Source organism: Schistocerca serialis, chromosome 2 (assembly GCF_023864345.2).
Source record: "Schistocerca serialis cubense isolate TAMUIC-IGC-003099 chromosome 2, iqSchSeri2.2, whole genome shotgun sequence".
Lineage (NCBI taxonomy): Eukaryota > Metazoa > Arthropoda > Insecta > Orthoptera > Acrididae > Schistocerca > Schistocerca serialis.
In genome coordinates, this window is record NC_064639.1 from 869,042,431 (window position 1) to 870,086,709 (window position 1,044,279).

The 1,044,279-nt window shown below is 41.7% G+C and overlaps 1 protein-coding gene, 2 non-coding genes and 1 pseudogene across 3 annotated transcripts; 3 read left to right on the plus strand and 1 right to left on the minus strand.

Annotated features, from left to right (window-relative positions):
• Positions 1 to 34,514: 34,514 nt before the first annotated feature.
• Positions 34,515 to 34,587, plus strand: Trnav-cac (transfer RNA valine (anticodon CAC)). Its single transcript has one exon. It is a non-coding gene; the product is annotated as a tRNA-Val (tRNA).
• A 724-nt stretch (positions 34,588 to 35,311) lies between these two features.
• Positions 35,312 to 776,071, plus strand: LOC126458188 (ryanodine receptor). Its single transcript, XM_050095064.1, has 104 exons — positions 35,312 to 35,478; positions 203,129 to 203,233; positions 232,834 to 232,932; positions 242,023 to 242,037; positions 250,564 to 250,641; positions 252,283 to 252,358; positions 252,491 to 252,603; positions 257,310 to 257,415; positions 257,728 to 257,821; positions 261,336 to 261,518; positions 263,787 to 263,958; positions 270,454 to 270,623; positions 270,826 to 270,950; positions 273,843 to 274,043; positions 281,527 to 281,696; positions 284,988 to 285,178; positions 290,424 to 290,564; positions 294,659 to 294,756; positions 296,155 to 296,350; positions 301,731 to 301,941; positions 313,829 to 314,037; positions 314,218 to 314,458; positions 330,718 to 330,791; positions 330,881 to 330,960; positions 338,068 to 338,155; positions 351,436 to 351,556; positions 356,889 to 356,988; positions 392,157 to 392,355; positions 393,454 to 393,678; positions 404,547 to 404,680; positions 404,775 to 404,969; positions 410,392 to 410,509; positions 436,210 to 436,378; positions 439,339 to 439,631; positions 441,917 to 442,091; positions 452,734 to 452,880; positions 455,069 to 455,280; positions 466,713 to 466,910; positions 468,118 to 468,255; positions 470,704 to 470,856; positions 470,957 to 471,072; positions 477,213 to 477,376; positions 487,187 to 487,285; positions 487,641 to 487,793; positions 491,479 to 491,602; positions 501,682 to 501,772; positions 501,866 to 502,048; positions 514,576 to 514,756; positions 517,013 to 517,227; positions 518,412 to 518,566; positions 524,236 to 524,360; positions 531,272 to 531,472; positions 531,658 to 531,936; positions 535,272 to 535,492; positions 540,921 to 541,011; positions 545,399 to 545,539; positions 554,369 to 554,538; positions 554,622 to 554,790; positions 554,887 to 555,015; positions 555,136 to 555,295; positions 555,707 to 555,830; positions 558,995 to 559,199; positions 571,409 to 571,527; positions 579,029 to 579,139; positions 579,276 to 579,378; positions 579,473 to 579,608; positions 583,620 to 583,701; positions 583,786 to 583,949; positions 584,434 to 584,623; positions 593,270 to 593,385; positions 606,511 to 606,668; positions 611,546 to 611,725; positions 621,728 to 621,856; positions 621,943 to 622,101; positions 624,888 to 625,097; positions 625,746 to 625,858; positions 656,686 to 656,779; positions 661,796 to 661,965; positions 668,847 to 668,916; positions 675,555 to 675,734; positions 680,857 to 681,088; positions 686,832 to 686,920; positions 687,055 to 687,224; positions 687,456 to 687,601; positions 687,706 to 687,776; positions 687,889 to 687,954; positions 696,463 to 696,542; positions 698,142 to 698,303; positions 698,885 to 699,041; positions 699,228 to 699,427; positions 705,682 to 705,885; positions 721,951 to 722,142; positions 727,339 to 727,491; positions 736,427 to 736,553; positions 739,843 to 739,962; positions 740,351 to 740,611; positions 744,872 to 745,002; positions 755,789 to 755,947; positions 757,084 to 757,144; positions 764,213 to 764,359; positions 765,317 to 765,448; positions 766,117 to 766,273; positions 771,950 to 772,115; positions 775,177 to 776,071. The coding sequence occupies exons 1-104, from the start codon at positions 35,425 to 35,427 to the stop codon at positions 775,334 to 775,336; spliced, it is 15,390 nt and encodes a 5,129-aa protein (XP_049951021.1). The 5' UTR covers positions 35,312 to 35,424; the 3' UTR covers positions 775,337 to 776,071.
• On the minus strand, positions 159,675 to 159,750 carry Trnai-uau (transfer RNA isoleucine (anticodon UAU)). Its single transcript has one exon. It is a non-coding gene; the product is annotated as a tRNA-Ile (tRNA).
• Positions 776,072 to 897,797: 121,726 nt separating the features above from the next.
• LOC126458647 (5S ribosomal RNA) lies at positions 897,798 to 897,915 on the plus strand (annotated as a pseudogene).
• The last annotated feature ends 146,364 nt before the right edge of the window (positions 897,916 to 1,044,279 follow it).

The window sequence follows — 1,044,279 nt, forward strand, 5'->3', positions numbered from 1 at the left end:
TAATTCCGCCTTCACTGAGCACCTTAAATCCAGTGGCCACCATTGGGATCTTAAGGATTTTGCACCTTGCTCCCAAAAGAAAGAGGCTCAGTCTGCTTGAAGAGATCGAAGTTGTTAAACATTCACACGCTAAGAAGGGTATGTTACTCAATGATCAGTTACCAGACAAAAATCAAGTTTTCTGTAATTTCATGTTTACAATTCTTAAACAATGTACTAGTTTGTAGCTCTTTGTTACCAGGGTCTTTTTCTCTTATCATGTCTATGGAGTCGTATTTTATTTTATTTTTTTTTTTTTTTAGCATTGTCACATTTTAGTCACGTATTTGTAGTCTGATCTTTACTTTATTGCTCTACGTATTTTACTTCATTCTTCCTTTACACTGCTTTTGAGCATAAATGTTTTCTGTCTCTGGGCAAAGCTTCCGATCTAGCATATCCTGCATTGTGTATATTCCCATATGCTCTATTACGTTTTCATTTATTTTTTAATTTATTCATTTCTATGTGAATTTTACGCTCGCCGTCTCACACTGTAAACCCGACGGCAGCTCCGCATTACGACTGTCATTATAAACTAGCACAATACTTTACTTTTTTTTCTTTGTTGAATTTTGATCCTCCTCCTCAGAGGAGGGGGGGGGGGGGGGGCTGGCTGACAACAGCTTAATACGAAGCTCTACAGACGATAGAAGAGTTAAAAAAACGTAATCGGTGACTTTGTTAAAAACAGTGAAGTGGCGGAAAAATTGCGGAAGTTAAAATAGAAAAAACACGGGGTTGACGATGCTAACGAAAACATACAGTAAGTACGCAGGCACAATTAAAGAAAACACAGTGACAGTATGTTTTCTATTAGCAACACTGTAAAAATGGGGTACATTACACTGAACAATTAAACACTGCACCAGAGATGAGAGATGAAAATAACGTACCACAACCTAAGGCAGATGGGGGGGGGGGGGGGGGGAGAAGGGAGAACTCGGATGGATGAGGGGAAAAACCGTGGGGAAAACAAAAAGGGGGGAACCGAAGGAGGGAGAGGACACAGAAAAAAAGAGGGGGGCAGGGCGGACACGAGAAGGAGTGGGGAAGGCAGTGGAGGGGAAAGCAAAAGTACTCGGGAGGGGGGGGGAGAGAATGGAATCAAGGAGGGGGTAGGGGGGAAACAGAATGGAAGGAGGGGGAGAGGAAGCCTGGGAAAAGGACAGAGGGAGGGGGAGGTGAGGATCAGAGTTCATAGAAGAGATAAATGAGGGAGAGAGGGCATCATCTGGGAGGGGGAGTTGATGGAACCCACCTCGGGAAAGGAGATGAAGGGTGTAAAAGTGGTGGGTAAGGGTGGGCCACAATGGTGAAGGCGCGGCAGTGGGTGGGGGTTGAAGAGAGGAGAGGAGCAACAATGGGATGAGGGGGATCAAGGCGGCGGGAGGTGTAGAGGACGTGGATACATTCTAGGAAAAGGAGCAGATGGGGGAAAGGAATCAGGTCACAGAGGACCCGCATGGGGGACAAATACTTTGCATCAGCTCCTGTCATTCATATGTATGCAATGCGTGAATACGGATGGGCCTACAGGGCCATCATAGAGTACTGCTGTGTTCACAGTTTGCGCAAGAGGTCCTGTTCTGCGCTACTAGGCTTGCGTCGCCTCCATGAGGTAGTACGCATTTTTCGGTTTCTTCTTTTAAGTTTATTATGCTTTTATAGTGCTCCAGAGTAGGACGACGCCAGATTTCTTGTAATAGCGTCATTCCCCTGTATTTTCAGATTACCCAATGTTGCCTTCTCTGGGCGAAACGTGTCAATAAAGAACATTGTGCAACCTACAACTGTTTTTTAGTTAGAGAGGGATATAGCGAGAGGGATTTTCGTGTATATGATAAATCCATTCCCTCGAAAATTTCCTCTTTTCACACTTCTTCTGTGTTATGACAGATGGCGTGTCACTGGTCGAATTTGTACTAAGACTGCAGTACACGCGAAGTGCCTGTTTGCTGCCACTGCCCTGACTGAAATGCAAAAGTTGTGAATAATGTTCACCAACCTGCAGTCTTCAATAGTTGTTGTCCACTGGGCAGAAAACAGGTACATACATCGTGAGTCCGTTATCTTGAGGCTGTAATAAACCGTTAGCGAGGAACTGGTGTTATATAAAGAAAGGAAATTTTGAACTCGTTTCTTTAAACGGAATGTCACTCGCTTTTTATCAACAGAATACGAGAAAATGCAAAATTATAGTCCACTTTCTAAATCACAAATAATTTCCATTCTTCACACTTTCTCAGAGAATAAACAAACTAATGAACTGTGTGTTTGCGTAATTACTATAAAACTAGTTCTCAGTTACGTGTAAAAAAACGGAGATTACTAATTCAGTAATAACTGATACCGGTCGCGTCAGGCAACATGTCTGTCTTCCGAAACTGCCTGTCCAGCTCTAATCTAATAGATGAACCACCACGCAAACCTTCCAAGTTAGGCGCGACTCGATGATCTCCGAAGAACTTCGTCCGTCTTTTCGTTTGGAAACTGTCTGCTATTCTGCTGGTAATAAACACTTTTGAAATAATGGGATGATAGCCTGCTATTGAGAGATGCTTTTATATCAAATTCAGGTAAATTCACTGTTTAGCTTTTCTAATATTAATAACAGATGTTTATCATCCTGGCGTGCTACTTCCTAACACAGCAGTCTATCGCGGTCGAGGACCACAATTTAGGCGATCTTTCTCAAGATCCCCGTACCGAATAAACCGTCTATTACTGTGGCTTCACACCACATTATGTCATCTTCCCACAGCTACCTTCTGAGCTGTTCTACGAAGAGCTTCTTGTAGTTAAATGTGATGGCTGTAAGGCCAGAAATATTACACAGGCTAATATCTCGGGTTCTATCCTGCGTCTCGCACAGTTTTAATGTACCAGGAACTTTCGTTTTCATCCTAAAAGCTACAACTACACACTGAGAAATCAAATGTGAAGACGTTCCAGATTTTCACTAAAATATATGTGCCTTTAGGTAGAACATTAAACAAATAATTCCAAGAGGAAGTATTAATCGCTTGCTGCCTTCAGTCAAACGAGTTCGACATCGAGGAGAAATTGTAAAAATTAACAATAGAGTAGTAGGACCACTGTTTTTATGTATTTGTTGGCTTTTGCGTCTTGACACATAAAATCATATATATACAATTTTTATTCTGTAGTATTTATTTCTTAAAATTTTTTAGTAATTTTTGCTAGTTTAAGTAGGTCGGATATAAAGTTTTGCTTAATTATATGGACAACAAAAATAATTACAACGAAGGTTGAGAATTAGACAGTATGTGTTTCTACGAGAGAGAAAGAGAGGGAATAAAATAGAGAGGTAAAATCATAATGCAAGGTACACACTAGAAACTAGGGACCAATATATACCGCGGAAGTAAAGAAACTGGTATAGGCAGATTCAAATACAGAGATATACGTTTAAACAGGCAGAATACGGCGCTGCGGTCGGAAACGCCTGTGATAGACAACAAGTGTCTGGCGCAGTTGTTAGATCGGTTACTGCTGCTACAATGGCAGTTTCTCAAGATGTAAGTGAGTTTGAACGTGGTGTTTTAGTTGCCGCACGAGCGATGGGACATAGCGATGAAGTGGGGATTTCCCTGTACAACCATTTCACGAGTGTATCGTGAATATCAGCAATCCCGTAAAACATCAAATCACCGACATCGATGCGGCCGGATAAAGATCCTGCAAGAATAGGACCAACGACGACTGAAGACAATCATTGAACGTTAAAGTGCAGCCCTTCCGCAAATTGCTGCAGATTTCAGTGCTGGGCCATCATCAAGTGTCAGCGTGCGAACCATTCAACGAAGCATCATCGATATGGGATTTCAGAGCCGAAGGCCCACTCGTATACCCTTGAAGACTGCACGACACCAAGATTTACACGTCGCCTGGACTAGTCAACAACGGCATTGGCCTGTTCATGACTAGAAACATGTTGCTTTCTTGAGCAATGCCAGCAGGACAGTGCGACACCCCACACGTCCAGAATTGATACAGAGTTGCTCCAGGATCACACTTCTGAGGCTGAACATCTCCACTGACCACCAAACTCCCCAGACATGAACATTATTGAAGATATCTGGGCTGCCTTGCAACGTGCCGCTGAGAAGCGATCAGCACCCCGTCTTATTCTTACGGATTTGTGGACAAGGCTTAATGGAATCAATTACCTCCCCACTGCTTCAGACTTTAGTCGACACCATGGCACGTCGTGTAGCGGCACTTAGGCGTTCTCGCGCGGGCCCTACAGAATATTAGCCAGTTTTCAGTGTATGTGATTATTGCGTCCTAGATGCATCTGTTGTAAAAAGAATCAGTTGATGAGTTCTTATACATAGAGTGGCCTGAAGTCATGGGCTGTTCAGTCGTCGACTGCTGAAGCCTATGTGGTGCATTTCTCTGTACGGTCCTGTCAGAAATAAGTGACACCCCACACTGAAAGTGGCCGCCATCTACAAGGTGGTTAAAATTACACTTTCGCTACCTGAGAGAGCCCTATGAAAAATGAGTGATCGTAGGACAATGAAACTTTGTGCAAACATTTGTAAGGACATGCGGAAGAGAAATAACGAATAAACCATTGAAGAAACACATTTGTATTTTCACATGTCAGGACAACATTTGTTAACTGCGTACCATGTTTACGTTCCAGGTTACAAACGTTGTCAGTATGACGATCACCTGCGTCCACGACAGCATGGACTCGCACTAGATATTCCATTTCACAACCGAGCGCCGTACTTTTCAAATAGAGCATCATGGAATGTTCCGGTGTCGTGACACGGCTCGTGCACTGCTTGAAGGATATTACGTCAAGCATTCTCAGCCATGGCTACAGTAAATACTTCATCAATCTGCCGCGCAATTGGCCTCTCCGAGGAGAAATTCCCAAATCGCCGGTTAATTCGACCTTCTGAATCGTGTTCTTCAACCATGGTGCGGAAAGAGGAGCCCTCCGTATTTCTTTCGTGGGTCGATACTCGCGAAGAGCAGCAGAGCTACCGCAGCTTTCCCAGTAAAGCCCTGCTCACCTCGTCCAGACTCATGTTAACTTTCTGCAGCTGTAATGCACACAGATTCTTGTGTTTCGACCTTACGTCACCGTACCTGTCCTGGCGCTTACTGGCAAGTCGTGACACCAACACTACTAACAACGCAAATCCTGTAGCGCACAATCTGAACATCATTCCCATACACTTGGGTACCCACACGGTAAATAGTTTTCTGTCTGCACTGGCTCAGGTAGCGAACGTTTAATTAAAACCATCGTGTACCTCAAAGGAGACAGGCCATCGGCCCGTATAGCCCTAAGGAGACGTGATGTCCGCTCCTCAGACACTTCTGGTCGTCCTATGCAGCTGTTTACGCGTGTGGAAACGTTGTGCTTACAATACTGAAGCTTCACGCTGCACATTGTTGACCTCGGAAACCCGAATTCTGATGCAGACTCCGATATGCTTCATATGACCTACGCGTCTTGTACCGATTATCATCTCAAGTCCAAAATCTGTCTACTCGATCGTGCGGTAGCGTTCTCGCTTCCCGCGCCCAGGTTCCCTGGTTCGATTCCCTGCGGGGTCAGGGATTTTCTCTGCGTCGTGATGACTGGGTGTTGTGTGATGTCCTTAGGTTAGTTAGGTTTAAGGTTAGGTTAGTTCTAAGTTCTAGGGGACTGATGACCATAGATAAGTCCCATAGTGCTCAGAGCCATTTGAACCATCTCTCTACTCGCAATACGTTACCGTGTGCACTAAAAGCAGTCTCCATATTCGTCCATATGCATCATGTATCCGCAGCATTCCGTCCGTCATAAATGGATACATGGCACATGTTTAAATGAGGAGTTTACTTAGGGTAACTGGAGACGTAATGCCGAACATAATGCAAACGATGTGAATCCCAGGTCACGTACGTGATCTGGGATGTGAATGTGAGGATGGCATGTAGCCACGATAATGCACGAAAGATGGACCAGCGTTCTTTTTTGGATTTCAAGATATGAGAAAACACTGCAATTTGACAGGTGTCATCAGAAAACGTGCTGAAATACCATGTATGCTTATAGCTGAAGAATGTCATGTATTGCAAAGTGTGCAGGAGTTCATTATTCGGCAACGGATGTCAAATCGCTGAGACAATGATGACTTTGAGGATTACGATGCTGCTGCTGCTGATAATGATTATTATGATGACGACGTGTATACAATTGATGAGCTACCACATTATGACCACCTGCTTAATAGCTCGTTGGCCTATTTTTGGAACGCAGTATGGCAGCTGTGCTGCGCGGCCTGAATATCAAAAGACCTTGCTATGTCTGCCAAATTATGTGGTACCAGGTAATTACACCCAAGGCACGGAATTGCGGTAATTTACGGGCCGGTGGTGTGTGGGTGGCCGACAGCGTCCCATGTATGCTACATCGGATTCAGATCAGGTCAACTTGGTGGCCAAGATGTCAACGAGAGCTATCACTCATCAGAATCACACTGCAGCACGACTCTGGTCTTGTGACGCTGACATTCTATCCTGGTGAAAGACGCCACCATCGCCGTCGTGAAAGACATCAAACGTGAAAGGACTGCCAAAATGGTTCGCAGTAACGCTCCGGTAGACGATAGCTGTCGCGGAGCCCAGGTGAATCTCCAGCATAGCATAATGCTGCCTCCACAGGTCTTTGCATGTGACTCGGCCAAGATATCGGCACATCAGGTCACAGTCATCGACCTCATGTACCAACGATATGATTTATCCGACATTTGCATTGATCCATGGTCCATAATCAATGATCCGGGGCCAAATGCAGTCATAACTGACTAAGTCATAAGGTCAACACAGCAGCGCATAGGGGTCTTCCGTACATGATCCCTATGCGCGCTTTATGGTGCGCTGCGAAACACCTGCGCCTGCAGCAAGATTGCGGTTGGTCCTCAGATATGCCACAGATACGCCGCCTATCTTGCTGCACAAGGCGAGCTAGTCTTCACCCTCCACGTTCTGTGATGGGGCATAGACTTCGACACCTTGTCACTGACTCGCAGTGTCAGTATCCTTCAACCACTCTGCAAAGGTGTTCGCGACAGTGGCATGCAAATAGCTGTCCCCGGCGCCGAGCAGTAACAGTCTGTCCATAGTCAGTGGATTTTCCCATTTCCCACCCGTATCGTCTCTTGAAGTCTATGCTCCACTTATTTAAAAAAAAAAGAACAAAAAAACAAAAAAAAAACTTTCGCGTAGGTACACATCATTACGAAATGTCATATTCATGATTTATGGAACAAGTATTGGCAACGGCCTTGCCGCAGTAGATACACCGGTTCCCGTGAGATCACCAACGTTAAAGTGCTGTTGGGCGTGGCCGGCTCTTAGATGGGTGACCATCCAGCCGCCATGCGCTGTTGCCATTCTTCGGGGTGCACTCAGCCTCGTGATGCCAATTGAGGAGCGGCTTCGGTCAAGAATACCATCATAACGACCGGGAGAGTGGTGAGCTGACCCCACGCCCCTCCTATCCGCGTCCTCCCCTGAGGATGACACGGCGGTCGGATGGTCCCGGTAGGCCACTCGTGGCCTGAAGACGGAGTGCTTATGGAACAAGTATTAACGCAGTGTCCCTGCTGCGTCCCGTGTTCGCAACGCCTCCAAGCGTGAATCAGTCTCGCGGTCGTCAGCGATGGTAATGAACATTTACAAATAAAACAGTTTCTGCGTCAATCACTTCTTTACTTTGCCATTATTTCGATTGTTCTCGCAATCATCTTCTGGCGGAGAATTATTTACTTACATAGGTGCTGTTGGTGAAGATTGTCATCCTTTCATCCAAATATGTACACCTTCTACAGGTCCAGCTCTTCTCCTGTTACGACAAAACATCACCAGCGGTGCATCACTCATAAAAGTAGATTTACCAATATCACGATTACCAAGCTCTGAAATATGAAAGGTCTTAAATACAATCACATTCCCCTCACTGAAAACCTTCAATCTTGCAACAGCAGCTGCTACAGCCCTCTCAACAGCAACACCTATCCTACTATTACCATGCGCAGATGTTCCTGAAGGACCGACGCTGAAAGACAGCTTACGACCTACAAAAATACAAGGACAGGAAAGGAGAGTGGTGTCGTCAGTTCCCTCAAAAGCTTTATTATTAATCATCATGTATGCGACTTCGAATCAGTACTCTTTGATTAGCTTGTACACTGTAGCGCGATGACGCGCACGTCGACGACGCCTGTAATGCGGCATCTCTGTAACTCTGTACAGTGCAGTTACCTGTGCAGCTGCCTCATGTCCACTGAGTCACTTCCGCGGAAACGTGGCCGCTTATACAGGGTGGTCCACTGATAGTGACCGGGCCAAATAACCATCAAACAAAAAACTACAAAGAACGAAACTCGTCTAGCTTGAGGGGGAAACCAGATGGCGCTACGGTTGTCCCGCTAAATACCTCTGCCATAGGTCAAACGAATATCAACTGCGTTTTTTAAAATAGGAACCCCCATTTTTATTACATATTCGTGTAGTACGTAAAGAAATATGAATGTTTTAGTTGGAACACTTTTTTCGATTTGTGATAGATGGCGCTGTAATAGTCACAAACATATGGCTCACAATTTTAGACGAACAGCTGGTAACAGGTGGGTTTTTAAAATTAAAATACAGAACGTAGGTACGTTTGAACATTTTATTTCGGTTGTTCCAATGTGATACATGTATCTTTGTGAACTTTCCATTTCTGAGAACGCATGCTGTTACAGCGTGATTACCTGTAAATACCACGTTAATGCAATAAATGCTCAAAAAGATGTCCGTCAACCTCAATGCATTTGGCAATACGTGTAACGACATTCCTCTCAACAGCGAGTACTTCGCCTTCCGTAATGTTCGCACATGCGTTGACAATGCGCTGACGCATGTTGTCAGGGGTTGTCGGTGGATCACGATAGCAAATATCCTTCAACTTTCCGCACAGAAGGAAATCCGGGGACTTCAGATCCGCTAAACGTGCGGGCCATGGTGTGCTGCTTCGACGACATATCCAGCTGTCATTAAATATGCTATTCAATACCGCTTCAACCGCACGCAAGCTATGTGCCGGACATCCATCATGTTGGAAGTACATCGCCATTCTGTCTTGCAGTGAAACATCTTGTATCAACATCGGTAGAACATTGCGTAGGAAATCACCATACATTGAACCATTTAGATTGCCATCGATAAAATGGGGGCCAATTATCCTTCCTCCCATAATGCCGCACCATACATTAACCCGCCACGCTCGCTGATGTTCCACTTGTCGCAGCCATCGTGCATTTTCCGTTGCCCGATAGTGCATATTATGCCGGTTTAAGTTACCGCTGTTTGTGAATGACGCTTCCTCGCTAAATAGAACGCGTGCAAAAGGACAGTCATCGTCCCGTAATTTCTCTTGTGCCCAGTGGCAGAACTGTACACGACGTTCAAAGTCGTCGCCATTCTGTTCCTGGAGCATAGAAACATGGTACGGATGCAATCGATGTTGATGTAGCATTCTCAATGAGCCGTGGTAAAAAATTGCTGTTTTGAAGAGGGCGCCGCAGCGCGTAGTGTGAAGCAGTCGTCCTCCGTTTCTGGCGGTGGCGCCGCTGTGGCAATCGCAGCTTTGGTGTCTCCCTCTGGTGCCTGTTTGCGTGCGTTTAAGGGCGCTATAAGCTCGCCAGGGTCAGTCTGGGTCAGTCTCTCGTCCCCAGCTTGGTAGTCTGTCTCTCGTCCGCATTTGTTGGGCAGTAAGAGAACTCAGCGAGTGGTCGCCCGGTCGGGGCTTAGTTCCTGCATCTGAGTCTGCGCGTTAGGCCGCCAGTCTGCTCGAGTTTGCTCAGGCAATGGTCATTGGCGGTTGGATCGATCGGTTGGTCGATCGCGCCCTGAGACACAAGATGACTTGTCCGTCTTGAGCGTCGGCGCATGTGAGGTCGCCACGTGAGTCCAGTGGGCCGCGGCGTATAGCGAGGGGTAGTGACTTCGCGGTCGACACGAGAACAACAGGAGTCGACCCACGACATCAGTCTGGCCGGTGCGAGCTGCGACGCCGTGAGACGGGAGATCGGCGCGCCTTCCTGCGTCCGTTAAAGCGGCTGGCAGCGGACGGTTCGGGAGAGCGATTTGGGGGTGCTGCGCCAGGTCTTCTCAAGAAATCGCAGTTTATTAGAAGTTAAGCGACTGGCGATATGTTGTTTCATTTACTCTCGTTAAATTCTACTTGTTTTCTTTGCTGAGGTCACCAGCCGTTTTGCTTTGGGGTCGTCCCACCATTCTTCTCCGTTTGCCCACCCGCGGGAAGGTGGTTGTTCATAAATTGGGTGGTCCGTTTTTCCCTTGTGGAGTAGGGGCGGGTTAGAGTAATCTGCGGTTCGGGTTGTTCGGTAATCTCCCTATCAATCTACCGTACGTTAGTAGCTGCCTCTGTCATGTTTGTCGGGTTTGGTGTGTTAACGAATTTATTGCTTGGAGTGTAACGGCCTAATACCTGAAATATGTTTTGATCTTTGGAAACTTTGATATTATTGCCTATGATCTTGAGAGGCGGTATCTGTGTACTGTAGAGAATCTTAACTATTGTTTGGCCAACCTTGTAGAATTTTATATAAGATTGCATTTCATGGGCTTTTATTTAAATGATCATTTTAGTATATAAAGTTGACATCCTTTCACCGCAAGACTTTTCTTAGAAGTTAAAATCAAGTTTCACCTTCGGTGGCAAGGTTAATGTTTCAATTGTTAGAGTTTTGTTTGTACCATTTCCATACCTCTACGGGGGGTGTATAGTTTGCGTGCTTGTGTAAACTGTTAAAACTCGTAGTTTAAAGTAATCTGGTGTGTTGCAGATTTGCACCAGTGTAGTCTTTCAGAGGCTGTTTTGAGCGGTCGTAACTACGGCCGTGTCAAAAGGGAGTGGGAAGGTTCTCTGCCTGGAAGCTCATACAGTCAAAACTTGTTTCTTTCTGCCTCTGAATAAATTGTAACTTTGATATTTAGAGGGTGCTTTCCGATTATAATTTTAAATGTTTCTTTTAAAAAATGCTTTCGGGCACTATTAAAGTGAATACAATTCCCATTTGTTAAAAGGAATTTGGTTATGATTTTATCAGTTACTTCCTGGCAACTACTTCCATGCTTACATAGTGTGATTAAATGTGTTAATGTTCTTGATGAATCGCTAGTAAATAAAATAAATTCTTAAGCATATACTTTGAAAATAAATCACGGTTCACTCAACTCCGACGGTTTTGAGATTCTCGATTCTCGCGCAATTTGTCTGCTACTGATGTGCGGATTAGCCGCTACAGCAGCTAAAACACCTACTTGGGCATCATCATTTGTTGCAGGTCGTGGTTGACGTTTCACATGTGGCTGAACACTTCCTGTTTCCTTAAATAACGTAACTATCCGGCGAACGGTCCGGACACTTGGATGATGTCGTCCAGCAGCATACATAGCACACGCCCCTTGGGCATTTTGATCACAATAGCCATACATCAACACGATATCGACCTTTTCCGCAATTGATAAACGGTCCATTTTAACACGGGTAATGTATCACTAAGCAAATACCGTCCGCACTTGCGGAATGTTACGTGATACCACGTACTTATACGTTTGTGACTATTACAGCGCCATCTATCACAAAGCGAAAAAAGTGGTCAACTAAAACATTCATATTTCTTTACGTACTACACGAATATATAATAAAAAAATGGGGGTTCCTATTTTAAAAAAAACGCAGTTCATATCCGTTTGACCTATGGCAGCGCCATCTAGCGGGCGAACCATAGCGCCATCTAGTTTCGTCCTCCAAGGTAGACAAGTTTCGTTCTTTGTAGTTTTTTCGTTTGACGCTTATTTCGTGAGATATTTGGCCCGGTCACAATCAATGGACCACCCTGTATAACACCAGATATGTAAATAAACAGTTTTCGTCCTGAAGGCGATAGTGCGAACTATCGGAATGCGTAGTGCCAAAATAAGGAACTGACTGACTAAGAAACTGTTTTATTTGTAATGTTGGTAATATTATGGCTCATCAAATAATATGACACACGCAGAGAGACGTATGCAAAGTAGAGGAGACCATACGCTACACACACACACACACACACACACACACACACACACAAAGACAAAAGAGTTGCCACGAAGGACGATACGCTCGAGACAGCTTCTAATCCTCGATTCGGCAAGCAGTGACCGCTCGTCACAGAGGGACCTGCATGTTGCTCCACAGCAGGATCGACAAGGCGTGAACTGCGGCTACCCGCCGTGCTGCCGGCTGCTGTGTGAGTGAACTGCAACGCGGAGGAGCCGCAAATAGCGCCTGCGAGCGGCGGCTGGCAGCGGCTGCTCACCTCTGAGTCAGCGCATTCCGCCTGCAGGCCTGTTCTCGCCGGCTGCCTTACGTAACCGCGACAGATGCTAGCCCGCGTCTCTCCTGAAACACCAATGCCTCAAAAATTTCAATTTCTCCCTGTAGTCCTATTTCAATTAGTTGTCATTTGACAGCTAGTGGCCTGTACTGCTCCCGCGGTGAGAACGTCGGCTGCCGATGTGTTGTCTGCGCACAGCATTGTGCCAGTCAGTTTTCAGTGAGTCCCTGTAGTAGGAGATTCTTGTAGCATTTAGTTCTACATACCTTAAGATGTGTGATGGCAGTAGTCTAAAGACAGGCCCGGTGGGGACATAATAGACACCTACACTTTCCAGTCACATCAATGCGGCTACCTGTCAAAGGCCTGAATAACCACCTTTTGCAGTGGGGACTGCTGCGAGACGTCCAGGAAGAGAGTCAATGAGATTCAGGAAGGTAGGAAAGTGTAGCCATGCCGAGTCCAGTGCCTTGGCTAGCTGCGCCAGACTTATCGATTCAGGCTCCAAAGCACGTACAGCGCGATCGAGATGGTTCCACAGATTCTCGACTGGGTTTAAATCAGGGGAGTTTGGTGGCCAGCGGAGTACGGTAAACTCAACCTGGCGCTCTCTGAATTATGCAAGTAGGCATTGACGTGTCAGACACTTTGAAGTGTCCTGCTGGTAGATGCCATCGTGACGACGAAAAGCTACACTACTGGCCATTAAAACTGCCACACCACGAAGATGGCGTGCTACAGGCGCGAAATTTAACCAACAAGAAGAAGATGCTGTGATATGCAAATGGTGAGCTTTTCAGAGCATTCGCTCAAGGTTGACGCCGGTGGCGACACCTACAACGTGCTGACATGAGGAAAGTTTCCAACCGATTTCTCATACACAAACCGGCGTTGCCTGGTGAAACGTTGTTGTGATGTCTCGTGTAAGGAGGAGAAATGCGTACCATCACGTTTCCGACTTTGATAAAGGTCGGATTGTAGCCTATCGCGATTGCGGTTTATCGTATCGCGACACTGCTGCACGCGTTGGTCGACATCCAATGACCCTTAGCAGAATATGGAATCGGTGGGTTCAGGAGGGTAATACGGAACGCCGTGCTGGATCCCAACGGCCTAGTATCACTAGCAGTCGACATGACAGGCATCTTATCCGCATGGCTGTATCGGATCGTACAGCCACGTCTCAATTCCTGAGTCAACATGGGGATTGTCTTGCAAACGTCCCCATCTGTTGACTCTGGGATCGAGACGTGGCTGCACGATCCGTTACAGCCATGCGGATAAGATGCCTGTCATCTCGACCGCTAGTGATACGAGGCCGTTGGGATCCAGCACGGCGTTCCGTATTACCCTCCTGAACCCACCGATTCCATATGCTGACGGCCGGAGTGGCCGAGCTGTTCTAGGCGCTACAGTCTGGAACCGCAGGTTCGAATCCTGCCTCGGGCATGGATGTGTGTGATGTCCTTAGGTTGGTTAGGTTTAAGTAGTTCTAAGTTCTAGGGGACTGATGACAGAAGTTAAGTTCCATAGTGCTCAATGCTATTTTCGTTCCATATTCTGCAAAGTCATTGGAAATCGACCAACGCGAGCAACAATGTCGCAATACGATAAACCGCAATCGCTATAGGCTACAATCCGACCTTTATGAAAGTCGGAAACGTGATGGTACGCATTTCTGCTCCTTACACGAGACATCACAACAACGTTTCACCAGGGAACGACGGTCCACTGCTGTTTGTGTATGAGAAATCGGTTGGAAACTTTCCTCATGTCAGCACGTTGTACGTGTCGCCACCGGCGCCAACCTTGTGTGAATGTTCTGAAAAGCTAATCGTTTGCATATCACAGCATCTTCTTGCTGTCGGTTAAATTTCGCGTCTGTAGCACGTTATCTTCGTGATGTAGCAATTTTAATTGCCAGTAGTGTATATCCTCCATTTCTAGTGCTGCCACCTGTCATCTGTGGGTGGTTATTGCATGTTCGAGTCAAATCGAACATCATTTTCACATCTTTTACGCGATTTTTGTAGGAGATAGAGTATTTAGAGCGAATTTATACCACCTCAAGAAGCGGGGCGCTATGGTGGCTGCCTTCAGACAGTACTTCTCGTAACAACGACTCCGCTTTGGACCTTCATCGTCAGGTTCCAACTAATTTAAGCCAGACTACAGTCTTTGCCGATGTTGGTAATATGCCGTAAGGTAAACCTTTCTCCAACTCAAAGGTTGGTTTGAACACCGCAGTGATTTAATACGCATACTCCTGTTGGGGGTCTTACGTCCCTGCCTTCCACCCAGCTTTGAATTGGCTTACGCAGCCTGCCATAATGCGACCTACAGTTTGGAGTGGACTCCGAACCGCGCTGCGTCTCGGCACTTTTCATGATGACATATTGCAGCTAGAGGTGAACAAAGCGATGGTAGAAAAAATTCTCGGTCTAACTGACGATTGAACCCTATATTCGTCGTATTCGTAGCTTGACTCATACGAGGCACAGTTGCGAACGCTAATGGTGGTGGTGGTAAGTTCCTACGGAACCAAACTGCTGAGGTCATCGGTTCGTACACTAATGAGTCTCAGCTCTTACACAGCACTCCATCACCGATTAATGTCACAGAATTACCACCCATCAAACGTAGACGCTAACTTAAGTATTCTTAAAATTATTAAAGACTTGCAAAAGCCGACTTGTGTGGATGTGAAATTTAACTCAATCTGAATTACTCATGGCCGGCCGGGTTGGCCGAGCGGTTCTAGGCGCTACAGTCTGGAACCGCGCGACCACTACGGTCGCAGGTTCGAATACTGCCTCGGGCATGGATGTGTGTGATGTCCTCATGTTAGGTTTAAGTAGTCCTAAGTTCTAGGGGAATGACGACCTCAGAAGTTAAGTCCTGTAGTGCTCAGAGCCATTTCAACCATTTTTTTTTAATTACTCATGAATCAGGCACACCACTAAGATTCAATGCTGAATTTAACATACGTAATGGATTTACTAACGCTATCATTTATTTGGGCCCTCACAGTGAATAAATGTGGGAGAATTGACATAATAGTTATCATTGAAAGGGACTGAATGTGATAATATACTCACGATTTAAGTGTACTCTATGGTTTGATACAAAGGACACTTGGAGTTACAAGTCATTAAAAAACAATTATGTGAATCTGAACTTCACAATTCGTACTTTCTGATAGAAATTGCACACTAAAGCTCTCGGTTGGCAAAGTTAGTAAATGAAGTTGAGTTGCTTAATAATATTGCACCTGACTCTATGGACTGATGTTCAGCCCGACAATGACGATCTCAGTGACTGATTGCCTGCAAAATGAAACCACGAATCCCAGAGATCTGATGAAGCACTGACGATTATCACACAGTGAAACCTACCTTGAATTTGAACTAGAATACTCTCGCTTGTCCTAATATGCCAGAACTGTGAGCGATGCGTACTACAATCTTCAGTGTAATATGAGCAGAGAGGAGACACCGTGCCTCCCCGGTCTGAAGTTCTGCAATATGATCGGGCTGCTGAGAACTCTAGCACTGGATGGCAAATGACTCTGAGCACTATGGGACTTAACTTCTGAGGTCATCAGTCCCCTAGAACTTAGAACTACTTAATCCTAAGTAACCTAAGGACATCACACACATCCACGCCCGAGGCAGGATTCGAACCTGCGACCGTAGTGGTCGCGTGGTACCAGACTGTAGCGCCTAGAACCGCTCGGCCAACCCGGCCGGCCTAGCATTGGAATCTGGACGTTCCCGCCGCTTGAGAGCAGAGCCGCAGCTGTTCCCAACGTCTCCTGTCCGCATCTGATATTTTAATGTCCATAAAAAGCAGCTTGCTCCTTCCCTCCCGCCAACAAAACGCATCCACCAATCCTCTCGAAAGTGGCTACAGCTCACCAACGACGTAACTGTTTCCTTGACAAAATATTGCGCCAAGAAACGGAGAAGCGTGAACAGGCCAATAAATCGAATTTCTTCCCCTTTTTTTCTAAAAATAAACTTCCTGCAACGTGTTACATTCTCCTGACGTCACTTCTGACACACCAATCGGTGTTCATTCAACAACCAGTTAGCCTTGCATGCTGCGAAAATGTTTAAAACTATCTACGAGGCTAGTCGCCCACTTCGCTGCAACTTCTGAATGTTAGGTGGGTCAGAGCTGTTCTGTCATGTTTTTACGAAAGCCAGGAGATGCTTATCTGCTCAAGTATTTCTTTTAATTAGCTATTAGCACCTGACACCTGCTGATAAGAGTTCGTCTTCTGCAAGGGAAGCTTTTTTATCTTCCGATACCAGAGATTATGCTACAAACCAGACATCGGGCTCTCCGCCGCCACATTGTTCTCTGAAGCGATTTTCACCCCCAAATTGGCGAGAATGCTATACTGAACTACTTCCTCCTGTGTTTCTGCAAAGAACGGCGTGCCCACGGCTTCCCTTCGCTTTGCCGGGCCTCCCTGCAAGTCACCTGTCTCGCGCAAACTCCTCACTTCCAAAGCTCGATCATGAAGCAAAATGATGTACCCGGTAGCATGTTATGGTAAAGAAGGTTCAGAAGAGAAACTGAAATCAGCTCATACAGTCACTGTGATATCATGAGTCCCGTTGAACTAATTCAACTCCCATCCGGTTGCATAATTAAAGGTGAATAAATGAAAAGACGCTAATTAAAAGGCTTGCCATATTTATACTTACAGGGGATCCTGAAAGGGAAAGTGTTGTACCTATAGGATACTGCACCTAGGAACACACTATGTTTTTTGGTCAATATTTGAGTCTTGTGACTGATTTTATAAGCACATGAAGAAAAGCACACTACAGGCTGCCATAAGCAGTTGCCGCCATTTTCTACAGTAGTATTTGTAGTTGTTCTTGTTGTTAGGCATGAGATTGTGTTTTGTGCAGAATTTTAAATATTTCGCAGTCTATATATTTAACTGTTGTATAATATATGCAGTCAAACCAACCTTTTGAGTTGGAGACAGGTTTAAATACCGTATTGACAAAATTATCTTGATTGCATCCCGTTTTAAATTACAATCAAATATTTGTTCCTGGTACGAGGGGCGTTCAGTAAGTATTGCAAAACTTTTTTTTCTCAGGCTGTTTCGGTAGAAAAGTTTTTTGAAGTTCCAATAGATGGTGACGGCATGCGCAACCTTCAAAGTCGCGCCTGTAATGGAGGTGCGTTCCAAGCAGAGAGCGGTCATTGAGTTCCTTTTTGCGGAAAACCAGAGAATCGCAAATTCTGATAGGTGCTTGCTGAATGTCTGCTTAGGTCTTGCACGGTAAGTCAATGGCCGAGTTGTCTGTCATCGTCGCAATTATGTCGCAAAAACATGTTCGATCTCCTGCCGGCCGCACACAGCTGTGACTCTGCAATGTTGGAACGTGCGGACACTCTCATTCGACTCGATCCACGGGTCACGATCAGATACGTCGCTTGTCAGCTGGACGTCCCTAATGGTAGCGCTGACACGCCCGTTCACTAGTTAGGGCACTCAAAGGTCCCTCGTCGGCTAACAGAAGAGCATAAAGAGAAACCTAGGATGTATGATCTGTGCGGAAGTTGCTTGCTCGTTGCAAGGCTGATCGCGAAAAATTTTTGGAACGTTGTCGTAGGCGATGAAACATGGGTTCATCACTTCCTCGTTCATGATGCAACGATCAACCCTGAAATCTACTGTGCTGTCTTGAGGTAATGGAAGAAAAGACTTCAGCGTGTTCGCCGCTGCATACAGAGAAAACCAAGTTCTCCTTCTTCACGACAACGCAAGGCCTCACACAAGCCTGCACACCTGAGAGGAGATCACAAAATCTGATTGGACTGTTGTTCCTCATCCACCCTACAGCCTGGGTCTCGCATCTTCCGACTTCAGTCTGCTTGACCCGATGAAGGATGCACTCCATGGGAAGCAGTACATGGGTGATGGGGAGGTTATTGATACAGCAAGACATTGGCTCCCACGTCGACCAGTAGAGTGGTACTATGCGAGCATACAGGCCTCACCAATAAGATGGCGTAAGGTCGTCACACTGAACGGAGATTGTATGGAAAAATAGGGTTCTGTAGCCACAAGAGTGGGGAATAGTATTGTGTATTGGAGTGCTGAATAAAACCAACCTGCCTTCGGGAAAAAAAATGTGTTGAATTACTTATTAACCGCCCCTCGTACATAACCATGTAGTACCCTGGAATATATTTTCAAAGTTGCGGAAACCTTAATTTCCCAGAGTAATTTTTGTAATTTCGGAAAAAGACTGCAGCACCTAGAAAGTGAATGCCACCAATTGAAAAGAGAATAAGAAAATGTATCGAACTTCTGTTACGGAACCGGCCAGAGGCGAAAGTCAGCAAAGTGTACCAAGGTACAACGCTCTCCCCTACTCGAGCCAGCTTGACAGACCTCTCAAAGACTGGCATTTAAACAAGGACGAAACGATAGGTAGCATTCCTTCGTAATTTCTAAAAATGATTCTTTAAGTTAATGTGTAGAACCTATGAGAACGGAGGCATGACATCCGACCTTCCGAAGAATATAATCCACACAATCTCGAAATAAGCAGGCGCGTGTAAATAGGACAATTACTGCGCTCTCAGCTTAAAGTCCCGCGCATCCAAGTTGCTGACAAGAATCGTATACAGAACAATGGGTATTTTGGCTTTAAGAAAGCCAAAGGCACCAGAGAGGCAGTTTTGACGTTGCGCTTGATAATGGAGGCAAGGAAAATAAAGATACTTTCATAGGATTTGCCGCCCTAGAAAATGCGTTCGACAGTGTAAAAAGATGTAATACGTTAAAATTCTCAGAAACACAGATATAAGAAATAGGGAAAGACTGGTAATATACAATATCACTATCTACAACAACCAAGAGGGAAGAATAAAAGAGAAATGCTTCTATTAAAATGGACGTAAGAAATACATGCAGCGTTTCTACTCCAACGTGCAGCCAGTACATCAAAGAAGCAATGTTCCAAATAAAATAAAAGATCACAAGTCCCATTAAGATTCAGATTTAAAGCATCTCAGTCATAAGATAACACAGTTTGAGAAAGTGAGAATGAATTATGAGCCGTGCTGTGCCTCGCGTTAGTGCTGTTTGTAGGTTTCCGTCCTCTGTTACAGGTCAGACCATATCGTTTAGTTGGTATGGTTGCAGTTGTTTGTCTTCTTCTCGCGTTGACTGTCGCCACTTGGTTTCGCAAGAGTTGCCTGTTCGCTAGTGGCAGCAGTAGCCGTTGTCGATATGTAGTAACTGTGACCCTATGTTTGGGGCCATGTTGTTGTTCTTCCGAGTCGTGTCAGTGTGCAGACGCTGGACTCGCATTCGGGAGGACGACGGTTCAATCCCGTCTCCAGCCATCCTGATTTAGGTTTTCCGTGATTTCCCTAAATCGTTTCAGGCAAATGCCGTGATGGTTCCTTTGAAAGGGCACGGCCGATTTCCTTCCCAATCCTTCCCTAACCCGAGCTTGCGCTCCGTCTCTAATGACCTCGTTGTCGACGGGACGTTAAACACTAACCACCACCACCATCAGTGTGCAGTTCGGTACGGAGACTCAGGAGGAGCCAGGTCAGAGCAGAGCCAGAACACGACCGGATTGCGGTCGGCGCGCATGGACTGCCGGATCGGAGGCCTATGGTCACGAGGGTGCACGACCTCGTCGTAAACCGGATCCTGCAAGCTTTAAAACGAGTGCATTTGGATTCAAGTAGAGAAACCTCCACCATTGTGAGATCTTGCGATTCTCCAGTGACTTGGGTTCGTGTTGCTGCTCGTAGTGTTGCCGAGGCGAAGAGCAGAGAGTGGAGTGATTGGGGGAGGCGGATCTGATTAGCTTTCCTAGACATCTAATTACTATTTATTGTGTTCAGTTCTTACTAATTGTTAAGTTCAACCAGCGGTATTATTCCTGCCTCGTGGCTGCTAACGGCCCAGTTACCTGCCGTGGGGGTTAATGTATGTAATGGCAGTGTACGTTTCTTCACGTTGCCGCTGCAGTCCGATGAGGGGTGTAGTTTTGGCAGCTTTCACGATTGTAGGTTGTTTGGCGATTCTCCTACTCTGGTGGTAGTGATTCCTTTCAAGTTCCGGGCGCTCTAAGCACAGTATTCTGCGGACGGAGTCCAGACCACCGGTTCCGGCTTTGGCTTATTTTTAGATCTTTGCATTTGGTTTATTGGACGTCAGGTAGCCTCAGCAAGATTATTATTAGTCACTGGTAAGACTGCCACTAGTCTGAGTTACCATCTTGTGAAGTGATTGCAGCTCTTGGCTGAGTACGCCATGGCAACTGTTTTTTGCCGGACCTACTCAGAGGTTGACTCCTGGTGCACCGTCTGTGACTGGCCCTTGTGTTTTATTATTGCATTTGATGTTTTATTGTAAGTTTCTAAATTTTTTATAGAATTTCCATTCTTGGCGTTGCAGCAGGTTTAAATGATTGTGCTACCAAGTTTACCACCATTTTGCCTCACCCGTTTGGTGATCAGTTGCCTGTCATTTTTAAAATTAACCTTTGCTATTGCATTGCTGTTTTACAGTATGTTTGTTAATTTTTTATTATTGCAATTCTTGGCGTTAAAGGCCTTCGGCCGTGACCGTGGTTACTTGCCTTAAAATTCTAATTGGGATCACATTGGCTTGTTTTAAAACAATATTTGCTGTGTCTGTATTTTATGCTCATTTGGTAAATTGTGACCTACTGAAGCACTATTAATTACACAGTTGTTTATTCCTTCATTAATAACGTGTGATATCTTTATTTATTGCTGAGTCTGGAATTACTTTTTTGAAATAAATGTGTGTAATTGCAAAAGGGAACCATTAGTAACTGATTACGGCCCCGTCCACAATCGTAACCGAATCCTGCCTTTCTTGAATACCAGGTTTCAAATTACCGGACCTGTTGAAGTAAATGAACAGTGGAATGAGGACAGGATATGGATTCAGAGTAATCTAAAAGGAACAGCAAAATATAGATTAAAATCAAGCTTAATTAACATAAAAAATAGGGATTATATAATAGACGAAGTGAAGGAATTCTCGCACGCTGCAAGCAAAATAAGTCATGGTGGAGAGGAAAGAGAGGTTTCTCATACAGACTAGCACAGCCACAGAGGACATTCTTCGCTTAAAGGGGTCTGGTAGAATCCATCATAGGCCTAAATTCGAGAAATGAATTTCTCATAATGTACCTTGTACCGTCTCCTGGAAAGCCTTCTGCAAACGGTAGCAGAACGTTACGTTAACCACAAGTGAACTGTGCCAATAACGAACAAAACTATGCTTGTTTATGCATGTAGCTGTGCTGTCAATGATGGAATGTTGTTTTTGAACGATAAAAACTCTCCACTTTTACGTTCTCTGAACATAAAGTATTAATAATAAATATATTTCTGTGTAACGAATACTAAAAATAACAAAGACTTTATCATGTCATGGAATTTCTATATAATTGTGTGAAAAAGACTTGAGTGAATAAAATGATCACACTGATGTCGGCTCTCGAACCTACTAGACGTTTATGTGCGAGTTTGCTTCTGAATGCATGATTTTGTTTATTTTCGGAAGTTTTTCAGAAAACATGTATGAAAAGTATTTGTCCTTGATTCATAACTCTCCCTCGGCCTCAATATAATAAAGTGGAAGTAATTAATTATTCTAGAATTCAAGCTTTATCATTGTCCATCTGTCATTCTTTTGTCGTAATGGCGCATTGGGAGCCATTACGTGGAACGTAATTAATCACATGATTATCGGGCTTCACCCACAAGATAACAGAAAAAATACTTTAAATATTTTTGCTATCAGGAACAGAAAATATTTTTTGCAGAAAATATACATGACTAACTCAAAGATAATCGATAATACTACGAGTCTCAGGATCGCTTATAAGTAAATCGCTGGCTGATAAATATCTTTTTTTCACTGCCGTAGTGAATATAATTAACACAAGTAACAGTATAAAAGGTCAGTATTTGCCAATGAATTTACGTAACATTGAGAATAATAACGCAGCTACATAGGTGATTACATCGTGTCTCTCTCTGCAACAATATTTATTTATCGGTCATTAACTACTATAATCTTAAACAAACCACGCGTATTTTGTTGACAACCAACCTAGTACCTTTTCTCAGAATTGTTTACCTACGTACCAACACTGATGATTGTTAGCGTATATTTAGGCGCTACTACGAGTGTGCGATATATATGCGACGTCAAGACTTATAAATATTTTTATCCACGTTTCGAAACAAACCGACATCTCTTATATAAAAGAGATAGGGAGAGCGAGAGAGAGAGGCCTCGTGATGACTGGGTGTTGTGTGATGTCCTTAGGTTAGTTAGGTTTAAGTAGTTCTAAGTTCTAGGGGACTGATGACCATAGATGTTAAGTCCCATAGTGTTCAGAACCATTTGAACCATTTTTGAGAGAGATAGAGAGAGAGAGAGAGAGAGAGAGAGAGAGAGAGAGAGAGAGAGAGACTGTATAAGCTCTGGAGCACACTGCTGCATGAAAGTGAATCATGGATGTTAGGAAAACCAGAAATGAAGAGAATCAAAGCATTTGATAAGTGGTATCACAGAAGGACGCTGTAAATCAAGTAGACTGATAAGATAGGAAATGAGGAGTTTCCCCGCAAAATTGGCGACAAAAGGAATATGTGGAAGGCAGTGACTTAGAAGGAGGGACAGGATGATAAGACCTGTGTTGAGTCACAAGAGAATAACGTCCATGGAAAGAGTGCTGTACACAGCTAAAGATATCATGAATTAAAGAACATTTTAAACGAATGTACACCACGGTTCAATAAAAACTATTCAATAAAAACTATTAGTAAATAAACTGATGGACACCATGAAGGAAATCCAGCCAAATCCCTCCTCTTCCCCCTACCACTTACTTCTCCCCTCCACTTTCAAACGGCGCACCATATACATCAGTTCCCTTACTTTCTGCATGTCTCGTACGTACGCATTACAACGATCTCTCTCTCTCTCTCTCTCACACACACACACACACACATAGCGTTCACATTCCGGCTGTCAAAACCATTTAAAAATCACGCTTCAGCCACAAATAAAATAAGAGTTATCAGCTGTGTGTCAGCAATAACAATAACTTACAAATGAACATGAAATATCAGTCTATCATATCAAACGTTCGTCATCCGACATTTGCAATCAGTAGATATTACCACACGGAAGTTAAGCGTTTCATAATACCTTAACGGTAGTAAGTTAAAATGTTGCAGGAAAATGTTTTGCAGTTGGACAGGACAAAGTGTGAAGCGCATATTCGGTGACAAAAAAATGATAAGAAGGAGATGAGCGTTTAATGTCTCGTCGGCAAATTAATTAGGGAGGCATCACAAGCTCAGATAAAAGAAGAGTGGAGATGGAGATCGTCCGTCCTCTTAAAAAAACAATCCCGGCAATTCCCTTAAACTATTCACGGAAGCCTCGGAAACCTTAACTCTGTATCGCCGGACCGGGAACTGAACCACCGTTCACCCGAGTAGGTACGCAGTGCGTGTGCTGGCTCACTCTGACTACACGCTGTGTTACCTCATTTCTTTTTCCTTCTATAAAGCAGTACATCAGAGCAAATTTTCGTAACAAGTTAATAATTACGTAGCTCAACGTGAAACATGCCTCACAGACAGTGGCTGTCTGTACGCACCTTTGAATACATTCACCAAGTTTGTAAAAAATGTATTATGACTAATATAATACCGCGTCCCTGTGACCCACGTGTTTGCGTGTTTGCGAACGGTGTGTCAACGGCAGCAAACAGTGTGCTCTAAGCGAGATGTGGTGCGAGTGAGTTCATTTCGAGGCTTAAGACGGGAGTCATAAAGCTTTAACTGTTGTTGTTGTTGTTGTGGTCTTCAGTCCTGAGACTGGTTTGATGCAGCCCTCCACGCTATTCTAGCCTGTCCAAGCTGTTTCATTTCCCAGTACGTACTGCAACCTACATCCTTCTGAATCTGCTTAGTGTATTCATTTCTTGGTCTCCCTCTACGATTTTTACCGTCCACGCTGCCCTCAAATACTAAATTGGTGATTCCTTGATGCCTCAGAACATGTCCTACCAACCGATCCATTCTTCTAGTCAAGTTGTGCCACAAACTCCTCTTCTCCCCAATTCTATTCAATACTTCCTCATTAGTTATGTGATCTACCCATCTAATCTTCAACATTTTTCTGTAGCAAGTTGGCATATAAACTTGTACTACCGTAGTAGGCGTGGGCTTCGTGTCTATCTTGGCCACAATAAGGCGTTCACTACGCTGTTTGTAGTAGCTTACCCGCACTCCTATTATTAAACCTACTCCTGCATTACCCCTATTTGATTTTTTTATATATAACCCTGTATTCACCTGACGAAAAGTCTTGTTCCTCCTGCCACCGAACTTCGCTAATTCCCACTATATCTAACTTTAACCTATCGATTTTCCTTTTTAAATTTTCTAACCTACCTGCCCGATTATAGGATCTGACATTCCACGCTCCGATCCATAGAACGCCAATTTTCTTTCTCCTGATAACGACGTCCTCTTGAATAGTCCCCGCCCGGAGATCCGAATGGGGGACTATTTTACCTCCGGAATATTTTACCCAAGAGGACGCCATCATCATTTAACCATACAGTAAAGCTGCATACCCTCGGGAAAAATTACGGCTGTAGTTTCCCCTTGCTTTCAGCCGTTCGCAGTACCAGCACAGCAAGGCCGTTTTGGTTAGTGTTACAAGGCCAGATCTGTCAATCATCCAGACTGTTGCCCCTGCAACTACTGAAGGCTGCTGCCCCTCTTCAGGAACCACACGTTTGTCTGGCCTCTCAACAGATACCCCTCCGTTGTGGTTGCACCTACGGTACGGCTATCTGTATCGCTGACGCACGCAAGCCTCCCCACCAACGGCAAGGTCTGTGGTTGATGGGGAGGGGGAGTTTTAACTAGCACCACGAAAATAGTTAATCTGAGACAATAAAATTGATGTTAGCCCCCCTCTACACATTCAGACTACTAAGGAGTGCTACTGAGGTTAATTGGTGCCTACTGCACTACCCTGAATGATGCACTGTTGGTAATTCTAGGAATATATTAATTAGACTTTGTAATTAGGAAAATCGCAGCTCTTTATTGGTTAAATAAAGGCATTCAGATGGAAGTACGAAGGGTACTAGGAGCTGAGACTAAAATGAAGAAGTTAATAAAAGATATCGTTTTACAATTGTGGATAAATAAATGGGACGCTTTGTGCGGAGGCAGAAGAGCATATGAATTTCAACCTAACAGCAACAAGAAACTAAGAATGAGATTATGGTTCAAATGGTTCAAATGGCTCTGAGCACTATGGGACTCAACATCTTAGGTCATAAGTCCCCTAGAACTTAGAACTACCTAAACCTAGCTAACCTAAGGACATCACACACACCCATGCCCGAGGCAGGATTCGAACCTGCGACCGTAGCAGTCCCGCGGTTCCGGACTGCAGCGCCAGAACCGCACGGCCACCGCGGCCGGCGAGATTATGTAGAATGCATTGTAATGATATTCCACCAGAGCTGCTTTTTAATAAATATTTTTTTATTCACTCTTACTGGTTTCGAGCATAGCTCATTTCCAAGTGGCACCTAAATATAATCAAACAATTATCACTACATATATTTATATATATACATATAAATGTGCAAATTTGATTCTAAAGTAAATTTTAACTTTTTCTATAAAATCATAAATGTTATTTTTCAAATAGACTGTACTTTTGTTTGTTACATTTGTACATGTTCGTTGTATTATCCGTCTACGTGTCACAGATAAGGCTCGTTTTTAAATATTTCATCTTTGATGAAAATCAATTTTGTCATACGCAAAATTTAGGACTGTTTTTCTTTGGACTTGACTGCCTGTAATAAAAACTTTATCGAAGTACTCAATATTTTTTTTAATTTCTAATATGTGTTTGTTTATTGAGGATGTTTGTCAGATGTGTGTTGATTTCCGTTTCTTCCAAAATGCTCATGCAGCTTCCTCTTTCGGCTGTATAAAGAACAGAAAGATGAGTGTGTATACCTACCATAAACAATGATTTTCTCGAATGTGCGTACTAAATATGGAGAGGTTGTTTTCATTTACGTTTATGTGCTCTTTGTATCTTATTGTAAAGTTTCGATCTGTTTGTCCGCTATAGATCTTGTCACAATTACTGCTTCTAATTTTGTATATGCCTGATGGGTTGTATTTCAGGGGCTTGTCTGTTTTGTGTATTATCTTCAGTCCTATTTCATTTTCTGTGCATAAGCTAATTTTAATATTAATGTCACGAAATTTGTTACATAATTTTGCGAATTTTCCTTTCTTCCTGCTTTCGATTTTTGCTAATGTTATTTCCTTATTTTCATTTGTACTTTTGGCCCTAATTTTCTATCTCTATATTTTATCGACTATATAAGGATTGTAGCCGTTATTTTTGTCTTCACTTTTAGTTGTATCTACTTCCGTGTTCAATTTTTCTATACTACACGAAACTCTAATCACACGATCTATCATAACGTGAAAATACGATGTGCTAATGGATATCATAACAAGTTATGTATTTTTTAGTCACTTGTGATTGTTTTCTAAATATGTCAAATTTATTGATACCGTAATCAATAGATATTTTTATAAGTAAGAAGTTTACGCTCTTGTCTGAGTCATATTTTTCATCGAGCCGAAAAACGAAGCTACATGAGCATTTTGGAGGCAATAGAGATCTACACATATCTCGCAAAAAATGCAAGTAACATCCTCAATGAACAAACAGAACTCCGAAATAAAAAATGTGTCGAGAACTTCGAAAAAATTCTTATTGGTGACAGAAATTCAGAACAAAATATAATCCTAAATTTTATGTACGATATAAATCGATTTTCGTCAAAGATAAAATCTTTAAAACAAACAGTATCTCTGACACATATCGATAATATAACGACTATGTGCAAATGTAACAAAACAAAAGTATATCCTGTGTGAAAAATAGCATTTACGATTTTTTTGTATAATAAAAACCGACTTTACAAAACACACACATTATATATATATATATATATCGATAACAGCGTGATTGTATTTAGGTCGTGTTTGAAAATGGGCCATAAAAATAGCAGTTCTGGTGGAATATCTTTACGATGCATTTGGTACAATTTTTGGCTGCAGAACAGCATACACAAGGGGTAGTCCAAAAAATAGATTCCTTAACGTTTGGAGTGGACTGATGCATTATCCAGAACACGCACTGTGGGACTGTGCATTCTGCGCAGACGCGGCCTGGTAATGGCCGTCAGTCATTAAGAATGTCGGTTCTCAAAACAGCGCTGTGAAGCGTGTCAACCCCGCACGTCTTGGACGATACTGCAGCCGCAGTATCTACGAAGGGCAAGGAAGACTTTGAAGAGACAGTCAACCACACGTCAGCATGCTGCCATCCTGACTGAACAACATATTCTGCAGATGGAGAAAAGGCAACTGAGATGGAAGACCGATGAATAAATTTTTTAAAAAAAATTAAGTACCTGGAATAAATAATTAATGTATACATTGATTATCATTGACGATAATATGAAATGTCTCGCATTTTTTAGCTTCTTGGTTAACAGGCTATTACTGTGAAGAATAAAGTAAAAACATAAAATTAATAAATATTCAGTCTTTAATATAACAAATTTCTCCCGAAGATGGATGACTTTGCGGCGACCTTCACCGAAAAAGTCTGCACTTCGACTTTTCAGGAAACATCCCACCTTCAAAATCACTTCGTCGTCGTCGTCCTGAAAATATCAAACAATCAATGGTTTCTTCATCCGAGGAAAGAGGAAGTGGTCACTGCGTGCCACGTCGGGGGACGCAACATCGGACAGCCCAAAGAAGCAGCACTTGTGCGGCTGTATCCTGTGAAGAATGAGCTGGGGTGGTATCATAGCCCAGAAATACCTCTTCGGACAACTTCCTACAACGCTTTCTCTTTATAGACTCCCGTGACCTGCACCGAATATTTCGCTAGTATGCCCCTCTGATGGTTTGCGCATTACGAGCATAATATGTTAGCTCCACACCGTGGCAGTCCCAAAAAAATACTCAGAATGACCTTGCCCGATAATGGTTAGGTCTTCACCGTTATCAGTGGTGTTGAATCCAGACGTTTGCACTGCTTGCTCTGTTCTCCTTCGTCTCGGGGTCGCGGTAATACACACATCTGTCCCCCCTAGTGATTAGGCGGCTAAAGAGCTCATCGGGACAGGTCTGACACAGCAGCGACACTTCGACTGGTAACTCGGTTTGGCGGGCTTTTTAAATGCGTATGAGATGTCACGGAACCAAGTTCTCGAGTTCAAAATGTCGTGCAAGCTATTGGGAACTGACCTCTGACAGGTTTTTCACTTGTTCCACTACCATCTCGGTTGTGACAGACCCGTCTTAGAGCATCATGGCGTCCACTTATCCTGCAGTTGCCGGATTTTCCATATAGAGATCACTACTCGTCATTCAGATAGTCTGACCACGATGGAAGCGTTTGCGTCACCTGACCACTGTGGCGCGTGATGCACTGTAGCCATATACTTCTGCCAACTCAGAACAGACTTCCACATTGTAGATGCAGCTGGAATGAAGAAAATCAATCACTCGTACGGTTCTCCACTTCAGCGCCATTTTCCTTTCGCTCCTCTAGCGGAGCACTACGGGACTGTGGCGCACGGATCTCTTAAGTTGTCAGGGCTACAGACATGCACCTGCAAACAAAAAAAAATAAAAAAATAAAAAAAAAATAAAATAAATTAATTACGAAACTTTATTTTTTAAAGGCGATAATTAAAATTTTATGACTGCTCTTCCTAATTACCTTCTCGTGGATGACAGGAAATCTGCACAACGCACCCAGATGAACATCCCATACTTCTACAGCTGTGCAATACTTGCAACACGATCATTGCCAACCTCGCATAGATCAGGTAAAATTGTTACTCGTCATAGTCCGCAATATTTTGAGCACTGCAGCTCCCTGACTGATACGAAATGATGAAGAACCGACCACTGGGCAAGACAACATTTCGTAACGTCTCAACTAAGCAACCTGAAAGTGTCCCACAAACCATCGTGACGGAGAGGAAAGCTTGTGTCTAAAATTTAATATGTAGGAGAACAAAAATCTTCGCATCAGACGCTGTATAGCGCCTTCCCCGTAACAACACAATTTATTCAGTTTAATTCGATCTCGACAAGCCTGTCCTTTGCGACCACATCCTGCTACGATTCTCTTCTTCTTTCGATGGCCGAAATGTCTAGCCGCCATTTAGGTGTGAGTTTATGTGTGTGTGTGTGTGTGTGTGTGTGTGGACTCTAAACAGGAAATGAAAGGCTCTTAAAATACTGTATGCAGTTATCACCTGTGATTGCCGACGTGGAAAAATACATTGACAAGTGGCGAGAGAAGCACTTGAGTTTTTGCGAACTCGCTGTATTAGTGGAGGACGTCCTTGCACCGTCACGATGTCTGCGGCTAGTATCCTAATGGAGGATTTGGATAAATACTTCGGTCGCCTGTGGCGTTTGTCTGAGTAGCTCACCGCCAAACAAGAATGATTTTCTTTTGGTATATTCTGTTACCTTACCAAAGCCTTTGTCTCTTCAGACCACAAAAGTTTTCTCGACAAGCCATTATGTTACTACGAGGCCTGTTCAGAAAGTAAGCTCCGATTGATTGCCAAATTGAAACCACAGTGAACATCAGAAATGTTTTACTTGTAACAATTAGCTACACCTTTCAGCTACTTCTCTACGTAGTCGCCGTTCTGACTTAGACTTTTGTCATAGCGTTGTACCAACTTTTCAATAGCCTCATCATAGAAGGCAGCCGCCAGTGCTCTCCGCCAATTCTCCACGCTGGCCTACACCTCGTTGTCTGTGTCAAAATGTTGTCTTCAAAGACAGCGATTCATGTGACCAGAGATGAAACTCAGGGGGAGACAATTGCGGACTGTATTGTGGGTAATCTAACATTTCCATTTGAAAACGATGCAGGAGCATCTTCATTGCCCCTGCAGAATGCGGCTGAGAATTGTCGTGAAGACGAAACAGCACGACAGTTATGTAATGTTAGCTGCATAGCTTCAGGCGAAATTTCTCACCAGGCCCTCGTACTTGGCGGCACACACTATTTTCTAGACATCTTTACGCACTCACTGCGAGCTCAGAAATGAGAAGAGCGACGTGATGCTAACTGGGGTTATACTAGAGACACTACCCAACACATCTGTGCAAAGCTTTATCGGACTTTCATAGTCGTTTCCATTTCGCGACCGATCGGAGCTTACTTTCTGAACGCCCCTCGTACATTAATAGCAACCCTCTTGCATGGATACAATATTATTTGCTTGATAGGAAGTTGAAGGTCATGTTGACAGACTACGCCAGAGTAATTGTACTAAACTTACAGCGGAGAGCACAACATACGGACTGCAACAAGGCTCCGTTCTGGGTCCTACTATGTTCTTAGCTTCCAGGGGTTTCAAAACACGACTCAAAACTGTAATGTTTGCTGACAGATGGCACGAGCATAGTAATCAAAAGTCCAGACTCAACCATGACGGACGCAGCTAATATAGCAGCTTAAGAGGCCTACCACAACGTATGGTTTAGATCTTAACCTCACCAAGTCCTATATAATGCAATTTTCAATCTGACAAAATATTTAGTACCAGAAACAGACATAAATAGCCGAGCACTGAGTGAAAGAAAGTGTGTAACATTTCTTGAATCTAGCTGTCTTAACAAGTTGCTTGAAGCCAACACATATGAGGGGCAGTCAAATGGAAACTGAACACCTGCCACGACGGAACCATCGAATGGTTGCCTTTCCAAAAGTGAGCACCACATGCGTTAAGACATTTGTCTTACCGAAAGGATCAATTCCTGTTTCGTAGAACGCTGTTGTCCGCCGGCGGATCCACAACTGCACCGACTGGTACTTCCCCGTCCGGTTGAAACCGACTTCCACGTCTGTCTGTCTAGAGGTCACAGAAGATGTGAAAGATCCAGGCTGTACAGAGGCTGTTGCAGTGTTTCCTAACCAAACCGAACTTCGAGACTTTGGAAGAAAACATTCGACCCTAGTATCTTCGGTTGAAAACCTCATTTTCTAATTTTCCATATGTCTAGGATTCTCATCCATTCTGCAAAGGGCCTGTAGTGTTACTGATTTATGTTCTAGTTCCTATGTTACAAGGAACTTCTGTTAGCCGGTTAGTCGTTTATTCTACGTTAGTAGCTTACGCTTTTTACATTAGGATGTGCTTACGATAATGAGTCATGAGCTATATTTACTTCTTGCACTTTTAACGTGACTTTTGAAAGGAGGATATAAGATGAACATCAACAAAAGCAAAACGAGGATAATGGAATGTAGCCGAATTAAGTCGGGTGATGCTGAGGGAATTAGATTAGGAAATGAGACACTTAAAGTAGTAAAGGAGTTTTGCTATTTGGGAGCAAAATAACTGATGATGGTCGAAGTAGAGAAGATATAAAATGTAGACTGGCAATGGCAAGGAATGCGTTTCTGAAGAAGAGAAATTTGTTAACATCGCGTATAGATTTAAGTGTCAGGAAGCCGTTTCTGAAAGTATTTGTATGGAGTGTAGCCATGTATGTAAGTGAAACATGGACGATAAATAGTTTGGACAAGAAGAGAATAGAAGCTTTAGAAATGTGGTGCCACAAAAGAATGCTGAAGATTAGATGGGTAGATTACATAACTAATGATGAAGTATTGAATAGAATTGGGGAGAAGAGGAGTATGAGGCACAACTTGACAAAAAGAAGGGACCGGTTAGTAGGACATGTTCTGAGGCATCAAGGGATCACCAATTTAGTATTGGAGGACAGCGTGGAGGGTAAAAGTTGTAGAGGGAGACCAAGAGATGAATACACTAAGCAGATTCAGAACGATGTGGGTTGCAGTAAGTACTGGGAGATGAAGAAGCTTGCACAGGATAGGGTAGCACGGAGAGCTGCATCAAACCAGTCTCAGGACTGAAGACCACAACAACATCAACAGCGGCAACAACGGCCAATCACAATCTGCTTCTCGCTCCTGTGGTTAGTAACATCCTGGGTTTGAGAGCTTTTTATTCTCTTGTTTTCATTTGTTTATATGGTGTAGTTGGAGTCAGTGTCTCTGTTGGTGTCATCGTTTTGAGTTCACGTCTCATAGTTTAGTATTGGCATTTTTGTCTGTACTCTTTGCGTAAGGCGGTCGACGATTTGTCAGGAAGGTCGGTAAATTTGTTTTAAAAAAATGTCTCTAAGCGCTATGGGACTCAACATCTGAGATCGCGAGTCCCCTAGACTTAGAACTACTTAAATCTAACCAACCTAAAGACATCACACACATCCACGACCGAGGCAGGATTCGAACCTGCGACCGTAGCAGCAGCGCGGTTCCGGACTGAAGCGCCTAGAACCGCTCCCATTTGTTTTAAACTTTTATACTTTCATGAAGTACATTGTGTGTCATGTTATTCTGTCTTTACCTAGAGCATAGGACAGTTGTAAGACAACACTTCCAAGCGGTGCCGGTGAGCTCGTCCCGCGACTACTGTGTAACCAGTCGCCAGTATCTGGGAAAGGAAGGTGTTCTCCAGCCTGGAGCTGGTGGCCGGTCTCTCCTTAATCCTCCTAAACAGGCTGTGATCGGATCAGACTAGGCTTGTCATGTCTCTCGATGGCCGATACTTCCCAACGTCACTGCAAAGAAGTTTTTGAATGTCCTGCCAGAAGGCAACACCTTATACATGATTTATCAGCGGAAGAGGCAGACAGCCAATGAAAATGTTCATATTCTGCTCGTTGCTCCGATTGGCTCAAAGGGCTAAATGTTAAATAATTTCGTGGAGCATTTCAAGCTCGCGAAATTGGTGGTATGTGGATGTCACGTGCCCTCTTGGGCGGAGGTGGTGTTATCATGGTGAATTTCTAAATTCGTGAACAACGAGCTACTTACTACTGTAGGGAAAACTGAGGGAATCAAAAAGAGCGTTCGAATCAACGGGCGCCGATCATTTCCGGTTTGCTTGGTAAGCATTGCCGTTTAACGACAGAGCATACGCTCGTAGACAAAGACTTCAAATTAGTTTGTGGTAAGTTGCTAGCTGTTCTAGGGTGATGTTCCGTGAACAAGACGGAATTTGCGCGGTTTAAAAGAACCCAGTAACTTACATTCCTTCCGTCGAAATTTGAGTCTGGCGTTTGTGCGTTTGTTTTTTACGTATCGACTGCGAACTATATTCTGGTTTTGTTGTTGCAGAGGTTATCGGTGGAAGTTACTAGGAGCCATATGGATGCGGTGTATGAACTGCTAGCAGTTTAACAAAAAATGGCTCTGAGCAGTTTGCGACTTAACTTCTGAGGTCATCAGTAGCCTAGAACTTAGAACTACTTAAACCTAACTAACCTAAAGACATCACACACATCCATGCCCGAGGCAGGATTCGAACCTGCGACAGTAGCGGTCACGCGGTTCCAGAATGTAGCGCCTAGAACCGCGAGGATTGATGGACGTTTCACATCGTAATTTACCAATGCGCAACAACATCCAGACTGATATTCAAGGTAGATGCGTGAGATACGGGCTATGCTCGTCCCGCGACTACTGTGTAACCAGTCGCCAGTATCTGGAAGACGAAGGTGTTCTCCAGCCTGGAGCTGGTGGCCGGTCTCTCCTTAATCCTCCTAAACAGGCTGCTGCTAAGAAAGTGATTGCTTTTGATGATATGACTTGCAATAACGACTGCGCGAAACGCCGCTATCTCGTTAGGGGTGCTACGGCAGACACCCTCTCGAGCACCCCGAAGACTTCTTGAGCCCTCGGCTGTGATGGGTTCCAGACTGACAAAAGAACTGTCGTGTGTGCATTCGCGGACGAGAGAAAGGCTGCGGCAAGTTCGAGTGAACAAGGATGGACTCCTCGGGTCCGTCGTTTCCGTAGTGTAGCGGTTATCACGTCTGCTTCACACGCAGAAGGTCCCCGGTTCGATCCCGGGCGGGAACAGTATTTTCCTGCCTATGTCGTATTGTACTCCAGTGAGCCACGTCGTGTGTGGATCTGCTGCATGTCCCTTCATTTTGCAAGTACCACATTTATTGAATTTTTTAGTTACGATGGCAGCATTACTACAAGTTGTCTGTGAAGTAAGGTGCGCACAAGCAGTTTCTGTGGTGTAGCGGTTATCACGTCCGCCTAACACGCAGAAGGTCCCCGGTTCAATACTGCCTCTGCTAGAATTAGTCGTTGGTACGAGTATAACTCTATGAAGGACAGCATATGGAAGATTTAAAGGGCGCGCTTCGCTTCTGTCATCGCTTGACCCACCCGCGCGGCTGCAACCCGGACCGCGGCCATCACGTGGCGCCGTGGGGTTCGCCCGCGGCGCTACGACACAGGCCGAGCGCTCACGGAGAAGGACACGGAGGCGCCGAGAACGGCCGAGAAGCGACGGAGGCGGCCGAACTACCGCGGAAACTGCCGAACGGTGGCTGGCGGGCGCCGCAGCGTTGGCGCGGAATCAGTCGCGAGCGAGCCGCCGCGCGGGACACTCCACGAAATCATAAATACGTAGCTGGCCCGGCCAGGCTGAGCTCGCCCGGCGACTGGGCCGCACCTCCTCCTCCACGCCCCCGCAACGAACGCACGAGCCGCCCGCGCGCCCCTCACCACGAATGCCGTAGGCGCGACGCGAAGCGGCGCACCGGTCGCAGCTGCGACCGACCCCCGATACACAACTGTTGCTTCTCCGGACTGACTGGCCGTAGATACCCCCCTACTAGTCCGAGTTTTTGTTGCTGCCAGTTTCCCTCGTGTGCCGCACAACTGTACGTGTAGTTCAGGATGGCTGACAGCGAAGGAGGCTCCGAGCAAGATGATGTATCATTTCTCCGAACGGTAAGTCCTGATCCCACATCACTCCAGCACATTTTTGCACTAATGTCCAGTATTGCGTGCAACCCTTATTATTCTACTAAAGTTTTAAACCTTGAGAATCGTCCAAAATTACAAAGCCAATGACTGGCAAATATCTGTTGCGAAACTCTTCACTATTTCAAGTTACAATTACTGCTCTAATCTCTCCTTAACTAACAGGAAAACGTCAAACATTCTTTGCTCTCTATTTCCACGAGTTTAAAACAGTGCGTGTTATTCCCCAAACATGTAATTTAACGGCATCCAAAAGTCTACGTTCCTAAAAGCAGAAATGAAGTATAATACTACTGCAAAGCGTATCAAGAGGGAAAATAACCTCTATAACGCAAACGGCAATAGTCTACGCTAATTTCTCGCAGAAAGTGTTCAAAAATGGCACGCAGCATGATGCCTATGTTCTTGTTGTGAGCTGAATGTAGCGCTGCAGTGCACTTACCAATGTCAGCAAAAATAAATCCCCTAACCCTCATCGTTTCACTAGAAACAAGCCTGAAGAAGTTAAATTCCTTAATACTATGCTACTGACCCTTTCTTCCTGGACACAATCTCAAAAAGTAGATCAATCTACAGAAACTTGCAACGAACGAAATTCTAAGCATATGAAGTCTGGAGGACGAACCAAAACACTCTGCACTACAGAGATCATGTCTGCCGATTTTCTTCGGCCTATTCAATAACATTCATATTGCAGAGCTACAGTAACGTTACGTATAACAAAAGTTTCTTCACCAGTCATGGCCTGTAGCTACTTTCTGACCTGTGATCCCTGCTTCAGCCTCTCAGTGTACAATGTCTCGCCAAGCCTTGAATTTACAGTATTATGTAAGTCAGATCAAACGGCAGGCGAATTCCCGTCACAACCGTTACAAAATGATACTATTACATTGTACGAAATGTAAAATCAGTTCACATTAATGATAGAATAAGAATTACGGTACCAGCATAGAGTCATTTTTTGGCACCTGAGCTATCTCAATTGTTCATAGCGTAATAATAAGGGACGACTTTAATATACCAAATAAATTGAAATCGAGTACATAATGATCACTATGATCATCGACATTTTACAATCTTCTCACAAACACCGTTGCCTTACGTTAGTAACGACGACATCCATGCTCTTTTAATGTTCTCTGCATTTATCAAAGTTTTTTAGTTCTCATATTTCTGCAGTGGTCAAACTAACACCTAATATTTAACAGAAGACACCTGTAATTTCCTATGACACTGATGTAAGAATAATGAAATGTATCCATCGTTATCTGATCTTAACAAAGACGTAAAATCGCTTGGAAACGATAGTCCAATGGTAAATTACCCAGAAACATGCTCATACATAAAACAATCGAGACAGGAGCTAATCAGAAAGTTTGCAGTTCGGGGGAGCAGATGAAAAGACAATAATTCCGTGCAATTTTGGGACGTAAGTTCACTGGCGACTAGCTTCCGTTTTGTCATTTTCCAAAGTCAAATTTTGCTAAATGCTGACGGGTCACGTACTCTCCGATAACAAGCTTTGTAACAGAACTGTTTTCAACCGACTACTTGGAACGCATTGGTTTTTTCGAGATTACGAAGCTGTTTCAGCGGTTCGATCCGCACTATCGCAAACTATTGATTTTTCGTCTCCTGTACCCAGTGGGTTCGAGAGTCGATCTTACTGCAGATATCAAGTCGCTCTCCGTCAGTGCACTGTGGAATGGATCTCCCATTTGGTGCAGACACATATCGCAACAATCCCACGTAGATTTTTACATGTTTATAGAATGAATTATGTCTTGCTGCAACAAAACTGGCATTTCCGGTACTTGTCGATGACATATTTAACGTGACTTTTGATCAACACGAAAGAGGCTCATATAAACATCGAACTCCCCAGAAAGGGAATGCACCCCATTGATATCATACATCAGTTTTGAAGCCTCTGTAGTCAATTTCTACATGATGTGACAAGAGACTTTCCTTCCTTCTATTTTTACGCGTATGCGAAGCACACTACTGTTGCTAAACGTGCATTCACCCTTGATGCATGTGGATCTAGCCTTTCGCATGCGCAGTCAAGATGCGCAATAGCAGTCATAAAACAGAGAACGAGTTCCATGATTCTGCAACGAACCACCACCAACAACACAGATTCCCCCTACTTCCTGTCTGACTGCAGTTTTTCCGCTATGCTTCGAGAGCTTTCGCTGTAATTGCAATGAACTTTCAAATATTATGAATAATCTTCTATCCACAATATTGGGATTGGTTGGAATTTAATTAAACTGGATACTTTGATCTAAATGGAAATGTACATTTTTTAACACAGAGAATTTACATTCCATGAAATATCTGTCTTATTTACTCGTTTTTATAGAACGACCGGTTTCACCACATCAAATTTCATTTTCAAGTACACCTTTACAAAACATCAACGCCTTTCCAAGCATCACGATTTAACTCGGCCATATACTCATGATGCCGAAAGAAAAGGCTGCGGCACATTTACACACACTGTGCCATGTGGAAATGATTAGAGTATTAAAACGAAAATGAGTTCTGTGTTACAACCTGTACATTCTCATAGATTGCCGTGTCACATTGTGTCGTTGTGAAGGGCGCTCGGGGTTTATACAGCTGTTAAAGAAAATGAGTAAATAAATATCTGTTATAAGGAGGTGGGGAAAAAAAAATCAAATAAGCAAATCTTAAAGGTTCCCCGTGAACTTAAGTGTATCAGCTGCTAGATTTTTTAACAGTGGCTCTGACACACGTATAGGTTATTTATAAAATGTCTGTACATACTCGAATATTAAATACAGCATAGCTATAAAACATTCATTTCAAAGACTTTGACTGCATCATTTTTTTTTTTTTTAATTTGTGTTATGGTCTTATGGGACCAAATTGCTGAGGTCATCGGTACCTAAGCTTACACACTATTTAACCTACCTTTAACTTACGCTAAGGACAACACACACACACCCATGCCCGAGGGAGGACTCGAACCTTCGACGGGGGAGTCGCACGAACCGTGACAAGACGCCCAAGACCGCGCGGCTGACTGCATTTTAAACACATGAAAATTTTCTTCTTGTTAATGTGCGTCCGTATAGTCTTGTTTCAATTCTGACCAACGCACTTATGCACCTCGTACGTCACCCTGGAGACGAGGCCTACTACAACGCTAACATGCAAAACACTGTAAAATATAACGGTCGTACGTCTCTATCAGAACGTGCAGTGAGAGCAATAAAATTTAATCAATCAGTAGTACTTAATTCCTCGCGGCCTCAAGTTTCCAACATTAAATCACACGATATCTTTGCTCTCATCCTCATTTATGATACCCCACAAGTGACTATGTAGTGTACGTTGGAGTATACGCTCTGCTACTACTGCCAATTCTGTTCAATAATGAAAGCCTCCGACTAGGACTGCAGTTTGTGATATTATCCAGCGCTTCGCCCAGAACATTCTGTCTTCAACGGCGCGCTGATTCAGCAACTGCAGAATATCTCTTCCACCTGGCTCTCTGTATGTGATCGAAGCACCTCGCGAACTGATGCCGGAGGTTCCAGTCAATGGTGAAGGAGGAAAGGTGTGCAACAACGGTTTGATACACCATTAACAAAGTCATCAGAGAGAGGAAGGAAGTTAATATAGGACAAGAACGATTTCAAAGTTTTCTCAAAGTGCATCACGGTTGCTATATTACCACGTAAGCCAAGCGTTACAAAACATAGACAGTCAGTTCATTACATACACTCCTGGAAATTGAAATAAGAACACCGTGAATTCGTTGTCCCAGGAAGGGGAAACTTTATTGACACATTCCTGGGGTCAGATACATCACATGATCACACTGACAGAACCACAGGCACATAGACACAGGCAACAGAGCATGCACAATGTCGGCACTAGTACAGTGTATATCCACCTTTCGCAGCAATGCAGGCTGCTATTCTCCCATGGCGACGATCGTAGAGATGCTGGATGTAGTCCTGTGGAACGGCTTGCCATGCCATTTCCACCTGGCGCCTCAGTTGGACCAGCGTTCGTGCTGGACGTGCAGACCGCGTGAGACGACGCTTCATCCAGTCCCAAACATGCTCAATGGGGGACAGATCCGGAGATCTTGCTGGCCAGGGTAGTTGACTTACACCTTCTAGAGCACGTTGGGTGGCACGGGATACATGCGGACGTGCATTGTCCTGTTGGAACAGCAAGTTCCCTTGCCGGTCTAGGAATGGTAGAACGATGGGTTCGATGACGGTTTGAATGTACCGTGCACTATTCAGTGTCCCCTCGACGATCACCAGTGGTGTACGGCTAGTGTAGGAGATCGCTCCCCACACCATGATGCCGGGTGTTGGCCCTGTGTGCCTCGGTCGTATGCAGTCCTGATTGTGGCGCTCACCTGCACGGCGCCAAACACGCATACGACCATCATTGGCACCAAGGCAGAAGCGACTCTCATCGCTGAAGACGACACGTCTCCATTCGCCCCTCCATTCACGCCTGTCGCGACACCACTGGAGGCGGGCTGCACGATGTTGGGGCGTGAGCGGAAGACGGCCTAACGGTGTGCGGGACCGTAGCCCAGCTTCATGAAGACGGTTGCGAATGATCCTCGCCGATACCCCAGGAGCAACAGTGTCCCTAATTTGCTGGGAAGTGGCGGTGCGGTCCCATACGGCACTGCGTAGGATCCTACGGTCTTGGCGTGCATCCGTGCGTCGCTGCGGTCCGGTCCCAGGTCGACGGGCACGTGCACCTTCCGCCGACCATTGGCGACAACATCGATGTACTGTGGAGACCTCACGCCCCACGTGTTGAGCAATTCGGCGGTACGTCCACCCGGCCTCCCGCATGCCCACTATACGCCCTCGCTCAAAGTCCGTCAACTGCACATACGGTTCACGTCCACGCTGTCGCGGCATGCTACCAGTGTTAAAGACTGCGATGGAGCTCCGTGTGCCACGGCAAACTGGCTGACATTGACGGCGGCGGTGCAGAAAATGCTGCGCAGCTAGCGCCATTCGACGGCCAACACCGCGGTTCCTGGTGTGTCCGCTGTGCCGTGCGTGTGATCATTGCTTGTACAGCCCTCTCGCAGTGTCCGGAGCAAGTATGGTGGGTCTGACACACCGGTGTCAATGTGTTCTTTTTTCCATTTCCAGGAGTGTATTTCACATTAGATCAGTCATACTTCATGGATGCAGAGGAGAATGCTCTCTGCCATGCAGGAAGAATTCAGATCCGTACCTTTTTTTTAAAAAAATTTAGGTGCAGTGCTCGAAATGACTTAACATTGCGAAAGTCACTATATTACAGTGCTAATTCTAATTATAAAATAATTAAAAGGTTTGTATAAAGATAATCCTCAATGTAGTAGATGGAGTTGCTCAACGGAAAGTTGTCCACATTATCTACATAACATTTAATGTGCTTCGGCAGGTTGTTAAGTTCGTGTGTTCCCTTGTACCTGAATTCTTTCAGTAGTCATGTTAACCTACTGAAGCCTTTGCAGAAGTTGTTTTTGATCCCAGAGTTAGTCTCATGCTTCACAATGTTTTTTGTGAAGAGAGAAATATTGGTGATGTCAAAGAACAACAATGAAAACGTATATTGCTAAGTACTCGACAGAAGGTTTTGTGTCACGTATGAAAACTCGGCTGCACATACGCATTTGAGCGAAAACTCTGTACTAGAGAAAATGTTTGCATAGCGTTCAACCGATTCCGCTGTCAGATGTATGTCGGCCATTCGTCTTGAACTGTAGAAACTGGCATTAATCAGCTGTGACATTGTCGCTGTTTCCTCCGAAGAACACTCGTATATCTCAGGTCAATCGCAATGTATTTCAATGCATTCGCCAATCTTCTGAACTCTTTCCGTGATCTTTTTTGAAGCATTTATCAAATTTCATAACCGGCCTCCCTATTACCTATAGCAGGTGGTATAACATACCTTTTGAGTTTCATAGTGTGACAAACTACGTGTAATGACACAGTTGAAGCTCGAAAAACTGTTGCGCGCACTAGTACGCCCGCAACAGATACGTATTTCCTTACTAACGTGCGCACTCAACATGGTACTCGTACGTATGCCTTCGCTAATCCTCAGCTGAAGCATAAAAATTTAAATACAACTGACTTCGGGTTCTGTGCCTGCCTCGGAAGAACTCGCCTCTGAGTACACGGAAGGGGCTACAAGTATTCTCGTTTCTTTCGTCTAATCTAATTTTTTCGTGAATCCCAACGGTTTCCTGGAACTCGAGTCACCATGTCCCAGGAGGGTCACCAGCTGTTCAGTTCGGCGACACAGTGGTTCAGTACCTCGGTATCTTCTACTACATAAACAATTCAGATACAGACCCACAATGAGGTGAAAGTGTCAGTTACTTAACCTTTTGAAAGGTCAAAAACAAACTAAGCATACAGTAGTAGTGTCATGAAGACGCATAGGTTAACGAACATTACAAGCACCTTCATTTCAATCTGCATGCACTAACAATAAATAAAATAGCCATGTCAATTATAAATACGTTTATAAAAGTAGAAAGATCAAATGACTGTTATAAATGTGCACAACAATAATTATGTTTAACACGGGGCACCCTCCGGGAGAAACTGCAGTATTCAGCACCGTTAGTATTACCCTCTAGACATCCACTACTGGATACAGGTCTCTTGTAGTCCTTTCCGTGCATCAAAGTTCTCATGCTGTTCAAACACGTTTTCTAAAGTCGTCCGCCTACTTAGTTTTGTATCATCATCTCTAATTTTTTTTATTAATTAAAAAGAAATTTCTTGGTCCAGCTATCATCTATTCCCCTCGCTTTATGTCTTATCTACCTTTATTTAATTTTCATAACAGTGATAATTACGTATCCCTCTCCAGTCTGTCCTCTCATCTACTTCTTCGTGTTTCTGATGCTTTAAGTAATTGTCAACATGTCTTTCTTGATTGCTCGCCTAGCAATGCTTGGTATCTGAATGGTTCTAGGGGTCACGCCTCACTATCGTAAGTGAAAACTGTTAATAACCAACTGCAAACTTCACTTTTTCAGACACTTCGAAAGTTTAGTTCTTCAACAGGCATTTAGTTTACCAAAAGCACTCAAGGCCATTTCTACTGTTTTGCCTAATTCTTTTTCCTATCCATTCGATCTTTATCCTCAGCTGTCCTTAATTCAAAGTCTCGTCAATCAATTCTATAAATACATTATTAATTTCTACTTCTTTATTTTAGATGTGCTTATCACACACTATTCGAGTTAGGTCCTCTTTGTGTTCTGAACCGCAGGAGTTGTCAGAGGGAACCCTTCTGGCGCTGTTGTTTACAGCAATCCACGAAACTTGATTTCTTAATGCAGAATTACACGTCACTAAAAGGTAATACGCAAATTGCGGTAAAAACTGAGCCTCGATTCCGCTCACTCCCCATCCATTTCTAGTAGCGATCCCACTATAAACTCTTTGCCACTACCTAATTCCGACCTGTGGATGTGTAGCTGTGTAGCGTATATAAATACGCAGAGCGTTTGACGTGCACTTCCTTTTTATAGACCTATAAACGAGCATGGAACGAAAGCTAGGGACCAACTGAAACCTGTTGAACACGGTTACTACTCACGAATTGCACGGCAGGGGAGCAATAGACAGTACATGTGCACCAGCCCTCTCTTACGACCTTACTCCGTTTTTATGTTTTTGGAACGTCAGCCTCTTATTCGCAGTACAAACCGAGCAACTTTGTTTGCAAACAATGTTTCAGGACTTGTTTGCAAACAAATTTGTTTCGATACGTCATTTCACACCCAAGTATAGAGTCCAGAAACCGTCGTGCGTATCGAAAACAAAACCAAATTTTTTATGAACTTCTTAGTTTCGAAACAGTTTTTATGGTTTGCCGGGATTTTAAGCTACGATTTCGATTTATGTAACATGTACTGAATAATCCCTTACAGCTTAATTTATCTGTTTTTATAATTCCATAACAAAAGAGACGAACGTAAATCCGTGCGTTATACAACCGATATATTTGCTCTCGTCGGCTGATAGGCAGAGCTGGCAACAGTACTGCGTACTGACTACTAAGTAATGAGTACGTCCTCACTGGTGACTGTTACGAAGCATTACTTCATGGAAAACAAGAAACATGTACCAAAAGCTCCCCCTATACATTCGAGCTTTGTTTCTGGACATTTGTACACTGTTTGGATAGATTATTGAAGCGTTTCTAAAAAAACAAAGTTCACTAGTACGCACAAGATCTTAAACGTTGGCTTCAGCAGCGAAAAGTCTCACAGCTTTCCGAGGAGCAAGAAACTTACCACCAAACAAGGAACATAAATTATTATGCTTATAAAAATAACGTATGAAGACAATTTTTTTCTCGAAGGAACTAGCGCAATCTGCGAGTGGCGCCCCCATGTGGAGTGCACGGGTTTAAATCCCCGTTACTTAAGTAAGTGAGCAGCTATATGAAAGAGGCGCAACGGCTCCGTTTTAATGAACTGTCATTAACGACACAGACACATATGTGTTTACCATATGGTTCTCCAATATTGTCGTGCAGTCATGCCTAATATTACCGAGAACGAAGCAGCAGTGCGTTGACTGGTTCAAAGTTCCACATGACGTGTAGCGCCGAAAACTGTGGATTTTAAATGGCCGTTGCAGTGTGTCCCGAAAGTAGTGTACCCATTGAAACAACCAATAATGGTGTAACAGCTGAAATGTTCATAGGAATTTACAATCCATAGTAACGAGTTTATTTGTGAAAAACAACATAGGGATACGTCCACCACTCACGTCTTGGTAGTAACGGATTCATAGCACAACGTGCGTCATGATCTCCTGCAAGGCCTCGTCCGAAAGTTTACAGATTTAGCCGTGCTAATATTGTCTCTGAGAGCAGCAGATTCCCTTGGATTATTCCTGCAGAAAACTTCCTTGAGAAAACTCCAAAGAAAAACATCAGGTGCCAACAGATCCGGTGATTTCAGCGGCCAGCCAGTCTTTCTATTACGACACATGACTCAGGTAGGAAACATCTCTTGAAAAAGTGCCATAGTCTTTCTAGTGGCATGTAAGATTGCACCGTATCGCACAAACCACAGTTCATTTTTTCCCACAGCCAATAATTAACTTATCAAGGTGTTAAAATGTCACGGTAACGCTCACCATTAACAGTGGCTGTCATCTCTCGAACATTTTCAAAAAGAAAGAGCCAAACACAGGATGCGATAGTGGAGAAATCTTCAGTAGACAGTTTCTGGCTCTTCTGTGTCACAAAAGCGGTAGTTCAGCAGTCACGTGACCTTGATTGTTCATCATAAATTTCTCATGGAAACAGAGTTGTTCTGAAGACAGGAGAACAAGTAATATTCTTTGAGAAATATGAATTTTAGAGGGGTGTTTTGTGTAAGTTAGCTGTTGAAATTCTTTTTAACGAGGATTTCACTATGCCAGATTCTCGAAACCGACGAACAAGTCACGTTTGGGAACTGCCTGCCACTGATAGTCGGGCGTTGTCAATATTCACAGCGTTTCTGCGAGTATTTTGCACGACGACATCTCAGTCTGTCGGTATGACAGCACCGCAGCCCGTAACGAAGTCTGCAAACGCGGGCACCACCAGCATTGCTCCTCAAAAGACCTGGCATAGGCAGACTGTGATATTCTTTTTTTACTGGTAAACTGAGTATATCTTCCGCCTACTGCTGCAGCTAAGATTTATTTTCCAGTATTGTCAATTTCGGCTGTTAACCATCTTCAAGCGATAGCTGCAAAATACGGTACGTAACTACGCTTCATTCCGCTTAAAATGGAATAACAGCGGAAAGTGACCAACAGTGGAAAAAGAATCGTAATTGCAGTCGAAGGCAACAAATGCTGTCATTTCACATCTTTTGTATAACTGTGCCGCTGACGTTAAATTATACCGTGCAAGGCAAAATGGCGCTACCCAAAACCGGCATCGAGGCAACAGTGGAGAATCTCAGGTCGTAGATGACAGAGGTGAACGACGGCTGCGAAGATGTGTACGGTCGAGTAGATCTCCCAGAAGAACCAAGACGGCGGTTCAGCGACCGTTGCTGTACATGGGCCCCCGCAGATGGCAAATACACTACTGGCCATTAAAATTGCTACACCACGAAGATGACGTGCTACGGATGCGAAATTTAACCGACAGGAAGGAGATGCTGTGATATGAAAATGATTAGCTTTTCAGAGCATTCACACAAGGCTGGCGCCGGTGGCGACACCTGCAACGTGCTGACATGAGGAAAGTTTCCAACCGATTTCACATACACAGACAGCAGTTTACCGGCGTTGCCTGGTGAAACGTTGTTGTGATGCCTCCTGTAAGGAGGAGAAATGCGTACCATCACTTTTCCGACTTTGATAAAAGTCGGATTGTAGCCTATCGCGATTGCAGTTTATCGTAACGCGACATTGCTGCTCGCGTTGGTCGAGATCCAATGACTGTTAGAAGAATATGAAATCGGTGGGTTCAGGAGGTTAATACGGAACGCCCTGCTGGGTCCCAACGACCTCGTATCACTAGCAGTCGAGATGACAGGCATCTTATCCGCATGGCTGTAACGCATCGTGCAGCCACGTCTCGATCCTTGAGTCAACAGATGGGGACGTTTCCAAGACAATAACCATCTGCACGACAGTTCGACGACGTTTGCAGCAGCATGGACTATCAGTTCGGAGACCATGGCTGCGGTTACCCTTGACGCTACATAACAGACAGGAGCGCCTGCGATGGTGTACTCAACGACGAACCTGGGTGCACGAATGGCAAAACGTCATTTTTTCTGATGAATCCAGGTTCTGTTTACAGCATCATGATGGTCACATCGGTGTTTGGCAACATCGCGGTGAACGCACATTGGAAGCGTGTATTCGTCATCACCATATTGGCGTATCACCCGACGTGATGATACGGGGTGCCATTGGTTACACGTCTCGGTCACCTCTTGTTCGCATTAACGGCACTTTGAACAGTGGACATTACATTTCAGATGTGTTACGACCCGTGACTCTACCCTTCATTCGATCCCTGCGAAACCCTACATTTCAGCAGGATAATGCACGACCGCATGTTACAGGTCCTGTACGGGCCTTTATGGTTACAGAAAGTGTTCGACCGCTGGCCTGGCCAGCACATTCTCCATATCTCTGACCAATTGAAAACGTCTGGTCAATGGTAGCCGATCAACTGGCTCGTCACAATACGCCAGTCTCTACTCTTGATGAACTGTGGTATCGTGTTGAAACTGCATGGGCAGCTGTACCTGTACACGCCATCCAACCTGTGTTTGACCCAATGCCCAGGCGTATCACGGCCAATATTACGGCCAGAGGTGGTTGTTCTGGGTACTGATTTCTCAGGATCTATGCACCCAAATTGCGTGAAAATGTAATCACAAGTCGGTTGTAGAATAATTTATTTGTCCAATGAATGCCCCTTTATCATCAGCATATCTATTTGGTGTAGCAATTTTAATGGCCAGTAGTGTAGTTCATGGATCCATGTTGGCTCCTGTTCATCTGCGACGAAGGCTGGAATTTGCACGTTTTATGCACCATCAGATACCCTTGAAACGTCCGAAAGCACACACCCTGCAGCAATCGTCGGAAGGGTCTAGGCAGGTGGAGGGAGCGGTATGGTCTGGGGTATGTTTTCGTGGCATTCCCTGGGTGACCTCCTCATTGCGGGAGGCACAATAGATCAACACAAGTACGTATCTGTCCTTGGGGATTATTTCCACTCCTACACCCCGATTGTTTTTCCTCAGCACGATTGCATCTACCAGCAGGACAATGCAACGTGTCACACAGCTCGCCGTGTACGTGCCTTGATCGAAGAGCACCAGTATGAACTTGCCGTACTCCCCTGGCCACCAAGCTCCCCAGATTTAAATTGGATCGAAAATCTGTGGGACAATCGCGATCGGGATGTTCGCGTCATAGATCTTCAATCGAGAAACCTAGCGCAGCTGGAAGCGACACTGGAGGAGGCATGGCTGCACAGCCCTGTCAGTACCTTCCAGAACATCACTGACTCTCTTCCTGCACTTCTCGCAGTGGTCCGAGCTGCAAAAGGTGTTTTTTTCAGGCTTTTGACAAATGCTCACATTAATGTAACAGGACAGTATGTTCACATCGCACAAGAACTGAAACAGAATGTGACCGATAATGTTGTGTACTTGAGCGTCGTTATTCGTTGGAGTTTGTGATAAATTCGCACAATGTAGACATTTCTACGTTGTATCAAGAACAACTGGATTGGAGAGAGACACCTTCTAATGTGAAGCACCACCACCCCACCCCACCCCACCGCCATCACCCACCCTCTTCCCGTGTTATCGCTGACAACAGTGGTGAGGTTTCGTGCTGTGTTCCACAAGACTTCAAAAACGTTGCGGAACCATTCTAACACGTATCCACGGAGTATTTCGAGGTGGTCTGAAGATTTAAAAATATTTTATTCGTGCTGACACGTGGCCGTCCAGACGACGCCCACAACTGATGGTTATTGGTCGGAGCTGATTGCGTGGGGCGCCTGTATCGCTGCCGAGTGCTCAAAACGGTTGAGGCCAGCTGACGTGGGGGACAGCAGAAGCGCCTTCGTGTCCTTGGCGTGTTCCTCAAACATCTCTGGGACAACTCTACCCCCTATTCTTGAAAGAATAAAGCTCCGATGCACAGAACACTTTGAAACGTCTGATTACAAATGAATTAATGTGTTCAATATTTGATGTTAAGCATGTTTTTTAATTCTATGAATATTTTTAGAACCAACACTGAAAACTATTTATATTTTTTATATAATTTTGTAGGTATCTTCAGTGGAAAATATGGATACTGTCTGTGAAATGGATAGCGGACAGAGTTAGTAGTAAAGAAGTAATCAGTTACAATACCACACCTAATGTTGAAGTTTCAATGCATGAGCAATGGAAAAGTAGTAACCAATAAACTTTTTTTTTCTTTCATTATTTTGTCGGGCCGTAAACGAGAAAATATTCAGAAAATAGCTGAACGTATGTTTAATGGTTGTTGTAAGCCGCTAAGTGCTCTCAATGACAAGCACTGGATGAGTATATTCTCGTTAATTTTGTGGCCGTTTCAAGAAAAACTAGGTCTTTTCGCAACTGAATTTTTATTTCTAAAATCACGTACAACGATATACTGTTGTAGATACATTCAGTGGTATATGTGGCTACTGTCTGCAAAATGTGTTGCGAATACAGTTAGTGGTAAAGAAGTACAGGGCTATTACAAATGATTGAAGCGATTTCATAAATTCACTGTAGCTCCATTCATTGACATATGGTCACGACACACTACAGATACGTAGAAAAACTCACAAAGTTTTGTTCGGCTGAAGCCGCACTTCAGGTTTCTGCCGCCAGAGCGCTCGAGAGCGCAGTGAGACAAAATGGCGACAGGAGCCGAGAAAGCGTATGTCGTGCTTGAAATGCACTCACATCAGTCAGTCATAACAGTGCAACGACACTTCAGGACGAAGTTCAACAAAGATCCACCAACTGCTAACTCCATTCGGCGATGGTATGCGCAGTTTAAAGCTTCTGGATGCCTCTGTAAGGGGGAAATCAACGGGTCGGCCTGCAGTGAGCGAAGAAACGGTTGAACGCGTGCGGGCAAGTTTCACGCGTAGCCCGCGGAAGTCGACGAATAAAGCAAGCAGGGAGCTAAACGTACCACAGCCGATGGTTTGGAAAATCTTACGGAAAAGGCTAAAGCAGAAGTCTTACCGTTTACAATTGCTACAAGCCCTGACATCCGATGACAAAGTCAAACGCTTTGAATTTTCGGCGCGGTTGCAACAGCTCATGGAAGAGGATGCGTTCAGTGCGAAACTTGTTTTCAGTGATGAAGCAACATTTTTCCTTAATGGTGATGTGAACAGACACAATGTGCGAATCTGGGTGGTAGAGAATCCTCACGCATTCGAGCAGCAAATTCGCAATTCACCAAAAGTTAACGTGTTTTGTGCAATCTCACGGTTTAAAGTTTACGGTCCCTTTTTCTTCTGCGAAAAAACGTTACAGGACACGTGTATCTGGACATGCTGGAAAATTGGCTCATGCCACAATTGGAGACCGACAGCACCGACTTCATCTTTCAACAGGATGGTGCTCCACCGCACTTCCATCTTGATGTTCGGCATTTCTTAAACAGGAGATTGGAAAACCGATGGATCGGTCGTGGTGGAGATCATGATCAGCAATTCATGTCATGGCCTCCACGCTCTCCCGACTTAACCCCATGCAATTTCTTTCTGTGGGGTTATGTGAAAGATTCAGTGTTTAAACCTCCTCTACCAAGAAACGTGCCAGAACTGCGAGCTCGCATCAACGATGCTTTCGAACTCATTGATGGGGACATGCTGCGCCGAGTGTGGGAGGAACTTTATTATCGGCTTGATGTCTGCCGAATGACTAAAGGGGCACATATCGAACATTTGTGAATGCCTAAAAAAACTTTTTGAGTTTTTGTATGTGTGTGCAAAGCATTGTGAAAATATCTCAAATAATAAAGTTATTGTAGAGCTGTGAAATCGCTTCAATCATTTGTAATAACCCTGTAATAATTTAAAACGTGATGCCTTATGCTGAAGATTTACTGTATTAATGGCGAAAATGTTGTGACCGATAAATTTATCTTTTCATTAGTTTGTGTGTGGGGGGAGGGGGGGAGGGGGGGTGTCAGCGAGAAAAAGTTTCGAATAGGTTTGAAACCGTGCCTAAAATCTGTGCACATCACTGGATGAATGCAGTTAGAGTAATTTTCGCGTCCTCAATTACGATGTCTCAAGACGTTTACAAAGTTTCTGACTTAAATATTTTACTTACGGTGTTAAAACTTTCACGTAAGATTGTAGTTGTTAATAGTAATTTCAGACAGCATTTTAAATTTTTAAATTCTGTCAGTAATTATGTGAAATACTGAAATTCGAATTTTTTTTGGCCCTGGAAGCCTTGAGCGATCTGCAACTGGGGCGGCGTGACCGTTTCAGGTATTCAGCGATACAGATTCGAATCCGGTGGGGTGGTACATCGATTAGCAGAAGTCTCCTTTGCGGTGCCGTAAGTTAATTCAAGGATGACTGTGATCGGACGGTAGGCACCTGCATCGTTGGCCTTGGGAGATGAACACATACATACCAGGAGCGCCAATTTCAACTCACGTAAACGACGTTCACACGAAAGTGCTTCGACCACCAGTGTGAACAGTGCTCTGTTTGCCAACGGTTTGGTCTTATGTGGTCTTCTACACACTCGTACCCCGCCGCCAGCGGAACCAACGAGCAGTGCGACTCGTCAGCCCAGGCGTCCTGTTTCGATTCTGGGAGTGACTGAAGAGTCCCCGTCCAGCGCGGGTGGACGCAGCTGACATGTGAGGTGGGCGTGGCCGGTGACGCGCCACCGCTAGTAATTACCCAGCCGACCGCTTGTCAGTCTCTCTCTCGTTTGGCCTTCGCGTATGCGCCATTCGATCATTCTGAACGCGACCTTATAACGTCTCTCGTTTCCAACTACTCTCCGGGCACATTTATCACGCTTTACGACGACCTTCGCCGTATTGTGGACTTCGCTTCTGGTCAACCGTTCGCTACATGAGGTACGTCGTTACAGATCACAGCGAACAGCCTGCCTTTTCCACAGATCACATATCTGCGAGCGATCACTAACTGCCGGCCGGGGTGTCCGAGCGGTTCTAGGCGCTACAGTCCGGAACCGCGCGACCACTACGGTCGCAGGTTCGAATCCTGCCTCGGGAATGGATGTGTGTGATGTCCTTAGGTTAGTTAGGTTTAAGTAGTTCTAAGTTCTAGGGGACTGATGACCTTAGAAGTTAAGTCCCATAGTGCTCAGAACCATTTGATTTGAACACTAACTTTGTTTCTACCTACGCCCAAGTACGACAGACTGACTGAGATTCATTGGAAGAATCCTAAGGAAATGCAGTCCGAAAACAAAGGAAGTAGGTTACAGTACGCTAGTTCGCCCACTGCTTGAATGCTGCTCACTGGTGTGGGATCTGTACCAGATAGGGTTGATAGAAGAGATAGAGAAGATCCAACGGAGAGCAGCGCGCTTCGTTACAGGATCATTTAGTAATCACGAAAGCGTTACGGAGGTGACAGATAAACTCCAGTGGAAGACTCTGCAAGAGAGACGCTCAGTAGCTCAATACGGGCTTTTGTTGAAGTTTTGATAACATACCTTCACCGAGGAGTCAAGCAGTATATTGCTCCCTCCAACGTACATCTCGCGAAGAATCCATGAGGATAAAATGAGAGAGATTAGAGCCCACATAGAGGCATACCGACAATCTTTCTTTCCACGAACAATGCGAGACTGGAATAGAAGGGAGAACCGATAGAGGTACTCAAGGTACCCTCCGCCACACACCGTCAAGTGGCTTGTGGAGTATGGATGCAGATGTAGATGCAGAAAAAGAGTGCCCAATGGTAATTTTCGTATGTCTATGGTAAAATCTGTGCTCTGTGCAGTGCAAAGACATTCATTTGAACTGTTGTTTCTGTACCCCTTAGCAAGGAAGAGGTTGCGTGTGATATTATTGCTTAGTGATCGTTGTTGTCCAGAACTGAAATGGGGAGTAGTGTGCTGTACTCGCCAGTCCGCTATTACGACCTGAACAGACGACGGCGACCCTGACTCCAAAACATTATGGACTCGCCTCCCACATCAGTCGAGGTACGTCGGTACGCTGTCGACACAGTGGCTAATGTGAAGAACGGCGCCTGCTTGACTTAAGAGACGGAGGGCTGTCAGATGGCTGCCGATACCACGCGTGTCTCGTCCACCCTCTGCTCACGTGTTACGGTGACGGCCAGTACACGGCCTCAAGTCGTGCTAGTCACGTGACATGCAAAAGCACTTCATCTGCTGAGTCGATAGACCAGTACATCAGTGAATACACAGTGTTCTTCGTTTGCTGATTTATAACAACTACATCAAAACTAACTTCAGCCGGCCGAAGTGGCCGTGCGGTTAAAGGCGCTGCAGTCTGGAACCGCAAGACCGCTACGGTCGCAGGTTCGAATCCTGCCTCGGGCATGGATGTTTGTGATGTCCTTAGGTTAGTTAGGTTTAACTAGTTCTAAGTTCTAGGGGACTAATAACCTCAGCAGTTGAGTTCCATAGTGCTCAGAGCCATTTTTTTTTGAAAACTAACTTCGTTGCCAACAGCTTTTAAGTTCTGTGGAAGTCTATTCTACGAGCATATGGCAGAGTGCTGCCCACTTTTTAGGACGGTAGTAGAACATCTGTAAACAGCATAAAGTTCGTTCCTATTTCATGGGCACTGTATATTCTTTTTAAACAAAGTCTACAAATCTCACTAGTAGCGAATCGATGTACTGCAATGTGAGGCTATAATCGACACCATGTCAAGCAATGGCTTACAGGATGCTTGTTAAGCTTTTCTTTCTGCCAGACTTCAGTTTCGCAGAAAGGTTTTCCTGTTCAAGGAATGAAAGGGATGAGTGCCCTTCTAGGGAGACATCTACAAAGGAAGTAAAGTAGTCACAATCGCAAAGTTCCTGTGAGTCTTAATAGAACAAAAAACCTCCAAAAACAAAATAAATAAAATATCTTTACTAATGAAACTAGTTTTTAAGTTCCGAGTTCACATTGCTTGAAATAGTCAATCAGTTTAAGTAAGCAAACAAAGCAACATTCAGAACTTTAATTTGAACAGAAAATAGCTTTCCTCGGCTTGATTTTAGTAAACAAGTCTGCAGCCAAATTCAGTTTATAGAAAGAACAAACTCTTCACGAAGTATTTTATGAGTTCTTCACTTGTTGAAGTATCAAGAGTGCAAAAGTAACTTTAAGTCTGACAATACCTCATCGGTCAGTAGAACAACTCTACAAGTTATACCAAGTACCAGCTGAATCAACGTCCCAGGGCTGTAGAGGCAGAGTGCAGTCCAGGTCAACAGCTGAGTCCTTGGCGCAGGACAGGTAAATATCTTCCGGTTGTTGGAGGATGTGACTGAACTGCTGTCTAGAGGCCGTGCGCTGGCCTAAATAGTGAATTCCTAGATGGAGACCTGCAGGCGTATTTTCGGAACATGAGACGGCGTATTCATGAAGACATGCGGTTTGTCAACGACATCTACCGCCACCTTGTATGCTGCCTGGTGGCCTGGCTCGAGCGCTGTTGATGTCCTCTTCTGGCCTGGCGACTGAGTTCTGGGGCTGCGAAGTCCAACATCGTCTAAACATGTAGGAGCCGAACTTGCTGCAATGCACACAATGTACACTAATGGCCATTAAAATTGCTACACCAAGAAGAAATGCAAATGATAAACGGGTATTCATTGGACAAATATATTATACTAGAACTGACATGTGATTACATTTTCACGCAATTAGGGTGCACAGATCCTGAGAAATCAGTACCCAGAACAATCACCTCTGGCCGTAATAACGGCCTTGATACGCCTGGACATTGAGTCAACCAGAACTTGGATGGCGTGTACAGGTACAGCTGCCCATGCAGCTTCAACACGATACCACAGTTCATCAAGAGTATGACTGGCGTATTGTGACGAGCCAGTTGCTCGGCCGCTATTGACCAGACGTTTTCAATTGGTCAGAGATATGGAGAATGTGCTGGCCAGGGCAGCAGTCGAACATTTTCTGTATCCAGAAAGGCCCGTACAGGACCTGTATCATGCGGTCGTGCACTATACTGCTGAAATGTAGGGTTTCGCAGGGATCGAATGAAGGGTAGAGTCACGGGTCGTAACACCTCTGAAATGTAACGTCCACTGTTCAAAGTGCCGTCACTGTGAACAAGAGGTGACCGAGAGGTGTAACCAATGGCACCCAATACCATTACGCCGGGTGATACGCCAGTATGCCGATGACGAATACACGCTTCCAATGTGCGTTCACCGCGATGTCACCAAACGTGGATGCGACCATCATGATGCTGTAAACAGAACCTGGATTCATCCGGAAAAATGACGTTTTGCCATTCGTGCACCCAGGTTCGTCGTTGAGTACACCACCGCAGGCGCTGCTGTCTGTGATGCAGCGTCAAGGGTAACCGCAGCCACGGTTTCCGTGCTGATAGTCCATGCTGCTGCAAACGTCGTCGAACTGTTCGTGGAGATGGTTATTGTCTTGCAAACGTCCCCATCTGTTGACTCAAGGATCGAGACGTGGCTGTACGATCCGTTACAGCCATGCGGATAAGATGCCTGTCATCTCGACTGCTAGTGATATGAGGCCGTTGGGATCCAGCACGGCGTTCCGTATTATCCTCCTGAACCCACCGATTCCATATTCTGCTAACAGTCATTGTATCTCGACCGACGAGAGCAGCAATGTCGCGACACGATAAACCGCAATCGCGATAGGCTATAATCCGACCTTTACCAAAGTCGGAAACGTGATGGTACGCATTTCTCCTCCTTACACGAGGCATCACAACAACGTTTCGCCAGGCAACGCCGGTCAATTGCTTTTTGTGTATGAGAAATCGGTTGGAAACTTTCGTCATGTCAGCACGTTGTAGGCATCGCCACCGGCGCAAACCTTGTGTGAATGCTCTGAAAAGCTAATCATTTGCATATCACAGCATCTTCTTTCTGTCTGTTGAGTTTGGCTTCTGTAGTACGTTATCGTGGTGTAGCAATTTTAATGGCCAGTAGCGTATATGCTGTGCTTGTTGTCGTCGCACCTGCTGTTTAGGGCTCCACGGCAGAAATTATATGAAGTCGACAAGTTTCAATGTATCACTCGTACCAACTGTTGTCAGTGTGTACTTGTAAAAGTGAAACAGTTTCCGTAGGAAGTCGTGAATATGTGGCGTACAGGGCACTTTACGTTCCACTCTCACTTCAGATTACCACTGTTTTGATAGCACATGTTATCAGCACGAGTAGAAACGTATGTTGTGCTCTTGAGTCTGAAAACTCTCCATGCCAATGTATCCTGTGAAAGCCTCTTAGTGTCTCCACAGCTACTACAGCCTACACTCTTCTCAACGCTTTTTCTGCAGACTCTGTAGAATTTTTATCCCACCCCCCTCTCCCTCCCTACTTCTTTCTATTACGAAATTAAGCTTTACCTGACGCATCAGGATGTGTACTACCAACCGGTTTCTTATTTTATTGAAGTTGTGCCTGACTTTATTTTATCCCAAATCCGTTCAGTACATCTTCATTAGTTATTCTATCTACCAATTTAATCTTCAACATTCTTCTGCAACGCCACATTTCAAAGTTTCTATTCTCTTCTTGTCTGAACTGTTTATTGTCCACGTTTCACTTCCTTACAAGCGTACATTCCATGTAAATAGTTTCGGGAAAGACTTTCTGCCAGATAAATTTATAACAGATGTCAAGTCATTTTTCTTTTCCAGAAATGCGTTTGTTACTATTTCCAGTCAGAATTTTGAATGCTCTCTACTTGTCTGTTACGGTACGTAAGGAACTGCACGTTGTAACGCCCCTTAGAAAAATTTTAAATGACTGTGCTGGTAAACCTCTTACGTTATTTGATTTTCAAACAGCTGAGCAAAACTGAACGCACTCAGACATTTCTCTCTTTACTTATTCTGATCATCCCTAAACTGACCCACATTTTTTTAAATTTTTTTTTGGCGCAACGCAATCTGACTTTCAATAATCCCTACAAAAGAATTGCCCTGACTAACAATAACCTATCCTTTCAAGAATCACTTACCTCACAAAATCTTCGTTACTCGAACTACTGCAATACAGCGAGCGCCAATACTGCCAGCTAAATAAAAGATTCTAACTACTGAAGGCACTAACTAATGATAGGCATAGTTAGCAAATTAAAGGTTTTGATAGAGAACAAACAATGTATTTACCTTAATAGTGTTCAAAAGTCATCATATATATATATATATATATATATATATATATATATATATATATATATATATATCAATTCATGACATCCACCGAGCGGGGTGGCGCAGCGGTTAGACACTGGACTCGCATTCGGGAGGACGACGGTTCAATCCCGCGTCCGGCCATTCTGATTTAGGTTTTCCGTGATTTCCCTAAATCACTCCAGGCAAATGCCGGGATGGTTCCTCTGAAAGGGCACGGCCGACTTCCTTCCCAATCCTTCCCTAATCCGATGAGACCGATGACCACGCTGTCTGGTCTCCTTCCCCAAACCAACCAACCAACCAACCATGACATCCATCTTTACAAATTTCCTTTTTCTGGCGGACACACGTCCAGATCGTCCGCTTACAGCAACCTCTCAAAACTCTGGCATCTCTCTCTCCACATCCACCACCGCTGGCGGCTCACCTCTAACTGCACAACGCTACGCGCTGTTCACATCCAAATGCCCAACACTACACAAGCGAATATTTCAGCAATGAGTCCAACCAGCCGCAGACTGCACACAGCACAGTCAGTGATTTTCATACAGAGCCCTACGTGGCGTTACCAACATAAAAACCTAAACAACCTATTTGCAACATGTTGAGATTAATCGAAAATGATTCGCTTCATTATTCGAATCCTGACTTTGATGTGGAAATATTATGCATGTTTAACCCACAGAAAAAGCAGTTTTGGAGTTAGCTGCTAGAGTTGTAGACAAATGAATATCAACAACATAATGTGTCCTTGAGGAACAGCCCTCTTACAAATCTCATTCCTGTTCGTTTCCGTGTGGCCCTTTCCACCAGCTGCTAACAGCTCTGTAATGATGTTTTCCCCGCCGCCACACTCGCATACGTGTAAAAGACGGTAGAGGAGCTGATCAGGGAGCCCAACCGACGCAGAATTTTCGAGACCGGCCCGGCTAGTTCAGCAGCACGCCACCGGCGGCGCTGCGACTGCAGGCAGAGATTACGCGACGGGCGGACACGCGAGGCCACGCAACGCGAGAGACCGTGCGTGTGATACGACGCGGGAAGTGTGAGGGTCGAGAGGGCCAGATTAAACGGCGTGCTTCTCTCTGCGTGCCTCGCCCGATGGTAGCGAAACGCGTGCGCCGGCTGCGGAATTACTGGCACACGCGCACGCCGCACCGCACCGCAGACACGCTTCACGTACTCTGGCGATGAGAGTACGCCGGGCACTTTCGTTTCGCTGCTTTGCACAGAATACGAGATGGCAACAGAATTTGTTTTTTCTTTTATTTTCCATTATTCATGAACCACCGTAACGCTGTTGGGCAGTGAAGATTTATCAGAAACAAAAGTCGACAATATGAATCTCGAAAACTACGCACTGTGTAAACCGTCGTCCATCATTTTTTTGTTTTTAGACCTAAGCAACCATTCTTCCTACATGCCGTCCAAGAACAAGTCTTAGGCCGGCCGCGGTGGCCGGCGGTTCTAGGCGCTTCAGTCCGGAACCGCGCGACTGCTACGGTCGCACGTTAGAATCCTGCATCGGGCATGGATGTGTGTGATGTCTTTAGGTTAGTTAGGTTTAAGTAGTTCTAAGTTCTAGGGGACTGATGACCTCAGATTTTAAGCCCCATAGTGCTCAGAGCCATTTGAACCATTTGAACAAGTCTTAGTAATGTGTCCCAAAACTTTAAGGTCAAAATTATCCAAAATATTCTAATTATTTTGAAATTAGGAACCAATGGTTGGAAATTATTATTTCAGACAGTACGAGGACTTGAGCGGGGAATGCGCGTGAACACTTATGTGTCATAAAAAAAAAAATAAATAACACGCCTCGCATGTCCACTTTGCTGCGCTAGGAATATTTTTAAAGTGTGGAAGAGACACCGGCAAACTACGCCTTAATTTGGAATAGTTTCAGAAGATTTCAACTAGCGAAGTTTCGATTATTTACAATAAGAGCTTTAATACGCCAGACGATTTCTAAAAATTTACATTAACATGCCAGATGGTTCGTAAGAAGTTACATTAATGTGCCAGACTGAAAATATCGAACGCGGATCTCTGAATTTCAACGTTAGCACACTTGCAAATAGCCGGCCGGGGTGGCCGAGCGGTTCTAGGCGCTATAGTCTGGAACCGCGCGACCACTACGGTCGCAGGTTCGAATCCTGACTCGGGCATGGATGTGTGTGATGTCCTTAGGTTAGTTAGGTTTAAGTAGTTCTAAGTTCTAGGAGACTGAGGACCTCAGACGTTAAGTCCCATAATGCTCAGAGCCATTTTTGAACTTGCAAATACGTCATTAACGAAAGTTTCCGTCGACTCCTTCAAAGACTCTATTTCTTACTTGTTTGTCTCTACGCCTTAAGCTCATTTCAAAACAAGTTTTCGCAGTCGGTGCAGATTCACACACCCATTAGATTAGCGAAACTTCTGCAGCGGTATATATACATGGTGTCTGTCCTAAGGGTCTTTAGGTGCATTGCTCCGGTGTTTTTGCAGATAATGCCAATTTCATTTTTGCGTTGTGTAGCTTGTGTGAGCCCAAACAAATATCGCTCGTCACGTCTTCCATGCGACGCTCAGTGTCGACAGAAAGCGTCGGCTTCGCACAAAAGACATAAAGAGTAGTATTACAAAAACGGAATTGCGAATATCTTCCGAGACACCGGAGAAAATGGTGACTCTTTGAAAGGGACCCCGTAAATGAACAGCCACGCATATTCTTACTATTAAAGACACAGTAGTATTTTTAATTAAGAACGTGGCATATTCCTATCATTTATTATCAGAACTCGTACCAAAAACGTCGTTCTTTCATAGATCTTTAATGAAGCGTGGCGTTGAAATTGTATATTGTCATGGGGCAGATTTGAACGTCGCCGAATAAGGTGCTGTACATTCAGAAGAATATTTTCCATTTTATCATCTGCTCGCTTTGGCCTATACCAGAGAAACTGATTTCGTATCAGACTGTTTCTATTATGTAATATCTACTCGTTGTAGACTATATGATACATACAGCCAACATTAGTTATAGGTAAAAAGTTTAGTGCAGACATTAAAACTTTTAATGTCTGCACCGCAATTTTCCTGTCACAATTAAAGTTCGATAAGTGGTTTCTGTTCCTAACTGCAATCAACTTCAGAGCGTTCAAAATATGAAAAGGCGGTGAATAAGCGTTGAAAAATCATCGATAGCTGTATTCATGCAACAACATGTGTTCGAAGCCAGAACTGTCTATGAAAGTTTTTAGTGAATTCTAAGTTGAAAAGACACTATCATTCTGTATTGTATAAGCGGTAAGTTTCAGTGTTCAGCGACAGTAACAAGTACACAGACATTTCTGTAGACGCGGATTGTTTCCAATACAAGTATTTTATATTTCTCAAACTTTAATAAAATGATCTAATATTGTAAATATGTTGTATCTACTGTGCCTCCTATAGAATTAAATCTAGGCTTGCTATGACCCACTAACTGCCGACGCGAATATCTCGACTGTTTTTCCGTCCGACACATTACAAAAATCTTGTCGTGGGTCTATAGTAACTTATTCCATGTTTTGCATCATCTACCGGTTCCTATCTCTCCCCTCATCCCCCACTATTTGACCTTCCCTTCCTTCCCCTGCTTAGTTACTCACCTTGAGACATGCCACGTACTGTTAAGTGTTTTGTGTGTGTGTGTGTGTGTGTGTGTGTGTGTGTGTCTGTATTTACCGTTGGATTGTTAATGCACTTGTCTTTGGGTGTTTTACGACACTGTAATGTTAAGTAATGTACACGCATGGTAACTCGCGGTAATTTTATCCATGTTATGCAACATGGTGGTACTGCTCTTAATGCTTTGAGGAATATTTCAAAGATTATCTCAGCTGTTGTTAAAAAACGCTGTAACTTACACTGGCGGTTACGTTCATTCAACATCTTCAGGTCACCTGCATTATAAAGTAACAGAGATTTTACCTTAGTAAAAGTAGATATCGTTATCAGATAAGAATATCTGAAAAGACTTAACATCACAATACTCACAGGTGCCCAGACCCTGCGGAGTATTTTCGTTCACTCAAAACAGTTTCAGCAGCATGTCGTTTTATGCCAAGCATCGTGAACTCTAAACGTATAGCTGTAATCAGCCCGAGGGTTGCTCTGAACGCCACATAGCTTTACTAGGCGTGGTCCTATTGGAGGTGGTATACCTTTGCCTTCCTCCGACCTACCTGGTAGTAATTTATTCAGCACAGATTATGCTTTCAATCCGTGACACAGTTTCATTCACGGATATCACTACTACCCCATAACCATTGCTTCCACAGCAACTGTGAAGACAAGATTAGACCAAGTACAGGGCACATAAAATCATTCATCCTCGGCTGTGTACCCGAATGGAAAGGATCGAAATCCAATTACGTGGTACAATGGGAAGTACGGTGTGCCATGCACTTCACAGTTGTCTGAAGAGTCTGAATGTACGTGTAGAAGATGCTGTATTAACAGGTAGACCAAAAGATGATATGAGCACCGGAGATAGTATTAGTCAGCCCGAACACAGTGGTCGCTCTGAGGCACTTTTGATGGTGTAGAACGGATACTAGCAGGTCATGTGAAACTACACTGCTGACATAAATCACGGACTGAAGTGCGCAGCCGACCGCGGTGGCCGAGCCGTTCTAGGCGCTTCAGTCCGGAAGCACGCGACTGCTACGGTCGCAGGTTCGAATCCTGCTTCGGGCAAGGATGTGTGTGATTTACTTATGTTAGTTCGGGTTAAGTAGTTCTAAGTTCTAGGGGACTGATGACCTCCGATGTTAAGTCCCATAGTGCTCACAGCCATTTGAACCATTTTTTAATCAGTGCAGAGATGTGGGGCAGAGACTTTGGGAAGTCGACGTTGATGTAACAACAAATCAAGCAACTTCATTCACTTCCTGGTCTTGTGGACACGTCCAAACGCGACAGCTCCTTTCTGTAGTGACTCCACTTGAACCCACATCTCTGTGCTGCTTCAAAAATGGTTCAAATGGCTCTGAGCACAATGGGACTTAACATCTGAGGTCATCAGTTCCCTAGAACTTAGAACTACTTAAACCTAGCTAGCCTAAGGACATCACACACATCCATGCCCGAGGCAGGATTCGAACCTGCGACCGTAGCGGTCGCGCGGTTCCAGACTGAAGCGCCTAGAACCGCTCGGTCACATCGGCCGGCTTCACGCCAGTGTGAGGTGCAAGTTGCACAACATCCCAATGAAGTACATGATTGTATGAAGACCCTGTACACCGTAGACAAGCCTGGGAAGACCATGCAGAACACCTGAAGCATTAAAACCAACATTTTAACTTTTCTCTGTTTTTTATTAATCGAGTCTCGAAATTCAAGGGGTGTATGGAAGGTGTAGTTAAAGCCGGAGATGGTTTTATGTTGTTTGGGCGTATTTTTCCTATCGTCAAACGGGCCGACTCATCCATATTAGCAGTGAAGTTAACCTGGATGATTACTTCAATATTATCGGTGACCAAGTGGTATCCTTTTGTCGACGTCTTTATAATGACTATGCCCTCGACTCATCTGTCTTGCCCCCCAGGGGATCCACAACTCTTTTGTGGATACGTGCGTAGCGAGCACGGGGCCCCGAGCTAATGTGGCCTTCCTTCCTTTCCGGGCTGCATACCTTCCCTTTCCGCATCCTTCCCCATCCCCTGTCTTCACCCCCCCCCCCTCACCTCTGGCTGATTCCTTCACTTTCTCCCCCTCTGGGAGTATGGTTTGCGCCTACGTCCGGAGACGGACGCTTGTAAATGTACCGCATTCTTCTTCTTCCTTGCTTGTATGTCTTTTTCCTTCCTTTGTCCATCTCCTTTCCTTACCTCTTCTCTTTACCCTTTTCTCCGCTGCGGCATTTGAGACCCCCTCTTCTTTCCTTTCCCTTTCTCTTTCTTCCTCCCTGTGCGTGTCTGAAGGCCGACCCACGCACTTCCATGCGTAGCCGGTGACGGGGTAATGCGTAATTCCCCGCCCCGGGTAGACAGGTAGGACACGTACCTACCCCCTGGTAAAGGCCAGGCCCAGGGAGGGGTGATTACCCGAGCTGATACCTTCCGAAAGTGCCGATTGGTCCCTCCGTCCGTTTGTCGGGAGGTGTGACCTGAGGTGTGAACAATCACCTAAGGCGGGTGTGCCCTCGGTGAGGGCCCCCACAAGGGAGGAGCGCGCCATCGGAGACGCCGGTAATCATGGGGGATTCTTCCGCAATGGTTTCCTCACCTTCCACTATGTCTGCTCACAAACGTAAGTTCACTGAGTCTCAGCCACAGACGGTTCTTCCATCGTTGCCACAGTTCCTTGTTGTTTCTCGGTCTGACGAAGGTCACGACTTTTCCACGGTCAACCCTTTCATTATTCAGAAAGGTGTCGACGCAATTGCGGGTCCTGTAAAGTCTTGTTCCAGACTACGGAATGGCACCCTGTTGTTGGAAACACACAGTGCCCTCCAGGCTCAAAAATTGCTGCGTACTTCTCTGCTCCACACCTTCCCTGTCCGGGTGGAACCGCACCGTACCTTAAATTCCTCGCGTGGAGTCGTTTATACACGCTCCCTCGATGGATTGTCTGACGAAGAAATTCAGCACTACCTGTCTGACCAGGGCGTCACCGCTGTTCATCGGGTTATGAAAAGGGTTGACTCGAACATCATTCCAACCCGCACTGTCTTCTTGACATTTGACAAAGTTCAACTCCCATCAAAAATCAAAGCAGGCTATGAGATAATTTCCGTTCGCCCTTATGTCCCAAACCCTACGCGTTGCTATCGATGTCAGCGGTTCAATCACACCAGCCAGTCCTGTTCCAATCCGGCCAAATGTGTTACGTGTGGCAGGGATGCCCATGAGGGTGCTTGTCCACCTCCATCCCCTCGCTGCATCAACTGTATGGGTGACCACGCTGCTTCCTCTCGAGATTGCCCTGTTTTTAAGGACGAAAAGCTGATCCAGGAAATAAGAGTGAAGGAAAAGGTGTCGACCTTTGCTGCTCGAAAGTTACTCGCCAGTCGACAGCCCACCGTGCCTCAGAAAGGAAAATACAGCGCTGTCCTTGCTTCTCCTCGGCCAACAAAGGAGGCGGCCACGCAGACTTGCGATCTCACATTTAGTACCACGGTCGTCAGATCGGCCAGCGCAAAGATCGCCCGTTCAACCTCACCTCTTTCGCCTGCCCACTCTATGGCTCACCCTTCGTCGGGTTCTGCTAAATCTCGAGCCCAAAAGTCAGACGCCAAGTCTTCCAAAAAAGAGCATTCTCGTGAAGAGATTTTACGTACTGCAACTTCACAACCATCGGTTCCTCCTTCATCTAAACATACCTCCAAGAAGGCTACGAAGAAACACAGTTCCTCTCCTTCTCCGCCAAGGCGTGTCCCATCTACAGCACCACCTGGCGGAAATCGCCCTCGGCCATCTTCTGTGTCGCCGAGGCGCACTGTTGGTGGCCGGTCAACTGGCCGATCGTTGGTGGCAGGAGCTGCTCCTGACCAACCTATGGATCAGGATCTTCTGCCTTCGACTGAATGCCATTCCATCCTGTCGGTCGCAAGCTCTGAGCAGTCGTTGAGTTGACAGCACCCTTGGTGACGTTCCTCCATTTCTGTTCACCCTATGTCCATTATCCACTGGAATATCCGCGGCATTCGCGCCAATCGCGAGGAATTGTCGATCCTCTTACGATCCTACTCGCCGGTCATCTTCTGTCTTCAGGAAACAAAGCTGCGTCCCCATGACCGCTTTGTTCTCCCTCATTTTCAGTCCGTCCGATATGACCTCCCCTCTGTTGAAGGCACTCCAGCCCATGGAGGACTCATGATTCTGCTCCATGATACTCTCCATTATCACCCAATCCCCTTAAACACTTCCTTCCAAGCTGTCGCCGTCCGTCTTTCCCTTTCTGGATACACGTTCTCTCTTTGTACGGTATACATTCCATCGTCTACACCAATGGCACGAGCTGATCTCCTTCATCTTCTTGATCAGCTTCCACCCCCCTATTTGCTGGTTGGGGACTTCAATGCCCACCACCCGCTTTGGGGATCTCCACATCCTTGTCCACGTGGCTCACTATTGCTAGACGTCTTCCACCAAGCGGATCTAGTCTGCCTCAACACTGGGGTCCCCACATTTTTGTCTGCCTCCACGGCAAATTTATCCCATTTGGACCTTGCGGTCGGTACTGTTCCGCTAGCTCGGCGCTTCGAATGGTTCGCCCTTGATGATACACACTCGAGTGACCACTTTCCATGTGTTCTTCGACTGCAGCCTCAACTGCCATATATGCGCTCGCGACGCTGGAAGTTTGCCCAAGCCGATTGGACACTTTTTTCGTCTCTAGCGACATTCGATGACCGTCGCTTTCCCAGCGTCGACGATGAGGTCACACATTTTACCGACGTTATTCTCACAGCTGCGGAACGTTCAATACCACGCACCTCCGAATTGCCCCGGCGCCCTCCAGTCCCTTGGTGGAACGAGGCATGCCGTGCCGCAATACGTGAGCGGCGACGTGCTCTTCGCATTTTCCGTCACCATCCAACTTTGTCCAACTGTATCCGATATAAGCAGCTCCGTGCGCGATGCCGTCGCGTCATCCGCGATAGCAAGAAGGCAAGCTGGAAATTCTTTACTAGCTCATTTAACAACTTCACTCCCTCCTCGGAAGTTTGGAGTCGGCTTCGACGGTTCTCAGGCGCGCCTAGTTTCTCCCCGGTCTCTGGGCTCACTGTCGCGCATGATACCTTAGTGGACCCCGTCGCAATATCTAACTCATTGGGTCAGCACTTTGCTGAGATTTCGAGCTCTTCAAATTACCCGCCGGCGTTTCTCCCGAAGAAACGTGCAGCGGAAGTGCGACATCTTGCTTTCTCCTCTCAAAATCGCGAAAGCTACAATACTGTTTTCTCCATGCGCGAACTCCAACATGCACTCTCTTCTTCTCGCTCCTCCGCCCCAGGACCGGATGGTATCCATGTCCAAATGTTGCTGCATTTATCAACCCATAGCCTGCGTTACCTCCTTCGCCTTTATAATCGAATTTGGACCGACAGTACCTTTCCCAGGCGATGGCGGGAAGCTATTGTCGTTCCCGTTCCGAAACCTGGAAAGGACAAACATCTCCCCTCTAGCTATCGCCCCATTTCTCTCACGAGTAGTGTCTGTAAGGTTTTGGAGCGTATGGTGAATTACCGTTTAGCTTGGTGGCTGGAGTCCCGCAGTCTTTTAACACCTGCCCAATGCGGATTCCGAAAGCATCGTTCTGCTGTTGACCATCTTGTTGCTCTCTCCACTTATATCATGAACAATTTTCTCCGGAAACGCCAAACGGTAGCAATATTTTTTGATCTGGAGAGAGCGTACGATACCTGTTGGAGGACAGGCATCCTCCGTACACTGTTCTCTTGGGGCTTTAGAGGCCGGCTGTCCCTTTTTCTTCGCGAATTTATGGCAGAGCGCACATTTAGGGTGCGGGTGAACACTACTCTCTCCCGTACTTTCTCCCAAGAAAACGGGGTACCCCAGGGCTCCGTGCTGAGTGTTGTACTGTTTGCCATCGCCATTAATCCAATTATGGATTGTCTCCTTCCTGATGTCTCGGGCCCCCTCTTTGTGGACGATTTTGCGATCTACTACAGCTCTCAACGGACCAGCCTTCTTGAAAGACGTCTTCAAGGATGTCTCGATCGCCTCCACTCGTGGAGCATCGAAACCGGCTTCCGTTTCTCACCCAGTAAGACCGTTTGTGTTAATTTTTGGCGACGTAAGGAGTTTCTTCCGCCCTCCTTACATCTAGGCCCTGTCAACCTTCCGTTTTCCGACGTCGCTAAATTCTTGGGTCTTATGTTTGACAGAAAACTGTGCTGGTCCTCCCACGTTTCCTATCTTTCGGCTCGCTGTCTGCGTTCCCTTAACACCCCCCGTGTCCTGAATGGTACCTCTTGGGGAGCGGACCGAGTGGTCCTTCTCCGCCTCCGCTCGAAATTGGATTATGGAAGCATAGTCTACTCCTCTGCTCGGCCGTCTATTCTTCGGCGACTCGACTCTATCCACCACCGTGGATTACGTTTAGTGTCTGGAGCTTTTTACACCAGCCCTGTGGAAAGCCTTTATGCTGAGACTGCTGAACCTCCGCTGTCCAATCGGCGGGCAATCCTTCTGAGTCGTTATGCTAGCCATCTGTCTTCCATGCCTGCTAATCCAGCCCATAACCTTTTTTTCGACGCCTCCTTTGATGTCTGGTATTCAGGCCGCTCCTCCTCCCTACTACCCCCGGGAGTCCGCTTCCGTCAACTGCTCCATTCTCTTTCCTTCCGCTTTCCTAAAACCTTCTTGACAACTTGGGGTACAGCACCGCCTTGGCACCGTCCCCGGATCGACTTGCTCAGAGACCTATGTCAATTTCCCAAGGATGGTACCCCTACACTTGTTTACCGTCGGGCATTTGCTGCTCTATGTGCACAAATGACGGAAGCCACATTTATTTACACCGATGGCTCGAAAACATCGTTAGGTGTAGGGAGTGCCTATATTGTTGGCGACACCCCAAATCACTTTCGGCTTCCCGACCAGTGTTCGGTCTATACTGCGGAGCTTTACGCTGTTCTCCAGGCTGTCCACTACATCCGCCGCCATCAGCGGATACAGTACGTAATCTGCTCCGATTCTCTCAGCTCTCTCCTAAGTCTCCAAGCTCTTTACCCTGTGCACCCTCTGGTCCACCGGATTCAGGACTGTCTGCGCTTGCTCCACCTGGGGGGCGTCTCAGTGGCGTTCCTCTGGCTCCCGGGACACGCTGGTATCTGTGGAAATGAGGCGGCCGATATAGCGGCCAAGGCTGCAGTCTCTCTTCCTCGGCCAGCTCTTCAGTCTCTTCCGTTTACCGATCTACGGAGCGGTTTATGTCGCCAAGTCACTCATTTATGGCATGCGCATTGGTCAACACTTCCCCACAATAAATTGCGGGAAGTGAAAGCCCTTCCTTGCGCTTGGACCTCTTCCTCCCGAACGCGTCGTCGGGAGGAGGTAATTTTAGCTCGACTCCGGATAGGGCACTGTCTTTTTAGTCATCGACATCTTTTAAGCGGTGATCCTCCCCCACTCTGTCCCCACTGCTCTCAGCTGTGGACGGTCAGACACCTTTTAATTGAATGCCCCTATTTTAATCCGTTACGCTCCCGTCTACAGCTATCGCCTGATCTATCGTCGATTTTAGCAGATGACACGCGCTCAGCTGACCGCGTTCTACAGTTTATTAGTGACAGTGAAATGACGTCAGTCATTTGAAGCTTTTTTTTGGGGGACAACCAACCCCTTTCTATAGTGGACTTTTAAGCATTCCTTCTGCCTTTAGTTTCTCAAATTTTCTGACTTTGTTTCCATTGCTGCTGATTTTAAATTTCGTTTTTTTCCTGTTTTCTACGTCACGGGCTGGGCGCTAATGACCATAGAAGTTTTGCGCCCTAAAACCACAAACAAAAAAAAAAAAAAAAAATCATCTGTCTTGATAGATGATAACATCGGTGTTGACAGTGATGCACCAACACGTACCTGGTGTTACAGACAATGGGCGCCCAATCTCAATTCGAATGGCCGGCTCATGTACCCGGTCGTAACCTCATATAAAATATCTGGGACTACTTGGAAAAGCGGTTGCACCGTACCAGTTTGGTAGCTCTTTGGGATCTTTTAATCAGCAGGTGCACCTGAATGTTGCTTGATGGTATTGTGGACTCTCCTTCTCGTCGAACTGAGGTCATTATCAGGGCTAAATACACTACTGGCCATTAAAATTGCTACACCAAATAGATATGCGGATGATAAACGGGTATTCATTGGACAAATATATTATACTAGAACTGACGTGTGATTACATTTTCACGCAATTTGGGTGCATAGATCCTGAGAAATCAGTACCCAGAACAACCACCTCTGGCCGTAATGACGGCCTTGGTACGCCTGCGCATTGAGTCAAACAGGTGTGTACAGGTACAGCTGCCCGTGCAGCTTCAACACGATACCACAGTTCATCAAGAGTAGAGACTGGCGTATTGTGACGAGCCAGTTGCTCGGTCCCCATCGACCAGACGTTTTCAGTTGGTGAGAGATCTGGAGAATGTGCTGGCCAGGGCAGCAGTCGAACATTTTCTGTATCCAGAAAGGCCCGTACAGGACCTGCAACACGCGGTCGTGCATTATCCTGCTGAAATGTAGGGTTTCGCAGGGATCGAATGAAGGGTAGAGTCACGGGTGGCAACACATCTGAAATGTAATGTCCACTGTTCAAAGTGCCGTCAGTGCGAACAAGACGTGTAACTAACGGTACACCATACCATAACGCCGGGTGATACGCCAGTGCCGGCCGAAGTGGCCGTGCGGTTAAAGGCGCTGCAGTCCGGAACCGCAAGACCGCTACGGTCGCAGGTTCGAATCCTGCCTCCGGCATGGATGTTTGTGATGTCCTTAGGTTAGTTAGGTTTAACTAGTTCTAAGTTCTAGGGGACTAATGACCTCAGCAGTTGAGTCCCATAGTGCTCAGAGCCATTTGAACCATTTGATACGCCAGTATGGCGATGACGAATACACGCTTCCAATGTGCGTTCACCGATGCGACCATCACGATACTGTAAACAGAACCTGGATTCATCAGAAAAAATGACGGTTTGCCATTCGTGCACCCAGGTTCGTCGTTGAGTCACCATCGCAGGCGCTCCTGTCTGTGATGCAGCGTCAAGGGTAACCGCAGCCATGGTCTTCGAGCCGATAGTTCAAGCTGCTGCAAACATCGTCGAACTGTTCGTGCAGATGGTTGTTGTCTTGCAAACGTCCCCACCTGTTGACACAGGGACTGAGACGTGGCTGCACGATCCGTTACAGCCACGCGGATAAGATGCCTGTCATCTCGACTGCTAGTGATACGAGGCCGTTGGGATCCAGCACGGAGTTCCGTATTACCCTCCTGAACCCACCGATTCCATATTCTGCTAACTGTCATTGGATCTCGACCAACGCGAGCAGCAATGTCGCGATACGATAAACCGCAATCGCGATAGGCTACAATCCGACCTTTATCAAAGTCGGAAACGTGATGATACGCATTTCTCCTCCTTACACGAGGTACCACAACTACGTTTCACCAGGCAACGCCGGTCAACTGCTGTTCGTGTATGAGAAATCGGTTCCTCATGTCAGCACGTTGCAGGTGTCGCCACTAGCACCAACCTTGTGTGAATGCTCTGAAAAGCTAATCATTTGGATATCACAGCATCTTCTTTCTGTCGGTTAAATTTCGCGTCTGTACCGCGTCATCTTCATAGTGTAGCAATTTTAATGGCCATTAGTCTACGTTGTTTCGTGGTATTAGTGTCATGTCTCCTGGGGGACATAACTAATTTTTTCTCCGTGTTGTGCAGTGTCGTGGAAGCCAGTGGAAGCTTGTTGTGGGTGCCTGGGGAGCGTCGTACTGCCGAGTCCCCCAGCGGCCGTGCTGCGCTCTGCCGCCTGCCACTGGCGCCTTATCGCGCGGCCCCTTTTGTCGCGGCCGGCTTTGTGCGGCGACCCGCGAACCGTTGCGCCGCGTTAGGCACGCCTGACCTATCTGATGCTGCCGCGCCGTGTCGAGTCTCGTCCTGTCACCGTGGCCCTGCCTCTGCCTCTGCCTGGGGATGTGTCTGCTGCCACGGCAACCCTTGTGCCACTCGCCGGTCCTGGCGTTTTTTATTCGACCGCAACTGAGACTCCTCATCAGCGACCAATATCGAAACAGCGAACAATGATATTGGGAAACTCGTCTGTCCGCCCATGAGATCCAGAGAGCCGTAGTTAACAGCGTCCAGGTTGACGCAGTGTCCGTTTCCTAACGTAAAATTTCGATGTACTTTACCGGAAAAAAAGGCAACACCGTCAAGGACTGTTTTAGAACATGTTTTTTGCTCGCGTATCGTGTCATTTCTGGAGACCCAGAATCTACTCTGTAGGAATCAACATGGATTCCGGAAACAGCGATCGTGTGAGACCCAACTCGCTTTATTTGTTCATGAGACCCAGAAAATATTAGATACAGGCTCCCAGGTAGATGCCATTTTCCTTGACTTCCGGAAAGCGTTCGATACAGTTCCGCACTATCGCCTGATAAACAAAGTAAAAGCCTACGGAATATCAGACCAGCTGTGTGGCTGGATTGAAGAGTTTTTAGTAAACAGAACACAGCATGTTGTTCTCAATGGAGAGACGTCTACAGACGTAAAAGTAACCTCTGGCGTGCCACAGGGAAGTGTTACGGGACCATTGCTTTTCACAATATATATAAATGACCTAGTAGATAGTGTCGGAAGTTCCATGCGGCTTTTCGCGGATGATGCTGTAGTATACAGAGAAGTTGCAGCATTAGAAAATTGCAGCGAAATGCAGGAAGATCTGCACCGGATAGGCACTTGGTGCAGGGAGTGGCAACTGACCCTTAACATAGACAAATGTAATGTATTGTGAATACATAGAAAGGAGGATCCTTTATTGTATGATTTTATGATAGGGGAACGAACACTAGTAGCAGTTACTTCTGTAAAATATCTGGGAGTATGCGTACGGAACGATTTGAAGTGGAATGATCACATAAAATTAATTGTTGGTAAGGCGGATGCTAGGTTGACATTCATTGGGAGAGTCCTTAGAAAATGTAGTCCATCAGCAAAGGAGGTGGCTTACAAAACACTCGTTCGACCTATACTTGAGTATTGCTCATCAGTGTGGGATCCGTACCAGGTCGGGTTGACAGAGGAGATAGAGAAGATCCAAAGAAGAGCAGCGCGTTTCGTTAGAGGGTTCTTTGGTACGCGTGATAGCGTTACGGAGATGTTTACCAAACTCAAGTGGCAGACTCTGTAAGAGAGGCGCTCTGCATCGCGGTGTAGCTTGCTGTCCAGGTTTCGAGAGTGTGCATTTCTGGATTAGGTATCGAATGTATTGCTTCCCCCTACTTATACCTCCCGAGGAGATCACGAATGTAAAATTAGAGAGATTGTAGCGCACACTGAGGCTTTCCGGCAGTCGTTCTTCCCGAGAACCATACGCGACTGGAACTGGAAATGGAGATAATGACAGTGGCACGTAAAGTGCCCTCCACCACACACCGTTGGGGGGCTTGCGCAGAATAAATGTAGATGTAGATGTAGGCCATCTTACTGACGAGTGATTTGACAGGTATTTCATCATTGCAGGAGTTATGATGACGAATTCAGACCAAATGAAAGACATGCCAGAGTCAAGGTTGCGCTAACAGTCGCACCAGTACACAGTGCAATCATGGCACACATTCTAGCAAGCAGATGATCATAAAGATGTTGGACGACATCCTGCGATAGACTGTCCCAAGCTTCATGCGCCTTTCGTTGCAATTCGCCAATAGCTATTGCAGGTCCTGGAGAACGAGTAAGTTCCCTCTTCATCATGTGCCATAAGTGTTCAACTGATGGAGCTTTGGAGATCTTGGTGGTAACGTCAGTTGAAGTACACTATGAAAAGCATTTTACGTGGCAGCAGTCACACGTGGACGTTCACTGTTCTGCTGAAAAAGCACATATCTTACTATCGAACAAATGACAATAGCACAGGAATAACAGTCACAGCAATGCAGCGGGCACTAGTAACCCTGCGGAAACACCGCAAGTTGTATCTATCTCATGGTCACCAACACCATGAAGCATAGGACGGGACCTGTCTGTCGTGGGCGAATGCACTCTATAGGTCGCTCCTATGTCTACGCCATACGCGTGTACATCCATCACTCGCATAGAGTCAGATCCTGCTCTTGTCACTGAAGACAACTGAGTGCCATGCCATTCACCAGTCGACAATTTTACGATACCCGAGTAGCCATGCTTGATAGTGTCGCGGTAGTTTGGCCACAGGAACATGTGATCTCAATCCTACTGCAAGCAGGTGGTTCCCAATGGTCCCTGATGACAGCAGGTCCAAGGGTGTCCAAAATTCTTCCATGGATAATGTTCGGTTGGTTACTGCTGCTCGTAAAATACGTCGATCTCATCTTGCGTCTGTGCTACGCGGACGTCCAGAATTCAACCTACAGGTGTGAGAACGTTCAGTAGACCACTGCTGAAAGCATGTGAGCAGCACGGATAGATTGTGCCCAACACACCCAGCACCCCGTCGATACCTCTAGCCAGCTTCCAAGAGGTTCACAGTGCAGCCCCGTTCAAACTGCGGAAGTTGTTCAGTAGAGTACATAGCAGACGGCGGGGCATGGTTGCAACCTACAACGAATGTTGCACATACCGTTCACCACTAAACTCAGCCTCCAGGCACGCAGACAGGTCCCCAGAGCACAGACTCTTCAAAAATAATCGTGACAAACGAATCGCTAACACTACAACCCATTAGTTCGCACATTTTGTACTCTGGCGCTACTGTACACAGTCCCTGAGAGTGCTGTATATTTTTCCGGCAGTGTGGTTCCGCACTTTCGCCTAGTGAGCAAAATACAAGCGAACGCAATGTGGCACAACGTATGGGAACGGATTCACGACTTCTTAATAGGTAGAGGTCAACACGCCATTTTTAAAAATAAGTAGTCTGCTGGATAACTTCGGAAGCTCCTTGAGGCTGTTAGTGGGCAAAGCTTCAAACGCCAGAAGACTGTACCGCAGTACAACAAGTTCTGTATGTGATCTACACATGCTGAAAAGTGTCCCTTTTAGCCCTCAAATGTATTGCCCACAAACAGGCTCAGACGACCATTATTGGCCAGTAAGGCAGTTTGTAAGGAAACAGTGAAAACAGTATCATCCATAAAATATTTCAGACTAGGCACCCGGAGCGATAAGAAAGAGAATGAGCATATCAGACTTATTATAGGAAAAGGAGATACCAGGCTGTGATTCAGATGCCTTATAAAGCAAGCTATCGATCGATTGATAAGACCGAACTTGAGTGCGTGATCTTTACCAGCTGTGAGTAATAAAGGAGATAAAAGAAGATGCTAATAAGACTGGCGCGTTTCATCATGGCTTCGTTCTGCCAGCGGCATAAAATCTCTATGTTAAAAAATATTATTTAACTTTTTTAAAGTTTAAACCTCGAGCATCAGTTTCGATCTCAACCTGGATGCGGTTGTTTCCCTAAGGAATGTCTTAAATTTTCGGGTGGCGAATCGCAGAAATCCGTATACTCAGTAGTTTTTTTTTCGTTTTGCATGTTTTTTGTCGGATTCACAAAGATGGCAAAACTTTTGCTGTCTCACTCAATATATATATTACCTGTGTGATGCTGTCTGCACACAACGCATTTGTGTGCTAGCAGGTGGCATTGTTAGAAACGCGAAATGAAGCCAGGGTTGCGACCATTTTGTAGCAAATTACATGTAGTGAAGTTTTGTGCTGAGATACGTTTTCCCTAGAGGCTGTAGTTTTCGAGTTATTCAAGAACATCGTATAAAAGGGACCTTCAAATGCGTTTTTCTTGAATAACTCGCAAACCGTGCCCTCCAGCGAAAACGCGTACTGGCACAACATTTTACTACATCAAATTTCCTACAAGAAGGTCCCGTACATTTTTTCTGTAGGACTAATAGCTTGCGCGTAGCAAGCGAGAGAATACGAAAATCTCACACCTGGTTTTTGAAGTTGTTGCGTATTGCATAAAACCTATGAGTAGGACTGCTGAATCACCTTATATAAATATAATGTGATGCACATAAATACGTGAAAGGATTCGACATCATTTTATTGCATAATCTGTGATGTTCAAAATGGTTCAAATGGCTCTGAGCACTATGGGACTTAACATCAGTCCCCTAGAACTTAGAACTACTTAAACCTAACTAACCTAAGGACATCACACACATCCATGCCCGAGGCAGGGTTCGAACCTGCGACCGTAGCAGTCCCGCGGTTCCGGACTGAGCGCCTAGAACCGCTAGACCACCGCGGCCGGCATCTGTGATGTTGCTGGAATCAATCGCAGGCTTCAAGTATCTAGAAGCTTTTTGTTCCGAGTTTTTTTTATAGCCAACAGCCACATAAATGTAAACTTGGAAAAGGCAGAAACCAGTTTCAGATTCACTGAAGGATGCCGAAATCGTGTAATGCTGCTACGTAGGAGGTCAGTCACGAAATCCTTCCTAGAGCAATTGATCGTTGTTAGTCGGAATAAGATACGTATTGACGCGCATTAACAATGTTAGATGAACAGAGAGGGTTGAAAGAACAGATGTGCGACGCGTTACGAATGCGTTCAGTCTCGCGAGAGCGTCACAGAAATGTTCAACAAAAGCCAGTGTGAGACGCCACATCGCGGAGGGCGCTGTTCTCCATGTGCCTGCGTTTCTACAAGAGTCTGAAAACGTATTACTTCGTCCTTGTAATGAGCACGAGGAAAACACCAGAGTAATTTGGGTAGATACACAGAGATACCTAGAGTTATTCTTGTCACATCATAAATACACTCCTGGAAATGGAAAAAAGAACACATTGACACCGGTGTGTCAGACCCACCATACTTGCTCCGGACACTGCGAGAGGGCTGTACAAGCAATGATCACACGCATGGCACAGCGGACACACCAGGAACCGCGGTGTTGGCCGTCGAATGGCGCTAGCTGCGCAGCATTTGTGCACCGCCGCCGTCAGTGTCAGCCAGTTTGCCGTGGCATACGGAGCTCCATCGCAGTCTTTAACACTGGTAGCATGCCGCGACAGCGTGGACGTGAACCGTATGTGCAGTTGACGGACTTTGAGCGAGGGCGTATAGTGGGCATGCGGGAGGCCGGGTGGACGTACCGCGGAATTGCTCAACACGTGGGGCGTGAGGTCTCCACAGAACATCGATGTTGTCGCCAGTGGTCGGCGGAAGGTGCACGTGCCCGTCGACCTGGGACCGGACCGCAGCGACGCACGGATGCACGCCAAGACCGTAGGATCCTACGCAGTGCCGTAGGGGACCGCACCGCCACTTCCCAGCAAATTAGGGACACTGTTGCTCCTGGGGTATCGGCGAGGACCATTCGCAACCGTCTCCATGAAGCTGGGCTACGGTCCCGCACACCGTTAGGCCGTCTTCCGCTCACGCCCCAACATCGTGCAGCCCGCCTCCAGTGGTGTCGCGACAGGCGTGAATGGAGGGACGAATGGAGACGTGTCGTCTTCAGCGATGAGAGTCGCTTCTGCCTTGGTGCCAATGATGGTCGTATGCGTGTTTGGCGCCGTGCAGGTGAGCGCCACAATCAGGACTGCATACGACCGAGGCACACAGGGCCAACACCCGGCATCATGGTGTGGGGAGCGATCTCCTACACTGGCCGTACACCACTGGTGATCGTCGATGGGACACTGAATAGTGCACGGTACATCCAAACCGTCATCGAACCCATCGTTCTACCATTCCTAGACCGGCAAGGGAACTTGCTGTTCCAACAGGACAATGCACGTCCGCATGTATCCCGTGCCACCCAACGTGCTCTAGAAGGTGTAAGTCAACTACCCTGGCCAGCAAGATCTCCGGATCTGTCCCCCATTGAGCATGTTTGGGACTGGATGAAGCGTCGTCTCACGCGGTCTGCACGTCCAGCACGAACGCTGGTCCAACTGAGGCGCCAGGTGGAAATGGCATGGCAAGCCGTTCCACAGGACTACATCCAGCATCTCTACGATCGTCTGCATGGGAGAATAGCAGCCTGCATTGCTGCGAAAGGTGGATATACACTGTACTAGTGCCGACATTGTGCATGCTCTGTTGCCTGTGTCTATGTGCCTGTGGTTCTGTCAGTGTGATCATGTGATGTATCTGACCCCAGGAATGTGTCAATAAAGTTTCCCCTTCCTGGGACAATGAATTCACGGTGTTCTTATTTCAATTTCCGGGAGTGTATAATTAGATGATGTGGCTCTCGCACCACGTTCCAAGCGAGTGAAGGACAGAGAGAAGGTTTAGAGAATATTGATCTATTCAGGGTGGGCTACACAGCCTCGATGAATTTAAAAGAACTGCACAGTTTCCCCCAGGGTGTTACATTAAATGTGTACTTTATTGAGCACCAGCAGCTAGCCTCGTGCGTGTGCTCTTTCTGAAAACGCGCGAAAGTAGTGCTTAACAAACTACTCATTTAATACGATATCGCGGTGGAAGCGGCGTCGATATTTAAATTTAAAGAAGAATTGCGCGATTCGTCACTGGTTTTTCAGTCAGCGAGCGAGAAATAGGGAAATGGCTAACAAATTCGAGTGGGAGACGCTACAAAAAAAGGCATTATGCGTCGCGAAGAGCCTTAGCCTCAAAATTTATAGTGGACTCTGTAATGGTTCTTTATCTACGTGACCATTACGGCACTCCAACCCCGGTTCTCGATACCAGTAATATCGTACTACTTTTCTGCGAAGTAACGGACATATTTTTGTGACGATATTCACATCTGGTTTAATTAATGTATAGGTACTCCGATGTATCGATATATTACAGTGATATCGTTCTTGTGTTTATTCATTTCTGTGAGACTGTCATAATCTTTGACTTACTTGTAACCTTTTCGGCCCGAATGCGCACAGAGCAGTCTTTGTTTCACTTTGGCAGAGGTTGAGTTGTTATTTCGCTTAGTAAAAGAACAGTCAAGTCTTGTGTTTGGTTAAAGTGGAAATGAAATATATGAAGATTGATGCAAAACTGTTTTCTTGATGATGTGACAATTAAGAAGTATATGTGAATTTACAAGAAGTTTAATAAAAATGTGGATCTTGAACACCAAGTCAAAAATTACTTCTACCATACCATTGTTCTGATCTGGGGTTGTTTGATCATTAAGAATTTCCTGAAAAACGCATTTGTTAGGTCTTCAAATATTGCTAAAATACTGATCTGGACCTTCTAGCAGTCAAAGTGGAATCACCCTAGAATCAACAAGATGAGCCATAACGGCTTCGACGAAATCTACGTGGGAATCCATTCAAGATAAGTGCCAAAATTGACTTTTTTTACAGTGACTTCATTATTTCCATTCTGACGATACCATCCACAGTCAATAACATTGTTGTTGCCCGATAAAGCGAACATATGCTGCGTGAGCAACATTATTAATCTCATTTATAGCCTACTTTGCAAGTGGTGGTATTGTTAGAACTCTGAAGTACACCAAGCGAACACGGCAATTAAGTTGGAGAAATTCGGGCTGCTTAGAGAGTGGTACAGACAATGCAACTCCCGCAACGTGCGCGCATAGCGTACAGTTGTGGGGAATTGTGCAGCCATTGCGAGAAGTGCTGCTGACCGGTAAGGGAACAGGGTCCCCGGCTGTGCCCAAAATACTGGCCAGCAGACCCAGCCGGGGCTAAGATTAGCCGCCGCCTAAATACTTTGTCGGCGGCTGCTGCCGGGCGCAGTGCGCGACTGGAGTTACACAAGGCCTGCTGCGCTTGCTCCACTCGCCTAGCAGTCAGAGTGTACACTTATAAACGATGAAAGCGGTGTCTCAGAGCATAGAAACTACGTGTTCCCACGCCTCGCCATATGAGGGCACGAAATGTACCCAGGATCACCGTTGAAGATGATAGTTTTGGTGGTCCAGGTGTTGTGGTGTGGGGAGGCATGGGCGGAAAAGTACAGCAGTTATTAATCATAAGACTATTTTGAACACTAAACGTGCTTTACCATGCATGGCACTGTTGGACGTGGTATGCCGTTGTCTTCCACCGATGTTTCAACTGACATACTCAGCCAGTTATAAGAGGAACTACAGTGCAAAGTGTTCTACGATCCGCGCTGCAACTCGCCATTTTTCACATCAACAAGCAAGGAGGATCGAACACTCACTGGTCAACATCATTGTGACATGTACTCCTTCCCCATACGCCTCGTCCCAGACTTTATTTTCATGAGTGACGATGCGGGATCGCATCGAACAGCACAGGTGGTGCACTTTTTGCAACGACAGGATATCCGAAGAATGGACTGACCTGTCTGTTCCCGCGCTGCTGGAGGAATGGAGCCCACATCACAAGAACTCGTTACAAACCTTGTGGCCAGCATGGGAGCACATTGCACGGAATGCATTGCCGTTTATGGTGATCGCACACCCTATTACGGTATTTCCCGCCTTTTGCAATGTCCATGGAACCATCATAAATCGTGGAGTCTTCTCTGTGATAAATGTCTTTGAATGAAAGCGTCATTTCTGTTCGTCTCATTGCGTATTTCTTTTGGTTTGCTACTGGACTTTACTGTAGCATCTCTACGCGCAGTCCAAATTTTATCGTGCTACGTTGCTCGACAGTAACACATCATAACGAAAGTTAGATTCACCTTAAGTTTTGCACACAAGTGTAAATATTCATTTTGGTTTACTTACTATAAAAAGAATGAATATAAAATAAACGGGAAATAGCAAGAAATGTGCATTCTAACTTGTTCGTATTGAAATAAATAAAAAACTGGTGGAAACAAAACTGTGGCCCAAAATTAATTTAGGCTTGTACAATCACACAGATTTTTTTCATGTATCCCCTTTGTTTCCGCGTAGTTTTAGGCCAATGCTGCAGTCCCACAACCCGCGACCAGCCAAAAGCTGCTGGCCTCTGTCTCCCCGGTGTATCACGCTTCTCCCACCACCCTTATACACATGAGTCTCGAAAAATATCAAACTGAGAGTTCCATCATCCAATATCGCAACAGTCCCAAATCCTCTAACAACTCTCAATCACAAACAACACAACAAACCACATGGGAGGACACAAACACGACCACAGATTACGAAACCGAGGAAGGAACACTAAGTGAACATGACTCAGTAGGGATCAACATGTAAGGGACCAAAACCAACAATGCATGACACTGCATGCCACAACACGGTCACAAACAACACAACCATCATAAGACAAATAAACACTGGCACCACGTACTAAGACTGTAGTAATAAGGTAATCGCGCTTGGGATGAGAGGCTCGCAGTACTTTATTCCGAGGCTCCTCCTCCCCAATGACATACTGCATAGTGTTTAAAGTATACTGCATACAAGCAGTAATGTATTGCTCGTCTTATTGTGTGCAGACAGAAGTATAGTCTCTTCCCTATTCAAAGCTTCAATCAATGAATTTTATATATCAGTAATGTATTAAGTTATTTAAGGAATAATGCATTTAAGTAGCATTGAACTATATTGTATTTCTATTAACAAGTTACAAACATAAGTGTATTTCTCATGTAAAGCTAAAATTCATGTATTCCGTGTATGAAGTGCTCAATCAGTATTTAATCTGTATAATCTATGTAAACATACATTAGCATAAACCATTTCAGATGAGAATAGCTCGATGTTGTACCGAGACCTTCTCATCTGAAATAAGTAGGAATAGGCCATTATTAACCAACATGCTACTTAGACTATATTACACATCCAAATACAGCATATCACTTCCCTGTACATACTGCAAATTATTTTCACCACACTCATTGTATTATATTTTCTTTTTTTATTTTTCTTTGACATTTGCATTATATAAATTGTATTCTCATCAACTAGGTAGTAACAAATTACATGGAATTATTTTAACAACTGTTAAGCATTCAATTCGCTGTAACCTCAAAGAAATCTTTATATATTATGTTCTTTATATATTTTTTAAACCATTAACTACTGTATACCAATAAGATTGTAACAATGAGAAATCTTTGCTGTTAGATTTAGAAGCATCCGACGCACCTTACATTTCAAGGCGATGGGTTACTCTGTACTGTTAATAAAATAAATAAATGAAATAAATAAATCTCAAGCATCCATCGAACGATGGGTTTGTAAGCGACCTCTCTCGCACGTGAATTACACTTCTACAGGATTATCCCAATACATCCGAGCCTGACATATGCTTCTCGCCAAAATTTATGCACTCGTCTCATATTAAATCACTCTGTACAGAATCTTCTGAATACTTTAAGCTTGTGACTGACTCTTCGGCACGATCGTCAATCGCTTAGTCAAACCATGTTTACGGGTATTGCACTTATTCATGCTGAGGGCCAGCCAATCTAACCTCTGCAAATTTCTCTGCGTTAGGCAGCAACTTTGTTACAACGTCAGCTCCCCGTATACAACAGCGACGTCTGTAAACAGACACAATTACAAAAGATGCTCAGCAGCTTAATCACATCCATAGCAGACAATGGCGGTCCTACCACCCTACCTTGAGGTGCACCTGACAATACTTCCGTGTGAACCGTCTTCTCATTTGGTGTGCCATACGACGTGAATCTACAACATGAAATGTATTTGCAATTGCGAATATGGACTACTTTCAGCTGTGTAATGGAATGATGACAGTGAAAATTTGTGCCGGAAGGACTTGAAACCGGACTTCACGCTTATCGCTAGTGGTCGGCTTGCCATTTGGCTATCCGAGCACGACCCACGGTCAGACCCAGACTCCCATATGTCGTCAACCACGTGTCTGCAACCTGTACTCGTTCATCCATTATGTACAGGGTAAATCAAGGTGATATGGTGAACAAAAAATTTGGGCCTCGTAGAAGACAGGAAATTGTTTATTTAAACAAAATAAAAACACTCTACTTTCACAAAATACATCAGTAACACATTAACAGTACCACATCCTCTTTAAGGCACTACAAAAGTTAAAAAAAGCAATACTTATTTTTATCAATTTCACCATGTATATGGGTGAAATGGCGAATACCCTTTGGGTGAAATGCTGAACTTATTTCCCCTGCTTTTTTGCCACATACGTCACACATAGATTCATGTTTTGAACAGTCTTCATGCAGCTAACGTTGGCAGCTAATACATTTGATCCAATTCACATCCTTTTTAGTGCAACTGTACAGTTCACCGCACCCTACTCAACAACACTCTTCATCATCCGCGTCGTCATCATCGTCTTGCAATTGGATATCCTGTGACGATTCGGATTCGGTGTCAGTGGTAGACTCTTTTCGTTTCTTAGGCTGCTTCTTTTTGATAATTTCTTTGGTAGTCTCTTTGGTTACGGTTTTTCCTTTGGTTACGGTTTTTCCTTTTTGTTACGGTTTTTCCTTTGGTTACGGTTTTTCCTTTGGTTACGGTTTCTCCTTTGGTTACGGTTTTTCCTTTGGTTACGATTTCTCCTTTGGTCCTCTTTTTAGCATTTTCTCTACTCTTCCCTGATTCATTTTGTCGTTTTCTGTTTCGCAGGTTGTCGATTTGCGGATTGAGAGTTCCAGATTTCTTTTTAAGAATAATGTAGCCAGTCCATTCCAGCAATTTCCTTTTCTCGGTTAAATTTGTGATGTTGGTTATATTTCTCAGCTAGTTTATATGCCATGGTACGTGCTTCTGTCCTTGTCGGTGCAAATCCGAAGTTTTGTAATTTTATGATATGTTTTACCAACTTTTTCTCACATTCTTGTATTAGTACAGGCGGCCCACCCAAAGGTTTTTTCGTAAAGCACCCGTTTGCTAATCGTCTCTTCTTGACCATGGAACGTGAAACTCCTTTGAGGTTTTATTCAGGCTCACTCCATTTTGCACCGCTTTTACGGCATCGTTCAGTTGCTCCTCTGTCCAATCAGCACGGCTGGATCCTTTTTGTCTTTTGTAAAATGTAGGCATCTTTGCGTGGAACAATGGTAGTATATAGAAAATTTACTTTTTAATCACTGACAAACGAAACTGTACTCGCAAAAAATATATATAACAACTAATTTTTAAATTAACCATTGTATTCAGACGTCGGATAAAACAGAATATAACTCTCGCATGGGACAGGAAACGCTAACATTTCATGACTTGTCAAAAACCCTGTTTGGGATGTACCTAAATAAAAGCATTACACTTTACACATAAGAAAAGTCCTTCACCGTATCACCCCTGCCCGAGTTCACCATTTCTCCCATTTGCTATGGGTGAAACGGTGAATAGCACGGCAAGAAGTTCAAAACACTAGACGCAACGATTTCTAGGTTATGTAGTACATAAGCAGTATAAGAAGGCAGAATATATCAAACAATACCCCGCGGACTACGCTACCTGAAGTAACATCTACAAATGCATGCAGCATATAATAATTGTTTAGCGTCGAAAACAGTTTTTTACAAAGTACTTACGGTTTTTGAAATGGAGCTGGTATTCAACACGTGCACACTGCACAGATGATCAGAGACTGTTGGCATGCAGACATACAGAGACATCTGTTTAACGAGTAAATAATTAAAGTAATTCACCATTTCACCCGATTCACCATATCACCCTGACGGGGAAGACATTTTCCTTGACAGTCGCTTGCCTGGAAGGCCACTGTGTCGTCATTCGAAATAACACAGGCACTGCAGTATCATATGAAACTGCAGCAGTCCTCTCGCTCCATCTTGTAACAGTTGTTCACCCGTTGCCATTCCGTGTGACAGTTCGTCAGCAACGTAGGATCACAGAACAGAGGACGCGCCCTTGAATTCATGGTCGCTGCAGATATCCACATCTAACATCACCACGATGAAACTCATATCAGTAAATGACATTCTGTAATAATAGTCACCTGCAGAAAATAAATCTACTTTGTATATTATCTTTGGGAATAAGGTCTTCACCTGGCGATAAACAAAGGCCACATTATAAAACAATAATAATTATTCTCTAAAGGACGATCAATGCTTCCGTTTGTGGGCGTTGCTAACAGTATATGCAACCCAGCGAGACTCCTATGCTGGTATACAAGCAGCGACATGTAGGAAAGGGCTTAGTAAGGCCTTCGAAAGGAAACTTTTAGATTGCTCCTTATAGTTATTACTGCAAATTCAGCAACACGACTCTCACTTTCTGTGACTTACAGCTGCCAATAACATAGATAAATGGACGCACACTAAATAAAACTTCGTGTGAAACATTTCTAGTCATCCAGATGGATAACCAATTGAGGTGGCCTCAGCTACCCCAAAAGCTCAATCTGCCTCCTTTGTGCTCACAAAGCTCTTGTTGTATTGACCTTCACGTCGGATTGCTGGCGTGCTTTATATACTTTCACTTCATGTTGTCCTGCGACATAATCTTCTGGGGCATTGCAGGCCAAGTTAATAAAGTATTTATTCTACATAAGAATGCTGTACGAATATTGTTTGTATTTGATAGGTGAGCATCTTGTAAAATCCTGTTACGTGACCCCGGGATTCCTTCTTTTATTTGTCAATAGATATACTCAGTTATGGTATTTGTGGTTACTATTAACAGTGAATTCGTAATGAGCTGTGAGATTAATAACAACAGTATTAGAAGTAAAAATAAACTCCACATATAGTATCTGGCGTTCAGAAAGGAGTTTTATATTCTGGCGAAAACGTTTCTAACTTACATCAGACAGGAAATTAGAAATCGTCAACTATTTAAAACTACAGCGAAACTTTAGCTTATTAACCACTCTTAAAATTTATCAGAAGATATGGCGTCAGGTATTTAATTTCGCTTAACTCTAATGGCAGATCTTCACTTTGACAGTATGTAGACAATTAAGACTGTTCTGACTAAAGTTACATAAAGCCTTCGGTGAATTACAGAAAAATAGCAGCTGATAAATCAAGGGTGTCGCTGGCGGAATGGTCAATATTCAGGGACGTGACAGGAACGATGATTCGAAGCAAAAAAGTCCAATAAACATGGCCTCTAAAATACACAACTTACGCGCTACGAGAACTTCTTCGACTTCGATAGCGTAAAACAAATTTCTTCTAATTCTACCTCCTTGCTTCCAATATTCTGGGAGGACATAGTGTAGACCAAAACAAAACCAACAAAAAACTACCTAGTAAACATGGGCTCTAAAGTGCATATCTTAAGAGGTGTGTGCACTTTTTCAATATAAGAGATGAGCTTCACGGTGCCAAAGATGAGGAAGTTTTCATAACTCTTAAGGTATGCACTTTAGAGCACATATTTACTAGACGTTAGTGCTTCGAATGATCATTCCTGTCACATCCCTGACCATTTGCCTGTATAAGAGAAGGAGCACTGACGTTTTTCACAGTAGCTGTTGTCTCCTGAAACACATAGATATATAAAAACTAATTTAGAAGTAATTCTCATACTTATCAATATGAGTAAATTAGCACTAGCCACGACGTGTTGCTGGTATGTTTTACGGAGGTAGTCAGTAGTGGTTCTTTCTGCCTGTCAATGTATAACTTGCATCGTTCCAAATCCTTGAAGGCCCTCCTTCCTCATACAATTTCTGAATATGATGTGTGAATGAATGAATGGATGAATGAAATTGTCTGTCATTGAAAAACATGACGTTCTGATTTACGTAAGGGTACAAGTACTCGGAAGAAGCGAAAATTCACGTCCTGTGACGTATCACCTCGTCACAGGTCCTTCGCCCATCCATGCAGATACCTTTCCCAACATACTGCAGTCTTATTGTTGCTGCTTCTCTGATGACCTTGATGTCGACGCGAGTTGAAACAAAACACGAAACAAAACAAAAATAAATAACGTTTGTGGGTCAGGGTTAGGCTTGTGGGGTGGGCAGCCGCCGCCAAGTACGTCCCGCTTCACTTCATAGCTGCATTGCGGGTGGCCTACTTTCAAGGACCGGTGTTGTACGCCAAACACGTCGTGTGGCGCCGGGAGGTTGAGAAATGAAACTGAAGCAAGCTCAAGCTTTCCGCGTACGTTAATCACACCTCTTACATACAACTGTATAAGAGCCATTTCTTAACGTCATTTCGTGTGTGTTTCGATTGAGGAAAAAGAAAATTAAGTTTGACTCAGATTGCCCTCTTAGTTCTCAGTTCTCCGACGGTAAGTTTCCTCGTGAATTATTGCAGCAGTCTTATTACTGGGGTGGTTTACTTGGTCAGTTACGAGATTCGTAGATGATTCTCACGATTTTTATCGATATGATGTAGAGCAAGTCGTAAACTTAGTCGTGGACTAAACAGAACACAGGCTTAAATCTAACAGAATTAAACATATTAGTCTACGGTAATACACTTAAATTCAAGTGTTATAAGCTACGCATGCTACCACTTTCGTTTGGTCCCGAAGAAAGGATTTTAGGTTGAATTTCAAATTTGCATTCCTTCTGGTCCGACAATGCTTGTAATTGGGCAAATAATCTACTGCTGTTGTGGCTACATATAGAACCCCTTTCAGTGTCGCTGTCAGCTTTAGTAATGGCTAAATTTTTTTTTTTTGTTCTAGAGTTGTAGTTGCTAATTTCGCTATTTTGTTAAACTATGTTAGATTATTATGGCGAATTTCAGTAGCAAATATACATACCGTCAGGGAGCAATTAAAATTCCTAAACTCCTGAAGAAGCTTCTACAAGGCGACTGTGGACAACAACTATTACTCTTACTGCCTGCTCCTGTGCCTTCAGTAATTTCTATCTAACGAATGAACTGCCTGATACATCATAAGACATTAATGACTTGAAAAATGCAACATTCATATACACTCCTGGAAATTGAAATAAGAACACCGTGAATTCATTGTCCCAGGAAGGGGAAACTTTATTGACACATTCCTGGGGTCAGATACATCACATGATCACACTGACAGAACCACAGGCACATAGACACAGGCAACAGAGCATGCACAATGTCGGCACTAGTACAGTGTATATCCACCTTTCGCAGCAATGCAGGCTGCTATTCTCCCATGGAGACGATCGTAGAGATGCTGGATGTAGTCCTGTGGAACGGCTTGCCATGCCATTTCCACCTGGCGCCTCAGTTGGACCAGCATTCGTGCTGGACGTGCAGACCGCGTGAGACGACGCTTCATCCAGTCCCAAACATGCTCAATGGGGGACAGATCCGGAGATCTTGCTGGCCAGGGTAGTTGACTTACACCTTCTAGAGCACGATGGGTGGCACGGGATACATGCGGACGTGCATTGTCCTGTTGGAACAGCAAGTTCCCTTGCCGGTCTAGAAGTGGTAGAACGATGGGTTCGATGACGGTTTGGATGTACCGTGCACTATTCAGTGTCCCCTCGACGATCACCAGTGGTGTACGGCCAGTGTAGGAGATCGCTCCCCACACCATGATGCCGGGTGTTGGCCCTGTGTGCCTCGGTCGTATGCAGTCCTGATTGTGGCACTCACCTGCACGGCGCCAAACACGCATACGACCATCATTGGCACCAAGGCAGAAGCGACTCTCATCGATGAAGACGATACGTCTCCATTCGTCCCTCCATTCACGCCTGTCGCGACACCACTGGAGGCGGGCTGCACGATGTTGGGGCGTGAGCGGAAGACGGCCTAACGGTGTGCGGGACCGTAGCCCAGCTTCATGGAGACGGTTGCGAATGGTCCTCGCCGATACCCCAGGAGCAACAGTGTCCCTAATTTGCTGGGAAGTGGCGGTGCGGTCCCCTACGGCACTGCGTAGGATCCTACGGTCTTGGCGTGCATCCGTGCGTCGCTGCGGTCCGGTCCCAGGTCGACGGGCACGTGCACCTTCCGCCGACCACTGGCGACAACATCGATGTACTGTGGAGACCTCACGCCCCACGTGTTGAGCAATTCGGCGGTACGTCCACCCGGCCTCCCGCATGCCCACTATACGCCCTCGCTCAAAGTCCGTCAACTGCACATACGGTTCACGTCCACGCTGTCGCGGCATGCTACCAGTGTTAAAGACTGCGATGGAGCTCCGTATGCCACGGCAAACTGGCTGACACTGACGGCGGCGGTGCACAAATGCTGCGCAGCTAGCGCCATTCGACGGCCAACACCGCGGTTCCTGGTGTGTCCGCTGTGCCGTGCGTGTGATCATTGCTTGTACAGCCCTCTCGCAGTGTCCGGAGCAAGTATGGTGGGTCTGACACACCGGTGTCAATGTGTTCTTTTTTCCATTTCCAGGAGTGTATTAGCATGTTGAATTGTTTATTTCAAAAACTACTATCTTTTGGTAGACACACACAGCGTAAACTATTAACATTAGTATCCACCTAATAGAGAAGCGAGTCACTTCAATTGGATATATTCTTTCGTTATTTAACTACCGGGAGACGCGACGAGGACATCGAGTGTATCTCTGTGATTTGTAAACAACCACAACGTTACGTTTTATCAGGAACGTCTGCTGAAAAGTTTCGTAAACACAGTACTTAATGTTATGTACATGAATCACTTTTTTCGTATTTCCTCGTAATAAAAACGTGTTCACTAGAACTATCACCACCTGCAAACAAATTACTTTGTCTTTTTGTTCCGTCAAAGGAACAAGCAGGCTTCAGTACTGGATATGGCGCAATGCAGTATTTGCGACTTGTCATCGAAGATATACAACGGAAATAGGAGTAAGAATTAGCTCTTTGAGATTGACAGTGTTCCAGAAGACTTTTATATAAGTTCCAACAAAATTTGCACAAACAGCACTTCGAAAACACGGCACTGTTTCTACTTATGTGAGTATACTGAGGATTATGTATGCCAGTGCGACAGCTTTTATTAGGATTCTTCATCATAATGAGAAATTCCGAATTGATACTCAGACTAGGAGTTTCCATGTCATTTAAACTATATTCAGCAATTCTGGGGAATGTTTCCATATCAATGGACAACGAAAACAAAGACGGAATACGTATCAGTCAAACATACGTGAACCAGAATCGTTTTGTCTATGAAATTGGGTTCTCTGTCTATGCTGGCCATAAGCTTCCAGAACAAATGATCTTAATACAGAAAATTTCAAAGCGAGCGTGACACAATCAATTATAATACGATTAAAATAATGTGTAATCAACATATACAGAAGCAACAGAGCAAATTAACAATGAAGAAGGGAATCAGTAAATGAGTTTTTATATTTCGAACAGGTGAAACGAAAGTACTACATGGACATCGAAAGAAATGAACAACAAAGTAAAAAGGTCACAGAGTGCTTTATGTTAACTACACTCCGTATTAGAAAATAAACTTCCAGTGCGTCTAAATCGAAAAAGTTAATATCCAATGTGTGTTACAAGTTTTCACTTTGGTACTGAGTCGTGAACGTTTAATGCAAAACCCATATTAAAAATTTCGTTTTGCTGATCCTTCTAGAGAAGTTTTAAAGCCTGAGGTTGGTAGTTTATTACCGGCTGTACTACTTGAATAGTTCTCTAAATTCGCTCACTTTGATAATCGTATGAAGACAGACGTCTGAAGACAGACGTTGACTGTGGATATTGTATCACAGACACAGTTTAGAGATGTCACTAAACCCACCCAAAGATGTAAACAACCACGCACGAGGAGCGCCTATTAGACGGAGGTGGTCCGACAGTAGATCAGTTCCAGTCATTCCACCAGGAAGGAGGTACACGGCTCGTGCTATCTGTAGGTCAACCATGCCTAGACAGTCAATACCGCGGTTCGAACGCATCCGCATTTTTACTTTGTGCCAGGAAGGGCTCTCAACAAGAGTAGTGTCCAGGCGTCTCGAAGTGAACCAAAGCGATGTTGTCCGGACATGGAGGAGATACAGAGAGACAGGAACTGTCGATGATATGCCTCTCTCAGGCCGCCAAGGGCTACTACTGCAGTTGATGACCGCTACCTACGGATTATGGCTCGGAGGAACCCTGACAGCAACGCCACCATGTTGAATAATGCTTTTCGTACAGCTGCAGAACGTCTGGTTACGACTCAAACTGTGCGCAATACGCTGCATGATGCGCAACTTCACTCCCGACGTCCATGGCGAGGTCCATCTTCGCAACAACGACACCGTGCAACGCTTTACAGATGGGCCCAACAACATGCCGAATAGACCGCTCAGGATTGGCATCACGTTTCTTCACCGATGAGTGTCGCATACGCCTTCAACCAGACAATCGTCGGAGACGTGTTTGGAGGCAACCCGGCCAGGCTGAACGCCTTAGACACACTGTCCAGCGAGTGCAGCAAGGTGGAGGTTCCCTAATGTTTTGGGGTGGCATTATGTAGGGCCGACGTACGCCGCTGGTGGTCATGGAAGGCGCCGTAACGGCTGTACGATACATGAGTGCCATCCTACGACCTATAGTGCAACCATATCGGGAGCAAATTGGCGAGGCAATCGTCTTCATGGACGACAATTCGCGCCCCCATCGTGCACATCTTGTGAATGACGTCCTTGAGGATAACGTCATTGCTTGAACCCTATCGAACATGCCTGGAATAGATTGAAAAGGGCTGTTTATGGACGACGTGACCCATCAACCACTCTGAGGGATCTACGCCTAATCGCCATTGAGGAATGGGACAATCTGGACAAAAAGTGCCTTGATGAACTTGTGGACAGTATGCCACGACGAATACATGCATGCATCAATGCAAGAGGATGTGCTACTGGGTAGTAGAGGTACCGGTGTATACAGCAATCTGGACCACCAACTCTGATCTCGCTGTTTAATGATACAACATGCAATGTGTGGTTTTCATGAGCAATAAAAAGGGCGGATATGATGTTTATGTTGCTCTCTATTCCAATTTTCTGTACAGGTTCCGGAACTCTCCGAACCGAGGTGATGCAAAACTTTTTTTGATGTGTGTATGTCAAAAGAATATAGACGTATTACGGAACTTGACATTTTTCAAGACGAATTTTACTTAATCTCTCCATTTGTTATTATTTAAACTACACGACATTTTAAGAGGTTTTTGCAGATAGATGTGAGAGTTTACATTGAGTTCTGTCTTCACGCACTGACACGCCCACAATGCCGCTACTATTCGTCCAACGTATTTCGAGGTCGTCAGACCACGCGCATTCAACGCAAATCATCAGACGTGTTACGCACACGTAACGCTTTGCCACGAACACGCGACAGCCCCAATGAAAGCTCACGTATGGCCCTCACCGAGCTGTTCCAGCGTCTCGTGCTGCCCCTGGCAGAGCCGCTGACCCGCAGTGCACGCAAGTACTCCAGGCGCTGCGCTAAGCGGTTGGAGTACCCTCAGCATTGATTAGTCGCCTGGTGGTACTAAAATCTCGTCCAACATCTGTGCTGATGGACCTGGACACAAGACGCTACAAGATCGCCCCGCTTGTCTCAACTTGAGTATTAGTCAAAAATTTCAAATAAACAGAAGACCTGTAGATATAGTGTGAACTCGAAAACCGCCGACAAAATTTCGGTACTTATTCAGGTGTAAGCTTATTCTGATATTTTGGAATAAGGGCCCCGTTATCATTCGTTACAGTTAATGTATTTACGATTTATTCGGTTTGATCATTCGTTACTGTTAATGTATTTACGATTTATTCTGTTTTTACACCACCTCGGTCATTGCAACTAAAAAAGACCATTTTTATACCACAGCGATACCAGAAAAGGAACTTGAAGACATCAGGCTTCAAGCCTCACATTTCAGTTACACAGAACGTTAAAAAAGCCTCAAAGTTCTCATCAAACATGTGTGCTATTTCTGCCGAATGTATTATGTTTCGTAGGTTCATATTCTTGGAAAAAAAGGAAGTCTGTTGGTTAATTATTGTAGAATTAAATTAATGTAGAATTCTAAAGGTTAGTCAACATTGGCAGCGTGTTTTGACAGCCAAAGATTACATGCATAATCACTTTAGAAGCTTGAAGGGGGTAAAATTCGGAAGATGTTTCTTGTGCAGAGCTAGCCAAAGCATTCGCGATTTTGTAAACTTGCAATCGATTCATCTGATTACAACGGTTTTAGTTATTACTTATTGCAAATATTTATTACTGTCAAACAACAGTTCATATAAAAAAGGAATCTTATTCTAGTGCCATAAGATCTGCAGAGACACGAAGATAAATAAAATTGGAGAACAATGTAACTAGTACCAGTTTTTTAACTTTTCTCTTTACTTATATCAAGTTTCTTGACTCCAAAATGTAGAGTGATTACGAAAATATGACTCATGTATCAGCTATAACGAAATGGGAATGTTCAGCCTAGTTTTAATTGTAGAAGTGACCTTGTAAGCAAGAGGTGACCTAAGTCCATTATGTTTGGAATTATGCTATTGGAATATGTTAGTCAAAACTAATGAAATACCAGTTCTAATAGAATAAAATAATGAATACGCAAGCGTTCGCGCTTTATAATGCCGGACAGAAACTTTCTTCAGTTCACATATAGAAAGATTTATTAGACAGAACATTGAAACCTAAATCTGCGTTAAATGATTTGAGTATGTGTATGCGCTATTATAGAAATTACCAGAAAATTGTAATATTGTGAACGAGAGAGAACGTTATGTTTGTAGTGGGCTTTGTTAGTGCAATGTGTAATAATATTGATGTTAATGACTGTGACAGCAATTTGTCCGCTGCAGATGGTACATGTTTCGTACAACCTGATGCTAATTATGGGCATCTGGTTATTCGTGTTAGTACTGGAAATACTAGCAAAATTAATGCAAGTCAGTTTCAAATTACAAAAAAGAAAAAAACTATATACCCAGACTGATGCTGTAGATCATTGTCTTGTACGATTCAATGTTGAATTACGTTACTGCCATTAGCCACCAATAATTAATAAGGAAAAAAGACATCTGTTAACGAATTTTGATTTATAAGCTTGGTTTATCATAAGAGGAGTATATTTCTTTTTTAAGTAGGGAGAGATAGACACACAATCTGTGCATAGCAGTAAATCACCACCCGCGGTTCTTTATGGACTAGAACTCCCATGCATAAAGCGTCCTAAATCCCAAACTATGGGTTGTACAATGACATAATTTTGCAGCTGTGATCTGCGGTGTATGTCGATCTGTCTGAAAAAAGTCTTGCGAATAGAGCTAACAGTAAAAAAGTAATAAATCAAGACCTCAAGGCAGTTGCTGCTGTTTTACTGCGAGAACAGCAGAAATGTAGTACACGATAAAATTTATTTTGTTCCGTAATTTTTCAGGGGGTTGTCACCGGGGGAAAGTTTTACAAATGTTTGAAATTATGCGTAAAGTTTGTTGGAAGTGGTTAAGTGCTTTCATTTTGAAATACTGTGTGAATATAGTCGTAGTAATTTGCTGTTAGTGAGATACGCTGCTTCAAGATAAGGACAAAATTTCTATGTGTAATACTTTACTTGTTGTGATAAACATAAAACAAAAGATTATAGCTCTTAATGCGTAGTTTGGTAGCATTTTAATTTTTAAATTGATTCAATAACTGTATGAAGTACTGACAGTCAAATGTTTGTTGTCCCTGGAAACCGTTAGGCAGGCAATCGGCAGTTGGAATCGGGCCTCGGGTTAGCGTATAGTAATATACGAGGGCATTTCGAAAAGTAAAGATACAATGGCTCGCATTCCTTAAATAGAACATTTATTTAGAAAACGTCAGTTACATCTTATTAACTGGATTATTTGTAATTTTTCGACATAATCACCCCCGTTATCCAAACATTTGTTAAGTCGGTGCACAAGCTTTTGTATCCTACAGTCATGAAAGGTTGCCGCCTGTTGTCGGAACCACATTTCAACTTCATGTTTCATCTCTTCATCGTCGTGGAATGATTTTCCACCAAGATGTGACTTCAGGTAACGGAAGACATGGAAGTCGGTGGCCGCAAGGTCCGGGCTGTATGGTGGATGGTCCAATACGTCCCATTTGAATTGTTTGAGTAGTGCTTTGGTTACGAGCGCTGTGTGAGGCCGAATGTTGTCATGAAGCAAGCGGACTCCACTTGTCAGCATTCCCCTGCGTTTGTTTTGAATTGCCCTTCGAAGACGTTTCAAAGTCTGGCAATATGCAGCAGCATTAATTGTCGTTCCAGGAGGCATAAATTCCAACAGAAGAATGCCTTGTCTCTCCCAAAAAAACAGAAGCCATGATTTTCTTCGCTGAAATCGACGTTTTGCATTTCTTGGCTTTTGGTGAATTTGAATGGCGCCATTGCATTGATTGTTGCTTGGATTCAGGTGTATAGTGATAAACCCACGTCTCGTCACCTGTCACAATGTGATCAAGGAACTCGTCACCTGCTTCAGCATAGCGTGTGAGGAAGTTGAGTGCAAAGCCCATCCTTTTCTTTCTGAGTTCTTCTGTTAACAGTTTTAGAACCCAGCGCACACATAGTTTCCTGTATCCTAACTCGACAGTCACAACGTCATAAAGAGTTGTCATTGACACGTCCGGTATAATCTGAAGCAATTCTTTCAATGTGAGACGTCTATTCGCACGAATTGCTCCGAAGAAGGTCATCAGAGATCACAGATGGCCGATCTGTTCTTTGTTCGTCATGAACATTGGTCCTACCTTCAGAGATGCTTCAGTAACTCAAATGGGAATCCCTGGACGCGATGTTCTTTTCGAGAAACACTACTGAGAAAGTTTAAAGAACCCGCATTTGAAGCAGACTGCCGGCCGGGGTGGCCGAGAGGTTCTAGGCGCTACAGTCTGGAACCACACGACCGCTACGGTCGCCGGTTCGAATCCTGCCTCGGGCATGGATGTGTGTGATGTCCTTATGTTAGTTAGGTTTAAGTAGTTCTAAGTTCTAGGGGATTGATGACCTATGATAATAAGTCCCATAGTGCTCAGAGTCATTTGGAAAATATATATTTTTTTTTTTTTTTTTTTTTTAAGCAGACTGTCTCCAACATACATTGTGCATAAGGACCACGAAGATAAGATATGAGAAATTACGGCTCATACGGAGGCGTGTAGAGAGTCGTTTTTCCCTCGCTATATTTGCGAGTGAAACAGGAAAGGACGTGTAGTGCTAAGGGCCATGCACCGTACGGTGGCTTGCAGAGTATTTATGTAGATGTAGAATATGAATAAATGTACAAACAACTAAACACTATAAAATAAAATAAAAAGAAAGGAGAAAATGTTATTTACGTTCTCTACCCTCAGCTATATACTTGCGTAGTATCGTTCGTGATCGGTAAAACTTCCACTGTGGTCTGTTACGGCTATTTGAAATTTTATCACCGACCCTGAGTATTTATGTGGAAAACTTAAGAGTAATACGAACAACTGAAAACACGCAAAAATGTAGTAATGTGTCACTTTTAATAATGGAGCTAGTAAACATCAGTGGACCTATACAGTTTTGTAAACTCATGTTTAGTAACATAGGGTACACAATAAATTCTCTGTGACAGGAGACACAACAGGATATTGCTCTCAAAACAAAACTGTTCCTCTGTATTGTTGTGCCAGACAGGTTGATGATTTATCCTCCTCCTTCCGAGAGAAAATATGGGCCAAAAGTCACGAAGAAGCGGACGCGGACGGATGGGGAGGTCGCGTGTAGCAGGTGGCCTACCTCAGGGGCGGGGCGACGCAGACTATAAACTGCACGGCACGGCAGGCGTAGTTACAGCCATCATGCACTCCACTCTATCCAGCGACAATCTCTTCTCCGCTCTGCTCTGTAAACATTCGAAAATGAGTAACCCCTGTTATTTCTGCTGTATGCCACCATCTTGATCTACCATTTCTATCTTCTATTGTTCCTTCCTCTTGTAAGGGATTCCCACGGAACCAAATAGTTTACTTTGTTTCATTGTCTTCTTTTAGAAGGACTGGACGTGCGCCTGTTGTGTCGTCTACTGTGTCTCACACTTCTTCATTTGTTATTTCGACAGCCCACTTTATTACTAACACCAGTTGACTCTTCTCCCAGTTTATCGAATGCCGCCGTGCTCCAAACTTACCGTTTCAGAGCGCTGTTCACTTCAGTCTTTGCTCACTTCCAGTTTGCTTTTGTCGGAACAGAACTTTCTTCGCCTGTGTCAGTTTTCTCTTGCTGCTTGTGCACTCTTGTTTTCCTTAAATTTTGAAGTTTCCCAATTTCTCAACCGTTTTCCACCGTTTTTGTCACTTAAGACCAGGTATTTCAGTTACTTCTACTCTCCGACACTAATTTTTGCCTTTTGTTGGTACGCAACCTGACATCAGTGCTTTCTTGATTGTGTGTTACGCTCAAGTTGTTCTAAAATGGTTCAAATGGCTCTGAGCACTATGCGACTTAACTTCTGATGTCGTCAGTCGCCTAGAACTTAGAACTAATTAAACCTAACTAACCTAAGGACACCACACACATCCATGCCCGAGGCAGGATTCGAACCTGCAACGGTAGCGCAAGTTGTTCTAAGTCTTGCCTACTGTGAGACAGAAAGGTAATAGGAAATCTTTAAACTTTACACTGAAGCCCCACAGAAACTGGTATAGGCATGCGTATTCAAACACACGGATATGTAAACAGGCGCAATATGGCGCTGCGGTCGCAAGGTCTATATAAGACAACAAGTGTCTGGCGCAGTTGTTAGACCGGCTACTGCTGCTACAATGGCCGATTATCAAGATTCAAGTGAGTTTGAACGTGGTGTTATAGTCGGCACATGAGAGATGGGACACAGCATCTCCGAGGTAGCGATGAAGTGCGGATTTTCCACTACGACCATTTCACGAGTGTATCGTGAATGTCATGAATCCAGTAAAACATCAAATCTCCGATATCGCGGCGGTCAGAGAAAGATCCTGCAAAAACGGGACCGGCGACGACTGAATCGTTAAACGTGACAGAAGTGCAACCCTTCCGCAGATTGCTGCAGATTTCAATGTTGGGGCAACAAGTGTCACCGTGTGAACCATTCAACGAAACGCCCACTCGTGCGCCCTTGATGATTGCACGACACAAGGCTTTATACCTCGCCTAGGCCCGTGAACACCGACAATGGACTGTTGATGACTGGAAACATGTTGCCTGGTCGGACGAGTGTCGTTTCAAATTGTATCGAGCGGATGGATGTGTACGCTTATGGAAACCTCCTCATGAATCCATGGAACCTACATATCAGTAGGGGACTGTTCAAGCTGGAGGAGGCTCTGTAAGCCTCTGTAATGGTGTGGGGCGTCTGCAGTTGGAGTGATATGGGAACCCTGATACGTCTAGATACTACTCTGACAGGTGACACGTACGAAAGCATCCTGTCTGATCGTCTGCACCCATTCATGTCCGTTGTCCACTCAGACGGACTTGGGCAATTCTAGCAGGGCAATGCGACACCCCACATGTCCAGAATTGCTACAGAGTGGCTCCAGGAACAGTCTTCTTAGTTTAAACACTTCCGCTGGCCACCAAACTCCCCAGACATGAACATTATTGAGCATATCTGAGATGCCTTGCAACGTGCTGTTCAGAAGAGATCTCCACCCTCTCGTACCATTACGTTTTTATGGACAGCCCTGCAAGGTTTGTGGCGTCAGTTCCCTCCAGCACTACTCCAAACATTAGTCGACTCAATGCCATGTCGTGTTGCGGCACTTCTGCGTGCTCGCGGGGGCCCCACACGATATTAGGCAGGCGTAACAATTTATTTGGCTCTCAGTATAAAATCTTTCTCATTGTAGTTTGATTTATATTTGCAATTTTTCGTTAGCTTTGATCGTTACCTTCGCGCAACTAAAATTTGAAAAGAGGTAAGATTTGTTTTTAACATCCCGTAAACGACGAGCTCATTACAGCTCTGACTGGGGAGCGATACCGACCATGTCCTTTCCAAAGAGACGATCCAAGTGGTCCGTTCAGCATGTTAGGGAATCCAAGAAAACCCAGACGTGGACGGCCCAAAGTACGTACAAATTTAACATGCATGCCAGTACCAGGTAATGCGCTGTCATTGGTCAGACCTCCCTGTCGCCACAAGGGACAGAGCAGTTCCCGAGAGCGCCAGGTAATTCGGTGCGCTGTGAGCCACGTCTTCACTGGGAAAGCCTGGAAGACTGAAGTCAATACTGAGATACAAATTCGCTTCGCTCCTATCTTCGGTATTACTATAGGATGAAATACGAGTTATATTGGCATCTGTCGGAAAGAAAACTGCACTTTTCTGCCAGTGTTATATCTTCAGCACAGGTAGAGGAATCAGAAGTTGGATTTCCATCCTCTTCAACTACAGTTCCTACAAATAAAGTAAGAGCGTTCTTTTCTCAGGTCTATATTAAAATGTGTCTTATTATTTTTTTACACCGAACATTGTGGCATTGTTGTAGATTGTACCAAGACGACAAACTCTAGAAAAATAATTCTGTAGATAGTAATCACCCAACCTGACGGTCTACGTTATATGACTCTCCCACGTTTCTTACATCTCTACTTCGTTCTTGACCCTGTCTCTTCGTTATCCAAGAGGTGTTTCACGAAAAGAGATACAATCTGCTTCACATCTCTTTAAAACAAAATAACTATATTTCCCGACAGTTTCAGGACTTTCGAAAGACCTTATAATGCGACAAACATGAATTCATGTCTATGACACTAGTTGTTAAAAATAACATCAGCATAGGACTTTCTTCATAGATTGAACTTTTATGCCTGACCGGGACTCGAATCCAGAACCTTTGCCTTTTGCAAGTAATATTCCTACCATCTGAGCTATCCATGTATCACTCACAACATTCTTACCAAGCCTAAATTCTGTCACTATCTTTCTTCTTTACAGAAGCTCTCCTGCAGGGATTGTGTTTTAGCCCTTGTGGTAGAAAGAATATTGTGGACAAGCATTACACTGGAATACGTGCCAGACTGCGATAGGAGGGATGCTAAAATATTTTTAAAAAAGCCTCAGTTAGAAGTGACTGGACTGAAAGCACAATGCCTACTGCAAAACCAGATTTTGGCAGTGGCAGATGTTTTGTATATTGCAGAACAACGCGTAAGATAAAAATAAAATGAGGAAGACTACAGTGATTATCGTTACCGTGTGATACACTGCATGCAAAATTTTAGTCTCAGTTAATCAATGTATCTCTATAACTACGAAGTTACCGTTGGGATACTCTTTGAGACTGACCGGAACTATTTTGTGGTTACGCTGCTTACGAAACTTCCAGGCAGATTAAAACTGTGTGCCGGTCCGAGACTCGAACTCGGGACCTATGCCTTTCGCGGGCAAGTGCTCTAGAGCACACAGTTTTTATCTGCCAGGAAGTTTCACATCAGCGCACACTCCGCTGCAGAGTGAAAATCTCTTTCTACGCTGCTTACGTCTACCGAGCAGACAAGTCTGCATACGTGGCTGTACCGCGTTTGACAGCAGTTCTCCTCGGATACATTTACATCTGTACTTACTCTCTACAGAGTCTAAGTGTGCACGGCGAATGTTCACTCCAGACAAAAGTACTTGGAACTGTTCGCGTAGTTCGGCAAATCAAATATAGATCACAGACATAATTTTGAGAGCGTACAGTAATCTCCTTTTCGCAAATGAACTAAGAAGAAGAATAAATAATTACTCTCTGGCGGTACTTGGCCTCACATAGTTTCAAAATTCACCGGAGTGGTACAAAGCTCTGGCTATTACTGGTCGATCAGACTATTACGGACAACTGAATTACTTATACATTTGCCTAATGCTTATAGCGCCCCTTAATCCTTCGTAATAGCAGTGAATAGCCGCGGGAAGGTCTCCACAAGACCGCAAGCGGCGGGGAGCTGACCGGTGGCCAGTCAACAGTCTACTCATCTCACAGAAAATGTCGAAAGTATGCGAAGTCCACTCGATAGCATATTCCTGTTTGTCGGCGTTTTTTGTAGCGCAGTCAGAGAGGGATGTGGAGATTACTGGGAACCGCCCACCAAGCGGATCTGTTTGTGGGGCAGGAGAGCGGACTGGCTGGCCGCGCGGGATTAGCCGAGCGGTCTTAGGCGCTGCAGTCATGGACTGTGCGGCTGGCCCCGCATTTCTCATGCACCGAACAAAGAAACGCAAACGAAAAACATCGGTTTGCAATTACTCTTTGCAAAGGAGTTTACATTAGAGTGTGACAAACCAGATAAAGATTGTTGGAGTTTTAAGATACTATGCCATCGCTTTAGATTAAAAGAAAATGTTGACAATAACTTATGACATGTTACAATAATTAATTTGCACTATTTTTAGACATGTTATTACAGAGAATCATTCCATTGATGAAACAGGCATTCAACAACAGAGAAAATTTTGAAGAAATTTACACTGATGTTTTCTATTCTGAATTTAGGAAGTAAAGAAAAATTTTAATTATTGATATACTAATTTATGTTATATTATTAAAATAAATTAGCTGTGATATTACATTTATATCCTGTAATTAAAATTTAACCGCTTTTGTCAGTCTCTCGGCATCCTGTGTATACCCATGAAGTGGTGAAAAGAAAACAGAAAACTAATTACCCCTCGAGTAGTGTAACGAAACAAAATACCATTTCACGTCACAGTACCAGTTGCATAAAATGTCTTTGCTGGTTACGGACCTCCAGAAACTAACTTTTACACCTGTTCCAAGAAAACAACAAACCGAAGTTTCCACTTCTAGGTTCGTCAGCACTGCTTTGGTCCGAAAAATGTTCAAATGTGTGTGAAATCTTATGGGACTTAACTGCTTAGGTCATCAGTCCCTGATGACCACAGATGTTAAGTCCCATAGTGCTCAGAGCCATTTGAACCATCATCAGTCCCTAAGCTTACACACTACTTAACCTAAATTATCCTAAGGACAAACACACACACCCGTTCCCGAGGGAGGACTCGAACCTCCTCCGGGACCAGCCGCACAGTCCATGACTGCAGCGCCCTAGACCTCTCGGCTAATCCCGCGCGGCGGACGTGCTACAGACGCGAAATTTAACCGACAGGAAGAAGATGCTGTGATATGCAAATGATTAGCTTTTCAGAGCATTCACACAAGGTTGGCGCCGGTGGCGACACCTACACGTGCTGACATGAGGAACGTTTCCAAGCGATTTCTCATACACAAACAGCAGTTGACCGGCGTTGCCTGGTGAAACGTTGTTGTGATGCCTCGTGTAAGGAGGAGGAATGCGTGCCATCACGTTTCCGACTTTGATAAAGGTCGGATTGTAGCCTATCGCGATTGCGGTTTATCGTATCGCAACGTTGCTGCTCGCGTTGGTCGAGATCCAATGACTGTTAGCAGAAGATGGAATCGGTGGCTTCAGGAGGGTAATACGGAACGCCGTGCTGGATCCCAACGGTCTCATATCACTAGCAGTCGAGATGACAGGCATTTTATCCTCATGGCTGTAACGGATCGTGCAGCCACGTTTCAGTCCCTGTGTCAACAGATGGGGACGTTTGCAATACAACAACCATTTGAACGAACAGTTCGACGACGTTTGCAGGAGCATGGACTATCGGCTCGGAGACCATGACTGCGGTTACCCTTGACGCTGCATTACAGACAGGAGCGCCTGCGATGGTGTACTCAACGACGAACCTGAGTGCACGAATGGCAAAACGTCATTTTTTCAGATGAATCCAGGTTCTGTTTACAGCATCATGACGGTCGCATCCGTGTTTGGCGACATATCGGTGAACGCACATTGGAAGCGTGTTTCCGTCATCGCCATACTGGAGTATCACCCGGCGTGATGGTATGGGGTTCCGTTGGTTACACGTCTCGGTCACCTCTTGTTCGCACTGACGGCACTTTGAACAGTGGACGTTACATTTCAGATGTGTTACGACCCGTGGCTCTACCCTTCATTCGATCCCTGCGAAACCCTACATTTCAGCAGGATAATGCACGACCGCATATTGCAGGTCCTGTAAGGGCCTTTCTGGATACAGAAAATGTTCGACTGCTGCCCTGGCCAGCACATTCTCCAGATCTCTCACCAATTGAAAACGTCTGGTCAATGGTGGCCGAGCAACCGGCTCGTCACAATACGCCAGTCACTACTCTTGGTGAACTGTGGTGTCGTGTTGAAGTTGCATGGGCAGCTGTACTTGTACACGCCATTCAAGCTCTGGTTGACTCAATGTCCAGGCGTATCATGGCCGTTATTACGGCCAGGTGGGTACTGATTTCTCAGGATCTGTGCACCCTAATTGCGTGAAAATGTAATCACATGTCAGTTCTAGTATAATATATTTGTCCAATGAATACCCGTTAATCATTTGCATTTCTTCTTGGTGTAGCAATTTTAATGCCCAGTAGTGTAGAACAACTTACCTCATAGCCGGCGGGACTCTTTACTCACAGAGTCCATTTAAAACAATCACAGAAAAAACAAATGGCAGTCGTTTCGATTGGCACTCACACAAGATGTCGAGGAATTTATTCGACCTTGGGTATGACCGTGATATTAACCTGCGGCGCGAGAATGCACAACAGGTTGGTTCTTTGCTGGATTATACTTACGAAATAAAACTTAGTTTCGAGTTGCGCTGTTTTCGTAGACACTGATGCGCCCCTATAAACACATTTATCTGCGTGATTGTGTTCGGATGAGTCTGTACGTGCGGCAAGGGCGCACAAGAACGCCGGCTGCGCCATTTTTTGTGCTCCGACCTCAGAAACACAGCCGCGGGAAGGTAGCGGGTGCTGGGCACAGCTGGGGCAGCAGTAGTAGAGGGGGCGAAGCCACAGCTGGCGTGGCGCTCGGCCCAGGACACGAGGAACGTCACAAAAACGCCGACCTCTCTCTCTCTCCCCCCCCCCTCTCTGCCTCTTCTCACTGCCGGAAGCAAAAACTGCGCTGACAACCTGTCGGCGCCTTCTTGCTGCCCCTCCCAGTAAACAACACGTCGCCCACAGTGGCACTGCCACATGCGTGAACAGTTCGAAGGCTTCCAGTACCAGCTACACAGCAACTAATACAAAAATACACGTGTTCCCCACTATTGTGCAGCTCCTGACACCGACAACAACAGCTTTGCGCTTGACGTACAAGAATTTACTGTTCACAGAACTGCGACAATATTATTTTTTCTATCTTTCATCAGTCATCTGATTCATCATAAATAGAGTGCCTGTGGATATTCTTCTACAAAAATCAGTTTGTTCCCCGATTAATAAACTCACCGCCGTTATCCTTAACTTGCTGCTCAGGATACTATGGTAAACTAGCTTGTCTGTAATTCTGGCAATTACTTCTATCTCTTTCTTTAAGCTTTCGTTTGCTTCTATTATCGTGCTATAACTCTTCCAATACACGCTGAATTGATGAAACAGTCTCAAATGGATAGATATTCCACTGATAGACTTGCATAGCTGATTCTGCCTAGCTCCATAGCATCCCTATTTTCAAGGCCGTCAACCTCTGTCAACTCATCTACACCTAAATCGTTCATACCTCATTAATAAACACATAGAAATTAAACAGAATATCCACTTATCATTTATCGATTTAGGAAAAAAAGATAATACAGTGAACAGGAAAAGACTGTGGAGCATAATAAAGGAATCAGGATACGGACTTCATTTTATAAACGCTACAAGTAGTCTATAAGAAAACATAAGACTCACGTTATATACATAACATGAATGAGGTTCAATATTTCAGACTCTTTCATTGCTAATATGAGGTGAGACAAAGTTGTAACATTTCATCAACGCTTTTTAACATACATCACGTGTATCCCTTATGAGTTGTCAGGAGCATTTTGTCTGATGTTTTGCAGATAATTGCAATCTTAATTCTTGCAGTATGTAGATCAAGTCAGCCCTGTTCATCGAGTGTTTGCACAATGACCAGTGTCCACGGAGAACACCGATTTCTTTCTGTAGCGCTGTCCGAGTTCTGACACACATTAAGTTAGGGAGTTTTCAGATAAATAACCGACGACACGTTAATGGTTTCCACAAAGGGAATACCTGGGAGGTGATTTCCAGTTCTGGTATTTGTCATGAAACCAGGCAATATGTCTCGAAAATCTTGGTCGGAACGGAGACACTGGCACTGTTTTTGATATAATAACTAAGCGACTTCTCCTATCTTGACACACATACCACTTATTATATGGAAGACTAATACTAAAACAATATAAAATGTCCGATATTAATTACCAGCCCGCAGAGTTGGCTGATTTTTGAAACTGTAGACACATTTAATTTTTTGCTGATATAATGAAGGGGTAACAAAGTACCCGGGTAATGACGGGTGATCAGCTAGAGTGGCTATAAATAACGGCCACTATGTGGCTCCGTAGCCGCGGTGGGTAACACATGCCTTCGCGGTGGTGCCCGACTTGGAAGTAAGCTGGTTCGAATCGTGGTGGTGGATGAAATTTTCCTGCCAGTATATGGCCGGAAAGGGGAGGAGAGGTGGAGGCGTTAGGTTCCTGGCCACCAGTCTTTGCGCCAAAGCTCTGCATTAAATGCCAGACCTTTCCGAAGTGTCTCATGATGTGTGACATAGTGGTTGGCGATCCGTCCGTCCGATGTGGATCAACTTCGTGCTTTTCGAGAGGAGTAGGCTATCTGGCTGCATCGCGTTTCAGCCTCTCCCTCCTATCATCATCATACAACATAAACACACCTCTACGCTATATACGCATCCATCACACTCACCTACACACCACAAATACACCTACAAGACACCTCTCGCGCATCTGCAAGGAACGGGGTCTATGTGCGCGAAGGAAAAGCACCCTTTCCGACTGGCGGCCGGACCTACCCCGTGGGACACTGCAGCCAACAATGCCGTAAATTTACTTTTTTTTTTTTTACAATCATTTAGCTTGTGGCCCCAACAACACCCACGTCATCGAACTCGGGAACGTTTTTTGTCGGGAACTTTCGTTACTGTACCAGCATTCTTCAGTGAAAGATAATCCGTGCAGTGTACAAAGACGCCCACCTGGAGATGATCTGGAAGAGGACTATTGCCAACCACTGCAGAAGAATGCTGGGTTGCTTTCTCAGAGATGCGTCGTTCGGTTAGAGGAGCTGCATGGGCGGCCGATTGCGAAACGCGCGTCCGGCAAGGCCTGGCATTGTGCGCCGCGACTATAAATACGCAGAGCCCCAGGTGTGGCCGCGAGGCTCAGCACAGGACAGAAACTTCTCGTCCGCGGCCCGATATACACCCAGCGGCAGGGGTCCGTTGTCCGCTGCCGGGATCTCAGAATGCGGAAAACGCCGACCGCCGATTGTCAGGCGCTTCATAAGGGCTTCTTGTACTAAGGGTCAACAACTTGCGCTACGACTAATTCACTAAGCTGCACTGCGTTTTACACTCTCCCTACCGTTCATCCATGACAACACCCACATAGTAGAGCACTGTTCAAGCACAAATCACTCTCGTAAAGGCAGAGGCGTGTACCTGTGTCGTATGGATAGGAGATGGGAGGAAGTCAACCGCAAACCACCTTCGTTAGGACCTTGCCCAGGACGGCAATAGCGAATTCTTGCGTCTGCTACCAACATTCACTGCGTGAACCTGAGACTGATTTGTGCTGACACACACTGCTGTGGCCATCGTGTCGTCACTGTAGTGCGCAATGAGGGACAACTAAACCTAGGTACACGACGAGGTTGCTACCAAAGAGCAATGTTTGACTAAAAGAGTTACACCTACAAACACTTGTGCAACCTATCCGTGGTGCCATTCCAGTTACGAGAGACGTTTGAGACGCCAGCCTGGCCAGGGACACCTCAATACGAGGACAGGCAGCTATGCACATGCGTAAAAGGCGAATCTGCAGACGGGCTCCCAGAACATGGTGGAGCTTTAACCGGCCTGGCATTCGTTTCTTCTTGAAATACTGTAATTATTAGAACAGAAACTACATACTGATGCTTGCGTTTCACCCCTTTTTACTCTACACGACTTACGTTTCCTGTTACGAGACCATTTTCTGGTGTTAGTGTTCCACAGCTGTTACTCATATATTTTTGTGTACTCTGAAGCAAAGAATGTACAACCAGCAGACAATTTTAAGAACGACAAAACAGAGTTTTTTGCATACACAGAATGAGATGCGCGATAAGATCAATTACGTATAGCTATAGCTATTCTGACAGCTTCCGGCTGTGGTCAGAAAAAAAAAAACATTTTTCCATTGCAGTTCAACGCGGTTCTCTTGCAATGGAATGATCAGAAACATTTACCTTTCTAACCACCTCTGTAAGAGTATAAAGGATGCACAATTTTGGATTACAAAAACAAGGGGTGTGTTATTTTACTCCTAAGGTAGAAGAATTCCTTAACTTCTTCTACCTCCTCGCCCCCTAATTTCCATGTTAAGTTTATCGCTAATCTCGTTTCTACTAGTCCTCTTTCCTTTCGTCTTTCTTCGCTTTACTGTCAATCCATATTCTGTATTCATTAGACTATTTATTGCGTTCGACACGTCGTGAAATTCTTCTTCACATGCACTAAGGACAGGAATGTCATTAGCGAATATGTCATTAGCGAACCTGGTTACTGATATCCTTCCACCCTAAATGTAATCCCACTCTTGAACCTTTCATTTATTGCAGTCATTGCCTCTTCGAAGTACAAACTGAAACGGGACGAACGACTACATCCCTATCTTAACCCCTTTCTAATTCGACCACTTCGTTCTTGGTCTTCCACTCTTATTTTTCCCTCTTGGTTTCAGTACATATTGTTTATTATCCGTCTTTCCTTATAGCTTACTCCCATTTTTCTGAGATTTTCTAACATCTTGTACCATTTTATATGTCGAACGGTTTTGACAAGATGACAAGTCGTATGAAGGTGTCTTTCATTTTTCTGAAGTCCTGCTTCAATTATGAATGACAACGTCAGAATTGCCTCTCTGGTGCTTTTACGTTTCCAAAAGCCAAACTTATCATTCAACGGATCTTCAATTTTCCATTATTTTCTATATTATTCTTGTCAGCAGCTTGGATGCATGAACTGTCAAGCTGATTCAGCGAGAGTTCCCGCCCTTATCTGCCACTGCTGTCTTTGGGATTGTGTGGCTGATATTTTCCCGAAAAGCCGGCCTGTGTGGCCAAGCGGTTCTAAACGCTTCAGTCTGGAACTGCGCGAGCACTACGGTCCCAGGTTCGAATCCTGCCTCGGGCTTGGAAGTGTGTGATGTCCTTAGGTTAGTCAGGTTTAAGTAGTTAGTTCTACGGGACTGATGACCTCAGATGATAAGTCCCATAGTCCTCAGAGCCATTTGAAGCATTTTTCCCCCGAAAGTCTGATGGTATGTCTCCAGACTCAGAGACCCTCCACACCTACCTGAAGAGCCGCTTCGTTGCCACTTTCCAAAATGATTTCAAAAATTCCAGAGGAATCTTATCTATCCCTTCTGTCTTAACTGATGGCAAACCCTCCAAAGGTGACTCGAAGTATGGCGTTGTTAGCAACAGACTCAAGCAGAAAACCTTCACAATACGTTACTGTAGTGGTTAATAGTGAACAGTGGACAGAAAATAACAGTGTTATCTAGGAAAGACGCGAAGGTCGAGGCAGTGCCGCATACGGCTGGGGCGTTTCAGCTGACAAGGTATAAGGGGCCGCATGAGTCTCAGCCGGAACTCTGCGTCTCTCGTGTGAGAGGACGCATATGCCCCGGTGTAAAGCGAATTACTTGAGCCCTCTGTGTCTGGCCTCCAGCGGCGCCTCGGCGGTAGAGCAGACTGCTCGCCGCGGCTCGCTCCTCTTGTCAAGCGATGATACAATGCTATGCCAGCGCGGCTCAGAGCGCGGCCACTTAACAGCGTGGGGCAGCGGGCGCGCTGCCGCAGCACTGCGCTATCGACCGGCGCGCCGCCGCCCGCGGCCGTGGCTGCTGCTCCCTGCTGCATCGGACAGGTCTGAGCGCTCTCCACAGCCACCCATATGCTCTGCGCGCCCGAAGCTGCCGGCACTGCCGCTACTTCCCACTCTACCGCTTATCACGGCTTCATGACTCCGTAAATGCCACTGAAAACCTCGTTTTGGTCTGCTAAGAACACTTTTAGTGGTAAGAAGTCTCTTCAGACACCACTCACGGATAAAACTAAAAAAAAAAACGTATCTGCTTTAAAAGAATCTTGTATTGTTAATTTGGTGCAGTGGACAAAAATGGTTCAAATGGCTCTAACCAATATGGCACTTAACATCTGAGGTCATCAGTGCCCTAGACTTAGAACTACTTAAACCTCACTAACCTAAGGACATCACACACATCCGTGCCCGAGGCAGGATTCGAACCTGCGACCGTAGCAGCAGCGCGGTTCGGGACTGAAGCGTCTAAAACCGCTCGGCCACAGCGGCACTCACGGATAAGTCCACAGGTCTCTTCCAACTGGGCGACTGCTCTTTATGAGGCAGTACGATCGTGTGATATGCGATCAGTATATCGCCAGTCCCTCCAGCAGTTACTGCCAGTAGATGAATCCTGCCGATGCCGCTGTCTCTATATTGGCACAACTCCTCATTTGGCCTCACGAGATTCACTGGATCCCGCTGCAGAAGTCTCTACCTCGAAAAAAAAAAAAAAAGCTGAGGAGGCCCCGGGAATGGAACAGGGTTCCCGCGCACCAAAGACAGGGACCCTAACCATTCGGCTACAAACCCGATCCTGACTAATTCTTCATTTCTGAATTTTTTCACTATTCTGATCCATTCCAAATTGGTCAATGTTACAGCTCCCACGAGGCAAGTAGCAAAGAGAAAACAGCGTAGCGTCGTTGAATCGAGCACACGGGTTTTAGCCTCACCAGATTTAGGGGAAGCGTGGAGAAACTAAGCGAGGAAGACCGTGTAGGGGTTTGAACCCCGCATCTAGCTACGCCGAGTCGGTCCAACTTCCTTCCCGCTCTCTATCTTATCAGTAACAAAATCCACATCCATACTCCACGCCGACTCCTCAGAGACGACACTACTTTTCCGAACCTGCTGATGCATTGGCTTTGGATTGGAAGGTCAGTGTCATTCGGTTTTGAATTCTGAGCGACTTCTATTATTGCACTTTAAGCTCGTCGAGAAGATGACAGCGCTATGTCTATTTTACACTTTTCAGCACTACTTACACGCAGTGTCCTCAATTTTTTGTTGGATATATTCCACTCTCTATCTTCGTCTACAGTTCCTTATTAATTTGATTGAAACCGTCGCTCATTAGTGCTCACTAGAACCTCCACACCCAGCACAGTTTTTAAAGCGGTCAAAAAATGTGTGTCAGGAAGCCAGATGGCAAGATCACTCTTGAAGACCCACTTCGTTACCAATACACATCAACGTCCACTGAAAATTACTTCCCGGAGTCAGGGATTTTCTCTGCCTCGTGATGACTGGGTGTTGTGTGCTGTCCTTAGGTTAGTTAGGTTTAAGTAGTTCTAAGTCCTGGGGGACTGATGACCATAGATGTTAAGTCCCATAATGCTCAGAGCCATTTGAGCCGTTTTGAAAATCACTTCTACGTTCGCAGTAGGCGGCGCTTCCCATTGTACTACTTATTAGATTACCATTCCGTTCGCATATGGACCAGGGAAGAATGACGGTTTAAGTGCCTCTATGCTCGTCGTAATTACACTAATCTTGTCTTCGCGGTCCCCGCCCAAGCTTTACGTAGGATGTAGTAGTATATTCCTAGATTCTTCAGTCCTTGCTATTCCTTGAAACTTTGTTAGCAGGCTTTTGCAGGATGCTTTGTATCTAAGTTCACGCATCTGCCACTTCAGTTTCTTCAGCATCTCCGTGGCATTCTTCCGTGCGTCAAATGAACCTGTGACCATTCGTGCTGCTTTTGTCTCTATATGTTCCAGCAACCCCTCTCAGTCTTCTTTGGTATGCGTCCCACACACTTCAGTAATATACCGGGATGAGTCGCATGAGTGTTTTCGTCGCTGTTTTCTCTATAGACTGACTGCATTTCCCAGTAACTGACCAGTAAGCTGAAGACTGCCACCTGCTTCGTCTTCAATTGAACTATTTGATCGTTCCATTTCAAATCCCTAAAAATTGCTACATCTGGAAATTTGTCAGAGTTGAGTGATTCCAGTTGTGACTCACTGATATTCTGACCATGCGATACTACTTTTCTCCTTTTCATGAAGTTTAGAATTGTACATTTATCAGCATTTAAAGCAATTTGCCCCTTAAGCAATTTATGGTTCTGCTCCATCTTCTCTGACGGCATCATCGTGAGAAACTTGCAGAAAATAAGGATAAATCGGTTTCCACCACCCAATCCACCACGGACAGAGAGGTTAAGACTATACTTTCCGCTCAGGTTCTAGCCTGTCGAAATCGCTTTAAGTACGCTGCCAGGATGGCGTCTTGAGAAGGACAGATGCAGTTCCGTCGATGGTATGGAAAGTATTCACATTTCTCAGCCAAGAAGTTTCAGCGCACAGACAAGACTGAGCATCAGAGATACAGAAGCGGAGCGAGTTCGAGGTTCACGTCGTGGGTTACATACTTCGCAAATTAAGGCCTCGCAAAATGATTGCAAAATATATTTTAATTCTTTGTTAAACGCCAATAATCAGAATCTAGTCACAAACTATGACTCGTTTCAGCTCTCCATTGCAGCCAAGTCGAGATCAATCGCGCAGAACTTAAGGCCTAATGATACTCAAATGACAATGGATGGCCTCAGTTTCATTAGATCGCTAGTTCTGCCGTTTGATTAAAAGTTGGCTGCAATGGACTCCTGAAGCCGGTTATATTGTGAGACTAGCTTGTGATTTTGTCGTCAATAAACAGTACAAAAATATATGTAATAAACAATGTAAAATAGAAAAAGAAATATGCTAAGAGAGTAACAGTCTAGGAAATATCAAACTTTAATTACTCAGGGCACAATATCACATTTGAATACATGAGACGAAAATCAGCTAGCTTGTCTAGAACGTAGGATATAATCAAATCAAATTGTTCTACGAGAGAATGGCAGTCCAAATTACTCTGTGTGTCAGTGAAGTATAGGCTCCGAAGATAAAGATAGGAGCCGAATTAAAGCCACAGAAATTAAATTACTGAGAAGTATCAAAGGCTGTAGCATACTTAATCACATCCTCTTCTAAAACATCAGAACAGAATTGAATGTATTCTAAGTACTGGAAAAAAATGCATTATACAGGCAGAAATGGATCAACAATATCCTTCAAGTGGACTACGAAAACAAACTACTGAATACCGGCTTATAGGGAAAAGAATTTTGAGAAGACTGAGGAAGAGGTGGTCTGATGGATCGACAAAAATCTATAACCCAAATCTGTGAAGTTGATGATGATAATGTAAAAAACAAGTTTCCTATTCCACTGAGATCAGCTAACCTCACAACAATTCTTTTTAGGAAGCTGTGACCTTGATCCCACATCACTGTCAACGTTTTATACATTTTTTGTTATGTTTTAATGCACAGTATATGAAGATTTCGCTACGGGAGGCTGGCGAGTATGTAGTATCAAATGGTCACATAGCTTGAGAACGGTCGGGTGAGCAAAAGGCGTATTGTACTGGAGCATTATTAATATTTACCGTTTAAAGGTTAATAGACAGCTCCAGCCGTGCTGACGCCATTACCTGCACTGAGGACTTGTTAATTATAATTTGATATCATTCAATTCACCAACAAATACTAATCACAAATTTTACTTACTGTCAGCGCTTATTGATGGAAAGGACGGACAAATCACAAGCGCGCCCTTTCAGGAGCCAATAAAACCTGATTTTAAATAAAGACGGGACATTGGAAGGACAGAGAGCATTGGTCGTATTTTTTTGTTGTTTTATTATCCGCAAGCTCTAAGCTTGTTGATACCAGTGCCTACAAATTTTAATTGTATTGTCGCGAATAGTAGAAGATGGTGTCGCGAATAGTAGAAGATAGAATTAAAATCATGTAGGCTGTAGGCTGGAAAATTATTGCTACAGATCAAGCGAGGCGGACGTGACCAGACTATCTCATGTGTAATGTGTAATGTGTACTCGACTAACAAGAGCGGAGTATGCAGTATCACGAGGCTCAAACACAGTTAGTGGCAACCCGTGGACACAGCAAACAGTGGAGAATGGCTAGTTCATCACGTAGGCATCACATGCTGCCGCGTGACTAGCCTACTCAGGGCTCAAAGTTCGGGGTGCTAGAACCTTCTAGAACCTTCTAGAACAAGTGGTGCCGGGTGCACTAACCCCTATAAAAGCGGATAGCCGCTAGATCGAAAGACAGTGATGGAGTGAGGTACTTAGGAAGCCGGTCCACGTCAGTCTGCGTCGGGATGCTGCAAGAGTTGCAGGAGAGTATTGAGCACAGCAACAAGTAGGGACTTAGTCTGGTGCGCTCGCCTCTGCTGTATTAGGACTTAGGTTTGGGAAGTTAGGGATGGCAACTGCATAGCCAGATAGACAATCATGGGAGACTGTATATAGAACCTTATTTAAATCACAAGTGCCAGGGGTACTTCCAGTATAATCGTTCTATATATCGAGTGTTCATATATGAAAGCTTCCCTAAGATCCTATCCGAGTTCCGTACTCTAGCTCACCTTGCAGCCTTCTCTACAACGGAGCAGTGAGGAGTTGGCGGCCCACACCACCGAGACCTCATGCCAAGTAAGTTCTCTGACGCGCACCAACGCAGTCCTTCCACTCCCTCTCAGGACACGTCAGTGGGACACGACAGAGGTTTAGACCATTTTTCTCATGCCAAGTGTGGGGTATAGGTGAGGTATCTACGGGTGAAGAAGCGACAGTATAGAGTACTGGAATAGGCAGAGGGGCGCTAAGCAGCACCAGCATCACAGAACGAGAGGGTCGACACATCGCGCCGTCGCAGAACGAGAGGGTCGACACATCGCGCCGTCGCAGAACGAGAGGGTCGACACATCGCGCAGCTGCGGAGCCAGAGGGTCGACGCAGCGCACCGTCGCGGGTCCAGGGGGTCGCCGCGGCACGTCTAAGCAGAAGGTGCTGATTCACGCCAACGCAGCACCAGCGTCGCATCGCGCCGCCGCCGGGGTAGAGAGGCGCCGGTCCGCGCCGTCCCAGCAGCTGCACCGTCTCGCACCGCGCTCATCTCGAGCGGATCTACGCGCCGCCACCGCGACGCGCCACATTCAGCACCAGCCAGCAGGAGTCAAGGTTAGTGGAGATGTCAACCTCCAATGAAGTAGACTCGGGCGAAGGCCCGCAGACACTCTCCAGTGTAAGCAGGCTATATTTAAGTTATAGTGAGGCTACCAAGTTGGTACCCCATAAATTTGATGGGGACAGAGAAAGATTGTCCGAATTTATTGATAATTGCGATAATGCGTACCATTTAGTGAACCCTAGTTATAAGCAAGTGTTTCTGAAGTTCATTATTGGTCAGATAACGGGCTCAGCCCGCAGTAAACTATTGGTTAGGGATCATACAGAGACTTGGTCTGCCGTGAGGTCTATATTGTTGGAAAATTATGAGAGCAAACGCACAATTGACTACTATGCTTGTACTATGTTTAATAGTAGGCAGAGAAACGGTGAAAGTGTGGCTCAATGGGGCTCTCGCGTTGATTCTATGCAGTTCCACTTTCGAGAGGCAATGAAGAGGGTCATGGATGAGGACGAGATTGCAGGATGCAATGCGCTGATAGGGAAGCTAGGACGGGCCGTGTTCATACAGGGATTATACGACGAGAGAATAAAAACAGTAATACGGGCACAAGGCGAACGGATAACCTTGTCAGAGGCTATTGACTTATCCGCAACGGAGGAATGTGCGATAACGTCCGAGCGAGATAAACGCCGAGTGGCGACTGCAAGCAGGACAGGACGGAAAAATAGTATGAAATGCTTTAGTTGCGGAAAAGAAGGGCATGTAGCGCGTGAATGTAGAACAAAGTATACCGTCCGAAAAACAGACGTGGTAAAGGGCGGCTCCCAGGGGACAGACCGAAATCGATTACCAGTCAAGGAAATTGACGTGCGGGAATTTAGGGGAAATGGGGGACGAGCTCAGTGTCCTCCACCCGTACGGTGTACAGCATGTAACCTACCGGGACACACACCCCCGTGTACCAAAGCCAAACCAGTGACATGCTTCACGTGTCACCGACACGGACACTATGCTCGAGATTGCCACGAAAGTAAATGGGTTAACATCCGTGGGAAGAATATGCAGGGAAACGAGAAGAGGGCGTAATGCCGCAGTTCCATTACGCTGCGTCAGGAATAATAAGAGCTGCCGAATGCACGGGCAAAAATGACTATATATGTGTGAGGAGCAAAGATGTAAAAGGAACTGAGACGAGATTACTAATAGATAGTGGGGCCCACATTAACCTCATTAAATCCAGGGTTTTGAGGGATGGTGTAAAGAAGGAAACCGACAGGGCAGTGACAATAAAGAGTATCGTCAATGAAGAGGTCAGGACGGAGGGTCCTGTATTAATCGAATTAAGTAGCGGTATAGGAAGAAAATGGGTTACTCAGTTTCAAGTTGTAAATGAATGTATTGATCTGCCGTTTGATGGGTTACTTGGACGGGAGTTCCTGGACGAACATAAAGTCGTGCTGGATTATGGGCGACGGAGAATGTATGTGCAAGACGAATGGGTAGAATTACGAGAAGCGTGCGAAGAGGACACTGCAAATCGATTAGTTGCGCAAAGTGGTAAGATTGGGACGGAGGTAAGAACCAGTTACGCAGATGTAGCGCGAGGAGATAAGGCGCCGGTCGAGGTTACGACGCGCGCGCGCGCAGTCGCTGGGAAACAAATAAGAGATAGCGGTCCAAGTTATACAGACAGTAAGGGTGGCGGTTACTCCAAATACCCGACGAGGCGAGACAGCCGAGTGCCGGTTGCGCCAACTTGTAAGAATTGTGCGACGCCAGATGACAGTGAAGTTATTCCAAACGAAGAGCTGCCAGAACGAGCAAAGAAGCCCTGTAATATCATGACGAGTAGGCGTGACAAGTCGCTAGCCCCGGAGGGTCTGGAAGAAGTCAGGATAGGACCCCGGGAAGAGAGGTTTATAAGAGTCCGCGTGACGCGAAAAATAGGTAGGGAGGCAGTAATTCCCAAACAAGAGATTAGGCCAGGGGTCTATATACCAGAAGCCATAGTGGCCGTCCAAGATGGAACATGTATAACGAGCGTAATGAATACCCGAACCCAAGAAGTGCGGTTTAGGGTGCCGGAAGTACTAGCAGAAGAGGTCCCACCGCCCAGTAGCTACAAAGTTAGACGTGCACCCCAGAACAGGAGGATCGAGAGAAAAACGCGGCAAAAGTTGTTAACGGAAAATATGCGTATAGACCACTTAAATCGGGAGGAGCACAACGCCATACGGGAATTGTGCTTGGCGTATAACGACGTGTTTCACTTACCAGGGGACGTGCTCACCTACACTACCGTAGTGAAGCACCAGATCCCACTAACGCCGGAAGCTGAAGGGACAGTTATAAATCAAAGACCGTATCGCATCCCACAAGCTCAGCAGGATGCACTGCAAACGGAAATTCAGGGCATGTTGAGAGACGGCATAATCTCGCCGAGTACCAGTCCATTTAATTTCCCCTTGTTATTATTGCCAAAGAAACTTGATGCTAGTGGTAAACCCAAATGGAGAGTAGTTGTTGATTATAGGAAACTAAATGATGTCTCGATAAATATGGTTTACCCGTTACCTAGAATTGACGAAATTCTAGATAGCCTAGGAAAGGCAAAATATTTTTCAACGTTAGATCTCGCGAAGGGATACTACCAAGTATTAATAGATGAGAAGGATCGAAAAAAAACGGCATTTAGTACGCCGACGGGACATTACGAATATAATAGAATGGCCATGGGCTTAAAAACGGCCCCATCTACATTTCAACGGCTAATGAACACCGTGCTGACGGGCGTGCAAGGGAATAAAGTGTTCATTTATCTAGATGACATCGTCATCGTAGGTGCGTCGCTTGAGGAGCATAACGCACGCCTTGAAGAAGTATTTGAACATTTAAGAAAAGCGAACCTGAAGTTGCAGGTCGACAAATGCGAATTCTTGCGGACAGAAGTTACGTTCTTAGGACACGTTTTAACGGCAGAAGGTTTGAAACCCGATCCCACGAAAGTAACGGCAATAGAAAATTACCCGCCGCCAAAGACAACTACGGAATTGAAATGTTACCTGGGAATGGTCGGATATTACCGACGGTTTCTGAGCAATTTTAGTAAAATTGCCAAGCCTCTACATGAACTACTAAAAAAGGGAGTTCCGTACGAATGGGGCGAAGTGCAACAGGAAGCTTTCCAGACCTTGAAAGAGAAGTTAACCAAACCTCCAATACTACAGTACCCGGATTTCACTAAGGAATTTTTGGTAACCACAGACGCCAGCAAATACGCGGTAGGAGCGTATCTGAGTCAAGGTCCTATAGGAAAAGATTTACCGGTTGCGTATATATCGCGCACTCTCAATAAAGCAGAGATAAACTATAGTACAATAGAGCGAGAGTTAACTGCTATAGTGTGGGCTGTTAAATATTTTCGTCCTTATCTGTTTGGGAGGAAATTCAAAATACTCACGGACCACAAACCCCTGATGTGGTTAGGCAGTATCACAGATCCATCGTCTCGATTAATGAAACTTCGGCTAAAATTGGAGGAATATGATTACCAAATCCTGTACAAGGAAGGGAAACAAAACCGCGTAGCTGATGCATTATCACGGATTCGGAGTGTACAAGACAGCGATAAGGAAGTACCGCAGGATAGCGGGAGGCAAGGAGAAGTAAAGGCGGACGCCGCGCAGCGGGACGAGAACCGAGAAGTAGATAACGAGGCAGCGACAGAAGCAGTAGCGACAGCTGAGATAACAGACCCCGAGGAAACAGCTGACGCGACCGAGATAAGTGAAGACGGAGCCGCACCGCCGATAAACGAAGAAGACGTTCTAAGCGCAGAGGACAAATTGGAAATCCTAAAACAGATGCACATATCTCCCATAGGAGGCCATCAGGGAATGGGAAGAACATATGCGCGAATAAAGCAGTACTGTACCTGGCCGGGTATGAAAGCCGATATAGAAAAATTCATAAGAATGTGTGAAAGTTGTCAAAAGAATAAGATAACCCAAGCAAAAACGAAGCAACCGATGGAACTAACGCCGACTCCCGAATTCGTATTTGAGCGATGTGACATCGATATAGTAGGTCCCCTACCAGTTACCCGAGTTGGCCACAAGTATATTTTGACCTTTCAAGACTCTCTTACGAAGTTTGTAATAGCTGAACCGATACCTCGACAGGACGCGGATACAGTAGCTCGAAAGTTAGTAGAAAACATTATTTTGAAGTTCGGCGTTCCGACCGCCCTGTTAAGTGACATGGGGAGTAATTTTATTGGTGATACGATGAGACGAGTCTGCAAATTACTGAGAATTGAGAAGATACAAACAACGGCGTATCATCCGCAGTCGAACGGAGCATTAGAACGTACGCACCGCACGCTAACAGAGATGTTACGACATTACGTGAACCGGGACCAGACGGATTGGGACGAATGGGTATCGTTCGCATGTTTTGTGTACAACACAACACCACACAGTACCACGGGATACACTCCATTCCAGTTATTCTTCGGCAGGAAGTGTAATCTGCCAGGGTGGTTACAGAAGAAGCCAGCCAACGTGATCTACAATTATGATGATTACGTGACGGAAATCCGACAGCGACTGCAGTTAGTACACCAAGAGGCCCGTAAGGCAACACAGGAAAGCAAAATCAGGAATAAAAGCGATTACGATAAAACACAGAACCCGAGGGAATTTAAAAAAGACGATCGCGTATTACTGTATGATGAAAGCGTGCGTCGGGGACGCTCAAGGAAGTTAGACAGCCAGTGGCGAGGACCGTTTACTGTAGTAGATGTACAGGGACCGAACGTGATAATTAGACTGAAAGGAAATAAATGTATAAAAGTGCACGCGAATAGACTGAAGGAATTTTACTAAGCAGGCAAGAATATCTTTTAGTTGTTCGTGGTAGAGGAAGTGAACAGATTGCAGGCGATAGCAAAACAGGAGAGTGGCACGTGCGTTTCTATTACAGATGCCACTGATGAGGGCGTTGTGGATGACAGCGATATTCGGGAGTATATGGCAGATCGGACTCGCAGGACGCGAGGCAAACCCACAAGATGTAAGAGTGCAAAAATTCCAGTCTGCACCAGGAATGTATTACGACAACCAGGGCAGTGTGAAACTATACAGCACAACGTGGAGAGTGGTGACCTATTTCAACCTCAAGGAATTGCATGACAAATTTGAAGAGACGCAGGTGGGGGCCAATAGAGCGATAGCACATTGTATAAGTACGATGAATCAAGCAAAGTTAGATGCCGGAGAATGTGAAAATGTACAACAAACTGTAAAATGGCAGGTGGGAGAGATTTCTAAATCAAAGGACTTGATTGACCAGTTGGCTAGAAATGAACGGCCCAGAACCAAAAGGGGGATATTGAACTTTATTGGGGTAACAAGCAAGGTATTGTTTGGTACACTAGATGAAGATGATGCGGAATTCTTTAAAGCTAAGATAGATGTTTTAGAGGAACAGCAAAGGGAATTATTGCGATTGTCCAAGGAACAAGTAACCATTGTGAGGGCGTCACTGACGGGGGTGAACCAAACAATTAATGCAGTCACCAGGAATACTCAAATAATTGCGGATGGGATAAGGAAGTTGAGTAAACATGTCGAGGATTACGAAAATAGTACCAACAGGAAGATACAACACACCCTGATTGTTTTGACTATTACGGAACAACTGATGCAAATCTCTAATATGTTCAATGAGCTCGAAAGGGAATATGATCTATTGATCTCTGCCATAGTTAATGCGCAGAAAGGGCTATTGGAACCACACTTGATTAACCCTGTACAAGTAGTCACGTATCTCGAACTGATAAAGGAGGACTTAAAAGACAAGAAATTTCCCGTTGAACTCACGAAGGACCAAGGGTATCTGTTACTTCGTATAATAGATATAGATGTAGTTCTTGCCGGCAATACCTTAAGTTATGTACTAAATATACCTTTAGTAGATAGTAGTGTATACACTTTATATAGAATATGGCCATTACCCGCAGAATATGATGCAACTAAGAAGTTATTTGCGTATATCGAGCCTGAACGAAACTTTCTACTTATTGACGATGCGAAACGACAGTACGCACTACTGTCTCGGGACCAATTGCAGTGTAAAACGGTTACGGCGAGAAATCAAATTTGTAAACAACGGTTCGTTCTGATGTCGACCTATGATCACGAGCGATGTGAAGCTCGAATGCTACAGCCTATAAGGGAAATTCCGAAAGATTGCAATCAAAAGTATGTCATACTGAACGAAAGTATCTGGACGCAGATACAGGACAATGAGTGGCTGTATGTCGCTCCCAAGGATGAAGGACTGACAATATTATGTAACGGATTACCCCCAAACGACCTTATTGTAAGGGGTACCGGAAAGTTAACCTTTACGAGTCAGTGTAAAGGATACGGTGCGCAGGTCATGTTACAAGCTGACCATATAATTAGTACTAATGTAAGTAAGAATGATATAGTACCTATGCTAAACTTAAATATAGATTGCTGTATCATAGACGAAACAAAGCAAGAGGTCACACGTATACCTATAGATTTACCCTTAGAACATATTGTTAGACACTTAGATGACCTCAAGGTAGCCAGTCACAAAGTGGATGAACTGCAGAGTGAAATAGAATATCAGCAGCGAACCACCTTTAGTGGATGGTCTAAGAGCGTATATTCCGTATGGGGGTATACGGGTTCAGTAGTGTTAGTTGTCTTAATTATATCATGTTGTTTATGCATCTATTGTAAGTGTTGCCGTATGTGTGGCAAAAGATTGTGTGAAATCGGAGGACATTGTTGCGCTAAAGTGTGTGTGACAAATACAGTGGTAGCGGATGGCCGCTGGGAACGAAGTGTTCGGTACACCCCTGCCCGACAAACCGAGCACTGTGAAGCGGCAGCAGAAGGTGGAGAGTATGAATTAAGTTGTACACGTCGCACTCCTCTCTCCGATAGGGTACAATGGAGAGAACAGAGTCAAACACCACAACTCTCTGAGCCCCGTGCCAGAGCAATGGAGCTGTCAAGCCCCAAGACAGACAGGAGATAACACAATTGTATGTTTATTGATTATCTTACCCTCCTGATGTATCCTAAATTGATGACAAATCAGATCTTTTGTATGTGTATAAAACTCAAATGTGTACTTATGTATGTAACTATTTTGTATGCTCTTGGTAAAAATTTGCAGCATTTTTTTGAATATGTGACATAAATTTTGTTTGTTCTACGCACATTATGGACGGCACTCAACTGTATCTTATAACTTCTTGTGTTTTTTATTTTTGTGCCATGTATTTTTCATGTTTATAACGTCAAGTCTTGATGGCAATAAAGACTGGTAAGTTTTACTGGCACCGCGAGTAGAAAACGAAAATTTTGTAATCTCGAGGGACCGAGCTTACAAAATTTTCCCCTGGGGATGGGGAGGTGTCGCGAATAGTAGAAGATGGTGTCGCGAATAGTAGAAGATAGAATTAAAATCATGTAGGCTGTAGGCTGGAAAATTATTGCTACAGATCAAGCGAGGCGGACGTGACCAGACTATCTCATGTGTAATGTGTAATGTGTACTCGACTAACAAGAGCGGAGTATGCAGTATCACGAGGCTCAAACACAGTTAGTGGCAACCCGTGGACACAGCAAACAGTGGAGAATGGCTAGTTCATCACGTAGGCATCACATGCTGCCGCGTGACTAGCCTACTCAGGGCTCAAAGTTCGGGGTGCTAGAACCTTCTAGAACCTTCTAGAACAAGTGGTGCCGGGTGCACTAACCCCTATAAAAGCGGATAGCCGCTAGATCGAAAGACAGTGATGGAGTGAGGTACTTAGGAAGCCGGTCCACGTCAGTCTGCGTCGGGATGCTGCAAGAGTTGCAGGAGAGTATTGAGCACAGCAACAAGTAGGGACTTAGTCTGGTGCGCTCGCCTCTGCTGTATTAGGACTTAGGTTTGGGAAGTTAGGGATGGCAACTGCATAGCCAGATAGACAATCATGGGAGACTGTATATAGAACCTTATTTAAATCACAAGTGCCAGGGGTACTTCCAGTATAATCGTTCTATATATCGAGTGTTCATATATGAAAGCTTCCCTAAGATCCTATCCGAGTTCCGTACTCTAGCTCACCTTGCAGCCTTCTCTACAACGGAGCAGTGAGGAGTTGGCGGCCCACACCACCGAGACCTCATGCCAAGTAAGTTCTCTGACGCGCACCAACGCAGTCCTTCCACTCCCTCTCAGGACACGTCAGTGGGACACGACAGTATATTACAGCACTGAGGATGGTCACTAAGTGACCGAAAATCGATTTTACGGATAATAAAACAACAAAAAAATACGACCAATGCTGTCTGTCCTTCCAATTATATCCATTATCTGGTCGTGGTGCACAGAACACTCCATGGAGTCGCCAGTCAAAAGAAAGAAGGAACAGTGTGCTGAAAAGTTGCCTCGGATGACGTTCTTAGGTGATGTTGTGTTAATCCGAATCAGTCTACGATTGTTTTTCGAAGTGGCAGCACGTGAACTACTGTCTGAGTGGAACTCCACGTAAAGACGGAATTAATTGTTAAATTTGCCTCGGAAAATATGCGAGTATTTGTGCAACATCATGTTGATTCTAAGATCGTCTGAAGTGTTGTGACTTTTGCGATGCTTGAGAAACTTGTTATAAATATTAACGATGGACTGGCTGTACAAGGAAGGAAAGAAGATTGAGTTTAACGTCCCTTCGACATCGAGGTCATTAGAGACGGAGCACAAGCTGTCAGCCGCTGTGAACGAGTGGTTCTAGGCGCTTCAGTCTGGAACCGAGCTGCTGCTGCTACGGTCGCAGGTTCAAATCCTACCTCGGGCGTGGATGTGTGTGATGTCCTTAGGTTAGTTAGGTTTAAGTAGTTCTAAATCTAGGGGACTGATGACCTCAGATGTTAGCCGCCCTTTGTGGCCGAGCTGTTCTAGGCGCTACAGTCTGGAACCGCGCAACCGATACGGTCGCAGGTTCGAATCCTGCCTCGGGCAAGGATGTGTGTGATGTCCTTAGGTTAGTTACGTTTAAGTAGTTCTACGTTCTAGGAGACTGATGACTTCAGCCCATAGTGCATAGAGCTATTTGAACACAAGCTCGGATGGCGTCAAGGAAGGGGAATGAAATTGGCCGTGCCCTTTCAAAGGAACCACCCCGACATTTTCCTAGAGCGATTTAGGGAAAGTACAGAAACCCTCAATCAGGATCGCCGGAAGCGGGTTCGAATCGTCGTCGTCCTGAATGCGGGTCCAATGTGCTAACCAATGCGCCACCTCGCTCGGTGGACTGTCTCCAGAAAACATTTTACTAATTTTACGATTAGCGAAATGAAACAAAATTAGTTGCCATCCTAATATTTTACGATTCTTATTACGCTTAGCATTTGAACCTACCCAAATTTCACATTATTATACATCGCTTATTGCACGAGCGTTAGAGCTCACGACCCATGGAGAAGAAACCAAATAAGGCGACGTCTACGAGACGCGTGGTAAGCAAGTTATCTAAACGCAGTTACGGGGGCGGACGCACTAGACGTTCACGAGACGCAAGTAAGCAAGTTATCTAAACGCAGTTACAAGAAGTAGGGGGCAGACGCACCAGACGTTCTCTTGTAATCACACGCAGCATCACCCTGTGTCCCCGTGTACATATTGTAGAAGACGTACAGACTAAGTTCGACATTTGATTCCCCCGTCAGCTGTGATAGCGTTATAATGCCTTTCCCCCTTACAAGCTACAAAGCTGGCCATTAAAATTGCTACACCAAGAAGAAATACAGATGATAAACGGGTATTCATTGGACAAATATATTATACTAGAACTGACTTTTTCACGCAATTTGGGTGCATAGATCCTGAGAAATCAGTACCCAGAACAACCACCAAAGGCCGTAATAACGGCCTTGATACGCCTGGGCATTGAGTCAAACAGAGATTGGATGGCGTGTACAGGTACAGCTGCCCATGCAACAGCGGTCGTGCATTATCCTGCTGAAATGTAGGGTTTCGCAGGGATCGAATGAAGGGTAGACCCACGGGTCGCAACACATCTGAAATGTAATGTCCACTGTTCAAAGTGCCATCAGTCCGAACAAGAGGTGACCGAGACGTGTAACCAATGGCACCCCATACCATCACGCAAGGTGATACGCCAGTATGGCGATGACGAATACACGCTTCCAATGTGCGTTCACCGCGATGTCGCCAAACACGGACGCGACCATCATGATGCAGTAAACAGAACCTGGATTCATCCGCAAAAAAATGACTTTTGCCATTCGTGCACCCAGGTTCGTCGTTGAGGACACCATCGCAGGCGTTTCTGTCTGTGGTGCAGCGTCAAGGGTAACCGCAGCCATCTTCTCCGTGCTGATAGTTCATGCTGCTGCAAACGTCGTCGAACTGTTCGTGCAGATGGTTGTTGTCTTGCAAACGTCCCCGTCTGTTGACTCAGGGACCGAGACGTGGCTGCACGATCCGTTACAGCCATGCGAATAAGATGCCTGTCATCTCGACTGCTGACGAAGCCGTTGGGATCCAGCACGGCGTTGTGTATTACTCTCCTGAACCCACCGATTCCATATTCTGCTAACAGTCATTGGATCTCGACCAACGCGAACAGCAATGTCGCGATACGATAAACCACAATCGCGATAGGCTACAATCCGAACTTTATTAAAGTCGTAAACGTGATGGTACGCATATCTCCTCCTTACACGAGGCATCACAACGACGTTTCACCAGGCCACGCCGGTCAACTGCTGTTTGTGTATGAGAAATCAGTTGGAATCTTTCCTTACGTCATCTCGTTGTAGGCGTCGTCACCGGCGCCAACCTTGTGTGAATGCTCTGAAATGCTAATCATTTGCATATCACAGCATCTTCTTCCTGTCGGTTAAATTTCGCGTCTGTAGCACGTCATCTTCGTGGTGTAGCAATTTTAATAAGCAGTAGTGTAGTTGTGCGGATCCTAGTTACTGGTATTCTGCGTCGCTCTGTGCGCGCGATACAAGTTTGTAGCATCCTCCACGATTTACCTTAGGGATCAGTTTTTGCGCCAGTATTGTTGAGCCTTCACATTTCCGACACTGCAGAGGATTGACTCGGGCCTAGGTTAGTGCCTTGAGAGCCTCCTGATGTTCCAGAAGGCGAGAGAAGCCGGCGTGGTGTGAGGAGTGAGGGGCGGGCTCGGCAGGTTGCAGGTATCGACCGCGGCGGCGGACGGGCGCTTGTTTAAGACGCCCTCGGCGGCGGCAGGTCCGCTTTAAAGTGTCCTGCCGGGAGCTCTAAGTGGATAAGGCACGGCGGAGCTGCAGACGTCCGCCAGGAGTTGTGAGGGTCATTTCTGCCGGCCATTACAGCGTGCGACGCGGACGCGCGTCCCGTAATACCAAACTCAGTTTACGCGCAGCCCGTGGCAAAACAGAGCACGCCAGCCGTTGCGGGACGCACAACACTTTGACCGGCGCTGCGCCAACTTAACACATGTTGTTGTTGCTGTTGCTGTTTTTGCTGTGACCTTCAGTCCGAACACTGGTTTGATGGATTTTTCCACGTTATCCCTAACCAAAGCGCTAATACATTGCTTCCTGGGTTCGGGTAGGCGCGCCGGCTCCCGATCGAATCCATCCGGCAGATTAACGACGAGGGCCGGTGTGCCGGCCGGCCTGGATGTGGTTTTTAGGCGGTTTTCAGTAACCCACTAGGTGAATACCGGGCTGGTCCCCACGTCCCGCCTCAGTTACATGCGTCTGGATCTACATCTGCATCTACATTTATACTCCGCAAGCCACCCAACAGTGTGTGGCGGAGGGCACTTTACGTGCCACTGTCATTACCTCCCTTTCCTGTTCCAGTCGCGTATATTTCGCGGGAAGAGCGACTGCCGGAAAGCCTCCGTGCACGCTAGAATCTCTCTAATTTTACATTCGTGATCTCCTCGAGAGGTATAAGTAGGGGGAAGCAATATATTCGATACCTCATCCAGAAACCTGGACAGCAAGCTACACCGCGATGCAGAGCGCCTCTCTTGCACAGTCTGCCACTTGAGTTTGCTAAACTCTCTGTAACGCTATCACGCTTTCCAAATAACCCTGTGACGAAACGCGCCGCTCTTCTTTGGATCTTCTCTATCTCCTCCATCAACCCGACCTGGTACGGATCCCACACTGATGAGCAATACTCAAGTGTAGGTCGAGCGAGTGATTTATAAGCCACCTCCTTTATTGAGGGACTACATTTTCTAAGGACTCCCCCAATGAATCTCAAACTGGCAGCCGCCTTACCAACAATTAATTTTATATGATCATTCCACTTCAAATCGTTCCGTACGCTAACTCCCAGATACTTTACAGAAGTAACTGCTACCAGCGTTTGCTCCGCTATCATATAATCATGCAATAAAGGATGCTTCTTTCTATGTATTCGCAATACACTACATTTGTCTATGTTAAGGTCAGTTTCCACTCCCTGCACCAAGTGCCTATCCGCTGCAGATCTTCCTGCATTTCGCTGCAATTTTCTAAAGCTGCAACTTCTCTGTATACTACAGCATCATCCGCGAAAAGCCGCATGGAACTTCCGACACTATCTACTAGGTCATTTATATATATTGTGAAAAGCAATGGTCCCATAACACTCCCCTGTGGCACGCCAGAGGTTACTTTAACGTCTGTAGACGTCTCTCCATTGAGATCAACATTCTGTGTTCTGTTTGCTAAAAACTCTTCAATCCAGCCACCCAGCTGGTCTGATATTCCGTAGGCTCTTACTTTGTTTATCTCTGTACGTTTACGTCGTTATCGGTCCCGCCTGCTGACTAGCATCGCGCAACAGCTGGGAGAGCGGTGCGCTGACCCCGTGGCGCTCTACATCCCATCCGGGTGACGCCGCATGGCAGAGGGTGACACGGCGGCCGGTCGGCGAAGCGTGGTCTTAAGGGCCAGATCGCAGAGTTTTGTTTCCGGGGCTTGCACTGGTGCGCCTCTTCGACACTGATTTAATGATTCTCTTATAATGGGGGGGTCACTGTCTTGTAGAATTTTCTAAATTGTAAAATTGTAGGCAACCTATATGATATTTTGACAAATTTAAATACGAGGGCAATCCCAAAAGTAAGGCCTCCTATTTTTTTATAAGTACATTGACCTGTTTATTTCTACGATGGTTTACATCAGTTTACAGCTTGAACATTTAGCTATTTTTCGAAATAAGCACCATTTCTGTCGATGAATTTTTGTAGACGCTGTGGCAGTTTTTGTATGCCCTTGTCATACCAGCTCGCCGCCTTACTGTTCAGAAAGTTTTGAACCTCTTCTTTCACCTCGTCGTCGGAGCTGAATCGCTGGGACCACAATTAACACTGATAGGTACTGTGAGACTCTGAAAAAACTCAAACGGTCAATTCAGAACCGGAGAAGAGGAATGTTCAGCAAGGGTGTACACATTCTCCATGACAACGCTCGCTCACACATCGCTCGGCAAACCGTTGCTCTCCTGCAACAGCTCCGCAGGCAGCTTCTCGTACGCCAGATCCGGCCGCTGCGCCGCAAGACTCGCCCTGTAATTGCCGGCAGCTACTAGGGGCCTGGGCTGTGAAGTCATTTCTGGGGCGCTCCTAGGCTGCTTTGTGCTCGTCCGCTCCTTGGCGTCTTTTCACATTTTCCATTTTCGCCTGCTGCCATTTGCCGCGCGCGCGCTCCACGCCCCCCTCCACCTCCGCGCCGCCCTTTTGTTTCTTTTTGCTCACCCCACCCCGTTTTTCCCCCTTTTTTTTCCTCCCCCCGCTCAGTGCACGCCGACATGCGCTGTGACCGCAATGCAGAGGCGGTCTAGCATCGCTTCGCACCGCACCGCTCCGCAGCACACGCCGCGCCGTATCGGCAGACTGCATACTCGGCGATAAAACAGCTGAGCGGCTCAGCACGATTACTGAGAATTTCTCTCTCTGTCTTTCTCTCAGAGACGCTGTATGCATACGCTAAAACTCCAACGTCTCGTGCTCAACGTCGAATACCCATAATCAGGGCTGGTTTAAGGGTTACTGCTAGTGAAAGGGAGGGAGGGAGAGAGAGAGCGAAAGGTATTTTCGTGTGTATGATAAATCCCCCACCAATATTTCCGTCTTTCATACCTCCTCTACGTTACCACAAATGACGTGACACTGAACCCATTTGCGCTAAGACTGCAGGTGCCTAGTTGCTTCCACCATGTAATGTAATAAAATAATTTTTTTTATTTATTTTGTGACTATTAGTGTAATGTAATAATAAAATAAAATAAAATATGAGCCGTGACTTACACAAAAAAGAAACACACATTAATGCAATGGCTCAGCATAAAAGAGAAATAAATAATGTAGGAATATTGCCGGCCGGAGTGGTCGAGCGGTTCTAGGCGTTTGAGTCTGGAACCGCGCGACCGCTACGGTCGCAGGTTCGAATCCTGCCTCGGGCATGGATGTGTGTGATGTCCTTAGGTTAGTTAGGTTTAAGTAGTTCTAAGTTCTAGGGGACTGATGACCTCAGAAGTTAAGTCCCATAGTGCTCAGAGCCATTTGAACCATTTTTTGAAGGAATATTATTAACAGAGTAATATGTTGTTTAATTTAGCCCGACGTGTATAAGCACTCAGATAACTAGCTCAGTTCTCAGGGTAGTCTACAATTAATTGTCCTTTTGTTATTTATCCACAACACTAGGCTCATGAGAAGTCGTGTGTTTATTGCACCAGGGAATATTTGCCAAGCCTGTTCGATGTACACAACTGTATTACGTAACTTAGTGTCGTGGTTTCGTCTCGATTCCCCAATATAAGATAACAAGAGTAGCATCTACAAATGAAATCCTGTAATGGAACTCGAATCCTGTGACCAGACCTTTTCTGCTGGGATGTTATCTCGTTATATAAACAAAATCTGTAAGTAAAATTGTTAAATTATTAGTAGCTGCCTCCGGTCTCGTGGGATCTGAAATAAAGTTAACTGTTCTAACGGACGGCACGTCTCGTAGATGAGCTAAAAGAAAAATGTTAAAGATTTTTCTAAGATGGCGCCTAACAATGAAAATTCTCTCTTAAGGCCCATATCTACTTAAGGCAGTCTAGTTATCAGGCTAACAATAGATTGACGACATACACAAAATTCTTTAGACAAAATAACGATTATATTTTTCGGGTTTTAAGTACAACTTACATTATCAGCTAGTACAGCAAGATGAGCTTTACACAAGAACATCCTCTTAGGTCCGAATCCAAGCAGATAAGATAAGCGAATGACAAAGGAAAGATATCTCATGCATAGAAACGCAAGAGTCCATAGAATAACATGTCCATTGTAGTTCTATCTCTTCTTCTTTAGCGTAGTTGTCGATTATTTATAAAATCTATCGTAATATTTAATTTACATTTTTTTTGAAACCCAAGTCCACCCAGGAGAAACAGTACAACCACCGTGAGTGGAATGCATAAGTTATGAATAATGTTCGCCCGCATCTCGTGGTCGTGCGATAGCGTTCTCGCTTCCCACGCCCGGGTTCCCGGGTTCGATTCCCGGCGGGGTCAGGGATTTTCTCTGCCTCGTGATGGCTGGGTGTTGTGTGCTGTCCTTAGGTTAGTTAGGTTTAAGTAGTTCTAAGTTCTAGGGGACTGATGACCATAGAGGTTAAGTCCCATAGTGCTCAGAGCCAGCCATGAATAATGTTCACCAGTCTGAAGTCTACCATACTCGTCGACCCCTGTGCAGAAAACAGCGCCTAAGTCGTGATTCCGTTATCTTGAGGCCGTAAGAAACTGTTAGTGAGAAATCGGTATTGTATAAATAATGAAATTTTGAATTGGTTTGTTTAAATGCGATGCCTCTCGCTCTTTATTAGCAAAATATGAGCAACTGCAAGAGTATAGTCCACTTTACGAATCACAAATAATTTGCATTGTTCTTACTTTCACAGAGAATAAAGAAAATAATGAAATGCGCGTTTGCGTAACTACTATCAAACTATTTCTCAACTACATGTCCAAAAAACGGGAGATTTCTGATTAAGTATTAACTAATACCGACCGCGGCAGACAACATGTGTGTCCTCCGAGACTGCCGAACTCTAGCGACAGCAAACTCTGATCTTATAGCCGAACCACCCCGCCCGCCAACCAAGCTATTGAGACCCGATCATCTCAGAACTTCTTCGCCTGCCCTTTCCTTTCTGCTGGTGATCACCACTCTTGAAATAATAGAGCGATAGCTTGCTACTGTTAGATGTTTTTATATGAAATGCAAGTAAATTCAATGTTTGGTGTTTCTAACGTTAGTAAAGTTCGCCGCTCTTGGTCTCGCGATAGCGTTCTCGCTTCCCGAGCACGGGGTCTCGGGTTCGATTACCGGCGTGGTCAGGGATTTTCAAATGCCCCGAGATGACCAGGCTTTGTTGTGTCGTCTTCATCATCATCATCATCCGTCCTCATTACGGTTTGAGGAAGGCAACGGCAAACCATCTCCTTTAGGACTTTGCCTAGTACGGCGGTGCGGGTCTTCTCTGTCAAGAAGTATGGGACTTCATTTCCATTCAATTTCCAACATTAACAACAGGAGGTTATCGTTTTGGCGCGCTACTGCCCAACACAGCAGCCAATCGTGTAGAAGGACCAAAATTTAGGCAATCTTTCACACGATACCTAACCGAATAAACCGTCCGTCACCTGTAGCTCACACCACATTATCTCATCTCCTTATTGCTGCCTTTTCAACCGTTCTACGAAGAACTTCTTGTAGCTAAATATGATGCCTGAAAGCCACAAATATTACAGGGTGCGCGGCGCCCTTACCATTGATAAATTGTGCGGCTACTATTCGGTTGTACGTTCTCTCTTCTATTTAGGTGTTATCTTGCTTCTGTTTAGCATGTGAAGATAATAAATAACAAAAATTATTTTGACCCTTTTAAGGAATAACAGATGCTACACATCTTACTTCAAACAATTATCTGAGCAACGCAATCAACGTAAGCCAAGACACTAAAACAACTCGTCGCAATTGACCCTCCTTAACTCCATTCAAACGGCAGGACAAATCACTGTTTACGATCAATAAGTCTCTCCGTCATAATACTGAAATACAACTTCTGGACCACCATCTACTTAGGCCGCGCATACGTCGAAACTGACCAAGAGAGCAGGGCCGTCTCACAGGTGTTTTCATTGCGTGGGAAGACTAAGGGAATCATTGTCTCAAATAGATCACCGCTGAGATTGTAGGCAAGCGGAAAGGCAGTTACCTGTCGTGTTGCGCATTTCTGAGCGTGGACTTGTTCGTTTAAGCGCGACACTTCAGAACAGAGCGTTGCGCTATTAGCTACCTGGAGGTGTTGTGGGCTAAAATTGACGTGCTTGTGTAATGCTAGTACATTTTATTTCTTGCACTACATATATCTGAGAGTGATGTTTTCGTGTGACTCTTTCTTTTTTCACGTTGAGATTCATTCCTGTTTTGTTTTCTCAACCGTAGATAAATTAGCCAGACTGCAAGGATGGTTTTTAATTTCTTTAAAGCATAATCAATTTCGCCAGTGCCATCTTGAGAGACTCCTGTTCACATAGCAACATTTTCCAAAAATTACATTACATCAATGGATATACAACATAACAGTAATACTAGTATCGTATGCGTTACAAGTTATCAACGTTAACGGTTATAAGATCAGATTAAAGTTCTTGAGCTTGATTCAGGTAACGCACGAAATTACAATTACGGATAGTCATAGATCAAATACTAACCCAATGATATTTTCTATCTTACCTGTGTTAATGTCGTTATATATTGGTGACGACCAGTTTCCGTTTGAATTAAGACTATTTCACAGTGGGAGTGTGAATACCACTCTCTAGAAGCATTTAGGCGTTAAAAACAAACCTGAGATGACACTAAGATATAGTAGAACAATATTATATGGCCGGTAAGTTACATAACCAGAGGTTAAAATATGGTAATGATACCATTAAATAGTACTCCTAGTTCCTAGAGTCACTAAGAACCATTTTTTTAATGAACCGTATAGTCATATTATTTTGCCCTGTTTTCAACCTAGTCTGTTGTAAGTTGTTTTGTGCTTACGTAACCGTGAGTGAGAAAGGCGCCGTTACATGGCACTGCAGCCTGTTCGTTCTTATTAAGGGTGAGAGTTGTTAGTAGTCACTCGGAGACAGCGTACTGGACGGTTAGCGGTCAGCGTATTCCCAGTCCAGTGGTCGGATCTGGGAAACTTTCCAGAACGCGAGTTAGGTAGCGATAGGGCGTTTAATTAATGGCTTTGGAGTTGTGAGAAGTTTGCCTCTGTCTCGCCAGTCAAAGTGAAACCAACGACCCTTATTTAGATTCATATTACACGTGTAGCAGAGCGGAGACTTAATCTCGGTCCCCTAATGAACGTTTCCGATTAAATATGCACGTCGCCAAGACTGCGTGGATTCTGGCCGCGGACTTTATGCGACGCCACGGTACCTTCGAGGCTCGGACGAGCAGAAATTTTCAGCAGAACCTGTCAGACAATGGGGGTGTTCGAGTTGTGCCACTGTTTCCCTGAGAACCCTCGTCAAAGAACGATTTTCAGGTACGTTTTGTCAACAGTGTAAAGCAAATAATTTCTGTCGACAATATTGTGGGGCACGTTCTCAATAATTTAGGGGAAGTAAGTAAATCTCTTGAGCCAATGTGTAATAACTAATATGTTGTTTAATAAAATATGCTTTCGTCCCGTGTTTCCTTCAAACATTCGAAAAGACGCCCTCACGTTTACGTCAGTGACAAGCTATTTCCAGTGCTTTAAAAAATACTGCACATTGTACGGATGCAATAAGCGATATCCTTGCCACTAAATCGTCTACAGCGAACGCTAGTTGGCGAGCCGTAGCGTCTAGAAAAAAGAAAAAAAGTTCAAATGTCTGTGAAATCTTATGGGACTTAACTGCTAAGGTCATCAGTCCCTAAGCTTACACACTATTTAACCTAAATTATCCTAAGGACAAACACAGACACCCAGGCCCGAGGGAGGACTCGAACCACCGCCGGGACCAGCTGCACAGTCGATGACTGCAGCGCCGTAGACCGCTTTTTTCCTCGCGTTTTACCTTTTTTTAAATTTTTCTTTGGTTTTATTTTTATTATTTTACGCAGATCGCGGGCAAGTGCTCTACCAACTTTTTTTTATTTTATATATAATTTGGCCTCGAACCAGGGCCGCCTGGACGGGAGTCTAGCTGACTTGCAATTTTTTTTGTTTCTTGTTTTTTTTTTCTCTAGCAACTTTTTTTTATATGGAAAAAGGTGTCTTTCAGTTACGACAAACAAAATTAGAATGTACATCCGTAGCAACAACAGAACATGAGTTCCTTCTAAACCATGAAATAGAATTTGAAACTAATAGTATGATGATGGATAATAAAGAAAGAAAAATGTAACCAAATCCCGCACGCCATTCCATGTGCATGGCCCACCTGCGTACAAATTCCATGTTCCAAGTTGAAAAAACACTTCGCAGCGTGTGGTGCTCGATGGCGGCGGTCATCCGCTGCCTGGTATTCCCCAACTGTGAGGGGGGTTATCGAAGACAATTAAAATGGTTTAAATGGCTCTGAGCACTATGGGACTTAACATCTTAGGTCATAATTCCCCTAGAACTTAGAACTACTTAAACCTAACTAACCTAAGAACATCACACACATCCATGCCCGAGGCAGGATTCGAATCTGCGACCGTAGCAGTCCCGCGGTTCCGGACTGCAGCGCCTAGAACCGCACGGCCACCGCGTCCGGCTATCGAAGACACTGCGCAAATAGTTGGCAAATAGCTGTCAGTATCGGGGTGTACGCTCAAGTGTGCTATGATTGTCCTGGAGAAATTGCCAATAATCAAGTACCATCTTCTCATCATCTCGAAAGAGGTAGTATATGGACATGCCTTTAAACCATGTGAGAGCGTGAGTCTTCGCAGGTGGGAATAAGTATACTCTGGACAAAGGAGGAGCCGTGGCTCAATTGTGCGAGGCGCGATACGTAGGTGAGAATCTTCTGCACTAGCAGTCATACCTCTAACGCCAGTCCACATGTTAAACGGTGTTCGTCAGTATCCACGAGGTGGTAACTTGGGCAAGGGGGAGAATCCGTCATGCCAATAGCATGCAGCCTTTGTCGTGTGACAATCTTCCCGTTCACACCGCTCAGCTAATCCCGCGCGGCGTAGCGTCTAGAGTCTGGAACTTTCTGCAGTATCCCGCCTTTCCCGTCGGACAGGGCACAATCGTGTCGCGACGATAATACGAGTCAGAGAGCCAGCCTGCGAGAGCGGCACTGGGGCAGAGTCAGTCAAATGGACTTGTAGTGAAAGAGTTGCGAATCACAAGTGTGCTAAGTGGGATTATAAAGTGTTTAGTACTGCGTTGACGGAACTATTTCATTTGGAATAGGAATGTTGAAACGTCCATGGCTTTTTGGAGTGTATGTCAGTACTAGCAAAGCGGATGAGTGAGATATAGGTAGGCGTGTTTTCCATTGTTTGAAGACGAGTGAATTAATAGCAGAGAAGTTATTTATCATTCCAGAGAAACCTCACCATTTCTTAAGATTAACGTGGTAGTAAGTAACTACAGTTATGCGAAGTATAGTCAGGCAGCACGTTAGTTTTTTTCTGCTATCATGGCTGTCATGAATCTCTCTCCTCTCAGTCCGATGGCCGACTCTAGGAACCATGGCCAAAAAGCTTAAAATTACAGGGATTCACTTACACCTCCAAACTGTGTTGTTATTTTCAATTTGGAACTGCAGCTGCTAGCAGTTAATTTTTCCAGAATAATATGCAGTGCAGTGCGGGACCTCCGACAGAGCGATGTCAATAACAAGTGTTAGCCACACTTTTTTCCCGTGCGGAAATAGGTAGGAACCCTCACTAGCAATAATAATCTCAGAAACAGGTATAGTACGGTAAGCTAAGATTTCACGAGTTTCAAAGGATTCCAAACCGGCTCTTCCTGCATTGTTACAAGCAACGAAAGCAACAGTTATCCATCCGTTACCCAAACTAGAAGAAGAAGAAATTTTCATTAAAGAAAAATTTAGCTTCGCACCACAAAATAAAGTAGGTCCATGAATAAGAACAAATTGAGTAGTTTTACCAACTCCTCTACTCAATTTGTTCTTATTCATGGACCTACTTTATTTTGTGGTGCGAAGTTAAATTTTTCTTTAATGAAAGTTTCTTCTTCTTCCAGTTTGGGTAACGGATGGATAACAGTTGCTTTCGTTGCTTGTAACAATGCAGGGAGAGCCGGTTTGGAATCCTTTGAAACTCGTGAAATCTTGGCTTACCGTACTATACCTGTTTCTGAGATTATTATTGCTAGTGAGGGTTCGTACCTTCTTCCGCAAGGGAGTTTGTCTTTGTCTTGTCGTAGACGTTGTAAGATAAATTCGGATTGTAGTATTTACTTATGGGTGAAGGCTAGTGGTCCTTCTTCTTTGGAAGATTGTCGCATTGTTGGTGATTGTACCATCTATAATCATTGAAAGCAGTTCTCAACAAACGGCCCTTTAAGGGCCACAAATACTACACATTGATCTTGCCAAAAGCCGAGAAGCGATTCTTCTTAGTGTTGTAGCTCTCTGGGGCACTCTGGGATGCACTCTGTGGCACTCTGGGATGCTCAATAGATGTCGAACACAGTCTCTCATTGGTTGTTGTGTTTTTGGCTCGCGTAGATCTCTGATATTTACGGTGGCTTTGAGGACCAATCACGAAAAGTGATTTCGCTTACGCTTCTGCGACCATGGTGCCATCGTCCATGCTGCAGTGGTAACACCGGTTGCCGTCAGATCACCGAAGTTAAGCGCTGTCGGGCTGGGTTGGCACTTGGATGGGTGACCATCCGGTCTGCCGCACGCTGTTGGCAAGCCTGGTGAACTCAGCCCTCGTGAGGCAAACTGAGGAGCTACTTGATCGAGAAGTAGCGACTCCGGTCTCGTAAACTGACAGAACGGCCGGGAGAGCGGTGTGCTGACTGCATGCTCCCCCATATCCTAACTAGTGACGCCTGGGGCTGAGGACGACACGGCGGCCGGTCGGTACCGGCAGGCCCTCATGGCCTGTTGGGACAGAGTTTAATCTCTACGAAAAATGGTTCAAATGGCTCTGAGCACTATGCGACTTAACATCTATGGTCATCAGACCCCTAGAACTTAGAACTACTTAAACCTAACTAACCTAAGGACATCACACAACACCCAGTCATCACGAGGCACAGAAAATCCCTGACCCCGCCGGGAATCGAACCCGGGAACCCGGGTGTGGAAAGCGAGAACGCTACCGCACGACCACGAGCTGCGGACAATCTCTACGACCACGCACCGGTGTCTACTCACCTCCAGGCGACTGCAATTTTCACGCTCTACTGACAGCAGGCTTCTGCCCGTCGCGCTTGAAAGCTGAGACCGGCGCTGCCAGCGATGTTCTCTGGGTGTTAAGTGCCCACTCAAGATGTTCTGTTCCTGTCAGAGCACAACAAGAGTGCCTGGAGTTGCGCAATCTGTCGGAACTAGCTGCCGCCACCCTGCTATTGCATTTTGCGCGGAACCGAAAGCAAGGTTGTGCCTGTGCGTGATAGCGCTTACGATGTTATACGAATGCCGCCGCCATAAACCGAAGTGTTCGCTTACACGTGTGCTATAACAGCGGTGAAGGTGGGCGCAGCTGTGCGCTTCACAGCTCCAGCGGCGCATTCACAAAGTAATATCGAGAAAACAGAAGGTAACTTACTGCAAAGAACACGCGTTGTGATATTTTCACATCATAAGTAACAAGTACCAGAACAGGACCTAAACTGATACATCATCAAACGAAATATGATGCACGTTAGAAGACATTCGAGAAAATTAAATAGAAAATAAAAACTCTGGGTTCACGGTACTACCAAAAAGGACAAGTCATAGAGATCTTGAAGAAAAGTGGTGATAATAGTGAGACAGACTTCGATTTACCACTGGCATGGAATCTTAGAGTAGCCGATAAGTTCTCGGAAGAAGTAATTGCTTTTCTCATCACAGTGTCCAGCTTCGTTAATTTCCGTTGTACAGATCTTTGCGCACCCACAGTTAGTTTCTGAACGAGTGTTTGTCCTCCAAAAGAAAGTATTTGCGGAGAGGTGTCAAGTTTCCACTCTCCTCCCGTCTACCCATTCTTTTTTCCACCCATAATAACCGTTTCCTTATTTTCGTGTCATTCACTGTCACGGTATATACTGCAGTGGCCGCAGAGTGGGCAAGAGTTCCTGATTACCTGTTAGCACTCGAGGCCAGGACAGCTTGTTTGCCGGCCGCGGTGGTCTCGCGGTTCTAGGCGCGCAGTCCGGAACCGTGCGACTGCTACGGTCGCAGGTTCGAATCCTGCCTCGGGCATGGATGTGTGTGATGTCCTTAGGTTAGTTAGGTTTAAGTAGTTCTAAGTTCTAGGGGACTGATGACCACAGCTGTTAAGTCCCATAGTGCTCAGAGCCATTTGAACCATTTTTGAACAGCTTGTTTGCACCACTGATGTACGCTTTGTGGCGCGTTTAACCAAACAGGACTATGCAGGGCGCTTCAAAGAACGTGCAAAGGACACATGTGCGCTCATGATCTGCGTAGTTACACTTACACTTGATTAATGCTGATAAAGATTACATTAAAAATTCAGTGAGAAGAATTACAAAAGTAAATATGAAACAAATTAAACGTACTGAAAGTACATAAATATATCGACCTGGATACAATCAACCAATCAACGAATTTGCGAAGGTAAGAAATGATGTCGGTGCAAAACGTCCAGCTACGCTGAAACTGAATTCGAAAGAAGCTATAGCGTCATAAATAATCCACCACAACTTAACAGGGGTAGCGATGTCCATAAACACAATACTAGAAGAAAAAGTGGCCGTTACTACTCAGTGGCTCACAAAGGAGTTCAATATGCATCAAAAAAAATTTTCGATCATTTACCCAATGACATAAAATGTCTGACAGCAAGTTTTACTGTAACTTAAAATAATTTTTTCCGAACAACCCCTACTACTTTATAGACGAGCTTGTATTTAAATTCTGCTAGCCTGCAAAATAAATAAATAATTTTAAGTGTAGCTGCGTGATTACGACTAGAAAATATGTTCATTTTAATGTTAAATTTACGCGACAGTGCCATCAAGGAACGGTTAGAAGGCTAATACGTACCCATCCACAGAAAATTATCATATATACATATCCTGGAAACTGATTCGCTCCACATCATTTCGATAAACAAAATCGTTAAAATAATCTATGGAACATTTAACTAACGGACGTAAAGTTAAAGACTGACACATAACTAATGAGGAGGTATTGAACAGAATTGGGGAGAAGAGGAGTTTGTGGGACAACTTGACAAGAAGGGATTGGTTGGTAGGACATGTTCTGAGGCATCAAGGGATCCCCAATTTAGTACTGGAGGGCAGCGTGGAGGGTAAAAATCGTAGAGGGAGACCAAGAGATGAATACACTAAGCAGATTCAGAAGGATGTAGGCTGCTGTAGGTACTGGGAGATGAAAAGCTTGCACAGGATAGAGTAACATAGAGAGCTACATCAAACCAGTCTCAGGACTGAAGACCACAACAACAACAACAATGTGATTAAATATTGGTGTACCACATGTGTGTATTGTTTCGACGAAACATCAGTAACTGCGCCTTGGACGAAGTGATGCACTATCTTTAATTGCAGTTTTCCACATTAAACATCGAGCATAGTATTAAGGAATGGTTCTTGCAGGTTCCCTGAAGTAATTCACTTCTCATTAACATTTTGCTCTACTTTATTTTTCCGTTTTCTTTGATTGGCGGTGTGGTGTCACCGTCAGACACCACACTTGCTAGGTGGTAGCCTTTAAATCGGCCGCGGTCCGGTAGTATACGTCGGACCCGCGTGTCGCCACTGTCAGTGATAGCAGACCGAGCGCCACCACACGGCAGGTCTAGAGAGACGTACTGGCACTCGCCCCAGTTGTACAGCCGACGTTGCTAGCCATGGTCAACTGACAATCACGCTCTCATTTGCCGAGACGATAGTTAGCGTAGCCTTCAGCTAAGTCATTTGCTACGACCTAGCAAGGCGCCATCACCAAGTATATTGAAATGGAGATTATATCTGTACAAGAGCGATGTTATACAATTATGGATTAAAGTTAAGTATTCCAGAAGCTACGTACTTTTCTTTATAGTATTCATTACGTATCCTGTTTCAGACGTCACGCCAGCCTGCGTGAGTTTAAGCGCGTGCCTTTCGGCTTCCTCTCATTGTGTCTAGGCTGTCTTGTCTAGACACAACAGGCGGTTTATAAAATTTAATATTTAACCTTCTAGTAACACAAACGCACATTTCTAGGACCTCGCGTAGCCCTCAACCAAGAGAACTGATGTAAGAATCTCATTAGTTCCAACCATGGACGTGAAGGGGCAGAAAAATAATAAAGCATTAACATTTGTGACTCAAGGTGGCGGTTACTAAACTTCCTGCATAAATATAGTAAGCTGCAAAATTATTTTAATTTGTCTCGCTCAAGACATCCGCTGTCACCATAGAAGAGTAGTCCGCCCCGATAGCTGATAGTCTGCGTGGCGGACTGCCGTCCTAAGGGGTCCGGGTTCGATTCCCGGCTGGGTCGGGGATTTTTCCGCTTAGGGACTGGGTGTTGTCATCATCATCATTTCATCCCCCTCCGGCGCACAGATCGCCCAATGTGGCGTCGAATGTAATGAGACCTACACCAAGGCGGCCGGCCCTGCCCCGTAAGGGGCCTCCCAGCCAATGACGCCAAACAAATAATGGTTCAAATGGCTCGGAGCACTATGGGACTCAACATCTGAGGTCATCAGTCCCCTAGAACTTAGAACTACTTAAACCTAACTAACCTAAGGACATCACACACATCCATGCCCGAGGCAGGATTCGAACCAGCGACCGCAGCAGTCGCGCGATTCTAGACTGAAGTGCCTACAACCGCTCGGCCACAGCGGCCGGCTGACTCCAAACGCTCATTTCCATTTACCATATAAGAGTGTAGAGGGTTCAGCCTGCCACGTTATCACGGATTTCTAAACTGCTTTGCGAGTGATGTGTTCACCTGGAGGACAGTCAGGAGATCCGTCAATGGACAGAGCGTGCCGCGGCCACCAGACAGATAATCGAACCGTGTCACTCGGCGCAAATCAATACGGACGAAAACCGCACGCCGGCCGCCGTGGTCTAGCGGTTCTAGGCGCGCAGTCCGGAACCGCGCGACTGCTACGGTCGCAGGTTCGAATCCTGCCTCGGGCATGGATGTGTGTGATGTCCTTAGGTTAGTTAGGTTTAAGTAGTTCTAAGTTCTAGGGGACTGATGACCACAGATGTTAAGTCCCATAGTGCTCAGAGCCATTTGAACCATTTTTTTTTTTTTTTTTTTTTTTTTTTTTTTTTTTTTTTTTTTTTTTTTTTTTTTTTTTTTTTTGAAAACCGCACAGTGGCATACAGCATGCCGGGAGCGCTCTCACATCATTCTGTTTTAATCCTCTTTCTCATCACGATATGTCTTACTAAACTGACACGTCATTTGTTCCTATGACAAGATGCCTTTCGTGAATTTCACCTTTACTTAAACCAGTAATAAACGTACACTTAAGTTCTTCTGTAAGACGAGCACTTCTAGTCGCCGTAAAACAGGGCTTTGGCGCTTCTTTAGAAAGAGCGAAACACGATTCACCGAAAAGAAGAAAAAACAGTGTCGCCAGCTGGCCCCTCCCCACTACGGCGTGTCGCGGCCGCTTAGTCTCAGAGATTCAGATGTGTTGGCGATGGGAGATCCGTGCTGCACACCTCGGTGGGCTGCAACAGACAATTCGAGCACAACTGGTGGACGTCTCGTGATCCAAAGCTAAGAAATTGCGACGGGGGGGTGGGGGGGGGGGGCGGGTGGAGGGGGGGGGGGCGTTTTACTCGCCATTCTGCTTGGGTCATAAATGTTAGTACTGGCCTCCTCTAGGCTTCTCCGTGTGCTATGCGCGTCACTATTGCTCCTGCATGTCCGCTAATGTCATCTACAAACTGTCCACTACACTGTTGTCTCGGTCGTTTCTTATCCCTCGGATTGCAGTCAAGAGCTCCCTCGGTCCATCTACCAACCGCTCACCTGGCTATGTGCGCCTCACACTTCTGTTCAGTTTCCATTACAAAGGTAATTACGTCTTCCTATACAGTACTCTCCTCAATCAATTTTTTTGTTTTCTTCCTATGCATTCCCCAGTCATTCCCAAAAACATCTCTGCATTATTCGCTTAGCAACTCTCATTTTTTTCGATTGGTTTCCTCTCAGTGTTGTACGAGAACAAGCTGATAATACACACTGTTGTAACTTTCCTTTAAAAAAAAAACATCGTAAGCTTGGTTTTGAAGTGTTTCGTATTTAAAAAAAGCACCCTGAAATAAAGAATCTGGGGTTTAGTTTTTTGCTAACTACGCACTCGTTGTCTTCAGCTGCAGTGAATACAAAAACTCAACAATTGGCTCTATATCTTCATTAATAATTTGTACATTTTTCGTGTGTTCATTACGCATTATGTAAGTGTTATTGTAAGTTCTTAACCTAAGTCGAATCTTTGCCTATGAAGCTGTTCCACTGAAACCAGTTGGCTAATTACAAATGTGTGCCGCACCAGAGCTCGCTTTTCGCGGGCAATTGCTGTGACGACTGAGCACCCTAGAGACGACCCATAACCCGTCGTTGACTTCATTTCCTCCAGTAGCTCTTTACGAACTCTAGTACTCGTCCGTCACACAGAGTTAATCTGCCAGGGAGTTTCAAGACAGTATACACTCCGCTGCAGAGTGAAAGATTTATTTTGGAACAGTGCAGTGTCACCAGCTAAACGGAGATGGTCCCAAGTGTTCTGTCAACAAGCATTCCTTATTTTTCACTGTTTTTGAATCTGAGAATTTACGCTACGGCTGCTGAAAACGATTTCGAATCAACAGCTGTCGTACACTCCATCTGCGTCGCGTTGGTGTAAGTGTAGGCAGATCAAAAGATATTTGAACAAGGACAGCTTCAAACGAACCGACAGTTTATATACTAAAAGTGTATCCATCGTATAGTTACAGGGCGACATTTATTGAACTATATGAAAAGAAACGTAAATTAGTTACAAACTATGACGTGCGCACACTTTATTCACCATGTAAACATCACTACAGACATTCGGATTTAGGTTATAACATACTCTCTACGCCTGTCATCATTGGTGATGGTTTAGCGCAGATGAATAGCGAAATACTGGATGACCCGCTGAAGTGTCAGAACATCGATGCTGTCGATGATCTCTTGAATAACTGTTTTCTGCTCAGTAGTGGTTTTGGAGTTACTGCTGTACATCTTGTCTTTAATACAGCCCTACAAAAAGGGGTCGCATGTGTTCAGATCCGGAGAATGTGGCAGCCAATCGAGGCCCATGACAGTGGCGTCTGGGTACCCCAGAGCCAGGATGAAGTCTCTAGAATGCTCCTCCGGGACATCAAACACTCTCCTGCTTCGATGCGGTCGAGCTCCCTCTTGCATAAACCACATCTTGTGAAATAAGGGTCACTTTGGATAACGGGGTGAAATCATCTTCCAAAACCTTCACGTGCCGTTCGGCAGTCACCGTGCCATCAAGGAATATCGCACCTATTATTCCGTGACTGGAAGTTGCACACCACACAGTGACCCGTTGACGGTGAAGAGACTTCTCGATCGCGAAATGCGGATTCTCTGTCCCCCATGTGCGCCAATTTTGCTTATTGAAGAACCCATCCAAATTAAAATGGGCTTCGTCGCGAAATCAAACCATCATGCGCGTACTAACTCCCTTCATGCTCCGCGGTCAAACGTTCAGAAGCTATGACGATTTTATTTCATATAGTTCAATAATTGTTTCGCAGGCCGGGGTGGCCGAGCGGTTCTAGGCGCTTCGGTCTGGAACCGCGAGACCGCTACGGTCGCAGGTTCGAATCCTGCCTCGGGCATGGATGTGTGTGATGTCCTTAAGTTAGTTAGGTTTAAGTAGTTGTAAGTTCTAGGGGACTGATGACCCCAGATGTTAAGTCCCATAGTGCTCAGAGCCAGCCAATAATTGTCTCACTGTATGTCCACCACTGCTGTTGTTAACTTGGTCTAAGTTGGACAGACAAGCAGGTAAGGCTCTGAGCGAGCTACGAGCAATACATTAGCTGAGACTGTGTTACAGGCTTGACGGTAATTATAAGACGATCGGCCATTAGCGCGGGGTGCGGGTTACAGCCTCCCCTGTCTCGCGCAGCACGCGTACGTATATTAATTGGTTGCAAGCGGCGAGCAGGGGGGCGCTTGTCTGCTGTGCGCAGCCGCAGGCAGCGCCGAGGCGATGGGGCCGCCAGGAGCCGGGGCCCGTCCTTAAGGGGCTTACCGGGGATCAGCGGACTGGCGGTGCAGTACTCCCTAAGTACCGCCTAAACACCTGCCTGCGTCGCCGCCAAATTTCATTTTCTTTCACCCATCTCCGCACACGATTCGTGCAATAAAAGCACAAGCTCCGGAATTTAACAGACCTCAGATAACTCCTCCGTCAAACAATAAAAACACCAAAATTTCAATATTGCAAACAGTTTCCACGCTTCCCTCGCCCCTCAGCCATCACACCGTTCATAGAACGTCAAACCGGAAGACTTCGAAGTACCCTCTTCGGATGCTTGAAAAAAAGCATGTTAAAATATCTCAACAGCAGTTTAGTGATGAGTAACAGTGAATTCATAGCGCAGGCACCTAATTTTTCTCACTGCCGAAACGGTTTTGTGCTTAGATGCGTTTTTTTCGGCGTATTTTCCCATGCAGACTATAAATGCAATTATGTGTGTGAAATCTTATGGGACTTAACTGCTAAGGTCATCAGTCCCTAAGCCTACACACTACTTAGTCTAAATTATCCTAAGGACAAACACACACACCCATGCCCGAGGGAGGACTCGAATCTCCTCCGGGACCAGCCAAAAGATGCAATTGTTTCACTTTTCTGTAAGAAAACTAACCTCACGGATGTTAATAACTACTGGCCAGTCCCCTTCCTTACGTAATTTTCTAAAGTATTTGAGAAGGTGATAGTCATCCACCTGCGTAATAATAGGATAAATGGCCTCATTTTGAATTTCAAGGGGTCTGCTCTGTGGCTACAGACATTTATACTTTGCCTAAGCACGCAATAAAACTTTTAATTGGCCGGCCGGTGTGGCCGAGCGGTTCTAGGCCCTTCACTCTGGAACCGCGCGACCGCTACGATCGCAGGTTCGAATCCTGCCTCGGGCATGGATGTGTGTGATGTCCTTAGGTTAGTTAGCTTTAAGTAGTTCTAAGTTATGGGGGACTGATGACCTCAGATGTTAAGTCCCATAGTGCTCAGAATCATTTGAACCATTTTTAAAGCTTTTAATTGATAAAATTTGCCCAATACAGGGCTTTTGCGACTTATCGACGGCGTTTCATCGCGACAGCATAATTTTTTATTAGAGCAGTTTCAATTTTTTTTTTTTTAAAGCAGCTTGCTTTAGTTTCTCCCTAAGAAACGGAGCGCACAGTGGTCATCTAAGTACAAACGGATACGACTCATTGTCTGGCTAGGCAGAGATCACAAGGGGCATGCGCCCGATTCGAACATAGGTGCATTACTGTTTTTGCCTATGTTAATGATCAATCATTTTATTTTAATCTGCTGCCGATGATACAACTATTGTAGTAAAATAGGCCGAAGCGGCAACGGGAAATATACTAAACGTTTTTGTTAACGTTATAACTGGTTTTGCACGGATGGAAATATGCAGCTTATCCACTGTTGTAACATTAAAAACAACTTACCTCTAATTAACGTAATGTACCATCAAAAATGTTTGACAAAGCAGAGAGATCTACGTCTTCATCTGCGCATATTGATGGAAAACTAACCAGTAAAAAACCACACTCTACCTTAGAATCACCAACTTTTAGTAACATGAAAATCATTAAGTTAATATATTTTGCACATTTTCACTCTCTGATTTTCTAAGATACATTATTCTGTTATAACTCATCACTGCGACAAAAAACCTCATTGCACAAAAGAAAGTAACTACAATTATTTGCGGTATTCACACTCATACAGCTTGCGAGCATCTCTTCAAGCAATTGGGAGAATTAACATAGCGTCATAGCACGTATATTCACCTATGGAATTTGTTGTCAACAATCGATTGCAGTTTGAATTACAAAAATATTCACCAACACGATACTAGAAGGAAAAATGATCAATACTGACGTCTAGTGAAGCTAACTTTGGCACAGAAAGGAGTGAGACAAGCAGCTATAAACTTTCATAATCTGCTCATGGAAGCAGGATGTAACATGTCGTGACAGACAACAAAACTTTTTTCAAATAATGTATTACAGCTGTTTCTACGTAGCAAGCACTTTTATACCGAAGTGGAATTCTAGAACGGAAGTGAGTCGTTAATTATGAACCTGCAAATGGACAGCAATTACTCATATATTTTTTAATCATCTATGCAATATTTCTTTCAGTTGACACTTTCCAAGTTATAAAGTTTAAGGTGAATCTGATCGGCTGAAGACAGAACTATTTAATGTTCTCCTTTGCTCCACTGAAAAACTAAAGTGTACTTCCAAGTTTCCATTTAAATAACATATATTATTTATACGGAATACAGCTGTCCGCAACAACAGAATGACGCTCTATTTGATGCTTATGTGGCACGCACGGTGAGTTTAAATCACACGTCAGTGGTCTGGAAAAATGCGAGCTGTTTGCTCATTGTACAAGAACGGAAATTGGAAACTGAATCGCCCCTGAGCAGTAACTCACCTCGTAAACGCGTCGATACAGGACAATAAACAATCACATCCTATTAATAGCGATTGACTCTTGCTCGTTGCGTTACAGGAGGAATCCGACGTGGAAGGGACTTCCTGCACGGAACATGCCAATATTTCGTTACCTTGGTCGAATGTTGTAACCAATGTTTGAACTTTTACCTTCCGTATTTAACTGACTACATAGTCAAAGAGAAACACTCTACCTTCGACGAGACTGATTTGTTTTCTAAACCAAAAGTTATACAAGAAACTGTTCATGTGAAGTCAGAGAAAGTGCTATGATTAATGTTAGAAATGTCCACGACTGAACCTGTAGCGTCATTCTGTTTCTTACCACCATGAGCTTTACATTATTAGAGGCCACCATGCCATGTAGCGTTCAGTACTTCAAAAAATATTCACTGCAGTCATAAATACCCTTTACGTACCTCTCTTACGTACCAGATGTCAATGCAAGGCTGAATTCTTATCATAAGTCAACAAAACGGAATAAGTGCGTATAGCAGACCAGATTACGATGGGAGTGCGCGAATTTATATTCAAAAAGTGAGACTGCTTCGTTTTCTATCGAGATATGCGTACATGCTCCTCTTAATTCGATTTGTATTTCGTTAACAAATAATATCTTTGCGCTACCCAGTGAGTTAACGATTTTTGAGACTTAGGCGCCTTGTCCGTTCGTCATTGTAGAAGCGTCGCTGTTGTAAAGGTTGTAATTCAAACAGCAGGAAGCGAGGATAAAGGACAGAACCGAAACTACTCTTTCTACAAAGCTTTCCCCTCCTGTCTATTCCAGACGCCGCCGTAGCGATCTTGCAACTTACCCTCAACAGACACGCAGATATTTACTTCACTGTCCTTCCAAGTTGACGACATCGAATCCTCGTGAAATTGAATAACAACAATAGATGTAAATAACATGGGATAACTTAAAAATAGTTCTCGTCATTTTGCACTAGTTTGTCGACAAAACAACTTTTCAGTTACTTCATGCCTCCGCCAACAACAGTAGTCATAACCTTTTTCTGCTACTCCTCATGCAGGAGTGAATCTGCAAGAAAGTTAGTTGCCTTTCAAATTAGAAGTTCGAAATCTGACGCAAGACGGGTACAAATATTTCTGATTAGTATCACTCTTGCATGCTTTGATACTTCGCGTTGGTGTGAATTGCCAAATCGTTCCACCGTTAATATTTCAAGTTAAATTGTAGATCCTTCGAAAATGATTGGATAAGTGGCCGCCAAGACTTCCGTCCTGGCTTGCAGCATAATGCGCTCTAAAGTGAAAAACGAGACAACTCTTGTGTGTTTAAGCCGCACCACGGTGCGCACATCAGTGCTGCACGCAGAGAAAAACTAGCATGGCTACGAGTACTGCACGGAAATCCGCAGTTCCTGCTTTCCCCGCAGCCGGTGCATATACGCCGCGCCGATGAGTAATTCACCGCTCTATCACGTTTGCTCCTGTCGTGACAATCTACGCATCTGGTGGCAAAAATCGACACGGCTTCTTTTCGCACTGCTCAGTTAAAACACTGAAATGTCAATAAAAAAATATTTTCATATTTCTTGCGTATGACTATTGATTTAAGTTGGCATATTCAGTCTTCTTTTTCTTCTAATCACTCCGTCGGCAGGGTGCGGAATTTGTGAAATGGAAAGATGCAGATTGTCTTTGTTGTGTCTAGACAAGACAGCCTAGACACAATGAGAGGAAGCCGAAAGGCACGCGCTAAGCTAAAGCTGGATGGCGTGAGGTCTGAAACAGGATACGTAATGAATGCTATAAAGAAAAGTACGTAGCTTCTGGAATACTTAACTTTAATCCATCCTTGGTACATCACTATTGACGATATAAGTGAGACTCCATAGATACATGCAATGTTACTAATGGCGCCTTGCTAGGTCGTAGCCATTGACTTAGCTGAAGGCTATTCTAACTATCTGCTCTGCAAATGAGCGAGGCTTCGTCAGTGTGCATCGCTAGCTACGTCGTCCGTACAACTGGGGCGAGTGCTAGTCCGTATCTCGAGACCTGCCTTGTGGTGGCGCTCGGTCTGCGATCACACAGTGGCGACACGCGGGTCCGACATGTACTAATGGACCGCGGCCGATTTAAAACTACCACCTAGCAAGTGTGGTGTCTGGCGGTGACACCACAGTCTTCCCTATGCGTTCTGCTTGAAAGCACGTGTGTGAGTGAAGGTTTCAGTTTCTGTGGCAGCATCAACTCCGCGGACTTGTATTGTGCGCGAAAAGGAACGTGTACGTGGGCAGGAAGGTAGCTCAAAAGGTGGAGACGAAGGAACCTGCACTAAGGTAACGCTATCATCAGCCCGAAGGTTGAGGTTAGGTGAGGTTAGTGTTGTTTAACGTCCCGTCGACAACGAGGTCATTAGAGACGGAGCGCTAGCTCGGGTTAGGGAAGGATGGGGAAGGAAATCGGCCGTGCCCTTTGAAAGGAACCATCCCAGCATTTGCCTGAAACGATTTAGGGAAATCACGGAAAACCTAAATCAGGATGGCTGGAGACGGGATTGAACCGTCGTCCTCCCGAATGCGAGTCCAGTGTGCTAACCACTGCGCCACCTCGCTCGGTTCGAAGGTTGATTTGAACATTGGACTGCTTTATTAGGTACGGTCCTGCACCCTTACTCTTCTCTTAGCTTCGAATTTGCCCAGCCGATTATAAGGGGACCTAAAGTGGTAAACTGAACCAAGAAATCCCGAGACGTTGAATTTATAGTCGCACACGTGCACCCTTTACCAATTTAGGTACACAGAATTGTAGTGTCGTAACGGATATCTGCACTGCCGACTACTAGAATTTGTACTCGACGTTTACATCCCCACAACCCCACTTTACGTTTCGCGCCTGTGTAGTCACAGCTTAATCAGTGTCGGCTTGCGTTGAAGGGTGCACTGCAACTCCCCCTACCCCGTGGCAGCCCCGCCAGACTTTCGTGACCGGAATTCGCTACCTGTTGATCGGTAGCTCTCCATTTGTTATCGCGGCTCTGGATCAGCGCCAGATAACTGTGCCTGTGCCCAGTGAAATTGAATGCAAAGTTTGAAACTGGAAAATGAAACTTTTATTGCCTGACAAACCGACAGGCAGAAAAATATATTTACAGGGATTCCTCGTAAGAAGTACCGACCAGACGTAATTTTTTTCCATTATTCTGAGCCTTTTTTCCAATTGCAGCTCTTCTCAAACACGTATCTGCACCGTTTCTGTATTCCGATAACAGAAAACCATCATTAAAGCCTTTGAATGTACTTTTTATTCATAAAACTTACTGATATTAGAGACGAAACCGTCTATCAAGTAAGACCTCGGCACTTTCTGGCATAACGGTGTCGTTGATAGCGACAGAAACACAAGATAGCACGTGTATAATCGTCTTTATTTCCCTACTCACGTACCGCCGTGCACGGGACACGCATTCTGTGCGACTAACGTTTGGATTCCCGTGCGGCTATCCAGATTTCGTTCCCTATGCTTTTCCAATCGCTCTGACACTAACTATCCCTTCGTCGACGGAAAAATTAATTTTCATTTTTTCTCCTCCTCACGTACATCGTCGTTACAGTTACTACCATGAAGTTTCACTTATCAGCTCGAAAAGAAAAAAAATGTTGGCGTCATTAATAGTTTCTTTGAAGGTACATCTTATATCTCTCAGTACAGATAAACACTGTAGTCCACATGCCACAGTATCGTAGCACAAATACTTTCAGAACTGCAGTTGATAAATGTTACACATGGTGTACACACAGTAACAAATAACAGTTCATTTATGACATGAATTCGATAAGGTTTTTAATAATAACTAGTTCTGTTGTCTTACGCATATGACGTGCAACGAACTAACGATGTGAATGAATATGCGTTGGTACACTTCACAGTGAGCTGGTAGTTGAGAATGGCAGAAAAAGCAAAATCGCAGTCGTAGATAAACAAGTTTAACGACAGTTCAGACAGAAAACGTCATTTCCAAATCTATTCACATAATTTCCTAAATCCTTATGCTACACTACATTTCCGTTTTTCGAAGAAGCAATGACGTAGTGCACCCAACGTCTTGTCACAGAAACACCTTTTTCAGTTCGAGACCTGTGTTTGTTACAACCAGCTTTGTTAGGAAAAGCTTCAACACCTGTGCGACTCGTTGTGCACCACACTCCGTCAGTTTTGCACTTTTTTGCTTCATCCACAGCAGAATTGTTTCATTAACTTGTTGTTCCTCCGCTATTTGTATTACTCTACGGTTCTATCCCGTGGATCACACAGAACTAGTCCCGATTCACTAGGATGAAACAGTAACATAAAAATAAATTATTCGGGGCTGTCGGAGCCAACTGATGCAAAATCCTAAAAGTGTCCTACGCAAGGAGCAGATCGGTCGCCGTGAAAGGGAAGCGTGCGAGCGGAACGGACGACTGGGGTGAATTTGCATTCTCTTGGTTTAGTGTAGTTACTGAAACAAGGAAGCTACGGCGTGAGGAGATTAAGGTGATTTTCAGGAACAACATGCTCTCTTTACGAGAATGCATTACTAGGGGAACTACAGTTCATCCGCATTTAAACGTAATGATTATTATTATCTCGTGTCGCCACTTCGGCGAAGTGCGTGTCCCTTATCCACTCCAGTTATCAAATTGGGGAAATGGGATCCTCAGTTTAGCGTGGCATGCGAATCACTGTCTCTAGCGATTCTTACATCTCTGAGTGTGAAGACCGGCTTAAATGCAGACGGAGAAATCCGTCGTCGGAACCGGATACGACCCGTTGACCTTTCCTTTTCGAGACACGCGCTTAACCGCTGACCACAAAGCACGACAATCCACGCGTGATGACGCCATATTGCGGTCTACCATTCGTCACGTCACATACCCAGTAGTGGCTGTCTGCTCGTTTAGTTCACTGGCGCTTTGCATATGCCAAACAGTTGTAGGTCCATGCATTAAATTGTGGAAGGTGGCGCAGTAGTAATACACGGGACACGCATTTGGGAGGACGGCGCTTTAATCTAGGCTTATATTTTCCCGTAGTTTCCTTAAATCGCTTAAGACACATGCCAGAATGCTTCCTTTGAAGGGGCATGACCAATTTCTTTCCGTTCCCCATCACTGTGCAACCCGAGATCGTGATTTGTCTCTAATGACCTCACCGTCGACAAGACATCAAACCCGCATTCACATACAGTGTAGCGCCAAATAAGGTGACGACAGAAAGAGCTCACATGGCCCGCCCGGTTATCCGTGCGGTCTAACGCACTGCTTTCCGGGCGGGAAGGCGTGCTAGTCCCCGGCACGAATCCGCCCGTCTGGTGTGAGAAGTTCAAATGGTTCAAATGGCTCTGAGCACTATGGGACACAACTGCTGTGGTCATCAGTCCCCTAGAACTTAGAACTACTTAAACCTAACTAACCGAAGGACATCACACACATCCATGCCCAAGGCAGGATTCGAACCTGCGACCGTAGCAGCAGCGCGGCTCCGGACTGGAGCGCCTAGAACCGCACGGCCACCGCGGCCGGCGGTGTGAGAAGTTCCCTGGGGGTTGGGGGAGGGGGGGGGGGTCCACTGTGGGCCGAACCGCACAATAACCCCGGACCCTGGGTTCGGTGTTGTGCGGCGGTGGGGTGCGTGGACTGCTGTAGCCAGTTGTGGGGTTTTGAACCACTGAGAGCTACGGCGGGGACGACGCCTCTCCGCCGTTTCTAGGTACCCAGTTCCATATAATACAATACAAGGCCTCACATCTTTCTTAGGTTTTATTAATGGCCGCTTTAGGTTTATCTAAATGTAGTGCAGTGTTCGTACGTAAAGCCGTTGTGAACGTGGCTTACACTGGAAAACATGGTGTAACACATGGAGCAGCTAGTCTAGCAGGTCGGGACTGCAGCTTCAGCCCAACACCGATTGGTAGCGATTTGGAACGTGCCTTGTGTACTTGATCCTCATTCGAGCTCCGGGTAAGACATTCTGTAGTTCGGCGATGTGACGGTTTCTATCAGCATCGTAGCGGAGCAGCTGTATATATAGCGTTCCAATAAAACTGCGCAGCAGGGAAACACAGCAGACCCGAAATAGTGGGTGCTCGGAGATGGTGTCATACAAAATACAGCAAAGCTCTGCCAGATATTTTGGCGGGGAAGCAGTGCGATTCGTCAGGCCTGAGGCGGCAGCTGCGTAAACGCCCGTGTTGTCTGCTGTACAAGATGTGTCTGAATTAGAGAGGCAGCTAGGGCGGCTAAAGCACGCGCGAAAGGTGAACCCGGTGCTGGCGGCTGGCAGCTGGCCCCCGGCCGCCGTATAAATAGCAGCCCGCTGAGGAAAATCCGCCTTGCTCCGCACGGGCCGTTTCGCAAGCAACCAGGTGCTGCGTGCAATGCGCAGCTTCTGCTCGCTACATTGAGAAAAGAAAGCGCGTACCGGATACTACGGACAGCAATGTAACTTGGCACTGTACCGACACAACAGAAACGAGACCGCTCGCATTGCTAACCCACTATCGGTCGTGCCCTAGTAGCCTGCAACCGTTTTTCGACCTCGAATCGTGCCTTAGCCTGTGCCGAGATTCAGAGCAATAAAGCGAGCAGCTCTCTGGGCGCCATCGGAACGCACAAGCCCACAAGTGCAGGCGCATCACCTCGCGTGGTTTCGACGCTCCCGTACCTTGGAGTCGGCTTGTGCCAACGCTTACTGCGGTCCACAACCACGGATGACCGTTTCGGTGACTCGAGCGTCTAGAGCTGGTGTTCGTGTGCCATTGCTGGTCCTAGTGCCCTTCGACGTGCAGTGAGATGGTGACTTCCGTACCCCATAGTGAGGAGAGGTTTTTGGGTGGCTTCGTTGCACACTGGCGGTTGCCGTGGTTCACAAATGAAGTGGGAGTTAGAGCCTGCCACAGGCGACGGCGACCCCTGCCGCCAGCACGCTGTTACCCACAACAGCTGACTCTGGTTGCGGCGGTCCCCACGGCACAGCCCTGATATGGTGGTGTCGCTTTCTGTGCCCATGTGCTGCACGACCCCCACACGGGGTGCCCCGTGTTTTGGGCACTTGCGTTCTCACCGCCATCAGAAGCGCCGATATCTCCGTATGGCTCACTCCTCGCTCGACTACCACTACGACACTCAGTTCATGGTCTGACGAGGTAACGGTGACGTGACGCACTCAACAGTTCCAATTGAAAAAATGGTTCTGAGCACTGTGGGACTTAACATCTGAGGTCATCAGCCACCTAGACTTAGATCTACTTAAACCTGACTAACCTAAGGACACAACACACATCCATGACCGAGGCAGGATTCGAACCTGCGACCGTAGCGGTCGCGCGGTTCCAGACTGAAGTGCCTAGAGCCGCTCGGGCACACCGGCCGGCAGTTCCAATTAAAATGAACGCAATAATTATAAAAACTTTAATAGGAACCCTTCCAACAACTCCCAAGTAAATAGTGTGAAATCTTCAGTGAGTCAAGCCCAGTACCAATAATTCAGCTCACCTTTGAAATATACATTACAAAAACCTATGTCATAACTGAGTTCTAGCTTGAAGCACTGAAATCACGTCTGAAAATCCATAACATGTTGTTGTTGTGGTCTTCAGTCCAGAGACTGGTTTGATGCAGCTCTCCGTGCTACTCTATCCTGTGCAAGCTTCTTCATCTCCCAGTACCTACTGCAACGTACATCCTTCTGAATCTGTTTAGTGTATTCATCTCTTGGTCTCCCTCTACGATTTTTACCCTCCACGCTGCCCTCCAATACTAAATTGGTGATACCTTGAATCCTCACAATATGCCCTACCAACCGATCCCTTCTTCTAGCCAAGTTGTGCCACAAATTTCTCTTCTCTCCAGTTCTATTCAATACCTCCTCATTAGTTATGTGATCTACCCATCTAATCTTCACCATTCTTCTGTAGCACCACATCTCGAAAGCTTCTATTCTCTTCTTGTCCAAACTATTCATCGTCCATGTTTCACTTCCATACATGGCTACACTCCATACAAATACTTTCAGAAACGGCTTCCTGACACTTAAATGTATATTCTTTTTCAGAAACACTTTCCTTGCCATTCCCAATCTACATTTTATACCCTCTCTACCTCGACCATCATCAGTTATTTTGCTCCCTAAATAGCAAAACTCCTTTACTACTTTAAGCGTCTCATTTCCTAATCTAATTCCTGTAGCATCACCCGATTTAATTCGACTACATTCCATTATTCTCGTTTTAGTCTTCACAATAAATAATTAAATTACACTATTACACACGCGTGTCAACTAACTTTACGCATTGTTGTCAGGCAAGGAAGTCATAACAATAAACTAAAAGAGATAAAGACACAATCAGAAACAAGGTTCTCTTGCCCTTTACCCTACAAAATTTGGAAAGTTTCTGAGCAAATTTTTGGTAGTGGAAAAATTAATCAGGCAGAGAGTTTCCTCAAAACACAAGCTGTAACGACACCAGCCTACGTTGGTTACATGACTCTGCCTTTTCACTAGCCCCTGTGCTATTTCCAGCGAGTAAGTAGACAGCAGTACAGCGTGCAACCAGAAAGTAAAACTACCACAAGCTTAAACCAAATACTAGTAGCGGTTCTAGGCGCTCCAGTTTGGAACCGCGCGACCGCTACGGTCGCAGGTTCGAATTCTGCCTCGGGCAAGGATGTGTGTGATGTCCTTAGGTTTAAGTAGTTCTAAGTTCTAGGGGACTGATGACCTCAGAAGTTAAGTCCCAAAGTGCTAAGAACCATTTGAACCAAAGACTAGTATGACTCCAACAGAGTAAACAGTATTACAGGGTTGTTGCTAGACACTGCCAGACAAGTGGGTTTCCGTGGGGAGTCCCGCATATAGGGCGCATTCCCTGCCGGCCGGTCCTCCGTGCTACTCCGCTTCTACCCGCCACATTGCCCACAGGTGGCGCTGGCCGCACGCTCCTCCGCGCATCCCTGCGTCCTCATCCCGTAGCCAGACAACTCATCCGGCCTTGACACCATCTGCTGAGCGGGTCGGTACTTCAGCCGTGCCGCGGAGTCACGGCGCGAGGAGAGACCTGGCTGCTAGTTACGCTGCCATTTTCTTAGTTTCTTTCGATTACGTCATTACGGCCACACAGTTGCGCAAGCACACAGAGAATGCCAGTTACTCTTATCATAATTTTAACATACTCACTATAGGCATGATCTTAAACTTTGAAGACTTAAGAATAGAATACTGGTTTTATAGAATCAGAAACATAGGATGCAACAAAAAAAGTGCGACCAAACTTTCAGGACACATTCGTCACTAATAGTAGACCGAGCGAGCTGGCGCAATGGTTAGCACGCTGGACTCGCACTTAGGAGAAAGAAAGACGGTCCAAATCCGCGTTCGGCCATCCAGATTTAGGTTTTTCGTGATTTCCTCAAATCGTTCGCGGCAAATGCCGCAATGGTTCCTGTGAAAAGGCGCGGCCGATTTCGTTACCTACCCTTGAAACAATATGAGCGTCTGCTCCGTGTCTAATGATCTCGACGTCGACGGGACCTTAAATCCTAATCCTCCGTCCTTTTTCTTTTACTCGTATAAGGGGAAAATAAGTTACGTAGACATCAGTTTGCGAAACATTTTATTTCGTATTGGAACTGACTTTCCACAACTGCTCATATTACATTAATCACGCGCAGGAACAAAACATACCATCGTACGACATAAATCTCTTACTTATATTAACTGCAAAGGCTCTCTTGGTTATGTCTGGTTAAGTCATTGGCCACTAAATAACAGATAACGCGACAGATTGATAGAAAGAGATGGTCCAGTTCCCTGACCCTCCACGCTGTCCGGATCAAAATCCAAAGTTTTTTTATTTCTAGGAGCATTTAAAAGCTCTTCCGCAACGAATCCCAGCACAAATGTCGTATTGTGAAAGGCTAGAAAACATAAAAACAGTTTTATGTAGATTGTGTGTTTCCCATTATTAATTGCACTATGCAGGACTGTAGAATCTGAGTTCAAACCTGGAAGAAAATGGTTCAAATGGCTCTGAGTACTATGGAACCCAACATCTGAGGTCATCAGTCCCCTATAACTAACAAGTACTTAAACCTAACTATCCTAAGGACATCACACACATCCATGACCGAGGCAGGATTTGAACCTGCGACCGTAACGGTCGCGCGGTTCCTAACTGAAGCGCCTAGAAACGCTCGGACGGTTCGTTTTTGTTTCACTTGTTGCTCCCCGCCGCATGTAACATAACCGCTCGTCCGCAGCCAGGCACCTAGCGCTTTGTGTAGGTCCACTCGACTCAAAGAGTATTATTGGATAATCGATTCAGACCACAACTCGCAGGGACAGCGGGTTGTACTTGGGTGGAATGCGTAGCCCGCGGCCCAACGCACGATGTTTACGAGACTAGGTAGCCTCGCTACTGCAAGCAGAGGGCTATCGGGTGGCCAGCGCCACCAGCCTTGCGAACATCGATTCGCTGCCGTCTCGCGGCGCCTGGATCGGCCGGACGCTGCCCGCATCGCAGCCGCGCGCCGCCATACACCCTACTCGCAGGGGACCCACGTCTCATCTCGCGCTCTTTCTGTAGCTACACTACTGGACATTAAAATTGCTACACCACGAAGATGACTTGCTACAAACGCGAAATTTAACCGACAACAAGAAGATGCTGTGATATACAAATTGTCAGATTTTCAGAGCATTCACACAAGGTTGGCGCCGGTGGCGAAACCTACAACGTGCTGACATGAGGAAAGTTTCCAACCGATTTCTCATACACAAACAGCAGTTAACCGGCGTTGCCTGGTGAAACGTTGTTGTGATGCCTCGTGTAAGGAGGAGAAATGCGTACCATCACGTTGATAAAGATCGGATTGTAGCCTATTGCGATTGCGGTTTGTCGTATCGCGACATTGCTGCTCGCGTTGTTCGAGGTCCAATGACTGTTAGAAGAAAATGCAATCGGTGGGTTCAGGACGGTAATACGGAACGCCGTGCTGGATCCCAACGGCCTGGTATCACTAGCAGTCGAGATGACAGGCATCTTATCCGCATGGCTGTAACGGATCGTGCAGCCACGTCTCGATCCCTGAGTCAACAGATGGGGACGTTTGCAAGACAACAACCATCTACACGAGCAGTTCGACGACGTTTGCAGCAGCATGGACTATCAGCTCGGAGACCGTGGCTGCGGTTACCCTTGACGCTGCATCACAGACAGGAGCGCCTGCGATGGTGTACTCGACGACGACCCTGGGTGCACGAATGGCAAAACGTCATTTTTTCGGATGAATCCAGGTTCTGTTTACAGCATCATGATGGTCGCGTCCGTGTTTGGCGACATCGCGGTGAACACACATTGGAAGCGTGTATTCGTCATACTGGCGTATCACCTGGCGTGATGGTTTGGGGTCCCATTGGTTACACGTCTCAGTCACCTCTTGTTCGCATTGACGGCACTTTGAACAGTGGACGATACATTTCAGATGTGTTACGACCCGTGGTTCTACCCTTCATTCGATCCCTGCGAAACCCTACATTTCAGCAGGATAATGCACGACCGCAAGTTGCAGGTCCTGTACGGGTCTTTCCGGGTACAGAAAATGTTCGACTGCTGCCCAGACCAGCACATTCTCCAGATCTCTCACCAACTGAAAAGTCTGGTCAATGGTGGCCGAGCAACTGGCTCGTCACAATATGCCAGTCACTACTCTTGATGAACTGTGGTATCGTGTTGAAGCTGCATGGACAGCTGTACACGCCATCCAAGCTCTGTTTGACTCAATGCCCAGGCGTATCAAGGCCGTTATTACGGCCAGAGGTGGTTGCTCTGTGTACTAATTTCTCATGATCTATGCACCCAAATTGCGTGAAAATGTAATGAGATGTCAGTTCTAGTATATTTTTCCAACGAATACCCGTTTGTCATCTGCATTTCTCCCTGGTGTAGTACTTTTAATGGCTAGTTTTGTATACCAGCGCCAGTAAAACATTGTGCTTGACAGTTCGCATTACGTCACGTTAGGTTGGCTATTCTGCAATAGCGATGTTGCAACAGCAGTCTCTACACACACAGCAGACGACACGGTTTTCTGTTCCATCTCGTAAACGTAAGCTATTGAGCAATAACAGGGATATAAGAATTCGTTACTGACTTGCTACCACAATGACAGCAAATAAACAACTGCATAATAAAGCATACTTAATTATGAGGAATCACACGCTTTCGATAAAGGAGCAAAGAAATACAGACAATAAGCTTTTGATGATGACCGGTATCTTGAAAACAATGCGGTACATAGTTTGCAAAATAAGTTATAACCGAAAGTGTAACTTCTCGCTCTACCTTTTATTATGACAGCAATAACTGAGGTTCGTTGCTCTTCACTCAGAATTTTACGGCGGCAAAGGCGCAATTCCATCCAACTCCCCATCGTGACTGTAGTCGGAATCAGCGCCAAAACCGTCTTCACGGTCATCACCACAAACACAAATCGAATGAATGTCCTTGTCCAAAATTTTGTGCAAAAATATACTCCGAGCCGTAGCAATATGCACCTTTTCTAACAGGAGTTTGCGTTCGTCTAGCCCTTTGTAACGGAAATCCGTACTTTTCAGCACACTTTTTAGTGACGTTTTCCCACCCTTGAAAGGTCACTTTTTTTAGCGACACTAGTAACTTTGCTACCTTGGATGCTCTTTCCTGCTTTAATAGGCATAAATAAGCCTGCGAATTGAACCAGTCTTGAAAGAATATAAGTCGGTGACAGAGTGAGGCTACTTTTTGTTCTTTCCACGAGTTGCTTAAAATATATTATCCGATCCAGACAGCTCAGAATCGTTACAGCTCACGTCTACATCTCTCAACTTTTACAATAACACTCCCTTGCTTACTACTATTCTTGCAGTAATTTCAACGGTTTTTGATGTGCGTTACACTACTTTATCGACAAGAACTGATGGCTGTCCGTGAATACTTGCGTGTTCTTTCTCCTGCTCGCAAAACTCAACAGTTCTTGTACTAACTTCAGTGCCTCGCTGCCTAGCGGCAAGCCTTGACACAAAGAATTGTCGCTAAGCGAACGAAGTTTTTTAGAGTATCATAATTTTCTAAACTCAGAGACGCAAAGCACAGTCCAACGCAAGCACACCGCAGAAACGATACACAGTGCACGTTGCTTACTTTCACACCAAACAAAGCCGGCAACGTGGGAGCTCTGACGTCACGACCGGCAGCGATTACCACGCTGGGATTGGTTCACACGGCACACCTAGCGCCTCGCGCTTCTCACTTGTTAACCCTTTTGCCAACTTGAAACGCCTAAATCAACTGCAAAATTTCAGCAACCTGCGTATATACTGGTGTGCAAAACTTGTGTACAAAAGTAATTTGCACCTCATGTGTCACTGTCAGGCGAAGTAACTCGATGAAACTTGGACCATACATAGAAATATAACTACTGCAGTATAGTACAGAATAGCCCGCACGGTTGGCCGTGCGGTCTAACGCACTGCTTTCCGGGCGGGAAGGCGTGCCGGTCCCCGGCGAGGTCCGGTGGGCCGGCCAGTCTGTGGATGGTTTTTAGGCGATTTTCCATCTGCCTCGACGAATGCGGGCTGGTTCCCCTTATTCCGCCTCAGCTACACTGTGTCGGCGATTGCTGCGCAAACAAGTTCTCCACGTAGGTGTACACCACCATTACTCTACAACGCAAACATAGGGGTTACACTCGTCTAGTGTGAGACGTTCTCTTCCACCGGGGACCGAACCGCACAATAACCCTGTGTTCGATGTGGTGCGGCGGAGGGGTGAAGTGGACTGCGATGGTCGTCTTGGGGTTGCGGACCACTGTGGCTGCGGTGGGGACGGAGCCTCTCCGTCGTTTATAGGTCCCCGGTTAACATAACACAACATAACATAGTACAGAATGAAACTAGAAAAAAACATACAATGAGATGAGTAGAACCGACTCTTTTATTCAAAGACAATACTTACACTAAAGTCACCACAATTTATGATGGTCTGTTGACGTTAAAAATGGCGGGATATGGTTTTATATGGTGAGTATGATCACCAAGGACAGCAATGCGTGTTCTGCAACGTGCTCGCGATCTGGCCACGCCGCTGGTAAGGAATTTTTATGGTGCAGCGCCACTCCCCCATCAGCGCGGTTAACAACTGCTAGACGATCGTTGGCTTATGTGGACGTGGTGCAGTACGTCTCCCCAAAGCATCCCACACGTACTCGATAGGATTTAAGCCGGAGGAATGCGTACGTCAGTCCATTCGCGAATGTCCTGTGTCCCAAGAGCTCTTCCACCTACGATATTCGATGCGATCGCTCACTGTCATCCATAAAAATGAAGTCAGGTTCGAACGTAGCGTTTACACGTTTTCCCAGCTTAGCTATCTGAACACTTCGCTGTTCTCTTTCAGGCTATTGTAACGTCTCACGTACCGCTGGATAATCCGTCTAACCAATAAGTGTATAGTTATTCGAACTTCGCTTCTACATTTCAGTATCAGGCACGCACACATATGAAGTACAGCTATTGAAACTATTACAAATACTCTTTCCTCATTTATTCAACAACACAAATGCTCAATTTCAGGATACGTTTGTACAACCATCCTAGGCTCTGTTAGTCCCGTTCATAAAACCAGTCTAGATCGGTGAACACTAGTGTCTTCTTCCCGGCATCCGCACTGCTCCGTGGAAGTGTTGTGATTTGATCCAACGTCAGACTCGTCGTCGACGTGATGATGAACTGGATCTACAACTGTGACTGGAACTGAACTGAAACTCCGACTGACTTTCGGTAGGACTTTGCAGGAACCCTATCGGTTAAGAAGCGGCCAGCGACTTATATCCTGGTGCACAGACACACTAAGCTCTGTACTTTTCGTGCCGGCCGCTGTGGTCGAGCGGTTCTAGGCGCTTCAGTCCTGAACCACGTGGCTGCTACGGTCGCAGGTTCAATCCTGCCTCGGGCAGGTTAGTTAGGTTTAAGCAGTTCTAGGTCTAGGGGACTGATGACCTCAGATGTTAAGTCCCATAGTGCTTAGAGCTATTTGAACCATTTTTTGAACTATTTCATGTACATATCAATCTACATCAATAATACGCAAGTCTCCGTGCGGTGAACAGCGGAGGGTACGTTGTACCACTACCAGTGATTCCCTTTCCTATTTCATTCGCAAACAGTTTGGGAAAAATGGCTTGTATATGCATCCATACGAGCACAAATTTCTCTTATCTTCGTGGTCCTTGCGATAAAAGTACGTTGGGGGCAGTAGAATCGTCCTGCTGTCAGCTTTTAACGCCGGCTCTCTAAATTTTCTCAAAAGTGTTTCGTGAAGAGAACGTTGTTCTACGTTATGCTTGGCGTGAAGCGTAGTTCCCGCTCTAGTAAGAAATGATAATTAAATCAAGACCCTAAGCTGTCGACAGGCGTTGGTATACATCAACGGGGACAGTTGAAAATTTGTGCCTCTGACCGGGACTCGAACCCGGGATCTCCTGCTTATAGGGCAGGCGCTCTATCCATCTGAGCCACCGAGGGCACAGAGGATAGTGCGAATGCAGGGATTTATCCCTTGCACGCTCCCCGTGAGACCCCCATTCCCAACTTCATGTCCACACACTACATTCGTAGTGCCCCTGCCCATTACACTCATTACTCGTGGCAGACAACCTTACCGAGTCCCGTAAGACTTCGGGCAATGCGTGTGCATCCAGCACAGAAGAAGAAGGTCAATGGCCGGTTAGCCTTAACTGTATGAAGATTGTATCTCTTCTTTCGGACATGTAGTAGGCTGCTAGAGCTCGCCGGAAGACTCTCTCCGCCTGGCGTTTAGGCTGTACCGTGCAGCCTTCGTTGATGTAGGGAAATCCAGCTTGCAAACGTTGAAACACGTGGTCACAACACTGGGAGAGAGTGGAACTCTTAAAGAGACTACAAGAATAACAGGGTAACCGCTGGACCCTACACACTCAGCCCCTCACACGCCCTCCCATTATGAGTTTGCTGATCTAAAGCTATGACGTACATTTACGTCTACATCGATACTCCTAATTTATCGTATCTTATCTTCGTAGTCCTTGCACGCAGTTTATTTTGATGACAGTAGAGTAGTTCGGCAGTTAGATTTAAATGTTGTTTTTCTAAATTTTCTCAATAGTGTTTTCGAAAAGAACGTCGACTTCCCCCCAGGACTTCCCATCAGAATTCCCAAAGCATCTTTGTAACACTTATGTGTTGTTCGAACCTACTAGTAACAAATCTAGAAGCTCGCCTCTGTTCTGATTCGATGTCTTCCTTTAATCCACCTGGTACGGATCCAAAACACTCGAGTAGTACTCAAGAACAGGTCGCACTAAAGTCGTATATGCGGCCTCCATTACAGATGAACCGCACTTTCCTAGAATACTCCCAATAAACCGAAGACAACAATTCGTCTTAGTTATCACAATGCTCACGTGCTCGTTCCACTTCATGTCGCATTGCAACGTTACGCCCAGATACTTAAACGACGTGACTGTGTCAAGCACGACACTACTAATGCTGTATCCGAACATTACGGGTTTGTTTTTCTTACTCGTACACAGGGAAAATAACATCTATTAGACTGTATGTACTGTGGCTTCAATCTTAATCTCTCTCTCTCTCTCTCTCTCTCTCTCTCTCTCTCTCTGTGTGTGTGTGTGTGTGTGTGTGTGTATGTGTGTGTGTGTGTGTGTGTGTGTGTGTGTTTGTGTGTGTAAGTAACTTATTTCTCTAGTCCATTGGCTATTGCCTGACAGTCTGTCAGCTCATTCCGAAAATAAATCGATCAATTTCAGCTAAAGAAATAGACTTTCTGTGGTACTGATCAGACAGTATCTAACAATCTGCGTGGTGTCTGTTGTTCTATATCGTGTCTCCCTACCACTTTCGCGCAACGACGCTCTGAGCGTGTTTTTTTAGGGCATTGACTAGTTTGAACCTGGGACCTGTTGCTGGTTAGGAGACGCCAGACCACACATGACATGTAGAGTCCAGAAGAGTTCAGTGAAACTAGCGATGATATAACCAAATACTTAATGGTTTCAGCGTCAGCTCCACTGCACTCCCTGTAAAAGAATCTTAATACTAACTAAATTTAGTGGAAGGGGTTCAAGGCTTTCCTATTTTTTAGTTAGCTGGTAAAATAACGTCGAAAAAGCAGTTAAGTTTACCATTGGAAATATTATTCTACTCACAAAACATTGTTTATAAGTTGCACTATTGATAAAAGGAAATGTTTTAATACAGGATGACAAAAACCAACTGCGTTCAACAAAAATGTGAACGAATATTCCCTGAATGGGTTTCCAAGTTCTACAATGGATCGAAGGATGACCTATGCCATATCACATCTATAATCTAGGTTTAAATTAGGTTTCACAAAAGAGAAAACTATCAAAATGGTCTACAGTGACCCTCAATTATCTTTAATTACTTATCTAACTTGTCGTAAATTACAGTGGCTGATGTGGCTTCTCAATAATTATATAACAGAAAAATCATAACGTTTCAGATTTTAACTTATGTAGCAAATGTGAATACCATGAACTTTAATTGACGATCGACACTAGTATTACGTAAAAAGGGGATGTAACAGATGAGACTTCTGCAGTTCTGAGTGAAGCCTTATCCGCTTAAAAATGCGGCATCACGTGCGTTCATTACCTTGTCAGTGTTCGTCAGGGGGCGGCGGCCGGCGCAGCTCCATACAGCTCGCCGTCTCGGAAGCAACTCTCTTCTAACTTCTCCTTACTACAATTTACCGCAGTTGGTGTAAAAAAAACTATCTGACTGTGTTTTCATCTGACCCAACAGGGCCTCAATGTTAACCTTAAGCTCCGCCTACAAAAATTCTGTCTATCCAATGAGAAACGCTATGCTTTTCGTGGTGGGGCAATGTTTTTTACAGTTTGCAACGTAACAGAGACGCGAAAAAGTCTCACGCTGAAACTTGCAGCTGATGTGGCCCTTTTAGTGTTATCGTAAAATCTATACTGTTCTTCTGGAGGGCTCTATCTTTTAACATGGGCTGGGGGGTGGTCCTGGCGGTTACTTTTGTGGTGGGGCAATGTTTTTAACGTTTGCAACGTAACAGAGACGCGAAAAAGTCTCACGCTAAAACTTGCAGCTGGTGTGGCCCTTTTAGTGTTATCGTAAGATCTATACTGTTCTTCTGGAGTGCTATAGCTTTTAACATGGGCAGGGAGGTGGTCCTGGCGGTTAGCTGGCGACGTGGGTGTCCGTCCCTTATCGTAGGGCCTTCTAGCTTAACACGGTTCTGCTCTCGGCTTCTGTTCTCGTTTCTCCCCTCGGAACTGCGTCTGTCTCACGGTGGGAAGGTATGACATGCATTTAGGCATTCTTGTGTTTGTCTGTGGTATTCCATTTGCTTACTCGTTACTCGTATTACTTTGGTTAATTTAATGTCACGATTTATTCGGAGCTATGTGACATACTACTGGATTTGCTTATCATGTCAGGGTTTTCATGGAAGGTGTTGGATTTGCCTGATACCTTGCAAGTACACAACGAAAATATGAAATTTGAAGATGCACATTACCGACTCTAGTGTTTGCAATAGGAGCCATAACAGAAAATGACAGACGACATACTGTTGTGCTTAGGCAATCTCGGTTTGGAAGAAAATGCTTTGGTCTGTAATACGGGTTTCCAGTTCGGAAGGCCTTAAACTGTTTGGGAATTCTAAAATATCTCGCACGATCTTATTTTGGTAAAGTACAGTGGTAAAATTATAAGATAATTAATATCGAGATAAACTGTATTAATAGTTTTGAAAATAGTGGCCAAGCTCCACTCTTTTGTATGGTTATCATTTTGGATAAGCAAAAGCCAAGCCAAGAATAGAAAACCAACCCGCCAAATGTATCCCTCGCATTGCAACTAGAGGGAACTGAAGTTGTATGGTGACTGAGAAAAGGCAGGGCCGATGTGCTGGAACAGGTAGCAAGGAACCGAAAGAAGATTAGCTTTTAGTGTTATGTTGAGTACGAGGTCACTAGACATAGAGCGCAAGCTCGGATTGGGCAGGGATGGGAAAGGGAAGCAGTGTCTTTTCCCAGGGAACCATCCCGATATGCGTCTTAACTGATCCAAGTAAACAACGGAAAGCGCAAGTATCAATGGTGGGACGGAGCTCTGTACCACCTTCCTCAAGAATGCAAATCCTATTATTATTATTAGCCGAAAAAGGCCCACTTTCCTTACTGACATAAGTTTTCACACTCAAAAATGCTATTAATCACTCTTAAATCCACTTAAGTATTCTACAATGCCCTAATTTGAAATCAAGTGCTCTGTAGCTCATTTATTCGTTCCTTCACAGAACATCGAGAACAATCCAAATCATTCGAGAACGTTCCAAAACTTCAGAAATATTCGAGAACGTTAAAGAAACTCTGGAACTTTCTAGAAGATTCCAGAACATTCTAAAATATTCCAGAACATTCGCAAACGTTAGGAACACACAGGGATTCCTCCACAGCTAGATAATATAACATTCGCGAACACTCTCGAACATCCCGTAACATTCTAAAACTTCCCTGAGAATTGCGGAAAATTCTAGAACATTCTAAAACATTCTCGAAGTTTCTCTAACTTTCTCTAAAGTTCTATGACTTTCTAGAACATTCTAAAACATTCGTGAACATTCTGGCCAGTCTCGCCCACTTCAGCATTCGATTCTCAGCTGATTCAGCAACTTTCTATTAGATCTCCATTGGTGCGATGCTCTCTTTTGACACCCGTTTCTCTGAACCCGACCTCCGCAGTTCATGTAAACTCCCTTGGGGCTGCGGTCATGCGTTATAGGGTTATAGGCGGCACGCACGGACAAACCATCATTTACTGTATACGTGTACTGATTATTATTATGACTCTACAGAAGGTCAGTTGTGAATAACACGGCTTAGATGTTGACGCCACAGCTTCCGCGTCCGTCGTAGTGAGAGCAGCGTCTGCGCCTCCCCAGGGCGCGCCGCGCCACGGGAAATCACGACAAGCACCGCCCCCGCTGCCCCTCCACCAACCAAACAGCCCCCACGACACCCACACTGATTCAGCAGACAGCGACGAGACCCGTGAATTTCCCCGCAGTGTGTGGTCCACGCATTCCACAATCGTGCTTCAGATGTTACCCTCCCTTCCGACTCCAACAGCCACACCAACCGCTATGTGACACGTGTCATCACGACTGTCACCAGTTGGCCTGCCAACATCGAATACTTATGAGTTGCGCACTAACATTCTTCCTTTTAGATTATTTCATTTCAACCCCTTCCAATAGTTTCACCCGATACAGCCGTAGGGGCGAGGTGTCGCCAGAACCGTCACCAGTCAGCCTGTGGTTCCCTAAAATTAAGGATTCGACACTAATTTCAGTTCTTTTCGAAGTATTATCAAGTGTCACACGTTCTGTGCGCACAGTAGCAAAAATGAGTGCCACAAGGCACGACGAGAAATCCTATTCTATTATGCACATGAAGTACGTAAACATGTCTGACAAGAGGACCACGTCCTCTTACGAGAAATTAATATGCTTTGTCAATTCCATATTGCTCTCACTTGAGTATAGGTCAACAGCAGAAATAGCGACAGAAAATAAGGAAATGCATTTGACAACATTCCAAGCGAAAAAGTTGTCATTTGTAAAATACGACAGGAATGTGAACGCAAGCAAACTTAAAACAACCGAATCAGTTCTTTTCCATTATATCTACAAATGAACCACTTTCCACCCTCACTCTCACTGCCTGGAGCGAATGTCGTCTGCACTACACTAGTCATCCTAGCAACACCGAAAACTATCTGTTCACCACAAATATCGGACAGCTGAGATTACTTCTTTCCCATCCCCACCCCCACTATTAGTGGTGCGACGGATGTCTGATTTCCACATTAATTTTTCCTAGATAGTATGACGTATGTGTGCCAAGTTTTGCTGAAACTGCTCCTTGCGTTCCGTAGCTATGCTGTACAAGAAATAGTCTTACATACATCCATTTCTGTATATACCTATAGGTCGCTGAAAATGTTCAGTTACTGAATAAATCACATTTCAGCCCCTATAATCAGTAGCTAAGTTGCTTCTTACCTGAAACTACTAGAAATTAACATTTGGATGCTACTTCGTCATTATTTTACACCTTATTAACTAATTTCCTAGATCACGCGCCGCTGTTAACACAAGACACGCCTCACTTCTTTTGACTTTTTCTATGTTTTCCGTCATCCAATCTGGTAAGGATCCGATATCGCGCAGCACTACTCCAGAAGAGAACGGACAGGTCTCTTTAGCACAGTTTTTGCATATTCTATGAGTTCCGCCAGTTAAACGCAGTGTATGGTACGCGTTCCTCATAACAGCAGCCGAGCCGGCCAGCACGTTCGGAGTTACCGACAGTGCATTACAGAAGGGTAATTCCCGTACGGTAGTCTATAGGTAAAGATGGTAAATGTTCTCTCTGACGAAAGGCAGAAAACAGACTTTCTGCTCCATTTGTATCAGTTCACGTGCCACATCGACAACTGACAATACTATTTCGTTCCTAAACGGGAAAGGGAGATCAGGTTTCTAAGAGTTTTCCTGCGTTTTAACGAGGACTAAAATTTTTTGTCAACTAGATGACGTTTAATAGGAGTCACTTCTACTTAATTATGGTAAAATTGAATTAACGCTATTTCTGAGACCTAATTTTATATTTCTTGTGTGGACAGAATTATGTATCGCGTTAATTCAGTTGTTTTCCTACCTGTAAATGAAAAAATTTTTTCCTCGTCTCCACATCAAAGTTAATAACATTCCTTTCACTTTGGCCAACAGACCTTCCCAAATGCTTATTTCACATTCATCCCATTCAACAACAAATTCCCCTCACGTTCTACTAAAGACCAAGGCAGTTATATAAAGAATTTACTATTATGAATTTGGAGGTTCTGTTCCGGTGAGCTCAAAACATAACAGTAGATTTTAAGTGTTTCGGCTTTGCTCTTACTGTTTTTAATCTCTGTAAACTGCACGTAATACGAAAATTTCAAAAGGTTTTCTGTAGGCAAATTAATCAATAAATTCTGACAGAAACAGAAGGCATTAACCTATCTTAAGTTTCTGTGCTTTCTGTTGTACCAAAAAAATTATACTGTGTGACTGAAATTGTGCGACATCTGCTGGTACAGAGCAGCGGTGTACGAGGTGCGACAATAAAGTAATGAGAATGATTTTCTTTGCAAGATGTGGCAACCTTGCAGGCTTGCATAGGCGCAATATCTTTGATCTTGGTCTGTAAGCTGATTCTAGTCCAAGCAGCACATCGATGCAACTGCTCAGCCGTGAGTTGTGCTGTAGTAAGTTAACATGTGTTTGTGTCTCTCGTCACGGAAATGGAACCGTATAATATTCCGCAACGGTATACCATTTCTTTTTGCGTTAAATTGGGTGAAAAGGCGACGACAACTTACGGTAAGCTTCAGAAGGCTTTTGGAGAGGAGGTTATGTCAAGAGCTCAAGTTTTTCGTTGACGTAAAATGTTTAGTGAAGGCAGAACGAATGTTGAAGATGAAGACCGCAGTGGACGACCATCAACCTCATGGACGGATGTCAACTTGGCCAGGGTGCGTGAACTCGTATGATCTGATCGAAGATTATCCATGAAAATGATTGCAGAAGAACTGAACATCAATCGAGAAACGGGTCGTTTCATAATAACTGAAGATCTTGGTATGAGAAAGATTTGTGCATAAATAGTCCCCAAAAATCTCACACCACAACAGCGAGAAACACGGAAAAATGTGGCAGCCGATCTTTTAGAGCAAACGGAAATCAATCCAGAATTGTTGAGCCGTATTATCACTGGTCATGAAAGTTGGTTTTCTCCGTACGATCCAGAGACAAAACGCCAAAGTTCGCAATGGTGCTCAAAGGGATCACCCAGACCAAAAAGAGCTCGCATGTCAAAGTCAAAAGTGAAATGCATGCTTGTGTGCTGCTTTGGTTCCAAGGGAATTGTTCATAAAGAGTGGGTGCCTCCTGGACAAACAGTTAACCAATATTACTAAAAAGAAATTTTAGAAAGACTTCGTAAAAGAGTTCTTCGTGACCGTGCCAACAATGCTGATAAGTGGATTCTGCATCACGATAATGCGCCATCCCGTACTGCTCTGTCAGTACAGCAATTTTTAACCTAAAAACAAACTTCAGGACTACCACAGCCACCTTATTCACCTGATATCGCTCTGTGCAACTTTTTTTTATTTCCAAGAGTCAAAACGGCGGTCAAGGTGACAAAACTAAACTTGACTAACACGGTAGGCAACGTTTTTTTTTTTTTTCTTTTTCACATCAGTCTCATTAGTTTATTGTCGCACCTCGTATCTGTAAATAACTTACGTAAAACTGCAACCAGTCACTTTTTTGAATAATTATGTTTTACTTCATAAAGCAGTTTTCGAACCTTTACGCGTTCATCTTCAGATGGTTTCTGGAAGTTAGATCATTATTTCTAGCATAATGCCGGGTTCTGCTAGAAATAATGATGCAACTTCTGGGAACAATCTGAAGATAAATCTGAAAAGGCTCGAAAACCGCTTCATGGAATAAAACATAATTATTCAGAAAGCGGTACTGGTTGCAGTTTTATGTGACTTATTTACATTTAATAAAATAATTTAATAAAATTACATTTAATAAAATATCCGTAATGGGTAAGCTTAAGCAGAATACCTACTGACACGCTACCCCGCTCTGTGGCAGCAGCACCTCTGGCGCAGGCCTGGTTTGCGTGCCAGGCTCCACCCCGTGCAATAGCTGTGAAATGAGGCCCTGCTAACCGAGCGCTAATTACCAACCTAGCTGCCTGCCTACTTGCAATAAGGAGATGCGCGGCACCGCCGCTTTAATCAACAACTTTGACGGCAGTATGACGACGTGACGGCGGACACGCATCAAATATTCACGAGCGCTGCTTACGAGATAATGGAAATAAACAGCTTCACAATGAAATAGGAAGAGTTCCAAGCTGACGGGAGAAGAAATGTTTTAACTGACAGATGTGCACAGTGGCAAGCTGTAGCGTTCCTCCGACAATATTTGTCTGTACCAGCATCGCTACTACCAGGTGGCGCTCGACATAAACAAGTACACTACTGCCCATTAAAATTGCTACACCACGAAGATGACGTGCTACAGACGCGAAATTTAACCGACAGGAAGAAGATGCTGTGATATGCAAATAATAAGGTTGGCGCCGGTGGCGACACCTACAACGTGCTGACAAGAGGAAAGTTTTCAACCTATTTCTCATACACAAACAGCAGTTGACCGGCGTTGCCTGGTGAAACGTTGTTGTGATGCCTCGTGTAAGGAGGATAAATGCGTACCATCACGTTTACGACTTTATTAAAGGTCGGATTGTAGCCTATCGCGATTGCGGTTTATCGTATCGCGACATTGCTGCTCGCGTTGGTCGAGATCCAATGACTGTTAGCAAAATATGGAATCGGCGGGTTCAGCAGGTTAATACGGAACGCCGTGCTGGATCCCAGCGGCCTCGTATCACTAGCAGTCGAGATGACAGGCATCTTATCCGCATGGCTGTAACCGATCGTGCAGCCACGTCTCGATCCCCTGATGGGGACGTTTGCAAGACAACAACCATGTGCACGAAAAGTTCGATGACGTTTGCAGCTCCATGGACTATCAGCTCGGAGACCACGGCTGCGGTTACCCTTGACGCTGCATCACAGACAGGAGCGCTTGCAATGGTGTACTCAACGACGAACGTGGGTACACGAATGGCAAAACTTCATTTTTTCGTATGAATCCAGGTTATGTTTACAGCATCATGATGGTCGCATCCGTGTTTGACGACATCGCGGTGAACGCACATTGGAAGCGTGTAATCGTCATCGCCATACTGGCATATCACCCGCCGTGGCGGTATGGGGTACCATTGTTTACACGTCTCAGTCACCTCTTGTTCGCATTGACGGCACTTTGAACAGTGGACGTTACATTTCAGATGTGTTACGATCTGTGGCTCTACCCTTCATTCGATCCCTGCGAAACCCTACATTTCAGCAGGATAATGCACGACCGCATGTTACAGGTCCTGTACGGGCTTTTCTGGATACAGAAAATGTTCGACTGCTGCCCTGGCGAGCACATTCTTCAGATCTCTCACCAATTGAAAAAGTCTGGTCAATGGTGGCCGAGCAACTGGCTCGTCACAATACGCCAGTCACTACTCTTGATAAACTGTGGTATCGTGTTGAAGCTGCATGGGCAGCTGTACCTGTACATGCCATCCAAACTCTGATTGGCTCAATGCCCAGGCGTATCAAGGCCGTTATTACGGCCAGATGTGGTTGTTCTGTGTTCTGATTTCTCAGGATCTATGCACCCAAATTGCGTGAAAATGTAATCACATGTCAGTTCTAGTATAATATATTTGTCCAATGAATACCCGTTTATCATCTGCATTTCTTCTTGGTGTAGCAATTTTAATGGCCAGTCGTGTATTTCAGCCAGTGTACGAATAGAACTTGAAGGGTTCGGAAGGGGGCGAGCACAGGGTACAGGCGATAGATAGTACATCTCGACTGCAGCTGAAATTATAGCCGGTAAAGACGGTCAGGCACCTAGCCTGGCCGTGGACAGCGGCCAACGCGATTATGACGACAGCAGGCCAGGGCTGACGCCATTACCTGCGCCTGCATCGCACGTACCTGCTGAGCGAAGCAAATTAGCGCGCTGAAGCCCTGTCCGGCAGCACGAAGTGTAGCAGCGAACGAGAGGCGGAGAGAGCTCTTCCGAAGCAACCTCTGACAACTGGCGCTAAGCGAAAGTAAATCTGTAGCTGTGCTTTAGTCCAATGTCAAGCTCTGCGTGTAAATAGGATGGCAGCTAGAATGGTTGACTGACTTGCGGAAAATGCTTATAAACGCAAGCAAAAATCTTAATTTGCGAGGATGAAATACGCCTAACATCCACCCGCCAGGTTAGCCGAGAGCGCTAACGCGCTGCTTCCTGGACTCGGGTAGGCGCGCCGGCCCCGGATAGAATCCGCCCGGGGGATTAACGACGAGGGCCGGTATGCCGGCCAGCCTGGATGTGGTTTTTAGGCGGTTTTCCACATCCCCCAAGGTGAATACCGGCCTGGTCCCCACGTCCCGCCTCAGTTACACGGCTCGCAGACATCTGAACACATTCGCACTATTCCATGGATTACACTAGACACAGACAGTTGGGGTGCACTGATTCCTTCCTGGGGGGGTACGGGGTGGCGGCAGGAAGGGCATCCGGCCACCCCTTCAACTAACATTGCCACATCCGATTAACCATGCCGCCCCTGCGTATCCACGGGAGAAACGGGCAAAGCAAAAAAAAAAAAAAAAAAAAAAAAAAAAAAAAAAAAAAAAAAAAAAAAAAGTTAGCAAAGACATCAGATGATCAACATTGATCTTTCAGCCTATTTATTGCTGTTAGTTTTACACTCTGACGACTTCGTAGGTAAACAGCCTAAAGATAAAGCTACCCAGCTTCTAAAGCGATATCTCTATAGCGTGTAAAACTAACACCAATAAATAAAACTGAAGGCCAAAAACAATGCCTTTTGTAAAAAGTGTTTCATCCATATACAAAATTCCAAGAGTCTGGTTTTAGCACAGGGTCTATGAGCCTAAGATAGTACTACTATACCTACCTAGACTAAAAAGATAAGACCAACATAGTTTAAGACTATTAACAGTTTTCACAGCAAACAATAACGTTGCGTGTATGGAGGCGAGCTAATCGGTCGCCCAGAATTGTTACGAGGCGAGGTGGATGCCAGCGGGGCTAGGGGCTCTGGGCGGGCCGGTGCGGCCGCACCACGCCAGCCAGGGACGAAGACCGGATGTGGGTAGACCACAATGGTCGCTCACTAAGCAGAATGCGGAATGACCAGCAACGGCGGAGTCTGAGACAAGTTGAAAGATGGCTTCTTACAGCTCTTTGAGGATCTATAATAATTTAGTCAAATATTCATGCAAATCAGAATACATCTGCGACCTCAGAAAAATGAGGCACATCAGAGACACAGCAATATTTCAATATCTTTAAAACTACAGAAGTTAATACGTCACAGCGAATAAACATGTGCACAATAAATCTACAAATTAACAACTTTTAATCGCCTAAGGCGATTTCAACAAACGACATCTCACATTATAGCGTTGCAATATAGCTATCATCCCTGAAAGCAGTGTATCTGTATATGTTTTATTTATTCATTTATGACCTCTTTCGTGTATCTTTTGCTATGCAAACGTTTGTCAGAACATCATAATCTCTAGATTTGTACACCAAATGAACACAGCATCAGTACCTCATTTTTTGTCATACCTGTACATTCTTTAATGAACAGTTTACTATTTCGCCAGTAATTTTACTTAGATGGTGATTGCAAGTGCTATTAAAACCTGTACTAATTTAAAAGTGGTCAAATACATGTGTTAGCGAATACCATAATTAAAAAGAGATCCAAAACAATACTTAAGGACAATCTTTTGTCATTTATCCTGAGCACACTTGCGCAAAAATACTGGATTATTTAACTATAAACTAACTATTACTTACATTTATTGTAAATGATGAGAGTACAACAGAATTTTTACGACATTTCTTTATTTAAATACTGTTGTAATATGTTAGTGTAGCCTGGGAAGTGGTCAACTTGAATCAAATCATATCTGTAGAGCTTAAGGAAGATGTATTTTTGGTGGCGATGAACCTCAGCCAATGGAAAAGCAGACAGTAGCGGAACACTATGAAAGTCAACTGCAGATTGGGACTTTTCGAGTGAAGATCTCAAGCTACCGATTCTGCACACTTTTACGATTGTGCTGGAAGAAGATAGTCCTGCCTGTTTTATTCGGACATATAGGTGATTGATTCTGGGCAGTGAATGGGCGCTACCATACTTTAATTTTTTAAGGTACTTTTATATTTCGAAATTCTGAATGTGCTCCACTGCATGACTCTAACTTTTGCCGCTTGATTTACGGAACTGGAAATAGACAGAGTATGAGTTACTGTTCTTTGTATCAGGTCCGTTAATTTATGAATAATCATGTTGAACTCTGAACTGTGTTGAGCTGATGTATATTTCGTTTATTGTGATTACGAAATGGACTTGGGTTTTTCGTACCTTTGATGACTATTTAGTTTGTGGATTTTGCTACATTTTCGCGAAGCTCTCAACGTAACTTTACTGCATCTGATAAGGGTATTTTTTTGTCTGTACGGTAAATCAGTATTGTAGGACCACTCCCCCTTTATTTGAGTAATCTCTTCTTGAATAAACATTACTCTTCATAATTCTCTGTCGTCTACATCAATTAAAGGCGTTAGGATAGAAGCCTTGTAATTTAATTAATCAATTAATTTTTGGTCTTTTAAATTTCGGGCATGCAACCGCGCAAATAGAGTTTCCTCCACTGATATTTCGGCCGCGTATCGTCCGGCCATCCTCAGAGTGAGTCACAAGACTGACGACAAGATGCCAAGCGGGGCCTTATATGCTCCACCGCGGGTCAAAGATGCTGGTCGGCGGCAAAGAAATACGCTTACACACGCGCTGCCTGTGGCTAAGGCGTACAGACATTCGAGTCGCTTACCGATGTATGTTCGTCGGCGGTGAACCCACGACGATTTCTCTGCAGTTTAAGTACACCAAGAGCCAGATTCCGTCCTTTGTCCAAATTAAAACCATTATCTCTATTTATTATTCTTTCAGATCAAGTGCTTTTTTGGCCTATGTGGGTGCTCTTTCCTCGAAGATAGGCCATATTCTTGAGAAACACTGTGTAAAGGTGAACTTCCGGCCCCCCACGAAGATTAAAGCTTTACTCGGCTGTGTACAGGGCGATTTGCTGCTTCGTAAAGTGGATGTGTATCAGATTCCTTGCAGAAATTGTGAGAAGTCATACATAGGTCAAACAACACGCACCGTTTATGAAAGATGTGCGGAGCATCGAAGATACACACGCTTATCACAGCCAGACAAGTCATCTGTGGCCGAACATTGCATTGATACAGGGCATTCCATGAATTACAGTGATGTGAAGATTTTAACATCCACCTCTTCCTTTTGGGAATCTGTCTTCAAGGAAGCTATAGAGATTAGATTAGCTAATAATTTATAAATAGAGATAATGGTTTTAATTTGGACAAAGCGTGGAATCCGGCTCTTGGTGTAATTAAACTGCAGAGAAATCGTCGTGGTATCACCGCCGACGAACATACATCGGTAAGCGACTCGAATGTCTGTACGCCTTAGCCACAGGCAGCGCATGTGCAAGCGTATTTCTTCGCCGCCGACCAGCACCTGTGACCCGCATGCGCAGTACCGCCGCGGTGGAGCATATAAGGCCGCGCTTGGCATCTTGTTGTCAGTCTTGTGACTGACTCAGAAGATGGCAGGACGATACGCGGCCGAAATATCAGTGGAGGAAATTCTATTTGCGCGGCTGCATGCCCGAAATTTAATGGAAAATTCACATTAAATTAACTTTTGTATTTCTGTGTAATTCATTAATTCGCAAATTCTAGTCAATGCATACACTATTTGACTGCAGGACCACAGGTACACGTTATTATTTGTAGAGAATTAGCTGCGGGGCGCGAAATCAAACGTCGACGCTGTGACTACATCGAGCTATTCTTTTTAAACAGAGCTGCGCGTAGCCCAAGTACCTACGGTACGAGCAGTATCAGGCAATGTCGCAACTGGCTTGCTCGTATGGGATGCTGTTTAGAAGAGCAACTACTTAGCAGTAACCGTCAGGTACAGTCACAATACAAACAGTACTTTCTCGCAGGCGCCGAACGTAGGTGAAAGACGAAGGTACCTGTACGCACTGCGTAGTAAAACGTGTTCTCTGCCACACACGGTCCAGCGATTTACGATGATGGTTGTGACAACTAAAAGATTGGAGTTGTACCTCAGTGGGGGGACAGACGTTCCAAGCTGAGTGAGTAACGTATTACTTCCCGTACGAAACCGTGGCAGCGAAGTAATGGAAATACCAGCACATACAGAGTCGCGGTTGGAGCAGTCAAGGTAGAAATTGACAGTAGGCCACAAAGTACTTTCCTGTACACTCGGTACCGTAGGTCGCGTAGTATACACGCAGATGTAGACCAGCGCTCTACGTTCCTGCCCAGCGCAGAGTCCTTGCGCCTAGCCGGTGGCCGGTTAGCTTGCGCCGCCGAGCCCTCGACACTTGACTGCAAGCAGCTGGGTCCGGCAGGTAGCCGCTGGCGGGCCGTGCGCCTATCGATTACAGCGGGGATGGCATCACGTGAGGCCACGCGTGGCGCACACCGCACGCTGCAGGCAGCCGCCGCATCTCCTCACCGGCCTCGGGACACGCCACTCTCATAAAATTACGCAAATGTTCAAATAATGGCTTCTATTCATGCCACAGAAACATCCTTCTCAGCCGGCCGGGGTGGCCGAGCGGTTCCAGGCACTACAGTTTGGAGCCGCGCGACCGCTACGGTCGCAGGATCGAATCCTGCCTCGGGCATGGTTGTGTGTGATGTCCTTAGGTTAGTTACGTTTAAGTAGTCCTAAGTTCTAGGGAACTGACGACCTCAGAAGTTAAGTCCAATAGTGCTCAGAGCCATTTGAACCATTTGAACAAACCTCCTGGAAAAATATTCGTTATAAAAATCATAATCCTTGACTGGGATCATAGTGAAGAGAGAGACTACGTCGAAACTTACAAGAATATCTTCAGGAGAGAGAATTAGCCCTTCAATCCTCTCTACAAAATAATGCGAGTCTTTTATATATCAGTCAGTTATCTCAATCTACGGCTGCAGTTGAGTTGCCAGATATCTTGCTATTCCGTACGTGGGAGAAATGATATCACTCACAAGATCAATTTTATGAATTCTGGGTGGACCATAAAATCTAGAACATAAAGCTTCAGTCTTCAATAAAGCTCTTTTCTTTTCTTTTTGAACAGAAGTAGATGACTTTATCAGATTATTTGTTTCCCTCAGTACGCCGGTTGTAGGATCTTTCTTAAGTTTTTTGTACTGTCCTGACATTAAACGATTCAAAGTTTGGCTTCGATAATCCCCTTTACTCATAAGAACTGTAGTAGTCTCCTTCTCATCAGGAGAATCACTGTCTCTTCATGAGTATTTAAATCTCTAAGAACCTTTCTCTCGTCTTTCGTTAAATTACTTTTCAAAGGTTTACTGCAGCACAGTACTCTGCTAATGCAATCCAGATTGAAACCACGAGAATATCCAGTGCAGTTGTGGACGAAACGTTACGAACAGACGAGTTTCATGGACTACTGACTTATACCCCGAAAGGTTTACCCGCAGCAATGTCATCCGGTCGTGAAAGCCTTCATTGTGTCCAAATATAACTTTCGCTGGAAGCATTTAGTTTTTTGGCAGTTTCTCAGCAATACATAGAATTGTTTTAATACGCTTTTATAAGCAGTATTTATATAATTCCGTACCTCTACAGAACGTCAGATTCTCGGACAAAGCAAGTTTTAATGTTTTATCACTTTTGCTTAATCCGGCGCTGGTATGGAAACAATATCAATATAAGAGGCACAAATTTTATAAAACATCGATTATACAGAAAACTGTTGCAGTGAGTTACGTATCAACAGACTGTCTCTCATTATCTTCGTCGTTCAACGAGTGTTGGATCTCAAGACAAACATATTTTGACGAGATAGATACACAGGGTGATTAAGCTGCCCCTATCCATACGTTTTATGCAGCCTGTAATGCCTTCAAAAACTAACCACGCAATTTTCATATTCTCTTACTTGTTACGCGCGAACTAATAGTCTTACAGAAAAATAAACACAAGCTTTTTGTAGGAAATTCAATGTAGTCATATTTTGTAGTGAGATACGTTTTCCCTAGAGGCTGTAGTTTTTGAATTATTCGAGAAAAACTTCAAAAGTGGCCTTCAAACGTGTTTTTCTTGAATAACTCGAAAACCGTGGCCTCCAGCGAAACTTATCTCACCACAAAATTTAACTACAATAAATTTTCTACAATAAAGTCCTATTCATTTTTTCTGTAAGTATAATAGCTTGCGCCTAGTGAGCGAGAGAATATCAAAATGTTGCATGTGATATCTGAAGGTTCTGCAAAAATGTTTCAAATGGCTCTGAGCACTATGGGACTTAACATCCGAGGTCATCAGTTCCCTAGAACTTAGAACTACTTAAACCTAACTAACCTAAGGACATCACACACATCCATGCCCGAGGCAGTATTCGAACCTGCGACCGTAGCAGTCGCGCGGTTCCGGTCTGAAGAGCCTAGAACCGCTCGGCCACCGCGGCCGGCTGAAGGTTTTGCAGCCCTTTATCATTCAGTTCGTAGTATTTTGACACAAATAAGTACTCTGAAATTCGGATCTGCTCGGTAATGATATCACCTCTGAGCTTCAACCTGTAATTTCACTGATTTACTCTCGGAAAATGTCTGTTCACCACTTTTTCGGTGTTGCTGAAGCAACTTTACCTACGGAACGAAATATTACTTCCCTCCACATGTTCAGCGTTGTAAAGAAGCATTGCAGAAAGTGTCACGACTGTAATAAGGAAACCTTGACTAAGAACACTAAAATTAAGATAGGATAAAAATTAACTGAATAGTACAACAAACGTCTCGTGCAAATGGATGTCGTCTTTAGTCAGCTGATTATATATTCACTTCAATATAATGACATCATGTGCGGTCTCTATCACGTACGGTTTCAGGTGCTGCACAAACATCGTGCCCCGTTTCGAGTTATGGCCGCTTTCGCAGCTCGCAGCCTGGAATGGAGAGCGGGCAAACAGCAGGCAGGGCAGGCAGCAGAGGGGCGTTATTGCGGGCCGCTTGTCGTGTAATGGCCCGGGGCCGCCCGGAGCCCCACAATGGCCGCGGCGGGCCGCCCCGTGCTGCGGTAACGAGCGGCCAAACACCTGCTCTTCTCCGGCGCTCTGCAGGCTGGTCTGACTTTCATTTCTCACCCGTCTACATAAACACACGAGCCCGCGTGCACACGAGCAAAGCGTCCCAAGGAAGTGTTATGGGACCTCTAACGTTCTCAATATCCCTCAACAATTTATCCTATAGGATCACTGCCACTGTTCGCTGAAGATACTGTTGTCCTCAGGAAAGTGTCTTCTCTGGAAGATCTTGATAAAATGCGGAAAGGCTTGGACAAAATTTCTACTCGTAGTAATGGAGGACAGCTCTGTTTGCATGTGGAGGAAAGTAAGATAATGCCTATAAAAAAGACAAAGAACAAGGTAACAACCGTTTGCAAGAGTAATCCCAAGCACCTGAAAACGTCACATGGTATAAATATTTACAAGTCATACTAAGAAAAATATCAAGTGGGATGGAAAGGTAAAATCCATTTTAGGGAAGCCGAATGGAACATTCAAATTTGTTGGAAGGGGTCTGGGTAAATACAATGCATTTGCAAATAAACCCGCATAAAAGACGCCAGACCGGCCGGAGTGGCCGTGCGGTTCTAGGCGCTACAGTCTGGAACCGGGCGACCGCTACGGTCGCAGGTTCGAATCCTGCCTCGGGCATGGATGTGTGTGATGTCCTTAGGTTAGTTGGATTTAATTAGTTCTAAGTTCTAGGCGACTGATGACCTTAGAAGTTAAGTCGCATAGTGCTCAGATCCATTTGAACCATTTATTTGAAAAGACGCCAGTACGACCAGTTCTAAAGTGCTGTTTCACTGTTTACAAGCCTTAATCAAGCAGAGATGAAGCAGACCCGAGCGAGTTCACGGACGCGCTACTAGCATCGTAACATGTCATCATAGCCAACAGGAAATTTTCGGGGAATTTAAATTGGAATCTTTGGAAGAAAGACAGCCGGGTCCTCCCAAATGAGTTTTGGGTATATTTAGAGAATCTGCAGTAGAAAAGACTGTTCAGTAATTCATTATCAGCAGCAGCACTCCGTCTTCAGGCCACAAGTGGCCCATCGGGACCATCCGACCGCCGTGTCATCCTCAGCTGAGGATGCAGATAAGAGAGGCGTGTGGTCAGCACACTAGTCTCCCGGTCGTTATGATGGTTTTCTCTGACCGGAGCTGTTACTATTGGATCGAGTAGCTCCTCAACTGGCATCACGAGGCTGAATGCACCCCGAAAAATGGCAACAGTGCATGGCGGCCCAGATGGTCACCCATCCAACTGCTGGCAACACCCGACGGTGCTTAACTCCGGTGATCAGGCGGGAACCGGTGTATCCACTGCGGCAAGGCCGTTGCACAATAATTCATTAGAAAGAGATGAAATAGTACGTGAGCGTGCTGCCACGCAATGCAAAGTGGCTTTCGGAGTACACAGGGCGATTCAACTGCCCCTATCGATAGGTTTAATGCAACCCACAATATACGCAAAAATCGTGCAAGAGATTTTCATCATATCCTCTCACTCGCTATTCGCAAACTGTTGGTCCTACAGAAAAATTTAAAGGAATTATTTGTAGGAAATTTAATGTAGTTAAATTTTATATTGCGGTACACTTTCGCTGATGCCACGGTTTTGCAGTTATCCTACAAAAAGTGTTTCAAGGTCACTTTTGTACGTTATTCTTGAATAATTAGTAAATTACAGCCTCTAGCGAAAACGTATCAGTACAAAATTTAACTACGAGGGTCACTCCAAAAGAAATGCACACTGTTTTTTTTAATCCGTCTTTTATTCTACATGTTTGAAAGTTTGACTGTGTGTAGATACATCCTTTAGGAACAATATTTTCATTTCTCCACATAATTTCCATCCCTCAAAACTGCCTTACGCCATCTTGGAACCAGCGCCTGTATACCCGCACGGTAAAATTCTGGACCAACCTGTTGCAGTCACTGTTTGGCAGCGTGCACAAGGGAGTCATCATCTTCAAACTTTGTTCCACGAAGAAAGTCTTTCAGTTTCCCAAAGAGATGATAATCACATGGAGCCAGGTCAGGACTGTAAGGTGGGTGTTTCAGTGTTGTCCATCCGAATTTTGTGATAGCTTCCATGCATTGTGCATTGTCGTGCAACAGCAAAACATCCTGCTTTTGCCGATGTGGTCGAACACGACTCAGTCGAGCTTGAAGTTTCTTCAGTGTTGTCACATATGCATCAAAATTTATGGTGGTACACTTGGCATGATGTCCACAAGCAAGAGTCCTTCGGAATCGAAAAACACCGCAGCCATAACTTTTCCATCAGAAGGTGTGGTTTTGAATTTTTTTTTCCTTGGGTGAATTTGCAGGATGCCACTCCATTGATTGCCTCGTCGTCTCTGGTGAAAAATGATGGAGCCATGTTTCATCACCTGTCACAATTCTCCCGAGAAATTCATCTCCACCATTCTCGAACAGTTCCAAAAGTTCGCTGCATACCGTTTTTCTTTTTTCTTTGCGAGCTACTGTCAACATCCTGGGAACCCACCTGGCACAAACCTTTTTTAACGCCAACACATTCAGTATTCTGCAAACACTTCCTTCCGCTATCCCAACGTAGCGTGACAATTCGTTCACTGTGATGCGTCTGTCAGCAGTCACCAATTCGTTAACTCTCTGCACATTGTCTGGAGTGTGTGCAGTACAAGACGTGCCGCTGCGAGGACAATCCTCAATATTGCCGTGCCCGCTTTCATCACGTAACCTGCTTGTCCACCGACTAACTGTACTGCGATCGACAGCAGCATCTCCATACACCTATTTCAACCTCTTTTGGGTGTTTCCCACTGTCTCGTTTTCACAGCACAGGAATTCTGTGACAACACGTTGCTTCTGACGACATGCTGTGACGGCGCCACTCACGGGAACAGGTTGAACTAAGTTTTAAAATAAGCGGGAAGGATGTATCTACACACTGTAAAACTTTCACACATGCAGAATAAAAACTGTATTTTTACAAAAATAGTGTGCATTTCTTTTGGAGTGATCCTCGTACATTAAATTTCCTACGAAAAGGACACGTTCATTTTTTCTGTACGACTAGTAGTTTTCACAAAGCGAGCGACAGAATACGAAAATCCTGCACATGGTGTTTGACGATGTTGCGCGTTGTATAAATCCCACGGTTAGGGGCAGCCAGGTCACCTTCCAAATGCAGATGTAGCTATAGGCACAGGTAACATTTCAGCTGCAATATCATTATAGTGATGAAAGGTTAGTCGTTAGTCACCAATTGGGATGAAGCTTTGTTTCTGACAGACAACTTTTGGCTACGTTTTATGTCATTCAGTACAGTGTCGCTTGTAATGTGCCTCTTCAGTGCTGTATGTTCAATGACTTGTCTTCAAAGCGGTCGTTTGTCATTATTTTGATGTGAGATGCATTTAAGGACACGCCCACGTACTAAAATATACACATGTCACCTGTTTTTATTTAGACGATCGTCTTGATGTAGGCTGGGCTGGTACGTAGAAAATGCTTTTCAAAAATTTCGAAATGTTCCAGGCACCTTTGAAAGAATTCGAGACTCACTCCGACGACGGGTTCGGGTCTGCATCCAGGTACAAGGACGACATGTAGATCATCTCTACGAGTACACTCATGTAACTGTTGAGTCTCTATAACAACTTTTCTTACTGTTGTAAAGTACTGCGACCTTTGCCTGACTGCAATAACGCTTGAACAGAATAAAGTCAGTGGTGGCTGGCAAACAAAAGTCACAATTATCTCTCAAAAGTTCGTCTGTGGTCCTATGTTTACTGTGACTTCTTTGCTTCTAGTATAGTGTGCTTCCAACTTTATACGTTTACGCCATTAATTATGATACACCCTATATAGTGCATAGCAGCTACTTTGCCACACTTCCGTAATGCAGAAGACCAATTTAACAGCCGAGTATGGGAACGTACCGATCAACGTGTTGTCAGTGGTTAATACACCAGAACCGCAATCGGGAGGAGGGCAGTTCAAATCCCCATCCAGCCATCGTGACTCAGGTTTTCTCTGGTTTCTTGAAATCACTTCAGGCAAATGGCGGTATGGTTCAGTTGAAAAGGACACGACCGTTTTGTTCCCTCAGTCCGACCTCATGCTACGTTTCTAATGACCTCATCGACGACACAAAGACCTCAATCGTCGACGGGAGTTTAAACCCTGCTTTGACTGAGCTGTCGTGCTGGTAGCAGAGTCTGGTGAGCGCCGGACAGACGCGCCTGCAGGCTCGGCAGTGGAGATTCCGGCCAGTCTCTCTGCCGGCTCAGCCCGCTCAGCACGAGCACCGGAGACAAAAGCGTAGGCGGAGGCAGGGGAAAGGGCAGAGTCGATATCCGCTAGCCGGGGCTGTCGAGGACCCTGCTGCCAGGCGAGTGCTGTTCCTCCAGGCCAGCTCACTCAGCCTAATCCCCAAATGCCAGAGGTCAGCCTTCTAGCCAACTCTCGCGCCTCCTTCGAGAATTTTACGAACACTACACTGTGTATGATGAACTGTACCAGGCACGTCAACCAAAACGATTGGCATTGCAGTCACCTCTCTTACCGTAACACGGTGACTATACAAACCTGTTAAAAGTCGTTCTACTATTTTTTACTTGGACCTTCACTACTGGCCATTAAAATTGCTACACCAAGAAGAAATGCAGACGATAAACGAGTATTCATTGGACAAATATATTATACTACAACAGACACGTGGTTACATAACCGTGGTTGCGGTTACCCTTGACGCTGCATCACAGACAGGAGCGCCTGCGATGGTGCACTCAACGACGAACCTGGGTGCACGAATGGCAAAACGTCATTTTTTCTGATGAATCCAAGTTCTGTTTACAGCATCATGATGGCCGCATCCGTGTTGGCGACATCGTGGCGAACGCACATTGGAAGCGTGTATTCGTCATCGCCATACTGGCGTATCACCCGGCGTGATGGTAGGGGTTCCATTGGTTACACTTCTCGGTCACCTCTTGTTCGCACTGGGGGCACTTGGAACAGTGGACGTTACATTTCAGATGTGTTACGATCCGTGGCTCTATCCTTCATTCGATCCCTGCAAAACCCTACATTTCAGCAGGATAATGCACGACCGCATGTTGCAGGTCCTGTAGGGGCCTTTCTGGATACAGAAAATGTTCGACTGCTGCCCTGGCCAGCACATTCTCCAGATCTCTCACCAATTGAAAACGTCTGGTCAATGGTGGCCGAGCAACTGGCTCGTCACAATACGCCAGTCACTAATCTTGATGAACTGTGGTATCGTGTTGAAACTGCATGGGCAGCTGTACCTGTACACGCCATCCAAGCTCTGTGTGACTCAATGCCCAGGCGTATCTAAGCCGTTATTACGGCCAGAGGTGGTTGTTCTGGGTACTGATTCCTCAGTATCTATGCACCAAAATTGCGTGAAAAATGTAATGAGATGTCAGTTCTAGTATAATATATTTGTCCAATGAATACCCGTTTATCATCTGTATTGCTTCTTGGTGTTGCAATTTTAATGGCCATTAGTGTAATTTCAATTTTTCTCGTCATCGTTGATATTGCACGATGCCCCGTCTCGCTGGTAGTGGCCGCCACCGGATATTGGGGGGGCTGGGTTCACTCTCGCCTCACGCTGCAACAAAGATCAGTCTGCTGAGTGTGGCCTTCAAAGCATTGCATTTATCAGCTTCTTGTAAATCAAAATTCTGTAGTCACACACTCCTAGCAACGACAGTATTGTCAGAGTATCTCCGTTTTGTCACATTCCGGGAGAACATAACAATTTTCCTGAACAAGACTTCAGTTGACTGCTGAGGGCTGTTCGATCAAACGGGTGGCGCTACAACAAAGGCGTTTCGCTTCACGCAATTGTTTACCGCTAAAATACCGTACGTTCCAAGAATAAAAAAATTGGTTCAAATGGCTCTGAGCACTATGGGACTTAACGTCTAAGGTCATCAGTCCCCTAGAACTTAGAATTACTTAAACGTAACTAACCTAAGGATATCACACACATCCATACCCGTGGCAGGATTCGAACCTGCGACCGTAGCGGTCGCGCAGTTCCAGACTGATGCGCCGGCTAATGAATAACACTTTTAGCTGTGTCGGGTTGGTGTTTTTACTGTATCGTCAGAATTAACCTGTATCTTTACACGGGGACGATCTCACCGTGTCAGTTTTCGGCAAAATAGCGTAACTCATACCGTTACGTGACAAGAAATAATAAACAACAGAAGCACAAGCAAGCACATAAAGCTTGGAAGATGTGTAGGTGAAAGAAAATAAACTAATCGTGTCTTCTGTAAAGTGGAAATTATCTGCACGCTATTGTTGCTGCACGATGAGAGTAGCGGTCGACAGGGCGACAAACCCAGCACGAGGCAGTCGGCGGCGGGACGCACTGTGTTCTCTGTGCAGAGCAGAGCAGAGCTGAGCTGCGGTTGGCTGGCTGCTCTCGTGATTCGCGCGACCCCGTTCCAGAGCGGCGGAAGGCGGAAATATTTATGAGGCGGCAGGCAGGGGCGCCCGCTGCCTGCTTTAAAGCCGCCAGCCCAGGAACACGGCGGCGTCTGCTGCACGCACCAGCACTGGCGACGCTGTAATCTGAAGCCGTCGGCACACGGACCGTGCATCCGAACGTTGAGCGTTCAGCGTGCCAAGTTTCTGACGTCACAGTGTGGAATAGCACATTCGGGAGTCTTTCCGAACGTGCAGAGCAATATCTGGCATGTCGGATATTCTAAGCGTGCGTCTGAGCGTTGACCAATGAGGTGGCACAACGCCACCTACGTCACACGCACGCCATCCCCCTTCAGTACAGAGTTGTGAGGCGTCATATTGGCATTCATTTCAAGGCTATATGTATATATGTCGTTTCTGAGCACCAGAAAATTGAGAATAACTCAAAAACCCTTTGTTAGTTGTGTGATTCGTTCCAATAAAATAATGAGAAACATCATATTCGTGACAAAAGAATTATTGCAACTTGCATATGATGAGAATAGGCTATTTGAAGGCAGCGACACACTGAAGATCCAGCCAAAACGCATTGTTCTTGGTACAATTTGTTATAATGAAATTTCATTTAGTAACGTAATTACGTACGATTAACGTTTTTAGCGACGGTAAGACATTATGATTAAGTACATGCAGCGTATTGTTGGTTTAGCGTAATGAATAGCGACTCTGTCCGGAAATGAGTTTTTGTTGGAGCGGTGGATCGCGTCTTAACACTTCCAATTTCTTTTCCCAACATTCGGGTTTTTATTACGTTCTGATTCATTATTATTAGTTTAATATAAGTATTGATATAATATTTGATGTTACTTAAATACAGGGTGATTCAAAAAGAATACCACAACTTTAGGAATTTAAAACTCTGCAACGACAAAAGACAGAGCTAAGCACTATCTGTCGGCGAATTAAGGGAGCTATAAAGTTTCATTTAGTTGTACATTTGTTCGCTTGAGGCGCTGTTGACTAGGCGTCAGCGTCAGTTGATGCTAAGATGGCGGCCGCTCAACAGAAAGCTTTTTGTGTTATTGAGTACGGCAGAAGTGAATCGACGACAGTTGTTCAGCGTGCATTTCGAACGAAGTATGGTGTTAAACCCCCTGATAGGTGGTGTATTAAACGTTGGTATAAACAGTTTACAGAGAATGGGTGTTTGTGCAAAGGGAAAAGTTCTGGACGGCCGAGAACGAGTGATGAAAATGTAGCACGCATCCAGCAAGCATTTGTTCGCAGTCCAGGAAAATCGAATCGCAGAGCTAGCAGAGAGCTGCAAATTCCACAATCAACTGTATGGAGAGTCCACATTGGCACTTATCTGTCCGTAACTACCTGAACGTCAACTACCCGAGGCGATGGATCGGCCGCCAGGCAGCCCGTGACAGAGCACTTCATCACTGACCTCCAAGAAGCCCTGATCTTACCCCTTGCGATTTTTTCTTATGGGGGTATGTTAAGGATATGGTGTTTCGGCCACCTCTCCCAGCCACCATTGATGATTTGAAACGAGAAATAACAGCAGCTATCCAAACTGTTACGCCTGATATGCTACAGAGAGTGTGGAACGAGTTGGAGTATCGGGTTGATATTGCTCGAGTGTCTGGAGGGGGCCATATTGAACATCTCTGAACTTGTTTTTGAGTGAAAAAAAACCTTTTTAAATACTCTTTGTAATGATGTATAACAGAAGGTTATATTATGTTTCTTTCAATAAATACACATTTTTAAAGTTGTGGTATTCATTTTGAATCACCCTGTATAAGTTCACCTGTTTTTGAGAGGTGACTTTGTTCGATTGGCTTAATCTACAGGACAGCTTGCGCTACTTGTATAAAGATACTTTATTCGTTTTTCTTTTACGCTTCGTAATTCATATGTTGCAAAGATTCTGCTGCTGGGTAGGAACAGTGATCAAGTAAGACTGACCTTGGGGTTTTACTAAAACGTGGGAATGATAGAATAATGTTTATGATATGCGGACAAGTATTCCAAATTTGTACCGCACTGTTTGTAATAGGACTTTTATAAACCTATGTCCTTATTGATTGGACATGGTACTTTCCTTTTCGTGGACGATAAAGGAAATGTGCGTTTTAGTAGAGCTACAGTGGGAATTTTACGCGCGCCCGTTGAGTAAACAGTGTGATTTACGAACTAGAAACATCCCGCAACTGCCGCTGGAGCGCGTTGCGATCGCGTATACCACGTTGGGATCCACGTACCGTATGCACAAGTCGCATCGTTCCTGAGCGTTCAGCAGCACGTTGAACTTGCCACGCTCAACGTTAACGTTCGACAGCACGGTCCGTGTGCCGACGGCTTAAGGACACACTCCGAGATCGAAAGGCAGCAGAGCTCTAAGAGACTACGACAAATGATTTCGTAGTAATACGAGCAACTGGCCGATTTTTTTCCGAGACCTCGTGACATCAAGGTAAGCTGGTGTTTTTTCACGTACACGTGGAATACTGCATCTTTTCTACGAAAATCAATCGATAATCGTGTGGTCGCAATTTGTTCCACCTCTGTTGTTATGAACTATTCGTGAACATCGGACGATCCATTCCAGTTAACAGCGTTAGAGCACAAGCACGGGAATTCCATCGCACTCCTCGCTGAAAGCTTTCATTTACTAGAGATGTCAAGCGAGGGGTAATGTTGCAAACGTTCTTTTAATAGCACCAACTTTCCGGTTTGATGCCCTTGTCGTCGCCACAGTTCTCCGTTAATCTTAGGCAAGGGAGTCACGTACGATGTCTGTCTGTGAATCGTGTAAACTTTCCCTTGCGTTCAGATAACTTACTTCAATGTAGCCGGACAGAATGAAGTGAGAGAAATGAAATGGGAGAAAATTTCAGTGACTGGAGAGAAATCACAAAGGGAGTCCCACAGCGTTCAATTTTGGGACCACTCCTATTCTTCATATATATCAATGACCTCCCATTTAACATTCATCAAACAGAATTAGTACTTTTTGCAGGCAGTACTAGTGTTATAATAAAGCCCATAGAGAGAAAGCAACATAAGAGATTGTTAATGACGTTTTTCAAAAAAAAATATTAAGTCGTTCTCTGAAAATGGGCTCTCCGTTAATTTTCAGAAAACACAGATCTGTGCACTAATAGAGTTATTTTTTTTTTAAAAAAAGCACACAAACAGGAGTCAGTAAATAGGGTAGAATGCCGAAATGTCTGACAGGCAGAAGTTCAAGTTTTAAATCCAACCTCAAAATCATTTTTGCTGGACGACTACTCCTATTCCAGGAGCAAATTTTTATTTAAAAACTGGTAGCCTGAAAAAAATTTAGTGTAGTTGCATTAGTGCATGCACAGCACTATAAGTTATATGTTCATTAATGTTAAGTCTGATCATGTGTATATATGACTCACTCGTCCTACTTCATTATGATAAAAGAAACGTTCAAATAATGTATGGAATATGTAACTAACTATCCAGGTGATGTCCTCAACCACTACCTATATTTCGACAGGGTGAACATACCGTCGTCGTCAAATGAAACGAAAAACCGATGTACATCGCATCTTAAGGCCACAGTGGCCGTGGCTACGTCAACCACAAACAAACGAAAAACAGTGTATTCAGAAAGACAATGCACATTGTAAACTGGAGCCACCACGTCAGACATTATCGACGGCGAAATATTGTTTAACAACAGGAGAGCATCACCCCCCGCCGAGGGCTTAAGCTGCCGAGCACAGCGATCTTTCGTCGTTTTATTCGTACCTTGACGCTCAGTGGGTGTTGGCCTATCGAAATATCTGCGCTTATCGAGGACGTCACTCTCCGGCTTTCCCGTAAGTTACTTGAACATTCGACACATACGGAGAAGCTCAAGTTTCATTTTGCCCTGGGTTTTATCTTATTTTAAATGTTTCTGTTCTGTAGTTTTTGAAGCGGAGATTTGGGACCAGTTCAGTGCTTGTCCAAACGAGTGTGGAAAACCGTCTAAAAGCTACAGCCAGGCTGGCCGTGCAGCAGGCGGACGGTCCTTAATCCGCTGTGGCAGTACGATCCGGGTCTCGCTCACTACGTCGCTTCACCAAATATACAGTTCCGCTGCACCAGTAGGTCCGAAGCTGTTCCAGACACACGACAACATCATCGCGATAGTTTCAGGTTGCTGCTTTCCGGATGTACAAACACGTGGTAAAGAGTACTCTGAATCATGCTGTTTCAACCTGAAGGCAGTGCAGCCATTTACCGACAGAGAGTTGCGTATAGGACGTGATTGAGTGCAGGCTATGAAAGTGGGAATCACTGTAGCGAAAGCGCAGATGGAAAATGGCTGCAATACATTAGGGACAAATTCGGTTATGTCGTATTGAACTTGGCAACTGTTCACACAAGTTCAGCACGATTAGTCCGTGCATCTGTGCTACTGGCACTAAAATTGTTTGTACCTGCATATTAGATTAAATTGCAACGAGCTGAATTAGACTAGGCCATGACTGGAAACTGTAAACATATAGCTATGTTAAGACTCTGTATTGCGAATGAATAGTCCATCTTGACTAATAAACAAATATAGAATAGTATCGATTAGTACACATAGTACTACAGCATAAACATTAACTTAGGTTATGTACAAACTGCAGAAAAGACAGGATGACAATAACTTTACTGTTAAAATACTACAGCAAGATCCACACTAATAAACAGCTGGGTGGACTAAGGTTAAGAATAAGGAATCTAATGAGAGATACTTTGCAAGGCTCGTCGTAAATTCCAGGTTTACAATCTATGGAAAAAACGATGGAGGGATCTCGTCACTCTATATGTATCCTATCTTCTTTTATGTCAACTTTAAAATATTAATTTTCTACAGAAAGTATGAAATTTTCTTACAACTTTTTTCTTTATTTACTTTTCTGTAATTCGAGATTCTTTAATAATATAATTTTGTGTTACTACAAGGACTCTCAAATTAATTCTAAAAATAGTGTTTGCTCAACTTATTATTGACCCTAAAATAATGCGAATATAGGTGAATTACGTCAAGAAATACATTCATTTTCAGGGGCTATATAAAAGCTTTGCAACGTTATATAAAATAGTCTGGTTAAAGTATGTCTTGCAGTGGCTCAGCCCACAGCCGCGGGGCTCAACTTCCACGATCATGGAGAAGCTACTGTCAAATTAACGAATGTTGGATACGTGATGCCATTTTGCCGGGAGCGAGTTTGTCCCAGTCGTTGGTTCTCTCTTTATCAACATCATTTAACAGCGGTACAATCTACGTGAGCACAACTGCCAAGGAATCCGCTAAAGAAAGTAGAATCTAATACCTCGTATGAGGTCTTGAACCTCATGCTAAATCAGTTAAGCCAGTGATGCCACACACCCACACACACACACACACACACACACACACACACACACACACACACACACACACACACATATATATATATATATATATATATATATATATATATATATATATATATTCTTTCAGATTACCCTCGCACAGGAGAATATGATCTAAAAAAAGATCCAAAAGAGATCCATCATTTTTAGCGCTCTGTACCCCAATAGGTAAAAACGGAACGCTTAGAGGATCGCTTTTTTTGTCTCTGTCTGTACGACTGTTAAGAACCCTTTTTCCCAGGAACGGGTGGGCGTATCACGTTCAAATTTTTTGTCACATAATGAAGTATATGGTTTCTTGGCTGTGTAAAAATATTAAGCTTCTAAGTCAGTGCAGTCAAAAGATACAGCCATTTACGTCACATATATTTTATACTCGCAAACTCACTGATCAAAACCTATAGGGTAGTTCCCGTTGATCTCTAATCGTGAAATTTGGCAAGAAACAAAGTTTTACGGAACAAGCAAAGGAAAAAATCCGAAAATTGTTGAGTTGTAATCATATCACACGAAAAAATTATTTCTTTTTCTTTTTTTTCATTGACTTTATTGCTCATATGACGACTTTCGAAATTTATCCATCATCAGATATCCAGGAGAATGTGTGTGAAATCTTATGGGACTTAACTGCTAAGGTCATCAGTCCCTAAGCTTACACACTATTTAACCTAAATTATCCTAAGGACAAACACACACACCCATGCCCGAGGGAGGAGTCGAACCTCCGCCGGGACCAACCACACAGTCCATGACTGCAGCGCCCTAGACTGCTCGGCTAATCCCGCGCGGCTATCTAGGAGAGATTACTGCAAGTAGATATGCCGTATGTCAGACAAATATTCGCAGATTAGTCTGAATATCTAATGATGCGTAAATTCCGAAACGCATCATACGAGCAATAAAAGTCATTCCTTGCATGTTGTTTAACTTTTACCGTAGCAGTCCACCCATCCTCAACGGGGAACTGCTGATTATCATAACAATGGTCGCCGGTCTCGTACATCAATTTGCCACATTTATATGATTGAAATTAAAAGATTCTCGAAAATCTTGGAGTCCCTGGAACCGATATCTTGCCAGTATCAATATCGATACCAGGCAAAAATGCTCCAGATTCTTGATGCCTGGCCTAATGATCTGTCCGTATATACGTGATAATGTTTGTACGGAACCTTCAGCGCGTGAGTCCTACTCGCAGTTGGCCAATTTTTGTTAATGTGTTTCTCATATTACGATAACCCTGTGTACGAAGTACGTCAGAGGCGATACCTCGTGAACGATTCAGCACCTGACCAACCGCAAACAGCACGCAAACTGTGAAGGTGTGTATTGAATGAGAGCGTACGGAAACACTTTGCCGAGATTAGCGGTACAGTGGGCTGCAACTGAGTAATGACGTAAGAGTGAAGCCCCCGGCTGGCGGTAGAGACACGTTCGCCCGCTACGCTGGTCAGGGACTGAGGAGCAGAATCCCGGACAGCGGCGCCGCTGCGGCCCTTTGTGTGGTGCGGACGGCTGGCTTATCCTGCAGCCTTCACCCGTCAAGCTGCGCGGTGCTCCGGACAGCGAAGCGGCACAGGGACAGGCGCGCTCTCATCTGTCTTTCTGGGGCCCCCAAAAACACGTGTCACAAAGGACGGGACGGGATAGGACGACTTCCCCCCTGCCCCCCACCCCCGCTCTCGCTCTCGCTCACGCTCTCTCTCTCTCTCTCTCTCTCTCTCTCTCTCTCTTTCTCTTTCTCCCCCTCTCTCTCGAAACCCCCTTCCCCAACACCATCATTCTCTCCCCTTCCACACCCGCAGATCACAGCCTCACAGTTACTCTGGTTCTAGGATCAAAACGTCCAACAGAACTGTCATCACCAGACGAGAGCCCATGCACAAAGAAATCGGAAATATCCGTTGAGTAGCATGCGGAGTATAGCAGAATTATATCAGGTGATGCTGAGGGAATTACATTAGGAAACGAGACACTCAATGCAGCATATGAGTTTTGCTATTTGGGCAGCAAAATAACTGATGATGGCCGAAGCAGAGAGGATACAAAACGGAGACTGGCAATGGCATGAAAAGCGTTTCTGAAAGAGAGAAGTTTGTTAAAATGTAATATAGATTGAAGTGTTAGGGAGTCTTCTCTGAGCCGGCCGCTGCGGCCGAGCGGTTCTAGGCACTTCAGTCCGGAACAGCACTGCTGCTACGGTCGCAGATTCGAATCCTGCCTCGGGCATGGATGTGTGTGATGTCCTTAGGTTAGTTAGGTTTAAGTAGTTCTAAATTCTAGGGGACTGATGACCTCAGATGTTAAGTCCCATAGTGCTCAGAGCTATTTGAACCATTTGGAGGTACAAATAAGGCTCAATAACTTGTGATCAACTGCTCCTGCTCTAAAAACCTGTGACTTTTCGACATTCGTATCATCTCTACATTTCAAAATGGCTCTGAGCAGTATGGGACTTAACATCTATGGTCATCAGTCCCCTAGAACTTAGAACTACTTAAACCTAACTAACCTAAGGACATCACACAACACCCAGCCATCACGAGGCAGAGAATATACCTGACCCCGCCGGGAATCGAACCCGGGAACCCGGGCGTGGGAAGCGAGAACGCTACCGCACGACCACGAGATGCGGGCCTCTACATTTCTTCCGTCCTCAAAAATAGTGCTTGGCCGTTGCACATAACGGAAATTCGTCGCAGTCAGTAAACTTCCTAGAAATGCAGCTGGTTAAATATATTGTTTAAGAGTCTCCTACCGACAGAGAAGTTGTTAAACATTAAGGCTCTCAGTAAGTCAGACTGAGTACACAAAACTGTTTCGTGAACTACAAAACAGGTAATGAATAATAAAGAGCAACGTTCTGAGAATATTTGCAAAATTAAAATTAAACAAAAATCCGTGTCGGACTTGTAGTCAATTCGAAGACTGCAGGAACCAAATCAATAAGAGTTCCGATATCTAGGCGCTGCGGTCTGGAACCGCGCGACCGCTACGGTCGCAGGTTCGAATGCTGCCTCGGGCATGGATGTGTGTTATTTCCGTAGGTTAGTTGGGTTTAAGTAGTTCTAAGTTCTAGGGGACTGATCACCTAAGAAATTAAGTCCCATAGTGCTCAGAGCCATTTGAACTATTTTGAAGTTCCGGTATCTGGGCAGCTTGCACAATCAAGATAAATGGGACAAAATATTCAACATAGATCATTAAGCGTACACGATATATAACCAAATGAGCTAAATATGTGTTGCTCAGAACGAGGACTGTGCTACTTTCTGAGCGAAACACATTTTTCAAGTACAGTGGGAGGGGTAGCCGCTAAGCAACAGAAAAGAGCCAGAAAATTACCCCCTCTTATCTGTAAAACTGTATGTTTTTGAAAATAGATTAAAAACTATTTCTGGAAACTGAGAATAATGTTTGTTATTTCTTTGTGGAAGGGTACGTAGTTAATGATTATGATATGTTTGGTTTGGAGATGTTAAACCATGTAACTATGAAATTTTATCATGTGTTTTACAATAACCACGGAAGTTAGGGCTCGAAAAATGCTTTTAACGTATACGAGAATAACGTAGATCTATCTCACGTATCATAGAGTACGTAGCTTATTATTTGTCATAGGTAGCAGAAAATTCATGTTTTATTTTCGTCGGAAGTAATATTTTCACGTAACGCTTACCATTAGAAAGAGGTATTTAGACACAAACCACGCATTTACCAAGTGTGAGGAAACAGTGCGCAACGGAAATAAATATCCCGGCAAAAGCGATCGCTTTGGTTGCTGTATGTAAGTCTGCAAATACATGCTCTGTGGCATTGTCAACGCAGACAGTACCTATTTTTATATTAGATTGTCCAAATTCTTTTAAAAATAGTTTCCAAACCTACCGTTCGCATACGTTTTAAAACAGACAACACTGCGACATTCATCTCCTCCAATCCGATGTGTTTATCACAGCATTTATTATACTTCAGCTTGAAAGCCTCTCGATTATTCAGCCTGGTTGTAGAACGAACTTTCGGCAGCTTAACGTGTCATTATCAGGTTACTGCTGCTCACTGAGGAGTAAAAATGGATCAAAAAATGGTTCAAATGGCTCTGAGCACTATGGGACTCAACTGCTGTGGTCATAAGTCCCCTAGAACTTAGAACTACTTAAACCTAACTAACCTAAGGACAGCACACAACACCCAGCCATCACTAGGCAGAGAAAATCCCTGACCCCGCCGGGAATCGAACCCGGAAACCCGGGCGTGGGAAGCGAGAACGCTACCGCACGACCACGAGATGCGGGCAAAAATGGTTCAAATGGCTCTAAGCACAATAGGACTTAACATCTGAGGTCATCAGTCCCCTAGACTTATGACTACTTAAACCTAACTAACCTATGGACATCACACACATCCATGCCCGAGGCAGTATTCGAACCTGCGACCGTAGCAGCAGCGCAGTTCCGGACTGAAGCGCCTAGAACCGCTCGGCTACAGCGGCCGGCCACTGAGGAGTAACCTCATGATGACAGCACGTTACGCCGTCGAAAATACGGTCTACAACGATCAATCAATCCGACTGCATACCCGAGAGAATTTCAAGCAGCATATTGGCCGGAAAACCCTACGAACACATATTGTACTTCTGTTAGACAAACAGTAGGCTAACACTATTATCAGATTCTAAAAATAGTTAAATTTACAACACTTATACTTGATAACGTATAAAAGAACTGTTATTTTTTCAACATTCTAGAAGTAACAAACAATTACCCACTAAAGACGGCTTAGATACCAGACTTGTATGAAATGTCAATAATTGTGCCACGCACGAGTCGAAATTTTCATAACAATTTTTTCTCGTTAGCGTGGTAAGCACAAAACAGCTGCAACATCAAAAGGAAGATGCCGCAATAGTTTTGGAGTTATTTATAACTTTCCACAGATGATTCCTTTTCTTAAAGAAAGTTTTCAGAATACGAGAGCACTATTGAATGTCAGGTCGTGTACACAGGATGGCGAGTATTAGTGGCCTATCACTCATCGCTGTGGCCGTAAACAGAGACACGCCGGCGCCCAGGGACTTGTGACTGCGCTCTGAGTGCGGAAGCTGGCTCTGAGCACTATGCGACTTAACTTCTGAGGTCATCAGTCGCCTAGAACTTAGAACTAATGAAACCTAACTAACCTAAAGACATCACACACATCCATGCCCGAGGCAGGATTCGAACCTGCGACCGCAGCGGTCACGCGGTTCCAGACTGAAGCGCCTTTAACCGCACGGCCACACCGGCCGGCTCTGAGTGCGGAAGCCTGTAGCGCAGAATTTAGTGAGGCTCAGAGTCCAGCGGCCCAGGGCGGGGGGAGTTAAGTCGAGGTATCGGCTCCAGCTGCCAGCTTCTGGCGGTGCTGCGAGTGCCCCCGCGGGGATACGGCCCAAGTCTGAGCTTCTTCGGATCCCACAACTTCCCCACACGGTTCGCCATCTTCAGTTCCCAACTGAGCTGCCCAATACAGCAGTAAGATCAATTTTAACAGCCTTGCTCACGTCCCTTATTCATTTACTCACTGCATGCGCAGGTTACTATAATTTGTATGATCATCGATCGAAATCGTTTGGCACTACCCAACGACGCAGAGAGTAGCGACCGAAGTTACGACGCCGCTCGCCCTAATTTATGTCTTTCGTGGTTTCTTGTAAATCACTTCCTCGAAAAAGTTCATGTTCGATTTCTCTCCCCATACTGCAGTGCGAGCTACACTCATGCTCATAAATTAAGGATAACTGCAGAATTTGATGCCACACAACGTGGCACTAAACAAAACTGGCGCTAATAGCATAGGAACATAGGGAACACACACAACACAGATCTGTAAGTCCACGGTATTGGTGATAAGTTTAGAAAACCGTCCCGAAACACATCTGCTACAAAACGCCACTGTTTCTTGCGCATGTACCCCGACATCAATATGAGATGTGATCACCATGCATAAGTACACAGGCCGCACAACGGGTTGGCATACTCTGGATCAGGTGGTCGAGCAGCTGATGGGGTATAGCCTCCCATTCTTCAACCAGCGCCTGTCGGAGCTCCTGAAGTGTCGTAGGGGTTTGAAGAAGCGCAGCGATACGTCGATCGAGAGCATCCTAGACGTGCTCGATGGGGTTTAGGTCTGGAGAACAGGCAGGCCATTCCATTCGCCTGACATCTTCTGTTTCAAGGTACTCCTCCACGATGGCAGCTCGGTGGGGCCGTGCGTTATCAACCATCAGGAGGAAGGTGGGACCCGCTGCACCCCTCAAAAGGCGGACATACTGGTGCAAAACGACGTCCCGGACACCTGACCTGTTACAGTTCCTCCGTCAAACGATGACCTCCATACAGGTCCCTTTCAAGGACTTTAAGGGGTTCGTATCTGGATCCTGGTTCGCACCGGATGAAAACCCGTCGAGAATCACTGTTCAGACTATACCTGGATTCGTCCGTGAACATAACCTGGGACCACTGTTCCATTGACCATGTACTGTGTTCTTGACACCAGGCTTTACGGGCTCTCCTGTGAACAGGGGTCAGTGGAATGCATCTTGCAGGTCTCCGGGTGAATAAAGCATGTCTGTTCAGTCGTCTGTAGACTGTGTGTCTGGAGACACCTGTTCCAAAGGCTGCAGTAAGGTCCCGAGCAAGGCTACTGCAGTACTCCGTGGACGTCTGCGGGCACTGATGGTGAGATATCGGTCTACTTGTGCTGTTGTACACTGTGGACATCCAGTACTGTAGCGCCTGGACACGTTTCCTGTCTGCTGGAATCGTTGCCATAATCTTGAAATTACACTTTGTGGCACTTGGAGGGCCCGTGCTACGACCTGCTGTGTTTGACCAGCACCCAGTCGCCCTAGTATTCTACCCCTCATAACGTCATCAACATGTGTTCTTTGAGCCATTTTCAACACACAGTCACCATTAGCACGTCTGTAAACGTCTGCACACTTACTCGCTGCACCGTACTCTGACAAGCACCAACACAACAACTCTGCTTATGTGGACTGCTGCCAGCGCCACCGTGCGACGACCGCAGGTCAAATGCACCGCAGGGTCGTACCCCGAGGTGATTTAAACCCGCTAACCGCCCACCAGAGCGTTGTTCCACAATGTATCGGCATTATCCTTAATTTATGAGCATGAGACAATGATATTCCCGTCACCTGTGGAACACGTCACTCCTGACGACGCAAATGAACTGTCTTTTGACAGTTGTGGACTTCGGACCCAGTTTCCACTATACGGAGAGCAGGGGACTATGTCAAGCCCGGAGATGATTAGTCTGGCTTCCCGTGATCCTTGTAAATGAATTGCGGTCGGGACATACTATGCTGGCTTACTGGCGAGTGGTTTTTCCTTGAAGCCAAGTATTTTACAGCGTACAAACGTCTGAAAAATCCTGGCAGGAAGCAATATTTTACAGAGGAATTCTAATAATGGGAGCTGGAAACGGCCATTGGAATTGTGGAAGTGCCAACATCCTGCTGCGCAGACTAATGGGCTGAAAGCCCTGAATCTTGGAAAGAATTTCAGTAGTTGCGAAGAGCTGTCGAAATCGAGGAGTCTATTGACAGCCCTTCTAGGTGTTGGAGTCTTGGGCTCTCCTGATCAGAGGTACTGACCTGAGACTGATACTGACTTCTGAGTTCAGGGATTTAGTGATTCACCGTTCTTCCAGAAAAAAAAAGTATCTGAGAGAGTTGGTAAGCGTGTTTCTCGTTAGCTGGTGATATGTGCTGATCGGTTTTCTAGTTTCTGCAATCAGGAGTTTGCTTTAGGAGATAGGAAGAAAACGGTTTCATATTGCGGATCCATTACCTAGCTGGAGGTGGTGTCGAATGAAGGAATAGAATTCGTAACGTCAAATCAAATGCGTAACCATATATATGTTTCTATGCAAACTTGAACTGTCGTATTTTTGTCTCTTCTGGCATATTGACTTTGAAATGTTATCTTATTTCCTCTTTGTGGATATTATCGACGGAAGTGGCTACGAGCTAGCTGGAGGAACTGTACAGACTACTAGCGGTGTACGGTTTCCAGTCAAGAGAAGGAGTCTCGAAATCTTGAATGCAGTTAAATTGCTACAGGACACTGTTTAGTGGTACAAGGGTCGCGACAATTTGTACCTCACGTCGTGGGTCAGAGCGAGGCTGGGAACCCTTACTCAGACTGATTTTACTAATGAAGAAGTCCGAGAATTATTCTGGATCAGGAAATAAACGTTTCCTACTAATTAGAGACCGGTACGAAGCGCAATTTGTCCCGCGCCCCGCACATCGCTAAGAGTGAGTGGCCTATGGCCACGGCCGCGGGTGGTGATTTGCGCGCCGCTGGCCAGATCAAAGGGACATTAGACTCTAGCCTTCATTCATTCTTTAGAAGCAGAGAGTTTCTGCGTTGAAGACTGGAGAGACAAGTCAAAAATGTGTGTTGAGCCGTTCGAGCGGACACACGCAGGCCGACCTGTGGCAGCTGCTCCTATTTCCTGCTTTTAGTAATAATCCCGACATTGCCGTCAATATTCATCTATGCTGTCGTTTTTCGCAAGGGATGTCAATTATGCCGACCTACAGGCAGAGTGTGGGCGTTCGAAAAAGACGTACTTCAAGGTGCAAAAATAGATTCATTGTGCAGTCGTCCACAATGAACGTGGGTGCGTGAAACTCAGGCGACGTTGAGAGAATTCATTCCGGACTACCAAAATAGGTGCGCCAAAATCTGGAATAACAGCGGAAATTTGTCTCTCTGACGAAAATAACGAAAAAAGAACCGGCAACTAACATTTCATGGTTCAAGCAAGAAGCAAACGAGGAAATCTCAACTACCCAAATTATTACAGGTGTTAAGCCCAAACGATGGAACTCATTTTAGATGTGTCAGTGAGAGAATGCTGTCTGAAATCTTCACGTCTGTGTTTCTTAGTACTCTATGCCACTGACCATTCATTTAACCCGTCCCTCACACATACATGTGAAGGAAGCTTCACCAAGATATATTTCATAAGATTTTAGCTTCTACACGACTGAAGATAGAAACTTGGGGTGGATTTTATCTTACGCGTAGGAAACATCAGATTTTACACGTACTGTAACATATCACTTCCTATCTGTCCACCATCGTAACGGCCTGGAGCAGTGTCCGGATGCACGGACGTTTCTCTCCAGCGTGTAGCTGACGGGCCGGTCTTTCCTTTGTTGTTGTTGTGGTCTTCAGTCCTGAGACTGGTTTGATGCAGCTCTCCATGCTACTCTATCCTGTGCAAGCTTCTTCATCTCCCAGTACCTACTGCAACCTACATCCTTCTAAATCTGTTTAGTGTATTCATCTCTTGCTCTCCCTCTACGATTTTTATCCTCCACGCTGCCCTCCAATACTAAACTGGTGATCCCTTGATGCCTCAGAATATGCCCCACCAACCGATCCTTTCTCCTAGTCAAGTTCTGCCACAAATTTCTCTTCTCTCCAATTCTATTCAATACCTCCTCATTAGTTATGTGATCTCCCCATCTAATCTTCAGCATTCTTCCGTAGCACAAAATTTCGAAAGCTTCTATTCTCTTCTTGTCTAAACTATTTATCGTCCACGTTTCACTTCCATACATGGCTACACTCCATACAAAGACTTTCAGAAACGAATTCCTGTCACTTAAATCTATACTCGATGTTAACAAATTTCTCTTCTTCAGAAACGCTTTCCTTGACATTGACAGTCTTTCCCTAATCCTCCTAAATGGGTTGTGGTCGGAGTCTACATGGCTGGCTTACAGGCAGAGGAATTTCCCCGTGGCGGCCGGCGTTTACAACATCCGTCGCAGAAAAAGTTGTTAAAGCCCTGCGAGAAAACAGCACCTTACAGAAGCGCTAGTGGGAAATGGTCAGTAGCAGTGCGTACATTATGCTTATGATCCTAATTCACTCTAGAGTGGAGTGCGTATCAGAAGTCAGGAGTCGGGCGTCCTCAATGATCAACCGAATCATTTCATTCAGTACGGAAGACTGACCTCATTCCATGTCCTTTCGGCGACTTTTGCAGATTGGTGAGCGCCGACTTTTTCGGTAACATGAGAGATCTCGGAGCAGAGCTTGGAGTCATCAGTTAGCCAAAAGTTTTGAGGGATGAAAGTGAAGGACTAGCCTGGGTTTAATTCATGCTAGTATATTTGAGTTGTTTCCGCGTAAACCTTGGTATAGCGTTTTTGTGTGATTCTTTCCGTACTGACTTTGAAGTGAATGTCTGCTTTGCTGTTGGGGTGATTTTCGGCGGCAGTTGTCAGAAGCCAGTGGGAAGCGGTGTATAGAACTGTTAGCGGTGAGGATACTCCGGTGCAGTGGTCGGATCTCGGAATATTTTCTGAAAGTAGTTACATAGCTACAGGGCATTTAATTGATGACTCTGGACTGATCTGACAGTGTACCAGAGCAGAGACATAACCCGGGTCCGGCGACAAAAGTTTCCGATTACATCCTCGGAGTAGCGCGTATCGTAATTTGTCTTGCACGCCACACGTCGCGAAAAGTACGTGCGTTGTGGTCGCAGCCGCGGCATCGCGGAAGCTTCGAGGCTCGGACGAAAGGAACGTTTCAAGAGCCTTGGGTTAGAGTTAAGTTCAGAATGAAAGTTTTCATGTGTTTTTGACAAATGTTAAATGTTCCACCCAAATGACGCACGACAGACGTCCACAGGTTGGTCAAACTCATCCCATACGTCTGGACTTCCTGCATTCACTGCTGCTTCTAGGCGGCCTCGCATTTCACCCTGAGTTGTTAGAAGGCACACAGACGAGGTCTCTTACAAACCTCCACAAAAAAAAAAAAAAAAATTCATACATTGAGATCAGATTACCTTGGAGGCCAACGGTGCAACGTATGTCCCTCAGACTTGTCATGCAGGAGGAACAAAGTCGTACCCTCGACGAAAATCACCCCACACAGTTGTAAGTGAATTGCAGCCATTGAACTGAGAGCGTAAAACGCCTTTTGTTGCTGCGTTATCGACATATCGATTCGGCAGGCATTAGGGTAATGGACGAGCGACCGAGGTAGCTGCACCATGCAGACCCCTTAGGGTGCGTTCACAGTGGCACCGACAACGACCGCCAGACGCCGTCACCCGAGGTCGCCCGATAAAATCATCCGACAGCTTCGTCACGGAATGTCCCATCTCCGTCAGTTTTTGGCGGGATCAAGTTCGTTAAGGTTGGTTAGGTTAGAATGTGTTCGGTTAAGGAGGTTAGAATCTATTTTTACCTCCATGGGTGGGATGGATGCCACGACACTTCTGTATCTGGAGACAAGTGCTCCCAGAGAGACCCTGAACGCAAGTGTACGAGCTCTCTCTGTCTCGAAAAGAAAGTGACGAGTACTGTAGACTCTTTCCTTAGTTACTGGAATAACTAGACAAGTTTTACGAATGTATAAGATGAAGAGAGAAACGTCCTTTTACATGGACAAGATGATTCGTTGGGATACTGAACATCGAGATTATAAACACCTTTCACAATTTGAGATAAATTCAGTAAAATAAACATACGTCAGTTAACCTTCAATGTCGTCATTCAGGGTGCACGCGAAATACAGACGTAAATATTAGAATAAGATACTCTGAAAACATTAAATACTGAAAAACGGAAAGACATACACCTCATTTGCAAGCCACCTTATACAACGGAATCATCACCCTACTGGCATAAACTGCGTGTAAGCACAACCGAAAAAATGTCCACTACAGTGATGTCAAGCGTACGACACGCCACCATTCTCGCTTGAACAAATTATTTTTTGAGATTTTTATTTACGCCTAAAATTTCCTACAAAGATTTTGCCTACTTTTGGTTTGCAATAGAGCTGCGATTTCAGTCCATGGGATACGAGACATATCCCGATTATGATACTTTTTATCCGCAGTATTCCACAAACTCCTTCTCTCTTGGACTAAATGTGTCAGTTTCTCACAGTCCATATTTCATGTATGAGAACGTCGGCCGATTCAACCGAAGAAAACAGTTTGAATTTCGGCGGGTGTCATCTGGAGTCTATACGTTCGGAAAAAGCGATCGGCTGCATTGTGACCGCGCTCGTAGTGGGATATCGACTTGAAAAGATCAGTCGTCTTCTGCCGATGCCAGTCGTCGGAGGAATCAACCGAATCCAGTCCCGCTGTGACCACAGCCTAACGGCAACCACGTCAACTCGGCAACTTACAACTGGTGTCATGGTCAACTTTTAGTTAAAATCTACCGCAAATTTCAATCTTCATTCCAGATACAGTCTTGCGGAATCGGATGAATCTTTTTGGAATACCCTGTAGAACAATGCCGTTCTCCCTGTCATAATATCTGTACTGCGTTTCACAATCTCCAGGCCTGAGTAACGCTTTTGAAACCACTGTGCAACGAAACCGCATCACTATCAAGGAAGGTACTGTTGTTTAGCAGACTCAGAGTCACTCATTACATTGCTACATTAGTGAAGGAGTTTTGATACGGGCCGCCAGCCTCGTTTGGACACGCAAGACGGGTATAAAAGATCACAACCCTGGGTCTACTGGTTACTGCCCTGTAGCAGCCGAAATGTTCTCAGATTAATTCCGACGACTAATCACTTGGCTGGGAACATTTAACGCTAACAATCACCGTATATCTTTCAACTGGCTCCTCAAAATATCCTCAGCAGTCTCGGAAAAGAACAAAAAGTCTTGGCATAAAGACTTAACTGGCATGAAAGTTACGCACAAAAAAAGCACTCCAGTTTTCGCTGAAGCATTACAATTTATCTCCGCTTTAAAAAATCTCGCCAAATCCTTCCCTTCGACCCACATCTGTTCCAGCTAACTATTAGCTCCCTGACCGGACGAAAACTGGCACTACACAGCAACCCCAGCTGGGACTACGTCACTGTACAGTCCACCGCGAAACTCACAACTGCCGTTCCGCTATTAGTAAACCGAAACACTTGTCGCCGGCTGCTAGAAAGTCGGAACTATCGATGCTCCTCGACAATCAAGTCCTGTTGGAAAAGCCCCCTACCCTCCTCGATGATTCGCGACTGACACTGTGACTTCTCGAGTTCGGGGAACTCTCGAAAATGTCGAACATTTGAGTCTGTTCAACCGATTAGCGTTTGCATCCTACATCTATACGTCGCAAGCTACATTCCGATGTGTGGCATATGTACTACTGTTACTGCTATCTGATCCCCCATCCCTGTTCTATTCGCGAATGGTGCATAGGAAGAATGACCTCCGGTAACTTTCTGTAAGTGCTGTAATTTCTCTGATTTTCTATCTGAGCTCATTTCGCGAGACTTTTGTGGAAGAAAATAATAGGCTACAGATTGACTCTCTTGTTTCTCACACAGGGACATTATAATTTGCTTAGTCCTTCCTGCTTCTAACGACAACCGTCTACTCGGTGCTGACGCCTAGAAGAACCGTTCGAGACGTAATTTTTACACATAACTAGCTGGAAAGTTCCCATAAATACTCGTCTGAATAGATTTTAATACTGGTTGGCTCGAGAGCTAGCCCAGAAACTCCAGCAAAGCTTTCCCCTTGTTGATGAAGTGTTCACAATGAAGATACAGTGATTCCTTATAATTGAAACTGCAGACTTTATATCAGTCCTTGAACCCAAGACCTTTCATTTTATTTGATAAGAGTTCATTGATAGCTTTGCAGCGTGCCACAGTATGCTCGGTTTTAGGAAAAATTCACTTAATCATCTTAAAGTTGTCCATCCGCCATGAACACCAATGGATGCTTTGTCTCGGCTCAGTGATTACGGCGGTCAACCCCTCCCCAATATACACACATGCCACTTAAGGCAGGTAAACTACTCTCCCGATCGTACAGTCGCTCCTCCGACAGCCCGTCCCTACCAATTTGTAAAAGTTAGTCACTCGCCCCAAAGCCTCTAAATAATCCCCATGTTTCACGCTTGCTGACAGCTAATGCGATTTGTGTGCGTGTTTGCAGGAAGACATGGTGTGCCTGTCATGCACGGCCACCGGTGAGAGGGTGTGTCTGGCTGCCGAGGGCTTCGGCAACCGGCACTGTTACCTGGAGACCATCGCAGACAAGGTGAGTACAATACCTCTACTCTCCTGCGTCAGGGCCGGCGATTACTTGCCAGTCCCCTAATAAGCTCACATAATGTACAGAAGGAAATTTACTCATACATAATCACCGTCACGAGAGTGGGAACGGCGCACTGGAAAGGGAATATTCGTCTAACATTCTCCTGACACTCACAGCAATCCCTTCCAAATACGCTAGTATTTTGCATCGCATAACCTTTGGATCAAATACGAAATCAAAGTCAACTTAATCTAGAAGACTTTTTGACAAGAAAAATGCAACCAAAACATTTTAATAGGCTATTTGGTACTTACTTCTCATGTCATAGTTATTTTCGATTATGTGGATAAGCAAAATAAACAGAACTTTAGACCATAAATACCACAGCTCAGGCCCAGTGAATTCCATTACAATGTGCGAAAGCCTCAAGATATCTTATGATGACAGTCAAATGCCGCTGATGATCACAAACAGTTGTATGTTGACAGTAATATAATGGTTATCGTTGCTGCAGATTGTTGCACGCAGAGCATCACGATGAAATACCAGAGGTCGAACAGCATCGCAAATAAACAAGTTAAACACACCCAGAATTTGGGATTGTAGCCCGAGAAGCTAATCGTCGACTGAAATATTACAATAGCTGTAAAATTCCACGCAACAGGAGCGTAAATGAATTTTCAAACATATACCAATGTCCAGTGCTACATATTTCATTCCAACGATAAACAAGTTCTTAAATAGAACCATTCCCAATAACTGACCGCCTATTTTTGTTTATGGTGTCACGGAGGAAGTGTCTTACATGAGAATAGCACTATTAGTCACTATAGGCTACATTCAGCTGCAGCATAACATCCCCGTAATTTTGAAGCACAAAGTAACACCAATATTTGGTAGAAAATATCATGTGATGACGTTTCATCTACCAGTATTTTATGATCCAGCCGTTTATTAATGAACAGCACCGCTAATACACGTGTTAAGCAATTCTTTGAGACGAACATTTACATATTTATACCGACGGTTCCAAAGCTGCAATATTATACCCTACAGTTGCATATCAAAGAATGTTCATCTGCATCCACACTCTGCAAATCACTGTGAAGTGCGTGGCTGTGCATACTTCCCACTTCATCATGTAGTAGCTTCACGTTCCATCATTCGCATATACAGCGCGGGAAGAATGCGTAACAACGCCTCTGCGCACACTGTAATGGGGCCAATCTCGTTCTCTCCAGGGAGGAAGATTTACATGGGGAGCTGTAGCGTATGCCTAGTTTCCACACTTAATACTAGTTCGTGAAATTTGGAAGCAGGCTTTCTCAAGATAAGTTACGTCCGTTTTCGAGAGTCTTCCTGTTCTATTTCTTCAGCATCTCTGTGATATTCTTCCATGGGTCGAACAAACCTGTGACCAGACGTGCTGTCCAGTTCTCTACACGTTCAGTAACCACTGTTAGCCCTATTTGGTACGTATTCTACGCACTTGAGTAAAATTATAGGGTGGGAAGCACGAATGTTTTGGTAAGAAATTTCCTTTGTAGACTGATTTCATTTTTCAAGTCTCCTACCAACGAACCACTTGATTTACCTAAGACTAAGTCTATGGATCATTCTACGTCGCATTCTCACAGTGTGTGGCAGCCAGATATTGTACTGGTAGGATACAGCGTGTTTGAGTTTCGTGGAAACTAGCGTGTGTACAGCAGAAAGTTCAACACCAACCGAGGCAGTCACTCATGGCACAACTCAGAGTGACAAAATTGTAGTTTTGACTTATTCGAAAAGTACAGAATTTACAACATCAAAAATGGAGTCTGCTAATGAACGACTATACGACATTCTGAGCTAATCAAGAAAGCAAAAGTAAGCTACAATACCATTAACATAGTGAAGATCAAGGATGACGTAGGCGTACAGTGCAATTGTTGACAAACTGACACCGAGGACGTGTATCTTAGATCCATTCAGCTGTCTTATAAGACTTTATGCGCAATGAAAGTGTTACTTCCATCAATGAAGGTTTTATCGATGATTTATTTTGCGAACAATAAAGGAGCAGATTTTATGCTACTATACAGCTATCAACAGCTACAAGTAACTGATTCAACCATTTTTTATATCTAGGGGTACGAGCACATCCACAATTAGAATGCGATTACTCATCAACCAAATGCAGCGCACTTGCGCAACAACAGAATCGCACATTGTCCTAACCGATCGAGGAATACCAACCTGTAACTGCAGATCTGGTCCATTTACGTATCGGAAGCTCCAACGGTTCAGAACAGAGGAAGGAACTGAATGGAGCAATAATACAAAGCAGCTACCGACCAGAGTTTCTGATATTTTAAGACAGTTAGAAGTAGACATGTATTGAACAGTAAGGAAGAATCAACCTGAAACGTAAATTTATGTCTAGAAACGAATATTATGTACTGCCAAAACTATTTAAGGGGCTCCGGAACGCCCTATACTTGCAATGTTAAAATAACGCTTATAAATTACATCTTTCCTCACAAAGTATTTGAGGTAGGAAGTTGAACTTTTTACAGATTATTTATTGGAATATGGGCTACAACTTAACACAGGGATTTTACAAAATTTTAGTTCAGTTATTAAATATGATTTTTTTTCAATTGTAATGAAAATTCACAACATTTTTTTGCAATTTTTTATTTATATATTCAAAAATATACAGTTTTTTGGAAAAAGGCTGTGTTAAATTATGCAGAAGGTACTGTGTAACATTTACTGAAAGTTTGAAACAAATATGTTTGGAAGATCCTTAGAAAACATATAATTAGTATGAGAAAATAAAAGTTTTGGGAATCGAGCGACAAAGATTGGATTAACTTTTTAGTGCATTCCAGGTCCATAGGATGGATTATCTTCATCCTCTGCAAACTCCTCCTCCAGCTTCCTCTTGTTCCTCCTCCTGTTTACTCTTGCTTGTATTTCTAGACTCTTTACAGCCCTGTCTGCAGCCCGAAGGCGTTCCTTGTCTAAAGCAAGCATCGCTCGTTGTTGTGTTCGTAGATTTTCCTACCATTTTCTTCAGTTGCAGTTACTGCAACACTGTTCCAAAAGTTGGTCATGTATGAACACTTATCACATTTCAGTTGTATTTCACTAGCAAGTCCTACGTGCTTTATTATGGAGAGTTCCAGACCAACTTCACTACAATGAATACATCTTACACAGTTTGAAAAAATTCCTTTGGGAACCGACATATCAAATATTTCATTCACATCCGATTCGCCCATAAAACATTCATAGTTTTCACTCATTGAACCAAGCTTCTTCTGTGAAGTATTTTCTTTCCCACTTTGACTGCTATGGGCAGGTGTACTTGAGAGGTTAGGTTCACTCACTTGGTTATCATCTTTATTGTTTACAGTAATAACACATACCTTTGGCTTTCCAACATTTCTCCTTTTCTTAAAAGCCTTCAGAGGATTTCTAATAACTTTACTTTTACTCATTATTATACTTCAACAAAACAGAGGCTCAAGAAACAGAATTAATTACGAATATTTTCGAGATAACGACATAGTAAATAAACATGAAACAATCGACAATCACACCAGCGATATATATTGAACCATCACAGGTTAGCCACAACACATACATTATCTCACATCACTAAAATGTACCTGATGAACACGGACGTTAATAATAACACCATTTGACAGCAGTTTAACAGCGCCACAGTGGGTCACGCCCATGTAGAACACATTTCAAAAAAAATTTAAAAATAGTTGTAGTCTTTGGAATTGAATAAATTATATATCTATTAAAAGGTAATAGTCTGCAGATTCAGAAAACCCAAAAAAGTAAAAATTGAACTTTTCATGATTTTGAGCCTTTCCGGAGCCCCTTAAAACGGCTTAATTGAAGAATATAAAGGCCAAATAACAATTATTGTAATAATAACATAGTTAACAGACTGGTTTGCAGAATTCCACGAACGAGGCTCAAGAAAATCTTTGAAGTATTCCGACGCCCGTTTCATCGCTGAGATGCATTCTGCGCACCAATATCTTGTTAACACTTAACAAAATTGTAGTACCTGGTTACTGAGAAGTCTTATGGCGGTAGTGCAAACAGAAATGGAGAACACTGCAAGCAACGCAGCTTTTCCGCGTGTCGCAATTGCCACACAGCGCTTGACTTCGTGGTGAGTTATTAAAAAGCCGAAACCTGCAGACAGATTAAAAGTGTGTGTGTGCCGGCTAAACCCGCACCGCCCGGCTCACAGCTACGCCAAACTCCACTACCAGGGTTCCCCGCATACGCCGCTGGGCCTGCGCTCCCCGGGAAAAGACTGGCGCCCAGAGCTACTTAGCGGAGTTGTTTTCTGACTACAACTTCCACTCTGCGCTGGGGAGGGCGCTATAATGAAATTTTCTGACCGTCCAGGAGCGCCGTCGACGAATAGTTCGGCAAACATGAATAAAAGTTAACACTGTATACACGGAAAACTTTATGATAAGTCCGTCCACTGTTTTTACAACAGCGAATTTTATTCGCCAGTATAGCTTAACCCTCTGGCCTTCAGTTGGCCAACTGAGGACCGACGTTGTTATGACAATGGACAGAAACATGCATCTGTGAGCTTTGCTGTATACCAATGCATATCTTTGCCACGAAGTTGGTACATAACGAGTTTTTATAAAGTTACAAGATATAAGCATGGTTACAGTATGTGCACATCTAATAGAACACTCTGGCCTCCAGATTTTTCCGTTGCCGTTCGGTCTTTTCTTATCTTTCGCAATCCAGCGAAGAGCTTATGTGGCCCATCTATCGTGTATTCGTCATCGGAAAACCTCAAAGTATTAGTTTCTTCTCACTGAACTTTAATTCCCTTTCCAAATTTCTCTGCTTTCCTTTACAGCCATTAGAGACTGAATAACGTGGGGGAGGACAGACCACAACCCTGGCTCATTCCCTTTCAACCACTCCTCCCTTTCCTGTGCTTGGCTTCTTCTAACTGCATTCCCTTCTCAGCGCAAGCTGTATATAATCTTTAGAGCCCTGTATTTCATCCCCGATAACTTCACTATTTTAATATGATATTCCACTCAATACCAAGAAAACCTTTTACTAAATCTGTAAATGTGCGTGTGGCTCTCTTTAGTGTCTCTTCTAAGACAAAACATGAAGTCGGCATTGCTTCAAATGTTCCTATACTTCTCCAGAACTCAAATAGATCTTCCCCTTTGTCTATTTCTACCAGTCATTCCATTCCTCGATAGATAGTATTTACTGACCGCGACGGAAATAAGCTCCCGAGCCGGCTACACACCTGCAGTTACAACTGTACACACTAACCAGCAAGACGCCTAATGTGCGCACGCGCGCGCGCACACACACACACACACACACACACACACACACACACACACACACACACACGCACACACTAGCTAACGATTCAGCTACCTGTCGCTTTATCAGTTCATCGTGGCTTCAGCAGACGAGGCTGTAGCTACACTCCTGGAAATAGAAAAAAGAACACATTGACACCGGTGTGTCAGACCCACCATACTTGCTCCGGACACTGCGAGAGGGCTGTACAAGCAATGATCACACGCACGGCACAGCGGACACACCAGGAACCGCGGTGTTGGCCGTCGAATGGCGCTAGCTGCGCAGCATTTGTGCACCGTCGCCGTCAGTGTCAGCCAGTTTGCCGTGGCATACGGAGCTCCATCGCAGTCTTTAACACTGGTAGCATGCCGCGACAGCGTGGACGTGAACCGTATGTGCAGTTGACGGACTTTGAGCGAGGGCGTATAGTGGGCATGCGGGAGGCCGGGTGGACGTACCGCCGAATTGCTCAACACGTGGGGCGTGAGGTCTCCACAGTACATCGATGTTGTCGCCAGTGGTCGGCGGAAGGTGCACGTGCCCGTCGACCTGGGACCGGACCGCAGCGACGCACGGATGCACGCCAAGACCGTAGGATCCTACGCAGTGCCGTAGGGGACCGCACCGCCACTTCCCAGCAAATTAGGGACACTGTTGCTCCTGGGGTATCGGCGAGGACCATTCGCAACCGTCTCCATGAAGCTGGGCTACGGTCCCGCACACCGTTAGGCCGTCTTCCGCTCACGCCCCAACATCGTGCAGCCCGCCTCCAGTGGTGTCGCGACAGGCGTGAATGGAGGGACGAATGGAGACGTGTCGTCTTCAGCGATGAGAGTCGCTTCTGCCTTGGTGCCAATGATGGTCGTATGCGTGTTTGGCGCCGTGCAGGTGAGCGCCACAATCAGGACTGCATACGACCGAGGCACGCAGGGCCAACACCCAGCATCATGGTGTGGGGAGCGATCTCCTACACTGGCCGTACACCACTGGTGATCGTCGAGGGGACACTGAATAGTGCACGGTACATCCAAACCGTCATCGAACCCATCGTTCTACCATTCCTAGACCGGCAAGGGAACTTGCTGTTCCAACAGGACAATGCACGTCCGCATGTATCCCGTGCCACCCAACGTGCTCTAGAAGGTGTAAGTCAACTACCCTGGCCAGCAAGATCTCCGGATCTGTCCCCCATTGAGCATGTTTGGGACTGGATGAAGCGTCGTCTCACGCGGTCTGCACGTCCAGCACGAACGCTGGTCCAACTGAGGCGCCAGGTGGAAATGGCATGGCAAGCCGTTCCACAGGACTACATCCAGCATCTCTACGATCGTCTCCATGGGAGAATAGCAGCCTGCATTGCTGCGAAAGGTGGATATACACTGTACTAGTGCCGACATTGTGCATGCTCTGTTGCCTGTGTCTATGTGCCTGTGGTTCTGTCAGTGTGATCATGTGATGTATCTGACCCCAGGAATGTGTCATTAAAGTTTCCCCTTCCTGGGACAATGAATTCACGGTGTTCTTATTTCAATTTCCAGGAGTGTATATCCGGTTTACTGTTGAAGAAAAGACATGCGTATTTACACCCCAAGTAAGTCCAACATACTGTTTTATTTCTACATGTAGTATCCTCGTAATAACTTTCGATATATAAAAATAGAATGTCTTGGTCATTCAAAAGGCTCAACAGCTGGAAGTACCACACCTTTGCTCCATAATTCAAGCTACCCTCTTCCTGATTTCAAAGACACCTTCACTTTTTTTCAGTGTATTTCAATAATTAATTCTTAAATATGATGATTTTCAAAACTCCATTTTAGTGAACCCAGACTCAAATCATGTCATGTCGAAGGTCATGAATGGGAGGCCGTGTGAATGGGACAGTAGGGCTAGGGATCAACACTGGTGCAGAAAGAACTGGCCTGTGAGGGAGTTTTTAAAACCTCTTGAGAAGAACATCCTACGCAAAAACCTTGTAGATCCACAAAATATACTCCTGCCACCTCTACATATGAAGTTATGCCTAATGAAACAGTTTATAAAGGCTTTGCCTAAAGATGGACCATGTTTTAAGTATCACTGCCAAAAGTTTCCATACTTTTCATATGCTAAACTAAAAGAAGTCGTCTTTGTCGGACCTGACATTAGAAAATTGATGTTTGATGTTAACTTCGAATCCACAGTGAACTTAAATGAGAAAGAATCATGGGTATCATTCAAGCAAGTCGTTACAAAGTTCTTAGGATATGAAAATAAACCAGAATATGTTTCTATTATAGCTACAATGTTAAAGAAATATAAAACTTTAGGATGTTTAATGACCCTGAAAGTTCACTTTTTGAACAGTCTCCTTGATTACTTCCCGGACGATATGGGAGATGTTAGTGAGGAGCAAGGAGAGCGTTTCCCCCAGGACATTAAAGTTATGGAAAAACGCTACCAAGGCCGCTGGATCACCAACATGATGGGGGACTACTGTTGGCCACTTCACCAAGAAGTTTAGCAGGTGATTCATAGTAAAAAAAGCTACAAAATAAGCTTCAAAGAAAAAAGAGGAAGAAAATACAAACGAATTCCAGCTGACAAGTGAAACCTGTATTAGCATATACCATTGTTTTAAGTAGCTTACTGTAAGTACAATCGTGCTAATGTTGTAACAAAGCATTTCAGTAATTTCCCCATTTACCGTATAGCATAGGAATTTTATACTATATAATAACAAGCATATTGCTCGAAAACTAGGGGTGATACAAAAAAACAAGGGCTAAATTTGGATTCAGCTCATGAAAACCTATAAAGATCAGCTATCAAAGTAATAAAAGTTTCTCAAAAATTTTGTTTGTTGGCCTGTGTAACTGGAAGTATAAGTGTTTGTACAAGTCCCTTTTTCAGGTCAAAGGAGACGGCCTTTTTATATTTTTGTAGGGCATGGAGAGATCCTGATACCTTTGTGCACATTCCAGTTATGTGTTCAGTACAATTTATATTTTCGTCTGTTTTTTCTCCTAGACTATCTGCTGAGGGAGAAATGTTGATATTTGTCCCATTTAAGACTGAAGATGGTACGGATTCCCCATATATCGGTTTAAAGGGCCTAGAACGACCAACCAGTACCGCTTGTGTTTTGGATGGCATGAGCTCTAATTCTATATTCTGTGCCCATTTTAGTAATGCACACAGATCGGTCTGAGATTCTCGACAGCCATTTTAAGGTTTATTCGTTTTACACTTAGATACAACTAGAGGTCATCACTACATTAATATTTGTTTCATAGATCATGAATACATTTCCTAAGATGTGGAACGTATCAGTTTAAAATAAGGTTTTTTTACATGACATAAGTAGTTTTTTTATAATTAATACTTCATATCTAAAAATTCATCTATTGAGTAGAAGGAATTGCCATTCAGAAATTTTTTTAATTTGCTTTTACATGCTGGTTGGCTATCTGTCAGGTTTTAATGCTATTTCGTACATCACCAAAGACTTTTGTAGCAGCATAATTCAATTCAATCCTTTCTATGCCAAAGTCAGATTTAACCCAGAATAGTGCATATCATACTTTCATCTAGTTTTGTAGCTATACTATTATTTTTGAATGGGAGTGGGTTATTAATAACAAGTTTCATAATTGAATACATGTATTGCGAAAGTATTGCGAATTATCCTGATTTCCTTAAATAAATGTCTGGAAGATGATCTTGGGTCGGCTCCAGCTATTAATATGATTAAACACTTTTGTGCAACGAATATTTTTTCTCTTCATGATGAATTAGCCCAAAATATGGTGTCATATGAAAGCAGTGAATGAAAATAGGCATAGTAGGCTAATTTACTGATATATCAACAATATTTTCAATAACCCTAGTAGCAAAAGAAGCTGAACTCAAACATTTCAGCAGATCATTAATGTGTTTCTTCCAACTCAATTTGTCATCAATGCACACGCTCAGAAATTTGTAATATTCTGCCTTAGTAACAGACTTCTGTTCAAAGTCTATATTTATCAATGGTGTTATGCATTTTACTGTACAGAATTGTATGTACTGTGTTTTCTCAAAATTTAATGAGAGTTTATTTGCAAATAACCAGTTAATAATTTGCTGAAAGACATTGTTTACAATTTCCTCAGCTAATTCCTGTCTGTTGGGTGTGATTACTATACTTGTATCATGAGCAATATAGAGTGGCACATCATTAATATATACTGAGAAGAATAAGGGACCTAACACTGAACCCTGTGGGATACCATTCTTGGGGTGTGTCAAAAGTCCTTGGACACCTTCATAAGTTGGAAGATTAAAGGGAAAATTGAAATGTGATGATGGGAACATAGGTTTGATGTGGGGCCGCAACTTTAGGAGTGAATGTCATTCATGGCCGCCATCTTGAAATCCGCCATTTTGGATTCAAGTCATTTTCTGAAATGGGAGGGTTATGTATGACACATCAAATAACCCTCTTTTGAGCTCTGGAATTTAGTGGTGTAATTTCTTTTTGTCTATCTTGTACAGTTTAGAGGTTATTAATGTTCAAAGCTGGGAAATTACCTTCATACCGACTGCTACAACACATGTTCTACATGTTGTCCATACCGTGCAATGCACAACTGTAGTCGCCGTAACCACATTAATAATTTCTAAACTGTACAAGATAGACAAAAACAAATTACACCACTCTATTCCAGAGCCCAAGCGAGTGTTATGAGATGTGACATACACCCCCTTACCATTTAAAAAATGACTTGAATCCAAAATGGCGGATTTAAAGTTGGCGGACATGAATGAAATTCACTCCAAAAGTTGCGACACCACGTCAAACCTATGTTCCCATCATCGCATTTCAATTTTCCTTTTAATCTTCCAACTTATGAAGGTGTCCAAGGACTTTTGACTCGCCCTACATCCCCAGTTAGAGGACTCTGCTGATTTTTGCAGACTATATGTACTGTTAACTTCAACATACTGCATTCTTCCAGTTAAATATGAATTAAACCATTTGTGCACTGTCCCACTCATACCACAGTACTTAAGCTTATCTAGAAGTAGTTCATGCTTCACACAGTCATAAGCCATTGAGAGGTCACAAAAAATCCCAAGGGGCAAAGTTCGTTTACTCAGAGCATTTAATATCTGATCAGTGAAGGCATAAACAGCATTTTATGGTGAAAAGCCTTTCTGAAAACCAAACTGACCCTTTGTCAGTACTTCATTCTTACAAATATGTGAAGCTACTCTTGAATACATTACTTTTACCAGAATTGTGGGTAAAGCTATCAGAAGTGAGACTGGGTGGCAGATGTTAGCATCTCACCTACCTCCCTTTTATACAGTGGTTTAATAATAGCATACTTCAGTCCGTCCAGAAAAATGCTCTGTTTCAGTGAGCTGCTATATAGATGGTTGAAAATCCTACTCATCTGTCAAGAACAAGTTTTTAGTACACTGTTAGAAATGCCATCAGTTCCATGGGAGATTTTGAATGAAATTATTATTGCTATTATTGTTATTATTATTTTCCTAATTTCAATAGGAGAGGTGTGTTGAATTCCAATTTTATCAAGTTGCATAGACCTTACCTATTCCATATACAGCCTTGCATTTTCTAATGAACAGCTGGACCTATTTTCTCTATAACGCTTAGAAAACGATTATTTAAAATATTTTGTACTTCTGACTTTTTGTTAACAAACTTTTCATTGAGTGTGATAGAAATACAGTCTTCCATTGTTCTCAGTTGCCGTGTTTTCCTTTCAACAATATTCCAAATTGTTTTAATTTTTTTTATTAGAGGTGTTAAACTCAGGCATAATGCACACACTTCTGGAATTTTTAATAACTATTCTTATAATACAGTGAAGTAGTTCTTATAATGTTTGATTGTTTCTGCATCATTACTGCTTCTCGCTATAAGTTACACTTCCCTTTCCTCTTGGCAAGATGTTTTTATCCCTTTAGTAAGCCACCGCTTTTTAGATGGTTTCTTACACTTTCATTTTATTGTTTTCTTAGGGAAACAGTTTTCAAATATACTCACAAAGGTATCATGAAATAGGTTATATTTTAAATTAGCATCAGGTTCCCTGTACACCTTACCCCAGTCCATCTGTTGCAAGCTTCCCCTAAAATTTTCAATTGTTAAATCGTCAATTGAACGCACTATTTTGGAGGACTGTTTTGCATTTCTGTATCGGGCTATGTCATATACTGTAACTAGCTGTACATCATGCTCAGAAAGGCCATTCTTAACAGAAAAAGTTTTTATTTGATTTAATTTATCTTCGTACATAAAAGCTATTCCTCTATGTGCTGCTTTCCTGTATTACTCGAGTAGTAAAATCAATAACTAACGTGAAATTGAAAGCAGCAAGTAATGCTTCAAGGTCATTCTTTCCATAAGCGTACATGTGGTATTTGCAGTAGGACAAAACTAACGACACATCATCAGCATAAAATGAAAAGAGTGTAGGACTGATACTGCTTACCTCCAGTGTGATTTTATGCTGATTTGCTTGCGAACGAAACCGTTGATCTGCACTCGGCGAGGAATTTAGGCCTCTACGTTGGGCAACTAAAAATCCGAAGTCGACAATGTCAAAGGCTTTACTTAAGTCTAAGAAGCGCATGACAGTCGCCTCTAGTGAAACCACGGCAAGTCTCAGGTCATGTTACCTTTGTTAACGCAAATGGTGTGATGCGATGATCATCTGTTACCTTTATTAAGGCAAATGTTGTGTTGCGATCTTTACGGAAACCTTAGTGATATTCGTCTAGTAAGTTGTTTGTTGTTATTAGTTTGTTAGCTGGTCGAGGACTGTACATTCTAAGGCCGTAGACATTACAAGAAGAATGCAAGTAAGTTTGTAATCAGATGGTGCTGCTGTAATGTCCTTTTTAGGTAGTGGCTTAATTAATCCCTGTTTCCATGCCTCAGGGAAAACATTTGCGGTTAAGGAGTGGTTAAAGATATCTGTCATAGTGAGCAGTAGTAGCTTAATAATAATCTTCATCATTTGGACTGTGATGCAGATGTGATCCGTACGATCACTTTTTGACAGTACTACAAGTAACATGCTTCATGTAGAGTTCCTCGTGGCTACAGTCGTTTATCACCATAAGCCCCAACACGCCACCACCACCACCACCATGTAGTAACCAATAAGTCTCTGTTTCGTTTACAGTTCAGTTGTGTTTGTAGATAATGTGAAACACCTGTCCAGTTCTTCGGGTGGGACAATGGAATCAGCTGCAGCTTTTACTTTTCCTATACCTAGACCACGGAGGCTCTATCATAGGACAGCTGGTCTATTTCTGTTGTCGACTAATGTATGGGCATGCCTGAGATTAGCATTTCTCACAGCTTGACAGACTCTGTTCAGTTTCTGCTTGTAAGCAATATGATTCCCAGGTGTAGGGCGCAGTTTACATGCCTGATGTGCAGCGTCTCTGAGATTCATGAACTGTTTTAGTTCTTCAGGAAACCAAGGTACAGATTTCCTTCTTAATTTTCCGGTCTTAAGGGTAGCTTATTGCCACGTAGTTGAGTAAGTTTGTTGGTAAATCATGAAGCTTTTCGTTAATGTCCGAGAAGAGAATGGAGGACGTATCCCAAACTACACTCCTGGAAATGGAAAAAAGAACACATTGACACCGGTGTGTCAGACCCACCATACTTGCTCCGGACACTGCGAGAGGGCTGTACAAGCAATGATCACACGCACGGCACAGCGGACACACCAGGAACCGCGGTGTTGGCCGTCGAATGGCGCTAGCTGCGCAGCATTTGTGCACCGCCGCCGTCAGTGTCAGCCAGTTTGCCGTGGCATACGGAGCTCCATCGCAGTCTTTAACACTGGTAGCATGCCGCGACAGCGTGGACGTGAACCGTATGTGCAGTTGACGGACTTTGAGCGAGGGCGTATAGTGGGCATGCGGGAGGCCGGGTGGACGTACCGCCGAATTGCTCAACACGTGGGGCGTGAGGTCTCCACAGTACATCGATGTTGTCGCCAGTGGTCGGCGGAAGGTGCACGTGCCCGTCGACCTGGGACCGGACCGCAGCGAAGCACGGATGCACGCCAAGACCGTAGGATCCTACGCAGTGCCGTAGGGGACCGCACCGCCACTTCCCAGCAAATTAGGGACACTGTTGCTCCTGGGGTATCGGCGAGAACCATTCGCAACCGTCTCCATGAAGCTGGGCTACGGTCCCGCACACCGTTAGGCCGTCTTTCGCTCACGCCCCAACATCGTGCAGCCCGCCTCCAGTGGTGTCGCGACAGGCGTGAATGGAGGGACGAATGGAGACGTGTCGTCTTCAGCGATGAGAGTCGCTTCTGCCTTGGTGCCAATGATGGTCGTATGCGTGTTTGGCGCCGTGCAGGTGAGCGCCACAATCAGGACTGCATACGACCGAGGCACACAGGGCCAACACCCGGCATCATGGTGTGGGGAGCGATCTCCTACACTGGCCGTACACCACTGGTGATCGTCGAGGGGACACTGAATAGTGCACGGTACATCCAAACCGTCATCGAACCCATCGTTCTACCATTCCTAGACCGGCAAGGGAACTTGCTGTTCCAACAGGACAATGCACGTCCGCATGTATCCCGTGCCACCCAACGTGCTCTAGAAGGTGTAAGTCAACTACCCTGGCCAGCAAGATCTCCGGATCTGTCCCCCATTGAGCATGTTTGGGACTGGATGAAGCGTCGTCTCACGCGGTCTGCACGTCCAGCACGAACGCTGGTCCAACTGAGGTGCCAGGTGGAAATGGCATGGCAAGCCGTTCCACAGGACTACATCCAGCATCTCTACGATCGTCTCCATGGGAGAATAGCAGCCTGCATTGCTGCGAAAGGTGGATATACACTGTACTAGTGCCGACATTGTGCATGCTCTGTTGCCTGTGTCTATGTGCCTGTGGTTCTGTCAGTGTGATCATGTGATGTATCTGACCCCAGGAATGTGTCAATAAAGTTTCCCCTTCCTTGGACAATGAATTCACGGTGTTCTTATTTCAATTTCCATGAGTGTATTTCTTTCAACTCAGTTCAAGTCCAGACAAATAAATGCGTTTGAAGTATCGGTATGCAGTCAGTTGTGGTTTCTTTCTGGGACATTCTAGTGAGTACATCACGAAAATTATGTCATGGTGAGAAATAACATGTGCAGAAATTTCAGAATTACGAAGTACTCGTTTTGGGGATTTCGTTGTAAAACTGTCTATGAGAGTGTGACTATTGGTTGTATGATGGATAGGAGCAAGCTGAGGTAGTGACACATTTAAAGAATAAAGTATCCGCTTAAATTTCACACTGGATGGACTACTGTATAGAAAATTTATGTTAGTCTCATCAGCTATAATCATATGCTTGTGCGTCGATTCAGGACTTGAAACAGCAGTTCTCATCTATTTTCGGAGGTTTGAAGAGGCCATATATCATTCACTTTTGTTAAGGGATTTGATCTATATGACGATAGATTCCATTCGTTTATCTTCGTTATTGTTGTGTGTGTGTGGCACAGAAGGTGATAAATCAGAGCGTATGTATTCCCCTGCTGCACCCTGTCATCTATTACATCTGTCACGTCTTAGAAAGATGTAGCCGCCTAGATTTATCGAACTTGTGGAAATACCTTGTTTTGAGCCAGGCCTCCCACAGAAGTGTTACATGGATGTCTGTGTCTTGAAATACATGACGGAACTCGTTGAGATGAGCTGGCAGAGATTGGACATTTGCAAATGCAATTTGTATCTTAGTGCGTTCAGGTGCGGAATGTGGGAGGATGCCGCTGATGGACGCTCGCGACTCTGGATCATGGCTAGCAAGGGAACAAGGCACAAGGAAATCCGCTAAGGTGCGGAACACAGGTTCCAAGACGTGAAAACGGCCCGTCTATTCAGGAAGGAGGAAGGTTTTCTGGTCAGGGCCAGCGGATTTTGCAGCAGTCGTTAAACTGCCGACAGATTACTGGAAAAGAAACTCGCTACACAGAGGTAGAAACGCCTGTTCACAACAGTATTGAACAGTATTAAGCAGATTCAGAAGGATGTAGGTTGCAATAGGTACTGGGAGATGAAAAAGCTTGCACAGGATAGAGTAGCATGGAGAGCTGCATCAAACCAGTCTCAGGACTGAAGACCACAACAACAACATGATAATAAATTACTAAATAAAAATGGAAATAAGATGAGTTGCTACAGTAATTGACAAAGTAAATAAGAAACAATAATAAGCAGGATTTAGTAATGAAGCAAAACAAAACATTTAACACATTACCTGCGCTACGGCTAACTGTAATCTTTAGTAAAAATATAAACACATGGACAAGGGGCAACAAGAGATGGCATGATAAAACCAATAAAAATAAGTCTAAATCTAGTGAGTGTGGAAATAGAGGGGACCAGAAAAATGTAGACACTCTTTGAAAGATATTATCTTTGGAAACAAATGACATATCGCATCTTTCCGCGGTGACGTAGTCCATTGTTTTGTCTACAGATCTTAGCGCGTTTGCCAGATGACAGTGCAGCAATGAATGAAGTAAGATTGTCGTTTGAGCAACGCAAGGCCGTATTGAAGTGGTTCTGGAAGTACGAAAACACTATGGAGGTACATCGTCAATGATTTAATGTGTAAAGAACTCAGCCAACAACACGTACAGCAATTTATCGTATTCGGGATGAACCTGAAGCCGACGGATGTGCATTAAGTAAAGGTCTGGCCGACCAAAAACATCAACAAGTCGAGCTTCCAGCGCTGCTGTGTCCATTTTACTAGGTCACCTCAAAAATCTGTGAAGTAAAGTGTACGTGAAAGCGGGAGAAGCCGATCAAGCGTCCGACGAATTCGGAAGGCTGGAAAGTTTACGTTCCAAGATTTCTGCCTGCTACGAACGAGGACGACCCGGCTCGAAGCATGGAGTACTGCGAGTGGTTTGAAGGCATGCTTCGCAAGGATGAACAGTTTGCAGGGATGGTTATCTGGTCTGACGAGGCGCAATTCAAACTGAGCAGTATTGTAAACCGCCACAACTTTGTGTACTGGCCTCCTGAAAATCCTCAGTTCATGTGGACAAGCATGTAGATCAACAGGGTGTGGGGAGGGGGGGGGGGGGGTCAGTCATCACGCGGTTTGACTGGACCATTCTTCCTTGAAGACACCATAACTGGTGAGGTGTATCTTCATATGCTGCAAACATTGACCTTACCTGCCATTCGTGATGTGTTTGGAAATGAAATATTTTTACCTACAAGATGGTTCTCCACCTCGCTACCACAGAGATGTCAGAGTCCACTTGGAAGAAAATCTACGTGGACGATGGACAGGTTGAAGAGGAGCTGTTGAGTACCCACCACGGTCTCCTGATCTTACACGTCTTGGCATCTACCAACGGAGGACCTTGAAAAACCGAAGTTAGCTACATTGAATGAGCTACGAGAAACCATCGTGGCGTCCTGTGCGGCTATCAAATCGGCAACACTGACAGCCGTATTTCGGTCAACAGTTCAGTGGCATCGACGTTGTTTGGCTGCTAATAGGGGTCACTTTCAACACATAAAATAACCTCACCCCGTGCAAGAATTGTAACGATATATTATTTTGTTTCATTAATATTTACTATCAGCGAGTGTCTATATTTTTCTGGACCCCTCTGTACATTGTTTTCACTACTAATTATGACACACCGAGTGTACAAATTTCGCATTAGCGGTGCTTAAACCGGATCTACCGGCTCTAGTTTGAGGTCTGCCTGGACTGGTGCAACGGCCTTTACTGATGCGATTTCGTAGTCAAACAATGGCTATACTGATCAGAACCCTTGCGCAAAATATATTCTGGAACCTATTTAACCATTTTTTACTCTAATTCATCATCTTGAGAATAACGGATTCGTTTCAGAATTGTTGTTTCATGTCAAATAAATTCAAAAGCGCTATTTAAAATTTTAAATACACAACAACAAATCGATACAAATATTAGTGACGGAGAGTAACAAAAAGTTCGAGTATTTGCCTACAGATGACACCGCCTACCAGACAAATCAACACCAGGCGCCGTTTACAGTTACACAATTTACAAACGTTGGACGTTCCGGATGAGTAAAAAATCGAGAAAGAAATAGAGATCGTTAGAAAAGGGAAGCAGTACGGTTACAGTGTGCTTAAAGCAGAGCGCGGGACGCGAGGAGGTGGTGGGGAGGCGTGTTTGGCAGCGAGGCAACACTCGGCCCAACTTTCTGCTACTCGCGCGGCGCATTCAGCCGCGCAAAGTTGGACGTGCGGGCAGCGGTTCCCTTGACAAAGAGACTGCGCTAAAAGCACCTCACTCCCGCTCCCTCCCCCGACCCTCTCCCACCCCCACAACCGCCTGCCGCGCAGCTCGCAGTGAGCGTCCAGGTTTCACAAGCAAAGCGCCGCCACTCGACGTTCCCACAGCGTAGAGAGACAGCGAGTGTCGATGCACAGTCAGCGTCACAAGAGATTTCGGTGCTGCTAGAGAATCTTCCAGTACTGCTACTAATCTTTAACGTTCACTGTCCTTTACCTTGATAGAACTAACCACTCAAGTGATCACTTTAGGAGTAGAACGAAATATAATATATTGTGTATACAAAATAAATTTTACTTTTAATAACTTTACTGACTTCTTGACCACACATTTTATTTTTCAACAACCTTACGCGTTTCGACTTTCCGTCATTTTCAAATGTAGTATGATGTCAGTCATATAAAATCAGTAGATAAAATCGGTTCTCAGTTATTAATTCTTAACTACGTGATCCACTTTATGCTCCGTTGTGGTGTGTTTCTGCAGCTAAGATTCCTCATTATCTCTTCATAATAATTTAATACTGCTAGCCAAAAGAAACAAAAGAAAAATTCGGAGTAGGCGTCAAAATCCATGGAGAAGAAATAAAAACTTTGAGGTTCGCCGATGACATTGTAATTCTGTCAGAGGCAGCAAAGGACTTGGAAGAACAGTTGAACGGAATGGACAGTGTCTTGAAAGGAGGAATAAGATGAACATCAACAAAAGCAAAACGAGGATAATGGAATGTAGTCGAATTAAGTCGGGTGATGGTGAGGGAATTAGATTAGGAAATTAGTCCAAAAAAAAAAAAAAAAAGTGGTTCAAATGACTCTGAGCACTATGGGACTTAACTTCTGAGGTCATCAGTCCCCTAGAACTTAGAACTATTTAAACCTAACCAACCTAAGGACATCACACACATCCATGCCCGAGGCAGGATTCGAACCTGCGACCGTAGCGGTAGCGCGGTTCCAGACTGTAGCGCCTAGAACCGCTCGGCCATCCCGGCCGGCGAAATGAGACACTTAAAGTAGTAAAAGAGTTTTGCTATTTAGGGAGAAAAATACCTCTTGATGGTCGAAGTAGAGATGATATAAAATGTAGACTGACAATGACAAGGAAAGCGTTTCTAAAGAACAGAAATTTGTTAACATCGAGTATGATTTAAGTGTCAGGAAGTCGTTTCTGAAAGTATTTGTATGGAGTGTAGCCATGTATGGAAGTGAAACATGGACGATATATAAATGTGGTGCTACAGAAGAATGATGAAGATTAGATAGGTAGATCACATAATTAATGAGGTGGTATTGAACAGAATTGTGGAGAAGAGGAGTTTGTGGCACAACTTGACTAGAAGAAGGGATCGGTTGGTAGGACATGTTCTGAGGCATGAAGCGATTACCAATTTAGTATTGGAGGGCAGCGTGGGGGGTAAAATTCGTAGAGGGAGACCAAGAGATGAATACACTAAGCAGATTCAGAAGGATGTAGGTTGCAGTAGGTACTGGGAGATGAAGAAGCTTGCACAGGATAGGGTAGCATGGAGAGCTGCATCAAACCAGTCTCAGGACGGAAGACCATAACAAAAACAACAGCGAAAGTTAAACTTACGATTACTTAAATACACTTCGTAGGTATGTGATACAGGAAATTACAACAGCGTGAGATTATTAGACCAACCTATGGTATAAGTTATTGTTGCAAACATTTCGCAATTGTTCTTCCTTTCCTTTACGGATTTTTAGCTTTATTTTGTGTTTTTTAAGTAGGAGAAAAGAACGTCGCATAATGGATAAAACTCTATGGTTCGAAAAATACTTCCCAACTAATTAGTCTTAAACAGTTACAGTCAATAATCGTTCCTACGATCGCAATATCTTTTAAATTTCTATTGGTATTTTAGGGCGTCTCTGTAAGTAATTTCTGATGCAGTTGTCAAATTCTGTTTATTTAATGCACAGATATTTCTCCCAATCGGTACAAAACGACATGAAAAGAAACGAACAAGTGGATTCACTATTGGGAAACGCGATCAAAAGAAAGATTTGTTTGGAACGATTCTGATACAAATTGTAGCGAATCCATATCAAACAGGCCTGACAGCAGACAGCTGGAGAATAGAGCGAAGACCAATAGAAGGGCAGCGCTTTCCGCCACTCGATTTAGCATAACCTACAGAGGGGAGACAAGAACATGGTAACACCACACACAACACATTACCATGCTCAATAACGTGCAGGAAAACTGTTGCCTTTCAAAACAGCTACCAGTCGTCGCGGAATGGGTAAACACAGGTCCTGTATGGTTTCCAAGGGAATCTTATACCATTCTCCCTGAAAAAAACTGGTAGGTTCAGGTAAGAATGATGGAAGTGGATAGCGATCAAGCAACCTCCTCTCCAAAGTACACCACTAAGTGTCAGTAATATTGAGATCTGGTGATGACTGCAGTGGCCAGGGGAGATGCGACAATTCATCCTCGTACTCAAAGAACCAGTTCTGGACGTTGTGACCTCTGTAAACAAGGGCCCTGTCATCTAGAAACACAGCAGCCTCATTAGAGGACAGACATTGTACCAAGCAATGGGCCTGATCAGCCAAAATAATAGCATAGTTATCGGCAATAAAAAAATGTTCAAATGTGTGTGAAATCTTATGGGACTTAACTGCTAAGGTCATCAGTCCCTAAGCTTACACACTGCTTAACCTAAATTATCCTAAGGACACACACACACACACACACACACACACACACACACACACACACATGCCCGAGGGAGGACTCGAACCTCCGCCGGGACCAGCCGCACAGTCCATGGCTGCAGCGCCTTCGAGCGCCTTTTTTTTTTATAAAAAATCTCATTTTGTTAGCTTTAGTTCGTTGCATCTGCTCGGGACGGACGTCGTAAGACATCCGTTTAAGTTCGTTGTTGATCGATTAACTCAGTTTTTTTTTATTACAGAGGGCAGCTAACCCTCTGACCGAACACGCTGAGCTACCGTGCCGGTATGCTGAGCTACCGTGCCGGCTATGATTGTATTGAAATATCATTTTACTTTCCAAGTGCTTTATGAATTTAGCTGTGTCACGTAACCATTCTTGTAAACGTTACTTTTGTATCGAAAGAGAGAGTGAGAGACAGAGATAAATACATTGTGCGTGTGTATGTGTATGTGTGTGTGTGAGAGAGATAGGCGTTGGATTTGCACAGTACAGTGCAGCGAGTCGAGGTGAGACGTCAGCGGTGGTCGGTCAAATGTCTCTGAGCACTATGCGACTTAACTTCTGAGGTCATCGGTCGCCTAGAACTTAGAACTAATTAAACCTAACTAACCTAAGGACATCACACACATCCATGCCCGAGGCAGGATTCGAACCTGCTACCGTAGCGGTCGCGCGGTTCCAGACTGTAGCGCCTAGAACCGCTCGGCCACTCCGGCCGGCTGATCGATCATGCTCGGTTATACGCGTGTCCAGAATCGAGCACGCTGAGCTACCGTACCGGCTTGGCTAATCCCGCGCGGCTCTTATCGGCGATACTGCGGCCTTGTAAAGCATGGGGGCCACGGAATACTACGATACAGCTGCCCAGATCATCACCGAACCCACGTTTCACTCTTGGGACGTAAACGCGGCCTGAAGTGGGAAACAGCGTGAAACAAGACCTATGCGACCAAATGACATTCTTCCATAGCTCCATAGACCAGGTTTTATGGTTTCGGCGTCCGCCCCCGGTAGCTGAGTGGTCAGCGCGACAGACTGTCAATCCAAAGGGCCCGGGTTCGATTCCCGGCTGGGTCGGAGATTTTCTCCGCTCAGGGACTGGGTGTTGTGTTGTCCTAATCATCACCATTTCATCCCCATCGACGCGCAAGTCGCCGAAGTGGCGTCAAATCGAAAGACTTGCACCAGGCGAACGGTCTACCCGACGGGAGGCCCTCGTCACACGACATTTCATTTCATTTCATGGTTTCGGCACCCCGTTTGCCTGTTATGGGCATTTGCATCACTGATGAGTGGCTTTGGAATTCCAACTCTCGCTGCAATTCGGACCTCCCTTCGTGTTGTTTGGTGCTGACAGGGTTCTCAAGTGTGACATCCAGTTCTGCAGTGACTTTGGCAGCTGTCGTCCCTGTTTTGCGTCACAATCCTCTTCAAAGACCGTCCGTCACGATCAATCAACACACACTGTCGTTTAAGTTGTGAGTTAGCGTATAATGGTATTCCACTTTCCCTATACGTGGTACAAAGCTTCGATACGGTACCTTTTGAGACATCAAACACTTTGGCATCCTTGGTTACGGAGGCGCCCACCATACTAGCACCAACAATTTTCCCAAGTTCGAATTCATGTACCTACGAAATAATGCACTCACAACTACTCGGAACACTGTTGTGACCACGATTGAACTTGCAAAGTATCGACAGCACTGCACAGGTGTCGTTCGTGCTCAGATATAACAGCGCAATCTCCAGGCTTGCCTAGCATCTGCTTTTATGTTCAAGCATGCATTGCTCGCGGTGTTTCCATATTGTAGTCCAACTCTTGTAAATTGGTCATTTCATCGCTGGTCTTCCCAAGCTTAATGCAGATGCTCGTCAAATCACAGTGGTAGACACAGCAGCAGACCGCAGTTTCCAAGAACGCTCATGAGACACATTATTTCCTTCCACACATGTTACATGAAACGATTAAGGCGGGAAAACGAAAATTCGTTCTCATACAGAGGCTTACAATAGCATATCTGCCATTCGCGCCATTCTCGAGGATGACGGGAAAACGAATGCGACGAGAAGTACCTTCTACAAGATAAAGTACGGTGACTTCTGGAGTACTAGTACACTCATATAGAAACATACAAGTATGCAGATCTGCAACACCTTCCTCGACCTTCGCAATAACCGATTTCGATACTATCGAACGTCAGAGGTCAGTTTTAGAGCACAGAACCCGACAGGAATTTCCTCCCTCAATATCGTCGACAGAACTGAGAGCTCCATTCAGTGGCATGTGCTATATAACTAGTCTGGAATCACATTGAGGATAGAATGCAGTTATTCTCCCTAGAATATCGGTGGCACGACAGACGGTAATACGTCTAATGGCTTATTAATCATTTTCCTTTAAGTATTTCCATTGTTTTGATAATTATCTGTATGTTACGACTTCTCTCGCACAAGAGACCTTCGAGTGCATTTTCAGGTATAAAAACTCGAGCTGCTTAAACGTGTAGCGCAAATTTTTTAAACAATGTATCGGTCTCAGAGCAAAATTGAAACTACTTTTCATTTCACTCCGCGCCAGAGGGCACAACGGAGCTGTGGAATTGGTGACAATAAAATAATAATAATAATAATAAACCTAAAATAAAAATTATAAAAACTACCTGTAGTGCAAAAAAATAGATATATTAAACACCGATTGCACGAAATATGAGAATCATCTTTGGTGTCAACAAGTGTCTGTCCTCGTGTCAAGACGTGCGACCCAAATTGCCAGCAACATGTTCTTACCGCCAACTTGATACCTTGTGATCGGACATCGTAATGGAACGGGACACATGTAAGGAGACAACAAGTTTAATGTCACGTCCTGTGGCTACGCTCAAATATGACGTGGAGGCCGAAGCAGAAGTGGAAAGTGTCGGCAGACATGCTGGCCGAGGATCTGAAGAACAACAGTCGCTCTTTGTGAATGAACTCTTGGGATGCGGCCAGCGGAGGATTGACGATGTGTCGGCACCATGATCAGCAGTTGATTGCTTGGGGGTGGAGAAGCCATTGGTCCAGGCGGCTTTGAACGCTTAACGAATACCAGAATCCGACAAAAACAGAGCCACCGAATCACATCCCAGCACTGAAATCGTGAATAATATAAAAACTGCTTCCTAAATTCAACACATATAAGCGGAGAGAGTTAGTCTACTACCAAGTCACTCGTTAAGATTAAGTGTTTCTCAGAGCCTTAGCTAAGGTACGGAGCGTATTCCAAAACTAAGGTCCGTTTAGTCTTAAAAAATAATCTCACGAGAAAAAGGTTTTATTGACACATGAAAAAAGGTTTTGCATCACCCCAGTTTCCAGAACTCCTGAAGATAGACGTTGACTGTGGATATTGTATCACAGACACAGTCCCTTTTACTGTTCAGAGATGTCACTAAAACCACCCAAAGATGTAAACAACATTGCATTAGCAACGCCTATTAGACGGAGGCGGTCCGAACAGCCAATCAGTTCCAGTCATTCCACCAGGAAGGAGGTACACGGCTCGTGTTGTCTGTAGTTCAACCATGCCTAAACGGTCAATACCGCGGTTCGATCGCGTCCGCAATGTTACTTTGTGTCAGGAAGGGCTCTCAACAAGGGAAGTGTCCAGGCGTCTCGGAATGAACCAAAGCGATGTTGTTCGGACATGGAGGAGACACAGAGAAACAGGAACTGTCGATGACATGCATCGCTCAGGCCGCCCATAGGCTACTACTGCAGTGGATGACCGCTAACTACGGATTATGGCTCGGAGGAACCCTGATAGCAACGCCACCATGTTGAATAATGCTTTTCGTGCAGCCACAGGACGCCGGGTTACGACTCAAACTGTGCGCAATAGGCTGCATGATTCGCAACTTCACTCCCGACGTCCACGGCGAGGTTCATCCTTGCAACAACGACACCATGCATTGCGGTACGCATGGGCCCAAAAACATTCCAAATGGACCATTTAGGATTACCATCATGTTCTCTTTACCGACGAGCGTCGCATATGTCTTCAACCAGACAATCGTCGGAGACGTGTTTGGAAGCAACCCAGTCAGGATGAACGCCTTAGATACACTGTCCAGCGAGTGCAGTAAGGTGGAGGTTCCCTGCTGTTTTGGGGTGGCATTATGTGGGGCCGACGTACGCCGCTGGTGGTCATGGAATGCTCCGTAACGGCTGTACGATACGTGAATGTCATCCTCTGACCGATAGTGCAACCATATCGGCAGCATATTAACGAGGCATTCGCCTTCATGGACGATAATTCACGCCCCCATCGTGCACATCTTGTGAATGACTTCCTTCAGGATAACGACATCGCTCGACTCCGAGTGGCCAGCATGAACCCTATCGGACATGCCTGTGATAGATTGAAAAGGGCTGTTTATGGACGACGTGACCCACCAACCACTCTGAGTTATCTTGAGGTATCTACGTCGAATCGCCGTTGAGGAGTGGGAAAATCTGGACCAACAGCGCCTTGATGAACTTGTGGATAGTATGCCACGACGAATACAGGCTTGCATCAATGCAAGAGGACGTGCTACTGGATATTAGACGTACCGATGTGTACAGCTATCTGGACCACCATCTCTGAAGGTCTCGCAGTATGGTGGTTCAACATGCAATGTGTGGTTTTCATGAGCAATAAAAAGGGCGGAAATGGTGTTTATGCTGGTCTCTATGCCAATTTTATGTGCAGGTTCCCGAACTCTCGGAACCGAGGTGATGGAAAACTTTTTTGATGTATGTACTTTACTGCATATCTACTTTACTTTGCCTCATAACCGCAGTTCACATCTGTACACTTAATGTAGCGCTGCACCAGCTCCTTCAACTCATCTGCATAGGACACCTGCTGCCTAGGAATTGAATCAGTTCGTAATGCCAGTCTTGAGTTCATTGTCGATTTGATATCGTTGTCCACCCAGAAACGTTTTAAAATGAAAGAAGAGGAAATAGCCCTCGAGGCAAGGTCGGGACTGTACGGAGGGTGATCAAAAAGTTGCAAATAAAAATCTTGAATCTTTTCCTTGGTTTTGGCAACGGTGTGAGGGTCCTTTGTGGAGGAGGTTTATGCCAGGCACAGTTCCCCGCAGCGTCAATTTTACATCGCACGTCTCAGTTTTGTTAGCTTTACACAGTATACATCATCTGTAATTGATGACCCACGGTCAATGAAAACAATCAAAACGACGCCCATTTTTGATCGAAAAAGTGGTTGCTTAAACTTTTTTGGTTTGGGTGAACTTGAATGGCTGGCGCCAATGCATTGACTATTGTTTCGATTTTGAGCAGTAGTGTGCATTTGTGGAACCCGCCTCGCACGTAGTTTGTGACATCCAAGCTGCAAGCTGTTCAGTAACAGTCTTGTAAATTTTGGTTCGAGCATTTTAGAATTCATTAGCCAGAGTACTAATCGTCAATCGCCGATCACTTACAAGTTTTCGGTTCACTTCATCCGTGATTTCGTTGGTCCGAATACTGGGTCTTGCAAGTCCGCTGATCATCGTGAACATTTGTGCAGCCAGTTTGAAACTCTCGACACCATTTTCAAAGACTTTTGTCACTTATTATTTCAGGTCCATACATTAGGCGTAGCTCACGATAGATTTCAGCAATTGAAGATCCTTTTGCCAGCGAAAATTTAATCACGCTCGCACTTCATAACTGGTGGGATTTATGTTTGTCTCGATCACTGTCATCTGCTCTGACATAATGGTAAACAATTACTGAGTCAAACTAACACTGCTGTAGTTTCCTAAAGAGTCGACAGACAGTGCTGCATAAGTGGAACTTCATTCAGCCCTACCATCAGTTAAATATTGGTCAGCACATCTTAGATTTGGAATGCGCCTCGTATTATTATGCTACAAGCAAAAGTAGCGTGGAAAGCCGTACCGGCCTCTGGTGGGCTGGCACAAACATCCGTTGTGGGGAGCTCGTCGGGAGACGATACCGCTCGCAAAAGCACTTTTTCCTCGGCAATCACGAGTCGGCGAATCGGTCTGACTATATTATTCCGCAACATTGGTGTGATGTTTTGTACAGTTATCTTGCTCCATTTACGTTGGTTCTGCCAACAGGAACAACTCGTGGCCTAACAATTTTAGTGAATAAAATTATGGTAGCGTAAGATATAAACAGTGCTTCCACAAAGTTAATCAAAATGCCTTGTCGTGACTTAGTTTTGTTTACTGCAGATTGAGAACTGAGTGGTGACGTTGGCGCTTTTATTAGAACCTGCTTATGTTGTTTCACATGATGTATGCAGTGTTGGGTGTATATGTTATGTGAGAGAGCTCAGAAGTTACGTTAGGTGGGGTCAATTGTGCTTGAGCAGTGCGGAATAGATCTCGGCTCGCTGGTTTCCACAGGTCACGGAAACAACACCCGCAAGCACAAAACAACAGTAGCATTTTAAGCCCCTAATGTAAACGACTTACAGCTGCTGTTTGCCTTCTCCATACATTCTACATTATGGTTGCAGTCCACATTTTAGACTCAAAACTCCATGAACCAACGGCTGTCAACCTTCAAAACTTTGTAAGGTCCTTGAAGTGCTTGAGTCTAGAATATGTGTGGTTCTTTCGTTGGATGGGGGAAATTCCGAGATTTTCAGGTGGACAAGATCTATATCAATAGGACATATACTATTATGCAAAGCAGCTACAAGGATAAACTAAATACTTGCGAAGAGACACTTGAATACAAATAGAACTGTACAATAACAGTTATTCAATTTCGATAAAATGCGTTTCATGGCCGTCTAACGAAACACAATCAATCAAGTTCCGCTATGCTTGCGAACGCTACGCCAGCAATGGAAACGTGACAGCGCGCCTTTACCCAGTCTGCTGTCGGCAATTCCGCAGACTATTTCCAATCGAGTCCTCTATTCACTTCCCTTTATACTACCTACGCCAGAATGCTTCAGTATTTGCGCATAAACACGCTCCTTAAAGACAGGTGAAATGGTTGAGTGACTTACTGTTTCGTCGGTGGAACGTGAGCGGCGGTTCGCTGCTCGCGCTTCTGTACTCATTCACAGGTGGAGCCACGCAGTCCCCCGTTCTCTCGCCACCCACTAACACCTTGGCGAGTGCCAGCTTCAGCCTGTCATTCATTAGTAAACATCTACATCTGTAAACCACTGTGAAGTTCACGGGACAGAGACACATCCCACTGCGACACCCATTAGGGCCTCTTCCCGTTCCATTGACATCTCTTGTATTTATGGTCCCAACGAGAGCGATATGTAGGGAGTTCTAGGGTATTCCCAGATTCCTCACTTACAGCTGGTTCTTGGAACTTTGTAAGTAGCTCTTTGCAGGATAATTGGCGTCGATCTTCAAGCGTGTGCCAGTTCATGTTTTTCAGTATCTCTGTGACACTCTCGCAAGGGTCAAGCAAACTTGTGATCACTTGTCCTGTTCTTTCTATACGTGTATCTCTGTCATCTCTCCACGCTTTTCTCAACTCATTGAAGAATCGCCTGTTTCCCATACTCTACCTAAAACCAACTGACTGGCTGCCTCAGAATATATTTATAAAGCATATTGTATGTGTGTATCAATTTTGAACATTGCCGATAATGCAGCAACTGTAGACGAAATTTATAATATTACTTGAAAATACAGCTCTTCGGTTGCACAGGTAAAAAATTTTCAACTTTACCTAGGTTTCAACTGCTCTAAGGCATCCTTCATCAGAAGTAAAAAAAAATTTACATTCCCTATAACAGACTCTGTTATAGGAGACGGTGAGTCTGCACGCTCTACTGCCACCGCACACGTCCTTTGTTGCTGCTGACAGACTCTGTTATAGGTAATGTAAAAATTTTTACTTCTGATGAAGGCTGCCTTAGAGCAGTTGAAACCTAGGTAAAGTTGAAAATTTTTTACCTGTGCAACTGAAGAGCTGTATTTTCAAGTAATATTATAAAAGTATGTATGTATGTATGTATGTATGTATGTCCAGGTCCTCCTCCAAACCCGTGGATCAATTTCAGCCAGTTCTGGCACATAAACAGCAAACTTAACTAGTATCAGCACTATGGGGTTTGTAGCCTCCTGGCTCCGATAGAAGCGAAGATACAGTGAAAAACGTGTTTTTTCTGCCACTGCCGTATAGGCTACCCTTCTTGATAGGTATGTGGTGTTGGAGAAGTGTCAGCTTGCGTTATCAACGTGATTCCCAGGGCAGCCTGCACATCAGGGGCAAACAATGATTTTTCAGCTCTCTGACGAGTAGGCTGCCCTGCACGACAGGCACATTGTGGAAGTCGAATCAGGCTGCTTTATCGATCTCTTTTACAGGAGCTACACGTGCTGATGGGCATATCTGAGGGAAGGTTAAGATGAAGAGAGGAGGAGGTGGACAGCAAAGAGAGTGAGGGAAGACAAGATGGACAAGGAGAGAGGGAAAAGGAGCAAATGGGCTGAGAGAGAGACAGAGAGGAAGGGAGGAGATGACATAAAGAGGGGGAATGTGGAGCTGAGCAGAGAGGGGGAGGAAGAGAGGGGCCAAGAGAGGGGGAGGAAGAGATGTGTGTATTACATGTAACATACACGTACACGGGTAAAACCACAGGGAAAAGCCAGTTGTTAATAACAGCCAACGTTCTAGTTCTCTGAAAAACTTTGACGACACCACCCTTGGGCCAGTCTTCGGCAACCCTTGGTCCTACCTTTGTTTAGGTTCTCTCAACTCTAGGTCTTCCGCAAGGGCTGTGAAATTCACTTGCTACTTGAACTGGTCAGCCATGGTACCAGTTATTTTGTTACAGCTTGCAGACTCATTAGGCTATACCACAAGTAAGCACTTTATTCTAGCTTATCTGCGAGTGTGGAAACATTCTTGCACCTGCAGAGAATACTCATGTCACCTCGTTTCCATTATTTGCACATCGTTCCCTTCCCAATTCCAGACACACCAATTACTTCGACTCTATATAGTGAAATGTATTACCATAGTATGTGATTACGTAGCTCCGTAAGTGGCGTAGTTTACAGTAAATATTAATTTTGATATATTTAGGTTGTGGGACATACTGCTTGTTGCCTGCAACTTAACCCAGCGCCGCTGATTGACGAACCGTAATTCGTTGCAAGACGTTAATCTTGAGCCTTGTGCCTTGTGTTGCAGAACATCCCGCCAGACCTGTCGCAGTGCGTGTTCGTGATCGAGCAAGCTCTGTCAGTGCGCGCTCTCCAAGAGCTGGTCACGGCCGCGGGCTCGGAGACGGTGAGTCTGCACGCTGTACTGCCGCCGCATAAGTCCTCTGTTGCTGCTGACACCGTCCCCTATTTCCCTTCAATGTCCGTGCTGTGTGGGTGTCTTACTTCGTCCTGTTCAAGCTGTGCACTTGCTCTCTATGTGTGGATATTCTGCAGTGTAAAAGACACTCATACACGTACTTTAAAATTTTGTTATTACATTTATTAATTTCATTTATTAATTTCATTGCGTTGTGTTTCCGAAATCTAATTACTATTCAAATATGCTAAACGTTTCGAGTGCATTCCTGTACTTTACCCAAGTCCTGTCGTTTTGTGTAAAGTAATCATTTCTTTAGTCAGGACTTTCTGTCGATTTGATTTAGCTATTTCTCCACTTCTTTTTCTCTTCACACTGGACGAAATCTTGACTATGGGGAGAGTCTCCCGTTGATTCAGCTCAGTAATTACACAAATTGGAGCGGGTTTCTTAAATTTCATTCGGTGATGCTGTCGTGTTGGGTGTCAACGCTTCGGCGTAGGCATGCGGGTATGTTTCTGAGACTACGGACGACTCTGGATAGGTGCTCCTGGGGAACTCTACTTCGCTGTGGAAGTCTTTTGTTTCCAGTACCCAGTTCTTCCCAGCGTTGGTAACTATGGAGAAAAGAATCACCGTTTTCTCCCCGACAGTGAATGGTAAACGCACAGACACTAAATCCTTCTCTTTTGCAAATTCGCCAACCTTTTTTTTTCTAGGCCTTACTAATTACATTATAACAGGGTCGTGTCCTCCGCCATAGCACCTCCTGGTCATCTTGTGGCGTCGTGAGGCTTGTGGAGCAATCTCTTCGCCATCTAACAAGCATTATATCCAGTGGGGATGCGTCTTATAACTTGAAGTTCATCGGTTACAATGACGTGGATCACATGGGATATCACTAAAATTTTGAGACTGTTACCATGATTATCGACTTTTGAAACGCACAACTGTACGTCCCATTCTAGCACCATTCTATCCGATCAGTCCAATGAGTGAGGCTTCACATTAGCCTCCTTTTGGGAGCCAACTAGATACGCATCAGCAGCACAGGTTGCCACTAGAGACTCAAATCAAAAACCGACAATAGTTTCATTCATATTGTGCACCAGGAAGAGAACTTACTGAGCTATAGCAGGCCTATAAACTGGATGAAGATAATCCTCAAATAGAGCCTTCGTTTTCCCCGTGAAGAGCTGGTGCGTTGCCATGATGAAGTATGATCCTGGACGGACCTGATTTTGAACGTTTCTCCTAGGATCGTTCGGAGAGTTTGGACAGGTAAACTCCAGAATGCCAATCTGAAGTTAATGTCTGGTCTTTAACCATAAAAACTTTTACGATGTGGTCACTTGCTGCAGAAAATGTGCGCACATTTTCACAGCATTTCGTACTTATTTCGCTTTGCAGGGCCAGTTTACTCTTGAAAGAATCAAACACATAGATTCCAATCAGTTTCAAAACAGAATCACTAGAGCTATGTTACATCCTTATTTGTAATATTACTTAGTGTTTTGGCCGCATGGAATCGGGTTTCTCTAGCACTTGTTGGTAAATTCAGCACACGGATATTTTTAATCAGAGGTTCCAAGGTACAATATTGATCGACTATAGATGTTTAGAACCTGGCTATCTTACAAACTGCTGCAGATCCGATCCCATTTCACTGATAGCTCAATCATGGGCCGAACGCGAAACTCGTTTTCTTCAGTAGCGGCCGTTACAAGGCGTCCGAACCAGTTCCCTTTTCAAGAGAGTTTCTCTCGTGCCTGAACTCATTGGGCCAGCTTGAGACGGTTACTTCGTAAGGTGTAAAGTTGCCAAACGCTTACTGTAAAAGTTCCAGAAATATGCATTCAGTCTTACCTTAGAATCATAAAAACTTTCATAGCGACTCTCGTAATACTGTAGAAATATCAACACATCAAACGCCTCATACTTCCCCGAAGGCACGAACGCGCTCCTCTCTGGGGACCAGACAAGCCTTCTGCAGCCACCTCGTAAGTTTTTCAGCTCTAAATTTCTCCTCTGGGACTGCAAAGAGCATCCTGATGCGACAACACGAAGAGGTCATCTCCTAGCTCGGCATATGTGCTACAAACACTTGGCGAAGATATTGCAGAGCTTTGTGTATTCTCCCTTTCGTGACAGCAGCGAGATAATCTACGAAACGAGTGATGAATACTGTCATTGCCTTACAAGTCATTCTGCAAGTAATGACTACATACTCAACTTCTTATGGTGATCAGAAAGCTGAATCATAGATTACGCGACGTAACGTTGATTGCCCACAAGTCGTTCCTAGTCTGAGTACACAATCTATAAATATCACACTAAAACAGTTATACAAGTCTTGCTTTACTTCTAGTCTCCCTTCTCGGACATTTTCGTCTTCCTAGTAAGCCTCCATTAGTGAGTCTGTCTACTATCACATTACATCCGGTAATTATTTGTCATTGTGAGCTCTTGCCATTGAAGTAATCCGCAATATACAGTTTAATTTTAAAACCGATACTTATGGTTCTCGCTGTAAAGCTCAGTGTTTGCAGTATTTCTTTCTATGTACTGGCAGAACTTCTACGGTGTGCGGAAGTAGTGTGTCCTTCATCCGTTAGTAGTAGTCACTTCCCCATCAAATGATTGAGACTTTTGAATGTTAACAAAAGATGTTCCATATACTGTTCGACAAGTAAATTACAATAGATCTGACTTATCTAGTTTTGTTGGCAGTCATTGCAAGTAATAAAATCGATCAGATATAAACCAGAATTTTTAGTTACTTTTGACTCATTCATCTTGAAGCGACTTCTTCGGGAAAGCTCACTAGTAGTGGCCGTGTTTGTACCGCCCAAGACAGAAACGTTAACGACCATAAAAGCTGTTAAAGTAGATGTTTTCTGTTAAAACAGTTTTGTGAAGCTAATGACCGTAATACCAACTTGCATGTATTTTCATCCTGCATTTACTTATGTTTTACAGTACACTTAAGGAGTACTCACTGATGAAGATGTAACATCACCGAAACATGTGCGGGCAGAAGGAGAAAAACAATAAAGTGTGCTTTCCTAAAAGCAAGTCCTCAAAAAGTATTTAATCTTGACCAGTTACTTCGAATGAATGAAGACAATGCACTCAGTTGCTTCGTGGCGTTCGCTTACATCACTGTAGTTGCAGTATTTCAGATCTTTCACAACGAAACTTGGCTGCACAGGCACGCTGTCAATAGAAATGAATGCTCACCTTCGTCACGTGAGAGTTTCTTTGCATCTGAATCTTTGTGTTAGTGTCGCGGTGGCCAACAAATAATCGGAGTTCGTCCCATCAGTGGGGGAGTTTTAATCTCACTGAGTCATTCCGTGCATACGACACTCATCAGAGTGCACATTCAGTTCTGAGCTCGTTACTCTACCTATATAGAATCTTCGTTGGTTCGCTAGGTAAAATTGCTGTTTTATAATGTGCTGTACGGCTAGTAAATTCTTGTCCCTCACGATAATCGCGAAAGTCTTTAATGCACTTGCCCGTGTCTAGCTCAAAGTAACGAGTGAAATGTACAGCGATGAGGCGAAGTGAAATTCGTCTCCTCTACTGCCTCCAGTTGCAGACATACTAGCAGTTTTTTCTATCTCAAGAATTTATCCTTTGAAATAAACTTATTTTGATTAAATATGTGCAGTAGCTTTTGTCTATCGATATGCTTTAACAGCGAACAGAAAAAAGTTGACAATTTTCTTTTGTGAAATCTGTTAAAAACTGAACTCAAATATTTCCTAAAACCTGGTGACAGAAAATTCCTTGCACATTTAATGGATGTGTTCTTTTTTTGTATGTGTTCCTCAGTAACTTGTGTCGTTTGACATAACTGCTATGCATTACTTTAAGTTTGGAAGCAAATGGATATGAATTAACGACTTGCATGATGTCTAATGAAGTGTCATCGATGTTGTCCTGTGTTGTGACGTCTCAACTCACTGACACTCGCGCTAGCTAGTCGTCTGCCCACTGGCTCCTAGACTACGCCAACTCCTCCGAATGCGCACCGAGAGTAGATTTCGGTGGCAGGTACCGTCGTTTGTCCTGTTATAAAGCGGCGTAAGTCAGTACGCTTCAACGAAGAATGGATATCTATCGTTGATTTTAGCCGCTCTTTCTCAGTAACAAGAGCTTCTCTCGAAACTGTGTTAAGAGAGCATAAATATTGCAAACGTAAACTATCTGTGAAATGCACATAGCGATTTAACGGTATGATGGCTGCAGAAATATTGCTTCGTAAACATTGTACGGCTAATAATAGGGGGCAGATTTAGGAAAAGTAATTTACATCACATTCGTAGAGTTGAAGAAGGGTTTTCATAATGTGGAATGTAATAAAATGTTTTTCATTGTTGGGCAGTTTGGTATTAACTGCAGGGTTAAAAGGGAAAGCTCTTCCTTTATGTCACGCAGATTGCAGCATTTGTCAAAACCAGGAAAGTTGTAAGGCAGGGTTGCACAGTGTAATCACTGATATTTCATTTGACGAGGGAGTAAGAAAGTGTCTAGATGTGGGAACTGTTTGTCATGGACACAAAATCGACATGACACAACAGCTGTCAGAGAAAATGAACAGAAACTGAGTTGGATGTTAAATGAAATAGAACATGTACTAGCTCTTGGCTGTAATATACACAGCAACGAAAATAAAATTAATGTTTTCTACAAAAATAATTTGCTACTAAAGCCAGAAATATAAGCAACCTCTTGAGCATTCCTCCGTATACGTACGAAGCTAGAACAAAAACATACGACAAAATGGATAGATTAAGAGTCTTCAAACGTAGTGTTACAAGAAGACTGGCGAAAATCAGATGGATTGACGTTCAGCAAAGAATCAACAAGGAAAAAAATCACAATTAAAATGGTAATAAATGGTACAGATAGAATTTTTTGGCACACAAGTTGAGTGAGGAGGAAACGTACTTGCTTTGAGGATTAATAGTATTGATTATTCTGGACAAAAAACTTCATGTGGACATATGCCTTATTTCTAATAGTTTCCGAGTTAGAACACATTTAATGTACGAGGGCAGTTCAATAAGTAATGCAACACATTTTTTTTCTCGGCCAATTTTGGTTGAAAAAACCGGAAATTTCTTGTGGAATATTTTCAAACATTCCCGCTTCGTCTCGTATAGTTTCATTGACTTCCGACAGGTGGCAACGCTGTACGGAGCTGTTAAAATGGCGTCTGTAACGGATGTGCGTTGCAAACAACGGGCAGTGATCGAGTTTCTTTTGGCGGAAAACCAGGGCATCTCAGATATTCATAGGCGCTTGCAGAATGTCTACGATGATCTGGCAGTGGACAAAAGCACGGTGAGTCGTTGGGCAAAGCGTGTGTCATCATCGCCGCAAGGTTAAGCAAGACTGTCTGATCTCCCGCGTGCGGGCCGGCCGTGCACAGCTGTGACTCCTGCAATGGCGGAGCGTGCGAACACACTCGTTCGAGATGATCGACGGATCACCATAAAACAACTCAGTGCTCAACTTGACATCTCTGTTGGTAGTGCTGTCACAATTGTTCACCAGTTGGGATATTCAAAGGTTTGTTCCCGCTGGGTCCCTCGTTGTCTAACCGAACACCATAAAGAGCAAAGGAGAACCATCTGTGTGGAATTGCTTGCTCGTCATGTGGCTGAGGGTAACAATTTCTTGTCAAAGATTGTTACAGGCGATGAAACATGGGTTCATCACTTCGAACCTGAAACAAAATGGCAATCAATGGAGTGGTGCCACACCCACTCCCCTACCAAGAAGAAGTTTAAAGCCATACCCTCAGCCGGTAAAGTCATGGTTACAGTCTTCTGGGACGCTGAAGGGGTTATTATGTTCGATGTCCTTCCCCATGGTCAAACGATCAACTCTGAAGTGTATTGTGCTACTCTTCAGAAATTGAAGAAACGACTTCAGCGTGTTCGTAGGCACAAAAATCTGAACGAACTTCTCCTTCTTCATGACAACGCAAGACCTCACACAAGTCTTCGCACCCGAGAGGAGCTCACAAAACTTCAGTGGACTGTTCTTCCTCATGCACCCTACAGCCCCGATCCCGCACCGTCCGATTTCCATATGTTTGGCCCAATGAAGGACGCAATCCGTGGGAGGCACTACGCGGATGATGAAGAAGTTATTGATGCAGTACGACGTTGGCTCCGACATCGACCACTGGAATGGTACCGTGCAGGCATACAGGCCCTCATTTCAAGGTTGCATAAGGCCGTAGCATTGAATGGAGATTACGTTGAAAAATAGTGTTGTGTAGCTAAAAGATTGGGGAATAACCTGGTGTATTTCAATGCTGAATAAAACAACCCCTGTTTCAGAAAAAAATGTGTTGCATTACTTATTGAACTGCCCTCGTACATTATTTTCTGTAATACTCTTGTCATTGTTTACAACGTACCACAGTAGTGTGGAAGAAGCTGAGTCAGACAGTTTGATATAGGACACTTGTTATCTCTCAAGTCGGGAAACTGGCCTACAAAAAGTACCTACGCTACAGAGCAAGCGACCCGCTCGAGGGCCTCCCCAGTTCCTTTGACGAACAGGCTTCGGGCGTTATCTGTGGCTGACGAAGTCTCTGAGCCGGATGCAGTCGTCCATCCCATTCCAGAGGAAGCTTCTCGGCCCACAAGATCTGGGCATTCACAGAGGGTGGGTTTGCTGGTAGCTGGAGCTCCAGCGTTAGGGGCCCCTTAGGAACATGACTAACAAGGAGGGGAAGGAAACCAGTGTGCACTCCGTGTGCATACCGGGGAAAGTCATTCCGGATGTGCGCTATCCGGATGCCATGAAGAGTACAGGGTGCAGCCAGCTGCAGGTGTTGGCCCATGTCGGTGCCATCGACGTGTGTCGCTTTGGATCGGAGGAAATTCTCTCTGGTTTCGGGCAGTCAGAGGAAACGGTAAAGACTAACAGTCTTGCTTGCGAGATTAAGGCGGAGCTCACCATCTACAGCATCGTCGAGAGAACCGACTGTCACACCTTTGGTGCAGAGCACAGTGGAGGGTCTGAATCAGAGGCTCAGGGAGTTCTGTGACCGTGTAGGCTGCAGATTCCTTGACTTGCGCCATCGGGTGGTGGGTTTCCGGGTTCCGCTTAATAGGTCAGGAGTATACTACACACATGGGTAGCGGGGGCTGTGTGGAAGGGACTGGGCGGGTTTTAGTTTGGAGGCTCTCAGGAAACCACAGAAAGGGCGTCCGTCTAAAAGGGGGCAGGTAAAACACACTAAGGTAGTTGTAGAAACGATCGGTATTGTAGTTGAAAATTTTCGTAGCTAAGCTGGGAAAGAACCAGATCTCCAAGTCCTAATAGAAAGCACTGAAGCTCAAATAATTATAGGTACGGAAAGATGGTTAAAGACGGAAATAAGTTCAGTCGAAATTCTTTCAAACGACCTAACAGCGTTCAGAAAGGATAGATTAAATACAGTTGGTGGTGGAGTATTTATTACTGTCAGAAGTAGTTTAACTTGTAGTGAAATTGAAGTAGATAGTTCCTGCGAAATATTATAGGTAGAGGTTATACCTGACAATCGGACTAAACTACTGATTGGATCGTTATACTGGACCACGACTAAAAAGATACAGCTGCTGAACAGTTCAAAGAAAACTTGAGTCTCATTTCAAACAGGTACCCCACTCAAACAGTTATAGTCGGTGGTGACTTCAATCTACTCTCGATATACTGGAAAAATTATACGTTTAAGGCCGGCAGGAGGCATAAAATGTCATCCGAAATTGTACTGAATGCTTTCTCAGAAAATTATTTTGAACAATTTGTTCATGAGCCCACTCGAAGCGTTAATGGTTGCGAAAGCATGCGTGACCTCTTGGCAACGAATAATCCTGGGCAAATAGGGAGCATCATGACGAATACAGGGATTAGTAACCACAAAGCAGTTGCTGCTAGGGTGGATCCCGTAACATCTACAACCATCGAAAAGAAATACAAAGCACATATATTTAAAAAAAGCTGATAAAAATGCTCTGGACGCCTTTTTAAGAGACAGTCTCCACTCCTTCCGATCTCATCACGTAAGCGTAGAAAAGATGTGGAATGATTTTCAAAGAGATAGTGTGGACGGCAATTGAGAGATACCACATAAATTAATAAGTGATGGTACTGATCCCTCATGGTACTCAAAACGGGTCAGATCGCTGTTGCAGAAGAAACGAAAAAAAGCATGCCAAATTTAAAAGAACACAAAATCCCCAAGATTGACAAAGTTTTGCGTCAGATTAAAAAGAGCCAAGCGCAATGCTGAACTGGCTCGTTGATCTATTACACTGCCTTCAAAATCTAGCAGTTCTCCTGATGTAAAGAGAATCATTTAAGAAGATGTTTTGGAACATACATAAGTATCCAGCTGAAAGAATTGACAACGCTCTGCCTTTTGTCCGTCTTCTACACGATGTGCCTTAAGTTTCACCAATATCTCTTTACAAAGCACTTCCGCTCCGGTATTTTCGGTTATTAGATCAAAAGCCTTCAGTAATTCTTTTTAAAATAGTACACGTCTCTACTGCCACCAAACCTTCCAGAAACTTCGGCTATTACATCCTCTTTCAAATACTTCCTTTGCAATAAATTCAAGTGTTTCCGATACTCTATGGGAACCACTCACTTTCTTTAGACGCTGATCCTTTGTCTCACGAAGAAAACGGCAGTATTCAATACGTCTTCTGAATTACGTGTAAATTTCTTCTCTCCAACAAACTCTTTTATAGCCTCTTGAAAGTTTAAAATCTATTTGACTGCTCCTCTAGTATTCGTAGATTGTTTCATTCAGGAATACAGTGCACGAATGACAGCAGACGCCTCGAAATATAAATATGAAAACGACAGCTGGTAAAACACGCTGTTTGATAGATAGCGTGCTGTTTGTCCTCAATTGCCACGGAAAAATAGTTCCGGAAACGGCACTTACGACCCTTGGCTATAATGATTTAACATTTACTTGTTCATAGTGTGTTGTTTGCAATTAAAATGGGTTCCAGGAGCTATTTTTGGTTTAAATTCTGTTTTCTTTTGCAGGAACAGGAATCACTTGTAAGTAATCCTGAAGTTTTCAGCCGCAAATAACCCCTTAACATGCTGCTTATTTACAGCTTTTGAGCTGCAGTAGCTTGGTATTTTACTCGACAAACCCATCACTAACCAAGGTTTGTACGATCCAAAATTATTTATTTGCGACTTGGCGCTGACAAAAGTAGTCCTTGGCTTGTTTGTTTCGAGAGGTGTTTTCTAATTCGACGACTGAAAAGCGTATCGCTTCCGTTACCATCTTCTGGGACCACCAAATAATTGGTACTTAGCCTATGTGCTTCTGTTTACAGTTTTATTTACGTTTCAGGCCGGAAAACGTTTCTATTCCGTGTGTACCTTCTTGTGCAATTACCGTAGAATATGAAACCTTGCTTTTACCCTCGTCCGGCAAATGTGTCTTACTTGCGTGTGCCCAGATGTTGCGAGTTGCTATAATTGCTCTGTGATATGTGCTGACGTATCCATCGCCTAAACCCAGATGTAACAGTCTGTATGCTTCTGCTCCCCGTAACAGTACTCATACCTCACATTTATTGTTATTCGTGAAAGACATCTTTGTTCTAGCAGTGCGCTACGTGACAAACGCATATTAGCTTTACCAATGCAATAGTAAAGCTCCCACTAAAAACTCCCACTCACAAGTAGCTTGCTACGACAATTATTTTCCTACTAACTTCAGTTAATGGAACGAGCTGTGAAATGAAGGCCCGTTCCGAAGAAGCGACCTCCGAGAGAAAAATCCCTTCAGAAAATGTCCGTACTGTAGAGGCTGAAAGCAGGTATGGTTTTCAGAGCAATCTTTCTCAGAGAAAGATTTTTGTCTCATTCTCATTACAAAATTGTTTTATTTTGTAAAACAGTGAAATGAAAAAAAATAATTTAAATTAATTTAAGCGATAAAAAATATATATAAAGTAATGTCAACAGAAGCGCTGCTTGATCTGCCATTGGATTTATAATCCGGAGATTCCTAAGTTGCATAACAGAAAGTGCAGATGGAAATTCTACAGTTATACTGTAGTATAGTATATAAGCTTGTGACAGATTAATCAAATGTGTGTTTGGTTAATCGGAAAGGAATAACATATCTAAATACTAATAGTTTTAGATTTAGCACTTAAATATCTAAGAAAGGACATTTAATAAATTGTATTTAACTCCACTTTATCCATTATTATCTAACCTTGTCCTTGTGTATTTGTATAGATAATATGTAATGCTGTTCTTGAAGTTTTATAGCCTCCAGCCGATTACCATACGGTCAGTAAATAGAACAAAACATAAACATGCCAGGCATAGTCCACTAACAAAAACTGAGGAACGAGACCAGGTGCCCAACTCCGTCTTGGTGCACTACTAGTCAGTCGAAACAAGTTCTTTTACATTAGCATTTAATACAATCATGTTCTTTGTGACCATAACCCAAATGACCTTGCCCTTGGCAAATTGTCATAAGCAAGATGTAACTCAGAGTCACTCACATACGGAAATAATTTATCCCACAGAAGCATTCACTCCCAACCAATGGATCTAATGTGATCCATAACGGAAATTAACGAGGGGCAATGCTTGCTGAATTCGGTCAATAGTTTTTCTAAAAGTTCTCTTTAGTTTTCTCGCGAGAAGGCGACGTTGCAAGACTGACGGAACGCGTCCAGTGCTTGCTTTGAGTTTAGATTTCTTTAGAGAGGCCCTGTAAGCATTCACCAAAGCTATACAGGATGTCCTGAAACCTAAACAGCAGATGAGGATGAGAATTTGTGGCAAAAACCTGTGGGACTAGTCACAGAGATAGTGGTAATAATTTTCACAGTGAACTGTCTTAACTGCTAACTTTTGTGTGATTTAAGTCTAACGGTAAGGGAGTGACTTTGAACAGGAGTAGCAGCAAAAATTGTTTGCAAGTGAAGGATGTAACATTGTGTAAAGTAGCGTCTAAAATGTGGTTGAGCATTGCCACTTCATGCAGAACATAAATGCTTCGTTTCTGTTAGGGCCCCAAATTATATAATCCTATTTCGCACTTTTCTATTCAGTAGACATGTTAACTGGACGTATTTATCTCTCTTAAAACAAACTACTAAATATGTTCTAAACTAAAAATAAGATGCAATGTGTATCATGATAATATTATTGAGTAGTTTATGTAAATGTTAGTATTAAGATATTTATGACTCGTGTTCCAATGTGCTATTGAACTGTGTATTGACTGACAGAACCTTAATTCACTGACAGTATCTTTTTGTACTTACATTGTGTATGTTGACAGTGTGGGCTCATTACTAGTGGGCTGTAGCGCATCCTTGGACCTAGAGATGCGCATAAATCCACCGCAATCAAGGCCTCAAGGCGAGAATTAGCTTTTGATGTTATGTTGGTGTCTAGACCGTTAAGCAAGAGTCAGTCTCAACAAGTGTATATACTCTCTTGGGGAAACTCGAAAAAGAGCTGTTACAGTAGACTGTAGAGTTGAGGCAGAATGTGACTGGTCACAACTGACAATTCGGTTGGTCCTCTACAAATGTACCACTGCATGTCATGGCGTAACACTGTATCCTTACGGTGCCCTGAATTAATGTCAGAGGAAACAAGAAGTCTAGTAGCTACCCAGGTCACGGAGCTAAGAGAAACGTTGGGAAGTGTCCGTCATTTCCCTCGATTCCAGCAGCGGAGCACACAACAGCCGCCATGGTAAAGCAGAACCGTGGTTTGTCGTTGAGCATGTTACAGCTGCTTTATCACCAGTTTAGTCGTTTGTGTTTAACAACGCTCTGCCACACACACAGTGAAACTATAGCGTAGTTGATGCTCGTCATTGGAAGACGTTTGACAGTAATAGGGATGTTCTAGGGACTCTTGGAACAGTCGCCCAGACAACAGCTGCAAATGCTACATCGCTAAACTACACGGATCATCCCTTAATACGGCCTGTTCGGGGCGATGCGAACAATCGCCGATTGCAGATATCGTCTCCTGGACTCCATCGTTCTAACGTCAGTCACTGTCACATTGAAACACGTACGTCGCAGCTTCAACATGATCTCCTGTACAATTGCAATGTGACCTCTCTCAAACTCTATCACGTGCTATTACGCTGTGCATTGTGTTCGAGGCATCGCCGGTGTCGGGCCGGCTTACCTCGCTGTGCTGTCAGTGACAGCTGACAATCGATTCACGTATGATGACACAGCTGATTCTCTCTGGTGGCCGTTGCCTGCGCACCAGTTCTTGTAAGCCGGATTACGCCACCACGTTTTTACACGAAGATTCGCCAATGAGATATGTCAGTGAGTATACGAGTATGTTCTCGTTGGGTTTTTTTCCTGTAAAAGTATTGATATGCCTTATACAACTCTACGTTGTATCGAAGGAAAGAACCAGTCACATCCATCAGTTGTTAAGATGCAGTAATGTGTTTCTTTCTGAGCCTTAGGAATATTTTTTTGTTCTGAGTAAAACTTGATATACATATAAGATACGAAATTGCAAGGGAGGTCCAGGGTTCGATTCCCGGCGGGGTCAGGGATTTTCTCTGCCTCGTGATGGCTGGGTGTTGTGTGATGTCCTTAGGTTAGTTCGGTTTAAGTAGTTCTAAGTTATAGGGGACTGATGACCATAGATGTTAAGTCCCATAGTGCTCAGAGCCATTTGAGCTATTTTTTTGCAAGGGAGGATCATTTAGTACTAATCTAAACACTTCTGCAACACTTTGGTTTCCATCCCGTAGCATACATACTGCAGAATCCCGAAGCTAAGTAAAGTGGAATCAGTTACCCACTAGCTGAGAGCAGCTGGGAACAACCCCACTATCCTCACACCCACAAAATACTCGTTTGAGTGATACCGGAGTACTGCTCTGCAGTCTGGGACATTTAACAGGTGGAAGTAAAAGAAGAAACAGGGAAGATACAAAGAAGAGCAGCATCCATCACAAACGGTTTCTTTACTAAGTGTGACAAAATAACGGAGATGCACATCCTACTCCAGTGACAGGCAGTAAAAATGAGGTGTAGTGCATTACGGCGAGGTTTTCTGTTTAAAATTCTGAGAGCGTACGATCTCACCAAAATCGATCAATATTCATTATTCGTCCGAAAACTTCTGTGACCGATTATATTCCTGGCGTATAAGCGACGTCAGCTCAGTAACTACGATTGTAGCTTAAACTAACAACTTTCAGCAAAAACGCGCTCTCGACCGGTCAGTGGTGAGCAGCCGGTGTTCAGTAGTGGACCCGTGGCTATAATGTGTCAACACTGTTGTTTCACAGATCGCAATGGAGTAGTGTTTAAGGTATTCTTGAAGAAGAGCAAAGTAGTGCGAAGTTTGTCCCGCACACTTTCACTCCGAAACAGAAACGACGACGTTGGACGCCAGTCGCGACTTGACTGAAATGCGGGACGCCGACAGTTCCTTCCTGGAAAAATCATCACATCGTGTTACGAATATGAATCTACCACAAAATTCAGACGAAGGGTCAACGGTCTGACGACATAACTGCCATTCAAACCAAATGGGGTTGGGTTGGGTTGTTTGGGGAGGAGACCAGACAGCGAGGTCATCGGTCTCATCGGATTACGGAAGGACGAGGAAGGAAGTCGGCCGTGCCCTTTCAAAGGAACCATCCCGGCATTGCCTGGAGCGATTTAGGGAAATCAGGAAAACCTAAATCAGGATGGCCGGACGCGGGATTGAACCGTCGTCCTCCCGAATCGAACCAAATGGACACGAGTTAAACAACATCACAAACGTCTTTTCTGACAGTTTCACAGGGTTGTATGAACGTTCTGTGCGTTGCACTCTAGTGGGGAGAGACTATGTAGAACACCCAAAGCACTAAAACCACCATATTAAGGTTCTCTAGTTTCTGTCCAGACTTGGAAATTTTTGGACTGACAAAGTAGATGTAGATTCCGAAAGCAGACGTTCCAATACAAGCCAATAAACACAACACTTCCCCCACCTCATACCTCGCGTTAACGACGACAGGGGCGAAATCAGAGGAATTTGGACAAATGCAGAGGGGCGACCGACAACTTTCCTTCCCGCATACCGACAGCGATTGGAATAAGAAGGGCGAAAAACGATTCTAGTATATCACGTACCCTCCGCCACACTCCGCGCAGAGTACTGCAGCACCTCTCTCAATCGCAAGGACTAACAATAAAGTTGGTTCGACTCTTGCCCGAAGAGCACGAGGGATTTCCCGTGCGGCAGCGGTCGCCTCAGCCAGGCTTAACTTAATTTCCGCGGCAACCAGAGAAGCAAACTTGCGGCCGCACGCAACAACCTCCCCGCCAGCAACAGGTCTACAGCCAATACCAACCGCCAACTACGTGCCATTCCAATCGCGGCCGCAGCTCCACATTCCAGACTGCAGCGCACTTCATTTGAATTTCCATAAGCTGCACTACGGTGTACGGCGGTGGGTACTTGCTACCGGTAAACACCTGGCCCTCTTCCACACGCCACAGTAAGGTGCACGGCTGAGGGTACTTGCTGCCAGCATCTACTGCCGTCCTTCCACCTTCCCCCTCTAGTTCACTGAGACAGGAATAAAGAGCGATTTGGCACGCACTCTACGCTTACCAACTAATTCATTCATTATTTAACGTAGTGAGCGAAACATTTGTCTCCAACTTGTACAAAAACTGGACTGCAGTCGTGAGAGGTGAAGGACATGAACCAGAGATAGTAATTCGGAAGGGTGTGAAACAGGGTTATAGCCTATTTCCCATGTTATCCTATCTGTATATTGAGGAAGCTGTAGAAGAAACCAAGGACATACTTGAAAAAAAATTAAAATTTAGGGAGAAGAAATAAAAACTTTTAAGGTTTGGCGATGGTAATTTTATCAGAGATGGCGAATGACTTGGAAGTTCAGCTAAATGGAACTGATACCGTCTTTAAAAGAGGTTATTAGATGAACATCAAGAAAAGCAAAACAGGAGTAAGGAAATGTGGTCGAATTAGCAGACGAGCTTTGCTGTTTGGACAGCAAAAGAACTGATGATGGCAAAAATGAAGAGGATAAAAAAATGCAGTCTGGGAATAGCAAGAGGCGCACCCTGAAAATGAGAAATATACTGACACCCAACATAAATTTTATGAATTTAAATGTTAGGACGTATACTCTAAAATTATTTGTCTGTAGTGTGGCTTTGTATAGAAACGAAACAGGCAAATGAATACTAGAACCTTCTGAAATGTGGTGCTACAAAAGAATGTCAAACATCAAAATGTCGATGAAGTAACTAATCCTGAAGGGCCTTTACGGCATAACTTGACAAAAAGAAGAGAGAGAGGTCGATAGGACACGTCCTTAGATATCAAGGAATCGTTAATTTGATAGTGGAGGGAAGTGTGAAGGTAAAAACTGAAGAGGAAGATTAAGATTTGTATACACTAAGCAAGTTGAAATGAATGTATGGTGTAATAGTTATGCAGAGATGAAGACCGGGGCAAGGGAGACTAGCGTGGGAAGCTACATCAAACCAGTCTTCTTTCTGATGACAATAACAACCATGATATGATTCTTGTGCATAGTGATCTTGAGAGAACGGGGAAGAGACAGAGAGAAGATGATTTATCGGAATAAATAAATGTCCTCAGAATTCCAAAGGAAGACATCGTCCTGAACCGAGGCCCACGAGAAAGACAGGCCATGGTGCATACATCACAGCACGCGACACTTCAGGTCTTATGAGTGCCTGCACCGTTTCCGGCAAGGAGCACATAACTATCTCAAACGAGTTTAAATTCTTAACTGCGTATTAAAATGCACGCAAGCTGTCGACAGCACACGACAAAGTTAAGACCTTTAGTGGGTACCTTTTCATTGCCATACTGATTTACCGTGGGCCCTGCACTGAACGGAGCGTTCGCGGTGTACGGCAGACAAGGCTACCAGTGTGACGTCACAAGTTCGTTGTGAGGCCCGTATCTCTCCTGAGCCTCGGCTCAGATCGACGTCAAAAACACTGAGATTCGTGAAAAACTTAATTCTACTGAAAATGGAGCGCAAATTATCCAGACTAGGTTCATACAGTGTTCCATAGAGAACAGTTATAGACTTCCGACAAGCTTTAATCACAATTTCTAACCTTTCTAAGTTTTTCCTCGCTTACCAGTACATGATGAAGGTCAAATCTTTAACACATTAATTCATTTGAAACTGTTTTATATATGGGAATCCGATTTTTTAAAGAATTTCATAACTAAAGTATGTATTAACTGACCAATACCTTAGAACAGTGTATTATGCACTATCTCACAGCCACATTAATTATGGCCTGCTGTTATGGGGATACACTTCAGGTTGCAATGACGTGTTAATACTACAAAAAAGCTGTCAGGATCATCATTTCAACCAAAGGGCTGGAGCACTGCAAACTTATATTCACCCAATCAGGGATGATGACCGTTTTCAGTCAGTATGTGTTCTCGCGTCTCATCAGCGCAAAATAAAACTAAGTGGCTTTCAGCATGAGGCAATAAATATATAATTATAACACCCACAACGAGAGAAGTATTAAAATACCAAGCTGTCGAAAGTCTGGAACACAAGATGTTTTCCAATGGGTGCTCAAAAAATGTGCGACACACTGCCTCGAGAAGTGAAATGTCTGCCGCCAAGAACATTGAAAAAGGAAAATTGCACAAGAGTTGCAACAGCACTTCGTTGTTTATGTCCATACTGTGAACTATTTTCTTCATATGTTAAGTATGCAGTATTGACGCAGGCCTTCAAGTCATGACTGGTAAACGACGCAGATCTAGTAATAAAGTATATAAAGCGCATTACGCAACTACAGCTCCATTTTCAAGGATAGGTTTTTGTTTTGGGAGTTACATCTGCTTCAGTGAACAGTTATTGACAATTTTCTGACCTGAAAGCTAACGTCACGTGTAGCTCACATCGACGAAATATTGGGTGTTAAAAAAAAATGAAGACTGTGACACGACGTCCTTCGACAAAAATACAATACAATACAATACAAAGTCTCAAAGATTGAGCGATTTACGAAAATTTAAGTCTTAGTTACACCCCTGCTTCTTCCGAATACGAATTCATTGGATTAACCAAGCTCGAGCTCGATGACGCCATCGGAGGTAGGCCAGTGTGTCCGAACCGCTCCCCCGCCCCCCCCCCCCCCCCCTCTGTGAATTGGCTCACCACCTCAGACATTTTTGTGTACAGCGACTGACAAAGTACGTATCTTGTACTCTGTATTTTCACACATTAGAAGTACTGACAGGACTGACAACCAATGAGATCTATACCAGTCAATACAAGAAAATAAACACAGAACACTACACGCTGCAGCAGTTTGCAAATCTTCATAAGTATTCAAAATAATGCACTAGATTCTAGTAACCAGAACGTGGCAGACGTAATGATTTTTTTATGAAGAATTTTTCCCTTGCACTGAATATAGTTTTACTGTTTTGCATATGACTGAATTAATTACGTAGTCCTTACGACAAAAATATACTTGTTATTCTTAAATGTAACATGATTGTTCACAGGGGAAAGGAACAGGCTCTGGCCACAGAACCCTACTTTACGGCAATGCCATACTGCTGCGACATCAGAATAGTGATATGGTAAGCTCAGCAACAAATGAAAAAAAAAGCAAATTCTTTAGTTATGTTCTAATTGTAAGAGCACTTCCCTGCTCACCATGTGAAGGACATGTCGAGCCATAAATGGAGCCTTTCCATTTTACGAACTGCACTGAGTAGTAATTATTTACGCACATTTACCTATAAAGTACAGTATTTTCAAGCATCACAGGCTTATACATTATTACCGAATTTGTTATGAAAGCTTGGTGTAAAGTATTTAGCGTCCGAAACATTTTCATTTAAAAACATGAGAGACGTATAATACTTAACGATATTCTAAAATATTTTATTTTATCGCGCTATAGATTATATTGTATTCTACCTCAAATTTCGTTTTACTGGTTAACAATGTCGTTGACGCTTAACAATAAAACTGACGAAAACGAATTCGAAACCTAATTACAAAACTTAGAAATCATAGTATCCAAGCTGTTAATTATGGTTTTTAAGAACAATTACACTATAGTATAGAATCAGAGAAGCATCATGCGATTAGAATACTTGTAAATATGACGATTGCGCAGAAGAATTTCGGTTACTCAGGTACAGCTGCATAATGTTTTAAGTTGTAATTGCTTACGTAGAGATTTTTTTTCCCTTACGCATAAAACACTGATAAACATGTTAATGATTTTACTTAGCTTTCTGTCAGCGGAGACAAAGTATATCCAGCTACAAACGTAAAAGAAATGGAATCAAATTTTACGTTCTCATGACATAGGTAGTAAGATACTTGCAAAATTATAATGGTCTTACAGAGAGCCCAAGCACGAATCTTCCCATACTTCTGTCAGTTTAAATAAAATTTAATGAGAAGAAAATGTTCAATCACTAGGTGGTCAGTAATACGTGGTACGATTCAATCATCTGTAGTATGGTTATCAGATCACAGGATAAAGAAAGTAAAGAAAAAAAAAAAAACTTTTGAATGAGAAAATCTGACAGTAATTTTACAACAGTGATATCGAAGTATGACTACTGTGCCTTCAAAACATGTCAACAGACATTTCTAGCATAAATGCAATTTACACCGACTTAATTATGTCACTTTGGTGTTGAGGGAAAGATTTGTGAACCATATTACTACCTTTGCAAGAATCAGATTCACTTCCTGGCCCATGCAGGCCCATGTAATTGAATTGTAATGAATTATGACAGCTATAACATGTATATTAATTGCCTGACATTATAAATTTAATCAAAATTACTGTAGCAGACATGTAATCTTACATTGTAGGCACATTAAGTTAATATTTTTGCTGTATGTAATATCCTTGGTTCTTTTCCTTTCACTTGTGCATGTTGTTATGTACTTTGTAGGCCCATGCTCAAAATATATGACTTAGTTGTTTGACACTTTGATTTTGATCATGCTTTAGCTAATGACATGTTCATTTTAAATGTGTGAAGATTACTATACCGTGACATGGAAGAAATAACTTGACATTATAGTATGAATTTGTGTGATCATAAAATGAAAAATGGTGAAATTTTTAAGAACACCACACCATGCAAAAGTTAATGGAACACTTGACAAAATGAATAATAAATGCTATAGGCTTCATTCACCACATCTTGTGGTAGTACCTGCATTAAAACAGTCTGTCTGTCTCTTTACAGTACCTGGCATGCCTGTCCACCAGCTCCTCAAATGACAAACTGGCATTTGATGTTGGTTTGCAGGAGCATTCACAAGGTAAATTATACATTCACTTATACAAAATTCAGAAATATTCTTATGTACTGAGGCACACTGACTATCTTGTTTTTGATTTAGTGTTGTTAATTTAAATTAGAATTATTTAGATAAAGGTACTTTTTGTCTCAGGGGAAGCCTGTTGGTGGACAGTACACCCTGCTTCCAAGCAAAGATCTGAAGGTGAAAAGGTGAGGGTTGGTGATGACCTTATCCTTGTCTCCGTTGCTACTGAGAGGTACCTGGTAAGTGCACTACTTCACTCATGAAATTTAACGCTGCATGTACTTAAGTTCCGAAGCTGCTATCATAGCTTGTTGTTGTTGTGGTCTTCAGTCACAAGACTGATTTGATGCAGCTGTCCACACTAGTCTCTCCTGTACAGTCCTCTTCACCTTTGAGTAACTAGTTCAATCTACACGGTGTCCCAGAAGGAAAGATCAGTTTTCAGGTATACGATAGGAGCGATCATTTGAAGCAAAAAATTCTAGTAAACATGGGCTCAAAGATTAATATAGCACCATAAGAGCTATGAGCACCTGCTCAGAGAGGAGATGTGTTTCACTATAGCAAAAATGAAGAACTGCTAAATCTCTTAAGCTGTGCATTTTAGAGCCCTTATTTATTACACTTTGTGTTTTGAATGGTAATTTCTCTCATATCCCTGAATATTGACCTTTCTTCATGGGAAACCCTTTATTTGTTTACTGTATTTATGCCTAGGTCTCCACCCCATACAGTTTTACCATACTGGTGATCCCACCCTTGTTTTACTCTCATTGATGTTCATATTGTTATCTCATGTCAAGACAATATCCATTCTGTTCAACTTCTCGTCCAAGTCCTTTGCTGTACCTGATAAAATTACAGTGTCATTGGCAAATATCAAAGTTTTTATTACTTCCCCACAAAATTTAATCCCCTTTCCAGATTTCTCATTACTTTCTGATACTACTTGCTCATGGTAGAGATTGAAGAACATTGGGAATAAGCTACAGCCCTGACTAACTCACTTCTCAACCAGTGCTTCCTTTTCATGTCCTCCAACACTTGTAACTGCAGTCTGGTTTCTGAAAAACTTGTAGATGACCTTCTGTTCCCTGGATTTTATCCCTGCTGCCTTCAGAGTTTAAAAGAGTGTAGTCCATATACTACTGTGGTGAGTGTTGGCTTTGTATCTGTCTTGGCAATGATAATGCATACACTAAGATGTTCATAGTGACTTATATGTACGTATTCCATTTTTGTATTCGACAATGTTATGAAAGAGATAGATTGCTACTCATCATCAACATGACACATTGGGTTGCAAACAGGCACAACAAAAATACTGTTAAACATTGAGTTTCGGCCAAGTCCTTCTTCAGAAAAGAAACCACACACACACACACACACACACACACACACACACACACACGCACGCACGCACACACACACACACACACACACACACACACACACACACGAATATACACATAAGCAGGCACACCCCACACAGACAGGACCACCACCTCTGACCACTCCAGCCAGCTGTTGCATTGAACAAAAGCAACAATCTGGAGAGGGGTGGGAAGGGAGGAGGGATAGCAGAGTACGGTGGAGAGAGTGAAGAGCACTGTCTGCAGGACTAGGTGGCAGGATAAGGCTAACAGGTTCGGCATCGGGAGACTGTGGGAGAGGAAGGAAAAATGAAATGAAGCACGGAGAGGGAGAGGAGCAGAGAAGGGAAAAGGCTAGTGGGTACATTGGCGGAGAGCAGCACATAATGAGAGAGAGGGGTTGGAGTTAAGAGGAGGTGATAGGATAGAGGTGGTATAAACAGTTGGATGGAGGGTGTGGGGACAATAGGTTGCAATGGGTTGACACCAGGATAATTTCAGGAGTGGAGGACGTGTTGTAAGGAGGTGTGCATGGAGGTGGCTGTGGAGATGAGGATCCAGACATCCCAGCTTGTAAAGCAGCCATTGAAACTGAGCATGTTATGTTCAGCTGCATGCTGTGCCTTAGGGTGGCCCACTTTGCTCGTGGCTACATTTTGGCAGTGGCCATTCATCCTGGTGGACAGTTGGTAGTCGTACAAATATAAAAAGCTGTGCAGTGATTGCAGCACAGCTGGTATACGATTTGGTTGCTTTCACAGGTGGCGTGACCTGTGGTTCGGTAGGATAAGCCTCTGAAAGGACTGGAATTGGAAGTGCTGGGTGGCTGGATTGGGCAGGACTTGCACCGGGGTCACCCACAGGGATATGATCCATGTTGGAGATAGGCAGTGGCACAGAGATTGCCTATGATGTTGTGGAGGTTGGGTGAGTGGCAAAACAATACTTTAGGAGGGGTGGAAAGATCATGGATAGAATGTCTCCCATTTCAGTGCATGATGATGGGTAATCATAGCCCAGAAAAAGGATGTGGATGTGGTGCGATTGCTCCGGTCCACAGTGGCATTAGGTGACGAAGGGGACACTCGTTTGTAGCTCGGCCTTTGGGGTGGTGGGAGGGTTGGGGGTGTGTGGGGAAATGTGTTTGTGGTATTGAGACCTCCAGCGTACTGGGGAAGGAGTTCTTGTCACTGCTGTTGATATGTAGGAACTGTTGTTTGTTCGTAGATTTAATGTGGGCAACAGTGTGAATGGAGCTATCAGAAAGGAGGAGGTCAATGCCCAGGAATAGGGCATGCTGGGTTAAGCAGGACCTGGTGAAGTGGATGGAGAGAAGGTGTTGAGCTTGTGAGGAATGAGAATAAGGGTGTCTTGGCACTGAGTCCAGATCATGAAAATATCATCAATGAACCTGAACCAGACCAAGCATTAGATTTCGGTCAGTTGGTTGGAGATGTTGGTCAATGAGAGCCAAAATTCTTTCAGTGGAGGCACAATAAACAGCTTCAATGGGGCATCGAGGATTGTTGGGTTTGTGGATTTTTGGGAGCATGTAGAAGATGGATGTGTGTCATGTCATAGGGGTGAGGAGGGAAATCGATTCAGGGGAGAGGTTCTGGGAAGAATCGAAGGCCTTAAGAAGGGATTGGATCCTGTTTGTGTGGAAAAATGAAGAGAGCCAGGGGGCACCACATGATATATAGCTTGTGTAGAAAAATTGTCTTGAATCGGGCGTGCACTTGCCGCTATAAGATTACCAACTTTTTAAATATTTCGTTACAATGAATACACCCGCAGATTTTAGATTTTATTCTTTATGGCCTCAACATGCAACAACCATACACAGACACAATTTGGCTGTACTAGCAGTGGAGGGTATATATAGTATGTTTGGAGGATGTGGAAAACTGTGCAGTCGTTGTTCTAATGTGGAAACAGAATGATTTGTGTGACATCTGGAAGGACATGGTCATTGGATTTTGAGCCAAGAGTGAGAGCTTTTCATGAATGACTTAGTCTGTAAACTGTTCATGTGCCTGAAGGCTTTCACGACCGGATGACATATCTTCTGGTAAACCTTGCGGGATGTAAGGTCGTGGTCCATGAAACTCTTCAGCTCCTAACGTTTCGTCCAGAGCTGCGCTGGACATCTTCAGAGGGGTGTTTCTCCTCCGGTGAGTCGGCAAGACTCACCGGAGGAGAAACACCCCTCTGAAGATGTCCAGCGCAGCTCTGGACGAAACGTTAGGAGCTGAAGAGTTTCATGGACCACGACCTTACATCCCGCAAGGTTTACCAGAAGATGTTCATGTGCCGCCATGATTAAAGGATACCATGAATGGCAGAAAGGTGCTATCCAAAACTGGCACCTAGGGCCACTGATGATGGGTGAATGACCTCTGGAGATGTACACGGTTGAATAGACATGCAACTGTTGAGCAACTGATTTCTCATGGATGTCGACTGAGTGATGGCAGGTGACCTTTTCAGATGAATCGTGTTTTATGCTCTATTAGACAGAAGGCTGTCAGTGTGTACAGCATGAAACATCTGAAAGCGAACACCCTGCAACAATTAGCAGGGGTTGTTATGGTCTGGGGAATGTTTTTGTGGCATTCCCTGGCTGACCTTGTCATTCTGAAAGGCACAGTTGATCAACAAAAGTATACAGACAGCTGCCCTGGGCTATGTTCACCCCTACATGCAGTTTGTTTCTCCTTGGCTCAATGGTTTGTACTAGTAGGACAGTGCAACGATTCACAGAGCTCACAGTGTACGTGCATGATTTGAAGAGCACCAGGATTAGTTTACTGTACTCTTCAGGCCACCAAACTCTTCTGATTTAAACCCAACTGAGAATTTGAGGGACAATTTCGATTGGACTGTACATACCATGGATCTTCAGCTGAGAAACCTACCATAGATGGCCACAGTGCTGGAGTTGAGATGGCTCTACATCCCTGTCAGTACCTTCCAGAACCTCATTGTCTCTGTTCCTGCACATCTCGCAACGGTTTGTGCTGCAACATGTGAATATTCTTACTTTGTCAGATGGTCACATAGACGTGACTGGACAATGTAATATCTGCAGTTATTTATTTATTTCCCTTAGCTACAGTTGCTTTTGGAAATGTCTCCTTAAAATTTGGTTGTAAACTGGAAGTAAATATCCCAACATAACAACAGCAACAATCATTACCATTGCTAATATTTAATCAAATGCTAATGCCAAGTTGGGGATTGCTGTATTTATCACTACATTGTCTTTCCTCTGACTTCACATGGGAAATATCACTTGTATAACTCATGGTTAAATTGTATCCCCTCCTCTTTTTATGCTTCTTGATCCCTAATCCAGTTATTCATATTGCAGCACTTCTTAAATAGGAGCTCTGGAACTCCCTTCATATGCCATATACAGTTAATTATCTTTTTCTCAATTTTTTAAATTTAAATATTCTTGAAAATGACTGTTGTAATGAACAGGTCATCTGCACAGTGAGACATTATTAATTTGTGATGGCGCTTGTTTTGTAACATGTTTTATTGAGTTCTTTTGTTCCTTTTTTTAGCATACAACCAAAGAAAACGATTTATCTGTGGTGAATGCCTCTTTCCATGTGACTCACTGGTCTGTCCAACCATATGGAACAGGAATAAGCAGGATGAAATACGTGGGTATGTCTATAACTATCTTAAGTTTCTTTTACACCATTTGTTATTTTTTGAGGATTTGTTATAAATATTCAAAACAAGTGAAATTTTATATAAAAAACTATAAACAACTCACTCACACACACACACACACACACACACACACACACACAAACACACACACACACACACACACACACACAGTCATTCCGTCAGTGCCGCTTGTGCCACACTGGCACCCTTGTGTGATTATTTATGTACTACATACATTATTCCACTGTACATGTACTATCATACTGGGCTTATTACATTTTACCAAATTTTCTTCTCACACAGGTTATGTGTTTGGAGGCGATGTTCTCAGGTTCTTCCACGGTGGTGATGAGTGTCTCACCATTCCATCAACATGGAGTGAACAGCCTGGACAGAAGTAATGGCTTTTCAAGTTTTACCTATATTTAGAAGTGTAGTGTGATAGCTTATTTCAGTTCAATTATTTTGCAACTTCTACAGTAACATATCACCACCTACATTCAGTTTACTCTCTCTGCTTGCACTGCATGAATTAAATTTATCCACAAAATATCACACCTTTTCGTATGTTACTCATCTTTATTTCCTAACAATATTCTATGTATACATTTAGCACACTGTAATTGTAAAATTGTTTAATTTACAGCTGAGTCAGTTTTGTTCATTATGCCACGTGAAGTAATTGTATTCTACATCTGTAAAAATATGTTCTCTAAAATGGATTTGTAACTACATAATTTTAAAAGAACGTAAATCATGCTGACCATTTGGCTACAGACTTAGTCACAAACAGATGTAGATATAGACATTAGTTTTCAAACTGAGAGGTTCTTTCATTGTGCATATGAGAGAAAGTGATGGAGGAAATGAGACTTCTGCACAGGACTGTACGCTGTTTGGAAACTTTTTGGCTTATCAAAACTGTGCAGCAGAAAGTGACTTGAACCTGGAGCCATGCAGTTGTGTTACTGACTTCCTATCCAGGCATGACTCACCCTCTCTTACTTTCCAAACTTCTCAGAGGCTCTGCCATATACCTTGCTAACTAGAACTGCTGGAAGAAGCTGTGACAATGTTTCTGAAGTCATGCGTGGATAGCAGCACTGATCGCAAAAGGTTGGGCTCTGTGTTTGAGTTCTGGTCTTGCACACCATTTTAATATGCGTGGAAGTTTCAGTATGAGACTGTTCAGAAATTAAGTCGAGGATGGAACTTGATGAGACAGAAATAATTTAAAAATGGTATGAAATTATAAACACAGAGGTAGTAAAAGTGTACTTCAATAAAGAAGAAGAATGAAGATAGAGATGGTCAATATGAACTCAAAGATAGAAAAGAAAACAAGATATGCCACAAGAAAATGAAATAGGGACAAAAGGGAAAATATATGAATTTTAATTAATTATATGTGCAACTAGGGACAGGAATGTTTTGCAAATACAACAGTGTGAAAAATAACATGAAATAGATGGTTTTTTGGAAATAATACAAAGTTGGTAATTTTTATGTAATATCTTGAAATTTGTAATTTTCCACATAAAAGATGTTATAAATCTGTGTATGACAGTTTAGCAATATTTGTAACTGATAGTTATTGAATGTTGAAATTGTATTTTGCCTTCTTTCTTCCTCAAGGCTGAGGTTCATTTATAATCTTAAAATGATGGCTCATTTCCCACATAACAAATTGTAATGTGCCTTCAAGAATAGTACCCAATTTGACTAAAACATAGAATTTGGCAAACAAATAGCAATGAGTTTGGCAGGAAATAACATCAATATTGGCAAAAAAATACTGAAGAAAAAATAACACCAAATTAAAAACAAAAACAGAAAAGGAAAAAAAACCATCAAAATTGGCAAAAAATAGAGAAATTGGCAAAGAAATAGTGAATTTGGCAAAAAATGAATTTACCAAAAAATAATTCTAAAGTTGGAAAAAAGTAACACGGAAAAGGAAAAAAAAACATCAAAAATGGCAGAAAATACCAGTGAAATTGGCTATAAAAAGGAATTTGTCAGCAAAATAGCACTGAATTTGGCTAAAAATAGTACCAAATTGGCAAAAAGTAACACCAAATTCATCAAAAGATAACATCGAATTTGGCCATAAAATAAAATGATTTTTTCCTGTCCCTTTGTATAACATAATGGTAAGTGTGGTGAGGTAGTAGATATATGTTAGTAGTGAGGTGTTTTAGTGCAGGTTGAGGCCACTGTGGATAGAATCTAACCAGTAAACGTAGAGAAAGTTCCCATGGGAGGGGTTATGGTGAGGTGCTATTAGGAGGAGGAATCCCAATTTTCTGTAGATAAATGAGAAACCTAAGTCAGATCTGTCTTATTTTAAAGTTTCCTTTAGTGCAGAGTAGTTTGTATTACAAGTTAAGTCTGTTCACTTGTTCTCACAGACAGTTTAAGAGACTTTGTGTCAATTCAGAAAGTGTAACACTGTTTGCATGATGTTCAATACTTGAAATGGATTATCTCACAGGTGTGAGGAATTGTACAAGTGATAGGACAGGAGTACATAGTTGTAAGAGGTTGCACAGACAAATTTTGCAATGGGGACAGTTCCATGTATATGACTCATTTAACAAGAAATGGATTGAATAGAAGCACAGGTTAACATGAAAATAATTCAGATGTTTTAATTTTAATTTTAAGCTGTTCTGACTTATGTAAGCAGAATTTATCAGTAGAGTGATTCTCACTTTGTGACATGACTTTGAAAAGGTAACATCCCTGGCAGGGGGGTTGGTTGAGTCTATCCACTCCAAGGGCATTGTTTGGTGAAACATAGAAGACTCCTGTCTTATTTTTGAGATGACTTTTTTATCATGGAGAAGTGGAAATGACTTGTATGCCACAGAAAATCTTGTGACTGAATTTGATTTGGGGGGGGGGGGGGGGGGCTGAAGTCAGCATATTTTTGTTATGATATGTATCCAAATGGTTGTTTTTCCTACTAATGCCAAGGCCATAAAAAAGAAAATGTTTGTAACGACAAAGATGGCAACCATTTCAATGCAAGTAATCCTGTTTGTTGTTTATTTGACATATTTTGTGAGATTGAGGTCAATGTACCATGGGATTCATGGAAGAAATTGGTGGATCTCTGTTGGGAAAATGACTGCATATGTCCTATACTCAATAATTCATATGTGAAGTTGACAAAACGGTTAGGACAGTGTATTTTGGAAAATGGTAGTGCACACAGTGTATGGTTTAGGTGGAGTAAGCAACTTTGTGGCTTCAAATAGGATGAGGTTTTTTAGAAGATTTTATGAATCTTCTTGAACTATAGAAATGGAGCCATAGTAAGAGATTCAGTTAAGTGGAACTGTCAGATTGTGTAGATCATTCATCACATTTCACCTGGTCAAATACCACATTAATGGCAGACAACAACACAGTCCTGGACTGGAAGAATATTGTCAACTCCCACAGAAATTCTCAGTTTAGACATTCCAGGAATTTCTCACATGTATAATGGTTGTACCATAAATTCCTTTGTGCTGAAATCATTGTCCCAATTTGACCACCACCAAAGCGTTGACTGTGGCAACTGTACTTTGTGCGTTTTGGTCTGTCGCCACTACCAGTACATTTGTAAATTTATTTCTACTATTATTTGGTTTTTATTGGTTTAAGAAAAAGCTAACTCTCATCTTGAGCTCAAGAAAGATTTTTTTCCCACTTCTGATGGTGTTATTTGGTGAAAGAAAGTGTCTGTGCTGAAAGCTCATGAAGCTATGTTTGTTATATCTCATGTTCAATTGTTATGTATTCTTAATGTAATCCATTACCCTTGATTTCATTCTTCATTTTGCTGTTTATGTTCTGTAAATGTCATTAATGTCTTATAAGTCAGATGATAATTACTAAAATATTCATTCATTTTTCTGTAGCATTGTTATATATGAAGGTGGTAGTGTCATGAGTCAAGCCAGGTCCCTGTGGAGATTGGAACTTGCCAGAACAAAATGGGCTGGTGGCTTCATTAACTGGTCCCATCCAATGAGAATAAGGCACTTGACAACTGGCCGTTACCTCGGTGTTAATGAAAATAATGAGCTCTGTCTTGTCACAAGGTAGGAAATATTTCAATTTCTGTGTTTGCACATGTCCTAATTCTCACTGTAAAGATAACATATTGAGTTGCAGACAGGCACAGCGAAAAGACTGTTACATTCTGTTACAGTTATAGATGTTGTGCCATCAGCAATTCAATGTGTCATCTTTACAGTGAATCGCAAGTATATAATTTTCATAATATTGTTAATATTCCAACCTTGACGTTCATTGTTTCATTTTCTAATATTGCGATTTTGCACCACTATGCTGTCATCTTCAATGTTCTTTTAAGACAGACAGTCACAAACTCACATAAAATGTAATTTTTTCCAACATTGTATCTAAAAAAAAACTACTTTCAATATGGCATTGAAAAGTTCTGGTATTATGTAAGTAATTTAGAGTAAAGATAACAACTCTCTGAATGATAGAGGTGTTACGTCATCAGTGCACAAACACACACACACACACACACACACACACACACACACACACACACACACACACACACCAGTGCAGCTACATCGTGCCAGGAAAGACACTGTGCCACGACTGCAGTAGGTGGTGAGTGTGAGGGAGGATTGAGGAAAGGTGGTGATGGCTGGGAGGGAGGCAGCATGTGCAAGAGATAGGAATGTTGAATGGGAATTCAGCAGGTGCCTTGGATAAGAATGTAGCATGTTTGTGTAGTGGACAGTGGTGATGATGAGGAGGAGGGGAAGAAAGAACAGAGGAAGGGGAGACTGTGGGAAAGAGGATCTACATACTGGATGAGTAAAGTTAATGTTCCTGGATTGGGTGGAGGTGGGTGTCATCCAGGGGGCTAGCAGAGATTGAGGGTTGGAGGATTATAGGAAACAAGAATGTGTTGTAAGGACAACTCCCATCTACATAGTACAGAGAAGCTGGTGTAAAGTGGGAGGATCCAGATGACAAGTGTTGTGAAGCAGCTGCTGAAAACGAGTGTGTTGTGCTCAGCAGTGTGTTCCATCATTGGGTAGTCAACCCTGCTTGTGGCCACAGTTTGTTGGTGGCCATTCATGTTAGTGGACAGCTGAGTGGTCATGCCCACATAAAATGTTATACAGAAATTGCAGCAGAGCTGCTTTCATGGGTATCAGTGCATGTGATGGTATAAGTGAGACTGGGATGGGACTGAAGTAGGACGTCTGGTTGGGTGTATAGGACAGGTCTTGCATCTGGCTTTTCCACAGCAACATTACCCATGTGGCAAGGAGTTGGAAGTGGGTGTAGTGTAAGGATGGATCACGATGTGTAGATTGTATGGACAGTGGGATACCATTTGTGGCGGGGGAGGGGGGGGGGAGGAGGATTGTGGGTAGGACGTTTCTCAGTTCTGGTCACAATGAAAAATAGTCAAAATGCTGATGATGGATATGGTTCAGCTGTTCCAGTCCAGCGTAACAGTGTGTGATGGTATGCGTGCGTCTTCGCAGCTGATTCTTGGGGGCGGGGGGGGGGGGGGGGGGTGGAAGGATTAGGGGCATGTAAGGGTATTGTGTAGGAAATCTGTATGTGGACCAGGTCTGGGGGATGGCAACAGTCTTTGGAGACCTTAGTGAAACCTTCAACATGCTGGGTATGGGAATTCACATCACCACGTATGTGCCATTCACAGGTTGCCAGACTACCATACAGTGGAGATTCTTTGGTGTGGAGTGGATGGCAGCTGTCAAAATACAGGTGCTGTTAATGGCTAGTAGACGGAGGTATGGATTGAACATTCAGAGAGGTGGAGGTCAGTGTTCAGGAAGGTGGCACATTGAGCTGAATTGATTTGAGAATTGACAATCATATGTGACAAGTTAAAAAAAGGAAGAGTATGGTTGGAAGTATTGTTGACAATTACTTAACAGGGATGGAGTACAAGCTCATATACTACAGCTGACGCAGGAACTGATAATCACACGTGACCTATTAAAAGGAAGGAAGTTTTGGTTTTAATATTTTGTTATCTGTGGAGCCATTTGAAATAGAGTACAGATCTCGATAAGACAAGTATGGCAAAATAAATTGGGTAGCAGTCATCCTGATGCTTGCCTTTATTATTTTAAGGGACCCTAAATTTTGATGACTGAACAGTTGTTACTTTGTAAATTGTAATTGAAGAATTACCATAAATGCTTTACTAAAAACATATTTTCAGTTACGTGCATGTTTACATATTAGTGAAATACAGCCATACATGAAATAATAATTAGTATTTTATCCCTCAAAATAGGAATATTAAATCATTTTTCACTACCTCTATCTTTTTTTCATAGGGATGAAGCAACAATTGCATCATCAACATTCTGCCTGCGCCAAGAAAAAGATGATCAGAAAGTGGTACTTGAAGACAAAGATCTTGAAGTGATTGGCTCACCCATAATAAAATATGGTGACAGCACAGTCATAGTTCAACATTCAGAAACCTCACTTTGGTTATCATATAAGGTACAAATAATTACTCATGTAATGTAGATTCTATAAAACTTTAAAAGAATTGTGAAAACTGGCAGTAAATTTTGTGTACTGCGTGTATTTGCAGATCAATGGAATGCACTTGTTTCATCTTTCTCCCTCTATCGAAAATATATCATAATGCTGTGGTTAGTTTCTTGGTTGTTACATGTACATTTCCATAATTTTTAATGATAATATTGTGCAAAGAATAGTTGCTGCTTACCATATAACAGAGATGCTGAGTTGCAGGATAGGCACAACAAAAAGATATCAAACAAAGCTTTTGGTCAGATAGGCCTTCATCAGAGTAGACAACAGATACACACACATACAAATGCAACTCACACACTCATGTGCAGATTCCTTGACTTTAGCCATCGGGTGGTCGGTTTCCAGGTTCCGTGTAATAGGTCAGAAGTTCACTACACACAGGAAGCAGCTACTCAGGTAGTGGGGGTTGTGTGGAAGGGACTGGTTGGTCTTCTGGGTTAGAGGATCTCAGGAAAGCGCAGAAAGGGCATACGTCTAAATGGGGGCAGGTAAAACACAATAAGGTAGTTGTAGAAACAGTCAGTATTGTAGTTGTAAATTGTCGTAGCTGTGTTGGGAAAGAACCAGCGCTCCAAGCCCTAATAGAAAGCACTGAAGCTCAAAGTAGTTCACCTTTTAGCGAAACTGGAGTAGATAGTTCCTGCGAAAAAGTATGGGTAGAGGTTATACTTGACAATCGGACTAAACTATTCATTGGATCATTTTACCAACCCCCCAACTCAGAAGATGTAGTTGCTGAACAGTTCAAAGGAAACTTGAGTCTCATTTCAAACAGGTACCCCACTCATACAATTATAGCCAGTGGTGACTTCAATCTACCCTTGATATGCTGGAAAGATTATATGTTTAAAGCTGGCAGCAGGCATAAAGCGTCATCAGAAATTGTAGTGAATGCTTTCTCAGAAAATTATTTTGAACAGTTAGTTCATGAGCCCACTCAAAGCGTAAATGATTGTGAAAGCATACACGACCTGTTAGCAACAAATAATCATGGACAAATAGGGAATATTATGATGAATACAGGGATTAGCGACCACAAGGCAGTTGCTTCTAGGCTGAATACCATAACACCTACAGCCATCAAAAAGGAACATGAAGTACACCTATTTAAAAAAGCTGATAAAAATGCGCTGAACGCCTTTTTAAGAGACAGTCTCCCCTCCTTCCGATCTGATCACGTAAGCCTAGAAAAGATGTGGAATGATTTCAAAGAGACAGTATAAACAGCAGTTGAGAGATATATACCACATAAATTAATAAGTGATGGTCCTGACCCCCCACAGTACACAAAATGGCTCAGATCTCTGTTGCAGAAGCAATGAAAAAAGCATGCCAAATTTAAAAGAACACAAAATCCCCAAGATTGGCAAAGTTTTGCAGAACTTTGAAATATAGCTTGTACTTCAATGTGAGAAGCTTTTAATAATTTCCACATCAAAATTCTGTCTCAGAATCTGGCAGAAAACCCAAAGACATTCTGGTCATACATAAAGCACACAAGTGGCAAGACGCAGTCAATACCTTCACTACGCAACAACAATGGTGAAGTCACTGATGACAGTGCCACTAAAGCAGAGTTATTAAACACGGTTTTCCAAAACTCGTTCACCAAAGAAGGTGAAGTAATTGTATACCAGTCAGGTTCCTTTGAGAGTATGCTGATACAGTAGCACCATATTTAGCAATTATATACAACTGCTCGCTCACAGAAAGTTCCGCACCTAAAGACTGGAAAATTGCTCAAGTCGCACCAATACCCAAAAAGGGAAATAGGAGTAATCCGCTGAATTGCAGGCCCATATCACTAATGTCAATTGGCAGTAGGGTTTTGGAACATATACTGTGTTTGAGCATTATGAATTACCTCGAAGAAAACGATTTATTGACGCATAGTCAGCACAGATTCAGACAATATCATTCTCATGAAACACAACTAGCTCTTTATACTCATGAAGTAATGAGTGCTGTTGACAGGGAATGTCAAATTGATTCCCTATTTTTAGATTTCCAGAAGGCTTTCTACGCTGTTCCTCACAAGTGTCTTCTAACCAAACTGCGTGCCTATGGAATATTGCCTCAGTTTTGTGACTAGATTCATGATTTCCTGTCAGAAAGGTCGCAGTTTGTAGTAATAGATGGAAAGTCATCGAGAAAAACATAATTAATATCCAGCATTCCCCAAGGAAGTGTTATAGACCCTCTATTGTTCCTGATCTATATTAATGACATAGGAGACCATCTAGGTAGCCCTCTTAGATTGTTTGCAGATGATACTGTCATTTATTGTCTTGTAAAGTCATCAGATGACCAAAACAAATTGCAAAATGATTTAGATAAGATATCTGTTTGGTGCAAAAAGTGACAATTGACCCTGAATAAAGAAAAGTGTGAAGTACGTGAGTACTAAAAGAAATCCGCTAAATTTTGATTATGCCATAAGCCACCCAAACCTGAGGACTATAAGTTCAACTAAATACTTATGTATTACAATTATAAATAACCTAGATTGGAATGATCACACAGATAGTGGTGTGGGTAGAGCAACCCAAAGACTGTGATTCATTAGCAGAACACTTAAAAGGTGCAACGGGTCTACTAAAGAGGCTGCTTATACCATGCTTGTCTGCCCTGTTCTGGAGTACTGCTCTGCGGTGTGGGATCCGCATCAGGTGGGACTGACAGATGACATCGAAAAAGTTCAAAGAAGGACAGCTTGTTTTGTATTATCATGAAATAGGGGAGATAGTGCCACAGACATGATACGTGAATTGGAGTGACAATCATTAAAACAAAGACTTTTTCATTGTGATGGGATCTTCTCATGAAATTTCAATCACCAGTTTCTCCTCTGTTTGTGAAAACATTCTGTTGGCACCCACCTACATAAGGAGAAATTATCATCACTATAAGATAAGAGATCAGGGCTCGCACAGAAAAATTTAAGTGTTCGTTTTTCCCGTGCTCCATTCAAGAGAGGAACCGTAGAGAGACAGCTTGAAGGTGGTTCATTGAACCCTCTGACAGGCACTTTATTGTGACTAACAGAGTAACCATGTAGATGTAGATGGGTAGATGTAGATGTATGTGTGAGTTGCGTTTGCATTTGCGTGTTCGTGCGCGTGTGTCTGTGTGTGTGTGTGTGTGTGTGTGTGCTGTCTATTTTGATGAGGGCATGTTTGACTGAAAGCTTTGTTTGACAGTCCTTTTGTTGTGCCTATCTGTGACTCATTTCTGTTATATGGTGAGTATCAACTATCCTTTTCACAAGATTGTCATTATTCCATTCTGGATTTTCCATTGTTCTGTGATTTTTAAAATAAATCGAACATAAATGTATGTCTGCATTCATAAAATGTGCTCACATATTTCCAATATTATTGTGGCTTAGTAATTGTGAACACACTAGACTCTCGCTAATCCAGTCTTTGCTGAGACATATGGATACCGGGTTAGCAGAAGTGCCAGATTATTGAGTGTCTGAAATTTATTTTATTAATTTATTTTGTTTTTTTATTTATTTTGAAAACATAGGGGATATACAGTAGTGTACTGTACTTTATTAAACCAAAGGATACAATTTTAAAACAGAGGATATAAACATAGGGGATATACAGTAGTGTACTGTACTTTATTAAACCAAAGGATACAATTTTAAAACAGAGGATATACTTTATTAAATCCAAAAAATACATTAATATTGAAATAAAACTTAGTCCTTGAGTGTAAAATATACTGTCCATAATTATACAGTCGTATCACTCACTGTAAAACATGTCCCTCATTTTTAACTGTCACAATGATGATACGCGATGGTGGCTTGCTTTATGATGCAGTCACTTTACAAGCATTACATTGGTACTGCATGTATCTGGTTGTTGCATAATGTACTCCAGGAAGACCTTGGCAGCTTCATCACCAGCAGTGTGAGAAATGTTCATGCTCTCTCCTCCTGTGTCCTCTTCTTCATGACTTTCATCATTACTTTCTTGCACACTTTTGATTATTTTTTCGTATGTTAAAGTTTGGTCTGTATCACAGTTTTCCTCATTCAGCCACTTAGTAACATTTTCATCATCAATTTCTAATTTATTCTCCTCCTGGAAGGTCGTGGAACATGTCAGCGTACAAAGTAGTTGATAATTGCGAATTGACACTCATCGCTGTCTCTCACTACTGGATCCAACTCGGCATCAATGGATGGCCACAGTTTTCTTCTGCTCTTCATTGTGGTAGTGCTCTCCACTTTGTCCCATGCCTCGGCTGCTTGGAAAACAACATCACGTGTGTTAATCGCTTTCAGCATGTCTCGATAGAGTCATTTTCACTTTTGTTCAGCAAGGAGACAAGAAGTGAATGTCCATAATGATGTTTAATTGATTCCAAAATTCCCTGGTCCATGGGCTCAATTGGGGCTGTCACGTTGGGTGGGAGAAAGAGTGCTTGTATACCATCAAACTTTAGAGAAACATCTGAAGGATGACTGGGAGCATTGTCAATTATAAGGATAGCTTTCAGTGTTGTGGTAGTGCTCTCCACTTTGTCCCATGCCTCGGCTGCTTGGAAAACAACATCACGTATGTTAATCGCTTTCAGAATGTCTCGATAGAGTCATTTTCACTTTTGTTCAGCAAGGAGACAAGAAGTGAATGTCCATAATGATGTTTAATTGATTCCAAAATTCCCTGGTCCATGGGCTCAATTGGGGCTGTCACGTTGGGTGGGAGAAAGAGTGCTTGTATACCATCAAACTTTAGAGAAACATCTGAAGAATGACTGGGAGCATTGTCAATTATAAGGATAGCTTTCAGTGGAAGCTTTTCCTTTTTTAGCTCTTCCCTCATTGCTGGTACAAACGTTTCATGCTACCACTGAGAGAATATTTGTCTGTCCGTACATGCTTTCTTTTGAGTGCAATACTGCAATGGTAGAGTATTTATGTCAGTGTGTTTAAAACACTGTGGATGTTGGGATCTTCCAGTCACCATAAGCGGTAGTTTATGACTCCTATTTTCATTACAACACGCCATTAATGTTACATGCTGTTTCTGTTGCTTGTAACCAGGAGCTTCCTTCTCGTTCTTGGCAGCTAATGTTTCTGAAGGAAGCATCTTGTAAAAGAGTCCCGTTTCATCAGCATTATACGAGGCATCAGCTGTGAAATCTTCTTCCTCTGTTATCTTCCATATCTTGCTTACAAACTCATCAGCACCCTTATTGTTATTTGAACGACTTTACCCGGTGACTATCAGCTGCCGAATGCCATGTTGTTTTTTCCAGTTTGATAGCCAACCTTCACTCGCTGCAAACACATTACTACAACCAAGTTGTTTGTTAAATGCAGCTGCTTTTTCCTTTATAGTTGGGCCACTGACTGGAATTCCTTTACTGTGTAGTGGTATGAACCATCTATAAACAGCTACATCCAGTTCTTCATTCTCACTCTTTCGCATAACCTTCCATTTTACCAACTCACTATCCATTTGTCTTGAGTACTGTCGAATAACATATTCTTTCTTTTTGATGTCGTAAATAATTGCTTGTCCAACACTGAACTCAGCAGCAATGGCTTTCTGCAAAGAACCTCGATTTAACTTATCTAAAATTTCGAGTTTCTGATTGAGTTCTAGCATAAGGTGTTTCCCTTTAGAAGACATGATTCTGAGCTGTAAATAAAGCTACAATTTCAAATACAGTATATAAAGCATTGTTTAACTAAGCATTGTTGTGCATGATAATTCATTGTGCACGTGTTTTTGGATGTGTGCTGGATTCTGAGAGGCCACACTACTGAGGGCCAGATTAGCGAGAGTCTAGTGTATTGGAATTTAAATGAAGTGCATGGTGACTATCATTAGCATTTTAGCTCTGCAAAATACTTAAGCAAGTTCCAGACAATATTTTGAAACCTGAAACAGTGCCTTTTCTTAACTGTCGTGCTATGTGATAACCACTGTATTCTCTTTAAAATTCTTTTCTCATGACAAGCATTTTTCTGCATGTCAAACCCCAAAAGTAACAACATAATTCAGCATGGCATCACCAGATGCATTAGCCTTATTATGTCATAAGTCTCATGCAGACCTTCCACTCCGCAAACTAAGAAATCTTACAGCCATCACAAGAAGTTTCTACTGATACTAGATACATTAACCTCTAAGATGCTCAAGAAAATTACATTGAAGTCTCATGTAAGAAACAGTAATATTGTTAGTAGCATCTTTGAAGGAAGATTGTTTGTTAATAAATGTTGGAGATGGTACTTGTTATTTTCGTATGTTGTTCATGTAAAGATAATACTTCTGACTGCCCCGTAGTGAGTGATACAAAATGTTCTGATGTGCAGCTACCACTAGTACCCAGATCATAAAACAAAATAGCCCACTGTCCCTTTTGACACAGTTACTAAAACATGACCAAATTTTCTGTACCCATTAGGCTTATGAAACAAAAAAGAAAGGTGTGGGGAAAGTTGAAGAAAAGCAAGCTGTCCTTCATGAAGAAGGGAAAATGGATGATGGGTTAGACTTTAGCCGCAGTCAAGAGGAGGAATCGAGAACGGCTCGTGTTATAAGAAAATGTAGTTCCCTTTTCACGAAATTTATAACGTGAGTACTGAATCATCTAAAAATTAATTTTTGTATAATTATATTAATTAATAGTTATTACTCCTCTGCATATGTTCAGGTGTGTAATAGGAATTTTTGTACCAATTTGGTAAGCTAAAACATTCATTTAATTGCAATGTAATGAATTATAAAAGAATGCTTGAAGATAGTATAAAAGAGGTAATTATGTAATGTGTTTCAGGGGACTAGAAACACTGCAGTCAAATAGACGACATTCATTATTTTTTATGTCTGTGAATTTAAATGAAATGGTTATGTGCCTTGAAGATTTAATAAACTACTTTGCTCAGCCAGAGGAAGAAATGGGTAAGCATATTTTCTAGTATCAGTATTTATATAAAACTGTGCTCAAATGTTCAAATGTGTGTGAATTCCTAAGGGACCAAACTGCTTAGGTCATCGGTCCCTAAACTTACACACTACTTAAACTAACTTATGCTAAGAACAACACACACACCCACGCCTGAGGGAGGACTCAAACCTCCGGCGGGATGGACCGCACAGTCCATGACATGACACCTCAAACCATGCTAAAACTGTGCTGTATTAAGTACATTTTGAAATGATAAATAGGCCAAGTGAAATCTTATGTGTTAATAAAAGAATGCAATTTCTGTATGTCATCCGTATGGGAATTGGTTCAGAATTTTCAACTGTTTGTGACGTAAAAGACAAGTTAAAACAATTATCCATGGCACTCACTTTTATTTTCTTCCACAGCATGTTTCACCCTTATCTTCAAATGGATCAGTGGGTTACATTACATTTTTGTTTTCTGGATATAACCAACTGTCTGTTTTGAACTTAATTTCAAAAATGTTCCAGAAGAAAAAACACTGAGGTCATTATAAATATGCATGTTCAATATAATTGGCACAAAAACATGAAAAAACAATATAAATGGTCCAGAGGGTACGATCATATTGGGTATCAGACATAACTGATGATTTCTTGATAGGGAGGGCACAGCATGTTATCTTGGATGAAGGGTCATCAACAGATCTAGAAGTAACTTCGGATGTACCCCAGGGAAACGTGTTGGGTCACTTGCTGTTTATGTTATATATTAATGATCTTGTGGACAATATTAATAATAACCTCATACTTTTCGCAGTTGATGCAGTTATCTATTAGGGGCATTCAAAAAGAAATGAGTCGGAGGCATAATTACAGAAACCAGTACCTGTATGTTACAAGTATTGACCCTGTCTGTTGAGACACTTGTCCCACTGTGACACAAGGTAGTGAATGGCTCTCACTTAAAATTTCCAGGGCTGCGATGTTAACCAGTTCTGCTTGTACAGCTGGACATTGTCATCCAAGGTGAATTGTTTTCCCCTCAGAGCCTTTTTAAGGGGACCAAAAATGGCGTAATCATAGGGAGAGAGGTCTGGACTGTATGGAGAATCTCCCATTTGAATTTCTGCAGGAGTACCGCGACTGTGGTGGCCCTATGAGGCTTTGCATTGTCATGGAGCAAAATGACCACAGGAGTGAGATTGTCTGGTTGTTTTGATTTGATCGCTTGGCAAAGGGTGGTCAAGGATTGCGAGTAATGCTGGGCATTCACTGTTGTTCCATGCTGCAGGAAGTGAATCAGAAGGGGGCCATCTTGTTCAAAGAAGAACGTCAGCATAACCATGCGACTGGCGGCATTGGATGATTGATGCATGCTACTGTTAGCTCTCTATAGTCACATGACATGCATGCATGCCCTCTAGCAACAGGCTGTGTACTTCCACGCTCAGGAAGGATCACACCTTGTTACACATGCCATGATATTACCCTCCTGTCACCAGCATGTGCATTCCAGACTCTGGCTCGTTTCTTTTTGAATGCCCCTTTTTCAGTGGAGTTCAGTAACGAATCTGTACAAGTATTCAGTCAGACTTGGGAAGATTTCAGAATGGCACTGTGATTGACAGATTACTTTAAATTTTCAAAATTGTAAAATTGTGCACTTTGCAAAACAAAAAAACGTGGTATCCTATGAATATAATATTAGTGAGTTACATTTGGAATATGTAAATTCATACAAATACTTAGATGTAACACTCTGTAGGGACATGAAGTGGAATGATCACATAAGCTTAGTTGTTGGTAAAGCATGTAGCAGGCATCAGTTTATGGGTAGAAAGTGAGGTGTCATGCACCGTTGTTGGCTGGGTGCAGCTGAGTACTTGTGCCACTTCCCTACTCCATCATTCCTACTGCTTCTCCCCTTCTTACCACTCCCTTCAGCTTGCGGTCAGTGCTGCCACCATTTCTTGCCACTAGCCTAGCAGCTGTGACAAGAGGCAGGGAGGCATGAGGAGTGGTTTTTTTGGAATTGACTCTCAGAGACCGTAGATGCAGCGACTGGAGACGGCGGTCATGTGTGCATTAGTTGTGTGTGAGTGATTGTGTGAATGTGTGTGTGCACTCGTTTTCTGACAAAAGCTATGGCTAAAAATTTAGTGTGAGAGTGTGATTGTTTTTTCTACATGCCTGTCTGTGGCTCAGCAATCATCTTTATGGTGAGTTGCCACCTATCTTCATTATTATTGATTCTCAGAGCATTAACTACAAGCATATCTGGGATACGGCTATGGGCACCTGCATGGCACCATCCTATGCCAACCTATTTATGGGCCATCTAGAGGAATGTTATGTTAACAGAGCTTGTGACTGGTAGCAGAGAGCAAAAATAACAGCATTTGAATGATAATTCAGCTCAAAATCATACTGTGATCTTTGGTGTTTCATGCTAAAGTTACAAAGGAAAAGCAGAATGTGAAGAATAACTATGCTCAGGATCATACCCCGTTTTGTACTATCTTGTGCAGTATAAATGAAGGAAAGAGAACAGAAATGGAAGGACAACTCCACATACAACATTGTTGTTATTAGTTGCATCCCGTGTGGAAGCAGCTAGTGGACAAACTCAAATTAGAACCTAACAAAGAAATTAGAGGAATCTTTAAACCTTGTTTTAATCTACTGCTCTCTAATAAAATTAGTAGGCGTTTATTTTTTCCCTTTATTTACTTCAAATCAAAGCAGAAATGCATAGTGCCTATGTTTGCGAAAAAGTCTTCCAAGAATTCAAATCTTTCTCTTTTGTCACAAAATTATTGTTAATTTAGCTTTTGGTGTTATTAAGTAAAATATTTTTGTTTCGTTTCTTTAAATGTAGTATGTTTTTCTGTTCAATTCCAGAACATGAAGAGAAGCAGAACAGACTTAGAGCATTGAGAAACAGACAGGACCTGTTTCAAGAAGAAGGAATATTAAACCTCATCCTTGAAGCTATTGACAAAATTAATGTTATCACATCACAAGGATTCCTAATTGCCCTGTCTGGAGATGATACTGGCCAAAGCTGGGAAGTTATTTCAGGATATCTGTACCAGCTTCTTGGTAAGAATATTTCTCTGTAACCATTGTCTTGCCTAAAAGTTATTTTCTGTCCATTCAAGTAATAGAAATGAAACCATATGGGTGAAATTTCTTCAGACATCCTGTATTATTTGACTGTGGAGTTTGTTGGCACTGCTACATCTCTCCCAATCCAGTCTTATTTCTCCTAACTCATCTATTATGTTCACTGCAAACAAAAAAATAATTTTGTTTAATATTTAGCCATGTGGTATTGTCTAGTTGTCATCACATACCTACTGTAGTGCGCTTGGAGTTGAAACCTGACATGGTGACTGACAGAAATTGTTGAAATGATAAAAGTAGAATGACCATGACCATGACCAGAATTGACTGTTTTATGTTCACTGCCAGCCTTGTCTACCAGGCGAAATTGTGATTAGTACACCTAACCTGTCAGTAAATAAGGCAGTTTCAAACCCAGTTACACACAAACTTTTCAACGACTATTAACACATAGCGCCACTTTTGCTTTCATAATTGTAGACTCAGTAAATATCATCTTATGGTAAGTGTTGTATTAGAAATGCCATTAGATAAAAAAGTAGAAATCGTTTCAGCTAAAGTGTTTAAATAACTATAAACTCACATAACCCCAATTTGTGTTTCGTTTACCTGTAAGTGCAATCCAAATTAGCACCAACCTCTGCACAGTTATTCTGCACACACCTTATTACATCTTCTGGCAGGGCCTTTTGTGTATAATTTCTGTGATAATATGAGTCAACATGTGGACTACATTTGGATTGCAAGATATCAACTGAAAATCTTAATACTAAGCAGTTTAAATTCTAATACTTATCACTACTTGCATCTGTACAATAAAACGTTACAAATAAAATTTGAAGAAACTTCTGAGAGGCTTTTTGACAGATGTTTCTCTGATTATTTAAAAGAAAACTGATTTTACACTCCTGCCACAGGTGTGTGCGTTTGTGAGTCTGTGTGGTTGTATGTGTGAATGTGTGTACTTCTACCGCAGAAAGAACAAGAGCTCAAAAGCTAGTGTAAATACTGATTACTGCCATAAGTTTCTGTGCACCACAGATCAATTGTCTACAGGTGAGTGGTGGCCTTTCCTTTTTTTATATACAAGGTGTACAACTTTGCTTCCGCCATCTCTCGCCCAACATTTGAGGCTTTAATGAAACAGATTGGTTACACATGCATCATTCAAAGTATTTACCATCACTGGCCCCTACTTTCTCCCATATTTTGGGCAGTGTACGAATCCCACATCAAAAAAATGGCTCATCTTTTTAAGCGATCCACAAATCGATCCAATTTGTGACTTCTTCATGAGATCGGAAGTGTTGGTCAGCCAGGCCATGCACCATTGATCTAAAGAGGTGATAGTCAGAGGGAGCAATGTCTGGAGAATATGGTGGGTGGGGTAGGACTTCCCATTTTAATGTTTCCAAGTACATTTTGACCTGCTTTGCAACGTGGTGTCGAGCATTGTCATGCTGCAAAATCACTTTATCGTGCCTCTCGCTGTATTGCAGCCGTTTGTCTTTTAATGCTCTACTCAAATGCATTAATTGTGTTCGATAACAAGCACCTGTGATTGTTTCCCTTGGTTTTAACTCCTCATAGCACATGACGCAGAGCTTGTCCCACCAAATGCACAGCATGATCTTGGAGCTATGTGGAGCTATGAATATTTGGTTTGGCTATTGACGTGGAAGCATGGCCGGGATATCCCCATGATTTTTTGCATTTAGGGTTATCATAACAAACTCATTTTTCATCCCCGGCCACAATGCGATGCAGAAATCCCTTCCATTTTGGCCTCTGAAGCAACCGTTCACAAACATACAAATGCCGTTCAACGTCTCATGGTTTCAGCTCACACGGGACCCAAGTTCCCTCTTTCTGAATCATGCCCATAGCCTTGAGACATTTTGAAATGGCTTGCTGTGTCCTGCCACTAATCGTGCCAATTCTTCTTTAGTTTGACACGAGTCTTCACTCAGCAATGTCTCCAATTCTGCATCTTCAAAAACATTCTCTCTTCTACCACTATGCTGGTCTATGACATTAAAATTACCATTCTTGAAGCGTTCAAACCACTCATAACACATTCTTTCACCAATAGCGTCCTTACCATATGTACTTGAGAGCATTCGATGAGACTCAGCTGCTGTTTTCTTCACATTGAAACAAAACAGTAACACCTCCCACAAATGACAAGAATTAGGCTTTTAAACTGACATTTTCAATCAAGAACAACTTTATGATGCAGACACAAATCAACTAATGTTTGAATGAGGTTATGTTGACCGAGGTCCAAGCTAACTGCCTGACGTCTATGATCAGTTTCTTTCGACCGCTACTTACTGTTGTCGCCACCTATCGGCAAACGGCAGAAGCAAAGTTGTACACCTTTTATTATACTAAATACATATGTAGAATCACAAGCAAGCAGTCACACATGCACCGTGTTGCATATGCAACTCCACTTTACTCACCCAACCCATTTCCGGAACTCGCTGCAGGATGGATCGTGTTTGCACTGTCAAAATATGGCAAAGATGTAACTTTACAATAATAATTCAACATACAAAGAATTCCTCAGGATCATACAATTGATACCTTACATGGTGAAACCACATAACCAAAATACAGAGTGTCTTAAATAAAACACTGCAGCCCATTGGTTCACTTCACTGGCAGATACATTGTGCTGTTTTCTTCCCTCAGTGGATCACGGGGTCCCAGGTTTGATTCCCGGCCGGGTTGGGGCTTTTCTCTGCCCGGGCACTAGGTGTTTGTGTTGGCCTCATCATTTCATCATTCATGACAGTGGCTATATTGGACTGTGTAAAAATTGGGACTTTGTACGGGCGCTGATGACCATGCAGTTGAGCGCCCCCACAAACCAAACTTCATCATTATCATTATTCTTTCCTCAAGCTGGTTTGTACCCCCCACAGAAAGACACATACCAACATTATGCAGATGTATTAGGGAACTAAACTCTTCTTACATGATCACATTTAATACGTTTCAACCGACTTAATGTTCAGAATTAATTTCCCATAGCAGTACAACCCACCAAAAATAAAACTCATTGATGACACAGATGCACCCCCAATCATATATCTCAATTGGTGTTACATAGTGTATCTCAGAAATTGCATACATTTCTGCTAATTAGTTCATACTGTCACAATACTTTCTTATAGACAAGATTGCTATTAGGATCATTACTGTGCATCTGTTCTACAACCAAGACAACTACACATTGATGAATAAGGCAGGATAAGCCAGCCGATCTGTTTAACTTAAATCATTACTTCATACAATTTATTTATCTAACCCCCCCCCCCCCCACCCCTCCCCCCTCCCCCATGCACAAAATGCACCCTGTTCATATGTTCAAATAAATGACAGTTCTGTAAATTTTCCCCTAAATAAATTACTAATAGTGTAGAAAAATCACATTATTGATTAAAGCGTCACTATATACATTTCTTACAACCCCTGTGCAGTATTTCTCACTGCCTCTTCCTGATTTAAGTACTTTTTATTCGTACAATTACACAGAGTAAATACATTAAAGAATAAAATAAATTTTTACATCTTTATACATTAAACATCCCTTTTTACAGGCTTGTCCTCTTTCCGTCTCTTGTGCACATGTACCTCCTCATCATCGTCCTGTATCATTTTTGTGTGGTACACATCCCTAATCCCACAGAAATCTATAACTCTGACATGTTTCTGATTTCCACCATTATCAATCTCTAACTGTCTGTTCTTACATTGCAGGTTGGTGTGATAGCATGTCAGAACTCTGTGCCTAAAGCTACATCCTTACTAGTCCTGTAATAATTACACAGGCTATTTTAAATTCGCGATCATATCTCTTGAATTCTAGAAACACTTTCTGTTTTACAGATTTGCTCATTCCACATATTCCCATTTTTACTTTTATCCCCATCAACAGAAAAATTACAGAAGTCTTATAATTTAGCCTTTGCATAAAGGACTCTGCTACTGCTAACACAGCAGAATCCAAAAATGCCCTTGTCTTATGTTCAACCTCATGATCAATTCTGGGCCAATAGACATGGCAGCTAGTCAGCATCTTCTTTCATGAGATGCTCCAGTGATCCTGATGCAGAAGAGTGTGAGTCTGTGTCATAACAAAAAATAATTGTGGACGAGATGTAATGCACAAGCCAGAGGTTGCTCAGGCCATCCTCACTGAACATTTTATCACACTTAACGCAGAAAAGGGTCAGCAGTGACGGCTTGAGTGATGCGAGAACTGGTAGTGGGAAATCCGTCCACTGATTTGTAAGCTTCCATGTCCAGATAAAAATGAAGTACTTCATCCTGATCAAAACTAGTGTCAGGTTATATCAGAAAACGCAAAATGGCATCACATTTGACTGTTGAGCCATAATGTGGAAATGAATCTCATAATTGTACCTACTAAGGAACAGGGCCCCATTGCTGTCTATGGGCTACCTTGTGTACAAGTGGCCCCATGCAACTATAAAGAAACACTAATGATTTATAATACTCACCAGATGAAACTTAACACATTATAAAAACACAGGTAACTTCTTCATAGCATTAAACAGTGAGAGTTTCCTTCTCTATTTGAGAGTAATTCTTTTGCACATCACTGAGTGTCTTCAATGCAAAAATGATGGGGTGTTCCAAACCATGCACATGATGTTGAGATAACATGGGCTCTGACACCATATTGTGATGCATCCATTACTACCAAGTCTGGAGCCACAGCTAATCGGTGGCCAAGAACAGTCTGTATCACAAACCATCTTTCACTGTTTTCAATGTGTGTTCACAGGCGGGAGTCCACTCAAATGCTGCACCTTTCTTAAGCATTTGATTGAGAGGTTAGGAAACCAAAGCTGCCTATAAAAGGAACTTGTGGAAATGTGCAGCTTTACCTAAAAATGCTTTGAGCTCTTTCACATTTGAAGGGTGCGAAAAAACAGCAATAGGTGCTGTCAATCGACTGAATCTCCAGGCAAGGTATAACATGTTCCAAGTATTCTATAGAGGGTTGAAAGAAATGCGACTTTTCCAAATTGCACTTAAAACCCTTGTCGTGCAAAGTCTAAAACAACAGGTGATGAAAAGATGGTCCTTGATTGTGGGATCAGTTAACGAAAATGTCATCAAGGTAATTGATATAACAAGGAATGCATTAAGTAAGCTGTTCCAAGTAACACTGAAAAATGGCAGCCTCGCTTACAATGCCAAAAACGAAGTGGTTGCACCTGTAGAGGCTGTGTGATGTATTCACAACAAGAAGATGACATGATTTGTCACCAAGTGGCAGCTGTAAATATACTTCCAACAAATTGAGTTTTGTAAAATATTCTCTGCCTGCCAGCTTCATCATAAATTGATCTGAGCTAGGAATAGAGTATGTATCAGCTGCAAATTGAATTAGCTGTCACCTTGAAGTTGACACATAGATGGAGTTTGCCCATCAGCTTCTTCTTAACAACCAGTGGTGTAGCCCATTGACTAGATAAAATGAGTTCCGTTATGCCTGTCTAGTTCTTCCTTCACTTCAGCATGAAGTGCAAGTGGTATGGGTGTGGCTGGAAAAAAAAAAACAGGGTTGTGCGAAAGATTTGTGACCAGTGTGTGCTATGTAGTCAGTAAACTTGCCGGGGCTGGGTGAAAACAGGGGTAAATATTCTAAATATTCTTTGCACAAATCATCCAATTCTTAGTAGGGTACTAAATGCATGGAATCTGAGACTGTAAATTCAATAGCCTGGAAAGCATCAAAATCAAATAAGTGTTATGTGAAGGCATTGTCCACTTCCAAAAATATTACTGGCCAAACCAGCACCTGGTATGTTGTTTATGCAGTGTACTGCCCAAGTAGAGGAATCTGCTGTCTGTTGTAACTGACAAGATGGCATGAAGTAGCTGACAGAAGAGGGGAACCAAGGCATAGATAAGTATTAGAATTCAGTACCGTGGCCACTATGCCCATATCCACCTGAAGGTGTAAGGGATTTGTATCAATATGCACGCCAATGAAACGTTTGTTAGAAACAGCTGTAATAGCTTCACACACTTGACTAATGACGTTAATATCCATAGGTTGAGACATGAGGGGCACAATGGAAGCAGACCGAGTGTTGCACATAGTTGCAATGTGACCTTTATTATGACATGTGTGGCATGATGCCCAACATTGTAGACAAGCTGGCTGGTTGTTTTGAACAAAACGGGTTGGGTAGGAGGACAGGGGGCATATGGAAAATTTTCTGCTGTGGTTGTGTTTGTGTGAGATATGGCAGCCAAGCATTCTGCACTGCCATGGCCTCTGTTTCTGTATGCCTGTTGTTGTCCAAGTTGACTGCAGCTATATTGGCCTAAGAATGTAATTGATAGCCAGCAGCACTAGAAACTTCAAAAGTTTGTGCAATATTGAGTACTTCTTTTAAAGAGGGATCCTCGAATTGCAGCACTCTTCGTTGAACTTCCTTATCTGAAGCTGCCTGTATGATAATGTCTCTAACCATAGTATCTGGGTAAAATTCCTGAGATTTAGCAGTAATGAAATGAAACTTGCAATTTAGCCCCTGAATTTCCACAGCCTAAGTGTGATTGAATGTACACTGCAGTGTGGCCTCAACAGCCAGAGACTGAGGCGATGTGTGTTGTGTATTGTGTTTGCATGAATGTGTGTGCGTGTATGTAGTCTATTTCCAGTGAAGGCCTTGTTGGCTGCAAGCATACTGTCTGACTGTCCTTTTGTTGTGCCTATATGCAACTCAGCATATATGCTATGTGGTGAGTAGCAACTATCCTTTCCAAAACAAAACAGATTGTTATGTGGTTCAATTTTGTGAGTAGCTCTTTCCTCATGCTGCCTTCTGCACACCATACTGTTTCTTTTCACTGTTTGTTATCTCTTCATTTCTTCTTATAGAGGGACTGTTCAAAAAGTTCCAAAACCTGTAGATTGTAATTAATAGTATATACCCCTCATACATCTCGTATATTGTTAATTTTCATTTAAGACTTTTAACAGAATGTAGCCATGTATTATCAAGCCCTAGTCTTTTTCAGTGTTTCAGGATACATATCTTACGTTGGTCACTTATTCTAGCTCTCCTTTTCTGTATCAGCACAGGAAAAATTTGTTTTAAGACATCAAAACTGAAAATTAAAGATCTCATAAGTTGTTGTTCTGTCATTTTTTACTTTTATTTCCGTTTGCGAAAAATTCTGGCAAATATCAAGCATGCTCTCATACTTTACTCACTGACTTCATTAACATATTTGAGCCTGTGAACATTATAGCCCAGAAAGTTATATTGTTCTCAAATTTGAATGTGATTATTTTTGCTTCCTCTGTTTTGACTCTTTCCCTGAACAAATGCTCATAGAATGGTTTGTCATTTTCACTCGCTGGAATGAATGTCTGTTACTTATTCACATTTTGTGTTTTCAGCTGCCATAATAAAAGGAAACCACACAAACTGTGCTCAGTTTGCCAACTCAAATAGACTGAATTGGTTATTCAGCAGACTGGGTTCACAGGCATCTAGTGAGGGTACAGGAATGCTGGATGTGCTTCATTGCGTTCTCATTGATTCACCAGAAGCATTGAATATGATGAGGGTAAGTTCAAAACTCTTTTCTGTGTTTTGAGGAAATTAATCTAGATAATTTTCACCTCTATTGCTGCAATAATACATGATGTTGGAGATATTTTAACCGAAAGGGAAATTCGTGAGTGTCAAAGCAGATGTGTGTCAAAGTGCTATATATTTTGACAAAAAACCATCATATTATCATGAAATGAGCAGATGTACTGAGATGCTGTTGCATTGTCCACTCTGCATATGGGGTCAACTACAAGAACACCTCAGTACAGCAGATATCACCTGATTTTTCTATCAAAATGTCCTTTGGGAAACACTTTAGCCTCACATGTTTTAGCTCCATTATCATTTTCGTATTTCAGTTGGGATATAAAATACTGATGCTCAGATAAGGTAAACAGTGACATGACATGATATATAAATTTAACAATTGAAGGTGTTGTGGTGAAATGACGGCTGTGTAGTGCTGTAATGGGAACAGGGACGGGGCTGGATGGTTGAGGACAGTGACTAACGAGGGTTAAGACCAGGAGGGTTACGGGGATGTAAGATGTATTGCAGGGAAAGTTCCCACCTGCACAGTTCAAAAAAGCTGGTGTTGGTGGGAAGGATCCATATGGCACAGGCTGTGAAGCAGTCATTGAGATGAGGGATATTATGTTTGGCATCGTGTTCAGCAACAGGGTGGCACATTTATTTTTTGGCCACAGTTTGTTGGTGGCCATTCATGCACACAGACAGCTTGTTGGTTGTCATGCCTACATAGAATGCAGCACAGTGGTTGCAGCTTAGCTTGTAAATCACATGACTGGTTTCATAGGTAGCCCTGCCTTTGATGGGATAGGTGATGTTAGTGACCGGACTGGAGTAGGTGGTGGTAGGAGGATGTATGGGACAGGTCTTGCATCTAGGTCTATTACAGGGGTATGAGCCATGAGGTAAGGGATTTGGAGCAGGGGTTTGTGTAACGATGGACGAATACATTGTGAAGGTTTGGTGGACGACGGAATACCACTGTAGGAGGGGTGGGAAGGATAGTGGGCAGAATATTTCTCATTTCAGGGCACGACGAGAGGTAATCGAAACCCTGCACAGAATGTAATTCAGTTGCTCCAGTCCCAGGTGATACTGAGCTACGAGGGGAATGTTCCTCTGTGGCCGGACTGTAGGACTTTGGGAGGTGGTGGGAGCCTGGAAAGATAAGGCACAGGAGATTTGTTTCTGTACAAGGTTGGGAGGATAATTACTCGTACAGTCAGTGAGGGCTTCAGTGAGACCCTCGGTATATTCTGAGAGGGGCTGCTTGTCATGAGCAGGGCTGCTGATCACTGCAGATGCGATGACCGCGGGTGGTTCGGCTGTGTGGAAGGGACGTCTTGGTATGGAATTGGTGGGAGCTGTTGAAGTGGAGGTATTGCTGAGGATTAGTAGGTTTGATATGGACGGAGGTTCTGATGTAGCCATCTCTGAGGTGGATGTCAACATCTAGGAAGGTAGCTTGTTGGGTTGAGTAGGACCAGGTGAAGCAAATGGGGGAGAAGTTGTTGAGGTTCTGGAGGAATGTGGATAGGGTGTCCTCACCTTCAATCCAGATAGCAAAGATGTCATCAATGAATCTGAACCAGGTGAGGGGTTTAGGATTCTGGTTTTTTAGGAAGGATTCCTCTAGGTGGCCCATGAATGGGTTGGCATAGGATGGTGCCATGTGGGTGCCCTTAGCCATACCCCAGATTTGTTTGTAGGTAATGCCTTCAAAGGAGAAGTAATTGTGTGTGAGGATATAGTTGGTCATTGCGACTAGGAAGGAGGTTGTTGGTTTGGAATCCATAGGGCGTCAGGAAAGATAGTGTTTAATAGCAGTAAGGTCATGGGCATTAGAAATGTTAGTGTACAGGGAGGTGGCATCAGAGGATCAGGGCACCGTGCAGTAAAGGGACAGGAACTGTGGAGAGTTGGTGGAGGAAATGGTTGACATCTTTTATATATGAGGATAGGTTCCGGGTAATAGATTGAAGGTGTTGGTCTATGAGATCAGAGATTCTCTCAGTTGGGGCACTGTAACTGGCCACAATGGGTCATCCTGAGTGGTTGGGTTTATGACTTTAGGAAGCATGTAGAAGGTGGGGGTACGGGGAGTGGCAGGGGTAAGTAGAGCGATGGACTTTGGGGAGAGGTTCTGGGATGGGATTTGAGTAGTGACTGGAGATCCTGTTGGATTACTGGAATGGGGTTACTGTGGCAAGGTTTGTAGGTGGAAGTATCTGAAAGCTGACCAAGTCCTTCTGCCAGGTAATCCATGCGGTTCAAAACATCGGTGATGGAGCCTTTGTCTGCAGGTAGGATTATAAGGTCGGGATCAGTTTTTAGATGGTGGACTGCAGTTCTTTCTGTGGATGTAAGGTTAGTTTGCATGTTGAGGGATTTGGGCAATTATGGTGAGGCAAGGTTTGAGGTTAAGAAACTCTGGAAAGTTAACAGGGGGTGGTTTGGAGGCAGTTCAATATTGGTTTTTGGTTGAGTCTGGCTGGTCGTGTTGGTGGCAAAAAAGTGTTTCCACTGTAGGGACCAGGGGAAGGAAAAAAGGTCTTTAACAAGTCCTGCATGATAGAATTTGAGAGTAGGGCAAATGGTGAGTCCTTTGGAATGGACTGATATTTCTGTGGGAGTAAGTCTTCTGGAGGAAAGGTTCATGACTGTGCTGTGGGTCTGTTAGGTTCTGGGTTCTGTGTGATGGTGGGAGGGAGTTTTGGAGGGTGGTGTAAGTGTAGTAGGTCTGCGAGGCAGGGTTTGTCAGCTATATATTATTTTAGTTTTGTGTGTACTTAATATTAGTTTATTTTTGTGCAGCCACTGTAAAGTTTTATCAAACCTTGTCAGTGGTTTGATTATCACTTGTGTCATTACATAGGGTTGTATCATCAGCATTTATTATTGACTTGTAGGGCAAAGAAGTAGGTAGCTCATTCACATATATTTTTAAAAAAAAAGAACCCAGGACAGAACCTTGTGGCACTACTGTAGTAACATATAGGTTCCTTGGTCTACAATTATTTCCTGTGACAATCTCTTTAAAGCTTGTTCATTGTCCTTGATGCCATATTATTCAAATTTAGAAATTAGTGTACCTTGTGATAAAGTGTGATTTTTGAGTAATAAGTGGTAAAAATCTGTTAACATACAAATTTTGTAATTGTACTGCATAGAAACGCTTCAAAAATACTTGTTACTCTATATGTGTGACAGATTAATATATCACCACTGTTCAGCACAACAAGGAAACAATTTCATATGTTCATCATTGTTTCAGGATGAACACATTAAAGTTATCATATCTTTACTAGAGAAACATGGTCGAGATCCAAAAGTTCTTGATGTGCTGTGCTCATTGTGTGTGGGTAATGGTGTTGCAGTTAGAAGTTCACAAAATAACATATGTGACTTCTTGCTTCCTGGAAAAAATCTTCTTCTGCAAACACAGCTTGTGGACCATGTAGCAAGGTAAATTTTGTGCTTTTTTTATACATCTTTTGTAAAAAAAGAAAATGTTGTTGTAGTTAGAAATGTCTACATGTATACTTTGAAAACCACTGTGAAATGCATGGCATAGGTTACATCCAGTTGTACCAGTTATTACAGCATTTTGCCATTCCATTCATGTCATTCGACTGCCAGCTCTTGCCTGGCCCACAGTGAGTGTGCTGGGGTGAGGTGGAAGTGCTGGGTGGGGTGGGACAAGGGATGGAGAGGGGCGGGAGGCAAACCCCTCCCTGCCTCCCATCTCTCTCGATCCCTCACCACACCCACCCTGCACCCCCACCTCACCCCAGTAGACTCACCGTGGGCCAGGCAAGAGCTGGCAGTCAAATGAGCACTAACCATAGCTTTTGTTTGTGGGATCTTCAGTATATTATGGTTAAAAGAGGGGCTAACTCAGACACATATTTGGTATAGAACCTCATAGAGATTCCATCGGGCCCTGGAGATTTGTTCACTTTTAACAATTTTAGATGTTTCTCCGCCCCATTGACACTAATATCGATTTTAACAATATGGAAAGGATAAATTGCTGGTCACACAACATAGGGGAAGACGTGAGATACAGATGGACAAAATGAGAAACAATCTTAGAAATGAAACTTCCTGGCAGATTAAAACTGTGCTCCGGACCGAGACTAGAACTCGGGACCTTTCGCCCGTGAAAGGCAAAGGTCCCAAGTTCGAGTCTCGGTCCGGCACACAGTTTTAATCTGCCAGGAAGTTTCATATCTGCACACACTCCGCTGCAGAGTGAAAATCTCATTCTAGAATCTTAGAAATATTTCAGCTTTCAGACAAAATCCTTCTTCAGAAGTAGAAAACACACAAACATTCACACAACACACACACATGTCCACCATCTCAAGGCACTGAGGCACAACTGCGATTGCATATGGCATTAGCAGTGTTCTAACTGGGCTGGTATTGAGGAGGAATGTGGGGGGTGGGTAGGAAGAAGCATGGTGTGGTATGGAGAGGAATAACAGGTTGTGGCTGAGGGAAGATGCTAGTGCTGGCTGTGGGAGCCTGCAGAAATGTGATGGGGTCACAATAGGACTTCTAAGTGCATCATCAAGAGCTGGTGCTGGTCAGGTTTTGGGAGGGGGGAGGGTGGAATCAGAGTGGACTGTGTAGGAGTTTTAGGAGGATGGAAGGTGTGTGTGGTACTGGAGTGGGAGCAGGGAAGGGGAATAGGCACTTGGAGGACAGGGGTTAGCATTGGTTGAGACAAAGGGGGTTACAAAAACAAAGGATATGTTGTAGGGAGCATTCCCCGCTGTACAGTTCAAAAAAGCTGGTGTTGGTTGGAAGAATTCAGATGGTGCTGGCTGTGAAGCAGTCATTAAAGTGAAGCACATCATGCTGAGTAGCATATGTAGCAACTGGGTGGTCCATCTGTCTGTTGGTCACAGTTTTGTAGTGGGTCATTCATGTGGACAGACAACTTGTTAGTTCTCATTCCCATGTAGAATATAGCACCATGTTTGCAACTATATTTGTAGATCACATGGCTGGTCTCAAAGATGGCCATCTCTTTGATGGAGTAAAAGAAGTCAGTGACAGAACTGGAGTAGGTGGTAGTGGGAGGATGTATGGGACAGTCTGAGCCATTAGGTGAAGTGGTGGGAGTACAGGTGGAGTACGCATGGACAAGGATGTTGTGTAGGTTTGGTGGGCATTGGACTACCACTGTGGTAGGGGTGGGGAGTATATTTATCATTCCAGGGCAGGATGAGAGGTAGTTGAAACCCTACCACTATCTACCACCATCAAAGGAACTTCCATCATACCCCTCCCACATTCCCCTATAGCTGCCAAACCCTGCCTTTCAGACATACTACATTTACCATATCCTCAGAAACTCCCTCCCGCCACCATGCAGAACCCAGAGCATAAACAGGTCCACAACATAGTAATGAATCTCTCTTTCAGAAGCCTCAGTCTCACAGAAAAATCGTTTCTTTCCAAATACCTTATCTTTTGCCCCACTCCCAAATTCAGTCCTCTCAGTTCCTACAGTGAGAAAACTTTTTCGCCACCAGTCCTACAAATCAAACTCAATTCAAAACCAATATTGAAACTTGCCTGACTCGGTTCATTCCTCTAACCCTCCATGATCCACTCCCTCACTGTTTCAAATCATCCCCTGTTAACTTTCCAGAAATTCGTAACCTTTAATCTTGTCTCACCATTGTTCCACAGAACTCTCAATATGGAAATCAATTGCACATCGAAAAAGACCACAATCCACCACATAAATGTTGATCCTGGCCTTGTAACTCCACCTGCTGACAAATACTCCATTGTAGTGATAAATGAACAGCGGGGATTACCAGTCAGGAGGACTCTGCCAGCTGTCAGATACCGACAAGTCCTGCCACAGTTACCCCATTCTAAATATTCAACAGGATCTCCAGTTCATGCTCAAACCCTTAAGTCCATCCCAGAACCTCTCCCCTGAGTCTGACTCTCTCCTCACTCCCACCATTCCCTGCGCTCCTCCTTTTTATGTGCTTCCTAAAGTTCATAAGCCGAAGCACTCAGGACACCCCATTGTAGCTGGTTGCTGTGTCACCACAGAGAGAATCTCTGTCCTTGTTTCCCAACACCTTCAGCCCTTAACTGTAACCTGCCCTCCTATGTAAAAGACAACCATTTCCTCCACCAACTCTCCACAGTTCTGGTTCGTGTATCATCTGGCACCCAGCTCATCACTGTTGCTGCCACCTCCCACAACACTAACATCCCCAGTGCTTGTGGCCTTGCCGCTATTGAACACTATCTTTCCCAATGCCTAATGGATTCCGAAACTACAACCTCCATCCTTGTCACTGTGACCAACTATGTCCTCACCCTTAATTACTTCTCCTGTGAAGGTGCCATCTAAACATAAATCTTTGGTACAGCAATGAGCACCTGCATTGCATTAACCTATGCTAACCTACTCAAGGGCCATCTAGAGGAGATCTTCATAACCACATGGAACCAAACCCCTCACCTGGTTTAGATTCATTGGTGGTATCTCCATGACCTGGATTGACGATGAGGACACCATACTCACATTCCTCCAGAAACTCAACGCCTGCCCCCCTCCCCCCCAAAACACTTCATCTGGTCCTCCTCAAAGCAACAAGCGACCCTCCTTCATGTCGACTTCCACCTCAAGGATTGCTACATCAGTACCTCCATCCACATCAAACCTACCAACTAACAATACTTCCACCTCAACAGCTGCCACCCATTCCACACGCAGAAGTCCCTTCCATACATTGTAGCCACTTGTGGTCATCACATCTATAGTGATGAGAAGTCTCAATTCAAATATGCTAACGGCCCCATTTAGGCCTTCACAGATCGAAATTACCTCCCAACCTTATCCAAAGCCAAATCTCCCACACCTTATCTCATCAGTAATCCTAATATCCCTCACATAATCCGGACACAAAGGATCACTCCTCTACAATCCACCCCGGACTGGAGCGAGTGTATGATATTCTCCCCAGGGTTTCAGCTATCTCTCATCCTGCCCTGAAAGGAGAAATATCTTCCTCATATCCTCCCCACACCTCCAACAGTGGTATTCTGCCACCCACCCAGCCTATGCAATACCCTCAATACTCTTGTCCATCTCCACTCCACCCTTTCTCCCAACTCCTTGCCTCCGTGGCTCATATCTCTGCAATAGACCTATATGCAAGACTTGTCCCATACATCCTTCCATTGCCACCTGCTCCAGCTCTGCCACTGGCATCTCCTACTCCATCCAAGAGCCAACTGTGAAAACAGTCATGGTATTCTCTGTGTTAATGACAAGTAAAAAGCTGATGATATTTTTCTTGGGTCTGCAGCCGGATCAAGCAACCATCTAAACACAATATTTCTGTGGTGCACATTGCCACCATATTTGGGTGGAATGCTGTATGTTAATCTCACCAGAACTGATTGATGTTGTGAATGTGACCCTTTCATATGCTGTGGAATTCAACAAATCATTGCTGCTGCACCATAGCACAAGTGAACATACAGTGCCCAGGTGGTCAAAGCCCGATAAATGGCTGTCAGATACCACTATCAGTAAACTCCATTGGTTGAGTCGAAGATCATTGTTTTTTAATGTGAGCTAAAACAAGGTTCCAAATATTGCTTAAAGAGTAACTGTTGTCTTTGTTTATAATATTGTCTGCCAATCTAATTTTAGTAACTGCCCTTAAAACGCAAGAGACATGGACAATGGACAATGATTTGTGTGTGATCATACAACTTTCTCTGTCCCTTGGTAAGGCAGTGCTCCCCCACAGCAGATATATCAGGCTGCATCAAATGTGTCTGGCGATGGTTCTCTGTACATCTGTGCTGAATAGTGCAAACTCTCTGGGCAGTATATGATTTCCCACCACTGCAAGGGATTTATATAAACATCAGGCTTCTTCAGTCAAAGATCATATTTAACCAAGCCAAGGAGCACTCTAATTTTGGCTGGTGGATGCAATACACTTTTGATATTGTACCAACATTTCAGTGTCTTTGTCCTTGACCAGCCGGCCGCAGTGGTCGTGCGGTTCTAGGCGCTGCAGTCCGGAACTGCGGGACTGCTACGGTCGCAGGTTCGAATCCTGCCTCGGGCATGGGTGTGTGTGATGTCTTTAGGTTAGTTAGGTTTAAGTAGTTCTAAGTTCTAGGGGACTGATGACCTAAGATGTTAAGTTCCATAGTGCTCAGAGCCATTTGAACCATCTTTTTGTCCTTGACCAACAACATCAGATGACATCTGTCGACAGATCGTGATTAAACTCACAAGTAGAAGCTGGACTAGTGATCTGAAAAGACTTGAAGAGGCTGTGTAGATAAATATGTGCAAGAGTCAAGTGATATTTCATCTAACACCGTAATTAATATTTCTTACCAAATGTAAGCATATGTAGTAAGATATTAGAGCATTTCATTCACAGAGCACTTGTGTACAGAGACAGGTATAACACTGGTACTCTTCGACCGTGTAAGCAGCATCAAACATAGCCTCTGCTAAAAGATGTTACATGATATCAAACTCATTACAATCAATGTCCATGCACACTACAAGAACCTGTGCCTCATTGGTTGCCAGTAACTCTGTTCTTTTTTTTCCCCCAAGCTTGTACAGTCCTTTAATAGCTACTTGATTTTATACAGGATTTGTCGTTACATCTGTTTTGTTTTATTATTCTAGTGTTCGGCCCAACATATTCGTTGGGCGAGTAGAGGGTTCTGCCATGTACCAGAAGTGGTACTTTGAAGTAACACTGGATCATATTGAGCAGACAACGCATATGACACCACATCTGAGAATCGGATGGGCCAATACTTCAGGGTATGTTTCTAGTTTACTGTGCAAAATATATTCATTTAATAACAATTACATGTAAATATTTGAACAAGTTGATATGAGACCTGTTTTTGGAATGCTGTTTTTATATTATACAAACACAAGTTGTTTTTAAAACAATTTTGTTATTACATGAAAACCTTTGCCTTACTCTACTTTTCTGGATAATTTCCACAAACATGAAGGCACTTATCCTAATTAACAACCAGTTACTGAATTCCATTATCATAAAAATCTGTCACCTGATTTGCAACTGTTACTGAACAGCCATTGATGTCATTCTGATGGTTATCACGAAATCAGGGAACAATGCACAGGACAACATCTCAGTTCTCACAACGGTATCACAATGAAATGGTGCAGTGGTGAGCACACTGGACTTACATTTTGGAGGATGACAGCTCAAATATGCGTCCAACCATCCTGATACAGTTTTTCCATGATTTCCCTAAATTGCTCCATGCAAATGTGAGGATGGTTCTTTCGAAAGGACATGGTCACTTTCCTTCCACATCCTTGAAACAATCAGAACTTGTGCTCCATGTCTAATGAATTCATTCTCAACAGTATATTAAACGCTAATCTTCATTCCTCCACAATTGTATCTTGATTCCCTTATCACATTTTTCCTATCCACATCCTGAACACAGCTGCACACAGCACAAGTCTTTTTTGAATGTTGTTTTTTCACACTAGGTGGAATAAGTTATGGAAAATATTGGCCAATCAGTTGCCTGAGGTCGGTGTTTGAAATGGACAACCCACTGCTTTTGAAATGAATTCCTCTCTATGGCTATTGAAATAATGTACTGAATAACAGCAATACAGAACTAAAGGATTTTTGTTCCACTTTTATGTTTTACGTAGCTTATACACATTTCACAAAGAAAGTCTGAGAAGACGGAAAAAGATTTTCTCACAATATTTCTTTCCTCTTTTCATTATGAGTTGCTGGGTTATTAGCTAAGCATTGACCTACTTTGTCTAGTCCGCCAATCTTGTCATCATACTCCACAACTTCTACTGGCTTCAGCAGCTCTCCATGAATTGTTTACAGCTTTCATTTCAGCATTGTGAATAGTGATCAAGATAAAGTCTTCTCTCATGCCCTTGTGTTCACGTCTCTGAAAACAACATTTTCCCCCTTCATTAGTTTCTTATGATGAAATAATGGAGGTGTGTCTCTTCTGTACGACTGCAAAGCTCCATAAATATCAATTATCTCAGAAGGCAGCAAGTTAAGGAGACTGGTAGTGGTTCTCAACACTAAGGCCACAGTCTTTATTCAGAAGTGGTTTTTATCAGTGTTGTTATGAATTGAGTCAATTGTGGCATGTTTTCGTACATTTCGTTCCTTTTCCTGTGTACATAATGAGGGACCATACTTCAGTATTGTTCAGCTTTGGCTGTGGGTGGTTCATAGGATCATATGTACTATAGCGAGAAATACAGAAACGCTTTTTCAGCATTTGAAATTGAGAAAAATTTAGAACCTGTTTGAATATTGAGTGTTTTGCGTAATACATTTGTGGACTGGGATTCGTCACAGTGGTTTGAAACAGTACAAAAATGATGTAACCACATTTTGTCTTTGGCACTGTCTTTCCACTTAGAAATATGTTGCTCAATACCACACCTGTTCGTCTCTGACACAATATTTGTCAAATCATTGTCAATGAACTGATCCACTTACGCCATGATGTCATCTGCACAGTTGTTCACTAGATGAACTGCAAAGTTTCCTTTAAATGGGAATATTATTGGAGCTAGCTGTAACATAGCAGATATGTTGATTTCACAGTATAATGTAATTGGATAGATAAAAACTCTACTCACCAAGTGGCAGCAGGAGAACACATGTGTAAAAAAAGGTTTTACTTATGCATGCTTTTGGAGCCAGTGGCTCCTGTTTCCAGCAGAAAGTTTGAAGGTAAAGGAAGAGGGATAAGGGAAACGAACTGGAGAGGTTTAGGAAAAGGGGTAGAGTTAAAACAGTCATCCAGAACCCTGGATCAGGGGGTACTTATTGGATGGGATGAGAAGGAGAGACTGTTTGTTGGGGACTGCACTGGATGAGATTTGAAAAGCTGAGAGCTTAAAGGTGGAAGACAGGGTAATATACAAGGCAGAGATTACTCCTAAAACATTGTGTGTGAGTTAATAAGAGTGAAAAACTGAGTGCATAACAGAGATGGGAGAAGGACAACGAAAAATAGACAGGTCAGAAAATGGAAGATGTCGAAAACTAAAACAGAGTGAAGAAAGGAGTAGTTACTGTGAAGAAATGCTGAGACAGAAGAAATTAACGTAAATGAAGGGCAGGTGTGTGGTGAAAACCAAGGATGTGTTGTAGTGCTAGTTCCCACCTGTGGAGTTCTGAGAAACTGGTGTCTAGGGGAAGAATCCAGAGGGTGCGAGGTTATGACTTCATGTTTCACCCTGTTTCATGACATGCGCCATCTGGATTCTTCCCCTAGACACCAGTTTCTCAGAACTTGCTGGTGGAACTAGTGTACAACATGTCTTTGCTTTTCACCACCTACCTAGCCTTAATTTACATTAATTTCTTCTGTCTCAGCATTTCTTCACAGTAACTACTCCTTTCTTCATATTTTTTACCATCCCCCTCCCACCTCTGTTACATACAATGCACTTTAGCTTTTCACTCTTATTAACTCATGCACAGTGTTTTAGCAGTAATCCCTGTCTTGTATATTATCCTGTCATCCACTCTTAAGCTGTCAGATTTTCAAATCTCATCCAGTGCAGTCCCCAACCATCAGCCTTTCCTTCTCATCCCATCCAGTAAGTTCCTCCTGACTTGGGGTTCTGGGTGACTTTTCTGAACTCTACCCCTTTTCCTAAATTTCTCCAGTTCCTTTGCTTTCACTCCTCATCCTTCCCCTTCAACCCTTCTGCTAGAAGGGGGAGCCACAGGCTCTGAATGCTTGCGTAAGTAAAACCTTTTTTTATCTGTTCGTTCTCCTGCCACTGCTTAATTAGTGGATTTCTTATCCATTCAATTATGTTATATTGTCAAAAATTGATTATTTTTGTTGTTATAGACATATTTATCTCATATGAAAGGCTAGCAACTGCCATTCACCTGACGAACTGTCATCACTTGCAGTCTTCAGTGTAGTAATGCCACATTCTTCATCAGTTTCTGAGCTGCTAAATTCATTGTCACACGCAGTATCAGTATCACTATCAATTTTCAAACATCATGGCCCAAACAACAATACTGGACATAGGATAAGAGTGCACATTTTGTTGTCAAGTATCCAAATATGCACAAAGTTGGGGAGCAATATCTAATGGCAACTGCCTCATCCAAAATCCTATTGGAAGGCAACAAATGCCAGAATGAATTATCCCTAGTTGCCAGTTACCAGTCAGTGCTAAACATAACTTGAAAATGATCATCTGGACTAGGGTAAAACTGTAATGTTTTCTTAACCTTTAATGTCAAATTTCTGCAACAACTCTTCAGTGATGACAGAAGGTTGCTTTGCACTTCATCTTGAATATTAGTATGCAGATCTTTAAATGGTCTAACCAGTTCTCTTACCATTCCGTCTCTCATCATGTTTATCCCATAAACCTAACTACTCTGTGGTTAAATTTTGAGCAGTTTCACGTCTTTCACAAACAGAAAATGAATCAATCCACTTATTTCACATTGAGTGAGATATTCAATTAACTGAGAAGTTTTAAACAAGCACAAACAATAAAGTACAAATGCTTCAGTTGTGGTGTATATGAGTTGCCAATAGATGCAGGTACTCAGCACGGGCTGTCATAACAGAGATTCAGCAGCAATATTTAAAAGAAAAATGGTACTTACTTGAAAGACATGCTTCATGTTTGGCTTCAGTGAAATTCAGATCTTTTGCTGCAGCCTAATCCAAAATTGTACATTAATTAACACAAGTTAACAGTTCTAAGTGTTAAATCAAGAAACAGTTGTGATTGTGTATAAGAGTATTTTCTGTATTGGTTAGTTATATCTGTCTCAATCTTAATTACACAAGTGACATATGGCAAGAGATGATGTGATGATCACATTTTTTTTTCAGGTATTGCCCTTACCCAGGAGGAGGTGAAAAATGGGGTGGAAATGGAGTGGGTGATGATCTTTATTCATACGGGTTTGATGGAGCCTACCTGTGGACAGGTGAGGAAAAAGCTTATGTACATTTCAGTAGTATGAGAGGTCTGACATTATTCCTTTCTTTCTATAGTTAATTCAATGACATTTGTAAAATGCTAATCCTGTTATTAATGTTTTTAATTTTGTTTAAAACAAATCTTCAACATGCATATAATAGAAGGTGTAATGGTAGTCGCCCACCATACAGTTGAATCACTGAGCATTCCCGGTCTTGTTTATGTGCCTCTCATACACTCAATGACTGAACTGTATAGTGAGAGGTTACTTTTATTTTATCCAATATTTGTATTCCATCTAGGACTTTCTAGTTCCTCTGCAATATGCAATGTATTTTTTGATAAAATACATAACCGTAACACAATTACCCATAATGCTGTGAGCTATATTTGAGCATTGGTCTGTGGCATTCTTAGCACTTCCCTTGAATATTTTAATATATCATCATTGACCATCACATTGCTTAAGGTATTTGATCTTTATTTCATTGCTTGCCTTTCACGAATATCCTTTCAACTGTTTTCCACTCACCATCAGCTTGTACTTGAGAAGCATCAGGTACAGTGTTTTATAGTGCACCTCCCTTGTTCCACTGTTCTCTGTTATTATTGGTTTAACAGCACATATAATAGTTGATTATAGTTTTATTTTTCTGTTACTTTTTGTACTGTTGTGTATATGTCAGCTTCTTATCTAGCCACTTTATGGCTCCTTTCTCAATTTACATTCTGATTTGTGGAGCCTGTTTCACTGTACCACCCATGTGGAAAAGTTGAAAGGTTAAAGATATTAATATAATAGAGGGAAACATTCCATGTGGGAAAAATATATCTAAAAGCAAAGATGATGTGACTTACCAAACGAAAGCGCTGGCAGGTCGATAGACACACACAAACACAAACATACACACAAAATTCAAGCTTTCGCAACAAACTGTTGCCTCAGGTTAAGTCTTTCCGCTCCCGGGATTGGAATGGCTCCTTATCCTCTCCCTTAAAACTCACATCCTTTCGTCTTTCCCTCTCCTTCCCTCTTTCCTGATGAGGCAACAGTTTGTTGCGAAAGCTTGAATTTTGTGTGTATGTTTGTGTTTGTGTGTGTCTATCGACCTGAAAGGTTAAAGAGTTTTACATGGTGTAGAAAAATGAATCTGTATCCCCAAATGAAAATGTGCCCATCCTTCCAGCTAGTGAAACTATTATCCTGTTGTCCTGGCTATCCTCATAGCTATGCAATTTTTCTTAACACTGGTAGTTAAAATTGAAAAAGCTTCACATGCAGAAAATTAATTAAATGTCAGTCAAACACTTCAGTTACCCTTTTCTGTGTGTATCTGAGTTGTACAAAGTAACACTTTTTTCCATGTAATAATATTAGTATTAAACTTTAGTTTATTATTTTCAGGTGGAAGAAAAACCCATGTGCTCAATAATACTAGTGAGCCATACATAAAGAAGGGAGACGTTGTGGGCTGTGCCTTTGACTTAACAGTTCCAGTAATAACATTCACGTTTAATGGCCATAAGGTCAAAGGATCATTCCGAAATTTTAATTTAGACGGGATGTTTTTCCCTGTAATAAGCTGTTCTTCCAAACTGAGGTACACATTAATTTAAATTCTTCTTTTTTTATTGTGTTACATGATACAGTTTTTCGGTACAGAGTCTTGATTGATATCAGTAATGATGAAGGTTTAATGCTTATTATAGATGGTTAACTTTCTTATGAAAATGTGATTTTGTATCATACATACTTCAAAAAAGTCTACTCAAGTTGAAAGTAGAAAATGAATAATAACAATATTTTTACAATATGTGTCTATTTTCCAAGTACCAAAATAGGAATAACTGAAGTAGGGTGACAGGCACACACATTTTAAAAAATAGTTGAGACTTGAGTTTTAGACCTATTCTTCAAATTGTTTCATTGCAATAAACCAAAAGGCATATGTGCAGCTGCCAAAGGAAGGGAAAATTAGAGATAGACATAGGCAACAGGAAATTTGTAAGATGTAACACTGCTCTTGCAGCCTGGAATCAAAGTGTAGAGCTATAGCAACTGAACACACACAGAAAACTCCAACTTATTACAATCTGTCACTTTTATTAAGGCTTGTATAATTAGACAAGACACAAGGAAAACAATACAGAAGACCACAACTCAAACATCATCACTCGAGTCCTCATAAACACCCCAAATAACCACCAGTCCCAAAGACCGTTTACTCTGCACTTGGCAGGTGGCAGTTACTGGCAGTCGATGGTCGCCACACGCACCTTCAACCAAGTCTTCCTATTAGTAAACAGAGATCTTGTAAAATGACTCAAGTAGCTCCACAAGTAAAGGTCTAAAGGATTCAAATGAAGGGATCTCGTAAACCAAATATGTGGTTCACCTTGACATGTCTATCTTTTGCCAAATACGGATGCTCTCAAGTTCATATTGCAGAATGTGTTGGCACAACATTATATTGAAATTTCATTGCTTCACTCATGTTCAATGAAACATCTCCCAAGAAACAGTAATATCAATTATTCCTTACACGTTTTACATGAGGAAGGACATTTGTCCAAACAAACAACCTTTGACAGTACCTGTATTTTTATACTGATGTTGAATATGTGCTGAAATCCATTGGAATATGTAACAGCTTTGTTACACAGCTGCTTTGACTGTTGAGAACGGTCACCCTGGTGAAAGGTGTGCCATTGCTAATACAAATTTGCCTTGGAAACTACTGAACAGGTGTACAGAAGTGCAAGAGCCAAGCGCAGAAGTTGCTGCATGGGATCAGTTCTTGTGTTCACATGGCATGTACATTTTGCATAGTGGTAGGGATGGAGTTGTTACTTATACAGAACACACTATTGTGTCAACTTCTTGGAGCACCATATTGATTGAATGTGTTCATTCTTTGTAGCAGCGCATTTATCATATTGACTGAATATGGTCATTCTCTGGAGCACAACATTTATCATATTGACTGAATATGGTCATTCCTCCATTCTGGCAATAACTGTACAAGATAACATTATGCAAGGTGTATAACACTGTCAGTTCAGAAGTTGAATTTCTTTCACGTTACACTGCACTCTGCTGTAAATTAAGCGTGTGTTAATGTACTCGGTCATACCAAGTGTAGTGCTGAACAACTAATGCTTAATGGCAAATGGCAATGGAATTGGTGAGACAACTTGTTAACAGAGGATATTATGACATCAGGTATTTGCTCATTTTTAATAGCCAGCCTTATGACTAAGTGAGGTGGCACAGTGGTCAGACATTGGACTCACATTTTGGACGCCAGCAGTTTATTGACATCCAGCAATCCAGACTTAAGTTTTCTTTGGTTTCCCTAAATTGCTTAAAATAGAAGCTGTTACAGTTCCTCTGAAAAGGACGTGGTCAATTTTCTTCCGTACCCATTCTGAATCTGAGTTTGTGCTCTTCAGTAATGACTTATCATCAGCAGCACATTAAACTTTAATCTCTTTTCTTCCTTTCCGACAATGCAGTGAAACTATATAAATAATATCAATATTACTGGAAAAGCCAGTTTTGTTTTCCATGTAACTTGGAAACAAGTGCTTCCAAACATATGTTCCTATGTAAAATTATATCTACAACTTCTGGAACTGAGCAATAGAAACTTTCTATGTGTGTAATAAAAGAATTATTGGAAAGGAAGGATGAGGAAAGGAGTAAACAAAAGATATAAAAGTCAAACAATGGAAAATCCAGGATGGAATTTAACAGTATTATGAAAAGGAAAGTTGGTACTCACCATGTAGTGGAGATGCTGAGCTGCAGATAGGCACAACAAAAAGACTGTTCCAAATAAAGTTTTCAGCCCATAACGCCTTCATCATAAATAGACAACACACACACGCACACACGCACACACACACACACACACACACACACACACACACACACACACACACAAATGCAACTCACGTACAAGTGACTGCAATCTAAGGCAACTGTAGCCTTTTAGACGAAGCTTTATTGGGAACAGCCTTTTTGTTGTGCCTATCTGCTACCCAGCATCTCCCCTATATGGTGAGTAGCAACTTTCCTTTTCATAATATTGAAAGAAATTAAAGTTACATACACAGGCATAAAATGAAATAACATGACAAAAATTAGCATAGACTCTATCAAAGTGAATGATAGTGCAGGTTATAAATAGTTAAGTGAATATAGCTGTTACTCAGAATGAATAATGAAACACATAATGGACCCTCACCATCCAACTTCTCTTAATTTATTGTACTCTTCTCACATGTTGTTTCTCTTTCACGACCTTCTTGCCTCCCTGTTTCTATATTTATTCTACACTCTCAGTCTTTACTTGTCTCTCTAGTTGTGCGTATTTATTTTCTCTCTTACCATCTCCCATCCCATTTATAAACATTTCTTTGTTCTGCAGTGGGTTGAGGATACAATGACCAGTACTGGCTGGTGGAAGCTGTCTTTGTGTTTGTCAGGATACATTTGAGTTCCATCTGAGGGTGTGCTGGGTTCATAGATGGCTTGGTGAACATAAATAGTTTGTTATTTAATCCATTAAAGCTGAACAGCCATTTGGGTCTGCCCTTGACTTCTGTGTGGTTTGGCATTGTCTTTTGATATTTCTCTTGGCACAGCAGGCAAGATATGTGAAGCAAACAGCCTGTAGAATACAAATCTACTTTGGAGGCAATGCGCTGACTTGGCATAGCTGACACGCTGGTGTTGAGTCAGTCATGGTGGCCAGCAGCACTTGCTGGAGCTCTGATACAAATTCGAGGCAACCAGCAGCACCTTCTAACTTGTGGCATCATCCAGGATGAAACTCTCAACTGGTGGCTGAAAAGCAGTAGTGGACTGCTAGCAGACACTCGTGGCATCGAGCTGGGTGGCTGTCTGTTATAGCCTCAGACCAGGAGGTGGCAGCAGATAGGTCAGTGAGCAGTCTCTCAAAGGTAGCGGCAGTGTGTTGTCTGCCAAAGGTCTGAGCAGCCAGGTGGCAGTCGCCGATTTGGAAACCAGCGGTGACATATGGCGGTAGCATTGGCTACTGTGTCATAGTTACAATGTAGACTGTGTGGCTGTGTCAGTAGAAATCATGGTGATGAATGACACACACCTGGCACCATGCATGACCCTACGGGACTGGACCAGGGTTTAAATGCAGCTGTCCAGAGTTGACTTTGCAGAAGAGGCTGCTTTTCTGTGTGACATGGAAATGTCTGTAACAGGGTCATTGGCTGAGGCCCAGTGTCACCACATGATAGTGGGTCAAACTGCAGAAGCTTCCTGAAGGCTGGTCAGGCTGGCTAGCATCCCAGGCCATTAACACACAGACATCTGGCAACATGGAAGCAACTTTCTGTTGCTGAACAGGCAGAGCTTTGTCCAGCAGCAGTAGCGCCCAGGTCCCAATTTCTGTCTGTGGCTCTGCCTGTGTCAGTTCTGTCTCAGTTCATTTACTATTTCTTTGCTTGAAATTTCCTGGCAGATTAAAACTATGTGCCAGACTGGCGCTCGAACACAGAACCTTCCTTTTCACAGGGAAAGCTCATATCTTGTGAGCTATCCAGACAGAGTCATGACCTGCCCTCACAGCTTGGCATCTATCAGTACTGCTCTGCTACTTTCCAAATTTCTCCCCATGTCTGATATTTTTGTTTGTTATTTTGACAGCTCTTTCTGTCCCTTTCTGCTCATGTTTTTTCCAGATTCACTTTGATTCACTTTCCTTTTGTTGCATTTGCATCTTTTTTTTATTTCCTATTTATTGAAATGAAATTTACCCCACATCCTCAACATATTGATTTTCTGTGGCTTATTATAAACAATCTTCTGGATCTGAATCTAGGCTGTTTGTTCATTGTCACTTCCTGTTCATTGCCTATAAGCTGCGTCTCTCCTAATCCATGTTAGGGGTGACTTTTCCTGTCTTTCATCATCTTTGGTTTGCATTTGTACTTCACATGTCTACGCTTAACTTTTCTATTTGTTCATCCATGCCGGCCGCTGTGGCTGAGCGGTTCTAGGCGCTTCAGTCCGGAACCGCGCTGCTGCAACGGTCGCAGGTTCGAATCCCGCCTCAGGCATGGATGTGTGTGATGTCCTTAGATTAGTTAAGTTTAAGTAGTTCTAAGTCTAGGGGACTGATGACCTCCGTTGTTAAGTCCCATAGTGCTCAGAGCAATTTCAACCATTTTGTTCATCCATTTAGCAATTGTTTTCCTCCATTATAAGTGTTTTAGGATGTTGTCTGTTACATAGGTTTTACGTGTTGAATGTTGGCTGATCATTTCAGATATATTACAACACCTTTTGTGTATCTTCTCACTACACACCAAGTCTCTTACACTGCCTTATTCCATCTTTCTTCATTTTATGTTAGAATATTATGGAAAGAGTCCTCTCTTTTGAAAATGCTTTTTTTTTTTACTGTTTGGTTACTAATGTCTGTAATTATGAAATCAGCAAAAAAATACTTACAGTATTATTCTTTGAAGTTGGCCTTGGTTGAAAAGTGCTGAATTATGGTGAGAGAAAAATCACATCCCAATGAGACAAAGTGCTTGAAGATATCAAAGTTACATTTTTTTTGGCAGTTCCTTCTTTTGCATATATTTTTTATTCTTATATGAACTGCTTGCAAGAAAAGCCTACAAATTTGTAGTCAATTAATTGTTACATGAATCATCCTTCATCTTGACAAAATATCATGCAGATGATCTATGGAACATGTAACTATTATAGTAATAGATGGTTTTACACCAACTATAAACAGTGATTGAAAGAACAAATCAACATGTTCTGAATGATGATAAAAGTGTAAAAACTAGAGATGACTGCTTGATCTTTGCTGTTAGAATAATTGTACCATAGTAGATGTATGTTCTGTGATGGTATTATTCTGTATTTTAAGAATGAATTGAATCAAAAGTTAGTTTCATCTAACCTTTACTTTATCTTTCCAGTTGTCGATTTCTACTTGGTGGAGATCAAGGACGACTGAAATACATTCCACCAGAAGAATTTTCACCCCTAGTTGAAAGCTTACTTCCTCAACAAGTTCTTTCCATTGACCCTTGCTTCTACTTTGGGAACCTCAATAAATGTGTGCTTTCAGGACCATGGCCAGTTGAAGATGATACAGCATTTGTGCCAACACCAGTTGACACATCGATGGTATGTTAACTTGATGGCTGTTTCCTACTGTGTTGTTTCCTAAAATGCTTACTAAATTGGTAACTTGCAGGCTGATATGAGGTGTGCTTATGACTCAGATGATTATATTTGTCTCATGCTGCCTAAACCATGGAATCCCCTTCACCCACCTAACAGCCTAACCATACAAATTCCTTGGAAAAGCACATTTCCATGGCACCTGCTCTCTCCATAAGATACTGCTGCTATGCACTCGTACATGCATCATGTTTCTGAAGCTGAACCACTGGCTCTCCAGCATCTGAAAGAGCATTCCCAACATCATCTCCATAAGTTCTTTTTTTAAATTTGTTATTAATATTATGGGCATTTGGCTGTCAGAAAACAATCATCCATCTCCTCTGTAAGTTATTTGACCTGTTGACATCCTCTGCCATTTTGGGGCACCAACCACTATCCAATCCCTATCCTTCTCACAGTGTTCCTTCTCATTAAGCCCTCATAGCACCCAGACATGGCCTAACTGACCTTTTCATCTTGCCACATGCTGCAAAACTCCCTACCAACAGTCCACTAAATCCATAGCTAAAACAACCCCATAACACTCTTGTTAACCTTTGCACTAAAATCCCCACAGAAGTTTCATCCCTACACCCAAATTTAACCATGCTGGACTTGTCAAAGACCTACTCTCCTTCTTCCAATCCCTACAATGGAAACATTTCTTTGCCATCAATCCCTCCAAACAAAGCCTATCTAATCCCAATACTGAACCTTGTCTCCCCCAGTTCATACCACCATACAACCATGATGCTCTCCTCCTCCCACCCAATCACCTCCTGGTCACCTTCCAGGAATTCCTTACCTCTCACTTGGCCTCACCAATCTTCCCCAGGTCCCTTCTTAACAACACCATCTTCTCAGCAGAATAAAGGACAGCATACAAAGCCTCAAAACAGATACTGACCTAATTGTCCTACCTACAGACAAAGATTCTACCACTGTTGTTAAGAATCACAGTGACTACCTGGCAAAAGACCTCCACCAGTTATCTGACTCCTCCGCCTTTAAACTCTGCCAGAGTGATCCCATCCCAGAAGTCCAACACAACCTCCAATCCTTGCTTAAAGCCCTAGGCCCTTCCCAGGACCTCTCCCCTGAATCCATTTCCCTCCTCATGGCTATGACATGTCACACACACACCTTCTACATGCTCTCCAAAATCCACAAACCTAACAATCGTGGATGCCTCATTGTAGCTGGTTACTGTGTCTCCATAGAAAGAATTTCGGCCCTCATTGACCAATACCTCCAACCAATTGCCCAAAGTCTTGTGTTCAACATCAGAGGTACCATCCACTTCCTTCACCAACTCTCCACCATCACCACCCCTTTACCTCTTGATCCCTACTTGTCACTACCGACACCACTTCTCTGTACACCAACATCTCTCATGCTCATGGTCTTACTGCTCTTGAATGCTACCTCTGCTCCCTTCTCTGTACACCAACATCTCTCATGCTCATGGTCTTACTGTTCTTGAATGCTACCTCTGCCAAAGTCTTTCACACTCCAAACCCACCACCTCACTCCTCATACTCCTTACTAACTTTATCGTAAGACACAACTACTTCTTCTTTGAATGAAAGGTAGACAAACAAATCTGCGGCACAACCATAGGCACCTACATGGCTATCTTCTATGCCAACCTGTTTATAGGCCATCTAGAGCAAAAAAACGGGAATCCTGTCGACCACTGTTAAAAAATTTAAAAGTACTATCTATCCCCTCACTTTACATATATGAGATGGTGGTGTTCCTATATAGAAATCAGCATACACTAGACAATTTCCGTTTTGACCACAACTACAGCACTCACCACAGAGATAACTTCAAACTCCCAACACATCGTTTAAAACTTTATGCCCAAATGCCAGAGTATATGGGGTTAAACATTTTCAATAAAATAAAAGGCAGTAATATATTTAAAATGGAGATTGGTTCACTGAAAAGATGGCTCTTTACTCTCCTGGTGGAAAAGTGTTATTATTCTGTCGATGAATTCATTGAGGACAGCTTCACAATCTGAACACAGGGATTGTAATACATTTATTATTTTATGTACGTGTGTAGCTGTAACTTAGAAATGTAAAATATAATGTAAACTTTTGTATTTCTCTTAAAAAAGTGAAAAAAGTTTCTTTTGTAAACCTTGACATGTCTCCTGTACATCAAATCAAATGATTTGAAAATTGTATGTAATGAGATGAATAAACCACATAACATAACATTCATAGCCTCTCAAAACTTCCAAACCTATGGTCTGGTTCGAGATCATTGATGGTATTTTCATGATCTTGATTCAGAGCCAAGACAGCCTATCCTCATTTCTCCACAACCTCGGCACCTTCTCTCACATCCGCTTCAACTGATCCTCCTCAACCCAGCGTACCACCTTCCTGGATGGTGACCTCCTGTTCTCTGATAGCTCTTTCCACTCCTCTAACCACATTAAACCAACAATAGCTGCATTTTGTCAGCTGCCATCCCATCCACACCAAAGAATCCCTCCTGTACAGCCTGGCCACCTGGGGATGGCTTATCTGCAGAGACAAGAACTCCCTTGCTCAGTATGCAGGTACTATCTTCGAGACATAGCCTACAAACAGATTTCCCATGCCATATTCTCTCTCTCTCTCTCTCTCTCTCTCTCTCTCTCTCTCTCTCTCTCTCTCTCACACACACACACACACAAACACACACACACACACACACACACACAATATCTTTCCACCACCCCCAAGAACCAGCTACAAAGGAGCACCCCACCACAGGGATAATATCTACGTGGAAGACCCAGCTGCAAGACCTGCCCAATCCACCCACACAGCACTTCCTATTCCACTCCTGTCACAGGCTTATTGTGCCCTTCAGAGGTCTCACCACATGTGAAAGCAGCCTTGTCATATACCTGCTGTACTGCAGTCTTACACAGCTTTCTTTATTGGTATGATTACCAATCAACTGTCCACCAGGATGAATACCCATTGCCAAACTGTGGCCAAGAGCAAAGTGGAGCACCCTGTAGCACAACACACAGCTGAACATCACATGCTTGATTTCGGTGGCTGGATCACAACCTAGGCCATCTGGAGGCTCCCCTCCACAACCAACTTTTCTGTACTGCAGAGATGGGAGTTACCCTTACAATGCATTCTCTGCTCCTGAAATTATTCTGGTCTCAAAGCACAGTAACCTATTGTCCCCATACCCTCCACTCAACAGTACCCACCTCCTTTGTTCTACCACCTCCTCCTAATCCACATCCCCTCACTCTCATTGTGTGCTGCTCTCTGCCAATGCATTCACCACTCTTTTCTGCTCCCTGTTTACCCCACAGCCTCCTTCTCCTTAACCTCCTGACACTGCACATGGCAGCCTTGTCCTACTGCCGTCTAGTCTCTGCATGCTCTGCCAGACGGTGCTCTGCTCTCTTCCCACCCATACCCTGCTGTCCCCTCTCCACCCCGCTCCTAATTGCTGTTTTTGCATGTGTTGTTTCGCTTTACTTAAATTAATACAGAGACAGTTTTTTCCCAAAAATATTAATTGACAGTTGTTTAGTTTGTTTGAAAATAAAATAATAATAATAATAACAGATAACATAAGTGAAAGAGGCGTTCTGATGCATGTAATTGAAAAGGCAGGTTGTCCTGGGAAAACACAAAATAAGCATTCCCATTATATTTGCCAGAAAGATTGTATGAGTCATTACAAGTATATTAGTATAGTTTGAAAATAGCTATTTCTACCAGAAAGATAAAAGAGATATCTGATTATCAACTGGGATGTTCGTGTAGTTCTCGAACTTGTGTCATTTACAGACATCATAGCCATATGTCTCATTTCTCTTTACTTAAATTAAGATACATACAGTTGGAAAAATATATCTAAAAACAAAGATGCTGTAACTTACCAAATGAAAGCGTTGGTATGCTGATAGAGACAACAACAAACACAAACACACACACAAATTTCAAGCTTTTGCAACCCACGGGTGCTTCATCAGGAAAGAGGGAAGGAGAGGGAAAAACGAAAGGATGTGGGTTTTAAGGGAGAGGGTAAGGAGTCATTCAAGTCCCGGGAGCGGAAAGACTTACCTTAGGGGGAAAAAGGGACAGGTATACACTCGCACACATACACATATCCATCCGCACATATACAGACACAAGCAGACATATATATATGAGATGCAGGAAATAAAAAAATGATAGCTGCTCATCCATAGGAGCATCAGCCATATATTTGTTCATCTGTGTTTTAAAGTTCACACAAGTGTTTCAGCCTCACCATTTGATTCGGGATGGAAAGGTGGGGAGACACCAGATGTTGAACCTCATTTCTGCAGCAGAACTTGCATAAACCTGGTAGCGAAATTACGGTCCATTGCCCGACACCAGTGTGAGGGGAAGTCATTCATTAGTGAAAATTCTGCTGAAAGCTGTGACCATAGCCTCCACACTAGTGGACCAACAGTTGACCACTTATGGAAAGTTAAAGTATGCATCAAGGACAGTCAGCCAGGTAGTGCCCAGGAATGGGCCCACGAACTCGATGTAAACCCGCTCCCGCCGCATGAGAGCCAGTGTGAGAAAGTTTGTCATTGAGACGCTTTCTGTTATCCACATTGATGACAGTTGCAGACAAGATGTTCAACCTCCTGGTTGTTGCACAACCAGCACACTTGACGAAAGAGTCATAAGCACAAGAGCCAAAAGATTAACAGATACAAAGGTTCTGGTGGGACCACATGCGGAGACTGTTGAACCACAGTCAAAAGGGTAACTCTGTCTACCAGGAGTAATTGGCAGCATTGGTGGAAATAATGCTGTAATGGGTTGGAGTACCAACCAGAAATGTGGTTGGTTGAATGTAACACCAGATCTGTTGGGAGATGGTGTCTTGGCCATGGCTGCAGCCACACATGCCCTGTTGAGCCTCTTCATCCAACTGGAAACACAAGATCTTGTCTTGATTGAACTCCAATTCAGGGTCCATTGGGAGATGAGAAGGACGTCAATGATGGCGTTTTGAGTGGTATTGCAGAAGTGGATTTCGTAATTGTACCTGCTGAGAAAGAGTGTCGAGCACTGGAGTCAGTGAATAGTCTTCTCAGATAGTGTTCCTACAGGACCAAAGAGGGACATCAATGGTTTATGATCTGTAATGGGGTGAAATTTTTTTCTGTATAGAAATAAATGGATTTTTTTTAACACAAAGATGTATAGAAATATGTGGGAATTCTTAAGCACAAAGATGATTGCAAGGGCCTCTTTTTCAATTTATGGATACCTCTTCTGCATGGTTTTGAGCATGTTCACTGCAAATGTGATGGGATGTTCAGAAATTTCTACATCGCTATGTGGCATGACAGCCCCAAACCTTGTACAAAGGTGTCCACTGCCATCACTAGCTTTTTGCGTGGTTGAAATGTCAGAGGCATGCTGCCAATAGGCTGGCCTGCTTCGGGGTCTTGAATGCCTGTCCACATGCCTCTGAACATACAAAAGGCACACTCTTCTTCCATAGAATGTTGAGCTGGTGCATAATTGATGTCATGCCAGGGAAAAATTTTCCATAGTATATTACTTTTCCCAAGAGTGACTGGAGTTCCTTTAAATTTGTGGGCCGAGGAAACATGATGACAGCTTCAACCAGCTTCTTTGTGGACATAATACCTTCATGAGAGATAATTTGCCCCAGGTATTTCTCCAATGGTTGAAAAAAAAAGAGAAATTTTTTGTGTTCTGGCATAACCACAACCTCCGGAATGAAGATGAAGAACACAAGAGAAGGTGTTGAAATGACAACGGCTAAAGGTGCGCTGATTGGGATCGCACCATGACAGGAGCGGCCTCTACAAGAGGTGAATATAAGCGCCGCTCCTGCCAGCCTCGACCACTCAGAATCGGCTCAGTATCATTCAGTATTGGGATAGTATACGGACAGGCATAGCAGAGAACACTACAATAGCAGTTATTAATGATCCACAAACTTTGTGTCAAACTTACAGGAACTTCGTTTATAGCAAAAGACACTTATTTGCATGTTGCCCATCGCTTGTGACCACTTGTTGTAAATACAAGTTAAGTATTGTCATTCTTCTTATTTGTAATAAAAACTGTTAATGCAATTTTGCTTGAATTGTTGTATAGCATTCTGAGAATACAGCATTCTTTTAGGCACCCTATATGAGACGAGTGGGCAGGACCCCACATTGAGATTGCATTTGACATCTGTGTACAAGAGGATGTGGAACAGCCGCTACAAGTTTCCTAAGTGTTCTTCTGTTGTGACCCCCATCACCACTATGTTGTCTAGATAATTTATGCAGCTCAAAACATTGTGTAGCAGTTTCCCAGGGAACCTTTGAAAGATTGCTGGGACACTGGCACTCTCAAAAATTAAGTGTTTGAAACGGTATAATCCATGTGGCATGTTGACTACCAGGACTTTCTTGTGATTCCTCATCCAGGGATAGTTGTAAGCAAGCTTCAGAGAGATTGAATTTTGAAAAATTCGGGCCTTCCACAAGAGCAAAGAAAGCTCATCTGATTTCAGATAGGGATAGATATTGACCTCTGACTTAGAATTGACCATAACCTTAAAGTCTCCACACAGCGCAATTTGCCCAAGTGTGTTTTCACAATAACCATAGGTGTGGGCCATTCACATAGAGACATGGGTTCCATGATATCCAGGGTTGTTAGTGTACCTAGCTTATTGTTGACGGCACATAAGAAGTAAGGGCACACCAATTTTTTTAATGTAATCTGTGCTATAAAGTGCTTCCCTTTTTCTGGACCCCAGAGGAAATATCTGAGGGTTTTCAATCCCTGACATGGTACTTGTCCTGAGACGAAGTGGTCTGAGTTATGAATGACAAATCCGAAAGCAGAAAAAGCATCAAGGCCGAATAAATTCTCCGTACCATTTTGTGAACCACAAGGAAGGTGTGGTGTCTTACAACATTTTTGCATGTCACCCCAATTGTGAGTTACTCTCTGAATGGAACATGTTGTTTGTTGAATGGCACCTGAGTGGTGAGCTGTGGATTGAATGTGGTGTGCTTCCAGCTGGAGATATGTATGAGACGTTAACTTGAATGTAGAGACACCAGTATCAACTTGTAGCTGAACCTGTGTATCGCACAAAGTGAGCATGATGAACAGTTTCTTAGGTAACATCACTTTGGTGTGAGACTCCGATGAAATCATATCAGATCCTGTTGAGACAAGCATTTTTGTCCAGAGCCAGGCAGACAGAAATGAGATTTCCTTCCTTCCAGGATGCCTCCCAGAATGCCCCGCACTTTGCTGCCTGGTCATTGCAATCTTCTCTGACATGTATTCGAAAACAGTCCGAGCACTTGTTTATGGTACAGAGTGCTACAGGTTTGCACGCTACTGTTGCCATATTTACTGTGTCAATAAAGTTGAATCCTACTTCTGGCTCTGACACGGTGGCACCTCTCCCCAAGATCATAATCAATGGCCTGCTGCCTGGGAAATTTCATAGGGTTGGACCCATTTTAAAATGTTCTCTAAGGTGGGGTCCTCAAATTGTAGAGCTTTCTGATGCACTTCCTTATCCAGCACCATACAAATTATTGTGTCCCCAATCATCAACTCTGGGTATGATTCCTTATTTACTGGAGTCACAGATTGGCATTTCCTACTGAGGCCCTGCAGTTTACTTGCCCATGTGGAGAATGACTGATTTGTGTGGTTATGATTCTGATAAAATTCCATGTGGAATGCAGTGATATGGCAGTGTCGGTGAAAGTAGGTAGTTAACAGAGTACACATTTCATCAAATGTCAGATGTGCTGGTTCCATGAGAGGGACTAGCTTGCACAAAAGCTGTAACATACTGGGTGAGATCCATGACAAGAAAAGTAATTTTACCAAACTTGATCTATTGCTTGGAATGCAGCAAAGTGCTTCCGGAGGCACTTTTTGTATCCTTTCCACTCTTCTGCTGTTTCATCATAAGGTAGGAACAGTCGCAGGTTTGTAGCTGATGGCTGAGGGAATAACATGGACAACAAGGAAAGCTACCTGACATTTCTATCCCTTTGACCGCTGTTGTAGAAATTGCTGTAGTGCAGTTTCCATCGACACACCTGGTAAGGTGGCCTGTTATGCAGGCTCCAAGGCTACATAACAAGCATAAAAAGTGCCCACGATTGTTGCCAATTATGTTGTAACTCATAACATAAAAAAATCATGAGATGGCACGTCCAGAACAAGAATATTTAATGATCTCAGATGACAATAGTTCACAACACAAGATGGGTACAGTACAGTTCTAGGTAGCATAGTAAATAGCACAACGAGTGAGAGCAGAGTGAGGATGGTCGCTGGGCATCTATTGCATATGTGGATGGCAAGCTGGAAGTGGCACTGGAAGGCACCTGTGCAGCCAACATGCACAGTCTCTCAGCTGCAATTTCTCCCCCCTGCGGCCCCCTTTGCGATAGGGGGTGTGTAGTGACAGTCGCACCATATGTGCTATTTGAGTGACAACAGCTGATGGAGACATCGGCTGGTGCTCAACATCTGGGTGGTGGTGCAGTTGGTTATAACAGTCTGTTGGTCCCAAAACACACTATAAAACTTGGAGTACTAACCTTAAAGAGGTGAGGTCATCTCTTAAAGGCAAAAACAATAGAGTTACTGAGTACAACACAGGATACAGAGGTTGTATGTTAATAATGAACAAAAATGTGGAAAGGCAACCACTGAAAAATGTATGACACAAAGAAACTCGTAACAGTCCAGAGGTGTATAAGCTTTCGAGCTGTTGTCTTTTTCTAGTGCAAGAACACACACACACACACACACACACACACACACACACACACACACACACACACAATCACCACACAGACACCAAAACACATCCACTCGTGACCTTGGCAATGCTTCCATGGAGTCTATGGTTTTAAGTTCATAAGGAAGCAATTGTGGTCAAGTTCTCTGGAGAGAGTGAATGCTAAATTCTTTGTGTTGGCTTTAACACCCACCCATACAAGTTCCAGATTTTGGAAAAACTGAAAGAATACGATCACTGGTCGCAAATAGCTTTGTGCCAACAAATGAAGAAAAATGTGTGAGGGCAGTGCACTTAATTTTCATCTCACTAGTTGCATTAATAAGGCCTGCTGGGTGAAGAGTGGAAATGTACACCTGACCGTTAACTGTGCGGTATACAGTTCCATCACACAGTGTCATTGGAGCTTACTTTCTTTGAAAGTGAAGGACTGTTAACACTGACAGTTATTATGCATCATATCATCAGATGCTGCAGACATTCCTTGCACTACCATCTTGTACAGTTTTCCACAGCTTCATGACACCTTGTTTTGATAGTATTCTGTAATGTCACACGCTACAAGACAATCAGTGGCAGCTGCGTAGGAATTGTTTATTAATTATATGGTCTCAAGATTTGTTGACATTAACTTATCTCTAAGATCACCAGATTTATCTGCTTATCTTCTTACTCAGTCAGAGATCAGATGAGCATTTATATAGGAGACTCCATCTGCAAGACATAGTTTACAACCATTCATAATATGACTTACTTGTTCTTCTTTTCCTGTTGCCTTTAGACATTTCTCTGTGGTGTCAGCAGTGTTATACACTCCTGGAAATTGAAATAAGAACACCGTGAATTCATTGTCCCAGGAAGGGGAAACTTTATTGACACATTCCTGGGGTCAGATACATCACATGATCACACTGACAGAACCACAGGCACATAGACACAGGCAACAGAGCATGCACAATGTCGGCACTAGTACAGTGTATATCCACCTTTCGCAGCAATGCAGGCTGCTATTCTCCCATGGAGACGATTGTAGAGATGCTGGATGTAGTCCTGTGGAACGGCTTGCCATGCCATTTCCACCTGGCGCCTCAGTTGGACCAGCGTTCGTGCTGGATGTGCAGACCGCGTGAGACGACGCTTCATCCAGTCCCAAACATGCTCAATGGGGGACAGATCCAGAGATCTTGCTGGCCAGGGTAGTTGACTTACACCTTCTAGAGCACGTTGGGTGGCACGGGATACATGCGGACGTGCATTGTCCTGTTGGAACAGCAAGTTCCCTTGCCGGTCTAGGAATGGTAGAACGATGGGTTCGATGACGGTTTGGATGTACCGTGCACTATTCAGTGTCCCCTCAACGATCACCAGTGGTGTACGGCCAGTGTAGGAGATCGCTCCCCACACCGTGATACCGGGTGTTGGCCTTGTGTGCCTCGGTCGTATGCAATCCTGATTGTGGCGCTCACCTGCACGGCGCCAAACATGCATACGACCATCATTGGCACCAAGGCAGAAGCGACTCTCATCGCTGAAGACGACACGTCTCCATTCGTCCCTCCATTCACGCCTGTCGCGACACCACTGGAGGCGGGCTGCACGATGTTGGGGCGTGAGCGGAAGACGGCCTAACGGTGTGCGGGACCGTAGCCCAGCTTCATGGAGACGGTTGCGAATGGTCCTCGCCGATACCCCAGGAGCAACAGTGTCCCTAATTTGCTGGGAAGTGGCGGTGCGGTCCCCTACGGCACTGCGTAGGATCCTATGGTCTTGGCGTGCATCCGTGCGTCGCTGCGGTCCGGTCCCAGGTCGACGGACACGTGCACCTTCCGCCGACCACTGGCGACAACATCGATGTACTGTGGAGACCTCACGCCCCACGTGTTGAGCAATTCGGCGGTACGTCCACCCGGCCTCCCGCATGCCCACTATACGCCCTCGCTCAAAGTCCGTCAACTGCACATACGGTTCACGTCCACGCTGTCGCGGCATGCTGCCAGTGTTAAAGACTGCGATGGAGCTCCGTATGCCACGGCAAACTGGCTGACACTGACGGCGGCGGTGCACAAATGCTGTGCAGCTAGCGCCATTCGACGGCCAACACCGCGGTTCCTGGTGTGTCCGCTGTGCCGTGCGTGTGATCATTGCTTGTACAGCCCTCTCGCAGTGTCCGGAGCAAGTATGGTGGGTCTGACACACCAGTGTCAATGTGTTCTTTTTTCCATTTCCAGGAGTGTACATCAGTTTTGACAGTGTTGGTAGCATTTGGTGAGTGGATGCTCTCCCTGATACAACCACTACCCCCAGAAGGAATCTGTGTTGATGTCATGACGAAGCATGGTAACATTTTCTAAGTTTTTGAAATTAATTTGCTGACTGCGAATTCCTTGACATCAGCCTGTATTAGGTATAGCTCTACTACCTAATAGTGACACATGAAAATTTGGGCCAAACTGGGCCTCGAACCTGAATTTCCTGCTTAATACAAGCAGTCACATTAACCATTTCAGTTATCTCTGCATGCTCCCTGGACCAACCTAAAATTCCATAAGTAATACTGTCTACATCCTTTTACCATAGTTCACTAAATTCATTTACTAATGTATGCGACATTACTTGGAATCACACAACAGGGAGATTGTGATAATGATGAATCAAGACAAAAGTCACTACTGATTTGTAGAACTAAAGCCATGACGCAGAATCAATCTGGGATTGGCTCACCTTATGTCCCGGAAGCATGTATATTACCACTCTCAGCTATCCAGGAATGCATAATACGAATTACTGTTTGTTAAAACTCAAGTTGCAATCAGTGGTTTACTTTTTGGCATTAAAATACATTTCTTGATTTTTTAAAATTTTGTTGAGTTTTTCTATAACTTCCTTTTTCACTCTATATTTATGCTTACATAATTGTTAAACTGCTTTCTTTGTGATAAAAGTCAAAATGCTATTCTTTTAAAAGAAATTATGTATTTTCTGACATGGGACAAATTCATGTTTCTGTTTCCAGATTACATTACCAGGCTATATAGAAAGCATCAGAGATCGTCTTGCAGAAAATATCCATGAAATGTGGGCAATGAACAAAATTGAAGCCGGTTGGGCATACGGAGAAAGGAGAGATGATGTTCGTAAAATTCATCCATGCCTCATTCAGTTTGAAAGACTGCCTCCAGCTGAGAAACGTTATGATTCACAGCTTGCAGTACAAACACTAAAGTATGTTATGGTTCAGTTGTAGTTTTTACTTACTTACAGTGGTACTTTACTAAAAAGGAAATAAAGGATGAACTTTACCCCTAGAAACTATTAAGTGATAAATTTCAAATACCCAGTTTATAGTAACATTTTTGTTGATGTTATTATGAAACAAATTGTTTATAAGAGATCTTTTTGTAGGACAATTCTTGCACTTGGATATTATATTACGATGGACAAGCCACCATCTCGTATCAAAACTGTTCGTCTTCCAAATGAACCATTCCTCCAGTCGAATGGCTACAAACCAGCACCCCTGGACCTTAGTGCTATCACACTTACTCCAAAAATGGAAGAGTTGGTTGATCAGCTTGCAGAAAATACACACAATCTCTGGGCAAAAGAACGCATTCAACAAGGCTGGACTTACGGCCTCAATGAGGTAAGTTAGCTATTGTTTTACTTGCTAAACAAAATTATTTCCTTCAGTTTTTGAAAGTAGGGCGGTAGAAATGGTACTAAGAAATGTTAGGTTTCCATAAGATCTGGCCACTATTTACTTGAAAATGGTCACTTTTGGAAGTAATCTGACCAAAATTGTATATAGCTTCTCTTGACAAGTGTTTCATGCAAGCTTTATTTATTACATTGAGCATGGTGTTCAGGTAGCACCATCTTTGCAGCTGATACAAAAGCTTTGCCCTATGATGATGTGTTTTACAAATTTGAGCCTGAATGCAAATCATTCTTTTTATTGCTTTCAGCAAATGTCGAGCAGTCATTTTCTCATGTAAGCTTTGGTTTTGATCATTCATTAAATTTAAACATGAGACATCTGTCTTGAAAACTACTGCTACACAGAAATGAACTTCATATAGGAGAACCTATGAGATTAGGAAATGATCTTTCTGCACCAACCAGCAAATTTATCCCACTCTTCTGGCATGTTTAGTAAAATACTAGATTAGAATCCTTGCTTTGCTAACATCTACATTTGGTAGCTATGGCATTGTCTGTGAGTAGAGAAAAAGTCTGAATGCACAATTGTGCCATTAAATGTTAGAAAGTTTTATTCAGGATCCTTAAAGGTTGGTGTTTAATATGCTGACTGGCTATGAAACATGACTGTTAACACTCTTACATTGAAACAAACTACTCCCCTCTGCCTTTCCTCCATGCTCACAACACATGGGTCCATCTTGACCTTGGATCTGAGTGATCTCCCTCTCCTTCTTAAAATCATCCCACATTTCTCCCTGAGAAAGAAATTAACTATTTTGAAAGTCAAGAATAGTTCTTTTCACTTTTAAATGTTTCTGTCAGCAATACTAGAAGTTCATCCCATGAAGGTAAGTGTTTGCCAGGCTTTCTACCTCCTTGTAATTTTACATTTTGTGTAAGTGAATTCTCCTTTTGTCACAACAGAGAGAGGATTATCAGAAACTAGCAAACAAGACAGTTTTCTCATCTCTTTCAGAGAGGCCCCGGTATATAGTATTGAGTTGTTCACACTTGTCAGCAAATTGTTAGCTTCCTCCCTTTCTCTTTGTATGAGCATCCAGGACCCTCAAAATAATTGGAATGCTTTTGTAACAAGGCCTTCATATTCATCATTTTCACATTTCTCCAAAAGGATAAATCAGCATGAGTCGGGCTGTGGTTTGGTTAATGGGGATGTGAAGGATAAAACTGTAACTTGTCTGGTCTGAAAACAGTGTGTTGAACTGTGAAATGTTTGTGTTTTTATACAGTTTGATCAGATAAAACAAAAAGTGGAGGGGGGTGAACAAGGTAATTCTTCATCCTGTCCAGCCAGTCCCTATACATGCATTCATGTCTCACACTTTGATGTATTACTCTGGTATTTCTCTACCTCTTTTTGTTTCCTCCTTCCCATGAACTGTATTATGCATCTCATTACATCTTTTGTTTGTAAGTTTCTCACCCATTAAATAACACTTATTATTAATGTTGTACACTGTTTTGTTTTGTAGGCAGTAAACAGGGCTTCTGTTATCACCTGTATCCCAATTCATGTTTCACATTTTCATCCTCTGTGTTTTCTTGATAGTACTTTATTTTCCCATTTCTCTAGAAAACAGCAATAAACAACCCTCCGCATGACAATAAGCAATTGTCATTGTTTAAATGACAGCTGCATTGTTATAAGCCAGCCTTTTCTGTGTGAATCAAAAGCAAACTTAGTTTTCTGATGTTAATTGGCATGTAAGTACCAACAAAAAAAATTAAAAGAAATTTGTAAAGGCGATGATGGAGAAATAAAATAAGTATGTGTAGACATTAAAAGAAAAATTAGAATGAATTGAAATATTTGAGAACTGATGCAGCACTAAGTGGTGATTATGGTATTGGAATGGAGACTATTCTGGACATTAAAAAGAGTAAACAGAAAATACAGGATTTTGTCAGTAAATGTGATTCTAGTTCTAGACCATCTACATGAAAAAGATGTTAAGAAATCTATATTTGTTAAATTAAATGCTGTTCTTTTGCAGTGGTTTAGCCAAAAATGAGCCGAAGGTGTCAGTATGTCAGGCTTGATGTGTATTGAAAAAGCAAAATTTTTTCATGAACTCTAGGGTTAGAGGGAGAATTTAATACCTCATCAGGGTGGGTAACCAGATTCGAACAATGTCACGGGATTTGTGAACTTACCATGTGAGGAGACCAGCTTAACTCAAATGTTGCAGCAATTCACTGAAGAATTCCAGAAAATTGTGGAAGAAAAGAATTTCACACCTGACCAAATTTATGATACATCATCATCATCTTGGACAGTTTCCAGCCTCTGACTGGGTCTATTTGGAACATAGGCCTCTCCGTCGTCTTCTGTCTTGACACCATCTCTTCGTCTTCATCTTGTTCCAGTCTTCTCCTTTCATCTGGATGCATTCCTCCACTCCTTTCAGCCATCTGTCTCTCAGTCTTCCTCTTGTTCTCTTTCTTTCCAGTTTCATATTGTGTATCCTCCTGGGTATCCTCTTCTCCTCCATTCACTTAACATGCCCATACCACCTCAGCCTTGATTTCTCTATCTCCTCCTGTAATGGTTTCACCTTCATTAACTCTCTGATACTCTCATTTCTTAACCTGTCTATCTTTGTCACTCCAATACTGTTTCTCAAGAATTTCATCTCACTAGCTTGTACTTTGCTTTTCTCTCTTCCTTTCATAACCCAGCTTTTGGATGCATATGTCAGGATCAGGACATAGTATGATTGGTATATTACCTTTTTACTGATTTAGGCTACATCCTAGCTCCGTATTAGGCTTCTGACACACTTCCAAAATGCTTCTGGTTTTCTCCCCTGCTTGTTTATTTCTCTGTTGTTTCTTTCCATCTTCCTGTATCAGGCTTCCTAGTACTTGAAGCTCTCCACTCTCCTCAATCATTCCCCACCAGTTGTTATTCCAGTTGTTCCTCTCTCCTTCATTCTTGTTGTGATCATCATCTCACTCTCACTTATACTAAATTTCATCCCATATCTTTGTACTGTTGATTCCCATACATCCAACTGCTCTTGTACTTCCTCCTCCTGATTCCCCCCAAATCATCAGATCATCTGCAATTACCATAGCTTTCATCTTTCCTTCACCAATTACTTGTTCTGCTGTACTCATTATATCATCCATCACTACAATGAAAAGTAATGGTGAAAGTGCACTTCCCTGCTTGAAGCCATTCTTCTGTTCAATCCAGGCTGATCTCTCTCCTCCCACTTTCACACAGCTCACACTTCCTTTGTACATTTCCCTTATCCTCCAAATAATTTGTTTTGCTACTCTTCTGTTTTCCAGGGCTTTCCACACTTTGCTTCTATGTACACTATCATATGCTTTTTCAATGTCCAGGAAGGTCATTAGTAGAATGATCTATTCCATATTCATAGTGCTGTTCCTGCAGTTGTCTTACAGCAAAAATTAGATCCACCATGGACCTTCCTGTTCTGAAGCCATGCTGCTCTTCTCTCTTCCCTCCTTCTAATTTTGCCCGAATTCATGCTTCCAAAATTTTCTCAAAAATATTTGCACAATGATTCATCAATATTATCCCCTGATAGTTCTTGCACTCTTTTCTATTTCCCTCCTAAAGATCAGGACAATTATTCCCTTCTTCCAGTCTTCTGGGATCATCTTTTGTCTCCACACAATTTTCATTACTCAATATAGCCATTGTATCCCCACCTCTCCTGCTGCTCTCACCATCTCTACACTTAGCTCATCCATATCTGGTGACTTCCCTCCCTTCATCTTGCCCATTGCCTTTTCCACATCTCCCCATGTAAGGTCTTTTTCTGTGTGCTGTTCCCCCTCTTTTTTCTCCTCGGCTTGTTGCTCCTCATCCAGGTCTCATCAGGTTTAGGAGGTCTTCAAAATATTCCTTCCACATATTCTTGAGTTCCTGCTTATTCTCTACATCTTGGCCATTCACCATCTGGGCATAATCTGTCATACTGTTCTTTCTCTTACTTTTAATCATTCCATATAACACCTTTTTTGAACCTTCACTATCCTCCTCCATCATTCTGGTCCACTGTTCCATCCACTTTCATCCTCCACCACCACTACTCTTTTTGCTTCTTTCTTTCTTGCTTGATACTCTTCTCTCGTCTCTACTGTTCTCTTCTGGAACAATACCCCAAAGACTCTATTCTTCTTCTGTACTGTATCCTTTGTTTTAACATTCCACCAGGGTGTTTCTTTCCATCTCTTTTTGTTGCTTGTCCTTCCACATATTGCTTCTGCTCCACTTACTAATGTTCCCTTGAATCTACCCCTTTCCTCTTCTACTATTTTTGGTTCATCCTTTGGGATGCTTTCCTTTACTACTTGTATTGACTGTAGCCTGCTTTCTTCCTCCTTCAACTTCCATACCCTTATATGTCCTTCCTGGTTTTCTGTGCCTTTATTATCTTAGTCCCTCTCAGGTTCATTACCAGCAAATGGTGGTTGCTATCCAAGGCCTCTGATGGTATTACCTTAATGTCAATGATGTTCTTATTCATCTCACTATCACACAGGAAGTAGTCAACTATCAACTTTCTCTTTAGGTCTTGACTGTACCATGTAATTTTGTGGCTCTTTTCCTGAACCAAGAGTTCCCAACCAGCAAGCCATTCCTTTGACAGAACTCAATAGTCTTTCACCTTCCTCATTTCGGCAGCTCCAACCCTCTGGTCCAAGCATACTTTCATAGCATTGTCTTTCTCTACCAATGTGTGCATTTAAATATCCCATTATTATCACATTCTTCCTTCCCATCTGCTTCTGCATTTCATCTTCAGACTCTTGCTTCTCCTCAGAAGTGCAACCCACCTGGGGCACATACACTTGTATTACTTGTACGAGGTGTGGCTAGAAAAAAACCGGACTAGTACTGGTGAAACAATAAAACGAATGCAATAAGGCTGAAAGTCGCGTGGCCTGTCACGTGACTCTGGCTCTGCCTACTGCTCGAGTTTCATCTGCCCGTGGCGTCTGTTTTAAGTAGTTGACGTTTTGTCTGTGCGTCGGAAAATGTTGAGTGTACAGAAAGAACAGCGTGTTAACATCAAATTTTGTTTCAAACTAGGAAAATCTGCAAGTGAAACGTTTGTAATGTTACAACAAGTGTACGGCGATGATTGTTTATCGCGAACACAAGTGTTTGAGTGGTTTAAACGATTTAAAGATGGCCGCGAAGACACCAGTGATGACACTCGCACTGGCAGACCATTGTCAGCAAAAACTGATGCAAACATTGAAAAAATCGGTAAACTTGTTCGACAAGATCGCCATTTAACAATCAGAGCAGTGTCTGAGTTAACAGGAGTTGACAAGGAAAGTGTTAGGCAGATTCTTCATGAAAGTTTCAACATGAACAAAGTGTGTTCAAAAATGGTTCCAAAGTGTCTCACAATTGAACAGAAGGAACGCCGAAGAATGATTTGTTCTGACATCCTGGAAAACATTGAAAGTGATCCCACCTTCTTACAAAATGTTATTACTTGCGATGAATCGTGGTTTTTTACTTACGATCCCGAAACTAAACGCCAATCGATGCATTGGAAAACTCCTGGTTCTCCACGACAAAAAAAAGCACGAATGTCAAAATCGAAATTCAAGGCAATGATGATTGTTTTTTTTGACATCAAAGGGATTGTGCACATTGATTGGGTACCAGAGGGACAAACAGTGAATCAGCATTACTACATTAGCATCCTGGCTACCCTACATGAGCGAGTACGGAGAAAACGGAACGATTTGTGGAGAAAAAAGTCATGGATCCTTCACCAAGACAATGCCCCAGCTCACAGTGCGTTGTCAGTGAAGATGTTTTTGGCAAAACACAACATTCCCATCTTAGATCATCCACCCTACTCACCTGATTTGGCCCCCTGTGACTTTTTTCTTTTCCCTAAAGTCAAGTCAGCTTTGAAAGGAACTAGATTTGAGACTGTTGAAGCAGTAAAAGAAAAAGCGACAGAAGTAATGTATGGACTTACCGAAAATGATCTGCAACATTGCTATGAACAGTGGAAAATTCGTATGGAGCGGTGTAGAGACCGAGGAGGAGAGTACATTGAAGGAGATAACATGAAATTGTAAATAATTGTAAATAAATGTTTTTTCCAGTCAGTCCGGTTTTTTTCTAGCCGCACCTCGTATTACCTCTATGGTCATCCCTTGAGTGATATTTTGATCTTCATCATCCTATCACTTACTCTCTTCACTTCCTCTTTTAATTCATCTCTTACTACTGTTCCCACTTCATTTCTCCTTCCCCCCTCATTTCCACTCCAGTACAGTTGGTAACCTTTCCTCAGTTCTCTCCTTCCTTCTCCTTTCCATCTTGTTTCAGCTAACCCAAATAGGTCTAACTTCCTTCTTTCCATCATGCTACAAAAGTGGTCTGTATTGGAAATGTCTACCACCCAGAACCCTTGATTTTAAGAGCAAAGTTCATGCTCCTGGATATAATTTGTTTAAAGAACACACTGCAGTTTTGTGCGCTGCTAATGCTTCTGGGAACCAGAAAGTGAAACTACCTGTACTAGTGATTGGAAAATACAAAATAAGCCCTGAGCATTCAAGAATGTCACAGCTAAGGATATCCCTTTGCATTATTACAACAAAAAAGGAGCATTGATGAATAATGAAATTTTCAAATATTGGTTCCACACACATTTTGTATTATGAGTTTGGCAATTTCTAAAACAGAAAGGATTACCACAGAAGTCTGTTCTATTGCTTGATAGTGTCCCCTTTACATCCAGATGAGATGATTCTTGTACCTGTTGATGGCCTCATTGTAACTAAGTTTTTACCTCCTGATGTGACTGGTATTACATAGCCAAAGGACCATGCTGTTACTGCAGCAGTAAAACAGCGCTATCAGGCTGGACTACTGAGAATGCTGGTTGATGAGGTTAATTTGGTGGTGTTCTGGAAGAAGTAGGCAATTCTAGATGCTATACATAAGATTTCTGATGACTGGCAGTAAGTCAAGCCATATACACTAGTTCGTTCATGGAGGAAAATTCTTCCAGATATAGAAGAAAGTGATTTTCAAGGTTTCAGTGATGAATAAATAGAACATCTGACATATTTACCTTTTTCTTTTAATCTGGTTGCTGTAGTTGATTCTCTTGAAGTAGAGGTCCTGCTAACCAATGCCTCTGAAATCTCATGTGTAGCCAAGGAAAGGTTTCACTTCTTCACGTTCTGCAGTTGTTATTGGAGCAAAAGAAGAAAACTTCTACTCATATCATGGAAAAGCATGTCCACTACTTTTTTTTATAAACACGTATTTCCATGAATGGGTGTAAAGATCATTAGTGTGACTCACGAATTTGAGTAGAGCACATCTTTACTTGTGAGATACTCAACATGGCAATCAAGATTAAAACATAATTCATTTGTAACAAAACCATATTGTCTTTTTGCTTTCATTCTTGAAGAGTGTGGTTGATCTTTGACAGCCTAGCTGCCGTCAAGCTGCGATGCCAGAACGTAAAATACCCCACCAACTGCAGGTGAGGCTGTTTATTTGTCATCACACCTAGCCATTTTCTGGAATTCCACATCTCCCATTTAATGTCTGCACATACGAAAACAAACACCCGCACACAGTATACATTTCACAACTTACCCTCTACTTAATATCGTTGTGTTACAATCATCTTTCCTTGTTCCAAACAAGGAGTGTGAAATGTAGTTTGCCTAATTGGCATGTAACACTTGATATTACCCCACTTAAAGGAAGGATGTGGGGACCTCTCTCCCAATTACCATACAACTGTAAACAACCTCATTACTTTACTGCTACAGCCATTTTCTTCTCTACTATCTGTTAAGTCTATTCAATTATAGAACTAGTTTGGAGAAAACTTTCATAATATGACCACTAGTCATTATACAGCTTCATACTTTTGTATTCACTGCACTTACACTCCATTTAAGGGCAGTCACTGTGTAAAAAAAAAAAAAAAAAAAAAAAAAAGGTACAGGTCATTCCCTCAACGGGTTCTCCTGACCATTTCTTCTATGGGTCTATCTAACCATACCTCTCTCCCAGCTACATTAAATGTTGCAGGTCATTCCTCGCATGGATTCACCTGACCAAGTATAGGCCATTCCTCCTGCAGATCCACATACCCATTTCCTCTCCAACACCTTATCCACAGTTACTAGGCCCCTTTTACTATCTTTTCTCTTCTAATTTCTTTTTTTTCCCTTACTCTTGTTTATAACATACACACATCAAACAAAGTTTTGCATCAACCCGGTTCCCAGAACTCCTGAAGATAGACATTGACGGTGGATATTGTATCACAGACACTGTCCATTCGACTGTTCAGAGATGTCACTAAACCTGCCCAAAGATGTAAACAACTATGCATGAGCAGTGCCTGTTAGATGAAGGGGGTCCGACAGCTGATCAGTTCCAGTCATTCCACCAGGAAGGAGGTGTTGTCTGTAGTTGAACCACGCCTAGATGGTCAATACCGCAGTTTAATTGCGCCCGCATTGTTGCTTTGAGCCAGGAAGGGCTCTCAACAAGGTAAGTGTCCAGGCGTCTTAGAGTGAACAAAAGTGATGTTGTTCGGACATGGAGGAGATACAGAGAGACAGGAACGGTCGATGACAGGCATCGCTCAGGCCGCCCAAGGGCTACTACTGCAGTGGATGACTGCTACCTACGGATTATGGCTTGGAGGAACCCCGACAGTAATGCCACCGTGTTGAATAATGCTTTTCGTGCTGCCACAGGACGTTGTGTTACGATTCAAACTGTGCGCAGTAGGCTGCATGATGCACACCCACTGTGCACATCTTGTGAACGACCTCCTTCAGGATAACAATATCACTCGACTAGAGTGGCCAACATGTTCTCTAGACATGAACCCTATCTAACATGTCTGGGATGGATTGAAAAGGGCTGTTTATGGACAACATGACCCATCAATCACTCTGAGGCATCTACGTCAAATCACCATTGAGGAATGGCACAATCTGGACTAACAGTGCCTTGATGAACTTGTGGACAGTATGCTACGGCAAATACAGGCATGCATCAATGGAAGAGCATGTGCTACTGGGTATTAGAGGTACCAGTGTGTACAGCAATCTGGACCACTACCTCTGAATGTCTGACGGTATGGTGGTACAACATACAATATGTGGTTTTGATGAGAAATAAAAAGGGCGGAAATGATGTTTATGTTGATCTCTATTCCAATGTTCTATACAAGTTCCAGAACTCTCAGAACCGAGTTGATGCAAAACTTTTTTTGATGTGTGTATATAACCACTATGTACACATATTTCTCATGCTTATGTATCTACTTACTGATATATATAGCTTATCCTTGACTTTCTTATAATTACTAAATTCAGACAATACAAAAGATTCTGTTCCAGGTATTTCTTGTGAATACAACAGGATAACGTTAGCACTTCATCTCCTGTTATTATTCTTCATCAACCTTCTCTTTGTTGAATACTAGTTATCAAACCTTCTTGTTCTCTAGTTAACTCGTAAGATTTTGCGTCTTATTCAGCTAACATGCCATCAGTTTGTCGTGCCTTCCATCTCCTCCTTGGACTCCTCTCCCCTCCAATGTGTAGTGTGACTAACATGTGTCACTCCAATCTAAAAAGAAAGTCCTGTTAGCCTATTATTATCATGATATGCCAGTGCAATCCTACTGTTATAGGTTGTAAATTTTACTATATACACTGTAAAAAGAAGAGATCCTATGACATGAACTTTGCATATGGGCAGAGGGAAGATAGATTTGGTACTCCTTATGGTGAAGTAAGAAAAGGAAATAGAGAGGCTGGTACATTAGGATCAAAGAAGAAAAGAAGACAAGTACCCCACAGATGGATTCCCTTACCACCCCCCACCCCAGGGACCCGGTTTGCTAAGGTACTTCACAAGGCACAAGAGGGAGAAATTGTTCGGCATTCTCTTCAGAACAGACTTGCCATGGCTTCACCATTGCAGACACCCTGAGAACTGGTCCTAACAAAACCCTAAAACCCTATGAAATACAATTGAATTGTTTGTTGTGGTCTTCAGTCCTGAGATTGGTTTGATGCAGCTCTCCATGCTACTCTATCCTGTGCAAGCTTCTTCATCTCCTAGTACCTACTGCAGCCTACATCCTTCTGAATCTGCTTAGTGTATTCGTCTCTTATCTCCCTCTACGAATTTTACCCTCCATGCTGCCCTCCAATACTAAACTGGTGATCCCTTGATGTCTCAGAACATGTCCTACCAACTGATCCCTTCTTGTAGTCAATTTGTGCCACAAACTCCGCTTCCCCCCAGTTCTATTCAATACCTCCTCATTAGTTATGTGATCTACCCATCTAATCTTCAGCATTCTTCTGTTGCACCACATGTCGAAAGCTTCTATTCTCTTCTTGTCCAAACTATTTATCGTCCATATTTCACTTGGCTACACTCCATATAAGTACTTTCAGAAACGACTTCCTGACATTTAAATCTATACTCGATGTTAACAAATTTCTCTTCTTCAGAAATACTTTGTCGCCATTGCCAGTGTACATTTTATATCCTTTCTACTTCGACCATCATCAGTTATTTTGCTCCCCAAATAGCAAAACTCCTTTACTACTTTAAGTGTCTCATTTCCTGCTCTAATTCCCTCAGCATCACACGAGTTAACTTGACTACATTCCATTATCCTCGTTTTGCTTTTGTTGATGTTCATCTTATATCCTCCTTTCAAGACACTGTCCATTCCGTTCAACTGCTCTTCCAAGTTCTTTGCTGTCTCTGACAAAATTACAATGTCATCGGTGAACCTCTAAGTTTTTATTTCTTCTCCATGGATTTTAATACTTACTCCAAATTTTTCTTTTGTTTCCTTTACTGCTTGCTCAATACACAGATTGAATAACATCGGGGATAGGCTACAATGCTGTCTCACTCCCTTCCCAACCGCTGCTTCCCTTTCATGACCCTCGACTCTTATAACTGCCATCTGGTTTCTATTCAAGTTGTAAATAGCCTTTCGCTCCCTGTATTTTACCCCGGCCACCTTCAGAATTGAATAGACAAGTATACTCGTGTAAGTCATCATCAGGTCTACTCGTTGGTCTATACTTGACAGAGTTGATATCACTACCCATAATTAGCCTCCCATAATTAAAAGAGTTGGTATCACTACCCATGATTAGCCTCCCCTAATAAAATTCAAATAAAAACCCAACCATTCTATTCATTTTTCTTTAAGTTAAAAATGTACAAAACCAGTAAATTCTTATTCTAAATTCCAAAATATTTAGCTTTCTATATTCCTAGCTTGTGCAAAGACCTTCTGAGTTAAAGCATTTCTCTACGAGTGTCATGGTGCTATAACTCCGTCAACTTTCTGTTATGTCATGTGATAATAGAGCTAAAATTGTTCTTATTCTCGGCTTTTCATGTGCTACATGAGCGTGATACTTCTTCAAAAGTTTCCTTGAAATGTTAATTTATAGTTAAGTTTGTTAACTAAGCTATGGCTATCTTCATAAATGTACCAATACAATTATTATTGAATAAATGCTGGACTCCACACGTACAGGTGTTGGAGTCTTACTTTTTTTTTAGTTCTAATTTGGGAAGAAGTGGTAGTAGAAGGTATAGTAGTACTAAAAGACAATAGAATAGTCAAAGAAGATAGAAATTGTCTCAAGGAAACTAAGATAGAAGTACAGAAACAATTTAACACGGCCCGCTGGTATGTCAATCCACCGAATTTTCAAAGGGTGCAAACTCTCCTGGAACCTTAAATCTTTTAATCGTATCTATGTTGTACAATCCTTTATCTTGCCCTGCATCAGGACAGCATGGAGGGTAAAAATCGTAGAGGGAGACCAAGATATGAATACACTAAGCAGATTCAGAAGGATGTAGGCTGCAGTAGGTACTGGGAGATGAAGAAGCTTGCACAGGATAAAGTAGCACGGAGAGCTGCATCAAACCAGTCTCAGGACTGAAGACCACCACACGCACATGCATATGGCTCAACTTTGAACTTTCTGTTTTTCTTGTATGAAGTATGTGAATCATGGGAGCATGCGTGTGTAAACAATTTAGTATGCATTGGAGGCTCACTGAGATAGCGCCAATAAAAGAAAAAGATAAGAAAAGAACATATATGTGTTTACTTTTCTTTTTATTTGTTCTTTTGTTGGTGCCATCTTAGAGAGCCTCCTATACATGCATCCATGATTTGTATACAACATGATGTGCTCCCATCTTTGCCATGAGACATCACTTCAAATTCCATATGGAAGACACATTAATGCCTCTAGACAACTTTGATGGTGTATGCTACTTACATCGCATAAGTAATATGAAAGTGATGTTATTCAATTACTTAACATTGTTCTCTGAATTTTGTTCATGGCCCCCAAAGTACATTATGACAGTTAAGCTGTCTGGCCATAGATACTTAATGTGACCTGTGTGATGCCCAGCCTGACTACTAGTATGAATATAAAATTTTTCACCTGTAAATGCAAGCTGCCATAAAATGTAACTATAGGATTCTTCCATCTTAATAACACAGGAATACTCCATAACCGAATAAACTGATGTTATTTTCAGAATTTAGAAATGATAGTTTGTCAACAGTAAGTCAAACAAGGAAACAGCTTAAAAACAAAGGCACAACACAATGTCAGCAATGTAGACCAAAGAAAAGTACATACACTTTTAGTCATTATCTTAAATCTATGCTTCCCATGCAGCCCCTCCCCCCTCTTCTCCCCATCCCGTGATAGAGCATGGCTCCCGGAATGATTGACCACCTCTAGCACAAAACTGCTGATGTCGGTGGTGCTTTCTGAGCGCTTGTTTGCTGAGGTAAAGGCAACAGTGGGGTTGTGTGACCAGACCAACTACTGTGTTGGTTCAAAGTCCTTGATGTTGAGTCCCTGGTTTCCTGAGAGTGTGAAGGGTCATGTGGTGTCAGCAAATATGCTGCCTTGACCCGTTCTAGTGATACTGTTAGTGGTTAGCTGTTGCTCATTATTTTCACCATATGTTCATTACATTTGAGTGCTTGGAAAGGTCCAGAGTGTACAGAAGTAACATTGGGAACACTCCATGTGTCCTTAGCATCATATGCAAGCACATTTTAAAGTCTTTGTGTGTGAAAACTTTCTGGTTATGGCAGGATGCTGTGAAGGTTATCACTTAGAGATGTGGATCTTTATTGTTGCAGAAAAAATGGCAGCTCTGCATCAGCTGATAGCTGTTGGAGGAGGGAAGGGGGAAGGAACCTCCAACAGTAGGCATAATGTCTCTCCATGAACCATTTCCACTATCAGCACTCCAATGTCTGGTTCCAAAGATATGCGGAGGCCCAATAGGACCAGTGGCAGCTGTTCTCATGGCACATAAACATGGATTTTAACATCTTATGCCAGCACTGTACCGCCCTGTTGCCTATGGGATGGTAGCTGGTCATATGGTGTTGCTGGAAACCACACAACTTGTTCAGTTTGAAGAACAGTGTCAACTCAAATTGGCACCCTTTATCTCTGTTGTTGTTGTGATCTTCAGTCCTGAGACTGGTTTGATGCAGCTCTCCATGCTATTCTATCCTGCAAGCTTCTTCATCTTCATCTCCCAGTACTTATTGCAACTTACGTCCTTCTGAATCTGCTTAGTGTATTCATCTCTTGGTCTCCCTCTACATGAAATGGACAGCGAAAACAAGAAATTCACATAATTAAAAAGCTTCTTGCTGTTGTTTCCATTAACATAACACTGACTGGTACCATCTCATCCCAGTGGGTGTACCTATCAACAGCTATAAATGTATATCAGCAGTGTATACCATACATGTGTCTTTCATCTTCTTCTTCACCAGATGTAAAGGTGATGCCCACAGGCTATCAGATTTGCATATAATACCAGGTTGTAACAGTGCCTTGAATTCTGCTTTTACCATGGAAGAATGGTCTAGTGCCAGTCTCTGTGACTATTAAGAGATTGATTGGCTGGATGTTATCTTAATATGGTTCACTGTGGTAGATAGTACTTTACATAAGCGACCAATAACTTCCTGTTTGGTCTCTGGTACGAAAGAACTATGGGGTGAGGTGATTGTGTTGCAGCACTTTTACCTATTTCACTTGTAACCACCTCACTACCCATCTTGATGAGAGCCATACAGAGATTTATTTACAATACTTGGTGGTGACTGAAATCTACTCCAAATATTGGGTCAGTAACATTTGCCAGCATGAACCTCCATTTTGAACTTTATGCTGAAACCCATGCTAAATGTTAGTACATGTTCACCATATGTTGGAATGGGCAAGTTGTTGCCTGTGGTAAGGTGGAGAGATGCATTAGCTGGTGCAGTTTTACTCTGTCTGTGTGGCAGAGTACTTACATCTGAACCTGAATTGATAATCTAGCAAAGATTTACTTGCCTGTTCATCACCTACAAATGGCTTGATATTGTAAACAAAAATACTTGATTTGCTGCACTTGAGGCCATGGTTGATTTGTCACTGATAACTGAACAACTTTCAAGCAAAGTGTCTTGCTCAAATTTTGGTTATGTCATCAGTGGGCTAATGATAGCTCTTCATTTATTATTCAGCTTTTTTGTGATACCGTGTGGTCCTCTGCACCAACTGCAGGCCGCTGAAGACCTTTGTAACAAATTTTGGTTATGTCATCAGTGGGCTAATGATAGCTCTTCATTTATTATTCAGCTTTTTTGTGATACCGTGTGGTCCTCTGCACCAACTGCAGGCCGCTGAAGATCTTTGTAAATGTGCATGGACCTTGTGGTCTGATCACCAAACTGCATGTGGTATTAGCACTTTGGGTGATGTTGTTTCCCTTGTGCTATTTGGTTATCAATTTGGTTCTGCTGGTAGAGTGAGTTACTTTCTTCTTTCTCTTGCCTGGTATGAGCCCCCTTGAGTCTTTGTCAATAACAGCTTCTGAAGTGTGTCCATGTGACAGTGTAGACTTTGGAGTTGTTCATTATTATTCAGTTGTGGGTCATGTCGAATAGCTGCAGTCCTATCTGAGACGATGTCGTTACTTGCTTGCGTCACCACCAAAGAGTTTGCCCTTCCTATCATGCATGAACTTTGCCTGCTGATGATAGTAAAGAATTTATATGATATTTTCCCACACATTTTTACTGATAATGGTAATTGTGTTAGCCAAATTTGACATAGTTTTGCGTCAGACATTGCTTCATTATCTACGATGTTTCTCAAGTGCTACTCGAATTTCAGCTGTATTCTGTCACCGATAAGTTGAAACTGAAATGTTTTTGTGTGCTGTAGTTCATTGATTTACACATTCGGCTGATGAAGGTGTCCCTTGAATGGGAATATTGCTGATGTGAGAGCTGCTTTAATGTAGTGTCCGATACCATTGTAACTACGCAGGCATCTAAGCTGTAACTGCCATGGTAAATTTTGAACGGTCACTAGTAACATCATTTTGCGTGAACACAAAGTCTAACTTTTCAATCCACAGCTCTGGTCTCTCCATAGGAATTTAGGAATTTGGACTTTCATTTGTGGTTTATAAACTATGCTGGTTTCAGCAGATGAATTGTTTGTAATATTTGTGGTCCATCTCACTGCTTGCGGAAATAACTTAGTGTGATCGTGTGTTGCAATTTTAGTTTGGATCTCAATAATCTGCTTTTTCAGATCTTCCTGTAGTGATATGCAGTCACTGTTTGGCTTTCTTTGTTGATTGATGTTTCTGTGTTCTTTTATATTCCACCAGTCACCAACTTATACGATTCTTCCATCAAATACACAGTAGTAACTCACTAATACTCCATAACTGAATAAACTGATTTTATTTTCACTATTTGGAAATGACCGTCATAAGTTAAACACGGAAACTACTTGAAAAACAGAGGGAAACCATAGCATCAGCAAAGTTATGCCAGTAGACCGTGAATAATGTACATGTTTTTAATTGATACCCAAAGTTGACACTTCCCACATTGCCATTAAACAAACAGCTTTATACTATGAATATATTCCAGATGCCTCATGTTGTGCGAAACTTTCTTAATTTTCCAGTTGTTGTTTAGGTTTACTCTCTGCACTAGTGAATGTAAAATATTTGTAATCATTATAACAATTTATTGGAAATAATTCTTTTCACTTTCATTACAGGATCCTGATATGAGAAGAAGCCCTCACTTGGTGCCTTACATAAAAGTAGATGAAGCAATCAAGAAAGCAAATAGGTGCAGTATCTGAAACTGGAATATTTATCATAATTTACCATTACATTTTCATGTATTTAGTTGATCTAATAAAAATACCAAATTTTCAGGGATACTGCAAGTGAAACAGTTCGCACATTGCTTGTATATGGATACAATTTAGAGCCCCCAACTGGAGAAGCAAATGAAGGTAAGTTTTTCCAAAATGGTTTCTTCTGTCTCAGAGACTAGAAATGCGATATGTGTTATTTTTCTGCTGTATTCTGAAATATGCATGACATAATATTTCAACATTCCAACTGATGACTATATACAGATAACATGATAGTGCCAGGTTGCACCGAACTGATACTGAAGGCATGTGCTGTGACACAGAAGTGCTGTCCATTTGTGAAAAATCAGACCTATGTTTTGCAGTGTTCTTCCATACTTACCCCTGCATACCCTTATCAACTTACAATAATCAATGTTATCGTTTACAATATTCAAAATTTCTTATTTGCTGTGCTCCAGATTTTATATATTTTTGTGTCTAAACTTAATGTGCAAGTTGTGTTGTTATTACTTGATAGTGAATGCAACATAATGACAAAAATTTTATGCCAACCTACCCTGCCCTTAAAAGAATGAAAGAGAAGATTAGTAAGAAAATGCTGATAGGAATTTTTTAAGAGTATGATTCTTCGTACCTTTTTCTGATCTATGATCTATTCTTTGAGTGAATGACTAGATCATTTTGTCAGTGGACTGTTCACCATGGCAGTTCACCTTACTAGATATTTTTCATCTTCAATAGAAAAGTTTCTTGCAGTTACAAATAATTTTCATTTTCTACCTCCAATGATGTTCCATTGAAATATAATTGTTCAGTCCATTTGTAAGCTGAAAATCAAGCACCACTGTTAGTGGGGGAAGTTGCTTTTCTTGGAATAACATTACAGCTGCCATACAGGATGACTGAGAATCAATGTCCATTCTTGTAATGTGGAATAGTGTGCTGAAACTTATGTAGATTTTGTGCATATGTGTTTCTTGTGTTAGTATTATTAGTATGAGGCATTGTTAGTATTATTTGTATGAGGCATGTCCAGAAAGTAAGTACCATTTTGTAAAAAAAACTCATAAAAACATTTTTTTTAAAAACAAAATTTATTTTTACAAGAAAGAGCATTTTTTTAAACTATTTTTCTACGGAGATGTTGAATAAGGTTTTGAGTGATGCCAGCAGAATGGGGAGGTGTGTTGTCCTGCAGAACACAGAGCCTTGGCTGAGCATTTGATGCCATTTTAATTGTGTGCCAAAGTTTTTTCAGTGTTTCATAGTACTGCACCACATTGATGGTTTCACCTCTGAAAAGGAACTCAGCAAACCAAATGCCCTGTCTATCACTGGATACAGTGCATATGGTTTTTTTGTGCTGCTGATGTTGTTTGAATTTTTGTTTCTTTGGGGATCATGAGTGCCTCTACTCCACTGACTTGTTTTGACTGTGGAGTCATAACAACATATGTCAACAGAATACCATAGTTCAATCTTGGGAAAAACCATATATATATTATACCGGGAATAAGGTGTATATTATACACATCATAAACATGCCTACTTTCCACAACTGTCATATAATGTTACTCCTTTTACAGGATTTGACCACGATGTATGACTAATGGAGATGGAAGTCAGACTAGCAGTTCTTTTCGTAAGAGTTTTCTAGCTGTTAGAAACAAAGGCAGTAAAAACGGAATATTACTGAATCTAGTACCTTTCTGCTCTAAGTTCATTAAGTGGTTTGTCTATTTGATTTACATTCACCAGCCTATGTCAACAAAGAAATGGTTAAGTTTCAAAAAAGCAGAATAAGTAAATTTGTCTTACTTTCCTGCTGTTCCCTAATATAATTTCACAAATAAATATAACTTTAAAGGATATGGTTCTGAGAAAGACACAGGAATCTTTCAGCTACACTACATACACATACATAGATAGTTTTGATCTAGAAAGGCCACAAATTTTTAATTGTCACTATGTGCAAAATAAATTGGCCAGGGGGGGGGGGGGGGGGGGGGGACTTCTATGTTTGCAATTTTGTGTAACCAACAAATTAAACTCTTAAATATTCTAATAGCATAATACAAACATTTAAGTTTACTAAGGAACTTTGTTTTATCTTTCTCTTAACAAATGGCCATTCTGTATTGTCATCAGTATTTTCATGTTACCCTACTTCAGTGTTACTGAGCCTCATAAGGAATTTTCTTTTTGTATCTCTTTGTACTTTATTAAATTTCATTTATAACTGAAAGAGTTTTATCTTTACTTTACTCAAAGATTATTTACTCACTTTCACTTTACCTATTACCACTAAGAGAGTAAGAATATTATATCATTCATTGTCTGAAATCAACTATTTCAGTACTCAAAATTTTAATTCAGCATTTCTACTACATAAATCACACAGTACTTTTGCCTGCACTTCAAAAGTTAGTTAATGACAATTATTTTCAAACATTTATTTAAAGATCAAAATTAGTGCTTGCAGACACTGAGTAAAGCACTTCAAATGTTTTTCTAACAGGTTTACACAAAATAATCAGACACCCAGAAACGACCCTGTATAGGTGAACGATTAGGAATAAAATAACATGACGAACCAAATTTTACATTTAATACAATAATTTAAAAAAAAGGTTAATTTTGAATTAATAATTTACGCTTCTACAGCTGTAATTATACAGTTCGTAACCTGTTGGCTGTAGGCATTGGGTGTGGCGGAAAATAATGGTTGCTACACTACCCATGGTACAGCGTACTAGTTTCTTGGAGTATGGACTAGTTAATTCTTCTTGATATCATTTTAAGGTTCATAACATTGCCCAACATCTTGTACCAAAACTGTAATAATTCAGCTGTCACCATCTGAGGCTATTGTGCAACAGTTTCCAGGCAAGGCATCACCTACTCCATCTGAGTGTTGCCTCTTTCACTGCTGCCTTCTCATTCCCATTCACTCTATACATAGCATGGCAAAAACCCAAGCCACCTTTTACGCTTCCCACAGTAACTTCCATACAGTACAAAAGCCCTCCATCTTTTACATAACGCATATCCTACACATTGTCCCCGAGCGTGTGCCATTTTATACAAATGACAACTTGTACAAATACATAAAATTACATACATGAACATTTTCATTTCATTAATCTATGACACAATATTATTTAGTTAATTATACACTTCACATATTTCTTTACATAAGTTACAAATGTATGTTAGGAAAGCATTCTAACATCACATATATCACACTTTGCAAATAGTCTTGCATATCACAGTTATGTTGTGATAAAGTTTAAAGGCAAAAAAATTTTTATCAATTAGATAACTGATTGAATAATAGTGTTATAGAGTGTAACAATACCAGAGAAGGAAAGTTGCTACTCACCATATAGCGGAGATGCTGAGTCGCGATAGGCGCAACAAAAAGATTCACACAATTATAGCTTTCGGCCATTAAGGCCTTTGTCAGCAGTAGACACACATATAGTATAGAATGACTTGACAGACCCAAGTTTCGTCACCAGACACAATTCTGTTTAATAATTCATCTCCGTCATCACTGTATTGGATAAAAAGTGTCAAAGCCCTGCCAAGTCACTTCATTTTGAGGACATCCATAAGCATTTTCAGGAACCAGCAGAAACACAATTAGCAAGAATTTAAGAGATTTGTGACAATCTTATGCAAAACAGTTTTTGAATTTTGTGGAAAGTCATCACAAAGCATTCTTATTGTGAACCATCTGTTTTCACAATTTTTCTTGTTCAGTTTATCAACCCAACTATCATTGACAACAGAAGACCACCCTCTTCTTGCTGTGTCATGTACACTGCTTTGTTAATTTCTTCCCACCCCTCTGTCCATTCCCCTCCCCCATCTGACCTTGAGTCTTGTTTCTTGTTATTTCAAATTCAGATTCAGTAGTAGTATTTTAATCATAAACAAGTAAGCCATAAATACAACTTTTCTGTCTACTAACAACCTTCTACTGTTAAGACTCGGCGGGCTCAGAGATTGTCTTAAACATTTTCAATGATCACTAACCAATGTAAACATAACGCAATCTGGCTTTAATGGTGTCAGTGGAAAGACAGTGAACCAGAGAGACAAGTGCGAATGTGCAGAACTCTGACTCTAGTGCTGTGGTATCAGTAGAACGAAATGGTACTTACTTTCCTGACACACCTCATAACTCATATCTATATTCCATATAATGTTAAACACTTTGTGCAAGATCAACTCCCCTGGGCATGTCTGTGCACTGCATCACCAGTGATTCATAAAGCACACTGCAGAGGGTCAGTGTAACTTCATGAAATACACTGTGTTGCTTCCAGTGAGGTAGTGCAGTAGATAGTGTAGGGAATAATCTGCACACTCATCAGTTTGCAGACCTGTGAAGAAGGGAATTGCATGACAACAATCCGACAACTTACCTTATCTCATGCTTCTACATTCCACCCATGCCCACTCCACACTGTTACATCCCATCCCTTAATAAGGCTCAACTGCACTCGGATGTGGTACACACATTTAATATTGGTTCTTAATCTATTTTATACAACAGTAAACAGTAATTTTGTACCATTAAAATGCTACTTCTGATAATTTGTGATTTTTCCATCCCCTGCATGTGGAAACTATTAGCTGTAGAGAAAAAAAGAATAGGAGCTTTTCTGTAGGGAGTTTAATATACTTTAAAATGATCATAAACAGTCTTGACCACAAGATACTTTATTTTTGTTGTTACCGGTTACAGTCAGGGAGATGATCTTCAGACCTCATACTGAAATATGAAAATAAAATGCATTAAGAGGTATGTGTACAAATAGTATTAACATATAAAATACATATTATATAACAAATAATAAGAGAATGTAATTGGATAGATAATACAATCTTCTCACCAAGCGACGGCGGGAGAATATACATGCGCAAACATACACACACACACACACACACACACACACACACACACACAGGTTTAACTTAGGTTATTTTCATTGTTAAATAATAAAAGAAGAAATTATACCCATGCTGGTAGGTGGTGACAACTTAAATATGCGATGCTGTGCCCATCGCACACCGAATTACATCAGTGATAGCCAATCATGCATACAGGACATGAAACAGCTGTGACAGTAAGATATATACAGAATGTTTACATGGAAGCTAATGACAAATGAAGAAATAGGTGCCTTATGTTGTTTACAGTAACTGCTGTAAACAGCATTTTGTCAATATGTGATAGAAAATATATACAAAAAGGAGATAACCAATCATAATTGGTTGTGGGAACACCAATGGTCATCTGTGGGGATTTATTACAAACTCATATATTGCGTGGCAGGAAAGATGGTGGTTAAGCAATGCTAACAGTTCCCATGGAGATGGAATGGCCATATTGATATGCGCCATCTAACAGAAGAGGATTTCAGAGCTGCAACTGCGGCTGGATGTCACATATGTACTGGCATGCAGGACAACATGTAGAACTGCATGTCAGGTCTTGCATGTTGCTCCTAGATCATACCGGCAGTGGAAATACTGCTGTACTGAAGCCATTATTTACCGTCGAAGAGGCATGGAAGTGTTGATGTGAACGTTTCACATGTGATGATTTCAAAGTTGCGACAGCAGTTATGACAGGCTATCTCTTTTTTGCATATACTTTTGTCACAGATTGACGAAATGCTGTTTATAGTAGTTACTTTATATAAGCACCTGGTTTTTTCATTTGTTGTTAGCTTTTGTGTAATCATTTTGTACATACCTTACTGTAACAACTGTTTTACATCCTGTATGCCTGACTGGCTATCGCTGATGTAATTCGGTGAGTGCTGGGCAGAGCATCAGAAATTTAACCAACAGCTACATTGCTCTCCTAATTCCTGCTCCATTCACCATCACTGCCTACCAACATGGTACAATTTATTCTTTTATTATTTATTGTGTAAGATGTATTTTACACATTACTACTGTTTGCATACATTCCTCTTAACGCATTCTATGTTCATATTCCAGTATGAGGTCTGAAGATGGTCAGTAACTGACTGAAACTGTAACCACAAAAATAAACGTTTCTTGCAGTCATGACTGATTATGTTCATTTTAAAATACTAAGAATAACTGCTGTTCTCCATGAGAAATGTTCTCAAAAATTACAAATTTAATGTGGTTTAATTTTGTACTGGAAAACATTTATGCTAGACACCACAGTTTTTGAGTCGTTTAAGAGAAACATAATAAAGTTATCTTTAAACACTCTCCTCCCCACCCTCCACCACATGCTCGAACCGACCAATGAGAATTTTTAGTTGTGTTGTTCATGACATTCGCTCCTGCCACTGTAGAAAAATTTGTGACTACACGAATTTGTTCATCTATTGCACTTTTTTTGGTCTTTGTTGACTGGGATATAACTTGAACATACAGAGACCACTCTAGCACTGCAGTGGTCCACTTCTTCAGTTGGTACCTGCTGCTAAACACACCAACATTTATTCAAATAAATTAGACCCACATGTCTGGCCCTCTTTGCAACTTTCATTTTGCAGGTCTAAACTCATAGGAAATACAAGGACGGGGAATACACAGTGGTGTGAGGATAGTCTACCACTTAATTTAGGATGTGATGTGGAATAACAGCCAGTCCAAAGGAAAGTTAAACTGTAGACATTCTTAGCTGTGAACATTAATTTGTCTTCAGGACAAAATGGTAGACTGGCTTGAGTAGTAATGTTAGTGAGATGATCAACATTGTAAGGCATGGAAGGGGAACAGCTTTGCTGAAATACAGCCTACCACCTAACCCTCCACATTTCTTTTTCCTTTCTCATTTTTTATTGCTTTGTTCCCTTTTTCACTTTTAAATGTGTCTTTTGAGAGTACTGGAATTTTGCTTCCTGAAATTAAAGTATTGGCCAGCTATTCTGTCTCTGTGTAATTTTCCAGTTCAAATAAATGTTGACTTGGATATAAGCATTGAAATGTGTTATGGAATAGTAGTGGAAGTTCCTTGTTAGCTTTAGTAGGTTTATTTACATTTTACAGAAAAACCTGGAGACATTACATTTCATTCTGTCATGTTAAATGGAAAGAAACTGACTTCATTAGGTAATTTCATATGCTTATTTCTGTATAGCCTTAAATCATAGTAGCACCATTAGATAGGAGTTTATTATTCTAGTTCATTACTGATGTATGTAAATATTGTACTAAACTGTCTTTTGTTTATATTTTCAGCTTTGCTTGCTGAGGCCAATAGGAACAAACAGACTCGTTTCAGAACATATCGTGTTGAGAAGAATTATGCTGTTTCTAGTGGGAAATGGTGAGTTCCACTTCCTGCTACTTAAAGGAAGCACTGCTATATTAAATATACTCATATTTTCAACAGAGATATCGAAATGTCTAGACTACTAACTGGAAGACTGTACTTAAAAAACCAACATCATTTCAGTAAAACTACAGTGAGAACTTAATTTTAGTGATCTGTAGCCGTGCCCTTTTTCATCAATATGAACGTGTTTGCCTATTCTTATTTTGTCAGTTACTTTCAGTATTTCCTCAAACATATTTGTCGATTTTCTTCTTCTGGTTATATACATAGCAACGTACTGTAAAGTCCCTGCCAGAGAGTACTGTTTATTGTTTGCATAAAGTTTCTTCCATTACTATTCCTAGATGATGAATGAGAAGAATGACAGCTTACAATCCTCTGTGTGATTTTTATTATTCTAATTTTAGCTTCAGAATCTACTGCAATGACACCTAGGGGACTGAAGAATGTAGTGAAGAAGATATTGAAGAAAATCTTTTGTTATTTCACATACACTCTTCCATTAGGCATATGAACCTGTGATCATTTTCACTGTCCACCTGTGTATACTCTTGATTACTGCTGTTAGCACAATCTCTTATTAATTCCACATCCGCAGTCTGGGCTATCTGATAAATCGACTTCCTCATCATTTATTGATAACTAGCTGTATGCAGCCATACTCTGGAAGGAAGGAAGGAAGAATGGGTTTAACATCCCATTGACATCAAGGTCATTAGAGGTGGATCACAACCTTGGATTGTATCAAGGATAGAAAAGAAAATTGGCCATGCCCTTTTGAATGAAGACATTCCGGCATTTGCCTGGGACGATTTAGGGAAATCACGGAAAACCTAAATCTGGATGGCCAGATGCAGGTGTGAACCATTGCCCTCCCGAATGCAAGTCCAATGAGCAAACCAATGCACCACTTCACTCAGTAATGCTTTTCTGTGGCTCAGTCTGCTTAAATGTAAAAGAAAGAAAAGAGAAAGCACACTTTTCTAATATGTATGGGAATTAGATATATGTCCAGATCTCCCCTTCCTTTGTCCATCTTCTGCTCCTACCCCATCTGTCTGCCCATCACCTCCTCCCCTCCCTCTCTCTGTCCATCCTCCTGCCCCCCTCTCTCCACCTCCTTCTACCCCCCTGTCTCTCTCCCCCTCTCCCAGTCCATTGCCTCCTCCCCCCTTTCTCTGTTCATCTCCTCTTGCCCCCACCCCTGCTCTGTCCATCTCTTCCTTTGCGTTTTCTAAGTCCATTTCTTCCCACCCCTCTGTCCATCCCGCCCTCCCCACCCCCAGTCTGACCTGGAGTCTTGCTTCTTGTTATTTCAAATTCAGATTCTGTAGAAGTATTTTTATCATAAACCAATAAGCCATAAATACAACTTTTCTGTTTACTAATAACCTTCTACTGTTGTATATTTTATAATGTTTCCCTATTATTACATCTATGTAAAGTCATATATTACATATATTTTAAAAACACACACATCTTAGAATTCAACATTGTGCTAAAATTTCAAAGCAATCAGTCAAGAACTTTTGGAGATTTGAGATTTTGAAGAAATGAAGATCTATGTATGTACATATATACACACATCAAAAAAAGTTTTGCATCACCACAGTTCCGAGAGTTCCAGAACCTGTACAGAAAATTGGAATAGAGATCAACATAAACATCATTTCTGCCCTTTTTATTGCTCATGAAAACCACACATTGCATGTTGTACCACCATACAGCAAGACTTTCAGAGGTGGTGGTCCAGATTGCTGTGCACACCAGTACCTCTAACACCCAGTAGCACATCCTCTTGCATTGTTGAATGCCTGTATTTGATGTGGCATACTGTCCACAAGTTCATCAAGGCACTGTTGGTCCAGATTGTGCCACTCCTCAATGGCGATTCGACATAGATCCCTCAGAGTGGTTGGTGGGTCATGTTATCATGCTATCATGAAGGAAGTCATTCACAAGATGTGCATGATGGGAGTGCGAATTGTTGTCCATGAAGATGAATGTTTCGCCAATGTGCTGCTGATATGGTTGACTACCAGCAGCATATGTCGGCTCCACATAATGCCACCCCAAAACAGCAGGGAACCTCCACCTTGTTGCACTTGCTGGACAGTGTGTCTAACGTGTTCAGCCTGACCGGGTTGCCTCCAAACACGTATCTGATGATTGTCTGGTTGAAGACAGATGTGACACTCACCAGTGAAGGGAATGTGATGCTAGTCCTGAGCAGTCCATTCGACATGTTGTTGGGCCCATCTGTACCGCACTGCATGGTCTCGTGGATGCAAAGATGGACCTCGACACAGACGTAGGGATTGAAGTTGCTCATCATGCAGCCTATTGCGCACACAATCATAACGCGATGTCCTGTGGCTGCATGAAAAGCATTATTCGACCTGGTGGCATTGCTGTCAGGGTTCCTCTGAGACATAATACGTAGACAGCGGTCATCCATTACAGTTGTAGCCCTTAGGTGGCCTGAGCGAGGCATGTAGTCGACCGTTCCTACCTCTCTGTATCTCCTCCATGTCCAAACCATGTCACTTTGGTTCACCCTGAGACGCCTGGACACTTCCCTTGTTGAGAGCCCTTCCTGCCACAAACTAGCAATGCAGACGCAATTGAACCAGGCTATTGACTGTCTAGACATGGTTGAACTACAGATAACATGAGCTGTGTACCTCCTTCCTGGTGGAATGAGTGGAAGTGATTGGCTGTCAGACCCCTTCCATCTAATAGGTGCTGCTCATGCATGGTTGTTTACATCTTTGGGCAGGTTTAGTGACATCTCTGACCAGTCAAAGGGACTGTGTCTGTGATTCAATATCCACAGTCAATATCTATCTTCAGGAGTTCTGGGAACTGGCTTGATGCAAAACTTTTTTTGATGTGTGTTGAAAATGTAGGTGTTCCTAATCACAAATCCCTGAAAGTTTTTGACCGATTGCTTTGAAATTTTGGTACAATGTTCCATTGGTATACACACATGTTTTTATTTACCTATTTCTTAAATATATTAATACATAAATTTATATAAATTTAATAATAGGGAAATGTTGTTACAAAAATGTCTCAAAAAGTTACATACACATATATTATACATCATACATTAAAGAATTAGGTACCTAAAAACACACATTATGTCATGTCAAAATATTAAAGCAACCACTCAAGAACTTCCAGAAGTTAACGATTTTGAACAAACCAATTTTTACATTTTTATAACATTGTGCCTTTTATTACATTTATACAAGGTAGTGTTCCAGTAGATATATAAAAATGTGAGTATTCAGATGCAATGCTGTATCAGAGTTTCACAGCAGTCAGTGAAGAACTTTCAGAGATTTGAGATTTTGAAGAATGAACATCCAAATTTATACTTATATAGAAACTGTAAATGTTCCTAACTGCAAATCTCCAAAACTTTTTGACTATATGGTTTGAAATTTGACACAGCATTCCATTGGTACACATGTTTGTTTTTATATACCTATGTTTAAGTATATTTAATATAAAATTGTTTATAAGTTTAATGATAGGGAAACATTACAAAAAATCTCAAGAAGTTAAGAGTGTGTGTGTGTATAAAAGAAATAGATGCCTAAAAACGTACTTGTATTAGAATACATTGTTGTGTCAAAATTTCAAAATAATTGGTCATGAACTTTCAGAGATACGTGGTTGTTTTCAGTTCTGCAGTCATAACCAGTTCTGAGACTAAGCACGATCTCTCAAGCTTTTTCATGCTAGGAAAAAATAGAATCAGAAACTGCAGAATTTTGTGAACATAAATGTAGTAACACGATTCATGTTTCCGTCGCACTTCACCTAGTGTAGACCGGGAACTGTCTGCTAGACCTGCCCGATGTGAACTGACTGGCTCCGGCCCATGCTGCCGGAGTTGTTGTTGTTGTTGTTGTTATGCCGGCAGAGGTCGCGTCAGAATTCTCGCGTGCCCTCTGGTGGACGGGACTCTACTTGCAGCAACTACCGTCCGTGACGCGCCGTGCCAATGTGCGCCTCCCGCGATCTTTCTGGTGGCTACAGCACTCCTCCTCCTTCGGGGGGTGCAGCCACTGTGATCCACTGCGTCGGAAGGTGGAGCGTCGGGCCGGAGCGATGTTGTTGTTATGCCGGCAGAGGTCGCGTCAGAATTCTCGCGTGCCCTCTGGTGGACGGGACTCTACTTGCAGCAACTACCGTCCGTGACGCGCCGTGCCAATGTGCGCCTCCCGCGATCTTTCTGGTGGCTACAGCACTCCTCCTCCTTCGGGGGGTGCAGCCACTGTGATCCACTGCGTCGGAAGGTGGAGCGTCGGGCCGGAGCGATGACCTCCACATCCATTGGATGGCCGGAGTCGAGGGGATCGGCCAACCCTCGAGCCGGAACCTTCAAATACGGCTGGAAGTGACCCACATGAAGAGGCCCCTGTCGTCCCACAACCAGAGCCCGGGACAGAACGTGCGACAAGCTGTCGAACGCCGGATCCTGTTCCACCTCGGGAGGGTCAAGACCCAGTGGCGGGGACGAAGGGAAGGGACGACCCCAGGTAAACCAGCCTCCTGAGAAACCGGGCCTGCTAGGGGGGCCGGCTCTCGCTGTGGCATCTCGAACGATGATGATGCCGGTGCTGGAGCTACTGGAGGCTGCCAAGGCTGAGAACCATCACAGTGCAGCAGAGTCACAGCGGGGAGAGGAGGTAACATCCCCTGTGAAACCAACACAGGTGCCGGCAATGGGGAAGCCGGTGTCCGAGAGGTCGGAGGGTGGGTGCCCGAATGTGGACGTAGCTGATTTTGGTGACGACGTACCACCCGGTCCCCCGCCTGCAAGGTATAGAGCCGGTGGCCATGTTGGCGCAGGACCACTGCCGGTATCCAACATGGATTGCGACCAAACCGACGGGCCCAGACTGACGTACCCAGTGGAAAGCCAGGCACTCCGTTTTGTGAAGACTGGCGAGGACCAGGCCGGAGGAGGTGCAGCAGAGTCCGAGGTTGACGCCCATGGAGGAGCTCTGCGGGGCTGCGTTCTCCCATTGGTGTGGTCCGGTATGCCATCAAGAAAAACGTCAACGCTTCTTCCGCAGGAAATTCGTGCACATACTTTTTCATCTGCGTCTTAAATGTGCGCACCATGCGCTCGGCTTCCCCATTCGATTGTGGATGGAAGGGGAGAGAGCAAACGTGCCGAATACCGAAGCGCCTACAAAAATCCTGGAAGGTCTGCGAAATAAACTGCGGTCCATTGTCCGAGACCAGGGTGATTGGCAGACCTTCCACAGAAAAGATTTTTGCTAGTGCCTGGATTGCAACTTCTGAAGTGGTGGAGGAGCAGCAAACCACATTTGGGAATCGGGAATAAGCATCAATGACAATGAGCCAAAAGCCATTGAGAAACGGCCCACAAAATCGATGTGAACACGTTCCCATGCTTGGGTTGCCGGCGGCCATGAAGAGAACGCTGCCCTGGGAGATGCATGTTGGCTCGCACACTGGGAACAGGCGGCCACCAAGTGCTCCATTTCTCTGTCAATACCGGGCCAGTATACATGTCTGCGAGCCACGGTTTTAGTACGGGAAACACCCCTGTGCCCCGCATGTAATAACGTGAGGACCTCCCTTCGTAAATCTGCAGGAACAACCACGCGAGGAGCTGTATCATCAGTAGCCAGAAGGAGAACTGCTTCCAAGACCGAGAGGCGGTCCCGTAGAAGAAAATAATTACGAAGAGGGTCCGAGGCCCGGCCCGGAGGGCGGGAAGACCACCCCTGCTGAATGAGGCGAACTACTTGCCGGAGAACCGGGTCAGCCGCCGTTTCCCTGGCGACTCGAGAACTAGTGATCGGGAAGCCATCAACCGCTTGGCGGGACGCCACATCCAAATGAAAACACATGATCTCCTCACGATCGAACGTAGGATCCGGGCCCACCGGAAGACAGGAAAGAGCGTCGGCGTTGGCATGCTGTCCTGTAGGGTGAAAATGAATGTCATAATGGTACTTAGAGATGAACAAGGCCCAACGCTGTAGTCTGTGGGCCGCCCTATCCGGAATCTGAGAGGCGGGGCCAAATAACGATATTAACGGCTTATGGTCAGTGATTAACTGAAACTTCGTGCCATACAAGAAAGGTGAAACTTGGTAATGGCAGAAACAATGGCCAAAGCCTCCTTTTCCACCTGGGAGTAAAGGGCCTGCGCGGGACTAAGCATTTTAGATGCAAACGCAGTGGTTGCTCGGAACCATCTGCGTTGCGATGGGCCAGGACCGCCCCCACCCCATACTGTGAAGCATCTGTAGCCAGGACCAATGGTATGGTGTCAGCGATAGAAAAACCAACAGCTTGAAAGGAATCCAGGCCAAAAAGTCACTTACAACAATAAAAGTAATAGGCCAAGTGACTGATTTGTAAGTCACGTCGGTAGTGAATTGACCCAACAGAGGAATGAACTGTTTACCATAACCACGTAGACACTGGTAAACTGGCACCAACGGGGGCGATCCAAGGTCGGAATAAGTTTTTTCATTCAACAACGAAACTGCCACACCCATATCTACTTGCAATTGTAACCGGCGCGACCGAACCGACACCTCGATAAAGAGTTTGCGTGCCGATGTGTCAGGAGCCTGGCCTGATGAAACTTCCTGAATGTCGACGTCCATGTCCGCTGTACCTGCTTCCTTCGATTCTTTTGAGTCTGAGCGGCAAACTTTAGCAATGTGACCTTTTTTATTACATTTGCGACAAACGGCCCAACGCTGGGGGCACTCTGACCGATCATGATGTATATAGCACGACGCACAGGACGGCAACAGGGGCCGGCAGCCAGAATTTTGTTTACGCGCCATGCGGGAGTGGCCGTAACAGCCGGAATGTACTGCTCGCACGTCGTCTACCCCAGACACAGTGGACGCGGCCGCACCGCCCTGAACCTCCGTGATGGCGCACCACGCTTCCAGCTGTTGACCTGCTGCGTGAGAGACTTCATACGATTGAGCAATGGACAGGACTTCTTCAAGGGAAGGGTCTTCTAACTGCAGGGCCCGTTGCCAGACCTCCCTATCAGGGGCCGAACGAACAATGATGTCGCGTACGATAACGTGGGCATACGACTCTCGCGACTGCTCCGTGACAAAATGACACTTGCGACTAAGACCGTGCAGGGTAGCTGCCCACGCCCGGTAAGACTGATGGGGCTGTTTCTTGCATTGATAGAACTCGACCCTAGCCGCCACAACATGCGTGTGGTGGCGATAATATGAAGACAGCAAGGAACACAATGCGTCAAAAGACAAGGACGAGGGTTCCTGTAATGGCGCTAGCTGCCGCAAAACGTGATACAGCGAGGGAGATATCCAAGACAAGAAGAGAGCACGACATACCTCCGCATCGGCAACATGAAATGCCTGGAAATGCTGCCGAAGGCGATGTTCATATGCGTCCCAATCCTCCGCCGTCTCGTCATATGGGGGAAAGGGAGGAGGGAACTGCGCCGGAGCAGACGGCGTGGAGAGCAACGCCGGAAGCACTTGTTTCATGGTGGCCATGAGCTCTGTCTGCTGCACAACCAAAACCCGCACCAAATCCTCCATGCCGTGGAGAAGCTGCGAAACCGGAACAACGACGCAACACGTGAAGGAACGACCCTACTCGTCGCCAATTGTGTAGTAACACGATTCATGTTTCCGTCGCACTTCACCTAGTGTAGACTGGGAACTGTCTGCTAGACCTGCCCGATGTGAACTGACTGGCTCCGGCCCGTGCTGCCGGAGTTGTTGTTGTTGTTGTTATGCCGGCAGAGGTCGCGTCAGAATTCTCGCGTGCCCTCTGGTGGACGGGACTCTACTTGCAACAACTACCGTCCGTGACGCACCGTGCCAATGTGCGCCTCCCGCGATCTTTCTGGTGGCTACAGCAATAAAGAATGTGACAATAGCCAAAATAGCATAGCTTTTCATTTTTTCTTGGGTAGTATGAGTAGGTTGAGCAGTTATCTGAAACACTCTTTAGTTCTGATACCTACACTTAAAGACGGAACCCTTGATGGTGTATGTCAGTTCAGGAAATAGGGAATTGCAGAACAGAAGGCCCAGTAAATTGCTTCATCAAAATATAAGGGATATTCAAGTAGAAAAACGTAGTTGAACTGATGATACACATTTATGTTAACATTATTTATATTTCACAGCATCATTTACATAGATAAGAAATAAAAGTCTTTCTTTAGGCGGATATATTTTATATGGTGATGATAAGGAGTATATCTTTCAGTTAGGAGGAGTGGCCATTTATGCCAAATGTAGTGTTCACATACAAATTTTTGAATAATTTGCAGGAGTGTGTGAATTTTCTAGAAAACATCTGTAATTGTAGTCCTCTACAGGTATCCCAGTTGGCACTATAGTACTATCCTCTCAAAACTTGACACTCCATTAAATTTAGTTGCTAAGAAATAGTTCCTTTTAATTTTGTGAGAATATTTGAATATTGACTTTCTGACTGATTCTCCAGGGAAAAGATTGTTAATGGATCTACTTTAGTCATGGCTCAGACAGTGTACATTCCAACTAGAATACAGAAAGTAGTAGCATAGATATCACAGATAAGATCTCTAGAAATTGGCCTGTAGTTGAGAGGCCCATTTTGAGAACAATTAGTAATGAGCTATTAGATTGTGATGCACTAATGTTAACACTGAAACGAACTGAGGCACAGTCAGAGCCCAAGGAAGTAAATAAAAAAATTAAAGATGTGGTTACACTTGTGATGAAAACATTTTAAGACATCTCAGATACACTTTGCAAGGAGTCTGCACTACAGACAACTGTTTTCAAAGTATCATTATGGGTCCAACACTTTAACTTGGCCCTTCTCTGATAGGTGAAATTCGGGTGACTTTTTCTCACTCCAGAATATTTACACTCATTGCCATCCTTAGCTACATAAGGAGCATCATTGGGGCAAGTAGCCATTGTGAGTATAATTTTGGTTTGTGTGACCAGTTATTGTTAATATTATTTACAAAAATGAGTGAAGTGGTTGTACTTATCTGACTAGCAACTCAGTAACTCAAATATTAAAGTGATGCTCACTTTCATGTCACTTGGATGATGTTTTAATGGTTAACCCATTACATGTTCGTTTCTGTTATCAGCTGTAAGCTGACTGCCCTGAAAGAAGGAGATGAGGCTTGTTCTGCAGCCAGTGCACTACTAGTTGATCTCAAGTTTCTGCTCCCAGCATCCACCACTCCTGGGCCAAGTAAAACTGTACTATCTGTACTTCCATTGATAGTTACCTTCTCTCAAAAATTTCAAGAAGAAATTCAGTACTAATAAGCAACCAGTTTGCCATTAAGGCGATAAAATGTTATCTAAGGGGAAGCAGAAGGTGCCTCACTATATAAAGGACAGTCAAAGACCAGTTACATAATTTTACTAAAGGCAATATTGTAAAGTGGGAAAGAATGTTACCATATTAAAACAATACATTACACATAGAATATAGTTATTTCTGGAGATGAAATGAAAGCTGTATGTTCAGTAACTATGGAAGTACCAGGGCAGAAGATGTGTCTTCAACATATTAAGCGTGTTCTGTGGGAGAATAATACTATTGTTGATCCACCATGTTATTTAATGATATCAAAAGAAAGACCCACGTATGAAAATTTTGGCCTATTTTAGTCACATATTTTCCATTGCATACTGATATGGAGACATTCCTGTTACATCAGTGAAATTCTTAAAATTCAAGAAATAATAATCAGAATAATGAGTGAAGTCAATTCTTAGGATCACTGATGACCCCTCTTCATTGGTCTTAAGATGTTAACTGCTGTGAACTTGCACATCTATGCAACATTACTTTATGCCAAAAGCAATTTAAGTGAGTTTCACTCCAAAGAGAATATACACGTTCACAACACTAGAGGCAAACTACAATTGAATACACTGAAACATAGACTGACAAAAACTGTGAACTCTTATAAAATAACTTGCTTAAAACTATCCAATAAACTTCCAAAATGTGCTTGGTCCTTGCCCAACAATATTGTCAAAGTTAAGATTTATGACTGGTTACTGAAACATCTGTTTTACAAGATAACAGAACTATATGAAATAAACAAAATTGACTTTGGATTTTAAGAATATTTGTAAGAGAAGTTGAATTAAATTTTGTAAGAACTTCTCTGTAAAAATATCCCATTGTAAGCGGTCAGCGTGAATACAGAACTGAATTGAATACCTTCAGGAGGTAAAATTTTTAGTACTATCAATAGTTGCCCATAAAAGTATGATAAATTATCCTAGCTTTTGGAACTATTAATTCCTTGCACAGGGAGGAAAGAGGGATTGGGTTCAAGACAATTAAAAAAAAGGGCAGGTCACTCAAACCACAGGATGAGAAAGGTCCACCTGCAGTGGAGGCAAATATAAATTGGCACAACAGAGAGAGCAGGAGGTAAAAGGTACTATATTGATGAGCATAGTGTCCGCCCAGACATGATGAGGACAGAGTGAGCAGAAGAGATGGATTACAAGGGGTCCTCTCATTTTTCATTATTATTATTATTATTATTAGAATTTTTGATTGTGTATTTTTATTTCATTATTTTCTTCCTTCTTCTTTCACCTATGGACCATTGTTATTTCACCCCTTTCTTCTTTCTTTTTTTCCACATTCGTCTCATCATTTATCAGTATTTCTCTCTCACTTCCTCTGTCTAAGTAGCTTCAGTCCTCTTTATGGGTGTCTCATGGAAATCTTTCAAATCTTGCAACTTCTCTCTGAATGGCAGTCATTCCTCAGTATCTTATGGTAAATTTGGAATTCATCCACTATGTATAACCCTGAAAACTAGATCAGAGTAATTAAAATATGCACAGAGACATTTAAGCACTCACTCTTCTTGCATTCCATATGTGAATCTAATGGGAAGAAGCCCCAATATTTGGTATAGTGGGAAGTACCCATTGCCATACACTTCATATTGGTTTGCAGAGTGTAGATGCAGATGTGAAATTTACAAATAACAGTATCCAATTCATAATTGCAGAACAAGACACAGAAAAGACTTTCATATGGTCAGCAGAAGGCTAACATAATAGAAAAAAGCATATATCAAGGGAGAAATACTGTATGATTCACTGCCAGATTAACTGAAATCATTCTCTGGATGAAATTTGAGAAATGAGCTGAAACAATAGCTCATATTGAAATGACCATATGACACAGAACTGACTTGAATTTGCCTTGGAAATATAATGAGAAACTTTTTTAAATGTAATGATTAATATCACTCATACACAGTTGTGCTTAAAAACATTCCCTCTTTTTGTAATATAGAATTTATAACTTTTATGCACATATACCATGTATGTAAATACCCTAAAACTGCTTATGTGAAAAGTTATATAGATTGTCACACAGTTGTAAAAAAATAGAACTCTCTCAAAAGCAAAATGTTTGTTACCAGTTGACCAAGTAATTAGTTAAGTCAAATGTTTTATAATTCTTGTGATTCTTTAGCTGTTTGGAAGTATTTTATTCAGGATCTTCTGTAGAAACGCAGTGATTATGTCTTCACTGTAAGAATTATCTCCTATGCCACTGACTCAGAAACACAAAAACTCGTTTATCATACCCATTGTCACTGTACAATGCCCACATCATCATAGTCTGGGGCAGCTCTTTCCATTCACAGAGTAAATTTGTCACCCAGAAGAGGATATTCAGAATGAACTCTGGCGTCAGTTTGCAAACTATGTGCAGGGCATTGCTAAAGTGTCTCAGAATTCTAACTCATCACACTGTACATATATTTGCTTACTGAATTTGTTGTTGGAAATGGAAATGCCATGTGGCTAAGGCCTCCCGTCGGGTAGACCATTCGCCCAGTGCAAGTCTCTCAAGGTGACACCACTTCAGTGATTTGGGTGTCAGTGGGGATGAAATGATGAACATAGAAGGAAAATTAGGGTTCAACATCCAGTCAGTGATGAGCTCATTAGAGATAGAAGAACATGCACTCATTCAGAAGGAACTGCAACATCCAGTCAGAGAATATACAACAGAAAAATGATTTACGTTTGGGTTGCAGTTTTTTTACTATGGTTTTAGAAGGTATATGCTGTTCTGCAAGTTCAGTTTTCAGTAGGCTTCCTGCAAAACTGGAAACCATGAGTAATAAACCTCAGCTTTTCAAATTTAAGCTGAAAGGCTAAAGGCTGGCTTGTGGCACACTCGTTTTATTCTCCACCAGACTTGTTCACACTAGTTAAGACCCTTTTGCTGTAATGTGTTACTTATTTGAGTGCACATGTGTAGTTTTCTATTTTTTTCATTTTTAAAATTTCTTTTATTAACATGCTTTGACTTAATGTATGCTTATGATGTTGGAGTGCAGTTATTCTGATTATGATGCATGCATGCATGCATGTCCAAATGAACTTTGCATCATAATCAGAATAAGACAGGCACTGCAATATCATATTTATCTGCCGATACTGGGTAAGAGACTTTCAAGTACAACGTCTAACCTGTTCATAAGGATGTAAGAGTTCGGGTTATAGACGCATGGTTGACGACATATAGAAGTTTGGGTCTGGCCATGAGTTGTGCACGGAAGCCAAATGGTAAGGCGCCCGCACACGATAAGCAGGAAATCCGGGTTCGAGTTCTGGTCCGGCACAAATTTTCATCATCATCATTCCATTCTACAGCTGATGGTAGTCCTTATTTCCAATTGCGAATTCATTAGATGTGTAATGTGTTTGATTTGTACCATGACCTGTTGGCTATAGCTCACAATTCCATGAAATTCAAGGAAAAATGAAGGTATAATCTACATTCCACAACATTCGCTGTCAGTATTATATCCTCTTTGTAAAAAGGGAGAGAAGTAGGTTTACCTTCCTGCCATTGACTAGTGTGTTGATATTTTTCATGCTTAACAAACCAATTGTTCATATGGGGCATGGATCCACTTTCTAACAGCTGCTACACTTTTGTTAGTGTATGCCTTTTATTGGTCTGCATCCCTGAAGGATCTCCTTCATGGAGAGATCTTTTGAACACAATGAACAAATAGTACTGGTGCTGCTTTGAATTTCGTTTTCTTTGTGGATTAAAGTAAATGGCTCATGTCAAACGTATTGTCACACCCACAGATGTAATTTTGTCATCACTGACATATCCTTACATGTTTAAAGTCTTTAAATTCTTCTAGTTATTTGTACTATTCTTTGTGTTCCTTTATTTAGGTACTTTGAATTTGAGATAATGACAGCTGGTCCCATGCGTGTTGGCTGGGCTCGAGCTGACTGTAGTCCAGGCTGTCAGCTTGGAAGTGATGAAACTACATGGGCATTTGATGGCTACAATGTAAGTTGCATGCCATAATCATGTGCATATAAGTTGGAGCCCTGTGTGTGTGTGTGTGTGTGTGTGTGTGTGTGTGTGTGTGTGTTGGGGGAGGGGGGGGGGGGGGGGTAGAGAGAGAGAGAGAGAGAGAGAGAGAGAGAGAGAGAGAGAGTAGTATACACTATGTTTTTGTAAGTTTGTTTTTCAGTTTCAGGCTTATAAGTTTGTTTTTCAGTTTCAGACTTATAAGTTTGTTTTTAAATTAATTTGGAAGAGAGTGTAATTGTTGCAAAAACACATAAAAGACTGACAGGAATGATGTTTTGGTTCCTAATAATAGTAAATTTATGGGCTGTATCACTTGACTCATCCTTTATAGATAGGCCTGTTAACTATTTTCACATTTGCATTATTAAACTATAATTTTCTCTTTGCTATAAAAATTCAAATGTTGTTCTTAAAAACCCATTTAGTATAATGACAAATGATTGAAAATTAGTTGCTATATACTGCATTTGACTAGCAAAATAAACTTATGAAATCTTCTTGAGTGCCTTTCAAGCAATAATATCAAATTACGGCAACTGTTTGAAATGTTTCTTACATATTCACATGAAATACTGCTTTATAGTTTGCAATATGTTGAAAACTTTGGATTCTAGTCAGATGAACCTAACAAAAATGTAATACTTCACATGAAGACAAAACTAAAAAGTTCTTAGTAAAATTTTCCAATCCTGAATGTTATTGCTGTTGGATGCTCAGGAAGAATTCATTGCTATTTTTATGACTTTGGCAAATACATACGATTCTTGTTAGTCATATTCTGTCACAGACATATAAATCATACATTTGAGATACAAAATATATTTTGTGTAAGACACATGCTCTGTGCAATTGATGATGAGATATTCATATTGTTATACATCATAATGCTTTTCACCAGTTCATATCAGAGTAAATAAAAACACTAATTTGTGCAAAGATGTTATTCATAGTGAAACAAACTAGTGTGTTTCTGTGAGTATTTTAAAAATGTTTTGTTCATAATTATTGTGGTGAAACAACAATTTAAATATGTTTCAGAATAGCTTACAAAATACTTACATCAGAATTTTAGTTTTCTGTTATCTGATATGCTTGATCTGAACATAGGCTGTCAAACTACACTTTGGGGCTAGTGATCCCTTTGGCAGACAGTATCAAGTAGGAGATATTATCGGCTGTTTCCTAGACTTGTTTGATAAGACCATCAGTAAGTAAAACACCTGTTTGGTATTGAGTTGTGCCCAAGACTATAATGTGGTCTGCGAATAAATTTAAATGCAGATCAAAATCTGAGAAAGTAGCGACAAAATTTTATTGCCTGTACTACACACAGCTTCTCTGTTATTGTGTGCACAAAAAGTTTATTATTTGCACCTATTCTCATTAAATGGATATAATGAAACACTCATGTGAAAAATGATGTAAGTCTTGGGCATTACTGTTGAATGAGAATGACTTGCACTGGTATGGAATGACTGAATGTCACAGAACCAAACAACTGCTTGCTCCTCTGCTTGCCTTGCATCTTATTATATTTCTCTCTAACAGATGTTCTTACAACCAGCAAACACTGCTGAAAAGTATTGATTTTCTATGTCTTTTTTTCTCAGCCTGTTTTGGCGAAACTTCATTTCAGTTTTGTAGCATATAGCTGTTAACTGTTACCACTTCATGTCATAATATTGTTACAAATTAAACTTACACCTCAGTGTGTAAGGGAAAGTTATTTCCTGGAATATGACTTACTATCTTCTAATCCATGTTTCAGATTCCTCTCTTTCTCTTCATTTTTTTTAATAGTATAGCTTTTGGGACAGCTATATAAAACAAGGATCTCCTTCCTCTATTTAAACAGTAGGCATGTTTCTTTTCTTTTTTACCAATGATACATAACTTACGGATGGCCTTTGTGTAGAATATATTTGAATGTGACATACACTTCACTACTGAAGAGTGTATTAGGTCTTTTTGAAGCAGAATAGCAGTTGGAAAGAACAGAGGGAGAGGGAGAGCAAAGTGGAAGAACTAGGAGGAGCAGGATGATACATTTTCGTTACACAATCCACATTTTGTGCGTTAGCTCTGTAAATCTCTGACAAAACTATGTGTTTCAAAGAAGATGGTACTGAATCTGCAAAATCCTTTGGATTTATTAAAATTATTTCTGGCAATGCAAGGCTATTTGCAGTTGTACCTTGAAATTGACAATGTTTTCTCTTAACAGCTCAAACAAAATTAATTGTCTTAGATGCATGACAGAGAAATCCTATACATAGTTTAGACGAAAGAGAAGAGCAGCACCCTCTTCAATTTCTGAAATGAATACAAATGGTTAGAGATGGCTGAAAGACAAAGACAAGATGGCACAAACACACAATTTAAGTATTTAATAAGTTTGTATTTCATTTGTTGAATAATAAAATTTGCAATCTACTGTCACCAGCCCAAGGTATCTTCAAGAATTATCTTGTCAGATATGTATTTTAGAAGGTAGAAAAATCACCTTAAAATTGGAAATGACTTTAACAGAGTAATCACTTCTTGCACATAATGTAAAGCTTATTCTAAAATTTTTGTTCTTTCTTCGACAGTGCCCAAAAATAAAAATTTTCTTGAAACATATTATAAATGACTTATATATAACATGAAACAATGGAAAGGGCAAGTTGGAATAACAACAATATTATGAAAAGGATGGATTACTGCTCACCCCACAGAGGAGGTGTTGAGTCATAGACAGACTGTTAAACTTTAAAGCTTTCGACCAGGGACAGTGTCTTTGTGTATGTGAGTTATATTTATGAGAATGTGTGTGTGTGTTCTCAGTTTCTGAAGAAGGCCATTTGGCTGAAAACTTAAATGTTTAACAGTCTGTTCTACTTGTCTGTGACTCAACACTTGTGTGTGAAGACTAGCAGTCTATCCTTTTGGTAATATCGTTATGTACTACTTGTTAACATGTGATCCAGAATCTTAAAATTTCATGTGAACTGTCGAATAATTATTATATATTGCAGGTGTGATGTTGCACACTGTAACGTTTGTACCTCTTTTGCTGTAGCAATGTGTTTCTTTGATGTAGCATCATATGCGTGCAATAAAATGTACATCTCATTTAAAAGAAAGAGCAAAGCAAATCATTAAAGGCATCTGGGGTTCAAGCAGCACCAAGTGATGACTGTGTCATCCATCCACCTAGAGCTTAATTTGGACATCATTATCAAGGAGCTTGTGGTTAGCATACTCCTCTTGTGGCCATAAATGTTGGCATTTTATAAATGGGGTTCCAGGTAGGTCCTCAGTTGTCTACACACAACTGGGTGAGTTCAGGACCCAAGTATAGATCCTCTACATGACTGTCCAACACTCAACTGCTCTACTGTGTGAGTATAGCGAAGGAGTCTGAGAGCCCTTCAGGCAACTCTCAGTTTTCATTTTCATGATAAGTGTATTATTCATTGCTTTCATTAAGGCTGCCAAGCTTCGCCATTCATGCAGAATATGTAGAACCAAAGCTGGACTAATTGCTGGTAATGCAATGGCTTATAAACATGCAGTATTTATATGGGTCATTGCTAAAGGCCAAGAGAACATTTGATTGTATTGCTGCAGAACAGTATCCTATGCCATGCAAGTCAGTGCAATTTGCAGGGTCATATGTCTACTGTGTTTATTTTCTACCTCACATACAGTAGAGCGTCCTTCATTTCTGAAAATGGCGTCATAATTGTTCATCTTCATTTTGATGAGTTCCATTTCCTTGTAAGTAACTCTTACAGGATGCACCAAGTAAAGATGGTACTGTATAAGACTTCATTCATTTGACTCTTTACTATGGTGCTTGCTGCTGGATGCTGAGTTTGATATATATCAGCTGTGACCTCAGGAGACTGTTCTCTTAGGCATGCATGCACAGGTTGTGCCTTTCATTCAAGAATGGAACTTTTAGTTTGCTTCAAAGCGTACACTCCAAGAAAATTCTTCAGATTGTCTTGGATGTTCTGTCTGGGGATGAATGCACAAATGTCATTAATAAAAATTTGAGTCTGTATCATTTGTAGCTGTGTGTTTCTAAGTTGCTACAAGCTTAAAAGAAACTGTTGAAGCCTCAGAAGATGAGTAGCACAACCAAAACTGTTTTGCATAATAAAATCATCAATAATTGTATACTGGTTGCATTAACCAAGTATTCGTCTTCTGACTCAAATATTGTTAACATTGTTAATTTTTACTTTCATTCAGTACTACATATGGCTTGGACATATGATAATAAATACATTTATACACTGACTTATTCTGTAAATACATCATTTCATTATCACTGTGTCTTTTGCTTGTGTTCTGTTGTGCAGCATTTTCGGACAGTTGTCAACAAATATGGCAACGCATGTACAGAGTTTATCAGAAATATTTTTAAAAAGTTGGGAGGTGGATTCCTCACACCAAAATGAACAAGAAAGTGCACTGAAACATATATCCCAACAATTATTTATTTTTTACTTAGTGATGAAAGAACATTTTACAATGTACTGAAGTCAGAAACTTATAACAGTTGTTCAAAATATCTTCAGTTTGTTGCTACAAATGCACTCACTCTTTGAATCATTGCTGTGGTATCATTTCAAACACTCTCAGATAGTGTTGAATGGTTTCACTGTCTTTCATGATATGTAGGCAAAGAATCTGTTCAATTTTATAGGTGGCCCCACAGATTCCGATCCAAACGATTGAGGTATGTGGGATGTCTAGTGCATGGAACTGGTTCCTTCCACACTATCCAGCTTTCATGATAGATATCCTCCAGTGTGTTTAAAAGAAAGTGATAAATTTCCTAACCACATACTTCTTTTTATCTGCAACGCTACATTCTGTAGCAAGTTTGGAAGAGTGGTCTGAGTAAAGTCTTTGTAGACATCACCTGTCAGACTTGCTGGGAAAACATATGGACTTACTAAACAGTCACCTACAATTACACCCCACGCATTAGTCTTAAATCTGCATTGTTCCACAAGAACTTGGTGACAAACGTTGTGGGAGTGCATAAGAGGGTGGAAGCAAATGGAGAACAAATTAAGTATTTTTTATTACATTTTCAGTTGCAAAATTTCCAGAATGTTATTTCCTTAATAGCTTAAAAATGAAAATTGCCAGACGTGTTTATGTATAGACTTTTTTCCTTGTTTTGGTGTGCAGAATCTGGCTCCAAAGTTTGTAAAAGTATTTCTGAGGCACCCTGTTTGATTGAGGTTCACAGTACTGTGTTAAGTGGTATCCAGAGCTTACTTACATTTTGTTTGATTTAAAGGAAGTGAAGTATAATTGCGGGCAAGCCGAGACGTTCGGCAAACAGTGGCAAGTGGGAGACGTGGTCGGAGTCTTCCTCGATCTTGTAGATCGAACTATCAGTAAGTCAGGAGGATTATGAACTGCCTTTATGCATTCATCTGAAAAGTAGAACAGCTTTTACAAACACTATTCTTAGTGAAGGCATGTGAAATATTTTCAAGAATTCACTGTGTCATTTTTATTCTGAGACACTTGTGAAAGTAGAAATTGCTGTATTTATATATGTAACACAAGATTGATACTGGACTAACTCAGAGTGGCATAGCTGTGTGTACGCTGCCATTATATTTTATATATGGTTTGTTCTGATAGTATTTACTTGTGAATAACATATTTTGAGCAGTATCAGATTTTGAAGAGCAATCTAGAGGCATTTCTGAGCTTCAGTAGTTAATTAATGTGCTTTATTTTTAGCCGTCACATCACTTCATGTGTAGAACATTTGATTCAGTGTGTGCCACATACTACAGCTTATAATTTCTTATACTTACAGTAGACATGGTTGTTACTCTTTTTCTACAAAACATTCAGTTGAAAAGTCTGAGATTTTGTAGCTTGATGGGAGGAGTTTATCAGTTGTTGTGTGCTAAAGGGAAATACAGTAATCCCATGTGTTGGTTCCTGTGCTTGTGCCATATTTGGTGGTGATAACTACATATCAAATGATTGTTATGTTTGCGTTTGTTTCAAGAGAGATCTGATCGATCAGTTTTACTAAGATCTCCAGTTAGCAAAAGAGGCTGTCGTGAATGATTAATTCCTACATCAGACACTCTGGTATTGGCCAGTTTCTGGTGTAGACCTAATCACATTTTGCTTTGCTGCCTTCATGGTCTGTGGGTGTCAGAGCAGACTGATATCTGAATAGTGGATCAAATAAAAATGAAATTTTCATAGAAAAAACATTATTGTTCTTTAATTTATACAGATCTACTTTTTTCAGATTTAATGATCCATTTTATATAAGCAGATTTTTCCACTGGAGAGAAAAGTTTTTAATGCTAATTTTTAAAAATTCTATGATGACATATCACAGATGAATAAGCTGCCACAATATGTGTTGTGGGGCAGATTCTGGAATGACTGAAAATTTCTGAAGGTGGTGGTGCATTTTTACGACCAGCCAGCTCAAAGTTGGTGACAGTAGCTGACGGCATTAACATTGCTGCATCCATAAAGTAAATTGATCAGAAACTTCCTTTGCACTCCAAAAACGCCATTTGCATCTCTTGTCAATCAGGCAGCTGTGTTGTGATGGTAACAAGCACTTCTTCACAGCATCAGCATATTCTCCACATTGGCTCTCTTTAATTTTGTATAACCCAAGTCTTATCACAAATGACAGTTTCTGCTGAAAGCGATCTTTCATTCATACATAGCAAAGATAAATCCTACTGGACTAAAGGAACAGTCCCTTACTTACTTGAATACAGCAACATTGAAACAGTGCGGTTAACCAAAGTGGCTAAAGATCTGCTTGAATTGAGCATACCAGAAGATGACATTTAGAACATCTTTCAGTGGTGTTCTGAGTGACAAAAGGTTTCAGGACAAATCTCCCCATAAGAGACAAATAACTACCTTCTGGGTGCCAGAGAGGAAAGAACTATATAATCAGAGAATGTGTCTCTCTGATATTCTCAACATTTAAATGGATCCTCCCCTCCATTACTTGCAAATATTATACTGTTTCTCTGTTCTCTATCTTCCCATTTCTCCTGTCAAAATACTTGTTTAAAAGCTAGCAAGTGAAGTGTCACAGTGGTCAGCACACTGAACTCACATTTTGGAGGACAATGGTTCAGATACCCAACCACCCATCCAGATTTAAGATTTTCGCTAAATTGCTACAGGCAAATGCCAGGATTGTTCCTTTGAAAAAGGCGTGACTGATTTCCCTCCCCACCCTTTCATAATCCAAGTTTGCACCGAATGTCTGCATTGTTGATGGGATGTTAAACTCTGATCTTCATTCTTGTTTAAAAGGTCCTTTAGCTGGGGACTTTAAAAACTGTGGCCTGTCATTTTTGTGTTTCAGTGGATGACAAGAGGAAATTTCCCTTCAGTTTAAGATATTGTTGACCCTGTGGAACTTAGCTAATGTATAAAACAGCTTTCTCAATTGTGAAAGTGGAAGCTGTCCTACATGTTCAACTTTTAAAGCTAGAGTCCCACACTTAATGCTGCAGAAAAAAGGAAGAGTCGGTTGTACACCATGACTTAAGTTGTATACCTGTCTTGAGCTGCATAGAGATATCAGTTTTCAGGCATGATAGCATAACATAATAAATCACAGACTCACAAAATTAAATGTTAAAGAGTAAACACCAATGTTTTTGTCAACTTGGAACAAAGACAGCATGTGTCACTGCCAAAGTGTGGCTCGCTCCAAATTTTGTCCCTGTTGTGTCAGTACAATTGTCTTTTCCATTTGGTAACTTCTTTCTGCAGTCAACCTCCTTACTTGGAAGAGAAATATGACAAAACCCATTATTTTACGGTACTTGAAAGCCCTGTGTGGAATAGAAGTAATAGATGTAACTATTCACTGTTGAGTTGAGTTGTGTGGTTGATAGGCACATAAATAAGATGAAAAGTATTGCTAACCTTTCAGACTATGTCCTTCCTCACAGCTAGTCAACACACACACACACACACACACACACACACACACACACAAAAACAGCTACATTGTCTCAGCATTGCAGTAAAATGCAGCTGAGGCTTTGTGTGTGTGTGTGTGTGTGTGTGTGTGTGTGTGTGTGTGTGTGTGTTTCTTTCTAATTTGCTCTAAGGAAAGACATTGTTGGAAAGCTTAGCAATTTGTAGAAACTTATTATAATCTTACTGAAACTAATGTCTTGAAACATTGCCTTATTTCAAGAAGAGGCTAATGTTTCAGTACACTATGAAGAAAGAGCAAATAGTAATGTAAGTTATAATGTCAAAGGAATCATGGTTTATTGGAGCTGAGTTAATTATCTTATCAGAAGCAGCGTCAGAAGCACTTGGTAGAAGGAAGCAAACAGATGTGGAAAAACGACACAGAATTTGGGACACAGTAATTACAGAAGCTGCTAAAGAAAAACAAATAGCTAATTTGAAGTTTCTACAGGAAAAAAAACATCAGTACAGTGCGAAGAGCACACAAGGAGTCACGGGACTCATTCATAAGCATCTTAGAGCATGACATACACAGAAGACAGCAGTGTTCATACAAGATCATGAAAACCCTCACCAAGGAAGAAAAAGACACTGCCTCGCCGAACATTATACCCAATGAACAACAGACAAATTGTTATAAAGATTTTTTGGTGTACACAGAAGATCGAAGATGACACAGAAGAAAGTATGTGCAGTGAAACAGTAGATCCAGTTACTATGGATGAACTACAAGATGCTTTGAAAGGCACGAAGAACAGAAGAGCTATTGGAATAGATGGAATAAATGCAGAGATAATTATATGTGGGGGTTACCTCTAGATAAATTACTTTAACAATTAATAAATGAATATTGGACAAATTGCAGGATCGCAGACCCTTGGTATACAGTAGAAGTAATCCCTCTTGTCAAAAATGGAAACATAATGACTTAAAAAGCCATCATGGCATCAGTCTTCTAAACACTGGCTACAATCTGTACTCAAAGATAATCAATAACCGTATGAAGAATATCACAGAAGCTATTATTGCTGAAGAACAAAATTGATTTAGATGAGATTGTTCATGCAATGAAAATGTGTTTGTAATTAAAAACATTACAGGAAAAAAAATAATTTAATACAGAAATCCCTATGGCCTTTATTGAATTTGAGACCATGTGAGCCAGGATAGCATATGGGACATCATGTTTGAATGTGGATATCCTTATCACCTAATAGAGAACTTGACATTGTGTCCCCTTGCAGGCTGTTAGCAAAAGTGCAAGCATATGGAATAAGTTCACATATATGTGGGTGGCTCGAAGACTTCTTAAGCAATAGAACCCAGTATGTTGTCCTCGAAAGTGTGCATTCCCCAGAGACAGGGTATCATCAGGAATGCCCGAGGGAAGTGTGGTAGGGCCACTGTGGTTCTTTATATACATAAATAATTTGGCAGGGTGGGCAGCAACCTACTGTTGTTTGCTGATGATGCTGTGATATTCAGTAAAAGTCAAAGATGATTGACTGTAGGAAGATACTAGACGACTTAGACAAAATTTATAGTTGGTGTGATAAATGGCAGTTAGCTGTAAATGTGGAAAAATGTAAGTTAAAGCAGACGCGTAGGAAGAACAAATCTGTAATGTTTGCTTATAGTTTTAATAGTGTCCTGCTTGACATAATTAGGTAGTTTAAATATCTGGGCATAATGTTGCAAATCAATATGAAATGAACTGAGCATGTGGCATGGAAGGCAAATGGCTGACTTTGGTTTATTGGGAGAATTTTAGGAAAGAATGGTTCACCTGTGAAGGAGGCCTCTTATAGGACACTGGTCTGACCTATTCGTGAGTCCTGCTTGAGTGTTTGTGGTCTGTGCCAGGTTGGATTGAAGGAAGACATTGAAGCAATTCAGAGGCAGGCTGCTAGATTTGTTGCCGGTAGGTTCAAACAACACGTAAGTGTTCAGAAATGCTTTGGGAACTCAAATCCCTGGAGGGAAGACAATGCTCTATGGAGAAAATTTAGAGAACTGGCATGTGCAGCTTACTGCCAAACAATTCTACTGCTGCCAACATATATTGCACATAAGGACCACAAATATGAGATTTGAGAAATTAGGGCTCATGTGGAGGTATATAGACAGTTGTTTTTCCCCACTATATTTATGAGTGGAACAGGAAAGGAAATGACTAGCAGTTGTACAGGGTACTCTCTGCCATGCACCATACTGTAGCTTGCAGAGTATCTGTGTAGATGTAGTGTAGGTAGTGAAAAGTCTTTACAAAACTACACACATTGTAATAAACACAGGTAGGAATCAATTAGAAGATATAACAATTAACCAAGGTGTTAAACAAGGATGTGAACTATCACCTACCTTTTTTAATATTTATGTTGACTTCAAGCTTCACAAATGGAAATGTAAAGTAAACAAAGGAATTAAGATAACGAATGAGGAATATCTGAATGTACTTTTGTTTGCTGATGACATCATTATTATTCAAAAGAATGAAGATGGCTACCAAGGTCAGTATACCAGATGAATGAAATCTGCAAGAAGAACAACCATAAAATTTATAGCAGCGAAACAAAAATTATAGCATTCTGAGGAAAATACCCAGTCAGATCAAAAATTGTTTTCGATAATTCTGTTTTAGAACAAGTGAGTTAAATCTCTTATTTAGGCTGTGATTTTGGATCTGATATCAAAAAATACACAACTTCCAAGCTGTCTGTGGCACCATTAGCAGAACATCAGGTCATAAAGTACAAAAAGAAACCATCATAAAATTCTGTAAAGTATTGGCAATTCCTGTGTTATCCTAAGGAAATGAAAGCTGTGTTACCGCAAAAGAACAAGAAAATAAAACTGAAACAGCAGAGATGAGGTTCCTTAGAAAGACGAAGTGCTCCACAAGAATAGATATGAGTAGAAATGAAGATATTAGAACAGAATTAAATATTTTCAGCGTGAATGAAAAAAATTCAAAAATAAGGTGATTGGAGACAACACCCCATGAGAACGCTAGGTCACAGAATTCCTCAGAAGATCCTGAACTACAAACCAAATGGGAAAAGAGATATTTGAAGACCTCAAAACAGAGGGGAATGGTTTTTTGTGAGTTTGGAATACACAACAGCCTAATTCTTGAAAGGAAGATGATGACGATGATGTCTTATGAGAAATGAAGGCATGATATCCCAATAGGTTATTCCAAGAAATTCAAACTGCTGGATGTCAATAACTTGCTGCCATGACATTTCAGCACAGTCTTCTGGCCACCATCTGGAATATGTCGGTGAAAGTACACAGCTCTGTTGTTTAAAACCCTGTGTCATACACATGGTGTATGGAGTTCGCACTGTGCATGTGTTGCTAGAGTGCATGTGCGTAGGCTGCAAATCTGTGTACTGCTGTGAGCACCCTTCATTGTAAAAGCTCACCTCATTCATATCAGATCGATCATTTTCACATAGTAAAATTACAGAATGACACCGGCTACTCAGTGCACAAAGTTTTTCCATAATGTGTTTCCATGCATTGTCTAACTGGAAACAGACATCCTTATTGATAAGGGTCTCAGACATTGTATTTACACTGATTTATTGATAACAGAGACCCAAAAGTGTGAGATATTGTCCACAATTGTTAATCCATTAATTTGATGAAATCATCAGATGACCAGTAGAAATATAGTGTTCTGCAATAGCAGATTTGCTGGCTTGGAGGAATTGAGTATGCTGCTTGTATGCACTCCTGAACAGTGCACGTCATGTGCTGTGTATGTGATTTCACACCACAGTAGAGTGCCTAACACATATCATAAAATTATACACCTCTTTATATAAGACTATACAGGCTTTATGAAATGGGGTTTCCTTAGCTTTTATGGCCAAAAAAACAGGTGTTGATGTTGAAGGGGCAAGGAAATGTGTATATGACAAATTTTTTACTGAATCAGTTATTATACAAAAGCATTAATGCAAGGAGGCCATAGTTCCCTACCCTTAAACCATGTAGTACATGTAGGTAAAACACACAGTAAATTCTAGAAAAAAGAAATGAAATATTTCCTTGTATCCATTTGTGGGGTTTCAATTGTTGTTGTTGTTATTGTTGTTGTTGTTGTATTATATTTATTTCCAGCCGCATGAAATCTATTCTGTAATAATATCAGTATTGCAACATTTACACTGATGGTATGTTCACAGATGTATCACTGACTAATTATTTTTCTCTAAGTGTTTTGAATGTGGTTTTTATTGCACCAAAAGCAAGTGAATCCTCACAAAGTATTTGTTATTGAGTTACAGTATTTCCAGGTGTCCTTGTTTATTATTGAATGTTTTATCACTTTCACATGTATGATTAATGTTTAAAAAATCTTAATTATTGTTGTAAAGTGCCTTCCTGTGAAACCTATGCATTTATATACAGAACATAGCTTTAATGATTTTATATAGCTTTTAATAGAGTTTTTTGTGAGTGAGTTTTGACCCCTTATTAGCATGATAATTGTTTGATTTTCTTAGTACTTCTCCTTTTAAATGTTTATGCAAAGTGTGCTGCAATCTTGCTTCTATTTTTGTAACTAGAGTTTGACAACAAATTAAAAACTCCTTCTAATTTCCACATCTTGAGTAGCTATTTTGTGTGCAGATGAAAATTAAATTATTATATCTGATCATTTTGTTTGTTTGTGCAGATATGGTGTCTACCCCATAAGAAAGCACTGAAATACTGCATGCATTATTGTTTTATTAATTAATTTATTAATTTTCAATTGCCTTTCTAACATTTTTTGCACATCATGTTTGTGTACAGATAATTTACGTATATTGACATGTGAACCATATTGCTTATCATTCTTTTGTCATTTGGACAGTATCTAGCACATAAGAAAAATTCAACTTTTTAATGTATTGTTAGTACTAAGTGTACCTGATAGAAGAGACACTATAATATAGGATTACTGAGTTGACTAGTAAATTTCCATATGTTTTATGAAGCCTAATTGAGGTGAGGCCAGTAGGGAGCTGCTTACATATAACGTAAAAATTGTATTCGGAAATTTCTGTTTTAGCTTTCATGATGATGCCATGCACCATCCAGATGGTTCCTTCCAGTAAGGCTACTGATATATTAGAATCATAATATGTTAATATTTTGAATTGAAATTCATGCAAATTCCAACAATATTGTCTGTTAGCTGACTTGTATCTTTCAAAGACTGAAATATGTGACTTAGATTTACATTCAAATTCAGCACAACAAAAACTTAATATGTCATAAAAAGACCAGCTGCAAAACATACTTGTAACCAGATATCTAGACATTGTTCCACAAGTTTCTCACCTATAAGAATCATTGTTTGTATACAGCCAAGAAAGTTGCAGCAAGGAAAATGTGTAATTAATTTTACTCCATAATATATAATTGCATGAATTTGTTTTAGTTCAATCATTGACTCTCTTTGAAGATGGTTGTGTGGTTAACAGCCCAAATATTGGAAAAAGAATTATTGCTGTCTGGGATGCACACCCAGGAGATGATGGAGTAAGAAGTAATATCCACAGAAAATTGGTGCACAGCAAATGAACAGCATACCCTTTTGTTTTCAAAACAACATCCAATGGCTTGTGTTTCTCTGCTGCTAAATATGCCTCCCCGGTCTGGACCTGACCTGCATACACAAACAAAGAGGATGTCATCCATAATTAAACATGCCACATAATAACTGAATGTGTGAAGGCCACATCTTTGAATAACCTGTATGAAGTAGTATCACTTTTGACTCAACAGTGCAATGAACAGCTCATGAATCTAGTGATGAATTCAAGTAGACTTTGAAGAAGATCATGTCATGTACTGAGCAGAGAACACATTTGGAGTTCCTCAGTGCCTAGAAATCAAGGAGGGCACTCACATTACAGCTGAGCGTAAATGCTCAACACATTTGTCCAGCTCTAGGGGCTGAAGGTATTGACATTAAAGAATTAGGAGGTGTGCCACCTGTGAAGACAAATGTCACATGATGGAACAAGATGGGTGAGGATGTCATCCTTTGTTATTGCATTCTAGTCCAAGGCACGGCATGCAGAGTGCCATGCTTCCCTGTTCCATTGTACCACTGAAGATCTATGGGAAGCAAATAAATAGACCAGTGATGTAGCTCAGTAATGGTCCCAAAATCTGTAAAATGTTGATTTATGGATGCAAAAAAGGGAAGAAAAGAACCTGGCTTCTAAAAATCAGGAAAAGGAGTAAAGTATCTAAATGCATGGCAGAACTGGATTATGTGTTTTGCGAGGACAAAATAATAACAAGTCCTTTAAATGAAAATTTATTCCACAAGTACAAAGAGCTGGAGAAGTGATACAGAAAAAGGTAATAGCAACATAACAGTGCATTTATAATTTAAGAGAGGTGCAGTAGAAAGAGTGACAGAAAAAAAGAAAAACATCACTGTGTCCAGAAGAGACAAAAAACAGGAACGGTGATTTTTTTACATTTGTGTACTGTAATGTTGCTGCTTACAGCTCTAATCTAAGGTGAAAAGATAATGTATTCAGATAAAAAGTGAGAGCTGCATCTGCTGCCATCATGGCTCTGGAGGATATTTATATGCATCTCAGGGCAAACCAATCATTACAGAAATGTCTCATGGAGATAAGGATTTCAGAGTGCATGAAATAAAATATAATTCGTATGACATAGTTTTAAATGGAAGAGAAAAAGAGAAGTATTGGATACCTAAATCTAGCAGAAATTTGCAAGTAGAATCACAATCAACAACAAACTTCAAGATACACCACAATTATGGAAATTTCAGGATGGAAACAATGAACAGAAATGAAGGAAAGCAATAACTCTACTGTAGATGAAAACTGGGTTGTAGATAGACATAAGTAACAGCACACGGAAGGTCAGACTTTCTGAGCTGTTGCATTTATCTATCTGCTACCCATCTTGCATATGCAGGTAAATGGTTTTCCTTACTTCATTTGTATATAAATGTTGAAAAGTTTTGAATATATCAGAAGAATGTATAGACAAAGACAAAGGCAAGAGAATATGGTGAAAAGTTAATATATTGTTACTGGTTCTGGTAATTGTAAGAGGGATATATAATGACTGTTTCTAATCATTGAAACACTAATTGTAATAGTGGATACAGGTAAGCTAGTGAAAAATCAGTGGATGTTTCATAAATTGTGGTAACTGCATTACCTGTTTCATTAGAACTATAACAACAAAATTCTGCTGTTTGCATTTTGAAAGCCATTGGGAAGGCTACTCAGTGGGCTTCAAATGTAGGAGCAAACAGCAGTGTCCAGACAACCACAGACACATAAATAGAAATCACCATTTTGCTATGCACTCTAAATGAATGCAACTGCTGATCATAAACACTCAGTAGCTTCCAGGTAATCCCTCATGTCTTCAGTACATATTTACTAAATAATAGGAGATTTCAGCATTCATTTGTTTGCAAAGAACTTAACTTTTTTCACTTTCTGAAAGTTGAACATGACTGAGACTGGACAAGCAGAAACTGCAGCACTGACTACGTAGTTATTGCTGCATATTTCAGTCTTATCAGGAAACTTCTGATTATTTCAATGGACAGCACTGTCCACATGAACAGAATCTAAATCAAGAATGTCTTGATTATCAAATGTCAGAATTACAATATCTTCATATGAGATGCATCTAGTAAATCTTGTGTCTTCACAATTGAGGTGGATGACACAGTTAATTTGATTTATAATTTGGTATAGGTCATATGTTCATGTCCAGGTTATATCAGTTACAAATATTTCATTTATCATGTCATTTTGATTACTTCAGAAGTACACTAAATATATATGGCTCATCTTGTACTGTTTGTCTGTAAACTGAGGAGCAAACAGCACTCATGTTGGGGGAAATGGACTTTCCCAGTAGGCCACTACAAGTCTACTACAGGAACACTGAGAATCAGTTTCCTGTCTAACATTGTTGTGCAGTGTTAGGTGATTTGTGTAGATTCTGTTTGTGTTTCTTTCTTCCATTATTAATTACTAATTTCTGTATTCCATGTACTGTTCATCCATTTTGTCCTGTACTGTGCCACTGCTGATGTAAGACATTTGCAGGGGGAAGGTCAATATTCACCATGTGAAACAGCCTGTAGGAGTTTGTTGTGGTGTCACTGGATAGAGAGATTGTGTATTCACCTGCTGCTTGCTCTTCAGCTTGCAGACTGACTATATCGAGCCCCCATCTGTAGTTCCATTAATTGGTGTGGTACCTAGTTTGGATAAATATCACTTATCTGTAGTTCCAATCATAAAAATCCAGAATCTGTTGACACTGAAATTATCTCTGCATGTATATCATTCTTGAACAATCTGATACTTGTCCTCTGTTATGCATTGTTCAATAATGGCCACTGATCGCACATAGTAAGTTGTCATAGAAGGTACATTGCGTGTCAAGTCAGTCAAGTCATGGAGCATTCACATATGAAGAATGCAACAGTTTCTCATTTCAGAATACTATCATACAGTAATCTGAAGCAAGAACATGTTCATATCAATTTGGTCGTACACTTTTTGCTTGTCACCAGTTCACACAAATCCTATCTGTCACCAGGACTCATTTGAGTATATTACCATCTTTAAAATGTATGTACTAGACCAACTCATATTCCACATCATCAGAAAGTATAATACTATCACTGTGCTGCGGGGAATGACATTTCAGATTTTTAAGAATAGCACGCATGGTGAAGAGTATTTTTCCTCGCCATTTCTCATTGTTTGGTTGCTTTCAACATGAAGTGTGCATAGATTTCTTTATGCAGGTGAACATATTGCTCATAATACAGAATATTGACCTTAGCTGTTGGCAGAATTCAATAACAACAATCCATATTCTTGATACTCATCACTTTTGGCTTTGCAACTTTCAGGAAAATGTCATAGTGTATTACGAAGTCATTTACAATTCTACAATGCACTTTAAAGCCATACCCCCATTTTCAATAAACCATTTTTACTCAGTGTTTATTCAGCCAAATACACTCCTGGAAATGGAAAAAAGAACACATTAACACCGGTGTGTCAGACCCACCATACTTGCTCCAGACACTGCGAGAGAGCTGTACAAGCAATGATCACACGCACGGCACAGCGGACACACCAGGAACCGCGGTGTTGGCCGTCGAATGGCGCTAGCTGCACAGCATTTGTGCACCGCCGCCACCAGTGTCAGCCAGTTTGCCGTGGCATACGGAGCTCCATCGCAGTCTTTAACACTGGTAGCATGCCGCGACAGCGTGGACGTGAACCGTATGTGCAGTTGACGGACTTTGAGCGAGGGCGTATAGTGGGCATGCGGGAGGCCTGGTGGACGTACCGCCGAATTGCTCAACACGTGGGGCGTGAGGTCTCCACAGTACATCGATGTTGTCGCCAGTGGTCGGCGGAAGGTGCACGTGTCCGTCGACCTGGGACCGGACCGCAGCGACGCACGGATGCACGCCAAGACCGTAGGATCCTACGCAGTGCCGTAGGGGACCGCACCGCCACTTCCCAGCAAATTAGGGACACTGTTGCTCCTGGGGTATCGGCGAGGACCATTCACAACCGTCTCCATGAAGCTGGGCTACGGTCCCGCACACCGTTAGGCCGTCTTCCGTTCACGCCCCAACATCGTGCAGCCCGCCTCCAGTGGTGTCGCGACAGGCGTGAATGGAGGGACGAATGGAGACGTGTCGTCTTCAGCGATGAGAGTCGCTTCTGCCTTGGTGCCAATGATGGTCGTATGCGTGTTTGGCGCCGTGCAGGTGAGCGCCACAATCAGGACTGCATACGACCGAGGCACACAAGGCCAACACCCGGCATCATGGTGTGGGGAGCGATCTCCTACACTGGCCGTACACCACTGGTGATCGTCGAGGGGACACTGAATAGTGCACGGTACATCCAAACCGTCATCAAACCCATCGTTCTACCATTCCTAGACCGGCAAGGGAACTTGCTGTTCCAACAGGACAATGCATGTCCGCATGTATCCCGTGCCACCCAACATGCTCTAGAAGGTGTAAGTCAACTACCCTGGCCAGCAAGATCTCCGGATCTGTCCCCCATTGAGCATGTTTGGGACTGGATGAAGCGTCGTCTCACGCGGTCTGCCCGTCCAGCACGAACGCTGGTCCAACTGAGGCGCCAGGTGGAAATGGCATGGCAAGCCGTTCCACAGGACTACATCCAGCATCTCTACGATCGTCTCCATGGGAGAATAGCAGCCTGCATTGCTGCGAAAGGTGGATATACACTGTACTAGTGCCGACATTGTGCATGCTCTGTTGCCTGTGTCTATGTGCCTGTGGTTCTGTCAGTGTGATCATGTGATGTATCTGACCCCAGGAATGTGTCAATAAAGTTTCCCCTTCCTGGGACAATGAATTCACGGTGTTCTTATTTCAATTTCCAGGAGTGTATATAAGTGGGAGATGGCAGGAAACCATCTTTATAGGAACATTTTCTATTCAGTGTGAATGTTAGTATACAGAATCATCAGCTATTCTCACAATACAGACCTGATGATTTCTTAAAATTTTACAGTATACATATTCTAATAACTGCACTGAGTAGTAAAAGAAAGTACAAAACCTTGGCACCATTGGAAATTATTGAAGGCTTCTAAATTTCAGTGCAGGGGAAATATTTACAGTTTTTGTAATAATAAACAGGTGTTTTGGTTAGTGTGTTTCAAACAGGAAGCAGTTTTACAAGAGATAAAAGGCAATATAGACATGGAATGTATTAAGAATAAAATCTCACAGCATTATTACAAGGGATAGTCACAAGAAAAACTTTGTTGTTCATTAGGCCACAGTTTGATTACAGTATATGTAAAATTCAAAACTTTTGATTTACTTTGACATTTTGAGTATCTGTTCCTGGATGTTGTCTGCAAATCTGGCAATAGAAAGTATGTATTCTTACTCTTTAAAGAGTTATTTATAAGAAATCCTGAGTTATTAGTTCAATTTTGGTAGTATGACAAACCATGATTCAAAGGCCTAATAAGTGACTTCTGAGGGCTTCTTACACAGCTAAAAAGAAATTAAGTATTCAGATAGGGTGAACTCACATCTTTTCTCATCAGCATTTTCCTGGTCATACCAAGTTGTTTTAACTTATTTTGCCACTACATACCTCTTCTCATTAACAGTGCTTCCAGATTCTGATGATGTGTACTAGCACTCATAAACATTCCCAGATGGAATGTAACAATATTATGAGAAGGGAAGTTGCTACTCACCATATAGCATCCGCAGCTCGTGGTCTAGTGGCTAGCGTTGCTGCCTCTGGATCACGGGGTCCTGGATTCGATTCCCGGCCGGGTTGGGGATTTTCTCTGCCCAGGGACTGAGTGTTTGTGTTGTCATCATTTCACCATCATCATCATCATCATCATCATTCATAACAGTGGCTAGATGGGATTGTGAAATAATTGGACTGTGTAAAAATTTGGACTTCGTATGTGCACTAATTACCGCACAGTTGAGCGCCCTACAAAACCAAAACATCATCGTCATTACCATATAGCGGAGTTGCTGAGTCACAGATAGGCACAACAAAAAGACTTTCCCAATTAAAGCTTTCAGCCATCGGCCTTCGTCACTTACCCCCACCCAGTCACCACCCCCATCATGCACTGGTGCTGCTGCTCGCAGTGTGGTTTCGGTTGCCTGACACTGCAATTGTGTGTGTGAGTTGCATTTGCATGTGTGTGTATGTGTGTGTGTGTGTGGTGTGTGTGTGTGTGTGTGTGTGTGTGTGTGTGTGTGTGTGTGTGTGTGTGTGTGCGCGCTTGCACGCGTGCGTAAGTGTGTCTATTGTTGACGAAGGCCAATGGCCGAAAACTTTAATTCTGAAAGTCTTTTTGTTGTGCATATCTGCGACTCAGCATCTCCTCTATATGGTGAGTAGCAACTTTCCTTCTCATAATATTGATACTCAAAAACATTCATTCATTCACTGGGCATGGCATCTTCTGAAGTACAAATGTTTGCTATAATTCTAAGAGCCAAACTGAATTGAGTTTCTGTACAAGTTTTATTACATGATAATTAAAATTTTAAGTTTTCATTAACATTAACCCCAGCAATTTTGTAGATATTACTCACTCTATTACTCGATTTACATTTTGACTTATTTTTCCAAATTGCATGTAATTTGTTTTGTTTACATTTAATGTCAACCTGTTTGCATTAAACAAAGAGTGGACATACTGGAGGACTTCATCAGAATTTGTAAACAGTAACTGCTTTGAAGCACTTATCATCACATTAGTATGGTCTGCAAGCAGCATGAGATTGTTGGCACTATATGGGGTGTGTATATCATTTATACATATAAGAAATAGTATGGTACTTCTGTTCGCATTGCTTTCGCATCTGAAAGTAAACTGATTTTGTGATTGGAGTAAGGTGACATCAGTTGTACAATCTGTTTTCAGTCTCATAGGTAAGATCCAAACCATTTTTTGCCAGACCTTCAAGTACCTAGCACTTCCAGTTTTTTTTTATTAAAAAAATGCTATCATTGGCAGTATCAAACACTTCAGAGAGATCTAGATTAACTCCTACTATGTTGTGCTTTTTCTGTATTTTACCTGCCTCGAAGCCATGCTGATTGTTGTTCAGTAACTTATGGTCATTTAGATATTTGTTGATTCAGTACTTCATCAGTTTTTCTTGTTGGATCTGTTGTGACAGTGCCACGACATTCAAAAGTGCCGCTACGTTATTACGCGAACACGGCGATAGAGGCGCTCCGCAGCTCGGCCGAGCGCGGGAGCGCCACCTGGTTATGAACGGCGCCGGCCGCATGTCACGGCCCGGCAGTCGATTGACAGATACGGAGTTAGTAACATGTAACCAGCGAGTGTTTCTACTTTTGTATCTCCACGCACTTTATTAGTGATTAAAGGTTATAACACTTTTTGGCGACGAGGTCGGATATTTTTTTTTCCCCTGCGTTGTGGACTTGTGTGTTCATGTCGGGGCAGACATGGAACAGCTTATGCAAGCGCTTATTGAACAACAAACACAGCTGACGGCTGCTATTCAGGCGCAACAAACACAGCTGACGGCTGCTATTCAGGCGTTGTCGACGTCGCTTACTCATCGTCTGTCTTCCTCTTCTCCGCCTCCGTTTCCTCCTTATGACGAGGCCGCTGAAGACTGGGAGGATTATGAGAAGCGTTTGCGGCAACACTTCTTGGCTTTCGGTGTTGTCGACGCTCCTATGTGTAAGTCGTTATTTCTATCTTGGATTTCCCCACGGATCTATCAGCTGTTATCTCAGTTAGCCCCTCTGCGGGAACCTGCCTCTCTGTCCTTCCAAGAAATGTGTGACTTATTGTCTAACTATTACCGGAAAAACACCCATGTCGTTGCCGCCCGCGTGGCTTTCTACCGGTGTCGTACACAGCCCCATCAATCTTACCGGGCTTGGGCGGCGGAACTACACGGTCTGAGTCGGAAATGTCAGTTTGTCACGGACACTCATCATGAGTCTTACGCTGATTCAATGGTTCGGGACGCTATTTTACGGCTTGCTCCTGATAAAGAAGTTCGGCAACGTGCCTTACAATTGCCAAACCCGTCGTTGTCGGAAGTTCTCAGCATCGCTCAATCGTTTGAAGTGTCTCACGCTGCTGGTGCGCAAATAGACGCGTGGTGTGATGTAGGCGCTGTACACACCACTTTCGACGCAGACAATGTGCCTGTTTCACAGGAAAACGACGATGTGGCGGCGGTGCACTCGCGTCAACAACGTCGCGTTGGGCCGCCACGCTCGCAGCGAAAACAGCAACCACAGAAGCAGGCTCGTTCCGCCCTTCCTTCTTGTCCACGTTGTTTCGTACAGCATGACAGAGCCGCGTGTCCAAAACGTTGGGCCACGTGTAATTCATGTAGGAAAAAAGGCCACATTGCTTCTGTGTGTCAGTCCCCTAAAGTTCCTGTCGACGAGGACGAGGCATCGGACATGGATGTTAACTGTGTGCTTTCTCAAACGAATAAGTTGTTTGTTACTGTTCGTGTTCTGGATAAAGACATTCGCATGCAAGTGGACACTGGCTCTGCAGTAACTCTCATTAATTCTCGCACGTATTTGGAGTTAGGCTCCCCTTCCTTGTCTCCAGTTACGCGAAATCTACGAACTTATAATAAGCAGAAAATTCCTATCGTTGGCCAGTTTGATGCTTCCACTGCCTACAAGTCTGTTGTTCGGCCCCTCACGTTTTATGTGGTGGATCATGCGGGCACTGAAAACCTGTTCGGTTATGATGCTTTCCAGTTGTTCGGGTTTTCCATTGATGATGATGTGCACCTCATATCTGAGGACATTCCGTATCAACGGCTGGATGGCTTGTGTTCTGAATTCTCGTCCGTGTTCTCTGCGGGTCTGGGTCGGGCCAAGGATTTTGAAGCCCACATTACTCTTAAACCTACGGCTCGCCCTAAGTTTTTCCGGGCACGCCCTATTCCGATGGCGTTGCGTGCGCCTGTCAAAGCTGAGATAGACAGGTTAACAGCTTCGGGGATTCTCCTTCCTGTTACCTCCAGCGAATGGGCATCGCCCGTCGTGGTGGTTTCTAAACCAAACGGGAGTCTGCGATTGTGTGGTGATTTTAAAGCCACTGTCAATGCTCAAAGCCTCATTGACACTTATCCTCTTCCCCGTCCTGAGGAGTTATTTACCAAGCTCGCTGGGGGCCAGTTCTTTTCCAAACTTGACTTATCGGAGGCGTACCATCAGTTGCCGCTGGATGCATCTTCCAAGGAATTTCTCGTCATCAACACTCCTTGTGGGTTGTATCAGTACCAGCGGTTACCATTTGGCGTCGCTAGCGCGCCGGCCATTTTTCAGCGGTTTTTGGAACAGCTCACGGCTTCCGTTCCCGGCTGCATCAACTACCTGGATGACATTGTTGTCACGGGGGCCTCCACTGAGGAGCACCTTCGCAATTTGCGTTCACTGTTTCGGGTTCTGCATTCAGCAGGGTTGAAGTGCAATCTGGACAAGTCTCAGTTCTTCCAACCCTCCATTGTGTATCTTGGTTTCCACTTGTCCCGTGAGGGTATACGCCCTCTACGACAGCACATTGCGGCCATTACCGCTCTACCCCGGCCGTCTACGGTCAAAGAACTTCAGGCGTTTCTAGGCAAGGTTGCTTATTATCACAAATTCATTCCCTCCGCGGCGGCGGTGGCTCATCCTCTGCATCAGCTGTTACGCAAAAACATTCCTTTCTGTTGGTCCGCCGAGTGTGAGCAGGCTTTTGTCCGCCTGAAGGCTCATTTGCAGTCGGCGCCTTGTCTTGCCACATTCCGTCCGGGTCAGCACTTGGTTCTGGCCACTGACGTGTCACAGTATGGCCTAGGGGCTGTTCTCGCCCATCGGTATGAGGATGGGTCGGAACGACCCATCGCCTACGCTTCCAAGACCCTCAACGATGCCCAACGGCGTTACTCTCAAATAGAAAAGGAGGCGCTCGCTATCATTTATGCTCTGAAAAAGTTCAGCTTTTTTTGTATGGTTCTAAGTTTCACCTCATCACCGACCACAAGCCGCTGGTCTCTCTGTTCAGCCCCTCGGCGTCGCTTCCGGATAAGGCAGCTCACCGCCTGCAACGTTGGGCCTTATACTTGTCTCGTTTTCACTATGAGATTCACTATCGCCCCACGGCCCAGCACGCCAACGCTGACGCGTTGTCGCGTTTGCCGATGGGCCCCGCCCCGGTTTTCGATCGCGATGAACTCCTCTGTTTCCACATTGATGAGGAAGAACGTCGTGCGGTCGAGGGTTTTCCACTTACAGGTTCGCAGGTCGCGTCGGCTACTGCGCGGGATCCGGTCCTGTGTCAGGTCATTGGTTTTGTTCAGCGGGGTTGGCCGGACAGGACCAAGGGCCGGGCGTCGGATCCCCTTCGCAACTACCATGCCTTGCGCCTTCGTCTGTCTGTTCGTGAGGGTGTTGTTCTTCTGGCCACGGATGGCGCATCTCCACGGTTTGTGGTGCCCGCATCTCTTCGCAAAGCTGTTCTCAAACTATTGCATGAGGGCCATTGGGGGATTTCTCGGACTAAGTCCCTGGCCCGCAGGCACGTTTATTGGCCCGGTATCGATTCGGACATCGCCCACATGGTCGCTGCGTGTGATCAGTGTGTTCAACAACTGGCTGCGCCTCGTACTCTGCCCTCTCCGTGGCCTGATCCGGCGCAGCCGTGGGAACGGGTGCACGCTGACTTTGCCGGCCCCTTCCTCGGCACTTATTGGCTACTGTTGATTGACGCCTTCTCGAAGTTTCCGTTTGTTGTTCGCTGTCCGTCGCCCACCACTGCGGCGACGACGCTGGCTTTGTCAAAAATCTTTGCGCTAGAAGGTCTTCCATCCACGATTGTCACGGACAATGGCCCTCAGTTCTCTTCGCAGGCCTTCCGTGATTTTTGTACTGGACAAGGGATTCATCATGTTACAGCACCGCCCTTCCATCCGCAATCGAATGGGGAGGTCGAGCGCCTTGTCCGCACTTTCAAAAGCCAAATGAAAAAATTCCTTAGTGATTTTTCCACAGATGACGCTCTGTTGCAATTTCTGAGTTCTTATCGCTTCACGCCTCTGGGTGATCGCAGCCCTGCTGAACTCTTGCATGGCCGCCAACCGCGCACCCTACTGCATCTGCTTCACCCTGTCAGGCCTTGTACTGTGTCCCCTAGTGCGGGAAAATACCCGGTGGGCGCCGACGTGTGGGCACGGGGGTATGGATCTTGCCCTAAATGGATTCCAGGGGTGGTCCAGGCTCTTCGCGGCCGCCGGCTTTGTGAAATACGTACGGACGACGGCATGGTTGTTCGCCATTCCGACCAGATGCGCCCACGAGTGGTGGCCACGCCGGTACCACCGCCCCTTCTTTCGTCTCCACCAGTCCGAGAAGCCAGTCCTGTCGCTGCTGCCGATCTTCCGGGGGTGTTGTTGCCGCCGCCGTCGCTACCGCTTCCGAGTACGCCGGAACCGGCCCCAGTCGCGACGCCGCCTTCTCCGGGACCCATCTCGCTGGAGCACACCCCCAGGTCCACGACACCTATGGATGCTGCTCCGGAGTTTTCACCCATCATCTCGTCCAGGAGGCACGTCCCACGCGCCAGCTTCCGTCCTGGACATTTTCGACCATACTCTCGTGTTTCTCCGCGGGATCTTCTCGGGACCTCCCAAGAGGCCATGGATGTCTCCGCACTGTCCGTGTCTCCACGAAAGTGAGCGTTTTTTTTCAAGGGGGGAAAAGTGTTGTGACAGTGCCATGACATTCAAAAGTGCCGCTACGTTAGTACGCGAACACGGCGATAGAGGCGCTCCGCAGCTCGGCCGAGCGCGGGAGCGCCACCTGGTTATGAACGGCGCCGGCCGTAATTCATGTAGGAAAAAAGGCCACATTGCTTCTGTGTGTCAGTCCCCTAAAGTTCCTGTCGACGAGGACGAGGCATCGGACATGGATGTTAACTGTGTGCTTTCTCAAACGAATAAGTTGTTTGTTACTGTTCGTGTTCTGGATAAAGACATTCGCATGCAAGTGGACACTGGCTCTGCAGTAACTCTCATTAATTCTCGCACGTATTTGGAGTTAAGCTCCCCTTCCTTGTGTCCAGTTACGCGAAATCTACGAACTTATAATAAGCAGAAAATTCCTATCGTTGGCCAGTTTGATGCTTCCACTGCCTACAAGTCTGTTGTTCGGCCCCTCACGTTTTATGTGGTGGATCATGCGGGCACTGAAAACCTGTTCGGTTATGATGCTTTCCAGTTGTTCGGGTTTTCCATTGATGATGATGTGCACCTCATATCTGAGGACATTCCGTATCAACGGCTGGATGGCTTGTGTTCTGAATTCTCGTCCGTGTTCTCTGCGGGTCTGGGTCGGGCCAAGGATTTTGAAGCCCACATTACTCTTAAACCTACGGCTCGCCCTAAGTTTTTCCGGGCACGCCCTATTCCGATGGCGTTGCGTGCGCCTGTCAAAGCTGAGATAGACAGGTTAACAGCTTCGGGGATTCTCCTTCCTGTTACCTCCAGCGAATGGGCATCGCCCGTCGTGGTGGTTTCTAAACCAAACGGGAGTCTGCGATTGTGTGGTGATTTTAAAGCCACTGTCAATGCTCAAAGCCTCATTGACACTTATCCTCTTCCCCGTCCTGAGGAGTTATTTACCAAGCTCGCTGGGGGCCAGTTCTTTTCCAAACTTGACTTATCGGAGGCGTACCATCAGTTGCCGCTGGATGCATCTTCCAAGGAATTTCTCGTCATCAACACTCCTTGTGGGTTGTATCAGTACCAGCGGTTACCATTTGGCGTCGCTAGCGCGCCGGCCATTTTTCAGCGGTTTTTGGAACAGCTCACGGCTTCCGTTCCCGGCTGCATCAACTACCTGGATGACATTGTTGTCACGGGGGCCTCCACTGAGGAGCACCTTCGCAATTTGCGTTCACTGTTTCGGGTTCTGCATTCAGCAGGGTTGAAGTGCAATCTGGACAAGTCTCAGTTCTTCCAACCCTCCATTGTGTATCTTGGTTTCCACTTGTCCCGTGAGGGTATACGCCCTCTACGACAGCACATTGCGGCCATTACCGCTCTACCCCGGCCGTCTACGGTCAAAGAACTTCAGGCGTTTCTAGGCAAGGTTGCTTATTATCACAAATTCATTCCCTCCGCGGCGGCGGTGGCTCATCCTCTGCATCAGCTGTTACGCAAAAACATTCCTTTCTGTTGGTCCGCCGAGTGTGAGCAGGCTTTTGTCCGCCTGAAGGCTCATTTGCAGTCGGCGCCTTGTCTTGCCACATTCCGTCCGGGTCAGCACTTGGTTCTGGCCACTGACGTGTCACAGTATGGCCTAGGGGCTGTTCTCGCCCATCGGTATGAGGATGGGTCGGAACGACCCATCGCCTACGCTTCCAAGACCCTCAACGATGCCCAACGGCGTTACTCTCAAATAGAAAAGGAGGCGCTCGCTATCATTTATGCTCTGAAAAAGTTCAGCTTTTTTTGTATGGTTCTAAGTTTCACCTCATCACCGACCACAAGCCGCTGGTCTCTCTGTTCAGCCCCTCGGCGTCGCTTCCGGATAAGGCAGCTCACCGCCTGCAACGTTGGGCCTTATACTTGTCTCGTTTTCACTATGAGATTCACTATCGCCCCACGGCCCAGCACGCCAACGCTGACGCGTTGTCGCGTTTGCCGATGGGCCCCGCCCCGGTTTTCGATCGCGATGAACTCCTCTGTTTCCACATTGATGAGGAAGAACGTCGTGCGGTCGAGGGTTTTCCACTTACAGGTTCGCAGGTCGCGTCGGCTACTGCGCGGGATCCGGTCCTGTGTCAGGTCATTGGTTTTGTTCAGCGGGGTTGGCCGGACAGGACCAAGGGCCGGGCGTCGGATCCCCTTCGCAACTACCATGCCTTGCGCCTTCGTCTGTCTGTTCGTGAGGGTGTTGTTCTTCTGGCCACGGATGGCGCATCTCCACGGGTTGTGGTGCCCGCATCTCTTCGCAAAGCTGTTCTCAAACTATTGCATGAGGGCCATTGGGGGATTTCTCGGACTAAGTCCCTGGCCCGCAGGCACGTTTATTGGCCCGGTATCGATTCGGACATCGCCCACATGGTCGCTGCGTGTGATCAGTGTGTTCAACAACTGGCTGCGCCTCGTACTCTGCCCTCTCCGTGGCCTGATCCGGCGCAGCCGTGGGAACGGGTGCACGCTGACTTTGCCGGCCCCTTCCTCGGCACTTATTGGCTACTGTTGATTGACGCCTTCTCGAAGTTTCCGTTTGTTGTTCGCTGTCCGTCGCCCACCACTGCGGCGACGACGCTGGCTTTGTCAAAAATCTTTGCGCTAGAAGGTCTTCCATCCACGATTGTCACGGACAATGGCCCTCAGTTCTCTTCGCAGGCCTTCCGTGATTTTTGTACTGGACAAGGGATTCATCATGTTACAGCACCGCCCTTCCATCCGCAATCGAATGGGGAGGTCGAGCGCCTTGTCCGCACTTTCAAAAGCCAAATGAAAAAATTCCTTAGTGATTTTTCCACAGATGACGCTCTGTTGCAATTTCTGAGTTCTTATCGCTTCACGCCTCTGGGTGATCGCAGCCCTGCTGAACTCTTGCATGGCCGCCAACCGCGCACCCTACTGCATCTGCTTCACCCTGTCAGGCCTTGTACTGTGTCCCCTAGTGCGGGAAAATACCCGGTGGGCGCCGACGTGTGGGCACGGGGGTATGGATCTTGCCCTAAATGGATTCCAGGGGTGGTCCAGGCTCTTCGCGGCCGCCGGCTTTGTGAAATACGTACGGACGACGGCATGGTTGTTCGCCATTCCGACCAGATGCGCCCACGAGTGGTGGCCACGCCGGTACCACCGCCCCTTCTTTCGTCTCCACCAGTCCGAGAAGCCAGTCCTGTCGCTGCTGCCGATCTTCCGGGGGTGTTGTTGCCGCCGCCGTCGCTACCGCTTCCGAGTACGCCGGAACCGGCCCCAGTCGCGACGCCGCCTTCTCCGGGACCCATCTCGCTGGAGCACACCCCCAGGTCCACGACACCTATGGATGCTGCTCCGGAGTTTTCACCCATCATCTCGTCCAGGAGGCACGTCCCACGCGCCAGCTTCCGTCCTGGACATTTTCGACCATACTCTCGTGTTTCTCCGCGGGATCTTCTCGGGACCTCCCAAGAGGCCATGGATGTCTCCGCACTGTCCGTGTCTCCACGAAAGTGAGCGTTTTTTTTCAAGGGGGGAAAAGTGTTGTGACAGTGCCATGACATTCAAAAGTGCCGCTACGTTAGTACGCGAACACGGCGATAGAGGCGCTCCGCAGCTCGGCCGAGCGCGGGAGCGCCACCTGGTTATGAACGGCGCCGGCCGTAATTCATGTAGGAAAAAAGGCCACATTGCTTCTGTGTGTCAGTCCCCTAAAGTTCCTGTCGACGAGGACGAGGCATCGGACATGGATGTTAACTGTGTGCTTTCTCAAACGAATAAGTTGTTTGTTACTGTTCGTGTTCTGGATAAAGACATTCGCATGCAAGTGGACACTGGCTCTGCAGTAACTCTCATTAATTCTCGCACGTATTTGGAGTTAGGCTCCCCTTCCTTGTTTCCAGTTACGCGAAATCTACGAACTTATAATAAGCAGAAAATTCCTATCGTTGGCCAGTTTGATGCTTCCACTGCCTACAAGTCTGTTGTTCGGCCCCTCACGTTTTATGTGGTGGATCATGCGGGCACTGAAAACCTGTTCGGTTATGATGCTTTCCAGTTGTTCGGGTTTTCCATTGATGATGATGTGCACCTCATATCTGAGGACATTCCGTATCAACGGCTGGATGGCTTGTGTTCTGAATTCTCGTCCGTGTTCTCTGCGGGTCTGGGTCGGGCCAAGGATTTTGAAGCCCACATTACTCTTAAACCTACGGCTCGCCCTAAGTTTTTCCGGGCACGCCCTATTCCGATGGCGTTGCGTGCGCCTGTCAAAGCTGAGATAGACAGGTTAACAGCTTCGGGGATTCTCCTTCCTGTTACCTCCAGCGAATGGGCATCGCCCGTCGTGGTGGTTTCTAAACCAAACGGGAGTCTGCGATTGTGTGGTGATTTTAAAGCCACTGTCAATGCTCAAAGCCTCATTGACACTTATCCTCTTCCCCGTCCTGAGGAGTTATTTACCAAGCTCGCTGGGGGCCAGTTCTTTTCCAAACTTGACTTATCGGAGGCGTACCATCAGTTGCCGCTGGATGCATCTTCCAAGGAATTTCTCGTCATCAACACTCCTTGTGGGTTGTATCAGTACCAGCGGTTACCATTTGGCGTCGCTAGCGCGCCGGCCATTTTTCAGCGGTTTTTGGAACAGCTCACGGCTTCCGTTCCCTGCTGCATCACCTACCTGGATGACATTGTTGTCACGGGGGCCTCCACTGAGGAGCACCTTCGCAATTTGCGTTCACTGTTTCGGGTTCTGCATTCAGCAGGGTTGAAGTGCAATCTGGACAAGTCTCAGTTCTTCCAACCCTCCATTGTGTATCTTGGTTTCCACTTGTCCCGTGAGGGTATACGCCCTCTACGACAGCACATTGCGGCCATTACCGCTCTACCCCGGCCGTCTACGGTCAAAGAACTTCAGGCGTTTCTAGGCAAGGTTGCTTATTATCACAAATTCATTCCCTCCGCGGCGGCGGTGGCTCATCCTCTGCATCAGCTGTTACGCAAAAACATTCCTTTCTGTTGGTCCGCCGAGTGTGAGCAGGCTTTTGTCCGCCTGAAGGCTCATTTGCAGTCGGCGCCTTGTCTTGCCACATTCCGTCCGGGTCAGCACTTGGTTCTGGCCACTGACGCGTCACAGTATGGCCTAGGGGCTGTTCTCGCCCATCGGTATGAGGATGGGTCGGAACGACCCATCGCCTATGCTTCCAAGACCCTCAACGATGCCCAACGGCGTTACTCTCAAATAGAAAAGGAGGCGCTCGCTATCATTTATGCTCTGAAAAAGTTCAGCTTTTTTTGTATGGTTCTAAGTTTCACCTCATCACCGACCACAAGCCGCTGGTCTCTCTGTTCAGCCCCTCGGCGTCGCTTCTGGATAAGGCAGCTCACCGCCTGCAACGTTGGGCCTTATACTTGTCTCGTTTTCACTATGAGATTCACTATCGCCCCACGGCCCAGCACGCCAACGCTGACGCGTTGTCGCGTTTGCCGATGGGCCCCACCCCGGTTTTCGATCGCGATGAACTCCTCTGTTTCCACATTGATGAGGAAGAACGTCGTGCGGTCGAGGGTTTTCCACTTACAGGTTCGCAGGTCGCGTCGGCTACTGCGCGGGATCCGGTCCTGCGTCAGGTCATTGGTTTTGTTCAGCGGGGTTGGCCGGACAGGACCAAGGGCCGGGCGTCGGATCCCCTTCGCAACTACCATGCCTTGCGCCTTCGTCTGTCTGTTCGTGAGGGTGTTGTTCTTCTGGCCACGGATGGCGCATCTCCACGGGTTGTGGTGCCCGCCTCTCTTCGCAAAGCTGTTCTCAAACTATTGCATGAGGGCCATTGGGGGATTTCTCGGACTAAGTCCCTGGCCCGCAGGCACGTTTATTGGCCCGGTATCGATTCGGACATCGCCCACATGGTCGCTGCGTGTGATCAGTGTGTTCAACAACTGGCTGCGCCTCGTACTCTGCCCTCTCCGTGGCCTGATCCGGCGCAGCCGTGGGAACGGGTGCACGCTGACTTTGCCGGCCCCTTCCTCGGCACTTATTGGCTACTGTTGATTGACGCCTTCTCGAAGTTTCCGTTTGTTGTTCGCTGTCCGTCGCCCACCACTGCGGCGACGACGCTGGCTTTGTCAAAAATCTTTGCGCTAGAAGGTCTTCCATCCACGATTGTCACGGACAATGGCCCTCAGTTCTCTTCGCAGGCCTTCCGTGATTTTTGTACTGGACAAGGGATTCATCATGTTACAGCACCGCCCTTCCATCCGCAATCGAATGGGGAGGTCGAGCACCTTGTCCGCACTTTCAAAAGCCAAATGAAAAAATTCCTTAGTGATTTTTCCACAGATGACTCTCTGTTGCAATTTCTGAGTTCTTATCGCTTCACGCCTCTGGGTGATCGCAGCCCTGCTGAACTCTTGCATGGCCGCCAACCGCGCACCCTACTGCATCTGCTTCACCCTGTCAGGCCTTGTACTGTGTCCCCTAGTGCGGGAAAATACCCGGTGGGCGCCGACGTGTGGGCACGGGGGTATGGATCTTGCCCTAAATGGATTCCAGGGGTGGTCCAGGCTCTTCGCGGCCGCCGGCTTTGTGAAATACGTACGGACGACGGCATGGTTGTTCGCCATTACGACCAGATGCGCCCACGAGTGGTGGCCACGCCGGTACCACCGCCCCTTCTTTCGTCTCCACCAGTCCGAGAAGCCAGTCCTGTCACTGCTGCCGATCTTCCGGGGGTGTTGTTGCCGCCGCCGTCGCTACCGCTTCCGAGTACGCCGGAACCGGCCCCAGTCGCGACGCCGCCTTCTCCGGGACCCATCTCGCTGGAGCACACCCCCAGGTCCACGACACCTATGGATGCTGCTCCGGAGTTTTCACCCATCATCTCGTCCAGGAGGCACGTCCCACGCGCCAGCTTCCGTCCTGGACATTTTCGACCATACTCTCGTGTTTCTCCGCGGGATCTTCTCGGGACCTCCCAAGAGGCCATGGATGTCTCCGCACTGTCCGTGTCTCCACGAAAGTGAGCGATTTTTTTCAAGGGGGGAAAAGTGTTGTGACAGTGCCACGACATTCAAAAGTGCCGCTACGTTAGTACGCGAACACGGCGATAGAGGCGCTCCGCAGCTCGGCCGAGCGCGGGAGCGCCACCTGGTTATGAACGGCGCCGGCCGCATGTCACGGCCCGGCAGTCGAGTGACAGATACGGAGTTAGTAACATGTAACCAGCGAGTGTTTCTACTTTTGTATCTCCACGCACTTTATTAGTGATTAAAGGTTATAACAGGATCTGCCTTCATGTTACAAGCAGCTTTTGTACTTTCTGGGTTTTCTTGATTTGTCAATTTTAAGTTTTATGAAATTCTTGCATTAGTGAATTAATTGTTTATATAATTTAGCAAATTTTCTTAATCTTCAGTTTTGAAAATGGTATCCTATTCTTCACATATCTTCACTGTTTGTCTTCACAATTCCCAAAATAGCTTTTGACTTGTTTTAAAACTGTCTTATTAAGGCGCCATTAGCTAGAAAATTTGCCATAGCAGTTACTTTTTGATATACTCACTTGTCATTCTTAACATATTCATTAAACTGTGGATTCTTGGAGGTTTCCATTTTACAAATTAGTCTTTTCAGAGTTCTACAAGAATTTTTAATGCCAGATGTGATCCTGGTACTTGCCTGTGTTACGATGGGTTGTGATTCTTGACAGCTTCTGTGGAAAGCACATCCTAGAATATCCCATGAAGGTTAACAAAAAGGAATTATGTGCATTACTGATATTTGCTTGGGACAGCACTTTCACAGGACAAAAACATTGTGTCTGATACCCGAATTGTTTCTCGGTGTCTGTACCAACATCAGACATGGACATTTGTGTTTATGTGTGTGTGTTCATTTTTTTGTATTCCGTTATTTTGATATGCTCCATTTTTCCAGATATTACTTATTTTTTCCCTTCATTTTTTGTATCATTTTACACTCCCATTTTCCATTTTTTTACCATGTAGTCCTTTAGTATTTGCTGGTATTTCATTGACCGTTATTTCCTTTCAATCTGTGCTATGATCTTGGTCTTAGTGCCATTCAGTAACTCATATATAGAAGTGTCATTGAGTTTAAATCTTTATTGTGCATCCATTTCAACTTTTGAATCATTTTGTGTTCCATGATTCTCCTGCTATAAGTTTTTTTTTTCTCTGTACCGTGTCTTCATCCTAGTGAAAAAAATTTTAAAACCACAAAATACAGATCTTCACTTTAGTTGGCAAGCCAGTCACATTGAACTTATAGAAGGACAACATTTTTGTCAGGTAGTCTGAGGTAAGATAATCAATTAATTCCTGCTGTAGCAAGAACAAACACTGTTTATGGAACATAATACTTTATAGAGCAACACATAAGATGCAGTGAATTACATAGCACTGAATACATTGGAGACCTCATTTGCAATTGCTTAAATGGCACTGTTTCTTCGGCAACTCACCAGAGTGCACCAGGCGGCCAACTCAGGTGGCCTCTAGAAGTGGAACTGTGAACTGTATTGACGTGTGATCTCTGAAATCAGATGTAGAATGAGTGAAGGTACATCACTCCTCCCTTCCAGGGGATGGGAAAACCACATACATTCATACATCAAAACACTAGGCATAGAAAAATACATGATACAGAAAAACATGAGTGGTACAGAAAAAATTCACAGCACAGAAAATTCACTGCTACCAAAAAACATGGGTACCATGAAGGAAAAAAAAGCGCTGATCTCATAAAGCACTTAGATTATGAGTCACGGAAAATGCCAGTGAAGGTGCTGACATCCATTTCCTCGTCGAATGATGGCGGCTGCTGTAGCATGTGGCGGGCAGCCACTGGCGAGTAGGAGCAGAAGTGATGAGGGGGCAGGTTGGCATGCCATTCCTCCTCTTGTGAGAGTCTGTATGGCAGGATTGCGGCATCATCCCCATAGCAATGTCTTTGTTGAGGTCAGCAGTCAGCGCTGGTGGCATCAGTATGGGTATCAGAGACAGGATGCAACAATGGAGACAGCAGCAGTTCCAGTGTCGGGTGCAGCAGGGGCTGCACCAGCAATGGCAGTCGAGGAGTAAGGGTGGAGGGAGGAGCCCCAGTCAGGGATCTGCCAGTCAGCGACCCCACTGAGGTGCGTACTGGACCGTCTGCAACACAGGAACTAGCAATGGCGGCATCAGGGGCGGGGGGAGGTAGTGGACCCTATGGAACAGACCCCACCATGCATGGCCTCAGCTGGTCGAAGTGATGGGACGTCCGCCTGTCAGGAGTGTGGATGATGCACTGGTGATGGCCCCTGTGATGCTCAATGACAGCAGGAACCCAGTACAGCCGGCAGCCAAAATGACGAGCCCAGACAGGCACACCCATCCAGAACCACTGCAGACCCAACGATGTCAGCAGACACATTGTTAGATACAGCAGGTGAAGCAGGCTCCGTGATTGACATCCGCGTAGCAGGTCCTCTGGGTTCTTGGCCCTACTGGAATGAAATGGTACGAACTCAAAAAATATTCTAAAGCAGCTTCAGGGTACCTGCCAGATACGTACTTCTGCATCCAAGTTTTAAATGTCTGAACCACCCGTTGGGTCTCACCATTAGATTGAGAATGGAATGGGGGAGCTGTGAGATGGCAAACGCCACTGGCCTAACAAAAAGATGCAAACTCTTGAAAAATAAACTGGGAGCCATTATCAGTAACCATGATGTGCGGAAGTCCCTCAACCACAGAAATCTCAGACAGGGCCGAAATAGTAGCCACTGCATACATGGATGGCCAACCCGCCATGTAGGGAATCTTGGAATAAGTGTCCTCTACAATGAGCCGGTACTGATTTAGGAAGGGCCCAGCAAAATTGACATGTAGACAGCCCCATAGGCAGTGCGGCATCGGGCAGGGGGGAAAATGGCGCCTGCAGGGTTGCTTGTTGCTGAACACAGTAAGCACAAGTGGCGATAAGCTGTGTAATGTTCTCATCTATGCTCAGCCAATACACATGCCAGTGGGCCAAAGCTTTGGTGCAAGAGGTCCCCCAATTACCGAAATGCAGAAGACGCAGTACATTACGACATAAGAAAGCGGGAATCACAATCTGGGGAGCAGTGTCCTCAATAGCTGACAGAAGAATCCTGTCAAACACAGAAAGGCAGTGCTGGACAGAGAAGTAGTAACACAAGAGATCCAAGGCACTGTCTGGGGGTTTTTCTGGCCACCCATGCTTCACAAAAGGGAGGACCTGACTAAGTACCAGATCTGCACTGACAGCCAGTACTATCGTGGCACAAGTGGTGGCAAAACCATTGATCATGCTCTTGTTCTCAGTATCTAAATAGAAACAAAGCAACTCGTTCTGGTTGAACACTGGGGCCGACCCTATTGGAAGGTGAGATAAGGCATTGGTGTTGGCATGTTGTGGCATCAGCCGGTAATGGAACTGTTAATGATAATGTGAGAGGAAGAGAGACCACCGCTGCAAACAATGCATTGCTTTGTCCAGCACGGAAGCCAAATGGTTAAAAAGAGCAACCGACAGCTTGTGATCTGTGATTAAATGGAACTTAGACCCATATAAGAAGACGTGAAATTTCTTGAGGGTGAACACAACCACTAAAGTCTTCTTTTCACACTGAGAATACCACTGCTGAGCAGGAGTTAGTCTTAGAAATGTAAGCAGTGGGTCATTCAGACCCATCTGTGTGTTTGTGTGCCTGTACTGAGAGGCATTTGTAGCCAACACGAGATTCTGACTCAGCTGAAAACTAGCCAGACAGGGAGCAAACTGAAGCTTAGATTTAAGCAAACTGAACACTCAGTCACATGCTGGGCACCAGAAAAAACTCTCATTTTTGTGCAAAAGTGCATGCAGGGGCTGGGCAACAGTGGATGTGTCTGGTAAAAACTTATGGTAGTATCCAACTTTAGCTAGAAACTCCTGCAGTTCCTTAACAGAGGTTGGTCATGGCAAAGCTATAATTGTGTCAACATGGTAACGCAACAGCGTAACCCATTTGTGAGAAACCTCAAATCTGAGTACTCAATTAACAGCTGAAAAAAAAAAGATATTTGGCAAGATTGCACTTGAGATGCACAGACTGCAAAACGGATAACAGTGATGGAGATTTCTAAGGTGGTCTTCAGTGGAAGGACCCAAAATAATGATATCACTGATGTAATTGATGCAGCCAGGCCCAGAGGCTGCCAGCCAATCTAAAAAATGCTGAAAAATTGTGGTTTTGCTAGTGATGCCAAAAGGCAAGCGTTGATATTGGTATTGGACAAAAGGTGTAACAACAACAAGGGTATACCTAGTGGCCTTATCCAAGGGGAGGTGGAGGTATGCTTCAGACAAATTGGTCTTGGAAATCAGTGGTCACATGACAATTTTCTAGCAACTTGTCACAGTGAGGCAAAGGGTATGTCTTTATCACAGACTGAGCATTAATTTTGACACTGAAGTTGCCACAGAGGCATCGGCTTCTTAACGGTGACCAGTAGTGTAGCTCATTCAGTGGAAGAAATAGGCCGAATGACGTTGAGCAACATCAAATGGTCTAATTCGGCCTTGACAGGATTGCACAGTGTGACAGGCACCTGCCGCACCCAAGAAATATGAGGGTGAGTGGACCCTTTCGTGGTAATGTAGGCTGGAAAACCTGTAGCACAACTGAGCCCAGAGAAAAATAGAGATGAAAATGCAGAGCAGAGAGACTCCAGTTGCTGATACAGAACTTGAGCTGCCACTACATCATTGGCAATGGGGAAACTGAAAGAGTTAAACACATATAACCCGAACAGATCTGCAGTATGGGAATGACCCACAACAAGGAAGGTGAGAGGGTGAACAACAGATTTTAAAGAAACAGGAGCAGAGAACTGACCTAGGATCCGAATCTGCAGTTCATTGCAGTAAACCACCTTACATGAAACCTTTGTGATGGTATGCGAGCCCAAGTCCACATACATTTGTGTGTTTACTAAAGTCACTGCAGTTCCTGTGCCCACTTGCAATTTAGCAGGTTATTAAACACACACATAAGTCAACAAACAATTAGTTTGGGGAGACAGTCATTGTAGAGATACAGTTTATATCCATCAGTACTAGTGTGTCTGCCAAATTTAAAAAACAGTTACACGCTGATGCAATGTGGCCTTTCTTTCGACACTTGTTGCAAACAGCCTAATGGTTAGGGCACCCAGAATGCTCGTGTTGGACAAAGCAGTACGGGCAAGATGGAACAGGGATCACGCAGCCACTGTTGTGGTGTGGCCTGTTGCTGCTGAGGCCGTAACTAACGCTGCCCCATGTGACGTTGAGTTGAAGGTTGTACTGCTGCAGTGGCTTCTCTGTCATCCTGAACACTTGCAGTGTGCCTAAGAGGGGCTGACTCAGCAACTTTCTATACCTCCCCTCATGTAACAATCTGATTGCCTGCAGCCCATGCCACTTCAAAGTACACATCCATAAGCATCAGATTCTCATGTTGAGGTGCTTTTCATAGACTTCTATATCTGTTGCCAGACAAATAATAACATCATGCACCATGTGATCAGTGTAGGGTTTGTGATGAGTACTAGTGTCAAATTTACAGTGATGGTTCAAGCCGTGTAATTCTGCAGCCCAGGCTTTGTAAGGTTGGTTTGGAAATTTATGACAATGGTAAAGTTCCACATGCATGGCGGTGACATGCGTTCTTTCACAGTAACAGGTTGAGAGAAGCTTGCACATTTCATCAAAGTATAAGCTGGCTGGTTCGTGGAAAGCTGCAAGTTGGCACAAAAAGTGATAAATGGGTGGGAAAAGCAAGGAAAGAAAGCCGCTTACGGGTTTGTATCACACACGCAAGAAACCTGGAAATGGCGATATAACCTTATCTCATAGGAGTCCCACTCTTCATCTGATTCATCATATGCGGGGAATGGTGACGGTTGCACTGATGGGAGCATAACCTACTGCAAACACTTAGATGCCACTTGATTGAGATCAGAGTTGTTTCATGAAAGCTTTCTGCTAAGCAATGATGCTTTGGAGTATTTCTTCCATCGAGATGTTTGGTGAGTGATTTAGCACTGACGCTAACACACAAAGACAATATAACTCTCACTCATTGTTTGCTATAGCAAGAACAAACATGATTTATGGAACATAGTACTTTATAAAGCAGTACGTAAGATACAATGAAGTACATTTGTGTGTTGCACTGAACATACTGATTGTACAACAGTAATACAAGTTACAGAATAGGCTGAGCACTCATTTGTTATCGCTTAAATAATACCGTTTCTTTGGTGCCTCACCAGAGTGCACCAGGGGGCCGACCCAGATGGCCTTTTAAATGGGCCTGTGAACTGTGTGGATGCGCAGTCTCTGAAATTGCGCTCAGCATGAGTGAAGGTACGTCAATTCCACTATTGATTTTGTCCTACAAACATTTTCAAATGGTTTTGAAATTCCTGAGCACATATCACAGTTAAAACACAACAGGCAATGTGCTAAAAATTTGACATTGTCAATAGACATGGCTCTATACAGGAACATCAGATAGAGCACCTAATGTATTTTATCTCGTAACAGTGTGCATACTGGAGTTATGGAGGCAACTATGAGCTGTTTTTGTTGCACAACATCATGAGAGTAGATACATTATGTGCTCAATTTGATGTTTCCGTAACAGCCATGACTATTGATAATGCCAAATATTTGGCACATCAGTCATTCCATTTTGATTGCGACTTGCCCTAAGCCACCTCAGAACCTCAAGAAAATGGCCAAAATCTGATAGGGGAAGAATTGATTATTATATCTCAGATAATCACCTGGAAAAATGTGTGTATTTCCACAAAACACAGAGTATAAATTTTTTCCCTCTGTCTGTCATGTTTGCTCATATTTTGTCTGATTCAGTGGCTTTTAAGTGAAACTCATCTTCTGTCGCTAGTACTATAGTTGTTTTCTAAATATTAGGCTCTGTTCTTGCAATATAACTGATGCATCGCAGTTTAAATGTTACACTATCTACTTTTAAACATATCTTTCTGGAAATCAAAAATTGTTTTTCATTGATTCCTCTTCACTTTTTCAGCATTTTTCCATTGTTACATTGTACAGCTATGTCTTCAGTCGACTGCTCAATTTCCAACATTTTAATAGTAGGTGGAGCACTTAAAATTTTCCAAGCTTTAAGTACTGTAACTTTTTGGTCATTGATGTTATGTGCCATTTATTATGAAAGAATCTAAATTTGAAAAATTGAAAATTTGAAAAATATGTCGTGGTGGTGGTAGTAGTGTTAGGTTTTCAAATAATAAATTTTCGCCAGCAAAAAATTTCAGTGCCTTCTTCTACAGCATTAATAATGTGTAAATATCACCTGAATTTTCCTTTAAAATTATAACTTACACAACAAACATCTTGAAGTAAGTGTGGGGCACTGTTGTGTCCAGTATAGCAGCAACACTCTTTTTTTTTATTATTATTTTTTTTTTTTTTAATATTTTCTGAATCAGATCCTTATTACTGTAGAGGGGTGCCACATACCCTTGATAATAACAATTGTTAAGTTCTGTTTAACTTTGACAGATGCTTAGTCAGATGCTTTTGTGATGTCACAAACATATTCTCTGACGCTTTTAGTATTACCTAATAATGGCAGTTTGGAAGATAATGTAATGAACAGTTTACTGCCATCTATTTTCTGTGAGTGTAAGTAAAATGATACACTCTTTAATCAGAAACTGAGTAAAGCTGATGAGTTTTAATAAATTTACCACAAGCCATAGTCCTGTGTTTGTGATAACCTACATGCACTATCTCTAGTGTTGGGATTCAGGGTTCTGTATTCATGTCAGTAAATCAATACAGCAATAACAATTTCTGCTGTTCTGCTGGTCACTGCAATTCTAAAAGCCAAAATGTGTTCTAATCGAACATATTATTTTTAGAATCAGCCATGATAAATTCACATAATGCTGTGAATTTTATTTTCACTAAAAATTTGTGATAAAAATTTCCACTTTCAAGTTGCCAGATTTGCAAATAACTTTCAAACCAAAGTAGATGCAGAGTTCCTTAATTTTTTAAATTATTTATATGCAAATACTAGTTATGATCTGCTCATGTTTTGATGTGTATATGCATAAAATTAATTATTTAATTCTATTAATAGTGCTGTACAATTGTAGTCTACACAAATTGCCAAATACATGGATAATGTGATACTTACTTTTACTCTTTTAACAAATCAGGTTTCTCTCTTAATGGTGAACTTCTGATGGATGCACTTGGAGGAGAAACATCTTTTTCGGATGTGCAAGGAGATTCATTTGTTCCGGCATGTACTTTAAGTGTTGGACAGAAAGCTAAATTGACATTTGGTCAGGATGTCAACACTCTGAAGTTCTTCACTACATGTGGGTTACAGGAAGGCTATGAACCGTTCTGTGTGTAAGTTTAAAAAGTGTTTTTACAGACTCTTAAGAATAATTTACTTTCATGTTTAGTGTAATTCGCGTATGCGATGGTATATGTCTGCTTGTGTCTGTTATGTGCGGATGGATATGTGTGTGTGTGTGTGCGAGTGTATACCTGTCCCTTTTCCCTCCCCCAAGGTAAGTCTTTCTGCTCCCGGGATTGGAATGACTCCTTACCCTCTCCCTTAAAACCCACATCCTTTCATATTTCCCTCTCCTTCCCTCTTTCCTGATGAAGCAACCGTGGGTTGCAAAAGCTTGAAATTTGTGTGTGTGTTTGTGTTTGTTATTGTTTCTATCAACGTACCAACTCTTTTGTTTGGTAAGTTACGGAATCTTTGTTTTTAGATATATTTTTCCCATGTGGAATGTTTCCCTGTATTATAGGTATATTAACAGTGTACGATAAGACAAAATTTCATCTGATTTTTTTTTATTAGAATTGCCTCAGTTTACTTTGCATGAGATAATCAAATTAATACATCAAAATTCTTGTGGTGTAGTACAGTTAGTGGGGGCTTGTTTAATAGTGAATGAAAATTGGGTGACACACACACACACACATACACACACACACACAGAGTTTTTTCTTGTATAGCTACACAATATGAACTATTACTTTAAGTGATTCTCCAAATTATGGCATATGGCAAAGCATTACATGACAGTTGGTCAGCACTGGGTGGTCCTCTGGGCCTGGTAGTGAAGTTTCTTTTTCTTCTTTTTTCATGCTTCTCTCACAGTTTTAAGCTGGTATTTTTATTTTATTCACTTCCCCTGTATTTCTTTCTTTTTCTTGCAGTATGTGTATTGCAATTTCATTTTCAGTTATGTAATATAAGTTTTATTTACATTTTATCATAATTTATATTGCCTTCAACACACAATCAAATCTGAAATTGTCCCATGAATCATTTAGTATACCAAACAGTTTGAATGATCGTATCTATTGATCAAATATTTGCAGAATGTGTCTAGTGCAATTGACCTTTGTACTCAAATCAATGTAGTTTATCTTAGTATATTTGATACATAGTGTGTAAATGTAATTTTATACATTTAACCTTTACAGAAACATGAAGAGAGCTGTAACTTACTGGTACACGAAGGATCAACCAATATTTGAAAACACAGATGACATGCTGGATACTAAAATAGATGTTACTCGTATTCCTGCTGGTTCAGACACACCCCCATGTCTGAAGATAAGTCACAATACATTTGAGACTATGGAAAAGGCCAATTGGGAATTCTTGAAACTTTCACTGCCTGTCATCTGCCAGTCAACTTTTATAGAGTAAGGACTTAAAAATTGGTGTCATTAAGTTTTTTTTCATTCGATGTCCACAATAAGGATTATATTACTACATTGCTGAAATCTGTTCAGCAGTTGCAAAAATATTAGATTTTTGTATGTATGTATTTCTACTGATCTTCACATCTGTCATGTTACAACTCCCATTACAGCTGAGAAACATGTGTAAAAATAAATTACAACAATATTTCTGACTTCCAAAATGACATAACTCTTCTTCAGATCAGAAAATGGAAATTACTTAAGGTAAGTTGGAAGAAGGAAAACTGGTTTTAAAGGTTCCTCTTCAAAGAGAAAGCATAAGTTCATATTGAAGAAAGATAAGGAAATATATCAGCAGTCTCCTTTTCAAAAGAACCATTCCACGATTGCCTTTAGAAATATAGGGAATCCAGGGAAAACATAAATTTGAATGGTCAGATTGTGGGCCAGCAGCTGGATAATAATATAGAATTATTCATCACCATCTTATTTTGCAAGAGCCTGGAAACTATTTTTGTGGTCATCCAGAAAGCAATGGAGAACGTACTGACCATAATTTTCAGTCTGCAGGTCCACAGTCTTCTTGAACTCACTGAAAGGAACTGTTCCTACTAGCTATTTACTCATGGGGGTCAGGAACTATGACTATAAACAAAAGTTTTGAGTCATAGCTGATTAATATATTCAATAAAAGTTCACGTGTACAAACATACTAATATTCCTGATAATAATAGTAATAATAATAATGTCTCTATCATAAACAACACTAGTAGCAGTTGTAACTGTACTCAGGCTCATTTACTACCTATTTTACACATGGCTCATCTGTAAAGAGGGTTGGTAGTGAATGGTTGCATTTGCGCCCCCAATACTGAGTCATATATTGGCTAGCTTTTGAACAGCAGTGAATTGAATACACAATTGTCTATACCACAACCTTGCGCAAAATGAGGTACACTATACAAGTTCAGATTGAAACTTAAAAAAAAAGAAAGAAAAAAAAAAACACTTCTAACTTTGTGGCAATGCATATTAAAGTTCATAAAGAAATCTGATCTGGATAAATGATAGTTGGCGCAATTCGTACACATTGTTTATTGTCTCGCGTCTAGACACTTTCATGTTGTTCCTTCACAGTTTATTCGCATACACTGGCATCCATGCTTACACTCACAGGACTTTGCCACTCCAAACTTACCACCACAATGGACAACGACCAAAAGCCCCACTTTCATGCTCATATCCCCAGTCATGAGTCAGGTCATGTGACACTACATTAATTATAATAATTCCTAAACATGGCCACAATTCGTTTACAATTTTATAAGATTTAAGTACTTAAACCTAAGTAAATTATATAATTTTACACACATTTATCGCCACATAATTTTATAATTTGTTGCAATTAAAAAATACAAAACACTATTCAACAGAATGACAAATGCTCATCAAAACACAAAACAAGTACTTTCATGTCCATTTTGCATTACACTATTTTCACTCTGCATTTAATACATAATTTTATTCTTAAGCACAGAAAATTGAAATCAGTACTAATTTACCACATGCTATCAGATTTACATAATTAGGAATAACTACATGTTTTGGCACAGTTTCACTCCTCTCCCTTAATTTAATGATGTCTTTGCACAAAATATGAGACATACAAATAGTTGTCTGGCACTACAAAGATCGAAACTGAATGGTGTCATCATAATAAAATATTGACTTACTTTGCAATTGTTCTAAACATCTTTATAACTTAATTCTACTATGAAACATTTTGATTGAAGTACACCAGCCCAACATAGTATTTCTGCTGCTGCGCTTTAAATTTAAATTATGAACTACTTGGAAGAGCTCGTTTTTGCATGACTTCTATTTCAATGATTAGGTTCCCAGAAAATCCAAGGACTCACATTACAAGCACACTCTACATTATTTACTTAAGTGCAAAGTCATGCACAGTAATTATATGCAGTTATGTAACCAAGTAATTTAAACCATCAGAAACTGCTGAATTCTACCTTCTCTTTATCAGGGAAAGATGAGTCTACAAATGTATTGACTTGTTGTATGGTCATATTGTCCCCCATTACCTTACACAGTTCAGAGGCAACCTCTGCAGCAAGTCACAAATAAAATAGTCTTTCACCCTGACTTCTAATCTTCAAACTTAATTGCTTGCCACAAAAGTGGAAAATAATCTCATCACTTGCCACCTGGTTTTGTCAACATTATGGGCGGCAAACAAACAGTTATTTCCATGAGATCTAAGTGATCCAGGATGATGTGCAGTTCACTTCCTAATTTAACCAAACATGGGTTTGGTAGCAGCCTGGCTGTAATATCATCCAAGGCAGAGTGTAAGCTGGCATTTGACTAACGTGTTACTCCCTCTCTGGCAATACTTATATATGGGCGCAGCGGATGGCCAAATGAAATGTCTAGGCACAGTCAGCAGCATCTAAATAGCCTCTATCTCAGACACGTATTACCGTATTTACTCAAATCTAAGCCGCACTTTTTTTCCGGTTTTTGTAATCCAAAAACCCGCCTGCGGCTTAGAATCGAGTGCAAAGTAAGCGGAAGTTCTGAAAAATGTTGGTAGGTGCCGCCACATTTAACTTCTGCCGTCGAATTATGTAGCGCCACACAGGCATGCTTTGCAGGCACAAAGATACTGGCGACAAAACCTCTGCATCAGTAAATTAAAAAAAAAAAAAAGAAAAGGTGTAAGACGACCTTTTTTTCACCGCCCCGAGTTTAGACCACTGCATTTTCATACATTATCCAACGAAGTAAATACAAATTCCATATTGTTCATCTTTGAATGTAGCAGCATTTCAACGTACTACGAAAATTCGACTGGCAAGATTGTTTGGGATGTTTGTCAATATGGTCAAATCTACGTTCTGAATTTTTTCCTACCTGTGACAAGAGATCGTTGCTAATAAGAACTTTCATGAATTGTGAATCGCATGCAGTATTCTTTTCATCATAAGAATAATACCGTACGAATATAAACATGTTGCCATGTATTCTTTCGTGTTTGCTGCTATCTCATTTAAATCCTGTCTACCTAATAAACTACGAAACTAGGGTAAGACTACAGCAAACACGGAATAATATACATATTATGCCATGTTTATATTCGTATTGTTCTTATGCCTAATAGTGATACAGTCAGAAATGAAGCACGACAATTGACAAGATTTTTAAATCTAAGATGACTAATTTCTGTGCAGAATGTAATGTACTACAGAGGCGTCTGCAAAGATTTTCAACCGGAGAAAAATTGTCGCTAAACTCTCGTTCAGAACATCTTCTATCATACACAGTCTATTATTTGGTTCTTGTTGATCATTATCAAAGAAAGCAGCAGTGAAAGTAACAGCAAATAGCAAGCAGTCTCTTGCCATTGTTTCACTAATGAGACGATTAATTTTTTTTTTTTTTTTTTTTTTAATTGTAAGCGGTGGTAGCGCGCACAAAAGCAAGCCATGCCGCGAGCGGCGACAGGTCGTAAACACTCACTATCAGAATGCGACAAACAATTCCCTTATAAAACACCTGTCTGACCCAGAAAATGTGAATATAGGCGTCCCACAGGGAAGTGTATTAGGCCCAATATTGTTTCTTATATACATTAACGACTTCCCACAAAGTATCAGACATGGCGAAAAAATACTTTTTGCTGATGATAGCAACATAGTAATAACAGGTGAAAATCCAACACAACTGTCAGAAAGAGCAAACGAGGCTCTCAATGATGTCCACAACTGGTCATTAAAAAATAAAGTAACCCTAAATGTAAAGAAAACTAACTATATTAACTTCCAATTGAACAAAAAACACAATGCCACTAGAATAAAAGTTAATAATAATGAATTAGAATGTGTAACAAGTACCAAATTCTTAGGGATGAATGTAGACAGTCAACTGAAATGGACAAACCATGTCAACATTTTGGCAAAGAAATTATCCACAGCATGCTATGCTCTTAGAATCCTTGCACCGGTATGCAATAATACCTGTCTTAAAATAACATATTACGGATATCTACACTCAGTCCTCAGCTATGGGATCATGTTTTGGGGAACAAGTGCCAGTAACATACAAACTGTGTTCAAAGTACAAAAAAGAGCCATAAGGATAATAACAAATAGCAACAACAGGGCCCACTGTCTAGAATTATTTAGAAAGCTAGGAATTCTAACTGTTTCTTGTGAGTATATCTTTCAGAACATAATGTTCATTAAGAAAAATCTTAACATGTACAACACAAACAGCCTAATACATGACCATGAAACAAGAGCTTGTCACCACATCCATCTAGATATAAAGAACAAGGCAAAGACGCAAAAAAGTATATTTTACAATGGGATAAAACTGTACAACAAATTACCACAAGAAATTAAAGAAATAAATGAGCCCCTCACTTTCAGACAAAAGCTTAAAACCTTTTTAGTAAGTAAAAGTTTTTATACTGTAAAAGAATATTTAACATAGATGTAGATTATTAGCAACATATGACATTATCACCAAAATATTATGTAATTATAAATATGTGTATGACTAGTTATAAAAACTACACAAAATATGAGAAACCTGTTTAATTGTAAATGTAAATGTGTGCTCATGTGTTGTAATCTGACGACATCCATACAATATTTATTGTTCCACGGATGAATAAATAAATAAATAAATAAATAAATAACAGTACAGTAATGCATTTTCAGCTTAGAGCGACATCTATAACAAAGAGAATGACACTTACCAGATCAAAGTAAAATAAGCAATCAATTCAAACCAGACGAAGCACGTGAAAAAGGAATGGTACCCGTATAAATAGGTACGGAGCACCTGACGCATAGCAATGGCTACATGGTAAAGCTTAACTGCTAAGCTTAAGATTCGAACCAAACCTAAATTATGTCTCGTATTACAGTGGACCAACTTTGTTTCGATTTGGATGTGCGACCTAAAACTTTTCTCTCCCTTGGAATTTCGAGTCTCAAATTTCAGGTGCGGCGTAGAATCGGGAAATTTTTTCCTTGATTTCGAGTCTCATTTTTCAGGTGCGGCTTAGATTCGAGTGCGGCTTAGATTCGAGTAAATACGGTATTTAACAACTCTGTTGTGCACCAAGTTACAACCTTCATAATGTTTAGATGAATGAAGTTAAATTGGCTTTAGTTACTGAAAAGGTTTCAGCTTGACTTCATTGAAACTTTGCTGGCTAGAGGTTTTAGAATAGAATCAGCAGTAGAACATGACCTTTGAATTATTTCATTTAGAATCCTTGTATTGATTGTTATTTACATTAAAGTCTTGAAACTTGGTACAGTGGTATTATTTAATGAATGTAATAGAACTATCATTAATACAAATGACAGTTAATCTGTTATGGAGAAGGACATTTCTGTTCCAAATTTAGTTTTTAGTAAATTACTTGAAAACTCCTAGAGATAGCTTAATGGAGTCACATAGTTAATGCTTTTATATCAAACTGAGGCTGCATACAAATTTTCATCTTTCTGAGTCTAATATTTAGCACCTTCAATTTTTCATAAAAAGCTGATTTTGAACAAATTGTTGTTCTGATCAAGTTGAGACTTGTAACAGTTGATTGTGATATATGTTTGCCCATTCTGAACAAATTTTAGCTTTCTAGTTTCATTATTTATTGCCACTTATTTTGTTCTTAAAACAATGTATTTACTGAATCACATTCATTTGATCATTCTGTGATTTAACTGTTTTAACATTAATATACTGAAGCATATAATGACAAAGTTTTCAAAAGTTATTTCAATTTTTGATTTCACTCATAGATTATGGTGCAATATTTTGTATGCTACACACAGGTGCATTATGATAATGTGCCGCTAGTAACAGTGAACTGAGTTAAGTCCCACGATAATCGGTCACCTCTGTATCTCTCAAATCGTACTGTGCCTATTTCACCACAACATAAGATTTCCACTACTGTCATAATTACATCCAAGAAGTGAAAGTAGTTATCTGTGCTGATAATACAACAACCATTATCAAGCCTAATGGAGAAACTTCAGTACTAGAAAACGTAACTAAAATTTTGCTGAACATGTATTATTGGTTCTCTGCAAGTGGACATTCACTGAACTTCAATAAATATAAAACTTGTAATTCTGGACTGGACAATGCCAACCACACAATTAGAAAAATGCACTCATTCCTCACTAGCAGAAACTTGGAAGGATCAAACACAGAACTTAATTTAAGGAAGAAATAGGTGAGAATGTGTGTCTGGTGCACAGCATTTGTATGAAAGTGAATCGTGGACTATGGTTTTTAACTACAAAAGAAGAGAATAGAAACTTTTGAGATGTGGTATTACAGAAGGATACTGAAAATTCATTGGACTGTTAAGATAGGGAATGAGGGGGTTCTCCAGAGAATCAGGGAGGATAGAAATATATGAAAACTTTGAAAAGAAGAAGGGTGCGGGGTCACAGGATACATGCTACGACATCAGGGAAACCGTAAGTGAAGAAAGAGACTGGGATACATCCCAAAAATGGAGATAAAACAAAAGCTGATGAAATTGCAACAAACAAATCATTGTGTCAAGGATGTTCAGTACCAAGTATTCCTCTGAATATTTACATTACTAAAATCATTCAGTACTGGAAAAAATACACAACCATGTCAAAATACCAGAAGACAGCGTTTTAAATATTTTTTGCAGATGATGCCCTTTATTACAAGAAAAAGTTGATAATTTACAATGTGCACTTCACCACTTTAATCATGACATGTATTTCATCACTTTAACTGTGACTCTGAAACATACCTACCTCTAATTTCTCATTTTCACTCAGTCTCACATCAGTGGAAATCCAATGAATTGGTGTAAATTGGTTGTGTGGCAAATTCTGCCATGATATACACAACACGATGTTCAATTAACACATTTACTGCTAGGGTTCTTGACAAGAGCCAGATGGCTTTATTAATGTTCCTTTTCAACACAATATGTAACAAAATTACAGTTTCCTTCTGAATAAGATGATTTTATGATTACCAAAACCTACATCAGGGGTTCAAGTAAACCTTTCTTACACAACTGGTTGGATGATTTTTCTTCCTTTCCAAGTTTCCACATTTATTGTCACTTATAGCAATACAAAGATCAGTTTCAGATTTCACTCGAAATGTTGTTCACAGGCAAGCACTTTCAACATTCTATTAATCAATATAATGTCAGCAGATTGTTTACAGTGCACTTCCACAATTTGAGTTCTGACAGATTAATATCACACCATTGGTTTCATTTTACATGGTCAGTTAACACACCAGATTTACTGATACAGAAGATAAATATGCAGACATTCATGATGTTGATAGAAAGATGCGACCAGACAAATGTCCACTGACTGACTCCAGGAGTTATTAAAAAATAGTAAAAGTTACTATTGAGATGTTGATCAGATGAATATGGGCAGCAGATTCACATGGAGATGTTAGTCATGTATTAGGTGACTCTCATTACCTAAACATTAACGTGGTAGTTGCTAGCGGTGTAGTTTTTATGTACATTGATGTTGCTTGTAATAACGGTGGTGGCAGACAGCAGGCTTTTGAAGAGAAGGGGTATTTATAAATTGGCATGAAGATGATTTGAGAATTTGAAAACTGCACGTTTCTTTGTAGAAATGTATGATTGAAATACATTAGAGTGGCAGATAATTGTTCAGGCAATAATTTGATTTACATAATAAATTGTTGATCAAAAAAATAAAAAAGTTTACAGAACTATTTGCTATGCCTTTGTTGTGAATCAACAACGTAGGAAAAGAGAATGCAACTTACCGTAAAGAAGGCACATCACATTGCAGTTATGCACAATTAAGTCTTTTAATTGTGCCTGTCTGCAACTTTGTGTGTCTTCTTTATGGTAAGTAACGATTTGTCTTTTCCTGCATTGTTGATATTCCTGCCTGGAGTTTCCATATGTTGTGAATTACCTGCTAACAAGTTGTGCCAACTTTATGAAAAGGATAAATTACTACACACCATTTAGAGGAGACTTTGACTCTCAGATAGGCACAGCAATAAGTCCACTACATATTTAAGCTTTTCGTCTAAAGTAGAAAACACACACACACAGTCTCACAGGCACGACTCTCACGCACCTGACCACTATCTCTGGCAGTGAGGGCGGCCTTACTGTGATCAACTGTGCTTGATGAGAGAAGCAGCCCACAAGTGGTGGGGGTGAGGAGGAGGCTGGGATGAGGAGGGGGAAGGATGGTAGGGTAGTGGTGGGGGAGTATGCAGGGACATGGTGTGGACAGGGTAGGGCTGCTAAGTGCACTCGTTAGGTTTGAGGGGAGGGAGGGGGTAGGTGAGTTGAAAAGGAGAGAAGTAGAGGAGGGGTAAAATATTTGTGGGTGCCGCATTGCTGGAAAAGAAGGTTGTGTAGTGTTGGAATGGGAGCAGGGAGGGGGTTAGGCAAGTGAAGGACAGGGACTAGTGAAGGTTGAGGCCAGGGGGTTGTGGGAATGTAGGATATATTGCAAGGAGAGTCCCCACCTGCACATTTTAGAGAAGGTGGCATTGGTAGGAAGGCGTTAGTTGGTGCAAGCTGTGAAGCAGTCATTGAAGTGAAGCACATTGTGTTAGGCAGCATGTTCAGCAGCTGGCAGTCCAGCTGTCTCTTAGCCACAGTTTCTCAGTGGCCATTCATGCAGACATGCCCACATAGAAAACAGCACAGTGGTTCTAACTTAGTTTATAGGCTGCCAGCTTTGAAATTATGGTAAATTATGCAAATTCATAATTAGTGGCTTAACTGTTTAATGATGGCTGTCATTCGGGCCAGAAAATTTAGAGCAACAAAGTATAGTGGTAAAGTCAGGAATCAAACAGGTATAATGGCACAAAAGGCAACAGTAATTTTGGGTATATCCGGAATTCAGTACTAGTTATGTATTAGGTTAATTAGTTTCCGGAAAATTAAAAAATTTCGCTTAAAGTCTCGCTGTCTAATGGTATGTGTCAGTATGTCCAAAATTCCTAATTAGCTCAGTCTAAATCTACCATTGCTTTTGTGATAATTTCAGTTATTCATTACTTTGTTAATATGGCTTCCAGAAAAACTAAATACATCATTGTAATTGCCATACTAAAAATGATCATCAAAATAAAGAATTTGACTGGAATGTGGTCTGAATAATGTTTTGATAGATTTGAGCATACACTGCTGACACACAATATGGGTAACTAGATTCAGGTGAAAACCAAGGAAAAGAAAAAAGAATTAATGGGAGTCAGTAAGAGCAGATAGAAGGATTCCAGCATGCTCTGTTTCAAGACTAAGATGAAAGTGATGATTTTCTGAAGCACAGATCTGGTTCAGACGAATCACTGTGGACAACACTATTACGGAACAAGTGTCACCCTTCAGTTATTTGACCCAGGCAGTAATAAATATCTAGATTTAAAACAGGCTAGATGTGGATTTAAATGTGGTACAGTGTGTAACATATCAAAAAGAAGATAAAGTGACCATAGGAGCACATTCTAAAGGGAAACCTACATAATCTTTTTTCAGTTCCTGATGCTTGTGTTGTAAATAGTCAGTCTCTTTTCTGAAAGAGAAATTTTCAGGTCTCAGCAGCACATGGGCATTTCATTAAATGCAACAGCAACATGTGAAAATTTATGCTTGACCTGGGCATGAACCAGGTATATGTGTCCTTCTGGACATCTGCAAGAATAGACACCACATATACAAATACATACATATATGCACCTTGATGTCGAAATGATATTTTCTGTACAGTGCAGAAGCACTCACTCATCCGAACCCTTGTGAGGCTCAGCTGAATATCTGTGAGCAAATAGGGAATAATGGATGGAGGGTGCTATATTGTCAGGGCTGGATGGGAAGTGTGCTCGTATGGCCAAGGCAGTTAAGGCAACCGTTCTAGAGAGGCAGGGCATCTGGGTTTGAGTTCCAGTCCAGCAAAACTTTTCATATAGCACCATTGCATTTAATGCAGTGCCTCTACGCAGCTAAGCTCTGAAAATTTATCTTTCATTCCATATATATGACTGCTGAATCATACAAATGGTGCCTGTTCTTTTGGACATCTTCTCTATGTTTTCCATCAGACTCAGCATAAGTTTTTGAGTATTGCAGTCCTTCTTTCATACTTTTATTGTGAGCTTTTTCTCCCCTCATAAATGGATACCCAAACTCAGGCATGGATCCAGGACAGAGGTCACAGGAGTCGTATGCCCTTCCCAAAAATCAATTTACTAAAAGCATTTATATTTTCATATAAATTAAATTCCAATTTTTCAGTCAACTTTCAGAAAATGAAATAGTGTTGTCACTAAGGGTTCCGAAAATGACATAAACTCTGAGTAATGTTTTCAGTTGCTTTCCTGAATGTTAGCCTGTATTGGTGAGCCCTGTCCTTACCAGGTGCAGGAAACATTGCAGCCATGTAAAGGCATCCATTCACAGGCTGACTGTACTTATTGCTAGCAACAAATCCAACACATTTTCAGACATGATGAATCTTTGTCAACCCGTCCCCCTCTCCCCCTAAACCCACACCTGCAGTGAAACTTTTCTCCATTTCTTGTCTCTCATTGAAAAAATTATTACTGTAAACGTATGGACATAATTTCAACAAAATAACTGTTACTGTCCTGAAAACAGTGTCAGTATTGGTGCCATGTCTCACTGAGTTCTTTGTGCTTCTCAGTTATGATAATGTTCTAGAAATAAGAGAACAAAGCAAATTATATAAAATCTTCAAGTGTAATATCTCTCACATGCAATTTTTCCCCTATTTCTCTCTTGACAGAGAAGGTGAGAAAATTAGGCGATGGCAAGAAATAAAAATCCGACAACACAGATTACTCGCTGAAGCTGATCAGACAACACCAGCTCATATTGAACAGATAATGAAATCTGGATTTACAATGAGTGATATTAAAGGTAAGCATGAAGTACACAATCTTTTATGTTTATGTTGCTCTGCATATCTTGCCTAATCTATGTGTAATAACTTTTAACATGTTTATCCCAACAGGTCTCCAGCGAGGTTATTCAGAAGATGTTGTAGAAGCAGATGAAATTATTATGAATGGACCAACACCTGATTCACCACAATCACCTAGCAAGCTTAAAAATAGACCATCTAGACCACCACGCAAAGGCTCGTTGTCAAGAAATGCTACTTATGATAACATGGAAAATGCATTGACAAATGGAATGTTGGAGCCAGGTATGTTTCAGACATTATCATGGAACTGCAAAGGTAACAAAAGTAAATCTGGCCTGTGAGTATGATATTCGGAAGAGTTCCAAGGAAACAGACAGAAAGTATTTGTAATACAGCTAGTTTTCAGTGGATATTCGTTATACTTATTTTGTTTCTTGTGTCCTGTAGTGTTTTCAGAGCTGCCTTGAGAAGGAAAAAAAAAAATGTAATAAAACAATGTAGTTCTCTGTGCGGTTGATGGTTTATTGATAACACTCATTTTCCCATACACTTGCTCCTCAGTTATCAAAGGTTACAGATTTTACATTACCAAATGCAGGTAACCACTGGCAAATATTTGAATTAGAAATACTCTAAGATGGCTGTTTAGTTTTTCTTCACTGCTACTGGTCAGGCTCTGATGGGTATCATTCAGGCACCAAATCTTTTCTGCCATGTCCACTGAAACAAATTAATTTTATTCTTGCTACTAAAAGAAGTTTTCTTCATCAGAATTGGGTTGACAAGTGGAAAACTAGCATCTCATGATGGCTTGACAATGTCTTAATGACTTGAATTAAATTCCAAATTTCTTCTTACAAGGGGACTGCACCTACCTGCCATCACCAATTTTGCCCAAATTTATAGTATCTGCAGGGCTTGGTCAGAAATTAAAGTAACGGAAGTGGGAGCTCCAGATGTCCAAGTGTTTAGAAAGAAATAGCACTTATGTCGCATGTTGGTTGAGGCATGGGTCATTTACTTAGTGTGGTTTCCAAGCAGCAGGTGGTGCAACATAAAGAGTACAGAAGCATAATTTGAAGATCATGGGATTTAGTCCCTATGCAGAAACTTTATTTTATTTTCACTTTTTACATTCCTGACACTACAAATAAACTGAAATAATGCTCATTGTATTGTATTTATTAATATTTTCATAAAAGGCTTGAAAAGGTAAATTTGGGATTTTAAATAAAATTCAAGGAAGGGACTGTAAGATATACATAGAAACATTGTATATAAAATTAGATACTTTTAATATTTTACAGTTGATCATTTACAAATTCTGGACTAATAATCATAAAAACAAGGGAAGCAGTAATTTTTTTGCTATCTTGCTCACGTTATAAATGCTGCAGATTTACAATTACATGGTTGTGTTACAGTTTTTATATGAAACAAACTTTGTTTACATTCATAACAGATTCTCTCTCATTGCACAGTTTGGCAGTACACCAAGCGTAAATATCATTTGTCCAGATATATGAAAGGACAATTTGTGATGTACAATGGAATGTATTTTGACACAGTCTTTTTGGGATGTAATTTCTTTCTGTCTCTCAATGAAATAAGAGCTGTTTTGAAGATTTTTAATCATATTCTTTAGGTGATGATACAAATAGACATTGCAGGGTTGCACTAGCAGTGTGCATTTGGGGAACCACTTTAACACTAAATGACGGCAATCGTTCTTCCTCTTGAAAAATCTTGTCATACAGTTTTACATTTCTTTGTCCTCCCCATGAATGGGTTAATAGAAGAAATTTGTTCTCCTGCACATGGGGATTCATCAAATCACATACAATATTTTTAGCATTATTTCAGTGTATTTGCATTGTAAGTAATGTAAAAATTGAAAATTAAAAAGGAAGTTCGCTGAAAGGGAATAAGTCCCACGATCTTTGAATTACCATTCTGTACTCCTTTCACAGCACCAATTGCTGCCTGGAGAGTTGCTAACATAAATGTCTCATGCCTCACTCACCCCACATCATAAATGCTAAATTTTCTAAACAGTTGTCCATCTGGAGCTCCCACTTTTCTCACTTTCAACCTGTGCGTATTCATAAACTTGGACGAAATTGGTGATGATAAGTAGACGTGATCCCCTTGTTAGTGTGTTATTAACTGAGGTCATAAAACTGTTGTGGTATTCTGCTCATTAGATATGAACAAATGAGCATTATGACCACTGCCCACCGCGATGTAGGTTATTAGCTGGTGGTGTTGCATGCACATGATGCAGTAACAAAAGAGTGTAAGTGGAGCAGACACAAATGGGGATCACCCTATTGAAGATATGGGTTGCAAATGGGAAAATCAATTGAGATAAGCAACTTTGTCAAAGGGCAAATTATTATTATGCAAATCCTGTGAATGAGTATCTCAAAAATGGCAAAGCTGGTTGATGTTCACGTACTGTCATGAGCATCTATGGAAAGAGGTAGAAGGACATTGCAACTACCGTTACGCGCTATATCATTGGATGTCCATGACTTTTCACAGAATGTGGGGTTTGGAGGCTTGTGTGCTCTGTAAAGTAAGATAGATGGTGATATGTGGCATCTCTGCCGAAAGAGCACAATGCTGGTGCATGCACAAGTGCTTTGTTCATTGTACATTGTTGAACATGGAGCTCTTTAGCAGATCACCCCTGTGTGTTCACATGTTGACCCAGTGATGGCACAAGGACATCGGGATTTGAGTGTCGATCAATGGAAATGTGAATAGAATGAAATTTTCACTCTACAGCGGAGTGTGCGCCGATATGAAACTTCCTGGCAGATTAAAACTGTGCACCGGACCGAGACTCGAACTCAGGACCTTTGCCTTTCGCGGGCAAGTGCTCTACCAACTGAGCTACCCAAGCATGACTCACGCCCAGGTAGGAGATGAGGTACTGGCGGAATTAAAGCTGTGAGGACGGGACGTGAGTTGTGTTTGGGTAGCTCAGTTGGTAGAGCACTTGCCCGCGAAAGGCAAAGGTCCCAAGTTCGAGTCTCGGTCTGGCACACGGTTTAAATCTGCCAGGAAGTTTCAATGGAAATGTGTCAGGTCTTTGGGTGAATCATATTTTTGCTGCAGTAGGGTCATATCCAAAAATGCTATCATTGAGGTGAACGGTGTCTTGAAACATACAGCATGTCACAGACACAGGCTGGCGGGAGCAGTATTATGCTGTGGGAGACATTTTTCTGTGTTTGCGTGGGACCTGTGGTAGTAATCAAAGACACACTGACAGCCATGAACCACCTGCATCCCGTGTTGCTTGATGTCTTCCCCAATGGCAATGCCATCTTTCAGCCGTATAATTGTCCAAGTCCACAGTGGTTTGCAGAACATTATAGTGAACTCACATTTATATATCTGCAATCAAATTCACCTGATGCAAATCCTATGGAACCCATCTGGGTCACTATTCGGCACCATCTCTGCGTACACAAATCAGTGGACCATTATTTATGTGAATTACACAACTTGTGTGTAGACGTCTAATGCCATATCCCTCAACAGACCTACCCACAAACTGTTGGATCCCTGATGTGCAGAATCAGTTATATATTTCATTCTAAAGATGGACAGACAAGCTATTAAGCAGGTGGTAAAAATGTTTTGGCTCATCAGAGTATATTGTTTTTTAATATGTGCATTGTGTTCATCTTTGCTTCTCACACATCCATCAACAACAGCACAGGCTGCATAGTATACAGGGTGACACAGAAGAATGGGAACATTTCCACAATCCAGTAAAACTAGAAGTGATGAAGGACAGAAATTGCATTTATAGTAATTGAAACCTTACAACTTTGCCAATTTACAAAACATTGATGGCATTTATCATTTTTTAAAATTTACGTCATTTATATGGTGTCCTGTATGAATAAATTCGTGAAATCTGCTGTTGAGATTCCTCATTGACCTCTGCAACATCTCAGCTGGTATACTATGAATTGCATCCCAAATTCTCTGTTTTAACTCATCCAAGGTTCCTGGTCGAGTCATGTAGACTTTGCTCTTGACGTAGCCCCACAAGAAAAAAAATCACAAATGGATAAATCTCGTGACCTAGAGGGCCAGGGAATGTTAATGAATCGTGAGGTCACATGGTTGCCAAACAATTCTCGCACATATGCCATTGATTGCCGTGCAGTGTGTGATGTCACTCCATCCTGTTGAAACCAGGCTTCTTGAGCATTTGAAAAGTTGTTCTATGCAGTTGTAACAAAAGTTCATAACATCTCCATGTAACAATCAACATTGACAGTTTTCTTCACCTGTGAAAAAATATGGTCTGATAATCCCATGTGATGAAATACCACACCATACTGTCACTTTACTAGCACGTAAAGGGCGCTCATGAACGTCATTAGGATTTGTGTTTGCCCAGTAATGGTAGTTCTGCTTATTCACATAACCTGTGAAATGAAAATGTGCCTAATCTGACATCCACAACTTGATTAGAAATTCATTTTCACTGTTTATTTTTGTTATCGCTTGTTGACAGAATCCTAATCGTAACTGGTAATCATTGTCCTTCAATTGTTGCGCCTTTTGTAGTTTGTATGGATGAAATTTTAAATCAAGATGAACAATTCTGTGAACACTCTCCTGGGACATTCCAACTACTGCTGCTTGCTTATAAATTGAATGACGTGGGCTCTGTAAGACAGACGTACAACATCAACATTCACTGGAGAATGCACACTTCTTGTTCGTTCTGTTGGTTTCTTCTTGAGGGCAGATCCAGTCTCTTCAATGTTATTAATCCAATATTTTATCGTGTGTTTCAACAGAATGGCATCGTTATGCCCTAAATTATAAATACGTCAAAACTCCCTCTGCGCTGCTGCCAAACTATCATTGTTTTTATAAAACATTTTTATGGCTAATGCATGCTGTTGCCAATTCCCCTAATCCATGATTGCTGAAATGGCAGACTGTTGACTTGCTAATTGTCATGATCCCACAGTGCTGCCACCTGCCCATGGCTGCCACTACTCATTTCAAACATTCCCATTATTCTGTGTCACCCTGTATTTGCATGGCATCATCACATTCACTTACCATCAGCAGTTACACTTAATACAGTCTCCTGATGAGTAGCTTCCAGTGCTGAAACAGACAGAAGATGTTCTGCTCCATAGGTACCAATGGTTTTTCTTACACTGTTGTTATGCTTCTGTGTATCAAGCCCTGAATGTTAATACTGTTGTGCCAGTAGTCACATCAAGTTGTTAATATACAAACTTCTACATCACATCATCTTTTCCATTTTTGAAAAGAGTGTTCCTTATGAACAGCAGGCTCTACAGAATTCCCTAAGACTCTCTACTCTTTCGTTTTTTTTTTTTTTTTGTTTTTCCCCTTCCTCATATTGCTCATTAGTAATGTTGCACCTTTTTCTTCCTCAATTATTCTACTGGTGTCTATTACATTCTCATCATGTTTTAAATTCTGGATTGAATACTGTAGGAGTTAACAAAAATAGTATCACCAGTCATTTGTGGATTTGAGTTTGTTTGTGGCTATCTTATTTTAAAAGACGTAAACGAGTGAAAAGAAACAATGAATACACATAAAAACTTGTAAATGAAGACATATATGAACTTAGTAAACATTACAAGGTTCTCTTTTGTATAGAATTGTGTTTGTTATTGTTTTATAGGTAAAATTCATAGGTCAACAAGTGATATGGATCTAAATAGATACAACATGGATGGGATGGTAAATAACCAAGATGCTATCCGAGATGACAAAAAGAAGAGAGGTCGTTCACCATTCAGGTAATTAAAAGTCACTTTCTGGCTGCAATTGTGGGTTAAAAAGTAAATTTTGGTTCCGCTTGAGTGTGCTCACGTGTGCACTTGTCTACGTATGTCTGGGGGAAAGAGCATAAAGGACTTGACAAAGAGCTAATGACTGTAGTAAACATACTTTGAAAGGCAAAAATCAGAAGAGTCCAAAGATCTGTAAGTATTATGATGTACATCACCACAAAACCTGCATACAAGTAATTTTGTTGGCTACCACGACTCAGTTGAAACTGAAGGACACCCCGTCAAAATGAGAGACAGTATTTCCCCTTATAGCACTGTAAGGGATTGAACTAAGGTCTGCTAATTAGCTAGTAAGTTAAGGGTATGTTTTCTTTAAGTCAAGCTCAGAAAACAGGTCTATGCTAGCAAGAATGTTTCTGTATCTCCCTGAATCTCACCACTCAGCTAACCACTGTAATATGGTCATAGACCAAGCTGTTCAGGCTCTCGAGCCTCCTGATGAACTGTGGAGTGTTCACTGCTCCACAGAGTGTTGTTGCTTGTTGTGAGAAATCAAATGGATCTGCACAGTGAGTCTTGTTATCTGACAATCACAGGTAATGCAGCTTACATGACTGCTAACATCATGTGAAGTAAAGGAAATACGTAATAAACAACTATGTTAAAATATATAACATATTTGGCTTCTTCATCATAACATTTTCTTTTCAAAAAACAAACAGATATGTCAGGTGCCCATATGTGATTGCAGCCTTAATTTGAAGGATACTCATCATTGTTGTGTCCTAAAGAAAATGTGTTTCTTTGTTTTTTATTCTTTTTGTTGCCTGTCAAATGCATTTAGATTTTCCTGAGCATAATAATGCCTGCTCTCATGAAGCTTAAAAATAATCCAGTGCTTGCAAAATCTTGGTTTTGGGCTGCAGGAGCATGAGTCATATGGCCTTGATGAAGCTCCAAGTGATTTTCACTTGGCCCAACGAAGCAGCACCTGAATGAATTCAAGTTTTCATTCGATCACTGGGTTGTGGGGGCACTGTAGGAGTGGGTATATACAATAACACAAAGCATCTTCCAGGAAGGCATTAAGCAGCTTGTCAATAGGTGGACTAAGTGCATAGAGGTTGAAGAAGATAATGTAAAGAAATCATGTCACTTGCAATGTTGTTTTACCAAAAAAATATCTTTTTTAAAAAGTGCCATTACTTTTTCACTTGTCCTCGAATGAGATCATTGGGGTGTGAATGCTACTTTTAGTTCAAAAGTCTTCTCCAAATTCACTTTTTAGTTTGTTTTTCAAATGAGAGACAATAGTTTCTGGAACACCATTTTTGGTTACAGAATGGAGTGTGTCCTATAGCAAATTCATCTCCTTTGTGGGTTCACTAACAGCTTCAAAAATATCAAGTTATAGCGCAATTGAGTGCTACCACATCTGCAAGTTCATCAGTTAATTGCAGTACCATAATGACCCAATGCTGAAATATTAAAAGCTGAGCATGGTCAGATCATCATCATCATCAGTTATCTGCTATATTAGCAGGTCCTTTGCCTCTCCATTTTCTGTGATCCATTGCTTCCTTCTTGAGGCTGCTGTATGTTGTACTGTCCATCATGTCATCCAGCATCTGGAATCTCTTCCTTCCTCACTTCCTTTTCCCTTCTACATAACCTTCTAAAACTGTTTTTATCAGTCCGTCATTCTTTCTTAATATATTCCCAATCCAATTTCTTTTTCTTCTCTTTATTACATCTAGTAACTGCCTTTTCTCTCCAACTCTTCTCAGTACTTCTTCATTTTTTACTCTGCCCATCCAACTTATTCTTTCCATCTTCCGCCATGTCCAGATCTCAAAAGCCTCCAGCCTTTCTCTGTCTTTTTTCCTCATAGTCCATGTTTCAGCGCCATATAGAAGAACACTCCATACAAGACATTTTATGAGTCTCTTTCTGAATTCTCTGTCCAGACCGCTGCAGAAGATTCTCCTTTTCTTATAAAACGCCTCTTTTGCCGTTGCTATACTTGTTTTAATTTCTGTGGTGCACTTCCAGTCGGTGTCTATCCTGCTTCCAAGATACTTAAAATTTTGCACCAGTTCTAGTGTTTCTCCATTCAGCACAATTTTTATTTCCTTATTTCCTCCTATTGCCAATACTTTTGTTTTATTTGTGTTAATTTTCATTCCATATTTTTTCCGTTAGTTGCAATGGTGTCCACCAAATCCTGTAATTCTTTTTCCCCTGTGGCTAGAAGGACCATGTCATCGGCAAATCTCAAGCACCCTACTCTTCTTCCTCCAATTTCTACTCCGTTGTCATCTAATGAACATTGGTCAATCATATTTTCCAAGTACAGGTTGAAAAGAGTAGGTGATAAACAGCATCCTTGTTTTACTCCTTTCCCTAGTCTGATCCAGTTTGTACTTTCTCCTCTCACTTTAACTGAAACTTTTTGATTAAGGTACAATGAGTTTATAAGTCTTCTGGTTTTCCAGTCCGCTCTCTTTTCCCTCATAATAGTCGCCAGCTTGTCCCAAACCACATTGTCAAATGCCTTTTCTAAATCGATGAAGCACATATATAGATCTCTTCCTTTTTCAAATAACCTTTCTCCCAATATTCGTAGGAGCCCTATTGCATCTCTGGTGCCCGTATTCCATCTAAAGCCAAACTGCTCCTCGCTGAGATTCTCCTCTATTACTTTTTCAAGTCTTTTATTAATTATTCTTAACATCACTTTGGCTGCATGTGAAATGAGGCTGATTGTCCTGTGCTCGCTGCATATCTTGGTTCCTTGTTTTTTCGGTAATGGAATCATTACTGTTGTCAAAAAGTCCTCAGGCCATTCACCACTGTCATATATTTTATTACATAACCTCAATATTTCTCTTATTCCATTGTGGTTCAAGCATTTTAGTATTTCTCCCGGTATTGTATCTGTACCTACTGCTTTGCCATTTTTCATTGCAGCAATGGCAGACTTTACTTCTTCCATTATGATGGTCGGTCCTTTCTCTTCATCACTTACACTGTTGTGTGATTCAAGTTCCAGAGTTTCTGGTTTGCTATTTGTGTCATATAGCTCTTTTATACAGGGTGCTACAAATAGGTACGGCCAAACATTTAGGAAACATTCCTCACACACAAAGAAAGAAAATATGTTATGTGGAGATGTGTCCGGAAACGCTTACTTTCCATGTTAGGGCTCATTTTATTGCTTCTCTTCAAATCACATTAATCATGGAATGGAAACACACAGCAACAAAACGTACCAGCGTGACTTCGTGTGACTTCAAACACTTTGTTACAGGAAATGTTCAAAATGTCCTCCGTTAGCGAGGATACATGCATCCACCCTCCGTCGCATGGAATCCCTGATGCGCTGATGCAGCCCTGGAGAATGGCGTATTGTATCACAGCCGTCCACAATACGAGCACAAAGAGTCTCTACATTTGGTACCAGGGTTGCGTAGACAAGAGCTTTCAAATGCCCCCACAAATGAAAGTCAAGAGGGTTGAGGTCAGGAGAGCGTGGAGGCCATGGAATCGGTCCGCCTCTACCAATCCATCGGTCACCGAATCTGTTGTTGAGAAGCGTACGAACTCTTCGACTGAAATGTGCAGGAGCTCCATCGTGCATGAACCACATGTTGTGTCATACTTGTAAAGGCACATGTTCTAGCAGCACAGGTAGAGTATCCCATATGAAATCATGACGGTGAATCGAGGAAGTATAGCACATACTGACGAAACTAAACTGAGCTCTAACATGGAAATGAAGCGTTTCCGGACACATGTCCACATATCTTTTCTTTATTTGTGTGTGAGGAATGTTTCCTGAAAGTTTGGCCGTACCTTTTTGTAACACCCTGTATATTCTTCCCATCTCTGGAGGACATCGTCATGATCTTTGTACACTACCTCTTCGTCTTTACTCAAAAGATATATTGCTGCTTTTTCCAAGTGTGAACAAAAAAGCAAAGAATGCTCTGGTCCCCCCCCCTCCCCCCCAATCTGTGTCCCTAAATTCCTACCTGTGGCCTGAATTTAACAAGAGACTGTTTGCTTTCAAAGCCAAACTCTGCATCTACATCTGTATTCTGCTAACCACTACGACGTGCATTCCCTTTGTATTCATGTTTGGACCTTGGGAAGAGTGATCGCTTATATACCCCTGTACACACTGTAATGAGTCTGAACTTGTATTTCCAGTTCCTGTGGGAGCAATACCAAGGAAGTTGCAGTATATTCCTAGATTCTTCACTTACAAGGATGCCATCTATACAGTTATGTAGGTTAAGATCCCAGGTATCACATATTGCCGCCATTCACCCTGGTAGGCCCTCATTTGTGAGAAATTAATGAAAAATTTGGAATTTTGTGAGGCACTCAATAGTGTTAAAAAGTTGCTTCAAATAGAATGGTTCTGTGAGGAGGTTGTTGGTTCAAATACTGCCAGGCACAGTACATTTTTATTATTTTTTGTCTTTATTGAAATGACTTTCATCATCTTTTTTATTCTGTTAATTGATTTAAATGCAATTTTTTACTTCCTTTTCATTCTCATAACATTTTGGTCATAATATCGACTTCTTCATTTGTTCTCATTTCTCTTCCTATCATTCTTCTTCCACCTCAGATCTTTGTTCATGTGTTTTTAATTAATTTTATAGTCCGCTCCCGGTAGCTGAGTGGTCAGCGTGACAGACTGTCAATCCTAAGGGCCCGGGTTCAATTCCCGGCTGGGTTGGAGATTTTCTCCGCTCAGGGACTGGGTGTTGTGTTGTCCAAATCATCATCATTTCATCCCCATCGATGTGCAGGTCGCCGAAGTGGCGTCAACTCGAAAGACCTGCACCATGCGAACGGTCTACCCGACGGGAGGCCCTAGCCACATGACATTTCATTTTTTCAATTAATTTTATGTATTAATTTCAATTTATTTTCTTTTGTTTTAGCACCCTGTTTTTTCGTCCACATTATGGCATTCATTATATATGTTTCTCACTTTGTTTGAATTCTGTTCTACTTATAAGCCGTTTTTTCATTTAAATCTTCATCTACATTATTTTGTCCATAGTGCAACAGGTATTTCGGTTATGCTTTAAATGAAAATGCACATCTGGTAATGAAAAATCACATTTTTCACACTACTGCACAGTCAATATAAGTAGATTATTTGATCTTTTGTTTTTTAATTGATAGATTGGAATTTTCAAATAATTTGATATTATAATAGGTAATAATAGATAAATATAATTAATTTCATATTCAGAAAAAGTCTGATCAGAAAAAGAATGATATAAAGAAAAAATGAACCAAATGAAAAACGTTCATATGGTGATGAAAATAATGCGACAAAGGAATAGAAATAAAAAATTACATTGAAACCAATTAATTGAATAAAAATAATGATTGAAGTCATTTTGATAAAGATTTAAAAATAAAAGAAATTTATTACACCTGACAAGATTTCGAATCCCCAATCTCTTGTATGTGGAGCTATCATCCTGTCCATTACTCCACACAACCAGACTAGATAATTTGACTTTTTTATCATTATTGAGCGTCATGCAGAATCCCAAAAATTTTTGGTGTGAATTACTTGCAAACAAGGGCTCACAAGGGAGAACGGCTGCGGGTGTGATACCTGGGATCTTAACCTACGTCACTGTATATTTGGCTTCAAAAAGTTGATCCCATCGCTGGGGACCTCTCCTTGTTAGTACTGTTTCTTTGAAACTTTATGAACATTTTCAGCATGTTTAAAGTTGGTAGTATTCTTTCGCAGTATAGTTGGTGTCTGCCTTTGAACATCCGCCATTTCATGTTTCTCAGTGTCTCAGTGGCCATCTCCATATGAACATTTGTGCTGTCGTACTTTTATGCCTTCAGGTTGCACAAGTGTTTTGTTAGCAGCCTCTTTCATAGACCCATTACATCTTCCCTGTACCTTACAATGAACTGAAGTTTATCACCTGGTTTATCAACAACAGAGCATATGTGATCATTCCATTTCATTACCCTATAAATTGCTACACACAGGTATGAGCTAATTGATTCCAATTGTGACTCACTGATATTTCCATGAGCTCTGGTGCCATCAGTGAGGTATAGAGGTTAGCATTGCTGGCTGGTGTGCTGCGGGCTGCCAGTTCAAATCCAACCACCCGCAATTATTTATTATTTCATTTTATTTCTTGAAGGTTCTTGAAGTATCATACGTTTGTAATGTTCGTATGTCTGGAATATTCAGTGGTTGTATAAATACTAGCATTCTGAAATAGTCGACATTTGTATTTGCGCACCCTATTCAACAGATCAGTTCTGTTTCGGCTGTATGTTGGTGTGCTAAGTGTTGTATTTCATTGGTGACCCAGCGTTCAGATTTGGACTCAAGCGTGGTCACGACATGATATTGTTTGGTGGAGATGCCAAGCACCTCAAATCATCTACATAGTCATAGCTCCAATTAGGCAATGTGAAAACCATTGCCTACTCAGACCGGAACCAGAATACAAGCAGTATAGCATTCCCAAACCAGCAGTAAGTCAGCTGCACATCAAGCATCTATCAGTGTTCTCTGGAGATGTTTGTCAAGACCTGACAAAAAAGCTGGAAGTATTTGACTGAGTCACCAAATACAGTGGGTGAGAAGACATGATGTTTCTGTCAAATATGAACTTATACTTAGATGACACAGCCCAGCAGTGGTTTAAGAAAAATGAAGAGAAGTTCAGTTGTAGTGAAAAATTCCAGACCGGACTGAAGACAATGTTTGACAAACAGTGAACAGCAAGTCTACTTAGCGGAAGAACAACTGAGGGGCAGGGCCAAACGTCATGGGAAACAACATAATTATACATACAGAATGTTTTGACCCTTTGCCACATCGTGAATCCTAACAAGACAGAAGTCAACAAAAAGAAGTCACAAAAGACATGTACTGAGGTACTCTTAAGGTAAAGGAGCTGACAATGTCTGGAATTCATCAAACTGTGTCAGCAAATTGAGGAAATGCTACAGAAAAGAGTCAGATGAATGAGGTATTACTGAATGGAGTCCCTACCGGGTGGTTGTGGAAGACCACCAAGAGCTCACCTCTCTCATAAGACAGATAGTAAGAGCATACTGCATTGTATAGCAGCCAGAAATGTCAGACTAAGTACACAAGATGTAGTAACCTTGAATGTCAACCCAGTATGTCAGGAGATAAAAGAGAATTTGGAGGAAGATGTGTGTCAGTATTTAGCATAAGCCTGTACCACCAGTAAAATGTGCCATAAGGAATGGACTTGAATTTAATGCCAACAGCATCAACTCCTTCACCAAGTAAAATGTCTGATGATGAAAGAACACATATTTGGAATATGGAGGACAGCACACCAGTCTGTTTTCATATTGTGGACACTCTGGACACATGCATTACGGCAGAGAAAGAAGACAAGTGTTCGACAAATATTATGCCACAAGACCTCAACCATCACAATGGTCCTATTCATGCCAGTCATATGGATATTATTGTAATCAAACTGTGGGTCAAAGTTCATCAATGTAGCCTGGACTAGGTCACTCTCCATTCCCTGTTGCCAAACAGAGGAATCACTGCTTGCCTAGCTGCCTAATTCAGGAAAACTAAGCATTGCTGACCATCTGCAGAGGTGAGGCTGGCATAGGTGAAAACCCTCCATGGATGACAGTTCCCAAGATGACATGAAATGTGGACCACCAACCAGCCTGGGCACTAGTCAACTTTGGTTTCTTTTTCTGTAATGTCAAATGCTTATCATTGTCAGCTAAAGAAGGCTATGTTCTATGATATGAAAGTGATTATGCTGAAACTCGCAAATGGGAAATACATACATCCAAGGCATTGTTATCCCACCATCAACTAGAAGAGTACCAGATGTCATTTGAGACACACAGTTAAACTTTGAAGCTTTCATTGATTGCAAAATGCTACTCAGACTCACAAAAGATATCTACAATCTGGTGACAGTCATAATCATTGTTGATGGTCGAGGAGTTCTTTGGATCTCTAACTGTCATCAGGAGCCACAACTTATCCCTAAAGGTAAGTGCATGTGGACAGCTAAACCAGCCCAGGAAGAGCAGCTTAGTGTTATTGATGAAGAATTGTGCTCCAGTACCACTACAAGCAACACAGGAGAAAGCTGCTATTAAACTGCCAATAGGACCTAGTCTCACTAAGAACATCATAAGTGAGTAATAGAAATTTTGTGTCAGTTTTCAGATGCTTTCAAATCTGTAGTGGAGAAAAGATGGCCCAAAAGTCTTATGATGCAACACCCTGTCAATGCTGAGGATCATCCATCAATTAGCCAGTGGTCATACAGATTGTCATCGGCTGAACGACAGGTAATCCAGGAGGAAGTGAAGAAGATGCTGCAAGATGACATCAGATACTCTTCAGAAGGTCCTTGGGCCTTACTGGAGGTCTCTGAGAAAAAGAAGGGCACCTGACATTTCTACATTGACTACTGTTGTCTGAACAAAATCAGTAAGAAAGATGTATATCCACTGTGGGGCATTGATGACACCCCGGACTGCTTGAAAGGAGCAAAGTATTCCTCTGCTATGGACTTGCAGATAGGCTACCTTCAAATTGAGATTGATGAGACTGCAGGGGAAAATACTGCCTTCATAACTCCTCCTGGCCTCTATGCATTCAGAGTTACACCTTTTTGGCTGTGTAACACTCCAGCCACTTTCGAAAGTATGGTGAACAACCAGTTTTGACACTTTAAACGGATGATGTGTCTTTGCTATCTGGATGACATTGTCATTTTTTCGAAGACATTTGAAGAACATCTAGGCTGGCTGCAGCTCTTGGCCTGAACCCAAAACAGTTACACTTCCTTGTCCGAGAAGTAAAAATCTTGAGGCACCTTGTGAATGGTGGTTTAGTTGATCCTGATCCACAGAGACTTTTCGACTCCACAAGACATTCCTGATGTGAGAAGTTTCTCTGAATGTCCTCAAACTACTGGTAATTCATCAAGGACTTCTGTCCCACGGCACCTGCCCTGCAAGAACTACTTCAGGGAGATGCCAAGTTGTCCTGGAATGAGGTGCAATAGGAAGTGCTAACATATTCTCCAGTTCTAGCATTATATGATGAGAAAACTGAGACAGAATTTCACACTGATGGTAATGGTTTTGGAATAGATGCAGTTATAGTATAAATTCAGAAGGGTGCTGAGAAAGGTGGTAGTTTATGCTTTCAAAGTACTCTCCAAGTCCATGATGAACTACTCCACAACTGATAAAAGGTACCTTGCAGTTATTTGGGCCACCAACAAATTCCAGCCGTATTTATTTAACAAGCCATTCACTGTAGCAACAGATCACAATTCTCTATGCTGGCGGACTAGCCCGAAGGATCCATCTGGTTGACTGATGGGATGGAACTGCAGCTTCAGGAGTAAGGTGTCATAACGGTGTGCAAAAACCAACACAGACACAAGGACACTGACTGACTTTCAAGGAATCTTTTGGCAGAACACAGTGCATGTACAAAATCTCAGCCACATCTGTATTAAATGACATTGCTGTTCACCAGAGGGAAGATCCAGCATTGCTGAAAGCCACAGAAGCCATAAAGAATGAAGGGCTGGCCAAAGGTTTATAAGCGGATATATGATCCAAGGGGACATGAAAGGGTTGCTTGTCACCAAGCTCATCTGCAGCCAGTGATCCTGAAGTATTTTCACAATGCACCAACATCTGTGATCCGAGAAGGCTCTAGACCGCATCTGAAGCAGGTACCACTGGCCGACTATCTACCATCCATTAGACACTATGTAAGCTACTGTAAGGAACAAAAGCCTGCACCCCAGTTACCTTCCTGGGCGTCTGGTACCAATCCTGTCTGCAGCGACATTATTCCACTGGATTGGAATCAATCTCTAAGAAACATTCCCAAAGTCAATAAATGGGAATCGATGGATAATAATCTGCAATGACTACCTCACCTGCAATGCTGCCACCAAAGCCATGACTAAGGAAGCTCCAGGAATTCCAAATTCCTTGTCAAAACATTTGAAACACAGAACACCCCATGTGATGCTCTCTGATTGTGGAAAATTTTTCCAGTTGATGCTAGTATCAGAGGTAATTTCTCACTCCCATGTCACTCAAAGGAAGACAGATGCCTACCATCCACAGTCGAATGGCCCCATTGAATGCTTTAACAAGATATTGGCAGATATGCTCTCAATGTACATTAATTTAGAACAGAGAGATTGGTACACAGTACTGCCCATCGTGATGCTCACATACAATACAGCGAAGCAAGACACTACAAGCTTCACACAGTTCTTTCTGCTCCATAGTCACGAGTCTGAAATGACAGTGGATATATTGTTCCCATTTCAACCGGACAATACTCAGGATGACTAGATGAAACTCTTCATCACCAGGATCAAAGAAGAAGAAAGGAACCTGGTTCATACATGGACAGACCCTAGACGCCCTGGAAAAAGATTGAGAACACTATAACTCCAAGCATCGTCCTGTGGGTTACAGCCAGGGAGACTTGGTACGGAAAGTGTGACTATCTGAAAAGTTACTAAAGTGCTACTTTGGGCCACATCAGATCTTTTGTCAATTGTTGGATGCCATGTATGAAAGTGATAACATTTCATCTAGAAGACAAAGCACAGAGACAACACCAATGTCCTCCATATGGAGCCCTTTTACAGTCCAGAGACACAGATTGATGATGGGAGGTGCAAGGAAACTGAAGACCCACTTGACTATCATGAAGCTTTGATGAAAGGGGTTACCTTTTATGCTCATTATAATGAAGAGGATGTAACAACAGGAACAGCCTGCAAGGATTTACCAGAGCCACAATGCCGAGGACCAGTGACAATATCTAGACCCAGAGTGCTGCAGTCAGCACCAATTTCAATCCTCCCCCACTCAAAACAGCATTTTCTACTGAGGAATAAAACTGTACAATAAATTACCAAAAGAGATTAAAGAAATTGCAAAAATACACTTTTTTAAAAAGGCGGCTAAAAAGTACCTGTTATGCAATACATTGAAGGATTACTTAGCTAAAACAGAGTAGGGGTTTGATAAAAAATGTTATACGAGGGCAGTTCAATAAGTAATGCAACACATTTTTTTCTGAAACAGGGGTTGTTTTATTCAGCATTGAAATACACCAGGTTATTCCCCAATCTTTTAGCTACACAACACTATTTTTCAACGTAATCTCCATTCAATGCTACGGCCTTATGCCATCTTGAAATGAGGGCCTGTATGCCTGCACGGTACCATTCCACTGGTCGATGTCGGAGCCAACGTCGTACTGCATCAATAACTTCTTCATCATCCGCGTAGTGCCTCCCACGGATTGCGTCCTTCATTGGGCCAAACATATGGAAATCCGACGGTGCGAGATCGGGGCTGTAGGGTGCATGAGGAAGAACAGTCCACTGAAGTTTTGTGAGCTCCTCTCGGGTGCGAAGACTTGTGTGAGGTCTTGTGTTGTCATGAAGAAGGAGAAGTTCGTTCAGATTTTTGTGCCTACGAACACGCTGAAGTCGTTTCTTCAATTTCTGAAGAGTAGCACAATGCACTTCAGAGTTGATCGTTTGACCATGGGGAAGGACATCGAACAGAATAACCCCTTCAGTGTCCCAGAAGACTGTAACCGTGACTTTACCGGCTGAGGGTATGGCTTTAAACTTTTTCTTGGTAGGCGAGTGGGTGTGGCGCCACTCCATTGATTGCCGTTTTGTTTCAGGTTCGAAGTGATGAACCCATGTTTCATCGCCTGTAACAATCTTTGACAAGAAATTGTCACCCTCAGCCACATGACGAGCAAGCAATTCTGCACAGATGGTTCTCCTTTGCTCTTTATGGTGTTCGGTTAGACAACGAGGGACCCAGTGGGAACAAACCTTTGAATATCCCAACTGGTGAACAATTGTGACAGCACTACCAACAGAGATGTCAAGTTGAGCACTGAGTTGTTTGATGGTGATCCGTCGATCATCTCGAACGAGTGTGTTCGCACGCTCCGCCATTGCAGGAGTCACAGCTGTGCACGGCCGGCCCGCATGCGGGAGATCAGACAGTCTTGCTTGACCTTGCAGCGATGATGACACACGCTTTGCCCAACAACTCACCGTGCTTTTGTCCACTGCCAGATCATCATAGACATTCTGCAAGCGGCTATGAATATCTGAGATGCCCTGGTTTTCCGCCAAAAGAAACTCGATCACTGCCCGTTGTTTGCAACGCACATCCGTTACAGACGCCATTTTAACAGCTTCATACAGTGCTGCCACCTGTCTGAAGTCAATGAAACTATACAAGACGAAGCGGGAATGTTTGAAAATATTCCACAAGAAATTTCCGGTTTTTTCAACCAAAATTGGCCGAGAAAAAAAATGTGTTGCATTACTTATTGAACTGCCCTCGTACAAGTAAATAATAATAATAATGATTACAAAATATCCAACATTCCACGTAACACCTTCACTTCATGTTTTTTCCTTCTTTTTTCCTTTCTAGAAATACTTACCCCCAAGCTATGCATAGCACAATACTAACACCTCTTCCTCTTTCTGAGCTCAACATCTCACTCATTATGGAGGGATGCTGACTCAGTTTTTCAGGATATCAAATGGGAAGTTGCAGTACAGAAAATAACCCAGATATCACCAGTATGTGTGTGTGTGTGTGTGTGTGTGTGTGTGTGTGTGTGTAGTGAGTGAAGTGTTATGAAACAATGTGTGTATAGAATGTACAGTGACTGATCTAAATTTGTAAATACTTTGACATGTCCTATATCCTTGTAAAAAGAAATCTACGGATGAATAAAGCTACTACTACTACTACTACTACTACTACCCCTACCCCTAAAAGCCCTGTCTAGTTAAGTACTTGACAAAACACTGGATGACAAAGAATCTTAAAATTTCGTACAGAATGGCTTATTCGTGTGTTTTATACATTTACATATACCGTAGAGACCCCAGGCCTTATGTATGAACCATACCAACTTGGTTTCCGCACACTGCGGAAGCATAGCTTCCAGTATTGTGTGTGTGTGTGTGTGTGTGTGTGTGTGTGTGTGTGTGTGTGTGTGTCTTCTCTCCAAAATAATATTTGATCTACAAGTGTCCATAATGTTCTTCTAATGGTGCTAATGATCGTTGTTCACACTGTTGAAGTTTATTTTTAAAATAATCATCCTCCCGTATTCCTTTCTTAGCATTATGAAATAATATTTACTGAAACATTCACTGTTATCAGCGTGATGCATTTCAGCGGCATGCTACCATCATTAGGTGCATTTACAGTTACTTTTACATTGTAATTAAAATGAAGTGAGGTTAGTTTCCTTTTCTGTGTGTGCTAGTGAGGTTATGTGTCGAAACAGACACCTGTTTCCTCTCTGGCACACAAGCAAAGGAAACTAACTTCACTTCATTTTAATTGCAATGTAAAAGTAACTGTACATGTACGTGATGACAGCAGCACATTGCTAAACTGCATTATGCTAATAAAACATTAGTAACAATTGACTGTTGCGGTATATATTATTTCATAAAAATCTTACAATACATTCGCGGCCCACAGACCACACCCATATAACATGGATAAATTTAATTTAAGTTTGTCTTACCTGCTTTGCTAAATCTTAAGTTGAAAAAGTTAATTACAAAGGTTAATCCAGGTCCTTGTTCATATCCTTCATACCCAAAGGTAACCTTGATAATGCATATGAACTTGATTTATAAAACCTTTTATATACTTTATGTCAGTGCTGAACTGTTGAAGGAACTATCCATCTCATGAAACGCGTATGCAACAATCTAGTTTTCATTAAGAAGGTGATGATCAGTGTATAATACTAATTGTGATACACACTTAAATGCCTCAAACTTTTGTATAATCCAAATGATAGCTAATAGTTCCTCCATGTTGCCATATAATTTAGTTGGAGTTGTGTAGGTTCCTGCTAGCAAAAGAAACAATTCTATACTCCCTGAAATAATTCTGTAGCTACACTGTATTCCAATGTGTCTGTATCTAATTTGGATGGTTCAGTCATTAGCAGATGTCATAATATTGGAACATTTACCGGTGCATTGTTTATGTTCTGAAAGGCTTTTGCAGTATTATTCATCCCAAATCTAAGTAGTTCTATGCTTCAACAACGCAAGTAAGCATGGATTATTCATTACTTGTCCCTGTGTATATAAACAATAGAATCCAGCTAATCCCAAAAATGAACCTGTTTCACATTACGTGATTCTGGACAGTTTCTCATACCTCTTACCCATTCAGAGTTTCTTCCATAAAATTTATATAAAGACTTAATGAACAAAGTACAGTGCTCCTACCACATCTTGGATACCAGTAAAATATAATCTACATAAATTAAAAGTACTTACAATAATCCTTTCACAAGAGCTTGATCAAGAGCTCTAATAAATATTGAAACTGAAATACTCAATCCAAAAAATATTAGTTTAAATTAAAAAGTTTTTCCATCATATAAATTGCTGTATATTCTTTAGTATCCTTATTTAATTTTACCTGCCAGTAGCCATTTGTCAGATCCATTGAACTAAAATGTCACACCTCTTAAAACTATGCCAGTAATTCATCGATACTCACGGTCTATCATGTTCCATTTCTATGTGCCTATTTAGTGTGCATGCATCCAGTGCAAGGCGAACCAGGCCTGTAGCTTTCTTAATCACAAGTAACTGATTGTTGTAGGCACTTTAAACTATATTCTATTATTTGGTTGTGTATCATTTTGTTTATTTCTTCATTTCTTCTTGTATTGCTGATTTCAAACTTACTGGTACTGACTGGAGCTTAAAAAAGAATGGTTCTTTGTTTTTGATGTTTAAACTGCACATCTAGTCACCTATGAGTGCCATGTATGGTATACAAAAGTTCAAAATCACTTGGTGCTTAAGCAACCAGTCTACACCAGTCATTGGAAAATCCAGGATGGTATGTAACAATATTATGAGAAGGAAAGTTGCTACTCACCATGTAGTGGAGATGCTGAGTCGCAGGTAGGCACAACAAAAGGACTGTCACAGTTAAAGCTTTCAGCCATTGGCCTCCTTCAACAATACACACACACACACACACACACACACACACACACACACACACACACACACACACACGACTGCAGTCTCAAGCAACTGAAACCACCTTGTGAGCAGCAGCACCAGTGCATGACGGGAGTAGCGATTGGGTGGGGCTAAGGGGAAGGCTGGGGCAGGGAGGGGGAGGGATAGTATGGTGGGGGTGACAGACAGTGAAGTGGTGCATATTAGACAGAAGGCAGGGGAGTGGTGAGGAGGGAGGGGGGGGGGGGGATGGAAGCAGTGAAAAAGGAGAGAAATAAAAAGACTGGTTGTGTTGGTGGAATGATGGCTGTGCAGTGCTGGAATGGGAACAGGGAATGGATTGGATGGGTGAGGACAGTGACAAACAAAGGTTGAGGCCAGGAGGGTTATGCGAACGAAGGATGTATTGCAGGGATAGATCCCACCTGTGCAATTCTGAAAAGCTGGTGTTGGTGGGAAGGGTCCACATGGTACAGGCTGTGAAGCAGTCATTGAAATGAAGGATATTATGTTGGCAGCGTGTTCAGCAGCAGGGTGCTCCGCTGGTTTCTTGGCCACAGTTTGTCAGTGGTCATTCATGCAGCTTGTCAGTTGTCATGCCTATATAGAATGCAGTACAGTAGTTGCAGCCTAGCTTGTAAACCACATGACTGGTTTCACAGGTAGCCCTGCCTTTGATGGGATAGGTGATAGTGACCGGACTGGAGTAGGTGGTGGTGGGAGGATGTACAGGACAGGTCTTGCATCTAGGCCTATTACAGGGATATGAGCCATGAGGTAAGAGATTGGGAGCAGGGGTTGTGTGAGGATGGAGGAGTATATTGTGTAGGTTCGGTGGATGACGGAATACCACTGTGGAAGGGGTGGAAAGGAGAGTGGGCAGGACATTTCTCATTTCAGGGCACGATGAGATGTAATCAAAACCCTGGCAGAGAATGTAATTCAGTTGCTCCAGCCCTGGTTGGTACTGAGTTACGAGGGTAATGTCCCTCTGTGGCCAGACGGTAGGACTTTGCAAGGTGGTGGGAGACTGGAAAGATAAGGCATGGGAGATTTGTTTATGTAGAAGGTTGGGAGGATAATTACAGTCAGTGAAGGCTTCAGTGGGACCCTCGGTATATTTCGAGAGGGGCTACTTATCACTGCAGATGCGATGACCATGGGTGGCTAGGCCGTACGAAAGGGCTTTGGAATGGGTGGCAGCTGTCGAAGTGGGGGTATTGTTGGTGGTTAATAGGTTTGATATGGATGGAGGTACTGATGTAACCATCTTTGAGGTGGAGGTAAACATCTAGAAAGATGGCTTGTTGGGGTGAGTAGGACCAGGTGAAGCAAATGGGGGAGAAGTTGTTGAGGTTCTGGAGGAATGTGGATAGGGTGTCCTCACCTTCGATCCAGATAGCAAAGATGTCATCAGTGAATCTGAACCAGGTGAGGGGTTTAGGATTCTGGGTTTTTAGGAAGGATTCCTCTCGGTGGCCCATGAATAGGTTGGCATTGGATGGCGCCATGTGGGTACCCATAGCTGTACCCCGGATTTGTTTGTAGGTAATGCATTCAAAGGAGAAGTAATTGTGGATGAGGATATAGGTGGTCATGGGAACTAGGAAGGAGGTTGTTGGTTTGAAATCCATTGGGCATTGAGAAATGTAGTGTTCAATAGCAGTAAGGCCATTGGCATTAGGGAATGTACAGGGAGATGGCATCAGTTGTGATGAGCAGGGCACCAAGGGGTAAAGGGACGGGAACTGTGGAGAGTTGGTGGAGGAAATTGTTGGTATCTTTTATATAGGAGCATAGGTTCCGGGTAATAGATTGAAGGTGCTGGTCTACAAGAGCAGAGATTCTCTCAGTGGGGGGCACAGTAACCGGCCACAATGAGGCGTCCTGGGTGCTTACGTTTACGTACTTTAGGAAGCATGTAGAAGGTAGGAGTGCAGGGAGTGGTAGGTGTGAGTAGAGAGATGGACTCCAGGGAGAGGTTCTGGGATTGGCCTAAGGATTTGATTAGTGACTAGAGATTCTGTTGGATTACTGGTATGGGGTCACTGTGGCAAGGTTTGAAGGTGGAAGTATCTGACAGCTGACAGAGTCCTCCCACCAGGTAATCCTTGTGGTTCAAAACAACAGTGGTGGAGCCTTTGTCTGCAGGTAGGATTAAGATCGGGATCAGTTTTTAGATGGTGGAGTGTGGTTCTTTCTGCGGATGTAAGGTTAGTTTGCATGTTGCGGCATTTGGGGAATGATGGTGAGGCAAGGTTCGAGGTTAAGAAATTCTGGAAAGTCAACAGGGCTTCATTTGGGGGGCAGTGGGGGTGGATCACAGTTGGATGCCGAGTGAACTGAGTTAGGCAAGGTTCAATATTGGTATTTTGTTGAGCCTGATTGGTAGGGTTCGTGGCAAAAAAGTGTTACCACTGTAGGGACTGGGACAAGGAGAGAAGTTCTTTGACAAGTGCTGCATTGTTAAATTTGGGAGTGGGGCAAAAGGTGAGACCTTTGAAAAGGACAGCTATTTCTGTGGGGCTAAAACTTTTGGAGGAAAGGTTCATGACTGTGTTGTGGGGCTGTTTAGGTTCTGGATTCTGTGTGGTGGTGGGAGGGAATGTTTGAGGGTGGGGTAAGTGTAGTAGGTCTCCGAGACAGGGTCTGTCAGCTATAAGGGGATATGTGGAAGGTTTGAAGCTTGTTGTAGAGGTGGTGTACAGTGGTACTCTGAAGTGGGAGTAGGAAGTGAGCAGGATGGAGAGCTTTTTGAGATGGCATTGTGTATGTTGCTCACGTTCCTGCAGGGCAAGAGTTTCAGTGTGTGTTATGCATTCCAGGAATTTTGAATTGCATAGCAAGAGAATTTTGCAGATGGAGTGTGGCTATTGGCACCCACATGGCACCATCCTATGCCAACCTATTCATAGGCCACCTAGAGGAATCCTTCCTAAAAACCCAGAATCCAAAACCCACCACCTGGTTCAGATTCATTGATGACATCTTTGCTATCTGGATCCACATTCCTCCAGAACCTAACAACTTCTCCCCCATTTGCTTAACCTGGTCTTATTCAACCCAACAAACCACCTTCCTAGGTGTTGACCTCCACCTCAAAGATGGCTACATCAGTACCTCCGTCCATTTCAAACCTACTAACCACCAGCAATACCTCCACTTCAACAGCTGCCACCCATGCCATACCAAGAAGTCCCTTCTGTACAGCCTAGCCACCCATGGTTGTCACATCTGCAGTGACGAGCAGTCCCTCTCGAAATATACCGAGGGTCTCACTGAAGCCTTCACTGACCATAATTATCCTACCAACCTAATACATAAACAAACCACCACCTCCCAAAGTCCAACCATCCAGTAACAGAGGAGAATTCTCCTCATAACTCAGTACCACTCAGGACTGGAGCAGCTGAATTACGTTCTCTGCCAGGGTTTCGATTACCCCTTATTATGCCCTGAAATGAGAAATGTCCTGCCCACTATACTTCCCACCACTCCCACAGTGGTATTCCACCGTCCACTGAAAGTACACAATATATTCCTCCATTCTTACACAACCCCTGCTCCCAATCCCTTACCTCATTGGCTCATATCCCTGTATTAGACCTAGATGCAAGACCTGTCCTGTACATCCTCCCACCACCACCTACTCCAGTCCGGTCACTTATCACCTATCCCATCAAAGGCAGAGCTACCTGTGAAACCAGTCATGTGGTTTACTAGCTAGGCTGCAGCCACTGTGATGCATTCGATGTAGGCATGACAACCAACAAGCTATCTGTCCACACAAACGGCCACCGACAAACTGTGGCCAAGAAACAATCAGATTACTCTGTTGCTGTACACACTGCCAAACATAATATCCATCATTTCAATGACTGCTTCACAGCCTGTACCATATGGATCCTTCCCACCAACACCAGCTTTTCGGAACTGCACAGGTGGGAACTATCCCTGCAATACATCCTACATTCACGTAACCCTCCTGGCCTCAACCTTTGTTAGTCACTGTCCTCTCCCATCCAGCCCATTCCCTGTTCCCATTCTAGCACTACACAGTCATCATTCCATCACCACACACAATCTTTTTATTTCTCTTCTTTTCCACTACTGGCACCCCCTCTCCCCGCCTCTCCCCTGCCCTCTGTCTAACATGGAGCACTTCACTGTGTGCCACCCCCACCATAATATCTCTACCCTCCCCACCCCAGACTCCTCCATAGCTCCACCCAATCGCCACTCCCATCATGCACTGGTGCTGCTGCTCACAGTGTGGTTTCAGTGGCCTGAGATGTAGTCATGTGTGTGTGTGTGTGTGTGTGTGTGTGTGTGTGTGTGTGTGTGTGTGTGTGTGTGTGTGTGTGTCCGTATGTGTGTCTATTGTTGAGGAAAGCCAATGGCCGGAAGCTTTAATTGTGAGTCTTTTTGTTGTGCCTATCTGCGACTCAGCATCTCTGCTACAGGGTGAGTAGCAAGTTTCCTTCTCCCAATTGTATTTGAATATTTATGTTAGGCCATGTGAAGGAGAATGGTTCTATATTTATAGCTGTCTTGGTTTCCTGTTTAATTAATTTATCTGTGGTACCAGTAATTAATATTAGATAAATGTGTGTAATTGATAAAGTAGGAAATAAATCCGTCTTTTTGCATGTAGTTACCAGCTCTTCTGAATCAAGGAAATCTTGTGCTTGAATCAATGTGAATTTCTCCTTTCGTATTCCCTATTTCTCACTTACAGTAGGTTTTGATGTAAAGTCCTCTGTTTCATTGTAGTAGCCGACTGAGACAGACGCAGCAACAGGGAAGTAACCGCTTTTGTGTCATTTACGAGTTCCTAACCAGGAGTGAATTTTATTATATCGTCTGTGTGCTTTAATAGTTTAGTTTCTTGAGTTTCTGCGTGTAAATTCAATATCTAATAGCCACAGTTCTCACGTTTTCATTTATGTTGGAAAGTAAACCGATTTTTGTGATATATTACAAGTTCCTAATCAATGGCAAATTATTTAATTTCACCTGAGTGCTTCGGTAGTTAGGTTTTTGAATATCTGCTTATTACTAGACACAGCTCATGTGTTTTCATCAGGGTCTACAGTAGGATTGTGGAGCACATGCCGATAGACTGTTTACCTGCATAGTTTAGTTTTCCACGGTCTTTAGCATGGACAGGGACTGTGATTGTCGTGTGCGGATGCGAGCCGTGTTGGTGATAATTCACTCTCAGCTTCAGGCTGTGATGGCTTTGGTTACACAGTTTGAGGCTGCAGTGGATGGGCACCACTGTTGTGGGCTGGCTGTGGGGATCCAATGGATGTCCACCATGTCAGAGTCCTCTGATCGGTCCTCACCGGTGGCCAACGCAGTTACTGCTCACACTGAGGCTGACCCTTCACCTGTAGTCGAGTGGGAGGTCACCCCGGGGCAAAGCAGGCGGCGAAAGACTTCCTAGGCAGCTGTACGTAAGGCCTCCCTGGTTTGTCTGACAAACAAGTTCCAGGTGCTGTCTCTGGCTGACACTGTCACTGAGCCAGATGCTGTCGCCTGCCCTGTTTCAGAGGAAACCACTCAGCGTGCAAGATCCAGGCAGTCACAGAGGGTGGGATTACTGGTAGTTGGGAGCTCCAAAATTAGGCGCGTTATGAGGCCCCTTAGGGACTTGGCTTACAAGGAGGGTAAGAAAACCAGTGTGCACTCCGTGTGCATACCGGTTGGAGTCATTCCAGAGTGGAAAGGGTCCTCCCGGATGCCATGAAGAGCACAGGGTGCAGCCAACTGCAGGTGGTTGCTCATGTCGGTACCAATGATTTGTGTCACTTCAGATCAGAAGAGACTCTCTCTGGTTTTGAGCAGCTAACAGAAGCCGTAAAGGCTACCAGTCTTGCTTGCAAGATAAAAGCAGAGCTGACCATTTGCAGCATAGTCCACAGGTCTGATTGCGGACCTCTGGTACAGGGGTGAGTGGAGGGTCTGCGACCGTGTAGGGTGCAGATTCCTCAACTTGCGCCAAAGGGTGGTATGGTTTCAGGTTCCGCTGAATATGTCGGGTGTCCACTATATGCAGTATATGCAGGAGGCGGCTACATGGGTAGCAGGGGCTGTGTGGCGTGGACTGTGCGGTTTTTTAGGTTAGATGGTCTCGGGAAAACACAAGCAGTCACAAAGGGTGCAGGCAGAACACAGGAAGAACGTAGATACAGGAACTATTGGTATAACAGTTGTAAATTGTTGTAGCTGTGTTGGGGAAATACCAGAGCTCCAAGTGCTAATAGAAAGCACTGGTGCTCAGATCGTTATAGGCACTGAAAGCTGGCTAAAGCCGGATATAAGATCAGCCGAAATTTTTGCGAAGAACCTAACGGTGTTCCGAAAGGATAGGCTAAACACTGTTGGCAGTGGCGTGTTTGTTGCTGTCAGAAGTTGTTTAACTAGTCACAAAATTTATGTAGATACTTCCTGTGATTTAGTATGGGCAGAGGTCATTGTTGGCAACCGGAATGAAATAATAATTGGATCCTTTTACTGACCTCCCAATTCAGATGATACAGTTGCTGAAAGGTTCAAAGAAAACTTGAGTTTGATTTCAAACACGTACCCGACTCATACGATATTAATTGGTGGTGACTGTAATTTACCCTCAATATGTTGGCGAAAATACATGTTTAATTCCGGAGGTAAGCATATAACACCATCCGAAACTGTTCTAAACGCATTCTCTGAAAATTATTTCGAGCAGTTAGTTCATGAGCCCATGCGAATAGTAAACGGTTGTGAAAACACACTTGACCTCTTAGCAACAAATAATCCTGAGTTAATAACGAGCATCAAAACTGATTCAGGGATTAGTGAACACAGGTCTGTCGCAGCGAGATTGAATATTGTAATCCCCAAATCCTTGAAAAATATACCTATTCAAAAAAAGCAGATAAAAATTCACTTGATGCCTTTCTGAGAGACAATTTCCACTCATTCCATATTAATAATATAAGTGTAGACCAGATGTGGCTTAAATTCAAAGAAATAGTATCGGCAGCAATTGAGAGATTTATACCAAATAAATTAACAAACGACGGACCTGATCCTCCTTGGTACACAAAATGGGTTAGAACACTGTTGCAGAAACAACGAAACAAACATGCCAAATTTAAACAGAGCAAAATCCTCAAGAAGCTTGAAATTTAGCGTGTCCTTCAATGCGAGATGCTTTTAACAGTTTCCACAACGAAAATCTGTCTCAAAACCTGGCAGAAAATCCAAAGAGATTCTGGTCGTATGTGAAGTATGTTAGTGGCGAGAAAAAATCAGTGCCTTCTCTGTGCAATAGCAATGGAGATACTATCAAAGACAGTGCTGCCAAAGCAGAGTTACTAAACACAGCCTTCTGAAATGTTCCAGAATTCAAATCGAGAAAAGTTGCCAACATGAGTAACATAGAAGTAAATATCCTCGGAGTAGTGAAGCAACTCAAATTACTAAATAAAAGCAAGTCTTCTGGTCCAGACTGTATACCAATTAGGTTTCTTTATGAGAAAGCTGATGCATTAGCTCCATACTTAATAATCATATACAACCTTTCGCTCGACGAAAGATCCATACCCAAAGACTGGAAAGTTGCACAGGTCACACCAATATTCAAGAAGGGTAGTGGGAATAATCCACTAAATTACAGGCCCATATCATTAACGTCAATATGCAGCAAGATGTTGGAACATACATTGTGTTCGAACATTATGAGCTACCTCGACGAAAACGGTCTGTTGACACAGTATGGGTTTAGAAAACATCGTTCCTGTGAAACACAACTAGTTCTTTATTCACATGAAGTGTTGAGTGCTATTGACAATGGATTTCAGATCGATTCCATATTTCTGGATTTCTGGAAGGCTTTTGACACTATGCCACACAAGCGGCTCATAGTGAAATTGCGTGCTTATGGAATATCGTCTCAGTTAGGTGACTGGATTTGTGATTTCCTGTCAGAGAGGTCACAGTTCATAGTAATTGATGGAAAGTCATTGAGTAAAACAGAAGTGATTTCTAGCTTTCCCCAAGGTAGTGTTATAGGCCCTTTGCTGTTCCGTATCTATATAAACGATTTGGGAGACAATCTGAGTAGCTGGCTTCGGTTGTTTGCAAATGACGCTGTCGTTTATTGACCAATAAAGTCATCAGAAGATCAAAACAAACTGCAAAACGATTTAGAAAAGAAATCTGAATGGTGCAAAAAGTAGCAGTTGATCCTAAATATTGAAAAGTGTGAGGTCATCCACATGAGTGCTAAAAGGAACTCATTAAACTTCAGTTACATGATAAATCAGTCTAATCTAAAAGCTGTAAATTCAACTACATACCTACACATTACAGTTATGAACAACTTAAATTGGAAGGAACATATAGAAAATGTTGTGGGGAAGGCTAACCATAGACCGTGTTTTATTTGCAGGACACTTAGATAATGTAACAGACTACTAAGGAGATTGCCTACACTACACTTGTCCCTCTTCTTTTAGAATACTCCTGCACAGTGTGGGATCCTTACCAGATAGGACTGATGGAGTACATCAAAAACATTCAAAGAAAGGCAGCACATTTTGTATTATCACGAAATATGGGAGAGAGTGTCACAGAAATGATACAGGATTTGGGCTGGACATCATTAAAAGAAAGGCGTTTTTCGTTGTGACAGAATCTTCTTGCAAAATTCCAATCACCAACTTTCTCCTATAAATGCAAAAATATTTTGTTGACACCGACCTACATTGGGAGGAACTATCACCACGATAAAATAAGGGAAATCAGAGCTCGTACGGAAAGATATAGGTGTTCATTCTTTCTGCGCGCTATACGAGATTGGAATAATAGAGAATTGTGAAGGTGGTTTGATAAACCCTCTTCCAGGCACTTAAATGTGATTTGCAGAGTATCCATGTAGATGTAGATGTAGATGAGAACTACTCTGTGATGAGTATTTTATGATTACATGCAACCAGTATATCCTGGATTTTGGCACATGATCCAGGGCAATCTCCATTTTCCACAACTGTATAGGGATATTTATTTTGAACTACATCTTTTCTAGAATTAGTTATGACCACGTTTTTAGAATTTTTATTTGTGTTAGACATTATGAGGTAAGAAAACTTGTGAATGTATATTGTTTCCATCATTGCTTCTTGTCTTATTTCTGTTATTATGCACAATAATTAGTTTCTCTTTTCTTTACAAATGGACTAGAAAAGATTTATTGTTTTTATTTGTATTAACCCAGTCACTATCCTGGAAACTTTTATTCCTTCCTGTATTCATTGTTTCTAATCCTTCTATGAAAGTAAGCAAATCATTAACATTTGTTCGTCCTCTGTACATAACTCTTTCCTCATATAGTGTGGTAGCTGTTTTATTAATGCCTTGACTAAATATACTTTGTCTATTGGACCATCTAGATATTTAGCTTTCATGATGTGCCATTCAATATACCTATTATAAGTACTCTGAGGACTATTGTAATATTTCTGGTCTAATAGTTCAAGTGTTAATTTTTCCTGTGTGCTGGGACACCAAGATTTTCATTTAAAACTTTCCTGGAAATCCCGTCAAAATTTAAAATCTTGTGAATGAGCACTATCCCATTCAGCTGCATCTCCTGTTAAGTAACCTAATGCATAATATGTTTTCACGAGGTCATCCCACCTGCTTTGATAATGAAAGTACTCTCAAATGTGTATTGGATGCACCTCTCCATCTGGCTTAAATCTGGGAAATTGTTTTGACAAATTGTATAATGTTTAAATTATGACACATGACACAATGAAGCAAGTTTTATCAAATATTGTTAAGCATGAGCGGGAGTAATAATCATTAATGATACATGTAAATGACGTACCTGTTGAGGAAATGAAAATATTGTTGCATATGAATAAGCAATTATGCACGACCTCTTTAGCTAGAGTTCACAGATATGTAGCATAACAGGGCATTTTATCAAATACACTGGTCCACTATGGGTATTCGTTCCACTTAAAAATGATCATGGTAGTGGATATTTGTTAAGTAGTGTAAAAAGAAACGAGCAGTCACTGTGCACTCCAATCTGTCTTTGTACAGAGGGTGCATGCACCATAACAAGAGCAGTGGCAAGCAGTCTTGTGATGTGTGGCGTTCAGTTGCTGTATGAGGTTATATGTATGCTTTGACACTCTGAGTTGGTGTTGTCATGGACAAATTGGAAAAAGAGGGCCACTGACAGCATCAACACGGGCCCAAAACAAATGAATCACTTTTATGTTAAAAGGAATTTTAATTTATGTCCTAAGGGTCAGACACTATGTATCAGAATGTGCTTTACTCATACCATTGATTATATGTTTATCTGTTACACACATCTTCATAGCATTTAATTTAAAATAAGCAAGTTTCAGTCTTCTCAGAGAAAATTATCATCTGAGTAAGACTCCCATAATTTGGGTAATGGAAAGTCCTTGGAAGAATATAAATATGGTAATGGAAGGAATAATGGTAACAACTGCCATAATTAGAATATACATTTTTATCTTCTTGTGGTTGCAGATTTTTCTCCCGAAAACGAGATGCAAGCAGTGAAGGAATGAAGAAAGCAAAAACTCCAGAACCAGGTGGTATAGATGGGGAAATACTACCAGAAAGAAATAAACCACTTGGTATGGCACGTACAAATACACTTCAGCCACCACGAACAGCACAAGTCCGCATGTCTCAGGTACAAAACTATCTGTTATAACTCATTCTTACTTTAGACTAGCTGTTACCTGCAACTGCACTCGCATATCAGTAGTTTCTGCTGAGCAGTGTATACAAAGGGGTATGGGCAGAAGTGTGAATCTATGCATCATGCTACTGAAGTAAGTATGCGTTATACAAAGGCTGTTCAAAAACCATCCGACCTTATTTTTTTATTGTTGAAATCAACAATGGTATTGGGTCATGCATTTCCTTTCCTGTAAATTTATAGGCATACATTGTACGCATGTCTGATTTTTTCATGACTGCAGAAACAACCAGTCATTGGCTACCCAATGACAAGTGAATACATGTAAGTAGTTGTCATCAGATTTTATATTGTGAGTGAAATGGCATAAAAAGTGGAACAATGTTATTGCATCAAATTTTGTTTTAAGCATCCAAAATGTCAAGTTAAAACAATCTGCAAGATTCAACAAGTATTTGGGGTTGAAGCAATGGGTACCACACAGATAAAGGAGTGGTACAACCTCTTCAAACATGGTTGCTCATCAGTGAAGAGTGAAGCACATTCAGGTAGGCCCTCAATATGTCCAAATGAGGTTGTTGTTAATCATGTAAGAACCCTGGTGATGCAGGGTGATTGAATCACAAACAGAGAACTTGCAGATGAGATTAAAATTAGAATTGAATCCATTCATCCCAATTTTTGAAACATTTGGGCCTCAGGAGGATCTCAGAAAAATTTGTGACAAACTCGCTAACAACTGAGCAGAAGCAACTTCATTTGGAGATCACACAGAACATGCTGAGTATTGTGAACAGTAATCATAACTTTCTTACCGATGTCAATAAGAAGTATTACCAAAAGGCTATATATTGCCCTTATGAAGCAGTGAGATGCAAACACTGGGCTGCGGGGAGCAGGCAGTTGGCACCTTCACCACAATAATGCACACTCTCATTGTTCTCAGTTAATTCAGAGTGTTTTGGCTAAACACCACAGTGCTATGGTTTGTTGGTCTTCCTAGTCCCCTGACCTAGCACCAGGTGTTTCTGACTTTTCCCTAAACTTAGAAAGACTCTGAAAGGGACCATGTTTCAGAAAAGAGAAGACATCATGTAAAATTTGACAGGGCAAATAGGCACCTCAGCAAAAGAGGCTTTCCAGCAAAGCTTCCAGTGGCAGCAGCATTGGAAGAGGCACGTAGAAGCCAAAGGGGACTACTTTGAAGGTGACTAGTGTCAAACAGTTGTATCCGAATAAAGATGATTTTGTAAATAAAAGTCCAATACTTTATGAGCAGCTCTCTAACAATGGGTACATTATCCAACAAATAGTGTGGAAGTACAAATTAAACACATTGAAGATTGTATAAGAATTGTAATCATTACTTTGAATCATACCATGGAGCACCTATCAACCAATAAAAGCATTTTCAAAAATATGTTAAGGCTCAAAAGTTAAAGAGTAAATAACTTTTACTGAGAGTAAATATTTTCCCTAATTCATGTACTATTCTTCTCTTCAAATCGATAAGTATCTTGTACTACAGATTTTCTAGAGTGCCCTATGTTCTTCCTTAGGGTAGAACCTATCTTTACGTCAAATTCGGTCCAGCGGATTAGTCATGAAGATATAACAGGCGGGGTTATTTTCACATTTATAACATAAGTATGGTTAAAACTTTCAGTTATGATAACTCTTTTTTTCTGTGACCCAATTTTCATTAAATAAAGAGTATCCAGTGCCTCAGGCTATGCTCAGGTTACCTGTGAAAACCCCATGAAAGAAATTGTCAGGTTCAAAAAGACAGATAGGATGGTTTTAGATAAAACTTTAAATCATGCTGTTTTTTTTCTGTGATCAGATTTTGATAAATTAAGCCTACACAGTGCCTCAAAATATACTCAAGTTACCTGCAAAAACCCCATGAAAATTTATCAGTAATTTTGGAGAATTGTGTTCAAACAGGCAGACATGGAAGTTTTACAGATTTTTGTTAAAGTAGATGCTTTATGATTCTTGTTTCTTCCCAAGTTGTATATCATTTGTCAATTTATACAGTTTCCTGGAATCAGGAAATAAGCCTAATGATGATAGTAATATGTAACAACTATGTTTACCTGATATCTGTGTTGCTTTTAGGTTTAATGAATACAGGTACCTGTCTTTATTTCATTCATGTAATTCGTATTGAGACAGAGAAACAGTGCTATCTCCACATGAGAAATTCTGTCAAAATTGCAATGGTATTAAAATCTCTGTTGCAGGCTAAAGAATAGAACTTACTACATAAAAAATGATAGTTGAACCAAAGAAAATGTTACACAATTCTCTTTTTTTCCCGCTCGTGTCATTCTAAATAAATGACATATACTGGCCTGTACAAATCAAGACATTGAGTGCTGTGTACAATTGCTGGTGGCCCTCCTCAATTTCCAATTTGTTCACTCAGTGTGTTTACAGCTCCTTCCTATTCACAACAACACTTAATCTACATTTTAATTATGTGTCAAATTACATAAAAGGAGTTTCATGATGCGTTACATGATTTCTTTCTCTCTGTATTTATCTCTCCTATCTTTCTTGTTCTTCTTATTGTTATTCTCCTAATTGTGGTTGCTTGTTTATATTTTCATGTTGACTTGGTAGCTCAATGGGTAAGAATCAGATTAAAAATCCATTTACAGCATCTTTCAATTCTGGCAATTATTTGTGAACTTGAAAAATTGTACCATATTTTAGAGTTTGTGTTTAACTATAGGTCATCCTATTACTCAGTGGTTGAATCATTTAAAAAATAAGATGAAGGCAAGGGCATACAACCTTCGTCACGATAATTGCTAGTATAGCACTGTGGTTTTCAAATCGATTTTGGCTTGAGGATAGCTTTACTTAAAGTTACTATTGTGTCTTTACTGGATCTGCATACTTGCAAAACTGTGACATTACAGTCATGCTTTTTTTTGTTCCAGACTGACCTGAAGGTAGTTCCACCATCGGTTCCAGATCGATCACCGAAGGCTTTGTCTGTTCCTGCAGCGACAGGTGTAGAGGCTATTGGTAATGAGATTTTTGATGCTGAATGTCTCAAACTTATAAATGAGTACTTCTATGGAGTGCGAATATTTCCTGGTCAGGACCCAACACATGTGTATGTTGGATGGGTAACAACCCAGTATCATGTCCATAGAAAAGACTTCAACCAGAGCCATGTTCAGAAAGCATCTGTAACAATTGTGGATGAGTATGAAAGAATAATGGAGAGGTAAGATTTGCAAATTTATATTTAAATTACACTACAAAAGATTGTATTTACTTGCAGATTTTATTTACTTACTCTCTGTCTCCCTCCCACTACCTTCCTCTCCCCTCTTTGTTTTTACTTCACGCTCATCCTTTCCTGTTTGTTACATGCTCATTCTTAATTATTATACTTCAATACATAATCTTATACATACATTTTTTTTGTTACTTTAATGACTAACATCCAATCATTGGGTTTATATGATGGTATTCAGTCAGAGGCTAATGCTTGCCATTATTAGTACTTAGAAAATTTCATCATTGGTAATGCAACCTGTGAAGTCAGAATCTTACTGTCATTCATCATGTGGCATTTTGAAAGTATTCCAAATACCAGTGTTATAATGTTTGTGTGGACAATATAAAAAATACGTGAATAGTACCATGTTTCCACTACTCTTACCACTTCCACTTCCTATTCAAGTCATACTGTGTAGCCATCTTATTCCTACAGTGTTTAATATGGGAGGAATGGAATGCAGTATATTGTTAAGACTCCATGCAGAAGCTACAAGGACTAACCATTTAATCATTGTTTAGAGTGGAAATTAAAGCAAGTACTAATTATACATGTTGGATGTCTCCTAATTATTCACCTTGGCAACTGAGACATTTGTCTACCAGTAATAGAGTACCAGCTTCCCTTTTTATCTCTCTAAAACTTTCCACTGCATGCCTCATGTGGTGTGTCACAATTATGCTCTGTAGTTCTGCATTGGTGGTGAAACATCATCCAACCAAACACCACTTCATCTCCAGAAAAGGTGGACGTCACTTGGTGACATATCTGGATTATGGAGATAATGATTCACCACATCACATTTGGCCTGTAGAAAAAGTTTTTGAGGTGAAGCAATATGGTTCTCTGTTCGTAAGTGAATGCATTTTTGCATTTTTGGATATTGTTCCTGTGGCATGAAACCTATTGGCTCCTTTGTTGAGGAACGATAGGGCATCATGACAACATGGCTCGAGAAATGTGTGTCAGGGTTCTTGCAGATGGAATAGGAAAGTTGGTATGATGTCCTGAAACATGCACAGGGTGTTTATAAATGAATGTCAGGGTTTTAACACTTTATAATATTTATTACATTAAACTTACAGCTATAAATGATATGTCAAATGAAAAAGCAACTCAAACAGTTGTGTTTGGCACCAGTGTGCATGCGCAGCATGCAATATTTCTGCCACAATCTGCTATATTCGTTGAATTTCACTGTACCCAAGCGCTGGATAGGACGCAAGGTGCCCAATGACGGGGCTTACTTTGCATGGCCTCCACGTTCACCCGACCTAACTCCATGCAATTTTTTCCTTTGGGGCTTCATCAAGGATCGTGTGTACATACCTCCGCTACCTGCAGACCTCCCTGAATTAAGAAACCAGATTGAAGCAGCTGTTGCTACAATCACTGAAGACACACTTATCAACGTTTGGGAAGAACTTGGCTGTAGACTTGATGTGTGCCGTGTGACAAATGGTGCTCACATTGAACATGTATAAGGTTCTTGGTAAAACTGTTTGAGTTGCTCTTTCATTTGATATATCATTTATAGCTGTAAGTGTAATATAATAAATATTATAAAGTGTTAAAACCCCAATATTCATTTATAAACACCCTTTACTTATCATACTTGTGACTATGCCAAAAAGTTGGCACTACTTGTATGTTATATGTGTTCAAAATCCTTTCTGAGATTTATATTTTAATTGTCAGCCTAAAGGAAGTTGAAAAAATAATCACCTTTGTAGGTTCACCAAAACTCCAGGGAAGTTTATCACAGTGAGCACAGTACCTTTCCTGTAGGACTTCCCAATAAAATTTGTAAATGATTAGAACTCTCTTATCTTTGTCAATGACAATCTCATTGTGTGTTCCATCTCAAGCCATAACTGTTAACAGGCATTCATGGCTAAAACTGAGGGTGAATACCAGCAACTGGAATTACAGTTCTGTGATTTAGATATAATGAAGAACTCGTAGTATTACTATGAGCTTGTGTGCTACAAATATTTCTCACAACCTGAAAAAATGCATAATATAATTTCCTGGAAGTGTTATACATTTTTTTGTTGTTGTTGTTGTTGTTGTTGTTGTGTACATCCTCTGCTTCTACTGCAGGTGTTAGCCAAAAATTTTCCTTTTGAAAAGATGCGTTTCAAAGTTATTTCTAGGCACAAATAAGTTATTTATGTAATAATGATAACTTATTTTAGTGATAAAAAGATATTCTTTTCCATTATTAGTGTTGACCGTCAAAGTTGCTACATGGTGCGAGCTGACGAGCTTTACAATGAAGTAACAAATGATGCGTCAGGAAAAGGGGCATCACAGGGGATGTTTATTGGGTGCTTCGTTGATGCTGCTACTGGTTATGTGACATTTACCTGTGAAGGAAAGGAAACAAACCATCGATTTAAGGTAAGCTCAAACAATGGAAAATCCAGTATGGAATAATGACTACATTAATGAAACGGATAGTTGTTAGTCATCATGTAGTGGAGATGCTGAGTCACAGATAGGCACAACAAAAAGACTGTCAGCAAGTAAGTTTTTGGACAAAAAGGTCTCTGTCAGAAACAGACAACATACACACACAGACACTCACGCAAATGCAACTCACATACACATGACCACAGTCTCTGCAAGCCAGAGACTGTTGTCATGCGTGTGTGAGTTGCATTTGCATGTGTGTGTGTGTGTGTGTGTGTGTGTGTGTGTGTGTGTGTGTGTGTTTGTTTGTGTGTTTTTGACGAAAAGCTTACTTACTGACAGTCGTTTTGTTGTGCCTATTTGCCTATCTGTTGAGAGGCCAGACAAACATGTGGCTCCTGAAGAGGGGCAGCAGCCTTTTCAGTAGCTGCAGGGGCAACAGTCTGGATGATTGACTGATCTGTCCTTGTAACATTAACCAAAACGGCCTTGCTGTGCTGGTACCAGAAACGGCTGAAAGTAAGGGGAAACTATGGTTGTAATTTTTCCCAAGGGCATGCAGCTATACTGTATGGTTAAATGATGATGGCGTCATCTTGGGTAAAATATTCCAGAGGTAAAAATAGTCCCCCATTTGGATCTCCAGGCGGGGACTACTCAAGAGGATGTCGTTATCAGGAGAAAGAAAACTGATGTTCTACGGATCAGAGCGTGGAATGACAGATCCCTTAATCGGGCAGGTAGGTTAGAAAATTCAAAAAGGGAAATGGATAGGTTAAAGTTAGATATAGTGGGAATTAGTGAAGTTCGGTGGAAGGAGGAACAAGACTTTTGGTCAGGTGACTACAGGGTTATAAACACAAAATCAAATAGGGGTAATGCAGGAGTAGGTTTAATAATGAATAGGAAAATAGGAATGCGGGTAAGCTACTACAAACAGCATAGTGAACGCATTATTGTGGCCAAGATGGATACGAAGCCCACGCCTACTACAGTAGTACAAGTTTATAAGCCAACTAGCTCTGCAGCTGATGAAGAAATTGAAGAAATGTATGATGAGATAAAAGAAATTATTCAGGTAGTGAAGGGAGACGAAAATTTAATAGTCATGGGTGACTGGAATTCGAGTGTAGGAAAAGGGAGAGAAGGAAACATAGTAGGTGAATATGGATTGGGGGTAAGAAATGAAAGGAGAAGCTGTCTGGTAGAATTTTGCACAGAGCATAACTTAATGATAGCCAACACTTGGTTCAAGAATCATAAAAGAAGGTTGTATACATGGAAGAAGCCTGGAGATACTGACAGGTTTCAGATAGATTATATAATGGCAAGACAGAGATTTAGGAACCAGGTTTTAAATTGTAAGACATTTCCAGGGGCAGATGTGGACTCTGACCACAATCTATTGGTTATGAACTATAGATTAAAACTGAAGAAACTGCGAAAAGGTGGGAATTTAAGGAGATGGGACCTGGATAAACTGACTAAACCAGAGGTTGTACAGAGTTTCAGGGAGAGCATAAGGGAACAATTGACAGGAATGGGGGAAAGAAGTACAGTAGAAGAAGAATGGGTAGCTCCATGGGATGAAGCAGTGAAGGCAGCAGAGGATCGTAGGTAAAAAGACGAGGGCTAGTAGAAATCCTTGGGTAACAGAAGAAATATTGAATTTAATTGATGAAAGAAGAAAATATAAAAATGCAGTAAATGAAGCAGGCAAAAAGGAATACAAACGTCTCAAAAATGAGATTGACAGGAAGTGCAAAATGGCTAAGCAGGGGTGGGTAGAGGACAAATGTAAGGATGTAGAGGCTTATCTCACTAGGGGTAAGATAGATACTGCCTACAGGAAAATTAAAGAGACTTTTAGAGAGAAGAGAACCACTTGTATGAATATCAAGAGCTCAGATGGAAATTCAGTTCTAAGTAAAGAAAGGAAAGCAGAAAGGTGGAAGGAGTATATAGAAGGTCTATGAAGGGCGACGTACTTGAGGACAATATTATGGAAATGGAAGAGGGTGTAGATGAAGATGAAATGGGAGATACGATACTGCGTGAAGAGTTTGACAGAGCACTGAATGACCTGATTTGAAACAAGGCCCGGAAGTAGACAACATTGCATTATAACTACTGACGGCCTTGGGAGAGCCAGTACTTACAAAACTCTACCATCTGGTGAGCAAGATGTATGAGACAGGTGAAATACCCTCAGACTTCAAGAAGAATATAATAATTCCAATCCCAAAGAAAGCAGGTGCTGACAGATGTGAAAATTACCGAACTATCCGTTTAATAAGTCACAGCTGAAAAATACTAACACGAATTCTTTACAGACGAATGGAAAAACTGGTAGAAGCCGACCTCGGGGAAGATCAGTTTGGATTCCGTAGAAATATTGGAACACGTGAGGCAATACTGACCTTACAACTTATCTTAGAAGAAAGGAAAGGAAAGGAAAGGCAAACCTACGTTTCTGGCATTTGTAGACTTAGAGAAAGCTTTTGACAATGTTGACTGGAATACTCTCTTTCAAATTCTGAAGGTGACAGGGGTAAAATACAGGGAGCAAAAGGCTATTCACAATTTGTACAGAAACCAGATGGCAGTTATAAGAGTTGAGGGGCATGAAAGGGAAGCAGTGGTTGGGAAGGGAGTGAGACAGGGTTGTAGCCTATCCCCGATGTTATTCGATCTGTATATTGAGCAAGCAGTAAAGGAAACAAAAGAAAAATTTGGACTAGGTATTAAAATCCATGGAGAAGAAATAAAAACTTTGAGGTTTCCCGATGACATTGTAATTCTGTCAAAGACAGCAAAGGACTTGGAAGAGTATTTGAACAGAATGGACAGTGTCTTGAAAGGAGTATATAAGATGAACATCAACAAAAGCAAAACAAGGATAATGGAATGTAGTCAAATTAAGTCAGGTGATGCTGAGGGAATTAGATCAGGAAATGAGACACTTAAAGTAGTGAAGGAGTTTTGCTATTTGGGGAGCAAAATAACTGATGATGGTCGAAGCAGAGAAGGTATAAAATGTAGACTGGCAATGGCAAGGAAAGTGTTTCTGAAGAAGAGAAATTTGCTAACATCGAGTGTAGATTTAAGTGTCGGATAGTCGTTTCTGAAAGTATTTGTATGGAGTGTAGCCATGTATGGACGATAAATAGTTTGGACAAGAAGAGAATAGAAACTTTCAAAATGTGGTGCTGCAGAAGAATGCTGAAGATTAGATGGGTAGATCACATAACTAATGAGGAGGTATTGAATAGAATTGGTGAGAAGAGGAGTTTGTGTCACAACTTGACAAGGGACATATTCTGAGGCATCAAGGGATCACATATTTAGCATTGGAGGGCAGCGTGGAAGTTAAAAATTGTAGAAGGAGACCAAGAGATGAATACACTAAGCAGATTCAGAAGGATGTTGGATGCAGTAAGTACTGGGAGATGTAGAAACTTGCACGGGATAGGGTAGCATGGAGAACTGCATCAAACCACTCTCAGGACTGAAGACCACAACAACAACAATTTGCCTATCAGCACCTCCTCTATATGGTGTGTAGTAAATATCGTTTTTACAAATATCGATTTAAGGTAAGCCTGATTCAAGCCCTGAATCAACTCAGAGCTTCATTGTGTCTCATTTTTTCTTTCTTTGTTTTCTCCAGTGAAGACCTTATGTCAATCCACTGCATGTGCCACTTTATAGCTGAATTTGTGTCACACTGCATTTTGAAAGGCTCAAGGTTTGAATGCTATCATTCTTATAACTTTTTTTTAATGGCTTTTTAATGTGAAACTCATATCTGGCAATGCCTCCTATATGAGAAGGCAATAAAGAAAAGGGAGGTGCTGTGATTTCAGTTTCAATATAAAAGTGTGGATCCATCCGAAATTGCTCAGGTAAACTAACCGAGTTCACAGGTCAGAGCAAGGCAGCCCCAATAGGACTACACCATAGAGCACAATACAGGGGTTACATAGTGCAAATATAATTCACCTCCCTTCACATTCCAGTAATTGGTTGTGTGCAAAAAAATTACAGATTGTTTGCTTCTGTATGTGCCCAGTTTTCTCTCATATTTTATCCCTAATGTCATCGCGTGATACTTATGTAATAGGATGGAATAGTATACTGGTAGAATTAGCTGTGGTGAGAGGTTCTTGAAATTGCATTACGTTTCTCTAGTACAGTAAGTACCCCAGCGAAGTTTACAGAGATCTGATCAGCAAAATATGTTCTGCATGGAATTCATCAGTCTGTTTCAACAGTGTAGGCTCATCCATGGTGATTTCTGTTTTATGAGCATTAGGCCTTGTTCTAAGGTATATTTCTGTATAGATTCACCTTCACAGTTACATAGGTGTGACTCTGTAGTCATCAGAAGCAGGAAGATGGACAAGAATATCAAGAACCCAAATGTCTTTTTGGACTTTTTCATAAACATCCACTCAGTGGTTCTACAGATAAGTGACATTACTAGTTGTCATTTGTTCCTGTTAAAACAATATCAACTCAGAAGCTGACTGAGTAGTTGGTGTGCAGTGAGTGTTTAAAGAAAGAGAGAAAGAGTGTTGTGGAAAAATGGATATTCCATGTCAAGATTTTCATCGGAAGATTCTTTTACAATTTTTGTGTAGGTCTAGCTCAACAATAATGCCTCAAATTGCTGTGTTCAAGTTTGGGTAGTCAGCTGCTTTCAGAAAAGATTCTTTGCAGGTGGCCTGCAGAATTTCACCATGGTCGTACTTTGTGAAGGTTGACCAAAATCAATTTTTGTTGAAAACAATTGATTCGAAGAGAATTAGTGGTTGACTTACCGTGAGACAGAAACATCCTCAGGTGTATCAGAGACTGCACCCCACTGATTTTTGTGCGAACTTTTAGCTATGGAGAAGAGCTGCTCCCAATGGGTTCTGCACAGTTTGACCAATACTCAGAATGGGCACGTGTTAATGGGTGTAAGGAAATGTTAAAAAAAATATGGCAGAGAAAATATAAAATCTGTTACAACATCATAATAGGAGATAAAATTCGATATATGTATATGCGTCAGTTGGAAACTAAGCAGCAGGTATCATTTTGGGTGTTTGGACAAGAACCAAAACCGGCAAAAGTGGTTTGCATGTGTGAAGCACTTCCAGGAAAATGATTACTCATTTCTTTCTCTGTACTGGGCGTACCACAATCATCACTCTAGAGAATTGAAGAACAGTTAATGTTGAATGGTATACAACAGTTTGCTTGCCACAAGTCATCTATTAGATTAGATTTACTTTCGTTCCATTTGATCCGTAGTGATGAGGTCCTCCAGGATGTAGAACATGTCAGAAAAACAATAATACATGACAAATATTTACAACTGAAACAAATAAGCTAATGTACCTTCCACAGGTCCCAAGTGGAATGATCGTCATTATTGTTAATGAACACCATATGAAAGAATCATTTTACAAACACTAATGCATTGAATTTAAAATTAAAAAAAGTTTTTTTTATTTGTAAGGTAATAAACATGCAATAGAACTACTACAATACTTATTTACAATGAACACATTACTGCACTGAAATGGTGCAGAAGTTATATATAGACACACACACACAAACACACACACACACACACACACACACACACACACACACACACACACAAATCAGTTGGTTCTATTGAGAAATTCATTAATGGAGTAGAAGGAGTTGGCCACCAATAAATCCTTTAGGCTTCTCTTAAACTGAATTTCATTGGTTGTTAGGCTTTTTATGGCTGCTGGCAAGTTATTGAAAATGTGTTTTTCTGAATAATGCACACCTTTTACTACAAGAGTAAGGGACTTTAAAACCCTGTGAAGATTATTTTTGGTATTGATTCCATGAATTGAGCTGTTGGTTTGAAAAAGTGATATATTTTTAATGACAAATTTCATTAAGGAATAAATATATTGGGAAGCAGTAGTTAGCATCCCTAGTTCCCTAAACAGGCTTCTGCAGGATTTTCTTGCGTTCCACACAACATATCTCTTACTGCACTTTTTTGTGCCCGGAAAACTTAGCTTGGCTTGATGCATTACCCCCAAAAATGATCCCATATGACATTATGGAATGAAAGTAAGCATAGTATGCCAGTTTTTTTCATTTTTGTATCCCCTATGTCTGACACAATTCGCATTGCAAATAGAGATTTGTTAAGACGCTTCAGCAGTTCTGTGGTGTGCTCCTCCCAGTTTAATTTATTATCAAGCTGTAATCCCAAGAATTTGACACTGTCCACTTCTTCTATGTGCTTGTCATCATATGGTAGGCATATACTCGTGGGACACCCCTTAAATTTCTGAACTGCATGTAGTGTGTTTTTGGAAAGTTTAGTGACAAAGAATTGGCTAGGAACCAGTGATTAATGTCCACAAATATTTTATTAGCCAATCTTTCTGAGACTGTACTTGATTTGCTATTTATTGCAATGTTTGTATCATCAACAAACAAAACAAACTTGGCCTCTAGTAATGTTGCTGATGAAAGGTCATTGATATACACGAGAAATAGTAAGGGCCCTAAAATGGAACCTTGTGGGGCCCCACATGTAATTAGTTCCCAGTTGGATGATGCCCGATAGCTTAATACATGTCTCTTTCCAAATAACACCCTTTGTTTCCTGCCAGAGATATAATATTTGAACTATTTTGCAGCATTTCTTGTTACACCAAATATTCTAATTTACTTAAAAGGATATTGTGATTTACTCAGTCAAATGCCTTTGACAGATCACAAAATATACCAGTTGCCTGCAATTTTTTGTCTAATGAATTAAGCACATTTTCACTGTAAGTGCAGATAGTCTTCTCAATATCAGAACCCTTTAGAAATCCAAACTGTGACTTTGACAGTATGTTATTTGAGATAAGATGGTTATAAAGCCAATTGTACATTACTTTTTCTGAAATTTTTGAGAAAGCTGGCAAAAGTGACATTGGATGGAAATTTGATGTTATTTCTTTATCTCCCTTCTTAAGTAGTGGCTTAACTTCAGCATATTTCAACCACTCAGGAAATATTCCACTGATAAGCGAATGGTTGCACAGACAGCTTAATATGTTGCTTAACTCAGAATCATATTCTTTAATTAACCTTGTTGATATTTCATCATACCCACTAGATGTTTTTGATTTTAAAGATTTTATGATGGACATTATTGCTGCTATGTCTGGTCTGAACTATTCCATAGCAGCATCTACAGAACCTGACAACCCCATCTTTTCAGTAACAGTTATAAAATGTTTGTTAAAAAGTTCTGCAACACTATGCACATCTGTCACCAATGTATCATTTACTCTTAATTTTATTTGTCCCTCTTCATGTCTGGTTCTACCGGTCTCCTCCTTCACTATATCCCATATTGTCTTTATTTTGTTGTCTGATATGACTATCTTGTCCTTGTAATATATTTGCTTTGATGTTCGTATTACAGTCTTTAATATTTTGCAGTATTTCTTGTAATATGCTATAGCATCAACATCGGAACTGTTTCGGATTGATAGATAGTTTTCTTTTTGTTTTCAAGATACCCTTATTCCTTGAGTAATCCATGGCTTCTTTGTAGACTTTGCTCTAATCTTGGGTAGTTTTGGGGGAAAACTATTCATATAAGGTAAGCACTTTCTTGGCCAAATTGTTATATTTTTCACTCATCCTATGAGCACTGTGAACATCAGTCCAGTGAATGTCTCTGAGGAGTGTCCCAAAATAATCAAGTTTTGGCTTATTGATTACCCTCTTGAGCTCAGATTTAACAGATTTTTTATTCTGTTCAGTATTAACATTTAACAGAGGGAACTACATGTCATGGTCCGAGAGGACATTGGCTATTGGTTTTGTAATATAATTTTGTTCATTGGACTCTTATATAAAGATATTATCAATGGCTGTTTGTGAGCAATTGGCTACCCTGGTGGGGAACTTTACAGTGGGAATTAAGTTGAATGATAGTGTTACTTAACTCAAGTAAGTTCTTATTAGGAGAGTCTTTAAGGAAATCTAGTCTTTAAGGAAATCTACATTGAAATCACCAGCAACCACTATTTCTTGGTTTTTGATTGTTAAATGGGCCAGTACAGCTTCAAGGTGGTTTATGAACAGATTAAAGTTACCTGCAGGTGCTCGGTGTACACTTAATATTATGAAGGATTTTTTGTGAAATTCTGCTTCTGTTGCACATGCTTCCATGTGCTGTTCTAGGCAAAATTTATGAATGTCTGTGTTCTTAAATTTATGACAGTTCCTGATGAATGTGGCAACTCCTCCTTTCTCCATTTCTGCTCTACAAAAGTGAGATGCTAACCTAATCCCCGTAACTCTTAAGAGTTCTATACCAGTGGTCACATGATGTTCAGAGAGGCAGATTATGTCAGCTGGGTTGGGAATGTTGGGAATGACAACTAATAGCCTCGCATTGTTCTTCATCATTACAATGCCACCTGTTGTACAACACAACTTTACCTAATGGTAAATACTGTATGGTAAATTCTGCTGCTAACAATCCATGGGGCAAGTGTACAACCTGCTAAATGGTTCATCTACACAGGGGTTTCATTGCACACTGTTGTATTATGACCTTACATAAGCAAATAATTAGCCTATGAAATCAGTCAGTGAAATACTGATATAAAAGACGAGTAAACCAAGAAATGAAATTGAGAGTTAAGAATATTAATGTATATTTAGCATACATTTTGAATTATACCGTTGTTTTATTCATAGAAAACTGCTTTGCTATGAATGATGGTCCAACACATACTATACACAACAGTTCAATCAGAATCAAAAAATAGTTCTAGCAGAACAGCTGCAGGCAAATAAACTGAAGTTCCACTATGTTCACAATTCAAATTCTTTGTTCACAAACTGATAAACTGAAGACTAGCATCCAAACAAACCTATAGGCATATTCCTACCTTGGAAATGAAACATGTTGCCCCAGGCCGTTCTTGCCCACCTTACCTACACAGCTCCCCCCCCCACCCAAAAAAACCAAAATCTTTGCTTTGCATCTCTGTCCTGCTTCTCCCCCCCCCCCCCCCCCTCCCCCTCCTATCAGCTTCATATTCTCATACCTGATCATCTTTCATTTACAAACACTTTTCACAGTATTCAAATACTTAAACCAAATACATTACACAATTCTGTATACAGTTATTCCTATCGCATATTATTATATTTTCTTGTTACATTTAAATGCCTATTTCGCATTAAATTATTCAAATTCCTCTATAATTATTAATACATTATTATTAAATAAACATAGAAAATGTAAAATCAGTACAAATTAGCCATGCAGAGGCTCAGTACAAATTACCTATGCAGAGGCTCAATACAAATTACTCATGCAGAGGCTAATAGCTTTATGTCTTTGAGGATAACTTATTCGTAGGCACACAGTTTCATCTGTTATGTTAAAACAGCATGATAAATAATTGATTAATTGATGCAGAAAATCATTTCCTTAATGTCTGACTGTATTTATTCTCCTAATTTATCACCTAATCACATCTTTTTCTTCTTCTTATTTCAAATAACATGTTGACAGTGTTTTTTTCACCTCAGGAAGCTACTGAATCCTTTCAAACCCATGTCTTTGGGGTAAATTTAGTGTTTGTGACTGAAGGGAGCAATACACTACAATTAATGTGCTCAGGTACAAAGTACACTTAATGTTCCCAGGTACAAAGAAACAATTGTACTTTTTTTAAGACAAGCAGAATACAATAACACAGTTTGTCGAGATGTAAGTCTCCACTACTTGCTTCAGGCTGAAAGTCAGTCGCTGATGTTGGACTGGAATGTTCTTGACCGCTAATCAAGTACCGATGTTGCACTGGAATGGTGTTACACAGACAGAGTCCATAAGGCCTTGGTCAGGTCAGTGGTGGGACGTAGGCTGCTTGAGAACAGGTTGAAGACAGAGTCCAGAGGGGTGTTGAGCTTGAGACTGGATTGAAGACAGGGTCCATCAAGGCAGTGAGCAGAGGATACACTTGGCAATGGCTTAGCTGTTTGGACACTGCAGTGAAATGATCCTTGTTGTGGTCAGCAATGTGAACTGGCTGCAGACTGAGCAAGCAGCAACCTAAGCACCCACCTGACAGAAGGATACCGGCTCGGCACCGTGGGGCCATGTTACTCACTCAGACTGTTTTCCTTTGATCTCTACATCTATATCTAATGAGGTAGTGCATCAATGAGCTGGGGCTTTAGCAACTCATGGTACATTCCTGTGTGGTTAGTGGCTGTGTCACAATCGGTAGCTAGGGATACAGCAGTACTGACATTAGAATCAAAAAAATATTTCCAGAATTTCTTTGAGCACATGCAGAAGTGAATTAATTTTAGAGGGGAATATTTTAAGAAACAACAAAACAATGTGTATCAAAAATGTGTTTTTCTTTCGTTGTTTATGTAAAGTCATACAAGGGGTCCTTGTGCAAGGTAGATACAAGTAAGTCTTAGATTTATAGACCTGAAGGAACTATAGAAGAAAAAGCTACATAGTAACTTATGACACCAGTTACCTACTTTGCTATATGTCAACACACTGTTAATATCCTTTGTAATGCCTGTCTCTGTCTTTTTATTGCAGATGGAACCAGAGACAAAACTTTTCCCAGCAATTTTTGTAGAGGCGACAAGTAAAGAAATTCTACAGATAGAGTTGGGAAGAACATCGACGACACTCCCCTTGTCAGCTGCAGTACTGCAGAATTCAGAGAGGCATGTCATACCACAGGTAATGTGAAGATGCCACTTTTCATACGTGTTGCAGTCATTGTCAGAGCTCCGTACATTTGCATTAATACCAGGTGAGCCTGTATAGGCTACATCATACTATTAGTTCACTTTATCTTGAGCTCTATTTCTGAATCACTAGAAACTGGAAATTTTTAGCAAAACATTGTACATACTTTGTATCTTCCCAATCTATACAAACATGCAGTGTAGAGATTGAGTATCAGCCATAGTGCCATTATTGTCAAATGTTGTCTGTAATTTTGTGGAGTTCAGTTCAGATACTGTGAGGTTTCTGTTTTCATGAAAAATCCAAGCATTCATTACCTTTAAAGTCCAGTTTTAAATCTATAGTTGTCCCAAATGAAGAAATGGACACAGTTACTATTTTCAGGTAAGTTTCCAGCATTGTACCAAGTAGTTGCCACTTAACTTAACCGTCCTCTCTCCTCCCTGCAGCATTCCATGTTGTGGACAAATTTAATTCATTCCCCTTGCCACTCACTTTTCTGGCAAAGCTAAGGAAAATGTGAATTAATAGTACCCTAATTTATCCTTCTCTGTCCCATCCCACTTAGGAAAAATGATTGTCTATTTGCCTCTGTACATAACTAATCTTTCTTACAATTATGCAAACTGATGTCATAATTCATTAAATAACATATTATGAGCTATGTGTGAATGCATAAAATAATTGCTACATTTATGCTGTTGTCAGACACAGTGAAGCATTGAAATTGGGCACAACAGTACTTACTTTGGCTTTCACGTCAACCAGCTCTTTCCAAAAAACTAAGTTACTTACAGAAAGGAAGAATATCATGCTACTTTCTTATGTTTTTGATTGGCTGACTCAAGTGCTAGGCTAAACGATACATTAATATCTGTGGGAACACCAAGGACCTTTATTTTGTCTCCTCTTCTCAGCAGTATAGGTTTACTGAAAGTTTTCATTTTCATAGTGTAGTAAGAACAATGATTGTTAATGATGTGTGTGTGTGTGTGTGTGTGTGTGTGTGTGTGTGTGTGTGTGTAGGTTCAGTCTGAAACAAAAAAGATAAGAGGTGATTACAGCTAAAACACAAGAAACTTTGTAAAAGATTTAACATTGTGTCAGGTAACAAACTGTTACAAGAAGCAGTATTTCTATGATACCTGAAGATTCCTTAAAAACATTTGTAGACATATTTTTGGGTGCCCACTTGCATCAACAGTTCACTTTTTATGAACAGTTTGATGCCTGTAATTGCTTCTAGAAATCAGAAATCTAGTTACAAAAAGGGAGAGAATAAGTTACATGAGAAATTACACACTATAAATTGCACACATAGTGTTTTAAAATATCAAATAAAACAAGTCATATGTTCTCTTTTTCTTCTTCTTCATTACCAGTCTTTTGATTGAATGGCAGCCCTCTTTCAGGATCTGTCAGAAAATGACTTCTTTATTTCTGCATAATTAAAGACTTTTGTGTTATGTATAGCTTCTTTCAAAAATGTCTGTCGCCATATTCTTCTGGGTGTGTTCCCTTATAATTTCCTTCAAGGACTGCTTGTATTGTATTATTTCTTTGCTCTGTTGTTCTCCTAAACGATCGTTCTTTGCCAGTTCTTTGCAGGACTTCCTTGTTGGTGATAATAAAGTAAACCAAGAAAAATTATACAAATATTTAAGAGATAAGGTAATTGAAGATGAAATAGTTATTCATTATTCTTGCAGTAATGTGTCAGGGCATTGTATCAGAATATGCAGTTTTGTTTTAATTCTTAATTCTTTTTGAACAAACTTTAAAACTTCAGGTAATTTTTCCTAATGTGATGACTAGATCAGTCATGAGTGTATTATGCATAAAAATGGAATTATCAATATGCCTGGACAACTGAAAATACACCTTTCAGCTGTAGTTGTGTTTTCTTAGGAAATCAGTGATTACTTCAGTGTCTGGTTGACTGATTTTTGGGTTACAATATGCAAGCCTCAACAATTTTATTTTATTATAGTTTGTGTACATTTTCGTAGCACACTCTTCATATGCTCTGTTGAGATAGTCACATATAGGACTGTTTTGTGCATTGTGTGAAATTTGCCATATAATGACCTTGAGTACTGGTAAACATATAAATTTCAGTTTTTACAAATTGACTCGGCAAATAATTCTTTAGTTTACCAACTAGAGGACATTGTTTCAGTTCCCACCAAGACTGAAAGTGCAGTGCTTAAAGCCACACCAGTGGGCACGGGTTCCAAACCAGTCTCTTCAAGTTCATGCTTTGAAACTATCTGATATCCGTGGCTGGAGTATCCTCTGTGAAGATCCTGTGTCAATGCTTGCTTTACACATACCTGAAGAGGATAGATGTATTGATATTCTGGAGCTTATTGAAATGGAAAGATTACTCAGGTAAGGCGTTTCATTTAAATTTTAAAATATACTTTTGGATAATGTTTATCAGCAAAGAGATGTAAAAAAAGTTTTCATAACCTATCATATAAGTAACGTTTGTCGCGTGATGTGTCCCAACTTAACATTAGTTCATTCTCTCTCTCCAGTCACAAAAAATCAACTAAGGACTGTTTGCAACTTTATTTATGACTTAGCAGAACTTATAAAATTTGATGCCAGGTTTATGTATTTGACAGCACTTATATTTTGTAAACCACAAATAGCTGCACAACAAAAAAAGGTACTTTTTATTTACTATTTTATGAATAGTGTGAGAGAAGAATGACTGCTTAAACACTTTTTTCTAAGTGGAGTCTTTCAGCAAGATGTGACTAAAAGTAAAATAAAATACTACTTAGTGGCAGCGTTTGCTTGAATACTAGTATAGTTATATGATGATTATTCTTCATTCTCAGCTAATCTTGGATACAGATATACAGGGTGTATCAAAAAGAAACATCCGATTTAAAACACAATCGTAACTACTATGTTATTTGAGATATGTGCATGAACAATGTAATGTTGGAGGAAACAAACTCTTGAGTTTTACATAGTTCCCACAAGGTAGCACCAGTGTGTGCTCGCTTCAGTTCTAGTAAAAATGGTGTCGGGTCAACAGACAGTGTTTTTTGTTGTACGTTTTCCACAGTGTGGTCAGTAATAATTGTTCAGCATGACTTTCATACTAGGTATGGTGTGGATCCTCTTACAGCACAGAGCATTAGATGATGGCATGAACAATTCTGAGAAACAGGTTATTTGTCTAAAGACAAATTGCCAGGCCATCCCCAACTGTCTGAAACAGACTTCAGACGCATCTAGCATAGTTTCACAAGGAGTTTGCAGAAATCCATTCGCCACGTAACTTGACAGCTCAACATGCCCTCAATGTCTGTCTGGCATGTGTTGCATCAATGTTTACATGTGAAACCATACAAAATTCAGTTACTGCAAGTTCTTCATGAAGGTGACAAACAACTATGTGTGGAGTTCTGTAATTTCATTCTTGCCAAGATGGAGGATGACAGTTTTCTACCATACTTACTGTTTAGTGATGAGGCAACATTCCATTTAAATGGAAGGGTGAACAGTCATGATGTGAAAATATGGGGTATGGAACAAATACATGAAGTTGCACAACACGAGAGGGGCTATCCAAAATTTAATGTGTTTTGTGCAGTTTCACGTTAAAAAATATATGATCCAATTTTCTTTTCTGAAAATATTATTACAGGAAGCACATATCTCAATATGCTTGGGAACTTTCTTTTCCCACAGTTGGAGACTAATTCGAACAACTTCATTTACCAACGGTATGGGGTACCACCATACTGGCATCTGGGAGTGCAGGAATTTTTAAATCAAAGGATTACTGAATGATGGATCAGTTACACTGGACCAAATGATTCAGCCTTACATTACTGGCCTTCAAGGTTACCGGACTTGAGTGTATGTAATTATTTCTTGTGGGGGCTTACAAAAGACTCTGTTTATGTGCCTCCATTACCAGCAGCAATGCATGAACTGAGACGTTGCATAACAGTAGCTGTAGAAGCTTAACTCAAGAAATGCTCTCTGCAGTGTGGGAACAATTGGAATACTGCATTGAAGTGTGCCATGCATCTCAAAGGGGGCATATTGAACACCTATGAAAAGTTATGAAAAAAACTTGAGTTTCCCATTCAGCAAAAAACAAGTCATTGTATATGTTTATTAGTTAGAAATATGTGTCTGTGAGGTCCCATACTCTGAGGAGCATGGGACCCAATGCACGGGAAACAAGAACACTACTGCAAGACCACGAGCTGCGGACTTCAGAAATATAGACATGCCAAATCAGATGATTCTTTCTGATACACCCTGTATGTTTAGTGCTTGGGGTATAATCAAGCATTTCAGAAACATTCTCATGCTAATTATGTAAAAGGATCATCAACATTGTTAATTTAAGTTGAAAATCTTGTCTACTTCAAATATAATGCTTCTTGAAGATTTTCTGATTCCATGCATGACAGAAAGAACTTTGTTGTTATCTTTTAATACAATATTTAGTTTTCCACATCAATGGTAATTAATATTGTGTATACTGGTCATGACATAACACTGTTTTTGACTTTTTTCTTGAGTCTGTTTATAAGTTTAACCTTGAAAAAGTTCAAGAAACATACTTACCTTCTAGATATACGTAAATTTTGTCCCAGGTATTTCTTTTGTTGTTTACATAAACCACTTTCTTAAGTGCCATAGCTTCAGTTCCTAAAGGGAACTCTCAAGCTTAACAGATCCTGAAATTAAAACAGTTTTGATGTTAATTTAAGTTAATTATTTAGCATACAGATAAAACCCCGCTGTGAATGCTGTTCTCAGGCAAGGGATGAATTAGTTGATGTTTGTAACCAACTGAAAATTGTCTTAGCTACTGTCAAGTAACTGGAAGCTGCTTCAAAAGGAAGTGTTTGGCAAATTTTTGAGAGTTATGTACCAGACATACCAAAGACACCTCAAGCACTATTGTCTCCAGAGGATACTGTCTAATCTGCAGGAAGTTCAGGGCCCATCACTGCTCATGCACTTGCCTGTGGGTGTCATGTCAGTGATAGATCAAGGATCCCTGTACAGTGGAGGACAGGATCAGGGAGAACTCGTAGCATTCCACACATCCCCGTAACAAACAAGCTCAGTGAGTAAGTGAGACACACTACACTTGTTGAGAAACCTGCTGCATCCTGTGTCAAGGAGAGACAAACACAAAAGATAAGGGTCTGTAAATTGTCAGCAGTTCAAACATAAGATGCAAAATTTTACCCCACAGGGAAAGAGCAATAAGAGATGGGATGGAGTACCTTGTTTGCTCTATATGTATACCTAGGAGTCTCATTCTATTTGTTGAAAAAACTATTCCAGCAACCGTAGAGAAAACAAGCTGCAACCAATTGCAGATTTTGGCACACGTTGGAACAAACAATGAAAGTTGTTTTGGGGATGAGGTCACATTTGGATCATTCCAGTGAATGTCAGAGAGGTTTGAGAAGACCAGCCATGTTCATGGGGTTTTAAGGATCTCGTATTCTATAGCACTGTTCCCAAAACTTACAGGGGTGATCTGATAAAAAGCTGGGCAGAAACCTTGAGCCAGAGACTTCAAAGAGTAGAACACCCCAAAACATTATGATAAGAGCCTAAGGACTGGTCCCCACAGATGAAATGATCAAAATCTTACTGGTCATTTGTTAAAGCATTCTCAAGAAAGTCCCAGAGTTTTTAGCAGACTTAAAAAGCAGTGGAGCTCACGTAATAATAGATATAGAAAGTTGACTAAAATCTGAAATTTGAAATAATGAGATTTTTGTGGTAAATCTGTGTTTTGAAAGAATAGGCTAATGGGAAATGGGTGATGCCTTCCTCTTTCAGGTGCCACACCAAGCTCACCTGTGTTTTCGAATTTCATTATCATCTTCTTTAAAACATTTAATGAGACTGGGCTTCTCATCAGACCTTCCAGTCAGTGATACTCTCAATGCAGCATTTCTACCATTCACATAAAATAGTTTCACAAACAGCACATGGTCTCTCTTCTAGATAGCCACACTGATCACTCATGGTATGGGAACTTCCATGATATACAGTCACTGTAAAGAAACTTCTAAAGAAACAGAGATTACTGGATAATAGATCAAAACAAAGGCTATAGCTAGAGAGATACTGAATAAAACGTGTTTGGCTGTCAGGAGAGCAATGTGTGATGCCTACAAATGACTACCGTAGCAGAGTATTGTCAAATGATTTTTCACAAAACTCAAAGAAATTATGGTTATATGTTAAGGCTGTTAGTGGCACCAAAGTTAGTGTACATTCCTAAGTGAGTGAGACGGGAATTGAAACTGAGGGGAGCAAAACAAAAGCTAAAATATTTAATTCTGTTTTCAAATGTTCCTTTACAAAAGGAAACCCCAGATAATTGCCCCAATTTAATCCTCATACAACTAAAAAGATGAACAAAATAAGTACTGGTATCAGTGGTGTTGAGAAACAGCTGAAATCATTAAAATTGAAGAAATCTCCAGGGCCTGATGAATCCCTGTCAGGTTCTATACTATAATCTATCGTAGATCCCTCAAATAAAAAACTGTGCCCAATTCTTGGAATAAAAGCACAGATCACAGCTGTCTACAAGAAGGGTAGTAGAAGTGATCCACAAAACTACTGTTCAGTATCCTTGACATTAATTTATTGTAGAGTCTTAGAACACATTCTGAGCTCAAACATAATTAGGTACCTTCAATAGAATGACCTCCTCATTGCCAGCCATCATCATGTGAAACCCAACTCGCACTTTTGTCACGTGACATGTGAAAGCTTTGAATCAAGGCACTCAGGTAGATGCAGTATTTCTTGATTTCTGCAAAGTATTTGTCTCAATGCTACACCTATGATTATTATCAAAAGTACAGTCATATGGGGTATCAAGTGAAATTTGTGACTGGATTGAGGACTTTTTTGTAGGGAGGATGCAGCATGTTACCTTAGATGGAGAGTCCTCATCAAATACAGAAGCAACTTCGGATGTTCTCCAGGAAAGTGTGTTGGGACCCTTGCTGTTCATGTTGTATATTAATGACCATGCAGACAGTATTAATAGTAACATCATACTTTTTGCAGATGAGACGCTTATCTATAATCAAGTACTATCTGCAACAAGCTGCATAAATATTCAGTCAGATCTCGATAAGATTTCAAAGTGGTACAAAGGTTGCCATCTTGCTTTAAATGTTCAGAAGCGTAAAACAAAAAAACATAGTATCCTATGACTATAATATCAGTAGGTCACTGTTGGAATTGGCCAACTCATATAAACACGTGGGTGTAAGACTTTGTAGGCATATGAAATGGAATTATCACATAGGCTTATTCATGGGTAAAGCAGGTAATATTGGTAGAATACTGGGGAATTGCAACCAGTCTACAAGAGATTGCTTACAAATCATTCATGCGACCCATCCTAGGATATTGCTGAGGTGTGTGGGACCCATGCCAAATAGGACTAATGGGATACTGAACATTACAGAGAAGGGCAGCACAAATGGTAACAGGTTTGTTCGATCCATGGGAGTGACACAGAGACACTCAAATTGTTTGATCCATGGGAGTGACACAGAGATACTGAAGGAACTGAACTGGAAGGCTCTTGAAGTTAGACGTAAACTATGCCAAGAAAATCTATTAACAGAGTTTCAAGAACAGGCTTTAAATGAAGATTCTAGGAATATATTGGAATCCAACACGTATCACTCACACATGAATCTTGAGGATAAGTTTAGAATAATTACTGCAAACACAGAGGCATTCAAACAATCATTCTTCCCGTGCCCTATATGTGAATGGAATGGGAAGAAACTATTAACTGTTTCAGTGGTATTTACCATCTGACATGCACCTCATTGGTGTTTTGCAGAGAGTAGATGTACATATATATGTAGATGTACATCACCAGATTTGCACCTGGTGGTCAAAATGGGAATTAATTTTTTCCCAGTTTGAATCAGTCCTGCATTAACACATTAGCATATCTACCAAGTATTGCTGCCATATGATAATTACAGCCAACACTGAGCTTCTGTGTGTTGCTTCACTTTAATTATAACTGTCTGGTATGTTCCTAGTAGAACAATTCATGAAAGGAGAGACCTTCCAAGGAATACAGCAACTTTAAAGAAACTTCTAAAGAAATAAGCAAGTACTGCAAAATAGGTGTAAAATAAAGCGTAGGGTTGTAGATAGAGAGATTTTGTAGGAAATGCATTTGGCTGTCAAGAGGGCAGCCTATGAAGCCTTCAGTGATTACCATAGCAGAATCGTATTTAAAGATCTCTCACAACTCCCAGTGAAATTCAGGTCATACATAAAGGATGGCAGTGGAAACAGAGTACATTACTGTCCACATAGTCATGGATGACATAAGGACTGAAATTGAGGGTTGCAAAGCAAAAGCAGAAATAATGAATTTTGTTTTCCAATGTTCCTTCATTAAGGAAGATACAGAAGTTCAGCTCCAGTTTACTTCTAACACCACAGCAAATGCAACCATGTCACAGTTGGTGAAATATGAATGATATAGATACTAATATTAACAATAATGAAAAGAATAGACTGCTACTCACCATAAAGATGAGACGTTGAGTTGCGGACATGCACAACAGAAAGACTTCCTCAGACAAGAAAGGATAACATACACACAGACAGATGCACGCTAGCAGGCAAACCTGATGCACACATGGCCAACTATCTCTGGCTGCTTTGGCCATACTGCAGTTATTGCGTTGAACACAAGCAGCAATCCTGAGTCTGGCGAGGAAGTGGGAGTGGTAGCAGGGTATGGATTTGGGGGGGGGGGGGGGGGGGGGGGACTGTCTGGTGGAGCTTGCAAGGACTAGAAGGTGGCAGGACAAGCCTGCAAGGTCCAGTGTCAGGAGGCTAGGGGGGAGGAGGGAAATGGGGAGTGGAAAAAGAGAGAAGCAGAGAGGGGAAGAAACATGTGGGTGCATTGGCAAGGATTGCCTCACAATGAGGGTAAGAAGATGTGATTTGAGAGGAGGTGATAGGACAGAGATGGTGGACAGTGTGGGGACAGTAGGTTACGGAAGGCTGAGGCTGGGATACTATTGGTAGCGGAGTCTACATGCTCCCCAAAATCCACAAGCCAAACAGTTCTGAATGCCCAATTATAGCTTGTTATTGTGGCACCACTGAAAAAATTTTAGACCTCCAGAATGAGATGTTCACTCTGCAGCGGAGTGTGCACTTATATGAAACTTCCTGGCAGATTAAAACTGTGTGCCCGACCGAGACTCGAACTCGGGACCTTTGCCTTTTGCAGGCAAGTGGAAGGTAGGAGACGAGATACTGGCAGAAGTAAAGCTGTGAGGACCGGGCGTGAGTCGTGCTTTGGTAGCTCAGATGGTAGAGCACTTGCCCGTGAAAGGCAAAGGTCCCGAGTTCGAGTCTCAGTCGGGCACAGTTTTAATCTGCCAGGAAGTTTCAGTTTTAGACCACATGGACCAATACTTCCAACTAGGTGCCCAAAATCGAGCCTCCAGTGTCAAAGATACCAACCACTTCCTTCATTGACTCTCCACCAACTCCAATTCTTTACCTCCTGCATCCCTAGTTATCATTGCTGATGCCACCTCCCCATACACCAACATCCCCCATGCCCATGGTCTTGACACTGTTGAACGCTACCTCTCCCAATGCCCTTCAGTCTCCGAACCCAACACCTTACTCCTCATACCTTACTTCTTTTATCCTAGCACGCAGCTAATCCTTTAAAGGGAAGTTATACCAAATAAACCCATGGTCAGTGGTAGGGAAAGCGGGCACAGTAGCTCAGTGTGTTCTGTCAGAGGGTTAGCTGCCCTCTATAATGAAAAAACTGAGTGAACAGATCAACGATGAACTTGAACAGGTGTCATGGGATGTCTGCTCCGACCAAATGCAACGAACAATAACTATCAAAATGAGATAAAAAAAAGGCATAGCTTCTTTGATTAGTAATCAAAACATCTTTGGTCTCAGGTTTGCTCAGGTTTGAATCCCATCACTACTTAAATTTTTATTAATAATCAGCACTGGCGGCCAAAGACTTCTGACATAAGAAGTTACCCCATTCTGCCAACGCCCCTGTCAAAGAGGACAGAGGACTAGGCAGAGGTTCAGGACACTCTCTTCTCATAGGGGTGGGAAACTGCCCGTAATAGCAGAAGAATCAGCAATGATCAACAGTATGAAGATGCACAAGGCAATGCATTAAAGACACATAACGTGTATCCACAGGACAAGTTGCCTGTAATTGAAAAAGTGTCATGATGATCTCTCCATTGGCAAAAGATTCCAGAACAGTCCCACATTCAGTTCTCCAGGAGTGGACTGCCAAGGGGGAGTGACTATGAGTAAAAGACTGAATAATCAGTGAAGAAAGTTCTACGAGTTGGGGTGTGGAATGTCAGAAGCTTGAAAGTGGTAGGGAAACTAGAAAATCTGAAAAGGGAAATATAAAGGTTCAGTCTAGATACAGCAGGGGTCAGTGAAGTGAAATGGAAAGAAGACAAGGATTTATGGTCAGTAAGTATAGGGTAATATCAACAACAGCAGAAAATGGTATAACAGGAGTAGGAATCAATATGAATAGGAAGGTAGGGCAGAGAATGTGTTACTGTGAACAGTTCAGTGTTAGGGTTGTTCTTATCGGAATTGACAGCAAACCAACACCAACAACAATAGTTCAGGTATACAGGCCGACGTTGTAAGCTGAAGATGAAGAGGTAGAGAAAGTATATGAGGATACTGAAAGGGTAATACAGTATGTAAAGGGAGATGAAAACTTAATAGTCATGGGGGACTGGAATGTGGTTGTAGAGGAAGGAATAGAAAAAAAGTTTACAGGAGAATACTGGCTTGGGACAAGGAATGAGAGAGAAGAAAGATTAATTGAGTTTTGTAACAAATTTCAGCTAGTAATAGCGAATACTCTGTTCAAGAATTACAAGAGGAGGAGATATACCAGTACTTGGAAAATGCCAGGTGGTACAGGAATATTTCAGTTGGATTACATCATGGTCAGACACAGGTTCAGGTTCCGAAATCAGATACTGGACTGTAAGACATAACCAGGAGCAGATATAGACTCAGATCACAATATAGTAGCCATGGAGAGTAGACTGAAGTTCAAGACATTAGTCATGAAGAATCAATATGCAAAAAAGTAGGATACAAAAGTACTAAGGAATGACGAGGTATGCTTGAAATTCTCTAAGGCTATATATACAGCAATAAGGAATAGCTCAGTAGGAAGTACAGCTGAAGAGGAATGGACATCTCTAACAAGGGCCATCACAGAAGTTGGAAGGAAAAATATTAGTACAAAGAAGGTAACTCCGAAGAAACCATGAGTAACACAAGAAATACTTCAGTTGATGGATGAAACCAGGAAGTACAAAAATGTTCTGGGAATTCAGGAATACCGAAATACAAGTCGCTGAGGAACGAAATAAATAGGAAGTGCAGGGGGAGCTAAGACGAAGTGACTGCATGAAAAATGTGAAAAAGTCAGAAGGGGGGGGGGGATGATTGGAAGAAGGACAGACCCAGCGTACAGGAAAGTCAAAACAGTCTTAGGTGACATTATAAGCAAGGGTGGTAACATTAAGAGTGCAACAGGGATTCCACTGCTAAATGGAGAGGAGAGAGCAGATAGGTGGAAAGAACACATTGAAAACGTCTGTGAGGAGGGCGTTTGTCTGATGTGATAGAAGAAGAAACAGGAGTCAATTTAGAAGAGATAAGTGATCTAGTATTAGAATCAGAATTTTAAAGTGCTTTGGAGGACATAAGATCAAATAAGCAGAAGGGACAAATAACATTCCATCAGAATTTCTAACATCATTGGGGAAAGTGGCAACAAAATGCCTATTCACTTTGGTACTAGAGGGAGCTGTAGAGAAAGACAGAGACTGGAATACATCCAGCAAATAATTGAATACGTAAGTTGAAAGTGCTACTCTCAGTTGAAGAGGTTGGCACAGGAGAGGGGGGAAAAAAAAAAAAAAAAAAAAAAAACTATGGCACAGCCATGGGCACCTGCAAAGTACCCTCCTATGCCAACAAGTTTATGCACAATGTTGACTACCTCCTCTCTGTTGGCTCCATCCACATCTCTGTCCTCATTAACCTTACCAACCACCAACCGTACCTACGTTTCAGCAGTTGCCACCTTCCAAACCGATTTGAGGATAGCAAACTAAAAGTTGAAACGCTTAGTTCTGTTTTCAGTTGCCCCAATTTAATTCTCGTACCACTGAAAAGATGAATGAAATATGTATTAGTGTCAGTGGTGTTGAGAAACAGCTGAAATCGTGAAAATTGAACAAAGTTCCAGGGCCTGACAGAATCCCTTCTAGATTCTACACTGAATTTGCAGCTGAGTTGGCCCCTCTTCTAACAGTAATCTACTGTAGAGCCCTCGAACAAAGCTGGAAGAAAGAACAGATCACACTCATCTACAGGAAGGATAGTAGAAGTGATCCACAAAACTATTGTCCAATATCATGGGTATTAATTTGTTATAAAATCTTAGAACATATTCTGACCTCAAACATAATGAGGTATCTCAAACATAGTGACCTCCTCCATGCCAAGCAGCATGGATCATGGCACCCTGAAAGCAATGGATCAGGCAGTCAGGTGATGCTGTATTTCTTGACTTCTGAAAAGTATTTGACCCAGTACCACACCAATGTTTATTAACAAAAGTATGAATATGTGTGGTATTAAACAAAATTTGTAACTGCATTGAGATTTCTTGGTAAGGAGGATGCAGCATGTTATCTCGGATGGAGAGTCATCGACAGAAATAGAAGTAATTTCAGGCGAGCTCCAGGGAAGTATGTTGAGACCTTGCAGTTCATGTTGTACATTAATGACCTTGTGTACAAAATTAACAGTAACATTAGACTTTTTGCAGATGATGCAATTACTGTCCAAAAAACTCTAGAAACATTCAGTCAGATATTGGTAAGATTTCAAAATAGTGCAAAACAGTGGTAACATGCTTCAAATGCACAGGTATGTAAAGCTATGCATTTCACAAAACAAAACAAAATTTAATATCCTATGAGTGCAATATCAGTTATTCTTAATTAAAATCAGTAAACTCATACAAATAACTGAGAGTATCATTTTGTAGGGAAATGAAATGGAATGATGACATAGGCTCAGTCATACGTGTATTTAAGGCAGGTGGCAGGATACTGAGAAAATGTAGTCAGTCTCCAAAGAAGACTGCTTATAAATCACTTGTGCATCCCATCTTAGAATATTACTCACATGTGTGGAACCCATACCAAATAGGACTAACAAATGATATTGAATGTGAACAAAGCAGGCCAGCACGAATGATCACATGCCTGTTGCAATCATCTGAGAGCATAATGGAAAAATTGAATTGGAAAAACCTGAATTGGGAAGCTCTTGAAGATAGAAGCAAATTATCTCATGATATCCTACCTATTAAATTCCAAATTCACTATTAAGTGAAGAATGTAGAGGTTTTTGCTTCTGTTGGAACCATGAAGACAAAATGGACTAGTTACAGCAAGCGCAGAGACATTTAAGCAGTCATTCTTTCTACACTCTATAAGCGATGAGAACAGGAAGAAACTTTAATATATGGTTCTGTACTAAGTACCCTTTGCCATACACTTCACATGTTTGCAGTGTATGCATGTAGATATAGATGGATACACCCATCATATGCTCAGTTGAGGAAATTATTGTAAGGAAAATGTTTTTGTGGTGATTGTTAATTGCCTTGCTAATGAATTCTGTTTATTTAACAGTTTCCATGCTCACACCTTAACTTTGTACGCTGCATTGTGCTACCAGTCAAACTACCGTGCAGCTCACGCCCTGTGCCAACATGTGGATCAGAAACAGTTGCTGTATGCTATTCGCTCAGAGTACATGTCTGGTCCACTACGACAGGGATTTTATGACTTACTTATAGCACTTCACCTGGAATCACATGCAACAACAATGTAAGTGTCTGCTGCAGTGGCTAGAGTAAAACTTAAGTCTTCTGCTTTGCTACAATCTCTCATTTTGTACATATCAGTCTGGTGCATTTCAACCATTGTGTAAATACTCATCGGTCTCTAAAGTTGTTATGAACTAAAATTTTGGAAAAAAATAAAAAAAAATTTAGTTCATCTTTAGTTACATTTTATGAGGAACAGAGAAAGTAGGAACTTCATATAGAAATAAAGAAAAAGTTGTAATTGTCCAGCTTATGAATCAAGAAGTAAAGTGAAGTGCCATGAAGAATTCAGCCCTGAATTATGTTATTTCAGAGTCATGGCATTCTTATTTTGGAGGTGAAAGAAAATTGAAGAAACGGTACGACTTAAGACCATCAGCAGATCATTGTGAATCATAGAGGAAGATAGGGTCAAGAAAGTAGTGAACTGATGACATTAAACTGTCAACAACATTTGGTGTTCTCGTGTTATGCATCTTTATTGTTCAAGGCCTCTCTTTTAGTTTATATCCATATTTATTGAAGTTGTCTTTATTGAGCTCATACTATATTTACATATAATGCTTTTCTACTACCTCTGTGGATAATGAATAAAAATAAAAATATCTATCACTTGTCTATTACAAAACAGTGTGCCATAAAGATCAAAGAGCCTTCTCTTTCTTTAGCTCCCAAAAGGGAGTTTTATTCCTATGAAATAAAAATATTTTAGTTATCATTAGATTGTTAGGCAGAAAACTGAGCATTAATTGTGTGCAGATTTGAAAGTTCTACCAAATCCTCCTCTACACACCTTTTGAACTGTGTTCTTTGGTAACACTGTTTTCTGTTGGATTTTCAGCTTTTCATTGTTTACTGATAAAGATAAATTCAGTCATTGATGTTTTTGTTGGTATAAATACACTGTAACCAAAACCAGTCTAAATGGGTATTAATAACAGCAGTGAGAGAAGATGAACATCTACTTATGACAGTTGCTTGTTTTCAACAGATGATATCTTGCACTTTACACCTATTATTAATGTTATTAATTACTGTGTTGTTTATGAGTTAATGTGAATGCCTGTTTGTCTGGCTACAAGGGAGACACAGAAAAGTGAAATGATAAAGGTTTCTTCAGCTTATAATATGTTTGACTTTACTACCCCTTGAACCAATGTTAGTAATATGTAAAAAATTACATCTCCTTCTTGTGTACTTTCTTACAGGGAGGCATGTAAGAATGAGTACATAATTCCACTTGGTCAAGAACTGAAAGAATTATATGAGAATCCTGATATGAGACACAGCCTTAGGTCTCTAAAAACAGAATCAGTTAGACCTCAGATGAAAATGACTGATATAGCGTATGTATCACACTGTTTTATTAATATCTTATAATCAAATAAGGATCAAATGAAACATTTTGTTTGTAAGATAATCTACACACAAGTAGCTGCCTGACATACATATGTTAAAACATTGGTCTAATTCCGAGAATTCTTGTGGGTTGTGTGGTCGCAGTCCATGGAACTCTTCTATCCCTGACATTTCGTCCAAAACTATGTTGGACACCTTCAGAGCTATGGACGAAATGTCAGGGATAGAAGAGTTCCATGGACCACAGCCATACAACCCGGAAGAATTCTTGGCAGCTGAAACATCCGGTCATGAAACCCTTTATTGTATGGTTGGTCTAATACATATGAGGGTTGGAACTTAAGTAGTGGCAACTATTTATTCACAACTGATACAAATGAGTTACATGTTTGTACCTGTTACTGTTCTTAAAAGTAGTCACCAGCATTGTGTAGAACCCATTGCCAGCGATGTGGAAGGCATAGTAAACCATTAGCAGAGCCTGTTCTGTTGATGGTGCGAATGTAGTGGTCTAAAGTTATGGTGATTCTCATGTATGACTATGGTGGTGTTATCCTAACACATTACGCTCCTCCATGGCAGACAGTCAATGCACAGTATTACTGTTCATTTTTGGAGCATCACCTGTGACCAGCTTTGCGAAAGAAGAGGCGATACTTTCTGCGCAACCCGCCCATCATTTTGCATGACAATGTGCAGGTACAGTGTGTTAACTGTAAGATGGCAAAGTTGTGAGGGGAGTGCGGGGAGAGGAGGAAGCAAGCATTGGCTGGCGAGGGGTGAGGAGCCGTTGGCGGGGGAACAAGGCACGCCTACCAGTTGCAGTGCTGGCACTACAAATCGCGCATCATGCTTATACGAAAGCAGACAAAAGGCTTGGAAGTAAAACTCGCTTTAAATGTTGTTCGTACACGAAACTGAAATCGTCATGTTCATTAAAATCTATATATATATAAAAATGAATGTATGTATGTTTGTCTACCATGCACTCACAAACCATTCATCCGATAATTTTGCGAGCATCCTAACTGGTTTCCTTCTAACCTTAGGCCTACCGGTAGGGGTTGTTGGCGACTCCCGAGATGGGCCAGCAACTGCCTCTTCACTCATTTTGATAATGTTTAGTACAACTGCACAATAAAAACAAGCAGAACAGTACAGCGCAAAACAATAACGAAGCAGATGACAATGGCTACCTTGTACAACACAGTGAGCTACGTAATGTTGGCAGCAGTCGAAACTGCGTGCCTACCGAAGCTTCCCGACGTTTACTGACTTCTACCGATTCAGGACTAGGGAGAGGTCTGCCATCTAAAAGTTTACACACTGTACCTACAACGCAAGCTGTGGTTGCTGTGTTCGGTCAATGGGACTGGGAAGTACTGTACCATCCACCATACTCCATGGACTTAAGTCCTTGTGTCTTTCACTTGATTCCAAAGATGAAGGAAGCACTTTGTGGCATTCGATTCAGAACTGTTCCAGAGATTCGGCAGGCAGTAGACTGCTCCATTCGCACCATCAACAGAACAGGCTCTGCTAACAGTATACTACGCCTTCCACATCACTGGCAATGGGTTCTTCACAATGCTGGTGCTACTTTGAAGGACAGTAACAAGTGCAAACATATAACTCTTTTTGTATCGGTTGTGAATAAATAGTTGCCACTGTTTAAGTTCCAACCCTTGTATTTTGAGGGAAATGTATCAGGTTTCATAAAATAACTGTATTCCAAAAACCTGTGTGTGCTTCAAAAGTACTGCTCATCTGTTTTGTGAAATCAAAAAGAAGTTGTATAGAACGTAAATATTAAATTTCAGTAGAATCTTTGCAAAATTGTTTGAAAACGTAAAAACTCACATAACAATGTTATGAAAAGTAGAAATTGGTACTCGCCATTTAGAGGAGACGTAGAGTCACAGAGAGGCACAACTAAAAGACTGCTTTACATTTTAGCATTCACACAAACACAACTTTCAAACACACGTCCATTGTCTATGGGTACTGCGGCCAGTCCAGCTGCAATGGACAGACACAGTGGTCATGTGTGTGTGTGTGTGTGTGATTTCTACTTCAGAAGAAGGCCTTTTGGCCTGAAGCTAAACTGTGTAGCAGTCATTTTATTGTGATTGTGCAAGTCAGTGTTTCCTTTTTATGATGAGTAGCACTCTACCCTTTTCATAATATTGTTGTTATTCTATTCAGGATTTTCCATTGTTTGAAAACCCACAGAACATTCACACGAAAGGAAATGTCAGCATAAGGTAGTAAACTACTATTTTGAAAATTTGTTTGTACCTGCATAAATGGATGAACATTATCTTTCTAATTTTTTATGTCTGTGTGCTCTTCTGAATTGAAACTACCTGCAGTACATGCAAAATAGTTCACTTTTTTGAAAATATGGTTGCTTATTTGTTAATATTACTTTCTAGTGAAACAATTGAAAACATCAGGAACTTGTATAGCCCAGATTTCCCACTTGATGCTGTTAAGGATTATATCATGGCTGCGTTGGATGAAGCTGTTCAAGTAAACCAAGTACATAACAGGGATCCAATTGGAGGCAGCAATGAAAATTTGTTCTTGTGAGTAGAAACTGATTAAGTTAACTTTTTTAATTTTTGAAAAGTTAATTTGTTTTCTCTGACTTCTTTCTGTTTATTACTTTTTCCATGTTCTCTTTAGGCCATTACTGAAACTAGTGGATCGCCTGCTACTAGTTGGATTGCTCACTGATGAGGATGTGGGGAAACTACTAATTATGATTGATCCAGAAACTTGGGACAGTTCATTTGACAAAGGTAAATACAGTTAATAGCATTAGTTTTCTTCTGTGCTCAGTTAGCAGAAAATTGTCACAGTTTAACTCTCGCCTAGAAAAAATGTGAACTACTAACACATCTGAAGACTTTTGAATGTTCTACTTACGTGAAAGTTTGACCACTGTTGCAAGGAAATTATTTTATCACTGAAGATTAGCCTCTTACTTAGCCAAAATATTTTGCTGTTGTTTCTTGTTGTGTGCATTTAAATGTTACTTTCAGTTATGATTACTGTGCCAATCAGTTTGGTAGTTGTCTGCATGTTGCATGGACCATGGATCATGCTTGCTATATTTCCTATAATGTCAAATACATCAGTTAATTTTCAGTTGTAATCTGTAATGTCCATTGCAAGTAGTTCCCGTAAATTTGGAAGAGTTTTATTACACTTATTTCTGAGTGATTATGAGTGGGAATTCCTGGTCAGTACTTACCTCCTCTGATAGTTTATTAGATTACAAATACATCATGAATATTTGACGTGGTTCTCAATACAAGGGTGAAATTGAAAATTTTTAGAAAATTAAACAAGGACTAGTCTTAAAAAATTTAAATGATTTTATCAAAATATTCCCTTTTAACATCAATATATTTTTGAATTTCATGAAACTAGTCCTTAAAGCAATGATACCCCTCTTTATGAGTCACTTCAGAAACCAGGTTATTATAATGTTCCACTGCTTCATCTAATGACAAAAAATTGATTCCATGGATTATAACTCTAATTTTCGCGAAGAAAAAGAAATGACAGGTCCTAAGTCAAGATGTCTGCATGGCGTGAGGCGGCAGTGACCTTAGCTTTGCTGGTTGCTGCCAGTACCTTAGAAAATAAATTACCAGGTGTTCTATCAGAGGTAAGATTACAATGTGTACTGCTATATACAGTGCATTTCTTCCTTTTGGGCATCCATATACTCAGTTGGACATCCAAATATTCAGTTGGAGGTGAGGCTCGTGGTTTGCATACTGGGGAAGGCTGTGACATTTACTGATTGGGACTAATCTACACGTTGGGCTACACTACAGATAGTCTTTTGCCACAACTAAGATTTCAGGAAAGGGAGGGGAGCTAGTATCACACTCTAGCCAAAGTTTTGCATACTGTTCTCCCTTACTTTGTCATAATCAACTACTAAATAACATCAGAAGCTAACTCCAAGATAAGATCTGTAGGTAGAATATTTATCCACTGACACTCAGGCAGAAGACACTCACCGAAAGAAACTTGCTAATCATGGCAATGGAACATTTTTCATGCACATATTTTCTCTGTTCATTCGTGGTACTCTCTCTGGATGGTGATGCTTACAGTATGTAACTGCATTCTAGTGCACTCTGGTGGGACATATACAAAATTATTCCTGTAAAGGATAGAATTGTAAATGTCAGAGACAAAAAACTATCTAAAATGCAATAAAAAACATTAATACTGAATTTTGATTAACGAAGTATCAAAATTTAGTAGAGATATATAGAGACAGGGATTCAATATCAGAGTTTCAGCCACTCTGTTCATTCCCTTTTTACTGAAGCAGCAGAACATGAAAATCGCATGGAAGTTGGTAAGACACCCCTTACGCTCTGCTAGCTGATCCTTCAGGAGGCCCCTAAGAGTTGTACTCCATAAAACTGATGCTCCAGATCTCTGATACATGGAACTCATTGTCATCTCAAGGTGCAGCCTTAAGACTACTACTACCTGTCTGAAAAACATCACTTGATATCAACACTTCCAAAAGTGTTGACTGCCATTATTCATGTGGGAAATATTCAAAATGCATCCTGGTAATTTAAATTCTGTAATACATTATTGAGAAATATATTTTAGGGCAGCTCGACCTCAGAGCTGCCCTACCTGGCCACACTACCTGGCCACACTTAATGCATTCTCTTATATGTGTTGCAAATGTCACTCTCCACTGTGAGAACTACCATCAAACTTTGTGTAAACTGAAAGATGTCATTTGGATTATTCAATGAGAAAACAAGATTCTGGAACCAGATTTTAAACTGCAAAACATTTCCAGGCTCAGATGTTGGTTATGTCCATAATTTATTGCTTATTCATTAAAGAATAGAACTAAAATTTCAAAAAGGTAGAAAATTAAAGAGATGGGATGTGGATAAAATGAACAAATCATGATTGTTTTGAATTTAAGGGAGAGTGTTAGGCAGTGGCTTGGAGAAAGAAGACAAAAGAACAGAATTCAAGATAGATGAGTAGCAATATATAGCTCTGGAGTTTCCAGACAAGTGAGTTCATTGAAATGCTGTATCGTTTCAATGAATATCACTCTCATCATCTTCAGGCTATGTATCAAGACAGAATCTCAGTTATCCTTTTGTAGGCACTGCAGCAAAGCATGACATCCCAACCCCTTGCTCAGGGCAGGTGGGAGAAGAGGAAGGGCTCCACCCGAGTCCTAGCATGGTCAGTCAGCCTCCACCTCACAAGCTGTACAGACGTCTCTCTGCTGGGAGCACTGACAACGTATCGTGCCCAAGCCAAACTTAGATATTAGCCACCATGTCTGTTTATAAGGCTATCATTTCAATAGCTACCTTTGTTAGGGTATCCTGACTGTCTCCCTTTCCTTGATATGTGGGTACAGAAGAATCTATATCGAACATTGGGTCACTCAGTATACTAAATGTAACTTTTCTGTTCTAACGCTCAGTGTAACTTTTATACTGTGCTAACTTTTTGAAAAGTGAGTTTTTACTGTTGCATATCAGTAAAACTTTTAAACTTTAACATGACTGTGTATGTGATGTAACGGATCTGTATGCTAACTAGTAGCTGTATGGATCACTATGTAGCTGAACAAACTTCATACCAATCTCAATTTCTCAGCTACTGTGTCTGTTTATGAGGTCATTTTCGGCTCTAATTTCAATATCTTTCTTTATTATGATATCCTAAATGTCTCCCATTCCTTGATATTTGGGTATGGAATAATCAGTATGGCACTTGGGGTCACTCAATGTACTGGAAACCTATTCAGTGGCTGTAAAACCATGTGCGACTATGACAAAGAGAGATACTGCTGTTAAGAAAGATAAAGAAACATGTGGAGAAGCAGCTCAAATGGCAAGCCACTACTAAACAAAAAAGGAATGTTTGAATGGTGGAAGGGCTATGTAGAAGTGCTATACAAAGGAAACAAACTTGAACATAATATTATTGAAAGATAAGAGAAAGTAGACAAAGTTGAGATTGGAGATATGATATTGTGATTAAAATTCAACAGAGCACTAAAAGACCTAAAATGAAACAAGACACCTGAGGTAGGTGATATAACCTCAGAATTCTGAGGGCCTTAGGAAAACCAACTATGACAGAACTATTCCACCTGGTATGCAAGATATATGACATGTAGTATACCCTCTTACTTCATAAAGAATGTAATTACCCCAATTCCAAAGAAGATGGCCATTGACAGGATGTGAATATTACTTAACCATTAGTTTTAAAAAGCAATATGTCTAAAATATTGGCTCCCATTGTTACAGTATGCAGGTCATTGCTAGCCCATGATGATCTTCATTGTCCCATTGCAAACACTTTTTCTCTCTTTTTGCACAAAAGGTTTTCAGGTCCCTATTTGTTTTTAAAAATGTTATTTAATGTCGATGAACCAGTTTTATTTTTAATGAAGGAAAAGACCGGGCAATCAGCAGAGGAGAAAGTATCCATTTCCTTTATTTGATTGAAGAGAAGCAAGCACATTTTATCTTAATTTGATGTTTAGTGATACATAACTGATGGTATGTTTGCTGCATTAGAAAAATTGAACTGGTTGGAAACAACACTATATTCTTCATAGCTGACTAATCAGTAAACTTCTATACTTACTTCCTTGTTTAGAGGTAAAAGCTGTCACACACAATTAATGGCTGCTGACAAAACATTTGCTTTTCAGAAGTTTTCTAGCCATTCCAAGTCTCCAAATGTTGAAGCAGAGTAATATTCCAGCAGTGACCACTTCACACATTTTCCACAACGCATGTAATTGAGGCTAGGCTGTAGCTGTGGCTAAGTTCCGCAAGATAAGTAGGAGAACTTCCAAGAAGTTTGGAAGAAGTAAAGCTGTGAGGGCAGCTTGTGAATTGTGCTTGGATAGCTCAGTCAGTGGAGTACTTGCCCATGAAAGGCAGAGGTCCAGGTGTGGGTCCCGGTTCAGCACCCTGTTTTAATCTGCTAGATAGTTTCATACCATCTCCTTATTAAAAGTATTACAGAAGTATTGGTACCATCACTTCAAAATGAAGACAAAATCTTTGTCTATATGCAGAAATAATTTGTATGAAACAACTGATGCTTGGAAAACAAATATTGATTCAGCTAGCAAATTTGATTCAGGTCTAACATTTAAAAATAACAGTGAAAAAAATTCCTAAATTTAGGTTTTGTCTTCCAGAAATTGTTAGGCATGTAAATGTTGCATATCAATCCCTTATATCATTTCTGAACTGAAGTTGTAATAGTTCTTACTTGTACACTATCTTTGATCTCTCTGACACAATCCATTATCTTTGCCCCCTTTCTTATTCTTCGTTCTCAATTATCTGTCTCCATTACATTCAACCTCCATTATTTCCCCATTTCAGTTATTTCCTTCTTAAGTGACAGAAAACTTTATTATAATTAATACTTAAAAGAAATGTGATCGCTAGACTGGAGCAATAGTGAAATATGGATGGAAGGATTTCTACTTACCAGGAGCAACAGACACAGTAGCAATTAAAATTTACGTAAATCCTTGCTTTTGGTGGCCAGAAATTCCTTCATCTTGCAAAAGAGGAAATGGATGGAGAAGTGTTTGAATCATCAGCGATCAAGTAAGAGAGTTATCTAGGACACCATTTCAGGAGAGATACAGTACATCAGGATTAGAGGTAAATCTGTATTTAAATACTGGCAACAAGTGAGATTAAAAAGCCAGTTATGTTAAAAATGGAGAAGTCTCGATTTCCTCTCTTCCATTTTGCGTTGTCTCCTTTCATACCTGATTAGACTTGTTCCCTCCCATCCTTTACTCTGTTTTCTAATTAAATAAGGTAGCACTCAGGTGATGTTTAGGATTCCATTAAAAAACTTTAATTGCAAATGTATCTTTCAGAAGTGGTTCATTGAATTACTTCTTCAAATAGTATTAACAGAAGATTCTGAATGTAGACGAAGAAGGGCGGTATGAATGATGACAGATTTGTTCGCCTCACAGGAGAGCATCACAGAAAAACTAAAACACCTAAATTCACAGGCACTTGAAGCTGGATGCTAATTATCCCATAAAGGACTTCTATAAATGTTTTAAAAACCAGTGTTAAGTGAAGAATCTAGAGATATCCATCAGTCCCCTATCTGCCATAAAGACAAGATTAGATTAATTACAGTGCATATGGAGACATTACACCTCTGTGTCATTGGAACAGGAAGAAACCTAGACATGTGGTAGTATGTTAAGTACCCTCTGCCTTGCACTTCACATTGGTTCATAGGGTATGTGTGTAGACTTAGATTCTATGTACTTCCACATGTTCCACATCCATTAAGGTTCTTGTTCATCATGGAATCTATGAATGTAATGTATGAATGAATGAAAGTAGGCTGCTGCGTCAAGGCACTTTTAATAACAGGCTGGTTTATTGCTCCTTAAGCCTCCTTTGTTGCTGGTGGTGTCATTCATAATCCATAATCCATGACATTCACACGTCAGTTTCTTTTTGTAATTCCTGTCTTTCACAGTTTCATGATGAAGCAAGTGTTTAAATTTTTTTAGCCCAAGATCCACCTGTGAATATTTAATGTTATTATTAGGAGCAGTAGTATCAGTTGTTATTAGAATTGTTAGGATTAATGGTAAAGGGAATTCTATGATTTTGTTATTGTATTGTCATTATTATTATTATTATTATTATTATTATTATTGTACATAACTTCTGCTGAAGATCTTCCCAATTTGTCTAAATAGTGCTGACAGTAAATTCTAAAATAATGGGCTTCTGTGTTGTCTGTATTAATTTATCATTGCATATATAATGAAGTGTCTGGAAGTTCATCATCAGAGTTCATCATCATTGTATAATAATTAAAATTGGAATATATTTGTTAACAGAGGGGAAGGATGAGCATAGGAAAGGACTGCTTCAAATGAAAATGGCAGAAGGAGCCAAGCTACAGATGTGCTATCTTTTGCATCACTTATGTGACAGCCAGTTACGTCACAGAGTTGAATCAATCATTGCCTTCAGCCACGATTTTGTTGCAGAACTGCAAACAGTAAGTAATGTATTTTATGTGGTGCATAAATACTCTTAAAACATGTACGTATCATGCAACAAATTTCAGAACATGGTATTGCCCTCAAAAAGTATCCACTCTCATTTTTTCCTACAGGAAATAGCATACTTGGATAGACAGAATTCTGTACAAACAATTAAAAAATTCACATATTTACATCAGAGTTAGAAATGTTTAGAGTATATCAGCTTTATTCCAAGAAGACCTTAAGTTAATGACTCTACTGTTGGTCTGTAACATTTTCATTTCAGCTGAGATGATATTATCTTTCTTCACTCATTTGGGGGCCAATCATCCCTAGCTGTTGAAATCTTTAGATTCAATTAATAAAATGTTGAAACAGTTGAATCAGAGCTAGATATAGTGGGAAACATGGCAATTTTGCAAAGCTGTCAGCTTACTTCTGCATAAGAACAATTGAGGAAGTGCAAATGAAATTTCGACATTTGAGGAATTGATAAAATTATTTTATCAGCTGTCAACTCTACTTTGTGAAAACTATAATTTCTTTGTAGGCTTTATCTGCGTCCCTGCCTTTGATAGTTTTCCCTGTGTTAGTCACTGGAAGTGTCAAAGATAAATGATCTACCAGAACTACTAAGTTCCATTTTTGAACTGAGGGTGTTTTCTGAACATTGAACTAATAGTATAGGTATACTTTCTGTCTGCAATTTTGTGGAGCAAAATTTGTTGCATGCTACATTTGTTGCACATGTCTTTGCAGGTTGAGGACTCTTGAATTTCTTGAAATGACTAGGAAAATTTTCTTAGCTATTTCATATCGATCAAGGAATTTTGAAATACATTCTTATAATATGAAAATTACTATCTCATCAGAAATTTCTGTTTGTGAAGACATAGATTTTCTAAAGTGGACTGTAATACAAAAGTGCTTCTGTAATGTTTGAAAAGGTCATGTTGGTAATTGGTACCAGTATCATTAAACCGTTTTCTAAAAAACAGCCAAGAAAGATGCTGGTTTATAATGAGACTGCAGAAATTTTTGTTAGTGACTAAACGTTGAGTGCATTCTCTTTATATGAAGTTAGATCTGTTGGAAGTGGAGTTGCAGTTCTGTTTTATTTTACTCATTAGTATTTTGCTCATAAGTATACAAAAACTGTTTATGACCATTGAAATTAAATTGGTCTAACTTAATTTACTTGTAAGGAGAGCAGTAAAGGAGGAGAAGAAAAGAGAGAGATTGGGAGTGTTGGTGGAATAGAAGGCTGTGTAGTGCTGGAGTGGGAGCAGCGAAGGGGTAGGTGGGTGAAGGACATGGAGTATGAAGTTTGAGGCCAGGATGTTATAGGAACATAGGATATATTGGATGAAGGGTTCTCACTGATTCAGTTCACAAAAGCTGGGTGTTGGTAGGAAGGATCCAGATGGTGCAGCTTGTAAAGCAGTCATCGAAGTGAAGAATGTTGTGTTGGGTAGTTGTTGAGTTGATAATGATCAAGATGAAGCAAATGGGGGAGAAGGTGTTGAAGTTCTGGAAGAATATGGATAGAGAGTCCTTGCGCTCAATCCATATCACGAAAATGTCATCAGTGAATCTGAACCAGGTGAGTGGTTTGGGAGTCTGTGTAGTTAGGAAGGATGTCTCTAAACAGCCCACAAATAGATTGGCATAGGATGGTGCTCTGCAGGTGCCCATTACTGTATCATGGACTTGACTGCAGTTGATGCCTACAAAGGTGGAGTAATTGCGGCTGAGGATATAATTGGTCATGGTGACTAGAAAGTAGGTTGAGGGTTTGGAATCTATCCGGCATTCGGAAAGGTAGCTTTAAATAGCAGGGTGTTAATGTAAAATGATATGACATCAATAACGATGAACAGGGCACTGTGCAGTAGAGAAACAGGAACTATGGAGAGTCAGGGCACTGTGCAGTTGAGAAACAGGAACTATGGAGAGTCAGTGGAGGAAACAGATAGTGTATTTTATATAGGAGTGTAGGTTACAGGTAATATGTTGAACATGTTGGTCTACGAGAGCAGAGTTTCTCCAAGTGGACACTAACCATTTCCTTCACTGACTCTCCTCAGTTCCTGTTCCTTTACCACACAGTTCCTGTTCCTTAACCACATGCAACCTGCTTGTCTGTATTGATGCCACCTCTCTTTACACTAACATCATTTACACCCATAGCCTTGCCACTAATGAACATTATCTTTCCCAAAGCCTGACAGATTCCAAACCTACAGCCTCCTTCCTGGTCACTTTGACTGTCTGTATCCTTGCCCACAATTACTTCATCTTTGAAGGCATCATCTACTACCAAACCCTTGGTTGAGCAATGGTCACCTGCATGGTACCATCCTATGCCAACCTATCCATGGACCATGTACAGGTATGCTTCCTAACCATCCATAATCCCAAACCCCTCACCTGGTTCAGTTTCTTTGATGATTTACTGATCTGGATTGAGGGTGAGGACACCCTATCCACATTCCACCAGAACCTCAATGCCTTCTCCCCCCTTTGCTCCACCTGGTCATCCTCAACCCAAGAAGCCACCTTCTTCAATGCTGGCATCAACCTCAAAGATGGCTACATCAGTACCTCCACATTGACAGCTCCCACCCATTCCATACCAAGAAGTCCCTTCCACACAGCCTAGCCACCTGTGGCTGTCACATCTATAATGATGAGCATTCCCTCTCAAAATATACCAAGGGTGTCACTCTAACAACCTTGTACAGAAGCATATCTCATATTCCTTATCTATCCAGTCAGCCGCCACATCCCAGAGTCCCATCGTCCACCCACAAAGGAGCATTTGCCTCATGACTTTTTTTTAGATTAGATTAGATTTACTTTCATTCCAATTGATCCGTAGTGAGGAGGTCCTCCAGGATGTGGAACATGTCAGAAAAACAACAATACATGACAAATATTTAAACTAAAACAAATAAGCTAATGTACCATTCCACAGGTCCCAAGTGGAATGATCGTCATTTTTTAATGAACACTAAGAGTCATTTTACAAATACTATTGCACTGAATTTAAAATAAAAAAGTTTTATATTTATTTATAAGGTAAGAAACATGTAATACAACTACTGTAATACTTATTTACAATGAACACATTACTGCACTGAAATGGTGCAGAAGTTAGATTATACTTACACACACACACACACACACACACACACACACACACACACACACACACAAATTTTCAGTGAACACATTACTGCACTGAAATTGTGCAGAAGTTATGTTGTACTTATATACAAATCAGTTGGTTTTCCTCAGAAATTCATCAATGGAGTAGAAGGAGTTGGCCACCAATAAATCCTTTAGGCTTCTCTTAAACTGAATTTCATTGGTTGTTAAGCTTTTTATGGCTGCTGGCAAGTTATTGAAAATGTGTGTTCCTGAATAATGCACACCTTTTTGTACAAGACTAAGTGACTTTAAATCCTTGTGAAGATTATTCTTATTTCTAGTATTGATTCCATGAATTGAGCTGTTGGTTTGAAAAAGTGATATATTTTTAATGACAAATTTCATTAAGGAATAAATATATTGGGAAGCTGTAGTTAGTATCCCTAGTTCCCTAAACAGGCTTCTGCAGGATGTTCTTGAGTTCACACCACATATAATTCTTACTGCACGTTTTTGTGCCCGGAAAACTTTAGCTTGGCTTGATGAATTACCCCAGAAGATAATCCCATATGACATTATGGAATGAAAGTAAGCATAGTATGCCAGCTTTTTCATTTTTATATCCCCTATGTCTGACAAAATTCGCATTGCAAACAGAGATTTGTTAAGACGCTTCAGCAGTTCTGTGGTGTGCTCCTCCCAGTTGAATTTATTATCAAGCTGTAATCCCAAGAATTTAACACTGTCCACTTCTTCTATCTTCTTGTCATCATATGTTAGACATATACTCTTGGGACACCCCTTACAAGTTCTGAACTGCATGTAGTGTGTTTTTTCAAAGTTTAGTGACAAAGAATTGGCTAGGAACCAGTGATTAATGTCTACAAATATTTTATTGGCTGATCTTTCTAAGACTACACTTGATTTGCTATTTATTGCAATGTTTGTATCATCAGCAAACAAAACAAACTTGGCATCTGGTAATGTTACTGATGAAAGGTCATTGATATACACAAGAAAAAGTAAGGGCCCCAAAATGGAACCTTGTGGGACCCCACATGTAATTAGTTCCCAGTTGGATGATGCCTGATAGCTTGATACATGTCTCTTTCCTAATAACACCCTTTGTTTCCTGCCAGAGATATAAGATTTGAACCATTTTGCAGCATTTCCTGTTACACTATAATATTCTAGTTTACTTAAAAGGATATTGTGATTTACACAGTCAAATGCCTTTGACAGATCACAAAATATACCAGTTGCCTGCAATTTTTTGTCTAATGAATTAAGTACATTTTCACTGTAAGTGTAGATAGCCTTCTCAATATCAGAACCTTTTAGAAATCCAAACTGTGACTTTGACAGTATGTTATTTGAGATAAGATGGTTATAAAGACGACTGTACATTACTTTTTCGAAAATTTTTGAGAATGCTGGCAACAGTGAAATTGGACGGAAATTTGATGCTATTTCTTTATCTCCCTTCTTAAACAGTGGCTTAACTTCAGCATATTTCAGCCATTCGGGAAATATTCCACTGATAAACGACTGGTTACACAGATAGCTTAATATGTTACTTAGCTCAGAATCACATTCTTTAATTAACTTTGTTGATATTTCATCATACCCACTAGATGTTTTTGATTTTAAAGATTTTATGATGGACATTATTTCTGTTGGGGTAGTGAGGGTCAAATTCATATTATGGAAGTTACTTGAAATGTCTGGTCTAAGGTAATCCATAGCAGCATCTACCGAACCTGACAACCCCATCTTTTCAGTAACAGTTATAAAATGTTTGTTAAAAAGTTCTGCAACACTATACACATCTGTCACCAATGCATCATTTACTCTTAATGCTATTTGTTCCTCTTCATGTCTGGTTCTACCGGTCTCCTCCTTCACTATATCCCATATTGTCTTTATTTTGTTATCTGATATGACTATCTTTTCCTTGTAATATATTTGCTTTGACATCCGTATTACAGTCTTTAATATTTTGCAGTATTTCTTATAATGTGCTATAGCATCAACATTGGAAATGTTTCGGATTGACAGATACAGTTTTCTTTTTGTTTTACAAGATACCCCTATTCCTCGAGTAATCCATGGCTTCTTTGTAGACTTTGCTCTAACCTTGGTAAGTTTTGGGGGAAAGCAGTGTTCAAATAAGGTAAGCACACTATTAGCAAAAATGTTATATTTTTCATTCATGCCATGAGCACTGTAAACATCAGTCCAGTGAATGTCTCTGAGGAGTGTCCTAAAATAATCAATTTTTGGCTTACTGATTACCCTCTTGAGCTCAGATTTAACAGATTTTATATCCTGTTCAGTATTAACATTTAACAGAAGGAACTGCATGTCATGGTCTGAGAGGCCATTGACTATTGGTTTTGTAATATAATTTTGTTCATTTGACTTTTCTATAAAGATATTATCAATGGCTGTTTGTGAGCAAGTGGTTATCCTAGTGGGGAACTTTACTGTGGGAATTAAGTTGAATGATAGTGTTACTAACTCAAATAGGTTCTTATTGGGAGAGTCTTTAAGGAAATCTACATTGAAATCACCAGCAACCACTATTTCTTTGTTTTTGGTTGTTAAATGGGCCAGTACAGCTTCAAGGTGGTTTACAAACAGATTAAAGTTACCTGCAGGTGCTCGATACACACTTAATATTATGAAAGATTTTTTGTGAAAATCTAATTCTGTTGCACATGCTTCCATATGCTGTTCTAGGCAAAATTTATGAACGTCTATGTTCTTAAATTTATGACAGTTCCTGATGAATGTGGCAACTCCTCCTTTCTCCATTTCTGATCTACAATAGTGAGATGCTAACCTAAACCCTGTAACACTTAAAAGTTCTATACCAGTGGTCACATGATGTTCAGAGAGGCAGATTATGTCAGCTGGGTTTGAAGACTCTAATTCATCTATGCAGATAGTTAATTCATTAATTTTATTTCTCAGTCCTCGAATATTTTGATGCAATAAAGATAGCTGACATTTCACATTGACTGACTTAAAATTGGATGGAGTTAAAATATCTGCTGACAGTTGAAAATTCTTAACCAATGGCTGTTTATGTTGATGTAATAAGCTGGAATTATGTTTTTTGATTTCTTTCTCAAACTGAAGGTTTGTCTCAGTTCTAACCTCTCTTAAAATTTGTTTTCTTTCTGTCCTCCCTACCCTAAAAAAGGGTCTTTTCTGAATCCTATAACCACTGGTATTTTACCACTCATGACAGTGCCTCCCCCCTTTAACTTTCCTGCTATTTCCCCAGCCAATTTACCCTTCCCCTTCCTGTTGAGGTGAAGGCCATGCCTAGTATAATCCCACCTACTGACAGAATCAACATGAACCACACCAATGTGTGACCCCGCACCCGACATGAGCAGCCGTTCCAGCTCCAAATTAACTCTCTTGACAGAAGAGTTCAAATGAGGTCGGTCATGGCGCCCAAGAACAGATACAAACTCAACACTGGTATGCCTCGATGCTGATGCAATCTTCGCCAGGTCACACTCTATGCTGTACCCAGGATCTCTGTCAATACTGTTACCTGCCCCACCCACTATAACCACGGTGTCTTCCTTAGTGAAATCTTTGCAAAGTGATCCTAAATCCTCTGTCACCTGCTCCAGACCAGCACTAGGTTTAAAAAAATTGGTGACCTGGTATTCTGATCCTAGTTCATCCTGCAAGAGTTGGCCAACACCTCTTCCATGGGAACTACCTAACAACAACACTTTCTTTCTCTTTACTGATTTCCCTACATTCTTACTTTTCAATTTGCTGCTGAAAGTTTGTTGTGCCCTGTCTACACCTGTAACTGCTCAGTATCAGCTAGGACTGGAGCAACTGAATCACAATCCTCACCAGGGTTTTGAGTATCTCACATCATGCCCTGGAATGAGGAATACCCACCCCTATCCTTCCCTTCCCTCTCACTGTGATATAGTGATATTCTGCCATTTACTGAACTTATGCAATATCCTCATCCATCCCTACTCCACCCGTGCTCCCAACCCCTTGCCTTATGGCTCATAACCCTGTAATAGGCCTACATGCAAGACCTGTCCCATACATCCTCCCACCATCACCTATTTCTGCCCAGTCACAAACATCACCTATCCCATGAAAGGCAGGACAACCCATGACAGTAGTCACGTGATCTACAAGCTAAGTTACCACCACTACTTTGTATACGGGCATGTCAACCAACAAGCTGTCTGCCCACATGAATGGCTGTTGACAAACTGTGGTGAAGAGACAGTGTGGTGGTTTTTTTATGTATTGCTATTTATATGTTATGAAAAGTTGGAGTTAGTGTTATTCTGGCTGCTTCACAACTGGAAAATTATTTACATCATTGACTCAGTTGTGGTATTTCTCACAGTTAGTTTGCCTGACACGATGTTTTTATATTAAAAGACACCACCAACACACAAAATTCCAGATATATGTCTATATTTAATTGATTTTTGTAAATTATTCTTTACTTATATGAAAATATAAGGCTAAGGAGATTCTCGCAATTCCCGTTAAGTGAGGATCAAAAAAATTTACAGAAATCACTTTACTCAAATCTGATTCAAAATTGGAGAAACTGATTAGTTTTGCTGTTTCAAAGGAAGAACCACTAATCAAGAGAATTCTCCTACATTTACATTTATTTTTATTTGTTAGCAAATATTAAGATGTTTATTATGACTCTGGGCCGTTATCATTTGAAATAATGGCACTGACCTCTGCAAATATGTTCCCCTATAAAATTTGCGTAAAATATTGAAATACTTCACTTCATGAATATAGGAGCTGTTACAGAAAAACATTAGCAACACTTTTAAGTAATATTTGATTATATTTAGGCTAAATATTATGTGAAACTTTCACGTTTTCATGCCTCGTCACAAAATGGCTTCTTACGCTACGAAGAAATGAAAGGGAAGAGAGAGCAATCCTTTTGCAAAAGGAACAGAGATTGCAATTACATTCACAGATCCTATTAATTGATTACAGAATCTATTATTTTTCTGTGATAATATTCATTTCATTACGACTTCAGTTTTGGTATATTTGCGAAGTTATTCAATATCATTTTTATCACGTTATGTGGCATACCACCACAACAGCTGGAACACCCAGTTGCCAAGCATGCTGCCCAACACAGCATTCTTCACATTAGTGATTGCTTCAAGCCTGCATCATCTGGATCCTTCCTAACAGCACTAGCTTTTCCGAGCTGCAGAGGAGGGAACTCTCCCTGAAATGTATCCTACATTCCCATTGGCCCTGTGGTCTCAACCTTTGCTGCTCCCACTCCAGCACTTCATAGCCTTCTGTTCCACCAACTGACCCACTTGTCTCTGTCTCTCTATTCGTCGCCTCCTTTACTGCTCTCATTTTTGGTGCACCTCCCGTGCCATCTAATCTCCCGGCTTCATCTAGCTGACATATCCTGTATCCAAAATGTCCCTTCACGCTCCTACCATCCCCCACCCATAACCTGCTATCCCTGCTCCACATTGCCGTAGCCTCCTCATTACCCCCACCACTCAGATTGTTTCTGCCATCACGCACTGTTGCTCGCAGTCTGGCATCACTAGACAGAGATAGTGGTCATGTGTATGTGAGTTGTGCTTGCGTGAATGTGTGTGTGTTGTCTACTTTAGAAGAAGTGCTTTTGGCTGAAGCTCGCATTTTTATCAATCTTTTTGGTGTGCTCATTTTCAACTCAGTGTCTCCTCTATATGGTGAGTAGGAATCTATCCTATTCATGATACTGTCATCAATTATTTTTTATGGTCGCTGTTCATCATGATTGTGAAAGTGTAGTTTGTATCCAATACAAATTTTTGGTAAGTGATAAAATTCGTCTGATAATATCAAACTTTTGGTAAGCTAAAGTGTACCATATTATGGCTTTTGTAGCTTTTGGAAAATTATAATGGTTTTAAACACAGTACATGAGTTTCTATAGTCAAAACAGCTTAAGGTGATCCCTGACAGCTCACAGCACTGTTGCCAGCATTCAACTGCAAAGGGGTAATGGCTGCAGGTGAAAACAGTTGCCATCTACAGATCTGTGGCACTGATGCAGCATCATAGAGAAGTTTGCAAAATCATATTACATTACTAGTTGAGGTAGGCCCACAAAGCCACTGTGCCCAGCCCACTGCTACTGTCGGAGATCAACTTATGCTGACTCAGCTGTAGGTTTGCATCCTGACATGATTCTGTGAGCTTTTTTGCATATGAAAACTACAAGAAAAGGCCATTAGAATCATGTTTGGATGTAAATCTAGAGACTTATGTGAAGCACTGTTTAAAATAGCTAGTATTACTCTTTTACAGTGTGTCTACATTATAGAAACTCTCACATTCTTTAAAGTACCGGTAAGTGTAATAGGTAATGATTGTGTATTGAAAAACAGCTATGATATTCACCATCACTCCACCAGGAGGGGTTGGGGGTACTTGCACATCGTCCAAATCAAACCATCTCTGTGCCAAAATGGTACTTTCCACTTGTCAGATGTTTTATGAATAAGATGCTTTTGTAGACAATCAGCTCCAATAACAATACAATACAGTACTGTGTTTCCAGTCTCCTAAAACCCTAAAACTGATTTATAAACTAATGAAAATATTTATTACAGGACCAGCTGAGGAGATATGTTGACATCAAACAGTCAGACCTCCCATCAGCAGTTGCAGCTAAAAAGACGAGAGAATTTAGGTGCCCTCCAAAAGAGCAGGTTAGTATTGCCAAAATTTACCACTGGTTTGTAGGTTACATGGTACATGTAATAAGTAAATGTTTGCATAGCCATTTCAAAAATAGTCGTAAGTATTAGGCATTCCATGGAGGGTACTTAAGGTGGAAAGGGACATTTCCTGCATTCAGATCTCAGAGTAGTTAATGACAAGGATTTTAATATCAGCTTTATAGAAATTCTTTGTTTCTAATCATACCAGAGCTTTCAGGATTTGCTGCATTTTATGTGTGTAATGAAAGCACATTCGAGTAAAGTAGAACAGAACATCTTGAGATTTAATATTTTATTATATTGATGACTTATCTGTTTTAATTATACTTTATAATAATTGTAGATGAATGCAATTCTTGGTTTTAAAAACCTTGAAGAGGAGGACAAGGAAAACTGCCCATGTGGAGAAGAACTAAGAGATCAACTGAATGCATTCCATGAAAAATTAATGTCACATGTTTCACTTAATGCACTGCGAGATGCAGAAGAAGCTGAGGTAATTTTTAAAATAATCTTTTATCTGGAATTAAAATAAAATTACTTCTCCATTCTTAAGAAAAGTTTGTTAGATGTAGTTTGCTCTTTCAAAACACAAATTGCAATCCAACTGACACCACAGATTTACCTTACAATTCCAAGTACATTTCTGGCCATTAAAATTGCAACACCAGGAAGGATAGCAAATAACAAAATGTTTTCAATGAAGTAGAAAAAATACACAATCAAATTTGCTGGTGACTTTGGAGTATTACAGGGTGCAAAACTTAGTACACAGAGCTGCAGCCTGTGGCAACAATGGCTTTGATCCAGTTGGGCATTAAGTCAGGTACATCAACTTCTTCAGCTCCATACCAGGATTCTTCTGTCAGAGAGGCTAGCGAGTGACAACGTGTCCCTTTCTCGGTAACCGGTAACTTCTTGTTTTCAGTGCGTCAGAGATCTGAAGAATGTATTGGCTGTGCAACAATCCAACACCTTCTGAATTGATGTAGGTCAGGACAGCAAGAGAACGTGTGGTGTTGCATTATCTTGTTGAAAGATAACATCACACAGGTCTTGATGATAGGGTACAGCCACTAACCATAAAGTGTCAAAAATGTGATGTCTGCTACCCAAGTTGCCAGTTTGTGAGTCATGGTTGACCATGTTTTGCATCCAGTTGCACCATATACCATCACATGACGCGCAGGGCCCTGTATGACAATGACAAATGCAATCTGGCAACATTTATGCTTGTCAGAGCCTCCCCACATGGATACGTCTGTTGTGATGCTGGATTCTGAGCTAGCATGTGCCTGGAAAGATGATCTGGTGCCACTCCTGTGTCTGCTGTTCACATTAGGTGCACTTCTCTTTGATAACTCCTCTCTGTTGCATGACAAGAAGCCTCAACAGTGGTCACGGTGCTGATAGTCCATTGTACTCTGTGTGTCATTGCATTGTCTGTGTAGGTGCTTATCTTGCCGCAACAAACCTATTTTTCTGACGCAAGGTGTGTGATATGGCTGTTTGATCCTGCACGGCCAAGTGAAAAGCGTATCTGTACTGCTGTGTCCAGGTTGTATGTATATGTTGAAATTCTGCACAGTGTCGAGTACTGTCCTCCTGAACCCATTGATCCATATTCACGTGACAGGCACATGAGCAGCAATATCAAGAAATGATTAACCGTGGCCTATTCATGTGACAGGCACATGAGCAGCAATATCAAGAAATGATTAACCGTGGCCTCATCAGGCCACTATCCTGCCCCTGTCAAATTGTGACTTGTGCAGGCAGATGTTTCTCTTTATTATACAAGACATAAAATGAAATTCTCACAAACACCAAACATTCAAATGAAATTTTCTTTATATACTGAATGTAGATGATGACACTTCTTTCTCTTTCTGCCCAAGAGCTAATCATTTGTGTATCAAAGAATATAGTGCATTTCAGGACAATTTTACGTGTATTTTATGCCATCTTTCTGGTGTTTCTGTTCCAGTGGTCAGCAGTGTACAGTTATTCATGTGTTCTCAGTGACAACATTAACCCTTTCAGATTTGAATTTTTTTCTGGAGCGAGGAAAATTTTTGTTTATGTGTTATTGCTCTTAGGTGATTTTTTAATGATTTTAGATGCAAGATTTATACAAAAATGTGTACCTGTTTTCAAAACATACTTTGTACACTTGGCTTCATTTTATGGACTAAAATAACTAATTATGAAATAGTCTCTACTTAATAAATAGTAAAATGTTCATTCAATTATTAACATGCAAAAAATCAATAATGGTACTCAGTTATACAGTTGAATATTGCAAACCAACCACATCCCTCTATTCTGGTGGTCATGAGCTGCTACATGCTGCTACATTGACTTGCTGATATTTTCATAGCAGTGTCCAACAGTTGGCAGCGCTTGTGCATGATGAAAAGGCAGAACATCCACAAATGTGTATCTTAAGTCTCCATTGGGAAAAAATACTTCAGTTGCAGCTAAGACACAGTAAAAGTTAATGTACACAATTGTAACCAGAAGCTCTGAAAGAGTTAAACAACTTTTGGAATAGCTACTGATGTGTTACATCTTTAGCCTTTTGTAACACAAGACATGATATTTAAACAGTGTTGCACATTCACGTAGCTTATCACACAAGGTATGTGGAAAAGATGATTAAAAACTTCTGATATAAGTGTTGAATGTGTATTTTACTAAAGAAGCTTGTTTTGCAGTTCTGTTGTTTTGCATGAAATGGTCAGAATTTTAGCATGTGAGGGAATTATGAAAGCAGTTGTCAATTTAGAAACGAAATATAATGATAAAAAAGCAGTATTATGAAAAGGGTAGATTGCTACTTACCATAAAGATGATACCTTGAGTTGCAGACAGTCATGATGAAAAGACTGTTGCAAATAAGCTTCCAGACAAAGCCTTCTTCAGAAAAGAGAAACACACACACAATCTATCGTACCTCACACACACATGTCGTGGTGCGTTTGAGGTGTGCTTGCTTGTGTGAATGTGTGTGCGTGTTTCCTTTGTCTGAAGAAGGCTTAGGGTGAAAGCTTATTTGTAACAGTCTTTCCATCGTGCCTGTCTACAACTCAATGTGTCACCTTTACAGTGAGTAGTGATCTATCTTTTTCATAATACTGTTGATATTCCAACCTGGACTTTTCATTATTTAATAATAAAAAACCAGTAACAATATTATGAAAAGAATAGTTGCTACTCACCATGTAGCAGAGATGATGAGTCCCAGATAGGCACAGCAAAAAGACTATCAGAAAGAGAGGTTTTGGCTAACAAGGCCTTCATCAGGATAGACAACATACACACACACACACAAACACACATTCATGCAAATGCAAGTCACATGCACATGGCCACAGTCTGGCCTCAGCAGCCAGAGATTGTGGTCATGTGTGTATGAGTACCATAAAGATGATACCTTGAGTTGCAGAGTGAGTGGGGGGGGGGGGGGGGGGGGGAGGGGCTGCCAATCTGCAACTCAGCATCTCTTCTATATGATGAGTAGCAACCATCGTTTTGATAATATTGTTAAAAACCAGTAAAACTCAAAACTCTTGATACATTGGCACATACATTGTTGGTCCATATGAGCCAGCTATTAACTTTTAACAGTAATATTTATTTCACTCAAACACTCACATGGTCATGTAATGGACTCATTGTGGCTATCTGCCAATAACATGGCAAATTTGGACGAGTTATCAGTTTTTTCCAATGTAAGTATCAGGGGAATATATTACTCAGCACCATTGTTATTTTTCCTAGAATATCATATCTTCATTTTCAAATTCTTGGAACTTATGTGTCAGTTTGCACTAAACTTTCACCATTACAAATCAAACTTGCAACTTCCATTGCATTCAAACAGTTATACAATTTTACAATGAACTCCTTTTATTTCACGCAATTTGTTTATTTTTAATTTTTAGGAAACAAATGAGAATACACACTACAAACCAATGAAGTGTAATTTATGATAACTAATTCCAGCAGAAATAGTGCTTCAGATACATAACACTTCAATTTTGCCCCTTAAAATTTAAGGGATTGCAGAAATCCAACAGAATGGCAGCATCATGATTCCTATTTTTTATTTTTTGTGTTGTTAACTATGCAATGTTCATGAAGAGCATATTACAAATTTCATTAAATTTATTTATCAGGAAAATGCAGTTGAAGTAGTGAAACCTGGTCCTATTAAACGCCTGTACAATTTCATCAATGCGGTGAAAGAGATGGAGGAAGAACCTAAGGAAGCAGTAGAACCTGAAAAGAAAACACCTGAAGGTTAGTTGAAAATAAAGTTTTGTATTATTTACACAAAAACTTAAGTTTTTACTCCAGAGTGCAATATTTCATCATACACTACTGTTTGTGGGAATTGCAACACCAAGAAGGAAATGCATGAATTCAATTAATTTAATACTACAGGTTAGGTGCATGACAAGTAAATAATGATTACTTTTTCAAATCTGTACATATTCTTTGAGCCCTACTATTCAGTATGTCATGTGGCCACCATGTGTTGCAATTAGAGCTGCTATACGCTGTGGCATTAAATTAATAACGTTCTGAAAACATTCCATACAGTTTGTATCTGAGCCCACAAATCCATGAAACTAATTACTGGAGGATCGTGACGCACCACATGCTGACCAACCATATCCCAGACATGCTCGATGGGCAACATGCCTGGCAAATGTGCAGGCCAGGGAAGCAATGGTATCCGTTGCTCTACCTCGCAATATGTGACCGGGCATTGTCCTTTTAAAATGTGGCCTGTGGAGATGACTGAAGCAGGGGGAGAACCTTGAGCTCCACAACCTCCGTTAGGTACTGGTTGCTGTCAAAAGTGCCCACAATAGGTACGAGGCAAGATCGGTTGTTGTAACCAATGGCACCCCAAACGATCACCACCTGGTGTTTGTCCACTGTGCTGCTCCACAATGCAGCCCTCCAGGTTGCGCTCACGGTGGTACTGCCTGACATTTATGCGGCCATCACTGTAAGACACGTTGAAGGGAGACTCACCTGAAAAGATTACATATTGCCACTCAGCATCCCAGCATTGGTGTTCACATGCCCATTACAGTCAGAGGAGCTTGTGGTTTCTGGACAGTGGAAGCCGACGTAATGGCATGCATGCAACCAGTCCACCCTGCAGCAGACGGTGACGAACTGTCGATGCAGGCAAGTTCACCCCTTTTGCAGTGCTCCAGCGATGAGCCAACACTGTGGATGACGCTGTATAGTCCATAATGGCCATGCAGACAAGATAACAGTCATCCTGTGCTGTGGTCACGTTCCGTGGTCCAGTTCCTCTATCCACTGCTTCCACACACGCATTACTGTCGTGGAAGCATGCACTGCGCGAGCCGAAATGTCACAGTATGACAACCCCGTTTCCCGGAGACTGATCATTCTGCCCTGTTTGAACTTTCTGCCCCGTTTGAACTTGCTCACATGCCGATATAGCTCCCTTTGATGTTGACGAGGCATACGGTCACTCATTGTATTGTTTCTACCTTGTATGACAGCTCTGCACGGACTACACTAGGCGCAACACCGACCCTGTCAGACCAACACGAGAGGGCTCTGCTCGGCCCACATGTACTGCATCTCACTGCAAAACGTATCATGTATTGCTTGCACACCTGTTACCACTTCCACCAAGTGTGGCGCTGTTTGGGTAATTCTTTCTCAGTGTTGCACTTTTCACAAACGGCAGTGTATTTCTAATAGTGGAGGACCATCTTTGAGTTGACCATTACAAGTCAGCACCCACTATGCATATGGCTTTTTGCCTAATTACATGTATTGTGTTTTACGTTATATTTATGGTCAGCTGCCAATGACTACACCATCTATTGACTAAACCTGTGTCGTCTTAGAGTTTTTAGTGTTTTATCTTAGTTCTTAGTGTTTTATCTACGAGGGTCGGAACTTTAATAGTGATAACTATTTATTTACAGCTCATATAAAATAGATACGTGTTTCAATGTTTTACTGACATTCAAAGTAGTCACCAGCATTGTGTATAACCCGTTGCCAGCGATGTGGAAGTTGTAGGATACTCTTAGCAGTGCCAGTTGTGTTGACAGTTTGAGCAGCGCAGTCTGTTGCCCAACAAATTTGTAGTAGCTCTGAAGCAAATGCCGTGAAGTGTTTCCTTCAGTTTAGAAATTGAGTTGAACTCATGAGGGCTTAAGTCAGGGGAGTGCAGTAGGTGGTATAGCACTTAACAGCTCCATCAGTCAAACAAATCAGTAACATCTTGCACTTTATGTCCTTGAGCATTGTCCTGCAAAATGATGGTCAGGTCCTGCAGAAAATGTCAGCACTTCTGTCTCTAACTGTTCATTTTTGGAACACAACCTATGACCAGCTTAGAGACAGGCCCTGTCTTCCACTTTTAAGCTCTAAGGTCTTCTAATCTCATGTGGTGCAGTCCCAAACAATCAGTCTTTTCTTCTCACCTGTTGTGTAAGTCTCACCTGACCTGGGGTTCTGGGCGGTCTTTTGCATAACTCTCCCCATTTCCTAAACCTTGTTAGTCCTCTTTCTTCATCCCTCTTTCTTCCCCTTCAACCCTTCCCCCAAAAGAAGGAGCCACTGGCTCCGAAAGCTTGCACTTTTCCATAACTTTTACATATGTTTTCTCCTGACACTGCTTTGTGAGTAGACTTTTTACACATACAGTTATGTTATATTTTCAAAATGGTTATTTTCATTGATATATTCGCATATAATCAGCCATATAAGCCTTATGAAAGAAGACATAATAATGAAAAGACAAAAAATTGAAATAAATGAAAAGCACCAGTTTGCTTTTGATCTACAATATTACTTTTATTGTGTTAAATGGTTTTTGGCTTACAAGGCCATCTTCAGACTTTTACTGAGTATTGTCACCAGAGAATTTACAATGTTTGCAAACAACATTGGAAGAGAAGTAACACATCTATATTAAAGCGGAAACATACAGTAAGTAACATCTTAGACAGTGTGGTGGTAATGCAATGAAAAAAGTAAAAAAATTGAACAGTAGATAAATAACAATGATGTAAACAGGAAAAACTTTTAACACAGGATAGGAACAGCATGCCTACATAATCGTTTCTATTAATAAACAAAACTAATAAAATAAAATAAAATCAGTACTTGACAAGGCTACATCAGGAGGTATAAAACATGAAGAGTGATACACAAACCAATTAAAAGAAGAAACAATTATCAATGTAACTACAGAATACATAAGGAACTTATGCAATATCAATAAGATAAACAGAAATAAATAAATGCAGGAAAATGGAGGTGTTTGAGGGAACATACAGAAAATGCATTTACTGTATGCATGAACTGTATGTTCCCTCAAGCGCCTCCATTTTCCTGCATTTATTTATTTCTGTTTATGTTATTGATATTGCTTAAGTTCCTTATGTATTCTGTAGTTACATTGATAATTGTTTCTTCTTTTAATTGGTTTTTGTATCACTCTCCATGTTTTATACCTCCTGATGTAGCCTTGTCAAGTACTAATTTCCTATTTTGTGTTAAAGTTTTTCCTGTCTACTCCATTGTTATTTATTTACTGTTCAATTTTTTTTAACGTTTTTCATTGTGTTACTACCACACTGTCTAAGATGTTACTTACTGTATGTTTATGCTTCAGTCTTGATGTGTTACTTTTCTTCCAAAGTTGTTTGCAAACACTGTAAATTCTTTGGTGACAAAACTCAGTAAATGTCTGAAGATGGCCTTGTAAGCCGAAAACCGGCTAACATAATAAAAGTAATATTGTAGAACAAAAGAACGTGCTTTTCATTTCTTATAATGTTGTTCTACCAAGGACTGATGGAATATTCTGTTAACATGACAAAAAATTGAGTTTCATGTGATAACTGTTGCCCTTTGATGATTTTCATGAAATATTCTTCAGCTTCAAGGAAAGTCATTCAGTTTTAGCAAAATATGCATTTGAGGTTTGGAGCAATTCGTCTATGTGGTTGCGGTCTTGTCTGACAGATCATATGACAACTATACAAATCAATATATGGATGTGAGTGTCTGCCTGAGGGAGCCAGTAACTCCTCCAAGTTACCCAGCCCCCTCTGCTTCATTTTCCCCATGTTAGCAGAAATATAGAGAGATGAGTGAGGAAAAATTCTGACAGCTTTGAACAATATATCCAGCAATGTAGTGTTTTCATTGTGTTTGTCTTTGCTATCACTGTTAACAGTATAACATCTCAGTAAGAGATCCGGTATTCTTTATTAGTAGACAAGGATGATGATAAACTATTCATCTGTTCTTCCTGGAGCCTCAGAACAACATGTCTGCTGCAACTGACAATTAGAAGATAGGAGAAATTGGTGGAGAAGAAAGGTTTTTAGTACTAAGTTGAGAAATCTTGTTTTTGCCCCGTTCCAGTATTCTTCTTTTGTTTATAACGTTTCTGGATGAAGGATGATAATAAACTATTCAAAATTACTAAGAATTACTGGACCTCAGAAGTGATTTTAAATTTCCTGAATATTCCTAAATGTATTACCGGTAATCGTCATCGATGAGGAGAAGACAAAGTTTGTCTGTTCTGATTTAACAGAGTGTAATTGTTGCCTCAACTTGATTGTGCAATCCATCATTTGTGGCTCTGCAAGAGCGTCACATAAAAAATGTTGGATGTGGTGAACCTGGAGAGAATCAGATACTTCACCATAGTCTTAGGACCAACCCTATCCTCACTCTCTGTGCTGAGATGGGTGAACAGAGCCTGTTAAATATATACCATATAGAAACAGCTGCATACTGTATCATTGTTGATCCACAAATTAAAAACTTTTTAGTAAGTGTGTTTGATCATTTGAAGCCTTTTTGGATCCAGACAAAGGACGGCTTTCATATACATAAATGTGGCACATGTCATAGTTTTACAACAAGACGAAGAATGTACTTCTTTGGTTTCTTGAGAGGCCCAGAATTATTTTAAAATTGGTAATTTTTTAAGAGCAGTTCAGTCTACAAGTTAATTTGTAAGTCCTCATTTTTTAAAGCTTTAGGTAATTCAAACAATTATATAGTAGTACACACTGATGGTCCAAAGTAAGGGAACTCCTGTGCCTATTTGTTTCATTTTGGTTTATTTATTTATGTACCGTGTATTTGTAGGATTCGCCTTTCTGGCAAATTTGCTGTGTGCAGGGTGGATATATAAACATTTCTGAAAGCACGGAAGTAGAGGAAGCATCATCAAAGTAAAAAGTATTTCATCTGCTCTAATTCCCAAAGGACCCTACAAACACTACAACAGATGTAGAGGGCAGAAAAAGCCACCCAAAATACAGGAAATATTTCGCCTTTTACAGCAGCAAAACATACATGTATTACTCAACTGGGTACGAGAGCATGACAGAATATGAGAAAATGAACAAGCAGATATAGAAACCAAGGATACCTGCAGAGTATATTTTATATTTTGGATAGGGGAGAAGCAAACTAAAGTGAGGACATCCTCTATATCATCTGGCAATGAGGCATGTGTCAAGAATACAGCCTCAGCTTAAATTATGTAACTCCAGTGAATTATAACAAGGTATGTAATAGAGCCTCTAGTACAGGCTATTCCTACACTGCTCCATAGGATATGGGTGCTGACCCTTAGCTTGTCCTTGGGCAGGCCCAGCTAATATATACTGCTCGCAAGGCAGGCCTACTGCATGTATTCTGTGCCTGTTTGCCTGTGCGTCAGCTATAGGTCCATTGCAGTCAGGCACTTGGGCTGGAGTAGCCTGCTTGATGGGATTATCCTCTGCTGAAGAATGAAAAAAGCAGCCACTTTGTCTTTACCTCTGCCTCGAGATTGTAATTGCAGATGAAATTCTTCACTCAGGACAAATTTTTGATCATTCGAGATGGAAAACTGTGTACCAGACCAGAACACAACCCATCCACTTGCATTGTATGGACAGTACTCTTTGAAATGAGCCATCTCAGTGCATTGACACTCCACCAGAAGTATAAGAATTTCATCTCAATTTTGAGATTGTGCTATTGTTAAGAATACTGTGGCAATTGGAGGCAACAATTCAGAGAATAGCAATGATACATTATATATATTCCAATAAGTCATTACACTTATCTTGTAGTTCTAATACATTCTACAGGTGCTGCTCATCCATAATGCCATCTTCTGAATTTCCCCTGTGTAATTCCAGATGGATGATGTGGATTTCTTTATCTGTATCACTGATTTCCCCCATTAGAGAATCTTCTAGAATTTTGCACTATCTTACTCTTCTGTCCTTAAGAAAGTTGTACATGGACTGGCCTGGCTCTGCCTTCTTAACATTAAATCCTTTTCAACAATGTAGGAAAAGACAGATTGCAGTCATCAGTTTCATATAAATAAAATGAACTGTTGAGAATGCTTGTTTCTTTAACACATTTGTCATGATTGACATCCAAACCAACATCCTACAACATGAATGACTTTAATTGCTACTTATCATAAAGAAGATACATCATGTTGCAGACAGGCACAATTAGAAGTGTCACACTGGAAATGAGCGTGTGACATTGTTGGCCGGGAGGCCCCATCTGGGGAAGTTCAGCCACTGAGCGCAAGTCTTATTTCAGTCGATGCTACATTGGGTGACTTGCGTGCCAGTGATGAGGATGAAATGGTGATGAGGACAACACAACACCCAGTCCACGAATGGAGAAAATCTCCAACCCAGGCAGGAATCAAACCTGGGCCCACTGCATGGGAGGCAAGCACGTAACCACTCAGCTAAACAAATGGACAGAATGTTACAATAATAAGTGTCTTTTAATTGTGCCTGTCTGCAACTTGACATGTGTTCTTTACAGTAAGTAGTAATCTGCCTTTTCCCACATATTCCTACCCGTAGTTTACATAGTTTCTTTTAAAGTTGATTTAAATCTATGTTATGATTTGAACTGAAATAGTGATTGTCTGTAGTTATTTTACACCACATAACATAATCCCATCATTGCTGGAAGATTTTCATCACAATATACTGGAAGCACTGTAGCCAGTTGCTCTTTTTCGTTGATTTAGTACCCATCTCATCTGTATATGTTTCTGCTTTCCAATATTATTCTTCTGGTGATGTCACTAGGACTCAGGGTAATTAAAGTCATTCATGTTGGTAGGGTGTTAGTTTGGATGTTGATTATGACACATACGTCGAAGAAAAAGCATTCTCAACATTTTGCTTTATTTATACAAACTGATGACTGCAACCTTGACCAACTAATTGTGAGGCATAAAACCAACTTTCTGCACGACAATTGATGAACCAATCTGTTCATATTTATTTGTATGCAGCATCTTACAATTCTATGTACTTTACAAAACTAGCCACTTCCCAGGTCTCTTGTCGCTATCAGTTATGTACTGTTTAGTTCTGCGTCAAAACACTACCTTCTACTTTCTTCTAGTGATAAATAAATGGTGTTGTGTCATTGAAAGATCAAAAACTGCATTCTATCTGTTCTCCTGGGCCCTAAACCCGCTAGTATTGTGGAACAGAACTGTGGAATCTGCAAGTAAAGAAGGGGAGCCTGTGACAAAGAGAAGCTGCAAAGTCAGTGTGTATCTCACCCAGTTGGTTTAATTGGAATAGCATTGCAGTCCTCATTTTTGACCAGTTACAAGTCATTATATATTAAGTATTTACATACCAGTGATTGTACTCTTGTATATGTATGCATACAGTATATTCCAGATAAATCTTGAATCCACTTTGAAAGGTTTAAGCACACCAGACAAAAATTTAGTCACATTATCACCACCTCTGCCCCTGGTAACAGTGTCAGTTCGGCAAGAAAGAGAGTCACAAGTATAAAATATATAGCTGAAGCTGCTCACTCCTGGTTAGCTGCCATAGAGTTATTAAACTGCAGGAATCTCGGTTGCCATGTTTCACTTGCTGTTCTGAATACACTATCTGACAAAAATAAGTGAAACAGCCAGAAGGGGAGGGGGGTAATGAAACTTCACAGGCTGAGAGAGTATGTGATGTCCTTTCAGCGATTACAAAATTGTGTCAAATTTACAAATAGCTTGGCTGTGTGAGACCATTCATCAAGTATGATATTGCACCCCATCTGGCCTGGATGTTTGCATTGATTCAGTTGGGAGGGATATCATAAAGCCATTGTTAGTTACTGGCAGTGGGACAGAGTCTGCAGTCTGAGCTGGTCTCACGCATACTCTGTTTGGGACAGGTGTAGGGGTCTTGCTGGCCATAGGAGTTCCAACATCATGTAGATAGTTCATAAAGATACATTCCTTATTTGGACAAGCAATGTTGTATCAAAAAATAGCACCAAGATAGTGCTACATGAAAGATAACACATGAGGACACAAGCTGTCCATGATGTATCATTGTGCTGTCAGAGTTCCCTCAAACACTACAAGCCATGACCTGAAGTCATACTAAGTGGCTTCCTACACTGTGATGCTGGAAGTAACATTAACCTGCCTCTCAAAAATATTGGAAGAATGCAGTCTCTCTCCAGGTCACCATCATACTCACTGACAACAGTTGTCCAGGGAGGTGCAGGAACCCCGATTCGTCGCTGAACGCAATGTGATGACATTTGTCAGCAGTCCATGCTCCCTGATCACAGCACCACTCCAAATGCAGCTGTTTGTGTTGTGGCAGCTTATGCATGAAACAGTATTTCCCGAGTCGGGTTAATTTCATTCTCCAACTGATGCTACGGTATGACAAAGAATATAGCTGGGAGTCCATTACTTGTTCTCAGATGGCAGGCACAGATGGGAAGGGCTTAAGCTGTGGTTGCTGCACAGCAAGGCAATCCTCCCTTGTGGCGGCCAGACATGGTCAACTGGAACCACAACCACAAGTATGCCCATATTGTTTTGCGGTCCAACATCCTCCTACTGTCACATTTGAAAGCCCCACAAATCTGGATATTGCATGATTAAATCAGCTGGCCAAATGGAGACCACAATATGGCTCCTTTCCAACTCTCTCAGGTGCTGATGACACTGTCTCACACAAGTACTCAACATCTCTGTGTCTTCTGTAGTGATCACTCAACATCTGACACTTTTTATGCCCCTTGTGTACCCTACCATACCTGGACACAGCATTAGTGAATTCCGGTGGCTGTTCTACCTGTCACAGAGAATTGTAGCTCTAATTCTGCTGATGGTGTGTACATGTACAAAGTTACATTGATGTCCAACCATGTCTTCTGGATACTTCACTTCTTTTGTCAAGCAATGCAGACCCACAAAGTCAAAGTGCAATAGGGTGCCTGAGTGTTTGTCAAACTAGTAATTTATGTTTGCAGCACATTGTACATCTAAGAAGATGGCAGTTTACTTATCAAGAAGATGTAGAAGAAAGGGCAACACTCTCTCAGTGATAATATTGAAATAGAAATCTTCTTTCATGTTCACAATTACCTGAAGGAGTAGGCTCAAGTCATGATAAGACAAGCACTTCCAAGACATTACAGATCCTCCTCCAGCCTGAACTAGATCCCCCACCCACGATGCTGGTTAAATGCCTCATTTGACTGCAGGTGTATTCAGTACCTTGCACTATTTGAAAAGATGCAAAATTGTGATTCGTCAGGCAAGGTACTCAACTACAAATGTGCACTGCAAGCAGTTCTTTTACCATTTTCACTCATAAACTGGTTGAGATGTATTTGCATTAACTTAGTGTAGCAACTGCTGCCGAGTTTGGCATCGATTGTCACTGACAGTGTGTGGCACTCATTTTTGGTCCTGTCAGTTAGGTTCTTTTTAGGACCACAGTTCTTATGCTGTGTTACAAGGCTGTAAGTGGACACCATTCCTCATAGACATGTTGGACAGTCCGCACTGATACACCAGCAAATTGGACAACTTCATTCACAGTATGGGCATGGGCACATCTGGGTGCAATAGCTCCTTTCTGGTATTCTGTCATAGCTACTGTACTGATGCCATACTGCTGGCTGACACAACACAGCATTTCACTGCCATTAATTTTTCTGCCACTGAAGGCACATATGGCTGTTTGCTGTCAGTTCCATGCCATCTAAAGCACTCAACATTGACCAGTGTGCTCTTTTAAGGGAGTGACTAACATTTTGGCTAGTGAACTTATTTGACAAGCAACCATTAATAAACTAAGCATGTTTGCTTATCAGTTCTACTTATGTAACTTTATGGCATAGTTACATACTGCCAGAAAAAAAAGACTGCTCCTAGCACCACATTATCTTTACTTTTTATTTTATTTTACTGTTTCATGTGCTGAATTTGAAATCATTGTACTGTAGTTACTTGTGTATAATTTTTGTTATTATTTTTTCAGAGATATTCCGCAAGGTACTTATCAAAACAATTGTCAGATGGGCAGAGGAGTCTCAGATTGAAACACCAAAACTGGTCCGAGAAATGTTTGGGTAGGTTTCCATTATTTTTTTGGAATAGTAATAATGTAAATATCACAGAATGATACTGCTATGATGTTCTCACAACATTGTGAACTGTTACAGCTTATTGGTAAGACAATATGACAGTATTGGAGAACTTATTCGGGCTCTACAAAAAACATATGTAATCAACAGCAAAACAAAGAATGATGTAGCTGCCATGTGGGTGGGACTGAGTCAGATTAGAGCATTGTTGCCTGTACAGATGTCACAAGAAGAGGAGGAATTAATGAGAGAGCGCTTATGGTACGTCATTACAGAATTATCAATTTATCCATACTTCTTGAATATGTGTGCAGCTTGCTTTTGTCAATTCAATCAGGATCACTCTGAAATTGTTGCTGTTGTTTGTTACAGTGTATTGTATTTTGAATTTTATTTTTACAAGCCACAAGTTCAACTTTGTCAGAACCGTGACTGTATATAGTTGATGTACCTAACAACAGGCTCTTTCTAGAACAGTCATTTCACTTTTTCTTAGAAAATTTTACTGTATTTTTTGCAGAGCACTACCATTCATAAGTGTCTCCTAGAGCTATATCATTATATTATAGGTTTGATAGGTTTGATTTTAGGCTAGTGGTAGTTACCAGTCAAACGTGATTACACTTAATTTCTACTAGCTATATATGACTGCTAGGAAACTGAGCAGATATTTTTACAGATGTACACTGTTTTCTCCATTTCTAAAGTCAAATTTGAATAATAGAGGGGATTTTTATGCCTGTCACCACATATTTTTAAATTTAATTTGATTTCAAATCTTAACTTTTATGTATATTTTATAAGTTTGTATATGTACTGGCAGAGACATTATTAATATGCTTTGTGGCCTAAATAATTGTCTACAAGAGTTCGGGAGGTATGTCACGTATTACTCCATTGCATACTTTTGTAGTTATGTGCTGAAGCATTTGCATGTCTGTCTGAAGAAACTTAACAAGTGAATTAATGTATATCAAATACTGTTGAAAAAAAAATTGATGTCACACGGAATTTATTTACTTCAGCAGTTCATGCAAGTCAGCTATTACAGCTTATCCACTGACCACTGATACATATGTGCCACTTGTCTCTCCTAAGAGCCATCAGTTGTCTTTTGTGTAATTTTTCTGAAGATGTTTTTGATTTAAACAATCAAGACTTTAGGATGGAATAATGGCAATATTATCAAAAGGATAGGTTGCTACTCACCATGTAGAGGAGATGTTTGGTTGCAGACAGCTACAACAAAACAACTGCTGTACATTTAAGCTTTTGACCAAAAGGCCTTCTTCTAACATAGAAAACACACACACATACACACATTCACACAAGCACATCTCATACGCATATGACCTCTGTCACTGATCACAGGGGTGGAATGTGCATGGCTGCACCTGGTAGGAAAAGCAATCAGAGGGCGATGGGGATAAGCAGAAAGCTAGAGTGGTGAGGGGGAAAGATAGGAGAGTAGGGGCTGGGAAAGGTGTAGTCCTGCTTGTGGGAGAATGGAAGGCCTCAGTGGGTCAGGGTAGAGTTGCTAGGTTCAGTCGGAAGGTTTGAGGGGAAGGGGGGGAAGGGAAGTGGGGAAGGAGAGGAGTAAACGAGGGTAAAAAGACCAGTGAGTGAATTGGTGGAATAGAAGGCTGTGTAGTGGTAGAATGAGAGCAGGAAAGTGAATAGGTGGGTGAAGGATAGGCAGTAGCAAAGGTTGAGGTCAGGAGGGTTATGGGAACGTAGAACGTATTGCAATGAGGGGTCTCACTTGTGCAACTAAGAAAAGCTGGTGTTGGAAGAAAGGATCCAGATGGTACAGACTGTGAAGCAGTCATTGAAGTGAAGCTTGTTCTGTTGGGCAACATGTTTAGAAACTGGGTGCAGGTGTCTCTTGGCCCCAGTTCATCAGTGGCCATTCATGTGGTTGTCATCCCCATGTAGAAAGCAGCACAGTGATTGCAGCTTCATTTGTAGATCACATGACTAAGCTGCATCCACTGTGCTGCTTTCTACATAGACAATAAGCTCTCTGACCGCATGAATGTCTACCAACTAACTGTGGTCAACAGGCAGCTGAGTAATTGAATATGCTGCCCAACACAACAAGCTTCAGTTCAACGACTGCTTCACAGCCTGCACCACTTGGAACCAGCACGCTATTGCAAGCAGCACTACACCTATCCCCACCCTTACTATGCCATCCTTCCAGCATTATCCTTAGCTCTACAACACGCAGATTATTTCTCGCATCAGATGCAGCTGCTGTGCGCAGTCCAGCCTCAGCAGCCAGAGAAAGCGGTCATGTGTGTGTGAGCTGTGCTTGCGTGAATGTGTTTGTGTTTTCTACTGTAGAAGAAGGCCTTTTGACTGAAAGCATAAATGTATAGCAGTCTTTTTGTTGTGCCTGTCTGTGATTGAGTGTCTCCTCTGTATGCTGAGTAGCAATCTATTCTTTTCATAATAGTGTGTTTATGATTTAGTTTTTGTGGTATGTGGGTGGAGACAACCTAAACAAAAAGTGCTACATTCCATGCAATGTTATATGTGACTGTGAAAAATGTAATGTTAGTCATCCTGACAAATAAAGTATTTGTTGATGGTGTTGAGACAGCAACCAGCCATAAATTTATTTTAAGTTCCTTTATTCAAAAGATACCATTACCGGTTTCGAATAATTACAATTCATCATCAGATGGCTTTCATGCTTTCATTAGAACACGTGGTGCGATTTTTTATTGATTACTTGTTGTGAACTGTTGGTTTGGAGTGTTTGTTTTCCTAGTTTTCGTCCAACAGATGATGTTCATAATTTAGACACTGTATCTATCAAAACATGCGGTGCATGTTAGAAATCTATTCTGTGATAAATCTAAAATGCTCAGTGACACAAATTTATGTGTGCAGTGAAAATAATGTGGTGGAAATGCATTCAGTGACAAATCTAAAGTGGTCAATTATACAAATTTATGTGTGCAATGATCAGAATGCTGCAGAAACTATGAATGTCATCTGTTGGATGAAAACTATAAAAACAAATACTCCAAACCGACATTTCACGACAACTAATCAATTTAAAAAAAAAGTACTACATGTTCTAATGAAAGCATGAAAGCCATCTGTTGATGAATTGTAATAATTCAAACCGGAAACGGTACCTTTTGAATAAAGGAACTTAAAATAAATTTGTGGCTGGTTGCTGTCTCAACACCAACATTTGTCTTCAAATAACAGCCACGGTCTCCAGCCATGTCATCATATGACAAAATTGCATGAAATGAAGTATTGTTTAAAGGGTAACTTCATTTGTCAAATTGTTAGAGTGGCCTCAAATTAGTGTGACATGACATTCACTTCAACAATATTTATTGATGATGAGAGTGAAACATGAAGAATAATCATTGCTTCGAGCAGCAACTGAGTAAGGCTGCCTTATATCTATGCTGCGAAAATAGCCACTTCATACACTAACCATAAGACTGCCACAGAAAATACTGATTATTCATCATATTTCACAGTAATCAATACATGTTGTTGTTGTGGTCTTCAGTCCTGAGACTGGTTTGATGCAGCTCTCCATACTACTCTATCCTGTGCAAGCTTTTTCATCTCCCAGTACCTACTGCAACCTACATCCTTCTGAATCTGCTTAGTGTATTCATCTCTTGGTCTCCCTCTACGATTTTTACCCTCCACGCTGCCCTCCAATACTAAATTGGTGATCCCTTGATGCCTCAGAACATGTCCTACCAACCGATCCCTTCTTCTGGTCAAGTTGTGCCACAAACTTCTCTTCTCCCCAATCCTATTCAATACTTCCTCATTAGTTATGTGATCTACCCATCTAATCTTCAGCATTCTTCTGTAGCACCACATTTCGAAAGCTTCTATTCTCTTCTTGTCCAAACTGTTTATCGTCCATGTTTCACTTCCATACATGGCTACACTCCATACGAATACTTTCAGAAATGACTTCCTGACACTTAAATCTATACTCGATGTTAACAAATTTCTCTTCTTCAGAAACGCTTTCCTTGCCATTGCCATCCTACATTTTATATCCTCTCTACTTCGACCATCATCAGTTATTTTGCTCCCCAAATAGCAAAACTCCTTTACTACTTTAAGTGCCTCATTTCCTAATCTAATTCCCTCAGCATCACCCGACTTAATTAGACTACATTCCATTATCCTTGTTTTGCTTTTGTTGATGTTCATCTTATATCCTCCTTTCAAGACACTGTCCATTCCATTCAACTGCTCTTCCAAGTCCTTTGCTGTCTCTGACAGAATTACAATGTCATCGGCGAACCTCAAAGTTTTTATTTCTTCTCCATGAATTTTAATACCTACTCTGAATTTTTCTTTTGTTTCCTTTACTGCTTGCTCAATATACAGATTGAACAACATCGTGGAGAGGCTACAACCCTGTCTTACTCCCTTCCCAACCACTGCTTCCCTTTCATGTCCCTCGACTCTTATAACTGCCATCTGGTTTCTGTACAAATTGTAAATAGCCTTTCGCTCCCTGTATTTTACCCCTGCCACCTTTAGAATTTGAAAGAGAGTATTCCAGTCAACATTGTCAAAAGCTTTCTCTAAGTCTACAAATGCTAGAAACGTAGGTTTGCCTTTCCTTAATCTTTCTTCTAAGATAAGTCGTAAGGTCAGTATTGCCTCACGTGTTCCAGTGTTTCTACGGAATCCAAACTGATCTTCCCCGAGGTTGGCTTCTACTAGTTTTTCCATTCGTCTGTAAAGAATTCGTGTTAGTATTTTGCAGCTGTGACTTATTAAGCTGATAGTTCGGTAATTTTCACATCTGTCAACACCTGCTTTCTTTGGGATTGGAATTATTATATTCTTCTTGAAGTCTGAGGGTATTTCGCCTGTTTCATACATCTTGCTCACCAGATGGTAGAGTTTTGTCAGGACTGGCTCTCCCACGGCCGTCAGTAGTTCCAATGGAATATTGTCTACTCCGGGGGCCTTGTTTCGACTCAGGTCTTTCAGTGCTCTGTCAAACTCTTCACGCAGTATCATATCTCCCATTTCATCTTCATCTACATCCTCTTCCATTTCCATAATATTGTCCTCAAGTACATCGCCCTTGTATAGACCCTCTATATACTCCTTCCACCTTTCTGCTTTCCCTTCTTTGCTTAGAACTGGGTTTCCATCTGAGCTCTTGATATTCATACAAGTCGTTCTCTTATCTCCAAAGGTCTCTTTAATTTTCCTGTAGGCGGTATCTATCTTACCCCTAGTGAGATAGGCCTCTACATCCTTACATTTGTCCTCTAGCTATCCCTGCTTAGCCATTTTGCACTTCCTGTCGATCTCATTTTTGAGACGTTTGTATACCTTTTTGCCTGTTTCACTTACTGCATTTTTATATTTTCTCCTTTCATCAATTAAATTCAATATTTCTTCTGTTACCCAAGGATTTCTATTAGCCCTCGTCTTTTTACCTACTTGGTCCTCTGCTGCCTTCACTACTTCATCCCTCAAAGCTACCCATTCTTCTTCTACTGTATTTATTTCCCCCATTCCTGTCAATTGCTCCCTTATGCTCTCCCTGAATCTCTGTACAACCTCTGGTTCTTTTAGTTTTCCAGGTCCCATCTCCTTAAATTCCCACCTTTTTGCAGTTTCTTCAGTTTTAATCTACAGGTAATAACCAATAGATTGTGGTCAGAGTCCACATCTGCCCCTGGAAATGTCTTACAGTTTAAAACCTGGTTCCTAAATCTCTGTCTTACCATTATATAATCTATCTGACACCTTTTAGTATCTCCAGGGTTCTTCCATGTATACAACCTTCTTTCATGATTCTTAAACCAAGTGTTAGTTATGATTATGTTGTGCTCTGTGCAAAATTCGACCAGGCGGCTTCCTCTTTCATTTCTGTCCCCCAATCCATATTCACCTACTATGTTTCCTTCTCTCCCTTTTCCTACACTCGAAATCCAGTCACCCATGACTATTAAATTTTTGTCTCCCTTCACAATCTGAATAATTTCTTTTATTTCATCATACATTTCTTCAATTTCTTCGTCATCTGCAGAGCTAGTTGGCATATAAACTTGTACTACTGTAGTAGGCGTGGGCTTCGTATCTATCTTGGCCATAATAATGCGTTCACTATGCTGTTTGTAGTAGCTTACCCGCATTCCTATTTTCCTATTCATTATTAAACCTACTCCTGCATTACCCCTATTTGATACATATACTTGAAGTAAACATCACAACAGACTAATTTGGTGCTGCTGTATCAGTCGGATACATAAAGTTACACATTGAACGATCTTTTGTTCGTAGTGAGAACCAAAAGGACATTTTCTGTTAGCTCAGTGCCTTGCATAAAACATCCCATGAACTTCCATTTTTTGGACTGACTTTATGTACTTATAACAAAAATAAGCTAAGTATACTGATAACTCTATCAGAGCCTGTACAGGCAGACAATATTGCACCCATTTTAGACCAGTTACGAATTTCTCAGTTCATTTCTTCCCATGACTACTTATTGCCACTGTGGGGTAGTCATAACTTCATATGCTTTGCCCTGTGCTTATGCCCTATATACTGCTGTCTTTTGCAGACATTTCTTATACAATAAAAGCTATAACCATCTCGGTGTTGTATCTGACAGATTCAGGTCTTGTTGTCTTTCATCAGTTCTGTTTATTGTTTCCATTCTGAAATTTTCATTATCAGACAGTTAAAATATCCTCAGAAACAGTGCAAAAAGGCACACGATGGTTCTTAACAGAGAGAAATAAACTTACATTTTATATTCTGTTGGTAGGAGGTAACAACACTTTACTACATAAGTTATATTGGCGGAAAAACCATTGTAACTGAACTAGTTCTGCAAAGTTCGCAGAAGAGCTTCTGTGAGGTTTGGAAAGTAGGAGATGAGATATTGGCAGAATTGAGGCAGTGAGGACATGTCGTGAGTCGTGCTTGTGTAGCTCAGTCAGTAGTGTAATTGCCTGCAAAAGGCAAAAGTCCAGAGTTTGAGTCTCGGTCCGGCACACAGTTTTAATCTGCCAGGAAGTTTCATATCAGTGCACCCTCCACTGCAGAGAGAAAATCTCATTCTGAAAACCAATGTACTCAGTCGAATTTATGTTGTGTAATTGTAATAAATTACAGAAAGGAAATATAGTCGAGAAAACTGATAAATTAATGAGGCATAATTACTGGCTGGTACTTCCTTCAGTAGACGAAATGTGTAGTGCTACCAATAGACACATGTAAAAATAAGGGACATACTTGCTAACTTTCAGAAATATTAGTGCCTTCAGCGGGTAGAAGAAAGGGACAGGCTGAGGAAGGCTAAAAATCAATGGTGGTCACTCAAACCCTAGGACGAGGGGGACCTACCTGTAGTGAAGATGAAGTTGAAGAGGAAGGCATCAAAGAGATCGGAAATGGCACATTGGTAAACACTCTGCAAGCTTCAGTCCAGAGATGATGACAATAGAGTTAGAAGCAAAACTAGATTATTGGGAAGAGAGATGAATAGTACACTCAAGCATGGCTTATGGGACTTGAGTGCTTAACAAATTGCCCGTTTACTTCTGTCTTGAGTTCTTTGGCCGACATTCGTCTGATGATTTTACTGATGTTTCGCAAGCACGAGTGGCTGGCATTGTCAAAGCTTCTCCCTCCATTGCTGGTGGTGAACCGGAGCCGAACTCGCGACGTACCAACGTCCGACGGCTTCTCTCCGGTCATTTCTGGTGTGGTTCTCCTCTTGCTCCCTGCGACGGTCATTTGCTGCAGTATGGGAAGCCAGGATCCGTTTACCTTAAGGCTTTCCTCTTTCTTGTTGAAGCTGTTCCCATGTTTGTGTATTTCTACAGCTTCTCTAAACAAGCGAGTGTGATAGTGCTTCTCTACAGCCAGAACTTCCGTGTCGGTGAATTTTATCACATGGTCAGTCTCACTCTGCGCGTGCTCTGCCATGGCCGATTTGTCCACCTGCCCCAACCTGCAATGTCACTTATGTTCTTTAATCCTGGTGTTGATTGATCGTCCAGTCATTCCGACATAAACTTTTCTGCACGTGCATGATAAGCGGTATATTTCTGACATTGCAAGTGGGTCCCTTTTATCCTTTGCCGATCTAAGACATTCTTTGATCTTCGTTGTTGGTTTGAAAATTGTCTTTACGCAGTGTTTGTGCAATATACAGCCAGGTCTGTTCATTACTCTGGGAATGTATGGCAGAAAGGCCGTACCCGACATTTCTTTTCCTGATTTCTTACTTAGTCAAGTGTTTGGCTCTGTTACACTTCTATTATAATTTGTGGAGTACCCATTTCTCCTCAGAACACTTTCCAGATGTTGCATTTTGTGTTTGAGGTGCTGTGGCTCACATACTCGTCCTGATTGCATTACAAGTGTATGAATCATGCCTCTTTACTGGCTCGGGTGGTGGTTTGATAGTTTGTGCACGTATCGGTCCACGTGTGTCAGTTTCCAGTACATGCTATGTCCCAGGTTTTCGCTGTCCCTTGTAATCAACACATCTAGAAATGGTAGTTTATTGTCTTTTTCTACTTCCATGGCAAATTATATGTTGGTGTGGAGGCTGGTCAAGTGTCTTAGGAAGTCACCAAGCTGTTCTTCGACATGGCTCCACACTACAAAAGTATCATCAACGCACCTGTACCACACCTTAGGTTTAAAAGTCGCCAAGTCCAGTGCCTGTGCTTCGAAATGCTCCATGAAGAAGTTGGCCACCACTGGACTAAGAGGACTACCCATGGCAACGCCTTCTAGCTGTTCGTAGAAATTGCCATTCCAAGTGAAATAGCTCGTGGTGAGACATGCATGGAAGAGCTTTGTGATGTCTTACATGAAAATGGAACCGATGTGCTCCAGAGCATCACCGAGTGGCACATTTGTAAACAAAGAAACAATATCAAAGCTGATCAGGACGTCATTTGGTGCAAGTTTTAGTTTCTTCAGCTTCTCAATTAAATGTCCTGAGTCCTTTATGTATGTGTTGGTCTTTCCCACATGTGGCTGGATCAGAGAGGCCAAGTGTTTTGCCAGTTTATACATTGGTGAGCCAGGAGCGCTAACAATCGGTCTTAGTGGGAAGTTGTTATGGATCTTAGGTAATCCATACAGCCGAGGTGGTAGGGCTTCTGTGTTGCACAGGTTTCTCTGTATGTCTGCTGGCAGAGAAGACGCCTTGATTAACCAATTCCTATTCTGTGTGATATGCTACATCAGATCTGTGCTTAGTTTTTGGTATGTCGTGGGAACTAATAGGTCTCAGATCTTTTGCTCATAATCTTCGTTGTTCATTATGATGGTCGCATTCCCCTTATCGGCAGGCAGTACCAATATACTCTTGTCGGCATTAAGATTCTTAATACCTTGTACCTATTCTTTCTTCAGGTTGCAAGGCAACTGCTTGGTGCAGTTTCCTGGCTGTTTCAGTGCGTATTTCCTCTGCCCTTTCACAAGGAAGGGTCCGAATGATCACTTCGGTGATAGCAATGATGCCCTCTATAGGTATAGTTCTCGGGATGATAGTGAAATTCCCTCCTTTTTGAAGAATAGACATTTCCTCTTTGGTCATTTGTCATTCAGTGAGGTTGAGCTGTGTGTGACATGTCGGGAATCACCTTGTCAGTCTGCTTCCGGCATCTTTCAAACTTTTTCTTCTGTCGCTCAGTGCAGTGTTCGAGATCATTCTGCATGCTCCTGTGAGTTATGCTGTCGATCTTGTCCTAGTCGTCTTGATGCATTCTGCTACTTAGTTCATAGAATATATCCAACAGTTCCTGATCCATTCTTGCCAAGTCTCTCTGTGTTGTATGAATTGCATGAAGAAAAGCTCATTCCATTCTGTCGTAGATACGATGTGCTTTGGCGGTGGTGAATAGTTGCTTACATTTCAAGAACTTCGGTGTAGTATCTTCATCTCTTCACCGTGAAAGGAAGGCAAGAGAGGACATCAATTGCGCTTTCTTCTTCTGTCATTGGTCAAGGCGTCGGTACAATCTGCAAATCTCCTCGCTGTAGAGGTATGATACAAAATTGTTAAGGCTTTCGTGGCCAAACACGCGACGAAGTAAGAAATCAGGAAAAGAAATGTCAGGTACGGCCTTTTTACCATAAATTCCCAGAGTGACGGACGGAATTGGCCATATATTGTACAAACATGGCGTAAAGACTATTTTCAAAGCGACAAGGAAGATCAAAGAATGTCTTAGATCAGCAAAGGAATAAAGAGACCCACTTCCAATGTCAGGAATATACTGCTTACTATGCACATGCGGAAAAGTTTATGTCGGAATGACTGGATGATCAATCAACACCAGGATTAAAGAACACAAGCGACATTGCAGGTTGGGGGAGGTGGAGAAATCGGCCATGGCAGAGTATACACAGAGTGAGACCGACCATGTAATAAAATTCTCCGACACAGAAGTTCTGGCTGTAGAGAAGCACTATCACACTCTCTTGTTTAGAGAAGCTGTAGAAATACACATGCACAGGAACAGCTTCAACAAGAAAGAGGAATGCCTTAAGGTGAACGGATCCTGGCTTCCCGTGCTGCAGCGAACAACTGTCGCAGGTAGCAAGAGGAGAACCGCACCGGAAATGACCGCGGATAAGCCTTCAGACGTTGGCACGCCAGGTACATATAGTCTGCGGCCACAAGCTCAGCTCCAGTTCACCACTGGCAATGGAGGGTGAAACTTTGACAATGCCAGCCAATTGTGCTCGCGAAATGTCTGTAAAATCATCAGACGAATGTCGACCGAAGAACCCGACACAGAAGCAAGTAGGCAGTTTGTCAACAAGTGGCCACAAAAACCTTAACAACTTGAGTGCTTGCTACAATGTACTGGCTATTTGAATTCCCCAGCCTCATTCTAGTTTCCTTGAACTCTGGAGATGGGAACTTGCCCTCCAACATATGCTCATATCTCGACACCCTCCTGGACTTCAGCTACATTAACACATCTACCCTTTCCATTTTTCCAGTTAATCTGTTTTCTTTATTTTTGAAAACATTATTAGAGGTATCAGTGATCCAATTATAATCTATGAAAATAATTATAATAGTGTAGATCACAAGGCACATTTATTCAAAGTTGACTGGTTTTGATCATTACATGATCATCTTCAGACCTAGCCATTTTGATGCACAATGGCTCTGCATGGAATAGGTAAACTGAATGATGGTCATTCAGCAGTTTCTGCTTCATACTCAGTCATTGTCCATCTTAATGGCTTGGTCTGAAGATGATCATGTAATGATCAAAACTACTCACCTTTGAATAAATTTGCCTTGTGAACTACACTGTTATTGCCTTGTGAACTACACTGTTATAATAATTTTCAAAATTTGTTTTCTGCCCTAATTCTAAACTGAAGTATTCATCTCTCTTCCCTCTAATCTATATTTACTACTCACTCTGTCCTTACTGTCTCTGTACCAAAGCTGGCTGAGTGCTCACCAATGTACCATCTCTATTGCACTGTCTCTCTGACCCCCCCCCCCCCCTTTTCCATCTCTGACTGTTCTTCACTGCATGTGGGCTCTGAGTGACATGGCCTCCCTATTTAACCTTCCCCAGCTGTAAAAGTTCTGTGTCTGCTACACTCATACTCTTCACTTAACAGGCATTAGTCAGCGAGTCACACATTCTGGAACATTCAGTACACACCTTTCTTTGGCATAGAGACCATTGTCGAGTGGCATTAACATTATTCGAGGACATATTGAGTGAGCATGGTAGGTCAGTGTGTGGAGCTAGAAGTGTTGGTCAGATCATAGAAATAGGGGTTGGTTGCAGTAGAAGTTAAAGACAGTGTTGAGAGGAAGAACTGTATTAAGAAGTCTAGTAGCTATTAATTAATATTTACATATATCAAAGTTAAGTGGAAGGAATGTGTGTTAGCTTTTCTATTGTTATTAGCTATAATGTAAGTGAGTTAATGGTCAGTTGGAGATTGTATTAAAAGTTTAAACTGGTGTCGATGAAGGAATCGATATTAGTTAAATAGTGACTTCTCTGGAATGACTAGGAACATCCATTGTTGTGAGCTAGTAAACTAGGTTTACATGCTGTTAGTCTATGATAAGGTGGCAATTTGTGCGGTGGATGTTGGGAACAATAAATGTGTGCTTTGACCTCGCATAAGGACTGCCAAGGGGAGAGCAGCAATGAGGGGAAGGCAGTGTCAGCCAGCCATTTGCCACAGTCCTTACACTGTTACGCATAGCAATGCACAGAGTAATACTTCACATCTAAGTCCAGCTCAACATTGGCAGCACTCAGAGATAAATCAATATCTTTCAACTAGAGCAGATTTTCTCCACTTCTAGCAGCACCAGTAAAAATCATCAAGTGGACAAACAATACATTGTGTTGCCTTTTATAAAGGATACTGATTGTGTGTAATTACCAAGGTGATGGTGTATCTGTCTCTCCTCCCTGATGAAGGAACTATTAATTCAAAAAGCTAGTTAATGTGTTTCTTTTACTTTTGTGTGTACCTATTGGCGGTACTACACATTTTGCCTGTTGACAATAAGTACTGGCCACCAATTCTGTCTAATAATATATAAATTGTATAATGCCAGGTAGGCACCTAATGAAAGCAGCGAACTGCCCTGTATTGAGTTATTTGATCAATAAAAAAAAACTGAATGAAAAAATAACTGTATTTTAATGAATTGTTTTAGATAATTTGTACAATATGGGATAGAAATAAGTTCCTTATTTAATAAATGACTACCTTTAACTTTTCAGGAAACTTGTGAACAACCACACGTTTTTCCAGCATCCAGATTTGATTAGAATCTTGCGTGTTCATGAAAATGTGATGGCTGTTATGATGAACACATTGGGCCGTAGGGCCCAAGCACAGTCAGACACTCAGACACAGGCTCAAGCAACTGGCCAAGAGGGCGAGGTTGCTACAAAAGAGAAGGTTAACAATCCATATTTATTTAAGAAATTTTTTCTTGCCAAAACCTGCAAGACAGTGAATAGACATACCACATTCCCATTATTCATCTCCCCATCCCTACCCCAATCCTTCCTTCAAGTGTCCCTCATATAAATTCCATAAAATTATTGCTTCATTATTTGATGTGATGTCTATGGTGAACAAAATCTTCTCTTTGCATATATGTGTAGTAGCATCACAATAGAGTTGCATGATTATATGTTGCTTTTGATTGGAGAAAATTTTTTGTTTTTGAACAGAATTTATATCATTGATATGACTGAAACTTCAACAACAGAGTTTCTTGGAACATGCCTATTTCATCATTCAACACTTAGGTGTAGTGTAGCACCCATTGAGGAAGGTCTAATTTTTATGCTGACCCACAAATCAGTTGCATAATTTACAAATAGTATAATGGTAGCTGGTGATGATAACATGTTATAAATAATTAAGTTTGGTAAGTGAAGGTCTTGATGGAATATGCTGTAAATAATTTTGAGGAGTGTAGGTAACAACTCACAAAATAGTTGCAGTGCTGAGTTGTCAACAGGCACATTAACAAGACACCTTGCTAGCTTTTAAACAAATCCTTTTTCATAGTTACAGCGCGCGCGCCCACACACACACACACACACATACACACACACTCTGTGTGTGTGTGTGTGTGTGTGTGTGTGGTGTGTGTGTGTGTGTGTGTGTGTGTGTGTGTAACTATTTTGTGCTGACCCTGCTGAGGGCCCAGTGCTGCACAATTGTAGCCAGCCAGGACAATGTAACCCTACAGGTTTTGTGTGTGTGTGTGTGGGGGGGGGGGGGGGGGGGGTGCGTGCTTGTGCGTGCACATGCATGCGTGCATGCATATATTAGTAGTAGCAGCAGCAGTTTTATTCAATAGTGAATCATTTTTACAAAGATATTGGACATGTTATGCTATTACAGTTTAATAACAAAAGAGGGGGGGGGGGGTAGTATAATACTTATAAACATGCATGTATACATCTATTGGCATAGTTTGACAAAGATGGGACTGGTAATTCGCCGTGGCCTTGTAAATAGGAAACATCCTGGAACTTGGCTGAAGTAATTGAGGGAAATCATGGAAAACTTAAATCAGATTGGAGACTGAAACCTCCATTATCCAGAATATAAGACCAGTCTGTTTAAAATAGTGCAACCTCCTTTGCTTTACCCTTTGTGTATAGTATTGTTTTGTAGTGAAATTATTTAACAATGTAAAAATCCAATCCTATTCTGTTCATTCATTTGTCAGTAGCAATCACTGCACACACTACATGTAAACTATTTCATAGTATAACACTATACACACTATGAACTGTTATCAGAACCATGGCAAAAGTGTTTAGTTTCCATTGTATGTATGTCACCTTCCCATTTACTTGCTGAAAATCTGTGTCAGCATCACTCTGTAATGAGTGATATGAGCTCAGAGCAAGCTGATAACTTAGAAATGTTCAGCAGAAAGCAATGTTAACAAATTAACTTGCAATGTGAATGTAAAATGACTTGATCAAAATCATTACAATTTATCATGTAAAAAATATCCGTGGAACACAAAATTAATTAACTAACTAACTTGCACAGCTTTGGAGTAAGGTGTTTGTGTGTGTGCTGTACCTCTATAGAAGGCTTCGTCTGAAAGTTAGCAAAGCTCTGTGTCTTGTTTATGCGGCATTGATGACTTAGCCCTTCAACTGTTTGGTAAGTTGTTACTTTTTCTCCTTAAATTAAATTATGAAGTTTTAAAGATGAAGCTAAATTACATTTTAAAGATGAGCCTCAATTACATTTTAAAGTTGAGCCTCAGTTATGTGACAGTACTCCACATTTTGTAAATACCCTGTGTAATATGTACTTGCTCATTATGTATCTGTTAATTCGTTGGTTGCAAGGGGGCCCGTTTTGTCTTCAGACCACCTTAACATAAGTTATGAGGCTAAAGGGAAAAGGGGGAGGGGGGTGGCAGGAATCTCATTGTATCATTTGCCTGTGAATCATGTATTCATAAGTCACAAACCTTTGTTGTATTACCATATTACCTGTTACATTTTTCTGATCAAATACTTGCTTTTTTCATGTTAGTGAAACAATTGTGCTTTTGGTATTTTCAATTTGCTGCCAGTTATATCATTCAATTTGTTTCTCCTATCTATGCAGTGTCTTTCTTGTTTCATAATGAAGATCGGAGGTACATTACAGTTTTTGTATTTTTTGCAGGATACTTCCCATGAGATGGTGGTAGCTTGCTGCAGATTCCTTTGCTATTTCTGTAGAACATCTCGACAAAACCAGAAAGCAATGTTTGATCATTTCTCATTTCTTCTGGAAAACAGTAACATTCTGCTGTCTAGGCCTTCACTAAGAGGAAGTACCCCTCTTGATGTAGCCTATTCATCTCTCATGGAGAACACTGAGCTGGCCTTGGCACTTAGGTAAAAAATAATTTGAAATATCATGTGATATCATTAAATACTTTACAACAAGTTTATGAATCTGCAATAACCAATTTAAAGTTTATACTAGGTGACTATCATTTTTATGAGAAGGAAAGTTGCTACTCACCATATAGCAGAGATGCTGAGTCGCAGATAGGCACGAGAAACAGATATCCACACTTAAAGCTTTCGGGCAATGGCCTTTGTCAACAATAGACACACACACACACACACACACACACACACACACACACACACACACACTGATGCAAATGCAACTCACACACACGACTGCAGTCTCAAACAAGTAAAACCACCCTGCGAGCAGCAGCACCAGTGCATGATGGGAGTGGCAACTGGGTGGGGGAAAGGAGGAGGCTGGGGCAGGAAGGGGGAGAGATAGTATGATGGGGTTGGCAGACTGTGAAGTGCTGCAGATTGGGCAGCAGGTAGGGGAGCGGTGGGGAGGGGGGATGGAAGTAGCGGAAAAGGGGAAAAATAGAGAGAAATAAAGAGAAATAAATAAAAAACAGAAAATAAATAAATAAAAATAAGAAAATACTGGGTGTCGTGTTGGAATAACAGCTGTGTAGTGCTGGAATGGGAGCAGGGAAGGGGCTGGATGAGTGAGGACAGCAACTAACAAAGGTTGAGGCCAGGAGGGTTACGGGAACATAGGATGTATTGGAGGGAAAGTTCCCACCTGCGCAATGCAGAAAAGCTGGTGTTGGTCGGAAGGATCCATATGGCACAAGCTGTGAAACAGTCATTGAAATGAAGGATATCATGTTGGGCAGTGTATTCTCTTTATTTCTCTCCTTTTCCACTACTTCTAGCACTGGTGCTGCTGCTTGCAGTGTGGTTTCAGTTTCCTGAGACGGCAATCGTGTGTGTGTGAGTTGTGTGTGTGTGTGTGTGTGTGTGTGTGTGTGTGTGTGTGTGTGTGTGTGTGTGTGTGTGCGTGGGCGCATATGTGTGTCTATTGTTGACAAAGGCCATTGGCCGAAAGCTTTAAGTGTGAAAATCTTTTTGTTGTGCCTGTCTGCGACTCAGAATCTCCACTATATGGTGAGTATCAACTTTCCTTCTCACAATATTGTTACATTCCTGGATATTCCACTGTTTGACTATCATTTTTTTTAATAAAAATAACAATATAGCTTCTCATTTTTTGGTTACAGGGAACATTATTTAGAAAAAATTGCTATCTATCTTTCTCGCTGTGGTCTGCAGTCCAACTCAGAACTTGTGGAGAAAGGATATCCAGATTTGGGTTGGGATCCTGTGGAAGGAGAGCGTTATTTGGATTTCCTCAGATTCTGTGTCTGGGTCAATGGTTAGAAATGCACTTATTTATATTTGTTTTTGTTTGTGTGTGTGCTACAATTGCACTGAAGGCATAATGTCATGTATCTGATTATATTAAAAATGTAAATTGTAAAGTATTTATTAAGCACATTTCAATTATTATTCAAAAGATTTTTCTGTTTGATGTGCCATCACACTCAAAATTTAGCAATTCAAGGGCATAAATTTTACTAGAGGGTAAAATCATGTAAGTGTTGTATCAGCATATGATTTACATATTTAATTTTCTGACAACAACAGCCCTTTAAAATGGAATCCCGACATCTGAGAAATGATGAATACTATACAGAAAAATCAGTAAACAGGCACATAAGCAGTAAGATCATTACACCTTAGTTTTTAAACCTGCATTCTTCTGTGGAGCAAACACATGTGGCATTAAGACAGTTATTGACACACTGTCAATATTTCACCTTATTAGATTGTTTGAAAATTGAGTAGCTCTCACCCATGCCTCTGTGTCAGAAACATTTGTTATACAATGACAGCAGATTGCAGATGGCTTAGTAATGACAATATTTGCATTATCATTCATAAGTTCATCACACACACACACACACACACACACCATTGTTCATTTACACAGCAAGTCCTGTAAATCCTATTTTGAAGGAGTGCCCTCGAGGATGAGTGAATCAATATATACATTAACAGGCAGCAGCTCCATTGCAGGCTATTTTTCTTAAGTATACTGTACTATGATGGCATGCCAAAAACTCTTAAAACTTTATAAATAAAACACTTGCTGCTAACACTCTATGTATTTACTCTTCATGTCTACATATTTGCAACCTCCAGCCACTAGAGGACCCCCTGCTGCTAGAGGGTTCCAAAATGTAGTGTGTAATGTGACCGTCTGTGATGCAACTATGTTGGTGCTTGAGAAATACTGTACTGTAATCAAGTTTCAAATTTGAAGGGTTTGTCCGCACATTTAATGCCCTCTGCTTCAGCATGACAATGCCAGACCATACACGAGCACTGCAACATCTGCAATAATCCGATGCATTGGGCTGAACGTCATCGAGCGTTCTCCACACAGTCCTGACTTGCCCCCATCTCTTTCCAAAGCTTAAAGAATATCTTTGAGGACTTGACTTTGACAGAGATGAAGTGGTGCAAGCAGAGATGAGTTAGTGACTCCATCAATACAGTCAAACATTCTACAGTGAAGGTATCAACAAGCTGGTCTCCTGTTGGAGAAATTTGCTCATCTGTTAAGAAATAAATAGGTGGACATGAGGAATACAGCTGTAGAATGTTAATAACGCTTATTTTATTTAAAAACACTTTAAGAGTCCTCTTGTTAAAAATTTGGGGGCACTACTTTTCAGCATGCCCTCATATTAATGTCTACTTCTAGTGCCAGCACATCTTTTTTTATGATTGAGCTTATACAGTTCTGATAGCATTCACAAATCAAACTTCTTTAAGTATTTGTGTTTTAAATAAGTTTGCTACGCATTTCAACCCTCAGCCCATCTTAAGGTAAACATTCAGGTTAAGCAGTATTTTAACATGCTAAATTTAACCTAAATTTTGTGATGTGACCAATGCAGCTTCTTGTAGCATGTTGCTGTTTCTCTTCTGGTATTTTTGATATTCCTACTTTATAATAAATGAAGGATGAACAACTATTCTGTATCATTGTTAGTTTACATTTGTAAAATTTTTATCTGGTAGTTGTGATTTTCATGCTGTTTTTTGTCACTTCACACTACCCCACTGTTGTTGCTGTTCTTGGTGAGATATATTTTCCTACACACATTATATTGTTGTGATTATGATCACAGCTCTTTGCATATTTGCTTGACACTTTGCAAAACTGTGTCACAGTGAAGTTCATTCTCACATTCAGATCAAACAATAACAAAACATTGCACATGAAGAACTTGGGCTTTGGAGATAGTTTCCCTTGCACACTCCTTGAAAGGATGGAAATATAGCTTATTTTCATATACTGAGTTTTACTGATGGCCATGACATGTAAGAATCATGTTTAACTGCATTATATCACTTTACTTTTGTCTTTTTTGTTATACAATAAAATGACCCGCAAAATTTTTGAAAATAAGGCTTAAAATCTCAAAACGGGTCATGTGAATATAAATATCTTCATACTGGATGTGGAAAGATAATTCATTGCCTTCCTGAACTTAGTGTGCACTATTACCAGAGGAATGAATTATCATTGTTTACATGAAGTGCTTGGAGGCAAACAAAATGAGTCATTTCTTCTCACAATGCAGATAACACCCTCCAGGTACTTCAAATAAATGCTGAGAGACTCCATCACAAAATGAATTATTTCAAACCAGGCTTTGACTATGAATGTACTTCAGTCTTCACTCAAATCTTATATGTTTTTTGGAAATCTTGGAGGCATACCTTGTAGGTTGTTAACTGACTTAAACTTACTGAAATGAAACTTAGGAGGAGGCATTGGGGATGAAACCATAGGAGATGTAGTGGCATGGTCTCTGTATATTCATCATGTCCCATTGCTTGGTTATAGTATTAGATGCAGAAATAATAGATTAACAGTAGTATGATAACGATATTCCTGACAGTATAATGTAATTGGATAGGTAAAAAAACCTACTCATCAAGTGGTGGCAGGAGAAGACAGAAAAGACTTAACTTATGCGAGCTTTCAGAGCCAGATTTTTTTGTCCATCCAGTTACATTATATTGTCAAAAATATGTGTTCCATAAGAGAACCAACAAACAAAAACTCAGGTCATGCAGCTTGCTTCCATGCAAATATATGATGGAAGTTGTTGTTTTGTAAATAAAAAGCTACTTCTCTTTCTGCACCGTATTTTATTTCTCCCAAATGCATTTTGTCTTTTTTCATTTTAAGGTATCCACAGTGGGATCTATAATGATACAGTTTTGTTCTGATATTATTAGTCATAGACTGTAAAACAGTTCACTTCCCATTTTTTATGTAAATAAATACTATGTACAGTTCTTCGCATTTTTAATTGGCATGATGCAAGGTTGGTAGGTACACTTTAGCACACAGAAAGACCCACCTCAAAGAATTTTAGTGAACAAAAGGAAAGAAGTAGCAAGCAAGAAATGTAAAATTTGGATGTCACTCTATTAGAATGGTGATGCCAATGAACGCAATTCATTAAGCTTTAATCAGTATGTCTGCCACATAAATATTAATACCCTGAAGTACACTGGCATGTAGACTTTCCTAAGGACAGAAGCAAATTTCAAATAACATGTCACTGCCAAGTAACATAGTTCAATGAAACATGGACTTTTCATGGAAAGAATTGGGGAAATATAGTAACTGAAAGAAATATGCAATGAGACAAACAGAAATGACACTTCTATTCAAAGACAATAATTACACTGAAGTCATGGAGATTTATGATGGTCACCTGGACATTACAAAATCCGGGACATGGATGTCAGTTGCGTGTGTGATCACCTTGGATGGCAGGGCATGCTCTGTAATATGCTCCCAAGCTGGCCCAAGGCATTCCATTTCTCCAATCCAACAGTGTGGTTAACAACTAGTGGATGGACTTTGGTGCATGTGCACATGCTGAAACACATTTCCCCAATGCATCCTACATGTGCTCAGTGGGATGTAAGTCAGGGAAATGGGCAGGCGAGTCCATTTGCAAAATATGCTCTCTTTCCAAGAGCTGCTCCACCTATGCAGTTTGATGTGGTTGTGCAGACAATTGGGAAAGGAGTGCAGTGTCACAATAACATTGACCAGTGAGCATACTGCGTTCAAAAATTTGGAGGTCATTATGCCCATGGGACATTATGCATCTTCACACCATAACACCTGTGCCATCAAATTGATCGTGTTCAAAAATATTCCTGGGTGAATTACGTGTTCTCAACTCTCGCCATACCGGGGTACATAATGCACTGAGGAACATTGTCAAACATGATCGTTTTGGTGGTCCAGGTATTATGGTGTGGGGAGGCGTAATGTAGCATTGACGTACTGGCCTCCAAATCTTTGAACATGGCACACTCCCTGGTCAACATTATTGTGACAATGTACTACTTCCCCATGTGCACTGTTTAAGGCATGCATTCGGCACTGACTTCATTTTTATGCATGACATTGAACTGCACAGACAGAAGAGTTGCTGGAGCGAGAGAGTTTTTGGTGAATGGACTGGTTTACCCATTCCATCTACTTAAATCCCATTGTGCACATGTGGGTTGTGTTGGAGAGACATGTTGGAGCATGTTCTAACCTGAATCCTTGATCTGTTGGCTACGTAATTGTTATGTTATAATTTTACAAACTTTGTCTATGTTTGCTTAATAAATGAATATTAAAATGAGCAAGTGCAGGTAGAAATGATAAGTAAATGGTTTGTACTTAACTCTCAGTACTGCTTTGTAGATCAGTGAATTACTGTTATCTCACAGTCTTGTAGGATGGTTCATCTTCTTGTGAGAGTAAGCTAGATTTTAATTTTAAAGTAAGCTCAGCGAAATAATATAAATATTGCAGGTAACTTTTTATTTGCCACCCAACAACTTTACAACTCGACACTTGACAGCAAATGATAAAACAACTCATATAGTTGCTCAAAGATGCAGCAATTACATATTGATTTTTAGCATCTAGAGAAACATTTAATTGAATAATAATTAAATATGACATTAATTACATTTTAAAAAATGTGTTTTGATTTATTTTTCAAAATGATTATGGAACTATAGAATAAAACCATAATTTTAAATGTCAGTGACTTCAAATGCAGTTACAATTCTGAACCACACCAAAAATATAAAAAAAATTATGTTCCCTGAAGAACACTAATTTTATGTTAAATTTATGGTTTCGATTTATAGATATAAATATAGAAGACTATTCACACTTAACCCAAAATTGCAGTTTATGTACTGAAGGATCAAGTTTTATTTTATATACTGAAGGATCAAGTTTTAAATTTAACTGTCTGTCATATCTTACAACATGTGTGAAAGAACGGGCACTGACCTGTTCCATTGCAATGTTTGCATGTACCAACGACAACCCAGTAGCTGTCAACCACACTGGTGGAGGAATGGAACACCCGACAACAAAAACTCCCACCAACCATGTGCCCAGCTTGGGAGCATGTGGCAGAGCATGCACTGCCATCTGTGGTGATCACAAACCCTATTAAGGTCCATGCCCCACGTTTTGTAATGCCCAGGAGACCATTATAAATCATGACAACTTCATTGTGATTATTTTCTTTGAATAAAAATGTCATTTCTGTTCGTCACATTGTGTATTTCTTTAAGATGCCTTTTGTACTATACTGTAGCAGTTTGTTCTGTGTACGGTCCAAGTTTCACCGCTCTGAGTTACTTGGCAGTGACACGTCGTGCGAGTTACTTTTGTTCTTATTTTTTGCTCATCAGTGTAATATTATAGCTGTCGGAAATGAGGGCTTCAAAATATGTTTCCTTGTCAAATGATCTTAGCGCTTTCTCTTATTGTGGTTTGTGCTTAAATGTGTATTGTCTTTCAATGTTGTTAGGTTGCTTGTACAGATAGGTGTAAGTAGTTTTCCAGAAATATATTAATTTTTATAGGTTATCAGACAACTTAGCTGCAAGAATTTGTTATCTGACATTAATTTTGTGTTTCAGGTGAGAGTGTTGAAGAAAATGCTAATTTAGTAATTCGCCTTCTGATCAGAAGACCAGAATGCTTAGGTCCTGCTCTTAGAGGAGAAGGAGAAGGCCTTCTAAGAGCAATAATTGATGCAAATAAGGTACGTCATCTCATTTGGTGTGTTTTAGTGTGTGTGAAGCAGGAATCTCCCACATAATGCAACCCTCAACTGCAGTATCTACAATATATTGTAAATGTGTTCTTGATTCACATAACTAATTTCAAGGATCAACAGTCATTTTAAAGTGCTTGTAGGTCTCACATAAAGAAATGCAAGATATCCTAAAAGGATTGATCAATATTTACAGTAAGACAGGAACTATCATTTGTAGCAAAAAACTTCCTATTCTGAATGCTTTCCAAGACAGAACACATTCACTGCATGTTGTTAGTTATTTTCTGTGTTATTTAATACTTTGTCAGGTTTAAAAATGTACAACAAATAGGGAACATTACAACACATGTTTTACAATGTACCAAATGAAAAATACATATTTTTAACAGATTCACCTCTAAGCATTATCATACGTATCACATTATAGCTGTTGTACAGTTAACAATAAATGTTTGAATATCCCACCACAACTTCAGTTTCTGCACTCTTGGGAGAACACATTGTCTGAGTGCCTCTGCACATCCCCTAATGATGGCAGCATCATCCATGACATGATTAGGCAGTTCATCTTGTGTATAGACCTTTCTTTTGTACACCTCAGACTTCATCTAGTCTCATAAACAAAAATCTAATGGTGTAATGTCTGGTGATCCTGGTGACCAGTTAACTGTACTACCATGGTCAATTCAGCGATTAGGATAAGTGTGGTTGAGATGTTCCCTCAGAGGTCTGGTAAAATGTATAGGGGCTTCATAATGACTGATGTACATTGCAATCCACATTGCCAAAGGACTGTCCTCAAGATGTTCAACAAAGAAATCTTCAAAAAAATACGAATAATTCTGTCACATCATTCACTCTTCTTAAATGGCTGGGCCTATCAACATGTTACCAATCATGCCACATCAAACATTGTTCGAAAAATGAACTTGGAAATTGGTTTGCGCTGGTTTCGTGTGATTATTGATGATTATTATGTGTGTTGTTCATTCCTTTCTGTATATGGTTTCATCAGTGAATAGTGTTAAAGAAAACAAATGATGATTATTGTTTAAATAGTGAGAAAATTCAAGTTGTGTGACAATGTCACCTAAGTGGAGATTGTGGACACTCTATGAGGAGTGGGTACAAGTTTTCCACATATAATGTTTCCTTTACACATGTTCATGGGACACTGATATGTGAAGAAAATCGCTGTCTGCTGCCAGTGGGACTACACTACACCATTTCAATACTGTATTGCTGTTCCTGTTGTTTACCTACATGTTCTGAAGGAAATAGGAAACATGAAGAATACCAGTTTCAAGCGATGTGTTCAAAACACTTGACGATCAGGTCAGAAATTGGGCATGTCGGGAAGTGCCAGTGGTATTCTTCGACAGCTGCAGGAGCACTACCAATGCAGGAGTTGTTTCATTAGTGTAGGTGTGTGACATTTTAGCCAACATGTGTTAAAACACTGTTAACCATTGCTTCTCTCTGATACACTCTCAATGCTGCAAAGATCATTAGTAGAAACACTGTTTCACAATACGATTAGAAGCTAATATGATTGCTGTGAGTGCTTTCTTTTATTTTTTTCTCTTAGAAAATGATGTATAAAATAGTGTAACACATCATAGTACACATAACTTTCCTGAAGCAATGCTATAAGTCTGGCAACAAAATTATGTACTCTTTCTCAAATTTGTCTATAATGTCATAAACATTTTTCAAAATATTAGGTGAATAATTCTTTATTTAGTGAGCAAGAAATTTCTATTTAACTTTACGTAAATTAAATTTGGAAAATAATCAAGTGCATATGGCGTTAGTTATGAATTATATAAAACAAATAGAAACAAATTACATTTTTCTTATCCATGTGCAAAGTAAAATCTGTAAATGAGCCAGTTTTTGTACTGTACTTTATTTCATAAAAGTTATGTAAAATGTGTTATGATATTATAGACAAATTTGTAAAAGAATATAATATCATAAATACCTGAAAATATAATAATGCACTTACATAAAAACCATGAAGCAAAATAGTAGAATATTGTATCTAAGAACAGGGGTAAAGGTAAGCAACAAATGGTATGTGATTCTGTTTCTACTGGCATATTAGTTAATTGAACAGCTTACAGTACATGGACTGTTTGATCAACAAACAGCATAGCTGTAATATGTTAGGAGAGTGTGTGCAATAAGGATGATGTTGATGATGATGATTAGGGGCAAGATCATATATAAGAAATAGAAGACAGTGTAGTCGGACCACAGGTTGGAGGAGTTGAGCAGTTTTGTGTCCCAAGTCTTAACCAAATGCAGGGTAATAATGTCCTCGATGAGCCATCCCACTTGAAACATACCTACTTTGCAACATTACCAATGGTTTAACCAGTATTTTCACAAAAGTTATGTACTTTTCTAGCCTGTCTGATTGCTGATATAGTACATATAGAAACACAGAAAGTTAGTACATTCAGTACTAAATTTTGATTTGTATAGAAATAGGTAGTGAGTAGAAATCTCAGCAACAGTTCAAAATACATTAACAAGTTTGGAAAAATATCTGAGCAAGTAAGATGTGGTTAAGAGCGAGCATAAAGTTGAATAAAAAAGGATAAATGGGAGGGAATTTCATAATGCACAATTGAAATCAGAGTCATTATTGCCAAAAATGAGATGAAATTACAACTTTCGTTAACTCAGGATGGCATTGAAAATGTCATTTGATTTAAAAACCACATAATCTTTGTTTGTTGTAAGGAACCAAAGTTAGTCAAGTGGTTGATTTGGAGAATAAGGTGGAGGAGTAGCTACGCTTCAGAAGATGTGACTTAGCAAGCACTTGTCAGCCTTGGATATTGCTTTTTGATTTGAATGAGAGTAGAGACTGAAAGGTTCAAATAGGTGCTGCATGTTATCTCCTTCTGAGCTGTCTGTTGATTGTGTTGTGTATTGAACCGGGGACCTAGAAATGACGGAGTGGCTTTGTCCCACCGTAGCCCTCAGAGTGGTTCACAACTCCACAACAAGCCACAGCAGTCCACCCACCCCACCACCACCCCACACCGAACCCAGGTTTATTGTGCGGTTTGGCCTCCGCTGGATCCCCCCAGGAATGTCTCATACCAGACAAGTGTAACCCCAATTGTTTGTGTCGTAGAGTAATTATGGTGTACGCATATGTGGAGACAGTGTTTGCGCAGTGATCACCGACATAGTGTAACTGAGGCGGAATAAGGGGAACCAGTCTGCATTAGCCAAGGCAGATGGAAAACCACCTTAAAAATCATCCACAGGCTGGCCGGCACACTGGACCTTGACACTAATCCGCCAGGCGGATTTGTGCTGGGGACCAGCACGCCTTCCCTCTCGGGAAGCAACGCGTTAGACTGCATGGCTAGCCGGGCGGGCTCCTGTCTGTTCTGTTGATACTGTGTGTGTGTGTGTGTGTGTGTGTGTGTGTGTGTGTGTGTGTCTATATATATATATATATATATATATATATATATATATATATATATATATATATATAATTTTTTATAAAAACAAAGATGAGGTGACTTACCGAACGAAAGCGCTGGCAGGTCGATAGACACACAAACAAACACAAACATACACACAAAATTCAAGCTTTCGCAACAAACTGTTGCCTCATCAGGAAAGAGGGAAGGAGAGGGGAAGACGAAAGGAAGTGGGTTTTAAGGTAGAGGGTAAGGAGTCATTCCAATCCCGGGAGCGGAAAGACTTACCTTAGGGGGAAAAAGGGACAGGTATACAGTCGCACACACGCACATATCCATCCACACATACAGACACAAGCAGACATATTTAAAGACCCCATTTTATATATATATATATATATATATATATATATATATATATATATATATATATATATATATATATATATATATATATATATATATATATATAAAAACAAAGATGATGAGACTTACCAAACAAAAGCGCTGGCAGTCGATAGACACACAAACATACACACAAAATTCAAGCTTTCGCAACAAACAGTTGCTTCATCAGGAAAGAGGGAAGGAGAGGGAAAGACGAAAGGATGTGGGTTTTAAGGGAAAGGGTAAGGAGTCATTCCAATCCCGGGAGCGGAAAGACTTACCTTAGGGGGAAAAAAGGACAGGTATACACTCGCGTGCACACACACACACACACATATCCATCCGCACATACACAGACACAAGCAGACATTTGTATATTTTCCATTTGCTGTTTGTGATCTCATCTGCAGTTGGGAAATGATGCCACCAATATTTATAAACAGGAACTAAAAACTCTTACAGATCTTAAACTTGACTTTTTGCTTTAATGAAATCACAAGATTAGTAACACCTGTGAGTCAGATTAAGTTTTTACTTTTAACAGGGGAACACAACAGTGTTACATGCCACAGGATATGAAATTTCTTTTTATTCAAAACCACTGACCTTTATTCCCTCTTTCACATGACATATGAACATAGGCACCTTGCGGATATAACAAACACAGCCTAATTAATCACTCTGGACATCAGTGTTTCTAAGGAGAGCATCATGCACATGTCGACATCTACAATTACATCTACATTTATGCTATACAAACCACCATGAGATGCATGGCAGACAATACATCCCACTGTACCAGTTATTAGGGTTTCTTTCCATTCCATTCACATATGATTGTCTGAATGCCTCTGTGAGTGAAGTAATTATTCTGATCTTATCCTCACAGTCCTATGTGAGTGATATGTATGGGATTGTAGTATATTCCTAGAATCATTATTTAAATCTGGTTATTCAAACTTCGTTTATAGACTGTTTTTGGGTAGTTTACCTCTATCTTCAACTGCCAGTTCCATTTCTTCAGTATCTCTGTGACATTCTCCCATGGATCAGACAAACATGTGACCATTTGTGCTGCCCTTCTCTGTATACATTCAGTGTCCCTTCTTAGTCCTATTTGGTATGGGTTCCACACACTTGAGAAATATTCTAAAACCAGTCGCACAAGTGATTTGTAAGCAATCTACTTTGTAGATTGATTGCACTGCATAACAGTTGACTGAACCTATGTGATCATTGCATTTCATATCCCTGCAAAGTGTGACACCTAGATATTTGTATGAGTTGGCTGATTCCAACGCTGACTCTTTGTTTTTTTGGGTGCACAGTTTTACATTTCTGAATATTCAAAATCTTTGTCAATCTTTGCATCACTTTGAAATATTTTGAGATCTAGCTGAATGTTTATACACTTATTTCAGATAGTATGTCATTATAGATAATTGCATCATCTGCAAAAATAGTCTGATGTTACTATTAATATTGTCTGCAAGGTTATTAATGTACAACATTAACTGCAAGGATCCCAACATAATTCCCTCGGGCACACCCGAACATCTGACGATGACTCTCCATCAAAGATAACATGCTGCATCTTCCCTACCAAAAAGTCCTCAGTCAAGTGACAAATTTCACTTTATATCTCATATGATTGTACTTTTGACAATAAACATAGGTGTGGTACTGAGTCAAATGCTTTTCAGAAATAAAGAGATACTGATACCTCATTATATTTGAGCTTAGAATATGTTCTAAGACTCTACAACAAATCGATGTCTAGGATACCAGACAGTAGTTTTGTGGATCACTACTACTACTCTTCTTGTAGATGGGTGTGACCTGCACTTTTTTCCGAGAACTGGGCACAGTTTTTTGTTCAAGGGCTCTATAATAGATTTTAGTTAGGAGACGGGCTAACTCCACAAATTCAGTATATAATCTGACAAGGATTTCATCGGCCCTGGAGCTTTGTTCAATTTTAAAGATTTCAGCTGTTTCTCAACACCACTGACACTACACTAATACTTACTTCATTCACCTTTCCAGTGGTATGAGGATTAAATTGGGCCAATTCTCATGGGTTTTTCTTTGAAAAGGAATATTTGAAAATGGAGCTAAGCATTTCATATTTTTCTTTGCTGGTGCCACTAACAGCATTTACATATGACCAGAATTTCTTTGGGTTTTGTGAAATACCATGTGACAATATTCTGCAATCGTAATCATAGAGTCACTGAAGGCATCGCGTGTTGTTCTCTTGACATCCAAAGGAGTTTCATTCAGGATCTGTGTATCTACAGCCCTAGGCTTTGTTTTACACCTGTTATGCAGTAATATTTCACATGTTGCGCAACCACAAACATATTACACTAAAGAGTTCTTGCTACAACTGAGATTCTCCTGTCACTAACGCATCCATAAACATCAACTTGGCACTGTAGCAATTGACAAATCAATAGCCTCATTTCCAATTGCCTTCACAGTGTCATTACATCACAATTACATCAGTTTCTGCAAAAAACTACTGTGAAGCATACTTGACCCATCATCATTGTGTGGTGAAGCTAAATGTTGCAACAATGCCGATCATGGATTACATCAGCATTTCCTCTCTCACCTCTCCTTAAAAGCAAAACAAACATATTCTCAGTATTGATGCAGGCTGTAGATAAATATATCTTTGATGCAAAATGGTGGGTATACACCTGTAAGTCTGTTTCATTAAGTTTTTAAGTTCATATTCTTCAGTCAGTCTACAATATGACTATAATTGACTGCTCTAAAACCATCAGTCTTTGTCAAATGCTGTACCTTGAACTTCCAGTTTAACACTTCTCAAGTTTATAAGCATTCTATCTCTATTCATACATTATAGCTTACCTGCAGGAAGTACTACTTTTGTCAAACAATAGAATCATTCATCTCTTTTAAGGCATGGAAGAAATTACTTCTATTAATAATGTAGCATACAATGTACATGGTTTGTCCAATTTTTCTACAAATAAACTACTTGATGGTTATTACTATTAAGGACCATTTCATTGTTTTCCAATACAGATGTCAGAGCGCATTGCTGATAGAAGAAAAGTAATGGATGAGGCAGAAGGAACTATGACAGTGATGCAGTTTGAGCATCCTTTACCAGAAAGTGAAGATGATGAAGATTATATAGATACTGGTGCTGCAATTCTTAATTTCTATTGTACACTGGTAGATCTGCTTGGACGATGTGCTCCAGATTCATCTGTGATTCTGCAGGTAGGATATTGTATAAGAAGTTGTTAAAATGTAGCATAATAAAGTAGAGAAATGTAAGTGAATTTATTTTCAGACCACTCTTACCTTTTTGAGACAGCATTTTCAAAGATTGTATTAATTAATTAATTTTTTTTCTGGAATTTTGTTTGTTTTGAATGTTAGTGATATTTATTTCTTCGTTACAGGGAAAGAATGAGTCCCTCAGAGCTCGGGCAATTTTAAGGTCTTTAGTTCCTCTTGAGGATCTTCAGGGTGTTCTGAGTTTAAAGTTTACACTGCAAAATCCAGCAGCTGGAGAAGAAAGGCCAAAGAGTGACATGCCATCTGGTCTTATACCAGCAAATAAACAGAGCATTGTTTTGTTCCTGGAGAGAGTTTATGGCATTGAGACACAAGAACTTTTCTTCAGGCTACTGGAGGAAGCTTTTCTTCCTGATCTCAGAGCAGCAACTATGCTGGATAGGGTAAGTTGTAGTGTCTTTTTTTTTTTGGTAGATATGTAATAATGAATTTTTAGTTTTTACTCCTTAATAATTTTTGTAAGGAGATAGATCACTGTTATTATTAAGCAAGAAAAACTTTTGTAATTCTTTGTGGTTTTTATCAAATAACTGCATCATTTATAGTAACCAATTGCAGTGAGTACTGCGTGTTTCAGTATATTTCCAAATCAATCCATATCTTATTAATTATCTATAGAATGAAAAGCCAAAGACATCTAATAATGTAAAGTTCTGAGATTTCCAGATAGTGAGTTTGTCAAAATGGTGTAATATTTCAATGAGTATCACCACTGTCATCTTCTGGTGAAAAATTTGAATGAGGTTTGGATTTTCTTCGTTTTGCAGTGTTGAGGGGTGGTCTACCTTCTCTCCTTTATTGTATTGTCCCAAAATCCAGTAGCCCCGCCCAGTGCTCTGCTCTATTCAAAATCAAACATATGGTGTTTGTCCAAGCAGCATAAACCAACTGCTGATTTATCCTTTTGTCTGAGGCCATATGTTTCATTTGAATGGTACAGAGTTCTGTGCAGGATGCATTTGTATTGTAAAATACATAATTACAAATTGTTGATTCCAGAAGAGACCAACCACATGCATCTTAACTGTGTGGAATAATAATAATAATAATACTAATACTAATAATAATAATAATAAACTGTCATAAAAATAAAATGAATAAACACTGGTTTAAACTATTTGTGGGTTTCAGAATACATGGCTAGTTTAACATGTTGAGGCCAAGCAATACATTAGTGCATGGTAAGATAAATAATGTTCGTAACTAACTACTATTTTGAGTTAAATAAATCAATATTTATTGATTCCTTTTTAAGCAGATCAAATGTAATAACAGCATTAAAGCATTTAATTTGAAAGTTCACAGCAGTATACTACATTAACTAATGAATAGTTCCAGTAAACTACTGAAAATTGTTCTAACTTCAAATGTGTGTGTGTGTGTTTAAATTTAGAGTTCATTCTGGCTAACCATTACAAATCACAAGTCCTAAGTGCTTACAAACCTGCAACATGATATAACAAAGGAAGTCACCAAAATTAGAAGCAGTGATGACCCTTAAAGCAAAAGCAGGGACTGCCAACTGTGATTTGCTTGGAACTCGATACTGGTCACAATACACTGTGAGCTTCCCCAGCCAAGTGGCTTCCAGGTGGCACATGGGGTGAAGCCAAATTGACCATGCCAGGACTCGGGCACAGCTATTCTCTACCTCCCACTCCTCCCCATCCCTCTGACCATAGAGTCAGTGGGAAGGGTCAGACTACCGCCCAGCACCAGCTACATAAAAACAATACTGACAGACACCAATTTGACATTTTGCCAGTATGCAATTGGAGTGGTACTTACAGAAACATTCCACCATAGTAGAAAACTCATCTGTTTGGAAATCTGAGAACTTTTGACTATTTCGACTCGCTGGGAAACACAAGGTCATGCCAAGTAGATTTATATTACTATGTAGTGGGAATAGATGCTATTTCATTGTCTTTTTTATAAAAATAAAATCTCTCCTGCAGTTACACTAATGACACTTGCATTCACCACTTTGCATGCTTTATCTGTAAAATATACTGCTGTGGTATAATTGTTATTAGATGTTTTTGCTGTGAACACATTTTAGTCACATTTTTGTGGTAATATGGCCAACATTTTATTCTTAGTAGGATAATCTGTAACAACAAAAAAAAATTAACTCACAAAAAGAGTATAAAGATATAAAACCCTTAGAACCAAATATAATTTTCAAGAACTGAGCAGAGAACGAATTTACTTAGTCATTTTCCCAACTTTCTGCACTTGCTGTTTTCTTCATTTTCTTCACAGTTGATGAATATTCTGAATTCTAAAAAGCTATCAGTTTTTTGTGTTTACTTTAGCTTTAGTAACTCTTGTTACTGTACAGAGTACAGTCATTATGTAAATTCAGTGCTGGTAATTGGACTGAGTTAGGTAACACAATGATTAAGTCACTGGGCTCACATTTTGGAGATAAAAAAAAAAAAAAAAATTCATCTTATTTTTCACTTCATTGCTGCGTCTATTATCTACATCCTCATCTATACTCTGCAAACCACTGTGAAGTACATGGAAGAGGGTACATCCCGTTGTACCATTAATAACGCATTCTCCCATTTCATTCACGTATGGATTGCAGGAAGAATGATTCCTTAAATGCCTGTGTGCATGCTGTAATTAGTCTTATACTGTCTTTGTGACCCCTATGGGAACAATACATAGATGGTTGTAATGTATTCCTAGATTCATCACTTAATGCTTGTTCTAGAAATTTTCTACATAAGTTTTCATGGGATAATTGGTATCTATCTTCAAGAGTATGGCAGTTCAGTTTCTTCAGCATCTCTATGATACTCTCCCAATGGTGGAACAAACCTGTAACCATTCATGCTATCCTTCTTTGTATCTGTTCAATATGGCCTTAGTCCTATTTGGTATGGTTTCCACATACTTGAGTGGTATTCTTGGATGGGTCACACAAATATTTTGTGTGCAGTTTCCTAGTATTCTATCAATGAATTGCAGTCTGCCAGCTGCTTTACCTATGACTGAGCTTATATGATTATTCCATTTCACAATCCTACAATGTGTTACGCCCAGGTACCTGTATTAGTTGACCAATTCCAACTATGACTTGTAGATATTACTTACTGAAAATAACTGGAGAAATAAGCTTTACACATCCAGCCAAAGATGTTGAGTGCACTCGAGTTATGTGAAGAAAGACATACAACAAAAGCATGAAATGGTGACAGATCAGAAGTTGAATGTATAAAATTGCCATACTTTATTAACCGCTCATCTCCCTTGCTGAGCAGTCAGTGTGTCTGGCTGCCATGCAGAGGACCCAGGTTTAGTTCTGAACATTAACTGGAGAAATGTAACAAGGTGCACTAAGCAATTGAGCAGGAGGAGCTCCATGGTCTGCAAAGCTGGGATAGCAGCGTGCTGACCCCATGCCCCTCCCTCCTGCTTCCAAATGATGCCATATGGCAGAGAATGACACAGCAGCCAGTTACCACAGGTGGACCTCTCGACATCATTGCATAGTTACTTTTTCCATACTTATTTCTTGTAATTGTTCAGAGTTGTGATTATTTATAGTTTATCTTATCAACCATTTTAAAGGCACTTTATCATAAAACTGAATTAGTGTTAATCTAGTATATGCCTGGCAAGAGAGAGAGAGTACACTTTCTTAACTGTCAGTGAATGTAATAGTGAAGCTACATTTATTTACTTTTTTTTTTTTTTTTTTCAGAATGACGGATATGAATCAGACATGGCCTTAGCAATGAATCGTTACATAGGAAATTCTATTTTGCCACTTCTCATCAAACATTCTAAATTTTATAATGAGGCTGATAACTATGCAAACCTTCTGGATGCAACATTGCATACTGTGTATCGTCTTTCCAAGAATAGGATGCTCACCAAAGGCCAAAGGGAAGCTGTGTCTGATTTCTTGGTCGCTCTTACCAGGTTTGTCAAAAAGGAACAATACATAGCTTTAAATTCAAAAATCATAAATTGTTTTATTGGCATTTTGTTTGTGTAAATGGACATTAAATAAATACTAAAGCCATGATATTCATTGTTAATAGTGACTAATTTGAGTGATCTGTATGTTCACTGTTTAAATTACTTTCATTTTTACTACGAAAGATTCAGATAATGACTGTCTCACAAGCAAGACCAAATTGGGAGTAGTAGAGGAAGAAACCACTTTAGCTCCAATTTTCCTATTAGGGTATTGTGTGTACAGTTGAAGGATTGATTGATTAGTTCATTGATGGAACAATTTACATAAAATAAAAAAAATTTCTCATGTTTTTTCCAACATGATTTTTGGAGAAAGTGACAACAGATGTATTTCTAATACTTAGTGTTACAAAATCTGATGTGCAGAGTTAATGTTAAAATAGTAGCTTGTAGTATTTACATGTTGTTGGGTTGTTAGAGTGGTGCCCATTGGATTTACTGGAAAGATTTTGGAAGCTTTTTCAATACTTCCACCAATTCAGAATCCAAATGCTAAATGAAAACAGCAAGCCTTGCCATTTTTGGAAGAACTCTACAGTAGTGGCCTCAGCAGCCAAATACTGTGGACATGTGTGTGTGAGAGAGAGATAGTTGCATTTGTGTGAGTGTGTGTGCATGTATGTTGTCAAATTCCGATGCATGCCTTTTTGGCCGAAAGTTTACTTTTTTGCCAGTCTTTTTGTTGTATCCATCTGTGACTCAACATCTCCACTATATGGCACGTAGCAGTCTATCCTTTTCATAACACTGCCTCTAAAGTAATTTATGACTGATGATTATGTATTTCTAGTTTCATGAAGTTTCAACCATGAAAAATGTAGCATGTTGTCATGGCAGCCATCAAAAGGCTGCTTTAAGTTAGGAGAGCATCTATATCTTTTTACATGGAATGCCATCTCCTTACAACAGCACTTGCCAGGTGCTATTATAAATACATGACTACTACAAGAGTAGCAGTAGCTGTACTTTGATTTTGAGTACTGTTATTTAGTGCTATAATAACACACATCTTATATGGTGGCGGTTTCTATTGGGTAAATACTCTATTTATTGTGAGCTTCAAACAGAGTAATCTGAATCTTTAAAATTGACTCACATAGCAAGTTCATTGAAGATCAAAATAAAATAGTCTTAATATCGACTCTGAAATTTAGCCTCACAGATCAAATTACAAAAATTTGCACATTATACACTCCTGGAAATGGAAAAAAGAACACATTGACACCGGTGTGTCAGACCCACCATACTTGCTCTGGACACTGCGAGAGGGCTGTACAAGCAATGATCACACGCACGGCACAGCGGACACACCAGGAACCGCGGTGTTGGCCGTCGAATGGCGCTAGCTGCGCAGCATTTGTGCACCGCCGCCGTCAGTGTCAGCCAGTTTGCCGTGGCATACGGAGCTCCATCGCAGTCTTTAACACTGGTAGCATGCCGCGACAGCGTGGAAGTGAACCGTATGTGCAGTTGACGGACTTTGAGCGAGGGCGTATAGTGGGCATGCGGGAGGCCGGGTGGACGTACCGCGGAATTGCTCAACACGTGGGGCGTGAGGTCTCCACAGTACATCGATGTTGTCGCCAGTGGTCGGCGGAAGGTGCACGTGCCCGTCGACCTGGGACCGGACCGCAGCGACGCAGGGATGCACGCCAAGACCGTAGGATCCTACGCAGTGCCGTAGGGGACCGCACCGCCACTTCCCAGCAAATTAGGGACACTGTTGCTCCTGGGGTATCGGCGAGGACCATTCGCAACCGTCTCCATGAAGCTGGGCTATGGTCCCGCACACCGTTAGGCCGTCTTCCGCTCACGCCCCAACATCGTGCAGCCCGCCTCCAGTGGTGTCGCGGCAAGCGTGAATGGAGGGACGAATGGAGACGTGTCGTCTTCAGCGATGAGAGTCGCTTCTGCCTTGGTGCCAATGATGGTCGTATGCGTGTTTGGCGCCATGCAGGTGAGCGCCACAATCAGGACTGCATACGACCGAGGCACACAGGGCCAACACCCGGCATCATGGTGTGGGGAGCGATCTCCTACACTGGCCGTACACCACTGGTGATCGTCGAGGGGACACTGAATAGTGCACGGTACATCCAAACCGTCATCGAACCCATCGTTCTACCATTCCTAGACCGGGAAGGGAACTTGCTGTTCCAACAGGACAATGCACGTCCGCACGTATCCCGTGCCACCCAACGTGCTCTAGAAGGTGTAAGTCAACTACCCTGGCCAGCAAGATCTCCGGATCTGTCCCCCATTGAGCATGTTTGGGACTGGATGAAGCGTCGTCTCACGCGGTCTGCACGTCCAGCACGAACGCTGGTCCAACTGAGGCGCCAGGTGGAAATGGCATGGCAAGCCGTTCCACAGGACTACATCCAGCATCTCTACGATCGTCTCCATGGGAGAATAGCAGCCTGCATTGCTGCGAAAGGTGGATATACACTGTACTAGTGCCGACATTGTGCATGCTCTGTAGCCTGTGTCTATGTGCCTGTGGTTCTGTCAGTGTGATCATGTGATGTATCTGACCCCAGGAATGTGTCAATAAAGTTTCCCCTTCCTGGGACAATGAATTCACGGTGTTCTTATTTCAATTTCCAGGAGTGTATTTTAAGTTAGTCCCTGTTTTAGATTATAATAATTTTTTCTTCTTAAATAGTTTAGTTACGAGTAGGAACCAGAAAAATTCACTTTTTGCGAAATAGGTACGAATTCTGCCTCGAAATGCAAAAAAACAAAATTACTTAATAGTTGCATTTCATAGTGAATTATATCCACATCTATTTTATCACAGATAGTTTGAAACGTCTTTATTTTCTGATGTAAGTATCGAAAACGTAATCAATTTTCAGTTACTGGTACTGTACATCATCTGGCGAGGCCCAAGTTGGAAATATAGTGTGCATAAGAATGTTTGCGCTCAATGATCTGGTGCCATGCCAACTGTGGGCAGTTGAATGGTCTATTTAAGATACTTGCGCACAATACAACGTAATATTCAGCCGTTTGACCTAACATTTTTTAGCAAAACAACACATCTGTTTGTTTGTTAGCTAAAGCAGCCACTTAATGTGGCAAATTAGGTGTTGGATGTTTTGAACTGTGTTCAAATCAAATACCACTACTGGTCAAGAGTTCAGGCCTGAAATACGTCATTAACAATACTCTGCTAATCTCAATGAGCAATTGTGAGGTAGCTGTCACTGAATGCTTTGTGTTGTGTGTTGCTCATTGTTTTCTTTTTTTACTTTGAAGTAAGTGAAGTGACTATTCCTGGTCCATCATGGATTTTGAATATGACCCTTACAACACCAGAAGAGATCGGCAGTCCCTGTTACAGAGTGTCAGTTCTGTAACATTGGCTACTGCCCTGTGAAATGGAGGTGGAGCTAATTACCTGACACCGCTCTTCTCCCATCTGGCATTCAAAATTCCAGTTGCAACCTTTTTTCTCTATAGCCTATTGTGACAGCACTCTGCTTTATATTGATTGGCAAACAAAATCTGTATAATTTCTTGACTGCTTCAAAATTCTTCCCATAACATTAAAATAGAGTTACCATACATTCTGCTGCTACACTAAGAGCTTTGTGACTTCTACCTATAGCATTGCCAAACATGGCTTGCACGGCTATGAATGTCCAAAAAGATCAAAATTAATAGTCTGTAGATTTTGTAATCATTGAATTGAGCAGAAAAAGGCAAATGATGCCCAGAAATGAGAGATGCATTCAGTTCACTGATGGGAAACCACTGCTGCTCTTCACCGGAACAATCATGTTTGAAAGCTTGAATACAGCCATTGAATAAAATAAAGATCATTGTTAAGAAAATTGTGTTGAAGTTTTTGCAAAAGCAAACATTCCAGTTACACAGTTCCTAATTAACACATTCTATAACAGTCAGTTTCGCAGAACTAAGGCTTTGATTGTCTTCACTCGTGCATTGTGATAACCTGTTTAATACGTGCTCCTAATCATTTACAAACAAAAAAATGGATGTGAACTTCAACAAAATAGGTCGGTATTTTGCAATATATATATATCTAAAAACAAAGATTCTGTAACTTACCAAACGAAAGCATTGGTACATTGATAGAAACAATAACATTAACAAACACAAACAGACACACAAATTTCAAGCTTTCGCAACCCACAGTTGCTTCATCAGGAAAGAGGGAAGGAGAGGGAAAGACGAAAGGATGTGGTTGGTTGGTTGTTTCGGGGAAGGAGACCAGACAGCGAGGTCATCGGTCTCATTGGATTAGGGAAGGACGGGGAAGGAAGTCGGCCGTGCCCTTTGAAAGGAACCATCCCGGCATTTGCCTGGAGCGATGTAGGGAAATCACGGAAAACCTAAATCAGGATGGCCGTACGCGGGATTGAACCGTCGTCCTCCCAAATGCGAGTCCAGTGTCTAACCACTGCGCCACCTCGCTCGGTCAAAGGATGTGGGTTTTAAGGGAGAGGGTAAGGAGTCATTCCAATCCCGGGAGCGGAAAGACTTACCTTGGGGGGAAACAGGGACAGGTATACACTCGCACACACACACACACACACACACACACACACACACATCCATCCGCACATATATATATATATATATATATATATATATATATATATATATATATCTGTGTGTGTGTGTGTGTGTGTGTGTGTGTGTGTGTGCGTGTGTGCGTGAATTTAGCCAAAAAGCCCTACATGTTTAGTCAGTTGTTATGCGTATACATAAATCATTCACACATGCAGTTACTGGCCAGTTGCATTTTATATTTTCTTTTAATCAGTAAATAGAATGAAAGTGACTACTGCAGTGCCTGACCTATGTACACAAGCATATCTGGGCTTGTAATTCAAAAAATAGCTCAAAATAAAATATGTTACATCCTGTCGTCATTATTTGCTGATTGGCACTGTTAGTAATAGTTATAGCCATATACATGGTGTGATCCAAATTGTATAATAAAGTTATATAGAAATGCTGTGTGAATTCGGACCTCTGTTAGCCCTTAGAGCTTTTTCTGTCAGCATTTTTCTGTGTTGAGGTAAATTCTTTATCTTTGTCTGAAATAGTGCTGTGTATTTTGCTGTAAAGCTGTTCATTTTTTTTGGTGGGAGAGGGGCTGTTTTCTGAAGATCCTCATTTCCTTAAAAACTCTTGACTCCAATGAGCCTGCAGTTTTCTGTATGCCTCAGGCCTGCAGAGATGAAGAATAAAAGTAACAATATTTGTTGATAAATATCTGATAATTCTGCAATTTTTTTTATTACAAAAATATAGAAAAATACATTACTAACTAACTATGCTTTGATATTTCTAGAATGTTACATTATTTGATAATTTGTATTTTTGCTTCTAGCCAAATGCAGCCAAGCATGCTCTTGAAACTACTGAGAAAGTTGACAGTTGATGTCTCAAGATTGTCTGAATACACCACAGTAGCATTAAGGGTAAGTATTTTTAATTTGTGAAGGCAGTTTTTAGTACTGCAGGATGTTTTTTTTTTTTTTTTTTTTTTTTTTTTTTTTTTTTTTTTTTTTTTTTTTTTTTTTTTTTTTTTTTTTTTTTGACACTATCACAAGCTGCGTCATAACAGGCAATAGTTGAAAGACCCTTCAAAATTGTGCATTCTTTTCCTGTACAGTCTTGAGTGGCATATCACTGATAAATTCAAACTGTGATTGCCAGATGTAATTTCATGGTCCTATATGACTGTACTGGGTAGCCTCTAGTTCGTTGATTGCTAAACAGCAATTTTATAGTTCTGAAAAATTTTATCACCCATACTCACCCATAGCCTGAATATACAGTGTGGCTTTAATTAAACTTTTGCTACTTGAACCAATGTAGGCAGAAAACTATTTACTGTATTTGTACCCAACTTTATAGGAATGATGTTCAGACTGTCCGCTGCAGGATTTCCATTGTTAGTAGCGTTAATGTCATGACTTGCCATTAGGTGCCAGTAATGACTTAGGCTTGAAACCCAAGTATCAGTGTGCATTATAATTCCAAACAGTCAACATAGGTCTGGACAAAGTGAGCAGGGCTTCACTCATAAAACTATTTTAACGAACAACAATGATAGTGCTGCTCCTCTTCATGAATATCATTGCATCAAAGGAATGTGGAGAGGTCCTCTTTCTGCACAAGCATTGAAGAACATGATTCAAAGTTCAAATTAACTTGTAGATTGCTCCTGGGAGAGGCCACAAAATGTTGAAGAAGTTATTGTTGCCGTGACTGAGACTGCTGGACCTAATGCGTGAACTTCAAGCTGTGCAAGAGCTGTGTCATGACAGTGTAACATTCCATGATCCACCATTCAAAAAGTGTTGCGAACAATTGTGAAATGGTATCTGTACATATTTCACATTATTCACCAATTTTTGCCACATGACGCAAATATTTGAGTAAACTTTGCTCTTACATTTCTTGCAAGGCATGAAGTTGATGACATGTGGCTTTGGAAATTTTTATGGAGAGATAAAGCACACTTCATGCTCACTGTGGAAGTGAACGCTCACAGTTGTCAGCTTTGGGGATCATCACCACCAATGAATGTTTAAGAAGTTCCCCTACATACTGAATGTGTCAGTGTATGGTGTGGCTTCATGACGCGATTCATAATTTGCCCATTTTTCTTTGAGGAACTTGGACCCCAAGGACCAGGGAACTTGGACCCCAAGGACCAGGGACATGCAGTGTGAATAGCACACGTTACTGTGTACTGCTTCACCAACATGTGATACCTTCTCTATGGGACAGAGGTGCTTTGGACTCAACTGTTATGATATGTGGTGGAGCTCCACCTCACATTGCTCATAAGTTCATTCAGTTTCTCAGTAACACATTTGGAGAAAACTGAATCTTTGGCTGAACATTCCAAACTGAGTGGCCACCAAGATTATCACATTTGAACCCATGTGATTTCTGGCTGTGGGGTTACTTGAAGAACAGGGTTTGTCAACAGGACACTAACCCACATAGGAGACTGAATATGAACATAGTGAGAGATGTACCTGAGATGTACCTGAGATGTTTTTGGCAGCAGTAGAGCAATCTTTAGCTGCTGTTCCGTTGTGTCGTGGATGCAGATGGTCTTCACATTGAGCAATGTTTGTAACCTGGAATGAAAACATTGTATGTAATTAACAGTTGTTACACTCTCATGTGGAAATTAAAATTTGTTTCTTTCATTTTTTTTTTTCGCGTATGCATGTCCATCCAAATTTTTCTACAAAGTTTCATTGTACTTTGATCATCAGGTTTTCATGGGGGGGGGGGGGGGGGGGGTCTCTCAAATAACGAAAGATTGATGATAATCACCCTGTACAATGTATGTTGTTTTAAATCAGTTAAATGAAATGTAATTTTATTAAGCAATAGCCATTTTGAAAGAAAATGAGGCAGCATTTACATAACAGTTGTTGTTTCACCAGTTCATCTTTGCCTAAACTTTTATTTCTATTTTTTGCTTTGTCGTGGCAACTGGAGCTGCTGTCAGTTTTGGTCTAATTTGTTACCAGAATATACTATGTATTAGAGAAAGTTTTAATAGAACTGCCTGAATCATACTTTATTTTCCCACACCAAATGCTATACTGTACTTTGGCAAATCAACATCATCAGATTGTGGCATAAATTTATTTATTTTTGTCGGAATCTGATGGTGGCAATTTGTTGAAACATATTGTAACAAATGATGTGCAAAAATAAAATGTGATCCAGACAATTATTTCACTGTATAAGCATATACTCCTTCTTTACCAGTTATTTCTTTGTGCATATTTTATTTTCATTGTATTCTTTCCACATAATGAAGAAATAACGTTTTGATTGACACCTTGCTCATTTCCCCATGAATGTATTTCTTTTTGCTGCAGTTGTTGGCATAATTTGCTTAGTCTTCCTCTCCTGTATACGTTTCTCATTATTTTTCACCATATATTTCTTGATGTGTGCAAATTTTTCTCTCTCTCTCATATATATATATTAAGCTATCTTCGCATCAGCTTTAACTTGTCCCCTGCTGTCTGTGCCACATTTAAATGTTATTCCATTGTTAAATTTTTCACCATCTTCTGCATTGTTGTTCTTGTTGTTGTATTTATTGGTCCTGTTGTCTACAAAGCAGCTTATGCATAAGACATTGGAAGAGTCAAGTTATAAATATACAGCTGAAAGTCATTTGTAGGCATACATATTTAAGGTTACAATAATACACTTTATACATAAGTATTTATATAACACACTTCATAAATTTAAATGTTCTTCAACGGAATAAAAGCAGTGATGCTCTAAATATGACTTCAGAGATTTTCCGAAGGTATTGAATCAGTAAAAGCTTTTCTGTTTTCAGGAAGTTTGTTATAAAGAAAATATAGAAACTTTAATAATGTGGTGCTTCAGAAGAATGCTGAAGACTAGATGGGTAGATCACATAACTAGTGAGGAGGTACTGAATAGAATTGGGTAGAAGAGGAATTTGTGGCACAACCTGACTAAAAGAATGTATTGGTGGGCAGGACGCATTCTGAGGCATCAAGGCATCACCAATTTAGTATTAATGTAATGTAATGTAAAAATGTAGTAGAGTGGAGAGCTGCATCGAACCAGTCTCTGGACTGAAGGACACAACAACATCTAGCAAATTAAATTAGTAATAAAGTTCATGTCATGCCTAAGTTTTCATTAATTATTATAAATGTGTGCAGAAGTAAGTCTGTTGTAAAATAACAAGTATTCTCAAATTGTAATTTACCGTGAATCTGTAATTGTAAATGTGTACTGATGTATCCAATGGCACTCTAAATAGTGATTAAAGGATGACTGAATGAATAAATTAATAACTAAATAAATAAACTACCATCTTTGGGAATGAATTATTTCTGAAGGATCCATCTGCTGTGCTCTCTCTAGAGTGTTGTACTATAAATCACTCCAGATTGATATATGCAGATATCAATGCTTATGTCTGTTTCCTGTGAATGATCACCAAATTGTTTATCTAAGAAATAATGAGTCTTACCAACTGTTTATGTGAATACATTGTGTTCATTTACATTGAGAATCAACTGCTTGTCCACACACCAAGTCCTGATCCGCTTCAGGTGTTGTTGCATTTCTGTACAATTTTCTGGAGTTGTAACATCCTTGTATGCAACAGCATCACATGTCATTAGCATTTAGTAAATTCTAAAGGTATCCACTGGGCCGTTTATATGTATCATAAACAGTAACAGTCTTACAACACTATTTTAGGATACACCTACATTTACTATCGCCTCTAATGATTTCCCAATTGAAAACCATATTTTGTATCAAATACCTTGTGGAAGTCACAGAGGAAGGAGAGCAATATTACCTACTGCCTTTGGGTGTAATGAAGGAACAGCAAGTGAATTCAGATTCACATGATTGCAAAATGCATATTATCACTAAAGAAGAGATTTTTAGTTCCCCAAACATCATAAAATGTGTCCCATTATACCAAAACAGATCAGGATCAGTGATATAGGCCTGTAGCATGTTCATTTGTCAGTGACCCTTTTGAGAAATGGAAATTACCTACGGCTTATTTTAATTACTTACATCACTTGTTCTAACAACCTGTGGCAAAATGCTGCTAGAAGGGGAGCAAGCTCTCCCACTATGGAGCAGTTTTAGTCGGTTTTCAGTTTTTTGATGACTTATGTCTATATGTATATTTCAGCATTTGCATGACTATCTAAAAGAGTAGTCATAGTACAATTTTATCCTGTTGTGTTTCTAATTATATGTTTCTTTTCTTCAGCATGACATCATAGTAATTCATGTTTATGTGTTGTGTTTCAGCTTCTGATGTTACATTATGAGCGCTGTGCCAAGTACTATGGCACATCTTTTGGACAGGGCATGTATGGAGCATCAAGTGATGAAGAAAAACGGTTGACCATGATGCTATTTAGCAATATTTTTGACTCATTGTCTAAAATGGTAAGTAAAAAGAGCAATGTTGTAACCAGTGAAATTGCAAAACTTGTTTAATATTGAAGTATATAGAAATCTTTTTTTAGTAATGAACATAAATCTCTAGACTATGCAAAAATCATGACTTTTGTCACAAGAAACACTGGAAAAACTAGTATACCAAACACTCTGTGTGTTATGAATGCGTAACCATGCCTCACTTCCAAATACACTTAAATATCAACATGCAAATATATATCGTCTGGGATGCCAGTTTTGTAAAAATATCTATCTATGAGTTTTTCTAAAATTACTTTAAACTTTGAACATTTATATAAACTTATTCATGCCACTTACATAGTGAAATTACTTGGTGAAATTTTGTAGGGAAGTAGAGCAAGCTTTGATTCACATAGTAGAAGGGTTCTAATCAAACCACTGCAAATGCTAGCGACAATTGTGGCAAAGGTGACCCAGAGTGCCCCTGTTGTGTGTGTTAGTTTGAAAGTCCAAATTTGTTACAGCTGTGCAATGTAATTTTTGCATTGAGTACAGTAAAGAACCTCCCATTAAGCCTACCATCTATGAGTGGCATAAGCATTTTGTTGAACAGGATGCTCCGTAAGCAATAAAAATCTTTGGGTTGACTGCCCTTGTCAGATACATTATAGAGAAAATGAGGCAAAGCTTTGTTAACAGTCCTATAAAATAGAGCCAGCTGGCTTCTTGTGAGCCGGGCATCCCACATGTGACTGTTTGGCATGTGTTAAGAAGACTTTTACATCTTGAACCACACAAATTAACAACAGTACAAGAACTAAATGATAGTGATAGGATTGCTCACAAGGAGTTTTGTGGTGAAGTATATTACATTTATTAAATAAAACAAAGGTATCATTCAAAACATTACATTTAGTGATGAGCCAACTTCCTCCTTAAGCTGTACCATTAATAAGCACAACTGCAGGATTTAGGGCAGTGAAAATCCACAACAAAACTTTCGAACATGTTCATAGTAGCCCTGATGTTATTTGTTTTATACGTTAAACAAGAGCATAGTTTACTGCCATTTGTTTTTCCAAGATAAAACAGTCAGTGGAATAGTGTATGTGGTGGAAAGCTTTTCTTTGTGTCCACTGCCAAGGGATGCTACAGACTACCAATGAAATGCGCAAGTATCACAACAACAGATATATGAGTGTTGGGACTTAAATAGTGGCAACTATTTATTCACCACTGATACAAAAGAGTTACATGTTTGCACCTGTTACTGTCCTTCGAAGTAGTCACCAGTGTTGCGAAGAACCCATTGCCAGTGATGTGGAAGGCATAGTATACCGTTAGCAGAGCCTGTTCTGCTGATGGTGCGAATAGAGTGGTCTACTGCCTGTCGAATCTCTTGAACAGTTCTGAAGCGAATGCCACGATGTGGTTCCTTCATCTTTGAAATCAAATCAAAGTCACAAGGACTTAAGTCGTATTACTGTTCGCTTTTGGAGCTTCACCTGTGACCAGCTTTGTGAAAGAAGAGGCGACACTTTCTGTGCAACCCACCCATCAACCCATCATTATGCACCACAGTGCACAGGTGCATACAGCGCAAGCTGTGGCTGCTCGTTTCAGTTGATGGTACTGGGAAGTACTGTACCATCCACCATACTCCCCGGACTTAACTCCTTGTGACTTTGAATTGATCCTGAAAATGAAGGAACCACTTTATGGCATTCGATTCTGAACTGTTCGAGAGATTGAACGGGCAGTAGACCGCTCCATTCGCACCATCAACAGAATAGGCTCTGCTAATGGTATATTACGCCTTCCACATCGCTGGCAATGGGTTCTACACAACACTGGTGACTACTTTGAAGGACAGTAACAGGAGCAAAGAAGTAACTCTTTTGTATCAGTTGTGAATAAATAGTTGCCACTATTTAAGTTCCAGCTCTTGTGTAAGAAATAGCACTCAAATACAGTGTCGATGATTGAATGTGCACATTACTAAGTACAAATAGAAATATCACTCGTAGGTGTTGCCTGGGATGCACATACATGATTAAGTCCATGAGTCGTATTAGCAGCAGAGCAAGAGGGACCAAGGATGATTGACAGGAGGATCCAACTTGGCATGTAGGAGCATGCCCTTAATATGATGATGCTTCCAAGATGTTTGGCATCAGCAGATGTCAGAGGCATAGTTCAAATGGCTCTGAGCACTATGGGACTTAACATCTGAGGTCATCAGTCCCCTAGACTTAGGACTACTTAAACCTAACTAACCTAAGGGCATCACACACATCCATGCCCGAGGCAGTATTCAAACCTGCAACCTTAGCAGCAGCGTGGTTCCGGACTGAAGCGTCTAGAACTGCTTGGCCGCAGCAGCCAGCATCAGAGGCATGGCCCACCAATCGTAGCTGCCAGTGGGATGACTGCTTTTGGGATGTCGGTACTTCCAAGACGTCAGGCATTTGCAGCTGTTGTTGGTTTCGGTTTTAGGGCGCAAAACTGCTATGGTCATTAGCGCCCGAAGCAGCTGTCGGAGTTATGACTTGGTGACAATAGGTGCCAGTGGGCTGACAATGTTTCCGACATGTCAGGCCTTGGCGGATGTCAGAGGCAGTGCACGATGACAATAGCTAGCAGAACAGTGATTCCTCTGGGATGTTGGTACTTCCAAGACCTCAGGCATCTGCAGTTGTCAGAAGCATGGCTCAATGACAATAGCTGCCGGTCATGCTTCCGTGATGTCAAGTGTTGGCAGATGTCGGAGGTGATGGCTCAACAATGATGGCTGCTGGTGGGATGACATGCAATGATGCATGGCACCTGAGAGCAGCAGACAGCAGTACAGCGTGGCACCTGAGAGCAGCAGATAGCAGTAACAGCGAAGCGTCAGCAACAGCTGATCATTTTGCAGACTGCTGGACTGGCCAGCGTGAAACTTAGAGTGTTCACTGTCCACAGCATGGTCCAGTGGTGGCCTAAATACTCTATTGTCCAGTGAAGGGATACCTGCATGGCACTGAGTGGGCATGTGGTGTGGCATAAGAAAATTGTGCCCAAACTACAGTGCTCCCTACCTCAATAGGGTCACTGCCTATCAGTGAGGTTGGTTCTGTCAGACACAGTGGAGGCTGTGTAAAGCTACAGCGTAAACAGCCTGAGCCATGCTCATAAACAGCTTGGTAAGTTATGTTGGTGTGTCCTCCCCGAGAGGTGGCAACCCATAATAACAAGCGTGGTGTGTACAGCAGTGTAATCTCAGGTGGATGCAATACTTTTTGATCCCACTGATTGACAAGGCTGACCGAGAGCGTAGCAAACATTTCATGCAAGATGACACACTACCACACTACCTCAGCAACGTCCGTAATTTCCTCAGTAATCACTTTACAGATAAATAGTTTGATTGAAGTGTGCTGATTACATGGCCTCCATGTTCACTGGAACTAACACCTCTTTATGTTATCTGGTGGTATTACCCAGTATGTACCACCCTCACCATCTTCTTTAGCAAATTTCAGAGTAATAATCTACATTTCACCTAAACAAGCTACACTTGGCATGCTGCAGTGAGTTTAGGGAGAAATCAACTTCAAATGGGATGTGTGCTGTATAAGCAGAGGAATGCATGTTCAACTTGTTTAGCTACAATATAAAAAAATTGATGTACTTTGCTGGAAATTACACCAAAACCAGATCAGTAAGTCATCTGACTAAATCTATATGAACTTTCAAAGTTTTTAAGTCCTTTTAGGAACTGGAGCATAGTTTAACTTGTTTTGCAGATTTCCTTTGAATGTCAATGTGTAGGTATACAATGTTTTAGTGTATTTGATCCGTTTTTTCTTCTTTGTAATTTCTGGTTGTCACTTGGTCTTTTATTCCAATGTGTATACTTTTCCTGTTACCATTGTTAACTGCAAGTGTCCTGAGTCTGTTGTTTAACTGCCTGCACTTTTATTCAAGAAATAAAACTCGTTCATCATAAGCTGTGATAACATGAGTACAGTCCGTCCAACAGGTTATGGGCTCAGGAGAATGTATTTTGTTACCAGAGTAATGTTTTATTCTCTTTTCATCAAACAAGACTCTCACATGAAATCAGTTACATCAAGGGTTTTTCACTTGTAAAGTGCAAAAATTAGAAGATGAATTGAAAGAACTTTTCAGTATCGAGAAATCTGATAGGAGTAATTTTTAGTTATGGACATGTGAAATGGGAATCATCTTTCTTGCTAATAGAAGTAAAGTAATGCTAGTTGAAGGCACAGATGCACAGAACTTGTGGGATGAATGTTATGCACTTTTTATTTTGTCTGGTTTCAGATTTGAGTAGCTCAAAACTGTGATGTCTTGTACTACAGCAGATGGTATGTGGAACAGGCTTAAGACAATTCATGAATAGTGTTCTGCAATAAATAAAGTTACATTGAAAAACAGTTCTTTAATTATAAAATATCACACTGTGATAATACAGCTCAACATATTAGTAAAGTTGAAGCATTAGCACAATCTCTTACAGATGTTGGTGAAACACTGGGAGATAAAGAACAAATTTCCAAAGTTTTACCTGGACTTCCAGCAAAATATGGTTCATTTGTTAAGGCTTGTGTGACAAAAGCAGCCAGACATTTGATAAGTTCAGTGGTTGTAAAGCAATTTAAGCATAAGTAATGTGAACAAGAGAAATGTTGATTGGTATTATCATCTCAAGAAAGATCATTTTAAGGCTGAATTCAACAAAAGACTAATTTGTCGAAAACCTAAGTGCAGAAATTAGAAACATTTTTGACCTTAATTGTGATAATGTTTGGCTTACTGATCGTACTGCGTCAAAACAGAGAAAGAAATCTTTTTTCAGTGGAATATGTCTCAAAGTTGAAAATCAGTGTTATGGAATGTTATTTTTTGTGGAAAATATTTAACAAGCAAATTATGCATCATCTGACTTAGCACTGTCGTGGCACAAGAAGTTGGGACATGTATAGATAATTTGAAGAAAATGGCTGACTGTGGTTTGATTCCAAATTTAAAATCATATGCTTTAATCAAATTCTTCAGTGCATCATGTCATTATGGTACACAGCATAAGAAGGGATTTAAACCTTATTTACAAACTCAAGGCTGTGCTCATTAGAAATTGTTCATGCTGATATATGTGTAAAAATACCCCATACATCATTAGGTGGAGCTAACTGTTTTGTTGTTTTTAAAGATTACTGTACTTCACACAGACTTGTTTATTTTGCCAGGAAGAAGAGTTATGTATCTTCTGTGTTCTTAGAATTTCAACATGTGGTTGAAAGGCAAACAACTTAATGTTATTAGGACTGACAGTGGGACAAAGTTTGTTAATGAGCAATTTCATAATCATTTCAAGAAGACTGTTATCATCTGTGAAACCAGTTCACCATATGACCAGTGCAGAATGGTAAAGCTGAATGTAAAATCAGATCTGTGGTGGAAAGTGCTCACACAGTGCTACTTGATTCTGGCCTTCCAGAGACACTTTGGGCAGAAGCTATAATTAAAGCCTGTTAATCCTATAACAAAGAAAATAATTATTTCACAAGACATTGTCTTCAATGAAAATGCAACAGAGTATCTTGCACCAACTGAGGACCAACAATATCTCATATGAATACAAGTTCCCTACAGATGCAGTAGGAGATGAAGGTAAATAATCTGTTGAAAATGGAGATGAAGTAGTTCAAGACCAAAGATCATGTACTGTTTCTTTCCCCAATTCATTGGCTATTGGGCCATGCCCATTTAGCCATCTCAGTAGTAATATTAATTACAACAATACGAAAGTAAGGACAACACAGCATCCAGTCCCCAAGTGGAGAAAATCTGTGGCCCTGCTGGGAATTGAACCCGGCCTCAGTTGGGCCTCTTCACTTAGTGATCCGCTGTGCTGTCCTTGCAGCTACCAAGGCAGACATTGTTCCAAAACCTTATTAACCACAATCGACATTGCCATCCAGTTCATTTCCAAAATTATGTGGCTTGTGCAACAGTCATTGATGGATCACAGACTTTCAAAAAGGCAGTGGCATCCAGAGACTCTGAAAGTGCTACAGAGCAATGAAAGATTAAATGTCCTCTTTGGCCCTAATATTACCAGTGATTTAATGGATCTACCCCCAAATTGTCAGGCTGTCAGTTATAACTGGGTTTACAGAATGTAACATAAACCAAATAGGTATAAATCTAGAGTATGTGCCAAAGAATATTCCCAGAAATCTGGACTGGTTGTGGAGAAACTATCACCTGCTGTTAGGTATGAATTAGTTGATATTCTTTTGGCTTTGACCAGAATGTTTGATATGGACACAAAGCAATTTTATGTGAAAACTGCCTTTCTCAATGGTGATTTGCAGTAGGATAATTTTGCAAAACAGCCTGAAGGTTTCAACAGTGGTAATGTAAATTTAGTATGGGGGAGGGAAAAAAAACTTTATGGACTGAAGCCACCTCCTTGTTGTTGGTATCAAAAATTTGTCAGTTTATTAAGTTTTTTTGATTTCAAACAGCTTTATTTGGATAATTGTGTATTTAATGCTGAAGTTAATGGCCAAGAAATATTTTTAGTTGTTTTTGTTGATGATGGACTAATTTTGAGTAAATCAACCACAGCTGTAAGTTAAGTACTTGAAGAATTTAAGATTCATTTTGAAATTGTGACTGATGATGCCATGTACTTTGTGAGAATGGAAATCAGGTGAGGCTGGGAAAATAAAGAACTATTCATCTGCCAAAAGGGCTATATTAGCCACCTCTTACAAAAATTTAGCATGAATAACTACAAGTGGATATACATATTGAAGTAATACTGTTTGCTGACAACGCAACAATATTGGTAAAAGCAGCAAAAAATGAAGATATACAAGAAGAAGTAAACACAGTTACAAAACATCTAAGTAATTGGACAGCAGAAAATCAGTTGATAATAAACTACAACAAAACAGTAGCCTTAAATTTCCATAACCACCAAAACACCTCATTGATATATCCAGAAATAAAAATCAATCAACATCCTATTGCAAATGATGAGGCTACAAAATTTCTTGGCATCTGGGTACAAAGAGACTTAAAATGGGACAAACACATAGAACAAATTAATGCCAAGCTGAGCACGGGTTGTTATCTTCTTAGGGTTCTCAAACGATGCATAAATGAACAGGCACTATTGTGTGCCTATTATGCGTACTTCAATGCCCATCTCAAGTATGGACTCGTATTCTGGGGAAATTCCCCAGCAGCTCAAGGGACTTTCAGAATACAAAAAAGAGCCATTAGGATTATGACAGGGAGTGGTGCTCGACAGTCTTGCAAACCAATATTTAAAGCACTGAATATACTACCTCTACCATGTATGTTTATTGTTGGCACACTAATGTACGTAAAAAAGTATATGATTGGAAATGATGATAATACTTTAAAAAACAAAGATGTACATGATTATAATACTGGAATAAAATATAACTTGCATGTACCCACAGCCAGTACCAATTTGTATCAGAAAGGTACATGCTATCTGGGTATTAAACTCTATAATAGACTATCAAATAGTATAAAATGCTTACAAAATATTAGTGCTTTTGAAAGATCTGTCAGAGAATATCTACAGTACCACTGTTTCTACTCAGTAAAGGAATGCTTGGACCAGAATAACTGTTAAGAACTAAAGCTACTGTTATTTGTAACATTGTATCATTGTAAGAACTACAACTATTGAAATTGGTAGCATGTTGAAAAATGATTATTTAAATATGTATCATTTTGAACTTAGTAATAAGTCCAATATCATCCTGTACTACATATGATCAAAGGACTCAATAAATAAATAAATAAATAAATAAACAAGCTCAGTACAACACTTACTGATTGTAGTTTACAGTTGCATTTGGGCCTGTATCAGGCCAGTGAAGACATGAAATCCATGGAGAATGTTCCGTTTTGTGAGGCTGTAGATGGACTGATGTTTGCTGCCACAGTGACAAGATTTGATATAATGTGTTCAGTCTTTCAAGCAAGTCAGTTTTTCAACAACCCTGGATATGATCATTGGACTACTGTTAAATACATACTAAAACTCTTCAGGGTATAAGAGACATAGGTATTAAATACAGCAGTAGTAATCTGAAAACTTTATGTTTACTTAGATTCTTATTTTGCTGGGGAAATTGATACTCATCGTTCAACAATAGGCTATGCTACCATATCAACCAGCCAGCCTGTTAGCTGCTCATTTTGTAGGGAAGAATGTTTTGCCACATCTGCAACAGAGGCAGACTGTGTTGCAGCATCCGCTGCAGGTACTGAAATCACTTGGCTTCACCTATACAGGAGGTTGGTGTCAGCATTGAGCTTGTTGTGGACAACCAGAGTGCATAACAGGTAGTGAAAAATAATGAACATCACAAAAGGACTAAACACATAAAATTTCACTAGATTTGTGAGAAAATAAATGATGATTCCAGTCTTGTTTCCTATGTTAGGTCAGGAAAATCAATTGACAGTTATATTTAGAAAAGCACACTGAAAAGAAAATTTTCAGACTAATTGCAAATCATTATCAGTTGTGTCTCTAAAATCAGCAAACAAGAGTGTGAGTGTTGCATTGTGTTGTGCTGATTATCTTTGAATGTCTGGGTGCAGGGTATATATAGTTTTAGTGCATTTTACATATTTTTATCTTAGGCTGTTTTGATGGACACATAATTGCTGGTGTTTTGTCTCTTGTGTTTAAGTGTTGCAGTTTTATTCAAGAAATAAAACAGGATAGATTAACGAAAGAATTGTAGGGAACTCAGACCAGAGAAAGTAAACAGAGACTTTTGTTTCCAGGATTATGATCCAGAGCTGTTTGGTAAAGCACTGCCTTGCCTCACAGCAATAGGATGTGCCCTTCCACCTGATTACTCATTGTCAAAGAATTATGATGATGAATGGTATGGATCAAAAGATACGTCAGATCCTGATGGGCCATACAACCCACAGCCCATAAACACAAGCAGGTAAAAACATTATGGATGTTATTCATTTAAAATTCTGTGCAATACATTGACATATTTATCAATCTAAATTGCTCCCTTTCTAGTGTTGTATTGAACAATGACTTGAACACAATTGTTCAGAAGTTCTCAGAACATTATCATGATGCCTGGGCTAGCAGGAAATTGGAAAATGGGTGGGCATATGGTGAGCAGTGGTCAGATTCATCTAAGACACACCCTCGTCTTAAACCCTACAACATGTTGAACGACTATGTAAGTAGAAAATGATGTTTTATGAAAATAAGTATAATATTAATTTCTTCATCTGCTCTTATTAGTTTATATTTGTTTTTTGTGTACCTCTTTCAGGAAAAGGAGCGCTACAAAGAACCTGTACGAGAATCATTGAAAGCTCTCTTGGCTATTGGCTGGACTGTAGAACATACAGAAGTGGAAATTCCATCAAACAGCAGAAATTCCATGAGACGATCATCAAAGGTGGGAATATGCTGACTGATGCAGTTCCTCAAATGTTGTACGATATGTAACATATGATATTTATTTATCTAGCTTTATTTGTCAACCCATGAAATGTTAACAGTTGTTGTTTATATGCAGGGAGGAGAACAGTCTTCCACACCTTTTAACTATAACCCTCATCCTGTGGATATGACCAATCTTACACTGAGCAGAGAGATGCAGAACATGGCTGAAAGGCTTGCTGAGAATGCTCATGACATTTGGGCCAAAAAGAAGAAGGAGGAGCTCATTACTTGTGGTATGTATTTTTCTTGTGTTACAGAGACTGATGATGATAATAAAAAATCTTATGAGTCCATTAACTTCTTGTTAGATTGGTCTCCACCCTGTAACAATTGTTTAAATGTTTCCGTTTTCCACTTATGCCTAAGTTTTTATCATGTTATTGCAGTTTTGATGCTCAGCCATTCTAAAGAATGTACAAATATTCAAGGCCATGTTACAGCACAGATATTAGTTATAAGTAATGATCCCTTATACTTATGGTATAATGCCATATTTGCGAGTGCAAAATACAAACCTGTACTGTCATAAGTAGAAAATGATTCATTTAAATGCCACACTAGTTCCACAGTTTATTTTGCATGAGAGGATGGTAAAGTTTTGGTTCTGACAAATGTTAAACATAGAATGTCTTACTTTGAAACAGGTGGTGGCATTCATCCACAGTTAGTACCTTATGATCTGCTGACAGATAAGGAAAAGCGAAAGGACAGGGAACGATCACAGGAATTCTTGAAGTACCTGCAATACCAGGGCTATAAACTACACAGGTATGTCTGTAATTTCAATAAAATTATAAACTGTTTTGCGTTTATCTTTGTGCACATTTCAAATTTATCTTGGAAAAAATGGTTATATTTTATTCCATTATGTGTCCTATCCCTCCTCACCTCCAGCCACAGTAAGACAAAGTATAGTAAGGTCAGGACAATATCTTGAGATTGATTTGTATATATCAGCCAGTAGAATTCAGGTGCACACAGTAGCACAGAGGCTTGTTGTAGCTGACTCGTTTTCTGTGTTATGGCTTATCTTAGTGACTTGTGATACACACTGTTGCAAGCTTAATGCAGTTATAGAATACTGTAATAGTATCCTTCCAGTTCACATCCTCATTGCCGCACGTTCATCTTCCAGCATTCCATCATTGGCACAAAACGATGACGTAAGCAATTTCCATTCTTTTTTGTATTTCATCTTTTCAGTTTTGTAGTATAATAAATTTATTCTAATGTCACCTATTACCTGGTATCTTCTCCATCCTGTGAACTTCTGTTCTTTCACAGTTCTTTCTAAACCATTCTTTTTTTTATGCAGCCTTATTTCATAAAATACCACCATCGATTATTTTTTCTGCTCTTGATTGTTATTAGTAACTGTCTTTCTTCATCCCCTATTTTTAATATTGTCTAAGTTTTTATTTTCTCTTTCCAGCTCACTCCTATCTTTCTCTAGCACTGCATATTGAAGACTTCTTAACATTGTTCTTTGTACATTGATAGTGTCTATGTTTCAATGTCATATAAGGCTATATTCCATACTGACCATATAGCTAACTGTGCTAGGACACACACAATATTTTCTTTTTTTATTTGCTATTCATGTTATCATTTCTTTTTTTGTCTCATCTCACTGTTTATTTTACTCCCAAACACTTAAAAACTGACTTCTTGCTTTACCATTGTTCTCCAGTGTTTCACTTTTGTCTTACATTTTCCCCCAGGCATTCACTACTGTATTCATCTTTCGGGCATTTATCTGTGAACTATGTTGTTTACAACGTTTCTTCAATTCCTTCAAACAGATATTGACTTTCTTCTCATCTTCATCTAGTAAACTATAACATAAAAAACAAGCAATTTTCGAAAATGTAATGTAATGGGATAGATTAAAAAAAAAAAATCTGCTCACAAAACATCAGCAGGAGAACACACACTTAAAAAAGGTATTACATATGCAAACTTTTGGAGCTGGTTGCTCCTTCTTCTGGCAGAAGGGTTGAAGGGAGAAGGAATCTTTCCATTTCATACCGTCTGGCAAGTCTCCTTTGAGTCAGGGTTCTCGGTGACTTTTCCGAACTCTACCCCTTTTCCTAAATCTCTCCAGTCCTTATCCTTCTCCTTCAACCCTTCTGCTAGAAGAAGGATCCACTGGCTCCAAAAGCTTGCATATATAATACCTTTTTTATATGTGTGTTCTCCTGCTGCTATTTGGTGAGTAGATTTTTTATCTATCCATTTACATTAAACTACATCATCAGTAAATCATATAAGGGAAGATAAGCTAAGGTGGCTACTCTGAGAGAAACTGAATTTTCACCAAACCATTGTTATTGAGGGAAGCTTGCCACTTACATGTTTTGAAACTACATATTATAAGGTATCACAACAAATATCTTTAAGTGACAAAGGAAATAAATTATAGGAACTACAGGCATTTTTGAACAGTTACATAGTGGCTACCTATCTCTACCTGAGTGGGTAATGTGACCAGTGCCATTGCAGCAGGACCACATGTTTGTTATTCTGATTTCCAGACGCATTTTCTAGACTTCTTGATGTCCTAGTATCTGTGACTATACCAAGTAGCTCTAGCAGCCCATTTTCAATCAGATTTTTGTATTATACCAAGTAAAACAGAACAGAGACAGTTTTAAATAACAAAAGTTAATTAATTCAAAACCATCACAAAGGGATGAATGACAGATGATAGCTTTGTTACTCACCATGGAGGCATTGAGCCACTGACAGGCACAGTGAAAACAGTGCAATGCATTATTTAAGCTTTTGGATGAAAAGTTTTTTTTCCCCACCAGCTCCAACAGTCAGAGACTGTAGCAATGTGTGTGTGAGTTGTGCTTGTGTGAATGTTTGTGTGTTTTCTATTTTGGAAGAAGGACTTTTTGCCCAGAAGCTTAAATGTGTAGCAGTCTTTTCACTGTGCATGTCTGCAACTCAATGTTGCCTCTATGTGGTGTTGTGAGTTCTTTTCATATTGTTGTTATTCCATCCTGGACTTCCCATTGGTGGGTGGTAGCTTTGTATATTTAAAGAGTTTAGAAGTCTGTATGATCAGCAATGTTATGTGTAATGTTTGGAAGTAATGAACTCTTATTAGGGTAGACACCTTGGTCACTTTCCCCAGCAAGTAGTATAGCCAGTTTTCATGATTGGACACCAAGTTAGCATTATTGGTTTACAGATGGAAGTATGAAATTGAAATAAATAACAAAGAAGTATGTATATAGGCCAAAATATGCTGTTAAGCATTGATATTGTAAAAAAGTATTACTTTACATATAAGTGAGATAACAAGAATAATATAAATCACATGACTGAGAATCAGAAAAGTTTTTGCTAAAGAATAACAGAACAAGCTTCCTCTGTCAAACTCACTGAAAAAATGATGGTGTATATTGGGACTAGTTTGCCCCTTCCTGACAGGGCAAAAAATATGCAGTGGTCATTTTTCCCTTCCTGGGCAATTTACCCCACCTTCCCTTAAATGTGCTTTTCCTTCCAAATATTTATACCCCTCCTTTCTTCTGAATTCAGTTTTTTTGCTGTTTCTTTCAGGTAAATATTTAGTAATATTAGTGATAAATAGCATCCTTGTCCATACCAGTGACAGTTTGCATTCCTGTTTGTTACAGTTTCCCGTTATTTATTGAGTCATATAAACTGCCTAATAATCTTCTTTATTTCTAGTAAACAAATGAATTCAGTATAGGTAGTGATTCTTGTAAGCTCTGAAGGCCTAAAAATTGTGAAATGTTGTGGATCATGGCATAGTGATTTGTGCTTTAGTGACTATGTAAAAGTTCATGAATAACTTGCCTTCTGTCAGTCATAAAACAGTTCCATAAAGTGAGTCATTTTTGTTGTATATTTCCATCCATTTCTGTGTGGAGGTTATTTGTGACCAATTTTTGCAGGCCAACGCGGTCTGGTGCTGGAGAATCAGAACAAACGACTGGTGCCATATCAGTAGAGCTGAGATTTGCATACAGTCTGTTGGAAAAATTAATACAATACCTAGACACTGCATCAATTAATATGAAAATGTTCAAACCATCAAGCACCTTCAGCCGACGGACAAGTTTCAAAACTTCAACAAGAGACATCAAATTCTTTTCGAAGGTATGGCATTTACTGTTTCAGGTTGACTGATAGTAAAAACTTGTGTCTGCCTGGCCCTTTCCCATTCTCAATAATGCTTCTTGTCCCTCCTTCTAGTGTCATCAGCTGCTCCATCACACTTGTAATTGTGGCAACAGATGTACAGAACTGAACATGTGAATACATTGATCAGAATACCCATGTTATTATAACAGTTGTTGCATGTCACATTTACTCACTGTACAATTATTATTCTCTGTTCTTCTGCTCTAATGACATTCAGTGTCTAATCATAAACTATCTTTTAATTGGGTTGAAATACATTTTAACTCAAATAGTGAAGTACGTGTATTTCAATGTTTAAGCTCAGCCCAGTGACAGATACCTTCCTTCCTCACATAAAATTAAAAAGCTCATCATCATCATCAGTTATCTGCTATATTAGCAGGTCCTTTGCCTCTCCATTTTCTGCGATCCATTGCTTCCTTCTTAAGGCTGCTGTATGTTGTACCGTCCATCATGTCATCCAGTATCTGGAATCTCTTCCTTCTTCGCTTCCTTTTCCCTTCTACATAACCTTCTAAAACTGTTTTTATCAGTCCGTCATTTTTTTCTTAATATATGCCCAATCCAATTTCTTTTTCTTCTCTTTATTACATCTAGTAACTGCCTTTTCTCTCCCACTCTTCTCAGTACCTCTTCATTTTTTACTCTGTCCATCCAACTTATTCCTTCCATCTTCCGCCATGTCCAGATCTCAAAAGCCTCCAGCCTTTCTCTGTCTTTTTTCCTCATAGTCCATGTTTCAGCGCCATATAGAAGAACACTCCATACAAGACATTTTATGAGTCTCTTTCTGAGTTCTCTGTCCATACCGCTGCAGAAGATTCTCCTTTTCTTATAAAACGCCTCTTTTGCCGTTGCTATCCTTGTTTTAATTTCTGTGGTGCACTTCCAGTCGGTGTCTATCCTGCTTCCAAGATACTTAAAATTTTGCACCTGTTCTAGTTTTTCTCCATTCAGCACAATTTTTAGTTCCTTATTTCCTCCTATTGCCAATACTTTTGTTTTATTTGTGTTAATTTTCATTCCATATTTGTTTCCGTTAGTTGCAATGGTGTCCACCAAATCCTGTAATTCTTTTTCCCCTGTGGCTAGAAGGACCATGTCATCAGCAAATCTCAAGCACCCTACTCTTCTTCCTCCAATATCTACTCCTTTGTCATCTAATGAGCATTGGTCAATCATATTTTCCAAGTACAGGTTGAAAAGAGTAGGTGATAAACAGCATCCTTGTCTTACTCCTTTCCCTAGTCTGATCCAGTTTGTACTTTCTCCTCTCACTTTAACTGAAACTTTTTGATTAAGGTACAATGAGTTTATAAGTCTTCTGGTTTTCCAGTCCACTCTCTTTTCCCTCATAATAGTCGCCAGCTTGTCCCAAACCACATTGTCAAATGCCTTTTCTAAATCGATGAAGCACATATATAGGTCTCTTCCTTTTTCAATAAACCTTTCTCCTAAGATTCGTAGGAGCCCTATTGCATCTCTGGTGCCCGTATTCCGTCTAAAGCCAAACTGCTCCTCGCCGAGATTCTCCTCTATTACTTTTTCAAGTCTTTTATTAATTATTCTTAACATCACTTTGGCTGCATGTGAAATGAGGCTGATTGTCCTGTGCTCGCTGCATTTCTTGGTTCCTTGTTTTTTCGGCAATGGAATCATTACTGTTGTCAAAAAGTCCTCAGGCCATTCACCACTGTCATATATTTTATTACATAACCTCAATATTTCTCTTATTCCATTGTGGTTCAAGCATTTTAGTATTTCTCCCGGTATTGTATCTGTACCTACTGCTTTGCCATTTTTCATTGCAGCAATAGCAGACTTTACTTCTTCCATTATGATGGTCGGTCCTTTCTCTTCATCACTTACACTGTTGTGTGATTCAAGTTCCAGAGTTTCTGGTTTGCTATTTGTGTCATATAGCTCTTTTATATATTCTTCCCATCTCTGGAGGACATCGTCACGATCTTTATACACTACCTCTTCGTCTTTACTCAAAATTTCCATAGTAGCACTTCCTGCTCTGTTTTGTTCCCATGTCATAGTCTTTACTCTGTTGTATAGTAAGTCGTATCTTCCTTTCCTGTCCAGTTCTTCAATTTCATCACATTCCTCTTTTAGCCATTTTTTCCTAGCCTGCTCTGTTTCTCTTCGCAGTTCGTTATTTAACCTTCGGTATATCTTTCTTGCATCTTCAGTGTTCTTGTTTTTCAATTTTCTTCTCTCCTCCATCTTGGAAATCATTTCTTGTATGACCCATGGTTTTTTTGACCTTTTCCCTTTTACATATCCTATATTTTGCTGTCCTGCTTTAATGATTCCTTCTTTCAGCATATTCCAGTACTCGTTGGCATTATCAGGTGCTTCTTTGTCTCGTAATGTGTTTAGAAAGTCCCGAGACAGCATTTCTGTAATTTGTTCTTTGTTGGACCTTATCTTCTCTAGATCCCATTTCTTCACCATTGTCGCCTTTTTCAGTTTTTTCATTCTTATTTCTATTTCTGCCATAAGTAAGTTGTGGTCACTATTAATATCTGCACCTGGTAATGTGTGCACCTTCTTGATTCCATTCCTGTATCTTTCTTCTACCAGTATAAAATCGATTTGGTTTCTATATTTATCCCCTGGTGATTTCCAAGTGTAGAGCCTCCTCTTATGGTTCTTGAACCATGTGTTTGCCACTATCAGCTGCCTTTCCCTGCAGAAGTCAATTAACCATTCACCTCTGTCATTTCTCTTTCCAAGACCATGACTGCCTACTATGTTTCCCTCTTTCCCTTCTCCCACAATGGCGTTCCAGTCTCCCATTACTATTTTGCAGCATTTTTTATTTTCGTCCATTATTCTCTCTATTACATTGTACGTTTCCTCTACAATTTGGTCATCATGTTCTGAAGTTGGCATATACACCTGGACAATCAGTAAATCTTTTTGTGCTCCTTTCAGCCTTACATCAATAACCCGGTCATTTGCATACTCTACATATTCCACACATTTAGCCAATTCCTTTGTCATAATCATTCCTACTCCATTAATTCCTTTTATTTCTCCTCCTGAGTAGTAGAATACATATTCATCTGACTGCAACTCTCCATGTCCATTCCATCTTACTTCAGCAACTCCTACGAGGTCCATATGATTCTTTTCCATCTCTCTTTTAAGGTTTTCTAGTTTTCCTGCTTGTAGCAGAGTTCTGACATTCCAGGTACCAATTCTCATTTTGATTTTTTGCCTCCTTTCAAGTTGTCCCCCCCGGAGATCCGAATGGGGGACTATTTTACCTCCGGACACTGATTTAACATGAGAGGAAGCCATTTTTGTGCATAAAATGGAGACTGCATTATGCAGGGAAGATAATCTGCGGTGGTATTCCGTTGCCTTCCGCAGTTCTGGAGGCCGCCCCTAACATGGGATACAGACGCCTTTTGCAGCCGCCCGCTCCGGGTCAGACGCTGCATGAGAAGTATAGGTTGGAAAATGAAAGACCCCTAGCCCTCGAAACCTAATAGCGTCAGGGTCGGAAAAGAACAAGAGCTGGCCGAGGGTGGCCAGATAGGAAAGATAAGAGTGAGGAGCCTGGCATAAGTAAGTGGAAGCAATGCCAGGACTCAGCTCGGGGCCCCGTGGTCGCCAGCCACGTATCACTAGGTGTGACTCCCTGAGGTAGCTCATACATTGCCATATTGTGCCATTCTGCTGAATAGTGGCACGTGTTCATCTCTGCACAGTAGAAGGGAACAGTTCAGTGACTGCACACAGATATTTTTATTGATGCAACATTGAAATAAGTCATGTATACTTTCATATTATTCATGAATTTGAACTTAGGCACATCTCAACAGCACGTAGGTAATTAACATTAAAGAAAAAGTTGGACGTACACTAAGTGAGCAAGCAGTACAATGATGGTTTGAAAAATTCCATTCTGGTGATACAAACTTTTAACATGAAATTTGTATCCTATTTGCAGCCACTGGCAAGGAAAATTGTAATGATGTAATGAATCTAGCAGCAATATCATGTCCACACAACTCCAGAGTTTTGCTGGACTCTCAGGACCATATAAACATGAGTCCGACTTGAGGTCACATAACAGTATGATATGTTATCCAGAATGTTAGCATTCATTGCTCTCCTAAAATGTAAATTTTTCACTTTTGTGTAATTTAGTGACAGTTTGAAAAATAACATGTCTGGATACATACCCCAAAAATATACAGAAACTGTTTGTTACAAGAAAATAAAAAAAAAATGTCTACAGCAATTATAATGAAATTCAACTTTGCTCAACAATATTACATTCATATGAAATTTCTGTGTTGGAGAACTTAGTGATAAGAAGTTTTATTAATATCATCCAATTATAATGAATTACAACTTTATTCAGCAGTAACATCTCTGTTGGAGAACTTAACAATGTGAACAGTTTTTATTAATATCATCCACACATTCTTAGTGCAATTATGAATTAACTTACTGTCAGACACACTGGATTCCAAATTACCCTCAGTGTCACATTGCTGCAAGACTGAAATTAAGCATGGAGAAGTAGCCACTTTTCCACTTTTATAAATAAAGTGTTCAGAATTATCTGTGACACACTAAATGTTGAAATGCTTTTTCCAGAGGAAGTTTTTGAAATTGCAGCTGTATATTTTTCTAATATATTGATGGTGGGGCAAAAAATTGCCAAGAAGAAGTTTTGCAACATAAATGAAAGATAGTAGGCATGTTTCTACCTCTGAAAGATGGTGTCTATTGAAATTTCACACCAGTCACATAAGAGTGGTGCTAGTAGCACCACTGTGAGAATGTCTGCTTTAAATACACACTGTAGAGGTTGTGAGCATAGTTACCTTTGAGTTTGGACGTGATGAGTTGATTTAGTAAAGAATACCTTTAAAGTGACAAAGATGCTATTATCAACACCTCACTGAGTTTAAATACTAAAGCGTGCTTAAAAGAAATCTCTAAACCTCTTACTCACCTGATTAATTGCAGCATTAGAGAAAACATGTATCCAACGGTTCTAAACATGAGTGTAGTGAAACCAGTGTATAAAAAGGGAAGTAAGGAAGATGTCTCCAACAATAGACCAATATCATTAATTCCCACTTTTAGTAAGATATTTGAAAGCATTATCCTTTCTCAGGTAAGTGCCTTTTTCACAAAACATAAACTGCTTGTAGATTCACAGCATGGCTTCAGAAAAGAGCTAAGTACAACCACAGAAGTTATACAGTTCATCCATGATGTTTACTGTCTGTTGGACCAGAAGATGTAGACTGCAGGTATATTTTTGGACATGACAAGAGCATTTGATGCGGTAAACCATAGGGTACTTCTTAAAAAGCTAAAATCTTACAGTATTGGGGATCAAGCCATAAATCTTCTAACCACATACCTGCTGAATCGTAAGCAAAGCACTAAATTGTCATACAAACTAGATAATAAAATCATGAACTCCCAGTCCACCAGTGAACCTGTATTACAAGGTCAATCCTTGGACCCTTTCTCTTCCTGATATATATTAACAACATTGCACAACCCATTAACTCCTACATTGTAAGCTATGCAGATGACACGTCAATCTTATTCTATGGGAGTGAATCTAATGAGCTAGAATCTCTTGCTACTAGTGGTGTAACAGAAGTAACAATATACTTCAATGAGCAGGGACTCAAGGTGAATGTCACCAAATCTCAACTACTGACATTTAAAATAGGCAAGTTCTCACCACAACAATATGAATAGTGTGTTTAATATCTCTGCAGCAGAAAATGGTAACAATAAATTCCTGGGTGTGTATGTTGATGAAAATTTGCGGTGGACATACCACATTAATTTCGCATGCGGAAAAGTCGGTAGTGCCATATATCTCTTCAGCCATCTCGCAAAGATAGTTCCTAGCCAAGCCCTGAAATTAGTATATTATGGAACACTTTACCCCTTTTTCAATTACGGAATTGAAATATGGGGCTGTCCAGCTGATGCACATTTAAAAAGAATGCTACTACTACTACATAAAAGAGCAATAAGACATATACATGGGATGGGACATAGAGATTCATGTCGAGAAGTATTTGTGCAGCAGAAATATCTGACAATATATTCTCTGTACATCTTCAAAATAGTTGTACTTTTTCTAAGTCAACCAACAGAAGCTATCAAGAGCAGTGATGTACATGATCACAACACTAGAACTAAGTGTAACTATTTCCGTAACAGAACAACGTTAAAAATGACTGATAGAAGTCTATATATCAATGGTTTGATTTGGTATAACAAGCTACCAAACGCTCTAAGAACGTACACAGGAAATGTTTTTAAAACAAAATTAAAATCTTTTCTAATAGAAAAATGTTTATATTCTTTCAACGAATTTTAAGATAGTGATTGTAACATGAGGCACTAGCATATCAGTTGTAAAGTGATAAAAGTAAAAAATAGACATAAGAAGCAACAGCTACAGAATATAGTGTACTTCAAAAGTGTAAATATAACCATAGTATTAAGTCTTACATTTGCAAAAGCCATCATTACAATGGCTCCACGCAAAAAAAAAAAAAAAAAAAATGTAAATAAATAAATAAGGTCATGTAATAGGGCTGTGAGGAGCTGTAAGTTCTTAATGTGATATTGCAGAAAGACTCAACAGGAATGTAGCCACTGTACATGATTCCAGCAGTGGTGGTCATGGGAATGTGCAGTTGCAAGAAGACCAGACTTCAGTAGTGCCACGTGACACTACTGAGAAGGAAGTCCATCGTGTTTGGTGTATGGCTCTGGCACATAATACTGCATCTGTAACAGCAGTTTGGCCAGCAGTAGGCACCACAGTTGCACAACAAACTGTTACAAATCAGTTACTTCAAGAACAGTTCCAAGCCAAATGTCCTGTAGTGTGCATTCCACTGATGCCTAACTACCGCCATTTGCAACCTCAGTAGTGTCGAGTGAGAACTTACTGGAGGGCAGGGTGCGGTCTGTTGTGTTTTCTGATGAGAGCTGGTTCTGCCTTGATGCCAGTGATGGCTGTGTTGCGTTATTATTATTATTATTATTATATAATAATTCCAATTCCAAAGAAAGCATGTGCTGACAGGTGTGAAAATTACCAAACTATCGGTGTAATAAGTCACAGTTGCAAAATACTAGCATGAATTCTTTGCGGAAGAATGGAAAAACTGGTTGAAGTTGACCTCAGGGAAGATGAGTTTCAATTCTGGAGAAATGTAGTAACACACGAGACAGTACTGACCCTATGACTTCTCATAGAAGATAGGTCAAGGAAAGGCAAACCTACATTTATAGCATTTGTAACCATAGAGAAAACTTGACAATATTGACTGGAATACTCTCTTTCAAATTCTAATTGTGGCAGGGTTAAAGTACAGGGAGCAAAAGGCTATTTACAATTTGTACAGAAACTATCCTTGCTATTTTTCAATCTATGTATTGAGCAAGCAGTAAAGCAAACAAAAGAAAAATTTGGAGTATGAATTAAAGTCCAGCGAGAGGAAATAAAAACTTTGAGGTTTGCCGATGACATTGTAATAGTATCAGAGACAGCAAAGGACTTGAGAGAACAGTTGAGCAGAATGGACTGTGTCTTGAAAAAAGGATATAAGATAAACACCAACAAAAGCAGAATTGGGGTAATGGAATGTAGTTGAATTAAATGAGGTGATACCGAGGCAGTTAGATTAGGAAATGAGACACACAAAGTATTAGATGAGTTTTGCTATTTGAGCAGCAAAATAATTGATGATGGCTGAAGTATAGAGGGCATAAAATGTAGACTGGCAATGGCAGGAAAAGTGTTTCCAAAGAAGAGAAATTTTTTAACATCCAGAATAGATTTCATTGTTGTTGTTGTTGTGGTCTTCAGTCCTGAGACTGGTTTGATGTAGCTCTCCATGCCACTCTATCCTGTGCAAGCTTCTTCATCTCCCAGTACCTACTGCAGCCTACATCCTTCTGAATCTGCTTAGTGTATTCATCTCTTGTTCTCCCTCTACGATTTTTACCCTCCACGCTGCCCTCCAGTACTAAATTGGTGATCCCTTGAAGCCTCAGAACATGTCCTACCAACCGATCCCTTCTTCTGGTCAAGTTGTGCCGCAAACTCCTCTTCTCCCCAATTCTATTCAATACCTCTTCATTAGTTATGTGATCTGACCATCTAATCTTCAGCATTCTTCTGTAGCACCACACTTCAAAAGCTTCTATTCTCTTCTTCTCTAAACTATTTATCGTCCATATTTCGCTCCCATACATGGCTACACTCCATACAAATACTTTCAGAAATGACTACCTGACACGTAAATCTATATTCGATGTTAACAAATTTCCCTTCTTCAGAAACGCTTTCCTTGTCATTGCCAGTCTACATTTTATATCCTCTGTACTTCGACCATCATCAGTTATTTTGCTCCCCAAGCAGCAAAACTCCTTTACTACTTTAAGTGTCTCATTTCCTAATCTAATTCCCTCAGCATCACCTGACTTAATTCGACTACATTCCATTATCCTTGTTTTGCTTTTGTTGATGTTCATCTTATACCCTCCTTTCAAGACACTGTCCATTCCATTCAACTGCTCTCCCAAGTCCTTTGCTGTCCCTGACAGAACTACAATGTCATCAGCGACCGTCAAGTTTTTTATTTCTTCTCCATGGATTTTAATACCTACTCCAAACTTTTCTTTTGTTTCCTTTACTGCTTGCTCAATATACAGATTGAACAATATCGGGGAGAGGCTACAACCCTGTCTCACTCCCTTCCCAACCACTGCTTCCCTTTCATGTCCCTCGACTCTTACAACTGCCATCTGCTTTCTGTACAAATTGTAAATAGCCTTTTGCTCCCTGTATCTTACCCCTGCCACCTTCAGAATTTGAAAGGGAGTATTCCAGTCAACATTGTCGAAAGCTTTCTCTAAGTCTACAACTGCTAGAAACATAGGTTTGCCTTTCCTTAATCTTTCCTCTAAGATAACTTGTAGGGTCAGTATTGCCTCACGTGTTCCAACATTTCTACGGAATCCAAACTGATCTTCCCCAAGGTCGGCTTCTACCAGTTTTTCCATTTGTCTGTAAAGAATTTGCGTTAGTATTTTGCAGCTGTGACTTATTAAACTGATAGTTTGGTAATTTTCACATCTCTCAACACCTGCTTTCTTTGGGATTGGAATTATTATATTCTTCTTGAAGTCTGAGGCAATTTCGCTAGTCTCATACATCTTGCTCACCAGATGGTAGAGTTTTGTCACGATTGGCTCTCCCAAGGCTGTCAGTAGTTCTAATGGAATGTTGTCTACTCCCGGGGTCTTGTTTCGACTTAGGTCTTTCAGTGCTCTGTCAACTCTTCACGCAGTATCATATCTCCCATTTCATCTTCATCTACCTCCTCTTCCATTTTCATAATTTTGTCCTCAAGTACATCGCCCCTGTATAGACCCTCTATATACTCCTTCCACCTTTCTGCTTTCCCTTCTTTGCTTGGAACTGGGTTTCCATCTAAGCTCTTGATATTAATACAAGTGGTTCTCTTTTCTCCAAAGGTCTCTTTAATTTTCCTGTAGGCAGTATCTATCTTACCCCTTGTGAGATAAGCCTCTACATCCTTACATTTGTCCTCTAGCCATCCCTGCTTAGCCATTTTGCACTTCCTGTTGATCTCATTTTTGAGACGTTTGTATTCCTTTTTGCCTACTTCACTTACTGCATTTTTGTATTTCCTCCTTTCATCAATTGTTAGGAAGTTTTTTTATGAAAGTATTTGTATGGAGTGTGGCCATGCATGAAAGTGAAACATGGATGATAAACAGTTTAGACAATAGGAGATGTGGTGCTACAGAAGAATGCTGAAGATTAGATGGTTAGATGATGCAGCTAATGAGGAGGTACTGAACAGAATTGGGGAGAAAAGAAATTTGTGGCACAGCCTAGCTAGAAGAAGGGATCAGTTGGTAGGACACATTCTGAGACATCAAGGGATCATCAGTTTAGTACTGGAGGAAAGCGTCGAGGTAAAAATCGTAGAGAGACCAAGAGCTGAATACAGTAAGCAGATTCAGAAGGACATAGGTTGCATAATTTGGTTGCGATTGATGATCTAAACAAACCGACTCTACATGTGAGTCTTGAGTCTCCAAATGCTTTTTCCAATGTTGTCCAGGCTTGTGCTGCCATATTTGTGTGCCTTATATGAGAATAATTCATCTTGTCCATGAAAGGTATAATCTGGGAATGTGCCTTTTTGTCCCTCTTCTTCTAAGAATTGTACAGTCTTGTCGGATCTGAAGGAGGGTTTTCAGCAACATCCTACAGTTTGTCATGGACCAGATACACATTCATGGTAAGTTTCTACCTCAAATAATTTTCACGCCCAAGCTATGGAAGTCCAGATGGGGCTGTACCACTCATTTTTAGCTTTGAGTAAGAAAAAAAATATTGCCAGTCTGTACACACAAATGATCAATCGGCAAAAAATGAATGATTGGCACACACATAACTTCCAACCTGGCTCTGATTTTCCATGCCTGACTTTGATTTTAACATTCATAAAACCTTACTTTCACACCTGTATCTGGACCCATTACTTTTTGTTGATCCTTTTTTTAAATATAAACATTACTACATGTCGCAGAACATGTAATCAACACCAAGAATTAAAAAAAAAGATTTACATACCTCAACAGCTGCATCATCTACAAATAGTCTGATCATTAATATACAATATGAACAGCAAGGGACCCAACACGCTTCCCTGTGATACACTGGAAGTTTCTTCTACATGTGTTCATGACTCACCATTCAAGATTACGTGCTGCATCCTACCTACCAAGAAATCCTCAGTCCAGTTATATATTCTGTCTGATACACCACATGATCTTATATATTGTTATGTATAATCAGTGATTTTACAATGTAAACCAAATGGTTAGGAAATAATTGATCATAAATATTTTCTGTTTTTTATGTGTTCTAATTGCAGGTACACTTACTACATGCTATGTAATCCTACAGGATCGAGTAAAAAAAACAGTTCAATTGATTTCCACAACTATACAATCCATGTTCGAATTAAATCGAGTGATGCTGAGGGTATTAGATTAGGAAATGAGATGCTTAAAGTAGTAAAGGAGTTTTGCTATTTGGGGAGAAAAATAACTGATGATGATCAAAGTAGAGAGGATATAAAATGTAGACTGGCAATGGCAAAGAAAGCATTTGTGAAGAAGAGAAATTTGTTAACATCGAGTATATACTTAAGTGTCAGGAAGTTGTTTCAGAAAGTATTTGATGGAGTGTAGCCATGTATGGAAGTGAAACGTGTACAATAAATAGTTTGGACAAGAAGAGAATAGAAGCTTTCAAAATGTGGTGCTACAGAAGAATGCTGAAGATTAGATGGGTAGATCACATAACTAATGAGGAGGTATTGAATAGAATTAGGGAGAAGAGAAATTTGTGGCACACCTTGACTAGAAGAAGGGATTGGTTGGTAGGACATGTTCTGAAGCATCAAGGGATCGCCAATTTAATGTTGGAGGTCAGCATGGATGGTAAAAATCGTAGAGGGAGACCAAGAGATGGATACACTAAGCAGATTCAGAAGGATGTAGGTTGCAGTAGGTACTGGGAGATGAAGAAGCTTGCACAGGATAGGGAAGCATGGAGAGCTGCATCAAACCAGACTCTAGGCTGAAGACCACAACAACAACAATGATCCATGTAGCAAAAGAATAGACCAGAATATTTTATAGATTTAGTGGGCAGTAGTATACAAGTTTGAAAAGGTGGGAAGGTTTGTGGGTAGGATGTTCCTTAGTTCTTGGTAAGGGATAAGTGGTAGAAGTCCAGGCAAAGGATGTGTTTAAGTTGTTCCAATCCAGGGTGATTTTGATGATGGTGGTGGTGGTGGGGGGGACTATTCTTTTACAGCTGGTTTTTTTTTGGGGGGGGGGGGGGGGTGATTGTAATATTTATCAGTCATAACAGCTATTTACAGACACTACTAATGTATTTCTTGACTTGTTGCACATCCCATTAGCTTCTTTTTTGTGTTGGGATATGCAGAACACAGTGTGATTAAATATAAACTATGATTCGTAGACAATGCGTTATACTTCTACTACAATGCACTTATTTGTTGCAGGTTGTGCTTCCTCTAATGGAAAAGTATTTCAGCACCCACAGAAATTACTTCATTGCTGTAGCAACAGCCACTAACAATGTAGGGGCAGCATCACTTAAAGAAAAGGAAATGGTAGCAAGGTACGTATTTCTTCTTTAGTCTTAGTTGAAAATTCAGAATATCGTCTTGCCTATGGCCCAGTGGCTTTCACTTTACATGTTTTTCCATTAACCTTGATGTGAAGTAGCTAATGTGTAACTTTATTTTGTTAGTTCTTTATTTTACAGATCATATTCATGACATATGTTATGATGCAGAAAGTTTGAATTGAACAAAAGATTGAAGAAACAATTAAAAAAACCTGAGCAATGGATGATTTGCAAGAACAAAATAAAAATGAGGAAAGATTGGTACTCATTACGTATATGAGTCATTGAACAGCAAACAGGCAATTTTAGTAGTGGACATTTAGCCCCTGGACAAAGTAGTTCATCAGATGGAGAAAAACATGGGCACACACATACCCACACATACACGGTCCTGTCACATTAATGTGACCACTGCCTATATTCCACGTCATCTTGCAATCAGTAACCACTCATAGACAGCATATGGCAGCAACAGCAGTGGAGGGTGAATATGGCGAGTCAGGGAGAGGAGCAGGGGGATGGGGGAGGGGGGGGGGGCATGTGGAAAACAGTGCAGTCATTGTTATAATGCGAAACAGAGCAATTTATCTGACACCCTAAATGGCATAATCATTGGCTTTTGTGCCAAGGGTGCAAGCATTTCCAAAATTGCTAACTTTGCAATTGTTTGCATGCCACCAGGGTTTAATTATTCGGTGCATGGCAAAATTACGCTATCCAAAACTGCACCAAGGCAACTGTGGTGCACCACAGGCCATAGACGACAGGGGCAAACGACAGCTGCAGAGTTGTGTATGGGTGAATAGACATGCCACTGTTGAGCAAGTGACTTTTGAGATGAACTAAGGGGCTATTGACAGGGTCTCCATAACAGATATTCTGCAAACATTGCTGCGTATGGGCCTTCACAGCAGGCACTTGGTTCACGTTCCCATGTTGCCTGCTCTTCATGGGCATCAGGGGCTAGAATCTGCATGCCAATACCACAACTGGATGTCCTCTTAGTTGTGACAGGGGGCCTTTTCAAATGAATCACATTTTATGCTCCATTGGACAGATGGCCATTGGCATGTACAATGTGAAATGTATGAAAGTAAACACCTTACACCAATCATCGGAAGGGTTCAGGCTGGAGGAGGTGGCACTCCCTGGGTTATCTCTCGATTCTTGATGGCACAATGGATCGCCACAAGTATGTATCTATTGTTGGGGACCATGTCAGCCCCTGCATAGAGTTTAATATAATTGGATTGATTAAAAATCTACTCACCAGGAGGTGGCAGGAAAGTTAATGAAATGTGCGAGCTTTTGGCATCAGTGGCTCCTTCTTCTGCTGGAAAGGTTGATTGGGATGAATGAAAAGGACTAGCGAGGTTTAGGAAATGGGGAGAACTACGGAAAAGTCATCCAGAACCTTGGGTCAGGGGAGACTTATTGGATGGCATGAGAAGGCTCCAAAAGCTAGCCCATATTGTTAACTCTTATATGTTTTTCCCTGCTGCTGCTTGGTAAGTGGACTTTTTTTTTTTTTTTTTTTTTTTTTTTTTTTTTTTTCCAATTATGTTTTTAAGTATTGATTATTTTCATTGATGTATTAACTTTTCTGGCCAGCATTCCTTCTTATGTAATATCCTTGTCAGTCTTTGTTGTCACCTATCTTGGTCAAAATGTCTTCTGTTTTCAACCTTTAGAGCTAGTTTGCTTGTTTATTTATCTGTACCACCTATGTTAACCAACATCTTGCCCCTATGTCTTTTCTGATCTGATGCATTCCACACAGTCAGCCTTTCCTTCTCACCCTGTCCCGTAAGTCTCCTCTGAACCAGAGTTGTGGGCAACTTTTTCCGTAACCTTCCCCACTTTCTAAACCTCACCAGTTCTTTTCCTTCACCCTTCTTCCTTCCCCTTCAATCCTGCCACCAGAAGAAGGAGCCACTGTCTCCAAAAGCTTGCACATCTCCTTAATTTTTACATGTGTTTTCTCCTGCCACTGTTTGGTGAGTAGATTTTATGTCAATCCAGTTATGTTTTCAATAACTGATTATATTCATTGATATATTACCTGTATATGATATATTACCTATACATGCCTTATATGCCCTCCATATACCTCAGAGTAGTAGCATTAGTGCCTCCATCCAACTCTCTTCGTGACATATGGGCTGCTTTCACATTCTGTGTGACATTTCTACCATTCCATACTCCCCAGACGATAACTGGTTGTATGATGGCGCTGGAACCCACACAGTTCAGCCAGTTCATTGAACGGATTAGATTCCTATTTTCATCCCTGATCTACCATAATATGAAGTGGGCATCTGAAGCATGCTAACCAGTGTGCAACGAACAAGTTTGATAATGTCTTGTCTACTATGTCTGTGACTGTTATGGCTCTTCCCATGTTGTGCACATATCTGCTGCCATGAGCAAGTATCTATAATGCTCTGATGATGGAAGTGGACACAGTAAGTCAAGGCGTACATTACTGAAACTTGCCAGTGATCCTGCAAAAGTTCTGACTTGTGCTTTGACATGTCATCGTACTTTGCAATGCTGACATTGAAGGCATTAGTGAGGCCAGGAATCAAATGCCACATCTTGGAATCGCTGTATAATGTAGGGCCGTGGCCTCTGTCATTAGACGTCACATCGTATCTTGACCTTGCTTCCTGGAACATCTGTTTGCTCCAGTCTTAATTTTGTGGGCCTATCTGTCAGTAAGTCCTGTAGCTCTTGATCTGACTCTTGTGCTGTGGCAAGTCCATCATAATTTAAGATGCTGATTAGAATGCAGATTTGTGGAAGATAGTCAGCAACTATGTTCTCTGCATCTCTAGTATGCTGTAAGTCCTTGGTGAACAGACTGACAGGCTCTATGTCCCAGAACTGCCATGGCGAACATTTATCGCTGATGTTGTGGAAGGCCGATGTGATAGGCTTATGGTTTGTGAAAATTGTATCTGGCTGGGCTTCAGTGTAAGGGAAAAAGTGCCTCATACTCTCGTATATCATTAACAACTCTCTATTGTATTCACTCGATTTTCTCTGTCTGTGCTGTAGCTGCTTTGAACAAAAACTCAATAACTTTTGGTGTAGTGCTGCTCCAGTCACAGTCTGGTGGGTGTCTACCACAATATTCAGTGGTGCCACAATATTCAGTGGCGCAGATGGGATAGCTCAATTGTCGAACCATCTGTGGTACCAGCAGATATTGTTGGCTTTAGCTTGACCTTGACTGGGGTGTAACAGCTGTCAGTTGGATGTATGCCATCTGTAACTCTAAGCTCTGTAACTGCACGGTAATCTTTCCAACTATGGTCTGGAGTTCTTCAGCGATGTTCTGTGATTGTTGATAGGCAGTGGCAGCACAGTTCGGCATTGGCTCCTCCAAGAACTCAGGTGCATGTTTGTCAACTTCTGCTGTGACTCTGTTAGTGGTCGCTGCTACAGATGCCGTGGCAGCCACCTCCAGTGTGGCATATGGCCTATCAGCTACTTGCAGTAGCTTATCCAACAGTTGTCCCTCATACACTATTAATGTCAACTGCACTTCAGGCAGAAGCTGTTGTTGCTAGATTTGTAGCAGCATCTTGTTAGATATTATTTTTTGCTAATATCTACCATGATCCACAAATGCCTCCAAAATTCCAACGAATTTCTGTCCCAATGTTGCTCCTGGTAAAGAACTTGTGAAAGTGTCTGCACAGATAACTTCATGCAGTGAGTGATTAGCGAAGTCTTCAGCACGGCATATGCTTGTTGGCGAGGTGGGTGTAAAATTACATCAAAAACTGTCATCACTGCTCTCTGGTCCAAATTATCAATAGCCAGCATAAATTGTCTGTGGTCTTCTGTGATCCACTGTCATGTGAAAATATTCTCAAAGATCGCAAACTATATGACAGGTTGTGTGGGTGTAAATGGTGGTGCTTGCAATTGTAGATGTGATGCAGTTGACATGAACTAGTGTAGCCAGCACATGAAAAAGCTACGGCACAGGTGTTGGATTTATCCATCATCTATTTGTTCCATTCCTTTCTCATATACACTTTGAATGGTTTATTTATCGAGACATCAAGAGGTTACAATTGCAAAGTAAGTCCTCCCTGAATAACTGCATGCCCTGTATTCCCCTGTTTCAATTTCTCTTTCACAGAATTTTTCAAATAACTACAAAGCTTCTCTAGTACAAGAAGAGCAAACTTCTTCAATAAAGCTCATTTCCTTCTCTCCCACACTTTGTTAATCCATAATTTCATACCAGCCTTGTCCATCGAACCCTTGTCATGTACATGAACAGCAACACCTGGCAGTATTTGAGAAGATTTTCGCATTGCTTTGTGCTTGAAAATTATCATTGGATGAAGTTTAATGCTTTTAGCACAACATGAAAGGCCAATAATGAAGTGCACTTTTTCATGTCCACTTGTTTTTGTAGTTACAGGCACAGCAAATGACAAGGGAGTTTCGTCCATATTCACTATTTGGCTTAGTTCACACTGCTTTGCTTTCGATGTTGAATAATAAAGTGATGGCTAGATAATATTTTCTCTTGATACTCTTGTGGCAATTTCTGAGATATTTGGTTTTGGTTCGCATGCTAAGTCCATAAAGCTTTCTAAAGTTGTAGCACCAACCAACTCCACCCTTACAATCTGTTTTAAATTCCAGTGTATCGCAAGCTTACGAGCATGTATTTGTATCATTTTCGATTAATTCTAGTGCTATTTTGAAGATGTCCTTGAATCCATTTCAATACATTTTGCTTTTAGTCCTCTATTTGCACATCTAGTCTTCCTAATTTTTTTCAGTTCATTTTTATTAGTCTGCCAATCGTGAATGGTTTCTTCTGTTGGTGGAGAGCTGAAATGCCACTCAGCTGCTCTGTTTCCATGTTCTTCTGCGTATGTTATTACTTTCAACTTATAGCCCTCATCATGTGAATAACCTTCTTTTTTTCCATTACAAAACTAGCTACTAACAAAAATTTATATTTTTACTGATAACACAAATCATTTTAAGTTCAAGTTCACTGGCACTGTAGACTGCAACAATGCATTGTAGGTGAGACATTGTTCTGGGTTTGTGATGGCAGTACAGGAAGGAGACAGTGTTAGCAACTGTGTGAATCCCCACAACTCATGTTCTTGGTGTATTGTATTCAAACATTATGAATCACCTCAAAGGGAACGATGACACTTAATCAGCATGGTTTCAGAAAACATTGTTCTTGTGCAACGCAGCTAGCTCTTTATTCGCATGAAGTAATGGCCGCTTGATTCTGTATTTCTAGATTTCTGGAAAGCTTTTGACACCGTTCCTCACAAGCAACTTCTAATCAAGCTGTGGGCCTATGGGGTATTGTCTCAGTTCTGCAACTGGATTCATGATTTCCTGTCAGGATGGTCGCAGTTCGTAGTAATAGACGGCAAATCATCGAGTAAAATTGAAGTGATATCAGGTATTCCCCAGGGAAGCATCCTGGGACCTCTGCTGTTCCTGAACTATATAAATGACCTGGGGGACAATCTGAGCAGTTCTCTTAGGTTGTTTGCAGATGATGCTGTAATTTACCATCTAGTAAGGTCATCCAAAGACCAGTATCAGTTGCAAAGCGATTTAGAAAAGATTGCTGTATGGTGTGGCAGGTGGCAGTTGACGCTAAATAACGAAAAGTGTGAGGTGATCCACATGAGTTCCAAAAGAAATCCGTTGGAATTCAATTACTCGATAAATAGTACAATTCTCAAGGCTGTCAATTCAACTAAGTACCTGGGTGTTAAAATTACGAACAACTTCAGTTGGAAAGACCACATAGATAATATTGTGGGGAAGGTGAGCTGAAGGTTGCATTTCATTGGCAGGACACTTAGAAGATGCAACAAGTCCACTAAAGAGACAGCTTACACTACACTCGTTCGTCCTCTGTTATATTGCTGCACCGTGTGGGATCCTTACCAGGTGGGATTGACGGAGGACAGCGAAAGGTTGCAGAAAAGGGCAGCTCGTTTTGTATTATCACGTAATAGGGGAGAGAGTGTGGCAGATATGATACGCGAGTTGGGATGGAAGTCATTAAAGCAAAGACGTTTTTCGTCGCGGCGAGATTTATTTACGAAATTTCAGTCACCAACTTTCTCTTCCGAATGCAAAAATATTTTGTTGAGCCCAACCTATGTAGGTAGGAATGATCATCAAAATAAAATAAGAGAAATCAGAGCTCGAACAGAAAGGTTTAGGTGTTCGTTTTTGCCGCGCGCTGTTCGGGAGTGGAATGGTAGAGAGATAGTATGATTGTGGTTCGATGAACCCTCTGCCAAGCACTTAAATGTGAATTGCAGAGTAATCATGTAGATGTAGATGTAGATGGTGCACTGCAGCTGCCAGTTGAATCCAGTGTTGCCAGATAGAGATAAGTTTCCCACAGAACTGAATGTATCACCATTTTTAAGACTGGTGGAAATTTTAAATCAAACACTGAACATTTTTATATTAATTTTGAGTTTAAGACACACCTGAATTTTGGAGGCAATTTTTCGAAGAAAAATGTGCGTCTTGTAGTCCATAAAATATGGCAAATGGGTGCTTCTGTTGAAAAAAGAAAGGAAAGCAGACAAGAAGGGCAGCTACAAGGTCTCATTCATCTACGCAGAAACTGTATTGAGGAAAGCGTATATTGGAAAAAAGGAAGGAGATGGAAGTATGTCAGATCAAACCCTAATAACTAACAGTTGGCATAGATGTAAGAAAGTGATATGCAATTAAGTGCTGACTTAGAACTATACCAGAGCTTGGCACAGAACCAGTAACATTGTTCAGACATGTGTAATAATGCACAGAAGTAGGCACAAAATATCTGTATTGTTTGGGCATTAGTTTAGCAAGAAATCACTTCTCTGCAGTGTTGTTTAAATACACATTGTGATACTGTGCACAGAAAGATCAACAATTTCCAGTGTTAGACACTCTAGGAAAGACATTATGCTTAATATGAATGCTTATTCTTAAAATTCTGACAGTTTATTCCCCAAGATGAATCAAAAACCATTTCTTACCACAGGAATCTCACATATTACTCATGATGGTAAAATCCAAACAACTCAAGCTTTCACAGAGATGCACTTACAGTGGTTCATCCCAAACAACACATATGGAAAAAGATGGAGTAAAATTGTACCCAGTCTACCCTCCATACAATGCCTTCACTTTACAGGCATGTGTGCAGTTAGCTGACATTGGTCATTTGATTGTTGCTACAGCTTTTGTAATTCAGTCTTTATGACTTTTCACCACAGAGCCTGAATAATCGCACCACAGAGCCTGAATAATCGAGGGAGTGGATTAAGCTCTTCTATTACAATTTCACTATTGTTTAGGTTATGCATCAGTTTTTTCTTTCAATTTCCTTACACTTTCTAATGAATATTTCAGTTGTTTATCCCATTTGACATGTGTCTCTGACTTATTAAACAAAGCAATTTTTATATTCCAGCTTATTCTGCAAACTTGCTAGTTTGCTAAGATCTCGCCTGGCTGCCTTTGGAGCTGATGTTAGAATATCAGTCAGATGTCTGCAAGTCCTAGTCAAGAGCATTGATGCAAAGTAAGGCTTGGCAAACCTTCACAGAAAATATTAATAAATTTCAAAATGTTAGAATACAAAGCTTAAAGATTTACTAAAAATAGATCGTCTTTATATTTCTCATTATGCCACAATAATGTCTGTTTTTGTTCTGTAGGTCTCTCGTGAAGAACTGTCCAGAATTCATCCGAACATCAATGCTTACATTTTTCAATAATGTTGCTGATGATCTTGGACACACAATACAAAACCTGCAGGAAGTAAGTAGTAACAGAATGTTCACAATGACCTTATAATTTAAAACTATTGGAACATGAAACTACCATAATCAAACTTACTTTCCTCTTTGTGAAGGGCCGTTATAGTCACCTGCGAGGGACTCACCTGAAGACATCAACTTCATTGTCCTACATTAATGGAGTCGTTCTCCCTGTTCTTACTGCAATGTTTGATCATCTTGCAGCCTGTGAATATGGAAGCGATCTCTTATGTAAGAAAATTTATTTTTTAAAATCAAATTGAGAATTGATAAGGTGGAACAAAGTCACACATACTTTGCCTGTAAATTCTTCTGTGAGAAATTAAGAGTAACATAATTACTTATTTTATGATTTCTGATGTTTTCTTGCCATGATGGTTTGATTTTGAGGTTCCACTTGAGTTTTTGTTGTTATTTTAGTTCAGAATATTGTGAAAGTTGACCTTGTCATCTTCATCAGATGCTTTAAGCAGGACACTGACGTGTGGTCACTGCTTGGACTTCAACCAAACTCCAGTCAGCTGTCACTGAGTGCTACTGAAGTGTAATCATGAAATGAGAAACAACATTAGCTTCACAGTCCAGGCTGCAAATGTTACCGGGATAGTATGAATGTCAGTAAACATTATGACCACAGGTGAGGGTTTCAATTTAAACATGGCTTGTGGTCCAGTTCTCAGTTTTGCTGTCTCATTTGTTGAAGCAAGAAACCTCTGAGGAAATGTATGTTTTATAAAGTAAAAACAAGAGGTACAAAAAATCAAATGTACACTGAAGACTGTAGCAGGTGCTAGGAGTCTAACTTAGTGTGATCTACCACAGTGGTGTCAAGTCCTCACCAAATTAGACAAAACGCATTGCCAATGGCTTACAGTTTGTATCAGAGTGGAAGCAGGAGATGCATCTTCATATCTGATTGTGTTGTGCAGAATCCAAGCTATGGAGATCTCCATTGCCCAGAAATTCATTGAGCTACAGGAGATTCTTTGGGCCAGTCATCACTTTTCTCTCGAAGCAAATAGTGTGCTGTTAAATAGTAACCACTGTTTAAAAGGAACACTTTTTTTCTACCCAATCATCAGATTATTCAACATTTGGAAATTACTTTCCATCACCTCCTTAGTTCATACATCTGTCTGCTTCCCAAGAGTGAAATATGAAAGAGTAACAATATATTCAAGAGAACAACACAAAATGCAGGGTTTCAATTTAAACATGGCTTGTGGTCCAGTTCTCAGTTTTGCTGTCTCATTTGTTGAAGCAAGAAACCTCTGAGGAAATGTATGTTTTATAAAGTAAAAACAAGAGGTACAAAAAATCAAATGTACACTGAAGACTGTAGCAGGTGCTAGGAGTCTAACTTAGTGTGATCTACCACAGTGGTGTCAAGTCCTCAGCAAATTAGACAAAACGCATTGCCAATGGCTTACAGTTTGTATCAGAGTGGAAGCAGGAGATGCATCTTCAACTTCTGACAAGTTGAAAATAACTCGTCAACCATATGTGAGCAACACGTACTTTTGTCCTGATCTCCAAGCAGAACAATCGTACTCCCTCCAGGAGAACCCATTGGTTTTTACCACAGATTTATTGTACAAGAGATAAGCTCCCCAGTTCGTCAAGCAACTTGAACTGAACTTGTTCAGGATCATTTCTCAATAATGAAGTGAACTATCAGCTTTCAGCATACCACCAGTCTGGGGGAACAACAGTGTTCATCTTATGAATATAATGCAGATAATGAATGAGCTACAGCAATCTAGAATTTTGATAAACTTTCTCTGAATTTAGTCAGACCAAGGCCTCCAGGAAAATGACTCATTGGACCTGCATGCAAAGGGTGCAGCACACAAGGAGCACTTACTTAGCCCTAATTCCACTGCATCTGATTACATGCCTGATCTGAAAATGAGGAAGTATAATGAGTGGAAAGAAGAGTGTGAAGGAATGCTCAGGCAGAGAGGGGACAAGTACTATAATGTGCAACCTGCTTCTCCCACAAGATCATGGTTTACTATTTACTTATGGCAGATGACACGTAATGTCAGTGTTGAGGATGTGCTTTCTTAGTGAAAAGTTCGCCATGCACCTTCACAGGATGAGTGTTAGAGGCTCATTGTCTAGTTTGTGCAACTCAACCACAGAAGGTTATCCAAATCAAATATTATTTACATGTGACTGATATTGGTTTCAGCAAGTATTTACTAATATAATTTTTTGCAATAATTAGATGTACTACATATAAACATAGTCCTAACTGTATGGTATGTACACCAAACACTATTAAAATTAAATTAAAACAAAAATTCACTTGTAAATAAGAGCATAAAACCCATAAATGTCAGAGATTAAGCAGTGAGCACACTCATATAAGACCACTGCCTGCAGCATCCAGCAAATATGACTAGATTAGTTGTCAAAATATTGTGAACAAAAATGGAGTTGACAGCTCCACTGGAGACCTAAAAACATAAAGTCAGTGTTGTATTAATCTCAATAGGCATTAATCTCAATAGACATTTACTTTGAGATGAAGAAGCTTGCACAGGATAGGGTAGCATGGAGAGCTGCATCAAACCAGTCTCTGAACTGAATACCACAACAACAACAGGCATTTACATGAAGACATGAGTTATTTGAATGAGGAAGAGTAAAATGAATAGATTGCTACTCACCATAAAGATGACACATTGAGCTACAGGCAGGTGCAACAAAAAATACTGTTACACATCGTAGCTTTCGGCCAAAGCTGTCTTCAGCAGACAAAACCCACACACATTCACAAAAGCAAGCACACCTTACCCACATGACTGCTACCATTGGCAACTCTGACCCAAACGTGATTGTCACATGAATAGCAATCTGGATTGGGGCAGGGAAGGGGGAGGGATAGCAGGGTATGGGGGGGGGGGGATAGCACTATTTGGTGGGGTGTGCAGGTGCTAGAGACTACCAGGTGCAATGTTGGGAGGTGGGAGGGGGGTAATGGAATTTTCTGCTCCCCATTTCCCCCCTCCCCAGGAAAGGAGAGGAGCAGGGAAGGGGAAAGGACAGGTGAGTACATTGGCAGAGGGTGGCACATGAAAAGGGTGAGGCAATGTGAAAAGGGAGGAGGTCATAGGATTATGAGGTGGAAAGTGTTGGGTGGAGGTTTTGGGGACAGTAGTTTACCATAGGCTGAGATCGGGATAATTTCTGGAGCAGAGAATTTGTTTTAAGGATAACTCCCATCTGGACAGTTCAGAAAAGCTGGCAGTGGAGGGGATGATCCAGATGGCCTGGATTGTGAAGCAGCCATTGAAATCAAGCATGTTATGTTCAGCTGTGTATTGTGCCACAAGGTGGTCTACTTTGCTCTTAGCCACAGTTTGGTGGTGGCTGTTCATCCTGCTGGACAGCTAGTTGGTAGTCATTCCAGTATAAAAGTTTGTGCAATGGTTGCAGCATTTTATATTGGTATAACTACCAACCACTGTCCACCAGAGTAAACAGCCACTGTCAAACTATGGCCAAGAACAAAGTAGACCATCCTGTGGCACGATGCACGGCTGAACATAACATGCTCGATTTCAGAGGCTGCTTCACAACCCTGGCCATCTGGATCCTTCTCTCCACCATCAGCTTTTCTGAACTGTGCAGGTGAAAGTTGTACATTAAACAAATTCTCTACTCCAGAAATTATCCCAACCTCAGCCTGTGGTAACCTGCTGTCCGTGCACCCTCCACCCAAAAGTTTCTGCCCCCTCGTCCTATCGTCTCCTTCCTTTTCACATTCGGTCACCTTCTTTGTGTGCCACCCTCTGCCAATGCACCCACCCATCCTTTCACCTCCCCTGCTTGTCTCCTTTTCCACTCCATTCCTTTTCTGCTCCTTTCCTTTTCCGCTCCCTGTTTTTTTCTGTCACCCCACACCACAGCTCCCAGTGCTATGCCTGTCACCAATGGTAGTGGTCATGTTTGTGAGGTGTGCTTGCTAGTGTGAATATGTTTTTTTTTCTTTGAAGAAGAAGGCTTTGCCTAAAAACTATAATTTGCAAACAGTCTTTTTATTGTGCCTGCCTGCATCTCAATGGGTCATCTTTACTATGAAATATTGTTGATATTCTAAACTAGAGTTGTTAGAAGACTAGGATGTTTATTTAAGGTAAAAGTGCATGTAATTTATGTTTCCGCATGCAGATACTCTGGATGAGTATAATTTTATTCCCAAGAAGTTTCACTGTACATCTTTTTAATTTTCAGTGGATGAAATCCAGGTTGCATCATACAGAATGTTAAGCAGTCTCTACACTCTCGGAATTGATGCAACTCTGACTCATGATAGGTATGTGTGGTAATCATCATTAATCACATTAGGCATAATATGTTGCTTAAAATGGTTGTCTCTCATCAAAAAGTTGTTTTGCAGGAAGTACCTGAAGACTGAACTTGAGAGGCACCGCCCAGCACTTGGCAGCTGCCTTGGTGCCTTCTCTTCTACATTCCCAGTAGCATTCCTTGAGCCTCATCTAAACAAGCATAATCAGTTCTCACTATTAAATCGCATAGCTGACCATTCTTTAGAAGCCCAAGGTAAGTAGTATGTAATTTTCACAGTCAGAGATAAAATTGCCTAAAATCTTTATTTGCCAAAATGCTGTAATAACATCTTACAGAAATTCTTAGAAGTATCTTGTGAATTCAGAGATTTAGGAATGAGACATTCTTCTTGAACAGGTTGCCCAGTATGCATCATTTTTTTCATAAAGATAACATGCATGCCAATTTACTGCTCCTATAAATAACATTATTGCAGGGTGCTAGTGATTTTAACTGCACTGAAAGTCATCTCCGATTAGTGGTGTCCTTCAGTGACTCAGTACAACTTTCACCATTACCTATTTAACAATTTTCTTCAAATTTCTTTGTAAGTTGTTTTCTTTCAAGTTTATCATCATGTCAAATAAATAACAACATTTTGAAGTTGTTTGTATTTTAGTTGTGAAACTTAGTTAAAAAATATGTGGATTACTCTTATATAGTATTTTATCTGGATGTTTTGTTCAAAATTTGACAGATGTAATGGCCCGAATGGAACAAAGCATGCCAACTCTAGAAACTGTACTCAGTGATGTGGATCAGTTTGTTGAGTCTGACAAGTCACATGCAGATGCTCCACACATAATTGATGTAATTTTGCCTCTTCTTTGTTCATATTTGCCTTTTTGGTGGGCACAGGGACCAGACAATGTTAGTCCAACTGGGGGGTAAGTGTGCTGTCATTATGTGCTAAGGTATTTATGCATGCACTAATACTGGATTAAATTTACTGATTTTGCAATTAGTGTTTTTCTCAACCCTGAAACTAGTCCTGCTGCAAAACGCACCCCATGCATCCATCTACAACCATATACTGCACTGCTGATACTGATTAGGACTCCAGTCTTTAAGTCAGAGCCACTAGTGATTTATGCGATTTGTATGCCAGCACATGTATAGAATGTTCCAGGAGGAATGGTCAATATTCAGGGCTATGACAAGAATAATAACTCACCCTCTTTGCTCTATAATTAATAAATCACTTGAAGAAGGCCACTTTTGAGATGCCTTAAAGTACACAGAGGTAAAACCTTTTGTTGAAAAGAGACTCGAGGGACAATATGGGGAACTACCATCAAATCTCTCTTCTTCCAATTTTTTCAAAGGCATATGAAAAAGTGGTGGTAATGCAAATTAAAAATTTATAGAAAATAGATAAACATAATTTCAGTGAGTCTATAAGACTTTCTAAAAGGCAAAGCACTATAGAGCCCATTAATGAGTTTGTGAAAAAAATTAGTTTCACCTTAGACGAGTTGAGAAGAGTTGTAGGACTATTGTGAGATCTCTCAGCAGCCAGAGAGTGCGGTCATGTGTGAGAGTTGCATTTTCGTGAATATCTGTGTGTGTGTGTGTGTGTGTGTGTGTGTGTGTGTGTGTGTGTGTGTGTGTGTGTGTTTTCTGTCTCTGACGAAGGCCTTGTTGGCCGAAAGCTCATTTTCTGAAAGTCTTTTTGTTGTGCCTAGCTGCCACTGAGCATCCCCACTACATTGTAAGTAGCAACTATTATTCCATCCTGGATCATCCATTGTTGAAGGAAAGATATGGAATTGGGGGTTGCATTTTAGAGCAGTTTATGTCATACCTCCGAAACAGAAAACAAAGGGTAGTTATATCATCGAGCAAGGGAAATTCCTTCTCTAAAAGGATCATTATTTCATGAGGTGTTCCACAAGGGTCAATTCTCAGTCAAAATCTGCTTCTACTTTACATAAACGACTTGCCACTAAACATAAATTTACCCTTAGTTTTGTTCACTGAAGATACTCCCACCCTTGTCGAAAGCATTGTCTGGGAACATATTCTCTCAACTGTTACAAATCTACCAGAGAGCTTAGAAAACTAGTTCCATCTAAATGAATTGAAACTGAATATTGGAAAAACATTTTTGTTGCAGTTTAAAAACTTTAAAGTAAATTAAACTCACATTAATCATACAAAACCAAGAACTGAAAGAAGTGGGCTGTGTAAAAGTTTTAGGAATGCATCTAAACCAAAATTAATCCTGGTTTTGACTCATAAAGTATTTAGCAAGTAAGTTAAACAGCCTGACCTGTGCAGTGAAGACTGTGTCATATTCAACTAGCATGGAGATGAGAATAGTAGTTTACTACAGCTATTTTGAATCAGTTTTAAGGTATGGCATTATTTTTTGTGGTAACACAAGCAAAATTATTAGAATATTAAAGTTACAGAATCAATTGTTACAAATAGGTGTAATGCAAAAACCAAAAGAATTCTGTCACCCACTGTTAATACCCCTGTTTGTACATTTACAAAGTGATTATTGTTGTATACAGGATCATTATTCATAGACAATAACTTTAAACATCAGTACAGCTCTAGGAGCAGGGGGTATTTCATGCTTCCTACGCACAGATTACAGCTATATTCGAAACCCCAGAGTATATGTGCATGGAAATCTGCAACATTTTAAAAAAAGAAACAAATCCACAGTATGGAGTGGGGCAACCAAAACAAAAGTTACAAAAGTTATTAGGGCAGTAATGCTTTTTCTCCTCAGAAAATATTCTGAATGATAAAGTGAAAATCTGAGCAATCAAGCAAATGGTAGACACAATTTGTTAATTAAGCATACCAATTTTATGTCAAGTAACTGGCTGTAATAAGTATGTTTTTATATTAATGCTATTGTTGTATATTGTTCCTGTAACACATTTGAATTGTAATTGCAGTGTTGGTGAGTCCCCTGTACATTAAATCTATGATTTAATTTATAATGTTATGGGCCAATAAAAATTCTGATTCTTGTGAAACAAAAAGTCTAGAAAACATGATCTCTAAAGGGCATACCTCAAGAGCTGTAAGCACCTCTTCATTTTTGATACTGTGAAACAAATCTCTTTACAGCAGGCTCTTTGCTTCCCATATTTACAGGGGTGGTAGCATGGACCAAAACAAAAAAGAAATGTCTGCTAAACATGGGCTCTTAAGTGCATACCTTAAGAGCTGGAAGTACTTGTTCTTCTTCGCTGGTGTGAAACATTTCTTCTACTGAACAAGTGCTCATAGCTCTTAAGGTATACATTTTAAAGCCTATTTTTACTAGACCTTTTTGTTCAAAAGATCATTCCTTTCATATCCCTGAATATTCAGCATTCCTCCTAGGACACCCCATATACTCATTGTGCTGGTTTCATTGTAGAGATGAGTGCAGTAAAGCTAATTGAAGATATGGACAAATACAAATTATTCAGTTGCATGCATGCATTATCTCACGACTTACAAGACCTAAGTGCTAGTTAAACAGCACCAGACTTTTTGCACCCACCCCCATAGTAACAATTTTGCTCAAATTCCAAAATGGGTTTTACCCCCCAAAGCTCCTTCTTTTTTCCATTCTATCCCTTTGCTTTCTGACCCGTTTCCCAGCTTTATCCCCTGTACATGCTCCTCCTTTTCCATTTATTTTTCTAGCCCCATCCTAACACTTTCCTTCCCATTCTGTGTAGTGTTCCTATGTTAACTTATTCCCCCAGACTCTTCATTCAGTTGACTACCTCCACCTTCACTAGTTCCCCCTCCCCTCCTCCTCCTCCTCCTCCTCCTCCTCTTCCTCCTCCTGACAAGGTAAACAATAAAGCGAGGCTTTTACATCAGCTCTGATCTAACAGCCGTCCATTGCTCGCTAACCTATAAACTTTGAGCCTACAGGCACGATTCCCTTTGTCCTTACTGTCATTCCTCCTTGCTGCTTGCAGATTTCTCTAAATTTGATTCTGAATGGTCTCAGCTCCTCCCCCCCCCCCCCCCGCCCCGTCCCCCCTCCCCTCTCCTGCACACTTTGAAGAAAAGAACTGCAGTTCCATAGACAAGACCTTCCATAAGTATTTTGTGTGTATTTTTGTTAGATTTATTGGGAACTGTGTCTATTAAACATGATCATGCACCAGCCAAAATAGTTATACAAATTTAGAATTTATGTATTTAATTTTCCTTTATTCATAAGGGCTGCAGGTAATAATATATTTATTATCAACAAACATTTGTTATATCATATGAACAAAACAGTGTAGATCACATTTAAGAATTTGTAATAGCTGGAGTTACCAAATTAGGCCATCAGATTTAAAGCTAAAATACAGACTGTTTCTACCACCAGTGTAGGCAGTTGTGTTGCATTGTAACTGAAAAGATGTGGTCCATACCAGCTGATAATGGTAGCAACAGTCTGGTATTTAACTTTTAAACCTGAAGATGGGTTAAACTGGCTGAAACCAGTCATCACAACTTCTTAAAAAAATAATCTAGACAGTTCTGTTTATATAAAATAATCAAACTAGATCACTGACTACTCCGGCAACACAGTGCTGCCTTTCTGTAAACGTTTATAGGATAAGTGAATGTTATAACCTTTAATCACTAATAAAGTGCGTGGAGATACAAAAGTAGAAACACTCGCGGGTTACATGTTACTAACTCCGTATCTGTCACTCGACTGCCGGGCCGTGACATGCGGCCGGCGCCGTTCATAACCAGGTGGCGCTCCCGCGCTCGACCGAGCTGCGGAGCGCCTCTATCGCCGTGTTCGCGTACTAACGTAGCGGCAGTTTTGAATGTCGTAGCACTGTCACAACACTTTTCCCCCCTTGAAAAAAAACGCTCACTTTCGTGGAGACACGGACAGTGCGGAGACATCCATGGCCTGTTGGGAGGTCCCGAGAAGATCCCGCGGAGAAACACGAGAGTATGGTCGAAAATGTCCAGAACGGAAGCTGGCGCGTGGAACGTGCCTCCTGGACGAGATGATGGGTGAAAACTCCGGAGCAGCATCCATAGGTGTCGTGGACCTGGGGGTGTGCTCCAGCGAGATGGGTCCCGGAGAAGGCGGCGTCGCGACTGGGGCCGGTTCCGGCGTACTCGGAAGCGGTAGCGACGGCGGCGGCAGCAACACGCCCGGAAGATCGGCAGCAGCGACAGGACTGGCTTCTCGGGCTGGTGGAGACGAAAGAAGGGGCGGTGGTACCGGCGTGGCCACCACTCGTGGGCGCATCTGGTCGTAATGGCGAACAACCATGCCGTCGTCCGTACGTATTTCACAAAGCCGGCGGCCGCGAAGAGCCTGGACCACCCCTGGAATCCATTTAGGGCGAGATCCATACCCCCGTGCCCACACGTCGGCGCCCACCGGGTATTTTCCCGCACTAGGGGACACAGTACAAGGCCTGACAGGGTGAAGTAGATGCAGTAGGGTGCGCGGTTGGCGGCCATGCAAGAGTTCAGCAGGGCTGCGATCACCCAGAGGCGTGAAGCGATAAGAACTCAGAAATTGCAACAGAGCGTCATCTGTGGAAAAATCACTAAGGAATTTTTTCATTTGGCTTTTGAAAGTGCGGACAAGGCGCTCGACCTCCCCATTCGATTGCGGATGGAAGGGCGGTGCTGTAACATGATGAATCCCTTGTCCAGTACAAAAATCACGGAAGGCCTGCGAAGAGAACTGAGGGCCATTGTCCGTGACAATCGTGGATGGAAGACCTTCTAGCGCAAAGATTTTTGACAAAGCCAGCGTCGTCGCCGCAGTGGTGGGCGACGGACAGCGAACAACAAACGGAAACTTCGAGAAGGCGTCAATCAACAGTAGCCAATAAGTGCCGAGGAAGGGGCCGGCAAAGTCAGCGTGCACCCGTTCCCACGGCTGCACCGGATCAGGCCACGGAGAGGGCAGAGTACGAGGCGCAGCCAGTTGTTGAACACACTGATCACACGCAGCGACCATGTGGGCGATGTCCGAATCGATACCGGGCCAATAAACGTGCCTGCGGGCCAGGGACTTAGTCCGAGAAATCCCCCAATGGCCCTCATGCAATAGTTTGAGAACAGCTTTGCGAAGAGAGGCGGGCACCACAACCCGTGGAGATGCGCCATCCGTGGCCAGAAGAACAACACCCTCACGAACAGACAGACGAAGGCGCAAGGCATGGTAGTTGCGAAGGGGATCCGACGCCCGGCCCTTGGTCCTGTCCGGCCAACCCCACTGAACAAAACCAATCACCTGACGCAGGACCGGATCCCGCGCAGTAGCCGACGTGACCTGCGAACCTGTAAGTGGAAAACCCTCGACCGCACGACGTTCTTCCTCATCAATGTGGAAACAGAGGAGTTCATCGCGATCGAAAACCGGGTCGGGGCCCATCGGCAAACGCGACAACGCGTCAGCGTTGGCTTGCTGGGCCGTGGGGCGATAGTGAATCTCATAGTGAAAACGAGACAAGTATAAGGCCCAACGTTGCAGGCGGTGAGCTGCCTTATCCGGAAGCGACGCCGAGGGGCTGAACAGAGAGACCAGCAGTTTGTGGTCGGTGATGAGGTGAAACTTAGAACCATACAAAAAAACGCTGAACTTTTTCAGAGCATAAATGATAGCGAGCGCCTCCTTTTCTATTTGAGAGTAACGCCGTTGGGCATCGTTGAGGGTCTTGGAAGCGTAGGCGATGGGTCGTTCCGACCCATCCTCATACCGATGGGCGAGAACAGCCCCTAGGCCATACTGGGACGCGTCAGTCGCCAGAACCAAGTGCTGACCTGGACGGAATGTGGCAAGACAAGGCGCCGACTGCAAATGAGCCTTCAGGCGGACAAAAGCCTGCTCACACTCGGCGGACCAACAGAAAGGAACGTTTTTTCGTAACAGCTGATGCAGAGGATGAGCCACCGCCGCCGCGGAGGGAATGAATTTGTGATAATAAGCAACCTTGCCTAGAAACGCCTGAAGTTCCTTGACCGTAGACGGCCGGGGTAGAGCGGTAATGGCCGCAACGTGCTGTCGTAGAGGACGTATACCCTCACGGGACAAGTGGAAACCAAGATACACAATGGAGGGTTGGAAGAACTGAGACTTGTCCAGATTGCACTTCAACCCTGCTGAATGCAGAACCCGAAACAGTGAACGCAAATTGCGAAGGTGCTCCTCAGTGGAGGCCCCCGTGACAACAATGTCATCCAGGTAGTTGATGCAGCCGGGAACGGAAGCCGTGAGCTGTTCCAAAAACCGCTGAAAAATGGCCGGCGCGCTAGCGACGCCAAATGGTAACCGCTGGTACTGATACAACCCACAAGGAGTGTTGATGACGAGAAATTCCTTGGAAGATGCATCCAGCGGCAACTGATGGTACGCCTCCGATAAGTCAAGTGTGGAAAAGAACTGGCCCCCAGCGAGCTTGGTACATAACTCCTCAGGACGGGGAAGAGGATAAGTGTCAATGAGGCTTTGAGCATTGACAATGGCTTTAAAATCACCACACAATCGCAGACTCCCGTTCGGTTTAGAAACCACCACGATGGGCGATGCCCATTCGCTGGAGGTAACAGGAAGGAGAATCCCCGAAGCCGTTAACCTGTCTATCTCAGCTTTGACAGGCGCACGCAACGCCATCGGAATAGGGCGTGCCCGGAAAAACTTAGGGCGAGCCGTAGGTTTAAGAGTAATGTGGGCTTCAAAATCCTTGGCCCGACCCAGACCCGCAGAGAACACGGACGAGAATTCAGAACACAAGCCATCCAGCTGTTGATACGGAACGTCCTCAGATATGAGGTGCACATCATCATCAATGGAAAACCCAAACAACTGGAAAGCATCATAACCGAACAGGTTTTCAGTGCCCGCATGATCCACCACATAAAACGTGAGGGGCCTAACAACAGACTTGTAGGCAGTGGAAGCATCAAACTGGCCAACGATAGGAATTTTCTGCTTATTATAAGTTCGTAGATTTCGCGTAACTGGAGACAAGGAAGGGGAGCCTAACTCCAAATACGTGCGAGAATTAATGAGAGTTACTGCAGAGCCAGTGTCCACTTGCATGCGAATGTCTTTATCCAGAACACGAACAGTAACAAACAACTTATTCGTTTGAGAAAGCACACAGTTAACATCCATGTCCGATGCCTCGTCCTCGTCGACAGGAACTTTAGGGGACTGACACACAGAAGCAATGTGGCCTTTTTTCCTACATGAATTACACGTGGCCCAACGTTTTGGACACGCGGCTCTGTCATGCTGTACGAAACAACGTGGACAAGAAGGAAGGGCGGAACGAGCCTGCTTCTGTGGTTGCTGTTTTCGCTGCGAGCGTGGCGGCCCAACGCGACGTTGTTGACGCGAGTGCACCGCCGCCACATCGTCGTTTTCCTGTGGAACAGGCACATTGTCTGCGTCGAAAGTGGTGTGTACAGCGCCTACATCACACCACGCATCTATTTGCGCACCAGCAGCGTGAGACACTTCAAACGATTGAGCGATGCTGAGAACTTCCGACAACGACGGGTTTGGCAATTGTAAGGCACGTTGCCGAACTTCTTTATCAGGAGCAAGCCGTAAAATAGCGTCCCGAACCATTGAATCAGTGTAAGACTCATGATGAGTGTCCGTGACAAACTGACATTTCCGACTCAGACCATGTAGTTCCGCCGCCCAAGCCCGATAAGATTGATGGGGCTGTTTACGACACCGGTAGAAAGCCACGCGGGCGGCAACGACATGGGTGTTTTTTCGGTAATAGTTAGACAATAAGTCGCACATTTCTTGGAAGGACAGAGAGGCAGGTTCCCGCAGAGGGGCTAACTGAGATAACAGCTGATAGATCCGTGGGGAAATCCAGGATAGAAATAACGACTTACACATAGGAGCGTCGACAACACCGAAAGCCAAGAAGTGTTGCCGCAAACGCTTCTCATAATCCTCCCAGTCTTCAGCGGCCTCGTCATAAGGAGGAAACGGAGGCGGAGAAGAGGAAGACAGACGATGAGTAAGCGACGTCGACAACACCTGAATAGCAGCCGTCAGCTGTGTTTGTTGCGCCTGAATAGCAGCCGTCAGCTGTGTTTGTTGTTCAATAAGCGCTTGCATAAGCTGTTCCATGTCTGCCCCGACACGAACACACAAGGCCACAACGCAGGGAAAAAAAATATCCGACCTCGTCGCCAAAAAGTGTTATAACCTTTAATCACTAATAAAGTGCGTGGAGATACAAAAGTAGAAACACTCGCGGGTTACATGTTACTAACTCCGTATCTGTCACTCGACTGCCGGGCCGTGACATGCGGCCGGCGCCGTTCATAACCAGGTGGCGCTCCCGCGCTCGACCGAGCTGCGGAGCGCCTCTATCGCCGTGTTCGCGTACTAACATAGCGGCACTTTTGAATGTCGTAGCACTGTCACAACAGTGAACCTTATATGATTTACAAGGTGACTTTGAGTGCTTCTCACTGGCACTGTAATTGTAAATGTGTATTAGACTACTTTTCATATGTCAGTTTTTCTCACTTACTAATAACTTTTGTTTGTTTTACAGAGCTCATGTGTCGATGGTAACTAGTGAACATATGAACCAGCTGTTGAAAAATGTTCTGAAATTGATAAAAAAGAATATAGGCAATGAAAGTGCACCTTGGATGATAAGGATAGCAGGTATTTGTTTTGTGTTGTGAGATAAGTCCATGGTAATGTTTACCTATCATGTACATTTAAGAAGAATGACAATTAGACATATTTCATAAATCAGTGTCTACAATTAAACCATAAGCAAAATCTCTCAGAAGAAAACAGAAGAAAAGGAATTGGAGAAAAAGGTTGTGTCAACAAAATGGGAAATTCAATCATAAAACTGAACCAATACCAACAGAAAAAGGAAAGCTACCAAATACCCTCAACTGGACAAAACATAGCAGCTTCTCCAAGTGGGGTAGCAGTGGATGTACGAAATGACCTTGACCTTGAGTATCAGGTTCCAGTTCTGGTGTCAGGTTACAGCAAAGGCAGTCACATGATTTATCTTCAGGGTCACCTCTCCTCCCCCCTCCCCCCTCCCCACCCCACCCCTCCCCTCCCCTCCCCTCTCCTCCTCCACTTTTCTCTTTGCCAGTCGCATGTCAATGATGTCATACACTGTTGCTCTCAGCCAGTAGCTGTGGGGCTCCACTGCCTGTGGCAGTTTACTCTCACCAATAGGAGTCATTCAAGGTCTGTATGTCATAGAAGAAAGGAGAAGCACTAACAGCAGGGATAAGCATCTCCCGGCAGAATACGAAGAAGAAGAAGACTGCCACATTTGAAAGTAAGTAGCTGTCCATCCATTATTATTATCACCCACCCCCACCCCTTCGCCTTGCCCGAATAGGCCTCAGAAGGCCAAATGATGCCAACTGACCGCTGTGTCCTCCTCAGCTGATAAGTGTCACTGGATGTGGATATGGAGGGGCATGTGGTCAGGATACCGTTCTCCCAGTCTTTATCAGATTACCTGACTGGAGCCGCTACTTCTCAATCAAGTAGCTCCTCAATTAGCCTCAAAAGGGCTTAATGCATCCCATTTGCCGACAGTGCTCGATAGGCCTGAATGGTGACCCAAGCAAGTGCTGACCAAGCCTGACAGCTCTTAACTCCAGTGATCTGATGGGAACCAGTGTTACCACTGCGGCAAGGGTGTTAGCTATTATTATTATCTTCACTTTCTCAGACGTTAAGTCCGGTTAAAAATGGAGTGACGCGGACCTTGATCAAGCGTCACTTCCTTTTAACTGTACGGTATGTGTTATATTGCATTTAGGAACTTTCGGGTAATTGAACATGTATCAATAATTACGGATTTCTGTAGCTGTATATATATGTTTGGATGTAGCTGTATTGCATTGATGTACTGGTGGATATTGTGTGGTATGACTCCTGTAGTTGATAGTATAATTGGTATGATGTCAACTTTATCCTGATGTCACATGTCTTTGACTTCCTCAGCCAGTTGGATGTATTTTTCAATTTTTTCTCCTGTTTTCTTTTGTATATTTGTTGTATTGGGTATGGATATTTCGATTAGTTGTGTTAATTTCTTCTTTTTATTGGTGAGTATGATGTCAGGTTTGTTATGTGGCGTTGTTTTATCTGTTATAATGGTTCTGTTCCAGTATAATTTGTATAATTCCAGTATTAACCTGGGCCCACTGAATGGTAGGCAAGCACATTACCATTCAACTAAGCAGATGAACAGAATCCTTTAGAAAATCTACATTGAAGTCATCATACACTCTTAACTGTTTGCTGCTGTCTGATAGATAGTGCAGTAAGGAATCCAGATTCCTCATAAACAGTTCAAAATTTCCTAGTGTGAATTAAAAGTGAACTATTTTCCAGTATTAATTCGCAAGCACACACATTATTATTATTATTATTATTATTATTAATATTTTCATTTATACTTATGCTTTATTATTTATTTTAAGAGTGTAGTATTAGAAAATGGCACCAGATATGCAGTGAAAAATTATGTAACCTCAGCTTGAAACTCAAAGATTTGCATTGTGTACATAAAGTGGTACACGCATATCCACTGAGGAGTATCCATATTGTAAGACACTATGTTATTTATGCTAACTAATTGTGCATCATGATCAGAAAGAGCATTTGTTACTGGGTAAAGAGTTTTTTTCTTGCTTCAACATTATCAGTTAGGGTCCTACCGTCTTTAGACACCTATGCTGGGAAGTTAATTACTGAGATCAAATTGTAGAATCCAAATAAGTTTTCCAGGTGCAAGTCTTATTTCAAGTGATGCCACATTGGGTGACTTGCACATTGTTGGTGATGAGATGATGAGGGCAGTACAACACCTAGTCTACGGGTGGAGAAAATCCCCAGCTCATCTGGGAATTGAACCTGGGCCCACTGAATGGTAGGCAAGCACATTACCATTCAACTAAGCAGATGAACAGAATCCTTTAGAAAATCTACATTGAAGTCATCATACACTCTTAACTGTTTGCTGCTGTCTGATAGATAGTGCAGTAAGGAATCCAGATTCCTCATAAACAGTTCAAAATTTCCTAGTGTGAATTAAAAGTGAACTATTTTCCAGTATTAATTCGCAAGCACACACATCTTTATGCTGTCACTACAAAATCTATTTGTCTCAATGGTTTTGAATTTGTGTTCTATCTTAATATACGTAGCAACTCCTCCTTTTCCCATGTTAGTTCTGCATCAGTAAGCTGCTGTTGTGTAATCTTTTATATGTAAAGTATCTAACCCTGTGGTTACATGGTGCTCAGACAGGCACAGGATGCCTAATGCCTATCTTTTTAGAGCTTTGTAAATTTTCCAAACAGACAAGAAGCTCTTCTACATTATTACTCAACCCTCTGATATTTTGGGTTGACAGAAGCTGACCTTACTTTTTTGGTCGTTCTGTCATTTTCACTTCTTTCCAAACAGGGTGTCTCAATCTTAATTCTAACCTAAAAGAGGTACCTCGTATATTATCTGCAAGAAGCTCAGTCAAATCTATTTTTCCTCTGTATGTCCATCTTTCTATTGCTGGTTGTGGGACTCAGCTGTTCAATACAGGATGTCAAATTAGACACCTTTCAGCTGTCTAGTTTCCAACCTTACTTTATTTGCCAACCAGTTTCAGCATTTTATTACGCCATCTTCAGTGCCCTTGACTGCAACTGCCAGCAGTGTTACCTCTCTACTTATTTGCGAGGTGACAGGAGCTGGGTCTTATCTTTCACTCACCAGTGGACTTATGTCAGGATGGGTGTACAGATAATTTGCATGTGCAAGTGTCATGTCTTGGTGTCTGCAAACACTGTGATGTTCATGTACATTAATTTTTAGTGTTTCGATGTATGGGTGTGTGTCAAACTTACCACAGTGCCAGCAGCATGGGTTTTGTGTGTGTGTGTGTGTGTGTGTGTGTGTGTGTGTGTGTGTGTGTGTGTGTGTGGCAGTGTGATGCTTTCTGGATTATGGAGTGTATCTGTGAGCTAATGGATTTATGCCTGTACAGTCTTTCAGTGTAAGTCTATGTATCTAATTTGCGCATCAAAACAGGGAGCAGCAATATTGGCATTAGCAAATTTTTGCTATACAGCAATCACTTCCACCATCATCTGCCAATAGTTGGCAGATGATGATTGAAGTGATCTCTATAGGAAAAATCTACTAGTACCAGTATTGCTGACCCCTGTTTTGATCACAATTGAGGTAGAATCTTCCTATAAGTTGGTTAGGGGCCTAAAGATGGCATAATAAAACGCTAAAACTGGTTGCCAAATAAAATAATGTTGGAAACTAGACGGCTGAAAGGTGTTTAATCCTCTCCTATTCAGGTATAGGCCATGTCCATTATATCCCCATCTCCCAATTGTAGCAACAGGTACTGCACTTGTATCAGATTTCATTTCAGTCAGCAGTAGCTGACAGAGCTCACAGTGTTGTTAACCCAGGGCTGGTCATGAAGCTGCAGGGCCTCCACAAAACTCACACAATATCCTCTAATCGTGTAATGTAATTTTTATTGGTAGTGTGATTATGTATTCTACTTTTAACACTCGTAGCCGAATGTGATGTCATGATCACATGGTCAATTTATAATACAGACATTGCAGTTTATAAGCCACAAGAAATAGTTGCTGTCATCCATTTGTAATCTATGCATATTCCACAGTAGTCTTTTGCAGTCCTTAGTATTCTTGGTGATCGTGGATGAGGAATGATGGCAATAAATATTACTATAATTTATTAGGTAAAACACTTTGACATTACAGTATGTAGCCAAATACTATAAATTATGTCATTAATCTGCAAAACTGCCAGTACCAAAGTCACACCTATCTCACGTTAAACAAATAACTCAATGCAACAAGTACATATCTGTGTGTGATGTCGCTATAAGGCTGTTTCTAGTGTATTCGTAAATAAATGATGGAGGAAAATCCAGTCACAGCACACTGCTAAATGTACACTGTAAAAACAATTACTCCAGCCAACATAGGATAGGAACAGGATAGACAAGCAATTTATTTAAGACAAATTAGAAAAGGGCAGATGCTGGAGGCCTACACGTAACTGTCCACACTGTCAGCCAGCTGGGAAGACACCTACGTAGTCTCTTGTTGTCGCAAAGTGTCTCGCATTCACAGCTCAGGCATGTGCCAGCTGCCACTGTCTTGCTTATATGTATGTCCTACAGTGTGCAACTGAGGGGAACCGCAGCATTCATGCACTGTCTCTCAATAAACAGGCAGTGACCACAAGCCATCAACTAGCACATATGAGATGCTAACAGTTAGGAGGATCAGAATTACCAGCCTGTGTATCACTTTGACTAGTGATCGAATTCTCCACCCCATGTATCTGCCTGCTAAACGATATACAAATAGGTGCATTACAAAGACACTCATGCACGGTAGGTAGGAGGCACCAACAGGAAGCTGCCATGATACTGCTAGAAGCTTGTATCCAATCGAAACACCCAGCAGCTGAGGAGATTACAGCCAGTCTTAAAAAAATGATGTAATATATTAATAATACATTTTTCTAGTTATGAAGAATATATGCAAAAATAAAGTATTATTAAAATTCTGCATACAAGCAAAGCTACCCTGTACAGTAAACATTTTGTTTAAACCAAGCATATTTGGGGGGGGGGGGGGGGGGGGTATCCATCCAGCAAGCAGATTCTATCTCACATGCCTTGACTGCACCCACCAGTGGTGTTACCTCTCTACTTATTTGCATGACGACAGGAGCTGAACCTTAGCTTTCACTCACCAATGGACCTATGTCAGGGTGGGGGTACAGATAATTTGCATGTGCAAGTGTCATATCTTGGTGGCTGCAAACACTGTGATGTCCATATACGTTAATTTCTAGTATTTTGTTAAAAATAATTGCTGGCACCTTCTTTTGCATATTTGGAAAATAATGCTGCACAATGGAAAGCACCTTTGATGCATAATAATAGATGGGCTGTTGAGTGCTATTCAGGTTCCGATGAGAGAGGATGGCAGTAACTCCTTACTGGGATCCATTACAGGCCAGGGTGAAAGATTTACCCCTTATAAAGGCTGCCAGACAGGTAGCAGAGCACAAATACTGCTTAAGAAACTGAGAACCCCCGTTGACAATCCGCAGACCAGACAACTTTAACTTCCTTCTGGCAAAGCCAGTTAAGACACTGGCATATGTTTTCAGGCTGGGAAATGAAATGAGAATAATGTGAAATATTACCCAAAACAAGACTAGAGTTCCTTCATTTTCTTGGACGCCGATAGGTTGATGATGGCTTTGATGTGGTCATCTGTGGGATGAGACAATCTTTACTATACACCTGAACCAAAAACTGCACCTTCAGGGAGAAAAAGCTACACTTCTCCAGCTTGCAATGGAGGCCATTCTCCAGGAGGCATTCGAAAACCAGCTGAAGGTTTTGTAAATGCTCTCCCAAGTAAGCCCTGTGACCCACGTGTCATCAGGGTAACTGATGCAACATGGAAAGTCCTGAATCAACTGCTCCAAATACCATGGGTAAATTCCCCATGGCGACAAAAGTCCAAAAGGCAAACAATTAAACTGACAATGCCCAAAGGGGGTGTTGAGATCTAGGAAAGTCCAAGAAACCCTTTCCAATGGCAAAGTGATTTGGGAAAATACTGCCCCCTCCCCCAGGACAGCTCCACCGACAATTTGGTCTGGCACAGAATGAGATATGAATCTCCAATCTGCAACACATCACACATTGACTGTCTGCTTAAAATCGCTGCTAAGGTGCATAGTGTTGCCGGGTGTCTGAGTTACCACAAAAGGAGTGGCCCACTGACTCGACAAAATAGGAGAAACGACACCTTGATGTTGCCAGTGTTGCAACACAGCCTTTACCTTGTCACACATGACAAAGGGAATGGCATGGGCTGACAAAGTTTGGATACCGCTGTCAGCTTAAGAGAAACATATACCCCGAAATCTTCTGGTTGGCCCAAGGTATTCTCAGACAACAGGCTGTAGAACCACAGTAAGAAGTCCAAATCTTGAAAGAAACAAATTGAGACACTAAATGCACTTTGTCAGTGACCTGGAAGCCAAAAACAGAAAATGCGTCAAGCCCAAAGATATTTTGCCGCTATGGTGAATTAACCACTGAAACAATAAGTTTCCGTTCCATCTTCTTATAACATGTGGAGACAGAGAATTGTCCCCACAAAGGAATGCACTGTTTACTATAAGACACAACCTGACAGACTGACAATTGCAAACCCAGACACGCCAAGGGCCTCTATGTATCTAAGTTAATTAGGCTGCCCATCACTCCTGTGTCTACCTGAAATTTGACTGGCTGCCCATCCACTACCAACATCAGCAAAATATGCCGGGGTGACACACGTGAGGCATCAGAGGCAGCCCAGAGACCAGTGAAACCACAGGGGCATTGGTTGCCTGATTAACGGCCCATTGATTGTCACAAATAGTAACTATTGCCAAATGTTATCTGTTGGCATAACCCGCACATGGACTCCATGCATGGGCAGTCACTTCGAACATGCAGCAAATGACAATCAGGGCGAAACAACTGGCCCACTCAAAGAGAGGAAGGAGAATGATGCTAAGGACCCAAAAAATGTCACTGGCAGGAGTTGCAAGAGCAGTGCGAACCCACTGAGCTGAGCAAGGGCAAGCACAGCCAGTGGCATGATGTCACTGCACCAGAATCAACGGCAGCAACACACGGTGACTCAGCTGGATGCGAGGCCACCTAGGGTCTCCCTCAGAGAACTGGAGCCTGTTTACCATGCACACCCCATTGCTCATGTGATTCCATGATTTGCTCAACGTCAGCTAAAGAAGGGTTGGATGAGATCAACATCCTAGTCTGAACTTTGAGCTCAGGAGCTAACCTGACAGTCATGTCCCAAATTAGTGAGTCTGCATAAGAGGTAGCACATTTGGGACACTCAAACTGACACTTGCTCAAGAGATCCTGCAATTCAGTGATTCAGGCTGCATAGGACTGCCCAGGGAAATTGCAGTGCTGGTTAAATTGCAACCATGTCCCCACAACATGGTTTTGATATCCAGACTACACCAGAAGCAATCAAGAAAGCTCATCAAAGGTAAGTTTCTCAGGCTCTGTGGAAGGCATCAAATTTTGGACAACTTTAATAAATCTGTGCTGTTGGACAACAACAAGGCAGTTTTATCAACTGGATGAATGATACATCTTACCTGACATTGTAGCAAGAACCGGTGCAGGTAATTCTCCCATCTTACTGTTAAACCATCAAAACTAGCAAATGGGACCAGGAGTGTCAGGGTCAGTGCTGAAAATGGAACAACAGGTGTGTGGCCACACGACTGGTGATGCAAGGGCGCAAAGCAAGTCCCCATTCTGGTTTATTAGTGCTTGCATCTGCTTCTGTTGTTGCTGCTGCTTCTTCAGCAGGCACAACTGTTCCTGTCAGCATCGCAGAAACACTGGGCATGTGGCGGCCCATGTTAACTCTAGAAAAAGGGAAAAAAATGAACCATGTGAGAGGGAAACAAACTTGTTGTGCGAGTTGATCTATGGGAAGCAAAGAATCTGAATCCACCTAGAGATAACCATGGGAACAACTCAGAATATGGCTGGTACAGACAGCTAATGGTTACTCAATCATCACAAACATCGAATGATACAGTAGGTGATGTCTGCCACTGTCGAACTCCGAGTAAGTGCTAGCCTGCGTGGCCTACTGCACCCTGCAGGTAAACACCTCCACCAGCTGGTCTGCCCATATTATGTGGTGTCTGCCCTCCATGGCAGGTTTCCACACCATCCTATTGCGCTAACCGTACCAGCTCATCTCCATTGTGACTACTGGTGGGGATAGTAAATTAGTTTCCCAGATATTTAAAAAAATTAAAAGTCTCACCATTTTTTATGTCACATAGGGATGTAAGTTATAAGTACTGAAGTGATGCTTAAGTTGTAAATATGTGTTGCATCCTTGCTTAGTAAAGTATTACCTGTTGCAATACTCAAATCTATCCACAGTGTCTTTTCTGCTATTTTGTTACCACACAAGGAAATGATCAACTAACAGGAGAAGTTTTTCCAATGACTGCGAGCAGTATGGGCAGAATGTCTCCCAGCAGCAAATGCTCTTTTTGGTGATGATGATTGTCCATACCAGTAGCAAAAACCTCTGGGAAGGTAGAGCTGATGTGGGCCATAGTTGCCAGTGCATCAGTGCAAATAAACATGTTACACAGTCTTGGGTCAGTTGACGACATAGCAAGGATCTGACTCCAGTAAGATGACACACAAAACACACACACACACACACACACACACACACACACACACACACACTCAGCAATGAATCTAAGGACTGATTGTAGGTAAAGTAACATATTAATTCTAATGTCCCAGATTTTCCCATTGTAAGACATATGTGGGGAAGAAGTAATATGTTGCTGCTGCATATACGCTTTGCCTCTGGCTATACTTCATATTTGAGCTGTCTAGCATAGCTAAATTATTAACTAATAAACCCTTACTCCATATTTATATTTTCCATTTTGTCCATATTTTTATAAATATTCTTTGTGTAAATGTGCAAGAATATAGTATGCTCTTATTGTGTAACCTGCCAAGCCTCCTTAGCATCCAGTAGTGATTTGGATCCCTCCACCAAGCCAGAGAGATTCCACAAAATCTCTGCAAGATCACTTCTTCTTCCAAATGACAACCCTGAAAGAAAACTTCTATCAACATACAATGCAAACTATCAAAGCCAAACTTGTTCATAATCCATCATTTTATCTGATGTAATAACTGTTCAGTAGGGCAGATGGTACTTGGTATACATTTTTTCCTTAATATTATCTTAATATTACAAAGCACCTGTTTGATGCAACAGATCAAATAGACTTAGGTAATTCCATATGATTTTAATATTAACTAATTTTTGCTTCATATTAAATGACACTATAATAGATGGAGTGTTGTCTGAAGTCTTAATACATGTGAGAAACATGAAAGGAGGATTCAAATATTGATGTCGAGCACTTTAAACCTGATGGACACTTTTAAGGTATCCCAATGGTAAAGTCATGCACTAACGATGTAGGGACAAGTATTCGTAAGTGTTTGTTCCATTGTGCTAAGTGTTTATTTGTGTGTCTTTGGAATTCTGAGAAAGAGTTGACAAAATTGTAAGTAGTAAGAGAGAGATGTGATCATTTGTCAGTGTATCATATTGCCTTACAGTATGGATACCCTTCAGTGAGTGCACATGTGCCATTATGTATATAATGCATATCTTTGAATTTAAAGTTCAGGGTATATAATTTCTTTTACTACATATCTGACACCATTTTCTAATACTACACTCTGACAATAAATAACAAAGCATAAGTCCAAACGAATATATTAATACTACTACTACTAATAATAATAATAATAATAATAATAATAATAATGTCGATGATTACGATGATGATGATGATAATAATAATAGTAATAATAGTAACAATGGATGGACAGCTACTTACTTTCAGACATGACAATCTTCTTCTTCTTCTGTTCTTCTGCCCTTCTTCTTATTCATCTTCTTTTTCCTATTCTGCCAAGAGGTGCTGGGTGCTGGCTGATTCCTGCTGTTTGCATTCCATCCTTCACTGTGCTGTACAGATCTCAAATGATTCCTATTTGTCCAGAGGATATTGCCAAGAGAAGTGGGGGCCCACGACTATTGGCCAAGACCAACAGCGCATGACAATGTCAACACATGATTGGCCAAGAGAAAAGGAGGGGTGACCTTGAAGGTAGCCCAACAGTTGCCTCTGCTGTATACCTGACATTGGAAATGTAACAAGGTCATGGTCATCTCATACACCCACTGCTATCCTGCTTCCCCAGTGCTTAGTTTCTATTTCAGATTTCATGTTGTAATTGAGCAGCATGATATTGTTCATGAATTTCTATCACATGTGCAGAACTGCTATTACTATAATAAGTTCCTAATCATATCTGCACTTTTATCACAGCTGCTCTTTTATCTGCACTTTTAATGCTTTGCTTTTGTGTATAAATAGATGAATCCAATCATTTTGTTACATCATACTTATTTAGGCAGATTTAACATTTTTGAATTATAAAGTAGCTCATTCATTTCAGGGTGCTAAACTGTGACTGTCAAACCTAATTTGTCTACTTGCAATCACCAAAGTAAACATTGACTGCAGTTAGTTTAGACCTCAGTTTGCATCTTAGTCAAGTAGATTATTATACTTCGAACTTTATAACTGCTGTAAGATTACTTACTTACATAATTAGTTACATTCCATGTCCGGATGAGAACATCTGAATTCTCTTCGTCCAAAACTTTGCAGGTTTAATAGCTGCATAAAAATAGATCTTCTGCTGTGCAAGCAAATTCCATCTTTACCATATGAATAAATGTTCAAATGTCTGTGTTTCTCCACATCCACAGTGGTCATCTTCAGAGCAACTCAGCTTAACCATGTTTAATTGCATTTTGCACTTCCTGTGTTTAGTCTATTTAGTGCTTTCCATGTACTATACTGTAGTTGTTACACTCATGAGATTTACTGCATGTACTATAAGGAAAAAAACCTACAGCTTCTAATAAGTTTACTGCTGAGGTTAGATATACGAGGCGTGTTTTTTAAGTAAGTACCATTTTGAAATTAAGAAAGACATGCTAAGATATCTCAATAATTTTATTTTTACAGGAAAGCCTGTACCTTAATCTACGCACTGACGCCATTACAGTCTGATACTTCCTTGTTTACGTTGTGTCCTGAGTGTTTGAGATGCCTCCGATAATCGTGAGTCCCGCCCACTGTGAAGTATGGGCTGTTATAAGATTTCTTAGTGCTAAAGGCCTAAAAGCAATCAATATTCATCGTAAGATCTGTGCAGTTTACAGAAGAAACATTATGAGTGATGGAATGGTAAGAAAGTGGGTGAGAGCATTTAAAGATGGCCGCACAAATGTGCATGATGAACAACGGAGTGGTCGTCCTTCGGTTGTTAATGAAAGTTTGGTGCAGGAAGTGGACAATAAGGTGAGAGAAAACAGACGCTTTATGATTTCCTCCTTGCGGGATGACTTTCCTAATGTTTCTCATAGTGTTTTGTATGGCATTGTGACCGAGCACTTGAATTACCGAAAATTGTGCACACGTTGGGTACTGAAAATGTTGATGGATGTGCACAAAACCTAACATTTAGACATTGCATTGACTTTCCTTGAGCGGTACCGCAATGACGGTGATGATTTCTTAAGCCAAATTGTTACGGGCAATGAAACATGGGTGGCCTATGTCACACCAGAATCAAAGCAACAGTCCATGGAAGTTGAGCAAGGTCATCGTTCTGCTGCAAGACAATGTCCGTCCGCATGTGGCGAATCAGACCAAAGATCTCAACACATCATTTCAATGGGAAACTCTAGATCATCCTCCGTACAGCCCCGATCTTGTGCCCAGTGACTACCATCTGTTCCTGCACTTGAAGAAACACCTGGGTGGTCAGCGTCTTCAAGACGATGATGAAGTAAAAACCGTGGTGATGCAGTGGTTAACAAGTCAGGCAGCAGACTTCTATGAGGAGGGTATTGAAAAACTGATAGAACATTATGACAAGTGCCTCAAGATTGATGGAAATTATGCAGAAAAGTAGATTAAGGTACAGGCTTTCATATAAGAATAAAATTATTGAGATATCTTAGAATGTCTTTTTTTAATTTCAAAATGGTACTTACTTAAAAAACACACCTCTTACAAATATTTCTACTGCTTTTTGCTTTTCATTGTAAATGCTGTTGAAGGCTAGGTGTTTTGTGATTAGTGTATGGAAATTGTGATTTTCAGTTGCAGTAAGGCAGTGGTGGTACAGCAGGAGAAGGAATTATAACTTATGATTGACTTCAAGTTTCTTAGGTAGTGGTTTTATGACTTTCACCCAAAATATTGCAAGAAGATTGGTTTCACGCCCAAAAGTTTTCAATGAATTGAGTTTTGTTGAAAAATTTTGCAGTTGTTACAAATGCTTTCAAAAATATCAGTGCTTTAATACATATAATTACAGGCCACAGCCCCTGATAATATGGCTACATTCATATTTCCATCAGTCTTTTCTGAGGTTTTGAATAGAGATTCTTAAAAAAAATTGAAGAGTAGCACTTACATGCAGTATGCAAAAAGTTTGAGGTGCCCATATTGGAATGAGCACGGAACTTATTCTCGTCTAGTACCATAATATAATGAGCACAGAATTTATTCTCCTCTGTGCCAATTATAAAACTTCACATGAATTTTGATGCCACACAAATGTGATTTTTACAGAGAATATGTTTGATTGAACAATGCGTTATAGGGATAAAGAAAAGTTATACCTGTACATCATTATTAGCTGTAAGTTAGGACCCTTAGCAAAGCTACAGGCCACATTAAACTGCAAGAATTTAAATTTAAACTGTTAAGTAGATTGAAATCTGAAACTTCCTGGCAGATAAATACTGTGTGCCGAACTGAGACTTGAACTCGGAACCTTTGCACACAGTTTTAATCTGCCAGGAAGTTTCACATCCGTGCACACTCCACTGAAGAGTGAAAATTTCGTTCTGGAGGTTGAAATCTGTTACATCTGAGAAAATGCACATTGTTAGGGTGACAATAAATTGGTCATAAAAGTAAATTCACATTCCTTGTTTGTTACATGTATGCAAATTGAATGCATTTATGAAATTATTTCAGCATATACACAGCAGATAATAATCAACTCTTCAGAAGAACTGCTTAAAGATCCATTCCTTCCACTTGCTGAGAAAGTGAAGAAACGAACAGATACTCTGTTTCACAAGGAGGAATCACTCAGAGGTTTCATTAAATCAGCAACTGATGATACTTCACAGGTAACTACTTATTGCCTTTGTTTCTGTTTGATTGTATACAGACATCATTATGTTCATCATTCAGTGTTTCATTAGAGATGTATTACATAAATTTTAATGTAGTATGGGTTGTTAAAAACATACACACAGTAATATGTTGATAAAATATTGCTTATATCACAATGACCGTACTTTCTTTGATTTCTATGCATTATTAGCTATATGTTTGTATTGCCTTGTACTCAGAAATTCTATTACACTTTCATTTATATTACTCAAGCTGTTTTATATTCATAATTATAAGTTGCTGCCTTTGTATATGTAAATTCATTCAAATTCAAGACAAAAGTTGATCAATCACATCAGGTGCATTTTGAAAACACATGTATGAAAATGAGGGCCTGGCAACACTGTCACATTGTACAGTGCATTGCAATGCATAGAAGACAATATATCAATCTGCACTACCGTACCAACCACCCTAGCTCACTAAGTAGATGCTGGAACATCAAACACATATCCACCATGGAGATACGGTTCAAGTTCTTGTCTGGGTCCTTTTTTATGTTTTTAGACCTCAATTCCCTAGTTTTCATCATTTACAATCAGGACATCATTCTGTCATATGACAGTGGCCTCTCACATGACAGTGGGATCCATTAAATTAGATTTACTTTCATTCCAATTGATCCGTAGTGAGGAGGTCCTCCAGGATGTAGAACATGTCAGAAAAACAATAATACATGAGAAACATTTACAACTGAAACAAATAAGCTAATGTACCTTCCACAGGTCCCAAGTGGAATGATTGTCATTTTTTTTTTTAATGAACACTATATGAAAGAATCATTTTACAAACACTCACTTACTAAGATCGCATTAATGCACTGAATTTAAAATTTAAAAAAAGGGTTTTTTTTATTTATAAGGTAATAAACATATAATAGAACTACTACAATACTTATTTACAATGAACACATTACTGCACTGAAATGGTGAACTATACAGTTGTGTGTGTGTGTGTGTGTGTGTGTGTGTGTGTGTGTGTGTGTGTGTGTGTGTGTACTAACCACACAGTGCACAACCATAACAACTGGTCCAGTCAAGTTCATGTAGGGGAGCTTCCTGATGGTGTACACAAACAACGAATATGTCGAAATGCTTTTGGTGCTGGGTGCATCTGATAACAAAACAGCTGTTGCAGCAGCTCAAGTGTAAGTTGCATGGTATCATCAAAGGCACCATCCTGACGTTTTTCTTTGCCTGGAGCAACACATTTGGGAAACCAGTAATCTTCATCCACAAGTAATAGGCTAGATGCACTCCACAAACTGAGGATGCGATTCTTGAAACCATTCACCAGTCATTATGGCAAAGAACCTGTGAAATTGCAAGGCAGTTCCAAATGTCTCAAAGGCTGGTTGTTGAAGTATTGCAAGATGAAGAACTGCATCCATATCATTACCTATTAGCTCAACACCAGTGGCCAGAAGACAGCATTTGATGAGTACATTTTCGTGGAATGACTTTTTCACAAAGAAGAAGATAACAAACAATTAAATAAATAACATGATGTGGACTGGTGAATCTTGCTTCATCTGTGAAGGTATTAGTAACCTTAGTAACCTCCACAACAGCCTTTATTGGTCACACCATACCCCACAAGTCACCCATGAATGTGGCTTCCAGGCGCACTTTGTCATAAAGCTGTGGGCTGGAATCATGGGAAAAGTTCTTTTCAGCCCTTACTTATTGCCAGACAAGTTGAATGCGCCATTGTATGTACATTTGTGTTCAATTCTTTGCCTAACACATTAAAAAACATTCCACTTGGTATCCGGGGAAAGCTGTGGTTTCAGCATGATGGTGCACCACTACACTTTGGAATGAATGTGATAACTATTTAAATGAAGTGTTTCCAGGGAAACAGATTGGTCATGGAAGTCCACTGTTCTGATTTGTGGGGACACTTAAAGGAACAAGTTTATAGTACTCCACCTGACCTAATAGCTCGTGTGCATGCTGCCTCGGCAATGGTAGATGCAGGTGTGTTGCTTAAGGTCCAGCAAAGTATGGTCCAGCACATGACAAAGTGTTTGCAAATACAGTGTGGTCACTTTGAACATATCTAAAGTTAATGTTGCTTGTACATACCATTTCTGTGACAATAAGCCTGGACATCAAACATACAGAATGGAATTATTGTGCATAACATAATCTACAACCTAGTGTAGCCTACCTGTCATGTTTTTTGTACCTCATTGGATACAGGCAATGTTACTGTATCCACTATTATTTTCTGTTTACTTTATTCATGTCATAGACAAAATGAAGTGGTTGTTTATATCTGTAAAAAGTTCATGTTATGTTTTAATGTTTAAATAAAAGTTACAGTAACAGAAATAAATACACAAAGTACCACATTGTACAGGTGTTAAATGGAAACAATTTGATGCTTTAATTGAATCATCTCACTGAGTTAATGGGACAATTGGCACACCATTACCAGAGCCTCATTTTTTAAATTGCATTTATATTAAATCTATTGACAGGGCTAGGTTTTGCTAGATACACTTTTGTCTTGAACTGGGTTGAGGAATCACATGACCACCAAGTACAGTATTTTTCTTTACCCTGTATACAGCAATTAGATGTTGATACTTACAGACTTCTGAATATCTCATTATTTATCAAGGAGCTGTCATAAACTGTAGGTTTAACATACTGGTGAATATTCTGATGTCCCTATTTTCTGTCTTGCTTTTATTGACAGCTTGGTTCTGTGGTTGATAACTTGTTAAATGAAAATTTGCTTGTAAATAAATGAGACCATAGTTTAAGAGGTATTGATATCTGTATAACATCAGAAATTAACCATCCGATCATATAGTTACTTCTTCCATGTGCTATTCAAATTTATTGAATTCAGATTGTTTCCACATTAGTATATTGTTGTGTCTCTACAGGCATAAACAAAGAACTAAATGTCTCTTGTATTTGCATTAGTTTAAAATTTAAATGTGTAAGTGTCATCACTTCCAACACAATCTGTAACTTTTCTGTCAGTGAATTTGCTTCTTAACGAGTGCAACATCTCATGCAGTATTGATGACACAGGTTAAAGATATTGAAGAAAATAAATTTATAGTGTTGTTTTGCTCTCCCAGCTTCAATAATTTATTTATTTATTATTTATTTGTCCCATAGATCAAATCAGTACAATGGCTTGTACAACTGATATGGGATAAGTCAATAAAAATATACAGTTTACAGGAGTCTAAATCAGTAAACAAGAACACAGAGGAATGATTATTTTACATTACCTACAAATTATGTTACTTAAAGTTACAGCTTTACAGAGAATTGTTACATGATGTGACAAAATTGACTTAATAACATTCAGCTTTGATACATTATCATGCACTAAGACAATTTTGATTCCAAATATTCCTGGATGGTATAAAAGCAGTCTTTTATTAAAAGAGATTTCACCATCTGTTTGAATTTATTTATTTCTTGGATTTCTTGTACAAAATTTGGAACATGGTTATATAATTTTATTCCCATGCACTGGACACCATCACTGTACAGTTTTGTTGAGTGGGGAAGTATTCTTAGAGAGGTTTTTGATCTTGTGTCATAATCGTGGTAATCCATATTTTTGCTAATTTTGTTGACACTTTTTTTGGTAAAGAATAATAATTCTAGTATGTATTGGCATGGGAGGGGCAAAATATTTAGTTTCTTAAATAATGGTTTACAAGTGTCTCTTTGTTTTTTGAACATAATTGTTCTGACTATCTTCTTTTGCAGTTTGAATATCTTAATTGATTCAGAATTTTGGCCCCAGAAGATGATTCCGTAGTTAAGTACAGAGTGAAAGAGTGCATGGTACATTGTGGTTAGGGTACTTGTATTAGTGACGTTCCTTATTGATCTAATCATGAAGCATACTTTACTAAGTTTTGTGCTGGTAACGTCAATGTGCCTTTTCCATGTGAGCGTATCAGTAATTGTGACCCCCAAAAATTTTATTTCATTTTCAAGTTTAACATTTTTTTTCCAGTGACATAGTTGGTAGTAATGGATTTCTGTTTTGGGCAGTGTGGAAGGTTATTCCAATTGTCTTTTTTTGCATTAAGAAGCAGCCTGTTACTTTGAAGCCATCGACTTATTTGATCTGTGGTCCTATCTATATTAGATTGGAGAATTTGTTTGGGCGCAGATATGAGTACAGAGGTGTCATCAGCAAACAAAAGGGTTTTTGTGTCTGGTAGGCTGTGAGGAAGGTCATTTATATAAAGTAAGAACAGCAAGGGGCCCAGGACGGAGCCCTGGGGAACGCCTTGCTTTATGGTACATATGGAGGAATGTACAGTGCTAGCTGTACCTGAGAGCTTAGTTTCATTTAATTCGACATACTGCTGTCGATCTTCCAGATAGCTTTGAAACCAGTCATAGGCATTTCCTCTTATTCCATAGGAATGCATCTTTTGCAAAAGTATACTATGATTAACCATGTCAAAGGCCTTTGTTAGATCTAGGAAGATACCTATGGCTGGGAGTTTATTGTCCACAAGCTCCAGTGCATGAACTAGAAATGCTTGTATTGCATCAGTTGTAGCTTTCTTACTTTGGAAGCCGATCTGAGCAGGGGACAGGATATTTTCTTTGTCTAGAAAGGACATGGTTCTGTATAATGATAATGTACGCAAAGTAATTAATTTGTGCTGATAAATGTGTAATCACAGATGGTGAAGCAGCTTATTAATTCTGTATTGACTGTATTCTATCACTATCAATGCATTATTTTACATTTCAGTCCTAAAAATGTAGTAAAAGAAAAAATACTTATGGATTCTAATTAAGTTTACTATTGACAATCACTTTTCTTTCAGATTGAGTCTCAAATTCAAGAAGACTGGCATCTACTTGTGCGAGACATATATGCTTTTTACCCTCTTCTTATAAAGTACGTGGATCTGCAAAGAAATCATTGGCTTAGACACAATGTCGCTGAAGCTGAAGATTTATATAACCATGTAGCCGAAATATTTAACACATGGTCAAAATCTCAGGTAACCTGCATCTTCAAATTTCATCAGATATTTAGAAATGATTGTTTATAAAACTTTGCCAAACTTTCTGTGACATATTTATCAAAAATATACATTCAGCTTTAAGTGCTAGAATATAATGGTTATTGTAGAAGTTGTGTTTTGCATTCTAAATGAAATGTCTAATGCATAAGATGCTTTTGTAGTCAATAAAAATGCATCTACATCTGCACTGTAAATACATTACAACACAAGCATTGATTGTCCTCAGATCCTGTTCTAAGAAGGAAAAAAATGCTTACATTACTATCCATAAAATAATAGTAAAATACTTTCTTAATATAAATTATTATGTTAAGGCTACTAATTTGCTGTCAATAAAGTGTAATTTGTGTTCTGAAAATGGTAATTATGAAAGATACTAACAGATCAGACAATTGAGGAGGACATTGTATGTGGCTGTATCTGTTTATCCATGTTATGTTATCCTATACATTGTGTATATTTCCACTCCAGGTATTTTTGGAATAGATTGAGAAAGAGAGTATGAAGTATCATCAAGGTAGCCCCAATGATGTAGCCACATAGTATGTACTGCTGACCTGTCAGATCATTAAGGAATATTGAAGCAGATCTTTTCTCACAGTTTCCTTGCTAGCTACATTTGGAAAGAGTGAAATTTTATATATTGTCCATAGGTAGATGGTTGAGAACCATTCGATAAAAATGAGTTTCCTGTGTCATGCAAGGTGGCCATGTGATTTCAATCTATCATATATTTCAACGATTGGTGTGATTGTCTGCAATTATTGGCAGTTGACTTTAGAAAGATTCAGTAAAATATTCTCAATTTTACACAGCACAATCTGGAATGTACCTAGTCGTCCAATATCATAAAGGCAGAAGTTGGCTCTTCTGCAGAGGACACCATAGTTATATTGTTTTGTGACTGCAAGAAAGTGATTAAAGATCATGGAAAGTAAGGATCTGGGTTGTTTTGAATTTCGTCAATTGCATAATGTTCACACCTACATTTATACTTTGTGAATCACTGTAAAGTGCCTGACAGGAAGTACTTTTTATTGTAATATATTGAAGTTGTGGCCCATTTCTTTCACAGATGGACCATGGGACTGCATAGACACCTTTGTGTGAACTATCATTTGTGTAATTTTATCTGCTCTGTGTCTGTGGGATAGATACATAGAAGACAGAAGAATGTTGGTACTTTGTGCCTGTAAAGATGGTACTTGAAATTTAGTAAATAGGTTCTCACAAAACATAAGGCATCTTTCTTTGAGTGACTGACAGTTAAGGCTTTTCAATATTTGTTACCCTCCCTTGCCCATGAAATAAGTCTGTGACATTTTTCAACACTTACCTCTGCATATGCCCAATGTCCCTTATTAGTCCAAGCTGAAGATGGGTGCCATAAATTGGAGCAGCATTTAAGTACAAGCTATGCAAGTGTTTTGTAAGATATCTCCTTTTCTAGAAACATGCCAGTTTCCCCGACTCCTACCAGTGAAATGTGGCTTGCTATTTGCTTTACTTACAACTAAAACTATATGTTTGTTCATTTCTCTATAAATATGTGTGTGACATGATTCACTCTAGTTATGACTCATTAAGATACTACACTTTTACATTTTGTGAGGTGCACAAATTTTCATTTTTCTACATTAAGATATAATTTCAGTCTTTGCATCAAGCTTATATTTCATCAAGATCTAATTGGATATTACTGCTATTTTTACAAGAAATAATTTGCTCGTGGATATCTGCATCACCTGCAAAAACCCTGAGACTGCAACTAATACTATCAAACAAACATGGAAAGTCCATTATGAAAAGACTAGACTGCAACACACTTAAAGATGGCACATTGAGTTGCAGACGGGCACAATGAGAAGACAGTTACACACTGAGCTTTTGGCCAAAGCCTTCTTCAGAAAAGGAAGGAAAACACACACACGGTGACACAAGCAGGTGTACATGATGCACACATGACTGCTATCTATGGCAGCACTGTTGTGTTGAATGAAAGCAGCAGTCTGCATTGAGGCAGGGATAGCAGGATATGAGTGGGGGGAGAAAAGAGTGCTGCTTGGCAGAGTGTGCAGGGGCTAAATGGCAGCAGGACAAGGCTGCCAGGTGCAGTGTCAAGTGGCTGTGGAGCAGAGGAGAATGAGGGACCGGAGAACTGAAGAAGGAGAGGAGTAGAGAAAGGGAAAAGACTGGTGGTTGCATTGGCAAAGAGTGGCACACAGTGAGGGTGAAGAGATGTGAATCAGGAGGAGGTGGTGGGACAGACTGGGCAAAAACTGTTGGGTGGAGGGTGTGGGGACAGTAGGTTACAGTAGGTTGAGGTCAGGATAATGTCAGAGTGCAGAACATGTTTTAAGGATGACTCCCATGTGCACAGTTCAGAAAAGCTGGTGATGGAGGGGAAGATCAGATGACCCAGTTTGTGAAGCACCCATTGAAATCAAGCATGTTATGTTCAGCTGCATGTTGTGCCACAGGGTGTTCCACTTTGTTCTTAGACACAGATTGGCAGTGGTCACTCATCCAGGTGGACAGCTGGTTGTCAGTCATACCAGTATGAGAAACTGGTACGTGGGTGCTTTCGCAGGTGGTCCAGCCTCTGCTGGGGTATGACAACCCTGTGACAGGACTGGAATAGAAAGTGCTGGATTGGGCAGGTCTTGCACCTGCATCTTTCTCATGGGATGTGATCCCTGTGGCAAGGGTTTGGGAGTGGGAGTAGCGTAGGGATGGAAAGGGTGCACTACTTTATAGCTCGTTCTTGGGGGTGGTGGGAAGATTGGGAATGTTTGAGGAAATGGCACGGGAGATCTATTTGTGAACTGGGTCTGCGGTAGTGCCTATCTGTGAAGGCCTCTATGAGACCTGCAGCATACTGGGCACTTGTCATTGCAGATATGCTGTCCCCAGGTGGCTAGGCTGTATGGGAGAGATTTTTTGGTGTGGAAGCGATGGCAATGCAGTTGCAAGAACTCACTTGCCCAGTAAGCTGAAGGTCTGACAATGGCCTTCACAGACAGACATGATCCTTATACCTAGTCTGCAAACAGATTTCCCCTGGAGGTTCCCCACACACCCCCAATCCTTCCAGTACCCCCAAGAACCACCCATAAAGCAACACCCCCTTCATCACCCAATACCACTCCAGGTTGGAACAATTGAACCACATTCTTCATCAGGTCTTTGATTATCTATCATCATGCCCTTTTACCCAGCCATCCTCCACAACATCCTAGTCCTTCCCTATGCCACTCACAATCCCAACCGCTTGTCACAGGGATCATATCCCTGTGGAAGACCCAGGTGCAAGATTTGCCCAATCCACCCTCCAAGCATGTCCTATTCCAGTGCTATCACAGGCCTAACCTACCCCATTAGAGGCCGAGCCACTATGAAAGCAGCCAAGTCATATACCAGCTCTGCTACAATCACTGCTTAGCTTTTTATATTCGTATGACTAGCAACCCTCTGTCACACTGCAGCCAAGACTAAAGTGGGCCACCTTGTGGCACAATGGGCAGCTGAACATAAAGTGCTGGATTTCAATGGCTGCATCACAACCGGGCCATCTGGATCCTTCCCTCTACCACCAGCTTTTCTGATTTCCACTTATAGGAGTTATCCCAAAATTATCCTGGCCTCAACCTATATTAATGTACAGTCACCACACCTCCTCCCAATAGTTTCCGCGCCCTCTGTTCTATTACCTCCTCACCATCCATGTCCCATCTCTCGTCTCTCTCACTGCATGCGTCTCTCTGCCAACACTCCCACCAGTCATTTCCCCTTCTCTGCTACTCTTCTTTTCTGCTCCCGATTCTGCCGCCTCCCCTCCCCCACAGCCTCCCAATTCTGTGCTTGGAGGCCTTGTCCTGCCACCTTCTAGTCCTGCCATGCTCTGCCAGACAGCACTCTTCTCTCACCCCACCCGTAACCTGCTATATCTCCCCATTCCCTGCCCCACTCCAATAGTTGCTTTCATTTAGTGCCACAGCTGCATTCCAGCCCGAGCTGCCAGAGATAGTGGTCATGTGTGCATTAGGGATGCTTGCTTATGTGAATGTGTGTATGTGTTATCTTTTCTGAAGAAGGCTTTGCCTAAAAGCTCAATGTGTAACAGTTTTTCATTGTGCCTGTCTGCAACTCAATGTGTCATCCTTATAGTGAGTAGCAAGCTGTCCTTTTCATACTATTGTCACAGTTACAAAATATGTTGCATAGTACAATTGTTGTATCTTGTAACTGTTTTATACATTTACAAACTAATGCCACACATCCATGCAGTGCCTCTTCAGTTGCTTTGTAATTTATTGGAAGTATGCACTCAAATACTTATCTAAGAATTACATCAGTATGCGCTTTCTGTTGATATCTAGTAGCATGGAAATATTCTGCATCCACTCTTAACTGTTCACTGCCGTGCTGATTCCAGTGCAGGCTATCAAGTAGCACATATTTTGATCAGCCAAATTTCTTGCTGTGCATGATCCATGTGATTGAGCAACCCGTAAATGACCTGATTCATTGCTCTGCTTAGTAAGCCTTGCTTCCTTGAAAAGCGTGTAATCACTTTCCTTTTCATTTCTGGCTGGTAAATCTACCAGTTGATACACATTTAGGACATCTGGTTATTTTCACAGAGAAACCAACAACGACTGTATAAAGTTGCAACTCAGTCAGATGAACTAATTAGTTTGCTTACGTATGAAAATTATTGCATAGGCTACTCACTTTTGTTAAACAAACTACTAACAGGACTACCAGCATGTGAGACCTTGCAGAAATCACACCATATATTTAGAAATGAATTGTCAAGAATTGCGGCATTGTCTTTCTCACAGTCAGTTTTAACAAAAAATCACTATGTTGTTGCTGGAAAAGCTATGTAGTTGCAAGCCTTCTCCAGACAATGCCAAACACTTTGCAAGAAACTGCACCTAAATCTGACCATTCCTTTTTTAGATCATATGTTCCAAGCAGAAAGCTAAACCTTCATTTTTGTATAGATAAGGATTACTTTACAGTTGATGTGCAAGTGATTCATATCACAAGTACTGTCTTAAAATTCATTGACTGAATATAAACATTTTTGCTAGTTAGATATCTCATAAAAAAATTCTTGATAAGCGATCAGTTTGGTAATGAATCAAAAACTTTGTGAAAGTTCCAAAAACATTGAATCAGCATGGTTTACTCTGTCCATTGCATTGAGGACATTATGTGTGAAGAGTGCAAGGTGAATTTCATGTGATTGATGTTTTTGGAACCCAAGCTGATTTATGTGGAGATGGTTATTTTGTTCCAGATAAATCGTAATGTTTGAACTCAGAATATGTTCTAGAATTCTGCTACAAATATTTGTGAGGACAGAAGCTGTTAGTTCTGTGGATAAATTTTACCCTTTTCATCTGCATCTACATATATATCCAGGATTGCCACAGGTTCTGGAAATCAGGGGAATCTGGGAATATCAGGGAATTTCAGACATGTCAGGGAAATTTGGGGGGGGGGGGGGGGGGGAAACAGTGGAAAAATCTCGCTTTTATCTCAGTAGATGAAATGGTTTGTTTACTGGGGTGTCATGCATCATCGCTGGCAGGGTGCAGCTGAGTACATGAGCCACTTTTCTTCTCCCTCATCACTACTTCTTCTCTCCTTCCCACCACTCCCCTCAGCTTGCAATCATTGCTGCCACCATGTCTTGTCACTGGCCTAGCAGCTATCGACAACAGGCAGGGAGGCATGAGGAGTGGTTTGTTTGGATCTGATTCTCAGAGATTGTAGACGCAGCGACCAAATATGGCAGTCATGTGTGCATGAGTTGTGTGTGAGTGATTCTGTGAATGTGTATGTGCTCTTGTTTTCTGATTGGCTCAGCAATCATCTTTATGGTGATTTGCTACCTATCTTCATTATTATTGATTCTCAGAGTATTGGAACAAGTTATCTGTTGCGTGGATTGATCACCATTGTCTCATTTCATCAACATGTTGTCTGTGGTTTGTGAATAGCTGGCCACACAAGTGGATTTCTGCAACGGTCCAAAACCACAGGCTGCTTCTGCAGGTATCTGTAATGGATTGGGCCCACTGATCTGAAGCCATTCAGTTCCCACTAATGTGGAGGCATTGCCTGTCAGATCTAGTCTCACTGATCTGGAGCAATTTAAAAAACTGCACATATGTGCACTAACTTTCTCTTGTCTATACGATTCTCTAAACTTTCTCAAAAGTGTTTTGTGAAAGGAATGTCTTCTTCCCTCCCGCTAAAGAATGTCTTCTTCCCTTTGGAAATCCCCATTTAAGTTCATGTAGTATTTCCATAATACTTGTGTATTGATTGAACCAGCCGGTAACAAATCTAGCAGCACACACTTCATTGTAGACGAGGGGGATCTACGCTTTTTTTCTAGTGGTAGGAAACATAATGTTACTCAGTGCATCTGCAGAAAATTTTGCTGTAGAGTGGAAGTAGTTCCTTTGAAACTTCTGCATAGAACATGACAGGGACTCATTTGAGCCATGGACCTTAAAGTGTTTTTGTTGTTTAAGTTGCTTTTTAGCACCTCTAGTACTGATTGCTTTGTCCATCTTAAGCAGTATGCCTGTAGAATTACAGTAACAGTTTTTGAATTTTCATTTGTGAAGGAACAATTCACCATTTCAGCCATTGTTTTGCCACTTTCTATCTCAGTTTTTACCTCTTCCACAAGTGTCTGGACGTTAATTTTTGTGCCACTGACAGCCTTAAAAAATCGCAAAGTTCTTGTAGGGTTTCAAGACAAGTTTTCTGATTTCATTTTGTTATTATAATTATTGCAGGCTTCACATACTGCCTTTCTGGGAGCGTGTTTCAATTAACATTTACTTTTCAGTGGATTTATGCTTTGGATAGTTTCTATTATACTGTAGGCATTGTTTCATAAGAATATTCCTGAATATGTTCATATTTCTTGCCTCAGAAAAGAGATAATCTTCACCTTATCCATTTTTCTTATTATATAGACTTTGCTAATCCTTTATATTGTAGTGTCATTACTATAGCAATTGTATCATGATCACTGATCCCAATCTCTGTATCTCTTCAAAGATTAGATTAGATTAGATTTACCTTCATTCCTATTGATCTGTATTGAGGAGGTCCTCCAGGATGTAGAACATGTAAGAAAAACAATAACACATGAGAAATATTTACAACTAAAACAAATAAGCTGATGTATCTTCTACAGGTTCCAAGTGGAATGATGCAAAAAAAAAAATTTTTTTTTAAATGAACACTATATGAAAGGATCATTTTGCAACACTCATTTACTAAGACTGCATTAGCGCACTGAATTTAAAATTTAAAAAAATGTTTTTTTTATTCATAATGTAATAAACATATAATAGAACTACTACAATACTTACTTAAAATGAACACATTACTACACTGAAATGGTGCAGAAGTTAGATTGTACTTCGTGTATTGTTAAGCTTTTTATGGCTGCTGGCAAGTTATTGGAAATGTGTGTTCCTGAATAATTCACGCCTTTTTGCACAAGAGTAAATGGCTTTAAATCCTTGTGAAGATTTTTCTTATTTCTGGTATTGACACCATGAACTGAGCTGTTGGTTTGAAAAAGAGACATATTTTTAATGAAAAATTTCATTAAGGAATAAATATATTGAGTTCACACCACATATGACTCTTATTGCACCTTTTTTTGCACGGAAAACTTTAGCTTGGCTTGATGAATTACCCCAAAAAATAATCCCATATGAAATTATGGATTGAAAGTAAGTGTAGTATGCCAGCTTTTTCATTTTTATATCCCTTATGTCTGACAGAATTTGGATTGCAAAAAGAGATTTGTTTAGATGCTCCAGCAGTTCTGTGTTGTGCTCCTCCCAGTTGAATTTATTATCAAGCTGTAATCCCAAGAATTTAACACTGTCCACTTCTTCTATCTGCTTGTTAGGCATATACTTGTGGGACACCCCTTACAAGTTCTGAATTGCATGTAGTGTGTTTTTTCAAAGTTTGGTGACAAAGAATTGGCTAGGAACCAGTGATTAATGTCCACAAATATTTTATTAGCTGATCTTTCTGAGACTACACTTGATTTGCTATTTTATGCAATGTTTGCATCATTGGCAAACAAAACAAACTGGCATCTGGTAATGTTGCTGTTGAAAGGTCATTGATATACACAAGAAAACGTAAGGGCCCTAAGATGGAGCCCTGTGGGACCCCACATGTAATTAGTTCCCAGTTGGGTGATGCCTGATAGCTTAATACAAAGAATTTAGAATTGTTTGTTGCCAACGAGTCTGGTATATTTCTTCATGAGTAGGGTGTCAAAGACGAGAATGCCATCCATGTATGAATGTTAAGAGCTCAGACGACAAGCCCATAACAAGCACAAAAAGGAAGGCTGCAGATTTGAACATTGTATAACAGACGGGTAAGAGGAAGCAGTTACAGATGAGATGAGAGACTGCATACTGCAAAAAGAATTTGACAGAAATTTGAAAGGCCTAAGTCAATACAAGGCTTCTTGAGTAGATGACTTCCCTCAAAATTATGGAGATTGTTGGGAGAGTTGGCCATGACAGAACTGTTCTATGTGTTACACAAGATACATTAGATCGGCAAAGTATCCTCAGGCTTCAAGGTGAATGTAATAAATCCTAGTCCAAGGAAGGCAGGTGCTAACAGGTGTGAATATTATTGAACCATCGGTTTAATAATTCATGTTTGCAAAATACTGACAAAAAGCATTTACAAAAGAATGTACAAACTGGTAGAAACTGACTTCAGGAAAGATCAGTTAGGGTTCCAAAGAAATGAAGGAACATGCAAGGTATTACTGACCCTATTAATTATTTTAGATGATAGACTAAAGAAAGGCAAACCTACATTTATGACATTTGCACATTTAGAGAAAGCTTTTGAAAATATGGATTGGAATGAGTTCTTTGAAATTTTGAAAGTTGCAGGCATAAAATACAGAGAGAAAAAAAATATCTACAATATGTACAGAACCAGAATGGTGTTATAAGGGTTGAAGAACATGAAAGGGAAGGTTAGGTTAAATCAGAAGCAGCAGTTGAGAAAGGAGTGAGACAAGGTTGTAGCCTCTCCCTGGTGTTATTTAATCTGCACATTGAGCAAGCAGTAAACGAAACCAAGTATAAAATTGGAAAGGCAGTTGCAGCTCAGGGAGAAGAAATGAAAACATTAAGGTTTGCTGAGAACATTGTAATTCTATGGGAGATGTCAAAGAAATTGGTAGATCAGATAAATGAAATGGAGAATGTCTTGAAGAGAGGTTATAAGATGAACGTCAGAAAAAAAAGCTAAAGGAATGTAGTTGAAGTAAACTGGGTAATGGACACTGAACATAGTTAATGAGTTTCGTTATTTGTGCAGAAAAATAACTGATGATCGCCAAAATAGAGATGCCATAAAGTGTAGACTGGCTATAGCAAAAAGAAACATTTCTTAAAAAGAGAAATTTATTAGCATCTAATACACATTGTCATGACTGGCAATTGTACACTGATAATGATATGGAAAAATTTTTCTGCAAAACAATATATAGATACATTAATTTTTTAAAGCATTGGGTCTTTTATTGTGTAAAACAGGCAGAAGTTGGACAACAAGATGTAGAACAGGAGTTTCTACATCTTATCAAGTCAGAATGAACAATAAGCTACAGGCACTACCACTACATGTTTATTATGTTGGTATGCAAATGATAGCATCAGGGAGGAAATATTAGTGACCTAAATCTGTCTTTTGGCATGAGATTTACTAAGCAATGTAGAAAGTTATAATGAGGATATAATTTGAAGAAAAATGACTTAAACTCTAATTTGTTTATAGACATTATGACAAAACTAACATGCAGATAAAAGAAAAGCATTAGCTAACTGTCTGGTGTATACGATTCTTCAAGAAATAAATGTTTATTTTCTTCTTCCCCTACAGTACTTCATGCGTGAAGAGCAGAACTTCATCTCAGCAAATGAGATAGACAACATGGTACTCATCATGCCCACAGCCAGCAGGCGGTCTGCAGTAGTTTCTGATGTGTCTCAGCTAGGTGGTGGCAGCAAGGTAAGTGGCAATTTCATATCTGTGAAACGGAACCTCCTGTGTGGCCAGTTCATACTGTCTGAACTTACCAAGTAATTTACAAACAGAAAAAGAAGAAGCACCGTGATAAGAAGCGAGACAAAGACAAGGAACTGCAGGCTAGTTTAATGGTTGCCTGCCTGAAACGCTTGCTTCCAGTTGGCTTGAACCTCTTTGCTGGAAGGGAACAAGAATTAGTGCAGCACTGCAAAGACAGGTTCTTAAAGGTAAGTTTCTCATTGTGTTAATCAAGTTTTAAACTTAGTTGTTCATAAGATAACTTTTTTTTCCTTCAATGCAGTACACACTTCTGTGAATATTTTTGATAAGTTACAACTATACTGAAACCTGGGCATCTGCCTTCTGAAATTCTGGATGGGATAGATAGTTCTGGTTTAGCCACCTTGCCATTGGCCTACTCACTGAGTTCTCACCTGGAGAATAGTGATCAGTATCTATGGCATTCTATTTAATCATGTTCAGTTATCTGTTATCATAGCATGAACACTGTATTAGTAAATATGGTACTAGAAAGCCCCAGAGAAATACTGTTAATGGAAAGAGTAAGGTAACCATTCAGTGTGTAGTTGAGGCATTGTGCATTTGACAGGCACATAAATAAGATAGAAAATATTGCTACACTTTTGGATGGCATCTCTCTTCAGAGCTAATTCATTTTCAGAGCTATCTGACTACTCATCTAGTTCCAAATAATGGCATTTTCTGATAGCTTAGCGTCGTTATCAGCCTTGGTTATGTGCATGTCGGCCACTTAATACCTCACCTGTATGGTAAATGGTTACTGTTGTTCCTACAATGTACCAAATCATGGAATAGACCAATAAATGATGATGGTAATGATGAACTAGTTCTTCTCCTTAGTATGTAGTCATTTACTATCTTAAATTCTCTGCTGTAGCCTTTGACATATCTAAGCAGTTTCATTTCAAATTTTTTTGTTTATTCCACATAGTGTCATAGAAACTGCCATCATCTTGTAGAATTTCATTTTTGTGCGTTCTTGCAGTTGCATCACATATCCTCAGTAGCTGTTAGACTTATTAGTTACAGGTTTCTTCTCTTCACGGTTCATATCTACGTTTAATCTGCTCTCGTATATCCACAGTGAAGTACGTAGCAGTTGGTAATTTCCATTGCACCTCATATTGAGATTTCTTCTCATTCAATTCACACAAGAAAAATGGGAAGACTGATTGTTTAATTGCATCTATATGCACTGCAATTAGTCTAACCTTATGTTTGTGTCCTTGCAGGAGCAATACGTAGGGAGCTCTCCTATTTTCCTAGATTCACCATTTAATACTGGTTCTGGAAACTTCATAAGTAGGTTTTTTGGTATGACTGGCATCTATCTTCAAGGGTCTGATTCTCTCCTAAACAAAACTTTGACCATTTGTGCTGGACTTGTTTGTATATGTTCAATATCCCTTGTTAGTCCACTTTAGTATGGGTCACACACATTTGAGCACTATTCTAGGATGTGTCATGCAAGTGCTTTGTAAATAATCTTCTTTTTAGACTATCACACCCAAGGTTGTGGAAATGTGATATTTGCTTCAGTGTTAGTGTAGCACTGACTTTCCTTTATCGAAGTGGATCCTCCCCAAGAAGACCATCATGTTAGTAGTAGAAGCTGAATTTTTTAAACTTATATTTGGTGTGTACCTGACGCAACCTGTTCACTACCATTTCCAGTTTATCCATCCCTCTTGAATTATAATTTGATCATCAATATTTTTCATCCACACTATTTATAGTGGTTGTATGTAACTGCTACTTCTCCATACTTCCAGCCTGCTAGTATATTCAGTTGCTGTATTTCTGAATGTGCACAATTGTTTGATATTTACACACTCTTTCTTGTACACTTTCCTTTTTCTGATTCCTCTGTCGTTAGAGCTGTTTTCTATACAACATATCTCTATGTAAACTTTCCCAGAGTAATAATTTTTAGTATCTTGCAGCAAACAGTACAGTGTAGTTTTAGTTGATATTTTCATAGTTCATTTCAGCATCACTGGTTATCCATATACTCTTACCCAAGTCATCAGGAGCAATGAAAGTAAAGGTAAACAATGGGATAATTTTATATCATTATAATTGTGTAAAGTTTTATCTCCAGAATGAAATGATTCAAATAAAAAGGAGGTGATCTTACATAACACTTGTCTCATGCATGTCCTTTGATATGACTTATTGCCTGTGTACTTGAATACTGTGCTGGAATACAAAAGAAAAATTTTGATGAAAACAACACAGTATCAAAACTAGACATACGGTTGCTCTTACATTGCGTAGCTTCCGAAATGAAGAAAGAACCTCAGGAACATAGGAGGAATTCCAGTTTATGGTGTGAGTTTGATTTTAGTGGTATGGTTTTGTGACCTGTCCAGTTTGTTTTCTAAAATTTTAAGGGGGTGTTTTTAATGTGTTACAGGGTGACTGACTCACCCATGTCTTTTTCATAAGTGGTCAGCCTGTCACATTTTCTTGTTCATTTCTTTTAGCCTTGTGTGGTTTCACTTCTGATTTAATCTCATGTGTTGCACCTTTACCCTTCTCCATTGTATTAAGGCCCATGAGGTAGAGTGATTGTGTGGGTCAGTGACGAATCATTTTATAGGTTTCCTCCGCACTATGTGACAGCAATTTTAGTCATTTTATCCACATTCATTTCTTTTAATATGTGTAAGGTTGCTGATAACCTTGGCGTTGTGTGCCTGTAAGCTGCAGTCACACACACACATGCACACCAGGAGTTAAGATGTTCCTTAGCAAAAGGAAACAGCTGTTGCAGGCTACCTAACTGACTGTTTAAAATTTTTATTGTACTCTCACCAACACCCTCTCCTTAACTTTGACTTCCCCCTTACTCTTAGCAGGGGGGAGGGGTCATTCTTAGCAGTGTGTATGTGTTTGTATGCTAGTAACTTTGTACCTACAGCATTTTGTTTTGTGACAATATTTATTTTCATTATCCGGTCAATTACAGAAGCTCCCTGAAAGTGAGATATTGGAGTTTGCCAAGATACAGCTTACACTTCCAGATAAAATTGATCCGGCTGATGAGATGTCTTGGCAGCATTACCTTTACTCCAAGCTTGGACAGAAAAAAAATGGAGAAGAAGGGAAACCGACAAAAGTAGAAGACGTTGTAGAGAGGATAGTTGCCATGTCAAAAGTGCTGTACGGACTTCATATGGTAAGCTGGATCATTTGTACTGTACACTATAACTGCTACATTCATTAAGTATTTTTCTCTGCAAACTGGATTGCAGCTCCTACCTACTATTCAGCCATGTAAGATAACAGAATTATTTGCTCATATTTGATTAAAGATCCTTAGCATTCTTACTTGTTTATAGTTTTGCTTTTTATATATTTACTTCTGCACTTCCATTATATTTTATTTTTTAATACAGATCTAATAAAAAATGTGGCTATCCATTTCGTTTGATGTTAGTTGCCTTAAAACTGAAAGCCACTTACACATTTAGCTATTGAATGCATTCATTCAATGGTGCCTCCATTGTATATGGCTTCCCATTGCTCAGATTATAATATTTGTTTACTATATAATAAAACAAAGCACTGTATTCAGTCATATCTTTAAATGTGGTGATGGTAAAATTTTCAAGACCTGGTTTGAGATTATAATGCAAGTTTACATAGTAAAAAAAGCTGATGATTATATTTATTTTTAGAATTAAAATGTTTGGTGAGACAGAAATTCTCAAAGCTCCTGGAATGGTAGCATGTGAATGAATGTAGCAGCTATTTGTGCAAGTGGTATTTGGCCTGAACAGATAGACACCTAAGCACGGCGCCACTTTATTATTTCCCTGTATAGATTGACCACCCTCAACAACTAAGTAAGGGCAGCTATCGTTCAGTTGTTTCCACGCAGAGGAAGCGAGCTGTCATTGCCTGCTTCCGACAAACGTCACTGCATTCTCTACCAAGGTACTAGCTAAAACCTATGATACATCCCATAGGGTTAAAATTATCTTGGGACTTCATTGTTAGAATTCTAACTGAACGTTACTCGTATGTTCACCCTGTGTGTCATTTCTCAGTGTTTGGTATCAATTGCTGTCACCCTTGTGTTTTGGAAATGTGTGTGTATTTAGCATAACATAAACTTCCTTAAACCTACAAACTCACTCTGAATTGCATTCACATTACTAAATGTTTTGTGTAGTAAAGTAAGTGGGGTTTCTCTGCAGTAATTTTGTTTGTGTCTTTTCGAATATGCACCATATAATGTCACTTGAAGAGAGCAGGCAGAAAAAGGAGAAATTCTCAATGTTTTGGTAGTATTATAGTTGTGTAACAGTCACAAATGTAATTAACAAATTAATAATACTCACGTTTATGTTTCCTCTGAACAAGGGATACATTTTCCTTGAGTAACTTAAAAGAACAATGCATCCTCCACTGGTAAGCCCCACTGGTCTTTGTCTTTATTTTTGTTGATACGAATAAGTTTAGTATCAGGTGTGCTATAAATGTCTCAGAACCTTGGCATTGACTCAGCTGAGGTATTTCATGCTACACTAATGTCAAATCACTGGAAAGGGTGGTTCAAATACTGAGCCAGCTACCCTTTGTTAAGAGTAGCATTTGTTCCTTCACCAAGACTGCAGTTGATTCATTCCCTATCAGCGTCAGTACTAAAACTATATCTTCCTGAATTGAAATCATTTCTCATTGACTCATGCTGAAGTAGAAATCTTAGCACTTTTTTGTAAGTGCTTTTAGCTCATAAAATCACTACATGTTATACAGAGCTAGGAAAAACAGACCTGTATTACGATAAGTTAAAGGATTTTTGTGCCCAGTATTGACTGCTTATGGCATATCTGTTTACTATCCTGGATATTGTACTGCCTGAACTCTTAGAGTGGTTTTCTTCATTGTTTCCTATACTGCTTACTGTGAAACCTGCTTGTCTTGTAAATTAAGCATGTGTGGAAAGCAATAGTGTAATGCATGTGTACAGCTTTCTGTTTATAAGACAAGCAGTCTTTACCTAACTGTTTGCTCGTTCCTTTGAAGATAATGTAGTGAGGGGTTTATCCTTTTCAATTTTTACTAACACAGTCTAAAACATTCCAAAGTGTTTTTTTTTTTTGCAATGTTGATCTTCCGTGGCACATATTTTACTGCAGAATATCAGCATTGCTTGTTAAGAACACATAGACACTGAAATAAAGTAAAAGAGACGTTTCTATATATATATATATATATATATATATATATATATATATATATATATATATATATATATATATATATATATATATATATATATATATATATATATATATACAAAGATGATGTGACTTACCAAACGAAAGCGCTGGCACGTCAATAGACACACAAACAAACACAAACATACACACAAAATTCAAGCTTTCGCAACAAACTGTTGCCTCATCAGGAAAGAGGGAAGGAGAGGGAAAGACGAAAGGATGTGGGTTTTAAGGGAGAGGGTAAGGAGTCATTCCAATCCCGGGAGCGGAAAGACTTACCTTAGGGGGAAAAAAGGACGGGTATACACTCACGCACACACACATATCCATCCACACATATACAGACACAAGCAGACATATTTAAATATGTCTGCTTGTGTCTGTATATGTGTGGATGGATGTGTGTGTGTGTGTGTGTGAGTGTATACCCGTCCTTTTTTCCCCCTAAGGTAAGTCTTTCCGCTCCCGGGATTGGAATGACTCCTTACCCTCTCCTTACATATTTAAATATGTCTGCTTGTGTCTGTATATATGTGGATGGATGTGTGTGTGTGTGTGTGAGTGTATACCCATCCTTTTTTCCCCCTAAGGTAAGTCTTTCCGCTCCCAGGATTGGAATGACTCCTTACCCTCTCCCTTAAAACCCGCATCCTTTTGTCTTTCCCTCTCCTTCCCTCTTTCCTGATGAGGCAACAGTTTGTTGCGAAAGCTTGAATTTTGTGTGTATGTTTGTGTTTGTTTGTGTGTCTATCGACGTGCCAGCGCTTTCGTTTGGTAAGTCACATCATCTTTGTTTTTAGATATATTTTTCCCACGTGGAATGTTTCCCTAAACACAGATGATGTGACTTACCGAACAAAAGTGCTGGCAGGTCGATAGACACACAAACATACACATGAAATTCAAGCTTTCACAACAAACTGTTGCCTCATCAGGAAAGAGGGAAGGAGAGGGAAAGACAAAAGGATGTGGGTTTTAAGGGAGACGGTAAGGAGTCATTCCAATCCCGGGAGTGGAAAGACTTACCTTAGGGGGAAAAAAAGGACAGGTATACACTCACACGCACACACATATCCATCCGCACATACACAGACACAAGCAGACATTTGTAAAGGCAAAGAGTTTGGGCAGAGATGTCAGTCGAGGCAGAAGTCTCCGGAGTTCTGACAGGTTGGTGTTAGTGGAAAGTATCCAGATAACCCGGATGGTTTAACACTGTGCCAAGATGTGTTGGCTGTGCACCAAGGCATGTTTAGCCACAGGGTAATCCTCATTACCAACAAACACTGTCTGCCTGTGTCCATTCATGCGAATGGACAGTTTGTTGCTGGTCATTCCCACATAGAAATCTTCACAGTGTAGGCAGGTCAGTTGGTAAATCACGTGGGTGCTTTCACACGTGGCTCTGCCTTTGATCGTGTACACCTTCCGGGTTACAGGACTGGAGTAGGTGGTGGTGGGAGGGTGCATGGGACAGGTTTTACACTGGAGGTGGTTACATGGGTAGGAGCCAGAGGGTAGGGAAGGTGGTTTGGGGATTTCATAGGGATGAACTAAGAGGTTACGAAGGTTAGGTGGATGGCGGAAAGACACTCTTGGTGGAGTGGGGAGGATTTCATGAAGGATGGATCTCATTTCAGGGCAGGATTTGAGGAAGTCGTATCCCTGCTGGAGAGCCACATTCAGAGTCTGATCCAGTCCCGGAAAGTATCCTGTCACAAGTGGGACACTTTTGGGGTTCTTCTATGGGAGGTTCTGGGTTTGAGGAGATGAGGTAGTGGCTCTGGTTATTTGCTTCTGTACCAGGTCGGGAGGGTAGTTGCGGGATGCAAAATCTGTTTTCAGGTTGTCGGTGTAACGGTTCAGGGATTCCGGACTGGAGCAGATTCGTTTGCCACGAAGACCTAGGCTGTAGGGAAGGGACCGTTTGATGTGGAATGGCTGGCAGCTGTCATAATGGAGGTACTGTTGCTTGTTGGTGGGTTTGATGTGGACGGACGTGTGAAGCTGGCCATTGGACAGGTGGAGGTCAACGTCAAGGAAAGTGGCATGGGATTTGGATTAGGACCAGGTGAATCTGATGGAACCAAAGGAGTTGAAGTTGGAGAGGAAATTCTGGAGTTCTTCTTCACTGTGAGTCCAGATCATGAAGATGTCATCAATAAATCTGTACCAAACTTTGGGTTGGCAGGCCTGGGTAACCAATAAGGCTTCCTCTAAGTGACCCATGAATAGGTTGGTGTACGAGGGGGCCATCCTGGTGCCCATGGCTGTTCCTTTTAATTGTTGGTATGTCTGGCCTCCGAACGTGAAGAAATTGTGGGTCAGGATGAAGCTGGCTAAGGTAATGAGGAAAGAGGTTTTTGGTAGGGTGGCAGGTGATCGGCGTGAAAGGAAGTGCTCCATCGCAGCCAGGCCCTGGACGTGCGGAATATTTGTGTATAAGGAAGTGGCATCAATGGTTACAAGGATGGTTTCCAGGGTAACAGACTGGGTAGGGATTCCAGGCGTTCGAGAAAGTGGTTGGTGTCTTTGATGAAGGATGGGAGACTACATGTAATGGGTTGAAGGTGTTGATCTACGAAGGCAGAGATACGTTCTGTGGGGGCTTGGTAGCCAGCTACAATGGGACGGCTGGTATGATTGGGTTTGTGAATTTTAGGAAGAAGGTAGAAGGTAGGGGTGCGGGGTGTTGGTGGGGTCAGGAGGTTGATGGAGTCAGGTGAAAGGTTTTGTAGGGGTCCTAAGATTCTGAGGATTCCTTGAAGCTGCGCCTGGACATCAGGAATGGGATTACCTTGGCAAACTTTGTACGTAGTGTTGTCTGAAAGCTGACAAGGGTTCCACAACCGTGGTACTTGATCGTCGGGAGTATGTGGCTGAGGGACAACTCCTTTGATTCCATCAGATTCACCTGGTTCTACTCCAAATCCCAAGCCACGTTCCTTGACGTTGACCTCCACCTGTCCAATGGCCAGCTTCACATGTCCGTCCACATCAAACCCACCAACAAGCAACAGTACCTCCATTATGACAGCTGCCACCCATTCCACATCAAACGGTCCCTTCCCTACATCCTAGGTCTTCGTGGCAAATGAATCTGCTCCAGTCCAGAATCCCTTAACCATTACACCGACAGTCTGAAAACAGCTTTTGCATCCCGCAACTACCCTCCCGACCTGGTACAGAAGCAAATAACCAGAGCCACCTCCTCATCTCCTCAAACCCAGAACCTCCCCCAGAAGAACCCCAAAAGTGCCCCACTTGTGACAGGATACTTTCCGGGATTGGATCAGACTCTGAATGTGGCTCTCCAGCAGGGATACGACTTCCTCAAATCCTGCCCTGAAATGAGATCCATCCTTCATGAAATCCTCCCCACTCCACCAAGAGTGTCTTTCCGCCATCCACCTAACCTTCGTAACCTCTTAGTTCATCCCTATGAAATCCCCAAACCACCTTCCCTACCCTCTGGCTCCTACCCTTGTAACTGCCCCCGGTGTAAAACCTGTCCCATGCACCCTCCCACCACCACCTACTCCAGTCCTGTAACCCGGAAGGTGTACACGATCAAAGGCAGAGCCATGTGTGAAAGCACCCACGTGATTTACCAACTGACCTGCCTACACTGTGAAGATTTCTATGTGGGAATGACCAGCTACAAACTGTCCATTCGCATGAATGGACACAGGCAGACAGTGTTTGTTGGTAATGAGAATCACCCTGTGGCTAAACATGCCTTGGTGCACGGCCAACACATCTTGGCACAGTGTTACACCGTCCGGGTTATCTGGATACTTCCCACTAACACCAACCTGTCAGAACTCCAGAGATGGGAACTTGCCCTTCAGTATATCCTCTCTTCTCGTTATCCGCCAGGCCTCAATCTCCGCTAATTTCAATTTGCCGCCGCTCGTACCTCACCTGTCTTTCAACAACATCTTTGCCTATGTACTTCCACCTCAACTGACATCTCTGCCCAAACTCTTTGCCTTTACAAATGTCCGCTTGTGTCTGTGTATGTGCGGATGGATATGTGTGTGTGTGTGTGAGTGTTTACCTGTCCTTTTTTCCCCCTAAGGTAAGTCTTTCCACTCCCAGGATCGGAATGACTCCTTACCCTCTCCCTTAAAACCCACATCCTTTCGTCTTTCCCTCTCCTTCCATCTTTCCTGATGAGGCAACAGTTTGTTGCGAAAGCTTGAATTTCGTGTGTATGTTTGTGTTTGTTTGTATGTCTATCGATCTGCCAGCACTTTCGTTCGGTAAGTCACATCATCTGTGTTTTATATATACTTTTCCCACGTGGAATGCTTCCCTCTATTATATATATCTGTGTGTGTGTGTGTGTGTGTGTGTGTGTGTGTGTGTGTGTGTGTGTGTGTGTGTGTTAGTAAGTCAGAATCCAAATGATATCAATAAGATGGATATCCCACTTTGTTTTACCCAACCATTTATTCTTATCAGTGTATAAATTTTGAACGTGTAAAGACCAAAATTCACTGTAAGCAATTCAAGCAATTCACATATAAGCAATAACTTGAAGATCAGTGGCTGTGCACTCAGGAGGAGGACACAAGTTCTTAAACTGAGAATACAGCTCTTGATTATTTGCCTGCCTGTTACTCAGTGCCTCCACTAAATGATGACTGGTTATTTGCTCATTCCATTGTTTATGGTATATTTGGAATTTACTATTATTTTATTAGAATGTAAATTTTAAATATATTGGACAAAAAGCAATACACGCACCAGATATCAAAAAGTGCACACATATCCAGGATGCATAATACTATCCGTGATAGTGGAAATACATTAATACTGAATCTCAGTCATAAACAACTCTTACTCTTGTCAGCTCTGTCACAGTTACTGTATATGTCCGTTACATCTGTCACTCCTTGATTTGTTACTTTTCATATTAATTTCATTGTTATAGAGAAATGCAAAACATAAGAAAACTATAACTGATGTATGGCGGTAATTGAAATTCATGGATGGAGCAGTATGTAAAATAAGGGAAAGGCAACCACTCACTCACAGCAGGCAGATGCATGGAGTGTAGGGACATGTAACAGGAAACAGCATTCACATTAGCTTTCAAGCTCTTGCTCTTTTTGTAGCAAAGTACACACACACAACCACACAGACATCCAAATGTGATTTCCCACGGCCATGGCAAGACTCTGATTTTTCATTCCTTATGAATCACTTTGAAGGCAAAGGATGAGGAAATTAAGACATGAAAGTTTACGGTAATATGAACTGTATAGTTTCTAAGAAGGCACATAAGAATTAAAAATGTCTGGAATATATAACACTGATACCTATTTTTCACTAAATAAATCTGAGCTGTTACGAAAAAGATTGCAGATTTTAGAACCGAAACTACAGTTGATGAAAGAAAATCTGTGACAGCTGAATTCATTCTTTCACTTAGTCATACAACAAGTTCTACAAATCCCAAGATGAGGGAGAACGTCAGGCATTTGGAGCAAGTCAAAATTATATTACCATGGGCTTTCGGTTCCAACAGGGTTCACAGCCATCACAAATTCTTTGAAAAATAACATTTTACTATACTGGCTGCCATTGGATGGCTTAAAATATCCCTTTATTTTGTTTACGTTACTTCAAATTTTTGTCTGTGAAACCACGTACAAATGTTTGGAAACAAGCAGCCCATAAAAATCGACATATTTAAGTTAGAGTTCAAGAACTCATCAAATCACACAAATAATAGTGTATTTGCAGGAGGTTGGCCACATTGTTGGACGTGACTCATTAATGATTAAAGTCATGACACAATAGAGACCAGGTGTATGATCTAGTTGTGTCACTCTTCATGTGATTCTGACTTTTATTATGTACTTTGAATGAGAACTCCATGATCCTTAAAGAGCACTTTGTGACAGGGTTGGTTATCAATGCTGCACGATATTCTTGTTGAATCAGATGAAAAAGTCAGTCAAGGGCATCATTAAATTATGAGACAGGATTGATGGCCATTGTATACCTTCAGGATGCGAAATATTTAGTACTGCCCTTAGACACATTGTAACAGTACACAACACTGCCCTAGCTTTCAGAACAATTAGTGGCTTTCTTGGGGAGGAGAGAAGGTTAAATTGAGGAATGTTAAAATGGAAGGTCAGGTCACTCAGAGGGGCTCTGGGGAAGGAACTAATAGTTCTGTAAGCTGCTCTTACTTTTGTGTGTGTGTATATCGGCAGTACTAAATGTTTTCTCTTCTAGGGCAAGTACTGCCCAGAAATCATGATTCATAAGTTTAGTTTTCACTGTGTGTAGCTGAAGTCAGCACAGATAAAAGTACTTGCTCACCACATTTCATGTGGTACCCAGTGTCAATGGAAAGCCATGTTTCCCATTACAAAAAAAAGTATTTTTAAAGCGGAATTTTATGTGCTCAGCCAATAGAGCAGTTACAAATTAGTCTAGTATTGTACCTGTTTTGTTGATGGGTGTTGATAGAGAAAGCAAGACAAGAATAATAACGAGTATTCCATGAATGACTGAGTAACATTGCTTGCTTGGCAGTATTGGACATTGTGGGCCACGGCAGCATGTAAGTTGCTGCTGGAGTACTGCTTATTATCCGTGTTTTTCTCTCCTTGCACACTAGTCTGATTTATAACTGCTCTATCAAATGGGTACATAAAACTCCACTTTAATTTTTGTTTAATGGAAATCAAAATGATGCTTTCCACTGAACAATGAGTGTCACATGAAATATGTGATCCCCACAGTTGAGGGTTGAGTTAGTGACAGAACACACCAAAAGAATATTTTTTTCCTTCATGTAATCCTTTAAGTTTTGAAACACTGAAGATATCAGGAATAAAATACATGGAGCAAAAGGTTATCTACAACTTGTGCAGGAACCAGACTGCCACTATAAGAGTTAAAAGACATGAAACTGAAGCAGTGACTGAGAAGAGAGTGAGACAGGGTTGTAGCCTATTCCACATGTTATTTACTCTGTATATAGAGCAAGCAGTAAAGGAGAAATTTTGAAAAGGAATTGAAATTAAGGAAGAAGAAGTAAATGCTGCAAGGTTTAATGCACAAAATAAAGGAAAGGCAACCACTCACCTCTAGCTGACTGGTATGTGGCATATAGAGAAGGTCAGACACTCAATCGCATGCACCTTTTGCCATGACAAGACTAACTGTTGATTATTGAGAGCAGCAGCCTGCCAGATGGAGGTGGGAAGGGAGAGTGACAGATGGACAGGGTGAGGAGGGGATAGTGGTATAGTGTGAGGCAAGCCTTTCGACAGATGATTCAGCTGCTCCACAACAAGCCAAAAGGATTTCAGAGGATAGGTCAGAAAAGAGGTAGAGAGAAGGAGATCGCGGGGTGGAAGGCAGAAAAGGAGAGCATGGTTTGTTTGACAGCTGCACAGTCAGGTTTCCATCTGTCAGGGAACTGCTCTCAACAATCGATAATCCACAGTCAATGTTGCCATGGGTATGTGCATTTGGGTATCTGTCTTGCTGTTGTTGTTGTTGTTGGTGGTGGTGGTGGTGGTGGTGGTGGTGGTGGTGTGTGTGTGTGTGTGTGTGTGTGTGTGTGTACTTTTTCTAGAGAAAGAGCAAGAGCTGAAAATCTAGTGTCATTACTGTTTTCTGTTGCATGTAGTTATGTGCTAGACATCAGTGAGCTATAGGTGAATGGTTGCCTTTCTGTTCTTTTATGTATTATTCTGTCCAGGGATTTTCTTTGTTGTTAAACTTTGAGGTTTGCCATTGACATTGTAATTTTATCAGAGACAGAAAAGGAGTTGGGAAGTTGAGTTAACTCAATACTCTCTGAAGTGTTACTAGCAGGCCAAGTAGCACAGTGACTGTGAATGGGGAGTCAAAAAAAGGCGGGTACAATGGTCAAGCAGTTCCTCATCAGCCACACATTTCTGTAGTCAGCATTAAGCAACACTTGGGGTGATATAAAGAGTCGCACCACTGGACAGTGGATGACTGTAAATGAGTGATGTGCAGTGATGAATCCCACTGTACCCTGTGCCAATCCAATGGAAGGATTTGCATTTGGTGAATGCGTGGAGAACGTTACATGCCCTCACGCGTAGTGCCAACAGTGAAGTATGGAGGAAGTCGTGTTGTTTTATAGGGGTGTTTTTTGGGATTAGGGTGTGGTCTCCTTATAGTGCTCGAGGAAATGCTAAATGCAGAAGGATATGGACACATTTTATGATACTCTATACTGCATACAGTAGAGGAACAGTTTGGAGGCGATGATGTTTTTTGTGTCAGCATGACAGTGCATCCTGTCATAAAGCAGTGTCTGTGACTCAGTGGTCTGTGGACAATGAAAATCCTGAAATAGGGGTGTTTTTCATGATTAGGGTGTGGTCTCCTTATAGTGCTCAAGGAAATGCTAAATGCAGAAGTATATGAACACATTTTATGGTACTCTATACTGCATACAGTAGAGGAACAGTTTGGAGGCGATGATGGTTTGTGTTGGCATGACAGTGCATCCTGTCATGAAGCAGTATCTGTGACTCAGTGGTTTGTGGACAATAAAAATCCTGAAATTGACTGACCTGCCCAAAGTTGCAGCCTGAACCCAGTGGAACACCTTTGGGATGAGTCAGAACGCTCCAGACCCCCTACGTCCAACATCAGTATTTTCTCTGTTTTCGAATTTTGAGGATGAATTGACTGTCATTGCTCCACAGACATTCAGTCACCTCTTTGAAAGTGTCCCCAGCAGAGTTGAAGCCATCATAAAGGTGAAGCTGGACACAATGCATATTAATGTCCACTAATAGCTGACCAGGCACTTCTGATTAGGTACTGGTATAAGATAGCGGAAATTAAGAAAGTCCTAAGGAAAGCAGGTGAAAGGGTGGAACAAGAACAAAAAAGAAAGTGAGAGAAAGGTGAAAAGTGCTTGTGGTTGGGGGGAGGGGGCAGAGAAAGTCCATATTGATTCAACTATATTCCTCTATTATTCTCTCCTCCATTCCTCTGCTACAGTGTTTCTTTCCATCACTCTTTGGGTCTCCCAATACTGAAGAAGAGCCTAAGTTCAGCACTCTAATCCATCATAACTATTTCTTGTGTAAACTAAGGAAAAGCAAACACTCACCTATAGCTGACTGAACCCAAACACATGTGCTATGTGATCACTAGCATGTGCGTTTGGGTGTCTGTATGGTTGTGTGCATCAATTAACAATCTACATATGTGTGTAGTTCTACTAAAGAAAGACAAAGAGTTCAAAAGTTAGTATAAATAGTTTTCTGTTGTGTGTTTCCATGTACCATGTGTCAGTCAACTGTTGATGACTGGTTGCCTTTCCTTTATTGTATGAATTATTCCATCCAGGAATTTCCATTGTTGTTATAACCATTTCTTAAGTGCATCTGGCATTGAAAGTGAAGAAATAACTATGTTGTTGTTGGCAGATTATGTTCCTAGTTTTACCCCAAGTTGTTATAAATGGCATAGTGAAAGAAGCTGGTGAATCCAAATGTAGGTTTGCAGAAAAACACCTGTTGTGTAAATTGTGGTGTAAATAATAGGAGAAAGAAATGCTACAGATTGCAGAAGTGCCCTCTCAATTTCTGTGTGCATCATATTTATCATTTTCAAATGAAACTATATGGGTCCAGAGACCTTTTCAAGTCTCAAACATCTATGGTGTATATGTACAGACTGAAGTAAAGAATGAAAATTTGTACCAAGGCCAGAATTTGAAACTGGGTCTCCTGCTCACTAGGCAGATGCACTAAACACTATGCCACCCTGGCAAAGAATTGCTATTTCAATGCAGTTGAAAAGCCTCTGCAATGTTGTTTGACTTTATGGGGAATATCTAGTGGCCTGAGGCATGAATCATAATTTGGATTGAAGTGAGAACCATACAGTTGTGCAAAGCCACTGTGCCTGGACAGTGCAGTGGTTAGTACATCTACCTAACAGGACACCGGGGTTCGAGTCCCAGTCTTGGTACAAAGTTTCATTGATAACTTCAATCTACAGACGTACATAATTTGTTGTATTGCAAGAGGTGAAAGTTTGTATAGATCGATAATTCTTTAACTTATGTACATCAAAGTGGTTAATTTTTAAAGGCAACAATGGCTGCACAACAGAAGTTAATTTGAAACAAACCAACTTTTGTCTTCATGAATTGATTTAACACACCTGAAAGTTTAAAAATTCCACATTTATTCACAATTATTGTTTTCTTGACCGAGCAGCAGTAACAGATTTCTGGAATTGTGTGTGTGTGTGTGTGTGTGTGTGTGTGTGTGTGTGTGTTTTACATGAATGTGTATGCATTGCATCTTCAGCAATCTTGAGTTATTGCAGGAACTAAGAGAGAAAGTATATAAACTACACATATCATTTGTATAAAAGAGTATAGTACCTTGGACAAATAAAAGAATAGGGGTTTTTTAATACATGTTTTTTTTTTTCCTGTGCAGCATTACATCATAGCTTTCATCCTAATGTTGACTGACAGGTTTCACACTTTCCTTTTCATCTATAGCTCATTTATATATCAGGATCGGTGTGTAGTTTTACAAATTCTTATTTAGTTGATAAATATTTCTATTGTCCTTCTTACCCTATAGATAGTCTGGTATTGTGCATATAATTGTTGTAATTTCTGTGTTTAATTGTGTAGTGTACTACCTGTCCTTCTTACCATTGTGCTATCTCTACATGGGCCACACAGATTCAGATTTTTTTCTGTGGTGATATAAATAAGATCTCCAGTATCATCAGTCAGTGTGAATTATATCAGTGGTGCATGTACATGTTATTCATTATATCAGTCATTGTGCCAGTATGTGCAGCTGCACAGTCATCATTTTCAGTACTCCCCTTGTCCATTTATATGTGTGTTGTAGTGGATTGCATGCTGTTTCTCTGTAATACGAAAGTAATGAGGGAATGCATGGTACATGTCAGATTAATAAAAGTAGTACACTTCTTATAAAATGCAAGAACAGTTTATTTTGTGATTTTGTCCATTTGTGTGCACCTCTCAAGAGTCTGAGCAATGTGGGAGAAATAATGTTTTATATCAATTATAACAGAAAGTGTCATTCTGTGAGTGTGCTTTTGTGAATTATTGCAACACAGTATTATTAATTGCAATATGGTTTCCTTTGATTCAGATTACACACTAACTAGTATTATGCTGTGTGTAGAGATATACGTTCATAACAATTGTGTAAGAAATTCTGTTTGGCAATTTTCTGATTATAAATGCTGCTTTTGGCTTTGTTTGCAATCACTCTTCAGTCAAAAATGTAACTTTTTTCACTATTAACTGCTTTAAGTTTTGGTAATTGAAAGAATTAAGGGCAATAAATATACCATAGTTAAGGCCTTTTACTGTGTTTATGTAATATAGTAGCTCAAGTCTAACCAGCATGCATTTTGTGTGATTTGTGCTAATTTACCAGCAAGCCAACAAACCAAAACCCAGTCGTGACGGATGGAAAAGAGTGTTATCTGCAGCTCGTAAGAGGGCAGCCATTGCATGTCTGCACAGTGAACCTCTGCATAAGCTTAGGAGGTAACCTTGCCAACATTATTGTATTTTAAAATTCAATTCTGGCTCTTTATCTTACATAATTCACAATTTAAAAACTAAGCGATGGAAAGTCAACGTTGAAGTGTCAACAGTTATGGAAAGGATAGATTGCTACTCACTGTAATGATTACAGGTTAAGTTGCAGACAGGCACAATGAGAAGACCATTACGCATTAGGCTTTCAGCCAAAGCCTTCATCAGTAAAGAGAAGCACACACACACATTCAGACAAGCAAGCACAGGTCATCCATCCATGACCACTATCTCTGGCTGCTCAGCCAGACTGAGTAGCCAGAGATAGCAGTCATGCATGTCTGAGTTGTGCTTGCGTGCATGAATGAATGTGTGTTTCTCATTTCTGATGAAGGCTTTGGCTGAAAGCTTAATGTGACAGTCCTTTCATTGTGCTTGTCTCCAACTCATAGTGTCATCTTCACGGTAACATTTTAAAAACTTTCATTCTTAATTAAAATTGGTGCAACAGGATTATGGTATATTAAGTACATCCAGGAAAGGAAAAAAAATCTCACAGCACCATCAGCTCATGAAATTAAGACTACAAGCACACCTCACCACATTGAAAAGAAAACCAGGTTTAGTTTCAGAATAGCATATTCTTCTGCTAGGCCACCAACTGCAGCATAGTATGCAGAACATGATACCATTGTAAATTTCTTCTACTTATTAGCAAATATCCTACTGAGTTCATACAACTTGTTGTGTTGTACTGTCACAATGTACATGATCAGTACACATATCATAAGAATATGAAACTGCAGTAAGTAATAACAGCTAAGTAATGTCATTTAAATTTTGTGAAGTGCTGTTTACTTATACAGTGCATTTTAGATCAGCAGATTCGATACCTAAAAGATATTTCCCCTTGCAAGTATATTCATTTAATATCTCTAATTTATTTGTAACAGTGGTTGCTAATGAATTTACTGTGTGAGCTGCGGGTGATTGGAGGGGGGCTGGTCACATGGCGAGCACAGTTGGTGTACTTGTATACTGTAGCGATCACTGCTGTAGCACACCAACTTGGCTACTTAGTCCAGAATTGAAGACTGAGTGTAGTTAAATTGGAAACATCATTTCTCTATAGTCAATTTTTGTAGGTGCATTACAAGAAAATGATTTTTATTTTGCACTGTTATTTCAGCCATTGTTACAAATATTTTTAAATTGGGTCTTCCTATGATTCCCCCTTCAAAGACTGTGAGATTTCTGTGTCAACAAACATCAGTGCACTCACTATTCAGGAGTAAAAATTATTCAGTTGAGGTCTAGAACATAAATTTTGTAAATATTTACATTTAGAAAAGTGTGAATCTTCAGCATGTTGTGTATGCGTTGTTGCTTTCCTTGTAATCATATGTTCTCTTTGTGCAAAAAATTTGCTGTTTTAGCTCTCAAATGCTTTTTTCTTGTCAATCATTTTTTCACAAAACTTTGTTGCTTTCCTTGTTATCATGTGTTCTCTTTGTGTGAAAAATTTGCTCTTTTAGCTCTCAAATGCTTTTTCCTTGTTAATCATTTTTTCACAAAACTGTATGCTGGCAGGCTTGCTGTCTTACCCATGCAACATATTCTTATATATTTCTTCATCACATAGCACAGTATATCACCACAAAAGTTTGAAGTGTTCTGTACTTCTTTTTGTAAAGGGACACACGGAACTAACCCCAACAGGCAGAAGTTGCCTTGTAATGATGATGGCAGTGACAGCTGACTAGAGCTAAAGATATTAGTGCAACTGATATAGCTCAAAATGAGCATATTTTATTCACAGATCCATTGTGTAACACTCTGAGGGCACAAGTCAGAGAACTAACTTTTTTGAAGGAACCCCTAGCCAATGTAAAGATGTGTGTTGAGTTGGGATTAAAATCCAGACTTTTGCCTTCCATGGCTATTGGTCTTACAGTAAGAACTATGCAAGGCAGCCTCATGATTCATCTCAAAACTTCAACCTGCCACTACCTGTTATGCTCTCCAAAGTCCACAAAGGACTGCTGCTGAGAGCACTGTTTGTAAAATAAGGTCTGTGTTCAAATCCCAATTCTGACACACATTTTTAATGTGCAAGAAAGTTTCTGTAAGCCTATATTACGCTGCAGAGTGGAAAATTTATTTTATATTTTATGAAGTTCAGCTTTCAGACTTTACACTGTGCAACATTTATTTTAGTGCTTAATGAATGCATAACTGCAATTGCATGGTTAGTAATGTAGAATGTAGCAATTACATAAAATTACACTGCCTGGTTATTTAATATCTACATAGCATACACCTTTACAGTGATTTTTGTATATGTAATGAACTCCCTCTTCAGCAGATTAGTTCACAGAGAGCCTTGCTTTCAGAACCAAGAGTTTTTTCATTTGGTGAAAGGATGGAGGAAGTGGACATAGTCAAGGACTAATTGGGGAAGTTATGTCTTTTATATCTTTTCTTAGCTGAAAGATACCCTTATTTCTAAATGGTAGCATTTCTTTAAATGATTCTTGTTGCTTGTCAAGAAGATCAGTTCAGTTTGGAATGTGCAATGCTCTACCCATTGACTTCAAAGAATAATAAAAAGTTCCAGTCTGATATTTTTCCCCTCTCGCCTTTCAAAATTCCACAGAAACTGTGTCATTAACCCTGTGGAATCAGCATCTTTAGCACTTACAAAGATACATGCCAATGATTGATTACGGAATGAAATTTACCACTTCTCAGTGATGTTGCACTGAGATAAGTCTTTTATAAAAGTGAAAACTGTATGCTGAACAGGGACATCAAAACAGACCTGTGCTTTTTGTGAGAAATATTGTACTAACAGACACATCCAAGCATAAATGATAGATTATTGGTTGAAGATCGTTGCCATGAGAGAAAAAAATTGGACTTTGTGTTAATTCTCTGTAGATTTATTAGCTTACCAAGCAATTAGTAACCACTGTAATAAAGTGAAAGCCAGACATTTCCCACCAAAATTATGTTTATCTGTTATATTATGTGGAGAGTCTCGAAATTTTCCATGGACATTGCAATGCAAATAACATAAGCACAATTGCCATTTGGAATAGAGTCCTTTGGCAGTATACATTTCATTCATCATGTTCAATAAACCGTATCAAGAAGGGGAATGTTCAGGGGTATAGAAGAAGTTGAAGTACACATTAAAAAACTATGAACAAATCATAAAAAATTTAATCTGTACACTGCACTAATAGTTAGTTATCACTGTATTCTCACTGCTATCCATGCTACCATCAGTAAGTTTGAAAGAATGCTGTTACTTTTAAAAATACCAAATGTTTGTTATAGATACCTTTTAGTAGTAGGAGGAGGAGGGGGGGGAGGGCGGAGATTAGTGTTTAATGTCATCGACAACGAGGTAATTAGAGACAGAGCACAAGCTCGGAATTAGGGAAGGATGGGGAAGGAAACCGGCCATGCCCTTTCAAAGGAACCATCCCGGCATTTGCCTGAAACAATTTAGGGAAATCTTGGAAAACCTAAATCAGGATGGCCGGAGACAGGTTTGAACCGTCATCCTTCTGAATGCGAGTCCAGTGACTTTTTAGTAAAATGTCATCATGATAAAATTATCATAGATGATGGACTTTTTCTCAAACAATAACCATGTAATGAAGTTTGAATGTGTTACATTGGTACCAATCAATTTTCACAAAGATTCAATTTGTACCATACTTTTATATAAGTATATGCAATTTAAATGCATTTAGTAATTTCTTGTGGCATTGTTGCAGTAAACTAGAGACTGTTATCATTAACAACCAAATAATCCATAATATTGCCTCTGTGTATTGCATACAGGTTGAAACTGAAGGTCTGCTGCTGCTAGTCTTTGTGAGTTCAGTCCCAGATACTCATGGCCACATCTCCTTCACTTGTCAAATAAATGTTTCCAGTGCAACTTACATCTGATTTCATTTGTCTCCTGTAAGCTGTATACAGTTGATGTAGTATCGACTTGATTGGCATATGTTTGTCTGAGCAGCTCCAGAGCCAGTATTTGGGCCTTCTTTCCTAAAATTTATTGCAGGACTTTTGTCTCTGACAACATCTGTGTTTGATTTGTGTGCTCTGCAAGTACAGCAATACATGTGCATTACTTTGTTCCATTTAACACCTCTTTAGCTTTGTTTCTTTCCTTATCAAAGAAGGTACAACAGATGAACACAGAATCTCAGGCCCAATAGAAAATGCAATATATCTGAATGTACATTGTGTAGAAGTCTTACAAACCAGTGATCTGCCTAGTACTATCAGGCCTATATCTGTCCATTGTCTAATAGAGAAGAGTAAATGTTGATTGTTTCTCAGTACAATAAAAATACAATCAAGTTATTTATTGTGTACACCTGTGGTAGGGGCCCAATATAAAAGTAGCAGGGAGTGAACCCCCTGCCACAGATATGTGTAGCTAAATGGAAGTGGCCTGCTGGCACTAGCTACACACACTCTTTCACAGGGCAATAACCCTAAAACAGAATCACTATAGGAACACATGAGTAGAACAGTAATCATTTATTAAAATAAACATCACAAAATAGATGCTCAACTTCTGCTTTCCAGGCATGGTGCTGATGAACCTAATTTAACCCAACAAATTGTATGTTTTCCAACTGTCTAGTTGAAGTTTTGAGAGTTAAAATTCATGTAAAGAATGTTCGATACTTGGTGTAAACTGTCTGATTACTAGACTAGTCGGCTCTGCAGATATATTGTAGGCATCTGTAAAGAACTATGTTGTTGGTGCTGACAACCGCTGGGTGATAACTCAGTGGTGACTGGAAATGGGACCAAAGAGAACCGGCCAAGTGTCAGTATGCAATCACTTAAATTGTGTGCTTGATCCATGAATGTCATCCTGTGAACTATTTGTAGGGCGCAGAAAAATATTTCTGGATTTCGGCACGCTCTTTGATGGCAGTTGTAACTATTGGTGGATAAAGGCCTGTTTGAAAGTCTTGTAGTGGAAGCAGAAAGTAAATTCTCATGTGTGTGTCATCTAGTAGGTGGATGACTGTACTTTGTGTGAGATGCCGTGCTGTTACTGCCTGTTAGCGCTGCCCTCGGGGACCAGTGCTGTATATTCATCTGGCAGAGACACAGCATTATCAGAAACTTAGAGCTTACAGTGATAATTTTGTGGGTAGGTGAAGCACATGTTGGAAATTATGTGGCCCTCACATCTCTGAGCTGTTTTATGATGGTACCTACATTTAAAAAAATCCATAACAGTTCATTTGATTCAGACCTCAGTTAGTTATGAAGAACAGTGTAATAATTTAGTTTATTTATTCTTGTTTAAAATAAACTCTGTGGCAATGTCATTGTTACACTCATAACAACAGATTTGATTGTTTTGCTACCATTCTGTTTTAGGCATTCACATATAGCTGGATAAATTTCCATTACTTCCTTTCTAATATTTTTATAAGCATTATTCTCCAGAAGATTACACAACTGCACAAATTGTTAAAAAAATGACTGGCAGAATTAAGCAACCCTTCCATTTAAAAAAATAAAAACAATAAAAATAAAAAAAAATCTCACAGTTTATGATTTCTTCTAAAGTAGCTGTTAGCAGCAATCACACTGGAACCAGATACTCTTCTTTTCCCAGCAGGATGCCCACATCTTAAATAGTAACAATTTTGACAGATTGCACGTAAGTGATCACTGATATTTTCTTGGCGTAGTAAATGTTGATGCTCTTCATGGGTATGCAGCCACATTTTGTTACATGATAACATGATATTTCTATGGTCCAACTGGTTGTAACTTTCAGGTGAGATTGCAGGTGCACAGTCATGCCAGAACTCAGGTAACATCAGACACAGTGGCTCTTTTATACCCTGGTAACAGGCTGCTGTGCTTGTGAGAGAAGTGGAAGGGCTGCCTTCTGTGAAGTGAAGAATTGCAGTGCTGCCACAGTAGAAACTAACAAAAGCAATTAATCAGAAATTAAGATGCAGCCAGTTAAAAACCAGACTATTGTTGTTTTATGTCTAATAAAATACGAGGGTTGGAAATTAAATGTGGCAACTATTTATTCACAACCAATACAAAAGAGTTACACGTTTGCACCTCTTACTGTCCTTCAAAGTAGTCACCAGTGTTGTGTAGAATTCATTGCCAGCTTACAGGAAAACCTTTATCTCTGTTACTAATGTCACCAGATAAACATATTTCAATGGATTCCTTAAGTAAACAATCCCAGTAACGGGAAGTGGGAACAATATTTTGTGTCTCTTTAAACAACATATTATGCCCTTCATTGAGATAATGTTCAGTGAAGGCAGATTTTTCAGGCTGGAGCAAACATGTGTGACAATGATGTTCCACAAATTGGTCATGAACCATACAAATAGTCCATCCAGTATAAGCCTTTCTGCATTGACAGGAAATTTATATACTCCAGGCTTCCTCAGTGCCAAATCATCTTTAATAGACCCAAGAAGGGATGTAGTTTTGGTCAAAGATGAAAGGATATTCTCAATATCATGTTTCCTGAGGATTCTTAAAGTTTGTGAAGAAATACTCCCGACAAAGTGTAAAAAAGCAAGTGAATTATGAGTGTCCATTGTTGATTCACATGGTGGTCGAAACTGGATAACACAAACAATCTGACGACCTGTATATCCTTTTTGGTTGAAAACAACTTTAAGATAATACAGTTCCTCCATTAAATTATCAGAATCCAAAATAGCATGAGCACTCTTGACCAGTGTACATAAAACTCCCATGCATTGATGTGGTTGTTGACAACTAGTGGCATGGAGACTGTGGTCCAAATGTGTAGGTTTAAGTATATACTGTGTCCCAAAGTCCCATTTTCTTTTTTTGTACACTAAAACATCCCAAACAGATAATTTGCCATCTTTTTCTATTTCCATCATAAATTTGAAGTTCGGATGAAGACAGTTAAAATGATCTAAAAGCCAATGAGGAGCTTCCATTCCATGTATCCAAACAATCAAAATATCATGCATGTATCTCAAAAACCATGTGGGTTTAAGAGAAGAAGTCCTGAGTGTGATATCTTAAAAATATTCCTTGAGAAGATTCACAGCAACAGGCGAATGAAGACTCCCCATAGCCACACAATCAGTTTGTTAAAAAAATGTATCATTAAATAAAAAATATGTCAATGTCAATGCATAACGACACACTTCAGTAGTTTCATCATCCAAAAGCTGACCAATTATCACCAAGGACTGTTGTAAAGGTACCTGAGTAAAAAGTGAAACAATATAAAAACTAACTAGAAGGTCAGATGTTCCAAAGCATAGAGACTTCAGACGTTGAATAAAATTGGTTGAGTTGGATGTATGATGTTCACATTTGTCCACATGATGTCTAAGAATAGAAGCAAGATATATGGATATATTATAAGTAGAAGTGGAAAAACTGCTGAAGATTGGATGAAGGTGTGTTGCAGGTTTATGAACCTTGGGGAAACCATACAACCTGGGTGATACTGTCACCCTGGGATGAAGTTTTTTAATGTATCATCAGGTAAGGAGCTCTTCTTAATAAATGAGATGATCATCCATTTTATCTGGTCTGTAGAATCATCCTGTAGTTTACAATATGCAGAATCCTCCAAAAAACAAGTCATTTTTGCCAAACAATCTTCACGAGAGAGAAGAACAGTGGCACTTTCATTATTAGCAGGAAGAACTATAAGATTCTTATTTCCCTCAATAATTCCCTTCTCATGCATGCACAGTGTTCTGTTCCTTGGATATAAAAGGGCATCTAGTAACACCAACATTCTCGATTGAAAGTAATTGATCATCGTTCTTATGTTGCAACATTGCCATCCAAATTTTATCTAATTTAGTACTTTCCTCTTTTCTTTAGAGAAGCTGTTGAGGTTTGTAAACACCATAATAATTTTAACAGAAAAGAGGAAGATGTAAAATTAGATAAAATTTGGATGTCAACATTACAATGTAAGAATGACAATTGATTACTCTGATGTTACTTCAATTCCAGCGTGATTGTGCACCTGAAATCTCATCTGAAGATGGCGACTAATTGGACTGTCGAAATATCGTGTCATCAGGTCAATGAAATCTGGCTGTATATATGTGAAGAGCATCAACAGAATGCACATATATTGATGAAATATTCATTCATTCCTATTTTACTTCTTTTTTCATAATAATTACAAATTATCTAAAACTGCTAATTAGTGCTCACATTGTGAAAGATTTTTTCACTTCTGTACATTGAATAATCTTTGTAAAATGAGCATGAAGGGGGGCATGTTTGTTAGAGCAGACTTGAAGTATATTGCCTTTTAATATGGGTTTTCATGAAGAATTCCATATTACTGTCTGAAACGTGAATTTAAACAAATTAAGTTTATACTTTCTGTATCAGAATTTTGAGTACATCACAATACGATCAGAAACAACTGGCCTGCAAAACTATTGGGCTATCATACAATGCAAGCTTTCACACCTGTTACCGACGTCACATAAACTTACAAGCTAATAGGCTGTGTTCCATATATATAAAGCTTTGTCCTAATGTTTTCTCTCCAGCTGCAGGAGACATCTTCAGAGGTGAAGCAGAGAACTGCAAACAGAACTCGAGGGAGTGCTGAATGTATGGGCAGTGTACAGGGCACCACGGTCCATCACGTGATGTCAGCTGCGAGACTCCCTCTAGTAACACCAACATTCTCGATTGAAAGTAATTGATCATCGTTCTTATGTTGCAACATTGCCATCCAAATTTTATCTAATTTAGTACTTTCCTCTTTTCTTTAGAGAAGGTGTTGAGGTTTGTAAACACCATAATAATTTTAACAGAAAAGAGGAAGATGTCAAATTAGATAAAATTTGGATGTCAACATTACAATGTAAGAATGACAATTGATTACTTTCAATTGAGGATGTTGGCCTTACCAGAGATAATCTTGTAGCCAACATCATGTGGTGGACTTTGGTGGCCTCTAAACTGCCTGTATGTTCAGTGCTCCCTTGAGTTCTGGTTGCAGTTTGCCACTTTACCTCTGAAGATGTCTCCCATTGTTGGAGAAGAAATACATTGACCACAGCCTATTAGCCTGGAAGTTTTATGCAACATTGGGTTATGTTTTAACAGTATCGACTTTCATAAATTTATGAAATAATATACGAAAAAGGATAAATAAATTTGAATGTATTAACACAGTAAACCATTTCCGTAGCTAAACGGTTAACATCACTGCCTTTGGCATGGAAGGACCTGGGTTCAATTCCCAGTACTTTTTCAACTTTCTTGAGACCAGATTAGGAACTGCTTGAATAAAGAAGCAGCAGCATCAGCAGGATTCATTTACTGGCAATAACAATTGGAGAGATTGGCGACATGCTGATTATGAGTCCCACGATCATAGATTGCTCCTTGTACAGCCTTGTAGATAGCAGTCGGCCATTCAGAACAGGTCTAAAGCGTAATCCATGAGGGATGTTGATATCAATACAGTTTACATCAGGAGTGCTACAAGCATGCTAGTAGAGGCAGCCTGTTACATTTCTCTGTGTCTAGGGATGTTACAACATTAACAATTTCTCATACGGGATCATTAGTGAAGAGTAGTAAAGGATAAAAAACAACCATCATTGATCTGGCTGAACGCTAAGGTTCTCAAAAAGAACTGTAGCTGAAATGCAAATTATGTCAGAGCTCTATCAGCATCACAACTAATCTGCTACTGTAATAAGACTCTGACAGAATGTCCACATACCATACATTGATGGTTAGATGGCGAGCTCCAAACCTCTGACATACACCAAAAATGGACAAGGGTCATTCTAAAAATGAAGAATGCTTTCATCTGACAAGCCACATAATTCTGTCCCCATCTGTGCCATCTTGTCAAAGACCTTCCTAATCTTTGACATCAGTATGACACTAACAGGGAGCAGGAACAGTTGTTTATTGTTTGTTAGTGTGGTTTTAAAATGCATGACAAAATTAGTGATCCCACAAAGTGTGAGGCTAGTTGTATAAAACAGATTCTGACTTCAAAAAAAGCCTGACCTGTCAAAATATACAGGCAGATGAGCAAAGTTTGTAGAAATGTGATGAGTGAAGCTTCAATTTAGAAGATGGTGTACCATGTTTTATAGCAGACAAAGGTATATTCATGATGACGAATGATAGAGGATTGAGGAAAAAATTCAACAGGCTAGATATTTCGCTATTGATGGACTCAGTTTGTGCTTTCATATAATTTCATGATTGCTTGTCAAATTGTTGGTTGTGATTTGGGCTATAGAACAGTGTGTGCCAGGTGGGTTCCTTGACTTTTGACAGATGAACACAAAAAATGATGAACGGGAATTGCACTGACCTTTCTCATTTGGCATTACAAGGATAGTGAACAGTTTTTGAACCACATTGTTACTGGTGACGATATCTGATTTTCACGTAAAAGTCCATAAAGGAAGCAAAAGTCAATGGAATGATCCTCAAAAAAATCAAGAAAAGCCAAACAAATTGTGAGTAGCAGAAAGGTTCTGGCCACAGTGTTCTGGGGTAAAAGTATAACCTACTTATTGACTTTTTGCCTAGAGGAGAGACTGTAAGTACAGCAGCCTACTGTCAGGCCCTTCATAGACTGCACTGTGCCTTCAAAACAAATGACATAGATTCTTGTCCAGCGACATTGCGCTTCTGTACAGTAATGCTTGCCCACATTCTGCTGCTTTGAAGGAGGATTCGCAATGGCATTTTATGTGGGAAGTTTTTGAAGATCTGCCTTTGCCTTAGAACCCGGAATTACCTCCAAATTGAAGTCTGTCTGTTTTTCTTTCTAACTCAATGAGGATATTAGTTCCTATTCAACAACTACAGCACTACAAAAGATCTTTAAATTTGAATGATAACTAAATAGAAAAATAGCTAATATATCAAAATTTCTTGTAAAAAAGTTTTCTTGCATTATCTGGAATCAATATGTCTGGACAAACAAATGTTCTTTACTTTTAGAAAGACCCTCATGTTAGTCAACTCAGGAGCTGCTGAGAACCAGCAGTGGTTGTAAAAATCCGGTATTGTCTACTGAATCTTCCTGCAATTATTTTGCAAGAGGTTGAAGTTATATTCAGTGAGATCCTAAGGACACATACGTATTAGTTTGCACATTTCCTATGAGGAGATAGCTTTGTGATACTGGGGGCTGCAGTTTTGTGGTTTCCATTGGAACCATGTGTATCCAATTATTATGTGGCTTACTGAGATTCACAAGCTTGCCCTAAGGTACGGATGATATTCTGTAACAAGGATGTAATTTCTGAGATGGCAGTGTGATGCGCAGTGGTCAATCTGTTTTGGAAAAACTTAATGAACATTTGGATAAACTTCAGCATCTCTCCAGGTCCTTCTGCTCTCCATCTTGACTGTTATTGAGAATGAGTATTAATCCTCAGAAATCAAATCAAATTTTCTCCACCCTCTACACGGATACAAACAGCTTCTGCACGTCACAATTGGTAAAGAATTCTACCACAAAGGACTCATCTGTTTTATGCATCTATTTGACAACTGACCATTTCTAAAAACCATTATGTATTAATCAACTCTGTTGTCTTCCTTTCTTTCTTTATTTTCCAACAAGGTCATTAGACACAAAGCACAAGTTCAGACTGGACAGTTATGGGGGAGGAAATCAGTCATACTCTTTTCAAAAGAACCATCCAGATATTCACTTAAAGAGATTTAGGAGAACTATTAAAAACTTAAATCTCGATACTCACACAAAGATTTCAATGCGGCCACTCCTGAATGCGAGTCCATCACCTTTATGTTATCTTGCTCAATACAACACTCTCTCTCTCTCTCTCTCTCTATCTCTCTCTCTCTCTCTCTGTGTGTATGTGTGTGTGTGTGTGTGTGTGTGTGTGTGTGTGTGTGTGTTTTCATTATAGTATTGTCACAACTGTTGGGATTGAGGCTTCATTTGTGGTAGCTAATGTTAAAATGAGTACTTATTCAAACATGTCTGAACAATGGAAAATCCAGGATGGAATAATGACCATATTATGGAAAGGATAGATTGCTACTCACCATGTACTGAAGACATTGAGTCATAGACAGGCACAGCAAAAAGACTGCCGAACAAGTGAGCTTTCAGCCAAAAGGCCTTCTTCTAAAGTGGACAGTGGTTGTGTGTATGAGAGTTGTGCTTGTGTGAATTGTGTGTTTTGCTACTTTAGAAGAAGGCCTTTTGGCCAAAAGTTCACTTGTTTAGCAGTCTTTTTGATGTGCCTGTCTGTGACTCAATATCTCTGCCATATGATGAGTTTCAATCTGCCTTTTCATAATATTGTCATTATTCTAACTTGTTTCTTGTATTATATAAGGTGACTCTTAAAAATGTACAATGGATTCTTTTACAATCACAATATTTTGCAGCCATTGTGAAAACTGTGATTGCTACATGGGACCATTAATTTTCCTTTCTTTACCGATTGCCTAACAAATCAATTATATAACAAGGAATTACTGCACACAGAGATTCTAGCTATAAAGGTGATTAATATTTCAATAAAATTATTGCAGCCTTGAAAAATTATCACAGTATTGGAAGTATACATGGTATCAAAGAAAGAATTCCATATTTTGAGAGGTGGTAGTATGGACCAAAACAAGACAAAATGTCCAGTAAACATGGACTCTAAAGCGCTTTCCTTAAGAGCTATGAATACTTATAAGTCTCCTCTACTGCAAGCTCTTCATTGCGATAACTACCTACAAAATATATGCTCTGCACTTACTCATAACTGTGAATATGGTTTAACTTAATGACACTAAATTTCTAACAGCTGTAATCTCTTTGATTTTCCAAGCAATTTGTTGTTCTCTCATTGGTATCTGGTGTTCTGCTTGTGGTCTGCATCTTCCCAACACAATACTACAATATTGTAACTTGAAGTCTTCAACAGATGTTCCCTAGATTGGCAGCCTTGCTTGCCAGGTTCTGTATTTATGCCTGGGTGGTGCCTGGAGTTCTGTCTGCCAACCGCTCCAGATCCAGTGTTCCCTCTTTGATCTGCGCCCGTGAGGTACTCTTCCTCACTGCTGCAAGTGTTCCCTATTCCACCTGTGCCTATTGTGACAGTATACCACGGCAGTTGCCGCATCATGGGATTTTGTATTCATTCTGTGACCATGAGGTGCCTTCTCTGCAGTCTCACAATACTATAAGCATTCCTTGTTCCATCTGCAGCTGTCTCTCATGGTGGTGTCAGTCTTCCAGTGTTCCATATTCCTAGCTGCAGTAATGAACCTCAGAAACTGCAGAAACAACATCAAAAACCTGAAACCTTAAGGATTGTGCTTCACAGGAGCAAAACTAATACAGGACACCAGATGGCAGTCTCCACCACAAGAGGCATGCTGCAGTGGGAGTGGACATAATATGGAACTCCAGCAGCAGCGTGAGATTACAGGGAATGCACCTTGTGGGCGCGGACTGAATATGGAACACCAGAAGACTGACACCACTACAATAGGAAGCCTCAGTGGGTGTGGACAGCATAGTGAGTGCCTGCAGCAGCACAAGACCAGGGAATGCACCTCGTGGTCGCCGACCAAGTATGGAACACCAGGAGGCAGCCACCACAATTGGAGACAGCAGCAGTGGACTTAGACGGAATAGAAAAGATCTGGAGCAGCATGGAAATGCACGTGGTGGGTGCGTACTGAATATGGAACACTAGGAGACAGAAAATGCTGCAAGAGATAGCCATAGTGGCACAGATGGCATAGGGAATGCCTACAGTGGTGCAAGACTGCAGAAAACGCACCTCACAGGCATGGCCCAATTACGGAACACCATGATGCAGCCACTGTGACAAGAGGCTGCCACAGTGGATGTGAACAAAAAGGGAATACCTGCAATGGTGTGGAAGCATACCTCGCGGTCATGGACTGAAGAGGGGATGCCCCATCCAGAGCAGACAGTAGACGTAACTCCAGGCACTGCCCAGGAATAAAGATTGGACCCAGTCAACCACGCAGACTGTCTCAGGGAACGTCTATGAAGATTTTGAGTTGCAACATTGAAATATCGTGTTAAGATGATGCAGACCACTGGCAGAACACAGACCGCGACGAGATGAGAACACCAACAGGTGCTAACTGCATGCTGTATTCGTGGACAGTAACAGAGGAATGTGTCCTCATTTGTTTACGGTGTTTATTTATTTATTTCTGCTCTGTTGCTCCAGTAAACAGAAGAATTGCATGGATTGAAGTGAGTCCTTTTTTTTAATTAAAAATTAAAATATTGTAACCATACTTGTGGACAGTAACTAAATATGCTAATAATTACAAATTGTAACATAACATGCATACAGGAACAAATACGCCAATAGTTGCAGTCTTCGGCATTTACTGCAGTGGGACCGAAGAATAACATAATTAAATCGTAAATTACAGTTATTCCACATTGTAAGTTATAGAGTTATTAAAAAGTACATTATTAAGTTAAGCATAAAAATTTCAGTGATAAGGTAGGCTATAGTATTCATCTACAAAATTGTAATAATAAATATTACATATACTAGTGTTTAATACATTAACTGTACCTGGTGTGCGTTTTGATCAATGCATTTTAATTTACGTCCTCCTGAACTTTTGAGACCTATGAAACTGATTGTAGTGGGTTTTCTTAGCATTCAAAGTTAGACCATTGCAACTTGCGAGAGTTCAGTCAAGGTGTGTGTTACAAATAAACCACACACCTTTGTAGTAGTCGCCGAACTCCCGACTAGGTGAAATTTTCTTAAATCGTGATTCAGTACTAGTGTCTATTAAGTCAGTATTCCAACAACTTGGGGCTACAATCTGAATTTATTGTACATTGCCTATATGTCAGACAAGAGATTAGTCATTAGCTTCTGTCTTTATGTGCAGCTGACATTCTGTTCAGACTCTGACATTCAACCACCTGAACAAAATGTTTTTCGTTATAGTTTGACGTATAAATGAACATGCACACACACACACACACACACACACACACACACACACACACACACACACATACACACAACTGTTTACATGTGTTGATTTATACATCAAGTTAGTATGGGATTTTCATATTAGTGAAATAGTTTTTTGATTGAAATTCTTAGCAATAAAATAGCAGAAAAGCCTGCACCCTCTCAAACTGAACCATTTTTGGAGATCAGAGAAAACATTATTGGCAGCTGTTGAAAGATCGTTGCCTGGTGTTTCAACTGCAAAGAGAGTAAATTTGCTGATAGCTTTTGTACATAGTGGAAGGTAATAATAAAAATAAGAAAGAACAAAGGGCCCAATACAGAATCTTGCAACAGCCCTGTATTTACTGTTCCCCAGTGAGGTGAAGTTATTGTATCATCTCCATGATTGTGATACCCTCTGTTTTCTATCAGTTAGGTACAATCTAAGACATATCCGTACTGCATCAATTAAGCCATAAGGAGGATTTCATGGTTCACACAGTTGAAAGCTTTATTATATCTCAATATACCATCAGATGCCAGTCTATTGTTAAGTGCTTCTAAAACATTTTTGGTAAAGGAAAATATAGGGTCATCAGTTGATAGGCCTGTTTGGAAGCTGAAATGACAATGAGTAAGTGCCTTTTTGATGTTCAGGTCTTCAACAATTCTCCCATGCATCAGTTTCTCCAGAATTTTTGAGAAAAATGTTAAAAGGGAGATAGAGTGGTAGTTCGAAACAGCCCCCTTTCTTGAATAGTGACTTCACAATGACCTACTTCAGTCTGTCTGGAACAATACCTTGTAGAAGGGATTCATTAAATAGATGATGAAGTATCACACAAATAGCACTATCATGATGTTTAAGTACCCTTGTGGCAATGTTATCAAAGCCAGATGTATTTTTATTTTGCATTTTTGTGATGATCCTTTTCACCTCACTGACTGAAAGGGGCTCTGTGCATTTGTCTTGTTTTGCGCAATCCAGTTCCTTTCACAAGGTTCATAGTGTCTTTGACTGAGCTCTTATAGCCTGTATTCTGAGCAACTGTTAGAAAGTGATTGTTAAAGACACTTGCAACTTCATCAGTTTCTTTAACCATATTGACATCATGTCTTATTTCTGTGTTGGATTCTCTTTCACATTTCTTTTCCAGCTCCCTTTTAAGAACACTGCATATGGTTTTCATTTTGTCTATTTCATATTTAATAAATAAGGTTTTAGAGCACATTATGATTCTTTTCCAAATTTAACAATATGATCTATAGTGCCGTTTTATTTGTGTATGATGCACTGGTGACAGTGGTCCCTCTAGGCATGTAATTATTGCTCCAAATTGATGCCTTTTGTCCCAAAAGAGAGTCAGCATAACCTTCCCTGATGATGGTTCTGTTTGAAACTTCATTGGTTTTGGTGATGAGGAATGGCACCATTCTTTGTTCGCTCTCTTCGTTTCTGGTTGGTGGAAGTGAACCCATGTTTCGACCCCAGTTACGATTCTTGCAAGGAAGCCATCACCTTCTTGTTCAAAGCGCCAAAGAAGTTCTTCACAAGCATCAACACATCATTCTCTTGCTTCAGGAGTCAGCTGCCGTGGCACCCATCTTGCAGACACTTTGTGAAACTGGAGCACATCATGCACAGTGTGGTGTGCTGACCCATGACTAATCTGTAAACATGCTGCAATGTCATTCAGTGTCACTCGGCAGTTTTCCTTCACTATGGCTACAACTGCTGCAATGTTCTGTGGAGTCACAACTCGTTATGCCTGTCCTGGACAAGGAGCATCTTCCACTGAAGTCACACCATTTGTGAACTTTCTACTCTATTCATAGACTTGCTGCTGTGACAAATATGCATCACCTTATTGAACCTTCATTCTTCGATGAATTTCAAAAGGTTTCACACCTTCACTACCCAAAAACCGAATAACAGAATGCTGTTCTTCCCTGGTGCAAGTCACAAGTGGGGCGGCCATCTTTATACTGATGCGGCGGTATGTGTGCATCTGCACTGTGCTGCCACCTACAGGCCATTCTGCATGCTGTTTGTAGCACGCTTACCAACTTACAGGATAATGGCGTGAAACTTCAATTTGTTATTACAAATTTAAGGTTTTCATTTGACTCACCCTCGTACATAACTTATTATTATTGTAGGTCTGTAACGGGAAAGAGATTATAGTAGTAGAGATACATTTCACGGTAGTGAAGAGGAACCAGCACTCATAACTCTTAAGGTAAACATTTTAGTGCCCATGTTTACTGGACATGTTTGGCTTGTTTTGGTCCATGCTAGTGCCTCTCAAAATATATAACAGTTTTTTTAATATCTTGCATACAGCAAACATGTAGGGAAGTAAAGGCAAATAATAAAAATGTAGTATGCAATAAACACAAAAAAGGGAGAGAGGGTTAGTTCATATAGGTGTGTGTACATATTCTGAAGATACATACGAATATACTGGCAGAGCAAATCCCATGGTAATAATGTAGTGAAATTTTTGTAACTTTTTGGTCTCCCCATTGCCTCTAAGAATAATTGTGTCATAATGCCTTCAACAGAAACAGCTGTTAAGATAACACTGCAAAAGAGGAATCTCTTCTCTGCTCACCAAAGATGTGGAAAAAAGTGGTACTTTTTGTTGAAAAGGCATGAAAAGAAATACAATCTGAATTTATAGACTTGTGATGACAACATACAAGTATAAGCTTTGTGTTAATCATTAGTACTAAGTATTTAAATTGTAAAGATGCTCCACTGTGCTGAATAAACATTCTTCTACTCCCACAGTAGCAAAATTTCTTATGTCTGTCTCTCAAAACATACGAGAATAAATTCTAGTACACACAATGACTTTTAAAGTTATATTTGGTCTTTATTCTTTTCACAACTTCTGTAAAGAAAAAAAATTATTACAGGCACAGAGCTATCAACATCTATGTGCGTTCCTATTGCGATCTGTGGCTGCAGGATGAGAATGTTGGCCAGGAGATAATGATTGAAGATCTGACTGTAAGTAACTACTGGTTATAATTATCAGTGGAGTAGCTTTTACTGCACATTTTCTTTAATTTTAACTGTTGTGCCTTTCTGGATATACTAATTCACTTTTGTAAATTATTTTTTAACACATAACAGTAACTGCACTTAAAGTGTTAACTTGCTTATGTCAGATGTGCCCTTGAGGCTGCAATATGGTAGCATAATTGCTTCTCACAGACCACAGAAGGGTTATTGTGACAGAGGAATTATTTTCTTAGACAACATAGTTGTGTGGAGATAACAGCGATTGTTTTACTTATAATCAATTTTTCAAAATGACAGTCACAATCGGATTATTTATTTTCCGCCAACTGGTTTCCACCTGCGACGGGGTCATCTTCAGGGCAATTTACACCATTTGGATGCTCGCTGGAGTCGTCACCCTTCCCATGCACAGGCAGGGTGACAACTCCATGCCCTGATGATGACCCCATTGCAGGTTGAAACAGGTTGGCGGCAAAATAAATAATGTGATTGTGACTGTCATTTTGAATAATTGATTAGAGGAATTATCTCTTACTACCACAGTGATTATTGTGTAAAGTAACACCCTTTCGACTGTAGGCTTTCTCGGCGCACTGTCAAATGGGGTAATTTCTGACCATTTTGAGGTTATTTGCACCATAGCTTGTATTGGTTATGTTGATTACATTGTTTGTTATGGAAGTGTATGACAAATAATACATCCTAAAAACAGAAAGTTTGTGTGTACGTATACTTGCCTGAGACAGATAAATGAAGTTACATAATACAATGGAACACCTACAGCCATTCTTAAGATTTTACTTATTACATGGCTACCAGTTTTGTTACTTCAGTACATCATCTCCAGGCTTTAACTGACCCTGAGGGGGTTAACTCAAATCACATACTTGATTCCATCAGTGCCAATATGGTGTGAGTTAACCCCCTCAGTGTCAGTTAAAGCATGAAGATGGTGTATCATAAGGACAGCCGTAGGTGTTCCATTTTGTTACATAATTGAATGACGAAGTCCCTCAAACCCTGAGGAGGCTGTACATACAAAAACTTGATAAATGAAGTGTCCGAAATCACCCCATGGATTTAAATCCCTGTCTGCAGTTACAAAGTACATGGGAGTATTTCGGACATAAATTGATGTTTTCTTTTAAAATTCTACATTATTCTTATTTGATTTTAGTGACATTTAACACATTTCAAGGATGTTCATAATAACGAATAAGTGATAAAAGTTGAAATAACAAATTTTACTTATTTAAAGGTTTTATATATTCAAGGTTGGGTTTTATTTTCTATAGATTAAATTGCAAATTTTTGAAGGTATAAATCAAAATATTAAAAACAGAAACAAAACAAAGACATTATACTACAAGATCAAAATCAGTTCACTTACTCAATATTCAGCATTAAGTTTCAAACACTGGCCGTTAAGTTACGATGGCTTTAGAGTCAAAGCACATCTTTTCTAAAAATAAATGTCCTCTTCTCAACTGGCGTAGTACATACTCAGAGAACTTGTTCTTTTTGTATTGTGTCTTCAGCAAGGACATTGGGAAACACAAATACGAGGAAAATTTGATAATCTTTTATGTTGTCCATCTCAGTTCCATGAAAATACAATTTATTGCTGCAGTTGTTATGAGACATTCAGGTATAACAGTTGCCAAATAGGCTGTCTTATCAATGAGAGTATTTGTTGCTCACAGTTTGACTTGTACAAAGCTATTCACACCTTTTGGCACCATGTTGTAAAACTAGTTATGATTAATAACAAGGTGTGACGTTTGAAAATGGGTGGGTCAGCCCAAAACAAGTAACCACTGCAGCAATAAATTGTATATTCTTACAACTGAGATGGACAAAATAAAAATTTATCAAGTTTTCCTCAATATTATACAGTTGCAGACCTACCATCCTGAAGCTGTATGCCTCGGATCAGCAAACACAAATACGTTTCTACTGTTGCTGTGTGGGCGCAAGAATTTCACACATACTTCCCTTGCACCAACATTTGTTGCCATTCCAACATACTGCCTCATATGCTCCTTGTTTCAAGATATGTGTTCATAATCAGCAGCAATACTCCATTGGATAATGGGTTATTTTCACTTTCTCTACTGCTCAAAGCACTATCACATGTTTCTGCAGTGTTTTCATAATCCTGGAAGCCATGGCCCATCATTGATTTCCCAGGAGGAATGTCTGCTTTGTGGTAGCAGTAACTACCAGATTTAGTTGGAGGATAACAAATATCGTTGAGCATTTCTTAGAAACTGGAAGTTCATGTCTCTGTGAAGCTTTGCCAGCCCCCCTCATTATCAGACAATTTCTGTAATACATGATCTGGACCAAATGGGATTAGGCCTGCTGCCCAAAATTCACACATTATGTTTTCAGTAAATTTGCTGGAATCTTAGTCAGTGTTTGCTTCAGAAGAGATGGAAAAGTATCCTCAGGAATGGTCCCGCGAGTGTAGTTCTTCCGTTCAGTTGATCCAGCTCTCCACACTGCTTTCATTGGTCTGAAGAAGCTTACAAGAAGTAGTTGGAGGAGGTAGGTGCTGTTAGGTGGAAGGAAAATGAATGAAATATGTTCCACTGACACTCTTTGGTAATGTGTAAGGAGACGTGACTGAGGAAGTTGTCCCCAATCATCACTATTGGTCCATTTTGCTTCTCCAAGTAGAGGAAAGCAGTTGTAAAGAACCAGTCTTCAAATATCAGCAAATCAGACCATCGAGTTTTATTCCTATTGCAAGGGATTCCCCCTGGGTGACCTTCCTGTCACTTGTGCCACAAATACTCAGATGTAAAAAGGACACATTATGGTGGAAGCAGTTTACCATCAGCACTTGTTGCCATCATTATTGAGACACAGATTTCGTTGAATCCATCACTTTTTCAGCATGCTTGGTCCCTTGTTTTGTAATTGTCTGTTGCTTGCTTGGATCATCTGACATGTTGATTTCTTCAAACTCTATGTGATTAAATGTATCTGGCCACCTGGCTGAAAATGACTTACAAGTTCATGGCACCCTCCATCGGTAATGCTGGAATTCAGTAAGGTGTTGGCTCACCCTTAGCCTTGATGACAGCTTCCACCCTCGCAGGCATACGTTCAATCAGGTACTGGAAGGTTTCTTGGGGAATGGCAGCCCATTCTTCACAGAGCACTGCAGTGTTGGTCGGTGAGGCCTGGCATGAAGTTGGCGTTCCAGATCACCCCAAAGGTGTTCTATAGGATTCAGGTCAGGACTCTGTGCAGGCCAGTCCGTTACAGAGATGTTGTCGTCGTGTAACCACTCTGCCACAGGCCGTGCATTATGAACAGGTGCTCCATCATGTTGAAAGGTGCAGTCGCCATCCTCGAATTGCTCTTCAACAGTGGGAAGCAAGAAGGTGCTTAAAACATCAATGTAGGCCTGTACTGCGATAGTGCCACACAGAACAACATGGAGTGCAAGCCCCTCCATGAAAAACGCAACCACACCATAACACCATGGCCTCCAAAATTTCCTGTTGTCACTACACACACTGTCAGATGACGTTCACCAGGCATTCGCCATACCCACACCCTGCCATCAGATCGCCACATTGTGTACCATGATTATTCACTCCACACAGTGTTTTACCACTGTTCAATCGTCCAATGTTTATGCTCCTTACACCAAGCGAGGTGTCATTTGGCGTTTACTGGCGTGATGTGTGGCTTATGAGCAGCTGCTTGACCATGAAATCCATGTTTTCTCACCTCCTGCCTAACTGTCATAGTACTTGCAGTGGATCCTGATTCAATTTGGAATTACTGTGTGATGGTCTGGATAGATGTCTGCACATTACGACCCTCTTCAACTGTTGGCGGTCTTTGTTAGTCCACAGAGGAGGTCAGCCTGTACGCTTTTGTGCTTTATGTGTCCCTTCACATTTCCACTTCACTATCACATCGGAAACAGTGGACCTAGGGATGTTTAGGAATGTGGAAATCTCGCGTACACCCAATCATCTGACCATGTTTGAAATCTGTGAGTTCCGCAGTGTCCCATTCTGCTCTCTCACGATATCTGATTTACTGAGGTCGCTGATATGGAGTACCTGGCAGTAGGTGGCAGCACAATGCACCTAATTGAAAAGTGTATGTTTTTGGGGGTGTCCATATACTTTTGATCACATAGTGTAGTTAATTATGTTGCTAGGCGGAAGATTTTCTAGCATTGGCTTATATTGGAGAAATATAATTTAACTGTCATGTTATTCACTCCTGTATAAACTCTTTTAATAACTTTGCTTAGGCAAATGGGGAGCTCTTCTGAATGCTGCTTGAGGAAAAAATGTGCACATTCTTCTTGTTAGAAAATATCTTCTCTTTTATCAAGATAGCTTTTCACTAAAAATCATCCAGTTTAATGAAAGGAAATCCCCAATGTGCAACCCTCAAGATACCTTGCTTCAACATTTTTTCTTCTACCTCATTTACTTGTGGTTATCCTCCCAGTTTTGTTTGGATGTATTTCCTGTACTGTACTTTGTTGGGTCGATCTAGGTATACCATACAAATCACACGCTTTTCTGTATGATAATTTGTGATGCTGAATTTACCAAATGTTACATGATCTACTAAGAAGAAAGAGAGCATTAAACGACATGCACTGATAAAATCATGCCACAGTGATAGTCATGTGCACACTTACAAAACAATTCTGCCTTTGGATCACACTCTCATTTCACACACAGGGTCACAGACAGATATTTTACTCCAAAAACTGGGCAGTAGAAAAGTTAAACAATTCTAACCCATGCTCTTCCCATCATAGAGAGCAAAATGACTACATGTGTGAGATTCCATGCTTTGTGTGAATTTTCTTTAAGTCTTCTTTATATACAGAACTTTTTTTTTTAGATTGTATGTGTTTCATTAACATAGATGTTAGGTTTAGAGTTGCCCATTAGGTAGGGCTTGTTTAATGCAATGAATGAATTAACAGTTTGTTGTATCCTTGAAATGCAGCAATCCTTTGAGGACGCTGAACTGAAAAAGCGTGATGAACAGGAAGATGAAGGAAAACCAGATCCTTTAAATCAACTTGTGACAACCTTCTGCCGAGGAGCCATGACTGAACGAACTGGAGCTCTCCAAGAAGATCCACTGTACATGTCGTATGCTGAAATTCAGTCCAAGTAAGTTTAATCTACTTAGGTAAATTTGAACTTACATCAATGAAATATGATATTGATCTCTTTTTTTTCCTTATTATTCCACTGGTGAAATATTTTTCTGGTGCTTTCGACTGAAGAATTCAAATTTATACTCATCACATTTGTGGCCCAATGAAAATCTTTGCTTCTGAGTCCCATTTTGAATGTATATTTTCTGTAAATTTGAGATCAGGTGCTATTGACAGTCAGATGGTTGAGTTTGTAACACTTAACTATTTTTCTTGGACAATATGGTTTTGAATTTCCAGCTAAGTTGACTGTGCTGTTTTCGTTTACTGAATGCTACATTTTCAGTTTCACTTATTTCTAGCTTAACAGTTATTATTGTGAGAAATCCACTGGCGGTATAGTGTGTAGCCCTTTATCAGTTGCTGTACCATTGTTTACATTTGGAAGGAAAGGCCCTAGAATCCACTAAGTGCAAGCAAGTGAGTTTCTGTCCATATTTGGATGTCACTGTTGCAGTATAATCACATGAAACAGAAAAACTGAATGATTTCTTTCATCACCCAAAGTCTGTCCCTCTTCAAACACATACAGATTAATATAAACATAAAGTTTCTAGTGGGTGATACTTGTTTATCATGTTTTGTTTCTGTAAATCCAGTTTTTAATCCACAAGCAGGGCTCTTCCCCATCTCCTCCCACCCTCTTGTTATTGTTCTCATCATCTTCAGCCTCTAGGCTGGTGTACTGCAGCCCTCCATACTAGTTTGTCCTGTGTAAGCCTCTCCATCTCTGCATAACTACTGCAAACCTCATTCATCTTAACTTGCTTACTGTATTCGAGCCTTGGTCTTGTCACTAAAAAAACTTGGGCAACATTGGAAAGCATCATCTCGAAAATTCTGTAAAACCATGTTAAAATTATAATGTAACAATACCAGAGAAGGAAAGTTGCTACTCACTATATAGCGAAGATGCTGAGTCGCGATAGGCGCAACAAAAAGATTCACACAATTAAAGCTTTCAGCCATTAAGGCCTTCGTCAGTAGTAGACATACATACACACACGCACACACAAACACTCACATAAATGCAACTTGCACACACGTCTGCAGTCTCAGAGAGCTGAGACCACACTGCGAACAGTAACACCAGTGCATAGACCACACTGCGAACAGCAACACCAGTGCATGATGGTCGCAACTCAAAGAGGTAAAGAGAAAAAATGTAAGAAAATGGTGGGTGGATTTCCTGCGCATAAATGGAAAAACCAAAATGGCCAAAGATGCATCTAATTGTGCAAAAATTTTAATCTCAAAATCATGTTGACACATTTTAAAAAGAACTCTTCTAAACAAAAATCTTGGCAGGCACCCCACATGGTTATTGGGGAATTTCAAATAGGTCATGTAGTGGTTTCATCTGCTAACTACAAAGACAATTTAAATGTCCAAATTAGGAAAGGGGCAATATTGATTCTGACCATTATTTAATGCAAATAAAAGTAAAACTTCAACCATGAAATCTGTTCAAAACAAAAAATGCTATCCTAAAATTTGACACTGCTAAAATTACCCCACCTCTAACAAGCGAACTGGACAAAAAACAATCCAACAATTGGCAAAGTCCAAAAGAAAAGTTCATCAAAACAGCACATAATTTAATTCCACTTTGAAAGAAACAAAAACACACTTGGTGGTATGTGGATTGTGAAACAGCAGTTAAGTCTAGGCATGAGGCAGTCACAATTTGGAATAGTAACAAAACTGCTGATACATACAACACCTTTCCAACTGTAAGAAAAGAAACATCTAAATTAATCCGAGAGACTAAAAGAAACTACAAAAATTCCCAACTTTTAGAAATCAAAAAAGACTTCCAAAAGAACAATGCAAGAAGCTTTTATAAGACATTCAAAACCAAACTAACTGGTTACCAACCTCAGAGTCCTTGCTTCAAAAATGGAAATGGCAGTTTGGCTCTTAACAGCCAGGAAAAGTGTAAGGTATTTGCTATTTATTTAAAAAACTATTGAACTGTCGAGAGCCAGCAAATAAATTCCAACCACAGCAGACTAATAACACCGACGCTAACTCTAAAGAACCTGATGAAATAAAAAAAAAAACTGAACAAATTAAGAGACTTTAAAACAATGAAACGTCCAGAGAACATGGTATAACAGCAGAACTACTAAAATCAGCTGGCCCTAACACTATAAAAGAGATCACTCAATTAGTAGGACATATTTGGCAAACTGAGAAAATACCTGAGGACTGGAAAACTGCTCTAATCCATCCATTTCATAAAAAAGGGGATAGAACTGATATTAATAATTACTGAGGAATCTCTCTTCTCCCGGTCACATACCAACTTTTCCCACAGTGTCTCTTGGTCGAGCCCACGAACAGTTAGAACCTAAAATTGGTGAATTACCAAGCAGGCCTTAGATCAAATAGATCCTGTCCGGAACAAATTCTTAATTTAAAACTAATCATTACGCTTAATTCTAGTAACAATATTCCATGTACATTTGTGGATTTTAAAAAGGCCGTATATGACTCAGTTGATCATGAATCTCTTTTCCTAATTTTAAAGGAACAAGGGCTATATAATAAAACTCTAACACTGATTAAGGAAATGTTAACCAAGACTAGTTCTAAAATTAAATTTGTGAGTAAATTTCTGAACCATTTGATGTAAAGACTGGTGTTAGACAGGGAGATGGACTCTCCCCTTTACTGTTTAACAGTGTTTTGGAAAAGGTAATAACAGAATAGTGAGAGCAAAAGTCAAGTTAAAATACAGACCAAACAATCAAGCTAGGTATAAGTAATATTAAAGTAGACTGCCTCACCTTTGTAGATAATCTGGAAATTTTCACTAGGGATATCACCACAGCTCAAAAACAAATTGAAATTCTTAAAGAAGTTGTGGAAAAAATAGGACTACAAATAACATTCAAAAAATGGAATATATGACATGCAACAAACAAGCACCAAAGTTTCTGAACATGAAATATGGAAAAATAAAAATGGTTTCTCAATTTAAATACTTGGAGGAAATCATAAAGGAAAATGGTCTGGAAAAAGTGCAAACAAGTTCACTGTCAAAAAATGGTAACTGCATTCAGATTAGCAGAAAATAGTTATAATAAAAAATCACTTCCAACATAGTAAACTGAAGTATTACGGTACTGTAATCAAACCTGAATGTCTTTATGGAGCACATACTTTAAGTTTAAGTAGAAAGAGAGATATTGATGAAATTCAAAAGAAAGAAAGAAAGATTATTAGGAAAATGTTAGGCCCCAAAATTACTGTTGGACAATCTTATAGGCTGAGAAGTTATAAGGAAAGAGAAGAATACACAGACATACATGGTGACATGGGAAAACAAAGACTTAAATTTTAGGGGAACATTAAAAGAATGGCATCCACTAGGTTTACAAAAAAAAAAAATAGTAGAATTCCATGAAAACAGAAGTAAGGTCAAAACTGGGCCAATTAAATGGATGGCTGCAATTAAGGAGGGTCTCAAAGTACCCAGCATAACTCAGGCAGACATTACAGATAGAAAAACATTCAGACAAAAGAGGTTTGATTGGAAAGTTGGTCAGAGGCAAATTAGAAAACAGACTGGAACACCGTGGTCTGATGAAAGAAAGAGACTTCATTCTGAAAGGATGAAACAAATTTGGACACAAAGGAAGGCCAATCATCAAAAGTGACATTGATTGATTGTAACTCGCGTGGTCCAGTTGGGCCCATACGCGAATAATATTGAAACTCATTGTATGCAGTTCAGAGCTTGTAAGAGGTTTCCTGCCAGTATATTCCAGAATATGATGACAAGCAAGTAGTAGAAGTTGACAGTGTGAAATTCTTGGCATTATAGCTTGATAATAAATTCAGCTGGGAGGAGCATACTACAGAACTGTTGAAGTTCCTAAGCAAATCTGTTTACAATGTGAATGTTGTCAGTCATAGTAGGTATAAAAATGAAAAAAGCTGGTGTACTCTGCTTACTTTCAATCTGTAATATCCAATGGGACTATTTTGGGACAACAATCCAAGCTTATGTTTTCTGTGTGCAAAATGTGTAATAAGAATTATTTGTAGTGTGAACTCAAGAACGTCGTGCAGTGGCCTGTTTAAGGAATCAGAGGTACTACATATTTATTCGCAAATGAAATTTGTCATTAAAAATGTATCTGTTTTCCAAACCAACAGCTCAGTTCATGGGGTCAATACCAGAAATAAGAATAATCTTGACAAAAATTTAAAGTGACTTGCATTGGTCCACAGAGGTACGCATTATGCAAGAACACACATATTCAATAACTTGCAAGCAACCATAAAATGTATCTACAAATAAAGGTCAGTTGAAGAGGAGCCTAAAGGATTTATTAGTGGTGTACTCCTCCTGCTCCATTGATGAATTAATTAGAAGAACCGGCTGATGTGTATATTTTTGATAACATCTGATAATGCTAGCATTAGTAAAATTTGACTTCTGTACAAATATAGTGCAGTAATGTGATCATTGTAAGTAAGTGTTGTATAATGATATTTCTACACTGATGGGGAAAAATTGAAACACCAAGAAGGAGTTGTGTGACACAAATGAAAGTTGGTAAGCATGTTTCTACATCTGAAAGATGATGTCCATTCAATTTTCACACCAGTCACACAAGAGTGGCGCTAATTGTGCCACTATGAGGATGCAGATCCTCACCACAAGCACATTGTACAGTGCTGTGTTTTATAGACATTTTATTTATTCTAGTGCATTTTGGCACTTCAAAAGTAGTTTATATATTAGAAAGTATGGATGATAAGAAGAAGAAAATCGTGGTAGTCGCTGGCAGTTTGTACACTATGTACTAACGTATTTCTTGAAAGAAAAACCACACAATACCTGTAAAGCACTGGACATAACGCAATGGGTAATAACTGACAATAATGGACATAGTGGAACCAACATTTTGTTGGCTGTCACTTATAGTGTTGATTTGCACAACTCTTCCCTGCCTTATACACTTCTTTCAAGAGGCCTACTTTTTTGTGAGATTATTTCTGAAATCAGTGAAGGTATTTTAAATCTGTCTTGCGATGCCAATGAAATGCATATTTTTGTCACCAAATATGTTTTCTTTTATTGAAATAAAATAAGTGTGTCTTAATGAAACATATATACTATTTGGCTTGTTTTCTCCATCTAAAAACAGTTCATTACAAAAGGTGTTGATGATAGTACTTTAAGGTGTTTGCTCACATGTTTAAAAATACTGTAGTTCTTAAATTTTTTGCCAACTTTTGTCTTTGCTTACCCTTGAGATCTCAAGATTTGTGAGGGAAAAATGCTAAGACTTGTGTGGAAATCAGGGAAATATCAGTGAGTATCACTTGGGAAAACTTGTGGCAACCCTGGGTCTGGGTGTGATTTTGTATGACAACAGGAACACTCTTGTGATTATCCCATGCACACTGACTGCAAATCTGTAGATCCGTCTGTCAGTTTGACCTGTTGTACTGCCATTTGTGAACAGCATTCCAGGGAATGTTTACCAGCAGGATAACACTCGCCTTCATACCGCTGTTGTAACGCAACTTGCTTTGAGGGTGCCAACATGTTGCCTTGGCCTGCTTGATCACCAGGTCTGTCTTTAATTGAGTACATATTGGACATCATAACATAACTCCAGCATCATCCACAAACAACACTAATTCTCTCTGTATTGACAGACCAAATGCAACAGGTATGGAACTCTAATATACAAACTGACAGCCAGCACCTGTACAATACAATGCATCCACGTATGCATGCTTGCCTTCAGTGTTCCGGCAGTTACACTGATTATTAATGTTCCAACATTTCACATTTGTAATGGTTTATATTGCATTGTTAATCACGTAAATATTTTGCCTAGACAATAGTATTCCTGAAATTTCGTTACTCTACATTAATTAATTTTTGATGTTGCCGTTTTTTTTCCGTCAGTGTATTTGATGATGCATGGCTAAATATAGCCTAAGAGTTATCATATTTACTTCGGTGTACTGAACATTTACATGTTTTGTGACAAGTTATTTATTAAATTTTAAATGAAAATATGTGTAAAATTTTTTAAATGGAAAATCCAGGATGGAATATAACAATATTATGAAAAGTGTAGTTATTTTTTTTTGTTTCTGCATGGCTAAATATAGCCTAAGAGTTATCATATTTACTTCGGTGTACTGAAGTTATTTTTTTCTTGTTTCAATCCAAGAGATCCATCTCACACAGTTTTTAGCCCATTTCCTACCTCCTGCATGCATTTCCCTCTATTACCAAATTTACGATTCCTGGTGTTTGAAGACTTCAAGATGTGCCCTATCAATCTATCATTTCATTTACTCAATTTGGGCCATTAAGTTCTTTTCTCTGTGATTTGATTCAGTATCGCTTCATTTGTTACTGATCTACCCATCTAATCTGCAGCATTCTTCTGTAGCATCACTGTATCCTCTCTTGTCCTTACTGGTTATTACCCAAGGGTCAACTGCATATAAAGATGCACTTAATGCACATACTTCCAAGTGTGTGTGTGGAGGGGGGGGGGGGGGGGGGGGTGACTGGAGTCGGACTGTCTCACATGATTGAAGAAGAGGATTCTGTTTGTAAACATACTATTCTTTATCTTATATGTGTATGGAAAGTTCATTTAAAGATGAACAGATTAAGAGGAAGAAAACTGAAACAGATAGAAAGTGGATTTTCATATGTACTTGGCAAAACCTCACGGGAGCATCACATTTTAGAAACATGCCAATCATATGTTCCAACTGTAAATAATTCTGTGTGTAGTGTCCAGCTTTCTATTGAAGGTGTGCTTGTACTTTTATCTTCATCAGGTCTTGTGGAGAGGAAGAAGAAGAAGGTGAAGAAGAAGGCGGTGATGAAGAGGGAGCAGCTTCAATCCATGTAAGCAGATACTAGCCCTTCCATGTCTTATTTACATTTTAGTCATCTTAAAGTGACCAATATCCTTTCCTACATTCACACAGAGATAACATACAACAACTTCAATCAATTGGAATTAAAATTTTCTAATTTTTCTTTTATTAATTGCTTACTATTACTAACCATAACTCCGTCTGATCTCTATAGCGAACAATGGACAAATTAATGGTATGTATAACTTTGTACTTGTCTTCTTATCAATAAATAAAGAGATAATCCTTATGATTTCTTAATTCTTTACATCTTTAGTTATTCATCAGAGATTCATTTTTTATCATAACTGCTTCCAGAGATATAATATTTGTGCATTCTCAATGTGACTTCAGTTTGCATAATATCAGAAGAATAACCTAATGTAACATAACTGGGATTTCTTCATGTTACTCAAGACCTAGCATTTTTTATGCATACTCAAGACCTAGCATTTTTTATGCAATCTCATTTCACAGTTGGTTCAGCATAAGTGATCATTTCAGATGTTCTGGAAAGTTGAACACTGAACTTTGGTACCATAATGTCAGTACCAGTAGAGAATAATTTTTTTAAAAGAAAAAGAGGTCAGCTGGAAATGTAATATGACAGGAGACAGCCAACTGCTCATTATTTATTAAAAATATTGATGCAAGGCTGTGGAGAAAGTGGGGCTACAGGGGAAAAAAAGAAAAAGAAAAAAACATGAAATATTGAACTACTAGAGCCTTCAGTGGAGCAGCAAAATCACAGAAAAGGTGTAGAAATACGCTTTACAGAGTAGAAAGTCACTCGTAAAGCCAGGCTAAGAGAAATAACACACTTCACAATAAAAATATGGTGAGAAGAACATAATAGGAGGAAACATTCCACATGGGAAAAATATATCTAAAAACAAAGATGAAGTGACTTACCAAACGAAAGTGCTGGCATATCCATCTGCACATACACAGACACAAGCAGACATTAAATTTTTTGCCAACTTTTGTCTTTGCTTACCCTTGAGATCTCAAGATTTGTGAGGGAAAAATGCTAAGACTTGTCTGGAAATCAGGGAAATATGTGTGTGCGAGTGTATACCTGTCCTTTCTTCCCCCTGAGGTAAGTCTTTCCGCTCCCGGGGTTGGAATGACTCCTTACCCTCTCCCTTAAAACCCACATCCTTTCGTCTTTCCCTCTCCTTCCCTCTTTCCTGGCGAAGCAACCATTGGTTGCAAAAGCTTGAATTTTGTGTGTATGTTTGTGTTTGTTTGTGTATCTATCAATATGCCAGCGCTTTCATTTGGTAAGTCACATCATCTTTGTTTTTAGATATAAAAATATGGTGAGGATTACAACCTGATATCAAATTCCAAGTTAGCAGTTCCAGTTTAGCTTTTCTATCATTTTTCCATATGTCCCATCACGTGTATGGCAGAGAACAACCTCTCAGCAAGATGACAGCAAATTCTTTGCAATTAGCACTGAAAATGAATTAATAATAAAAAAAAAAAAAAGGCTGCAAGTTACAGTCGAATGAGGCACGCAGTATTTTTAACCTGGAGTATGTAATAATAATGAGCTGCAGGGATTTCATAAGCACAGGTAGGACTCATAAGCTGACGGGGCAGATAAAAATCAAAATTAGAAGAAGAAAAGTATAATATGGAGAAAGGGTAGAAGTATAGAAAGAGAAGAACAAATAAATAATAATAAAGCACTTAGAGAAAGTAAACTAAAAATTAAAAGAAAGGGCAGGGAGGGGGTGGGGGGCATTCACTAATGCACCATGTGAAACAGAATGGAGTAGGAAGGTATGGGACATGACTAAAGAGACAAAGAGTGAAAGAAAGAAGGAGAAACTAATATTACAGAAAAGAATGGAAATTACACCAAGAGAACTGCCAAAGGTATGTATGACCAGGAAAATATGTGTAGTAAAAATGTTGGAAGAAAACTGGAAACAGCAAAAATAGTGCCCCAAAAAGTATTTGTGTGGCAGAGAGTACATAAATATAATGAATACCATAAAATCAAGGAAAAATATTTAAAGAGAAAGGATAAAAATGCAGATGAAAAATTAATAAATTTAAACTCAGAGTATAGGAGATGTTATCATTGCTACCAGATAAGGCAATTATTAGATGATGTGTTTCATTATCACTTTTATATGTGAAGATGGTATCTGTTCTTTTGGACATGTCTGAAAGAACAGATACCATCGGTGACCATGCAGCATGTTAGAATGAAATTACAATGAAATGAATACGCCTAGCTGCTTACAGGCGTTGATATAAGTCAACGGGGACAGTTAAAAATGTGTGCCCCGACCGGGACTCGGACCCGGGTCTCCTGCTTACATGGCAGACACTCTATCCATCTGAGCCACCGAGGACACACAGATAAATAGTGCGACAGCAGGGACTTATCTCTGGCACACCTCCCGTGAGACCCACATTCGCAACTTATTGTCCCGCACTATATTCATAGTGCCCTGCCCATTATACTTATTACTTATGGCTTTACTGCTGATTCCCTTAAGAGTTCGGGCTCTGTTTGTGCATCCGCACAGAAGATGATGGTCAAGTGGCCGGTGAGCCTTAACTATATATATATGAAGATAGTATCTCTTCTTTCCCAAGACCCATGGGAGGCGTGCCAGATATAAGTCCTTGCAGTTGCACTGTTCCTCTGTGTGTCCTCAGTAGCTCAGATGGATAGAGCGTCTGCCATGTAAGCAGGAGATCCTGGGTTCGAGTCCCAGTCGGGGCACATATTTTCAACTGTCCCTGTTCACTCATATCAATGCCTGTAAGCAGCTAGGGGTATTCATTTAATTGTAATTATCACTTTTGACTTCCCTGCAGAAAATGAAGCGTTCTTAATACAGTTTCACAGTTAGTTTTCTGTTCCATGAATAATTTGTACAATTAATTCTGGTGATTTGCATCAAGTTATTTTACATTCATATTACACATTTTATATGTAAATATGACTATAGGTACTTTGCAAAATTTATTTTAAACATCCTATCACATATCAAAAGTAATTAAAATAAACTAAAAAAGAATTCCATTATTATCAACACAGAAGATGACTTGTCTTCTTCTTCTTCCTCTTCTTCTACTTCCTCCATTAAAAAAAAAAAAGAAAAGAAAAGAAAAGAAAAGAAAAGAAAATGCAGAGGGGGTGTTGGGATGAGCTTTTCTAACACACAAATCTTCAGTCACTTATCCATTCACTAACAAATAGATAACTTAATAATGATTGTATTCGAAAACACCCTCAATTCTGTAACTACTTTTTAATTCATAACCTTATTTGCAAATACAGTTCAAAATAAAAAATGTAAAAAAACTCACACCCACACATTACTGTGGTCATATAGGACATAATTTGGAATATTTACTCCATATTTAGAAGACAATCACTCATGAGCTCTTGTGTAATACTAGTGACCTGTTAATACTTCACAATTGCTAAAAATGTATGGGAATTGAGTATTTGTCATAATCCCCTTCTCCCCTCTCTCCCTGTCCATCTCCTCTTCCCACGTTGTTCTCTCTGTCCATCTCCTCCTCCCCAATCTCTCTCTCTCTCTCTCTCTCTCTCTCTCTGTCTCTCTCTGTCTCCTGCTCCCCCCTTTCTCTGTCCACCTCCTCCTTTCCCCTCACTATGTCCATTTCCTCCCCCACCTCTCTGTCCATCTCCTCTTCCTCCCTCTCTCTGACCTTTAGACTTCCTTATTACAATTGCAAACAAAACCTCAAGTGGTGGAAATTGATGTCGCTTAAAATGAATGTATAAATTGATTTGGATCATTGGTATAAGGGATGTGAGAGGGACCTCTTCAACTGCTGGATCTGTGAGGGTAGTAGCTTCAGTGACAGTATTTGGCAAAGTTTTAATCTACAATTGGGCAGGTTTACAAAGTTGTTAATGATTCAGATTCCATAGTAGTATTCTGACCATAAGCCAGTCAGCTATAAATTTTCCTGTTTTCCATTAAAACAACCTGTGAGAAAGAAAACAAAATAGCATGCAGTTGTGTATACAGTTTTTGTTTAAAATTATGTATATGGAGAAAAAATATGTATAGGAAAAATGATTTGTCTTATGGTTTAAACGCCCTGCTTTTGTAGTTAAAACTGACAGCGGAAAAAAAAAAATCTCACATTTTACAGCGTAGCATGTTCTTTCTCGCAGTTGGTTTTAACAGAAAACTTGTAGATCGTTGTTTAAAGAATATATAATATTTGTTGGAGTATCGCTTAAAAATTTGAAGTAAATCGGTCAAGATCTTTTTGAGATTATTGCTAACAACATTTCACCTTTATATATTATATATGTATTTACATACTCTGTGTTGTTGTTGTGGTCTTATCCTGTGCAAGCTTCTTCATCTCCAAGTAACTACTCCAACCTACATTCTTCTGAATCTGCTTAGTGTATTCACCTCTTGGTCTCTCGGTTTTTACCCTCCATGCTGCCCTCCAATACTAAATTAGTGATCCCTTGATGCCTCAGAACATGTCCTAACCAACCAATCCCTTCTTCTAGTCAAGTTGTGCTACAAATTCCTCTTCTCCCCAATTCTATTCAGTACCTCCTCATTAGTTACGTGATCTACCCATCTAATTCTTCTGTATAATACAATTATATATATTAAAAATAAATATGCTATGTCCATCTGACTGTTTATTAGAGCTGTGTGTAAAAATTTGTAGTAAATTGGTCAAGAACTTCATGAGACTTTTACTAATGAAGGAGATAAGTGCATGAACACAATCTGGCAATCTGCCTTGCCTCAGGCTTCCTCCTCTTCATCCTGTTATGCCCCAGAAACAGAGTTTATCCCTTAATATATCTCTACTGCACTCAGATGTACTACATACATGGAGTATTTGTTTTTAACCCACTTCATTTAAAGCTAGACATGAATTTTATACTTTTAAAACAATATTTTTAATAATCTATGGTTTTGCCACCCCCAAAAAGAATGAATAGGAATTTTTTGTAGGAAACTTAATTCAATTTCACTAGAAGCTGTGGGATTTGAGTTACCAAAAAAAAGTTTCTTTTAAATGATCCCTCATGAGAATGCTCACACCCAACTGATCAGGATTTTCAGTGTGTTGTTCAGGACACACACTCCTTGCACTGTGCAAAAATTTGCAACAAATGATTTTTCCCATAATTTTCCTTCATTGAATGGACTGTGTAGTCTTGTGAAGAACATAGACAATAGGAGGCTAAATGTGAATTTGCTATTTGTTTTGAACTTCTATCATGTTTGTGCATGTGTTGAGTCATCGAAATTATGCCCCCCCACCCCCACCCCTCCCACACATACACACACAGTTGTACAGATAAATTGTGCCGGCTGAATACACAAAGCCAGGACTGCATTTCTGCCTGTTGACTGTGGTGAAATGTTGTGTTGGATGCAATGGGGTAGGAGAGAAAAGAACCAGGGAGTGAGAGGCAAGGTTGGAGGATGGTGGCTGTCAGCTCAGAGGAAGGCACCAGATGTACAGGATCAGAATGCAAGAGGAAGGGCCAGCAGGTGCATGAGACAGGAAGGTGACACATGGAGCATGGCACTGGTGACTTCCTCCAGCACATGATGGTGGTGATATGGAGAAGTAGATTTAGACAGGGTGACAGAACAGTGGAAGGGAAGTCATCGAGGAAGAAGCTGTTGGTAAAGTTAGTATACTTGGAGAGGTTGGTAGCGGATGTGGAGCAGAGGGTTAGTTGACATTGAAATGAGGAGGATTACAGGAATCAGGGACAGGTTCCAAGAACAACTTGCATCTATGTAGTTTAGAGAAAATGGTGCTACGTGCATTGTAAAACAGCGTTTGAAATTGACCATGTTGTGATCAACAGTGTGCTTTGTCATGGGGTAGGCAACTCTGTTCTCAGCCAGTTTGGAGGCCATTCATTCAGATGAACAACTGATTATTGGCTATGCTCACATGAAATGCTGTTTGTAAAATTTAAACTTCATGGCTGGAAATGTAAATTATTAAAATATTCTGCATTATTTGCCACGGTTGGGGAATTTCTTGTTGAAATCCCTATCTGCTAAGGACATCTTCAAGGGGAAGCTGTTGGTTTTCTGAAGGTCTGATACAAATCTTGGCTCACTACTTACTAAAGTAAAATATGGTTTCCACATGCTACTACATACAGATGTGACATCACATTTTTTGAAAATCATGCACAATTTGGCATTTTTGGACACTGTCATCTGCTCTGGTCCTGTTTGAAGGAGTCCATTCATTCAGATGAACAGCTGGTATTGGTCATGCCCACATATAAACATTTTTATGGGAATATATACTCATTGCTTTGAGAATTGGGTCGTTTTCTTGTATATTTTATGTTTTATTTTTAATTATAAATGACTAAGTGCTGAATGTTTTAAAACTGATGCTAACATTACCACAAAAATAACAAAAGATAGCCTAAATTTTTTTTTTAATTCTACTTATTATGTTTTAATAATTATTTTGTGAACTTTATTTGGTTGTTAATGGAACAGAGATGTTAACAATTAAGGAAAGTAGGCTTACTGTAAGTTTAATAAGTAGAATGTTTTGTGTTTGTTAACATTGTTAATGGTATAATGTACATGTCTACAGGAACAAGAAATGGAAAAACAAAAGCTCCTGTTCCATCAAGCACGCTTAGCAAATCGTGGTGTTGCAGAGATGGTTCTTCTGCATATATCAGCATGCAAAGGAGTACCAAGTGAAATGGTTATGAAAACTTTGCAACTTGGTATATCAATACTGAGAGGAGGAAACAGCGATATTCAAATGGTGAGAAACAGCAATATTCATAAAACAAATTAAATCATCACACCATATTGAAGTTGGAGGTCAAGCTTTCAGGATCAGTGTCTCCTTCTTGTAGCAGAACGGTTGAAGGAGAAAGAAGAGACATGAAGGAAAAGGACTGGCAATGTTTAGGAAATGAGGACAGTTATGGAGAAGCCATCCAGAACCCTGAATCAGGAGACACATTCCAGAGAGGATGAGAACAAAAGTCTCAAACTTTTCCTTCTCGTCTTGTCCAGTAAGTCTCCTCTGACCTGTCATTCTGTGCGACTTTTCCATAACTGTCCCCATTCCCTAAACATCAACAGTCCTTTTTCTTCATCCGTCTTCCTACCCCTTTAACCTTTCTGCCAGAAAGAGAAGCCACTGGCTCCAAAAGCTCACACATTTCCTTAACTTTCTTATATGCGTTTTTCCTTTTGCTACTTGGTGAGTAGATTTTTGATGCATCCAGTTATATAATGTAGATGTAGACACATTTCACAGGCAATGGGGATAGTTAACATGATTGGCTGCTGACATTTGTTGAATCCTGAATCCTTATAATTGTTGGAGTCACATGGTCACATGGAATACACTGTGTGGATGTGAGGCATGTTTTGAGGAGGCTTCTCTGGTGAGAATCAAGATCTCTTGTCAGCACTTCTCAGAGATAGGTGTTGCCTTTTGAGGCAAACTGAGAAACTCCTTGATTGAGAAGTAGCAGCTCCGGTCTCATAAACTGGCATACGGCGGTGTGCTGACCACATGCCTGTCCATATCTGCATCCAGTGATGCCTGTGGGCTGAGGATGACACAGCAGCCGATTGGTACCATCGAGACTTGTAATCTTACCCTCCCACACATCACCATTAAATTTTTCTTAATGCCTTCATTGGTTTCAAAAGCTTCAAGAGGTGTAAGATATACAAAAGAAAAACTTTTTACTTATCTTCATTTTCTCTTGTTGTTGGCTCCAAGTATTGCATCTAGGGATACATTCTAGCTGCTGAAATTTTGATTTAACTTTGTGGGTTCCTGATGACTAAATAAGTGATGAATATTTGCCTGTATATTTCTTGAATTTTATTATTAGTCACATTATTAAATATCACACCATTTTTTACAATTTCCACTGAACATTCCAAATTACATTGTTAGTGTAGATCGTATAAATATGTCTGTCTCCATCGGAGGCATGCCCACTACTACTGACTTTCTGCGGTACTCATAATATTCGAAAGAGTTTACAAAGCAAAAGAGTTTACAAACTTTATTAACAAAGGAAGAATCATCACCAAGATATAACATTATTTTATAAATGAATCCAGAAATAAATTTAATAATTAGGGTTAGATTGTACAATTAATAATATGAATTTTAAGTATACTGGAAATTTCATAATTTCAAATATTTTAAAAAGAAGAGTGATTTTAACTGTACATACAGAGTACTAACAAATTAATTTCTTTTTATACATTTTAGCATGAAATATAATACATCATATACAAAATCAAATGAAATTCTTTCAGTGAAACAGCCAAGAAAGTTCACCCCTATACCAGATGTATAAAAACCAATACCAGGATTAATGAGAAAGCGCTGGTAGATAGACACAATAAAAAACACACAAACACACACACAAATTTCAAGCTTTCGCAACCCAAGGTTGCTTCATCAGGAATGAGGGAAGGAGAGGGAAAGACAAAAGGATGTGGGTTTTAAGGGAGATGGCAAGGAGTCATTCCAATCCCAGGAGCAGAAAGACTTACCTCAGGGGAAAAAAGGACAGGTATACACTCGCACACACATACATATCCATCTGCACATATACAGACACAGGCAGACATATGTAAATGCAAAGAGGTTGGGCAGAGATGTCAGTCGAGGCAGAAGTACAGAGGCAAAGATGTTGTTGAATGACAGGTGATGTACGAGGGATGGCAACTTGAAATTAGCAGAGGTTGAGGCCTGGTGGGTAATGGGTAGAGAGAATATAATGAAGGGCAAGCTCCCATCTCCAGAGTTCTGATAGGTTGGCGTCGGTGGAAAGTATCCAGATAACCTGGACGGTGTAACACTGTGCCAAGATGTGCTGGCCGTGCACCAAGGCATGTTTAGCCACAGGGTGATCCTCATTACCAACAAACACTGTCTGCCTGTGTCCGTTCATGCGAATGGACCGTTTGATGCTGGTCATTCCCACATAGAATGCTTCACAGGTAGGCATGTCAGTTGGTAAATCACGTGTGTGCTTTCACATGTGACTCTGCCTTTGATTGTGTACACCTTCAGGGTTACAGGACTGGAATAGGTGGTGGTGGGAGGGTGCTTGGGACAGGTTTTACACCGGGGGCGGTTACAAGGGTCGGAGCCAGAGGGTAGGGAGGGTGGTTTGGGGATTTCATAGGGATGAACCGAGAGGTTACAAAGGTTAGGTGGATGGCGGAAAGACACTCTTGGTGGAGTGGGGAGGATTTCATGAAGGATGGATCTCATTTCGGGCAGGATTTGAGGAAGTCGTATCCCTGCTGGAGAGCCACATTCAGAGTCTGATCCAGTCCCGGAAAGTATCCTGTCACAAGTGGGGCACTTTTGGGGACCTTCTGTGGGAGGTTCTGGGTTTGAGGGGATGAGGAAGTGGCTCTGGTTATTTGCTTTTGTACCAGGTTGGGGGGGCGGGGGAGGGGGGGGGGGGGGGGGTAGTGGCGGAATGCGAAAGCTGTTTTCAGGTTATTGGTGTAATGGTTCAGGGATTCAGGACTGGAGCATATTCGTTTGCCACGAAGCCCTAAGCTGTAGGGAAGGGACCGTTTTATATGGAATGGGTGGCAGCTGTCGTAATGGAGGTACTGTTGCTTGTTGGTGGATTTGATGTGGACGGATGTGTGAAGCTGGCCATTGGATAGATGGAGGTCAATGTCGAGGAAAGTGGCATGGGATTTGGAGTAGGACCAGGTGAATCTGATGGAACCAAAGGAGTTGAGTTTGGAGAGGAAATCCTGGAGTTCTTCTTCACAGTGAGTCCAGATCATGAAGATGTCATCAATAAATCTGTACCAAACTTTGGGTTGGCAGACCTCAGTAACCAAGAAGGCTTCCTCTAAGTGACCCATGGATGGGTTGGTGTACGAGGAGGCCATCCTGGTACCCATGGCTGTTCCCTTTAATTGTTGGTATGTCTGGCCTTCAAAAGTGAAGAAGTTGTGAATCAGGATGAAGCTGGCTAAGGTAATGAGGAAAGCGGTTTTAGGTAGGGTAGCAGGTGATCGGCGTGAAAGGAAGTGCTCCATTGCAGCGAGGCCCTGGACGTGCGGGATATTTGTGTACAAGGAAGTGGCATCAATGGTTACTAGGATGGTTTCCGGGGGTAACAGATTGGGTAAGGGTTGCAGGCATTCGAGAAAGTGGTTTTTGTCTTTGATGGCAAACTTTGTATGTAGTGTTGTCTGAAAGCTGACGCAGTCCCTCAGCCACATACTCCCGACGATCCAAGTACCACGGTCGTGGAACCCTTGTCAGCCGGAAGAATGACGATGGATCGGTCAGCTTTCAGATCACGGATAGCCTGGGCGTCAGCTTTGGTGATGTTGGGAGTAGGATTAAGGTTTTTCAAGAAAGATTGAGAGGCAAGGCTGGAAGTGAGAAATTCCTGGAAGGTTTGGAGAGGATGATTTTGAGGAAGAGGAGGTGCGTCCCGCTGTGATGGAGGATGGTACTGTTCCAGGCAGGGTTCAATTTGGATAGTGTCTTGGAGAGTTGGATCATTAGGAGTAGGATTAGGACTATTTTTCTTCATGGCAAAGTGATATTTCCATCAGAGACTACAAATGTAGGACAGTAAATCTTTGATGAGGGCTGTTTGGTTGAATCTGGGAGTAGGGTTGAAGGTGAGGCCTTTGGATGGGACAGAGGTTTTGGATTGGGAGAGAGGTTTGGAGGAAAGGTTAACTACTGAATTGGGGTGTTGTGGTTCCAGATTGTGTTGACTAGAATTTTGAGGTTTTGGGGGGAGTGGCGCTGGAAGTGGGAGATTGAGTTGATGGGAGAGACTGGATCTGTGTGCAATGAGAGGAGGTTGAGGTTTGTTAGAAAGGTTGTGGAGGGTAAGTGAGTTGCCTTTCCGGAGGTGGGAAACCAGGAAATTGGATATTTTTTTGAGGTGGAGGGTGGCATGCTGTTCTAATTTGCTGTTGGACTGTAGGAGGATGCTCTGAGCAGCCGGTGTGGAAGTGGGAGAGGAAAGATTGAGGACTTTGATTAGGGATGGGAGTTGACGGGTGTGTTCATTGACTGAGTTGATGTGTAGGTGAAGGATTAGGCAGGTGAGGGCTATGGATTGTTCGGTTTGCAACTGGTATAGGGACTGATGGAAAGTAGGGTTACAGCCAGAGATAGGAACTTTAAGTGTGAGGCCTTTGGGGGTAATGCCAAATGTCAGACAAGCCTGAGTAAATAAAATATGGGAGCGTAATCTGGCTAGGGTGAAGGCATGTTTGCGGAGGGAATGTAAATAAAATTTAAGGGGGTCATTGTGGGAATGTTGTGAGGGTGACATGGTATTAGAAGGTGGAAAGTGTAACATGAAGCTAAAGTCATGTGTGCACACATACAGCAATTGTCAGTGACAATACAAAGCATATACATTTGTATTTACAAGACCAAGCTCTGAATCAGAAAGAAAAGAATTTCAAGAAAAAGAAGAATAATATTTTGCTTCTGAATCAACAGTCTCAAGAAGAATTGTTTGAATATTAAACACAATATCATTACAATGTTATTTATGGATAAATCAGAATTACATCTTGAGTTTAGGGAAGTATGAATGAAATACAACTTATCCTCTTCATTCTACACTACTGACTCTGAATAGAGTTCCTCTTGTCTCTCAACATTCCCCTCATCCCCCCCCCCTTTCCAAGAAGAAATGGGAATGGGTAGAAAGAGAGAGAGAAGATGTAAATAATGTATAGATATTATTACATCAGTTATCTTTTGCCTCTGTAATTGCATCCCTTTCTTTTGTTGTGGGTTGTCTGCTGAGAAACTTCCCACTCTCCTCTTCAGACAAAAGCTGGAAGCGATCAGTTTCATAACCACCTTTAATTACATTATATGTTATTAGGGTATGCTAAACCACCTCAAGGAAAAGAAGGATGTTGGTTTCTTCACATCAATTGCCGGTCTCATGAACTCCTGCAGTGTTCTGGACTTGGATGCATTTGAACGCAACACTAAAGCTGAAGGGCTTGGGGTAGGATCTGAAGGAGCTGCAGGAGAGAAGAACATGCATGATGCTGAGTTCACTTGTGCCCTCTTCCGATTCATACAACTGACCTGTGAAGGGCACAATCTTGGTACGTATGGCTTGAAGGTGTTTTCATAATTGGATACTTACAACATAGCTGAACTTCTTTATGGAAACCCTTAATTATTTTGAAAACAGTCATTTGTGTTGAATTTTTTGAGATGTAGAACTTGTCTGTATCATGTGTGCAGTGCCTCTCTTGGCATATTTCAGTGAGTGAATGTGATGTCAGAGTAACAGAAGTTAATCAGAATAGGTAATGTGATGATAATCAACAGCCATCAGTACCCCTTCTGTCTGGTACTTTGACCAGTGACTAGAATTAATTATTGTTTTGCTTGTACTGTACTAGTGTATCTTCTCTGTATGCTCAATTAGTTATTAAGGATGTATGTTTAATGTTCCCTAGATCATATTCACAATAAATATTATAATATGCAATGTGTCACGTGATCAAAAGATTGCAGAGATGATTACATATTTGCTCACCATGTACAAGTTTCTAATTAACTAATTATTCCAGTTTAAAAATTCCTGTATTGTGTAGAAGGTGGTGTTAAGGAAAAACACCTTTAAGTTACATGTGAAAGCACTTTAAGCTGTCTGTAATATATTTTATTGTAATGTGAAGATTACAAAAGAGATTCATAGCTGATACCTTAAAAATGACACATTGGGTTGCAGATAGGCACAATAAGAAGATGGTTCACACTGACTTTTCAGCCAAAGCCTTGTTCAGAAAAGAAAGGAAAACACACACACACACACATACACAAGAAGGCACATCTGATGCACACAAGAGTGCCACCTCCAGCTGCTCTGGAGTTGATATTCCAACCTAGACTCTCCATTGTTAGATTTATAGCCAAACATTGCACTGCATTCTGTGTCGAAGTTAGATTCACGACAGGGAAGTGCAGATTGTATTTTCTTCTCATACAATATTGTTGTATCTCTCATAGAACATATTAGATTAAGAAGTGCCAAAATAGTTTTAAGTATATAGTGTAAAGCTGTGTAATAAACTACTCCTGGCAATGAGAAACCTACTATACATTTACTTTGGGAGGCATCACAGAACCTGTTAATAAGGATCCATGTTTACAAGATAAAAGAATTCTATAATTGTATGGTAACCTAAATCTAACATGTAATTTTTAAGGTAAAATCTGAATGTTGTTTGTAATTTTAAATGTAAAATCTTATTATTGCAGGGACTATATTTGCATAAGTCTAGTTATCAAAACCCACATTGTGTACATGGTCTGCTGTTAGTGAATAAATAATAATATATCTCTTACATTTAAACTAAAGGCTGTGATTAATATTCTCAAGTATTTAAGCAGATGCATGCAAGATGTACCTGAATGATCTCCACATATGATTCTAATTATCTTCTTTTGTACAAGGAATACCTTTCTGAGTAAAAGAGGAGCTACCCCAGAATATTCTACCATATTACATCGGTCAATGAAAATATGTAGAATATATTAACTGACTGATTTCTGTGTCTCATCATTGACGCCCCCCCCCCCTCCCCCTCCCCCAAAGTTGTCAATTATTATTATGGAAAAGTAGCTGATCCTAATTGTTTTATAGGGTTTACTATATGATTTTTTCCAGTTTAAGTTTTCAACAATATGCATACCAAAGAACTTAGAACTTAGTACACTGTTTTTTTGTAAACTACATTCATAATGAGTGTGATATTTTGACAGTGCAATGCTGGATGAGCTGTGTTGTTTCTAAATTTAGAGCTAGTCCATTTGCGTAAAACCAATTAATATCTTTAACAAAAAAATCATTAACGACTTTTGCGTAGATGCTTCTTTGATTTGCTTGACAATAATGCTTCTATCATGTCTAAAATGGAAAAAAATTGCCTCCTGATTCAAATAAAATGGTAGACTAGACCACTGACAAAGAGCAAGAAGAATAGCAGGTCCATGATTGTACCCTGCACAACGCTCATTGTGATTCCTTTCCATGAAGAGGATATAGTGTTCTTGTTTGTGTCCTCAAATGTCCTATTGTAACTTTCTGCTTGATGTTTCTTAAATAGGAGCTAATTCAGGCATGTGCTGAACCATGTATCCGATAAAAACTTAACTCACAGAAGATCTGAAATGGTGATGTTTAATCATTCCACTGGGGGCCAAATCGCACAATAACCCTGGGTTCGGTGTGGGTTGATGGTGGGGTGAGTGGACTGCTGTGGCCTGTTGTGGGTTTGTGAACCTCTGAGGGCTATGGCGGGACGAAACCTCTCTGTTGTTTCTAGGTCCCCAGTTTAATGTAATACAATACCATACAATGGCCAGTTCAATATTGGTTAACTTTCGATAAGCCTCATTAATAGTTTTCAGGCATATGTCAGGAGTTTACTGTTGAGCATCTATGAGCAGTAAAAACATAACCACACAGTTCTTGGATAAGAATATGGTACATGTGACACTATTGACAGAAACTCATTGTTTTAACACACAGCCTATTTGTGTTATACTTATTTCACGGTTAAGTTGATGCATTGTTGTTGATCTAACTAATACAGATTTCTCGTCAGAAAATCAGCCGTGGACTGACTGTCTCAGGACCGAAAGTCAGGCCCCTATATATCCTCACAATGATAGGTACTGAAACTATACATTGTTTGATGTTAAAGAAATTACAATTAAAACATAACTCATTCAATTAGCTGAATACATTGAGAAATGCCTTCTTTCTAATGGTTTCTTCTACTACAAGGGTTAGGCCGAAATTACTTGTTTGAATGACGAAATTAACAGATATAGTTATGCAAACAGTGCTTTTGACAAACCTCGTAATTATTTTGGAATTAAATAAGGGCTGGCTTTGCTAACATGTTTTCGAATAGATAAAATAAATAGTTTAAGAATCCTAGTGGTGGTTCTTCCAAATATTTGTAATTAGTACAGAATTTATATATGTTTATAAGTCAACAACAGAATTTAAGTTACAAAACAATTACTGATTTCACCCTATAACATAAGATATTAACTAGGAATAGTCAAAATGAATTAGGAAATTGAGTACATACAAAAAACTGAACACAAAATTAGATTTGATACTATATTTATGGAAATGCAGATTATACTCAGTGTGTAAATGGTAATTAGTCAAAAATGAATTGAAGGAGGCAGATGGCAAAACAAGAAAGGAAGTAAAGAGATCCCAGCTTGCTTCGTCACAAGACGAAAAATATTTACAATTGTTAGATCGGTTTCAGCTTCCTTGGTGTTGTCTTCAGACAACTTAGATCACAGAATATGGACCAAGTTTTACTGCAAAATCATTTAGAGCGTGGCTATTTATAGTGAAACATGGCATTAATAAACCAGCAGTTCCAGTAGTATACATTATCACTGGTGATATATTCCAGGCTGCTGTACATTTATCTCATTGACATTTACTTCTTTCTTAGTTGCTGTTTCTGTGATAGAATATGATTACTGGTCAGCATGAACCAACCCTTTTGAAACATCTGGAGATTACAGTAGGCTGTTAAACACTAGTAGAATGTAAACATCACAGTGAACATTAATAGCTTAAAATCTTTTCTGTAATGAATGTATTTTAAAACTCTTTTCTTATTCCAAAAACTTATACAAACTGTGTTACTACAATAATGGCAATTTCAGGATGGAAAAACAAAGGAAAGGTAACCACTTACCTATAGATGATTAACTTGTGATGCATACACATCACAGAGACTCAACTAGTATCTGTAATCTTATATCTGAACTCTACAAAGTACTGTGATATTTGCAGACAGTACAAATGTACTGAATGGGAATTTGGGATAGGTGGTTACTAAAGCTGCAGAAAGAACAGTGCCCAGATCAGCAACCATAGGTCTCTAGATGAGCGTAGTGTTCCAAAGGATTGGAAAAGGGCACAGGTCATCCCCGTTTTCAAGAAGGGACGTCGAACAGATGTGCAGAACTATAGACCTATATCTCTAACGTCGATCAGTTGTAGAATTTTGGAACACGTATTATGTTCGAGTATAATGACTTTTCTGGAGACTAGAACTCTACTCTGTAGGAATCAGCATGGCTTTTAAAAAAGACAATCATGTTAAACCCAGCTCGCGCTATTCGTCCACGAGACTCAGAGGGCCATAGACACGGGTTCCCAGGTAGATGCCGTGTTTCTTGACTTTCGCAAGGCATTCGATACAGTTCCCCACAGTCGTTTAATGACCAAAGTAAGAGCATATGGACTATCAGACCAATTGTGTGATTGGATTGAAGAGTTCCTAGATAACAGAATGCAGCATGTCATTCTCAATGGAGAGAAGTCTTCTGAAGTAAGAGTGATTTCAGGTGTGCCGCAGGGGAGTGTCGTAGGACCGTTGCTATTCACAATATACATAAATGACCTTGTGGATGACATTGGAAGTTCACTGAGGCTTTTTGCGGATGATACTGTGGTATATCGAGAGGTTGTAACAATGGAAAATTGTACTGAAATGCAGAAGGATCTGCAGCGAATTGACGCATGGTGCAGGGAATGGCAATTGAATCTCAATGTAGACAAGTGTAATGTGCTGCAAATACCTAGAAAGAAAGATCCCTTATCATTTAGCTACAATATAGCAGGTCAGTAACTGGAAGCAGTTAATTCCATAAATTACCTGGGTGTACGCATTAGGAGTGATTTAAAATGGAATGATCATATAAAGTTGATCGTTGGTAAAGCAGATGCCAGACTGAGATTCATTGGAAGAATCCTAAGGAAATGGAATCCGAAAACAAAGGAAGTAGGTTACAGTACGCTTGTTCGCCCACTGCTTGAATACTGCTCAGCAGTGTGGGATCCGTTCCAGATAGGGTTGATAGAAGAGATAGAGAAGATCCAACAGAGAGCACCGCGCTTTGTTACAGGATCATTTAGCAATTGCGAAAGCGTTACGGAGATGATAGATAAACTCCAGTGGAAGACTCTGCAGGAGAGATGCTCAGTAGCTCAGTACGGGCTTTTGTTGAAGTTTCGAGAACATACCTTCACCGAGGAGTCAAGCAGTATATTGCTCCCTCCTATGTATATCTCGCGGAGAGACCATGAGGATAAAATCAGAGAGATTAGAGCCCACACAGAGGCTTACTGACAATCCTTCTTCCCATGAACAATACGAGACTGGAATAGAATGGAGAACCAATAGAGGTACTCAAGGGACCCTCTGCCACACACCGTCAGGTGGCTTGTGGAGTATGGATGTAGATGTACATATAGATGTAGCTTCACTTTAAACATGTTGATGCATACATAAAAAGTGCATAATGGTTCTGTTTCATTTCTCATACTTAGGTTATAAGTGCTGTATCATTCTCACACAACAGGCATTCAGTCACATAATAGTGAAGTAATTATTAAATCGAAAGTATTATGGCATGATGTGACTTAGTACAATCTGAAATTTCACATGAAAATTACTTAAAAAAATATTTATTAATTATTTTGTGTAAAGAAAACTTACATTAAAGTGACACATTCCACATCATTATGAACTGTCTTATTCATGATCTATAGAACAAGGATTAATGTATGTATGTATGCTTGCATGTTTATATATGTACATAAAGATTTACATAACGACACTGAAAGTGAAGAAGTATACCTAAAGTAACTGCATTTTCCTTTTGTTTCAATATTCAGTCTGTATCATATTTGGTTTCCATAAAGTAGAAGAAAAATATGTTGCATGACCATTTTTTTGTAACTTACCACACTTTATATAATTTGAAATGTAATTCCATTTTCTTTCACAGAATGGCAGAATTACTTGAGGACACAGGCTGGGAATACAACAACAGTGAATGTTGTCATCTGCACTGTTGACTACCTGCTGCGATTACAGGTATAAATACTCAAAATAGTATTATAATTTATTATTTTTAAGTTTAGCTTTATAATTTCCTATTCTTCTGATACTTGGTGCTGTTTTTATTTATCCTAAAACTTGTCATTGAAAATAGATGGTACTGCTTCTAGGAATCAATAATGGACTTCTACTGGCACTACTCAAGTAAGGAAATAATAGATCCTGCTGGTAAGGCAAATTTCTTCAAAGCCATTGGGGTAGCAAGTCAGGTGTTTAACACACTTACTGAAGTGATCCAGGGGCCCTGCACACAGAACCAGCAGGCTCTGGCCCATTCAAGGTACGAGCTGTAATATAAAGTACTTCTTTCCTTTTCAAAATAAATTTTGACAGTATTTATGACATAAGAGGAGCATTTGTTTACAGCCATCCACACAAGCTGCTATTATTCAGATGCTCCTCACTATTTAAAAGGATTGTCAATATTTTTTTATTTGTAAAAGGCCCTTTACGTTACATATGACTTGTTTGGACTATCTGGCTGGATTCATGACATGTACTCACTTTGTAGGCTCTGGGATGCAGTTGGAGGCTTCCTGTTCCTGTTTTCGCACATGCAGGACAAACTTTCAAAACATTCTAGTCAGGTAGACCTCCTGAAGGAACTATTGAATTTGCAGAAGGACATGATAACTATGATGCTGTCCATGCTTGAAGGTATGGAAGCTTTATTGCATTTGTCATACTGTTGTAGTAAATAGAGTAAGGTCCATGTTTCTAAAATTGCATCCACTGTATCTCTGCATTGTTTGTTCTTTCAGGCAATGTTGTGAATGGTACAATTGGTAAACAGATGGTTGACACACTAGTAGAGTCTGCATCTAATGTGGAGGTGGGCTATCTTGATAATTTATAATTATGTACTACTTGTCATACACTGCAAGTTAGCATGGTCTGTATTCTATCAGTGACTGAAATAACTCTACTGTGAACTTCTGTTTCAGTTGATCCTGAAATACTTCGACATGTTCCTGAAATTAAAGGACCTTACAAGTTCTGCAAGTTTCCAGGTGAGTTTTATTTCTGTTGAGATAGCTGTCACATGCTGACTTACACCAAACCTCTGTCAAACACAGCAGAAAACTAGTGTGTAATTATGTCAGGAGGATTCTAATGAAGTCCTCCATAGCTAACAAGACATAAAAGGCAACATTAAAGATGACGTTAAAATATTTGAAATGTACACTAAGCCAACCTACAGGAGGCTGAGGGGATAAAGAGACATTCTTGTACTGTTATGATAGTCTTGTGTAATATATATGAAAATGTTGCAGAGATGACGAAGAAATGTGAGTTGAGTCAAGGAAAGAGAGACATTGGATTGTTGCAAAATGTTATTAGTTAGGTGGAGATGAATAATATTTTTGATACACAACAATTATACTGCCCTAACCTTACACTTCTGTAAGTTTATAGATTTATAGAGTAGACAGAAATTGTCCTTGGGGGGGGGGGGGGGGGGGGGGGTGACAGAAGCCACCTCTCTGCTGTCCAGATGCCTATAGAAAAGTTTTACTTAGACACTTTGTTGGTTTTGTGTGATTTCCTTCATGAAACAAATTTTGAAACCTTCATGCCAGATTAAAAATGTATACAATACCAGATCTGTAACCTGACTCAGACTTGTATGTACTAACAGTGCTTTTGAAACTAAACCATGGAGAGATGCTTATAGATTGATGCAAAAGTTTATTCTGCCACTAATTCTTCAATAAGGCCAAACTAAATTTTCCTTTGGCCTCTTCAGTGTCATACGTAAGTGGCTTCATTTTTAGTGTGCATTCTGATGTTTCATTTATGGATTTACTTTGAAATTCCTTTGGGGGGGTTCCTAGTATAAACTTGCAATAAAATCAAAAATAAACAATACTAATATCATGCTCAGGTGGTATCAGTCCTCAGCTGGAATATAGATGTCTAGCACAGAAATGGTAAATCATGCAGTTGAAACATTTTGCAGCTGTTGACTGATATTTCATAACTATGGAATTAAAGGGTCACTTCCATCCAGTGAAGACAGCAAATGTGAATAGAGGTGATATGAACCGCCAAAAAAGTAATCCGAATTATTGCCAAACAAGGCATTAACTATCCATTGAAATCTGCACAACTGAAACTGGCCAGTAATAGAAAATAAATAATCATTACAAAGGCAGAAAAGTTAATTTAAAAAATGTACAGAGTGTTTCAAAAAGAATATATGTATTTCGAATGCATATATTTATTAAACTGTAAGTCATACAGCTACGAACTTTGGGACACACATTTATGTATCTTTCAAGTTTAGATTACAGATGTTCAATATGTCCTCCACCAGCAACGTGAAGAATGTCATGTTGATACGCAAATTCCTCCAATACTTGGGTAAGCATGTCCATCATAAATGATCTTTCGGTAGAATGGATCCCGTTCTTCAACTATTCTATTTCCTGTGGTACTGTTGGTGCATATGAGGTACAAAAGAAAATATGAGCCAAATTATTGAGTGTGGAAAATCATTTTGAAACAACAGCTATTCAGTTGTATGAAATACAGGGAAAAGTCCTAGTAATAGCAATATACAGACTGCCTAATGGAGACACAGACATATTGATTAATAAATTAGAAACACTGCTTAACATTCTTTTTACTGAAGGATCCGCTGTAGTTGTCTGTGGGGATTTCGACATAAAGCTTATGAATGAAAGTAGGCCAAAAAATCAATTCCTAAATCTATTATGTAGTTTCAATCTGTTTCCACACATACACGAACTCACAAGAATAATATATAACACAAACAGACTTATAGATAATATACCAGGTGATCAAAAAGTCAGTATAAATTTGAAAACTGAATAAATCACAGAATAATGTAGATAGAGAGGTACAAATTGACACACATGCTTGGAATGACATGGGGTTTTATTAGAACCAAAAAAATACAAAAGTTCAAAAAATGTCCGACAGATGGCACTTCATCTGATCAGAATAGCAATAATTAGCATAACAAGGTAAGACAAAGCAAAGATGTTCTTTACAGGAAATGCTCAATATGTCCGCCATCATTCCTCAACAATGGCTGTAGTCAAGGAATAATGTTGTGAACAGAACTGTAAAGCATGTCCGGAGTTATGGTGAGGCATTGGCATCGGATGTTGTCTTTCAGCATCCCTAGAGATGTCGGTCGGTCACGATGCACTTGCGACTTCAGGTAACCCCAAAGCCAATAATCGCACGGACTGAGATCTGGGGACCTGGGAGGCTAAGCATGACGAAAGTGGCGGCTGAGCACACAATCATCACCAAACGACACACGCAAGGGATCTTTCACACGTCTAGCAATATGGGGTGGAGCGCCATTCTTCATAAGCATCGTATGTTCCAGCAGGTGTTTATCAGCCAGGTTGGGGATGATGTGATTCTGTAACATATCGGCGTATCTCTCACCCATCACGGTAGCAGTTACAAAACCAGAATCTATATCTACATACATACTCCGCAATCCACCATACGGTGCATGGCGGAGGGTACCTCGTACCACAATTAGCATCTTCTCTCCCTGTTCCACTCCCAAACAGAACGAGGGAAAAATGACTGCCTATATGCCTCTGTACGAGCCCTAATCTCTCTTATCTTATCTTTGTGGTCTTTCCGCAAAATATAAGTTGGCGGCAGTAAAATTGTACTGCAGTCAGCCTCAAATGCTGGTTCTCTAAATTTCCTCAGTAGCAATTCATGAAAAGAACGCCTCCTTTCCTCTAGAGAATTCCATCCGTGTTCCTGAAGCATTTCCGTAACACTCATGTGATGATCAAACCTACCAGTAACAAATCTAGCAGCCCGCCTCCAAATTGCTTCTATGTCCTCCCTCAATCCGACCTTATAGGGATCCCAAACGCTCGAGCAGTACTCAAGAATAGGTCATATTATAGTGTTTTATAAGCTGTCTCCTGTACAGATGAACCACATCTTCCCAAAATTCTACCAATAACCAAAGATGACTATCCGCCTTCCCCACAACTGCCATTACATGCTTGTCCCACTTCATATCACTCTGCAATGTTACACCCAAATATTTAATCGACGTGACTGTGTCAAGCGCTACACTGCAAATGGAGTATTCAAACATTATGGGATTCTTTTTCCTATTCATCTGCATTATTTACATTTATCTGTATTTAGAGCTAGCTGCCATTCTTTACACCAGTCACAAATCCTGTCCAAGACATCTTGTATCCTCCTACAGTCACTTAACGACAACACCTTCCTGTACACCACAGCATCATCAGCAAAGAGCCGCACATTGCAATCCACCCTATCCAAAAGATCATTTATATAAATAGAAAACAACAGCGGACCTACCACACTTCCCTGGGGCACTGCAGATGATACCCTCACCTCCGATGAACACTCACCATCGAGGGCAACGTACTGGGTTCTATTACTTAAGAAGTCTTCGAGCCACTCACATATTTGGGAACCAATCCCATATGCTCGTACCTTAGTTAGGAGTCTGCAGTGGGGCAGCGAGTCAAATGCTTTCCAGAAGTCAAGGAATATGGCATCCGTCTGATACCCTTCATCCATGGTTCGCAAGATATCATGTGAAAAAAGGGCGAGTTGCTTTCACAGGAGCAATGCTTTCTAAAGCCATGCTGATAAATGGACAGCAGCTTCTCTGTCTCAAGGAAATTCATTATATCCAAACTGAGAATATGTTCGAGAATCCTGCAACAAACCGATGTTAAGGATATTTGTCTCTAATTTTGGGGATCCGTCCTTCTACCCTTCTTATATACAGGTGTCACCTGCACTTTTCCTTGAAGAAAAAAGGCCTGATAACGGTAGATGTGGTAAATCCAGCCCATACTGTGACTTTCTTGTCATGCAATCGAGTTACCATGACAGTTCTAGGATTTTTGGTAGCCCAAATTCTGCAGTTGTGGGCATTGACAGACCCTCGGAGCGTGAAATGAGCTTCATCGGTCCACAACACGTTACTCAACCAATCGTCATCTTCCACCATCTTTTAAAACGCCCACACCACAAATGCCCACTGCTTCACTAAATCGCCAGGTAAAAGTTCATGATGCTGATGGATTTTGTACGGATAGCATCGGAGTGTACGCCTCAGTGCCAACCAAACAAGAGTGTATGGAATGCCAGTGCAGTGTGTGACTGCACGAGCGCTGACTTCCCCGTGCATAGACGAACCCGCTACAGTCTCCATTTCTTCCTGAACTGTCTCAGCAGCATTACATCTTGTGCTTGGTCGGCCACTACAGGGTCTACCGTCTAAACAATGCGTGGCTTCGAACTTCGAAATCATTCTCGCCACAGCTGCATTTGTCAATGGACCTTTACCCATTCGAATCCCCTTCCTATGGCGATAGGATCGTAACACGCCTTTTCAGGTAACGTCAACATGCTGCGACTGCTGGCACATCTGATTCTCTCTCTCTCATTACAGCTCCTTTTATACATGATTGTCATCCGCAGTCACTGGTCACTGACATTTTGCTGTCCAGCACCATCTGTCGGACATTCACCCCCCACCCCCCCCCCACCCCCCCCTCCCCACCCCCCAATAGAACCCCATGTCATTCCAATCATGTTTATCAATTTTTATCTCTCTATCTACATTATTCCGTGGTTTATTAAGTTTTCAAATTTATACTGACTTTTTGATCACCCAGTATTTTCAAATGTACAATCCACAGAAGAAGAATTTGTCCTCAAAATTCCTTTAATGCCACTGCAACAGAAAAAAGTGTACTTCATATATAAAAGATAATTTTCCACTGAAAACTGTGTAAAATTTACAAATATCCTAACTAGTGAGTCCTGGGCAGAAGCACTGTCTCTAACAAATATAAATGATGCATATAACACTTTTTCTTCAATTTTCATGGGATATTTTGAAATGTGCTTTCCAAAGAAGCTTTCAAGAATCATGTCACATCACAATACAAAGCCAAGTTCTTGGATCGCAGTTGGCATCAAAACTTCTTGTGGAACTCTGAAGACTCTAAATGGAAGACATCTACAGATCCACAGTTCATAGAATATGTTAAGAATTACAAGAGGGTATATCAAAAAGTAATTGCCAAGGCAAAATTTATGAGTAATTACAACTTAATAAGACACTCTGATAACAAATCGAAAGCCAAATGGGGTATTGTGAAGACTGAAACAGGAAAGAGATGTGAAGATCAGGATATCATTCTCAAAAACACAGAAAATGTCAATATTAAAAAACAAGATTTGTCAAATTACATCAGCAATTACTTCATAAATGCAACAACTTCATTAAGCTGGAAATTAACAAACCAAGAAAAACCTGGATTTCCAAAAGCTGCTTGTAGCATGAGGATACATCCAACAGATGAACATGAAGTGTTCAAAGTAATAAAATGCTTGAAACCTAAAATGTCAGCAGGAGTAGATGAGGTGCCTGTTTATATCACAACAATGACAGCTGCACAAATTGCAAGGCTCTTGGCATACATAGCCAACTTATCATTTAGCAAAGGAGTGTTTCCAGAAAGGATGAAACTGTCAAAAGTGAAGCCATTATTCAAAAACAGCAACAAGCATAAGATAGAAAACTATTGGCCACCATCCCTCCTTCCAGCAGTTTCCAACATAAAAGAAAATTAGTGAGGCACAGAATCAACAAATAGCTAAATGACCATAAGTTACTAAATAGAAATCAGCATGGCATCCAGGCAGGTAAAAATACAAAAACAGCACTAATGTGCTACACTGAACAAACAATCAAAAATCTAGAAAAAGACAACAGCATAGCAGGAATAAATTTAGATCTCTCCAAAGCATTTGACACTGTCAATCATGGCATTCTTTTAGAAAAACTGGAAGCATTAGGTATTCATGGGACAGGGAAAAAGTGGTTTGAATCATACCTACAAAACAGAACACTGATTGTAGGACTGATGTCAGATTACTCCAACCACAAAATAAATTTAGTATCAGATTTTATAAAAAAAAAAAAAAAAGTGGAAATAGGATTGCCGCAAGGCAGTATTCTAGGTCCCTTAATGTTCCTTGTCTACATAAATGACTTTCACCCCTCAGATGGAGCAACAAAGGCCATACTAATTGCAGATGACGCTAATGTGATAATAGTTGCACCAAAGCAACTGCAAACAAGTACTGATCAAGTAATAAAGAACGTCCACAGTTGTTTTAATGCAAACTGGTTGACATTAAATGTAAATAAAACAAATTATATGCAATTTGGGAAAATACGTCAAATTGTAAATCTTTATCTGTTTTTGGGTGACAAGGCCATAGATAGAGTGGGATCAACAAAATTGCTGAGGATTCATGTAGATGAAAATCTTAATTTTAATGATCATGTAATGAAACTAGTGCAGAAACTTAATTCAGCTTGTTTTGCTCTTAGAGTTACTGCAAATGTTTGTACTGCAGAGGGTGCCAGGATGGCATATTTTGGGTATTTTCAGTCTCTTGCAACACAAGAAATAATATTTTGGGGTTTCACCACTTGCCATCTAAAACAAATCTTTCTGTTACAGAAGAGGGCTATCTGAATAATAACACACAGTCATCCACAGACACAATGCAAACCCTTATTCAACAAGCTTAAAGTACTAACAATACCTTCCTTATATATATGCAGATGTGTTTCATTTGTTAGGGCCCACCTTGCAGATTTTCAGACAAATGCCAACTTGCATAACTACAATACTCAAAATAGTGCAGCACTCCATACTCAGCAAACAAAAAGAAAACACACACACACACACACACACACACACAAAGCCATGTGAGTCATATGGGTACAAAACTCTACAACATACTGCCAGCCAACATCAGAAAGCTAGAAGAAAAAAAACAGATTTAAAGTAGAATTTAAAGAATTTCTACTTGAACAATGTTTTTGCTCAGTAAATGACTATTTAGGCCAATAAATAATTCTGAAATGTTTATATTAAGGCAAAACTGAAAACACTGTCTTTCATCCCCTGAAGTTTCTGTTAATTTTTTAAATCTGATGGACAGCTGTTGAGTGTGGTAAAATCTTTACTGAATTATTCTAGTGAATATAAGGGCTTCCTATTTAGGGAAGACAAAAGTAAAGCCTTAGGGCAAACAGACCATGCAGTTACAATACTGTTAGTATACATGTATAAAAAGGTTTATTACTGTGTCTTGTATGACCAAGTATTATTTCTTGTACATTTTTTGTACAATTTTGTATGTATTATTCTTTGTACTACTTAATGTAAAATTTTTTATGTACCTTTTGCACAGATTGTTTCCCATAAATTTACATGTACTTTAGGACAACATTCATACAATATTTATTGTCTACAGATGGATAAATAAATAAATAAATAAAAATAAATATATGTTGTCCGTAATGAAACCCCACAGGAAGAAGTCACAGGGCATCACATCTGGTTGACCTGCCAGCCTGCTGAGAAGTGCTATGTCGCTGGCTGTTTGACAACCAATCCAACGGCTTGATAGTGCTTTATTCAGATATTCACCCACTTGGCGATTCCAGTGAGCGGGTACCTCATCTTATTGAAAAATGAAGTTGTCCTCATTCAGCCTTCGAAACATTCAGTTTTGTAACATAACAAAAATCTGCTGACCATTAACCATGTTTCCATCAAAGAAGAATGGGCCATTAACAGATGAATGGGATATCACACAAAACATGTTGACTTTGGTTGAATCTTGTCCATGTTCAGTGTGTGTTCTGTAGGCCCCAAATTTGAACATTGTGTTTGTTTGCTTTCTCACTAAGGTGAAAGTTGCTTCATCACTGAACCTATTGTGTGAAAGTGTTATCACTGTCAGTAGCATTCTGAAGCTTATCAGAAAATGACACGTTTGTGTTTGACGTCGTGACGTAGAGCCTGTAACAGTTGTTACTTGTATGGCTTCATAACCAACCAACATCTCAAAACATGCCAAATTGTTGTTATAGGCAGTTATAACTCCCAACTGGCATACGGGTTGATTTTGTAGGACTACATTGAAAAGTAGTTTGAATTCACGTGACATTTTCTTTGGAAACACGAGAATGACGAGGAGTCTTTCCTTTGCAAACATATATTGTATCTACAAAATGTCGATACCATCTGTGAATGCTCCAGCCATTTAGAGGATCACTTTTGTACCTCAGCCTGAAACATCTTTGCCCTATAATCATGGAATTACAGTTTGCAAACTTGAGAACACAAAAAGATTTCTGCTGCGGAGTAGCCATTTTGCATCATGTGTAGGTAATCAGTCAAACAGAAAATGACTGACGCCTAGCAGCAATGAATATAAACTAGACAATGTATTTGTCCCTCCAATAACCAAGCCATGTCTCAGCAATTGATAGTTTTGACAACATAGTACTTTGTAACAAGTATATTCTTTTTTGAAACACCATTTATATTGAGCCTGAATAGTTTATTTCTCTTTTTGTTGTCTCTGTGTTTTAAGGAAGTTAAGTACCATGTTCTTTGTACTAAAACTGCTTGTTGATGTTACAGGAAATTGATATCAATCATGATGGATGGGTTACTCCAAGGGAATTCAGGGAGAAAATGGAACAGCAGAAGAGCTACACCATGTAAGTAAATCATACAAAATTTTCTTGGTATTCCATTGTACCAATAGTTGCATTTATACCAGTAATCTCAATAATCATAACTGCATTTATGCGAATAATTGCATTTATCAAATATTGTTCGAACTTTTATACTGCAAGACATGAGTTGGAGTGACAGCATACTATCAGTCTTTTTTCCATGTTTATCTACATATCTGATTTCGTTTTTTTTAATGCTGACAGATCCCCTGCACTAATTATCTTATGATAAGCAGTTCTTGCTACTGTGTTATCCCAGGAGTGTAAAAATAATATTACTGTTGTATATAAATTGTAAGGAAATTTCTGGCAGAATGTAAATAATTTAGGGGTAATGAAGACCACATACTGAATAGCAGACATTTGAGTCGTCAACAGGCGAAGGAAAACTTTGTTAGCTTTCGGAAGATTGGAAGAAATCCTCAGAAGGGCATGTGCGCGCGTGCACACACACACACACACACACACACACACACACACACACACACACACACACACACACACACATTTTTCATGACATGACTGGGATTGATGGATGGGTACACTGAGTGACACATGGTGGAAGAAGGAAGTAGCAGGAGGAGAGGGGACTGAAACAGATGGTAAGAAATCGATGAGCTAGGATGAGCCTCCTTCTAGGTACAGGAGAAGGAGTAAAGGCAGGTGGGGGAGAGGGTCTAGCAGATGCTGAGGCCACGGAGGTTCCAGGAATGATGCACCCTGCACAGTTTAGAAAGGTTGTTACATCAACATTGACAGAGAGTCAGTTTTGCACTAAGTGGCTCATTTCTTCAGGAGAACCATCTTCTGCTGTAACATATATGCCTCTCAAGTGGCAGTATTGCACAAAAACCTAATTTGCCACATTCCTTTCTGGAAAAAAATAGGCAGCATGTCATCACATTCATTCTAAACAATGCCAAAGACATAGGCACTGGCAGGAAACTTTATCTTGCTTCCATCAAACAGCAGGAATATCCTTAAGATTGTAGTGTAGCCAAATTTTTTTCCTATGATTTCTCAGCATCCACAGTGAGATTATTCTCATTTTTAAAAAAACACCTGAGATGGTTTGGTGTCTCATTCTCAAGGGCCATCAGCAGGAAGTTGCAACTCTCTTATTTAGGTGAACCTTCCAAAAGCAGTCTCTGCACTTTTAGTAGCCTATGATGTGTATGCCATGACTTCCCAACAATTCTCAGAATAGTTCTCTCACTCATGTTCAAAATCAAACATAATTTTTTTGACTGAGGTCCAGGATCTTTTGAAATCAATTTTTTTGTTTTATCATTGATTCTGTGGTCCCGTAAATTTTTCAAGTGCATAAATAAAATTCCTTAGAGTGCAGTAAACTGTTGATTTTGCGTAACTGGAATAGTTCATAGTTTCACATATTTTTCAGGTAATGTTGACTTCATGAAATCGTCATGTTTTGGCTAAGCTCTGAGCTTATTTGAATTGGCCTGATAAGGTTCTGTTTACATCTGTTTAGCTAATTAGTTACTTAACTATATGACAAAAATTTTATACCTATTTCCCACCGAATGAAAACAAATATGATATGACATGATTTTGTTATAGTGAGGAGATTAACTTCTTGTTAATGTGCTGTGATACAAATCATGATGGGAAAATAGACTACGTTGAATTCACTGAAAGATTTCACAACCCTGCAAAAGAAATCGGCTTTAACCTGGCTGTGCTCCTAACCAACTTGTCAGAGCATATGCCCAATGAGCCAAGGTATGTATGTTACTTAAGTCTGTTTAATTTATTTATTGTAGATTCTAAAATAAAAATGCTTCTGATAAAATTACTTGTTATCTAACAATGGAAATCCAGGATGTGTGTGTGTGTCCATCTAAGGGAAGATAGGGGTTCCCTAGTATAGAAGCTAGGAATAAGAATAGAATGTCAGAAACTAGTGAGATTATCTATTTGGTTGCAAGAATACTTGTGTATGGTCCACCATTCATTTGCACATGCATGCTTGGCATCGTCACATTTTTTTCTTTCTTGTTTGCATTCTCTAATTTCCATTTGTAAATCACATATTGACATTAACTGTTTATGTTTACAGTGGCTAGAAATATAAAATATTATGTGTTCTATTTGAGACACCCTGTATCATAAATGACTATTGCAGTCTGAAAATAACTGTGCCTAAAATTATGATGCTGGGTGCAAACAGGAATACAAGTTGGCTGCAGCCACAATTGTTCACTCATCATAGTTATCTGTTTCATAGCTTCTATGTCCTTTTGTAACATGTGACAGTTAAAAGTATTTGTTCTTAACTTGTTCTTTTGCTATCCACCTTTAAGGTTGGCACGTTTTCTGGAAACAGCTGGAAGTGTATTGAATTACTTTGAACCGTATCTTGGACGCATAGAGATATTGGGTGGCAGCAAGAGAATTGAAAGAGTTTACTTTGAAATAAAGGAGTCAAATATTGAACAGTGGGAGAAACCGCAAATTAAGGTTGTTATTTTATATATATGATTAAAATATTATCTGAGATCTAGTATGTATCTCCATGTAAAATATAACTATGCTGAAAGCTCTCATGTGTTCATTAGTTGCAAGAGATACTAAAGAGATACTTTTTAGGTGTGTTAAATTAATAATTTACCGATCTCTTAATCCTGCTTCTGTTTAATTCCACAGGAGTCAAAGAGGGCATTCTTTTACTCAATTGTCACTGAGGGTGGTGACAAAGAAAAGCTTGAAGCCTTTGTGAACTTCTGTGAAGATGCCATCTTTGAAATGACTCATGCAAGTGGTTTAATGGCAAGTGAGGAAAGCTCTACAATTGGAAAGGCAAGGGAAGCATCATACAGTTACATGACAGAAGAAGATGAAGAGCGGTAAGTACCCTGTCGGTCTACGAAATAGTATTCGATTGATCTGCATTTTCTCAATGTTAATTTTGGTTTTATGTAGTTCTGAGAACATCAAATTTACTTATACTCTGTCTCTATGTGTGTATAACATCTCTCTTTGTTATAACTTCAAGTTGAACAAATATATTTCAAGGAAGATGCAATACATGAAAGTCACAGATCAAGTAAACAGAGTAAGACATGTGTACACTTTAACAGTCAAATCATAACTGAGTCCAAGTCTAGCAGCCACTGGCTGGCTGGCCACTTAGGTGGTGCTGCTGCTGCATGGTTGGCAGACAGCGCCGCAGGTAAAGGACGCGTGTAACTGCGCGGCGGCACTTTGAAAGATCGGTGAGTCACAACACTTTTCCCCCCTTTGAAGTGTTTGCACAGGTCTTGATGGAAGTGGCCTGTAGATTGCTAACGTCCATAGGTGTTGTTTGACTGGCCGTAAAGTCTCGAGGAGGAGGCTTCCCGTACGGATGGAAGTGTCCCCGATGATAATGGGTCGAGATGACAGGAGATGTGGGGGTCAAATCTGCTGGGGCCCCGTGCACCAATCTGCTGGTTGCGGCAAGTCCGGTTGTTATAACAGGAGACATGGGCGATGTGTCCGCGTCTGTAGGAGAAGGAGGTGAGTAGAGTTGCTCCGACAGATGATGGTCATCTGGTTCCTGCATGGGCACGTCTCCTGGTGGCGTCAGTCCTTGTGCTGGCACCGATATGATGGTGAGAGGACTGCATTGTGAGTAATGAGAGGTTCCGGTATCCCGAGCGTCAGGTAGAGCCGAAGGTGGTGTAGCGGCATCCGGAATAGGCATTGCCGGCACACGAGGCCGAAGCTGGTCCAAATGACGCACTGCAACACCCATGTCCATCTGGATTTCATACAGGCATTGGCCACAGTGTCGTAAGATGCAGCCAGGACTCCATTTTGGCCTCCTGCCATATCCCCTTACCCATACAAGGTCGTCGGTGGTGAACCGGCCAAGTGCAGGCACCCGCAGCCATGAGGTGGAAGGCCGCAGAAGATGAAGTAGCATGCGGGGCTGTCGGCAATGTAAGAGCTCAGCTGGGCTGTGGTCGCCCATGGGGGTGAAATGGTAAGAAGCCAGAAATTGGAGAAGTGCATCATCAGCAGAAGAAGTCAGGAGTTTCCTCATCTGAGCCTTAAATGTGCGGACCAGTCGTTCAGCCTCACCATTTGTCTGTGGATGGAACGGAGGGGCCATGACATGCATGACACCATGACGGGCACAAAAATCTGCAAAATCGGAAGAGGCAAATTGCGGACCATTATCAGTAACAAGAGTAGAGGGAAGGCCTTCCAAAGAGAAAATGTGAGCTAGAGCATTGGTGGTTGCCGCAGTGGTAGGCGACGTGCAACGGACAATGAAAGGAAAGTTAGCGTAGATGTCAATAATGAGAAGCCAATAAGCACCTAAAAAAGGTCCCACGAAGTCAGCATGAATACGCTCCCAGGGCTTCTCAGGCGAAGGCCACGGTGACAAAGATGACTTTGGGACGGTGGCCTGTGACGCACAAGGGCCACAGGCAGCGACCATGTATGCGATTTCAGAGTCGATGCCAGGCCAGTACACATGACGGCGCGCCAGAGATTTTGTGCAAGAGACACCCCAGTGCCCTTGGTGAAGGAGGCGCAAGACCGAAGCACGCAAAGACGCAGGTACCACAACACGCAGCGAAGCTTTTTCATTGGAAAGGAGGATAACACCATCCCTAGCCGTGAGGCGGTAACGCAAAGCATAGTAGTTCCACAACGGATCAGAAGCCTTAGTGGACGGACGATCTGGCCAACCCTTCTGAATACAGCATAAAGCCCAGGAGAGGGTAGGGTCAGAACCCATAGCAGCCACCAGCCGCTCCCCGATGATGGGGAACCCGTCCACAACCCACTGCTCGGCAACATTCGGGTGGAAACACAAAATTTCGTCCCTATCGAATGCGAGATCAGGACCCATGGGAAGGCGAGACAGTGCATCAGCATTTGCATGTTGAGCCATCGGCCGGAAATGAATCTCATAATTGAAACGAGACAAGTAAAGAGCCCAACGCTGGAGGCAGTGTGCAGCCTTGTCGGGAAGTGACGTTGATGGACGAAACAAGGAAACAAGTGGTTTGTGATCCATAACAAGATGAAATTTGGATCCATAGAGAAAAACACCAAACCTATGAAGAGCATAAATAATGGCCAAAGCTTCTTTTTCAATTTGAGAATACTTTTGTTGGGCATCCATGAGCGTTTTGGAGGCATAAGCAATGGGTTGTTCAGAACCATCAGAAAAATGGTATGTAAGGACTGCACCAATGCTGTATTGAGAGGTGTCCGTGGCAAGAACAAGATGTTGGCCAGGTCGATAAGTAGCCAGGCACAGGGCCTGTTTCAGCATAGTCTTCAATTTTTGGAAAGCCACATCGCATGACACGGACCAGTGGAAAGGCACGTTTTTATGCAACAGGAAATGCAACAGCTGAGCCATGAAGCAGCAGACGGTAAACTTGTGATAGTATGCTATTTTCCCCAAGAAGGTGTGCAGTTCCTTAACAGATGTAGGGCGAGGAAGGGCATCAATCACAGCGACAGTGTGCTGAAGCGGACGAATACCATCCCGAGCGAGTTGAAAGTACATGATAGATGCCTGAAAAAATTTTGATTTCTGAAGATAACGCTTTAGACCGGCAGTCTGTAAGACATGAAAAAGTGTGCAGAGATTTTGAAGATGTTCGTCAGTGGTGGAGCCAGTGACAACAATGTCATCCTGGTAATTTACACACCCAGGGACAGTGAGCAATAATTGTTCCAAGAATCGCTGAAAGAGAGCAGGGGCACTAGCAACCCTGAATGGCAATCGCCGGTATTGATAGAGGCCAAAAGGCATGTTAAGGACCAGAAACTGCCGGGAAGCAGCGTCGAGAGGAAGTTGATGATAAGCTTCTGACAGGTCAGGTTTAGAAAAATACTGGCCTCCAGCAAGTTTAGTGAACAATTCTTCAGGTTGAGGCATAGGGTAAGTGTCGATAAGGCCTTGAGCATTTACAGTGGCTTTGAAATCGCCACAGAGACAAATATCACCATTTGGCTTAGCAACAACAATGACAGGAGAGGACCACTCACTGGAAGTGACAGGAAGCAAGACCAGCTCCCATTTGACCTGATCGCAGAAGGCCACAGGAATGGGCTGAGCCCGAAAAAACTTAGGCCGAGCAGTGGGTTCAGCATGATATGAGCTTCAAAGTCATTTGCATGGCCTAACCCAGGAGAAAAAAAGGATGAAAATGTCATCGACAAGGAATCCAATCAAGCAGAAGGAATAGCATCAGAGACGATATTGACAGAGTCATTTATGGAGAACCCAAAAACGTGAAAGGCATCAAAACCAAAAAGATTCTCTGCCTTACTATGGTCGACCACAAATATGGGACACAGTGCAAACAACAGATTTGTAAGATACCTCAGCATCAAATTGTCCCAAGAGAGAAATCTCGACCAAGTATTTGGACAGTGAGGAATAACTTCCCTGAAACGGAAGAAGTAAAATTGACAGACAACACAGAATCAGAATCAGCATCATGTTCATGAACACCATGTATGCGGTCAGATTTGCAAACGGATGATACATGACCCTTTTTTTTTTTTTGCATTTGTGACACACGGCCCAACGTTGTGGACAATCTTCTCGTGAATGTTTCGTAAAACTCCGCAGACATGAAGGAAGTTGCTGTGGGTTTTGCTGCAGTTTCTTAGAGGTTTGTTTACGGTTAGGCCGAGGCTGCACTTGGGAGCGTACTGCGGTACTGTGGCCATGTCGGTCGGCGGGGACACACCACATGCTTCGTCAACATCGCACAGAGGTAGTATTTCCCCGACGTCGCCGCATGCCTCTATTTGCGCTCCATCGCCGCATGCCTCTATTTGCGCTCCAGCGGCGTGAGAAATTTCAAAAGACTGAGCGATGGATAGGACTTCATCTAGAGTCAGATTTGCCAACTGAAGGGCACGTTGCCTAACTTCTTTGTCGGGCGCTGATCGGATAATAGCATCCCGTACCATGGAATCGGTGTAGGATTCTTTGTGAACTTTAGTAACAAATTGACACTTTCTGCTGAGACCATGAAGTTCAGCAGCCCAAGCATGATAGAATTGATTTGGTTGTTTTTGTCAACGATAAAAGGCAACACGAGAGGCTACCACATGTGTTTGCTTTTGAAAATAGACGGACGGAAGTGAGCACATTTCAGCAAAGGACAAAGATGCAGGATCTTTCAAAGGAGCCAATTGCGACAACAACCAATATATTTGAGGTGAAATCCATGAAAGGGACAGAGACTTACATGTTTGTTCATCCGCGACATGAAATGCCAAGAAGTGCTGTCGAAGACATTTTTCGTAATCAGACCAGTCTTCCGCCATCTCGTCGTAAGGAGGAAAGGGAGGTAGAGACAACGATGAGAGACGCCCCGCATTTGATGCCGTGACGAAATCACGAATCACATTTGTGAGAAGAGTTTACTGTTCTATGAGACCTTTCAATAGTTGCTCTAAAGTAGCCATGGAAACATGTGGGTCAACGATGGAAAAGAAAAATCACTACCTCATCGCCAATTGTTATAACTTCAAGTTGAACAAATATATTTCAAGGAAGACGCAATACATGAAAGTCACAGAGCAAGTAAGCAGAGTAAGACATGTGTACACTTTACCAGTCAAATCATAACTGAGTCTAAGTCTAGCGGCCGCTGGCTGGCTGGCCGCTTAGGTGGCGCTGCTGCTGCATGGCTGGCAGACAGTGCCGCATGTAAAGGATGCGCATAACTGCGCGGCGGCACTTTGAAAGATCAGCAAGTCACAACAGTCTCTAACATTTTTTTACTGTTGTTCAAAACTTTGGCCAGTACTTAATGAATTTGAGGTAATAATTTGAGCTGGTACATGCAACAGTATGAGAGCTACTTGTGGTGCTCATATCTTTGCTTACAAATAATGCAAATATCTTAATCTGTGTGCACATTTGGGAAATACAGTGTTATGTTCACTGCCTGTACATACAGTTTGCATTTTAGTAGCAAGATATGGCTGATATAGCAGAACCAAGCAAGATGGCAGCTAATAAAAGTCACAAACTGAATCACTTTTAGGACCTTTCAAAAGCAGCAGATAAAGACATTCATGGGGCAGATGTCAAAAATCATCTCGAAAAATGAGGAAGAATTTTTCCTTTTGTAAAGATGGACAAATTATGGGTTTATTCTCCCCCCTTAAGTTAAAAACAGTACACACTCTGCTGCGTAATGAAAGATTCATTCTGGAACGATACCCTAGACAGGCTAAGTCATTTGTCCTCAATATGCCTTTATTCCAGTGGTGCTAGTTCATTTTTGTGAAGTTTGAAAAGTAGGGGAGAGAGAGAGGTACTAGTAACAAGTGAAACTATGAGGGCAGATCTCTAGTTGCCCCTAGATAACTCTGTCAATAAGAGCACTGCCTACAAAAGATGAGGTTCCAGATTCAAGCTCCAGTATGGCACTCAATTTTTATCTGCCAGGAGGTTCACAATGTGGAGGTGCGGGTGTTGTTGGGAGCTTCTGAAATATATATAAATAAAACAGAAAGTTTAAAAGGTAAAATATGGCTTATATTCTTCAGTTCAGTATTCAGTAGAGTGTGCACTTGAGTCAGTGAATAAATCACTGGCCAGTCAGGACAGTCATTTGTCGGTCAGTGATGGAACAAAGTCTGAAAAATCATTAGGAGAGGAAAGGGAAAGGAGAGACATCATGCTCACCTGAGACCAGAGAGTACAATGTCTCTTGGCCAATGCCTCTGGCCCTCCACAGCCAGTATGTGATTCCCTTCCCACTAGTCCCATTGGTTGCATAGACATTATACGGGGGAAGCTCACATTCAACAGATTTTAGGAACAGACTGCTTTTATGCTAAGGTGTTGCCTCAACCTGGCATGTAGGCCCTGAATGTTAGCATAAAAGTTTTGGTAGAGAGAATTTAAGTGTTGAAAATTTTTGAATTGACAGTAAAATTTTCCCTCCCTCCCTCTCTCTCTCTCTCTCTCTCTCTCTCTCTCTCTCTCTCTCACACACACACACACACACACACACACACACAAAATCACTCTCTCTGTTTCATCTATGAGATATTCTGAGGGACATATTACTGAATACCTTATGGTGACAATTATTCTTATCTTTTATTATTTCAGGGCTGCAAAAGATCCAATTCGCAGAGGCATCCAAGCTGTAAAAGATGCAGTTTATTTCTCGTTGGCTTTGTTGTCACCTACCAACATCAAGAACAAAATTAATGAGCTTCAACAGATGTCATTTATGGAATTATTTGTTGGATTCTTTAAGCTCATTTTCTATGTTTTCTACTATTCAGGATTTGGAGTCTCTGTGGTGATCAAGTAAGCAAATTTTTTTCACCTTATGTTAATGTGCAGATGAGCCAGTGCAGTTATTGCCATATAGATAATTTTAATATTGCCATTTCTTGATAAGAAAGTAAGTTTGATTAGGTTTACTTTCAGTACTAATTATAAATTTTCTGTTCCATTCTCAATCTTCCAGTATCAAAATTTCCTGAAAATAGTTTCGTGCTATTGTCATTTGTTTGTTTAGGTCTGCTTTTAGTACTAATTATAAATTTTCAGTTCCACTCTCATCCTTCCAGTGCCAACATAGTGCATTATTTCCGCTGTTATTGAATTTTCTCACAGGGCACTTATTCAGATGATTAATTTACCATTTTATTTAGAAATTTATTGCTATATTATTGCTGTTATGCATCATTATAATCTTTAGTAATACACTCTGTTTTTATTCTATTTATCTTGCTTTCAATACTGTTGTATTATTCTAGCTCTGTTTAGTGAATTCCTTCTCCTGCTTCCAGTCAGCTGTTCAAAGACTGGCTGGCCTTACCCACAATCCCCCCACCGCTCTCCCTGAAGAGACCTACCACTCTCCCCTTCTGGGAACCCTGTTCTCTCCTACCTCCTCTACTTCTCCAGAGTGGTGCTCTGGAATGCACTCCACCCTCATTGGCCCAGTGTTGCCAACATCCACAAGTGGCATCGTTGCAAACTTCACACCCAAACAGATTAAGCTACATATTGCACACGCAAATGTCCAGTCTCTGCCAGCTCAGCTTGACGAGTTTTTTATATATTTCATGACACAGAAATCCACGTAATACTTCTGTCAGAGACCTGGCTCAAACCAAGTATTCCCACAAGCTCAATAAATCTAGATGGCTACATCTTTCTAAGACATGCCAGATGTCACCGATGAGGGGGTGGAGTATAGTGTACATACACTCTGATTTATCTCCAAAAATGCAACACAAATCCAACAGTAATGAAGATAAACAAGTTGAGTATATTTTCAGAGAGATCAAATCCCTTATCAGAAAGTGTCTGATATGTGTCCTCTTCAAACCTCCTAAAGTAGGTGGGTTTGCCTGCTTCAAAACTGCTCTTTCAAGTCTCAAATCAATATACGAACATACAATTATAGAGGGTTTTCTACACAGTAGTCCATCTAGAGTGAAATTTAAGCAGATGCTTTCTTCTTCAAATGTGTCACTACTTCATCTTGCCGCTACCCATCAAGTGAACAATAGTCACACTCTCATAGATATATTTGCAACAAAATCCACAAACAAAGTCATTTGTACTTCCCAAATATCTGCACTCGGCATATTCATCCGTGACATAATTTTCATGACATACTCACTAGAATTTCCCAGAAAGGAATTACAGCTGACTACATACCAAGACTTCAAGCACATTAATTTATCTGAACTTGCAACTGAGGTACATCTACATCTACATACATAGTCCGCAAGCCACTGTATGGTGCATGATGGAGGTTACCCTGTACCACTACTAATCAGTTCCTTACCTGTTCCTCTCACAAACAGAAGAGGGAAAAACAACTGTCTATATGTCTCTGTATGAGGCCTGATTTCTCATACCTTATCTTCTGGTCCTTACACAAAATCTATGTTGATGGCAGTAGAATCATTCTACAGTCAGCTACATAAATAGCTTGTGGGACATTCTATTCTTACTCAACTATATGAGAAATAAGCCCCGTTAAAAACCAGGAAAGTAAAAAGGAAACCTGCACCTTGGCTAATGGGAGAACTAAAACAGTTCATGAATCTCAGAGACACTGCACATCGGTCGTTCAAACATACGGACCTGAAAATTATATTACTTACAAGCAGAAGCAGAAAAAAGTCAATTGAGCTGTGAGAAATTTAAAACTCAGGTATACCCATACATTAACCAACAACAGAAAAATACCAGCTGTCCTGTGGCTTTGGCATAGGCAAAGTAAAAGCTGCAGCTGATCCCATTGTCCCAGCCGTGAACTAAACTGGTACTTCACATTACCTACAATGACAATTGAACCACAAACAAAACAGAGACTCATTGATTACTTTATAAGGATAAATGACTGTAGCCACAAAAATTCTGTCTAAAGCATGTTACTTGCAACAATGTCAAAAACGTCATTGTGCTTATAAACCAGCATCTACTGAGCCCATTGGTTTAACAGTCCAAATTGTGAAGCTTATTATTGACCCACTACTATCCACTATAACAGATATCTTCAACCACTCCTTAACCATAAGTGCTTTCCTTGAGGCCTGGAAACAGGGACTAGTTAAGCTATTACCCAAAAAGGGAATTACCACAGAACCCTCTGATTACTGACCTATTCGCATTCTTCCTACACAGTCCAAGGCCTTAGAACGTGCAGTCCATAACCAGTCAACAAACTACCTAACTACAAACAAACTGGTAAATAAATACCTGTCAGGCTTCTGTAAATATCACAGCACAACATCTGCCTTAATAAAGGTAACAAATGACCTGAAGATTGCCATGGATTCACAAGAGGCAATTATTATATGCTTCTTGTGTTAGGCGTCAGCAAAGGCTTTGACAACGTTGATTATGACATTTTACTTGCCAAACTTAACAGCCTAAATTTCTTGCCAAGTGCAGTGCAATGATTTCACTCGTATGTGACATCTCACCAGCAGTGCATCATTTCCGGCACCATAAAGTCATAATGGAGGCAGGTAGTATCAGAGGTCCCCCAGGGTTTAGTATTAGGTCCTATATTCTTTTCATTGCATGTAAGGGACATGTTGTATCTAAGTGCAAAATCTATAAACTTAAAGACAGCTATTGAGAATCTCAGTACTGACCTATGTGCACTATCAAAATGGGCACAGGGTATTGGGTTAATGCTCAACCTATCTAAAACCCAAGCAGTACTGGTTGGTCATTGCAGGGTCATTAGCCCGAACTATTGGGAATTCCTACCATCTTTTACCCTCAATGGGATGAATATCAACATTTTGCCTTCAGCAAAGGGTCTAGGATTAATAATAGATGAAAATCTAAGTCATACTGAACATGTACCTGTAATATGAAAGAAGACATCAGCATCTCTCCATACCCTACAAAAAATATAAATAGCTCTTCCTTCTTAACTTGAAAAAGAAACTTGGACAAAACCTTATACTTCCAGTTATTGATTACAGAGATGTTATCCTGCAAGGCCTTCCTCAGGAAAGCTCACAGCACCTAAAACTGTTTATGAAGACCTGTGTTCATTATATCCGTGATGTTTGACGCTTTGATTACATTTTACAATCATATGCAGAGCTATTCTGGCTGCGTACAAACAAGTGCAGAGGTTTCCATCTTCTCTACTGGCTTATTAATGAGCTCTTTCCCTCATATTTCTCCTCAACTTTAGCTCTCTTGTGTGAACAACATAGTAGAACCACCCATTCCCATCAGACCAAAATCGTTTCTGTCCCACTCCATCATTCAGCCACCTTCACAGAGTCCTTGTTGGTAGCAGGAACCTGACTCTGGAATAACCTCCCACAGGGTATTAGAGAACTAAATAACATCTGCAGTTTCAGAAGACAGGTAATGACATATGTACTAATGCAGCAATAAGATTACCATTGTTCCTGTACACACTTGTTGTTACCCTTATACATCCATCTTTCCATCTGATCTCACTCATTTCCCAGTATCCTTAGCTGGTGTAGTCTTCTTAACTTTCTTTTTCCCAGAACTCACTATACCAGAAAACAACTATTTTATAGACCTATAATAATATCTGCCAATATTATTATTATTTTTATTATTAATGTCATATTATTATTATTATTGTCAATATTATTACTACTACTATTATCATTGTTATTGGCTGCAGCTGCAGTAGTACTAGTAATGCCAGTATTAACTTTGTTAGTTCATAGTCAAAATAATTTACTCACACTGCCACTTCAGACACTCAAATCATTTTAATACTAGTTGTCATATTAAAGTTGTTATTCCTTAGATAACTATTATATAATAGTCACTATATTTGTGAGACCCCGGCCCGTTATAAGAGAGGCCATGATGGTCCTTATTAGATCGGGACAGTAAGTAGGAGGTTGTATTTACATACAGAATTAACCTCCAGATATATATACAGTACTAATTGTACAGTGGCATCAATGAAGTGTCGTAGCAGCAAGATAATGATTTAATTACAATGATTTATGTCCAGATAAGCACAAGCAGTATGTTGCTGTTTTCTTATGGGATTATTGCAGAGGTTGTAATGAATTTGAAACAGACTCTTTAAGGAGAATAATAACTGTTTCCTTACCACAATTCTGTAATGAAATAGACATTTTTGTCTCTCTCATACCTACAAATCAGAGCCACTTCTGTTTATTGCACTGAACACAATAGATTTCTTTCTTTGTTCTGAACTATTTCGTCATTTCTACATTTTTTCTTTCTTTATTACTATAAATGTTATTTAAATATTATGCACAGAAGACACATCTAGATAACTTACTAAACATTATTCTACAAGGCTGCAGTAACATAATCCATGCAGTACAGTTTTTAATTATGCAGTCAGCAATAAAATATACAGATTTCCTTCTTCAATAAGTAAAATATTTTTTGACAAATTCTGCAGCAGAATAATAGGTTATAAAGCAATCTCTTCAGTGAATCAAGCTACATATTAAGAATATAAATACATTTTAATTTACTAATTTGTATTTACATGTGATGTGGTGTCAGAGGACTAATTTTGAAACTCTGTGCATTGCAACTAAAAGTTTTCTCTTTGTCTTATACTGTAAATGGAAATTTTCATATAGGTAATGTACCATATTTACCCAGTTATGAGATGATCTTTTTCCCAAATTCTCATTCAAAAATGCAGGGTTGTCTTAACATTCACAGATTAAACTATTATTGCTGAGGTCAATGTTTTATTTTTTGTAATAGATTAATATGAAAGCTGGCAATTGAAGCCATGTGCCGATTTAATTATAAGACTTCAGAAGAGTGGGAGGGAGAACAGTGGCATCAACTTTGTTGAGCTGTAGGATGAATGTGAGGAAGGGAGCGGGGAGTGGGCAGTGTGTTTCGTTGTGCAGTCAACTATGGGAATATACTCCACTTAGCTTGGCGTTTTGTGAACATTTACCATGTCCAAACTGCAGTTAGGTGCCAGTAGTTTACTTGTGTGTTCCATACAGCAATGTTACCAATGCTTGCCGTGAGCTGTGATGGGAATGAAATGGGGTATCTCAAGTGCTGGTACTATCCAGCCATGAGAGAGCAGTGGGCAGATGACATGTTGTATGCTAGAGACAAAGAAATATTTCCACATTTTCATGTCAATATAAATTCAAAATCCACCTTGAGTTAAAAAAGTTGTGTTTTCGGGTCCCACCATAGCGACAACATTGGAACTCAAAACTTATTTGGATGAGACAGCCTAATATGTGTGCCAACCAAGACTATAAATTTCACTGCTGCGCAGGTATAGAAACACTCTGCCCCTCTTTTCACCTGTCATTTATTAGGTGAAACTATCGTCCCACTGGCTATGCACAATGTGGTATCAGTGATGGTGGTGATGATTAAAAATAGTGATATGACTGATGATTGTCTTAGTTTTGATTGAATTTGATTTGAACCAGGAGATAAAAACAACAGTGGTCTTAGCCCACTATTGCTCACACCAAAACAGGGTTTATTGTGCGATTTCATTCCCTGTGGTTTTAGTAAAGCCAACCAGTACCCTTAAAGAGTATTAGGTGGGCCTTTATTACTTCTCTATCAGACACAATTTCTTTAGAACTTGATGAGCCGAATATTCCATGTCTTATGATTTCCAACACTTCACACTGGAAGATTAGATGTGGTGTAGTTTCATTACCCTCAACACACAGCCTAGACATAGGGACTTCTTTCTGTACACGCAACATGTGCAGGCATTTCTGAAAGTTCCCATTTCCTGTCATTAGTACTACCATGACTTTAGTCTGTCTCCTATTCAAGCCCAGGATCACAGAACTTTTCTTAAAACATGGCTTTGGCATCATTAGCTTGCCATATTTTTGTTTTTAGTTCACAGTCCAGCATTATACATGTTGCCATCTGATCCAGTTTCATGCTTTTGATTTAACCATCACCAACCGGTTTACTCTGTTGCTTTGTGGCATTCTGCACCACTCTGCAATGATCTTTGATCTCATTGCAGGGCTGATACATGTTTCAAAGCTGCTTGGGTGTCTGAATAAGTGTAGACACTATTATATAGTCAGCCAGCATTTTCCTGACCATTCTTATATTTACCGCATTCCCTATGTTGGTGTGGGAGTCACAATATCCTAAAGATATCCATATTATGAACAGGAAGGTTTCCACTCACCATATAGCAGAGAGGCTGAGTCACAGATAGGCATAACAAAAATACTGTCACAAATGAAGCTTTTGGCCATTAAGGCCTTTGTCAACAACAGACAGACAGACAGACACACAGAGAGAGACAGACACACACACACACACACACACACACACACACACACACAAATGCAACTCATATACATGACTGCAGTCTCAGGCAACTGAAACCACACTGCGAGCAGCAGCACCAGCTAAAGGTATCCAGTTATTTCTAGTTTTTAGTCTGTATGCCCCTGCCGCTGCCTCCATTTTAACCCACAGATGTAATGGGAGCCTGTCCAGCGTGGTCTCTGTCATAACAGATTCTGGCTCTTATGGCAAAGCAGTCCAGTCTCTGCACCTTGCCAAGCTCCTTATCAGTCACCTTCTGTTCTTCTTTGTTCCATCATACTGTAGTCCCATGACTTATCATACATCTTATTCCAGTGGTCAATATCCAGCACATATCAATTTTGCGCAATGTTCAATGCACACTGTGTCACACTTCTAACACTACTAGTAAATTTGAAGAATGTTAAGTCATCGGCATATCCTTGGAAAAAGTAGCCTCTAGTATTTAGCTCTCCAATGAGTTTACTCACCACTAGGTTCAACAGTAGTGAGGACAGAACTCCTCCTTGCAAACCCACTGTGGTGGTGTTGACCACCATTTCTTCTTTCACAGTTGGTTCTACTTTCCTTCTGCTCAGTGTAGTCTTAATCTGTGTACGTACAGTGGTCACAGTACCACATTCTTCTGCATCTCTAACCATGAATTCTTAATGATGAAAGCCATCTCATATATCCAGGAAGATGCAGAGAGCAGTTTCCTGAAAGTTTAGTGCATTTTCCACTTTCCCGACAAATTGGAGGAGTTCTGTTTCACATGACCTGCCTGGCTGATATGCTTGTTGGTTTACATGTAAAGGAACTTTAGTTAGCCTCCTTTCTCTAATGTGCACATTAACCAGATTTTCTAATGTCTTTGAAAGAGAGGAGGGCAGACTGATTGGTCTCATATCCTTGGTCTTGGTATGATCAATTCTTCCTGGCTTCGAAATGAAAGCAAGTAGTCTTCCAAGTATTAGGAATGATTTCTGCTGCTAGTCTAAACATAAATAGCGTACAGGGAAGTCTATTGAAGTCTCTCATGCTTGTTACAGAAGAGCTGGAAAGACTCCATTTGGCCAGGTGACTTGAATGGTTGAAACATTCCCACTATCCACTGGATATTTTTTTTTTTTTAAATCACTACATTCCCTGGCATATTCTCAGTTCTCCCTTTGATTACCTGTAAACCAGTGCCTCTCAGGGACTGAATCTTGATCCATGTTGTCTGCCAAAGTGCATTGAGGGAAGTGAGTCTTGAGGAGCACATCCAGCCTCTCTTTCATTGTCCTTGTATACTCAGCATCTTCCTTGCTTATAATACCTCCTGGATTAGTTGATATTCTGGTGAGAATTTTGTGAAGTCTAGCACAATTAGCTGTACCTCCAACTTCCTCACATAATACCATCCAGGATGACAGTTTCACTTGATTAATTGGAAGATTGTATTTGACAAGGGCTTCCAAATACTTTGCACATTGTCCTTTCCTTCTTGAAAGGCTTAACAATTTTCTTACCTTCCTCCTTTGCAATTCCAGGCTACTGTTCTACCAAGATACATTCCTGGGTGTGCAGTTCTTGGTGATTTGGGAGTTTCCCAAGGACATAGTTTCCCAAGCAGACAGCACTGTGTCCAACATTTTCTCAAAATCTACAGGATTCCTTGTCAAAGTTCTGACTTCAGATAAGTGTGAGTTGAGGTCTTTCCTATATGAGTCCCAGTCTGTTTTTCTGGGATTCCTGTAGGCCATAGTCTGTTTAACACCCATTTCAACTTCAAACGTAATATACATGTGGTCGAATAAGGATGGCTCCAACACCATATCCCCTTTTTTGATAAAGCTGCCCATTAGAATGAACTTGAATGTTAAATTAATTACTTCTCTCTCTCCTTTTGTTCCTGAATGTATGTTCCCTCCCCCTATTCAGGACATCCAGATTGCTTTTGAGTAAAAATTCAAGAAGGTACTCACCTCTGCTGTTGGTGTCTCTGCTTCCCTATGCTAAGTTGTGGGCATTGGCATCACACCCAACCAGCAGTTGTTCATTCTCTGTGAGCACCTGTTGACCAGTCTCCTCGCTCCCTGGGAAGGAGTACAGCTCTTGTTGGGAAGGAAAGCTAAGGCCAATGCAATTTCCCTCTTGCTTCTGTTTCATCCTAATGGTCACTAAGTTCCAGGAATAAAAGTCTGTCACTGGCATGAATGAAATTCCACCTTTGACTTAAATGCTTATTCTGGAGTTCCTTAGATTTCTAGCATAAAGCAACTTACCTTCAGTTCCTCCAAGGCCAGAAATCCCCCCTTATATAGATAGGGTTCCTGGATCAGGTCCACATTCATCTCCTGTCTTCTCAGAAGATGACCCAGGGTGCCAGTTTCTCCTTTACTGTGATGCAAGTTTATCTGCAACATTTCCAGTCTCCATCTTGCCACCATGGATGCTTCCGATGTCTTTGATAATCTTGACGGTAGCCTGTTCCCATAGTGCCATGGATTTTTCACTGGCTTCCTCTCACCCTCTACACACACACACACACACACACACACACACACACACACACACAAACACAAACACAAGGGTTTGGCTGTCTGGTACAACTGGTGCAACCTTTCAAATGATTACCCTCCAAGCTTTGGAACCTAAATTGATATCTTTGTGGTCTTGACCAGCCGCTTCACCTCCTCCCATAGAGATAACTTGGGCACAATCTTCTTAACTCAATCCACTGTTTTCATCCCTACAAAGACAAAAATAAGAACACTGTTGTCCAGATAGTCTCCCCTGAATTTGTATCCTGGACTTGTGTCTCCCCCCAGTCTTCCTGAAGAAAGCCATTTTACAAGCTCTATCTGCTGTGAGGTGATGTTGTCTGTTGGATATCTCTGTTTTTCCTCCATTTTTTGTTTAGGAAGCAATTCTTTACCTTCCTTTTGTTTCCGATCTTAGATAATTTTTCTCCTCTGAGGCCACACAAGGATTAATCTTGACCAGGTGCAACTTCTCCATATCAATTTCTACATCTTGGACTAGTCTATCAACCGATGCTGTTGCGGAAACAGCTTCCTTCGGTTCCAGCTCCAATGTCTGGATGTCTGAGGTCTCATCATATCCCTCAGTTTTTATTTTTTCTTGTTCTGTGCTCTCCATTTTAGTCCAACTAAAGTGGTGATATATTCAGTCCTCGTGGTGGAAGGCTAAGTACTCAGGGAGGTTGCCTGGTATCCCTGAGATTCCATTAAAGACACATATTCACATATTCCCATGTGCCATACAACCATCAGCATGGATCTCATCATACCTTGGGTTGGGTATCTGGGGACATAGGGTAGGACTAGGGGACTGGGTATGGGAGAGACGGGGTGTTGTGGAACACTCTTTGTCTGGCCCATCCACTGAGGCCTGCCTGGCATGAGAGACCCTGCTGGTAGCTGTGCTACTGGAAATATAGCCCTCAGCTTCTTGCAAACACACAGGTGTCTCCACCTGCCTGGACAGTGCTTCCACGAGGTGGTATCTCCTAAAGAGGGGCTTAGATAGTATGCGAAAAAGGAAGTGAAGATAAAAATTAGTATAAACCACTTTATTACTCCTTGTGTTATCGAAATATAGACAATCAATATATAGAATAAGTTTAGAATAAGTATAATGTTAAATTTTTAGACAGATACTTCATATCCAAAAGATAGTTTGTAATTTTGGTTAATCAGAATATGTTAAAAATAAAATGTTCTCAAGGAGCCTCTTATGGAGTGGCCTTGTACTCTGGTAAATACTGTATTTTGAAATAAAAAAGTAATGTGATGGAACAGTTAGTATTTTTAGGTTTTGATACAGTGTATGTTATGCCACTTTTACTGGAAAACACAGGTTCCTAATAATTTTTCATGGTATGTTACTTGAGTTCCTTCAGAAAACAATATAATTTTAGTAGCTGTATATGAAACCCATGAACCATGGACCTTGCTGTTGGTGGGGAGGCTTGCGTGCCTCAGCGATACAGATAGCCGTACCGTAGGTGCAACCACAACGGAGGGGTATCTGTTGAGAGGCCAGACAAACGTGTGGTTCCTGAAGAGGGGCAGCAGCCTTTTCAGTAGTTGCAAGGGCAACAGTCTGGATGATTGACTGATCTGGCCTTGTAACAATAACCAAAACGGCCTTGCTGTGCTGGTACTGCGAACGGCTGAAAGCAAGGGGAAACTACAGCCGTAATTTTTCCTGAGGGCATGCAGCTTTACTGTATGATTACATGATGATGGCGTCCTCTTGGGTAAAATATTCCGGAGGTAAAACAGTCCCCCATTCGGATCTCCAGGCGGGGACTACTCAAGAGGATGTCATTATCAGGAGAAAGAAAACTGGCGATCTACGGATCGGAGCGTGGAATGTCAGATCCCTTAATCGGGCAGGTAGGTTAGAAAATTTAAAAAGGGAAATGGATAGGTTGAAGTTAGATATAGTGGGAATTAGTGAAGTTCGGTGGCAGGAGGAACAAGACTTCTGGTCAGGTGACTACAGGGTTATAAACACAAAATCAAATAGGGGTAATGCAGGAGTAGGTTTAATAATGAATAGGAAAATAGGAATGCGGGTAAGCTACTACAAACAGCATAGTGAACGCATTATTGTGGCCAAGATAGATACGAAGCCCACGCCTACTACAGTAGTACAAGTTTATATGCCAACTAGCTCTGCAGATGACGAAGAAATTGAAGAAATGTATGATGAAATAAAAGAAATTATTCAGATTGTGAAGGGAGACGAAAATTTAATAGTCATGGGTGACTGGAATTCGAGTGTAGGAAAAGGGAGAGAAGGAAACATAGTAGGTGAAGATGGATTGGGGGACAGAAATGAAAGAGGAAGCCGCCTGGTCGAATTTTGCACAGAGCACAACATAATCATAACTAACACTTGGTTTAAGAACCATGAAAGAAGGTTGTATACATGGAAGAACCCTGGAGATACTAAAAGGTATCAGATAGATTATATAATGGTAAGACAGAGATTTAGGAACCAGGTTTTAAATTGTAAGACATTTCCAGGGGCAGATGTGGACTCTGACCACAATCTATTGGTTATGACCTGTAGATTAAAACTGAAGAAACTGCAAAAAGGTGCGAATTTAAGGAGATGGGACCTGGATAAACTGAAAGAGCCAGAGGTTGTACAGAGATTCAGGGAGAGCATAAGGGAGCAATTGACAGGAATGGGGGAAATAAATACAGTAGAAGAAGAATGGGTAGCTTTGAGGGATGAAGTAGTGAAGGCAGCAGAGGATCAAGTAGGTAAAAAGACGAGGGCTAGTAGAAATCCTTGGGTAACAGAAGAAATATTGAATTTAATTGATGAAAGGAGAAAATATAAAAATGCAGTAAGTGAAACAGGCAAAAAGGAATACAAACGTCTCAAAAATGAGATCGACAGGAAGTGCAAAATGGCTAAGCAGGGATGGCTAGAGGACAAATGTAAGGATGTAGAGGCCTATCTCACTAGGGGTAAGATAGATACCGCCTACAGGAAAATTAAAGAGACCTTTGGAGATAAGAGAACGACTTGTATGAATATCAAGAGCTCAGATGGAAACCCAGTTCTAAGCAAAGAAGGGAAAGCAGAAAGGTGGAAGGAGTATATAGAGGGTCTATACAAGGGCGATGCACTTGAGGACAATATTATGGAAATGGAAGAGGATGTAGATGAAGATGAAATGGGAGATATGATACTGCGTGAAGAGTTTGACAGAGCACTGAAAGACCTGAGTCGAAACAAGGCCCCCGGAGTAGACAATATTCCATTGGAACTACTGACGGCCGTGGGAGAGCCAGTCCTGACAAAACTCTACCATCTGGTGAGCAAGATGTATGAGACAGGCGAAATACCCTCAGACTTCAAGAAGAATATAATAATTCCAATCCCAAAGAAAGCAGGTGTTGACAGATGTGAAAATTACCGAACTATCAGCTTAATAAGTCACAGCTGCAAAATACTAACATGAATTCTTTACAGACGAATGGAAAAACTAGTAGAAGCCAACCTCGGGGAAGATCAGTTTGGATTCCGTAGGAACACTGGAACACGTGAGGCAATACTGACCTTACGACTTATCTTAGAAGAAAGATTAAGGAAAGGCAAACCTACGTTTCTAGTATTTGTAGACTTAGAGAAAGCTTTTGACAATGTTGACTGGAATACTCTCTTTCAAATTCTAAAGGTGGCAGGGGTAAAATACAGGGAGCGAACGGCTATTTACAATTTGTACAGAAACCAAATGGCAGTTATAAGAGTCGAGGGACATGAAAGGGAAGCAGTGGTTGGGAAGGGAGTAAGACAGGGTTGTAGCCTCTCCCCGATGTTGTTCAATCTGTATATTGAGCAAGCAGTAAAGGAAACAAAAGAAAAATTCGGAGTAGTTATTAAAATTCATGGAGAAGAAATAAAAACTTTGAGGTTCGCCGATGACATTGTAATTCTGTCAGAGACAGCAAAGGACTTGGAAGAGCAGTTGAATGGAATGGACAGTGTCTTGAAAGGAGGATATAAGATGAACATCAACAAAAGCAAAACAAGGATAATGGAATGTAGTCTAATTATGTCGGGTGATGCTGAGGGAATTAGATTAGGAAATGAGGCACTTAAAGTAGTAAAGGAGTTTTGCTATTTGGGGAGCAAAATAACTGATGATGGTCGAAGTAGAGAGGATATAAAATGTAGGCTGGCAATGGCAAGGAAAGCGTTTCTGAAGAAGAGAAATTTGTTAACATCCAATATTGATTTAAGTGTCAGGAAGTCATTTCTGAAAGTATTCGTATGGAGTGTAGCCATGTATGGAAGTGAAACATGGACGATAAATAGTTTGGACAAGAAGAGAATAGAAGCTTTCGAAATGTGGTGCTACAGAAGAATACTGAAGATTAGATGGGTAGATCACATAACTAATGAGGAGGTATTGAATAGAATTGGGGAGAAGAGAAGTTTGTGGCACAACTTGACTAGAAGAAGGGATTGGTTGGTAGGACATGTTCTGAGGCATCAAGGGATCACCAATTTAGTATTGGAGGGCAGCGTGGAGGGTAAAAATCGTAGAGGGAGACCAAGAGATCAATACACTAAGCAGATTCAGAAGGATGCAGGTTGCAGTAGGTACTGGGAGATGAAGAAGCTTGCACAGGATAGAGTAGCATGGAGAGCTGCATCAAACCAGTCTCAGGACTGAAGACCACAACAACAACATATATGAAGTATCAGTGATAGTTTTCTTCATGGCTGGCATGTAAGTAGAGTGAAATAATATATTCCCTGCAATACCTATGTTACTAATAACTTAATTTATTCCAATTTAAATTTCCTTTCTTATTTACAACTAAGCAATTTACATGATTAGCCTCAATTATTTGCTGATTGTTTAGAGTTATTCTATTTACACTTCAAAATTGATCAATTTATGGCAATTGGTGGTGATTTAGTGCAAAGTGATGTCATTTGGGTCTGTGATATATCCTGATTTAATGCAATCAGTCAGAACCAGGACTCAAACATTTTAAACTTTTTCAAAATATTGTCTGATTTTTTGTGGAGCAATATTTTCTATTAAAATATGGCATCACCAGCAAATAATATTATGTCATCTTCCAAGTTCACTGCACTTCTATAATTTGGATGTTTCGGCACATATACAGTCATGGTATAACCATGGAGAATTAGCAGTTATGAATACAGAGTCATTTTTATGCACTTTTCACAAAAACAGCAATAAATTGTATTTATTTATTTATTTTTATTTTATTTATTTATTTATTGATTTAGCACCCATTTTAACACGTTCATGATATTGGACTTGTCAAAGTGCAAAAAGTAAAAAAATTTTCCATCTTTACATTCATGTATAAATACAAAATAAAGACACATATAACTAGTAATATTTTATTAAGGCTAGATGCTTTCTTATCAACACAACTTCATGACTGTAGTAACAAAAACAGTTTCCTACTTAATTAGGCGCAAGAAAATAAAATTTTATACATACATATATAGAGAACAGACATATTGCTGAAAAGTTACTGAAACATGTTGGCTGATTTCAATAAAGTATAAATAGGAATAATAACATGTAGAATTTCATATCATATATATGTCACGAAAGACAGGTACATAATTAGACAAATGATACATTAGTGGAAGGAGCTTTGGTTTTATCTTTGATAATTACGAATTTTTGTTTGGAGAGATTATGAGGCAGAACCTATAGATTTGAGCAACTTAACACACAGAAGAATCGAAGAACCGGTAGAAGCTGACCAGGGGGAAGATCAGTTTGGATTCCAGAGAAATGCAGGAACATGCAAGGCAATACTGATCCTATGACTTCTCACAGAAAATAAGTTAAGGAAAGGCAAACCTACTTTTATAGCATTTGTAGATTTTGAGAAAGATTTTGATAGTGTTGACTGAAATACTCTCTTTCAAATACTAAAGGTGGCAGGGATAAAATACAGGGAGTGAAAGGCTATTTACAATTTGCACAGAAACGAGGTGTCAGTTATAAGAGTCAAGGGCACGAAAGGGAAGCAGTGGTTGAGAAGAGATTGAGATGGGGTTGTAGCCTCTCTCTGCCGTTATTCAGTCTATGTATTGAGCAAGCAGTAAAGGAAACAAAAGAAAAATTCGGAGTAGGAATTAAAATCCATGGAGAAGAAATTAAAACTTTGAGGTTCGCCGATGACATTGTGATTCTGTCAGAGACAGCGCAAAGGACCTGGAAGAGTAGCTGAACGGAATGGACAGTATCTTGATAGGAAGATATACCAACAAAAGCAAAACAAGGATAGTGTAATGTAGACAAATTAAATCAGGTGATGTTGAGGGAATTAGATTAGGAAATGAGGCACTTAAAGCAGTAAACTGGGTTTGCTATTTGGGAAGCAAAATAACTGATGATGGTCGAAGTAGGGAGGTTATAAAATGTAGACTGGCAATGGAAAGAAAAGCATTTCTGAAGAAGAGAAATTTGTTAACACTGAATATAGATTTAACTGTCATGAAGTCCTTTCTGTAAGAATTTGTATGAAACGTAGCCATGAATGGAAGTGAAACATGGGCAATAAACAGTTTAGACAAGAACAGAGTACAAGCTTTGTGAAATGTGGTGCTACAGAAAAATGCTGAAGATTTGATGGGTAGATCATGCAGATAATGAGTAGGTACTGAATAGAATTGAGAAGAAAAGAAATTTGTAACACACCCTGGCTAGAAGAAGGGATCAGTTAATAGGACACATTCTGGTACATCAAGGGATTTCAATTTAGTACTGGAGGGAAGTGTGGGGGATAAAAATCATAGAGGGAGACCAAGAGATGAACGCAGTAAGCAGATTCAGAGATGAAGAAGCTTGCACAGGGTAGAGTAGCACGGAGAGTTGCGTCAAACTAGTCGTTGGACTGAAGTCCACAATAACAACAACACACAAAGTAACTTTCATGACAGATATGCATTCAGAAATTATTTATATATGCCTCTCATACTGTTCTGTTTCACACAAGGAAATCTGGAAATATACTTTTTTATATGTTTTGGTAATAGGTATGTTGTTGGAATCTTAATGTCACTCATGAGAGGACCGCAAATAGAAGAGCCTGTTGTCGAGGTGAAAGAAGAAGAACGGATGGGTCCTTTACGTGTGTTACCAGCATTACCTGCGACACCAGATGAAGCAAATGCCCCGCAGCAGATGCAGGCATTTGGCTTGGATATTACAAAAGAGGATAATGGGCAGTGAGTATCAAAATTTTCATTTTTGTGAGATATACTGAAGCTGGAGTGTCCACCTTTGGCACACTAGTGTTAAAGGGGACACAAAATCATTTAAGTTGCAAAATCTGTGCAATTCACACATTTATTTATACCTAAGTATATAAACTGACTCTCAGCATTTCCTTTGCCTTCAGACAAAATCATGTGCATCACATAATTTCTTTTCGAAAACTTAGGTTTAAACTTGACGTAAAATTTAAACTTGATTTTTGTGTTGGTTTTGTCAAAACTCGTGGACATGCCATGATATATTGTGTAATATCAAATGTCAATTGTAAACATCATCTAAACTTTTCAGGAACATGATGTATTGTGTAGTATTACACTGTCCAGTCCTATTAATGTGACCACCTGTCAAAACCCTGAATAACTACCCTTTACAGTGCAGGCTGCTATAAGGTATAGAGAAAGAGAGTGAATGATGTTCTGGAAGTTACTGACAGGGATGCGGAGCCGTGCTGACTCCAGTGCCGTTGCCAGTTGTGCTAGGTTTCTTGGTTTAGGATCTGCGACACATACAGCCCAGTTGAGGTGGTCCCATATATTCTCGAATAGGCTTAAGTCTTGAGCATCTGATGGCCAGGGAAGCACAGTATACTCATCCTGGTGCTCTTTGAACCACAGACATACATTGCGAGCTGTGTGACCTGTTACTTTGTGCTGCTGGTAGATGCTATCATACTGAGGAAAAACAAACTGGATGTAGGGGTGAACATCATCCCCAAGGATAGATGCATACTTGTCTTGAGTCATTGTGCCTTTCAGAACGATGAGATCATCCACCAGAACGCCATGGAAACATTCCCCAGAACATAACGTTGCCTCCTCCGGAATGGACCTTTCTGATGGCTGTTGCAGGGCAGTACACGCCAAAAGCCATCTGTACAATGGAGCATAAAATGTGATGCATCTGAAGAGGCCACCTGTCACCATTCGGTGGACGTCAAGTTGCAATATTGACATGAAAATTTCAGCCTTCATTGCCAATGAACAGCCATCAGCTCGATGTATGAACCAGGTGCCTGCTATGGAGGCCCATATGCAGCAATGACTGCTCTACAGTCATTGAGGAGGCTCAGTTGGTAGCCCCTTGGTTCAGCTGTGGGGTCAGCTGCTCAACAATTGCATGTCTAGTTGCCCATACACATCTTCACAGCCACTGTTCACCCCTGTCACTTGTGGCCCGTGGTACACCACAGATGTCTCATTGTTGGTTTTGGATAGTACCATTTTGCCATACACAATATACTTTAACCACAGCAGCATGCAAGCAGTTTACAAACTTAGCCATTTTGAAAATGCTTCTACTACTGACCGAAAAGCCAATGGTCATGCTCTTTTGGACATCAAATAAATTGCTCTGTTTCTGCATTATGACAACAGCTAGTTTATTTTCTGCTCTCCGTGACACACTTTATGTACCATCCACTGCTAGTGCTGCAACCTGCCATCTGTTAGTGGTTATTGCTTTTTGATATTGAACATAAGCAGTAGTCATGTGATTGTGACTCGACCACATATGTTGTCAACTGTAAACCTAACAGTGCTTTTCAGAAAGTTTGGCCACAGTATCCTCATCCACAACTAGCGGTTCCCAAATTTCATTATATGTTTACGTGGAAAACAAATTTTTGAGAAGTTTTGGATGCTTGTAAAGATTATCATAAATTACAAGTGTTTTGCATAACCTATTTCCTAATAAATTATTTTTGTGATTTACTTTTGCTGTAAATTTGTAATATATTGTGTCACATCAGTTCTCTCTTTTGATAGGAGTGTATATCGTCTGCATTTATTGGAAATTAAAACACTACTATTGAATTCTGTTTGTTACCTGATAATGATGGGAAGGAGCAACAGGTGAACTCAGTGTGTATGCCTCAAGGCCTCAATCACCTTCTTGAATAGCCTGTTCTGTCAGGCATTGAGGGAACAGTGTGCAGCCCACTACAGATTGTGGTGCACATTGTAACAAACACTGTTGTTTGGGCTCTGAGGTCATACTTGGATCATTCCAATGACTAGCAGAGGAGGTTGAGAATACCAGTCTTGCTCACAGAGTTTCAACAAAGCTCGCAGTCTGCAACATTGTCCCCAGAACAGAGCATGGTCCTCTGTTGCTGAGTTCAGTGAAAGGCTTGTACCAGAGACTCTGAAGGTTCTGTGAAAGGCTAGGCTGTGACTTTTTAGACTTGCACCATAGGGTTGACAGCTGTAGGGTCCTCCTAAATGTGTCAGCTGTGCCCTACACATCAAAGACAGCTTCCCAGGTAGCTGGCTGTGTAAAAAGGATACACAGGGATTTTTTTAGGTTAGGCAGCTTTCTGCCCAATCTAGAAAATGATAGCCGCAGGAAACCTACAAGTATCAGTGTAATATCAAAAGAAATTACTCCCACAGGTGAGAGTATTAAAATCCTAGTGGTTAACCACTGAAGCACTTACAACAAAATGCCAGAGTTTGATTGAGTGAGAGGGAAACCAGGAATTTACTCATTAATGTGCCCCTTGAGCTGTCGTGCATTGTCTTCCATGACCTGCATCATCTCTTCATGTAACCCCTAAATACCTTCAATTTTTGCAGCTTCTTCCTCTGTTGTGGTATTTTGCAGTCTCTTTATTCAGTGTTCGTTTCATCGTGCATATCTTTTTAAAAGTTAACTACTATTTTTGATATAGTGATGATCTTTAACACACTTATCTTTACATCTTCATCAGTACCCCACAAGCCAACTTACTGTATGTGGTAGAGGTTACTTTGTACCAATGTTACTTCCCCTCTTTCTTGTTCAAGCTCCAGATTGCTTGTAGGAAGAACAATTGCCAGTAAACCACTGTGTGGTCATGAATCTCTCTAATTTTATCTTTGTGATCTTTTCACGATATATTCACAGGAAAATGCAATTTATTTATTGACTCTTCTAGGAATGTATGCTCTCATAACTTTAAAAGTAAACCACACCATGATGCAGGATGCCTCTCTTGCAGTGGTTGCCACTGGAGTTGATTGATCATCCCCATGATGCTTTCATGGTTATGACATGACCCTAACAAAATGTGCTGCCCTTTTCTGGATTTTCTCTATTTTTTCTATTAATCCTCTCTGGTACAGATCTCATACTAATGAGCAATATTCAAGTAGTGGTCAATTGAGGGTTTTGTAAGCTACCTCATTTGTTGACGGATTACTTTGCATGAGAATTCTTGCAATGAGTCTCAGCCTGGCATCTGCCTTTCCTACAGTTAGTTTTATGTAGTCGTTCCACTTTACATTGCTTCATATGCATACTGTTAGATATTCTGTGGAGGTAACTACTTCCAGTGATTGTTCTGCAGTCATGTTATCATACAACAATGGGTCTTTCTGTCTATGTATATAAAATATGACATTTCTGTTTGGTGAGTGTCAGCTAGCATGCCTGCACAAAGTGTTGGTGCTCTGCAGGTCTTTCTGCATTTCGTTACAATTTTCTAGCATTGTGACTTCTCTGTATGTAACAGCAGCATCCACAAAAATCCTCATGGAACCTCCAATTGGTCCCCTATTCATTAATGAATGTTGTGAAAAGTAATGTATCTATAACAGTCCCTTGGAGTACACCCAAAGTTACTGTTATGTCTGAAGATGTCTCTCCATTGAGAATGACATGCTGTGTTGTAATTGCTAGAAAATCTTCAGTCCAACCACACAGTTGGTCTGATATTTTGTGTGCTCTCGTCAGAAATGCTGGCAGAAATGCAGTGTACAGTACACTAGTTTATAGTTGTTTGTAAGCTTCCATTTTGATACTTTCTAAGGCAAGTCTGACATCTTGTTGGAGTGTATTCATTGGGAAAGATCATAATGTGTATATCCTTGACCAATACAGAAACAGTATCTGGTTAGTGTCAGGGAGATGTGATAGCGATGCCATGCAGTATTGTTACTTTCTATGGGTATACACATAGTAAGTTCATTCATATAACAATAAATGCTACTCTAGCAAACAGTTCCATTGCTTTATTGATAAGACTGAAAAAATAAACACTGATTAAAAATGATTTGTGTCAAAGCACATTATTCTGCTTGAAAATGAAGTGGGTTTTTATCAACCAGTTCACTGGCAGTGGCATAATGGTCTTCATAACTGGGCACTATTCTTTGTCGTTTACTGTTAAGTGAATGAACTTACTGTGGGATATACCCACAGGAAGAAACAATACAGCAGGGCATCACTGTGACACCCCCTGTAACTGATCAGATACTGTTTCTGCATTTGTCAGGGAGGAAGTTTCAGTTTATGCTACAAAAAAATTACTTGCCAGAGAAAGCTACATGTAGGCAAAACCTTATTTCACTGATCATTTTACTTGTTACAGTACTTGAGAACCTCCTCTTTTTTCTTTCTTCTGCTGTTAAACCTGTGAACAAATTGTGACATTAATAACACAGTGGAAGGTTCAATTTTTGCTTCACTTAGGAAATTCAAAACTTTTCACGTGTCAATATGAGTGCACATCAGGGCTCCAAATTGTCTTAGAATAACTGACATTTCCATTGGCCTTAAAAATTTAACAGAACTTTTGCGTATAGCTCAGATTTGGTGTATTATTGAATTGTTTCATTGGTACATGTTTTGGAGATTTTGGAGTACCTTTTTGTTGTGGGTCACATTACTGTATATGTAAGACCATTCTCCGCAGGAATTTACCTTTCAGGACATACCCCACTTTACCTCCTCCCCCCTCTCCAACTAAACAGCATTTCAGTACATAATTGTATTGAAAAAAATGAAACATGTCAAAGAGGCTAAAAATTAATCAGAAAAATATCCATTTATGGGAATAAAATAAAAAGCCTATCATTTTGTAACACAAAATCTGTAGTTGTCTGTAGAAGCAGGTGCATGAGAAAGTTATTTATCTTTTAATCTTGTACTTCAGAACTTAAGTAAATCAGAGGTAATTATGTGAGATTTCATTATTCAACAACTTTGGGACAAAATTAAGTATTTGTAAGTCAGTAAAAAGAAACCAAAGTTATTTTTCTGGTGACAAATATTATGTTCCTTTTTTATCATGTTTGTATGTGCATTGTGTTTTTGCTGTAACTAAGAGTATCAGTTTCTTAACCATAATCAAAATGTTACTGCATTAGTGAAAGCCACGTCTCTGTTAGGTATCACATGGTTCCACATGAAAGTGCTCCACCATCTCCACAGTCAAGCGTTGAAGAAGGCGGAGACACAACTCCTGAGGAGGGGGCAGAAGAACATGCCAAGCAAGAAGCTGCTGAAGGGGAATCACCTCTCAGCCTTGTGGACTTACTTGGGTAAGTGCTCTTCTATTTATATATATATCAATCTCCGCTAATTTCAAGTTGCCGCCACTCATACCTCACCTGTCTTTCAACAACTTCTTTGCCTCTACACTTCTGCCTCGACTGACATCTCTGCCCAAACTCTTTGTCTTTAAATATGTCTGCTTGTGTCTGTATGTGTGGATGGATATGTGCGTGTGTGCGAGTGTATACCTGTCCTTTTTTCCCCCTAAGGTAAGTCTTTCCGCTCCCGGGATTGGAATGACTCCTTACCCTCTCCTTTAAAACCCACTTCCTTTCGTCTTCCCCTCTCCTTCCCTCTTTCCTGATGAGGCAACAGTTTGTTGCGAAAGCTTGAATTTTGTGTGTATATTTGTGTTTGTTTGTGTGTCTATCGACCTGCCAGCGCTTTTGTTCGGTAAGTCACCTCATATGGGTATATATATAATGGAAGGAAACATTCCACGTGGGAAAAATTATATATAAAAACAAAGATGAGGTGACTTACCGAACAAAAGCGCTGGCAGGTCGATAGACACACAAACAAACACAAATATATATATATATATATATATAATGGAAGGAAACATTCCACGTGGGAAAAATTATATATAAAAACAAAGATGAGGTGACTTACCGAACAAAAGCGCTGGCAGGTCGATAGACACACAAACAAACACAAATATACACACAAAATTCAAGCTTTCGCAACAAACTGTTGCCTCATCAGGAAAGAGGGAAGGAGAGGGGAAGACGAAAGGAAGTGGGTTTTAAAGGAGATATATATATATATATATATATATATATATATATAGAGAGAGAGAGGGGGGGGGGGGGGGGGGGGAACATTCTACGCAGGAAAAATATATTTAAAAACAAAGATGATCTGACTTACCATACGAAAGCACTGGCAGGTCGATAGAAACACAGACAGACACATACATACACACAAAATTCAAGCTTTCGCAACAAACTGTTGCCTCATCAGGAAAGACGGAAGGAGAGGGAAAGACGAAAGGAAGTGGGTTTTAAGGGAGATGGTAAGGAGTCATTCCAATCCCGGGAGCGGAAAGACTTACCTTAGGGGGAAAAAAGGACGGGTATACACTCGCACACACACACATATCCATCCACACATATACAGACACAAGCAGACATATTTAAAGACATTTGAAAATGTCTGCTTGTGTCTGTGTATGTTTGGATGGATATGTGTGTGTGTGCGAGTGTATACCTGTCCTTTTTTCCCCCTAAGGTAAGTCTTTCTGCTCCCGGGATTGGAATGACTCCTTACCCTCTCCCTTAAAACCCACATCCTTTTGTCTTTCCCTCTCCTTCCCTCTTTCCTGACGAAGCAACTATTGGTTGCAAAAGCTAGAATTTTGTATGTATGTGTTTGTTTGTGTTTCTATCGACCTGCCAGCGCTTTTGTATGGTAAGTCACATCATCTTTGTTTTTAAATATATTTTTCCCGCATGGAATGTTTCCTCAGATTGTGCAGGACCATTTTAATCAAAGCTACTTGTTCATAGAATGATTCAGTGCACATGTCATTCACAAAATACTAATTAAAAGCAAATATTATAGTGTTCCTTACACACAATTATTACAAATAATGTGAAAGGCTCGAACTACTATGAGGAAATTTGTGCAGAATTCGAGGATTTTGCTGCAAGGAAGCCTCCCAAATTAGACTTGAATGTATAGGGTTTACTGCTTGCATTATCCATTTCCATATGAATCACATTATCCATTTCCATATGAATCAAATGGAAAATAGGACCTGCAAAATAGCAAACATCCAAGTGCAAATCATTCTTCATCCAGTGTTCACTGAGTGTATGCTGCAGTTCCTTTTAAATAAATCCATGTTACTAACTGCATATCCATGAGGAAGACTGCATACTGCAGTGATAGTTCTCAAAAACCTAGGCCTATAGTTTTCAATCATTTTGAGTTCATGGCTCCTCTGACCAACTATGTTGTTCCCATGGCTCCCCTGTGGGATACTTTGTAAAAAGGGAAATAATCAATTTAAAAAGTTATGAATAAAATGCTACTCACGTCAGTGAGACACTTGAACTTATTTCTTGTTACAGAACTTGTCAAATCTTGGCACCAAATGAGGTACAGCTACCCATATTTCCTTCTCCACCCAAATACTTGATCTGTATGCAGACAGCTGAGGGCCTATATATAAGGGTAAAAGGATGTTCTCGCAAAATGACAGACCAATATGCTTAACATCAGTTTGCTACAAAATTCTTGAGCATATTCTAAGCTCAAATATAATAAAGTGTCTGGAGACAGAGAAGGTTCTGTCCACAGACCAGCAAGGATTTAGACAGCATCACTTGTGTCAAACTCAGCTTGACCTTTTCTCTCACGATATCCTGCAAACCATGGCTGAAAGGCAACAGGCAGGATCCAAATTTATAGATTTCTAGAAAGCATTTGACACAGTGCCCCACTGCAGAATCTTCGGACATTAAACTCAAATTCTTCTCCTCATGTGCAGGCTTTTAACAAAGGTCCAGGAATATGGACTAGGTTCCCTCAAAGTGGCTCAATAATGTCATAGGTAGGTAATCTACATGTACATACATACTGTACAAGTCACCATACGTTGCATTGAGGAGAGTGACCTATACCAACTTCTAGTCTTTTCCTTTCCCATTCCACTTGCAAATAGAGTGAGGGAAATGATTGACCAGATGAGCCCTAATTTTTTGTATCTTATCTTTGTGGTCCTTATGCGAAATTATGTTGGTGGCAGTACAATTGTTCTGCAGTCAGCTTGAAATGCTGTTTCTCTACGTCTTCTCAATAGTGATCCTCGAAAAGAACATCGCCTTCCCTCCATGGATTCTCGTTTGATTTCCTGAAGCATCTCTGTAACATTTGCGTGTTGTTTGATCCTACCAGTAACAGATCTAGCAGCCTACATCTGAGTTGCTTTGCTGTCTTCCTTTAATCCAAACACTCTAACAGTACTCGAGAATAGGTCACACTAGCATCCTATGTGTGGTCTCCTTTGCAGATGAACTACACTTCCCAAAATTCCCCCACGAAGCCAAAGTCAGCCATTCTCCTTCCATACCGCAATCCTCACATGTTCATTCCATTTCATATCACTTTACAATGCTGTTCTGAGATATTTAAATAACATGACTGTGTCGAGCAGGATACTACTAATGCTGTACCTCAATGTTAGGGGTTTGTTTTTCCCACTCATCTGAATGAACTCACATTTTTCTACATTTAGAGCTAGCTGCCATTCGTCACACCAAGTAGAAATTTTGTCTAAGTCTTCTTGCATCCTCCTACAGTCACTCAACTTCGACACCTTCCCATACACCACAGCATCATCAGCAAACAACTGCAGATTGCAGCGCATACTGTCTGCCAGGTCATTTATAGCAGTCCTATCACACGTTTCTGGGGCACTCCTGAGGATACCCTGTCTCTGATGAACCTTTGCTAGGTCCTGTTACTTAAGAAGTAATGCAAAGACTTAGGCAGAATTTCTATTTGGAGTGATGAATGGCAGCTTGTTCTAAATGTAGAAAAATGAGAGTTAATCCAGATGAGTTGCAAAAACAATCCTGTAATGAAACTTCATGGCATATTAAAACTGTGTGCCTGACCGAGACTCGAACTCGGGACCTTTGCCTTTTGTGGGCAAGTGCTCTACCAACTGAGCTACCGAAGCACGACTCACGCCCAGTACTCACAGCTTTACTTCTGCCAGTATCTCGTCTCCCACCTTCCAAACTTTACAGAAGCTCTCCTGCGAACCTTGCTGAACTAGCACTCCTGGAAGAAAGGATATTGCGGAGACATGGCTTAGCCACAGCCTGGGGGATGTTTCCAGAATGAGATTTTCACTCTGCAGCGGAGTGTGCACTGATATGAAACTTCCTGGCAGATTAAAATTGTGTGCCCGACCGAGACTCGAACTCGGGACCTTTGCCTTTCCCAGGCAAGTGCTCTGCCAACTGAGCTACTGAAGCACGACTCACACCCAGTACTCACAGCTTTACTTCTGCCAGTATCTCATCTCCTACCTTCCAAACTTTACAGAAGCTCTCCTGCGAACCTTGCAGAACTAGCACTCCTGAAAGAAAGGATATTGCGGAGACATGGCTTAGCCACAGCCTGGGGGATGTTTCCAGAATGAGATTTTCACTCTGCAGCGGAGTGTGCACTGATATGAAACTTCCTGGCAGATTAAAATTGTGTGCCCGACCGAGACTCGAACTCGGGACCTTTGCCTTTCGCGGGCAAGTGCTCTACCAACTGAGCTACCGAAGCACGACTCACGCCCAGTACTCACAGCTTTACTTCTGCCAGTATCTCGTCTCCCACCTTCCGAACTTTACAGAAGCACTTGCCCGCGAAAGGCAAAGGTCCCGAGTTCGAGTCTCGGTCGGGCACACAGTTTTAATCTGCCAGGAAGTTTCATATCAGCGCACACTCCACTGCAGAGTGAAAATCTCATTCTGGAAACATCCCCCAGGCTGTGGCTAAGCCATGTCTCCGCAATATCCTTTCTTTCAGGAGTGCTAGTTCTGCAAGGTTCGCAGGAGAGCTTCTGTAAAGTTTGGAAGGTGGGAGACGAGATACTGGCAGAAGTAAAGCTGTGAGTACTGGGCGTGAGTCGTGCTTCGGTAGCTCAGTTGGCAGAGCACTTGCCTGGGAAAGGCAAATGTCCCGAGTTCGAGTCTCGGTCGGGCACACAGTTTTAATCTGCCAAGAAGTTTCATATCAGCGCATACTCCGCTGCAGAGTGAAAATCTCATTCTGAAATCCTGTAATGTTGGAATACAGTATTTCTGTTCTGTTTGACACAGACACATTGTTTAAATATGTAAGTATATTGTTGCAAAGTGATATGAAATGGAACAAGCATCCTAGGTCAACAGTAAGGGTGGCTAATGATTGATTTCAGTTTATTGGGAGAATTCTAGGAAAATGGAGCATTCATGAAACAATATTGAGAAAATTTAGTTAACTGGCATTTGCAAGCGACTGTAGCATGATTCTACAGCCACCAGTGTATGCGTGCTTTGAGACCACAAAGACAAGAACAAGAAATTAGGGCTTGTACAGAGGGATATAGATAGTCATTTTTTTCTTGCTCCCTTTACAACTGAAACACTGAAGGTAACAATTATTAGTGATACAATCTACTTTCCACCAAGCACCACATGGTGGATTATGGAGTATATTGTAGATGCAGATGTAGATGGGACCCAGGATATGGAACCACTCCCAGCAACTAGGCCCCTCCTAGTATCTGTTGTACCTGGTTCACATCACAAATAAGTTTTATTACATGTTTTGGACCCAGAAAACTTTAGCTTAGCGTGATGAAATGCCCCAGAAATAGTCCCGTATGATATTATGGAATGAAAATAAGCATAGTATGCTAGCTTTTTTATTTTTATATCACCTATATCTGACAACATTTGCATTGGAAACAGAGATTAGGTGTTGTTTTGATGTTTCAGCAGTTTGGGGGTATGCTCCTCCCAGATGAATTTATTATTAAACTGAAATCCCAAGATCGTAACACTATCAACTTTCTCTCCTTGTTTGTCATCATATTTTAGGCATATACTGGTAGGAAACCTCTTATAAGTCCTAAACTATATGTACTATTTTTTTTCAAAATTTAATGTCAAAGAATTGGCTAGAAATCATGTATTAATGGCCTTGTAAATTTCATTAATCCATATTTTTAAGATTGTACTTGATTTAACAACAATACTATGAAAAGTATAGATTGCTACTCAGCATATAGTCGAGATGTTGAGACTCGGACAGACATACTTTCAAGACTGCTATACATTTTTACTTTCGGCCAAGAGACCTCCTTCTAAAGTAGAAAACACACACACATCATTATTTTAATGTCTGTATCATCTGCAAACAAAACAAACTTGGTATCTTTTAATGTTATAGATGAAAGTAAACCTTGTGAATGCCATGTGTAGTTATTTTTCAGTTGAATGATGCCTTATAACTTAATACATGTCTCTTACCTAATGACACCCTCTCTTTCCATCATAGATATATGGGCAGCATTTCCTGTTGTATGACAATATTCTAATTTACTTAAAATGATATTATGATTTACACAATCAGATACCTTTGACAGATCACAAAAAATACCAGTAGCATGTAATTTACTGTCTACTGACTTAAACACATTCTCATTTTATGTCAAGATAGTCTTCTCAATATCAGAAGCTTTTAGAAATCTGAACTGTGACTTTGACAATATATTATTTGTTGTCAGATGGTTAAGAAGTTGATCATATATTACCTTTTGTAGAATTTTCGAGACTGCTGGCAAAAGTGAAATTGGATGGAAATTTGGTGGTATTTCTTTATCTTCTTTCTTAAATAAAGGCTTCATTTCAGCATATTTCAAACATTCAGGAAATGTCTCACCGATAAATGACTGGTTACACTGGTAACTTAATTTATCAAAAAAAATAAATAAATTTTTGAAAATGTAATGTAACTGGATGGATAAAAAAAACCTACTCAGTAAGCAGCAGCAGGAGAACAGACATAAAAAAGTTATTATGTATACAAGCTTACAGAGCCAGTGGCTCCTTCTTCTGGCAGAAGGGTTGAAGGGGAAGGAAAAGGAATGGCGAGGTTTAGGAAAATGGGTAGAACTGAGAAAAGTCACACAGAACCCCAGGTAAGGGAGACTTAGCTGATGGGATGAATCTCAAGTCTTTATTTCTCATCCCATACTGTAAGTCTGCCCTGACCAGTGTTCTGGGTGAGTTTTCCGAACTCTACCCTTTTCGTAAACCTCACCAGCCCTATCCCTTCACCCCTCTTCCTCCCCCATCAACCCTTCTGCCAGAAGAAGGAGCCACTGGCTCCGAAATCTTGCATACATAATAACTTTTTTATGTGTGTTCTCCAAATGACTTAATCTGCAATACAATATAAAGGAATGTCATCATTTATCATTGTAACAAAAATCTCAAAAAGTGCTTAATCTGTTTAATTCAGATTTTTACATGATACTCTAATAACAATTTAGATGGACAAAGACTGTATTTTTTTAATTATATAATATATAAATATATATGTAATATGTAAAGGGAAAATATTGTTGCCAGAAGCCTTACTTCAAATTTTTATGTGATGCAGTGACAAACATTCAGCCTGACAAAGGCTTTATATTTCTTTTAAATAATGATGTACTGCTTTTCCGTTGAAACTGACCGTGAGGCAGAAAGTGCTGTGCTGTGCTGTGACAATGTAAGGTTTCAATTTGTTTCTCGCAGTCAGTTTCAGCTACAATATGAAGGCATGTAAGCTGTTAGGCAAATTGTTTCTCCCATATACATTCCTTGTCATTATACATAATTTCAAACAAAAATTGTATACGTGATGATATGCTATTTTGTTTTCTTTCTCACTGTAAATTTTATAGAAAACAGGAAAGTTATATTTATGGTTTATCAGCTTATGATTAGAATACTACTACAGAATCTGAATCATGTGGAACTTCGTAATCCTACTCATTTTCAAGTTAAAACTGTGTGAAACGCTGCTACTTAAGCTGTTATCCTCAGATATCCAGCAGCTGCAGAGGTTTCCCCTATAACCCATACACCAGTGAAGCAAACCAATTAACTCTTTCATTCTAAGCTACTTGAACCCCCAATCCAGGTTTCATTTGCAATAACAATAAGGCTCAAGCTCAGAAAGAGGGAAGAAGGGGACAGAGGGGTGAGGGGGAGGAAACAGACACAGAGAGAGGGAGGAGGAGATGAACAGAGAAGGGGGGAGGAGGGAGAGGCGATGGACAAAGAGAGGAGGGGAGGAAATGGGGAGGCAGCAGGAAATAGAAGGAGTTTATGATATATATCTAATTTTCATAAATATTTAGCAATTGCGGAATGTTGCAGGGTTTGTTAGTATGTTACTAAATGCAGAAGCACACTCTTTAATTAACTTTGTTGATATTGTGTCATAACCACTAGAATTTTTTTATTTTATTTTAAAGGTTTTGTGGTGGACATTACTTCTACTGGTGTAGTGAGGGCCATATTCATATTACTGAGTTGTTTGTATTGACTAGTCTGACACATTCTATGACAGTATCTACTGAACCTGACAACTTATCATCTTATCAGTAACAGTTATGAAATGCCTGTTAAAAATTTTTGCAGCACTGCACACCGGTTACCAATGAATCATTTTCTCTTAATGCTATCTGCTCCTCTTTATTTTTGCTTCTACCGGTCTCCTCCCTAACTGTATCCTATATTGTCTTTATTTTTCTGTCAGATGTGATTATCTTTTCTTGCAGTGCCTTTGCTTGTATGTCCATATTACTGTCATTAATATTTTGCAAAGTGTTGCATTTTTGATTCATGCTATGAGCACTGTATACATCGATCAAGTTCATGTCTTTGAGGAGTGTCCTAAAATAATCAGTTTTTGGCTTACTGACTACCCCCTTGAACTCAGATTTTGTAGATTTTATTTCCTGTTCAGTATTAGCATTTAACAAAAGGAACTGCCTGTCATGGCCAGAGAGGCCACAGACTATTGGTTTCTATAAAGGTAATATCAATGGCTGTTAGTGAACAGTTAGCTGCACCAGTTGGAAAGTTTATGGCAGGAATCAAATTTAATCATAGCAACTAGCAAATTCGTACTGGAAAAGCTTTTTAAAAAAATCTGCATTGAAATCACCAGCAGCCACTTTCTCTTTGTTTTCTGCTTAATGTCATATGTTCAATAATTGACAAAAAAAATGGCTTATTACATGTTTTTCAACATACTAAACGAGGTTTTATCATATTGTTGTGCTTCTTGTCTTCTGCATTGTCAGCTACTTTGTTCTCGTGGTGGTCATGTCAAACTTTTGAAAGGTAATGTGTTGCTTTTTGTGTTCAACAGTGGTGATGCAGCACGCAAAGCTGCAGCTGCAACTGCCGAGGCAGCAGTACAGCAGCAGGCTGCAATGGCAGCTGTTGAAGCGGAATCCAAGCAGGAAGTTGTGGTTGAACCATCAGCAATGTCCCAGGTCAGTCACTCTTCTTAAAAACTGAATAAATAATGTGTGTCAGTGATGGAGAAGCTCAGTTGTGCTGAGAAAGATAGTAATACCTTTGCCCAATATTGCTGCTCTGGGGAATAAATACGTAATGTGAAAAATAAAGCACCATTCAATGTGAAAAGCAGCAGAGTATTTGGTACTGCATATTCACTATTTAAAGCATTGGCTTGTGTTTCTTGAAGGTATATGTATTATTTGAAAATTAACATGCTCTTCATTTCTTTTGTGGGATAAATAAGGTCACCAGCCACATTAAATTAATATGTTGAGGGGTTCCATTACGTGAATGTTAACAGTACAGTCAGAATCACTCCACTAGCACCAATAATAAGAATAAATCCATATTCAAACTGTATCACCTTGAGGTGGTGACAAAATTATCTGATACAAATGTTCATTTGTGAGTGAGGGGGCTGAAAAAAAATTTATCACTTAATCCAATTGTTGAGTTGCCTTAATCTCTCAAGAAATCAGAACCATTAGCTGTGTTCTAGGTCAGGCACTCCTCTTAAAGGAAAGCCAGGAGTTACATATGTGTGGCTGTTTTAAAGGAAGTAGTTGATTTCAAAATTTAATTCCTCAGAAGCTGAAGAACATAAAATGACAAATCCACTATTAGCTGAAACAGAAAAATTTAAAGTTCTTTGCAACCAACTTGAGTACCAGATGTGTAACAACAAATGGTAAAATTGGAGCTTCTTTCTTACTGCTAACAAATCGTGGCATACGCTGTTTTATTTATTTACATACTAACAGTATGCACATTCTGTGGATCCATACGTGGGAACATGTCACTTGAATGTGGAGCATATCAGTACATCGAATATAAATACTAATGAGTCTGGTCCCACAATGATAACAGTGCAACAGTAATGAAATGAATGAAGGACCACGCCTAGTACGGCGGTGCGGGTCTCCCGCATCATTCCCCTATGCTCTGTCAAGGAGTATGAGACTTCGGCAACAGTAATAGTGGTAACGATATTAGTAATAGTAACAGTAGTACTGTAAACTTTACAGGGAATGATATATTCAGCATTATTTTTCCTTTACTGCCGTAATCTGAAATACATATTTTCACAGATGTTAGTATAGAGGGTTATGCAGTTATAGCTCAAAGATTATATAAAATAAGGAAAGGAAGGAAGGAATAAAAAGGAAAAAATAGGGTATCAAGCAGGGCCTTCTCTCTCTCTCTCTCTCTCTCTCTCTCTCTCTGTCTCTCTCTCTCTGTCTCTCTCTTTTGGTACTAAATGCTTTGCCTCAAAAGGGTGTCATCTTTTCTTTTCTTCACGGTTATTCTCATGATGTTGACAGTCAGTTTCATATGGAGCAGAGTTATTTACAACAGGCATACTGTGAAGTGCTAAATTGTTTGAATACATAACAGTGCAAGGTTCAGACTGATACATTACTGATCATTATTGGTAAGTTGTTTGCACACTAGAATATCCTTGTCACCTATCACCTTTGTTATTTGTAGTACAATTGAGTCCATTTAGTGTCTGGAGAAAATGATATTCCCAGTTGTTACTGTCAGTCTTTATCAGATCCAAGTATACTGATCTTCTTTCAGCTTTCGCCATGGAAAAAGAAAGCAAATGAATGTTGCACATGGCAGTGCAGCTGAAATAATTAACCTTCAGCAAATAACTGTCTTGCTCAACTGTTACTGTAGGATTTTCACACATCCAAATTCTATCTTTTGGTGATTAACGTTATTGGAAAGAAAAAAAATGTTGGCTCATTCAGAAAAACTAATTGTTCTGAAAAATTTCCTGCTCCCATCACCTATAGAAATGCAGTGCAAAATTCAAACCTGTTGTGGGCATCATGGTGCAATAAGTGTAACAGCTATGGCTTCAACTGTAGGTAGTCTTCCAGCTATACCAGAGATTGAGAAATGTCTGGTTTACTGTACGCTCAAGTTATGAAGAGAAAAGTTTGAAACATGCTGCTTCATTTTCAAGAGCTGTGTGTACTTATATTTAATCCAGCTCCTGCCTCTGTCATGACTTTACTTAAGAAAGTAGCCACAAAAAAAAATGAAGAAGTTTCCACTTTGCTATCCCATCATATGTTACCAAGGGAAGACTAAAAGTTTAGAGGTGTAGCTAAGTCCTACTGTGTATGGCTAAAACACAGTTAAAGCTGCATGGAATATTGTGCTCTGCAATTTGGGTATAACTTTTAGTGATGAAAACAAATTATATTCTTGTCTTGTTAGCTATTATTGTGAGAAAAGCCTAACTAGCCCCCATTCATCTGCTGTCATCTGTCATCACAATTTGTATGTTTTTACTATCCTAGAATTTCCTTTGTCAGACTATTTTTGTCTGGTATCATTTTGGTTACTTAAAGTACAGTTGAGTCTATTTTCTTTATTAATGTCATCTGTTGGTAGTAAATACTGCCTATATTGAAACCCTACAGAAGAATGCTGAAGATTAGATGGGTAGATCATATAACTAATGAGGAGGTATTGAATAGAATTGGGGAGAAGAGAAGTTTGTGGCACAACTTGACTAGAAGAAGGGATCGGTTGGTAGGACATATTCTGAGGCATGAAGGGATCACCAATTTGGTATTGGAGGGCAGCGTGGAGGGTAAAAATCGTAGAGGGAGACCAAGAGATGAATACACTAAACAGATTCAGAAGGATGTAGGTTGCAGTAGTTACTGGGAGATGAAGAAGCTTGCACAGGATAGAGTAGCATGGAGAGCTGCATCAAACCAGTCTCAGGACTGAAGACCACAACAACAACAACAACAACAACATATTGAAACCCTTAATAAACAGAATGGTAATGAGCAGAAATTAAAGTAGCTTTAAACAAATTATGGTGTTAGCATTCAGAGTATAATAAGCAGGCAAAAATTCATATATACTGAAAAATTTAACTCTGTCTCTGTTTCACTACCCCAGTTTCTGTGGTCATGTTTGAGTTAGTTGATTTGTTTGTGTCTTCATTTTGTTTGGTTTATTGCAACTGACCATTGTTTAACCAAACATGATTTCTACTGTTGGACTTAATGTTAGTTCCCACAACTTATCGATATGATATATTCTGGCAACATATTTTGTGTAAGCAAAACATATCTTGAACGGTACCAGCATCATGGCAATTTTATTTGTGCCTAATAATTTAACATAGAAAACAGTATTACCAAAATATTTAGTACATGTTACTCCATGTTAGGACAAAATCTTTGCAGATTAAATTATCAATACTGACTATTGTTCTTTTATCTTTAGATTGACTTCAGCGAGTATACAAAGAGGGCTGTAAGTTTCCTTGCACGCAACTTCTACAACTTGAAATATGTTGCTTTAGTGCTTGCCTTCTGCATCAACTTCATGCTGTTATTTTATAAAGTGAGTACAGTAGCTCTAAATTTGTTTTTAAGAAACTTCTGAAAGTATATTAAGAATGGTATTGTATGCATGGTTCTTCATGGTAAAGCAAGCTTATACTAGACACTGTGAATTTATCTGAAGAGGACAGACATTCTTTATCGAAACAAAAATGATCATCACTGTGTAAAAAGTGCATCAGTAGGTTGTAATAAAAGACGTTTAATAGTTTTACTGTTTGTTAATGTAATGAAGACTAATCTGAGATGAGAAATCAGTAATAACCTAATCAGTTGCAATAATAGCTTAGAAACTTCTTATTTTGAAACACCATACATTGTCCATAGGCTAAAGTTTTGTTGCTCATGATATTGTAAACTGCATTAAAATTATCAAATAACTCTTCTAGGTCACAACTCTTGGTGGTGATGATGACGAAAATGGCAATGGCTCAGGAGAAGAAGTGGCTGATTTAATGGAAGAACTCTCAATGGAAGTGAATTCTACAGAAGTGGGAAGTGCAGAAAATGGAAGTGGTGAAGAAGAAGAACCCTTAGAGCTAGTCCATGTAGATGAAGACTTTTTCTACATGGAACACGTGTTACGATTAATGGCGTTATTGCATTCCATAGTCTCATTAGCAATGCTCATTGCATATTACCACTTGAAGGTAAAAATCATTACAGTTACTACATTTTTCTTATTACTGAGGCAAGGAAGCCTATAAGGTTTGAAAATATGATAGAATGGATAGAGTGGATAAAATTATATTTTTTCAATGATAAGTATATGTAAAAATTCAACACAGTGGGTAAATATTCAGGTAATAGGTGGGAAGACTACATGTTAGTAAGTTTTTGTATAGAACAATGAGGAAAGGGTACTATCTCATAGTGAATATTTTTATACTACGAAGTTAACGTTCAATCTGTAACTATTTTCTAGTTTGGCATAAGCAAACTTGTCAGCAACAGTTCCTTTTTTTTAATTTTTAGTCATCTGTTAATTATTTAATGTAGATACAGACTGAAATATAAGAAGATATTAGGCTAGAATAGGTTTATCATTCACAAGTATAGCTAAAGGCACCCGTAATTGAATGACTGCACAAGATTAACATCTTGTAATGTGGCTCCCCAGCCTATATTAATTGTTTGCAGGATGTCATTTTCCACTTGTAGTGGTAGAAGTTTTTATTCTGTTATTGCAATATAGGCATTACTCCATTTTTAAGCATAAATATTTAATGCTCTGTCACAGTGCACATATAAGTTACAAGTAATGATAAACTTGTAGGGTTGCATCTCACTTACAGCAATGGACATAACATCTGTGATCACTGATACAAGTAACATAGTGCTTAAACTTGTGCTATTCACATGCAGGTTGGAAAACAGGCTATTTTTCAGGCAGCATGTGAATAACAAGTAACTTTGCTTATTTCAGTAATCACACCTTTTAATTCCATTGCTATCAATTGGGACACAGCTATACATGATCTAATAAAGTCTTATCTAACTAAGAGAAAGCAGTGTGTACTATTAAAAATGGCAAATTGAACACACTGACATGAAATATGGGGTTCTTCAAGGTTCTGTACTAGGACCCCTTCTTTTCTTGATTTCTATAAATGACAGAAATACTGCTCCCCAATCTCAAGATAATTCTGTAAGCTGATAATTCATCTGTTTTGTGCAAAGCATAAAGATTATGACCAATTACAAGTGTTATGCAGCTGTAGCACAAATGAAATCATTCAGTGCTTCAATGAAAGTCATCCCATTGTCAGCACCAATAAAACAGCAGTAATGGTTTTTAATTTCTGCACACTTGCTGATTTTGAAACAGTTTTGTACTGGAACTGATGCTGATTTGAAAGAGAACCGTGTAAAATTCCTAGGAATAAAAATACATGATACACTTCAGTGGGATATGCACATGTTCCATGTTCACTCTTTGATAAGCAAACTGGCTAAAAGTACATTTGCATTAAATATGCTTAGTGAATACTGCAGTCATACCCATGTACTACAGACTGCTTATCATGCTTGGAGTTGTCCTGTATAAACTATGGAATAAAAGTATGGGGTGTCTCAACACAAGTAAACCTTTACAAGCTTTAAAAGTTATAGACGAAGGCTGTAAGAATAATTTGTGGTGCCAAACCAAAAACAGAGTGCAAGCTCTGACCTGCACAAACACATCACTGGAAACAAAGATCAGTTTCATCTCATAAGCCATAGAAATGCATAGTATCAAAGAAACCCACTTCATGCAGAATTGAGGTTTTCCAATGGATTGTGGAGTTCAGTCACATCTCTCCTCCAGCAAAATTTAAAACCAGACTAAAAGGGTATTGATTGCCAACCCAAGCTGCTCAACAGATGAGTATCTCTGCACTGTATAGAATAAAGATAATTTTGTATAGGCTTAATACAAGTCTGTTAGTACTGTTCAATGTAATCACCTGACAGGTGTTAGTTGCAAAGGTGACATCCTTATACTTCCAAATCAAAGTCTCACATATAACTAAATTACTGATAAAACTGTCTTGCCGTATCACAGTTTGCTATAAAATGTACCGTATTTACTCGAATCTAAGCCGCACTCGAATCTAAGCTGCACCTGAAAAATGTGACTCGAAATCAAAGGAAAAAAAATTTCCCGAATCTAAGCCGCACCTAAAATTTGAGACTCGAAATTCAAGGGGAGAGAAAAGTTTTAGACCACACCGCCACATCGAAACAAAGTTGCTCCATTGTAATATGAGACAAAATTTGGGTCGGATGAATGACAATACAGTTACAGTCGTTCAGTTCGAGTCGTAAGCTTAGCAGTTAAGCTTTACCAGGTAGCCATAGATATGCGTCAGGCGCTTCGTCCGTATTTATACGGGCACCCTTCCTTTTTCACGTGCTTCGTCTGGTTTGAATTGATTGCTTATTTTTCTTTGATCTGATAAGCGCCATTCTCTTTGTTATAGATGTTTACGTCACTCTAATGCATTACTGTACTGTGTCATGCACTGTTTGTCGCATTCTGCCCTGTCGCAGCTCGCGGCATGGCTTGCTTTTGTGCGCACTACCGCCACTTAAAAAAAAAAAAGGAATCGTGCCACTAGCGAAACAATGGCAAGAAACTGCTATTTATTGTTACTTACATTGCTGCTTTCTTTGATAATGATCAACAAGAACCAAATAATATACTGCGTATGATAGAATTCTGAACGAGATTTTAGCGAAAATTTTTCTCCGTTTGAAAATCTTTGCAGACGCCTCTTTAGTACATAACATTCTATACAGAAATTTGAGCCATCTTAGATTCAAAAATCTAGTCAATTTCCGTGCTTCATTTCTGACTGTATCACTATTAGGCATAAGAATAATACGAATATAAACATGACATGATATGTATATTCTTCCGCGTTTGCTGTTGTCTCACTCTAGTTTCGTAGTTTATTATGCGGACACGATTTAAATGAGGCAGCAGCAAACATGATACAATACATGGCAAAATGTTTATATCTGTATTATTCTTATGGTGAAGAGAATACTGCATGTGATTCACAGTTCATAAAAGTTCCTATTAGCAACCATCTCTTCTCACAGGTAGGAAAAAAATTCAGAACGTAGAGTTGGCCATATTGTCAAATATCCCAAACAGTCTTGCCAGTCAGATTTTTATAGTACATTGAAAGATGAACAATACGGAATTTGTATTTACTTCTTTGCATAATGTATGAAAATGCAGTTGTCGAAACTCGGGGTGGAGAAAAAAAGCTCGTCTTCCACCTTTTTTTAAATTTATTTACTGACGCAGAGGTTTTGGCGCCAGTATTTATCTTTGTGCCTGCAAAGCGTGCCTGTGTAGTGCTACATATATTCGTCGGCAAAAGTTAGTTGTGGCGGCACCTACCAACATTTTTCAGAACTTCCGCTTGCTTTGCACTCGATTCTAAGCCACAGGAGGTTTTTGGATTACAAAAAACCGGAAAAAAAGTGCGGCTTAGATTCGAGTAAATACGGTATGTAAAAAATGTGTATGTATATTCACTCATTATGAAGTGGCAAATTCATAAAATCATTTAACATTGAATAAAGTTATTATTAGTATTACAAGACATCATTACTTATAACTTATATCTGTGCCATGGTATGGCATCAAATACTTTTTCATATTTGTCAGTAGCATAATGCCAAATGTGCAATTGCTGATTCAAAACTTCAGTGGCCATGAGTAGAAAATGAAATCCCTTGCATAAGATGTTTCATGTTGCACAGTAGTAATGGAAGGAAAGAAAGCTGATGAGCTGAGTGGATGGCTGTGTGTGTGTGTGTGTGTGTGTGTGTGTGTGTGTATGTGTGACGAAGAGGATAAATGAATCTGTATTTTGTGACATAAATATTTTATTGTGTAAGGGATAATATTTCACTTTATCTTTCATTTTTAATCATTTTTAATCTAATTAGCTAGTATTGATAATCTTCTGACTTTCTTTCTAAATATTCAGTTAGTGTCATTTTTAAACCATATTTTTATATATTTTGACTAAAGTTCAGTCTTGATCACACCATTTATGTTTCAATCACATAGGTAACCAGTTTCGGTTATTTTTACATAACCATCATCAGACCCATGGCTCCCTTAGGATGGTAGGCGGAGCTCTCCTCAGCTGCTACGAAGCAGTTGACTTCGTACCAGCTGAGGAGAGCTCCGCCTACCATCCTAAGGGAGCCATGGGTCTGATGATGGTTATGTAAAAATAACCGAAACTGGTTACCTATGTGATTGAAACATAAATGGTGTGATCAAGACTGAACTTTAGTCAAAATATAATAATCTATTGATCACTGTATTCCAAAAATGTTTACCGAAATTGTACATATTTTTATATATATATCTACCCCAAGTTTTAACTGTAAACTAACAGGTACCACTGGCCATATTCAAAAGAGAGAAAGAAATTGCCAGGAGATTGGAATTTGATGGCTTGTACATAGTTGAGCAGCCAGAGGATGATGATATAAAATCCCATTGGGACAAGCTGGTCATATCTGCAAAGTAAGTTTTAGAAAATTGATTACCTTTGTTTGATAAACATGACTTTGTATAGGCTTTAAATAAACATGAGAATGGAAGTGGAAAGAACATAAAACAATGATTCTGAAATTGATAGACGGCAGTGCTTTGGGATATGTAATTCTTCTACACTGTTTTGGTGTGTTTACTGGGGCAAGTTAAAACTGTCCTCCAGACTGGGGTACCTCCCTTTTGCAGGCTGTGCTACCAAAGCACACCTTGTACACTAAATCTAAGTTTCTGTACAAAAAGCACAGAAGCCCTCCCAAGATGTTGTAGGAGAAGAATTGACATAGGAGGATGTGTTCGGTTCTCCATAGCATGGGGCATGTTACTGAGAAGGAATTCTATTACTTTGTCGAGTATGTGCATTCTTGATTTTACGTGACAAGTTAAAACTGTGCCGTGAACGTGGACTCAAACCCAGATGCCTATATTTTGTGGGAAGTGCATAACATACTTTCAGGGCCTTTACATGCTTTTACACACCATTCTGTGGATGTTTGTCTCTTTCAGATAGTTTTGTGAGTCACACTCTACCTTCACTACCTTGCATTTCTTTGGGAGCCTGGTTCTCCCATAGCACCCTTTTGTGTGTCTCATTTCGTGTTTAATTTATGAAAAGCATACCGTTGTGGGTAAGGTGCTAAATGATTTGTACCTCAGTGTTCTGTAAGAACATATTTCTGAACATTTTTAATGTAGTATCATTCACATTATATTGTGAGTTAATTTTTATTAGTACTGGTGCTGCAAATCATAAATAAAATAAATAAAACTCCAATTATGGGTTATGCCTGTTCCCAACTGTTACCCACAAGGCAGGACAAGGTGCGGTCTGTGATCACGAGATGTGTTATCATCATTTGCCAATATCTCCAGCAGTTATTGCCAGTAGATGAATTCTGATGGTGCTGCTGCTTCTTTATTTGGGCTGCTTCTCATTTGGCCTCACAAAGCTGAGTAGATCCTGAGACCTGAGTTTCTCCCTTACGGGAATACAGCCAGGTGATGTTGTCAACACCTGCCACTGATTCAGACCTCTTAAGATCCAAGGAGGTACTGGGAATCAAACACCAAAGGCAGTGATGCTAACCATTCAGCCACAGAGGCAGTCTGAGAGCATATTATAGTTATTTGTATGTGATGTCTATTTCTGCATGTCTAATGTATTTACTGAATCTGTAGAGATTTTATAATATTGGAACCCTTGAAGGATGCACTCCTTATACACCATAAATTATGTACGTCATAATCCCCAGTTTGGACTTCACTTAATATAATGAGAACATTCACAACTTGTCACTTGAAAGTACAGTTTGATTTCCTCTCTGCATGGAATGTACATAGCCATTTCAATAGAAATTCAGTCATTATTTGTAGGGTTCCCTTGTCATAATTTTTTCAGGGCAGACACAGTTTTTTTTTAAATTGACCTTAGGTTCCCAAACATTCTTTGGCAACAGCAAAATATCCTAGATTTTCATTTTATGTAGCTTGGCCTTTGTGTCCTATTTTTAAACTAATCTCCTGACTTTATAACAGCTTTCTTTCATAACACTGCACAAACTTGCCTCAATATGATTTCATTCTCTTTCCTGTGAGTTGAATTAATATTAAGTTCTACATTTTGTTGAACTTGTCCAGCTAGAGATAGAAGTACTTTTTATTAAATTTCCCTTGGTTATTTCTGTTATTGCATACCCTTGAGGAGTTTTGGCATTACACTTTATTATGTTGAAAAATTGAGCTGTGTCAAGTCTCAAGTTTAATATATAATATAGATATTATCAAAAAGTCATAGGTGTTCTGTTCCTATGAATAACATTACATATTTGGACTTAAGTGCTCAATTTCCACAGCAGCATTGTTGTTTGTGTCTATTATGTTGCATTTTAGTAGATAGTCAATTTCAGTACACACTGCTATGATTTTGATAAATGATATTTTTTTGTAATGGGGTAACTTAAGTTCAAAGCAAATTATGCAAGACTTCTGATTCATAGAAAACAAGGTGAGAATTTTGACTATACAGTTTGTGGTGCAAAATTTGTCATTGGAAGTGGAGAATGAACAGACATTATCCCTTTCAGTTACACATTTTCAATTTTCAAAATAAAAATTTAAAATTTGGCATACTTTTGTTAATTTTGAATACAAAATTTCCTAATTTGGATAATCCGGAAGCTGGATCTGGATCGTCCTTTACATAGGACATGGTGACTGGTGTTTTTCTTTCTGTTGCCTCCTTCTTATACTCTGACCATGAATTAGTTACTGCTAGATCCAAACCATGAGTGAACATTCTTAGATTCCACTTCTTGGACCTTTTGTTAGGGATAGTAACAATATGTACACAATATCTATAGGTAGAAATTACATAAAATTATGTAATTTTTTTATTAGTAAAAAAAGTGTATATATATATATATATAAAAAAACAAAGATGAGGTGACTTACCGAACAAAAGCGCTGGCAGGTCGATAGACACACAAACAAACACAAACATACACACAAAATTCAAGCTTTCGCAACAAACTGTTGCCTCGTCAGGAAAGAGGGAAGGAGAGGGGAAGACGAAAGGAAGTGGGTTTTAAGGGAGAGGGTAAGGAGTCATTCCAATCCCGGGAGCGGAAAGACTTACCTTAGGGGGAAAAAAGGACAGGTATACACTCGCACACACGCACATATCCATCCACACATACAGACACAAGCAGACAACTCCCCAAGACACTATCCAAATTGAACCCTGCCTGGAACAGTTCCGTCTTCCGTCACAGCGGGACCCACCTCCTCTTCCTCAAAATCACCCTCTCCAAACCTTCCAGGAATTTCTGACTTCCAGCCTTGCCTCTCAATCCTTCTTAAAAAACCTTAATCCTACTCCCAACATCACCACTGCTGAAGCCCAGGCTATCTGTGATCTGAAGGCTGACCAGTCCATCATCATTCTTCCGGCGGACAAGGGTTCCACGACCGTGGTACTTGATCGTCTGGAGTATGTGGCTGAGGGACTGCGTCAGCTTTCAGACAACACCACATACAAAGTTTGCCAAGGTAATCCCATTCCTGATGTCCAGGCGGAGCTTCAGGGAATCCTCAGAACCTTAGGCCCCCTACAAAACCTTTCACCTGACTCCATCAACCTCCTGACCCCACCGACACCCCGCACCCCTACCTTCTACCTTCTTCCTAAAATTCACAAACCCAATCATCCTGGCCGTCCCATTGTAGCTGGTTACCAAGCCCCCACAGAACGTATCTCTGCCTACGTAGATCAACACCTTCAACCCATTACGTGCAGTCTCCCATCCTTCATCAAAGACACCAACCACTTTCTCGAACGCCTGGAATCCTTACCCAATCCGTTACCCCCAGAAACCATCCTTGTAACCATTGATGCCACTTCCTTATACACAAATATCCCGCACGTCCAGGGCCTCGCTGCGATGGAGCACTTCCTTTCACGCCGATCACCTGCCACCCTACCTAAAACCTCTTTCCTCATTACCTTAGCCAGCTTCATCCTGACCCACAACTTCTTCACTTTTGAAGGCCAGACATACCAGCAATTAAAGGGAACAGCCATGGGTACCAGGATGGCCCCTTCGTACGCCAACCTATTCATGGGTCGCTTAGAGGAAGCCTTCTTGGTTACCCAGGCCTGCCAACCCAAAGTTTGGTACAGATTTATTGATGACATCTTCATGATCTGGACTCACAGTGAAGAAGAACTCCAGAATTTCCTCTCCAACCTCAACTCCTTTGGTTCCATCAGATTCACCTGGTCCTACTCCAAATCCCATGCCACTTTCCTTGATGTTGACCTCCACCTGTCCAATGGCCAACTTCACACGTCCGTCCACATCAAACCCACCAACAAGCAACAGTACCTCCATTACGACAGCTGCCACCCATTCCACATCAAACGGTCCCTTCCCTACAGCCTAGGTGTTCGTGGCAAACGAATCTGCTCCAGTCCGGAATCCCTGAAGCATTACACCAACAACCTGACAACAGCTTTCGCATCCCGCAACTACCCTCCCGACCTGGTACAGAAGCAAATAACCAGAGCAACTTCCTCATCCTCTCAAACCCAGAACCTCCCACAGAAGAACCACAAAAGTGCCCCACTTGTGACAGGATACTTTCCGGGACTGGATCAGATTCTGAATGTGGCTCTCCAGCAGGGATACGACTTCCTAAAATCCTGCCCAGAAATGAGATCCATCCTTCATGAAATCCTCCCCACTCCACCAAGAGTGTCTTTCCGCCGTCCACCTAACCTTCGTAACCTCTTAGTTCATCCCTATGAAATCCCCAAACCACCTTCCCTACCCTCTGGCTCCTACCCTTGTAACCGCCCCCGGTGTAAAACCTGTCCCATGCACCCTCCCACCACCACCTACTCCAGTCCTGTAACCCGGAAGGTGTACACGATCAAAGGCAGAGCCACGTGTGAAAGCACCCACGTGATCTACCAACTGACCTGCCTACACTGTGACGCATTCTATGTGGGAATGACCAGCAACAAACTGTCCATTCGCATGAATGGACACAGGCAGACAGTGTTTGTTGGTAATGAGGATCACCCTGTGGCTAAACATGCCTTGGTGCACGGCCAGCACATCTTGGCACAGTGTTACACCGTCCGGGTTATCTGGATACTTCCCACTAACACCAACCTATCCGAACTCCGGAGATGGGAACTTGCTCTTCAATATATCCTCTCTTCCCGTTATCCACCAGGCCTCAATCTCCGCTAATTTCAAGTTGCCGCCACTCATACCTCACCTGTCATTCAACAACATCTTTGCCTCTGCACTTCTGCCTCGACTGACATCTCTGCCCAAACTCTTTGTCTTTAAATATGTCTGCTTGTGTCTGTATATGTGTGGATGGATATGTGTGTGTGTGCGAGTGTATACCCGTCCTTTTTTCCCCCTAAGGTAAGTCTTTCCGCTCCCGGGATTGGAATGACTCCTTACCCTCTCCCTTAAAACCCACTTCCTTTCGTCTTCCCCTCTCCTTCCCTCTTTCCTGATGAGGCAACAGTTTGTTGCGAAAGCTTGAATTTTGTGTGTATGTTTGTGTTTGTTTGTGTGTCTGTCGACCTGCCAGCACTTTCATTTGGTAAGTCACATCATCTTTGTTTTTAGATATATATTTCCTACGTGGAATGTTTCCCCCTATTATATATATATATATATATATATATATATATACACACACATAGAATAATATTATTTAATGTGAAATTGTGTAAAACAGTTTCTGTTTTTGGATATGCACAAATGTATATTGCACTTCGAACACAAAAAATAAGTTTTCCCTTTGCAGCCCTCATTCTTACACCTATCTTGGGTATTTTTTGTGCTCACTTCCAGTAGGTGGTTCATTTGGTCATACCGTACATCCATCACTGGCTTGATAGCTGCAATCTGTTTGTGATGCAGTGACCCAGAAGGCGATGCCTCATCACTGGATGCCTTCCTCTCTTCTTGGCAGGGGTTTTACCTCCAATTATGAGGGCTTCAGTGACATACTGTCTGAAATGGATAAGATGCATGGTATCTTTCTTTGTAACTTGTTGGCTGGAAGCCTCCTCCTTATATTCTGACCATGAATTAGTTACTGCTAGATCCAATCCATGAGTGAACATTCTTAGAGTCCACTTCTTGGATCTAATGAATGTTCTGTACAGTGACAAGAGGAAATCTAGTTTGTCAACTCCTCCTGTGCTGGCATTGTACAGTTGAACACATTCAGGCCTGGGAGCGTCTATATACTTTCATTGTCTCTTGTCCCGATGATGACATGTGTCAGCACTACCTTTTCCGATAAAGTTTGATCCTAAGGTGACGCATGAGTTGTCAAACCATTTGGTTAGTATAACACCATCCATGCTAAAAACTTCATCCACTGATCCTCGGGGCAATTTCTTCATTTCAGAATCAGATTTAAATGGAGATTTCATAAACCTATCGGTTCGAATAGTCCCTACAGCATAAATATTTTTCTTCAACAGCCACTGAAAAAGCGAATAAGTACTAAAGAAGTTGTCAAAATATACCTGACAAAATGGTGTATTTATTCTCTCTGATAATTGCATTACTATTGCTGCCCCAAGCCCAAACTGTGAATATTCTGGCTTTATTGGAGTGGTAGAGCCTTCATATATAATAAAGTTGAACATGGTTCCACTCTCACCATATAAAATAAAAATCCTTACACCCCATTTTGTCGGTTTATTGCGTATGTATTGTTTTACATCTAGTGAACCTTTGAATGGAACCATTTGTTCGTCAATACTTAGTTTAGGTTCAATTTCTTGTTCACTGCATCTTTTTCGGATGGTGTTGTAGATAGGACGAACTTTCCAGAACCTGTCCTTGTTGTCTGGCTTTTCCTCATCTCTTACACCATGAAAGCACATTCTTAATTTAAAAAATCTGTTGAGTGAAATCCCAGAATCAGCTATGAGAGGAATCTGGAATCATGGCTCCCAATACATGTGTACTCTTGGATACCCTAGATTACCCATACCTAAATGGATCCCTAGAAAAATCTTCATCTCATGTACTGTTGTTAGAGCAAAGTTGGCAATATTATTGTGCACTGCATAATAATTTGTACAATACACCATCTGCACAATTAGGTCATCTGGTATGTACTGATGAAAAATTTCAAGAGGATTCAATGTCGCAGGTACTTCATTTTCTCCTTGCTGCTCAAAGTGGTTTCTAACAGCTGAATCATATTCTCCTCCCAACCATTTCACATTCATTTTCTCGGTCAAATTCATGTTTTTAAAATATTGTATTTGGAATTCTTTTAACGTTGGACATGTAAATGTAATTTCTTCTCCATCATCTTCACCCAGATCTTCTACAACGTCAGTTCTACCAGCCTGTGAACAAAGTCTCATTTGCAGTTGTGGGGTAACTTCACATTTGGCTTCATTATTGTTTGAAGTAGTAATGACTGGACAAGTACCATCTAAGGCTGGGCCTTCTGTCTCTTCATCCTCTAAAACAAAGGGAGAAAAGAAACGAAGGTTGTAAGTCTCTATAGTAGGACAAGAGAACCGCCCAGCCACATAACTAGATTATTACTGTATCATTACCACAAAGTTTAGAATAACATACTATGCATGATAATAGTTAAGTCAAAAGATAGATAAGAATCGGCTACTCACAAAAATTCTCAATATCGATGTTTTCAGCATCACATAAATCCTCTATCTCTGAAAGATCTCCTTTTTCTAAAATATCACTTTTCGCAGGATTTACATTGTCCATTAAACACGACAGAAAAGAATTGTCATCCATTTTATGTAGATGTAATAGTAAGTATTGATATTAGAATGCCACAAACGTTCACCACAATGTCAACATAATCTTGCAACGAAATGGCCACTTCTTTATTCTATTGTTGCCGGCTAGTCACAGTGTCCTATATCTATCACGTTACTTCGGAAAGCTCTCACAAGTTTATTTCAAACCGAAAGTCTGTTTAATGTTTTTAATATTAAAATAGTTTATTATAATTTAAATAAATAATATATGGGGACATCCAAAAGTAATACAAATTAAAAAATATATAATTTATTTTCATGGGTCAGTACTCTTTGATCTCCATGCTATATCGTTGGTTTAGAATGCTGCTAATAGTTCTATGGATTAGCGCTAGAGTGCAGGACCTGTAGGAAACTGTTTAGTCGTCTTATAAATAGGAGGTTGTGACTGATATCTCACCCCTTTTGAAATTATACACATTAAAATCAACAGAATCCGTATCGTCCTAGATATAGGACAGGGTGACTGAAAGGGATAAAATGCAATCAACAGAATCCGTATCGTCCTTGATATAGGACAGGGTGACTGAAAGGGATAAAATGCATGTAAAGTCAAACAGACATGTAGATGTTGTACATAATAATATAGACATATAAAATTCCTAACTGCCAGTTTGTGAAAACAGTTACGGACATGGAAAAACAATTTGCAAGTCAAGTAGCTACATCTGCTTATCACAGTATGATGCACAACCATTGTTTTAGGTTGATGTATTGCACCACTAATAAAACTAAATCCCAAAGTAACTATAATTCTTTCGTAATGTGAAATTAAAATAAATTATCACAAATGGAATTAAACTAGCACTTACAGCTTTGAAATATTTTGAGGGGAGTTGAACTGAGAGGAAGAGACCAAACAGCAAGGTCATCAATCTCACCGGGAAGGAAATCGGCCATGCCCTATCAAAGGAACCATCCCAGCATTGGCCTGAAGCAATTTAGGGGAATCACAGAAAACCTACATCAGGATGGCCAGACACAGGATTGAATCGTCGTCCTCCCGAGTGCGAGTCCAGTGTACTAACCACTGTGCCACCTCGCTTGGTTTGAAATATTTTGAGTCATGTTCACAGTTGATGCCCCTCATAGGCACAGGGTTTGTTGATGTGTACTCTGAACTTAAATGTGCAACTTCTAAGTTTTTGTGAGTGAACTTTTTTGATTGTTTTACCTTTTTTCATTTTTCCACTTTTTTTAAAAACTAAACTAAACTCCTCCCAAACAGGCCATGAAGGCCCAACAGTACTGATCAGCCACCATGTCATCCTCAGCTCATAGGAGTCACTGAAGGCGGATATGGAGGGGCATGTGGTCAGCACACTGCTCTCCCGGCCCTATGTCAATGTCCGAGACTGGAGCTACTACTTCTCAATCAAGAAGCTCCTCAGTTTGCCTCACAAGGGCTGAGAGCACCCCACTTACCAGCAGCACTCAGCAGGCCGGATGGTCACCCATCGAAGTGCTAGCCCAGCCTGACAGCACTTAACTTCGGTGATCTGATGGGAACCAATGTTACCACTGCAGCAAGGCCGTTGGCTTCAACTTTTTTAGCCTGATAATAAATAACAAATTCTTCTCATACTTGTGTTGTTTTAAACCTAAATACAGATCTGATAATGGTAGTAGCCAAAAAAACATTTAAAGATGTATATTAAGCAATCTAGACAGTTTCATTCACAAAATATCTCAAACAAACTTATTATTTAAGTAATTATCAATCTTTCCAGTCAAGTGGATTTCAGATTTGTCCTTTTACACATTCTTTATCTATATAAAGTCATTGTAGTACCTCTCATGACCCTACTTCACCATTTTAAGTTTCCTGCCCAATAATGTTAATAATCTTCTGCCTTGTCTAAATAAGTCGGTAGTATGACTATACAGTTGATTTTTACTTATGTATCATAGAGTTTTTGTGTGTTTCTACAAAAATGGCCCCACTTTGCATAAAAATAATATAGGAAACTTAAACATATGTTCTTCTTCACTTTCATGCACAGAATACTACACCTACTAGCAGCAGCAGTTTTCAGTTTGCCCATCTCTGCTAAGCTATTTCAGTTAATACACAACACATTTCTTGAGCCACTTTTGGACCACAGACATAAAACACATCGCATACTGTAGGCCCAACAGTACTGACCAGCCACCATGTCATCCTCAGCTCATAGGAGTCACTGAAGGCGGATATGGAGGGGCATGTGGTCAGCACACTGCTCTCCCGGCCCTATGTCAATGTCCGAGACCGGAGCTACTACTTCTCAATCAAGTAGCTCCTCAGTTTGCCTCACAAGGGCTGAGAGCACCCCATTTACCAGCAGCACTCAGCAGGCCACTACAGTTCTGTAGTCACAACACTCAGGACTCGACAAGTTGAAAAAGTTCAGGTGTTTTTACATCATTATTTCACATTGCAGCCTACAAGTCAGGAAGAGCAAGCTACACAGCATTTACCGCTCTTTTATTATCAATTGTCATACTTTACCAATTCCCAAGGTACCTGCAATTGTACCTTACCATTAAAAGATTTTGAAGCAGTTATAGTCTTTCAGCAATTTATGAGCCTCCTATCTCCAAGTTCTGACTATTATATCTGTGCTTGCCCACCTGCAAGTCGTTATCATGACAGAACAACCAAAACATTTAAACCTTGTTTTTGCTGATACAAGGCAATTCCCTCCTTCTCATAGGGTCTCTATCATATTGATATTACAAGGTGCTTGTTGGGCACATTCACTTTTGTGTGTCATCATGGTCATGAGCTTGCCTTAGTAGCTAAGCAGCATGTCTGACTGCCACACAAGACCCAGGATCTTTCATTGGTAGGAATATTCACCCTTATGATGACAACTGAGGCTCTGTTTTAAGGACAAGTAGCTACTACAGTTTTACTGATGACATGCCCCTCCAGTTTTGTCTTTAGCATGGAGCATCACCCAGTCCCTGAGTTAATTGCAAGGCTCATATATAATCACTGATCCAGTATTACTGCTCAAAAAATTCTCAATTGTGTTGAACATCTGATAGTTTTACTCAGTTGGTTGGGCCATGCTGATAATTAATTGCGTTATTCACATTCTATTGACTCACTTGAGAGGATTATTTCTTTGGCTTCTGAGGTAACAATATTCAGTACATTATTCTATATATAATAGTGTCATACACGGAGCAGCAAATATTTAAAAACATATCACATACATAACAGTAGGATAGTGGTAATATTGATCACTCTTTCACGAAAAAATGCCTAATATAAGGCCTTATAAGCTGCACAGAACACTATATGTTGCAGGAATTTGGCTGTTGACATTTTTTCTCTCTCTACATGTTTTATTGGGATGACTTAACTTCATCTGTTTTACTACTTTACAACACAGTCCTGTGACTGCAAATTTTTAATTTTTTCAGGTCATTCCCAGTTAATTACTGGGATAAATTTGTGAAGAAAAAGGTCCGTCAAAAGTACAGTGAGACATATGATTTTGATTCCATCAGTAATTTACTAGGAATGGAGAAGACATCTTTCAGTGCACAGGAAGAGGAAGGAGGATCTGGCTTCATCAACTTGTAAGTGTTTCTTTAGTTGTGGCATTCCTCATTTCAGTGTATCTCCACTGCAACTAAGACCTAATTATATTATCTTCTCAAGGGTGTTCATTGTGTACAAAATAAAAAGATAATCTTTTGATACAAAACCAAAAACGTAAATTTGGAGTAGTGTACTTAAAATGTATTCTGTCTTATGGAAAATCAGTTGTATGTCAGAAAAATTCAACAAATGCTGTTGGTTGGATGCATGTCATGTCATACTGTTGTTGGAACTGTAGGAAAGGAGAATGAGAAAACAGAATGTTCATTTGAATGCTCAAGCTACAGTGGATTCAGAAATGTACATTGCAACTTACTGTCATTAATGAGCAAATATTTATCAGATAAGGAGAAGGCTCACTTTAGTGTAAAATACTTGTAGAGAATGAAAATAGTTATCTGAATGACAGTAGTTTGCCAGAAAGGGTGCGAAATGCTTATGCAGTCAAATCTTATGTGGGCACAAGCATAGTGATTTGCAAATCCTTACAGATTGTTATTCCTGTTGTCATCATGGTTAATGGTAACTGTGGTGTTGTTACTACTACTAGTAGTGAGGTAGTGTTAGTGGTGAGGATGACAAACAGGAAAAAGAATGCAGAGATGCATAAAATATAAGACTTAGGTTCCCAGGGGCATAATATTGAATGGCAATGAAATTTTTTAACTTGTGTCAGATCAGGACTCAGCTCAGCATCATTAAATTTTACTGTCTGCCATGTGAGGAATCCTCCAATGCAATTCAAGTTTTTTTTCCATTTTGGTACTTCTATCTTGCAGTTCCTACTCAACATAATATTGTATTCAATATCAGAATGTCGTTATGAGTGTCATTCAGTTTTAACTACAGGAAGTGTCATTACAGAGTACTTTCTGCTGTAGAATGAAAGATGCAGTATGGTTGAGATTGCCGTTTTAATCTCACAGCACTAGCTAATAGAATAGATTCATGTGTAGTGCATGTCTAATGGCAGCACATATAAGGAAGTGCTGAAACTGAAAATGAACTATTGTAGCAGGCCTATGCAGATGTATATTTGGTTTCTTTCCCTTTAAAAATGTGTAAATATGGAGATTTTCAGAATTTTGTTAATCCATTGTGTATTTTTTTCCAGCATTGCAAATATTGATTGGAGGTACCAGATTTGGAAATCAGGTGTAACAATAACAGATAATGTAAGTACTGGTTTTGGTAATTTGAATTATGTTCCAATGGACATTTGCAGTATAGCACATGGTTTCAGAAAAATTCTACAACTACATTCGCATTATAAATCCACCATATGGTCACAGCATTTTCCCCTCTTGTTCTCGTCATGACTACTGCACCAGAATAATGATCTCATGCACACTGTTATAAGTTCCCAAATCTCTCTAATTTTACAATTTTTAACCTTGTATTTGAGTGTTCATAGGGAAACGAAAGTGAAAGAAAAAGGAAGTAGATGAAGATGAGATGGTAGATGTGAGCTGTGAGAAGAATTTGACAGAGCACTAAAAGACCTAAACAGAAACTTGACTTTATGTATGGCTGAATCCTTCAGCTGTCTTTAAAGTCCTTGCCTAATTTTCCACCAATTTCAGCATTACAGTGCATCTTCTTAAGGTCCGTTTATGGTAAACTGGACAATCATGCAGCTAACCGGCTAAGAACCATATAACACCTCAATAGGATGCACAATCAGATTGACGTCCATGATGATGTATCCCTTCCTCTCTGTGTATGGTATTTACAGTGCCAGCAGATCAACTAACGTGATGTTGATGTGCTGGCACAGTCAAGGTCATAAGCAGGAAGGAAGAAATACATCACTGCAGGCATCTGTTTGATTGTGCCCTCTAACAACGTGTATTATGGCGGTTACCTGGTTGCCATAGAAGTGCCTGAAAATGGTATGTGGTGCTGGAATTAATGCAAATAAAGCAAGATCTTTAATATAGCTGAAGCATTAATCCATACATAAAAATATTGTAATAAATCTGGCCTTCCGTGATGTATATGAAGATGTATATACAAATGTAAACTGAAACATGGCACCTGCAGTAGATGATATTTCCTCCAAATTACTAAGATCTTTCGGTAAACCAACCACGATAAAACCATTCCATTTGTACCCAAGATACATAGGTCAGATAAAATATGTTCAGATTTCAAGAAAAACGAAATAATTCCAGTTGTAAGGCAAATGTAACAGGTGTGAATATTACCATCAGTTTGATAAGTCATTGTTGCAAAGTATTAACACAAATTACTTACAGAAGATTGGGAAGACTTTTAGAATGTCACATCACGGAAAATCACTGTGGGTTATGAAGAAATTTAGGAGCACACAAGCCAATACTGACTACAAAGTATCTTAGAAGATAGCCTGAAGAGAGAGAAACGTACATTTATCAAACAATGGAAGATCCAGGATGGAATAATGACAATATTATGAAAAGGATAGATTTCTACTTATCATATAGAGGAGATGTGTAGTTGCAGACAGGCTCAACAAAAAGAATGCTAAACGTGAAGTTTTGGCCAAATAGCCTTCTTCTAAATTAGACTCTCTCTCTCTCTCTCTCTCTCTCTCTCTCTCTCTCTCTTTTTTGCTTTCTCCGTCACACACACACACACACACACACACACACACACACACACACACACACACACACACATAACCACTGTCTTCAGCCAATGAGGCAGCCAGAGGCAGTGATCATGTGTGTGAGTTGTGTTCACATGGATGTGTGTGTGTTGTTTACTTAAGAAAAAGGCCTTTTGCCCAAAAGCTCATATGTTTAGCAGTCTTTTTGTTTTGCCTGTCTCTGACTTGGCATTTCAATAATATAAACATACATTTATAATATTTGCAGGTCTAGAAAAAGCTTTTGACAGTGTTAACTGAAATAACAACATGAATTAACATAGATTGCTACTTACCATGCAGAGGTGGCATAGAGCAGTGGACAAGCTCATTTACAAATAGACTGTAGGATGTTTTTTAGCTTTTGAACAACATCCTTCTCAAATGAAGAAACACTCAGACATATTTATCTGACAAAAGATTTTCTCCAGTAGCTAAAAAACATCAGCAGTCTACTTGTAAACGGGTCTGTTCACTGCTCATGGTCTCCTCTATGTGGTAAGTAGTAATATAACCTAATTTATATTGTTATTCCATTCCAGACTTCCCATTATTTATCGACTGGAATTGAAAATCTAAAAGAAGTAGGGATTAAATAAAGGGAGCAAAATGTTAATATACAATCTGTTCAGAAAAGAGACTGCAGTTGTAAGAGCTGAAGGGCAGGAAAGGTAGTCTGTCGGTACAAACTGTGCGGACTGTCATTCAACAATTGGAACCTGCACGAACTTGATATGATGGAACCACACTACACGAAAACTCCCTTGAACAGTTAATGGTAGCTTTATTGATCACAGTCACAGCAGACACAGAAAATAAATTGGCCTGTTCAACTGTTGCGCACTTGCAGTTCAAAATTACATAACATGCAGAGAACAAAACATCAGAGTAATCTTATAACTATGCACAATCTAATTACAGGCATGTAGGCCACGAAATATAAAAAGCATAATCAGTGTGTGTGTGTGTGTGTGTGTGTGTGTGTGTGTGTGTGTGTGTGTGTGTTTTACTAGTGCAAAGTAATGGTAATGATTTTATTAACTCAAAAATGTATTGATACACAGTACACATACTCAAAAATAGTCACCAAAACTGTTGCACAGTTATCCCATTGCAACATAAGCCAGTCGATTCTGTCCTTGAAGAAGCTGTTAGGCTGCTGTTGGATCCAGGCCTGGACCCAGTCACACACATCAACGTCCATTGCGAACGATGTCCGAGATAGCTTATTTTAGAGGTCCAGGATGATTCTGTAGTTGCCCAGGACTAAAACATTCACTTCCACAACCATTTCCAGCATGTTGACATGATGAGCTGGTCCAGGACGAGCATTGTCTTCCAGTGACTCGCACCCCTCAAGGAATCATTTGCGCCATTCCACAACAATTGAATGAACCAGATTGTAATCACTATCGATATATTTCATGGCTGCCAACTCCCTCCACCAACAAAAATTGAATCACTTATCATTGTTCCTGCTTACTCGCCTGCATGTTCGGTAGAGGACGAAAACTTGTGAAGCATCAAATGGTGCCTACGCGTCAGTCTCTCTACCAGTAAATGGCGCCACCATACCTGCAGTTTCGTGGTGTCATCTTATGTGTAAGGTGAAGGTAGACGCACTGACCAGGTTTTGTTTGAATGAACCTAATATATAAAAAGCGCCTCTGGTGTCTGGCATGAAATGTTTGATGGCGCAGTGTTTATAAACACACACATGCCACATGTGATACAACACTTTATAACTGCATGATGTCACAACATCAGCCCCCACGCTGGAAGCGGAACATTATTCCAAACAGCAAGCTGGAAAGTGGACAATGCGAGTGGATCTCAAAGGATGTGTTGACAGTCCATTGATGTTGTAATCTGCACCATTGGGTGTGGAGTCAGTGACGAGGCAGTTGTCGAGCAAAGCTGTAGCCCTGGAAGCTCTGGCATTGTTGCTTTTTGGAAGACATTGGTGATTTAACCGCTATTTATAGAAACAGTAGTCGCTTTTCTGTTAATTTAGATGGCAATTGTCTTGTCTCCCCCTTGCAACTAAATTGTAGGTTCCTGAGTATGTCAGCTGCAACAAAAGTTTGGTGCCTTCTGTGCATAATATGATGTGTGAACAGGTTTTTAAGTCTCGGTGCACAAAGGTCGTAGCTGTACCATGTCAGTGAGGCTGGTGGGGGTGGATTCAGGCCATGTACTCTCACAGTTGGCATAGGAATTCTGTTTGATCATCCCTTGCTTATAACAGAGTGTTGGATTCCACTAATTCTTGTGGAAGCCTCAACATCTGACTGTTACTGGCCTCATGATAGTTCATCATTTTGTGGTGTGTTATGCTGCAAAACTTCACCAGTTGACCAAAAGAGTTGGATTGAAATTGTCATCACCTCATCTGTTGTGATGTGTAAAAGACAACCAAAATGTAACACCCAAAATGACATGAAAATGAAAGCCAGGATTTCTGCTGTAATGCTGTCCACTGGTGCAGCTTTAGGCCAGCATGTGTAACTATCTGTCATTGTACCTATGTAACGTCGGCTGCAGGATGGCTGCAATGGACCAGTGACATCAATATGTACGTGATTGAAACAGGTTATCTTGATTGGAAAGTTTCCTATCAGTACCTTGCATGTGGTGGCATAGTCTTATTGCATTGGCATTTACATCAACACCCATTCATGGCAATCTTTCTGTATGCTGAACCAAATATAATGATCTGTCACTAGATGAGTCATCAATTGAATACTATGTGCCTGTTGATACAAGTCCTTTTAGTTGTTGATCTGATTGTTGAGCGGCAGCAAGTTTAGCATAATTGTGTTAGTAATGCTTCCGACCTGAGACAAGCAATCAGCTACCGCATTGTCAGTGCTGGAGATGTACCAGGCATCTGTACTGAACTGCAAGGTGAACATTAGTTGATTGTGTTGCCTAGATGAACAGTTCGCATTATTCTGGTGAAAGGCATAAGTCAGTAGTGTGTGGTCGGTTAGATAATAAAGTCGCAAGCTTCTAGATTGGGCCTGAAGTATTTGACAGACTCATAAATGGCCAGAAGTTCTCTGTCGTATGGACAATCACCATCTGGCTAGGGTCAACTACTATTGCCAAAGGTGCAGTTGGCTCAAGGTTTCCCAGTAGTGCAGCACCTGCAGTGCTCTTTTTGGTTGCCTCAAATGCCACACACATGCTATCAGTCCATGCTATAGGCAAGTTATCCTTGTTCCTTGGAGCAGTGAGTGCTGCAACTAATGGCTCCTGTAACTTAGCAGAGTGTGACAAGCGATGGCGATAAAAATTTAACATTCCAAGAAATCAATGCAATTCCTTGGGCGTATGTGGCTATGAAATCCATAAGATGGCTTACACCCTCCCTGGTAATGGTAGCAATCATGCCTGTGCCCCAGGAAATCCACTTGGGTCTGGCCAAAGATACATTTAACAGTGTTTAGGATGATGCTGTGGTGTTCTAACCTCTTGAACACTTTTGCTAAAAGCTGCCAATGTTTCCCTGCTAGCGACCAAAAAAACTAAGATATTGTCCAGGTAAACAAAAGAAGAAATAAGCCCCTACAGCACTGAGTCAATGGAGTGTTGTTATGTTTGAGCAGCATTCCTGAGTCCAAATGTCATGAATTTGCTGCCAAACAAGCTGAAAGGAGTGATGATTGCCATCCTGGGAATGTCTTGTTCAGCTGCAAGAATCTGTATGTGCACTTTTGTGCAGTCTAGGGCACTAAAAATAGCTGCACCACTCAATGCATAATTATAGTCATGTAACAACATCACTGGACATTTGTCTGGTATTGTTACGGCATTCAGGGCGATGCACCACCCTTCTTTGGGACCAAATGTAGTGGTGAGAACCAGGGACTGTTGGAAGGCTGCATTACAGCTACACGAATCATACTGTCGAACTCTGCGTTCACAATTTTAAGACGATCTTGAGCCAAACATCGTGTTCTGCAGACCATGGGGAGACCATTGGTCATTTTGATGTAGTGGACAGTGTCATGCCTTACCCCCTCAGGCAATCCAGGGCATCATGTCCCATTGTGAGCTCTGAGTGACCTGCCCCTCCTTTCTAACCATCTCAGTGTGTCCCTCTTTCCTCCCAAAGGAAGTGACTAATACTTCCAAAAGGCTGGATAATTTATTGTACTTTTATATGTACCTGTAGACAGTTCTAAGAATTTTGTTCTCTGAAAGTAATTACTGGCCATAGTTTCAACTCCTACAGCTTTTCACAGCCGACTTGGACCAAAAAGTGTCCTTCACTATTGTACATTAAATTCAGTTTTCAAGATAGAAAAGCTATGTGCCAAGTGCTAAAGTATGCAGCTGCATGTGCATTGGACCTTCATAGAAAAAGATGATTTACTACCTAACATAAAATAAACTGTTGCTCCCTGCAGGATTGTAATGTCATAATTATGTTCAGTTCAGATATCAAAAACACAAGAACAATGACTGCTTGTATACCTCTACGTGAATACAAATTAATCAAAACTTTCCTTCTCGACCCATTTGGGAACAGTGTATGGAGAACTGCAGAGTATTCCTGTTGTTGAAATTATAAAGTAGATTTTTGTGAGCTAATTGGTATTATACTATGAACATCAAACAATTCAAATTTTCCAGTAATTCAATGACAAACACTTATGAGTTGAATAACCTCATGAATATTCATTGTGTCCTTCTCTGTATGCATTTGAAAGGCCTTCATCTTCCAATACATGTGTCCTGCACACTTGGTCAATTATCTTATGGTCAAAAAAACTGATATCTTTAACCACTCATTGCTAAAACAGCTGAAGAAGTGGCCAGTTAGCCTCTCTTTATATTTATGACCATATAGGTATTCTTATAATAGATAAAAAAAATCTACTCATCAAGCAGTGGCAGAACGCCCACATAAAAGACTGTTGTAATTGGAAAGCTTTCGAAGCCAGTGGCTCCTTTTTCGGGCAGAAGTGTCGACTGGGAAGGAAGAGGGGTGAAGGAAAAGGATTGGAGAGGTGTAGGAAAAAGGGTAGATTTTGGGAAAGTCACACAGAACTGCGGGTCAAGGGAGACTTACTGTATGGGATGAGAAGGAAAGACTGACTGTTTGACTGATTCTGTCTTTGCTTCTCATCCCTTATGGTAAGTCTCCCCTGACCCGCAGTTCTGGGTGACTTCCCCGAAATCTACACCTTTTCCTAGACCTCTCGAGTCCTTTTCCTTCACCCCTCTTTCTTCCCCTTCGACCCTTTTGCGTTACAAAGAAGCCACTGGCTCCAAAAGCTTTCCAATAACTACCGCCTTTTATGTGTGTGTTCTGCTGCCACTTGTGGAGTAGATTTTTTATCTATCCAATTAATTAATTTTGTTAATAATTGATTGTTTTCATTGTTACACATAGGTATACTACAGCTCTAGTCTTTTAAAAAGAAATAGGTAAGAAACAATGAATTCCATTCAATGTTTGTATCCACAACTTGACATGTCGTACATAAGATGAGCACCTGTGCTTAGCTCTGTCTGGAAGTGTCTTGATTTTCTTGATGTGCCAACACATTTAACCTGAACTGTGTATGTTTATGCCAGCATTAATACAAATTTCCATTTTCAGTCATTCCTGTACAGCTTGTGGTACTTCACATTTTCAATACTGGGCAACTTCAACCGTTTCTTCTTTGCGGCACATCTGTTAGATGTTGCTGTGGGTTTCAAGACGCTACGTACGATATTGCAGTCAGTAACACACAATGGAAAACAGGTACTGTGTAGTCACTTACTGCTAATTTATTCCTTGCATCACAACTGGTATTTGTGTAAGGTTTAAAGACAGTTTACTTTGTTAGTAAATTAAGACATTGTTGACTTATGAACAGATATGAGAGAGACAATCATTGAAATTCGTTATACACGAGTCGGACATAATTCAACTGAATGCAATAAGGCTACTTATGTCCAGTACTGAAGTTTCAGTTAATAGTATAGGATGTGTCAAAAATTTTGTAGTGAATCTTAACAAAATTTTTGCAACAATTTCCTTGAGTAATGTTACTTGGAAATCTAAAGAAATACAAACACTTTTTGAATATGTATAAGATCATTATGGCTTTTATTGTAACACGAATAAAGGAAAACTGAAATACAAGAGAATAAGGGTTACTTTGAAGTAGAAAGAAGTTTTGTAACTCTAGCAGAGTTTTTCAGCAAAATTATAACTAACATTTTTTTTCTCATTGTTATTAAAACTTATCTCACCATCAGTTACACATAAAATAATTCTCTGGGTTTATTTGTATATGTACATGCAACTGTAGCAAAACATATGTGTTGATAAAAATTTCTGTGCAAAATAAGGCATCAAACAAGCTTTTTCATCATCAGTAAAGTTCACAAATCGAAACAGCGGGCTGTTAATAAAAACCTACAATGAGCTATTAACTATTATGCTGTATTACTGAGTAATCGGTGATACTTTTTTACAATAAAAGCAAAATGCATATGATATACCAATAAGCAAAAAGATAACACTGTCATCAACCCAAATGTTGGTTTGAAAACATCACTATTTTTTTAGTGTAGGAAATGAAAACATATAAACCCAATGAAGTATTTGAGCACACACAGAGTGTGTGTGTGTGTGTGTGTGTGTGTGTGTGTGTGTGTGTGTGTGTGTGTTTGATGTGTAATGTTAATGTTTTCATTTTTCTCTCTGTTTCAGCTTGTACTGACGGTGATGTTGCTGACAATCGTTGTGTACATCTATACTGTTATTGCCTTTAATTTCTTCAGAAAGTTTTATGTACAAGAGGAGGATGAAGAAGTTGATAAGAAATGCCACGACATGTTAACGGTAAGTATATATTTTATGTCTGTTAATGTAGTTTCTGAGGTTCATTTACAAGTGCAGTTCAGCTAGGCTGCATGTATAATTTGTGTAAAATATCCTTGTTATTCTCAACACATCACAGTATACTAAAAATCTGAAATTTCAAAGTAACTTCCATGTGCCCCACATGAAGATCAGCCTGAAAATGTTTGAAAACTAGTTTATGGGAACAAGCATATTTTCCACAAAATGACTGGTTGTAGTTTTCTGTATTTATATTAACAGCCCACTCCCATGCATCACTAAGACTGTACTCACTGACCCAGTTGAAGTTACTGTTCCACACTATGGTTCCCAGCAGGTTGACACATGGGACAAGATATGGTTTCATCAAAGATACTGTTATGTTTATTCATGAGGCAGTGCTCAGCAACCACCAATTTTCTTACGTGACACTTTTCAGTATAGACATTGGTATTTTGCACAGTATTACATAGAATGAAATTAGTCGAAAGCTTACAGTAGGCATATGTAAATCAGTATGTGGAGTAGAGCCTATTCTTCTGTTTCATCTCATGTATTGTTTCATAACTGATACTGTGAATGTGTCTTTATGTTATTAGTTGGCACCAGTGATGACACCTGTTATTTTATTTGGGACTGTGTGTCTCAATAAAATAATTCTTTTGCAGTGTTTCGTGTTCCACCTGTACAAGGGAGTGCGGGCTGGAGGAGGCATCGGTGATGAAATCGAGCCGCCAGATGGTGATGACTATGAAGTATATCGCATCATGTTTGACATCACATTCTTCTTTTTTGTCATTGTTATCCTGCTGGCTATCATTCAGGGTAAGAATAATTTCCATATTTCATGAAGATACAACACACGACCTTTTCCTTGCCCTATCTTTATCATTATTCCTGACAAATTATCCTTTGTCTCCTTGTTCCATACTCTGAGATTGCACCTCCTCAATCCTTCACACTGGGATGTTATTTTCATAATTGTTAATGGTAGCAGCAGATTTTAAGCTTATCTATTATGAATATTTCAGAACCTATAATTGATAACAGTTTTCTGTATTTATATTGAATATATTTCTGCCTCTAAAAAAGTGACTCTTGCAAATAAGCTATCATATCTTTCATTCTTGAAATAGCTGAAGAAAAAGAAAATGAACAGTTTAGTGATACCCACATTGGCCAAATGAGAATTTGATTTTAATCTGGCTGGGGCTTTACATGCAAATTGTTTGAGGAAACCAAAAATTAGCTTTGTTCCAGCAAATATGTTCATTCAACTATATACATATTTTTGTTAGAATGTAAGAAGAGAGAAGGCAGTGAGTCACCTGAGCTGTGGGCTGAGAACACACAGATGAGAAGAGGAAAAAATCTGTAATGGCAGTTTTAAAGATTTTACTAATCTAAATAAACTGTTGGTGAAAAGAATTTTGTCAATAATCAGAAAATTTATTTGGTAGGCATCATAGTTTCGATTTAACAGACATGAATGTTAAGTACATTTGAAATTTTCTTTCATTACTTTACTTGCAGAAGGAAAGATATAGCCTCCAAAAAGAGAAATGAAAATTTGCTTTCATGCTTCATGTAATCTTTCTGACAAAATACCCTCTTGGTTGGTCAGTGAAAAAGTCGAAATATGATGATATTATATTTCCCTATAAATATTATACATCCTACATATAAGAATTTTATATTAAAAAAAACTCAAAGCGGAGACTGAAGGCACTTATAAAACTAAAATGAGAATGTTGATTGTAGCATCGACCTAAAAACTGATGTTTAAGAGAACTACTGTTCTCTGATTTTCATTCTACATACTGACATTATGTCACCTGTGTTCATTGCATTATAAAATTGGAGAGACTGTTCGGTCATTGAACCCTAACATGACATGATTTTTGTCCATTCATGTGTGTGAGATTTTAAAGACAATGAAAACAATCAGTTTGAAAATTAGTGATACAACCTCTTGAACATTTGAATGAACACTAATTGTCTATTTTTGAAATGTTATGCCAGCAGATATTCTTTAAGATTTACATGCCTGTAAAACTCCTTTTTACACAAAACTAACTGTATTTGGTATGGGCTCTTACCCCACTGAGCCACTCAATTGATGAAGTCATTTTTTATGAAAATTCTTCTGTTTATTTCATTTTTGGGTATACAATGAAATTCTGTACAGATCACATAAATGCCAAGGTGTTAATTTTATGTGAAAAAAATAGGAGCTAGACTCATGTTGAGTCACTATTAAGCACATGGAAAGTTGTGGTTGCCATCAGAGAGTAGTTGTGGAAAGAGACTGCAGGAGCACTCCAGGTCTCTACTCAGTATGAGTTTCAGAATCAAGAGGAGGTCGAGAGCTGCACATAGACAGAGGCCCTCAATCGAGTGCCACAAACTTCCATGGGATTATCTGCTGAAAAGATGGTGTGATGCTGTGTTGACAGCATAGCTTACCTCTAAGTTTGCAGTTAGTACAGCTGTTTCCTAAGCAGAACTAGTCTGAAGTGCCTCTTCCAAACTGAATATCAACAGAATTTCATAATAGATAAAAATGAAAATTATGGAAATGTGGAATGGGAATTAATTACATTGGTGTACCCATATGCTATTGGGAACTTTTCTCTCTGTTTGTCAGGAAGTGGACTTCACTAGTTACTTTACACACCTTTAGATGAATAACAGTTTTTCATTCTTTACTACTATTTATAAATGAACATTCTTGTTCAGCAGTAATTTCTCAGGCTGTTAATGTCTCTCTGCATCTTGCAACTAACTTCCCCAAAATCAGCAACACTGTCATCTGTTACCTTATTTTACCAACTTGTCTTTGTGTTCGATGATGCCACCTGTATTTTTTTTTCCTTTTGTGTATGTGTGTGTGTGTGTGTGTGTGTGTGTGTGTGTGTGTGTGTACCCACATAACATTTTCTTTGAACATAAAATTCCCAGCCCTATGTTAACATATTTGTCTCATGCATGCATCATACAGCTTTCCTTTCAACATGTTACACTCTCTCTCTCTCTCTCTCTCTCTCTCTCTCTCTCTCTCTCTCTCTCATTTTCTTTTGTTCTTTTGAATATTTTTGTACCTTAGGAAAGAAGTCAAATTGCTTGCTGTGAGGCGCATGGGGGTTGTGACAGTAATTGTGTGGACATTTTATAAAGCATATATTGCCGTTTTGATGTTTATTTTAAGATTAGGCATTTTCAGTACAGCCTTAGCAGGCCAGGCTTGATGATGAACCAGTTTGGTTTGAAACTAGTTGCAAATGTATGTACTGCAACAGTTGGCAGTCTTTTTTAATAAATGCTTCATGAAATATTCAAAAAGTTGCTGGTTCCCTGTCAACAAAATATTGGGGGGGGGGGGGGGGGGGACCTCTGATTTGAGTTGACAAAGCATCTCCATAATACGTGTGTTTTGATTGAACCTATCAGTAACAAATGTAGCAGCACACCTCTGTATAGCATTGATGTCATCCAAACACTCGAATAGTACTCTAGAATGGGTCACACTGGTTTTCTATACATGATCTCCTTCATAGATGAGCTACGATTTTCTAAAATTCTGCCAATAAACTGAAGTTGAGTATTTTCCTTCCATACTACTGTCCTGACATGCTCATTCCATTTCATTTTGCTTTGCAGTGTTAGACAGAAATATTTAAATGACATCACTTTGGAAAAACAAATTGGTTTCCCCAGAGCATTGGACACCTAATCACTCTCAAAGTAATTCCCTTGGGACTCCACACTGTTCTCACAGCAGTTCTGCTGTTGTTGGAAGCATGCTGAAAAAGCCTGTTTCAGAGTGAAGTTTAACTTGGCTGTCACTTCTGCTGTGATGTCTTTTCTTGTCTGACTGTGTTCCTTTCAATAGCCTCTTGAATTTGGGAAACAGCATATGGATGGGGCCATACCAAGAGTATGAAACCTGTTGAAGAACAAGAATCTGATTTTTCACCAAAAATTCTGAACCAAGTGTGAGGAATGTGGTGGAGCATTGTCGTGATGGAGGCATCAGTTTCTTGTTGACCGAAAGTCCAATCTCTTGTGCTGCACAGCATCTTGTAAATGATGGAGTACATCATCTTTGCTGGTTGTTTGACCCTATGTTGCATACTCATGGTGTACCACACTGGCGCAGTCAAGAAAGCAGTCAGTGTCAATTTCACATTACTGCACATTTGGCAGGCCTTCTTTGGTCTTGGTCATGAGTGCTTTCACTGTGATGACAGTGATTTGGTTTCCAAGTTGTACCTGTACACCCAGAACTTGTGAGCAGTGATTGTGGTGTTCACGAAGTCGGGGTGTCTGTCTGTGGACTCCTGTGAGACTTCACCATGAAGTAGCTTTTGTTCCGCTGTTTGCAGTTTCAGCACAATCAGTCACAATGGAATGTGCCGAAAAAATGTTGATGCCCACCTCTTCCACAATTTCTCTGATAGTCACACAACAGTCCCTCATCAGCACAGAATTCACTTGGCAATTCCTGGTCATTTCAGCGTGTTGATGGCTGATCGGAGTGTGGCTCACTCTCCACTGATGTGCAGCCGTCTTGAAACTGGTTGTACCACTCCTTAATCTGTGTGATGCCCGTAGCATCATCACCAAAAGCTGTCTGAATCTTGTGAATAGTATCCACCTGGCTGTTGTCCAGTTTCTGGCAAAATTTGATGCAGGATTATTGCTCCAGTTGTTCAATCATTTCCCTTGCAATGAAAAACTGACACAAGCACTACACACCAACTCATTCAACTGCTGCTTGCCAGTAGCTGATGCTATTGACAGGTGGGAAAAAATTCATGCATGCACAAGAAGGTTCAAGGTTGGCTCATGGAAGTTTGCTAAATTCAAATCCGTCAGCTGTTTGGAAAAATAAATAAATAAATAATAGTAGGAAGGAAGGTTGGATACTTTACTAACAGACCTCATATAGAGAACAAGAGCAATCCTGTCACACTTCCCTGGGGCATTCCTGACTGTACTCGTGTGTCTGATGAACACTTGCCATCAAGCACACTGTATTGGGTTGTATTTCTTAAGAAGTCTTCAGCCACTCACATGTCTGGGAACCTATTCCATATGCTTGTACCTTCATTAACTGTCGTTTTGAAGACTGTAACAACCATAAAGCCTTTGTTCACACACTTCTGTCTTCTGTCTAGCTACTGGCCAGTTAGATGATTACATTGTGAATATGTTTGTCTGGAAATATATACTTATGCTATCTGTCATATAAACTACAGAATCAGACACATTGAAAAATACTTAAAAACCAAATGTTAATACAATGTAGAAGATTTTCAGAAAGAAACAAACATACATGTTTGTCTGTCTCTCTCTCTCTCTCTCTCTCTCTGTGTGTGTGTGTGTGTGTGTGTGTGTGTGTGTGTGTGTGTGTGTGCAGGCGCGCATGCATGCACGCACGTATACACACTCTTTTTATATATCTGTGTGTTCTTTTATATACAGCTATGCAGTCGTAGAACTGTATTCACTGATGAATCACCAATGTTTCATTTGACTTATTGTATGTGATACATCATGTGGCAATAAAAATTCATTCTGTTCTGTTCTAATACACAATCATTGTTATTTTCATTACAGTTACATTCTACTTACATTCTCAAATACAGTTTTGCTTGAGACATTTTATAATCATTAATACTTCCCAATATTTCATTCATGACATTGCTTATTTCTCTGCCTACAGACTTGTTTCTTCTACTTAGTTCCAAAACCTTAATGCAATAAGTACTAATTCAGCATATTCAACAAGACCCACAATTGAATCCATCAACCACGTTAATTCATAATAGTACACATTTAAGACGGATTAAAATTGTGTGACTTTCTTTCTTGTGGCCAAGCTGTGTGGTAGGTAATAGTATGATGAGCAGCAGTCTTTATAGCAAAGGTAGGAGACATTGACCACAGGCTATAAATAACCTTTCCCAATAAAGTCTTTTGCAAAGTAAGCTGCCAATAGAACTGTTTATAGTATTTGAGTATGAGTACATGGCTAAAACAAATATGTGATTATTGGATATGAATCGCTGAAACTTAGTACAATGAAACTTAAAATTTTTGGTGTACATATCTCCTGTTTTGTATGTAATTCCTTGCTGTGACAACAGATGCCCTATTATTAATTTTTTTTACTATTATAGATTCTGAATTTAAAGAAATGTACATTTCTGTGTTTACAGGGCACTTAATAAGTAGTGATTTAGTCGTGTGAATTTGTATTGTAGAAATATTTTGGTACTTCATATGATTACTATACTTTTTTGTACTTCTTGCATTACTGTGAATTCAGCATAATATTCTGATTACATGAACACTGAAACCTCTTATGCAAGGGAAAACATGCACATTATGCACAGAAACAGCATGTTTTACATAAACGATTGTGAAGTACACAATTTTCTTGCTATCAGTGAAGTAAGTGAGAACTTTTTGTGAATACATTTTCTCTTGCTACAGGTTTGATCATTGATGCTTTTGGTGAGCTGAGAGATCAGTTGGAAAGTGTAAAAGAAGACATGGAGTCAAACTGCTTTATTTGCGGTATTGGAAAAGATTACTTTGATAAAGTACCACATGGGTTTGACACTCATGTACAACAAGAACATAACTTAGCAAATTATATGTAAGTGTCTAGTTGTACCTTACCCTCTTTATAAATTGTTATTTTCAAAGTTGTGAAATTAATTACTTTGATTTCTTGAAAAAATCATTTTTTGTTCTTGAGCTCATTATTATTTAAAATAAACACTTTATTTTAATGATGATTAGCTAATTTAACCTCCTTGGCCATTATTGGGCAGTGGGGTGGAAAACCAATAAAAAAATTTATGGGCAGCTTTATTCATTATTGCCCATAACTTTTTTATTGTTGTTACCACCAGGCTGCTTTATAATGGGGTAATATTAGCTAACTGCCTGTGAAATAAAGTGTTTGTTTCTGTAGTGGAACAGGGAAATGGTCAGGCTGCTTTGAGCCATAACTCAACATTGTTTTTGAAGATACTTTATTTCATAAAATTTTTGTGAATTAAAAAAGGAACATGAATAACACAAAAACTCAAGGCAATAATGACTTTGACTTATTGTCCATGGATCATGCATGGAATTTCATTATTGAATGATCATGAAAATCATTTAAACATAATTAACTTAGGGTGCACTTCCTGTACATACCTGTAACAATTTAAGTAAAATCCGTTTAACATTAATAGTATCAGCTTACCAGCAATTAATGAAGTAAAAGGTGTACAACTTTACTTCCGCTGTTTGCCAATATGTGGCGACAACAGTAAGTAGTGATCGAAAGAAACACACCACAGAAGTCAGGCAGTTAGCTTGGACCTTGGTCAACATAACCTCAGTCAAACATTTGTCGATTTGTGCCTGCATCATAAAGTTGTTTGTGATTGAAAATGTCAGTTTACGAGTCTAATTCCTGTCATTTGTGGGAGGTGTTACTGTTTTGTTTCAATATGAAGAAAACAGCGGCTGAGTCTCATCAGATGCTCTCAAGTACGTATGGTAAGGATGCTATTTGTGAAAGAATGTGTTGTGAATGGTTTCAATGCTTCAAGAATGGTGATTTTAACATCATAGACCAGCACAGTGGTTGAAGAGACAATGTTTTCGAAGATGCAGAATTGGAGGCATTGCTGAGTGAAGACTCGCATCAAACTCAAGAAGAGTTCGCACTATTAATGGGAGTGACACAGCAAGCCATTTTAAAACATCTCAACACTGTGGGCATGATTCAGAAAGAAGGAACTTGGGTCCCGTGTGAGCTGAAACCAAGAGACGTTGAACGGCATTTGCGTGTTTGTGAACAGTTGCTTCAGATGCGAAAACGAAAGGGATTTCTGCATTGCATTGTGACCGGGGTGGGAAATGGGTTCATTACGATAACCCTAAATGCAAAAAATCATGGGGATATCCCAGCCATGCTTCCACGTCGACAGCCAAACCGAATATTCTTGGCTCCAAGATCATGCTCTGCATTTGGTGGGACCAGGTACTATGAGGTGTTAAAAACAAGTGAAACAATCACAGGTGCTCGTTATCGAACGCAGTTAATGCGTTTGAGCAGAGCTTTAAAAGACAAGCGGCCACAATACAGCGAGAGGTATGATAAAGTGATTTTGCAGCATGACAACACTCGACCCCACGTTGCAAAAGAGGTCAAAATGTATTTGGAAACGATAAAATGAGAAGAACTACCCCACCCGCCGTATTCTCCAGACATTGCTCCCTCAGACTATCATCTGGAAAACACTTTGAATGATACATCGGTAACCAATTTGTTTCATTAAAGCCTCAAATGTTGGGGAAAAAACTGCAGAAGCAAAGTTGTAAACCTTGTACAATAATTCATGCCAGATGTGGTATCACAGCTACTTTAACTCTATTAATTTGGAAATTCAGTGAGTTTAGTTAAATGTGAGTTGAATTAACAATGATTAAGATTAATGAAAATTTTAACACCAATGTAATCAATAAAACTGTAATGTCAGTTGGGCTACAGATTCATTTAACTTGTGCTACACATGCAGTATATTTAACAACATACATAGGCTAAAAACCTTCACATTTATATGTACAGAGCTACTGAATACTTCCTTCAGCCGTCACTAACAGTCAGGCCCTGCTCCAGCCTCTTTAACAAACTCTATTATCAGTTGCACAATTCCACAAAATACAGTTGTACCTGCAGATCATGCCAGCAAAATTACACCATGAAAATATCTTTTATCACAGTAAGCCCCCCCCAAAAAGCAACCGTTACACAGTTGCTCAATTAAGGCTCCTCCAGCCACAGCTTTAACACATCATTTAAAATATCACTGGCTATAGAAATGAACACCTTGCCACAATTACACATCAGAAGCATTAAAATGATGATAAGATCAACTTAGCTTTACGAATGTGGGGTAATTGTACAAACATTCTCAGCATAACCTCTGCAGTTCTGTTAGATAAAGGCATCACCACTGCCCATCTGCTGGTTCGAGCTAAAGCCACATTCCAGCCAGACACACTATTCAGTAATGTTAAAAACTGCATACAAAAATCTTTTGATTAGCCAGTACAATTCACAATTATTTGGCTGTTCATAAAATATACAGACCATATTAAGTACTAAGATAGTACAGAAATCCCAGGACCAAGAGATTAGCCTCCTATATGCTGTCAACAGTACATTTGCCCATCGAACTATCATCTTTCCACAGGTGCAGCTGACAAGTCACACACAATGCTCATTGTGCAAAGAAAAACCCGATTTTTTGGACACACTGCTAGAAGCAAGCTCTATCAGTGCTGCTGCATGGCCTTAGTCGGCAGCATACTTCACTGCCATGGTGCATGCATCACCTAGGCCCATAATTTAAATTGGTGCAGATGTGATGTTTCATGATGACACATTTCAACTTAAACGGCTTAAGCAGGAAAATGATTTCTTTCAAAAAATTTAATGTGTTTGTAGATCCAAGCATAAAAATAAACTGAATTATTCTGAATTACTTTTGTGTAGTAATGATGTGTTCTTAAAGAATTTTTCAATGTTTGCATATTGATTGATGTATTTGTAAACTGTCAAGCATTGTTTACATTTGAGCCATGTCTTAAGATCTGTAGTTTGACATACATTTATCTGTTGAAGTTGCCAAACACTTGTTCTGTTTTCCCAGGTTCTTTTTGATGCACTTAATCAACAAACCAGACACAGAATATACTGGTCAGGAGACCTATGTCTGGAACATGTACCAGCAGAGATGCTGGGACTTCTTCCCTGTTGGTGACTGCTTCAGGAAGCAGTATGAAGAGGAGCTGGGAGGGGGCGGCGGCTAGAGCAGTGTGGTTCCCGGTGGATTCTGTCAACCGACTGCATTACTGCCGTGTGTGAACTGATCTCATTACACTACTTTTCTGTGTATCATCACAGCATCATCTGAGGGACGTAACTTCTGTGATGTGACATATATGAAGCTGACAGGTGTCAGTTTCATAGTTTTTGGTGGCCTTCGGATAAAATTTCAATCACTTGTCAATTCAGACTGCTCGCATCAGTGTACTCACTGTTTCTTACTCTTCTCAACTGTTGAATTTTACCTCATGAAAGGTACAAATAACAGGGCCCACAGGACGTGGAGGAGGAATGTATTGTTCACATTCATTAAAACTGTCATCTTGTTGAATGGTCAGGAAGTGCAATACATAAATTATTTTTTACAATTTTCATAAATTGTCATTACGTCATCCATTTTTATTGTTTTGTTTATGTGACACTATGACAGTGTGACTTTTTTATCAATGTCTGTACCCCAATATAAACTCTGAAAAGAGCTAAGAAAATGAGAGATGTTTAAAAAAAATGAAAGAAAAACAGCCAGTCAGTCCAAGTAAATTTATATGGTAATAGAGAGCTGAAGCCAGTCTTTCCTGAAATTGTTCCAGTCTACCACAAAATATTCAGTTGAATCTCCGATATTTACACTTTTGTTCCTGCTTCATGTGTTTCACTCTCCTGTTCTTGTACTGAATCTATTTTTGATGTCAATAAAAAAAGCAGTATTTGTTACAATACCTTCAAATTTCTTTCCAGATGCATCTTTAATCCTATAATTTCCTACTCTTAAATGAAGTTTATGATAACTTACCTTTCCAGAGCATTAAACAATTTGTTCTTAGAACAGGCAGTGCTGTTTGGTAATGTAGTAATGACTCACATTTGAAACATTGCAGCAGTCTTCAAGAATACTGTGTCATTCACATAGGTAGAACAGGTATAAGGGAAATGATTTCCACATTGAAAAAAATATAGAAATGTAGACACAACATAGATTTTTACACACTATGCAGTAGCAAACTTAAGTACATTTAAAATCACCCATTATTGTCCAACACTATCCAATTGTTGACTGAGTCAACTGCACATAATAACATGACTGATATTTACAGTTTCCTGACAAGTAAATTATGTACTAAAATAAATTGATAAAAATGTAATACAGCAGCACAATTGTTTTAAAAAGATAAAACTTAAGGAAACTTGAGTTTAGAGTTAGGAAACTGAACACTGTTAAATATTGACTGTTATAACCCACTGTGAGGAGCTCATTGTTCCTTCCCAGCACTGTTCCTAGGAACTAGGAATAGAGGCAAATACTTTTTAGAGAAGACAACATTTTGAATACCACAGCCACTGGAAATCAGTTTCCAACATTAGGTTTTCATCTCAGAAGTTGTTTTGCATGTAACTGTAGCAAGTTGCTAGTTTACATGCAGTGCAACTCCCAGAGGACGAAAACTGAATGTCAGAAGACAAATTTACATGTTAAGGTCTGAATCAATTTTTCTAGCCCATTCAGTTACTACTTTTCTGCCTGTCATTTGAAGATAGTATACAGTCATCAAAGCAAATGTGTTATTAGAAAAGAATAGTCACATCAGATAAAAAATAAAGACAGTATGTGATACAGTGAAGGAAGAGAGTAGTAGAACCAGAAATGAAGAGGAGCACATAGCATTAAGAAAAAAACTATACGCAGGGAACATATGTGTGCAGTGTTGCTGAACTTTTCAATAAGCACTTCATAATTCTTACTGAAAAGATGAGGTTGTCAGGTTTAGTAGTTCCTGCCATGGAATATCTCAGAACAGTCACTACAAGCAACTACACTAACATGAATATGGCCCCCACAACACCATTAGAAGAACTGTACACCACAAAATCCTTAAAATTAAAAAATTCCAGTGGCTATGATAATACATCAACAAAGTTGATTAACAGTGTGCCTGTGAGTTTAGAGACATTTTAAGTTATTTAGGTAACCAGTCTTTTATCAGTGGAACATTTCCTGTGGGATTGAAATATACTGATGTTAAGCTGTTGTATAAGAAAGGAGATAAAGACATACCATCAAACTTCCATTCAGTTTCACTTCTACCCGCATTCTCAAAAATTTTAGAAAAGATAATAAACAGCCATCTTCTTAACAATGTGAACACAAATAAAATATTATCCAAGTCACAGTTCATATTTCTAAAGGATTCTGGTATTGAGAAGACTACCTCCACATACAGTGATGATGTACTTAATGCATTAGACACAGGCTACTGGTATATTTTGTGATCTGCCAAAGGCATTTGACTGTGTAAGTCACAAACATTTTAAGTAAATTAGAATATTATGGTGTACTAGGAAATGCTGCAAAATGGTTCAAATCCTATATCACTCACAGAAAACAAAGGATGTCAATAGGAAATAGATGTATACTATGCTATCAGGCATCTATTTTCTTTTATTTATTTATTTTTGAGCCGTCATCAACTGATTGCAAAAAAGTTTTTCTTGTTCCAGTCTTCTGGATAAGTCAGAGCCTTAGTTACTAGAGTTGTACATTATTGCCTGATATTATTATCCACACAAATTTTTCTGTATTTAGTTGAGAGAACAATGTTACATATATGGATTACACATAAAAACAATTTGCTATTGCAGTACATAGATTAAGAAATTTACAGTTTGTGAAGCAGTCTTCAGACCTCAGATTCAAATATTTACAGTTTGTGACACAGTCTAAGATCTGAGATTCATATATTTTTAGAAAGAGGGTCTTCCATCAAACAAGTGTACTAAATCTAGAAACTCATCTATTGAATATGCAGGACTGTTTAGGAGCCATAATTTTAATTTATTTTTTAGTTCTGTAATGAGCAATTTGGAGCTCTTAGGATGGAGGCAATTCAGTAGTTTTATGCCTGCATAGTGAGAGCGTTTCTCATAAAGTGTTGTTCTATAGGTGATATTGTGGAGTCTTTCTCTACCTCTAGTGTTGTCATAGTGTATTTCTTTATTAATTTTTTGTTACTGTTTACTGCCATAATGATTACCTTAAGTACGTACAGGTTATGAACAGTTAGTATTTAAATTCCTTAAACAGATTTCTGCAGGATTCCCTGGCACATTTCTTTCCCATAAATCTAAGTGCCTTCATCTGTACGGTAAGTACACTTTTCATATTACCTTTACTGCTGAATCCCCATACCTCTATCCCATAGCTTACATGGGATTCAAATAGTGTACAAAAATATTTGCCTCAGAGTGGTAATGTTACAAAAAGGTGTCCATTTTCTTAGGGCATATATGGTAGTAGACTGCTTTTTGCAAATATCATTTACATGAGCAGACCAGTTTAACTCTGCATAAAGTGTCAGGCCAAGAGGTTTGGCCAAGTATTCTTTTTTAATGCATTCACATCACCCATTAAAATCTGGCATATTAACATAGTATCATCTGCATATAAGATAGCTGTAGCGGGGTGTGGTCCTAATACTGACCCCTGTGGAATACCAAAATTAATGTCAGTGGTATTTGAATTGTATGCTACCTCTGTAGTGCTAATAGACACAAACTGCTTCCTATTTGTTAAGTTGGATCAAACCATGTGATGGGCTGTGCCTTGAATGCCTTAGTTCGATAGTTTGTCTGGCAATATGGTCATATCAACACAGTCAAATGCTTTTTGTAAGTCTAGAAAGATGCCACATACATGTTCTTTATTGTCTGTTGCTTGAGTGACATCTTCAATTAAGTTGGACGCTGCTGCAATGGTGGATGACCCCTTAACAAACCCATATTGCCCCTTAGAAATCACTTTTTTGCTTACCAGGAAGTTCCAGATTCTTATGTATATTACTTTCTCAAAGAATTTGGATATTATTGGAAGAACAGATGTAGGTCACAAATTTCTACTAGATTTCTGTTTCCTTTTTTAAAAAATATATGCAACTCGAGCAGTTTTCAACTCATCTGGAAAACTCCCATCTTCCGCATGTAAGTTGATAATTGCTGATAAAGGTGACACAATTTTATGAATACATTTCTTAAGTGTGTCCAGACTAAGACCATCATATCCTGCTGCATGAGAATTCTTCAAGCTACTCACTATTTCAATTATTTCTTCTTCACTTGTTGGTGTCAAAAATATACTTCCTGACATGGGTGTTCCTCTGAATTTGTATTTGTGATTTTTAAGCTGATTGTTTATGCTAGTGCCAACAGAGGCAAAGTAATTGTTAAATAGATCTACTACCTTGTTCTGATCAGTTTCGATTGCGCCATTTATCAGCAACTTATATTCAGTTGTATGTTTCCCAGATTTACCTATTTCTTTATTTACTACTGATCATAATGATTTGGAATTATTATTTGCGTTCTGAATGACACTTTCAAAATATTTCTGTTTTTCAGAAATTAGGAGGTCTGTATAGTATTTCGGATACTTTCTGAACTCTTCTTTTAATTTTTTTATTGCTCATGTCATTTAACATAGCATACTTATACCATCTTAGTTTTTCTCATGATTCAGTGACAGAACTTGATATCCAGTTTTGAGTTACAGCATGTGACTGAATTCTCTTTTTTTTAATGGGCAGGGTTGGTTGAGAATGTAGCATAGTTCTCTTGAGAATTTGCCACAACTGTAATGTGTTGTTAGAACACTGTTCCAATCCATATTGCTTAGCATGTTATTCAAATGAGTTATATTTTGGTCTGTATTCATCCTAATATATCTATATAGCAACTGTGTGTAAAAACCTTTTTTATGTTCACACCTAGTTCTACTGCGTGATGGTCTGACAAAGCACTTATAACAACAAAGATGTAAGATCACAACCATGTTATCTATTGTAGACTGGCGTGTTTCAGTCTCCCTGGTTGCAGTGTTGTATCTTACATTATATCTGAGCAGAGTATACTTGAATATTCTAGTGTGTAACTTATCTGCTATAATTACTAACTTATTCAGGTTTGATATAAAAACATTCTCTATCATGTCACAAAACTTTGTTAAGAAAACTTCAAAGTTTCCACTTTGGAGTCTATATAAAAATATAACATAAATTTCAGTACTTGGTATCTTTACACATGTTGTACATAATTCAGTTGTCCCTTCTAATAAATATTTACTTACATTTACAGAATTAAAATCCAATGTGCTTTTTACATACATTGACACACCCCCACCTCTGATGGAAGATCTGCAAAACTTATTAGCTAGTACCATGTTTAGAGGTTTAAAAAAGATCTAATTTGGTATCACATAACCAGTGTTCACTAATAGCAAGCACATCAGTCATAGTTTCGTTTACAAACACATCTAATTGTTGATATTTATTGGTTAGGCCCTGTACATTCTGGCGGATTATTTTAATGTTGTATATACCATGTTGTAGATTCCTCTGCTTTTCCCACTTAAATAAGGTCATATGTCTGTTTCTCTTGTGGGCTTCCTCCTCTTTCTGGTTTCCACTAAAAAATCGTTTAGATTGGATGGAGGCACTGGCTTATGTCTGCTGTCTGAAGGTTTTTAGTTGACAGTACTGGTTCTGCTAATGTTGGAGTTGGTTCTGCTGTTATGGATGGTTCATCGAACTGGGAACCAATAAAATGTGGTGTCCCCCAAGATTCTATCTTAGGACCCTTATTTTTTATTGTCTGTATCAATGATCTTTCATCTGGCATCTGCTTTACCGACGATCAACTTTATATGATCATTCCATTTTAAATCACTCCTAATGCGTACTCCCAGATAATTTATGGAATTAACTGCTTCCAGTTGCTGACCTGCTATATTGTAGCTAAATGATAAAGGATCTTTCTTTCTGTGTATTTGCAGCGCATTACACTTGCCTACATTGAGATTCAATTGCCATTCCCTGCACCATGCGTCAATTCGTTGCAGATCCTCCTGCATTTCAGTACAATTTTCCATTGTTCGAGCGAATGATATGGCCATCCAGATGAGTCCCATCGAAAATTTATGGGACGTAATCGAGAGGTTAGTTCGTACACAAAATCCTAGACCGGCAACACTTTTACAATTATGGACGGCTATAGAGGCAGCATGGCTCAATATTTCTGCAGGGGACTTCGAAAGACTCGACGAGTCTATGCCACGTCGAGTTGGTGCGCTACTCCGGGCAAAAGGGGGTGCGACACGATATCATAAGGTATCCCGTGACTTTCGTCACCTCGGTGTGTATGGCAGACGGACAACGGATTGAATCGCGTCGTCGCACGAAATTTGGGGTGATCTGCGCATACATTGTTGCAGCCGATAGCGTGGGCCGCCATCCAGGCATCCGCCGCTCTATCAGAACCACCTAGGGTGGACTCACGTGTTCAGCGGATCGCCTCTGGGTGCCGCACGAGCCTGCTGCGGGCGACTTCCTCCCACCGCGTATTCAAGGGACTACACTAATTGCCGGCTAGCGGCTTACGTAACGTAGAAGGGTTCTAGGGCGCGCGCCTGCGCTGGGGCTGCCGGAAGCTGTGCGGCCTCAAATGTTTACACGGGCCTCCCAATTCCGGCTTCCATAATCCCACTTCTTAGCACTGCTTCTAGCCCTCGAACTTCGGTTGTAGAAAGGCGGGCTTAATGGGCGGATTACAGTTTTCAAAATCGGTATTCCCTCCATGTAAACACATCATTTTCGTGGTGACTACGTTGTAAAGATACTACTTGCTTTTTAAAATGTTTGTTAATGTCGACAAATTATTTATCTGAATTGAAAGAAAAGAGTATTGGACTGACCTGGAAGTCATACGTTTCTTTTAGTACTATCTTTTTTAGATGGGATGAGATACATAAATGCTGATATATTTGCCGAGTTTGAAAAATCGAACTGAATGCTAAAAGTTAAATATTTTGCACCTCTGGCTAATTTCCCCGCTTTGTTTCTTGGTTGTGAAGGGTTCTCGTACACAATTAATAGTTACAAAATATTCACTAATTCTCCGCCAGGAATTAGGTATCTATCTTTACTCACTTCAAAATTTCTTAGGCATTCCAACCATCCAAAATGTTGGGTACAACAAAGTGCACAAGTCATATCTTTTTCCACGCGCTTGATCTACGTAGTTGGCTGTAGTAAAGCAGTTTCGCGCGCGTTAGTTGGCCTAGGGCTTATATACTATTTTTAAGCATACTTTCTTGTACAATTTCCTCTTCCTCCTTACGAGTTAACTGACATCCATAAGTGAATCGTACTCTCTCTTTAATAAAAGTACTAGTAGAGAAACTCGGCGTCGCCCAGTATTTATTTACAGCTGTGCATACCACGTAGCGTGTGAACTGCACTGAAGAGCCCGAGAAACTCGTACACCTGCTTAACATCGCGTAGGGGCCCCGCGAGCACGCAGAATTGCCGCAACACAACATGTCATGGTCTCGACTAATGTCTGAAGTAGTGCTGGAGGGAACTGACACCATGAATCCTTGAGGACTGTCCGTAAATCCGTAAGAGAACGAGGGGGTGGACATCTCTACTGAACAACAAGTTGCAAGGCGTCCCAGATATACTCAATAATGTTCATATCTCGGGAGTTTGTTGGCAAGCGGAAGTGTTTAAACTCAGAATAGTGTTCCTGGAGCTTCTCTGTAGCTATTCTGGACGTGTGCGGAATTCCTGCTGGAATTGGCCAAGTCCGTCGGAATACACAATGGACTTGAACGGATGCAGGTGATTAGACAGTTGGCTTACGTACGTGTCAGCTGTCAGAGTCGTATCTAGACCTATCAGCGGTCACATTTCACTCCAACTGCACACACCCCACGCCATTACAGAGCCACCACCAGCTTGAACAGTCCCCTGCTGACATGCAGGGTCCATGGTGTCGTGAGGTTGTCTCCATACCCGTACACGTCCAGCCGCTCGATACAATTTGAAACGAGACTCGTCCGACGAGGCAACATGTTTCCAGTGAGCAACAGTCCAATGCCGGTGTTGACGGGCCCAAGTGAGGCGTAAAGCTTTGTGCCTTGAAGTCATCAAGGGCACACAAGTGGGCCTTCGGCTCCGGAAGCCCATATCCATGATGTTTCGTTGAATGGTTTGCACGCTGACACTTGTTAATGGCCCACCACTGAAATCTGCAGCAGTTTGTGGAAGGGTTGCACTTCTGTCACGTTGAATGATTCTCTTCAGTCGTCTTTGGTCCCGTTCTTGCAGTATCTTTTTCCGGCCGCAGCGATGTTGGAGATTTGATGTTTTACCGGATTCCTGATATTCGCGGTACACTCGTGGTCAAACGGGAAAATCCCCACTTCATCGCTATCCCGGAGATGCTGTGTCCTATCGCTTGTGCGCCGACTACAACACCACGTTCAAAGTCACTTAAATCTTGATAACCAGTTTCTTTGGCGCTTCTGTGTACACGTCGTACAATGAAATAATTTTATAGATCAGCGGGATATGTGAATACTGTCTGCACAATGTGTTGCGAATGGAATTTATAGCAACGAAATAACAAATTTAAACGTCATGCACTGTGCGCCGGTTTTTCACGGATCTCATTGTTTATGACGTCATGTCTCCTAAATTGTGTCGTACAATGATATGATGCTGAAGTTACATTCAGTGGCGTATGTGCATGTTGTCTGCAAACCGTGTAGCGAATGCAGTGAGTAGTAAAGAAGTAAGAAATTATCGTGTCTTATCTCCTGCGATAATTTTACTTCTTTAAAATACTCTTAAGTACACTTTCCAAACTTTTCACACTTTATTTTCGATTTATATACAGTTACTGTATCACTTTGACTACTCACACTTCACTGTCTGTCTTCATTCACTCACTGCACTGCTTTTTCGGCTCCTCTCTTCGTCACTGATAAGAAACTGACGTTCGAACCCTCGACGGGTAATCCCACCAGTGGCGAATTCCAGAACATACAAGAAAGACTTCGAATGGTGCACAATGTTCCAGAACATTCCACAACATTCGAGAGTGTTCTGGAATGTTCCACAATGATCTGGGATGTTCCCAAACATTCTGGAATCTTCCCGAATGTTCCATATTACTCCCGAACATTCCAGGACATACCGGATCATTGTGGCACATTCGGGAATGTTGTGGAATGCTCTCGAATGTTCTGGAATGTTCTCGAATACTCTCGAGTGTTCTGGAATGTTCTAAAAATTTCTAGAGAGCCAAACTTCCCAGCCCTTATATCTTCAAAAGCACGCCCTTCAGGTAAAAATGGGAAGCTTCCTCATGGATGGGGGATAGAGGGCTACCATGCCATCCATAAAACTCCCTTGATCGTACCGGTAGTGGTTTCTGAGTTTTAGCTGCAGGCACACTGTACACTTACTTTCATAATATTTATTGGTTACGGAAGCACTGATAACGCCACTTGATCGTGCTGGCGTAAGTGGAACAGGTCATTTATGTTCACGCCATTCCTATTAAACAACTGACGCCTACAAAACCGGTGTTTTATCAGACTAGCAAAATAGACTTAGGCCTCACACGTAAACACGACAGCGAAAACCGGCGTCCGACATTCGATTTTCGTCTTTTACAAATTGTATCTCGCGTAAGCGTAGTGACAGCAAAAATGTCTAGTGTGTCAAGTGAGAGGTATAGTTCACAAAGTGGCCGAAATAAAACTGGCCCGAAAGTTACGTATCACTGATCTTCAAATAACACAAGGCCTGTTGAACTTACTAATGAGGATTTTCTGATGTAGAACGGCGCGTATTCTGTGAGTTCACATACTCAGACATGCTGCACTACAACTCATCTGAAGATATTTAAAACTTAGGATCCAAATGGCCCGATATGACTGCACTGGCAGAAAAGGACGTGTGCACGTTGGCTTCATCTCATAAATAGAGCCCAATTTGTAACGGAAATAGGTTGATCGTACAACAACGATCATTTTAATTTCCACTTTCACAGTTAACGGACATTACGACATCGTCGAACTTCTCTGAAGGCTACTTTTCATTTGTGCTACGTTTTATGGTGCTCGAAATAATTTTAGGTAGTTTCATAAGAGTCTCTTTGCTGGGTAGATTACTTTGCCATGAAATGCCGAAGACACTTTCCAGACCAGTTTTATTTTGACCACACTCTTATGCAATATCATATGGAGTGAGTAATTTGCAATAGATTAACACGTCTGTCAACAAAAAAAAATCCACTGGAAGCAAAACAATGGAAAGTGAAAACCGTCGAGCAACAGTCACACATGAATGAAGTTTTATTAAAAAAAATGGCTCTGAGCACTATGGGACTCAACTGCTGAGGTCATTAGTCCCCTAGAACTTAGAACTAGTTAAACCTAACTAACCTAAGGACATCACAAACATCCATGCCCGAGGCAGGATTCGAACCTGCGACCGTAGCGGTCTTGCGGTTCCAGACTGCAGCGCCTTTAACCGCACGGCCACTTCGGCCGGCAAGTTTTATTCATATGTGCTATAAGTTGTATGTCTCATATGGTCATACGCAGACTCATACACCTGTAGACAAGTACATCGCTAGCACCTGGTTGCCCTATAGGGTCAAAACTTGGGAGCAATTAGTTTCCAGTATTTGCCGAGCTGGAAAAATCGAACTGAATGCCAACATCTAAATGTTTTGCTCAGCTGGCTAATTTCCCCGTTCTGATTCTTGGTGAGAAAAGATTCTCGTACACAATTAATAGCTAGTGACAAAACATTCGCTAATTCCGTGCTGGGAATTAGGTAACTATCTTTAGTCATTCGAAAATTTCCTAGGCATTTCAAGCCTCCAAAATGTTGGATGCAACAAAGTTCCACAAGTGATATATTTCACACTTTTTTCCATAGAGCGCATGATGTAATTGGCCGTAGTAAAACAGTTTCACGGGCGTTAGGTGGCGTAGGGCTTATGTAAGATTTTTAAACATACCTTCTTGTAGAATTTCCTCTTCCTCCTTACGAGATAACTGCCGTCCATAAGTGAATCGTACTCTCCTTAATAAAAATATTAGGAAAGCACTGATAATGTCACTGCGCATACCGTCGACATTTGCACTCTCGTCGCATTATATGGAAGACGGAGGTTTGCCTGCTCTACAAAGCAGGATAGACTGTGACCTGCGGCAGAACTGACAAGAGATTACAATACTGGTGCAGCTACAAGACTTTTCGTGAGTACGCCGCTCAGCATACACCGTGCAACGCGGGGCTTCGCATCAATACGTGTTTCCGTGTTGACCCCACGTCTTCGTCAGTTGCGACTGCAGTGGTTACAGGATCGTCGATACCGGACCGTGGATTAATTGAGACGAGTCGCCTGGTCGGAGGAATCACGTTTCTGGTTACACCATATCGATGATGGTGTCGCATAGGCCGTCATCCAGGCAAAAGTCTGCTCTAAACTTGCCGCAGCAACGGGTGCATGGAGTGGGGTTGGTATTTTTGTAATGGGGACATTCACCTGAGCTTCCGTGGGACCGGTGATACGAGGCGTGTTTTTTAAGTAATACCGTTTTGAAATTAAAAAAGATGTGCTAAGATATCTCAATAATTTTATTTTTACATGAAAGCCTGTACCTTAATCTACTTTTCTACATAACTTCCGTCAATATTGAGGCACTTGTCATAAAGTTGTACCAGTTTTTGAATACACTCCTCACAGAAGTCTGCCGCCTGACTTGTTAACCACTGCACACCATTGTTTTGACTTCGTCATCGTCTTGAAGACGCTGACCGCCCAGGTGTTCCTTCAAGTGCAGGAACAGATGGTAGTCACTGGGCACAAGATCGTGGCTGTATGGAGGGTGGTCTAGAGTTTCCCCATCGAAAAGATGTGGTGACATCTTTGGTCTGATTCGCCACATGCGGACGGGCATTGTCTCGCAGCAAAACGATGCCCTTGCTCAACTTCCATGGACTGTTGCTTTGATTCTGGTATGACGTAGGCCACCCATGTTTCATCGCCCGTAACGATTTGGCTAAAGAAATCATCGCCGTCGTTGTAGTACCGTTCAAGGAAAGTCAATGCACTGTCTAAACGTTTGGTTTTGTGCACATCGGTCAACATTTTCGGTACCCAACGCGCGCACAATTTTCGGTAATTCAAGTGCTCGGTCACAATGCCATACAAAACACTACGAGAAACATTAGGAAAGTCATCCTGCAAGGAGGAAATCGTAAAGCGTCTGTTTTCTCTCACCTTATTGTCCACTTCCTGCACCAAACTTTCATTAACGACCGAAGGACGCCCACTCCGTCGTTCATCAAGCACATTTGTGCGGCCATCTTTAAATGCTCTCACCCACTTTCTTACCATTCCATCACTCATAAAGTTTTCTCCGTAAACTGCACAGATCTCACGATGACTATCGATCGATTTTAGGCCTTTAGCACTAAGAAATCTTGTAACAGCCCGCACTTCACAGTCGGCAAGACTCACGATTATCGAAGGCATCTTAAACACTCAGTACACAACGTAAACAAGGAAGAATCAGACTGTAATGGCGTCAGTGCGTAGATTAAGGTACAGGATTTCATGTAAAAATAAAATTATTGAGCTATCTTAGCACGTCTTTTTTTAATTTCAAAACGGTACTTACTTAAAAAACACGCCTCGTAGTAATAGAAGGCACCATGATGGCTGTGGCCTACGTTGACGTTATTGCGGACCACTTGCATCCATTCACAATTGACCTCCTCCCATCAGGATACCTGTCCACACTACAAGGCCAGACTCGTGCTATAGTCGTATGTGGAGAGTGATACAGAACTGGCATTGATGTTTTTGTTACCATATTAGCCTGATCTGAATCTGGAGGAACAGGTCTGGGACGCTATCAAGAGATAGCTCCGCGACCACGAATATCTGGTACAACATACCTCCGGAAAGATGTCAAGTACTTGTCGAATCCACGCCATGCAGAATCGCTGCCCTATTGTTCTTCAAAGGGCGTAACAATACGCTATTAGCCGAGTAGCCACCTTCCGGTACCTTGCGGAGTGTCTATGTTATAGTGGAAGTGGAAGTTTCAGGGAAAGTATACCATCACTGGTGATAGTGCACCTTCACTGGCCCATTTAGTGAAAGTGGATTACTGACTCCAGTTCTGTCAAACAATACACAGTGACTAGGGATAGTGCACTATCACTAGTGAATGTGCACCTTCACTGCTAAGAGGTATGGAATGTGAACCATGGCTGTAATAACAAAATAGTCGTACTTCGAAAGTTGCATTTATCACCTGTAGTTTGAAAACATACTCATATTGTGTAAAATTCATTTATTGCACCAAGAACGTGCACCATGCACTTTGAGTTGCACAACACATTTATGTTTTTGCAAAAGCATCTGAGAGTCTGACATTTTTGTTGGCAGTTGCATTTGAAGAATCCCTGGCCGCTTCACATCGACTGAGATGTCGCTACTGTCCTCAGGACAACAGTTTTCTCTGCTGCAACTTCCTCCTCTGAGATTATTCTTAGAGGGCAAGTACTGAACTGGAACCTGAAACAAAATGTTGTAGTTGCAGCAGCAGTGACATATCGTATCGTGCCTTCCGTAGTTGTTTAAAAGCAAACAGTTTATTACAGTGCGTATAGTTGACACAGAACAGTGTCTCTCGTACCTTTTCGGTAGAAGCTATCGGCCGTTGTCTCCAGGGCGACACTCAAGATCGGCCTAGTATCTCCTCCTCTATCGAAGTCGGGAATTGGAACTCTCACAGTACAGCCCTTTTCCACTGTTGGAAAGCAGCGATGTGAACACTGCCGCATTCTTTGCACTTGTTCTTCTAAGCACTTGTACGCTTCACTTCTGTGTTTTTTAATAGCAAGATTTGACTCGTTTAAATCAGTCACGCAGTAGTCATTACTGTTAGGAATAATTTCTTTCTCTTTGTTCTCAACGCCTGTTCCTGTTGTTATGTTATCCTCTTGCGATAGAGATTTACTGTGATCATTATCCTGCAACGTTTCAGTCCCTGTCTTACTGCTAACACTCACTTCATTAATTATATTTTCAAAATCATCCTCAGAGTGAACGTTCATCAATGCTTCAGGAGGTAAACTTGTTGAAGACAAACCATGTTTAGGAGGGCAGCCAAACATCGCTTCGTATGGAGATCTTTTAATCCCAAAATGTACAGCGCTGTTCTTCATTAGCTGCACAAATCTTAATGCACAGCTCCACTACGCAGTGTTGTGCTCCTGCATCCATGTAGTTAGCATATTTTCTGTGTCTTGACTTGCTCGCTCTTCGCTGCCTTGGCTCTGTGTCTAAATTGGGCCATAGTTCAGTTGAGCTGCTAATTATTTTGTTAACGAACTCTCTACCATCGTCAGACTGCAATACTGAGGGAACACCTAATAACGTAAACATGTTAATAATGTTATCACATACCTCTTCAACTGCTTTGGACTTCAGTGACCTGAGAACAACGAATTTAGTGAGGTGGTCCTGATAAACCATTACGAATTTGTAATCTTCATCTGGTTGTGATTGGAAGTCGATAAGGTCAACTTAACATCTGGAATTTAGCTCCCTGAACAGCATTTGCTTCACTACTATTCCTTTTTTCTGACCTTTTTGCTTTTGTAAACAAGGCTCTCACAAACTAAGATAAATTTGGACATCTCTGTATGTTATATTACAGAACTTTGACTTCATGCATTTCATCATTTGGTCGCGTCCAAAGCGGCCAGTCATTACATGAGCATCATGCAGAATATCATATAGTTCTTTATCATAAAAATGGTTCACATGGCTCTGAGCACTATGGGACTTAACTTCTGAGGTCATCAGTCCCCTAGAACTTAGAACTACTTAAACCTAACTAACCTAAGGACATCACACACATCCATGACCGAGGCAGGATTCGAACCTGCGACCGTAGCGGTCGCGCGGTTCCAGACTGTAGCGCCTAGAACCGCTCGGCCACACCGGCCGGCTCTTTATCATAAACACAGTATTTAATCTTATCTTCTTCAGTTAAAGGTTGTATTAATTTGGTTACACCATTCACTTCCAGCACTTCATATCTCTTCAGACACTTGTAATCGTTTCTGTCCCTCTTTCTTCCAGATTTTAGTGATTTAGCCTTGCTGATAAGTGACTCGTACTTTCCTCTGTCCATGGAGACAGAATTATAACTGATATTTCCCTGTTCCACTCTAAGATGTTCGTAGAACTTCACTGATTCAACCATAGCTGCACTGATGTGAACCGTAACTGCACTAGTGTCAACCACAGAAGCACTACCGTAAACCGTAACTGCACTACTGTCAACAATAACTGTACTGCTATATAACGTAACAAAACGAGCTGACGACAATTACATTCATGCTGATGCGTGGTAGCATTGTTGGACGCACGGTTAATAACCCGGCAGCAGCGATAATACACCTTCACTAGTGGGTAATATGCTACTGTACGCTTTCCCTAGCCAAGTACAGTGATGGTTCACCGTCACTAGTGGATGTGTGGTTTTTTTTCAGTTTATGAAAAGCTCTCACTGATCATTTTAATGATGGTGTACTCCCACTATGAAAAGTTTACCTTCCCTAATCTCCCACTTCCACTATAACATCTATACTGAAGAGCCAAAGAAACTGGTACACCTGCCTTATATCGTGTAGGTCACCCGCGAGCACGCAGAAATGCCGCAACACGACTTGGAATGGACTCGACTAATGTCTGAAGCAGTGTTGGATGGCATTGACACCATGAATCCTGCAGGGCTGTCCATAAATCCGTAAGAGTACGAGGGGGTGGATTTATCTTCCGAGCAACACGTTTCAAGGCATCCCAAATACGCTCAATAATGTTAATGTCTGGGGATTTTGGTGGCCAGCGGAAGTGTTTAAACGCAGAATAGTGTTACTGGATCATCTCTGTAACAATTCTGGACGTGTGGGGTGTCGCATTGTCCTGCTGGAATTGCCCAAGTCCGTCGGAATGCACAATTTGCATAAACAGATGTAGATGATCAGACAGTTGGCTTACGTACGTGTCACCTACCGGAGTCGTATCTAGACGTGTCAGCGGTCCCATTTCACTCCAACTGCACACGCCCCACGCCATTACTGAGCCACAACCAGCTTCAACAGTCCCCTGCTGACATGCAGAGTCCATGGGTTCGTGAGGCTGTCTCCATACCCGTACACGTCCATCCACTGGATACAATTTGAAATGAGACTCGTCCGACAAGGCAATATGTTTCCAGTGATCAACAGTCCAATGCCTGTGTTGACGGGCCCAAGCGAGGCGTAAAGCTTTGTGTCGTGCAGTCATCATGGATACACGAATGGGGTTTTGGCTCGAAAGGTCCATATCGATGATATTTCGTTGAATGGTTCACACGCTGACACTTGTTGATGGCCCAGCATTGGAATCCGCAGCAATTTGCAGAAGAGTTGTACATCTGTCACGTTGAACGATTCTCTTCAGTCGTCGTTGGTCCCGTTCTTGTAGGATCTTTTTCGGCCACAGCGATGTCGTAGATTTGATGTTTTACGCACGGTACACTCGTCAAGTGGTCGTATGGGAAAATCCTCACTTCACCGCTACCTAGGAGATGCTGTGTCCCATTGCTCGTTTGCCGACTATAACACCACGTTCAAAGTCACTTAAATCTTGATAACCTGGAACAAAAGAAAAATTCGGAGTAGGCACTAAAATCCATGGAGAAGAAATAAAAACTTTGAGGTTCGCCGATGACATTGTAATTCTGTCAGAGACAGCAAAGGACTTGGAAGAGCAGTTGAATGGAATGGATAGCGCCTTGAAAGGAGGATATAAGATGAACATCAACAAAAGCAAAACAAGGATAATGGAATGTAGTCGAATTAAGTTGGGTGATGCTGAGGGAATTAGATTAGGAAATGAGACACTTAAAGTAGTAAAGGAGTTTTGCTATTTGGGGAGCAAAATAACTGATAATGGTCGAAGTAGAGAGGATATAAAATGTAGACTGGCAATGGCAAGGAAAGCGTTTCTGAAGAAGAGAAATTTGTTAACATCGAGTATAGATTTAAGTGTCAGGAAGTCGTTTCTGAAAGTATTTGTATGGAGTGTGGCCTTGTATGGAAGTGAAACATGGACGATAAATAGTTCGGACAGGAAGAGAATAGAAGCTTTCGAAATGTGGTGCTACAGAAGAATGCTGAAGATTAGATGGGTAGATCACATAACTGATGAGGAGGTATTGAATAGGATTGGGGAGAAGAGAAGTTTGTGGCACAACTTGACCAGAAGAAGGGATCGGTTGGTAGGACATGTTCTGAGGCATCAAGGGATCACCAATTTAGTATTGGAGGGCAGCGTGGAGGGTAAAAATCGTAGAGGGAGACCAAGAGATGAATACACTAAGCAGATTCAGAAGGATGTAGGTTGCAGTAGGTACTGGGAGATGAAGAAGCTTGCACAGGATAGAGTAGCATGGAGAGCTGCATCAAACCAGTCTCAGGACTGAAGACCACAACAACAACAACCTGCCACTGTAGCAGCAGTAACTGGTGTAACAACTGGGTCAGACACTTGTTGCCCTATATAGGCGTTGCCGACCGAAGCGCCTTACTCTGCCAGTTTACATATCTCTGTATTTGAATACGCATCCCTGTACCAGTTTCTTTGGCGCTTCAGCGTATGTAGATGTAGCCGTAATGCTTTGGCAAATCAGTGTAAATTTGTACGACTGGACGGCAAAAATAGCGGTTCTCACTACTTTCATATGTTGTCGTGGTTGATCGTGGGATTATGCCTGTAATGCGCACAGAACCAGATATCGGGGCGCAATGTCCCGCGCAAGGTAACTAACTAGCGGACTTGACAAACTTGCTGGAAAATGTGAGATTTTTGTGACTGAGCACAGTGTATTTGGAGGATCACACCTCCATAACGTTGCATGAACTAAATAAGCTGGAAAAACATTACCACATTAATTAAAAAAAAAGGAAATAAATGTAAGAAAATTGGAGTCTGCAGAACCTGGTATGTCGGACGGACAGGAACAACTTTTCATGTAAACTATAATAGGACACAGGACGGTTCTTCTACCGAAGAACTGCAGCATGTTTTTCTGTCAGTGAAGAAGTATCCGGAGGCACTCGAGCGCCCTCAAGTGAAGTGGCAATGTATATCGATAGGGTAGCAAAAAACCAGAAACAATCCAAAGTCATGGCGAGCCAGTGCCATAGCATCAAAAGAGAAGTCCTTACGCTTAAACGATCTGAGTCGTTGTACGAATATCAACTCCATGGACAGACAACACGTAACGACCTGGTGAGATGGGCAGGACTTTAGCCGCTCGCCAGACGGCGTACATCGCTATCACCTGCTTGTTCTGTAGAGCCAAAAGTACGTGATCAGAACAGTTTGTTTCCAGACAAGAGACACAGCGCATACAGTCAACATTTGTACTCTACACCTACATCTACATCTACATGGTTACTCTGCAATTCACACTTAAGTGTCTGGCAGATGGTTCATCGAACCATTTTCATACTACTTCTCTACCGTTCCACTCTCGAATAGCGCGTGGGAAAAAGGAACACCCAAATCTTTCTGTTCGAGCTCTGATTCCTCTAAAGGAAACCGGCTTTGTTTCAGTGACTGCCACCCCAACTCGCGTATCATATCAGTGACACTCTCACCCCTATCGCGAGATAACACGAAACGAGCTGCCCCTCTTTGCACCCTTTCGATGTCCTCCGTCAATCCTACCTGGTAAGGATCCTATACCGCGCAGCAATATTCCAGCATATATTTTCCGTACAATACGATATAAGGGCAAAAAGTAGTAAGAAATTAAACGCACTGCATGTCCTCTGGAACGAGCCACTGTAAACCCCAATAATGCCCAGAACTTATAGCTGAAGAGCATCCGAAATTTTGTCGGTGGACATCCGGTTCACCCTGTCGATCAAAACATTACTAGGCTGATAATACCATGCGGTTACAATTACAGTACAGCCACTCACAGAGGTATAATGTGCGCTGTAATTATCGTATGGCAGTAAGACTTGGTAAATAATCTAATGCGTTGATGTATAACCGATTTACGCTGAAAAACATTAGTTTCAATTTTGGCCACCAGGTGCAAATCTGGCATTGTAAATGCAAGAAAGGCGTATAGAAATGTTTCCATATGTAATGGATAAAGAATGAGACATGGGCAGAAAAATTCAAATAAGTGAGTAAGGCATAATTTTCATTTTATTAATCACCGCCGTTTACACAATTTGGTCAATATGAGCCCAGGAGATGTCGTCTAGATGCTGCATCCATAAAACAACATGATCAACAGTTGCTCGCAGCAGTTCTGATGGATTCAGCAACGTTTTTCTATATATTGGCCTTCAGATCAGATAGAGACTGAACGTGTGCCGGATAAACGCGTTCTTTTAGATATTTCCAGAGACAAAAGTCACACGGATTCGGATCAGGTGATCTGGAAGGCCATGCTTCTGGAAAGCCTCTGCAGGAAACACGTTCGTGGAAAGTTGCATTAAGCAGATCTTTCATTGAGCGAGTGACAAAACAAATTTCCTCACCTTGCATGAAAACAGAGGTTTCCACACAGTTGCGCTCTTCCAAAGCAGGAATCACATGCTGTTCAAGGTAGTCTCGTTAACGTGCAGACGTCACAGTACACTTGACAGGCTCTCTGTGCTTTCTCTTCGAAGAAGAGCGGACCGAGAATAAAGGTGCTTGTGAATCCACACCACATAGTCACGTATGGCAAGTGCAATGGCCCTTCGTGCACAACACATGGTTTAACAGTACCCCAAATACGGCAGTTCTGTATATTCACTGCACACTGTGGTGTCAAATGTGCCTCATCACCCCGTAGAATATTGCCCGGCCACATGTCATCAACTTTGATTCGTGTCAGAAACTGAAGAGCAAATTTAGAACGTTGCTGTGGACCATGAGGTTTCAGTTGCTGCAGCTTGTCGATATTGAACCGGTACCAGAGAAAAATGGACTGAAGACTTTCCATACCGTTGACCACGGGATGGACAATTCTCGTGACACTACCCGGGGCAAATGTTGCATGGTAAGTTACAGCAACAGCAACCTCGTCAATAACTTACACCGGAATAGGACGCCTACCTGTTCCAAGTTGAACAAAAAGCTCATCCTTGTTTTCGAATTTTACTGTCATGTTTTTTCACCATTTGATGACATTGGGCTTCTCCTTTCGGTCAGCAACACTCTCACAATGCACCACTGTAATTGCTGCCATTGACATAAAACAGATACATTAACAGATAACATCGCACGGTCTCTCTTCTCGATAGCCATGCTGTTTACTCACGCTATGGCTTTTTAAATGACAGCTTGGATATCATGTTGTTGTTGTTGTGGTCTTCAGCCCAGAGATTGGTTTGATGCAGCTCTCCATGCTACTCTATCCTGTGCAAGCTTCTTCATCTCCCAGTACCTACTGCAACCTACATCCTTCTGAATCTGTTTAGTGTATTCATCTCTTGGTCTCCCTCTACGATTTTTACCCTCCACGCTGCCCTCCAATACTAAATTGGTGATCCCTTGATGCCTCAGAATATGTCATACCAACCGATCCCTTCTTCTAGTCAAGTTGTGCCACAAACTCCTCTTCTCCCCAATTCTATTAAATACCTCCTCATTAGTTATGTGATCTACCCATCTAATCTTCAACATTCTTCTGTAGCATCACAATTCGAAAGCATCTATTCTCTTCTTGTCTAAACTATTTATCGTCCACGTTTCACTTCCATACATGGCTACACTCCATACAAATACTTTCACATACTACTTCCTGACACTTAAATCTATACTCGATGTTAACAAATTTTTCTTCTTCAGAAACGCTTTCCTTGCCATCTCCAGTCTACATTTTATATCCTCTCTACTTCGACCATCATTAGTTATTTTGCTCCCTAAATACCTAAACTCATTTACTACTTTATGCGTCTCATTTCCTAATCTAATTCCCTCAGCATCATCCGATTTAATTCGACTACATACCATTACCCTCGTTTTGTTTTTGTTGATGTTCATCTTATATTCTCCTTTCAAGACACTGTCCATTCCGTTCAACTGCTCTTCCAAGTCCTTTGCTGTCTCTGACAGAATTACAATGGCATCGGCGAACCTCAAAGTTTTTATTTCTTCTCCATGCATTTTTATACCTACTCCAAATTTTTCTTTTGTTTCCTTTACTGCTTTCTCAATATACAGATTGAATAACATCGGGGATAGGCTGCAATCCTGTCTCACTCCCTTCCCAACCACTGCTTCCCTTTCATGCCCCTCGACTCTCACAACTGCCATCTGGTTTCTGTACAAATTGTAAATAGCCTTTTGCTCCCTGTATTTTACCCCTGCCACCTTCAGAATTTGAAAGAGAGTATTCCAGTCAACATTGTCAAAAGCTTTCTCTAAGTCTACAAATGCTAGAAACGTAGGTTTGCCTTTCCCTAATCTATTTTCTAAGATGAGTCGTAGGGTCAGAATTGCCTCACGTGTTCCATCATTTCTACGGAATCCAAACTGATCTTCCCTGAGGTCGGCTTCTACCAGTTTTTCCATTCGTATGTAAAAAATTCGTGTTATTATTTTGCAACCGTGGTTTATTAAACTGATAGTTCGCTAATTTTCCACAACTGTCAACATCTGCTTTATTTGGGATTGGACATCATACCCTCATACAAATGGTGCACAGTGCCAAATTTATACCTGGTGACCACAACTGGAAGCAATTTGTTTTTCAGCGTAAATCGGTTCCCCATTAACAGATTAGCATATCCACCAGGTTTCGCTGCTATACAACAAATACAGCCCACAGTGAGTAGTAGGGTAACAGGGTTTTATGCTACTTTTGATATCAAATTGATATGCAAATTAATTAAATTGTGTCATCTCATTGATTTATGACCTTAACCTATTGTACTGCTAAGTGGTTTCTCATATAATCACTCCCCCTCTTTCCCATTAACCTTTGTTCTGTTAATTGCTTTATGACTGTTGGGGATAATCCATCCTTCCGAGAAAGCCCATCCCCTCCACCTACCCCACCCCTCTGAAAACGTCCAACTCTCCCCCCTCCCCCTCACCGATACAAGTACACTTTCAGGCCTGAGTTATTCGAATATCCCCCTCCCACCCTATAAGTTTCATTGACTAATTCATTGAATCAATAAATTAATTAAGCCCGCCCCATCTGGTAAATCCTCCAGCCCCGTCCCCTCCCCTCCCCTACCTGCAAATTGGTGGGAAAAAGACGCAGTCTGTGCTGGAAAGGAAGGATCTCATGATAGGAAATTCAAATCAGTGTCTATTACTTAGCAAAGGGTATACTGTTTATTCATGAAATTCAATTCAGAAGTGTTGGATACCTCTTTCACTTGATGGGAAAAGCTCACCATTGTCTTCTGTTTCAGAATATGGATGTCTTGTAGAATACATCGAAAAGAAGTAATGAAATAGATCCCTTTTTTCCAATCACGCAAGGAATACCATCACGAAATCAACATCAATAAAATTTACCATACGTAATTACACTGTTAAAAATTTTTTGATAGTTCCTTCGCACAGGGAAGATGTGCCATATGGGACACTGCGTCTTCATCTGCCCATTGACTGACCACTTCGCCGGGCTGCACCACATACCGGTGTCCGAGACACTGCACTACGCCAATTCGAACCCCATGTCCACTGTCGGCTGCTGCACCGACAGCCGACCTGCAATACTAGACAGCCCAAGTTGCTACTTCCTGTCACATGCCAGTGCTTGGGAGAATTCCGACCAACCTGTCCAAACCAGCAGACCATAGTGACTCAGACTACTGTGTTCCTTTTTTTTTTGTGGCTGTCCGGCAGCCACGTCACCCCCACAACTGCAGTCCCATTTGCTTACAGCGGCGTCTTATGTCACCTGAAGTGCCTACTTTCGGCTGCAGCAACCGCACAGTCTGTTCCCAAACACACACCTTCCATACTAAGTCAGTGGAAGCAACTGCTTTATGTAGTCACCCTGCTGTATAGATACTGACTGAGTTAGTTCACAATACCACCGGCAGAGGACATTGGGAGAAGCAACCCCTCCCCCCCCCCCATCCAACCCTCTTCCTTCCAATTCCCTCCTCTCCACTCCCTCACCCCTCCGGTTACTTTCAGTCAGACAAAGCATCAGGTGGTGGCAACTTTTTCATACATGTGGCAGCAACTCTTTGATACTGATACATGGGAAATTTCTCTCGAAACATATGCTCTCTCTCTCTCTCTCTCTCTCTCTCTCTCTCTCTCTCTCTCTCTCTCAGCTGGCTACTTCCCACCCAGTGAGCGTCTGTGGTGTGCCACACTAACCACTCTATTGTCCTGAACAAAGCAGGGGATACCTGGTAAATCCACAGCTGTGGATGTCTTCCCTCAATCTATCAGATTGATTAACTAATTAATTAAATCGACACTCTTCGTGTGTGGCCAGTTTTTCCTTGCATTCTGTTGATGGATACTAGGACTAGTATTTTCAGTGGGATTCAATCCTGCAACTTAGTATTCCCTTACCTCCTATTGGTGGATACTGGCGCCGTTAGGTCATTTGGTAAGAAGTCCATTACTTTGGAGATAGCTGAAAATTTCAGATTTCAGTTCAATTGCATGCTATGTCCTTAAAAAATCTGCAGAGTCGTTGGACTGGTGTCTGTGCTTGTGGTACCACTATCGGAAACAATAAATTGATCAATCGGGAATTTGATGTTGCGATTGTTTTTTTAAAGCACTAAGTTGGTTCTCTCAGCTGAAGAAGAGCGAAGAAGGAGGAGGAATGGTCTACCATGTGACAGGATAGTGTCAACAACGAATACCACTCTCACGTAGCTGCCACAATTAGATGTCAGAGATCTCCTGCACGCTCATGCCCCAGTGTCTACACGTAGTCGCCGGCCGTGGTGGTCTAGCGGTTCTAGGCGCTCAGTCCGGAGCCGCGCGACTGCTACGGTCGCAGATTCGAATCCTGCCTCGGACATGGATGTGTGTGATGTCCTTAGGTTAGTTAGGTTTAAGTAGTTCTAAGTTCTAGGGGACTGATGACCACAGATGTTAAGTCCCATAGTGCTGAGAGCCATTTGAACCATTTTTTCTACACGTAGTCCCCCCAGGCCAGAGAGTCGTGAGCGCTAGCTGCTGCTGTATACACGTTTCTCAGCGATTACACCAGGTCAGCAGCCGGACTCGGTCCACTGGAGAGGAGGGTGTCCAGGATGATTGCACTGGTAGGAATTCGGATGTTATCAATACGTCCAGCGCCAACACCTGGCAGTTATCGATACTGAATCGCTCAATTTTCCACGGAGAATACATGCAACACACACGACAGCGGAGACAGCTGCAAAGCATACTGAGTATTAGTTCACTATTTGATCTATCCAGAGAGCGCCGCGAGGCGGCCACCAGGACTTGTGCCCGCTGCTGCAGACAAGAACTGACTAGCCGGCTGGCTGTAACTATTCTTTGTACCCAGCACTCGCAACAGCCTTAAGCCAGAAATGTCAATACGTTCCGGTCCCAGCCACCTCCTCCATGAGTCCCGCATGTCAAACGGTGTTATCCTAGGAAACCAGTCACATATTTACACTACTGGCCATTAAAATTGCTACACCACGAAGCTGGCGACGTGCTACAGACGCGAAATTTAACCGACAGGAAGAAGATGTTGTGATATGCAAATGATTAGCTTTTCAGATCATTCACATAAGGTTGGCGCCGGTGTCGACACCTACAACGTGCTGACACGAGGAAAGTTTCCAATCGATTTCTCATACACAAACAGCAGTTGGCCGGCGTTGCCTGGTGGAACGTTGTTGTGATGCCTCGTGTAAGGAGAAGAAATGCGTACCGTCACGTTTCCGAATTTGATAAAGGTCGGATTGTAGCCTATCGCGATTGTGGTTTATCGTATTTCGATATTTCTGCTCGCGTTGGTCGAGATCCAATGACTGTTAGCAGAATATAGAATCGGTGGGTTCAGGAGGGTAATACGGAACGCCGTGCTGGATCCCAACGGCCTCGTATCACTAGCAGTCGAGATGACAGGCATCTTACCCGTATCGCTGTAACGGATCGTGCAGCCACGTCTCGATCCCTGAGTCAACAGATGGGGACTTCTGCAAGACAACAACCATCTGCACGAACAGTTCGACGACGTTTGCACAAGCGTGGACTATCAGCTCGGAGACCATGGCCGCGGCTGCCCTCGACGCTGCATTACAGACAGGAGCGCCTGCGATGGTGCACTCAACGACGAACCTGGGTGTATGAATGGCGAAACGTCATTTTTTCGGATGAATCCAGGTTCCGTGTACAGCATCATGATTGTCGCATCCGTGTTTGGCGACATCGCGGTGAACGCACATTGGAAGCGTGTATTCGTCAACGCCATACTGGCGTATCACCCGGCGTGATGGTATGGGGTGCGACTGGTTACAAGTCTCGGTCACCTCTTGTTCGCATTGGCGACACCTTGAACAGTGTACGTTACATTTCAGATGTATTACGACCCGTGGCTCTACCCTTCATTCGATCACTGCGAAACCCTACATTTCAGCAGGATAATGCACGACCGCATGTTGCAGGGCCTGTACGAGCCTTTCTGGATATCAAAAATGTTCGACTGCTGCCCTGGCCAGCACATTCTCCAGATCTGTCACCAATTGAAAACGTCTGATCAATGGTGGCCGAGCAACTGGCTCGTCACAATATGCCAGTCACTACTCTTGATGAATTGTGGTATCGTGTTGAAGCTGCATGGGCAGCTGTACCTGTACACGCCATCTATGCTCTGTTTGACTCAATGCCCAGGCGTATCAAGGCCGTTATTACGGCCAGAGGTGGTTGTCCTGGGCACTGATTTCTCGGGACCTATGCAACCAAATTGCTTGAAAATGTCACATGTCAGTTCTAGTATAATATATTTGTCCAATGAATACCCGTTTATCATCTGCACTTCTTCTTGGTGTAGCAATTTGAATGGCCAGTAGTGGATCACTGGAACTACAATTAAATATTACGACTGCAGCCCCAATATGGTGGCAGTCGACGATGAGCCAAGTATCAGCAATACCTCCTCCTGACAGTTATGGCTCTGGAAATGTCAATTGCCCACGAAAATTTATATCCTTCTTCTGACTGGACATAACTTTCGTCGTAAAATCTTTCATGCCCTTACGGCCATCGATCCACTGAAATCACAAGTTTTCACGTCAAATGCATACCTCCCTTACAACTGCACGTAGTCATTTTCTTTGCACATGTCAGGACACTGACCATTGTAACTTTACACCCCAATACATACTTTATAAGTCTGCTGATGACAACGAATCTATTACACATCCTATACTACGTATAATACTTCAACAGTAACTGAATGCTGGTGGCACCAAACAATACCGAGTGAAAATTCCGGGGTGGACAGACATGCTCCATTTGTATTTCTTGCGAGTGGTACCAGTGTTCCTTAGGAAGAGAGACGTAATCATGACTTCACTTTTCGCCACGTATTCTAAAACTGCTTGTAAATGTAGTACAGTTGTCAACACCTAACGCAAAAAAATGGTTCAAATGGCTCTGAGCGCTGTGGGACTTAACATCTGTGGTCATCAGTCCCCTAGAACTTAGAACTCATCATCATCAGTTATCTGCTATATTAGCAGGTCCTCTGCCTCTCCATTTTCTGCGATCCATTGCTTCCTTCTTAAGGCTGCTGTATGTTGTACCGTCCATCATGTCATCCAGTATCTGGAATCTCTTCCTTCCTCGCTTCCTTTTCCCTTCTACATAACCTTCTAAAACTGTTTTTATCAGTCCGTCATTCTTTCTTAATATATGCCCAATCCAATTTCTTTTTCTTCTCTTTATTACATCTAGTAACTGCCTTTTCTCTCCCACTCTTCTCAGTACCTCTTCATTTTTTACTCTGTCCATCCAACTTATTCTTTCCATCTTCCGCCATGTCCAGATCTCAAAAGCCTCCAGCCTTTCTCTGTCTTTTTTCCTCATAGTCCATGTTTCAGCGCCATATAGAAGAACACTCCATACAAGACGTTTTGTGAGTCTCTTTCTGAGTTCTCTGTCCAGACCGCTGCAGAAGATTCTCCTTTTCTTATAAAACGCCTCTTTTGCCATTGCTATCCTTGTTTTAATTTCTGTGGTGCACTTCCAGTCGGTGTCTATCCTGCTTCCAAGATACTTAAAATTTTGCACCTGTTCTAGTGTTTCTCCATTCAGCACAATTTTTATTTCCTTATTTCCTCCTATTGCCAATACTTTTGTTTTATTTGTGTTAATTTTCATTCCATATTTTTTTCCGTTAGTTGCAATGGTGTCCACCAAATCCTGTAATTCTTTTTCCCCTGTGGCTAGAAGGACCATGTCATCAGCAAATCTCAAGCACCCTACTCTTCTTCCTCCAATTTCTACTCCTTTGTCATCTAATGAGCATTGGTCAATCATATTTTCCAAGTACAGGTTGAAAAGAGTAGGTGATAAACAGCTTCCTTGTCTTACTCCTTTCCCTAGTCTGATCCAGTTTGTACTTTCTCCTCTCACTTTAACTGAAACTTTTTGATTAAGGTACAATGAGTTTATAAGTCTTCTGGTTTTCCAGTCCACTCTCTTTTCCCTCATAATAGTCGCCAGCTTGTCCCAAACCACATTGTCAAATGCCTTTTCTAAATCGATGAAGCACATAACTAGGTCTCTTCCTTTTTCAATAAACCTTTCTCCCAAGATTCGTAGGAGCCCTATTGCATCTCTGGTGCCCGTATTCCGTCTAAAACCAAACTGCTCCTCGCCGAGATTCTCCTCTATTACTTTTTCAAGTCTTTTATTAATTATTTTTAACATCACTTTGGCTGCATGTGAAATGAGGCTGATTGTCCTGTGCTCGCTGCATTTCTTGGTTCCTTGTTTTTTCGGTAATGGAATCATTACTGTTGTCAAAAAGTCCTCAGGCCATTCACCACTGTCATATATTTTATTACATAACCTCAATATTTCTCTTATCCCATTGTGGTTCAAGCATTTTAGTATTTCTCCCGGTATTGGATCTGTACCTACTGCTTTGCCATTTTTCATTGCAGCAATGGCAGACTTTACTTCTTCCATTATGATGGTCGGTCCTTTCTCTTCATCACTTACACTGTTGTGTGATTCAAGTTCCAGAGTTTCTGGTTTGCTATTTGTGTCATATAGCTCTTTTATATATTCTTCCCATCCCTGGAGGACATCGTCACGATCTTTGTACACTACCTCTTCGTCTTTACTCAAAATTTCCATAGTAGCACTTCCTGCTCTGTTTTGTTCCCATGTCATAGTCTTTACTCTGTTGTATAGTAAGTCGTATCTTCCCTTCCTGTCCAGTTCTTCAATTTCATCACATTCCTCTTTTAGCCATTTTTTCCTAGCCTGCTCTGTTTCTCTTCGCAGTTCGTTATTTAACCTTCGGTATATCTTTCTTGCATCTTCAGTGTTCTTGTTTTTCAATTTTCTTCTCTCCTCCATCTTGGAAATCATTTCTTGTGTGACCCATGGTTTTTTTGACCTTTTCCCTTTTACATATCCTATATTTTGCTGTCCTGCTTTAATGATTCCTCCTTTCAGCCTATTCCAGTACTCGTTAGCATTATCAGGTGCTTCTTTGTCTCGTAATGTGTTTAGAAAGTCCCGAGACAGCATTTCTGTAATTTGTTCTTTGTTGGACCTTATCTTCTCTAGATCCCACTTCTTCACCATTGTCGCCTTTTTCAGTTTTTTCATTCTTATTTCTATTTCTGCCATAAGTAAGTTGTGGTCACTATTAATATCTGCACCTGGTAATGTGTGCACCTTCTTGATTCCATTCCTGTATCTTTCTTCTACCAGTATAAAATCGATTTGGTTTCTATATTTATCCCCTGGTGATTTCCAAGTGTAGAGCCTCCTCTTATGGTTCTTGAACCATGTGTTTGCCGCTATCAGCTGCCTTTCCCTGCAGAAGTCAATTAACCATTCACCTCTGTCATTTCTCTTTCCAAGATCATGACTGCCTACTATGTTTCCCTCTTTCCCTTCTCCCACAATGGCGTTCCAGTCTCCCATTACTATTTTGCAGCATTTTTTATTTTCGTCAATTATTCTCTCTATTACATTGTACGTTTCCTCTACAATTTGGTCATCATGTTCTGAAGTTGGCATATACACCTGGACAATCAGTAAATCTTTTTGTGCTCCTTTCAGCCTTACACCAATAACCCGGTCATTTGCATAGTCTACATATTCCACACATTTAGCCAATTCCTTTGTCATAATCATTCCTACTCCATTAATTCCTTTTACTTCTCCTCCTGAGTAGCAGAATACATATTCATCTGACTGCAACTCTCCATGTCCATTCCATCCTACCTCAGCAACTCCTACGAGGTCCATATGATTCCCACTTAGAACTACTTAAACCTAACTAACCTAAGGACATCACACACATCCATACCCGAGGCAGGATTCGAACCTGCGACCGTAGCAGCCGCGCGGTTCCGGACTGAGCGCCTAGAACCGCTAGACCACCGCGGCCGGCAACACCTAACGCAAAGGCGCTATTCTGTATGTGTGTGTGTGTGTGTGTGTGTGTGTGTGTGTGTGTGTGTGTGTGTGTGTGTGTGTGTGTGTGCGTGTGGGTGCCTATGAGCCTCGCCTAGGACTAGGAGCTCTTCTCATCCTATCCTGAACCTCCCTGGGGCATGGGGGCCTTCACGTGAAAATGATACAAGCGCGCGCGCGCGCACACACACACACACACACACACACACACATATATATATACAGAAAAATAGTGCACTTGAGCTAGGTGTTGACAATTGTATTACATTTACAAGCAATTTTAGAATACGTGGTCGCATGGGCGGAAGTGACACAAAATCAATAAAATTACGAAAATTGACGGAAAATACGGATAAACTGAGGAAAAATACGTGAAAATTCGGGGAAATTGAGGGGGGAATGAGGGGGTACTTGCTTATCTTTCACTTGGTGCAGGAAAATTATTGTACATAGGAACGAGTATGTGGTAGCAAGAACAATACAAGAAAAAGTTGACATGTAAGCACTGGGAACTAGAGAAACAGCCATTTTCCGTCGACAGCGATAAGACAGCTGGAACAGATTGCTTAACGTGGATGACCATCAAATGTAGAGTAATAAATTTATATATGTCGGATCAGAAGCCCAGGTGTGACCCCAAAGTTATCGGCAACCACCTTTTAGATTTTTATAGTGTCCACATCTAAAGAGCGCTGTAATACCAGTTGGACGGCTACAACATACAACTGCGGAATCGATCACGTGTTTGACCACGTGCAAGACTGTTAACGCTGTTTAAACCATAACAAACAGTATTTACAATGTGCTTCTCTGTAGTCTCTACCAATCACAACCATGTGGTGTCAGCTAACGAATACCGTACAGAACAGTTGCTGCATGGTTTTAACAACATTTTTCTGTATGTCTGTTGAGGTAATACAGATACATGAAAGTTGACTGCTGTCTTTGGGGCACTATAATTATAACCATCCAGTACATCCGATCTATGGTAATAGGTGCTGCACAGTACGGACATAATAAATGTTCTTCTAGTACTCTAATGGCTATATCTGTTTTTAAAAAGATAATCCGTCAAATATTCGGTTTTTGGATTCTGTGTAAATGTAGGAACACGGGACTCAATACTGACCGTATGACTTATCTTAGAATTCAGGTTACGTTTCTAGCATTTGTAGACTTAGAAAAGCTTTTGACAATGTTGACTGGAATAGTCTCTTTCAGATTCTGAAAGTGGCAGGGGTAAAATACAGGGAGTGAAAGGCTATTTACGATTTGTATGGAAACCAGAAGGCAGTTATAAAGAGTCGAGGGGCGCGAAAGGGAAGCAGTGGTTGAAACGGGAGTCAGACAGGGTTGTAGCCTATCCCCAACGTTATTCAATCTGTACATTGAACAAGCAGTAAAAGAACCAAAAAAATGTTTGGAGTAGGAATTAAATTCCAGGGAGAAGAAATAAAAACCTTGAGGTTTGCCGATGACATTGTAATTCTGTCGGAGATAGCAAAGGACTTGGAAGAACAGTTGAACGGAATGGACAGTCTCTTGGAAGGAGGATATAAGACGAATTTCAACAAAAGTAAAACGAGGATAATCGAATGTAGTCGAATTAAATCAGTTGATGCTGAGGGAATTAGATTAGGAAATGAGACACTCGAAGTAGTAGATGAGTTTTGCTGTTTGGACAGCAAAATAGAGGATGGTCCAAGTAGAGAGGATATAAAATGTAACTGGAGTTGGTAAGGAAAGTGTTTCTGAAGAACAGAAATTTGTTAACATCGAGTACAGATTTAAGTGTCTGGAAGTCTTTTCTGAACGTATTTGTATGGAGTGTAGCCATGTATGGATTTGAAACATCGACGATAAATAGTTTAGACAAGAAGAGAATAGAAGCTTTTGAAATGTGGTGCTACAGAATAAAGCCGAAAATTAGATGGGTAGATTACGTAACTAATGAGGAGGTATTATACAGAACTAGTGAGAAGAGGAATTTGCGGCACAACTTGACTAAAAGACGGGATCGGTTGGTAGGACACCTTCTAAGGCATCAAGAGATCACCAATTTGGTAATGGAGGGAAGCGTGGGGGATAAAAATCGTAGAGGGAAATCAAGAGATGAATACACTAAGCAGATTCAGAAGGATGTAGGTTGCAGTAGTTAATCGGAGGTGAAGAGGCTTGCACAGGATAGAGTAGCACGGAGAGCTGCATCAAACCCGCCTCTGGACTGAAAACACAACAACAACACTCAGAGAATGAAAAAATGCGGATTTTTGAAGTCGTTCCCAAAAGGTTCTTATTTCACGGATTTCCGGAACTTATAGCTTGCTTACTTTTTAATGCAAAAAGCTAATTTGATTGTGAAATGTTTTCTTAATTTTCATAACTGATGTAAAAAATAGTTGTTCTGTTAGAACATTTTGCTTTTAAAACACACAGAGGAGGGGTTTTATCTAGTAGTGAATTTCAAGTGGATGATGACCATGATGTAATAAAAATTAGAGCGTTTACGATGAGATGATCGACTCTCATAAATTCCTAACTGAACAACTGACGGAAAGGACTCTAAAACTTAAAAATGCATCATCACGAGAACGACGACAGACCCATACTGGCTGGATGAAGAAGTTTGGGAAGATAAGAAGAATAAGAGAGATATAACAAGCGTTTTTTAAAAGGTGAAACGAAGTAATAATAACACAGTGATAATAGCATTTTTAAATAATTTACAATCTTAACGAAACTTTTACGGAATCTTTTTTTTGTTTTTACCTCACATAAAATTTCATTTTACCCCCAAAGTGGTATTTACTCCCGGTTATCGTACCTGGTCTAAGTGAAAAGAGATTACATATATGTTTAAACAAATACGTTTAAATATTCGAAAATTATTGGAGGCGAAAAAGTTGGGTACATTATCTTGTACACATCGCGAATTTTGACGCTCTCATCACAGTTCTTTAAGGTACGCCAAACCCTATTTTTGCTATTAACCAAGTCTTTACGTTAAGAATAACCTAGTCGTTTGTGTTTGCTAGAAAAGTAGGAATTCTCCATCCCAACTGTATGCCTGATCCGATATTTCACGAGCGCGTGTTTTGTTTATTTGGTGACGGTGCGTAACTGTATACACAGATGGAGAGAGCAACGTGGAAGAGGTTGCGGGCGGAGTTTGTCCCAGAACAGGAAGAGCAGTCTTCGGTGCTCCGTCATCCGCCGACGCTTCGTCCGCAGCGTAGCCGCCTAGCCCGCGGCGCCGTGGGATGAGGAACGGCCGCTTGTAGGAGGGGTTAGGATGGCGAGGGGCGGGGGGGGGGGGGGGGGGACTCCACACTAATGAAGGCTGCCTGCGCTCCTCCCTCTGTTCCTTTTGTGGCGCCGCTCGTTTCTTTGGGCCCCGCTCCCCTCCCACGTCTCTTATTTTTACACCTATAGTAATGCGAGACCCCGGTCGCTTTTTCCTATTTTCTTGTCCTAAGAGAGCCGTGATTAGGCTCGCCGTCAGCGGGCGCTCTCTTCTTCTTCTTCTTTTCCTTCCCTTTTTGGGAGAGTACTTTTTTTGATCCGCGTCTCCCACTCGACACTGACACAACCATCTCGCATGAACCCTCGAAAACCGCTCGTCACATGTGACAATAATTCATACATGCGTGAACTACAGGGTGGCGCACCATATGTGTTACCATTTTGTTTTTGAATATAAACTTTATTGTCAATACAATCTGAAAGGAACGTATACTACAATGAAGATCCGTCCATGGAGATTTGTTCTAACTCAGCACATGCTCAATATGGCCACCATTTCGTTTCCTAACTTCCTTCAAACGAACGCTGAAGTTAGTGATTACCCTACGGCACATGTCTTCGGTAATTTCACTACAAGCTTGAAGAATAAGTCTTCTGAGCTCCATTAAATCACGTGGACGTTTCGGGAAAATTTTTTCCTTTAGGTACCTCCAAAGAAAAAAGTCACATGGATTGAGGTCTTCACTATTGGGGGGCCAATTTTCTCCGTCATTGAAGCGACCTGGAAACCTGAGTGAAATGATCCGCATGTCGAAATGCTCGTGTAAAAACTCCAACACAGTGTTTGCAGTATGTGGCCTTGGTCCATCTTGCATGAACCACTGCTTGTTGAAGGGCAAGGCAGTAGCAAGAAGCTGTGGAATGAAGCTATTGCGAAGCATGCTCAAATAACGCTCGCTGTTCACAGTTTCTTCAGAGAAAAAGGGTCCACTAAGTCCGTGACTGCAAATTGCTGCCCACACTGTAATCCTCAGAGCATAATGTTGTCGTTCATGAAGCACTTGTGGGTTTTCAGTGGCCCAAAAGCGCACATTTTGTTTGTTAACCACACAGTCTAAATGAAAATGCGCCTCGTCTGAAAACCAAACGTTGTTGAGAGTTCCTCCCCTATCCTCTGCCCAGTAGTCTCTGCTGCTTGTGCTCTTCAGTGAGCTTCTGTGCACAGGTCGTCTTGTATGGGTACAAATGGAGGTCACTTTTAAGAATGCGTTGAATGGAGCGTCTGGATATTCCCAGTTGCACTGCTGCCTTTCTACACGATTTCCCGGGACTTTGTACAGCAACTCGCACCGCTTCAGTATTCTCCGGCGAACAAACAGGCTTTGGCCGAGGTCGCTTCCCTTCCAATACTGTTCCTTCCCGTACAAATTTATCGTACAACCTGTGGATGGTCTTCTTGCGAGGGACCCATCGTGTGTTAAACTGTTGTCGAAAACGCCTCTGAGTCACAACAAGGCTTTTCGTTTCATGAAAAAATAACACAATTGCCGATCGTTGCTGTGTTGTCAGTCTTCCATTGGCAGCCATTGCTGCTTACTAGTCTCCTAGCGGCAGTATCGTGAATTACACGTCATTTCGTGACTCATTTGTTTTTCCAAGCTGTGCTGGTACTGCTGTAGAGATCCCAGCGGGATATCTAATGTGCGTCGTAAATTGTGAAAGAAACAATTGGTAACACATTTCGTGCGCCATCCTGTATGACTGGGTAAAATGGACTTTCCTTATCAGACACTTCCTTAAAATCTGTATTGCTTTTCTGTTAAAAAAGAAAAATAAAGACTATATCGTCATTCAGTAAATTTTACGCTTATTGTTCACGCTTTTTGGAGACTTGTAACAGTTAATTTCCTGAAGGTGCCTGTGTACTCTTAACGCCGATGTTGTCTACGACAGGGTCAGGTTCTGGGGAAACGAGGTTTTTTTCAGCCTGGAGGTGATCATAATCCTCCTAAACGGGTTGTGGCCGGAGCCTCCATGGCTGGTTTACAGGACGAGAAATTTCTCAATGACAGCAGGTGGTTCCAACATCAGTTGCAAGAAATGTTCTCAAAGTTCTGCCATCAGGCATCACCTTGCTGAAGTGCTGTAAACAAGGGCAAGAAGTAGCTGACGAGAATGCCTACATTCTGTTCCTGTTTTTGACTGGATGGAATACCTAAATGTTAAATAATTTCGTGAAGCGGTCAGGAGTTCGCGAAATCGAGACAATCGGCCATCAGTCATCACGTGGTTGCCGGCCGCAGTGACCGAGCGCAGTGACCAGAGCCGCTCTGCTGCTACGGTCGCAGGTTCCAATCCTGCCTCGGGCATGGATGTGTGTGATGTCCTTAGGTTAGTTTGGTTTAAGTAGTTCTAAGTTCTAGATGACTGATGACCTCACATGTTAAGTCCCTTAGTACTCAGAGCCATTTGAACCATCACAGGGCTGATGTGGCTAGCCGTGCCGTGGGCGTCTCGGGAGGAGTTTGTGTTTTAAAGTGGCTATTTCGGAAGTCTGGAGTTACCGATCGTCCGTGATCAACGCGGCTACCTTTCGGTACGGAAGGCCTACGTGCCATTCGAAACTTCCCTGCTTTTCTTGCCGAATATTGCGAATTGGTGAGCTGGTACTTGTTGAGAAGAAAGGGCCCCAGAGCAAGGCGTGGAACCATTAGCTACATCGCGGTGGTGTTGCATAAAAGTGGTGAACTTGACCAGGGTAGGCAGAAACAAATAAATGTCATTTGTTTCCATGCAAATCTGAGGGTGGTTTTTTGTGTCAGTTTTCCCCTATTGATTTCCAGGTGCACTGCCAGAAAAAAAGCAAAACCCGCGAAGACGCTGTTTAGTGGCACCAGGGTATAAGCTGTGCTTTCTGAGAGGTTCTAGTGTTACCGATTCATTTCTCAAGGTCATCGGCGAACAGATGACGCTGTGACAGCCTGTCCGTGAACTCTCTGTTTTGACTTTGCAGGCAGGAACTGTGCTGAGTTTTGAGCTGAACAGAGTTCGCAACATTCATTCTAGGGTACAACAATGCCCCAGCGACCAGTACGTACACCTGTTGAACATATTCAGACATTTTAAGGGGTCGCATTGTCGGCCTGCGGGAAGCTGGATAGATGTATCGACGGATTGCTACATATAATGAACACATTGTGTCGATCTGTGGAGCATTCCGACACCTGTAGACTATGCTCTGAACGCTCTCATAATACAGGGGCCCGAGAAGATCGACGAACTGTGCGACCGGTGATGTCCGACCGAATATCGTCAGAGGAAGAAATCTGGGCACATCTTCCACCTACTGTCTCACCGACGACCGTCGGGAAATGTCTGCTAAGACAACGTGTGCCTCTGCTGAGGCAGCCACCGACACCATGATACCGGCAAGCACGGTTGTTCTCGTGTCACGAAAGAGTAGACTGGAGAGTGGAATGGTGCTCTGTTGTCCTCAGCAATGAGACTAGGTTCTGTCTGTATGCGAGTGATGGACGTCTAAGTGCATGGTGACTGCCTCTTCCAGAGCGCATTCGCCTATGACACGCGGTACCCATGTCAGGCTTCATGGGGTGGGTAGCCAACAATTACACTTCGCGGTCATATTTGGTGTTTCTGCAGGGGAAAGTAACCAGTGCCCACTACATTGCACGGGCTGTTATTTCCGTGTTACTGCCATTTCTTCGACAGGGAGGTGGTGTGCTTTTTCAGCAGGACAATGCACGGCCACATATGACTACTTCGACGCAACGTGGTGTAGAAAAACTGCCCTGGCCAGCGAGATCACCAGATCTCTCGTCAACTGAGCACATATGCGACATAATGAAGCGGGAACTTACTCGTTCTCTAGGGCCTGCAAGAACCATTGCCAAATTGCAACAAAAGGCGCAAGGTGTTTGGGGACAGTCTATCACAGAATTCGACACCTTTATGATCACCTGAGGCAATACTGACCCTACGACTTATCTTAGAGAATAGATTAAGGAAAGGCAAACCTACGTTTCTAGCATTTGTAGACTTAGAGAAAGCTTTTGACAATGTTGACTGGAATAATCTCTTTCAAATTCTGAAGGTGGCAGGGGTAAAATACAGGGAGCGAAAGGCTATTTACAATTTGTACAGAAACCAGATGGCAGTTATAAGAGTCGAAGGGCATGAAAGGGAGGCAGCGGTTGGGAAGGGAGTGAGACAGGGTTGTAGCCTACCCCCGATGTTATTCAATCTGTATATTGAGCAAGCAGTAAAGGAAACAAAAGAAAAATTCGGAGAAGGAATTAAAATCCATGGAGAAGAAATAAAAACTGTGAGGTTCGCCGATGACATTGTAATTCTGTCAGAGACAGCATAGGACCTGGAAGAGCAGCTGAACGGAATGGACAGTGTCTTGAAAGGAGGATATAAGATGAACACCAACAAAATCAAAACGAGAATAATGGAATGCAGTCGAATTAAATCGGATAGTGCTGCGGGAATTAGATTAGGAAATGAGACGCTTAAAGTAGTAAATGAGTTTTGCTATTTGGGGAGCAAAATAACTGATGATTTTCGAAGTAGAGGGGATATATAATGTGGACTGGCAATGGCAAGGAAAGTGTTTCTGAAGAAGAGAAATTTGTTAACATCGAGTATAGATTTAAGTGTCAGGAAGTCGTTTCTGGAAAGTATTTGTATGGAGTGTAGCCGTGTATGGAAGTGAAACATGGACGATAAATAGTTTAGACAAGAAGAGAATAGAAGCTTTCGAAATGTGGTGCTAGAGAAGAATGCTGAAGATTATATGGGTAGATCGAGGAGGTTTTGAATAGAATTGGGGAGAAGAGGAGATTGCTGCATAACTTGACTAGAAGAAGGGATCGGTTGGTAGGACATGTTCTGAGACATAGAGGGATCACCAACTTAGTATTGGAGGGCAGCGTGGCGGGTAAAAATCGTAGAGGGAGACCAAGAGATGATTACACTAAACAGATTCAGAAGGATGTAGGTTGCAGTAGGTACTGAGAGACAAAGAAGCTAGCACAGGATAGAGTAGCATAGAGAGCTGCATCAAACCAGTCTCAGGACTGAAGACCACAACAACAACAAAAACATGATCGTTTGCGTGCAAGAATACACACCTGCGTTGGCGCCAGAAGATAGTACACTGCGTAAAGAAGTGATGTTTGGGCACAGTTTACTGTAAAACTTCTTCATTTTGCCTGAACTTGTTATCATATGATCTTACAGTGACGAACTGCCTGTCACATCACTTGTCAGTAAAATGACCTTGTCCTGGAGTGTGTTGCATTATCTCCGGCAGTGTGTGCTCCTGTTTTGTTGTGGTGATTATCGGCGCGAGCAGTTAGAGGCCAGTTGGAGGCGATGTGTAGAACAGTTGGCGGTGAACACATTCTAGTTCAGTTGTCCAATCTCGGAGTTTTTTCCTAAAGTAATTTGATATCTGTATAACTTTTAACCATCGAATTCGAAGTGTGAGAAGCGCAACCCTGTCTCGCGGATCAGAGCGACAGTGGCGACCCTTATTGAGGATCTTATAATCTAGCAGAGCTGAGACATAACCTGGGGCCGCCACTAAACGTTTCCGATTATATCCGCGGAGCAGTACGTCTCGCAGTTTGTCTCGCGGGCCGCACGGCGCCAACAGTGCTGCGGATTTCGAGCGTGACCGTGGGAGAGGAACTTCGTGCAACGACATGGGAAGTCCGAGGTACGGACGAAGGAGACTTTCCAGTCTCAATCCAATCTTCAGGCGACAGCACTGGGGTTCAGCTCGTTGGTGCAGCCCCCACAAAGAAAAAAACCGCCGTTACATGTTCTGAAGTGTCGTACAACTTCCGTTATGTCTTGTCTGGAGGCTCTACAAGGGAACTTTTCAATTCTTCAGTAAACTAAAAGCGACCACATCAAGTTCTACACAAGACAGATTCACGAGTTTACCAATGAGATTATTAGGGGCACCGCATGCATACTGTCCATTAGTATTACTAGCGTCACAGGAATAGGGTTACTATACGTCCTCTTTTTACAGGATACGTCCTCTTTTTGCGGCAAGAAAATGTGGCCTGGCGGATTTCACGAAAATCTACAAAATCTTCTCTTTTTTGGGCTCCAAGAAAAAAATGCTAGTTTTGAACAAAGGAAATCAGTCTTCGCTGTAATTAATCGTAAACAAATGCAGATCTAATACGTTTCACAAAAAAAAATCTATCTTTGGTTTGGTAAGTTTATTTTTGTGTCGTTAGCGACATCAGTAGGAAGTTGTCTATCCTGTATTCAACCGGTATGTTCTGCGTAGTGCATTATGTTCTTTGGTATTGCCTCTCATTGCCTTGGATGCTCAACTTAAAGTTGTGTTGCTTGTTTATGATGGTCCGTCTTTTGCATCAAATTCAGTTACGAACCTAGACGCAAAATGCTTAAAAGAAAGTCAGTATTAAAAGATGTGCTTGTAGGGAAATACAAATCATTGAAAACAGGAAGAAACTAACACGAGACAGAATGTTTGATTTAGCCTGCTCGAACATGCATATGAGGTGCTAATAAAGGTACGTTGTGTAGGTACCGTAAGACGCTACAGACGTTCTCGGTTAGGGAGAGATCCGGCGAGCCTGCTGGCAAGCTACGGTTTGGCGAGCACGAAAACAAGCAGTAGAAACTCTTGGCCTCTGCCGGCGAGTAGTACACTACTGGCCATTAAAATTGCTACACCAAGAAGAAATGCAGATGATAAACGGGTATTCATTGGACAAATACATTATACTAGAACTGACATGTGATTACAATTTCGCGCAATTTGGGTGCATAGATCCTGAGAAATCAGTACCCAGAATAACCACATCTGGCCGTAATAACGGCCTTGATACGCCTGGGCATTGAGTCAAACACAGCTTGGATGGCGTGTACAGGTACAGCTGCCCATGCAGCTTCAACACGATACCACAGTTCATCAAGAGTAGTGACTGTCGTATTGTGACGAATCAGTTGCTCGTCCATCATTGACCAGACCTCTTCAATAGGTCAGAGATCTGGAGAATAAACTGGCCAGGGCAGCAGTCGAACATTTTCTATATCCAGAAAGGCCCGTAGAGGACCTGCAACACGCGGTCGTGCATTATCCTGCTGAAATGTAGGGTTTCGCAGGGATCAAATGGAGGGTAGAGCCACGGATCGTAACACATGTGAAATGTAGCGTCCACTGTTCAAAGTGCCGTCAATGCGAACAAGAGGTGACCGAGACGTGTAACCAATGGCACCATCAGGCCGGGTGATACGCCAATATGGCGAAGACGAATACACCCTTCCAATGTGCGTTCACCGCGATGTCGCCAAACACGGATGCGACCGTCATGATGCTGTAAACAGAACCTGGATTTATCCGAAAAAATGACATTTTGGCATTCGTGGACACAGGTTCGTCGTTGAGTACACCATCGCAGGCGCTCCTGTCTGTGATGCAGCGTGAAGGGTAACCAGAGCCATGGTCTCCGAGCTAATAGACCATGCTGCTGCAAACGTCGTCGAACTGTTCGTGCAGATGGTTGTTGTCTTGCAGAAGTCCTCATCTGTTGACTCAGGGATCGAGACGTGGCTGCACGATCCGTTACAGCCATGCGAATAAGATGCCTGTCATTTCGACTGCTAGTGATACGAGGCCGTTGGGATCCAGCACGGCGTTCCGTATTACCCTCCTGAACCCACCGATTCCGTATTCTGCTAACAGTCATTGGATCTCGACCAACGCGAGCAGCAATGTCGCGTTACGATAAACCGCAATCGCGATAGGCTACAATCCGACCTTTATCAAAGTCGGAAACGTGGTGGTACGCATTTCTCCTCCTTACACGAGGCGTCACAACAACGTTTCACCAGGCAACGCCGGTCAACTGCTGTTTGTGTACGAGAAATCAGTTGGAAACTTTCCTCAAGTCAGCACGTTGTAGGTGTCGCCACCGGCGCCAACCTTGTTTGAATGCTCTGAAAAGCTAATCATTTGCATATCACAACATCTGCTTCCTGTCGGTTAAATTTCGCGTCTGTAGCACGTCGCCAGCTTCGTGGTGTAGCAATTTTAATGGCCAGTAGTGTATCTTGCTGAAACGTAATGCCAAGACAGCTAGCCATGAAGGGCAATAAAACGGCTGCAGAATACCGTCGACGTACCGTTGTGCTGTAACAGTGCTGCGGGTGACAACTAAAGGAGTGCTGCTGCGAAAATAAAGAGCACTCCAGACCATCACTGCTGGTTGTCGGGCCGTATTGCGGGTTATGATCAGGCTGGTATCCCGCTGCTGCCCGCGGCGTCTCCACACACGTCTTCGGCCTGGAATCCTATTCATTGGAATAGAATTGTCTTCAGTGATGAGTCGCGCTACGAGCTGAGCCGCAGTGACAAGCTATGACGTGTCTGGAGACTCCCCAGACAGCGGTAGGTTACCAACCTGAATCTCGTCCATTATTAGGCCCGAAAGGCATGCCTGATGGTCTGAGGTGCCATTCCATACGCGTGACTGAAATCAACTTCGTGCTTACACGTCATGCATTACTCTCCGTCCGTCCGAACAGGCCATGAAGGCACAACTGTACCGACCGGCCGTCGTGTCATCCTCACCCACAGGAGTCACTGGATGCGGATATGGAGGGGCATGTGGTCAGCACACGACTCTCCCGGCCGTATGTCAGTTTACGAGACTGGAGCCGGTGCTTCTCAATCAAGTAGCTCCTCAGTTTGCCTCACAAGGGCTGAGTGCACCCCGCTTGCCAACAGCGCTCGGCAGGCTGGATGGTCACCCATCCAAGTACATGATGCATTAGGTACAGAAATATGCGTGAATGATTAGCGTTACAGAGTTGCACATGCTCAGAGATTTCAGTTTGGTGTTGAACCAGAACGTTAAGACCCTTTTGTTAGACTCTACTGTTGTAACAGAGACCGCAACTGGCGCAGGGAGGTGGCGTAGTTGATGGAACATGCGTCGCCATACGAACAAAAAGTTCTGTTATTTCCACTCACCTGCAGTCTCGTATAGATGTTCCCATGCACAGCAGAATAGCATCAAGGCGCCACTATGATGGATCTCTGTTTGACTGAATCAGGATTTGCACTGTGTTTTAGGATCTGGCTTATTGTTAGAGGAGAAGGATAATTTTTAAATGAAATTATGTGCTCATGTACTCACAATGAAACACATTTCTTATCGAGCCGAACAATGGCTGGCTTTGCAATTGCCTGTCAAATGTCTACAACACTGTTACCTAACACACGAACTGATTTCGTATTTCTAGATTTCCAGAAGGGTTTCGACATTACCACACGCCCGGCTTGTAGTGAAATTGCGTGCTTATGGAACATCGTCTCAGTTATGTGACTGGATTCGTGATTTCCTGTCAGAGAAGTCACTGTCCGTAGTAATTGAAGGAAAGTCATCGAGTAAAACAGAATTGATTTCTGGCGTTTCCCGCTCTACTGGTATTCCTAATCTATATAAAGGATTCAGGAGACAACCTGAGCAGTCATCTTTGGTTGTTTGCAGATGATGCTCTCGTTTATCGTCTAGTAAAGGCATTAGAACATCAAAACAAATTACAAACCGATTTAGAAAAGATATCTGTTTGGTGCGAAAACTAGCAAGTGACCCTAAATAACGAGCAGTGTGAGGCCATCCACATCAGTGTTAAAAGGAATCTGTTAAACATCGGTTACATGATAAATCAGTCAAATCTAAATGCCGTAAATTCAACTAAATACCCAGGAATTACAATTACGAACAACTTAAACTGGAAGGAACACGTAGAAAATGTTGTGAGGAAGGCAAACCAAAGACTACGTTTTATTGGCAGAACGCTAAGAAAATGAGACATCTATTACACAGACTGCCTACATTATGTTTGTACGTCCTCCTCTTTTGTAGTACTGCTGCCGGGTGTGAGATTCTTACCAGATAGGATTAACGGAGTACATCGAGAAAGTTCAAAGAAGAGCAGCATGTTTCGTATTATCGCAAACAGGGGTGAGAGTGTCACTGAACATGATACAGGATTTGGGGTCAACACCATTAAAAAAAGGGCCTTTTTCGCAGGGGAGGAATCTTCTCACGAAATTTCAAACACCAACTTTCTCCTCCGAATGCGAAAATATTTTGTTGACGCTGATGTACATAGGGAGAAACGATCACCATGATGAAATAAGGGCAATCAGAGCTAGTACGGAAAGATATAGGTGTTCGTTTTTTCTCGGCGCTGTTGGAGATTGGAGTACCAGAGAATTATTGTGAAGACGGTTCACTTAAGTGTGATTTGCAGTGTATCCTTTAGTTATAGATGTAAAATGTCTCTGTGTACTAACACGAAACGTTGAAACAATTAATATTTGAAAGTCATCGGCTCTTTCGTTACACACGCAAATACAGCAAGTGATGCACTGCTGATTGAACATTTATACACAATTAATCGGTCTGCACTGAGCGCAGACTCGCTCATCGACGATATTAAGGTGATACTCAACATGTAGGATTACTCATTACTTCGAAATTATTGTTAATATTTTGTGAATAACACTGTGTAGCTGGCTGAATATATATCTTTATTATAACTCCGTTTCGGCTACAGTGAACATCGATCAAAACTTAGAACTTGTAAAACAAGTTGTTTAGACCATGAATCTAAGACTTCTACTGTCTGTCCGCTGCGCGATCTAGATACGGCGTGGCTTACCTCCGCTACTTCCTACGTAATCCGCCTAGCCATTTTTTCTTTATGCGTAATGCCTGACATTATCATGGTAGGAGAAAGCTATTTTTACGCAATTTGTTAAAATTTAATAAAAGCTTTCTACAAAAATCTTTTAATGCGTGGATCACATCTACGTACGACATATAAAATATGATGACTATCTAGTTTCAGCTGTAAGTAAGAATGATTTTCAGATCATGTACATATTAAATGCGAGTTGAACACAAACTGAAACAACAAGAGTAGAAAATTTGGTGCTAACAGCAACAACAAAACTGAACCAGGCCGTGTATCATACTCGAACGAGACGCAGGTTGAAAATACTGATGATATCAGTAAAATCGCATCAATCATTAACTTACGATTGTATGAAAGGCAAGATCAGCGGAATAAAGTTTATATGCAATGGCAAAAAATTTGAGAATGCTTCTACACCTGGTTGATAAAATCGTAGTCGATCAAAAAACATAAAATAACCATCGTTAAAAGACGTAACTCCTCGACAACTGATGCATCCAGTTTGATCTACCCTCGTATCGAGCCGGCCGGTGTGGCCATGCGGTTAAAGGCGCTTCAGTCTGGAACCGCGTGACCGCTACGGTCGCAGGTTCGAATCCTGCCTCGGGCATGGATGTGTGTGATGTCCTTAGGTTAGTTAGGTTTCATTAGTTCTAAGTTCTAGGCGACTGATGACCTTAGAAGTTAAGTCGCATAGTGCTCAGAACCAACCAACCAACCTCGTATCGCACGAATATGGTGTAAAGTCGGGCTCAGTTTTGGTGTTGGTGTTAGTACCAAAACTCTTACTCGTGTTGCTTTCTACACAGACGCATGTCGCTGTATGATGATTATTACTGGTATATTCAGTTTTTGTTCAGCCCGCATTTCGTATGTGCATGACCTGAAGATGATCGCTACTTCGAACCGAAACTAGCTAGTGGTCATACTGTAACTGTCTTAAGTATATTTGATCTAGGCATTAAAACATTTTTGTAAAAAAGAATATTTTCAAATGTTATTTATGTCGCTTTGTCACAGTTCAGACAGGAAGAGAGCAGAAGCTTCTGCAATTTGGTGCTATAGAAGAATGCTGAAGATTAAGATTCGATGTGTCGATCGTGCAGTTAATGAGGAGGTACTGCATCGTATTAGGGAGAAAGGAGATTTATGGCACAACTCTACTGAAAGAAGGTATCGGTTGTTGGAACCCGTCGCGAGGCGTCAAGGAGTCGTCTATTTGGTAATGAAAACAAGTAAAATGGCTAAACATTGTAGAGGGCAGGCTGAAACGGGACCGAGCGAGGTGGCGCAGTGGCTAGCACACTGGACTCGCATTCGGGAGGACAATGGTTCAATCCCGTGTCCGGCCACCCTGATTTAAGCTTCCGTGATTTCCCTAAATCGCTCCAGGCAAATGCCGGGATGGTTCCTCTGAAAGGGCACGGCCGACTTCCCTCCCCGTCCTTCACTAATCCAATGAGACCGATGACCTCGCAGTTTGGTCTCTTCCCCCAAACAACCTAACCCAACTCGAACAGCGCGAGGAGAAAACGAACATTTATATCTTTTGTGTAACTTCCGATATAATTTTGAGCCTCGCGTCTGCTGCTGCGTGCCGCCATGTTCAGTACACAGCTGCCTCCAACAAAACCAAATGGCTCTGAGCACTATGGTACTTAACATCTGAGATCCTCGGTCCCCTAGACTTAGAACTACTTAAACCTAACTAACCTAAGCACATCACACACATCCATGCCCAAGGCAGGATTCGAACCTGCGACCGTAGCAGCAGCGCGGTTCCGGACTGAAGCGCCTGCCTGTAACAGCCTGTAACACGCGCATTACGGCGCACCTATGCGCAACATGCGGGAGTCGTACGGGGCACGTCTTCAAATGGGACCAGTCTTCCCATGACTTCGGACATTCAGTTTATATCACATTAAATTTGCTTTGCTAACAGAGCTTCTCCCAATGTTAGTATGTTCGATAATGACATTGAGCTAATATTAATGTTATGGACTCAGATTTGCGCGTTAACTGTCAGAAAACCCCGACATTCAGCAACTGAGCAGCGCATCAGAAGCTGACCTCCTCCTGTGTACTGGTGTGTGTCTCCTGTTGCTGCCTCACCTTCTCACGCTGCTGTACTGTTTCTCGTCCGAAGTCACACCAGCTTGCTGCACCGACAACACACGTACCCACCTCTGTGCTGTGTTTGTGGTGTACACGTACCATAACAGAATGTAGTCGGCTAACCAGCACACAACTATGCTTTCTGCTGCAATGCAATGTCTTCGTAAAACTTGCTCCCTAAACGAATAAACGAAATGGTGGCAGCACCGCCCGGGCTCGCTCTGACTGCTAACATCAAGCATGCAGCTCTACTGAGTCGCTGCAGAATTACTGATTGTTATTCGTGTTTTTCTGTCCCTCTCAATACACATAAATAAAGCGGATTTGGGAATAGACTAATGTGGGAGCATCCTGACGAATGGGCGCATAAAAATATTGATTTAACAAAAATTTTCTTTGTAATGGGAAACAAGCCGACGCTTTCCGTCGACACAGGGGGTGGCATGAAAGAACTAATGACAGTATCTACATCTACATCTACATTCCGCAAGTCACCGAACGGTGTGCGGCGGAGGGCACTTTACGTGCCGCTGTCTTTACCTCCCTTTCCTGTTCCAGTTGCGTATGGTTCGCAGGAAGAACGACTGCCAGAAAGCCTCCGTGCGCGCTCGAATCCCTCTAATTTTACATTCGTGATCTCCTCGGGAGGTATAACTAGGGGGAAGCAATATATTCGATACCTCATCCAGAAACGCACCCTCTCGAAACCTGGACAGCAAGCTACACAGCGATGCAGACCGCCTCTCTTGCAGAATCTGCCACTTGAGTTTGCCAAACATTTCCGTAACGCTATGACGCTTACCAAATAACCCTGTGACGAAACGCGCCGCTCTTCTTTGGATCTTCTCTACCACCTCTGTCAACCCGACCTGGTACGAATCCCACACTGATGAGCAATACTTAAGTATAGGTCGAACGAGTGTTTTATAAGCCTCCTCCTTTGTTGATGGACTATATTTTCTAAGGACTCTCCCAATGAATCTCAACCTGGCACCCGCCTTACCAACAACTAATTTTATATGATCATTCCACTTCAAATAGTTCCGCACGCATACTCCCAGATATTTTACAGATGTAACTGTACCAGTGTTTGTTCTGCTATCATATAATCATACAATAAAGGATCCTTCTTTCTATGTATTCGCAATACATTACATTTGCCTATGTTAAGGGTCAGTTGCCACTCCCTGCACCAAGTGCCTATCCGCTGCAGTTCTTCCTGCATTACGCTGCAATTTTCTAATGCTGCAACTTCTCTGTATACTACAGCATCATCCGCGAAAAGCCACATGGAAAAGCCGTATTGGTTCCGGTTGATTCCAGCAACACAACGCAAGAACGAAATTGACACGAAATTGTAAATATTTGCCGAAACACAAGAGAAAATGCTTCTGATGATTGCTTGGAGAGAGAAAATGGTTCAAATGGCCCTGAGCACTATGGGACTTAACATCTGAGGTCATCAGTCCCCTAGACTTAGAACTACTTAAACCTAACTAACCTAAGGACATCACACACATCCATGCCGAGGCAGGATTCGAACCTGCCACCGTAGCAACAGCGCGATTCCGGACTGAAGCGCCGAGAACTGCTCGGTCACAACGGCTTGCTTGGAGAGACACCTGATGTGTGTATATACAGTGTGAAGAAACATTCGCGCACTCGTACTTCGCAGCGCGATTCGTCACATACTAGCAATACAAAAATGTCTGTGCCACAGTTTAGTCCTGAACATATTTCCGGCATAAATGGAAGTTAAAGATCGGCGATGTGGCAACATCGTAATCACATGTAAGGTAAATACCCCTGTCAGCAGGTAGGACTACTGCTGTCCAGATGGTGCAGTGGATAGCGTTTTCGGTTAGCATGCAGGAGAACGAGGGTTCGAGTGTGGGTCGAGGCTTACTTGTTTTTATTTGCTAAATTTAGTCTGCGTGGTACGGTATCTGGCGTCGTGATCGTCGTCATATAGCGATTACAGTGGGTTTTCTACGAAACATTTGCAATTACATAATACGAACGCAGAAATGGAAATACAATCGTTTTCGTTGATCAGCTTTTAAAAAAGCCTTTTGCACTTTGTTGACGCGAATTGTTTCGCACCAGATTATTTTTGCCACGTTCACGTCCATTATATTTCGTTAGGGCCTTATCTCACCAGTAGGACTAGCAACCTGCTTCGCAAATAATTTCCAAACTCGGTTACCATTTGCATGTGTTATCAGCAGGGAACCACTAATTATGCCTTTCGATATGTGCCCCTTTAGTGATTCGGCAGACATCAAGCCGATAATCAAGTTCCTCCCACACTCGGCGCACCATGACCCCATCAATGAGTTCGAAAGCATCGTTGATGCGAGCTCGCAGTTCTGGCACGTTTCTTGGTAGAGGAGGCTTAAACACTGAATCTTTCACATAACCCCACAGAGAGAAATCGCATGGGGTTAAGTCGGTTGAGCGTGGAGGCCATGACATGAATTGCTGATCATGATCTCCACCACGACCGATTCATCGGTTTTCCAATCTCCTGTTTAAGAAATGTCGAACATCATGATGGAAGTGCGGTGGAGCACCATCCTGTTGAAAGATGAAGTCGGCGCTGTCGGTCTCCAGTCGTGGCATGAGCCAATTTTCCAGCATGTCCAGATACACGTGTCCTGTAACGTTTTTTTCGCAGAAGAAAAAGGGGCCGTAAACTTTAAACCGTGAGATTGCACAAAACACGTTAACTTTTGGTGAATTGCGAATTTGCTGCACGAATGCGTGAGGATTCTCTACCGCCCAGATTCGCACATTGTGTCTGTTCACTTCACCATTAAGAAAAAATGTTGCTTCATCACTGAAAACAAGTTTCGCACTGAACGCATCCCCTTCCATGAGCTGTTGCAACCGCGCCGAACGTCGGCTGTGATACGTTTAGCTCCCTGCTTGCTTTATTCGTCGACTTCCGCGGGCTACGCGTGAAACTTGCCCGCACGCTTTCAACCGTTTCTTCGCTCACTGCAGGCCGACCCGTTGATTTCCCCTTACAGAGGCATCCAGAAGCTTTAAACTGCGCATACCATCGCCGAATGGAGTTAGCAGTTGGTGGATCTTTGTTGAACTTCGTCCTGAAGTGTCGTTGCACTGTTATGACTGACTGATGTGAGGGCATTTCAAGCACGACATACGCTTTCTCGGCACCTGTCGCCAATTTGTCTCACTGCGCTCTCGAGCGCTCTGGCGGCAGAAACTTGAAGTGCGGCTTCAGCCGAACAAAACTTTATGAGTTTTTCTACGTATCTGTAGTGTGTCGTGACCATATGTCAATGAATGGAGCTACAGTGAATTTATGAAATCGCTTCAATCATTTGTAATAGCCCTGTAACATTTCGCAATTAGTAGTGTCGGGATGAATCACGCAGAACAAAAGCTGTAAGAGAGGTGATGCGCGTTAGGTGGAACAGCCCACTGCGACTAATGACGTGATACTACATGCGCTGTTCACCAGACGGGGATTAGTTGCTAGGGCAGTAATGCGTTCGTGACGGACTCTATGTACATTCGTAGGCAAATCGTGTTTTCTTCTTGTGTTATTCTAAAACAGTGAGGCGGACGCATGGCATACACAAACGATGATTATTTGGATGTGGTTGTGGTTCTTGGTGCATCTGATAACAGGGCTGATGTTACCGCTCGTATGATGCTAGATATCCTGGTTTACGTCATTCAGATAAAAATCTGTTTTCGTCATCTGGAGCTTCGCCTTCGTGAGGCAGGTTATCTCCTTCCACCATCGCTTGACAGAGGTCGTCCACGGACTCGCCGCACTTCAGCTACTGAGGAAGCTATTCTGGAGATCATACACCAAGAACCCCAGTGAAGTACACATAGTGTAGCAAGACAGGTGCGTGTCTCGCAACCTACGGTCGCTGACGTGCTGCACAAGCATGGGCTGCACCCCCATCATTATTCTTTAACGTAACACCTGCATCTTGCAGATCGCCGTCTGCTGATGCAGTTCTGTGAACGGTTCCAATAACAACAGGAAGCTAACGACAGCTCCATAAACACTGCCATCCCACCATTTGTGTGACGTTAGCCCACATGTCACTTGCGACCGTGGATATCAAGTTCCCTTTGGCATCAACGTCTGGGTCGGAATATTGGGAGACAGGAGTGTGGATCTCTACCTGTTGCCTGACCAGTTGACTACACAAAGGTATCATGCTTTCCTGTCAGTCTGTTTGGGTGACCCACTGGAAGATGTTCCGCTTTATGATGGTGGACTTCCGAACACTGGAATTAATGTGCGACGGTATTTAGAAAGAACATTTCCAAGGAAATGGATGGGACGGTGAGATCCAGTTGTATGGCCTCTCGGTCTAAGGCGCTGCAGTCATGGACTGTGCGGCTGGTCCCGGCGGAGGTTCGAGTCCTCCCTCGGGCATGTGTGTGTGTGTGTGTGTTTGCCCGTAGGATAATTTAGGTCAAGTAGTGTGTAAGTTTAGGGACCGATGACCTTAGCAGCTAAGGCCCATAAGATTTCACAAATTTTTTTTTTTAGTATGGGCTCTACATTCAGCTGACCTCAACTCCCTGGGTTTCTTCCTGTGGGAACATTTGGAGGAGCATGTGTAGTCTGCCCCGCCGACCCGTGTGTAAGAACTGACAGCGCATGTTCATGTTGCTCTTGTATCTGTGGATGCAGTCACGCTGCGAAGAACGCAGAGCTGTATGATCCAGCAGGTCGCGCAGTGTTTCGACATGCAGGAGGGCCGCTTTGAGCATCTGCCCCGAGGACAACGTGTTATTTTGTAAACGCCATGCAGTCATTAATATGGAAATTATTATCGTCACTGGCTGCTAATGTGTTACATCTGAGCGTACGCACTGGATGTAGTATAAATGTTGGGTAGATGTTGAGTTATTTAACTCGGCAGTCATCTTTAGCATCTCGAAATTCATATTGTTGTTGTTTCGCTGTCTATTTCTGACTTGCCTGACCACGTTTTTGTTATGGTCACAGTGTACTATGTAAATTCGGACACGTGTGGCTTAAGAAGCGGTGTATACTACAGTATTATATGGCAGAATGAAACTGGCAAATAAAAACAAATACGGTTCGACCCAGAACCGAACCCTCGATCTCCAGCATGCTAACCCAAAACGATATCCACTGCACCAATTCCACAGGACAATTTTTAAGTGTTAACGGCGGTAGTTCCCGTACGCGTGATTACAGTGTTGCTAGATTGTCAGTGTTTAACGTCCATTTACCGTCGGAAATATGTGCAGGACCAAATGTTGTGAAGTCATTTCTGTCCTGCCATCATGTGAGGAATCGCGCTGGCCGCGCGGAGTGGCCGCGCGGTTTGAGGCGTCATGTGGCGGACTGCGTGGCCCCTCCCGCCGGAGGTTCGAGTCCTCCGTCGGGCATGGGTGTGTGTGTTGTTCTTAGCGTAAGTTAGTTTAAGTAGTGTGTAAGTCTAGGGATCGATGACCTAAGCAGTTTGGTCCCTTAGGAATTCACACACATTTGACATTTTGAATCGCGCTGCGAAGTCCGAGTGCACGGATGTTTCTTCACCTTGTATGTATGTAGGGGTCTATAGAGGTATTGCCCCAGTAAACCCGAGGAGTACGCTCCTCTGCGCTTGTGTAAGGACGGGTCTACAGTTTTCGAATCGCAGCCGATGCGCCCAAGCACAGACTGCGAAGCAAAATAGGGCATTGAAGATAGTGTTGACGTACCCCATTCACAGCATGCGACAGTAGCTTGTAATTGCTGGTGCAGGCTCGCACAGCCTTTGTAAGTAGGCTGTTTAGGTTTTTTTATTGGTAACGCCACCTCTGTATAAAAATCACTGGCTGTGCTGTGTGCAGTCTGTGTCTAGTTTGCATTGTTGTCTGCCATTGTAGTGTTGGGCAGCGGCAGCAGGATGTGAACAGCGCATAGCGTTGCGCAGTTGGAGGTGAGCTGCCAGCAGTGGTGGATGTGGGGAGAGAGATGGCGGAGTTTTGTAATTTGTGATGAATTGCTATATATATTATGACTTTTGATGATATTAAGGTAAATACATTGTTTGTTCTCTATTAATATCTTTCATTTGCTAACTATGCCTATCAGTAGTTAGTGCCTTCCATAGTTTGAATCTTTTATTTAGCTGGCAGTAGTGGCGCTCGCTGTATTGCAGTATTTCGAGTAACCAAGATTTTTGTGAGGTAAGCGATTTGTGAAATGCATAGTTTAATGTTAGTCAGGGCCATTCTTTTGTAGGGATTTCTGAAAGTCAGATTGCGTTGCGCTAAAAATATTGTGTGTCAGGTTAAGCACAGTCCTGTACAAATGTTCAAAGGGGACGTTCCACCTTGTCCATAATTTTCACTGCTTATTCTGTTGATAGCTCAATATGTATCATAATCTTTCTCCTTTCATCCAAATGGACTCCAAGAAATGTGCAGATCTAGCTGCGTGATATGGAAGCGTCATTAATTCTAACGGTAGGGTTTTTAGTTTGCGATAGTTGTCCTTCGAGCGGTATGCAAGTACTTCTGTGTACTGTTATGCCGAGTGTATTAGTTGTACTTGAAAATCGTTACCACATCCGCTGGAGCACACCACTAGTCCTGTCCCCTAGATTCGCCCGATAGTCCGCAAATACCGCCACCGGAACGTCGTCTGCGCACGCCAATGCCCCATAGACAGTGTTCTCCTCACAGCGGAGAAACAGGAGGAGTTGATCAGTTAAGTCCCAGAAGACAGCATTGCTTATATTGCAGCCTTTCTTCGGAGAGATGACAATCAACAAATTGATCTGCAGGAAGGAATGGACACACAGGAAAATGCATGAGCTCGCACCTCCAATGCGTCTACGACAATTTTACAAGATGACCTTGCTGACAGGATTGGCTGGCCTCCTCGTTGCCAAGATCTGAATCGTGCCGCGCACTTTTCATATTGCCCACAATCTACGCCTACATCTACTCTTCGTAAGCCGTGTTACCGTCTATGGGGGTGGGTATACCTGGTATATCATTTTCCTCCTCTCTGTTCCATTCGCGAGTGACATGTGGGAACAGCGACTGCCTATACACTTCCGTATGAGTTACAGTTTCTCTGAGTTCGTCGTCATAGTCAGATCGTGATACAACTCTTCTTCGAAAGTACGCTCTCGGTATTTCTACAGTAACCCAGTACGATATGCAACGCCTCTCTTATATCGTCTGTCACTGGAGTCTATTGAGCATGTCTGTAAAGCTCTCACACCAGCTAAATGTCGCGTAACTAAATGTGCGTTTTTTGCGGGGGATATTCTCTATCATTCTTATTAAACCTACTTGTTAAGAGCCCCCGACTGATGAACAATAACTGAGAATCGATCGAACTATTGTTTCCTAAGTCACTTCTATCGTGAATGAATTACAACTCCTTAAGATTCTTTCTATGAATCTCAGCCTAGCATCTGCTTTTCCTATAATTTGTTAGTACGTCGTTATTCCGCCTTAGGTCGCTGTGTGCACTTTACGGTTGTTACTGTCTCCAGTGACTAATCACCAGTAGCGTAGTCGAACAGTAGTGAGTCTCCTCGCCTGTTTGCGCGCTGTGAATAATATTCATGTACGGTCAGGGTCAACTGGCAATCTCTGAGTCTTGGATCCTCTGCAGGTCTTCCCTCATCTCGCTGCACCCTTCTGGCACTAAAGCCTCCCTGTAAACAGCAGTATCGTCTGTTAAAGGCCTTGCAGAGCTTCTAACGATATCCATTATTTATTTGGCCTTATAACGCTCTCGTGGTGTATTCCAGAAACTATTTTTACATCTGTCGATTTCGTCCCGTCAAGAATTATGTATTGGGGTCCGCCTCCAAGAGGCTCCTGAACCAAAACACAAATGTGCTCTGACACTCGGCGAGCTCGTGTTTTCATTACTAAGCCACACTGCGAGGCTGTGTCGAATGAAACGAACTCCTCGCCAGGTCGTGAGTGCCCAACGGACGTTTACCGGCCGCCGTGTCATCCTCCGGATTGCGGCGGTATGGAGGGGCATGTGGCCAGCACACCGCTCTCCCAACCATTTTGCAAATTTTCCAGACAGTGGAGCCGCTACTATTCAGTCGGTATTACGAGGCTGAGTCCTCCCGCCAAGAAAAATTCTTGGCAGTACCGGGAATCGACCCCGGATCCTCCGCATCATAGCCATCTACGGTGACCAGTCAGTGCCGGAGGTGGACTGCTGCAACGAATGCTTACGGAAATCAACGAACACCATACCAACCTGTGGCGCTCGCGATCTCTGTATTCGACAAGATCTCGTTTGATATCGTTCTCTAGAAATAATTGGTGAGCGTAGAAAACGTTCCATAACCCTACAACAGATTTACATCACCTATATAACCCTATAATTGTCTACATCTACTTAGATACTCTGCGTGGCGGAGGGTACCTTGTACCACTGCTAGTCATTTCCTTTCCTGTGCCGACCGCTGTGACCGAGCGGGGCGGTTCAGTCCGGAACCGCGCTGCTGCTACGGTCGCAGGTTCGAATCCTGCCTCGGGCATGGGTGTGTGTGTGTTGTCCTTGGGTTAGTTAGGTTTAAGTAGTTCTAAGTTCTAGGGGACTGATGACCTCAGATGATTAGTCCCATAGTGCTTAGAGCCATTTGAACCATCCTTTCCTGTTCCACTCGCAAATATAGTGAGGGGAAAACGACTGTCTATGTGCCCCCGTATGAGCCCTAATCTCTCGTATCTTATCTTCGTGGTCCTTATGCAAAATGTGTAGTGGCGGCAGTAGGATCGTTCTGCAGTCAGCTTCAAATGTCGGTTCTCTAAATTTTGTCAACAGTGTTCCTCAAAAATAACGTCGCCTTCCCTCCAGCGATTCCCATTTGAATTCCCAAAGCATCTCCGTAACACTTACGTGTTGTTCGAACCTACCGGTAACAATCTAGCAGCCGCCTCTGAATCGCTTCGATGTCTTCCTTTAATCGGACAGTGTACGGATCCCAAACACTCGAGCAGTAAGCAAGAATAAGTCTCTTCAGCGTCCTATATGCCGTCTCCTACACAGGTGAACCACATTTCCTTAAAATTCTCCCGATAAACGGAAGCCGACCATTCTCCTTTCCTACCACATTTGTCACATACTCGTTCCATTTCATATCGCTTTCCAACTTTAAGCCCAGATTTTTTTATTATTTTTTTCCATACTCCGCAAGCCACCTGACGGTGTGTGGCGGAGTGCACTTTGCGTATCTCTATCGGTTCTCCCTTCTATTCCAATCTCGTATTGTTCGTGGAAAGAAAGATTGTCGGTATGCCTCTGTGTGGGCTCTATTCTCTCTGATTTTATCCTCATGGTCTCTTCGCGAGATACATGTACGATGGAGCAATATACTGCTTGACTCCTCGGTGAAGGTTGTTCTCGAAACTTCGACAAAAGCCCGTACCGAGCTACTGAGCGTCTCTCCTGCAGTCTCTTCCCCTGTAGTTTATCTATCATCTCCGTAACGCTTTCGCGATTACTAAATGATCCTGTAACGAAGCGCGCTGCTCTCCGTTGGATCTTCTCTATCTCTTCTATCAACCCTATCTCGTAAGGATCCCACACTGGTGACCAATATTCAAGCAGTGGGCAAACAAGTGTACTGTAACCTACTTCCTTTGTTTTCGGATTCCATTTCCTTAGGATTCTTCCAGTGAATCTCAGTCAGGCATCCGCTTTACCGACGATCAACTTTATATGATCATTCCATTTTAAATCACTCCTAATACCTACACCCAGGTAATTCACGGAATTAACTGCTTCCAGTTGCTGACCTGCTATATTGTAGCTAAATGATAAAGAATCTTTCATTCTATGTATTCGCAGCACATTACACTTCTCTATATTGAGATTCAATTGCCATTCCCTGCAAAAAAAAAAAAAAAAAAAAAAAAAAAAGCTCTGAGCACTATGGGACTTAACATCTGAGGTCATCAGTCCCCTAGAACTTAGAACTACTTAAACCTAACTAACGTAAGGACATCACACACATCCATGCCCGAGGCAGGATTCGAACCTGCGACCGTAGCAGCCGCGCGGTTCCGGACTGAAGCGCCTAGAACCGCTCGTCCACCGCGGCCGGCGCCATTCCCTGCACTACGCGTCAATTCGTTGCTGATACTCCTGCATTTCATTACAATTTTCCATTGCTACAACCTCTCGATGTACCACAGCATCATCCGCAAAAAGCCTCAGTGAACTTCCGATGTTATCCATAAGGTCATTTATGTATATTGTGAATAGCAACGGTCCTACGACACTCTCCTGCGGCACACCTAAAATCACTCTTACTTCTCTCCATTGAGAATGACATGCTGCAGATGACATGACTGTGTCTTGCAGGACACTATTAATGCTGTATCGGAACATTGCGGGTTTGTTTTTCCTACTCATCCGCATTAACTTACATTTCTCCACCTTTAAACCTAGCCGCCACTCATCACACCAACTAGAAATTCCGTCTAAGTCGTCTTGTATCTTCCTACAGTCACTCAACGTCCACACCTTACCGGACACCACAGCATCGTCAGCAAACAACCGCAGATTGCTGTCCACCCTGCCCGCCTGTTATGTGCTTCAGTCTGGCACCCTTCGTTGTTCCAGCAACCTAGGCTAGATTACTGCTATAAGAAGAACAATTGCTTTCGCATTACCTCTGCAGAACCTCACAGGTATCTCACCCGGTCCACATGCGAATAATCTTGTATTCATTTAGCGTTCGTGAGCTATGCCATTCTCCAATGGAGTTTATTAAACAAATTTGAGAAAAAAATGCAACTGATTGTCACAATATGTGCTAGGAGCGTCTTGGTTTCGACGCGTACCTGCCCCGCACACCTGTTGGTACATAAGAGAAGGTTGCCCGGGTCAGCAACAGGTGGTACAGCCCCCTCCCCTCTCCCCTACCCGCCCTTCCATATTTCCCTTTCCCAACCTCTCTTGCTCCCCACCCCATCCCTCCCTCCCGCGGGCATAATATACAATATTCCAGCAGAGGCGAGATAATTGCCGCGTGTCCAGCATGGAAGATGAGGGCGCCCACATCACATTCCCCTCGCCGCGCGCGCTGCCTGATGTAATGGTTACGACCGGCTGCAGCGCCCCATGCTAACTATCAGTGGCTCCCAAAGCGCTGTTTCACGTGACAGCCTAAAAGCCATTGCCCAAAGCAATCATGGCGATTCCGCTGCCAACGTCATTTCCAATAAAATCCATCTGTTCAGCGGGTCACGTTATTAAAAATGGGCAGGGTCTACACAACTAAACCGACGTTTCGACCGACTTGCGTCGTTCCTCTACAGGGCAACGAAACTGTTCTCGAGCTGCTCTTGTTCGTTGCACAGTCGATCACAACTTCGAATTTGTTTTGAAGCTCCTATCACCTTTTACTGAATGGCGCAGCTTAATGCCAACAGGATTTAATTCACCTCGTTCAGCGTTTCCTCGGTGTCAGAAAGAATCTAATTCAATACTGCGTCGCCACAAACTTAAAGATAAGCGAAATTAATTAGGGATACAGAGCCTGCTTTGTCACGGCACTGAGACTTTGTCAGCAATAAGAAGGCAGTAAGTTTAGTAGGGCGGCGGCCGGTGGTGCAGACGACCTGAGTCTGGGAGCAATAGCAATCCCACCACACACAGACCATTGTCACGCAGTCACATTATTCTACAAAGAACAGCAGACACTAGACACCTATTACTAAAAGAGTGGAAAATGCTCTCATTAACTGAGAACTCTGGAGACACAAGGAGAAGACAATTTCTTATCTACAAAAGTTACGAACTCTGAAAATATCTGCAAATTAAAACACATCAGACTCAGGCCCTTACGAATTCCTGTTGTGATCATCAGTGCATTTGTCAAAATACAGCGTATGTGAAAAAATACGAGTCATGAGCAGTTGTCACTAACGTCGTACCTTGGAGAAAACCAAGAAGACATACTCAAATCTGTGGAGATGGAGCAAAAGTAATTACGGAAAAATCACACTCGATGCGCTTTCTTCTGTACACAGACTGCAGAAGAAATAGTGTTAATGTGGTGTCACCGCCAGACACCACACTTGCTAGGTGGTAGCCTTTAAACCGGCCGCGGTCCGTTAGTATACGGTGGACCAGCGTGTCGCCACTGTCAGTGATAGCAGACCGAGCGCCACCACACGGCAGGTCTAGAGAGACGTCCTGGCACTCGCCCCAGTTGTACAGCCGACTTTGCTAGCGAAGCTACACTGACAACTACGCTCTCATTTGCCGAGACGATAGTTAGCATAGCCTTCAGCTACATTTGCTACGACCTAGCAAGGCGCCGTATTCAATTGATAATTAATATTATGAAGCATGTACCGTAACGAGAGATGTTCTACAATTGTGGATTAAAGTTAAGTATTCTACCAGTTACCTCCTGTTTTGTTAGTCTTATTTCTCTGACCTGTTCCAGACCTAACGCCAGTCAGCGTGTAATTAAACGCGTGCATTTCGGCCTCCTCTAGAAAAACAGTGTTGGCTCTTCTGCCAACACTACAGTTTCAACCGTCAGGAAACACTCCCATATTTCTAGACGATACATCCACCCTTACGGACCCCATTAGATACATAAACTTCCAGGAAATATACAAAGCATGCGGAAGCATTTAAAATACGGCAGATCTTGTACATGGAAGAGTCGGCAAAATCCTAAACCAAACAGAAATGTGTCTCCCGTAATTACAAAAACTTTGACATATAGAGGAGATTCCTGACCACATCATTGTCGATATATAAATAGTTTGCAAGCAGGTAAAATAACGAACTTGATGTACGTTTCGGAGCATACTCGCATTTGCCATAAGAAACACTGGGCTGTTCATTCAAAACAGTAAATAAACTCAGATGAAATTCTAAATGATAGACTTCCTTACAACGAAATGTTGAGCTTAATCAATAATGTGGCAAAGCTCGATAGATAGCTGCAACACTATTCAACCAATATATTGAAAGGAATGCTTTACGATCGGCTGCAGCCAAGAACAGCATCCTCACCCACGTTCACCGTCTGGAACAGAAGCAGGCGATACATAACAATGATAACACGAATGCTATTAATCCACGGTAAGTTTCCAGTCCACCTGTTCCGGACAGAGTTGGAGGAATATCCTACGTCCATCAGCCACAAGCCACATCAAAAACATAATTATTATCCGCACACGTTCCCCTTCCAACGTGGGTTGTACTTACGTGGCGTTTAATTATGTAAGCTAGCAGCTAATCTAATAATTTACGAGTAGTTTGTGTGATACGTATATTTGTGATGTATTTAGTATACAGGGTGATCTGAAAGAGTCTGAAAAGCTTGTAAGGGTGCTGCAGGGTAGACTGTGCTGAGAAATAATAGTAAAGAAAAAATTCGATAATTTGCGCCGTTTCCGAGTTAATTAGCACTGAAGTTAGCCAATCAGGCAGTTTCGCGTACAAGTTCAAGCGGCCCGCTAGATACAACTAGTGTCAGCCGTTCTCATGGCGTAGATGTTCAGCTTCTGCATTGCTCTCTTGTTCGGTTTTAGGGAATCAAACGTTTGGCGACACCGCCTCTCGCAGGCCCTTGAATTTCCGCGCTAAACGACCTGAATGGCTAACTTCAACGCTAATTAACTCGGAAACAACGGAGCGTATCGAATTATTTTCTTAACAATTATTTCTCAGCACAACGTACCCTGCAGCACTCTTACAAGCTTTTCAGACTCTTCCTGATCATCCTATATACCATACGAGGTGCCGGGGTGGAGAAGAGTTTGTACCTCTTTAATTCAGACGAATTTTGCATGAGAACGAGACATGCACTCGACCCCCTCCTTATCTACCAGCTAATTGATTCTTGAGTTTCTCCCGGCGTATTTGATAATCAAAATATCCACGGGTATGCTGCCGGTCTATAGTGTCCAACGGGCACAATATTTCGGCGATCATACATGTCGCCATCATCAGGTGAACTGACGGACTGAGCTCCTGTGATAATTTGCGCGCCGCGGGCGGAGGGTATTTAAATCGGCCGCCGCCGCGACGGAACCCAGTTCCCTCTGAGCAGCCATAGCGTACGGATCTCCGTGCCGGCACGTTCACAGGAGCTCAGTCCGTCAGTTCACCTGATGATGGCGACATGTTTGATCGCCGAAATATTGTGCCCGTTGGACACTATAGACCGGCAGCATACCCGTGGATATTTTGATTACCAGCTAATGAATTATGCTCACGACGGTAACGGAAGGAAATGATGGTGGACCCTGCTAGTTGGTAAAATAAGGAATGCACACTCACAATAATTTAATAAAAATCGTAATCTACTCAAAAAAGAGAACTTTATCATAATAAACAACAAGAAATGGGAGTCTGCCTATATCTACGAAGTGATATGCGGATTAAATATTACAATGAGATTTATTATATATCAGAACATAAATGCACATGATTGTCGACACACACAGTAGGTTAAAGAATAGGGTACACAGAACTATTATGAGAACAAGAGTTGGCTCGAGAACAAGGGGCTCCTATTTTCTAAGATGCAATAGATTGACGATAATGACTGGAGGTCCTAATGAATCAAATATTACTCTCCTATCTATATAGCAGTATCGCAATTAGTAGTGAGAGCTCAAATGGGATCACAAGGAGAAACAAGCAAGGTGGACTTCTAGCAAAGCAAGCGCGCGTGCTGCTGAGGGATTCAGTACAAAATTGATAACGTCCTACAATGCTGGAGCCGCAAAATACTGTACCAGTACTGAAATCTGCAGCACGCCGTCGGTAGGCAGCGTCCTGATGATGTAGGCGCCGACTTCCGCCGTGTAGCGAGTCTGTGTCAACCCCTGGCCGCGAAGGCTGGCCGAGAATTCTAAGTTCTTCCGAAAACGAGCGACCAAGTCGCAAGACCGTCCGACTCCGAGGAAGATCAGATCCCGAATCCACTGCCCGCACAACGCAAGAGCAAAGTCAACATTGCTCTACTCCCTACTCTCCTCGTAAACCGCGAATCAGCATTTAGTTCTTATTCCAAAATTCCCCCACACTCTCAGAACATTATTCGTGCCAATAGCGACCGTTCCCTCCAATTTCGAACAGGGCTTTATGACGTCAACTAACCTCAGTTTAAGTTGACCAATCATGCCTCTGCTATTCAGCTGAGGGCACTGAACTTGCCGTTTGACCGGCTACGAAAACAACCTGCCTAGACCACCGACCATCCGGTGCCAGACAGTCACACTCAGCACTTCCGAATCAAGAGGACAATGCAGTCACTCGGTGCCAGGAATCTTCGTTCCGGACGCGCCGGAACGGTAAACACATAAACTGCGGCGACTGTCAGACGTCTCACAGGTCGTTTCGCCCTGCATACAATAGGCGAAACTTGACCGACGTTAGTAGTTCCGCTAGGCGCTTAAGCCTATTGTACGAACCCCTCAGAATTCAGGAAAGTGCAGCCCCCAGCCGGAAACGCAGTGTGCCACGTCCTCCGATGCTCATCTCGCGCAGGCCGCCCAAGGAAATAAAACAACATGTTTAGGAATCAAATGGTTCAAATGGCTCTGAGCACTACGGGACTTAACTTCTGTGGTCATCAGTCCCCTAGAACTTAGAACTACTTAAACCTAACTAACCTAAGGACATCACACACATCCATTCGAACCTGCGACCGTAGCGGTCGCGCGGCTCCAGACTGTAGCGCCTAGAACCGCTTGGCCACCACGGCCGGCAACAACATGTTTAGGAATCAAGTACTTTTTTTTGAGCTCTCAGTACAAATACTCTCATTACAATAACCTTGTTCGGTCTGTTACTACCGTGCAATGACATAGAACGTTGATAAAATTGATGAAAATGAGAGGCGATGTGCAAAAGAGGGCATGGAAGCTCTCAATCATTCACTTCTTTAGTTCCATAGATCCATAGTGAGGAGATCATCATCGAGGGTGTACGACGTGTCAGAAAAACAAGAATTCTTAATACATATTTGCAAAAATAAGAGCTATGCTAGTGTCTCTTTCCAGATCCTAGATGCAATGGCCCTCAGGAATGTGGAACAAGTGACGAAATCTGAAACACAGTTTCGTTTATACGGTGATAACGAATTTGTCACATATCATGTAAATGTGCAATTCATTCATAATCTTTAGGCAGTTGTAGCCACACATCATTGAACAGGAAATTAAGTCACACACTTATTTACATTTCTCACATTACTGCACTAAGAAGGTGCAGAAGTCAGACTTTTCGTAGTACTGACGTATGTAGGAGGATACAAGACGACTTATATAAAATTTCTAGTTGGTGTGCAGGTAGCTCTAAATGTAGAAAAATGTAAGTTAATGCGGATGAACAGGAAAAACAAACCCGTCATGTGCGGATACACTATTACTAGTGTCTGCTTGACACAGTTACTCCGTTTAAACAGCTGGGCGCAACGTTGCAAAGCGATATGAAACAGAACGAGCATTTGAGGAGTGTGGTAGCGAAGGCGAGTGGTCCAGTTCTGTTTACTGAGAGAATTTCAGAAAAGTGTAGTTCATATGTAAAGAAGACCCTATATAGAAAGCTAGCGCGACTTATTCTTGCTTACTGTTCGAGTCTTTGGCATCCGTTACAGGCCGGATTAAAGGAAGACATAGAAGCAATTCAGAGGCGGGCTGCTGGATTTGTTGCCGGTAGGTTCGAAAACAACACGCAAGTGTTACGGAGATGCTTCGGTAACTCAAATGGGAATCCCTGGATGGAACGAGACGTATTTTCGAGGAACACTATTTCGAAAACTTAGAGAACCGGTATTTGAAGCTGGCTGCAGAACGATCCTACTGCCGCCACCACACATCTCGCGTAGGTAACCACGAAGATAAGATACGAGAAATTAGGACTCGTACGGAAGCATATGGACAGTCGTTTTCCCCTCGTCCTGTTTGCGAGTAGAGTAGGAAAGGAAACGACTAATAATGATGCAAGGTACCCTCCACCATGCACCATACGGTGGATTGCGGAGTATTGATGTAGATACAGCTCTGATATAATTTGTGATACACACTTTAATCGGCTGTGGTAAAAAAATCATCAGTAGTGTAGAAGGAGTTGACTACCAAGAAATCCCCTTTGTTATACAATGGCATAACATTATTATGTTTGTCAGTCGTTACACGAATAAATATGTCACTAAACACATAAGAACGCTCTTAAATTACCTTAGTTGATATTTTATCGTGACCACTAGATGTTTTTTATTTTAAAGACCTTATGGTGAGCATTACTGTCATATTCATATTACTGAAGTTATGAATAGGCTCAAAAACTGATACTGGTACTCTATAAGTGTTTCGAATTCCAGTAAGGCGATAACCAAGAGACAGCGAAAGAAAAAAAATTGTAACTGCAGGTTTGTCATTCAGAAGGTTCAGGAAGAAAGGAATATTTGGGTTTAAAGACCTGTCGACGAGGAGGTCATTACAGATTTTGGAGACGGGATACAAGCTCGTATGGGAGAAGAACTGGGAAGGAAATGGCCGGGCCTTTTCGGAGGAACCGTCCCGGCATTCACCTTGACCGATTTATAGGAGCCACATGCGAGGTAACATCCCAAAGATGTATGGGCTCACACGCGGTTCCCCTTCATCGAAATGTCTTGGCTCAAACTCGTCTAGGAGTTGAATAGCACGTGTTGCATTACACGTCCTGAATTAGACGCTTGTGACCCTTTGGTTAAATTGTCTGGCTCATAGCAAGTTTCCGAAATACAAAGTTAATATAATATATAATAGCAGTAATAACAATATCGGGAACTAAATTAACGACCCATAAATGATGTAGGCCACACAGTTGCGATTTGGTTAGAACAATGTTCATTCAGAAAGAAAACTAATAGCGAAAGTCGTCGTATTTAGAATTACTATTACACTCGAGCGCATATCCATTTGACACAGTTCGATCATTCACAATCTCATTGCGAAACACAATACTCCATCTCGATATTTACACGAAAAGTTCAGTTCACTCCAGGAGCGCGGCTGCTCACCGCTCAGAGACGAAGTCCCGCGATATCACACAGCGAAGAATTTTCTAAATCGTTTCAGTTCCTAGCTGCCTAAAGACCGACTGTCCCCTTTCGCGTCTCACTCTGAACTGTAAACTTTGGTGTCTTGACCAGAACTGTACACTTTCGCTTCTGCACCAGCACTGTCCCTCTGCCTGTCCCCGGCTGCGTTTCCCGCGCGCAAATATCTTCGCTCAACTAACTAGTGCAGTTCCCTTTCCTGAAGTCGTCCATCTGATTAGTCACTGCTTATTCTACATTATTTTACATTTTAACATATTTAAATAATCAAAGCTTGACCACTTTCACGTTCTAAATAAAGTAACAATAATATCCATTGTTAAATTCTTTTTCATAAAACCAGTGATTTTTTCTAAAAAAAAGTTTAAGGGTACTCCGACATTAGATATAATGCAGTGAAAATTACTTATAACTGAAGCATGGGATACCACCCGTCTGCTTTTTGCCATGACGTCGTCAACATGTCGAACTACAAAAAAATAGTATCGGACTCTTCAGTTGATTTTCTCTATCAAATACTCCCGACATCCTCTACATATTTCTCTCTCTGGAAGAGCGAAACAACATAAAGGTTTGATATTTGTTTCATCATATGTCATTCCAGGAGTCTCAGGCCAAATTGACGAGTCCAAAACTTTCGCACATTCAGAGATAGCAATATCCTCTGTCTGCAGAAGACAATTCTCCATCCGCTGTTTCAGACAACCGTAAAATATGCTGGGCTCAAGATGTCTGATAGTTGCTCCCTTTTCCAGTAGAATTCTCTGAAGTTCAGCTCTTGGGCTGCTTTGAGAGCTTCACAGTAATGAGGACCACAGCTCAGTTTTCTCTCTTCAAACATCAACAGCTGATTTCTGATATTCTGTTGGGCAGAATACAGTGTGATGTCTCTTGAATGTAGCTCAAGACTTAATTCTGATAATTCTTGAAGGGCATCACACATTAGAGCCAAGTCAAGAATGAAGTCAACTTCGGTAATGTACTTCAATAAACCACCGTACATACCTCTGTCAGTTGATTCCCTGCTTTGATCATCTTTTACAGCTGTGAAGTGAGCAACCAAAGCTTTAAAGTTTTTCCACAATGAATCGCAAAGGATCATGGTAGCGGGACCGTAGAGATATCTATCAGTAGCTCGGCGTCTGAGCGTACGCATATCGGTTTAGCACTACCATCACCCACTATTAGCGGGCGAGGCCACTACATGCTTTTCGAACTGGCTGCCAGCGATTCAGTTGTTGAGAACGGTTGGTGCAGCTTCGAAATGCTTGAAACAGTCACTGACATCGCTTTTCCCATCAAAAACATCACTGGTAACGTTCGTATTGCAAATTAAATAAAAAATTCTCGCCTGTGAAATAAATTTTTGGCACTCTTCCAAGTTCTCAACATCATAAAAAAATTACTTTGTCGACGAAAAAGTTTAGGGGTACGCATCCCTCAGCGTTCCCCCAGAAAAACAGCACTGCATAAAACCAATACAATTTCCTTCTTAAGTTAGAATGTCACAGCAAGTAACCTTGCACCAATGTGCTTTCTGATGAATAAATAAAGAACAAAAGTAACTATTATGCACCATATTGTACAACAAATATTCTATTACCTAATGATTCAATAAGGTGTCATGCTGTCAGCGTTCAATGTGTTTTGTGTGGAGGAAATGATGATCTGATGTTTACCTGAAAATACTGATAATTTAAATTAACTATATTTTTTTAAACAAATAAAGTTACTGAGTTGATATTTACAACGTTTGTCATTTTAATGATGCACTTCTATATGAAATGTGGATCGTTAAGATAGACCAAAGCGATCAGATTTTAGCATTCAGGTCTTTGTTACAAAACTTGTTAATTTCACTTTAACAGTAAATTCCCTGAATTACCACAAAACTAAATAGTTTTCATAAATGTTACCCTTTATGGGCGATCTTAGGTCCGCCATATTTAACACTGCTACATCTCCCTGGCCAGAAACGCCTTCTACTGGGTTTCCCTATGACGTAGGTTCTCCTCTCTTGAACATGGTTCCTGCGTGCTACCACTGTCTTAGCTACCGTACTCGGTAAAAGCTTCTGTTACGGGTGGCCAAGAGTTGAGACGCACGCCGAAGAGCGATGTTTTCTTTCAGTCGAAAGAAAGACTGCCTCCGTGGGTTTACTATTAGCGCACTGACACAAAAATTTTGGGTTCGCTTCCTACCTTGACACCGAACAGAACTGCGACAACCCCCACAGTTCTCAACAGAGCTACACTATACTGTTACCGTTACCTTACCTACACAGCTAACATTCAGTACCGTACATACTGTAAGTCAAGCAAGCTGTGCTGTTTAGAATTATAGTGTAATTTCAGGCGAATTATGAAATTTATTGGAAAGGAAACAAGAAATATGTACGACGTAAAACTAAGCAACAAATTTCTCTTGCAAAGGAAACATTAAAATGCACAGAAGACAAATAGCTTAGAAAATCCCGAAAAGGAACACAATCCGAGACCAGCGGAGACCATCCACTATGTGCTTCTACACACGTTAATAGCGGTTCCGCTTGAGGCAGAAATAGTTTTCTAAGAACGGAGAAGCACGCTCTCCCGCAAGGATGCAAGTTGCTTCCGTAGCCTTGTAACACCTGCGCAAACAAACAGCCCACCGCCTGCGACAGACTGCCCTGCATATCTGTAAACTGGTAACATTATTTCAGTCGCACGGTGAAAAACCTCCCAGGAACCGACAGTCGCATTTTGATTGTCCTGGAAGAGCTGAGGCCTTTCGGAAAATTCCGCAAAGTTTTAGCTACTCTGTGGACTCGGTGCTTCCAGTGCTTCCGTCCTTCAGTATCGATCCTGAGAGTATCCCAAGTGACTGGATAAATGCCCATATCATTCCAGTTTTCCAGATGTTAATAAGTTGTTTAGTTTCGTGTTTCCTGGATCATTTGCACTATAGATAGTAATGACATGGAGCGAGTCATTTCATATTAACATCACAAATCATTATGTAAGTATGCCTAAGCGTTGATAGCTTAAAACCGTTTCTTTTTTACACTAATGGCCATTAAAATTGCTACACCACGAAGATGAAGTGCTACAGACGCGAAATTTAACCGACAGGAACAAGATGCTGTGATATGCAAATGATTAGCTTTCCAGAGCATTCACACAAGGTTGGCGACGGTGACGACGCCTACAACGTGCTGAAATGAGGAAAGTTTCCAACCGATTTCTCATACACAAACAGCAGTTGACCGGTGTTGCCTGGTGAAACGTTGTTGTGATGCCTCGTAAGGAGGAGAAATGCGTACCATCACGTTTCCGACTTTGATAAAGGTCGGATTGTAACCTATCGCGATTGTGGGTTTTCGTATCGCGACATTGCTGCTCGCGTTGGTCGAGATCCAATGACTGTTAGCAGAATATGGAATCGGTGGGTTCAGGAGGGTAATACGGAACGCCGTGCTGGATCCCAACGGCCTCGTATCACTAGCAGTCGAGATGATAGGCATCTTATCCGCATGGCTGTAACGAATCGTGCAGCCACGTCTCGATCCCTGAGTCCACAGGTGGGGACGTTTGCAAGACAACAACCATCTGCACAAACAGTTCGACGACGTTTGCAGCAGCGTGGACTATCAGCTCGGAGACTACGTCTGCGGTTGCCCTTGACGCTGCATCACAGACAGGAGCGCCTGCGATGGTGTACTCAACGACGAACCTGGGTGCACGAATGGCAAAACGTCATTTTTCGGATGAATCCAGATTCAGGCATCATGATGGTCGCATTTGTGTTTGGCGACATCGCGGTGAACGCACATTGGAAGCGTGTATTCGTCATCGCCATACTGGCGTATCACCCGGCGGGACGGTATGGGGTGTCATTGGTTACACGTCTCGGTCACCTCTTGTTCGCATTGGCGGCACTTTGAACAGTGGACGTTACATTTCAGATGTGTTACAACCCGTGGCTCTACCCTTCATTCGATCCCTGCGAAACCCTACATTTCAGCAGGATAATGCACGACGGCATGTTGCAGGTGCTGTACGGGCCTTTCTGGATACAGAAAATGTTCGACTGCTGCCCTGGCCAGCACATTCTCCAGATCTCTCACCAATTGAAAACGTCTGGTCAAGCATCTGGCTCTTCACAATACGCCAGCCACTATTCTTGATGAACTGTGGTATCGTGTTGAAGCTGCATGGGGAACTGTATCTGTTCACGCCATCCAAGCTCCGTTTGACTCAAAGCGCAGGCGTATCAAGGTCGTTATTACGGCCAGAGGTGGTTGTTCTGGGTACTGATTTCTCAGGATGTATGCACCCAAATTGCGTGAAAATGTAATCACATGTCAGCTCTAGTATAATATATTTGTCCAATGAATACCCGTTTATCATCTGCATTTCTTCTTGGTGTGGCAATTTCAATGGCCAGTAGTGTATATTTTCATTTCATGTACACTGGTGGAAGAAATTGCAACACGAAGAAGGGGCTGTGCGACATAAACCAAACTTGGTAGGCATGTTTCTACATCTGAAAAATGATAGCTATTCAGATTTCACGGCTGTCGCATAAGAGTGGCGCTACTAGCGCCGCTACGAGAATACAAATCAAGTTTGCTTTAAATACACGTTGTAGCGGTCGTAGGCGGTAGTTAGCTTTAAGATTGGATATGACGAGTTCATGTTAGTCAAGACTGCCTTTAAGTAAGACGTCATTATCAACATCTCACTGAGTTTTGAACGAGGGTTGGGTTGGGTTGTTTGGGGGAAGTGACCAAACAGCGAGGTCATCGGTCTCATCGGATTAGGGAAGGAATTCGGCTTGAACGAGGCCTTGTAATAGGGCTATGAGAATCTGGGTGTTCCTTCTGCGATAGCGCAGGAAGACTTGGTAGGAATGTTGTCTCTCTACACGACTGCTGGCGTCCGCCCCGATAGCTGAGTGGTCAGCGTGGCGGAGTGCCGTCCTATGGGCCTGGGTTCAATTCCCGGCTGGGTCGGAGATTTTCTCCGCTCAGGGATTTGGTGTTGTGTTGTCTTCATCATCATTTCATCCCCATCAGGCGCCCAGGTCGCCCAATGTGGCGTCGACAGTAATAAGACCAGCACCAAGGCGGCCGACGTGCCCCGCAAGGGGCTTCCCGGCCAATGACGCCGAACGCTCATTTTCATTTCACGACTGCTGGCAGCGGTGGACACGAGAGTGTACGGCTGCAAGAAGACCGGGCTCCGGACGGCCACGTGGCACTACCGAGATGGGTACGGCTCTGGCGCATCGTACTGCATCTGCAGCAGCAGAAGTCGGCACCACAGTGGCACAACTTCAAGTTCAGCTCCGAGCGAGGCGCCATGTTGCGTGCATTCCACTGACGCCAAACCACCCCCATTTTCAACTTTAGAGGTGTCAAGCGAGAGCTCATTGGAGTGCGAGGTGGAGGTCTTTTGTGTTTTGCGATGAAAGCTGGTTCTACGGCGGTGCCAGTGATGGTCGTGTGTTGATAAGGAGAAGGCAAGTTGAAGATCTGCCGTCAACCTTTCTGAGTGCTACACACACTGGACCTATACCTGGAGTTTTGGTCTAGGGTACGATTTCGTATGATAGCAGGAGCCCTCTCGTGGTTATCCCACGCTCCCTGGCTACAAATTTGCACGTCAATCTGGTGAGTCGACCTGTTGTGCTGCCATTCATAAACAGCATTCCAGGGGGTATTTTCCAACAGCATAACGCTCGCCCACATACTACTGTCGTACCGGACATGGTCTACAGAGTGTTAACATGTTGCCTTGGCCTGCTCGATCACCAGATCTGTCTCCAATTGAACACACATAGGACCACATAGGACATCATCGGACGACAACTGCCGACACGCGGTGGTCGAGCGGTTCTAGGCGCTTCAGTCCGGAACCGCGCGACTGCTACGGTCGCAGGTTCGAATCCTGCTTCGGGTATGGATGTGCGTGATGTCCTTAGGTTACTTAGGTTTAAGTAGTTCTAAGATCTAGGGGACTGATGATCTCAGATGTTAAGTCCCATAGTGCTCAGAGCCATTTGAACCATTTGACAACTCCAGAGCCATCCACAACCAACATTAACAGTCCACGTATTAAATGACCAAGTGCAACAAGCACGGAACTCCTTACCACAAACTGGGATCCCGCACCTGTACAATATAAAGCATGTACGTTTGCGTACTTGCATTCCACATTCTGGTGGTTACGCAGGTTAGTAATATAGCAGCGTTTCACATTTGCAATGGCTTACTACGCTGTTACATTAACGTGTGATCTTCCAATTTTAATCACTAAAAAATGTTACCTAGACAAATTATGCACTCGCGAAATTTCGTTACTTCACGTTAATAATTTTTTGGTATTGCGATTTTTTTCATCGGTGTATGTGAGTTAGTAATTCCTGTCCATCAGCTTTGTTTTCTAAAAAGGGCATACAGATATGAGATAGTAATTCATAACCGCCACCGTTTACACTTGGTAATAATAGAAATTCTCCTACGGAATAAGAGGAATTGTCAAGAAAAAACTTCTTCATATATGTGTTTGGTGTCTGTTCTTTCGGATATGTCCGAAAAAGCAGACACTACATACAATTAAGACGAAGACGACAATGATCTCTTCACTGCAGATGTACACCAGACTGGAACTCTCACGCGAATCGGAGGAATGCCGCGAGTAATGGAGATAATGAGGAAGGGGCGATACATCAGTAGTGTGTGGATAAGGCGAGAATTTGGGTGTGACGGGAGGCCTGATAGGGTAGCCCGCGCAGCTGCGATGACCATTGTGTCCGGATGGCTCAGTGGTAACCGCCGTAGCAGTAGGATGTGTGTGCTGCATCTGCTCGTGTTGCATCTCTCACCGTGCGTGCTCTCGCTGTTGTCTACAACTATTGGAATTTGTGAGTTCTACACCTCTATAATGGAATCTAAATACCGAAAGCACTATTTGAAACTTGTGTTTCCATTTTGTGTGAACGACCAAACATTCTCGATATTGACGAGTGGCTTTTCAATTACTTAAGTTTGCGAGAAGATCAAGTTAAAGATTTACAAAATGATTTCTTAGAAATTTCTTCGTATGTTAGTCTAAATGTTGTTGAAGTATGTCACAGAATTATGACGAGAATAGAAGGTTCCTCGAATTTTCGTAGATCGAAAGGGAATGTATTGAATGCTGGCATTTGTAATGCTGCGTCAGGTTTGTGGACAGTTCGCATATTTAATTTACCGTTCGAAATGTAGTTTGAGCACACCAAACAAACTTTTCAACCGTCCGAAACGGTTATATAGATATCTGTGGAAATGTGCCGAGGTTTGCGATATTGCAACGTTAACAATGGCATGAGGAATGTCGAGATGGACTTGAACACGGATATACCGTCCTTTATCGTGGTGCGCTGATTTAAGGCACTAGAAGTTTAGGAAGGTCAGCCTCGAAAGCGTTTTACCTGTGGGTCCCCAGAGCATATGAAAGCCCAATGTCCACTGAAACCACAACGCAGAGACCCTCGCTCCATATCTGCAGCGACGCAGATGAACAAGTGACGTACGAGGCCTGTTCAAAAAAGTTCCAGAACATTCGTAATTTCACGCCAATCGTGTGTTGGAGCGAAATGCCGTTGGCATCTCTGCAAATGCATCTAGCCTATTGTTGTATGCCTGTTAATTATTGTTCAGTGCTGTATTGAGTACAAGTTGTTTCAAAAAGGACTTTACAACCATGAAAATTCGTATAAATTAATTCATACTAACTACAGAGGTGACTGTAGTGTCAATTTGTAGGGAAATGCATCAACTTTGTCCCGTGTAGTTCGCTAGTGCCGAATCGCACAGTAAGGAGCGCTAGCGGCAGTTGCGTTAAAGATGGCTGCCTTCACTGGAGTCGAGCGTGCTAGCTGTGTGTTTTGGTTTGAAGAATCGAAATCGGCGACAACAGCTCAGCGTAATTTTTGTAATCGGTGAGGATGACCAGGAACGAAATGTTTACTTCATGCAAGATGGTGCACCACCCCACTACCTAGCTGACGTCCGGGATTTTCCCAGTGATCGCTTCCCAGATCAACGGATTGGCAGTGATGCGCTTTCGCCAGGCATGACACTACTCGATTTTATTGATGGGGTTCTTCAAGGATATTGTGTTTGTACCTCCTGTGGCGGCTTCTCTAACTCAACTTAGAACAAGAATTTACGTCGCCACTGAGCAGGCAAAAAATAAAAAATAAAAAAAAAACTTGTCCAGCTCTATATCTTCTTTCAACGAAGTTACATGAATTTTTTAAGTTGTTAAGTCCTTATGGAGACACCCTGTAGGACGCTGTGTCGCACAGTTTGCGAATTTCGAGATGGTAGAGTTAGAGGAGCAATACGTCGGCACTAAATTTTGCTTGAACCTCAGGAAAACCTTTACAGAGACAAACCATATGACGCAGGAAGCCTGCGGTTATGAGTGCTTAAGCCGTATGCTGTGTAACGAATGGTTCACATGGTTAAAAAATGGCCGAAAGTAAGTTTGACCCTCCTTCAGGACGCCCTTCGACGTCTATCGACAACGATCATGTAAGGAACGTCAACGAAATTGTGTGTGCCAATCGAAGAGTGACTGTCAGAGAGATTGCAGAATAATGTAATATTTCAGTTGGATCATGTCATGAAATCCTGACAGGATTTTGGAATGGATGGTGTTGCAGCCAAGTTCGTCTCACGGCTCGTGAGTCAAGATCAGCAAGACCTTCGCCTCACAATCTATGAAGAGCTTTTGTATTGCGCAAATGAGAACGAGATGTTCCTTAAGAGAATTGTAGGTTCAAATGGCTCTGGCAAGGGAACCTCCCCATCGCACCCCCCTCAGATTTAGTTATAAGTTGGCACAGTGGATAGGCCTTGAAAAACTGAACACAGAGCAATTGAGAAAACAGGAAGAAGTTGTGTGGAACTGTGAAAAAATAACCAAAAATACAAACTGAGTAGTTCATGGGAAGATAGGCAACATCAAGGACACCGGAAACGCAGGAGCGCCGTGGTCTCGTGGTAGCGTGAGCAGCTGCAGAACGAATGGTCCTTGGTTCAAATCTTCCATCGAGCGAAAAGTTTAGTTTTTTATTTTCAGTTTATGTGACAAACTCTTATGTTTTCATCACTTTTTTGGGAGTGATTATCACATTCACAAGAAAACCTAAATCGGGCAAGGTAGAAGAATCTTTTTACCCATTCGCCAAGTGTACAAGTTAGGTGGGTCGACAACATATTCCTGTCATGTGACGCACATGCCGTCACCAGTGTCGTATAGAATATATCAGATGTGTTGTCCTGTGGAGGAATCGGTTGACCTATGACCTTGCGATCAAATGTTTTCTGTTCCCATTGGAGAGGCACGTCCTTTCGTCTACTAATCGCACGGTTTTGCGATGCGGTCGCAAAACACAGACACTAAACTTATTACAGTGAACAGAGACGTCAATGAACGAACGGACAGATAATAACTATGCAAAAATAAAGAAAGTAAAATTTTCACACGATGGGAAGACTTGAAACCTAGGACCTCTCCTTCTGCAGCTGCTCACGCTACCACGAGACCACGGCGCTCGTATGCTAACTGTCTCCATGATATTGCCTATGTCGCCCATGGGCTACTCAGTTTGTATATTTTGCTTATTTTTTCACAGTTCCACACAACTTCTTCCTGTTTTCTCAATTGATCAGTGTTCAGTTTATCAAGGCCTATCCACTGTGCCAACTTATAACTAAATCTGAGGGGGGTGCGATGGGGAGGTTCCCTTGTGAGCACTATGGTACTTAACGTCTAAGGTCATCAGTCCCCTAGCGCTTAGAACTACTTAAACCCAAGTAACCTAAGGACATCACACACATCCGTGCCTGAGGCAGGATTCGAACCTGAAGCGCTTAGAACCGCTCGGCCACTCCGGCCGGCCGAATCATAGGTGGTGATGAGACGTGGGTCTACTGTTGAGACGAAGGTTTAAGGTCCTCCAAGACCTAAAAAATAAAATAAAAAAATAAAAACTAAGATCTCGTTGGGTCAGGTTAAATGTCAAAGTAATGCTGATAGTTTTTCTTTGACTTTAAAGGACTAGTTCATCATGAATTCGTGCCACATAGACAAACTGTTAATCGATGGTACTGGCGGGACGTGTTGCGACGCCTGCGAGAAAATGTGAGAAGGAAGCTGCCGGAAATTTGGCGAGACAGTTCGTGGTTGTTGCATCACGATAACGCACTCGCACATTCATCCCTGTATGTGCATGACTATTGCACAATTAACGACATCACTGTGCTGCCTCATCCTCTGTACTCTCCAGACCTGGGCCCTACGGACTTGTTTTTTCCAAATTTGGAAACCCCGTCGAAAGGACGAAGATTTGCAACAGTAGACGAGACAAAAGAAAATTCACAGACGGAGCTTCGCGCGATCCAGCAAGAGGCGTACTAAGACTGCTTCCGGGAGTGGAAACGACGTTGGGAGCGTGTATGAATTGTGGAGGACAGTATTTCGAAAGGACGAAGATTTGCAACAGTAGACGAGACAAAAGAAAATTCACAGACGGAGCTTCGCGCGATCCAGCAAGAGGCGTACTAAGACTGCTTCCGGGAGTGGAAACGACGTTGGGAGCGTGTATGAATTGTGGAGGACAGTATTTCGAAAGAGACCATGCACAATAATTAAAAAGTAAGCGTAGAAAAATTTCGTGGAGAAAGATTCGGAATTTTTTGAACACACACTTCGTATGTTCAGGTGCCGGCAGACCCGCCGTTACCGAGCCGCACTGCATCTCGGCCCTCCTGCCAACAACACCGCGCACAAGCCGGCAACCTCCGCCGAGGAAACCAGTAAAGGCACAGTATAGTTGATCCACATCGACCAGCAGCAGGAAAAACCACCTGACGGGTCGGCTAACAGACAGGCGCAACCCCGAGAACAGATCAGCGCTGACCAGCTCCACACTCAAGTTGAATAGGAGAGCTTGGCTCCCGCCACAAAGAGAGTAACGCCTGTGTTATCAGGTCCGGCTCCCAGCAAGGAGAAAGTCGCGACAGGAGCGCAAGTACGACGTCACTTTGTGATTCAACACCAGGTGACAGAGCCATTCCAAAAGAGACAACGTCCTCTAAAAATAAACGAGCAGTTCGGAAGCAGAGCTAAGAAGAGATCCAAGTGCTCGGAAGGAAACTGCCAGCAGAAGATGCTGATGAAAAACACTTCAGAAGAGGTTGCCACTTGAAGAGAGGAGAAAAGTCAATCTCAACCACAAGAGCAGCCAGTCCAAATGAATGTCGACAGCCCCTCAGGGGAACCAACGGAAACTACAAAACCGGATGTGTCTGAGACTACCACTCCATGTTCGGAGGACGTTGATCAGAATTAGAAGCTTCTGAGATGACGCAAGCGGACAAGACAGCGACAATAAACATCAACAGTACTGTTCTGTTTGAGGCTTCCCCGCCGTAGCAACTGCTTCATTGGTTCATGGGCGGCCCGTCGAATAATGTTGTGGAACCTGCAAATATCTGATAGAAATATTATGCAGCTTCCACAACATTATACGACGCGACGTCCGTGAGTGAATGAAGCATCAATGGTTGGTTGTGTTGGGGAAGGAGACCAGACAGCGAGGTCATCGGTCTCATCGGATTAGGGAAGGACAGGGAAGGACGTCGGCCGTGCCCTTTGAAAGGAAGCATCCCGGCATTTGCCTGGAGCGATTTAGGGAAATCACGGAAAACCTAAATCAGGATGGCCGGGCGCGCGATTGAACCGTCGTCCTCCCGAATGCGATTCCAGTGTCTAACCACTGCGCCACCTAGCTCGGTAAGCATCAATGGCATTGTATCTAACATAAAGTGGAGAACTCTACGGGATTACTTGTACGCTGCAGTCATCGATGCAGCCAAGCTACAGAAAATGGTTTTAAGCAAAACAGCAGTTATCACGGGATATGAATCAATTGTGAACCTAGGGTACGAATGTGGGACGGCCGTAGTATATAAAGCAGGCATATGATACGAAGCTGAAACTATATTTCATTCTGAACGAGAAATACGGCGAAGTTACATGATTTCCTTTTGGTCAAGATGTAAGCCGCAACCGGGTCCGATGGCAGACGTACTAAAAGCGAGTTTTTTAGAGAAGAAATAACAAGGCTATTAACGAATGTCACAGTTAACATCATTTTAGGTGGGGCTTTTAATTGCGTTTTGAGTAGAGAAGATCGGTGCCACAAATTTAACTTTTGGGAGGAATCACATGTTTTAACCAGTGGACTAGAACTGGCAGATATTTGGATCCATCTTCGTCCACTAGCACAAGAATACACATATGTGTGCAAGACCTCTGCTAGTGCCGGCCGGGGTGGCCGTGCGGTTCTAGGCGCTACAATCTGGAACCGCGTGACCGCTACGGTCGCAGGTTCGAATCCTGCCTCGGGCATGGATGTGTGTGATGTCCTTAGGTTAGTTCGGTTCAAGTAGTTCTAAGTCTAGGGGACTGATGACCTCAGGTGCCAAGTACCTTAGTGCTTAGAGCCATTTGAACCATCTGAACTCTGAACAATAAAAACTAAACAATTACGAGTAGGACTTAATTATGTATATGGATGATGATAATAATACTAATAATAATAATAATAATAATAATTTCCTGTCGCTCAATGGCGTGGTGTAAATTTTTCTATTGCATGTCTCTTTGCGAGACCCTAACCTAACCCAGCTATCCAACCGGGGGAAAGAGAACTTAAAGTTTAACATGGACTCCGAACCTTGTGTTGTTTCTATCAACTCCTCTCATTGTTGAGAGGTATAGGCTACGTTAAAATGAATGCTGAAAAATCTGTGTCCAACTGAGATTCGATCCTGCAAACTCTCGGTTTCCAGGCACGTGCTTCACCACTATAGCATCAGGTCTGATACGTATATACAGGGTGCTAGGGGTGCAAGTGCACGTATTTCTATTGGTGATCAGGGATAGGTTGCCAGGTATCTTCAGGTCATTAACGCTTATTTTCTCCTGGACAGTATGTCAGTTGTTGGAGTGTGGACGAGTGGACTCAAATCGGTTAGTCTAGACTGACAGGTTTAGTCCTCTTAGTGGTTCAGTTACAGCTGTGCAGATAAAATTAGGTCGTAAAGTTTGTGACGTGTTTGTGGAAAGGCTGACGCAGAGAAAAATAACCAACACTGTCATGTGTGTACGTATTAAGATAAAATTTTTTAAAATATCTACATTTATGCAGGTTAGCACCCTGTATACACATACATACACTCATGTTGAGAAAAAAAAACCAGAACACTTCTCAGTTCAACTAAATACCTATACCTGGCGATTACAGTTATAAACAATTTAAACTTACACGATCACATTGATAATGCGGTGGGGCAGGAAAACCAAACACATAGCTTTATTGGCGAAATGTTTAGGAGATGCGACAGGTCTACTAAAGTCACTACCTAGACTACACTTCCAGAAGGAAATTTTCACTCTGCAGTGGAGTGTGCGCTGATATGAAACTTCCAGACTGGTTAAAACTGGTTACCGTACCGAGACTCGAACTCGGGACCTTTCCTTTTCACAGGCAAGTGCTCCGCCATCTGAGCTACCCAAGCACGGTGCAGGACCCGTTCTCACAGCTGCTTACACTATACTTGTACATGCTCTTCTGGGGTGCCGCAGCGCGGTTTTGGATTCTCACCAGGCAGGATTGACGAAGGACATCGAAAAGGTCTGAAGAAGGGCGGCTCGTTTTGCACTATCGCGAAATGGGGGTGAGAGAGTCGCGGGTATGATAAGCGACTTGGGGTGGCAATCATTAAAACCAAGGCATTTATCGTTGAGGCGAGATCTTTTCACGAAATTTCAACTACCGACTTTCTCCTCTGAGTGCGAAAATATTTTATTGTCGCCAACCTACACAGGGGGAAGTGATCATAGCAATAAAATAAAAGAAATCAGAGCTCGCGGGGAAAGATTCAAGTGCTAGTTTTTCCCGTGCGCTGTTCGCGAGTGTAACGGTAGAGAAATAATCTGAAAGTGGCTTGCACAGGATAGACTAGCAGGGGCAGCAGCGTTACACCAGTCTAGGGACTCAATATGACCGCAGCAACATCAGCAAGTACAAGAGTATTAAGAATTTGGCAGAGTGGAATCGACAACACCTATGGAACACGCGAGTTGTAGCGAGGCACACGGCAAGTGCTAGGCGAAAAAGTGTACACATTCTGCTTTTAACCTGTCCATGCTTGCCTGTTAGCCAGCAGGCAAGCTCCCACACGTTATCAGCAGAACGGGTAGGCTATTTTACTCCCGCCCATGCCATGCACTAAAGTGTGAATTGCAAAGTAGTCATGTAGATGTTGTAGACCCTGGCGTCGTGGTCAGAAAAATTGTCGTGTGGCGCAGAAAAGAAGATTCCAAACTGTTGCAGCAGTGTCAGAGAATTCTATTGTCTGCAGCGTTTACATAAACAGAAGTTGGGCTTTGATCGACCAAAGCTGGAGATCGAACCATAAATCAGCGATTGCATTCCCAAAGTGTCTACCACTGCTAATTTCACTACCGTAGGATAAAATTCTCTCTCCTAGCCCCATGCAGCGTGCGATGGGATGCTCGTATTTCCACCATCTGATCTTATTGCCTTCCAGGTGGCCGTACGCCACTATCGTAGACTTTTCAGTTTCTGTTCACTGTAGCGTTAGGGCAGCGTGCGGTTTGTGAGACACAAGTAATTTACATCACATTCAAGTGGTACGGTGTGAACACCACGTTCATTAACACCAACCTCCTCTACCACGGAACGTACCACTGCAGTGGTCGAAACACTGGCCTAACACCAACACCTAAAATCGAAGTGTAGCCTGATCTTTGAGAGGAAACAATCTCTGAACGTGGCATAGCTACACCAAGGAACTACTAACAGAAGGTCTCGGACCCATCCTGCTTTATCCATGAAACAACTTTTCATAAAGATCGCCAACCTGACACTGACCAGCGTGACAACGTGTCAGTCATAAGTTTGACACAACTGAAGCCTGGCCTGTAGAAATCTGATTGCTCCCAGCGAAGTATCAAGATGCGATCACTGAAATGGGAGCAGACGAAACTAAAAAATTCCTTTTAAGCTAAAATCGGCTCTCTATAACACATTCGGCAATCACAGCGAAGGAATAGTCTCTGGACGGGAGTTCAAAGATATGAAGGACACAACGTTTTGTCAGAATACAACACTCCCAATTCCAAGAAAGCAGTGCGATTCGTTCCCTCTTTAACGTACTTCGCTGAGTCCGCTTCCTAGGCCAGAACCTCTTAAACCTGCCAGCTCCCTGATCAGAAATCAAACTGCTGCCAAATAATAACGCCAGTTCGGGTAAAATCGCCACGCATTCTAGTCTCAGACTTAGAAGTACCGTTCAACTTTAGCCTGCTACAGCACAACTGCGCAGCCAAATCATGCCCCTTTTCGCCAAAGTGAATATGCCATCTATGGAACTCGTCACTTTCGGTAACAAGTCAAGTCCTGTTCCCGCTGGAAATGTCCTCTTCTCTCAGTCAGCGACCAGCTGCAACCATGGGTCCAAATTTGTGTGTATTTAGGCCTCTAGTAGTAGCTGTGGCACAGAATGGTTGACTTCTCTTTCTCCGAAGGACGTTCTCATTGATTAGGTTGCATTCTGTACTAATAACGACTGCGCCACGGTCCCTCGCAATCGAACTTTTGCAAAACCAACGACTATTAAAGCTCCTATGAAGTCACAAAAAAAAAATCTCTGAATACTGGGTGTACAATGAAAGTTTTCTCCGACTGGAGAAAATGCCTCCCCACTGCTGAAGGCTGCTCACAAAAGGGTGCGCACGTGCGTCTCCAGACCGGGCGGGGACGTGCGTATAACGACGAGGTGGCCGAGTGGTTGCCGGCACGGTAACTCAGCGTGTTCGGTCAGAGGGTTAGCTGCCCTCTGTAATAAAAAAAAAACTGAGTTAATGGATCAAACAACGAACTGAAACGGGCGTCTTGCGACGCCCGCACCGAGAACATGAAACGAAAAAAAAGTGGTTAAGGCGTTGGACTGCTAATCCAATGTGCTCTGCACGCGTGGGTTCGAATCCCATCCTCGTCGGACGTTTTTATTTGTCTACACTGTGCTGAGAGTTCATGACTACGAAGTTGAATCGGAATTTGCAACTTATGAGTTACAACCACGTAGATGATCAGTAGCATTGACGGAATAAGCGCTGAAAACGTATTGCAAAGAAACAACAAGACGACAGAGACTAACAAGGATTTTAATGGATAAAAGACAAAAGCGTTGGCCTCATATTACGACATGACTCGTTGCTGAAAACCGCAGATGAAGGGATGGTGGAATGAAAAAATCGCTGATGCAGAGTATAGCAGGAACGGTGAACTGAAGAGAATCGAAGGCAAGCGATGACAGTTACATCAGTCCAACCTCAGTTATGATGATCAGAATAACAGAAGAGTGAATGAAACGCTCCAAGAAAACCAGGAGTTCAAACACGAATGGTGAACAGTCTGAAAGAAAAAGTTCGGAATATAAAAATGCGCTTATGTTTCGTAAATGAATTGGCAGAGCGACCTCCAAACCAGATGAGATGAAACGCGAATGCCAACAAATTGTAAGCAGTTTCTTATTGACAAAAAAATCACCACGTGAACTGTTTCATAATCTAAAAACAACACATATCAAAACAAAACTGTATCGTTCTAGATCCCACTGAAGATGCCTTAGAGTAAAAAAAAGCGAAACGCGTCTGAGAGAAATAAATTACCGTTCCAGCACCAAAAGACGCTTTTATTTACAAAACCAGTATTTCTGCGCTTGCTGAGGAGGATGGCCACACAAACAAATCTGAAGTAAAAATATTAAGATTTAACGTCCTATCGACGTCGGCTTCATCAGAGATGAAGTACGCGCGCAGATTTCAGAAACAGCGGTTGATGGAGACGTGACGGAACGAACAGGCTACTGACGTTAACACAGTAACACAAACGGCTGCCGTTTGGAGTGGTGTCGTGACTGGGGAGTATGGCCTGCTGACGAATGGCGTCGCTTTGCTTTGTGTTCAGCTAAGAACCACAGTTCTGCTGTATCCCTGACAGCATCCCTGACAGCCGTCGTTGGCGAGTTTGGTGATGACCTGGGGACAGGTCCCATACTCCCAATGTTTCCTCAACGTGTGAAGTTATATTTCGTTTCCTACTCTCTTTCTGGGAGATTCACTTCCTTTTTTGTTAGAAAAGTACGTGGTCTGTCATCCCTATTCTTCCATATATACTTCATTGCAGTGGTCTTTAGTCCTAGGGCTGGTTTGCTGCAGCCCTCACGCTGGTCTATTCTGTGCAGCACTTCTTCATTTCTGAATAACCTTTGAAACCGAAATCTATTTGAATCTTCTCACTGTAGTCGTGCCTTGGTATCCACTTCCCTCCATTACCAAACTGACGACTTCTTCATGCCTCAGGATGTGTCCTCTCAACTCATGCCTTCTTTTAGTCATGCTGTGAAATTCCTTTATTCCCCAATTCGATGAAGTACATTTTCATTAGTTACTCGGTCTACCTAATCTTCAACTTTCTTCTGTAGTATCACTTATCAAAAACTGGTATTCTCTTCTTGTCTGATCTGCTTATCGTCCGTATTTCACTTCCATACAATGCTACACACCAAACAAATTCCTTCAGAAAAGAGCTCATAACATTCATATTTATATTCCATGTTAATAAATTTCTCTTTTTAACACATTTTTGTTATGTTCTTTTCTTGTCTGTCTGCTCAATTCAAATTTTGCAATTGATTTTAGACTAACTTCTCATTGACCTGGAGATTATAAATTTTAAATATAACTGAGAACTGGATGACAATATTCTCATGGGTCTGTTCAGTAGCTGTGGGTGTGGGGGAGGGGATGGAAAAGGTGTGTAGCACCTGACATTTCGGCTGCCATTCAGGAATGGTATGTTGTGCAGGTTGTATCGGGACGTGCTCAAGGCCGTATGTGAGCGAATGTGTGTGATGAGCAGAGAGAGGGACGAAAAGGAGATGGGCAGAGAGAAGGAGGAGGAACTGTGTGCAACATAAGTGACAAATGCCAATATGGATGAAACTGTGGGTAAAAGGCTAGTACATATATTCAGAGTGTGCCAAAGAAACACCGATAAACTGTGGGGCAGGTTCCTTGCACCAAAACAAGAAAAATATGTGTAAACATTGGCTCTAAAAGGCTTACCTTAAGAAATATGAGCACTGTTTCACCTTCGATACTATGAAACGTATGTCTCCTACTGCCAGCTATCCTCCTCCAAAAATATGGAAAGCAAAGACATTGCAGTAGAAAACATCTGTTTCGTAGTACCGAAGATGAACAAGTACTCATATCCATGTTTACCAGATCGTTTTTTTTTACTTAGTTCTGTGTAAGGAACCTGTCCCTAAAGTTTGTCGGTGCTTTTTGGGACAACCTGTATACAAATATTTGTTTAAAAAATATAATCTCATCAAAATGTTATAATCCACTGAGTAACTTCACAAACATAAGACTAAAAAGCAGAAAATAATTGTTTAAATGAAAACAAATTTCTAATATAACACAGTTTTTAATTGAACTAAAAAACATAAAATACTTCCTCCTAGCCCAATACAGATTCTTAGCCAAAACATTAGTGCTGAAAAATTTGTGCTTGTCAGTATTTAATAGCTATGACAGTACTTGTAAGATTTATAACGAAAAATGGGAGCACATGAAATAGATAACAATTATGAGATGAACTATTCACACATCAGTTATGTATTGCAGGTAATCCACGTTTTTCCTTACGCTTTTCTCGAAAATTGGATTGTTCATTAATTTTTAAAAAACCGTTTTCAAAGTCACACATCGCAAGAGGCCTCTTTATGGTATTGATACCTGTATACTCCTTCAACCAGTGTGACTGAAGAAAATGGTACGAGTGACTATAATAAGGTTCATCTCCAAAGTGAGACACTGCTGGATGTTTCTGTAGTACATAACATATTGAAAGGGTCCTGTAGCCACCTTTCATTGCCAACTCTCGTAGTGGTCAAGTCGGCAAAGAGGTTTCCGCTACTTGTGAGAAATTCACCTGCGTTAGGTTGGTGGCGGAAATGGCATCCTGGGGTTTTCCGGTCCACGCGGAGCGTGGAAGACGCTGGAGAAGCGGGAGGCAGTCTGCCGCTGGTACGGGAAGCGTACACAGCTGTGCTCCAGTCGAAGAAGGGTGAGTTGGACTGACCGCGTGGCGCGTTGTCACATAGAGAGGTGAGCTTTTAGCTTTTGGTCTCGAATTTCGTCTTATAAAGATTTACTTGCTGGGTTGCAGCAGGGAATGCAAGGCTTTTGTAGACTTTCAGTTTGATTCCCAATGCAGTCTTGACTTTGATCCGTGAGAGGAACGCAGCACAAAGGAGTTGCATATGTTGAAGTGCCCTCGGTTCAGTGTGAATGTTTATGTGCCTACAACTGTGTGTGTATGCTTCTAATCTTTTCCGGATCTAGGTAATTTTTGTGTATTTGTGGATTTTCTTTGTCTCATGTGATTAAAATTTGGCCACGGTCCATAGAAGTTGTCTCCGCGGACCGAGTGGGCACGCGAGTCTGTTATGAAACGTATAGTATTTCACAAGCAATTGTACATAGTTAGCATGCAACAGCAGTCTATAGATGCACTACATCAATGTTTTAAGGAATAAATAATTTTGCCTTCAATCTTATCTTGTGTACCGATGTTACGTCGCCGTTACCTTCGCCATTTACCTTTTAGTTTTCCTTGTTGGCCCACCTATAGCGTTTCCATGTGCACAGGTGTAGTGATTAGTGTCCCTCTTTTTATCTGAAACAAATGCTCTGGAATAGATCGTGTTTTCACGAATCTTGCTGCAGGCTGCACTTACGCATGGTGTTCACGACCTATTTACTTTACTCAATATTTGATTCACGGGAAGAATGCCTGGATCATATTAATAACTACATCCCATTCTTTATCAATGACTTTACAATGAATGTTCTTTTGTGAGTTTTTCTTATTAATAAATTAAGTAATTTTCCGACTCAGTGCTACCTCTTCTTTGTCGTGTGGCTAGAGTTGGTGGCGACCCTATCTTTTATATTGATTTCAGTGTCAAATAGCATTTTCTTATTCAAAGTGCGCGTGGATCTTTTAGCTATCAGGATACATTGAAAGGGCGCTTCATGCTTCTTGCACATAGCGTCCTTTTATTCACGCCACTTACAATATCATCTCTCTTTATCCTCCCCAGCATCGTCATAAGCTTGGGGATGGAATCATTGCATGAGACTAGGTGCTCCAGACATAGTGGTAAGTCGACGTGTGTGTCATGCAAGTGGGTGGTGTAATGGGGTTCCCGCCAGCCAAATACAGAGACGAGCAGCGTCACCGGAAACAGCTGAATCCCAACGCTTGGAGTTTAGACGGCTGCCGCTCTCGTGGCAGGAGACAATGATCCAAGAAATGGCGAAGTGTCAGACAAGCTGAAAGATAGCTTCTTACAGCTCTTTGAGAGTCTATAATAGTTTACAGTCAAATATTAATGCAGATCTGGATACATCGCCAACCCAGAAAAATGAGATGCATCCAGTCGCACAACAACTATTTCAACACTTTTAGAACTACAGAATCTAATATTTCGCAGTGAATAAACATTTTCACAATGAACCTCTGAAATAGCAACTTTTAATCGCTTCACCTTCTCAGGTGATAGCATTGCACAATAGCAATCATCTCTGAAACCTACGTGTTTGTATCCATTTTATTCCTTGATTTATTGAGTCTAATCACTTTAGAACTGGAGATGTATTTCTAACACATTACGATATTCTTTAATCTATGTCCAGATCGATAGCATGATAGACAGTTTGCGTGGGAGCTGTGAGCACAAGATTTTGCAGCAGTTTTGTGCGTGAGAATTGGTAGCAAAAGATAGATGTGGGGAAGTTCGCCGCGGAAGTTCGAGAAAGGAGGAGAAGGCTACGCAGAGGCGTGCTGAGTTGGAGTCCGCAACGGCAGTGGCACGGCCAGAGGAGTGCGAATTATCCTTCCAGCCTGCCTGAACCTGTCTCCACCGCAAACATTAAAGCAGCTTGTGTCTGAAGTTTCAGGCACAAGAGTACACGTCTACTGAAGCGCAGTGGTTACACAGCACGTCAGCCTGCGTTTCCGCGTTTCCGCACGTCAGCCTGGCAAGCTTCACGGGACGCGTTCAACATGCTGCACCTGACAACAGGTTGAGCTGTCTGTCCAACCCGACTACAGTGTAGCCAGGTCACGTCTGCGTAGATAGTTTCACTGTAGCTGAGTTATCTTAACGTGGGAGCAGCAAACTTAAAGGAGGCTAAGGAGTAACTAAAAATGAAGAACATAGACCAGTCTCTAAACAGAGCCCAAGTTTCGCGTGTGAAGAGTTTTCAAGTGTTTATGACGCAGCTTCGCATAAATCGTTGGGTGTCTTGCAAGGCAGAGTGTGTTAAAAGTTAACACTCGTTCGGGAACCTCGAGTATGTTACGACATTTTTGTACGTTTGACCAGCAGTTTCCTCTCTCCATAACTTTCTTTTTAGAAAGACAAAGATTTAGTGGCTCACAAGTATGTGGAAACGTGTGCTAAGGACTTGTGGCCATTTAGCAGTATACAGGCTTTCTAAATTTAGGGCAAACATTGATTGAGATACAAAAAATATACGACTTCGTGGATATTAATCACATTCTGGAGGTACGCAATGTTGTGTGAAGAAAGCTTAGTACGAAAGAAAAGCTTCTTCTTTCATACATGTACGTTTTAGATTAACATAATATGAAAAATGAACTTCGTGTTTCCTAAAATGCATTTCGGGAATTTACAATTAATATTTTGGGCATTAGAATGAATTCAGCGAACCCGCAATTCCTAGAAAAAGTAATTAAAATTGTTATAATTGGGTCCATATTTGCCTGAAACACATTAAGGTTGTAGAAATTACACCTCCGAAACCTTACTTGACATTACACTATAAAAGACGTCTTCAGGTTCTTAGGTGCAAAGGATCTCGACTTTCAGAGATGGTTCTCCTTACTATACGAAACATGTACTAGACGTGACTTGATAGTGGTTCGAATTGACAGTAGTCAGTAGTAGTCGAAAGAGGGTGAAGTTGCAGAGGAAACGGTTCATATTGAAGTAAATAAATAAGCCCAAAATACGTCGAGAAGGAAGGAAAAAGGATAAATGAAACCCAGAATTTTCTGGATTTTATGACTCAAAAGAATATATATTGTATTGGGCGTCGTCTTGTGGTACTCAGATAAAAAATAAATGTTCGTCAACTCTCATACACTACAGTAAAAGCGTACAGAATAAACTGCTGCGTAGCGCAGCCCAGTGTGGAGACGGCCAGGCAAGCACGACTCCTGTACCCTGCTTGGATTGAGCACTGCTTGAATTGAATGGGTGTAAAGCAGCCGGCCGGGGTGGCCGAGCGGTTCTAGGTGCTACAGTCTGGAACCGCGCGACCGCTACGGTCGCAGGTTCGAATCCTGCCTCGGCCATGAATATGTGTGATGTCCTTAGGTTAGTTAGGTTTAAGTAGTTCTAAGTTCTAGAGGACTTATGACCTCAGAAGCTAAGTTCCATTGTGCTCAGAGCCATTTGATGTAAAGCACCCTGCCCGCTTTGCTGATAACGTGCGGCATCTTGCCTGCCTGTCTAACAGGGAAGCATGGACAGGTTAAAAGCGGAATGTGTACACCTCTCGCCACGGCAATACGGGCCAGCAGGGGCGACTTCGAGTTCATTAGCATCGGAACTTCAGGCAGCAGCAGTACAGCAGAAGCAACCAGCATGGCCGGTCAGATAAGTACTGGCGCTGACAGTTGTTAAAATGTGCGACCCGGCAGCGTCGTCGTCAGTGATGAAACTTTTAGCGGTTCAGGCGCTCAGTCCGGAACTGCGGGACTGCTACGGTCGCAGGTTCGAATCCTGCCTCGGGCATGGATGTGTGTGATGTCCTTAGGTTAGTTAGGTTTAAGTAGTTCTAAGTTCTAGGGGACTGATGACCACAGATGTTAAGTCCCATAGTGTTCAGAGCCATTTGATGAAACTTCCAGCGATTAAGCAAACACCCAGCCTGTGTGATTCAGATAATTTTAGTGGGCCGGTTAGTCCAGAATCTGAAGGTGTTAATGGTGATAGGGACGACGTTAGTGGGGCACATAGTCTAAAACCAGAGAATAGAGATGTAACTGCGTGTGATTCAATGGCATGTTTAAGGGAAATTCTGAAAGATTTGTACTGTAAAGTGGGGGCATTGGCTATGGAGATAAAAATGGCTCTGAGCACTATGGGACTCAACATCTGAGGTCATAAGTCCCATAGAACTTAGAACTACTTAAACCTAACTAACCTAAGGACATCACACACATCCATGCCCGAGGTAGGATTCGAACCTGTGACCGCAGCGGTCGCGCGGTTCCAAATTGAAGCGCCTAGAACCGCTCGGCCACACCGGCCGGCCGGTTATGGAGATAGGTTCAATAAAAACAGAGATAGATACAGGAGAGACATGAGTAGCAGAAACAGTAAAAGCTGAGGTGTAGAAAATTAAATCAGATATAGAAGTAATGACTGAGACAAAACTAGAAGCTGTAAGGACATATGTAGGCAAAATTTCTAAGGAAGTTGGCCTGGTTAACACCGGAGTCGATACAGTGGAGAAGGATTTCGGGGACTAGTTGGAAAACATAAAGGACAAGCTGGGTGGCGAGGTTAAGAACTGTGTGTTGAGGTAAAATGCGCTTGAGGAAGTGACCACTAAATCTGTTAACAATTTGTCTAGCGGAATGGTAGAGTCTAAAAAAGAGGTGGTGCAAAATAGACAACATTGGAAGCAGAGATTAATAACGAAGATTTGCAGCGGAAACAGCAGATCAAAGATGTACGGGCAGAATTAAACTCTTTAACAGCGAATCAAGCCACTACTGTGATAGGTGTTCCGTGGGCTGACTCAGAAACGACAAAGTGTTTTGCAGATGGTGGAAAATACCATACAGTGAATTTTCTTGCTGTTTGTAGAGATAGCTTTGTGAGAGGAATGTCGGAAGAGGCAAAAATTAAATTCGCAAAACGACATCTTGAGGGCAATGCACGATCATGGGTAAATTTAATGAGTGCTTCAATTCCTACGTATGAAGTGTTTGAGAATTGTTTCCTGAACTAATTCTGGATTGAAGCGAAGCAAACGCGACTTCAGTATGAGCCCATAAACGGTCAAAGTTTCAAACACGGAAGTGGGTAGATGCAGGATTTTTGTGTGCGTGAGCTCGCTATGTTGACACATATGTCATCCGCTGGCAGTGTTGACAGAAATCAAGACGCTCAAGAGACGCCTACCGGAACATTTACATCGGCATCTTGTCCACAGTTCGACAAATTCCATTGTCGAATTTGTAGACTTTATTGAGAAACTTGAACAGGCATTGAAATTCAAGCCGCGTAATGGGAAGAATAGACAGAAAATAAATACCAGAACGGGAATTACAATAATCACCAAAATAGTTACCACCGTAATAATAATCTGAACAAGAGAAATGGAAATGGGGAATTTTATAATGGAAATCAAAACCGGGAACGAAGATCTGAGGGGCAGGAGGCTTACGAAATGCAACGCCAGAATACGAGGTCAGGAAATTAGAGATCGTCGCATCTCAGGTCCGGAGGTGGAATTGTAAAGGACACGTTATTTTTAAAAATTCTGTGGGTGGTGAAAGTTCTGTAAACAAGGCCCAAATGCTGGCAACGGAGGTTATAGGAAACAAAATTAATGCACAATAATTTTAAGTAGCGCAAGAAAAGTTGTAAAATGTAGAGAGAAATTGGATAATGAGGATATGAGCCCGAAAAATTTATTTTGTCAAAAGGAAGTTAGTGGTGGAATGAATGTATTTTTGTGGAAAGATTCCGGGATCAGAAGAGAGGCTGATGTGGATCTGAATTTGGTGCAGATAGAATGTTTGACTAATTCTAATCAGACTCGAGTCAGTAGCAACAATTATAGTAGTATAGGTGAAAGTAACGCAGATGATCTTTTATAGGCGTAAGTAGATAAAGCTGTCTGTGAAGGCGGCGAAGCTATAGTCTCGCCAGCTGGAGATGAATTTTGTTGTGTATCGACGGAAGTATGTGAAGTATCTGTGAAGGCGGTGCAGCAATAGTATCGTCATTGGTGATGAATTTTATCATGTATCAGCGGGTGTGGGTGATTTAGTGTTAAAAGGAGGTAAAGTTGATGTTTTGGGTGCTAAAGTTGCGAAGGCTGCAGCTACTGGTCTAGATATCTCGGTGGAAGAAATTTGTGCAATTATTTCTGTTGATGGACGTGAACCAATGGCTCTTGATGAAAGCATAATTTATGAGTGGATGAGGAAGGAGGAACGTGAAGCTAATGTGTTTGGTTCAAAAAATGGTTCAAATGGCTCTGAGCACTATGGGACTTAACATCTGAGGTCATCAGTCCCCTAGAACTTAGAACTACTTAAACCTAACTAACCTAAGGACAACACACACACCCATGCCCGAGGCAGGATTCGAACCTGCGACCGTAGCGGTCGCGCGGTTCCAGACTGTAGCGCCCAGAACCGCTCGGCCACTTCGGCCGGCTAATGTGTTTGGTAGTGGATCAGAATGCAAAGTGTCGGAGAGATCCGAGAGGAGAGAAAATGTTACGAAGACAGAGGTAGTTCCGAATTTGGCGGAATTCGAGCATACTGCGAATTCCTATGTGCAGAATCGACAATTTGAGTTGTGTGTCGGAGGAGGTTGACGAAGTTACTGGTGGTGATTTATACACAGTGATTTTTTTCTACCGTGTACAAACTTTAGGGATTGATCGATGAGAGGATACGGAACAAAGAAGGTCTAATGAACTGAACTTATGTCTGGAAATGCATGGTTTCCATGCTAGATAGCAGTTATTCAGTCATACATTGTTGCCAAGACTGCGGTCTAATACGCGCTGTACCATGCAGTCACAGTTGCAGTATGAACTGAAAAAGGTTCCTATGTGCCCCAACGAATGCGTGTACGTGTCGTAGCATGTTCTGTCTCACACGTTCACATTGGCCAGGCTGTATCCGAACAGTGTCAAAGGCAGCACGAATACTCTGCTCCAGTGTCTCCACATCTGGAATGAGCTCTGCACACGCGATAGTTTTGAGATGGTCCCTTAACCAGAAATCGCACGGGTTAAGAACCGGTGAACGAGCTGGCCATGCAACTGGACACCCTCGCCCGATCGATCGACCAGGGAAGACGCGATTGAGATGCGTCCGGACGTTAACGGCGAATTGGGTTGGAGCACCTTCATATAGCAGCCATATAACCCTTCGAATCATCAGTGGCACTTCTTCCAACATGCGAGGCAAAGTCACCAGCAAGAAACGCCGGCCTGTTAGACGACATGGAAGGAAGACTGGTCCCAAAATATGGTCGCCAATTATACCGGCCCACACATTCCGGTTGCACAGATGCTGATGATTCACTGTCACTATACCATGGGGGTCCTGCATACTATACCACAGATGACTGTTATCAAAGTTGAGCCGGCCGCGGTGGTCTAGCGGTTCTAGGCGCGCAGTCCGGAACCGCGCGACTGCTACTGTCGCAGGTTCGAATCCTGCCTCGGGCATGGATGTGTGTGATGTACTTAGGTTAGTTAGGTTTAAGTAGTTCTAAGTTGTAGGGGACTGATGACCACAGATGTTAAGTCCCATAGTGCTCAGAGCCATTTGAACCATTTCTTTCAAAGTTGAAGATACCACTCCGGGTACATGTGGCCACATCTGTGAATAGGATGGATGACATAAATACTGGAATCGTGGTTGCCTGATGAAGAAACAGTGACAAAACTGCTCCCCAGTGAAAAGTCTGTCGCTGGTAAGCCCTGCGAACGCTGTAAGTGATAAGGCTAATAACAATTGTCATGGAGATTGTTCCACACGGTCGTCTGGCTTACACTGTACTGGCGATCCAACTGCCTGTTATTGACACTTCGATTGCCTTCCACAGTGTTAGTCACATTTTCCTCGAGGTCTGATGTCTGAACATTTCGGGCGACTCCTTCATGATTTCCTTCTTCCTGAAACGACCCTGTCTCAGACAAACGGCGAAACACTGTTACAAATATTGAATGCTGTGGTTGTTGTCGGCTGGGACAGGTCTCCTGATACAACTTTTCTGCCCACCGCCCGTTGCCATTTGCCTTTCCGTAAGTAAACACCATGACGGCAAGATTCGAATACGGAACCATTGTGTACAGCGCTGTATCACATCCACTACAAGGTGAGTCAGCAAGAGAAGTGAATCGGACACAACAGTACCAATTACGATGGCAGGAGACGGCGCTAGGCCGTGATGTATGAGGAACAGAACCACCTTCTAGGTGGAAAAAATTGGAAATTTATGGTAAGTTTCTATGAGACCAAACTGCAGAGGTCATCGGTCCCTAGATTTACACTCCACGTAATCTAATTTGCGCTAAGGATAACACACAAACCCATTGCCCGAAGGAGGACTCGAACCTCCGACGGGGGAGCTGCGCGAATCGTGGCAAAGCGACACAGACCACGCGGCTACCACGCACTCCCCTCTAGGAGGAAACCATGCATTCTGTAACAGCGGCTGCATGGCACTGTGCGTGTTAGACGGCAGTCTCTCTAACAATGAATGACCGAATAAATGGTCTCTGGCATGGAAACCATTGCATTTCCGTACATAAGTTCAGTAGACCTTTTTATGTTTCGTATCCTTGCTTCGATCAATCGCTAGAGTTTGTACACGGTGGAAAAAAATCACCCTGCACAATGTATCGAAGGATGCAATGAATGTTTTAAGTAATGAATCTTATGAGTTGTCGGCGGATGTTAATGGAGTTAATTGTGGTAATGTTTGTGGTGCTTCGGGGGAAACTAGTGATGTTTTGCGTAAGAGTGACGAAGTTTTTTAAATTGTGTGGTTAATTATGAGACTGTTGCGCCTACTGACATCGTTAACCGGACGAAGGATTGATTCTGAAGAGGACGATGAAACGAACAATTCAGCGAAAAATTTAGATGTTGCAGACGGTCTGGAGGTAGATCAGCAGAATCTAGGAATGGGCAGTGAAATTGAGGGTTTGTGTGAAATTATAATGTGTACTACAAATATGGGTAAAAAAGGAAGCGATGTTGAAAATGATGATATTTTCAGGGAGCAATGTTTAGAGAGAGGTAAAATTGAAAACGTGCAGTCTGTAAAGTGAACTAAACGATGCTGATGTAGGAAGAAAGTGTGCGTTTCTTGAATCTAAAAATGGTCTTCCAGCCGTAGTCACAAATTTTGTCTGTAAACGAAAGAGTCCGTTGGCGAACGAGGAAAGAGGGCCCGAATTTGATTGGTTCAAATGGTTCAAATGGCTCTGAGCGCTATGGGACTTAACTTCTGAGGTCATCAGTCCCCTAGAACTTAGAACTACTTAAACATAACTAACATAAGGACATCACACACACCCACGCCCGAGGCAGGATTTGAACCTGCGACCGTAGTGGTCCCGCGGTTCCAGACTGTATGCGGAACCTAACATGCGTTTGCAACACTGTTCTATCAAGCCTGACAGTAAGCGGTTGGTCAAAAATAAAAAAAAAACTTCATTCATTCCATGAAAAGGGAACAATTTCATCGGTTCACAGTGGAATCAATACAACGTTATTTTGCGCATTGTACTGTTGTGTCTTTCGTATATTGTTGTAAAAATCAATAGTGTATAATCTACCTATTTTTGTACAATTTTCATTAAATGACTGTTACTAAAGAAGGAACATAAAACCAGGTTTTGCTTATTTTAGGACTCTGTAAAATAATTACTATTTCAAAAGTTCCGTAGCCAAGGAAGTTTGAGAACCGCTGGATTAGAACATGATGAATTCGGACATTGAGACAACTTTGCGAGACTCGAGGTAAGTGAACCTCTTAGTGATGAATCGGGGAACTTGCAGGTGTGCTGGCCCTTCTCTTTAGGAGCTGGTCAACGTAACCAACCACACGCAACGATTCACGAAGAAGAGCTTTGCCGTTAGCGTGCCGACAGAGAAACGTATCACAGCAGGAACACTCTATATCCCGCCCTAATGATTTAATTAGCAAGGGGTAGCGACCGTTACGTTGAGGCAGCTGCGCACACACATTCTTTCTTTTTCAAGCCATTCCGGAGAATGTCCTGAACACCTGATTTAGAGATCTGTAGATGTAGATTTACTGACTTTCATCTCTCTCTCTCGCTCTCTCTTTCTCTCATACACACACACACACACACACACACACACACACACACACACACACAGAGAGAGAGAGAGAGAGAGAGAGAGAGAAGAGAGAGAGACAGACAGACAGACAGACAGAAACACACCATTGTCGTAGCAGCATCGGTTGCTCGATTCGATCCGGAAGGTTCTGGTATGATTTACTCCGTTTCCTAGAAGCTGATAATTCTGGGCCGATGAAGCTCACTCACATGTTTCTATTGCGTCCTTTAACTTTGACGTATGAATTACCTCGATAACAGAATTTCGTTATTTGCGATGATAATAACCTCTGCTTTCGGTAACGTAAGAATCCAGAGCTGCCACGCGTGCGCATTTCGAATCTTTGGCGCCCCTCCCCCTTTTTTTTACTGCATTACGGCCACGACTGTAAGGCGTACTATTTCTGAAGGTATTTGTTTTCTAAGCACATTAAATAAACTATAAACCTATGATGCTGTAATAACGGCTAAACAAATGTTACTATTTCTATGTCTGCAATATTAATCAGAGATAATTAAATAAAACTTACATATTTTTTAATATCAAGAGACTAGGTGAGCGTATTACAGTGTTTAATACATTTGTGTGACTATCCGATGTTGTAAGTAACTGAGACTACTTCATTCATTTTTGTTTCCCAAGTTCTTTCCAAAGATTTAATTTAATTATGCCTTACAAATAATTTGAAATGCTTCGTTGTTGCAAGTTGTCAGATAGTGCACGGGAATAATTAAAGTTCTTCGATATTGCACGTGACACGTAGGCTATACTGCCATTAGTTTCACGGTTTCCTTCGCCTGACAGCGCTTCGGTGACTAAGCTCCCCTAAATCCGGTTTTCCGCGTCCAACAGAGATGATGCCACTCGAGTCGCGTCACCGAACTTCAATGTGGAAAGCACCGAGTTTCCGGCGACGCCACTGGAGTGACAACGCTTACTGCAGTTTCACTCCGTGGCACCACTAGCGTCCCAAAACCATTGGTTAATACTGTTACATCTCTGCACGGTAGGCGTATTGAGAAAGATCATCATTTCATTAAAGGTTTCGTCAGTTGTCACAAACAACAGAAAGAACTTTTTGCTGACGATATCATGATGCTGAATAAGAAGTGATCAGTTACACATGAAAGAGATTATACCTGCAGCAATGTCTGTGTCACTGAATTGATTTCACGTGCCTTACAGAATTTTTGAAATACTTGTGACGTAATTTGCGTGAGTAGGATAAACACTTAATTTTTTAATACTGTAATAGCAGGCATTACATAAAGATATGCACGTTTACCTCTGTACGATAACATCTCAGCAGTCATGAGAACAAAATAACGTGTACATTTCAATTTTATCCGTTGTTATCAATGTTACTTCCGTAACTGTATTAGTTTCGGAAAATACAGAACAAAACGCCTTCATTTGAAAATCGTGATTGTTACTTCAATGCACACACATTTCGAGCCCTGGGGCGCATCTGTAGGTGCTCGATCTGAATAAGTCATTTTTCAAATTTACATTATTTCTGGTTCTCTTAATAGAGTATAGGTACACGGCAAGAAAAAGAAAAAATTACGCACCACGAAGGAATTATCCAAATGGTACGAAAATCGGTAGATGTGATGTAAATGTACGGACAAATGATTACTTCTTCAGAAAAATTGGATGATTTATTCAAGAGAAGAGCTTCCCAAATTTAGCAAATCAGTAACACATCAGTTCACCTCTGGCTCTTATGCAAGCAGTTATTCGACTTGTCATTGATTCTCGAAGTTGTTGGATCTCCTCTTGAGGGCTAGCACGTCAGATTCTCTCCAACTGCCCCTTTAGATGGTCAAAATCCCATGCTGATTGGATGACCCTGCCCACAATGCTCCAAACGTTCTCAAACGGGGAGAGATCCGGCGACCTTGCCGGCCAAGGTAGAGTTTGCCAAACACAAAGACAAGCAGTACAAACTCTCGCTGCATGTGGATAGGTATTGTCTTGCTGAAATGTAAGCCCAAGGTGGCTTCGCTGTGCTGGAAGGGTGACAACCAATGGGCACTGCTATGGAATGAAATGGCACCCGGGCCATCACCCTTGGCTGTAGGGCCGTATGGCTGGTGATAATCATGTTGGTATCCTACAGCTATCAAGTGTGTCTCCAGAAACATCTTCACTGGTGATTGGGACCTGGAATCTCATTGATTGGAGTAGAATTCTCTTCAGTTATGAATGTCGCTTCAAACTCAGACCCTGTGTGCAGTGAAGTGTCTGGAGACTTCCCGGACAGCGGTGGGATTCCAACGTGACTGTCATCCGCCATACAACATGACAATCAGGAGTGATGATGCGGGGTGAACCATGGTACTACCCATGTAAGGTGGCGTGGTATCCTGATCTTCATTTCTTACATATTTCGACCTCACCATCATATTCTGCATATCAAGACGTTTCATTCGAGCCCAGACTCGATAGGGTGGAGCCAAATTTACATATTTCCATTTAATCGATATGCAAATCTAATAAATAAATTGCAAGTGCGGACCGAGATTAAAAGTTGATGCTAGCGTACACAAACATTCAAGACACGACGGCCACAGGAGTTTTTATTCAATGAAGGCAACCAGCCCGCTGGAAAGTCCATAGGGAGGTGAGTTAGCATGCAGCTGTGCCGGCCGGCCGACCACCCAGGGACCAAAACAGTTTTTGTCAGAGAAAAGGGATAACTGGCCAACGTGTTAAATCAAAACCCGCTGCATTGTTTGGGAGAGCCCCAGCATACGCATTTTTTGATGGACCTAGTGCGCAGTTTCAGAGTTCCCACAGGTGGATAGTAAACCCCTAACGCAGGTGCTATATATTTCCGGATTGGTCGCCTTAAACGGAGCGCCATTCCCCCGTTTGTAAGAGTAACACTGATTGGCGGACTATTTCTGACGCAATGAGCCGGAGGAGCGAGGAAAAGACAGCGGATGATATACCCCTTTGCTTTTTGCGTGGAGAGGGGTGGTTCCGGTGATGCTCTTGAAGCAGGAACACGTGGCGGGAACGAGTGCGCTCGTGCGTGTATGCAGAGAGTGAAGAACAAAGTCTCTACTCAGTACTGCACTGAGACAGCACCTCTGTCGCCAGCGAATCGGAGTGATACTCTATATTGAATCGCTCGCGATTAAGCGTTTGTTCACTGTGTTGGCCGCTACACTTAATGTGCGGTGTGAACACAGAGTATTAGTTAGCGCCTGCGAGCGAACATTGAGTGTCATCACCGTGGACTGGTTATCTGACTGGTGTACCATGCCAATGGTTAGACTAGGGGCAGATAGGAGTCCTTGACTTCATCAAGGCGTAGTGAGAGTTCGATTGCGAAGGTCGATCCAGATAGAAGGAGTTTTGTTATTTTTCAGCGGCGAACAATGCAGGCAGCAGTCGTTGCAGCTCACGGTATTGTGCGCTACAGTGTAGGCGAGCCCCATCTTTCCTTCATTAGCAACAACATACTTCATTCATGTCACTACATTACATTAGTCACGCGACAGCATCGACCGTACTTAGAAAAATTCAATTGGATGATTATTTAAGTTGAGTAGGCACGGCTCTCAGCCATTCTGCCGAGTAAATAACAATTTTAAAGAAAATGAATAAAAGAGCTTTCCCACACTTTGTTATAAATTTCATTAACAGGATTCCTATCCAGAAGAGGTGACCTATTCCGAAAAGAACCTGGAAATTTGTGTATCAGTTTATAAATAAAAGTTTCACTTGATTTCCTCAGGTTTTGCAATAAATAATATTGTTCGTTCGTTTAATGTTTTTCTTACACTAACTATCAGTACTCCAGTACCCAAGTATCCCACTAGTTACGTAAGAAAATAGAATATTTTTGTGTCTTTTCCTTACAGCGGACGACTCCAGAAGATATTTATTGCTGAAAGTTTTTCAGGCATTTCTTTTCTATACGTTAGGAGCGTCTGTCTGACTTCTGTAGTGGTGTGGGGTGGAAATTGCTTCTTGCAGGAGTCAAAGGGTACTTGTCAGATCAATCCGTTGCACAACTTGTCAGCATAACACCCACATAGACACCCAATTCTTTAGAAAATCAAAATTACAATCTCACCACAGTTATTTAAAGGAAATAGGAAGCTCAGGATTAGTGGTGATGGACAAACTTATGATTTAACTCTTCAGACGATCCAATGACATCTTGGGTTGTCGGGTGTTCTGCCGGATATCAGCGTCGTACTTGCACGATATTTTGGTCACGTAGCTCGTAACCATCATCAGGTGCGACCTGAGACTGCTCCTCGAGTGGACCTGGTCCAGTATTTATGCCTATGGCCTTCCCCCTCCACCAACGGCTGCAGGTCTTCCTCTGTGGTCGCACCTGATGAAGGTTACGAGCTACGTGACCGAAATATCGTGCAAGTACGACGCTGATATGCGGCAGAACACCCGACAACCCAAGATGTCAAACTTATGATTGCTTTACAATTTTAATTTGACTCAAAACAGACTTTATTATAAACTTCAATTCGGACATTTGCCCTCTTACTGATGCAACATACGAATCTTCACTTTGACTGAATTACATAAACACCAATAAGGATCATATTATTTTGCGTCCACAACCAAAATCGTTGATAGTAGGTACGGTGGATAATCAATCACAAACAATAGTTCTTGTTTAACCACATCTCAAGTGACTAATAACACTATACACTTCCAACCAAAGTTACACAACCACATAGTACCACAACTTCATAAAGAACAAAGAGATCTTAAAGCTTCATAAAACTGAACTGCCCACATAAAGGTCCACCGTGAAATATGCTTATACTAAAAATACAAAGTTGGCCAACCAAAGTCGCAAAGTTGCACACAGGATGGTTCAAATGGCTCTGAGCACTATGGGACTCAACTGCTGAGGTCATCAGTCCCCTAGAACTTAGAACCAGTTAAACCTAACTAACCTAAGGACACCACAAACATCCATGCCCGAGGCAGGATTCGAACCTGCGACCGTAGCGGTCTCGCGGTTCCAGACTGCAGCGCCTTTAACCGCACGGCCACTTCGGCCGGCCTGCACACAGGAATAATAACAAGTGGCACGTTCATTAAAGGTACACAAATGATTAAGATAAAAGTTAAATAAGATGGGCTAGCAATAACTCACCCAATAAAATGACTTACAGAAACGCCAATATTAACAAGTTGGCCTCACTTAACTAACGGACATAATGACTCAGAATGATTCCCAAATTGCACTTACACTACTGGCCATTAAAATTGCTACACCAAGAAGAAATGCAGATGATAAACGGGTATTCATTGGACAAATATATTATACTAGAACTGACATGTGATTACATTTTCACGCAATTTGGGTGCATAGATCCTGAGAAATCAGTACCCAGAACAACCAGCTCTGGCGTAATAACGGCCTTGATACGCCTGGGCATTGAGTGAGAGCTTGGATGGCGTGTACAAGTACAGCTGCCCATGCAGCTTCAACATGATACCACAGTTCATCAAGAGTAGTGACTGGCGCCAGTTGCTCGGCCGCCATTGACCGTAACGCATCTGAAATGTAACGTCCACCGTTCAAAGTGCCGTCAGTGCGAACAAGAGGTGACCGAGACGTGTTACCAATGGCACCCTATACCGTCGCGCCGGGTGATACGCCAGTATGGCGATGACGAATACACGCTTCCAATGTGCGTTCACCGCAATGTCGCCAAACACGGATGCTGTAAACAGAACCTGGATTCATCCGAAAAAATGACGTTTTGCCATTCGTGCACCCAGGTTCGTCGTTCAGTACACCATCGCAGGCGCTCCTGTCTGTGATGCAGCGTCAAAGGCAACCACAGCCATGGTCTCCGAGCTGATAGTCCATATTGCTGCAAACGTCGTCGAACTGTTCGTGCAGATGGTTGTTGTCTTGCAAATGGTCCCATCTGTTGACTCAGGGATCGAGACGTGGCTGCACGATCCGTTACACCCACGCGGATAAGATGCCTGTCACCTCGACTGTTAGTGATATGAGGCCGTTGGTATCCAGCACGGCGTTCCGTATTACCCTCCTGAACCCACCGATTCCATATTCTGCTAACAGTCATTGGATCTCGACAAACGCGAGCAGCAATGTCGCGATACGATAAACCGCAATCGCGATAAGCTACAATCCGACCTTTATCAAAGTCGGAAACGTGATGGTACGCATTTCTCCTCCTTACACGAGACATCACAACAAGGTTTCACCAGACAACGCCGGTCAAGTGCTGTTTGTGTATGAGAAATCGGTTGGAAACTTTCCACACGTCAGCACGTTGTAGGTGTCGCCACCGGCGCCAACGTTGTGTGAATGCTCTGAAAAGCTAATCATTTGCATATCACACCATCTTCGTCCTGTCGGTTAAATTTCGCGTCTGTAGCACGTGATCTTCGTGGTGTAGCAATTTTAATGGCCAGTAGTGTAACTTTAGAGAACAGCTTTAAGGCCCATAGCAGTGTTTGGAAGCAATAACGCTACGGCCGGCAGGCAATACGAGCGTTCACTCCCCACGGCTTGTGCACGAGGTCACATAGCAGGCGGTATTTATTTATATACAATGCAACCGGCCCCACAATGAGCGGTTCTGACAAGAATCCATAACCGCGCCGACGCCAGGGAACGAGCAGTCTTAACAAATGGCCTGCAGCACAAATAGATTGCAATGAAAACAAGGTCAAAACACAGCCACACTGGAACATACAATAAGCACGCCCCCAAATTCTTAAGGAGCAATACTCAAACATTACCCGTCTCCCAGTAAATTAGCAGGAAACTTAGAGATCACTTCCAGTTGCCTTGAGGCACTTTCAACATTAAATAAACATATCAAATGCTGCCGTGACAAATGATTAAACCATTAACTCTACGGCTGCCGGGCACGTACACAACCGCAGCCAGTCCCAAAGCGGTCAATATGTCCTAAAACAAGTTAAAATTTGCATGAAAACCACTTAAAACACACACTCCACGGATGGTCAAAAACGGAAAGAGGAACATCAGTCTCCTTAAAATAGCCACTGTGGAACCAAGTTCAGAACCATCTCCGGCAGCTACCCATGCCACAATAAGTTTCAACAATCTTCTTAGTTAAACACAGAATAAAAGTCATACGTAACTTGGAGCTTGCAAATTACGAGCTGGGAAGCTGTTCAGCGTGAGACGACGAACCAACCACAATTTTGCTCGTCAAAGCGCTCAATGATCGGCACCGTACATCCGTCGCGCGCCAAAAGACAGGGGCGGCGAGCACTGCGAGGCCGATGCAACACGGTTAGGGACGCGGGCTTGTTTTCGACACAAGTTGGCTCGTTGAACGCCGACCAGAGACTCACTCGTGACACGTTCACCCGGAAAACCCGCCGGCGGAGCAGTAAAAGATAGCAGGACAACAGAATATCGATATCAGCGATGCAAGTCGAACACCCTAGCGCCAGCTGGCACGGCTCAGGAGTGCCATTTCAATTGATAGCAGACCGTTCCGGTTGTTATCCGCGGCGCCCTTACAGCGCAGCGGTACGTCGACGATATTCCACACCCTGTTTTGTTGCCCTTAATGGCAAGCCATCCTGGGCTTAGATTTCGGCAAGATAATGACAACCCGTAAACTGCGAGATTTTCTACTGCTTGTCTTTGTGCTCACCAAACCCTACGTTGGCCAGCAAGGTCGCTGGATCTCTCCATGACAGAGAACGTCTGGATCATTATGGGCAGGCTCTCCAACCAGCATGGGAGTTTGACAATTTAACCCACCAAGAGGACAGAATTTGTCACGAAATGCATCAGGAGGGCATGCAACAACTCTGTCAGTCAATACCGATTGCATGCACAAGGGCCAGTGTTGGACAGCGCGTTTTTGTCTCGCTCAGTTTGTGAAGCTCTTTCTCTTGAATAAATCATCCAAGTTTTTTGATGTTGTTATCATCTGTTTGTATGTTCATGTGCGTCACATCTACCGATTTCCGCCCATTTTGGATAATTTCTTCGATTCCTTCACGGTGTGTAAGTTTTCTTTGCTCTTTATTCCTTTTTTCTTTATTCTTTTTTTTTCATTGTATGTTAGAAGGTGGCTCGTTGTTCTAATATGGAAGAGCAGTAAGCGCAGTTTACCATAATCTTCCACGTAATACATGCAGCTCGGAGTCTCTCTGGTCTGAAGAGCAGTGCTACGATCATGCAGTTGAGAACTCGTAGGATAGGGCGGCGCTAGTTGAGCGTAGGGATAAGCTGGGCAATGCACCGAAATGCGGAAAGAAGCGGTCGTAGGACCCATCGCGCGACCGCCAGTGGCGACTTGTCGATCGAGTGAAGTACATGCGTGCGTTGTTTGTTTTGTGTTCAAAAATGTTCAAATGTGTGTGGAATCTTATGGAACTTAACTGCTAAGGTCATCAGTCCCTAACCTTACACACTACTTAACCTAAATTATCCTAAGGACAAACACACACACCCATGCCCGAGGGAGGACTCGAACCTCCACCGGGACCAGTCGCACAGTCCATGACTGCAGCGCCACAAACCGCTCGGCTAATCCCGCGCGGCGTTTGTTTTGTGATCGAAAAGTAAAATAACCGTAAACCGGAATATTTCTTGTGTGCTAATCAAATGTTATCCGTTATCAGGTAAGTGTTAAGCTTACATAAATTTAGTATATTTTTGATATGCACAAAATTTCTGGATATAATTCTAACCGTTGTTTCATAACCTCACTTTTTTTTTAATTTTTAGGTTGGGGTTAGTTGGGCAATAGTTGCTCGAGTAACCCTATGTCTTAGACCGAAATTAATCTGTTAATGCGGTCCGAAGATTTGGAAAGCCCGCCGGAAGGCACGGACTTGGATGGCGGCCGCCAGAAGTCACTTGTCAGACCCGCGAGCGCCGCCGTCGCCGCCGCAGCGCTGCGCACGGAGACACTCTCGCAACGCCTCGCCGGCCTAGGAGCGCCAGCGGCCGCCCTTTATGGGCGCGGAGCCACAGCACGTTCTCTAGTCGTGTCCCGACTGCGCTTTCGTGAACCTTTATTGTTTGTGTCTATTTTGTTTTAGGATGCGGACTTATAAAAGAAAGACTACAAGAGGTTCTTACACTACTGAAGACTTAAATGATGCTGCATATGCTGTCAATGATGAAGGAAAAAGTGTGGACGGACGCCGTGGCCGAGCGGTTCTAGGCGCTTCAGTCCGGAACCGCGCGACTGCTACGGTCGCAGGTTCGAATCCTGCCTCGGGCATGGGTGTGTGTGATGTCCTTACGTTAGTTAGGTTTAAGTAGTTCTAAGCTCTAGGGGACTGATGACCCATAGTGCTCAGAGCCATTTGAACCATTTGAACTTCCATGGGAGTAGAGGGAGCCGTAGAGGGGAAAACTGTAGAGTAAGGCAGATATTGGCGTACATCCAGGAAATAATTGAGGACATAAGTTGCAAGTGCTACTCTGAGATGAAGTAGTTGGCACAGGAGAGTGATTCGTGGAGTGCCGTAACAAACCAGTCAGAAGACTGAAGACTCAAAAAAAAAAAAAAAAGAAGGAAAGAAAGAAAGAAAAAGGCAGCCTCATGTGCTTTCCGACAATTTGCTACGCCGAACTGGAGCTTGTTGTTTGTGCCAAAATGTTGTCTTCGTGGTCAGCTGTTCATTTGAGCAGAGACGAAAATCAGGCGGAGCCAAGTCCGGACTGTATGGTGGGTGACCAAACACATCCCATTGAAAACTATGTGGGAAAGTCCTCATTGCCCCTATAGTGTGAATGTCGCCGCCAACGAAATCGGTATCAAACGAATGACTTTTACAACATTTTTAAAGAAATTAATTGAAGGTGGTAATTCATCCATGAGGTATGCAACACCGAGGCAGATTTTTCTCCCACACAAGAGGACTCTTTAAAAAAAATACTTGTTATAAATAGCGTCAGTCTTCTACGGATATTCCCCAAAAGATGTTCGTCGCCTTGCCTACCACAGTGCTGCTAAATTTGGCATTAAAATTCCATCCTCCTGGACTGCAAATAAGACGGCCGGAAAAGAATGGCTTACGATGTTTTTAAAACGAAATCCGGAGCTATCCATTCAAAAGGCAGAAACCATTAGCCTTGGTAGGTCAACATCATTTAACGATGAGAATGTCAAAGTTATTTTTGGCAAATTAGCTCAAGTAATGGATAAACATGGATTCAGTGCGTCAGACATATGAAATGTAGATGAAACAGGAGTGTCCCCTGTACTGAAGCCAAATAAAATTGTAGGTGCGAAGGGTAAGCGTAACGTCGGCGCCATTACTTCTGGAGAGCGATGGTCTAACGTTACAGTAGTAACTGCTGTATCTGCTTATAGAAACACAGTACCTCCTATGTTTGTGCTTCCCAGAAAAAATATGTAAGAGACACTTTCTTAATCGTGATCCCTCTGGTTGTGTAGGCGCAGGCAATGCCAGTGGATGGGTTACACACAAAGAATTCCATCAGCTTGTGCGACATTTATAAACACGTGAAATCGTCAATGGAGCAGCGTGTTTTGTTGTTGTTGTTGTTGTTGTGATCTTCAGTCCAGAGACTGGTTTGATGCAGCTCTCCATGCTACTCTATCCTCTGCAAGCTTCTTCATCTCCCACAACCTACTGCAACCTACATCCTTCTGAATCTGCTTAGTGTATTCATCTCTTGGTCTCCCTCTACGATTTTTACCCTCCACGCTGCCCTCCAACGCTAAATTTGTGATCCCTTGATGCCTCAGAACATGTCCTACCAACCGATCCCTTCTTCTAATCCAGTTGTGCCACAAATTTCTCTTCTCCCCAATTCTATTCAGTACCTCCTCGTTAGTTATGTGATCTACCCATCTAATCTTCAGCATTCTTCTGTAGCACCACATTTCGAAAGCTTCTCTTCTTGTCTAAACTATTTATCGTCACGTTTCACTTCCATACATGGCTACTCTCCATACAAATACTTTCCAGAAACGACTTCCTGACACTTAAATCTATACTCGATGTTAACAAATTTCTCTTCTTCAGATACACTTTCCTTGCCATTGCCAGTCTACATTTTATATCCTCTCTACTTCGATCATCATCAGTTATTTTGCTCCCCAAATAGAAAACTCATCTACTACTCATTTTCTAATCTAATTCCCTCAGCATCACCCGACTTAATTCAACTACATTTCATTATCCTAGTTTTGCTTTTGTTGATGTTCATCTTACATCCTCCTTTCAAGACACTGTCCATTCCGTTCAACTACTCTTCCAGGTCCTTTGCTGTCTCGGACAGAATTACAATGTCATCAGCGAACCTCAAAGTTTTTGTTTCTTCTCCATGAATTTTAATACCAACTCCAAATTTTTCTTTTGTTTCCTTTATTGCTTGCTCAATATAAAGATTGAATAACATCGGGGAGAGGCTACAACTCTGTCTCACTCTCTTCCCAACCACTGCTTCCCTTCCATGCCCGTCGACTCTTATAACTGCCATCTGGTTTCTGTACAAATTGTAAATAGCCTTCAGAATTTGAAAGAGAGTATTCCAATCAACATTGTCAAAAGCTTTCTCTAAGTTTACAAATGCTAGAAACGTAGGTTTGCCTTTCCTTAATCTTTCTTCTAAGATAAGTCGTAGGGTCAGTATTGCCTCAGGTGTTCCAACATTTCTACGGAATCCAAACTTATCTTCCCCGAGGTCGGCTTCTATCAGTTTTTCCATTCGTCTGTAAAGAATTCGCGTTAGTATTTTGCAGCCGTGACTTATTAAACTGATGGTTCGGTAATTTTCACATCTGCCAACATCTGCTTTCTTTGTAACTGGAATTATTATGTTCTTCTTGAAGACTGAAGTTTAGAATTAGATAATCACTCCTCTCATTTGAAAGTGTAGACACTAAATTTGGCCAAAGAGAGCGGAGTTGTAATGTCCTTTCTGCCGCATTGTAGCCACAAGCTGCAGCCATTGGATGTCTCAGTGTTTCTACCATTTAGTTTTACTCTTACGTCATTAAAAAAATAAATAAAAAGTTGATTGTCGAACAGAAATTTTATTTCATGTCTAACTAACAGTGAACCCATGGTTTGGCTAGATTTCTAAGTTCTCAATTATCCCTATACTCCTGCTCAACTTACCTCATCTGCCGGGTACGTTGAGCGTACTTGGCTGTTTGTATTTAAACAACTCTAGCTCTTAAATGCGACTTGTTAGAAATAAATTACTATGGACACTCTTGCAAAGGGATAAATTACGTTCCCATCAGTATGCATAACAAGAAATTAAGACTTATCGTTGAGGAGATATAACCAATCAAGAGAAAAATTGCTCAACTAGCCCCGCTCCACCCTACATTGGACCCCAGATGACTGCCTTTTTGGAGCACGCCATGCAGAGCACAAATCTGTTCACCTCTAAGCTCGGTCACTTCCGCATCGAAGCGTATACTCACCAACTGCCGATTGCGGCTGATAGTTTCCAGTCTCTATAAAGCAGCTTGCAACTTTTTTCGCACTCATAAAATACAAGCACCGATCCTCTCAAAATATACTATAGCCTGCCAATGGTGTAACTGTTTCTTTGACAAAACATCTTGCCAAAAATTGACGAAACATCAACGAACAAATGAACTGATTTTCTTCCCCTCTTCTCTAAAAAAGCTTCGCACTGAGTATTACATCCTGCTAATATTACTGCCATCACACCGATCAGTGGTCATGCAGCCACCAATTAGCCTCACATTGCAGCTCTCGTGAAATGTTAAAAAACGGTCCGCAAGGTAAGTTGCTGACTCTGCTGCAACTTCTGAAACGTAAGTAGGTCAAAGCTGTTTTGTACAGCTTTTAGGAAAACCAGCTCAAGAGTCCTATCCTCTGGGACGAAAGCTTTTATCTCCGCCATCCCACAGACCACGCTATATGGCGCACAATAGCCTGTCCGCCAGCTCACCGTTTAGCGAAGCGACTTTCACCACTGGCACGGCACGGCAGCTTTATCACTCCTCTCCTCCCAACACATCTGCGGAATCTGGTGAGTCCGTGGCTCCCCGTGTCTCCTTTCAACTGCCTTCGCTACAAGTTTCCTGTCTCATATTCACAGCACTCCTCACTTGCAAAATTCACCTGTAAAGCAATTTGATGGATCCAGTACCGTTGGACTACAGAGGGTTTAGACGAGGACAGTGAATCGGCTCACACGATCATGTGATTTCATGAATGCTGTTAAACTAATTCAGCTTCCCTCTACTTGCATAACTGAAGATGAATAAATGAAAGGAGATGAGCCGAAATGTTTGCCGACTTTCATTGTACATTAACGGAGGTGGTACGCAACTGCCTTCCTGCGATCTCTGAACTGACGTAGTCAGCCAGTTGTAGGGGAGCCAACTCTTTGACATGTATTCCGACCCACGGTGCAGCTCGGCATTTGTCGTACTAAAAACCAGTGCCGGCTGTATAAGTGACTGATATATATCAAAGAACGGACTGAGGAGCAATCAGAGGCGTTTGGATCCATACTCTGACACTTTACCACCGAGCCACTGAGCAATGTATAAGACTTCTATTAACGGATTGGTAATAGAAGTTCGTTTCTAGTTTTCGAGCAGCTGAGTTCATTCCTAAAGTGCTTAATATTAAAATTCTGTCGTTCAATAGTGGTAGTTTAAACGAAGTTTAGTAACAACACAATAACATGGTCATAACTGAAGGCCTAACGGGAGCTGTATGTATTTTACCCTGCACTTAGTACCAAAATGAATGAGTGGAATCCCTATTTTTATTACAATGATAGTTCGAAATGTGGCACAGGATGGTGAACGAAACTTTGTGTTCATTAAGTGTACGACGTCTGTTCAAAAACTCGTCATTTCCTGCCAATGATGTGTTGGATCCAAATGTGGTTGCTATCCCTGCACACGCCTGCGTTTACTGTGTAACTATTGGAAGTTTCATTGTTGTACGTCTGTTATTATTCTGTGCTGTATTGAGTAGAACGTTATGTCGCACAGTTTCCGAATTTGGAGAGGGCAGAGTTAGAGGAGCAACGCGTCTGCATTAAATTTTGTGTGAAAATCAAGAAAACCTTTTTAGAGGCACACCAAATGATGCAGGAAGCCAACGAGATTGTGCGTGCAGATCCAAGAGTGACTGACCGAGAGATTGCAGAAGAAAGTAACATTTCAGTTGGATCATGTAATGAAATCTTGACACAGCATCTTGGAATGCATCGCGTTGCCGCGAATTTCGTCCCACGGCTCGTGAGTCAAGATCAGCAATACCTTCGCCTCGCAATCGGTGATGAACTTTTCGATCGCGTATATGAGAACGAGATGTTCCTTAAGAGAATCAAAACTCATGATGACACGTGGGTCTACGATTATGATGTTGAGACGAAGGTTCAGTCTTCACAATGGGTCGAGAAAGACTCTCCAAGACGAGAAAAAGCTCCTCAGGTCAGGTCAAATGTCAAAGCCATGCTGACGGTTTTCTTTGACTTTGAACGATTAGTTCGTCATGAATTCGTGCCACAGGGAAAAACTGTTAATCGGTGGTACTATCGGGATGTGTTGCAACGCTTGCGAGAAAATATGAGAAGGAAACGGCCTGAAATGTGGCGAGACAATTCACGGCTCTCGCATCACGATAACGCACCCGCACATTCATCCGTGTTGGTGCGTGACTGCTGCACAAAAAACGAAATCACTGTGCTGCCTCATCCTCCATACACTCCAGAGCTGGTCCCCACGAACTTCCAAAGTTGAACACCCCTTTGAAAGGGCAAAGATTTGCAACGACAGACGAGATGAAAGAAATTTCGCAGGTGTCGCTTTGAGCGATCCAGCAAGAGGCGTACCAAGACTGCTTCCGGAAGTGGAAACGGTGTTGGGAGTGGTGTATCAATTGCGGAGGAGACTATTCCGAAGGAGACCATGCACAGCAACTAAAAGGTAAGCGTGGAAAAATTTTGTTGACAAAGTTGACCAATTTTTTTAACAGACCACGTATTTTATATCCATATATTTTCTGTGTCTGTTATTCACCTTTCGATGCAATATTTTGTTTCCCATTCCTTCTTTCCCATCGTTGACGTAGCTTTACTACTATACCTCGTGCCACGAGACTCGTGTCCACCCATGTGATTTCAGTTGTCGTCGTACTGAAAACTGGACTGCTAGAGTTATGAGTTCCGTGCGTCGGAACGGTACTCTCGTCGCACAAAACATTTGTCACGCCTTGAAAGAACGCAGTGATCGCCTTGGAGAGCTGGAGATGGTGTGGAACTGGTAGCAGACAGTGAAGTGGTGCGTGTGTGTGTGCCAGCATGTATGTGCCAGTGAGTTGTAAGGAATCAGCACAACAAGACTGGTCAACGTGGGGACGTGAGAGAAGGGCAGGGAGGGGACTCTCGTATTTGGCCGTGGCCAAAGCTGCCCGACTTGGAGCATCGATGCGGACTGTCGAACGTGTTTACTAGGGATGATGGCCCTCTCGCAGCCGTGTTACAGTACACAAGGAAGACCCTAATGGACAGGGGCCAGAGAGAGACACCACGCGTTTTCAGTGACAATCGGTTTCGACTGCTGCTGTTATTGAAAGCAGAACTATCCCAACCAGTCTCCAAGTGAATACTGCGAAGGGAACCGTATCTAGGGGACATATGGAATCGAGTGCCTGTAGAAAGGCCATTTCTCACACGTAAGCCGACAAGTCTACTCTGGAGCTAAACCACGTAAACCGGACCTTAGCTGACTGAAGGCGTCTAGTCCGGTCAGTCGAATGGGCATTTCGTCTCTTTTCAAATCCTGCAAAGCGCCGAGTGCACCGAGGGGCGAATGAGACGTTTAAACTGCTGTGTGTGGAGGGGATGGTTGACGCTGGTGGTGGGTCTATCATGTTTTCGGGGTGTTTTTCACGTAAACTATTCTGTGGTCATTTCCATCTTCCAAGGTTACGAGAACCGTGTTCACAGGCTACCTAGCGACGGGAAGAAACGTACGTTTAAAACCGATAATAGTGTTTTAGTTCCGAATAACCGGTATTTTTCGGTAATTGTTTGGACTCGATTACAAAATGGAAATTTGTGGTAAGTTCCTATGGGACGAAACTGCTGAGGTCATCGGTCCCTAGGCTTACACGCTACTTAATGTAACTTAAACTAATTCACGTTAAGGACAACACACACAGCCATGCCCGAGGGAGGACTTGAACTTCCGACCGGGGGGGGGGGCAGCGCGAACCGTGGCAAGACTCCTAGACCGCGCGGCGTCTCGGTTATGAGTGTTTTTTTTTTTTTTTTTTTTTTTACTAATAACTAGGTAAAAATATCGGTTTATCAATTCCCCGTAGTAGCAGTGCTAAAAGTTTTGCTGTTTATGTGAAACTTTTTTAAAACGACAATTAATGTTTATTCCTAAAATTGTCTTTGCTTCGAAATATTGGATTATTATAGAAAATGGAAGAAACGATCAGTGGTATTTTAAAAACAGCTCCGACAAAACAAGCAGGAAACACATGGCATAAGAATTCGTACAGCAAAAAAAAAAAAAAACATCACATGACATCCGTTCAAGTTCGTTTGTTGATCCTTCCGCTCATTTTTTTACTACAGAGGCCAACCGGCTCTCTGACCGAACACGCTGAGCTAACGTGCCGGCAGAACCGCTCGGCCACACTGGCCGGCATTCGTACAGCACTGCTCAGACAACAATGTACCTGTTGCTTCTGGCGCATTAGACGGTACCCATGTACATGCAATGCGCAAGTCTTGTTCCACCTGGTTTATACGATAGTTTCTCGATGTCATCGCCACATCGTATGAGGAGGGAACTTAAAACTTAAAAATTCTTTCATAGTTTACAACAAAAATACAAAACAGCTAGCTGATCTGCTGCCTGTGTCTACATAATATGCCCTAATATGCTTGTAGCTCTTCGAAACAGACAACAACAATAATAGAGTTCTTCAACCTCAGTTTTCGTCGTTTACCACTGACAATTCGTAATACCCAAACGGTGGTACGGTCCTCTCTTACAACGTGGTTTTTTACATCTCCATCTACATCTACATGACTACTCTGCAATTCACATTTAAGTGCTTGGCAGAGGGTTCATCGAACTACAATCATACTATCTCTCTACCATTCCACTCCCGAACGGCGCGCGGGAAAAACGAACACCTAAACCTTTCTGTTCGAGCTCTGATTTCTCTTATTTTATTTTGATGATCATTTCTACCTATGTAGGTTGGGCTCAACAAAATATTTTCGCATTTTGAAGAGAAAGTTGGTGACTGAAATTTCGTAAATAGATCTCGCCGCGACGAAAAACGTCTTTGCTTTAATGACTTCCATCCCAACTCGCGTATCATATCTGTCACACTCTCTCCCCTATTACGTTATAATACAAAACGAGCTGCCCTTTTTTGCACCCTTTCGGTGTCCTCCGTCTATCCCACCTGGTAAGTATCCCACACCGCGCAGCAATATTCTAACAGAGGACGAACGAGTGTAGTGTAAGCTGTCTCTTTAGTGGACTTGTTGCATCTTCTAAGTGTTCTGCCAATGAAACGCAACCTTTGGCTCTCCTTCCCCACATTATTATCTATGTGGTCTTTCCAACTGAAGTTGTTCGTAATTTTAACACCCAGGTACTTAGTTGAATTGACAGCCTTGAGAATTGTACTATTTATCGAGTAATCGAATTCCAACGGATTTCTTTTGGAACTCATGTGGATCACCTCACACTTTTCGTTATTTAGCGTCAACTGCCAGTGACCACACCATACAGCAATCTTTTCTAAATCACTTTGAAACTGATACTGGTCTTCGGATGACCTTACTAGACGGTAAATTACAACATCATCTGCGAACAACCTAAGAGAACTGCTCAGATTGTCACCCAGGTCATTTATATAGATCAGGAACAGCAGAGGACCCAGGACGCTTCCCTGGGGAACACCTGATATCACTTCAGTTTCACTCGATGATCTGCCGTCTATTACTACGAACTGCGACCTTCCTGACAGGAAATCACGAATCCAGTCGCACAACTGAGACGATACCGCATAGGCCCGCAGCTTGATTAGAAGTCGCTTGTGAGGAACGGTGTCAAAAGCTTTCCGGAAGTCCAGAAATACGGAATCAACTTGAGATCCCCTGTCGATAGCGGCCATTACTTCGTGCGAATAAAGAGCTGGCTGCGTTGCACAAAAACGATGTTTTCTGAAACCATGCTGATTACGTATCAATAGATCGTTCCCTTCGAGGTGATTCATAATGTTTGAATACAGTATATGCTCTAAAACCCTACTGCAAACCGACGTCAATGATATAGGTCTGTAGTTCGATGGATTACTCCTACTACCCTTCTTAAACACTGGTGCGACCTGCGCAATTTTCCAATCTGTAGCTACAGATCTGTCGGTGAGCGAGCGGTTGTATATGATTGCTAAGTAGGGAGCTATTGTATCAGCGTAATCTGAAAGGAACCTAATCGGTATACAATCTGGACCTAAACACTTGCCCGTATCAAGCGATTTGAGTTGCTTCGCAACCCCTAAGGTATCTACTTCTAAGAAACTCATGCTAGTAGCTGTTCGTGTTTCAAATTCTGGAATATTCCATTCGTCTTCCCTGGTGAAGGAATTTCGGAAAACTGCGTTCAATAACTTCGCTTTAGCGGCACAGTCGTCGGTAACAGTACCATCGGCACTGCGCAGCGAAGGTATCGACTGCGTCTTGCTGCTTGTGTACTTTACATACGACCAGAATTTATTTGGATTTTCTACCAAATTTCGAGACAATGTTTCGTTGTGGAACCTATTAAAGGCATCTCGCATTGAAGTCCGTGCCATATTTCGCGCGTCTGTAAAGTTTAGCCAATCTTCGGCATTTCGCGTTCTTCTGAACTTCGCATGCTTTTTCCGTTGCCTCTGCAACAGCGTTCGAACCTGTTTTGTGTACCATGGAGGATCAGTTCCATCTCTTACCAATTTATGAGGTATGAATCTCTCAATTGCTGTTGCTACTATATCTTTGAATTTGAGCCACATCTCGTCTACATTTGCATAGTAAGTTCGGAAGGAATGGAGATTGTCTCTTAGGAAGGCTTCTAGTGACACTTTATCCGCTTTTTTAAATAAAATTATTTTGCGTTAGTTTCTGGTGGATTTGGAAGAAACGGTATTTAGCCTAGCTACAACGACCTTGTGATCACTAATCCCCGTATCAGTCATGATGCTCTCTATTAGCTCTGGATTGTTTGTGGCTAAGAGGTCAAGTGTGTTTTCGCAACCATTTACAATTCGCGTGGGTTCGTGGACTAACTGCTCGAAATAATTTTCGGAGAAAGCATTTAGGACAATCTCGGAAGATGTTTTCTGCCTACCACCGGTTTTGAACAAGTATTTTTGCCAACATATCGAGGGAAGGTTGAAGTCCCCACCAACTATAACCGTATGAGTGGGGTATTTATTTGTTACGAGACTCAAATTTTCTCTGAACTGTTCAGCAACTATATCATCGGAGTCTGGGGGTCGGTAGAAGGAGCCGATTATTAACTTAGTTCGGCTGTTAAGTATAACCTCCACCCATACCAATTCGCACGGAGTATCTACTTCGACTTCACTACAAGATAAACCACTACTGACAGACACAGACACTCCACCACCAATTCTGCCTAATCTATCTTTCACGAACACCGTCTGAGACTTCGTAAAACTTTCTGCAGAACTTATTTCAGGCTTTAGCCAGCTTTCTGTACTTATAACGACTTCAGCTTCTGTGCTTTCTATTAGCGCTTGAAGCTCAGGGACTTTCCCAGCACAACTACAACAATTTACTACTACAATTCCGACTGTTCCTTGATCCAAGCACGTTCTGTACTTGCCATGCATCCTTTGAGATTACAGCCCAGCCCGTACTTTCCCGAGGCCTTCTAACCTAAAAAACCGCCCAGTCCACGCCACACAGCCTCCGCTACCCGTGTAGCCGCCAGCTGCGTGTAGTGAACTCCTGACCTATTCAGCGGAACCCGAAACCCCACCACCCTATGGCGCAAGTCAAGGAATCTGCAGCCAACACGGTCGCAAAACCGTCTGAGCCTCTGATTCAGACCCTCCACCCGGCTCTGCACCAAAAGTCCGCAGTCGGTTCTGTCAACGATGCTGCAGATGGTGAGCTCTGCCTTCATCTCGTAAGCATGACCGGCAGCCTTCACCAAATCAGATAGCCGCTGGAATCCAGACAGAATTTCCTCAGATCCAAAGCGACACACGTCATTAGTGCCGACATGTGCCACCACCTGCAGCTGGCTTCACCCTGTGCACTTCATGGCATCCGGAAGGACCCTTTCCCCATCAGGAATGACTCCACCCGGAATGCACACGGAGTGCACACTGGATTTCTTCCACTCCTTAGCCTCCATATCCCTAAGGGGCCCCATTACGCGCCTAACATTGGAGCTCCCAACTACCAATAAGCCCACCCTCTGCGATTGCCCGGACCTTGAAGGCTGAGAATGATCCTCTGAAACAGGACAGGCAGCTGCATCTGGCTCAGCCAGAGACAGTGCCTGAAACCTGTTTGTCAGACGCACTGGGGAGGCTTTCTGATCAGCCTCCGAGGACGTCTTTCGCTGCCTGCCACGCCTTAGAACGACCTCCCAATCAACCACAGGCGAGGGCTCAGCCTCACTGCGGGCAGCAACCGGGGCAACCACAGCGGCAGACCGAGCTGGGGACAGACGAGACGAGGCTGACATCCCCGTGATACCCAAGTCCGGCTCCCCACAGTGGTGCCCATTGGCAACAGCCTCAAGCTGCGCGACCGAAGTCAGCGCCGCTTGCAGCTGTGAGCGAAGGGATGCCAACTCAGCCCTCATCCGAACACAGCAATCACAGTCCCTGTCCATTCTAATCGATGTTAAACAACAGTTACTGAAACACGAGTCCATGCCTAGATAACGCAAGGGAAACACGCAAAGAATGTATGAACTAACCTGTACAAATGCCTAACGACTGCGCTACAATCTGTCTGAATTTACGATTACAGTAACTAAAACTCGAAATTGCACCTCCTATACGAAACTCACACGCAATTTAAGTAAGAATCTACGAAGTAAACACTAAAGCGCGATGCTACAACTCTCAAATACTATAATACGCCCGAAATTTATGAATTAAACAATACAAGGACCCAAAAACACGCAAAGAAATTAAGAATTAAATTATGTAACAAATAAGTAAGCTAAGTGTATACGACTTGCTGCTGGCAGCTGCTTAGCCAACGGCGGCAGGGAGCACACTGGCTGTGACCAACCGACACTGGCCGTTCAAAACAAAAACAGAAGACAGACGACTATGCGAATTTACACTATTCAGATACTAAAGCGCGATGCTACAACTCTCAAATACTATAATACGCCCGAAATTTATGAATTAAACAATGCAAGTACCCAAAAATACGCAAAGAAATTAAGAATTAAACTATGTAACAAATAAGTAAGCTAGGGGTATACGACTTGCTGCTGGCAGCTGCTTATCCAACGGCGGCAGGGAATTAGAAAACTATAATCAGTAGCTGAGTACCGGTGACTTTTTGTACTATCCACTCCCTCGTCACTTTTCGAGAACAGGAGCACAGACAAGGTTTTCTTTAATTTAGCTATTTCATTTAATAGATTCTGCATGCTTAGAAACTGATAGTGCAAAAGTCTGGTGGAGCCTTAGAAATTTTCAGTCTTTGTTCGATGTCTACGTTTATTACAACAAATAATAACAATAATACACCAGAAATCAGTTGTTACAGAAACTGGTTTTTTGAACAGTTTTAAGAGTAAACTGCGATTGAAAAATCCGGTATAACCGAAAATCGGTTGTTCCAGAGATAACCGTCATCCATAAGGCCTGCAAGGAAACGTTCTTGGTTTACGAACAACCTACCGTGCCTCGACTGGCCCTCTATATCGCTCCCTAAAGCACCCGGTGTTAATCACATATAAAATGACTGTAGCCACACTGATGTCCAAAATTAAAGCAACGAGTCACTATTTCTCCGTCCTTTGTCAAATCACGATATAATCATACGAACTGGCAACAGATGTCCGTACGATCGTGTTCTGCACGGAAGATGGCATATCGGTTAACTGAAAACCATGACGACGATGACGTCACTCGCAAACTCATGTGACCCGATGACTTAACGTGAATCGGTCTGTTGTTTCTCGGATGTGTGGACAGCTTATAGAGACCGAAACTGTATCCCGGAGACCAGGATAGGACCGACCACGTGTGAAATCAGAAAGAGTGGATCGTTATTTGGCTGAAAGGGCACGACGGTACGGCCTTAGGACTGTGCAACAATTGGCATCGGATCGCGCAGCATCCACTGGATGTGTTGTATTGACGCAAACGGTGTACAGAAGGCTTCGACAGAGTGCTCTTTACTGTAGGAGACGTGCTGTATGTGGCCTCTGACGCGTCTTCACAGCAGGGAACGTCTTGAGCGGAGTCGTCAACATACCACCTGGACAATCGAACAATGGGCCAATGTTGTTTTCACAGATGAGTCCCGATTTGGTCTGGAGAGTCGTTCTCGGCGGATTCGCATCTGAAGGTAATGTGGAAAGAGACAGATATCGAGGAGCATCGCTAATGGTGTGGACAGGGATTATGTTGATCACACGAACATCTCTTAATGGAATTGTGTGGGTGAATCGGAAAGGTTTAACTGCTGTCAGGTATAGTGACGTGGTCTTGGGACATCATACGAGGTGCTCTGCGCCCAGTCTTTGAACTGATGGACGCTAATGCTCGGCCTCATAGAGCACGAGTGGTTGATGTTTTCTTGGAGACAGAAGATATTGCACGCATGACGTGGCCTGCTCGCTCTCCCGATTTGAATGGCATAGAGCATGTCTCGGATGCACTAGGGAGACGGGTTGCATCACTTCAGTATCCATCAACCACTCTCCAAGACTTGCGAGCAGCTCCGCAGGAAGAATGGGCGTTATTGCCTCAACATGACATTGATGACGTTATTCACAGCATGCAACGTCGTGGTCACACCCCAGCAGACAAACTATCTTTCTACACCTGTTAAGTCGTGACTGGGTGTGTACGTACAAACGACAGTTGCACCTTCTACTGGAGTCTTACTGTTATTAGTCCTACAATGATCGGAAGTCGATAAGCCTACTTATAATTTGTTATGGCTGTACTGGGGTAAAATAAAATTAAAATCATCCCAAAACGATTATCAGTTGCATAAGGCACCAGTTCTTGTATGAAATTAGAACTATTAAGCAGAAGAGACTAAATGCTATTAACAAGCCGTTATACTATTTATAACGAGTATTGATCTTAAATTAAACCTTGTTGTAGTACTGTTAATCACTAAGAATTCATAATAGCAGATTCCATTAGAAGATACAACTCTCGTTAGTACGTACAAACCCAGCTGCGAGTTAACAGGTTTAGAAACGCATTTTGTCTGCTGAGCTGACCGAGCGAGCGAGTTCAGACAACACCGACTCAAAGGAAGGCTTCGGCGCTTTTTGGTGACGTCACGTCAGCTAGGCACGGCGAACGCCAGGTCTGTTGCAGGCAGAAACGCCTGGGCGTGCTTATCGCTATAAATCTCTTATTTTTGGACAAAATGTTTGGTATTGTTTTGGATTCTGCAGTTTCATTTAGCTGAAAGATTTTCTTACTGTCGTAAAGCTACAAATGAAGATCATAGTTGTGTATTACTGAATCCTATCGAAACAAACGTAGATCAGTATGAGAAGATGCTTTGCCCCATTGCAATCTTCGGAAATTTTACATTCAAATAACTATATTTACTTGATCCATTTTGTTATCGAAACTTACCCCAACCCCCTTACAATGAACTCGTTTCTTTTATTTATTTTCGTTTGACATCGTCACTGGAAATGTGAACTAATTTACATGTGTAAATGTCCAACTGTTGCCAGTCATTAGATTACAGTCGTTTTCAACGAAAGGAATTCTAAACAGGAAACAAAATACACTCCTGGAAATTGAAATAAGAACACCGTGAATTCATTGTCCCAGGAAGGGGAAACTTTATTGACACATTCCTGGGGTCAGATACATCACATGATCACACTGACAGAACCACAGGCACATAGACACAGGCAACAGAGCATGCACAATGTCGGCACTAGTACAGTGTATATCCACCTTCCGCAGCAATGCAGGCTGCTATTCTCCCATGGAGACGATCGTAGAGATGCTGGATGTAGTCCTGTGGAACGGCTTGCCATGTCATTTCCACCTGGCACCTCAGTTGGACCAGCGTTCGTGCTGGACGTGCAGACCGCGTGAGACGACGCTTCATCCAGTCCCAAACATGCTCAATGGGGGACAGATCCGGAGATCTTGCTGGCCAGGGTAGTTGACTTACACCTTCTACAGCACGTTGGGTGGCACGGGATACATGCGGACGTGCATTGTCCTGTTGGAACAGCAAGTTCCCTTGCCGGTCTAGGAATGGTAGAACGATGGGTTCGATGACGGTTTGGATGTACCGTGCACTATTCAGTGTCCCCTCGACGATCACCAGTGGTGTACGGCCAGTGTAGGAGATCGCTCCCCACACCATGATGCCGGGTGTTGGCCCTGTGTGCCTCGGTCGTATGCAGTCCTGATTGTGGCGCTCACCTGCACGGCGCCAAACACGCATACGACCATCATTGGCACCAAGGCAGAAGCGACTCTCATCGCTGAAGACGACACGTTTCCATTCGTCCCTCCATTCACGCCTGTCGCGACACCACTGGAGGCGGGCTGCACGATGTTGGGGCGTGAGCGGAAGACGGCCTAACGGTGTGCGGGACCGTAGCCCAGCTTAATGGAGACGGTTGCGAATGGTCCTCGCCGATACCCCAGGAGCAACAGTGTCCCTAATTTGCTGGGAAGTGGCGGTGCGGTCCCCTACGGCACTGCGTAGGATCCTACGGTCTTGGCGTGCATCCGTGCGTCGCTGCGGTCCGGTCCCAGGTCGACGGGCACATGCACCTTCCGCCGACCACTGGCGACAACATCGATGTACTGTGGAGACCTTACGCCCCACGTGTTGACCAATTCGGCGGTACGTCCACCCGGCCTCCCGCATGCCCACTATACGCCCTCGCTCAAAGTCCGTCAACTGCACATACGGTTCACGTCCACGCTGTCGCGGCATGCTACCAGTGTTAAAGACTGCGATGGAGCTCCGTATGCCACGGCAAACTGGCTGACACTGACGGCGGCGGTGCACAAATGCTGCGCAGCTAGCGCCATTCGACGGCCAACACCGCGGTTCCTGGTGTGTCCGCTGTGCCGTGCGTGTGATCATTGCTTGTACAGCCCTCTCGCAGTGTCCGGAGCAAGTATGATGGGTCTGACACACCGGTGTCAATGTGTTCTTTTTCCCATTTCCAGGAGTGTAGCTTCGTACATCGAAAATACTGCTGAGCTTAAACTTTTTTAAACATGCACATTAGAAAAGATAAATATTCCCCTCTTGCAAGTGAAAGGAGGAACTTCATAAGATAAAATAATTTTATTTGATAAAACAAGTATCTCTCTTTTGCCTCTTCTTCTGTCCCCCACCCCCTCCCCCAACGTGTACAATCGCCAGATATTTCATTAACATTCAGTGCTCCTCACACCATAGTCAACCAAGATACCTAAAGAAGAGCACCAATACGTTCACAGCTTCTTGTAAAAGCAACCCAGTACAAACGTAACTTCCTCAGATTTACAAATAAGGTAAAGAAGCACGAATTCTGTTGCTGCTGGACCATGAAGTTGTTTTTGTATGTCAATCCTTAAAACAGGTGGAAATTTAAGTTCAGGTGTACACTGTTTGTTAAGAAGTGTAATGAATTGCACAATTAATTGATTGCAGAAATCTCTCAGAATAATGTGTGTTGGTCAACTACCGCCAATAGTTTCACATTTTCATGTGGCAGAGAGGGAGACACCACCATTATGAGTATGCCTGCAACAGACCTGGCGTTCGCAGTGCCTAGCTGACGTGACGTCACGAACAAGCGCCGAGCCGGCCGGTATGGCCGAGCGGTTCTAGGCGCTTCAGTCTGGAACCGCGCGACCGCTACGGGCGCAGGTTCGAATCCTGCCTCGGGCATGGATGTATGTGATGTCCTTAGGTTAGTTAGGTTTAAGTAGTTGTAAGTTCTAGGGGACTGATGACCTCAGATGTTAAGTCCCATAATGCTCAGAGCCATTTGAACCATTTGAACAAGCGCCGAGGCCTTCCTTTGAGTCGGTGTTGGTTCAGGCCTACCTTTGTGACGTACGCACCGCGGCCTGTCTCTCTCGTGGGCCTCGAGGATTTCCCCCAATTTCGGGACTCTGCAGGATCCAGTGTTCAATGAGTGGCTTCAGGTAGATATGGCATAGGTGAGGAAACTTGCCTACTCGCTCGACAAATGGAGGCAGCCCTGAATGGTAACAGCAGGAGCTGTCCTGGGTGTGTGCAGAGTTGACGGTGCCACTGCAAGGTAAGCAGTGGCTGTGCCCTCAGTTTGGTTTCATTCGGAAACTAGGCCGACACTGAGGTCGTCGACGACACGGCAGAGGGTTCTGCCCCGTTTACGTGTACTGCCATCTCGACGCAGTCCAAATCACTCATTTACGACGATACGATGGACTGTTCTGAGAGTCCGCATCGATTCGGGTCGCCATTTCTGGGTGTCGCAGTTCTCGCTAAAGGTGGCGCAGATTGCCGGGTGCAGCACGAGTAACGCAAAGCATCTCGTGGTTCGGTCCCGTGCGAGTCGTAGTAATTTAGTTTAGGGTCGACTTCCGTGCAAGAGACTCGCGTGTAATAAAAGAGGCGCGTTTTTTGGCCACTGTAATCGCTGCGAGCGGCGGAGACGGCGGCGAATTTGTTACGAGCGCTGCGCGCCCTAACTTTCCGTAGGTGTCTGCAAATGACGGGCTGGCGCGGAGGACAGGGCAGGGAAGAGGAGAAGAGGACAGCCGCGCGACTTCGCTCTCCGCGTCTCTCCTCTTCTCTTCCCTTCCTTCGTCCCTTCCTTCCGCGCGGCCGACCTCTGCCCTTGATGAGCGCCCCCCTGCCTTACCCCCTACCCCCCCCCCCCCACTCGACCAGTGCCCGGTGCCGGGGTATAATTATGCCGCCATTAGGCCGGCCGACTCCCTAATTTTCGCAGCCTATTGTTGGCGGGGCGGGGCGCAGCGGCCCGGTCGCGCCGCGGGCGCGCGTCCCGTAAAATTTATTACGACCGGGCGGCCGGGCGGCGGCGTCCTGGTGCTCCTCTTGTACTCGACGTACCTGAGGTGCGAGCGCCGCCGCTTCCGAAATTACCGGCGCGGCGGCATCACGGGCAGAGCGAGAGAAAGAGACGGACAGACCGACAGACCAGTCCGCCAGCGCTTTGTTCTGGCTGCGCCGCTACACCGCCTCATGCGCGTCGGGACGCAGCGGACGACTCGGCGAACGAGCCTCTTTATGCCATTGCTCTCCCTTGTACTTATTTCTCCTAAAATAATTTCGGTACACGTGAGGTAATTTTCACCTCAGCTAGACACACACAAATAGGAGGGTGAGTCAAATGAAAGCCTTAAAATTGTAATAACAAATCGAAATTTCGCGCCGTTATCCTGTAAGTTGGAAAGCGTGCTACAAACAGCATGCAGAATGGCCTGTAGGTGGCAGCATAGTGCAGATCCACACATACCATCGCAGAATCAGTATAAAGGTGGCCGCCCCCCTTGCGACTTGCACCAGGGATAAACAGCGTTCTGTTATACGGTTTTTGCGTAGTGAAGGTGTGAAACCTATTGAAATTCGTCGACGAATGAAGGTTCAGTACGATGATGCATGTTTGTCACAGCAGCAAGTCTACGAATGGAGTATGAACTTCGCAAATGGTGTGTCTTCAGTGGAAGATGCTCCTCGTCCAGTTTAGGCACAACGAGTTGTGACTCCACAGAACATCGCAGCAGTTGAAGCCATAGTGAAGGAAAACCGCCGAGTGACACTGAATGACATTGCAGCATGTCTACAGATTAGTCATGGGTCAGCACACTACATTGTGCATGATGTGCTCCAGTTTCACAAAGTGTCTGCAAGATGGGTGCCACGGCAGCTGACTCCTGAAATGAGAGGACGGCGTGTTGATGCTTTTGAAGAACTTCTTCGACACTTTGAACGAGAAGGTGATGGCTTCCTTGCAAGAATCGTTACTGGGGACGAAACCTAGGTTCACTTCCACCAACCGGAAACGAAGAGACCGAGCAAGGAATGGCGCCATTCCTCATCACCAAAACCAAAGAAGTTTCGATAAGAACCTTCAGCAGGGAAGGTTATGCTGACTCTCTTTTGGGACGAAAAAGGCGTCATTTTGGAGCATTACATGCCTACAGGGACCACTGTCACCAGTGCATCATATACAGATCTAAAAAATCATCTGCGGCCTCCAATCAAATCAAAGCGACGTGGATTGCTGACAGCAGGTGTCCTTTTGCAACATGACAATGCAAGGCCCCACACTGCCCGTACAAGAGTTGCAACAATCACAGACCTGCATTTTGAGTGTCTTCCTCATCCACCATACTCACCAGACCTTGCCCCTGGTGATTTCCATGTGTATGGACCACTCAGACAGAATGGGAGGAAAGAAGTTCCGTTCTGATGAAGAGGTACGCCACGCGGTGCATGTGTGGTTGCGCGGACTACCAAAAGAATGTTTTTCTAAAGGAATTTATGCACATTGTAAGCGCTGGAGGATTTGCATTGAGTGTGGGGGAGATTATGTTGAAAAGTGATACAGCTTTGTACCACTTCTGCACAATAAATAATATTTTTTAAAAAATTTAAGGTTTTCATTTGACTCACCATCGTACTACCGTAGCCTACCATAAACTGTCACAAGCAAGCGCCCACTACGGCAGTTTTCCTAGTAAATTTGGTCACGGTCGTACTCGCATTACCTGTACGTTAGCTGTGTTGCATACCTACCGCGCGTCACCTCATAACAATCGCTTTCCTTGCGTATGTGAACTGTGTCTTACTAGTTCCTCCTAAAAACCAGAAGCGGTAAATAGTCTAGAAACTGAGTGAAGATAGATAAACGGCCGCAGAACCTACGGAAGATTTTTGTTCTACCCTCAGAAGTTGAGTCCCATAGTGCTCAGAGCCATTTGAACCATTTTTTGAACCATTTTTGTTCTATATAGTTATCCTCCCGTTTGTTACTTAAAACCAAGCAGCATTCACAGCATAATTGAACGTGACCATTTATATGAATAGGGCAACGGCCTTGCCGCAGTGGATACACCGGTTCCCGTGAGATCGCCGAAGTTAAGCGCTGTCGGGCGTGGTCGGCACTTGGATGGGTGACCATCCAGGCCGCCATGAGCTGTTGCCATTTCTCGGGGTGCACTCAGCATCGTGATGCCAACTGAGGAGCTACTCGACCGAATAGTAGCGGCTTCGGTCAAGAATACCATCATAACGACCGGGAGAGCGGTGTGCTGACCACACGCCCCTCCTATCTGCATCCTCCTCTGAGGATGACACGGCGGTCGGATGGTCCCGGTAGGCCACTCGTGGCCTGAAGACGGAGTGCTATATTTACATGAATAGGTCATGGAATGAATGGAATGAATCTCAATGTAGACAAGTGTAATGTGCTGCGAATACATAGAAAGAAAGATCCTTTATCATTTTGCTACAATACAGCAGGTCAGCAACTGGAAGCAGTTAATCCCATAAATTATCTGGGAGTAGGCATTAGGAGTGATTTAAAATGGAGTGACCACATAAAATTAATCGTCGGTAAAGCAGAGGCCAGTCTGAGATTCACCGTAAGAATCCTAAGGAAATGCAGTCCGAAGACAAAGGAAGTAGGTTACAGTACACTTGTTGGCCCACTGCTTGAATACTGCTCGCCAGTGTGGGATCCGTACCAGATAGAGTTGATAGAAGAGATAGAGAAGATCCACAAGAGAGTAGTGCGCTTCGTTACAGGATCATTTAGTAATCGCGAAAGCGTTACGGAGATGACAGTTAAACTGCAGTGGAAGACTCTGCAGAGAGACGCTCAGTAGCTCGGTACGGGCTTTTGTTGAAGTTTCAAGAACGTACGTTCACTGAGGAGTCAAGCAGTATATTGCTCCCTCCTACGTATATCTCGCGAAGAAACCATGAGGATAAAACCAGAGAGATTAGAGCCCACACCTAGGCATACCGACAATCTTTCTTTCCACGAACAATACGAGATTGGAACAGAAGGGAGAACCGATAGAGGTACTCAAGGTACCCTCCGCCACACGCCGTCAGGTGGTTTGCGGAGTATGGATGTAGATGTAGATGACTGCTCTTTCGGATATGTCAGAAACAACAGACATTATGTATTCATATAACCCTTTCGTTCATCGTGTTGTCAATTGACACCGTCATGTTTCACCAGCTCTGAAATACGAAAACTAATTGGAATACATATTTCAATGGGTACATTAGGATTTCTCAGATTGCGTATGTATTCGGAGTCTCACACAAGAATACTTTTCATTGCCGACACATATGCCTGTCAATATAATATTCAAGCTGAGGAATCATCTTCCTTTAGTCGACAATATGGAAGATGGCTCTCTGGAAGACAAACTTTGGAAGGTGAGACCACCGCTAAATAGAATCAGGGAAAGTTGTCTCAGTCAGAAACAAGAAGAAAGGCAAAGAATTGACGAGCAAATGATCCCTTTCAAAGGAAGGATTGTAATGCAGCAATTTGTTCATGGTAAACCAAACCCTGTTGGTCTAAATCATTTTGCTCGTTGTGGATTTTCCGGAACTGTATACGGTTTTGCCCCCCCATGAACCACGGACCTTGCCGTTGGTGGGGAGGCTTGCGTGCCTCAACGATACAGATAGCCGTACCGTAGGTGCAACCACAACGGAGGGGTGTCTGTTGAGAGGCCAGACAAACGTGTGGTTCCTGAAGAGGGGCAGCAGCCTTTTCAGTAGTTGCAGGGGCAACAGTCTAGATGATTGACTGATCTGGCCTTGTAACACTAACGAAAATGGCCTTGCCGTTCTGGAACTGCGAACGGCTGAAAGCAAGGGGAAACTACAGCCGTAATTTTTCCCGAGGGCATGCAGCTTTACTGTATGATTAAGTGATGATGGCGTCCTCTTGGGTAAAATATTCCGGAGGTAAAATAGTCCCCCATTCGGATCTCCGGGCGGGGACTACTCAAGAGGCAGTTGTTATCAGGAGAAAGAAAACTGGCGTTCTACGGATCGGAGCGTGGAATGTCAGATCCCTTAATCGGGCAGGTAGGTTAGAAAATTTAAAAAGGGAAATGGATAGGTTAAAGTTAGATATAGTGGGAAATAGTGAAGTTCGTTGGCAGGAGGAACAAGACTTTTGGTCAGGTGAATACAGGGTTATAAATACAAAATCAAATAGGGGAATACAGGAGTCGGTTTAATAACGAATAAAAAAATAGATGTACGGGTAAGCTACTACAAACGGCATAGTAAACGCATTATTGTGGCCAAGATCAACACGAAGCCCACGCCTACTACAGTAGTTCAAGTTTATATGCCAACTAACTCTACAGATGACGAAGAAATTGATGAAATGTATGATGAGATAAAATAAATTATTCAGGTAGTGAAGGGAGACGAAAATTTAATAGTCATGAGTGACTGGAATTCGTCAGTAGGAAAAGGGAGAGAAGGAAACATAGTAGGTGAATATGGATTGGGGGGAAGAAATGAAAGAGGTAGCCGCCTGCCAGAATTTTGCACAGAGCATAACTTAATCATAGCTAACACTTGGTTTAAGAATCATTAAAGAACGTTGTATACATGGAAGAACCCTGGAGATACTAGAAGGTATAAGATACATTATATAATGGTAAGACAGAGATTTAGGAACAAGGTTTTAAATTGTAAGACATTTCCAGGGGCAGATGCGGACTCTGACCAAAATCTATAGGTTATGAACTGTACATTAAAACTGAAGAAACTGCAAAAAGGTGGGATTTAAGGTGATGGGACCTGGAGAAACGGACTAAACCAGAGGTTGTACAGAGTTTCAGGGAGAGCATAAGCGAACCATTGACAGGAATGGGGGGAAGAAATACAGTAGAAGAAGAATGGGTAGCTTTGAGGGATGAAATAGTGAAGGCAGCAGAGGATCAAATAGGTAAAAAGACGAGGGCTAGTAGAAACCCTTGGGTAGCAGAAGAAATATTGAATTTGATTGATGAAAGGAGAAAATATAAAAATGCAGTAAATGAAGCAGGCAGAAAGGAATACAAACGTCTCAAAAATGATATCGGCAGGAAGTGCAAAATGGCTAAGCAGGGATGGCTAGAGGACAAATGTAAGGATGTAGATGCTTATCTCACTAGGGGTAAGATAGATACTGCCTACAGGAAAATTAAAGAGACCTTCGGAGAAAGGAGAACCACTTGCATGAATATCAAGGGCTTTGATGGAAACCCAGTTCTAAGCAAAGAAGGGAAAGCCGAAAGGTGGAAGGAGTATATAGAGGGTCTATACAAGGGCGATGTACTTGAGGACAATATTATGCAAATGGAACAGGATGTAGATGAAGATGAAATGGGAGAAATGATACTGCGTGAAGAGTTTGACAGAGCATTGAAAGACCTAAGTCGAAACAAGGCCCCCGGAGTAGACAACATTCCATTAGAACTACTGACAGCCTTGGGAGAGCCAGTCCTCAGAAAACTCTACCATCTGGTGAGCAAGATGTATGAGACAGCAAAATACCATCAGACTTCAAGAGGAATATAATAATTCCAATCCCAAAGAAAGCAGGTGTTGACAGATGTGAAAATTACCGAACTATCAGTTTAATAAGTCACAGCTGCAAAATACTAACGCGAATTCTTTACAGACGAATGGAAAAACTGATAGAAGCCGACCTCGGGGAAGATCAGTTTGGATCCCGTAGAAATGTTGGTACACCTGAGGTAATACTGACCCTACGACTTATCTTAGAAGAAAGATTAAGGAAAGGCAAACCTACGTTTCTGGCATTTGTAGACTTAGAGAAAGCTTTTGACAATGTTGATTGGAATACTCTCTTTCAAATTCTGAAGGTGGCAGGGGTAAAATACAGAGAGCGAAAGGCTATTTACAATTTGTACAGAAAGCAGAAGGCAGTTATAAGAGTCGAGGGGTATGAAAGGGAAGCAGTGGTTGGGAAGGGGGAGAGACAGGGTTGTAGCCTATCCCTGATGTTATGGATTTTAATATCTACTCCGACTTATCTTTTGTTTCCTTTATTGCTTGCTCAATACACAGATATTGAGCAAGCAATAAAGGAAACAAAAGAAAAGTTCGGAGTAGGTATTAAAATCCATGGAAAGAAATAAAAACTTTGAGGTTCGCCGATGACATTGTAATTCTGTCAAAGACAGCAAAGGACTTGGAAGAGGAGTTGAACGGAATGTACAGTGTCTTGAAAGGAGGGTATAAGATGAACATCAACAAAAGCAAAACGAGGATAATGGAATGTAGTCGAATTAAGTCGGGTGATGCTGAGGGAATTAGATTAGGAAATGAGACACTTAAAGTAGTAAAGGTGTTTTGCTATTTGGAGAGCAAAATAACTGATGATGGTCGAAGTAGAGAGGATATAAAATATAGACTGGCAATGGCAAGGAAAGCGTTTCTGAAGAAGAAAAATTTGTTAACATCGAGTACAGATTTAAGTGTCAGGAAGTCTTTTCTGAAAATATTTGTATGGAGTGTAGCCGTGTATTGAAGTGAAACGTGGACAATAAATAGCTTAGACAAGAAGATAATAGAAGCTTTCGAAATGTGGTGCTACAGAAGAATGCTGAAGATTTGATGGGTATATCACATAACCAATGAGGAGGTATTGAATAGAATTGGGCACAAGAGGAGTTTGTGGCACAACTTGACTATAAGAAGAGATCGGTTGGTAGGACATGTTCTGAGACGTCGAGGGATCACCAATTTAGTATCGGAGGGCACCGTGGAGGGTAAAAATCGTAGAGGGAGACCAAGAGATGAAGGATGTAGGCTGCAGTAGGTACTGGGAGATGAAGAAGCTTGCACAGGATAGAGTGTCATGGAGAGGCGCATCAAACCCGTGTCAGGACTGAAGACCACAACAACATATGGTTTTGTCATATACCAAGGCAAAAGTACGGGAATTCGAAGTGAGCACAAGAACCTGGGCATTGGTGGTTCCATTGTGATGCGACTGAGCGAACACATTCCACAAGGCTGTGGGTTCGAACTACATTTCGATAATTATTTTACATCTATGTCACTGGTTTGTAAATTGTTGAAAAAGAAGATCATTTCCATTGGGACCATCAGAGCTAACTGGTTACAAAAATGTCCACTGAAATCCGAGTCTGAACTGAAGAAGGAAGGATGAGAATCTGTCGATGTGTGTGTGGCCACAGAAGAAGATCTCTGTGTCGTACGCAGAACTCGATCATAGAGCAGTCAGTCTCAATTTCTCATACGTGGGTGCAGACATTGTCGATAAAGAAAAGAGGTTGAGTGCAGCACAGAAGCAACATCTGGAGGTCACAAGACCAGCCATCGTAAAGGATTACTGTGCATTTATGGGCGGCGTTGACAAGATTGATTTTTTGATCTCTGTGTGCAGAATACGCATGAACACTAAGAAGTGGCCTGTAAAAGTAATTTTTCACATTGTCGATCTCTCCATATGCGATTCACGTCTACAATACATGAGAGATCTGGATGCCAAAGGAAAAGGATGTAAAGAGAAAATGGATCTGCTGAACTTCAGAAAACAGGTTAGCTGAAGGTTTAATTCTAATAGGAGAAGGATAACAGCTCCACTTCGAGGAAAAGAGGACGTCCGTGATTGACTGAGGATGAGTCTGAAAATGAAGAATCCACATCTGTTGAGGTAAAAACATCGCAGACAGAGGTGAGGGCAGTTTCAGGTGCCAGATATGGCGGGTTTTCTCATTGGCCACATTACATAGAACGGAAGTAGCAAAGATGCAAATTACAAAAAAGCACTGGCAGAAGCCAAATTCAATGTTCCAAATCTCATGTAACAGTTTGTCTGAATAAAAATACCATTTTTTTGTTAAATTTCATATTACATAACTTGTTGCAATAAATTTTGTCATCTGAATGGTATACAAATTATTTCCGTACCAAGAACTTATTTACTCCATTCTTTAGTTATATGTGCCCGTAGTGACATAATGGTGTCAAACGACAACCTCGTATTTTTCAAAAAACATTTTCGAAATTTCTTTTTTTTTTCAAAAAACGTGTTGGAATAAATCATTTGATCAAGAAAAATCCAAAAATGATACAGAAGTCAGCGTGAGTGTGGTGATTTTCCACGCTCGCTTACCGAAATAATGGGCTGTCCCCCGTTCCCACATTAGAATAAACGACACAAAAACGGTTAAAAATCCGATGACACACAGAAGGTAGTCAACACGGATCAGACAAATGGCTCACACGGCTTCCCTTCCTCAGGTTACTAAGTGACTGTGGCACAGTGGAGAGCATCTGTCCACAGCTGCATTCGTGGAACAGAATAAACTCTAGGTGACAGAGAGCGACATTTGCGATCAGTGGTTCTCTTAATCCATAATCGGCGCAAATGTCTCGAAATGACGTATCTCTCGATACTGACTGGTGTATACAGGGTGATTCCATGATGTTACAAACATTCAGGGGTGATGGAGACAGGTAAATGTACACGTCTGAGTAAAGACCCCCGTTCGGAAACGACAGAGTCGAAAGTTATCAATGAAAATCGTCTTTTACTGCAAGCTCTTTGGTTTCCATATTTTGGCTTATGTTCAGAGCTATGATCACTTCTTGATCTTCGACGTGGTGAAATATTTTTTGTACTGAACAAGTGCCTACAGCTATTAGGTATGCATTTTAGACTATTTTTAATGGACAATTTTTTCTTCAATAATGGTTCAAATGGCTCTGAGCACTATGGGACTTAACTTCTGAGGTCATCAATCCCCTAGAACTTAGAACTACTTAAACCTAACTAACCTAAGGACATCACACACATCCATGCCCGAGGCAGGATTCGAACCTGCGACCGTTGCGGTCGCGCGGTTCCAGACTGTAGTGCCTAGAACCGCTTGGCCATTCCGGGCAGCAATTTTTTCTTGTTTTGGGTCATACCATCCTCTCGAAAAGTATGGAAACGAAAGAGCTTACAGTGGATGAGACGGATTTCACATTTTCGAAGATGAACAAGTGCACATAGGTCTTTTGGTATACATTTTAGAGCCCTTGTTTACTAGTCATTATTTTGTTGTTTTGGTCCATACCAATTCTGAAAGTTAACTACCCTACAACCTTACCGACAACTACACTGGAACATGTATTCCACTATCAGAGGCATGAGCATGATTTCCGGTTATAGCTTTCGACTCGCTCGTTACCGACCAGAGCTCCTTACCTCAAACTGATACATTTACCCTTCTCCATCACCCCTGAAAGTCTATAACATCATCAGAGAATCACCCTGTGTAGTGACAACCTCAAACGGAAAATGTCTGTGCGTGAAGAACTGAAACTCGGCACAGTGTAGGGACACACCCCAAGGTGGAAACGCGGTCGCGCACTGAATCATCAGAGTGTCTTCTTACGAAGGAAACTCCCCATAGCAAAATCCCCCCCATAGATCTATTGGTGAGATGGACAGTGGATAGACCGTCAAAACCTGAACACATATCAAGCATGCAAACAGGAAGAAGGTGTACTGAACTGTGAAAAAACAAGCAAAAGAAAATGAGTGAAAGGTGCAACCTTAATAAGTGAAACATCGACCTAAGTGCCAGAGCTAGTGTGTCGTGGTTAACACAGTAGATCAGCGTGTTCGGTGAGAGGATTAGCTGCCCTCTGTAATAAAAGAACTAAGTGGACGGATCAACGAACAACGTGAACGGGTGTCATGAGATGTCCACCCCGAATAAACACAACGAACAAAATGAGATAAAAAAAGTGGTCACGGAGTTAGACTGCAAAGCGTATGAGCTGTGTTCAATACTCCCTCGTGCCATTTATTTTAATTTTTTATTTTTTCCGCGACTGTCCGTCCGGTCATTGAAAAGTTAGTTCTCTTTCTGTAGTCTTGACGGTTGTCATACTATACATTGGTTATGGAATATCAGTATTGTGGTGAGAATACATTACGGTCGGAAGTACATGAGATGAATAGTGAAAGCAGGCAATACGCCATATAGACGCATCACAGAAATGAAAACAACAAATAAACATACATGAACTGTCGTACAACAAAAGGATTCAAGAGCCAAAATATCCAAAATGAAACGCAACTTCAAAAACTTTAAAAGGATATGTTTTGGCAAATCACAGAGTAACTGTGTGATTGTGAAACTGTTGCCTTCATTTGTTGTAGCTTATGAGGACAAAGTATTACGTTTTCATCATTTTCTTGGGACTGATAACATTCATATTCATACGAACACATAAATCGGGCAATATCTCACTCACTCACCAGGCGTAGAGATTAGATGCGTCGATAAGAGATTCCTATCTTACGACATATACAGGGTGTTACAAAAAGGTACTGCCAAACTTTCAGGAAACATTCCTCACACACAAATAAAGAAAAGATGTTATGTGGACATGTGTCCGGAAACGCTTAATTTCCATGTTAGAGCTCATTTTAGTTTCGTCTGTATGTACTGTACTTCCTCGAATCACCGCCAGTTGGCTCAATTGAAAGAAGGTAATGTTGACTTCGGTGCTTGTGTTGACATGCGACTCATTGCTCTACAGTATTAGCATCAAGCACGTCAGTACGTAGCATCAACAGGTTAGTGTTCATCACGAACGTGGTTTGCAGTCAGTGCAATGCTTACAAATGCGGAGTTGGCAGATGCCCATTTGACATATGGATTAGCACGGGGCAATAGCCGTGGCGCGGTACGTTTGTATCGAGACAGCTTTCCAGAACGAAGATGTCCCGACAGGCAGACGTTCGAAGCAATTGATCGGCATCTTAGGGAGCACGGAACATTCCAGCCCATGGCTCGCGACTAGGGAAGACCTAGAACGACGAGGACACCTGCAATGGACGAGGCAATTCTTCGTGCAGTTGACGATAACCCTAATGTCAGCGTCAGATAAGTTGCTGCTGTACAAGGTGACGTTGACCACGTCACTGTATGGAGAGTGCTACGGGAGAACCAGTTGTTTCCGTACCATGTGCAGCGTGAGCAGGCACTATCAGCAGCTGATTGGCCTCCAGGGGTACACTTCTGCGAATGGTTCATCCAACAATGTGTCAATCCTCATTTCAGTGCAGATGTTCTCTTTAAGGATGAGGCTTCATTCCAACGTGATCAAATTGTAAATTTTCACAATCAGCATGTGTGGGCTGACGAGAATCCACACGCAGTTGTGCAATCACGTCATCAACACAGATTTTCTGTGAACGTTTGGGCAGGCATTGTTGGTGATGTCTTGATTGGGCCCCATGTTCTTCCACCTACACTCAATGGAGCACGTTATCATGATTTCATACGGGATACTCTACCTGTGCTGCTAGAACATGTGCCTTTACAAGTACGACACAACATGTGGTCCATGCACGATGGAGCTCCTGCACATTTCAGTCGAAGTGTTCGTACGCTTCTCAACAACAGATTCGGTGACCGATGGATTGGTAGAGGCGGACCAATTCCATGGCCTCCACGCTCTCATGACCTCAACCCTCTTGACTTTCATTTATGGGGGCATTTCAGAGCTCTTGTCTACGCAACCCCGGTACCAAATGTAGAGACTTCGTGCTCGTATTGTGGACGGCTGTGATACAATACGCCATTCTCCAGGGCTGCATCAGCGCATCAGGGATTCCATGCGACGGAGGGTGGATGCATGTATCCTCGCTAACGGAGGACATTTTGAACATTTCCTGTAACAAAGTGTTTGAAGTCACGCTGGTAGAAGGAATAAAATGAGCTCTAACATGGAAAGTAAGCGTTTCCAGACACATGTCCACATAACATATTTTCTTTCTTTGCATGTGAGGAATGTTTCCTGAAAGTTTGGCCGTACCTTTTTGTAACACCCTGTATACTGCCACTAATGCCATGTATGGCACGTCAGACGTGTTTTCCGGTGGAGTATTCGGCTGACCTGCCGCCTCGTCATCAAACGTTTGCGGCTCTCATTCGGAAGCCACTTCCTTTACGCTGCTAAGAGTAGTTGTGCGGAATCATCTTCCATTACAGGTCTCTTCCTTACAACTCGCTGTTGCAAACGGACGTTACGGCATGACACAGACACAAATTACAATACGGCGAACAACGGAAAAGCACGAGGGAGTTCCGAACGCGGCTCGTCCACTTTACAGTACGACATCGGCGCCTTGACTGCTCAAGATTACTCTATGTTGCACTTCTTGTTCTTAGACCGTCCACCGCTTCTATTTTGCTTTCTTTTTTCACAGTTCAGTACACCATCTTCCTGTTTTCATGCTTGATCTGTGTTCAGTTTTAGAGGGGCTGTCCACTGGACCCTCTTATCGCTAAATCTGAAGGGGGTGAGATGAGGACTTCCCCTTGTTAGCAAGGCGAGCAGCTTGTATAGTGGCCGGCCGAAGTGGCCGTGCGGTTAAAGGCGCTGCAGTCTGGAACCGCAGGACCGCTACGGTTGCAGTTTCAAATCCTGCCTCGGGCATGGATGTTTGTGAAGTCCTTAGGTTTAACTAGTTCTAAGTTCTAGGGGACTAATGACCTCAGAAGTTGAGTCCCATAGTGCTCAGAGCCATTTGAACCATTTTGAGCTTGTATAGTGCCGGTGCAGCAGTAGGGTTAGAAACGCCTCGCGTGCCTGTTGGGTGCAGACTGGCGGCAGGACCACTTGCTGCTGCTGCAGTGTGCAGAAGCCTGCATCCACCGCCCTGCGCAGCCACACACACAGCTGCCGGTCGCTGGGGTGGGGAACGGCACGTGGCCCGCCCTTAACGCCGCGGTGACACCGAGGCCATTAAGCGCCCGCCATTAACTGCCTGACGCGTTTCAGCGCCCCACCGTATAAAAATGCTACCCAACACGGGGCGCTGTGACTTCCTATCCGTCGCCAGCAGCGCGTACAGGAATTGCTGCTGTTCTCACGTCCAGAGGCACACCCAGCACGTAGTTTGCAAACAAAAGACTGAGATGCGCTCTTGGTGGAGGTCCAAGATGCTACTCCAGGCGGGTGTAAAATGAATGTGCGCAACGGAAAACACTGAACGCTAAAATGAAGATTTGGCCCTGTCTGTCTACCCCCTGAAGCAGATCTTATAATCTCTTAATGATGATATTGTAACACCCCACCCGTCACTTATCTGGTTTTGGCGTGTGTTCACCCCAGCTAATTGACTAACAAATCAACAGAGAGTGCAAAACTGCCGCAATATCGGATAACGCAAAGAAAGTAATAAGGCCCTGTGACTCCTGATTGAACTGCGGTGGCAGTGTTGACATGAATTGATTCAGAATTGACCACTTTTAATTAAAAAAGGGGTGCACATTGATGTTATATTCAGCTATTCAACACCAGATGCAAATGTTGAACATAAAATTAATTAAGAAAGTGACTTGGGATTTCAACTACTTGATTGAAAACAGATGCAGTCGATTAGCACAAATTTATTTTAACTCCCAACCTTCAATCATCACATTACAAGACTCTCCTATCAGGCAATGGTAATAAATTGCGTTTGCGTGGAGTAAAGCGTGATAACTCAAAAGTAATTCCTATCGACTGACCCAGGCGTAATGCGAAGTGTGAGAAGAATTCTACAATACATGGCCCATGAAACCCTCGAGGAAACCTTGCCAACGTGATCCTACAAATTAATCAGGGGCCGGAGCGGGCGTAATACCACCGAATACAGCGTGGCGGAGCGTCGTCGTCATGTGGACGTCGGCCGACCTCGTGGTGCTGCAAGGCTGCGCTCGTCTATTCACTCCTAACTATCTTGCTCAGTACATAGCTGAACGAAAACTTTCTACCTCCAAGCTCAATCGTTCCATTTGCTAAGTCCTAAACTGCAGAGATGCTCACTCTTTCTCAGGCAAGCTGAGTAAAGAATGCAACGTCCGCACTCTTGGCAAGCTGGGAATGGAAGGCCTCTACAGAGACTTCACCCAGACCACTCTTCGCCTCGGTTTCCCCTCCAGCAAAATCACTTACGCCAATTGCAGCGCAAGTCGCGTTAATTATGTCTCGCTTCCCAGCGCCGACCAGTGCCTGCTCTTTGGATGTGAACAAATTCCCACAAAATTTCGCCTCCTCTCAACTTCTGGTATTTAGCTCCTCCCAGGCCACCCATCAAGGTTAGCGTTTGCACAAACCACCAATTTTTCCGAAATTCTGACTCCCAGGAGAGTACTTCAAATTCCTTGGTCCTACATTCCCATCGGAGGCCGGCGTATTTCATTCTGTCGCTCTTCACCTGATTCACTTCAGACTCTGCGGACCGTGAATTCAGCATGAAGTTGCTATAGTCACGAACACGCATATTTTGGCCTCTGTTGACCCCTCCACCATAGCTTTGCGCGCCTTTCTCGCATGTTTCACTGAAAACTGGACGACAGACATTTATCAACAGGCGTACAAGTTCTCTGTCTGCTTCCCGGTGCACCAGCATGGGGTCAACCACCCCCTCACTGTCACTCATATTAAGGCAATTGGAAGCCGTGCCCCATTACCGCTTTCTCAGAGATTGAGCCGCCCTAAGCTGCCTATTGTCTCTTCCCTTCGCTGCTCCCCAGACACCACCCGGCCACAGTCAACTTTGAATACTTCCCTGGGATAAACTAGCCTCCAGTAAATCGACGCGTTTCCACAAAGTTTTCATGTTGCGTGAACTACTTTAAAACCATCACGCAACATTAATTATTCCAATATGTCCATACTATACCCTCTACAAGATGCATTGTGCCTTGTCAGTCATTTTTGTTCAGCCCTACTGTTCGCTCAACGTGAGTTAGGTGATCTTTAATGACTTCATGTAAGGGGCATAGTTCTTGCCATCTTACAATATCTCCTCCTTCTTGCTCTTTAACATGTACGTTACAACATAAATATAAATGGATCATTAAAAGAACTAGTAACTATAAAATGATAAATGCTGTTTCTGCTAATACATTTATTGTAGAATTAAAACCCCTTATATTACAACTGTTCATATATCAATGACCAATGGACATAAAGAGATACAAATGAATTTCCTAACTAATACGATTAATCAATTGCCCCAATCTACCCCTTTTTATGGCTACGTGATCTAATATAAATAATGTGAGATGACTGACATCATCTACGTTCCAAACACTAGAAGACACTACTTTCATAGATGATCTACAGTGGAAACAAAATTTACATGATCACAACTGTTTAGCTTTATAGCCCTAATAAACCGAAGTAATTAGCAATATCACCGTATGTACTGCGTTCGGTGTATCGGAGAGATGGTTCTCGTACACGTCTGCGACGATGGAAGAACCTCAGCCACAAAATAAAAACTCCTTCAAACACTAGGACGGCAGAAGGCGGTCCTCTGACTAGTGTGATCTAATACTGTCTTCTCCTCTCTGTGTTCTACAGGCAAGAAACGCGAGTTCCCAGCCACAAGGACGGAATTCATATAACGTCTCTATGTGAGTATAGACAGAGGAAGTGCTCTCAGTCACTGAATGCTGCGTACTGAATGACTCCCAATCCAGAGGCGAAGTCCAGAATCGTATAAGTTCGCAACAGCACAGTGCCTAGCCGTTCTAACTATAAAATCTCCTGACAGCAAAGACAGCAAATCCGTCTGTACCAACAAAAGCTAATACTGAGCGACCGTTCAACATGGGCGCTCAAAATGGTAAGACCTCTTCTCTCCACCGCTGGCCTCCAAGCAAAACTCGGCTCCCCTCCCTCATAACTCAGAAGGCGAATCATATTCTCGAAACCACAATATATTCTCCCTCTCTACAGACTAGTCTGATCGCCGAACAACCATATTTTAGTCTTTTTTCGTCCAGTGTGGAAAATTTGCGAGGAAATACCTATATTCATACAATGGTACACTTCTCAGAGTAAAAAATCCTCGGAAATAACCCAGCCTGCGATTTCCGAGGTAACGCTCCCTCGTTCCTGTCTGCTGCGTCCAAGATTTCCAGAGTTTCCGAAGTATTATCCGGTTATCCCCCCGGCCCAACTACAATATCGTCCGGCCGCCGCTGTATTGTGCTTCCGCGCTCAGGTGCCCTGACCGTCCGTCTTGGCACTTCCTGTGTGACGCAGGAGCAACACACCTGTGTGGGTTTTTCCACCCAGGGCTTGAGTTACGTCTACAGTTTCACTTCCACTTGCGTTCCAACCTCTACTAGTATAGGCAATCATTCATCACGCCGTTTTGGTAATAACGGCATTCCGTCACCTTTCGTGCAGTAAGCGTTAACAATTATTTACAAAGTGTACGTGACAACGTCAGTCTTCTTCAAATATTCATATATATGATATACAACCTATCAAGTGATACCTAATTGCCGTTGTAAATCACGTCAAAGTATGTAGATGAGTGCTTGTAAGGTGCGAAATTATAGCCACCTTACAGAGGAAGTGACCTTTCAGGGGAGAAGACTACAATGCTACGTTCATTGTAAGTTTCTACAGCTACACCTGTAACCCGCAAGCCACATTACGGTGTGTGGCAGAGAGTATTTCGGTACCACTGTCTGATCCCCTTTTCCTGTTCCACTCGCATAGGATGCGTGGGAATAATGATTGTCGGTAGAGCTCCGTATTAGTTCTGGTTTCTGTAATTTTCTCGTCGTGATCATTTCGCGAAACGTATGTGGGTGGAATTAATATTTTGCCCGACTTCCCGGAAAGTACTCTCTCGAAACGTCAACAGTAAATCTCTGTGCCTTTCCACTGGTGACTAAATTTAGCTGATTTTCTACTCCGCTTATCTCAATGTCTTCCATATCGACATTCTTGCAGTTATCCAGAGGAGAGACCGCATTTCGGTCTTCTAACGAGAGCCATTTCGGATGACCGAATTTAATTATTATACTTAGTAATATGGTCCATTTATGCAACTAAACGAAACGCTGTTTTTATTTTTTTGTGCCACTCGCATTTCGCTTCTTTTTATTTACGAAGAATCTTCAGTAGCCTGTAATACATGATTCCTTTTTCTATTTAATAATAGTGGTACATAAAGTTTCCAGATAGGTTATTATATATAATTATATTACAGTTTACTGTTACCAGCCACTGCTTATTTTTATTTCCACAAGGAGCTTCGAAGGTTTAAACCTCCACCATTGGGATGATTTATTGTGCTGGCATAAGCTGCTGCCAGCATACCAGTCGGCAAAGATGAAGCGGAGATCGATTAGTAGGCGCTGGATCAAGCGCGGTTATCACGAGAGAGCTCAGAGACACGTCCACAAGCAACACGCCGCCAACGTCCTCTCGACAGCAAGTATTTAGGCCTCCTCAGATGACCGGAGGGCCTCACTCACTCACTCAATCAATCAATCATCCAGTTTGGCATCTGTCAGTTTACTTGCAGAGCGGGTAGTTCGTTGCAGACTACGACAGTACAAAATGGCTCTGAGCACTATGGGACTTAACATCTGAGGTCATCAGTCGCCTAGAACTTAGAACTGCTTAAACCTAACTAACCTAAGGACTCACACACATCCATGCCCGATGCAGGATTCGAACCTGCGACCGTAGCAGCAGCGCGGTTCCGGACTGAAGCGCCTAGAACCGCTCGGCCATATCGGCCGGCGTTACTAATTTGTTGGAGTGTTGTAGAACCTTCGTTCTCCTGTCCTGTTGCCTGACCCTGGGGCACAGCCAGTGATTTTCATACAGAGCGCTACGTGATGTTACCAACATAAAAACCTAAACAGCCCACTTACATCACTTGTTGATAGTCCAGCATTGAAATCTGCAGCAATTTGCGGAAGGGTAGCACTTGTGTGACGTTGAACGATTCTCTTCAGTCGCCGTTGGTCCCGTTCTTGCAGGAGCTCTTTCCGGCCGTAGCGATGTCGGAGATTTGATGTTTTTCCGGATTCACGGTACACTCGTAAAATGGTAGTACGGGAAAATCCCCACTTCATCGCTCCATCGCTCGTGCGCCGACTATAACATCACGATCAAACTCACTTAAATCTCGATAACCTGGCATTGTAGCAGCAATAACCGATCTAACAACTGCGCCAGACACTTGTTGGCTTATAAAGGCGTTGCCGACCGCAGCGCCGTATTTGCCTGTTTACATATCTCTGGTTCAAATGGCTCTAAGCACTATGGGACTTAACATCCGAGGTCATCAGTCCCCTAAACCTAACTAATCTAAAGACATCACACACATCCATGCCCGAGGCAGGATTCGAACCTGCGACCGTAGCAGCAGCGCGGTTCCGGACTGAAGCGCCTAGAAGCTCTCGGTCACAGCGGCCGACTTCCACATCTCTGCATTTGAATATGCATGCCTATACTAGTTACTTTGGCGCTTCAGTGTATGCAGGGTGTTACAAGAAGGTACGGTCAACCTTTCGGGAAACATTCCTCACACACAAAGATAGAAAATGTGTTATGTGGACATGTGTCCGGAAACGCTTACTTTCCAAGTTAGAGCTCATTTTATTACTTCTCTTCAAATCACATTAATCATAGAATGGAAACACACAGCAACAGAACGTACCAGTGTGACTTCAAACACTGTGTTACAGGAAATGTTCAAAATATCCTCCATTAGCGAGGATACATGCATCCACCCTCCGTCGCATGGAATCCCTGATGCGCTGATGCAGCCCTGGAGAATGGCGTATTGTATCACAGCCGGCCACAATACGAGCACGAAGAGTCTCTACATTTGGTACCGGGGTTGCGTAGACAAGAGCTCTGAAATGCCCCCATAAATGAAAGTCAAGAGGGTTGAGGTCAGGAGAGCGTGGAAGCCATGGAATTGGTCCGCCTCTACCAATCCATCGGTCACCGAATCTGTTGTTGAGAAGCGTACGAACACTTCGACTGAAATGTGTATGAGCTCCATCGTGCATGGACCACATGTTGTGTCGTACTTGTAAAGGCACATGTTCTAGCAGCACAGGTAGAGTATCCCGTATGAAATCATGATAACGTGCTCCATTGAGCGTAGGTGGAAGAACGTGGGGCCCAATCAAGACATCACCAACAATGCCTGCCCAAATGTTCACAGAAAATCTGTGTTGATGACGTGATTGCACAATTGCGTGCGGATTCTCGTCAGCCCACACATGTTGATTGTGAAAATTTACAATTTGATCAGGTTGGGATGAAGAGTCATCCGTAAAGAGAACATTTGCACTGAAATGAGGATTGACACACTGTTGGATGAACCATTCGCAGAAGTGTACCTGTGGAGGACAATCAGCTGCTGATAGTGCCTGCACACGCTGTACATGGTATGGAAACAACTGGTTCTCCCGTAGCACTCTCCATACAGTGACTGGTCAACGTTAGTTTGTACAGCAGCAACTTCTCTGACGCTGACATTAGGGTTATCGCAACTGCACGAAGTCGCGAGTCATAGGCTGGAATGTTCCGTGCTCCCTAAGACGCCGATCAATTGCTCCGAACGTCTTAATGTCGGGACACCTTCTTTCTGGAAAGCTGTCTCGATACAAACGTACCGCGCCACGGCTATTGCCCCGTGCTAATCCATACATCAAATGGGCATCTGCCAACTCCCCATTTGTAAACATTGCACTGACTGCAAAACCACGTTCGTGATGAACACTTACCTGTTGATGCTACGTACTGACGTGCTTGATGCTAATACTGTAGAGCAATGAGTCGCACGTCAACACAAGCACCGAAGTCAACATTACCTTCCTTCAATTGGGCCAACTGGCGGTGAATTGAGGAAGTACAGTACATACTGACGAAACTAAAATAAGCTCTAACATGGAAATTAAGCGTTTCCGGAACATGTCCACATAACATCTTTTCTTTATTTGTGTGTGAGGAATGTTTCCTGAAAGTGTGGCCGTACCTTTTTGTAACACCCTGTATAAGAGCGGAACCTGTTCATTTGGCTAGTGTCCGTATTTATGTTCAGGCAAGCATTTCTGGCAGTGTTTCCGTATTTTTGACCACCCCCTGTGCGTGTAGATGAAGACGTAGAAGCAGGGAGGCTTGGGAAGAAGTCTTCAAGTGGCACCTCTCGCCTGTCGCTGGCGAGATGTGTGACGGGCGGGCCTGCGTTACACTGGAGGCCAGAGGTGTTGCGTCGATCTGACGCCGCTGCCGAGGTGGGGTATTAACGCGGAGAGGCAATCTGTTCCAAGGATGTTACGGCCGCCGCCGCTGCCAGCAAGACCAAAAAGCAGGCGGCAGTGGCGTGGGGTGGGGCGGGGAAGAAGGAAGGAAGGCTGGCGCTGCGGGCCGGCGGGCAGAACGAATCGCCGCGCCGGGGAATTAAGTCTGGCCGCTGGCGCGTCCTGCCTGCCCAGGAATTCAATCGCGGGGGCGACGGCGCGCAAGAAGCCGCGCCCCCGTCAATAGCCGGAATTAAGCGGAAAACCGAGACACAATTGAAATTCCTGGCCGCCGTCGGTAAATGAGAAATTAAGCCGCACCTCGTCCGGGCGGTCTGCCTGCTAATGTCCGCCGGCGTAGCGTCTTCACAGTCTCGGCCGCTCCCTCTGCATCTGAATCTCTCAACTAGCCATAGGCCGCGAGAAGCTCGTAAGCTTTCGTATCGTACACAGCACTGCGCGCATCAAAACGACCAACAAAACAGTGCAATGTTCAAACGCCTTTCTTCTACATGTAGATCTACATTTATACCCCGCAAGCCACCCAACGGTGTGTGGCGGAGGGCGCTTTACGTGCCACTGTCATCACCTCCCTTTCCTGTTCTAGTTGCGTACGGTTCGCGGGAAGAACGACTGCCGGAAAGCCTCCGTGCGCACTCGAATCTCTCTAATTTTACATTCGTGATCTCCTCGGGAGGTATAAGTAGGGGGAAGCAATATATTCGATACCTCATCCAGAAACGCACCCTCTCGAAACCTGGACAGCAAACTACACCGCGATGCAGAGCGCCTCTCTTGCAGAGCCTGCCACTTGAGTTTGCTAAACATCTCCGTAACGCTATCACGGTTACCAAATAACCCTGTGACGAAACGCGCCGCTCTTCTTTGGATCTTCTCTATCTCCTCCGTCAACCCGACCTAGTACGGATCCCACACTGATGACTGATGAGCAATACTCAAGTATAGGTCGAACATATGTTTTGTAAGCCATCTCCTTTGTTGATGGACTACATTTTCTAAGCACTCTCCCAATGAATCTCAACCTGGCACCCGCCTTACCAACAATTAATTTTATATGATCATTCCACTTCAAATCGTTCCGCACGCATACTCCCAGATATTTTACAAAAGTATCTGCTACCAGTGTTTGTTCCGCTATCATATAATCATACAATAAAGGATCCTTCTTTCTATGTATTCGCAATAAATTACATTTGTCTATGTTAAGGGTCAGTTGCCACTCCCTGCACCAAGTGCCCATCCGCTGCAGATCTTCCTGCATTTCGCTGCAATTTTCTAATGCTGCAACTTCTCTGTATACTACAGCATCATCCGCGAAAAGCCGCATGGAAATTCCGACACCGTCTACTAGGTCATTTATATATATTGTGAAAAGAAATGGTCTCATAACACTCCCCTACGGCACGCCAGAGGTTATTTTAACGTCTGTAGTCGTCTCTCCATTGAGAGGGGCGTTCAACGAGCACTGCAACACTTTTTTTTAAGCAAGTGGGTTTTATTGATTCCTATACACCGCATATTCTCCAACTCTTCTGACTAAAAAACCCTGTTTTTCAACATACTCTTTGTTCAGTGCGACGGCCTTACGCCACCTTACTGGAGAGTTCCTGTATGTCCGCAACTTATCACTCTATCCGTCGAAGCCAACCTCCAGCTGCATCAATAACCTCCCCTTCATCCCCCTACTGTTTCCTGAGGAGTGCGTCCTTCATCCGGCCAAACAGAAAAAAGTAGGAAAGGTGCGAGAACCCGGCTGTAGGGTGATGAGAAAGAACAGTCCAATAAAGTTTTGTGAGCTCTTCTCGGGTGCGCGGACTTACGTGAGGTCTTGCGTTGTCGTGGCGAAAGAGAAGTTCGTTTACAATTTTGAGGCGTTGAACACGCTGAAGTCGTTTCTACAGTTCCCTGAGGGTAACGTTAACTTCCCAGTTAATCGTTGTACAATGAGGGAGGACATCAAACAGAATAACCCATTCAGAATCCCACAAGACCGTCGCCATAACGTTATCTGGGTGAGGGTCCGGCTCTGAACCTTTCCTTTGGAGGAAAGTTGCTGTGGTTCCACACCATGAATTGTTATTTTGTTTCCAGTTTGAAATGATGAACCGATGTTTCATCGCCTGTGACGATGTTCATCTGCATCTACATCTGGCAGAGGGTTCGTCGAACCAAAAAATTGTCACGATCAGCCTCGTAGCTCGCAAGCAATCCTACACTGATCGTCCTTCATTTTATGATCGGTTTAGCGGCGAGGAACCCAAACGACACAAAACCTCTGAGTACTCCAAGTACTGGACGAGTATGTCGCACCACGGAAAGAGACGTCTAGTTGTGCAGCGAGATGTTTGATTGTGATCCGTCGATCACTTCGAATGACACTGTCCGCACGTTCTAAGTTTGCTGGAGTCACAGCTGTGAGCGGCGGACCCTCACGCGAGAGCTTGGACACGTTTTAACGACCTTATTGCGATTATGAGAGACGCGTCGCCCATCGACTCACCGTGCTTTTGTTCAGTGCCAAGTCTCCGTAGACATTCTGCTAGCACCTATGATGCTTTGGATTTCCGCCAAAAGAAACACAATGACAGGTCACTGCAGGGGACGCACCGCCGTTACACACACCATTTTCAAGGCTACGTGCAGGGCTGCGACCTATCGGAACGTCATGAAACTATAGGGACTGAAGCGGGAATAATCAATGATGCCGGCCGCGCGGAGTGACCACGCGGTTTAAGGCGCCATGTCACGGATTGTGCGGCCCCTCCCGCCGGAGGTTCAAATGGTTCAAAAGGCTCTGAGCACTATGGGACTTGACTTCTGAGGTCATCAGTCCCCTAGAACTTAGAACTACTTAAACCTAAGGACATCACACACATCCATGCCCGAGGCAGGATTCGAACCTGCGACCGCAGCGGTCTCGCGGTTCCAGACTGTAGCGCCTAGAACCGCTCGGCCACTCCGGCCGGCTGCCGGAGGTTCGAGTCCTACCTCGGGCATGGATGTGTGTGCTGTTCTTAGCGTAAGTTAGTTTAAGCAGTGTGTAAGTCTAGCGACCGATGACCTAAGCAGTTTGGTCCCTTAGGAATTCACACACACACACACCTACTCACACGTACACACACATAGATGCCCATGGTGTCCCAACAAAAATTCCGTATTTTTTTTACCGCGACTGTCCGAAAAAAAAAAAAACGTGTTGCATCACTTACCGAACACCTCTCACAGTACACCAAATCGCGAAAGAAACGCGAATGTAGTGCAGTTACACAATGTCCACCATGAAGAGAAACGACTCGATAATTTCCAAACTGAATCTCTCGATCTGCAGTGGAGTGTGTGCTGATTCGAAACTTACTGCCAGCTTAAAATTGTGCGCGGCCATGGACTCGAAACGATAACGTTACCTCTCGCTCTTATTGTTTAAGATGCCCAGGCATGACTAATTAGGCGCCCTCACAACTTTGCTTTCGCCAGTACCTTCCATTCTGGCAACGCTCTCTTTCACTGTGTCTAAGTCATTTCTCCCAAGAGTGCTGTCGTAGCAGGGTATACAGTTGAGTTTCTGTGACATTCGGGAGGCAGGAGAAAGGTATTGGCGCAAACAGGTTGCATCGCTCAGTCGTTTAGCCCGCGAAAGCCAAGGTCCTGGATTCCATTCACAGCTTTTATCTCCCAGGAACTTTCTACCTGATAACGCCCGTTACAAGTATAGCAGTGGAGGAGGCGAACTGATCCCTTGCAAGAATTCTTGCTAGTCTGTGGCGCATCTGTAAAGCAAATCGCAGACAAGGTGCTAGAGCGGCCAATCCTACACTATTGTTCCAGCACGTAGACCGTTTATCGATTAGGCACAATAGAAGAAATCCAATGCGCAGGGACTCGCTGCTAGGATCATAAAATGTCGATTTTGCCGTGTGGACCTCTAACGGTCATTCTCGGGGAACTTCAATAGCGATTTCCGGAGCCCTGTCTACCTCTACATCTACATCACTACTCTGCAGTTCACACCTAAGTGCTGCCGGAGGGTTCTTCGAATCACCTTCTGACTATTTCACCATTGCAATCTCTAACAGCGCGAGGGAAAAATGAACGCTCAAATCTTTCTGTAAGACTTCTGATTTCTCTTATTTTATTGTGGTGATCGTCTCTCCCTATGTAAGTTGGAGACAATGAAATATTTTCACATTCAGAGGACAAACTCGGTGACTGAAATTTCGTGAAAAGATCACGCCGCAAGGGAAACGTCTTTGAATGATTGCCATCCCAATTCCCTTATCATATCCCTGAGACTCCCTCCCCTATTTAGCGATAACACAAAATATGCCCTTCTCTGAACTTTTTCGAAGCCTTCCGTCTGTCCTATCTGGTACAGATCCCACACCGCACAGTAATACTCCAGAAGAGGTCGGACAAGGATAGTGTAGGCAGTCGTTTTAGTAGACCTGGTACATCTTCTAAATGTTCTGTCACTAAAAAGTAGTCTTTATTTTGCCTTCCCCGCAATATTACTCATGTGATTCTTCCAGTTTAAATTATTCGTAATTGTAATCCCTAAGTAATTAGCTGAATTTACTGCCTTTAAATTTGCGTTATATATTGTACAACCGAAATTTAACAGATTTCCCTTCGTACTCATGCGCATGACCTCATACTTTTCTTAATGGAGAGACAACGGCCACTTTTCGTACCACTCAGATATCGTGTCTAACCACATCGCAATATGTTTTGAGGTTACGATGACCTTATGAGACGGTAAATGACAGCATCATCTGCAAACATTCTAAAAGGGCTGCTCGGATTGTCTCCTAAATCGTTTATGTGTATTAGGTATAGCAGAGCGCTTATAACACTTCCCTGGGGGACTCTGTATATCACTTCTGTTTTACTCGATTATTTTCCGTCGATTACTGCTTACTGTGACCTTTCTCAGATGAAATCACAGATCCGGTCGCACAACTGAAGTGATACTCCATAGGCACGCAATTTGATTAGAAGTCTCTTGTGAAGAACGGTGTCAAAAGCCCTCTGGAAGTCTAGAAATATGGAATCCACTTGTGATCTCTTATCGATAGCACTCATTGCATCGTGCGAATAAAGAGTTAATTATTAGAAGTGATTCAGAAGAACGATATTTTCTGAATTCGTACTTACTGTGTGTGCCAGCAGACCGTTACCTTCGAAGCAATTCATAACGTTCGAATTCAGTAAACGTTCCAAAAATCCTACTGCAAATCGACTTCAGTTATATGCGTCTGTACTTCAGCGGACAACTCCCATTTTCTTTCTTGAGTATTGGTGTGACGTGTGCGACTTTCCAGTCTTTTGGTACGGATCTGCATCTACATCTGCATAGATACTCCGCACGCCTCCGTACGGTGCGTGGCGGAGGGTAAGCTGTGCCACTTTCTTTCGTCCAGCGAGTGGTTATATATGACTGCTAAGTAAGGGGCTATTGTATCAGCAGCTGGCCGCGGTGGCCGAGCGGTTCTAGGCGCTTCAGTCCGGAGCCACGCGGCTGCTGCGGTCGCAGGTTCGAATCTTGCCTTGGGCATGGAGGTGTGTGATGTTCTTAGGTTAGTTAGGTTTAAGTAGTTCTAAGTCTAGGGGACTGATGACCTCAGATGTTAAGTCCCATAGTGCTTAGAGACGATTGAACCATTTATTGTGTCAGCACGCTCTGAAAGAAACCTTATTGGTATTCTATCTGGACCGGAAGACTTTCCTTTATTAAGCGCTTTAAGCCGCTTCACTTCACCGAGGGTATCTACTTCTAAGTTACTCATGTTGCCAGTCGTTCTCGATTTCATTTCTAGAATATTTATTTATCTTCTTTGGTGAAGGAATTTCGGAAAACTGTGTTTAAAAGCTCCGCTTTAGTCGGGCTGTCGTCGGTAATATTATCACTGGTATTGCGCAGCGAAGGTACTGATTGAGTCTTGCCGCTGGTTTATTTTATATACAACCAGAGTCTCTTTGGATTTTCTGTCAGATTTCGAGACAGAGTTTCATCGTGGAAGCTGTTAAAAGCATCTCGTATTGAAGTCCACACTAAATTTCGAGCTTTAGTAAAACACTGCCAATCTTGGAGGTTTGTGTTCTCTTAAATCTGGCATGCTCTTGTCGTTGCTTCTGCGACAATGTTATGATCTGTTCTGTGTACCTTGGGCCATCAGCATCATCTTTTATTAATTCATTTGATACAATACTGTCAACTGCCTCATACACTAGTTCTTTGAATTTAAGCCGCATCTCGTCTCCACTTCCGTAGTTACTTTGGAAGTAGTCGAGGCTGTCTTTTAGGGAGGCGTCAAGCGTATTTTTGTCAGTTTTTTTTAATGGATATATTTTTCTTTTACCTCTGGTGGATTTGGATGTTGCAGTGGTCAGTTTCTCTACAATTTTTTTGTGATCACTAATCCCTGTATCTGTCGTGATGCTCCCTATTTGCTCAGGATTATTTGTCGCTAAGAGGTTAATCGTGTTTTCGCAACCACTTACAAATTGAGTGGGCTCCTGAACTAATTGCTCAAAGTGATTTTCGGAGAAAAGATTTGGTACAATTTCTGACAATTTGTAAGTAGGCTGTTTAGGTTTTTTTATTGGTAACGCCACCTCTGTATGAAAATCATTGGCTGTGCTGTGTGCAGTCTGTGGCTGCTTTGCATTGTTGTAATACTCGCCATTGTAGTGTTAGGCAGCTGGCTGTGAACAGCGCGTAGCGTTGCTCAGTTGGAGGTGAGCCGCCAGCAGTGGTGGATGTGGGGAGAGAGATGGCGGAGTTTTGAAATTCGTCATGAACTGCTATATTTATATATGATGATATCAAGGTAAATACATTGTTTGTTCTCTATTAATATCTTTCATTTGCTAACTATCCCTATCAGTAGTTAGTGCCTTCCATAGTTTGAATCTTTTATTTAGCTGGCAGTAGTGGCGCTCGCTGTATTGCAGTAGCTTGAGCAGCGAAGATTTTTGTGAGGTAAGTGATTTGTGAAAGGTATAGTTTAATGTTAGTCAGGGCCATTCTTTTGTAGGGAATTTTGAAAGTCAGATTGCGTTGCGCTAAAAAATATTGTGTGTCAGGTTAAGCACAGTCATGTATAATTGTTCAAAGGGGACGTTTCATATGTCGACCCTTAGCCGAGGATACCTCACTGGAATCTTCTGATCTTTTGTTGTAGTTTGTTTGATTAGTGTAGATTTTGTTTATTGCTAGCGCGTAATTGTAGAGAAAATCTCCTTTGTAGTTGCAGTCTTTCATTGTTGTACAGTAAAACAGTTGCGGCATGCATGTAGATTTGCACCAAGTATTTCGCAGCTGCAATTAACTGGATATTATTTTCAGTGTTATGTTAATGTGTTCTCTTATTTTTGCTCTTCAAATTGTGTTTTTCTGTGTTGTCGTGTGAAATACTGTGACAATAATGGCGTGTGAATAACGTAATACTAGGCTCCAAAGTAAACTGAGAAATGACAGTGAAAATGAAAGCAGTGTGTTAGCGCCACCGAGTAATGAATTAACTGATGTTCAAAGTAGTAATTTGGTAATTGTGCATAGGGAAATGGAGCGGGCGGCAAACAATGGCGTGGACAGTGAAACAATTAGTGAAGAGGGAAGCATTATCGATCGATCGGTCGGCAATAGCTCGCCTCAGGAAGCCGAAATGACACGACACGATCTCGCAAATACTGTAGATTCAGGTTTTGGATCCTCACCGTTTTCTCAAATAAGTCAAGACACATTTTCTGCTTGTCAAAATGTGAATGTTTCCGGTGTAAATTCACTGCCGAAAAGCACTGAGGAACATGTTTCAGACACCAATGCATTGTTATTACAATTAATACAACAAATGGGACAAACACAGCAAAAGCTTCAAAAGTTAGACACAATGGAACAAAATCAGAGACAAACACAGCAAAAGCTTCAAAAGTTAGACACAATGGAACAAAATCAGAGACAAACACAGCAAAAGCTTCAAAAGTTAGACACAATGGAACAAAATCTTAAAAAGTTAGACTCATTGGAGCAAACTCTTGAACGAACACGTGAGGATTTAACTGCTGAGTTACATCACATTGAATCGAAATGTCAAAAAGTCTGTAATGACGTAAAAACACAAATTTGTGAGCATTTCCAACCTATTTTTTCGCGTCATGAAAATGCACTACAGAATCACGAAGCAGCCATAAAAGAACTGCAAACTATTGTTCATGAAAATCATGAGACCTTGCAAGCAAAATTTGACTCAGTTGCATCTACCGATACGGTTATGCAACTTGCAAAAACTCAGGAAAACTTAAAGGTCACAGTAGACACGATTTCAATACAAATGGACACTCTGAAACTTGGTTCAGAAAAACATACAGAGGAAATGATTTCACTATCGGATAAAGTAGCCGAACTTTCAGATCAGTTCACTAACTTATCTACAAAGGTAGATGATGATCTGAATGACACAACACCTGTAGCCTTCATGGACACTGAAGAGTATGAACAAATTAGAAAATTCAAACAAAATCAAAATCAAATCAATACACAGTACAAAAGAGAAATCCGGGAAGTGCAAGATCAGTTGGCACAAGTAGTTCAAGAATTACGTATTTCAGAGGACACTCGCGCACCAATACGGGAAGAGGGACATACAAATACGGAACAGACACAAAATAACAACACAGGGCACTTCGGAAATTGTGAAAGAAGTTGGCAAGGTACGCCGAATTTTGAGATGGAACCGCCGAAACGACGTAACAATGACCGACATGCGACTTGCCGACATGATGATTTTGACTATAAGCTGTTCATTACTACACGTAAATTCAAAACATTTAAGAATTCTGGCAACGACATTCATCCACAAGCATGGCTCCATCAATTCTCTCATTGTTTTCCTCCCAACTGGTCGTTAGAACACAGATTAGAATTCATGTGTGGCTATTTAGAGAATGAACCAGCTGTAAGAATGCGATCGGTCATTCACGATTGCCACAGTGAAGGAGAATTTTACCATGCCTTCCTCTCAGCATATTGGTCTCAAGCCACACAAGACCGAGTAAAACATGGCATCATAATGATGAAACATTTCGAACAATCTGAATTCTCCAGTCTTGTGAAATATTTTGAAGACATGTTGCACAAGAATCAGTACCTGTCAAACCCATACAGCCCGTCAGAACTCATCCGCATTTGCTTAATCAAATTACCTGAACATTTACGACATATTATTTTAGCAGGACGTTGCAAAGAAGACATTGAGGCTTTTCAGGGACTGTTACAAGAACTGGAAATTGACACTGACAATCGGGGAATGCGGGAACAGGAACACAACAATTACAGGTCACATCTGTCACAATTCCGCGATGACAGAAATAATACACGACAAGGCTATTCTTATAACGTAAATCGTGACCAAAACAGACACCACCCATATGACAACCGTTGGCAGAGTAGTAATAATTACAGGGAAAGATCACCTCTCCGCAGTAATGACTATTACAGAGACAATCAGAGAAACAGACAATATGGGAACCAAAATAGTTATTATTACGGGAGACAGAATAACTTTAGACGCAACAGTCCAACACGCAGTTACGATTCAGGGAGAAATTCTCCACCACTTAACCGACAAGAAAGAAACTACAGGAACTACCAACATGACAACAGACGATGTGATCGTAACGACTGACCTGAATTGAATCAGAACTGGCGGGATTTAAACAGGGCAGGGCCCTCTCGTCACGGTGAATTTGTAGAAGTTAGGTCTCCAAATTCCAATAACGACGCGCGCCAACAAAGAGACAATAGGCAATGACTCATACCGCAGGCAGCCACAAAACGCACGTATGAAACTAACGACGCAGCTGCCGTAGCTAGTAATTACGTAAAAATGGAAGACATTAGGGACATCTTACTCGAAGAACACGACATAAAACATAACAACATTGCATATCCTGTGATTCACATTACAGTAAATGACGTAAAATTTACGGCAGTACTTGACTCTGGCAGTCCCATTTCAGTAATCAGTGAAACAGCCTTTAGCAAATGCAACAAATCGAACGATTGCCCCACACTTCCGTTACGTAAGATTAAATTACAAGGTGCAATCTTTGGAAAAAGTGTAGATGTACGCCAACAAACCAACTTAGAATTCTTTTGTCAAAGCCACAGCTTCTCTATGAACTTTCTTATCGTTCCCGTATTGTCGACGGAAATTATACTGGGAGTAGACTTTTTGAATGAATACAAAGCAATCTTAAACTTTCACGATGCTGAAATAACTTTAGAAAAAGAAGGTAAGTCAGTAGCTTTGAAATTTGAAGATTGGCTCTCAAACCATGACGAAGAAATTAATCGGCTTTACCTCCTGTTAGACAACAGTTCGGAATTTTCGACGGAACTTGACGCTAACAATCATTCTGCAAGTACTGACAGGGATGATATCGACGGCGCATTTGACACTAATAAGTTAATTCAGAATAAAATTCTAACAATTGAGAATTGTAATGACACTGATAGGCAGGACCTTTTTGAGATTTTACAAGCACATTCCACAGTTTTTACTCACAAAACAGGAACAATCAAGGGATTTCAATACCAATTTCTTGTTCGTGAGCATACTAAATTTTGTGTTAGACCATACATAATTCCAGCACATTATAGGGACCGTGTTAGAACAGAAATACAATCTATGCTTGACGAGGGCATTATTGAGCCTGCAGTAAGCTCATACAACAATCCGTTACATGTTGTTGAGAAGAAAAATGGATCGATCAGGCTTGTCTTAGATTCGAGACAAATCAATACTATCATTATTCCTGAAACAGACAGACCGCAGACGATGGAAGAACTTCTTCAAAATTTTAATGGTGTAAAAGTGTTGTCTTCCATTGATCTCAGATCCAGCTTTTATCAGATCGAACTTCATCCAGAATGTAGAAAATACACAGCTTTCCTTTGTTTCGGCGTTTGTTATCAGTTTCGGAAACTTCCTTTTGGTTTGAACATTTCTTCAGCAGCATTCATTCGCGGGCTAAATTCCATATTACCTGAATTCTTAAAACGTCACATCACCTTATATGTAGACGATATCCTGATAGCAGAAGCCTCATGGGAATAACACAATCGCATCCTCAACAGCGTGTTACATATTTTTGCAGAATCTGGAATTACAGTTAACTTGGAAAAGTCTGAATTCGGTAGGTCAAAAGTGAGGTTTTTGGGACATATTATTTCTTCTGAAGGCATTCAGCCGGATCCTGAAAAGTTAGAAGCAATCAGAGCCATTCCAGTTCCATCTACAAAAAGACAAGTCCGCAGTTTTCTAGGTCTCGTAAATTTTTACCGTCGTTTTCTGAATATGCAAATTCTTGTTACACCAAAACTTTGTTCTCTCGCTGGAAAAAATACTATTTGGAACTGGTACGAACAAGCACAGTTGGAATTCAATTCTTTGAAAGAATCGCTACTTAACGCGCCAATACTAGCTCATCCAGATCTGTCACAAGATTTCTGCCTTAGCACGGATTCTTCTAAAGTCGGTCTTGGTGCCCATTTATTTCAAGAAGCCATAGAAAATGACACTACCATTCAGAAAACCATTGCTTTTGCTAGCCGAGTGCTAACAAAATCTGAAAAAAATTATTCCGTTACTGAATTAGAAGCGTTAGCTATCGTTTGGGCATTTAACAAATTCCGTTTCTTTCTTTCTGGTAAGCACGTAAAAGTATACAGTGATCATCGTGCATTACAATTTCTTATGTCTTCAAAATTAAATCATGACAGGTTAAAACGTTGGGCATTGTTTCTGCAAGAATTCCGCTTCACAATAGTCTACATTCCCGGCAAGGAGAACATTGTTGCGGACGCACTGTCACGCGCACCGGCTGGGCTTGAGAAAAGTACCACACAAGGCAACCTCGAGAAAAATTTCAGTATTCTTTACATTCAGAAAGTCGCCTTTGAAAACTTCATCACCACATCTTTAAAGGACATTGCTCATGAACAAGATAAAGATCCAATTTGGAAAGACATCAAGAGCAAATGGCATGAAAAGACACACACACAGATTCGGCATTATTATCTGGTTAGAAACAACATACTGTTCAAACGCTGCACTGTTGATGACAAGCTATGGGTACTTTGCATTCCTGACGATTTTGTTAATAAGCTCATTTGGTACATTCATTTCAGCTACGCACATTTTGGTCCACGAAAATGTTATCATATTCTTCGAACGACTTGTTATTTTAACAATATGGAAAAGCGAATTCGAAGAGTCTTGTCTATTTGTAAACTTTGTCATTAGGCGAAACCATCTACTGTCTCACATCGTGCTCCGTTGTTTCCTATCATTCCTTCTAAATTAAAAGAATTTGCTGCTGTTGATCTCTTGGGACCGCTTGTCAGAACATCCAATGGATTTTCGTACGTTCTAGTCGCTGTTGAACTTACTTCAAAATTTGTTTCTTTCACTCCATTACGTAAAGCCACTGGACGATCTGTCTCCAACGCCTTTGTTAAAAATTTCTTACGTGAAGTTGGCCACGTTGCTAAAGTCATTTCAGATAACGGACCGCAATTTAGATCTGCAGTTTGGTCACGCACGCTTCGGAATCATAAAATCAAACCTGTTTTTATTTCATTGTACTCACCACATTGCAACCCGTCTGAACGGATTATGAAAGAAATCAATAAGCTTGCAGACTTTATTGTCACAGAAAGCATCAGCATTGGGACAGATATCTACAATTATTTCAAAATGTGCTGAATGAAATGCCTCATGATTCCACTGCTTTACCACCTACTCTTGTACTAAAGAATGAAGAACCACCTGTAACACTACCGCCCTACTCGGACGTAGGTTAGCTATATAAAGTCTGTACTGTAATAAGTTCACGGGCTTCACCTTATAAACAAGGATTTTAGTACAAAAGTTGACCGCGTGTACCTAATAGAAGCAAGATCGGACTTATATTCAGTCAATAACTACAGTGATGCATCAAGCAAATGTACAGTATAATTATTCTTTCGCATGGACAAGAAGTACACACAGTAGATGCTACCTATAACTAACAATTCGGTCGCCAGCCTACTTAGGCAATTAGTGAGTCTTTCCTTGTACAAGTGGGTGCATGTACAAGCATAGTAACACGTAGTAATGATGCGTTATATGGCAAAGTTTGGAACCCGAAAAATCCACTGAACTAAAGTTTTCTCTTTTTGTACTAATTTGGACGAGCTACTTTTACACAACACCACACAGTAATGATTACTACTAACTGCATTTTGTATGTTGAGCAGACTGAAATCGGGCATAGATTGCCCTAGCGTCGTCAATCTTAAAAGTACACACACAATATCACTATGAATAATGGAAAAACTCTAATACATTTAGGATTAATATAGAATTTAGCTTTACTAGTCAAATTTGATCAGTACACATCAAGGTTTGAACGAATGAACAAGAGCAAAGGGGGGGGGCCCTGAAACTGTTATAGTCGTTATACTGAAACTATCTAGTACTGAAGGCAAATTAACACACAAAATTTATCAATCTCTGGATAACTACTCTTTTGTCTTACTTCTGAATAATTTAACTGTCATTATTTCTGTCTCAAATTAATTAAATAACATCGCTAACTCAATCCAACAAAAACTCTTTTGTTCTTTACCAATATTTGCAACAGCACACAGAACTATAGATTCCTTCATGGCATAGATTAATCTGCTGATAATTTTCATTAACACAAACATTAAACTTTCAGTTTAGGATACTCGGATTGCACAATACGAGGTAAGGATCCTGTCTAGGTCAGTGATCAGGATAAGTCATGGCTAAAGCAATTCTGGTACAAGTCACGTTATTATTGAACCATTAGAAACAGTTTCGACACTGGTCCACACAGATACACTTCTAAAGATGAAATAAATGTTTGACCTGTGCAAGTCGGTGCGGCGGTTGGCGGGCAGCGAGATAGCGGGCAGCACGGCACACATGCAAGCACGGCTAAGGCTCACACAACATCGGCACTTTCCATCTTCTTAGCGTCGTAATCTTTCCAATTTTGTGCCTCAGAATATAGCCATGCCAAGTAGTCGTCGGAATCGGTTCATCCGAGGCTCAATGGAATCCACTTTTCCTGGGTAGCCTCCTCGGTACAGTACGTGTACTTCCGACTGTCGCTCGCCTCCGACTGTGTTACTGAGCCCGTTGTGCCGAACCGCGCCAGTGTGCGTTTTCCCGCCTCGCCTGCCTCCACCCTTTCCCGCTCCCCTACAGGTAGGGTATTCACCACAGGTTTTCTACTACACATATCCTAATGCATTACCTACGTATGGACCAAGTGTATAAATTACAATTTTCACATCTTACAATAGTATTTAACATTAAATACACTTTCCTTTGATTACCACATTATTTGAAATCTAACATAAATAATATTCGTTTCAAAAGTTACTCACAGTTTCTTTAACATGACACGAAAAGAATCGAAAAAGAAATTCAACACATTGCTATTATTAATTTATCTAAATTCATAAAGAAAAAAATTCTTATACGTATAATTCTCGTTACACATGCCCCTGTTTCCAGAAAATTTTCTTAAGTCCAAATTTTATGGGAACACTAAATCTTACAATTATACAGTGGTTCTGAATTTTTACTTAACTGTCCAAAAAGATTTACACTACATATTTCCTTTTACTCACTGTATATAGGTTTACACTTTTTTAATACTTCAAGACTACTGACTTGTCATTTACTCAAGTGCCTTTTGCACAGTCCAACTTCCCATCACAACCTCACTAAAATAGCAATTTACTTATTTTTTCTAAATTTCTCAAAGAAATAATTTAAAATTCTAAAATATAAACATGTAACTACAAAAACAATTTCATATTTTGTATACAATATAAGATAATCTGTCGCTGCTTGCTTTGAATAGCAGTCCATTTTCTTACTTACTAAACAAAACACACACACATATATTCAAAAAAATTAATTACACATATTTGCTGCCTATTATGCGGATTTGGGCAGTCCTTTTCACTTCATATTGTGACATCTCCTGGATCATATTTACAATTTTCCATCGATTATTTATCTGCCCTCATTGGTATTTGGCAGTCCTTCATATTATAGTTCATACACTGCCCATTTTCATTTTTGACAGTCCCATCTTTTATCTGGCTGATAGCATTTATCCTTTCTTTTCAGTCCTTTTCTCCATACATTTTTACAGTTACAGTACAATTGGTAATCTGAAACTCACATAACTACATTAGCACACTTTCAAGGGTATACTGACATTTACAAAGATTAAATACATTTAGAATAACTTGGGTTCAGCATAAGATACAGCACATTTACTCGTTCCTAGGGACATACAGTTTCAGGTCCACAATATTTCTTACGCCTAAAGGTCTTTTGGATTTTGGGTAGATCAGGTAGTAAGCATTGTCGTGCGGAATATTCTGTATTAGATATGGTCCATTATAAATATATTTAAATTTTGAAATTTCATGGTTTAGTTCACTAGACTTTTCGTGGGTTTTTAAAAGAACATAATCTCCAATTTTAAATTTTGAAACTTTTAAATTTTTATTGTGTCTTTTAGATCTAGATTCAGCTTTTTGCTTTGCCCTTTTTATCACCAATTCTTTCTTTTGACCCAATCCCAAACTTGTACAAGGTGGAAACTCTAGTTTTTCTTCAATTAAACTTTTACTACTTCTGCCTAACAAAATTTCTTCCGGTGGAAATCCTGTAGTTTCATGATGTAATGTGTTCATGACATTCTCAAAATCCAATATAAATCTGCCCCAGGCTCTAATTCAACAAACAATAATTCACTTTCAGATAAAACTGAGTTACAGTAATAATAAAGTCATGCATAATATTAATAATATATAAAAATACAACATCCTGCCCCCTAATCTCTTTATTAACAAGGCAGTCTTTTCTGGTTCATAAAACAGTCACTTAAGTCTGGTGGCTTCTTAGGCTTCTGGAGTTCAAAGTCTTTGCTTACTTGAACTCTTCGCAAAATAAACACAGAGTCGTCAGGTGGCTCTTTCTTTCTTTGTTCAGTTTCAACGTCTGGATTTTGTTTTGATATGTCGTCATCGTTAGGTACAATACCGTACTTAACTGCATCCCCTTTATTTCCACTGATTTTCTCATACCCTCTTTCAGTAAAAGTATATTCACTTTCTTTTACACCTGAAAATTCATCTTCACTAGAGTCATCACTACTCTCTTCCCCAACACCATATTCATTTAAGTACGCTACTTTTGCACAATAGGGAGCGTTAGTACATTCATTTTCGTCTGTATTTGCGTATCTTTCATCATCTGAACTATCGTCGGAATCCGACCATTCCGGATCGCTTTCAGGTTCTAACATAAAAGCTTTTCTGAGACAGGCACTAAGTTCTTCCTCTGTATTGTCGTCAGGTTTAGATTTTAATTCAATCTCCTCTTTTGGCAAAACGGCCTCATCCTCAGCTTTATTCACATCCACTGTGACTTCATATTCGGTGTAATCCTTGTGGACTTTAATTACTTTCAGGTAATCATCTACCCCTTCTCCACGGTGCCTCTCGGTAGCAGCTTGTACTATTGGCGGACTGTTAGCAGAAGTTATTTCTTCGTCAATGCTGAGGATTTCATCCTCCAAATCCTTCCAATCATTAACCTTCATCCTATTGGCGGCACGCGTACTTTGCGCGGCGCTATTTATTCTCCCCTCTTCAATTTTGGGCCACGTCACTTTATGGACGTCCCTACTATCTCTCTTTCCAACAACTAATTTCTTCGCCTCATACTCCCTTTTAAAATCCTCCCACTCACATTGCTTTAGGCCCTTGTACAGATCGTCGATCTGCACACGCCAATCAGTAACTTCTGCTAATTCATCCTCGCCTTTTATCTCATTGCAAACACTGCTAACCGCACCTCTCTGTGTATTCACAGTTTCATTTATTGTTTCCTTTGTCACGGAATTATTACTCGTAAAATTTTCATTAGCTCTGACTGCTACGTTCGTACCTACTGCTGCCGTATTGCTAGCGGCTTCTTTCCGAACAGATGTTCTGCTAGGCTGGGCCGTTGCCCTCTGATGCTCCACTCGCCTGTTAACATGCAGCGCTCTGTGCGGCAGCGATGATTCATTCTGGCTCGCACCTGACGCTTGTTTCGCCACAACACGTCGCGGCGTTCCATGCTCGTCCCTAGCCTGTCTCATTACATTACGGTCGGTCCGGTATCTTTTCTTGAATCGGGGCCGGTATGTATTGTCCGCTTCCGTTTGGCCCGCAACGTTCGCGGAAATTAGTTTCCCGCGTCGTTATTGTTTTGCGCGGTATACCCTCTACCGCGACCTGGATTATTTCCTCTGCCTCTTCCTCTGCCTCTTCCTCTCTGTATTACATTGACGCGAAATCCATCGCCGTCGTTTCGTTCGTCATTGTGTCGGTTATTACGGTTACCAAAATTTTGATAATTGGCACGACTTTCGCGCCAATGGTCTTCATCTTCGACCCTTTCTAGAAATGCTTGGAAGCTACGATGATTGCTTCCTACGTACCTCTTGGAATCCTCTGGAAGCTTTTTATATAGCTCCCAGATAATTTCTGAATCTGATCTTCTACCTCTTAAGTGTGTCAATTTTCGGTACCAATACTCACAGAAATCTTTCAAAGAATTTCTGCCCCTGTTATCATGCTGTTTGGCCATGATGAACTCCCGCCATAAATGGTCCTGCTTTTGTTCAGACCAATATTCTTCCGTAAATCTTTGCCTAAATTCTTCGAACGTCATTTGTTCGGTATTTAAATTTATCCCCCAGCGCTTAGCATCACCCGCTAAGGCGCTAATTACAACGTTTATCTTTTCCTGATCAGACAAGTGCTCAGGAAATACTCTCTCGCAATTTTTTATAAAATCTAACGGATGCCACCCGTTATGTTTCTTGGCTGGATCGAAGCGTTCCTCGCCTTCTAATAGCTTCGTAATTGGTGTGCCATTACAGACAACACCAGGCCTATCTTTAATTTTGCTCTCCAGATCGAAAATTTTGCCTTGAATTTTCGTAGTATTTTGTTCACAATTTTGAACACATCCGGTTACTTTTTTACTTAAATCCCTTTCAGTGTCTAAAACTACCCTTTTCAATTGTGATATCCCGTGTTGACATTCGTTTACGACCTCAGTTTTAAGACCGAAAACTTTTTCGTCTACCTTAGTTTCAACCAGAGGTTCTACTTTCTCTTGGATGTTGAGAATTTCAACATCGAATCTACTATTAATGTTTCCAATTTCCTCCTGCATAGTATCCATATTTTTGTTAATAGTATCAATTTCAAGTTTCAGATTATTTACCACAGAACTTAAATTACCCACTTTTTGTTCTACCTGTTCTATTTGTTTACTAATTTTAATTCCCTGTCCTTCGACCTGTGCTTTAATCTGATCACTCTGTGTTTTGAGCTGCTCTGCAACGTGTGTTTTGAGCTGCTCGTTCTGTGTTTTGAGTTGCTCGTCAACGTGTGTTTTGAGCTGATTAACCTGATTGCCGACTTGTTTTTGAAGTTGCTCATTCTGTGTTTTAAGCTGCTCATTCTGTGTTGTGAGCTGCTGATCAACATGTGTTTTGAGCTGATTAACCTGACTACCGACTTGTTTTTGAAGCTGATCATTCTGTGTTTTGATCTGCTCACTCTGTCCTGAAATTTGTTTGGTTAATTGTTCAAATAGATCGTTTATGCTTAAAATTTTCACACTGTTTTGTTCTACGGAATCGATGTGTTCCGATCCTACTTCAAAAGTTTCTTTCGGTTCTTTCTTTATCTGTGGAGAATCAAACATGTCAGTGGATTCATTCACATACCCACTATCATCTACAAAGTCACCCTCTGCTTCCTGTTTTGTCCCTTGCTGTGTTCGAGGCGATCTCAACCTTTCAATCTGTTCATTGACATGTTCGTGGTATTGTATGTACGCCAATTGTCTTCCGCTAACGCCATCTGTTACCTGGCCGCGTAAACTCCGGCTACTGCCAGCCGCATTCTCCATTTCGCTCGGCGCACCTACCCCGTCTATGTTTCTGTCCATACTAAATGCCAACTATACCACACTATTATACTTGGCTCACACTGCAGTTTCTTTTACTGAACTTTATTGCAATTCGTGCCACTGAACATCCACTGTTCAATCTTTACGTTAATTTGTAACTAACAACAACGGGATGTCCTGTCACCGGGAAGCCACTTGTAACACTACCGCCCTACTCGGACGTAGGTTAGCTATATAAAGCCTGTACTGTAATAAGTTCACGGGCTTTACCTTATAAACAAGGATTTTAGTACAAAAGTTGACCGCGTGTACCTAATAGAAGCAAGATCGGACTTATATTCAGTCAATAACTACAGTGATGCATCAAGCAAATGTACAGTATAATTATTCTTTCGCATGGACAAGAAGTACACACAGTAGATGCTACCTATAACTAACAATTCGGTCGCCAGCCTACTTAGGCAATTAGTGAGTCTTTCCTTGTACAAGTGGGTGCATGTACAAGCATAGTAACACGTAGTAATGATGCGTTATATGGCAAAGTTTGGAACCCGAAAAATCCACTGAACTAAAGTTTTCTCTTTTTGTACTAATTTGGACGAGCTACTTTTACACAACACCACACAGTAATGATTACTACTAACTGCATTTTGTATGTTGAGCAGACTGAAATCGGGCATAGATTGCCCTAGCGTCGTCAATCTTAAAAGTACACACACAATATCACTATGAATAATGGAAAAACTCTAATACATTTAGGATTAATATAGAATTTAGCTTTACTAGTCAAATTTGATCAGTACACATCAAGGTTTGAACGAATGAACAAGAGCAAAGGGGGGGGCCCTGAAACTGTTATAGTCGTTATACTGAAACTATCTAGTACTGAAGGCAAATTAACACACAAAATTTATCAATCTCTGGATAACTACTCTTTTGTCTTACTTCTGAATAATTTAACTGTCATTATTTCTGTCTCAAATTAATTAAATAACATCGCTAACTCAATCCAACAAAAACTCTTTTGTTCTTTACCAATATTTGCAACAGCACACAGAACTATAGATTCCTTCATGGCATAGATTAATCTGCTGATAATTTTCATTAACACAAACATTAAACTTTCAGTTTAGGATACTCGGATTGCACAATACGAGGTAAGGATCCTGTCTAGGTCAGTGATCAGGATAAGTCATGGCTAAAGCAATTCTGGTACAAGTCACGTTATTATTGAACCATTAGAAACAGTTTCGACACTGGTCCACACAGATACACTTCTAAAGATGAAATAAATGTTTGACCTGTGCAAGTCGGTGCGGCGGTTGGCGGGCAGCGAGATAGCAGGCAGCACGGCACACATGCAAGCACGGCTAAGGCTCACACAACATCGGCACTTTCCATCTTCTTAGCGTCGTAATCTTTCCAATTTTGTGCCTCAGAATATAGCCATGCCAAGTAGTCGTCGGAATCGGTTCATCCGAGGCTCAATGGAATCCACTTTTCCTGGGTAGCCTCCTCGGTACAGTACGTGTACTTCCGACTGTCGCTCGCCTCCGACTGTGTTACTGAGCCCGTTGTGCCGAACCGCGCCAGTGTGCGTTTTCCCGCCTCGCCTGCCTCCACCCTTTCCCGCTCCCCTACAGGTAGGGTATTCACCACAGGTTTTCTACTACACATATCCTAATGCATTACCTACGTATGGACCAAGTGTATAAATTACAATTTTCACATCTTACAATAGTATTTAACATTAAATACACTTTCCTTTGATTACCACATTATTTGAAATCTAACATAAATAATATTCGTTTCAAAAGTTACTCACAGTTTCTTTAACATGACACGAAAAGAATCGAAAAAGAAATTCAACACATTGCTATTATTAATTTATCTAAATTCATAAAGAAAAAAATTCTTATACGTATAATTCTCGTTACACACCGAACAGAATCAGAGAGCTTGTACCTTTCCCAAATACACGTAAACTTCGACACAAAGACATAATTGATTTGGCTCTTAAAAATATAAAATCTGCAGTAGACAAAAGGGGAAAACTACACGGTAAAGCAAATGCAAAGAACTTGTATATTGGTCAGAAAGTTCTCATTAAAGCTCATTCATTGTCACATAAGAAGAAACACTTGAGTCACAAATTCTTTCTAGTTTACAATGGACCTTACAGAATCCGACGTATACCACATGATAATTGCGTTGAAGTTGAAACTCTGCGTACTAGGAAGAGTAAAGGTTTACACCACATTTCACATGTAAAACCGTTTATTGAAAGATAATCTGCTTTTTAACTTTGTCTTTGCCATAAAACTTTTCACTTCACATTTCTAGTATGCTTTGTCAGATTTAGAATCTGTTAACATGTAACAATGTTTGAAGTGAAATATCCAGTCAAGAACCAAGAGAACTTATTGAAACAGAAATGACAAATGCATTGTTATAGTGAACAGACGTCACAGTGGTATTGTGTGTGTACATTCTTGCTTGTTAGTTGCACGATTATGGAACGACTATAAGGCTTACATACTTAGAACATTTACCAGTACTGTTAATGAGATTTTAATGCAACATTTTGGTTTACTTGAAAATACATTCTGGGTTTAAAGTACTTTCTGTGAGATACCAGACGGCACAGTGGTTAGTTTATGTGACAGCTACACTATTTTATCACGACGCTACTAATGAGTGACAATTTACAATGTTGCTTTTGCAGTGTTTCTGTTTTATATCTGCACAGTTTTCTGTTTTATTCTGGAAAGTAAAACAGGTTTTAGTAGTAACTTTTGTGGTATAGCTACAATGAGACTGCCTTTTCCGTAGCACAACAATACGTTACAGCACAGTACGTTCTTTACCACAACAATAAGCGTAATAACTAAGATATCTATACGCAAAGCATTTCACTTTCGTTTATCATGAGGTAAGTACATTGTCTTCTGCAGAACTTAGCTTTCAGAGGACGATAACTACGACACTTCCACAGAGATTATCTTACAGCAAGACGCATATTTAGCGCTACAGGACACGTATTTGAGTGATTAATTTTGTACTTAAAACATTTATTTTTAAAGATTTTTGAATTACAAAGAAAGTTTTCCGTGATACATTTCATTCCATTGCTGTAATCTGTAACACCTGAGGGTATAATTACAATAATCCTCAGGGCGGTACATGCCTGCTTTGTGTACCATGTGTTGGGCAAGCACAAAGAGCCCTAGCTAATATGGTATTTGCTTATACAACTTTACACTTCGGTACCATATTTCTCTAACACAGAATTACACAGCTATCTGATTATTTGACAGAGAAACAAACATTCTTTTTACTACGTCAGTGACAGATGTTTACGCAATTACAGAGTTGGATTACTTCACACTTATGAAATTGTATTTTGTCTGTACTGTGTGAACTGTTCATATTTTTTTTGGACCCATTGTGATACTATGAGAGCTTTGAATGATGTATTTGGTATGAGATCATGATTTTTAAAGTACGTTTGAGGTAGGTGACACTATTTAAATGAGCAGAGAATTCTTTTTAGGCTTTGAAATTATTGGAGGAAGCTACGACGATTGTGAGAATTGACTGAGATGTTATGATATTATTACGACGACGATGTGTAATATGCTGTTGAGATATGTTTATGATCAATAAGATGAGGCTACCGTATATGAGGAATAAGAAGTATGTTGGAAACCAAGAATCGTGCTTTAAGAGTTATGAAATGTGCGTAAATGCGTGACTGTATCACAATGCTGACGAATATTTTATTTGGACACTTATATTTATAGAATTTTCTTTCTACAGATTTGCAACGCTAATTCTTGACCTGTGAAATATTTTTATGTGAGACTGTCACTGTAGTGGAAACTGCTGTCGTAAATATTTCCATAAGAAAGTTAAGTGACCACCTGCACGTAATGCGTCGCGGGCACCCACCTGGGCGACAGCCGCCCGAAAAAAAAAAAAGGCCATTAGCCTTTCCGGAAGCACTGGTAGAAAAAAAACAAGAAAAAAGGCAGGCCTTTATCCTCGCCATTGACATTCCTTTAGGGAAAATATTGCAAATGCGACACCCTCATTACTTCCATTAACCTTGCTATTGACATTCCTTTGTAGAAAGCATCGCAAATATTACACGCTCATTACCTGAAAACATATGATTACTCGTACTTTGTGCTAATTACTGCAATGCTTATGAATTGATGAGAAATATTTTTCCATCTGCACACCTGATTATGACAAGCGTCTTTCTATGAGAGTTGAGAGAATTTCTACTAACTTATGAAATGTCACATGACTACTGAATGATATTTTTATGCTTTGCTTTTCATAGTTGCTTATTTCATTTGATATCTGGTTTCCAGCTGTGTTGCAGCATTGCTTTTATAAAATGAAATGCATTTGCTAATGTGAACACTTTCTGTCAACAGATCTATTAAATAATTATTTTATGATCCACATTCTTTAAAAAAGGAGCACTTGGAAAGGAAAGAACAATAAGAAGGAACTAGTAACAGTAACACATAATTTCCTTTTCAAGTACATGGTAATATTTCTTTTTACAATCAGTTGTTGTGGTGCACCACTTGAATTTACATAGACATTAAGATGTGAATATACACTTCCCTTATCTGCATTGTTGTTTTTACTGTAATATCTTTTCTGCTTGAGCTTTGTCATGTATAGATATAAGTTTTATATTTTTTATATTTGCTGCTGCTGTTTGCCAGGCATAGTGCTACTGAATTTTAAATTGTGTTACTCTGTTAAGCTAGTTTTACTACAGACTTATAATTCTTGTTACTGTACATTGGGTCATATTAGTTGTAATGTTGCATTGATTGGTAATTTATATTTACTGTAGCTTGCTTTGCAATTTTCCATTTTTTTTTGCATTGCTGTTTGTGTTAATTTGTTATGTACTGCTGCATTGCCTCGTCCCTTAGTTTAGTATCTGAGCTCAGTAGATTTAAGTTAGCTTAAGAGGAGACTATATAAGAAACTAACTATTATAAATTTATAAGAAATGCATTGAGAAGCTATCAGAAAATGGTCTGGCAAAATAAAAAGGATACTGTACAGTGGAGAAAAACTATTATTGACAGAGGATGTGAACAGAATACAGAAAGCAGAGAGAAAAACTATTTTTGACAGAGGATGTGAACAAAATACAGAAGGCAGGCTTAGATAGGACTTTTGGGAATAATGATGAATGAAGGGAGATCTCCAAGAAGCAAAGAAAGTTTTGTTTGCAAAATACTGCAATGAAACAAACCCTGTCCTTTCCTTTTGTGTTATCCCACTATGTGTTTGGGTACCCTTGTGTATATATGTTCTTCCTGTCTTTATATGTTTACCTCATCAGACCTATGTTGTAGAATTTTTCTCATACTCAGATACATGAACTATGATGAGGAATACTGTTATCCTCAAATATAATTTGCATTAACAATATGTTATTTACTTTGTAAAGATGTTAGACATTATTAATTCTGTTTTGTTTTAATGCTCATGTGTGAAGTTGATGTTTCAAAAGTTATTGTGATCTTTTATGTATGTACTTATGTCATAATTCCTGTAACACTGATGTATATGTATATTTCTATTCTTTTGTAAAGCCTCTATTACTCCTAATGTTATCTGTATTGTTATGTTCTTTAATGATGTTTTCTGTATTTCTGTAATTGTATTCTTATGTTATAAAATTGTAATTGACACCAGTTCATCAAATTAAGTAACTTGTAAGTTACATTTCACTGCACACGTTTCTGTTGGTCATAGAATATGTGAGAAGTAGCGACTGATAGTGTTTGCACGTCTGTTAATAATTCAGCAAGGGACTGGATAACAGCATTGCTGGTTCTAAGGACAATTCCAGAAACTTTGTGAGTGCACAAGTTGTGGTTTATGGACCTGCTATATTCTCTGCAAGACTCTTCGATGATGATTGTGCACCTGCACAGTCGCAACAGATGGCTGCTAGCTGTCTCTACAAGGACTACAGTGGGTCTACACCTTTGATGACTCACCAACACCATTATTTCTACAAGGACTGCAGTGGGTCTGCACCTCTGGTGGCCCACCAATACCGTAATCTCTAACAAGACTGCAGTGGTCTGTTCCGTGATGACCTACCTACCAATATTCTTCAAAACTTCGACTGACTCTGCTGTGGGTTTGCTCTGTTTTGGCGCATTACCTGTCTGCATGTCGAGAGTCAGCACTGTCTTTCCGTTGGAAGGTCAACACTACTTCTTCAAGACTGCATGGAAATCCACTACTTCTGTGTGCATTTTCTTTTACTGCTCAGACTTTGAGAACAGAAACGGCAGTTTCACTGTGATGAATGATCAAGACTGTCTTTATAGACTGTGAGAAAATTTGAGCTTTTGACCAACATAATATCAATAAGTGTGTGCATTTGATTTCTTTGTTATTGTAATTATGAAAAATTTTATCAAATCATTATTGGCCACTGCCCAAAAAAAATTTGTAAAATTTTTTGTGGGGAGCATGGGGGCTATGTAAGTAGGCTGTTTAGGTTTTTTTATTGGTAACGCCACCTCTGTATGAAAATCACTGGCTGTGCTGTGTGCAGTCTGTGGCTGCTTTGCATTGTTGTAATACTCGCCATTGTAGTGTTAGGCAGCTGGCTGTGAACAGCGCGTAGCGTTGCTCAGTTGGAGGTGAGCCGCCAGCAGTGGTGGATGTGGGGAGAGAGATGGCAGAGTTTTGAAATTCGTCATGAACTGCTATATTTATATATGATGATATCAAGGTAAATACATTGTTTGTTCTCTATTAATATCTTTCATTTGCTAACTACCCCTATCAGTAGTTAGTGCCTTCCATAGTTTGAATCTTTTATTTAGCTGGCAGTAGTGGCGCTCGCTGTATTGCAGTAGCTTGAGCAGCGAAGATTTTTGTGAGGTAAGTGATTTGTGAAAGGTATAGTTTAATGTTAGTCAGGGCCATTCTTTTGTAGGGAATTTTGAAAGTCAGATTGCGTTGCGCTAAAAAATATTGTGTGTCAGGTTAAGTACAGTCATGTATAATTGTTCAAAGGGGACGTTTCAAATTATTTATACCTGCCACGGGCTTTGAACAAGTATGTTCGCCAGCGAATCGAGGGAAGATAGAAGTCACCACCAACTATAACTGTGTGAGCTCGGGTACCTATTTGTGATGACAATCAAGTTTTCTTTGAACTGTTCGGCGACTGTATCATCTGAGTGGGAAGGCCGGTAAAAGGAAGCAGTTATTAATTTATTCCGGTTGTCAAGTATAACCTTTACCCAGTTGCTCTTCCCAGCCACCAGTGCATATGAACAAACCAGTTGTCTCTTTACCTGTGGTTACTCGTACTGGGGCTGTGCACGCCTCTGTTTTAAAAGAATGGCTCAGTGTAGTCATAGGGTTGAGCCACACACGTCTGCTTGCATGCCCCACAGCGATTTCGTTACAAATAATAACCTGCAGCTGTGATCCTGCAGCCAAACTGTCTATACATTGGCTAGAATTGCGAGTTAATAAAAGACGCAGAAATACAAAATAAAAATTAAATGAATAATCCTACAACCATCATTACCGCAGGCAGGTCTGCCTCCTTCCGGCACTAGACATAAAGGTTACTGAATCACTCCTTTGAGCTCTTCACTTGAAAAGTCTCAGTCTCCACTTGACTCCCATACTGTTCCACTACTGTCTGCTTTTCCATTGGCCGAAGGCCATCCCCACCAAAAATACATCGTCCTTAATCTCTACAGACATGACGTGACTCAACAAGACCACTTTACCGCAGTAAACTAAAATATTACAACAATATTTTAATAAAGAAATGTTGTTAACATTATGACACACTCAGATAATTTACAATAACTATAAATAAAGATTTGTTCAAAAATAAACCAGTATTCTTGTGGAGGTGCACTCACGATAAATGACAACAGGTTTTCATTAAATATCTTTTAAACAATTATTTATGCCTTCTTGACAGAGGCGTCTTTTTGGTTGTCTTTTCAATTGTGGTGCCCGCTAACACATGCGATGGACCACTTTTCAATTAGCACACTTTTAAGTAGGAATTGCAATCAACATTTAAATAAAATTACAGGTAAAATAGTAAGCTGTTCAAAACTAGAACATTATGTGAAGTGTTCATGCATGCTGTGTTCATTTGTTGTGTAATTGTGGCGGATATGATGTCCTGACTAACATTTGCATAATGAAACAGATATAAAAGATATCGTAAATCAATAAATTGAATAGATACAGATACGTAGCTTTCAGGGCTGGAAGCTATTGTGTCAATACTATCTCTGAGATAACGTTGGTCGAAATTGCATGAAGCGATTAAAAGTTGCCGTTTCAGAGGGACGTTGTGAAAATGTTTACTCGCTATGAAATATTAATTTCTGTAGTTCTAAAGGTACTGAAATGTTGTTGACACTGGATGCGCCTCAGTTACCTGAGGTCGCCGATGTATTCAGAGTTGATTTAATTTTTGATGTGAGTTACTGTCGAATGTCAAAGGGCTGTAACTTGGTCATCTTAAGAGTGTCTGACACTCTGCCATTTCCTGGACATATTATGCACAAAAGCAATGCGATCATCAGCCGTCCGAATTCCCAGCTCCTTGTCTCTGCACCTGAGCTCGCCTGGAGTGGAAAAGGTCAGCTAGCCAGGCTGTCCAGGGTGTGGCCTGTGCCCTGAGCCCGCTAGCGTCCAGCCGTGCAACAAACTCATCTTTCCTCGTAGAAATTCTGGGCGACCAATTAGCTCGCCTATATCCACTCCTGGAAATGGAAAAAAGAACACATTGACACCGGTGTGTCAGACCCACCATACTTGCTCCGGACACTGCGAGAGGGCTGTACAAGCAATGATCACACGCACGGCACGGCGGACACACCAGGAACCGCGGTGTTGGCCGTCGAATGGCGCTAGCTGCGCAGCATTTGTGCACCGCCGCCGTCAGTGTCAGCCAGTTTGCCGTGGCATACGGAGCTCCATCGCAGTCTTTAACACTGGTAGCATGCCGCGACAGCGTGGACGTGAACCGTATGTGCAGTTGACGGACTTTGAGCGAGGGCGTATAGTGGGCATGCGGGAGGCCGGGTGGACGTACCGCCGAATTGCTCAACACGTGGGGCGTGAGGTCTCCACAGTACATCGATGTTGTCGCCAGTGGTCCGCGGAAGGTGCACGTGCCCGTCGACCTGGGACCGGACCGCAGCGACGCACGGATGCACGCCAAGACCGTAGGATCCTACGCAGTGCCGTAGGGGACCGCACCGCCACTTCCCAGCAAATTATGGACACTGTTGCTCCTGGGGTATCGGCGAGGACCATTCGCAACCGTCTCCATGAAGCTGGGCTACGGTCCCGCACACTGTTAGGCCGTCTTCCGCTCACGCCCCAACATCGTGCAGCCCGCCTCCAGTGTTGTCGCGACAGGCGTGAATGGAGGGACGAATGGAGACGTGTCGTCTTCAGCGATGAGAGTCGCTTCTGCCTTGGTGCCAATGATGGTGGTATGCGTGTTTGGCGCCGTGCAGGTGAGCGCCACAATCAGGACTGCATACGACCGAGGCACACAGGGCCAACACCCGGCATCATGGGGTGGGGAGCGATCTCCTACACTGGCCGTACACCACTGGTGATCGTCGAGGGGACACTGAATAGTGCACGGTACATCCAAACCGTCATCGAACCAATCGTTCTACCATTCCTAGACCGGCAAGGGAACTTGCTGTTCCAACAGGACAATGCACGTCCGCATGTATCCCGTGCCACCCAACGTGCTCTAGAAGGTGTAAGTCAACTACCCTGGCCAGCAAGATCTCCGGATCTGTCCCCCATTGAGCATGTTTGGGACTGGATGAAGCGTCGTCTCACGCGGTCTGCACGTCCAGCACGAACGCTGGTCCAACTGAGGCGCCAGGTGGAAATGGCATGGCAAGCCGTTCCACAGGACTACATCCAGCATCTCTACGATCGTCGCCATGGAAGAATAGCAGCCTGCATTGCTGCGAAAGGTGGATATACACTGTACTAGCGCCGACATTGTGCATGCTCTGTTGCCTGTGTGTATGTGCCTGTGGTTCTGTCAGTGTGATCATGTGATGTATCTGACCCCAGGAATGTGTCAGTAAAGTTTCCCCTTCCTGGGACAATGAATTCACGGTGTTCTTATTTCAATTTCCAGGAGTGTAATTGTAACGTTACAAAAGTCACAGGAAGTATCTAATTCAATTTCGCTACAAGATACGCTATATCTAACAGCAACAAAGACGGCGTCACCAGCTAAAATGGTTCAAATGGCTCTGAGCTCTATGGGACTTAACATTCGAGGTCATCAGTCCCCTAGAACTTAGAACTATTTAAACCTAACTAACCTAAGGACATCACACACATCCATGCCCGAGGCGAGCGAGGTGGCGCAGTGGTTAGACACTGGACTCGCATTCGGGAGGACGACGGTTGAATCCCACGTCCGGCCATCCTGATTTAGATTTTCCGTGATTTCCCTAAATCGCTCCAGGCAAATGCCGGGATGGTTCCTTTGAAAGGGCGCGGCCGGCTTCCTTCCCTAATCCGATGAGACCGATGACCTCGCTGTCTGGCCTCCTTCCCCAAACAACCCAACCCAACCATGCCCGAGACAGGATTCGAACCTGTGACCGTAGCGGTCGCGCGGTTCCAGACTGAAGCGCCTAGAACCGCTCAGCCACACCGGCCGGCGTCACCAACTAAATTTAATCTATTCTTTCTAAGCACTGTTAGGTTCTTTGTAAAAATTTCAGCTGAACTTATTTCTTGATTTATACAGCTTTCGGTGCCTGTGACGATTTGAGCTTCAGTTCTTTCTATTAGCGCTTGAAGCTCTGGTTCTTCCCTAATAAAGCTACGACAGTTCACACCTACAATTCTGATTGTTGCTATGTCCACCTTCGTCCTGTGTTTGACCTGTACCCTTTGAACTGAAGCCCTTTCTGAACTTTCTCGAGACTCTCTAACCTAAAAACCCACTCCGTCCCCCTCTATACAATCCCCACTACCCGTGTAGCCACGTGTTGCGTGTAGTGGACATCTGACCTATTAAGCGGAACCTAAAACCCCACCATCCTATGCCGCAAGTCGCAAACCTGCAACGGTCGCAGAACAGTCTGAGCCTCTGATTCAGATTTTCCACTCTGTACCAAAGATCTGCAGTCACTCCTGCCGAGGATACTACACATGGTGAGCTCTGTCTTCATCTTGCAAGCAAGACTGGCAGTCCTTACCACTTCAGCTAACCGCCCAAAACCAGAGAGAATCACTTCTGATCCAAAGCGACACAGATCGTTGATACTGAAAGACACCATCACCCACAGTTGGTTGTACCCTGTGCTCTTCATGGCCTCCATAAGCCCTTGTTTCACATCTGGAATGTTTCCTACTGGTACAGACACAGACTCCCCATGGGATTTCTCCCCCTCTTTGGTAGCCATATACCTAATGTGCCCCATTACCTAATTGACATTGGAGCTCCCAACTACCAGTAAAGCTACCCTCTGTGAATGCCCGAATCCTGTGGACCGCGAGGCTTCCTCTGGAACAGGGCCAACGACTGTAGCTGGCTTAGGGTGTTTTTCAGCCACAGGTAGCACCCGAAATCTGTTCGTCAGATGAATCCGAGAGGCCCTTCGATCGGCCCCCCAGAAAGCCTTTCACAGCCTACCACACCTTGAAACAACCACCCTCTCGAATGCAGTTGAGGGGTCATCCTCAATGCGGCGCAGTAGCCAGGGCAGTCACAGTACTGAACCGAATGGGGGACACGGGGGACGTGCATCCCCACATCGAGCCCCAAAGAACGAGGTCGATTGTCAACAGCCTCAAGCTGTGTGGCTGAAACCAGTACCACCTGCAGCTGCGAGCAAAGGGTCATAAACTCACCTCGCATTCTGGACCAAACAGTCAAAGTCCCTGTCTATAGTAAAGTCGGAGGAAGTATAGAATACACTGTGATTAAAACGTGGAACTCGCAAACGAAACGTTGTGCTCGGAAGTACTGCTGCATGGAGGGGAGCTGCTGGTATATCTCCGGCATTCCAGCAAAACTAAGTCGCAACAGCTCAGCCGCCAAAACCCGATATCTCGTGTATGGATTACCTGACACTTTTGCGCTTTATTAACGTGACTATGCGTTACGCGGTGTTCCAGATTACAGGGCAATAAACCAGGTTTCACACGCAATAAAAGTGACTCCACTTGGCCCGCACTCGAGTGGTGTCAACGAAGTTGCGTGTGGAAACACTCAAATTCCTGTGGCACCACTCGAGGGACGCCGTTTTTAGCCATGCAACAAAAGTTAAAGACACTTTAACTTTCCTTTCCCAACCTCTATCATCGTCAGAAGAAAAACAAGCAACCGTCATCTTGATTTCATTGTTTGCAAAACTACCACGGATATTTGCTGCTTTTCACATTTAGTCTTGTATATTACGAAAATATGCAGTCTCAACTGTACACCACATTAAAGATCACTCGAAAATGCGTCGTTTTTCTTACGGTTTGTTGTACTACAGTGGCAAGGAACGCGACTTTGGTATATAAAAGCTGTACGAGCACAAATGGTTCAAATGGCTCTAGGCACTATGGCACTTAACATCTGAGGTCATCAGTCCCCTAGACTTAGAACTACTTAAACCTAACTAACCTAAGGACATCACACACATCCATACCCGAGGCAGGATTCGAACCTGCGACAGTAGCAGCAGCGCGGTTCCGGACTGAAGCGCCTAGAACCACTCGGCCACCACGGCAGGCAATATGAGCAAATAATGGTTAATTTTCAGGGTGAAAGTATACGATGTTTCTATTATATGATGCAGGATAAGATTTGTGGGTGAGTAAGGAAGAGCTATTGAGTTACATGGGTGACAATTATTGAACTATACGAAATAAAATCCTCATAACTTCTGAGCGGTTTGCATTAGGACGTTCAAATTGCACGGTTGGCACAGGCCTTGTGGTTGTTAACCATTTGCACGTAAAGTGTCACAGTACAGCCTGCCTGAGCGTATAGCACTTGTGAAGGGCTACTATGCTAGCAACAACAGCCCAGCTGCAGCTCAAAGGACATTTGCAACCGAGTTCAAGCTGACGACAACCGGTCCACGTGTGCGAACAATCAAGAACTTCATTCGCAAGTTTGAGACAAAGGGGAGTGTCCGTGATGACAGTGTTGGCAATGTCGGTCGTCCGAAATGGATGAAAAGGCCTGAAAACAACGAGAAGACACGCGCTGTGTTTCGAACCAGCCCCAGGAAATCGATCAGACGAACTGCACAGCAGGTATGAATCAACTGGGAGAGCCTGTGACAAATATGAGTTGAAGACCTGCATCTCTTGCCGGCCGGTGTGGCCGTGCGGTTCTAGGCGCTTCAGTCAGGAACCGCGTGACCGCTACGGTCGCAGGTTCGAATCCTGCCTCGGGCATGGAGGTGTGTGCTGTCCTTAGGTTAGTTAGGTTTAAGTAGTTCTAAGTTCTAGGGGACTGATGACCACAGGTGTTAAGTCCCATAGCGCTCAGAGCCATTTGATTTGAACATGCATCTCTTCCCATACAAAATTCAGACCCATCGGTCATTAAGCCCCATGGCCATGGAACAGCGGTTGTGTTTCGCCTAGACTATTGTCCCCAGAATTGTCAAACAGGACTTTGATGTGAATATGGTTTGGTTTAGCGACGAAGCCCACTTTCATTTGGATGGGTTCATCAATAAGCAAAATTGGCGCATTTCGGAGACTGAGAATCCGCATTTCGCGACTGAGAAGTCTCTTCACCCTCAGTGGGTGACTGTGTGGTGTTCAATGTCCAGTCACGAAATAATCGGTGCGATATTTCTTGATGGCACGGTGACTACCGAACGGTACGTGAAGGTTTTGGAAGATGATTTCATATCCATTATCTAAAGTGACCCTGATTTCGACAAGATGTGGTTCATGCAAGAGGGATCTCGACCCCATCGAAGCAGGAGAGTGTTTGATGTCGTGGAAGAGCACTTTGTGGACCGCATTCTGGCTCTGCAGTAACCGGAGGCCACTGAAATGGGCCTTTATTAGCTGTCGTATTCTCCGGATCTGAACAGTTACGACTCCTTTTTGTGGAGCTGTATTAAAGACAAAGTGTACAGCAATAACCCCAAAACCACTGCTGAGACGAAAACAGCCATTCTGGAGGTCATCGACAGCATCGATGTTCCGCACTTCAACGGGTCACGCAGAATTTCGCTATTCGTCTTCACTACATCATCGACAATGATGGCAGGATACCGAACATGTCATAACCTAAACCGAATACCTGTAGTGACGTTTACATGTTGAATAAAGTGTGTAAACGCCGTAATTTATAACTAATTCAAGTTTTTTTTCATGTAGTTCAATAATTTTCACCCTGTATTACTGAAAGGTTATTTATAGTTTCACACCAGCTCATTTTTTTTATCAGTGGTGGGAATTAATGCAATATGCTGAGATTATAGTACTGGCTCTCTTTAAACACTTGCTCAGTGGATCTGAGAAAGGAATTAAGTTTCTGATGGCAGCATAATTTCAGATCGTCTGTAGCATTTAAGAAATAAAATCAGCTATATTAAAGTGTCCTTTAGTACACTTGCACGAAGCAGAACTCCAATATTCGGCATACAGTAACCTTACTGTTTCGTAGTATTTAACTGATGTGAAGTGCAAGAGTGAAAATACAGTATTATCTTTTAAATTTGAATTTAGGTCATTGTCATTAGCATTCAACACATCACACAAGAACTTTGCAATTCTCGTTTTGATGTAATGTTTATCGCTGTTCTCATTTCTTGTTTCTACCCAAGTAAAGACAGTGGAATACAGTAATTGTGTTTGTATTGAAATGACTGGTTATTTACCTGGAACTGTTAGCACCATTAGGGCGATGTTTCCATATACCAGTGGTCAAATACGGCGGTGTACTATTATCGACCGTTCGTAGGCCTCTTATTAGGGACAAATAGATTTCGCGAATGTTATACTTTTCCTGAGAGACTGAGGGCTCAATCGTCACTTTAACAGTGGTGTTGTTTGAATGTGGTAGTGTTCCGTTCTTCTGGCACAGCCAAAGAATCACTGTGTTTCCACCGGAAAACTGGCCGTCTATAACTGATTTTAATATGCCGGTCGTTTTTACATCTACATACATACTCCGCAAGCTATAGGGACATAACGCTGAACGAGGCCTCTCGGTTTTACATTATTCTTCGGAGTAGATGCCTTTTCCCCACAGATTAGGGACTTTAGGTACACGGTCATATAAAAAAAGCCTAATTAGCCGGAGAGGTAAGAGGGTTATGAGGGCAACATGGAGAACAAACAGGAAGTTTATCGTCAGGCTGACACTAGCGACCTGCAGGAACACAGTCTGAGGGACTCAGACGCAATGCCACCGCTATACCAGGAACGCGAAGCATTGGGGACAGCCTAGGGCCTGGTTAGGCAGTTGACGAGACCCGTGGCAAAGCAGTTGAGACCCGTGGCAAAGCCTTTCCGGAAACGTCATGACGTGCAGCTACAGCATACGAAGAGACAGCGCACAGGCCGTGGGTCGTTAAGTCGACTCGCTCTGCACTCGCTGCTTTTGATTTCTTCTGCCTTTCAAGCATTTTTAGCTCACTGTCCATTCACATTAACGCGATCACGTATCAACAACCTGAATGACCATCGTTTTCGGCGCGCAGCGCTGCGAGGTTTGATGGAAGAGTGCCAGTGAGTTTCCGGGAGGTACCGCCAGGGGTGTGCAGCCATTCCGACTCCTTGCCATGGACAGATGCGCTAGGTTTCTCGGTTGTAGATCCATGACGCGAAGAGCCCAATTGGGGCGACTTCACAGATTTTTGACTGAGTTTAAATCCGGGGAGTTTGGTGGATAGAGGAGTACAGTAAACTCATCCAGCTGCTCTTCAAATCTTACGCGTAAACAGCAAGCTGTGTGACACGTTGCATTGTCATATTGGTAGATGCCATTGTGGCGAGGAAAACCAACAGCATGTAGGGGTGGACGTGGTCCCCAAGGGTAGATTGCACACTTGCATTGTCCATTGCGCCTCCCAGAATGACGACTTCACTCAGGAAATGCCACGAATACATTCCCCGTACCATAACGCTCCCTCTTCTGGCACGGACCCTTCTGGCGATTGCTGCCAGGTGTTTGCTTTCTGTCTGATGGAGCATAAAACATGATTCATCACAAAAGCCCACCTGTTGCCATTCAGTGGAGGACATTCTGGTATTTCCGTGCAAATTCCCGTCTTCGTCGTCAATGAACAGCAGTTAGCTCGGGTGTATGAATCAGGTGCTTGCTGCAGATACCTACACGCAGTAACGTTCACTGAACAGTCGTTGAGGACACTGTTGGTAGTCCCTCGGTTCACCTGGATGGTCAGTTTGAGGGGCGGCGGATATTTAAGTTTGTAATAAATAATCTACAATCTGATTGCTGGATAAACACTTGCGTGTTGAATCAGTTTCTAGCTTTTAGAATGTTGTTATTCCTGTCTTTTGCCGTTCTCAACACTGGCTCTCTATTTACTCCGTGACCCCCAGAAAGTGATTTAATAAAACTTGGAGCCAGTAAATAGATATCCTAGTGCCCACTTTACCTGAGAATGTTCTTATAGCTGCAGCTTATAGCTCAGAGGAATTAGGAGATTGTCCGGGATTTCTAATCAAAAACGGTTTTCCAAAATATTTGAGTATATTCTGAAATTCACTAATAAAAACCACGAGTATCCCTACAACCTAACTAACAGAACAGTTCAGAGTCTAATGCGCTGATGCAACTATAAATGTCCGAATCAAATGTTAAAAAGAATGCTCGCCATAATTTGATGAAAATATTTCATCAAACGCCACGCTAAATATTTGGTAGAATGTCTGTCCCGCGACGGCACGTGAAAATACGACAATACGCAAACTGAAGCTAGTTAATGAAAATCATTCCAGAATTAACACTTCACATGAAATGATCTCATGGTTCCGCGTATCTCTAGTAACTTAATACGGCACCCGAGGCTGTTTGTAGCAGATACACTGATGCGACGCGACTACCGACACAGATGGCGTGTCATTCAGCGTCTGGAGAGAACTGGGGCCTTACTTCCTCGCGCAGTGTTCTTATATATAAAGCCGCGGTGCGGACGGCTGAGGGAACGCCTGATCAAATCCGCTATCCCGACTAGCCGCTGGGCTAGTAACGCACCACTTCAAGTTACATAATAATTTATAGTTTCTTTGGCTGATGGCCGAAGAAGCTCTTAATTTAAACGTGCATTCAGCACACAGGTAAGTATTGATAATAAAATTTTGACGTGGCTAAGTTAAATACTTTGGGCGAGAGAATTAATTAAATTACCCTGCACGCAGCAGATGAGCTCTGAACTGTCCCTTTTGAGATCCGCTATCGCTATAATTTTATAGGTATTAAAAAGAAACTTTACACATCTTCATAATCATAGCGGACCTCCAACCTATTTAAATCTAAACATCCTAGCCTTATTTATTAACCTACTTAATCTATCTTGCTTCCTTCAGTTTTGAGACGAAAACCAGAAAATCATGAATTTCCACTAAAGTCTTAATTTGTTAAATCCAAAGTACTGTTTTTATTAAATCATTATGAAAGATGAATCTAAATATAAATTTTGAAGTCTCTAGCTCTTTTCTGTTGCGCCAATGATTTTTCCAGAAAAACGTCCAAATCTCGGAAATGGCTGAAGTTATCGAACTGATATTTAACACACATTAATTTAGTATTATTTCTGACCTGCTCGAAAAGTTTTAGTTCATTTGCTTGATTTTAAGATATTGCGCAACATTTATGACGTCAGAGCTAGTTACAGCAGACTGGCTGGCACACAATGGAAACTGATGTGAATTTACTACAGCGTGAGTAGGCTGCTTCCCTACATCACCCTCTACTTAAATTTTTTTGTTTATGAATGTTAATGAATGAAAAAAAAAATTTAATTACAAAAAGGGAAGCAAGAGTACAGTTTAACTCCCTATGAAAAATCAAAATTGAAATATAAACCGGTAGAAACATTAAAGAAAACTGATTACCTACATTAATTATTTAAATTGTGGGCATGTTCACTGCTTCTTAAACAATGTCATTACTCAAAATTTTAAGCAAAGTCAATGAAATATTTTGGCATACATTTTGCCTTAGACAAACAAACACATACAAATTGAAAAATTATCTTAGATCCATTAAATACATTTTTACATACACAAATTCAAAGAAAATAACATGACACATAAACAGATGTTTATCTCTTAGCAGTCTTTTCTAAACCTGAAAGAAAAGTTCACAAATAAATTTTACACACGTGGTTGTAGCCGCTTTGGCTGGCGTCCTACACTTCCATTCACAAGGGTAGAGGAGGGGAAGTTGCTATGGTGTGCGTCCTTCTCGATCTCTCTAAATTACATGGGGGAATGGGGAGGGGTCACTGTGAGTTGTGTCCAAGTCACTCCACGCTTTCACGCAGCTACCAGGCTGCCATTATCTGGTTTGTCCTGTAGAACAAACAAAAAGAGTGCCTCAGACTCTGTTCACTTAATATCTAAGGGTGGGTCACAATGAAATGGGGATATATACATTTTATCCTTCAATATTGTGCTGGAACAAAGTTAACAGAATCTTTTTAATTTTACTCTCACGGTTACTTGACTGTCATAAAATCGGTAAACAAATGGCTCAAAACGCCGTTAGTCACGTACTAGAGAAAATTTATGCTCAAGGCATATAATCATAAATCCTATTTAATCTAAATTTATTAGTTCTGGGCCGGAACACTGAACCAATGCTCGGTACATTCCTGATACATTAGTATTTTAAGCACTTAACTGACTCATCTTTGATCACTTTATTCTTAGAGATAGTATGAGTATGATTAGTGGTTGTTTTCTCAGCTTCTTTGTACATGTGAGTAACTTTTGGTAATAGTACAGTGGTGAGTGTTCAAAACACTCTATGTTTAGTTGACTACTAAATCCACTTATTGGTCCTCTGCTGTTGTCAGTTCCACATCTGCAGTTAGGTACTTACTTACTTTGAAGTGTATTTATGCTGAGCTAAAATAATATTTCACGTCTGTCAGTATGTTATTTATTTACTTTGCTAGTGTATGTACTTATTTAAACTCACTCTATTAATATTTAAAGCATAGGATAGCACATTTATTTCATATTCATAGTGTATTGCAGCTGATTAGTTTGCTCACGTGGCAATCCATTTCCAATCGATCGGACGCTGAAACCTCAGGTAGTCTCTCTCAGACCTACCACTAAAGTGCATCAAGTAATTATGGACGAGCGTAATGCTAAATTCCTTAAACCTATAGGACACCATGAGCTACTCTGTCTCATCTAACGTAAGGGCACCTATGGTCGCATTCACGCCTCCAACTCATAACCTCAATACGTGTAGGTGCATCCTGTCACACACTACACTAAAATAATGGCCAGCTCCAACGTTATAAATACTTCAGGGACGTGTCCTTCACGTCTCAACCACAAACACTGCTCAATTCTATTACACTGCCTTTCCTTGCTACACCAGGTGAGTTCATCCTTACAATTTATCTGCATATTTTTCATAACACTAAGCAATCTCTTTTATTACTAATTAGTTAGCTCTACAGCCTACACTAGGTTTCACTACCACTTCAGATCCTGCTTGTACAAGAATTCATATATCTTTTTAAATTACTATTAGTGGACCATTTCCAATAAAACAACACTTTATACTTATTATATTACCAAGGTACTATACATACTTGTTACTCAAATACATTTTATCTTAATTACTTCATACTTCTCTATTGTTTGTCACTATTAGGTTTGTCACATTAGGTATTTTGTTTCACTAATCGGTAGATAGAATGGTTACATAACTCATGGCTTGATAGTCATAACGGAAAATTTTAATATTTGGAAAGAAAAGGTCGAAATTTTTGAAGACAGGAAAGAGGAAGAATGAGTGAGACCTGAAAGGGAAAGAAGATCTCACACAGCTGGGACTGCACAGCTGCCACACTGTGTAGAGGTTAAAGAACAACCTCCTCCCTACAGCATTCATTGGTTTAATGCTGTAAAGAAGAGTTATAACGGAAAATTTCATGTGTTGGAAGAAGATGTCGAAAATTTTGAGGACAGAAAAGATGAAGAATGAGTGAGATCTGAAATGGGAAAGAAGATCTCACACAGCTGGGACTGCACAGCTGCCACACTGTGTAGAGGTCACAGAACAACCTCCTCCCTACAGCATTCATTGGTTTAATGCTGTAAAGAAGAGTTATAACGGAAAATTTTATGTGTTGGAAGAAGATGTCGAAATTTTTTGTAGATAGGAAAGATGAAGAGTGAGTGAGATCTGAAATGGGAAAGAAGATCTCACACAGCTGGGACTGCACAGCTGCCACACTGTGTAGAGGTTACAGAACAACCTCCTCCCTACAGCATTCATTAGCTTAATGCTGTATGGATAGTCATAACGGAAAATTTTAGTATTTGGAAAGAAAAGGTCGAAATTTTTGAGGACAGGAAAGAGGAAGAATGAGTGAGACCTGAAAGGGAAAGAAGATCTCACACAGCTGGGACTGCACAGCTGCCACACTGTGTAGAGGTTAAAGAACAACCTCCTCCCTACAGCATTCATTGGCTACCTATGAATCTGCCAGGTCGATCTGAAAATACTTTATGATGCCTTTTTAGAACCTGTCTCAGTTCTTCCTTCTGATTGCCTGAAATCCTATCGATTTCCTGCAATTTAGCTTCTATTTTGTCTAAAATAATTGCTTCTTCTTCTTCTGTATTCAGCTTATTGTTATTAAGATTAACATCCTCGTCCCAATACCTCCTATTTTTCAGAACTCGTATAGGCAGCTCCCAAGTTTCATGATCAGTTACTACATATTTATCACTAAAAGGTACTATAATTACTCCGGTTATTGGCAAGACCATTTTTAACTGGCTTCTTTCAAAGTCAACAACACTCTGATATTTTGACAAGAAATCTATGCCAATTAAAACCTCAATACTGAGATTGTTTACAATTAAACATGGATAATCAATTAAATTACCATTAATGTTAAAGGGTAGTAAAGCTTCTTGCTTTATCGTTTTTGACACCTTGCCAGTAGCACCAATTATTCTTAGTCCTGATACCCTCATTACTGTAAGTTTGTCCTTACCAGGTAACGCATCAAAGAAGGACTGAGATATTGCACTCACCTCACTTCCACTATCTAAGAGACAACGTACATTGATACCCAACATATTCACTATTATTATAGGGTGGCTTATTCTAGGTTGCACAGGTGGTTCCTCACATTCATCTAGTAGTTCCTTTTGGATTTGTCTCCAACTAAAGTGACCGACATCTGTCTTCATTACATTTAGGTCACAGTGAGTAGGGGTTTCCTGAATTACATTTTCAGCTGCCTTTTCCAGTCGGTCTATTAATTTTAAATCGAAACACCGCACGACTTCATTACATTTAGTTTGCTGAACATGACTCAAATTACTGTAGTCTGAGCGATTCTGCGCCTCCAGACCGGGCATACCACTAGTTACAGCTAAACCACTTTTACTATTTTCGTCGGTTTCCTTCTCCAGTGACAACTGGTCACAGCTACTGGGTTCATCGACCCTCAACAGCATACCCTCTACATTCTCACTTATCTCCTGTCCTAAATCTATTAGTACATTATCAACATCCTGCACAGGCACTTTAGATAAGAGCACATCATCTTCATCGTAAATATAAGCATGAATTTCTTCTGCTTCTTCACCTGTCAATTCGGTATTTTGTAGCTCGTCCCTATCGTTACACTGCTGCGCCTTCTCTTTCTCTTCCCACTTAGAAAGCGTCTCTAACACGGTATCTATCAAATACTGTGAGTGATCTAATATTTCTGTTGTATCCTTAGGTGCTACCAACATTTCATCCATCTGTTCAGTTTGAGTATTCTGATCTGTCTTACCAATTTCCTTAACTACTGGCTTAGGAAAAGTAACCGCCTGGTGAGCGCCAGTGTCCTCATAGACGGGAACTAGTTTTCCTGCCTCGGCATACTACTGTTTCCTTTAGTTTCATTATAGTTAGCTGGCATAGCATTACTTTGCGTACTGTTGCTTACATGCATTTTTCTGTTTGGAACAACATTATTATCCCTTGGACGCCATTGTTGGTCTTTTAGTGCAGGTTAGTAAAATTTTTAACAGCTTTTCACTTAACTTAGTTCCTTCTGCACGACGTAGGGCGTTGCCGGCGCGGCGTACCAGGATTCCTGATGCGACGTGGCACGTTGAACTGCAGACGGCTCTCCGACGGCTGTTGTGTGTTTGCGTGGCCCGCAATTGCAGGCTCTGCGCCGGCTGCTCCAGGGGACGACTGCGGTACGGCGAGACTGGCTTCTCGCGATGCCGGCAGCACCGCTAGACTCAGTGCCAGCTCCGTCAATCCAGATGCGTTGTTAATCCAATTGCGTCGTCCACATGCACACGTAACACATTCACTGTTTTATACTCAGTTGCGTGTCGCATTTCACTCGCGAATCCGAATAGTTGAAAATCACTTTCACTTAGTTGATTTCCCGGCCGATGCACCATATGTGGGGCGGCGGATGTTTAAGTTTGTAAAAGGTATTAATCTAATCTGATTGCTGGATAAACACTTGCGTGTTGAATCAGTTTCTAGCTTTTAGAATGTTGTTATTCCTGTCTTTTGCCGTTCTCAACACTGGCTCTCTATTTACTCCGTGACCCCCAGAAAGTGATTTAATAAAACTTGGAGCCAGTAAATAGATATCCTAGTGCCCACTTTACCTGAGAATGTTCTTATAGCTGCAGCTTATAGCTCAGAGGAATTAGGAGATTGTCCGGGATTTCTAATCAAAAACGGTTTTCCAAAATATTTGAGTATATTCTGAAATTCACTAATAAAAACCACGAGTATCCCTACAACCTAACTAACAGAACAGTTCAGAGTCTAATGCGCTGATGCAACTATAAATGTCCGAATCAAATGTTAAAAAGAATGCTCGCCATAATTTGATGAAAATATTTCATCAAACGCCACGCTAAATATTTGGTAGAATGTCTGTCCCGCGACGGCACGTGAAAATACGACAATACGCAAACTGAAGCTAGTTAATGAAAATCATTCCAGAATTAACACTTCACATGAAATGATCTCATGGTTCCGCGTATCTCTAGTAACTTAATACGGCACCCGAGGCTGTTTGTAGCAGATACACTGATGCGACGCGACTACCGACACAGATGGCGTGTCATTCAGCGTCTGGAGAGAACTGGGGCCTTACTTCCTCGCGCAGTGTTCTTATATATAAAGCCGCGGTGCGGACGGCTGAGGGAACGCCTGATCAAATCCGCTATCCCGACTAGCCGCTGGGCTAGTAACGCACCACTTCAAGTTACATAATAATTTATAGTTTCTTTGGCTGATGGCCGAAGAAGCTCTTAATTTAAACGTGCATTCAGCACACAGGTAAGTATTGATAATAAAATTTTGACGTGGCTAAGTTAAATACTTTGGGCGAGAGAATTAATTAAATTACCCTGCACGCAGCAGATGAGCTCTGAACTGTCCCTTTTGAGATCCGCTATCGCTATAATTTTATAGGTATTAAAAAGAAACTTTACACATCTTCATAATCATAGCGGACCTCCAACCTATTTAAATCTAAACATCCTAGCCTTATTTATTAACCTACTTAATCTATCTTGCTTCCTTCAGTTTTGAGACGAAAACCAGAAAATCATGAATTTCCACTAAAGTCTTAATTTGTTAAATCCAAAGTACTGTTTTTATTAAATCATTATGAAAGATGAATCTAAATATAAATTTTGAAGTCTCTAGCTCTTTTCTGTTGCGCCAATGATTTTTCCAGAAAAACGTCCAAATCTCGGAAATGGCTGAAGTTATCGAACTGATATTTAACACACATTAATTTAGTATTATTTCTGACCTGCTCGAAAAGTTTTAGTTCATTTGCTTGATTTTAAGATATTGCGCAACATTTATGACGTCAGAGCTAGTTACAGCAGACTGGCTGGCACACAATGGAAACTGATGTGAATTTACTACAGCGTGAGTAGGCTGCTTCCCTACAAGTTGCTCACCGTCTGTTCCCCCGTGCACATCTCCCCAGCCGTTGTTCACCTCTGTCATCTACGGCCCATGGTGCACCATAGTTGCATCGGCGCTGGTTTTGGGTAGCGCCATTTTGTTATGCATGGTATACTTAAACCACGGCGGCACGAGAACAGTTTGGCCAGCCGGTGAGGCCGAGAGGCTCTAGGCGCTTCATTCTGAAACCGCGCGACCGCTAAGGTCTCAGGTTCGAATCCTGTCTCGGGCATGGATATGTGTGATGTCCTCAGGTTGGTTAGTTTTAAGTAGTTCTAAGTTCTATGGGACTGATGACCTCAGATGTCCCATAGTGCTCAGAACCATTTGAACCATTTGAACCAGAACAGTTTACAAATTTCGCCATTTTTGAGATGCTTACACCCTTGGCCCGTACACCCTTGGCCCGAAAGCCAATGATCATAACCTCGTCGACGTCAGATAAATCGCTCCGTTCCTGCTTTATGACGACAACTGCGTTATATCCCACGTCCCCTGACATTCTTTGTGATGACTCTCGATCTTCCACCATAACCGAGTCCATCAACATGAGGTAGCCAAAGAGGTGGAAACGTGGGACTGCTTGGTAGCTACAACAGGAAAACACAATTAATTAGCAGGAGTACAAATAAGAAAGTATTTATTACTTAATTTTGTTGTAGTCCATGATCTGTTGGTTGGCAATTATAGAAGACACGACTAGACTAAGCGTCTGTAGAATGACATAATTTACAAGTCACAAATCTTGCAGTGACGAATTAATCTCTCGTAATCTTGAATGTCGAATCCGGCAAATTTGAAGACTAACTTGGAACTGGGCTACAAAGACTTGATGGCAGCAATGACTGAGCTGCAGACGATGACTGACTAACGTCGGCGCTGGCTGGCCACTGAGCGCGGCTACGAGCTGTAGACTGGCACAACCGCACTACTCTCCTGCTGCACATGAAGTGGCCTAGCGGCGCTTCGCGGCGAGCATAAGTACTGCGACTGGCTGTGTACTCTTTGGCTAACACAGCCATTCCTCTGTTCCGTTTATCGAGAGAATCGCATTCGGCGGATCGATCTTTTATGCGGCGGTGTGGTCTTATGACTGACGACATTACACTTTGTACTTTGTACACCCCCCCCCCCCCCCCCCCCCCACTGCTAGTGCTGCCACCTGCCGTCTGTGAGTAGTTATTACACGGTGACATCGAACATATGCGGTGGTCACATTAATGTGACTCGACCGTGTACATACTCTGCCAGAAAGAAAAAAATTAGTACACCTGGAAAAATTAGTACACCGTCTGTGAGTAGTTATTACACGGTGACATCGAACATATGCGGTGGTCACATTAATGTGACTCGACCGTGTACATACTCTGCCAGAAAGAAAAAAATTAGTACACCTGGAAAAACGACGCTGATTTTGATCCAATGATGGGAGATGCCACCCTGGGGTAGTAGATGTACTGATAATGGTTTCGACAGCAAGCTTAGTGGAATAGCTACCTTGTCTATCCTTCAATAGGGAATGCTCACTGCCAGAAGGCTCTGTGTGGTGCAAACGTCTGAGGTAAGTAGACAACCGTGTCACAGAGTCACAGAGACGCACTCATGCTTCCTACAGCCAACTGAGCGAGTTTCAAAGGAGTCAGATTGTGGCTTTTCGAGTGGCGGATTGGTCCTATCGGAGACCTGCTAGTTGAACGTGCTGTGTCAGTTGTGCAAAGACGCTGGTAAAGTGAGCACTTGAACATTTCCACGCCGGTAGACGAGGTTCTGGACGTCCAAGCAGCACACACGCCCGACATCGTTTTGTTGGTGTCTATAATGTCTTCCGAGATTATAGTGACATTTGACGAGTTACAAGTTAACGTTGATGTTCTTCGTGATCCTGATATCGCCGATCAGAATCCTGAGAACATTACAATTAACTCAGATGACTCAGAGGTATGTAAATTCGCAAATCTGCTGTACTTCATACGTTTCACGAACGTAATGGTAAATACACAATGTTCAGAAATGCATGAAATATGATGTTATTTTTTAATGGCTGCTCTTGAAGGCTTGATGAAGTGTACGTGCATAGTTCTTCATTTATATTTGTACACGTACGTAATAATAATAATGACAATAATAATGACAATGCCGGCCGAAGTGGCCGTGCGGTTCTAGGCGCTGCGGTCTGGAACCGCGAGACTGCTACGGTCGCAGGTTGGAATCCTGCCTCGGGCATGGATGTGTGTGATGTCCTTAGTTAGGTTTAACTAGTTCTAAGTTCTAGGGGACTAATGACCTCAGAAGTTGAGTCCCATAGTGCTCAGAGCCATTTGAACCATTTTTGAATAATGACAATGATAATGACAATAACAATAGTAGTAACATTTATTGCTGTTGAGGGAATCTGCGAAGGATTTCGAATTGGCCCTAATATGAAGCATTCTGGCCGGCCGAGGTGGCCGAGCGGCTCTAGGCGCTACAGTCTGGAACCGCGCGACCTCTACGGTCGCAGGTTCCAATCCTGCCTCTGGCATGGATGTGTATGATGTCCTTAGGTTAGTTAGGTTTAAGTAGTTCTAAGTTTTAGGGGACTGATGACCTCAGAAGTTAAGTCCCCTAGTGCTCAGAGCCATTTGAACCATCTGAAGCATTCTATCACTGTCTCAGAAACCTGTCGTGAGAGGGCAGAAGAACAGGTGAAGAGGTCCTCACAATGGAAGTTTATGCAGAAAGGGTGTAATACAGGGGAAAAATACGTTTCTAGTTCTGGAAAAACTGCAGATAAATGTTTTGAGGAAGTAGGTGAAAGCAATGTGATGCAAACGTTAAAAACATTCCGGAAAATTGATGACTCTGATGTTCAGAAGGCATCTGATCGTCGTCCTAAGGAATGTATGCAGGTGGAAGGTGACTTCTGAATATTCATCTTCTTTATTCATCATAGAGACATTATGTCTTGATAACTGACGCAATGTTTTTTTCAGGAAACGTGAGAAGCGAAATGCTGTTCTTACTTTTCAATTAAAGTGCGACGGAACCATACTCATTGAAAAAAAGAAAGTTGCTGACTTTCTGTCCCTCTTAGATTACATCCCTCCTCTTCATCATGGATTTGTCTCGTAAGCCCAACCAACAGGTTTGGAAAATTGGAAATTTGTGTTAAAGACTATGGAACCAAACTGCACTACTTAATCTAACTTAAACTAACTTACGCTGGGGACAACACACACGCTCTTATGCCCAAGGAAGAACGGGGGCAGCCGCGCGAACCGTGACAAGACGCCTAAGACCGCACGGCTACCCCGTGCGACAAACGGGTTTGGACAATGGACACATTTTTGATGAGGATGATGAGTGATTAAGTACTTTCAAGCAACGAGCTATGCCCTTAAGTCTTTTAGTAACTCTGTATAAATGGATCATACGAAATACAGCGCATTTTGCGAACGAAAGTATTTTAAACAGATGTATCATACATACAGGAAGTCCAAAATAAAACTGGCCCGGATAAGAATGACGCATGATTTACGCCTGCTAACATTACAGAAGATACTGGGAATGGCCACCGTTTCCGTCGATGCAGCACTGTGCTTGATTTATCAAACTGTATACGAGTATATGAGTAAGCAGCTCTCCCTCAAGGATAACAGCAATAGCGTTTTCAGTGTTCTGCTGCAGCTCTTCCAGCGTGTGAGGATGTTTTGAGGACACCTGACCCTTCAGTCTTTCCCACAGGGAAAAATTAGGTGATTCGTGTGGCCATTAGACTGCGCCGCCTCTGCTAAGTTCCCTCTTCTCACTCAACACGTCAGGCACTCGTGACAAGGTAGTTAAGGTGGTGTGTGCCTTTGCTCCTTCTCGTTGATAATATCCATACACTCCTTCATCTTCTGGGAGATGACCCATATAAGGAATTAAACTGTTTCTGGATCTACAGGTTAGCATTAACGTAGAAAGAATACTGTTACGGCCGGCCGCTGTGGTCGAGCGGTTCTAGGCTCTTCAGTCCGGAACCATCTACATCTACATCTATACTCCGCGAGCCACCTTACGGTGTGTGGCGGAGGGTACTTATTGTACCACTATCTGATCCCCCCTTCCCTGTTCCATTCACGAATTGTGCGTGGAAAGAACGACTGCTTGTAAGTCTCCGTATTTGCTCTAATTTCTCGGATCTTTTCGTTGTGATCATTACGCGAGATATATGTGGGCGGTAGTAATATGTTGCCCATCTCTTCCCGGAATGTGCTCTCTCGTAATTTCGATAATAAACCTCTCCGTATTGCGTAACGCCTTTCTTGAAGTGTCCGCCACTGGAGCTTGTTCAGCATCTCCGTAACGCTCTCGCGCTGACTAAATGTCCCCATGACGAATCGCGCTGCTTTTCGCTGGATCATGTCTATCTCTTCTATTAATCCAACCTGGTAAGGGTCCCATACTGATGAGCAATACTCAAGAATCGGACGAACAAGCGTTTTGTAAGCTACTTCTTTCGTCGATGAGTCACATTTTCTTAGAATTCTTCCTATGAATCTCAACCTGGCGCCTGCTTTTCCCACTATTTGTTTTATGTGATCATTCCACTTCAGATCGCTCCGGATAGTAACTCCTAAGTATTTTACGGTCGTTACCGCTTCCAATGATTTACCACCTATGGCATAATCGTACTGGAATGGATTTCTGCCCCTATGTATGCGCATTATATTACATTTATCTACGTTTAGGGAAAGCTGCCAGCTGTCGCACCATGCATTAATCCTCTGCAGGTCCTCCTGGAGTACGTACGAGTCTTCTGATGTTGCTACTTTCTTGTAGACAACCGTGTCATCTGCAAATAGCCTCACGGAGCTACCGATGTTGTCAACTAAGTCATTTATGTATATTGTAAACAATAAAGGTCCTATCACGCTTCCCTGCGGTACTCCCGAAATTACCTCTACATCTGCAGATTTTGAACCGTTAAGAATGACATGTTGTGTTCTTTCTTCTAGGAAATCCTGAATCCAATCACAAACCTGGTCCGATATTCCGTAAGCTCGTATTTTTTTCACTAAACGTAAGTGCGGAACCGTATCAAATGCCTTCCTGAAGTCCAGGAATACGGCATCAATCTGCTCGCCAGTGTCTACGGCACTGTGAATTTCTTGGGCAAATAGGGCGGCTGCTACGGTCGCAGGTTCGAATCCTGCCTCGGGCATGGATGTGTGTGATGTCCTTAGGTTAGTTAGGTTTCAGTAGTTCTAAGTCTAGGGGACTGATGACCTCAGATGTTAAGTCCCATAGTGCTCAGAGCCATTTGAATACTGTTACGATGCGGACGGCAGACATTGCGCACCAAACGCTTATGAAAATGTGTGTGAATTGCTAAGTGACCAAACTGCTGAGGTCATCGGTCCCTAGACTTACACACTACTTAAACTAACTTATGCTAAGAACAACACACACACCCATCTCGAGGGAGAACTCGAACCTCCGGCGGGAGGGGCCGCGCAGTTAGTGACATGGTGCCTGTAACCGCACGGCCACTCCGCGCGTCCAAACGTTTATCCCGAGACTGTCTAACGGCTTCACAAACTAAGAACGGCCAGGCACCACCACCCAACGAATGAAGAAAGAGCTATCAATCTGTCAGTGCTTTCGGTGTGCGGGCCTGGTGAAGTTTCCCGTGTTGAGTTAAATTAAGCCGCACCTTCCACTCCTGGTCGTACCCTTCCTTCAATTCGTTTAAGTTTGAGCTTTGCAACCATACTTCCGCCGGTGTAATGGCTCATGTTCTGTGAGTTTACTTACACTGACAGGCTACACGAAGCCTCATGTGAAGAAATAAAAAAACTGAGGCTCGAAAAGTGCTAATCCCAGCTCCTATTAATCAAACGCAATGACACAACGAAGTATTCGCGACATAACATGCAGGAGAAGCGGAGGCGTAGACGTGTGACCGCAACTGACTGGTGCTTCGAAATCACAATTTCCAGCATTTTTTTGTGATGTACAGTTCACCTATTCATTAACAAGGGCCAGCTGTGCGTGATTCATGTAAATACACTACTGGCCATTAAAATTACTACACCAAGAAAAAATGCATATGATAAACGGGTATTCATTGGGCAAATATATTATACTAGAACTGACATGTGATTACAATTTCACGCAATTTGGGTGCATAGATCACGAGAAATCAGTACCCAGAACAACCACCTCTGGCCGTAATAACGGCCTTCATACGCCTGGGCATTGAGTCAAACACAGCTTGGATGGCGTGTACAGGTACAGCTGCCCATGCAGCTTCAACACGATACCACAGTTAATCAAGAGTAGTTCAAATGGTTCAAATGGCTCTGAGCACTATGGGACTTAACATCTATGGTCATCAGTCCCCTAGAACTTAGAACTACTTAAACCTAACTAACCTAAGGACAGCACACAACACCCAGCCATCACGAGGCAGAGAAAATCCCTGACCCCGCCGGGAATCGAACCTGGGAACCCGGGCGTGGGAAGCGAGAACGCTACCACACGACCACGAGATGCGGGCAAGAGTAGTGACTGGCGTATTGTGACGAGCCAGTTGCTCGGCCACCATTGAACAGAAGTTTTCAATTGGTGAGACATCTGGAGAATGTGCTGGCCAGGGCAGCAGTCAAACATTTTCTGTATCCAGATAGGCCCGTACAGGACCTACAACATGCGGTCGTGCATTATCCTGCTGAAATGTAGGGTTTCGCAGGGATCGGATGAAGGGTAGAGCCACGGGTCGTAACACATCTGAAATGTAACGTTCACTGTTAAAGTGCCGTCAATGAGAACAAGAGGTGAGCGAGATGTGTAAACAAAGGCATCCCGTACCATGACGCCGGGTGATACGTCAGTATGGCGATGACGAATTACACGCTTCCAATGTGCGTTCACCGCGATGTCGCCAAACACGGATGCGACAATCATGATGCTGTACACGGAACCTGGATTCATCCGAAAAAATGACGTTTCGCCATTCGTGCACCCAGGTTCGTCGTTGAGTACACCATCGCAGGCGCTCCTGTCTGTTATGCAGCGTCAAGGGTAACCGCAGTCATGGTCTCCGAGCTGATAGTCCATGCTGCTGCAAACGTCGTCGAACTGTTCGTGCAGATGGTTTTTGTCTTGCAAACGTCCCCATCTGTTGACTCAGGGATCGAGACGTGGCTGCACGATCCGTTACAGCCATGCGGATAAGATGCCTGTCATCTCGACTGCTAGTGATACGAGGCCGTTGGGATCCAGTACGGCGTTCCGTATTACCCTCCTGAACCCACCGATTCCATATTCTGCTAACAGTCATTGGATATCGACCAACGCGAGCATCAATGTCGCGATACTATAAACCGCAATCGCGATAGGCTACAATCCGACCTTTACCAAAGTCGGAAACGTGATGGTACGCATTTCTCCTCCTTGCACGAGGCATCACAACAACGTTTGACCAAGCAACGCCCGTCAACTGCCGTTTGTGTATGAGAAATCGGTTGGAAACTTTCCTCATTTCAGCACGTTGTAGGTGTCGCCATCGGCGCCAACCTTGTGTGAGTGCTCTGAAAAGCTAATGATTTGCATATCACAGCATCTTCTTCCTGTCGGTTAAATTTCGCGTCTGTAGCACGTCATCTTCGTGGTGTAGCAGTTTTAATGACCAATAGTGTATTTTTCAATGGCTGCTCTTGAAGGCTTGATGGTGTGTACGTGCATAGTTCTTCATTTATATTTGTACACGTACGTAATAATAATAATGACAATAATAATGACAATGATAATGACAATAATAATAGTAGTAACATTTATTGCTGTTGAGGGTATTTGCGAAGGATTTCGAATTGGCCCTAATATGAAGCAGTCTGTCACTGCCTCAGAAACCTGTCGTGAAAGGGACTAAGAACAGATGAAGAGGTCTTCTCGTAAAAACGTGAGATATACCTCACAATGGAAGTTTAAGCAGAAAGATTGTAATACAGGCGAAGAATACGTTTCGCGTTCTGGAAAAACTGTAGCTAAATGTTTTGACAAAGTAGGTGAAAGCAATGTGATGCAAATGATAAAAACATTCCGGAAAATTGATGACTTTGATGTTCAGAATGCGTCTGATCGTCGTCCTAAGGAATGTATGCAGATGGAAGATGGCTTCTGAATACTCATCTTCTTTTTTCATCACAGAGACATTATGTCTTGATAACTGACGCAAAGCTATTTTCAGGAAACGTGGGACGGAACCATGCTCATTGAAAAGAAGAAAGTTACTGACTTTCTGTCTCTGTTAGATTACATCCCTCTTCTTCATCATGGATTTTTCTCGTAAGCCAGAGCAACAGGTTTGGACAATGGACACATTTGTGATGAGGATGATGAGTGATTAAGTACTTTCAATCAAAGAGCTATGCCCTTTATTCTTTTAGTGACTCTGTGTAAATGGATCGTACGAAATACAGCGCATTTTGCGACCAAAAGTAATTTAAACAGATAAGAATGACGCATAATTCACCCCTGCTAACATTACAGAAGATAATGGGAATGGCCACCGTTAACGTCGATGCAGCACTGTGCTCGATTTATTAAACTGTATACGAGCATATGAGTAAGCAGCTCCCTCTCAAGGAAAACAACGATAGCGTTTTCAGTGTTCTGTTGCAGCTCATCCAGCGTGTGAGGATGTTTGGAGCACGCCTAACCCCTCATTCTGCCCCCCGGAAAAAAATAGGTGATCCGTGTGGCCATTAGACTGCATCGCCTCTGCTAAGTTCCCTCTCCCCACTCAACACGTCATGCACTCGTGACAAGATTGTTAAAGCGGTGTGTACTTCTGCTCCTTCTCGTTGGTAATATCCATACATCCGTTCATCTTCTGTGAGATGACCCATATACGGATTAAACTGTTTCTGGACCTACCGCTTAGCATTAACGTGGAAAGGATACTGTTACGGCCGGCCGCTGTGGTCGAGCGGTTCTAGGCTCTTCAGTCCGGAACCACACGGCTGCTACGGTCGCAGGTTCGAATCCTGCCTCGGGCATGGATGTGTGTGATGTCCTTAGGTTAGTTAGGTTTGAGTAGTTCTAATAAGTTCTAGGGGACTGATGACCTCAGATGTTAAGTCCCATAGTACTTAGAGCCATTTCAATACTGTTACGGTGCGGACTGCAGATATTGCGCACCAAACGCTTATCAAAATGTGTGTGAATTGCTAAGTGACCAAACTGCTGAGGTCATCGGTCCCTAGACTTACACACTACTCAAATTACCTTATGCTAAGCAAAACACACACACCCATGCCCGAGGGAGGACTCGAACCTCCGGCGGGAGGTTCAAATGGTTCAAATGGCTCTGAGCACTATGGGACTCAACTGTTGAGGTCATCAGTCCCCTAGAACTTAGAACTAGTTAAACCTAACTAACCTAAGGACATCACAAACATCCATGCCCGAGGCAGGATTCGAACCTGCGACCGTAGCGGTCTTGCGGTTCCAGACTGCAGCGCCTTTAACCACACGGCCACTTCGGCCGGCCCGGCGGGAGGGGCCGCGCAGTCCGTGACATGGCGCCTGTAACCGCGCGGCCACTCCGCGCGTCCAAACGTTTATCCCGAGACTGTCTAACGGCTTCACAAACTAAGAACGGCCAGGCACCACCACCCAACGAATTAAGAAAGAGCTATCAATTTGTCAATCCTTTCGGTGTCCGGGCCTGGTGAAGTTTTCCGTGTTGAGTTAAATAAAGCGGCAGCTTCCACTCCTGGTGGTACCCTTCCTTCAATTCGTTGAAGTTTGAGCTTTGCAACCATACTTCCCCCGGCATAATGGCTCATTTTTAGTGAGATTACTTACCCTGACCAGCTGCACGAAGCCTCATGTGAAGAAATAAAAAAACTGAGGCTCTAAGTTTGCTAATCGCTGCTCCTCTTACTCAATAAAACGCAATGACACAACGACTTTTCTGGCCAAGGTGAAGTTTGGCAGACATGAAGAGAAACAATTGAAACTCTTGCCGTGTGCGGGCGGACATTATCTTGCTGAAATGTAAGCCGAGTATGGGTTGCCATGCGGGGCAACAAACTGGGACATAGAATATCGTCAATGTAACGTGTGCTGCAAAGGTGCCACGGATGAAAACCAAAGAGGTCCTGCTGTGAAAAGAAATAGCACCTCAGACCATCATTCCGGCTTTCAGGCGATATGACTGACTATAATCAGGTTGGCAGCCCACTGCTATCTGGAGTGTCTCCAGACACTTCCTCGGCCTAAAATCTCATTGACTGGAGTAGAATCACTTCAGTGATGAATCCTACTTCGAAATGAGCCCCGATGACAAGCAGGACACCTTTTGTTGCCATCTGCAGCATCCTTATATCACAACAGTATGTCGAAGATTTTCTACACCTCGATTTGTTGTTGTTTATGGCAAGCCTCCTGGGCTTTCGTTTTAGCAAGATAAAGCCGACCCGCACACGGTGAGCGTTTCTATTGCTTTTCTTCATGCTTCAAAAACCCTACCTTGGCCAGCAAGTCGCCGGATCCCTCCCCAATTGTTAATGTTTGGAGCATGCAGGAGAAGCGGAGGCGTAGACATGTGACCGCAACCGACTGGTGATTCGAAATCACGATTTCTAGCATTTTTTTTTTTTTTTTTTTTTTTTTTTTTTTGTGATGGACAGTTCTCCTCTTCATTAACAAGGGTCATCTCTGCGTGAGTCATGTAAATATTTGCGGGCCAGCTACTAGCTGCTCAAATGGTCTAAACATTCTGCGTGGTGTCTGTTTGGTCTATATCGTGTCTCCCTACCACTTTCGCGCAACGACGCTCTGAGCGTGTTTTTTAGGGAATTGACTAGTTTGAACCTGGGACCTGTTGCTGGTAAGGAGACGCCAGACCACACATGACATGTAGAATTCAGAAGAGTTCAGTGAGACTAGCGATGATATAATCAAATACTTAATGATTTCAGCGTCAGCTCCACTGCACTCCCTGTAAAAGAATCTTAATACTAACTAAATTTAGTGGAAGGGGTTCAAGGCTTTCCTATTTTTAGTTAGCTGGTAAAATAACGTCGAAAAAGCAGTTACGTTTACCATTGGAAATTTTATTCTACTCACAAAACATCGTTTATAAATTGCACTATTGATAAAAGGGAATGTTTTAATACAGGATGGTAAAAACCAACTGCGTTCAACAAAAATGTGAACTAATATTCCCTGAATGGGTTTCCAAGTTCTACAATGGATCGAAGGATGACCTATGCCATATCACATCTATAATCTAGGTTTAGACTAAGTTTCACAAAAGGGAAAACTATCGAAATGGTCTACACTGACCCTCAATTATCTTTAATTACTTATCTAACTTGTCGTAAATTACAGTGGCTGATGTGGCTTCTCAATAACTATATAACAGAAAAATCATCGCGTTTCAGATTTTTACTTCAAGCGGCAAATGTGAACACCATGAGCTTTAATTAACGATCGACACTAGTATTACGCAAAAAGTGGGTGTAACAGATGAGACTTCTGCAGTTCTGAGTGAAGCTTTATGCGCTGTTATGCGGCATCGCGTGCGTTCATTACCTTGTCGGTGTTCGTCAGGGGGCGACGGGCAGCACAGCTCAGCTCGCCCTCTTGGAAGCAACTCCTGTTCTAACTTCTCCTTACTACAATTTACCGAAGTTGGTTTAAAAAAAACTATCTGGCTGTGTTTTCATCTGACCAATCAGGGTCTCAATGTTAACCTTAAGCTCCGCCTACAAAAATTCTGTCTATCCAATGAGAAACGTTATACTTTTCGTGGTGAGGCAATGTTTTTAAAGTTTGCAACGTAACAGAGACGCGAAAAAGTCTCACGCTTTTTGTGTTATCGTAAGATCTATACTGTTCTTCTGGAGGGCTCCAGCATTTAACATGGGCTGGGGGGTGGTCCTAACGTGACAGAGACGCGAGAAAGTCTCACGCTAAAGCTTGCGGGTGGTGTGGTCCTAGCAGTTAGCTGGCGACGTGGGTGTCCGTCCGTCCCTTATCGTAGGGCCTTCCAGCTGAACATGGTTCTGCTCTCGGCTTCTGTTCTCGTTTCCCCCCTCGGAACTGCGTCTGTCTCACTGTGGGAAGGTATGACATGCATTTAGGCATTCTTATGTTAGTCTGTGGTATTCCATTTGCTCACTCGTTACTCGTATTACTTTGGTTAATTTAATGTCACGATTTATTCGGAGTTATGTGACATAATACTGGATTTGCTTATCATGTCAGGGTTTTCATGGAAGGTGTTGGATTTGCCTGACACCTTACAATGGCTCTGAGTACTATGGGATTTAACTTCTGAGGTCATCAGTCCCCTAGAATTTAGAACTATTTAAACCTAACTAACCGAAGGACATCACACACATCCACGCCCGAGGTAGGATTCGAACCTGCGACCGCAGCGGTCTCGCGGTTCCAGACTGTAGCGCCTACAACCGCTCGGCCACTCCGGCCGGCAGCTACTAGCTGCCCACCATGCAATACAAGAGGGCGTCAGAGTATAAATTAGACCGTGCGAAGCGTTCAGACTGTGGCTAACTCTAGACAGAACTTCGGGGGGGGGGGGGGTTTGAATTGCTACACTGTATCGTGGATTATCGCGCGTCGCCTCGCGGGCAGTGGGACCACACAGAAGGCGCTCATCTGCAGTCCGGCCCCCGCCAGGCTTCACGCTCGACTGCCGCCGGCCGCCCACGCCTTCCCAGGGAACCGCCGCCTCTATCCGTCCGCTCACCCACCGGCAGGTACGGTCCGTGTGAGGGCGTCCCAGTGCTGGCGGTTCGTCGCTCATCTGCCGCCCTGCTGCGGTGACAGCAGTTCTCACACCGAACCGGCAACAAACGAAACCAGTAGCGGCACTCACAATGGCTAGAGGGCGACAAGATCGTCCGTCGGATATCCTATAAATCAGCAGCGTCAGACACCACTCCGCAGCGCCGAAATGGTAGGAAACGTGGCCGTTGCCGTACAACACCCTCTTCTCTCTGTCATGACTCAGTTAATAGGAATACACAGGGTGAACCAGAACTCCTCCGACAAAGTTTCAGAAGTTCTTTTTTTATTCGTGTCACAGGTACACTAAAATGAACACTTATACAATACATACAAAGAAAACTATATTGTGTTCACCCAGAATTGGGCAACTTTGATAGCATTGGGCGCTGCAGACGTTAAGTCCTTCATACTACAGCTGGGTGGGCATGAGTTGCATTTGATGAGATGCCGGGTTGTCTGCAATTCACCGCATTCGCACAGTGTTGTGTTAGCATTTGGCAGTTGGAAGTTCCATTTAAGGAGATTGTCCCTCGATCTTGCGACTTCGGTCCGTTGTCTGTTCAAGGACTTCCAGATGACCCACTTCTGCATGTGTCCAGGCGGCAGGGATTCTTGTGGTGTCATCCAGTTTGACAGGTGTGGCGTCTTTCTTTCCACTTGGTGAGTCGGGTAGCCGCAGCTGATCCTTCTAAGGGCTGTGAAGTTGTTAGGAAACTCTTCCTGGACTTCAGTCTTGGCTTGGCAGGTTGATGTCCAAAGAGTGGGTGTGAGGTCACTGTATTCGATTTATGCCTCTCGATGTTAGTGGCGACCTCTCTTCTGATGTCAGATGGGGCAATCCCAGCGAGACATTGAACTTTGTGCATGGGGGCTGGCCTTAGGCAGCCTGTAACAACCCTACAGATGTAGGGTGAAGCTGATTCCTGCACGTGGTGCCCCTGCATAGGTACTTGGAATAGATTTTCCAGAACTGAACCGAGCATCAGCATTCCAGAGGTACAAGCAAGGTTTCAGAAGTGATAACATAAAACAAAACAAGAAAAAATGTGTAGTATACATCAGCTCTAAAATGCATACCTGAAGTGCGATGAGTACTGCTGTGTCGTTCGAGCAAGACACAGCCAAGGCAAAAGCATCACAGATGCAAAGATGTGAGCCGGTGCCAGCGCCATAGAGACTCGCCACTTGCGCGAGTTCCACCAGCGCCACCGGCGGCGCTGAGGATGAAGATATCGACTTCGCCTCGGCCAACATCCAACCGAGTACAATCCGCAAATGACAGAACGACAACGGACAGAAGCCTACTCGGGAGATGGAAGAGCAGATCTCACCCGCTTGGTTATAGATCATCATCCAGGGCTGACTTAGACAGGGAACGTCGTTTAATAAACTCTTAGAAGTGAACAGGCAGTTGTTGCAAACTGCATTTGTTATGTACTGACTAGCTCATCTGCGATTATTTGCAGTTATCCATTAGGAGCTTTTAGTGTCACATTACAAGCAGTGTTGCAGATTTCAATATTCAACTAATCACAAAAATAAGTAAACCTTTTAACTCATTTATGTGGCGCCTTGCCGCGGTTCGCGCGGCTCCCCTCGTCGGAGGTTCGAATCCTCCCTCCGGCAAGGCTGTGTCTCTTGTCCTTAGCGTAAATTTGATTAAGTAGTGTGTGTAAGCTTAGGGACCGATGAACTCAGCAATTTGGTCCCATTAGACCTTACCACACATTTCCAAATTTTCATTTGTGTAACTTTGTTACTAATTTGTTGGAGTGTTGTAGATCATTCGTTCTCCTGTCCTGTTGCCTGACCCTGGGGCATAGCTGTGTAATAGTGGCAGGGAGAATTTTTCCAGCGGTGTATCGCACCAAAAGTCCTTTCACGAACTCACAAACTCGGCCTACCGTTGTAAGACGTGTATATTTTTACTGTCTATTGTCAAACCACAATTTATGAAAGATGTCTATATTTTATTAATAGGATTAAGTAGGAATAATTAATATTTGTCATTTTGGAAATAATTGTGGTAGCAGGGAATGTCTGCACCAAAGTATTGTTGGCGGGAGAGACCGCACATTGATATAACTTTAAAAAGGGCGGGAGAGACCGCGTATGAATACATTTTAAGAAAAGCGCGGGAAAGACCGCGCATTGATACATTTTGTAATGGTAGCAGGGATTGTCTGCACCAGAAAGCATTGTTGGCGGCAGAGAGCGCACTTTAGCGTTCGTAGGAAGTCAGTAGTAAGCGAGATGTGAAGCGAGTTGGTAGCAGGTCTGAAGCGAGAGGTTGAGAGGAGCAGTGTGCCTGCCAACCACCAGCTATGATTTACAAGAGATTATAAACGGAAGTACAGAGACATCAGCTAACTATTATCATAAGAGGAACTAATATTATTGAATTATTTTTTTTGAGAAACTCAAGACAACTGAAGGTATGTTTGCGCAGTGCTAGTTGTAAGATTATTGTAAAAAGTAAGTCCATTAACATTTGTAAAATCATTTCATTATCAACAGTAAATATTTGAAGAATCGTTTTCAGAATATAATTAATTTTTGCCAGCAGTATTGCATTACTGACTATAATCCATCCCAAAAACCATCAACGTAAAACTTTGCAAACTTTTATTGTTGTCAAGCAAAAATTTAAGTATGAAATACGTAACTTCAGTCAAATTAATTAAGGAATAACGTCAGCTTTGCTATTCGAACCTGCGACCGTAGCAGTCGCGCGGTTCCGGACTGCGCGCCTAGAACCGCTAGACCACCGCGGCCGGCTAAGGGAAGGTTTCATAGATTACTGTAGAAGGGAAGGTAGCATAACAAAAGATATATAGAGGAGACGGGAAGGTTTCACCGTAACAACAGAGGCAACTCGGCCTCCACAACAGTAGCGACGAGGCCGTTACAAGACTGGCGGACGGGGATTTACAAAAAGTACTTCTTCAGCAGAAGAGATCTGTTTCACAGTAGCGGAGATGAGCAAGTGTTCACAGCCCTTAAGGTACGCATTTTACACACCATAATTAGTAGGCATTCTTTTCTTGCGTTCGTTCAAGGTGCCACCCCAGAGAGTTTATTGGGGCAGTTAACACCACAACACAAACGGCTGTCTCTGTGGTGATGCTGTGAGCGGGAAGCATGGACTACTGACTATTGGCGTCGCATTGTGTTCAGCGATGTATTTCCGTTCTGTATTCCCCGAATGACCATCGCCAGTGAGTATGGCGGTCACCTGGGGAGAGGTACCGCTCCTTCGAGGCGCGTCCAGAAAGTTTCTATTTTTTTTTAAACAAAGACAACATAGTTATATGAAAAACTTTATTGGCAACATATACAGCAATGTTAGAGCTATTTTTCGACGTAGTCACCAAAAGAATTGAGACACTTGTCACATCGTGAATAACATTTGTATTCCTGTGTCGTAGAAGCGCTCCACCTGTGAATGGAATCAGCGTTTGACTGTTGTCTTCAGCTCCTTGTCGTTGTCAAAACTCTGGCCGGAGGACTGGAATTTCTTGAGGTGCAAGAAAAGATGAAAATCGCTGGGAGCAAGACCAGAATACCGCCGCAGAAATTTCAGTGCTGATCCAAAGCTGTCAGGTTTTTCGGCACCCACGTGGCACGTTTTTCTTGAACAGCATGTGCTTAATGACAATTTCGCGCAACAAGGATCGTGATACCTGCGGAAAATGGCTGCTGATTTACGTAATCGTAAAGCTGCCGCTCCCGCTCAACCAGCTGATCATTGATGAGGGACGGTCGATCACTGCGCTCTTCATCGTGGACACTTAGGCTACCTTCGGAAAGAAGCATACACCAGCGACGTATCACCCATTCGCTCATGACGTTCTGCCCGTAGACCTGACGGAGCTGACGCTGAATTTCGACGGGCGCTATGTTTTGAGCATTAAGGAACCTTATCGCTGACAGAAACTCCCAGGCGGCGGGAGAAAGAATAAGAGACGCCATTTCGGGGCACCGCTGTCGCAACACTAGCACCAAGCGGGACCTGTCCGGCCGGCATTTGACTGTCGCGTCACAGATCTGACGCGCTTGCGCAGTTTTCCCGGCTAAACACGTCTACTTTACAGGAAGCAACATCGTGAAACTTACATTCTGGACGCGCGTCGGACAATGTACTGGACAGGTACAGTGGTGTTATTCCTCGCCTCATGCTGGGGAACCATCGTGTATGACTTCAGGTCACGGCGGGCAGTGATTGCGGCACAACGGTATGTCACTGACATCCAGTCTCTTTATGTCTTACCACTCAAGCGACAGAACCGTGGTGACATTCTTCAGTAGGACAACGCTCCTCCACAATGGTACATGTCTCTGTCAACTGTTTGCATGACTTTGAGGTAATCCCATTGCCAGCAACATTCTCATATTTGTCTCCCATACGACATGTGTGGGACCTGCTCGAAAGCCAACCGCGTCCCAATGCCAGTATCCAAGATGAGAGTTCCTCCTCTGGGAGTTCATTTTTTTTCGCAGGTCATGTACGTACATTCTGTACGTAGGGAAAGATTACGCAGCTGGTTTATCGCACAGAATTCTAATTTCAGTGTCGCGTCTTCTTGAAAAATAGTGTTCTGCCTCGTGCGACGAGAAACTTGTAGGAGCATGTGTCGGAATTGATCAAGGGAGCACGTGTCGGAATTGATAAAGGCTGTAGTTTACCATTCCCCAGTACTGCTTTTCGCATCGGTCGGGACCCAAGACTGTTGTGCGAATCAATGGGACGAGGATGGCAGTGGTCTTTATCATGCAAGACCTCAGCGGTTCCATGCTACTATTGACTTACAGGACAGACATACCGGGGTCATTTCAAAAGTTGTGGACAATGTAAGATACAAATGAAGAAAATAATTTATTCTACAAAATAGCTTAATATGTCTTCAATATAGTCTCTATTCTTGCTTATGACAGTTTCCCAACTCTGTGGATGATCATTCATTTCCTACGTGTTTTGCCAAGTTTGTTTTATTAGTTGTGCTGAATACTATTCTCGTGAATATGTTGTCAACTTACAAATGCTTATTGTTATTTAAGAAAGAGAATACGCATGGAATGTTACCATTTTGTAAGCATACACGCTGGCCTAGTCAGGGAAGAGATACTGTCAAAGAGTGTAATAAATTGTACATACATAATCGCTAAGCGTGGGAGCGCGCCAAAAAAGTATCAGTTCGGAGTCGCGAGGAGGCGATTGGTGTCGTTGGTTGCGTGTATTCACCGGTGTGGCTCTGCAAAAGTGCGGAAATAAAAAGTCTTTCCGAAGTGCAGAACAGCGAAAATTGAAATGTTTGTTTTGGCGGATGTTTCAAATGGGCGCTTATTAGGGACAGCACAAATGCAGCAAGAGTAATTCACATAACATCAAGAGCGCTGTGGGCCATTGTTATTGGCAATGGTATGGCACGAAACCGCATTTTATCGCTAAATTGAGCCACTCGACAAACCAATGGAATCATGAAGTGAAGTTAGGACCTAGACTTTTATAACCAGAACTGTAATAGGCTGACCAACGTAGTTGGAATTTTTTGTTTAAAAAACATTGTTTTTGTGCGTATTGTCACGTAAATAATTTTCATAAATCATTATCCAAGTAGTATCTATCCTATCACTTTGTACGAACCGAGATAACCACAAAATGAACTGAAAATGAAAATTATCAAAACATAATTTTTCCAGTTTTTGAACAATTGCGTAATAATGAAATCTTTGGCTGTAGTATGAATTATGTCAGAAATAGAATGTGTAAGTAGGCTGTTCAGGTTTTCTTATTGGTAACGCCACATAGCGCTCTGTATGAAAATCACTGGCTGTGCTGTGTGCAGTCTGTGGCTAGTTTGCATTGTTGTCTGCCATTGTAGTGTTGGGCAGCTGGATGTTAACAGCGTGTAGCGTTGCGCAGTTGGAGGTGAGCCGCCAGCAGTGGTGGATGTGGGGAAGTGAGATGGCGGATTTTTGAGAGTGGATGATCTGGACAGAGACAGTAAATTTGTAAGACTGGATGTCATGATTTACTTACTATATATATTATGACTTTTGAACACTATTAAGGTAAATACATTGTTTGTTCTCTATCAAAATCTTTCATTTGCTAACTATGCCTATCAGTAGTTAGTGCCTTCAGTAGTTAGAATCTTTTATTTAGCTGGCAGTAGTGGCGCTCGCTGTATTGCAGTAGTTCGAGTAACGAAGATTTTTGTGAGGTAAGTGATTTGTGAAAGGTATAGGTTAATGTTAGTCAGGGGCATTCTTTTGTAGAGATTATTGAAAGTCGGATTGCGTTGCGCTAAAAAGTATTGTGTGTCAGTTTAGTGTTTATCAGAATAGGTAAAGAGCGAAATGTCTGAGTACGTTCAGTTTTGCTCAGCTGTTTCAAAATCAAATAACGTAAGAGGTTTACCAGCACAGTAATTCACTAATTTTTTTGAGGGGACGTTTCATATGTCGACCCTTAGCCGAGGATACCTCACTGGAATCTTCTGATTTTTTCTTGTAGCTTGTGTAATTAGTGTAACTATTGTTTATTGCTAGCGCGTAATTATAGAGAGAATTTCCTTTGTAGTTGTAGTTTTTCATTGTTGTACAGTAAAACAGTTGTGGCATGCATGTAGATTTGCACCAAGTATTGCGCAGCTGCACTAGCAATTAACGAGATATTATTTTCAGTGCTATGTTAATGTGTTTTCTTATTTTGCTCTTCAAATTGTGCTTTTCTGTGTTATCGTGTGAAATAATGTGACAATAATGGCGTGTGAAAAACGTAATACTAGGCTCCAAAGTAAACTGATAAATGACAGTGAAGACGAAAGCAGTGTGTTAGCGCCACCGAGTTACGAATTAAATTTTCAAAGTAGTAATTTGGTAATTGCGCATAGGGAAATGAAGCGGGTTACAAATAATGGTGTAGACAGTAGAACAATTAGTGAACAGGGAAGCATTATCGATCGATCGGTCGGCAACAGCTCGCCTCAGGATTCCGAAATGACAGGACACAATCTTGCAAATACTGTAGATTCAGGTTTTGCGTCCTCACCGTTTTCTCAAATAAGTTAAGACACATTTTCTGCTTTTCAAAATGCGAATATTGCCAGTTCAAATGCACTGCCGAATAGCACTGAGGAACATGTTTCAGACACCAGTGCATTGTTATTACAGTTAATGCAACAAATGGGACAAAGGCTACAAAAGTTAGACACAACGCTTGAACAAAACCAGAAACAAATGGGACAAAATCCTCAAAAGTTAGACACAATGGAACAAAATCTTCAAAAGTTAGACACGATGGAACAAAATCAGACACAAACACAGAAAAAGCTTCAAAAGTTAGACACAATGGAACAAAATCTTCGAAAGTTAGACACCACGCTTGAACAAACACGTGAAGGTTTAACTGCTGAGTTACTTAAAATCGAATCGAAATGTCAAAAAGTGTGTAATGATGTAAAAACACAAATTTGTGAGCATTTCCAACCTATTTTTTCGCGTCATGAAAATGCATTACAGAATCACGAGGCAGCCATAAAAGAACTGCGAACTATTGTTCATGAAAATCACGACACCTTGCAAGCTAAAATTGACTCAGTTGCATCTACCGATTCGGTTACGCAACTTGCAAAAACTCAGGAAAACTTAAAGGACACAGTAGATACGATTTCAACACAAATGGACACTCTGAAACTTGGTTCAGAAAAACACACAGAGGAAATAAATTCACTATCGGATAAAGTAGCCGAACTTTCGAATCAGTTCACGAACTTATCTACAAAGGTAGATGATGATCTGAATGACACAAAACCTGTAGCCTTCACTGACACTGAAGAGTATGAACAAATTAGAAAATTCAAACAAAATCAAAATCAAATCAATACACAGTACAAAAGATAAATCAAGGAAGTACAAGATCAGTTGGCACAAGTAGTACAAGAATTACATATTTCAGAGGACACTCGCGCTCCAGTATGGGAAGAGGGACATAGAAATACGGAACAGCCACAAAATAATAACACAGAGCATTTCGGAAATTATGAAAGAAATTGGCAAGGCGCATTGAATTCTGAGATGGAACCGCCGAAACTAAGTAACAATGAGCGATATGCGACTCGCCGACATGATGATTTTGACTACACGTAAATTCAAAACATTTAAGAATTCTGGCAACGACATTCATCCACAAGCATGGCTTCATCAATTCTCTCATTGTTTTCCTCCCAACTGGTCATTGGAGCACAGATTGGAATTTATGTGTGACTACTTAGAGAATGAACCAGCTGTAAGAATGCGATCGGTCATTCACGATGGTCACAGTGAAGGAGAATTTTATCATGCCTTCCTCTCAGCGTATTGGTCTCAAGCTACACAAGACCGAGTAAAACGTAGCATCATAATGATGAAACATTTCGAACAATCTGAATTTTCCAGTCTTGTGAAATATTTTGAAGACATGTTGCATAAGAATCAGTATCTTTCAAACCCATACAGCCCCTCAGAACTCATCCGAGTTTGCTTAATCAAATTGCCTGAACATTTACGACATATTATTTTAGCAGGACGTTGCAAAAACGACACTGAAGCTTTTCAGGGACTGTTACAAGAACTGGAAATTGACACTGACAATCGCGGAACGCGTAAACAGGAGCACAACAATTACAGATCACATCTGTCACAATTCCGCGATGACAGAAATAATACACGACAAGGCTATTCTTACAACGTAAATCGTGACCAAAACAGACACCACTCGTATGACAACCGTTGGCAGAGTAGTAATAATTACAGGGAAAGATCACCTCTCCGCGGTAATGACTATCACAGAGACAAACAGAGAAACAGACAATATGGAAACCAAAATAATTATTATCAAGGGAGACAGAATAACGTCAGACGCAACGGTCCGCCGCGCAGTTACGATTCCGGGAGAAATTCTCCACCACATGACCGACAAAAAAGAAACTATGTAAACTACTGACAAAACGACAGACCAGAATATCATAAGAACTGGCGGGATTCAAAAAGAGCAGGACCCTCTCGACAAGGTGAATTTGTAGAAGTTAGGTCTCCAAATCCCAATAACGACGCGCTCGCGAACAAAGAGACAATAGGCAATGACTCATACCGCTGGCAGCAACAAAACGTACTTATGAAACTGACGACGCAGCTGCCGTAGCTAGTAATTACGTAAAAATGGAAGATATTAGGGACATCTTACTCCAGGAACACGACGTAAAACATAACAACATTGCATACCCTGTGATTCACATTACAGTAAATGACGTAAAATTTACGGCAGTACTTGACTCTGGCAGTCCCATTTCAGTAATTAGTGAAACAGCCTTTAGCAAATGCAACAAATCGAACGATTGCCCTACACTTCCGTTACGTAAGATTAAATTACAAGGTGCAATCGTTGGAAAAAGTGTAGATGTACGCCAACAAACCAACTTAGAATTCTTTTGTCAAAGCCACAGTTTCTCTATGAACTTTCTTATTGTTCCATTATTGTCGACGGAAATTATACTGGGAGTAGACTTTTTGAATGAATACAAAGCAATATTAAACTTTCACGATGCTGAAATAAGTTTAAAGAAAGAAGGTAAGTCAATAGCTTTGAAATTTGAAGATTGGCTCTCAAACCATGACGAGGAAATTAATCGGCTTTACCTTCTGTTAGACAACAGTTCGGGATTTTCTGCGGAACTACACACTAACAATCACTCTGCAAGTACTGACAGGGATGATATCGCCGGCATATTTGAAACTAATGAGTTAATTCAGAATAAAATTCAAACAATTGAGAATTGTAATGACATTGATAGGCAGGACTTTTTTGAGATTTTACAAGCACATTCCACAGTTTTTACTCGCAAAACAGGAACAATCAAGGAATTTCAATACCAATTTCGTGTTCGTGAGCATACTAAATTTTGTGTTAGACCATACGTAATTCGAGCACATTATAGGGACCATGTTAGAACAGAAATACAATCTATGCTTGACGAGGGCATTATTGAGCCTGCAGTAAGCTCATACAACAATCCATCACATGTTGATGAGAAGAAAAATGGATCGATCAGACTTGTCTTAGATTCGAGACAAATCAATACTATCATTATTCCTGAAACAGACAGGCCGCAAACGATGGAAGAACTTCTTCAAAATTTTAATGATGTAAAAGTGTTGTCTTCTACTGATCTCAGATCCAGCTTTTATCAGATCGAACTTCATCCACAATGTAGAAAATACACAGCTTTTCTTTGTTTTGGCGTTTGTTATCAATTTCGGAAACTTCCTTTTGGTTTGAACATTTCTTCGGCAGTGTTCATTCGTGCACTAAATTCCATATTACCTGATTTCTTAAAACGTCACATCACCTTATATGTGGATGATATTCTAATAGCAGAAGCCTCATGGGAACAACATAATCGCATCCTCAACAGTTTGTTACGTATTTTTGCAGAATCTGGAATTACCGTTAACTTGGAAAAGTCTGAATTCGGTAGGTCAAAGGCGAGGTTTTTGGGACATATTATTTCTTCTGAAGGCATTCAGCCGGATCCTGAAAAGTTAGAAGCAATCAGAGCCATTCCAGTTCCATCCATAAAAAAACAAGTCTGCAGTTTTCTATGTCTTGTAAATTTTTACCGTTGTTTTCTGAATATGCAAATTCTAGTTACACCAAATTTTTGTTCTCTCACTGGAAAAAATACTATTTGAAACAGGGACAAACAAGCACAGCTGGAATTCAATTCTTTGAAAGAATCGCTACTTAACGCGCCAATACTAGCTCATCCAGATCTGTCACAAGATTTCTGCCTTAGCATGGATTCTTCTAAAGTCGGTCTTGGTGCCCATTTATTTCAAGAAGCCATAGAAAATGACACTACTGTTCAGAAAACCAATGTTTTTGCTAGCCGAGTGCTAACAAAATCTGAAAAAAATTATTCCGTTACTGAATTAGAAGCTTTAGCTATCGTTTGGGCATTTAACAAATACCGTTTCTTTCTTTCTGGCAAGCACGTAAAAGTATACAGTGATCATCGTGCATTACAATTTCTTATGTCTTCAAAATTAAACCATGACAGGTTAAAACGTTGGGCATTCTTTCTGCAAGAATTCCACTTCACAGTAGTCTACATTCCCGGCAAGGAAAACATTGTTGCGGACGCACTGTCACGCGCACCATCTGGGCTTGAGAAAGGTAACACAGAAGGCAACCTCGAGAAAAATTTCAGTATTTTTTACATTCAGAAAGTCGCCTTTGAAAACTTCATCTCCACATCTTTAAAGGACATTGCTCATGAACAAGATAAAGATCCAATTTGGAAACACATCAAAAGTAAATGGCATGAAAAGACACACACTCAGATTCGGCATTATTATCTGGTTAGAAACAACATACTGTTCAAACGCTGCACTGTTGATGACAAGCTATGGGTACTTTACATTCCAGACGATTGTGTTAATAAGCTCATTTGGTACATTCATTTCAGCTACGCACATTTTGGTCCACGAAAATGTTATCATATTCTTCGAACGACTTGTTATTTTAACAATATGGAAAAGAGAATTCGAAGAGTCTTGTCTATTTGTAAAATTTGTCAAAAGGCGAAACCATCTACTATCTCCCATCGTGCTCCGTTGTTTCCTATCATTCCTTCTAAATTAAAAGAATTTGCTGCTGTTGATCTCTTGGGACCGCTTGTCAGAACATCTAATGGATTTTCGTACGTTCTACTCGCTGTTGAACTTACTTCAAATTTTTTTTCTTTCACACCGTTACATAAACCCACGGTGTCTGTATCCAACGCCTTTGTTAAAAATTTCTTACGTGAAGTTGGACACGTTAGTAAAGTCATTTCAGATAACGGACCGCAATTCAGACCTGCTGTTTGGTCACGCATGCTTCGGAATAATAAAATCAAACCTGTTTTTATTTCATTGTACTCACCACATTGTAACCCGTCTGAACGGATTATGAAAGAAATCAATAAGCTTTGCAGACTTTATTGTCACAGAAAGCATCAGCATTGGGACAGATATTTACACTTATTTCAAAATGTGTTGAATGAAATGCCTCATGACTCCGCTGCTTTACCACCTACTCTTGTACCGAAGAGTGAAGAACCACCAAACAGAATCAGAGAGCTTGTACCTTTTCCGAATACCCGTAACCTTCGACACAAAGACATAATTGATTTGGCCATTAAAAATATAAATTCTGCTGCAGACAAAAGGAGAAAACTACACGGTAAAGCAAATGCAAAGAAACTATATATTGGTCAGAAAGTTCTCATTAAAGCTCATTCATTGTCACATAAGAAGAAACACTTGAGTCACAAATTCTTTCTGGTTTACAATGGACCTTACAGAATCCGACGTATACCACATGATAATTGTGTTGAAGTTGAAACTCTGCGCACTAGGAAGAGTAAAGGTTTACACCACATTTCACATGTAAAACCGTTTCTTGTATGATAATCTGCTTTTTAACTTAGTCTTTGCTATAAACTTTTTCACTTCACGATACTAGTACTCTTTGTCACACTTACAAAGTTAACATGCAACTATGTTTTAAAGTTAACTATCCAGTCAAGAACCTAGGGAACTTAGACAAGTAATTACGAATGCATTGTTATAGTGAACAGACGACACAGTGTTGTTATTTGTACATTCTTCCTTGTTAGTTGCACGATTACGTAACGAATATACGGCTTACATACTTAGAACATATACTGTTAATGAGATTTTAATGCAACATTTTGGTTTACTTGAAAAGACATTCTTTATTTGAAGTACTTTCTGTGAGATTAAAGATGACTTAGTATTTGGTTTCTTTGACAGCTACACGATTATATCATGACACTACTAATATGTGACACAATTTACATTGTTGCTTCTGCGGTGTATCTGTTTTATAACTGCACAGTTTTTCTGAATTCTTCTGGAAAGTAAAACATGTTTTAGTAGTAACTTTTGTGGTATAGCTACAATGAGACGCAACAATACATTACAGTATACTACTTTCTTGATCACGGTACTGTATGTAATAACTACGATATCTATACGCATAGCATTTCACTTTTGTTTATTACGAGGTAAGTACATTGACTTCTACAGAACTTTGCTTACAGACGACGATAATCATCAGATTAGCACATTTTTACCATTAAGTAGTGACAGAGATTATCTTACAACAAGGCGCACAGTTTAGCGCTACAGTACACGTATTTGAGTGATTGATTTTGTACTTAAAACATTTATTTTTAAAGATTTTTGAATTACAATGATACAAAGGTTTTCTGTGATACATTTCATTCCATTGCTGTAATCTGTAACACCTGAGGGTATAATTACATTAATCCTCAGGGGGGTACACGCTTACTTTGTGTACCATGTGTTTGGCAAGCGCAAGGAGCCCTAGCTAATATGGTATTTGCTTATACAACTTTACACATCGGTACCATATTTCTCTAACACAGAATTACACAGCTATCTGATAATTTAACAGAGAAGCAAACATTTTTTTACTACGCCAGTGACACATGTTTACGCAATTACACAGCTGCATAACTTCACAATTATGAAATTGTATTTTGTCTGTACTTTGTGAACTGTTCATATTTTTTCGGAACCATTGTGATGCTATGAGAGCTTTGAATGATGTATTTGGTACGGGATCATGATTTTTAAAGTACATTTGAGGTAGATGACACTATTGAAGTGCCAGAGATTTTTTTAGGTTTTGAAATTATTGGAGGAAGCTACAACGATTTTGACATTTGACTGAGGTGTTATGATGTTATTATTACGATGACGATGTGTATTATGCTGCTGAGGTATGTTTATGATCAATAAGCTGATGCTATATGAGGAATTTGATTATGCTACATATTTATTATGATGAAATATTGAAGAATTGTCGACGAATATTTATATATATAATAAGGTAAGGAATAATGAGTAGTGGTTATGGACTCAGGTTTGTGAAAAAGGTTGTTGGAAACCAAGAATCGTATTTTAAGAGTTATGAAATGTATGTACATGCGTGAATGTATTACAATGCTGGCGAACATATTTTGGACACTGTTATATTTATAGGATTTTGTTTCTACACATTTGTAACGCAAATTCTCGACCTGTGAAATTTTTTATATGAGACTGTCACTGTAGTGCAAACTGCTGTCATAAATATTTCGGTAAGGAAGCTAAGTGATCCAAGTGGCGCCCAGGTGTGCCAGACCATTATCCTCGCCATTGACATTTCTTTGTAGAAAGCATCGCAAATACGACACGCTCAAACTTGAAAACATATGATTGCACTGTGGAGCTCTTAATTTGTGATATTTACTGAAATGCCTAATGAAATAACGAGAAATATTTTTTTTCTATACACCTGATTATGACTACTGTATTTCCAGTTGAGAGATTTTTTTACAGCCTTATGAAATGCCATATGGCTAGTGAATGATGTTATGAAACGTCCCCTTTGAACAATTATACACGACTGTGCTTAACCTGACACACAATATTTTTAGCGCAACGCAATCTGACTTTCAAAATTCCCTACTAAAGAATGACCCTGACAAACATTAAACTATACCTTTCACAAATCACTAAATCACTTACCTCACAATAATCTTCGTTTCTCCCACTACTGCAATACAGCAAGCGCCACTACTCCCAGCTAAATAAAAGATTCAAACTATGGAAGGCACTAACTACTGATAGGGATAGTTAGCAAATGAAAGATATTAATAGAGAGCAAACAATGTATTTACCTTAATATCATCACAAGTCATAATATATATATCAGTTCATGACAAATTAGAAAACTTCGCCATCTCTCTCCCCACATCCACCACTGCTGGCGGCTCACCTCCAACTGCGCAACGCTACGCGCTGTTCACAGCCAGCTGCCTCTGCCCAACACTACAATGGCAGACAACAATGCAAACTAGCCACAGACTGCACACAGCACAGCCAGTGATTTTCATATTGAGCGCTACGTAACGTTGCCAATAAGAAAACATAAACAGCCTACTTACATAGCCCCCATGCTCCCCACAAAAATTTTTACAAATGGTGTTGGGCACTGGCCAATACAGATTTGACAAAAATTTTTCACAATTACAGTAACAAAGATATAAAATGCACACACTTATTAATATTATGTTGGTCAAAAGATCAAAATTTCTCACAATCCATAAAGACAGTCCACATTGTTCATTACGGTAATCACAGGTTTTTTTTTTTCACAAAGTCTCATTAGCAAAAGAAATTGCACACAGAAGTAGTGGATTTCCATGCAGTCTTGAAGAAGTAGTGTTGTCCTTCCAACGGAAAGACAGTGCTGACTCTCGACATGCTGACAGGTAATGGGCCACAATGGAGCAAACCCACAGCAGAGTCATTCGAAGTTTTGAAGAATATTGGTAGGTAGGTCATCACAGAGCAGACCCACTGTAGTCCTGGTAGAGATTACGGTATTGGTGGGCCACCAGAGGTGCAGACCCACTGTAGTCCTTGTAGAGATGATGGTAATGGTGGGCCACCAGAGGTGCAGACCCACTGTAGTCCTTGTAGAGATGGCCAGCAGCCATCTGTTGCGATTGTGCAGGTGCACATTCACCATCAAAGAGTCTTGCAGAGAATATAGCAAGTCCATAAACCACCACTTGTGCACTCACAAAGTTTTTGGAATTGTCCTTAGAACGAGCAATGCTGTTATCCAGTCCCTTGCTGAATCATTAACACACATGCAAACACTATCAGTCCCTACTTCTCACATATTGTCCATATACTATGACCAACAGAAACGTGTGCAGTGAAATGTAACTAACAAGTTAATAATATCATGAACTGGTGACAATTACAATTTTATAACAGAAGAATACAATTACAAAGGTACAAAATACATCATTAAAAACATAACAATATAGATAACATTTGTAGTAAAACAGGCGTTACAAAAGAATAGAAATAAACATATACATCAGTGTTACAAAAATTGTGACATAAGTACATACATAAAATAATGAGAATAGTTTTCGAAACATTAATTTCACACATGAACATTGAAACAGAACAGAATTGGAAACAACTTTACAAAGAAAATAACATATTATTAATGCAACTTATATTTGAGGATAACAGTATTCCTCCTCATAGTGAATATAGCTTAGTATTAGAAGAGAAAAAAAATTCTATGAAACAGTACACAGAGACAGGAAGAAAACAAATACACAAGGGTACACAAACACACAGTGGGATAACACCAATGGGAAAGGACAGGGTTCGTTTTCAGTGTAACATGTGGTACTGCAGTCCAACCCAAAACTTCATTCTATAGATCTTTCGTCTTATTTCAACCTTTGCTTCCACCAAAAAAATCTTATCCAAGCATGCTTTCTATATTCTGTTCATATTTCTTTCAAAATAATTATTTCTGATTGTACAATACTCATTTGGGCCCAAATCCTTTTTATATAACTTCGCAATGCATTCTTTACCTATTCTCCACAGTCAGTTTCTCATATAGTCTACCCCCTCTTAAGCTAACTTAAATGTACTGAGCTCAGATGCTAAACTAAGGGACGAGGCAATGCAGCAGCACAAAACAATTAACACAAGCAGCAATGACAAAAAATACAGATTGGCAAAGCTAGCAGCAGCAAATGTAATAACTTATATCAAAACATGACATAGCTCAAGCAGAAAAAATATTACACTAAAATGGCCATGTCTAATACCTATGTCACATCTTAACATTAGAGTGATGCATCACGAGAACTTACACTAGCAGATAAGTTACCAAATCGTAAAGAAATTATTTATGCAATTCCTGTGAAGGGAAATGTCTATTTATGTGCCCTCGTTTTCTTGTAAGTAGATCATAAATTTCTTATTGACTGGATCTGTAGGCATAAAATAACTATATTAGTACATATATTAAATTTTATTTTAACCAATGCTGCAGTGCAGCTAGAAACTTGATATTAAACAAAATGTGTAAATAAATACATAAAGCAAGCCATCTGGCATTTTTCTTAACTAGCAAGACAATAGCTGTGAAATGTTTCTCATCGTTTCATTAGGCATTTCAGTAAAATATCATAAATTACGAGCTCCACAGTATGCTTTCAACAAGGAGATGTCAGTAGCGCGGACAATGGCCTTCCCTTTCTGTTTTTTTACCTGTGCTTCTGACGAGGCACTCACACTAATGGCTTGTTCTCCAGGTGTCTGACACACCTGGGTGCCCACGACGCATTATGTGCAGGTGGTCACTTAACTTTCGTACGGAAATATTTACGACAGCAGTTTCTGCTACCGTCTCACATAGAAATATTTCACAGGTCAAGAATTAGCGTTGCAAATCTGTAGAAACAAAATGCTATAGATATAACAGTGTCCAAAAAAATTTTCGTCTGCATTGTAATACATTCACGAATATACACACACATTTCATAACTCTTAAAGTACGATTCTTGGTTTCCAACAACCTTTTCCACAAATCAGAGTCCCTAAACACTACTCATTATTCCTTACCTTATTCGTCGACACTTCTTCAGTATTTCATCGTGAGAAATACGTAGCATAATAAACATTCCTCAACAACATGATACACATCATCGTCGTAATAATAACATCATAACACTTCAGTCAAATCTCAAAATCGTCGTAACTTCCTCCAATAATTTCTGAGCCTAAAAAAATTCTCTGCTCATTTCAAAAGTGTCAGCTGCCTCAAACGTACTTTAAAAATCATGATCTCATACCCAATATATCATTCAAAGCTCTCATAGTATCACAGTGATTCCGAAAAAATATGAACAGTTTACAAAGTACAGACAAAATACAGTTTCATAAGTGTGAAGTTATCCAACTGTGTAATTGCGTAAACATGTGTCACTGATGTAATAAAAAAAATGTTTATCTCTCAGTTAAATGATCAGATAGCTGTGTAATTCTGTGTTTTAGAGAAATATGGTACCGATGTATAAAGTTGTATAAGCAAAATACCATATTAGCTAGGGTTCCTTGTGGTTGCCACACACATGGTACACAAAGTAAGCGTGTACCCCCCTGAGGATTAATGTAATTATACCCTCAGGTGTTACAGATTACACCAATGGAATGAAATATATCACGGAAAACTTTTTTTGTAATTCAAAAATCTTTAAAAATAAATGTTTTAAGTATAAAATTGATCACTGAAATGCGTGTCCTGTAGCGCTAAATGTGCATCTTGTTGTAAGATAATCTCTGTGAAAGTGTCGTAGTTATTTTCCTCCAAAAGCTAAGTTCTGCAGAAGCCAATGTACTTACCTCATGATAAACAAAAGTGAAATGCTTTGCGTATAGATATAGTAGTTATTATGCTTATTGGCGTGATGAAGAAAGTACTGTACAGTAACGTAATGTTGTGCCACGAAAAAGGGTGTCTCATTGTTGCTATACCACAAAAGTTACTACTAAAACATGTTTTTCTTTCCAGAAGAATTCAGAAAACTGTGCAGATATAAAACAGATACACCGCAAAAGCAACATTGTAAATTGTCACTCATTAGTAGTGTCGTGATAAAAATCGTGTAGCTGTCACATAAACTAACCTCTGTGTCATCTGGTATCTCTCAGAAAGCACTTTAAATTCAGAATGTATTTTCAAATAAACCAAAATGTTGCATTAAAATCTCATTAGCAGTACTGGTAAATGTTCTAAGTATGTGAGCCTTATAGTCGTTACGTAATCGTGCAACAAACAAGCAAGAATGTACACACACAATAACACTGTGACGTCTGTTTACTATAACAATGCATTCGTCATTTCTGTTTAAATAAGTTCTCTTGGTTCTTGATTGGATATTTAACTTCAAACATTGTTGCATGTTAACAGTTTCTTAAGTCTGACAAAGCATACTAAAAATGTGAAGTGAAAAGTTATATGACAAAGACAAAGTTAAAAAGCAGATTATCTTTCAATAAATGGTTTTACATGTGAAATGTGGTGTAAACCTTTACTCTTCCTAGTACGCAGAGTTTCAACTTCAAAGCAATTATCATGTTGTATACATCGGTAAAGAATGCGTCTTATGTTATTTTTCTCGGAGCCAGCGGGCGCACGCGGCTGCCTGCTGTGCGAGTCATTGCCTATTGTCTCTTTGTTGGCGCGCGTCGTTAATGGGATTTGGAGACCTAACTTCTACAAATTCGCGTTGCCGAGAGGGCCCTGCTCTGTTTGAATCCCGCCAGTTCTGATGCAATTGACGTCTGTCGTTATGATCATATCGTCTGTCGTCATTTCGGTAGAATCCGTAGTTTCTTCCTTGTCGGTCACGTGGTGGAGAATTTCTCCCTGAATCGTAACTCCGCGCTGAACTGTTGCGTCTGAAGTTATTCTATCTCCCCTGGTAATAATTGTTTTGGTTCCCATATTGTCTGTTTCTCTGATTGTCTCTGTGATAGTCATTACCACGGAGAGGTGATCTTTCCCTGTAGTTATTACTACTCTGCCAACGGTTGTCATACGGGTGGTGTCTGTTTTGGTCACGATTTGTGTTGTGAGAATAGCCTTGTCGTGTAAAGTTATTACTTCTTTCATCGCGGAATTGCGACGGATGTGACCTGTAATTGCTGTGTTCCTGGTTTCGCGTTCCGCGATTGTCAGTGTCAATTTCTAATTCTTGTAAGAGTCCCTGAAATGCTTCAATGTCGTCTTTGCAACGTCCTGCCAAAATAATATGTCGTAAATGTTCAGGCAGTTTGATTAAGCAAATGCGGATGAGTTCTGAGGGGCTGTATGGGTTTGAAAGATACTGATTCTTATGCAACATGTCTTCAAAATATTTCATAAGACTGGAAAATTCAGATTGTTCGAAACGTTTCATCATTATGATGCTATGTTTTACACGGTCTTGTGTGGCTTGAGACCAATATGCTGAGAGGAAGGCATGGTAAAACTCTCCTTCACTGTGGCAATCGTGAATTACCGATCGCATTCTTACAGCTGGTTCATTCTCTAAGTAGCCACACATAAATTCTAATCTGTGTTCCAACGACCAGTTGGGAGGAAAACAATGAGAGAATTGATGGAGCCATGCTTGTGGATGAATGTCGTTGGCAGAATTCTTAAACGTTTTGAATTTACGTGTAGTAATGAACAGCTTATAGTCAAAATCATCATGTCGGCGAGTCGCATGTCGGTCATTGTTACGTCGCTTCGGCGGTTCCATCTCAAAATTCGGTGCACATTCCCAATTTCTTTCATTACTTCCGAAATGCCCTGTGTTATTATTTTGCAGCTTTTCCGTGTTTCTAAGTCCCTCTTCCCGTGTTGGAGCGCGAGTGTCCTCTGAAATACGTAATTCTTGTATTACCTGTGTTAGCTGATCTTGTACTTCCCGGATTTCTCTTTGGTGTTGCGTATCAATTTGATTCAGATTTTGTTTCAGTTTCCTAATTTGTTCGCTCTCTTCTGTGTTATTAAAGACTACCGGTTTTGTGTCATTCAGATTATCATCTACCTTCGTAGATAAATTATTTAGCTGATCCGAAAGTTCAACTACTTTCTCTGATAATGAACTAATTTCCTCCATGTGTCTTTCTACTGTGTCCTTTAAGTTTTCCTGAGTTTTTGCAAGTTGCGTAACCGAATCGGTAGATGCAACTGAGTCAATTTTAGCTTGCAAGGTCTCATGATTTTCATGAACAATAATTTGCAGTTCTTTTATGGCTGCTTCGTGATTCTGTAATGCATTTTCATGCCGCGAAAAAATAGGTTGGAAATGCTCACAAATTTGAGTTTTTACGTCATTACAGACTTTTTGACATTTCGATTCAATGTTATGTAACTCAGTAGTTAAATCTTCACGCGTTTGTTCAAGAGTTTGTTCCAATGAGTCTAACTTTTGAAGCTGTTGCTGTGTTTGTCTCTGATTTTGTTCCAGTGTGTCTAACTTTTGAAGCTTTTGCTGTGTTTGTCTCTGATTTTGTTCCATTGTGTCTAACTTTTCAAGCTTTTGCTGTGTTTGTCTCTGATTTTGTTCCATTTGTTGCATTAATTGCAATAATAATGTATTAGTGTCTGGAATCTGTTTCTCTACGCTTTTCGGCAGTGCATTTGCACCGACAACATTCACATTTTGACAAGCAGAAAATGTGTCTTGACTTATTTGAGAAAACGGTGATGACCCAAAACCTGAATCTACAGTATTTGCGAAATTGTGTCCTGTCATTTCGGATTCCTGAGGCGAGCTGTTGCCGACCGATCGATCGATAATGCTTCCCTCTTCACTAATTGTTTCACTGTCCGTGCCATTGTTTGCCGCCCGCTCCATTTCCCTATGCACGATTACCAAATTACTACTTTGAACATCAGTTAATTCATTACTCGGTGGCGCTAACACACTGCTTTCATTTTCACTGTCATTTCTCAGTTTACTTTGGAGCCTAGTATTACGTTTTTCACACGCCATTATTGTCACAGTATTTCACACGACAACACAGAAAGACACAATTTGAAGAGCAAAAATAAGAGAACACATTAACATAACACTGAAAATAATATCTAGTTAATTACAGCTGCGAAATACTTGGTGCAAATCTATATGCATGCCACAACTGTTTTACTGTACAACAATGAAAACTACAACTACAAAGGAGATTCTCTCTACAATTACGCGCTAGCAATAAACAAAAGCTACACTAAATACACAAACTACAAGAAAAAATCAGAAGATTCCAGTGAGGTATCCTAGGCTAAGGGTCGACATATGAAACGTCCCCTTTGAACAATTATACACGACTGTGCTTAACCTGACACACAATATTTTTAGCGCAACGCAATCTGACTTTCAAAATTCCCTACTAAAGAATGACCCTGACAAACATTAAACTATACCTTTCACAAATCACTAAATCACTTACCTCACAATAATCTTCGTTTCTCCCACTACTGCAATACAGCAAGCGCCACTACTCCCAGCTAAATAAAAGATTCAAACTATGGAAGGCACTAACTACTGATAGGGATAGTTAGCAAATGAAAGATATTAATAGAGAGCAAACAATGTATTTACCTTAATATCATCACAAGTCATAATATATATATCAGTTCATGACAAATTAGAAAACTTCGCCATCTCTCTCCCCACATCCACCACTGCTGGCGGCTCACCTCCAACTGCGCAACGCTACGCGCTGTTCACAGCCAGCTGCCTCTGCCCAACACTACAATGGCAGACAACAATGCAAACTAGCCACAGACTGCACACAGCACAGCCAGTGATTTTCATATTGAGCGCTACGTAACGTTGCCAATAAGAAAACATAAACAGCCTACTTACAATGTTTCATGCCTTCCTTTGTACATATTTGCTCATTTTGTTTAATATCTAGTTTCTAGCTGCACTGCAGCATTGGTTGAAATAAAATTTAATAAATGTACTAATATCACTATTTTCTGTCTACAGACCCAGTAAAGAATAATTTTATGATGTACTTTCGTAGAAAAGAGAGCTCAAATAGACATTTCCCTTCACAGGAATTGCAAAAATTATTTTTTAAAGGTTTGGTAACTTGTCTGCTAGAGTAAGTCAAGGTGATGCATCACTCTAGTGTTAAGATGTGACATAGGTATTAGATATGGCTATCTTTACTGCAATATTTTTTCTGCTTGAGCTTTGTCATAATTAGATATAAGTTATTGCAATTGCTTCTGCTGCTTGCCAGGCATAGTGCTATTAAATTTCACTTTGTATTGCTCTGTTAAGCCAGTTTTACTACTGATTTATTTTTCTTTTTGCTGCACATTGGCGCATATTAGTGGTAATGTTGCATTTGCTTTGATAATTTATATATATTGCTGCTTGCTTTGCCAATTTGAATTTTTTGTCATTGCTGTTTGCATTAATTGTTTTGTGCTGCTGCATTGCTTCGTCCCTTAGTTTAGCATCTGAGCTCAGTAGATTTAAGTTAGCTTAAGATGGGGTAGGCTATATGAGAGAACGAGTTGTGATGAATTGGAAGAAATGCATTGAGAAGCTATAAGAAACTGGTTTGGCCAAAAAAGTATTTTGAAAGAGGATATGAACAAAAAAGTGGGGTTTAGGGACAACAGGTTTAGGTAGGATTTTCTTGGAAATAAATGATGAGGTAAGATAATGGAAAATAAATAATGAGGTAAGAAATATGTGAAGATATAAATACAGAAAGCATGCTTGGATTGGATTTTTTTGGTGGAAACAAATGTTGAAATAAGACGAAAGATTTATGGAATGAAGTTTTGGGTTGGACTGCAGTACCAAATGTTACACTGAAAACAAACTCTGCCCTTTCCTCTTGTGTTATTCTGCTATGTGTTTGTGTACCCTTGTGTATTTGTGTTCTTCCTGTCTTTATGTGTTTAGCTGATAAGAGTTATGTTGTAGAATTTTTCTAATAATATGTTATTTACATGGTAAAGATATTTGGGCATTTATTCTGTTTTGTTTTAATGCTCATGTGTGAAGCTGATGTTTCGAAAGTTATTCTGATCTTTTATGTATATACTTATGTCATAATTCCTGTAACACTGATGTATATGTTATTTAGATTGTTTTGTAAAGCCTGTACTAGAAATGTTATCTGTATTGTTATGTTCTTTCATGATTGTATTTTGTACCTTTGTAATTGTATTCTTATGTTGTAAATTTATAATTGTATTAAGTTACATTTCACTGCACACGTTTCTGTTGGTCATACTGTATGCACAATATGTGAGAAGTTGGGACTGTTAGTGTTTGCACGTGTGTTAATAATTCAGCAAGGGACTGGATAACAGCACTGCTGGTTCTAAGGACAATTCCAAAAACTTTGTGAGTGCACAAGTGGTGGTTTATGGACTTGCTATATTGTCCACAAGATTCTTTGATGGTGATTGTGCACCTGCACAGTCGCAACAGATGGCTGCTGGCCGTCTCTACAAGTAATTTATAACAATTGTTACAAAGAAATATCAGAGTAACTGCTAGGTAAATGACAGTCCTTACCAATGAGTAAATTCAAACAATCTATCTGCTTGCTACAATTACGACAGCCAGTATTACGATGAGTAGCGTAACAAAAGTTTCTATCCACAACCAGTAAACAATCTCATTTTAATTTATCTTTGAAAATTAATATAATACAATTAATATAAAATGTTTTATGTGTTTGCTATTTGATTATTTTGTGTGGTGTGAAGAACTTCAAAGTGTGCGTTTGGTACTGTTTATACGTCATGACGCCAATAACTATTCTTACGTAATATTGCTTACAGTACAAAGTTCAGTTTCAGTTTAATTATTCTTGTTCCGGTGACGAACTGGCGGCCTTTGGTTATTTTCATTAATGACATACTTTGAAAACCTTTTTTCCAAATTTTTCTCTAATTACTGTTAATTAGAAACTAGTTTACGTAATAAAAATATATAGTTAACCGATCTTTGTTTCTAAGCGTCATTGCTAAAATACTGAGCAGTGGCGATTCGATTATAACTTCATCTACTTCTCTCGGTTTTGCATTATTCTTCAGAGTAGATGCCTTTTCTCCACTGATTAGAGACTTTAGGTACACAGTCATATAGAGAAGCCTAATTAGCCAGAGAGGTAGAAGGGTTATAAGCTGTCTGATTATATTCGGGTCACCTCATTGGAAACTTGATCAGCTATTTTCCGCCGACTTGTTCATTCAATTTGAAAAAGAAATTTGAGTCTGGTTGGCTCATATCAGGATTGTGCGACGGGTGGTGAAGTATTTATCATCTACATTTGTCCATTAATTCTCTGATTGGTGGAGCAACATGTGGTGTGCATTATCGTGCAAGATGAGAAACAAGCTGCAAGCATGTCAGACCTTTGACTAGCGCAAAACATTTTGCAGAAACAGACTGTCATTCTGATGAGAGGTATACCACTTACGCCATGCAGGTTCGTACCGTGCTTAAGCACATTAATTTCGGACGGATGGCGTAGGGTAGGTAACAGCTGATAATGTGGGTAGGTCTCATAGGTGGTTTCATATTCTAGGAGAGGGAGACGACTGGAATGACACTGGGGAGGGGTGCGGAGTGTCTGGAGATGCCAGGAAGGGGGCTGCCACTGCAGGCCAGTGATCTCGAGGGTGGGCTTCACTGTGGGGTGGTGGGGCTCGGCTTTATGGAAAACATGCGGTAGACGGACTTGTTCTAGGTTTCTTGTAGGAGATGTGGAACCTTGACGGTTAGGTGGAGAGTCAAGTTGGTGGAAGATAGCCGGACATAGAAAGGGAAACGCAGCGCGTGTTGTTCTAGGGTTTGAAAGGACGGTTAAATTCGGTAGGGCCGCAGATTTGTGAAAATTGCTTAGTTGAGGATCGGTCTGACGAGGACGTACGTATGAACGATGATCGAAGGATTCAGTTACCATATTCGGGCGGAAAATAGTCTATAGTGGGCTTTCTTTCGGTCGGTTAGTTGCCGAAGATCTCAGTTCTTGAACGAGAGTTGGGGCTAGGTGGTTTATGTTTTCAAAATGGTTCAAATGGCTCTGAGCACTATGGGACTTAACTTCTGAGGTCATCAGTCCCCTAGAACTCAGAACTACTTAAATCTAAGTAACCTAAGGACATCACACACGTCCATGCCCGAGGCAGGATTCGAACCTGCTACCGTAGCGATCACGCGGGTCCAGACTGTAGCGCCTAGAACCACTCAGCCACACCGGCCGGCTAGTGTTTTCCTTAAGCGGATTCGATGGTTGTAGATCGTTAGGTAGAGGTCTCAGGATGAAACGCTTGGGTGGTTATCGCATAATTATTGCTTGTTTTACTTTTGCAGGGTTGATGGGAAGGTACCATTGCTTACACGAGGAAGTCAAGTTGCTGAGATGGAGCTCGAGGAATCACTATGGTGACTGAAGGTTAAGATAGTTGACAACTCCCAAAATTAATTTAATCGTTTATAATACAACTAGGAGAAAAACTAGGCAGTCGGCCTGCCAGTGCAAGGTAACGAGACGAGAGTGTTGAACATTCTCCATGACAATTGTTACTACCCTTACCTCTTACAGCGTGTGTATAGCTTACTAGCGACAGACTTAACACATCGGGAGCAGTTTTGTCACTGGCAAGCACGACTAAGGAATTTTTGTCATCCATCGTACTCACAGATGAGACACCGTTATGCTTCATAACAGTCATCTGTGGGATAGTATGCAGAGCCCCCATGGTATGGCAACAACGAATCATCAGCATTGGTTCAGCCGGAATGTGTGGGCTGGGATAATTGGTAACCGTATTTTGGGACCAGTCTTCCTTCCACGTCTTCTAACAGGTCGGCAGTCGTGTCTTCCCTGGTCGATGGATCGGACGAGGGGGTCAGTTGCACGGCCTGCTCTTTCAACGAAGCTAAACCCGTGCGATTTCTGGTTATGAGGCCATCTCAAAATTGTCATGTATGCAGAGCCCGTTCCAGATGTGGAGACACCGGAGCAGCGTATTCGTGCTGCCTTTGACACTGTTCGTATACAGCCTGGCCGATGTGAACGTGTGAGACAGAACATCCTATGGCGCGTACACGCATGCGTTCAGGCACATGGAAACCATTTTCAACACATACTGTAACTGTGGCTGCATGGTACAGAGCGTATTAGGCCGCAGTCTCTGTAACAATGTATGACTGAATAAACGGTCCTTAGCAAGTAAACCATGCATTTTCGGACATAAGCTCTTTAGACCGTTTTTGTTCCGTATCTTTTCATTGATCAATTCCTAGAGTTTGTAACAGTGGGAAAAATCACCCTATAGAATGAGCAACTAATTACTAATGATTTCTCATGCGAAATTTCTGCTACCAAGGTGGTGGAGTTGCAAACAATAACAATCACTGGTAAGGAGGTCGACCCATTTCAATTAATAATACAAGGCTACCTAGAATTAGTCACTCCGACGACACGGCAGAAAGAGAGCCAGCATTCGATGATCAACTGCGCCAGACCCGTACCTCGTACAACCAGTGTACTCGTACGACTGGCCTGCAGCTCAGTACTGGAGGAATACGCAGCAGCCAAACAACGCTTCGATACATGGTTGCACGCGGGGGCCGTAAATCGTTTGGGCAGCTCCTGGGCGTCGCCACTTCATTTGATGAATCAAAAAGATGGTGCTTATAGATTTAGCGGCGAATTCAGGGCGTTCAACGCCAGAGCAGTACCTGACCGTTAAGCAATTTCAAATATCGGGGACCTTACGTATATGCTACAGGATGCAAAAGTATTCAGCGCCTTTAATTGTTATGGCCCCAGTGATATTTCTAAGACAGCAGTTATAACGCCTTTCGGGCCATTTGAGTTTGAGTTTATGCCATTTGGGTTATGCAGTGCCTCACAGCCATGGCAGCTTTTCATACATCAGATCTTAGGTGGATTAGAGTTTTGTTTCGTCTATATAGACGATATTTTTGTGTCTTCCCGGGACGAGGAGAGACACAAGAGGCATTTACGGTTACTGGCTGGTTCAAATGGCTCTGAGCGCTATGGGACTCAACATCTTAGGTCATAAGTCCCCTAGAACTTAGAACTACTTAAACCTAACTAACCTAAGGACACCACACACACCCATGCCCGAGGCAGGATTCGAACCTGCGACCGTAGCAGTCCCGCGGTTCCGGACTGCAGCGCCAGAACCGCTAGACCACCGCGGCCGGCTTACGGCTACTATTCGACCGTTTGCAAAAGTCTGACCTTCTCTTAAACCCTGATAACGTAACAGCAGAACGTACAAGGCCTCCTCCAGAGCGTGTGCAGGCAATATTAAGAAACATACCAAGAGTTACGTCGTTCTTGGGAATGATAAATTTTTCCGGTGTCATTTACCACATGTCGCAGAGAGTCAAGAACTCCTTAATGCAGTGCTGGCAGGCGTCTGGTAACATGGTCACAACAGGTGACAGGAGCTTTCTCCATGCTTAAGGGTTCTTTAGTATCGGCTACTTTGTTGTGTCATCCTACTCATAGTGCAGAGCTAGCCTAACGTCTGACGCAAGCCCATCTGACATTGTTGCGGCAATGCAGCAGCTGGTAGCAGGGGTGTGGCAGCACCTGGCATTCTGTTCAGGAACTCTTAATCCAGCTCAAACTTTATTTCCAGCCGTAGACAGGGAACTACTAGTTAATGAACGAAGCAGTAAAGTATTTCCGTACAGATTTAGAAGCAAGAGCCTGTCCACTCGTCAATGCTTTTGAGAGGATCAACCAAGAGAGCCCTCCAAGTCGCATTAGACATTTGGAATTCACAGGACAATTTACAACGGACACATTAGTAGTCACAATAACACAGTGGCAGTCTGCCTATCACGAGCATGTACGGCGACACAGGGAATTTCATGACCAGCTATTGTTTCGGCACAAACGGTGGACAAGGAGTCGTAAAGATTAAAGCAAGACCGAGGTTCGGGTTAACAACTGAAAGAAATTTATTTACCGGCAGGGCAAATCAAATTGTGGTGCGACACAGCTCGTGGCCAAACTGCCCCAACATTCCTCTACAATATCGCAAGACCATATTTCACATGGTTCAGGACCTTTCACATCCGCGAATTCGTGCTTCGGCCCGTGCAGTTACACAGCGCTTCACTTGGCCAAGCGCGGACAAGGAGTGGCGACAACGGGCTAGAGAATGTTTACAGTGTCAACAATGTAAAGTCAGACAGCATGTTTTTTCACGCACTGGTGACATCGTTATATCAGCAACAACATTTACCGGTATGCATGTAGACATCGTGCGACCTTTACCGTTTTCGGAAGGATATAAGTACTTACAATGATCGGTTGGTCACGCGATAGCCAGAAGCAATACCGATTAGGAAACATCTTGGCTGAGATGGTGACTAGGAACTTTTTCAATGTACAGATCACCAGATTTGGAATCCGAACCACGGTGACAACCGATGCCAGTTCGAGTGTCAACTGTTTTCAGACGCTATGTGGAACTGTCATCTGCGGACTACGAGCTACCATCTTAGCGGTAATGGCACGGTAGAAAGACTACATAGGACTCTTAAAGCTGCACTCACGTGCCGCGAAGAGGCGTGGACCGATGCGTTGACGGTAGTGGTGTTCGGGTTATGAACTACTGTAAAAACACGTATCGACCTAGCGCAAATCAATTGGTTTTTGTTCAGAACGTTCGTATTCCCGCCTACTAAACAGAGCAACACACCATAACTATACCTTCAGTTTGTTTATTACAAGACTTGTCACAAAAATTACAACGTTCAGTGCAAAAGATTCGTCCACAGCACTCTATTTATTCATAAGGATCTTCATCAGTGTTCACATGTATGGCAATCAAACCACCGTTGCGCCCCCAGTATGTGAGACTTCGTCGAGGCTTGGAACTTAAGAGTCATAATTTCGTCATAGAGCAACAAGTCAATCCCGTGACAGTATCTATAGAGAGGCTAAGGCCAGCGTATGTGGTAAAAAAAGAGGCCTTAGTGCTATCTACAACGTACGCAACGAGAGACAATCAACGTCTTGGTAAAGCGTGAACATCCGACTGTACGATAGTGTTTGGATGCAATGAGAAAGAGAATTCACATACGCGTCAACAGCAGGAGGACGAGCAGCTACTTGATCAGTTCAGGCGCCCACAGAGATTAAGACGTGGAGGGTGGGGAGGGGGGGGGGGGGGGGGAGGAAAGTCGCACATCAGCGCCGCCACACAACAGACTCCTCGGCTGTCGATCAACCGCAACCCAAGCACGGGCACCAACTGTGGGAGTGGCAGCGCATAACTGATATCTCGATCAACGACCTGACTTCACAGAGGAGTGGTCTTCCGAGCTCGACGTAGAATTTATCCTACGTTTCCCGAGTTTCCAGACGCACCAGGTTTCCAGAAGAAGACTTATATGGTCGGAGAGAGGAAACAGCAGCAAGGTTCTGTAGAGGACAACCACACAGTGGTAACTTCATGCCCCACATTCAACAAGTGTGGAGGAGGAGGGGGAGGGGGGAGGTTACTGTGGCGACGTTTTACAGTGATATCTGGACATTGCGAGTCGACAACAGTCCAGACACGGTACTGAGGCTGTTGAGGAATGCAAGTCTTGCATCATTCTTTGTATTTACTGGTTGTCAGGGCTCTGACGTTGTTTTAATGAGAAAATAATGTACAGTTTTTATTCAATAAAAAGTAATCTAGTTATACGCGGAGATGACGAAAGTCATGAGAAAGCGATGTACACAAATACAGATGGTGGAAGTACAGCGTACACAAGGCATAAAAGGGCAGTGCGTTGGTGGAGCTGTCATTTGTACGCAGCTGACTCATGTGAAAAGATTTCCGAAGTGATTATGTCCACTCGACGGGCTTTAACAACTCTGAATGCGGAATGTTAGTTGGAGCTACACGCATGGGACATTCCATTTCGGAAATTGTTAGTGAATTCAATACTCCGACATATACAGTGCCAAGAGCGAGCCTAGAATATCAAATTGCAGGGATTTCCTCTCACCACGGACTATGCAGTGTGCAGTGGCCGACAACCTCCACTTAACTACCGAGAGCAGCGGCTTTTGCGTAGACATAACAGCAGAAATCAATATGGGACATACGACGAGCGTATCCTTAAGGATAGTGCGGCGGAATTTGACATTAACGGGCCACGGGAGAAGACGACTGATGAGTCTGCCTAAACTAACATCGCGACATCGCCTGCAGCGCCTCTCCTGGGCTCGTGACCACATCGGTTGGATCCTAGACGACTGGAAAACCGTGGCCTGGTCACATGAGTCCCGATTTCAGTTGCTAAGAGCTGATGGTAGGGTTAGAGTATGGCGCAGACCCGACGAAGCCATGGACCCAAGTAGTCACCAAGGCACTGTGCAAGCTGGTGGTGGCTCCATAATGGTGTGGGCTGTGTTTACGTGGGACTCAACCGATCAGTGACTGGAAATGATTACGTTCAGCTACTTCGACACCTCCTGCAGTCATTCATGGGCTTCATGCTCCCAAACAACGATGGAATTGTTACGGATGACAATGCGCCATGTCATTGGGCCACAAGTGTTTGCGATTCTTTTGAAGAACATTCTGGACAGTTCTACCCAGTTCGCCCGATATGAATTTCATCGAACATTTATGAGACTTAATCAAGAGGTCAGTTCGTACCCAAAACCCTCCAGCGGCAACACTTCCGCAATTGTGGACGGCCATAGAGGCAGCATGAATCAATATTTGTGCAGAGGACTTTCCAGAGACTTGTCGAGATGCTGCACTACGCCGGGTTAAAGTAGGTCCGACACGATATTAAGAGGTATACCATTACTTACGTCACCTCTGTGAGGAATATAGAGAACTAAAAGTGCCGCGCGGGATTAACCGGGCGGTCTAGGCGCTGCAGTCATGGACTGTGCGGCTGGTCCCGGCGGAGGTTCGAGTACTCCCTCGGGCAGGGGTGTGTGTGTTTGTCCTTAGGATGATTTAGGTTAAGTAGTGTGTAAGCTTCGGGACTGATGACCTTAGCAGTTAAGTCCCATAAGATTTCACACACATTTGAACATTTTGAAGAACTAAAAGTACGCAGAAAAGAAAGCAGAGGGCAGCTCCTTTTGTTTGTACGAAGTAATGCGTTGCGTTCGACGTCACATGAAAACCGAGTCAACGCGAAACAAAAGCCTGTTATACTGAAGTTCGACATGGGCATTCTTACGAAACGGAAGTAATGTAATCGACTAAATGAAAACTTTTACGAAAGGAGACGCTAATTTAAAAGGTTGTGATAAATCTTTAGTTAAAAACCTATCATATAGGCTTTTAAATCGGTTATTGTTCTCAGGTGCGAGCTTTGAAATGACACTGCATTTAGCTTCAGGTTACAATGAAGCTACCTTATTTCGTAAATACCGTTTTTTTTTCATCCAGCAGATTTATTGTAATTCTTAATTTCTTATATTTTTATGTTTTTAGTGTTATCCTATAAATGAATTTCACTTCCAGCAGAATCAGCTGTTATCGGACACTCTGCAGGCGTTTGTATTCGTATCAGTGCTGAAATTTTCATTCATGTTTTCAACTTGGAAGTAATACACAAATACCGTATACTTACACGTCTGGATGAACAGCCATTATTGACGATTCACAGCCGTCTGAAATTAATTCAAAATAAATTGGCGAAGATGGATAGCCGAAACTGTTACGTGATCGCTCGCGACAAGCTGGAAATCCGCTTCGAGTCACGGTCCGGCACAAATTTTCGTATGACACTAATAGGACATGACAAACCGGATGCCAAGATATTTGTAATCAGCAGATTTGTTTCCATTTGACATAGGTATAAATTCAAACGAAGACTGTAGGCTGCATTAAAATTTAATTTATACGAATGTTTGAATCAGGCCCAGACCTATAAGTTCACTCTAACATATTTGTAATATGAATCGCGTTCTTTTAATAAACAACGGCTGATAAGTGTCGGTAAGAAGCTTTTGTCAAAAATTGTCCTTAATATGAGACGTGTTTAGCAAGAGTAATAGAAGGCAGATTTCAGACTACCTAACAGATCAAAACGAAAATTTCTGTTCCGACACTGACAATGTTGAGTGTTTATGGAAAAAGTTCAAGGCAATCGTAAAATGCGTTTTAGACATGTGCGTTCCGAGTAAAACTGTGAGGGACAAGAAAAACCCACCGTGGTTCAACAACAAAGTTAGGAAACTACTGCGAAAGCAAAGAGAGCTTCACTGCAAGTTTAAACGCAGCCAAAACCTCTCAGACAAACAGAAGCTAAACGATGTCAAAGTTAGCGTAAGGAGGGCTATGCGTGAAGCGTTCAGTGAATAGGAAAGTAAAATTCAATGTACCGACTTGACAGAAAATCCTAGGAAGTTCTGGTTTTACGTTAAATCAGTAAGTGGCTCTGTTGTGGACTGACAAGACAACCAGTCCACAGTGACGGGTAACCGAAAGGCACGCACTTAAACTGAAGCAGGCTGGCGTGAGGTCTGAAACAGGATATGGAATGAATGCTATAAAGAAAAGTACGTAGCTGCTGGAATACTTAACTTTAATCCATCATTTGTATACATCGTTCTTGATGAGACATGCTTCATACGATAAATATCAATTGCTATGGCGCCTTGCTAGGTCGTAGCCATTGACTTAGCTGAAGGCTATTCTAACTATCTTCTCTGCAAATAAACGAGGCTTCGTCAGTGTTGCATCGCTAGCTAAGTCGTCCGTACAACTGGGGCGAGTGCTAGTAAGTCTCTCTAGACCTGCCGTGTGGTGGCGCTCGGTCTGCAATTACTGACAGTGGCGACACGCGGGTCCGACATATACTAGCGGACCGCGACCGATTTAAAAGCTACCACCTAGCAAGTGTGGTGTCTGGCGGTGACACCACAGGCTCGTAACAGCATATCCAGACACTCGGTGATGACGATGGCACTGAAACAGAGCATGACGCGCGTAAAGCTGAAATACTAAACACCTTTTTCCAAAGCTGTTTCCGCCGGCCGGTTTGGCCGTGCGGTTCTAGGCGCTACAGTCTGGAACCGCGTGACCGCTACGGTCGCAGGTTCGAATCCTGCCTCGGGCATGGGTGTGTGTGATGTCCTTAGGTTAGTTAGGTTTAAGTAGTTCTAAGTTCTAGGGGACTGATGACCACAGATGTTAAGTCCCATAGTGCTCAGAGCCATTTGAACCATTTTGAAAGCTGTTCCACAGAGGAAGACCGCACTGTAGTTCCTTCTCTAAATCCTCGCACAACCGAAAAAAATGGCTGAAATCGAAATTGAGTCCAAGGAATAGAAAAGCAACTGGAATCGCTCAACAGAGGAAAGTCCACTGGACCTGACGGGATACCAATTCGATTCTACGCAGAGCACGCGAAAGAACTTACCCCCTTTCTAACAGCCGTGTACCGTAAGTCTCTAGAGGAACGGAAGGTTCCAAATGATTGGAAAAGAGCACAGGTAGTCTCAGTCTTCAAGCAAGGTCGTCGAACAGATGGGCAAAACTATAGACCTATACCTCTGACGTCGATCTGTTGTAGATTTTTAGAACATGTTTTTTGCTCGTGTATCATGTCGTTTCTGGAAACTCAGAATCTACTCTGTAGGAATCAACATGGGTTCCGGAAACATAGTGTGAGACCCATCTCGCTTTATTTGTTCATGAGACCCAGAAAATATTAGATACAGGCTCCCAGGTAGATGTCATTTTCCTTGACTTCCGGAAACGGTTCGATACAGTTCCGCATTGTCGCCTGATAAACAAACTAAGAGCCTACCGAATATCAGACCAGCTGTGTGGCTGGATTGAAGAGTTTTTAGCAAACAGAACACAGCTTGTTGTTCTCAATGGAGAGACGTCTACAGACGTTAAAGTAACATCTCGCGTGCCACAGGGGAGTGTTATGGGACCATTGCTTTTCACAAAATATATAAATGACCTAGTAGATAGTGTCGGAAGATCCATGCGGCTTTTCGCGGATGATACTGTAGCATAAAGAGAAGTTGCAGCATTAGAAAATTGCATCGAAATGCAGGAAGATCTGCAGCGGATAGGCACTTGGCGCAGGGAGTGGCAACTGACCCTTAACATAGACAAATGTGATGTATTGCGAATACACAGGAAGAAGGATCCTTTATTGTATGTTTATATGATAGCAGAACAAACAATGGTAGCAGTTACTTCTGTAAAATATCTGGGAGTATGCGTACGGAACGATTTAAAGTGGAATGATCATATAAAATTAATTGTTGGTAAGGCGGGTACCAGGTTGAGATTCTTTGGGAGAGTCCTCAGAAAACGTAGTCCATCAACAAAGGAGGTGGCTTACAAAACACTCGTTCGACCTATACTTGAGTATTGCTCATCAGTGTGGGATCCGTACCAGGTCGGGTTGACGGAGGAAACACAGAAGATCCAAAGAAGAGCGGCGCGTTTCGTCACAGGGGTATTTGGTAAGCGTGATAGCGTTACGGAGATGTTTAGCAAACTCAAGTGGCAGACTCCGCAAGAGAGGCGCTCTGCATCGCGGTGTAGCTTGCTGTCCAGGTTTCGAGAGGGTGCGTTTCTGGATGAGGTATCGAATATATTGCTTCCTCCAACTTATACCTCCCGAGGAGATCACGAATGTAAAATTAGAGAGAGTCGAGCGTGCACGGAAGCTTTCCGGCAGTCGTTCTTCCCACGAACCATACGCGACTGGAACAGGAAAGGGTGGTAATGACAGTGGCACGTAAAGTGCCCTCCGCCACACACCGTTGTTTGGCTTGTGGAGTATAAATGTAGATGTAGATGTAGATGTTTTCCACTATGTAACTGTTGGTGTTTCATGATTCATCTTCTTCATTTTCTTCCAGCAGTAACAGACCAGTACAGGTACTTCTGACCAAGGTGTTGGATTCTAAAAGGTGGAGTAATTATGATTTTCAGGTATGTTCTATTCATTACCCCTCTCGTGAAAAACTCAAGTTTTAGACCTTCTCCCTCTTGTCCGTCATTCACCATCTTTTTTTTATTTATTTAAAAAAAGCCACTAAGGAATGGCACTTTATACAGTTTTTCCTCAGTAAGTCGCTTCCAGTGAACTTTAGAAAAAAATATGTCATTATCATTTTTAAAGAGCGGTAAATTTTCTGCACGTTTCATGTATAACATGTTCGAAAATTCTGGACAGTTACTGAGATAAGAGGCTGTGAAAATCTGCAAAAATGTCGAGAAATCGCAAAAAGATATGTTGAAGTCGGTTGCCTTTAGTTGTTTTTTTAGTGCAGTTTTGTGCACAGTGCGTAATAAACAGTGTTGTAGAGGATTTAGTTTCCTTCAAAATGCCTACAAAATATTTTGTAATTACTCCATATACACGCCGAGATATGTTGAATTAACAATTTTAGTAAACGTGGACTAGAAACTGAAAGAACCATCCTCAGTCAAAAGTAGTACTCGCTAATGTAACACCATATTTAGGCCATTATGTACGCAATATTATTCGTGTAGTTCATGAGACTCGTGTAATGTATGGGAAATAAGCAGTTTTGAAAAAGTAAAACATACACTTTCAATACTTTTTACGTATGCCTACATTTCAACAAAATACAGTTTAAAAATATCTTTTTAATCAGATTGCAGTCAGCTCAAGACAGATAACCTATAGTAACAGATATTAACAGCTGCCGTGGAAGATGGCCACGCAAACAAACGTATTACAGTTTAAAAACATGTCTTAAATTTTATTTTATTGAGATATATAAAATTTTAGGTTACAAATTCATCAATTTCTACTTCTTGGCTCAGCTGTGGTTGAGGTGTAAAATTAATCACGTCAAACAGTAGGCAGTGGATCATCTAACTCGTCTTCGTCCATGTTGAATTCAGCTGTGGTGCATTACCCCATTCTTCGAATTCACAATGAACACATACGACGATGCATTTGTTGCCACAGTTCTTTTTTCATTGGCATGAAGTCATGTTCAGCAACTTGTGTGGAGCTGGTACGTTATTCATTAGCACTGAAATTAGACAACCACTAACCTTCTTCTAGTCCCATTTGAGGGCGTCTCTTTCATACGGCATCCACGTTTGAACTTGCAGATAAGTTCTATACGCCTGATATTGAACTGCATCCCTAGTTGGAGGCAGGAGTGCCAAATAGAATTTGGCATTCGTAGCAGCTTTAGAAAAGCGAAAATATCGCAGCTCATCTTCAGAAGTGTTCGAGACACCCCCGTAAGTGCCACAAGGAAGTTGCTACCACGATGTTCTCTTTTTGTGCAGTTGGATCTTTGACAATAGAAACTCTTTTATTGCGGGAAGCATCACTCTCAAGTGTGGTGCGAAATTTAGTTTTCCTTGTCCAAAGAAAGCGGAGATGATATCGCAACCACTTACTGCATGGAGAAATGTTTTTCACAGTATATTTATATTTGAAGGATGTTTTGGAATTCAGTACATCTCCTGTGTTATCTTTTCCACATTTGCAAAGGAACACAATGACTGGCGCTAAGGTCGTCACCAAAACCGAAAGATCACTGTCTTCTGCAATAATAACAACAGCATCGTGTTCGGAAGACAAAGAAATGGCAGTTTTCACAATTAACACATTTGCTTCTATTGCCTGCTTAGCGACGGTTTGTGCTCTCTGAAGTTCCTTCTGAAGAAATGATATGAAGAGGGATTCTTTTTTTCATTTGGTAACAATTCATCCTTTCGCATCTACAGAAACATGGTATCATCAAAGAGAACATCTGCACAAGATTTTAGCCTGGAAGAACGAGCTCTTTCAGTGACTCTTGTGCTCCCATTACATCTTCTGTGGGGATACCCATCGATTTTGACCATGATGTCGTTGTACGTAGGTCACAAATCCGTATAACAATAGGAGAGAAACATTCGCTCCAGTTCCAGTGAACTCTGTCACTGCGTCAAATTTACTATTTCCGATTTCCATGTCACTTGGTAAGGACGTGAAAGCGGAGTGTAATGTAGACTTTGACTATTTGCGAATGCCTTCCTCAGGAAGAAGTGACAATGGAAAGGGAGCAACTTTGTACTCGAAGTGCTTTTCCAGGTCATCATCAGACCGTTTACAGTCGATCTTCCTGTGGAAAAGCATGAGAGGATCCAGAGCCACTTTTCCTTCCTTCAGGCAATTCATGGGGTTGTCTCGAACACTTCTATAGATGAGTTGCAATATTTTCACTTTTCTAAAGTTGATACAAATACTAAATTCTATTTGGCACGCCCACCTTTAGCAAATAATGCAGTTCAATATCAGGCGTATAGAACTTACCTGCAAGTTCAAACGCGGGTGAAGTATGAAAGAGACAGCCTCAAGTGGGACTGGAAGAAGGTTACTGGTGGTCTAACTTCAGTGCCAATGAATAACGTGCCAACTCCACAGGCATTGCTGAACATGATTTCGTGCCAATGCAAAAAGACCTGTGGCAACAAATGCAGCTGTAAAAAAACAGGGCTTCGATGCTCCGTCTTGTATGTTCATTCTGGATTAGAAATACGCGGTAGTGCATCAGAGTTGAATTCAACGTGAAAGAAGATGAGTTCGATGACCCACTGCGTACTAGTGGAAGTGATGAATTGTACAACTGAAGCACATCTCAGCCAAAACAACAGGAATTGATGAATTTGCAACCTAAAATTTTACATATCTCATTAAAATAAAATTTAAGATATATTTTAAACGGTATTTTCTTGAAATATAAGTACATGCAAAAGTGTTGAAAATTTATGTTTTGCTTTTTCAAAAATACTTATTTCCCATAAATTACATGAATCTCATGAACAATTTGTATAATATTCCATACATAGTGGCCTAAAGATGGTGTTACATTAGCGAGTACTACTTTTGAATGAGGATTGTGCTTTCAGTTTCGAGTCCACATTAACTACAATTGTTAATTCTACATTTCTCGGTGTGTATAAAGAGTAATTACAAATATTTTCTATGAATCTTGATGGAAATTAAATCCTCTACAATCCTTTATTATGCAAAACTGGACTAAAAAGTTATTAAAGGCGAACGATTGACATATCTAACTTTTTGCAATATCTCGACATTTTTGCAGATTTTCGCAGCCTCGTATCTCAGAAGCTGTTCAGATTTCTCGAACATGTTATACATGGAACGTGCAGGCAATTTAACGCTCCTTAAAATTAATACTAGCATATTTTTGCCTGAAATTCACTGGAAGCGAGTTACTGAGGAAAAACTGAAAAAAGTGCAGTTTCTATAAAGATGGCGAATAACGCCCAAGTGGAAGAAGCTCTAAAACTTGGATTTTTAATACATACAATATACCTGAAAACAGAAATTCCTCACACTTCGCGCCATCGGGCAGCACTCTCTATTAATACTTTAACTACTATTTTCTCCGGACTGCAATGAGATGTGGCTTTTCTTCCAACTTCAGAAACAGTGTCGATATGTTAGCTACATTTAGCACACAGCAATGTATGACCTAAATGAACCAAACGTAAAGTAAGCAGCGACCACATTTTTTACTGGAAACCTTAAAAAAATTTCCTACTGCAGGGTAATAGGAAATTAAGTATTATAGTAACTATGACCAATATGGAAAAAATAGACACTTCATCATTGAGCTAGTTTCCTCAGAGTCGAATGAGAGGTACTACACACGGTAGTGAAGAAAACGTGCAAATGCGAAACAAATCTTTTTAATTTTTTGAAGGAAAAGGAGAACCTCTGCCGAAGAACTAACTGCAGGAGTTGCTGTTGCTTTGCTTCAGTTGCATGCAGTATTGCCGGCCGCTGTGACCGAGCGGTTCTATGTGCTTCAGTCCGGAACAGCGCTGCTGCTACGGTCGCAGGTTCCAAATTCTGCCTCGGGCATGGATCTTTGTGACGTCCTTAGGTTAGTTGGGTTTAAGTAGTTCTAAATCTAGGGGACTCAACGTCCTCAGATGTTAAGTCCTATAGTGCTTAGAGCCATTTGAACCGTACGGTATTTTAAACTCATTTATCTCATGCACTGCTATCAGCCGTTCTGTGGGATCCGCTTGTTGCGTCCTTGTGTCATCTTTCGGAACTGATGCTCATTATATATTTCTAACTTTAACAGAACATCAAATAACTGTTTACTTGTAGCCAGGCCCAGCAGCTAAAATGCACATTAATAAACAGAACGTATCCGCTCGCCTTTGGCTTCAGACACAGCTGTTTACTCGATTTCTGTATTGGAGACTTCGCGCATGGATTGCAGGCGAGTTTCCATTCTGCATTCTCTCTATTCTGTGGCCCCCGTCTACTCACAAAGCGCCACTGCGGCCAAGATGGTAACTCATAGATGTTCCGTGAATTGCGGGTACGCCGAGCGAAGTGGGGAAACTGGGCAGGTAGTAGCGGGCGATGATAAGCTCTAGTACAGTGGTATGAATGTGACAGTGCTCAAATGGTTTAAATCATACCTAATTGGAAGAGTGCAGAAAGTTGAAATAAGCAGTTCACATAATATGCAAAAAACTGGTGATTTCTCAAACTTGGAACAATAAAGAATGGGGTGCCGCAAGTTTCGGTCTTGGGTCCTCTGCTGTTCTTAATATATATTAATGACTTGTCATTCTATATTCACGAAGATTCAAAGCTGGTACTTTTTGCCGATGATACAAGTGTAGCTATCACACCCAACAGACAAGAATTAACTGGTGAAATTGTAAACGATGTTTTTCAGAAAATTATTAAGTAGTTCTCTGCAAATGGGCTCTCATTAAACTTTGACAGAACACAGTATATACAGTTCCACACAGTAAATGGAATGGCACCATTAATAAATATAGACTTCGATCAGGAATCGGTAGCTAAGGTAGAATATTCAAAATTTCTTGGTGTATGCATTGACGAGGGGTTGAACTGGAAAAAAACACACTGAGGATCTGTTGAAACGTTTGAGTTCAGCTACTTATGCTATTAGGGTCATTGCAAATTTTGGCGATATGCATCTCAGTAAATTAGCTTACCACGCCTATTTTCATTCTCTGCTTTCGTATGGCATCATATTCTGGGGTAACTCATCACTGAGTAAAAGACTGTTCATTGCACAAAAGCGTGTAATCAGAATAATTGCTGGAGCTCATCCAAGATCATCCGGCAAACACTTATTTAAAGAGTTAGAGATCTTCACTGTAGGCTCACAATATATATATATATATATATTCACTTATGAAATTTGTTATTAACAAACCGAACGAATTCAAAAGTAATAGCAGTGTACATGGCTACAACACTAGGAGAAAGGGTGATCTTCACTACTCAAGGTTAAATCTAACTTTGGCTCAGAAGGGGGTAAATTATGCTGCCACAAAAGTCTTTGGTCACTTACCTAATAGCATCAAAAGTCTGACAGATAGCCATTGTTGTGACTTGGCAAGACAGCCAAGCCACTAGGAGGTGAAGCCGGAAGGCACGCGTTTAAGCTCACGCAGGCTGGCGTGAGGTCTGGAACAGTTAAAGGATTTGAGTCTAGCAAATAAAGTACGTAGCTGCTGGAATACTTAACTTTAATCCATAATTGGTGAACATCGGTCTGACTGTACATGCATCACAATATAAATAGCAATTGATAATGGCGCCTTGCTAGGTCGTAGCGAATGACGTAGCTGAAGGCTATGCTAACTATCGTCTCGGCAAATGAGAGCGTAATTTGTCAGTGAACCATCGCTAGCAAAGTCGGCTGTACAACTGGGGCGACTGCTACGAAGTGTGTCTAGACCTGCCGTGTGGCGGCGCTCGGTCTGCAATCACTGACAGTGGCGACACGCGGGTCCGACGTATACTAACGGACCGCGGCCGATTTAAAGGCTACCACCTAGCAAGTGTGGTGTCTGGCGGTGACACCACAGCCATATAGCATTTAAAAGGAAATTAAAAGAATTTCTTAATGGCAACTCCTTCCACTCATTAGATGAATTTTTGGATATAGTAAGTGGGTAATTTCCTCAACCCCCACAAAAACAAAACAAAAAAATTAAGTGTCATGTAATATTTTGTGTAATGTAATATCTTGTATAGACACCTTTTATTAACCTGACACGTTCCACATCATTACGAAGTGTCGTATTTATGATCTATGGAACAAGTACTAATCTAATCTAATCTAATCTAACTTTACAGTTGCCATTTTAGCTGAGGGCGCTGCGAACTGAGCGGTACAACTACGCTCAATTAAAATGTAACATGGTTCCTAAGCGGTGCTTGGTATACGCGCAATAGATGAAACAAACACATATTCTGTTAACTCATTCTTGTACAGAAAAACAATCGGAATGAACAACAGGGAAAAGAAAACTGTTGTTTTACGGTCGAACGATTCAGCCGTGTGTGTAGGAGACAACAGTACATTCGCTTTTAATATGTGTTTCTTCATAAAAGCGGAGGGGAGAAAAAAATAAATAAGATTGTTGTGTTACGATATAATAACTGATGCGAATGTGTAACACTTTTGCTATTAATACATTCTTCTACAGAGAAGCATACGAAATTAAAATCGATCTGTTGTTTTATGATCTAATAACTTGAATTGTGCGTGTAGCAGATAAAATTATATTCGCTATTAATATATTACTCTACAGACAAGGGTAAGAAACGAAAATGAAATACAAATTCTGGTGTACGATATCTAACTAAGATAGGTGAACAAACATACAAATTTCATTTGCTTATACATATAACTGCTTATGTAACATCATTTTGCAGACACCTGGGGCAAATAAAATTTATTTTATAATTCAATAGTTAATATACGGGGTGACACACGGAAGACGGACGGTTTTTAATGAAATAATACTCAGTCAACTTTAAAATTAATGCATGTTTATTTACATAAAATCAAAGCTCATTATTTGCCATTTTAGTTAGCAAAGTTATTTGTGAAAAATTTAATGTCAATCTTTTCGAATGCAGGACTCAAGTCTCTTCTCAAAATCCTCCATCACACGGACTAAAATCTCTGCAGGGGTGGCAGCAATTTCTTGAATGATTGCATTCTTCAACTCGTCCAAATTTCGTGGTTTGTGGTGATAGACACAGTTCTTAAGGTACCCCCACAGAAAACAGTCACATACTGACAAGTCGCGAGACCTGGGAGGCCAAGGAACATTGCCAAAACGTGAGATAATCCGACAAGGAAACATGCGTCTAAGAACTGTCATTGATGTGTTTGTGGTTTGCGATGTTGCTTCATCCTGCTGGAACCAAATGCGTTTTGAGGACTCTGGTGTATAAGGTGTGGATGCTCTGGAGCCCAGTAACGTAGGTTTTGCTTATTCACGGTCCCGTTTAAATGAAGATGAGCTTCATCGCTCATCAATGAAATTTCATTTTCATTCGGTCCCAAAATCACTTGCATTCTGTAAGCGAAGTCTTCTCGTACAGCAAAATCAGTTTCCTTTAAGTTGTTAGACAATGAGCATTTTGTAGGGAAGGAATTTTAATTCTTTATGTAAAATTCGTATAACCGATTCACGATTGATTCGTAACTCACTAGCATGACGTCTAGCTGACCGTCCTGGGCTTCTGACTGTCTCTTGCCTTACCATTTCAACATTTTCTGGTGTCGTTGCTCTGCGTCTCGGGCCAGGATGCTTCTTATCCAGTATGTTTCCAGTTGATCAGAAGTTTTCCACCCATCTGAGGATTGTGTTACGGCTCGGAACAGCTCCATGTCGACCGACATTAAACCGCGCACGAAACAATCGCTACGTAGCAATAATAGGCTCACCACTTTTCACGAAACTGTCATAGACAAACACTCGACGTTGCAAGTCCCACTGCTCCATAGTGAATGATTAAATGAAATGGCGTCTTGTGTGGATCAGAACTATCTCCACCACGACCACCTCCCACCAACGCGTCCTCAGTACCACGCAGTTCAAAACCGTCCCTCTCCCGCGTGTCACCCTGTATAAAGTGTTGGGTGGCGAGATGCTGCATAACAGAGTGCACAATAACTGTAATCCATACGTAAGGGTAGAATAACCAAGCCCTTCTGCACACAATTCTGCCGCGCCTACTGACTAGGTAGAGCTGTTGCTCATGTCCGAGACAGTTGTCTCTGTCGATTCTGAGTCTGACAAAACCAAACGACGAATTTTCGCTGTCACTGTCTGATTCAAGTTGAATAATTACGCTATCAGAAGCTTCGTCCATCAATGCGTCTCTGTACGCATGTTCGTCCATATTAGTTTTCATTTTATCACACTCCGTCTTCCAATCGCCTTTCATAATGTTCCACATTGTAGCCGTAGTCATTTGTTTTTAGCTGGAAAAGGGTAACGCTGCTGGCGTTCTTCAGTGAAATTTTCGGTTTCATTAAATTCCAGATAAGATGGATGGGGATTCAGATCACGGTTTAGGATGGAAGGAATAACGCTGTTAAGTCCTTTTCCTGATACTTTCAGCACTACACCAACTGTATATTCCGGCTCGGGCTTGTAACGTTCCACAACTTCCAAGACATCGTCCCGTGTTACATCCGCACCGAAAGGAATTTTATGCATAGTCAGCCATGATTGTCTATCTGCTCTACAAGAAGATATGTTAGGCACTTCCTTTCTCATGTACATAATGTTAGGATGCATTGTCTAGTACCACAATACTATCACAGCTGGCTTATTTGGTATTAGGCGCTATTGAATCATTTTATATAATTTTCATTGTTCATTTCATTCTCATAATCTTCCAAAGCAGATCTCGAATCTAGACGAACTCTGCACACTCAATAAACCCTATTTCTCCACCCGGATGAACCATCGTTGCTCTTTGTACAGAACTTTCACGTTTCCGCACAACTGGTACGTCACTATACTGCCAAAATTTACTAGCACTATAGTGTTTATGCGCCCATGTTTCATCAGTATAAACGACTGGTTTCTTCGCACCTTCTGTCACTGTTCTAAGAAGGCATGCACGCCAAGTTACAATGTCCTTCTGTAACCTCCCCCTCACTTATCGACCTTAATGACAGTGAAAAATGAAACCGCGTGTACCTAATGGGAGTTTTGGAAAAGCAATCGTCACCGAAGTTAACCTGTCGGTAAAGAGGGAGGAAAGGGTTACATCTAAATGAAAGGAAAAATGCAAGTGAAACTGGTGGAAATTTATTTTGAAATAGGGATAAAGTTAATAAAGAAAGTAAATGTGCGGCCGTTACGTTAACAATCAACTAGCGGTAATTAGATATTTGAGATTTGGGGGAAATTACGGTCGCCAGTCCTATGGACAATTACTATAATAACTGAAACAGAAAGGTTATTTATTACACATATAATTAGCACTAGAAGCGTGGCAACTGAAGGTTGACACGTGTAGTGTGAAAACTGAAAGTTTGTCAGAAGTAATAAATTTCGCTACACTTAATTTAGCAAAAGAATTAATGAAACCGGAAAATCGAAAGTTAATTTAGTGACTGAAGTTAATAGTGAGCTTTCTTTCTGAAGCACATCGAAATACAGTTAGTCTTGGACTACCTCAACAATCATTTCTAAAGCTACTTGAATCTACGCAATTTAGAAATAAGATATTTAACTTTGAACTTGAATTAAACGATTCTGAACAATTAACAATAGTAAAATTTAGTACGTACCAAGCTGAGCTGCAGTCACAGGTAAGCTAAAATACGGTAACAAAACTCGCACTCTTAATTTGTGCTTGTGTAATCTAACTATTGTAGCCAGCTAATGCTTAAATTGAACTTTGAAATTAAAGCAGTAAAATGGAATTATGCTGGCGTTTGAATTTCTACGACACTCGGGTTCATTTCGGAAAAGGAAGGGACCCTGCTTGGCAATGCAATTGGGACAATGAGCAACAAAGGTTCATGCTAAGTTGCTGTAATTTTGCGAGGCAAATGGAACAATTTGAAAAGCTGAGGTCTGCCATACAGTTCTGAAACTTTACGTGCCTTTAGTCTTCCTTGTTGGTTGATTGAAGGTTTGAAGCCGTCGATCGAGGAGGTGGCGACAGTCACTCATTGTCGGCCGTCGCTGTTGCAGAAGCTGGATGTTGGCGCGCCTTCTTCTCGACACGGTCACCAGGCGAAACGGGCTCTTGATGTGCGCCAGCTAATGCTTCCCGTCCGCGACACCATGTCAGAAACTATCATCGCGAGTCGAGCGCAATTACATGCTGCCAAACCCCGAAAGCGCGGCAACTCGCGGGAGCGTCACACAACACACCTGCTCCACTCGCTACTCCAGCCAGACTCTCTCTGCCCTGCCCGCGCTAAACGCGGCAGAGTTAACACTACCAAAGATCCTACACACTTTGAGTCTTCACACGACCTATCGATGTAATCGTTCGATAGCAGTTTTCCCTAGGCTAGACCCAGCGTAAAATACAAATAATATTTACGAAACAAACCGATTATACATCGACATAAATGCATAAATATATATACAAACAGTAAAACAATTACAGTATATAAAGAGACAGAAATGTCATATCTTGAGGTAACAAAACAAGGAAAAAAATAATAGTACAATAGATGGAAATAGGAGGATATGCATTTCCGGCGTTACACTTCCTCTCAACCAGAAATGTTCTTCTATTTTTACATCTTTTTAAACGAAACCCGGTATCCTTCAAAATTTTCCAGAAAGTGATTCGTTTCCCTGTGAAATTATTGGCTCTACCCTCCTTCAGCCCATTGTAAAACTTTGTAAGAGTAGTATTTCACTTTTAACGTCGTAATATTCCAAGAGCTTTTTTTTCATAAATACTTATCAAATTGTCGCGGCACTTCGTTTTCTTTCTCAATCTCTTCTTCTTTGGTGTCACCTTTTCTGACCACTCCATCTCTTAATATCATTCTCAACATTACGCACCATCCTCACAGTCGTTCTTTCTGTAGCTGCTACTTTCTCCATAACCTTTTTTAACGGTATTGGCAAACATTTTCGTTTTTCTTCTCGGTGGAACTGAACTACGTTATTTATCAACATCCATCGGAGCGGACTCTTCGATAGCGTATATCTGTGCGATGACTACCCATTTCGGCAGACCCTAAGAATATGTGGCAGTACAAACGCGCTTTGACTATTATGTAACTGCACAGTGCAGAGCTGCGTGCGTCAACCGTGCTCTGTCGAGAACTGTCGGACGCCTTCACTCTGTCTGTACGTAAACAAAGTTTAGTTCCGCGTTCTGCCGTCGGCAGTTGTAAAATGAACAGGTTATACTTACAGACGCCAAATATGACTACATAGCTCCGTTACTTGTTGTTCATGGCTTCGATTTGCTAAAATACCTACTAGTGCTTAACTGCTTTGTTTTAAAACATGACAACGCAGTTTGCGTTCCTGCATTTAATAATATTCTCAAAATCACTTCTAATACAGTATTTTTCTTTATATATCGCAATTGCTGTGCAGCTGCTTGGGGAGGTACGAGGTTGTGGGAGCTTTCCTACTCTTCTAAGCAGCAGCAGCACTAACAATTAATGCTTCCTCAGCGACGATTACCTTCCCTTTTTTTTTTTTTTTTTAAACTTTACAAAAATCGTCGATCACTCAGCTGTTGCGAGAACGTGGACTCATAGGGACGAGGCAGTTGACAGAATTACACATCCTAACATCGAATTTAGTCAACTCTCTTGCACTTTCCCTACATTGAAGCATCACGCCAATAACACAATTTCAAAATACTTCTTAGCTTGAGAAGTAAAGGTAAATGCAATAACGTTGACAAATGCTGCTGAGAAAAGAAGTAATTTTTGAATACCACGGAAAGGGGGATTTGAGATCCCCAACTGCTGAATACGAGCACAGTTTTCCGAAAATCTACTTGCAGCAGCGCAGAACATGACTCACTTTTCAACTTTCCGCTTTCCTTGAGTCAAACATACGTGCAAACACGATTCTTTCCGCAGTGCGGCGAAATATATTATTTGTTTGGACATTTTGAAATATACGGAATACTGTTGAATGAATCTGCACTGACAAGAAAGAGTTTAGGCCTTTTAAAGATCACAAAAACACTGTCTCGATCTTTTTGAATGAGATCCAGAAATTTCTCGCTGATTAATCGACAAGCTTTCAAAATACTTATACAGACGGTTGAGGGACGCACTGAAATTTGACGACAGCTTCAGACTGCCAATTTCTGCTTCTCTCAGATTAGCAATTCCAATTCGTTTCACTGCAAACTCTTCGAACAACAGGCGGTGAAATACTCAGCTTTGGAGAGACATAACAAACATGAGGAACAGTGCAAAGATAACCAGGTCAACGTCAAGCTGTGGTGAGAGAATTGCAGTTTCAAATAGACAAATTTTTAACTAGTAGTTTTCCTGCAGTAGTTTGAGAACAATTGAACAGCAAAAAATAAATACATACAAATCCAGAACATATAGTGTCTTATTTCGACGCTAGAAGTAAAACGTTTTCGGAAAAACGACTTCAGCAACCTCGCTTCGTACATTTTTCAGTGTACGTTCTTTCAGTAGCGCAGTTGGTGACTCAACTTTCAACCTTTTTGCTTTCCTTGAATCAAATCCACATGTGGACACGATTCTTCACAGAGGAGAAGTCTGCCATATAGAGTCCATGACAAAGAACTGCAGCAATAAGTCTCAACAATGCATCACAGTGCGTACTCAGCTTCACAAGAGGAGTGCTGCAGCACGAGCTAAACACGTACGTCATGCATGTTTCTTCTCATTTTTTCTTTTATTTGTGCCACCTCAGCCAGCACCCAATACATACTGAACCACACACTCACACACACTTACACCCATGATTCGCATGCAATATTTACAGTGGTTGTAAACGTACGACTTACATCACGACGTGTTCCCGTCATTGCCATGAGATGCCACAAATTCAAGATGGAACACACAGCTCTGATGCCTCCATACAACCTTCCAGCGTGAGCTGCTTACATCGTGTAAGTTATATGGAAGTCATGATATTCATTTACTTAACTTTGTTCTCTGAATTTTACTCGTAGCTCTACGCAGTGGTCCGTAAACAGGTCGTGTGGCTGTAGAAGCTTAATGTCGTGCGAAGCCAGGCCAGGTCGCTAGTCGATTATAATTTAAGTGTTAGGATGCTCTTTGAAGGTATTTGTCTGGAGTACAGCCTTGTATGGAATTGAAACACAGGCGCAAAAGCACTTCAAACAAGGACAGAACGAAAACTCTAGAAATGTTGCGCTACAGAAGGATACTGAAATTTAGACGGGTAGATCGAATAACTAATGAGGAGGTACTGAACAAAATTGGAGAGAAACGAAATTTTTGCCTTGACTTGACAAAAGGAACGGATCGGTTTGCAAGACACATTCTGAGTCATTAAGGAATAGTCATTTTGGAAATGTAAGGAAGTACGGAGGCTAAAGTTCACAGAGGGAGGCCAAGTTCAAATGGCTCTGAGCACTATGGGACTTAACTCTGAGGTCATCAGTTCCCTAGAACTTAGAACTACTTAAATCTAACTAACCTAAGGACATCACACACATCCATGCCCGAGGCAGGATTCGAATCTGCGACCGTAGCGGTCGCGCGGGTCCAGACTGAAGCGCCTAGAACCGCTCGGTCACAACGGCCGGCGGAGGCCAAGTCTTAAGGACTGAAGACCACAACAACAAGGCCTGTAACATTATAATCGTTCCTCAAGCTAAGCACTTTCATTGTGCCGCATTTAAGTAAAACTTGTTTCCTTCGTGTGAAATAACTCTCCGTCCCATCCATGGAATACGATTTATGTAGCACATCCTCTCACTTTGTAAATTTTATGTAGAAAAATGATTGGCTTGCGAAGTTGTACATGAAAACAGAGTTTAATTCGTTATTTATAGATTATCCACTATGGCACAATTATTACATTTTACACATACCCAAAGCAAATACTGGCCATCGAAGATCAAAGCTGGAGTAATTCTAAGAGAGAGAGCTTATTATTGCAGCCAGTGTTCTGCTTTTCGCTTTGCAGTCTAACATTTCGGATACTACAGTTATCTATCTGTTGGATGCTCGCTGTTAGCAGTAATTAAGTGACTAATACTTCACAAGGCTTGCCTTCTGGGCCGCGGCAGTCGGCGAGTGCAGGTCTCTGAGTGAAAGTGCCAGTTGGCCAGTGGCTCAAATGGCTCTGAGCACTATGGGACTTAACATCTGAGGTCATCAGTCCCCTAGAACTTAGAACTACTTAAACCTAACTAACCTAAGGACATCACACACATCCATGCCCGAGGCAGGATTCGAACCTGCGACCGTAGCGGTCGCGCGGTTCCAGACTGTAGCGCCTAGAACCGCTCAGCCACCCCGGCCGGCGTTGCCCAGTGTCCGTGGTACTGCGCCTATTCTCCAGTCTGGAGATACAGGGCGGTTTTTTTAAAATCCAGCTAATGGGTGCTGGCCTGGCACGACGAGATGGTCTGCCTAGGCTCCAGAAGCTGAACTATTATGGAAACGGGGACTAGCTCAAAACTGGTTCACCACTTGTTGTAAGAACAGACAGCAAAAGGCCATTCTCCACAGTACTGAGAACGTCTATGATGTGCGGTTCGAGTGGGGCATGGTTAAATGGAGGCTGTCCGAAGGATCAGTGCTGGGGTCACTCCTGTCCCTTATTTATATAAATGATACGCCTTCTAGTATTACAGGTGATTCTAAAATATTTCTGTTTGCTGCTGACACTACCTTGGTAGTAAAGAATGTTTTATGCAACGTTGGCACTGCTTCAAATGATGCAGTTCAAGGCATAAGTTCACAGCTTGTAGAAAATAAACTAATGCTAAAACACAGTGAGACTCAGTTTTTACAATTTCTAACACACCATTCAACAAAACCTGACGTTCTAAATACACAGAACGGGAATATGATTAGTGAGACTGAACAGTTCAGATTTCTAGGTGTTCAGATAGATGGTAAACTGTGTGGAAATCCCATGTTCAGAATCCTGTTCAAGACTTAATGCTGTCTTTTTTAATATCAGAACAGTATTTGAAGTAAGTGGGAGTTCGACATGAAAAGCAGTCTTAATTCGCTTATGACTTATGGTATTATATTCGGGGGTAAATCTTCCCATTCTCAAAGGATATTTTTGGCTCAGAAACGGGAGGTTCGGGCAATAAGTGGAGTAAGTTCGTGAACCTCTTGTTGACCACTGTTCACTAGTCTGGGTATTCTGACATTGGCCCCTCAATAAATACATTCTTTACTGTCGTTTCTTCTTGTCAATACCAGCTTATTCCCAAGTATTAGCAGCTTTGTCTCAGTTAATACTAGGCAGAAATCCAATCTACATTTGGATCGCACATCCTTGACTCTTGTACAGAAAGGTGTGCAGTATTCTGTTGCATCCATTTTCAGTGAACTACCGCAGGAATTCAAAAATCCCAGTAGTAATGCACGCGCTTTCAAATCCAAACTGAAGAGTTTCCTCGTGGGGTCACCCCTTTTCTGTCGAGGAGTTCATTGAAAAATTAAGCTAATTCCTATGTTAGATCGTTGACTGCGTTCACATAAACTTAAAGCTAGTCGTCTCTTTAGGATTCATAAACATTTTATCTGTTATTGTATTGTACGTGTTGTATGTTAACCGGGGGCCTAGAAACGACGGAGAGGATCCGTCCCCGCGGCAGCCACAATGGTCCACAACACACGACGACTAGCGCAGTTCACTTCACCCCTCCGCCGCCCCACGCCGAACCACTCTTTCAGGGTTATTGTGCGTTTCAGCCCCAGGTGGAACTCCCCTCCCCCCTCTCCCCCAGGGAACGTCTCATACCAGACGAGTGTAACCCAAATGTTTGCGTGGTAGAGTAATGGTGGCGTACGCGCAATAGCTATTTATAGAAGACCACTCCCGCCTAACATCCAGCCTATTGAGATAAGGGGCACCCCAGTCCCATGGCCAAAAGCAGCAAAATACTTGGGTGTGACCCATGATAGGCGATTGACATGGCAACCTCATATAGAAAACATTCGAGAGAAAGCCAGGAGAAGAATGGTACAGCTTTATCCACTATTAAACCCATCGTCAACACTACCATCAAGACTGGGGGTGATATTGTACCTTACATTAGTGCGACCAATCTTGGACTACACCGCTGTTGTGTGGAGCAATGCTGTTCCAACCCACATACAACGGCTACAAAGAATTCAGAACCGTGCTCTGAAAAGGGCACTCCACCTGCCATACCGGTTCCCAACGAACGAACTTCACCAACTCGCAGGGGTACCCTATTTGAGGGACCGATTCAGAACCACTGCCAAAACCTTTTACGAAAATACACAACAGTCAGATAACGACCTTGTACGAGAACTTGGACACAGGGTGCACTACCTGGCCTTCACCAGATGGCCCGACGATCTACGCAAATAACAAGACTACACATCTTTTGTATATATTTTTATATAATTTTTACTTTAATTTAATTTTATTTTAAATTTTACTTTAAATCTTATTTTATTGTATTTATTATTTATTTATTTATCTATTATTTATTTATTTATTTATTTTAGTATTTTATTTAAAAAAAGGTGAATGAATGAGTGTGAGAGTGTGTTAACTGTAATATGTATGAGCGTGCACAATGTATATATCGTGTGAATGTGTGAGCGAATGTGAGAAAAAAAAACAAAATTAAAAATAAAAAATTAAAAAATTAAAAAATTAAAAAATGTTATCATCCACTCAATGTCTTTTTAAATTATTTAAAAGCAGAAAAAGAAACAAGACAGCCAAAAAGCTATTGTTTTAACGTCAATTTTTGTTATTGAAGGCGTAGCCGTATGGCTTGAACTTCTATTTTCAGACTGGGCAATCCTTGATTCCCCAATATATTCCGCAGCGGCGGTGGCGTACGCGTATGTGGAGAACTTGTTTGCGCAGCAATCGCCGACATAGTGTAGCTGAGGCGTAATAAGGGGAACCACCCATTCGCCGAAGCAGATGGAAAACCGCCTAAAAACCATCCACAGACTGGCCGGCTCACCGGACCTCGACACAAGTCCGCCGGGCGGATTCGTGCCGGGGACCAGGCACTCCTTCCCACTCCGGAAAGGACGGCTAACCGGGCGGGTTGCTTCAGACATTAGTCGAGTCCATGCCACGCCGTTTTGCGGCACTTCTGCGTGCTCGCTGGGGCCCTACGCGATACTAGGCAGGAGTACCTTTTTTTGGCTCTTCAGTGTACTAATAACGAGTTAAAATAACCGGGCGGGCTTTATCTATTATTACTTTTCTGTTGTAATTTCATGTACTGACACGTTCCATGACCACAGCTCCTTGCTCCTCAATTTGATCCTAAGGGACTAGACATGAAAATAAAGGCTGTCGTTTCATGGTACCCTTTCGGAAAAAACTTCTGAAAGTGTCGACAGACAGCAGCGCTCTACAGATGTACTCTGAGTGTTGGCTGGGAATGGCCAGTCGCGGTGACTACTTTCTACTCTCGAGGCTGATTGGCCGAAATGTCGGCATGTGAAAATACTGCCGTGAAGCTGTGGGCAGCTGGCGAAATGGAGGAGTCGGTCGATGGCCGTGCTAGGGTGCAGGGTGCAGGGGGCGAGTCGTGGTGCTGTGGGGGCGTATTTCAGGAGTTCGTAGTCACGGAGCAGCAAGGCTGTTTCTGTAGATGTGGGAAGTTCAGAAGTGTTCGAAAGTGTGTTCCCTTTCGCGCGCGTGGGAAACGTCTTCATCTACTGCTCATTTTCGAGGTGGGGGATTCGATGTTAGCGAGCGAACAAGGACTGTTAAGTAAAAATGGTTCAAATGGCTCTGAGCACTATGGGACTTAAGTTCTTAGGTCATCAGTCCCCTAGAATTTAGAACTACTTAGACCTAACTAACCTAAGGACATCACACACATCCATGCCCCAAGCAGGATTCGAACCTGCGACCGTATCGGTCCAGAAGTTATCTGACGGACGAAGCGGACTCGGTAAGTGATGCTAGAAGAGAATGAACCGGGTTTTTCTTCAGTAGAAATTTGATGTGTATAGTTTCCGTGTATGCCATTACCTTCTTTGGCTTTAGACTGTATTACTGTATTGTTTAGAGAAGAGGTGGGAGAAATCGGTTGCTGACGGTGTGGAGACTGATTGCGGTGTTTGTTGACCAATTCAGTGATCGGGCTTGGGAGCTTTTGGAGGCAATCAGATGACTTCAGGGCTTTGAACAGTGGTGCAGAGGAAGAGACTTTTTGAACCCTGTCTCGCGGGTCAAAGCGAGGCCGGCGACCCTAGTTTGGCTTTATAGCGTAGGTGTAGCAGGGAATGGAAAGTATCCAGATTCGGCAACAAACGTTTGGGAGGGAGTACGCGGGGGTCTCGGTTTGTCTCGCGCATCGTACGGCGCTAAGAGTTCGTGGACTCCGGCCGGAACCGTGACAGGACTCCATCAGACGCTGCGGTAGCTCCGAGATAACGGAAGAGGAGGAGCGTTACAAAGGGCACCGCTTTCACTTGATCGAGCGAGGTGGCGCAGTGATTAGAACACTGGACTCGCATTTCTTCTACATCTACATTTATACTCCGCAAGCCACCCAACCGTGTGTGGCGGAGGGCACTTTACGTGCCGCTGTCATTACCTCCCTTTCCTGTTCCAGTCGCGTATGGTTCGTGGGAAGAACGACTGCCGGAAAGCCTCCGTGCGCGCTCCAATCTCTCTAATTTTACATTCGTGATCTCCTCGGGAGGTATAAGTAGAGGGAAGCAATATATTCGATACCTCATCCAGGGAGCGCACCCTCTCGAAACCTGGCGAGCAAGCTACACTGCGATGCAGAGCGCCTCTCTTGCAGAGTCTGCCACTTGAGTTTGCTAAACATCTCCGTAACGCTATCACGCTTACCAAATAACCCCGTGACGAAACGCGCCGCTCTTCTTTGGATCTTCTCTATCTCCTCTGTCAACCCGACCTGGTATGGATCCCACACTGATGAGCAATACTCAAGTATAGGTCCAACTAATGTTTGTAAGCCACCTCCTTTGTTGGTGGACTACATTTTCTAAGGGCTCTCCCAATGAATCTCAACCTGGCACCCGCCTTACCAACAACTAATTTTATATGATCATTCCACTTCAAATCGTTCCCTACGCATACTCCCAGATATTTTACAGAAGTAACGGCTACCAGTGTTTGTTCCGCTATTATATAATCATACAATTAAGGATCCTTCTTTCTATGCATTCGCAATTCATTACATTTGTCTATGTTAAGGTTCAGTTGCCACTCCCTGCACCAAGTGCCTATCCGCTGCAGATCTTCCTGTACTTCGCTGCAATATTCTAATGCTGCAACTTCTCTGTATACTACAGCATCATCCGCGAAAAGCCGCATGGAACTTCCGACACTATCTACTAGGTCATTTATATATTTTGTGAAAAGCAATGGTCCCATAACACTCCCCTGTGGCACGCCAGAAGTTACTTTAACGTCTGTAGACGTCTCTCCATTGAGAACAACATGCTGTGTTCTGTTTGCTAAGAACTCGTCAATCCAGCCACACAGCTGGTCGGATATTCCGTAGGCTGCTACTTTGTTTATCAGGCCACAGTGCGAAACTGTATTCAACGCCTTCCGGAAGTCAAGGAAAATGGCATCTACCTGGGAGCCTGTATCTAATATTTTCTGGGTCTCATGAACAAATAAAGCGAGTTGGGTCTCACACGATCGCTGTTTCCGGAATTCATGTTGATTCCTACAGAGTAGATTCTGGGTTTTTAGAAATGACATGATACGCGAGGAAAAAACATGTTCTAAAATTCTACAACAGATCGATGTCAGAGATACAGGCCTATACTTTTGCGCATCTGCTCGACGACCCTTCCTGAAAACTGGTACCATCTGTGCTCTTTTCCAATCATTTGGAACGTTCCGTTCCTCTAGAGACTTGGGGTACACGGCTGTTAGAAGGGGGGCAAGTTCTTTCGCGTATTCCTCGGACAGTTATTTCGATGTCAGCCATTTTTTCGTTCGTGCGAGGATTTAGAGAAGAAACTGCTGTGCGGTCTTCCTCTGTGAAACAGTTTTGGAGAAAGGTGTTTAGTATTTCAGCTTTACGCGTGTCATCCCCTGTTTCAATGCCATTATCATCCCAGAGTGTCTGGAAATGCTGTTTCGATCCACTTACTGTTTTAACGTAAGACCAGAACTCCCTAGGATTTTCTGTCAAGTCGGTACATAGAATTTTACTTTCGGATTCACTGAACGCTTCACGCATAGCCCTCCATACGCTACATCGTTTTTCTGTTTGTCTGAGAGGTTTTGGCTGCATTTAAAATTGCAGTGAGGAGGATGCCGGTTCTAACCCGCATGCGGTCATACGGGCTGAGGTTTTCCATAATTTCTCTAAATCGCTCCAGGCAAATGCTGCGCTGGTTCTTTTGAAAGGGCGCGGCCGATTTCCTACCCCATACTTCACACGAACAGAGTTTGTGCTCCGTTTCTAATGACCTCGATGTCGACGAGACGTCGAACCTAACCTCCCTTCCTTCAGCTTTCACTTGCTGACGTTAGTAATCTCTGACAATGTACCGACAAGGAGTTCGGAGGTTGAAAGAGAATAAAGTGAGCCGACGGAGATTTTATACAACGACGGGTGTACAGCCGTGTAGGGCGTTATTACTCTTAAAACGAGAAACGGATCACACGAAAGGGAAGCAACGACACAGGCGGCAGCATTTTAAACAGATGGAAGTGGAACATCGTGCAGCTGCTGTTTGCAAGAGAGAACCAGTCGCCGGCCGGGCCGGGAGATTATCTGCAATGCCGGGGGACAGGTTTCGGGGCTCTTTTGATCACGCTGGGCCAGTACGGGAGGGAAAAAAGTTGAATCTTAAGTCGTACTGTCGGTGATACACTCCAGAATACATCGCGCAAGCGGGCGGGAATAAAGAAGTAATCTGCGGCCGACAGGGGCAGTTACGGAGTGGATCGCAGCAGCGACCGGACCGACGCAAAGCAAAGCAGTCGGTGGCGGGGCAGGAAGGCGTGTTTTTGCGGCCGGCGACTCAAAAGCGGATCCTGTCTCTCTCTCCCTCTCTCTGTCTAACTCTCTGTTTCTCGCGCACACACAGATACATACAAAACGAACAGCTTCCCTTAAACAGATCTGTCTCTGCTCTGTGACGATCATGCACATTTTGCAATTTTGAGTTTCAGCGCGCTGTTATCTGACCTGCAGGCTAACCATAGTTCTGCAGTATTGCGTAACGAATCAGACACCTGCCGTGTCTGACAGAGAGCAACGGATGGAACAGTTCAGCCTGTCACACGGCCTTGACGTTATCACACCTCACAGTGGCCGTCAACTTGACAGTCGAACTTAGGTCGGGCACACCCCCGCGGAGTATCAGCGCTTTAGTCCCCATCTACACTACTGATTATTAAAATTGCTACACCACGAAGGTGACGTGCAACAGACACGAAATTTAACCGACAGGAAGAAGATGCTGTGATATGCAAATGATTAGCTTTTCAGAGCATTCACACAAGGTTGGCGCCGGTGGCGACACCTACAACGTGCTGACATGAGGAAAGTTTCCATCCGATTTCTCATACACGAACAGCAGTTGACCGGCGTTGCCTGGCGAAACGTTGTTGTGATGCCTCGTCTAAGGAGGAGAAATGCGTACCATCACGTTTCCGACTTTGATAAAGGTCGGATTGTAGCCTATCGCGATTGCGGTTTATCGTATCGCGACATTGCTGCTCGCGTTGGTCGAGATCCAATGACTGATAGCAGAATATGGAATCGGTGGGTTCAGGAGGGTAATACGCAACGCCGTGCTGGATCCCAACGGCCTCGTATCACTAGCAGTCGAGATGATAGGCATCTTATCCGCATGGCTGTAACAGATCGTGTAGCCACGTCTCCATCTCTTAGTCAACAGATGGGGACGTTTGCAACACAACAACCATCTGCGCGAACAGTTAGGCGACGTTTGCAGCAGCATTGACTATCAGCTCGGAGACCATGGCTGCGGTTACCCTCGACGCTGCATCACAGACAGGAGCGGTTGTGATGGTGTACTCAAAGACGAACCTGGGTGCACGAATGGCAAAACGTCATTTTTTCGGATGAATCCAGGTTCTGTTTACAGCATCATGATGGTCGAATCCGTGTTTGGAGACATAGCGGTGAACGCACACTCGAAGCGTGTATTCGTCATCGCGATACTGGCGTATCACCTGGCGTGATGTTATGGGGTGCCATTGGTTACACGTCTCGGTCACCTCTTGTTCGCATTGACGGCACTTTGAACAGTGGACGTTACATTTCAGATGTGTTACGAACCGTGGCTCTACCCTTCATTCGATCCCTGCGAAACCCTACACTTCAGCAGGATAACGCACGACCGCATGTTGCAGGTCCTGTACGGGCCTTTCTGGATACAGAAAATGTTCGACTGCTGCCCTGGCCAGCACATTCTCCAGATCTCTCACCAACTGAAAACGTCTGGTCAATGGTGGCCGAGCAACTGGCTCGTCACAATACGCCAGTCACTGCTCTTGATGAACGGTGGTATCGTGTTGAAGCTGCATGGGCAGCGGTACCTATACACGCCATCCAAGCTCTGTTTGACTCAATGCCCAGGCGTATCGAGGCTGTTATTATGGCCAGAGGTGGTTGTTCTGGGCGCTGATTTCTCAGGATCTATGCACCCAAATTGCGTGAAAATGTAATCACATGTCAGTTCTAGTATAATATATTTGTCCAATGAATACTTGTTTATCATCTGCATTTCTTCTTGGTGTAGCAATTTTAGTGGCCAGTAGTGTATATAACGGCGGGTGGCCAGTGCGTAGGACACTTCATCTCCGAGGTCACGCAACCACTGCGTTCATACGTTGCACCGAATAATGAGTGCAGAAGGCTTTCTTCGATTGCAGGAAACTGCCGCACACGGCTGCTAGGGGGAGTGACTTGTTGACGACAGCGGTTGCAGTCGGATTATCGCATGCTGTAACAGAGAACAGAAAGGCCACAGTCTAGCACACCAGCCGCCAACTCAATGTTGGACGACAACAACAGAACAGCAGGCACTCAGAAGTCAGAACTATCACAGTAGCGCACCTCTGCGCACAGCACAAAACAAAACTAGCCCTTGAACGGCTGACGGTTGCGTAGCCTGTTGCCTCAAGTTGACTTGCGCTATACGCTGGTATGCGCCGATAATACTACGGCGCGCCGGCCGAAGTGGCCGTACGGTTAAAGGCGCTGCAGTCTGGAACCGCAAGACCGCTACGGTCGCAGGTTCGAATCCTGCCTCGGGCATGGATGTTTGTGATGTCCTTAGGTTAGTTAGGTTTAACTAGTTCTAAGTTCTAGGGGACTAATGACCTCAGAAGTTCAGTCCCATAGTGCTCAGAGCCATTTTTGAACACTACGGCGCCGTTCCTACTGAGGCGATATAGTATGCGATACAACACGTTACAACAAATTTCATGTGACTATAATAAATCAAGATCTTACGTAACTTTTCCAGATTCCGGAACTTAACGATACCATCTTATTTTCAGAGATAGTACATATAGATCTGGATGCAGATGTAGATTCTGCCTACTTACCAATATATAGTGTCTGATTCGTGTTTTTGGGTATTTACATAACGTTGTAGCAATCTAGCAATGTTCCACCGTGCATAAAGTTAGTCGAGTATATGTCCATATTTTTTACACGTTACCAGGCTATACTACGAGAAGTAGACTTCCTAAAATTTCACAACAAAATATGAAAAACAACTTTATACTCAATTTTGTTTTATAGAATCAATATAACGTCACTTATGAAATATGCCATATTTGTCTAATTTACCAATCTAGAAGTATATTACATTGAAGTCATGATCAAGAGCGCCCATACGATAGTTTGTAAGGGGTGGTGGGGAGGGGGGGGGGGAGGGGGAACAAGGCAAGACCTGGGAGAACAGAGTACTCTTAATATTTTGGAAGACAAATGCCGACTTGTAAGTAGCCATAAAAACTTCCAGTTTCGGTCATGTTGAAAACCTGCGTAATGCCTACTTTTAAATCATTTTGCACAGAGCATAATTTAATCATCGCTGACACTTTATTTGAGAATTATCAAAGAAGGTTGTATACTTGGAAGAGACCTGGAGACACCGAAAGGTTTCAGATTGATTATGTAATGGTAATACAGAGATTTCGGAACCAGACTTTAAATTGTAAGACATTTCCAGCAGTAGATGTGGACTCTGACAACAATTTCTTCGATATCGACTGTAGATTAAAACTGACGAAATTGTAAAAAGGTCAGAAACTAAAGAGACGGGACCCGGCTAAGTAGAAAGAGCCAGAGGTTATTGAGAGTTTCAGAGGGAGCATTACACAACGGTTGACAAGATCAGGGGAAAGGAATACAGTAGAAGACGAATGGATAGCTTTGAGAGATGAAATAGTGAAGGCAGCAGAGGATCAACCAGATAAAAAGACAACGCCTAGTATAAAGCCTTGGATGTCACAGAGATACTGAATTTAACTGACGAAAGCAGAACATTTAAAAATGAAGCGGACGAAAGGGAACACAAGCTTCTACAAAATTAGGATTTAGTAATGTAAGGATTTAGAAGCGTGTTTCATTTGGGGAAAGGTAGATACCCCCTAGGGGAAGATTAAACAGGCCTTTGGAGAAAAGAGAAACAGTTGTATGAATATCGAGAGAACAGACGGAAAACCACTCTTAAGCAGAGAAGTGGAAAGAGTATTTAGAGGATCTAATCAAGGGAGATGAACTTGAAGGCAATATCATACAAAGGGAAGTGGACGTAGATGAAGATGAGATGGGAGATATTATACTTGACTTGTGCAGAGGAACACATATTCCAAGCAGCCAGGACATATAATGACTTATAAAATTATGCTCTGTACGCCTATAAATCTAAGTATTTAATGTGGGAATATGGATTCCAGTAGTTGCCCTGCACGTACAAAGTGGACTTCTACGTTGCTCAACTGGATGTTTATCTGTTCATCATAAACAAATTATAGGTCTAAATCAGAATGAGATGTGTATACATTACAGCAGTTTTAACAGAGCAATTGCTAAAGGTTGAATGGAGCGGATCACCGGCTATTCGTTCAATCCATTCGTCATCCACGTTACTGGAATCAGATACTTCCCATAGAACCACGACTGAGAGGCATGTTTTTGTTATTTGCAGTTGCTATGTCTAGCAAAAGCGCCGCCTTCATAGAGGTTCATGCTAGCGTTAAGATTATGAAAAAAAGTCTATTTAGAGCCATTGTCTCTATGATCCTACAAACAAAGCAATAACGTTAATAGAGTTGAATATACGTATAATGGTTCAAATGGTTCAAATGGCTCTGAGCACTATGGGACTTAGCTTCTGAGGTCATCAGTCCCCTAGAACTTAGAACTACTTAAACCTAACTAACCTAAGGACATCACACAGCCGTACCCGAGGCAGGATTCGAACCTGCGACCGTAGCGGTGGCGCGGTTCCAGACTGTAGCGCCTAGAACCGCTCGGCCACTCCGGCCGGCTCCGTATAATCTAGGATACGATTGTTAACATATATGAGATGTGTATAATACATAAGTGTCATTTTTCAGCTGGTTGTGTATACTCTGTGGAAGACTAGTTTTAAAGGAATATTCGGCAATGTCAATACGCAGTACCATATATCGAACCTCTGCCTTAAAAATTGACAGTCATGGCAGATAATGGGTTATAAAGATACGCACTGTATGTCTTTAGTTGTAATTAAAGTTAATACACTCGGTATTCTGATGCACTGCTGTTCATCTAGGCTGGGTCCTTATTCTCCACGATGGTCTGTGTCTTTTGCCGAGCAGCTACTTCCCGCTGACCGCATTATCTACACTCCTGGAAATTGAAATAAGAACACCGTGAATTCATTGTCCCAGGAAGGGGTCAGATACATCACATGATCACACTGACAGAACCACAGGCACATAGACACAGGCAACAGAGCATGCACAATGTCGGCACTAGTACAGTGTATATCCACCTTTCGCAGCAATGCAGGCTGCTATTCTCCCATGGAGACGATCGTAGAGATGCTGGATGTAGTCCTGTGGAACGGCTTGCCATGCCATTTCCACCTGGCGCCTCAGTTGCACCAGCGTTCGTGCTGGACGTGCAGACCGCGTGAGACGACGCTTCATCCAGTCCCAAACATGCTCAATGGGGGACAGATCCGGAGATATTGCTGGCCAGGGTAGTTGACTTACACCTTCTAGAGCACGTTGGGTGGCACGGGATACATGCGGACGTGCATTGTCCTGTTGGAACAGCAAGTTCCCTTGCCGGTCTAGGAATGGTAGAACGATGGGTTCGATGACGGTTTGGATGTACCGTGCACTATTCAGTGTCCCCTCGACGATCACCAATGGTGTACGGCCAGTGTAGGAGATCGCTCCCCACACCATGATGCCGGGTGTTGGCCCTGTGTGCCTCGGTCGTATGCAGTCCTGATTGTGGCGCTCACCTGCACGGCGCCAAACACGCATACGACCATCATTGGCACCAAGGCAGAAGCGACTCTCATCGCTGATGACGACACGTCTCCAGTCGTCCCTCCATTCACGCCTGTCGCGACACCACTGGAGGCGGGCTGCACGATGTTGGGGCGTGAGCGTAAGACGGCCTAACGGTGTGCGGGACCGTAGCCCAGCTTCATGGAGACGGTTGCGAATGGTCCTCGCCGATACCCCAGGAGCAACAGTGTCCCTAATTTGCTGGGAAGTGGCGGTGCGGTCCCCTACGGCACTACGTAGGATCCTACGGTCTTGGCGTGCATCCGTGCGTCGCTGCGGTCCGGTCCCAGGTCGACGGGCACGTGCACCTTCCGCCGACCACTGGCGACAACATCGATGTACTGTGGAGACCTCACGCCCCACGTGTTGAGCAATTCGGCGGTACGTCCACCCGGCCTCCCGCATGCCCACTATACGCCCTCGCTCAAAGCCCGTCAACTGCACATACGGTTCACGTCCACGCTGTCGCGGCATGCTACCAGTGTTAAAGACTGCGATGGAGCTCCGTATGCCACGGCAAACTGGCTGACACTGACGGCGGCGGTGCACAAATGCTGCGCAGCTAGCGCCATTCGACGGCCAACACCGCGGTTCCTGGTGTGTCCGCTGTGCCGTGCGTGTGATCATTGCTTGTACAGCCCTCTCGCAGTGTCCGGAGCAAGTATGGTGGGTCTGACACACCGGTGTCAATATGTTCTTTTTTCCATTTCCAGGAGTGTACTTTATGTGGACGAGCAGGTTCAGCACAGATATGCGGCGTCTAACTCGCACTCTCGTCGGAGGTCCTGGCAGCTGGTTCTCAGCAGCAAAGCTAGTCATAGGAGAGGTGTGCAGAGACAGTGGTACAAGTAACACGTATAGCATTACTGGTATGAAGACAGTTAAACACTTCCAGTGTTATAACGCAGTAGGTTATTAGGGGCAGATGTCGATCTTATCTCAAGATCATTTAAAAGGACTTCAGGTGTTGGACGACAGACTTGGGGAACTTATATCCATGGTCATAGCAACGCTCAGCATTGCTTTCGCACTATCAATAATATTAATAATAGTAATAGAATGTGGTGGAGAATGATTTCTTTACTCTGCCAGCGAGGGCTCACAAGAGCCTGGCACAATGTCCAGAGGCATCAGGCAGCCGCTATCCCACAAGGCCCACCTACAACGCTGTGGCCGGTATTTCGAGATAGAGGCACGTGGCTGTATCAAGACGCTACTAGCATCCGACGTATGTTTTAAAAATATGATAAAAAAACAAATGTTTTTATCAATAGCACTCTGTGCGGGGTGTTTATAAATTGTACTGTAGTATTTTACAGGACCACGAGTTTGCATAATCGATTTCCACGTTAAATAATTACAATTGTAGAATGATGGATAATATTTTATAATAACACCACTGGTCATACACAGGTTAGTCGATATTTCTTATCAGTAGCGACAAAAATCTTGGTAAAGACTCAAGAAGACAGCACTTTTGGCCATACCCTCTAAGTCTGGATGTAATTACACAGTATTTTATGTGTGTGCTGTGATGTGGATACCCCATTACTTTTTTTTGCTGGGTGCATGGTGCTACGTAAAGCACATGCTAGTGATGGAAATTCCTTTTAAAGTCACCAAGGCCACTTTATAGTAAAAGTGTAAATGTTTGTTTAAATAACAATATTCTTAACAGCAAAATGTTAAACAGAGCGTGGCGACAGATGTTGCAGGCCAGCAGGCAGAGCTGCCGAGTCACCCCGGCGATTCAGGTTGGTTGGTTGGTTTGGGGAAGAAGACCAGACAGCGTGGTCATCGGTCTCATCGGATTAGGGAAGGAAGTCGGCCTTGCCCTTTTAGAGGAACCATCCCGGCATTTGGCTGGAGTGATTTAGGGAAATCACGGAAAACCTAAATCAGGATGGCCGGACGCGGGATTGAACCGTCGTCCTCCCGAATGCGAGTCCAGTGTCTAACCACTGCGCCACCTCGCTCGGTGGCGATTCAGCTGTGAGAGGGACATAGCCCACCGCCCCATGACTACGTGATTGGACAGTATCTGTGATGGCCACATCTTCGACTGTCTCTATCTCTCTCCAACATATATTCATTCTGCTCCAACTCTAAAACACATCCACACACACGGATTTCTGTGGGGGTGGAGTGCTAATGTCAATCTGTTGTAGACGGCGGGTGTGGCCGAACGGTTCTAGGCGCTTCAGTCTGGAACCGCGCGACCGCTACGGTCGCAGATTCGAATCCTGCCTCGGGCATGGATGTGTGTGATTTCCTTAGGTTAGTTAGGTTTAAGTAGTTCTAAGTTCTAGGGGACTGATGGCCTCAGATATTAAGTCACATAGTGCTCAGAGCCATTTGAACAATTTTTTCAGTCTATTGTAAACACACACAAAGCTCAGTCACACTATGTTCCGCTGAATAGGTCAGGCGTGCACTACACGCAGGAGGCGTCTACACGGGCAGCGGAGCTGTGCGGTGTGGACTGGGCGGTATTTTAGGTTAGAGGGTCTCGGGAAAACACAAGAAGGGGGCTTCAGTCACAAAGGGTGCAGTCCGAACACAGGAAGAACGTAGATACAGGAACCATCGGTATAACAGTTGTGTAAGTTGTCGTAGCTGTATAGGGAAGGTACCAGACCTCCAGGCGCTAATAGAAAGCAGAGCTGCTCAAATCATTATAGGAGATAAGTTCAGCCGAAACGTTTGCGAAGGACCTAACGGTGTTCAGAAAGGATAGGCTACACACAGTGGCTGTAGCGTGTTCGTTGCTGTTAGAAGTAGTTTATCTTGTAGCTAAACTGAAGTAGATAGTTCCTGTGAGTTAGTATGGGTAGAGGTCATTCTTGGCAACAGGATTAAAATAATAATTGGAACCTTTTACCGACCTCCCAATTCAGATGATACAATTGCTGAAAGGTCCAAAGAAAACTTGAGTCTAATTTCAAAAAAGTTCCCGACTATTACAGTTATCGCTGGTGGTGACTTCAATTTACCGATGATATGTTGGCGAAAATACATGTTTCAATACCGAGGTACGCATAAAACATCATCCGAAATTGTGCTAGACGCATTCTCTGAAAATTATTTCGAGCAATTAGTTCATGAGCCCACTCGAGCAGTAACCGGTTGTGAAAACGCCCTTGACCTCGTAGCAACAAATAATCCTGAGCCAATAACGAGCACCAAAACGGATACAGTGTTGCCATAGCGAGACCGAATACCGTAAGTCCCATATCCTCCAAAAATAAAGGAAAAATCTACATATTCAAAAACGCAGATAAAATTTCACTTGATGCGATTCCTGAGAGACAATCTCCACTTCTTCCTAATTAACAATGAAACTGTAGATAAGATGTGGCTCGAATTCAGAGAAATAATATCGGCAGCAATGAGAGAGTTATACCAAATAAATTAACAAACGACGGAACTGATCCCCCATAATACGCAAAACGGGTCAGAACAATGTTACAGCAACAACGAGAAAAGCGTGCCAAATTTAAACGAACTCAAAATCTCCAAGACTGACGATCTTTTACAGAACCACGACATTTAGCGCGGACTTCAATGAGAGATGCTTAAAGTAGTTTCCACAATGAAACCTTGCATAAAATCCAAAGAGAATCTGATCGTACGTGAATTATGCTAGCGGCAAGACACGCTCAACCCCTTATCCACGCTATAGCAATTGAAATACTGCCGATGACAGTGCTGCTAAAGCAGAGTTACTAAACACAGCCTTCTGAAATTCCTTTACCAAAGAAGACGGAGTAAATATCCCAGAATTCGAATCAAGAACAGCTGTCAACATGCGCAGCTTAGAAGTAGATAACCTCGAAGTAGTGCACCAACTTAAATCACTTAATAAAAGCAAGTCTTCAGGTCCAGACTGTACACCATTTACGTTCCTTTGAGAGTGTCCTGATCCAACAGCCCCATACTTAACAGTCCTATACAACCGCTCGTTCTGTACCCAAAGACTGGGAAGTTGCACAGGTCACACCAATATTCAAGAAAGGCTATAGCAGCGAACCATTAAACTACAGGCCCATATCACTAACGTCGATATACAGCAGGATTATGGAACATATACTGTATTCGAATGGTCTATTGATACAAAGTCAATACGGATTTAGAAAACATAGTTCTTGTGAAACACAACTAGTTCTTTACTCACACGAAGTGCTGAGTGCTATTGACAAGGTATTTCAAATTGATTCCGAATTTTAGATTTTCAGAAGGCTGCTGACACTGTGCTTCACAAGCGGCTTGTAATCGGCGTGTTTTTGGAATGTCCTCTCAGTTAAGCGACTGGATTCGTGATATCCCGTCAGAGAAGTCACAGTTCGCAGTAACTGACGGAAAGTCATCGAGTAAAACAGAAGTGATTTCTGGCGTTCCCTAACGTAGTGTTTAGGCCCTTTGCTGATCCTTATGTATATAAACGATTTGGGAGACAATTTGAGCAGCTGTCTTAGGTTGTTTGCACATGATGCTGTCGTTTATCGTTTACTGAAGTCATGGAAGATCAAAACAAATTGTAAAGCGATTTAGAAAAGACATCTGTATGGTGCGAAAACTGGCAATTTACCCTAAATAATGAAAGTGTGAGGTCATCTACCTGAGAGCTAAAAGGGGTCCGTTATAGTTTGGTTACACGATAAATCAATTATATCTAAAGGCCGTACATTCAGCTAAACACCTAGGAATTTCAATTACGAACACTTAAACTGGAAAGAACATATTTAAAATGTTGCGGAGTAGGCGAAACAATGACTGCAATTTATTGGCAGAACGCTTAGAAGATGCAACAGATCTACTAAAGAAACTGCCTACACAACGTCTGTCTGTCCTCTTTTGGAGTACTGTTGCGCGGTGCGGATTCCTTAGCAGATAGGATTAACGGAGTACATCGAGAAAGTTCAAAGAAGAGTAGCACGTTTTGTATAATCGAGAAATAGGGAGAGAATGTGTCACGGACATGATATAGAATTGGTATCTTCACGAAACCAACACAGCATGCATAGAAACTAAATGAAGTGTAAAACAGATATGAATTCAAAACGATGATGTAGCGTACATTTGGCATGCAGAAGTGAGCCTGAGATTCACCACGTTCAACGGCTAGAATAACAGGTCAAAACCATGTCTCTATCGATGATTGTGTGTATTCCACGACATAGTTCACATTTTACTTCATAGAATTGAGCGCAGCATTCCCTCGTGTAGTTAGTTCACTTTCGCATATAACCATAGACTCACATAATTGCATTTCGCAACAGACTATTTTCAACCAAGTTTGTGTAGTTTTAAGTGTGAAAAGAACTTTCACTACTTGATTGACCTGGCTGAGAATGGCACGTATTCCTCACTGGAACTAAACTCAAAGTTAACATCGCTGTCATTTGACTCATGTGAACCATCATCTACGAGATGGTCCATCATGTTGTCATTGGGCTTAGTTCACCTTGGCAACATAGAAAGACGTAAATCGGAGATATGTCAGAAGTGACAATATGAAAAATATCCCTCACTGTCAACTCATAGACTTGATTCGTTATGGCACGTGAATATTTGCCACAGCAAACTCAAAGTGTCCAAATGTGTAGTTGGTTCACTCTGGCATAGAAACTTCCAACTATGAAGCAATTTTTCATTCCTTGGCAGATCGGATCTGGTGGGCTGTTGGTAAAGCGCGTGTCTTGAACTCGAAAAGTTGCGAGATAGAATTCCCGTCTTGCTGTCCGTCTTTAACCTAGTCTTCACCTCTCAATGATATGATGATTCGTCAGAAACGACATGCGGTTCGCATTCCTCGTTAAACTGTAGATATCCAGTGCCAGTCGGAGTGCCTGGTATGTCACCGATGTGCCATCTAATTGAAAGACTTGCGCTAGGGCCTAGGCCTTTGAGCCACAAGGAATTGATCCATTTCCTTAGCATAGCGCACGGAACACGCAATGAACTTTTTATTAGCTTTTGCATTATGAGAGAGGTCTGAAAGTAGCTTAGGGAGTAAGGATGGGGAAACCAGCGAATATGGCTGTTGTAGAAATGGTATATATGTGTACGTGTATTTGGGACTGTGATTTCCGAGGAAAAGATGGAGCATGGATGGTGTGAGGTAATTACGCATTCGGACACTGTGTAAGGGCTAGACTTCTCTGTTGGTTGGGAGACTGTGATTACAGAAAGACGTGTCGTTAATTGCCACAGCAAGGAAATTAGGACGAGCTCAACACGCCAGAACTCGTCGCTGTTCGGACCTTACTGTACAACGTCACAGTAGTCGAAGATGCCTTAGTTCAGGTCTTAAACCATTTTCCTTTTCATGAATCTAGAGGAACCTCCTACGTTTATTCAAGATGCGAAGTGAATTTTACCTTCCGACATGAGAAAACTGTGTGTTCGGTCATACTAACGGTTTTTCCAGCTAAACCAACATTTATAACAAACAAAAGAATAGTATGTATAAAAGCAAAGCTAGCTTTGGTAAGCCGTGAGAATTATTTGAAAGTTGACATTACTTAGAAAGTTAACACTATAATTTGCATAGTACATAAGCTGCATATAATAATAGTACTCATAAGTATAGCTATTACAGTAAGGTCAGTCTTATTTCATTGCGTTCAGTATTTCTTTTTTTCATAATGTTCCAGTGGAGATGGAATGCCATACTAACAGACATGCTTGGCACCTGCAGACAAGAGATCAGATATTGAGAAGAAGTTGCATCAATGCTGAATTCATTTTTTTCAGAATTTCCAAGACTGCCTGGCACCAAAACAACAAAAAATACAGTAATAAAACATATTCATCCTTGTTCATCCTCCTGTATAAGCTACATTCTCCTAGTCATGTAACTACTCAGGCATCATATAACTCATCCACTCTTTAATTACGCAGTAAATATTTCACTCCCTTAGTCATGTAACAACTATGCAAAGCTGTGACTCATTCACTCTTTAATTACGTAGTAATTTTTTTTTTTTTTGGGGGGGGGGGGGGAAGCAGACCAGACAGCGAGGTCATCGGTCTCATCGGATTAGGGAAGGATGGGGAAGGAAGTCGGCCGTGCCCTTTCAGAGGAATCATCCCGGCATTTGCCTGGAGTGATTTAGGGAAATCACGGAAATCCTAAATCAGGATGGCCGGACGCGGGATTGAACCGTCGTCCTCCCGAATGCGAGTCCAGTGTACGTAGTAAATATTTCACTCTATTTGTTTATACACTACTGGCCATTAAAATTGCTACACCAAGAAGAAGTGCAGATGGTAAACGGGTATTCATTGGACAAATATACTATACTAGAACTGATATGTGATTACATTTTCACGCAATTTGGGTGCATAGATCCTGTGAAATCAATACCCATAACAACCACCTCTGGACGTAATAACGGCCTTGATACGCCTGGGCATTGAGTCAAACAAAGCTTGGATGGCGTGAACAGGTACAGCTGCCCATGCACCTTCAACACGATACCACAGTTTATCAAGAGTAGTGACTGGCGTATTGTGACGAGCCAGTTGCTCGGCCACCATTGAACAGACGTTTTCAATTGGTGGGAGATCTGGAGAATGTGCTGGCCAGGGCAGCAGTCGAACATTTTCTGTATCCAGAAAGACCCGTACAGGACCTGCAACATGCGGTCGTGCATTATCCTGCTGAAATATAGGGTTTCGCAGGGATTGAATGAAGGGTAGAGCCACGGTTCGTAACACATCTGAAATGTAACGTCCACTGTTCAAAGTGCCGTCAATGCGAACAAGAGGTGACCGAGACGTGTAACCAATGGCACCCCATAACATCACGCCAGGTGACACGCCAGGTGATACGCCAGTATCGCGATGGCAAATACACGCTTCGAGTGTGCGTTCACCGCTATGTCTCCAAACACTGATTCGACCATCATGATGTTGTAAACAGAACCTGGATTCATCCGAAAAAATGACGTTTTGCCATTCGTGCACCCAGGTTCGTCTTTGAGTACACCATCGCAACCGCTCCTGTCTGTGATGCAGCGTCGAGGGTAACCTTAGCCATGGTGTCCGAGCTGATAGTCCATGATGGTGCAGACGTCGTCGAACTATTCGTGCAGATGGTTGTTGTCTTGCAGACGTCCCCATCTGCTGACTCAGGGATCGAGACGTGTCTGCACGATCCGTTACAGCCGTGCGGATATGATGCCTGTCATCTCGACTGCTAGTGATACGAGGCCGTTTGGATCCAGCACGGCGCTCCGTATTACCCTCCTGAACCCACCGATTCCATATTCTGCTATCAGTCATTGGATCTCGACCAACGCGAGCAGCAATGTTGCGATACGATAAAGCGCAATCGCGATAGGCTACAATCCGACTTTTACCAAAGTCGGAAACGTGATGGTACGCATTTCTCCTCCTTACACGAGGCATCGCAACAACGTTTCACCAGGCAACGCCGGTCAGCTGCTGTTTGTGTATGAGAAATCGGTTGGAAACTTTCCTCATGTCAGCGCGTTGTAGGTGTCGCCACCGTCGCCAACCTTGTGTGAATGCTCTGAAAAGCTAATGATTTGCATATCACAGCATCTTCTTCCTGGCGCTTAAATTTCGCGTCTCTTAAATTTCGCGTCTGTAGCACGTCATCTTCGTGGTGTAGCAATTTTAATGGCCAGTAGTGTATTCTTCGTAGTCCAGGTAATGCGTAGAATCCCACACTTAAAACACAGAACTAAAAGATCGCACCTTACTCTCTTACTTTACTCCTACTACTGCCTAGGAGTAAATTTAGGCCTTATTTTGTCCTGAAGTTTGTAACGTAGTAGTGTACTCTTCAATGTTGCCCTCCACCAGTAATGGAGTAAATAAATTTATTTGGGAAGTATATGAAAAATTTATTCCTTCTCTCTTAGTAACTTACTACTTTAGTTTGATTTCCTTCGCTCTTAGTAACTTACTACTTTAGTTTCACTTAGGCCGGCACTACACTATCAAATTTCTTTGTCAAAGATTTGATCAAAGATGTGATCAAATATTCCGTGAAATATATTTGACAAAGATCTTTGACGTAGCGCTAGAAGGGGTATTACACTGTCATCAAATTTTTCGTCAAACTTCAAGATGGCTGGCAACAACTTGTTATTAACCGCAGCAGTTGCATGTACCGCAATTGCATTGTGTGCACATGCGGAAAAGAAGTGGAGGAAAAAAAGGAACCATACATATGAGGTTGACAGTCTTAAATTCCTGGGATTACAACTCGATAATAAATTCAGTTGGGAGGAGCACACCACAGAACTGCAGAAACGCCTTAACAAATCTGTATTTGTAATTCGAGTGTTAGCTGACATAGGCAACATAAAAATGAAAAAGCTTGCATACTTTGCCTACTGTCATTCCATAATGTCATATGGTATAGTATTTAGGGGTAATTCTTCAAGTCAAACAAAAGTTTTCAGAGTCCAAAAGCATGTAATACGTATTATTTGTGGAGTAAATACACGGACGTCGTGCAGAAACCTTTTCAAAGAACTGGGTATACTAACTACTGCCTCTCAGTATATTTACTCATTAATGAAATTTGTCCTAAATAATATTCTCTTTTTCCAACAAACAACTCAGTTCATACATACAATACCAGAAACATAAATGATCTGCACAAGGACTTAAAAGCACTTACTTTAGTTCAAAAAAGGATCCATTACTCAGGAACACTCATCTTCAATAGTTTGCCAGCAAACATAAAAAATTTAGTTACAAATAAAGATCAGTTTAAAAGGAGCCTGAAAGACTTACTAGTGGCCAACTCCTGCTCCATTGACGAAATTTTTAATAGAAACAAATGATGTATTGTATTTATTCATACTATTAGTATTGTTGTTTCAGCTTTAAAAAAATTGACATGTTCCACATCCAGGAGGATCTCCTCAGGACGGATCTATGGAACGAAAAACTAATCTAATCTGGGGGGAAGCCGTGGGTTTTACGACGACACGATAAAAGCATTCAACAAAACTTGTTACGTGAGCTTACAGTGGAAGACGTCAAGTCGTACGTCAATTACTTAAGAATGGATGAGCATACATTTCTGTATGTGCTCAGTGAAGTGTATCCTCATATCACAAAGCACAATATTCACTTAAGAACTACTACATCTTCAGAAGACAGGCTCCCTGTAACACTCCGATTCCTTGCTACAGGAGAGAGGTTAAGTTATGTCAGGTCAGGTCAGGTCAGGTCCCCAATCTTCTTAATC

What these genes read in the sequence shown, in the direction of transcription:
- LOC126458188 (XM_050095064.1), top strand. Translation starts at nt 35,425, where the DNA reads ATGGCTGACAGCGAAGGAGGCTCCGAGCAAGATGATGTATCATTTCTC. An exon ending in GGACTTACGGCCTCAATGAG is followed by an intron (nt 314,459 to 330,717) that starts GTAAGTTAGCTA and finishes CTTTCATTACAG; the next exon opens with GATCCTGATATGAGAAGAAG. An exon ending in GTGTAACAATAACAGATAAT is followed by an intron (nt 757,145 to 764,212) that starts GTAAGTACTGGT and finishes TTCCATTTTCAG; the next exon opens with TCATTCCTGTACAGCTTGTG.